The sequence below is a fragment of the Ceratotherium simum genome, chromosome 3 (genome assembly GCF_057802395.1).
Source record: "Ceratotherium simum simum isolate JZ-2026a chromosome 3, ASM5780239v1, whole genome shotgun sequence".
In the NCBI taxonomy this organism is placed as follows: domain Eukaryota; kingdom Metazoa; phylum Chordata; class Mammalia; order Perissodactyla; family Rhinocerotidae; genus Ceratotherium; species Ceratotherium simum.
The window spans coordinates 57,850,611-59,004,043 of record NC_141902.1 but is presented as its reverse complement, the minus strand read 5'-3'; the positions used below and the strand labels follow the sequence as shown (position 1 = coordinate 59,004,043).

The 1,153,433-nt window shown below is 43.6% G+C and overlaps 22 protein-coding genes, 1 long non-coding RNA gene, 1 other non-coding gene and 1 pseudogene across 42 annotated transcripts; 15 read left to right on the top strand and 10 right to left on the bottom strand.

The window, feature by feature from the left end:
- The first annotated feature begins 1,083 nt into the window (after positions 1-1,083).
- Positions 1,084-36,887, top strand: CLPX (caseinolytic mitochondrial matrix peptidase chaperone subunit X). Of its 2 annotated transcripts, XM_004421698.3 has the most exons (14): positions 1,084-1,332; positions 8,541-8,701; positions 9,704-9,821; positions 16,134-16,288; positions 17,929-18,088; positions 20,108-20,149; positions 24,504-24,680; positions 25,056-25,220; positions 26,060-26,148; positions 27,070-27,234; positions 30,227-30,526; positions 32,200-32,292; positions 33,764-33,870; positions 35,133-36,887. In XM_004421698.3, exons 1-14 carry the CDS (start codon positions 1,257-1,259, stop codon positions 35,221-35,223), a joined length of 1,899 nt encoding a protein of 632 aa, XP_004421755.1. In that variant the 5' UTR covers positions 1,084-1,256; the 3' UTR covers positions 35,224-36,887. The 2 variants fall into 2 exon arrangements, with proteins under 2 accessions (XP_004421755.1, XP_014636313.1); XM_014780827.2 differs by lacking the exon at positions 20,108-20,149.
- Positions 36,888-41,431: 4,544 nt separating this feature from the next.
- PDCD7 (programmed cell death 7) lies at positions 41,432-53,942 on the top strand. The gene is made up of 5 exons (XM_014780826.2): positions 41,432-42,343; positions 44,270-44,408; positions 50,501-50,737; positions 51,007-51,094; positions 52,794-53,942. The coding sequence occupies exons 1-5, from the start codon at positions 41,471-41,473 to the stop codon at positions 52,915-52,917; spliced, it is 1,461 nt and encodes a 486-aa protein (XP_014636312.2). The 5' UTR covers positions 41,432-41,470; the 3' UTR covers positions 52,918-53,942.
- Positions 53,943-62,239: 8,297 nt separating this feature from the next.
- Positions 62,240-80,628, top strand: UBAP1L (ubiquitin associated protein 1 like). The gene is made up of 5 exons (XM_004421697.3): positions 62,240-62,732; positions 67,908-68,471; positions 70,663-70,869; positions 76,564-76,665; positions 77,597-80,628. The coding sequence occupies exons 1-5, from the start codon at positions 62,613-62,615 to the stop codon at positions 77,729-77,731; spliced, it is 1,128 nt and encodes a 375-aa protein (XP_004421754.1). The 5' UTR covers positions 62,240-62,612; the 3' UTR covers positions 77,732-80,628.
- A 13,594-nt stretch (positions 80,629-94,222) lies between these two features.
- On the bottom strand, positions 94,223-95,774 carry KBTBD13 (kelch repeat and BTB domain containing 13). The gene has a single exon (XM_004421696.3). It carries the CDS (start codon positions 95,772-95,774, stop codon positions 94,398-94,400), a length of 1,377 nt encoding a protein of 458 aa, XP_004421753.1. The 3' UTR covers positions 94,223-94,397.
- Positions 95,775-102,436: 6,662 nt separating this feature from the next.
- RASL12 (RAS like family 12) lies at positions 102,437-116,423 on the top strand. 2 transcript variants are annotated; one of them, XM_004421695.3, is made up of 5 exons: positions 102,437-102,539; positions 104,767-104,823; positions 110,611-110,684; positions 111,401-111,591; positions 114,344-116,423. In XM_004421695.3, exons 1-5 carry the CDS (start codon positions 102,437-102,439, stop codon positions 114,717-114,719), a joined length of 801 nt encoding a protein of 266 aa, XP_004421752.1. In that variant the 3' UTR covers positions 114,720-116,423. The 2 variants fall into 2 exon arrangements, with proteins under 2 accessions (XP_004421752.1, XP_087284648.1); XM_087428522.1 differs by lacking the exon at positions 104,767-104,823.
- SLC51B (SLC51 subunit beta) lies at positions 116,283-121,127 on the bottom strand. 3 transcript variants are annotated; one of them, XM_004422015.3, is made up of 4 exons: positions 120,987-121,127; positions 120,565-120,781; positions 119,387-119,477; positions 116,283-116,591 (listed from the first exon to the last, which is right to left on the bottom strand). In XM_004422015.3, exons 2-4 carry the CDS (start codon positions 120,659-120,661, stop codon positions 116,348-116,350), a joined length of 432 nt encoding a protein of 143 aa, XP_004422072.1. In that variant the 5' UTR covers positions 120,662-120,781; positions 120,987-121,127; the 3' UTR covers positions 116,283-116,347. The 3 variants fall into 3 exon arrangements, 2 of the variants coding, with proteins under 2 accessions (XP_004422072.1, XP_087284649.1); XM_087428523.1 differs by lacking the exon at positions 120,987-121,127 and adding an exon at positions 120,875-120,971; XR_015551543.1 differs by lacking the exons at positions 119,387-119,477; positions 120,987-121,127 and adding an exon at positions 120,875-120,975 and having other exon boundaries at positions 116,444-116,591.
- A 21,270-nt stretch (positions 121,128-142,397) lies between these two features.
- On the top strand, positions 142,398-162,859 carry MTFMT (mitochondrial methionyl-tRNA formyltransferase). The gene is made up of 9 exons (XM_004421694.2): positions 142,398-142,627; positions 144,677-144,886; positions 147,239-147,361; positions 148,660-148,762; positions 149,897-149,972; positions 153,760-153,851; positions 160,178-160,256; positions 161,122-161,204; positions 162,431-162,859. The coding sequence occupies exons 1-9, from the start codon at positions 142,407-142,409 to the stop codon at positions 162,623-162,625; spliced, it is 1,182 nt and encodes a 393-aa protein (XP_004421751.1). The 5' UTR covers positions 142,398-142,406; the 3' UTR covers positions 162,626-162,859.
- An 8,119-nt stretch (positions 162,860-170,978) lies between these two features.
- On the top strand, positions 170,979-189,597 carry SPG21 (SPG21 abhydrolase domain containing, maspardin). The gene is made up of 9 exons (XM_004421692.3): positions 170,979-171,159; positions 174,923-175,009; positions 177,775-177,936; positions 181,213-181,293; positions 182,473-182,618; positions 184,710-184,818; positions 185,508-185,615; positions 187,832-187,972; positions 188,882-189,597. Exons 2-9 carry the CDS (start codon positions 174,947-174,949, stop codon positions 188,996-188,998), a joined length of 927 nt encoding a protein of 308 aa, XP_004421749.1. The 5' UTR covers positions 170,979-171,159; positions 174,923-174,946; the 3' UTR covers positions 188,999-189,597.
- Positions 189,598-192,291: 2,694 nt separating this feature from the next.
- Positions 192,292-238,171, bottom strand: ANKDD1A (ankyrin repeat and death domain containing 1A). The gene is made up of 15 exons (XM_087429076.1): positions 237,916-238,171; positions 233,905-234,008; positions 231,661-231,759; positions 227,423-227,521; positions 221,013-221,117; positions 220,234-220,332; positions 216,734-216,832; positions 216,062-216,160; positions 213,644-213,742; positions 202,454-202,552; positions 201,288-201,386; positions 200,154-200,249; positions 197,721-197,925; positions 195,381-195,512; positions 192,292-194,411 (listed from the first exon to the last, which is right to left on the bottom strand). The coding sequence occupies exons 1-15, from the start codon at positions 238,169-238,171 to the stop codon at positions 194,350-194,352; spliced, it is 1,752 nt and encodes a 583-aa protein (XP_087285202.1). The 3' UTR covers positions 192,292-194,349.
- Positions 238,172-277,444: 39,273 nt separating this feature from the next.
- Positions 277,445-299,717, bottom strand: PLEKHO2 (pleckstrin homology domain containing O2). The gene is made up of 6 exons (XM_004421691.3): positions 299,532-299,717; positions 293,304-293,453; positions 289,020-289,136; positions 284,500-284,604; positions 282,850-282,948; positions 277,445-280,495 (listed from the first exon to the last, which is right to left on the bottom strand). Exons 1-6 carry the CDS (start codon positions 299,541-299,543, stop codon positions 279,479-279,481), a joined length of 1,500 nt encoding a protein of 499 aa, XP_004421748.1. The 5' UTR covers positions 299,544-299,717; the 3' UTR covers positions 277,445-279,478.
- A 307-nt stretch (positions 299,718-300,024) lies between these two features.
- LOC147917579 (uncharacterized) lies at positions 300,025-307,580 on the bottom strand. Its single transcript, XR_015551527.1, has 3 exons — positions 306,847-307,580; positions 300,629-300,789; positions 300,025-300,263 (listed from the first exon to the last, which is right to left on the bottom strand). It is a non-coding gene; the product is annotated as an uncharacterized LOC147917579 (long non-coding RNA).
- On the top strand, positions 307,514-315,730 carry PIF1 (PIF1 5'-to-3' DNA helicase). 4 transcript variants are annotated; one of them, XM_087428488.1, is made up of 13 exons: positions 307,645-307,871; positions 308,273-308,852; positions 309,721-309,853; positions 309,938-310,063; positions 310,189-310,342; positions 310,447-310,561; positions 310,639-310,745; positions 311,964-312,103; positions 312,488-312,594; positions 313,358-313,445; positions 313,597-313,742; positions 314,626-314,817; positions 315,425-315,730. In XM_087428488.1, the coding sequence occupies exons 1-13, from the start codon at positions 307,645-307,647 to the stop codon at positions 315,545-315,547; spliced, it is 2,238 nt and encodes a 745-aa protein (XP_087284614.1). In that variant the 3' UTR covers positions 315,548-315,730. The 4 variants fall into 4 exon arrangements, with proteins under 4 accessions (XP_087284622.1, XP_087284614.1, XP_004421747.2 ...); XM_004421690.2 differs by having other exon boundaries at positions 315,030-315,569; XM_087428496.1 differs by lacking the exon at positions 307,645-307,871 and adding an exon at positions 307,514-307,581 and having other exon boundaries at positions 314,626-315,569.
- An 11,975-nt stretch (positions 315,731-327,705) lies between these two features.
- Positions 327,706-328,716, top strand: LOC101387776 (glyceraldehyde-3-phosphate dehydrogenase pseudogene; annotated as a pseudogene).
- A 19,165-nt stretch (positions 328,717-347,881) lies between these two features.
- Positions 347,882-374,688, top strand: RBPMS2 (RNA binding protein, mRNA processing factor 2). Of its 3 annotated transcripts, XM_087428468.1 has the most exons (9): positions 347,884-348,247; positions 363,883-363,960; positions 364,253-364,270; positions 364,564-364,602; positions 365,272-365,334; positions 365,669-365,819; positions 366,331-366,482; positions 373,223-373,292; positions 373,560-374,688. In XM_087428468.1, the coding sequence occupies exons 1-8, from the start codon at positions 348,149-348,151 to the stop codon at positions 373,283-373,285; spliced, it is 663 nt and encodes a 220-aa protein (XP_087284594.1). In that variant the 5' UTR covers positions 347,884-348,148; the 3' UTR covers positions 373,286-373,292; positions 373,560-374,688. The 3 variants fall into 3 exon arrangements, with proteins under 3 accessions (XP_087284603.1, XP_087284594.1, XP_004421746.1); XM_087428477.1 differs by lacking the exons at positions 373,223-373,292; positions 373,560-374,688 and adding an exon at positions 366,816-373,216 and having other exon boundaries at positions 347,882-348,247; XM_004421689.3 differs by lacking the exon at positions 364,253-364,270 and having other exon boundaries at positions 347,885-348,247.
- A 24,621-nt stretch (positions 374,689-399,309) lies between these two features.
- On the top strand, positions 399,310-412,846 carry OAZ2 (ornithine decarboxylase antizyme 2). Its single transcript, NM_001290032.1, is given in 5 exon segments — positions 399,310-399,544; positions 408,679-408,836; positions 409,979-410,154; positions 410,979-411,064; positions 411,325-412,846. Coding segments are annotated over 5 exon segments (570 nt in total). The 5' UTR covers positions 399,310-399,524; the 3' UTR covers positions 411,456-412,846.
- Positions 412,847-414,748: 1,902 nt separating this feature from the next.
- On the bottom strand, positions 414,749-616,966 carry ZNF609 (zinc finger protein 609). Its single transcript, XM_004421687.3, has 10 exons — positions 616,876-616,966; positions 590,694-591,567; positions 474,005-474,230; positions 426,857-426,944; positions 423,544-425,878; positions 422,044-422,410; positions 420,220-420,395; positions 419,211-419,427; positions 418,647-418,725; positions 414,749-418,353 (listed from the first exon to the last, which is right to left on the bottom strand). The coding sequence occupies exons 2-9, from the start codon at positions 591,438-591,440 to the stop codon at positions 418,652-418,654; spliced, it is 4,230 nt and encodes a 1,409-aa protein (XP_004421744.1). The 5' UTR covers positions 591,441-591,567; positions 616,876-616,966; the 3' UTR covers positions 414,749-418,353; positions 418,647-418,651.
- Positions 616,967-622,738: 5,772 nt separating this feature from the next.
- Positions 622,739-678,205, bottom strand: TRIP4 (thyroid hormone receptor interactor 4). Its single transcript, XM_004421686.3, has 13 exons — positions 678,063-678,205; positions 673,493-673,662; positions 672,711-672,844; positions 667,215-667,427; positions 665,400-665,478; positions 662,036-662,165; positions 659,396-659,611; positions 654,787-654,913; positions 651,106-651,293; positions 647,368-647,492; positions 646,229-646,320; positions 629,977-630,079; positions 622,739-623,042 (listed from the first exon to the last, which is right to left on the bottom strand). The coding sequence occupies exons 1-13, from the start codon at positions 678,161-678,163 to the stop codon at positions 622,975-622,977; spliced, it is 1,746 nt and encodes a 581-aa protein (XP_004421743.1). The 5' UTR covers positions 678,164-678,205; the 3' UTR covers positions 622,739-622,974.
- Positions 678,206-681,293: 3,088 nt separating this feature from the next.
- On the top strand, positions 681,294-773,708 carry PCLAF (PCNA clamp associated factor). Its single transcript, XM_004421685.3, has 6 exons — positions 681,294-681,456; positions 681,767-681,847; positions 684,339-684,501; positions 689,703-692,040; positions 746,215-746,262; positions 773,694-773,708. The coding sequence occupies exons 1-4, from the start codon at positions 681,411-681,413 to the stop codon at positions 689,746-689,748; spliced, it is 336 nt and encodes a 111-aa protein (XP_004421742.1). The 5' UTR covers positions 681,294-681,410; the 3' UTR covers positions 689,749-692,040; positions 746,215-746,262; positions 773,694-773,708.
- CSNK1G1 (casein kinase 1 gamma 1) lies at positions 695,201-891,823 on the top strand. Of its 6 annotated transcripts, XM_087428414.1 has the most exons (13): positions 695,201-695,280; positions 746,215-746,262; positions 799,808-799,848; positions 811,576-811,645; positions 845,053-845,204; positions 847,558-847,792; positions 853,050-853,135; positions 855,177-855,261; positions 855,536-855,684; positions 856,314-856,421; positions 867,490-867,600; positions 878,152-878,258; positions 885,876-891,823. In XM_087428414.1, the coding sequence occupies exons 2-13, from the start codon at positions 746,259-746,261 to the stop codon at positions 885,928-885,930; spliced, it is 1,203 nt and encodes a 400-aa protein (XP_087284540.1). In that variant the 5' UTR covers positions 695,201-695,280; positions 746,215-746,258; the 3' UTR covers positions 885,931-891,823. The 6 variants fall into 6 exon arrangements, with proteins under 6 accessions (XP_087284540.1, XP_014636302.1, XP_004421740.1 ...); XM_014780816.2 differs by lacking the exons at positions 695,201-695,280; positions 746,215-746,262 and adding an exon at positions 773,911-774,094; XM_004421683.3 differs by lacking the exons at positions 695,201-695,280; positions 746,215-746,262; positions 867,490-867,600 and adding an exon at positions 773,911-774,094.
- On the bottom strand, positions 785,764-785,870 carry LOC147917578 (U6 spliceosomal RNA). Its single transcript, XR_015551832.1, has one exon. It is a non-coding gene; the product is annotated as a U6 spliceosomal RNA (small nuclear RNA).
- Positions 891,824-894,316: 2,493 nt separating the features above from the next.
- Positions 894,317-900,630, top strand: PPIB (peptidylprolyl isomerase B). The gene is made up of 5 exons (XM_004421684.3): positions 894,317-894,519; positions 895,245-895,358; positions 896,329-896,422; positions 899,498-899,682; positions 900,294-900,630. Exons 1-5 carry the CDS (start codon positions 894,385-894,387, stop codon positions 900,414-900,416), a joined length of 651 nt encoding a protein of 216 aa, XP_004421741.1. The 5' UTR covers positions 894,317-894,384; the 3' UTR covers positions 900,417-900,630.
- Positions 900,631-900,720: 90 nt separating this feature from the next.
- On the bottom strand, positions 900,721-904,212 carry SNX22 (sorting nexin 22). 3 transcript variants are annotated; one of them, XM_087428440.1, is made up of 7 exons: positions 904,078-904,205; positions 903,606-903,689; positions 903,066-903,170; positions 902,439-902,533; positions 902,037-902,069; positions 901,756-901,823; positions 900,721-901,262 (listed from the first exon to the last, which is right to left on the bottom strand). In XM_087428440.1, exons 1-7 carry the CDS (start codon positions 904,150-904,152, stop codon positions 901,141-901,143), a joined length of 582 nt encoding a protein of 193 aa, XP_087284566.1. In that variant the 5' UTR covers positions 904,153-904,205; the 3' UTR covers positions 900,721-901,140. The 3 variants fall into 3 exon arrangements, with proteins under 3 accessions (XP_087284566.1, XP_087284573.1, XP_004421736.1); XM_087428447.1 differs by lacking the exon at positions 903,606-903,689 and having other exon boundaries at positions 904,078-904,212; XM_004421679.3 differs by lacking the exon at positions 902,037-902,069 and having other exon boundaries at positions 904,078-904,202.
- A 12,257-nt stretch (positions 904,213-916,469) lies between these two features.
- SNX1 (sorting nexin 1) lies at positions 916,470-949,881 on the bottom strand. The gene is made up of 15 exons (XM_004421675.3): positions 949,703-949,881; positions 937,327-937,435; positions 934,164-934,291; positions 933,548-933,614; positions 929,218-929,261; positions 927,392-927,533; positions 926,680-926,758; positions 925,918-925,993; positions 923,250-923,363; positions 922,965-923,058; positions 921,676-921,881; positions 919,065-919,208; positions 918,069-918,149; positions 917,540-917,611; positions 916,470-916,909 (listed from the first exon to the last, which is right to left on the bottom strand). The coding sequence occupies exons 1-15, from the start codon at positions 949,859-949,861 to the stop codon at positions 916,859-916,861; spliced, it is 1,566 nt and encodes a 521-aa protein (XP_004421732.1). The 5' UTR covers positions 949,862-949,881; the 3' UTR covers positions 916,470-916,858.
- Positions 949,882-951,723: 1,842 nt separating this feature from the next.
- Positions 951,724-965,861, top strand: CIAO2A (cytosolic iron-sulfur assembly component 2A). 2 transcript variants are annotated; one of them, XM_004421673.2, is made up of 5 exons: positions 951,730-951,981; positions 955,742-955,906; positions 960,019-960,068; positions 962,355-962,400; positions 965,130-965,861. In XM_004421673.2, exons 1-5 carry the CDS (start codon positions 951,858-951,860, stop codon positions 965,225-965,227), a joined length of 483 nt encoding a protein of 160 aa, XP_004421730.1. In that variant the 5' UTR covers positions 951,730-951,857; the 3' UTR covers positions 965,228-965,861. The 2 variants fall into 2 exon arrangements, with proteins under 2 accessions (XP_004421731.1, XP_004421730.1); XM_004421674.3 differs by lacking the exon at positions 960,019-960,068 and having other exon boundaries at positions 951,724-951,981.
- A 20,132-nt stretch (positions 965,862-985,993) lies between these two features.
- On the top strand, positions 985,994-1,099,548 carry DAPK2 (death associated protein kinase 2). Of its 2 annotated transcripts, XM_004421672.3 has the most exons (11): positions 992,355-992,438; positions 1,044,630-1,044,851; positions 1,053,280-1,053,418; positions 1,071,112-1,071,241; positions 1,077,266-1,077,314; positions 1,078,105-1,078,131; positions 1,082,771-1,082,923; positions 1,083,984-1,084,029; positions 1,096,695-1,096,784; positions 1,096,890-1,096,973; positions 1,099,377-1,099,548. In XM_004421672.3, exons 1-11 carry the CDS (start codon positions 992,362-992,364, stop codon positions 1,099,455-1,099,457), a joined length of 1,098 nt encoding a protein of 365 aa, XP_004421729.1. In that variant the 5' UTR covers positions 992,355-992,361; the 3' UTR covers positions 1,099,458-1,099,548. The 2 variants fall into 2 exon arrangements, with proteins under 2 accessions (XP_087285256.1, XP_004421729.1); XM_087429130.1 differs by lacking the exons at positions 1,096,695-1,096,784; positions 1,096,890-1,096,973; positions 1,099,377-1,099,548 and adding exons at positions 985,994-986,002; positions 1,085,399-1,086,007 and having other exon boundaries at positions 992,341-992,438.
- Positions 1,099,549-1,153,433: the final 53,885 nt, after the last annotated feature.

Genomic DNA, 1,153,433 nt, shown 5'->3' with positions numbered 1-1,153,433 from the left:
ACAACACGTGTGGCCTGGGCCAAGGCCAATGACCCTTCTCGGGGCCAGATCCAGAGAACTAGAAGACACATTTCTCTGATCCAAGATTGATGAGGGCTAAATAACTTGTGTGACCTGGTCTTGACTCTGGCTTGCCCTCCTCCTCCCCCTCCCCCCAAACCCCATCCAAGCTCAGAGCTAAAGGCATGCAAGCTCACCTGGCAATTTCTCTGTGTATCAGAATCTTATACACAAAGTGAACAGTCTAGCGCCAAACCAGATGGGAAAAGAGTCTGATTCATTTGTCACCATCCTCCACCTTGTACAGCTGGTCGATCTGTTTTAGCTGTCCAGACAGGAACCAGACATGCAAACAGACGGCTCAAGCGTAACAGAAGAGAGTTTAATACCAGGGTGCGGTCAGGTTTAAGGCGACCGACAGAGGATTGTAGAGCACTCAGGGATTATCAACAGCTGGAAAAGTTATCACCACTAGGCTTGAAACAACAAGGAAAGAGAGCTGTCATCAAACAGTTGTTCGGGAAACTAAGTAAAAATACCACTTCCAAGTTACAAGTGAGGAAACTAAAGATAAGGAACACAGGATGTAGAATCCCCAGGGAAGGAACTTATTCAATCTGAAGCGTCTAGCAGCAGCCGAGGAACTTTAAAGACTCCTCCTGGGGCCGGCTAAGACACCGGTTTCACTGTGACCTTCCCTGCCACCAACCGAAAGAGACCAGAGGCTTAAACCGACGAGTCGGACTACAACTCCCCCATACCCCTCTCTACGTCTATCTCAAACTTTTCAACTTTAGGATAAAAGGGCTTCCGGAAGAATTGCGTGTCGGGACTCGTAGTTCCCCCACTTGGGGCCGGCCGCCTGCCGTACCTTGCTCATTGGCCCCCAGGTCACCGCCCCTTCCTCTCGTCGCACGTCGGTGTCTCACGCACGTACACGCGGAGAGTGCCCACGCCCCCTTCCTAGGCCTAGGACGCAGGCGCGCGCATACGCCCCGGGCCTGGTAGGCGGGGGGGTTGGGGGGGAAGAGGCGGAGAGAGAAGGAGGGAGGGGGGGTTAGGTATCTACTCTATTGAGTAGACGGCGGTGGGGCACGAAGAGCGCGAGGGCCTGGCTGTCCGGCGGGTGAACTCTGTGCTGGGTCTAGGGCCGGCGGGAAGATCCGGAGCCAAGTCAGCGAGCCCTGCGAGTAGGAGTCGGCCCGCTGAGACCCGGCGGCAGCAGGGGGCGAAGCTCCGGCCTAGGCCCCGCGGAGATGTCCGGCTGCGGCGCTTGTACTTGCAGCGCGGCCGCGCGTCTCATCACCTCCTCGCTCGCTTCCGCGCAGAGAGGTAACGAAGTAGTTCCTCATCGGAGCCCTTGGCCCCAGAGTGTACCCGCCAACGGCGGGGACCCCGGGGAGGGCAAGAGCGCTACCGCACGTCGTGTGTATGAGGGGATGTGCGGCGCTTCTCCCGGCGCCCCCCACTTTCCCCATGGGATGGGGCTCTGCCAACCTCTGGAGTAGCTCTCTCAGATTTGAAGTAAACCTGTTGTGCTCTGCTGCCTCCTCCGCGCGCCCTCGGGCCTCCCGACTTTGGGGCCGGAGTGTAGCCGCTTCGCAGAAACCCTGAGACACAAAATGCTCCTTTTGTTAAAAAGTGTCCGTGGACCCTACTCGAAGCTCCGCCCGGGACTGCCGCCTGCCCTGGCTGCGGTTCCTCGTCCGGAGCCCGGCCGGGCTCCCCTCGGGCCTGTCGGGGGCTCCGGGAAGGGCTCGGGTGAGGGGCTCCACTGTTGGGGCCGCGGGGCGCCGAGCCGGCCGTCCCGGACGCAGGGCCGTCCCGGACGCAGGCCGCGCGAGAGCCGCGGCATCACGGTCATTGTGCGGCCGCCTCCGCTGGGACGTAAACAGGGCTCTCGGTACTTCCCGGCGCCACTAGAGCCTCGGGCCCGCGGGAAAGCGGCGGCGAGATGGGGGGAGTTCACGCAGAAGCGGTTTTTGAAGTACTTAGATGTCTCAGCAGTCGTTTGCCGGTTTTCCCAAGTTGACAGTCCGAGATAGTTTCTTCAGGGTGGCGCTTGTTTACCTTTCCTTCATCAGGAGCCGTGAAAGACTGGCAGCCCCAGCCAAGAGATTCCGGAACAGAAACCATTTTTCTCCTCCCCAAACCTGTGACTGTCAGATTACGAGGCTAGATCCTGTTATAATCATTAACGTCTCGACAAATTTGTTTTATTTTGGCTTGTCAGTTTATGACCTTTGGATAAATAAAAAAGCCCCCCTTTCCTAATTTTTAGGTTAATTATAAAATCCTTAGTGTTTACTTAGTGTCTGTTTTCCGCCGGTTTAGTTCACAAAGAGGGATTAAATGAAGCAATGTGGGCAGAACCATTTTGTAAAATGATACGTGAAATGTAAAGGAGTGAATTTAGTCCCAAGACACTGTTAAACCTGAACAAGTAGATGTCCCAAATCCAGGAATTTGAGTTGCGAACACTTGAAAGTGACATATTGAAGTTCATTTATTTGACGTATATTAGTTGACGACCTAGTATGTGCCAGGCTCTGTTTTGGTGCTGGCGATGGAGTGGTGAACAAGTCCTCACCTTCAAGTTTAAATCTAGTGGAGTGGACAAAGAATAATATCGTTCCTAGCAGTGGATCAAGTATGTGTGTATTCTCTTCGGGCAGGGAAGGCTTCTTTGACTAAGTTTTTCATCTGTTCCAATCAATTGTCCTTGAAAACTATAAATCATAGGAGGTGTGCAGTTTTTCTTATTTTTTCAAAACAACCACTGCTTTAAAAATTAAACATTATTAGGTAAATTAACAAAAATTAATGTTTGTTTAGGAATTATTATCTGTTTATCGGTTCATACAAGTTTGCCAGAGATTTTCAGAAATACCGAACCATTGTTTTCACTGGAAAGGAGTAAATTAAGCTTAAAATATGAGACACTATCCAATATCATTAATGAATTTAATATTTTTACATCACAAGCAGCAAATGGTTTTCACATTGATTTAATGTTTTCCCAAGGCTTAATTACATAAAATATTTATTTTCCATAGTAGAAACTTTAAAAGTATATGTGAGTCTACAAGAATATAGAGATATTTCCTTTTAGAACTTAAAAAACTCCAGGAGGGTTATTTTTATGTAGGATTTCTGGAAAGAGGAAGAGAGGCAAAAGAGAAGGAGAAATCAGAATTGAAGTTTAGCTAGTTTTGTTATTCTTATAAACAGAGTTAAGACTTTCGGCAACATAATATAAACAAAAGAATTTCATCAAAATAGTCTTCTAACAAGAAATTGTACAATCAATTAAGAATAAAAGGGGAAATTTCAGATCTCTGAAGTACAGTGCTATTCTCTATTTTCATTGGTCTGTCACATTAGACTTAAATTTTAAATAGTTTGAAAAGTTATTTGGTAAATTGTCATACTAAATACTGGATCTGTTTTCTTTTCCTGATGGGCTGTATGTATCCAATTTAATGTGTTTTTCCTCACTATTCTCTTTGAATATGAAACCTTTAGTAAAGTAGAAATTTTAAATATTTTTTCTACCCAAATTGTTGGTATTTCTCAATTTTGATATATGTTTTAAGAAATGTACTTTGTGTATATAACAGTCAACGTGCATTCTAAATATGTGCATTCAGAAATGCATGATCCCATTTAAAAAATTATAGATAACGATACTTGATCTGAATTTGGCTGTGAGAATTTTGGGATCACCTGTAACTCCCTTGATTTCCAGCTGCTTTCTGTCCTTGTCCGTCGAAAGAGTGTCACTTTGTGAGAGTGTAAATGAAGATAGGAAGATGTTCAAACATGTTGGCATCCATAATTTTCATAATAGTTACATAATGTGCCTACCTTAACAGTTTTTAGCTAGATTTTAATTTTCCCTCCCCTCCCCCTCCCCTACACACTTAAATTTTTTTTTCCCCCCCCCAAAGGTCCAGTAGATAGTTGTATGTCATAGTTGCACAGCCTTCTACTTGCTGTATGTGGGACGTGGCCTCAGCATGGCCAGAGAAGCGGTGCGTCGGTGCGCGGCCGGGATCCGAACCCGGGCCGCCAGCAGCGGAGCGCGCGCACTTAACCGCTAAGCCACGGGGCCGGCCCTACACACTTAAATATTATCTATATAAATAGATAATTTTTAAGTTTCCTTTAGTTCTCTCACTTTATTTCTGAAGTATAGATTAAAGATGAATTTATCTTTTAAGCAGAATCATTTGTATGTTTTTGGAGAATGCTTAGTTCAAGACTAGATATAGGAAGTCAGATATTTAAAAGTTGAATAAACAACTCTCCTAGTGCTTAATAGCCTTAAAGTCTATGTACCTTATTCTCATGTTTCTTTTTAAAAACAGCCACTGTGAAACTCAGCAGCTGTATGATAAAAGTTTTGTAAATGGTTTAACTTTTTTTTTTAATTTTATTTATTTATTTTTTCCCCCAAAGCCCCAGTAGATAGTTGTATGTCGTAGTTGCACAACCTTCTAGTTGCTGTATGGGGGACGCAGCTTCAGCATGGCCGGAGAAGCGGCGCGTGAGTGCGCGCCCGGGATCCGAACCCAGGCCGCCGGCAGCGGAGCACGCGAACTTAACCGCCAAGCCACCGGGCCGGCTCTAAATGGTTTAACTTTTAACTGTCTTCTGTTGTTACTGCCAAGTAGCCTTTCAAGATATACTTTACAGAAATACTTTCCTTTTTGGCTTTTAGAGGTTCTTCACCTGGGGTTCACAGACCTCCAAAAGATCCAGGGATAGAATTCAGAGGTTCTGTGAACTTTGTTTTCACTAGTCTCCTACTGAAATATAGTATTTCCTTCAACTATGAATGTAGGCAACAAACCACAGTAGTGTTAGCAGTATCTGTGAATTTGTCACCAATCAAAATCACAAATATTTTCATATCACATTACAGGTACTTATATCTCAAAATATTGTTGATACTTTTCACTACTTTGAAATCATGGTAGTTATTAAAAGAGCTGTTAGATCTTATTTAATTTTGTTAGCAAAGAAGCATATTTTAAAAATATTTTTATAACTGCTTCAGTAGAATTGGTTTCCTTTGTTATGTATTTTATTTTATACATTTAAAAACATTATTCTGGGCCGGCCCCGTGGCTTAGCGGTTAAGTGCGGGCACTCCGCTGCTGGCGGCCTGGGTTCGGATCCCGGGCGCGTAGCGACACACCGCTTCTCTGGCCATGCTGAGGCCGCGTCCCACATACAGCAACTAGAAGGATGTGCAGCTATGACATACAACTATCTACTGGGGCTTTGGGGGGAAAAAAATAGATAAATAAAATCTTAAAACCCAACTAAAATTCAGATATCAAAATTAAAAAAAAAAAACATTGTTCTGAGAAGGGGTCTGTCCATAGGCTTCACCAGACTGCCAGGGGGTTCATGGCACAAAAAAGGTTAAAAACTCCTGATTGTTTGCTGCAGTGATTTCTGTGAAGATATTATAGGTTTGGTGAGTAGTCATTTAAATTATTTAGTACAGCGGATTAAAAAGTGTGGTCCCCAGGCCAGCAGCATCAGCATCACCTGGGAACTTGTTAGAAATGGCATTCTTGGGTCCCAGCTCAGACCTTCTAAATCAGAACCAGGGGAGATCCCCTGCAATCTGTGTTTTAAGAAGCTCTCCAGGTGATTCTGATGCACGCTCAAGTTTGAGAACCACTGGTTTAGTATTGATGGCATCTTGTTGGTACAGCCCATAGATTACAGAATGTTAAAACAGCGCTACAGTACCACACCATTAGAGCCAGCAAAGAAATTTTTAAATTTAGAAGTTTAAATGACATGAATATGTTTTTCAGATAGTATTTTCTGTGGTGACTGTATTGTTGCATTGGTTTCTTATGTTACCTGATAAGTTATTTAAGGTGAAGGACTTATTTTTCTTTCTATTCAAGTGGACTTTAAAGGGATCATGTTCATAATTTTTATTTCCTTTAAATTCCCAAAGATAATTTTCTTTCAGCTTATTTTCTAATAATATTAGATATTGTAAATTGTTAAACACTATTTTAAAAGATATGTCTTATTGTAAATGAGAAATAATACACTGTATCTGATATTTCAGGGTTAAGGTTTGTTCTAAACATCTGAGTACAAATAGCCTCACATAAAGTTTGTTATAATTGTCATTTTCTTTGTGAATACAGCATAGTGGTTCAATTAAAAAGTTGTATTTGGAGCCAGCCCTGATGGCCTAGTGGTTAAAGTTCAGCACTCTCACTGCTTCAGTGGCCTGGGTTCAGTTCCCAGTCATGGAACCACACCACCAGTCTGCCAGTTGCTGTGCTGTGGCAGCAGCTCACATAGAAGAACTAGAAGGACTTACAGTTAGAATATACAACCATGTACTGGGGCTTTGAGAAGGAAAAAAAAAAAAAAGAGGAAGATTGGCAACAGATGTTAGCTCAGGGTGAATCTTTCCCTGCCCAAAAACAAACAAACAAACAAAAGTTGTATTTGTTACATAGATTATAATAGATTATTTTTTATTATGCTATCTTTCATATTAATTTATGGACGTTTTCAAACACACACAAAAGAGAACAGTCGACCGTCAAATACCCATCAACCAGCCTCAATGTCCATTAACTTTCTGCATTCTTGATTTCATCTATCCCTCTCCCTCATTACTTTTTCTAGACTTGCCTTTTAGATTGACATAGTGTTTAAATCATATTATGGCCTTGGAAAAACATTAATGTTTTGCTTAAAATTCATGAACTACCTTAAATTTCATTCTAATGAGAGAGTAATGGCTATTGCCATTTACTGCACAAAATTGTGATGTTACACTTGAGAAAATTTGAAATGTCTTTTGAAAACATTACTTAGAGGAAAAACATCAAATGTAGTTTTTTTTTTCTTATTAATATTCAAGTTTAATGGTGTTAAGCAAAATTTTACAGTCTATAGATTAGGGACTGGGGTGTCATAAACCTTAATCCTTTTTTGGTGTTCTTTTGTGAATTTATATAGAGATGAGGAAATTTGGTTCCTCTTATTTGTATCTTTCCTGAGAAGTTTGGTGGGTTTATTTTTGTACCTTGTGAAACTAGATATGGCCTAGGTGATAAATAACTGAAGAAACTAATTATTCTAAGTGTACACAAATGTGTTGGAAAATTGGAATTAATAAAACCAATCAGTAATATAACTGAGCAATTGTTTTTGAGTTGTTTGAAGGACATAATTTTAAACCAGTTTTTGCATTTGGATATAATATATACATATGTGCATGATCTCTGAAAAGCCCTAACAGGTGTAGAAATAGAAATTTAAAGCCTGAGTTGAGAATTTTGCAGGGAAAAAATGAGGGAAGCAAAATCAGTTTCTTAAATTTATTTAAGTATTAACCTTACCCTCCTGCCCTTTTATTGTTTACTTTATTACCCCCTAACATCACTCGGGTAAACTCCTGGGAAACTTCCTTCTTGGTGATTCGTTAATGAACCTTAGCCTATGCAAGGTTCCGAGTAGCCCTATAGTAGTAAAATCTGTGGAATTTTGTTTAACCTAGGACCATTCTATTTTCTTGTGTAGGGAACACTCTTTTAAAGACCAGCTTGGGAAATGTTGCCTCACAGTATGTAGTATAGCTCTTTTGCCATTGACTGTAATTTATTCTGGGGGTTATTTTGTATTTATATGAGAAAAACCAGAGGTCAGCACCCCATGGACCAAATCCGACCACAGCTAGTTGTTTACATACTGTTGATGCTTTTGTTACAGGCAGAGTAGTTGGGACTGAGACTACATGGCCCACAAGGCTGAAAATATTTACTATCCTGGTCCTCTACAGAAAAACTTTGTCAAATAAGTCAGTAATTAACCTATATCCTTTTTAAGAATTTTAACTTCAAATGTGGCAAAAAGTTAAAATGTTTGAAAGCAGGATGGTGGTTACACAGTATTTACTGAATTACGTTTCTTTTTTCTATAGGATTTAAATATTTCATTAAAACATGTGTTTTAAGGAACAGCACATAACTTTATAAAGAACATTTGAAGTTTGTTTCCATTGTTGCAGATATTTCCCCCATATAACCAGAGACAGACAACAGTTCAGGTCAATTGCTTATTCTCATTGGTAGAAATAATATCAGAAGAATAAGAATATAGGATGTAAATGGCCTTTTTCCCCTTACAGATGAGGCAGATGTTGAAATACTTCTCTCTCAAACTTTGAAAAAACCACTCATTGTTATGACCTGGGTGGTCATAACACCCTACTTCCAAAGGGTGGTCGCCTACTTCCAAAGGACACACCGGGAAAGAAATGTCTTTATTCACTTGGAATCTGACAGAGGCCCGGGTCTGGCCTATTTTTGAGAGGGCTTTGCCTCTGATGGTGTCACTATTTTCTCTACCAGTTTATACTAGTGCTGTGAAAACTATAGCTTTTTCAATCTCCTTTATGCTTAAGGAATTGTTATTTTCAGGAGATTTATTGAAGGCATGTTAATATTTGATGTGTAGACCAATAAATTTCCTTGTATTTTCAGGTATTTCTTGTGGTCGCATTCACATACTGGTTTTAGGAAGGCTTGGGACCTTTGAAACTCAGATTCTACGAAGAGCTCCTTTTAGAACTTTTACAGAAACACCAGCATACTTTGCCTCAAAAGATGGGATAAGTAAAGATGGCTCTGGAGATGGAAATAAGGTATTTTATCTTTACTGGCATCTATACACATATTTGAGTTCCCTTCTTTAAACAATTAAATATAATAATAGTACTCTGTATTCCATTGGTTATATGTTTTCTGTAGGAAATGAGAAATACATAAAATGATCTGAAGAATTTTATCTAATTTTATATTGTATTTTAGTTTGAACCATAAAATAGTTTTACAAGCATTGCACTTAGTAAGCAGTAATTAAAATTTCTAACACCCCAAAGTAGTGAAGAACCTTCATGAAATAATCTATGTAGTCAGTCTGTAGGATTGAATTAGGAATAGCCACCATTTCCTGCTTTCACACAACTCTTACAACTCATAATAGTATAAACGCCACTTAATCCCCTACCTAAAAATCTTGCATATCTGTATGACTTAATGTTGGGCTACTCTGTAACTAGCAAGTAGATGATTGGTGATTGTATTAGATCAGTGAATTATTATCAGTTTTTTTTATTATGTGAATTTGACTAATACTTGAGTTAATATTATATGTGAGACAAAATGCCAGATGCTTTCATATCCACACTTAACCCTAACGAGGACTCTCTGAAGAAGGTGAAATTATCCCCATTTTAGAGATGAGCAGTTATATTCCAGAAGACTGAGTCACTACTTGCCATGATAATAACTCCTGATTCACTTTCACTGAAGTGTAGTTTTTTTTACCTATAGTAACTTTTTTTCCTAGTGCTTATTGAGTCATTGAAAGAAAGCTATTTATTATATATGCTGGCACATACCATGTAAAGAAGGAATACAGATAAATATATGTGTTTACTAGAACTGATATTATTTTGGTGGTAAATATGTCTTTTGACACCAGTGATAGTAGAGATATAAATTATACTAATAATTTCATTCTAGAAATTGTAAAAATTATAAGATTAATTACAAACTATGTTGTTAATATTTAAGTTACATATAAAATGATTGCCTTAAAGTAATAATTGACACTCTCTTTTTTTCTCCTCCACAAACGTTAGAAATCAGCGAGTGAGGGAAGTAGTAAGAAATCAGGCTCTGGGAATTCTGGAAAAGGTGGAAACCAGCTGCGCTGTCCTAAATGTGGCGACTTGTGCACACATGTAGAGACCTTTGTTTGTAAGTATTACTTCTTCTATTGTTCTTCTTTTTCCCTACCTTTTCTATAAATCGTTAACTGCATAGAAATATATAAATTATATAAACCAGAGTTATTTTTTTCCTGAACTTAGGTGATTCTCTCTTATGTTCACCAGATACTAAAAATCCCCAGGACTAGAAATACTTTGCATTGTGGTGTAAGAGTTAATTTAAGAAAACCATTTGCTTTTTTGTTTTGCTTATGTGTGTTTATTTCAAATTTGGATTTTGTGAGTTTCCTCTTATGTGACCATTAAGCTGTAGAAGAACCAAGATTTATTTATTCTGTATTTATTACTCCATTCTTCAAATCCCGGTTGAGCATCTTGTATAGCTAGAGAGGTCAGTCATTCAAATATTAAGGTATTTTCCCTCTCTGAGTACTTATCAGAGGAGCTAAGCCCTCAATTCTAGGAAGTGTCTGATAATTATTAACGATTCAGACACTAAGAGGAGGAAGAAATCAGCAGTCCTGCTTTTGCTTTTAGCATCAGTGACGCTCTCTGAAATGCAAAGATACTACTACAGATATTTTGTTTAATGAATCAGATAACTCATTTCCTACGTAATTAGAGTTCATGGTAATGACTCAAGAGTAAATTACATTGCACTACCATGTCAGCCTTCCTATACAGTTGTGGACGGGTTGATGGTCAGGTTTGGTGGAAGTTTCAGTTTTTGATGATTAGCTGGAGAGGATTCTCTATATTCGGACCCAAACATTAAGACTTCAGTTACAGTTTCACAATTGTCATTAATATTAATTGGCCATATATGAAAAAGTACTACATGTAGCATGTTTTTACAGTTTTGGAAAGACTTTTAAAGTAGTTCCATTTTATAGCTAGAATGTTAGAGGTTCTCTTCGTGGTTTTGCCTAGTAAGAGATCAAAGAGAAGAATCAGTCTGAATATTAATTTTGTTTGCAACATAAAATGAAAATGGTAGAACTGGATGATATAATTTCTAAATTAACATTTACTATTAATAAATTTGGTGTGATACAATAAAATTCTAAGAAGTCTGAGAATTGCTCAATTCATAATGGCAGTGTCGTATTTACATGTGATTTATCTTCCCCTTTTTTTTCCAGAGAAAGATTTCAACTTTTATAGATCTAAAGAATAATTTCTTAAGAGTAGAAGAGGAAAGAAACTAACATTTAATAAATGCCAGTGTATATAATTTTACTGTCACAATCTTATTTTTGTCAGGACAGAGAGTGTCCTTATTTTTATAAATGAAGAAGCTAAGATTGAGCAAGTTTAAGCAACTCATCCAAGGCCACAAAGCAGTGAAGATTTGCTATTCATAAGTTCCTATTGCATACATTTCTACCAACTGGAATTCCTGAGGGATAAACTAGTTCCTCTTGAGATTAAATTTATTTTTCTTTTATGCAATGTTTTCAAAACTTGCCAAATTTGTATTAATCACTGAGGGTGATGTTAAACATACAGATTCCCTCCTTCCCTAGAGATTAAGATTCTGCAGGTGTTGGGTGGGGTCCTAGAATCTGTATGTTTAACAATGAGACCAAGTGTGGAAAACACTATACTGTAGTGTTATCTAATCAACTCAAGGCTGAAGTCTATTTCCTTTGAGAATTCTTAAGTGAGGAGGGGCATGTGGGAGTAGAGAATGTGGAAGAGAAGAGTAAAAGAAGAGTACATACTTATACATAATTTAGTAAGCTAACATCTGTTGAGTCAGACCTGCTAGGCTCAGAAAATACACAGATGAACATGACACTGTCCCTATCCCCTGGAGCTTTACTGTGCAGGAGTAACAGGCCCCAACGGTGAGATGAGGCCCTCCTACTTCGGTTTTGCTGACCCATAATAAGAATCTCTTTAGAATATATCCCTTTTGAATGCTGGGGAGCTTCTGTGTTACTCATTGAAAACTGGGTCATCCTAGTTCTGAAGAGTTTTGTTTGATCTTGGGTTATTCCTTTTGTTTCAACCCGCATTTATTTAGTTATTCATAAATGTCTTTTTATGTGCTTTTGGTCACTTGTAGTTCTTTTGTGAATGGTCTCTTTAGGTAATTGTCCACTTTTTTGTCGATTTTAATTATGTATTTTTAATTACCTAAGGAATACATGTATATATCCCCCTTTGTTAAAAAAGGAGAACATTATCGATAAAGCTAAAGATAGATTTCTGTAATATTTCTTCATCAAACATACAACTTTTAAAAAGCATAAATGGTATTGTATTGTTCATGTTTTTATAGATTACTTTTCTTTCCAACTCAGCGATGTTTTGAGAGCTATGTATGTAATCATAGTCACCATTATCTAATTCTAGAATATTTTCATCACCCCAGAAAGAAACTCTATACCCCTTAGCAGTCACTTTCCACCCCTTCCCCTCCAAGCCCTGGCAACCATTAACCTACTTGTTGTCTCTATGGATTTGTCTCCTCTGGATTTCATATAAGTAGAATTATACAATATGAGACATTTTTCGTCTGGCTTCTTTCACTTAGCACGTTTTCAAGGTTCATCTGTGTTGTATTATGTATCAGTACTTCAGTTGCTTTTTATGGCTGAATAGTGTTCCATTATTTATCCATTGATCAGTTGATGGACATTTGAGTTATTTCTGCTTGTTGGCTATTATGAATAATGCTTCTGTGAACATTCATGTACAAGTTTTTGTGTTACGTTTTTACTTCTCTTGAGTATATGCTTAGGAATGGAATTGCTGGGTGAGAAGGTAACTCAAACCATAGCTTTTTAAGGAACTGCCAAACTGTTTTCCACAGAGGCTGTACCATTTTACAACCCGACTAGCAATGTATAAGGGTTCCAGTTTCTCCACAGCCTCTTCAACACCTATTCTCTGTCTTTTTTATTATAGCCATCATAGGGATGTGAAGTGGTATCTCATTGTAGTTTTGATTTACATTTCCCTAATGACTAAAGATGTTAAGCATCTTTTCTTGTGTTTATTGACCATTTGTATATCTTCTTTGGAGAAAAGACTATTTAAATCCTTTGTCCATTTTTAAATTGGGTTATCTTTTTATTGTTGAGTTGTAATAGTTCTTTATATATTTTGAATACTAGACCCTTATCCAGATACGTGATTTACAAATATTTTCTCTCATTTTATAGGTAGTTCTTTCCTTTTAAATGCTGTACAGCAGGAGTCAGCAAACTTTTACTATAAAAGGCCAAGTAAAAATATTTTAGGCATTGTGGGCCAAATGGTCTCTGTTGCGACTATTCTCCTTTGCTGTTACAGTGTGAAAGCAACGATAGACAATGTAAATGAGTGAGGATGGCTATGTTCCAATAAAAGTTTGTATATGGACACTGAAATTTGAATTTCATATCACTTTTATTGTCATTTTTTTCCTAAATGTAAAAGCTATTCTTAGCTCATAGACCTTGCTGTATATATTCCATCTTACAAGTATATTTGTAGTGATTTTTATGTTTTCTTATCGTGATTTTACTCTTGCTTGACTTTGTAGAAATAAAATACCATTTTTATAGATACCATGATGAATGTATAGAAAATCATCAGATATTGAGATAAGAATAATACTGAAGAAATTTTTTATCATAAGGACTAATATTATTTAGGGTTTTTGTGCCCATTTCAAAAATAATTTGTCAAACATGAATAGTCTCCCCATTTTTATTTAAGGTAGAGCCTTTAGTTATTTTTATTTTTCTGTATATAATACTTTTTGAAGGCTTACTGTATGTACGTGTCTCATTAGGGTGGGAATTAAACTTTTATGCAATGGTTTGGAAATTTTATGTTGGACCCTGAAACTTTTTCAGAACCGTGAAGAACTTTCATTTAAATAAATCTGGAAACATTTTTACTAAGGTAGTCTTTCTGTCATTGGCATACTATACAAGCATGTTTACTGGGGTTAGTATTCTGTATATAAAGGAATATAGGATACTTGTAGGAATCATTTGAAGGAAAGAGGTTTATTTATGCCCCGATAATGTAACAAAATTAGATTTTGGCAAATATGTATTGCAATGCTTGTATTTTTTTTCCCCAAAATAGCATTTTGATAAATAAAATTGAATTCTTGAATTTGGGTATATGTTGAACGTGTTTCAGTATAAAATTGTATTGCAAATATTCAAGTAGAATTTAAGCAACCCTTCAACAGTAAGCTAAGAGGGATGTGATTTGTTGGTATTTAATCTCTTTCCCTTTGACTTAATTTCTTTAGAGAAATATTTTGTTCTTGTGTTCTCAGGCCAGATTTTCCTGTCACACAGCCTGAACTAGATCAGAGGCTTCTCTGCCCTTTAAACCATCAGTAACAAATATAAGCTGGTGCCTCATTATAAAATATATTCTCTGCCCTTGCCCTGTTTACCATCAGTAACAATTATAAGCTGGTGCCTCATTGTAAAATAAAGGCGCTGACTATCTTTCCCATTGATGGAAAATGGGGATAATGTATTTGGGCTTGTGTTAATTGAAAGTATGTTCGTGTGCCACATAGCGACATTTCAGTCAATGACAGACCACATATACAACGGTGGTCCCTTCAGATTATTACCATATAACCTAGGTGTGTAGCAGGCTATACCATCTAGGTTTGTGTGAGTTCACTCTGTGATGTTCCCACAATGATGAAATCGCCTAAGGGAGCATTTCTCGGAATGTATCCCCGTCAACAACACATGACTGTACTTGGAATAGCTTGATCTTTTTCTTTGGGTAAGCATTTGTAGGGGATCAATAAAATAGAAAACATGGAGGATCCCTCTTCTAGTTTAAAATTTGTTGTTAGAATTTATCCAGAATGCATTTTTGATTGGCCTTGTGTTTAAGAACAGACACATAAGAATTAAATTGATTGAACTGATAATTAAACTTACTTTTTAAATGTGGAATTATCTATTTTTTTTCAAATTTTGATTATTTTCTGAAGATTTAGGTATGCTTGCCAATGCAGTTTTTCTTGTAATCTGTGGATCGGTAGTTACAATATTCCCAAAGGAGAGAGATTCTTATAGTATTTAAAATTCTTTTTCTTTGCAGTTTTACCTGTCTAGTTAGATTACGCAAAGGTAACACAAAAATGTATTATTACCTAGACCTACCAAAATGTAACTAATTCCTACGTATCTTGCTCTGTATCTGTGAATAGTCTGTAGGGGATTCTTTATCATGCTGCTTTCTGAGGTCCCTGCTTACCATTAGTAGGGTTACGCTCAGAGAAGGTTACGAGTACATCTCCAGGGGCCGGCCCTGTGGCGTAGTGGTTAAGTGCACGCACTCTGCAGCTGGCGGCCCGGGTTCGGATCCCGGGCGCACACCGATGCACCGCTTGTCAGGCCATGCTGTGGCGGCATCCCATATAAAGTAGAGGAAGATGGGCATGGATCTTAGCCCAGGGCCAGTCTTCCTCAGCAAAAAGAGGAGGATTGGCATGGATGTTAGCTCAGGGCTGATCTTCCTCACAAAAAAAAAAAAAAAGAGTATATGTCTATATGTCTACATCCTATAGCCATGTTTTGAAAAGAAAGGGAAAAGAAGAAATCACCTTTGGTTTAACATAGGATATTCTTTCCTATGTAGCTGATGTGTTGGAATTGAAAAACTCTTTTTACCCTCACTTTTAACTGCCCTTATGTTGTTTTCAAAAGCTGTATGATTAGCTTTAAATTAAGTCAACATGACTGATAATGCTATTTTGTTCGTTTCTTAGTGATTTTTAGGTCAAAGCAATAGGCATTCATGAAGTAAAGAAGAAAATAAGGAATGTATGAAATAATTTTATATATTTACCAAGTCAAGGTTTTAAAAATGCTCATAGATTCGAAAAGGACCTAAAGAATATACTTTTTTACATTTTTAGGAATTAAAATTGATTTCTCTCTTTCAACTTTTGTGTAGGTTTGAAATTTTCATAATAAAATGTTGGAAAAATAGATTAATTTACTTGTACTTTTTTTCACAGTTCATTCAAATATTTCAATAAAATACACAATTAACATTCTTATAGTGCTGGTTTTTAAAATTAACTTTAGTTGAATGGGAAGTTGAAAGAATCTTAGCCAATATTTTAATGAAGTATATCACAAAATGAAAGAACCTAGTGGAGATGAACAAAATGTAGTTTACTGAATAGTTTACTGAATCTTAGGTGTAAACTAGGCTGTTTGTTGTGGCTAGCGGAGTGAACTATAAGCCTACTTTTTGTCAAGTACATAGTTTTCGTTTACAGTGAGTCTTTAAGGTTAAACACTATTTGAATTATTTATTTTTCTCTGCTGACCTTTTTTTCTTTTTACAGCATCCACCCGTTTTGTGAAGTGTGAAAAATGTCATCATTTTTTTGTTGTGCTATCTGAAGCAGACTCAAAGAAAAGCATAATTAAAGAACCTGAATCAGCAGCAGAAGCTGTAAAATTGGCATTCCAACAGAAACCACCTCCTCCTCCCAAGAAGGTATAGGTCTTAGCTCAGTCTTATTCACATTGTATCTTGAAAACATTTCATTGCTCCCCTCTCCCCAGTTTATATTGTATTCTAATACTAGTATCTAAACAAGTATTAGAAGTTCTTAATATGGACTACATCTGGCTAAATTGTTGATATTTGATACTTGGAATTTAGATATGGAGTCCGTTGCTGTTTTCCCATGTCATGATTACTGCATTCGGTAGCAGTGAAAGATAATTGGATGATTATTAAAATAGTGTTAAAACTAAATTAATCTAAAATGATATCCTTAAAATAGAGCAACTGTGGATTTATTTTTGTAAGTTTGGGCCCTTAGATAACACCAGCCTGTGATTTCCCCCTTTAAATTAGTCTACTTATGGTAAAACAGCCTCAGTCTAACAATGGAAGCAAGTAATTTTTTCACAGCCAATGTGCCAGGGCTCTTTCTATAGCACTGTGACTTTTTTGGCATGAGCTCTTTCCAGGAGTCTCAGGCAGGTTGTGATTTGGCCATTATGAAACATGGCAGAGTGTACCACCAGCTCCATTGGTGTGAGCTTTCTGAGAACAGGGAGCCCTGCTCCTGGGCTGTATGCCCTCTCTCCTGGCCATGCCTCAGGTGTTTGCACGCTTAGGTTATTTCTCACCCTCTACCTCAGTATAATTTTCTCCTACTGTGTTTAGAGACCTTTGCATTTGCCTCTATCTGCAGATGTGCTATGGCAGATTTAATAATTGATAGTTATAATTTGTGAGGAATGAATATTTTAAAAAACCATAATAAAATGCATATGGTCAACAACTAATGACTTTGTCATGTAAAAATAAATAATATAATGGAAAATATAGTTATTAAGCTTTATTCTCCACTAATTTGTGTAGACTTTAGACATCTGAGTCAAAGTTCTAGAAAATAAATAAGCAATTTAACTATTTTCAGGAGTTAGTGAATATTAACAGTTCATTTCTATTTACTAAAAGCTGAAGGAATTTACCCCAGGTTCCAAGTTGTTGGCAATATCCAAGTATCGAATAGAGCTTTAGTTTCTACTAAGAGTAAAGCTTTTAGATTGCCATTTAGATAAATGAATAGCTTTAAAGTTAATATCTGAGAAAAAGCTAAATGTTTGTGAGTGTTAAAACACATAGTTACTGGTAGTATAATGGCTTTTGATTATATAATGCCTATTTTTGAAAAGGGTAGTTTTATAATACATTATCTTTTTGAAGAATATTATTCATATGATTGAAAGAGGTGTAGAAAGGATTTATTTTAATGATTACATTAATGATAATGCCTTTAGATCCATAATGGCATGTGTAGGTATTCTAAGTGACTTTAATATTAACTTTTAAAATTAGGATCAATGGCATTGTTTATAGAATAGAAACTGGCATAGCACTAGAAGAGTACAGTGATGCTTTGTTAAGCTAGAGAACAAATGAATTGTGTTTTTGTTCATTAGGGTTTAGGGCTTCTCGATCGTTGCTACATAATGTATCATGCCCTTGGCATTTTGTTTTTGATGAAAGTCTTTGTTCAAACTTAAAACTGAAAGCAAATATGCTCAGTATATAACTTTTTAATGTATGTGTTTTTATAATAGCTCGTAGTAAATTATTCATACCTAATCATTTTTCAGATTTATAACTACCTCGACAAGTATGTTGTTGGCCAGTCATTTGCTAAGAAGGTACTTTCGGTTGCTGTGTACAATCATTATAAGAGAATATATAATAATATCCCAGCTAATCTGAGACACCAAGCAGAGGTTGAGAAGCAGACATCATTAACACCTAGAGGTTAGTGTTTTGATAATTGACCAAAGTAAAGATTACTATGCTTAGAGGTAATCTTTATTTGCAACTCCTTGCTTTCATCTTAAAATGCCTTTAGTATAGTACAGCATTTTTTAAAATAGTTCACATCCCGTTAGTGGATCGTGAAATGATTTTGGTAGGTTGCCAATGGCATTTTTTTAAAAAAGTTAATAGGTGTGAATAGAAAATAACAGAGTACATTAACTTGTAGTTAAGTATTGTTTCTTAAAACTTTTGTTTTCAGTTGTATGTGCATGGATTCTGAGTCACAGAATAAAATGTATTTCTTACCACAGGTCTCAGTGAAAAATGTTTGAAAGACACTGAGCTAGAGATTGAGACATCATCTTTGAATTGTAGACTTCACCACTACTAGTTTCCCGTGACTGGATCATTGCAATGTTGTGTATGACTCTGAGCTCTTCTCTTTTTGGTTCAGGATACAGAATTTCATTTGCCTAAGTCAAAGATATATGGAGATGATAACTCTTATAGAACATATCCAGCACTCTTTCCTTTTTGGGCCCCAGCTACAGAGTGCGAGGTTGAGGGCAAATTTTGTAAGTGATTCCAAGTATAATTCACGTTAATAATAGATTCTAATACAGTCATGCGCCACATAATGACGTTTCAGTCAATGATGGAACGCATATACAACAGTGGTCCCATAAGATTAGTACCATATAGCCTAAGTGTGTAGTAGGCTATACTATCTAGGTTTGTGTAAGTTCACTCTATGATGTTTGCACAATGATGAAATCGCCTAATGACGCATTTCTCAGAATGTATATCTGTTGTTAAGAGATGCATGACTGTATACCAGTATGCTGTGTAATCTCAACTTACTGTGGACAGTAATGTGTGTTATATTAACAGAAAGTTTTTTTTTTTTGTTTTTTTTTTTTTGTGTGAGATCAGCCCTGAGCTAACATCCATGCTAATCCTCCCCTTTTTTTTTGCTGAGAAAGACCGGCTCTGAGCTAACATCTATTGCCAATCCTCCTCCTTTTTTTTTTTCCCCCAAAGCCCCAGTAGATAGTTGTATGTCATAGTTGCACATCTTTCTAGTTGCTGTATGTGGGACGCGGCCTCAGCATGGCCGGAGAAGCGGTGCGTTGGTGCGCGCCCAGGATCCGAGCCCGGGATCCGAACCCCGGGCTGCCAGTAGCAGAGCGCGCGCACTTAACCGCTAAGCCATGGGGCCAGCCCAACAGAAAGTTTTTATTAAAAAAACTATGAATAGAGTAAAATGTAAATATTTTAAGTTTTTTTTGTTGTTGGCCAAGGAGTCCTGATTTCTTACTTAGGCCTACAGTCTATCATTTTACATTCTATTAGTCATCATTTTACAGTTTGAGGGAGTTCTGCTAAACACTTACATTTATAAAACTACAGTATCTTTTGATTACTTTTAGTTGCTACTAAATATATAACTGATTGGCTCAAGGAAGACACTTGTTCACTCGTTGAACTTAACTGCAAAATAGTCATGTGGTAGTATCGGTTACTTTATTTTTAGAAAGTGTAAGTCATAATAACTTGATGGAAAACTTGGAACCTTCATTTTTATAAGGTCCAAATAGTCATGGAGCAAAATGATTTTTTCTGATGCTTTCAGTAAACAAATCAATGGTTAAGCTGTTCTAAATGCTGGAAAAGCAAATGGTTAAATGGTATTTATAGTATGAGAGGTTCAAACTCTTATTGAAGAATTAAATTATTACTACTCTTTTCTTAAAATAGATAGCAACTTTGTATTTGACAAATGTGAATTTTAGCAGCTGTGACAGCCATCATTACGCATGTTTGGTTTTTTTTTTAAATATAGAAAGGATGTAACATATAGATTCTTTCATAGTGTGAAAAGCTGAGAAAACATTAATGAACACATTCCTTAAATATATTTGGAAGAGGGCAAGAAGTAGGATACTCTTTGTTTGTTCCCCAAAACTAAACAAATATATAGTATTTTCATGTTGCCATTTTCATCCTCTTTCTTAGAGTTAGAAATAAGAAGACGGGAGGATGAGTACAGATTTACAAGTAAGTGACCTCTCCTCAGGTCCTCCTCTGTAATCATTCTTCCTTTTGAGATTGACCTCAGTGAAATGTGTCAGCAGTGGTAATGGTAGACATGTATTTGCTTGTGTATTACCACGAAAGATGTATATTATCTAAACATGTTTATCATACATGATATAGATAACTTTGGAACAATTTTTCATAGCTAATTTGTGTAGTTTGTATATGTTGGTTTATTTCAGATATTTGGTTTTATCTTTTCTGTTGTGATATTTTTTAAAGCATAATTAGAGAAATAAAAAATATTATATATAGTTTTCCTCTGTAAATATAAACCTACATATTAACAGGAGTTGTGTCTTTAAAATCTGTAGCTTGCTATTGTATATCATTTTTTTTTGCCATACAGTTAGAGGTGGCCTGCTTATAAGTGACAGAAATTTGGGGGGAGGCAGATTATCTTCCAGCTACTCGGCCAGAAACCGCACTGTTTACTTTTTGGTGTTTATGAAGCTTAGTATAGAGTTGCATATGATGAATAAGCCCCAACTCATTGTTTCCAGCCCTGGATTGCCTCTATAAGTATCAGATGGTCTGATGGAGGGTGTGGAAGGACCTGATACACCAAGGATAGTGGCCATTCTGATATCTTGCTCCCATTCCTTTAGAGGTGGATATAGTTGCTGCACACAAGAGTATCATAAAAAGATTCATGTGACCTTTTGTTTCAGTAATTAAACTAACAAAAGAAAACGAATAATAGATAAACCAGTGTGATCATTTTTCACTTATAAGTTTGATACTTTTACATTTGCCTTTGAGCTAAGCAGTATTATATATCTACTATTTGAAGTGTACTATATATACAGGATGAGCCATGAGAATATAACTAGTTTACCAACTCTGGCATGAGATATATTACATGTAATAAAATTATATTATCTCTAGTTATTTTTAAATTGTATGGAAATAATGATTATAGCATGCATGATAAAATTAAGAAATACTATAAGTGCAATAGGATTAGATTATATATAAGAATGTAAGATCTAAATAAACTTTAAGTGCATGTATAATTTATATTTTGTAATCCAGAAATATAATCAAATATGCTATCAATACTGTCTTCATAAATTTGAGCAGATAGCTGGTGAAGCTAGAATGAATTAGAGTAAAGAGAAGTCTATAGTGGATATATTGAAAGAAATATATATATGTAGTGATTTAATGTAGTTTAAATGTTAACAAGTAACAGTATTTAAGAACTTAGGTAAAAGCAATTTGTAATTATATATATTGATTGATTTGGAAATTAGTATTTTGAAAGCTGAGATAGAATTTATTTTCATGCATAGTTTAGTCTTGTCCTGTGTGGGGTTTTAGGTTCTAAAGTTAGGGCATTAGGCCAAAATCATATATAATCAAAACATCCTGGAACATTTCTTTGGAAATCACATGTTAGAGACCAACATACTTCTCTTAATAAGACTGATAGATTTTTTCTCCATCATAGGAACATAATGTTTTTCTTAAGTTGAGCACCAGATGTAATAGTTGGCTTGCATTTAAGGGCTATGTTATACAAGTACTTAAACACTAGGAAAATAGCAATACTAATATCAAATTCTTCAATAACACTTAGAACAGTGCCTGGCAGATAATTTTATAAGTTTTTTTTCAGACCAACCCTGAGCTAACATCCGATGCCAATCCTCCTCTTTTTGCTGAGGAAGATCCGCCCTGGGCTAACATCCGTGCCCATCTTCCTCTACTTTATATGGGACACCGCCACTGCATGGCTTGACAAGCAGTGCGTCGGTGCGCCGGTGCGCGCCGGGGATTGGAACCCCGGGCCGCCGCAGCAGAGCACGTGCACACTTAACCGCTGCGCCACCGGGCCAGCCCCCTGTTCTAAGTTTTTTATATATATTAACTCATTTAATTTTCCCAAAACCTGTGAAACAGAAAGTGTTATTTTTCACCCCCATTTTACAGATGAGAAAACTGAAGCATACAAATTTTAAGTAATTTGTCTAGGGCCACACAGCTGATGAGCTCCATGCAAGTAGCTGCTGTGCTAGCCTGCACACTCATAATACTTCTCATTATAGAGAGCTGCTTATGCAGTGAGAGATATACAGGAACAGAGCCTCACTGAAAGAAAAGGAGAGTAAGCTCAAGTTTACTCTGGGGCATGGGCCAGCCCCATGGCATGGTGGTTAAAGTGCGTTCGCTCCGCTGCTGGCGGCCTGGGTTCAGATCCCGGGCACACACCGATGCACCACTTGTCAGGCCATGCTGTGGCAGCGTCCCATATAAAGTGAAGGAAGATGGGCACAGATGTTAGTCCAGGGCCAATCTGACTCAGCCAGAAAGAGAGGAGGATTGGCAACAGATGTTAGCTCGGGGCTAATCTTCCTCACTGGAAAAAAAAAAAAAAGTTTACTCTGGGGCGTATTTTCATAAAATGGAATGACAGGCATCATCTGTTTTGTACTATTTAAATTATTTCTCTCTTTTTAACTTAAATCATTAAGTTAAATACATGTATCATGTGACTCCACTATAGTTAATATGCTTCTGGCAATTTTGTTCAAATTATTCACGTAAATACTTTTTTCCTCATTGAGCAGACCTATACTTAAGCCAAGCCGCTTTTTATATTGTCACAATTCCTAACTAGATCTTGCTGAATTTTTTTTTTTTTTTTTTGCTGAGGAAGACCGGCTCTGAGCTAACATCTATTGCCAATCCTCCTCCTTTTTTTTCCCCAAAGCCCCAGTAGATAGTTGTATGTCATAGTTGCACATCCTTCTAGTTTCTGTATGTGGAACGCCGCCTCAGCGTGGCTGGAGAAGCGGTGCGTCGGTGCACGCCCTGGATCTGAACCCAGGCCGCCAGTAGCGGAGCGCGCGCACCTAACCGCTAAGCCAGAGGGCCGGCCCTGAATTTTTTTTAAAAAAGCAATTTTGCTAGGGGCAACTAGCTAGCTAACTGAACTCATATAGGAGACTGCATATTTTTTTGCCTGGGTGGATTGTAATGAGGCATAGCATTGTGAATTATTCACTAATCATTAACCCTCAAATGTAGTGTAATTTAATTAAATTCAGATGTTCATTGAACACCTATTATTTTTGATGAATAGAATAACCCTTTACCTTAAGTGTGACCCTAAGATAGTTTGAAAGTGACCGCCAGATGGCATAGGATTATAATAATAGTTATGTCTGCTGAACACCTATCTATTGATGTGGTTAAAATAATAATGCATTGGAAAGTAGTGATATTCTTAACCCATTTATTAGGAACAACTTACAAATAAATCCAGAAAATATAAACGAGTATGATATGAACACGATACCTCAAATGCTGAGAACCAGGAGCAATATGGATATTTACAAATCTGGATAATTGAAAAGACTATTGGAATTCTTTCTTTCAGCTAAGAGGAAGTGAGAATAAAGATTTTTTTTTAAGGAACCCATCTGATAAACTGATAGTTCAGCAAATATCAATCCCATCTAGTTACGCATTGTCTCTCTAATAAAGTGAGTAGAAAGATCCAGTTGAGTTCCTGTACAATCAGAAATTCAGATAGGGCCAGGGATAGTGAGTCTTACCTTATTTGGTTTTTCTGGTAGACTCATAGAATCATTTTTAGATGTGGAAGAGACTGTAGAGGTCATATGTTTCAGTATTTTCTCTTTATAGGTAAGGAAGCAGGCCCTGTAAAGTTAAGAGACTTCCAATGGTCTTACAACTACACAGCAACAAAACTGAGACTAGAACCCAAATTCCCTATTTCTCAGTTCAGTGTTTTTCACTTACTCCACAACCCTGCTTCTTTTCATTTGTACTGAAAAAAATAATATCTTTATCTTTCAAAATGCCTCCAGATCAGTTGCATTTTATTCTTATACCTTCCAGTCATGTGTTTGAAATTGATAGGACAGGTATTATTGCCATTTTATAGATTAGGAAGCAGAAACACAAAGTTCGTATGACTTGCCCAAGATCATATAGCTATTTAGGGACAAAGGAAGGACCAAAGCCAAAGCTTTCTGACTCCTAGCCCTGTTCTCCTTCTATTGTACTGCCTTCCCTTGAGTGAAAGGGCATTCTTCATACAGCTTTACATCAATAAGGAGGGTAAAGAATCCATTTCTTTTGCTTGAGGTTCCCTGAAGAATCATTGTGTGTTGGACATTCTCACTAGATAATTTGAGATTTTCTTCCTTTTTAGGTAAGACAGAATGTCAGAATATTTAAATTTTTCTAAATAAGTGATTGATTTTAGATGTACGGTTTTATTGGGCATTTTTCCAAGTAAAATCAAACGAAGCTCTAGTAATTCCTTTGGCATTTTTTTCAGAGTTGCTTCAGATTGCTGGAATTAGTCCACATGGTAATGCTTTAGGAGCATCAATGCAGCAACAGGTAAATCAACAGATACCTCAGGAAAAACGAGGAGGTGAAGTATTGGATTCTTCCCATGATGACATAAAACTTGAAAAAAGTAATATTTTGCTGCTTGGACCAACTGGGTCAGGTAAACAACTTTCTGAAAAAATTTCCTACTCGTTTTCAAAAATAGAATACAAATGATTCTGTAACCCCTGTCTTGTGATTGGGAGATTCTGGCTCTTGAGAAGAAAATCTCTAAGACCAGTCTTATGGATACATTATCAGTATTTCTACATAGACTTCAAGATGAATGTAAGGCATTGGTATTGCCCTTTAGGCCAATTCCTAAAATCTTAACAGGAGTAATAAAAATAACATACCATTAGATCTGATAATAGTAGAGAAAAGAAGTAACAGTAATTTTTTATTATATACTATTCAAATTTATTTTGCATTTTTGTAGAGAAATTGTATGTCAGCATATTTTTAGTAAACTTTTGGTTACTGTTTCTATTTGTAGGTAAAACTCTGCTGGCACAAACTCTAGCTAAATGCCTTGATGTCCCTTTTGCTATCTGTGACTGTACGACTTTGACTCAGGCTGGATATGTAGGTGAAGATATTGAATCTGTGATTGCCAAACTGCTCCAAGATGCCAATTATAATGTAGAAAAAGCACAACAAGGTATGTTTTCAGCATAGCTTATCTCTCTCCAGATATATTCTGTTGGGGGAGCAGTCTAATATTAAGAGATAATATAATTCTTATTTTGAGTCAAGGAGTAAAATTCTGTAATTATATAAAAGTAGCTATGTTAAACGTTTTCTGGCATACTGAGGGCCACAAAGTTTGCTTTGCCTTATTGTCATAAGATGGCTACTAGGGTGAAAACAGGCCAAATTACTATTCCATTAGATCCTTAATACTGTCATTGTTTTTCCTGTTGTGACTCCTCTCCATGCTCCTAATGCTGAGGTGAGGTGGGGGAGGGGGCAAGGACAAGGGCAGGAGAGTGCAGGGTGAATCCAGAAACAGATTAGCCTATTGACCTACAGGATGTTATAGATGCTGCATTTCTCCTTTCCCCATCTATCATCTGTGCTTTTTTACATGAAGAGCTTGACAGCTTCCTGTCCAAATTCCTTTAAGACAAGATTATAGATGGGAAAGACTAAGTTAAAGTTTTGCTAGTATTAGCCCTGCATATACCTCCTGCTTCCACACTATACATCTGTCTCAGCTTCCTAGAATAAAGAACCTGAAAGCATTAGAGCGTAGATAACTATTGTCAGAGAGAATTGGTTATCATGCCCAAGTGATATTCTATAAAATAGATTATAAAATATTTGCACAAAATGATGAATGGGAGAGATAGCAGTGTATTTTTATAATATTAAGCCATTGCATATGTTAAGTGTGAAAGATTGAATAACCTTGTTCTCTAGCTACCTAGTCTTTTAAATCTGGGGTTATCTTATGTATATCTTTTTCATATTATAAATAGAATCCTCCTTAAATTATAGGAATTGTCTTTCTGGATGAAGTAGATAAGATTGGCAGTGTGCCAGGCATTCATCAGTTACGGGATGTAGGTGGAGAAGGCGTTCAGCAAGTAAGCAGTTGAATATTTTGTTCAAGCCCACTAAAAGGAAGGGAATACATCAACCTCCCAAATATTGTACGTTTGGTTTCACATTTAATTAGATTCTGTTTTGTTTATTTCTCCCACCCCAAACTCCACATACCATTTTAAAGCAGTTCAATTCTAAGAGAAAGCTATTGGCAATTTTAAATACCAAATTACCTTTCTTAGGAAATTAAAAATATTTTAAAGAACAGAAAAAAAAAAGAAATTTAATTTTTGTTAGTTTTATTTCTCAAAGACCCAGTTAAACATTTTTAGAGGACTCTCAAAGGAAGTTCTGGTTCTAACTAGACATACATGAACTGTGTACATGTATCTTAATTTTTTCACTTAGTTAGAAGATAGGATAAAATAGTGTTTCATTCCTTGTAGAGTCAGAATTAAAGTCATAATAATGAACTTGACCTTTTACTGGTAACTAATTATGATATAAACTACAGGGTAAGGAAAATTGCTTTTCTTTTTTTGACCAAGGCATAGAGAAATACAATCACACTTATAAAATGTGCTGGATATTTTATTTTTATAAATGCATCTTAAAATATAGGTATTTTGAATATTCCCACCATAGTTGGGTACTATCTTATAGAGTCATAATTCTGTCTTTATGTCTTGACCATCAAAAACAACCTCTCTGATTGACTGTTTTCTGAATGCATCAGGAGTCCTGTAACTATTCCAAATAAATTTATGAATTATTAATATGATAGTGCATTAGATTTTCGTGTCAGTTGTAGAAATATGGGCATTTTCTTTAGTTATGCTCCTTGACCATAACCATATATTATTTTCCCGTTTGAATCCAGTTATTATTCAAAGAGTATAATAAATAGAGTATAATAAATAATACACTTATATGGTGCTATAAATCATTCATTCTTTATTTAGGGCTTGTTAAAACTACTAGAAGGCACAATAGTCAATGTTCCAGAAAAGAATTCCCGCAAGCTACGTGGAGAAACAGTACAAGTTGATACAACAAACATCCTGTTTGTTGCATCTGGTGCTTTCAATGGTTTAGACAGAATCATCAGCAGGAGGAAAAATGAAAAGGTAAGTTTTTCTGAGGGGTTGCTAGGATAGAGAGCATTTGAAGTTACAAAGGATGGACATTCAGTTTCTATTCTCATATCTGCTGGCTGCCAGTTGTGGATTTTTAAGAGTTAGGTCTTCTTAGAGCATACCAGAAATATATTCCTAGTTATTTTTTAATTTTAGAGTAGTAAATTGGAAGGTTTCTAAATATCATCTATATTTGGGCATTTTTTAAAGTGTAACTTGATGATTTCAATTTTATATTCCATCTAAGGAGTTCTTTTGTTATTTGAGGTAGCTACTGTATCAGTAAAATTTCTATTCATTCATATAAAATTCCTCTTGCCCAATTCATTGGAGCTCAATAAAGAGCTTGTCTCCATCGCCCCTGCCTATAGAGTCTATCATAGGTCACTGCTGACATTCACAAATGGAGGGAAGCGGTTTGGCGGTTGGAGGAAGGGTTGTGATCCCTCCTAGTTTTATGGATGCTTCTTAAGCATTCTTATAAGCCTTGATTATAACTGGAACTTATTTCTTCATATCCTCAAGGTACATGCCCAGACCTATTTGTTGATTGATTAAAATAAAATATAATGTCACCATAGTGGCAAGAAGCCCAAAACACACCTAAATTTTCCATGTTTTTGTGTTTTATGTAATAGCTAGCCACAAATGATCCTTTTTATATAACATAATATTCTACCTAAATGAATTGCTTTAAGTCTCCTTGGCCTTGCATGCACTAGTTAAAGTAGCAATTTAGTACTAGAGAAAAATAATGCTGCGAGTGGGATGGTTGCCTCTGGTAATTTCTTTGCATAGCCTAGATGAAAAAACTCTTGTGCAAATATTAACTGAGCCACGTAATGCTGTTATTCCTCAGTACTGGTCCTTACTCAGCATGGATAAGGTTATATTTTTATTTTTCATATTAGTTAATTTATGTTTTTCTTGCTTTTGAAATTCTGCATGAATTAGCCTAACAAATTAGAAAGATGAAATTACTTCTTTCTTCATGTGTGCATGTGTGCGCGTGTGTGTGAGAGTGTGTGTGTGAGAGAGAACTTTATATTTGAAATTGTCTAACCAAAAGCAGCGACCATGTTCTGATATTTATTTATAATTAGACTTCCAAAAAGAATTTGGAGTTAGAAGCATATAGAAAGAACACTTAAAAGTAATGTCAGAAAAGAGATCAGAAACATGTAAAAGGAAGGTTTAGGTCATAGTTCCGACTTACTGAAAATTAAGTCACAACATTTAGCATGAAACTTCTTAATGAAAAATAGAGAGAAATCATGGGCTCTAGTTCTTATTACCTGAAAGAGGAAGCGTATGAGGTCTTCAGGAGAGACAAAGATTAAAAAGAGTTTGTCTCATAGATCTTTATGAAAAAGAGACAGATGAAAGAGAGTCTTCAACAGTGATTTTATAGAGGATCAATACATCCATTTGGCTGTTATGCTTATCAACCCTCATTGAAAGCCAGGGGTACAATACTAAATAATATATACCTATATTCCAACCATATCAAACTGCTTGCAGTCCTAAGTTTTATTCCTCTTGCCTTTGCTCATGCCCTCCCCTACCTCAATCCAGTTGGCAAATATGTGTTCATCTTTTAAGACTCAATCTGTTAATGAGTAGGCAATTCCTTTGTGAAGGCTTGCTTGATCACCTCCTACTCTCCCTCCCCAGTAGGTGCCTCTTTTCCTCCTTTCCACTGCTACAGTTTCCTGAACAGTCATCCTTCATTGCACCTATGATACTTTAATACCTTCATGTGTTCCCACTCTAAATAAGCCCCTTTAGGGTAAGGGCTGTCTTCACGTTTGTATCCCCAGTGTTTTATAATAATGCTTAATAAATGTATATGTAATAATTATGTGTATATATATATTTATTACTATATATGCTTGTATATATAATAAATATTTAAGTTATTGAATGAAAGGTATTTTGCTTTCTGAATCACTAACTATCCATGTACACAGCTTAGAGAATCAGAGGGAATGGATTTTTAATTTAGGCTATTTTCTCACATATCATGTGCTTCTCTTGTACTTTTGACAAAAGCTGTATGACATATCAAAATTAAACTTGCTGATAATTGCCTGGAGTTTAGTTCTTTTATATTGACTGAAGCAAGATATATACACCTTAGATACCCAACCTTCTGCAGCCAAGTTAGCCACCTTATTTAATGTCACCTTTATATGTTCTTTATAAAATCTAAATTATTCTAACTCACAGGATGAGGTATGCAACCCCCAAATCATGATTTTAAAAGAATGCTTAGGGGCTGGCCCTGTGGCGTAGTGGTTAAGTTCGTGCGCTCCACTTCAGTGGTCCAGGGTTTGCAGGTTCAGATCCCAGGTGCGGACTTAAACACTGCTCGTCAAGCCACGCTGTGGCGTTGTCCCACATACGAAATAAAGAAGATTGGCACAGATGTTAGCTCAGGGCCAATCTTCCTCACACACACACACACACACACACACACACACACACACAAAAGAATGCTTAGCAGTGACTTAAGACACTTGTGGATAATTTCCCTTATGAGGCTGCTTCTTCCATAGGGACTACTCCTATTTACAGTATTATTAACTTTGGTTACAAAATAATTACTATCTCCATTTTCACAGTTCTTACCCATTTCAGAAACCACACTAATCTAGAGGTCTCAGAAAAACCCTGCAACATCATTATCTAAGTTCTAGGGGACTTCCCTTCATAGTTCTTATATATGGTTATTATATAGTGGTAAGTTTCTCAGTACTAAACGCACATAGACCTGAGTTCAAATCCTGACTTTACCACTTACAGCAAGGAGAGCTTGGTCAAGGTATTTAGCCTCTCTAAGCCCGTTTTCTTCATTTATAAAATGTGAATGATAATAGAACTTTCTTTTATTGCAAAGGTCATATGAGATATGCATGCAAAGTACTTAGGACAATGCAGCTTCATTCTACTGTTTATAATATCTGTCTTTTTTTTTTGGTAGTATCTTGGATTTGGAACACCGTCTAATCTGGGAAAAGGTAGAAGGGCTGCAGCTGCTGCAGACCTTGCCAATCGAAGTGGAGAATCAAATGCTCACCAAGACATTGAAGAAAAGGATCGATTATTACGTCATGTAGAAGCCAGAGATCTCATTGAATTTGGCATGATTCCTGAGTTTGTGGGACGGCTACCTGTGGTAGTTCCTTTGCATAGCCTAGATGAGAAGACACTTGTACAAATACTAACTGAGCCACGTAATGCTGTTATTCCTCAGTACCAGGCCTTATTCAGCATGGATAAGGTTAGATTTTGATTTTTCATACTTACTTAATTTATGGGTTTTTTGCTCTTGAAACTCTGCATTAGCCTAACAAATTAAAAAGCAATCCTGCTCACCTGGAATACCAGCCTATTCCTTACTAAATACGGATCTAGGAATCAGGGAAATCCCGTTTTGTTATATTAGACATTTAGGAGTTGGCTTTATTTTTTTTTTCTTTATTAAATCAACATTGTAGCTTAAAGCCCAATGATGGATATATATAGATATATATATCTATATATACATAGACGATATATAGAGAGAGAAATTATGCCAGCAGCCGACCCCCCACTCCTCAAGCTGGACACATAGGATTGTCCTTTCAGCCTTGATATTCTAAATGCTTTTGCTGTGACATACTCCGTATACTTTTATATATTTTTATCTAAAGTTTTATTAGCTGCCACATCTATTCTGCAGCCAGGCACCTAGAGGTCACTCAAGCCCACACATCCAATCAGACAGCAAATGTTTTGGGTTTTATGAACTTAGTGTCTCTAAATATCAGTCTCCTCCTCTCCATTGCCATTGCCACTGCCACTGCCTCAAGTCAAGCTCCTTTATTATTCTTCACCTTGATTCATGCGTTTGGTTCCTAATTGGTCTCCCTGGTTCAATTCTGTCTCTGACCACCACCACCAAAATATCATTTTCCACTTTACTTCCAGAATGGATTGTTTTTAAATCGTTGAGTACAGTGCTCAGCAAATAGATATTAAGTTCTTAATAAATATTTATTGAATGAATAAATACTAAGTTATCTTACTCCCTGCCTTAAAATCCTTCAGTGGTCCCCTCCCTTTATTTAGATAACCCCACTTTTGCTCCCTTAGCACCGTGTGCATACACTATACCGTAAATGCTAGTTTGCTAATTTGTCACCACCCAGTAGACTTAAGTTCCTTGAGGACAAAGATGGTGTCTAATTATCATTCAGTCTCTAACGTATAAACACATAGGAGTTCACTAAATGTTGAATAAAGTCCTAGAAAGTCCCTATTAATCTAGAAAACCTCTTCAAGGACTAAGGACAGACTTGTGATTCATAATACTGATATCTTCTCATAGGTTAATTGATAGAAACAAGTGCTTCTTGAAGGCAAGGTTCTAAAGCACCATGAGAGATAATTACCTCACTTAAATTTTACATTTTCTGGAGGTAGAAATTAATAACCGAAAGTTGTTTAATACCAAGATCTTGTGAAATCTGATGTTCCAAAGTATTTTGATGTTTTTTTGGTATGTTAAATTCTCAATAATTTGAACTCTACTCTTGAAATTTGTGGTGATTTAGAGAGACTTGTCTAAAGTTTTACCTTTGTTCTATAGGATGAGAGGGTTAGTAACACTCTTTAAAATGAGTGCTTTTAGGAAGAAGGTGATAGTCTAAAAATCCTTTAGTCTGAAAGGGGATAGAGTCAGTCAAGACATAAAGATTCTGACCCTGTGTTTCTAAGTATTAGTTAATCAATGTACTTAACCCTCTGGAACTTACTACTTTATAAACCGAGGGCATCAGTCCCTTTTTGTTCTAAAAAGACCAGTAATAGTGGTAGATAGTAATAGTTAATAGATCAAATGCTAAATGGTTATATTAGGAAAATATCGTCAAGTATTATCTAAGTTCTTATTTCTTTTGAATGTATTTGTAGTGTGAACTGAATGTTACTGAGGATGCTTTGAAAGCTATAGCCAGGTTGGCACTAGAACGAAAAACAGGTGCACGAGGCCTTCGGTCCATAATGGTAAGTTGGTGTTATTATACAAAAACTAGATTATTTCTTGGTCTGAGTTTTGAGAATATTAAGCTTCTGTGTTTTTCCTTTGTAAATACATCCAGAGAATTGGCCTAATGTTGTTTTTTCGTGATTTTTTTTTTTTGGTCACAGTAGGTTATATTTTTCTTCTTTCTAAAAAGAAACTTTAAAATGTTTACAACAAAGGACACACACATAAGACAATTAATGAAATAGAGAAAATCAGGATGGTGGGAAGGAGAATTTCAGAATTCTGCACGGGCCTTTTGACTAAGCCCCAGAGCACCTTCTCAGATCCATTGAAATCCTCATTCTTGTTTGTTTGAAATTAAGTTGCAGATACCATGATGTTTTACTCCTAAATTCTTCAGTATGGAATGAACTCACTATTTTTTATTTTGTTACAAATCCTAGAGATCCAGCCTATTTTTGGCCACCACCCACTCTCTTCCTTAGAGTTCTCTCTCCTACCCCCCAGGTCTGGCTGTACAGTGGGTTACTTTTTCCCTACATGTTCCCAAAGCAAGCACATGTTCCTGTTCTCTTTTAGGGATTTCATTTCACTACTCTATCTCAGTAGGACTTTGTTTTTTTTTGTGTGTGTGTGAGGAAGATCAGCCCTGAGCTAACATCCGTGCCCATCTTCCTCCACTTTATGTGGGACGCCGGCACGGCATGGCCTGACAAACGGTGTGTCGGTGTGCGCCCGGGATGCAACCCCGGGCCGCCAGCAGCAGAGCGCGCGCACTTAACCGCTATGCCACGGGGCCAGCCCCTCAGTAGGACTTTTTGATTGAAACTACACATCCATGACAGACAGTTTGAGATTATACTCTCTAATGAAGGGCTGGACTTCAGGTGTTACTGATTAAGCACAGATTTATACACATGCAAACTAGAAGAGTATGTGATATAGTTGACCTTTCTTAGGAAATTTGATGTACTCAACCAGTATTTTCCTTAAGATGTAATATAATCCAGCCTGTTTTCTTTAGTAAACAACTTTAGATCTACTGCAGCACTTGAGACAAATGCTTATTTGAAATCATATTTCAAGACTGAAGAACTTGGTAGAGATGATTTAGGATTAGATCAATTTCAAAGTAAGGATTACCGGTTGACCTTCTTGGTCATGGAGTATGCCAGGGATGCTTCTGAGTAACATCTGAATCCGAAAGTGTAGTCTTTTTGTATGTGCGTGGTGACCTAAGTAGGCAAAACTACAGACAAATAGCCTTCCCTTACAGAATGACTTCGCTCTGAATTCAGTTAGAAGCTGTTTCAAGATGAAGAATATGAAAGCTTTTACATTGACTTTTTAGACACTCAGTTCCTGGTGCCTAATAGGGACTCAATAATATTTGTTGAGTTAATGAATTCAGTTGGTGGTGTATAGAATACAAGTATTTTGTATGTGACTTCAGTTTTGCATGTAATTCATTACTTTTTATCTCTTTAGGAAAAGCTGTTACTAGAACCAATGTTTGAAGTCCCTAATTCTGATATAGTATGTGTGGAGGTTGACAAAGAAGTAGTAGAAGGGAAAAAGGAACCAGGATACATCCGGTAAAGTGTTTTGTCAAGCTAGAACAGATCTAAAACTTAAGATCAGCTCTTTATTGCTATGGTTTATTGGTTTGTCATAAAAATTGCATAAAAATCCTTATATTCATAAGGAAAGCAGTAATCATAAATTTTCTGTAGAAAAATGCTCTAATTTTGGTTTATAAAATAATAATAATTTGTGAGTCTTTTTGAAAATTGATCTTCAAAATTAGCCTCCACTTTTTTCCCCTAAGGGAGAAGTATCAAAAGAGACATAAAAGTAATCCAAATGAAGAAATTTAAATGAACTTTGCTAATTCTGTAATTTGTGGATGACTTGTTTCATGTCTTTCTCAAACCAAAACTTTGTTGACATAATTTTTCTCTCAGTTGTATCATATCAGCTGACAAATTTGACACATCTTTCACTGCTTTCTTTATATATTCCAGGGGTCAGCAAACTTTCTTGTCAAGGGCTAGATAAATACTTTAGGCCCATACAGTGTATTGCAGCAACACTGCCCTCATAGCACGATAGTAGCCATAGACAATCCGTAAATGAACGAGCATGTCTGTGTTCCATTAAATCAATATTTACATAAACAGACGATGGGCTTTATTTGGTCTGCAAGCTGTAGTTTACTGCCTCCTGATCTATTCAATAAATACTTATTATACAGTGCTTGACATTAACGTTACCTACATAAAAATTAGGTTTCTGTTTTAACTAAGTCACAAGGTGTGTTATGTCTTATATTTGCTTATCTTCTAAGATAACTTAGGAGGCAGTTGATTGGTTTTGAAGAAGCTTAGTTATTCAAAGAGACATAATCTTTTATTTTTATTGTTTAATGATAGGAGTATAGGAGTTGTGGCAGTCTGATTATAGTCTTGACTAATTTGAGTCAAGTGGGATTTGGTCAGAAGCTGTCAACATATTTACCATAGACATGCTAAATGTTAAGCATTTGAGTTGACATAATAGATTTTACTTTTTTGCTGGAGAAATAGATTTTTTACGTCTTCACAATTGAAGCCTTATTGTCGATTTATTTCAGTAATAAATTTATTTGGGAAAATTACTTGCAACTCTTGGTTGTGTGGTCTAAATGTTGCCCATATTTCACCACTAAGCAATCTTAATCTTAAAAGTCTTCTTAATACTTTGTTTTTTTGTGTGGCTTTTCTAGCTAGGTGGATTTATTATTTTGAGTCTAGAAATCGTGTTTACCCCTCATTTTTATTAAAAAAACAAAACAGAAACTGATAGTTTTTCATTATAGGGCTCCAACGAAAGAATCCTCTGAAGAAGAGTATGACTCTGGTGTTGAAGAAGAAGGATGGCCTCGCCAAGCAGACGCTGCAAACAGCTAAACTGTCAGACTTCTGTCCTGTATATAAAGCCTTTCCTTCTTTTGTTTAGGATTGTAACTGTTTCTACAGTCTGACATTAAAAGCATTGGAACTATCTTGGATATCATACATGGTCAGAAGCCTTTAGAATAAAAATCAGATCATGTATATTATGTAACATCACATTGATTTTTATAGAGGACATTATGTGGACTTTAATGACACAATGTGCAGAGATAAAATGTACATTATTTTGGTTCAGTTTTTTAAAAATATGCTTTAACAGAATTCTTAGGAGTTCTTTTAAGCAATGCAGGTGTTGCAATAACTGTGGATTTTACAATAATGTTACTTTACAAATGGGAAAATAAATTCTTTAAAATTAAAGATTGGGATACCATTCTTTAGTTTAACCTTTTTCTACCCATATTTGTTTCCTGAAAATATTAGAATTTTATTAATCTTAAAAATTGGAACAGATAGTTTCTAAGTAGTAAAAATTTCATGGAAAAAGTACCCTGAAGAACCATATTTTGATGATTTGTTTACCTGTATTCTTAGTCTTATCTGCTAATGCATGACACTAACTTCCCAATTGGTACTATAAAAAAGGCCATTTTCTTGCTGACTTGTCTGATTTATTTGCCATTTTTGGTCCATTTTAGTACCATGAGTGAGCAGGTGGAATTGAAGTCTGCCTTAAATCTTCAGAAAAAGACTATATCTAATTCTAAAGGTAGCATGTAGCATCAGTCATAATAACAGCCATGTGCTGAACTAAATAAAATATCCTAATATTGCGCATTTACCTAAAGTACTCACCTAGGTTTTTTTGTTTTTTGATATATGTCTAATTTTTTGGCTTCATAGAACATTAAAGAAAATCTCTGCTTTGCTATCAGCAGAAATGAATGTGTTCACACTAAAATATAAGTTATTAACCTTAATTAAAAAACTAAACAGTGGGAAATTTGGGGGGCTTAAAAAGGAAATTATTTTGATTTCATAAATATTAAAATATTTGGGTACTTTTTAAGCGTTTTTCTTTCCTTCTATAATGTTGATACAAGTTTCTATACTGTTCATTCAATTCAGCCTCATTTGAAATTGTTTAAAACAGAGTACATTTAAATATTTGTTTTCATTTGCTGGTTTATAGACTCGTCAGTTTTCCTTTTATCCCCTTTTTCTTAGGAAAAGAATCTTAAGCTTATTAGCAAATGCTAAATCCTGTTGATGAACAGTTGAGCTTTCTATGATGTAATAAGAGATGTGAGATACCTATTTATGGCTGGAGTAGGACCAGAAATGCACTTTTGCAGAGTATTTAAGCCTGGTTGCTATAGTGTGGAACAGAAATAAATATCCTTCTTAGTCTCTCTAGTAATGGTTAAAGTTCTTCTCAGGAAGTCTTTCATATTATAACTGTTCATTATCTTTCCCTTATATCGTCAACATTTTCCTTTTTGTAGAGTGAAAATGGGAGTAGCTACTAAATACAGTAAGAGTAATCCTCCAGAAATGGACTGGGAGACATTTTAGTTACAACAACTTACATTTGGTTTTGGAAGTTGTTAATAAAGCATAACCAATGTTTTTAAATCAAACACAACTGAGTATAACTATGATTTGTATCCTGCAACTTCTGTTTTGGCATTTGAATAAAACAAAAGGACTAAGTGAAAGCCAGTGTGGTGGTGTGTCCATAATGCAGTGCCATTTTTACAAGGAGCCAGATATCATGAGCTGCCTTATTCCAGTGATTGGTTAATACTTGGCACTTTCAGATCCCTCTAATAAATTCTTAGAGTTGTAGATTCCACAGACAAAAATCTGTTATTAATGTTTGTTAAACATTTATTGAAAATCCTTACTTAAATGTTCTGTATGGGCCCCACATTAGGGACACAGACCAAGCTTTTCAGAAAGCTTACTAGTCTAGCAGGGGAGCAAAAACAAACATCAGTGCGTTATAATAATGGTGTGGTGGCACAAAAGATGGTGGCCCAGATGGAGCTGGAAGAACAAGTAGGAATTTGCCAGAAAGTAATGAAACTAAATAAAAACCTCAGAAATGTGAAATAACAACTAAGGAGCTTTAGGAATTGAGAAATAGGCAACAAGAAGTATGACTTCATATTATTGCTCTGAGACGACCGGTTAATATATTCTCTCCCCTCTCTATCCAACTGATGACTGCCTCATATTTCATTGAGAAACCATCAGATGATGGAATTCATCTTCCCATCATCAAATCCATAAATCTCCCTGCTTCAGCACTCAACCTTTCTCTCCAGTTATAACTGAAGGATTCCTCTTACCAAAACTCAATCACTCCACGTCATTATGAGGGGAACCCATCATCCCCTCTCATTTCTCAAGGCCTTTAGTTCTTTTGTTAGTATCTCTACTACATTATTGGTCTCCTTCTCCTGAATCATTCCCAGCAGCATCTAAATACTGCCTGGTATTTCGTATTTCATAGCAAACCTCCCAAGCTTATTTTTCACTTGTTTGTCTTTCCAGCTACACCGTAAGTTCCAGGAGGGTGGAGACCATGCCTGTTTTCTTAACCATAAACAGCACCTACCACAGTGCTGCTTATATTTGGTGCTCCATACATTTTAAAACAAATAATAGAATATCTTGTATGCCTGTTTAAGTTGTAATGTTATGCACAAAGTAGTGAGGCATTATTAAAATATAAGTTTTAATAAGTTTTAAGCAGGAGAGTTGGACATCATTAGATTTGTGTTCTAGATTGTTGAGAAGGGAAGGCTCTGAGGAAAATGCAGGGAAACATGACTAGAGGCCTACGCAAGGACATTTCTCCAGCACTTGCCCCTTGAACCTCAGCACGTTCCTGTTTTTCAGATCAGCTCCCATCAGCATACAAACAAAACACAACTCCCTTGAAGCCACATCCCCTCCACATAAACTAAAAGTTGGTCTTGCTGTTTCCAATTCTCTTCCAGGCTTTGATTCTGAGTGAGATGAGAAGCTGTTGGAAGCTTTTGCACAGAGAAATGACATAGTCTGACTTAAGCTTTAAACGATCACTCTGGTTGCAGTATAAGTGAACAGACTATAGAGGAGCAAGGATTGAATCAGGGACACTTGGGGCTATGATAATAAGCCTGCCAGAAGATGATGGATTGGGCTAAGGTGATTGCAGTGCAAGTGGAAGAGTGGTGGGTAAGTATGTCTGCAAATCTGATGAAAAGTGGTATCCTATGTTCTTCAATGGGGAAACTCAATTTTATAAAGATGTCTATTATCCCTAAATTAATTTATAAATTTAATGTTTCAATAAAATACCAATAAATTTTTAAGTTGAAAATACGCAAGTGGATTTTAAAGTTCATATGGTAAAAGAAGAATGGTAAACAAGCAAAGTGATAATGTGTACTCATTTGGTGCTTACTCTATGTCACTCATTTAATGCAATAACCTTTGAGGTAGATACTATTATCAACTCTTATAGATGAAGAAACTGAAGCCCAGAGTGGTTTAAGGAGCTTTCCCAAGGTCACACAACTAGTAACTAGAAGCCAGGATTTAATTTCAGGTAGACTGGTTCCAGAGCCTCTCCACTTAACCAACACACTGAAGAATAAGGAAGAGGCTGCCTCTTCTATTAAAAAAATATTATAAAGCTTTAAAAATTTAAGTGTGTACCAGTGCATGAATGGACAGACAGACCAATGGAAAAGAATGTAAAGTCCAGAAATAGATCCCAAATAAATATGAGAATTTAGTATTGGAAAAGGTGATATTTCAAATTAGTGAGGAAAATATTCAATAAATGGTATTGATAACTGTGTATCCATCTAGAAAATATAAAGTTATATCCATACCTTACCCAATAAATTTTAAGATAAAAACTGAAGCCTTTAAATAGTATGTAGAGTATCACAAAGAGTATCTGAGAAGTATAAGAGATCCCTTGGGAAACAGGGTCAGGCTCGGATTGGTTCTTCTCATGGTAAAGAACTAGACTCTTACCCAAGGGGTCATCCATTACTTTACTGCTTTGAAAAGTAAAGATCTAATCACGTGGTGCTGGAGCAATTAGATATCCACAGCAGGGGGGGCTGGGGGAACCTCCACCTAAGTCTCACACCTTATACAAAAATGAACTCGAAATGCATCACAGACTTTAATGGAAACCTATAAAACTTTTAGAAAAAGCACTGGAGAAAATTTTCAGGATCTAGGGCTAAGTAAAGAGTTCTTAGACTTGACTCCAAAAACATCATCCTTAAAGGGAAAAACTAAGTTGGTCTTCATCAAAATTAAGAACTTTTGCTCTGCAAAAAAACACTGTTAAGAGGATGAAGAGACAAGCTATAAACTGGGAGAAAATATTTGCAAACTACATATCAGACAAACGACTAGTATCTAGAATATATAAAGAACTCTCAAATCTCAGTAAAACACCAAGCAGTCCAATTAGAAAATGGGGCAAAAGACATGATCAGACATTTCAATGAAGAGGATATACAGATGGCAAAAGATGTTCAACATAACTAGCTACTAAGAAAATGCAAATTAAAACCACAATGTAAAAACCACAATGAGGTATCACTACATACGTTTCAGGACATCTAAAATAAAAAATAGTAACAACAAAAAATGCTGGTGAGAATGCAGAGAAACTGGGTCACTCATATATTGCTGGTGGGAATGTAAAGTGGTACAGCCACTCTGGAAAACAATTTGGCAGTTTCTTTTAAAACTAAACATGCAACTGCCGTGTGACCCAGCAATTGCACTCCTGGGCATTTATTCCAGAGAAACGAAGGTTTATGTTCACACAAAAACCTGAATACAAATATTTATAGCAGCTTTATTTGTGATAGTCCCAAAGTGGACACAACCCAAATATCTTTCAACAGGTAAATGATTATAGTTTCATTTTATCCACACTTTTTTGCACACTTTTATTGCAATAAAAAGGTACAACAACCTGGATGAATCTCCAGAAGATTATGCTGAGTGAAAACAGTGAATCCCAAAAGTTATGTACTGTATGATTCCATTTATATAGCATTCTTGAAAGAAAAAAAGTTAGAGAAATGGAGAACAAGTTAGTGGTTGCCAGAGGTTAAGGAAGGGGAGTGGGTGTGGCTATAAAAGGGCAAATGAGGAATCCTAGAAGTGATGGAAATAAATGTTCTGTATCTTGACTATATCAATGTCAACATCCTGGTTGTGACATTGTATTAGTTTTGCAAGATATTACCATTGGGAGAAAATGGGTAAAGAGTACACAGGATTTCCCTGTATTATTTCGTATAACTTCATATGAATCTACAATTATCTCAATAAAGAGTTTAATTTTAAGAATCTAATCATGGGCCCGCGGGTGGCTTAGCGGTTAAGTGCGCGAGCTCCACTGCTGGCGGCCCCGGGCCGGATCCCGGCGCACACCGATGCACCGCTTCTCTGGCCACGCTGAGGCCGCGTCCCACATGCAGCGACGGGAGGGATGTGCAACTATGACATACAACAATCTGCTGGGGCTTTGGGGGGAAAAAATAAATAAATAAAATCTTAAAAAAAAAAGAAAAAGAATCTAATCATGTGGCATGGCCTTCTTTTCCCCTCCTGCTTAAAACCCTCCAGTGGCTTCCCATTGTTCTTAAGATAGAGACCCCGGACGCTCTGACCTCTGTCCACCTCCCAGGATCACCAGGCTCCCTTCAGGCTTTTTGTGCTCCACCCACACTGGCACTTTCAGTTCCCCTTACTCCTATCTACTAGGGAGCTTTTGCAAATGCTGTTCCCATCTGAATTGTGCTTCCCTCTCTTCTTCTTCTATTGAACTCCTGCTTATAATTCAGACCTTAAACGAAGCCTCAAATCCTTAAGACAACTTTCCCCAACCTCTTTGAGTAAGTCAAATTGTCCTATAAGCTCTTCTTGCCCGGTGTTTTCCTCCTTGGTAGTATTTAAATATTCACTGTTGCACTTTTACATTTGTTTGGATGATTACTTGATTAATGTGTCTACTAGACAGGTAGTTCCACGAGGACAGGAACTGTTATCCGTTGGTCTCATTGTTTGCAAAGCAGCTAGGTCCGGACCTGGAACGCTCAGAACAGTATTCACGAATCGAAGGAGTCAATGAATCCCATCCCTGCGCCGGGCTCGGCGCGACCTACCGGCGTTGGGCGTCGTACTACGTCACTTCCTCCCGGAAGACATTCTTTCTTGGGGAACTACCCAGATTCCTGTCACTTCACAGAATCCCTCTGTCGTGGCCATGGCTCTGCCGCCCTTCTTCGCCCCGGGTCGCCCGGGCCCGCCGCCTGCGCAGCCGCCGCCTCCCGCTCCTTTCGGCTGTCCGCCACCGCCGCTGCCCTCGCCGGCTTTCCCGCCGCCTCTTCCCCAGCGGCCCGGCCCCTTTCTGGGGGCCTCCGCCCCCTTCCTCCAGCCCCCGCTGGCTCTGCAGCCCCGGGCCCCCGGGGAAGCACCCCGCGGCGGAGGTGGTGGCGGCGGCGGCGCCTTCTACCCGGTGCCGCCACCGCCGCTGCCTCCGCCGCCGCCCCAGAGCCGGCCCTTCCCGGGGACCGACACTGGCGAGCGCCCGCGTCCGCCTCCTCCAGGCCCGGGGCCGCCCTGGAGCCCGCGCTGGCCTGAGGCGCCGCCGCCGCCCGACGTGCTCGGGGACGCGGCCCTGCAGCGCCTGCGCGACCGGCAGTGGCTAGAGGCGGTGTTCGGAGCCCCGCGGCGGTCGGGCTGCCCGGTGCCGTCGCGCGCACCCGCAGGGCCCAGCCTGGGCGAAGTGCGCGCGCAGTTGCGCGGGGCTCTGCGCCTGGTGCGGCGGCTGCGCGACCTGGGCCAGGCCCTGCGCGAAGCCGAGGCCGACGGTGCGGCCTGGGCACTGCTGCACGCCCAGGCCGCGCCGCTGCGCGCCCAACTGGCCGAGCGACTACAGCTGCTGACCCAGGCAGCCTATGTGGGCGAGGCGCGGCGGAGGCTGGAGAGGGTCCGGCGCCGCCGGCTGCGGCTTCGCGAGAGGGCCCGGGAACGCGAGGCCGAGCGGGAGGCGGAGGCCGCGCGAGCAGCGGAGCGCGAGCAGGAGATTGACCGCTGGAGGGTGAAGTGCGTGCAGGAGGTGGAGGAGAAGAAGCGGGTAAGAGCAGCGGGTGCGCCTGGGGGTGGTGGTAGTGGCGTTGGAAAACGAAGGGGCGTGAGGCTTTGCGCTGCCATTTCCCAAGGCTAAGGCTCTTTTTCCTCATCCGTAAAATAAAAAGCTTGGTTTTCCGACCTCATGTCTTCATATCGATTGCATGTTTATGACGTATAGTACACAACACAAATGCTGTAGGTGCACTGCAAAGTCCTGCTAACACAAAGTATAGGATTGCACAGTATAGGAGATCCTGTCGCCTGCTCCAACGTTCTGTCCACTTACTAACATTCGAGGCCAACAAGCATCTGGGTGTCTTATACTGCTCTAGGTGATCTTCAGAATACAAAATAGAGAGAACTTGAGGCCTTGCTTCAAGGAGCATATACCCTAATGGGTTGATGGGGCAATAGTGATTTCCCCAGGATTCCTTTGTTTACAAGTTTTAAACCACATAACCCCAGATAAAACAATGGTGGTTTTGAGCACTTATATACTAGGCACTATGCGAAGTACACCAGATCTTGAATCCTGATGACAACCCTGAGAGGTAGGCGGTATTATCGCAGTTTTACAGATTAGGAAATTGAGGCATAGAGAGGTTAACTTGCCCACAGTCACACAACCGCTTTGTGGCAGTTTCACTCCTGACTTCAGCCCAGGTTGTCTGATTCCAAAGCTGATCTCAAGCTCTTAAGTAGGGGCCGGGATGAAACTGGAAATTGGTCAAATGGTTGTTTGAGGCATTCTCATTACTTTTGAGTGTCTCTAGGCCTTTCCCCCTCCCTCCACCCTCCACAACTGACTAGTGTTTCCTGCCTTCTTGTGTCTGCTAGTACCTTAGAGTCTGATATAACTCCCCTCTGAAGTGTATTGATGGCAAGCTTTGTCTTCATGCCCCGAGGAATATCAGTGCTTTAAAGGAGAATACTTGGAGGCAATGCCTTGATCTAAGGGAGTTTGAGTCAGTTCAGCAGACATTTAATGAGGACCCATTATGTGCCAGGCCCAGTGCTGGGTGCTGGAGATAGAGATGAATAGGACATAGTGCTTGTCCTTGAGGGGCTTAGAGCCCCACGGGGGATCCTGTGTGTACAGCATGGTGTGTGTTAGGATTTCAAGTGTAGGTGCTGTAGGAGCCCAGAGAAGGAGTATCTCATCCATTGGGGGAAGGTGTCAGGGAATGCTTTCCGCATGTTATAATGACATCTGCATTGAGTCTTGAAGGGAATGTCAAAGCCAAGTGAAAGCAACAAGTGCAGTTCCAGGCAGAGGGAGTAATGCAAGCGGAAGAGTGAAACAGCATGGCGTACCTGTCATGGTGGAAATACAGGCGCATATTTCACAGGTGGGAAAGAGAGCTTTAGGCAAAAGGATGCTCCCTAACACGGTGTCCCATGAGTAGTGGCTTAAGGAACCAGAGTTATTTAGTCTACATGTGAACCAACTTAACAAGAGTAGGATGGGGTCTTTAGGTGTTTGAAAGGCTATCATGTCAAAGAGATCCTTGGCCTTTAGAGCAGTGGAGCACAACTGCATAGGTTGTCACTGAGAGCATTTCCAGTCCTGTTCCTTATGTTCCCTGCTAGTCTGAATCTTTGGGTCCAGGAGTCTCCATTTTTAACAAGAGACCCCCAACTTAACAAGGCAAGTTGGATGCAGATGTTCCTTGGACCACACTTTGAGAAACTCTGAGGAAGAAACAAAGACCAGTGCCCATGTGGAAGCTGCAGAGAAGATAATCCCTTGGCTGGACCAATGTAGAGGCGAGTTGTGCACAGCCCAGGAAACTGGAATGTAGATCCAGTAGAGTCTATCTGAACCCTGGGACTGTCTGATCCTCTGAAACCTCACTGCTGGGCAGCTGTTCTCTGCTGTAAGGTTGTTCCTAAGATGTACTAGGTCTCATGGGCTCTCTTTCTCCTCCAGGAGCAGGAACTTAAAGCTGCTGCTGATGGTGTCTTATCTGAAGTGAGGAAAAAACAAGCAGACACCAAAAGAATGGTGGACATTCTTCGGGCTTTGGAGAAATTGAGGAAACTCAGGAAAGAGGCTGCAGCAAGGAAAGGTAACTGGCTTTGCATTTCTTCCTCTGTTCTCCTATTCCTTCCCTTTCTTTACCCTGCGCCCCCGCTCTCCCAAATTTTTGAGGGAAAAATGCTTGCTACTTCATTATTTTCACCCAATGGGGTAACTAAACTTGTCAGCAGTACCCCAGGCCTTTTGAAGCAGGAAGCCTCAGAAGGTGTTTAGCCTTGGTAGCCAAGGTTGAAAAGAGGCAAGTGTGGCAACCCACTGCACTGTCTTCCCCTTGACTCATCATTCCCACCCCGGGCATTCTTGGCCACGTTTTTCTGAGTGGGGTGGTGTGACTGGTCAACTTTGCCTGTGTGTCAGCGTGAAAGCTGTTCTTACATGGTGCTTGAGAAGGTGTTGAAAACTTGGCGTGCTCCTTCAGGAACATTTCAAACCTGAAACATTGATATCTGAAGAGGTATGAATGGTTGGACAGGGCAGGGAGTGCCCTGCAGACTGCATGGATGTCCCCAGCTTGCCTGCATGTCACTTTTGGGCTCAGAAAACCTCAGTAGTCTCCTCTTGCCTCTAGAGGGAGCACTGGTTTTCTAGAAGTTCCCCAGTTATGCTTTCCATTTGCTTGTCTGGATCTTTGCTCTTGCCAGTCTATTCATCCAGAGGGCCCTCAGTCCCATCTTTGCCATTTTAAGCTCCCACTATCCTTCAAAGCTAAATACAGATGCAGCATCCTCCTTCCTTCCCTGATCTGCGCTGAGGTGACCTCCTGCTCCTCTCTCTTGCCCCTGGTTTGGACCACATGTTGCCTTATTTAGTGGGCTCTAGGCCCTCAGCATTCATCAGGGATATTTGAGAGTACACAAATTAGCAAATACCAGGATAGCAAATGATTTCTCCTCTGTGGTTTAAAATATGAGTGAAACTGCAATTCAGACTCTTAATAAAGTTTTATCGGGATGTGACCATGTGCATTCAGCCACGCTCGTTCACTAGCTAAGTGATTAGCTTCTGCATCCAGCCTTCAGAGTGGCCAATTCAGATTCAGGCCTCAGGACAGATGACCCCATGGGCCGGCCCCACGGCTTAGTGGTTAACTGCGTGCGCTCTGCTGCTGGCGGCCCGGGCTCGGATCCCGGGCACGCACCGACGCACCGCTTCTCCGGCCATGCTGTGGCCACGTCCCACATACAGCAACTAGAAGGATGTGCAGCTATGACATACAACTATCTACTGGGGCTTTGGGGGAAAAATAAATAAAATTAAAAAAAAAAATCAGATGACCCCATAGGGCATTCATGAGCCGGAAGGGAGTTTGCATTTGCTGTGTCTACCATATTTCTTCCTTACAAGAATGCAAAACCTGAGGGCTACTGTTTAATATTCTCCTACTCTATGTCCTCCATGAGGTGAGTGGTCAGTAAACTTTTGCCAAATGAATTTACCAGCATGATTTCTCACTATTAGTCTTGAGGAACTAACTTTAGTCCAAAAGAAAGAGGAAATTTTAGGAAGAATTATAATCTATAAAAATAAACAGCCTCTGTGGAGTTAATTCACTTGAATGTAAAATGATTTGGTAGCTAGCAACTAGTTGCGTTTTGTACTTAAAAAGAAAATGAGCAGCTTTCTAACTGGTCTGTTCAAGACGTGTGCACCTCCAAGTAAGCGCTGAGAGAGTGAGGCTGGGTGTGTAAGCAGGGCCGCGTCGCAAAGTGCCTTATGGGCCAGGCTAGACTTCTCACCTACGCTTAAAGCCGAGGGGAACCACTGAAAGATTTTAAGCAGAGAGTGAAATGATGAGAAAGATCAGCGCTGGCGGAGCAGAGAAAGGTTTGGAGCATCTAGGAGGGAGGGAGAAAGGGAGAGAGACTGATAAGACTGTTGTAGTCTGGGCAGGGATAGTATGGCGGTGTGAACTAAGGGTCAGATGGTGAGTTGGAGAAAAGTGAATGGATTTAAGAGATATGAATAAAGTAGAGAGAGAGTGTATATGTGTGTATACATATACATAAATAACTTGGGGAACTCAGCATGTGGGAGCTGAAGGGAAAAAATGACTTACAGGTTCTAGCTTGATCTATACTGAATGAATGATGATACCATTCTTTTTTTTTTTTTTAAAGATTTTATTTATTTTTTCCTCCCAAAGCCCCAGTAGATAGTTGTATGTCATAGCTGCACATCCTTCTAGTTGCTGTATGTGGGACATGGCCTCAGCGTGGCCAGACAAGCGGTGCCTCAGTGCGTGCCCGGGATCCGAACCCGGGTTGCCAGCAGTGGAGCGCCAGCACTGAACCGCTAGGCCACGGGGCCGGCCCTGATGATACCATTCTAATTGACCAGGAAAACAGGAGGAGGAACGGGCATGGGGTTGACGAGTTCAGTTTGGGACCTGTTGAGTTTGAGGTGCCTGTGGTACATCCTGGATAAGAGTTCGTCAACATGTACTGATAAGTAGGAATGATGTTAAGGAGATTGTGTACCATGAGATGAGGGCCAAAAAGACAAAATCCTAGGGAATGTCAAAATCAAGATGGATAAAGAGGAAGCCACAAAAGAAATCAAGAGAGGTCAGAGAGATTAAAAAAACATAGACCTCCTACCTCCTTCTGGAAAGTGGCAAATGCTCGGAGAGATTGTGTAATCTCAGGCAGGTTACTTAAGCTTCTGTGTGCCTTGGTTTCCTCATCTGTAAGAAGGGAATAATGATAGTACCTACCCATGAGGTATTGTGATGATTAAATGAGTAAACATGCATAAAGTACTTAAAACAGTCCTGACACATAGTAAATGCTATATAAGTGTTTCATATTATTATTATTTTATCAAGTAATATAAAGATTGAGAAACATCCATGGGAATTAGTACCTGATAGATCATTAGTGACCTATGCTAGGGGCATTTTGGTGGAGGGGTAGAGGTAGAAGCTGGACTAGACTAGATTGAAGAGTGAAGAGGAGATAAGAAAAGAAACAGTGAGTTTAACTTATTAAAAGTTTGCCTGTGAAGAAAAGGAGAGAGCAGGATCAATATCTGGCTGTGTGTGTGTGTGTGTGTGTGTGTGTGTGTGTGTGTGTGTGTGTGTGGCAGTGGGGGGGTAGGTAGGGGGGTATCTTAGGGTCACGGGAAAAGTGAGCATGTTTAAATGCTGAGCAAAGGAGTGAGAAGGGTCAAAGAGAAGCAGGAGGGATAGTTGATGGCTTAAGGTCTTGCAGGAGGTAGGGAGATTCAGATCCCAGGTAGAAGGATTGACCGAAGTGGCGAAGGACCCGTCTTCCACTGGAATGAAAATGAAGGAGACAAGGATGGGTAGTAATGCAGATGAGTGAAATCAGGGGCAGAAAGTGAAAGGATTTCTTGCCTGATGGCTGGAAAATAGGTTAGATGGTTTGCTGAGAGTCAGTAGAGAAGAAAGGCTTTAGGAGAGCAGTGAAATAACTGCTGTGAGGAAGGAGTGAGAGCCACCCAGAGACCCGTTGGAGTATAGTTGCAGGGAGGTGCTACAGGCCCAGCTGGTGTAACTCTATAGTGGCACCAGGTCACTTAATCAAATGGCTTCTTCCAGGAGGGCTCTGCAGCTGGCAGGTGAGCACAGAGCATAGGGCTATTGGGGTTTTGCTTTATGGGTGACCACAAGTTTTGGTGAGAACGAGTGGAAGAAGGGTAGAGTCCGATACGTTAGATTGGAGGTGTTAGCGAAGCTGACAGTCTCGGGGGAGAAGGAGGTAAGAGTACTGGAAGGTAGAAAGTTGTAGTTAGAGAAGAGAATAATCGATTTTAAGACTTCAGAGGTGCAGTTTTTTCTGATCATGCCAAGGTCCAAAGACTGGATGAGGCACCAGGGTCCGAAGACTGGATGAAGCGCCAAGGTTTGGGTGGCTGAAGGGGAATAAAGGCGATTGGTATCTAGGAGCTGCAGGAACTAGAGGAGTAAATGGTAGAGGTGGAGGGAGCCTAGACCGTGTCAGTACATGGGGTCAAGAGGAAGATTGGGTAAGGAGTGCTATTCCTGAGGGAATGTGTTAAGGTGACGAGGAGTGATCGATGAAAGGTTGAGGGAGATTTGGGTGGGTGGTGCAGGCCCAGCAGCCCAAGATGGGAGCAGGCCACAGCTCCTCATGGAGTCTGGAGGCACTTATGGGCTGATGGAGTGTCTATATATTTTTATAATATTGGCAGATTTTAATAGTTGCAGCAGAGACTGTGTGGCCCACAAGGCTAAAATATTTACTATCTGGCCCTTTACAGAAAAAGTTTGCCAATCCCTGGTCTAGGTAAAGAAATTAAACAAAACCATGAAATTATTACAAAGCAACATAGTGACAGCTTAAATTTCTCAGTGCATAAGAATTTTGTGTGTATTCGAAAAATATTAGCCCGGCTATTTAGTAGAAGATGGATTTGAGTTGTAGGGTTTCCATATTTGGGAATGAATGAATGGAAACCTGTTAAAGCAAAGCAGTTATGAGATCTGGAGAAATGTTAGCCTTGGAGGTGAAGATAGGAGAGTGAATTCCACAGCCACTTAGCTGCAGTGGTTGAGGAGAAGGGAATCAGACCTCCAGATTAAACAATTTTACAAGAGACAGAACTACTAAATTTTATGCCAAAATTGAAAATTTAGTGCTTAAAGCTGGCAATATTGCAAAAATTCTCAAAACCGTGTTAAAAATCATTCATTTATTGAAGAAATAAATATTTATTAATAACTTCCTCTGTGTCAGGTTTAGGTGCTGAGTAATGTATAGCTCTTTTAGGAAAAAGTTTAGTACCACATTTAGGTGGTCTTGAAAGTATCCATATCCATAAACATTTCCACTCTTGAGAATTACTTCTTATAGAAGTAATCCATACAAAGGAAAAAGGTAACATGCCCGAAAGTATTTATTGTAGCATTATCTGAAAATAGGACATTTGGAACAGCTTAAGTGTCCCGGAGTAGGGAGCTTGTTAAGTAAATTATGGTACATTGCTTTGATGAAATAGGATAGAGCCATTAAATAATTATAAAGACTGGAAAAGAATGTAGAGAATAGACACGGAGATGCAGAAATTACACATATTATGTTGAACTATGTGAAGTTCCTAATATATGGACAAAAATGACTGGAGGATCAACATGGGGAAATAAAAATGATTGATTATGTTAGTAGGATTAGGGTTTTTTTCTTCCTCATATCTGGTATTGTTAAAATGCTTCTGTAATAAATACATTTTCCTTTAAAATCTTTGAGGACTAGCAGGATGGACTGCAACCACATCACTCTAGAATGAATAACCTGGCGGCTTCAGTAGCTTTTATGTTGCAGGGCCGTTATGGTAATGCGTGCACAGCTGCAATCCACTCAAGTATTCATTAAATCTCAAAATTTTTTCCTTATGAAATTTTACGAAAAATTTCACACATGCACAAAAATAGAACTCCTAAATAAAATACCCATCATCAACTATGGTGCCATTATCACACCTAAGAAAATTAGTAATAATTCTTTCATATCACCTAATAACTAGTCTGTAATCAAATTTTCCCACCTGTGGCCCTAGCTATGTTGGCTATAGTATTAGCTGACCTCACAATTAAATCAGGGTGACCAACCATCCCGGGTTTCCCAGGACACTGGGCTTTCAGTGCTAACACCAGGCAAACTGAGGCAGTTGGTCACCCTACTCTCAGCAGCAGACTGTGAGGTCAGTGTGGTTGGTTAAGTGTATTTCTTCCTCACTATCCGAGTGTGCTGTCCCAGAACTTCAGACTCTGTCAGGAGGAGAATTGTTTATTAGTGGGTTCTGGGAGTCTGTGCTGTGGGAATTTCACAATGAAGAAGTATAAGAGAATTCCTCCCTTTAGTGAGCTCACTCTCCAACTGGAAGATCTAAACCATTAGAAATAAAACAAAATCAAAGGTTAAGTGGTATGCTCCAGAGAGAGGAGTTAGAGAAAGTCAGGGTAGGGTCAGACTAATTGAAGACTAAAGAAGATCAAATTGAGCCTGGAAGATTGGTTAGAATTTATAAATTCTAAGCAGATTCATACAGGAAGTAGGACTTTTGAGTCTGCTCATTAGAACATGGTTTTTGGGATAAGAAAAGTTGTATCTAAAATGCCACTTGGATGTCTTTGCCCAGGGGTCTGTCCTCCAGCCTCAGCGGATGAGACTTTTGAGCATCATCTTCAGCGACTGAGAAAACTCATTAAAAAACGCTCTGAACTATATGAAGCTGAAGAGAGAGCCCTCAGAGTTATGTTGGAAGGAGAACAAGAGGAAGAGAGGAAAAGAGAATTAGAAAAGAAACAGAGGAAAGAAAAAGAGAAAATTTTACTTCAGAAGCGTGAAATTGAGTCCAAGTTATTTGGGGATCCAGGTAAGTTCCTCTGTAATTAGTGGCGAAAAGGAAAATCCTAGATTGACAGCTGTTTTCCTCATGGATGATCTCAACTTAAGCTAAGAGGTGGTAGGCAACAAACGACACCTTCAGGATCTGAAATTCTAAACTTATATCCTGGAAATCATGGGTAAAGATGAAACACATATGATCGTACTATCATAATCATAGGCTTGGTCACCTCGCCTTGAGAAATACACTCTAGGTATCAAGCATGATGACGTGGTATCGTGCCTTTTCTTTTTCAGATGAGTTCCCACTTGTGCATCTCTTGCAGCCTTTCCGACAGTATTACCTCCAGGCTGAGCACTCCTTGCCCGCGCTCATCCAGATCAGGTCAGAGGGGCACGCTCCATGTCGTCTTCCCTTAGGTAGCAAGAAGCAGTTGACAAAGTGCTTATGTTGTTGAGGTCTATTGCTATATCTTTCTTTTTAGGTTCCTTATGGGTTTATATCAAGTTTCCAAGTTTCAAGGATACTGCATGGGTCTTGTTTACTCCTCATTAATCCTTGAGAGTTAGAGGCCCCTATTTTAACAGGTGAAGAAACTGAAGCTCAGGTTGTGACTTGCCCTTTTGTATTATTTCTTGCCATAGCTGTTATGTTGACTTAAAGCATTGGCGTCCTTTTCCTAATTCTCTTCTGCTGCTAACGAGACAAGGGAAAAAAAGCCCTCCCTGTATACTTGCCTGTGGAGAGTGTTTAAGACCCATGCTGACTTGTGAGTTCCTACAGGTCAGAGCCAAGAGAGCTGGGAACAAGGAGACTCATCTTAATCCACAGTTACTGATGAGCTCGGTAAAGTTTTCAGCTCTGAGGGTCTCACTTTCCTCACCTATAAAGTGAAAATGGTGGACTAGAATGTGACGTTCAAACTTTAACAATAATATTCTTCCCAAGTGCAGTCTTTTGAGAAATCAGTTTGTAAAACAGTTAGAATGAATGAATGGGTTTCACAGGCAGTTTAAATCTGTTATTGACTGGAAGTACTTCGTTGTTTCTGGATGTCCCAAACAAAGCATCTACTTGGGGCTTAGGGGTCTTTAAAGCCTGGTTTGAAAATCACTGAACTAAGTGATCTCTGAAGTTCCCTCCAGAGCTCCAACAATGCTCTTTAGCATACCAAGTTTATGTTCAGGGAAAACTGTATTTCTGGCTAATATACAAGTTTTAGTGTTTAAACATAAGTACGGTCGATTCTCATTATTCACAGTAGCTGTGTTCTGTGAGCTGCAAACACTGAGTTAGAGAATACTGAGCTGCTGCTCCTAAGGAAAGTACAGGGTTAGGTTCCTATGAGCCTCTGGTCTCAACATTTTCACCAGCCAATCAATACATAACATTGTTTTATGTGTATTTCTTTTTAAAGACACCTTATTTAATATATATCGTTGATTCATTGACATTGAACTCATGGCTGACAGCACTATAACTCATACCTGCACGTAGCTTATCTAACGTGCATATCACAGCCTTCCCACGCTAGCCAGCACTTCAGCGCTGTACTTGGGGGCCAATTTAAACAGCAAAATCACCAACAAAAATGTGAAAAATGTGGTAGTAAATAGACTGCAAAAAGGACCCTTGTTCACAGTATGAGAGCTGAAAACAAGAAGGTAGAGTGTCACCGTGTTCGGCCTTAGTTGGGAACATGCCTGTTGTGACTCAGATTTTTCCCTGCTCTGTGCATGTCTGCAAGTGACCTCAAAAGCACCACAGGTAATGATTTTGGGGTTACAAATATATTTTAGTGAATAGGCAAATTTGCAAATATGGAATCTGCAAATAATGAGGATCGACTGTATATTCATTATTTCCTGATCCATAAGATTATAAGTTCTTCTGATTTTTTTTCCCCTTTGTATGTACAATTAAGACATATAGTCTTTTGCATAATTCCTAGAAATCAGGTTCTTTAGTTGACTAGTACATCAGTCATTTGAAAGCTAAGTCCTGAAATAGAATATTTGGTTGCTGAACATCTTGCTTGGAATAAAACAGAAATAAACAGTTGTTCTACAATGTTCTTATTAAGGCATGATTGGGATCAGTACCTGGTGCCATCTGATCATCCCAAAGGCAACTCCGTTCCCCAAGGATGGGTCCTTCCCCCGCTCCCCAGCAACGACATCTGGGCAACCGCCATTAAGCTGCATTAGTAAAGAGGCTCCAGGAGTGTGGTCCAGCCAAGGCTCTTTCCAGCTCTAAATGTTAGTGATGCTGCCATCTTCTTGTGCTGTAGACTAATCCACAATCTCTTAACTCTGTGTGGCATTGCCCTACCCAGAAGTTATGTTTTCCTTCCGTGCTCTGTCCTGGCCAGAGGTGCCTCTTGAATCAGGAAATTAATACGGTTCTTCAGGAAAGGACCTAGGTGAACTGGGGTGGCCTTGGTTCACTGAATTTGCCTCTGTTTTGAGGGGCTTGGTCCAGAGTGACTTGTAAATTTACTCTCACCTTCCTTGTGTGCTGATGGGTAAGTACGCTCCATACCCTCATTCACTAAACACGGGTGTGCGCTGGGTAGTTTAGCAGGCCTTGCCCCGGTACTGAGTGTGAAGGCAAGCTTGATGGAAAACCTCTTGATCCTTCCTACCCGAGGAGCCCTCTAACTTCCAGGAAGAAAAGTCAAAAGTGCTTTAGCTTCGGTTTTGTGAATCCCGCTTCTGGTGCAGCTTGAGAGGTTGCAGGCTGGGCTGCCGGAGAAGCTGGTGGTTTAGTCTGGTGGCCATGTGGAGAACGTGGAAAACCTAAAGAGTACCTGTCCTCAAATTGGACTGTGTTTAAAGGATGGTGGCTGCATTTTCCCCATGTTAGAAGGATCCTAATGAAAGCACCTCTTTTTTAAGTTCCTAGAGGTCTAGTTGTTCAGAATCCCGAAGGATAGAAATTTACTTCCCTATGGGAGTGGGACCTTAACCTCACTCAGTCATTGTAGGGGCCGGCATAGCTATGGGATTTTCTTAGGAACTCAAGCTTCCAAAAACGTCCATCCAAGCTGGGGGAAAAGCAGATAAAAATAATAAAATTTATTTTTTTATATTCATTAATAAATGCTGTTGTGCCTGGAGATGATCAATCACATCACGTTATCTGTCTTTTTGTTTTCTTTTGCTTTTTGTCATTTATTGTTATTTATATTTCCAAAAAGCTAAATAAATATGATTTTTATTTTTTAGTTTGAGCCTTTGCCCCCAGTTTGTTGTCTCCCAATTCACTACACACACTTTCACATTGATGAAACACATTTTCACTCCAAAATTCAAATTTATTAAATAGGCATTTGCTACAGAAAGGTGAATCTCAAACACTAAACTTTGCGGAATCTCACTCTGGATAACCAGGAAAGAACTCCATCACCTTTGGAAATGATTCAGGTAGTTGGAACCTCTTGGCTGCAAGATGCTAACACCTTTGTCCCTTTTCTGTTGTTTAATTTGCACTGTTCAATTTAAATTCCCCCCCCCCCCCAAAAGCCCCAGCAGATAGCTGTATGCCATAGTTGCACAGCCTTCCAGCCGCTGCATGTGGGACGCGGCCCCAGCATGGCCAGAGAAGCGGTGCGTCGGGGCGCACCCGGGATCCGAACCCGGGCCGCCAGCAGCGGAGCGCACACACCCAACCGCCAAGCCACGGGGCCGGCCCTGCACTGTTCAATTTATATATTATGCATTACAGAACTAACAGCGTATGAGGGCCAGTACTCCTTCAAAGTATGTGTCTAAGCTCATAAACTTTAAAATCTGATGTGATTAGCCTCACATAATCCCATGGGCCCGTGTCCCCTTTTGTTATAAATCTCCACCATTTGCTCTCAGGTGAAATGCAGAAAGAGTAGAAATAGAAGATGAATTGTACAATGTACATTTGGTGTCTAGACAGCCTTGCCACTAAGACGTCTGCATTGATGGGGACCGGGAGTGTGGAGCCAGGGACTCAGGAAAAATGAGGCAGCAGAACCCAAGAAGAAGAAAGCATTTAACATTTAACCTCTGGTGGAAAAGTGTTCCCTCTTTCCTCTCATTCAGCTTCTGCAAAGTTTTAATAAAGTGATCATTATTTTTGTTTGGGTTTTGTTTTGTAAGTTTTTCCTGGTTTATTGCCTTGTGTAGGGGTGGTGGCAGCAGCCACTGGCACTTCATGGGTTTAGAATGGACTTACAGTAGTGTCTGTAATGAATTGTACTTCTAAGTATATGGACAGTGTTAGTGTAATCTTATCTCACACTCTTTTTTTATTTAATGTGGAAAATTTCAAACATATTCAAAAGTTAAGAGAATAGTGTAATGATTTTTTCCATAGACTTGTCATCCAGCTTCAAATAATTATCAACTCAGGGCCAATCTTCTTTCATCTGTACCCCCATCACTCACTGGATTATTTTGAAGCAAATCCCAGACATCATATTACTTCATCCATAAATATTTCAGTATGTAGGTCTAAAAGATATTTTAAAAATTTAACCAAAAATTTAACCATTATACACCTAAAGAAATGAATAACTCTGTAATATCATCATATAGCCAGTCAGTGTTCAAATATCCTTATCTCATAAATGTGTGTTTTACACTTTGTTCAAATCAAGGTCTAGGTGCAATCTACGCATTGTTGTTGGTTGATGTGTCTCTTAAGTTTCTGACAATTGATAGATCTCTCTCTGGTGCTTCCTCCTCTGCACTCTTGTACTCTTCTCTTTCTCTCTCTTGCAATTTATTACTTGATTAATCATGTCCTTTTTTCCTGAAGAGTTCCCAGTCTGGATTTTGCTAATTGCATCCTTATGATAACATGTTCCTCTGTTCCCGTATTTCCTAAAATTTAGTGGTTAGAGCTGTACTGTCCAATATGGTAGCCACGTATGGCTCCTGGGCACTTGAAATTGAGAGTCTGAATTGAAATTGAGTTTGAATTGAGATGTACAGTTACATATGTGGCTCACATATTTCCATCGGACAGCACTCATCTAGAGGCTTGATCACATTTAGATTAGAATTTTCTGGCAAGAATATTTCATAGACCTGGTGTGTAGTCCATTCAGGACTAATGTCTGATTGTCTCTTTTTATGATCTTAGCAGCCATTGATAATCAAGATCTAGATTCATTCATTTGGGGTTGCCAAATAGTGATAGTTTAATTCTACCATTCTTTCTTTAATTATTAGCTGGAATTCTTCTAAAAAGAGAAACATCCTCCCATCAACTATTTGGTTACCCTGGGGTACAATTTGTTTAGGAAAGGCAAAAGAAATGTGTAATTTCCTTTGTTTACTAGTTTTCAAAATGAGTTGGTTACCTAGCATCCTCCAAAGATGACCAGTGAATTTTGTTTTTAAGTATCATTATGAGCTTAGATCTAAACATATTTGTCTTTCAACCCACTGGTGCTGTTTTCTTTATCGATTGCCTCGCCTTTGGCCAATGGGAGCCTCTTTAACTCAGCTCCTGAGTTCCCACTCAATCCCAGTATTCTGTTCCAAGTTTATCTTGCACATTTCCTATCCCAGACCTGGAAGCAGTCATTTATGCATGACCCCTGGTTCCTTTTCAGAGGAAAAGGTATTTTTAGGCCACAATCTGCACGATAGGCGTCCTTATTGTTATTGCTGGTCTTTGTTAGTTGTTTCTTATTCCTTTCAGTCAGAACTAGAAACTACAGTTCTGTTGAGCCTTCAGGCCTTTTCTAAATCATGTCTTTTTTACACCTATACCTAAATTCTCTATATATGGAACATAAAGTAATGAAAATAGGGAAATAAACTCATTCAAAGGCTAACTAGAAATGTGTTGATTCATCATGTCCTGTATGCAAGAATATTGTTTATCTTACTTCCCAATAGAGGAGACCATGGGCTTGTGAGAAACTCTTAACAAAAACATTTATTTTTAAGAAATTAGGTAAACACAGGGAAGATTCAAAAGTGAAATAAAGTGATTGGTTATATGTTCAGTACTAAGTGTGTTCAGCCCAAGTGGCTGAGTTTATGACGTCAAAGAATTTGCTACAAACCAACCAACTTAATCACTCTAAAACCATTCATGTTGCTGTGGCCACGTGACTTTTGTGCAAGGATTTATCAAGAAGCTTAGCTGGGATTATACCATCTGTTGTAGCAATTCACTTCTACATATTTTGTCCACAGGGAAGCTATTCTGGAAATTACAAGGTAAGTACAAAGTATGTCTTGTTCCATTCAAATAAGAATAATATATAGAAGGAATGTGAATGCTATGAAGTATTAGCAGTGATATATTTTAGGGACTAGTGATTACATGAGGCATTTCCAACTAAATTTTTTTTTAATGCTTGTAACCAATAAGCTATTCTTGTATAATCAACTGTTTACTTTTGGGTGCACCCACACAGTAGTTTCTGACTTGCCACATCTGGCTGTCCATTAAGAATGTGTTTCCAATGCAGGTTCCATTTGCCTTTTGGAATAAACTGGGTTTCTCATAGTCTCTGAAGCAAAGGTTGAAGTCTGAGGCAATTGGTGCTAGAGTATATAACTAGGCAGAGCAGTAAACACTTCTCAACCTTATTAACTCATGGTTGCCGGAATCTGGATCCCAGGATTTGAACTGTGTTCTTGGGAAATGGTTTTTATTTACCATTTTCCAGGTACAATGTTAAGTGCTGGAGATATAAAAAGGAGCAAACAGACAGAATTCCTGCCCTCCTGGAATTAGAGTCTAGAGTAGAGAAGCTTAATGATTATACAGATAATTAGAGTCAGTTATAATTGTGATAAGTGCTACAAAGAAAAAGTGCTTAGTCAAAAATTTATATTTTTCATTGTTCAAATGTTAAGTGCTTTTTGGGGCTCAGAAAATTTGGTAAGTACAAGGGCTATAATGGTGAGCAAACATTCCCTAATACAGGTTTTGAGGAGATAGATATTAATCCAACAATCAAAAAATGTGCTGAGTGCTTTGAAGGAAAGGTATGGTTTTGTAAGATTAATTACACCTTTTTTTTTTCAAACTGAGTGTTCTGTAATGCATTTAGATGAAATGGTAAAAAATATCATATAGTAAGGGTAAGAATTATTATTTATTGTACATATGTATATGCTAGGTCACAAAGTCAAATGTATTTCATACTATGGGTCACAATAAGAAAAAATCTTGAAAGCCACTGTACTAGATAGACCTTTCCAAGTTTGGGATCAGGAAAAGCTTTTTTGAGGAAATAATATTTCAGCTGAACTCTGAAGAATGAATAGCTATTAACTAATGGGGAAGAGACAAGAAAGAAGAACATAGCAAATATCTGGAATGGCATATGCAAAGGCCCTGTGCTGGCCAAGAGACCAAGGCAATTGAAGGCAGCATGGCTAGAGTAAGAAGGAAGGTGAGGGACTGGGGGCCAGACACTGCAAGGCTTTGGAAGCCCTTGTCAGGGGTTTGATTTTTATTCTGAGAGCAGCTGGGAACCATTGCAGGCTTTTAAGCAGGGGAATGGCTTAGTTTGCTGTTTTGAAATGATCACTTTTGTCCCAGTGTGTGGAACAGAATTACAATAATAGGGCATAAGAGAATCCATGGACACCAGTTACCCAAGTGACAGCTAATGGGAACTTGGATTCCCATGATAGCCGTAGAGGTAGCATGACATGGCTGGATTCCAGAGATTTAAGAGAGAAAAACTTGGTAGGGATTTGAGATGGGTGGTGGTGAAGGAGAGGAAAGGGTGGGGGATGAGTCCCAGGCTTGTGCACCATGGACATTCCTTGAGACAATGAATCCTCGGGGAGGAGGATCAGTTTGGGGGAGGGGACTTCACTTTGGATATGTTGAGTTTGAGGCACCCTTGAGACATCTTGGAGGAGATGCCTTATAGACAGATGTGTTTATGAGTTTGACCTCAGAAAAGAACTGGGGAATTTAATGTGTGAATCATTGACACATAGATTATTGAAGCTATGGGCAAGGATGAAATCATTTAGAGACCTTTAAAAAATAATATTAATGTCATTGCCTGGGCTCCACGTAGACCAATTACTACAACCCTCACCTACCCTACCCGTCACCACCAGGCTCAGATGCAGCCAAATGGGCACAGACCCATGGACTGATATTGGAGAGGTCCTAGATTATGCAGTGTGCTGAAGTGCACAGGCTGGCTTTCCTAATATCCTCGCTCCCCCTCCCTCACTCCACCCCCTCAGACCCCTTCAGGGCTTTCTCACTGCCTACTGAATGAAGTCAGCACTCAGCCCAGCACTCGGCACTTGGCCCCTTCAGGGCCCTCCCCAGCTCTGCCCCAGTCTACCCCTTCAATCTTATTGCAGACTCTTTCCCAACACAAGCTATCTACTTGAGTCAGGCAGCTTGTCTCCCCCTCACTCTGCCCTGCATCTGTTCCCTGGCTCAAGCTGTTCCCTCCCTGGAGTTATGCTCTCCACTCCACCTTTTCCCTGCTCACAGGCTGTTCCCCCACCCTCCAGGGTCCGGGTCAAGTCCCATCTTTCCAGAAGCTTCCCCAACGCCCATAAGGACTAGAAACCTCCGCTTCCTCTGAAGAATATCATCGCCTAATGATCTGTACGTCTCATTTTATATTTAATAGAGCTGACTGTCACTTTAGAATATGTTCTAACTAGATCATGTCTTACACTGTAGCCCTTGCTATTCTTGAGAGATGTGTTTCCAGAATCCTCAAACTCTTAAATTACTCCAGAAGCAAGTGTAGAGCTGAGCAGAGAATATCTATTAGGATGCAGATGCTGGCTCAGAGGTAGGGAGGAGGAGGGCAGCCCTGTACCTGTTCAGTGGATGGGCAGTTCACACTTGGGTCTCAACAAAACTGTGGTCCTTCCCCATAGCCCAAAATGCTAATGAGAACTGAAAATGTGAATGATAAATCTGAGAATGCCAAAACTTGCTAACTTTCCTGTGTCCCCTACAACTCCCTATACCTCAAAGATCCCCCGTAAGAACAGGCTGATGGGGCAGGTAACTTACTGATCACACTGGGACCTGTCTGATCCTATAACAGAACTAGATGCTCCCAATGTGCTAGGAGACCAACTCTGGGCATGGGGTGGAGAAGCCTCTTGAGTCTTACATACAGTAAGACACTGACAAGAGTGGGCAGACAGCAGAGACGAGGGAATTAAGGGATTTACCCATCTGGCCTCATTTGACCTCTCTGCACTCAGATTACCTACTCCTTCACATGTTGTTCTCACGTGGGTGTGGGGATGACCCCAGTGACCCCTAGCAGCAGGACTTTGCACCATCCTGGTAGGGATGACACTGTGTTAAGCCAGAAGTATTCCCTGGTGCAGGCTCCCTGGTAAGCCCTGATTGTTTGCAAAATGCCAGACTTCAGTCAGGAGTCCAGATTTAAGTCTATATTGTAGGCAGTCATGAGCTTGAATTCTGTGTAAATGAGTTTTGTTTTGTTTTTTAAGGCAACAGAATCTTTATTTAATGTAGTTTAAAATACATTAAAAAACAAGTCCCTGGCTATTGCACATATTATTAAACTAACAGATACTACACTTGATCTTAGTCAAAAGGTCCAGAAGCTATGTGTGAATGAGTTTTTAATTCTTAGGTTTCAGCTTTAGTAGATACTGTTGACTAATGCTTATTGACTTTCTCACCAACGGTGCATGAGAGTTCCAGATGTTCCACATCCTTATCAACACTCGATGTTGTCAGGCTTTTTAATTTTAACCATTCCTCTGTGTGTGTGTGTGTTTTTGTGTGTGTGTGAAGTGATATCTTGTTGTTTTATTTTGCATTTCCCTGATGGCTAATGAGGTTAAACAACTTATATGTCTATTGGCTATTTGGATATCCTCTTTTGTGAAGCACCTGTTAAAATCTCTTGCCTGTTTTTGTATTGGGTCTTTTTCTTATTGTTTTGTAGAAGTTCTTTGTATATATTAAATATGAGTCCTTTGTCAGATACATGTGCTGCAGATATCTTCTCCGACCCTGTGATTTGTTTTTTTACTCTCTTCATGGTATCTTCTGATGAATGGAAGTGCTTAACTTTAATGTAACCCAATTTATGAGTATTTTCCTTTACAGTTAGTCTTTTTTGTAACCTGTTGAGGAAATGTTTGCCTATTCTAAGACCATGAATATATCCTCCTATTTTATCTTCAAGCTTTATTTTACCTTTCACATTTAAATCTACAGTCTACCTGGAGTTGATTTTTGTGTATGATGTGAGGTAAAAGTCAAGATTTTTTTTTTCTAGGTAGATATCCAATTGATCCAGAATGATTTATTGAAAAAACTTTATTTTCATACTGCTCTGCAGGGCTAATTTTGTCATAAATTGAGGATCCATATGTGTGTGGATCTGTTTGTGGACTTTCTTTTCTGTTCTATTGGTCTCTTTGTAAGTCCTCGTGTCAGTACCACACTGTCTTATTTCCTGTAACTTTAAAATAAGTCTTGATATCTGATAGTATAAATCTTCCAACTGTATTGCTTCTTCCTCAAGATTGTCATGGCTTTTCTTGGCCCTTTGCATTTCATTTAAATTTTAGAATTAGTTTGCCAATTTACACTAAAAAATGTGATGGAATTTTGATACGTGGGATCTATAAATCAATTCAGGGAGAATTGATATCTTTACAATATTGAGTCTTACAATCCATGAACATGGTATGTTCCTTCATTTAATCTAATATTTTTAGTTTTCTGTGTAGAGGTCTTATACATCTTATGTTAGATTGAGTCCTAGGTAGTTGATGCTAATATAAATGGTATCTTTTTAAAATTTCAATCTCTAATAAAATTTTTAAAAGATAACATTTACATGGTTTGTTGTTTGTATGTAGAGATATAATTGATTTTTGTATATTAACCTTGTATCCAATGACCCTGCTAAATTAACTAATTCTAAGAGTTTTATTCATAGATTCTTTTGGATTTTCTACATATAACTATGTCATCTACAAATAATGGTAGTTTTATTTCTTTCTTTCCAATCCTTGTACTTTATTTTTTCCCCTCTCTTTTTGCACAGACTAGTACCTCCAATGCAATGTTGAACAGAAGAGATGATGGGGACATCCTTGTCTCATTTCCAATCTCGGGGATATCTTTCTGTATTTCACCATTAAGTGGGATGTTTGCTTTAGAGGTTTCAGAGAGGTTCTTTATTAGGTTAACAAAATTCCCTTCTATTCCTAAGTTGCTAAACAGGTTTGTTTGTTGTTTCTTAAAATCACGAATGGCTATTGATTTTATCAAGTGCTTTTTCTGCATCTATGGAGATAGATAATTATATAATTTTTAATTTTTATTCTATTGAAATTTATTTTAATTCCCATTGATTGATTTTGGAATGTTAACCCAATCTCTCGTTCCTGAAATACATTTAACCTGGCAGTGTTGTATTTTTCTGTCCATAATTATTTGTGTTAAGATTTTTGCATTTATCTTCATGGGACATTGGTCTCTAATTTTCTTATCAGGTTTGGCATCAAGGTGATGCTGAAACCAAAACAAGTTAGGAATATTCCTTCTTTCCTTCTTTTCTGGAAGAGTTTGTGTAATTTGATATTTCTTCATTAAACATTTGGGTGAAAACTCTTTTGATGAAATGCTTTAGAACTAGTGTTGTAGACCATGTTTTGGGACTTAAACATGAAATAATCAATTCCTGTCGGTTTGAATGCTCTTGTTTTTATTCATTTCCTCCCTTATGCAGCACTGGCTACTTCACCTTTTCCTTCCTGGTTGTGTGGGGCTCGGCTAAGTCACCACACAGGAGAGCGCTGAGGCCATTTGAGGCCTGAGCCTGGTCCTTAGGACTACGCTCTCTCCCTGCCACCAGGCGGCCTGCCCCAGCCCTTCTCAGCCATCTCCACACTCCTCTGACAGAATGAATGCCCTCGATGGTGTCCCCTTCAAGGTGCCCAAGGGCTTTGTGATAGGCAAAGAGCCCCTCCCTGGGCCAGAGCTCAGTGTCCCAGCCTGCAGGGAGCTTCTGCTGGGTTCTATGGTAAGTGTATCTCTCTGTCTATCTATCTCCTTGTCCCTGGGTCTGAGGGTCTGAGGCTGAACCTCCTGGGGTCTTGTTCCTTGATTTTAAAGGGCAGCCAGGCCTGCTCTGGTATATTCTTGGGAGTTTGGAAATAATCCAAGAGGAAAAGGTGTTTCATGGAGAAGGCTGGTAGCCTGGTGATGGGCATTATTTAGTGGGTCTTATTTTAAGCTTAGGATAACTGGGAGGCTGCCTATATGGAATGACTGAGAGTCATTGCAAGGATGCTCCCATTCCTCTCTTCCCTATCAGCCTGCTGCCAGGTCTAAAATTCCACCATTAGAATCACTCCTTTGGGCTAAGACACTGTCTCCAGAATCCTCTGTTAAAATGCAGACGGTTACATGGGAGGAAGGGATTGCTATTCCACAGACCCAAAGCACATCTGCCCTGGAGCCACCCTTGAAGCACCCCATGCCCTATGGCTCACACACTGGGATATGCACCCAGTGTATGTGGTGGAATCACATATGGCCTCAGGATAAATGTGATTATTTAACTTCCTGGAGATTCAAGTTTACTTGAAGATTTAGGGGGAAACCTATTGCATTTATATTATAACACAGATGTATCATGAGGTAGAATGCAAAACTCACATGAATTTTTAAAAAATGAAAGAACTAGATTGCAAACAACTGTGGAGCTGGCATTGGGCCTCTTGGGACTGAGTCCTCAGACTCATGTGTGCTCATTCTCGACTGTCTGTGGGGTACTTCGTAGAAAAGTGTTAGGATCTAGTTCAGCCCTCACTCATTTTGCATATGAGGAACCTGAGGCCCAGAAAAGGGAAATGATTTGTCCAAAGTTAGTGGCAGTGGCAAAACTAAAACACAGGTCCTGACTCCAGACCATTTCTCATTAGCTAAGAGCAGGATTAGAACATGAGAGACAGTGGACTAGGTAATGAACAAAGGCAGAAAAAGGGTCGCGGAAAGTTAGGAGCAGAGAGCACAGTCCAAGAAGGAGCGGCCTGGGGAGGGTCAGGTAGAGGGGCGTGAGTGGCCTGGGGCACAGGAGCAGGAGACTCCATGCAGTTTTGCTTCATCTGCAGACCCTGGAGTTGCACTGAGGCTCCTCAGGATCGAGGTTTCCAGAACTAAAATAAGCTTTGTAAAGCTCAGAGCACAATGTCCAGGGGCCCACGCTCTGTGGGGCGGGAGCTCTCGCTCTCCTCAGGCAGCATGTGCTGTGGGCTCTCACTCTGGCAGGAGGGCCTGTGTTCCTGGGAAGAGGAACTTGCTTTGCTAAGCTCCAATGGAGGAGAATTATCACAGCTCTTCCCTCTCTGCTGAGCTCAAGCTAAGCCGGGAAGAGGCTATTCTAAAGCTTACTTCTCCTAGAAGCAGAAATGGGCACCATTCTGCCAAGTCCATGTCTAGTGTCCTAGCCTAAGGACTGACCCTGGCTCTGCCTCCTACTCTCAGGGTGGGCATCTGTACTCCCTTGAGTCTGTTTCTCTTCCTGAGCCTCCATTTCTTTTTGTGCTGGGCCAAACTAACCAACAGAGAAGCATGAGACTCCAGTATGATTTACAGCCCCTCCTGGTCAGTCTTCTGAGTTCACTGGACTGTATTCCCAGCGTTTGGAACTCGAAGTACGTTTTCCCATAGCAATGATGTTATAGATGGTGGTTAGATTACCAGATAAACATATAGTGGCCTAAAGGGGAAAAAAAAAAATAACAGCTACAATTTATTGAGCACCTGCTGTGTACCAGGCCTGTGCTAGGTGTTCATAATACATTCACTCTTCTCTCTCATTTTTATGACCATTTTAGCAGGTGGATATTCCTACACTATGGCACAGGAAACCAAAGCTCCCATCCAAGTGATCCACAGGGTCACATGGCTTGTGAGTAACACAGCCACGATTCCAACATGAGTCTGTCAGACCCCAAAGCCCATGTTCACCCCTCCACCCTGCTGCCTTCTCGAGGAGCCCTTCCTTCCATATTTATATCCTTGGCAAGTCTGTGTTTTGTTGTTTCATAGTTTCCCTTGAATTAATTTCCTTTTTTCATTTAATTTTTTTAGAGAGAAAATACATTCACACAGTTTAAAAATGAAAAAATAAAATGATATAGAGCAGAGGTTGACAAACATTTTCTGTAAAGGGCCAGAGAGTTAAAACTCTGGCAATTACTCAACTCTGCTGTTGTAGGCAGAAAGAGCCATAGACATTACAGAAAGGAGTGGCTGGGTATGGCTGCATTCCAATAACACTTTACTTACAAAAACAAAGGGGGGTCAGTGTGGCCCCCAGGCAGTTTGCTACCCTGGTAGAATGAAAAGCCTCCCACTGACACCGTCCCATCTGCCCTGTTCCCCACCTCCACCCCCTCACCGGTGATGTCCGTGACTCATTTTTCATATAATCTTCCAGAGATTCTTATGTGCGCATATATAAGCAAATACAGCTATTACCTCCTTTCTTACACCAAAGGTAGCCTTTTCTATACACTGTTCTTGATTTGTTCACTTCATATATTTTAAGATCTTTCCATATCAGTACATAGAAAGCTTCTTCAGTTTTGTTTTTCATTGTGTAGTATTGCATTATATGAATACATCATCCTTTATTGAACCAGTCCCCTCTTGATGGACACTTAGGTTCTTCCCAGTCTTTTGCCATTACAAACAATGCTGCAGGGAATGACTGTATGCTAATGTCCTTCTGAATTTGTTTAAGTGTGCTGCCAAATTGCGCTCCATAGGGGTTATACTGATTCACAGCCCAAGCAGCACCCTACAAGAGGCCTGTGCCTCCCACACTCCCCAACAGAGTTATCAGACTTCGGATCTTTGCCCAGGGATAGGCGCATGGTATCTCAGTGTAGTTTTAATTTGCCTTTCTCTTATCATGAGTGAGACTGAGCAATTTTTCATATGTTTGAGTCACCTGTATTTCCTTTTCTGTGGACTGTCCATATCTTTTGTCCATTTTCCTGTTGAGCTGTTGGTCTTTTTCTTATCTATTTCTAGCACTCTCTATATTAGTAAAGTTCTTATCTATTTCTAGCACTCTCTATATTAGTAAAGTTAGCCTTTTGTCTGTGATGTGAGGGCTATTTCCTCCCCAGTTTGTCATTTGTCTTTGACCTTGCGAATGGGATGTATTTGCTATGCAGATTTTGCATATGTGTGTGTGTGAGCATGTGTGTGCTTTTATGACCTCTGGATTGTGATTCAGAGTGAGAAAGATTTTCCCCACTTGAGGTTATAAAAGATTTCTCTCCTGTTTTCTCCTAGTACTTTTACGGTTTCATATCCAACATTTGAATTTTTGATCCTTTTGAAATTCATCCTTGTGTATAATGTGAGAATTGATTCAACTTTATTTCTTCCAGCTAGCTGATAGCATTTAATTGACTAGTCCCTCTTTTTCCCATTTCTTGAGATGCCACCTGTATTATTTAATACAACCCCACAGATATTAAGGTCTATTTCTGGACTTTCTATTCTGTACCTTTAATCTACCTGTGCCAGCACCATAGTTTTAATTATTGACATTTTATAACTTTTTTTTTTTTTTGCTTAGGAAGATTCACCCTGAGCTAACATCCACTGCCAATCTTCCTCTTTTTGTATGTGAGCCAGCACCACAGCATGGCCACTAAGAGACAACTGGTGTAGGTCCGCACCCAGGAACTAAACTCGGGCTGCCAAAGTGGAGCACACGGAATTTAACCACTAGGCCACCAGAGCTGGCCCTTTATAACATATTTTGACAGCTGGTAGGGCCAATCCCCCTTACTTACATTTTTAGTGCCCAGAGTTTTTCCAACTATTTTTATTTATTTTTCATATAAACTTTAGAATGGTCTTGCTTCGTTCCATAAATCACAAGTGTTGGTATTTTTATTGGGTCTTTTTATCCCTTAAGTCCCACTGACTGTCTCCTTATCTCTAACCTCTTTCTCTCCAAGTCGGCCTCGTCAGTTCTGTGGTTGTCTTTTTCCCTCCTCTGTCCTTCACAACCCGCCTATTTTACTCCAACCATTTATTTAACCATCTTTCTCTAACCATTTATTCTGCACACACTTACAAATGTCCACTCTGTGCCAGGCCTGCCCTGGGCCCTGAGGATAGAGCAAGTAGTAAGACAGAGTCCCCGACCTCTGTCAGGGAGCCACACTGGAAGAGCTGGTTATGCTCCTCCCCAACGTAGGGTCATGTCAGGGGTGGAGGGGACAGTGCCTGTGATCCAAGTGTCTGTGTCTGTCTTTCTACCTCCCTTTCCCTCACACACATTACTTCACCTAGCCTCTCTCTTCCTTAATTGGCCATCATAGAGCATTGAAATTGCCTTTTTAAAATTTTAATATTTTTAATGGAGTTTTATATTTCTAGTTCTTAATTTTAAAGGTAGGCAACAGGAATGTTTTATTTTTGCCTCAATTATAAACTCTCAAGTCAGATTATTTATGTGGGCTCCTGATTGCTTTTATAGGTGGCCCAATAGCAGTGGAGAAAGCACCACAGTCAGAATTCACAAAGGAATTCCAGCTGAGCCACTCACCACCAATCTGACCTTGAGCAAATTAAACTTTTCTGAGGCTCATTTTCATAATCTGTAAATAGGAATAACACTAGAACCTACTAAGAGTAGAATTCAACAAAGATTAGCGATTTTTACATTTCCTGGGCCCCAAAGTAACTGTGGATGGCAGCAAAGGGGCTGGGAGCTGAGGTATTGCTCCATAGAGAGGTTTGTGTGCCTGGGCAGGCCTCCAAGTCTGACTGCTCAGTAGCAAATGATGCTGAGCTCAAGTGAAAGCTTCTTTGCTAAGAACAAGTTTTATTGGAGAAATTTTTTAAGCCGCTGTTGTTCAATTACATACTGAATAGCAAAGGGACTTCGATACTGGATTTCACTACATTTCATTCTATTAACCTATTCCTCACTTTGTCCTTCATGCAGTTTGCCATTAAATTGTTATTGATATCCATCGACCCCAGTGCTAGCTAAATCTGAGGGTGAGGATGGGCTGTGATGGACACCTCGGGCTCAGAATCGGAAGCTGTTCAGGCCTAGAGAATCTGGCTGAACAGGGTCCCCGGAGGCGAGAGTAAGGGTGTGAGCCCCTGGGCTCTGGTTTGCCCGGCCTGGCCTCATGTCGCCTTCTCTCCGCAGCACGACTTCAGCCTGGAGCGGAGGACGCTCTTCTGGGTGGAAGCTGTCATCCAGGGACCCTGCCCGTTCCAGTGCGATGCCCCAGGGACAGCGTCAGCCCCTCCCGCCTGGCATTTGCTGGTTAGCCCCGAACACGAGCTGGTGCCCGGGTCTGCCGCAGCCAAAGGCCCTGAGGCCGGGCCCCAGGAGCCGCTCAAGGAGGAGGAGGAGGACCAGGACGAGGAAGAAGCCTCCTCTGCCAGCGAGGAAGAGCCGGCTCCCTGCAGCCCCCAGCCGGGCTCCCCGGCGAGCCCCAGCCCCGGCCATCGCGGGTGCTCCCTGGACGTGCTGAGCGGCGTGAGGTCGGAGCTGGCCGGGGCTCGGCGGCGGCTCTCCGAGGGCAGGCTGGCTGCCCGCCCCCGCGCCCTCCTGCACCGCATCCGCCACCGGGCGCTGAGCCTCTGCCCCAGCCCCGCGCCGCCCCCTAGCCCTGCACTCCCGCTCCCCGGCGCGCCCGCGCCGCCCCTGCGGCCCTCCACTGCCGGCGCCATGTCCCCGCTGCGGAGCCACAAGCCCACGGTCGCGGTAAGGAAACTGCCCCCTCGGCCAAGGCCGCAGCTCAGCAGCGAGGCCCCCATAGTCTGGGTGCCCCGCCCGATCAGCAGCCTCGGTCCTCTCCTCTCTGCGCTCCTCCTCCCTACCTTTACCTGCTCTCACCTGGCCCTGTACCATGCTGTCCTTCCTGTGGCCCTTTGCCTAGCATATTCCGTGTTCAGAAGCCCCCATTCCCTCTGTTTCCCACTGTGCCTGCTTTGCCTCTATTAGGGCACATGTCACAATAATTGTAATTATCCAGTACCTGTCTCTCTCTTCCGGTGGAATATGAATTCTTTTAGGGCAGGGATTGGATGTATTCATTTTCGTTTCCAGAGCACCCAGCAGCAGACTTGGCCCATAGGGGGTTCTCAATGAATATCTGTGGAATTAATGAATGTGACTCAGATCTAGGACTTCCCACCAGGCAAGGCTTGCTGAAGGATGAGTGAGCTGGAGGCTCAATCAAGAAATATTAGCTGTATGGTTACTTCCTGCCAGACACTGGGTTGGAAGAGACAAGATCAAAACCGCAGGACAAGGAGAGTTGGCTAAGGGGGTGTGGGACAAGGCAGCACTGTATAGCTGGACGGATCAGGTGCTGAGAGAGACGTGAGTGTTGCTGCAGGCTGGGAAGGCTTCAGGACCCAGGATGTGCACCCAGAAGGACCGGGAGCAGAAGTGAACTTAGGGTGAAACCAATGAAGCCTGAGCCTCAGGCCCCTCACTTTGCCCCTTCAAAGGCCTTATACCTAATTTTATATTCATAATTGTGTCTTTTCTCTTTAAGAGGTCCAAACTATGTAAGTATCAAACTCCACAAAATCTGGATCCAGAACAGACTGGGGGGAATCAGGATTGGTAGCAAGAGGTGGCAGTTGGGCACAGCTTTTTGTCCCCAGTGCCCCACAGTCAGGCCAGGAGATGCAACAGACTAAGGCCAAGGTGAAATTAAATCCAAAAGACAAACTCAAGGTCTGACTTTTCCCACTCACTGGTGTGTGACCTTAGGCAAGTCACTGAACTGCTCTGAGCCATCCCTTCCCTACCTGTGAGGTGGGCCAGCAACCCCTCACACAGTGTTCAGAGCAACACAGAGAAGAGGATCTGTAAACTGGGCAGGCCACGCCCACATCAAGGACCAGTTGTTAATGTCAGGATGGCTCTTCCCTGGTCCAGATTAAATTTAGCTCCAGCAACAACCCCGTGGGGCAGATGTTCTATAGAAGAGGAAACTGAGGCAGAGAGCACCTAAGAATCTTTTTCAAGGTCACAAGAGTAGACTCCGATCCTAAGATTTGGATGTTTTCCACTCTGGGGGTAAAGGGCAGACCCTAGGGTGAGGTCACAGCAGGGAAACCCCTGAGAAGATGGGCATGGATGGGGAATTCATATGTCACATACACACACTTTGCCCCAGGAGCCAGGGCAGCAGCTGGGCTTTCCTTGGGAGGAGGGGACAGGACAGTGTGTTCAGGGTTGGCAGGTGGGTGCTTCATGGCGGATGGGTTAGGAGTGATGCTGACCAAACCAACTGAAATGCCTTCAAGCCACTCGCCTTCATCCAGGGTCTGTATGGGTCTCCCCAGCACCACAGCTGTGCCCAGTCCCTACTCTGCTCCATGCCCTCCCAAGCTGCAGCCCAGCAGAACTCAAGAAGGAGGGTCTGGCTGGGAAGATCCACCCCTGGTCCCCTCTCACTAAGGTGTGGAGTAAAGAACCCTGGATTTGTGAGTAGGGTTCAGGTCCCAAATGTGTGTTGCTTATCAGGTCATTAACTTCTCTGAACCTTGATTTCAATATCTGTAAAATAGGATAATAGAATGGACCTATCATATTTCTCTTGCAGGGTTGTTCTAAGCAATACATGAAATATCATTTACTGGCAGTTTCTGTATGCCAGGCCCTTTGCTGATCACTTTTCTCGCATTGTCTTATTTAAGCCTCTCAACAACCCTGTGAGGTATCTAGTATGCTTGTATCTGTTTTACATATGAATAAACTTGAGTAAACAGTAGAGAGCTGGGATTTGAACCCAGTTCTGGAGGACTCAAAGCTCTCCACAGTATTAGCCCCTACACTCTATTTAGAAGGTGTATGCAAAGGCACCTTCAAAAATATCCTGCCCAGCCAGGTGTCACCTCCAGTGGTAACTGACACATCCAGCCTGTCTGTATTTCAGTCCCTCAGCCCGTACACCTGCCTGCCACCTCCTGGGGGGGCGCCCCAGCCTCTCAACGCCCACAGATTACACCCTGATTCTGCTGACCTGCTGTCTGCCCTGAGCCAGGAGGAGCAAGACCTCATCGGGCCAGTGGTCGCCCTGGGGTATCCCCTGCATAGGGCCATCGGGGCTCTGCAGAAGACAGGGCGGCAGAGCCTGAGCCAGGTGAGTGGGGGCCCCAGAGTTGGGGGGCTGTGGAGCTAGAGCCAGGTGAGTGGCCATGTGGTTTTTATCTTTAAATTGAAGAAGTTTTGTTTCCTTCTCTTTAGAGGCAGAACCTCAGCCTGGCACTAATTATTGAGGGTTGTGAGCAAGTTTCTAGACCCTAATGCTACCCTCTCTATAGAAGTTTATCAGGAATCCCATTCCCACTTGGAGAGTCTCGATATTCTACTCCTGTCACAGTCTCTGCCCCAAATACAGGGGGCTGGAGCTTTGGGAAGCCAAGAATCTCTCCAGAGCTGCCCAATAGAATTTTCTGCAACAATAGAGATGTTTTGTATCTATGTTGTCCAATACAGTAAGACACTAGACATATGTGGTTACTTGAAATTTGGTAAGTGTGACTGAGAAACTGAATTTTCAATTTTATTTAATTGTATTTAATTAAAATAGTCACCTGTGGCTACTGGCTACCATATTGGATGGCACAGCTCTAACCACTTCCCTCAATGAACAGTTTATCCAAACCCATATCCATCTCTTTCTCTTTCCATCTACCCATCCATCCATCTAGTCAACAGTATTTATTGGGCACTTCCTGGGTGTTTAGATGCAGCTAGGAGCTATCGGGGAAACCAAGGTACATAAAAACAAGTGTTGTAGATTGGGTTCCCCAGAAAGCAGACTCAGATGGAGTTTGGCATGCAGAGTGTTAATTAAGAAGGCCCTTGGGATCAACTCCTATGGGAGGGAGGGGACTGAGTTAGGCATGGTAGAGGTAGAAGTTGAGTTTTGTAGGCGCAACAACATCGTCAGCCAACCCCACAGCTCTGGAGCATATAAGGCCCTTTAGACTTGTCCTAAGTGGGGCTGAGATGGTCAGGCCTTTATACCCCTGCCTCAGTCAGTCATTGGATGTAGGAAGAGGGGTAAGGAGAGAAGTGGTTCTCTGCAGCTAAGGCAATCCCTGAAGGGGCAGACAGCTGAACAGTGTCTACCAGCTCTCCTAGCATCTGGAGCAACAAGACCTTCAATGAAGGGGGATCTGGAAGGTGCATCGCAGAGCGTACCACACCCAGGTTCTATTCTTAAAGACTTCCCTCTATTGAAAGAAGGGTGAACACACATGGTGATACTCAAAGGGTAGCACCCCAAGCTGCTCTAAGATTTGGGAGCAGGTCTTGACCTCGTATAAGCCAAGAATGTGAGAGCACCTGCAGGAAAGTGAGGGCCAAAAGAGAGGTGCTAGTGAGAAGATGCCTAGGAGCAGAAGGGATATGAGTGCTACAGGGCTGTTTCAGTTATCTATTGCTGGGTAGCAAACTGCTCCAAAACTTAGTGGCTTAATACAACAACCATTTATTTGCTCCTGATTTTCTGGGTTGGCAGTTTGGGGTGGGCTCAGTTGGGTGGTTCTTTTGCTGGTTTCACCTGGGGTCTCTCATGTGGCTATAGTTTGGAGACTCAATTGGGGCTGAATATTCTAAGATGGGCTTACTCACAGTCCAGTGGTTGGTGATACTTGTCAACTGGGCCACATATCTCCAGCATGCTAGCCCACTTGATTCCAAGAGTGAAAGCTGCAAGGTCTCTTGAGGCTGGGGCTGCAATTGTACATGGTCACTTCTGCCTCATTCTGTTGGCCAAAGCATGTCATAGACCCGCCCAGATTAAAAGTGGGGGGAAATAGGCTGCACCTCTTGACGGAAGGGGCTGCAAAGAATTTATGGCCATTCTTAATTTACCACAAGGAGGTTCCAGTGATCAAGAAAGCCTTCATGAGGTGCCAAGGCTTGAGCTGGATTTCAAGGATGGATAAGATCTGACTTTGAAGGGAGGAGAAGGGATGATATTTCAGGCAAGAGTAACAGTGTGAGCAAAGGAGTGGAGGCAGCAAGGAAGTGTTTGGGAGGCCTGGATCTGACCAGTCTTGCTGGAATAGAATGTGAATGATGCAGGCTGGTGAGAAGAAAGACAGGGAGGAGAATCGAGGTAGATTGAGGGTGCCGTGAAGGCTGGGCTGAGAATTTTATAAATGACCCAATAGCAAAAGGGTGGCATGGAAAGATTGTGACCAAGGGCAGGAGGTGACATTGAATGCCATTCTGTGAACCTCCCTTCCCCCACTGAATATAACATCTCCCTTTGCATTGTTTTCTCAATACTGGGCCTCTTTGTGGTTGGAAAGCTGGGCCGCAGGTATTGAAAGGTCCCAGGGTAGTTGGCACTTATCCTTTTCTCCTGTCTCTGCCCCACTACCATCAGTGGGCTTGGACACCCTCTCCATAATCACTGATGGCTGCCATATGTTGGGTCCCTGAGGTCTGGAGCTGCCTGCTCTTGGGCAAGGGAGTGACAGAAGGAGAGTGACTCTCAAACTGGAGCCAAAGCAGGATGTGCTTCTGCCAGATTAAGGAGGAGGAGGAGGAATGCACCTGGTCCCCTTTGCCACCAACTCCTGCTTCTGCTCTACTCTGGGCTCATCACTCCATGCCTTGTCCTGGAGGAAAACTTCCAACATGGTGACCCCCATGTGGCTAGCATGGCGGGAGCAGGGGGTGCTAACATTTATTGAACACCTTCTTTGTGTCAGGCCCTCAATCTGAGAGTATTCAATTAGGTCTTCTCAGTTCTGCAAGGTTGCTATTACTGTCCCCACTTTGCAGATGAGGAAACTGAGGCCAGGGAGGTTCATATAACTAGTCAATGGCAGAACCAGCATTGAGGCCGGGCTGGTTTGACTCTGAATCTTTATTGTACAGTGCTTTTCTCTCATTTTCTGTGTAAGAACCTTCCAGGGCAGCACCCCAGGCTGATCTGAGATTTAAGAGTAGATCTAAAGTTGCCCCCACCTTCAGCTGCTGCTAGAAGCCAGGACCTTGGCCAAGAAACTGGCCAGGAGGACAGTGAGGGGCCAGGCCCATGGTGGAGGCTCTGATATGCCCCCTAGTCCCTCTAGGTCCTCTGACAAGGCTGTGGTCTCAGGCCACCACTGTGGGGGTCTGAAGATTTGTTGGAGCCAGCACGGAGCACTGGCCTCCCTGTGAGTGGGCTGGAAGAATCCCACTGCATCAGGAATGCTGTGTTTCTAGACATAGGCTGACCACCTGCCTGGCCTGCCAGGTCTCGAGGTGACCTTCTCCCCTGGGGGGCAGTCAGGGGCCAGGCCCTGAGGGGTGGGCCTGAGGGGCCATTGGATGACTTCGTCTGTCTTCCCTACCAAGTTACTATTCCCCTCTATTCTGTGAAATTTCACCATTAACTGAGCTACTTCTTTGGGTTCAGATTCCTTTCTCCCCTTGAAAGATACACACTACAGTAAATCCTTGTTGGCCAGAGATAAACAACAGATGGTCCAGGAGGGAAGGCATCAGGTGATGGAGACAGGGCACTTAGAAGAGCCAGAGAGAAAGGAGGAGATACAAAAGATAAGCCTTGTCCATCACTCCTTCCTTCCTTCCACAAGGATTGATGTGCCCACTGACCACCTGCAGGACATGCATGGGTGGCATGTGGGAGGGTCCACAGGCCAGGTCCAGACTTGCGGTGGGACTCTAGGCACGTCAGGGCCCCTCTTTGAGCCTCACTTTCCTTATTCACAGGATCAAAGGGGAATATGTGTTTTCATCAGTGACTTCCAGGGCCCCACCCTGAGGTCTGAAGGTGACATCCTCACCTACCCTGGGGCCTGAGGCATGCCTGGTAGCTTCTACAGTCTCATAGGCCTAAAAGCTGACCAAGCAGCAGAATCTTTACAGATTCTGTAAATGCAGATTCCCAGGGCCTGCTCTGGAGGGTTCCAGTCAGTGGATCTGGTGTGCGCCCAAGGGCCTATTGTTTTAAAAGATCTGCAGATGGTTCTGATATGCAACCTGGTATGGGGCCTAGAGGTATGGACAGAGGTTGGCCATCCCTTGAGTCAGTGGTTCTCAACCTTGGCTGCACGTTAGAATCACCTGGAGAGCTATAAAAATCCCAGTTCCCAGGCTGCTCCCCAGACCACTTATAAATTAGAGCCTCTGGAGGCAGGCATCACTGGTTTATGGGTAGTCCTTTTAAGGCTCCCAGGTAGCTGCAGTCAGCACCAAGGCCAAGAACTTTTGCTGTGGATGAACCAAGAGGTGAAGGGAGCATCCCCTATCTGCCCTCGCCCCTGCTCCTGTTTTCACCTTTGGAAACTCTGTCTACTTTCAAGCCAGCTCAAAGCCCCTCCTCTAGCAGCTGGTCCTCTGAGGGACAAGACACTGGCTGAGAGATCAGGTGATCTAGGCCCTAGTCCTGGGACCCTGGGCAAGCCACCCACCCTTTCTGGACCTCAGTTTCCTCAACTGCACAAGGAGGGCTTAGCTGAGTGGTTTTCAGCAGCAAGGTCTAGGTGTCCTGGGGTGGGAGCGCTGGACTCCAGGATCCCCTGTCCCTGCCCCCAGTTCTCCCAGAGCAGCTCTGACCTTCCCGTTATTATTGAAGCCTCCTGGTGTTGGGACAGTTCAGAAGCTAAAACAGTTCGAAAACCATTAGTCCCTATGATCCATGCTTTCTGACCAGCTCTGAAGGTCTGCAGAAACCCAGCCTCTTTCTTCTCCACTTATACCCATAATGCTTATGGTCTGAGCCTTTATTTGGCACCAACTCCCTATAAATCCTGCTTTGATTTGCCTGGCACTCATGTTTTCCTGTATCTGGTTTATCTCCCCCACTGAGCAGTGAGCTCCTTGAGGGTAGTTCTTAATTCAGTTTGTAAACACAGCATACATTTATTGAGCTCCTTCCTGCCTGCCATGCTGGGTGCTGGGGACACAGCTGTGAACAAGACTGACACAACCCTTTGTTCATGGAGCAAAAAGTTAGTGGATGAGAAAGGTGAGAAAGAGCAGTTACAAAGTGGTATGTGCTGTGTTGGGGCAGCATGGGGTGCTATGGGAGCACGAGGCATGGCAGGTGCTCCCCCCCAGTGGAGACGGGGGGCTGGGAGGCTCCCCAGGAAGAGGAGTGAGGCTGGCCTTGGCTGAGGGAGCTGGATATACAGAGACCTGGGTGGGGCTGAAGGAGGAGCGGCCACTGACTGGCAGACGCAGGCCTTTGAGCCCTGGTGAGGAGGCAGCACTTTATCCTGAGAGCAAAAGCAGCCCCTGATGACTAAGCCGGGAGTGACTTAACAGGTTTTCAGCTCTGTGGGGTCCTCCTCTGTCCCCCACCCCTTTCCAGCACAGGTGCAGGACTGTGGCATAATAGGGGCTCATGAGTCCTGGATGGCAGAGATGTATGTGTCTGGCGGTGGGGTGGGGGTGCACAGGTGTGCATGGGTGAGGAGGCACCTTCACACAGGTGGGTGCTCACCGGGGAAGGTGAGCAGGCTGGGCTGGGTGGTGGATGAGACCCATGTGTTTCAGGCCTTTCCCACTCCCCACTTAGGTTCTGGGAAGACCTTAGCTCACCCTGACAGCCCTTTTCCTAATTCCAGCCCCCAGTTTGGGACAGTTGGTGAGATCTTGCTGTCTGCCTGTCCCCAGAAAAGGCCTCTGTCCCTTTTCTATTGGCTCACGGGGTCTCTGGGGCCATGTCGTGTGTGGTGGGTTGCCTAATCAGACTGGCCTGAACTCAGGCCGTAATGAGGCCTGTGGGGTGCCTCCTCCTCCCCGTCTGCTGCCCCTGCCACTCCTCTTACCGCTCCTCCCTCTCTGCCCCTTTCTGGCCCAGTTTCTAAGCTACCTTAGCGCCTGTGACCGGCTGCTGCAGCAGGGCTACAAGGAAGACTTGGTGGAGGAGGCCATGGAGATGTTCCAGTTCTCCGAGAGCCAGGTCAGCAGGGCAACCTCCCTGGGCCTCAGGGGAGGGGAGGGATGGGGTGTACACACAAGCCTGGTGTGCAGGGGTGCACCGGTGCCAGAGCCAGCCTGGGGGGCCATCAGGAGATAATCTGCTTGCTCAGCCCTGGGGAGGAGACAGCCTAGGGAAATGAAGCATGAGGAGGGCAAGGGGAAGAGGTGGGGAGGGAAACAGGAAGCAAGGCTTGTATGTTATTTGACTGAGTCAACGCCACAAATGTTATTGAATGCCCACTCTTTGTCAGACACCCAGATAGGAGCCATGGGCAGCAGAAAGATGCTTGAACTCTCTGCTCGGGCAGTTTGCTGCCTACCTGGAAAACCAGAATGCAGGCAGCTGTGGGCCCAGCAGTACATTCTAAGTGCCTGATGAATATGGCCAGTCAGCAGTTGGCCCAGGCTCAGCAGAGCAGCTCTTCACAGAGGCTGAGGGAGGGACTGAGGGTTGGGAGAGATGGTGAGTAGGAAGCAGGGAGGAGAAGCAGGGAAGTTTCAAGCACTGGGGCCAGAGGAGGAAGGAAGGGGGAGGCTGCACTGTGTGAAACTTGGGCAGGATTTGGGGCCTGGGCAGAGACCAGGGGCTCTGCATCCTCTGGGCACCAGTATGTAGCCTTCCTCTTCCTGCCCGAGTACCCAAGCACAGGAGGAAGTCAGGAGTGAGCTGGAGTGGGGGAGTAATGCTGGGATGGAGCCAGCGGCCAGGCCGGGGCCTCCTTCCTTAGCACAGGAAGGGAGGTCCAAGCCCATGTCACCCCAAAGGGACAGGAGAAACGCAGGTGCTGCCCAGGGTCAGGCTCACCTGGCCTGAGGGGAACCACAGCTTTCTGGGAGTAGATATAGTGGGCACAGGGAGGGGGCTGCCCAGGGCAAAGTTCCCAGCGCCGTCTCTGCCTCCTCTTCCTCAGGCAGGGGAGTTCCTGCGCCTCTGGGAACAGTTCAGCGACATGGGCTTCCAGCAGGACCGGATCAAGGAGGTGCTGCTGGTCCACAGCAACCACCGCGAGCAAGCCCTGGAGGAGCTGGTGGCCTGTGCCCAGTGACTGCTGGGGCCTTCTGCAATGCCCGTGCCTCCCAGTCCTGTGCCAGACCTGGCGATCCATTCAAACTGTATTAAGACCACATAAGAATAACAAAGTGATGCACGCTCATGGTAAAAATGCGAACAATGCCAAGGGTGGGAGTAAATACACAGGGGAGGCAAAACTTGACCCATCTTAGGTTTTCAGCTGGGGCTCTTTAACAAAAAGACAGATTAACAAGAGTTTATTAATGCATGCAACAGATTAACAAGAGTTTATTAATGCATGCAACAGATTAACAAGAGTTTATTAATGCATGCAACACATATTATGCGGGAGAAACCTCAATGAAAAATAACTCAAAGCAGCAGTTTAGAACTCTGGCTTATATAGCATCTTCAACAAAGAACAGTAAATTTGTAGAGAAATGATAGGACAAAAGAAAACAGTTTTAGGTTTCCAAGGATGGCAAACGGTGGGAAAGTAACTATACAGGAGGGAACTGATGGAGTAAGGTTTGTTTGCAGTTGCCTCTGTTGCCTCTTAGGGCTAATAAGAATGTCTCCAGAAAAGGAGAATTTTTTGTGTGTGTGTGAGGAAGATTGGCCCTGGGCTAACATCTGCCAATCCTCCTCTTTTTGTTGAGGAAGACTGGCTCTGGGCTAACATCCATGCCCATCTTCCTCTACTTTATATGGGATGCCGCCACAGCATGGCTTGACAAGCAGTGCGTCGGTGGGCGCCTGGGATCTGAACTGGCAAACTCCGGGCCGCCACAGCGGAGCGCGCGCACTTAACCGCTTGCACCACCGGGCCAGCCCCCAGAAAAGGAGAATTTATGTCCTGCTTTTAGGCAGAAGAGGGGAAGATAGAGAGAGATTTTCCTGCATTTGCTGCTTCCTCATTACCTTTGCTGGAAATAATTTTTATGTCAAAGAGGCATATTTCGGGGTGACATTCTGGTTTCTTTAAATACCAAAAGACTCAACTGAAAGAGTTGAAAGTGGTCACCTGTGGGGAGGGGCAGATGGGGGAGCATGGATGAGGAACTGTGTTTTTTCATACAAGCCTTGTAAAACTACCTGTATTCAACTCTAAACTGTGTGCTGTAGTAACTCTGATTTTAGGAAAATTAAAACAAATAAATCACGGGCGGTTCTTTTGGGTCCTGTAGGCCCCTGGTCTTGGTGTGGAAAGAACATCTATGCAGGTCAGAAGACCGAATTTCTGATTTTGGTTCTGCTGATGACTAGCTCAAGGCCTCTTTGGGCCTCAGTTTCCCCAGGAAAAGTGGAAAGATTGGACCTGGCTGCTATCCATAAGAATTCCCTGGGGAGTTTGTTAAAGGTTCCAGGCCCCACTCTTAGATAATCTGATTTAGAAAGACCAGCTTGGCAGCCCCTAAGAATCTGTTTTGGTTTTATAAGAAGCTCTCTGGGGATTCTTTTTTTTTATCGTTTTTTTTAATTGCTTTTTTGTTGACCTCTTTCACCCATTTCTCGCACCCCACAACCTCTGCCTCTGGCAAACACTAGTCTGTTCTCTGTATCTACGAGCTTGGTTTGTTTATGTTTTTGTTTTTTAGATTCCATATATAATATAAGAGAGATCATACAGTATTTGTCTTTCTCTGACTTATTTCACTTAGCATAATGCCGTCGAGGTCCATCTGTGTTGTTGCAAATGGCAAGATTTCATTTTCTCTTTTTTTTTTTTTTGGTGAGGAAGATTGGCCCTGAGCTAACATCTGTTGCCAATCTTACTCTTTTTGCTGAGGAAGATGGTCCCTGAGCTAACATCTGTGCCAATCTTCCTCTACTTTGTATATGGGAGGCCGCCACAGCATGGCTAGATGAGCGGTGTGTAGGTCCGTGCCCAGGATCCGAACCCGTGAACCCCAGGCCGCTGAAGCAGAGTGCGTGAACTTAACCACTACACCACTGGGCCAGCCCCAATTTTATTCTTTTTTTATGGCTGAATAATATTCCATTATATATATATACCACAATTTCTTTATTCATTCACCCATCCATGGACACTTAGATTGTTTTCATGTCTTGGCTATTGTAAATAATGCTGCAATGATAGGGGTGCATGTATCTTTTTGAGTTCGTGTTTTTATTTTCTTTGGATAAATACCCAGAAGTGGAATTGCTGGATCATATAGTAGTTCTATTTTTAATCTTTTGAAGATCCTCCATACTGTTTTCCATAGTGGCTGCACCAATTTACATGCCCACCAACAGTGCACAAGGGTTCCCTTTTCTCCACATCCTTGCCAACACTTGGTATTTCTTATCTTCGTGATAATAGCCATTCTAAGAGGTGTGAGATGGTATCTCATTGTGCTTTTGATTTGCATTTCCCTGATGATTAGTGATGTTGAGCATCTTTTCATGTACCTATTGGCCATTTCTGTGTCTTCTTTGGAAAAATATCTGTTCAGATCTCTGCCCATTTTTTAATCAAATTGTTTGGTTTTCTGCTATTGAGTTGTATGAGTTCTTTATGTATTTGGGACATTAGCCCCTTATCAGATATATGATTTACAGGTATTTTCTCCCATTCTGTAGGTTGCCTTTTCATTCTGTCGATGGTTCCCTTTGCTGTGCAGAAGCTTTTTAGTTTGATGTAATCCTACGTGTTTATTTTTCCTTTTGTTGCTTTTGTTTTTGGTGTCAGATAAAAAAATCATCGCCAAGACTGATGTCAAGGAGCTTACTGCCTATGTTTTCTTGTAGGATTTTGCAGTTTCAGGTCTTATGTTCCAGTCTTTAATCCATTTTGAGTTAATTTTTGTGTATTGTGTAAGATGGTGGTCCAGTTTTACTCTTTTGCATGTCGTTTTCCCAACACCGTTTATTGAAGAGAATGTCCTTTCCCCGTTGTATATTCTTGACTCCTTTGTCATAAATCAATTGACCATATATGTGTGGGTTTATTTCTGGGCTCTCTATTCTGGTCCATTGATCCATGTGTCTGTTTTTATGCCAATATCTCTGGGGATTCTTATTCAGTGTAATGGGCCCCTGGCCAGTGTGTGTGACCCTGAGAGCCAGCCGATCTGGGCCCCTTTCTGCTCTGATAATCTGTGGTCCTATGTCAGTCTTTCCTCATTTGGGGAGTTAGCAGGTTGGGATCAGAGTTGTCTCCAGTCACCCCAGGCCTACCCTTTGGAGGCCCCCAGGGATTGAGGACAGTTACTGGAGCTGCCCGTGACCCAGGCAAGCAGAGGTCAGAAGCCAAGAAGCTTGTGCCCCTGCCCTTCCCAGCTGGCCCTGTGCAAAGACCTGTAGTAATTACCACAGAATCAAAACCTCTCAGCTCCCGCCACCCAGCAAACAGGACTGGACCTGGAGCTGAGGCCTGTAAAAAAACAAACAAAATCTTCCATGTCTCTCACGGCTTCAACCCAGACACCTTGTTTGAATGTGCAGCGAGGACTTCTGCAGGCCCACACAGGCCTGAACAGCAAGTTTGGGACTGGAACCCAGGTCTCCTGAGGCCCATTCAGCCCCAGGGTGTTTTCCACTAAGCCTCGATGCCTGCCAACTTGAAATCACATTAAAAATATTCTTTGGCCTTAAAACTTGCTTTGAATAACTTGCAAGCAATGAAAACTATTTGAGAAAATCCGCAAGATGGCATAAAGTTGGTCAAAAATAAAACTGCACTTGGAAAAGACACTAAAACTCAAGTTCAATTCTAAGATGCAATGTTAAATCCAAAGCTATTTCTGTTTTGTTGGGGTTTTTTTGTGAGGAAGATTAGCCCTGAGCTAACATCCATTTCCAATCCTCATCTTTTTGCTGGGGAAGACTGGCCCTGGGCTAACATCTGTGCCTATCTTCCCATGGGATGCCACCACAGCTTGGCTTGACAAGTGGTGCGCGGGTCCGTGCCCAGGATCCAAACTCACGAACCCTGGGCCACTGAAGCGGAGCACGGGAAGTTAACCGCTACGCCACTGGGCCAGCCCCTAAAGCTATTTATGTTTTGATTAAGATAATGTGGCCTCAGTCTGCCACTTTATTAAGTCCCCTTGATTAGAAGCGACCAGTTGGCAAGCTCCTCACTCACATTGCAGGTCCTTCTCCCATGCCAGTCCTCCCATCCTTCTGCCACCTGCCCCAACCCTTCCCATCCCTAGAAAACTATTGTTTGATTAAAAATGAGACATCAGTGGGCACATTGTTAGTTTAAAATATTATTTAGGAGGTAGAATAGTGTGGTAGTTAAAAGCATGGACTCTGAAATCATATCTGGGCTGAAAGTACAGCCCTATTGCTAACTAGCTATGTGACCTTTTGAAAGTCACATAACCTCTCTGTGCCTCGGTTCCTTATCCAACAAATACAGACACTAAAACTTCCCAGTTGGAATGACTGAATGGAATAGTGCACAGGAAGCTTATGGCATGGCATCTAGTAGCTATTTACTTATTTATACACATTTATTCCCTGCCTTGTTCTATAATCACTCCTACCCTTCCTCTGATCATCCTCCTCCTCACTGTTGGGTTAACAAATCTCTAGCATTTATAATCAAACTCAGAAAACCTGGGAGAACCTCTCTCCCAGTGACTTAGCCTCTCTGGTCAGCAGGATTTAAGAAAGTGGCCAAAGCAGAGGATTCTGGGAGTGCCACTTGGGAGAAGGACAATCTCTACAGTTAAATACTAAGGGTCAGGTGGCTGTATTGGTGGCCCCTTGAAACAGTAGCAGATGGTACACTCAGCTACCTGAAGGCAAGGTCTGGACAAGATGACCCTAGGAGAGGAGGCCAGAAGGATGGCGGAGTCTGGACACCAGGTGGCAAACCAAGGCTGGCCCCAGGATGCATAATGAAGCAAGTTCTGCCTCGGTTCTTGCTCTCACTTCTGTACCCTTATACTGTCTCCTCTTCTCTCCCCACCATGTTCCCTCAGAGGCTCAGAGCCAGAGGGTTAAAGAAGGCCTCCTGACTCTAATGAGGTGTGGGGAGGAAGGTGTCTCCTAAACGATTTCAGGCTGAAATCTCAAGTTCTTTGTGCATTCCCTTCCCAGGGACATGTGCACATTGCCCTCTATCTAACTGACCCTTCTGCCTCCTTCTTAGGAGGACCTTTGTGATTACATCGGGCCCACCTGGATAATCCAGGGTAATCCCCCATCTCAAAATACTTAGTCAGATCTGAAAAGTCCTTTTTACCATGTAAGGTGACATATTTCCAGGGATTAGGACATGGATGTCTTCTGGGGACCATTATTCAGCCTACCACAGAGGGGCAATGCTTAACCCAAAGTAATACATGACTAACGGTGGAATTTCAGACAGTCACATAAGGGAGTTTTATTGTGTTGTGCATTACTCTTTATACAAGGGACATTTCTATTTTGGAACAGAATGACAGTGGAGCAGGCCTTACCCAGAGGTCAGGGTCTCAGGCAAGGCTGGGCCCTCACCAGGCTCAAGCCGGCACAGCTGGCTCCGCTCCTCTTTCACCTCTGGGAGGAGCCTCTGGAGCTCTTGCTTCAACTTGAGTCAACCTTCTGCAGCTGACAACATTCTCCTGGCACCAAGAGCAGCGCCAGCTGAGGGGCTGCCAAAGCTTCTTCCACTCTGGAGATGGTGGAGGGGCACACAGCCTCAGGTCACAGTTGGCCTCCAAAGATCAAGTGGAGAAGTCAGGAGCTTCCTCTTCCCGGACCCTCTTCCCCCCTCAGCCCCCTTCCTCCCATACTTCCTCCCACTCTGACCTCTGGCTGCCCTGTTCTGTCTTAACTGGTGATTAGAGAATTCCTTTGTTGGCCCCTACAGGAAACACTCCTTGCCTTTCTTTAAAAGAGGATTTAGGGAAAGGGTATGCTTAACTCATGAATAGTGGCTCATAAATGATGGGGTTTTAGGCCCAGTAAAAGTTGGCAAAGGGAAGGGGTGGCCCTCCCAGCTCTTCATCCCATTTGACCATCCATTCTGTCTCTAGTAAGATTCACCAAGAGGATGATTTGCGGCTTCAGGGAGCTCTGGAAAGAGTCTTTCCTAATGAAGGTTGGGGAGGCTTCTGGAGCCCCTCCCTCACAGTGGGACCTCCTGGTGCACACCTCTCCTCACCCTCTGATCCTAAGGGCCAGGGCTTTGTTCCCAGACACGCTGGGGTCAGAGGAACGCTTTGACCACCAGGACTCTCCCAGAAACTCTCTCTCTCGCTCTCTCTCATACACACACACCCACTGTCCTCAGGGGGAGTGAAACCCCTGCCACAGGCATTTTCTGGAGGAGTCGTGGAGTGTCTACGCCTTCATGCTGGGGACAAGGGTGATCCCAAGTGGGTCAAGATTTGATCACTCAGCTCTACTCAAGGGCAGGGCCCACTCAACCACCAAATCCTTTGTTAAGCACTAGCCCTGTGCTGGTCCCTCTGAGAAGACACTGGCCCTGTGGTCCAGGTGCTACAGCCCAGTTGATGAGCCAAAACTACCACCAAAGAACCATTTACTTACTAATCCTTCCACCTCACAAATCTTGATTGCATACCAGCTGGGTGCCAGGCCCTGCTGGGCCCAGGAGTGGGGGAAGATGTGAAGAAGAATGAGAAATGGCCTGTCCTGGGGCAGGAGGGTTCCCAGTGCCAGGCTGGGCAGTGTGGGTGGGCATGGCAGCTGGCTGAGAGCAGGTCAGCACCTGTGCTGGTGATGATGGCAGTGAAGGCAGAAGGACCCAACAACCGCCTCTGAAAGTGGCGCTTTGCCAGCTCCCCCTGTAGAACTGGGTTCTAGCCAGCACCCCTGCTGACTCCACTCCCAGCCCAGCGGTGGGGCACCCACCCCGGCCCAGCCTCCCTGTCTCCTGGCGGGTGGCCTGCCTCCTGCCCATTCTCCTCCTGAACCTGTCCTTATAAGGCCACCCACTCAGGAGATGTGTGTTCTGTGTCCTCTGGGAAGTTGCCCACACAACGTCATCTGAGGTTTTACTGCTCAAGATTTTTAACCTATGATTTTATTTATTTATTTATTTTTTGCCGTTAAGAAAATGTTTTCAGGCTGAGCAGAGACATTAACTGGGTGCCCAGTGAGGGCAGAAGGATGGAAGCCAAGGGGCCAAGGAGCCAGGAACTCAGGACAGACCAGCCCCAGGGCATGGCATAATCACAGAATCTGAATACCCTCAGCAGCCAAACAATTCCATGAACCTCAGCGAGCCCAGTGCTGGGCACAAGGAGATGGAGGATGGGGGTGGGGGGAAGGTGTAAGGGGCTCCACCATGGGGACAGAAAGCTCATAAGCCACCAATTCTGGTGCAGTGAGGGCGGCCTCCGGGCAGAGGTTGGACCCCATGCTGCAGGAGCTTGAGCCGGGCTTTGATCAGCCTCAGGCTTCCACCAGGCGTCTTCTAGGAGGGGACACAGTTGAGCTGGGCCTTGCAGGGTAGGCAGGAGTTCTTCACACGGAGAAGTAGAGGAAGGACATTCCAGGCAGCAGTCACCAAGACATGAGACAACCTGGGGTGGGAGGGAAAGGTGGGCTCCTCAGTGTTCCTGGAGCCTGAGGAGTCTGGACTTGATGCTGCAGCCACGGAGCAACAGAATCGAAACAGTGGAGCCAACAGTGGGGAAGGAAGGGAGACCAGAGTGGTCACTGGTGTTTTCTGGCCACCCACCTAGGGGCCATTCCCCTTATTCTTAAGTGACAGTGGGTGAACCTGGAGGAATTACCTCTCCTGGCTGTGGGCCATCTTAGTGTGTTGTCAGTCAAAGTGCCCCGACCTCCCCTGACCAGGGGGTGGGCACGTGTCACCCACACAGGGCCAGGCCGACTCTGGTGTGTAACCTTGGATCTTCAGCACAGGCAGTCTGGCTACAGCCTCAGAGAGACAGTAAAGAGTTCCTGCTGCTGCTCAGCTCCTGTCCTTTCCCAGCCAGGTGCGCTGGCCTTCCCAGGGAGCCTGGAGCTACCCCAAGTCCTTCCAATAGAATCCCATTCACCTTAACCTAGCCACAGGTGGTTTCTCTTACTGGCAACCAGAGCACCCTGCTGGATGCAACAAGAGAAGATGAGTAAAGATAGCGGCTAAATGGAGCAGAGAGCGTGTCCTGTCACCCCCTCGAACCTGGACAAACATCTAAGACTGTAAAGCAGGATGAGGGAAGGATGGGCCGAGACCCTGGGCTGCCAGGAGGTCCAGAAGTCCTGATTCTCCCCAAGGAGCTTATCTCCATCAGGAGATATTTTACCCTGTGGTCCTATAACTGCCGAGGGGGCTACATCCTTCGACCCACTGTGAAGCGCTGGGGGCAGGGACCAAACTTGGTTTGTCTCTCTGCCCCTGGTGCTGGCACAGCTTGTGGTTAGAGGAAGTACGCAAAAGTGTTTGGTGAATGAAGGGGAAGGAAAGGAGGGAAACCCATGAACGTTCACCTCCGAGGAGGGGCCCAGGCTAAAAGGTTTCCAAAGAGGTTTCACCCAAGTTCCAGGTGAGAGACTCACCAGAAAGTCCTAAGGGAAGCCCTGGGTACTTGGGATGACACTAGCAGAGCGGTGATTTCAGGGGACAGCGGCAGCTAGCCCCCATTCCTTAGTGTCCAGCCCCTCAGGGCCTTGAGGGAGCACACGGTTGGGACTGGAGTGAATAAGAGATCCTGGTGGCTGCTGGTAGGGTCCTGGTGTTAATCTGCACAAGGCCCCCTCGTGCCCTATGGAAGGGACAGAGGTCCAAGTTGGTTCATGACCCCTGTGACTTGCTCCTTTGGGGAGCACATGGCCCCTTTTTGATGGCAGCAGGGCTAAGCAGAGACAAGCATGGGTCACTGTCCCTGAGGAGGCCGGAAGCAGTCACCACGCTCCTGTGGTGGACCAGGCTGAGCTCTGAGGAGAGGGGTGGGTGCTGTTGGTCAAGGAAGCCACCAGCCCTGTCTCTATGATGAGGAGCTTTACCCTGTCCACCCCAACCCCAGGCTATGAGGGGGCAGGTGGCCAAGGAGATGGCCTAGTGGCAGTCCAGAGCTGCTCTCAGGATTCAAGGTAGGTCACTGCTTCTGAAGCTAAGAGAAGTATTTTGAGCTCCCAAGGGACGCAGGGCCTTCAGTTACAGGGTCTGGGGCCCAAGCATCATAGGGATGACACCTTCTCAGTATCTGGTGAGAGGACTCACATGCCAGCCCCTCCACCTTACCTGGCCTATTTCCCTAAGATGGTACAGGGTCAAGGGGTTATATTCTGGAGACAATGCCTAACCAGGAAGAAGGGTGGGAGATGCTTTCAAGGCCAAAAGCCCCTCTTTGGCGCTCCCCACGACACATGTACACTAATTGCCTTCTCCATCTGAAACCAGACCACTTGCTATGGCAAGATAATCCACTGCCCTCACCTGAGGGTACAGAGCTTTCTGGTTTATTGACACTTGCTATGAGCCTAGCACTGTCCTAAGCTCCTTCTGTGTACTGTCTCACCTCCTCAGCCCTCATGGATAGAGGCCACCTGAGGCTCAGAGAGGTTAACAGCTGCCCAAGGTCACATGGTCAAACAGTGCTAGAGCCGGGTTAGAATCCAGAAAGTCTGAACTAGAAGCTGGAGCATCCCAGCTCTTCTCACCATGGGCCTGCACACATGTTCCCTCACCCAACCACACAGCAAACGTGTGCACCACACAGGGGCCATCGTCTTCAATGACAGATGCAAAGTCGGGCTCAGGGAGGTGGTGCAACCAGCCCAACATCACTCTGCAAATGGGTGGTGGAGCAGTGCCTGGGGTGAGGGTCTCCAGGGCCCCACTATGTACCCTGCAGGACCCCTTAGTTAAACTTGGTAAAGGTCAGGTCTGGCCAGGGCAGCAGAGAACCAGGCCCTATCTAGAGGCCTAGGGGCTGCAGACCTGCCTGGTCCCTCACTTGGGAGGGGCCAGCAGAAGCTGTGCTCTGTGGAGCTCACGTGTCTTGTCTGTTTCCATTCCCAGCCACTCCTCAGAGAGCTTCGAAAGGTCACTTTTTTCCCCTCAAATTCAAGTGGCTTGGGAGGCAAGGCTCTAGCTTCTGGGCACTGAGACACCACCCCTTCTGGTAAGACGTTCCTGTGGTTCCCACCACTGTGTAATCAGGCCCAGCCACTGAGGTGGACATTTTCCGGTATCCTTTGCTGTGTCCAAACCTAGCCATTCAGTGACAGATGCCCAGAGAGACGATGGCCATAGGGGACAGGGCACATATCTTGGCAGGAAACAGATGGCACACTCAAATGGGGCCATTAGAGGAGAGCTGAGGAAGGAGGCTATTTACAAAGGGTGGAAGGCCACTACAGGGATAGTGCAAGGCTAGTGACAATGGGGCTCTCACCACCCTAGGCCTGGAGGGGGAGAGGAGGGCAGCCACCACAACCTGGAGACTGAGAAGGCTGTACAGAAAGGGCCACCTGACAGGAGCTGTGATTCTGGTCAGTAGAAGATAAAGTCAGTGTGAGGCAGCCTACAGGGAGGGAGCCGGAAACAAAGTCCCCTGATCTCCCATTCTTTCCCACCCCTCACCTTCTGCTGGTGTCCCCCATCAGGAGCCAGAGTCAAGGGAGCCCAAAGATATAACCCAAAATGACAGCCTCCTGGTACACATCTTGGCAGGAAAGATGCTTCACATAATCTATCTGCACGACAACTCTGTATAAGGTACATCTTATCATCATCAACATTTTTTAAAGAAACCAAGTTTGCCTAAGACAACACAGCTGGCAAGTGATGGAGCTGGAATATGACCCCGGGTCCCCTGACGCCAAAGCCAATTCCTACCCATTCTGTCCCTACTCATTATGTCATCCTGCCTCCTCACTGAGAGATAAGTGCATAGACGGCAGGACCGTGCGCAGCTCATCCAACCCATGCCTGCCTCACAGAAAGGGCTTCAACACAGCGGGGTGACAGAGGGGTGAAAAGGAGGGGAGGAGAAAGCAATATGGAAGGGGAGCATAACATATGCTGGCCTATAGGTTCTCATTGCACTCGCATAACCACCCTCCCTGTTTAGAGCTAAGATACCTTCATTTCAGCAAGGTTAAGGAACTCACCTGTGGTCAGAGAGCACTTACTGTCAGAGCTGGGGTTTGACTCCAAAACCAGCGAGCTGCCTGGCAGGCAGAGCTGGCCCTCTGAGAACAGTGCCTACAAGATCCTCAGTCCCTCACTTCCACCCCAAATCCAATGCTACCTCCCTCTCTGAGCACCTGAAATTCCCTCTGCTAATCAGGATTATGGGGTTGGGCACATCTATGGAAGGACCCGTTAGAATGAAAATATATTACTGGGAAGAGAAGCATATTGGGACAATGGCATCAGGCCACCCTTAGAGTTGTCAAAACTGTGCGTGTGTCTGTGTCTGTGTGTGTGCGCGTGAGAGAGAGAGAGAGAGGGAGGGAGGGAGAGGGAAGGAGGGAGAGGGAGGGGGAGGGGGAAGGGGAGGGAGAGAAAGATTTGAAGGGCCTAGGTGCCCAAACACCACCAGTAGAGATCCACTCCTTTGTCTCTGTCTGCTGAATGAAAGCATAGCGCTAAAGAATGGGACACAAAATGGGTGAGACTTACTGGAGAAAGTAAGGATAAAGGTCTGGAATCAGGGAGGGCAGGCCTGATGGGTCATTTTGGGGTACCTCCCTCACGCGTGTCCTGGAAGGCAGCACAAGAGATGCAGCATGGTGTGATGGGAAGAGGATTCTAGAGCTGTGGGTTTTAGCTCAGGGTGGTCTACTTTGAGTCTCCAGGTGAGTTACTTGCCCTCCCTTTCCTCCCTGTAAAAAGATAGAGGTCGGACAAGACGCTCACACCCTGCTCCAATCCCAGTAGCCATACAAAAGGCCCCCTTTACCTTTTGTTAGTTACCGAGACACCAAAGAAAGAGGCTCCCTCTTTTTGTGCTTCCTCACTCCAGCTGGGACAGAATCGTGAGGGTTGCAGAGGACACTGCTGGGATGAGTCCCGGAGACCCCCTCCACGGGGGTCCCATGCCCATGATCAGTACCGCTCAGAGGTAGCCTGTCTGCTGACAGCTGTGTCTCCCACCAGCACAGTTAACTTGCCTCTGTTCCTGGGAAGTGACAGCAACTTGAAGCAAAACAATTAGGATGAAAAAGAGGCCCAGCTGCTTGGGGCCAAAGGAAAATAAACAGACCGGCCCTGCGTGTATTCCACCGCCAAGAGGAGCAATTCTTCACAGGATGATTAGCACTTCATTCCAGTCTCCTCCCCTCCACTGAAGGCAGAGAAGTGCCCCATGAGCTGCTGCTCTTCTCAGATCCCACTCTTCCCAGGGCGTATGCTGGACCCCACACCTCACCATCTCCTCATGCTAGTCTCCCCTAGTCACCTGCCTAGCCCCACCTCCACCCCCTGCCAGAAATGATACACCTCTCCTTGAAATCCAACAGCTTCTCTCTATAGTTTTTCCTTTGATGGATTGATCAATTAATTCATTTGTTCTTTCGACATCCACTGAACACCACTCATTCATTCATTTATTAAATATTTCTTAAGCCCCTACTATTGTCTAGTCACTGTTCTGGGTCCTGGTGATACAGCAGTGAACAAACAAACAAAAATCTCTGCCCGCACAGAGCTCTACAGGAGGACACAAGACACTAAACAAGTAAACATGCAGCATGGTAGATGATGCTAGATGCTATGGAGGACAATAAAACAGGAAAAGGGAGTAGAGAATGCAGAGAAGAGGGAGGGAGGTTTTAAGTAGGGTGCTCAGGAAAGGCCTCAGAATGCAAGTGACATCTGAGCAAAGGCCTGTAGGAGGTGGGGAGTGAGCCAGGTGGCTGAGTGAGGGGGTGTGCCCAGGAGAGGGACACAGTGCAAAGGCCCTCAGGCAAGAGCGTGCCCAGTGTCTTTGAAGAACAGCAATGAGGCCGGGGGAGAGTGGTGAGAGATGAAGTCAGGGAGGAAATTGGGCAGGGGATCCTGAAAGGACTTTGGCTTTCACTGGAGTGAGATGAGGAGCGACCCAAGGGTCTGAGCAGAGATGTGACAAGGTCTGGCTGGCATCTCATTAGGATGGCTCTGGCCACCACGTGAGCAGACAGAAGGGCAGGCCCTGGGTGGAGTGTGGGAAGGTCTGGCTTCTCTCCTTCCACCTCTGTCAGGGAGACTACATAACCAAAACAGGATAACCTCCAAGGAGAGGCAAGTTTGGGGTGCAGGGCAACCAGAGTCAGCATCAAGGAGCAAGGTCATGGAAGACTGGAGAGAGCTCAAGATGGGCTGCAGGGCTGTTGTGCAGGTTCAGGAAAATGCTCCTTGCCATGTTAAGCCGTGTGTGTGTGTGTGTGTGTGTGTGTGTGTGTCTCACGACAGACATCTCAGAGTGGGCCTCTGGGCTGGGATAGAGAGATTTTAAACCCAGCCTTCTGGGCTTAGTAATCCCTAAGTATCTCTGTAATTCACCCACCTGCACCTGGTTTGTGTCCCCAAACACCTTCCCGCAGTGGTTAAGCCTAGAGCCAGGGTATGAGCGGACGAGAATCCCAAGTCCTGGTTCCAAGTCCTTGCTCCTCCACTTGACTGGCTATGTGACTTTGGGTGACTCATTTCAGCTCTCTGCTGGTTTCCTCGCCTGCAAACCAAGCATGGTGACCATCCTTGCCAAGGGTGGTGGGCTGTGGGAGGAACAAAGCCTGACCTGTGAGGCCCGAGGATAAGGTGGACTGGATTACGAAAACCTCTCCCCCACACACACCCCCAGGGCCCTAACTGGTCCTTAACACCATGGTGAAACACACCATTAGTCTCCCAGCTAGATGCTAAGGCAAGAGAACCCAGGACAGCTAATTTTCCTATCACAGGAGGAGGAGGGAAAGGGCTGGGTCCAGGGGAGCAGATATACCCCAAGAAGAGGAGGTGCAGAGAGAGGGATAACAGGGAGGGGAGTGTTAAGGACACTGGCAGAAACACTCTGTCCATCTCAGAATGTCAGCCAAGCAGGAGGCAGCAACAGGAAACAGGCATGTGGCCCTGGGTTCAAAGCCGGGCTCTGCTACTTCCTAGTTGTGCCTCTTCCAGGCTTGTGACCTTTGGGTGTTTGGGTTTGTTTTGTTTCTTTATCTTTAAGACGGGAGTTGGGGTGTTGCCGAGCTGCCTACCACTTAAAATTCTTACAAAGCTTAAATAAGTCAACCGTGGGAAAGATCTCTGCGAACACTATCATTTCGTGCAAAAGACATCTTAGAAAGGGCTTCTCTGGATCAAGAAATGACGAAACCACGCAGCCAGCTGCAAAGGCGACAAACACAAAGCTCTGTGGGTTGAGAGAGCTGACGAGCTGATGGATCTGAGACTGCAAGTCTCAGGGTAGCCGGCACTGGTCAGGAGTAAGGAGAGTGCTCCGCACTGTTAAGAAAAATTATCCATAACTTGGAAATAGGCAAAAGGAGGACTGCATATCCTTTCAACGTCATTCCGGGGCAGGGCTGAACAGCTCAGAGTTGTTTAATTCTCTGGGGAATGTACCTTTGTTTTACAACTTACTGTTGATTAAGGTCTTGACTTTGTGAACCTACATGCTAACTTGTAGCTGCATGTGAAAGTATGTATGTGCACGCACATGAAGATGCAAAGGATTTTAGTCTGGTAGAGAACCACAAAAGTTATGGTGTTATTGCCCTGTGAGACATTAACCAGCTTTATCTCTACCTTAGCAAACTTATTTCAGTATGTCTTTTCTGACTACATATACAAATCTCCATCTCTCAAAAGCTCCTTAGAACCAGCTTTACCATTCTTCTGGTTCCTTTATTAACGAGTTAAATAAATCTCTGACGTGATAAAAATTATACTTTGATAGAAACTAAAAGTGAGAGAGTCTGCCATGCTTTGGCATAGGCCGGTGTGTTTGGGCCAATCACTTGGCCTCCAAGCCTCATACAGCTCATCTGCCACAGGGAGAAGGTACTCAACTTCCAGGACTGAGGTAGAACTGGAGGGGGAAGACAGACATGAAAGTACTTTGCACATCATTTGTAGGAGGCAAAAGTCAGGATTTATTATTGTGACTCATCAGATTAGGCTTCTCCAGAGCTAGAAGGTCCTGGGCTTCTGAGGACAACATTCTCTAGGGCTTGGGACATAGGCTAGGGGAAAAGGCAGCTAGGGGCAGCCCTGACACGAGGCTCCATGCCCAGGAGGTGCCATGCTCATGCTGCATTCTCTACTTGGGGGGAGGCCCGGGTTTCCCATGGGACTTGGGTCCTGGAGGATGGAGACCATTCAGGACCACTCAGAGAAGTCTGCCCAGGGGCATGGAGGCTGGAGAACCGGGGAGGGCATCTGACCAGAAACCAGGGTGGGGGTATTCTAAGGGAGAAACAAGAGTCCTCATCTAACACCAGGTCCCTAACTAGTGGTCTCTATAGCCTGGGTTTTCAGGACCTCATCATTTTATTGTGTAGGCAGGAAAGGGCCCCAGCTCAGTTGACAGCACAATAGGATCTCTGCCCTTGCTACCTGCATATGAGCATGGCTGCAGACACAGAGAGAAGGATGTCAGTCAGGGGTCCACTGAGCAATGCAGGCAGCCAAGGTCAGGAACACTAACCCTGCACAGAGGAGGTGGGCACAGAGCCAACAGAGAGAAAAGAAGCGGAAAGGCATTCCAGTGCCAGGGAATGGCAGGAGCAGAGGCTAGGAAGAGAGAATTAACCTGCAGAATGTGGGGAAGGGATACACCTGAGGAAGATGCGGCAGGTAGACCTGACCAGCATTAGGCTCATACCTCGAGGGACCTGAAGTCATGGAAGTTAATAGTCCACTGCCAGTGGGGTGGTGGCAAAAAAGGGAGTGAGCAAGGGGCTCACAACTGGGTTCTCCCCTGCGGGTCCCATCCCATAAGGGGATGTGGGGAACTCTTTCATTGGTCTCACTTGAGCTTCAATTCAGTTAGTCTCTACAAGCTGGCCCAGCCTCACCCCTTCCCAAATGCTTCCATCTACAGCTGCTCTGCCTTAAAGGCTGGGCTCAGAGACACCCTTCCCATCTGCTCCAACTTCCCCCCCACCTCCTTCTCTTCTGAGCTCTCACTCTCTCTCCTGTCTGAACCTTCCCTTTCAGCAGCTAATTACTTGACTTGTCTTCTTCATACAGTTTGTATACTATCCTCCTTCTGGAGTTACATATTTTTCCTCTCCCTATTTTTCCTTTGCCCTGATTTCTTTACTTCTTTGTTTTATTATGCTGTGGGTTTTTCGCATGTTGCCTTCACCCCTCCGTGGATCAAGACAAGTGTGTTGTAAACCTTTTGTTGGCCTGGGCCAGGCTCTAACCTTTGTGGACCCCAGTCTGGCAACCACAGCCACATCAGGCCTAGCACTGAGCTGGGCACACAGTAGCTGCCTAATTCTTGCCTACTGGTTGGCAGTTTAACATCACCTAACCCACTCCTAGCCATGCTCAGTTACTGGCCCATTCACACACAAGCCTGGATTATTGAAATTCTATCCCTTCCTCTGACACTGTGACCCACCAGTTCTCAGCAGAGCCCAAGTAATTTGAGGGCTCAGACCCCAGCGTCCTCGTTGCTCCCTGAGCTTCTTGGACATGTCCATATTACCAGAAGTCACACGACCCGGAAGTTTCAACCAGGGAGAGAGACGTTCCCAGAAGCTCCCAAGGCCAGCCCCATAGACTCAGCCATAGCTCAGGGAAGACTCAGGGCGTCGCCTGCTACAGCCCAGCCCAGGGGTCACAGTTCTGGCGTCGTGGAGGCCACAGGCCCTGAGGCGCCAGGAGGCAGTCTCAGGAGAAAGGTCTGCAAGGACCCCGGCCGTGGGAAGCCGGCCTTCTCCCTGAGCAACCGCCAGGTGCCGCCCTCGATGGCATAGAGCAGCGTGAACACGCGGTTGACGGTATAGACGATGTCGCCGCGCACCACCGCCGTGAAGAGCGCTCCCTTGCTGTTGACGAACTGGCCCGGCAGCGCCGTCCACTGGCCCGTGGCCAGGTTGAGGCAGTCGATGGCACAGTGTAGGAAGTCATCGGAAGGTCCGTTGCGCACCACGTAGAGGCTGTCGCGGTGGGCCACCATGCAGTGGCCGTAGCTCTGCGGGCGCCGCAGCTCGGCCACCGGCAGCCACGTGTCAGCTCGCACTGTGTACTCCACCACGGCCGTCGTGTCGGCCGGGCGCCAGAGACACACGAAGAGGCGGCCGCGAGCCTGGGCGCAGGGCACGCCTGCAGCCGGCTGCGGCAGGTCGGCCACGAAGCTCCAGCACTCCGCAGCCGGGTCGTAGCGCTCCACGGAGCTCATGGGCGTCCTCTGGAACTCGCCGCCAATGGCGTAGAGGCGGCCGTCGAAGCCGACCAGCGCCATGTCGTAGCGCGGCTGGTGCGGGCTGGGGAACTCGCGCCACGTGCCGCCCTCGGGGTCGTAGCAGAAGCCCAGCTCCACGACCTCCTTGTTGGCGCCCCGCACGCCCCCCACGATGTACAGCCTGTTGCCCAGTGTGGCCACGCCTGCCAGCAGCGTGCTGGCCTCCAGGGGCAGCGTGGCCAGCGTGCGCCAAGCGTCCTCCTCCTCGTCTAGGTAGCACATCGTGCGCGACGCATCCTCCAGAAAGCCGGGCGCGGGCGTGTGCGCGCTCAGGGCCACGTAGCTGCTGGGTCGCAGCGCCGCCACGTATGCGCGGGCCTCGGGCAGCGCCAGATCGGCCGCCAGCTCGCGCGCGCCGTCGCGGATGAAGACCGCGGCGCTGTGGAACACGTCGCCCAGCCCGAAGGCGGCGGCCGCGTCGCACAGCAACGCGCAGTTGTCCGACGTGAGGCTGTGCTCCAAAAAGCGCGCCAGCGCTGGCGCCTGCAGGAAGGCAGCGCACTCCACGGCCTGTAGCAGCTCTTCTTCCGCCTCCAGCGCCGGCCGCTCGCCGCGCAGCACCTGCAGCGTGGTGCGGAAGCCGCCGGCGCTCAGCGCGCCCAGGCGGACCTCAGCCGCGCGCGCCTCGCGCATGCCGGAGCGGAAGAGGCCGCGGAAGAAGCCGCAGTGCTCCACCAGCAGGGCCTGGTCGGCTTGGAAGAGCTGGCTGTCCACCCACACCTGCACCGGGACCTCCGGGCCCCGCGGCATGGCGGGCCAGAGGGGCGGAGGCCAACGCTGGGGGCCTGGAATCAGCGGCCACCAACTCTGGGGCTCCCCCGTAGAGGAAAAAAATTCCCAGGGGATATAAATATCTCTGGCTAAAGATAGTACGGCTCATATGATGTGGTGGCCGGCAAGCTGGATGGCCACTGGCCCGGAGGGCATCCGGGGACCTGCGGGGTCACTCACTTACGTATGAGAAGTAGTAATAATAGTGACCATATACTGAGCACCAACTGCCTGCAGGGCACTCTGAGAGCTGCTTACAAAGATACCCCATTTAACCGGCACTAAAGCAGCTGTATGCCCTTGTGCAAGTACCCCAACTCTGACCCTGTTTCCTCAAAATAGGGCCAATAATAACACCTATTTCGTGGTATTGGGACAATAGCTGTAAAGTGTTAGGAATGAGGCTCAGAGAATTTACCTGAGTTGGCCAACGTCATTCAGCTGGGAAAAAGCCAGGACAGGATTAATACTTAGCCTACTCCATCGGTTGGTGGAGGGTGGGTGTACCTGGGCGCTGGAGGGAGAGGCAGAGGTAGAGCAAATAGAGTGGGCCAGGCTGGTGTCCGTAACAAGTTCTCACTTGGCCTGGATCTCTGCCCCGGACTCTCGGCTAGTCCAATCTTTTTGAGCCTCGATTTCCTTTTCTGTAAAAATGAGAGAGTAGCAGGTGAGCGTCCTGTTAATAAGCCCATGAGTGTGCTCCCTGACTTGGGATGTGAATGGAAAACTGATGGCTATTCCCCACTTCTGTCTCTACTCGTCCGTTGCTGTGTAGCTCCAAACCTTGAGAAAAGGAAAGTGGGGCTGCTGAGGGGACCCTATGTCTGTGGATGGGAAGGAGAAGAGCTTCTTGAAATAACAGTTAACACTTAAACTGAACTGTGTGTCAGGCACTTTTGTAAACCCTTTAACTCCTATAATCCTTGCAACAATCCTATGAGTAGATACGATTATTTTCTCTTCTTTATTATCCATTTATTGCTTACAGCAACACTATGAGTAAGGTATTATTAATTTCATAGACAAGGAGACTGAGGCATCAAGAGGTTTAGTCATGTGCCTGAGGTCACATGGCCAGAGAGTGGCAGAGCTAGGGCTTGCTTGCCACCCACCTGACTGTAGAGCGTGTCCCCCTAACCACTGTGCTCTGCTGCCTCTCTGTGCTACAAATGCTGAGCAGTCACCTCGTGCCAGGAGGTCACAGTTGGAAGGAACTTCAGGCTCATATGATTCAACCCGTTCATTTACAGTGGATGATCAAAAAGAGAATTGCACAGGGTCATGTAGCTTGGGGGGACAGCCCTAGGTTTCCTGCTGCCCACCCTAGGGACACTTTTCCCACTGCACAGAACTTTCCTAGGTGACCAGCTGAGACTCTGGGTTCCAAAATGTCAGATGGAATGGAGCTTAGTGATTATCTTCTCCTGCCACCTCATTCTATAGGTGGGGAAACTGAAGCCCAGACCGGTGTAGGATGGTACAGTAGTTCCCCCTTATCCATGGGGTTATCCATTCCAAGACTCCCACTGGATGCCTGAAACCACGGATTGTACTGAACCTTGTATGTACTGTGCTTTTTCCTATATATACATACCTAGGATAAAGTTTAATTTATAAATTAGGCACAGTAAGAGATTAACAACAATAGCTAATAATAAAATAGAACAATTATAACTATACTGTAATAAAAGTTACTGTAGATCTTAGTAACCTCAGCATACGATTTTTTTTAATTAATTCAAGATCTTTCCCCTTTTCACTTAAAGGAAGCACTTTGCAGCTTCTCTTTGGCAGATCCGAATTGCCAGCATCACTACTCTTGCGCTATGGGGCCATTATTAAGTAAAATAAGGGTAACTTAACACAAGCCCTGCGATACCACGACAGTCACTCTGATAACTGAGACGGCTACTAAGTGACTGACGGGTGGATACACTGGACAAAGAAAGGGATGATTCATGGATGGGACAGAGCAGGAGGGCGTGAGATTTCATCACGCTACTCAGGACAGCACGCAATTTAAAATTTATGAATTGTTTGTTGCTGGAATTTTCCATTTAATATTTTCAGGCTTTGGTTGACTGTGGGTATCTAAAACCAAGGAAACAGAAACCGTAGATAAGGGGGGACGACTGTATCTGCCATTCAGGAGATGTTCAACTGCAGGCCTTCTTCAGGAGGATGGAGTGACTCACAATGACAAAGCCGGAGTTGGGAGGGGGAATGGGAACTTCCCTCCCCACTAAGACACATGCATGCACAGATCCTCACGTATGAATCTGCAGACCCAACGTGAATGTGCCTCTCCTGGCAGGGAACTCCCACCCAGTTCACTCCATCAGAGCAGGGCAGGGATGTGGGGACCACTTGTGTGAGCCTGGGAAGCCAGAGGCCTGGAGGAGGCAGCCAGAAATAACCCAGACACTCTGCCCCAGGGACCAGACAGGAAGAGGAGGAGGAGATAGAGGGGGTGGGCAGGAGTCCCCACGAATACTATCTCAGGCCCTCTGCCAGCTTCTCTTCTTCCTTGAAGCCAGACATTGGCTGAAAGCATGACAATCCCCCTTTTGGAGGAAAGTGGGCTCTGCAGTGCCCAGTCCTGATTCTGTCCTTGCTGGTGGCCTCAGGGGTAGGGAGAGGGTGTCTGACTGTTCCCATTTCGCAGATGAGGAAAGGGAGGCCTAGAGATGGGATAGGCTTTTCCTTGGTTATGAACAAAGGAAATGGATTGAACCCTGTCCACTGACCCCAGGCTCCCCTGCCCCTCCTTGCCTGCACTAGCCTTGTCTTAGGGGAGGGAAACAGCTGCTTCCTGCCAGGCTCAAGCTAAAGGGCAGGGTTGGGGAGGGGGCTGACCCCCAGGGAGCCACAGTTCTCTCCCAGATGGCCTGTTCCAGGTACCTAGTAACTGGCAGACACAACAGATAGACCACTGCCTGGACCTCTCCTGCAAGCAGGAGTGGGAAGGAGAGCAAACCCCTCATAGCTGAAGCTTGCTCCCAGTCCCAACTTTTCACAAGTCCATCCCTGGCTTGAGTGGGTTGGGGCACTGGTGCACACACCCAGCTCCCACCTTCAGCAGCCAGGCAGTGGGCAGGGGGTCAACCAGGGTGGGGGGTTATAGTTCTGAGGCTGGGCTGAGGGTCAGCCCTTTGGCTCATTCCCCAAGGCCCCAGTGGGGTGTTGTCTGCAGCTGGTGAGAGTTTCCTCCACCCAGTCAGTGAGCATTCCTCTGGGACTTGGAGAGGACAAGGAGCTATCCTGGCTGTGGGCAGCCCACGGAGTTCCCAGGCCCTGCCCGACCCCACACCAACCTCCCTCTCCACTTTGCAGCTCCCACAGTGTGCAAGGTTGGGGGTGGGAGCAAGGAAAGGGGCTCTGTGTCAGATTCAGACCCTTTCTAGAGCACACACCCAGCCTTGTTCATCTCTCTATCCACAATGACTGGCACACAGTAAGGGGTCTGTTAAGTGGACTCCTGGGCCCTAACCTAAATAGGAGTCCCCAGTCTGATGGAGGAGACACAACCCCTGTCCCAGGAAAGCCTGCAGTCTGATAGAGGTAACATAGCCCTTGCCCTCGGAGGACCCCCACAGCCTGATAGGGGACCCCTGGCCTTTGCCCACCCATGGCAGTGTTTCTGCACACAGGGTAGTGAGGAGCTTGCCTGGACCTGAAGAAGAGCACTGGACTAGGAGTCAGGATTCCTGCTGGGCTCTGATACTGGTACTACCACTGACTTACCCAACCTTTCCAGGCCTCAGTTCTTCATCTGTAAAGTGGAGCATGGATCTGACTTATAAGGTTCTGTTCAGCTTTGACATCTGAATTTATCATGGAACAACCACAGAAGTGGTTGTCATATTTGGCTCCGAGAATGCAGTGACATGACAAAGGGTCCCGAAATGGCTCCTGGGGGGCGAGCAGCAAGGGTAGGACCTGGCATCCGGAAATCCTCACAGGCCCTACCTGTCTAGACCTGTGCATCCCCCCTCCTTCACTCCAGAGACATCTACTGAGCACCTGCTGCAAGCCCACTGCTAGGCCAGGTGCCACATCTTCTGCATTCTGTGTGCCTAAGTGCCCCTTATAAGAGCCTGAAGGTGGGGAGGGGGTAGTAAGGAGGGTTGGGCTACTTGCCCTGGCAGAATAACCTCTTTTGACCTGAAGGGTCCAAACTTCTGGTCACTAAACAGTTGTGGCTTCTTGGTAGGTGGGTGAGAAGTGTGAACTATTCATGTCCAGGGGGAGTAGAAGGAACTATCATTTACTTTTTTTTGGGCCACGGGCCAAGCTCTGGGTGAAACTCTTTCACGTTATCTCATCTAATCCTTAATATTATCCCTATTTTAAACATGAGGCCCAGAAGGGCAAAGTAGCTTATTCCAGGGTCTGACAGTAAGTGACTGATTCCAAAGGCCTTTCTGGTCCACAACCGGCACTGCTGGTGCTGGACAAACAGCCCACAGATGAGGAGACTGAGGATGGGGAGGGAGACTGGTTGCAGTTGTGAGGTCAGCGACGTTTTCCTCCTAAGCCTCCTAGGAGGAGCAGACTTGGACACTTAGCAGTCACAGCTGAGGACCCGAGTTCAAATAATCTCTGAACTAGAAGGGAGTTAAGGGTCATCTCATCCCATCCTGCAAGTCATGATGGAGTCTCCTTACAACACCTCCTTGAAGTGGTCACCCACTGGTTGCCTTCAAAGGTGGGGGCTCACTTCCTCTAAAGACAGTCCCTTCTAACTATGGACAACTCACATGGTTAGAGTTCACACTCACACGGAGCTAGAACCTGCCTCCCTGCAGCTCCCATCTACTGGTTGGTCTGAGTTTTAAAGACAAAGAAAGTACCTGCCCTAGCATCCCACAAGCAGGGAAGTAGCAGAGCCCAAGTTTACACCCAGTTGGGCCTGTGGGGGTCCACACCTTGCCCTCTTTCCAGCAGTCCTCCAGTGAGGCTAGTTCTCTCCCCGTAGACTCCATCCAGCACCAGTCTGTCCTCACAGGATGGGGGCCAGACCAGAGACGTGGCTGGAACTTGGCTCCTACATTTTTTCTCCTCCTACAACTCAAAGGAAAACCCTTGGCCATTAGTTCTGTGAGTGATTTTAGCCTGAGGGTGTAATCTAAACAAATTCCTCCCAACACCTTAGAGTCTTAATAACACAGCTGGTTTACCATGATCTCCCAGAAACACAATTAGGCTGAGTCAGTATTCATGTCCAGTCCTGGAAAATAATTTTCCTTCTTGGTTGAGAAGTTATTACCATCAGGCTCTGACCCCAGACCCTCTGCCTGCTGACGTGGGTTTCCATGGTTTATTTTGCGCATGGGTGGGTAGATTAGCTGGGTGGGAGTCGGGGTTGGAGGGAGAAGGGCTGAAGTGAGAGGTCTCTCAGAATCCCATACCCTTCCCCGCTCTAGCCTGGAGTATATTCCAAAACAGAGACCCCATAAGGTTATATAAAGTACTCAGACCTGGAACCCAGGGCTGATTCTGTCACTCTCTATTAGGCCTGAGTCACATCACGGAATTTTCCCCTTCCTTTAGTATTATAGATGAGGACATCACAGCTCAATGAAGCGAGGTGACTTGCCTAAGGTCACTCGTGAAAGAGCAGGCACTAGATCCTAAGTGTCCAGATTCCCCATGTGGGCCTTTTGCCTTGTCCCCAGCATGACCAGATTTACCCTGGGTCTCAAGGGGAATGACAAGTGACCACTGCCAGGCTCATCTACCAATCCCAGGATCATTATAGGGAAGAGGGTGTACCGGGTTTTAGAACAAGTAAGATGCCCCATTTAGGCCACAAACACATGCAACTCATTAGCTCCCATCAGGGAGAAAACTAATCCAGGATGGGTTAGGTTTCTTGAAGCCGGACGCATATTGGCCACGAAATGTTAGTAAGGACGTCTCCCCCTCCTCCTCCCAGGAACCAGGGTTCTGCCGGGGTTCTGCAGTGATGCCTGAAAGTCCCCACACGGCAGAGCAGGGTAATGTGGTTGGGGAGTTGTGTGCCAAGGCTAAGCTGGCTGTGACCTAGAGAAAGGGCAAGGCTGGGTGTTGACCTAGGCAGGCTTCCCGGAGGAGGAGGCCCCGGCCATGTAGGTAGAACAAAGGGCGGGGGTGGATTTTCTTGCTGGTGGGAAGAGTTGGAGTGGAGGTTCAGAAAAGGCTGGAAACATCCTTCCCCTCTATCCCCCTGCCTTGGGCCTCTCCCTCTCTGGTCCTTGTCCTTCCCTGACAGGTCTGTGGGCGCTCCGGACGGTGACTACGCCCCAGCCCTCGAGGCCGAGCATGGTCGTGGGGTGTGCAGCCAGGGGAGCTCCCTCCCCGCGCCGGGAGTGGGGTGAGCGCGCCCCGCGGGGGGCTCCCGCAGCCCTTACAAGGAGTTTGGCGGCGCTGGGGCGGCCCCGCCCGCCGGGCTCCACCGGCCCCTCCTCCCGCCCGCTCGGGCTGGGCGGCCGGGAACGCAGCCGGCTCGGCTCTCGGCGCGGCGCCGGGCGCGAACACCGACGGGGCCGAGCCCGCGAGTGCCAGGGGAGCCCGCGACTCGCTCCCGAGGGCCTCGACGGGGGGGCACGCTGCTCGGGGCCCATCGGCCGAGGACCCCTGTCCCTCTCCGCAGCGTCGCCATGTCCTCGGTGTTCGGGAAACCCCGCGCGGGCAGCGGACCGCAGAGCGCGCCCCTCGAGGTCAACCTGGCCATCCTGGGGCGCCGCGGGGTGGGCAAGTCCGGTGAGTAGGACGGGGAGGGGGGCGAGGGGAAGGGGTTAGACGGCGATGGAGAGACAGGGAGCGGGTGGAAGGAACTGGGTGCTGTGGACTTGCGGGCAGCTCCACTGGCTTTGGGGGTTTCCTGCACACAGGTGGGTTGGGTGAGACACCGTGATTTTCCTCTTTGCCTCAGTTTCTCTGTTGCTTGGCACTCTCTCTACTTTGTTGTCAGTCCCTCCATCTCTCATCTGTCTTCTGTTCCTTGCCTGTCTTTCCTCTGTGTGTCTCCCCTCCGTGTCTGTGACCCCAGCTGTCTCTCCCATCTGTCTCTCCCCTCTGTCTGCCTCTGTCTCTCTCAGTCCTCTGCTGATCTCTCCCTTGCTGTCCACTGCCCTCCATCTCTTCTCCCTGGGGCCAGCTGTCAGCCCTGGTGACTGGCACCAGGGACCTGTTAGGCACTGATCCCTGGCCCAGGGTCCCTATAAGCTTAGTCGCAGCCTTGCTACTCCTTGATTCAGGCTGGAAGTGAAGGGAGGTAGGAGAAGTCACCGCTATTGGGATTTCCCAGGGAGGGGCCGCTCCCCACTTCCCACCCCAATTCCCTGTGATTTTGGAACAAAGTGTGCATTCTTATCAAATGGATTTGTTTCAAGCCAGACCACTCTCTTGACTTTCTGGAAACACATTAGACTATGGTCCCAGGTGCCTGGGACTTGTCCTTGATGAACCAAGATCTTGGGCTTCCGTTGAGATCATTTCTATCAACACTGAACTCTGCCTACACCACTCCCGGCAGCTCTCAGCCAGCTGGAGCCCAGGGGGTTAGGGTGAGGGTGTCACATAGGCAGAGACCCAGATAAAGAGTCACCCCTCCCCCTCCCACAGGCAGCTGCACATGGAAGGACAGAGGGGGCTCCTCTGCTGACTGTTTTCTGGCTGCAGCCATTAGTGAATGGCCAACATGGACTCAGTCAGCTATGGGTTTCCTTCCCGACAGTGTTCCTTGAGACTCACTCGGGGCCTACTCTCCACTTTTGAAGCCAGCCCCCTGGCTCAGGGAAGGGACTCTGAATCATGCTCTCCTACAGAAAACATTTGCCCTTTTCCCTTTGAAAATCTAATTGTTATCCATAGCTCCGTCACTGGTACAGTTTAGCCAGTACTACATGAATGAAGGAATTTAAATTTTAAAATATGTATTCCCTGGGTATTAGTTTGCAAGCTGACATTGTTAAGAATCCTGGGAAAGAATTTTAAGGATTTTCTTAAAAATATAGCATTACTTTTTTTTTTTTTTTTTTGGTGAGGAGATCAGCCCTGTGCTAACATCTGCCAATCCTCCTCTTTTTTTTTTTGCTGAGGAAGACTGGCCCTGGGCTAATATCCGTGCCCATCTTCCTCCACTTTGTATGGGATGCCGCCACAGTACGGCTTGCCAAGCAGTGTGTCAGTGCGTGCCTGGGATCCGAACCGGCGAACCCTGGGCCGCCGCAGTAGAGCACACGCACTTAACCGCCTGCACCACCGGGCCGGCCCGGCATTACATTTTAAGAGTCCAGTATAATAGTTGGCTGGCCCTTGGGTTTGTGTGGCTAAATTCTGAACAAAATCAGAGTTCTGTTAATGCATTCTACCTGGGGAGTACTTGGTTTTAGAGTTTTAATTCTGTGAGACACATGATGAGTGTGGAGGCCCTAGACAGAGTCAAGACTTGAGCTGTGGAGGACTGAGGACTAGGGTGTGTTTACTTGGGCCTTGGGGGTTCATACCCCTCTCAGGGGTCACCCACTGACCAACTCAGCTCTTACTATCTCTTTGGCTTATAGCCAAAATTGGAATAAATATCCCGTGTTTCAGAATCTTCATGATTTGTCCAGGGTGGAGGAGGTATCCCTTCAGTTTGAGACTCACCAGGCTGACCGTAAGGTAACTGGTCCTGACCCGTAGTCTGGGTCTTCACAAACACCCCTTAGGCTTGCCTCTCCTTGCTTTTCTTGCCATTTAAAAAAAAAAAAAATCCCAGGATTCAACGGGAGGGAAACGGTTCCCCATATTTCTGGTTTCTTCTGAGCCTCTCAAACCAACTCCTCAGCTGCCCAGCCTCATTCCCCGGGACAGCCGAGCTTGGTGTCAGCCAGGGGTCACAGAGGCTAGATAAGGCCTCCCTAAAATGAAAGGGGCAGCTTCCAGGGGCCAGCAGCCAGACACAGCAGGGGAGGCTGAGCCAACTTCTTTCTGCTTCTTTCAGCCCTGACTGTGAAGTTTCTGACCAGGAGGTTTATCAGCGAATATGACCCCAACTTGGGTAAGGAACCACTCCTCCCCATTCCTCCTGCTGAGCCCTACTTAGATTCCCACACACACACACCTACCCCATGGTGGGCCCAGGCCAGACCAGGACTATACATCTGGGGCAGAGGAGGGGAGCCACCAGGATGACTCAGCCCATGGGGCAAAATGTTTTAAGTGCCGGAAATACATCCTTCCACTGCCCACCCCAGACAACTTGGGGGTTGGCCTAATTAAGAAAACTGAGAGAAGCTGATTTTCCTTCTCTAAAATATGAGGTATGATGAGACTTTTTAAAAAAAATCAAACATAGCAGAACATCCACATCCATTAAGTGTTGTCCTTCAAGATGGTCACTCAATGTACTTTTCCAGAGAAGCCGGCGAAGACATTTGAGAAATTCTCTAGTGGTACTGGCTTCTGAACCAGGTTTTGAACCACACAAGAAAACTAGTCTTGTTTTATAGCCATATCCTGGTATATTGGAAAAAGGGATGCTCTGTTGTCAGTCAGAGCTGAGTTTGAATCCTGGCTCTGCCACTTATTGGCTGTGCAACTTTGAGGCAGTCACCTAACCTCTCTGAACTTCTGTTTCCTCATCTATAAAATGGGCAGACCTATCTCAGAGAATGACTGTGAGGATTAAAGAAATAGCACACGTAGGGGCTGGCCCCGTGGCTTAGCGGTTAAGTGCGCGCGCTCCGCTACTGGCCGCCCGGGTTCAGATCCCGGGCGCGTACCGACGCACTGCTTCTCCGGCCATGCTGAGGCCGCGTGCCACATACAGCAACTAGAAGGATGTGCAACGATGACATACAACTATCCCTGGGCTTTGGGGGAGAAAAAAAAGGAGGAGGATTGGCAATAGGTGTTAGCTCAGAGCCGGTCTTCCTCAGCAAAAAAAAAAAAAGAGGAGGATTAGCATGGATGTTAGCTCAGGGTTGATCTTCCTCACACACAAAAAAAGAAATAGCACATGTAAAAGATCTAGCCTTGTACTTGATCCACAGTAGACATTCAATGCGTGTTTGCTTCTTCCTTCCTTCTTCTTCCTCCTCAAATGGCTTCCCACGTATGGTGGCTGAGATTCCCACAGATTTATCAGATCAGTATTTCTAAAAATTATTTCTAGCAGCAGGACTTTTTCCTCAAGTAACCTCTTACCTGGAACCCCAATGTCTAAAACAAACAAAAGCAGAGTTTTATTGATATAAATGAAACTTAAAGCTCACATAACATTTGTTTATTGTAAACTGTCCACTGAGGAAAATAGAGTGTCTGGATGCTCTTAGCCTTTTGAAAATGGAGGCTGCAGTCTTTTTTTTTTTTTTTTTTTAAAGATTTTATTTATTCAGCTTTTTCGCCCCAAAGCCCCAGTAGATAGTTGTATGTCATAGGTTCACATCCTTCTAGTTGCTGTACGCGGGACTCAGCCTCGCGTTGGACGGAGAAGTGGTGCCTCCGGGCGCTCCCAGGATCCGAACCCAGGCCGCCAGCATCAGAGCGTGCGCACTTAACCGCTAAGCCACAGAGCCGGCCCAAGGAGGCTGCAGTCTTGTATTATTTTCCCCATTCATAAGAATTGAGTAAAGCATTGTGAGACCCCTGAGGGCTCTCCCAGGAAACCCAGGGCTCTGGGGCACAGATTGGAAAACTCTATAATACAGCATTTCCTGCAGCAGGCCTCTGATGGAATGCCACTGTGACACCTGGAGGGAAGAGCTCCTTAGCCCCTTGGTACTCATGGCCCCTCAGTTCAGACTGGAATGTCGAATCCCAGTGTCAGAGCAGGAAGTACCTTGGGGCTATTTTCTCCAGTGGTATTTAGAATTTTTCCCTTGAGTAGCAGAATCCCTTTTTCCGAGGAGATCTTAAACAGAACCCCAGGATGTCCAACAGAGAGAGCAGAGGGGGTCTGCTGGTTAAGTCAAGGGTGCAGGGCAGGCAACTCGCTGACAGCCCCTAAGGGGTTTGTTTCTCAGAGCTTGATTTGAGCGCCTGTGCTTTGACACAACCCCTTGGTGCTGCAGTAGAGGAAATAGGCCTAAGGAGCTGAGGCTTCTGGGCCAAGGTCACACAGCAGGTCTGAGGGGAGCCCATTTTATTAGCAGAGGTCAGTACCCACGGGAGTGGGACACAGGATGCAATTGTGTGCTGGCTGGGGGAGGTGTTGAGAGGGGAGTGAAGTCAGATGGCATGCGGGAATTGGAGACAGAGGAGGTGGGAGGAGGCGAGAAGGAAATGCACACAAGCTGGGGTGTCTGGGAAGAGAAAACGGGGATTCTCAAGGATGGTGCTTGAAAAGACAGATTCTGCCTAGCTCAAATATTGCATAGGGCATATGTTACCAAAAATTATTTGCTGTTTTTCTGAAATTCAAATTTAATTGGGCATCCTGTATTTTATCTGGCAACCCGCCTCCGGTCTTCCTTCCTCCCTGCCCCAGTCCATACCCTTCACGCAGGGTCCCACCAGAGGAGCATATTACAGTGGTGGCTCGAGCTTCCTGATTGAGTAACTTTGGAGTTCTGACCTGCTAGTGGTATGCGTGGTCAGACTGTCGGGGGTGGGGGGAGTGCAGCAGCCCTGGAGTAGTTAGTCACCTCGGCCTTTGGTCTGTCACCCCACCCTGAGAGCCTGTGAGTTGGAGAGATGACCAGACACTCTCCCCTCAGCCATTCTGGGAGGGCAGTGCCACTTCTTGGGAGTTCTGTCCCACTGTCTAAACATTCCAGCCACTATCCCATAGCTGGTTCCAGCAACAAACAGCCGGGACTCTGGAACCAGAGAGAGGTTTGTGCATCCAAGGGGAGAGTTAGCCATCAGGAGATATAAAACAACTCTTTCCCCTTTTCAAAGGGAGCCTCTTGACAGTGGGAACCTGTGTTATTTGTTCCCATTTCCAGCGTGGAGCACAATACTAGGCACAACACGGATGCTCTTCAACATGAGATTGAATTTTGGTTTTAGGATTACCCTTTGAAGAACAGCTCCTATTATTATCCCCATACAGGTAAAGCAACTGAGGCAGAGAGGGCTCAGTGATTTGCCTAAATCTTGGAGAACCTTAAGTACAAAGGAAGACGAGTCACCATTCCGGTTGCTCTCCACTGAGGGCAGCCTTATGCTAGAGATGGCCTAGAGTGGAGGTCTGTGTGGCACTGGGCTCTCTGAGCCTCGATTTCCCCATCTGGAAGATGTGACTAATAGACTGTGCTCTGTCTGCGTAGGAGTTGTGCCTTGTTATGGGTTGTGACTTGGAGCTGGAGGAGCCAAGAGATTCTGTGCCTGTGAAAGGGCTTTGCCTGTGCTGAGCGCTCCAGGAGGGGGCGGGGGTCTCCAGGAGAACATCCTACTCTCACAGAAGGGCTGGGGACATCTCATCTGGCTGGCCCAGGGCACGGTGACGGCTTCTTACCTCTCTTGCCTGCATCCTGCTCCTGCAAGGACGCAGGGACCATTTCTGAGGCATCCTCCTACACACACTCTGACCAGGGCTCCTTTGGTGCCTTTAAAAAAAATTATTATTACTGTTAATGAGAGAAAAATACTTTGAGAAAAGAATCTTCTCTCAGCATTAAAGTCCACAGAACATTATTTAGAACTAGGAGTTATGTGGCCCATGTATTTAAAGACACCAGAATGCCCTGAGGGCAGGGACTTGGTGATGGGAAGACAGGACATTACTGTGACTTGGAAAGGAGCCCCCACCCACCCCCAGAGTCACTTCACTTGCAGAGGGGGAGGGAGCTGGATAAGATGATCTCTGAGGCTTCTCCAGCCCGCCCATGCGTGTTCCACATCCTCAACTGGGGTGGGAGCGTCTGCTCTTCCGTGCACTCTGCCCACGTAAAGCTGAAGGATCAGCTGGTCCACTGAGCAGCGGGAGCGAGGGGGTCCCAATGGGAAGGCAGCCCAGCTTAGAAGACCTGAGTTCGAATTCCTTCTACTGACAGGGTGCTGCGTGGCCATGGGCAAGTTCCCTCCGCCTCTGGGGCTCACCTCCCCGTCATCTGTCTACAGTGGAGCTAACGGCAACCTCGAAAGGCTGTTGTGCCGTAAGGGACTGCAGGAGACGGAGGTCGGCCTCACATTTTTCCTTGGGCCCAGCAGGACACGGTGCCTGTTTGGGGACAGGGGGCTGTGGAGCACCTAAAAGGGATGCATCAGACATTGGCAGGAAAATAAAGAGAAATCCGAATGAGATCTAGGCATCTAGGGCAGCTCTTCTTGGACCAAATATAGTTAAACATTTGGGGCATTTTTTCCATTCGATTTTTTTTTTTGTCTTTGAATAAGAGTGGCTATTTATCCAAGTCCCCAAAGCAGGCTGGGGACGGGAGCTGTCTGGGATCCCTGCTGGCTGCTAGTGACCTGGCGTGTGTCCAGGCCTGGCTTGGCTGCCAGTGGCCCTCAGTGAGAAGTGTTTGACTATGAATTCAGCAAGGGCTGGGGGTATCTTCTCACAGTAGCTGCTGTCAGGAAGGCAGAGAGGGCCCCAGTTCTGCCCAGAGGGGTCTTCTTTGGGGTCACTTGGACCAGGGAAAGGTGAGGGCCAAGTGCACACACACATGTGGGCCAGTGGCACAGGGAAGGTTGGGGGTGGGGAGAGGGATTGCCCTATGACGGTGAGGTCCTCTTTGCGTGGCTGGCCACTTGCTGCTTTCTCAGGTTTGAGTCATGAGAACTAAAAAAAAAAAAAAAAAAACAAACCCATGAAATCCAAATAAGGTCAGTAGTTGACTTCATAGTATGGTACCAATGTCAATTTCCTGGTTTTAATAGTTGTGCTATGGTTATGTAAGGTGTTAACACTGGGAGGAGCGGCGGAAGGGTACACGGGAACTCTCTGTACTGTTTTGCAACTTCTACATGAGTTTAAAATTATTTCAAAGGAAAAAGGAAAAAAAAAATCACCTAGGAATGTGAACCTGCCCTGTAAACTTTGGAGCACTGCATCCCCACTGTCCTAAGGCATTGATGGTGGGGCCGTCCAGTCCTCACAGAGCCCTGTGAGATAGTGCAGGGACAAGCATTTAGCACAGTTCCTGGCACAGAATAAAAACTTGAAAACTGTTGGCCAATGTTATCGTATTATCCCCATTTTAAAATGAGGAAACAGAGCATCAAAGAGCCGAAATGACTTGACCAAGTCACACAGCTAAAAAGTAGCTGAAGTTGGGTTTGATTCTATGTCTCCAACCTAAAACTTTTGATTACACTAGATTCCTCTGCTATTATTTTGGCAAGGATTATTTGTAAAACCTTCCTGGGACCTCTAAACAGGGTCTGACCGCCTTCCCTCCATCATGTTGCGTGCTTCTCTTTACCCGTCCCTTCTCCCGCTGGGGGCAAGAGGATTGTCCTTGGGACTTCCTGTGGGCCAGGTACAGTGGTCGGAGGGCAAGAGGGTGGAGAAGCCTGGAGTTTGGGGGGGAGGGGCTGGCAGTGCGGCTCCTGAGGCCTCTGCTGCTAACTGGGACCGTGGGCCACACACTCCATCCCTCAGGCTTGGTGGGTGGACCCAGAACACAATCCCATCCCCCACGGCGTGTTCTGTGTGTGACCTCTGATGCTCTGAGCCCTGACAGCTGGAGCAGCATCTCATTGGTCGGAGGTTCTGCCTGTGTCCTCCATGTGGGTGAGAGCCAAGGCCTTTCCAGTGGTTCCAGCTCAGCCAGCCCCAGAGCAGGGCCCCCAGGGCTGCACAGGGATCTAGCACAGAGTGAAGCTGGAACTCAGACCCAGTTCCCCATCGAGTGGCCTGCCCTGCCTCTGACCCGGCTGACTGTCTGTGTTGCAGAGGACACCTACAGCTCCGAGGAGACTGTGGACCACCAGCCTGTCCACCTGAGGGTCATGGACACTGCAGACCTGGTAACATTACCCCCGTTACCCGTGGAGAGCTGAGGGTCAGTGCAGCCTCCTGAGAAGTGCCGTCCCAGAGTGGTGGCCTCAGATGAGAATTTGTAAACCTTTTAAGCTCCAATTTGCCATGTGACCCTGAATGAGGCGCTGACCTCTCTGGGCCTGAATCTCTTCATTTGCCACATGAGAAGGGATGGGGCGGGGCCTGGGGAGACCTGATGAGTGCTGGTGTTGGCTCTGAGATCCTGCGCTCTGGGACTTGATGCTCCTGCACACGTGGAGACAAGTGCGCACACATGTTCACACAGAAGATCCCCTGGGCCCAAGTCCCCCCACAATCCACACATCTCCCCTATGTTCTCACCACCCTCTACCAAGGCCAGATGCCTGTTATTCTCGGAAGCCAAAGGGGCGACATGAACCTGACCCCACACCAGCAGTGCCCAGGGACAGCCAGGTCTCTGGAGGGGCCATGCCAGAATTTTGGCTGTGTGCCCAGAGGCCAAGGTCCCCAGTCTCTGGCTGGGTGGTGGGAGGGAGGCGCACGAGACAATGTCTCCTTTCACACAAAGCCAAATCCACGCTAAAGCGCCCCTTTGAAAAGGGCTCTGCTGGGGAACAATATACAAGGGCCTAGGGAGTGAGGAGGTAGGACAGGGCTGCTCAGGTGAAGGCCTTTACCCTGGCCTTTTATCTCTGACTGGGGCTTCCCTCCTTTACCCCAGGACACCCCCAGGAACTGTGAGCGCTACCTGAACTGGGCCCACGCCTTCCTGGTGGTGTACAGTGTCGATAGCCGCCAGAGCTTCGAGGGCAGCAGCAGCTACCTGGAGCTGCTCGCTCTGCACGCAAAGGAGACGCAGCGCGGCTACCCTGCTCTGCTGCTGGGCAACAAGCTGGACATGGCCCAGTACAGGTGAGCACAGGCAGTTTGTCCCACATCTCCGGAGCTCACTGTCCTCATTTGTGAAGGCCAGGTGTCATCTTCAGGGATTATTTGGCTGCTAAGAACAGCAATCCCCTCAAATTTAGGTAAGAGAGGGTATGTTGTGAGGGTAGGTGGGCATCGTCTTCCAGGCAGCCAAGGGCAGGAAGGGAAGGGCACCTGGGTTGCACAGGGGCTGGACCCCGAAAGTCAGAAGAGGGGCCGCTCCTTCCACCCTCATGGGGCTCTGTGGTCTCTCTCGGCCTCAGCCTTTCTTGCCTGAGTCTACCTGACTTTCCATTCCCACTCCCCACAGCTGGCTGGTCATTCAGTGCCCAATTCCAATTCTAGGGAGAGAGGCTCTAATTGGCCTCTTGGGTCAGGTGTCTGCTCCAGTCCAACCTGCTCTCCTTCACCATCACGGCCCCCAGGCTCACTCCCACATTGGCTATTCTGAGAGCAGGTTCTCTTAGAAAGGGTTGGACTTGAATCAGAGGTCACAGACTGGCCAGAGGGCAGATTACCACCGAATACTGCAGCCATATTTTGCTTGGCCGGCACAGTATTTTAAAAGACCTGCAATTGGAATGCTTTGAGGCGGGGCATGCTCTCTCCAGCTGACCACAGGCCTCACCATTCCCCATGGCTTGTCTCCACCCTCTCCACACATTCAAGTAGCCTGCCTGGCCCCTGAGGCGTTGGAGACTTTGATGCCTCCACTTGATGAGTCATCCCGCTGGCCTTCTCCAACACTGACATTTGTCCTATGTGGCCAGTCCACCTGCAAGGCATGGCACCTTCCACCAGCCTTCCACCTGTCCCCCCTGCTCATGGCTGGTCACTCCTGCTTCCCCAGGCCCCAAAGGTCCATTGACTGGTATTAGCAAGGAGGGGACCCTTGGTATAGAACAGGTCAGAGGGGCAGTGGGAGAAGAGGGGTGCAGTCTCATGAAGGGGGCCACAGTAGGGGCCTTCAAAGGTGGTCAAGCCCTCAGATCTAGACAAATCTATCTCAGGGAATGAGAGAAGTTGTGTGATCTTAAATCCACAAGGGGGTCTTTGAGGAATCATAGAGACTGCAGAACCTGGAAGAAGGGTCAGAAGACTGAATTGTGAATAAACCAGTTTTCAATATGAGGAAAAAAACTAGACCACTGTTTTGATCCCAATCCTTGCCATAGGGATTGTCTGAAAATGGTTTGGAAGCAAATAACAAAGAATATGGGGCTAAAATGAAGCAGCATCAGTTCCCTAAGAACAAGTCATGACAATTTATGCCCATTTCCTTCTTTGATCAAGTCCCGAGGTTAGATCAGGGGCCCATGGGCACAGTAAATCTAACTTTTCACTGAGCATTGGTCAGTGTCTCTCATGATTGTCTTTCAGCTAAAGGATAAAATGTTAGAGTGGTGGTTCCCAAACCACTGATAAAATTTTCACTAGGATACAACAAAATCAGGAAAAGGATAATGTTACATCCCTTCTCACCCATTCACAAACATGCACGCACACATGGGGTCCTTGTTTCTGCAAGTTCATTATTCAAGCCCCACAATGACAAAGTTTGATTCAAGTTGCTCAGAAATGCAAATAATACCAAATATTCTTTCAAAAGGGGTTCCTCAGGAGGCAAGGAGTTTACAGACAGGACACCAGCCCTGGGTGGGGAGTGGATCAGATGCTCTGCCCCAGACCCTTTTTGTCCTAGTCACTCGCTCTGTCTGATACTCCCCTGGGCAGCTAGCCCACTCTCAGCCCCTGCTCCTGTCCAGTGAACCTTGGCTCAGAAACTTTTTCCCACCAGTACCCAACTAGGGTCCCCTCTGATCTCACAGGCTGTGTCATTGTCCTCAGGAATGGCAGGTGGGACAGTCAGAAATGGGAAGTAGTCAGGAGGATTCAGCCATTGGAACCTTGGCCTCAAGACCTCAGGGATCCCCTGTCTCCTCCCTCTTCTGGACATCTGACCTACCTAAGAGCCAGTCTTTTTCCCCTCACCTTGATTTCCATGGCTTTCAGGTCAGAAGTTTCCAGAGCCTTCCCAGTTACAAATATTCAATCCCACCATCATGGGAGGTGGTACAAGACCAAGCTGAGAATAGGTGCTGCTCCCTCTCTCCTTTTCCCCCTCCTCCCCATGAAATGTCACCCTTGCTCTCTCTCTTCCCCTGGGCAGGCAGAAGAAACTCCCCAAGAGCCCTGAGAGCTCTGCCAACCACAGGCGTCCTGAGTTACCTCGGCCCTCCATGTCTCTGTAGACACTGTGGTTTCACGCCCTTCAGTCTAAGCCACTGCCTTCTAGAGCTGATCCCACAAGCCAGGGCTGAGGGTGGCTCATTTCCTGACCAAGGGACTCATGCTAGAGTAGAGGAGAAATGAGGCTGGGAATGGCTGTCTTCCTCTGGCCACAGGCAGGGTCTGGGCAGGGACTTTGGGCCAGCTTCTTCCTTACCCTAAGCCTCATTCCTAAAGTCTGGCTTTGGTGACATCAGTCACCGTTTCTTGAGCACTGACTATGTTCAAGATACTGTGCTAGGCACTCGATACAAAACGTCCTTCTTAATCCCCTTAACAACCCTGAGAAGCAGATGTCATTATCCCATTTTACTGATGAGAAAACTGAGCCTCAGACATGAAGATGACGTAGGTCATCAAGCTAGTAAGGGGGGAGCCAAGTGTAGGCCCAGGCCTGCCTGACTTGGATGCATGCTCCTGATCCCACCTCGCCCTGCTTCCCCACCAGGCAGGTCACCAAGGCTGAGGGCACAGCCTTGGCAGGCAGGTTTGGATGCCTGTTTTTCGAAGTCTCTGCCTGCCTGGACTTCGAGCACGTGCAGCACGTCTTCCATGAGGCAGTGCGGGAGGCACGGCGGGAGCTGGAGAAGAACTCCCTGGCCCGGCCCCTCTTCATCTCCGAGGAGAGGGCCCTGCCCCACCAGGCCCCGCTCACCGCCCGGCACGGGCTGGCCAGCTGCACCTTCAACACTCTGTCCACTGTCAGCCTGAAGGAGATGCCCGCCGTGGCCCAGGCCAAGCTGGTCACTGTGAAGTCGTCCCGGGCCCAGAGCAAGCGCAAGGCACCCACCCTGACCCTCTTGAAGGGCTTCAAGATCTTCTGAGGGCCCCCCTCAGGATCCCAGGCTCGGAGGCCCAGCTGGGCTGCAGGACAGGGGCTGGCTTCTCACCGCCAGCTTTCCTTCTGATGGAACAATAGCCCACGCCCTCTGGTGGACAGCTGACCCTCCTCCAGCACAAGAGTGACCCTGACACCTAGTTCACTTTGCGAGCTGGAGGGACAGGCAGGAATGCTGCCTGTATTCCCTCAGGCTATGATTTCCCTAGTAACCGTTACATTCCCTGACCCTGAAGGGAAACAGCCACTGCGACAACCCAGAGACCTAGGGTCAGGTTAAGCAGGAGGAAATTGCAGTGTCCATTGTGGTGCCAGCACCCGTTCCAGCTCCAGCTCAGCCGGATGTGGCCCCCAGTGGACAGCTCTGGGTGGAGAGCTCCAGGAGGCCCTGCACAAGTGCAGGTCTGAGAATAGCCTGCAGGGGGGACAGGCCTGAGGTCCTAGCGCCACCTGGTGGACAGGACGAGTAGGGCAGCTGCAGGTTTGGGAGGGCAGAAGTCTGGCCCTCCTGTTGTCTTCTGACCTCAGAGAAGCCCCAGGCAACACACCCCGTAGTTCATCCAAGTAAATTCTAGTTTAAATAATCCTACGAAACAGCATGTGAGAAGCAAAGAAGTCCCAGGAAGGGCTATTTCCAGGACTTTGCTTCTCAGTGAGGGTAGAAAGGAGGGGGCTCTGGGTTGTCCAGTGTAGGGGGCCTCCAGAGATTTTCCCCAGGAGGCACGGCCCCCTTCTTTTCCTACCTTAAATTAAGGACTCTGGCTACAGACGCTTAGGACCAGCCTCAAGTTTAATGATCAAAGCTGCAGAACAAAATCGTTCTCTCCAGTGACAATCACCCAGAACCCCAGGGAGCCCACAGCTGGCAGTATAGACATCCGGTGAGCACTATTCGCCTGCTCCCGGCTCATAGGTACAAACACAGTATATCAGATTGTAGTCTGGTCTGGCAGGACTCAGTGCCCATCGTAATGGGTCTGAGTGTTCGAAGTCCACTTTTGTAAGATAGAACCTAAAGCATTTTTGGTTCATAAAGCAAATTCTGCATAAATTATTTGGGATTGCCACCACAGCTTATACCACACACTGTGGCTCAAACATGGGATCAGGACACTCTCTTGGGATCCCAGGGTTATCAAAAGAAGGGTCTCAGAGGCAGGGAACTCCACAGTTTTCTAACTTTGTTTACCATAGGGTCCCTGGCCCAAAGGAAGTCTTTCATGCACCCTCAGCAGATAAGCAAGTAAAAAGGAGAGGGCTCTAGTGGGAGGAAGGGACAGGAAGGGGACTCTGAGCCCAGAATCCTGCTCCTTCCCTCTCAGCAGTTCCCAGAGCTTGGATTAAAAAGAGCAGCTCTAACCCAGCCTTCAGCCCCATTCTATAATGGAGAAGCTGAGGTCAGAGGGAGGCTGTGACCTCCTCAAGACCCCCATGAGGAGTCCTGGCCAGGCTTCCAGCCCCACAGGCTGGCTCTGGATTTCCCACTTTTGCTTCAAGCCACTTGTGTGTTGACCACCGCCATTTGAACAAACTATGCAATTCCATCGGCGCACTTCCAGAAGCATTTTAATAAAAAGGTTTTTTTTAATAACAGAATTTTAGTTTGAGTACAGTTCATTCATTTTTATCTGCTAACAACGTGGGGCACTGCTCTGGGCTCTCAGATTCCTGTGGGTCTGGAGGGGGAACTGATGGCACATCTCCCTCTCTTAACTCAGTTTCCACCTGGGCTGAATTCGGCTTTTCTGAGAGCAAAGTCTCTCTTAGGATGCTCAGGTTGTTGTCATCCTTGGTTTCGGCCTCCTCCAAGTCTAGGACTTCTGAAGTTTGTTTTTCTGGTGGCCGCATCTTTCGATTTCTGGGAGGAGAGAAAACACTGTTGAATGTGAGTTCCCTGAGCTGGGGTGCTGAGTGACTGGGTCCCCTAAATGGGCTAGCGGGTTTGAGGGGAAAATCCAGTAGGCAGTTCTGAGAACTGTTGGGGGAGAAAGCTGAGACAGTGCGATGTTCTTTTGGCAGAGAAACAGCTTATACTTGCCTGTGCATTGTTTCACCAAATCATCGCCACCGGTGAGCTTGATTATTATCGCTCCCCCTTCCAGGTGAGGAGATGGGGCTCAAAGAGGCCAAAGAAGCACATACCTGGGACGTACATTTAAGTCTCCTGACTGAGTCCTGTGTTGTTTTCATCAAACCACATTTTCTCCTCTCCCAGGCCTGTCCTACTGAGTGCAGGTCCTTGTCACCCACCCCCAATCCCCAGACAACTACTGCAGGAAATTCCTCACTAATCTTCCTGCCTCTAGGTGCTTACTTCTCCAAACCAGCCTACGCACACCAGTCATATTTCTAAAGCCCCAGTGTGCACACGTCGCTTCTCAGCTCAAGCACCGTCAGTGGCTCCCCACTGCCCACTTTCTTAACCTGGCATTCAAGATCCAGCCTTCCTTCCAATAACTCCCCCAGGTGTCCTCTCTCTGAGGTGGTTTTACACAAGGTACCCCTAGACTTCCTGGCCACAGTAGAGGGACCCAGCTGTGGTTAGAGCTGACTGCCCTGAGAATCTTGGGCCACCGGGGGAGCAGCTCAGTGTCTGCTATTCCTGTGGACGGCCACCTTGTCTCTGAGTTGACTTTGCTGAGTAGGATGCTTCCTGACAGGGTGAGGGAGGCAAGGTTACCTTCTTAGAGGCCACACCGCTCCAGGTCCTTCTATATCCTGCATCCAGAATGATCTTGCTAAAACATAAACCTTTCATGTCCCAGTGCAAAGCCCTTCTCTGAATGCCCATGAGCTAGAATCTGAACCCCGTAGGATGGCCCCCAGAGCCTGTACGCTCTGGTCCTGTCCGCCTCTTGATCTCTCTCTCTGAAACCCTCCTCATACTCCACACTACAGCCACGTGGGACCCTCCTCTTCCCACCTCGAGTTTGGTGCATGCTGTCTCTTGGTCTGGAAAGCTTCCTCAGCCCACCCTCCCTTTCTCTCTTTGCCTCATAGGCCCCAGATCGCACTTCTGTGCTCCCACAACACTCTATGTGTCCCACCGACACCACTGTCACTCTGAACTACAGTCATCTCCCCACCAAACTGTCAATTCCATAAGGCTGGGGCTGAATCCATCTTGTCCACTGCTGTGGCCCCACTGTCAGCACAGAGCGTGGCACAGAGCAGGTGCTCAACTCACATCTGTGGGATGAGTGATGAATGGGGCCATAGCAGTTCGTAACAACCAGCTCTCAATGTGAACGATGTGGGGTTCTTTCTTTCTGACTTTATAGCAGAACTGTGAGGACGAGTCATAGAAGATATAAAATATACCATAGAAGGAAGAGTATGGAGGTTAGGCCAACCCTTCCATGTATCCTCAGTGATCTCATTCTGTACAGTGGGAATAAATAACTTGTGCCTGCTCCACCTTACAGGGCTGTCTTGAGGATCAAATGAGAGAATGTGAAGGTGCTTTTATTTTTTTATTTTTTTGTGAGGAGGACCAGCCCTGAGCTAACATCCAATGCCCATCCTCCTCTTTTTTGCTGAGGAAGACTGGCCCTGGGCTAACATCCATGCCCATCTTCCTCTACTTTATATGGGACGCCACCACAGCATGGCCTAACAAGCGGTACATCGGTGCGCGCCAGGGATCCAAACAGGCGAACCCCAGGCCGCTGCAGCAGAGCGCAAGCACTTAACTGCTTGCGCCACCGGGCCGGCCCCTGAAGGTGCTTTTAAAACTGTAAAATGACACAGATATGAGGGAGGGAGTCTCATTATTATTGTGTTAAAGTTACTGATAGTGATGATTGATGGGTATATAGTAATTGTTGGATGAATGAATGATGAATGAATGAATGAATGAATGGGGATGAGTGAACCAAGATTGACTGAGTAATTTCTAAGTAACTGTGCCAGTTACTTGAGGAAATACAGTTGAGTCAGATGTGGTTCCTGCCTTTAAGGAGCTCTCAAAAGTTAGCCCTGGAATCATCCAGAGAATTTAACAAAATGCCACTGCCCAGGTCCCACCCCAGACCCTTTGTGTCAGAATCTCCAAGGCAAGGCACAGCATTCTGTATTTTTAATATTCCTCCTCAGGTGATTTTCTTGTGCATCCAGGGTTAAGGGGTATTGTTATAAAAATGTTAAAATTACTCTGGGAGCCTCGACTGATCTCATGTCTCTATCTGTGCCCTGCGTTTGGCCTTGGAGCAGGGAGAGGCTTTCCCCTTTAACAGCATCCCTAACTCTGCAATAGCCCCCACTGAGCACTCCCCACAATCCTAGGAGGAAGGAATTGGTTATTTCGCCATTTATAGAAGGAGACACTGGTTTGGAGGTATGGAGTGTCTGGCCCCGCTAGTGAGTGGCAGAGCTGGGATGTGACCCCAGGCTTGTGTGACTCCAGAGCCAGAGATCCCAACCTCTGAGACATACCAGCCCCTGCCCTGCTTGCTGGCCAGGGCCAGGGAGTGGTAATTGGAGAGAGTTGCTAGTTTTTCAACAGCTTTGGGTTCCCACAGGACCCTGAAGGCTGCATTTTGCTGTCCCAAAGGGTGGACAGCCAAGGCCCCTAGATGAATCTGCCCCTCCCCAGATTTCCCTTGGGAGGGCAGGGCCCCTCCCTCTAGAGGCCCCCCGCCACCAGCTCCTCACCTGTTTGCCTGGATACTCTTTCCCAAGAGGACCATGCTTATCACGACCACCACGCCCATCAGGGCAAAGATGGAACTATTCCAAGGAGTCGCTGGGGAGGAACACACAGGACAGAGTCTTGAGGAGAGGCTGAGTGCCTCTCAGACCCACTAACAGTTGGGGCTTGGGCTCAGACCCAGCTCATAGCATCAACTGTCCCCTGCTGTGGGCCAGGAGTTGTAGAGAGACTCTAACTACGGAGAAGATGAGCCCCCTACCCTGTGGGAACTCCAGTGTCAGGGAGGGGGACACAGTCTCTGCTCTGGAGAAGCCCTAATCTAATGGGGGACAGCCCTGCAGTTGGACAATAGTAGGGAAGGGGGGAGGTGGGTCAAGATAAACTTTATAATCTTCATAGTTTTGCCAGGGACTGGCCCTGTGCAGTACAAGGGAAGGAAGGAAGAGAGGAAGGGATGGAGGGAGAAGGGGAGGGCGGAAGGATGGGGTGGCAGTTAAACTGGAGTCAACAACTGCCCACAGATAATACATAAAGTGGCTAATCTGAATTGGGATAATCAAGATATGTCCACACTGTATCAAAATGAGGCAGGATCCAGCCTCAGAGCTTTTGCATTTGCTGTTCCCTCTCCCAGGAATGTTCTTCCCCCACATAATCTGCATGGCTAATTCCTTTACCTCCTGCAAGCCTTTTTTCAAATGCCACCTTCTTAGTGAGGCCTTCCTTGACCACATTACCTACCCTTGCACACTTCCTATTCCCTTTCTCTGCTTAATTTCTCTCATTACTCATCACCAACACACTCTGCATTTTAGTGGTTTGTCTTGTTTATTTTCTACCTCTTTCACTAGAATGTATGCTCCACAAGGGCAGAGGTTTTGTGTTTTATTCACTCCTGAAACTCCAGTGCTGAGAACAGTGCCTGGCATACAGGAGGAACTTAAATGTTTGTGAGTGATTGGATGGATAAGTAAAGGAATGACTACGCCCTGAGAAAAGGGGGATGTGGTTCAGCTAGACTCCTCTGGGTACTCAGACCCCTCAGTCCCTGCCTTGGGGGAAATATGCAGCCTGCAGCGCAGGAGGGGACCATGTCAGGGAACTTCAGCCAGAGTCCACTCTTTGTGTTGAGAGCACACATCCCGCCCTCCTCCAGCACCACCAATCACCCGCCACTTACCATCTTCTACCCGAAAAAACCAAAGCATTTCTTCCAGCAGCTCCTGAGGCACCACGGTGCCAGCTGGGTCTCGGGTAACCCCCTCACTGTAGTCCATGCCCCTGCTCCTGGATGGGGTGCGTTTCTGACAACGAAGTCCTTAGGCCTCTCTCTGCCCCCTCAGCTGGCCCTCCGGGCCTCCCTAGGTTCCAGCCCCTGAGCAAAGTCCTGAAGATCCCTGGAAACAAAGAAGAGAGCATGACCGGATGTGCCACCCCAGTTTGACCTCCCTTCCCTGCCCAGACCCAGCCCTCCTCTGGCCCAAAGTTACAGGACAGAAACAGCCGAAACTCCGGAGCAGGTGGGGCCTGGAGAGACACCATAGAAGCGGGAGTCGCTCAGATCTTTATTAACACTCATCACGTGTGGGGAGGAGCGCTGACCTGGGAGTGAGGAGGACGGAGCCATTGACGGGCTGCGGGAGCCTTGCAGCGGACATCTCCCGTTTGTGCCTGGCCAGCATTCCGGTCCAGCTTCTATAGCCCACAGTACTCCTTCACCCCCGGTTCCTCCACGTGGTAGCCAATCACAGGCTCCTGTCTTCCACGCGACCAAGGCTGGGCCTATCACAGTCCCTCTCCTGGAGATTGGCACGCCCACGACCCAGAGCTGAGAGTAGGCAGAAGTGCCAGAGAAAAGTTCCCTCCGGGACTCGCTGCGGAGAGCTGAGAGCTTCTTTTACTCTGCCACCATCCCTAAGCCTGATTGGTCGGTGCTGCCCTCAGATCAGCAACCCCCTGATAACTTCTTTTTTGGACAAGTTATCAGAGTTGTTTCTGTCATTTGTAATAGAAGAACCTGAACATGCTTCGTGGATAAAATCCCTTTCTTAATTCGAGCCTGCTTCCTTCCCTACAAAATAAAGCAGGTAAGCTGTGTTGACTATACCTCAGTCAGTCTCAAAACAGTCACGGATGTTGGCATATTCTTGTACTACCTGTATTAGTACTACTTAATATAAAATTTTCTAGTACCCACATTAAAAAATGGTGAAATTAATTTTGACAACATATTTTGTTTAATCCAGTATATCCAAAATAGTATCATTTCAACGTATAATTAATATAACAAGATATTTTACTTTTTTCATACTAAGTCTTTGAAATTGGGTGTAAGTTTTACACTTACTGCATATCTCAATTCCAACCGGCCACATTTCAAGTGCTCAATAGCCACCGAGGCTAGTAGCTACTGTATTAGTCCAGGTCTGTGCCTCAGCCCAGGGCCAGGCTATGGCACCTGGTCCTCCCAGTTGCTCTGGGCTCCTGCCTCAGGCCAGGAGAGGTGAGCGCTGGGCTAAGAGCCTAGGAGCTGGCCCCTCTCCTGGCTCTGCCTCTGGTTAATTTGTCTAGGCAAATTTCTCCCCTCTGGAACGCTGGGTCCTCTGAAGAACAAAAGAGGAAATGATAAAGATAGAGGCAGAAATCAATGAAATAGAGGGGGGAAAAAGGAGAAGATAAACAAAACCAAAAGCCAGTTTAAAAAATATATTAATAAAATGAATCTCTGGCAAGATTGATCCAGAAAAAGAGAGAAGACACAAATAAAGTACAGAACCAAAATAAGACCAGAGATTTTAAAATATAAAAGTGTATTTTGAACTGTATGCTAATAAACTTGACAAGCTAGATGAAGTGGATAAAATTCTAGAAAAATATAAAATACCAAAATGATACAAAGAAGAAACAAGAAACTTAGAGACTAAGAAATAATAATAAAAAATTTGAAAAAGGGGCCGGCCCCGTGGCTTAGCGGTTGGATGCGCGCGCTCCGCTGCTGGCGGCCCGGGTTCGGGCCCCGGGCGCGCACCGGCTCACCGCTTCTCCGGCCATGCTGAGGCCACGTCCCACGTACAGCGACTGGAAGGATGTGCAGCTATGACATGCATCTATCTACTGGGGCTTTGGAGGGAAAAAATAAATAAATTAAAAAAATCTTTAAAAAAAAAAAAAAATTTGAAATGATGGCCCAAGCCCTCTTCTCCAAAAAACAAAGCACAGGCCTAGGTGGCTTTCATCATGTGTTCTAATAAATTTTCAGTAAGTAGTTAATTCTTATTTTAAACAAGTTGGCCCCAAAAATAAAGAGCACAAATTGCATTGCTCATTTAACATTGGTTTCAGAACTAGATGAGGACCATACAAGAAGAGAAAATGATAGACCCATACACTGATGAAAGTAGATGCAAAAATCCTAAATAAAGTATTAGTTAACCAAATTTAACAATGTATTAAGAAAATCATTATCAAGTATAATACCAGGAATGGAAGAACAGTTTGACATCAGAAACTATATAACATAATTCACCACATTAATAGGCTAAAGGGGAAAAATCATGTGATTGACATGTATGATAAAAACTCTTAGTAAATCTGGAGTAGAAAGAAATTTCTTCAACTTGGTGAAGGTAATATATAAAAATCTTACAGCAAACATTATATTTAATGGAGAGAGTTTAAATGCATTCAAGATAAATGACAAGACAACAATTTGCTGGTTGAATTTGACCATTATAGTTTAATATTGTCCTGGAGGTCCTAGCAAGTGCTATAAGGAAAGAAAAAGAAGTAAGTGAGGGCTGGCTGGTGGCGCAAGCAGTCAAGCGCGTGCGCTCCGCTGTGGCAGCCCTGTGTTCCCCAGCTCGGATCCGGGCAGTCACCGACGTACCGCCTGTCAAGCCATGCTGTGGCGGCGTCCCATATAAAGTCGAGGAAGATGGGCACGATGTTAGCCCAGAACCAGTATTCCTCAGCAAAAAAGAGGAGGATTGGCAGCTGTTAGCACAGGGCTGATCTTCCTCACAAAAAAAAAAAAAGTGAAAGATTTGATAGGAAAGAGTGAAAACATAATTTTTAGGTGACAAGATCATCTACCTAGAAAAATGAACAGTTAGAACTAATAGAAGCGTTCATTAAGGTTGCTGTGTACAATGGCAGTAGCATTTCTCACATTATTAGTGAAACTGAAAAATTAAATAAAAGTAAGATATCATTTACAATAGCATCAAGGCCATAAAGCATCTAGATTAACTTATCCAAGAATACCAAAGACCTCGATGGAGAAAATTTTAAAACTCTGGAACAAAAAAAAAATACATGATCTGAATAAATGGAGAGACATTTATGTTTTTAGAGAAGATAAACTTATAAAGATGTCAATTACCCCCAAATTAATCTGTAAATTCAATGCAATCTCAATCAAAATTCCAATTGGATTTTTTTGAGGACCTTGATACAGTTATTCTAACATTTATATAGAAAAAGTGCAAGTCCACAAATAGCTAAGTCAATCTTTAAAAAAAAAAAAGACTAAGAGAGAGACTGGCCCTACCAGTTGTTGAGGCATAGTAATAAAAAAATATGGTTTTAACACAAGACCAAATCACTATACCAAAAGATCAGAACAGAATTTCACAGAGACTTATGTACACATGGGCACTTGATATACAATAAAGGTAGCTCTACTAACCGGTAGGAAAGGGGAATTGTCTAGTAGATAGAATCAGGAAAACTGGCTCACTGTATGCAGAAAAAGAAGACTGGATGCACATCTAACAAACAGCACATACAGAAACAGACTCCAAAATTAAAGACCTAAATGTAAGAGGAAAAAATATAAAGTTAATAGAAGTGGGGTAGGACTTCTTAAACAAAACCATAATAGCTCAAATCATTCAATAACAGCAAAAAGCTGATGAATTTGATTATATCAAAAATAAGATTATCGTTCAATGGAGAATACCATCAATAAAGTAACAAATATTTCTGTTTGGGATGAGATACTTGCAGTGCTTAAAACCGCAAAGAGACTGATTTCTAGAATATGCAAAGAATTCTTGCAAATGAACAAGAAAAAGACAGGAATCCTAATAATGGGTAAAGGGTATAAACAGGCAGTTTACAAATAGGAAACTCAAAAGGCTAGCAAGCATATGAAAAATGCTCAGACTCCTTGGTAATCAGAAGCAGGAAAATTAAAACAAAAATGAGATACTACTTGACATCTATTAGATGGGCATAGTTTGAAAGCTGGATAATGCCGTGTGTTGGTGGGGTTCTGCAGCTATAGCCTTATGTACTGACAGAGGGAGTGTAGACTGGGGCAGCCATCTCAAGAGCAAATGAGTCAAACTGAGTGTAGACACCCCATGACACAGCAGTTCTGCTCCCAGGTGCGTATATACATATATCCCAAAGAAATTATCCCCAAGGATCACAAGGGGGCACGCCAGACCATTTATGAAAATTCAAAATATATACACATAAAATAACCACACACACTTTACAAAAGCACATTTTAAAAAAAGACACACAGGGGACCGGCCCGGTGACATAGCGGTTAAGTGCCCGCGCTCCACTTCGGGCCGTGGGGTTTGCAGGGTTCGAGGAGTTCGAGGGGTTCGTCGGGTTCGAGGGTTTGGATCCCGGGTGCCCACCGAGGCACCGCTTGTCAAGCCATGCTGTGGCGGCGTCCCATATAAACTAGAGGAAGATGGGCACGGATGTTAGCCCAGGGCCAGTCTTCCTCAGCAAAAAGAGGAGGATTGGCAGATGTTAGCCCAGGGCCAATCTTCCTCACAAAAAAACAAAAAAAAAGAAAGAAAGATACACATTAAACACATTAGAATAGTTAATCTCTGGGGGAAGAGGAAAAAGGGAATAAGAACAGAGATAAAAGTAACTAAAGAAATAAAATAGGAGAAGGTCTTGAACAGACCAATCGTGAAAACATGAGGTTAATACCAAAAACAAAAGCAAGGAGAAAACCAGAGAGGCCCCAAGGCGATCCCAGGTCCCTCCTACTTTGACACTGCCTTCTGAAATAGCCTTTGGATGCTCAGTCAGGAACATTTGAAAACAACTGGATGGCAAATGGCTGAGCAGGAAAACAGGGTACTAATAAAAGGACTGACATCGGCGTTTTCTCCAACTCTTAAATGCTCTGAGAAAACTGAAGAAACGTCTACAGATTTTGAGGGAAAATATTTTGACACAAACATAATACTGAAGGAAGTTTTTCATATATGAATGATCATTCATGTGTCAAGGTGGAGATGGAAGTCAGGGAGAAGGAAGGACCATTTTTAGACTTGGAAGGACTCGGATGCACGCTACCTACTTATTCATTTGAGGGGTATATAATATAGTATATATATACTGAATAATGGAAAGACAAAGTTACAGGCATGGCTAATCAATGTGATTTTGTATTCCAGCTCCAACTGTCTGTCCAGAGCACTTGCTAAGAAGAGTTGTGACTTTCTGTCCAATCTGAGATGCAGGAGTGCCTGGATTAATTAGAAACATTGGCCATAGGTCCCTGTCGCATATGCAGACCCCCACCCCAGTACCCACAGAGAAATGAGTGTGGAGGTCAAGATACCAATCACCAACTCCCTCTGGGGAAGTGTGATGGGGTCTGGACACATGGGACTTTCACTTTGAACACTTCTGTATTGTATACACTTCTTGTGAGTACACACTAGCTTCATGAAAATAATACATAATTACAATTTTTAAAATTTATGTATTTTTTGTATGTATACGTTAAATATCTACTTTGTATATTTGGATGTATTTTTTAAATGTATGTATAAATTGTATTTATACCTTTTGAGACAATAATGTCAATTTTTTAATTAGTGAAACTAATCAAGAAGTCAGTTCTATAAACTTGATTTATAGATTCAATGCAATCCCAATCAAAATCCCAACGAGTTATTTTATGGATATCAATAAACTGATTCTAAGGTTTATATGGAGAGGCAAAAGACCCAGGATAGTCAACAAAATATTGAAGAAAAAGAACAAAAAGTCAGAGGACTGACACTAGACCGAGTTCAAGAGTTACTATAAAGCTACAGTAATCAAGACAGCTGGTACTGGAACTAATCAGGTAAGTGTACACACTTGCATGTGGGCTTATGTCCACAGTAGAATATGTGTTTTAAATATGTATAATATTGTTATAATAAACATATATCAACAAATAAAAAAACAAAATGACAAGATGGATACAAGTCCAGAACCAAGTCAGCCCTCCCTGACTGTTAGATGCCACAGAAACAGAGGACACATTTCCCCCAGAGCACTTACCTAGTTTGCTTCTAGAGTGAGCATCATATTAATAATCTGTTTTAAAAAAATATTAACTAAACTTCATGATTTATTTGGATTTCATTCATTTTTCCATTAACGTCTTTTTCCTGTTCCAGGATCCCATCCAGGATACCATATTGTATTTGTCATATCTCCTTAGGCCCCTCTGGGAGATTCCTGCATTTTAAACAGGGCTTAACAATCTGCCATTGGACTGTGATTCCTGCCGAAAACCCTGGGCCACCCATCCCTGTGGGAGGTTGAAGACACTCACCCTGGATCCTGGGTTCCTGGGGCCTGCCTTGATCTGATGTTGGAAGCAGCACTGATTTCTGTGTCTTCCTCCTCTTCCTCTCACGGGAGCACCAGATGGTCTTTGCACCTGAGCTCTCCACACAGCTGTCACTTGGGGGGCAGTGCTGCATGGCCTGTGGCAGCTGGGGCCCATCTGGTAGCTCTTCTCTTAGCACACGCCCAGGCCTGGAGCCTTCTCTGTCACTCTGGGGTGACTGACCTCTTGAATGAGTGGCTGGTAGCTCTTCTATTAGCACACACCCAGGCCTGGAGCCTTCTCTGTCACTCTGGGGTGACTGACCTCTTGAATGAGTGGCCTCAGACGGCAAACAGGCTCCACCTGACTTTCACAATCTGAAAGAACCAGGAGCCCAAGTTTTCCTTCTTATATGTTGTCCTCAAGTACAGAGAAAACATCCAGACCCTCTTGCCAGCCCAAGGGAAGGGGCGAGGAGATCCTTTGGTCTGAGGGTTCCATCATTGCAGGGAGATAATGTGGTGTGCCCACTCCAGGCCTCTATTTCCTGGTGTTATCAATATTTAACCACAGAGTAGGCCTTTTACAGCCTGTGCTTTCTCACAGGGAAGGTCACAGCCTGATGTGAATTCCTCACAAGTAGCTATAAAACAAGACCTTTGGAGGGCTAGGGATGGGGGGAGGCAAGGCAAGGGAGACTGTGTGAGTGACCCAGAGAGGAGAAAGCAGGCCAGGTTGAACAGCATCTAGTGCGAAGAGCTTGGCAGGGAAGCAGGAGCAAGGTGCTCCCTGCACCAGGCCAGACCCATTCAATTCTGATCCTCAGTGCGCTCTGGGCTTTTCCACCCACTGGCTCCTTGCATCTCCAACAACCCTTGGAGTTGGCTCAGCAAGGAGTGGGGGTCCCATTTCACAAATGAGAAAACTGAGGTTGAGTGAGGTCAAGAGATAGTTGCAAGTTCCTCTGAGTTAAGCACTGGTCTACAGTGTGGACAACAGCATGGTGCAGAGGAAAGGAGATCCAACAGGGAACCTAGGGACCTGCACAGAACTCCAGCTCCTCATCATTTAGTAACTCAGTCATTCATTCAATAAATATGACGTGAGCACCTATGTGGATACACGATAGGTGTAGGACCCTGCTCTCCTGGAGTTCACCTCTAGAGGGATAGACAGGCAATAAAAAAGTAAGCAAAAACATAAATAAAATAATGTCTGCTAGTGACAATTTCTGTGAGTAATTTAAACAACAAAATAATATAGAAAGAGATGGGGTGGGAGAGCTATTATTAACTATATTAAAAACAGAATGACGAGGAGCTAACCACGGAAAGAACAGGGACAGCAAGTGCAAAGGCACTGAAGAAATAATGAGATTAATGAGTTTGAGAAACAAAAAGGACAATGTAGCTGACGCACAGTTATGAGGGGAAGTGGCATGGTATAAAGTTGGAGGGGAAACAGAAGCAGATTGTGCAGGGCCTGGTAAAACAGGATAAGGAGTTTGGATATAATGAGAAGCTGCTGGAGGGTTTTAGGCAGGAAGTGACATGACCTGATTGACATTTATCTAAGGTCACTTGGCTTGCTGGGTGGAGAATGAAATGCAAGGGAACAAGAGAGAAGCTCGGAGACCTACTGGGAGACTGTTGTATTCATCCAAATCAGAGATAGTAGTGGTTTCGACCAGGATAGTAGCCTTGGAGATGATGAGAAGTAGTCAGATTCGGGGTGCATTTTAGAGAGAAAAGCAGCTGATAGTTTTCGAGAGAGGAACTCAACACTAATTCTCTTAAGCACAAAAGGACTTCAAAAGGAATTTATTGTCTCAAGTAACTGGGAAGAGCAGGGTGGAGTTGACCTTAGGGATAGTTGGAACCAGGAGCCTGAAGATCCTTAGCTCTTTCTCTCTCTAGCTCTCTCCCTGCTTTTCTCTGGCTATCAGGCTTATTCCCACAGGCCGGCCATCTCCAGGAAGCTGGACCAGGCTGCAGGAAATCCAGGCTCACACTCTTACAGCTGGAGAGAAAGAGAGTCCCTTTTCTCAGATCCAGTGTGGCAATTCCTTGGAAAGGACTCTAATTTTCCTGGCTTGGGTCATATACCCCCATTTTGGGTGAGTTGTTATGGCCAGGGGCTGAGGTACCATGGATGGCCAGCTCAAATTTTATGCCCATTGGGTAACCAGGAGAGAAAGGCTGTGAGCCAGGTAGCCACTCCAATGTGGGTCCCTAAAGTGACTCCTTGACCACAATCCTCCTTGTCTGCCTTCCAGGAGTGTCATAGGGCGCTTAAAGGGGATCATGTCCCCTTTAAGAGGAGGCTGCCCCACCCCAGGTGATTTGAGATGTAGCGTACTACTTCTGAATCACTTTTTTTTTTTTTCAATTTATGTAAACTTTTTTATTGAAGTATAACACACATACAGAAAAGTACACAAATATTAAGCTATGGCTTAGTGAATTTTCACATGTGAACACAGTTTTGTGTGGGAACACACATCATCCAGATCAAGAAATAGAACATTGCCAGAACCCAGAAGTCTTCTTGTGTCCAATTCTGGTCAGTATCTCCCACAAAGGCAAGTACTAACCTGACTTTTAATGCCATAGATTAGTTGTGCCTATTTTTATACTTTATATAAACGGAATCAATCAACATGTAATATTTTGTGTCTGGCTTCTCTTGCTTAACATTATATTTGTGGTACTCATCCAAGTTGTTGTGTGTAATTGTGGTTCGTTCATTCTTGTTTTCGTAGTATTCCATCGTGTGACTATGCCACCATATTTTAATCTATGGATCATGTTTTTATAAGGAAAATTTCAACCCATCCACTTCTTTCCTCTGTCTGGAACACAGATACAATGGTGAAAAGGACATCTAAGGACAGAGGTCATTAAATTACAACCCATGGACTAAATCTTACCTGCAGCCTATTTTTGTAAATAAAGTTTTATTGGAACACAGCCATGCCCATTTGCTTACCTAATATCTATATCTGCTTTTGCACTACATTAGCAGAAGTGAGCAGTTGTGACAATGATTGTATGGCCCGCAAAGCCTAAAACATTTACTATTTGGCCCTTTACAGAAAAAGTTTGTGGACCCAGGCAACAAGATAGAAGGAATCTGGTTCCTTCAGAATGACCTCTGAACAGAGCAGCCTACCTGCCCTGCACCAGCTGTCCACCTCTGGAGTGTTACGTGTGACAGAAGTAAGCTTTGGCATTATTTGAGACACTGTGTTTGGGATCTCTTTGTTACAGAAACTTAGCCTGCGTTGTAACTAATACATACATTATTTGTGCTCAGTAACTGCTGAATAAGTGAATACCATGGTATCAGAAGAACTAAGTTCTAGTCCTGTCCACCCTTGCTACGATCACCCCTGTGATCCTGAGCTAGTCACTCAGACCTCAGTTTCTTATCAAACTATATAAGCTTCAAAGAGGAGTTAAAAGGAAACGTAATTGACAAATTATTATCAGGAGGGCCCAATTGCATAATGACAAAACCAAAGCCCTTTAAACTCAGGAGATTTTTAGCTGGGGCCAACCAGTTAGCTTTTCTGCTAAAAAAGGTAAAAACCCAGTATGCAAGAGAACTCTTTCCTAAGAATGATGGGTGGTGAAGGTAGGGAAACACCCACTGAGCTGTCCAGGGTCCTGACTCCTCACCTCGGGGCATTTTAATCTCAGCCCAGGGTTAAGGTGCCAGGTAGGGTCCTGCCCAGAACTCCAGGGCCTAAGGGTAAGCATCTCCCTGCTTCTCAACCTCCTGCCTCCCCACACCGAAGAGACGATGCCTGCTAGGCTGACAGCCAGCAAAGGCTTCACAGCAGTGGAGACCACTCTGTAGTATTTCCAGGTCAGGCTATTCTACTTCTTGAGGTGAGCCAGCCATTGTCAGCTGACACCGGGAGGGGTGCACTAGCCCTTCACTAGCTGTTTGTTCTTACTCTGATTTTTACAAGTATCACTTACCCTCAGAAGCCAATTTAATAATTCAGTTTGAACAATAATTCCGCCAAATCGCTGAGAGTGGCACATTTCTCAGTAGAGAAAACTCCATGGAAAATAAAATGAAATCTAAAAGTATGATGTAAGGAAATGATAACACACAAGAGCAGAGATACATGTACGAAGATGTTCACTGAAACATTGTTTAAGATGGTAAACAAAACAAAACAAAAAAATGAAATATTCAAGAACAGAAGAGGGGTTAAATTATGGTACCAATGGAACAAAATATTTCTTCTAGGGGCCAATTTTTTTTTTTTTTTGGTGAGGAAGATTATCCCTGAGCTAACATCTGTTGCCAATCCTCCTCTTTCTGCTGAGGAAGATTGGCCCTGGGCTAACATCTGTGCCCATCCTCCTCTACTTTATAGTGGGCCGCCTGCCACAGCATGGCTTGATAGGTGGTGCGTAGCTCCATGCACGGGATCTGAACCTGTGAACCCCGGGCCACTGAAGCAGAGCATGCGAACTTAACCACTACGCCACTGGGCCGGTAGGGGCCAATTTTTATATTAAACTCAGAGGAGGGAAACATAGTAGAATTAGTGAAGGCATATTTGGAAAAGGTAGGGCAATTAAGTCCAAAATTATTGGTGTGAAGCACTGACTTGGTGCCTCCATCTGTAATAGGGTGGTTGAGAAGAGGGATGGGTATCCAAAGGGAAGTCATCTTTATGCTGAAGTAAAATGATCTCAGTGATCAATGATTTTTCAACATGACATATGTTTTGCTAGAAGCATTTCAGGAACATTTGCAAAGTATCGGAAGTTTGGACAGAAACTGCTGTGAAGCAATGGAAGAAAGTATGTACTTTCTCCAAGAAAAAAACATTCTGCAGCCGCCACTTTCGTCTTAGCTATAGCATTTGAGACTTTCTATGTCATTGACCCTGATTTATAATCCTTAATTTTCTGTCTTTGACCCCTTGCTCCTGGTTACAGTATAACCAAATATCTTTTTCAGTCCCTGACTAGGTCAAAGTCCAAGAGTAGAATAGAATCAAAGTCTATTAGCCTCTTATTTTAATTAAATGAGGTACTTGAAGTCTAATCATTCCCATACACAGCACTTTTTGAACAGCTTCATCTTGAAGATGAACTGCTCAATAATGTGTTTGAGGAATGTCAAACAATTCGGTAAGTAAGCATTGTATGCTAATTTGTCTGAATTTTGTTGCTCCCACCTTTCACAAGCACGTAAGCATTCTTTGAGGGGACTTAGGTGGCATACAGTTGGCCCCAGTGTTAAAGAAAACACTTCAGCCAATTTAGTTAAGACATTAGTTAGTCAAAGGTTTATTACAATCTTGCTATAAGGAGAAAGGGCTCGGATAGTCCCAGTTTAGAAATTCACTTTTGGTGAATGTTTAGATAATCGTTGTTAGACTAGACTTAAAAAAAAAAAAAAAAAAAAGAACACTAAGACTCTTGATTGATATCAGCTGAGTGGGCGGGTGACTAGTTTTCCAGAACAAGTCTTAATAGTCTTAAATTTATCAGAAAATTTTCTAAGCATTTTTACCAGGAGTCATAATTTCTTTCCAGAAGGAAGTTGTGAATTAAATCATTCAAAAAGAAAAAAAGTTCTGTTCTGGATCACATTTGGGACAATTTTTCTTCTAAAGCTCCTTCCTTTGGCTCAGATAATTTTTAAAGATCTGTCCAAAAAAGGACTGTCTCTTTACATTAGTTATATTTCTTGCCTAGTTGATCACTTTTTACATTTTTTTAACAAATGGAGGCAAGTAGCCATACAAGATAAACACAATCATCATTGCCAGAAGTATTTGTATCCACATTGATATTATTCCTTTAAACCAGCTTCCTATATTTGGGAGGAATTTCCAAATCAATAATGTATGGTGATTTGGTCTGGTGGTAACTATTTCATGCAGTTTATGAGCCTGAGTTATTGTAATGCTATTCTATGTGTCATGTTTTAACTCAGAGACACAAGAGACATCTGTAAGTGCACAAAGACCCCCTTGCTAAATGGTGAACAAAATTAGAGCCGTAAGATTAGAAGCAACTTTTGCCTGTAAATTTTGTGAAGCCCTAAGGTTGAGTTTCCATTCCTTCCACAGTGCCAGAAATGCTTTCTATTGACCTTTCTATTGACCTTATCGGTGTGTTTGGCCAGGAACCAAATACCACCTAACTCACCTCACCAGGTTTGGTCATCAGTTTCCAAATATCTTCTCTAGCTCCCTATAGTTTGTCAGTTTCTGGCCTGCCTAGAAGTGGCAGCCTTTACTATCTGTAAGGTTATGACTCCATAACTCATTTCCTTGGAGGTTTTGTAGCATCATTTGCATACATGTAGTGCAGTCCTCATTCCTTATCCATGGGAAGGTTTAAATCTCATTAAAAGAAATTCATCTCTAAATTTGACCCTCCTGGCTGGTCTTGGTTACACAGTTGGTTTTTCCAGTTATACTTTGGTAGGAAGGCGAACCAATTCTTATTGAACTTATGCAAATCACCTCCCTGGAAAGCAAAGGCCCTCTATGCCTTTAAGACCCGACCTCCGTTCTGGATAGTGCTGCAGAGAAGGTCAAGCAATGTGTTCTGTTTCAGCAGAATCTCCAGAGACTCTCCCAAGGGATCTATTTACAAATATGGCTTGACTATTTGCAGGTTGACTACTATAGTTAGGATAAGGAAATTTTTTTAGGGAAAATTTTATTTTGCTTAGTTTAACCCATTTTAAAATGAATTGCATTTTTTGGAGGCAGCATCCTTAATTTCATCTGAGCTTTTGTTTATTCATTTGGATAAAATTTCCATTTAAGATTTTCTACAGAGTCTTGTCCTCATGGACAAGACATTTTACACATCTTGAATTCTAATCAAATATGACAATGTGGGGAAGTTTTCCAAGGCATTTAGTCCCTGGCTCTGAAAATTGGATGATCTGAAGTACACAACATTATTTCTTTCATGAATTTTGGAGGGCCATCTGAAATAAAATACTAACTAAGGGGAAGGATTCACGAAGCTAATAATCAGGGAGATTTAGGGTACTGGTTCCTTTAACTCTGTGTGTTGAGAGAGAGAGAGTTCCTTTCGTTTTGAACATCTAAACTGAGGGTTGGAGATGGGATTAAAAGGACTTTATCATAGCCCAGAAGAATACAGAACAGTAGAAAAATACCAACAACATTCCAAGACAAACACAATCCAAGTTCCATCGCTGGTTTCATTCAGTCCTACATAATGAATTCTCTGTAGGCAGATCTTGCGTCAGCTGTTCACATTTACAGAATTATCTGCCTCTAAATAAAAGAGTTCCAGAAATCCTGAGACTTAAGTGCTTTGCTACAGCTTGCCAGACAAAGTCAACTCACACCAAGAGACCTGAACATGAGTTAATTCCCCACAGTATCAATAGTTAAGAGTGCTAATAAGTGTCATACACAGCTGGTGGGAATGTGAAATGGTGCAGCCACCATGGAAAACCCCTTGGCAGTTCGTCTAAAAGTTAAACACGGAGTTGCCATATGACCGAGCAATTCCACTCCTAGGTCTATACGAAATAAAATTGGAAACATATGTCCACACAAGAACTTGTACATGAATATTCCTAGCAGCATTATTCATAATAGCCAACAGGTAGAAACAACCCAAATGTCCATCAACTGATGAATGAACAAGCAATGGAATATTATTCAGCCATAAAAAGCAACAAAGAACTGATATATACTACAACACAGATGAACCTTTAAAGCTATTATATAAATGAAAGAAGCCAATCACAAAAGACCACATCTTGTATGATTCCATGTATATGAAATATCCAGAATAGGCAAGTCTATACAGACAGAAAGTAGGTTAGTGGTTGCCTAGGAAAAATAGGGAGTTGGGGAGGGGTAATGGCTAAGGGGAATGGGATTTATTTGGGGGGATAATGAAAATGTTCTAAAATTTACTGAAGTAATTGATGCACAACTCTGTGAATATCCTAAAAGCCATTGATTTGTACACTTGTATGGTATGTGAATTATATCTTAATAAAACTGTTAAAAAATAACAAGAGTATCCAGTACAGTCCTTGCCACCAAGATTGGAAGATTTTCCTTTGATATTTCTCCCAGAAGATATGATCTCTGACTTATAACATGTACAAGGGCCTTTAGGCAAGTGTGAGGAGAGAGCAAAAACTACCTGCTGATGATAAGACTAGGTGGGTCTGCTTTCGTTTATCACAGAGGCAACTCTATCAGAATGGAGGTGAGTGGAATTCCCCCCTGGAGAGTAGGAGGTAAGCAAATGGGCCTGTCCATAGCTCTTAAAGACTTAATTGATCATCACTCTCAAAAGAAAGGATGCATTATAGACAATGAAGGTTTTGACAAATCTCCAAGGTATTACAATCTGTCTTGTGTAGTGTAAAGTGGATACCACAATCACCTTCAACGGACAGTTATTATAATTCTAGAAAAATTTTCTTAAAATTAAATTTATTCACAGCTCTTATACATGAACAGAAATATGCTACTTCCCAGTGCAGAATATATGATAATACATTCACGGTAACACTTTACCTATAGACACTAAGAGGGTGGCTTGCACTTCTCTTTTGATTCGACAGCTTCCCCCATATTCTGAACCTGATAAGTTGGGAAGCTTACTATTGAGGTAATTAAAAACTATGGAGTGTACCAATCACATGTAATTATTTCTAGCATCCCTCCTTGTGGGTGCCACAGGAGGGTAAACGGTGAGGGAGCGTGGCTTTGGTGCTATCTAGTGGCTGTCTAGGAAACAGCAAAGATGGTTTGGGTACAAAAAACGGGATTTCTGTTTTGTTACTCAAAAGGTGAGGACTAATTTCAGAGAAAAGCAGCATCAAAAAGGGCTTTCAGATAAGAACCCAGGTGTCCAAGAAAAAGAAGTGACCACAGTTCTAGCTACTTTATTAACCAGAGTTTTACAATGCTTTGTCACACCACAACAGACGCCAACACAACAAACAGGAATTCTAGCTTCTCTAGAGCTGAGGAATCCTTTGTCATTCTGTTTGTTTGCTTACAGTTGTTTGCAGATTTTATATTTCCAAAAGTTTCTTTTAATAGTATACATTTGGGAAGTTACAGCAAAAAGTTTCTGTCATCTATGCAAAATAAAAATAAAAATTTATTTCACATGAAGACAGACTGTATACTCACAATCAGGCATATGATCAGTGTATTCAGATGGGTTATTAGTACTTTATTATACATTAGATTACCAATTACTTAATTACTTTTAATATATCTCACTACATATATATTTTAAATATGCACACTAAAAAATGATAGGTACAACATTATTTAAAGCTTTAAATTTTAGCTTTAAAAATAAAATTAGTCTTATAAAGCATATTTCAAGACTTTTTTACTGCATGGATTTTATTCTTGTAATTTGAATATGATGAAAAAAGGCCATTCCATACAGACAAGAGTTCATGAAAACATACTTTTTAGCAGTTTCGTTGAGATGTAATTTACACACCATACAATTCACTCCTTTAAAGTGTGTGCAGTTCAATGGCTTTTAGTATGTTCATAGAATTGGGAGCCATCACCACAAACTTCAGAGCACGTTCATCACCCCAGAAAGAAACCGTGTGCCCATTAGCAGGCACCCCTCTCTTCTCCCAATACATACCCTGCCCTACTTTCTGTCTCTATAGGTTTGCTTATTCTGGACATTTCATATAAATGGAATCACACATTTATTTGGTCTTTTGAGACTGGTTGTAAAAAGTATCGTGCAGTCTCCAAGTACTTGTATTCTTTCTGTCTCTATTCCTTTTAATTTCTTAAATTTTTTTTCAGATAACCAAAAATCATGTATTAATTACTTTAAATTAATATTTCTAAACTCTTAAAGTTAATTAGTGATCTTGGAATTACAATTTAAATTGACATTAAATAATAAATTAATCACTGTTGATATTAAATACATACCCTAAATTTTACTCAGGTAATGCAGGAGGAGTGATTCTGTGGTTCCACACAATTTGCAACATTGCCTGAATTTTATATACTACACTAGTTATTGCTATTAAATTTAGCGGAGACCCCATATCTCTGTCTACATAGTTCTATATTCTTGGTATAATAATGATTACTTACATGGCCTATAAGACAAGCACAAGGAATTTAGAAAATTCCAATTAATTAGGCTTATCAGAATATAAATCCAAGCCTTACATCAGTTAAAATGTTTTGTTGGCATTTTACCTACTTTGTGATAAAATCAGACAGAGCCTTTTTAAAAATTGAAGCATACCATACACACAGAATCCATAAATCATAAATGTGGAGCTTGATGAATTTTCACAAACCAATCACCCCTGCATAATCAGCCCCCAGATCAAGAAATGGAGCATGACCAGACGCCTAGAAGCCCCTCCTGTGCTCCCTTCCAATCACACCACCAAACCCCCTCCAAAGGTAACAACTATCTTGATTCCAACACCATGAAGTAGTTTTGTGTGTTTTGAACTTTATGTAAGTGGAACCACACAGAATGTACTCTTTTGTGTCTGGCTTCTTTCACTCAACGTTATGTTTGCGATATCTGCATGTAGGTATAGTTGGTTCATTCTCATTGCTGTACAGTATTTCATTTTGTGACTAGTCCATAAATTATTTTTATCCATTCTAATGCTGATGGCTTTGGGGTTGTTTCCAGTTTGGGGCTATTATGAAGAGTACTGCTATGAACCTTTGTGAACTTGTCTTTTGGTGAACATGTGTGCACTAGGAGCGGAATTGCTAGGTCACAGGTTGGCATATGTTCAGCCTTAGTAGATATGGCCAAATGATTTTCCAGAGTGACTCTCCCACTCCCAATAGTGTATGAGAATTCCGGTTGTTCTACATCAATATCAACATTTGGTATTATCTGTCTTTAGCATTCTGATAGGCACATGTCTATATCTCACTGTGGTTTTAATCTGCATTTCCTTGATGACTAATATGCTTATTGGCTTTTTGGATATCCTCTTTCATAGAGTGTCCAATTCTTTTTCCCATTGGGTTATCTGCCTTTTTAAATTGATCTGTGGGAATTCTTTACATATTCTGGATACAAGCCCTTTTTCAGATATATGCAATAGCTTTGTTTTAAACTATATTTAACACAAACATATTTAACTTGTCCAAGTATTTACCATGATCAAGAGTATTAAGTGAAATTGTAATTTTATATAATTCTCTTCTATTTGTTTATCGAGTATTAATACAACTTTTAGTATCTTGGTTAAAAAATCTTATACAGAAAGATTTCTTAGGGCTGGCCCAATATCTGGATATCTTTCATTCCCGGTATTGTCTTAGTAACCAGACACCTTCTATTCCATTGTTCTCTTTTGAACATTTGTTTCCTTTTTCCTCCTTTTGTTTTCTTGAGATCCTTATTCTACATTTATGTAAATACTTACCAGTTTCTAGACCAGTCAAATTATGAGATCCGTTAAACGCAAGAGGCTTTACTATCTTGTCAATTTCCTTGAGACAGGCAAAGGTACTTATAAAATGAAACACTCAGGGCAGGCTGGGTGGCGTGGTGGTTAAGTTCACGCACTCCACTTCAGTGGCCAAGGTTCACCGTTTCGGATCCCAGGTGCCGACCTACACCACTCATCAAGCCATGTTGTGGCGGGGTCCCACATATAAAATAGAGGAAGGTGGGCACAGATGTTAGCTCAGGGCCACTCTTCATCAAGCAAAAAGAGGAAGATTGGCAACAGGTGTTAGCTCAGGGCCAATCTTCCTCACCAAAAAAAAAAAAAGAAAGAAAGAAAGAAAGAAATACTCCTTCCCTTTGTTAATATTATACAGCTCTTTTGCCTGGGGGAAGGGGTGGAGAACAAACCGAAGATTTAAAGATTTGATCTCTTTAAGTCTATGTTGATATTTCCCTTGGTTTACTAGGTTGACTATCGGCAGCCTTATCCCTAGGCTGCTTCTCCTTCCTGTAGTACCACATTTGGCTTCCCTTCCTGGGACTCTGACATCCCTCAGGTATCATGTGACCACCCCTGTCTCTCTCCTCAAGGACACCCAGTCCTGTAGGCCCACGCTGCCTCTTAAGCTCTCACCTGGGATGGAAAGACATCCCAGGCTCCTGCTGAGGGAGAGTCTGTTGCATAGAACCACCTCCTTAGTATTTGTGTATCATCTGTAAGAGCTGTGAGGGGTACGGGAGGGTAGCCAGCGTGTCCCGGTCTGTCCTCAGCGGGTGGCCTTGCAGCCCCAGCCCTGCTTTACAGAGCGGCTGGACAGATTAGGGAGTGACATCTCCTGCTGAGACCACAAAGGGCTAACACAGCCGAATGGGAGTGAGAAGCGCTGGAGCTTGTGAATTGTCCGCCAGGCTCGTGTCGGGAAAGGTTGGTGAGCAGCGCCCTCTCGCGGACTTCTGATGCAACCACAGGCAGGAGATGACTATGTATACAGGGAACTTCTCACTAAGGGGCTGCATCGCAAAAGGCTTCCCTGGGCTGCGTCCCTCGGTTCAGTTCCTGCCCCTGGCATTGGCTCAATGCCTGTATCTGGCAGACGCTCCCCTGGTCACATGTGGCATTGCCTCCCAGGCCACATTCAAGAATTCTTGTGGACTCAGGCATCAGCCACCTTACCAACCAGAGCTCTGTCCATTTTCCTCCTCATGCTCCTACTCCATCTTTCCAGGGCTCTGGCTGCTCCTCCTTTTTGACTCTCAACGCCAAAGAAGTAATTACACACACACACACACACACACACACACACACACACACACACGAATTTAACCTGTGGCAGGTCTCCCCATTCCTCAGAAATCATATACACGCAGTGAGGGTTAGGGAGCAGGGAGAGGAGGCGATGTTTCCTGCTTCCTCCCACTCCCGGATCAGCTCTCTCACCCCCTCCCTCCGCCCCCCGTCATGAAGGCCAATCCCACATGCCAGTGTTCTACCAAACATCTCCACTTGCTTGTCTCATCACTTCCGTTTCAAACATTTAAAGCTGAAACGTCATCATGGTTACCACCAAGCAGTTCTTCCTCTCTGTCAATGACATTGCTCTTGTCTTGTCATTCAGACTCAGAACCTGGAGTAATTTCATTGATTCAACATGCACACATACTCCATTCATCAGAGGAGAGATGTTTCTGGAAACTGGAATACCTGCCCAATTAGCATTATCTGGGTACTGTTACAGCCCAATACTCTTAGATGTGCTTTCTGGATGTCTTAATTTATTACCTAAAACTCCTTGCCATTAGGGGCTGGCTTCCTCATCTTCTCTGTGTGCTTTACAGTAGCTCCAGCCATGGATTTGTTTGGGCTTGGAAAAGGACCCGTCCCCCCACCTCCCATGTGTCCCTAATTTACTCCCAAGAGTTGCAGAAAGATTTCCATTTTAGCATCCTGGGAAAACTTCAGTTGTTACAATATCATGTTCAGATTTTTTAAAAGAAGTTTACTGCAAATCAAAAGACCATCCCCTAGAAAATGAGATGGCATTTTAATGGTCAGTGGTCAATGGTAGCAGGCAGCTCTGTGGAGGAAAGAAAACAGATTGGCGTCAGCCCCTCAGACTGAGCAGTCGCTGTGTGGTTGGCAGAAGGCGCTGTGAGCAGGAAACGCAGCTCTAGGGGGCAGGACTACCTGTGGAGAACCTGGGCTGCTGAAAATTAAATGTGGCATAATGCAGGCTCCCTAACTCAAGAAGAGAAATGACATAAACACAAATATAGAGTCACACTTTAGACAGCAGCCAGAATCTAAGGTGAAAACCCAAATGACTATTTGGGTTGTATTTATGGGTCACGCTGAGTGGAAAAAGACAATTTTTAAATATTAGAATCGTATTCCACTTACCCTAAGAGAGGATACTGGGAGAGAACTTGACTGAAGGAACAGAAGGTTTGGGGTCCCCTCTCACTCCCCTCCTCATATATGATCAGATGAGCAGAATCACTGGAAGTACAGCCTCTCCCTTCCTCTTTGCCTCCCTCTCTTCTATTCAACACACAGGTGCATTTGTCAATGTCTATGCAAACATTACACAACTTCCCTCAACAATTCCAAACTGTGTGAGCAGAGGTCCCTACAGAGCATTAAGGGGGCACATGGAGAAAGACATTAAATCGGTGCAGGCAAGAGCTCAAGGCTTCAGGGAGGATGTCTGAACTTGGCGTTGAAGAATGGATAGCATTTAGAGAGGAGGAGAGGTGGGAAGGGGAGTCCAGGAAGGACATTATGAGCAAAGGCACAGAAGCAGGGATGTGCAGAGCTCATAATTTAGGAAAAAGAAATGGTCCAGGGGGGGCCGGCCCCGTGGCTTAGCGGTTGAGTGCGTGTGCTCCGCTGCTGGCGGCCCGGGTTCGGATCCCCGGCGCGCACCGATGTACCGCTTGTCTGGCCATGCTGAGGCCGCGTCCCACATACAGCACTAGAAGGATGTGCAGCTATGACATACAACTATCTACTGGGGCTTTGGGGAAAAAATAAATAAATAAATAAATAAAAAATTATTAAAAAAAAAAAAAGAACTGGTCCAGGGTTGCTAGGTCTAACACTGTGTGATGGGGAAAGGTGGTGAGGGTAAGACTAGAAAGGAATCTGGTCTCGACTCTATAGCCAGGATGTGGGACCACACTCAAGGAGAAGGCCACTGCATGGGCCTCGGGAACACAGAATCTAAGCACTAAAGGTCCTTAGACATTTTCTGGGAACAGCTTCCCCTGCCCATTTTCCCCAAGAATCTCCTGTATGGTATCCCTCTGTGTGGGAGGGAACCCACAGATTCACCACAGAGACTACAGCAAGTAACTGAGCCTCAGTTTCCCCAGGTTCAAAATGGGGACATTGGCTTGCCTAATGCATAGGGTTGCTGTGAAGGCCAAAGGGTTAGGACCACAGGCTTTGGAGCTACATGGACCAGCTGTGAGGCCCTTAACTTCACTGAGCCTCAGATTCTCTTCAGTAAAACGGTTGCAATAATGTCTACCTTGTATGGTTGATATAAGGATTAACTGAACTAATTAACATAAAATGCTTAGCCAAAGCATGGCATATATATAGTAAATACATAGTAAACATTAGTTACCATAATGGCAGAGAAAATGACACAGAATTACGTAGATAAATGAGATTTTATTGTCTGAAAACACATGATTTGTTCCCAAAAGAGTTCTTTTGGGAGATTGGCTAAATCGTGCAAATAATGCAACAAAAATCACCGGGACACCCGAACCCTCAAATTTCCTTCACCGGCTCCGACACAGATGGGCCACGCCTCCAATCAGGCAGGCCCCGCCCCCGTCGCTGGCAGACCCCGCCTCTCGGGCCTCCTCCCCGGCCCCGCCCCTCCGGCCCTGCGCACTGGCCCCCACCCCTGCGCGCCTGCGCAGGGTAGGCCACGGGCCGAGGCCATGAGGGTGTTGGTGCGGCGTTGCTGCGGGCACCTGCCAGCGAGTGGGGGCGCGGGCCGGAGGCTGGGCCCTCATTGGCGAGCGGTGGCCGGGCTCGGCTGGTGCCCTAGCGGGGAGGACGGCCGGGGCGCCCGAGTCCGCGAGAAGCCGCCCTGGCGGGTGCTCTTCTTCGGCACAGACCGGTTCGCCCGCGAGGCGCTGCGGGCGCTGCACGCCGCCAGGTACCGGGGCCGGGGCTTGGGGGGCCCGGCTGCTGAGGACGCCGGTGTCGAGCCTCTGCGGCCGACGCCGAGGGTTTGGACTCCTCGTCGGGGAAAGCGGCGGCGCTGGAGGGGTGTGGGCCCAGATTGCGGCGTCTCCGCGCGCCCGGAAGGGGCGCCGCACCCGGCCGGTGAGCCCTAGGGCGCCCGCCGGGTCCCGCCCGGTCCTCACCCCCACTCCGAGCCCTGTCTATCCGGTCTCCAAGCGCTACCGGGTGCCCCGCGGAGCCCAGCCCGTGCGGGCCGCTTTGCGTACATCACCTCCGTCCAGTCCCACCACCTCCCTGCACATTTTGCGTGTATGGAAACCGGAGCTCAGACGTTAAGCGATTGCTCAAGGTCATCAGCTGAGCAGATTGGGGCTAAAACGGGGTCAGACTTCCAAGTCCTCCCGTTTCCACTTCCTCCTACTGCTTCCTGTTCGCCTAACTTGTACCCTCCAGTCCTTTGGCCTGCTTCTTAGGAGGCCCATATATCCCTCTGCACACCCATGTCTCTCACTTCTTTGCTCCCCATCTCCCCAGTTTTCAGGGACTGAAATGAGGACATAGTCCAAAAATGAACAGTTTTCAAATGAATAGACTTATAAATCAGAACTCTTAGGTATACATTTAGTATCTCTAACATTTAACAAATCTTGTTGACTGGAAACAAATTGAGATCCAACCTGTCCTGCAAGTCCACGTATGTGGTGGCTATCCCCATACATACTGCTCTGCCTCCTTTCCCCAACCTCTATTTTTTATTTGCCCGTTTTTTCCTGACACCCCCCCCACACTCATTTCTGTCATCTCACTCCATCAAGTCTTCCCTACAAATACTTCACAGCAGCCCCTCATATTGACTCCCTCATCCATCCCCTTGTCTTGTAATCCTCTGTCCACACACTCCCCTCTGTACACACACCCTGGAACACTCCCTTCACACATGTCCGCTTTGCACAGCCCCCGTAATTCACTCTCCACATGCTGCCTTCCCCAGATTGCCTCCTACGTCTCTCACTGCCTATATCCTGACCCTTCTGCACATGCTTCACCCCGCAGCTCCATTACTCCTGCACTTTCTCTTTAGAGCCCTCCTATATATTCCTTTTCTCATATCTCCTCAACATGTGATGCAATACCTGCTAAATAAATAAATGAACAGCCCATGGGCACTGGAATACTATGCAGCAGATAAAAAAAATGAGGTAGTGCTACATGAACTGCCATGGAATGATGCCCATGGTGTATATTTTTGTTTTATGTTTTTTAATATTTATTGTTTGAATAACACATGGTTATGGCACAAAATTCAAAAGATTCAAAGGATATAGAGTGAAAAGTTAGGTTCTTCCTCCCCTGCCTCCTAGTTCCCAGTTCCTGTCTTCAAAGACAGCCACTGTTTTCAGTTTCTTATTCTAGAAATGTTTGATGAATATACAAGCAAATGTATATTTAACCCATTGTTTTAAAAGACTCACATAATAGCTTATATACAGTCACACACCACATAACAACATTTCCGTCAACAATAGACCACATATATGATGGTGGTCCCATAAGATTAGTACCATATAGCCTAGATGTGTAGTAGGCTGTACCATCTAGGTTTGTGTAAGTATACTCTATGATGTTCACACAAGGAAATCGCCTAGCAACGCATTTTTCACAACGTATCCCTATCGTTAAGCCATGCATGATTGAAGTGTTGTTAAGAGGAAAAAAACAAAATGCAGAGCAGTATATATTATATCCCAATTGTGTAAAATGTCTGTACTGTATATGTTTCTCTATGCACAGGAAATTTCTAGAACCATGCTAGCCAAAGAGTGGCCACTAGCCACATGTGGCTCTTCAAATTTAAAGTGATTAAATAAAAAATAAAAACTCAGTCTTTCACTTGCACTAGTTTTACTCATTTATCATTTATCATGAATTTAATCATAAAAATATTGTAGAGGTATGTGAAGTAGTTTAGCTTTGAGTCGTTGTAACATTGTCATATTTTCTTTCAATCTTGCCAACTTAGGGAAAACAAAGAGGAAGAGTTAATAGAAAAATTGGAGGTGGTCACAGTGCCCTCCCCGTCACCCAAAGGACTGCCAGTGAAGCAATACGCTGTCCAGTCTCAGCTTCCAGTGTATGAGTGGCCGGATGTGGGATCTGGAGAATATGATGTTGGAGTGGTAGCTTCATTTGGCCGACTTTTGAGTGAGGCTCTTATTCTTAAGTTTCCCTAGTAAGTTTTATTTATAAGGATATATGGTATAGAGGCCTTGGTCTTTATATATAGACCTGGTATCTAAAGTGCAATAACTTGAACTCTAATTCTGCTTTCTTTAATATTTTCTCTTAAAATAAAAAATTATATTAGTGGCATGAATTGTTAAAATGTGTGATGTTCTTCATCACTATCTGTGGGCTTTCACCCACCTCATTTAAATTCCATATACTGTGTGTGCCCACAGCTCCCAAATTTGTCCCTCCAGTTCAGATCTCACCCTGAACTCCAGGCCCCTGATACCCACTGCCTCCTCCACAGCTCTACTTGGATGTCTCATAGGCACCTTACATTTAAGATGTCCAAAACTACCTTCCTGAACTTTCGCCCAAAATCTGCTCCTCCCCAAGTCGTCATCTAGTAAATGGCAATTCCAGCCTTCTAGTTGCTCGGACCCAAAACCTGGAAGTCATTCTTGATTCTGTATCTCACACCACGAATCCTGTCCATCAGGAAATCCTATTGGCTCTGCCTTCGAAATCTGTCTAGAATCTGACTGTCTCTCATCACTTCCACTGCCACTACTTCCACTGCTATCTCTACTTCTGTCCTTGGCCCTCTCAGCCTTTTAGCAACCCAGCAGCCAAAGTGATCCTTTTAAAGCATAAGTGGGATCATGTCACTCTGCTCAAAATTCTCTGGTGGTTTTCCATCTCACTCAGAATAAAAGTCAAAATCCTTATATTGGCCTATGAGGACCTACCTACTTGGTTTGGTCCCCTGCTGGCCTTCTGGCCTCGCCTCCTAGTACTGTTCCTCAGGTTCACTCCACTCCAGCCACACTGGCCTCCCTGCTGTGCCCTGAACTCACCAAGCATTTACCTTCCTCAAGATCTATGTCTGGCCCAGCTCTGTGCCATACTGGTTAAGTTTGGCGTGTTCTGCTTTGGCGGCCTGGGTTAGTGGGTTCAGATCCCAGGCGCAGACCTACGTCACTTGTCAGCCACACTGCGGCGGCGACCCACATAAAGTAGAGGAAGATTGGCACAGTGTTCGCTCAGGGCTTATCTTCCTCAAGCAAAAAACAAGGAAGATTGGCAACAGATGTTAGCACAGGGCTAATCTTCCTCAGCAAAAAAAAAAAAAAAAATGATCTTTGTACTTACTGTTGCCTTTGCCTGGAAAGATTTCTCTCATATATCTACATGGCTTACTCCTTTACCTCCTCATGTCTTGCCTAAGTGTCTTCTTATTGGTAAAACCTTCTTTGACCACGATTAAAATTGTAATCTCCCATCCCCTTCTCTGCTTTATTTTTCTCCACAGCTGTTAGCACCATCTGACAAACTTTTTACATATCTTCTTTTTTATTGTTTATCCCCCACTCTTTGGACATAAGCTCCCTGAGGGCAGAATTTGTTTTCTGTTTGGTTCACTGTTGCTTGTATCCCTAGCACTTGGAACAGTGCTAGCACATGGATTGTGCTCAGTAAATATTTGTTGGATGAATGAGCCTGGGCTGAACAGTGAAACTTAGAATATAAGACTCTCTAATATACACACACTCTCAAGTGCAGACTCATGCTGATGGAGACATCATTAAACTAATGACAGATTAGTAAATTATTTAAATTGCTCATTAATGGGTGATAGGTGTATTGGGATAAACAGCAAAGGTGTATTGGGATAAACAGCAAAGGTGAATAGATCATTTGATGGGGATTCAAGAAGCTTGTTTTAGGCATTCTATATGCAAACTAAGTGAAGTGAGGATAATTATGTAACTAAACTATAAATATAATTCATATCATCCATGAGATGCATGATAGAGTTTGAGTGGTTTTTCTCATATAGTAAAAAATGCATTTTTTGTTTTTATTTAAAAATTCCCAGACATCATGAGCTGTTGTGGAACATCTTTGGAACAATGAATAGTTGTTCTTGCTCTGTTTTTTTGGTTTTTTTTTTTTTGGCTGAGGAAGATTCACCCTGAGCTAACATCTGTGCCAGTCTTCCTCTATTTTCTAAGTGGGTCGCCACCACAGCATGGCTGACGAGTGGTGTAGGTCCACGCCCAGCATCTGAACCGGCAAAGCCTGGGCTGCTGAATTGGAGTGCAGCGAACTTAACCACTACGCCTGGGGCTGGCCCCCTCTTGCTCTGTTTTTAATTGAGTTTCATTGGTCTCTCACGGTGAGAGAGTGAACTTAGCTCTGGCTCCCTTTTCAGGTGGTACAAGAGTAGATTTAACTGTTAGGTTTTCAAAATTTCTGGGAAAGTTGAATGATGAAAAGTAGCATATTAGTTTAGGCAGCAGTAACTAAACGGTAAAGCCCAGTCATGTACTAATTTCTGCCTTTTCTAACTCAGTGGCATATTGAATGTCCATCCCAGTTGCCTCCCGAGGTGGCGTGGTCCAGCCCCTATAATCCATACTGTGCTTCACGGAGACACAGTTACTGGAGTAACGATTATGCAAATCAGACCTAAAAGGTAGAGCATAATTCTTTCCTTGAGACTTCTTGTGATTTTGAATGTTGGTATCAGTCTGTTTTGGGGGAAGTGGATGAATGGATGGTGCTCACTAATTTCTCCAGTTCCAGAGTCCTCCCTTTGCTTTTGTACCCTTTCTGTTTTTTCCCGGTTTCTAACATAAGCCATATGTATTTTGGTATTTATCTCTTTAAAGCCCTCATTAAATTTTTAACTTGTTAATTGAAATAAATTATTTTAACAACTGGATTTCTGTAAAAGACATTGTGTCAAAGAGAGACAGATTTTTGTATATTAGTTATGAATCTCAATTCTGCTGGCCTTGGTTTCTGTGGTCAAACTATGGTCAAATAATTTTTGGAATCTGAAGTAAGAGTATATTGTATACCAATGTGTAATATAATTGTCTTCAACATTTAATTTCTTTTATTATACTTACAATCTAAGAAACAATTATTTAAAATTGCTTCAGGAGTATATTAAGCCTCTGCCTGTTATCACCTAATGTCCCCATAGAAAAGAATAATTCACAAGTTCACAAGAACAACTCAATATCTGAGATTTGCTTTAATTTACTTCAGAAAAAAAGAGGGAGGGGTAAATAAAACAAGAGTGGCAAAACTTTGATTATTTTAAAATCTGTGTAATGTATATATGGAGATTCATTAGACTATTCACTCTGTTTTTGTGAAAGTTTATAATTTTTCATAATCAATATTTTCTTAAAACTCATAGGTTAAAAATAGAATTAACAGAAGCACAAAGTTAAAAATTCAAAATAAAGCATATTTCTAATAAAAGGGGGTGGCCAGTATTTACAGAGCTTGATGTAAAATGTAAGATCTTGCAAATATACTTGTATCTACTTATAATCTACTTATAATTATAATCCAGGCAAAACTCTTGTGCTTTGAGAAAGGAAATATGGAAAAAAATAATTAGGGATTTCCTAACTGTACTTCCTTGGAAAATAAATTCTTTGCTCTATGCTTTCATTATACAAATAGAGTTTTTTCCCATACTATTTATGATAGAATTATCTATAATTGCAATTAAATCCCTGATATGCAACTTTATACTTTTTTCCTTTAGGAAAACATAAGTTTAAAATCTTAAGTATAGGCCAGATTTTACTCTTCCTTCCTTCCAGCTGACAGTTCCCTTGCTAGTGGCCAGCAGTCAAATTCCTGGCCACGGTTAAACTATCCTTGTGGTATGTAAACACTCGTGTAGACAAACATTTTGATCGTAAGAAACCATCAGCAATCATGTTATTATTTGGTGTTTTTTTTTGGTAGGTTTGATGTAGGTCCAATTCTCAAACAGGAAACAGTTCCTGTGCCACCCAAGAGCACCGCAAAGGAATTGGAAGCAGTGCTGTCAAGACTGGGTGCCAACATGGTACAGTTCTCCAATGTTCTACTGTTTTTTATTCATTTAGTAGGTTTCCTAAGTGGTTATGATGAAAAGGACAATTTTATGATGTGTAATTTTAAGCTTCCTTTTTAAGTGATTTCTATCCCTGGCTTCCTAAAAATTAGCTTGACATTTGTGATCTCATGTGAATCTTTGAGAATTTACACAGAGTGGTTACCTAAAGGCTTTCAAACGAAACACATGACCTTATATGGCCTACTACATTTCACAATGAGGCCTTCTTTCTTCCCAGTTTCACTCTCCTCAGTCTCATAGATAGCCCTTTCGTCCCTGTCAGAATGAACCTACAGCATTTCCTAAGTGACTCTTAGCTTTCCTGCCACTTCTCTGCCTGTGTTGCAGTCATTTGTATCCATATGCACTGGGATTCTGCTGACCCCCTAACTATAAATGAACTCTGTGGCTTTATGTAGCTTATTGAATCTGCATACATAAGGTCTGAGTAAATGCTTAATGACCAAATTAATGATTTTCATTTGAACTAGTTAATTTTCTGTAGAGGAAATCTTTTCCACCAACTCACCTCAGAAATGCTATTATAATAGTGGCTCTCGTTTATTAAGTACTGGCTTGTGTGCCAGGACTATTCTAGATATTCTATTGACTTATTTTTTTACCTTCCCAGCAAACCTTTGAGGTAGCTGTTGCTGTCAACTGTTTTACAGATGATGACATTGAAGGCCACAGACAAGTAAAATAACTTTTCCACGATGACACAGCTAATTGGTGGAACTAGGATTTGAACCCAGAACTGTGTTGTGACTCCAGAGTACATTCTCATGTGAGACTCCACTGCCTTCCCTCCTGCAGAGTGAGACTGTGGATATCTGAGCATACGCTATCCTGATACCGAAAGTTTGCACAGCCGGGCAAGGCTCAGTGTTCTCTGGAAGCCAATCAGTGACCTGTACTCTGCAGAGAGCAGCATCTCTAGTGAAACTCCACCCAGTAGACACGTATCCTACAGCTTAAGCCAGTTTACTGCCTAACCTGTCACACAGCTCTTTTAAAGCTATAGATAATTTCATGGTACTGAATTGTAATGCATTTCTGCTTTTGTTCTTTTTGTCTTGAATATATTGGGTTCTCCTTTTTTAGCTTATTTCAGTTTTGAAAAATTTGCCTGAAAGTTTGAACAATGGAAGGCAGCAGCCAACTGAGGGGGTGACACATGGTGAGTGAAGGCTGCAGGCTCTTACCTCTTTCCTAAGGTCCTCTTTGTCATGATAGCATCTGAGCACTCTGACTTCTTCACTTGCACATTTCCCTTAATTTTGACTAACGGTTGAGTGCCCACTTGTATGTCCTTTTCCAAGGAATGGTTGGTAAGGTCTTCCTCTCCCTCTTAACATGTAGCCATATGAAAGATTGGAAATTTTTTTCCTACTTTTTATATTGAAAAATACCAAGCATACAGATAAGTTAAAAGACATCGAATACCTGTTTAACCCAGAGTCAACAATTATTAATGTTTGGTCATATTTTCTTTATATATATGTGGTTTATTTAGTATATATTTTTAAATTTCTGCTTAGCCATTTGGAAGTATGCATCATGATCTTTCATCCCTAAATACTTCAGCATGCATCTCTTAAGAAAAATGAACAGTTCCCTAATTCCATCTAATATCCAGTCCATATTTAAATTTTCTTAATTGTCTAAAAAACATATTTTATAGCTGTATTTTTTTCAAACTAAGATCTAATTGTAATTAATTGTTATGTCTCATTAGTCTCTTTAAACTAGAGTAATTCCTCCACTATTTTCTTTTCCCTCCATATCACTGACTTTTTGAAGAGACCAGGCCAGTTGTCTGTTTCCTTCAGTGTTGTTTAACTTGTTTTCCTAGCCCTTATATTTCCTGTAATTTGTAAGTTCTATAAAGGCTTGATTGGATTCAGGCTTCAAGTTTTTGGAAAGAGTATTTCATAGATGATAATTTAGTTTTAATAATATTTGTTTTAGTTTGTTTTTAATTTTAAGGATTGCTTTTTATTTTTATTTATGATTTAATTTTATTTCTTGAGTATGTAAAACATTTACATGATTCACAAGTTAAAACTATTTAAAAGGATATACTCAGAGAAGTCTCTTCTCTGTCTCCTCCAGTCTCAGGATGTCACATCAGTAAGCCATAATACCAGGTTGCATCAAGGGTAGTGAAGCTAGGTTTGATCACTTAGTTGACGTAGTGATCACCAGATCTTTCCAGTGTAAAGATATATTTCTCCCTTTGCAATTGGCAGGTAATCTGTGGGGGTACTTTGGCACCATGCAAATATCTTGTTCCCTAACAGCCTTCCACATAACAATTTTAGCATGGATTGATGCTCCTTCCTTGAATGAATTATTTCATTAGAGATTGCAAAATGGTGATTTTCCAATTCCTTCTACATTTAATAGTTGGCATTGTTCTGTAAAAAGAACTTTTCCTCATTAATTGGGGATGAATTTTAGTTCGTCCTAAAATTGCAGGATAAATGCTTAATTAACACTTTCTCTAATTACCAATTTTTAGAGTAAGGAGTTGGTGCCAAAATCGCCTTCAATTATGGTGGCAAATGAGTTTTTTAATTATCATTTGACTCGTGGATTCTCATTTATTGTGTTTTACAGTGAATTACATTCATAATGCTTTCTGCTGCTCAAGTTGTCCCAAATTTAGCCAGTGGGAGCCCCTTTAAGTTGACTCCTGCAACCTTTTTGACACTTCCCCACCCCAACTAGTTTTTGAGTGCTTTCTGTTATAAGATGTCCCAGGCTCACCCTGTAAATTCTCTGACCCCTCTTGAATCAGTCATCTCTCCCTTGTTCATTTTAGTGGGGGGTTGTATTTAGAAACCATCTGGTAGAACACTGTGTTCCAAGATAAGATGTCAATGGACAAGGCTAGGCATTATATTTTTTAAATAATATTTGAGTTCATATTGTTACTGATTCAAATTTTAAATTACAGGGTTTTTCTTATAGTATTTTCTCTTACACTGAATATCTTTTTTTTGTATTAATACTAATCTTATTTAATTTCTAAGCATAACATAGTTTCAAAATTACAAAACCAATATTACTGTAAATGGTAAAACTACTGAGTAAGATTTAAGATTTCTCTGCAGGTGTTTTGTCCTTAGAATATATCCTACTAAGAGTATGCAGAGTACCGTGTTCAAAACTTACTGGAGATGATTATTTTTGCCATGTGCTTTTGTTATCTAGTTTGATAAAGACATAGGTTTATTTGGTTCAGTTTGTTTTTAATTTTCAGAGTTGCTTTTTTCCTCTTTATGATTAAATTTTATTTTTTGAATATGTAAAACATTTACATGATTCAAAAGTTAAAACTATTTGAAAAGGTGTACTCAGAGAAGTCTCACTTCCATCCGTATCTCCTCCAATCCTGTTTCCCTCCTTCTATGGGTAACTATTTTTATTAGTTTCTGATTTAGCCTTCCAGTTGTTTCCTTTTATCAAAATTAGCAAAAACACATTTTTAAATTGATTTTTCCTTTTTGCTTCCACAAAAGGTGGCATAAAATATACACTCTTCCCTTTCTTTATTCACTCAACATTGTATCCTGGAGATCATTTCCCATCAGTAAGAAGAAATTTTTCTGTGCTCTTTTTTTATAGCAGCATAGTTCTCATTTGTGTGAATATATCATAATTTATTCAACAGATCCCCTATTTATGGGAATTTGGGTTGTTTCCAATCTTTTGCTATTTCAAATAATGCCATTATAAATAACTTTATGTATATGTTACTTCCTAATCAAATAGAAATTGCATCTTGGAGTAGTTTTAATTTATATTACTTCTGTGAGTGAAGTGGAGGATCTTTTCATATGTTTAAGGACTATTTGCATTTCTTTTTTCTGGGAAGGGTCTGTTATATCTTTTGCCCATTTTCCTATCAGATTTTTAGTCTTTTTCCTCTCAGTTTTTAGGAATACTTTATATAATAGATATAAATAAATCTATATAACAGATATAAAGTACTCCTAAATATAATCTTATCATATTAATATTATTATATTACATAGATATATATTTATAGATATATAATTATATATGGGTATATTTATACTTATTATATAAATATATATCATATGGAATATATATATAAATAGAGCACTGTGATACAAATTAAAAATACTTTCAGTTTGTCATTTGTTTGTTTGGTTTTTTTTTTAATTTTTTTAATTTATTTATTTTTTCCTCCAAAGCCCCAGTAGATAGTTGTATGTCATAGCTGGACATCCTTCTAGTTGCTGTATGTGGGACGCGGCCTCAGCATGGCCGGAGAAGCGGTGTGTCGGTGTGCGCCTAGGATCCGAACCCGGGCCGCCAGCAGTGGAGCGCGCGCACTTAACCGCTAAGCCACGGGGCCGGCCCTGTCATTTGTTTTTTGACTTGACTTATGACATTTCTTTTTGTCTTGCAAAAGTTTGTTTTTATGTAGTCATATTTATGATTCTTTTTTTTTTTTTTTTTTTTAAGATTTATTTATTTATTTTCCTCCCAAAGCCCCAGTAGATGGTTGTATGTCATAGTTGCACATCCTTCCAGTTGCTGTATGTGGGACGCGGCCATGTGGCCGGAGAAGCGGTGCGTCGGTGCGCGCCCAGGATCCGAACCTGGGTCGCCAGCATCAGAGAGCGCACACTTAACCGCTAAGCCACGGGGCCAGCCCTATGATTCTTTTCTTTAATTGCTTCTGGATTTTGAGTCATTGTTCAGTCATTTTTCTACTCCCAGGTTATAAAGAGATGCACCCATGTTTTCTTCTAGTACTTGTATGACTTATTTATTTACTTTTACTTTATATTATGGAAAATTTCAAACATATTCAAAAGTTGAGAAAATAATGTAATGAATTATCTTGTATCTGTCATTCAGCATCAATAGTTATTAATTCATGGACATTGAACCTGATATTCATTCTTGCTGTTGTCTTTATCTTGTAGCCCCTAAGATTTCTGCTGGTACCAGCTGTATAAAATGGGAGGAACAAACTTCAGAGCAAATATTCAGACTTTATCGTGCCATCGGAAATATAGTAAGTTGGAAGTCGGATTGCAGTTTTACCTAAATGTGTGTGTGTGTGTGTGTGTGTAATTCACTTTTGAAATATTTTTATTTAAGAATGAATCTCATAAACTAAACCTAAAAATCCTGAAATTCATTTTTTTTTAAAGTAACTATTTTTTTAATGTGGTAAAATATACATAACAAAATTTACCATTTTAACCATTTTTAAGTGTATAGTTCAGTGGCATTAAATAAATTCACACTGTTTTATAACCATCACCACTATACTATCCATCTCCAGAACTTTTTCATTATCCTAAACTGATACTCTGTGCCCATTAAACAATAACTCCCATTCCCCCTCCCCATAGTCCCTGGTAAACTCTGTCCTACTTTCTGTCTCTATGGATTTGCCTATTCTAGGCACCAGATGTAAGTGGAATCATGCAGTATTTGTCCTTTTGTGTTTGGCTTATCTCACTAGGCATAATGTCTTCAAGGGTCATCCATGTTGTGCTATGTATCAGTATGTCATTCCTTTTTAAGTCTGAATGACATTCCATTGTATGTATATACCATATTTCATTCATCCACTCATCTGTTGATGGATGTTTGGGTTGTTTCCAACCTTTTGGCTGTCGTGAATAATGCTGCTATGAACATGGGTGTACAGATATCTGTTTGAGTCACTGCTTTCAGTTCTTATGTGTTATCTGAAATTCATTTAAAAAATATTCTTCAGACTTTAAGTTTTTAGAATTTACAAATTGCTTTCACATATATTTTTCAGTTTTCCATAACCAAGTTTTACTATCCCATTTCATAGATGAAGGGAATGAAAATGAAGTGACTAACTTAGGGGTACCCAGTCACTAATAATGAACTTAAATCTTCTAAGTCCTAATCCCATGCTGTTTCCAGTATATCTTTCTGCCTATGGCCAGTTTTTTATAATTGAATTCTTAAATCCTTGATTTCCATATGTGGTACACAAAGGAGAGTTGTAATGTAACAACTTGTTAAAATATCTGAGGTAAAGTCTCAGTTCTTTTGACAAATTTATTGGCTTTTTTCTTTCATTTTGATAGCCTCTTGTGTTGTTTGAACTCTGGGTCTACCTAGTGTGAGTTTTTAATGGACCATCTCTGTTATTAATGTTGGGTAAAATGGAGAACTACTCTTGAATATCTGTAGCATGCAAAGTTCTTCAGTGAGGATCACAACTTCATGTTGTGGGTATTATCCCATTTTAAGTTGAGGAAATTGAGACTTACAGTAGATACTCAATGAATGGCTACTGAACATTGTTCAAGGTTACACTGCTAATTAGTGAGAGTCAAGCTTTGAACCAGAACTGTGACTTCAAACCCTGTACTTTTCCCACTGTAGCAGAATGGCTAGGGAAAGCAACATTGACTTTAGAGCCAGACAAAGCTGGGTCCCATCTTGTCTCTGCTACTTCCTAACTTTGCAGACTTGGGAGAAAGTTACTTAACCTCTAAGCTTTAGTTTATTAATTGGAAAATTAGGGCTGATATAATGTATATAAAGCATCTAATACAATATCGGGCACAGAGTAAATATTCATTAAATGATACCTACTATTCATTCATTCATTAAATTAAATATTTATTAAAGGCCTATTATGTGTCAGGCACTGTTCTAGGTACTAGAGATAAAGATGATATAGGAAGAGAGACAAATAAGCAAATAAATAAGAAAAATATCAGAGTGACAAGTTCCTTGATGAAAATTAAAATAGGATAATGTGATAGACTAACTGGAGGTTATTTTAGACTGTATAGATGGGGAAGGCCTCTCTGAACTGACATTTAAGCTGAGATCTGAAAGACAATAGGAACCAGCCATGCCAAGATCAGGAAAAGAGCATTCCAGGCAGAGGGAGCAACTAGTATAAAACCCACAGTAGGGGGCCGGCCCTATGGCTTGGTGGTTAAGTGCGCGCGCTGCAATGCTGGTGGCCCGGGTTCGGATCCCGGGTGCGCATCGAGGCACCACTTCTCCATCCATCCTGAGGCCGAGTCCCACATACAGCAACTAGAAGGATCTGCAGCTATGACATACAACTATCTACTGGGGCTTTGGAGGGAAAAAATAAAATAAATAAAATCTTTAAAACCCACAGTAGGCTAATCCAAATAAAGACATCACAAGAAAAGAAAACTGCAAATCAATATCCCCTATGAGGATAAAGGCAAAAATCTTCAAACAACATATAAAAAAGTATTATACACCATGACCAAGTGGGATTTGTCCCAGCATACAGAAATCAATCAATATAATACACCATGTTAACAGAATAAAAGACAAGCCATGTAGTTGTATCAATAGATGCAGAAAAAGCATTTGACAAAATCCAATACCCTTTCATGATAAAAATGCTCAACAAATTAAGAATAGAAGGGAACTTCCTCAACCTGATAAAGAACATCTACAAAAAACCCACAATTAACATCATATTTAATGGTGAAAGACTGAAAACTTTCCCCCTAAGATCAAGAATAAGACAAAGATGTCTGCTCTCACCACTTCTATTCAACATTGTACTGGAGGTTATAGCCAGGGCAATTAGGCAAGAAAAAAGAAAAGGTAACCAGATTGGAAAGGAAGGAGTAAAACTATCTCTATTCACAGATGACATAATCTTACATAAAGAGAATCAGAAAGAATCCTAAAAAAAAAAAAAAAATTAGAGTTAATAAACAGTAAAGAAAACCTAAGTAAATGGAAAGACCTCCATGGTCATGGATTGGAAGACTTAATATTGTTCAGATGGTACTCTTCCCCAAATTGACCTATAGATTCAACACAATTCTTATAAAAATCCCAGTTGACTTCTTTGCAGAAATTGACAAGCTGATCCTAAAATTTGTATGGAATTGTAAGGGACCCAGAATAGCCAAAAAATCTTGACCAAGAAGAACAAAGTTGGAGGACTCACATTTCCTGATTTCAAAACTTACTACAAAGCTAGAGTAATCAAGACAGTGTGGTACTGGCATGAAGACAGATGTATAGCTCAACAGGATAGAATTGAGAGTCCAGAAAAAAACCATACCTTTATAGTCAATTGATTTTTGACAAGGGTGCCAAGACAATTGGATGGAAAAAGAATAGTCTTTTCAACACATGGTGCTTGGACAACTGGATATCCACAATCAAAAGAATCAATTTGGACCCCTATCTCACACCATATACAAAAATTAACTCAAAATGGATCAGAGACCTAAATGTAAGAGCTAAAACTATAAAACTCTTAGAAGAAAACATAGGGGTAAATCTTCATGACCTTGAGTTAGGCAGTGGTTCTTAGATATGATGCCTAAAGCATAAGCAACCAAACTAAAAATAGAGAAATTAGACTTCAAAATTAAAAACCATTAGGCTTCAAAGAACACTATCAAAAAAGTGGAAAGGCAACCTATGAATGGAAGAAAATATTTGCAAATCATGTATCTGATAAGGGTCTAGTATCCAGATTTTATCCAATATATAAAAAAAATCTTACAACTCTACAGTAAAAAAGACAATCTGATTGGAAAATGGGCACAGCATCTGAATAGACATTTCTCTCAAGAAGATATACAAATGGCCAATAAGGATATGAAAATATGATCAACTTCATTAGGGAAATGCAGATCAAAACTGCCCTGAGGTACTACTTCACACCCATTAGGATGGTTATAATTTAAAAAACAGACAATAACAAGCGTTGACAAGGATGTGGAGAAATTTGGAACTCGCATACATCGTTGGTGGGAACGTAAAATGGTGCAGCTGCTTTGGAAAACGGTTTGACAGCTCCTCAAAAAGTTAAACACAGAGTTACATTACTACATAATGATCCTTATCTTCTGCAATTCACTTTTTCTCTCCACTGAGAAAAGCTTGTGCTATAACAGAATGAGTACTTATCTAGGAGCCAGAAAGTGAGATTTGGTTCCTAGAGCTGCCATTTTACTAACCAAGAGAAATACCCTTATCTTCTCTGAGCTTCTGCTTTTTTACCTCTAAAATGGGCTTAATGATTATGTCCACAACTGTCAAGATCAAAGGAGATAAACTGTGAATTTAAATCCATGCAAACATATGATTTTGACAGTAATGATGGTGGACTCTGAAATGACTATATTTTTGCCATCATTTTCCCTTCTGCAATGCTCTCATGATAAGGTGAAGATGAGCTTTACCTCCTCAAAAACAAGAACTGCATATTCTGATTATATACCTAGTAACTTTATAACTCTCAGTAAATATAAATCTTTTTTTAGTCAGTAAACGTTTCAAAAATATTTTGTTCTTTGAAAGAAAAAGTTACACACATAATCATTTCATAACTTGCATTGGGAGCAGGTAAAGAAAAATGAGTCAGCAAGTTATTGAAGAGGATATTGTACCAAAGTATGACATATGTAAGGTTGTGAACATCTATGAACTTTTCTTCAAATTTATTTAATTTTTTTGATTTAACGTTCAAATCTTTGCAACAGCCTAACTCTTCTAAAAGTTAAATGTCTTCTTTAAGGAATCGCATAAAAACGCACTGAGCTGAGAATGAGAAAACACAGGTTCTCATCCTTGGCTCTGCCGCTAACTAGCTGTGTCTCAGCTTGGGAAAATAGCTGCAATTCTCTGGGCCTCACTTTCCTCACCTATGAAATAGAATATTGAACTACAGTCTGAAAATAAATTTATTTAATTCAGAAATTCGAGAGGACTTATTTCCTGGTGTGTGTTAATTTTTATTAACATATTTAAATCAAGTTCTAGGGTGTCAGGTATATTGGAAAGGTGTTATGTGATAAAAGGTAGCATTTGGGAAGGGGGAAATGGATTATCCAGTAAATAACATTGGAACAACTGGTTGGCCATTAGAGGGGTACCTTTTAAAATCAAAATAAAATCTAGATGGATCAAGGATTTAAATTTAAAAAGCAAAACCACAGAGGCCAGCCTGGTGGCATAGTGGTTAAGTTTGTGCGCTCTGCTTCGGCGGCATGGGGTTCGCAAGTTCGGATCCTGGGCACAGACCAGCGCACTGCTTGTCAAGCCATGCTGTGGCGGCATCCCATATAAAGTAGAGGAAGATGGGCATGGATGTTAGCCCAGGGCCAATCTTCCTCAGCAGAAAAGAGGAGGATTGGCAACAGATGTTAGCTCAGGGCTAATCTTCCTCACAAAAAAAAAAAAAAAAAAACAAACCCACAAAGGACTGGAAAAAAGCACAGTTGAATAATTTTATAATATTTAATAATCTTAAAGTGTGGGCTAGGCCTTTTTAAGCATGACCTGAACCACTGAGGCCATGAGAGAAAAGACTGATAAATATTACTCCAAATTACTGCACCCAAGATTAAAAGTCAACAAACTGGAAAAATATTCATAACACATCTGAGAATTAAAGGGCTAATTTCCTAGAGATATAAAAGGCTTTCTCAAATTAATAAGAAAGAGATGAAAAACTCAGTTTTTTTTTTTTTAATGGGCAAAGGGCATAAATAGGCAGTTTTCAGAGAAATAAATAAAATGTGCAAGAAAATATATGGAATGCTCCTTGGCCTCACTAATAATAAACAGCAATAGGTAGTCTTTTTTTTTTCTCTTATCAAGGCAGTTTAACAATAACATGTTGATGCTCTTAATCTAGGTAGTCCACTTAAAAAAAAAAACAACTATTCTCCAGAAATATAAAAGTCCTCAAAGATATATCTATCAGGCTATTACCACATTTAAAAATTTTATAATAGCAAGAAATTGAAAATAACTGAAATATCCATCATAAAGGTATTGGTTACATAAATTATGATACAGTCATAAAATAGAATACTGTGCAGCAGATAAAAAGTAAAATAGATAAGTATGTACTGATGAAATGTTGCTCATGGTTTATGGTTAAATAAAAAGAGTTCCTTGTAAAACAGTATGTTCTAGATTTTTGTAATAATAATATTTGTAGAAAAAAATACAAGGAAGTACACATCAAGCTATTAACAGTGGTTACCTCTGGGGATGGGAGTACAGAATACTTTCTAAATGTTTTTAACATAACTACTATAATGCCTGCATTTTTTTAATAATGAGGATACATTTTTAATTAGAAATATTGATATAAAAATTGATTTTATATCATGTTTAATTTTAAGATCTTATAAATCCTGGAGACTAATGTAGAGGATCATGTTTATATTCTGCTCCATGAGATTTAGAGACTGAGTTCCCAATTCCTCTGTAATTGAGAGAGAAGTCAGACCAGATTAACCTAAAATAGTAGTTGAAAAAGGTTTGGGGGCTGAGTGTATTTCCTTACCATACCTTCTTTAATTTTATTTGCAGATTCCGTTGCAGACGCTCTGGATGGATAATACCATTAAACTTCTGGATTTGGTAGAAGTTAATAGTTCAGTCCTCACTGGTACTAACTTTTGAATAGCTGACACAGAAAATGTTTTCAATATAGTCTATTTGAAAATATATCTGTTTTACCATAGGTCACATTTACTAAATATAAGGATTCTTTTAGTTTGTTTCAGTTCAATGATCATAATACTTTACATTCATTTATTGTCTTACTCTTTGCAGTGTCCGTTCACATGCATTTTCTCATTTAATTATAAGAACCTGGGAGGTAGGCAGAGCAGTGTTACTACCCCATTTTAAGCTCTGTGATTTCCTACCTTAAGGTTTTCAGGGAGTGCAAAATGACTTGGTTAATTTCATTCTGGTGAATATCATAATGAAAATCTCCAGACAGCTCAGTGAGACTCTTAGGCTAGGGAGTAGCATGTCATGACACAGGTTCATTCTAAGGCCCAACAGTGCCCTTCCAACATGGTGGACTGAAGGAGTGTGAGCCACAGAGGGAGCTGGTATAGTTCAGAGGGTGTCAGAGTTCCCTGGGAATCTAGGAACTGGGACTGGTTTGGTCATGGATTGGAAAGGCCAGCTTAGATCCTAAGCCTCCTGTATCTCTCTCCAGAAGAGAAATAGTTATTTCCCCAAAATGGTCAAAACTTCTAGATTCGACATTCTACGTTGATCTCTGGGAGACTGAGTAAAGGACTCGTAGCTTCTTAAGTGTATGGAAAGCCTCCCTTTGGGTTTGAGATACACACAGAGCACCATGGCTCCCATAAGTTTTGGATTACAAAGTCGGGGCATCAGCAGATGTGTCCTCTCCAGTATTAGTACTGCCTCCCAAGATGTTTTTGATTTTTAAGAAGCACATTAAATTGCATAACTATTTACTCTCCTATCTTTATTTTTCCCCCATTTTTTAGATCCAAAATTAACAGGACAGGCTGTTACTCCAGGATCAGTAATATACCACAAACACTCACAAATACTGCTGGTCTGTTGTAAGGTACCTTTTCCTTTAGTTTCAAATTATCATACTTGTTTTACTGAGTTTATAGTTTGTATCATTTCTCGTTTTTAGTTGGGGCTTCATTCAACTGCTGATCCATCAGATTGAGCCAATGGACAGTTTAATTTTCTTAAGAAATAGTAGAATCTCTAGTATAATTTTTTGAAAGTGATGAAGTTTTGCCAAGGCATTATTATTACTCAAACAATGAAAGAATATTCAGTAACTTTAGTGCTTTCTTAAAGGAAACTTGAATATTCTTAGTAATCCAATTTAACTAACAAGCTCTTGTTAATAATTAGCAAGTCTTGTTTAAGTCATCTTGTTAATATTGACTATCACAAAAGATAGTCATATCGAAGTATCTAGCTGAATTACTACAGTGTGTCCTACTTTTACTGTTCAACAGTGGATAGAGAGATTTCTTAACTATTTAAAATGACTTTGGAACTGTTATTGTTTTATAACACAATGGCGTTGTCCTGAGAAGTGTTCCACAATCCTTCTGTTTCCTGGATATTTTCCTTCACGTGGTGTTTATGTGCGATGTTCCATGCTCAAGAAAGTATATTTAAAATGTGTGATAGATTGATCTGCCCTACACAGACTGTACATACAGAACTCCTGCATCAATCTCTCTTCATCTCTCTTCGATTTAACTCTGGAACAGTGTTGGGTGTATATGTCTTGCTGTCCTTGTCTGTGTCTGTATATATCTGTATTACAAAGCTGGAGTTTGCTCCCATAGAAGAAGCTAGGGTTGTCTGAACATGTGAGTTTGAGTCCCACCTGGTGTGTCACCTCAAACAAATCACTCACCCTCTCTGGGCATCAGTTTTCTCTTCTAAAATCAGTTTTCTCTGGGGCTGATATTGGATCTGCCTACTTTTTACAATGGCTATATTTTGACGACCAGTAACAATAAGATACATGGACATACTCTGAAAACTGTAAAGCACCCTGCAAATACAACATACCTTCTTATTCTGCTCCCTTTGTGTTTAAATAGGTTTATATAGGTCTGCACATTTGTTATCACTCCTTGGTAATAAACTTTTAGAGTCAAAGAATCATATATGTTACTTAGTACAGTACTGTTTGCATCAAGGCATATAGTAAAGATTTGTTGGTTTATTTGTTTTCGTGATAAAAGTTTTATAAACTAAAATTTAGTACCAGTTTTGTCACCACTGCCTGTTCACTATTTGTCTTTTGCCCTGTAGAATGGCTGGATTGGTGTTCAATCAGTGATGCTCAAGAAAACACTAACAGCTACTGATTTCTACAATGGATATTTGCATCCCTGGTACCAGAAAAATTCCCAAGCTCAACCAAGCCAGTGCAGATTTCAGACTCTCAGACTTCCAAGAAAGCAGCAGAAAAAAAAAATTGTTGCTATGCAACAGTGCATTAAATAGTTAGGAAAAAAATGGACAAGAACCTACTACATATTTGTAATTTATTAAAAGCCTTATTTACCAGGATTACCTTGACTTTCAAAGAAGATGACACTGTTGGACGAAGTGAAGATTATTGTCAAAAAGATGAATTACCTCACTTTCCATTTTTTTGTTTAACAGTAGCTAAAAACAGCTTTTTCTATTTGAATAACAAAAGAAGCTTTAAATAAAATTTTTATTTATAACATCAAACTCAAGGAGGTTGTATCTTTCCCTAAGAGCAAGTGCAGCTAACTGGTATGTGCATATTTACTGGAGAGAGGTTCTTTTAAAAAGTGCATCTATTAAATTTTTACCATGACTGTTATCATTTCAGCAGTATTTAATCTACATTTCTGATCTGCACCAAGTAGTAAAGTCACCTCTTTAAATTTATCTACCAGCTAGTTCTCATCAAGTAGTAAACATACATAATATTTAACTCTGTCACATTGATCTGTACTATAAATTCATGTTTTATATCTAGGCTTTTTTTTTTTTTTTTTTTTGTGAGGAGGATCAGCCCTGTGCTAACATCTGCCCATCCTCCTCCTTTTTTTGCTGAGGAAGACTGGCCCTGGGCTAACATTCATGCCCATCTTCCTCCACTTTATATGGGACGCCGCCACAGCATGGCTTTCCAAGCAGTGCATCAGTGTGCGCCCGGGATCCGAACTGGCAAACCCCAGGCCGCCGCAGCGGAGCGCGTGCACTTAACTGCCTGCGCCACCAGGCCGGCCCCCTATATCTAGGCTTTCTTAAAGTAGGAATATGCTAACATTATTCTTCAACTTATTTGTGCAAAAGAAGTTATTGAGTATCTGGTCTGTGCAAGTCAAGCACTTCTGGAGGAGGAAGGAGATGTAGTGGCCAGCTGTTGAATTTTTGAAAATCTTTACATATCAGCTTTTCCTGCCTAGATTCTATCATTAAAAGCTTTCTCCAATCATTAATTCATCCATTCAACAACATTTATTGATAGATCATATAATTGGTTATCTAAATTAGGACATGTTCATGAGTAAAAGGAAGTATTTTAATAATTACTCCTGGACAACAGGCATAAAACAGGACTGTCCTAGGCAGACCAGGTTGTGTGGACATCCTATTTATTGAGCGTTTGCTGTGTAACTAGCCTTTATGCTGACTGCTGGAGATTCAAGGATTAAATAATATTTGGTATCTTCAATCTACTAGGGAGGCAAACATGTAAGCAAATATAATACTGTTATAAATGTCATAATGGTGATATAATGGAAGCATTCAGTCTCTCAAGGGAGTCAATGGAGGCTTTCCAGAGGAGGTAAAGGAGAATCTGAGGTTCCAAATGATGGGTTCACTATGCAGACTAAGGCCTGGAAGGGCATCCTAGCATGTGCAGAGGCGTGGAGGCATAAAAGAACACTATCTTAAGGGGGTTTTGGTAATGTGGTTCCTAAACTGGGTGGTGGGAGCATGATTGCCTTTTATTATCATGCTTTAAACCATAAATTTGCTATGCATTCTCTTTAATGCATGAGCTAGTTGTATACTTAAATATATATAGCTGGCTGGGAAAAGCTAACATAGATCAAGGAAGAGAAAAAGTGGCATGTTAAACACAGGAAAAACGTGTTTTGAGGAAACTGGAGGAATTGATAGGAATGGAATAGGATGGTGGAGATGAGCCTGGAAGAGCAAGGCTGGAAGGCCAGATCATGGAGGGCTTGGAACACCATGAGAATTCGGACCTTTGCCTTGTATGCAATAGACTTGATCAGGTAAGTGACTTGACCAGATTTGCATTTTGGAAAGTTAACTTTGTTAGTGTGGCGGAGGGTAGGTTGGAGGTAAAACCTGGGGCAGAAGATCTATTGAGAGATAAGAAATGTGAAGATCTGAACTACAGCAGCAGTTATGGGGATGGGGAAAAATGATTTAAAAGAGTTTTGTTGTGGAAATGAGAACTTGGGTTATTAGTTGGGTATTATATCTTCTAAGAGTTTTGGCTCCACCACTGATGAGCTCTTTGATCTTCCAACAAGTCATTAACATCACCGAACCTTAGTTTCCTCATGTGTGAGACGGGGCTGAAGATAAATAAATAACACTCCCAAAATAGTTTTGAGAATCAATGACTATGTGAAAGCGCCTTTTTGGTGTTGTCTTTCAGTTAATACGTATTGAGCACTTACTCCCCCCTCCAGCACTGAGATCATGTTCTGGAATTCAGAGAATGAGAATCAGTGTTCTCTGGGAGCTTATGGGTGTGCAGTCATGATTTCTGCAGGGAGTCTAAGGAAGTGCCCACTCACACTGCCATGTGGAGTGGGGAACCTTACGGAGGGCACAGCTTTCTGCTTATCAGTTCTGATCTCTAACTACCTAGTGATTAATGGTCTCAGGTCTGCCACCCCATATTCCGGGTGGAGACTATCTGGTTGTTTAGCCAATTACCATTGCCCTTGCTGAGCAGAATCTTTTAGTGCCAGAACACCTCTAGTCCTTGGCCAGACTGAGTCAAGGCCCACTCCAGTCCAATGATTTCACCTGCATAAAAAACAGCCGAATGCTGAGTAGGAGGCTGTGGGTAAGCTATGTGAACTGGAAAGGGAAGCTGGTTGTCATGACTGGGATGGTTGGTATACTTAGGACTATATGAAACACCTTTCATACGTATGAAATCTTGAGGCAAGAGTGCAAGGCCCATCTTGTAGTGTGCAGTTTCCCACCCAGGAAGCCTCAAGCCCATCCTGGAACTGGAGGACAAACACCTGGTTTAGAAATGCCACCTTCATTTTGGCAGCCCATTCTTTGAAAAAGTACATGGTGCACATCCCAGATAGGCCTCAGGAAACTATATGACCCACTCATTGTTCAGGCCCCCTATAGAAACTACAATCCAGTATGACTGAGCAGTGTTTGTCATCTGAATCAGAATCACGTGGAGTACTTGTTTATAGTGTAGATTCCTGGGCCCTACTCCAGACCTTGAATCAGAATCTCTGGATATGGGACTCTGCATTTTATCAGACTCAACAAATAATTTTTATGCTACGGTAGTAACAGCTCTGACTAGCTTAAGACGTGCACGTGGTACCACGTGCTGGCCCTTAGGTCCAGGGTCCTCCCAGGAAGGGTGGAACACAGCCTATTCTGTGCTCTGGCTGAAAGGATGGATTTGCAAACACTGATTTCTTATGCAAGATGCTTCTATTTTGGTTCTTGTCATTGCTGAAAAAACATCAGACTCAAATCAGAATTTAGTTACTCATTACTAGTTGAGTGACCCAGGAACAAGTTACTTAAATTTTTTAAATTCTGATTTTTCAGTTCAAAAACATGGGTAACACCTACTTTGCAGAATAGAAATACCTATAGAATATGCCCAGCGAAGTGCCTGGCACATAGTAGACACCTAATAAATGGTAGCTATTATTGTCACCACAGTCTATGCCTTCTTTGGGCCTGCAACAATATTTTCTCCTCTGGATGGCAGCAACATGCTGAGATGCCTTTAGACCAACAGGCAGAGAAGAATTTTAGAGTGGGAAAGGCTCTATGATTTAGTAACTCAAAATTTCATTTTAGAGGTGCTGAAACAGGAGTCTAGCAACAACTAGCTAGTGACAATACTAGGATTAGAACTTGAAGACTATAGTAGATTTTGTTAAAAAAAGATTTTCCTCTTGATTTGGTTTGGGGGACAAAAGAAATGTTTTTTTTTTTTTTTTTATAAGATTTTATTTATTCATGTTTTTCCCCTCAAAGCCCCAGTAGATAGTTGTATGTCGTAGGTTCACATCCTTCTAGTTGCTGTACGTGGGACTCGGCCTCGCGTTGGACGGAGAAGTGGTGCCTTGGGGCGTGCCCGGGATCCGAACCCGGGCCGCCAGCATCAGAGCGCACGCACTTAACCGCTAAGCCACGGAGCCAGCCCAAGAAATGTTTCTGAGCATTAACATCGAGCTCTTGAGAATGGCTGCCGAAAGGATGTTTATTGCTTTTATACTTTGTATTTAAGGCAATACAACCTATTTTCACCATTTTTCTTTATATTCATCAAACAATTTCAAGGTAAAGATATATGATTTTGAGAGGCAGAGTCTTAGATTCAACAAACATGGCGTGAGCCCTGGCTTTGCCACTGACAGTAAGCCTGAGCCTGTTACTCACCCTCTCTGAATTTGTTTTTGTGTGTGTGTGTGTGAGGAAGATCAGCCCTGAGCTAACATCCATGCTAATCCTCCTCTTTTTGCTGAGGAAGACCGGCTCTGAGCTAACATCTATTGCCAATCCTCCTCTTTTTTCTCCCCCAAAGCCCCAGTAGATAGCTGTATGTCATAGTTGCACATCCTTCTAGTTGCTGTATGTGGGACGTGGCCTCAGCGTGGCCGGAGAAGCGGTGCGTTGGTGCACGCCGGGGATCCAAACCGGGGCCGCCAGTAGTGGAGCGCGCGCACTTAACCGCTAAGCCACGGGGCCAGCCCTGTATTTGTTTCTTTATCTACGAAATGGAAGTTGTACCTATTTTGCAAGGATTGCCGTGAAGAACAGAAATAATATACATAATTCACTTAGCACAGTGCCTGGAACACAGTAGGTTCTCAATACCGTTATTATTAGCTAACATTTATTGAGTGCTAGCCGTGTTTCTAAGGACTGCCCCTGAACTATCTTATTTTATTTTTACAATAACCCTGGGAGGAAGGTACTATTATTGACCCTCATTTTTCCAGAATGTTAAATAGCTAATAGTGGTAGAGCTAGAGTTCACACTCCAGTAGCCTAACACCAATCTGTGGCCTGAACCACTTTCCCACCCGGCGTGTATTTGCAAATGTTTGTATCCTTGATCAAGGAATTTAATGTGCTAGGCTTTGGTGCTCAGAAACAAAGAAACAAAAGCATATGTTAATTGAGTGCCCATTATATGCAGGCACTATGCTAGGCAATTTCAAAAAGATTTTCTCATTTTAGTTACTATTTAATCACTGTCTTTATTACCTCTAAGAATTCATAAAGTCTTCTAGAACCCTACAGATAGAAGCTGCTTTATTTTTTAGTATAATAGTGCAGCTCTTGTTTCCCAGGATTCTTTATTGCAGCTCTTCTTCCAGAAGGTAGATTACTGCATTGTTATTTACAGCAGAAACACTAATGAGATGCTACGTTGGCAGATGATACAAAAGATGAAGTACCTTTGCTTAGGAACTCTTATTTTAAAAAGTTAATGATGGACAAACGAAGATTAACTTATCCAAGAAGTTCAAATACTGTTTCCATAAAGAGGCAGTTTTGTGTGCAGGCTACTTTTTTAAAGTTTGATTGGAAGGGAGAGGCAGTGAAGGGATTATCAGAGAAGAGCAGCTTTGAGGAAAAGCTATTGTAAAAATTCTGTACTACATCTCTTATAAATACATAGAATCTAAAATCTTAGACTGGAAAGAACTTAGAGACCATTTAGTCTAACCATGGACTCATTTTACAGAGAAGGAAACCACACCTTGAGAGAGAAGATGTCTTGCCCAAAGACAGAACTTAAGTTTCTTAACTCCTGGATGATAATAAATTATTAATTACAAATAACTGCATATAACTTGTTTGATAGGACTTTTAGGTAGCAAGCTATAGAACAGTCATGTCAACATCTTTCTTGGGCAGTTCCAAAATCTCCACTCTGGGTCTGACCCCTATAATCCAGTGTGGTATGTATTTCACACAGACTGGGTCTGGCAATAAGGAAATAGCATTCATTTTCAATCTCGGGGCTCAGCATAATTCGATATATAACACTGCAGCCAATTGTACCCAGGGAAGCTTTAAAAGGATGGTATTCCAAGAATTGGTATTAGTGTGAAAAACCAAATGTTTTATTCCTCTTTCATTTTTTCATACATCCATTGTTTCTGGGGGTAAAATAGGTGGGTCAAGCAGAAGGCGGCACTCTAAGTGGAGGGAAGAGCATACACAAACTAGGTTTGAGACCTCAGAGGGTGTTTGGGGCCCTTCCAGAGAGCCAGACCTGCTCTAGTATGTGCACCTTGGACTTTAGCTTGAAGTCAGTGGGGAGCTACTGAAGGATTTAGAGAGAGTTTAATTATTTTTTTATAACATAATAATATATGAATACATTCTTATATAAATTCAAATACTAAATCTAGAGCCAAAGTTCTCCTTCACTGCCCCTTCCATTCTCCAGGTTCTCCTCAGAGGTAAGCACTATTCTGTTTGGTGTGTATACATGCATAAGAGAGATATCTAGGATTATCTTGCATGTGTGTTTTAAAACAAATATTATCCTGTCAAAAGATCAATTAGAGGGATAGAGCTTGCGTTTCAGCAATTCTTAGAACCAGCTAGCCATCTGTTTACTTTGCTTGGTGTTCAGAGTATTTTGTGAACATTCCAGTTTTCAAGTGTGATTCTTACACAGGGATTGGTGCTGTGGGAACCATATGGCAGACCCCAAACACGACAGATGCAAACCCTCACAGCCAAATCCACGAGGTCTGCCTGCACTGTGGCCTGCTCTGGGTCAAAAGTTTGCTCCCTGCAGTTGTGCAATCATAGGACAGCTGGAATTCATGGATATTAAATGTTCCTTGTTCAGATTAGGGAATAGACAACGTGTTTGCCATGTGTTATGGAACAACTGAGGATCCAAACATGACCACAGGGTCCTTTTCTAAGGGAAACATGTAGAATCTCAAAAGGGTTTGATCTTTTACATTGTAATAAAAGTATACATGTAACAAAACATATCTACATAGTGAAATGGTTTTTCATTATCCACAGTCAAGTTAAAAATTACTATTACCAAACTAACCAAATAAGGACTTCTAATATATTTGGGCATACCCATAGCTTAAGTCTCATTAGTGCTGCTACTAAAGTGAGGTCTGGGGGTGTGGGATCTAAGGAATACAGTTTTAGGAATACATGTGGATAGATTTACTTATTCTCTCATCAATTCATTCAATATGCATTTAGTACCTATTATGAGCCAGATCATATGCTAGGGTACTGGTTGAATCCCTCTGTTGCCTTTGCTCTAAATTAAAGTTCCCAGCCCGCCTAGGGAGAGAGATAAATAATGTGATCAGCACCCATAATGGGTTTTACATACAACCAGTGATTTGCCAGTTATTCCATTCATTAAACTATTCCAAAGTTTTGAGAAAAAGCCCCAAGGTTAAAAATCTTCTGTGGAAACATGCTCTATACACCTATATGGCACTTATAATAAAAGACCACTTCCTGTGACTGACTCAAAATTTCAAAAGAGGTGAATGGGGGGGGTGGGGGGTGCGAATCTGTTACTGTTTGGAAATGCATTTGGGATTTGTCTAATTCTAGATGCGGACCTAAGGCTCCTGAGCCACAGGGCAGAGGTCATGACTAAGGACGCAATTTACTGGAATTCTCCCCTGACCTTGATCCCATAACAGTTGCCTGGGTAAGGGCAAAATCCAAAGGCCTTTAAACAGGGTACAAGCTTCTCCTAAAACAGATTAGGGAGAGGATCATTCAGCAGGACCTTGTTGCAGGATCACTAAAAACTTCAAACAAGGAGATTTACCTATTAGTCAATCTTATCATACATTCTTTCAGCAAACCTGCATATTTTACTGAAAAAGAGAGTCGCGACATCTGCAACACCTTGTTTAAGAATAATTATTATAAATATATTAATATTCTCCATCCCTTTAAGGGAAAGTGATAAAGGAGCTAGGGGCTCGGTGGGAGCTGTTCCTGGAAATTCCCCAGAACGTCAGCAAAAGTCTTGAAACGGAGGTGGGAGCGTTACAGTGGAGGACTATGGAGGGCGTCTGTAGTTGTGCCAAAGGAAAATAACCTTGCCAAGAAAAGAGTATACAAAACCTTGTTCACCAAAGCCTGGAACCCAAAGAGGTCCCCTCAAAGCTTTACACGGCGGAGAGAAACCTGCTTCCTCCAAGAGGAGAGAACTGAAGGCTGAGGCACGTCCCAAGGGGCCAGGCGCCCCCTCCTTCCACTCCCATAACCTCTCCCTCGGTGCCCAAATCAGACAGGGGACCTGGAGCTGACCCACAGGCAATTCGGACCTCCTCCCCGAGACCGCCGCCACCGCCAGGACCACGCCGGCTCCCCAAACCTCCGCATATCGCAGGATGAAGCGAGAGCGCCGGGAGTCTCTCGGCTGGGTCTTCAACCCGCCCCGTCGCCGTGGTGACCGCCGGAGACACGCAGTCCCGCCCCTTCCTCACGGCGTGGCCCCGCCCCCTCCAAACCCGGAAGCGCGAGGCTGGCGGCCGCTGAGTTAACAATTCGGGAGGAGAGAGCGCGGCCGCCCAGGCTCGCTTGGCCGCGCGCCCCGCCCCCCGGAGGCCGGCCTCTCAGCGGGCCCCCACTGCTCTCTGCGCCTGCGGGGCGTGTGGGCTCTGGCCCGGGGGCCCCCACCCGGGCCCAGCCAACCCCACGGCCGGTGCCTGTACTGGAGGGAAGAGCCTCCTTGAGGAGGAGGGAAAGGGACGTGAGGGCGGACACGGCAGGTGAGGAGTGGAACCAGGCCCTGGGAAGTGGGGGTGTGGATGTGTGATGTGTATGGAGTTGCAGGTAGGTGTGTATGTAGTGTACGTGGCTGCCTCTGTCTGTGTCGCTTTGTGAGTGTGGACTCGAGTGGACCGGTGCGTGTGACCATGCACGTGATCTCCTGTCCCTCTGTATGTGTGTGTGTGTGTCTGAGGTCGAGTAGTACATGGCGGTGCTCGGTGTGCCTGTGACCCTGCCTTTGTGTGCTGTCATCGGTGGGACTGGGTGAGGGTGGGGGTCTTATGTGTGGGTCGCCTGCGGGTGGGGGGAGGGGGCTTGACTAGGGCATCCTCCTGTAGTCCCATCCTCCGGCTAGGCAGCTGCAGCCCAGGAACATGTTTTTCAGTTCACTTTGAAGAACTCTGTGCAGAGGCCAGTTATTTTGGAGATTGCACCTCAGCCTGAAAGTGACAGATGTCTTTGTCATTGCTGAGTATGGGCCAGGTGTGAGGCTTGTGAATGGGGGATGAGGAAAGTAGCAGGTCAGGAGTCTCACTTTTCCTCTTCTCCTTTTCCTGGGGAGTTTTAAGTTCTGCATTTATGCTGCTGCTTTGTCTCCACCTACAATGTTCTAGCTCCTGTTGGCACAAAGATTCAAGAGACTGAGGAGTAACTTAATAGCTGTGTGCAAATTTCCAAAAGCTTTTATACCAAGACAGAGCACAAGATGAGGTGTCACAGAAGAAATGTCAAGTAGGCAGCTTTTCCTCCCATGAGGTTTAGAAGATAATGGAATAAGTTCCTGAAGAAAAGAGGGATAAATCTTCCCCTGAAGAGGTCTAAAAAAAGGATAGCTATGTCCTGGTGTGGTGAGGTCTGGAGACTTGCATTAAAAAGCCAATTGCATGGCCTAGAGACTCTTAGGTCCTCATATTTTGTTATTGCTGGTATTAATAATAATCACAGATTGTCCATATGTGGATCAAATACAGATTGAGATAAAGGATCAGAAACCTCTGACTAGTTAAGCTGGTTATGTGACTTAAACATTTGTAAAGGCGATTTCATTGACTATAAACTGGCAGGTTCTGTTGAAACCCTGAAGGATAAGTGCATATAATTCTTGGTGCATACTCACAGCTGGCAGTTTCATTGTTGAGCAGTACAAGGGCTGAGAGGACTGGGTATGCAAAGCACTCCCCAAGGAGGGGTTTCCTTAGGCAAGATTAAGGCTAATCTCTGCGGCCCTTTTCCCACCAGCATGAACAGGTGATTTTGTGAAGAATTGAATTGTGAGAGATCAAATCAGTGTTGAGCTCATGGTCCACATTCTTTCCTATGTAATGCTGACTGGTTGGGTCGCAATCTCAGTTAACCTTTTTTGCCGCATACAGAATGTTTCTGTTGTGACTTGGAAAAGTATACCCCGTTAGTGGATGAAAGAGAGCTAGGAGAACAAAATTTCTTTTCATACTGCTCACAGCTGCTTTCCCTTTGCAGCAGTGAGCTTTTTTTCTCTTCAACGTCAGTTGGTCAGATGCGACATTTGGTTTCTATCTGACCTTTCATGTACTGCCAAACTAGCACAAGTGTTAAAATCACTTGCCTCTACAAAAATTTAGTCACAGTCGGGTGGAATCTCTCCATCCAGCAAGATTAGTTATAAAATGTTATAACACCAGGGTGGTTGTGAACAATACTGAGGACTGCGGTAAGGAACGTCTTTCTGTTTATTGCTATGGGAAGAAGTGGATGACAGTGAATTTGTGTGCCTGTGTATGATGTGTATTTCTGTTGTAGTTTGGTTTGTACATTGCAACTCATTCCAAACTATGAATGATTAATTTTATCCCAAGTTTGGCGAATCTAGAAGCAAACTTTCTGGCTTTAGTTAGCTAAGGTGCTTTATAAATCTATCGAGTAGATTTTATTTGCTAAACATGTTTTTGATATTTCCTCCTGTACAATAGAGTAATTGTTTATAGTAATGCAGTACTAGAAAATGTTGCCATTAGGCAGTAGTTAGATGATATAGGAATATTTCAAGTCTATCCAGATAGAAAATATTCCAGAATTAACTATATGTGCTAGTTGCTTTCAATTAAAAGTGATAACCAGCGTAGAGAAAGGTTATATAGTTCAAATGGCTTAGATTTTTTAACATGTTAATATTTGGTAAGAGAAAATGGATATGCAAAGAGTGACTTTCTTTATTTCTGTATAATAATAACTACATCTGTGCACACTGATTTTCAGCATAAGACTGGCTGATGATTTTCTTGGTGCTTGAGAGCAACTTATGATTTTAACAAACTTTTCTAAAAGTGCCATCTTAGTCTTGAGAGAAGAGACCATTATTACAATGTCAAGGTTGTTAATCAAGTTTAATATTGGATGTCTACATTTGCCGTCTCCTTAGGGTTCAGTTTAGTAACCCCCCAAAAGGTTAGAGGTAACAATTGAGACTGCTGAGTGCCTTTTGTTCTTGAGGGAGCAGATCTGGAGGTGGGGGAGGAAGAGTTCCACTGGGTTTAGAATCCCCTGCTCCTGGCCGGTCCAGAGAAGCCCCTCTAAAAGGACAGCTCAGAGAAAGCCCAGGAGTTAAATCCTAGAGTCTCGAACTCATCCTAGCTCTCCCAGGAAATCCAGGCTTGCCCTGGGGTAGAGGGAAGGACGCAATGCAAGTATTTGAATCCTTTCAGACCAGTGGGTGGAAGTTCCTCATTTGGCAATAAGAATCTGCAAGAGGGAACTATAATTTCAGGTTCCTGTTATGACCTAACGCAGATGCCTGAGCAAAGAGGGGCAGCCTCTAAATTAAAGATACTCAGCCAGTCCACTGCTCATAGGTGCCCGGGTTAGAAGGAACTCTAGGATTGCCTAGTTCAGTCGCCTTAGGACATAGTCATTCATTTAGTCAACAGATAATGCCTGCTGTGTGCCAAGCACTATTCTAGGCTTTGGGGAAACAGTGGTGAAACACTCATAGATGAGAAAACAAGCCCAAAGAGGATCTGTGACTTTTCCAAGGCCACAGAACTATAAAAGCTAAAAATCACTAATCTCATAACAAAAGACCACACGTTTCTTCTAAAGGTACATGTTATGTTTTGTTGCTATAGTGCCTTCAAGTCTATTCTGGTATCTTCTCACAGATCTTTCAGAGGACGTTATATCACTTTTAGTCACATCAGTATGAACAGCAAGTTTTCGTGTATTTTGCGTTAGGAACTATATGTGAGGTTCTGAAGTTATGTTCCACTAGAGTTAGATTGACGGCATTTTGTGAATTGATCAGGAAGCGGGCTTACATTAGCCCCTTTCTCTATTGTGGATTCTTCCCTATAGTTCTATCAGACATGAACATCTTTATTAAAATGGATTCTTAAGATGTTGTCAAAGGTAGGTGATGGGACTGCAGTGTGGTATCATTTAACTAGGACAGGCAGTCTGGTGGCAGAAAAGACTGTCCCGTGTCTGGTCCTAGCTCTGCAGTAGCCATGGGATCTCGGGTGAGTCATTTAAATTTTCTAGACCAGATTCCTCTTCTGGAGGAACTAAGGGGGTTGAAATAATTGTCTCTCAGGGCCCCTTCCTGCTCTACGATGATAGGATTTCACCAAATTGTTTTCTGTAGTTTAAGAATATACCGACAAGGTAAAATACCCCATTCCCTCAGTTTTACCTTTTAAAGTATTGTTGGTATAACTCGACCAGATTCTACATTTAGTTCTGATGTCAATATGAATTCTTGACATGAAATATCCCATGCTTTTGTTTCAGGGTTAACCTCCATTTCAGCTAATCATGGGAGAGATTAAAGTCTCTCCTGATTATAACTGGTTTAGAAGTACAGTTCCCCTTAAAAAGGTACGTGTGGTTTTATTATACCTCTTATTTGTAAAATCTCGCATTGTTTTTGTGTGTGATTTAGATGTTGTGGCTTAGCAGTGCTTAAGAGTAAAGGTTATTGCCAAGTGTTATGACTCTGTGGTGCAGAACATAAAGTTCACCGCTTCCCTGTCAAATACAGTCAACTTCTGAGACTCGTTCAAGGGTAAAAGCGAGTATAACTATACTCATTATTTTATAATTGCTTTTACATATTCAAGCAAGCAAGAACTCCTCTGTCTAGTTTGGTAGAAAGCTTCCTACAACAGCAACTATACCGTAAGTACAATCAGATTCTATTATAAAGCATTTTCCTTTTCCTCCGATTTAAGGTTTACAGTGAGTCACATTATAGATCCTCTGTTTGCAATGATAGACTCACTCTGCCATAGTCGTCTTCTGGAAACTTCATTTGCCTGGGGTGTCGAAAAACCCCAAACACTTAGGTCAAAGTTTGACTATTGACTCTGAGTCCCAAATTAATCCCAAATATTTGGGGATCACACTAGACAAAGGCTGTTCAAGTCCCAGAGTAGTATCTTTGCTGATTCTCTCGTAGAAGTATTAGAGTAGTCTGATCTGAAGATCATCTAGGTCTCTGTTATAATCATTTTGTCAGGGTAGACAGCTGTGGAAGTATCATGCAAGTTTGGTTTAATTACAAAATTACCCTCTATATAGAACTTTGAGATACAATTCTCCAAGTGTAGACAGAATACCTGCTATATACCTGGCACTGTTGTAGGAAGTCCCCAGGTATCTTATTTAAATTCTTTTCAGCAGTTTAACATGGTAGATAATGGTGTGCCCATTTCACAGATGAGAAAACTGAGGTTCACAAAGTTTAGCATGTTAAAGGTCACACAGCCTGATAGAGTCTGGATTAAAATCAAATTAGTCTGCCTTCAAAGCCAGAAGTAGTTGGCTGCTTATCAAAGGGAGCCCTCCTTCCTTCTTGCTACCTGGGAAACTACTGCCCAGGTTAAATGACACTTGGCTCGTGGGGTCCATCTACCTTGTCCCATCCCCTCAAGTAACTCATGTGAGCTCCTCTTGATGAACTCATTCCCTCAGCAAACTGATCACCAGAGCCCAAACAACTCAAATTTATCTAAATATTCTTAGTACTAGGTATAGGAAGTAGTTTCATTGATGTAATTTTCTTCAGTTGTCAGATCACTTTGATCCACAAGTCATGATAAGTTTGCTTGAAATTTTGTGGTGCTAGATTTTAAATTATCAAGTAGATAGTGTGTCTTCTAAAGGAATTCTGACAAAATTGCCATTCAAAGAACTCTGAGAAAGCTGAAGTGATAAACAGCCTTTAAGTATTTATGGCTTAAATTCAGAACATGCTATGTCAGTTATATCTCAGTAAAACTGGGGAAGTGGGGGAGAGAACATGCCATTTTTGTTACTTTTCTTCCAAATTGGATTACTGAAATAATTTCCTAGAAAATTTTAGAGATCTGAATATCTTATCTCATATGAATTTTATTACTACAAGATTGGGATTTACTGTGTGCACTGTTAAAGGCCATTAAGAGATTTTTATCACAGTCATAGCAAAAAGAAACATGAAAGCAAAAATGTGAGTGGCAAAATACAGAGGGCAGAAACATGAGCATGAGCTATTACTGTGACCATCCGTGACCTGGGGAAGTCCCAAAGGACATTGTCAGGGCCCTCTGGACTCTGCCTTGCCCTTTTTGTCTGCTCCAGTGACGTCAGTGACCCCAGTTAGTGTGCTGCCACCCACAGTGACACTGTGGGGCCCACAGCACTGCCAGCTAGGAGCTCGCAGAAAATAAAACCCGGAGACCTTTGGCCTTTTCATGTAAAAGTAGGATAAATATTGATCTGTATTGGCAAAAGTTCAAGCAGTTAATGTACTTTTCCAAATACCACCGAAAGTCAGCCAAAGAAAACAAAAATTAAACTATTAGGTAGTGAATAATACTAATGGCTAACACTTATTGAACACCCAATATCTGCCAAACTGTGCTGAGCACTGGGTTTGTCTTAGCTCATTTCATGCTCATCTTTTTCGCCTATTGGCTCCAGAACCACTAAATTAGGAAGATTTCTGATGACTTCCTCCTCCTCCTCACCCCCTTTTTCCAAAAAAGCCAGTTTTTCCCTGCACCCACTCCCCACACCTGACTTGAAACATTCCCCCAGAACAGTGACACCTACACCTGCCTCGTCCTTCCTCTCTAGCAGGCTAGAGGCTTGGTGTAGATCAGGTTCCTGAAGCATCTCCTGAGTGGTACCATCTCTGCCCAGTTTCTCCCCGGAGCCTGGAGTCTCGTCTCCCCCTCACCTCCTCTGTTCATACTCTGACCCTGCTGATCCCAGCCACTCCTCTGGTTCAGCACTGGAGAATGACTCTGCAGATTGCCCTCCTCCTACACACACACACACAGCCAGAAGTGGGGGAAGAAATAAGATGCCATGTACAGAGTATACTGTTTAACGGTAAATAAAATAGACTTCGTATAATCGTGGGTAGGAAGGAAACTTAAAAACTGAAGGAAAAGGCAGCTCTTTGGATGAGTATAAAGGAGTTCCATGGAATATTTCCTTAGCGCTAAAGAAGGAAAAGGAGTCCAAGGCAGTCCCCGGGTTATCTTGTAACAAACAAGGCAGTGGTATTAAAATTGTGTGTGAAATTATAGTGTGAAGTAAAATATAAAAACCAAATCCATAAGGTTTCCATTTTTTTCTTACAACTTTCCCTTAAGATTATCGTGGATGATGACGACAGTAAGATATGGTCGCTCTATGATGCAGGCCCCAGAAATATCAGGTGTCCTCTCATATTTCTGCCCCCCGTCAGTGGAACCGCAGATGTGTTTTTCCGGCAGATTTTGGCTTTGACTGGATGGGGTTACCGGGTTATAGCTGTAAGTATTATTGATTTAATATTAAAATTCAGGTCCACATTTTGTAGTTTTTTGTTCTTCTATAGTAATGAGCATGTTTTTTTATGGAGAGAAGATATTGTTTTCCTGTTTTAAAATGTGAAATGAAGCCTTTTGAAGGAAAGAGGGATGTGTACACAGAGATGCAGAGGGGACACACCTCTGTTGGAAGCCTTCTCTACGCCCGGCTTTTACATGCATTCTCTCCTTTAATTCTCCTCACAAGTCTGAATGGTAGGGAGCGTTGTCCTTGTTTATAGATGAAGGAACTGAAGTACAGGACTTTTTTTTTTTTCCGAGAAAGTTTGGCCCTGAGCTAACAGCTGTGCCAGTCTTCCTCTATTTTGTGTGTGGGTCGCCACCACAGCATGGCTGACAAGTGGTGTAGATCTGCACCCAAGAGCCCGGGCTGCTGAAGCAGAGCACACTGAACTTAACAACTACACTGTGGGGCCAGCCCCCAGGCCATTTTAGCGATCCCACAGGTCACACAGCCAGTAGATGGGGGAGGGAGAAACAAGCTCGGTCTTCTGACTCCATTTCCGAGGGAGCTGAGGATGGAATGTTAGACAGCGAAGGAATCCGCTAACATCTAGGTGACTGAAAGCTTGCTTTAACGTAAGTCTTTGACAGTTGAGGTTCATCAGTTAGCTCATATCCTTAGCATTTGGTTAAGAAATTTTTGTTTCTAATTGTTATCTTATCTAAATCTAGTTTTGTATTGGCCATTCTTGAATCTCCTCCTCTGGGAGAAAGGTCTGGGAGGGGAAGGCGCTGTTGCCTGTGACACATGTTTTGGCATGCCTCACCTTGTAGCCACAATGGAGGTTGGTCTGCTAACTTCTGAGGAAAGAGAGACTCTTTGGCTTTGGAACTGGTGGTTGTTTCTGTGACCTGGAATATTAATATGTAAACGGTACTCTCTGTGGAAGTACTGCTGTTATTATACATTTTATTTACTGTCTAGAGGAGACAGTAATGTGGGCCAAATCTCTTCTCTTGGGAAGTAACTGCAAATTCTACTGAGGTTACCACCAACTGGAGCCACACAAAATACATCCCATTCCTCTTCCTCCTGACATCCCTTCTCTTTCTTCAAAAAACTCGTTATTATTGGAGCCACCTGCTGCCTGCCCCAGGTCTCTTCTTCTCTATCTAAATTTCTCCACATTCTTTAACCCTTCCTCCTATGGCATATTTGAGTTTCTGCAACATAATCCTCCCTTGTTCTAGGTTTTCAGTAATCTCTCTTCTTGGAAAGCATTACGGGAATGCAGGGTGGCACCTGCCCTTATCCCAGCCCTCTCCCCCCTAAAATGTGACAGTACCTTTCCTGGTGGCCACTGTTGATCAGCCAGGGAGGGAGAAACTGAGTGCCCCCAGGGGTCTGTTCTACTTTAGAGTGCTGTCAAAAGCTGACTGTGTTTATTGCTCTAAACTGGCAGGTCACCATAGCCTTGCCTTCTGGCTACATATTTCTTCTTTGCCCTCAAGCTCCTTGATGTGGGCTTTCCCTATTTCATTAGCTAGATAATGAATCAAGAAAAGGCCAACAGTGTTTTCAAAATTACTTTATCCTTAAGATTTGAACAGAATGCCCAACCCCATGAGGTTTTGAAACTTACAAGATATTTGTTAGTATCTAGCAGTTAAAATGCACAGATCCTTTTTTCATTTAAATTTTTATTGAAATAATTGTAGATTCACATGAAGTAGTAAGAAATAATACAGAGAGTGATCCTTTTTGCACTTTGGCAGTTTCTCCCAATGGTAACATTTTGCAAAACTATTATACGATATCACAACCAAGATATTGATATTAACACAATCCACTGATCCTAGATTTCCCAGTTTTACTTGTACTCAATTATGTGTGTGTATGTATTAAGTTGTATACAGTTTTATCACCTATCTAGGAAACAAATATTTTTAAATTAAAGGCTTCATAAAAATATCATCTCTTTTCTTTTAGATTATCATATGACTCAGATTTTCAAATTTTTCTCTCCTAGGGAGGGTCTGTTCTCCATTCTGTCTCAGAATAGTGGAATCTTATCCACAAATGGAATTTTAATAGTAAAAGTAACATATATCAAATCTGAAATTATCCCATAATTTACATGGCAGTGTCTATTCCAATGATTTGTCAATAACAAAATGAATCTAAGCACTTAAAACAACAAGCCTGTCAGGTGGGTTTTACATATGTTAAAGAGAGGGGGATTCTTAGGTGACAAGCCTGAGTCCCCTAAAAAGGAGTTAGTGATTTGTATTTCTTTTTCCTCATAATCGTCAACATCAATAGGCTGCTTAGGGTCAAGCATCTGTCTTTTTGGGTCACAAAAGTACAAGAAATCAGAGGCCAGAACTTGGCCTAGTGTTAAGTTCAGCACACTCCACTTTGGTGGCCCAGGTTTGGTTCCCAGGTGCAGACCTACACCACTTGCCTGTCAGTGGCCCTTCTGTGGTGGCGGCTCACATACCAAAAAAAGAGGAAGATGGGGGCTGGCCTGGTGGCGTAGTAGTTAAGTTCACACACTCCGCTTCAGTGGCCCAGGCTTCGTAGGTTCGGTTCCCGGGCATGGACCTACACACCACTCATCAAGCTATGCTGTGGCAACATCCCACATAGAAAAAATGGAGGAAGATTGGCACAGATGTTAGCTCAAGGCCAATCTTCCTCACCGGGGAGGAAGATTGTTGGCAGTGGGTGTTAGCTCAGGGCAGATCTTCCTCAGAAAAAAAAAAGTACAAGAAATCAGATAGAATGACTAAGTCAATATAAGAGGAACAATTTTATTGAATACTCCCTTAAAGAAATGCTACCAAAAAGAAAGGGAACTCTCCTTAGAATGAATTTTATTTCTAGTTCTCCTGAGCCATAATTCAGAATGAAACTGGTTTTAAAGGAAAACAGTATTTCTTTACTTGGATGGGTTCTGCTCCATTCACCCTTGAACCTCAGAATTTCTCAGCTATTTGGAAAGGAAATTGATGTGAGCTGAAATTGTTATTCACATAGTATCACTAGAGTGTGCTTTCTTTTTGTTCTTTTTTAATTGGTCAGTTAGGCAAAATGTGAATTATGAAGTTTAGGAGATGGTGAGAGCTAATTTTCACATATTTTGAATAAGGAGCAGAGCTTGAACAAATGAGAAATGCTGTTACGTGAGTCCTAAGTTTTTCATATATATATGTATGAGTTGCATTTTACCTTTAGTTTTTAAAATAAATTAAAAATTATTATTATTATTTCAGTTGCAGTATCCGGTTTATTGGGACCATCTTGAATTCTGTGATGGATTCAGAAAGCTTTTAGACCATTTACAATTGGATAAAGTGAGTACCCTGAAATTAATTACTTGCATGTGATTTTAATGCAGCATTTACATTGTAAAGCCTGGTGTTGTCTTTTATTTTTTAATAACAGCTCTTTCAAGATATAACTTATATATCATACAATTTACCCTTTTAAAGTATATAATTCAATGGTTTTTAATATAGTCACAGATACGTGCAACCATCACCACTGTCAATTTTAGAACATTTTTCACCCCGTAAAGAAACCCCATACTCACTAGCAGTTCTTCTTCACCCTTCCTGCCCCCAGCCCTGGCAACCTAATCTACTTTCTGTCTCTATGGATTTGCCTATTCTGGGATATTTTACATAAATGGAATCATACAATATGTGGTCTTCTGTGACTGGCTTTTTTTCACTTAACATATCATTTTCAAGGTTCATCCATGTTGTACCATACATCAGTACTTCATTCCTTGTTATTGTGAAATAATATCCCATTGTATGGATATAGCACATTTTATTTATGCAGTCATCAGTCGATGCACATTTGGATTGTTTCCATTGTTTATCTATTATGAATAATGCTGCTGTGAACATTCGTGTACAGGTTTTCTGTAAACATGTTTTCAGTTCTCTTGGGTATGCACCTAGCAGTGGAATTACTGAATCATAGTTTTCTTAAACATAAACAACTATGTTTCTTAAACATAAACAACTAAACATAAACAACTAACATAAACATAAACAACATTTTGTTTTCTAATGTATTCTGTGAATAATATTTTTTTAACTTGTATAATTTGTATGCACAGTTGTATTGTTTTCTTGACAGAGTATATAAATTGCATTTAAATACAATATTTCCTAAGTTTCTAACTGCTGTGGAACCATCATGTACCATGTAACGACATTTCACTCAATGATGGACCCCATATATGACTGTGGTCCCATAAGATTAGTACCATATAGCCTAGGTGTGTAGTAGGCTGTACCATTGTGTAAGTACACTGTGTGATGTTCGCGTGACGAAATCATCTAATGACACATTTCTCAGAACGTATTTCTTTCATTAAGTGATGCATGACTATTATAGTCTAATGGCTAGTGATGACATTATATTCTGTGGTTGGTGATAATTAAAACAACTTTTTTTGGACACTTATGTTCAGGATTGATCATTGTTTTAGGATCCTCCTTGTGTTTGTTTACAATTAGGTTCATCTTTTTGGGGCTTCTTTGGGAGGCTTTCTGGCCCAGAAATTTGCCGAATATACTCACAAATCTCCCAGAGTCCATTCCCTCATCCTCTGTAATTCCTTCAGTGACACCTCTATCTTTAACCAAACTTGGACTGCAAACAGGTAAGAATGTAAACATTCAGCTAAAGTAATTATTATTTTTGTTCAGTGGAATTTTTTTGTGTGTGTGAGGAAGATCAGCCCTGTGCTAACATCTGCCAATCCTCCTCATTTTTGCTGAGAAAGACTGGCCCTGGGCTAACATCCGTGCCCATCTTCCTCCACTTTATATGGGACGCCGCCACAGCATGGCTTGCCAAGCGGTGCGTTGGTGCACGCCCGGCATCCGAACCGGCGAACCTCGGGCGACCACAGCAGAGCGCGTGCACTTAACCACTTGCGCCACCGGGCCGGCCCCTGTTCAGTGGAATTTTGAAAATGTTGGTTTTGGGGTTTTTCAGTGTCCTAGGGAGGGAATGGGTCATATTTACTTCTGTCTTCTGAAACTGCCCAGCTTTTAAAATTAGAAGCAATCAGCTTTGCAAAAGAAAAGAATTGAATGTACTCTAAATTCAACTATTTCCATTACCCTAAATTATTGTTTAGCATTGTTTAATATACATTCATATGCTTTTACAGTTTCTGTTCAGTGCATATATACCTAATATTATGTTCTGCCTTTTCCACTTATTATTTTGTGTAAACAGTTCTGTGTATTGACTGACAACAGTTTCTTTAGGCGTTTGGCCGCTCCCTATTTTCCTCATCTTCTGCTGTAAATCTTTGTACTAATTACTTTTTTCTTTCCCTTTCTGGGTTATATCCTTGAGATATGTTCCCCAAAATGGAGAGACTAGAGCATTTAGTCTGTCAGCAGATGTTCTGTACATCATGACACTTAATGTTAGTCTGGTTTTCAGAATGATGGAAATGGTGTAATGCTTTGTGGGGCAACCAGTGGGGTACCTGCTTCCTCTGAGCCATCCCTTGGGTGATTTTGTCATTTTAATTAGTTTGATAGGTATCTTGTGGTACCTTAAAGCTGACTTAATGTGCATTTCTTTCATTGCTAGCAAGACTAGGCTCTACCATAAAAAAAGCTAAACATACTATGTGATCAGGTTGGTTTTCACATTGTTTTCATATCTACTTAAGATTATACTCTGATATTTTTAAAAACTTTTCCTGATACTATCTCAGTAGTTTACTCAGCATTCATGCAGCAATTTCTTGTATACATTAGCTACGAATACTTCATGTCCAGATGATGCACTGAAGCTCATCGATTGTTTTTGATGATTTTTCATGTTGTTTTAATTGTCAGAAGCCAAGACTGTCCCCACTTTGTGCTTTTGCATATCAACTACTTTTTATCAAATATCTGAGTGCTTACTATGTGCGACACACTGAGGCTACAGAGGGGAGCAAAGCCAACACAGTCCACCCCTCACAGAGCATACTCAGGCATCGTGCCTTTGGAAGAGAAGAAAACTGTTGGGGGGCAGAGTGGAGAATCTAGAAAGGTAACTGAAAGCTGGCCGACTGGTCCTTGAGAGGGAAGCTCAACTTCCAACAAGCCATTCCATCGAGAATATGCATCAGAAGGTGGTCTGCACCTTTTATACGTCATTTTCAGTATAGGTTTAGAGAAATTAGTGTTTACCCTATATAATGGCTTTCAACGTTTTTAATTAATAGAATAAATATCAACTAAAAATCACATATAGAAATCCATAAAGATGGAATTGCCTTGAATTAGCCCAGTTGAATCTAAGAGCAGCACACTTTGGGAGGTATAATAACTCTTTCATTTTCCTATTTTGAAATCTATTTTGAAATGTCAGTCAATCAAAAGGTGATGTAAACCTGAAGCTTGATAATCTTAAGTTTTCAGTTTCCAAAGGAAATAGTTTAGCCATTGGAAATAAGGCCAATTAGGGGGAAAAAAATCTTGGGTTCCTCACAATGCCTACCTTGGTAAAGGTATTTTGACATATCGCTTATAATTATTCCAAATCCTCAAATACAAGTTTAATCATATTAAGCTATAACTCTTTGGGAGCTTGCAGAAGATGCTGAGCTCTTTGAAAGAAGGAACTAGGTCCTTTTTTCTCTAGATCCTAAGTTCCCAGCTAGTACAAAGCTTCAATGTTGAATGAATATTTGCCATTTTTGTGTAGTCTTGGAAATTTAAATCAAGTCTTTGTTTTACAGCTTTTGGCTGATGCCATCATTTATGCTCAAAAAAATAGTTCTGGGCAACTTTTCATCTGGCCCAGTGGACCCTGTGATGGCTGATGCCATTGATTTCATGGTGGACAGGGTAAGGATCATGGCGTTGGGGTGGGCACACCTTGTACTGAGAATTTTCATGTCTTCTTGGTTCCTGATGAGATATCTGTCTCATTGAGTATGTATTAGAGGTGCTTGTTAAGCAGTCTTCCATATTAACTTGAATACATCCAAACAGATATTACTGCTGGTAAGTAATCAGAATCACTTGGGGGAACTTTTAAAAATAAAGATTCCAAGGCCTTGCACTAGACCATCGAATGGGAATCCCTGGGCGTGGGGTCTGGGAATCTGCATTTTTACTCCACTGCCCCCTCCTCCCCCTCCCGCAGATGAAGGTGATGTAGCAGGTCTGTAGCCTTGCATTTAGGAACTACTGGGCTAGATGATCTTTCTGAGGTCTCTTCCAGCAGTAAGATCTCTTAAACGTTTATCTGTCACCTTTGAGCTGCAGGAATTGGCCTGCTGCCCACAGGCACCTGGTTGTTGAGGCAGTTCAGGTTGAGGGCTACGGAATGCCAGGTTCCCAGAACAGAAAAATGCCACCACCTGAGAGGCCCAGTGTACAACCTCTCAGTACATTGTATTTCCTCATTGGTGACCTTTCTGGCCCCACAACACATAGTACCACCTTTATAAGCACAAATATTATCTGTGGAATTAATGTAAATGTGAAAAACAAAATTAACTCAAAAACTTTACCTGTGTGTCTTCCTGCAGCTGGAAAGTTTGGGACAGAGTGAACTGGCTTCAAGACTTACCCTGAATTGTCAAAATTCATATGTGGAACCTCATAAAATTCGAGACATCCCTGTAACCATTATGGATGTAAGCTTCCTTTCTAAATGTATATATATGTCAAGATCCTCCCCATAATTATTTTAGAATTTTTCACTCTGCCTCTTCAAATGCTGCCTTGGGTTTTTGTGTTTTTTTACCCACCCCCAGCCTTCTCAATTCCAAAACAATCTGCTTACTACTTATCCTGTATTTTTCCTGGCAGGAATAATACCATTGAAATCAGAATAAATTGAAGCAAACATGGTAATCCTTACCCATTTGGGTGTATTTTTGCTATTCTTACCAATAGATATTGCACTTTTAGCTATTACACCTCTGGGCAGCAAAGAGAAGGGGCCTCGTGAGGGCAGAGTATCAAGAATTCCATAAAGTCTAATTAGCACAAAAGCTTGCTTCCTATGTTCTTCAGTTGTAGTAAACTTTACATGACAAAATTTACCATTTTGAAATGTACAGTTTAGTGGCATTAAGTGCATTCACAATGTCGTGCAACCATTACCATTATCCATTTCCAGAACTTTTTCATCATCCCAAACTGAAACTCTGTACATTAAACAGTAACTCCCCATTCCCCCCTCCTCCCAGCCCCTGGTAACCAACATTACACTTTCTGTCTCTGTGTATCTGACTATTCCATATTCCTCATTTAGGTGGAATCATATAACACTTGTCCTTTTGTGTCTGGTTTATTTCACTCAGTATAATGTCTTCAAAGCTCACCCATGTTGTAGCATGTATTAGAATGTCATTCCTTTTTAAGGCTGAATAATATCCCATTGTATGTATAGACCACATTTTGTTTATCCATTCATCTGTTGATGGACATTTGGGTTGTTTCCACCTTTTGGCTATTGTGAATAATGCTACTATGAGCATTGGTGTATAAATAGCTGTTTGTGTCCCTCCTTCCAGTTTTGGGGGGTATATACCCAGAAGTAGAATTGCTGGGTCATCTAGCAGTTCTATGTTTAACTTTTTGAGGAACCATGATATCCTTTTCCACAGTGGCTGCTCCATTTTACATTCCTACCAGCAATGCACAAGAGTTTCAGTTGTTCCATATCCTCACCAACACTTGTTATTTTCTGTTTTTTTATAATGGCCATCCTAATGGATGTAAAGTGGTATTTCATTGTGGGGTTTTTTTGTGTGTGTGTGAGGAAGATCAGCCCTGAGCCAATATCTGATGCCAGTCCTCCTCTTTTTGCTGAGGAAGATTGGCCCTGGGCCAACATCCGTGCCCATCTTCCTCCACTTTATATGGGACACCGCCACAGCATGGCTTGACAAGGATGCGTTGGTGCGCGCCCGGGATCCAAACTGGCGAACCCCGGGCCGCCGCAGCGGAGCGCGCGCACTTAACTGCTTGCGCCACCAGGCCGGCCCCAACGTGGTATTTTTAAGAATTGATTTTTTTTCAGGAAATTTTCCGTTACAAATTATATATAAACAATAACTTCTTATCATTCTCCGTTATAATTGCTACATTCTAACATTTACCATGACACAGAGCAAGCTTTTCAATACTCTTGGTGAAATATTTGGTTCTCACAGTGCATTTGCTCTGCCTGCCCATCTTTCAAAGCTGTGCTTACCACTTAGGTACGTGCTCACTGAACACTGTCTATAAGCTTTAGCAAGTCAGAGATGCATTAAAGAAAAATTTTTTTTTTTTACTTTTAAATTACTTTTTGAAAAACTTTTTTTTGCATGTGTGTATGGTGTATAAACATAAATTTGTCTGGGCATTGAAAGAGGTCTAGATTCATACACTCTGGACTACTACAGTGGCTCCCCCAGGAAAGGATCTGGACTTTTTATCTCATACTCTTTACATTTGGGGGGGATTTTTTTCAGTGAGCATATATTACTTATGTAAATGTTTTTAACTAATAATAAAATTAAAAAGTTCTTTTGGGATTTCATGATCTTTTTAAAATTAATTGGCCTTTTTGATAATTGTTTACTATTAATCTTCTGTTAATTTGGTTAGCTATGTTTGAGGAAAAAGGAAATGTACAGTAGAATTTTTTTGCCCAAAGAATGCAAGAGACATTTGGCAGCACAGTCTAAGTCTTGCATTGGAGTTAGCGTCACCAGGCATTAGCAAGAGTAGGTGGCCTGGGCTTCACAGGGGTTCAGTGGTGTCTTCAGGAGAAAGGAATGCTTGGAGTAGCACTTTACACAATGTGAAAAGAACATATTAAGATACAAGTAGGTTTCAGCCTTGTGTTTTCTTAAAGGTGTTTGACCAGAGTGCACTTTCAACCGAAGCTAAAGAAGAAATGTACAAACTGTATCCTAATGCCAGGAGGGCTCACCTTAAAACAGGAGGCAATTTCCCATACCTGTGCAGAAGTGCAGAGGTGAATCTTTATGTACAGGTAAGTCCCAGCCTGGAACCCAGAGCACTTTGAACCCAAAGTGTATGGTTTGAAACATAAAGCTTTTTTCTTTTTTTTTTTTTTGATGGTGGAGTAAGAGAACTACAGAATTCTCTGTAGGAATGAGGTATTGACTCAATAAGGGTGGTTTACATTAGTAGTTTATAGGAGAAGTCAGGCAAGTGTATTAGAGACACACAGGCGACTCTCTGCCCACCTTCCTTCTTCTGAGAGTAGCAGGCCTGCCTCCACACGCTGAAGTAGCCACATGGTATGACGTGACCTTTCCTCCCAGACACAATAAATTCAGTCACAGCGGGACTCTGGACCTCAATGGGGTCAATCTGAGTTCCATGAAGCAACTTCTTGCCCTATGTTTAATTCATTAAAAAAACATAAAAACTAACAAACACCACCTCTTCACCCTCTATCTCAATGGATGTTAGAATAGGGGTGAGAAATGATTGCTTTGGCAATTTGGCAAGAAGTATCAAGAACCTTAAAAAACCAGTCACATTCTTTGATCCTGTCATCTGCTTGTGGCAGTGGACCTAAGGGGAGGATCCTAAATACAGAAAAACTTGATACCCAGAGACACTCATCACGGTGTTAGAAGAGCAGAGGATGAGAAGGACCTAACTCGCAGCAGCAGAGGGGAAGGGTGAACACCTACTCGTAGAGCAGCATGCTGCCATTTAAGATGTTTATGAAGAGTTTGTAGGAACTTGGAGAGCCTGGTTACATATTAAGTGAGGAACAAAGCTCCCAAATTGTAGGTTAAAAAATCCTTTGACTTTTCTGTGTTTTCCAATTTTTCTCTAATTAGTATGTATTACACTGTAATTTTAGAAGTAAAAGACATTTATATACCATGGTGATGTTTGAAATAAAGATTCTGCGTTCCTACAGATACATTTGCTACAATTCCATGGAACCAAATATGCGGCCATTGACCCATCGATGGTCAGTGCCGAGGAACTCGAGGTGCAGAAAGGCAACCTCAGCATCAGTCAGGAGGAGCAATAGCTGCGGCTTCGGCTGTTCATGATGGGCTATGCAGCGTGTTCTTGTACAATCAGTGACGTCAGCGCCCGCCAGCCAGCCTCTCTGTTGGGTTTGTCAGGTTCACCGGTTATCACTGTGTTTGGAAATAGGACTGATTGTCATCTTTGTGACAGGCAGCAGCTCTTCTAAGCCAGTGTAACTGTTCCCTCTTCAGTTTTTTTAGCTTTTGAAGTTAAAGAAGTACTTTTGAAGACTCCCATTTTAAGAATTGTGAAAATTTTGCTACCAGAAGTCTTCACCACTGTGTTCTTAAGTGAATGTTAATTTCTGAGGTTTGGGATTTTGTGGGGTTTTTTTCCTTTTCTTTGCTCTCTTCCTTTCTTTCTTTTTATGTTATTTGCTGTAAATGCTGCACATCCAGATTGTGTATCAGAAGGACGTTGGTTATTGTTCTGCTTTCTTGGTTATAACCATTATCAGAGTGCCAAGGCTGTCACCCCACCGTTTGCTCTCCTGAAAATCAACTACTTCTAATTTCCAGTTAAGCAAATCGTTTTCAGTTTTAGCTGTTTTCTTTCTAGCCATTACAGTCATTTGGAATAAAAATTCAATTTCAGTGAGTGGCTTTTGTGATTATTGTAGCTGCCCAACTGGGCTACACAGACATAGGACTTTCTGAGAAGCAGACCATGGTGGTGTTTGCCAATTCGCTGTGACTTTAGGTCAGTTACTTAATCTCTCTAAAGCGCAGTTTGCTTATTGTAAAATAACAGTAGCTATCATTTATTGAGCTGCTACTATGTGCCTGGTACTTTTCATACCTTCTTTTTTCGTCCTCAGGAAAATTTTAAACACACATAAAGTAGAGAAAATAGTATAATGAACTATGTCCCCACTACCTAGCTTCAGAAATTACCAACTCATGGACGGTCTTGTTTCATCTCATACCCCACCCTCACTTCTTCCACACATACTCCCATCACTGGATTATTTTAAAGCAATTTCTGATACCATATCATTTCATCTGTAAATGTTTTTATAGGTACCTTCAAGAGATAAAAATAACCGTAACACCATCATCACACTTAAAAATTCACCACTAATTGCTTCATATCATCTAATGTCCAGTCAGTGTTCCCATTCATGATTATCTCACAAATGTCCTTTATAGTTGTTCTAATCAGCTTCCATACAAAGTTCATACTTTGTATTTGATTGAAATGCCTCTTAAGTCTCTTTTAAACTGTAAGTTCCTCCTCCCTCTTTTTTTTTCTTGCCATTTATTTGTTGAAGAAACAGGCTCATACGCCCTATAGTATTCCCCACAGTCTGGATTTGGCTGATTACAGCCTCGAGACGTCCTTTAACTTGTTTCTCCGTCCCAGGTATTTCCAGTAAACTGGTAGTTACATCTAGAGGTTTGATCAGGTTCAAGCTCGGTCTTTTTGGCAGGAACACTTCATAGGTGGAGCTGTGTGTTTCCCGTTGTGTCACCTCGGGAGGCACATAACGTCTGGTTGTCTCTTAGTTGTTAAGGTTGCTCATTGGGTTCAGGTGCTGTCAGCTTGAGGTGGTCATGGGAAAATTCCCCTGATGGTTTGGCTGCCACTGCTCATCACTGCACAAATGCATCCTTTCATTAGGGGTTGCAGTGACAATACTCTTGCATAGTATTGTCAATAGTATTGCAGTGACAATACTCTTAATTTTTATCATTCCTTCTGCATTTATTAACTGGAGTTTGCTGATTAAAAAACAAAACACAACTTTCCCTCGTCAACTGTTTGGTTTCTCTGAGGTACAATTTAGACAAGAAACTCAGCATCGATGCTTCTTTCCCTGTAAGTTTTCAGGATATTGAGTTCACCATACTTTTTCAGATTTTATCCCCACCACGACCCTGAAAACCGATGTCACAGGTGAGGTCACAGAGGGAGAGGTCAAGAGACTTGCTCAGCATCACACAGTAAAGGGTGGAGCTGGGATGCCAACTTGGGTCTGACTGTCCCTAAAGCCAGTGATCTTTCCACAAAGGCCACTGTCTTCTCTGACTACCTTGTGACTTGACAACTGTCACAAGTTATGGAAGCACTTGGTAAACCATGAAGGTAGGGCTTGACATTTTTGACTGTTAGCACTGAGGCTTCCTTGAGGCTGCTGTAGTTTCACTGTGTGTGTCCTGACTTTCCAGCTAACGGAGTTCCTGTGGGTAGGGCCGTGCCACACGTGGTCAGTGGCCCCCGCCTCACCTGGTGTAATAGCGAACCCTGGGACTGCCCTCCACTTTCTTTTCGAATTCTCCCTGTGTGAGCCACGCCCCCTAACAACTTTACTCCCTGGCTCTACACCCTGATGACTGCCATTTCCAGCTCTGACTGATGGTGAGTGCTGGCCTTGAATGCCTGTTCAGGCCTATCTATTAGGCCAGCCTTCTACAGGCACCCCAGACTCTACCTGGCAAAAGCCACACCCATGTCCCCACTGCCCAAACCTGTCCCTTCTCTCCTAAACCCTATCATCTCAGTTTCTAGCATCACTGTTCCTCAGATTCCCCAGACATCTTGGACCCCCACCCCGACCTCTCCACTGCCATGTCTCAGGCTGAGGCAGATCTGAGATGAAACTTTGGGTGCAAGATGTTTATTAAGGATCAAAGGAAGGAAGGTTGTGAAAGGAAGATGGATTGGGCAGAGGGAGAAGTTGAGCTATGATGCAGGCCCGACCGAGCACCGGCTAACCGGGAGGAAGCTCTGGAGCTAGTAGTGCCCGTTGGCATAGTCTCATGGAGGGCTGAAATGGCCAAGCCCCTCTGCACACCAGGACCCTCACAGCCCTCCTGCCCCTCCAGCTCATCTCTCCTCTTCCTTCCATGCTTCCTGTTTTCCAGCCACACCATTCCCCAACTAGAGACGTCTCCACCCCTCTGTGCCATTGTGTAGACTGCTTTTTACTTGGAATGTGCTTTCTCTCCTTCTGTCTTCTCTGTGAGCTTCTCAGACTTTCCTCCCCCTTACCTTCCCCAAGGAAGAATAAATCCCATAGTTCTCTGCACACACCCATTACAGCACCAGCTGCATTGTTACATTATTGGTCCCCTGTCCCCTCTCCACCACAAGCTTCTGGAGGCCAGGAACCATGGGTTACTCAGCTCAGCACCCCGGCTCTCAGCAGACTGCCTGGCACTCAGTAAATATTGACGGGTGGTGGTGAGTTGAGTGGTTGTGGTTACACAGAACCAATCCACAACAGATTGTCTGATTTGAAATTATGCCATAGATATCCCAAAAAAAGAAATGAGTATTGAATTTGAGAGATATATTTCAACATTTCAATTTTATTTCACTTAAGAACTTGCTTTTTTGTTTCAAAAAAAATACAAAATTCACTTTGCAAAATTCATCCAGATAAATGATCGAAGTCCCATGTGGTACAAAATACCTTTCTCAAATGGAATAGATGGAAGAGGAGGGTTCCCCCCAACACAGCACATGCAGAAGAAGGGACCCCATGGCACGGAGGCCGAGTGCCGAACGGCGGTCTGAACCCAATGCGAACTGTGAGGCCTCAGGCAAGACACGCTTCTCAGATCATGAGGTTATTGCCCGTAAAATGGGTTGATTTCAAAGCTTCTTTTTTTTCCCCTAAGTTTTAGTTTTTGTGTGTTGTTTTTTTAATTAATAGACTTTATTTTTAAAAGGAGTTTAAAAAAACTGAGCAGATAGGACAGAGTTCCCATACACCCCTCTCCACAGCAGTTTCTCCTGTCTTATCTTGATCTAGTGTTAGTACAATGTTTGCAGGTTTATCTGTAGGATAAATTCCTAGACATGGGATTTCTTTGGTCAAAGGGTAAATGTATTTGTAATTTTGGTAGATGACGCCAAATTGCCTTCCAAAGGATTGTGAACTCCCACCAGCCATGTGTGGGAGCTGAAGCCCCTTTCAGCTCTAGCGGTTTTTATTCTATCTCCTTCCAGGACTCAGGCCCAGTGGGTAACTTGGTGGGGAGTTTTTCTAAGATACGGGCTCCTAAACTGGCCACAGCCAGCTGTGCCACATGCAAGAGAGCTCAAATTAGATAAAAACAGCTCTCAGGCAGAACTTCCAGGCCACCCTGCGTGGATATTCTCCACCTTCTGTGAAACCATCAGGCTTCCAGAGTCACGCTTCCCTGGAACCACACTCTCCTGCTGGTGTGGCCGAGCCTCACAACAACCTGTACTTGCCAGCACCCAAAATCGAAGCTCCAGACCAGCTGTGCCGTCCAACACAGTTGTCACTTGCCACAGGTGCCTATGTAAATGTCAAATGATTTAAATTAAATTAAATTAAAAGCTCAGTTTCTCAGTCCCACTAGCCACATTCCACGTGCTCAATAGCCACAGGTGGCTAGTGGCAAACATATTGGAAAGCACAGATCTGGAACATTCCCATCACCACAAAAAGTTCTACTGGATAGTGCTGCTCCAGAGAGGTGACTCGTTGTATGGTTCTATTAAAAATGAGAAGGATGACAACTTAATGCAAGGTGTGATCCTGGACTGGATCCTGGTCCAGACAAAGGACAGGAATGGCTCAAGTGACAAAATTTGAATAAGGTCTGAAGATGAGTTAGTATTGCATCCGTGTTAATTTTCTGGTTTTGAAAATTATGTTGTGGTTAAGTAAGATGTTAATATTGGGGGAAGCTGTATTGTGAAAAGTATTCGGAAATTCTTCGTATATTTCTGCAACTTTTTGGTAAGTCTGAAATAATTTCAAAATAAAAAGTTTTAAAACTTTAAAAAATTATAAAACAAGAGGGAAAAATGAGAGTGTGTGCCTCCTGGAACTGTCCAAGCGTACAGCTAAGCTTGTGAACAGAAACAGCTGCGGAGTAAGCGCAGTATTCATAAAAGCTAGTGAATGAGTTAAGGGCGGTCCATTCTGTAAATGATGGATGGAGCCCTTTCCCCAGGTTGGGGAGACAGGAATGCTGAGTTTGGCACCTGACCCACCACCTGATTAGCTGCTTATCCATCCAGAGCCCCCGTGTCCTCTCTGAAAAGATGCCCCTTGCATCTCAGGGGACTACCGTGAGGCTCCGAGGAGATAATGGAGATGAAAATGATCTGAGAGCTGCAAAAGACCATACCTCTGGGCAGGGATTACCCGCAAAACCTGACACAGGCCCCTGGAGCAATCCTTGTGAAAAAGATGACAAACATTTGCCTGCTGGTCCTGCATGACTGCATTTGAGTAGAAGCAGCTGGAGGTCTGTTAACGATGATTTTTAAAAAGCCCTTAAATGGTGGTCCTCTTTTGTTCAGTCTGAGGTCTGGCCATTCTGTCCATTCTGAGGTCCCATGCGCCTGAAGGTCTGGCCCCTCCAGTTACATGGCTGTACACCTCCTGGGGGCACTGGGGTCTGCATTTGCTTTCTTCCTGATGCTTTCTGCAAAAGACAAGAATCCTATAGCCTCATGTTGCCTAAGCTCTGCCTCACAGGGCTGGTTTTAGGTTTTAATTGCCTGCCAGAGCTTGTGTTAAAAGAAGATGGAACAATAATATTTAAGAACATTTTGGAAAAAGAAAAAAGTCATCCCCAATTCCTCCACCCTGAAATGACTTTGTTTTTTCACAGCAGCCGCAGGCAAGATCACCACCATGCTGGGGGCTTTCCTTTCTCCCCTCAATTACAAGCTATCAGTGTTTTTCCTGTTGCCGCATGACTAATACAGTTACCATCGGTGACTGCCTAATACCCCATGCTGTGGTCACCCTGTAATGCACCCTGCCAATGGACGTGATGGTGTTTAAAGCTTTGTCATCATGAGCTGCTCTTCTTTTCAATGAGGGATTAGCCGTAGAACCTTTTATCCCACTTGCCTGATGGTTCCACAGGATGCCCTAAATTCCAAACCAGGCTTTTGGGATCAACCAACAAATAGGTTGCGATGGCCTCAGAATTTTTATTTGACCAGATCTGACTCGTTCAACTCACATTAAGCCAGTTCTGGCCCATATGTCTTAAATGTCTGTGAAAAAGAAGTCTGCAGGCTGTTCCAGCCTTATTTCAAACTAGAAAAAAAAAAAATCAAAGTATAGAGGGCTGGAGAGAAAGAGATGATAACATCAGTGGCTTTGGGGCTATGAAGATCATAGGGATCATCTGGGCCAGTACCCGCACTGCACAGGTGGGGAAACCAGAGCCAGGAGGCACTGTGATTTGCCCAAGACTCCACCTGAGTTCCAGAAGAAGGTAGGGCCAAGACCAGGAATCTGGAAGGTTGAGAGCCAGCATCTTAGCATTGTGGTCTGAGCAGCCCTTGCAGGGCCCTGCTGCATTCCAGTGGGGCCATGCAGCTCTGATTCTGGGGCCCGGCCCTGCCCTGAGCAGGAGCTGGGCAGAGGACGCTCTTACCAGCTAGGTCCCTCCTGCCAATGGCCACGAGGCCCTCGAACAGCACTTTGCTGGGGTTCTCGCTGGCCGTGGTCATGCCATGCAGCCAGATGAGCAGCATCCGGTGGCTGTGCTCCCGGTAGCTCTTGGTGCCTGAGGACCATGAGAGGAGAAAGAGGGAGAAGGAGCCAACTTGGCCTGCCTCACCAGAGCCAGGTCTGAGCATGTGTCTATGCCGCCCGGTACAGCCTCCTGAACACCAGGCCTTTCTGTGTGCTCCAGTGGAGCTCAGCCCAGAGATGGGGAGGGCGAGGGGAAGAGCAGCCTCAGATGGGGTGGGGACAGGGGTTTTGTGTCAGGGACCCTAGAACCTCCCCAGGCCCAGGCTTTCTCCAGAGCATCCACCATACATCCTGTTGGTGTCACTCTGAAGAGAGAAAGCACTGGCATTCGTTGTGGTACCACGATGCACACAGCTGTACATTTCATTTCTTTGGCCGCCTACAAAATCTGTGCCTTGCTTGCAGGTAGCCCTATTTTACGGATGAGAAAACTGAGACAGAGCTGGCCACATTCTTCCCCCTGCACCAGTGGTTCTCAACAGTTAAGTGCTCACTGGAAACACCTGGGAAGCTTTAGCAAATACTGACACCTGGGTCCCCCCACTCCGCCCCGCAGAGAGTCCAACGTACTTGGGTCTGGGTACAGCCTAGGTACTGAGCTTCCCAGGTGATTCCAACGGACAAGCATGTTTGGAAAATAAGTGCCTACCCCCTTCAGTGCTGGTGTGTGGTTAACCTGCTAAACTCGGACCAGGTCTGCTCTCCCAGCTGCAGACACACACGCTCAGGCACAGCCGTCGGGGCCAGGTCAGGCTGTCCACTGCTCCTCTGACCTTCTGGTCCTCTCGGGCCCTCAGCAGGGGCTTCCTCAGTGCTGCCCTTGGTGTGGCAGTTTCATTTGACCCAGCTGTCTCAACACCACTTATTCATTAGCCCTCGCCCTCAGCGCTGTAATATGCAAGTGCTCCTCTATCACCCTTGAAAGTTCTTATCTGTAACAGAGCTCACTTGTGGACTCCCTGCTCTATACCACCAAGCGATATGCACATTGTCGTGTCAGATATCTGTCTCTGTTAATTATTTTACCTTTATAAACGGTTAAGTCTGGTTGGGTTAGACCCTCTTCACTTTTGTCCCCCAGAATATTCATTTATTATAATATATAATTAGTATAATTATAATCCCTGTTTATTCTTTCAGATGAACTGTAGAATCCTTTAGTCAAGTTTCAAAAACCTCCTATTTTCATTTGATTAAAATTGGATCAAAGTTTTAATCTAATTTGGGAAAGATCAATATCTACATTATACTTTTTCAAGCTGGGAATACAGAATGTCATCCCACTTACCAAAGTCTTCTTTTATAGTTCAACTAATTTTTGTTTTACTCATATGTGTCATTCATATTTGTCTAAGATTTTCCAGATGAAACTATTATAAATGGAATATCTTTTTAAAAATATCTTTACATATTTTGCCCACTTATTGATGGGACATAGGTATACTATGGTGTCTGTATATTTTATCATATATTTAACCATTTCATTGAAATTTTTTTTTCTTTGTGAGGAAGATTAGCTCTGAGCTAACATCCGATGCCAATCCTCCTCTTTTTGCTGAGGAAGGTTGGCGCTGGGCTAACACCCGTGCCCATCTTCCTCTACTTTTTTTTATGTGGGACGCTGCCACAGCATGTCATGACAAGCGGTGCATTGGTCCGCGCCCAGGATCAGAACCTGCGAACCCTGGGCCACCGAAGCAGAGCAAGAACTTAACCGCTATGCCACCAGGCCGGCCCCTAATTGAATTATTTTATTCTAAGAGTTTTTCACGATTCTTCTGGACTTTCTATGCATATAATTATAGCATCTGAAATTAATAAATCTCTCTCTTGCTTTCCAATATTTACACTCCTGATTTCTATTTCTGTTTCATGCCTTAGTAGCAGGGCCAAAATTTCCAAAAAGATGATAAATAACAGGGGCAAGAGCAGCTCCTCTCCTTTTTACAGGGAATGGCTTTAGTTTAGTGTGTGAACAATGGGTATCAGCTCTGGCTGATTCAGGAAGAATGTGAAGTTCACAGGTCAGTGGGGAGGGAGAGGCAGAGGGCACAGCCTGCGCAAAGGCCTGGAAGAGTGAAAGAGCTTGTGGTGTGTTGGAAACAGCATGTGGTTTGGTGTGGCTTGGCTGTCGGTTGCACAGGCTTTTTCCCCAGAAGCACAGAAAACTGAACCCACCTCAAGTGCCCCCACTCCTCCGCCCTTTGGTTGCTCTGGGGTAGCAGAGGCAAGGTGGTACCTGTCCACTGTTGCTCGATGGCATGGATGTGGGCCTCGGTGAACTCCCAGCAATATGCGAGCTTCTTCCACTCATGGGGCCGCAGGTACCTGGAGGCCAGTCGCCACAGCACCGAGCGGAGCTGCTGTGTTTCCTGCCGATGGTCCTGCTTAAAGGTCAAGCTCTTCCCAGAGGGGTCACTGGGGTCCCTGCATGAGAGGTGGTCCTGTGGGGCAGATCCCAAAAGTGCAGCAGCTATCTGGGGGAAATTCCTGCCAGGCTCTCCCTTGTGAGCCTGGACCCGGAACTGGCGTCATCACAGGCCTGGGGCTTAGTGTCCACTACTCTATGCCTTGCCATGACCTCTGGAACCCAAGCTGCTCACACTGTTCCTCCATCCGGTATTCCTTTTCTCACCTTCCTGTCCTTAACCCCATTGCCACAGTCAAAAGACCACCCACATGCCACCTATTCCAGGAAGCCTTCCCAATTCCTCTCTTTTCTCTGTCTTCTTATAGCATGGGTGTCAGTAGAATGACTCAGAAGCTGTGGCTAAAATCAGGCAAGCAAGAATCAGGCACTGGGATGCTGAATCCCAACAAGCAGTGAAGGGTGGGGCTACAGAATTCTTTCTATGCAAACCAGGTGATAAAATGAGAGGTTACAAAAGAATTACGTGACAGCATAAATTAAACCCACAAAAGCCTAAGTAAGCCCCTCTAAAGAAAGTGGATGCAGAGTTCTGGTTGTTAAAAAGCTCAGAGTGAGAAAAATCACCATGGGGGCTGAAGCTCTGAATCTTACATCCTGGTCAACAGCGTCTGGCCAGTCACCTGTGAGTGATGACCTGGGGGCGCGGCTCTCATCTGGGTGGTAAAAACCGTTTCCCTAGAGCAGTGTTCTCAGCTGAGTCTATACATTGGGATCATCTGGCAGCGTGAAGAACTACTGATGCTTGGCCCTCACCAATTCAAGCAGAATCTGATTGATTTGGGGTATTGAGGGGGATTTGTGATTCTAACGTGCACTGCTGCCTTAGTGTTGAGAATTCTAAAGCCTGAGGTGGTTTAGAATTAGGCACAGAGATGAATCAATTCATCAAACCCTTGATATTAGCATTTTGGGGTTACATTTAGGAGTAATCTGTCGTATGATAAGGGGTTATGTTTGCAAGAATCTAGCATATCAATGAAAGAGAATATCTTTAAAAATTCCAATGGAAATGTGTTATTGATTGGTTTTGGAATAGTGATTTTTTTATTTGAGAGGTGTAAGAAGTTTACTAAATTTGTAAACAATACTGGAATGTTTCAGATATTTGAGATTCACTTTATGGGTTTAATTTATTGGATTTACTAGGATAATTTAAGAATTTAGGAAACATTTGAAGTGCTTTTAAAAATCTATCATATTAAACTTCAATTTGTTTAAAATGTTTAAGGTAGTTTAGTTAACCAAGTTTAAACATGGGACCAAACATTAATCAAAAGGCTTCCTTGAAAGTGACTGTTAAAATTCACTAGTTGTATAAATAGAATAAGATTCATAAAATGAATTTAAAAGTTTAAGGAAAACTAGGTTTTTAAATTTGTAATTTAATAAATTTAATATTGATTTTTAAAACTGAAGTAAATGTGGGCTGGCCCGGTGGCACAAGCAGTTAAGTGCGAGCGCTCTGCTGCAGCGGCCCGGGGTTTGCCGGTTCGGATCCCGGGTGCACACCGACACACTGCTTGGCAAGCCATGCTGTGGCGGCGTCCCATATAAAGTGGAGGAAGATGGGCACGGATGTTAGCCCAGGGCCAGTCTTCCTCAGCAAAAAAAGAGGAGGATTGGCAGATGTTAGCCCACGGCTGATCTTCCTCACACACACACACAAAAAAACTGAAGTAAATGCAAAAATTATTTTCTGTGTATGAAAAAAACCCTCAAAGACACCATAAAACTCCCCACCCCACCCCCAACTGCTGACAACTGGATCAGCAAACGCCAGGCCTTACATTCTGCCACTCCTCTTTCCCAACTCCACAGCAGACATCACTAATCAATCCCAGCACACTTTCCTCCTGGGCTGAGAAAGTTGCCTGAACACAACACCCCAAGCAGCCATTCCAATCACCTGCAGAGGGCAGTGAGATGGAACCAACTGGCCATCTCTTTATTCACCCATGCACGCATGCATTCATTCATCCATCAACCAGGAGCAAGAGCAGTGTCCAGTGGAACCCCCGCACTGACATGGAACTCAGGTGGCCTTGTTTCGGTGTGGTTTGGATGCTCACCCATCTCCAGGTGCTCAAAAACACCCTGGTTGTAGGTAAGGTAGGGATTATCAGCCCCTTGGAAACTGAGCGGCCCCTGAATTGGTCAGGGCTGGGGTTCATAGCCAGTTCCACCTGGAGCCAAGGCCACTCCCTTTCCAACATGGAGAGACCAAGCGCAGGGTCTCAATACCTTCTCCCATCTGTAGAAACGATCAGCTTTTATGATCATGTCCACCAGGCTGATGTGGTTGCTGCGGGCGGCCACTGCCAGGGCGGTTTTTCCTTGCTGCAAGCAAGAAGAAGGAAGGGGGAGAAGCCCAAGTTTCTACAGGAGGGGTGTGGGGTAGCCTCTAGCACTGACTTCAAACCCTCCTAACCAAAGAAAGTGATTTCCTGAGGTCTACTCTGGAGAGCAGAAAGGCTTCCTGGGCATATGGAGGGATGTGGAATAGTCACAGGTAGAATAAGACAATAATAATAATTCTAGCAACCACCTTGTGTGTTTCTTTAGAATTTAGGAAGCCTTAGAGCTTATGAAACTCAGCTCACATAACTCTTCAACACCACCTGTGAAATAGGTGTTACCAGCCCTATTTCTCAGGTGAAACCAGTGCTCCCCTCCCCTGGGCTCTCAGCCCTTTGCTCCAGGCCTCCTGCACAGTGCCAGTCTCAACTGCTCCCAGGGACCTGCGGGGAGATGGGAAGCTCCTCTTTGCATTTGGCCAGCTGCCCTGGGGCCCAGCTCAAAGCAGGGAGCCCCTCCCAGGTCCAACCTCAAGGCCTATTCCCTGCCGCCAACTCTTCCCCACACCATCCCAAGGGCTGGCCTTGCTGGGCCACGTGTGCAAGCACCCTCCATCTCGTGAGCCTGTGACCTCCTCAGCCTCATACCAAGTCCTTACACTTCTCGGACCTCCACACCTGGGGAGGTAGCCACCCCAGAGGCACAATGATCAGGGAAGCTTCCCCTCTCCCAGAAGTAGGGAGTTGGGGGGTGGCAATGTGCTGCTCCTCCATTCCCTCTCCCCTTTCCCCACCAAATGACTCAAGGAGCTCAAAGTCTGAAGGGGACCATGAAACAGAAGACAACCATACCACAGGCCTAGACCAGGAGAGGGGTGGGAAAGTGTTGAGGGACCTCAGAGGAGGCAGGGGAAGGGGGTAGAGGGGCAGGAAGGCTTCCTGGAGGAGGCTGCATTTGAGTTGGTATATAAAGGATGGGAGGCCTTGAACATTCTAAGAGTAGGAGGCATTTGGAGCAGGATCTCTGGCAAAGAGGGAGCCATGAAAACTTGAAAGAGAGGTTGGTGGTGAGCAGAGGTACCTTATCTCTCAGGTGTAAGTTGACCCCAGCGATGAGGAGCATTTCTGCTATGTCCTGCCAGGCGTGCTCAGCGGCAAGGTGGAGGGGTGTCTGCTGCCTCTGCAGAAGAAGCCAAGGAGACGGGAGAGCAGAAAAGCATGTAGAGGTGGCCCATGGCTCAAAGCCAGTACAGGACCAAGGTGGGTATATTCCCAACTGGGCTTGACAAAGTTTCTCTAAGATGTTATGGGGGAGGGGTAAGCTGGGTTTAATCGTAAACATAATACTCACCAGAGAAAACTTGGTAAAAACAAAAAAGTGCAAAGAACAAAAAAATACCACTTATTAGCCTACCTAAGTCAACCTCCATAATGATCCTCGTTTCTTCTAGTCTTTTCTTTAATGCAGAATGTTCTTTGTTGGTTTTACATATTTGAGATCATTCTGTATATATACATTTTGCATCTATTTTTCTACATTTCATAGCACTTTCCACATATTATAAACTCTGATAAAAACCATTTTTAATAGCTCCACAATAGTCTATGTCTATACTGTAATTTACCTAACTACTTCTCCATTATTAAATATTTGGGTCATTTTCAAATTGAAGACTGATAAACAATGCTGCAATAAATATCTTTGCGCCTGGGCTTTATATGTGTTTCTTGAGGCTCAATTCTCAGAAGTACCGATACTGATCATTTTAAAGGTATATGATATATCCTGCCAAACTGCTTTCCACCACTCGTGGTGGTGTGTGCTGGCACTGTGTACTATATGGCTGTGGGGTGGATTGTGGGGACAGGGATTTAAAAGGGCTCCCGACGGATCACAACTTCAGAACTAGGAGGCCTCTTGTTACACAAGACTGCCCCAGTCACCCTGCCCCGGGAATTTTCCTTAAGGAAAAAAAAAATCAATGAAAGGAAAAGGTTGAATGTAGGAAGATGTTTACTGCAGAGTTACATATATCATGGCAAAAACTTGGAAACAACCAAAATGTTTAAAACAGGGGAATGGTTAATAAAATGATGCCACCCTCAACAAATATTTAAATGGCTTTTTACAAGCTAAAAATACAATTTCTCAACTCTGAGCCGTGCTAGGAGACTGTGGCCAAGCCCTGCCAGAGGGAGGGTGCCCTGAGGCTCCCTGGGGCCCAGATGATTTCTGCAGCCACTTACATTGTCGGTGGCATCCAGGTCACTGCCGGCATCAATGAGAAGCTGCACCAGGCCAGGAAAATTGTGTCTCACAGCGAGGTGCATAGGAGAGGCGCCCTGCTAAGGGGGGAGACACAGGATCAATTGATGGGTCCGTCTCAGGACTGCCCCGCTGCAGGCTGGTGCTGGAGGATGGGAGGAGCGAGGGGTATAGTGCTTCTGGGTTTGGCCCTCTGGCTTCTCAGACAACATGGGTAGCCTGAGGCATTTATAGCCCCAAAGCCTGAATCCCTAGAGGCCAAAACTGATCCTCAAGGTGGGCAGGGGCCTGAAGAGTCAAGTTTGAGACCTCGCTATGCCAGGAACTCACTATGTGACTTCAGGCAAATCATTTCCTTTCTCTGCTACTCTATCTGGCAAGCGATGTTTGCTAAGGGCCCTTCTAGCAACAGCATCTTCATGTTCTCTATCATCTCATTTAATTCACACATGCACCTAGGAAGTATACAGGGATGGTCTTCTTATTAGTATTTTCATCTTACAAACAGAAACTCTGAGGTTCAGAAAACTTAAGCGACTTTCCCAAGGATATATAGCTAATAGAGACCTTGTATTATAAGACTTTCTACCCCCAGCACCTAGGTAGGTGCCTGATAACTATTTATGTATGAAATGAATGAATGAGAGAGCCAGCCAGGACCAGAACAGAGATCTCACTCCAAATCCAGCACTCATCCAAGGCCTCACTTTCCAATGAGTAATATCTCATTGTGGTTTTAACTTGCACTTCCCTCAAGGCTGAAAGACTCCACCCCAATGGTCCCTGGTGACCCCTGACTCCATGACAAAGTGGAGATGGTGCCACACCATCCCTCCCTCTAGGTGATACAGTGACACACACACTGAGGAACAGTACAGAGCCAGTAAAATCAATGGTATAGAGCGATACTTATTGTGGAAAAACATCCTCACATATTGAATATAAAAAGGTTACAGAATAGAATACACACACACACACACAACAACAAGAAGAATGCCCACTATTGCCATTACTAGTTTAGGCCAGGAAAAAAAAAGGTTTCTCAATATTGGAAAAGAAAATTTTAAAAATACCATTATTTGTAGGCAATGTGATTGTATTTCTAGACAGATTAAAATAGTTATTAACTCCACCTCCAAAAAAACCCTAGTAGAATTAATAAAAAAGTCATATAGAAGATAAAAACACCCAAGTCTAGGAATATAGCATTCCTATATTGAATGCCTACATGAAACGACATATTAATTTTAAAAATATATTCTATTCACAACGACAGCTAAAAAATATAAAGTCTATGAAAGTTATAATCGGAAAAGGATATGACAAAGGCAAACCAAAAGCTATATAACATCACTGAGGGATATAAAAGAAGACATAAAGAAATGGCAAGAAATTACTAGTGAAAAAATAAAATATTATAAAGATGATCATTTTCTCTTATATTATTTACAGGTTTAATGTAATCCCAAACCCAAATTTCAATAAATGCCAAAAAATATTCTGAAACACATCTAGAAAAAATTTTAAACCCAGGTAAAACTACCACAGAATTTCAACTGTGTCCTCAGAACATTGCCGGATAAGCGTGAAATCAAAATCAGGCCAAAAGGTCTGTTCTGAGAGTGAATGGGCAAAGGAAACTGACTCACATGCACGACGCAGATGAGCCTGGAGACTTGTTGGAGCTATAATGGTGGCTCTCCAGGAAGAGGGAGACTATTGAGATACAACAACCAAATACACTAGAGTGGCCTCGGTCGTCCTGGAAACAGGTCTGGGGGAATGTGGTGGGAAAGTGGAGTGGAAAGAGAGCAAGTATTGCTTTTAATTGTTTTATATTTTATTTATAAAAACCAAAAGAACCAAAAAGAACAAAAGGTATCTAATGAAAAGCCTTCTTCCCACCCCTGTCACCCATCAGTTCTCCCCCAGCCCCACTGGTGACCTCTGTCACTGCTTTTACAAGTATCCTTCCAGACACTTTTTTAATGTATATACAAGCAAAACTTTTTTTAAATTAAATTTTTATTTTGAGATCACTGTAGATTCACATGCAGTTAAGAAATAATACAGAGAGATCTGGTGTATCCTTACCCAGTTTCCCCCAATGGTAACGTCTTACAAACCATAGTACGTATCCCAACCAGGACTCTGACATTGATAATAACCACCACCTTACTCAGATTTCCCCAGTTTCACTTGTACTCATTTGTATGTGGGTGTGTTTAGTTCTCTGCTATTTTATCACGTGTAGGTTTATGTATCTACTACATAGTCAAGTTATAGAACAGTTCCATCACCACAAGGATACCTTGTGTTATCCTTTTATAATCACACCCTCCTCCCTCCTCTGCCCCTATCCCCATTCCTAACCCCCAGCAACCACTAATCTGTTCTCTACTTCTATTTTGTCATTTCAAGAATGTTATATAAGTGGAACCATACAACATGTAACCTTTGGGACTGGCTTTTTTCACTCAACATAATTCCCTGGAGATCCACCCAAGGTTGTTGCATGTACCAATAGTTTCTTCCTTTTATTGCTGAGTTGTATTCCACAGTATGGATATTCAACAGTTTGTTTTACATTCACCTTTTGAAGGACATCAGGGTTGTTTCCAGTTTGGGGCTATTATGAAAAAGCTGCTATGAACATTCAAGTACAGGTTTTTGTATGAACATAAGTTTTCATGTCTCTGAGATAAATTCCCAAGACTGCAACTGCTGGGTCATATGGTAATTGCATGTTAGGTCTTATAAACAACTCCAAAACTGTTTTCCAGAGTGGCTGTTATCATTTTACATTCCCAGCAACATATGAGTAATCCGGTTTCTCCACACCCTTGACAGCATTTGGTGTTATTGTATTAATATCACATTGTGGTTTTAACTTGCACTTCCCTAACAGCTAATAATGTTGAACACTTTTTCATGTGCTTATTTGCCATCTGTATATCCTCTTCAGCGAAATGTTTCTTCATGTCTTTTGCCCATTTTCTAAATGATTTTTTTTTACTGTTGAGCTTTGAGAGGAGTTCTTTATATATTCTAGACACTAGACTTTGTAAGATATGTGATTTGCAAATATTTTCTTTTTTTTTTTTTAAAGATTTTATTTATTTATTTTTCCCCCAAAGCCCCAGTACATAGTTGTCTGTCATAGCTGCACATCCTTCCAGTTGCTGTATGTGGGACGCGGCCTCAGCATGGCCGGAGGAGCGGTGCCTCGGTGCGCACCCAGGATCCGAACCCGGGCCGCCGGCAGCGAAGCGCACGCACTTAACCGCTAAGCCACGGGGCGGGCCCCATGCAAATATTTTCTTTTGGTCTGTAGCTTGTCTTTTTATTCTCTTAAAAGGATCTTTTGCAGAGCAAAAAATTTTTAATTTGATGAGGTCCAATTTATCAACTTTTTTCTTCCAAGGATCGTATTTTTGGAGTCAAGTCTAAGAACTCTTTGCCTAGTCCTAGATCCTGAAATATTCCTCCTATGTTTTTTTCTAAAAGTTTTATAGTTTTATATTTAAGTCAATGATCCATTTTGTGTTAATTTTGTACAAGGTGTGAGGTTTCAGTCAAGGCTCTTTTTTTGGCTGAGGAAGATTGGTCCTGAACTAACACCTGTGCCCATCTTCCTCTATTTTGTAGATGGGATGCCGGCACAGCATGGCTTGATGAGCGGTGTGTAGGTCTGCGCCCAGGACCCAGACCTGTGAACTCTGGGCTGCTGAAGCAGAGCACAAGAACTTAACCACTACGCCACCGGGCTGGCCCCTCGAGGCTCTTTTTCTGCCTGCTGATGTGCAATTGCTCCAGCACCATTTGTTGAAAAGGCTATGTAACCTTCCTCCATTGAATTGCTTTTGCACGATTGTCAAAAAATCAGTTGTGGGGGCCAGCCCCATAGTGTAGTGGTTAAGTTCCCGCGCTCTGCTTCTGGCGGCCTGGGGTTCGCAGGTTTGGATCCCAGGTGCAGACCTACGCAACACTCATCAAGCCACGCTGTAGCAGGCGTCCCACATAAAGCAGAGGAAGATGGGTACGGATGTTAGCCCAGGGCCAATCTTCCTCAGCAAAAAAGAGGAGGATTGGCAACAGGTGTTAGCTCAGAACTCATCTTCCTCACACACACACAAAAAATCAGTTAGGCATATCTGTATAGGTCTCTCACCATCCCCCCCACCAACCCCCGCATACTATTCATATTGTTCTGCAGTTTTAAATAAACTTTTTCTTTTAGAATATATTTAGTTTTACACAAAAGTTGCAAAGATAGTACAGAGTTCCCAAATACCCCACTCAGTTTCCCTTTTACGAACATCTTATATTGGTATGGTATATTTGTCATGATTAACGAACCAATGTGATAGTTTCTCAGACATTCATTGTTTTTGATGACCATGACAGTTTTGAGGAGTACTTATCAGGTATTTTGTAAAATGTCTCTCAATTGGGATTTGTCTGATGTTTCTTCTCATGATTAGACTGGGGTTATGGGTTTGGGGGAGGAAGAGCACAGAGGAAAAGTGTCATTTCCATCACTCCACACTAAGGGGACATGCTGTCAACACGACTTATCACTCTTGATGTTGGCCTTGACCACCTGGCTGAGGTAGTGTGTGTCAGGTTTCTCCACCATAAGGTTACTCTTTTTTCCGCTTTGCGTACTGTACTTTTTGAAAGGAAGTCACTATGCAAAGCCCACATTTAAGGAATCCAGAGTTATGCTCCACCTTGAGGTGGAGGTCATAGTATCTACATAAATTATTTGGAATTCTTCTGCACGGGAGATTTGTTTATTCTCCTCCATTTACTTATTTATTCAATCAATCATTTATTTATATCAGTATGGACTCATAAATATTTATTTTATACAGTGGATTATAATCCAATACTACTTTATATATTATCTTGCTCCAATTGTTCCAGTTTTGACCATTGGGAGCCCTTTCAGTTGGTTCCCACGGGCTCCCATGTCCTTTTGACGTAGCCTCATCATTCTGGTTTTTTTTTTTTTAATAGACTATTTTTTAGAGCAGTTTTAGGTTCATAGCAAAATTGAGAAGGTAGAGATTTCCTATATACCCCCTGCCCCAACACATTCATAGCCTCCCTCATTATCAACATCCTCCCACCAGAGTGGTACGTTTATTACAATTGATGAACCTACACTGACGCATCATTATAACCCAAAGTCCACAGTTTACATTAGGGTTCACTCTTGTGTTATATAGTCTTTTTTTTTTTTTTTAAAGATTTTATTTATTTATTTTTTCCCCCCAAAGCCCCAGTAGATAGTTGTATGTCATAGCCGCACATCCTTCTAGTTGCTGTATGTGGGACTCGGCCTCAGGATGGACGGAGAAGTGGTGCCTCGGTGCACGCCCGGGATCCCAACCCGGGCCACCAGCATCGGAGCGCGTGCACTTAACCGCCAAGCCACGGGGCCGGCCCGTGTGTTATATATTCTATGGGTTTGGATAAATGTATAATAACATGTATCCACTGTTATAATATCATACAGAGTATTTTCACTGCTCTAAAAGTCCTCTGTGCTCTGCCTATTCATTCCCTTCCACTCAACCTCTGGCAACCATTGATCTTCTTACTGTCTCCACAGTACTGCCTTTTCCAGAATGTCATATAGTGGGAATCATACAGTATGTAGCCTTTTCCAATTGGCTTCTTTCATTTAGTAATATGCATTTACAGTTCCTCCACGTCTTTTCACGGCTTGATAGCTCATTTCTTTTTAGCACTGAATCATATTTCATTGTCCAGACATACCACAGTTTATTTATCCATTCACCTACTGAAGGACATCTTGGTTGTTTCCAAGTTTTGGCAATTATGAGTAAAGCTGCTATAAACATCCATGTGTAGGTTTTTGTGTGGACATAAGTTTTCAGGTCATTTGGGTAAATACCAAGGAGCTTGATTACTGGATCATATGGTAAGAGTATGTTTAGTTTTGTAAGAAAGTGGCAACTGTCTTCCAAAATGGCTGTACCATTTTGCATTCCCAGCAGCAATGAATGAGAGTTCCTGTTGCTCCACATCCTCGCCAGCATTTGGTGTTGTCAGTGTTCTGGCTTTTGGCCATTCCAGTAGGTGTGTGCATCACGTTGTTTTTTATGGAGCACTTTTTTTTTTTTTTTTTGTGAGGAAGGTCAGCCCTGAGCTAACATCCATACCAATCCTCTTTTTGCTGAGGAAGGCTGGCCCTCAGCTAACATCCGTGCCCATCTTCCTCCACTTTACATGGGACTCCACCACAGCATGGCCTGACAAGCGGTGCGTCAGTACGCGCCCGGGATCCAAACCCAGGCCACCAGCAGCAGAGCACTTGCATTTAAACACTGTTACACGGGGCCAGCCCCTATGGAGCACTTCTTTACTTTTGTCACAAGGTGCTCCAGACTCATGCTATATATTTCCTGCCGCAGTCCTAGAATCAGCGATTTCTCCACGGAGCCCTGGTACCCTTTATTAGAGAATGTGCATCTTGCTTTTTTCGCAAAACTATATCTTTAAGATCTTTCCATATAAGTATATATTTTTAAAAACTTCCTCATTCTTTTTTATAGCTGTATAGTATTCAATTGCATGGATGGACCATAATTTACTAAACTGTCTCCTATTTAAACGTGGGTTCCAATCTTTTGCTCTTACAAACAATACTGCAGCAAAAATCTGTACATACATCATTCCACACATGTGGAACTATATCTGTAGAATAAATTCCTAGATTTGTCGTGTCAAAGGGCAATGCATTTGCACTTTTTATACATATTGCCAAATTGCTCTCTGTGTGGACTGTACCAATTTATCCTCGCTCCGGTAATATATGAGGGTGCCTATTTCCCCACAGCTTTGTCAACAAATTTGGCAAAACATTTGGATTTGTGCCAATCTAATGAGTGAAGAATTTTATCTCCATGTAGTATTAATTCACATTTCCCTTAAGAGTCTTCTGTATTTCCTTTTCTACCAAATGTTGCGCATATCCTTTGGCCATTTTTCTCTTGGGTTGTTTGTTTTTTTTTTGGTAATGATTTGTAGGAACTCTTTATATATTAGAAAGACTCAACCCTTTAGCTTTCATTCTAGTTTGTCATTTGGCTTTTGACTTTGCTTATAGTCTCTTTTGCCAGGCAAAATGTTTTTATTTTTGTATAAACAAATTAATCAATCTTTTATAAATGTGGATTCAGGCCAACTCCCCGACCCCACTTTTCTCTTTCAGAGTGTTCTTAGCTATTTTGAACTTCAATTGTTTAAGAAAAAAAAAAAGATAAATAGTTAAAACAAAAAACCTGTTGCTATGTGTATGAGCCACGCCTGCAGTAATCTGAAAGGACAAGGTCAGGCATCCCTGAAAGAGACCAGGACTAGCCCTGTGCTGCAGGTGTTGGCTCAGGATATTGGCTCTTCAGCCTCCCATCAGCTGCAGGGGACCATCCATGCTGGAGGCTAGGGAAGCATTGGGACCTCCCGGACCAGCAGATAGAGATGGCTGGAGTAGGTGAATGTTTACTTGGTATTCATTCATTCAATGAGTATGTATCGAACATCCACTGTGTGCCAAGTACTGTTCTAGGTACCAGGGATCCAGCAGTGGACACAATGGACAAAACCTCTGTCATCAGCAGCAACAGCATGGAGTTTGCCTTCTACTGGGGAAAACTGACAATAAACAACATAAACAAATTAACCTATCAGTTAGTGCCAAATGCTAAGAAGAAAGCAAAAGTGTCAGGGATGGGGGAATGGATGGGAGTGTCTGCTCTTTTAGAAGAGTGAACAGAGGAAGAGATACTAGAATGGCAGACTGTATTTATTTGGGTCAGCCCTCAACTAGGGCAGGAAAGAGCATGAAATCCCACATTAAACAGTTCATTGTAAGAGAATGGTCTCTTAAAAAGCAGAACCCAATAAATTGAAGTATTTGCTTATTCAATAAGAGGTACTGAGATAACTAGTTAGTAATTTTGGAGGGAAAAATACACATTGATCCCTATTTGATACCATGGATATTTAAAAATTGATTTTTAAAAGTTGATATTTAAAAATCAATTTATGGAAAAATTAGAAGAAAACAAATTATTTTGAAATTATGGGCAAGAAGGAGATTCATTTTCCAAGCATAGAAACAATATAAGAAAAAGCAAATTAAAAAATCATTAGATTTAATTTCTTTGGGGAAAAAAGCACCTCTGTTTGTAAAACACAAAGCCAGAGGAGAGAAGTGAGGGCCTTCACTTTTTAGGTCTGTGTCTTTTGACACTATTACTACCAGCAGGTTACTTTTGATATTAAAAAAAATGCAAATATAACAAGTAAAAATAATATAAATGAATAAATAGGCGGAAAAACCAGTCAAAACGGAAGCAGCCTACCAAGAAATCTTTGTTGTTGACACTGGAGGTAGAAGGCTTATATATATTACATAAAAAGCACATACAAACTAATTTAAACATCATTTTAGATCCCTCTATATAAATGGGCAAACAATTTGAAGAGGCAATTCACTACAAATGGAAAGATGTTCACTTTCAATAATAATCAAAGGGATGCAAATTAAGACAATAATGAGGGATGTTAGGTTTTATTCTTTTAGTTGGGAGAAAATATAAAACATAATATACGACGTTGGTGAGAGGACTAAGAAATGGCCAACCCACACGCTGCTAGTGGCTCTGCATATTGGCACAAGACTTTTAGGAAGTGATTTGGCTTATATATCAAGAGCTAGAAAGATGTTCACAAGATTTGATCTCAAATTTCCACCTCTGGGAATCTTTCTAAAAGAAAAGTTACATGCATAAAGCTGTGCTTCTTGTATTGCCAAGTAAACTTGGTGCTTTACGATAGTTGAAAAGGTAATAAATCATGGTGTCTCCGTTCAACAGACAAAATATCATCAATAGCTATGCAGGAACACGGAAATGCTCATGATTATCTGGGCCCAAAATTATATGTATATTATAGTTCTAACTATACTAAAGTAGGTCATTTTTTTTAAAAGATTGGTATAGAGTAAATAAACGAGAATATTTGTGCCAGGGTAGTAGAAATATGGATGATTTTGTTCTGTTTTCTAAAATTCCTTTTACGTTTTATTACTTTATTACGCTTCTAAAGTTTAACTTTATTGGTAGACAAATTAATATTTGAATATATAGAGAGACATATGTTCTTAGATGGGAAGACTAAATATTAAATTCATTTTAATTATCTCCAATTAATTATAGTATTTTAGTGATTGATATAAATCTTAAATTGATTTTTTTTGAATTGACAAAATTACTTTAAATTTCAACTGGAAGAAAAAACATGTGAGAATATAAAAGGATAAAAGATTACACTAACAGAGAAGAAAATTAAGGGAGACTAGGCTTTATGACTTTAAAACACATTATAAGGCAACAATAACTAAAATAGCATGGTACCAGCTCAAGATTAGACATAGGACTTATTGAAAGAGAATCACTCGCCCAGAAATAGAGCCCACCCTATATCAAAAGGTAAATATGTGATAAAGGAAGGAATAAAAAAGCACTAAGAAATGTTAGAATTATTTAATAAATGCATTTGAGATAAAAATATAAAAATTTGGGGGAAAAACATCTGTTGAGTAAAATATCACACCATATACAAAAATACATTTTAGGAGGATTAAAGAGAAACATCAAAAATTAATCACAACCAGAAGATTACTAAATTAAAATTCAAAACTTGTGTCAAAAATACCATTGATTACATAAAAATTTACATCTTCAGTATGTCAAAAAATTGTAAGAGCAAACAACATATCTGATGGTCCAAGAGTAATGATCTCATAGAAACTGGTTAAAAACAAACAAAAAACCCACCAATAGAGACAAGGGTTCTGAAGAAATAACTCACAACAGAAGAATCTAAACTAGAAAAAGGAATTAATGGGAAAGGTACAAGGTCAACAGTAATCAAAGAGATTCAAGGTAAAACAAGAACAAAGAATCACTTAACTATAAAATTTATAAAAATATGAATACCTAATATTGGTGAAAGGTCACTCATAAATTACTGGGGGCTATGTGGTCTGACCTTTCTGGAAAGCAATTTGGCAACTTACATCAAGAATCATAAAAATGTTTTTACCACCTGACCCAGAAATCCTGTTTGGAGAATTCATATGTAATGCAAAAGAAATACAAAGTTATATGCCATAAAGATGTTCATGAAATCATTATTTATCGTGGCAAAGTCAGAACCAACTTAAATATCCAACAGTTGAGGAACTGTTAAGTCAAGTGTGACGTAGTCACTGGACCACATCTGGCATTAAAAATGGGCACTAGGAAAACTATGTAGCAACAACTGACACCTGGGCTGGTAGACTCCACTGGACTGGAGTCAAGATTCTGGTGTCTTGATGGGTAAAAACAAGTAGGCTTCCCCCTTTCCAGAATTCTGCCTTAGCCTGGATTCTTTCTAGCTGGAGGTGCTACTCTACATTTGAGGAAAAACTGGGAGAGAATAAAGAAAAGTCATCGCTTTACTAGGGTGTTGGGATTTTTTCGGCCTTTTTTCTCTATATTTCAATGAATTGTGTTATATTGTTTTTACAGTAATTTTAAATACAGTACTTATTTCAGCTATAAGAAATGACCTCTTTCTAATTTAAACAATAGACAGTTCCTCATTTATATAATGGGAATAATAATAGTGCCTATAGATACGGAAACAGAGGCCCAGGGAGGTCAAAGCAGCTTGCCCAAGGTCACTCGGTTTGTGAGTGGCCTGGAAGCCAGGTTGTCTGACACCAAAGTCCACGTCTTAACCACAAGGTTACGTGCTTCCTGTATGTGTACCACAACGTAACAGGAGAAAAATGAACAACCAAGAGGCTAGATCTGTAACATAAAAATCATTACTAAGACCCAGTGGATAAACGAGTGGAGAACACGAGCACATAATTCGCTTGGGAGGAAATGCAAGCTTGGTTCTAATCCTGTTCCAGCGAGGAGCTTATCTGACTCGCCTACGGGCTGCCAGCTCCCGTGGTCCTGGCGCCCCCCCCAACCCCAGGGGCCTGAAGCACGGGTCTCTCCCTGCTGTGCTTCATCAGTGAGGTCAGGGGAGACTTTGCAGCGGGGACCTCCTTCAATCCAGGCCCCCACACTTACATGATCAGCCACGTTGGTGCAGCCTCCTGCGTGGATGAGAGCCTGGGCGACGTCCTCAGAGCCACCAAGGGCTGCATAGTGGAGGCAGCTCTGCTTTTTCTAGAGGGAAACAGGCATCAATGCAGTGTCCTAAGGACCTCTCACAGTGGGGTTTACAAAGCACTTTGGGATTCGTTATCCCATTTGTGTCTCACAACTCCCCCAGGACTATTATCCCAATTAAACTCTGAGGCTGGAGGAATCAATGACTTGCCCAGGCCTGGTGACTAGTAAAAGGGATTCACTATGGCCTCAGCCTTTTCCTCACCTCCTGTCACAAACTCCGGAACATAGACCAAAACCCGAACAATTCCTTAGCTGGTAAAGACATACAGAGTATCGACTCTGAGGAGATGGTTTTCAAAGAGGGGGACAAACAAGATTTTCCAGTATAGGGCAAACCCCACCTGACATGTACTGCCCAGCTGGAGCAGTTCTCAGCGTGTCCAGGCAGGAGCCTGGCAGGGCCAGAGCAGGGGCTTCATCCTGGACAGGCCTTCTAAGTGCTCTCCTTCAGTCAGAGCCCAACCCTGGGCCAATAACAATCTCACACGAGATACCTCCCCACTTCGCCAGGCAGGCCCCGGAGGTGACCAACTGTACCAGATTGCCCAGGACTGATGGTTCCCTAGGATGCAGGGCTTTCCATTTTAAAACAAGGATAATATGGGGCAAAGTGGGATGAGTTGGTCACTCTCCCAAAGTCCCGTCTGAGCTGAGTACACAGGGTGGATAGGAACCAGTCCACGTCCCAATAGGAAATGCAATCACATTGGGTTTGCAGACCCTACTGCGTGACACTGCAAGGGGTGGGTGTGTTGAAACGGAATGTGCCTCTGCCAGAAACTTCAAGCCAAGGCTGGAGCACAAGGCCCAGTGCAGTGGGCAGCTCCAACCCCATCAACGACCACCAGCTGGACGCAACCTCCCCGTCTCTAAACTTCTATGCTGCTACTGCTGGGGAGGCGGCCCTGACATGTCACTTCTTTTGCCCCCTCCCAGCACCTAGTACTATACTGAGCACAGAGAAGGGACCTGCTGACCAAAGAGCGACACCAAGCCTAAGGAAGGATATCGGGTGCCCTGGGGCAGCTACCTTTCCCCTCTGGGCCTTGGTGTCCCCCCCACACCCCTGGGGCAGTAGTTCCCACACCTTCTAGGAGAGTTCTGCAAATTAAGTGTTTTGTGACTTATAAAGCATTATTCAGGGCCGGCCCCGTGGCTTAGCGGTTAAGTGCGCGCGCTCCGCTGCTGGCGGCCCGGGTTCGGATCCCGGGTGCACAGGACACACGCTTCTCCGGCCATGCTGAGGCCGCGTCCCACATACAGCAACTAGAAGGATGTGCAGCTATGACATACAACTATCTACTGGGGCTTTGGGGGAAAAAATAAAATAAAATAATTAAAAAAAAAAAGAAAAAAAAAAGCATTATTCACATTTAGCGGAGTTTAACATTGATATTATTACTAAATTTGTCATTTTGCTATTTATTTTCTACATGTCTCCTGTCTCTTTTGTTCTGTTTCTCCTTGACTGCCTTCTTTTGTGTTAGATATTTTTTAGCATACTATTTTAACTCCTGTTTTATAACTATTTTCACTATTATTTATATTTTATTATTTATTATTAATATTATTTTTGCTTTATTATTGAAATTTAGAACAAATAGAGAATTCCGGACCCTGAAGCCCTTCAACCAGCCAAGAAAGATTGTCATTGATCTAAAAATAAAAAGCAAAAACAAAACCACCAACTCCCTACCTAAAGAAAGGACACAACCCCCCTCTCTGAGACACAGAGGGGAATGTCTAAAGGCTGAGAAGTACAACAGTGAAGGGAGAAGAGGCCTGTCCCAGAGTCACACCAGGCTCCAGCATGAGGGCTGGGGTGGCCCCTGCACAGGTCGGGCAAACCTTCCAGGCCCTGAGCTCGGGAGTCAGGAATAGGCTTTTCAGACTCAGCTTTGCTTCTTACCAGCCTGTGACCTGGGCAAGTCACTGACCCTCTGTAAGCTTCAGTTTCCTCATCTGTAAAATGGGGGTAATTTCTCTGAGGTTAGAGTAATAAAGAGGACTTATGAACCATCAAGTGCCCAACAATAAGAAGACACTGACAGGTGGTGAGCTCCTATCTCACAGCAATGTAAAAAAGTAAGTATACAGCATCTCCATTTCATAGTTGGGAAAGAAGGCTCAGAGAAGTTAAGCAACTTGCCCAAGGTCACAGAGCTCAGCAGTAGAGAAGCCAAGACCAGAACCTGGGCCACTGCCTCATAGCCTCTATTCACACACGTTCAGGAATCATTGGGGCTGCTACTGTTGACATGGTTATGGCTCAGCAGCTGAGGGCAGACAACAGTCGTGGGTTGGCCTGGCTACCTGGGTGAGGGCGTTCACGCTGCTCCCAGCCCTGAGGAGGAGCTGCACACAGTCGGGGTGGATCCCTTCAACAGCAGCGTGCAGGGCAGTCAGACCTTCCTGAAACATACCAGGAGAGGTATGAGCACGGCGGGGAGGCTGAGGCCAACCCTGAGGGGAGAGGACACCCCTTGCGACACGGTTCCCAGGGCCCTTTGAGCTCTCCACTGCCCTGCTGCTGAGGACAACGACCTGGCTTATTTGTGGTTCCCTGAGCCCCATATCTTATTTTCTCATTTTGAGGGACATGTAGTACATTCACTCCCTTCTCCATACCTCTGGTCATGTTCTCCTTGCCCCCCAAGCCACCTCACCCCCTGCTCTCCATCTATTCCCTCCTACTCCAGGAAGCCATCCCAGATCATCCCGGCCACAGCGACTTCTCCCTTCTTTGAGCACACACCATGGGTGTACTTCTTGGTAATCCCTCACGTCTACTGCCCCCTAAGCCTGGAACTTTGTGCTGCTGCTTATCTTTTCCTTGTGGGCTGTTAGTCAGAGAACATGTTCTCAGCTTCTTGGCTTCAGGGCCTCTCCCAGGGGAAAATCAGGCCACACCACAGGCTCTGGATTCCTCAAAGGCAGGGAGCAAGTGATCGTCATGCATCTCTGCATCCTCTGGGGGTGACTCACCACATTCTGCTCCTCCAGGTCCAGCCTGATGTCCACGAGTCGCTGCAACACAGCCAGGTGTCCCCGGCCGGCAGCCAGGTGAAGGGCTGTGTTCCCCTCCTACGGGGAGAAGGGCTCCTGAGGGGCCAGTAGAATCACAGACCCTCACAGGCCCTGGAGACCAGTTAGAGCCGCCCCTCATTTTATAGACACGGAAGCTGAGGTCCAGAGAGACACGTCCAGGTCACAGAGCAAGTCTGTGATGAGCTGCAGCCCTGGAGGCTGGGCCAATGCCACCCTGCCCGAGCACTGTGCCCAAAACTACAACCAGGGGCACTTTCAAGGGCCAAGTCCTGGTCTCTTTCCCTACACTTCAAGCCAGACACATTTCTTGAAAAAAAAAAAAATCCCTACTTTCCATGCTCCTGTCTAATGTCGGTCCCTCCTGGGACACCCAAATCCACCCCCTCGCTCTGCTGAAAGCCACAGCTCCAGTATCTCTCCGCTGTGCCCAGGCAGCCGCATGGCCCAGTCACTCACTTCCTTCATCTTTGCTCAAGAGGTAAGCCTTTCACTGAATAGTGCGGTCCACCCTGACCACGCTATTTAAAGCTGCAACTCCTGATCCCTCATCCTGCTTGATTTTTCCTTTATCCCCATAGCACCAATCACCTAACACACTCTATAATTTGCTTGTATACTGGGCTTATTGTTCATTGTCCGACTCTGCTAGAACACGAGCACCACAAGGGCAGGGATTTCTATTTTGTTCTCTGATGTTTCCCCAAGTGCCTAAAACAGGGCCTAGGCCACATGGCAGGTGCTCAATAGATATTTGTTCAGTGAGTAAATAATGTGATGGGGAGCTTGACATGTGTCTCCTGGAACTTGAGAGCCAGAAGACTGGTGGTTGCCTCACACTTGAGAAGTCTAAAGGTGACAGTGACAGAGCCAAGAGAGGTGGCTCCACTGGGCAGGGCAAAGGGCACAAAGTTCTTTGTATTAGAAACAGCCCCCACCGAGGGCAGCCTGCTTGGGGTAGTCCTTAAAGAGATCTTATTGCAGAGGACAACGGGAGGCTGACGGGGCTCCAGCAAAGAGGACGGCTAGAAGTGGCCAGCCAGAGAAAAGGTGTGTCCCTGACAAGGAACCACAGACGGAGGACCAGGGCAAGGAGCCCTGAGGAACCTACAGAAGCATCCAGAAGGGAAGATCCAGCTTCCGCCATTCGTCAAAGCCCTGGGACATCTCTAGCTGACCCAGTCATGGGGCCTCCAGCTCCAGCTCTTTCCTCCAGCCTGGCCTGTCTCAGTACCTCCCTGAGAAGGAATCAAGACCTTCACATTTAGGCACAGACCCTTAAAGGGCCCAATGAGGATGTGATCATACAGTATACCGAAGCCAAAGCAGCACTTAAAATGGTTAAGAACATACCCCCTATGAGAGATGCACACATCCATAAAACAGCTATAACTACCTTATGGGATTAAAGAAGAAAGATTTAAATTTCCTTTATGATCATCATCATATTAATAAATAAAAATTAAGTTTAAAATGTCCCCTCACCAGCTTTGTTCCACTCCCCCCCTACCCTCTGCAGACACACACACTGTGACCTGGTTGGCTCGCTGCTGCAAGCAAGGACCAGGCTGTGGGAAATGCAGTCACAGCGTGAAGTCTCTGTTCAAGTAGACACGAAGGAAGTGGGTGAACCGTGGGGGCCGACACGTGCCCCCAGCTAGCAGGGCCATGGAGACAGGGCAGGGCTTTCTTGTTCCTTCTGGGTTATAAATATCTGCATCCTGCACTTTGAAGCTGCAGGTGGCATGGACCCCCTACCAAGGCACCCGCACTCTGCCTGGGCAGGGCAGGGCGCTCAGTGGCAGGAGAGCTGGGCAGAAGGAGGCCTTGGCCTTGGGCCTGGTGCCCTCTCCCCTCCACCCGTGGGGACGCCCAGCCTCTCCACCTCTGTGAGGCCCTGTGAGCATCTCCTTGACGTTCCCAGTGGAATTAACGACTCTCTGGGCTCTCAAAGCCTCCCTGCCTACAGCACCTCTGGCATGACATGTGTTGTCATCGGTTCTGACAGGTCTGTCCCCCTGTGCAGGCTGTGGGGTCCCAGCAGGAGTCAGACCTTCTGTGGCTCAAAGCTTTGAAAAACTTACTGTGGCCACTCCCTGAATGAAATTCAAAATGAAAACACTCCTCATCTGAAAATACAAAACTTGACAGGGGCATGCAATTTGAAAAGCTTCTTTCTAGAATTTCTGATTCTGGGTACATTCATCAAAGCTGGACTTTTCTTGTTTTCTGGTTTTGGAGCTCCTGCTCTCCTGGGGCCCTGAGGACAATCATTTTTGCCTCCTGGGTAGATGTGTCCTGGCCAAGGCTGTCCTTTACCCTCTCTGTACTCCCAGTTCCTGGCCCCGTGCCTGGCACAGAGCACGATCTGCTCAGCCCATGTTTCTGAAATGAAGGAAATCAGCCTGATCTGATTCTCAGGACCTGACTCAGCCTTTTCATCCTGAAAGGATGAGTGTGGACAGACAGATTCAGTGCAGACACCGAGGGCTCAGTGCCCCAGGAGGCAGCCTGGTGAAAGAGAGGAGTACAGGGCTAGGCATCAGGATGCTGGTTCCAAACCCAGCTCGACCTTTGTCTTGCTGTGTGACCTTGGCTAAAGTATCCCCCTCTCTGGGCCTCGGTTTCCACATCTATAAAGTGAAAAGGTTGAACTGGCCCTTGATGAAGATGTCTTCCATTTCTAAAACCCTGTGGTGCATTTGTCTGTGAACTCTCTGTCACTAGCTTATAAACAGAACTCCTTCTATCCTGGCCCAGCACATTAATCAGAAGATTAAAAATGGAGTTTGTCTCTTTGTTGGAAGCATCGTTTAGAATTTGCTGCAACATATTTGCCTAATGATTCACAATGGTCCACTGACACAAGTCATTTGCAAGGTTGTCCCCTCTGGTCCCCATCCCTCACCGCTTCTCAGATTGCAGAAATCCTGCTCGTAAACTCCCCACCCTGAAGGAACTGCTCCCTCCTAAGTGCTCTCATCCTACTTTTGCCATAACCATAGTAGAAACTAAAACACAAAGAAAGCAAACAACCAGATGGTGGCTACCATCCCCCTAACTCTTCCCCACACCCCACAACAACAGACATCTCCAGTGGAATCACAATTCTGCTCAAACCCACTCCAGGCAGCACTACCAACCAATCAGATTTGCCAACCTGACTCCCCACATCCGATCATAGCTCTTTACTAGGACTGTGGTGTTGAGTTCCCGGAGTAAGAGACTGTGTCTTGGGCATCTTTGTGCTCCTCACCCATAACACAGGGCTGGCCCATGGCATGGGCTCGAAAAACGCCTGCTGGATGAACATCAGACATGCTCTGGTCTTTGCGCCACCAGCCCCTCCAGCATGCTGGAGTCAGAAGTGGGCACAGGTAAGCTGCCAGCACCCAGGAGCCCAGAGCCTGGCACTCCCCTGGGACCCACAGTCACAGTACCTTGTCTTTGACACCGTGGTCACAGCCAGAGCCCACAAGGAAGTCCAGAGCATCCAGCTGCCCATGCTCAGCAGCCCGGTGAAACGCCGTCCTTCCTAGCTGACCGGGGAGGAGAAGAGAGTGAACCTTCCACACCCTGCCCACCTGGCCTCTGTTTCCCCAACTGCTCTGGGCTTGCAGTGACCTCTCCTGCCCCCAATGATCTCCCCTCCTTTTGCCCTACATACCCTGCCTGGAAAGCCCAGACCCATTATCGCAACAAGACCCCACTTGGGGGGGTCCCTCCCCCACTGAAATCATGCTGCCTACTGAAGAAGGGACAGATTCCTGAGGCTGCCGGTCGAGATCTCCATGAGGGGCCCCAGCACCCCCTCGGGCCCTCACTCCAAGATTCCAATCCATCTGAACTCACACACCAGGAGCCTTTTCCGCCTCTAAAGCTCTAGCAATGCCCTCTCCTCCATTTGGAATGCCCCCCACCTCTGCTTCCCAATATACAGTTCATTCACCAAGCGCCACCTCCTCCGGGAAGCAGAAAGCAGTGGCTCCCTTCTCTAACCTGTCTAGTACTTATCAGAACCCCTTTGAGGTGACTGACCATGTTCTGCCTGTGTCCTGCTATTTGTGCCCTAATGCCCCGTCCAGACCAGCAGCTCGCTGAGGCGGGGTCCAGTCTGCACTACTCATAGCTCAAAGGATGCACTCAATGAATGGGCAGGAGTGGTCCCAGGAGCCCCTGGCCTAATGGGAAGGACAAAGAGCCTTAAGGCCACTCTCACCTTGTCAGCGTGGTCCAGGGTCACGTCCTCCAGGTCCTCCATTATGAATGCTAGCACGAGCACGTGCCCTTTTTGGGCTGCGCAGTGCAGCAAGGTCAGGCCGTCCTGGAAACAAGCCCAGGGTGGTCCCTGCAATCTGCGAAGGGAGGCGCTTCTCACACACTGGCTGTCTCCCTGTCGGTCAGTGTTTGCAACCCAGAACACAGCTTTCCCAAGGAAACAACATTGTAAATAGAAAAGGGCCCCTGGAATAACTACAGGGGCCCACTCAGCCTCACGGGGTGGGTGGGATGCAGGATACCAGAGTCCAAATCCCAGCTCCAGCATTTGTCAGCTCTGTGGTCTTGGGCAAGTTACCTCTACCTCTCTGAGCCTCCATTTTCTCACAGGTCAAATTAGGTTAATAACCCTTGAGAGGACTGGACTGCATCACCTACAGGAAACATATTTTATAAACTGAAAATGATTCTAGGATGTAACGTGATATAGCATTCACAGTCCCACAACATCCCCACAGAATATTGTTATGAAGGTTCTAGCCTCTGCTTGCCTTGATAGAACAGCAAATGAGGAGGGAGGTGGCTAAGTGCTCAGCCACTAGGGGGTGACCTCCTAACCTTCCGGGGAGGACTGAGAGCAGACACGGCCTGCAGGGACTAGGAGATTAGTGGCGCGAGTGGGAGGAGGGGGAGGCAGGGAGAAGGTCTCTTGGCCCCAGAAGCAACATTTAAGGGAGAAGGTTTGCAAATCCTATGTTCATAGCCCAGAGCTTCTACCCCGGCCTTGCATCACAGCTAGATTGTTTGGAGCACTGTTTTTCAAATAGATGGCAACCATCAATGGGTCATAAAAATCAACAGAACAGTGTTCTACACCTTGACAGCAGTTTGGGTTACACAGGAATAGCATTTGTCAAATCTCAGTGAGTATACACTTAATATTTGTGTATTTCATTGTAGGTAAAGAAATGAACTCTAGTTAATGACATGCAAGCTGAAGTATTTAGAGGGAAGTATATTGATGTCTGCAATTCATTTTGAAATGCATCTAAAATTTATAAAGAACTCTAAAAACTCATCAATAAGAAATTAAACAACCCAATTAAAAAATAATTTGGACCCCGAAGAAGATATATGGAGGGCAAGTAAGCACATGAAAACATATCTGACATCATTAGTCATTATTGAAATGCAAATTAAAACCACAAAAAGTTTCTAACAATAGAATACAGAAAGGAAAAAATGCTAACATTCCAGTGGAGAAACCTAGCCGACACCACTTTAAACAAGAAATCAAGGGTGATATTGTGATTCATAATAAGAAATACATATTTGGTCTTCATCCCTGTTTCTGGCACAAATCTCCTAAAACCCTAGTGGCAAGAGCGATAAAGGAATCTCTTGTTATGTTAATGAGTGGGCTGGGGAACCCCCTAGGTAACCTAAGGATGGGGCTGGTTGCCTGGGGAACCAATTGTGATTAAAGGGTTGGAACTTTCAGCCCGACACCCCCAACCTCCGGGAAGAGGAGAGGGGCTGAAGGTTGAATCAATCACCAATGGCCGAGGATTTAATCCATCATGCCTAAGTAACGAAGCCTCATAAAAACCCAAAGGGATGGGGTTTGGAGACCTTCCAGGTTGGTGAACTAGAACGCATCCACTCGCCAGGCCCCAAACTCCTCAGGGACAGAAGCTCCTGTTTACGGGACCTCACCCTACGTATCTCTTCATCTGGCTATTGATTCCTATCCTTTAATATCCTTTGTAATAAGCTGCTAACCTACTAAGTAAATTGGTTTCCTGAGTTCTGAGAGCTGCTCTAGCAAATTAATCAAACCCAAGAAGGAGGGTGGTGGGAGCCTCTGATTTATAGCCAGTTGGTCAGAAGCACAGGTAACAACCTGGACTTGAGACTGGCATCCGAAGTGGGGACAGTCTTGTGGGGCTGAGCCCTTAACTTGTGAAATCTGACGCTATCTCCAGGTAGACAGTGTCAGAATTGAGTTAAATTTGTGGGACATCCGATTAATGTCCGTGGAGAATTGAGTTAATTGCTTGATGATGTGGAAAAGAAATACATATCGGAATTAGTGTCAGAAGTGGATCAAGGTAACAACATCACTCGTGTTATCACTAGTGACAAGTCATGTTGGTATGATATGCCCCCTAATAAGAGGTGATGAGACGGGTGCTTGACCTCTGTGGTCTTCTTCCCAAAATTCCAGAACCCCAATCTATCTAATCGTGAGAAAAACATCAGACAAACCCCAATTGAAGGACATTCTACAAAATACTTGACCACTACTCTTCAAAAGTGTCAAGGTCATGAAAAACAAGGAAAGACTAAGACATTGTCTCAAGGAAACAATTAGAATAAGGAGACAAGATGACTAAATACTTTAGGATATTAATGGGAAAAATGGTGAAATTCTACTACAATCTATAGTAAAATTTTACGTATCACCAATGCCTGGCAAGGTAGAGCCAGGTAAACAGCAGGGAAAAGAGAAAGCTTCAGGGCAGAAGCAGGAAGGGGTGAATGGATTGTGGTCGTGGCTCAAGGCTCATCTAAAACGAGATGAACACCTTTGGGGAAGACCTTCAACAGGGACTGAAAGGAAGACTGCGATGGACTGTTTACAAAGATGGCTGCAACTATTCCTCCCACCCTTGGAAGCACCCTAAGCAACCGGACTGTGCTACTCTTCTTATCCAGAGGGGGAATCCAATATTCTCCTCCCCCTGGATCTAGGCTGGCCTGTGATGGGCTTTGAGCAGTAGAATGTGGTGGAAGTGCTATAATGTGACTTTCTAGCCTTCAACTGAAGAGACCTTGCCATGTTCACCCTTGCTTTTTTCATGCCCTAGGGTAGCCACATAAGGAAGGCCAGCCTGGCCTCCATGAAGATCAGCCACTACCTGGAGAAACAAGCAAGCCGCACCATCCCAGACATTCCTACCCTCCCTGCAGAGGCCCCAGACATGTGAGGGAGGCCACCCAGAGAGAGCCAGCCCCCAGCCCAACCACTTGCTGATCGTGGTCTCATAAGTAAGCCCAGGCAAGACCAGAGGAACTGCTCAGCCAATAACAGGATTATGAAAAATAATAAATCATTGTTACTTTAAACCACTAAGTTTTAGGGTGGTTTGTTACCAAAAATAGAAAACTAATACAGAGGGGATCCACTTAACCAGAAAAGTCCATTACTCAGAGCCCTGCCCTTGACACACACCCAAGACCCTGCCACCCTCATTCTAGAACAATGAGGTTCATTCACAGCTCTGTGTTTACAGCAAATTCCATCGAGATAGCTACTGGATTCCCTAGGGCCACTGAGCCTCTCCAAGGCCAAGCAGGCAGGACTGGATTCTCAGCTTGAACTGGGGCGTCTTCATGGGTACCCTCCTGATGGCCCCTCACTCTCTCACTCTCTCATTCCCACACTCTGGGCTCAGACCCTGTGGCCCATAACTTAGGAGCATCCTTCCCTGGGAGCCGTCAGACATTCCCACCACTGCCAACAAGATCCTGACAACGGCCTAAGGCACACCTCTCATGTGCCATGGCCCTTTTTGGTATCTGGTGCAGCCTACGGACCCCTTCTCAGAATAATCTTTATTTAAATGCATAAAATAAATTATATAGGAAGAAATTTTAATCAAATACACAAGCTTACAACGGTGTATTAGTTTCCTATTGCTGCTATAACAAATTACCATAAACTTGGTGGCTTAAAACAACACCAATTTATTATCTTACAGTTCTGGAGGTCAGAGTGTAAAACGAGTTGGCAGGACTGTGCCTCTTCTGGAGGTTCTATGGGAGAATCCCTTTCTGGTCTCTCCAGCTTCTGGAAGCTGCCACATTCCTTGGCTTGTGGCTACATCACTCCAACCTCTGCTTCCTTCATCACATCTCCTTCTCTGACTCTCCTGCCTCCCTCTTTCTCCTCTAAGAATCTTTGTGGCCCCATGTAGATAACCCAGGATAATCTCCCCACCTCAAAGTCCTTAACTTAATCACATCTGCAAAGTCCCTTTTGCCATGTTAGGTTCTGGGGTTCACAGGTTCTAAGGATTAGGACATGGACAAATTTGGGGGCCATTATTTTCCCCACGACAAAAGGAAACCCAACTATATTGAAATAGAACTATCAAAAGTACTAAAAACCAAATTTTCAATCTAGTCATATATGTGCTTTATTGATCCATTAAGCAACAAAATCTAGTGAAGGATCTGGTAACTGCCGTAAATGCTAAGTAAGAATGAACATAAATAGTATTTTGATATAACTGCAAAAACTGTAATGTGATTCACAAAAATTAACTCCAAATGGATCAAAGACCTGAAGGTGAGACATGAAACTATAAAACTCGTAGAAGAAAATATAGGCAACACACTATTCGACATTGGTCATAAAGGAATCCTTTCGGATGACATGCCTACCCAGACTAGGGAAACTAAAGAAAAAATAAACAAGTGGGACTTTATCAGATTAAAGAGCTTCTACAAGACAAACAAAACCAGAATCAAGATGAACAGACAACCCACCAGCTGGGAGAGAATATTTGCAAAACACACATCTGACAAGGGGTTGATCTCCGTAATATATAAAGAACTCACACAACTGAACAACAAAAAAACAAACAACCCGATCAAAAAATGGGCAGAGGAAATGAACAGACACTTCTCCAAAGAAGATATACAGATGGCCAATAGGCACACGAAAAGATGTTCAACATCATTAATCATCAGGGAAATGCAAATCAAAACAACGCTAAGATATCACCTCATGCCCGTTAGAATGGCTATAATCACCAAGACAAAAAACAACAAATGTTGGAGAGGATGTGCAGAAACAGGAACCCTCATACATAGCTGGTGGGAATGCAAACTGGTGCTGCCTCTATGGAAAACGGTATGGAGATTCCTCAAAGAATTAAAAATAGAGATGCCCTATGATGCAGCCATCCCACTACTGGGAATCTATCCAACGCACCTGAAATCAACAATCCAAAGAGGCTTATGCACCCCTATGTTCATTGCAGCATTATTCACCATAGCCAAGAAGTGGAAGCAACCTAAGTGTCCCTCAACTGACGATTGGATCAAGAAAATGTGGTATATATATACAATGGAATACTACTCAGCCATAAAAAAAGACAAAATCGTCCCATTTGCAACAACATGGATGGGCCTGGAGGGTATTATGTTAAGTGAAGTAAGCCAGAAGGAGAAAGACAAACACTGTATGATCTCACTCATATGTGGAAACATGGACAAAGAAAACTGTATTGTGGTTACCAGGGGCAATGGGGGGGGGGTGGGAACAAGGGGTAAAGGGAGTCATATATATGGTGATGGACAAACAAAAATGTACAACCCAAAATTTCACAATGTTAAAAACTATTAAAACATCAATTAAAAAAAAACTGTAATGTGATATGAAAATAGCTGCATTTTCTATTAGTGATAAAGTCACAGGTAATATTATTACCATCCACATTCATCATGGAAAGAAATGCTAAATTTTCAAGTAGAAGTTAGTGGAAAAAAAAAACGTACTTTTCCCCATCCGAGTGCCTGGATCCCTGAATTCTCTCTAAGGACCAAGGTTGAGAACCCCTGGCTGAAGGTATTCGGCCCAGAAATGTCTGCATTTTCATAAGGGCCACTGAGCCCTGAAAGGTGAGACCCCCGTGCAGGGATTCCAGGCACTCCACTCGCTGGGGCCCTCCTCCCTCAAACCACAGCCCACACCAATGAGGGCGAGGCACTGCAGGTTCCCTAACAGCCAGCACCCAGCCAGGTACCGTACACACAACACTGCTCTTGCTTCTTCCTCAGTCCGGGGGGCAGTCCTAGCATCCCGTTTCCAAACGGGAAAACTGGGGCTCAGGTGGTGAAGTAACTTGCCCAAGGCCCCAGAGTTTGGTAAATGGTGCTTTCCTCCCTCCACCCCACCACAGGAACCACAAGGGAGGCAGGGACCGGCATGGTGGAGGAGAAGGCCTAGCCCCTCTCATCTCACCTTCCAAAGACCCTCAGAGGGTGTTACTTTGGTTCCTCTTGTGTAAATAACGAGGCTGGCCAGAGGGATGAGGACTGTCCCACACCACAGGGTGGTAAAGGGTCGGGGGCGTTGGAAGAAAGAGGCTCTCAATGTTGATGGAAGAGGTTCCCCAGGCCCTTCTCTAGCCCTCAGGGAAGCAGCGAGGGTCCCAGCTTCACAGGACTGAGCTCATGTGGGGCTTCCAGAGGGTTCTCAGAGGACCAGGGCAAGCTGAGACAGGCAGAGGCACATGGCAGGCAGGATGGGGCAGTGGCAGAGGTGGGGCAGACCTGTGCAGCCAGGGACAGGGAGAACAGAGCGGGCAGGGGCAGGAGGGCTGCTGGCTGAGGCCTTACCTTGTTCTCACAGTGGATCTTGGCCCCAGAGTTGACCAGGATCTGGAGGATCCGTAAGTGGCCAAACCATGCAGACAGGAGAAGCGCATTCATCCCAAACTGGGGGAGAGGACATGGGGGAGGAGAGGAGAAAGTGAGCAGGTGTGTCTGTGCCACCTGGGCCCTGTCTGCACTGCAAAATCATACAACCATGAGGGACCATAAGTGCCACCCAGGCCAGGGAGCTCTGGGCTTTAGGAATTTAAAGTCCAGGAAAATTTTTGTTGTTGTTGTTGAGGAAGATTTGCCCTGAGCTAACATCTGTGCCCATCTTCCTCTATTTTGTATGTGGGTCACCACCACAATATGGCCACCGACAAGTGGTGTAGGTCCGCGCTCAGGAACCAAATCTGGGCCACCAAAGCAGAGCGCACAGAACTTAACCACTAGGCCATGGGGCCAGCCCCAGGAAATTTTTCTTAATAGAGGCTGATATACTATTGCAAACTTTTTTGGGGGAGTGCTAAACAAAACTTTAAAATAAAACAGCTGCCATCTACTTTCATCATTTCATAAAGAAGGACAATTTTAACACAAAAAATTTGGAAAGAGCTAATCTCAGAATATACTCTTTCCAAATACAGCTTCATGAAAAACATACTACATGGTTCTTCTTTTCTGATTTGCTATGACTGGTGAAGACCTCATCCTGGACTGGCATTTGAGAATCAACTGTTTGAATCTCCTACAGAACATCCTCCAGGCAGATGGCTTAAGCCTCCACAGGTGTAGGGACGGCACCTCGCCACCTCACGAGACATCCACTGCACTATCACACGCTGCTCACCGTTAGAAAGTCCCTCCTTACGCTGTACTGAAATCCACATCCTGGTGACTTCCACCACACTGGAGCAACTGAAAACACATCTAGGCCCTCTTCTGATGGTGGCCCAGCACCTGTCTGCAGGGCATTCTTCCTCAACGTCCGCGAAGTGCTCCAGGGTCACCAGAGCCCCTTAACTGACCTCAGCCCTCGTGGGATTCTGCATCTGAGGGCAGCCCTTGCCCTCACCTCTTCTGAGTCTTCCCTCCTCTATGAAGAGCACCCACAGGCCTCCAAAATCACCTCCCAGGATGCGTCGACAGCCAGCCATTCTGGGGATGGTTTTTCGCTGTCTCTCCTTGGGTGTGGTGGTAGCAGGCAGGGTCTGAGCAGAACAGAGGCCCAGGAGTCATCACTACCTTTGGCCTAGAGGCTGTGCTGTCCTCTTGCAGTTTTGGACACCCCCAAAGTGTGTCTGTAAGTCAGGTGTTCATAGACCAGAACGTATTTTCTCACAGAAACAGGCTCTAGGTCCCCCGGCAAGGCCAAAACCTTGTCATACATAGAATGAGCCCACGGTGTGGCCTCATTCTGATGGGCCAAAGAATCTCCCCACAAGCATAAGAAGCAGGCCTGCAGTAGGCAAATGCTCCCAGGTCCAGCTGGGAGCAGAAACGCAGAGCCCACCTCAAGAAGAACTCAGGAATCACTCTCCCCTTAACCCATCCCCACCCTCAGCATGTTCCAAGCTGCCTGGGGCCTAGGGCAGGTGCCACAAGGACACGGTTGGCCAGCTCCTAGTCCTGAATCAGCCTCGATTTCACAGTCTGGACCTCTGGGGGGGAGGGTGCCCCACCCAGCACCTGCACAGAACACCCTGGATCACAGCCGACTCCCACTGGCTCCATGAAGAGGCTTTGTGAGGTGCCAGAAAAGGAGTCTTAGTGGCTGGCACCAGAATTCCTCTTGCGGAGGAACTATGTTTGGGTAAAAGCTTTGACAAGTGGTTGGGGTGAAAGGTGAAACCTAAAAGGTGAAACTGATCAGCAGGCACCTGAGCATCCAAAGAGAGTTTCATGGCTCTGCTTTAAAAAGGGCAGAAATTGGAGGCAGGAAGGGGGTGGTACAGACAAGGAGCATTGTAGGGTGTGGGGCAGAGACTGAGGCCAAGACAAGGAAAGGGTCAAGGGACTTAAAAGAACAGGAGTGTCAAAGACAGATTTTAGGATTTGTACATTGTTTTCATGTGTGATGTAAATCCCCTCCATCTCTTGTTTTGGAAAGCCTGTCGCACACCGAAAGCTTTGTGTGAATGGGCTCTCTGTGGAAACTGGGGAGAAGGACTGAGATCCACGTTAGGGGTAACGCCAGGGTAGAGACAAGGACTATTTGCAAAATTTCAAGAGGACGGCAAAAACCAAGCAGAGTCTACAAGTAAGAGCCAGCAGTGACCACAAGAATTTAAGCCCTTCCTCCTGAAATCTTGGGGAAGGTCCTGGACCTGCCATAGCACCTCAGATGAGGACTGGAGCTGGTCTCAGCAAGAGCCAAAGCGGACAAGAGCTCAGCCCCTGGGAGAACACCAGTAACTGTGGGCTGGCTGGATGAGGGAGGGAATGAATAATTGATACCGGCTCAGTACAGGGTTGACATAAGAGAAGCCATATTGTAGAGGGGAAACCATATTGTGACTTGGAATGAGCTTTAACTAACTCTGGACTTTATGGCCCCTCCCAGCTGCTATAAGTTGATAACTTTGTTCTTTTGAGTTCCTTAGGAATGTGATGACCCCTAGGCAGAGAGTCTATGCTGATAGCCATCATCAATGACAACTGAAAGATCAGGGTAGAGGGCATTGCTCCAGTCTCTGATGCATACCAAGCAGAACAAAAGACTGCGAGGAACTAAGATCAGATGGATGCCCCCACCCTGGGACCAGATGCCTCCCCCACCCGGAGACCAGCCCTCTATATAACTGGCCTGTAGTCTTTGTTCAGGAAGACGGTTCTTCCAGACAGGAGTTGGCCATCTTTCCCCTTGCTAGCAAGCTGTAATAAAAAGTCCTTTCTTTCCTACTACCTTGCCTCTTGACTATTGGCATGTCTCGTGGCCCACAGATGAACCCCCTTTTCGGGCGGTAACATAAGCACAGGGCAGAGTCCAGAGGGAGACACCCAAAGGAGCTTGGGAATGAAAAGGATCAAGGCTCAGGGCTGGGGGAGGAGAGTCATGGGAGTCAAAGCCTCCTGCCAGTGGGAACCCCAGGGATACTTCACAGTCCTAGATCCAGGACCTGTCCAGGCCAGAGCCCTTTGGCATATCACTAGAGACCTTCCCCCAACAACAGGATTTTCCTCTCCAGTATCTCCTCCATTCTGCTGTTACTAAAGTAGGCATGCCCACCAGCCTTCTTATTTTTCAAAATCTATTTATTACTGTTGCAAAGGACACAGAGACGATTTATAAAAGGACTCTCTCTTACTACTCTCCCTCATATCTTCCTTTCTCACCCAGTCTCTCAAGGAAGAAATAACAGTGCACAGTGGTGAGAGTGGGGTCTTTGTGGGAAAAGGGCTGATGCAAGAGGTTCCAGTGTTTTATTGGGAAACTCAGACTAAGGATCCCAGACATCCTCCTTCGAGTCACGTCTAAATGAGGCCTAAGCAGGTACAGGGAGGAAATGGGGCGGGGGAGAGGGGAGGTAGGTGTTGTCGCCCCACTCACTCCCAGCCCCGCTTGTAATCAAGCCCCCTCAAGGTGGGGCCTGAGAGCAGAGAGAAGCCAGGCCAAAGAAAAGTATTTCCATGGAAGCTAAGTCTCTGCAGGGAAGTTTATAATTTTTTTAAAAAAAATTTAAATTCAGACTCTTTCGTGTATCCCTGTCAAATGTCATTGTCAGATTCAGCCCTTTCTCCAAACCAGTATAGATAATTTTGTAGACCCTGTTATTCTTCAGTGCTCTCTCTCAGCAATGTGCTGCCTGCCGATTTGTTAAGTAAGACTGTTAGTCTTTATCCAGGTTGTTGGTTAAAGGGTTAGTCAGGAGAGAGCCCTGTGGCATATCATGAGAGACCTCCCTCCTGATGACTTTACAAATAAGGCCTTTGTCAATCCACCCAATTTTCTGTTCCACAGCTCATATCTCTCCCTGTTCACATAGTTATCACAAGGGACTGAAAAGGCTCTCGGAGAACTGAAAGGCCCTTGAAACGGAGAGATCTTTATGACTGTGCAAGGGAAAAATGAGATCAATGCAGTGTCACTGGTCCCTGAAGACTGACTCCCTGCCCACCCCACACCTGTGCCTCTGTGTCAGCAGCAACCTTGGCAATGACCCCTGGCTCGTAGACCCAGAGAGAGCTCCGATGCCCCTCCACCACGATGAGACAGAAAGATACACACACACACACACGTGCCTCCACGAGGGGTCCCATACCACATCCTCATCGTTGACAGCAGCTCCATGTTCCAGCAGCAGCCGCACAGCTTGCTCGTGCCCTGCGCCCGCGGCCCAGTGCAGGGCCACCCTGCCTTCCTGCCAGGATTGAGACGAAACCTGTGAGGCGCCGGCTGGCTACCCGGCCCACCTCCCACACCCTCCCCACCTCCCGGCCAGGACAACTGGTCTGCAGGGTAGAAAGGCCTCTGCTGACTCTCTGACCACTTGGCAGGGGCCCCAGCCCCATTCTGGCCCCGCCCCATGGCAGCAGCTGAAAGGAATGTAGTAAAACATATGCCCAGATCCACCCGTCCCCCACCTAAAACTCTTCACAGCTTCCCACTGCTCCTGGACAAACTCCTAACCCTGGGGCCTATAAGGCCCTGATGTCCCAGCCTGCCCACCAGGGCTTCTCAGAAATGCCAAACAACTGCCCCCCTCTGCCTTTGCTCCTGCTGCTCCCTCTGCCGGACAGCCACCTGTGTCTGAGGATTATTCTCCAAGTCCCTGAGGGCCCAAGGGCCTGGGTTCTGTTCCCTCCTTCCCTCAGAGAGGGGCTGAAGGGGCCTGATTCCCCACCTAATTGTCACACCACCCTGGCAGTTCATCATGGTCTCTGGCCCTCCGCACAGCTGAGCAGGCCTGGGGGAAGCCAGCCTCCAACCCATGAACCCACTTCCCTCTGCAGTTTTTGGCTTGCGAGAAGAAAACAAAAGGAAACTAATTTTCCATGTGGTCTCTCTGGGGACCAGCTATTCCTCCCTTCCTCAAGGCTTCTGCCCGTGCTCTCCCCACTCCCTGGCCTTCACCGGCTCCTGCAAAAACGCCACTTCCCTGGGAAGCCTTGCTTGACCCATGTAAGCGGGGTGGGCTCCCTCCAACCCCACATACACTCAACTTATCACAGTGGGAATGAATTGCTTGTGAGATACTCTGTTTAATGTCTGTCCTCTCCGATTAGACTATCAGCTTCAAGGGGGCAGGCACCGCGTCTGATATGGGTTCTGCTCTGTCCCTAGCACCTAGCATAGCGTCGGCATAGTAAGCCCTTAATAAACACTTATTGAATGACTCAATCAATCAATGAGTGAATGAATGAGTGAATGAACCTGGCATTAGCATCCTATCATCCTGCAAGTCCATGCTTCCTTGCAAGAACTTGTCCAGTAGTTGAGACCAAGGCTCCAGTCACCAATAACATGCTGTGTGACCTAAGGTGACTTGCTGCCCCCTCTGTGCTTGCCTCAATCTATAAATAGGACTAATGCTTCCTGCCCTCCTCGCCTCTTCTGGGGTGAATGAGGACCACCAGGAAACAGGTGGAGACTGCTCTGAAAATCAAAATGCACCAGACACACCCTAGAATCCCTGTTACTATTACTGAGCCCCAGGCAGGCTCTGAAGACCCAGGTCATACCCTGGTTGTGTCACCCCAGACAGCGCGGCCTCTGCTGCAGTCAGGAATCCCGCATTCAACCCTTTCAGCCTCCGCTGACCTCCATGCAGGCCAGCATCTCCTCTAAGATGCTCCTGACAGCCAGAAGCCCCAAGGCGGGAAGAGCCTATGCCAGGTGGTACCCAGGCCTATCCCCGGTGTCCCCCACCAGAAGAAATGGCTGTTCCCTGTCCCCTTCCCCAGCAGGGCTGTGGACCACCCCACCTGTGGCCTTCCCTGAGGCCTGATCAGCAGGGCTGGGTCTGCCTCCCTGCCTGGTCTTTGAGCCCCAGACAGCAGGTCTGGGCCCACTGCAGCTGTACACACTCAGTGGGCACAACAGGCCCTCAGAGAACTGAGCTAAACTGCTGCCTCACGCATGCTCAGGCTCTCTTGGACTGGGTTTCTTGCTCCTGAATCCCTGGACTTCTGACCACAGGCACCACTCCATCTTTGTCCTTCCAAGTGTCTGCCCCTAACTGCCTGTCTGCCAGCCTCTGACTCCTGACCTTTGACCCCCGGCCCTCTGGACTCTAACCTTGTTCCTTGGGTGTGCCTTTCCCATGGGTCACAGGGGTTAAGAGTATGAGCTCTGCAATTGCCCAAGCCTGGCTCGGAATCCTGACCCTGACTCTGGGAGAGGCCTCAGAGAGCTTGAGACAGTGTGGATAACCTGAGCCGTCCCCAAGTCAACACATGCCAGTGCGCCTGCCTCAGGCTCCATGAATGTCCCTCCTGTGCGGAGGGGGCACTGTGGCACTATCCCTATCCCAGGGTCCCCAATTCAGAGGAGCCCCTTCACGCACGTGGTTTCTGGCCCTGACATTGACTCTCCTCCCGATCAGCTCCTTCATCCTCCCGACGTTGTTCCGGCGGGCGGCCTCGTGGAGCTGCCTCTCCAGAGGAAGCACTACGGGGAGAAAAAGGGATGCAGGATGAGGAGCGAGGAACAGCCCCTCCCTGGCCCTTAACGTTTCCTGGGCAGGTGGTCTTCTAGCTAGAACGGTGGGTAGGGGAGATGCCCCTCCTCCCTTTCCATGGTGGGGACCTCCCCAGGCAGGCTGCTTTTCCTTCTAACTCACCACATGTCCACACGAACAGGACTTGGCAAAACTCTGGCAATGGGAGAACATGGGCACAACCATCCACAGGAGCCAGGTGTGTGCCCCTCACCCCGCCAAGTGCCCCATCATCCAGGTTTCATGTCCCCTGCCAAGAGCTGCTCTCGGGAAAGGGAATGGGATTCACTCCCACTGGAGTCGTGGTAGTTCCATTGCCTTTTCCTGGCTCTGTCAGTATGGAAGGCAGCCAGGATTTACCAAGCCACCCACTGCGTCAGGCCCAGGCGAGGCCAGAGGCATTCACCCAGCTTCTACGCCCTCGTGCCTCCACCTCTTCTCTCCTCTTCCCCAAAGCCTAACCAGCTTTCGCCTCCCAACCACGGGGCCCATTCTGATGCGCCTTCTCTGTGGGCTCTCTCTGCACTCCTCTCATGCTCATACTGCATCTTTATCTCAGACAGTCCCAGACTAGAGGGAACCTCAACGCTCAATCAGCTCCTTCATCTTCCCCACCAACCCCCTGCCATGGGCAGGGGTGGACTCAGAGGGTTGGTGGCCAAGCCAGGAGGACCCAGGCCTGGTGACGTGGTCCAGGGCTCATCCCACCAGACCCCCACGCTGCCGTCATCCTTATGGGGGCCCTGGCCGCACCTGATCCTTCCCAAACCACTCACAGTTTACAACAGGCCCAAAGCTGGTCAGTGGTGTTCTGAGACCAATTCCAATGTGTGCGTGTCGGGGGGGGTCCCCACATCAATAAGCGATGCTCCAACACCAGCATGGTGTCCTACAGTTCAACTCAATTCTGATACCATCTACCCAGAGATATTATCAGATTCCACAGGGGGCCAGCCCCGTGGCACAGCAGTTAAGTGTGCGGGCTCCGCTTCGGCGGCCCGGGGTTTGCAGGTTCGGATCCCGGGCAAGGACCGACGCACCGCTTGTTAAGCCATGCTGTGGTGGCGTCCCATATAAAGTGGAGGAAGATGGGCACGATGTTAGTCCAGGGCCAATATTCCTCAAGAAGAAAAGGGGAGGATGGGCGTCAGATGTTAGCTCAGGGCTAGTCTTCCTCAGACACACAAAAAATAAAAAAAATAAAAAAAAGATTCCACAGCTCAGGGTTCAGTCCTACAAGACTGCCCCCCACACACTTCAGATGCCAGTTGCAAGCCCAGCTTGTTACCTGTGCTTCTGACCAACTGGCTATAGACTGGAGTTTCCAACGACCACCCCCCAACTCAGAAAACCAATCACAAATCCAGGTGTTACCTGTACTTCTGACCAACTGGCTATAAAGCGGAGGTTCCCCACGACCCCCTCTTTGGGTTTGATTTATTTGCCAGAGCAGCTCACAGAACTCATAGAAACAGTTTACATACTGGGTCACTGGTCTATTATAAAAGGATATAACGCAGGAACAGCCAGATAGAAGAAATGCACAGGGCAAGGTATAGAGAAAGGGTGCAGAGCTTCCATGCCCTGTTCTAGAGCACCATTCTCCCTGCGTCTCCATATGCTCACCAACCAGAAGCTCTCGGAACTCTGTCCTGTTCGGTTGTTATGGAGGTTTCATTATATAGGCATGACTAATTAAACCATTGGCCACTGGCAATGGATTCAGCCTCCAGCCCTTTCACTCCTCCCCAGAGGTCAGAGGGGTGGGGAATGAAAGTTCCAACCCTCTAACTACATGACTGGCTCTACTGGCAACCATTCCCCATCCTTAGGTGCTTGCCAAAAGTCCTCTCGTTAACATAACAAAAGATATATTGCTCACTCTCAACACTTAGGAAATTCCAAGGGTTTTGGGAGCTGTGAACTGTGGATGAAGACCAAATATACATGAGAAATATATTTTGGTCATCTGCATAACCAAACATATATTTCTTATAAATCACGTCACAGCTGGGCAAAGGGAGGAATCCACAAAACTCTGCTTCCAGGAGTGACACTAACAATCCCCAGACTAATGGATGCTCATCCCTTCTCCAGAAAGGCTTAGACATACTAGATGGAGGGACAAATATTTGCTGGCCCTTCGCACAGTCATTACAGGGCAGGCAATCTTGTGATTTTATTGCTGCCAATACCCACATCCTGCATGTTCGGTCCAGTGTGAACGTCCAGACCCAGCCCCTCTGCATATCCAGGGACAGGTGGCCAATGTCTTGGCAGGGAAGGCTAGGATGTGTTGAGGTGCCAGACAGTCCTGACATCCATGTGTTTTTCCAAATGAATTCTACACAGCTTTCCAGATGTGGGAGAGGGTTTAGGCCTTCTGGGGCCTCATAGATACGACCTGTGGCTCTCAGAGCTCTGCCCAGGGCAATCACACAGCCCTGGGTTTAACACTGGCTGAGCCACTTCCTGGCTGTGTGACTTAGCCACTTAATTATCCTGTGCCTCAGCTTCTTCATCTGCAAAATGGGGATATGAACTGCTCGGCAGGGTTATTGTAATGATTAGATATAACACATGAAAAGCCTCTAGCATGGTGTCTGGTAAATAGTGCCATCATCATCATCGTCACTACTATTCCTCCAAGGCAAAGAGTCAGAGAATAAATTCTGGTCGCCAAAGACCTGGAGGTGGTGGGGCCTCCTTCATTTGGGGCCCTCTGAGCCAGGGAAACCCCAACCAAGGGAAGTACCCTCCCTACTCACCTCCCTGCATTGTTTTTTTCCATAGCACCCCTCACCATCAGCATATGCTATATTTACATATTTATTAGGTTTATTTTCTGCTTCTCCCATTATAATATAAGCTCACAAGGGGAGAGATTTTTGTCTAATTTGTTAACTGCCGTATCCCCGAATTCAGGCCCTGGCACGTATTTGTTAAACGAATGAGTGACACACAAATCACTAAATCTCTTCAGGGGCCTTTGAACTACAAGATGTAGCCCCAATTAAGACTCATGGGTCCCCTGGAAAACCAAACCACAAGCTCAGGGAAATGGCAGGAAAGAGCTCCACAGAGAAGGCAGCTCAAGTCACCCCTTCAGGGGAATGGGGGAAATACCACCTTCCAAGTGGGTCCCCACTAACAGCTCCACCCTTGCCCACCCCAGGGGTCTGCCTTTCCTGTAGGTAAGGAGGGGGCCTTTCTCAAAGTAACATAACAGGCTCTGGAAGAACCCCTCTTAGATCCCAAACATCTCCAGGAAGCACTGTGTTCTGAGCTTTTCTTTCCTTAACCTCTTGGCTGAAAACCACCACCACCCAGGTTCGGGAAAAGGGCTGGCACTTCAGGTGTGAGCTTAGAGAAGCCTGGGTTCTGGTACTGATTCTGCCACGTTCCAGCAGCAGGATCCTGAGCTAGTCACGTCCCCCTTGGGCGTCTCAGTTTCTTCCGTTGTAAAATTGGGGATGGTGAAGAAAGTGATCTGTAGAGATCCCCTCTAGCTCAGACACCCTTTATCTTAGCTGAAGCCTAAGAGGAGTGGCCTGGTTTGTGTTGGCAAACAGCCAAGAGTCCAATGGTAGCAGCCGACTCTCGATAAAGCCAATGAAATCAAGTCCAGTCTCATCTCTTCCATCCACCTCAACCCATGCACCCTCTTCCTGGCCACATCAGATACACACCGCACTCTGGCCTCTGAGCCCATGCTGGGTCCACTGCTCAGAATTCCCTCCCACACACCCCAATGCTCCACTGCTGCACATTCTTTAAGGGCCCACTCAGGTGATCCTCTGCCCCAAGAAGAACTCTGTACCCCTCTGAAATAGTTATCACCTTGATAGAGCCCCCCACCCATCCCCATCCCAGTGAGGTCACTGGCACAATCCTTCTCTCCCATCTCCCAGGAGTGCAGCCAAAGCCTCCCAGGCCGGCTAATGCCCACACGGATGCTGCTGCCCGGCCTAGAGCGACTGGCACTGGGCACACTCCCTGAAGAAGGCTGTGAGGTGCCCTCATCCCACCTGCGTGCAGCACACCACAGCTCCTCTCCTCCGGGTTTCAACCTCCCCACCTGATATGGTCTGCACTCCCCATCCAGCACCGACATTGTCGGGGAGCTGTGGTCCTCAGCCACTTAACGGCTCTGTGGCCTTGGGCAACTTAACCACCCTGCGCCTCAGCTTTCTCTTCTGCGAAATGGAGATAACAGTAGGTCCTCCCCACAGGGCCTCTGTGAAGATCAAATAACGTGCCCTGTCCTGGCTCGGCCCACACACAAAGTAAGCACTCAATAAAGGATGGCATTACCATCTTATTCCTTGCTAATATCTCCGCCGCCGCAGCTCCCGGCCTTCCAAGCGAGGAGCGCCGCCGAATCCCAGACGCGCGGCCAATGTCCCCTCAGCCCGGTGCGCGTTCCTCTGGGCGTCGCCGAGAGGCCCGGGACGGAGGTGGCCACGCGGACCGCGCCAACCGCAGCCTTGGTCACCCCCGTGGGGATGCGGGGCACCCTCTCGGCCTCTGCCCGCACCCGACCCCGACCCCGCCGCGCCGCGGACTCACGGCCGTCGGTCTCCCACGCCGGCTCCTCCTCCATGCCGCTGCTCCGCAGCCTCGGCGCGCGCTTCTGCCCCGGTGCGAGCCGCGCGTCCGCCCAGGCGGGGCCCGGGGAGCGCAGCGGAGGCGGCGCTGAGCTGGGAGGGGCGGGGGGATGCTCCCGGGAGCGCCAGGGTGCAGCAGCCGCTCTTCCAGACCCTTCGTCCCCGCCTCGGCCCTTCGGTGTGACGAGGGCGCAGCTGCTGCGGACTCCCCCGATCCCGGACCAGGCTGCAGGTCCCTCCTGGGGCTCCCCCGACCCGCCCACAGCTCGGCGCCTTTTAGACCCGAGTCCAGCAGGTCGGGGCCACTCTGGGCTTCTCAGGTGCCCCTGGGCATCTCTCCCCCCGAGAGTTGTCCCAGCCTCCGGGCCCCAGAGGTGCGTGCAAGGCCTCGGGCAGGCCCCACTCTGAGGACTCCCGCGCCCGGTCCAGCTGACCCCGGGCGCTGAAAGTCAGACCCCAAGACTTGGGCAGGCTTTTAAGGAACAAAAACCCCAGCAAGCCTGCAAGCATATGAAGAGGTGGTCAGATTTATTTGTGATTAGAAAAATACAAATTAAAATGACAATGAGGTATCACTTACAGCAATTAGACTGGCAAAAATTAGAAAGCTGGATAATGCCAAATGTGGGTGGGGCATGTGGAGCGACGCGTCACAGCCAGGTGCACTGCTGGTGGGAGTAGCCGGGGGCAGCCCTTCTGGAAAACAGTCTGGGAGAAATAAGAGAAATTATACACAGCGAACTATGACCCTAAAATCCAGCTCCTTTTCTTACAGTCTCACAAAGGGACATGTTAGAGGATGTTCGTTGCTGTGTTGTTGTTTTGTGGTTGCTGGGAGTTGAAGGTAACCTAAGTGTCCACATTTAGGGAGTGGATGGGTAAAATGTGGTACTGTACAACTACAGAAGGGAAAGACCAGGTGTATTCACAACAGCATGGATTCAACCACCTAGTGCTGAGTGGAAAAAATAAAAAAACTGAATGAGGGCCAGCCCTGGTGGCCTAGTGGTTATGTTCCACACGCTCTGCTTCAGCCGCCCAGATTCAGTTCCCAGGTGCAGACGTACACCACTCATCTGTCAGTAGCCATGCTGTGGCAACAGCTCACATACAAAAAGAGGAAGATTGGCAATAGATGTTAGCTCAGGACAAATCTTCCTCAGCAAAAAAAAAAAAAAAACTGAATGAGACCTATAACATACCAATAAAAATATTTGAGATGCATGCATACAAAACAACACAGATTTGCAAAGACATACAAACAAAAAGATGCACATGAAACACATCATAATGGGTTGCGCTTCAGACCCTTGGGGGATGCCCATGTCTTCTCTTCTTTGCCTTTTAGGCTTTAAGGCATTTACAGCCTCTTTAGATTTGGAGATACATAGTGAGGTCCCAGGCATCTCTACCCTAAAACAAGAAGCTGTTACCAGTTCTTCCAGGATCAGAAGAGGAAGAATATCTTTCAGTCATTAGTCCATGGAGAGTAGTTCAAGAAGGCTTCCGGGAAGAGGAGGTATTTGGATTTCAAAGGATGGCCTTTGAAAAATAACATAATGATAATAGTTAATTAATGAGCCCCATGCCAAGCACTTTGTGTGGATTATCTCATTTTGTCCCCCAAACCACTCTATGAAATGAGTGTTATCATCACCATTTTATGGAGGAGGAACTAAAGCACAGAGAAGGTAACTAACTCTCCCTCCCTCACATGGTTGAGTGGTGGAGCCGGGGTTCTAACCTAGGTGGTCTGATTCCAGAGCCAGAGCATGAGCATCCGGCAGGTGGACAGGACCCTGATGGAGTCAAAGCCGCAGACGGCAGGTGTCGGTCACTCTCCAAGCCCTGGCGTCCTGGGCGGATGCAGAGGTGGCAGGGAGCAGTTGGTTGGCAGAGCTGCCCAGCTGCCATCCTTGACGTCCATGGCCCTGGGCCAGCAGAATGAAGTAGCTTCTGCTCTATCACCTTTTCCTGCAGCCACTGCTGCCTGGAGACTGTCCATGTCTCCGCCCTTCCCTGGGGAACCTGGAGGTGAAACCCAAGTGACCATGAGTCAGCATTAGGGAATCCCTGGGGAAGTAGGGTTTCTGACAGAAGTCTGGCCATCCCCACCAGACTAGCCACCTGGCCCAGGATGAGCCACACCATCTAGTGTTTCCAGGTAAGCCCAGAAGGTCTTAGGGGCTTCCTCTGGGAGGCCTCCCCAGCCTTCAGTGCTCCCACATTCTTGCCAGGGATCTTTTATTCATTATCTCAGGTAATCCCCCTGACAATTCTGCAAAAAGACATTGTCATCCCCATGTAATGGATGAGGAAACTGAGGCTGAGAGAGGGCCAGTGACTTGTCGAGGCGACAGCAGCAAGTAGTAGAGGCTGGATTCAATCTCACTGCACACACTGCCAGTTCAACCCGGACCAAACTGGCCCGTTCTTTCCAGCCCCTTCCCATCCTTCAAGTTCAACTCCACAGCACCCATCTCCTAGCCCCCAGCCCCCCAGGAAGGCTTCCTTGGTAGACTCTTATAACTAGCTAGTGATCTAGGTCAGTCCCTTCCCCTCTGTGGACCTCAGTCTCCCCATCTGTAAAACTGGGGGGTTGGAGATAGGGTCTGTGAGCCACCCAGCCCTGATGGCCATAGCACAATGATCTCTCTCAAGATCCCTCTGAGAAGGGTTGAGGGCCTCCTCACACTGGTGGCAGGTTTCTCCACAAGATGGCCCTCCTGGCTTTTCTTTGTTCTTACCTCATATCTTGAGAAATTAGAGACTGGTTTTTTTTTTCGTTTTTTTACAGAATAGAACTGTGACTTGTGTTTTGCAATCTACCTAGTAGATTTCATGCTCCTTTGTCATTTGGGTGACATTCTGTTAGAAAGGCAGATCCCAGGCCCCACCCCAGACCTACTGCCCAGACCTGCATTTCAATGAGATCCCTGGTGATTCCCGGGCACATCAAAGTATGAGACGCACTGCTCTGGGCTGTCCACACCACTTCATTCCAATCCACTTCTTTCAGGCTTTTATGTCTCTGTTTTCCCCAGGCAGGTCTAATCTCTTTGAGCTGTCGTCGTTTATTGAGCACCAGCCATGTACTAGCCACTGTCTCAGTCCTTTATCAGCATGATCTCGTGTACTCTTCCCAACCTCCCTGGGAGGTGGATGCTGTTATCAACCTCATTTCCAGGGAGAAAACTGGGGTGCACAGACAGTGAGTAACAAGCCTGAGGTCTCACAGCTGGTAAGTGGCAGATTCAAACCCAGAGCATGTGTCCCCAAAGCCATTGTCCTTGGGTCCTCAGCTACACAGCCACTCCCATTGAAGGCAAGGCCGTGATGCCTGCTTCTGTGCCTCCCCTGCCGGGAATGGGCACAAGCCAGTCTCGGAGACAGCCCATGATGGCCCTTGTCACCTCACAGTGCTGGGCACCTTCCCCTCAAAGCCCCCAGGGCCACTCTCTGGCAGTCTGGAGGGCTCTGCTGGCCTTCTGTCCTGGAGAAGGCTGGTCTGCAGCATACTGCCTGCTCCCCCTTCTGAGATGCTTTGGTCCTGGACATCCCACACCGGGGTGCCCATATCCTGGGGTACACAGTGAGGACAAGGGGCACAGGAACCAGTCAGAACCTCAATTTTACATGATGCCTGGGAGGGGGTGGAAAAGTTGCATTTTTACTAAAACAACCATGGTTATATAAGCAAGAGAGTAAGACGCAAAGTCCAGTGGTCCACTTTGGACAAGGCCCCAGAGCTTTGGGTGTTCACCCTGCTCTACTTTTGGGGGTATGTGGAGGGAGATATTTGGGGGAGCTAGACCCTGGCTCTGCCCTTTTCCTGTCTCTGATAGTATGCAGAGCCCACTGTCACCCTGCACCTCCAGCCCTCACCTCACACACGGACACACAGACACACACTCTCGTGATCCCCAGGTCATTCTCAAAGCAGACAGTACCCAGCCTCACACACTGCTGCCTCCATCCCTTTGGCATTAGGGACTGGGGGGTCGAGGAACAAAAAGAACGTGTAATTCAGAGACTGCCAGGGTTGACAGGGATGGAGAGAGGGCCTGAGAGCACAGTGCTGGGGCTTGGGGTTGGGGACGTGGAGTGGCTTCAGGACCTGTGTGTATGTGACAGAGGGACATGATTGACCTTAACTTCAATTAGAAATAATGAGGAATGGGCTGGCCCCGTGGCTTAGTGGTTAAGTGCGCGCGCTCCACTGCTGGCTGCCTGGGTTCGGGTCCCGGGCGCGCACCGACGCACCGCTTCTCCGGCCATGCTGAGGCCGCGTCCCACATGCAGCAACTAGAAGGATGTGCAGCTATGACATACAACTATCTACTGGGGCTTTGGGGGGAATAAATAAATAAATAAATAAATCTTTAAAAAAAAATAAATAATGAGGAAATATCAAAGTGAGGAACAACAGATGGAAAACTTGGTTTGACTCTGGAAAAATAATGTTAATTGTAGTCATTTATGAGCTCTACATATCATTTTAGCCTATTAACTTTGTGTCTTAGGAATGATGCATATCATTTCAAATGTCTTCTTTTGTATTAATCCTCACAGAGGAAAAAAACAATAAAATTAAATGTGTGAAACTTCCTCCAGCAGAATCAAATTTCCTCTGTCCTGCCTCAGGGCCTTTGCACTTGCTTTTCCCTCTTGCTTGGAACAACTCTTCCCCACCCTTTTTCCATGGCTAGCTCCTTGTCATTTTCTAGACTGGTCTAAGTGTCAATTTCCCAGTGTTAATTGTGCCACTCCTCCCTTCACTGTCCCTCTCACAGCAGCCTTTTCCTCCAGAGCACGGTCACAATTTATAGTTCTGTGACACACAGATAACACTGGGTCCACCTAGTCCCACTCAGAGCTCATTGCCCTGTTATTTCATACTCAAAAGAAACATTAGTCTGGTTCCAAAGCCTTGAAAAATAATGCAAGTCATTATTTTTAAAGTGGCAAGAAATTCAGGAAAGTTCAGACACAGCAAAACTTCCTAAAAACCATATTTCAACATCTCTTTCCCCGAAGGTCCACACATTGCAATAGGGCCCCCACTTCCCCACCCAAATCTCCTCCCCTCTATTCTCCTAACCAGACTCTCTGTCTTTGTAGCATCTACATGTCCTCTGCCCAGCCTCGTTTTTCATATAGAATAATTTTGTCTGCTCACTCCTCCTGCCACTGGGATCTCCCTCATCACCCCAAAAGTCCTTTGGGGTGCCCACAGCAGCCAGTCGCCCCCCTCAGAGGCTGTAAAGACTCATAGTTTAATACTTTTGAACACGGCACGTGAATATTTATTTGTTTACTTACTTGCTTGTTCTTTACCTCCTCTGCGTCCCTTTAAGCACTTTTGCTCACCATTAAATCACAGGGAGAGAAGGAGGCAGGGAGAATGAGAGGGACAATGGAAGGCAATTCTCAGTGGCACACGACAGCCCAAGTTGATGGGAGCCCTGGACGTGTGGGTCTGAAGTGCCAGTGCCCCAGGCAGCACTGGGAAGGATCCCCTGGATTTTATCCCTCGCTCTGACCTTGCTGGGTGTGAGGGCTGCTCCATCTGGTGGCCTGTGACCATAAGACCACCCAGTCCCAAAGCACTGCTCAGAATGGTCCCTAGGGTCCCATGGTCTGGGCTGTGAGGCCTCCTGCTGGGGCAAAAGGATATGGACAAAGAGAGAATTTTTGTTCTCCTAGTGTTCTATTTAGAAAAATTTCAAACCTACAGAAAAGTTGAAAGAATAGTACCCTGTGTTAGTATTTTGCCATATTTGCTTTATCTAAGAGAGAAGAGTTTTGCAAAAAAATTTTACTATGGAAAATTTCAAATATACACAAAGATAGAGAGAATAATATAATGAACCCCACATACCTATTATCCAGCTTCAGCAATTAACAATCCATGGCTAACTTTGTCCTCCTGAATTATTTTGAAGCAAATTCATAAATATCATTTTATCCATAAAGGTCAATCCTTATCTCTATAAATAAACCTCTTTTAAAAACATATCCACAATACCATTTTCACACCTAAAAAATTAACAATATCTCCTTAATATCATCAAATATCCAGTCAGTGTTCAACTTTGCCCAATTGTCATAGGTGTGAATGTATGTATATATGTGTGTATGTGTACTATAGTTTATTTGAATCAGAATCCCAATAAGCCCCATACATTGAAATTGGTTGATTTGTCTCTTAAGTCTCTTTTAATCTACAAGTTTCACTCCTCTCTCTCTCACACGCACAGTTTATTTCTTGATGTACTGGGTCATTTGTCCTGTAGAGATTCCCACACTCTAGATTTTCCTGATGACTTCCCCGTGGTGTCATTTAACATGTTCCTCTGCCTCCTGTGTTTCCTATAAATTGGTAGATTGATCAAAAGGCTTTGTTTTGGAGAGACTCCTTTCATGGAAGTGGTGTGTATTTCCATCAGAAAGCACATAACATCTCGTCTCTCTTTGTGTGATGTTAGCAGCCATTGATGATTTCCTAAATCCATTTAAGAAACCAGTGTGATATTGTGATTTATAATAAGAAATATATATTTGGTCTCTGTCCCCGGTCCTGGAACAGAGCTCCTAAAACCCTTGGAATCTCCTAAGGGTTGAGAGGGATAATGGTTGTCTTTTGTTATGTTAATGAGGTGATTGGGGAAGCCACTGGGTAACCTAAGGATGGGAGCTGGTTGCCTGGGGAACCAACTGTGATTAGAGGGTTGGAACTTTCAGTCTCTGCCACACACCTCTGGGGAGGCTGGAGGTTGAATCAATCACCGATGATCAATTCATTCCTACGTGATGAAGCCTCCATAAAAACCCAAAAGGAGGGGGTTCAGAGAGCTTCCAGGTTGGTGAAAACGAGGAGAGTCGGGCAGAGTGGTGCCCCACAGAGGACATGGAAGCTCCGCGAGCTTTCCCCACCCCTCGCCCTGTGCATCTCTTCCATCTGGCTGTTCCTGGGTTATATTCTTATATAATACACTGGTAAACTTAGGGATGATAATTGCTACCGGGTTGGTCTTATTTCTAGGACCTTTCAGTGGATAGAGCTAGGAAATGTTTGTTCATTTGTTTGTTTTCTGATAAAATGCATCATGAGTTCATACTCATGATTGAGTATCACTCATATTCAAGACAACAGGGTTTTACCTAAGGTTATCAAAATTACATCGGTATCTTCTTTCTCCCACGTTGGAAATCCCACTTCTCAGAAACTCCAACAAAATTCCTCCTTCACTTTACCCTATAATGTACTCACAACAGTCTCAGAATAACAATTTCAACATAATAACCAATAACGTGATTCCTGAAAACTGTTTAAGTTTTTTTTAAAGTTGGTCGTGTCGTTTGGATATATCCCACTAGGGGCGTGTAGTCACATTACTGTTTTAAAGTCACCTGGAGGGCCGGCCCCATGGCTTAGCGGTTAAGTGCGTGCGCTCCGCTGCTGGTGGCCCGGGTTCAGATCCCGGGCGCATACCAACTCACTGCTTCTCCGGCCATGCTGAGGCCACGTCCCACATACAGCAACTAGAAGGACGTGCAGCTATGACATACAACTATCTACTGGGGCTTTGGGGGAAAAAATAAATAAATAAATAAAATTATTAAAAATAAAGTCACCTGGAATAGTTCCTCTCTGTGTGGTTATGCTACCAACTCAGCATGTGAAGGTTTGTTTCATTTTGCTTTTTAGACATTTTTTAATGTTAATTTTGTTTTAGAATTATGTAAAATATCTACAAGTTTCAAAGTCAAGTCTCTGATGGTTATCATAGTCAGTTGTCATAGTCCAGCGGTTTCCTCCTTGTTCTTGCTCTCCTTCACTCCATATCCAACTTTTATTCCCAACTGATGACCCAGCTGACCAGCAGTGGCCCCAGGCCACCGCAGATGCTCAGCGGCATCCTCTGCACAGAGCAAACAGCTTCCCATGGACCATCCTGCAGCTTCCCCTGTGGTTCCATTTTGGTGGCTGGACATACTTGGCTTCTCAGATTGACTGGCTAATGACTCCTCTGATCCTCTAACTCCCCTCCTGGTCACCGTCTTCCCCAGCTCCTTCCACAACTGTGTAAGGCGAATTACTATAACGAAGCCCCTCTCCTGCAATCTCAAAGCGATTCTGCTCCCCGACTGAATCCCGACTGACACCATAACGTTTGCTGTTCTTCCTGCTTACCCTTATACTGTTTAATTCAATCATATACATGCATATATAATATAGCATAATGCATATTTCTTTCCTCCCTTTCCTACAGTAGCGTACTCTACACAATTTTCTCACCGTGCATTTCTTTGGCAACAGCTTTATTGAGATATGTCACATACCATACAATTCACTCACTTAAGTGCACAAATCAATGGTTTTTAGTATTGGTCAGAGTTGTGTAATCATCACCACTAAATTTTAGAACATTTTCATCACTCAAAAAAAGAAACCCCATTCCCTTTAGCTCTCACCCCGTCCCTCGTCTTCCCATTCCCCGACAGCCCCAGGCAACCAGTAATCTACTTCCCGCCTCTACAGATTTGCCTCTTCTGGACACCCACCTTGCTTTATTCATGGAACAACCCACCCCTGCCATGTCCAGCTCGGCCTTGTTTGTTTTGCAGCCTCAGAGTCCTCCGTGGCTTATTCAACTAGTTGCTGCTGATGGACATTTGCCCTCCGGCCAGTCTTTTGCTATTACAATAGAGTTACAATGTATCATTTGGTGTTTTTTACCAGTGCATCTATGGGATCTGTTCCTAGAAGTGGCATTGCTGGGTCAAAGGGCAAGTGCACACGTGATTTTGCTAGCTATTGCCAAATCCCCTCCAGAGCGTCTGCACGATTTTGCACGCCCATCAGCAATGTATGAGAGTGCCTTTTTCCTCACAGCCTTCCCCCCAGAACAGGCTGTCAAACTTGGATTTTGGCCAGTCCGAGAGGTAAGAAATAGTATGTCGGTGTAATTTTAATTAGCATTTCTATCATGACAAGCAAAGTTGGTTATCTTTTTCTGTGGTTAAGAACTATTTTTCTTTCTTTTTTCTGAGAACAATCTGTTCTTATCTCTAGCTCATTTTTCTTTATCATTGTTGGCCTTTTTCTTAAGAGAATTTTGAAACAACTTTTATTTCTTGTCTTATTAATAAAGTAATATTTGTTCATTACCAAAGGAAATGTAAAATACAGACAAGGAAAAAATACCCACAATTCATCTACCCAAAGATGCCACCGGGAATCACTTGCTATATATTACGCTAGCCCCTTTCTCACAAAAGAAAAAAGATACACACACACACACACACAAACACACACACACACAGAGCGGTAAAATATTTACTGGTCTTGTGCCAGCACTTGGGAGCCAGAGGCTGCACTGCTCTCCTCCCTGCTGAGAGCATCAGCCTTGGGAGGGGAGAGAAGCCTGGAGAGCCTAGACAGGGGGTGGCGGCAGGTCCTGCCAAGTGGGGTCAGCAGTGGCCAGTGGGCAGCCCCTGGGGAGGGGCCTGTACTGGGTGGGCAGTTTGTGGGTGGGAAGGAGCACCCCCTGCAGAATTGCTCCCCCAACAGGGAGGGGCGAGGTGAAGCAGCAGGAGCACAGGGCTAGAACCAAGCTCCAGTCCAGTTCTGTGCTGCCCCGCCACGTGACCCCGGACAAGTGTCCCCCCCTCTCTTTATAAGGAAATAGGCCTGAATGGTTTTTTAGGTCTCCGCCCACAAAAGTATTATATTGAGAAGAGATGAATAATCCATTAGAGGAAGAAAGCACTGATTAACGACCCACAGGGAGGCAGACCCAGATTATTTTTCAGGCCTCTGGGCACCTCCTAAACCCACAAACCTTGGACCCCCCCCCCACACTTCCCCGTACTTGTGTACCCACGTCTTCCTGAGCCCAGTCCCAGCTCTGCCACTCTCTGGCTGTGTGATTCTGGTCAAATCACTAAATCTCAGTTTCTTCCCTCCATCTCTTCATCTGTGGGTGATACTTTTTTATAGGGTCATATCAAAATGCCTAGGGCAGGGGCCGGCCTGGTGGCATACCGGTTAAGCGTGCACACTCCACTGCGAGGGTGGGGATTCAGATCCCCAGTGCGCACCAAAGCACTGCTTGTCAAGCCATGCTGTGGCAGCGTCCCATATAAAGCAGAGGAAGATGGGCACCGATGTTAGCCCAGGGCCCATCTTCCTCAGCAAAAAGAGGATTGGCGACAGATGTTAGCTCAACACTAACTTTCCTCACCAAAAAAAAGAAAAAAAAGCCTAGGGCAGGCCCTGGCACACAGTGAGTGCCCCACCATGGTGGTGATTATTATCCTCCTGCTCTCCACCTGCCACCTGTACTATCCTGTTGAATCATCTTGACAACCCTGTAAGGCAAACGCTAGTAAATCTAAGCTCCATTTTACAGAGGAGGCACGTGAAGTTCAGAGAGGTTAATGACTCGCCCAGGGACACAGTGCAAGCAGATGAGAGTTCAGGTGGAATCCAGACGTGCCTCTCTCCGAAGGCGAACTCAGTGGTCCCCGCGGGGCTGCACCCCGTGTTGCGTTCTGGGTGGGGCCACGGCCGCAGGCGAGGCCCAAGGACGTCCCTGGGACCAGTGTCCGCTGGGGCACCCCGACACTAGGGGGCGACTCTCTCGCCGGGAAGGAAAGCGATTTGGCGGAAAGCCTCAGAAAACAGGGCAAGCAAGTACCCTGGTGCACAGAAGCCAAACGAGAGAGGTATGGAGCGGGCGGCCGCCCGACTTCTGGATGCTGAGCCTCCTCCCGGAACTCCGCTGGGAGGGGGCGGAGCCGGCCCGGCCCGACTGCAGTTCCAGTTGTTGACACGAGGGGGAGCCAGAGCCGGCGAAGAGCCGCCGTCGGTAATACCGTAATTCCCTCCGGTGCGCGCATATGTAATCTGTCCCCACCTTGGGCACGACGGTGACGGAAGCCAGAGCGGCGAGAGGCTGGCTGGGTCTGCCGGTGAAGAGGAGACTCCGCGCGGAGAAGCGGGGTGCCCGCCCGTTCCGAATCTGTCCCAGCTGGGTCCTCCACTCCGGGCTTCCTGCTGCTCTGTTTTCTGAGCCTTTCCCCAAAATTGCCAGTGAAAGTCCTTGAATGCCAGGCTAAGGACTTGGCCTGTGACGGGAGGGGTGAGTGGGTAAGAGGTGCAGTGGGTAAATGTGGGGTTAATTGCAGTTTAATTCCCACTCCCCTTCCTTCTGCCTTCACTAAGGCCCTCCCAGAGAGCTCAGGCCTTTCTAAACCTGAGGGAAAGGAGAGAATAACTATTCACACAGAAAGTATGGGAATTACTATGGGTTCCTGTCAGAGCAATGTGCATTTTAAAAGCTGCAGAACGCTGCAAATGCTTAACCCAAAAGACGTTCTAAAAGCCTGAGAGGTGCTTGCCTGGAGAAGGGATGGGATGACCCCGCTTTCCTGGGCTGAGAAGTGAGCAGCTTTGTGAAAGCCCAGTCCACCGACCCTGGGGTCTGGGTCCCAGGCCTCTGTAAGAAGGCCGCCCAGACATGGGCTGTGTCCACAGGCAGTGCCCATGACCCAGGGCTCTGCCAGCTCAGCCAGTGAGGCTCAGGGTGGGGGGCTGGGCGTTAGCTGCGGGGAGATGATGGGGAAGCACAGCAAAGAGAAAGGGAAAGGGGAGTTAAGAGCTGGGAGGCTGGAGCCAAGCAAGACCTTCATTCTCTAGGCCTCAGTTTCCTCATCTGAAAGGTAGAGATACTAATACTACCTAATGCAAAGAGCTGTTGTGAGAATTCAATGAGTCAGTGTTCTAAAAAGTGCTCTGTAACGAGTGCAAAGGCTAGGCAGGAAACCTCCTCTGGGAGGCCTCCCTGATTGCCCCAGACCCAAAATGCTGCTCTTTCCCGCTGGCTCCCAGAGCCCATGGTCCAGCCTTTGGTGCTAGCCCTGGCCTCCATGGGGGTACCTGTTTGTTTTGCAGCTATCTCCCCTATTACACCGCTCTCCCCACTCCTGTCCCTGCCAGACTGTGGACATTTCAGGGCAGGCACGGTGGCTGATTCATCCCTGTATTCTTTCAAGTACAAGGCCTGGTAATACTTGGCAAAATGATACTGAAGTTCATCTTAAAAAATAAATATATGCAAACAGACAGCAAAGTTATAAAAACAAAAGCAGTGGAGGGGAAAATGGGACCAGATATTGAAACAATTTGACAAGAGCTATCAGAATTTTTTTAAATGTACATATACTTTATGCTTAGCAACTCCATTTCTAAGAATGTACGCCACAGAAATAATAGTACTGATAGGGCAAAGGTAAAGGGACAAGGATGTTGGCTGCAGTATAGTTTGTAACGATAGCAAAGAACTAGAACCAACCCGAATGCATCACTAGAAGATAGTGAAATAAATTGAGGTGCAGCCATACAAGGCAATGCTGAGAAGTTGTTAAAAAGAACTGAGTGGGTCTGTAGCACAGAGGTAAGAAGAATCTCTGAGAGATAGCAAGATGCAGAACAGGAAGTACGGTCTGAGTCTATGTCTTTAAAAACATTCTCCGACCACTGCCTTCAAGCCTTTATTTGTCAAATCTCCCTTCTCTGCCCCAGGAGGGCAATCTAGCAAACCCTTTGCTATGCACTCCCTTTAGAATATTAAAAGTCTGGTCCAACCCAATTTAAATTCCAAGCTCTTTGCATCTTCAAAATACATATTGCATAGGTACATACCAGGCTTGTCAGTTTAACTTATTTCTTTCTCACCACAGCCATCTGAAGTAGGTACTATAATTATCATCCTCATTTTACAAATGAGGAAATTGTGGTATAGAGAGAGGTTAAACAATTTTCCCAGAGTCACACAGATCATAAATGTCAGAGCCAGAGTCTACGGCTCCAAAATCCACACTCTTAACTACTGTATGTCACTCTAGGCTCATAGGACAATGAATGGGATTTTTCTTGTCTCAGGCTTTCAGCAGGCGCAGTATATATCATTAACTAGATATATTAGAATTAATGCAGCCATTCCCCTAATGATAGACAGATAGACTGTTTCCAGTCTTGTTCTCTCACAAGCAATGCTGCGAGGAACTTCTCTGTTCGGGTCGTTTTGTGTGTTTTGTAAACATTTCAGTAGGTTAGATTCATAGAAGTGCAATTGCTGGGTCAACAGGTAAATTTAAATTTGGATAGCTGTTCCAGATACCTATGGCTGTATTACACACCATGCCAAAACTCAATGCTTAAAACTACCATTTTATTCTATTCATAGTTTTGTGGATCAGGAATTCAGGAAGGGCTCAGCTGGATGGTTCATCTTTGATTCTCTTCCAACTTGATTTCATCACCTCAGTGCTCCTTGACCTCTCTCTCTCCATGCGGTGTCATATCCTCCAGGGCTTCCCCACGTGGTTTGTGCTTCTCACAGCACGGTGATGTCAGGTAATCACAGTTCAGGTAAACTGGCAGTTGGTTTGCAAGAGGTAGGAAGTGGAACCCCCTGGGCAAATGAAGGGATCCACTTGGAACTCAGACATTATCACTTTTGCTGTATTTTATTGGTCAGAGAACTCATAGACCAGCCCAAATTCAAGGGAAAGGGGACATAGACCCCACCTCTCTATGGGAAGAGTGTCAAAGAATTTGTGGCCACCTTGACTCCGTCACAATAGCTATTTCCAAATTGTCCTCCAAAATGTTGGCCAATTTATATCCCCACCAACAAGGTAAGAGTCTGTCTTTCCCCATGCCCTCACCAATGCTATACATTGTAAAACATTTTAATTGGTGCCAATCTGGCAGTTGAAAATTGTACTTCATTGTTACTTTATTATACATTTGTTTAATTATGAATGAATTTGAGCATCTTTTCTTGTATTTACTGTTCATTTTAAATTTTTCGTTCCTTGTGAATTGTCTGTTTATATTCTTCGCCCATTTTTAAATTTGGTTTCCTTTTTTTGTATTAATTTTTACAGTGTGTATATTAAGGAGATTAGCTCTTTATCTGATATTATGTTATAAATAATTTTCCCAGTTTGTGGCCTTTTGACTTTGTTTTTTGATAATATTCTGCATTCAGGTTTTTTGTTTTTATGTGTTTAAATGATCTATCTTTTAGTTTAAGATTTCTGGGTTTTGTGTTGCATGTTCCTTTCCTTTTTCAGAATGTTCCTGCTAGTTTCAAATGTTTATTTTTCCAGAGGAAGATTAGTATCATTTTCCAAGTCTCCCTCCCCAATCCGATTGGTGTTTGCACTGAAAGAGCTTCCAGTTGATCGACTCCTTAGAGAAAATGCACAACTTGATAACTGGAGGGCAAGGCTGGACGTCACCTTGTTTTGAGTCTTCTCTTCCGTGGGACATCAAGTCTTATTGAGGGGTGGCAGTGTCATCTCAGGGAGGCCCCAGCATCCCGGGCACCTGTTGGGGAGGGAGCCCAAGAGCCCAGCAAGGGCAGGCCTGGGGTCAGTAGGCCCTGCACAGCCCCGTCCCAAGGAACAGGAGGGAGGCCTAGATCATACTCCCAAGCCTACAACTCCTGGACCTCCACTACAGGGTGAGTTCAGGCCTCCTTGCAGGAAACATTCCTTGGAGGCCCAGGAGAGGGGCCAGATGTGCCCTCAAAGAGCTGATTCACGGGGTAGGGGATTTCACAGAGTGGAGCCTTGTTCAGGAGACCAAACACAGTAAGGCCTTTGCCAAGGACAATCCTGCTGGTCTTAACATCACAGCCCTGGGAAGAGGCAGGGATTTGCTCCGAGAGCCACAGGTTCGGGTCTGGTCTGGGCACAGGCCTTCGGGCTTGCCTTCCCCTCTAGCCGGGCTCTGCTGGCTTCTCTCCAATCCTGGAGCCCCAGATAGCAGCATCCACCACCCCAGGCAGGGGCCCAAAAGGGCCCAAAGGCTTTCCCAGAGGTGCCCAGGGCGACTGAGTGGGCCTTCATTTATTCAGGGATTATTTATTGAATGCCTGCTATGTGCCAGTCAGTGTTCTTGGGATACAGTAGAGAATAAGAGACCAATCGAGCTTACAGATAATAAAAATAACCATAGTGAATATGTCAATATGTTAGGAGATAAGTGCCACGGGAGAAAATAGGGCAAGGGAAGAGGAGGGAGTTGGGGGCAGGAGTGGCTGAGCTGGAGACGGTGCAGGGGAACTTCCCTTTGGCCCCCAGCCTGGCTCATGGATGGGGAGCCCCTGCAGGAGAGCCAGGAAGGAGAGGGAGGTGCCTGTTCCCCTGGCTCCCTCCCTGCGGGTCACAGCTCCTGTCAGGTGGTCCCACAATTCTCCCCTCCCTGGTTCCACTTCTTTCCCTCCCCTCTCAGGCCTGGGAGTAGCAGAGGTGCAATGTGCCCTTGAGCACCGCACTCTCCCTTGGAGTTGCCTTACATCCCATCCACCCCTTGTAAATCGTCCTCAAATAATCCTAATTTGAGTGCTGTATTCTGTTGGAACGCTGAGAAATACAGTGACATCTGAGCAGGCTGGAAGGCAGGAAGGTGGTTTGCCATGCAGACATCCAAGGGAAGAGTGCTCTGGGCAGAGGGAACTGCAGGTGCAAAGGCCTGGAGATGGGGGAGGGTAGGCCTGATCCTTTTGAAGAAAAGCCAGAAAGTCAGAGGGCTGGAGCAGAGTGAGAGAGGGGAGAGGAGTAGGAAATGGTATCAAAGAGGAGTGTGTTGGGAGCTGGGGGCTTGGGTTTTGCTCTGAGTGAAGTGGCCACCGGAGGGCTTCGGACTGTGGAGTGACATGATCTTTCACGCTATTGCTCTGGGGGTCAAGGGTGGAAACTGAGAGGCCAATGAGGGGCTATTGCAGTATCCCAGGTGAGGGACACTGGTGGCTCAGGTGGCAGTGGGGAAGGAATGAGCCGACAGGATTTGCTAACAGATTGGATGTGGGGTGTGAGAGAGAGGAGGCAAGGATGCTTCAAGGATTCTGGCCTGTTGGATTTGCAGGGCTACTAGGTTTCTAGTGGCTTCCCTGCATCCAGCAAGCCTGACCCTCATACCCTGTCCCTCTGGAGCCTGTGTGTGTATGTGTGTGTGTGTGTGTGTGTGTGTGTGTGTGTGTGTGTGTCCAGCCCCTGGAGCTGTGCACTGCAGACTCATCTCTTCTCTGGCAGGCCTAGACATCTGCCAGCCTCTACCAGGAGGGGTCCTCGAGCAAGTCACAGCCCCCTCTGCTTGAGGCCATCTCTCTGCTGGTCCTGGTCCAGGGTCAGGAGTGGATTCAGCCCCTGGGGCACTGGGCAGGGAGGCTAAGCAAGATCCCCAGAGGCAGCCCCAATGAGGTGACTGTCGCCATATCAGCGACCTGCTTTCTGGAGCACTCTCAGACCCATGTTCTTCAGCCCGGCTGCTGTGGGTCAGCCGGCCCTGAAGGTGACCTGCTGCTGCTTCCATCACTGGCTCAGCTGGCTTCCTCTCAGCCTCCAGTCCTCTGTGGGGGCATCTGAGGCCACGAGTGAAGAGCCTGCTCAGGGCTGGCCCATCCTTGTTCCTCAGGGCCCTCGGCAGCCTCCACCCCTCCTGATGGATGTGGTCTTTCAAAATCCCAGTTTGGAGGGCCTCCTCCCACAGCATCCTGTGGGGTCACTTGGCTGGACTCTCACTGCCCCAGACCCTGAATTCAGGCTGCAAGCGCCTTCCAGGGCAGCCAGGCCTGGCCTCCAGTGATAGCAGCACCACCACAGAGCACTTTCCCCAAGCCAAGCCAGCTCTGTGCTGAGCTCTCCACAGGCCTCTCCTCACAGCCCCGCTGGGGTCCCTCAGCACAAAGGGCTGGTTATAAGAGTGGCTTCTGGGGTACAAGCTCTGCCACTCACCTGCACATGATCCTGGGCAGTCACCTAACTTCTCCAAGCTTCCATTGCTTCAGCTGACCTCATGGTGTCTCTCGCACATTGGAGACCCTTGTAAGAACTTTCTGAATAAGTTACTGCATGCGATACACTTAACACAGTGCCTGACCCATAGTAAATGCTCAATAAAAGTCAGCTACTTAAATCATCCCCATCTCCAGATGAAGAAACTGAGGGTCAGAGAGGAATGGAACTTGTCCAAGACCACAGGGCTAGGAAATGGTGGAGCCAGGTTTCCCTACTCCATCAGTCTCCCCTCCCCCTGCATTTGTCCCCTTCCTTCCTGCCTCTGCGAGGCCAGCACAGAATAGGTGTCAGCCCACAAATGGAGAAGCCAGGAGCTTTCATTCTGAGAACCCCTGAGGGGAGGAGAGGCTCCTGTCATCATGAGAGACACAAAAATGAATTAAACAGCCTCAGCCTTCAAGGGGCTGTGCATTCTGGAGCTGGGACCCACGGAGCTCAGCATCCCTCCCTACATAGAGGATCCAGGAAACCTCCAGGGTGACACCTGGGTTCCTGTACACAACTAGCTTGTTGAATCATAAAGGTCACAAGAAATGGTGACCATACAATCTGAATATGTAAAGACAGTCCAAGTTTCAAATATTCTGTCCCACTGTTGGAATAAAGCAACAAGAGCCCCAATGAATCCAATATTGTAGCACCTAAATGACCTCTCACAGCCAGATGGGTCACAAAAATCCATGTTACTTCACATGTCCTGAGCTCAACTTGGAGAGATAGGGTCCCAGTTAAGCTGGGCACACAGACACCAGCTTCGTGGAGTATGCACATCCACATAGACATTAACACCAGCCAAGGCTAAGGGTCACCCACTCTCAGGCCATTAGACGACTCCGTGGCTTGAATGAGCGCCCCCAACCCCCACCTTCCGGCAACGATCCTAACCCCAATGCTGGACACTGTAATGTCTGCAGGGGCCTTTTGAATCCTCAGAGAAAACGGTCTCTTGCCATGCACACTCCTTGTCAGCATGAAAGGCAAGGCTTGCTCTAGGCAACACCAAGGTTGCAGCCAGGGTGTCTCTGACCAGGGTTGCTGCCCTCAGATAGGGAAGCTTTGCAACCTTGGCGTCTTGCTGCAGACCTGCCTTTCACTTTGATTCCTGCCAGGACTTTTGGTTTCGGTTTCTGAGAGCAGAAACAAGTCCTACCCTTTCCTTCTGCTGCCCTCCACACTCTCCTTCCTGCTCCCTTGTCTCTGTCCTTCCTCCCCTCTCCTACCCTGGTGGGAAATGGCCCCCTGGTCCCTGGCTCTGTGGGAAGGGGTAAGGGAAAGAAAAGAGGGGATAGAGAAGTGGGGAGAGTTACCAAAGACCTCACTCCATTTTCAGGGCTGGGTGGCCACTCACAAGCTGTACAAATTGTGCACTGTACAACTGTAGGGGGCGCAGTCACATCGGTATCACCAAAATTTGCATAGTTATTAGAGTACTTTTTAGGCAGATATCAATAACGGTCCTGACAGGGGGCATCTCCTGAATTGTCTTAAGTGCTCCAAATGGGAGGAAGGGGCTGAGTGCATTGTGGTCTGATCCCCCAGAAGCCCCAAGGCAGCTCGTGTCCCACAAGCTACCCACCCCCCACCCCCGTCCTTGCACTCTAACCCACTTGTCCCTCACTGCTCAACTTCTCAGCTGGGCTAGAGCCCCAGTGAGAGACTCCAGTTCAAAGGAGGCAGGCCCATCACTCTAGGGTCATGGGACCCCAAGAAACTCTCTTCCTTTCTGGGCCTCAGTTTCCCCATCTGTGATATGTGGAGTGGACAAAATGATCTCTAAGGGGCCCTCTAGACTTAACATTTGAGTCTCAGCTGAGGGTGCCTGGGAGGCAGATGAGTTACAGTTGGGCACCTCAGGGTGCCCTTTACCCTGAGGAAAGGAGGTTATCGTTCCCCTGACTGAAAGCGGGGCTCTGAGAGGATTCCTTGGATGCAGGATGACGGTGGGAGCCCCATGAGGTTACCCAGAGGGGCTGTGTGACCTGGGGCAGATCCTCTAACCCCTCTAAACCTCAGTTTCCTCCATGAAACAGGGGTGATAATACTCACCTTACAGGTGGCTGTGAGGATTAGAGGGAATACCGTGTGCAAAGGCGCTGGCACAGAGGACACACTCAGAGGAGGGCAGAGGAAGGGGGCCCTGCAGGACTCAGGGGAGCTAGACCCTGACCCAAGCTGGGCCTGAGGAGCACAGCAGCCCTGCAAGGCCTCGCCACGGCTGAGCTCAGGCTCCAGGGCAGGAAGCCCACCTGGTTTCCTCTGGGCCTGACAGGCCACCCCCTGTCCTTCCTCCCCCTGTGGGCTCCCCACCTTTTGTATGATTGCACTTCAGGGTGGATGCCTAGGTCCTGCACAGCTCTGCGGGAACCCCAAAGAGCCCAAACCCCTTTGTCTGGCATGCAAAGCCCTCCCCTATCTGCCCCCAGTGCCCCTGCCCCTCCCCAGCCACCTTGAGTTACCGAACACCCGTAAACCAGCCATGCCCTGTCACACCTCCATGCCATTGCCCATGCTGTGTCCCTTCTGTGTCACATGCCCCTCACTCTCCCCTCTCCCTGCCCCCCAAGAGAGCTAAATCCCGCTCATTGTTTAGGGCCTAGCTCAAATGTCACCCTCTCTGGGAAGCCTTTCCCTATCCCTCCAGTAAAGAAAATAATCACCCTTCCTGTTAGCTCCCTCAGCCCAGGACTCACAGTCAGGAGGGCTGCGCAGCTGAGTCAGGCACATCCCCGCGGAGCCTCAGGGCCCTGGTCTATAAAATGGAGGCAAATCACCTCTACCTAAGGGGGAGGATGTTGCAAAAATTCAATAAATGGGGACACGTAAAGCCCCTAAACACAGTCTGGGCCCACAGTCCGTGCCGGATAAACCCTAGTTGAAACTTCAACGCCAGCCCGCCAACTCGGCAGAGAGCGGGAAGGGTGTGTCAGGCACGTTTCCACCCGTCTATTCCAGCTCTTCGCAGTGGGTCCTCAGGTTCCCGCCCAGGGACACTGTCAACCCGCAGCTCATTGGACGATCAGCAATGATTGACAGGCTCCAAGCCCAATGACTGACCTAGTCCTTCCTGGAGCAGGTTGGCCGCCCCGCTGCCCTCCTTGGCGTCTCTACCTGAGAACGACAGAGAGGCCAGGAGTCATTTTGGGGGATCGGTCTGATTTCCACAGGCAGCCTTGTGTCAGCTGTGCGGCTTGACCGCCCACTGATGACTCAGGTCTACTCCCCACCCTTCCCCTTCAGGAAGAGGCCCTGTCATCATCGCAGTTGTGCTACATAAAAATAGCTTCAGTTCACAGACACATGAACACCAGGCCTTTCCACTGAGGGAAGAGGAAGGCCATTTCCCCACACGCATTCCCCCGCGGCCCCGCTTCAAAAGCGGATCCTCTGGGGTGGGGTCTTCACACTTCTCAGTGGATGGCTCCAGCAGCTGCTTCCTCCCCGCTGTGGTGCAGAAGGCTTTTCGCTGCTTTGCAATCAGCTTCTCACATTTTCTCATTTGTCCTTCACACTAGAGATGTGGGGCAGAGCAGCTGAGGTTAGTGTACCCATTTTGCAGGTGCGGAAACGCAGACGAGGGAGGGGAGGTGACTTGCCCGAGATCACAGTAAGCTGGTGGTGGGGCTGATGCAGGCACCCGATTTCTCCTATGGTGTTCTTTCTGCTTTAGCTTATGCCTCCTCCTTGAAAAGTACTGTGGCCACAGCCAGGGCAAAGAGAAAAAGAAGATGAGAGGAAGGCTGGACAGAGCACAGATTTGAGGGGAAGACATTCACGCCACAAACATTTGTCAAGCTCCTACCATGTGCCAGGCATCATGCTAGGCACTAGGGATACAGCAGAGGGCACCAAACAGGTCCACTTCCTGTCCCCGTGGAGCTTACAGTTGAATGAAATGAGAGCTAACATTTATTGATCATGCTTTTTGTACCAGCTGCTTTCCTAAGCACTTTTACATGGACTACATCATTTACTTCTCACCAGCGTCCCAGTAGGGTAGCATAGCGGACATTTGTAATTCGTGTTGGCCACTCAGCATCAGAAAACCATTCCTATGTGTGGAGAATTCTCCACTCCTGAGGAAAAACACAGTTTCCACTACTGGGGCTAAGTATGCCAGATACTCCTTTGCCCAGCCTCCTTTGCAGCTAAGGCTGGGCGTGTGACCAGGCCTGGCCAATCACCATGACCACCCCAGACTCCGTGTTGAGGCAGTGACTGTACAGATCCGTCATGGCAATCAGTTAATGCAGTAACAAAAGGAGCCCCATCTGGCTTCCAGAGGCACCAGCAGCCGTTTGTAAGGGCAGAGACCTAGTGTTGTCCCTCCAGCATTGCTCCTGAGCTGGTGGAGGAAGGAGAAAATCCTGCCCTGCCTGCATATGGGGGTCCCTGCTGCTTCTTCCCAGGGGAAGTGGGTGGGGTGGGCAGAACCTGGAAATGGCAGGGAGTCTGGGGCAGGGATGAGATTTTCTCTGAGGCCCTCCAGCCTGAGCCCAGTGGCCTGGGCTGGGGTAGAGGTGGGCACTGGGTGGTCTCAGAAGCCTCTGTCTAGTGGCTGCATAATTATCGCTTCCTGAATCCCTCTAGAGCCCCTATCTATTCTCAGGCTGTCTCTCTTCTCCCACCAGCCCTCCTTTCCATCCCACTGCTCCAGGCCTGGTTCTAGCCCCTCTGCCTGGACACCTCCTTCCTCAGCCTCTCCTCTTTGCATCCACACACTACTATCCTTCATCCTGGAGTCCAAATGAGCCTCTGGAACACAGGACTGATGGAGTCACACCTCTCCCTGAGCACCTGCCAGAACATCCTAGCACCCAAATGCGTTTGCTTGGCACTCAAGGCCCTTCCAACCCCTCTGACCTGCACATCAGTCCTCCATCCCAGAGTTCTGACCACAACCTCTCTGGCCAGTCGCCCCCTGCTCCATTGCCACCATGCCCTGTCCTGTTCCTTGAACCTTCTTGCACTGTCTTTGCTCATGCTGTTCCCTCTGCTAGGAATGCCCTTTCCTGTCTCTTCTCTAGTAAAATTTCATTCATTCTTAAAGCAGCTTCAAATGCCACCTCAATCATGAAGTTCCCTCAACCCCACCTAGACTCCTGGTAATATTATTGGTTTTTTTATTTTGTCCATGAGAAGTCCTGTGGCATTTTATGGGTGTGCAAGGTGCTGCTGCCTCGATCAGCTACTTTGGCTTGAAGAAAGAAGTGCTTGTGGGACCAGGAACCTGGGCTCTTGGTCAAACAGACCCACGTTCAAATCTGGGCTTTGCCATTTACATGCTGGAACATTGTGAGCAAGTTGGTCAACCTCTCCAAGGGCCCCTTTCTTCAGCCTCACTGGGCCCCCTGGACAAACTAGTGATTTCCCTGTCAGTCTGCCCTGTGAACTATGAGCAGCTCGTCCAGGCCCAGGACTGATGGACCTCAGCCATGGGGCCCTGTCTGGGGTGTGGGGGCCTTTGCTGCCCATTGAAGCCCTGCTGGGTCCTCTTGTGTCAGCTCCTCCCCTTCAAATCCACTCTCCACTATGGAAACGTAAGGCAGGTCAGAGGGCACAAGGTGGGAGGCTGTGATCAGGCATCTCCTGGCACCAGGGAGAAGTGCACAGGTGTGTCCCATCTGTGTGCCTAAATGCCCACAAGTGCAAGCAGATGGCTCTGTGTGTGTGCACACAGCTGTGTACAAACTTCGGGGGTGGTGTGTATGTGGGGGCACATTTGCTTGTCTGTGTGTATATGTGTAGCTGCTGCGGTTGTCAGCTCAGAGCAAAAAAGCCCACACTTCCTGTTAAGAATCAATTAGAGCATTTTTTATAGAAACCCCAAATCTCCCTGGGAGTGTCGTCAGAGCTGGGAGAGGAAGGTGGGAAGGCAGGGCAGGAAGGATGGGAGCAGAGGCAGGCCTCCTAGGTTCTTGTCCCACTCTGCTGCCAAGTCATTGCATGACCCTAAACAAGTCACTGTACTTCTCTGTGCCTCAGTTTCCCTTTCTGTAAAAGCAGGATGGGGGATTAGACCAGGTGATCACTGAACCCTCCCTTCCGTCATTTTTGGAGACCCAGATTAGTACCCCGAGTACACTCTTCAGAGGGAGATACCACACACAGTCCAGATATCCCACCCGGCATGGCCCCACCCCACGCTGATCTAATCTTTCCCAGGCCATCCTTGGAAACACCTAGACTCTTCCTTGCGGTTGTATGGGGGAGGGGACAGGGAGGAAGTTTCCAGTGGGGAAGGGCTTAGTGGCAGCCAGTCTCCCACCCTCTTCAGCAACTTCCTCTTCACCCCTGTCCCCACGCTGCCCTGCTCCCTCCCGGTTCCCACATGGTTAACCAGAAGAGAAACAAATCAACTCAATAGAAAAAGGCAGGAGTCCCTGCCCCTCCCCCGCCCTCTCCCCCTCCTCTCTGCAGTAGAGGAGAGTAAGTCCGGGAGAGGGTGGGGTCACAGTCAGAGCTGGCCCCCTCATTTTACAGATGAGAAAACCCGCGTGCAGAGAGGGCCAGTGACGTGCTCAAGGCACAAAATGAGACAGTTGCAGTGCCAGGATTGAACCCAGCTCCCCATAAGCCCTTCCACATCACCAGCTGTCCCTCTGTGAAGGAGGGTCCCTAACTAATTTTCATTTCCACTGAGGGTGGAACACAAGAACGGCAGCTGACAGTGCAGCACGGGGACTTGGGGGTGGACGCCAGGAAGCACTTCCCCTGGGATTGGTAGCCTCTGGGACAGGTGCCAAAGGAACACTCACCTCCTCCCAGGCATGCCTTTAGAGCAGGGTACCCTGGAATGCAGGAGCTTCTTGTGGTTAGGAAGACGGCTGCTGGAGAGACCAGGCTTCCCGCCTAAGTTATCCTGCAGGGAAGAGAGGCAGGATTCCAGGAGGAGGAGGAAAGCTACTGTGGCCGGGCCCCATGCTCAGTACTCACTCACGTGCCCATGACAGCTGGGGGAGGGAGGATCCCCATTTTACAGATGAGGAAACTGAAGCCCAGAGAGGTTAAGTGACTTTTCCAGGGTCACACAGCTAGAAAGTAGTAGGACATATGTGATATGACCCCCAAATTTTTGTCTTTCCAATGAATAGTTTCCCAAAACATGGACCACAAGATGAGTTTAAAAATGGTCCAGGGCCGGCCCCGTGGCTTAGTGGTTAAGTGCGCACGCTCCGCTACTGGCGGCCCGGGTTCGGATCCCGGGCGCACACTGACACACCACTTTGCCAGCCATGCTGAGGCGGTGTCCCACATACAGCAACTAGAAGGATGTGCAACTACGACATACAACTATCTACTGGGGCTTTGGGGAGAAAAGGAGGAGGATTTGCAACAGATGTTAGCTCAGAGCCGGTCTTCCTCAGCAAAAAGAGGAGGATTGGCATGGATGTTAGCTCAGGGCTGATCTTCCTCACCAAAAAAAAAAAAAAAAAGTCCATAAGATGAGTTTAGATATGTGGGTGAACTGTTTTGTTTTTGTTTTTTTAACAATATAGTGGTCCAAATGTAAATCAGGAAAAAATAAGTGTGCTCATTAAACTTGTGATTTCACAGGTATTATTGCTTGGGACTGAGTTGTCAAAGGAATTGATTTAAAGAATAATGTTAAATGGATAATAGTTTGGGTAGCAAAAATCTGGAAAGTGATGCACGAATGGCTGAAGCTTTAGAAACAGTGCTTGAAACCTCCTGGTCAGAGGCAGTGAAATGGGCCTCTGTCGGCGAACACCGGGGTGACTCCCTGTGCCCCCCTCCAGTCCAGTCCTTCTGGGGGTGCAGCTCCCGCCCTGGTGTGTGTGTGTGGAGAGGGCAGTTCATCCAGGGTAACGCCAGCCTCAGGGAGATGTAGATGGAGAGAGCAAGAGCAGAGTATCTGGCTTCTGGGGAAGGAGGGGGCAGGAGGAAGGGCAGGCCTGTGGGGGCTCAGACATGTGAGATGCAGCCCCTGGGCACCTGGAGTCGGCTCTGAGGAGAGCCGACGCGCCACGTGGGCACCCCTTCCTCTCTCAGTTTTACCTCCTCATTTTGGGTCCTGGTTCCTATTCTTCTCTGTCCCTATCAGTTTCAGCCTTGCTCATTTTCTGAGGAGCCATTCGGGCAGGAAGGAGACTCTGGGCCTCCCTGAGGAGGCAACTCCACTCCTGGGCCCTCATTCCCAGGTCTCCAGGCCTGGCCAGGGAACCAGATCCATGCAGTTGAGTGTCAGGCCTGGCCACTGGCTGGGCTCATGGACCCAGGGGACTGAGGGAGGATGCAGAGCCCAGCGAGGGCCTGGCCGGCTGACCCTGCAGTCTGTGGGGTCAGCCCCACAGGGACAGGCCATGGGGGAGGTCAAGTACACTCACTCCAAGGCCTGATACAAAATAACCTCGGGCAGCATCTTCCCTGTCAGTAGGAAGCCCTGGGGTAGGGGAGCGGGGAGCTCCATTTTCCTTCAGCCTCTTTACCACACTAGCCCTTGGGTCTGCCCAACCCACCTTAATTGCTCATGGTCTATTCACTTACTCGGGATTTGAATCCTGAATGATCATGATGACATTCACCAATAAATATTTATAAGATGTTTCCCCCCAAAGCTCTGGGCTGAGTGCTCTTCACACAGGATTTTATTGAATCTTCACAACAACAGTGGGGGTCGATCCTGTTATTAGCCCCACTTAACAGATGATGAACTGAGTCTCTGAGAAGTGAACCGTCTTGTCTAAGGCCAGATGAAGGGCAGGGAAGAGCCAGGATTCAATCTTTGTGGTTCTGAACCTGTGCTTCTGCTCCCAGCCCTGTGAAGGGAGAGCTCACCATTGGAAAAGAAGGCCAGTCCTTCAGCCTAGGCTCAATCCCCAATTTAAATACAAGGCCCTCTGGGAAAAGCCATCTTGAAGCTTTATCAGTTGCCCATACCTCAGTGTGAATGAGTTAATGATCATTATGAGCTCATTCCATAAATGTCTTCTTACTTACCATCTCGTTTAGTCCATGCCAACAAGAGTAGATATCACTATGCCCATTTTACAGCTGAGGAAACCGAGACTCAGGATGGTGTGGTAATGGGTCCTGCGATGCCCTTGCCAGCATCACGACCAGCCCCTCTCTTGGGTCCACCACTCCGTCCACACCACCTGCCCCTCTCTCAGGACCTTTCTCCCAGAGCACATTTTGATAGAAGGGAGGGGAGCCAGCGTGAGGAACCAGGGCCCCGGAGAGGGAAGGTGATGAAGGGGAGAAGGGGGCGGCAAGGAGAGAACAGAGACCACCTGGACGTTAGCTGGCCATCCTGATTTAAAATCTGGTGTCCTCATTGAGCTTCCAGTGCTGCAGGCAGGAATGTAAGGGCCGCCCTTCGTAAAAGCAAGACAGCTGTCCTGCATCCTTTCCCCCAGCCCTCCACCGCCAGCCTCTTCTCTAGCCAAAAGACCTCCAGTTCCTTAGAAAGTCCTCTTAGGACGTGGCCTAATTATGGTGCGTATACACGTGTGAAGAAGAACATGCAGAGGCCTCAAGGTTGTTTCTCAGTTAAGTTAAACAATGTAAATGCCTGTTGGGGGAAAGATTTTTCTGCTAATAGACTATTAGAAATGTTCAACTGGAGAGCTGTGGATTGCTCACTGTCCGGTGATGGCAGGGAGTTGAATTTCACTTGATTAAGTAAAATAACCAGATCAGCATTCAACTTTCTGATGTGACTGGAAAATAGCCATTAAAAAAATCAGGATCCATTTTTAAAATATGAGTATTTCCCCAAATATTGCAGGGCAGGCCTAGATCAGGGGTCCTAACCTTTGCATGAGGATGTGCCTTAGCCACCTTTGTCATCTGGTAAAGCCTACAGACCCCTTCTCAGAATAACGTTCTTAAATATGCAAAATAAAATAACATAGGCTTATAAAGGAAAGCAACTAAATAAAAATGAAGTTATAAAACATTTTTAAAAAACAAATTTTTTGATGTGGTAATAGATAGTGCTTCTTAATTACTGCATGAAATATCAAGATCCAGCAATAGGCCTAATAATTACTGTAATTTTGACATAGTGATAAGGGTAAACCGTATTTTGAAATATCTGAAAAACTCTAACATGATGTGAAAATATCTGTAATTCTGTCAGTGACACATCACAGGTCCTGCTGATACTGCCGTGATTTGTTACCACATCATTGAAGAGAAAATATTCAGGTAGAGGTCAGTGAAAATAAAGAAAAAAAAGTGTATTTTTTTCTCTTACAAATTTTTAAACCCCTTGAATTCTATCCTTAGATCTTTCTGGGGGGCGGTCTTACAGACCCCAGGCTAAGAACTCCTCTTCTGGTTCTATCTTTTATTTTATAGCTTGTATATGTAATTGTATCAAAGATAGTTTTCCAAATCTGATTAAATTTACAAATAAAGTGCCTGGCAGGTAGTAGGTCTCAGTAAATTGGGGTCTCCTGGGGTTCCTGCTGTGGTTACTCCATTTCGCGTTCTTCTGGGGAAAATGGAGCCTCTGTTGCTCACCCAGAAAGTGGAGCTCCCAGGGCACGTGGAGGCACCGTGCCCCAGACACCCACAGACTGCTTGGCACTGAGCCAGGCCTTCCTCCACCAGGGTGGCCTATTGTGCCCCTCCTCACGCTATGCCACTCAGCATGAGAGGAATCGAGTTAGGTCTGGAGATATTTTGACTGGCCCTCAATCTTGGGAGGAGGGTGGCTGCACAGCCCAGCCCTGGGAAGCCCCAGCCTCCAAGGCACCTTGGGGCCTTCCTCACCCAGGGCCTTGAGCTGCCTGCATCCCGGGAAATCCCCCGGACGCCCTCAGGCGCCTGCTTCCTCTCTTGACTCATTTGTGGTTGCATGAGGAGCACAGTCACGAGCCAGTGTGACCAGGTCAGTGCCGACAGGCTCACAAGACACTCGGCCGGCGGGGAATCAGGCAGCAGACCTTGGCGGTGAAGTGGGAGGCCCTCAGAGCCCGGAGAGCAAATGGAAGCCTAAAGGAGAGGTCCACTGCAGCCTCTCAGGCTCCAGGCCGGGCCGACCAGCACTCAGGCTCTGACTCCCCAGAGCTCACCCTCCACTCTTTTGCAGCCTCCTTCCCACTGCCAGGCCACACTTCCCCCTGCTCCAACTCTGAATGCCCTGGGGACTCATACCCTTCCCTCTAGCCAACGTCTGCCATCCAATTCCCCCTGCTCCAGAACATTTTCCCCTGATCCATTCTGCTTTCCTATCAAAACCTACCTGTTCTGTGTGCCATCAGCTTCTGTTCTCTAAGGCAACTGCCAGTTATCTGAGGTACATGGAATTGGAGCTAAAGACCCGTTCAAGTAATGGCTCTGATTAGCTATGAAGCCCTCTGCGTCTCTGAGCCTTGTTCAGTGTCCTCGTCTATTGCATGGACATGTTTAAATTGCTGGCCTACCTTTCATAGCTGTTATGAGGATTAAAAACATTTTTAGATGTGAAATCACTTTATAAAGCACTTTCATAGCTATAATGTGGGAGTCATGGCTAAGTTGATGTGTTCCAATTATCAGCGTCCTTCTGGAGAAATGACACAAAGGAATGGCTTTAGCAGTGGTGTTTCAGGCAGGGGGAGATCCATATAACCAGAGGGCCCTGCCACATATTCCCACCCCTCCCCTAAATCATATCCTAAGCAAGACATGTCCTTGTAGCACAGTCTGGTCTTAAATCTGGGTGGGAGTTTGAAAACCCTGGAGGAGTGACCCCTCGAACCCAACACAGGAAACTGACCAAGCAGGTGCTGGGGTTGATGCAGATCTGCTTCTGCTGTAGATGTGATTCGCCCATTTGTCTCAACCATTGAGCCAAGAGGGCAACGGAAGGATGAAACATCTATTTCTGAGGAGGAAAGCCAGGAGATGTGCCCCACTCCACGAGCAGAGCCTGTGGCTCACAGGAGAGTGTGTTCTAACCATTCATTGGCTTGAGGGCCTGGAGTGTGACCTGCTGGGAATCATGCAGGGGTTAGCACCAGAAGGCCTGGATTCCAGACCCCGCTCTGCCACATCCAAGCTGTGTGCCTGTGGGTAGGTCATTGGTCATCTCTGTGTCTACATTTCCTGCCTGTAAAAGGCCTGTGATAATCCCCAACTCAGCAGGGTCTTCTGAGGATTCATGAGTTTATGAGACACAGAAATGCCTGCAGCTGGGCTGCAGGGTGAGGTGCCTACCTCCACATTGCCATCCAGCATAGCATTTGTCTAGGCCTCCTATGTATCTGTCTCTTTACTGGGCTGATTCCTGCTAGAGAGAGCAGTGCCTTCTCATCTTGTTCTCACAATGTGGGGCACCTGGTGCACAATGGCTGAATGGAGGGAAGGAGGGTGGTGCACCTGTAATTATTATTCCAAAACTCACATTGTGGCAGGGCCAGAGGCCCAGGAGGCTCCTTCCTCCCTGTGAGGCTATGATCACATGTCTGCATTTTGTGTTGTTTCAGATATTTCATTTAGCTTTCCCCTCTGGGGTCACAGAACCCTCAACCCCCACCTGCAGTTGCCCCAATGTCTGGGAATGTTTCGTTATGAGAATGTTTCATTCTCTCCATCTTTGGGGCTAGACAGTCTGGTTCAAATCTCAGCTCTGATACTTGCTAGCTAAATTTACAGTTCATTTACAGTTAAATGAGCAAGTCATTTAACTACTCTGTGCCTCAGTTTCCTCATCTGTAAAGTGGAAATAATAATTCAACCTACTGCTGGGTAGATGTATATTCAGCTTAACAAGAAAATGTCAAATTGTTTTCTAAAGTAGTTGTGCCAATTTATATTCCCAATAGCTGTGTTTAAGAGATCTCATGGTCCATATCCTCTTCTACCTTTGTATTATCAAATTTTTACCAGCCAAATGGATGTCAAATGATATTTATTATGGTGCTTATATGCATTTCTCTGAATGCTAATGAGGCTGAGTATGTCTTCATATGTTTATTAGCCATATGTATTTCCCCTTTGGTGAAATGCCTATTCATATCTTTCATTAATTTTTCTATTGTATTGTTTCACTTTTTGTTAATTGATTTGTAGGAGTTCTCTCTATACTTTTTTCTATATATTCTTTTTTTGTGTGAGGAACATTGTCCTGAGCTAACATCTGTGCCAATCTTCCTCTCTTTTGTACGTGGGATGCCGCCACAGCATGGCTTGATGAGCGGTGTGTCAGTCCACACCCGGGATCCGAACACGCGAACCCCAGGCCGCTGAAGCAGAGCGTGTGAACTTCACTACACCACTGGGCTGGCCCCTATATATTCTTAATACTAATCCTTTGTTGGTTATATAAAGTAATTATCTTCTCCTAGTTTGTAGCCTTGTCTTTTCACTTTATTCGAGGTATCTTTTGATGAGCAGAAGTTCTTAATTTTAATGAAGTAGGATATCAGAAAGATATTCACCAAATATTTTTTCTAAAGGTTTTAATGTTTAACTTATAAGTCCTTGATCTCTATGTATGGTGTGACGTAGGGATTTTTTCTTTTCCATAGGGATAACTAAATTTTCTAGCTCCATTTGTTGAACAGTCCTAGATCCAATCTTTTTTTTTCTGTGAGGAAGATCAGCCCTGAGCTAACATCCATGCCAATCCTCTTTTTTTTTTTTTTTTGCTGAGGAAGACTGGCCCTGAGCTAACATTCATGCCGATCTTCCTCCACTTTATGTGGGACACCGCCACAACATGGCCTGACAAGCGGTGCGTGGGTGTGCGCCCAGGATCCGAAGCCGGGCTGCCAGCAGTGGAGCGCACGCACTTAACCGCTATGCCACAGGTTCGGCCCCCAATCTTTTATTTCCTGGAGCCAACCTTAACTGATCTTCAGGGAGCAGGGAGGGTATCTGATCGACCCAGAATTCCCTCTAAGCCTGAGCACAGACTTCCTGAGGGGGTCACATCCAAGGAGACTAGAGACAAAAGAAGCCACACTACAGCTTTGCTGAAGCAGCCCCTGCCTGCATCTGAGCTCAGCATTAAGTATTTTATTAATAGATGTAACATATGTATATGGCAAATAATAATAATAATTCAAATAGTACTTAAAAGCATCAAATGAAAAGTTAAATTCTCCCAGTTCCAGAAGCACTGCCCAGAGGTAACCACTTTAGCGGTGAATGATTTTTAGCTCTTGTCAATTCTCTTCCTGACTGCAAATAATATGCTTACTGCCTCTATTTCTTGATTTATCAACCCTACAATAACTCTAGTTATTCTCTGCTGGAAAAGTTAGTTCCCTTACATCTGCCCCATCTCTCCTCTCTTCTCACTCCATTCTGAATATTTGATTTTTTAAAAATGAATGCTGGGGCCGGCCCGGTGGCGCAAGCGGTTAAGTGCGCGCGCTCCGCTGCGGCGGCCCGGGGCTCGCTGGTTCGCACTGCTTTGGCAAGCCATGCTGTGGCAGCGTCCCATATAAAGTGGAGGAAGATGGGCACAGATGTTAGCCCAGGGCCATCTTCCTCAGTAAAAAAAGAGGAAGATTGGCGGATGTTAGCACAGGGCTGATCTCCTCACAAAAAAAAAAAAAAATGAATGCTAAATGTTATGCCAACTCCTACAGCTGCTGCCACAGGAGCTGTGTTTCAGGAAGCCCAGCCCTGTGAGGTTGCCTCCCCCCATCGGGAGGACGTCAGACAGGACACTTCCCATCACCCCATTTCCTGATTCCAGGCATCAGTGCTGAGCTGGACAGAAGGAAAACAGCCTTTGAGTGTCTGGGGATCTTCCCAAAAATGATACAAATGAGAGGCCTGGGCCCATTTCCTGAGTGGGCGGGGAGAGCCCTGGGAGAGGGCAGGAGAAGGATGTTGCACATGGGTTCTACCTGGTTGATGCCCTGCCACAGGCTCCTGTGTGGCCATGGGCAAGTCCCTTCCCTGGTCTCTCCATCTGTAAAATGCAGGTTATGAGGTCCCTCCCACTGTAGACTTTCTGTGCTCAGAATTAGAGTAGTGGCTCTAGGGAGGACTTTCTGATTGAGTAGAAAAGGCTCTCCTGAGAGAAGATATGATGATACAATGATGATCAGAACAGCTGCTGCTTCCGGAGTGCCTCCCCTGGGCCAGGCAGTGCCCAGATATTTCACGTGCATGATCCTATTTAATCCTCACAACTCTCAGCTGGGCATTATTCTCCTCATTTAACAGATGAGGAAATTGAGGATCAGAGAGGTTAGGCAACTTCTCAGAGGTCACAGGGCTGAAAGGTCTGTGCCACAAAACCAATCCATTGCCTAGTCCTGTTGAAGAACCTGGATATTTGAAAATGCCAAAAAACTCTAGGGTCCCTCTGGGCTTCCAGAAACAGGTCAGAAGGCAGGAGTTTAACCCTTCCTGACCTCATGGAGACCCTGCCTGCCAAATCCACTGCAGGGACTGACCCTGGCCAAGACCCAGTGGGCAATTCTAAGACCAGCTCCTTTCAGGGGGCCTTTTCACAGTCAGAGAAGAGCTGGGGTCTATTTGGCCTGGAGAGACCTTTGCTTACCCACAGCAAGGACCCCAAACAGTTCAGAATGGTTTGGGGGCTATTCCTCTCCCCTAGCCCTCCCCAGAGGCAGAGCTATTCACACACCCCTCATCCCACTGACAGGCACACTCTTGGCCACACCACATTTTGGGGACTCTGGGGACCCACAGGCTTCAGCCTCAGTGTGGCCTGGCACTGGCCACAGCTGGGGCAGGTCTGCTTCCCTTCAGACCCAAGGCCACAGCCGGGAAGGAAATGAAGGTGGGAGGGGCCTAGAGACGCTGACTTGGCTGGAAGCCTGCCTAGGAGGGAGGAAGCACAGAAAGGCCCGGCCCAGCGCTGTGGGTAAAGCCAGCAAACCACCCTGGCATCTCTGCGGATTCAGGACCACAGGCGCCTCACCTTGGCCACCCAGCCCTGGCTTGTGGCCAGGAGGCTGGGGGGAGGGTCCTGATTGGGTCACACCATAAGTGAGGGACGGAACCAGAACCTGGCCCTGGCTGTCCAGACCATAGGGCTTTTCCCCTCACCAGCAGCCAAGAGGGTGGCTGGTGGGCAAAGAAATGCCCATATTTTAAGCCCCTTCCCTGAGAGTCCAGCCTGGGACTCTGTGCTTCTGAGCCCAACATCAAGATATGAATGAAACAATGAGACACAAACAAAACAAAGAAAGCCTCTTTGTTTCTGTCTGAGGGCCAGAGCCCCTCTAAACTGGGGCAAATCTGACAAAACCCCAGAGCCTAGGTGTGAGCTGCTGAACTTCCCTGACATGGCAGTCTGCCAGGGACAGGTGTCTTGCACGTCCACAGTGACTTGTCCACTCACTCTGCACGCTCTCCTGGTTGCTGCAATGGGACTGTAAATTGTCCATCTAGGTGAGGGTTTCTCAACGTCAGTATCACTGACATTTTTGGCCCGATGTTGTTGGGGGCCATCTCATGCATTGTAGGGCTTTTGGCAGCATCCCTGGCCTCCACCCACTTGACTCCAGTAGGACGCCTCTCAGGTGCTACAAACAAAAATATCTCCAGACATTGCCAAGTGTCCCTGGAGGGCACCACGTCCCCAGTTGAGAACTGCCGCTCTAGATCCATTCTTTCCTTCTCTGGCAATAAGACCTGATTTTCAGCTGGCACACAGTCACCAGGATACAAGACCAAGAAGCTGCACGACCCCCTTCACAGCTAGGTGTGGCGCCGTGACTGAGATCTGGCCTGTGGGAGGTATACAGAAATGCAACTTCCAGGAAGTGCCTTTAAAGGGAAGATGTCTGTCCTTATGACCCCTTCTCACTTCCCACTTGCTTGGAATACAAGTGTGGTGACTGAAGCAGAGAGGCTCATGGGTCATGAAGTGGGAGTCAAGTACCAAGAACGGTAAGAGAGAAGGAGGCCGGGTACTGGATGACCTTGGAGCTGCCGTGGTAGAGATGGACTCTACCGCCAGACTTATCTCATACAAGAGAGAAATGAACTCATGTCACTGTTATCTGGGCCTAACTCCCCCAGAGCCCACATTTCAGCCTCTGATGAACTCTCCTGACACCATGGCCTTTTGTCAATCAGTCAAATCTAATCCTAAGTAACATATAAGATATAACTCTGCCATTCTTGTGGCTTCAATCACCCACCATCTAGATGCCTGTGACCTTCAGATTTGCCCCAGCCAAGTTCTAGTAGCTCACCAGACCCCTCCACACAGTTGCTATCCTCTCCCCACCCTGTCTCTCCCCTGGTGCTCTCCATCTCAGGAAAGGGCACCTCCATACCCCCAGCACCCCCAGAGTCATTTCTGATTTCCTTTCCACCTACTCCATCTCTCCCACATCCACGAGACCCCAAAGCCCCCATTCTGCCTCCTAAAAAGAACCTACTCCTCCACTCCACCCCCAATGTCCCTGTCCCAGCTCAGGCCCTCACCACTCCACACCTGGTCCATTGCAACCACCTCCTAACTGGTCTCCCTGCCTCCAGTCTCCAGCCCACGGCCTGTCCCTGGGAGGCCTGTCCCTCTTTAAAAGACTCCCTTGACTCCCTTTGGTCTCTAGAACAAAATCCAAGATTCCTGGGTGAACATCACGATCCCCTGCCTTCTGCCACCTCTTCTCTCAGTCCCCCACCCCTCCCTCAGCACCTCCCCTTACAGGATACTACACAAAGAATTTCCCACAGCTCCAGAAACATCCTGTGATTCTCTGTTTTGCACACACTGTGCCCTCTGTCTTAAATGCCCTCCCCCACTCCTGTTTGGTAAACTCTTACTCCTGCTTCAAGGCTCAGGCAAATGTCACCTCCTCCAAGAGGCCTTGCCTGATTCCCCCAGCAAAGCAGCCTGTTGATCTCTGCTCTGTGCTGCTGCAAACTTGCCTTATCTAACTTAGTGCTTATCCCACTGCGTTCACTGAGTCGGGATGGTCACTGAGTCGGGATGTCTGTCTCCCCGACTGGCAGTGAGCATCTCAGGAAGAGGTCCCATTTTACTGTACTTGGAATCTGCAGCACCTAATGTCATGTTGGCACAGAGTAGGTGCCCCCCACACAATGTTGTTACCCATTTACTAAGCCCCTACTCTGTGCCAGGCCCTGAGCTAGGTGCTTTATCTAAATTATCTCATTTTATCCTCAAAATCACTCTGCTGGGAGAGATGAGACTGAGATTCAGAGAGGCTGAGCAGCTGCTTCAGGTCACACAGTTTGTGCACAGCAGTGTCCGAGACTGATTCTCCATCTGCCACACTTGGTTCTCCCTTGGGATGTGGCCTGAACCCATTGCCAACCCCAGACGTGGTCTCTAGGGAAGTACCGATCGATCCCCAGGGCTAACCAGACCTGGATGTGGAAATGCCCCTCCCCCTCCCCATTTTCTATATATACATTTTTAATTTTATTTTTTACAAAACAGGTGGGCAAGTTCAGGTCCTCCCTCTGAGCTGTTACTTCTTCCTCTCTAAAACCAGCAGGAGGGACTAAATGGTCTCAAAGATCCTTATCAGTCCTGATATCCTGTGATCCCATGATTAGTTTCTCAGATGGACGGTGGGCTGGTGAATTTTGTGGGAGAGGGCAGTACACTAGGGACACAGCTATGGGAGGAGGAGGATAGGGTCACGCTGCGCTGCGAGCCAACCAGCCCCCACCCACGCCCTCTCCCCTGTGTGACTTGACCTTAGAGGTCCAAAGAGAGAGAGAGAAGATGTCCAAGAGCCTCCTGTCGCCTCCTTACTGGCCCTCGTATGGTCCTGACCTGTCTGCAGGTGGAGCAGGGGATAGATAGGCCTAGGACTTGGGGTCTAGACTCTGTGCTTCCTGCCGGACCTACAAGGGTCCTGTCCCCCCTCTCGGCCTCAGTTTACAAATCTTCCCTTCCGAGGGCCACCCACTCTAGCCTCCCAGGCTCCTCCTCCCCCCTCCCGCCAGTGAGACCCTCTGGAAAACCCCGCTGAGCGCTGACACAGGAAGGGGAGAGGGGAGGCTCGTGGGCGAGTTCCTGCCCAGGCTCAAGCTCAGCTGTAGCCGTTGGAGCCCGTCATTTCCCTTCCCCCGCCCACCCAGCTGGGAGGCCGAGAAGTTTCATCACAGCTGAGTTGTTGTCCTTATAAGGGAAGGGCCTCCCAACAAGCCTCTCACTTGGGCCATGGCTGGCTGGCAGAGAGCCAGGCCAGCCTCGAGGTGTCCTCCAGGTGCCAGGACAGGTGGGGATGCCCCAAGTCAGCCAGAAGTCCCCTGGGCTGAGTGTCCATCTAAAGTCACAGATTCTCCAGAAAAAAAGTAGGAAGAGGTACATTGTGGTTCCAGGCCAGGACCCTAGGGGGCCAAATCCCACGTCCCGATACTAACTTGCGGTCTCCTAGGCAATTTGTTTAAGCCTCAGTTTCCTAACCTGTAAATGGAGTGAACATAAACACATCTTCCTCATGAGGCCACTGTGGTAACAATGAGAGACCAATATAGGCCTGCCAAATAGTAGGTGCTGTGAGTCCAGGCCACTGGGGTTTGTTAAACATTTTCTAGGAGGACGGCCATGAGCTGTGTTCCACAGCAACCCTGTGAAGAAAGGAGAATTAGCCCATTTTACAGAGAGGAAAAAGTGAGGCACAGTTTGCTTAAGGTCACTCATTCATGGCTGGGATTTGAATCTAGATGTGTCTGCCTCCAAATCTAAAGTGATGTTTTTTCTACTTACACCCAAAATTTTGTTTAATAAAATTATGACAACAGGGAGGAATTTCCACCATCATCTCTCCATCCTCCGTGTTCCCCCTCATAATGAGCCTCCTCATAATGTCACAGAAATCTCCACTTGAGTGAGTTTATGTGGCCTTTTCTGACAGCCCTGTCTCATGTCTCACAACATGTCTCACGTCAGGGACATGCGAGTAGGGCTCGGGAAGTTAGGAAGATAGGCCTTGGAGGAGGGCACAAAACATGGTGGCTCTAGAAAGACACAGAGAGCTTCCAGGGCCCAGGCTCAGGTAGAGGCAGAAGGAAGGGCAATCCAGATGCCCCCTCCCCCAGCAGGCCCTCCCCCTCTGCCTAGGTCCTGTGGTCCGAAGGTGGCCACTTTGTGGTTTGCAAAATCCTGCATTGTAACTATTCATCGTTACCTGAAGGCCACTGAGATATCGCAGCCTGTATTCAAGAGGAAGGCTCCCTTTCTCTGCATAGGCCTCCAGCCCCCAAGACCGGAGGAAAGAAAGTTCTCACCACATCCTTGCCCTGTGGCTGGCCACTGAGCAGCTGCTCCCTTCAAGGCAGCCCTCCAGAGGGGACCCAGTTCCTGGGTGAGGATGGGGGACACCCCCATCTGTAAAGGGACTCCTCTTACCTTGTTTCTTCCTCACAGATAAGGGGCCTGGGAAGTGATTTGCCTGGGATCCCTCAGCTTCTGCAGGCCACTCACTCAACATGGCTGTCACACATCAGGCCAGTGGCAGGGGAATTCAGGAGGGACACAAGGGACAGAAGGGTCATAGCCACAGTTGATAGGCTGGGTCAGGTGCTTCCTGTTATGCTGGCCACCGGCCTGTCCAGCAGCCTTCACAGAGGAGGAAGGGAGCCAGCCTTTGGGGAGCACAGCAGTGCTTCCCCACATTGGAGGGTGGGGACATTGTAATCCCCCTTTTGTGGGTCAGGAAACTGAGGCCCCCTGAGGCTGAGACTCACTGGGGTGCCTGGGTGGGACTTGAACCTTGGCAGCTAGACTTGGAGCTCTGCCCACTGGCCCAGGAGCTTCCAAAGAGCACTCAGTGAAACCCTGGTGTCCCACTGAGATGTATCAGAGATGCCACAGGTATAAGGCAGGGCCCAGGCTCACCCCTAACTAGAACCAGGCTCCGAGGTTAAAATAACAGCTGGAAATATTTTGAACCATCATAGGAAACACCTCTTCAGGCAAGACTCCTCAATGGAGACTAAATCTAAGGGGAAATTTTGATGAGGTGCAAAATATTTGTGCATGGTCTTAAAATGTCTCCCAGATTGCTTATTAGTTACAAGAGAAAAAAATATAACTATACAGTAGAAAAAAAAATCTGACACCTTGACCAGTGATCAAAATTAACATCACCAATGAAGGGTGGATGGAGGTTGTATGTCTTCAGATGTGAGGCCCTGAGAAAGACCCAGTATCACCCACGCAGTTTTCTGGCTAAGAATCTGCAACCTCAATCTGATTATGAGAAAATCTCAGACAAACCCCAAATGAGGAATATTCTATTAAAAAAGTGGGGGAAGACTGTATTCTTCAAAAACGTCCACATCATGAAAGATAAAGAAAAGCTGTGGAAACATTTCAGATTAAAGGAGACTAAAGAGACATGTATACAATATATGATTCTACACTGGCAGAAAAATATGATAAAGGATATTATTGGTTATAAATGACAAAATTGGAAAATGAACAGTAAGTATCATATCAGTGTTAAATTTACTGAAGTTGATAATTGTACTCTAGTTAATGAGAGAATATACTTATTTTTAGGAAATACACACTGAAGGGGTAAGGGGCCACAATAACTAACTATCCAATGATTCAGAAAAAAATTGTGCATGTGTTAAAGAAAGTGCTCAAAAGATAAACCATTGGGTCAATCTGGGTAAAGAGTATATGCGTTTTCTTTGTATTACTCCTCTTCTTGTAGCTTTTCTCTACGTTTGAAATTACTTCCAAATAAAGTTTTTAAAAATTGAAAAGCATTATTCCTTACGACCACCCCTAGCCTGCAGAAATGTTGTGTGTGGAGGTGAAACTGGAGAGCCTGGCTGAGGTGAGCAGAGATGGAGCACTGCCAGTGGGCAATGTCCCACCAGCCTATGGGAAGGGAGCTCGAGAACAGGGTTTGGACTGGTGATGCCACTGATCAACCACCACCTACGCTCTGCATCCTTTGAGGCCAGCCCTGGAGCTGCTCCCCATACCAACAAACAGGCTTGCGGCAGAGAAGTTCCATAAAAAGGGATTTATTGCCAAACTTCAAGAAAGGCGCTTCATAAGCAGAAGACATGGAATGCCATCCTCCTCAAGGAGGCAGGCAAGGCAGCCCTGCATAGTCCTGATCCTCCTCCCCCTCCCCTGGACGCTGGATTCCCCTTTGGGGCCCAGGCTGCCAAGGCATGGGAACCCCAGAAGAACCAATGGCATTAGGCGACTGGGGTGGCCCCAGAGCTACTTGCTCAGCCTGGTCACTTATCGGAGGAGGAAACTGAGGCTCTAGTCCCTGGAAGCAGGTGACTTGGCTAAGGCCCCAGCCAGCCCAGGCTGCTGGTGGGGAAAGCTATTCCCCAAGAAAAGATGGCAGGGGGCCACATGACTGTGGGCACCTGATGACATTCTTGCACTGCAGACAGATACAGGGACAGGCAGACTGTGGCATGGGAGCCTACTCTGTCCAAGGAGTGTGGTTTGGGATGCCAATTGGGGCTCACGAGCCATGACATCGCTGCTCACCCCCACCCCTGCCCAGTCCAGGCTGCAGAATGGACATCTGCCCCTCCTGATCCCTGGCCACTACCCTCAAGGACAAAGTAGAAGTACAGTAAGAAGGCATTGACCTGCGCCGGCAGGCCTCAGTGGGCACGACTGGCGGCTCGGGGTGGGGCAGTGGGCAGAAGACCAGAGCATGTAGCTGTGACCCTCCCTCTCCTTCAGTAAACAAAAGTGCACATGCAGAAACCCCCTGAGCAGGCCTGTCAGAAGCAGCTCCCACTCCCACAGGCCCCAGGGAGAGTGGCTGCGGCCCTCAGGGCCTCTGCACCTACAGGCTCTGCCTTCAGTACGGCCGCTGCAGCAGGATGGAGACTGGATGTGCTCCTTGAGCTAGGGACAATGGGGGCGGGGGGGGAATGTGCTAGGAAGAGGCTCAGGCTGCAGGCATGGACCAGGAAAGGGACAGGAGAAAATGCTCCTTCCACTAGGAAGTTCAGGAGCAGTCCGTTGGGGGCCTGAGCCAGAGGGATGAGAGGAAGAGGGGAGAGGAAAGTGGTTTCAGGTCCCAACATACCCCCATCAGCATTCGAAGAAATCATGTGATACTGGACCTGTTTGGGTTGAGAAGGAACCACAGAGACCCAGAAATAAATTCCCTCTGGGGAGGCACAGAAGTGGGGGAGGCACAGAAGTGGGGGCGGCTTCTCTTCTGAAGGTTGATTTATCATGAATTACATACAGGATTTTCTGATGTTGACACTGGGACCATTCTGGGGTTCACCTCTACAGGAATGTGCAAGGCTGGACACAAGCTGGTCCAGGGGCAGGGACTAGACTAGTAGACCCTTGAGTTTCTCCTCCACCCTGGAGTCCTCCAATCACAGCTCACCAGAGGGAAAGGCCTGCAGAAGAGGAAAGAGGCCCAGAGAGGGGCCACACAGCAAATGGCTTTCTCACACAGATGACTCTCACCTGCCTTCGGAGGCCCTAGCTGGATTCCAGGTCTCACTCAGCTGAGGGATGACCCTATAGCTGGGACCCAAGGCCTCAGCAGCTGCTCGGAATAGGTGGGTGGGGAGGGTTGGTCACAGCTTGAAGCTGCCTCTGCCATGAGGCTCTCTGCCTGGGAATATCTGGACATGGAGGCTGCAGTGGGGCTCAGCTGTGCTCTATTCAGGAGTCAGGAATGTAAACTACTGGGGTGGGAAGCAGAGATGATGCCACCTCCAGAAACCCCAAGTGTTGTGCCAAAACCCTGGGGCAGTTCGGAACAACCAGGAAAGCACAGTGGTCCCAGGTATGTGCTCCCAGCCCAAGCCCAGAGCCCAGAGCCCAGAGGCCAGGCCAGATAGACTGAGAGTGGCCCTGGGTGGCACCTAGCACCACGGGTCAGGATAGGGCGGAAAGGACACCAGGAGTCTCAGCAGGTCCTGGCCAAACCCCGACACGCCCGATGGCCCTTCTACAGCCTGAGTAGAAGCACATTTCTTAGCAGGGCTGGCCTCTGATGGACTGGGCTGCCAGGAGGGACCATGCCCTGGCCCAGCAGGCCCTAGGGTGCACTTCTCCTGTAGAGGGTCACCAGCTCCTTCCGCTTCTCCTGTAGCCCAGGTGCTTCCTGGTTCAGCTCTCCCAGATCTCTGATCTCCTGCAGGACCTGGGTGGCCTGTCTCAGCTGCTCCACGGCCTGGCTGAGCAATGTTTCGGCGCTCACAGGGGCCGGCTCACTGCCTAGGACCTTGTTCAACAGTTTCTCCGTCTGTTCGGAGGCCACCTTCACCTCCAGCTGGGCCCGATACAGCCGTTCCACAGGCTTCCATGGACGCCGGGGGCCTTCCCCAAGCAGGTCCCCCAGGGAGGAGCAACGGGGATGGAACTGAGGTGGTGGGTCCCAGGGGGGCAGTGCTGCGGATGTTGTTGTGTCCTTTGGGGGAGTTTCTGGGGTGCCCGAAGCCTGGGATGGCTTGTCGGGCTCATGACTCTCATCCACACCGTTCACTGAGACCTGTGCTGGGCCTGGGGCAGAGATCTCAGAGGTCCCAGGACTCTGGGCTGGCCCAGAAGCCTCCACCCCACTCATGGAGGCTTTCAGTTTCTCCGATAAGATCTTGGGTGGGGGTGTAGGGGGCTTCCCACCCTCCTTGGGCGCAGCCTCGGAAGTCTCAGAACAGGGTACTTGGAGCGGTTCTGCACTCTCAGGGTCGGGGGGCTCCTCGGGGCTGGGGTTCTCCCAGCTCACCTTCAGTTTGTCAGGCAGGACCCTGTTGGCAGGCTGCTCAGAGCCACTGTCCTCCCCCACTGGAGTCTCTGAGTCCTCTTGGCTCTCAGGGTGGGCCTCAGAGCTTGCTGAGACGGGGGTGGGGGCTCTCTCCCCTGCAGGGGTTTCCACTCTGTCACCAAGGCTGGTTGTCTCGGGTGCTGGAGACGGCTTGATAGGAGGCATGGGGGGCCGGACTGTCTCCCTGGGCTGGGCTGCACTGACATCATTGCTGGGGGCAAACACTGGTGGCCCACTGTCCGGGACATCGAGGTCTAGGCGTGAAAGCCCATCAGAAGCTGCGTTGGCAACCTGGTGGGGGCAGTACACGGGCGTCATCTTGGATGACTGGCCTTTGGGTCAGATGTGCCCACCTACAAGGGTACTCAAGCCCTCCCATCCAGGCTGCCCAGGCCCCCAGCCCCCACTCTCCACGCCCTCTGGCCTGGCTTCCGAGGTCACTTGATTAGAAGCCGAAGTGATTCTCTGATAAATCCTCTTCTGTCCCTCACTCCCATAGAATTCCCTGTTTTGGGATCACAAGCCAGGAATTCAGAGCCAAGGTGTCTTCCCAGCACCACAGTTTGACTTCTTCTAGCCAGTGAAAGAGGCAGCTCGTTTTAGTGGCTGTTGTACTGGCCTGGGCAGCAGAGGACATGGTTCCAGCCCTGTTTCTTACCCCTTCCTGGCTGTATGGCCTTGGGAGGGTCCCTTCTCTGCAACCACCCACTCAGGGTCCCCACAGGCTGTAGGCGACAGGTCCAGGACTCAACGATAGGACTCCCGAGTTGTCTTGAGCTCACTCACTTCTTCTTCCCCTCCCTTAAGACCTCTGTCTGGTGTGCCAGCCCCTCACCCAGCCCTGCGGCCCAGATCTCTCCAGCCTCTGCCCGCCCAGCTGCTCAGCAGCCTGTGCCCACTCTCCTCACGCCGTCAGATGTGGCCCCAGACATGGGCAGCCCCAGACCAGCTGACCGGCAGAGGAGAACAGCTGCACCAAGCAGGCAGCTGGCCCTGGGGACCCACAGGGACACCCAGCAGCCCCACGGTCATGGGGACACTCTCAGGGGGCCTCAGAGGCCCTGGAGCAGAGCTGGGGAGGGGGCCTCCCCCAAGGTCTCTCAGGTGGTGGGGGTGCTGGCTGGGACCCTCACTCCCTTTCATATGCCCACAAGTGCTCTGGCCAACATATGCACTCAGTCACTGGGACAAGAGCCCCTCTCTGAATTCTTCTCAAACGGTCCCTCCCTCCAAGGCTGGCCCTCCGGCAACACCTCCTAGACCTCCCCCTCAGCATTCCTCTTCTCTCTGGCTACTTCGGTCGCTCCCTCGGCAGGCTTTCTTCCCTCAGTTGACACATGTGAACAGGCTGCCTCGTCTCAAAAATAAACTCTCCAATGATGCTGGCCCCTTTTCTTCTCTCTCTTCCCTTCCATGGTCCCCTTCTCTCTGGCACCCCCAGCTCTGCACCCCATGATAGCCCTGAGCTGACTCCCCTGAGAAAACATGCTATAAGCATTACCACCCGCCTTTCCCTCAGTCCTGCCCTGTGACTAGTAGTGGCTGCCAACCCAGCTGACAGCCCCCAGGTCCTGTGCTCTTCTCTCCCCAGCTGTGCCACTAGCCTCTCTGGTTTCTTCTTCCTTGGCTCCCTACAGCCCCCCATTCCCCAAATGTAGCATTTGCTGAGGTTCTTTCTTGGCCTCCAAGATCTCTCCCCCACCATCCACCCCCATCAGCATCACTAGTCTGAAAAAGGGCTTCTCCCTTACCCCTGCCCTTGCCCATGCCTCCTCCCAAATTTGCTGCGCCCAGGGCCTCCACTCACCCAATCTCCAGGCTTGGGGGCACCTCTGACAACCCTCCCTCTCTGTTTAGTCTGCCTCCTCTAGCCCCATATTCAATAAAAAGCTCAGGTAGCTCTTGCTTCCCAGTGTCACTCCCACTGGCCCCTCCCTTTTCATCCCCCCTAAGGGCCTGGAGGTGTCGCCTCTCCCTTTACTTCCTGGCCCCCTGCCTTTCCCTCCCTCACCCCAACCCACCCTACCCAGAGCCTCAAACTGACCTCTGGAACGCACCCTCCCATCCATCCTGTCCCCAGCTCCAGCATTCAAGGCCTCCACAACTTCCTCCCCACAACCTCGCCTTCCCAGACCATCTCCCAGTCAAAGGGACTTGGCCCACCTTGAACTCTCCTGCCTCGTGCCTCAGTTCACGCCATTCCCTCCACCAGAAATGTCCCTCACACCAAGTCTGCCAATTGAAACCCTTTCTGTCCTTCAAGGCTCAAGTGTCAGTGGGTCCTCTGTGGCCCCTCCTGTCCCGGCCTCTCAGAGCCCTCCACTGTACAGAAATTAGACACAGCTCTGCTTGGAACAGGTCTTTTCTCCAGCTGGAAGCTGTGCTCTGAGAGGCAGGGACTAGCCTCAGGGTCTCAGTTTCCCTCAGGCACCAAGCCTGGCTAAGGCCAGTGTGTGGACTCAACAAGTGAAGGAGGACATCTACACACTGAGCACATATAACACACGTGCCTCCTCACACAGACACCCCGAGTACCACTCAGTCCTCAGGAAGAAGGCAGCCCCAAGCCCGGCTGCCACCCTAAGGAGCTGGGGTCCTAGGCTTAACTGACCTCCCACCTGTCCAAGCCGGGGGCAAAGTCTTACCTCCTTCAGGTGGACTCTCGTGGGCGGCCGGCGCCGCTGGCCCCCACGCACCCGGTCCCGCGTTACGTGCTCCAGGGCACAGCTCTTGTCCACCTTTACCTGGGAAGGAGGAGGAACCAGGTCAGTCCTCACCAGGACTTGGGGAGAGGAGGAAGTGCCCAGGCATTAACCCACCTCAGGGGCAGGTCTGCACCCACATCTTCACTTGACAGGGTAAATCGCCCCACAGTGGCCTCTCTCTTTGAGGCATCCCGTGTCCAGACCTCTGCTCTTCTCTGTCTCTACACTACCTCTGTCGGCTCTGCAGGCAGAGGCTCTCCCTCCCTCGGCAGCTGCCCTCTTTGCCTCAGCCTTCCTGCTCAAATATGGGCTATCAGCCGTTGCCCCTCGGTCTATTGCAAATATATAAGCCGCCCTGAGGCTGCTTTTGTGCTTAGCTGGGGGAGGGGAAGATAATCCATGGTCCCCTGGTACCTGGCTTCCAGAATAGGCCTGTCCTGGCCCCAGTCACTCTCCCAGGACCCCCGGGCACAGCCCAGGAAAGAGCAGGGCCCCTGTCCCTTTGGGGTGGGGGATCTGGAGGGCATATCTCCTCTCTGACAGTAAGGAAAGGAGGTCAGGAGTAGCAGGGAAACCACAGAGTAAGATCCACATGGGAAATCCAGACTCTGAACCCCGGTGCAGCCTGTCCCTGTGATGGGCAATGGCGCTAACACTCTCCAGCCCCCAGATCAGGCTCAGGCTCACCTGGGGGTCCAACTGTCTCTGTTCCCCAGTGAAGGAGTTGGCCCTGTTCCACCAAGACTGGGGGCTGAGGCCCAGTCCATGCTCCTGTGGCCTTAAACACCCACAATATGGCCCATCAGCCCTATCCCAGGAAATGGGGACATGTTCCCCAGCTGGTAATTGGCTGAGAATGACACAGTCACATAAGACATGACACAGGAGCCATAGCTGCAAGTCAAGGGGACCTGGGTGTTAAGAGGTGACTTGCTTGGGAAGATTTGCTCCCCTCAGGTCTCAGCTTCTGCAACCCCAGAGGTCCCTTCAGGTGGCCCCCAGGTCCATTTTATCCCATAGCTACGAATCCATGATGTCAACGCAAATCTTTCCTAGGAGATCTGGCCCCATGGGACACCCACCTGCCCCAAGCCTGATCGTGGCCACTGTTGCCACTGTCACCGCTACGGCACAGGGGGCTGGGCAGCTACTGCAGACAGATAGAGAGGCCAAGGGCTAGAGCCAGCCTGGTCTGGACTTCATCGCCAAACTAAAAAGTGAGCTTTCAGGCTCCCAGCTCACCCCCTCAGACCTCTCTGGCCTGGGCCCACCTGCTGTTTCCAGCTGAGGCTGGGTTGGAAAGGATGCATGGCTGCAACCAGTAAAATTCTACCCTACCTATGTTTTAATTTAAAACAAGTTATTTAATTTCCTTACACCTCAGTTTCTTCATCTATAAAATGGGAACACTACTACCTCCTTTGAGGGGTGTTGTTAGTATTAAATGAGGTAAGAACAGCAGGTTCTTGCCCCAGTGTTTGTAGCAGTGACATAATCAAGGGGTTGTCTGGGTGAGGTGAGGCAGGGTCCTCTCTGAGATCACACACGGTGGGAAAGGGGACACCGAGCCATCCACAGGACTGCACGCACCTCATCGAAAGCCTTGTTTTTGCCTCGGTTGATCCCTTCATTGAGGGCTTTGATCCAGGATTCCTTCTCCTCTCCACTGGGTGCCTGGAATTTGATGTCACTGACCTGCAGGAGGCATGGGTGGGGTGGATGGCAGATGTTTCAACAGGGCTCACATTTGGGGTCTTAAGAAAACTTCCCACCCCAGATCCCAAAGTCTTCTCTGGCACCGCTGGTCAGGAGCAAACCAGAATGACCCCACAACAGGTCTAACACCTCGGCTTTAGGACAAGGGAGCGGACAGATCCAGCAGAGATGGGGCTCTCTCCCTGCACGCAGCTGCCAAAGATTTGGATTAGTCAGCCTTGCCCTGTGGAAAGATCTGGTCTTGCTGCATGTGACTCCTCCAGGCCAGCTGCCTGACCCCTGAGCTTCAGTTTTTCTCTGTAAAGTAGGAGTAGTCCAGTCTACACCCACACCAGGCTGAGGACAATGACAGATATGACAGGCTTGAGGGGTGTCCATTGGTGAAGACCCACTGGAACCAGGGCCACCTTCAGCTCCCCTGTGGGCCCCACAACCAGCCCTGGCTCCAAGTGAGAAAGTCCCAGGGTCTCCTTTCTGGCCTTGAATAATAGACTACAAGAGAGAAAGGGCATTGGGGGTCAAGTCACACCCCTCATCATACAGATAAGGACACAGAGGCTCACCAGATGGGATGGGACTTGGCCAAGGCAGCCTGAAGCAATCCAGTGACTCCTGACTCCACTCCCCACCCCACCCCACCCCACCCCAAAGGTCCCTTCCCATCTCAAGCAGGAGCTCTGAGCTTCTATATTAGAATCAGAGGGCAGCTCAGAGAGCCCCCTCCCTCTCAGGCCCCAAGGTCAGACAGGAAATGGTGGAAGGGATGAGGCCGTGCAAATTGAGGGGCTACCTTGCGTGGTAGACACAGCAGTACGGTCTCTAAGCTGGAGAGACCACCACTTATAGCTGGCTGACCTTGAGCCGCAGTCTCCTCATCTGTAAAAGGAGAACACCACCACGACCTGCCTCATGGAGCTGTGAAGATCACCGATGTATCTACAGTGCTGAATCTGGAGCTCAGCACAGAGTGAGTGCTCACTAGTAGGAATGATCACCATTGCCTTTCTTCTGGACAAAACAGTCCTGGTCTCCTCATCAGGAAACAGGGATAACACCACCTACCACAAGGCAATGCTGAGGGAATTAAACTCGACTAAAGCCAGGATCTGGCACATAGAAGGTACCCAGTAAATAGCTACTGAATGAATGAGCCAGGAAATGAATGAACTGGCCCAAGCTTCCTTCCCTTGCCCATTTTGGGCTGCTGCCCACTCTCTGACCTCAAGATGTCCTAGTTCTTTGCCCGGCGGGTGGCCAGCCTGCCCATCCCCCGCTGTGGTGTAAGATAGCGCCTTCCCTCCTGCCACTGTCTGAGTTATATAACACCGCAGTCCGCCTGGCCCCCTCAGCATCTTCGTTATATAACTTCCTCCTGGCTGCCTCCTCTTTCTCCTCACACAGGGCACTGGGTCCCACCCACCTCCCATGCCAGGCACAGCCAAATGCTCATTTGCATGACCAGGATAAATTCGATCCTGGCAGCAGATCTGCAGTTAAGTCAGAAACCCCAGGGCACCTTGGCAACTGCCTCTTAGCCCAGCCATCAGGGCTGCTGGGGGCTCAGGGAGGGATAGCACTGCATCTGGGCTCTTCAAGGGCCCACGCAATCCTGTGCTGGGGGCTGCGAGAAAGGCGGCCCAGGGCCAGCCCCTCTGAGCCCAGCCGCTGCTCCTGCTCACAGGCCCTGAGTTGATGGGGCCCCTGCTTGGTGCAGGACTTAGCATTCCAGAGAGTTTGAGAGGCATACACCCGAACTCAACAACAGATGCAGCAAGAGTGGGGCAGAGAAAGAGCACTGGTCTAGAAGTCAAGTTCTAGTCTCACTGCCCACAATGGCACCCTGCACAGGTCTCTTCACTACTCGGGGCCTCAATGGGATGAGAACAGAGCCACTGGACCCAATCCGAACTGTGGCCCTTCCTCATTGGCCAGCCCACCTGAGGCAGGCTGAGTGGAGGGTGTCGGCCAAAGGGCTTCCCTAGGAGAGGGAATATGAGGTTAAATGGGACCCAGCCCCACCCTAAGGAACCCTGTAATCCTGGCTGAATGAGCAGGCATCGCCCAAGGGGGATCAGAATAGGGACAAGTAGATATCAAGAAGTGGCTCCTCTTGCCCCATCCGCACATCCTGAAGAGCCACAGGCTGCACAGATCCCTCCCCAAGCCCTTCCAAGAAGCCCCAGGGGCACAGGCCCTGCTAGGAGTTTAGGAGCTAAGGGACTGGCACAGAACAGGCCCACATGGCCTGGAAAAGGAGGGGACAAAACGGCAGAAAGGAAAAAAGTGAAAGGGGGAGAAAGGAAGCAGGAAAGAGGATAAGGGCCAAGCTGGCTGAGACCAGCAGGGCAGCAAGGCCCAGCAGAGGCCACCCTGCTTCCTGGCAGTGTCTGCCTGTGACCTCATGGCAGGGGTGTGGGGACGGGGAGGCAGGAGGGAGAGGGGCATGCAAGACACTGGAGGCTTTGTTTATTTGATTAGAGGGAAAAAAAAAAGGCGGCCTCAGGACCAGACAGCCAGGGTCATGTGACCTCTGGCCAGCCGTGGGCCTCACTGAGGGTGGGGAACACCCAGGGTGATAGGAAAGGAGGGTGAGAGGATGCGGTGAGTGGTGCTCTGCGCGGTCCTCCATCTGTCCTCTGGAGAGCCCCCACTCTGTGTGCGCTCCTGGGGTGGCCAGGGTCAGGGGCCTTGAGCTGGAACCAGGTATGCTGTCCTTCCACTGCCCTGCAGCCCCCACCAACGGCTCCACAGCCCCATCTCCCTGACTGATCGCCCTGTTCCCAGAGTCACCCAGAGCCAACCTGAACTCTGCAGGATTGGGGGATGGATGGCAGGTTGTTGGCCAAAGCAGCTGCACAAACAGGCCTCTCTGAAGGTGCTGTCCCACCCTGAGCTGGGCCTGATCCATCCAGCCCACCACCAGCTGATTCTCAGAGCTGGGGAAAGGAGGTGGCCCGCAGAACAGCACTGGCAGAGGACAGAGAAGCAAGGCCCATCTGTCCCACATCCACATAAGCTCCCTAAGAGACACACAAAGGCCCAGACAGACCTACACCAGGCGAATGCTCACCTGCCCCTGAAGAGGAGCACACACGCACGCCAGGCACAGGCGGCAGACTTTCCCACAGAACGGACTCTGCGTGTCTCTCAAACACACATACACAAATACAGAACCCACTCAGAGAGGAAGCAGCTCTCCAGGAGAGGGTGGGGTCTCCAGGGCCTGAATGACCAAAATGTGGCTCTCCTCTTCTTCAATAAGCCCTAAGCAGCGGATGTCAAGGGAAACCTGGGCCCAGCCCTATGAACCCTCATGACACTATAAACCTGCCCCTACCCTGGGGCACACCCAGGATCAGAGTTCCACAGTTCCTTCTTTGCCCCCACCCACGGCAGAATAGGACAAAAGTCTAGTGAGTAAAGCATCATGGTCTCCTCCAGGGGCCAGAGCCCTGGGGACCACAGAGGACTGGGCTCCCAGGCCCTTAAAGCTGGGGAAGAAACAGAATGGCCTCCAACAGGCCCAGACCAGACCTGTTCCCCAACCTGCAGCCTCTGTGACTCAGCCCCACTCTGCGTGGCTCCACATGATGTGCAGAGGTTGGGGCGAGGCGTGGCCCAACTGCAGATGGGTGCAAGCTGGCGAGAGGTGCTGTATACGCAAGCCCCAAATCTGAACTCCCTCCTGACATCCGTGAAACTACACCATGTGTCAACACCCACCCTGGCAGATTCCCTGCCAGAGATACGTGGTGCAAACAGTGATCTTTCATCTGAACACACAGCATGTCCCAGGGAAAGAACCTCTCAGCAAGAGATTTTCTCCCCCTTCAGCCAAGAAAGGAAAGTGTGAGGAGACGAAAGCTGGGGTCTGCAGGTCTCCGAGCACTGAGTCCGGAATGGAGGGGAGGAGGGGTAGCCCACCCAGAAGGCCTGAGATGAAGGGGAGGCCACACCCTCCCCTCCACCCTAGACTACCACAGGGTGTCAGAGGCCTGGTGGGGTGAAGGCCTCATCCCCAGATTTCCTGCCTCAGCCCTGGACCTCCTGTGTCCAGGGTGTGGGAGAAGGCCAAGGGCCCCACCTTCCACAGGCTACTTTCCAACTATAGCCTGGGAAGGAGGCCCCAGGGTCTGGAAAGGGAGAGGAGAGCAGAGCTCTCAGCAGAGTCCTAAATGCATCTCCTATCAACCAGAGGCTGGGGAGACTCCAAGACAAAATGAGCAAAAGGTCCAACCTGTGGTAGCTCCTGGGTTTGAGACTCAGCCACAGTCAACAGAGAACCTGCAGGCTACAGCCAGGGGCCCAGCTTGCCTTAGAGAGCCTTCCAGGGGTGATCTTCCCAAGGAGACCCTGCCTGCAGAAAGGTCAGGCAGCAGTGTGCATAGCCCTACCTTGTTCCCTGGGGATCGCAACAGGATAAAGCGGTGTTTCCGCTTGAGGAGGGCACGAAGGTCCTGGCACTTCTCATAGCTGCCCAGCTCCACTGTCTCCACACACTTCTGCTCATCCTGGGAGGAGGGAAAGAGAGGGGACACGAACCGATGAGAGCTAGACGCACCCAGACTCTCAAACACCCAGGCCCCGCCCCAGGTCCTGATCCCACTCAGTGAGGGCATCACTTGGTCAGAGGGGGACCTCAGGCTGCCAATCAATCACCCAGATGCGGTATTCAGACCCTGGCAGTAGACGGTGCTCAGTCCGTGCTGGTTGGAGGGATGCCCTCAAGGCTCACCATCCACATGAGAAATGAGGTAGGAGCAGAACTGACTCAAATGTGCCTAAGGCCAAAGCAGGAAACAGGCGAAGCTGGAGAAGCTTAGAAAAGGGTGCCTGGGGGGTCCATGCAGGCCCAGAGGCCAGGCAGAGATTTGTGGAAGAGGTAGCCTGGAAGAAGGAGCAAAATGTCAAAAAATGAGAAAAAAAGAAAAGGCTTTCCAGGCAGAGCCACAGAGGCAAGTGTGAACAAGGCATGAACATGCCCTGCCTTCACCACAGTGATCCTGAGCTGACTTCCCCACTTGGCATCTTCCTCCGCTGACTATTGGCTTGGGATGAGAGGCCACTCTCCATAGCCTGCACAATGGAGAGGGCAAGGGTTCCTTCAAGAGCACCCCCCTCAGCCTGCCACCCTGAGGCCTCATCACTAGAAGGGCTGGTGGCCAGGACAGTGGCAAGCCTCTTCTAGGCCACCCCTGGACACAGGCTAGGCTGCCTTCCTGCCTCCCAGCCCTGGCCCTTGAGTGTTTTCTCCACGTGGGCTCTACCAGCAAGCTGCCTGGTACAAGCTCCTCCCTCATTGGTGGCCAATTGGTTCCTCTTCCAGGAGAGACCCAGCTGGAACAACTTCCTGGAGACTCCACAGAAGTAGAAGCGGCCCTGGGTGGGGGGCACTGCCCTGGGGAGTGGCCAACAAGTTAAGGAAACTTTTGCCGGTTGGACATCATGCAGACAGCCAGCAAAGCATCCACCCAGGGACCGCCTTAGTGCTCTGCAGTTTGGGGTGGAATATCTGGGAGGCAGTGCCTCGATTATTTGCAGAGGAAATGTCCCAATTTCTCTCCCTGATAATCTACACATACTGAGAAACCCTGACACTTAGCGAGCACTTTTGCATCCCTGATTCTCCTGAGCCTCTCAATCACCCTGAAAGCCTTGAGCTCCAGTATTTGCCTCAGTTTACAGAGGAAGAGAATGAGGCCTGGAGGCGAAGTGATTTGCCCTAGGAGCACAGACCCAAGGGGCAGGGCCAAACTCAAACCCACAGCCTCTGACCCCCAGGCCAGAGCTCTGTCCCGCCCACTACGCTCCTCCCAGAGGCTCAGACAGTGCCGTAGCAACAGGTTGCTCTGCATCAATGGTCCTCCAACTGTGGCACTGGGCCAGCAGCAGCCGCCATCACCTGAGAACTCATTAGAAATGCAAATTCTCAGGTCCTGTCCCTACTGAATCATAATCTTAGGGGAATGGGCCTGGCAATCTGAGTTTTAACAAGCCCTCCAAGTGATTCTGATGTATGCAAAAGTTTGAGAACCTCTGCTCCACACCAGAGGTTCTCAACTTTGGTGGCACCTGGGAGTTATAAAAACCCCAATGCCCAGCCAACATCCAATTACATCAGGATCCCTGAGGCGTGGAGCCCAGACATCAGTATTTTTCAAAGCAGATGACTATGCAGCTAAGGTGGATGACCACCGATCTACTCTCTCTTCAGCACCTCAGGGAAAGGGGAACAGACGCCCAGGGTGGCCAGATCTTTCCCACCCAGATTCAGTCAAGTGTCTTTTCCCATTTTCACCTCCACACATCTCTTTCCAACCCCTAGTCTCCAATCCCTTCCAGGTTCCTCCACTCAACACAAGGGCTAGTCAAATCCACCTGCTCCAGGAAGCTCCCCGCCCACTCCCAGAAGCCCAAGCCTTGGTGCTCTCTCTGTGCTCTGAGGCCCCCCCCATCCACAAAGCACCTGCCAAGTATAGGCACCATACTAGATGCTAGGGATGCCCTGCCACAGGAACAAACAGCCCTAACTCCCTGCCGCCATCTCTGTCTACCCTACGCTGCATGTGTCTGTTCTCCTTTCTGTCCCTGCTGCAGCGCCCTATAAGAGGCAGCCCTCAAGAGAGACATACGTAGGACTAGTTTGCTGGACTGAATGCCTGACACAGAGTGAGACCCCAGGAAGTCCTACCTTGGAAGCTGCCTGGGGAAGGACCCCCCCCACGGGGTGCAGCTCACCTGCCCCATGTGCACAGGCCTCCCCGAACTGGACAACTACTGGCCCAAACATACCCTCCTCTGTCTAGGAACAAAAAGTTCATCTCCACCACCCAGCTCCCCACGGCTGCCTGTCCTGGGTCTCCTCTGCACCCGAAACGCTGAATCATCCGGCCCTTCTGCAGCTCAGAAAAACGGATACACCAGCAGGCACTGGGCGGGGGCAGCATTTTTGGAATGTCAGCCTCACTGACAGCAAAGAAAGAGCCAAGAGCCATTCGCACTCGCCTAGTTCCTTACATCAGAAAGAGGAATTGAACTAATAAGCATTTCTCAATTCCTACTCCTGGGCCAAGGTCCCCCACCCCTGAGTGCTAAGTTCTTAAAACTGCACTCAGGTTTTAATAGTGATTTTTTTTAAAGCTTGATTTATATTTTTCATACTTAGGGGATGTGAAATCCTTCCTGCTTCCCAGCCATGGCCAGATGTGGAGAGGCAGCCCAGGACAAGTCTGACAGCATCTGACGGGCTGACAGCTGGGGGCCTGTCACTCAACTCTTATGGCAGCCAGGACTGGAAGAAGCTGCGACAACCCCCCTTTATTTATAAAAATATCCCCCTGCTGCCACCACAGCACATCCTAATTTGGTGACAGCGGTAGTATAGAATACCTGGGGGGCTGTCTGCACAATTCACCCCCTTGCCCTCCTACAGCAGCTTCTCTGACACCCCAACTCTATGAGCCTGGGGACTCGGGCAGGCAAGGCAAGGTGCTCCTCAAAGGCAGCTCCTTTAAATACCGAGATCTGGTGGCCCAACTTTTCTTGGCCTAGGACAATTATGAATTTGCCAAGATACCCTGAGGCATGCTGAGAGAGGTTGATGGGGAATGGGCAGGATCCCCTTTCTGCTGCCCCTAGGCCAGTTCCTCCCCGGGTATCCCATTGATCAACGGCACACAGCGATAGCCCATTTTCAGCGGATGGGGCCTCTGGTAGCCTCAACCCCAGCACACAAACAGCATTTACAGGTAAAAGCCCCCTTTCCTCCTCAGGTCTTCACCCAGAGCTTCATCGACTCTTACTCAACACACAATTGTAGCATCCTTGGTTGTCCAACTTCCGAGGCTGCTGAAACGAGAAGCGGCACAACCTGAAGTGGAAAGACGTGAGGACTGTGGGAGGCACAAGGACAGCAGAAATGGCAACTGGCAGCTTGATGTCCAAGAAGAAAGAAAAGCTGAAAAGTACAGCCTGGCGGTATGGAACAGTCTAATAAGTGACTCGGAGCCACCAAGGAAAGACTCATTTTAGGCCGGCACCTTCTGTTGGAGAAGGCAGAGAATATTCAACATATTTCAGAGGATTTCCACCAAAAATATGTTTTAGAGTCTACATGCTGGTGTGTCTGGGCGGAAAGAGCACTGGATTTGGTTCTAGACCTGACTCCTTCATTCACTGAGAAGCTGACAGCATTTGGCCACCCTGGGCCTCAGTATCCTCTTCTGTAGAAGGTAACATGATGACCACTCTCATGGGACTATTGCATCTGTCATATAAGAGGTATATAAGAGCTCCAAACAAGCATGAGCGATAAGTATTATTTCTACTATCATTGCTGAATGGAGCAAACTTCAGTTTCCTGGAACATTCACATATGTAGAACCTAGCCCAGGGACAAGGAGTTGCAGTGTCGGTGTACAGTTGAGGAGACACACACATCCCTATGCACATACACTTCAAAGAGCCCCTCATCCAGGAGCCCTAGACTTGCACCTAGAGGTATCGTCCCCATACCACAGACACCCAGAGAAGATCAGGCACTTTTAAAGGTTGCACAGCATGTCAAAAGTGGAGCAGGTCTTCCAGTCCCGGTTCTGGGATCCACCTGCTGGCCTGGGCTGCCCTCACTTTGCTCCCTGCCCCAGCACCCCCAACCTCAGGGCCAGGCAGGTCCTTACCTCGTTCTCATAGACCAGCAGCTGGGCCTGGCAGAGGAGCAGATAGCGGTCTTTCCAGAACCCCAGGAGGCCTCCGCTGCTCTTCTTGATCCAGCCAGCCTTGTCCGCCGTCCGCGCTCCCCGAACCTTCTCGCCCCCCTCCTTCACACCCTGTAAGACAGCACCAGGACATGCCATGAGGGTTGCTGCCATGGGCCACACAGTCCACAGGCCACACAAGGGATGCGTACCTTTGCTGGATACCTACTGATATCATCGCATGTGAGCTTCCCTACAACCCCCAAGGCAGATATTCTTAATCCAGTATTAGAAATAACAGTAATAACAGCAGCAACAACAATAATAATAGCAGCAGCCACCTTATATTGAGACACCATATTACATTTTACACACATCATCTCATTTAACCCACACAACCACCCTCCAAGGCAATAGCATCGTTATCCACATGTCACAGAACCCAAACTAAAGCTTGGAGAGGCGAGATGACTTGCCAGAGTCACACAGCTGGAATGACAAAGCTAGAATTCAAACTGGGTCTCTGACCCCACGTTCTTCCTGCCGCACCGTTCTGCCTCCCATGTGTTCATTCAACCAGTCAACAAACGTTGTACTGAGCACCTACAAGGTCACAGGGGCTGGAGTAGGCAGAGAAGAATGAAAATAACACATCTCTGCCCTCATAGAGTTGGCAATTCAGGCAGGAGGGGCTGACAAATAAACACCAGACATGAACACATTAACAAGTGTGAAATGCTATGAAGGCAACAGGGAAGGGATAGTGAAGAAGGGGGCAGTGAGAGAGGACAGTGGGGAACCTGGTTCAGGTTGGGGTGGCCCAGGAAGGCCTCCCAGAGGAGAGCACAGTTAAGCAGGATCAGAGGAGGGAAGGAGGCAGGCAGGCAAAGTGGTAATCTGTCTCTCTACCCCCCCTTCTAGAGAGCCCACTCTGCAGCCCCTGCTTCCTGCCCCAAAGCAGGAGGCTCCTCTCCCCTCATCCCTGCCCCAGGCCAGGACTTTGGGGCCACTAACCCCCCTGGTGGGGGCTCCAAGGACTCTGCCTTCGACCACAAGCTGGTACAAGAGGTAAACTTGAGCCCTTCTCTAGGACACAGCAGCCACCCTGGAGCCTCCAGGCCCGCCACTGATATCTTGTGCCCCTCAACTTCCTGCTTGTGTAGCTGGATGCCAGGTGGGATCAGATTCACCTCTGGTCCCCAGCACCCAGCACTGTTCCTTTACACATACTGGGTGCTCAAGAAATATCTGTGAAATGGAAATAAAAATACACCCAATTTGCTAACCACTTTGCTTCAGTAACTGGTACCCACAGTAGTGAGTGTGAAGGGGAGGGTGGAGGAGAGGGGGTCAAGAGCATGTCAGAATCTAGAGGATGCTAGAAGGAAATTAGCATTGCCTAATTCTGACCACTTTATAATTTACATAAAGCTCAAAAAAGGGGCCCCAGTTAAAAGGAGCACACCTCTCCCCAGGGATACCGTGTGGCCACAGCCGCCTTTGGAAGGACAAGCCCAGGCAGACAGAAGTGTGGTGAGCTGTCAGGGGCTGGGCAGGGCACAGCCTCCCTGCTCTCTGTCATGGAAGGGGAGCCCTGGCCTGGTTCTCACTGTGGCCTCCTCCCACTCTGAACTGCACATTCCGGTGGCTGCGAGTCTGAGCTTTGAAGCCCAAGTCACACAGACCAGAGTCAAGTCACTCAATCTCTCTAAGCCTCAGCGTCTCCATCTATGAAATGGAGATATTAACAGGAGTTGCAAAGATTATAACTCCATGAGGGCAGGGATTTTTGTTTTGTTTACTGCTGTATGCCCAGTGCCTATACAGTGTCTGGCACACAGTAGTTGCTCAATAAATGTTTGTTGCTGAATAAAGATACGGCATATACAGCAGTGCCTAAACTCAGTAAATGGTAGCTGTTATTATTGTTACTGTTGTCATCACTACCATCCCCTCTGGCTCTCAGGGACCCTCTCCCTGGTCCTGGTTCAGAATACAGGACAGGACCTTTCTAGCTTAGCTGCTGGTCCTCAATACCCCAGGAGCTCCAGGATTGTAGGATGCCCCCTCAGGGTCTCTCCCTAACTTGTAGATGGCGAGAGAAATGGGGGAGTGGGATGGTCCCAAACGGTCTTCCCGGATGGAGGAACAAGGAAGTGGGAGGCTTGCCTACCCGCCAGTTAGGAACCACCCTGACCAGGGGAAGAGGAGACTTCAGGGCTTTTCGATGAGAAGGGGGAGGCTCTCACATCGTCTTATGCACACACTCCCCGCACCCCCTCCCGCATCACCAAAGACCCTGTGGTCAGCCCCATGGGCTGTGTGACCTGCAGGGGCCTCATCCTCTCAGTGATCCCTGCAAGCTGGCCCAGGCCCAGGGCTGGAAGGGAAGAAGTGGGAAATGGGAAACCCCACCCCACATTTCACACATCACACCCTCCATTAGCAACTGCGGCGCTGTTGGCCACCTCTAGGTCTGCAGACTCTCGGTCTCTCTTAAACAACGCAGTAGGGACTGTGGAACGCAGTAGGGACTGTGGAACGGTGAAACTGCTGCCTGGATCTCCCACCTCTGAGCTCCAAGCTCACCTCCTGCTTTTCAGGGCCCCACCCACCACCCCATGGGCTCTCAAACCCCTTTCTAAACTCCCTCCGCTTGTGACCTCCCCTGCCTGCCTCACCCACTGCCTGAAACGTGAAAACTTCCTGCCCGCTAGAAGATCCAGGGGGCAAGGCTGGAACCTTGTGCCTTGACCACTGTCCTGTCCAGGTGTAACAGAGCAGTACCCAGTGAACACCATGACTGGATGAACTAGAGAAGCAAGTCCAGGGCCTTTAGGGATGGGTGGGACCAGGATGGGCAGAAGGCACTTTGGGATGGGTGAGTGACAACTGAGAGGCTGGAGGTGGCATGAACCACAGCCCAGGAAAGAGTCTCCTTGTCAGGAATCAGACACAGCAAGAGCCACCCAAGGGAGGCCTGGCTGGAGGTCAGAGTCCTGCCTGCCTGCCACGCTTCACCCAGCCCCTCTCTGCCCCTCAGACACTCTCCCACCAGGGGCCTGGCTATGCCCCAGGAAGTTTTAATAAGTGGCCTCTCCCCTTGGCAGGGCTCACAGGGGAGGTTTCGTCCTGCTCAGCCCAGTTTCTCAGCCTCCTCTCCTCTTACTGACGAGCTGACCACAGTTCTTCCTGTTTTACCCTCTCCTCTCCCATCCATCCTCACTCAGGCCCTCCCCTGCCCACTGTGAGCAGCTCCTGAGGCACCCCTGGGCACCAGCCCGGCTCTCCTTTGACTGAGGTGGGAAGGTCTCCAGGTCATTCATTAAAAAAGAAGAAAAAAAATGCCAGGTCACCCCTACCCTGTGCACAGAGGGGAGCAGGTGGAAAGCCACAATGCAGGCCATGACAGAGGGAGGAGACCAGCAGAAGAAACTTTGTTGGCACCTTACATCACAGGGAGCTTATGACAATGACCTTTGCCCTTGGACTAAACCAAACGATGCTCTGACCAAACTCTGCTAAGAACCCATGTCAGAGCCCTGTGATGGGGCAATCCGAGAGAGGAAGCACAGGCTCTGCCCTGGGGAACTTCCAGTCTGATGGGGGCAACGTAGACTCTGCACAAGGGAAGTCCCCAGTCAGGGGGTTGGGTGAGCATCCCCCGCTTAAGAGAGCCCCAGGCTGTTGGGAGAGACACAGCACCTACCCGGAGGGATACCTCAGTCCTAGCTCTCTAGTGGGGTAAGGGCTTGGGGTGAGTTTGGGAAGCTCTTGTAGAAGGTAGGGTTTGGGTAGGACTGTGAGGAGGGAAAGAGACACACACCTTGGCCCAGAGGAGAAGGAAAAGCACAAAGGGTATCAAAGACCTTATACTCTCACCTCCTTCACTAGAAAAAGAGAAAGTACAGCCCAGAAAGGGCCAGAGAGGAGCTCAAGGTCACAAAACCAGTGCTGGGACAGGACACTGTCCTGCCTCTCTCTAGATGAGTAAGGGCAAATGGGAAGCCTGGAGCCACTGAAGGCCAAGCAAGGGAAAGGCATGACTGAGAGGGCAGGGGGCAGAACCCCAGGGCAGAGACAGGAAAGCCTGGGTCCAGGTTTTTAACCTCACCTCAGTGGCAACAATACCTCATGTTGATATTTGCAGTTTTCAAAGCTTTTGCACATATATCATCACATTTCTGGATCACCCACCTCCCTCATTTTATAGATGGGGAAACTGAGGCCCTGAGAACACAAGTAGACAGACGCCCAGTGCCCTGGGCATCATCACCAAGCCTCAGCCTGATGGGGACTACCAACCCACTACACAGAGGAGGTCACTTGTCTAAGAGGGCTTGGCACCAGAGTGGCCGGGGCATGGGGAGGAAGCTCAAAGCTACAGGGAGGGCTGAAAGCAGCCATGTGGGAGTGAGGTGATGAGGCCAGACTGGGGTCATGGGGCAGAGCAGGTGACTATGATCTAAGAGGTGTTTTAGAGAAACAAAGATGGGTACTAAGGCCTAGAGAAACAAGGGGAAGTGATTGGGAGAAGAAATGGAAGGAAAAGAGTTAGGGATGTCAAAGGGGAGGTAGGGGATAGGGAGCCCCTGGCTGTGTAGGGAGGAGGCGGGCAGGACCTTAGCTGGCCCAGCTATGCAGGGAGCTTTTGGCATCTAGGAGTCAGTAAGTGGCAATGTTAGCGACTCAGGACAAGCGGGAGTTCAAGGCTAGGCTCGGCTGGCCTGGCCATGAGACAAACCGAGACAAACTATCGGCTCAGGAGGCCCCAGGAGAACTTCCCTTAATTGGGGGCCAGAGCAGATCAGGAGATGGAGTAATCCTGACCCACATCCTCTAGGAGAAGGGGAGGGGCCACAGCCAGACAGCACAGCTCTCACAACAGGGGCCTGGGGCCGGGCAGGACAGCCCCACCCGTCAGCAAGAAACCACAGCAAATCATAGTGGCCTGACTTTGCCCCCTACTTCCACCCACTCTGAGAGAAAGGACCGCAATCATACTGTCAGGACCAGGAGAAGAGGCCAGGCCCTATATTTTATAGAAGAGGAAATGCAGGCTGAGAGGGGAAGTGACTTATCTACCATCCCACAGAAATGCAGGGCCTAGCCTGGAGGGAACCCAGACAGACAGCCCAGCTGCCCCTGGGCAGTAGCCCCAGGAAATAGGGAGATGGGCACTGATGGGGACACAGGCAGCCTGGTCCACTCAGGGCTCCTCATCTGGCCAGGTTTGCCCCAAGAGTGAAAGCTTCATCTTTCCTCCCCATCCATCCAGGCAAAGACACATCCCCTCCCCTTGGGCCGGGAGGGGCAGAAGCTGAGACCCCCTCAGAGGACAAGAAGCAAAGTCCTCTAGACTCAGTAGGCCACTCCTCCACAGGCATAAATTAAGTGTTTGCTGTATGCTTGGATGGTGGGGCTGCTGGAAGAATTGAGTATGTAAGTAAAGGGCAGGAGTCAGAGTGCCTGACCCCACCCCAGAACAAGAGGGTCCTGAGGGGGAAGAGGGAGGCTCAAGGGGCACTGCTGGTCCAGCTGCCCAGCTCCTCCAGGGAGTTAGCCCTCCCAGAGATGTAGGGAAAGTAGGGGCCAGGATCAGCCCCTACCTGGGCCTGACTCCAGGCCAGCAGAGAGGGCAGGGGAAAGGGGACTCATATAGGGGAGAAAAATGCAACTTCTCCAGTCCTCTGGCCATCAGACACAGTCATAGCCTCAAGATTCCTTGAGACAGGGACTCCAGACGCACAGACCTCCCCCTCACCCCTCGACAACACAAACACACACACACACAGTCTGCCCCCTCAGGATCCGACCTGGCCGGCATGGGGAGTCAACAGTAACTGGGGTTTGAGGCCAGCAACCCAAGCCACTTTTAGCAAGTCATCAAACTGATCAGAGCCTCAGTCTCCCCATCAGTCCAATGGGAACAATAACAACCACCATGCCCACAGTTGGTGAGAGAAGCCAGAGATCATGAAGAAGGACGGGTCTCCGAAGCGCCGGACGCAGATCGCTACCCGCGCCTCTGCCTCATCCGCCCAGGCTCTGCCTGGGACGGGGGTGGGGGCGGGGGGTGGGGTAGGGGTGGTGTCCAGAGACTGGCGGGAGAGGGGCTGGCTGGAACAAGGGCCTGAGCCCAGGACCCCCCAACCGCCGTGAGGGGCTCGAAGACCCCAGCCCAGGTCCCCTGCCTGGCCCGGCCCTCACCTCCTCCTCCATGGCGAGTCAGTTGAAGTCTGGCCGCTTGGCCGCTCACCCCCGACGCCGCGCGGGCTCCACCACCTCCATCCACGCCCGGCCGGGCGGCGGCTGTCTGCGTTCTGTCCCGCGGGCCGCCAGGGCCCAAGAAACTTCGGGGGGGCGGGGCCCGGGGCGGGGAGAGGCTTCCGGGGGCCGGGGGGCGGGGCCTGGCGAGTGGAATAGCGGGGCCTGGAGGCCGGGGGCCGGGGCGGGAAACGGGGGCGGGGCCGGAGCTGAGGGAGGAACCTGGGCGGGGCCGGGCGTGGGTCTGGGGACTGGATGGAGGAGCCCGAGCCCGAGGAAGAGGGAGGGACAAGGCGGAGAGCGAGTTCCTCGACCCGCAGAGGGAAAGGGACTGGGAGGGGATAAAGGGTGCTGGGGACTGGGCGGGGGCAGGGGGAGGGGGTTTCCGGCCAGAGGCGGGGGCGAGGGACGTGGGCGGGGCCGGAGGGCGGGGCCGGGGTGGGGCAGGACCGAGCGAGCCCCCGAGGCGCTGGCTGCTTGTACCTTTGAGGTCTCCTGACCCGAGTGGGCTGGGATGCCAGACTGAGCCAAGCCGCCCTGGACGGCCCAGAGATGGGGGTACCAAGAGGCTCCTTTTCTTTCCTCCCCGAAGCCAGGGCAGTGGCGACGACCTGGTCCTCTTCTCCCTGGAACCTCCTGGCCGGGCGGGGCTTGGAGCTCTAACCCGTCCAGAGACTAGTACAACGGGAAGACCTGGGGCTGGGAGTCTGGATTCCGGGGTCTCTTTGGGGGAAGGAGTCTGCCCCGGGCTCTCAGGGGTCCCCAGATGCAGTGTTCTCCTGGCCTCTCTGGTTCCTATATCTCAGGGCCACCTCCCGCTCCCCATCCCCCATCCAGCGGTGATCTAGCAGCCTTGACAACCTTGCTGGGGAGTGAAGTGTAGGGACTAGCAGAAAATGGTGTTAGTTACACCTTGTGCCTTCATTTTACACTTAGAGAGACAGAGGCCCAGAGAGAAAATAACTGCTACATCCCAGCCCCAGCGCTGTCCCCCCTCCACCTCTTCCCCCTTAGCTCTCTGGGTCAACCCTGCCCCATACCTCAGCAGGAAGAATTAAGTGCGTGTGGGATCAATGGTGACCTCCTTCTGCTCTGGCTGCCATAGCAGCAGCTGTACCAGTTGAGGGAGCTCCCCTTTCACTGCCTTCTGCTGGCCCTCAGGCTCCCAAGCCACTTCCAGCTCTGCAAGGAAAAGGGCAGCCTGGGACCCCAGGGCCAAGGGGGAAGAAGATGGGGGTGAACTTTTTCCTCATGCCTGGGCCTGGGTTCCTTTATCTAAAGGGAGGAAGAAAATCCAGCCTGAGGATCTGAGAAAGTCAGTGTATGTGGCAACCTCTTGCAGCCAACACATGGTTTTATTCTCTCAGTCTGCAGAACTGTGCAGCCGTTGCACCCTGTGCCTGAGGACTCAGAAGGTCCTGTATCTGGAAACTCAGATTCCACCTGCAGACCAGAGACCCTGGGGAATTCATGTTGTTGCACAAAAGCAGCTCATGGTGGGGATGAGAGTGAGGTCGTTTTGATACCTAGCCAGCTCTGTCACTTTTGGGAGTGAGCCACTGATAACCACCTTGGCCTCAGTTTCCTCATCCAGCCCATGCTGGCCCTCTGGTTGTTGCCTCTACACCACATGCATTCATTCAACACAAATATTTTATTTGCCTTGATTGTTTGTCAGGCCCTACATTGATAACTGGAAGATAATGGCAGGACCCAGGGTCCCTGTCCTCTATGAGGAGAGAAAGGCATGTAAACAGATGAGAAAACCATGTGTTAAATGTGAGGGTAAATGCGCAGAGGAAGGGTACCAAAACCAGGACAAAGGAGCAGGACTGGCATTCTAGGCAGAGGGGCAGTGTGAGCAATGGCATAGAGGCATGAAACAGTATAGTGTATGTGTGTAGGGAGGCCAGGCTGGAGAAGCAGACAGAGCTCAGTGTAGAGAGGACCTTGAAGGCCGTGTGGAAGAGACCACATTTTAACCTCAGGGCAATGGGAAGTCATTGAAAGTTTTGGGCTGTGGAAGTGATGAAGTCTGTTTTGCATGTGCACCTAACACATGGAGTCTGTTTTGCATAAGGCATTTAATCCACAAAGCTTATTGAGTGCCTCTTAAGTGGGGTGCTTTCCAATACTTCATCCTGGCATTTATCTATTTACTCAAAAGAATTTAAGGAGCCTCTGTTATCTGCTCACTGTACTAAACTCTTCACATGTATCTCATTTAATCCTCACAAAAGTAGGTACGCATCCATGAAATAGATATGATTGTTATCCTCATTTTACAGATGAAGAATCTGAGGCTTGGACCTGTTTAAGGTCCCCACTTGACTGGTAAGTGGTGGCGCAAGGATTCAAACCTTGCCTGACTCCAGAGTCCATGCTCTCTACTAAATAACCGGGTTTGGAATCATTGTGTGACCAGGCCACACAGATCCACGCCCTGCTTGGAGAGCTGAGGAACAGTAGGAGTAGTTGTAAGTTCTCTAGGGGAAATAGACAGGGTAATAAAATAGTAACTGGGAAGTCCATTTTAGATATGGTGTGTGTGGTGGGGGAAAACTTTTCTGCAGAGTGGATATTTCAGCTGAGCCCTGAAAGATGAAAAAAAAAGAGAGCCACAAAAAGAGGCAGCGTGGAAGGGAGAAAGTATTTCATGCAGAGGAAAGAGCAAGGGCAAAGACCTTGGCATTGGAAAGGGCTTTGGTGTTCAAGTAACACCAAGGAGGCCAGTGTGACAGAAGCATAGTGAGTCAGGGAGAAAGTGGGAGACTTGAGGTCACAGTGAAAGGAAGGGAGGGAGTTGGCCTCAGGCTATGGTAAGGACTGAGGGTTTTATTCTAGGAGGAATAGCCTAAGGAGGCACTGAAGGTTTTTTTTTTTTTTTTTTTAAAGATTTTATTTATTCATTTTTTTCCCCCCAAAGCCCCAGTAGATAGTTGTATGCCATAGGCTCGCCTCCTTCTAGTTGCTATACGTGGGACTCAGCCCCGGGTTGGACGGAGAAGTGGTGCCTTGGGGCGTGCCCGGGATCCGAACCCCGGGCCGCCAGCATCAGAGCGCGCGCACCTAACCGCCAAGCCACGGAGCCGGCCCAGCACTGAAGGTTTTTAACTAGAGCAGTAGCAAAATCGGATTTATATGTTTGAAAAGATCCCACCTGCTGCTGTTTGGAAAACGATGTGAGATTAGGAGACTACTGCTATAATCTAGGGGAGAGGTGACAGGCTGCTAACTCTAGGGTGTGGGGTAGGGGTGGAGAGAAGTAAATAGATTCAAAATACATTTTGGAAGCAGAAACAACAGGTTTCCATGGTAGATTGGATGTGGTAGGGGAAGAAGGAATCAAGGATATGGTGTAGGTTTTTAAGTTGAGCCAAAAATAGTGGTGCCATTTACTGAAATGATGAAGACAGGAGAAAAACAGGTTTATATGGTATTGGAGAAGAAAATTAAAAGTTCTATTTTGGAAAAAGTCAGTTTGACATGCCTGCTAGGCATCTGTGTGGAGATATTAGGAGGGCAAATGGAGCTAGAGTCTGCAGTTCAGGGGAGAAGGACACGCTGGAGATATAATTTTGGGAATCAGCATGTAGCTGATAATTAAACCATGGGACTCGAAAAGATAGAAAGAAAGAAAAAAAAAAAGATAAAGCCCTCCTACACTGAGAGATCTGGTTGAGGAAAAAGGGTTAGCAAAGGAGACCTACGAGGAGCAGCCAAAATGTAGGAAGAAACGAGCGGAGTGTGTTGTGGAAGTTCAGAGAAGAGAGGATTTCAAGGAGGGAGGATCACCTGTACCAGAGGTTCAATAAAATGAGTGACCGCTACGCAGTGGTGAAGCAATGCGAGGTGAAGTCGTGCTCTGGAAGCTGGAAGACCGTGAAACACCCTTTCAGCTCCTCTACAAGGCTGTCCTTCTAAGCTTAGGGCTGTAAAGGAGGGCGGGCAAAAGCTTGGAGAAATAGGACCTTAAGGTGGAGGGGAGGGCCTCTTTTAAGTATCAAATGAGATAACGCGGAAAATTCACTTTGTAAACCGCCCAGTTCTGTGCTGATGTCGTATTAATGAGCCGGGAACTGGACTGAGACCACCAGTGAGAAAGAGCAGATAAAACGTATGGAAAGAGTTCTCGAGGAGGAAATTGCATAATGAAGAAAACCCGTTCCTCCAGAGAGCTTGCGTCAAAACCAGGCTTTGGGTTAGGCGAGGAGATCGCAGAGCAGTGTTGCCCTTCACTCGGAATTGACCCCGCGGCGGCAGCAGCGAGCAAGAGCACCGAGCGGATGCGAAGACTGCCCAAAGCCCAGACGGAGGAAGTCCAGCCCCAGGAGTGCGAAGCCCCTCTGGCTCCGCCTCTCTCCTCCACCGGCCAATCAGGATCCAGCTCCCGGGCCGGCAGCGCTGGGGCGGGGAGGAGGGCGGAGCCTGAGGACCGTTAATCCACTAGGAGGCAGTATCTAACTATTCCTTCGATTCCTTTACTTACAAGGACTCGCTGTTGTTCGTACAAAAACCTGGGTGGGCATACAGCCACTTTGGAGAAAGCTCTGGTAGCTTCATATATAACTAAATATAAACCTACTCTATGACCCAGCAATTTCTCACCTAGGTATTTATTCAAAAAAAATTAAAGCATAAATCCACAGAAAGCCTAGATATCCATCAACAGGAACATGGATAAACTGTAGTATACGCATACAATGGAATACTACTCAGCAATAAAAAGCAACCAACCCACTGATACACGTAGCAACACGGATGAATCTCAAAATCATTATGCTGAGTGAAAGAAGCTGGTTCACACAAGAATATTGTATAATTCCATTTATAAGAAGTTCTAGAATAAGCTAAAATCAATGGTGAAAACAAAATCAAAACAGGGGTTGCCTGAGGATTGAAGGTAGGGATTGACTGGAAAGGGGCATGAGGAACTTTCTAGGTGATGTTAATGTTCCTAGAACTTTGTGCAATGAAGTAAATGTCCTATATCTGTGTGGTCCAATAGGGTAGCCAGTAGCCACATGTGACTACTGAACACGAAGTGTGGCCAGTGCGACTGAAAAACTGAATTTTTATTTTAATTTAACTTTAATTACTTTAAATTTAAAATTAGCCCCATGTGGCTAGTGACTACCCTATTGGACAGTGCAGTTCTATATCCTCATAAGGGTTTGGGCTGCATAGGTATACACATTTGTCAAAACTCCTCTAACGATAAGTGTAAGGTTTGTGCATTTCACTATATGTAAAGTTTACATTAAAAAGGTAAGCATATGGGCCAGCCCGGTGGCTTAGCGGTTAAGTGCTTGCGCTCTGCTACTGGCGGCCCGGGGTTCGGATCCCGGGCACGCTCCGACGCACCGCTTCTCCGGCCATGCTGAGGCCGCGTCCCACATACAGCAACTAGAAGGACGTGCAGCTATGACATACAACTATCTACTGGGGCTTTGGGGGAAAAATAAACAAATAAAATTATAAAAAAAAAAGGTAAGCATAAACTCTAGTTAATGCTATGTATTTTGAAGTGTTTAGAAGTGCAATGTACTGTTGTTTGCAACTTTGAAATGCATAACAAAAAGATGGGTTGATGAATAGAGGGATGGATAGATGGTTAGATGTGATAAAACAAATACAGCAAAATATTTATTGTAGAATCTTGGTGGTAGGTATATGGGTGTTCACTGTAAAATTCTTTCAACCTTTCTGTATATGTTGGAATATTTTCAGAATAAAATGTTGAGGGTACTAGGGGCTGAGAGGAGAGAGGAATGGGGAATTGTTGTCTAATGGGTACAAAGTTTCTGTTTGGGATGATGAAAATTTTCTGGAAATATAGTGGTGGTGGTGGTTATACAACATTTGAATGTACTTAATGGCAATGAATTGTACACTTAAAATTTACCATTTTGACTATTTTTATGTTGTGTATTTTACAATTTAAAAATTTTGAAAACCAAAAGAAAAAAAATGTTGGGGGAAAATCTATGTGGAAGTCTCTGTGCCTTCTCTAGAGGCAGTCTGGGGTACTGCACAGAGAGAAGGGGCAGGGAACAGGATGTGTGAGTGTGCTAGCCCCACTTGGAGCAGAGGATAGTGGGAAGAGAGAATACAAGCTTTGGAAACACACAGACCTGGGTTCATAATCCTAGCTCTTGCACTTTCTAGCTGTATGACTGTATTTGTTTCTTATTGCTGTTGCTGCTGTAACAAATTACCACAAATTTGGTGGCTTAAAACAACACAAATTTATTATCTTGCAGTTCTGGAGGTCTGAAATGCGTCTTACTGGGCTAAAATCAAGAACTACGTTCCTTCTGGAGACTCTAGGGAGGCAACCCACTTCCTTGCCTTTTCCAGCTTCTAGAAGCCTTCTGTATTCTTTGGCTTGGCTTGTGACCCTTCTCTCCATCTTTAAAGGCAGCAGTAACATCTTTAAATCTCTCTCTCTCTCAGACACACACACAAACACACACACACCCCTCTTCGCTTTCTTCATCACATCTCCCTCTCTGAATCTCTTGCCTCCGTCTTGCCCTTATAAGAACCCTTATGATTCCATTGGGCCCACCCAGACAATCCAGGATAATCTCCGCATCTCAAGATCCTTAATTTATCACACCTGCAAAGTCCCTTTTGCCATGTAAGGTAACATATTCATAAGTTTCTGGGGATTAGGACGTGGACATCTTAGGGAGGGCATTTTTCTGCCTACCACAGTGACTTCGAAATTTTTCCTTAATGTAATAACCAAGCCACTAGTACTCATATGTCAAGACAACACTGAAGAGGAAAATTCTTCTCATGATTTTTTCCTAACAGTTTTATTGAGATATAATTCACAAACCATACAATTTACCCACTTAAAGCAAACAATTCAATGTTTTTTAGTATAGTCACAGAGTTGTGCAATCATCACATTTTCATCTTTCTCCCATTATTATGTATGAGGAAACAAAGGCTTGAGACATTAAGGAAACTTGCTAGGTAACATCTAACCGACTGGGCTGGGGCATTGCAGTGGCTGTGAGGAGCTGAGAGTCCAGGCTTGGACTACCCTCATGAAGACCAGTCACCTGTGAACAGTGTGGCGTAGGAGTGAAACACACAGGGGCTTAGGCCGGTTAGACTTGGCTTCAAGGCTTTGTTGTGCTATCTACAAACTACCAAAGTTTTACCTTTGGTAAAACCTCGTGGAGCCTTGGTTTCCTCACTGGCAATATGAAGGCAATTCAGTAAATAAGGGGGCTAGACTCACCTGTAAGATCCCTTCCAGCTAGGTAATTCCAAGCTTCAATGAGGGAAAAAAAGACAACCAAAAAATAAATTCCCCAAGCATCCAGTGCAACAAGAGAGAGAATTCCCTGAAGACAAGGGTTCACACCCTTGTTTTGCACTCTCAGCCGGGTGGGAAAGACAAATGCGTAAAATGACCCTTACGAAGGCAGAGAAAGGTGGAAAGAGTTGGGGGGCGGGGGCGGGGGCAGCGGAAACGGCAGGCCTTGGGTGGTCTGCCCAGGAGTAGGCAATGATCCTCCGAGTGGAAACAGGGGTGGGAGGGATCAGAGGTAGCTCTTCTCCTAGGCCAAGTTCAGTCGCTCTGTGAAGGCTAGAGGGGAGAGGGAGCGTGTTGGAGGAATGGCTATGAAAATAAATCTTCAGAGCCGCGTTGGGTGACGCGACACCACGCGCGATCAGTTGCAGCCCTCTGCCCTCTTGCACCGCATCCACTCTTCCATGCGACTTGGTATGCTCGGCCTCCACCGTAAGCCTCCTTCCCCCGGCGTGCGATTGGTACAGCCCAAGCTCGCGGAGCAGAACCCCAACGAAAGACACGCCCATTGTCACGCCCCTACCTCTGATTGGCTGGGGAATTTAAAGATCCAGCCCGTGATAGGGTGATTCTCTACTCCTAGTATTTGAAAGTTCCTAGTGCCCGAACTTCGCTAGCAGGTTGGCTCCGTTCAGTTTGTTTGTCAGAGTGCCGGCGCAAGTGAGTGTCCAGGGACTGCTTCTTCAAGGGTCCCTGCCGGGAGGGTGCAGACGAGTGGCTCAGATGGAGGGAGCAGGGATTCCTGGGCCCCTCTGGGATTTCCCTAGCCAAATATTCTCTACCCCTTCCCCACCTCGGAGATGGGCAGCGCCAGGGCTTCGGAATCACACTAGCCCTGACTCTTGCCAGCCGTTGTGGCCTCTCCCAGCCTGTTTTCATTTCTGTACACGGGAAATAGCGAGACCTGCCTGGCTGCACATAAACCAGTGGACGTACCTGCAAGACAGAAGGTGCTTGTTCAGTGTCAGTCTCCTGCTCATCTCCCCACGTGAGATTCCTCTGCTTCCGGGGAGGCGACTCAGGATTCCCGTGCCCGCCCTGGGTCTCTTGGAAGCAGGCTTCTTTTCTGTTCAGGGGCGCCCGTCTTCTGCGTCCCTTGCAGGACAACCAGGGGTCCGCAATCCGGGGTGCATTTAACGCCGCTCTGCAAATGACTGTGTAGGAGAGTAATTTCTAAGTGAATTTCCGGTTGGCTCCAGGCCCTTTTGCCGTCTCTGTGTGTTACCTCTTTGTGTTACCAGTGACAGCCTCGGCGACCCCGTGAAGCCTTGACCCAGCTCCCCGTCACGGCCTCTATACCACCTGTTATGTCCCCTGAGTCCCGGTGACCCCTGTGCTCTGGTCCTTGCAGACCTGGAGAGGCGGTGGCCATGCTGTTGGGCGCGCAGGCAGCGGCAGCGGAATGTGAGGACGCGGAGCTGCGGTGCCGCGTGGCTGTGGAGGAGCTGAGCCCGGGCGGGCAGCCGCGAAGGCGCCAGGCCCTACGCACGGCGGAGCTGAGCCTGGGTCGTAACGAGCGCCGCGAGTTGATGCTGCGGCTGCAGGCGCCCGGGCCCGCGGGGCGGCCGCGCTGCTTCCCCCTGCGCGCCGCGCGCCTCTTCACGCGCTTCGCCACGGCCGGGCGCAGCACTCTGAGGCTCCCGGCCGACGGTGCTCCCCGGGCGGGCGCCGTGCAGCTGCTGCTCTCCGACTGCCCCCCGGACCGCCTGCGCCGCTTCCTGCGCACGCTGCGCCTCAAGCTGGCAGCGGCCCCAGGTCCCCCGCCGGCCTCCGCACGCACGCAGCTGCTTGGCCCGCGACCCCGCGATTTCGTTACCATCAGCCCCGTGCAGCCCGAGGAGCTTCGGCGCGCGGCGGCCAACCGGGTCCCGGACACCACGCCCGCGAAGCAGCCCACGACAGAGCCCCCGGCGGGGGCTGAGCCCAGCACGGTGAGGACAGGAAAGGGGCGACGCCTTGGGGAGTGGATGTGCCACCTAGATGGAAGAGACTGAGAAGGCCCAAGTTTGGGGGGAAGATGGTGGTGGTATTTGAGGGGGCTGCGGGTTATCTCAGGAGAGGCCCATCAGACTTCTGAGTAGGACAGGGATGTGGGAATTGTGCCTGTGTTTCTCATAGTACAACCCCTGAGACTGGGTAAGCAAGAATAGGAAAAGGGGGCCCAGGCCACGTTAAAAGAGAAAGCAGAGAAGGAGACTTCAGAAGAAAAGTAGGAATGTAGTCTCCCTGGAGAAGGAGAGGAGTTTTTGGTGAGAAGGAAGGGGTCAGCAGTGTCAGAGGCAGCCAACAGGTCCAATTAGATGGGGAGACAAAGTCTGGTGGGTTTGACAGTGTTTGGAACTGGGGCAGATGGATCGCAGACCACAGGGGTTTGAGGCTAAGCTGGTGAGAAGGTGGAGATGGGGCAAGAAGGGGCCCAGGTTAGGCAGGGTTTTGCTTGGGTGTTTTGAGGTGAGAGAGACAGGTTTGAGACAGGAAGAGAAATGAGAAGGAAAGATGGGTGAGAGGTGAGTCAGGGAACCAGGGAAGGGAGCTGAGGGAGAATCCAGACCCACACACTGGGGTCTTCAAGGCACCAGGCGTCAGTGGAGACCCAGCCTTGGTCCCTTCCCAAGGAGAGCCCTGGACCCCAATAGTTACTGGCAAGATCTCCAGGTGAACAGAGGCTGCCCTAGGACTCCAAGGAGTGAAGTCAGCAGAGCACAAAGGGCTACCAGGCCTAGCATTGCACCCAGGCCAGGAAGGGAGGGGCAATGCCCTGGGCGTGGGGGAGGCCCTGAGACAGTCCTATCCCCCCAGGAAGCCCCAAGGTGGCCCCTGCCCGTGAAGAGGCTGAGCTTGCCCCCCACCAAACCACAGCTCTCTGAGGAACAGGCTGCTGTGCTGAGAGTTGTCCTGAAAGGCCAGAGCGTCTTCTTCACTGGGAGTGCAGGTAGTGGGGGGCAGAGTGGGGGTGGAGAGAACAGTGGTAGGGTGGGGTGGAGGAGAGCTGGCCCTGACTTTGCCCTCTGCCTAGGGACAGGGAAGTCTTATCTGCTGAAGAGAATCCTGGGCTCACTGCCTCCCATAGGCACTGTGGCCACTGCCAGCACTGGGGTGGCAGCCTGCCACATTGGGGGTACTACCCTCCATGCCTTTGCAGGTAAGTGAGAGCCCCTGGGCCTTGAGCTGGGAGCAAGCTAGGCCTGTGGGAAAGGAGGGAGGCGGGGAGGTCAGGGTTGAGACAGGGCCAGGGTCTTAGCCCAGACTGAATAGTGTCATTCACAGGCATTGGTTCAGGCCAGGCTTCCCTCGCGCAATGTGTGGCCCTGGCCCAGAGGCCAGGTGTGCGGCAGGGGTGGCTGAACTGTCAGCGGCTAGTCATTGACGAGATCTCCATGGTGGAGGCAGACCTGTTTGACAAGCTGGAGGCCGTAGCCAGGTCAGTTTGTACAGTGTGGGCAGTAAGTGGGGGCTGGCTTCTGGTGGTCTTCCATCTGGAACCTGCCCACTCCAGCCCCTAAAGCACCCCATGATCCTCTCCAGAGCTGTCCGGCAGCAGAACAAGCCATTTGGAGGGATCCAGCTCATCATCTGCGGGGACTTCCTACAGCTGCCGCCTGTAACCAAGGGCTCCCAGCCCCCGCAGTTCTGCTTCCAGGTACCACTCACTCTCTGGCACCAACCCCCCTTAGGGGTCTGCTCTGTTCCCTGACACCCCCACTTTGCTCCCATCAGGCCAAGAGCTGGAGGAGGTGTGTCCCAGTGACCCTGGAGCTGACCGAGGTGTGGAGGCAGGCAGACCAGACCTTCGTCTCTCTGCTGCAAGCTGTGAGGCTGGGCAGGTGGGCCCTGGTGAATAGAGAAGGGGCCACAGGATGAGGATCCAAGTGTGGGTCAGAGAGGAGCACAGGGACCCAGAGAAAGGGGAGAAATGCTTCATGGCCCCATAAGAGACGGTCACTCCGTGAGCGCTGGGACCCAGCCTCTCCCAGGGTTGCGTCCCTATCACCCAGCACAGGGCCTGGCACAGAGTAGGTCTCAGGGAATTGTGGGCAGATGAACACACAAGAGGAATTCAGAGATGTTAACACTCCCATTTCACAGATGCAGAAACTGGGGTTCAAAGAGGTGAAGCCATAGCGAGTAAGTGGCCAAGCTGGGATTTGAACCCAGATCTAACTCTAAAACCCAAGTTCCTTCCACACTTAGAGCCTGTGGGGTCACTCGGTGGGGGCAGGGAGGTTGCACACATGATCCCACCCCAACTAGGACAAAAGGTTGAAATGCTATGACTACTCCAATGTGGGAGTGGGTGGGGGGCCAGGAGGGTGGAAGATGTGGGCCAGAGCTGGGCCTTGAAAGCCAGGTCAGACTGGGATGGACAGGGGAAGGAGTGGTGGTGAGGGGCTTTCTAGGCCTGGGGACAGGAGGCAGGGAGGAAGGTGCACAGCACACAGCAGCATGCGTGGGGGACAAAAGGAAGGCTGAGTGGCAGAGCAGGGAGAGATGGTCCCAAGTTGTTCCCCCTCATCCCACTTGAGTTGCTGCTGTACCCAGACTTCCCCATGTGGAGGAGGGCTTGAGATGGGGGAAAACAGAAACACAGGCTAGAGGTTTTTCCCCCAAGGCAGTAGGCAAGGGGCTAGAAGATTGTACCTTGGAGACCAATCTGATTATAGGCTACCCACATTACAGAGTGTCAGTCAACGCCTTGTCTAGGTCCTCTAAACTTCTGTGCTCACTCATTGCACCCAACTTCCTCAGGAGCACTGGGACGGGGTGGGGCATGGTGGGGGCAGGTGGCTAGCTCCTACCTGGGGGCAGACACAGGGAAGAGCGCCTCGCCCATGATCACAGCCAAGCACCACCCCCAATCTTATTCTCCATGTCTGGGGTCCAGGTGGAGAAGGGACATGGTGACCAGCCTGGGGACCAGTAAATCTTGCCCTGGTGTCCCTTTTCAGTCCCCACGCCTGACCCATGGCCTGCTGCTTGGGCCACAGAGCCCTGCCTTCTCTGGTGTTCATGTGGGCTCTGCCCTGACAGCCCAGCCTCCACAGGTGCTCAGATGAAGTGACCCGCCAGCTCCGGGCCACGGCTGCCCACAAGGTGGGGCGAGATGGGATTGTGGCCACGAGGCTCTGCACCCACCAGGATGATGTGGCCCTTACCAATCAGAGGCGGCTGCAGGAGCTACCAGGTGAGCAGGGAGCTGGAGACTGGCCAAGACCAGCTGGGAGGAGCCATCCCGCAGGTGTGGCCCCTCAGGCAGCCCAGGACCTTGATGTCATTTGGATATCTAGGCCCCCAACTTCTGTGGCCATAAAGGCCCTTACATTTACAAATGTAATTGTGACTTTGAGAGATGTGACCTTGAATGGGTCAAGCCAGTAAATGCTGAGTGGGTCACTCAGCCAGTAAATGCTGGAAGTGAGACTTGAACCCAGGCCCCCGATTCCAAAGCCCCAACTAGGCCTGAGCTGTCCCCACTACCTCCCTCCAGGGCCTGGTCTAATATGTGTTTTTGGAAACTGAGCCACAAGTCAGTGACTTGTAATCTGTTTGCCCAACTCTCTTTTCCCAGGTGAGGTACACAGCTTTGAGGCCATGGACAGTGACCCTGAGCAAGCCCGGACCCTGGATGCCCAGTGTCCCGTTAGCCAGCTCCTTCAGCTAAAGCTGGGGGCCCAGGTGTGTGGGAATCAGGGCCTAGACCTTGGGAGCTTGGGCCTCCCTGATCCTTGTCCCTCTGCCCAGGCTGTTCCACAGCCAAAGGGCCCAGCTGTGACCACAGCAAACCCTTCCCTCCTGTTCCCACCACTTTCCTGTCTTCAGCTTTCCACGGCCCTCCCCTTCCTACGCCTGGAGCTCCAAGCAGCATTGCTTTGGACAAGTCCTTTCCCTTGCTGCAGCTCAGTTTCCTCATCTCTAAAACGGGCAGTGAAATACCTACCCCACACAGTTGTCTTCTGTACTGCACCCTGTACTGTGAGAGTCCTCCTTCCTCCCACAGTGTTGGCAGTGGGCCAAATGGGAGCCTTTCCTCAGGTTCCAAAGGGCACCCAAGGGGAAATGCAGGCACAATGTGGTTGGAAGAGGGGTGGCAGGACCTGGGGGCTCTCCCTCAAGATTGTGGCCCTCACGTACCCTATAGCAGATGTGGTAACTTGCAAAGCCCTGTGATGTCTGTTACCTTATTGCTCTTTACCCCGTATTTCTGAGGCAAACTAAGCAAATGTCATTCCCCTTTGACACAAGGGGAAATTGAGACCTGGCGAAATAAAGCAGCTTGCCACAGGGGTCACAGTCGGCTGGTGGCTGAGCTAAAGATTAGGACTCGGTGCGCTTCTGTGAGAGCCCCCAGCCCCCAAGAACCACTGCCACAACCGCCGGAGCTGAGGCCAGGTGTCAGAACGGGCTGCCCTCCAGGCCTCCAGCTCTCTGTCTCTTGCAGGTGATGCTGGTGAAGAACTTAGCGGTGTCCCGGGGCCTGGTGAATGGTGCCCGAGGAGTGGTTGTGGGGTTCGAGGCTGAGGGGAGAGGTAAGTGACCAGGGAGCAGTCCTACTGCTTGGGCTTGCAGCAGGGCCCCGGGTTGACTGTGAGGAGAAGGCTGGGACGGAAAGGTGTGGCCTCCTCGCCTCTGAGCCCTGAAGCAGGGCGGAAAGGTCGGACTTCTCCATGCCTCCCTCAGGGCTGCCCCAGGTACGGTTCCTGTGTGGAGTCACCGAGGTCATCCGTGCTGACCGCTGGACAGTGCAGGCCACTGGGGGCCAGCTCCTCAGCCGGCAGCAGCTGCCCCTCCAGCTGGCTTGGGCAATTTCCATCCACAAGAGCCAGGTGAGCAGCCAGTGCGGGGGATAGGGGCAGGTCAGGGCAGAGGGGGGACAGGATAGGCTTGGGGCATGTTGAAACGGGGATCCTAAAGGCTTTTGGGGGGTTGAGCTTGCTCTGGATGGAAAGTTCCAGACCAGGTGTAGATTAAACCTTTCTTTAGCGCATTTCCCATCCCCCCTCCTCTCCCTTTCTCGGACACATGTACTTCCCTTCTGTCATCTCCCGCCCTGCTATTTTCTGAGTCACTACCAGATACGTTAAATTTAATCCGTACAACAACTCTAAGAAATATAGATGTCGGGCCGGCTCCGTGGCTTGGCGGTTAAGTGTGCGCGCTCTGATGCTGGCAGCCCGGGTTCGGATCCCGGGCACGCCCCAAGGCACCACTTCTCCGTCCAACGCGAGGCCGGGTCCCACGTACAGCAACTAGAAGGATGTGAACCTATGACATACAACTATCTACTGGGGCTTTGGGGGGAAAAAAAATGAATAAATAAAATCTTAAAAAAAAAAAAAAAGAAATATAGATGTAATAATCATTCCCGTTTTATAGAAGAGGAAACCAAGCCTCAGAGAGGTGAGGTAACTTGTCCAAGGTCACACAGCTAGTGAGAGGGAGAGCCGGGATTCATCTCCATGCCTGTCTGACCCAGGCCTGAGCTCTTTCCTTTCACCTCTACCCCTCTACTCTTATCCTGGATCTGTGTCTCCTGGACCCCCTCCTACTCAGACACCCATCTGCTGTCAGCCTGTCCTGCCTCGAGAATCTCTGGTCTGGGTGAGGAGATCCAGGGACAGTAGCTGGGATGGTGAAGGTGGGGTCAGGTTCTTGGGCACAAGAGATTTGAGGCTGAGCTGGCTCCAGCTCTGTCGCTCTATCCCCCAGGGCATGTCTCTGGATTGCGTGGAGATCTCTCTGGCCCGTGTGTTTGCCAGTGGCCAGGCCTACGTGGCCCTTTCCCGGGCCCGCAGCCTGCAGGGCCTGCGTGTACTGGACTTTGACCCCATGGTGGTTCGCTGTGATCCCCGTGTGCTGAGCTTCTATGCCAACCTGTGGCGGGGCAGGGGCCTCAGCCTGGTAAGAGGGAGTCACCCAATGGTGGGCCATGTGGCCATGGGCGGCCTGGGAGCTAGGACAGAGGGAAGGCCAAGGGACCCTCAGGTGGGGGTGGCAGAGCCTTTTCTGGCTCTATTAGGGGCAGAGGCAAGAAGAAGGAGATGCTGGCCCTCAGGCTGCAGCCCTGGGGAACAGCGCAAGCCCATGACTGGGCATCTCTGGTTCTGATCCAGGAGTCCCCAAATGATGGTGAGGCAGCCTCAGACCAGGAGAACGTGGACCCAAACCTTTGAGCTGCAAAAAGAAGACAAAGGGTGGTCTCTCCCTCTTCCTGCTCCCTAGTGGGCCAGGACCCCAGGGGATAACAGGCGGAGGGTGGTCAGTGTCCCTTTCTCCCTTCACTAGGGGCTCCAAGCCTCCTGGCACAGTTCAAGGGAGTGTGTTTCCCACCCATTTGCCAGCTGTGCCTCAGTTTCTCCCCTTGCCCTGGCTGAGCTGCTTCTAGGGTCAGGAGCAACCCTTTCCGTGCCAGTTGGGAATGGGCTGTGGTGGTACCCAGTGTAAGAGGACAGAGCTTTCTGTGAGGGCTGGCCACATGGTCGTGAATGCTGCTCCTTTTGGGCTGCAGAGGGGAGAGGCGGTGAAGACAGGTGCTCCAGGAGCAGGAACAGGCCGTAGCGGTCCTGGGGGAACTCAGGCTGAGTACAGGCTCCAAACAGAGAAGGGAACCTGGAGGCATCTTCCCAGCTAGGACCAGCCTAACACAAGCCAGGACAAACACCCTCCTGAGCCTACCATGAGAACACGCACTGTGAACTGTGCACCCGTATCTTAAGCTGCTTCTTCAGAGAAGAAATGGTGTTTGGGGGTATTGAAATGGATATTCTCAAATTGTATTTATTTAGGACAAATAAACTTGAGACTTGTGCAAGGACTGTGAGTCTTCTGCTCTCTTTAAGAAGGCACCCCTTCCTGGGGCCCCAGGCACCCATTCCAGGGAGGCTGTGCCCGCCTCTGCCTCCTCCTCCTCCCATGCACACAGAGGTGTTTATGTCCTGATGGCTGAGCCCCCAGCACCCTTATGTGAGATTTTGTTAGTATCACTGGTGATTTGGAAAGCTTAGGTTGGCGACACACGATGAAATAAGAAGGCGAACCACCGTTACCAATAGTCAGACAAGGACACACTAGAGAATTCACATGGTGGGGAACAAGCCTGTCACAACATCTAAAGAATGCTGGGGGCCTCTGGGGGCCTCAGCTGAAACTTCCTCACTTTGGGTCTTGCTGGCGCTCCAGCTGATGGGAGGGGATCATGAACACACTAGCTTCAGTTGATCAAAAAGCCTGATGAAAATTGCTCAGGGGTCCTCATAGGCTGGCTAAAACTATTAGGGTTCCCTGCTTATGGGTGAAAAGGTTATCAATTCTGGCTGGTAAATACGGGTTCTGGTGGAAGCATGCGTTGGGAGCTACAGAGAGCAATCTACTTAAGCGTAAAATCCCCAGTGGTGGGAGGAGTCGAGAATAATAAAGCCATGCTGGTTGCTGGAGGACATGGAATTTGGGTGCTTGAAGGTGTTTATCCTTGTCTTCCCAAAGCCAGGAGGGGCCCCAGTGAGCAGATTGGGTGCTCAGGGAGTGTCTGGTTAAGTGATGGAGACCATTGACACAGGGGCTCAGTGCTGTGGTGGTTCGAGGCGCTATGGGGCCTCAGACTTTCAATGTGGGCTTCGCGGAGGAGGTAGGGCTACAGCCTGTGGAGAATGTGACTGGTGATCAAAGTTCAGGACATAGACCTGGCTTTCCATCCTGATTTTGCCACTCGCCAGCTTTGTGACTTTAGGCATGTTATATCATGTCTCTGAGAGGATTTCCTCACTGATAAAGTGCAGGTGATAACTTCCTTTCACATAGGGTTGTTGGGAGAAAGGCCAGCCACACAGCAGGAACTCGATCAGTAGCTGTTAGTAACATTTATGATTACTAATGATCATCACCATGATGTCTGTAGAGCATCCCTGTCCGGTTCCTACCTTAGCTCCTTTAGCAGACAAGATGTAGAGGCTCAGAGGGGTGCCAGCCTGGCCCCTGGACACTGGAGGACACCTGCCTGTCTGGCTCCTGTCACCACCCTTCCTGATCTTGAGGAGTCAATTGTTTTTCTGTGGCATCAACCCTGTTCTCTGCCCCAAACAGAAGATACTCTTAAGAGCAGAAGCCAAGCCCCCTAGGGTGACCCCCAACAAGTGGGCAGCCATGGGGGACTTTCAGTGTGGAGCTATTCAAGGGTCAGGGTGTTCCAAATCTGCCGATAGGACACAGCCCTCCTCCCGGGTCCAGCTGTGAGCACACAGGGCCTCCGCCCTCAGGGGGCTTACAGCCTGGTTGTACCTTGTGTTTTTCACTCCTTCCACTTAACACAGAGTTTGGGGACCATCCAGTTCAGCAGTGTCTTGTGTTTTCTAGCAGCTCTGCACCCTTTGGGGTTCTTGGGTGGAAACAGGAAAAACTGGCTCAGGCTAACTTAAACAGGAATGGAAGGTAATGGAAGGCTAGCTCGCAGAAACTGCTATGAAGCCCAGAAACCCAGGCTTGGAAACGAGTGGGAACCAGGGAGGCTAGAACCACTGGCAGGAGTGGAGCTGGGAGCAGCTGGCCAGGAGGACCTCTGTGGTCACCCCTGGACACTGAGGAGCATGGCCACCAGGCCACTATTCTGCCTCCTCACATCACTCAGCCCAGACATAAAGGCAGGTATGTGGCTGGCTGGGCTTGGTGTCCCGCACAGGTCCTGCAGCCACTGGCAAGAGGCTGGATGTGCCACCAAGGTGCAAGAGGGACCAGGGCTTCTGCCGGGAGGTGAATCTCCCATCATCTCCCAGAGCCAGGCTGTTGAGGACATCTGAGGGTCCCTCTTGGATCTCTCCTCTCTGAGCCAACCCTCAACACACACTGCTGAGGCCTCCCCACCACCCCGAGACCTTTCCCCTCACCCAAGGACTGATTTCAACTTTCTCTGTCTCATATGGACTTGCCCTGCTTAAAGATGTCTTCCTCATGAGACCACCTGGGCCCGAGAACACCATGTCCTTAGCAATCCCTTCTCATTGAGAAGGTGCTCTCCAGAAGGCCCCTGGGGGAAGGCCTATGAGGGGGAGCTCCAGACATGCCCGCTCCTCAGGCCAGATCATGACAGTGGATTGTCTTGGGAGGGAGATGCTCAAGAAACCTCACAGTTCTGTATTTTCTTGGCATCTAATTCAATCTAATTTCGAACCTGTACCCCTGAGGGTGTAGGGAAACCCCATCTCAGTCAGAATTGGGGCTCCCCACCCCCAGGGTCATACAGGCAGGGAGTAGGGCTTGCAGGAGCAGGCCTCTCATCTCCAGGGCCTCATGGTGGCTGCTGACACCCGCAATGACCAGCATCCACAGGACTTAACTCTACTCAGGCCAAGGGCGTGGTGGAGGTAGGGGAAGGTCTTTCTGAGAGCTGTAGCCTCTCCAGGGGCCTCACACCATGACCTCTGGGACCTGCCACCTCCCTGTGGTGCTCCCAGAGGATGTTCTGATTGCTCGCCCCTCCCCAGTCTTGGGGACCCTCCTCTCTCTGCCTCTCCTTCTCCCCAGCATAGTCCCCTCAAGGAATTGGATTTAGGAAGCAAAAGTCAGAAGAGTGTGTCCTCAGGCAGCTTCTAGATTTGAGGCAAAGGAGCACAAAGTTCTTGTGACCCCACTTAGAATACGTGGGCAGCTGAAATGAATATGGTTAAGCACGGGCAGAACAAAGGAGAAAATATACCCAGTAATCATCCCGTCATACTGGGATACAGGAGACTTCCCGCCCATCCTTTCTGTTCATTTGTTCATTCATTCATTCATTCATTCATTCACGCCACAAATATTTATTGAGTGCCTCTAATAGGCCAGGTGCCAGGCTAGACCCTGGAGACCCCACAGTGAACCAGAGCGACACGGCCTTGCTTCCTGACACTTATAGTGAAGGGTGGGAGACCGACTATAAAGAACGAAGCAGATAAGAAGACAACCTCAAACTGTGACAAGTGCTAAATAATCAATAATAGAGAGTGCCTGCAGTGGGGGGAGAGCCCACTTAGAGTATGGTCAGAGAAAGGGGCTCTAAGGTGGATGCCTCCCCCTTCACACCTCCCTAACTTTGCTACATGACTCGCCTCAGACATCACCTCCTCTGTTCCCTAGGATCTACCCCTGCCCCGTTCTAGGCAGAACGGTCAGTTCCTGCCTCTGAGCACATACATTGTGTTGTCCTTGGCTGTGGGTTGCTCTCCTGCTTCAGAAAGCTCCTCAGAAAAGGATTGAGTCTCTGCCTCTTGCAGCCCCAGCGCCCAGCCCAGCACATGGAATGGGGCAGGCAGACAGCAGGGAATGAATAGAGGAATGAAAGAATGCAGAGAGCCTGCAGTTAGGGGACCGTACAGGCCTGCCACCTGCCTGAGCACGCTGTCCCTGATGATGGGGGTATCTGTGCCACTGCTTGGGGCACCTTGACTTCTGTTTCCTCCCTAGTTGCTTAGTCGCAGGGATTTCCCACTCTCCCCTCCACTCTCCAGGAGGACGGCTGGAGATGTTTGTCAGGTGGAAAAGTTGAAGAAAGGCATTTAGGAAAAGGAAACTGTGTACCTAGAACAAAGGCTCAGAGGTGTGAAAGATGGAGCTCGATGGTCCACTTTAAAGCAAGAGGAGATGGGAGTTGGGGGAGGCAGGCCTATCCCAGAGGGGGCTCGGCACGGGGTGAGAGCCCTTCTGGGGGCAAGAGGCACCTGTGGGTCCCACTTCCTGCTGGCCCCCATTTGTCTCCCTCACTTTAGTGCTCCCTCCTCAGTGCTGGTTGTGATCTGCCTCAGAGGGTAACGAGCAATTTACAAGTATGTCTCCCACAGAATGAGATGGATCTCTTGGTATCAAGAGACCTGGCTTCGAAGTCTTTGTGTCCACACAGCACTCAGCATGATGAGTTTAGAAAGATGACACTTCATAAAATGTCTGAGAAATGAAAGAACACCAGGACAGTGCCAGGTCCCCAGAGGTGCAGGATGTTTACTCCGATTTTGCAGAGAAGGTAGCTGATGCCTGGGGAGCTAGGTAGTGGCAGAGCTGGAACTAGAACCCTGTGCCCTCCCCTTGGTCTTCCCAGAGTTGTCCAAAAGGAGTAAGATGTGGGGAGGGGACCTCGAGGGGCTGAGATGGCAGACGGGTGGAGTGTCCACCTTCACCCTTCCCTCAGTGGGGTGGCCAGGGGAGGGCTTAGCTAGGCATGACCTCATCCTTCCTGAGGTTCCGGCATATTTTGCCCACCTGCACAGGGCCCGTGGTCATGCTCAGACCCTCCAATCCCAAAGCAGCCAGGCCCTCCTGCTTCCCAAGCACCACACACCATGGACCACTAGGTGGCGCTAAGTGGTCATTCAGGCCTGAGAAGTCCTTTGTCTCCCAGTCTCTGTGCCTGGGTGGGGCACATGGACACCTCAGGAGCATGGTGCCAAGTAAGTAAAGGCAGAGGGTCTCCTTTGTTGAGAAGCTTGCACTGAGTATCTGTTGAGTGCATCATGGTTCGTGTTCATTAGCTCTCATTTGTTTTTCACAATAACCCCGAGAAGACTATGGGACATTATCCGCACCTTATGGTTAGGTGACTTGGCCAAGGCCACAGCTATAGGGTCCTGGGGTTTTTGCAAAGTCAGCAGAGGGCTGATACTGCCTCTATCACTTCCCCTGTGACCTTGGACATGCTGCCTAAATCCTTAGGCCTAGTTTCATCAATAGCAAAATGGGGCTAAGGGCCAATCGATGGAGTTAGGTCAAGTAAAGAGCACGTGGTAAACCCTCTTTGTTAGGTCCTATAGGCCTTTCTTACTTTTACCCGAAGTGGCCTCTTCACACCCCCCCACCTCCCCCACCCCTCTCCCCACCTTCTGAGTGGCCCAGAGAATAACAAAGGAATTAACAGGATCCCAGAGTAAATGAATGTCCTTTCAGAGTCTTCCCACCTGGAGGACCCAGGCTGTGCCCACCCACTAAGGGGAAGGGGAGAATGAAGTCTTGTCCCCTTTCCTTCCCCCAGCAACCATGAGGTCCCAGCCCTGGTCAGTGAGTGCATTTGTCATAGCTGTCCCTCTTCTTTCCTCCATCCACCTTCTTATCAGTCTTCCACAACTCGGTGAGGGGGACTTTTAGACCTAGTTTATAGAGGAGGAGACCAGGCTCATAGAAGGTGGGCGGCTCAAGGTTGCTCGGCTGTAAATGGCAGAGCCAGGATGGGCACCCAGTGTCTGAGGCCTTACCTTAGCGTTGGCCTTCGCAAAAAGGAGCAAGCAGGGGGCCTTGCCCCTAGCTTTGTCCCAGAAACCCCACACTCAAGACCCCGTTTCTTTATGATTCCAAGAGCTTCACCTGCTGAGACATAAATGGCTGGGAGGGGCCAAGATGGAAGGGGAGGTGCTTAAAAGGAGACTCTGAATAGGGAAGTGAACCCCAGGCGCCAGACAAGCCCTGCAGGGAGCGGGTGACAGCTAGCCCACCTCCCACTCCTCGGACTCCTAGCCCCTTGGCTCCAGCTCCCTCCTTCAGCCTCGAAGCCGCCTGGCAGATGCCCGCCCCAGAGGTGCCCCCTCACTTCCCTCCCCCAGCTGGTGTTGGGTTCAGTAAGCAGAGCCCCAGCTTACCTGGGAAGGAGTGGAGAGAGGAGGGCATCCAGTTACAAGCTGGGGCTGGGGGGCAGGCAGGGGCAACCTGGGGGCAGGAGTCAAAGGCCTGGGAACTGATGGTGGGGGCAGGTGTTGGGGGAGCCCCACCCCCACCGCACAGGGCCCTATCTTCTGGGCTCCTTGTCTCCCTGAACTCCTTCTCCCCACTCCTGGGGGTTGTAGCAGAAAGACCGTGGCATCCAGCCTCAGACGCCACTTGGTAGCTAGCTCATGTCAGTTCTTGAGCTGGGTCTCAGTGTCCTCATCCTCAGAATGGGGGCAGGGTGGGAATTAGCCCTGTTTGACCCTGGGACTGTGCTTGGTAAACTGTGAAGGGCTGTGCACACCCCTGGGGAGGCTGTTCTCCTCTCTTCCAGCTCCACTCCTTTCTCTCCACCACCCGGGGTGGCCTCCTCCCCCGCCCTCACCCTGGGCCCTGGCACAGCACTCTATGCCTATTTAAGGCAAATCTCCTGATCTCCTTTGAAATAACATTCACTCCTTGTTGTGGAGAAGACTAGCAGGGCCTGAGCTTAGGGAAAGGGGAGGGGAGCCCCAAATATCCCACCAGAGAGTGGGGGGAAGGGGAGATGCAGAGGTGAAGCAGATATGGGAAGGTCCTTGTACCCTCCCCATCCCCAGCCTCCTATTTGCTCCCCTCACTGCACAGGCTCTGGATTGGCTCAAAGCCCTTTAGAGGGTCAGGGCACTCCCAGAATGCTTCATGCAGCCCCTTGAGGGCAGTGGGGAAGGGCAGTGGAGGAGGAAGAAAAATGCCAGTCCCAGGGCCTGGGGGTATACGCCTGGGTGAAGAAGTGACACAACCAGGGTAATCAGCAAGGGGAGTGGGAGGGTCTGGGGTAGGATTGACATCTGATCTCACAGTCCGCCCTGTGTGAAGGATGAAACGCAACTGCTATTTGGTTCTAAAATCTGAGGCTCAGAGAGGCCAAGAGACCTGCCCAGGGCCACACAGCTAGTGAGTGGAAGGGTCTGAAATCAAGGCCTGGCCTGGCTCCAAATTTAATGTTTCCTCCCTCTCCATGCTGGTCTCCTTGTGCCTGGGACTGTATGTGACACCTGACAGTAACTCTTATCAGGCCCAGGCATCACTCAAAGCCACCCCCCACCCCCCCACTCCCACCCCCCACCCCACACACACCCTTCCTCAGCCAGCATAGCTCTCAGGCAGGGGCCTTGACTCCTTCACTTCTGCCTCCCTAGTCTTTTCTCCAGGCCCACCACACCCCTTCTTCCCCTTCTCCTGGGTTCTTGGCCTAGGCCCCTTCCCCTCTGGCCTGGCCCCCAGAACTGCTCACTTTGGCTTGGTTCATGCACTCAGAAACTTACAGCCAGAAGGTGGCATGCCCCACACCCCTCAAAGGAGCCAGGCTGGGGCACCTTCCCCCTGCAGGACCCCTGCAGGGCCCTTCCCAGCAGCTCAGTTCTCCACCCTTGAGGCCCGAGGCCCTCCCTCTCCTGCTTCCTTCTCTCCCCTCTTCCCAGTCTTTCTCCCAGGCTGCCGCCTCCCCAGCCTCCCATCTCAGCGTGGCTAATCCCCCTGTGGTCCTCACATGACTGAGACGCCCTCTCTGGGGTTCAAAAGGAGAGGGTCAGGGATCCTTTACAGATCATGTTGCCTCCTCGGGACCAGGCACTCACTCCTCAGGCATGTGAGCCCCAGCAGGCCGGCTCCACCCCCGTGTCAGTGTCAGGCTGGACTGGGGGTTGGGGGACCAGAGTGAGGAAGAAGCCCTAGCCTTGTCTTCCTCTGGGCACTTAGAGCAGAAAGGGGCCATAGCGGTCAGCTGGTCCTCATGAGCAAACTGGGGCCCAGGGAATGGGAGGGGATACCCTAGGGTCCCACAGTGAGACAGAAGCCAAGCTGGGCCTTACTGGGACCCCTGATAACCTCAGGTCGGGGTTTGATCCCTGGGGGAGGAGGGTCTATTACAGGAGGAAACTCGGCTCCATGTTTAATGGGAATGTCCTTGAGCTTCTCAGGGTCTTTCTGACTTGGCTCTACTATTAACCTCTTGTGTGCCCCAGGGCAAGCCCTTTTCCCTCTTTGGGCCTCAATTTCCTTGTGTGAAACAGGTGGGTAGGGTAGATGATCTTTGAGATCCCTTCCCGCTTAGACCTCCTGCACCTCCCATCCGCCCAGCCCAGCCCCATCCCCCCAGGCTTCTGTTTCCAGGCTCTTGCCCTGGCCCAGGCCTCCCTCATAGCCCGCCAAGATTGCTCAAACAGCCTCTGCACCGTCTCTGGCCTCTACTCTCTTCCTCCTCTACCCCACACATTGCCCAGGTAACCTCCTGAGGCTTAGGAACCTCCCATGGCCTCCCTCAGAATGATCCAGCTCATCGCCAGGTTTCAGCACATCCCGCCTGCAGTCGTGGACCCCAGGTTCAGTTTCCTCATCTGCCAAACCGCACTACAACCCCTCACTGGGAATGCTATGGTGTGGACACACAGAGGGGCACACATGAGGAGCCTGGGAAGGCTGGACGGCCTGACCAGCACTCCTGGCTTCTCTGTGCTGAAAAGGCTGCCCATCCCACCCCCACTCTCCATGATCCAAATTGGCGAGGTCCTCCAAGGCTGGTTCAAGTCCCATCCCCTCCTGGAGGGGCCAGGCCCCCTCAACAGTCCTATCAGAGGTGACCTTGCCCACGTGGAGCTCCCACGGGGCTGGACTCCATTTGCCTGCCTGCATCTGCAGCTCCTGCCATTCTGTGGGGAATGTTTAACTGATGGCGCCTAGAGAACCAGCTGGCAGGACACTTGCTGAGGGAACAACTGGGTCTGTGGGCTCCTGCCCATGCCCCCATCCTTCCCCTAGGGCTGTGTTTTTGACACGGGATTATCTTTGTTTGTTTGTTTTTGATGAGGAAGATTGGCCCTGAGCTAACATCTGTGCCAATCTTCCTCTATTTTTCGTATGTGGGACACTGCCACAGCATGGCTTGACGGGCAGTGTGTACGTCTGCACCCAGAATCCAAACCTGCGAACTGGGCCACCAAAGCAGAGTATGCGAACTTAACCACTATGCCACTAGGCCAGCCCCTGACATGGGATTATCTTTGACCCTCAGAGGGGTTACTGCCAACTCCAAAAAAGCTCGTAGTTGGGCCTCCGGGCAGACTCTCAGCTGGAGGTTTTAGACCCCGTCTCACCCTGTTCCAATGACTGACCAAATGGACTCTCAGAAATCTTGCCCAAAGGCCCAAGAAAGTGTAGCTGGCAGGAAATGCAAGTTATTAGAAGAGATAGCTAAGGGAAGAGAAGCCAGAACCTAGACGCTTGGAGATTTCTCACTCTGGGGTCTAAACACTCTCAGCCACTTACTAGTTATAGGACCTTGGGGAGGTTACCTAATGTCTCTGAGCCTCGGTTTCCCCATCAGTAAAATGGGGACAATAATTCCTATCCCATCCTATGACAAGAGAATTAAATAATGCATGCAAAGTGCTTCGCTCATGGCCTGGCACCTCATAAATGCTCAAAAAATGATAGCTATATTCCTTTTTTAAAGATTTTATTTATTTTATTTTTCCCCCCAAAGCCCCAGTGGATAGTTGTGTGTCGTAGCTGCACATCCTTCTAGTTGCTGTATGTGGGACTCAGCCTCAGGATGAACGGAGAAGTGGTAGCTCGATGCGTACCCGGGATCCGAACCCGGGCCACCAGCATCGCAGCGCGGGCACTTAACCACCAAGCCACAGGGCCGGCCTTATTGAAAACGCATGGATCAGGCCTCCAGCTGAGGGGCCAAGGGCTGTCAGGAAGGAAGGAGGCACTGAGGCACAGGGTTGCTTAGCCAGAGGTAGGCAGGTGGTTAGTAGCTAGAATAAAAACACCACGTCCTAAGCCTGGTGCTAAGCAGTCTACATACATTTCATTTAAACCTCAGTCTCGTCCTGTCAAAAGTAGAGGTTTGGAACAGAAGCTTCCTAAGGGCTTTCCAATTCATTGAGTACTTGTTTTCAGTTTACAAAGTACTTTTCACTTTATGGAGCCAATCTCTAATTCTGCGAGTGTTCTAATAGTTGTTAATGGTCACACAACTAGATCTAGGACTAGAACAGGGGGGATGGCTCCATCTCTGCCCAGAGCCTGGTGGTAGATGGCTCTGAGAGGGGTGGGTGAGACCTGAAGCCCCACCAAGAGCCTAGGGAGGAGCAGGGCCCTTGAAGGCGACGACGTCATGGAAGCTTGGCGCTGGCCCCTGCCCAGCGTCCGGTTCTGTCAGGCTGTGCTGCAGCCCAGAGGCCTGGAACTCATCAGCCCCACCTGTCAGCCCTCCCCTGGCCGGCACGCAGGGCCTTTGGTTATCACTAAGGAGAGTGCGGCCTTGGTCCAGGGGTCCGGTGTCCCTTCCCTGCTGGGAACCTTAGGGCAGAGAGCTGTGTTCCCATCGGCCAAGCAGCCCCAACTTGACTGAGTTCTGTTACATGACAGGCATCATGAAATACGCAGACCTCACTCATCCAATAAATAGTCATTGACCACCTACCGTGAGCCTGGCCCTGCGCTGGCTCCGGGGAATCCGACAAAAATTCCTGCCTACATTCTAGTAAAAGAAGCTGTAAAGGAAAGCAGAAATGTCATGGGACATAAAAGAGAGAGTGATTCACGTCATACAGGGCAGTCAGGGAAGGCCTCTGAGCTGAGGGAGGGAAGTACAGCTAGAAAGAGCATTCCAGACAGAGGAAAGGCCAAGCAAAGGCCCTGAGAGAAGAGTATTTGGAGTGTTTGGAGAGTGAAGACCAGTGTGAGGTGGGCACACAGCAAGCTCTCCCTTCACAAATGCCAGCTAAACAAATTAACAAACGGTCGTAAGGATTTCTGCTGCCAGCCGAGATGGAGTAACAGGGACTGGATTTACATGCCCGTCTAAAACAACTAAAATACTCCACAAAATATATGAGGCAATGGTTGTCAAGACATTGGACATCAGGTAATGAAAAACAGTGACTCCTGAGAGTCAGGAAACAAATGAGGTCAGCCCTATGAATGCCCCACCTTACTGCCTGAAGGAAGTTTCCAGACCAGAGCATGGCGAGAGGAAGGCAGGTAGAGTCTGGCCCATCTCCCTGCACTGAAAAGAGGAAGCCAGAGTCCGGGACACAAGGCAGAGAAGTAAAAAGGAAGGAGCTGCACACAGAGAGAACAGTGGAGCTCTATAGAGGGTACCTCTTACAGTAATTCAGCTCGGTGCCTGCACGTGAGGAAGCTACCAGAAGGCAGGGTAAGAACCACCCAAAAGGATTAGAGAGAACAATCCTTGGAGCTCACACAGGGCTGGGAACAGTGCCGGCTCCCACAAACCAGAGTGAAATCTCACAAGTAATGGGGCATTGAGAAGAGCACTCAGAAGAGTTTTTGGCTCAGAAGTGGGTAAAAACTACACGCTGCTCTGGCTCCATCTAACAAAAGCAAGATCTGCAAGGACCAAACTGTTTCCAAGTAACTTTTGCACCCCAGACCAAAGCTCAAGAATATTTATAAGAATACAAAAATATCCAGCACCCAAGAAAATTCACAATGTCGTGCAATCAATAAAAATTAGCATGTATACAAAGAAACAGGAAAATATAACCCATAATGAAAAGAAAAACCAATCAATTAAAACCTATCTAGAAATTACCCAGATGATAGAATTAGAAGACACAGACATTAAAAGTTATTCTAACTATATTCCATATGTACAAGAAGATAAAGGAAAGACTCACCGTGTTAAGTAGAGACATAGAAGATATTTTTTTAAAGACCCAAATTGAAATTCTAGAGATGAAAACTAGAATGTCTGAGATAAAAAATACACTAGATGGATTAATGGAATATTAAATACGGCAGATTAGTGATTCTGAATACGTAGTAATAGAACCTAGCCAAAATAAAACACAGAGAGAAAAAGCTAAAAAAAATAACAACATGGCATTAGTGAGCTGTGAGACAACTTCAAGTGACCTAATATATGTGTAACTGGAGTCCACAAAGGAGGGAAGAGGATAGAAAAAATACTTGAAGGAAAAAAAAAAACTGAAAACTTTCCAAATTTGATGAAAGATCTAAGATACTTAATGAACCTCAAGCACAATAAACATAAAGAAACTATACCAAGCTCTCTGCTCCTCCCCATTGGTCAGACAGTTGCATCTTCTTGTACAGTGCCAGCTGTGTCCCTGAGACATGATGGTGAAGGTCAGAGTAAACAGATTTGGCCGTAATGGGTGGCTGGTGACCAGGGCTTTTAACTCTGGCAAAATAGATATTGTTATCATCAATGACCCCTTCATTGAACTCAACTACATGGTCTACATGTTCCAGTATCGTTCCACCCATGGCAAGTTCAATGGCACAGTCCAAGCTGAGAATGGGCAGCTTGTCATCAATGGAAGGCTCATCTCCATCTTCCAGGAATGAGTTCCCACCAACATCAAATAGGGTGAGGCTGGTGCTGAATATGTTGTGGAGTCCACTGGTGTCTTTACAATCTTGGAGAAGGCTGGGGCTCGTTGAAGGGTGGAGCCAAAAGGGTCGTCATCTCTGCCCCTTGTGCTGATGCCCCCATGTTTGTGATGGGCATGAACCATGAGAAGTGTGACAACTCCTTTAAGATTGTCAGCAATGCCTCCTGTAGCACCAACTGCTTGGCCCCCTCTGGCCAAGGTCATCCATGACAACTCTGGAATAGTGGAGGGACTCATACCACAGTCCATGCTATCACTGCCACCCAGAAGATGGTGGGTGGCCCCTCTGGGAAGCTGTGGTGTGACTGGCCGTGGGGCTGCCCAGAACATCATCCCTGCTTCTATTGGTGCTGTTGAGGCAGTGGGCGTCATCCCTGAGCTGAATGGGAAGCTCACTGGCATGGAATTCCATGTCCCCACCCCCAATGTGTCAGTTGTGGATCTGACCTGCTGTTTGGAGAAAGCTGCCAAATATGATGACCTCAAGAAGGTGGTGAAGCAGGCATCAAAGGGTGCCTTAAAGGGCATCCTGAGCTACAATGAGGATCAGGTTGTCTCTGTGACTTTAATAGTGATCCCACTCTTCCACCTTCAATGCTGAGGTTTGCATTGCCCTCAAAGACCACTTTGTCAAGCTCGTTTCCTGGTATGACAATGAATTTGACTGCAGCAACAGGGTGGTGGACTTATGGTCCACATGGCCTCTAAGGAGTGAGAGTCCCCTGGATCACCAGCCCCAGCAAGAGCGTGAGAGGAAGAGAGAGGCCCTCAGCTGCTGGGGAGTCCTTGCCCCAACTCGATCTCCCAACATACTGAGAATCTCTTGTCCTTGACTCAGTTTCCATCCCAGACTCCCTGGAGAAGGGGAGGAGCTTAGGAAGCCCTGATTGATGTCATATACCATCAATAAAGTACACTGTATCTAGCCAAAAAAAAAAAAAAAAAAGGAAACTATACCAAAGTATATCATAAATTGCTTTTTAAAAGTGATAAAGAGAAATATTTAAAAGTAGCCAGAGAAGAAAGACACAATAAACACAAAAATAAGGATAGGAGATTTTTTGTCAGAAATAACGCAATTGAGAAGACAGTAAAGCCATGTCTTTAAAATACAGAAAGAAAAAAATAAATATCAACCTAAAATATTTTACCTAGGAAAAGTATCTTTCAAAAATGAAAGTGAGGGGCCAGCCCCACGGCCTAGTGGTTAAGTTTGGCACACTGCGCTTAGGCGGCCCAGGTTCAGGTGCCAGGCACAGACCTACACCACTTGTCTGCAGCCATGCCGTGGCGGTGACCCACATACAAAATAGAGGACGATTGGGACAGATGTTAGCTCAGGGCAAATCTTCCTCAAGCAAAAAGAGGAAGATTGCCAATGGATGTTAGCTCAGGGCGAATCTTCCTCAGCAAAAAAAAGAAAGAAAGAAAGTGAGACCACATGGGATGAAATTAGAAATCAATGACAAAAGGAAATTTTGAAAATTCAAAAATATGTGGAAATTAAGCAACAACTCCGAAATAACCCAGGGTCCAAAGAAAACATCACAAAGGAAGTAGACAGTACTTTGAAATAAATGAAAATGGAAACATAACACACCAAAACTTATGGGATGCAGCTAGAGCAGTGCTTCGAGGAAAATTTATTCCTGTAAATGCCTATTTATAAAGGAAGAAAGATCTCAAATTAATAACCTAACCTTTCACCTTAAGACACTGGAAAAGATAGAGCAAACTCAATCTAAAGCAAGCAGAGGTAAGGAAAAAATAAAGATTAGAGTGTAAATTAATGGAATAGAGAATAGAAAAATAGAGAAAATCATAAACTCAAAGCAGGTCTTTTGAAAAGACCAACAAAATTGACAAACCATTAGTTAGAATGACCAAGAAAAAAAGAAAGAAGACTCAAATTATTAGAATCAGAAATGAAAGAGAGAACATTACTACTGACTTTACAAAAATAAAAAGGATTATAAAGCAATAGTATGAATAATTGTATGCTAATAAATTAGATAACTTAGGTGAAATGGACAAATTCCTAGAAAGAAACAAACTCTCAAAACTGACTCAAGAAGAAATAGACAATCTGTATAGACCTATAACAAGTAAAGAGATTGAAGTATTAATTTAAAAATTACCCACAGGATCAGATGGCTTCACTGATTAATTCTACCAAATATTTAAAGAATTAATACCAATTCTTCACAAACTTTTCAAGAAATAGAAGAGGAGGAAATACTTCTCAACTCATTCTATCAGCTCAGAATTACCCTGATACCTAAATCAAACAAAGATATCACAGGAAAACTACAGACCAATACTCTTAGGGATATAGACACAAAAATCCTCAACAAAATACTAGCAAACTAAATCCAGCAACATCTAAGAAGAATTATACCATGACCAAGTGGGATTTATCCCAGGAATGCAAGACTGGTTTAACATCCAAAAATCAATTAATGTAATATACCTTATCAATAGAATAAAAAAAACAAAAAGCTCATGATTCTCTCAATAGATGCAAAAGAAAAAAGAAAAATAAAGCATTTGACAAGATCCAAAACCCATTCATAATTAAAAAAACAAAACAAAACAAAACAAATTAGGAATAGAAGGGAATTTCCTCAAGCTGATAAAGGGCTTTTACAAAAAACCCACAGCTGACATCATACTTAATAAAGACTTGACACTTTCCCCCTAAGATCAGGAACAAGACAAGGATATTTGCTTTCACTACTTCTATCTAACATTGTACTAGAGGTTCTAGTCAGGGCAATTAGGCAAAAAATAGAAATAAAAGGCATCAAGATTGGAAAGGAAGAAGTAAAACTATCTCTATTTGCAAATGACATGATCTTGTATATAGCAAGTCCAATGACTCCACACACACACAAAATACTATTAGAACTAATAAGCGAGCTCAGCAAGGTTGCAGGATAAAAGATCAATATACACAAATCAATTGTATTTCTGCACACAAATCAACAATCTGAAAATAAAATTAAGAAAATAATTCCATATACAATAGCATCAAAAAGAACAAAATACTTAGGAATAGATTTAATAAGAGAATTGAAAAACATATGCAGAAAACATTTTTGAATGAAATTAAAGAAGATCTAAATGAATGGAAAAACATCTCATGTCCATGCATCAGAAGACTTAATATTGTTAGGATATCCCCATTTGATCTACAGATTCAACACAATCCCTATCAGAATCCCAGCTATCATCATTGTAGAAACTGACAAGCTAGGGCCAGCCCCATGGTATAGTGGTTGGGTTTAGGGTGCTCTGCTTTGGCAGCCTGGGTTCGCTGGTTTGGATCCTGGTCACGGACATATACCACTCATTGGCCATGCTATGGCGGCAACCCACACACAGAATACAGGGAGACTGGCACAGATGTTAGCTGAGGGCTAATCTTCCTCAGCACAAAAAAAAAAAAGAAAGAAATTGACAAGCTGATGCCAAAATTCATATGAAATTTCAAGGGACCTAGAATAGCCAAAACAGTCTTGAAAAAGAAGAAGTTGGAGGATCCACACTTGCTGACTTCAAAACTTACTACAAAGCAACCAACAGTAATTAAGACAGTGTGGCACTGGCATAAGGATAGACATATAGATCAGTGGAATAGAATTAAGAGTCCAGAAATAAACCCATGTGTCAATGGTCAATTGATTTTCAACGAGGGTGCAAAGACCATTCAATTATGAAAGAACAGTCTTTTCAACAAATAGTTTTGGGACAACTAGAAATTCACACACACAAAAATGAAGTTGGAACCCTTACCTCATATCATATGTGAAAAGTAACTCAAATTAGATCATATACCTAAATATAGGAGCTAAAATTATATTAGAAGAAAACATATGAATAAATCTCAAATTAGGCAATGGATTCTTAGATATGACAGCAAAAGCAAAAGAAAAAGTAGATAAAATGGACTTTATCAAAATTTAAAACTTTTGTGCTTCAAAGGACACTCTTAAGAAAGGGAAAAGGCAGCCCTTCGAATGAGAAAAAGTGTTAGGAAATTATATACCTGAGAAGGGACTTGTATACAGAATACATAAAGAACTCTTACAATGCAATAATGAAAAGACAAATAAGCCAATTAAAAATTAGGCAAAGGATCTGAATAGGTATTTCTTCAAAGAAGATATACAAATGGCCAATAAGCACATGAAAAGATGCTTGATGTCATTCACAAAATCTTTTTTTTTTTTTTTTGTTAGGAAGATCAGCCCTGAGCTAACATCTGCCAATCCTCCTCTTTTTTTGCTGAGGAAGACTGGCCCTGGGCTAACACCCGTGCCCATCTTCCTCCACTTTATATGGGACGCCGCCACAGCATGGCTTGACAAGCAGTGCGTCGGTGCGCGCCCGGGATCCAAACCGGCGAACCCCAGGCGGCCACAGCAGAGCGTGCGCACTTAACCACTTGTGCCACCGGGCCGGCCCCACAAAATCTTTATGCCAATAAATTTGACAACTTAGATGAAATGGACAAATTCCTTAATAGAAGACACAAAGTGTGAAAGCTAACTCAAGAAGAAACAAATAACCCTATATCTATAGCCCTATATCTATTAGAGAAAGTGAATTCATTATAAGAAGGATAATCTTGTCAACAAATGATGCTGGAATAACTGGATATTTATACACACAGACAAAAGAAATTTGATTGATACCTTGTATATATATCAAAATCAACTCAAAATAGAGGACAGACCTAAAGGTAAAACTTAAAACTATAAAAGTATAGACGCTTACTAGAAGTTCTAAAATTAAAAAGACTAAACCAAGGGTTTGGTAAGAATATGAAGCAACTAGAATTTTCATATATTGCTAGTGGGAATGTAAAACAGTATAACCACTTTGGAAAAGAGTTTGGCAGTTTTTTAAGTTAAGCATAGTGTACACATATCATTATGACCCAGCCATTGCACTCCTAGGTATTTTTCCAAAAGAAATAAAAGCATATATCCATATAAAGACTTACTCGTGAATGTTCACAGTAACTTTATTTCTAACAGCCAAAGCCTGGAAACAACCCAAATGTCCATCAACAGGTGAATGGTAAACAAATTCTTTATATCCATGTAATTGGTTACTACTCAGCAACAAAAAAGGATCTATTAAGATATACAACAACATAGATGAATCTCAAAATAATTAGGCTGACTGAAAGAAGACAAAAGAGAGTACATATTGTATGATTCCATTTATATAAAATTCTGGAAAATGCAAACCAATCTAAAGTGACTGAAAGCAGTTGAGTGGTTGCCTGGGGTGAGCATCAGGGAGGAGCCGGAGGGAATAAGAAGGGGCAGGAGGAAACTTTCGTGGGTGACAGATATGTTCATTATCTTGAATGTGACGATGGTTTCACAAATGCATACCTATGTCAAATCTTATCAAATGGCACACTTGACATATCTGCAGTTTATTGTATGCCAGTTACACCTGATTAATCTGTTTGAAACACGATTATATGGAGGTATATGTGATGCAGTATCTACGCTGCTAACTTGCTATGTGACCCCAGGCATGCTGGTAAGCCTTCCTGAGACTTAGTTTGTTTTTCTGTAAAGGTCAGGAAGTAATAGAACCCACAAATGCTAGTTTAAACCAAAAAGGGAATTTATTGGAAAGAAGCCTCAGAAAGTGATGGATCCCTGCAGGGTCCCAGGAAGCCTTTTGTCTATCCCTGTCTTTGCTTCTCTGATCACTGGCTTTCCCTATTTCCCCATCTACATGGTAGAAAAGGAAAGCCACCAGCTTCTGAGTTTTGCATGTTACAGGTAATTACTCAGAGAGATGCTCAATTGACTTCCTGTCAATCCCAGGCCCAAATGTAAATTCTCAGAGAAAAACCTTGTTGGCCCACTTAGGTTAAGGACTCCACCGTGCACAAAGGTACTGTGGTCAGGGAACAGAACCACAGATGAACCTGGCTGCTCTTGCATCCAACAGATGGAGGACAGGACAAGTGCTAGGAAAGTGCTTGGTAGACAGACCACAATAGAGGTGTCAGGAGATACTACCAAGATACTGGCCAGAATTCAGGAGACCTGTCCTGTTCTGTACTCAGAATCATGCCTCTCACTGAGGATGGCAGGTATATATGTAAGGTTCAGGTGAGCAGCAGTGGGAGATCAGTGGGGAAAGAAATCACTTCCAATTGGGCAGTCTGGGAAGGCTTCATGGAGGAGGTGTCATTGGTATCAGGCCTGTGAGAAAACTTATGCCCTGCATTTGTTTAGCCTCTAAAGTTTACTAAGTGCTTTCCTCTCCTCTCTTGAGAGTCTAGACCCATCCTCTCAACCTCTCCTCTGGGGTTAGCATTATTATACACCCCTTTGCACAGACGGGGAAACTGGTGACTGGAGACATTGAGTGGCTTGCCCAAGTTTGCATAGGTTGGCAGGGCAAGATGTGACCTCTGGTGTTTTGACTGGAGCCCTGACTTGTTCCCCGTCCAAGGCTGACTCCAGACGGGGTGGGGCAGGCTGGTGAGTGGGCAGGGATTGAAAAGAGAAAGAAGCTCAAGAACCATCTCCGAGCTCCTCTGCAGTGTCTTCCAGAAGACGTCCGTCCGTCCATCCGTCCCCTCCCCCCAGATATCCAGAAACCACCTTTGAGCTGTGCTGCAGACTCTCAGAACAGAGTTTCCACTCCAGACCTCTCTCTTGACCTCCAGTCCTGCACCTCCAACAGCTGGTGGAACCTCAGACTCAAAATATGAACTCCTCAGAGTCCTGCAGAACCCACCCCAACCACCTGATGATAACACCGACAATCAACACCACGTATGTGGCTGCTACCACATACATACACAGGCTTGAGCTGAGTGTCACACAGTACTGCATTTCATCTTCATGGACACTGTGCAGTAGGTACTGTTACCATCCCCATTTTACAATTTGGGGAAACTGAGGCTCAGTTTATTTATTGTCCCAGGTCACATAGCTGATTCGTGGTGGATCCAAGTCCATCTGACAACAAATTAACTATTATCATCCTGCAACATTATTTCCTCTGCTCAACCTGCCTGTTTCTACCAGAGGCACCACCAAGGCCCTAGGCCCGAGACTGCCATTTCTCCCGGCTTCAGTGTCTCAGGACAACCAGCAACCCTGAAAGAGCTGAAGGCTCAGGAAGGTGGCAGGCAGGCTGTCCGCACCAAGGCGGTGGGAGGAAAAGGGGGACTTGACTGCTTCATCTGCCAACCACGGATTTAATGGTGCTACTAACTTTTAGTCCTGACTTTTTAAGAGTTAAATCAATTACCAGGTTGCATGTCCTGGAGGTTAAGAGCAAGGAGTCTGAGATCAGAGGCAGTCCGGTGTCAGTCCAGTCCTGGTTTCCCTACTTTCCTGCTCTGTGACCTTGGGACAGCTTTTAAACCTCTCTGAACTGCAGCTTCTTCATCTGGAAAAGAGATAACCACCCCAACCTCTTGGGTTAAAATATGAGGGGAGATGGGTTCCACTAGAGACCCACAAGGCTCAGGTTGCTGTATGCACCACCACACCCGCCCCACCACTCTTACTCCACTCATTCCTCTAAGTGAAGCTAGTTTACTTCAAAACATTTAAAACATATACTCAACTTTGTTAGATGGTTAAATCTTTTGGATGCCTGCTTAAGTTTGTCTGGAATGTTCTTCCAGGAAGTTCACGCATGAGCCTCAGTGAGCTCCCAGGCCCACAGCAGGCTGACAGCGTGTTGAATTGAGCTAAACTGGTCTTTTCTCCCCCACCCCCTTCTTGCTGAGCCTTTCTCATGCTGATGTGCATTGTGGGCCTCCCAGAGTGCTGCTGGGGCGGAGGGGGAGCAATGGAGCTTCCCAAACTTACTTCCTGCAGCTCCTACCAACATCTCCCCTCTGGGAAGGGCCACTTGCCTGCCATTCTCCTTGGGCAGTCTTTTCCCCAATCTCTCCCCAGCTCCAGCCTCCCATTTCCAACCACCTGACAGACAGATTTCCTACCAAATCCTGCTTTCTTCTCTGTCCTGCCCCTGGCGCCCTCGCCCAGGCCCCAGGCATCACTGTCTTTCCCTAGTCCCCTCCTATAAAGCTATTGGAGGCCCAGTGCTTGCCCCTCTCTCCACCCCTAAAGCCCTGCAGTTGTCCCCTCCTGATGACCCTTGGTCTAGTTCCCATCAGGGCCTGAACCACCATGGGTCCACTTCTCCTCCAGCCTTGCTCCTGAGAGAGCTCCTCTCCATTCACCTGTTCACCTGACACTCCAGCCAAACCAGGCCGTGCACACCCTGAGGTTTCCCACATCCATGTCTTTTCCTCTGCCTGGAACACCCCCAACTACCCATCTTCAGGGTCCGGCTCCAGTGCCATGGACTTCCAGGGGAGTTCCCAGCTGGCCTGGCTGAAGGCTGCAAGTGGCCCCTCGTTCCCCTTGGGCATAGTTCTTGGCGCCTGAGGCTGCTTCATCGCTGGTGCAGTAGGTGCCCATAAACTCCTACAGTTGTAGAGAATGAATCTGATCCCACTCCTTCATTTTACAGTGGAGACACATAGTTGAAGAGATGGGCTTGCCCTTCACTGCCACCAGGAGACAGGACTCCGGGGCTCACCTGCAGGGCTCCCCCACAAGCTAGGCTTTTTCTGCCATTCACTTTGGGAAGGAAGTCCTCCAGGGGCCAAGTTTCCTTGGGAAGACAACTCTCTAGAGCTCATGCTACAGACTCCGGCAGAGAGGTCAGATGGAGGCCTCTTGTCAGCCCGCTACCCACTGTCCCAGACTGTACCATCCATTCCGGAAGTCCCTGGTTCCCACTCTGAGCCTTCCCGCAGGCATTCCACAATTTCTAGAACCAGTACCTGGTCACTGCAGTTGACCTCAGTGAAGGGGCCTTAGGGATTATCCATCTAGGGGGCCCACAAAGGCCTCAGAAGGTCCTTAACTCCTCCAGCTGTGGGCACAACCCTGTGTGTTTTTGTGTGTGTAGATTTCTGGAGCAAGCATCCAGAGACATCACCTGAGTCTCAGTAGGGGTCCAAGACCCAAATGAGATACAGAACAATTTATCTGTTGAGCCCCTCATTATAAAGGTGTTAATGCATGTAAAGCTCTTACAACTGTACCTGGAACATTTAAATGCTCTCTAAGGCACGGGTTGGCCCACAGCCTGGTTTTGTAAATAAAGTTTTATTGGAGGGACCGGCCCCTGGCTTAAGTGGTTAAGTGCGCGCGCCCCGCTACTGGTGGCCCAGCTTGGGAACGGGGCACTCACCGACGCACCGCTTGTCTGGCCATGCTGTGGCGGTGTTCCACATACAGCAACTAGGAGGATGTGCAACTACGACATACAACTATCTACTGGGGCTTTGGGGGGCGGGGAGGAGGAGGATTGGCAATAGATGTTAGCTCAGGGCTGATCTTCCTCACAAAAAAAAAAAAATTTTATTGGAACACAGCCACGCCCATGTTTTTGTATTGTCTATGGCTGCTTTACCACTACAGCTACAAGACAGAGTTGAGTAGTTGCAACACAGCTCTAACTGCACGGCTCACAAAGACCTCTAAGGGTTGGCTGCCATCATGATGATTACAGAGATGAACAGCAGCAGGCCCCAAGCCATACAGCTAGTAATCTGGGGCTTGAATCTGTCTCTGTTCAAAGATTCTGTGACACACCCCTCTGCCTCTCTTCTTCATTCACCTTTAACACACAGTGCTCATTCCTTCATCTGGCAAGGTTCAGGGAGCCCCTGCTGTGTCCTCTAGGCTGAGCTATTGGGGGGCAGGGAAGGGACCGGGAGAGCTGACTTTGCAGAATGACCTCACTCTGCCTCCAGGGCCCTAAGTGATTAGCCCTGTGCACCTTTGCCACCTCATTTGCTCCAGTCACATTGGCCTTCCTCTTGTCTGTCAAATACAAATTTTCTTGCTACCTCGGGACCTTTGCATATGCTGGTTTAGCTGGCTCTTTCCTGTCATTCAGGTTCTAGCTCAGATATCACCACCCAATTAAGACTCCTGGGCCCAAGTCACTCTTTATAAGGCTTATATGACACTTACCATCACGTAAAATATTTTGTTTACTTGTTTTTGGTTGGTCTCACTGAACAACATGTGAGGTTTCTGTCTCATTCACTGCTGGAGCCCAGTGCCTAGAACAGTGCCTGACGCAGTGGGCATTCATGGTACTCGATAACTGTTTATTAAATGAATGAAATGACTTCTGGACAGGATGTCAGGAAATATGGCTTCTCTTCCTGGCTCTGTAAACCCACTCACTGAGCCACATTTCCCTTCTCTGCGCCTCAGTTGCCTCCTATGTAAAGTGGAAGGCGAGGGTTGGATGAGAAGCCCTTAACCTTTTGGTTTGAACATTCTATGATTTGAAAGCACTTGCCAGGGGCCCGCCATAGGTAGGTTTGGTGGTAATCGGTTATATTTGACTGTGAGCTTCAGTCCCACACCAGGCCCTGGGGAAGTCTCTACTGAGGGATAAGGGAAGGAAAATGGGGATGGAGGGAGTAGGAAGGGGGGAGACCCAGAATCAGGCAGGTGGGGAAGGCTCTGAGAGCTGCCGGCCAGGGGCCAGGGAGGAAGTGCCCAGAAAAGGGAGGCAGAGGAAGAAGAGGGAGCAACCGGCCTCTGAGGCATGGGATTGGGCTTGTGGGGAGGGCTTCTTTCACTTTTTAGCCTCTGAGTTTCAGATTGTTTGAAATTTATATAACAAGTATGCATTATTCTTGCAACTGGAAAAATGCGCATGCCCTTTGACCCAGCAATTCCAGTTCTAGGAATTTCCCCACAGATAGAGGCATGTGTGAAATGACCCATGTACAAGGCTGTTCACGGCAGCCTTGTTTGAAATAGCAAAAGCCTGGTAACAATCTAAATGTCCACCAAAAGGGGACAGGCTAGATAAACCAGGGTACATCCACAAAATGCAACAGTATAGAGATGTTAAAGAGAACACAGCGAGTCTGTAAGTGCTGATGTGGAATAATCTCCAAGATCTCTGCTAAGTAAAAGAAACAAGATACAGAACAATGTATACAGGATGCTACCGTTTATATGAAAAACTATACACACAAATGTTTATAAATGCTCAGAATATCTCTGGAACTTGTACCAGTTGCTAGGGGATGGGGTTGGGGGAGAGACTTCATGTTCAATATTCTTTTTATAGAATTGAGGTAAAATTCATGACATGAATCATTTTAACCATTTTAAAGTATACAATTCAGTACATCCAGTGTTGTTCAACAATCACCTTGATCTAGTTCCACATTTTCATCACATAAAAAAAAAACCCTCTTACCCACTGGCAGTCACTCCCCATCTCCCCTCCCCCAGTCCCTGGCAACCACTAAGCTGCTTTCTGTCTCTGTGGATTTGCTGATTCTGGATAGTTCATATAAATGGAATCACAGAATACGTGACCTTTCGTACCTGGCTTTTTTCACTTAGAATGTTTTTGAGTTCATCTATGTTGATCCTTTTCATGGATTTTTTTTTTTTTTTTTTTTGGTGAGGAAGATTGGCCCTGAGCTAACATCTGTTGCCAATCCTCCTCTTTTTGCTTGAGGAAGATTGCCCCTGAGCTAACATCTGTGCCAATCTTCCTCTATTTTGTATATGGGACACTGCCACAGCGTGGCTTGATGAGCAGCGTGGCTTGATGAGCAGCGTGTAGGTCCACGCCCGGGATCTGAACCCGTGAACCCTGGGCTACCAAAGTGGAGCACATGAACTTAACTACTACGCCACTGGGCCGGCCCCAATTTTCATGGATTTCTATATCCCATTGTATGGATAGACCACATTTTGTTTATCTATTCCTCAGTTGATGGACATTTGTGTTGTCTCCACCTTTTGGCCATTGTGAATAGTGCTGCTCTGAACACTCGTGTACAGGTTTTTGTTTGAATACCTGTTTTCTATTCTTTTGGGTACATATCTAGGAGTGGAATTGTAATTCTATGTTTATATGGTAAAACTATGTTTTATATGGTAAAAACATACAGTGATTTTATGTTTAACCTTTTTTGTGTGTGTGAGGAAGATCAGCCCTGAGCTAACATCTGTTGCCAATCCTCCTCTTTTTGCTGAGGAAGACCAGCCCTGGGCTAACATCCATGCCCATCTTCCTCTACTTTATATGGGACGCTGCCACAGCATGGCTTGACAAGTGGTGCGTTGGTCCGCATCTGGGATCTGAACCTGTGAACCCCGGGCCACTGAAGCGGACCACATGAACTTAACCACTATGCCACCGGGCCGGCCCCTGTTTAACTTTTTTAAGAACTGAGAACTGTTTTCAATATTCTTTTGTACTTCGTGAAATTTATACTATGAACACCATGAGCAAATATTAGCTCTTCCGAAAAACAAAAAAATGAAAGTGTACACTCATGGAAAAAAAATAAAGTGTACTGTAAATGCAAGGGATTATTGTGAGATAAGAAATTAGTAAATATTTATCTAGATGATTTCTGGAAAAAAACTGCATTTTGGACTTAGACCTCAATTCAAATTCAACTCCTTTGTTCCATTCTAGTTCCAGGAGTGAGGTACTGGGAGACCTGGGTTCAAACCTCAGTCCTGTCGGTTATAGCTGTGCATCATTGTACAGGTTACTTAATCTCTCTGCACCTCAAATGTAAAATAAGGAAAAAGCATCTATCTGGCCAGCTGTGACAGTTGAATAAGCTGAAGGACATGTTATGCCAGGCCCTGTACCTGGCACACAGCTGGCCACCTAGGTTAGCGGCCTTACACTAGCAGATTATGAGAGCTACCGTCTTCTCTCCCGGGCTCACTGTTCTCTACAGCCTTTTTCACATACGCTGCTCTGATTCCCCACATGCTCAAGGAACTCCTGCATGCCTGGCCTGCTGAGCAGAGTCCCCCTCCCATAATACTTCACCATCTTTAGTGTCCAAACAGTCCAGAAGAGGGGCCAACCAGGGTGTGAGGGGACAACAAGCAGGGTCAGGCGCTGGGAAAGGGGCCTGCTGTCTGCCAAGGACTGCCCCAGACAGACAGGGAACGTGGGTTTGCTCTGTGGAGCTATGGAGCCCAGGGCCATATATATGGAGTTCTGTGGAGGCACAGGGAGACAGATTTGAGTTTAACTGGAGGAACAACTTAAATTTTTAATTGACAGGACATTATGCCAAGCACTGTTGTGTGATTCCACACAAACTATCCCCATTTCACAGATGAGAAAACTGAGGCTCAGAGTCCTCACCCAAAGTCACAAAAACAAATATAAAGTGCATCAAGGTTTGAATCCAGGCCTGTCTCAGTCTAGAACCCGGAAGCTTAGCCTCTGAGCTAAGAGGTCAGTGGCCAAGTACTACTTGACAAATGTTAATTATCACAAATCATTATCTGATAACAATATTGCTGTACTCAGAGTTGGAGGCAGAGCAATGTAAGGAGCAGTTGGAGTAGAGGGTGTGACTTGCTTCTCCCCAAGTTCAGGCAGAGGCTGGAGGAGATCAAGTGTTTGATGCAGACGGTTGGATTCAGGTCCTGGGGTTCTAGTTGTTAGGGCACAAGGAGAGTCCCAAGGTCTGCCCCCAGAGATCTGGATGTAGTTGTTTTCAGGTGGGCCCCAGGAATCTGTCTTTTTCAAAAGGCAATTCTGGTCTGCAGCCAAGTGTGAGGCCCACTGGCTTGGATGACCCCTAGGCCCCTTCTACACCAGATTCTTTGATCTGCGATGACCTAACACCCGTCACAGAGATTCCTTTGGGTTAGGCATTGCCCTCTCTCCCTACTGTCTCCTTAAATCCCTAAGGCCTAAGAGAGAATGAATACATCTCCCCCCTCCCCTTATGAACAACAGGCTTTCTGGAAGGCAAAAAAGACTGTAAAGATGGAGGGCACAGGAGTCTCACGGCCACTTTCAGTGGTGAGGGTAGAGGCAGTTCATCTTCCCTCCTCGCCCTGCCCCCCAACTCCATGCAGAGTCCCAGTCTCCAAAAGACTGTCACTCGCCCCACTGGACCCTGGTCAAGTGCAACCATTCCTACTTTCAGCCCTTGGTCTTTCTCAGAAACTCTGCCCAGTGGGCCCAGCTTCCTGGGCACGCCAGGCAACTCTGCAGAGTTTGCCTGGCCTCGGGGGCCCTCTCCCAGGCTCTGGGAGACCAGCGACTCAGGCAGGGAAGCAGGCCAATGAGGCACTCTCAGCGACCTTTGGTTCCCTGGAAGGACTCAAAACCAGTAAAAGTTTAGCAAGTACCATTTAATCGCTGTCAGAACTTAAAACTCATTTTTTTAACACACAGACTTTCTGAAGCATAAAAGATCATTTGAGGACTCCATACGAAAAGATCTTTGATTAGTTTTGTTTTTTCTTAGAAAAAACATTTCCAAGCCATCTGCCTTTGAAATTAAATAGGAAGTACAAAATGAACTCAGTACCTCGCTGTGTGACCTCAGGGGAATTGATTTCAGCCTGCCAACCTCAGTTTCCCCATTTGCAAAGGCCACTGGCCCAGTGGTTGGGTAGGAATTGGGGGTGGGGCAGGGGCTCTGGCTGCTGAGAGGCAGGTGTAAGTTGGGAGCCCAGAGACCAGGCCAGGAACCTTTGACCTGCCCAGACACTCTTTTTAGGTTTCTGATTGTTGTTTTTTTAATTCTGATTCCCTTTCAGGTTCCTGGTACCTCATTCTTTCTCCTGTCTGGGAGAGGGAAAAAGCAGTCATTGACATGTTAGTATAAAAATACTTCCATGGATTTTTCCATGGTAACTCAAGCCTTTCATTCATTAAGTATTTATTACTGCACCCTCCTACCAGCACCTGGGCTGGGCACTGAGGATTCAAAAATGAAAAAAGTCACCATCCTTATCCTCAGGTCCTCCCCTAATTTTCAGCCCTGTGGGAACAGAAGAAATAACATCTTTTTTTTTGAGGGGGGTGGCAGGGGAGACATTGCCTCCTGGGAAGACTGGATTTGAAGTGTTCTTGGTTCTATTCTTTTGCTGATTTGATAATCACCCTTCCTGTTGCCCTAGAGCTTTGAGGCCATCAATGAACTTATAGAGCCAGGATCTCACTCAACACTCAAGAAAGACTAAATAACACTCACGACAGCCTGAAAGGCATCTCTAGTTTTGCCATGAGAAAATAAATCCTTAGAGGGGCCGGCCCAGTGGCGTAGCAGTTAAGTGCGCATGCTCCGCTGTGGCAGCCTGGGGTTTGCAGGTTCACAGGTTTGCAGGTTCGCATCCGGGGTGCGTACTGATGCGCTGCTTGTCAAGACATGCTGTGGTGGCGTTCCATAAAAAGTAGAGGAAGATGGGCACGGATGTTAGCCCAGGGCCAATCTTCCTCAACAAAAAGAGGAGGATTGGCAACAGATGTTAGCTCAGGGCTGGTCTTCCTCACAAAAAAAAATAAATAAATAAAATAAGGTTAATACTTAACAAAAGAAAATAAAGCCTTAGAGAGGTGAAACTACCTGCCCCTGGTCCCACAGGTTGCCATGGTCACCTGGACTCAAACCCAGGTCTTCCCACACAGCTATTTTGGAAATAATGTTTGCCTTGAATTTGAACCCGGGATCTAGGTAACTATGTGGCCCAGAGTAAAAGAGGCAAGAGGAGGAGAGAGCTCAGGAACTTTGGGCTGAAATGACCCAGTCTCTGATCTTGACCTGCACCACTCTGACCTTGACCTTCAAACCAGCAGTAGGACCATGGGCAATAATTACAACCACCAGGAGCTTACCATGAGCCCCTCCTTATCTTACATACCCCCTCCCTGAACTTGTGCACTCGTATCCCCATTTTACAGATGAACTGATTGAGACACAGTTGGTAACTTGCCCAGGGTCACAGAATCAGAATTCCATCGCAAGGGTACTTCATGCTTTTCCCACCATCCATGCTGTCCACTAGTAGCTAGGCGAGTTCCCCTAATACCTCTGAGCCTCACTTTTCTAATCTGTAACTAGGGAGAGCATGAACAATGGGAGGATTACGTGAGACGGCATATTAACTGCCTGGGGCGGGAAGGAGTAGGTACTTAATAAATTCCAGCATCCTGCCTCCTTCCCTTCCTGAGACCTCTTAGACCCAAGTGGAGCTTAAACCTATAGGTGCCAAGAAAATACACCTCAGGTACGTCCCAGCCTTTGGGCCTCAAGCTCACCCTCTCTACTTGCCTTCTTATTGCCCAGGCTTTCCTGGTTGTGGCGGAGCTGGGGTTAAAATGCGGGGCCTGCCCTGAAGTAGCCAGGCACACTCTCAGGATGCTGAGTCCCAGGGCAGTGTTTCTCAGGAGTGAGGCCAGCTGACTCTTTTCCCTACCCTAAGAATGAAACATCAAAGGATAATGTATGTACAGTAAACCAAAGACAAAGGGCCATAGGCACCAGATGACCCAGAGGCCCCAGGAATGGCCCAGTATCATTTCCACAAATGTTGATTGAACACCTACTACTGCAAATGCCCACCACTCATCAAGCTCTCTGCTTGAGGCCAGGGGTCTGCAGAGGTGGAAGCGGGAGGCTCTCTTCCCTTAGCAGGGTTTGTGGACACTTCTCAGAGTCAGAGATTTTCCCATCTGGTTGCAAGACAAGGCACTCCCAGGCTCAAGAGGACACAGAAGGCATTCTGAGAGCGCTGGGAAGGGGAGTGGGTGCTGGGAAGATCAGGAAGCTGGGGAAGAGGGTGTGGTTCCAGGCAAAGGGAACAGAAATGTGAAAAGCTTGGAGGTGACATGGAGCCCAGCACTGGGGGAGAAGGTGGCATTGAAGAGGTTGCTAGAGCCTGGGCTACTAGGTCACAGTTGGGGGAGACAAAGGTACCCACTCACCAGGTGGCCTGCCAGTGTGAATACCCTGAACTCTCTCCAGCCCCACTTGCATTAACTCCCCAGGCAGCACTGGCATTGGGTGGGTGGGCACTTTGTATTTATATAATCTCCAAATCTCTTTGGAGTCAGAGATTCTCCCATTTCAGGGGCTGTGGAGCATACACTGAGGAATAAGACAGTTGCTGCCTCCCAAGTGCTTAAGGGCTGGTCACACATAGAGGAAGCTTTCTGAGGCATTAAGAACCCTCATATAAGGTGTCTCTTATGAAGGCAAAAAAGAATAAAACTGGAAATAATGCAAATGTCTAACAACAAGAGATAAATTATATAAATTATGGCACATCTAATGGGGACTAAGCCATCATTAAAAATTATGACTGAAGAATTTAAAATGTTCATGATAAATTTAGGGGAAAAAAGGAGTATTTAAACTACGTTCAGCATAGATTGCAATTTTTTTAAACTATGCACATACAAAAAGACTAGAAGGAAATATTAATAATCTTGCTTTCTTGATGGCAGATTGTTTTCTAAACTATTTTATAGCTTCCAACTATTCAACAATGAGCATGTATTGCTATTATCATCAGAAAAGTAATACATATTATTTAAGAAATAATCATCAGCTTCATGTCATGGAAAAATACAGAGATGGGGGTCATTGTGGACCTTGTGTCATTTGTCACCTCTTTGGTTTCGGCTTCCTCATCTATAAAATGGAGACCTGAACAACAGGATGAGAATCCCTTCCTCTGAAAAATTCAAACTAACTGCTAGAGGATACCTGAGTTTAGAAAACTGGCCAGGCTTCTCCTCCTGGAAAAAATGGGGCTGAAGCAGGATCTTGAGGGAAGGGAGGATTTGGATTGGCATGGCGAAGGGAGCTGGGGGGGCTATGCGGGGTGTGGAAAGGAGAAAGAATAAAGGGAGGAGGAGGGAAGGGAGAAAGAACATTGCTGGGCCAAAGTTGGAGACACGCCTGATGGGAAGATCTATTCTAGGGGAGGGAGGATAACACCAGATTGGACTGAGGCCTGTGAAAGATGGTCAGGATGTCTGCCGGTTCATAAGGTTGGCTCCATCTGGAGGTGCCAGAGGCTGGAAGTACCTAAAAACTGAGTAGTGAAGCAGGTATCAGGGAATGGCAGTGCCTGATTCCTATAGGAGGCAGTATTCTCATACTAGGGCCTGAACCAAGTGTTAGCAATGGGGGTTCTGTGAAACCGGGGGGCTTCTGGCCTTGCCACCAGCACACAGTGGTTCCCAGGCACACAGTAGGTGCTCAACAATTATTTACTGAATGAACAAATCATTAGGAAAGATATTGCCTATCTCTAGGCCTCAATTTACTCATCAGTGAAATGGCAGGTTAGAGGGAGATTATCATGTGCTGGGGAGACTAAGTCACAAGAACATTGTGTACTTCCACACTCGCTACTCATGTACGGTAGTGCTGGCCCTATTTATCATGTCGGCACGTTGAGGCTCTGAAGGGTTGAGTCACTCGTCCAGGGTCTGGAATCCTAGCTGGTTCGTGACTGCAAACCCAGCTTTTCCCACTCCACCGACGTTGTGAGTCTCTTTCAATCTTAAAAGCCAGGTGCGACGACCTGGTTTGGCGGGGAAAGTCAGAACAGAAACTAGGCGCAGGGAGGCAGTTCGCAGATCTCGGCCGGGGTCCCGCAGATCTCCCCTCACCTCTCGGCAGTGTTTCCCCAAGTCTCGACGAAGCCTCTGGCCGGGATCCCCCAGGGCGCAGCTCGAGTTCAGTGGCGGGGGCGCCGGCGAGGTGCCCAGTCCTCGCGCAGCTCCGCCGGGCTTGTGGCTGCTGCACTTTAAGCGCGACCCGAGGTGGGCGCAGGTTCTTACAAGGTGGCGGCAGGGCCCCGCCCCTATCGGCGTCGGTTTTCAAAATTCAGAGGAAAACCGACCTGGGGGCCGCGCCCTCAAGACCGGCAGAGGGGAGTCTCGACGACCCCGCCCGAGCCGCAAGGCTGCTCTCCCCTCCCCCCGCCCTTGGGCTCTGAATAGGAGGAGGCGAAAAGGTGTGTATGTGCGTGTTGGGGGTTATGTAAGCCGAGGGAGGAGAAGACCCAAAAGTTGGAGGGGGTTGGGGGAAGGAGAAGGTGAATGGAACCTTCTTGGTCACTCGAGGTACCCTCTCCTGGGGCTAATAACCATTTGGGTCCCAAAGACTCGTCTCGCAGCCGTGGTCCTATTCAGTGACCGGGAACGGGAAGGTTAGTTTGAGATATAAGTCCCACCCTCTGGGCTGGAAGCCTGAGGCAAGAGAGGGGAAGTGATTTCCTCAAGGTCACGTAGCAAAAACGGCGCCCAGCCAGGGCCAAAGCCCAGGTGTCTAGCCACCAACCCCCCGTCCCCCCCGCTCCAGCCATCATCTCCAGAACCCGGCCCCCAAAAGCCCTGAGCTCGGGGGGGAGAGAGGAGAGTGTGGACGGGGTCTGGGCGGCTGGATCTGGGGGTGAAATGAGTTTGCCGAACACTCTATAACCCGGGATCAGGGTACAAGAGGAGCCTACTTCCTGAAGCCGACGACCCAGGAGCCCCGCTTCGGGCTCCCCTCGCGTGGAGCCGCCGAGGCGGGGATGCCGAGAGACGAGGGGGCGCAGGGAGCCTGGCACCCAGCTCCACCTCTCGCGGGCTGGGACAGCGCGGTGCGCGCGGCCCCTTTAAGAAAGTTCGCTAGGCGAGTTCATCAAAGTTTAAAAACTTGTCGTGGAGAAGAGAAAGGGGAGAGAAGAGGAGAGAGATGACGAGGGGGAGCGGGGAAAAGCCCCAGCCGGAGGCTGGCGCGCCGCAGCCCGGGCCGGGGCGAGCCCGCAGTGGGCGGCGGGGATTGGCTGCGCGTTCCCCCGGAGACCGGGAGGAGGGCGGGGTAGGGGGATGACCGGGCCCCAGCTGAGGCCGGTTCCGGCCCCCGCCCCCCGCCACCGCCCGGCGCCCGCCCCCTCCCCCGCGCCCGCCCCCCGCCGCCGCCGCCGCCGCCGCCGCCGCCGCCGGCCCACTCGCCGGTCGCAGGGAAAAGGCGGAGGGGGGGGGCGCCGCGGCTCGGCTCCGGTTCCCAGTGCCTCCCCGCCGCGCACCCCCTCCCCACCTCCCGCACCCGCCAAACTTGATGTGACCCCAGCCCGACGCGGCGGCTGCCCCTCTCACCGCCCCGCGCGCCCCCCACCGCCACCCCGCCTCGCACTCCCGGAGCGCACCGCTCACCGCGCCCCTTCCCACCTCCTCGCCGGGGCCAGGCGCCGCGCTCGCCCTCCGCGTTCCCTTTCCCTCGCCACCCCCACCCCACCCCCCGCACCATGAGCAACCTGAAGCCGGACGGCGAGCACAGCACCAGCACCAGCACCAGCATGGGCACCGGCACGGGCTCGGGCTCCGGCGGCACCCTGGAGGAGGAGGTGGGTCTGCGGCCCCAGGACTTGTCGGGTGAAGTGCACGCGGAGGTGGGCGGGGGAGAGGGCGCGCGGGGCCTCCCGCGCCGCGTGGGGCCGCTCTGGCAGTCGCTCCCGGCGCCTTCCCGCCGCTGCCCTTCGGCCGGGGAGGAGCAGCCCGTGTCCAGCGGGCGGGGGCGTGCGGCCTGGACTGCCCTGCCGGGCGGGCATTGTCTCCCCGCCCTCCCGGGCTCGGGGCGGGCCGCGCGCCGGCCGCCGTCCGTGCGTCCCGCGGTGGGCGAGCGGCGCCGAGGCCGCCCCACGCCTGCCGTCCGCGCGTCCCGCGTTCTCCACTCCCGGCCCGGCTCGCTGCCCTCTTCCGAGGCGCTACTCCCGCATGGCCGGGACTCCCGCCTCAGCAGAAGGAACTGAGCAGGATTAGCACGGCGGGCGGCCGGCACCTCACTCCCTTGCACTTTCCACCCTGACCCCTCCCCGTGACCTTGGAGGCCCGGGCCGGCCGCGCCGCACCTTGGTTCCCTAGAGTCGTAGTCATAGGGAGTGGACGGGCTTTCCTCACAGCCCCAGAACCTGGGCTTTGGCGAAGAGGTCAGCCGGCAGTGAATTAGAGTTGGGAAGGAGATGCCTAAAGACACTCAGTTCCTGGTTCTCCTCCCTCCGATTTTGCCCTGGCAGCCAAGCCAGGACTCCAAAGCTAGCCTGGGTGGGATTCTGCAAGGAGGGGCGACATTATCTTGTCCATTGGCCATGTGCTAAGAGGAGGGAGTATGAAGCGGCTTCATGGAATCACCAGCAGCTGGGTGGTTAATGGGATGGCGAAATCGGGGAGAGAGTGTGTGGGGGGTGGTGGATATAAGTCTTAAGGCTATCAGCGAAGGAGACCAGGAGCTGGGCCGGCAGAGACAAAAACTGGTGTGGAAAGGGGACAGGCTTCGCAGCTCCCTCGAAGGGCCTCTGGCCTCTGCTGTGTCACTCCAGGGCTAAAAGACCCTTCCTGCCACGCCCTGGTATGCTCTTGCCCAGGAAACCAAGGGCCAGTTATCCACCCTGAGCTCCTTTCCCCTTGGTTTGGGGGAGAAACCGCAGAGCCCCTGGTGGGGGCTGGTGTTGCTACCTCCCTCCAGTCCAGTGGCGGTGCCTCTGGGCGTGCTATAGGTTTGGTGCAGAATGGCGGCAATGGCCCACTGCTGGGCTGGGCTCCGCATTGTGGGAGGGATGGTGGGAGGGTCACACTGCCAGCTCTCACAGAGGCAGTGCTGCCAGCCTCAGTCCACCAATGGCATGACATCTTAAGAATCTAGGTCTGGATCCCGCTTTTTTGCGGGGGAGGAGGGGAGTAATATACAACACTTTACTCTGAAGGGTGGCAAGGGAGGGCCTGACATCTGTCCACTAGTGTGGTGTGGGCTCTAGTGTTGTGGGGTAGTTTTGGTTCCTACAGGCCCTGTCATCCTTGGACCATGATGCTGACAGACCCTTGGTTTGGGGGACCTTGACTTACTCCTGCCTGGTTGTTCAGAATCTCCCCTGAGAGTTGGGGGAGGGTGACAAGGTTGCTAGTGTGTGTGGGGTCTCTGCTTTGCCTCCTGGGCTAAAATTGGGGGAGGGAAGCCATCTGTGAAGCTGGGCAAGGACCCAAAACGCCACTTCTGCTGGAGGGTTGACTTCACACTGCCCAAGAGGCTGGGCTGACCCTCAGACCCACCCCTTTGAAGTGGGGAGGGTGAACCATGTGGCCAGGCTAAAGTCTTTGAGAAAGCATTTGAGGTATTGGTCACTTTTTTCTAAGTGCCTTTTCTGAGAGATAGGGCAGAATCTTCCGGAGGTGGAACCCCTGCTATTCCTCTTTGGGAGCAGAGGTGGGCTGCAGCACCATAGTGGTTCAAGGAGTCAGTGCGACTGGTGCTGGCAGAGGGGCCTGGGCGCCCGTTTAACAGAGGTCTAAAACGAAGGGCTCTGGGGATCTCCTGGAGCTCAGCATCTGCTCTGGTCAGGTAAGCACAAGGCCCCTTCCCCTCATTAGCCTTCTGAACAGTGGACCAAGAGCTCTTCTGCTGGGGTTCCATATTGGATTGATGGTTTGAGCTGGAACTGGACTCCTTCCTTTTAGCTTAGGTGCCCCTCTAGGCGGTCAGTTCTGTACCCCCAAGAGCTACCATCCAGGGAATGTGCATTACCAGTGGTGGTTTACCCTTATGGCTGACCCAGGCTGGCTCTTCCCAGTTGACTACTGGAGATTAGCTAGAGCAAGCCTAGAAAACCAAGGACCTTAGTTGCCTACCATAAGACCTCAATTCCTCAAGGTGTCAGGTAGCTGAAGAAAGGGGTGTATTTTCATGGTTCCAGGAGGGGGTGCCAGTGGGGCTGTCTTAAACTGCTTTATATAGCCTTGACTCTCCCTGCTTGCCAACTCTTCCCATGGGGGCTTCACCCATATCATAAGCATTAGGTTCCTTTTCTGGACCAGGGGTCAGGGATACAGGTGAAAGATCACAGACTGGGAGGTGAGAAGGAATTGCCAGGAAGTGAGGGTATGTTAAATGCAATGGTAGATAAAAGAAAGGGATATCAGTGTGTGATAAAATGGTGCTGCTGGGAAGTTAGAGGTCAGCCCTGCCTGAGATGTGGCTAAGGAGGAGGTTGTTAGACCTGTGGAGGTGAAAAGGGCATTCCGAGAAGAGGGAAGAGCATGTGTGAGAGTAGGGGGTGGATCAAGGAACCACTTGGCTTGTTTGGGTGACTACCAGGAGTTTGCTATGTTGCAGCAGTATTGGGCCCACATTATGAGGAGCTTGAGATGGTGCAAGCTTGGGGGGAAATTGGCATTTTTCTTCTACTTGGGAGGGAGATGTGTTAGGAGCTTTGATACCCTTTGAAAGCTAAGGAGGGCAGCGAGGAGTTCTGGGGAGGGTCTGCAGGGAGGAGCTAAGTGTCCCTTTAGATCTAGAGGCTGTACCCTCCCCCAGGTGGGTCATGGCTGGTGCTGGAGCCCCAGAAGGTGAGATGATACAGCACATGAGCCCTCTCAGGGCAGGCTTGCCTCTGCTGCTGCTGAACCCCAGACTCAAGCATGTCCTGTCTCGATCATTCTTGAGGGATGGCTAGATAGTCACGGTGTTTCTGGGGAGGGGTATGTTTGGTTTGAAAGCATATTCTGTTTTGAAAATGGAGACTTTACTTTCATAATACAAGCTACAGTAATTTATTCTAATATTCTAATATTCTATTCATATTCAATATTCAATATTCTATTCATATACTAAGTTACAGTAATTATTCATTGGGGGCCCCCCTGAGGGGAAGGTAGTATTTGGACTCTTGGGTTGGGGGGTTTCAAGTTTCTAGAAGTTAAAGAAGTTTTAGCCAGTCTAATGGTAAGCTATACAAAGGCAGGGATTAAAGGCAGCTAAGGGGGTGACAGCTTGACCTGAAGGTCTTGCCGCACACCCCCCCCAGCCTTGCATCCAGTGTAGCTGGGCAAAGGAAGCTCATCACAGGCCTGGTACCCCAGGGTCCATCACATGTCCTCTAGAGGTCTGTGAGGGACAGGCCAGCCTTAGCACTCTAGATGAGGGTGAGGGAATTCTGGGGTCCAGTGTGTGACTTGGGCACCTCCCCTTTTCTGTGCCATCAAAAGCGTTTGACAGAATGTGGGATGCCTTGGTGCTCTGTCTGCAGGCTTTTTTTGGTATGAGGGAAGGGAGGCGTCTTTGCTTCGGAGCTTTTACCTGGAAACAGGGCCCAGGCCGGTGGATCCAGGCAGATTCTGGTAGGTCAGGCTTTCCTCCTCCCTGGGGGTTGTTATTATGTCCCCTCTCCTAAAATAACCTAACAGAGAGGCTGTGCTAATAATACTAAATGCATATATAGTATTTGTGCCAGGCATAGTTCTAAGCGCTTTACCATTTTAATTCGTTTAACTTTCACGATGGCACTGTGAAGTACATACATTATTATCACCATTTTATAAATGAGGAATCTGAGACACAGAGGTTAGATAATTTTCATGTAGCCAGTAAGTGGGTAAGTTGGGATTTGAACCCAGAGTTTGTTCTTAACCACACACTATCCCTGCCATTCTGTTTTATATTAGGGTTTTTGGTGAGACTTGGGAGGGTGGAGAAAGGTCCTGCAACTAAAGTTTTTGAGGCCTGAGCTTTGAGTGATGTCGGGGTCCCACGTAGACTGGCTCCAGGCTGGTTCCTTTTGGGCTGGTGGCATCCCAAGGCTGGACGATAGTAGCTCTCAGCCCCTGCAGGAGGAGCATTTCATCACAGATATTGTTTAGAATTGCCGTCGCGTGGTGATCATACAAACCAGACCAAGTCAGTTGTGTTCTTTTTCAATTCTCTACCGACAGTGCACCGCCTTGTTGACTGTACGAGGCTGACTGCCTTCACGCCCCCCTCGGTACGCTGCTGCTTTGGGCATCTTAACTAAAGAAATGGTACTTGCTGTAGAGTGACTGCCTGTCATTTTGGGGGCCATTCTCTTGGGTCTCCTTATCTCCTCTGTCCCTGCACACAGGCAGAGCACCCTGGCTCATTTGCCCTGGTAAGAACCAGCTTCTAAATCTCATTCAGCGTTTGGATGTTCTAACTTCTTCTCATCCCCATCTCTAGAGGGGGACTGGCGAGTGCTGTAAGTAGAGGCAAGACATGAACTGTGGGTGCTGAGCGTTGCTCTCATGCTCTCCACCCATTTATCCCACTGGGCCTCCAGGCAGTCCCAAGAGGTAGAGGAGAGGAGTCCATCTCGCCTACCCTGAGGGCTGAGCTCCTAGTCCAAGGCCCCCCATCTTTGGTGACCCAGAGCTGAACTAGAGCGCTAGGTTCCGGCACTGCCTGGTGGCCCCCAGCTGCTGCTCAGCCATTGGTTTTGGGCGGCAGCAACATCTGGTGCCTCGTCAGTTCCTCTGCCATCCCCTGACCATGGCTGCCTCAGAGGGGTCCTCATGCCCCAGGCAAAGCCGTGAGGCGGTAGTGCAGAGCCCATCACTGTGTATACTTCAGAAGCCGTGCTCCTGTGAGGTGAGAGTTGCAGACAACCCGTGAAGCTTCATATACCAGAACCCCATCTAGGGCCTGTCCAGCATCCAGCACGGCCTCCTTGCATTCTGCCGCTTCCCCTATTCCATCCTCGGATGGAAAGAGTAAGATTATCTCTGAGATGTGCCAAGGCTAGACAAGATCATTGGATCCTCCCTTCCTGAGGAGTCTACTGGTGGATCCATAAGTGCCGGGGGGCCTCCAGAGTATAGCAGGGGCTGGGTGTAGTGGGACGGTCTGCCTAGGCCCATCTGTCATGGCCTTTAGTTGTTTATGGCTGACTAAGCAGAGGCTCTTGGCTGTCACAAGGCATCAAGGCTGCCTGTATAGTTCTGAACGGGTCTTGGACCCCCAGGGAAAAGGAGCAGAGCCTGATCTGGCCCAGACCATGGGATCAGTGTCTGGGGTACCTAGCTGCTCTTCGTGTTTAGCCAACCTTCCCCTCCCCAAATGAGTCTTGGGCTTTTATTGGGGAAGGGATCAGGAGAGGTTGCTGGAATATGACCTGAGAACCTTTGGGCTATAAAGGCTGTAAAGAACTTCTGCCCAGACTGGTCCCTGTTCTTGATGTGTAGTTGTAGCCATGTTCAGGCACAGCTTTGGATGGAGGGATCCTAATGTGTTCGTGACAGGGGAGCTCCAAACCAGAATGTAGTTCCTGGAAGCAGCTTCCATCTCTGAACAAGGACCCTTTCCCAACAGGAGCATTACGTTAGGAAACATCTCTTGTCAGGCTTCTTCTACCTCAGTCAGGTGGTGGGCAGGCATGGTGGGCTCAGCGCTGTGTTCACCATGTTGTGTGTTCACACTGGAGTGACGTCACGTGGTTTAAGGGTTGGAGGTATTGATTTTAGAGTTGGGGGAGGGGTGTAAGATTCCCCTAGGCCAACACCTTGAATCTGTGGGGTGGTGTGTGGCAGTGGTGACAATGCAACCCTTGCCAGGCACAGGGGACAGGCAGTAGATCCGCGTTGGCTGACCACACAGCACTAGGAGGCACAGTGGAGGGGGATGGCACTGAAGGGAAGGGAGCCTTGCTGAGGGAGGCTCCATGCTGGGGACCTTGTGAGCCTGCCACTCTGAGAAGCCTCTGAAAGCCTTGGCCCCTGGCTCTGTCTGGAGCCAAATGGAAGACAGACCCTGCCCCCACCTCTAGCCAGCCTGGAGCACCCAAGTCAGCACAGCACAGTTCGTGCTCTTTGGTCTGGTTCCCTAAATGAAGCGTAGAGCAGTGCTCACAACAGGCTTTGACCAGGTGTGTCCCCAAGATGTTAGCCTTCTGTTCCTGGGGCTAGAAGTAGCTTGGAGTATGAGGTCTGAAGCCTTCTTAATTAACACTTTATCCATGCCCAGCCCTGTCCCTCTTTTGAGAGAACTTATCACCCCAGCTTGGTTCCCCCCATCCCTACACACACACAGTTGGAACTCGAGGACACGTTGCAGGCTATAGGGGAAGAGCCCCAACTTTCCAGGCAAGTTGGACTTGACTCCCAGCTCTGCCACTGGCTGGCCAGGCACCTAAGCCCTGAGCTGGTTTCCTGATCTGTAAAATGGGCCAATACCACTCTGCCTGTTATATCAAAGGACTGTCAGGCTCACATGCTGATGGTTGGTATGGAAGAACTGAAAACTACCAAGTGCTGCCCAGAGTGGGGCCTTAGAGCCAAGCCCTGATAATGTGGTTTGGGGCTGGAATTAGCAGGGGCAGGCAGAACATTGGGGAACAGACCCTAAGCCTGGGACTTCTCCATACCAGGTCAGTCTGTGATGATGCTGGAGGTGTCCTAGGTGGGGGCTCCCTTGAGGGAAGCTGGGCCCTGTCCTGGCCCGGGAGCTGAGCAGCCCAGAGCTCCTTGGAGGAAGCATGGGAAGCACTGGGGTTCTGGGAGCGTGTGTGTCTCGGTTCACAGCCACTGTCTGGCTGTATCTGCTTGCTCTTTTTCCCTGTGTCCTAGTTCAGCCCTTATAAGTCCTGGGTCTGCGGGCCTTGTCGCCACATTCCATCCACCTCTCGTCAAGTGGCCCCACTCAGAGTGACTTCTTTCCCTTGGGAGGGGCAAGAGCAACCTGCCAGTGCCAAGCCTAAGCATGGGACCCAGGCAGAACGCAGCCCCCACCCCACCCCCTACACATATACACAGAAGAAAAACCCTGGCCACTGAGATCTCTGAGGGGGAGCGTGGGACTGCTCTGAGGTTTCTGTTTGCCAACCCTGATACTGCCCCAGCAGAGACCTCTCTCAAACCCCCAGCCCTAGCTCGGCCCAGGGCCTGGCTTCTAATGTCCTGCTTTCTCCCCCTCTCGTTCTCTGTCCCTTCTTCACCACTTTCTTTGCCGCTTTTTTTTTTTTTTGGTTGGTTGTTTTGTTTTGCTGAGGAAGATTCACCCTAAGCTAACATCTGCCACAAATCTTCCTCTTTTTGTATGTGAGCCACCGCCACAGCATGGCCACTGGAGACAAGTGGCGTAGGTCCGCGCCTGGGAAACAAACCGGGGCCGCCGAAGTGGAATGTGCCGAACTTAACCACTAGGCCACCGGGGCTGGCCCCGTTGCCTTCTTGTGGGCAGAAGGAAAGCATTTAAGCTTTGAGCAGATGGAGGACAGTGCCCAAGTCACCTTCTCCCACTTCCCTGGTATCTTAGAAGGTGGGGTGTGAGGGACCCTGAGGCTAGTCCACCCCTCCTCTTGATAGCTGAGGCAGCAGAGGAAGGCCGCGATGCTACCTGCCTGGCTGCTGGCCAGGCTGCAACTTCAGCCCAGGCTCCCTGACAGTTGGTTTGCAACTCTATTTCTTTTATTTCCAAATCTGGTCAGCTGGTGTTTGCTGAGCAGGAGGCTGAGCCTGAGTCTGGTGTTTCGGTTCTCAATGGGGTCTCTTCCTCTTGGAGAAGCCGGAGCAGAGCTGGGTGTGATGATGGCTGGGGTACAAGTTTAAAGAGGACATTCAGTATCTTTATAACAGGAAAGCTGTAAGTTTTTAAATAATGCAGGCTGCAGCTCATAAACTCCTGTGATCTGGCTGGTGGGGGGGGTTAGTGAGACACTGAGATGGGGTGGCTTGAGCTTCTGTTCAGACTCAGGGCTTCTTGGGGCTTCATGTGCCCAGCTGTCCTGTCCAAAATGTGCAAGGGGCCCTGCTGTAGCCCCCCAAGTCAGTGGGGCATAAGGCTGCTCCCACTCAGCTGCGGGGAGTTGGCAGTCTGTCTGTCAATCTTCCCTTTGACCTCCCTGTAACTAACTCTGATTAGGACTAATCATGAGATCATCCAGTGGGACCCCAAACCCCATTCGGCACTCAGAGAGGGGCCGTTTTTGCCCTCTTAGCTCAAAAACTGAAGGCCACTTGTTCTGGGCACCTAAGGCTGACCCCACTGGGGTCTGAGTGGGTTGGTGGTGTGAGATCAAAGGCTGCAAAAGAGCAGTGACTCCTGAGCTGGGGACATGGGGGCTCCTTCTGACATGCTTGGTGACCATGAGCAGCTCACTGGACCCTTGGGCCTTGGTTTCCTCATCTAAAAATAAGATTTCTTCCAGCTCAAATATTCTGCATTTTGGTTACTGCACAGGGCTTGGAGCTGGAGAAGGATGTGGGAGGGGCTTATGAGAGGCTTATTTTTCCCTTTTTGGATTTCCCTCCTCCCCCCACCCCCTTCCCTAAGTGATGTTTCCCATTCAGATGACACCAGGAGAGCTCGCATTATGCAGTGAGTAGGTGGGGACTCAAGCAAGTGCATGACTTGAACATTCTGGTGGAGTGGACAGTTGAAATAGTTTTTCCTTTCCAGCTGGAATTCTAACTCTTAGAGATGCTAAAGGATTGCTGTGAAGAATCAATTTCCAAATATCATTTTTATCTCTTTGGTAGGATGTTTCTTTTGCGCAGAGTCAAGTTTCCCGAATATGTCTTTCCCCAAGTCCCAGCCTTGTGAGGCCTAGAAGGCAGGTGTCTGTCTTCTGGGGAAGAGTGTTCCTTGTGGACCGGAGGGATTTATTTGTGGGGGTGGAGGAGGTGGGGAGTGGCCCTGATGTTTTCCTGCCTCAGCATCCTTTGTGGAGGAAGGTCTGTCCTCCAGGTGAGTGGTCCCTGAAGTCCAGGGTGCTGTCTTGGAGATTACCAGACTGGGGTTTGAAGAAGGCTGTGGTCATCCTTCACGGTTAAAGGACAAGAGGGTTTAATATCCATGGGCATCCCACTATTTTTGAAAGCAGTGTTTACCCTTTCCTTCTCTAGTAAAAGCTGACTTACGGAGCCTGTCCTCTCAGCCACAATACTCTGCTGCCGCCCTTAACTGAGAAGTTGAGTGTTTAATGCTCACTATGAAGGGCTTTTGTGTCAAAAGGGTTGGGGCGAGTTGGAGCTACAGAGCCCTCGGCATCAGGTCTCTCCTTCCCCTTGCAGAGGAGGGCACACACCTGATGAGGGCAGAGGGGCCAGGCCCTAGCCTGAGTGTGGGGTCTAATTCACTGGAGAGGGAGGGCTCCATGGCCGTGGCCCCCACTGACCCCGCTGCCCCAGTCTGTTCCACACAGAGGCTTTGCCCTGCTGCTTTCCTCTGTGTAGAACACCCACCCCCTCCACCTCCCCTGACAACCCTCTTCCCTTAGCTCCTGCTGGGCCCCATGTGTGCCCTGGGGTGGAGGGAGAGCTCTGTGCAGCCACTGTCTGGGGAGCTGGCCTGGCTTGGGGGCACCTGAATGGCAGGTCTACCCATGAGGAGTGTGCAGGGAGAAGAGAGATGTCCCCCTGAGCCAACAGAAAGAGGATGAGTCCTGCCTGGAAGCCTTTTCCACAGAAGCCTGAATTTGATGCCCTGGGTGTCACCATCACCTTGTTCCTCAAGGCTTTTGTTTGATTTATTTCTTGTGAAGATCTTTACACAAATGTCAGTTTGTCTGAGGGAAGAACATCACTGATACGTAGATATGAGGGAGTTTGTCAGAGCCGCTTCTCCCTACTTCTTTTCTCTTTAAGAAGTGAGCTCTTACCTCTGGGCGGAGGAGGAAAGCCTGGATGTTGGTCTGCGGTTGACAGCTTTCCCGAAGAAAAGGGCTGGGTTACCTGGCGAGCGTGGGTCCTCTGTCATGCTAGGATTAGAAAGTGTGGGGGGCCGGCCCCGTGGCTTAGTGGTTAAGAGCACGCGCTCCGCTGCTGGCTGCCTGGGTTCGGATCCTGGGCGTGCACCGACGCACCGCTTCTCTGGCCATGCTGAGGCGGCATCCCACATACAGCAACTAGAAGGATATGCAACTATGACATACAACTATCTACTGGGGCTTTGGGGAAAAAAAGGAGGAGGATTAGCAATAGCTGTTAGCTCAGAGCTGATCTTCATCAGCAAAAAGAAAAGAGAAGGGTTGGCATGGATGTTAGCTCAGGGCTGATCTTCCTCACAAAAAAAGAAAAAGTGTGGCCGAGAGGCTCCTTCTAAACCTTTCTTACGGGAGGGGGCATTCCCTCCCCAGGAGCCTCAAGAATAAGGCTGAGGTAGGGGGGCTACTTCCTGTGCCTCCCGGGTCCTGCCCTTCTCTATCCCTCCCCTGGGCCCCCGTGCTGAGTTAGGACTCTAGCACTGGGAGTGACATTTGGGGGCCTCCATGCAGGAGGTGAGGAGCAGTCAAGAGGTCGCTGGGAGCTCCAGGCACTCGAGGTCCTGTACTAGCTGGAGGGAAAGAGCCCAGGACACACAACAAAGACCTGGAGAACCCTGGGAAGTTTGCCGACCACTGAAGCCTGTGGTGTGGACTTAGCAGAAGGGGGCTTCGGCAACTCGGGGGAAGATGGGCAGCAGGCCTTGCCTAAGGGAAGAGCGGCCTCAGGAGGCCCCAGAGCCTTGCTGGATGGGAACATGTTTTTGCCAAGGGCCAGTTGGTTCCCTAGGCAGGTGTGGCGCTGGCTGAGACCCCCAGCAAGGCCGGGTCTGCTCCTGACCGTCCTGAAAGCCACACAGTCGTGTCTGCGATGTCCTGTATGGGGACACCTCTCTGGCCAAGTTCCTTGTCCGTGCTGAATTTGGTGCTTCCAGCGGGTTCCACCAAAAGAGCTGTTCCTTGACATGTTTCTTTTTTCACTGACTTCTAAGGATTCTCCATCCATTCTCCACTTCTCCCTAGTACCCCCCCCACCCCATTCCCAACTTACCTTCCCCCTCTGCTAAGGACGTGGCCGTGGTCTAGCACCATCTGCTTGTACTTGCCCTGAAGATGGCCATTTTTAAAGGGCTGTGGTTGCTTTCCACGTCTCAGAACAGGAAGGAGACCATCCCTTGGGTGGTCTGGATACTTCTGGAGGAAGGGTGAGCATATGGAAGGAGAAGGGCCCAGGTAAATGAGTTTGGTGCCTCCTAGCAGCCTGGGGATCATGTTAACCATCTCTTTTGCTTTCTTCACATATTGAAAACATTTTTGTGTTGAATTCTTATAATAAATGTGTGGAATAATCAGGACATGGGTTCTTTGATTGATCTTTCCATCTTGGCATCCACCAGCTGTTGGTGCCTGAATCCTTGTCTGACCCCGCCTCTTTGCTGAATGTTGTGCCCTATTGCTGTGAGGCTGACACCACCAAGTGGCTTGGGAGGAATGGTCTCCAATGCTGGACTGGGACACAGGACTAGTTGGCCAGGCCTTAGAGAAGTAGTTGCTTGTCTCTGTCCCTGCCGTCCCTAAAGGATCCTGACTATGCCAACAGCTGACTTTGTCACCTTCCTATTCTAAGCCTCCGTTTCTTCATCTGTAAAATGAGGGTGTTGAACTAGCTGATCTCCATGGTACCTTGCACCTCAGGTATTACCTCCCTGGGAAGAGAAAAACTAAACAATCTGGTGACCGCCTGAGGTTGTCTCACTTGTGTTGTTACCAGCTCTATAGTCTGACCTGGACCTGATCCAGCCTCACTTGGCAACCTTATAAGTAAATGGCTCGTGGTACCTGATAGCTGAGGTTTCTGTGCAGGTAAATGCTGTGATTACAGGAGCCCTGAGTGAACGAGCATCTTGTTGAGCCTCTCCTATGTGCCGGGCGTAGAGTAAGGTGAGCTCTTCATCCTGGAGGTAGATGGTATCTGCATGTACAGTTAAAGAAACTGAGATTTGGAGCGATGAAGCAGCTTCCCCAAGCCAAGCATAAAGCTGACATGCGAAGTCCAGTCTAACTAACTAAAGTCTGTTCTCTTTCCCATTTATGGTGTCACTCTGCCGTGCTGGGCCACATTTCTCTCTGGCTGTGAGCTTCTTTGGAGGGACTGAGGTGTGTAGAGATGGTGAGAGGGGTAGTGCTCAAATGTTGAGGCCTGACTCTAGGCACCTCGGAGGAGAGGAAAGTTTTGAGACTTGGCTCCTGTCTCTGGGGTTTTATAAAGTCCAGGTGAGGGGCTGAGCTCAGACTGGTGGCAACAATATAAGGCAGGGGGTCCTAAGGGCCCTGTAGGACCTCAGAGGCAGGAAAGGGGAGTGAGGAAGTAGAGGGACCTGAAGGATGAGTGCCCTTCGGTTAAGAAATGAGGAAGGGGCGGGCTGAGGGGCAGCATGATCCACTGCCTTGAGACGGGCCGTGCAGGCACTTGTCGGGGACCTGGAGACAATGGGGCAGGGGCAGGACCTGATGGAGTCGGAAGCAGGAGGGTGGGTATGTGGGCTCTGGAACCTCTTGTCCTCTCAACATGTAGCTGACCAGCCTGCCAAGCTCATGCTTCCCTCCACCTCTGGTTCGCCCATTTCTTCTTGTTCTACCCCCGTCCCTCCAGCTTTGCTGTCATCCTAAACACGTAGGGAAGGGACTGGCTACTGAATGGATATGTGGCAACACTTTAACACCCATGGGGCAACAAGGCCATCCAAGTGCCACTCCTTTTGTCTCTGCAGCCAGATGGATTGGTGGTGGCACAGACCGCTGGGTCAGGGTATCTGGGTCTTACTCAGCTCTGCTCCTCAGTGAACCAAGCTGCATGAGCCCTTTCTGGGCCTCAGTTTCTCAGTCTGCACAAGGGGATAGGCAGAGGGCACATCATCTACTGGGGTGGCGAGGATCAGGTCAGAACCAAGGAGGGTATTCAGGTCAGGCTTCCTGTGCCTTGGCCTACCAGGCTTCCCTCCCAGCAAAGGGTCTGACCAGGCAGACGAGGACCCACCACCTAATCCATAACTTCCTTAACCTCAGTTTGTTTCCTGAGAGGTGGCCAGGCACAGGATGGGAGCTATATCTTAGCCTTTTGGACATTTTAGAACCTAAAAGATGGAAACCAGAGGAAAAGGGTCATCTGCCCAGAGGGAAGGCTGGAAACAAGGATCTGAGCTGGGAATGAGACAAAGATCCCCTATACTCATCCCCCTCTCCCACCCCAAGCAGGAAACTTTGTGCTGAGAACTTGCTATTTAAGGGGGCCCCTGGGGAGTCTGGCCAGAAAAGAGCTGTTTGAGGAAGGATTTAAAATTAGCCCGGGTGAAATGCGTGGCCCCTGGGGAGAACTGAGGCAGAGGTTTCTGTGGGGCGGCTCTGGTTCTCCATCTTTGACCCAAACTGCATCCTGGGAGGAGGAAATAGTACTGATCCAGGTCCATCCAGCAGGGCCCTGGTCGGCTTGCACTCTTTCAGTCCATTCTCTGGGGGTAGGCTGGGTACCCAAGTCCTAGCACCCGAAAGCACATATCGTCTCTGCCCGCCTGGATGAGTAGTTGGGAGACCTGGGTTTGTTGCCTTTAAAGAACAAGGTATATGACCTGAGCGAGTCCTTTCTATTTGGGGGTTTACACATAATTAAAGGCCCTTCCTTCAAAGGGCAGAGGGGTGTAGAGGATGGTTGTCATCTGGGATCCAGGAGCTCGGTTTAGCCCACCCTGGAGCCTGGGCTGTCCAGTTTCCCTCAGATGCTCCTGGGAACAGGGCAGCACTTGAGAGCTTGTGTATACAGGGACAGAGCTGCCAAGGGCTATGAAATGCACAGAACTGTCACCCCAGGCCTGGGAGTAGAGGCAGGTCTGGCAAGGGACAGGCATGACCAAAGGGGGAAGATGTGCCTAAATGGCAAAGGATTCTGATGGATATGCTTCTTGGCAAAAACTCTTGTGAGGGAAGAAGCTCGTCCTTTCCCAGTCTTTATCAGCCATGGGCTGGGTGTCATTCTTGTGTGGGTGGGAGTGGTGACACTGGTTACCAGCAGCTATATCAGGGCTGGTGTCCTTTGCTTTTTCTGGCTCTGTTGTTGAGATCTGTGTGTTCATTGGTCTGTGTGTCTGTCTGTCTGTGTTGTGTATAACTGCCTGGCTGCCCCAGGTTCCTGATTCAAGCCATTGTCCATAAAAAGCCTGTTGCCTAGGTTCAGCAGGTCATCACTAGAGCATGGAGGAAGTTCTTTGGTGCCTCTGGAGATGGCCTACTCTAGGGCATCTAAATGCTTTCAAGAATGGCCACGTGGTGGGGTGGGCTGAGACGTGAACTTCTTAAATCGGCAGTGATGAGTCGAGAAGACCTATGCTTGGGTTTAGTGGTATGAAATGCAACTTGAAACAGGGAGGCTGCTGTCAGGGGTGGCTGGGATAATAAAAATTCATTCGGATTTTTTATTATTCAGGAAGCCACAGTTTCAAGATGTATTTTTAATGGATCTACACTATGGAAAATCCTCCCTCCCCCATTATAGTTATTGGCTGATCTGGCCTTGCTAGTTTAGCATTGGGTGCCAGCAGTGGTGAATTAGGAAAGTGTTTCAGCCAGCCCTCTCGTGGGCCTCACCCGCAGTTTAGGAGGTCAGGTATGGCTGGAGTCACAGGATGGATACCTGGTGTCTAGACCTGGCTTCACCACCAACTTGTAACCATGTTGAGGGCAAGTCTTGTAACTTACAGCATCATCTGGCTCACTTGAATTTGGCAAGATCCTACTCATTCTTTGAAACCCAGCATAATTGTTCCGTCTCTGACTCCTTACCCAGGTCCCTTATTCAGTAAACATTTAGTATCAGCACCATGCTAGGAACCAGGCATAGAGGCATGAATACAGCACATTCTCTGCTATTAAAGAGCCCACATCTAGGGTAGGAAGCACTAGGAGATGGATGTGAAAGTGCTGGGCCCTCTGTTGAAATTGGTCCAGGGCATAGTGTGGCATTGGACTTCTGTTCCATTTACATCTCTGCCTCTCCCCTAGACCGTACAGAACTTCTCAACCGGAGTTCCATGGGTATCCTCTGAAAAAAATATACATTTTTACTTGTGCATTTTTGGGAGGTAAGACACCATAGCTTTCTTCAGGTCTCAGAGGGGTCCTTGATCTGAAAAAGAGTCCTTGATCTGTGCACTTTGTAAACAGGGCTCTCTTCTTCGGCTGTTGGGCTGCAGACAGTCTGCACAGAGACGCTCAGCAGGTGCTTGTTGTGACCCCTGCAGGGTGAACCTAGAGAAAGGAAAGCATACAGAAAGGGCTTTGAAAAGTTAAATGCTACGAAACTCTGAGTGATCACGTGCCTCGGCCTCCAAAGGAGGCCCAGAAAATACTAAATTCCTCATTAAACTCTGGAAGGATTCCAGTTCCTTCCGGAAGGGAGAGCCATCATCCCTGTCTGTCAGCCGGGCCCTGACCACTGTGGTTTCTGTCCCCAGGTCAGGACACTATTCGTCAGTGGCCTCCCTGTGGACATTAAGCCCAGAGAACTCTACCTGCTCTTCAGGCCGTTCAAGGTGAGTCTGGACCCAGCCACCCATGGGCTCAGCCTAAAATGGAGGAGAAGCATCAGGAATGAATCTCTGACCTGGATTGGGCAGTGGGAAGACATGGGACAGTGTATCAGAAACTGATTGCAGACCTGGCTCTCTCTCCTGGTTCTGCTAATTCACATACTGCTTTCCGTCGATTGCTTAGCCCTTCTGAGCCTCTGTTTCCTCACCTGTAAAGTGGAGACAGTAGAGAATCTCAGTAGACTTTCCCGAGTAAGGAATCTTTAACATTCAATGTAGCCTTTTCAATTTGCAGATGAGAAAACTTAAAAAGGTAAGATCTGTGCTTCAGGATTACAAGCTAGTGGAGCAAATGGGAATTTACGCATGAAATGATGACGGTTACCGTGTGATGCCCACGCGTATGCTAGACCGTGTGATACAGAACGCAGGGGCGGAGGGCGCTCACCGGTGGTGGAGGTCAGAGTGGGTCGACTTAGGAGTGGGGAGAGGAGTGTGAGAATGATTCAGGCGAGCACTGGGGAAGGGGGGCTGCTGTTGGGGGTGCCTGGGATAGCACAGCAAAGGCTTCTGACCTTTCCCTTTAATGACCACCTCTCTCTGCAGGGGTATGAAGGGTCTCTGATCAAGCTCACGTCCAGACAGGTAATTTCTCTCCAAGGTGCTTCTTCCTCCAGCCCAGACCAGCTGCTGAGCTTGGAACTGAGCCTGTTGCTTTCTCCTCAATCTTGAAGCATTTGGCAGCTAAGACCTGCTCCCTGTATCCGTTTCTGTCCTGGGCTGATGAAGGAGCAGTCTCCATAGGTCCTCTCTCCTTACCCGTCAGCTCCTGGTCCTCCGTCTAGCCTGGCTCTGAGGCTGAGGACCGTAGAGGTGGTGGCTGTGCTCTGGCTCCTGATGCCGGGACACTGGGGCCCAGAGCCTTCAGGGGCATTTTGGGGTCTGGACTGAACCTTGGCAAGATGAAGTTGGAGAAGTTTTCAGCCTGTTGCCCCTTGATTGAACCTGGAAACTCCCCCGTGCCCTTGATACATTGTGTCCCATTTCTTGCTGGGGAGAACACTGGAACTTCCTTGTAATTACCTGCATGCATTTAAAAAAAAGGCTTACTGAAAGGGTGATATTTAATGCAGTGGGATAAAGCTCTATTGGCATCATTTCCCACATATGGTACCTGGGTGAGAGACTTTTGTTGTACAAGAACCTCTCCTGTTCCAGCTGAACATGGGGAGGATGATGGGCAAGAGTTGTTTTTTGTTGGGGGAGATGGAATGCTGGGAGAGATGCAAGGGTGTTCTCTCTCTTTCCTACTAGCCTGTTGGTTTTGTGATCTTTGACAGCCGGGCAGGAGCAGAAGCGGCCAAGAATGCGTTGAACGTGAGTAGATGGAGAACAGGACTTTCTCTGACCCACAGACCTCTAGGCAGTGGGTATCTCTGTTCCGTCTTGTGCAAACCTTCCCCCGCTCCACGCCCAAGGAAAGTGCCCACAAATGTACTTTATTTCCCAGCTGTCTTGGGGCAGAGTCCTTGGCTGCACTGTCTGCCAAGTGTCGCTAGTCACGTGGCCCGAGCAGCGTGTCCTCTGTCTTAGCCCCCATGTGGGCAAGTCTTTCAGGCAAGATCATTTCTGGGGCCCTTCGGTACCCACTGCAGTGGACAGTCTGGGTCCTACAGAGTAAGGTTTTTCCTTTCCTTTCCTTCCGGTGTAGGGTATTCGCTTTGATCCCGAGAACCCGCAGACCCTGAGGCTAGAATTTGCCAAAGCCAACACCAAGATGGCCAAGAACAAGCTAATGGCTACACCAAATCCCACCAACGCTCACCCCGCCCTAGGAGCACACTTCATCGCACGGGACCCCTGTGAGTGGCACTCATAGCTGCCGTCTGCTGCCCTGTACTTGGCCCAAGCTGGGGGCCCCCAGTGGCATTGCATGCGGAGGGCAGACATTGAGATTCTCAGTGAGGGCATCAGTCCTGCCTGTCCCCTCTTCCAGGAGGCTTCCTGTATCCACAGCCATTTATCTCTGCGGGTTGCACGCTTCCTTCCTCCCCTGCAGGCTTTGCTGGATCTCAGACACATTGAGCTCCTGAGCTGTTGCATTGCCCAACTTCCCTGAAGCCTTCTCTGATTTCTTTTGGTTGAGGTGGGCAGAGGCCCATCTGAGACTTTCTCAAAGCAGACAGGATGCTCACCATGCCAGGCCAAGTTAACATGACTCCTTTCCGTGTCTTGGGGTCCTTGAGGGGAGTCTGGCCTGAGTGGGGAACTTATGCTTCAACCATAGTGCTGGGTCCCCTTCTTTGTCTGGAATAGGGTGGCAGAAGGGGAGACCAGTGTTCTGATGATGGGGACTGTTGTCTCCTTTCGTAGATGACCTGATGGGGGCTGCTCTGATCCCTGCATCCCCAGAGGCCTGGGCCCCGTACCCTCTGTACACCACAGAGCTGACCCCAGCCATCTCACATGCTGCATTCACCTACCCAGCTGCCACTGCTGCTGCCGCCGCTGCCCTCCATGCTCAGGTAAGTTTCCCCTCTAGGGGAGAAGCAGGAAGGGGAAGAATGAAGGCTCTAAGCTGGCCAGACTACCTCTCTGGCCACCGGGCCACTCATGTCCCCAGAGCTGCAACAGAGCTGCTGGCTTCCACATCAGTACCCTTAGGGTTTGGGATTTGACAGAGGGGAGGGAGAGAACAAGCCATGAGGCCACACTGAGGATACGAGCAGAATGCTGAGAGAGACCCAGCCGTGGTTCCCCTACCCCTGAACACCTGCTGGCAGGCACCGTGCTGCTTTCTGCTTCTGGCAACAGAACCATAATTTGTAATTTTATTTATTTATTTTTTTCCCCCAAAGCCCCAGTAGATAGTTGTATGCCATAGCTGCACATCCTTCCGGTCACTGTACGTGGGACGCGGCCTCAGCATGGCTGGAGAAGCGGCGCGTCAGTGCGCGCCCGGGATCCGAACCCGGGCCGCCAGCAATGGAGCGCGCGCACTTAACCGCTAAGCCACGGGGCCGGCCCTGGAGCCATAATTTGAATCCCCACCTGAGTGTGGTCTCCGGAGCCAGGCCACCTGCCTCTGCCTCCTCCTGCCTTTCTGAACTTCAGGAAGCTCTTAAAGATTTCTGTGCCTCGATTTTTGTACTCATCGGGAAAATGAGAATATTATTACCTGCCTCCAGGTTGTTGTGAGAATTAAATGTGAAGACACATGAAGTATTAGAACTGTACCTGGAACGTCCTGAGTGCTCAGTGAGTGTCTGTTCTTGTTTTCATGAAGCCTGGACAGTCTCCATTGTGAGCCTGTGCTGGGGTGGGAAAGAGGGAACGAGCGCTTCTGGGGGAGAGTTGAGGAGGGTAGAGCTGGGCCAGGAGGGCTCTGGGCACCACAGGGCTCTGTGCTCGCCGGGTGCCATGCCAGGTGCCCGAGAGGCAGGTGGTCAGATACCGGCCCACACCACTGAAGGGCAATGACAGGACCCTGTCAGGTGTCTGGACAGGGCGCCGCCAGGCAACCACAGCGGGGCCGAGGAGCAGTGGCGAGCCCACCTCGGCCTCTGATCAGCGAAGTGACCAAGAGCTGAGCCTCGGGAAGAGCAGCCAGGCCAGGGCGTTCTGTGCTGTCGAGAGGGAGAGAACAGAAGTTGCCTGGCTGGGGTGATGGAAGGGGCTGAGGAGGAAAAGGATATGAGCAGCCAGGAAGGGAGAGTTCACAGGAACTAGAAGCTGAGGTGGGAGGAGTCGGGTGCTCCGCCCAAGGGTCCAGTGCATGTCCATCTCAGGTCTTCTGAAGGGCTTAGTGACATCTGGGTTCATCCAGTTCCAAGGTGGAAAGTTCAGATTCCCAGGCTCCTACCCTGGAAACCGTTCCCTCCTCAGAAAACGCTCCCGGGCCACGGCACCCTGCACAGAGGGCAGAGCGTGGTTAGACTTGGCGCTGTTCCCCAGCTGCGCACTGCAGACAGCTGGGAAATTGATCAGGAGCAGGAAGGTGGTAAAGAGCTTCCCCTGGAGGAAAATGTTTAGCTATTTACCGCAAACCAGGTTCTGTGATGGATACAGAGTTGTCAGCAGGGAAGACAGTCCCCATCCTCTGTCCTGGCTGAGTGTGGAAGGCGGGCAGTTAGTCAGCGCCCCCAGCCAAGCGGAGGGTTTAACTGCAGGGGCCTTGCTGGTGCTGGTTTCCTCGCCTCGGATCCCAGCTTTGCCGCCAATTAGCTGCCTGATCTTTCGCAAGTGATTTCACCTCGGGTCCTCCATGTCCTCGTCTGTAAAATGAAAGTTTAGACCAGGTCGGGTGGGGAGGTTCTACCCCACCTGCTCTGAGACGCTAGGCTGTGACAATAGTAAGGCAGAGGTTGGGAGGCAGGGACAGTTAGTATGTCAGATTAACAAGGAGAGGTGTCTCTGCCCTTTTCAGGGCAGCCTCCCCAGCTGGCTGGGAGTTGTGCATAGCTACCCGCCCCTGAGCTCCATAGCGCAGGGCTGGTGCCCTCCTGTGGTCTTCTTTTCCAGCTTCCTTCCACCCTACCCACCACCTGTGGCTGTCCAGCTCCAGTCCAGCTGCCTGGATCCAAATCCTGGCGCTGTCTCTCAACACCTGTGTGACCTTGGGCAAATTACTGAAGCTTTCTGTGTCTTGGTTTCTTTATGGAGTGGTAATAATCGTACCTACTTTATAGGGTTGTTGTTAGAATATTAGCATAAAGGGGGTTCTACAGAAGTGCTGATTATCATGATTATTATTTAATGTCATTATTGTCTAGTTGTGTCGTTTCCCCACCCCACCCACCCCCATCCTCTCTGAGGCTGGAGACCTCATTGTGCCTGAATTCCTGTCATCTGACCTCCCTGGGAAGGGGATGAAGGCCACCTCAAAGGATAATAGCATTTTTCGGGGGGCAGATTAAAGGCAAGAGTGGCCCAGGTAGTAACTGGTTGGTCCCTGCTGCTCGAGCGCTCTGGAAAGCCACTTCCTCCTCAACAGGGAGACTATTAGGAGCAAATGCCGTCATAGGCATGAAAGCATTTTCCACTGTCTCTTTTGCTTCCAAGAGCCCCGTCCCTGCCCCCTGACAGCGCTGGCCCAGAGATGGAAGCTGAAAATGCCTCAGTAAAGGAAGTGGACACTGTTTCTCCTAAGGGGATTATTCTGAACCCAGAAGACCAACAGAGAAACCGAGTTGTTCTGTGCCTGGGAGTAAGGAGGTGACTTGGAGAGAAAGTGGAAGCTAATGGACGAAAGGGGATGAAACCCAGTGCTTCCTTTCTCTACCCCAACCTGTACACCCCAGCTGGACGCCCTTTGCCGGAGCCGAGGCATCCAAGTGTGGTCGCAGGGACCAGAGCTGCAGGAAGGGGCTTGGAGATGGTGTGTCGTGCTCTGTCTTGGCACCAGGCCATCTTGCTTGACCTTTTGATCCTCTTGATAGAGTCTTCTCCTTTAAGAGGGTGAGGCATGCAAGAAGTGTGGACAGCAGGGGCACACTGAGGTCTGGCACATAAGATGGTTTAGTAGCAGGGGTTCTCCATGTCCCCTGCATCCCAGGTTCCCCCAGACTGGACTTCTGTTTTCCATTTGGACCTGAGGCTATGGGGGTCTTTCACTGTGGCTCTTTTCCCTCTTAAACTGGCTCAGCCACTTACCGATGACTTTAAAGTTACATCTACTCCCTTCCCTCTGTTTTCTTATCTGTATAATGGAGAGGGTAATAGCATCACCTCCATGGGGTTTTGTGAGGATTAAATGAAGTGAGTACATAAAAACTACTTAGAACAGCATCTGGCACATGGTAAGTGCTTCATAGGCATTAGTTACTAGAGGTTGGCATTTATGGGAAAAAACAGATAGGCAGGTTTTTTTCTCTTTTGCCTTTAGCTTATCATCCTGCTCCCCAGAAAATCGCTACTTTTAGTCCTCAGACTTGATAGGTAGTTGGGGATGGGTGTATAAGTAAATTCAGAGATAGGAATCTTTTACAAAAATTATTATACACAGTTAATCTTTTTAAAACTTAAATATTAGGCCATTTTTCCATGTCAGTAAATGTAGATCTGCATTCTGGGTACCTGGCTAGCCCACTATTGAACAAGTCTGTCTAGCTCCCTGTGGATGGGAAGTTAGGATATTTACACAATTTTTGCTACTGACAGGCTGTGCTGCGTGGGCACCCTTGTTCCCACCTCTTTGGACACCTGTTCTGCTTGTTTTCCTTATCCTAAGTTCTTGGAACTATTACAAGGTCAAAGTGTAGGCTTGCCAGTCTGGGTTAAGTAAGACCGAGTATTGCTTTAATTGACTTTATTTTTGTTTGGTTTTTGTTTTTGGTTTTTTTGGTGAGGAAGATTTGCCCTGAAGTAACATCTGTTGTCAAACCTCCTCTTTTTTTTACTTGAGGAAGATGAGCCGTGAACTAACATCTGTGCCAGTCCTCCTCTATTTTGTATGTGGGTTGCCGCCACAGCATGGCTGATGAGTGGTGTAAGTTGGCGCCTGGGATCTGAACCCACAAACCCGGGCCACCGAAGCGGAGCGCACCAAACTTCACTGCTATGCCACAGGACCTGCCCCTTAATTGACTTTCTGATGAGTGAGGTGCCCGTGTTTGTTGGCTATTCACATTTCTTCTTGTGCAAACTCATTCCTATGCCCCTTTCTTGGCACATCTTCTCCATTAGTCAGTCCCAAGATCTAAGAGGGGACTGAATTCATGCCCCCCTTTGTTTTGATACTGCCCCTTTTGGAGCCTGGTCATTCTAGATGCTCAGAGGCCTGTTCCTGTGGAGTGGCTTCTCAGGACCCTCAAACTCCCTGTTAACACTTGGAGGCCCTGAGAAGGAACCGACTGCTCGCTCCCTGAAGTGCTGGCCCTGACCCCTGGACCCGGGGGTCTCTTGTTCTGAGCTGGGGCAGGAAGGGACCGTGCTTCTTTAGAGGACCCAGACTGCCGGCTGGTACCAGGCATCTGAGGGAGTGGAAACACAGGAGTACGTTGTCTCTGCTTTGGTGGCATGGCCATCCTGAGTTCAGAAATGGGATTTTTCCTCTATTTCCTCCCCCAGGAGGCAGTGGCTCGTCTCAGGCTGGAGGGAAAGCTGCTGCTTTGGAGGCCAAGGCCTAGCACCTAGTGGAAAGTGTGGGACCGGATGAGGCGGGCTCGCTGAGGGAGCCCTTAAGCAGCCACTGGACGCCTCGGGAGTCCCTCCCACTCTCGTCCGATGTTCTCCCCTCCCCTTGTCCAGCCCTGCAGGGCACCCAGGCCCCCCCCCAACACGCTTCCTGTTACAGGGCTGCTCCAGCTGGAGGCTGGGTGGAGGGTAGTGGTCACGGCCCACTGGGGATTCCCTGAGCTGGATGAGCCACAGGCTTGTCTGGTAGCAATGGTGCTGGTTTCCTTGTTGTCCTTCTCTTGTGGAATGGGCTCTAGTGTCCAGCCGGGCTTCCAGCTGAGAGGGCATCCCACAGCTCAGCAAAGGGGAGGAGAGGCTTCCTCCCACTCAGCTGTCAGCCAGGAAAGGAAGGAACTGCTTCCAGATGTTTAGGAGGCTGGAGGGAAGATACAGCAGCCTCTAAGCCTGGATAGCTCAAAGGCAAAAAGAAGCTCCTGGGGGCTGGCCCGGTGGCATAGTGGTTAAGTTCGTGTGCTCTGCTTTGGTGGCCCGAGGTTCACAGGTTTGGATCCCAGGCACAGACCTACACACTGCTTATCAAGCCATGCTGTGGCAGTGTCCCACATACAAAATAGAGGAAGATTGGCACAGACGTTAGCTCAGGGCCACTCTTCCTCACAAAAAATAAAAAAAGAGGCTCTTGACCTTTTCTGTGTGCTGTGGGGCATAATCAAGGTGTTTCCAGCAGCCCAGGGCCAGCTGTGTTCTGGTGACAGCAGTGCCAGCCACATCCTTGGAGCCCAGGGATGATCCTGGCGTTGGTTGGATGGCCTAGGACCTGGTCCTACCATATGCCAAGTGTCCTGGCATCTTGGGGTAACCAGCCCCTGACTTCTGCTGAGCATGTGGTGGTCAGAGTCCTGCACTATACAAAACAGCACCTAGAATTTGGAGGGGGCACAGGAGCAAGTTCTCAGGAAGCTTCCATCAGCCCCCAGATGGCCTGGCATTGCCTGATACCTTTTCTGCCTACAGAGGCAGGGATTCCAGGCAGCCAAGTAGGTAACTAGGTCTGACTGCTGCAGCTTCACGGGAGTTGTCTGTGTGCCCAACTGTCCTCATTTTCTACATCGGCTCTCGTGTGCCTTCCCTTCCTTTCCTAAGGGGACCCCGGGCTCCCCTCTCTGGGTGTTCTTCCCCCATCTCACTCGGAGTCTTGTGATGCCCTGCCCCCCCTCCCAGGCAGCCATGGGTCAGGCTGGGGCAGACATGCTGTCTATAACTGGGGCAGGCGGCCTCCTTGCAATCTTGGCTTGGCACCCAGCACAGCTCTCCCTCCAGATGACCGGCCCATGTGGAAGAGGGCGCATGTCGTTTCCTGACCTGTCTCTGGGAATCCTGCTTTGGGGCTACTGCTTGCTCTGTGGGGCCTTCTGGCAAATGCCAGAGTTTAGGTAGCTGCCAGGCCCCCACCAGAGGGCTCAGCTGGGAGGTTACAAATCTCTAGACTTAGGAGGCTTGTAATGGAGGGAACAAGAAGGGACGGAGCGGTTGTAACCGGAGGAAGTGTCAGCGGGGTCTCATCCATGCCTTCCTGATTTGGAAAAAGCCATGTCTGGGAGTCCTGCCCCTGGGAGACCACACTCACCTTGGGTTCTAATGTGTTTTCCATTCTGTCTTAGCTGATCCTCATGACCACCCGTGACTTAATCATCTCTCTCATAGCTGGGTGAGGACACTGAGACTCAGAGAAGCCAAACCAAAATGTATTAGGTTCCTTCTCCTAACGTTAGGAATTCTGCACTCTCCCAGTAAAGGGGGAAGGGCAGATTGTTGGCACCAGTGCCCCTGGCTCCCAAGACTCCACTGGCACTACTTGTCACATTCGAATTGGGCTTAGTGGAGTGTGAAACACCTTCGTAACCGTTGTCTCATTTGAACCTCGACTCTGCTGAGGAGGCGGGTCACGTGGTGCTCTCCCATTTTCAGGATGAAGAAACTGATGCCTAGAGGTGAGTAACTGGCCCGACCTCCGCCAGTCAGTGACACAACCAGGACTCCAACAGGGACACTGCAGGCCGTGTTTACCCAGCTCCCCCGTCAGAGAAGGGCCTGCACAGCCTGCTCCTGACCTTGGCTTCTCTTGCAGGTGCGCTGGTACCCTTCCTCTGATACCACCCAGCAAGGATGGAAATATCGTCAATTCTGTTAGTTCTTCAGTAAGTGCTGGCCCAGAGGTCCAGGAGGAAAAGTGTCTTAGACCCTGGCTTCGTGCAGGGCCTTGGCTCCTCTGCCTGAGTCCGAAGGCTCGCTGGTGCTAGACCTCCGCCTGAGCTTCTGCGCTGGGGCATTCTGGCTGTTTCTCCTCTTCTCCTCCCACCCTGTCACCCCTGCCATCCGTCTGCAGCCTCCTCACCAGGGGAAGGCCTGGGTTCAGCTCCAGTCCCACGCCTCTGCTCATGGCCACCTCTCTCCCCTCCCTCCAGGTCTTGTCACCGCAGTTTGAAGCCCCTGCCCTGCTGGGGAGGAAGCCGCCCTGAGCTTCCACTGCCCCCAGGCGGCCTGTGGAGAGCGGCTGCTTCCCTCCAAAGACTGTGAATTTTAAGCCTGACTCAGTGGACTGCTTCCTGTTTTCCTTTCTCTCCTCTTCCTCATCCCTGTCCTGCCCCAAAGCCCCACTCCAAGGCCTCACAGGAGGATTCGGGGGCCTTCTTGCTGGAACCCCCAGACCCGGCTCGGAGGCCTCACTGGGACTGAGCAAGGCCTGACCTCAGTCCAAACTTGGTTCAGTAGCTCCACCTCAGAGAGACGAGGCATTTAATTTTGCATGTTTTCTGGCATGAATTAAGACACTTAAACTGTGTATATGTGAGTGTACAGTTTGTTCTCACATTGTGTCACCATAGCAACAGGTCCTGGCCACTAAGGGTTCATCACTCCTGGTCCCTCTCTCCACACCCCTCCCCTCCACTCACTGCTTCAGTGAAGACCGAGCCCTGCAGCCAGTCCGCCCGGCGCCCCCCACCACCCACACACGTGTCCAGGCTGAATAGCAACGACCACCAACCAAGATAGTGTTTTCTTTTTCATTCCAAATCAGGGTCCTCCGCTTCCTCCTCCTCAGATGGGCCAACAACTAAAAAAATCCTTTCCCTGCCGTTCTGCTCACCTCTCCACAGTGCACCCCACCCCTCCCTTGCTCCTCATTCTTTCCAAACTTCGAAATCAACCAAAAAGTGAAAGTATTTTTGTACCCTGTGTAACAAAATATTTATGCATCATAAAGGATTTTTCGTGTGTGTGCAATTAATTATTAAAGAGACCTTGTTCGCCCTGTCAGATAAGTTTAATGTTTAGTTTGAGGCATGAAGAAGAAAAGGGTTTCCATTCTCCAGCAATGAGCCTTTGTGTCAGGCGTTAGTTTAAGAAAAATGAAGGAAAAATTGTGCAATTTTTTGTTTCATGAGCACATCAGTGCGTTGCCTTCCGCCGCAGCTGCGGCTGTCTTGCCGTGTTCAGACTTGGGAGACGAGGTGGCTGTTGTAATTGCTGATCCTGTGAGAATGTGAAACTGGATAATATATGAAATGCAAAATAAAAAGTCATCCAAAGTCACTGCTCTCTGACCTCTGCTTCCACGGGATGTTGATGCCGTTGGGAGGGCACGACCAGAGTACAGATGTTGGGAGTTAGGAGGGGAAGGAAGTGAGATGGGCGCCAGGCCTTAGAGCTCAGGCAGCCTCTCCCCCCTTCCCTCTTTTGTGTCACTGAAGTCTGGAGGGGAAGTGACTTGCCAAGGGCCATACAGCGGAGGCCCCATCTGTCAGCCCTCCCTGTGTATAATTCATTCACCTCTTCATTTTTCGAGTTCTGAGGATAGGGGCGGAGATTCCCTGAACCCAGAGGAAGCACCCTAATGGGACCTTCGTTTTCTCCAGTGCTGTTAGGTGGTTGGCCTAACCTTTGTGGCCTGTGGCCTTCCAGGCCCTCCAGTAGCAAAGGACTGTGGTGTGGGAGGTTGGGCTCCTCTGTGTGGCGTCCATGGTGTATGTCTTGTGAGGCTCTGCTGGAGGGAAGGTGAGGACCCAGGAGTCTGGCCCAGAAAGGGTTAAGCTCTCCGACCCTGGAGGTGCCCGCAGCAGCTCTGATTCCTGAGAGGTTTTGCTGGGAGCCTGAGCAAACGGGTGTGAAGGTTGGAACGGTGTGGGGCCAAGACCCTGGGCTGCACTGGACCCAGTCGAGACGCCACAGCCTGCCCTCGTTCTTCCCTCTTATGATCCGGGCCTCAGTTTCTTCGTCGGTGAAGTGGTGGTTTGAAATCCTTTCCAGCTCCTTCTGGAGAGGTGGAGCACTGACCCCATGGCTTTGCTGTTTGTCTTTTCCATCTGCTCACCCTCCCCTCATGCCCTTCACAGCTTGACTGCTGTGCCTAGAGAGGAAGGGCAGGACAGGCCCCAGAGCCTCCTTCCCACTGGGGCTGGCCCTGGTCACTTCGTCACCTGCACGTTGGTGACCCTGTGTCCTTCTCCACTCCCTGCCTCACCCCTTCTCCTGAATCCCAGGCCTGCACCGGGCCACTTCGGTCTAAGGTGTTGTGCTGATGAGTGTGTCAGCTGTTAAAGGCTCAGGGATGACACGTGAGGCCCAGCTCGTACCTGCGTGTGAAGAGAGGACACGGCACCTCCAGGTGCTGTGAGGGAGGAGGAGTCTGGCCAGGTACAGGCCCCGTAGGTAACTCTGGGTGGCAGGCAGGTGGGCTCCTGAACCCCAGAGGGAGGCTCGGAGGAGGGGAGTTGGTGGCTGTGTTCATGGCAGCAAGAGGGGGTGGGCAACTGATGCTTTACTGCCTTGTACCCCTTACCTCACTGCAGTATTGGACCAGCAAGGCACTAGCGAAGCAAACAAGGCGTTCCCAGCCGGCAGCCCCTCCTAGTGCAGGTGGGGAAGCTGCTCTAGCCCCACCGCCCCTACCCAGGCCCAAGCCGATGCCTGACCTACTTCAGCTGTGTCAGGAACCACTGGGTCTTCCTGAGGTGGTGAATTATTTAGTTGGGGCGCCTGGGCCTTTCTGAGAGGGGTTAAGAAAGCTGCTCCATAATTTAAAGGCCCCTGCTCCTCTGGCTTCCCTGGGGGGCCTCCTTCACTCTTTACTAAGCAGGGTCCAGGCCTGCATCTGAGAGGAGAGGAGCCCGGAAGGGGAGGGAGGCCCTGAGGCCATCCCAGAGGGGGCTTTCCAGCTGGACTGGGGCCTTTTCTCAGGGTGAGGGCTCCAGAGAAAGGCGTTAGTGGACAGTCACGTACGGACTGAACTTGTGGAATTGAGGAGCCCCGAATAGTTAACGGGCTTCCTGGCCAGGACACAGGGAAGCTGGGGTCAGAAGCAGCCAGGTCCTAACTCCGCATCCCGTGCTCTTTCCAGAAAGGTGTTTAATCCTGATCTGATTACAGGTAAAAGGCTTGTTTCTTTTCTGAAGGGAGTTTGGGCATCTGGGAATAACCAGGGGTCTTTTGCTCAGGGGTCCCCTCCCAGCAGCACTGACATCTCCCCTGCAGCAGAGGAGGCCATCCTCCCAGGTACTCGCGCCTCCTGCCCCTTCACACACAAATGAGGCTGGTGCTCCGTGGATGCTTGTTGAGGTACCAGGAGCCTGAGCTGCCCGCTGTGCCCTGGCCTGAAGCCAGCTCTGTGTTTCCTGGGACAAAGATGATGCTCATCATCCCAACTGGGCCATCCTTGGGTGCTGCTGCCCGGCCAGCATTTTTAGGGATGTGACTTTTATCTTGGAGCCTTCACAGGTGAGCAGGTTCCACCACCTTTGGAACTTCCAGGCTGTGTGGCCTGACATTGAGCTTCCTGGGAGTCAGTGCAGGGTAAAGGCCTCCATGGGGGCCTGAGGTCTCAAGAGGGACTAGGCTCACTGGTCCCTCGCCCTTTCCACCTGGCCCTGCCTGTCATGCATGTGCCCAGCATAGCTCCATTTCCTGGGGTCTTGAATAAAGCCTTTTTGATCTTGAGGAGCTTTCTGTCAGAATGCAAATATCCCTGAGAAACAGGGCACAGCCCCTCAGAGTAGGATTAGGGAAAGTACCAGAAGGGGACCCTGGAAGGGAAAGGTGAAATGGGGGAAGAAAGACTTTCCTGCGAAGTATCAGGAAAAGGGAGCAAAAACCTCTCCATGCAGTGCAGCCTACCCTGCGTCCCCCCGGGTGGGCCACCTCCAGGAGAGCAGGCGGTGGTCCCTGACTTGTTCCCTCAGCAGCAGAGGAGGGGCTGAGGGCCCATCCCGTGAGAGGGGGAGAGGCTGGGCAGGTCACTGCCCTGGCAGTATTCCAGGACGGCAGGAAAGGGGCATGAGCTCCTGAGGCCTGGGCCTCCTTGACCATCACCCAGCCCACCCACACCATCTGGTCAGTGTGGGCAACTTCCACAGGCTCCCTCGCCCTCTGGCTTCTGGTTGGGTTGGGTGAGTGGGAGCCCCTACAGGAGTTTGGAGGGAGGACAGTGGGTGAGGTCAGGTGCCCCTGGCCATTTTCTTTATGACCTTAAGCAAACCCCTTCGCCTGGTTTTCTGAAGAGCCCTTGACCGTCAGAATCAGAATGTTAGCATGGAGAGTATTGAGTCCAGTCCCCTCTCCCATTTTACAGATGAGGAAGTTGAAGCACAGAAGTGAAGTGTTTTGCCCTAAGGTCATGAAGACTGGCTAAGGTGTGCTCCACTCATGTCTCCTGACTCCCAGTCCAGGGCTCCTTCCACCACCTCATGTGCCATTCCAGAACCACACACACACCCTTTAGCACACGGGCACAGAGGCAGCAGATGCAGGATGGGCCACAGGCTTGGAAGCCTGTCCCTGCAGTTCCAGAAGCCAGGACTAGAGCTCAGGTTTCCTGTCACACCACACTCTGGCCTGATCGCTTCCTGGGCTACTGGGTGCTGCTCCCTGATGAAGGGACAAAGAAGTCCTTCGTGAGCTATTGAGCTTCGGCCCAGCCCTGTGCAGTCTCTCTGGCCTGGTAACCTAGGGGGTAGAGTTATTGGACCTGCAGGATCCATCTGGCCTCAGCTTATGCAAGAACCAACACAGTGTATCTCCATTTCTGCCTGAGGTAGAGAAAATGCAGCACAATTTAGTAGGAGGCATCTAAGAGATAAGGAGTGGCTATATCATTCCACCAAATCCCATCTCTTTCCCTCCAAATATGTATTTCTTTACGAATCTGTGCCCTTCTCTCACGGGTTATCTTGAGGGTTAATGATAACACAGGAACATGCCTAATACACAGTAGGTACTCAGTAAATGTTTGCTATAGTTATCTTAAAAAGAACACATTTTCATGTTTTTCTCATCCTTAACAAGAAATGAAACTGAGTTGATTCTAGTATATGCACTCCTTGGTTATTTTCCCAATAGGATCGATAGTCCTCAAAAGCTTTTTAACCCCTCATTCTACCTGGAGGAGAGGTGGAGGAAGAGGGGGCAGGGCCCAGGAATTGCAGAGAACATCTACAAGCCCAGAGCCAGCCTTTGACACTTTGGTACCTTGGATCTAACTCTAGCCTTTCTTTTTTTTTCCTGAGGAAGATTTGCCCCGAGCTAACATCTGTGCCAATCTTCCTCTATTTTGTATGTGGGTGGCTGCCACAGCATGGCCACCGATGAGTAGTGCAGGTCCACACCTGGGAACCAAACCCAGGCCACTGAAGTGGAGTGTGCCAAACTTAACCACTAGGCCACAAGGCCGGCCCCATAACTCTAGCCTTTTGATCAAACCATTTAGGATTTCAGAGTTCTGGCAATAGTAGCAGTAGTAACACATAATAACATTCAAACACTGCTTTACGGTTTACAGGACACGTTCACTGGTGTTGCTGGTGAGCCTCATAAAGCCCTATGAGATAAGCAAGAAAGGCGTCATTATTCACTTTTTGCAGCTATGGAAACTGAAGTTTAAAGTCCCACAGAAGGCTGAAGACCCTGGTTTCCTGGTGTCCCGTCCAGAATTAAATGATTCTCTGGAACTCTGGGCCACAGGGTCCCACAAAGGCCAGGGCTCCTGGGAGACTGGCAGAGCCTCATGGGGCCTGGAGAAGCCCTGTGTGGGCAGGAAGAAGAGCCAGTGGTTACCCAAACCTCTCTAGTAACCTGCTTAAGAAACAGACTAAACAAAAAACAAAGGCCACAACCATTAGACTACACAAGAGGAAGAAACGTCACCTGGACAGGGGTGAGCAGCGCTCAGAAAGCTCTGGAGGTGAACTTGTTTCCTGATTTGACCAGAGCAGGATGATACACGTGCCCACGTCCACTACCTATATCTGAGTTTATCCTGTTAGAGTTTGTGAGCAACTGCAGCTTCACGATGCTGCCTGAATTGGGAGTTTTATTAATCAAGATGAATTACCTGAGTTGCTGTTTTCAATAACTTAACACCATGGGGCCAGGAGAGAGTTAAGTCCACAGGCTGTAGCCACTCCTGTCTCTGACCTTCAGTTGCCCTGGGTCATGGTCTGGGGACAAGAAGTTCAAGTTTGGAGAGGTGCCAGAGTCCTGTTTGGCCATGAGGAGCCGAGGCACTGAGCCTGGACTCTTGTCACCCGAGGGGAAGGACCACACCCGCCTGCCCGTTCATTCTCTCTTCAGTCATTCTTCCTTTCAGCAAACATCTGTCAAGCGTCTGCTCCCTACTGGAGCCCGTGTTTGGTGCCGAGGTGGAGGATAAGGCAGAGTTGCAGTTCTTGGGGCACAGCCTGGGGTCTGGGGGTTTGGGCTGTGAGCTACTTAAGTGGATAATAACCCGGAAGGGGGGGATTTAGGAGTTGGTGGTTCCAAGTGGCTCAGGTTCCCTTTTTCCCCCCGGATGCCATCCTACCGCCCTCCTTCCCCCAAGTCCAGATCCGCCCCTGGGCCCATGTTATTGTGGTTCTGTGCTTGGCTTCTCAGAATAGCTACGTGGGTAGATTAGAGGTGGGCACGGAGAGAGACGCCCCATTTCCCACCCCAAGGCAACTCTCCAGCTTCCAGAGCAGGACACTCAGATTCCAGCCCCTGGTGAAGGTGGCCTCTCATAACAGAGGCTTCTCAGCTGTGCCTGTTTCTCTCTCCAGACCCAGTTCTCACTCCTGGAACCAAGAGTGTGGAAACTACCTCAGGCCTCAGGGAAGAGATGGAGGGAGAAACACCATAAAAGGGGAGCGAGGAGGGAGCCCCTAGAGCAATGATCTCCACTAGGATTTTTCCCAAAGAGCATACTCCCAAATATTTCATTGCATATACTTTCCATGAGCATGTATATTTAAATCTCTCCTGTCTACAGCTGCCAGATGAATCATGCCAAAATACCACTTTCACAGTTTCAAAGAAATTTCTTTCATGGTTCTCTAGAGCCTATGGGCTGATGGCCAGAGTCAGGCATTCAAGACCCACCCCAATTTGGCTTCTGGCCCCTTCTTCCCTGTGCATTCAAGTCAAGACATTTGCTGATCACTGTGCAGGCTCTGAGATACTCACAGGGAGATGTTTTTCCTATGAAATTGAGCATTGCCTTCATCCTCAAGGCAACAGGGGGACCTCGCTGTGACCTCACTCCAGGTCTCATTTCTGGGTGGATCTCTAGGCATGCTCTGTGATTCCAGTAAGTCCCTTTCTCTCTCTTTGGCCCCTTCCCTGTCCTGCCTCCCCTGCATCCTCCATTGCTCCCTTGTCCTATGTCCACCTGTGTTTACATCTCAGGTGTCTTCTCTTGGTCCGGTGGTGCCCAAGGTGAAGTGTCTGCTCACCTAAGACAGCACTACACAGGTGGGCTCCGATGGGGCCTCCCTCTTCCCAGCAGCGGGGTGGGTGGAGTGAGGCTGGGGCGCCCTCTCATGGTCAAAAATGCTCACAAGCCTCACACATTTTTCCCTTTTGACCTTCCAAGAGGAACTCTGCCTGTGGCTACTCCAGGGTTCGTTTGTTCTGTAGTCTGGCACCTCTGTTCTGGCTAACGCTCTCAGAGGCAGAGTCAGCAGTCTATCGCAATCATGTATGTATTTACAGCTGGCACTGGGGATACGAAAGTGAATATTAGGCCCTGAGAAATTTGATTCAACCACATCAGTTCACAGATGGAGAAGCCTTGGCCCTAAGAGGCAAAAAAACGTGCCCAAGTTCATTTGGTTATGCAGAATTGACATAAAATTCAGGTGTCCTGACTCATGGTTTCATAGAAGATCAGCTACATGGAGTCAGTTACCTGTATGCCCTTCCATCTCATTGGTAAAACTTCTATATGTCCATAGTAATGTGCCAGGAATGGCACAGAGTTTAATAACCACAGTTGATATTTTCAGAGCTTACATGGCTAATTTCCCATATCTGGGAGACTTTTTGCCCACTGGAATGGCAGGGGTAGAGCTCCCTGGGAGCTCAAATTTGGACTGTTCCCTTTCAGTGCACTATTCCCAGATGTCACCATATCAGTCAGCACTCCAGGCGTTGATCTCATCAGTGTAAACCTTGCAGTCCCTGCCCAGACTGGAAGTTCCTGAGGGCATAAGTCATCACCCACCAGCATAGTCTAGGGCCCCCGGTGGTACCTAACACATGCCTGCTAACTGGCTACTTCACTTTCGAGACATGTAGGCAAGTCTCTTCTCCACTCTGGACATGCGTCCTCATGGGAATGCAATCTCAATGGAGGTCCCACCTGTGAAAGCACTCAGAACTATCTGAAGGTGCAGTGGGCTGCCTTCACAGGCAATGACTTTCTTGTCCCCAAAGGTCTTCAAGCGTATGCTGGATGATGCTTAGTGGGGATGCTCTGGAGGCGAGTCAGGCACTGGATGACTGCTTGGCCCCTGTCCCAATATTTTTTCACCTTGCTCTCCATCACGAAATGCCCATCTTAGTCAGGAGCTGCAAACTCCCAGCAGGGGGTGATGGGACTGAGGGAGGCAGCCTGGTGACTGAGTGGCAGGAGAGCTCATGCCCCACTGAAAGGAGCGGTGGCTTCTCAGCCCCAGCCAGCTGCTGCTCAGCAGGATGAGGGCCCCATGTGGCTTGATGTCTTGATTTCTCAAGAGAAACTGGACATTAAGATTTTAACGTGAAAATTCATGATTTTGGATGTTGGCAACTAAACAAAATTTTAAACTATTGCATGGGCTGAACCGTGGCCCATGCGCTATCGGTTTGCAACTCACAGATTACTTCTAGTTTTGAGTTTGTGCAGTGAGTCTGGCGACAACACTGCCCCCAAGTGCTCAGTTACCCCCAGCCATGTGCATGGCACCCTCCTCTCCCTCCTTTGTTCCCTTCTTTTTCTACAGAAGCAACTTTGGCCGTCTTCTTCTCAAGCACATCAATCCCGGATCTCCCTGATGAGGAACCAGAATTCCGCTTCGGTGTGACACTGTAACGGCAATGCCCACAGAGGCCACCTGGGGGCAGGGTCAGGGTGCAGAAACCAATTGGTTTTGGCTGGTGGAAGAGTGAGGATTGTGATCACCCTCCCCCAGGGTTGCATGTCCGTCTTGAATCCAGGTTTGGGGGTTCAGGAAGGCATCTGAGGTCGTTCCCAAGCGTGCAGTGTGGCTCGCCATCCCCTGCCTCAAGTCCCAGTGGGTGTTATCGCCACACCTCTGGATCATGGGAGCAACTTTCTACCTCGACTTCCAGCCCTTAGCTTCCCCCCATCCCCCACCCGCCACACACTCACCATCTCCCTTGCCCCCCAGCCACCCAGCAGTCACTGATGTCGGATTGATCTGCCTAAACCCACTTTCCACAGACCTTGTCAAGGGCCTTCAGTGGTTGATGATCGTACACAGCATTTCAGGAGTGGAGTTTCAAGACGCTGATTGATCCCAGTTAAGTGAAGGAGAGTGGGATGGGAGGAGCTTTTCTATCATCTGAATTGTAGTCATAAGGGCCAGCCTTGTTATCCCAACTTCATAGATGAGGAGATTGAAGCACACAGAGAAAAATGACCAATTCAGCCATCAAGCAGAACTCATATATTTTCTGACTTTTTGCTAGATAGTATGGGAGATATAGAAACTTGAAGATATGGTGCCCATCCTCAAAGAAACTACGGCTTGTTAGGAAAACATGATACACATATATAAAAAGATGACTAATTCCGCTTGGCTTCCAAATGGATAGTGCAGCAGTAATGACAGCAGGAACTCAGGGAGATGTCCCTGGATCTAAAGGGTCAGGGAAGGCTTCACAAAGGCTGTAGTGGTCTTCACACTTGGGCGTGTGTACCACTAGAGATGCAAAAAGGCTATTCTTTTTTTTTTTTTTTTTGTGAGGAAGATCAGCCCTGAGCTAACATCCGATGCTGATCCTCCTCTTTTTTTGCGGAGGAAGATTGGCCCTGAGCTAACATCTGTGCCTATCTTCCTCTATATGGGACGCTGCCACAGCATGACAAGCAGTGCGTCGCTGCGCGCCCGGGATCTGAACCCACGAACCCCAGGCCGCCAAAGCGGAGTATGCGCACTAAACTGCTTGAGCCACCGGGCCGGCCTGCAAAAAGGCTATTCTAAGGGTAGGTGTCAGAGTTATGTTGAAGGGAATCAATTTCCAGAACATCATCTTCAATAAGGACTATTCTATGCCTGACAATGCCTCTCCTCCCTTCATTTTCACAATTTCTTGTCTCCCACTTTACAAAAGACAGATATGGTAACCATTGGTGCTGCTCAACCATGTTCCCTATTCTCCTCCTTCCAGGTACTTTCCCACCTTCTAGAAGTTAGGTGTGGCCATGTGACTTACTTTGGCACATGAAATATGAGCAAAAATATGTCTTTCCTGGGTGGAAGCATTTAAGAGCCAGTGTATGAGTCTCCTTCTTGCCATCTCTCTTCCATGGTGACTGATGATATTTCAGATGGTGGAGTCTGGATCCCTGAGTGATGATGGCATGGATCAGAACCCCCAAACGAACTGTGATGGACATGTATTGTGACTTGGGGGTGCTGGAGGAGAAAAGAACCTTTGTTGGCTTAAGCAACCGAGATTTTGAGGTTGCATGTTACTACATCATAACTTAGCATATACTATACGAAGGACTTAGCTCTCGCCCATCCTAAATCTTACTTTCGTATGTTGCCTTGGTGTGTAAAAATCTCTGGGGTTCCCAACAAAGAAACAATTTCACATAGTGATTTCAATATTGAAAACGCAAATGACTCAAAATGACTGGGTAATAAATCCTTTTGTAAATCAAAGATTTCCCAATATTTTGCTTTCAACAATTGAAGGAGGTGAAACAAATTCAGTTGTCACCTGCTCAATGATTAGGTGGTATTGAGTGACTCCACCAGAACTTCCTCCAGTCCCTTGTACTTATTTATATGAACAATATTTCTCAGCATTAATATCTATAAAAAGGAAATGTGGAAATAGAATTGATGCTAACAACTGTCTCATTCCAGCATGAACAGCTATCTCAATATGAGTTGTATTTGCTATACAATTTTACTTATGTTTAATAATTCTCTATCAACATTTGCAATATATTTATGTTGTTTTGACAAACAATGAACTAACAATAATTGTGATAAGTCAATCCAGAAGAAAATTTTAAACTGCAGAGACTTATGGTCACAAAAAATAAGAAAAAAATACAATTTTAATTTATATATATATTTTTTATGGCAGAGAAGTATGGTTTGTTGATCAATAAAAGATTTTCAAGCATAAACTATATATTACATTGGGATAGCGTTATATGGGGGAAGTGGAAAGAAAATATCAATTCGAGGAGAAAAAGCAATGATGTAAGTTTTCCTTTGTTAAAGAAGAGCTTGCTGGGGCCCGCCTGGTGGTGTAGTGGTTAAGTTCCCATGCTCTGCTTCGGCGGCCCATGGTTCACAGGTTCAGATCCTGGGTGCAGACTTACACACCGCACATCAAGCCATGCTGTGGTAGCGTCCCACATACAAAATAGAGGAGGATGGGCACAGATGCTAGCTCAGGGCCAATCTGCCTCACCAAAAACAAAAAGGGCTTGCTTCTGTATTTTACAAATGGTTGATGATGGGTGTCAAATTGCTGTGATTCCACTGGATACATTTAATATATTTTATTTTAAAATATCAATATTTCCAATACACCAGAAATTGCATCCTTTACAACTATTTAAACCTTGTTGGAAAAAAATTTTTTTAATTTAAAAATTTCAAGAGAATAGTTTTTTAAAAACCAGTATTATTGAGGGGGACATAATTTAAAATTTTGTTTACGGCGTGCATGAGCTTCATTATTGAAAGACTACTGCCTTGAGGGATGGGCTGAATTTGGCTTGGTAGAGGAGGAGGAGAAAGGTATTTGGGGTAGGAAGAAGAGGGAAAAGCAGAAACAGGGCACATTCAGGGAACTGTGAGTGGACCAGTTCATGGAGGGAAGTAATTGGAGATAAACTGGAAAGGTACGTTGGGGTCAGACTTACAGTTACTAGGCTAATGCATTTCTGCTTCTTTTTTTTTTTTTTTTTTTTTGTGAGGAAGACCAGCTCTGAGCTAACATCTATTGCCTATATTCCTCCTTTTTTTTTTTTCCCCAAAGCCCCAGTAAATAGTTGTATGTCATAGCTGCATATCCTTCTAGTTGCTGTACGTGGGACGCGGCCTCAGCATGGCCAGATAAGCTGTGCGTTGGTGCGCGCCCGGGATCCGAACCCAGGCCGCCAGTAGCGGAGTGCACGCACTTAACTGCTAAGCCACGGGGCCGGCCCAGCATTTCTGCTTCTTATTAATTTTAATTATGCAATTTATGCATGATCATAATCTCCTTGTTAAAGATTAAAACTTTATGAATAGGCTTGGGACCATCTCCTCCATTTCTGGTCCCTTCCTCACCTCCCCAGAGGTGGCCTTGGTTTTCAGTTTGGTGTTAGCGCTTTCAGATGGGTTTCCGTGTTGTCACACACACCTGTTGCAGGTCTCTTCATGAGAGAACACCTAGGCTAAGGAGTTTCGGCTATCTCACAGGGTCATTAGCAACTGCTGTCTTGGGAGAATATGGCATCAATGTTAGTTATATCTTCTGATTTTTCAAAAGACTAGAAATTGACATTTTTAAATCTCTCAATATTGGCTCAAAACCTTCTTAAGCACTGTGCTAGCCAGACAAGGCATGTGTTGGTAGGATACATCTGGCCTGTGGGCTGCTAGTTTGTGATCTCTGCTGTAAGGCTTCTTGCCTGAAAGCAGAGCACTAGACTGTCACATAATCTCTTGGCATGCCACTTGGCACTAAGACCTATGTGGTCATGAAGGATTCTGGGCTTCTTCGGGAGATACTTTGGGAATGGTTGACTTCATTCCCCATTTCCAGTTCCCACCAACTTTCCAACACCCAGCTGGTAACAGAGCTCTGCCAGGAAGCTGGGAGCTTAGCAGAAGGTTCCAGAAGCATCCTCATAAATCCAGGAAGTCAGCCAATCTAGATTCACTAGAAGCCAAGACTCCTCCAGGGAGTTGGACCTAAGGCCTCCAGTGTCTTTCTCTCAGGCGTTCTTATGTTCTTATGCCTCTCCCAAGACAGAGTCCAGTGGGAACACAGACTGGTGACTGTTTCTCAAAGGGCTTTGTCCTGTGACTAAAGCCAAGCAAGGCAGTCAGACACAAATGAAAACACACACACACACACACACACACACACACACACACACACACACACACTGTCCATAGCACTTCCAAGACCTTTTCCCACGCAGTCCTAGGGTGGCCGGAAGGGCAGCTGGTCATGGGAATGGACCTGAGTCCCCCTCCCCCTGCTTCATTTACTCCTGGCCATGCAACCCGGCCCCCTCCACCCGCTTATTACTTCCAGGGGAGGAAATAGCTGAACAATGCTGCAGATCAGAGAGTGGGCACCGAGCCCAGGGCCCAGGACTGGTCCTTGGCAGGCCGTGGGCTCCGACCCCTGGCTGCCCTACTCCCACTGCACACCCCTCCCTCTCTGTGGTTTCCACAAAGGTTGGCCTTCCTCAGACCTTTCTCCCTAACTTCTCGCCATCTCTATGAAACTTCTCCTGGCTGACAACTCTTTCTAGGTTTGCCCCTTCTCCATTGCGTGGTAGCCAGTGGTGTCCACACTCCCACTTGGGTAAAATTCCTAGTACGAGGGGCTGAAGCCAAGTTTTGACAGAGGTTTTGGCCAGTGGGAGTGGGCAAGAAGAAAGGGTCATTTTTTTCTAAAGTTTTTCTCCAGAGGTGAAAGCACGTCCTGAGAATGGAGACAGCGCTGGAACAAAAGCACCAGAGCCCTGAAGTCTCATTCCGTCTTCTGGACAGAGCCATCTCGGCCTGGGCAGGAGGAGATGGAAGTGCTCACAGGCCTGTGGGGCCATTTTCAGAGGAACAGAAAGGAATCGCTAGTCATTTCCAATTTCTTGGGATTGGGAAGTTGGTGGGAATCACTACTTTTGTTTTTCCTGTTGGTCTAAAATAATGTTCTGCCTGGGCCAGGAACCCCACACCCCAGGCAGTACTGCCCCTTGCTTGCTCTTGGTTCTAGTGCTTTCAACTGCCTCGCCTTCCGCCAGGCATTTCCTGCCCTGGGAGCAAGGGGCAGGGTTCCTCATAAATCTTTGCCACCTCTAAAAGCCAGTCTCCTCTCTCCTCCCGGGATCCTGACTCAGGGAGTGGGTAATGGCATGGAAGTTCACTGGATAGGTGACAACAGGCCGATCCTCATAGCCTTCTGCCACACTCAACATGGTTCCAGGACGTGAGTGAGATGAGTCCTGAATCCCAGTCTCTTTCCCCTGTTGTTTGGTTTCACCCCTTAAGTGATCTCTCTCCCTGTGTAGCTCGACCATACCCTAATGGCCAGTTGGAATCCTAAAAAGTCTTGAGAGTGGGAAAGAACCCTCAAAGGCCCACTCCCTGCCTCAAATTTTAGGTGAGAAACTGAGGCAGAAAGAGCACACGTGCCTTGCCCAAGATCAACAACCAGTAAAAGGGAGAGAATTGGGACTCTCAGGTTCTCTGACTCTTAGGCTTTCTTTCTGTAACCTCCAATTTTCAAAGGCATAACCCGGGAAGGGAACAGAAGAAAAAATGTCAGTCTCTTGATATCCTGATCTTCTGGCTTGGGCCTTTCAGAACCTTTATTTTTATCTCCTTTTTCAGTGCCTGGGGCTCTATTTCTCCCTTGAAAAAGTGGTATTTGAATTGTCTTTGTTCTTAGCAAAGAAGCTGATGCTAATTCTTCTACACTCCTGCACTCACAGGCTGAGCAACCCACTTCTGCACTGATTATGCCATCTGCGTTTGCTTCCTAGTTGGTTCATACACGTAAATCATGTCTCTCAAACTATACTGTAAGCTTTTGTGCTTCACAAAATATTCATTGAATTTTACCACCGTAAAAAAGTATTCATTGAGCACCTACAATGGCCCAAGCTCTTTGCTTCCCACCCTTATGGAGCTTTCAGACTAAAGGGCACAAGGCACCATGAACAAGGAAACAACTGACTAAATGGTTACAGATGTACTCGTTGCTGTGAAGGAAATGCCCAGGGTATAGTGATGCTCCCACCTCCACTGAGGAGGTGGTGTTGTAGGTGAGCTCTAAGGATGGGGAGCAAGCCTTGTGAAGATCTGGGGGGAGCATGGTCCAGGCCAAGGGACTAGCAGGAATCAATGCTCTGAGGCACAAAGCAGCTTGTCGTTTGTGATCCTGAAAAGGAGCCAGGGTTTCTCCAGGAAAGAGAGGGGCTTGGGATGCAGTTGGAGGGTAGAAGGGCTCAGATCATGCAGGGTCTCACGTACAGGAGAGTGAGGAATTTGGATTTTATTACGAGTGAAATAGGAAGCAGCTGGAGGGTTTATTTTTTTATTTAATTTTTTTGTGTGTGAGGAAGATCAGCCCTGAGCTAACATCCATGCCAATCTTCCTTTTTTTTTGCTGAGGAAGACTGGCCCTGAGCTAACATCTGTGCCCATTTTCCTCTACTTTATATGGGACGCCGCCACAGCATGGCTTGACAAGCGGTGCGCCGGTGCACGCCCAGGATCTGAACCTGGGCCGCCAGCAGCGGAGCACGCGCACTTAACCGCTACGCCACAGGGCCAGCCCCTGGAGGGTTAAAAGTAGAGTAATGACACAACCTATATTTTTATTTATTCATTCATTCATTCATTCATTTATGTAAATAGATTTATGCTAGTTTATTTTTTCCCAGGCAGACACAGGCTAATTTCTGGCACAAGGTACCTTGTGTTTGGGCTTAAGGTGATTTTTTTTTTCTAGTTTTATTGAGATATAATTGACATATAGTACTGTATAAGTTTAGGGTGTACAGCATAATGATTTGACTTACATATATCGTGAAATGATTACCACTTTAGTTAACATGCATCATCTCATACAGATATTTAAAAAACCCCATAAACAACAACAACAAAAAACAACAAAATATATGTATTTTTCCCTTGTGATGAGAACTCTTAGGATTTACTCTCTTAACAACTTTCGTATATATCATACAGCACCGTTATCATGTTGTACATCACATCCCTAGTACTTATTTTATCTTACTGGAAGTTTGTGGCTTTTGACCACCTTCATCTAATTCTCCTCCTCTCTTCCCCCTCTATTTTAAAAAGACTTAAAATATTAATTACCCTAGCTGTTTTGAGGGGAATGGGTTGGAAGAGGTCAAGAAAAGAGACAATTAGGAAGACGATTAGAAGGCTGCAGTAATCTGAGCAAACGATGGTGGTGGATTGGATCAGAGTGGAAGAGATGGAGAATAAATATACCCCTTTTGGAGACAGAAATGATAGGACTTGTAATGAGTTGGATGACAAGGGGGGAGGCGGTAGGGAAAGAGAGGAATTGTAACAACCCCCAGGTACCTGCCTGAGCAACCAGATGGTGGTGGGGCCGTTTGTGGAGATGGGAAAAATGGGGAAGCTGTAGGAGGGACCAGGTTGGAGGGGGCAGGTGGAATCGAGGGTTTGGGTATGTGAGGTTAGAGCCATTTAATAGAGATGTCAGGCTGGCCTTGTCATACGTCATGTCAAATGGCCTAAATGTCTAAAGCTTAAAGGAGGATTCTAGGCTAGAGACATGGATTTGGGAGCCATCAGACTATCATCAGGATGATATTCAAATTCATGGGAATAAATGAGATCATCTAGCGATATAGAGAAGAGGCACCAGGATGGGTTCCTAGGGAAATCCAACATTTGGAGGACAGGTGGAGTTGGTGAAACTGGAAAAGGACATTGAGAAGGAGCGGCCAGAGAGCCGCTCAGGAGAGGACAGTGTCACGGAAAAGAAGAAAGGAGAGCGTCCTAAGAGGGAAGGAGTGGTCAACACTTAGGTGTTCCGGAAGCCAAGTAACAGGACAGAAGGCCGACTCTGGATATGGCCACTTAGAGACCAGAGGAGGCCAAGACGAGAGCAGCCTCTGTGGAGTGGTGGGGTGGGCGTCAGACTGCTGTGCACTGAGATTTGTTGTTGTTGCTATTATTATTATTCATTTTGCTTTTTAAATTTTTATTATGGGAAATGTCAAACATTCAAGTTAAAAGCATGATCCAACAATCATCAACTCATAGCTACTGGTTTCATACATACCCTCTCCCCACTTTGATTCTTTTGAAGCTAATCTCAGGCATATCATTTCATCCATAAATATTTCAGTGTGTATCAGTAAAAGATAGGGATTCCTTTTTAAACAATACCATTATCACACCTAAAAAGACTAATAACTATTTCTTTGTTTAAATTGAATATAACTGACATATAACATTGTATTAGTTTTAGGTGTACAACATAATGATTTATGTAGATATTGGGAAATGATTACCAGAATAAGTTTAGTTAACATCCATCACCACACATAGTTACAAATTTTTTTTTCTTGTGATGAGAACTTTTTAAAATCTACTCTTTTAGCAACTTTCAAATATACAATATGGTATTGTTAACTTTCAAATATACAATACAGTATTGTTAACTATACTCGCCATGCTGTACATTACATCCGCAGGATTTATTTATGTTATAACTGGAAGTTTCTGCCTTTTGACCCCCTTCACTCATTTTGCCCACCCCCTTATAGTAATTATTTCTTAATATCATTAAATCAGTGTTCAAATTTCCCTAATTTTAAAATGTCCTGTCTCAAAAAAAATTTATATATACGTTTTATATATATTTATATATTTTACAGTTGGTAAATATATATATATATATTTTTTACAGTTGGTTTCTTTGAATCACCATCCAAAAAGGGCCACCGGTTACATGTGGTGGATAAGTCTCTTAAATCTATTTTAAAGATTTTATTTATTTATTTTTCCCCCAAAGCCCCAGTAGATAGTTGTGTGTCATAGCTGCACATCCTTCTAGTTGCTGTGTGTGGGACGTGGCCTCAGCATGGCCGGAGAAGCGGCGCGTCGGTGCGCGGCCGGGATCCGAACCCGGGCCGCCAGCAGCGGAGCGCGCGCACTTAACCCTTAAGCCACGGGGCCGGCCCCACTTAAATCTATTTTAATCCACAGATTTCCCCTCCGCCCCTTTTTGGTGAAGAAACAAAGATTTTTGTCCTTTAGAAATTTCCTACATTCGAGATTTTGCTGATTGCATTCCTGTGGTGCCATCTAACAAGTTCCTTCGTCTCCTTTTATTTTCTCTAAACTGTAGTTAGATATAAAAGCTTGCTCTGATTCAGGTTCAAGTTTCTGTCAAGAATACTTCACAGGTGATGATGTATCCTTTCATCGGGAGGCACACAACCTTCATGTGTCTCTCTCCTTTGTCACATTAACAGCTACTGGTGATCATGATCTCCTGAAGGGTGTGCAAAATGGTGATGTTCTATTATTTCTTCTTCGTTTATTACCTAATTGGTTACCTTGCAGCACGTTTGTAAAGAAAATCAGGTTGAATGTTTGCTTTTTTACTCTTACCGTTTTCAGAATAATTATCTCACATCAACAATTTTGTTAACCTGAAGTATAATTCATATAAGAAAGGCAAGTTAAATGCTTGACTCGATTCTCTCCCTTTATTTACCAGTTTTCAGAAAAATGAGTTGGTTCCTTCAAATTCTCTAAAGATGGTCAATGATGTTACTTTTTTTCTTTTATTTCTCCCTTCTCTCTCTCTCTCTTTCTTTTTGAGCATCAGTAAGCACTCGTGAATTTTATCATTATAAACGAGCTTTTATCAGATCTTTTCTGGAGAGCAGATTTTTATACAAAGAGGAATAGGACTGAATTTACAGTTATGGAACATCTTCTAGACACTGGGCTTGGTGCTTTCACACACGCTATTTTATTCAATCCCCACAGCAGTCTTGGAGGGCAAGTACCATGGCCCTTGTTCCACCGTCATACAGCCAGACAGTGGCCAAGCTCAGATTTGTCTGAGCCACATGGGACCATGTAGCTTTTCTGAATGAGATCCTACAGACACCGAGTCCCTAAAGAGGGTCCCCTGATAACCCCTCCAGGCACTATCTTACCTCTTGCCATACATTCTCCTCATACTTACCTGTTTTGGTTCCCTTGGGTTTGTCACTCTCCTACTTACAAGAGCAGTTCCTAAGGACTAGAATAGTCTTCTGCTGCCCTGTAACCTAACTCATAGCTTTTTTGTTGTTGTTAAATTCATTTTTATTATATTTACATATATGATTTTACCTAAGTGCAATCTTATCACATTATATATATTATTATTATTATTATTTTTGTGAGGAAGATCAGCCCTGAGCTAACATCTGTGCTAATCCTCCTCTTTTTGCTGAAGAAGACCGGCTCTGAGCTAACATCTGTTGCCAATCCTCCTCCTTTTTTTTTTTTTATTTCCCCAAAGCCCCAGTAGATAGTTGTATGTCATAGTTGCACATCCTTCTAGTTGCTGTATGTGGGACACGGCCTCAGCATGGCCGGAGAAGCGGTGCATCAGTGCGCGCCCGGGATCCGAACCCGGGCCACCAGTAGCAGAGCGCGCGTGCTTAACTGCTAAGCCACGGGGCCGGCCCTATATATATTATTTTTAATTGAAAATTTTATTGACATAATTGCAGAGTCAGATGCAGTTGCAAGAAATAATACAGAGCGATCCCTTATACGCTTTGTCCAGTTCCTCCTGAACATTTTGCAAAATTACCTACAGTATAACATCACAACCAGGACGTCAACATTGATGCCATCCACCTATCTTATTCAGATTATCCCAGTTTCTCTTGTACTCATTGTGTGTGGGCCTGTGTGTGTTTAGCTCTAGACAATTTTAGCGCATGTGTAGGTTCCTGTCTCCACCATCACTGTCAGGATGCTGAACAGTTCTATCCCCACAGGGATCCCTCAGTGTTGCCTTTTATAACCACACCCACCTCCTTCCCACCTTCCCCCACCCCATCCCAAAACCCTGGCAACCACTAATCTGTCCTCTATTTCTAAAATGTTGTCATTTCAAAAATGTTATGTAAATAGCATCATACAGTATGTAAACTTTTTTTCAATCAGCATAATTCCCAGGAGATTCATCCAAGTTGTTGCATGCATCAACCAATAGTTTAGTCCTTTTTATTGCTGAGTTGTATTCCATGGTATGGATGTACTACAGTTTGTTTAACTATTCACTTGGGCTGATTCCAATGTTTGGCTATTATCAATAAAGCTGCTATGAATACACATGCACAAATTTTTATGTGAACTTAAGTTTTCATTTCTCTGGGATAAATGCCCAGGAGTGCAATTCCTGGGTCATCTGGTAGTGGCATGGTTAGTTTTCTAAGAAACTGACAAACTATTTTCCAGAATGGCTGTGTTATATTTTTTAAGGACTGGAGAGCATGTTTGTGTGCTGAAGGGAAAGAATAGATTGTAGCAGCCAGGTTCTTGAAAAGGGGAGAGAGGATGGGCCCCATAGCTCCTGTGGAGGGATTAACTGGTCCTTTGTAAGGGAGGTGGGCACTTCTCAGAATACCAGGAGCGGGTAGATACAGGGGGGTGGAGAGGCAGATAGGTTTTCAGGTTGTGTTAAGAATGAGAGAGAGGGGCCGGACCCGTGGCTTAGTGGTTGAGTGTGCGCGCTCCGCTACTGGCGGCCTGGGTTCGGATCCCAGGCACGCACCGACTCACTGCTTGTCCAGCCATGCTGAGGCCGCGTCCCACACACAGCAACTAGAAGGATGCGCAACTATGACATACAACTATCTACTGGGGCTTTGGGGAAAAAAAAAAGGAGGAGGATTGGCAATAGATGTTGGCTCAGAGCCGGTCTTCCTCAGCAAAAAGACGAGGATTAGCATGGATGTTAGCTCAGGGCTGATCTTCCTTACAAAAAAAAAAAAAAAAGAATGAGAGGGAGCTCCCCTTTGCTTCCATTTCCTCAGTAACCTAAGAGGCTAGGGCAATATGTACATATATCAAATCATCATGTTGTACACCTTAAACTTATACAATATTATATGTCAATTTTATTTCAATAAAACTGGAAAAAAAGAAGTTCAGAGGCTAGGTCATCAGCTAAGTTGAGAGGAGTAGAGGTTTTTCAGAGAGAGAATAGGTATACAAGTCGTCTTAGAGAGTAGAAAACCATCTTATTAGAGACATGTAGTAGGAATTCCCAGGCAGTGTGGAGAGCCCGTCTGAGGTGAGGATCATGAATGTGAGTGAAGATAACCTGCCTGGCAGTGTGAGTTTGCTCTAACAAAAGCACTCAGAAGGCAGATGGTGGATTTATCCAGAGCAGGGGTTTTGCCAGGCAAGCACCAAAGGAGGATATGGGCTAAGAGAGTGGTTATAGTGATGGATGATGGAAACGAAACTGAAAAAGAAGGAACATGGAAACTAGGGCTAATGAAGAGTGAAAAATTAGTGAGTTCAAGGGATCGGAGCTCATGATGAGGGTCAAAGAATTGTTGAGGGAGGCTCAGTGAAGGAAAAGGTTGTGGTTGGAGAGTCTACATATTGGAAGTGGTATGTTTTTTGGTGAAAACAAAGTTGAAGGTGTGACTACAGAGTGGGCAGCTGCTGTGGAGTGTGGAAAATATCGCTGGACATGAGGAGGATGTTGGATAGGCCATCACACAGATGTTGAACTCACCAAATATAACAAAATTTTGGGTGGGGAAAGGGCAGTGAGCCAAGAGCTAAATGATGGGCAGCAACCAGGAGGCTGACTGGTGACATCAACCAAGATGGTATGTCTAGATGGTGAAGCTTCAGAGGAACAGTGGTTTTGTAGGAGGGAGGGGAAGCACTGGTTTAGAAATGTCATTGAGTGTGAGAGAGAAATATACTTACCCACTTCCTGACCCTGGGGTACACAAGAATGAGAGGAAAATAGCATTCATCTAAGAGGGCTGCTAAAGAAACAGTGTCCTTAGGGGATAGCCAAGTTTCAGGTAAGGCAAAGAGGTGAAGTCAGCATCCTGAGAAAAGGCTGAGGATATGGAAGAATTTGCTGATCACAGGTTGCAGAGGGCACAGGAGAAGGGTGTAGCTGGCGGCAGGGAGCTGGGAGCCTGTCAGACAAATTGCCAGTATGAGGACAAGGATGGAGGTGATAATGGAGGAGAGGGAGCACAAACCTGTGGTGATGACCGAGGGAAATAGGGATAGGGAGGATGATGGGATATAGCACTGTCCAGAACTTTCCGTGTTGATGGAAAATCTATACTGTGCAATACTGTAACCACTAGTCATGTGTGGCTATTAAGTACATGAATTTTGGCTAATGGGACTGAGGAACTGAATTTTTAACTTTATTTCATTGTAATTAATTTAAATTTAAAGCCATATGTGGCTAGTGGCTATCATAGCACAGGCCAGAGGAAGGCAGCTCCCATTTTTGTGACTTTTCTACTTGCTGGCCAGGAGGCGATCAGGGTCACTCCTTCAAATAGCAAGCAGAGACCTACTCACTCCTCCACCACATGAATCCAGACACAGCACAGAATCAGGCAACTCTGGGTCCAAAGTTCAGCTCCACCACTTACTAGCTTTTAATTAGAGCAAATGAATTAATTTGCCTGGTATATATAGGCCCTCAATAAATATTAGTTGGCAAAAATCTCCCTGAGGTTTAATTCTTCTCATCTGTAAAATGGGAGTGGGGAGCTGTTGTAAAAATTAGTGCTTTAGCATGATGCTGTTGGGGAAGAGGGAGAATCCCCCTCCACCCTTTCCCTTAAGGTTCTTATGGCTGGCCAAAAAATGAAAAGACAGGTTAGCAGGAGAAAATAATACCAGGGGCCGGCCCCGTGGCTTAGTGGTTCAGGGCGTGCGTTCCGCTACCAGCGGCCCAGGTTCGGATCCCGGGCACGCACCAACGCACCACTTCTCTGGCCATGCTGAGGCCGCGTCCCACATACAGCAACTAGAAGGATGTGCAACTATGACACACAACTATCTACTGGGGCTTTGGGGAAAAAAAAAAGGAGGAGGATTGGCAATAGATGTTAGCTGAGAGCCGGTCTTCCTCAGCAAAAAGAGGAGGATTAGCATGGATGTTAGCTCAGGGCTGATCTTCCTCACAAAAAAAAAAAAAAAAGAAAATAATACCAAGTTTAATTTTATTTATTTATTTTTTCCCCCAAAGCCCCAGTAGATAGTTGTATGTCATAGCTGCACGTCTTTCTAGTTGCTGTATGTGGGACACGGCCTCAGCATGGCCGGAGAAGCAGTGCGTCGGTGCGCGCCCGGGATCCAAACCCAGGCCGCCAGCAGCGGAGCGTGCGCACTTAACCGCTAAGCCATGGGGCTGGCCCAATACCAAGTTTAATAACATGTATACACGGGAGAAACCAGGGAATCTGAGTTTCTCATCATTCTGATTTTTTTTTTTTTGTGAGGAAGATCAGCCCTGAGCTAACATCCATGCCAATCTTCCTCCTTTTTTTTTCCCCAAAGCCCCAGCAGATAGTTGTATGTCATAGTTGCACATCTTTCTAGTTGCTGTATGTGGGACACAGCCTCAGCATGGCCCGAGAAGTGGTGCGTCAGTGCACGCCCGGGATCCAAACCCGGGCCACCAGTAGCGGAGCTCGGGCACTTAACCGCTAAGCCACGGGATCCAAACCCGGGCCACCAGTAGCGGAGCTCGGGCACTTAACCGCTAAGCCACGGGGCCGGCCCTCTCGTCATTCTGATTAACCTGCTCCCTTAAGTATTTTCAGCTAAAGGTGAGGAGGGTGTTGGGGGGTAGTGGTTTGGGATTTCTGAGGGGAAGAAGACAATTCATATGGAGAGGGAAATGTAAATATTTGTCAGACAATTCTTTACAGGGCCACCTATAGAGAATGTGGCTGGAGAGCAAGAAATCACAGTAATCAAGAGTATGTAGATTTAAGTCCTTTCCTTCTGTACTGATAAGAGTTTCCAGAGATAAGGCCATCCTCCCCTCTTCCCAGTACAGAGAGGGAGATACCTTTACAAATGTAAATATTTGGTAAACAGAACTTTGACAGGAATGGGTTTAGCGAGGACCCTGCTAGTCTGTCTGTACCCAGAGTTAAATTTCTTTAGGCAGTTAGTGGGGGAGGTCAAATGTCTGTCACAGAAAATAATCAAGGTAAAGAGATATATTTCAGGGTGGCCAATTTTGATCTCCCACAATGCTCATTAAATGGTCACTATTACTGACATAGTGAGTTCTCAATATTGTCTGCTTGATTGGTTAAAAACCGTCCTTCAGGCCAAAAGGGATGTGCTGGCAGAAATGAGCCATTCTAGCTCCCTTTGAGAGCCAGGAGAATTGCCCAGGTCTCTGGGACTATGAGATGGGGTGGATCAGGACTGGGTTTAATTGTTCAGTTCTGCTGTGTACTAATGTAAGAATACCTGGCTTGAACTTGGAAGAGCAGGTAAGTACAGACAGGGGGACCAAGGTGAAAGATCTAAAGGGAGCCAAAGTATTAAGCCTTGCTTAAATATCTAGTGATAATCCAGACAGTTCTGGTATCGTTTACTACTTCAATTTTTGCTGGAAAAGCCTTAGTTTGGCTGCTCCAACCTTTCTTCCATCCCCGTAACCCCATCATCTAAAAACCAAAAGCATACTGTTTGTGAAGCAGAGTAATGGTGTCCTGAGATGGTTCTAATGTGGGACATTTGTGATTTGGGGCTATTATGAACTGAGGGTTATAGTGACCTCTGATCTGGATTGACTGTGATCACCCTTTCTGAGAAGCCCTCCCTGATTCCCTAGTTACTTTCTCCGTGGTCTCCTTCAGATTGAGCACCTACTTACCTCATATTGTGATGGCCTGTGTCTCTCCCTCTGACCAGATTGCGACACCCAAGGCAGGAACTTTGCACAGTTGATCCTTGAGTATTCTTGGACTCTAGCACATGCCTGGAGCACATGGTAAGAAGCTGCTCAATAATTATTTGTTGAATAAATGAATGAATGGGATTTGAGGTGACAGCACTCTGCTGTGATCTAAGATAATGTGACCTCTCTTGTTTGCAGTCTGGATTGACTATGAACAGAGTCGAGAGCTTTGATGATTGTGTGGAAGTGCCTGTGATGGTAGCCTCCAATGACTGTGATCTGAGGGGTCTGTGCACAGTGATTGTGACCTGTTGTCACTGATCTGTGATAAAGACCAGCAGGGTTAGTGAACAGAGGTGACTCCATGATTGTGATCTAAAGTGACTGTGAACAAGTTGGTGATGGTACTTTCCATCACTGCCGTCAGGTGACTGTGATCCCGACCCACAGAGATTTGGCTTCAGATGACCACCAGCCAGTGTCAGGCTGTGACCACTGGTCTGAGATGTCTTCAAGGTGCAGAGACTGTTGATCACAGCTGACAGCTGAAGTTATTGATCTGCATTATAAGCTGAGGTAGCTGAGATCTGTGGGCCTGGGCTCATCTGGAAACGGAGCTAATATGTGTGTAGTCCCCTTAGATTTGTTTTGTTTAATAAAATATCCTCCCAGGGCCTACAAACGACACAGCCCTGCTCGGCTCCTCACAAACAAGGAGTAGGGATGAAGACTACGTTAGGTCAATGCTCAGAAAACATTACTTGAAATACAAAGCATCTCCCGGGCCTTCAAGCCACGGCAACGAGCACTTTTACCCGTTCACCGCTCCACATCCGGCTTCTGCCCGGTCCTCCCTACCGCCACTACCGGCCCCTAGTGCGCCTGCGCGGAGGCGGGGCCGTGGGGAGGTGTTTTGCCCTTTGTTGTGGGCCCCAGTTTCCCAGGACACCGCGCGGCGCTGGGGTGGGGCTATGCAGATAAGGCACTCGGGGGGCGGGGCGGTTGCGGTGGCGTCGGCGGCGGCCGGGGAGGGTCAGTTGGAGGCAGGCGCTCGCTGAGGCAGGAGGAGGGCTCTGGGCCCGCGGCCTGACAGGGACTTAGCCCGCAGAGATCGGCCCCGCGCGCGCGCGACCCTACACCCACCCACTCATCCACCTACCCACTCCCTGCGCCGCCTCCTCCCACCCTGAGCAGAGCCGCCGAGGATGATAAACACCCAGGACAGGTAACGGCCCGGCCCAGGCTCCCCGCCCCCATCCCCCGGTCATCTGCTTCAGAAGGCCTCCTCCCCCACCACCCAGCGGGTCCCCGCCCGCCCAACGGGGCCCCATCTGCCTCCCACTGGGTCCCTTCTCCACTTCAGCCCCCCAGTCTGAGCCCCAGCCCCGCAACGGGGCCTCCTTCCGTCCTTTAGCCCCTTCCCTCCAGCCCGGCCCATCCCCCTCATCCGGGCCTCCTCCTCCGGTAAAGCCCGCACAAACCCGGATCCAGGCGTCCAGTCAAGTCCCCATTTGCCTTCGGCCCCGCCGAACGGTGCCCCATTCCCCAAACTGGGCTTTTTTACTCATCCAGGCTCTCCAGATTGTTTCCCATCTTCCCCAAATCGGTCTTCCTCCCCTTTTAAGTCACTTAACCCATCTCTTTGAATCCCTTCCCTAATTCGAATTGCACCCTCTAACCAGACCCTTCTCTTATCACTGCCGCCCCCTCCCCCCCAAGTCAGGCTCCATCCGTCAGTTCTTAATTGTACCCTTTACCCCCACCCATCACCCTCCCCCCCTCTCCTCAGGCCTAATAAGTCTTTACAATGATGCCCAGCTCTCCCCTTGGTCCCGCAGTCTAGCTTCATCTTTTCCCTCCCCTCCTCCCTTGACACCCCTTTTCCGGTTAGGCCCCATTTTCCCTGTCTCCCAACCTCATTCCTTTTATTTCTCAAACATTGTGGACTTGATTCCCATCCTCTGTCCTATTTCCATAATGGAGTTCCCCCCAACACTCTTCTAAACACTCCTACCCTTTAAACACTTTCTCTCAACTGAAACTCATCTTTACTCTTAATCCTTTCATCTTAACTGAACCCTGTCTTTAGATTATTAGATCACAGAACTCAGCCCACCCTGCTTCTACTGAAGGCCTACCCCCTTTCCCTGTACCTCTGGTGCCTTCAAGTCAGACCCCATACTCTGGACACTGGGCCTTTGCAAGTTTCCTCCCTCAAAATATGACCCCAGCCTTCCCCTATTAATTGGACAGAAAGGCTGCACACCTTTCTGAAACTGAGCACCAGTGGTTTTCTAAACTTGCATCACATATACTTCCCACTGGCCAAACTAGGCAGAATTCATCATTTCAATTTTCCTCTCTTCACCTCTCCTCTTTTTCTCCAAGGCAGCCCTTGTCATCCATCTCTCCCTCAAACATATCCCATATTTCTGCCCCAAGTGCTTCTTTGAAACTGTTTCATAATTTCCTGATTCCCCACAATCTTTTACCCCAATTGTTTCTTATATATCAGAATGGCTTCCATTTACAATTTGGGTCTAATTCTCTTCCTCATTTTTTCCCTAGACTTGTTGCTGCCCCTGCCAAAATGAGTCTGAAGCTCATTAGTTCCCCACACCAGACTCTTTGTCCCCAGATTTGGCCTTATGGCCTCTGGCCCTCACTTGGGCCTCGTTTTGCAAGTAGATTGATTCCCTGCACATCTTCCTTAAATTGTGCCATGGTCTGTCCAAAACTAGACTTTAGTTCCTCTTACAAACATAGCCTTCTTTATTGCTTTTCTTCACATAGGGCTCTAACTACCACTTAAGGTTCGTCTCAGACTCAGGTTCCCTTCTCACAAAAATGATCTCTAACTTGCCATTTCCAAGTCCTTTAGCAACACCATCCTTAAATATTCCAGCTGGGTTTTCAGCTTTTCTTGTATCTCAGTGTTTCTCAACCCTGGCTGCACATTTGAAAAATCAGTCCCTGTACCCCACCTTCAGAGATCTGGTGTAATTGGCCTAGGGTGGGGCCTGGTTATTGGTATATATTTTTAAAGCTCCCTGGGTAATTCTTTCTAATGTGCAGACAGGGTTGAGAAACACTGCCTCCCCTTCCCCCTAACCGCCCAGAAGACCCTTCCTATCATATACTTTAGTGGGTATCAGCCTTTACTCTGCTGAAAAGGGCTTTTTCTTCAGGGATTTCTTAGCCTTTCTCTCCTAGGTACTGTCCAAAAATACCCAAGATACCCGCAACAGCCTCTTAAATTTTCCTACATCGAGTTACGCAGTTCGCAGCTATTAGCCATTTTCTTCCCTTAGTTCTCCGACTCTTATGTAGCTCCCACACTCCCATTTCTTCCCTACATGCAGAAAGAAAATTCACTCCTTATTTCCTGTTTTGTTATGGTTCTCTTTGACCCATTATCCCTACCTGCCAAGCCCTCTTTACCTACAGTCCCATTCTGTTGTTATATTTTCCTTTTCTGAGACTCTCCATGTCCATTTCCCTTTGCAGTCCCCTCTTTTATTCCATCTTCTCTAACCCAGCCCCTCTGGAGCTGAGGAGGTGGAGGTGGATGTATACTTGGATGGTGCTAGATGCAAAAGCTGTTACTTGTGATAAGGAAGGCTGTGTGTGCTGAGGGTAGACAACAGGTAGGAGAAAGCGCAGGATGAAGTGCAGGGGTGGAGGGAAGCAGAGGAACCTACAGGAAAACCCATGAAAGGGGTATGTGAGATGGATTTTCTTTCCTATTACTTATGTTTTTGTTTCCTCAGTGGCGTTCGGAAGGTGGTGTGGTCTCAGCAGGCATTTCCTGGAGTCCTCCAGACTGAACTGGTCTGGGTGCTAAATCCTTTGCCCGCTGAGCCCTGAGCACTTGGGACCAAAACATAAGGGTCTTCACCGCCTGCAAGGTTGAGAGACCTGAGTTCTGGTTCTAGCTTAGCCAGTGTGCTTACATGTAAAAAGAGGGGGTTGGGTGCGCTTAACTTGAAGATTCCGTCCAGATTCCTAAGTGGCAAAACAGGCTTGCTTGTCTCCAGGGCCCTTGCTTAGTGTGCTGGTAATTTGAGGGGTTTGGCTGTATGAAAGGCAGGTGGAGGGAGGAGCCAGCTGCCTGCCAGGGCCTGGGCAGTAGCAAGGACTTGGATCAGGCTCCTCCACTTTGGCCTGGGGGTGGGGTGTTGTGTGCAGTGTCTGGTTTCTTTGAGTTATGGCAATCCTGTTTCCATAGCATGTTTCCCAGCCTCCTCTGGCCTGCCCCTAAGGTTTTAAAAGGAATCCTCTTGGAGCTCTAACTAGGGATCCGGATAGGAGCCGGATATTCTTCCCAGTCAGAGTTCTTGGTGTTTTGTATCTGCCGAGGGGGTAGCTGGCTAGGAGTTTAGCTCCCTTTGGGTGGGGGATGGGCTTTCCAGCTTCCATGGCTCCAGTCAAATACTCTAGAGGTGGAGGCTTGGTTTCCTGGAAGAAATAGTTGCAGAGGAGCAACACAGTATGTTTTGAAAACAAGGCTCTTCCTTTCCAGTTTCATTCTGATTAGCACCTCCAAAATGTCAAAATTCCCGTGGTAGGGGAGGGAAGGGGACGCCAGTACAAGCATTTTTATTATGGTTTTTGAACATGAGGTTTAAATCCAAGGAAATCAATGATTTTTCTTTCCCTGGATTTGTTGGGGGAGGAGGACAGTCTCAGTCTAGGGCTTGCTTAGTAGCTCGTGACGGTACTGTATGTGGGGAAGAGCTCACCCTGGCTTGATATCCATATTATAATCAGTTTGTGTCTGATGGGCTGTGAGGAAAAGCATTTGGTTCTACAGGTGCTTTTTCTGGGGGATGGGCAGGGCACAAGAGCACATCAGAGCCACCCTGAGCATCTTCACTGAATGGTTCCCTGAATAATGGAATTTCTGTCTCTCTCCCAAAGAATTTGGTTTTGGTTATTCCTTATTTATTGGCACTATGGCTTGTTGGGGGTGGGGTGGTAGGGAGAGCAAGTTTTCCTATGATGTGCCTTCAAGGTCATCCCACAGAGAGAAAGAGACTCCTACTATAGTCAAGAATCCCCCCAAACTGGAGGTATGCTTCGGAAAGCAGCGTGGACTAATAATAGTAATTCCTCACTCTGCCAAGAAATCCAAATTTAGCCTCAGAGCTGCTCAGAAATTTAAAAAAGGGGACTGAGGAATGGAGTAGAGGGATGTTACATATGTGCATCTCTAGGAAAAAAAATGAGTAATTCATCCCTTTTTGAAACAGTATGCAGTGTTGATTCAAGTTGGTGCCATGATTTGGAAGGCTGTGAAGCCTCATTGAAAGCTATAGACCAGAAATGGCCAAGTAGGTGAGCAAGAATTTTGTTACTCGAAGTGAACAAAACAGGTAGTTTCCTTTTAGCAACAGAAGAATTAAAAGGCTTTGTACAAGATAAGCCTTATGAAAATTTCCTAGGCCTTTGATACTATATAAACAATGAAGTAATTCTACCCTGGGAAGAGAGGCTGGAACTGAGTGATGAGCTTACTATAAAAACTAGATTGAGGTACTTAAAATGTAAAATTAAGGTCTTATTTTAAAGCATAATGACCTAGCTATCCACCCACCTCTGGTAGCATATGTGGTTGTGCTTACCTTTGGCAGAAGATGTACCAATATCAGCTGTGTAATAAGCAAACCTCAGAGGCACAGATATTCTAGCTGCCACCGTTAAGTGTGTTTCTTGTGGAGAATCAACCAAAACCCAGTTTTGCTTTCAGTCTGTGATTCAGAGTGGTGATGTCATTTTCCTTATAATCGTGCTTAGCAAGTAGACTCCCTTTGGCACACAGAACAGTCCTAGTGAAATGACTTATACCTGGCATCTGACCAGGGCCGCTTTCTCGTATGGGAAGGGAATTGGTAGCTGGAAATCAGCCTCTATGGTCACACTAGACTGGAGGTGGCCATCACCTCCCACCTTTCTTCTTATTTCATTTTTAGCTAAGTGTGATGGCAGCCCTGGATTGGTCCCTCTTTGCATAGGGATTAGTCATCAGAGACCTTCCTAGTCTCAGTAAAAGCAGCTTATGTGAGGGAAGTCAGAGCAGCCTAGAGAGTGTTGTATGAGGCAGGGCCTGAGACAGGAATGGGTCAGCAGGGGTTGAAAAAGAGATGAGGGGCCGGCCTGGTGGCGCAAGCGGTTAAGTGCACACGCTCCGCTCTGGTGGCCCGGGGTTCACCGGTTCGGATCCCGGGCACGCACTGATGCACCACTTGTCAAGCCATGCTGTGGTGGTGTCCCATATAAAGTGGAGGAAGATGGGCACGATGTTAGCCCAGGGCCAGTCTTCCTCAGCAAGAGGAGGATTGGCAGATGTTAGCTCAGGGCCGATCTTCCTCACAAAAAAAAAAAAAAAAGAAAAGGAAAAGGGGGATGAGGTAGAATGCTTGGGAATGTGGTTTTTATGTCTTTTCACTTGATGACACAAGCTAGGTAAGACTAAGGCTCTCCTCTAACCAGGTAATGGAAACCAGAGAGAAAGGGTGCAGACTTGAACAAGGTCAGGCAACTGATTAAAGTGAAACATGATTAAAGTATATCAAGGAGACTATGAATTCAAGTATTTGTTAAATGTAGCTGAATGCAAGTTAGCCACAGAATTACTTTTATATTAAATCTCTATGTAGCAGGCTATATACCCTGTTTTGAGCAAACTAAATATAAAAATCAGAACTGACATAGAGTCAACTGGAAGTGATTCTTTAACAGGAGATCCTTTATCAAGAGATTTGAGGTTACTTCCTTTAAATAGTAAGCTCCCTAGAGATTTAAAAACAGGATTTGAATTATAAAAATTTGATTTACTGGTAACATTCCCCAGGAATACATCTGCTGCGTACACTGCCTGTCTGGAGCCAGTGTATGAAATTATAACTGCTTAAGGACATTTCAGACAAGTTTCACAGAATGCTGTAAATTAGAGGCAGCAGGATGTGATATGTTGGTGGCACTCATATGTATCCTGAGGAGTGTTTCCAAGGGCATGTCTGATAACAACTGAGAAAAGGCACTAACAGATCAGTTCTAATCTCCCATCTCTCTTCCGAATTAACTTGGATACCCTCATTGCCAGCATGGTGTATTTCTTTCTTCTCTTGTGAAAGCAGGACCAGCCTAGCTGGATGTTTGGGTTTAGTCGGATATGTTTGATTCTCCTTAATCAGCCTGATCTTTTCAGCCTCTAGACTGAGCTTCTTAAATCATCCTTTTGGTGGTAAAGATTAAACCATCCTGCCCCCCAGTGGAGAGTGAGCAGGAATGGAAAAAGCTCGGCATTGGAGCCCATAGAAACACACTGAACCGAATATGAAACCTAACCTGGTTTGGATCTTGTGACAGGAAGACTTGGGTTTAGAAGCCACTTCCTCTAGTATTCACTGTTCACTGTTGCTATAATACCATTGTGAACACTAAAACCAATACAAGAAGAGAAAGCCATTGCCAGGCAATTTCATGCCCCTTAATTTCTTTAACCACCACATATATGTACCCTTCCTTTCTCACTTCAGAAATAACAGTTAGGTTTTTTGAAAGAAGCAATTTTCCATTCAGAGCAAGTAACTAAAAACAGATCCATTATGATGGATGATGAAGATAATTATGGATTGTGATCTACTATCAACCAAGCTTATCCCAAACGCCAGCTGTTTCTCTTAGGGAGCTGGAACTGGATCCCAAGGTGGGGGCCTGAAACACTCTTCTCCCCCTACTCACACACACACTTTCTTTTTCGTGCAGACTTTGAGGGGGAGGAGGAAAGAGTTTCCAGGATCCTTGTGTGTGAGAGTAGGAAAGTAAATGATTTGTTACCATGGAATAGACTTCTTGCATTTATTTGAAGGGGAGCGAGATCAGGACACCAGAAATATCAGGAGCTTGTAGATTAGTGCTAGACATAGGGCAGGCTCTAGGGATTATTTCTAGGAAGACAAAGGGGATTCTGGACCTAAAAAAAAGAAAACCCACCTTAGTCTGATCTTTTCGGTGGGTTGGCCCCATTGTTTCTGCCATTTCCAAGCAAAAATTAGCTTAGAATCAAGATAGTGGTTGATATGCAGGTCAGGAGTTGAATGTAGCTCTCCCATCAGAAGACTGTTGAGGAATCATTTCTCAGGAAGTAGGAGTCTGAAGTTAAGTGAGTTAGCACCAGAAGTCTAGAACTACAAGAGCTTTGGTGATCTGGTGTTTTGTGAACCCACAATTCTCCTAGTATACAAGGCTGCATCTCATCTATCTACCCCAGAGGTTTGCTCAGTCTTTGGCTAGTTCCACTGACCAATACAAGCAAGCCAGCTTTCTCCAGTGGCCCAGCCTTCCTGGTGCTCCAGCAGGAACCTCAACAGAGGCCTGAAGTGGTCACTAGGGAATGGGGAGGGAATCATATCGTATGGGGCATGTGTGTGCCTTTGCTTGGGGAAACCTCCACCCTTGTCTTATTTTTTTCCGGCCTGGACACTATTCTATCCCTTAACACATTGGAAGGGGGATGATAACAGCTCATTGTCCCTCCCTAGAAGATAAGTCCCATCTTTGAAAACAGTCAGCGTAGTCCTCTGTCATGCCTCTTGTGCTAGTAGCAGTTGGTGAGGCTGAGTGTGCTGGGCGGGGGTGGGGGAGGCGCGGGTTGAGGATGCCCTGAGGCTTTCCAGAGGAGGCAGGAGGTGGTGCATGTGGTTATTACTCTCAGGTGCTGATGCTGTTCCAGGTCTACTGACACTGCTCTGGGAACTCCATCTCCCAGTGAAATTTCCAAGTGTAATTTCAGGCCCCTGGTTGAAATTCTTGAGAGAAAGAGGAGCCGAGCAAGAGCAGTGATGGGTTTGGGCTTCCTATCTCAGCTGGAATGCTCATACAGGTCTCTTAGTACTGAGGGTCTTAGTGGGCTGCCCCTTTGGTTATTGTACCATTGCCATGTTAGGTGTGAGTTCAGTTCTTTGACTCTGAGCCTAGTGAAGAACTCTAATCTGGCATGCCATATCATATAAAGCAAAGGACAGTGTGAAGAATGGTGGCTCGCATCATTTTACAACTAGTTTTCAGGAGAAAAAGCCTTGATTTGTAGCATTTGCTGATTTCTGTGGTGTAAAGGCTACCCTGTGGCTTACTGAAGCTACCAACGTGACATCACTAAACACATAGTTGGGAAGAGACGTGCTGTCATATGAGCTGGCTCCAGCACATCAGTGCACCACCCTCCCATATATGTTATCCATTGCATTCCAGCTGCCCCGAGGCTGGTGTGTTGGGGCTGTGGGACAGGCCTTTTGCTGAGTCATTGTGTACATGCACAGACAATTTACCTCTTCTCTGTTTCACTTGCTGTTGGCCTGTGGAGTGAACTATGTCTCGGCCTAAGGAACCACCATATCGGATTCAAGAAAGCAGTGGAGCAGATTTAGAGCCCTCTTGGGTCCACCCACCTAAAAGTCATAGTGGCAGTAAGGGCACACACCTGGAGGTGACAGGGAGCTCCTTTAGGACCCTTTCATCGTCTGTGATCCATCTGATGATTGGCTTCCTTACTCAGGTCCCAGCATGCATACCTCCTCCCAGCAAAGCCCCAACCCCCCCAGTACACACGCCCCTGAGTGTCCTTTCTGATCATATCAGTATTACCTGAACTCCCAGGCCCAGGTCATATTCTAGCAAAGAAGGGCAAGGAAGCCCAGCATTTGGTGGCACACCATGGACAAACTCAGATACCATAATACTCTGTACTGTAGTGCACCTCCTCTCTGGGAGCCAAATCCCTGGATTTAATTCAGTTCTTGACTCTAGAGGGATCTGGGTAAGTGATTTCTTGTCCAGTTACTTTGTTTAGATCAGGGAGGAGGCCATCATTGGAAAAGTGGACTTGGGAGTTCCTCAGGGACTAGGTACCCAGCCCATGTGACTTCCTGAGGCCCATATGCCTCTCCAGCCTGAAATGATTGTATAGGCTTTGCCGTTCAGCCATGTAGGTGTTGAGGCACTGTTGGGGTAAGAAAGGTGTTGGTGGAGGGTACAGGGCTCTAGGCCTAGCAGGCAGACCAGGATCTGGTTCCTGCCAAGGTCTGCCAGCACCATAGAGATTTGTTTGATGTTTGACAGGTGCTCCTCTGGTGAGACATATCCAGCTGGACTCCCTTAGCCTTCTGGGACTCCCTACTCCCTGTAGGATGGTGGGTTCCCGCCCTTTAAGAGAGCAGTAGTAGTTCTGAAAGTTGAAGCTGAAAGGACTGGGGCAGTGGTATAGCCTTGGAGCACTTGTTTAGGGGTTGGGGTGGGATGCTGAGTTAAATCTTCAGGTCTTCGTGTTTACTGTCTCACCTTCTCTGTCTCTTGCAGTAGTATTTTGCCTTTGAGTAACTGTCCCCAGCTCCAGTGCTGCAGGCACATTGTTCCGGGGCCTCTGTGGTGCTCCTGATGCCCCTCACCCACTGTCGAAGATCCCCGGTGGGCGAGGGGGCAGCAGGGATCCTTCTCTCTCAGCTCTAATATATAAGGTAAGGAGGACTCAGGGGTGGAAGGCTTGGAGCAGAGCATTCTCAGACTCCACTGAGCTGCTGCTTAAGGGCAGTAATCACTTTCTTTAGTTTTCTCTTAGGCAAGGCCAGTAGGGGGATTGGGAAGGACTCTTTCAACTGAGGCTGCTATATAGCTTTTGGTGAGAACTAGAAGGAAGCTATCAGCACCAAGCAAACACTCTGCCATCTTCTTAGCTTGGTGGTCAGCACGTTAGGGTCCTGAGTGGGAGGGAGAATGGTGGATGGGAGGGGTGCGAGAACTCTTTCTGGTGCTGCTCCTGAGTTTCTCTTGAGAAATACCAAGGGCCAGGAGGAACAGTTTTCCCATTGTCCTTGACCCTTGGGCATTCTGATTTCTCTCCCTGACCAGCCTGATGGGGGTCGGGTGGGGTGGTGTGGAGGTGGGTGGTAAGGAGAAGGTGGCCTTGCATCTCAATCACCTATCACCCTGGCAGCATAGGGCACAGCCCAGGAACTTGAGAGAACCCTGGGAATCTACCCTGAGAGTGATCTGTGCTGGGGTGGGCAGCCAGCCCTTTGCTGCCTTTTAATCTCTGATTGAGGCCCAGAAGATGGTTTAACTTCTCCCTAAGACTGCCGTTGAAGGGTAGCAGGGTGGCTGAGTTCTGGTCTCTTGAGATTGTGCCCAGGGGAGACAACATGGACTCTGCAGTCCCCCTGGAAGCAAGCTTTGAGTCAGGGAGACCTGGTTTGAATTTCAACTCTGCCATTTATTATCTGTGGAACCTTGGGTCAGTTGCTTAATTGTTCTGGGCCCCTAATACCTTAGATTTAAAATGAGGATATTAATGCCTACCTCAAGTGCTTGTTTTGGTGATTGGAAAATGGGAAAGCATCTTGCACAGTACATGGCACGTAGTGGACACTTGGTAAATATTTCCCTTCCCATCACGCTGGTTTTTAGCCGACATCAACTGGTCTTGGTGCCTGATGAGTGATGGCTCCATTTAGCCTGCATGCAGTTCTACATTTTCAGCATGCCCTTCATCCCATGCTACCCTGAGACTGGCCCAACGGGACTCCCAGCACCACCTAGGTTAGGGAGCCTATGACGTGGCCAGAAGTAGTAGTGACCTGGTCCTCTGATCTGATCTCCTCAGGACGAGAAGCTCACTGTGACCCAGGACCTCCCTGTGAACGATGGAAAACCTCACATCGTCCACTTCCAGTATGAGGTCACTGAAGTGAAGGTCTCTTCCTGGGATGCAGTCCTGTCCAGCCAGAGCCTGTTTATAGAAATCCCAGATGGATTATTAGCTGATGGGAGCAAAGAAGGGTAAGGAGCAAGTGCTGGGGAAGGGGAAGGAGCAAACAGGGAAGGAGGTTCCATTCCAGAAAAGGGCCTGTGCTTACTGGGGCTAACAGATGAGTAGGGAGTCTGCCTTCTCCCCTAGCTCTAGGCTTGCCAAGCAGATATCATTTTGTAACCTATTATTTTTAGCCAGTAAAACAGGCCTGCTCTAGGTTATAATTAAAGCAGATAATTATCACATTAACCAAATCCCTGTCATTTAATGGCCCCATGGTTCACTCTTCTCAGCAGACATTAAATCCCCCTTGAGCCACCACACAATGGTGCAGTTGAAAAGGCTGGGAAGCTGAGAGATAACAGTGGGATTTCGATGGATTGGGCAAGGCCCTCCTAGCAGCCAGGTGTGTAAGAAACAGTCCTGAGGACGGAGTTCTCTTGAGTGGCCCCAGCCTCTTGAGGAAATCCTTTTAGGCAGTGTTAGGGCCCAGAGTCCCTCTCAGTGGCAGGTGGTCATTATCAAACTTGGCAACTTTGGAAGACCCCTGAAAAACTGGGTTCTCTTCCTAGGCCCCATACTATTATGTGAACTGCATTAAGTTGGTTAGTGTTAATTTCAGATGAAGAACCCCTATTCCAGGAAGAGATAATTCAATAACATTTTTCTTTGGGATTGTGACTTTTTTCCTTCTAAACTCAGGGTTCCTGGGGTCTTGAAGTAAGAACCTTCCTCCTGGAGCTTCCCTATTTATAATGCTGGCCGTATGCCTCAGAAAGCCCTTTTTTTGGGGTGGGTGGGAAGTCTAGAGAAGTGGTAGTGGGCCTGAGTGGTTTTCTTTTACTTCTTGCAGATTGTTAGCACTGCTAGAGTTTGCTGAAGAGAAGATGAAAGTGAACTACGTCTTCATCTGCTTCAGGAAGGGCCGGGAAGACAGAGGTGAGGAGTCAAAGCAACCTGAGACCTACTGCCCAGACAGTGGGAAACTGGGGAGGGGAAAAGGGGGCTCCCAGACAGTGGGGGGAGGGGCTCTTGAGCTTGCCATACAAACCCTGGGAAATCATGGGGGTGGGAGTGCCCATAAGTCCCTTAGTAAAGGCCTAGTGCTTATTTATTCCATCTTTGTCTTGTGTTTTCCCTCCATTTGAGCCTACCCTTGTTTCTTATCAGAATCCTTTTTACACTCTTATCTTCTGCAGCTCCACTCCTGAAGACCTTCAGCTTCTTGGGCTTTGAGATTGTGCGTCCAGGCCATCCCTGTGTCCCCTCTCGGCCAGATGTGATGTTCATGGTTTATTCCCTGGACCAGAACTTGTCCGATGAGGACTAACGGTCATAGAGGATGCTTTGCCCAAGAGCCACAGTAGGGGAAGAGGGGAAGTTAGGTAGCCCTGGGACAGAGGAGGGGGCTCCTTGCTGTCTAGGAAAGGACGCTGAGGGGCTCGGGGTGAGGGTTGCCTATTGTGTTCTTGGAGTTGACTTGTTGAAATTGTTTTCCATAAAGAACAGTATAAACATATTATTCACATGTAATCACCAATAGTAAATGAAGATGTTTATGAACTGGCATTAGAAGCTTTTTAAACTGCGCTGTGTGATGTGCTCTATCTAGCCTAGGGGAGGACATTGCCTAGAAGGGGAGGGACTGTCTGGGTCCAGGGGCAAGGCCTGGAGGGCTGTTGGGCAGCACTGTCAGGCTCTGGTTACCCTGCTGTTGGGGTTTTTTTTTTTGGTTTTTAAGACTTGTGTATTTTCTTTCCTTGCTTCCTGTCACCCCAAGGGTTCCTGAGTATAGGCTTTTCAGCCCCTGGGCAGTGTCCTTGAGTTGTTTTTTTGACACTCCACTGGGGCTTCTCTGTGCATCTGTGTCTGGCCTGGTGAAAGCAGGTCTGACCCCTCCTTTAGAGTTTACTGTTATTCTGGCATTTGGTTAAGCTGGCTTAATCTGTTTAATGTTATCAGTGCATTTTAAATAGGGGCATTGAAGTTCACTCCCACCACCAGGGCTTTTTTTGGGGTGCCTGGGCCTTAAAAAAAAGTAGCCAAACTCCAGTTCTCAAATCAAAGCCAGAAGTTCTTGCTCCTGGCTGCAGGCCCAGGCCCTAAGGTGTCTCCTTCCTAGGGTCACAAAGAGCAGAGAGGAAGAAGAATAGCAGCTCAGGGCCTGGGGATTGTGGGGGAATCTGTTCTTAGGGACTGGATGCCTCTGGCTGGCTGAGCATAGTGCTAACTGCCCACCCTCCCTCTCTAACAGGTTCTGAGTAGTGCCTGAGACCCTGCTCCACAGGGCTTAGGGGTGGGACTGGGGGTGTAGAAGTGGCCTGCCCTTTTCTGTTTTCACTAAACAGCTTGTTCTAAGGGGATAAGAAGAGGGAGTGATCTAGATTGGGTAAGGGGGGGTGGGAGTGCCAGGGAGGCAAGTGTGTTGTGTTTTTGTGTCAATAAACTGATTTAAAGTTGTGGTTGGTCTGGTCTTTATTCCTGTACCAGGATCAGCTTCCTACCACTACTCTTTTAAGTCTAGAGCCTAACCTAGTAGGGGTGTGATACGTGCTTCTCAGGGAAAAAGCTGCAGTGCATCAGGACAGATCAACTGGCCGAGGTCTCTGGGCCCACATTACATTGCAAAATGTGGGGTTGCCAGGAGTCTGGGACACATACTGCCAGAGCCCCCTAAAGAGACAGGTCTGTACACATCAGCTTCATCCAGAATAAAGGCTATATTCAGGATCTGAGCCATTCTTAGTTCTTCCTTTTGTATAGAAGGCTGGATCCTAAAACCAGGTTTTGGCTTTTGCATGGAGCTGCCCGAAATTCCTGTTCCTGGAGGTGTCCGAAGGAAGCAGCACACACCTTCCCTAGGAAAATAGTTTTCCCCTTTTGGAGCCCAGTGCCCTAAGGTATGGCTGCCATTCCCCTCTCACCACCAGTCTGATGAATAAGCTCTCAGTGGCACTAGAGGCGGCTAGAATCCTCTTCACTTATGTTCTTTTTTAATTTATCACAGGCTTACCAGCATTTTTTTTCCCCTTTTGCTTCCATTTTCCCAAGAGCTCAGCGTGTTCTTCCACCTCCTACAGCTTTGGAACTATCTATCTACTGTTGAGCTGTGGCTGTCCTTAGTTTCTCTTAGTCTGTGGCCCATTTTCACATTGTTCTGTGTGGAGCTTACTTGTGTTTTCATGCTGGGCCACGTTGTTCCACTTGGACTCTACCCGGTATTCATTAGAAGATGTGAACTCAACACCTCCACCCCCCACAGTATTAGTAGAAGGTCTGAGCCTAGAGACATTCGAGTGAAATAAGAAGGGCTTGAAGATGTCCACCACTGAGCAGATAACCCCTAGAGGCAGCATAAAGTGACTGAAAAATGGTCACTATAGTGAGATATTTACCACAGAGATCCATGTGGATGCTGACAATGGCCAAGTTAATGTAGGCAGTTTAGGATTCAGATGTTAAAACTCAAACCCAAGGAATCTACAAGAGGGATAAAGAACCAAGACAAAACTCAGTCCTTTAATTGTCCTCTAAGCTAGCAGAGCAGACAGGAAACACACCTGAGAGTCTGCTGCCATCTGCTGGTGGATTATCTTTAATACAGTCCGAGTTAGGAGGACTGAACTGGAAACCCAAGTACAGTTAAGATTTCCCTTTCAAAAAGAAAAGCTTTTGCTAGATAAGACCACTGATAGGAAAGAAATCTGGTACCCTAAAGCTGCACTCCAATTAAAAAAGCAACTTAGAAGGTGGACTATTTTGGAGGGTGGTGAAGTGGGATAGGGGAAATAGGTGAAAGGCAAACTAAGTCTAAATTTAAGAACAGGGACATTAAAAACTTTATTCAATAAATACAACAAATAATTTAAAAATATACTTCAATTCCAAAGCCAATTAAGAAAAAGAAGTAGAAAGGGGAAAAAAGGGGGAGGAGGAAACCAGAGGAAAAGGAGAATGTTCAAGAGGCCGAACAATGGTTTGGTTGGGCTGTGGTTTCAGAATGTACCACTCTTTGAAATTGTGATCAAATGCTCTTGACGCATAAACCCTTAGCCCTTGTTCTGAGGGGGCAAGCCATAGGAGTCCGCCAGCCAGGAGTGATTCTCTGGACTCTGGATCAGAGCACTTTGGAGGCTGGAATCTGCAGGGAGTGTTAGGGGGTAGTTTCCCACTCATTCTTAAAAACCATCCATTCTAACTCCCAGGCAGGTTTAAGTAGTGCAAATTCTTAGGCAGAGAGCTCCCAGCTGCATAGTTTTACAGGTGTGTCCAAAGCCAGGGCCTCCGGGAGACAGGTCCCAGAGTACCCAGGGGTCCAAAGCCACTTCGGTGAACAGGATCTAATGGAGAAGACAGGAGAGGCCAGGGCACAGGATAAAGCTCCTGGATAAGCCAGTGGCCAAGCCAGAAAAAAAACACTGCTGGGTAGGAAAGGGCTGCAGGGCAGTTAGTCTGGACACTGGATTCAACAGCTTGCCATCAGCCAGGGAAGGTGGAGCTGAGGATGCATATGGAGCAGGACCAGGAAGATTAGGAAAGCTGAGGGAGAACGGAAAAGTGGAGAGGAAGGAGGAGGCAGCTTAGCAGCAAACTCCAGGAGAAATAACCAGCAGCCCTCACAGATTTGTGATTGTCTCTTAAAAAGATTTATTTTCTCTTCTTGCCTGAATGTACAAAGGCAAAAAGAGTACAGTTTGTATATATATATATTTATATATATATATAAAAAAACAAGGAACTTGGTAATGTACATTTTACAGAAGGGAAGAATCAGGAAGACTGAAATTAAATCCAACAGAGCAACGCCAACGGAACAAAAGCTATGAACAGCAACACTGCCCCTCCAGCCCGGGCCTCCAGCTCGCCCCAACCTGCTCCCAATGGGGGGCTGAGCACCAAGGCAAGCGGGTGGGCTGGGGCAGGAGGGGCTGGGGATGGGGCCTGGGAGGGGCTCAATCCCAGGAGGGGCCCATGGCAGAGGATCATCAGAAAGCTTCCTGGGATGCCCTATTAATAAAACAAATGACAAAGGCCCAGAATCACGGGGCCAACTAGCTGCCCAGTTGAATCCTGGGGGCATCAGAGTAGACACTGAGATGGTGATAGGGTATATGGGATAATAAGTGATATATGACCTCAAAGCCCGTATACAATAACTCTCTAGCCCTTCTGCAGTCTTACCCTCCCACTCCCGAACCAAGGCCTCCCACCCCACCTTGGAGCCTGGAGAGAAGAGATTCAAGAATCATCATTTCATTTTATGGGGTGCCCTCTTAACCCTTCTGCATGTGGTCCTTTGACCTTGAGATGTGTGGAGAGGGTGAGGTAAGAGAAGGAAATTTCATACATGTACAGGCAGGGAAAGGGGATGAAGGGAACTGGCACACCTTAAATGAGGAAGAAGCAGATGTAAATCCTGAAGAGCAGCTCTCCAAACCTTGGCTGTCCTACCTGGGGATGAGGTTCTTTCCCTCTAGCTTCTCTCTGGGGAGCCCTGATGAGCAATGTCTATGTAGAGGCCTGGGGTGGCTCAGAAAGAGCCTTGGTCTGGTGGTCTGCGGCCCTAGCAGCAAACTTTTCCAGCCTTTGCTCATGGGGTGGGGGCAGGTATGGGAATCCTTGCTGAATGTCTCATCCCTCTGACCAGGTCATGCATGCCACAGGTACTCCCAACTCTGTTTCCTCCCCATGCAGAGTGACTGGAGGTGGACAGCAAATCTTTCGCTCAGCACTCATCAAGGATTTCTATTTCTTCCATTACTGCTGCTGCTGCTTCATGTTATTTCAAGGAGGGAAGATTGGACTTGGCAAGGATTGGGGACTCGGAGGATCAGGGATCAGGAAAAGGCAGTGCCATCCTGCCACTGCTGCTTTCACCTGCTCTTTTGGGTAGTACAGCTCCTACTCTTCAAGGGGGACTTGGATATAAGGATCAAAGAGCCAAATGTTTAAGGAAAAGAAAAAGCCGTTGCCTTCTGCAGAACCCAAGGCTGCCCTGCTAATACAGAAGTTCCTCTTCTCTGTGTTAAAGAACAAAGCGGAAAGGGCAGGAATGCAAGGCCATGCCTGCCCAATGGGAAAGAAAATTATTCCAAACAGTTTCTTTACAATATGTACAGAGCACGCTGTAAGCCAGCGCCACAGACAGAAAACACACAACAATATTTAAAAACAAACAGGAACAGAGATGGGCCCTTGGCTCCATCCCACAAGAGCCCGGGAGGGCATAATCAGACTGAAATTCAGAGTCATCCTCTTGGGGATGACTCAGGTTAGGTGGGGCTAACTACTTCCATAGATGAAAGGGAAGTCACTGCTCAGAGCACTGCCCGCTGGGGCAACAGGAGGCAGAGGGGATGATGGGGGAAAGGGATGCTGCTTGGGGGCCTCCTAAGAGGTCTAAAATAGCGGGTTGTTTTGGAAGGGCTCAGAACCCAACTTGAACAAAAACAAGGACATGAAAACCTAGAGGAAAGGTCTATAGGTCAGAGGGGCTGCTCTTGGGCAAATGACCCTAAGCCTATCTGGAGGAGGCCTCCAAGGATCTTGGGAAGCAGGCTAGCTGTGCATTGTGCTTACTGTCCTCCACCTCCAGGCCCCAACTGAGTCAGAGCCAAGCCTCTGCTCTATATTGGTCACTTTTGGCACTCTGGTCACAAATACCCCCCTCTAGCCTAGGCTGGTATCTGTCAGTCTTTATCTCTCTCTCAATCCAGAAGGTCAAGGAAAGATAGTAGAGGAGGGGAACAAAGGGATGATATCTCAAAAGAAAAGTAAGAACTAAAGCTACCCAAACCTTGGGGAAAAAGTGACTAAATAAAGTTACCAAATCATCGTTACTCTCCTAGTACAAAGAGCATAAAGCCTGGACTGGGAGACAGCATTTTTAATGAGAGCAGAGAAACATCTGCTGCCTCAAAGCACACCACCACACCTCTGTGGCTCTGAGGAGTAATGGCTTGGATGTGTTATCCCAGGGTCTAAGGAACACATAACCTCCCAGGGTCAATGGCCCCTAAAATAAAAACGTGTGTTACAAACAAACACGGCTTATGTTGGCACACATGGGGTTACAGATTGAGCTATATAAAATCATGTACCTGTATACAGAGGAACTGGGCTGTATACATTTGTGGCCCTAAATGAGGAGGATACTCAGATGGCTGAATGGATAGGACATCTCTAAGAACTGCTGGGTGCTCCCAGGGTCTGCCTCCTGGGCCTTGCCCTAAGGTGACCTGGCAGACTCCAAAGCTCCCCATGCTGGGGGGAATACTATTTTACCTGCCTGAGTCTTAAGAGCCAAGCAGTGGAAAAGAAGAGCAGAGATCAGCATGGGGATCCCCTGGGAAAGGCACCAAGGGGTCAGGAGAGAAGAGAGAAAAGGGCAAGGAGTTGGGGGCTAAGAAGCAGCAGGACTTAGTGGGGATGTAGGTTCTATTTCACAGACTCCATTCATGCTCCAGCTCCAGCTTACTCCCAGTATCCCTGGGGAGCCCTGTGCTGGTGTTGGGACCCCTGGCCCTCTGTCTGACAGGTAGCCCAAGGCCACAGTGGGGCAATGCCTTGGTCTTCCTTTACAGGATAGGCTCTGAGCATTTATATGTGCTCATGTGAGAGAGGAGAAGTCTTCATATTTGAAGACCTTGTTTTCACAATTACAGAGAAAACAGCCCCCAATTTCTTTCCTGAGATTCTAATTCCTCCACGTGCTGCCAGTTCCCAGGGCCCAAATCGCTGGGGAGATGCAGGATCTGGTGATGGTGATTATGATGGTGAGAGGGGTATGGCTGCTGTGCTATCGTCAGACCTTACCCAGTGCTTGGCGGGGTCCCTCCCCGGGGGCAGGGGGGCGGGATGTGGTACTGCTCTGGCAGCTGACCAGGGGCTTGGGGAACAAAGCAGTGACTTCTCTGGGCTGAGGCCATGTTCCCCTGTTTGCTCCCCGTGCCTTCATCTCCACAGAGGCCACAACAGTCACAACTGTGGCCGAGAGAATAAATATTTTTGCTAAGTACCAGCTCTCCAGCTCCTGAGGAAGAGGGAAGGTTGGGGAGTCCAGGGGTCTGGTGGAGGTGAGATAGCCAAGGGTCTGCCTTCGGTCATGGTTGGAACGGCAAACAGGATGATCAACACCATTTAACTGATGTCTAAATGGCACCTCCAGCACCTCCTTGGGTGAGCCAATCCGGGCCCTTGAAGCTGACTTTATCCGGGCACTTGGTGTTCTGCAAGGGAAACATGGACAAACGACCAGGCACTCAGCTGGCTGGCAAAACAACCACAAGGTGGCGCTCCAAGAAAACAAACTGCAGGGCCGGCTGGTATTGTTCCCTAGGGCACATGTGTTCCACAGCTCCTCTCAGATGCACATGGCTTCACAGGAGACTTATACAAGAGGCTTGGCCAGGGTTCTACCGTTTCCAGACCGCTGACCCCACCTAGGCTCCACAGGGATTCTGTGATCCAGGTATCAACTATCCCTGCTCTATGTGTTGCCCCAAATTACAAAGTTACTTACCAATCTCACCTCCGGGGGGGCGGGTAGAGTGAGGGAGTTGAGCCTTGCTGGCTGGCAACAATGGCTGTAGAAGAAAGCCCTGAGTGAGAAAGAGGACATGTTAGCAGAGCACTTCCAGAACCCTCCGATAAGCACTTTCTCTTTACCAGCTGTGTGGGTACTGGGAGGAGTTTCTCCTTGAATTCCTAGCTACACTGAGTTTTGGGGTGCTGACAGAAAAAAATCTGATACTTGGCCAGATACAGTGGCTGGGGTTAGATAGCAAGGCTCTATTTTTTTTCCTAAGTAAAGCTCTATTTCTCAGCTGCTTGTTTCTCTTTGGCTGTGGGAACACCTGTTCCTTATTCTTCTGAGTATCAAAGCCAATTTTCTGGAGGAGTTTGCAAGTCCCCAAGCTCCAAGGGAGGAAACAAATGTCATTTGCTTTAATGACTGTCAGCAGGAGGCCAGGATTCTGGACAGATTAGAAGCTCAAAAAAAAGGATTCTTGCCGGAGGCCCCTTTCTGTGGGCTAGGCTACTGGGATGGAGTCATAAAGATAGGCGGTGGGGAAAAGAGACTTACCTGCTGCATAGGGTAAGTTGTACTGTGCTGGGAGCAATGAGTACCCCAAGTGGTGGTGGTGGTGATGTGTGGACATCAGGCGCTGAGAAGGGGAGGTGCGGGGCCGGTCTACACTCCTTTCACCTCCGCCTGCTCCCCCGACGCTGCTACAGCTGCCACCACCCCCAACTACCCCACAGCCTCCCCGATCTCTCTCCTGAGAAGTTTTATCACTTATCTGGAAAGGAAAGCAGACACAAAGCACTACTGTGAGACACACATGAGAACAAGATGCCTGGAGCCCACATTATGACTCCTTAGAGGGGCACCTAAGAATCAAGGAGGTGCCTGGTGAAGCCAACATCAAGTCAGCCAAGCTGCACTGTGGTCAGGACCTGAACCTGCCCACCCTCTCCCAGACCCTGAATCTGGCCTTATTGGTCTTTTTTTTTTTTTTCTTTTGTTAGGAAGATCAGCCCTGAGCTAACATCCATGCTAATCCTCCTCTTTTTGCTGAGGAAGACCGGCTCTGAGCCAACATCTATTGCCAATCCTCCTCCTTTTTTTTCCCCCAAAGCCCCAGTAGATAGTTGTGTGTCATAGTTGCACATCCTTCTAGTTGCTGTATGTGGGACGCGGCCTCAGCATGGCTGGAGAAGGGGTGAGTCGGTACGTGCCGGGGATCCGAACCCAGGCTGCCAGTAGCGGAGCGCGCACACTTAACCGCTAAGCCACGGGGCTGGCCTTTTTTTTTTTTTTTGTGAGGAGATCAGCCCTGTGCTAACATCAGCCAATTCTCCCCACCCCCTTTTTTTTTTGCTGAGGAAGACTGGCCCTGGGCTAACATCCATGCCCATCTTCCTCCACTTTATATGAGATGCTGCCACAGCATGGCTTGCCAAGCAGTGCGTCGGTGTGTGCCCAGGATCCGAACCGGCGAACCCCAGGCCACTGCAGTGGAGCGCGCACACTTAACCCGCCGGGCCAGCCCTGGTCTTTGACAACAGCCAATGTCACTGCACTTCCTTACCGTGGGCGACTTGCTCTTGTAGTGACTGGCATGCTGCTGCAAGATGTCCAGGGCTTTGGACTCTGAGCTGGATTTACAACTGACACTGGGGCTGGCTCGTGCCTTGTCGGCATCTTCACCCCCTGAGACCTTGCTGCCATATGGGGAGAAAGAGTAGCTGGAAGGCAGGTAGGAACCTGGGGAAGGAGAAATAAACCAGTCAGAAAGATGGGAGAGGTAGAAGAAACTCTGCCTTAGTGAGCTTGGTTAGGTAGGCATCAGCTTTCCTACGCACAGGCTGAGATATTTTCTACCACAGTGGCTTCGGGCTGAGACTATTAGTTAGCCCTTTCTTTACTAGAGGCAAAACCAGCTAAGGGATATTAGGAACATGGCCCTCAGTTGCTGGGGAGTCAACTTCCCTAGAGCCCCAGTCTCAGAGATCCATCTTGGAGAGGTGATATGGTAAAGTGGAAAGATCACAGGGTTTGGAGTCAGATGGCCTTGGGCTCAAATCCTACCTCTGAGACTTACCAGCTGGGTAGCTTTGAGCAAATTAACAACCTTTTTTGAGCTTCAGTTTCATCATCAAACTGAAGATAACAACACTTATTTCATAGGGTTACAAGGAGGCGTTAATAAGATAATGTACATAAATCACCTAGTACAGTGCCTGGCCCAGAGCAAAGACTCATCAAATGGAACTACAGTCATGCGTTGCTTAATGATGGGGATACGTTCTGAGAAATGCGTCATTAGGCAATTTCGTCGTCGTGTGAACATCATAGAGCGTACTTACACAAACCTAGATGGTATAGCCTACTATACACTTAGGCTAAATGGTACTAATCTGATGGGACCACCGTTGTACATGTGGTCTGTCATTGACCGAAACATCGTTATGCGGTGCATGACTGTATTATTTTTATATGAATGGATGGGGGTAACAAGGAGAAAGGAATACCACAGGGTAAGATAATTTCCTATCTCTGTTTGAAAAGCTTACTTATCCTATTTAGAGTTTGCCTTATAATGTTACATCAGAATATCAAGACTATTTAGACTGCTCTCCTATAGGGAGTTGGGAGCTCTAAGGAGTGAAAGAAGTGCTCTCCCACCCCAGAAGCATCCCACATGGCCCTTCAGGCAACAGAAATCAGTGAGTGGAGTTGAATAAGAGCATTTCCGTCTAACACGTTAAAAAACACTTAAACTGCTAGTTTGTGCCTCCCTGCCCAAGAACTCATGGATGGCAGTGTAAAGAGCTTATCTTTCCCGAGCTCACCCCTTCTAGCTGGACTTCAGACTTCAAACTGCTTTTCCCTTCTCTGCCTTCTGACCTTACAGCTGAACATGATCTTGCAAATGAATACATGCACTGCCTTGGTTTGAATGTTATTTGTTCCATATGTCTCTCTTGCTACAATTAAGTTATAAACTCCTTGAGGGGAGGGAACAAGTCTTCTTTCTTTCTTTTGTATTCCCCACAATGCCTAGCACATGGCAAAACGTAGAATATGTGTTTAAAAAAGAATTCCAGCTGAGGGAAGATGGCAGTGGTAGAGAGGGAGTTTTACCTTTAGTTATCCATGAAAACTAACTGTAGAGGCAACCCTCTAGTGGAGCAAGGGAGGCAGAGGTGGTCCCACAGACTGTAATTAGGGGTCATTCCAGGAGCTTGGGGTTCGAGTATCTACTTCATAGAATGCCACATTTAAAAAAAGGCTGTCATCTACCTGAGCCTCAACAAGGCTTAGGGCTGAGCAAGAAAACTCTGGATTTGAAATTTGTGCTTCATTTCCCTTCCCGGTTAATGGAACACCAGCTGGAATGAGAGTGCTGTACCTGGGTAGTTCTGCATCATCACAGCAGGCATGCCCCGGTAGCTGGGGTGGTTGGGGTCATAGGACTGGCTGTAGGAGTAGCCGTGCATGTAGGGGATGTAAGACTGGTGCTGGGTGAGCGGGGAGGACACAGGCACATGGACACTCGGGCGAGGCTCCTTGCTCCCAAGGCGAGATTCCTCAGACGTGGGCAGCTTGCAGTCACTACTTGTGCTTTCCTTCCCATCCTCCTTGGGGACAGAGTCCTTACTCCGATTCCTTTCCTCCTTCAATTTGCGGTCTCGCTCCTCTTTCCAACGCTCATCTTCTGACTTGATGTCTGAGTACTTGGCAGGATAAACATATGTCCACATCCGGGGCTCTGCTTCCTACAACAATCACAGAATGAGCACTGAGTGTTGTACAGATAAGAGAGAGATTTCAAGGCCAAAGTCCCAGTAGAAACACCAGAGCAGATAATATTAGACACCTGGGGCAGAGTATGAACTTGGTCTCTATTGATCTTCATTTACAATCAACTCTAGTCCCTCCTGTTTAAAAAGCCTGCCCCCTCCCTGCCCCCAAAGGAAACAAGATGTGGGGAAAGAAAAGAAAAATCCATCAATGGGTCTTCTCTAGGAGAGAACAGCATTCTGGGGAAATGACTCCAAGAACAGAAGAGGCTGGGCCGGCCCCGTGGCTTGGCGGTTGGGTGCGCGTGCTCCGCTGCTGGCGGCCCGGGGTTCGGATCCCGGGCGCGCACCAATGTACCGCTTCTCTGGCCATGCTGAGGCCGCGTCCCACATACAGCAACTGGAAGGATGTGCAGCTATGACATGCAACTATCTACTGGGGCCTTGGGGGAAAAAATAAATAAATAAAATTATAATTGATGTTATAAAAAAAAAAGAAGAGGCTGCTCTCATTCCAAGGATTTTTAGGTTGTTTCACTTCTTCAGAACAAGCTCAGGGGTAGAAAGCGGTAAGTGGTGCCCATCTCAGAGGAGGGAGGTTTAACTAGGGCACCAAGAGGGAAGGGAAGCTTTCTGAGTCTCATGAGCAGAACTAGATGTGAGACCAAGTTCTCAGTTCTAACTCTACCTATAAAGTCTTTTTGAAAGTGACTCAGTCTAAGTAGTGGTACTCTCAGCCTACTCTAAAAAATGGAAAGATCACCATTAACTCATTCCATAGGAACCAAACAGTGGGAGCAACACTGGACTAGGAATCAAGATACCTGGATTCTAGTTCTGGCTCTGTTAGTGAAGTCTCAAGTAATCCTAGACAAATAACACTAACTTACCTGGGTCTCTCTTCTCAAATATGAAAAATATCTTTTACTGATGTAAAAGTGCTTTTTAAAAAACATTAAAATGATTTGCAAAGGTAAAGAATCCCTAAAGTTATAGAATTCTCCTGCTAATCTGTATTCTGTTGACCCCCTACATAAGGACAGCCCTGATTAATGAGGAAGACAGAAAGACTATCAAACAGTATTTCTATTTCCTCCCAGAACAGTTACCTGTCGGTACCAGAGTATTGGATCCACCTCAGCCTGTCGGCCACACTCAGCACCTGCCTTAGCCTCAGAAGCCTCCTTGCCTAGGTGGCTGGCTTCACTCAGCTTCACTTTAAGTCCTTCTGGGGCCTGGCTGGGGAGTTTGGAAGAGTCATCTAACTTGGGAATAATGACTGATTTGGCAGGGTCAGCCCCTGGCTCCTTGGCTTTGCCAGGTCCTGACTTCACCAGGTCTGTCAGGCTGGGGGCCTTGGTGAGAGTTGGTGGAATTGATGGCTTTTGCTTCCATTCTTCCTTGAGTGCTGCCTCCTTCAGGCCCATCTCTGTCTTCTTATCCAGTCCCCGCTGTTGTTGCTCCAAGCTCTGCCGTTTCTGCTGTTCTTCATACTGTTGCCGGTATACCGTGTTAGTGCTTAGGAGGTGGGTGTGGTAACTCTGGTCACTGTAGCCATAGGGGGGCACATAGGCATATTGGTTGTAGTATAGCGACTGCATATACATGTTGGGACGTTGCTGGATGACGGAGGGCTGCTGACTGGAACTGCTCAGCTCTGGTTTCTTTTCCTCACAGACATCATTCTTCACTTTCCCCTCTATATTCTCAGACTCCTCATCCTTTTTTGTCTTCAGGGCCTGGCTCTCCACTCCTGCCTGGCTGCTGGGGTTCAGAGCCCCTGGGCTGGACTGTGCATAACTTGGAGAGTAGTAACTCTCAAAACCTTGGTAATATGGTGAGTCTTTGCTCTGTGGCTGAGGGGGGAAAAGAGTCTTCTTAGCTCCTTCCTTAACCAACTGTTCAGGGTCCTTTGACTTGACACTGTCCACTTTGCCCTCCCCATCCTCCCCAGCATCAGAGATGTCAGAGTATGCAGGACTGTTGGTTTTGACTGAGCTGGCTTCAGCTCCATTCTGGGTCACTACATGCAAGGGAGTCATGGGCTGGGTAGGGGTGGTGCTATCTAGGCGGCTACTGCCTCCAATTGAAGGACTGGGGGCATTGTCTGTGAAGCTGTAGATCTTATCAGCTTCAGCCTTGATGCTAGCCAGTCGGCTTTGGTGGGGGTCTGATGAGCCATTTAGGAGCCCCTCCATTTTCATTCCATCTCCTGATGATTCCCTGAATGGGCTTTTGCCTTCTTCTGCTCGACATACCTTCCCAGGGGTCAGAGGACTTTCAAGTTCCTTTGAAGACTCCTTCTTTTTTTTATCTTTCTTTTTCTTGTCCTTGGCTGGAGTCAAGGCGGGGTTGACTGTGAAAGGTTCTCCCATCACAGTGGGCTTGGGCTGAATGGGTTTGAGTTGGGGGCTGTTGGGCATGGCTTGGACCACTGTGGTAGTCAAGCCTGAGGAGGAGCCTGGGCTTGCTGCTGTGAAGGTGGCTGTCTGGAACGTGTAGATTTGCTGCGGGGGGATGGCAGGGGCAATGGGCCTGGCTGACTTTAAGCTCTTTGAAGGAATCTTTTCAGGTTTCAAACTAGAGGGTTTTTTACATTTTTCTTTTTCCATACACTTCCTTTCCAAAGAATCAAAGGCATCATTGCTTGTTTCATCCATTACTGAGGGTCCATCATCAGAGCCATCATTGGATAAGGCCCCTAAGTCTGTGTCCCCTTCCCCACTCAACTTTTTCTTACAGAGGCCTTTTGTGCTGAATTTGCTTGAAGGAGAAGGGCTATGTGGCTCTATGAGCCGAACTTTGGGGGTAGCTGAGCGGGCAGGGGACAAGGAACCTTTCTGTGAGACAGATGCACCATTGCAGCTCCCGAGGTCTGCATGGAGGGTGGGCTCCTCTCCGTACTCACTGTCTCCATCTGCTTCCGGCTTGCTGTCATCATCTGTATGGGCATGAGCTTGGTGGTACTTAAGTCCATTGATGTGCTTGTACTTTTTGTTGCAGTTTGGGTGGGGACAGTCAATCAGGACCGGGGAGGGACAATTTCTGTCTAGAACAGTAGGTTCCACTTTGGTCCCAGGAAGAGGGCCAGTGGCTGAGCCCATGGAATTCGTACGGACACGTTTGCTCCCTTTGGAGTCCTCTGAGCTAGAATTCAGCTCCATGTCTGAAAGGGGTTTGTTTTTCCGCTTATTAGCTGAGGAAGGGCTGGCTTTGACATCCTCAGAGGTGCTACTGGCAGGTGTGCGATGCTCTGAAGAATTCTGGCTGCCCCGACGGCCTTTGCTATTGGCTCCTGCTCTGGTTTTGCTGCTGCTGCTGGTCCCTTTGCTGTCAGAGGCTGTGGTTGTCTCATTGACAGGTGTGTTACTGTTGGGACGCATACGTTTGCCTCTACCCCGACCATTGCGCATTTCCAAGTCACTGGTAGGGGAGTCACAGAACCTTGGCAAAGGACAAACACAACAGGTTATTATTAAGAAGAGAAAACATCTTAAAACCATTTTAGCTGCAGGTTCCAGAAGAACTGTCCAGATGGTAACTATCATTTTCAATGAATATGATTTGTTAAAGAAACTTCTGAAAGCGTGGGAACTGCATTAAGTGGTGAGCTCCTAGGATGTTATCTGCATGCTATTTGTAAATTATTTCCCAACATTTGGGTTCCCCAAACCCTGGCAAACTGGAAACTAATATTAGGAACAAGCTGTAGGGTGCTATTCACTGAAATGTCAATCTTATTTATTTATTTTTTTGTGAGGAAGATCAGCCCTGAGCTAACATCCATGCGAATCCTCCTGTTTTTTTGCTGAGGAAGACTGGCCCTGGGCTAACATCCGTACCCATCTTCCTCCACTTTATATGGGACGCCACCACAGCATGGCCTGGCAAGCGGTACATTTGTGCGTGCCCGGGATCTGAACCCGGGCTGCCAGCAGCGGAGCGTGCACGCTTAACCGCTACGCCACGGGGCCAGCCCCTGAAACGTCAATCTTAAGGTCAAATTGCAACTTGAAAAGATCCTTGTGAAACCCATGCTGTCTAATGGAGTTTATAAAACTGAAAATGTTCTTAGTTTAAACTTCTAAGAGATAGCACCATCAAAAAACATCATCAGTGAATGTTTGTTCACCCATAGTCAGACTCCATGGCCTTGGTTTCAAGCCAGAATTCAGTAATTCCAGACTAAGGCTTAAATAGGATCTTCTCCCAATTCCTACCCAACCCATCAACAGCTAATTCATGTATTTTTCTTGAATGCCAGATGAATATAGTACCTTCCCTTGTCTCTACGCCATAATGTCCTTTAAAAGCTGGGTATCTTTTAAAAGCTATCCAACTCTAGTGGGATAACGGTAAGAGGTCACTCACTGATGAGGATGGTTCAGACTAATACAAACTAAAAAGCTGTAGAGTGCTTACCTGGGGGGTGCCCAATCATGCCGTGTGCAGTCAAGAAGTGTACCTACATAGGTCTTGTTCCTCCATGTTACATTTACCACCAACATCCCTGGAAGATAAGACAACTCAGATATAGACATGAGAAACCCTGTTGGCCACCAAGAAGAGTCTCTTTCATTTGAGTAGCATTCTGGCTCCTGTAGGAGGGTAGGGGATGCTCTGGGTCCCAACAGGACAAATAGGATTGGGCGAGAACAGTTCTATGCGAACTGCCTACAACACTACTGGGGCCCCTTAGGATGGGCAATAGTGGCAAAGATTTCATGGTCCAGTTAAGCACATTTTCTTAACTTTAAAAAAAAATTATGCAGGGGCCAGCCTGGTGGAGCAGCGGTTGGGTTTGCGTGTTCCACTTCGGTGGCCTGGGGTTCACCGGTTCGGATCCTGGGCGCAGAACTGCTCACCGCTTCTCAAGCCATGCTGAGGCAGAGTCCAACACGGAAGAACTAGAAGGATCTACACCTAGGATATATAACTATGTACTGGGGGCTTTGGGGAGAAAAAAGGAAAAAAAAGAGGAGAATTGGCAATAGATGTTAGTGCAGGGCCAATCTTCCTCAAAAAAAAATTATGCAGGAGGCTGGCCCCGTGGCCTAGTGGTTAAGTTTGGCGCTCTGCTTGGGAGGCCTGAGTTCGGTTCCTGGGCATGGACCTACACCACTCACCAGTGGCCATGCTGTGGTGGTGACCAACACATGAGATAGAGATAGATAAGATGTCAGTTCAGGGTGAATCTTCTTCAGCAAAAAACCCCAAACAAACAAAAAAAGCCCGCAGTATTTCAAACACACCAAAAGAAATAAAGGAGACTCTAACAAAAAAACTCATGTACCCATTACCTAGATGAATGGATTTATAAGATTTTGTGCCATACTTGCATCAGATTTCTTTTTTAAAGAATAAAACATCATAGTTGAAAAGCATTGTTTACTACATTTTCAAACTTTCCATTGATGGGATGATGCTGGGGGTGTAACTTACCTTTCTCACTTAACATTACAAATTTGACATTTTTCTATGTTGACATGAAAAGCTTAATACATTTATTTTAGCTGTGCTCAAGTATATCACTGTAGATTTGACCACGATTTACATATTTTCCTATTGATGAACATTTAGGTTTTTTGCACCTTTTCGCTCTTAAATGACAGCATAATAAACATTCCTGATGTGTTCATTCTAAAAATGCTTTTGAATAGATGTCATACTCCAAAATTCAAAAGATAGCCAAAAAACGCAAAGAAACCCAAATATAAAATGAAGTGTCCCTCCTGTCACTGTTCTTCAGCCTTCCAGTTCCTCTACTCAGAAACATCCATAGATATTCATGTATTCCTCTAGACATATTTTACACGTTTATAATATGTTTATACATTCTTTCTCAAATGGTAGCAGTATGTACACAATGTTTTGCACATTTTTCTGCATTTTTTTCATGTAACCATATATTTTGGATCATTCCATGTGAATATACACTAGAACTACTTCATTCTTTTCAATGGCTGTATTTGAATGATTTCAAATCATACCATAATTTATTTAATCAGCCCCCTGTTGATGGACATTTAGGTTGCTTCACTCTTTTGCTGTTAGAAATAATGCTGAATGAATAAAACAAATTTTTTATCTTACTTATGCAAATGCCTGGCAGATCAATTCCTGTAAGTAAAATTGCTAATCACAGAGCACTTGTATTTGGATTTCTGAGGAATACTGCCAAATTGCCCTCAAAGAGAATGTACTAATTTATACACCTATCAGTAGTGCATGAGAACAACTGTTGTCTTTTCTCTTTGGCAACATGGTGTCCTCAACTTTTTTGATCTTTGCCAATCTGACAGGAGAAAAATGTTTATGTAGTTTTAATGTTTTTTATTAAGAGTTTGTACATATTTCATTACAAGACATCATTACAAGGTATTTGTATTTCCTTTCTAGTGAACTGTCTGTTCTTATCCTTTGCTCATTTTTCTACTGAATTATAGTCTTTTTGTTATTTGTGACTCTTAATATACTAGAGTAAGCCCTTTGTTTATAATATGAATCAGATATTTCTCCCTGGTTTGTCATTTGCTAACAGTGGTTAAGGCTACACAGAAATTATTTACTTTTATGTTGTTACATTTATCAATCTTTTATGGCTTCAAATTTTTGCCATATTTCAAAAGGCTTTCCCCATTTCATCACTTTATTAACAGTTTTTTCTTATAGTTTCTTTTAGTACTTTCATGGTTTGATTTTTTATATTTAAATCTGATCCATCTGGAATTCAACCTGGTATAAAAATGTCTGACATGGACTTTTTAATTTTGTTTTTGTGGCTTTTCCAAAGTATTTTTGGTCAGTTTTACATTTTAATAAAGTCAAATATATTAAGCTTTTCCTTTATGGTTTGTGCTCTTTATGTCTTATCATAAGGTCATAAACATTGTACCATGAGATATTTTAAAGGTACCTTTACCAAACTAAGAATGGTTTTTACATTTTTAATGGTAGAAAAAAAAAGAAAAGGATAATAATATTCTTTGTCATGTGAAATTATATGAAATTCAAATATCATTGCCCATGAATAAAGTTTTATTGGAACATAGCCACTTATTCATTTATTTAGCATTGTCTATGTCAGGCATTGTCTATGCCTGATTTCATGCCACAAGGCAGAGTTAAGTATGCAACAGAGGCTGAATGGCCTGCAAAGCCTAAAATACTTACTGTCTGGCCCTTTATAGAAAAAGTTCCCCAATGTCTGTTTTAGATCTTTTTTCTTTTCTTTCTTTCTTTTTTTTTTGTGAGGAAGATCAGCCCTGAGCTAACATCCATGCTAATCCTCCTCTTTTTGCTGAGGAAGACCGGCTCTGAGCTAACATCTATTGCCAATCCTCCTCCTTTTTTTTCCCCCCAAAGCCCCCACAGACAGTTGTACATCATAGTTGCACGTCCTTCTAGTTACTGCATGTGGGACACGGCCTCAGCATGGCCGGAGAAGCGGTGCCTCGGTGCGCGCCCGGGATCTGAACCCGGGCCGCCAGCAGCGGAACGCGTGCACTTAACCGCTAAGCCATGGGGCCGGCTCTCTTTTTTCTTTTCTAATATAAGCACTTAAACGTATAAATTTCCCTCATAGCCTACTTTAGCTTCATCCCACAAGCTTTGATGTTTCCATTATCATTTAGGTCAAAACATTTTCCAGTTTCCCTGGTGACTTTTTCTTTTTTGATCCTGGAGTTATTTAGAAGGGCGTTTTGTGAAATTTACAAATATTTAGGGATTTTTCCAGATATCACTTTGTTATTGATTTCCAATATAATTCTACTGTGGTTAAAGAATATATTCTATATGATTTCGATCCTTTTACATTTATTGAGAATTAACTTATGGTCTAAAATGTGTTCTTTTGGGCCGGCCCTGTGGCTTGGTGGTTAAGTGCGCGCGCTGCAATGCTGGTGGCCCGGGTTCGGATCCCGGGTGCGCATCGAGGCACCACTTCTCCGTCCATCCTGAGGCCGAGTCCCACATACAGCAACTAGAAGGATGTGCAGCTATGACATACAACTATCTACTGGGGCTTTGGGGGGAAAAAATAAAATAAATAAAATCTTTAAAAAAAAAAATAAATAAAAAAAATAAATAAAATGTGTTCTTTTTTTTTTTTTCCCCAAAGCCCCAGTAGATAGTTGTATGTCATAGTTGTACATCCTTCTAGTTGCTGTATGTGGGATGAGGCCTCAGCATGGCCGGACAAGCGGTGTGTCGGTGAGCGCCTGGGATCCGAACCTGGGCCACCAGTAGCGGAGCGCGCGCACTTAACCGCTGAGCCACGGGGCCGGCCCTAAAATGTGTTCTATCTTGAAAACATTCCATGTGCACCTGAAAAGAATATTTTAAAATACGTATTTTGCAGTTGTTGTGTGTTCTACAAATGACAGGTCAAGTTAATTGACAGTGTTACTCAAATATTCTATATCCCTACTAATTTTCTGCCTTCTTTTTATTAATCACTTGCTCCTTGTTCTTGCTTACTGAAACTCCTATTTATATAGAAGTTGGACCTTCTAGACTAATTCTCCTTCTTATCATTCCATACCTGTTTTCCATTTCTTGGTCTTTTGGCTCTATACTCTAAGGGATTTCCTTCATCTTCTAAGTTATATACTGAATTCTTCATTTTTACTCTTGTATTTTTAATTAAAAAAAAAAAGCATCCTGTTCTTATTTCATGGATGCAACATCTTATCTCTCTGACCACGTTTAATTATATTTTTTGAAATCTGTTTATGCTCTCTCAATAGACTTTTTCCTCTGAGCTCTTTTTTTCTGTTTGTTTTGGTCTATATCCTCTTGTTTTTCAGGTTTTCCTCAAAAGTTTGGTGATCCTTGGATCTGTTCAAATTTAAGGGAAAGGTATCAAAAATTGGACTGGAAGCACTATATGGGGGCCATTCCATTAAGCCATGATCATGAACACTGGTAGGGATTTTTCCTTCCTTCCAGGGCTTGTCAAATCCCCCAGAGAGGACCTCTTTAATCTCTTACTGGGCTGCCCGTTTCTCTATATGTTATATGGACTTTCATTTAGTCCTTGGTACAGCATCCTGTCTTCCTCTATGCCCAGTGTCCCTGAGCCCAGAGCTGCTCTGGTTGAAACTCTCCAGAGAGTAAACATCAGTTTTCTGCTGTAGTGGCAGAGGGGCAGCTGCACGGCTGTGTAGGATGAAGATAATAATGTACAGCTTTTGCTTCTTGTATAGACTTTCAGCCAGTCTTCCTGTTTCCCATATTCCCTGTGTTCAGAGGTACTCCATTTCTAATTCCTTAATTTTTCTAGAAATCTGTGGTACAAACTCATTTTTTGGCTCTTCATCCTCCCAACTTCAGGTAAAAAACAACTAACAAACTAAAAAACTTAGTTTTTGTTTTTTCAGGTCTCTTAAATCAGCACTCGTTTCCAAAGTTCTACTGATTATACCTGTCTGCAGTAGTTTTGTCTGTTTTCTTTAACTTATGAGTCTATACCTTAAAAACAAAATACCTTTACTAACATTTGAATGGATTATAAAGGGGGAAGGTAGGAGGTAAACATGTATGTTCAATTTACCATGTTTAACCAGAATACTGGATTTACTTTTTTTTTTTTTTGTGAGGAAGATCAGCCCTGAGCTAACATCCATGCCAATCCTCCACTTTTTGGTGAGGAAGATTGGCCCTGGGCTAACATCTGTGCACATCTTCCTCCACTTTATGTGGGACACCGCCACAGCATGGCCTGACAAGCGGTGCGTCGGTGCGTGCCGGAGATCCAAACATGGGCTGCCAGCAGTGGAGCACGCACACTTAACCGCTACGCCATGGGGCCGGCCCCGGGATTTACTTTTATTTACCTGTTTGGTATACTTGGAGTGTACAACCCAGCTAAATAGTTAAATTTCTAATTAGAATTTCTCTAATTCAGGAAAATTATCACCTATCATATATTCATTTAATGTCTCTTTGCCATTCTTTCATTTTTTTTTTTTCTAGGACTCATTTGATGTGTGTCAGAGCCTCTCAAGCCATTATCTGTTTATTTAAATTGATCTCTCATATATTTTTTTCTCTTTGTGCTTGATTCTTCTAATTTATAATTTTTCTTTGACTACATGCAGTTTAGTCTTTATCTAAGGTATGGAGTTTTAAAAAAAATTTCAATGTCTATAATATGTAATTATATTTCAATGACTATTTCTCATTTCCAAGATTTTAAACTGGTTAATTTTTCATATCTACATGACATTATTTAATTTCTGGCTGTTTGGTTCATAGTTTTATTTTTAATAGACATTATTATTCTGTTTCTCTTGAAGAATTCTAAATGTACTTAATACAGTGTTTGTTTGACTGTACCATACATTAATTTCATTAGGTGTGCATTCAATTCTTGATGGTTACATTTTTTAAATTAATTTTTAAATTTTGAGATAATTGTAGATTCATAATGGAGAGAGCTTACCTGCCCTTTAGTCAGTTTCCCCCCATGGTAACATCTTGCAAAACTATAGTATAATATCCCAACAAGAAATCTAATATTGATACAATGAAGATACAAAATATTTCCATCAACACAAGGATACCTCATGTTGCCCTTTTATAGCTACACTCACTTCCCTCCCACTCCCACCTCTCCTTAATTCCTGGCAACCATGAATCTGTTCTCCATTTCTATAATTTTATCCTTTCAAGAATGTTATATAAATCGAATCATACAGTATATAACATTTTGGGACTGTTTTTTTCCTACTAGTACAATCATCTGGAGATTCATCCAGGTTGTTGCATGTATTGATAGTTTAGTCCTTTTTATTCCACGGTATGGATGCACCACAGTTTGTTTTACCATTCACCTGCTGAAAGACATCTTGGGCTATTATGAATAAAGCTGCTATAAACATTTGTGTAGAGGTTTTGTGTGAGTGTAAGTTTTCTTCTCTCAGAGATAAATACCCAGGAGTGCAATCACTGGATCATATTGTAGTTGCGTATTTAGTTTTTTAAAGAAACTGCCAACTGTTTTTCAGAGTGGCTGTACTCTTTTACATTCTTACCAGCAATGCATTAGAGAACCAGTTTCACTGCATTCTTGCCAGTAGCTGGTATTAACTCTGTTGTTTTAATCTTAGCCATTCTAATAGTTCTGTAGTAATGTCTCATATTGTAGTTTTAATTTGCATTTCCCTAAGTGGCTAATGATGTTCAACATCTCTTCATGTGCTTATTTGCCGTCTATATATCCTGTCTGGTGAAATGTCTGTTCATGTCTTTAGCCGATTTTCTGATTGGATTGTTGGTTTTCTACTGTTAAGATTTGAGAGGTCTTTATATATTCTAGATACTAGTCCTTTGTTGGATATTTTCTCCTACTCTGTAGCTTGTCCTTTCATCATCTTAACAGGGTCTTTCACAGAACAAACATTTTTAATTTTGATGAAATGCAATTTACCAAATTTCCCTTTTATGGATCGTGTTTTTGGTGTCAAGTCTAAAAACTCTGCCTACTGAAGATTTTCTTGTAAGTATTTTTCTAAAAGTTTTATAGTTTTATGCATTATATGTTTAAGTCCTTGATCCATTTTGAGTAAACTTTTGTACGAGATTCCTTTTTTTCTTTTTGGCCTATGATATCCACTTGTTCCAATACCACTTATTGAAAAGGCTATTTTTCGTCCTAAGAATTGCTTTTGCATCTTTGTCAAAATTAGTTGGGTGTATCTGTGTGTCTACTGTTGGATTCTCTGTTCTGTTCCATTGGTCTAAGTGTCTATCCTTCTCTAGTATCACACAGTCTTCATTACTGCCGGCTATCTAAGTGTTGAAATCAGGTAGTCTGATTCCTCCCACTTTATTCTTCTTTTTCAAAACTGTTTTAGCTCCTTTGGTCTTTCCATATAAATTTTAGAATAATTTTGTCTATATCTACAAAATATCTCGCTGGAATTTTGACAGGAATTGCATTAAACCTGCATATCAATTTGGGAAAAATTGACATGTTTACTTTGTACTTCCCATTTAGTTAGATCTTCTTTGATTTCTTTCATCAGCATTGTGTAGTTTCAGCATACAAATCCAGTAGATGTTTTGTTAGGTTTTGTTAGATTTACACCTAAGTATTTCTTTTTTTTTTGAGCTATTGTAAATGGTATTGTATTTTTAATTTCAGTGTCCATGTGTTCATAGGTAGTATATAGTAGACATACAATTGATTTTTGTATGTTTATCTTATATTTTACGACTTAGCTAAACTCACTTATTAGTTCTAGGAGTTTTTGGTATATTCATTGGGATTTACTGTGTAGACAATCACATAATGTGCAAATAAGTACAGTTGTATTTCTTCCTTTCTGATCTGTATGTCTTTTATTTCCTCTTCTTGTCTTACTGCACTGGCTAGAACTTCTAGCACTATGTTGAATAAGAGTGGTGAGAGTGGAGCAGACATCCTTGACTAGTTCTCTATCTTAGGAGGAAGGCATTCAGTCTTTTGTCATTAAGTATAGTTCAGCTCCATGTCTAGGATATATGAGGCAAAAAGAAAACCCAGAAAACTCACCACCATGTTGTTCCTCAAGTACTGAGGTCCCTAGCCAGTCTCCCTTTTATTCTCCACTTTTCACAGTCTTGTTATATTTGTCTTATATATAATGTACGGAGTTTCTAGTTATATTTAGTGGGAGAAATAGGGAAAAGTATGTCTACTCCATCTTCCTCAAGGTGGAAGTCCTTGTTAATTTTTATTGGTTATCTTTCTTAGCATTAGATTTCTATTATATAAAATTTGGGTTTGCAAGCTTTTTGAGTGGGATGTTTTTGCTACTAATTTCTCCCCTTCTCCTGTTAAATAGTTTTGTAATTCCTTCCATCTAGTCCCCTAAGAACCTAGTCTGAACAGGATATCATAGTTCTAATCACTGAACCAGCAGGCAGCTTGACATACTTCTTCACAACATCTTAGGCTTCCCTCCTTCCCCACTCAACTTTTTTTTTTTTTTTTTTTAAAGATTTTATTTATTTTATTTGTTCCCCCCAAAGCCCCAGTGGATAGTTGTATGTCGTAGCTGCACATCCTTCTAGTTGCTGCATGCGGGACTCGGCCTCAGGATGAACGGAGAAGCGGTGCCTCGATGCGCACCCGGGATCCGAACCCGGGCCACCAGCATCGCAGCGCGCGCACTTAACCACCAAGCCACAGGGCCGGCCCTCAACTAACTTTTTAAAGCCTCCTTTCATAAGGCTGGTTGGGGGTTGGCATCTTCCTTTCCTGGCTTCAAGTTCTCTCTCTCAAACTTTTTTTGTGTGTGTGTGAGGAAGATCAGCCCTGAGCTAACATCTATGCCAATCCTCCTCTTTTTTTGCTGAGGAAGACCGGCCCTGAGCTAACATCTATTGCCAATCCTCCCTTTTTTTTTCCTTTTTCTCCCCAAAGACCCAGTAGATAGTTGTATGTCACAGTTGCACATCCTTCTAGTTGCTGTATATGGGACGCGGCCTCAGCATGGCTGGACAAGCAGTGAGTCTGTGCGCGCCTGGGATCCGAACCCGGGCCGTCAGTAGCGGAGCATGTGCACTTAACCGCTAAGCCACGGGGCTGGCCCAAGTTCTCTCTCTTTATGGGGCATTTTCAGTATGTAGTTACCACTCAGGAACTCATCTCTCAGGCACCATTCTCTGTTCCCAGATCTGGAGACGAGCAGGCCCACAGCTTCAGCCTTATTCAGTGACTTACATCTCCTCTATTTTTGGTTCATGGAGATGGTTATTTTGTTTTTGAGCCTAAATATATTCTTTTATTTTCATTTTATATATTTTACTCCTTGCTACGTGTTTGGAACAGAGAGGATATGTCAAAAGTTAGAACACAGTAAGTCATCTTACTGAATGGAAGTCCCAAGGTACATTTTCTATGTAATGTATCTAGAGAACTAAGTCTGAGGACTCTAGAATTAGCCTTTTGTTTGTCTTTAGTCATACACTAATAAAATACTATTTTATTCAGCACTCCTAGGGCCTATCTGTAGCAACTAACCTATATTCATTTTCTTCTTTGAAGTAGAATGCTGTCTAAAGATCACTGGACGTGGAGTCAGAAAACCTTAGTCCAAATCCTCGCTCTGTTACAGTGTAACCTTGGACAAGAAACTTAACCTCTATCAATCTCAGATTTTTAATCAATACTACAGGATTGAAACAGAAATACATGATAAGATTATTAAATTAAATAACTAGCCAACAGTAGGCTTTCAATAAATCAATACAAAGAGAGTGCTCAGACAAAACCACGGAGTATCAGGACTTGAGCCCTGAAACTCTTGGGCATGGCTTTAAATAAGACCTTATTTAGCTCCTGTTCTGTTTGGAATTAGATTTAGCATGCGCTATCATAAAACTAGATCAGACAAGGGAGCTAAAAAAAAAAAAAAGGATTATCCTACCGGAAATAATCTAATAAAATTAGGGCAGGAAAGAACTTTGGTTTAGGCAATTAGATTCTTTTTTTTTTTTTAATTTTATTTATTTATTTTTTTCCCCCAAAGCCCCAGTAGATAGTTGTATGTCATAGATGCATATCCTTCTAGTTGCTGTATGTGGGACGCGGCCTCAGCATGGCTGGACAAGTGGTGCGTCAGTGCACGCCCGGGATCCGAACCCGGGCCGCCAGCAGCGGAGTGCACGCACTTAACTGCTAAGCCATGGGGCCGGCCCAGGCAATTAGATTCTAATTAAACACTTATTGAACATCTATTATGTGCTAGGTGTTTTCATACTCATTATCTTATCAAATATTCACAGCCTTAAATCACTTTCTGAACAAGGCAGGCCATAAAGAGAAAGCACAATCCTATCAACAATCCTGTTATGTAGGGATTGTTAAAGCAACTTTGTAAATAAGGAAATTAAAGCCCAGATAGGTTAAGTAATTTACCAAAGGTCTCATTATTTATTAGTGGTCAGATCTTTAAGTTATTACACAGCTATCTCTAATGGATTCTGATTCTTTTTACACAATTTCCTTAAAATGTCCCTTTATCTTCACCTTAGATAAAAGACATACAGGATTGCAAGAGGGCATCCACAGGGGAAAAGGACAGGATTCTTACTCCCTTCTAGAGCTCTGGCATCTTAAGGAAAATGGCAAACCTCCTAAGAAAGTAATCAGGCTAAATTCTCTCTGGCTCTTAGCAGAGTGAATTCAAATGGATGTCTCCTCCCAGTGATGGGCTGCTCTGATTACGGCATAACCAATTTGAATAGGAACAGAGTCCATTTATTTCCAGACAAGGTAAGACTTAGAGATAGGCACCCCATTAATAAGGGCAGATGAGCACAGCTGTATACAGATAGCAGGCATACAATTAGAAGACAAATATTATTTCTACTCTTGAAACAGCTAGGCAGGAACACGTTTATATATCTGTCGTCTTCCTCTGGTATAATCTGCAAACCTTAGCAATAATGAATCAGCTGAAAAGAAGACAGGTCAGATAGACTGCTGGAAATGGGAGAGAGGAAGATGAAAAATTCTAATATGGAAAAACTAAACGGAGGCTTGTTTAAATGTCAAAGCAAACACATTTTTCTGAAGTGCAACTCTCTTCCTACAAGGTTCAGAGTTGAGACAGCTGGAGAATAAGAGGACAGGAAGGAGAAAGCTGAAAATAACACTTAATGGACCTAGTTTCTCTATTAGGGACTAGCTTTAGGGCAGCAAGTAGGCTGAAGAGAAAGAGAAAATTTGGTTTTATAAAGCTTCCTATTTTGAACAAGTGTTCACAAAATACGGAAAGGCTTGACATGTTTGAAAATAATAATAATAATAATGCTAAAAATAGTAGTAATAAACAGTGCTTTGTGTTTCTCTAGGTGGTTATTTTCATATTTACCAAGGGCCTTAGAGACACAATCTCATTAAACATCATTAAGTTTTAGAGTGCTGAGTATTCTCCCTTCTTAATGGTGATCAACACTGGAGCAGAGTAAAGGGGGAATGTCTTAGGTATGAGGCAGCAGTCAGCTTCCCACAGGTCTCAGGAGGAGTGCAGTGTTGAGACAAAACCGAATCCCAAAGCGGCACTGCTTTACTTCAGAGGACAATTCAAAACCTCAAAACAGTAATGTAGTCAAGACTGATCTAAGCACAGCAGTGGGAAGAGTAAATTTTACCTCCAGGGCCCTCCATTTTACTATTTCCACTAGTACACACCTTCTCTCAGGCATCTGGTCCTTCATGCTCAGGTGACCACTCTCCTTCTTGAAACACTTCCTTCACTTGGTTTCCAGGACAAGGACAACACACTGTCCTGGATTTCCTCTTATCTGGTCACTCCTTCTCAGTATCTTTTGGTGTTTCTTCTTCACCTCTAACTGATGACTCAAACTTCTATCTCCCGTTCCAACCTTCCCCCTGAACTCCAGAATCATATATCTAACTGCAAATTTGACATTTTCACTTGATGTCTAAATAGAGATCTCAAACTTAACATGCCCAAAACTGAGCTCCTGATAGCTACTTTCTCTTTGACACTCTCCCACCCCCCCCCAAACAACAACTTGCTCTGAGTTTTCCCTATTTCAGGTAATGGCATCTCCATCCTTTTAGGTGCTCAGGTCAAAAACCTTGGGAGTTTTACTTGACTCCTCTCTTACTCTCATGACCCACATACGTCAGTCAGCAAATCTTGTCAGTTCAATCTTCAAAATATATCCAGATTTTGACCATATCTCACTACCTCCGCTTCTCCAACTCGAAGCACTCCCTGAATTATTGCAACAGCCTCCTAACTTACTTCCATCCTTATCCCTCTCTGACCTACTCTCAACACAGGTGCCAGCGAGATCCTGTTAAAACCTAAGCCATACTCTATCATTCGTCTGCTCAAAACCTTCCAGAGGCTTCTTTCCACTTCACCCAGATTAAAGACCTAAATTGTTTTTGAAGATTGGCCCTGCGCTAACATCTGTTGCCAATCTTCCTCTTTTTCTTTTTTTTCCTCCTCAAAGCCCCAGTACATAGTTGTATATCATAGTTGTAGAGTTGTAGCTCTTCTATGTGGGACACCGCCTCAGCATGGCTTGACGAGTGGTGAGTAGGTCTGCGCCCAGGATCCGAACCGGCAAACCTGGGGCCGCCGAAGCAGAACGCGAACTTAACCGCTATGCCACTGGGCCGGCCCCTAAAGGCCTAAATTCTTATCGTGACCTTAAAGGACTCACATGATCTTAGCCTGCATTACCTCTCTGATCAACATCATCTTCTACTACTCTGCCCCTCACGCTGATCAAGCACAGTGACCTACTTATTCCTTGAAGATGACAGGCATGATCCCATCTCAGGGCCTTTGAACTTGCCTATAACACCCCCTTGCCATCCCCCATATTCTCCAAGCTTACTCTTCCTTCACTTCTTTCAAATCTTCTCTCAAAAGTCATCTCAAGCCATCCCTAATTCCCACCCCCTCACTTATATACTCCCTAGTTCCCTTTCTTACCTTTTTTGCCCTCTTCCAAGGTATTTAACTACCTAACACAGAGGAAATTTTATGTATTTATCTTGTTTATTGTCTGTTCAGTCCTATTAGAACGTAAGCTCTATGAAAGCAAAGATTTTTGTCAGTTTTTTTTCACTGCTGTATCCATAACTACTAGAAACATATTCGGCATATAGTAGGTGCTTAATAAATATATGTTGAATGAATGAATGCTCCTTATTTCTCTCCAGAAACTCTCTGTTCAAGGAAAGAAACACTTGCAAGTAGTTCTGTCCTTATACATAATTGGGCTAAGGAGTCTTACTAGTGTTTGAATAGAATAATGGTTTATTTTGTGGGTTGAGTAAGTACCTACTTACCCAACTGAGTCAGTACCTAGCTGTATAACTAAGGGGAAACTGCTTTATCCTCCTGGGTTTCAATTTCCTCACCTGTAAAATGAGAGCATTGGACTAGATGACCTTCAACTCTAAAATTCTGTGATTCTATGAAAGGCTGTGAAACTCAAGCACTTAAAAGTATAAATGATAAAATGCTATTCCCATGGAGTTTTAACAATGATTGAGATTTAAGCTAAAGAAAATACAAGGCATGAAGTATAGGGCATGTCATTTCAGACATTATTACCCGGTAGAAAAAAATTTTACTTGAGTAGGAGTATAAATTGGTAAAAGCACTCTGGAAAACTATTTCTAAGCAGATCCTCTAAAGGTAAACATACATCTACCATACCACCCAGCGAATCTTAGAAATAAGAGCTAATATCCAACAAAAGACATGTAAAAGGATGTTTACAGCAGCTTCACTCATAATAGCCCCAAACTGGAAACAACTCAAATGTCCATAAAAAAGTAGAATAGGTAAATAAATTGTGGTATATTCATAATGTAATACTATACAGCATTGAAGAATTAACTATTGTTAGATACTACAGCCTGGATGAATCTCAGACATAATGTTAAATGAAAGAAGTTAGAGAAAAGAGTGCATACCATGTGATCACATTCCAAGAATAGGAAAACTCATCTATGATGATAAAAATTAGAATGGTGGGGGCTAGCCCGGTGGTGTAGTGGTTAAGTTTGTGCCCTCTGCTTGGGCAGCCTGGGGTTCGCAGGTTCGGTTCCTGGGCGCAGACCTACGCACCGCTTATTGAGCCATGCTGTGGTGGCATCCCATATAAAGTAGAGGAAGATGGGCACGAATGTTAGCCCAGGGCCGATCTTCCTCAGCAAAAAAGAGGAGGATTGGTAACAGATGTTACCTCAGGGCTAATCTTCCCCCCCAAAAAAAATCAGAATAGTGGCTACTTTTTAGGGTGGTATTGCCTGGAGAGGGCATGAGAGAAGCTTCTAGAGGTACTGGTAATGTTCTAATTCTGGATCTAGGTAGTGGTCACATAGCTATATACATTGTAAAAATTTATCAAACCATGTACTCAATATTTGTGCATTTTATTTATGTTATACTTCAAGAAAATATTAAAGTGACTTACAATAGGCAGTGGTTCTCCTTCAGTAGCATTCTACTCTATCCAAGAGTTGAAAACTATCTGGAATATAGTGACCAATTCAATAAGTAAACTTCCACAGAGAAAGTCTAACTCCTCTGAGATTAGCCAACAATTATTGGGCATCAACATGTGCCAGCAGATTGTGTTGGGCAAAAAGTGCAAAAAATGTATATAATGTTTTATTTATTAGCAACATTGCTCCACACAGTTTTTCCAGCTAATTTTAAGAAATAAGCTTGACATATTTAAATTGTCAAATCTCTACATTTTTCTACTTTACTATGCCTAGAGAGGAAAATAGCTTCTCATACATTGCTGGTGGGTATATAAAATTGGCTCAATCTCTGGTGGCAATCTGGCATCATCTTTCAAAAAGCACATACTCTTTGACCAATAAATCTGCTTGTAGGTATTTACCAGTAAATATTCTCAGTGTAAAAAACGAACAAGGTATTTGCTGCAGCAGTGTTTAATAGCAAAAGATGGGAAACAAACTAAATGTCCTTCAATGAGGGACCAATTAAATACACACCATGGAATACTATGCAGCTATTAAAAAGAATGAAGCAACTATAAAAAAACTATATGGAACAAATTCTAAGATATACAGGTAAGTGAAAAAAAGCAAGGTACAGACAGTAACTATAGTATGCTACCATCTGTGTAAAAAAAAAAAAGCGTATAAATATGTATTTATAAGTGCATAGAACGTCTCCGGAAGGATAAATAAACTAATAATAGTGGTTTTCTCCAGGGAGGGAAACTGAGTGGCTGGGATTCAGGTGAGGGAAACTTGTTTTTCATTGTATACTCATTTTACCTTTGAATTTTGCACCATATGCCTATATTACCTATTCAAATAAATAAAGATAAAAATAGTTACTAATTTTGGTAGAAATATTTCAAAAATGTTTTTTAAATTTTCTTTGCAGGAAAGAGTGCAGGCAATATTGAATTTGAAAAGGGAATACAGGTAGCAAGATAGACATCGTCTCTGAAACCTTGTCTCATTTCCAATAAAGACAAGTTACCCTGAATGGGTAACTTCTCTTTACTTAATTCAGAGTACCAGAGTGATTGTGGCAGTTTTAAAATATGTCCAGAAATTCTTTGATATTCCTCCCTTCAAAAAGTTGAGGCCTAGGGCCGGCCCCGTGGCTTAGCGGTTAAGTGCGCACACTCCGCTAGAGGCAGCCCGGGTTCGGATCCCGGGTGCGCACCGACACACAGCTTGTCTGGCCATGTTGAGGCCGCGTCCCACATACAGCAACTAGAGGGATTGTGCAACTATGACATACAACTATCTACTGAGGCTTTGGGGAGAAAAAGGGAAAAAAAAAAAGGAGGATTGGCATGGATGTTAGCTCAGGGCTGATCTTCTTCACACACACACACAAAAGTGGAGGCCTAATTTCCCTCACTTTGGGTTGCACTTAGCAAGTTGCTTCTAATAAATAGAATGGGGTAGAAGTGATGTGCATGACTTCCCAGAGTAGGTGATAAAAGGCATCGTGGGTTCCTCCTTGCTTTTTCTCTTGGATAACTTCTCTTGGGGAAGCCAGTTGCCATTTTGTGAGGACATTCAAGCAGCCCATCCTATGGAGAGGTCCATGAGGCCAGAAACTGAGGCCTCCTGCTAATAGCCATGTGAGTGAGCCAACTTGGAAGTGGATCCTCCAGAGTCAAATAAGCTTTCAGATGATGGCAGTCCCAGCTGACATCTTGACTGCAACCTCATGGGAGACCCTAAGACAGAACCAGCCACGTAAGCCACTCCTGAATTTCTGACCCACAGAAATTATATGAGACAATAAATACTTATTGTTTTAGACCGCTATGTTTTGGGGGCATTTTGTTACATAACAATAGATAACCTGGAGCAGTGTCTTATCCTGAGTAGACAAAGAATTCATTTAACTTATTTATTCCTTCCTGGAGCAAATATTTACTGAGTCTCTATTATTTGCCAGGCATTGTGCTAACTATTGAAGTTATAAAAAAAAAACAGCTAAAAAGATACCAAGGTCCATTCCTGGGATGGGAGCAAATATTTATTAAGAGCCTATTTTGTGGAATTCACTGGACTAGGTACAGGAGAACAAAGATAAATAAGGCCAGCTGCCTGCTCTCAACACAAGGGACTGAAAAAGAGAAAGGGTAGGGAGAAGAGGTCACATGTGACTGAATACTCCAGTAGCTTTGAGTTTTCAAATGGAAACATCAGCATTTGCCTATATGCTGGTTTTAAATCTTGTTTCAATCCCAATTTTCAATCCTGGTTGATGTTGACAACTACTCCCTGAATAAAAGGCAGATTAGCATGCATGTGTGCTTTCTTTCTTTTTTTCTTTCATTACTTATTCATTCATTCACCTCCTCTGGGCTAGACACCATTCTAAAGTGATGGGATATAGTAATGAACAAAACTGACAGTCCTTGGGGGCTGGCCCGGTGGTGTAGCAGTTAAGTTCGGGCACTCTGCTTCAGCGGCCCGGGGTTTGCAGGTTCGGATCCCAGATGCGGACCTATGTGCCACTTGTCAAGCCATGCTGTGGCGGCGTCCCATATAAAATAGAAGAAGATGGGCACAGATGTTAGCCCAGGGCCAATCTTTCTCTTTTTGCTGAGGAAGATTGGCAGCGGATGTGAGTTCAGGGCTAATCTTCCTCACAAAAAACAAAAACAAAAAACCTGACAGTCCTTGCTCTCATCCAACTTATAGTCAAGTGATGGGACACAGACAATAAATAAATAAACGAGTAAAAATATGTTAGATAGTGGTGAGCTCTATGGAGAAAAATAAAGCAGGAGCAGAGAAACAAAGAATGCAAGGACGGGGATGTTGCTATTTTATAAAGGGTGGTCAAGAAAAGCCTTATTGAAAAAGTGACATTCAAGCAGAAAAACCTGAGAGAGGTGAGAGAGGGAGCTATGTGGAAATTAGAAGGAAGAACATTTTAGGCAGAGGAAACAGCAGGTACAAAGGAGTAGTGGGAATGTGCCTGGCATGTTCTGAGGAACAGCAAAGTGGATAGTGAGCTACAGTGGAGTAAGTGAGGGGAAGAGTGGGAAGAAATGAGGTCAGACAAGGGTGGGCCAGATCACACAGACCAGGGGTTGACAGACTTTTAACGTAAAGGACACAAACAGGCAGTGGACTGGATTTGGCACCTGGGCTGTAGTTTGCTGACCCCTGATATAGACCATCTCATCCTTTCCAGGGCAAATGATGGAGGCCAGAGGGGAATGGTATATTTGCCCAGGTTTTGGCCTTTGAATGCAGTCTCTCACTGAAACAAAGCTATAAATGAGAGCTAACTGAAATACCTCTATTGATATTAGGCACTCAAAAGTTGTTTGTTGAACAGATAAAATGAAAAGGCAGCTTACCTGGGACCCCAAATAACAATTATTTAACTGTTTCTACAGAAAAATATTTTGAAAATTAACTTTGGAACATAAGCCATTCATAAGTTGAGGACTCTCCATATACAGATGATATTTTAATCATTTTCTTGATGACTCAAGGACATTATTGTAGATTTAATTATCCCATGGTGTGGTAAAGAGATGTCCCTTTAAGGGTTACTGAGGTGTATTGGGTTAATGACCCTCTATTAATTGTGACCAAACTGCTCTGTTGAGTTTTTACGTCTTGCTTTTCCGTCTCTTCTCTGGTTATCAGCAGTCACTTTTTCTTGTCATTAATATGTCTACCTTTTGCAGTAGTAGTCCTTACCTTATTGCCAAACTTTGTATCACATCTAGATGAGGGAATCAGGGAGTCAACACTAATGTAGCTCTATCATCAGGCCCTATATAGGTCCTCTCATCTGACTTCATGACTATACACATTCCACACCTGTTAATTCCATGATCTTCTTAAGAGTCTGTTATATTTGGAACTCAAAGTCCATGGGGTAAAATTCTGTAGCTAGTAGCCAAAGGAATCAGTTAGTCAGACAAAACTGTCTTTGGTAACTCTCGACAACTAGTTTGTCAGTGAGCTTTTTGTGTGTGTGTGTGTGTGTGTGTGTGAAGAAGATCAGCCCTGAGCTAACATCTGATGCCAATCCTCCTCTATTTGCTGAGGAAGCCTGGCCCTGGGCTAACATCCATGTCCATTTTCCTCCACTTTATATAGACGCCACCACAGCATGGCTTGACAAGCGGTGTGTTGGTGTGCGCCCGGAATCCGGGCAAGCAAACCCCGGGCCACCACAGCAGAGCGCATGCACTTAACCGCTGCGCCACCGGGCTGGCCCCTGTCAGTGAGCTTTGAATGCAGTGTGCGGGTATGTGTGATCAATGTCCAATAAACTTTTAAAAACCGAATACTTGTTTTTATTTCTCTTTTAAGTATATTATTTTTACCAATGGGTAATGAGGGTCTCAGTGAAGGTGTCAAGAATGCCTAGACATGGCTACAAAATGAAACATACATCTTTAAGGTTTTCCTAGATAGAGAAACTAAAAAGCACTGCTTACGGCAGTGGTTTTCAAAGTGTGGTTTGGGGACCCTTGGAAGTCCCAAAGACAGTTTCAAGGGGTCTGCAAAGTCAAAACTATTTCATAATAATACTAAGACAAATTTGCTTTTCTATTTTCATTCTCTCATGAGAATGAAATATAGATATAGAATAGAAGGAAAATACAGTCTCTCATGAGCGTACAGAAGAGTTTCCCAGAGGCTGCATGAGGTGATATTTCAACAAATTGAACAGAGAAATATATATTGGAATCCAGCTTGTCTTCATTAAGCCAGACATTAAAAAGATTTGTAAAAATGTAAAACAATGCTATTCTTCTCACTAAATATTTTTGTTTTAGAAACTATAGTTATTTTTTTATAAATATATGTTAATATGTAATAGGTTTATTATTGTTATTTTTAAATGGATTTATAAATACATATTTTTAACAGTTTCTCAGTTTTAATTCCTATTATGGCAAATATCAATAGATATAAACAAAAGCTCTTAGAGGTCCTTAATAATTTTTAAGAGTGAAAGGAGTTCTGAGTCCAAGAAGTTTTAGAACTGCTGACTTACGGCATTGTTTTACTTCTGGCTTTTTATAGAGATGTTAACTAAGCTGCTGCTACCTTTATGCTGGGAGACAGAAAGTTGGGGACCAACCAGTTCTACCTCTGCTGTCAGTTTTGCCTTCTGGGGATCCAAAAGTTGCTCAGTTGGAATTCTCCTAAGTTAGAGAATCCTGGACACTGAAGAGAGGCAACTGATGATCTGGAAACGAAGCAGGGCACTCTGGGCATAGCCAGGAGGAAACACGGGCTGAAAAACGAGGAAGCAGAGCTGGTTTTCTGTGGCATCTGGATAAGAGCCAGTCACCATGGCCTGTCCCTTCTGCCTTTGAACTCTCTCTGAATAATGTCTTCCTCTCCATCCCCACCACAACCACCAGAGTCCAAGACCTCATTAACCCACCTGTAAGACTATTCTAACAGCCTTTGAATTGTGCTCCCTAACTCTAGTTTTTAATTCTTTCTGTCAATCCAGCTGGTAAACCACCGTCAGATTAATCTACCTCAAATACTGCTTTCATGCAATTAGCCAGCAAATATATTTTCCTTATTATACCCCATCATTGTGCCGAGTGCTATTGGAGATTTAGGACTTTCACTGAACTGAAAGTTTTACTCTACTTGGGGAGAAGTAAAGGAATATACATAAAATCATTATTAAAAAGAAAAGAAAAACATATGCTACATCCTACAGTATAACCACAGAGTGTGATAGATCAGAGAAGGAAGAATAGTAGAATTTTATAAATCTTAAGGGGATCTGGGATGAGAATGGCACACATAAGGAAGAGTGAAACCATGTGATGATGAGCTGAGGCTGTGTGTCAGAGAGCAGGAAGAAGACCTGGAAGAAGCTAGTCTAATACTTGATGCTAAATAAATACTTGTTAATTGTTCCTGACTGGTGTACTAACGCGTTAAAAGAAGTTATAGATAGAAAATAAGATAAAAAGTTTTGATTGGTGTGCTGGGTTGCTTAATTCACCTTCCCCCAATAGCTGTTGCTCATCTACAGTTTTCTAAATATGGTAAGAATGAAGGTTATGGTTTTCAGCTTCTTATTATTTAATTACTTGATTCATTTTACAATTCCCATGCCTCTTCTCCCCTTAGCCATTCTTTATGTTTAATGTACATTTTTGTTTGTATATATGCATATAAAATACATATTGTTGTTTTGATTTCATGTATTTTAATTTACATATATAATATTATGTTATAGATCTCTTTTTTTTTCAACTTGGCACTATGTTGTTAAGAATCATCCATATTGCTCTATTATATCTAACCTGTAAGGTTATTTGTAATGTCTATACCTATCATTTAATAATCAATATTTAATGAGTTCCTATCACTAGTTAGGGGCTATGGAGATACAGAGAAATACAAGCCATGGTCCCTATCCTAGCCTCCTGTATCTTACAATCCTGCTGGAACAGATAAACACACAAAAAGATAACATACTATCAGGCACAGTTGATAAAGAGAGAGTAAAGTTTGGTTGAATGGCCGAGTGAAGCATACCTTACCATATCATGACATATTTAGTAAAAAAGGAGAGATAGGAAGGATGTGGCATCTAGATTTAAATGAACTGATATGGTGCAGTTGTAAAACAACATTTTACACATTTCTAGACTTTCCTCTAGATGGTGCTAGAGCAACCACACTGCCTTTTACAACTCGGGTTTCCTTCACCATTATAGGGTAAGGTAATTTATTCATTAGCAACTTGATGGCTCCTGTACCAATTTTATTGCCCTTTGGTTCCCAGTCTTGGACAGTGGGAAATCCTAGACACTGCTAAGAAGTTAAAATCACAAACAACTCAAACCCCAATGATTTCTCATTCAATATACAAAGAGCTATTCATTCAAAGTAATGTGCTATTTGTGTGTGTTTGCAGGTGTAAGAGTGGGGTTGAAAAATTTTCAGTCTCTGCTTCCAGGAAGCTTATAAGCTAGAATGAAATAAAAGGAACAAAACTCAATATAAAGCAGAAGACATTATTACCAGCAATGCTTACCACTACTAATCCAAAAGATCACAGGGATGCATGGGGTAGGTAATGAATATTCTAACCTGCCTAAGGAAATAAGGGTTCTTGAAAGACTAGTAATAAGTTTTTAAAGATTGGCTTAAAATAAACTTATTTTAGACATACGTTATGACTCTGTTATATCAGGCATCTGGACCAGATGGAAGCCCTTCCTGTCTAGGAACAGCCATAGCGTGCATTCTGTACAGATTTTCAGTATCTTAGGTAATACGGTATATACTCAAAATATGGTAATATGAGTGATGGCTTACTGCTCCTAACTAACTAGAGAGATGTGAACTGAGCTCTAAGATCTCATGTTACGAGGTTTTTTTTGTTTGTTTTTTAAAAAAATTCTGAATGACCAAACTTCTAGTACACAGGGAGCTGGGGATGCTGGTGACAGGAGCGGTTAATGAGAGAGCTAACAAATAACATGTGAATACAAACAAAATAGCTTCAAACAAAATAGCTTCTACTTCCTCCCCAAGAGAGGGGTATCTGAAGAAAACTACATCACTGGCGTGTGGAGAACACTTGTGAAAAACTTCTAACCAGGCCTTCTCCATCAGCTATCATTGCCAGAGCAGCTTTACAAACCTTCAGGACATTTTATGTCCTTGCTATGTCAAGGATGATTTCTCCTTGTATAATCCTCTTGACAGCTCCTGTCACAATCTTTCCCCTCCAATGATAGTGATAAAATGGCTGGGGAACCCCACATTGAATAGAAGCTGAGTGATGGCTCACTGCTCCCAACTAACCCTTCATAACAGCAGGTACCTATTACAGTTACCTGGTCTACTAGTTAAAAATAACTAGGCTGAAGAAGAGCTGCTGTGGTCTGCTCAGCTGCCTTACCCAGAGCTGCCCTTTCAGGAAAAGCTGAAAACGAACTGAGCTCTATAATTTAGCCAAAAGCGATCTCTTTTGGTTCTCAATTATATGGCATCTGCTGATTGTATCATTAATAGGGCTCTTAATACATGCTATTTGGTGGTGTAATTATTTGCATTTACTTATTTGAAGATACTCCAGTTATAAGATTTCCTGAAAATGAACTCCTGTATACAAAGAAAATGTGAAAAAACAACTCCACAAACCTTAGGAAACAAAGCTGCCTATTTGGCATTACATGGCAAAAATGTGACACAGTACAAATTTCTTTCATTCCAGCCCATTTGCAAGTAAATAGGACTACCCTTAGACAAAGTTGTTTAAGATGTTCTTTGCTATAGCAAAGGTTTACATTTCTAACGTAACCAAATCCATCAATCTTTTCCTTTGTGATTTCTTCCATTATTTTTATGCTTAGCTTTTTCATCTAGAAATTTGGAGATTTACTTATATTATTTTAATTGAGTGGCTTTACAAAAATAAAACAAACATGTACCTCTTTAAAAAATCTTGAATTTAAATATATACGTATGTATTTACATATATATACATATATACTTTTTTCTGTTTTTGAAATTTTTATTTTTGAAATTTTCTTTTCTTATTAAGGTATAAGTGACAAGTAAAATTATAATATATTTAAAGTGTACAACATGATGATTTGAGATCTGTATACATTTATATAAACTTACTTTGGATAGATGGATAGTTTGAGATGAGTCTCTAAATCAGCTTCTTTCCCTCCCAGAGGGTTTCCCCAATACCTATTATTAAAGATTTTATTTATTTATTTTTTCCCCCCAAAGCCCCAGTAGATAGTTGTATGTCATAGCTGCACATCCTTCTAGTTGCTGTATGTGGGACTCGGCCTCAGGATGGACGGAGAAGTGGTGCCTCGGTGCGCGCCCGGGATCCGAACCCGGGCCACCAGCATCGGAGCACGAGCACTTAACCACCAAGCCACGGGGCTGGCCCTACCCAATACCTATTATTAAAAAATCCTTCCATTTCCATTGGTTTGCTTATAAATTAGGGCTTGTTTCCGGACTGCCAAATTGGTTCTACTGAGCCATTACCAAACAGTATTTTTATAGTTTTTAAAATTAGTTTTAAATAAATGGCAAAGGACTTCCCCCTCACCCCCAACACACACACTGTATACTAAATGAATATTGTTTCACAATCATGTTAACTATTCTCAGTCTTAGGTGAAGATGCACACTCTGCAAGATTTTCCTCAAAGTTCTACACCTCCTTGTCCAATATTCTGTGTAATGGTCTCTCTCTCCAGCTTCCTACTTTCAGGCGGCTGAGATGCTCAAGACAAATTACTGGAGTAGAGAAGATCTCTTTCCCTTTAACACATTTCTGATTCACTGGTTGTCCTGCCCCAGTACAGGTATCTTTCGCCTACAGATTTTCTATACCTCCTCTAAACTTAATCTTCAATCCTCTAAGCCCCAAGACTTCTAGATACGTTTTTTTGTGTGTGTGAGGAAGATTAGCTCTGAACTAACATCTGTCGCCAATCCTCCTCTTTTTGCTGAGGAGGACTGGCCCTGGGCTAACATCCGTGCCCATCTTCCTCCACTTTATATGGGACGCTGCCACAGCATGGCTTGACAAGCAGTGCGTCGGTGCGCACCTGGGATCCGAACCTGCAAACCCCGGGCTGCAGAAGCAGAGCGCATGCACTTAACTGCTTGTGCCAGCAGGCCAGCCCCTAGATACAAATTTATGTTGTCTACTGTGACCGAACTTATTTGATTTAGAAATTAATGATATACTTTACCTAATTTCTTATCTGATATCCCAAAGTGTATCCCTATGCCTGTTTTATTATTTCCATTTCTAGATAAATGTTCTGATTTCAAAAATAATATCTATACTTTGAAATTGTAACTGTTGTTGCCTCAAGGTAGGTGGGCTAGTGGACAGGGGAAGAAGACTTACTTTCTACTGTCTACCCTTCTTGTCTCTTTTGCATGTTGTACCACTTCATGTATGCATACAAAAAATAAAAACGAACCCCTGCCACCCACTCCACCACCAAATCTCAATGATGCTGTATTAGAAGAGATAACATCTACATTTTTTTCTTTTCCCTACATAAATACTTACCTGGTACTCAGTAACTAATAAACAGAATAAATAACACTAATGCTGGTTTAACCCATCAGGCAGGGTTTGGTTAGGCACCAGACCCCATCTCTGGCTGATAAGCTGACAGCAGAACAGGAATTCAACTACTCCCTCTTCCTTCTTTCAAAGATAAGAATCTCAGTTACTTTCTTTTTTTTTTTTTTTTTTTTTTTAAAGATTTTATTTATTTATTTTTTTTTCCCCCCAAAGCCCCAGTAGATAGTTGTATGTCATAGCTGCACATCCTTCTAGTTGCTGTATGTGGGACTCGGCCTCAGGATGGACGGAGAAGTGGTGCCTCGATGCGCACCCGGGATCCGAACCCGGGTCACCAGCATCGCAGCGCGCGCACCTAACCACCAAGCCACAGGGCCGGCCCTCAGTTACTTTCTGATTCTCAATCCAGTGTGGTTCACCAAATTTCCCGTGGCATGGCGTGTGTGTGTTGGATTCAGGGAAGGAGTGTTAGTAAGCCCAAGTGACAACATCCTATATAGCAATAATGAGTTTATGGTATAAAAATGTAGCACAAAGATTTAGAATATTTTTTAAAACCACAAATACAACTAAACTGAGTCCTATATGTCTGATGCTCCATTTTAAGTTACAACAATTCTACTTTTTCAAAATTCATCTAAGGGTTAACATTGACTTGTAAAAACCAAACCCATCATACGTATTTTACTTCGTTGGGTTCATATTTAAAAGTAAATGTCCGAATTTGTCCAACCAAAGCTACAATCAGTTGAAATTCTTGTCTTTTATTTATGGTTTGTGCCAGATGAAATTTGTTGTAGATTTTGCAATAAGCATCTATCTTTCTCTTCCACCTTTGAGATGAACCATCAGCAGCATCCCAGACCTTAGCTGTTATCACACACTGAATCTGCCCACTCACTTAAGATTTAGACTCAAATATAATCCCACTAAAATTGTGGAAGAGGTTTCTCAAATCCTAATGATACAAAAAGTAAAGACGTTTAGTCCCAGACACAATGGTTAAATCCTTTGTTGCTTTCTCTGATTTTCTTTTTTGCAGCGGGAGGTATACAGAATTTCTATTAAGCCTTGGGGCTTTCAAGATAATAGTTACCATTTATTGTGTTTAAGAGTCTTCCATAGGATGCCGACCCCGTGGCTTAGCGGTTAAGTGCGTGCGCTCCGCTACTGGTGGCCCGGGTCCGGATCCCAGGTGCGCACCAATGCACCGCTTCTCTGGCCATGCTGAGGCGGCGTCCCACATACAGCAACTAGAAGGATGTGCAACTATGACATACAACTATCTACTGGGGCTTTGGGGAGAAAAAGGGAAAAAAAAGGAGGAGGATTGGCAATAGACGTTAGCTCAGGGCCGGTCTTCCTCAGCTAAAAAAAAAAAAACGAAGAGGATTGGCATGGATGTTAGCTCAGGGTTGATCTTCCTCACAAAAAAAAAAAAAGGAGTCTTCCATATATTATCTCATATTTAATCCTCTGAACAACCCCCAGAGTACTATCATTCCCATTTTACAGATGAACAAATGGAAGCTTAGAGCAATCTGTCTCAATGTTACCATAGCTAAATAAAATGCAAAGCCAGGATCCAAATCAGTCTGACACCAAACTAAAGCTTGTATTTTTAACTACGCTGTCTTGCAAGATGAGGATACACTTTCTTGGCTCTCAGCAGCTCACGTTTCCAGGTGTAAAACACTAAATGGTCCATGTATTGCACTTCAGAATAAAATTGTGGACTAGAGTGAAAGACATCAACATTTGTTGGTTTATGTTTGGTTGAGAAGCAGGTTATTGATTTTATATTTGACCTCTCTCTTCCAGAAAAGAAACAGAAGCAGCAATAAAGCTGCATACTGGTGGCAAAGGGAAAGATACATGGAGCAGAAGAGGCAAGAAGCAAAAAGAAAATGTCAAAGTAAGTAAAAGGCACCATGAGGACAGAAACAGGAAAAGGAGTAGGAGACAGAAACTCAGAAGTCCAAAGCTGCAAGGTTATTATGATACACATAATGTGTTTCCTTTGTCTGTGACTATTTTATTGATGATATGAGAAACAAAGCTCAGTTCTTGAAGAGCTGGAAAATTTCAGAAGTATCTTTTTTAAGCTATTAAAAAAAAGGATATAGGGGCCGGCCCCGTGGCTTAGCGGTTAAGTGCGCACACTCCGCTGCTGGCGGCCCGGGTTCGGATCCCGGGCGCGCACCGACGCACCGCTTCTCTGGCCATGCTGAGGCCACGTTCCACATACAACAACTAGAAGGATGTGCAGCTATGACACACAACTATCTACCGGGGCTTTGGGGGGAAAAATAAATAAATAAATAAAATTATAAAAAAAAAAAGGATATAACAACTAAATCAATCATCATACATTCTTAACATGAAATAATGTGTGGTTATATAAAATGTTACAGGAGACCATTTAATGTTATAGGAGACTGTTCGTGATACACTCCTCTTTAAACAAAGAAGATTACAAATATATAGAGAAGGGTACCAATTTGTTTAAAATAAAACAATAAAAATGTATGTATAATACAACAAAATCATAACAGTATTTATCTCTGGATGATTTATCATTTTCTTCTTTGTGATTTATGATTTTTTTCTTTGTTTCCCAAATTTTAACAATAAAAAGTTACTTTTTTTTTTTTGGGGGGAACATCACTACTATTTATTTGCAGAACTTTTTCATCACCCGAAACAGAAACTCTGTAACCATTAAGCAATAATTCTCTATTCCCTCTGCTTCCTAGCTCCTAGTAATTCTTTTCTACTTTCTGTCTATAAATTTGCCTATTCTAGATACCTCATATAAGTGGAATCATACAATACTTGTTCTTTTGTGTCTAGCTTATTTCACTTAGCATAATATTTTCAAGGTTTATCCACATTGAGCATATATCGGAATTTCATTCTTTTTATTGCTGAATAATATTCCATTGTAAGTATAAACTACATTTGTTTATCCATTCATCTGTTGATGGACACTGGGTTGTTTCCATCTTTTGGCTATAGTGAATAATATTGCTATGAATATTCATGTACAAGTTTTGTTTGAACACCTGTTTTCAATTCTTTTGGATATATACCTAGGAGTGGAATTGCTAGATCGTATGTTAATTCTATGTTTAACTTTCTGAGGAACCACCAAACTGTTTTCCACAATGGCTGCAACATTTTACATTTCCACCTGCAATCCACAAGGATTCTAATTTCTCCACATCCTATCCAATATTTGTTATTTTCCACTATTTTGATTATAGCCATCCTAGTAGGCGTGAAGTGGTATCTCATTGTGGGTTTTTTTTTTTTTTTTTTTGTGAGGAGATCAGCCCTGTGCTAACATCTGCCAATCCTCCTCTTTTTGCTGAGGAAGACTGGCCCTGGGCTAACATCCGTGCCCATCTTCCTCTACTTATATGGGATGCCACCACAGCATGGCTTGACAAGCAGTGCATCGGTGCGCGCCCAGGATCTGAACCGGCGAACCCCGGGCCGCCACAGCAGAGCGCGCACACTTAACTGCTTGCGCCACCAGGCCGGCCCTCATTGTGGTTTTGATTTGAATTTTCCCTTATGATTAATGATGCTGGCATCTTTTCATATGCTTATTGGTCATTTGTATATCTTCTTTGCAAAATGTCTATTCAAGTCCTTTGCTCAGTTTTGAATTGGGTTGTTTGGTTTTTTTGTTGTTGACTTGTAGGAGTTCTTTCTATATTCTAGATATTAATCCCTAATCAGATATATGATTTGCAAATATTTTCTCTCATTCTGAGTTGTCTTTCTCACTCTCTTGATAGCATCTTTTGATGAACAAAAGTTTTTAAGTTTGATGAAGTCTAATTTATCTATTTTTTTCTTTTGTTGCCTGTGCTTTTGGTGTCATATCCAAGAAACCAGGCATTACTTTTTTGTTTGTTTTTGGTGAGGAAGATTGGCCCTGAGCCTAACACCTGTTGCCAATCTTCCTCTTTTTGCTTGAGGAAGATTGTCCCTGAGCTAACATCCATGCCAATCTTCCTCTATTTTGTATGTGGGACGCCTCCACAGCATGGCTTGATGAGCAGTGTGTAGGTCCACACACGGGATCCTCATTTGTGAACCCCGGGCCGCTAAAGTAGAGTGCGTGAACTTAACCACTACACCACTGGGCTGGCCCCCAAGCATTACTTTTTAAACCAATTTAAAAAAGGTAATGTTTAAAAAACATTAGAGAAAAAAATAGTTGCTAGTAGTGGGGTAGGAAATGGAGGAGGTGATATAGTTTATTACCTTTCATTCTGAATTCAAAGCACAGTATAACACAGCTTAAAATAAAGACTGTTTTAAGCACCCACATTCCTCCTCTTACTAGAACATGACCTAGTAGAGGATATCTTGGTCCAAAGACATGTACAAAAGCTTTTCTACTTCAAACTTTTAATTTATCAACTTTTGTAATTAAAATAAATCTACCCACTGGATCAAGAGCTCATCAATTTTGCCCACCATCTATAGGTGGCACATCAGATCATTTGCGCAGTGTCTACTTTGGACTTAAAAATTAGTAGACTTAGCAACAGCCCTTTGTACCAAACCATTTTATACATTCTATGCAATTTAAAATTGACCCCTGAGATTCACATCTCAAGGCAGAAGTTATGGTAAAGGGATTTATTCTTGGGTGTGTAAATACCAGTTCTATCATCTGTTATTTTTAAAAGACCCCTGTTTCTCTTTCTTTGTTCTTTTCTTTTTTTAAGAAAAGCTTGTCATCTTAAAAAAAGATTCCTTTGGAAGCTGTATTTCCTTAGTTTGGTTAGAGAAATAAAAAGTGCTAAGCCTAATGTCCAGAGCTAATGGGAGTGGTTAACAATAAACACTAATGGTTGCTGATACTCTTTACCCTGGTGCCAAATTGTTGTTCAATTTAGTCCTGTTCTTTTTTTGCTGAGGGAGATTTGCCCTAAGCTAACATCTGCTGCCAATCTTTCTCTTTTTTTTTGTTTGCTTGAGGAAGATTGTCTCTGAGCTAACACCTGTGCCAATCTTCCTCTGTTTTGTATGTGGGTCGCTGGCATAGCATGGCTGACAAATGGTGTAGGTCCCTACCGGGATCCGAACCCGCAAACCCAGGCCGCCAAAGTGGAGCGTGCCGAACCTAACCACTATGCCCTGGGCCAGCCCCCAATCTTTCTCTTTTTGTCTGTGAGCTGCCACCGCAGCATGGCCACTGACAGACGAGTGGTGTAGGTCTTCACCTGGGAACTGAACCCAGGTCGTCAAAATGGAGCATGCTGAATTCAACCACTAGGCCACTGGGGCTGGCACTAGTCCTGTTCTTTAGAAGTTGAATATGCCTTCAGCTGTGCTCTTCTCTTGGCTTTCCTGGTTAAGTCCTCTTCACTCTCCCCAAACCTCTTATATGAGCCAAAGGTCCTTTTAGCTACCACTAAATGATCAAAAGCCTGTTAATGGGCTTTGCGTAGTTCCAATTTCTTTCTAAAGGAGAATGACAGACATGTCTGTCTACTGATGTTAGGAGTGAGGGCAAGAAGGAGGAGAATGTGTCTGTAACAAATACCTCAACTTTCAGTCAATACTAAGTTTCAGGTTTTCCAGTCCTCGTTAGAGAAAGAGGTGGAAGAAGAGATCATATGAAAGTAAATAAGTCACAGTTTCTGGAAACCTGTAAGCATAGCTGCATCCTGGCCTATAGTATAGTGCAGGAAATTCGCTAGGACTGAGAAAGAAGGGAAAGACACAAGAGGAGGCCTGTGAGGAAGGCTGGTTTGGAACTCTGGGTACTACTATCTCTGTCGAAGCCCCAATGGGGGAATGTAGGAATTGTTTACTTCCCAAAGCTGATCTCTGGTATATTATTGTCTAATGTTTAATCTTGCCATGTGATTAGAGATTATGCAAATTTCTGAGCACTGTTTTCCAGAACAAAAGTTCAAATCAGACATATAGGGAAAGGGTGAATACAATCAGAAATTCACAAGAGTGAGGAGCCTTGAGAAATGCAAAGACTAGGAAAAATTAGGACCATTTGTGGTTCATCGACTAGCTAAGATTTTTTTTCCTAAATCGGTTATCTGAAAACCATTATTTTTTTATAGGTTTGCCATGAAGTAATATCAGGAACTTTGGTAAAGAGTGCCAGATTTCAGGGAGAACTCCAGTTGGAAATTTGTCTACTGCAGTGAAAATTATTAGAGAGAATGCTTTCCTATGCTATAAATTCTTATGTCCTACCAAACCTCATGCAGGCAGAACCTCAAATTAACTTAACAGCAACATCTCCAGGTTTTTTAATCTCACTTATCCTGGCAATAAGAGAACCTATACTCCCCAGGAGCCCTTTATTAACATTCTAAGTATAAATTTCTGAGGTTATCCAATAAAGCAATTTGGGATAAAATCTCCTGCAGAAATGTTTGAAGCCTATGGAGCAGTGGTTCCTAAACTTTCCTGCACATTGGATGCATGAGGAGATCTTTAAAAAATACTGACCTGGCTCCCACCTAAATCAGACATTCTGATTTAATTTAACTGTGTGAGACCTTGGGCATCAGGATTTTTTATATCCCTACCCCCACATTCTAATGTGCAGCAAAATCTGGGAACCATTGCTATAGAAAATGGTGTCTTCACATTTTTCTGCCTTCTATTCTGGGATTGACAGGAAACAAAAATCCTAAGCCCCTATTTCTGGGATCTTTTGGGGCTGAATGAGCCAAAGAAAGTACAAAGATAACACCCGTCATCCTAGAACCATTTTTACATGACCATGGTATTTTCTCTGGATAGAATTTCAGGCAGAAGTATAATAGAGAACAGCTGAAACCACTATCAAGCAAGTACCAATTTGGGGAGTGGTTTAGGTAGATCTGTTAATGCTAAAACTATAAGCAGGGAAAGAACTGGTATAGGGGAGAGGTGTAAAGCTCAAGTGGAACATCTACCAAATGTAAACCACTCCACGCCCAAACTGTGGGGACCAGGTGGCCGGGGAGGAACGCTAAAGATCTGATACAGTTCCTCTTCCCATCAACAAGTTCCTGCACCGTGGAAACTCTGCTTAAATGCAACAAAGGCTGGTTCACCCCACCCTTAAATTGCACATCCTCCCTTTCCTCCTGCTGAGGTAACCACATACTCTATCCACAGTGAAAGTTGGCTCAGCAGAGGTCATCATGCCCTTGGCTGTCCAGCTGGAGTCCCTATCTGAAAACCACTGTAAATAAGAAGAGTGGTATCATCTCAATGGGACAGCTTTGAGGAAATAATTGCCTGGGGTTGAGATGGAATCACACTTGTCCAGTTTTACTGCTTTATGACCTGGCAGGAAAAACTAGGAGAAGAACATGGCTACGGACTGGCTTATGTGAGGCACTTTTCCTTTCAGCCTTCTTCAGCTAGAAGCTAAGAGATGCAGCTAACTGCTAAAGCCTCTTTTTCTTTCTGGTAACCTCCACTTGGCATTTTCAGGGTTTGTTAACAAAGCAGAACTGAACCACATTGTTGCTATCAGTGCCAAGGAAAGGGGAAACAGTAATGTAGAGAGAGGAATAGTTGGGATCGGAGAGTGGATGCTCTTTTGCCCAGACTGGCTTTGGGAAGCAATGCTTCTCATTACTGTGTACAGTTCTAGATTTCCCTCCTCTAACTTGTGACAATAATTATTCTGAAATTTTCGATGGCCTCTGATATAGGTTGAATTGTGTCCCCCCCAAAAGATATAATGAAGTCCTAATCCCCAGTACCTCAGAATGTGATCTTATTTGGAAATAGGGTCTGCATAGAGGCAACCAAGTTAAAAATGAGGTCATTTAAGTGGGCTCTAATCCAACATGACTGATGTCCTAATAAAAAGAGGAAATTGGACACAGTGACAGACACACACAGAGGGAAGAAGATGTGAAGGCACACAAGGAGAAGACAACCATGTGACTGGAGTGGTCTACAAAGCAAGGACACCAAGGATTGCTGGCGAACAGCGGAAGCTAGCAGAGGCAAAGAAGGATTCTCTCATCAAAACATCAGAGAAAGCGTAGCCCTGCCAACACCTTGATTTCTGACTTCTAGCCTCCAGAACTGTGAGACAATAAATTTGATGTTTTAAGCCACCTACTTTTTGGTATAATACAGCCCCCAAAGCAGACCTGGTGTTGATTAAATTAGTCAGATTTTACCTTAACTAGTCTCAGTGAATTACTGCTGCTAGCCAAGGAGATCACAGTCTAGATCAGTGGTTCTCAAACAGGGTGGGTGGAGAACAGTGATAATGGTAGCAAATCATAATTTCTTGGGGAGCTGTTTCAGGACAAACATAACCAAGCTCCATCCTGAACCTGCTGACTCAGAATATGAGGAGTAGGGGATAGCTAACATATTTTAAGCAAGTTCCCAAGGTGATAGCACTGACTTGCTCTGATCCCACTCCACCATCCCCAACTGAGTAACACTAGCTTAAACAAAAGGATAAAACTTTGGGTCTTCCCAAAATTGATGTGTAGATTCAACGTAATCCTAATCAAAATCTCACCAGGTTTTTTCATAAAAATTCACAAGCTGATTCTAAAATTTATATGGAAAAGCAAAAGGTCAAGAATAGCCAAGGCAATCTTGAAGAAGTACAATAAAGCTAGAGGACTTACACTACTAGATATCAAGACTTATAAAGCTATAGTTATTAAGACAGTGTAGTACTGACACAAGACTATACAAATGGATGAATGGAACAGAGAGCCCAGAAATAAACCCACACATATGTCACTTGATTTATAACAAATGTGACACTGTAGTGGGGGAAAAAAATAAAGTGCTGGGTCAATTAGGCATCCATACGAAAAAAATAGAATCTTGACTCCCAACTCACACTGTAAACGAAAATCAATTTCAGATTGTAGATTTAAATATGAAAAGAAAAACAATAAAGTTCTCGGGAAAAAAAACATAAGAATATCTTTATTATCTTGAGAAAGGCAAAATTTTCTTAAACAGGACACAAAAAGTACTAAGTATAAGACAAAAAAGATAAACTAGACTTTATAAAAATGAAGAACTTCCATTCATGAAAAGGTATCATTAAGAGAAAAGGCAAGATACAGAAGATATTTGTAATACACATATCTGATAAAGGACTCATAACCAGAATATACAACGAACTCCTACAAATCAGTGAAAAGAAAACATACAACCCAATCCAAAAACGGTTACAAATAGATCTGAACATGCACTTCATAAAAGAAGATTTCCAAATGGCCAATAAGCACACGAAAAGATGCTCAATTTCATGACTCACCATGGAAATGCAAATTAATACCACAATGAGATACTACCATACACCAACCAGAACGGCTAAAATGAAAAAGAAAAAAGGAAAAGGTCAAGTGTTGGCAAGGATGCAGAGCAACCAGGATTCTAATTGGAAGCAGGAGTATAAATTGGTTCAGACACTTTTGGAAACCGGCAATATCTATTAAAGCTAATCATATGTATACTTTATGACCCAGGAATTCCATTCCTAAGTATATAGAATAGGAATGTATACACATATTCCCCAAAAGACACGTACAAGAATTTTTGCAGCAGCATTTTTCACAACAGCCCCAAACTGCAAACAACCCAAACGCCCATCAACAACTGAATAAGTAGCGTTATATTCACATAATGAAATACTTGAAATAATGAGAATAAACAAACTATAACTACTTGCAACATGAATGAATTTCACTGGCATAATGCTGAACAGCTAGACATAAAGTATATACTGTAATGATTCTATTTATATAACGTTCAAAATGGTTAACACTAATCTATGATATTAGCAGCTAGAACTGATTTTCTTGGGGGGAGGTTAGCTATTGGAAGAGAGGTATGAAGGGGCTTCTGGATTTCTGATAATATTGCACTTCTTAATATTGCACTTCTTTTTTTGTGTGTGTGAGGAAGACTAGCCCTGAGCTAACATCTGATGTCAATCTTCCTCTTTTTGCTGAGGAAGATTGGCCCTGGGCTAACATCCATGCCCATCTTCCTCTACTTTATATGGGACACCGCAACAGCATGGCTTAACAAGTGATGTGTCGATCCGTGCCTGGGATCGGAACCTGTGAACCCCAGGCCGCTGATGTGGAGCGCACGAACTTAACCGCCACGCCACTGGGCTGGCTCCTGCACTTCTTCATCTAGGTGCCGGTACCATAAAATGTATTCGCTTTGAAAATTCAATCACCTGCATGCTTATGATTTGTGCATGTTTTTATTTTATATTTATTGTTTATAAATATTTATATTTATATTATTGTTTATATTTATTTATATTATTGTTCAATAAGACCTGCTAACATAAAAACAAAAACAAAACCTTGGGTTTGTGACTCCTGTAGATCTCTGCCAGGATCAGCTGAGACACAGGCTAATTCTATACTTTAGGCAGTCTGCCCAACCTAAACGCTGCAGCAGACCAGTTTAGTATCTAATGCAACAGCACACAGTGGGGTGGGGGGTGGCGCACTTTCTTCATCCATTTTTTTCTCTATATTGATACTCAATTTCAGGAGATTTTTTATAGTATAATAATTCTAAGGAGCAGGCTAAAAGCTGAAAAGCAGAGGGGAGCTTGATAAAATAGAAAGATGCACAGTATTTCAAGCGCATTGAATGATACGGGAAAATCTTCAAAAGATGGGGATAATTAGAGTCAAATAAGGAGAAAGCAGGTTATTCACTGAAATAGTTCAGGGTTAAAAGTTTCATTTGATTATGAGTTCAACGGGGGTAGAAAATTATTTGATAGCAGTCTTTTAGGCTTTTTTAAGACATCCTAAAGAGAAAATAGAGTACAACTCGTGGGAGGGGGTACTACTGAATTTCTCATCACAGTCTTTTTTGTCATAGAGCTTGTTGCTATGGAGAAGGCCATGAAGGCAGCAACTAAGAGAAATAAAGGATTTGGCAGGAGTAAGCACACGGATAGTGGATTAAACAAAAATTCCTTGAGCAATTACCAAGCAGTAGGGCTATAAATGATATACTTTCCATTGTTTCCTAACCCCTACCCCTCTAAAAGTACATGGGCCTGGTTTGCCACTATAATTTAAACTCAAATACACAGAAGCCTGAATGGGCCTAACAAAGCCTAAGCCTGGCAGACAAAACACATGACCATTTAGCAATGCTGCTTCATGCCAGGGGGAATCAGCTACCTACCCACCCTATCCTGGAGAAATTATCTCCAGCTGCCTAAATTACAAAGTTGATGCCCTATGATTTCTTTGTTCTGTAAAGCCTGAGGGAGATGGGATAATGAAGTATCAGAAGAGGTGGAGAACAGCTCCTTGTTTCATAGAGTAGTCAGCGAGAGAGAAGAGAGAGAGAGAGTTAGTTCTCACTGGTATCATTAAGAGGCAGCAGTAGCGACCTGGGAGCAAAGCTCTGCCTGAACTGGTCTGAAACTACTGCTGTGGGAAAAAAAGCTACTTGCTAAGTCTGTTAATAGCTTCCGCCCATCGTTGTTACAGCAGCTTTATCAACCACTGCAGGGCTAGGACCTGTTTTTAGCAGTGTACGCACGGAGACCGGAGGGTTTGACGACATCTTCCAGCAGATCTCACCCACAACCAATGATTAACAAAGACAATTCCCTCCTCTGTCCCACACAAATCATCACAGAATTGTAAGTATCAGAGCTGGAAGGACCACAGAGATACATAGTCCAACCTCCTCATTTTACAAATGAGGAAACTAAGGCCCAGACCAGTTAAATACCCTTATCTACGAGGCAAGAAAACACTGAGGCTCTCAAAGGCGGCTTTCTCCCTTGGAATCATATGCCAAAGCTAAATTAGCTGGGGCCAGTGATTAGCCTCAGTTTATACAGAACTATATTTATTGCCTAGGTATCACTCACCTGGAGTCATACATAAGTATCAGGAAATAAATTATTTGTTAAAGGATGGCATTAGTAACAAAATGGGTCTGTCTTTGAGTCCATCTGAGAGGGTTTTGTTACTGAAATATCAAAAGAATCTCATTTGAAACAACCTTACCTATGTGACAAGCCCGCAGCCTAGCCAACCGTACTGCCTGCCTATGCTTTCCCCGGGGGAGGGAGGAGGTGGATTAGAGTGTATAAAAGGACATCTCTCCTTTGGAGATTAGTTTATTTTGCAATTTGCAAAATGAAACTCAAAAAACTCTGTAACTTAAATTTTTCCTTAGGGCTTCAGGATTAAAATATATGACAGTAGATAACATAATCCACAAGGGTATATAAACATGTTAACTGCCCTAAGCATCCCCTATGAGTAAGCTGCTAGGTGGGAAGAATGTGTTGGTTGTTGTTTTGGGTGGGGGAGGAGTGGGAGAAAGTAAGTACATATTGATTTCCCTAATATTTCCTTTGTGTGGCTGCTGTTGCCATGTGGTGGTCTGTTGCTATGAAGATTTGTGGTGCCAGACAATGGCTGCTAGGATCTTTATGACTGTGCTGTTGGTAGCGCTGTTTCTGCAGGAGTCAGGCTAGTAAGCAGTTGGCTAGGCAGTGGAGAAAGCTTGGTCACTGTGTACCATCTCTCTCCAGGTAAGTGGTGCCTGAGGCAAGACTGAAGGTGAAGGAGTGTTAATAATAGCCAAGGAAAAAGAAAAACCAGTAGCTGAGAACCATCTTAAAATTACGTACTTCATGTTTCACACACATACTTTCCTACATCAGAATCACACAGAATAAACCAAGGGTAACTACCATGGTTACTATTTCCATGAAAGAAGATTAATGGACAACCCCCTCCTTTTGGTGAGAAGGATAAAGACCCACAGCCAGGATCTGCAATCAGATGAGGATGAAGAACCACTCAGGCAGGTTCTCGGTGGAGCTACCACGGCAAACTAACTTCCTGCTAAGCAAAACCACTGCCTATTACTCTGATAATGAGAAAACTGCAACCGACAGACCAAAGCACACGGCTCAACCACAGAGTTTGAAGCACGGCCAAATGTTCTCCCAGGTTACAGGAGCCAGAGTAAACAGAAGTCACCTTGGATCTGTAGATGTCAGCTATTTACCTACACTCTTCATCCTCCCACACAATTACTCTTCTTTCCATCTCAGAGTATATGTACACTCTTATTAGAGTATACATAATTTAAATATAATCTAGCCCCTATGCTGTCCAGTATGGTAAACTATTAGCTACATGTGACTATATAAACTTAAATAAAATTTAAAATTCATTTCCTCAGTTCTACATGCCACATTTCAGGTGCTCAATATCACATGTGACTAGATTATCATTTTGGACAGCATATTTCCATCACAAAAAGTTCCACTGGACACTGCAGATTTAGCCCAAGCCCCCACAAATTAGAAATTGAAGGCCAGGAGAAGTTAAGAGACTTACCCAAGATCACACAGCTAGCTAAAGGTACAATCTGTTCTAGAATCCAACTCTCCTGACTCTAGTTCAGAGATATTTGTTCTGTACTACTATGCCTTTAAGGCACTATTATTCCTTGAAACAGTTCTTCCCCAAGAGATGGGGATGACAGCCTTTCTATGTTTGCTTGTGCATGTATGTGACAAAACTTTTAACGAGTGCAAAAATTGAAAACTTCCTCCTCTTCACCAAATCATAAAGCTAGAATTCAGCTTCAGAAGACAGGCCAAGCTTATCACACAGCTTTTCATATCCTCTGGCACACAAGGGAGTTGCACTCACTTCAGCTTCAAAAACATGGTCTTATTATAGCACTACAACTTCTGTCTTTCTGATATTCCGGTAAAAGAAGATCAGACTAATTTCAGAGATGTTATAAGAGGGATTTCTACATGGAGTAGGAGGGTGAACCTAGATAAATGATCATCAAAGCTTTTTTTTAGCAGCAGAATCCTCTTCAAATATAGTTTTACAAAGGAGCCTAACATATAAATCACTCAAGAGTAGAACTGCTGTGAGGTTGCATCTGGTGGGGTAGTAGAGGTAGGCCCACTCAACACCTTCCACTCCTATGACTGCGTCTGAGGTTCATCCATGCTCAAGTTCCTCAGAGTATAACTTCAAAGCATTTCCTTTGAAAATATCTGAAGGTTCTGTCTCTGACTTTTATAATTTCAAAAGATCCGTGGTGGAAGCCACTGTTAAAAAAGAAACAAAGCAAGTACATTACAAAATCTCTCATGATTTTTAGTCAATACATAGCAAATGAATCCAAGAGAGATTACAAAAAAATTACCACTTTTACCTACATGCCTGAAACACATGGGTACAAGGCACAGTCAATTTTATTAGTCATATATTTACTGATTATTTTACTTTTTGTGTAAAGACTAAACTAGTTCTTGGGGAAATAAAATGATATATAAAATGCAATTCCTGGCCTCAACTATCTTACAGTCTAACAAAGGAGAAAAGACACATAGGAACTCTAAGTGAAAACAAATAAGAACTAGCTTATACTTATGTCATTGTAGTCCTAGGAAAGGAGAAAGAGGGTGGTGCAGAAAAAATGATTTTTGGTTTTTTTTGGTGAGGAGGACTGGCCATGAGCTAACACCTATTGTCAATCTTCCTCTTGTTGCTGAGGAAGATTGGCCTTGAGCTAACATCTGTGCCCATCTTCCTCTATTTTGTATATGGGATGCTACCACAGCATGGCTTCATGAGCAGTGTGTAGGTCCTCACCCGGGATCTGAACCTACGAACCCCGGGCCACCAAAGCAGAGCACGTGAACTTAACCACTACGCCATGGGGCCAGCCTTGAAAAAATGTTTAAAGAAGTAATTGCCAAAGACTCCCAAAATTTGAAAAAAGATAAATTTATAGATTCAAGAAGCAAAGTGAACCCCCAAACAGGATAAACCCCAAAAAATCCATGTCAGATATATCATACATCATAATCAAAATGCTGAAAATGACAGAAAAACTTTGAAAGCAGCCAGGGGAAAATGACACATTACTTACAGGGGACCAATGATTTAAGTGATTGTGTATTTCTCAGAAACCATGGAGGCTAAAAGGAAATGGAACATTTTTATTTTTATTTTTTTATTTTATTATTTTTGTTTTTGTGAGGAAGATCAGCTCTGAGCTAACATCTGATACCAATCTTCCTGGTTTTTTTTTTTTTTTTTTTTGCTGAGGAAGATTGGCCCTGAGGTAACATTCGTGCCCATCTTCCTCTACTTTACATGGGACACCGCCACAGCATGGCTTGGCAAGCAGTGCATCAGTGCACGCCCAGATCCGAACCAGTGAACCCTGGGCCACCACAGTGGAGCGCGCACACTTAACCACTTGCACCACCGGGCCGGCCCTGGAACATTTTTAAAGTGCCGAAAGAAAAGAAATGTAGTGCCGGCCCCGTGGCTTGGCGGTTAAGTGCGCACGCTCCGCTGCTGGTGGCCTGGGTTCGGATCCCGGGCGCGCACGGACGTGCTGCTTCTCTGGCCGTGCTTAGGCCGCGTCCCACATGCAGCAGCTGGAAGGATGTGCAACTATGACATACAACTATCTACTGGGGCTTTGTGGGGAGGAAAAAAAAAAAAAGAAAAGAAATGTAAACCTAGATTTCTATATTCAGAAAAAATATCTTTTAGGAATAAAGGTGAAATAAATACATTCTCAGAGAATTAATAGCCAATGAACCTACTCTAAAAGAATTACTAAAGGAGATTCTTCAGACAGAAGGGAAACAATAGAGGGACTCTAGGAACATCAAGAATGAAGGAAGAGCAACAGAAATGTTAAGTGTCTGGGTAAATATAATAAACTATTCTCTTGAGTTCTTTCAAGTGTATATGATGATTGAAAGGGAAAATTTTTTTAAAGTTATCTGATGGGATTTTCAACATATTAGATGTAATACATGAAACCAGGGGTTTGCAAACTTTTTCAGTAAAAGACCAGATAGTAAATACTTTTGGCTTTGCAGGCCATATGGTCTCTGCTGCAATACTCTACCCTGCCACTTTAGTGCAAAAGTGGCTGAAAAGAGGCCAGCCCCGTGGCGTAGTGGTTAAGTGCGCATGCTCCGCTGCTGGCGGCCCAGGTTCGGATACTGAGCCCGCACCGATGCACTTCTTGTCAGGCCATGCTGTGGCGGCGTCCCACATAAAGTAGAGGAAGATGGGCAAAGATGTTAGCCCAGGGCCAGTCTTCCTCAGCAAAAAGAGGAGGATTGGCATGGATGTTAGCTCAGGGCTGATCTTCCTCACACACACACACAAAAGTGACTGAAAATACATGAAATGAATATGGCTGTGTTCCAATAAAACTTTACCTATGGACAATGAAATCTGGATTTCATATAATTTTCATGTCTCACAATATTCTTGTTTTGATTTTTTTTCAACCATTAAAAAACATTACCTGTTTTTGCATGGCCCATAGGCTCATATTAAAAAGCTATACAAAGAGATGAAGAACGAAGAGTCAGAGATAACTAGGGAGGTTGGAGCCTAGAAAACTGGTAGCATGGTGATGCAGGTGATGAAGGTAGGTGTAATGAAGAGAAATAGAGAAGAAGGAAAGAGAAACAAAATTTTAGGAGAAAAAGTTTATTATTTTTCAGACATTTTGAATTTAAGAAAAGCTTCTGGTAATGTTCAAGTCAGCAGTATGAAACAGGATTAGGCAAAAGGTCAAGTGTAGAGATAAACGTTTTGGGGATTGTTCATACAAGGGAAACAGATGAAGCCATGAATATATAAGACTGCACTTACTAAAAGAAGGCTACTGGGGCTGGCCCAGTGGTGTAGTGGTTAAGTTTGTGAGCTCTGCTTTGGCAGCCCAGGGTTCGCAGGTTTGGATCCCAGGCATGGACCTATGCACCCGCTTATCAACCCGTGCTGTGGCAGGCGGCCCACATATAAAGTAGAGGAAGATGGGCAGGGATGTTAGCCCAGGGCCAATCTTCCTCAGCAAAAAGAGGAGGATTGGCAACAGATGTTAGCTCAGGGCTAATCTTCCTCACACAAAACAAACAAACAAAAAAGAAGGCTGCTGAAGTAACTTTTGGGAGTTATGATGTAGGTAGGCTATGCAGAGAAGAGTGGCAGAGTCTGCTAATTGTTTCCCTTTCTTCCTTAGTCTGAGCTTCTATTTTGTGAGGGGAAGCAATATATCCAGCTACGTTTCCTTGCCTTCCCAGAGGCGTAGCCAATGAGATGTAGGCTTCTAGAAGTTGTAGGGTGTGGCTTTTAGGAAAGCTTGTCAAAAGCAAACAGACTGGATGGGAGGCAGATGCTGTTTTACACTTCTTCCTTGTCAAGCCTGGAAAGCAAACATGATGGCTAGAGCTACATTAGCAATTTTGCAATAAAGAAGTAACTTTAAGGAGCCTGGAACATTGATTACTTTGTGAAGCCATCACACCAGCTCTAGACTGCCTACCTTCGGAATTCTCAGAATAAATCATTATTACTTCATCTTCTGTTCCTTGCAGCCAAATCCCATTCTTAACTCAAAGTTTCCTCAACTTTCCCCACTATGGCACACACAGTAAATGATAAGGCTGCTTGTCTGGTAGAAAGGGAGTGGGGCACCAGCTGCCACAGCCCCCAGCTAGAGGCCAACAAGGCAGAATTGACCAATATTTCAGCATCCTAAAAGCCATCTGGAATTTCTGACCTAATGAATACAAGGAGGAAGAGGGATTGACAAAAAATAAAGTGAATAACCAGTTAGAAAGAGAAATGAGGAGATTTAGGGAAGTGCAGTATGACAAAGACGAGAGAAGAGTTTCAAGAATAAAGAAGTAGTAGAACTTCTAAAAGTCTAGTATAAGAAATGTTTCAGTCAAATGGTGACAGAAGAAATCTGCTGGGAAGATGTTATATGATACTGGACAGGTAAAAAAGGTTGGAAACAGCAATAGCAAGTAGTGAAGAAAAGGGGAGAGGTCAGTAGTTCAAAGGGGTAGCAACGATGAGGAAAACATTTTCAGTGTAAAGAAGTGTTGCAGAGAGAGTTTAAATAGAAGGGGAAAGAATGAAGATGAAGAAGAAAGAGTAGATAAAATTCATGGTATAAAGTCTCAAAGAGTCTTCAGAATAAAGAGCGCAAAAGAAATAATAGGATAAGAAAAACAGATTTTAAGAAAGAAGAGGGAAGCTAGGGAGATTTAGGTGGGTGGTTTTGATCTTAGTTGTTTAAGAGCATGAAAAGAGAATGAATTGGGCTAATAAATCTTGAGAATGAAGTAAGCATTGCGGACTGCAAATGTAACAGGGTGATGAAGGGATTGCTAAGTAGTATTGCAAGCTCCGTTTATGTCTGCTAGCATATACTTGCATCAAAAACAGGTGGGTTTTGTGAATTCTTCTACTTGTCAGTCTAGGATCAGGAGTTGAAAAATGGGAGGTGGAGATTCCCTGAATTTGAGACCAGCAAGGTGAGTATTTTCATTTTTCTAATGTAACAAATCTATATGTAACAAGTGTATAATGAAATTTCATCATTGGTATTAATATTTTTCAATTTTCATTCTCATTATTAGTATATGAAACTGTTCCCTTTCAAGATGCCATATTCAACTAGTACTGGATCCATGCTAATTCCAATGTTTAAGTCATAGATTCTTATAACTTAAAAGCTGGTCCTGGTGGCGTAGTGGTTAAGTTCACACGCTCCGCTTCGGCGGCCCAGGGTTCTCAGGTTCAGATTCTGGGCATGGACCTATGCACCACTCATCAAGCCATGCTGTGGCTGCGTCCCATATACAAAATAGAGAAAGATGGGCACAGATGTTAGCTCAGGGTCAATTTTCCTTAGCAAAAAGAGGAAGACTGGCAACGGATATTAGCTCATGGCCAATCTTCCTCACCAAAAAAAAAAAAGCTGGTCCTTATTGGTCACCTAGTTCAACTCCACTTAAGAGATCACGTAACTAAGGCCCAAAGAAGTTAAGGAACTTGCCTAAGGTCACAATGATAAGTGGCAGAGGTAAAGAGGTCTCCTGATTTCCACCCCAGTGCTCTTTCCATTAGACCACAAATTCTTCCAGAAAGTACATTTGCCAAAGTAACATATATCACTAGTGATGGCCTTCCACTTAGTGCTGTGGTCTAAAAAGGAGAACCGACAGCATCTCCTGGAATTCTTATCTAAAGTCAGCCTTGCCTTTCTTTAAAACCCATAGAAGCCAGTAAGCAATTTTATCTCAGCAAAAGTCTGCCTTAAGGCTTTTTAAACATTGTTTCCAGGACCCTGGGTTAAGGTAAACCTTGTGAACCAGGAATAGACTTGGGACCTGTTATTTGATTCAAAGTGATATCAGGTGGAATCAGACCTCTGCATAAGTGCTAAGAATAAGTCTCAAAAAGCCAAGGAAAACACTCCAGGTTACACTTGGGTCCTCTTAATAGTCCTAAGATTGAGCCTAGTCAAGGAGGATCATTGCAGTGCTGGCTGAATTATGAACAGCCTAAAAAGAGATGGAATCTGCAGGAATTTAAAAATGCCTCCAAGGCAAGGTTTACAGTGAGAAATAGGGAAGAAAGAAGCAACACTGCAGGACAGGTAAGCAAAGAAATCAGGAAGAATTGAGGCCATGACCCCTACACCTGTTTTCAGCAAGGTGGCTCAGTTCTACAGGGACCTCAGGGTCCCCCATTCCCCTCAGAGGCCAGGCATTCACAGCTTCTTTCTAAGCTGTATGGGTTTTTCTGTTTGAAGACAGTAGTTTGCTGGGCAAAGAGACAGACAGAAGTACAGAGATTCAAGTAGGAGAAAAAAAGCCTAAAAGGCTAGAAGGATTTTTTTTAAAGTATCTGTATACAGTTCTTACCATTAACTTGAGGAATGACTCAGTATACCTGTCTTATAGATCTGCAGAGAACGATCTTTGCAGGAAACCTCTGTTACCTGAAGATGAAAAGGAATGTGAACTAACCCTGATCCCAATTCAGACTTTTGCCAACTGACAGCTCAGGTGAATGCCCTCTGGGATCGTCAGAAAGCAAAGAAAAATAGAGCATATAATTGTAGAACAGTTCCCTTTCCCTTGGGATGAAGAAAAAGAAAGAAAAGAGGTACTAAGCCCTGAAACACAATATGGTAAGTGGGAGAAAATATGGCATTAAAAGTAGGAGAACTGAAAATCTTACAGATTTAAATAAATGAGAGTGATCTCAAACCTTGTGAAAGTAGTATTTACTCTGAGTTTCAGAGAAGGTGTGGAATTTTGGCAAGTATTTGACATGATTTCTAAGTTCAAACAATATTATAGTATTTATTAGATATATATTAACATGGATTCAGAAATGACAATGACACAGATGCAAGCATTCATTCAAATAAATATATATATATTTTTTCCTTTTTTCTCCCCAAAGCCCCAGTAGATAGTTGTATGTCATAGTTGCACATCCTTCTAGTTGCTCTATGTGGGACGCCCCCTCAGCATGGTTTGACAAGTGGTGCGTGGGTCTGCGCCGAGGTTCCAAACCAGCGAACCCCGGGCCGCCAAAGTAGAGCGCGTAAACTTAACCACTACGCCACCAGGCCGGCCCCCAAATAAATATTTTTCAAGGCCAACTATAGGTGCCACGTGTTAAGTGCTGGGGATACAATGATGAGCAAAACAGACGCCCTGAGCTCACAGAACTTCTAAAACAATGGAAGAGACAGACATTAATAGAAAAATACAAGTATATACAAAATTGCAAACTGTGATGAGTGCTGTGAAATAAAATACAGGGTGCATTAAAAGTACATAACAGGGGAACTTGGTGATAGGCTGCCAGTGACACCCAGAGAACCTTTCAGAGGAAATAATTTACAAAAAAATAAGAAGTGCTAACATCCCCCTGGCAGGGAGGGAGAATGGGGATCCTCAGAAAAAAAGATATCCATTGTTCTCAGGAGAGTGAAAGGGTTACCCTCACTCTCTTACAAAGTTTTCATCAGGTTCACATACACAAAATGCACCTTGCCCTTGGAGAAAAGTCACCATCATAAAGATAGGTAGAATAAATAGGCAGGAAATTGATGTCTTCTATCTTCAATATAGTGAGGCAACAGGCCCTGAAGGTTGCTTGGTGGCACAGAGCTGTGGTCTGGATGTTTGTCATCCCAACAGACTCTGGCTGTTCAGATGTTTGGCTATAGGCAGATGACATTTTAAAAATCAGAGATAGCCACTTGTGATTTCCAGATTGTATACTGTATACACATATCCAGAGTCAACCTCTGGGGTCAACCTCTCTTTCCACTGTCTCTGCATCAGTTTCTATCACAAGAGGATTTTTGTTTTCATTATTGTCCCGGGCATACAATAAAACCTCACAGCAACATTATTCTGAAAGCTGAAGCTTTACTATATTGTTAATGACAACAGAGCCAAGAACACAGAATTCTTAACCTGTATCACATCAGGCAGTGCATGATAGACTTTAAATAAATACTGAATCACAACACAATATTCAGAGGAACAGATTTTTATCAGAATGACCAGAATGAAACGCCTGAATTTCCACAGGCAGATTGACAAGACAGCTTATGATAATCAGAGATAATGAGCTGTGCTCCTCTGGGCCTCTCAACTCCCTAGAGTGGGGATGCTTTGAAAGTCTGGTTATTGATGGAGAGACCTGATGGGACTGCGAGGCCCAGCCTCTCTAACCACACATACTTTGACGAGGACTTGGATTCTTTAAAGAAAAGAATGTTATGTGCTGAAATCAAATTGCCACAGGTGATACCAAGGGATCTGAAATACCTGGTTAAGTCCCTTTGCCTGCCTATTCTATTTTTTCAGGTTTAACTTCTAAAACAGAAGAGATTCTGTTCTCAGGGGCAAATGGAATATACAAGAAGTCTGGATGGTAGCCTTGCGCAGCAGCACCCTACAGTGAACCAACTGCTTACTGGATGCCTGAAAACAAGACCATGTAAACATTCCCCTGTTGCCTAGGCCTATAAAATCTGTACTGACAGATGCATGAAGCAGTGTGGGTGGCTGGGCAATGAGGCAACCAATGGGAAGGCACTGGCTTCTCCTTCAGGTGTTAAAAAAGGCAAGAGTTGCATATTCAAGGACCCAACACTAACATAATTTAAAAGTGACTGTTTTCCATTTCCTTGACTCCCATAGCTGCCCTTTTACTACTTTTTCTCTTCAAGACTGACCCCAAAGTTAATTTACATTCAAATTCTCCCATATAAAATGATAGAGAGGTTATTGAGAGTATAGAATTGAATTGCCTGGCCAACACCCATCAAATGACTGCTAAAGTACCAGGGCCAACACTGTTGAATAGCTATGACGGGGAGATAATTAATTTAAAAAACTGCCACTCTCTAGAAGCTGGGTGATTTTACTAATAAGTTTGCTGTAATTCTCTGGGTAGGTAACACCATCAGACCATGGTCACTTGATACTCCTAATAAACATTTGGTATTATTTACAACAATAAGCCCCTGTTGGCAGAAGCAGGTTGAGAAGGGATGGGACGGCACACATAGCACTTACCATCTTCTGTTTCCTGCCACACAATGCCCTCGAGGTTGACGCTTGTCCCAGGTTCACAGGGCCCCAGGCACTCGGGCTCTGTGGCAAGAGCCACATCACATGTGTTGACCCCAACTGATCGGGTACGAACCATGATCTGCTCGCAGGGGGATGAGATGTCATTACTGACCACTGGCACCAAAAGGTGCAGTGGCAGCACCGCTGGTGTAGAGACAGGGGACTCCATCTGTGGGGGAAGAGAAAGTAGTAGCTGAGTTGCAGGGAGAAAATTTAGAGGAAATACCTTCTCTGTATTTAATCTAGTCCTATGCCCCTTCCTGCCAGAGTGTGGAGGGCTGTAAATATAAGACTTTGGTCCTTCTTTTCAAGTTCTAGCTCATGATACCACTACAAACCTAGTGGTTTAGATGAGTGCACCCTGTGTTAGGAGCAGTTCTATTTCTTATTAATGATCTTCCTCATAAATTGTGCTTGGCTGAAAGTGTATTAAAAAATCTTGTCTCATTTAAAAATCTCTATTGAAAGAGAATCAGAGCCAGACTTCAATAGCAACAGGGCACATAGACTGATGAGAAAGAAAAGGCCTAGCTTCTGAGGCATGTTCTACTGCCACCACTATGCTTCCCACCAATCTATCATTCAACAAAGAATACATTAATCAGATATAAAACAGAAGAATACAGGTGGGGATAAAAAGGGGGAGAAATATCCAGATCCTAGGAATGCCACTTCAAGAAAACTGGAGCTTTAATTCATCTTTAGTTAAAAGGAAATCTACTTAAGTTATAGGAGGGCTGGGAGCAACCTGATGGGGGTTTCCAACCCTCAGAAATTATAACAGCAATTGGTTAATAAGAATGGTGTTTTGGAGTGTGAATCTAACATCAAATTTATGTATAAGAAACAGAGGGTGCTGCTACTATCCAGAAGCCAATCCACAGCAGTCTGCAGATGAAGCTGATTACACACACACAGATAGAAACAGTCGAACACAAGGATCAGCAATCTACCACCAAAACTAGAACCTCTCACAAGAATGCAATTACCTAGATTCTAAGAAGAATGCAACACATTTAGAGTTAGAAGAAAAGTTGTAATAAAGAGAGTAATAATCCCTTAACTCTTTAAATCGCAACATTTATCAGTTTGACAAAGTACCAGCTCTGAGTCTATAGTCAACATAGTGTTTTGCATACGCAAAGGCACTCAATACACACACTGACTGATCTTTCCTGAAGATTAAATATGATACAATCAGAAGACCTAGAAAATAAGAGTCAAGGATTGGGACCCTCTTCACCTTGTGAAAGACTTTTTAGTCCAGGTTGAATGTACTCCTTCACCAGACCTACATTCAGAGAGAGCCATACACTGCACCCATAATCCAAGCTGCTGGACAGCTCCGCAAAGAACTCTAGTTCTGGAATAGTTTACTACATGACCACTGCTCTACCTACAATCCACCTCCCTTCTCTTAACACATACATGCATACACACACACACCTTTCTGGCCTCAAGTATTACTCAGAAGCTGAGATGTGGGTATCGCATCCATTCTTTGCAGTTTGGCTTAGAAGTCACTGCTATTTGCGGATCATCACTGTCAGAGTCCACAGAATGCTAAAACACTGATTCTGATTAATTCTGGTCCCTGAAAAGCTGTCAAAACATTATCCTTATCTGCTTTTTTGTCACATACACCCATCCTGTACTTCCCTAACTCCACCTTTTTCATAAAATGAAATTAAAGTGGAAGCCTGTAAAATGAATCCTCCGCATTATGGTAAATGCCAAAAGGCATGTTTGCTCTCTTGAAAATCAGTTATTTATAATTTAATTTGGAAACCTTCTTGGGATGTGCTAGATCCTTGGAAGACCCTTTAAAATTTCCATGCACAGATTTGAAGGTAAAAACAACACAGAAAAAGTAAACTGGACTCCCTGTACTCCTGTGCAGTGTTGGAATCTGGCTCTAATCATTAAGCCCTTTCAGGAATGCTATAAAAAGGTGGCTCTTAACTCTTTGCAAAGGAAGTTTCCTGGAGATTTTACCCTTGAGAGTTACTAGAAAGGGGAAATTAGAGACAAAGTATATGGATCATCTTTACTCTTGGCCTTACTTCTATTCCTCTGTTCTTTGTCTTGGGGAAGAACTGAGACAGAAGTAATTTTGCAGTATGTGCATTTCCTTTGCTTAGAGTCTGTTCCCTTTTCTATACCTTTCTTCTACTAGCAAGGAAATTCCTGCAAGGTCCTCTTGCCTGGACACAGAGATTGGCCTAAACCTTCTAGGTCACTCCTGTGAACTTTCTGATTGCCTTGCTTGAGCATGTCCTGTTGCCAACTTGTTCCATTGCTGAGGCAGCAATCCCAAGCATAGAAGGAGGTAAGTCCCCAGAGAGTCACCTACATATTCTCAGCCATCAAGGACACCTCTTTGCTGGAAGTGGTTTCATTTCCCGCTAGGTTATTCAGTGCTGCTGGGAGGCCACGGAGAAGATAAGCTACTAACATTCTAGATAAAGGAAAGCTCAGAATTCTGTACTGACAGATCCAGAAAACAACATCTAAGATGTAAGTAGGAAAACACCATTGTTGCATTCAAGCAGTCTGCCAAATTAAACCCTGCTACAGAACATCTGAAGAGAAGAATCTTAGCTGAACTGATTACTAAGAATAACAGAACTAATACATATGAGGAGCTGATTAATGTGTGTATACATCAAACTACCCTTACTGATCAGAGTTACTAAGAGTTTAGGATCTCTGTGTGAGGATGATTTTATTTAATTATTTAGTTAATTAAGAGAGACTTTTGGGGGTGGGAAGAAGTGAAGAAATCCACCTATGTGTTTGGAACTATTTAGTTTCCTTCTACTTTGCAACAGAAATCTAAGGAGAAATCACAAAACGGCACAATAATGTTTAATTACAGCTCCAGCTCTGCTAATTACCGTTTGGTCGCATCTATAATCTATATTAAGCCATGATGTATAATAAGCAGCTCTGTGATATTCATCTAACAACCTAGGTGGTTTTATGGGATTTCATATTCTACTATTCATTGGGACAAACATAGCTTCATTTATCACTTCCCAGGAGAGGATAGAAATCAGAAAATGACTCATTTTGCCATCTTTCCCATACACCTAGGATGTAAGAGCAGGGATTGCCAGGAGATAGGTGCCAGCAGGGAAAATAAGGAACAAGAATGTAAAAAGTTAAGATCTACCTCGACAACTATGACAACGATAAAAGCTGGGGCAATTCTCAGTCTCTGAAAGGCTAAGAAGTGCCACCATGGCTCCTGGCGCTCACCGAATGGGGAGGTAAACAACAAAACAAAACCAAACCTGAAAAGAGACTTACAGAGAATTTAAAGATGGAAATCTCTGAAGCTTCCCAACAGTTCATGTCCTTTATCTTTCAATGATACTTCTTTTCAATTCACCTTTAGATATTAGTCTTAATAGCACCTATTAGGGATTTGAGTGCTGACAGGCAGGTGACACAGAGATGAGGACTGGAGAGAATAAAGAAAGGCCAGAGCCATTATTCTCCCAGCAAGAAGTAATTATACACTGACTTCAGATGACTCCCACACAAGAGAGGCAGTGATGGAGGAAAAATTTGAAGGCTGCGACATAATTATTGGGGTAGAAAATGCAGTGAAGAAATATTCGGGACAGACCGTCCCCTCTCCCCTTCACAAATATAAGTCTGGTATCTTCACCTTCACAGTCAAAAGGCAGAAAGGAAGCTGTTTCTACTGATAACTGCAGTAGCTCTAAAAACTCCATTTTATCCAAGAATGAAAGATAATTGGAGATAATGGTTAGATGAGTGTTCAGATTTATTCAGAATTATTGGATACGATTATATAGAAAGTAGAATGTCACCAAATATACTAAATACTATATTAATAAGACATTCTCTTTCTTCAATAATTCCAAAGGTCCTTCAAGATTTTACAGTGACTCAGCATCAGCAATACTAACAGTAAAATAGGTTCCTGATTCACGGACAAACATAGAAGTATGCCCCCTGCCAATGTTTTATATACAACTTGATTTGCTCACAAAGTTTTTACTGTGGGTTATTAAGAAGAGCAGGTATTTTTTTGAAGCCCATTTATCAATTTATGATGTTATTTATTTGTCTCTCAAATTAAAATACAAAAGGAAAAAATCCTCAGTTACTTGAACTGCCTCCTGTTGACTGGGATTTTGAGACAAAATAAGTTTACTGGGGGCCGGCCCAGTGGCAAGCAGTTAAGTGCGCGTGCTCCGCTGCGGCGGCCCTGGGTTCGCTGGTTCGGATCCCGGGCGCGCCGATGCACACAAGCCATCATGCTGTGGCGGCGTCCCACATAAAGTGGAGGAAGATGGGCACGGATGTTAGCCCAAGGCCAGTCTTCCTCAGCAAAACAAGAGGAGGATTGGCAGATGTTAGCTTAGGGCCGATCCTCCTCACAAAAAAATAAATAAATAAGTTTACTGTACTATTTTTTAATAATTAAGGATTATTTTGCTTATTCTGAAATACCAGTGATTCCTTGTTGCAAGCGGCTGGCAGGTAAAAATCATGGAATAACTGAGGATGGAAGGAGAAATCTGAATTCCTGCTTTCCACAAAGCTCTTGTCAGAATGCAACAGAATTTTCCGAGTAAATCTCAAAACAACACAACATTTCACTACTAGTGAAGGAGCAAATCAGCCCCTTTTCAAACACTAAGTACTCTTTGACCCTGCCTCTCCGTTTAAAAAAAAGAAAGAAAAAAGAGGCTGCTGGTCTGCTGAGCTTCCAGATTTCACATAGGCTGCTTTGAAAAAGAATTTGATTATAACTCTGGTTAATTTCCAAGACATCTTGTAGCAGAAGGCAAGAAGGAAAAAGAGAAAAAGACAGTAGCTGGCACCATAACCAGACATCAAACAGTTCTTAGAAGCTACATATTCTATTATTCACAGAAGACTTACTTTAGCACTCAATTTTAACCAATCAGCACCTGGTCAAGGTCAGCAGTGAAGGCCGTTTCAGTGCGTACCAGAAAACGCAAGTGCAGTGAACACAGAATTTGAAGGCTACATACTAGCCATAGAGAGTTCTCCTGCAATGATCCTTATACAGTCTCAGGCTCAGACCCTAAAGAGCTCTTCTAGCGAAGAGAAGATAAAGGATCAAACAATCCTGATACTCAAGCCTGTCTAAATTCTCAGTGTGTGGGAATGGATAAATTATGCTGAAAATTTAACAAAGGAGAAAAATCTCATAAATGAAAATAAAAGACACAACACAAACCACGTGGCAGTGGCAATGGTTTTTGCTGAATGAAATATCTATTCTGCTCTTCTAGGTCTTCTCATTCTACAATCTCCTGCCTGCTTGAAATTTACCACATTGTCCTTCAGCAAAGCTATTAACTTTGCAGCTGATGAGTGATGATAGGGACCTAAGTACTACCTCTGAAACTTGACTATTTTTTTTCCACAGGTTTATGATCCCTCCCATTCCTGTATTGTTCCATGGGAAGCACTAGAATTAGCTTCTCAAGAATAAAGAATCCGAGAAAAATTCATTCTTTGGCTGCAAATACTTCCTTTTCCAAATACACTTCTTATCTCCTTTCACATACTCATTTCCTAAAAAGTCAGGGCTGGAGCTTGTCATCTCTACTCCATTCTCTTACCTCTTAGGATACAAAAACAAACAAACAATACTCCACAAACAAAATAAGGTGAACACAACAGAAGGCTAAAGCCTTTTTCTGAAACATTCGGAATCACAGATGTCAGAAGAAAATTCTCAGTTTAACTTATAACATGGATGGATCAAACCGTACTACAGAATCTAATCATGATTCATATTGATGGTCCTATGAGAAAACATGAGAATTCTAAATTGAGACATCACAAACCATATCTTGCTCTGCAGTAGGGTGGAAAGGAGAAATGGGAATGATTTTCCCTGCTTTTCTTAAACTTTTTGGTCTCAGGAAAAACTTTACAGTCTTAAAAATTGAGAACCTTACAGAGCTTTTATTTATGTAGGCTATATCAACTGATATTTATCATATTCAAAATTAAAACGGAAAGATTTTAATATGTACTAATTAACTTATTTCAAACAACTAATAATTTTGAAATGACAAAATTAGAGACACAGAGAATAGATTAGTAGTGGCCAGGGGTAAGGGTTGGTGAGAGGCGGAAGGGAGGTGGGTGTGGTTAGGAAAGGGCAACACAAGGGATCCTTGTAGTGATGGAACTATTCTGTATCTTGACTGTGTGGTAAATACCCAAAACTACACGATAAAATTGCATAGAACTAAATACACACACACAAATGAGTACAAGTAAAACGGGAAATCTGAACAAGATAAGTGGATTGCATCAATGTCAATATCCCTGTTGTGATATCGTACTATAGCTTTGAAAGGTGTTACCACTAGGGGAAACTAGGTAAAAAAACACGAGATCTCTCTGAATTATTTATTACAACTACAATTATCTCAGAATAAAAAGATGAATAAAAAATTGAGAACGCCAAAGAGCTTTTATGTGGAATATATCTATTGATATTCACCATACTACAATTTAAAGAGAAAAAATTGAATATGCATTAACTTGTTTAAAATAACATTTAAAAATCTATTATGTATTTAAGTAAAAATAGCTACAATTTTTCAAAAGAAAGGAAAAAACAGAAGAGTGGCCTTGATCTACATTTTGCAGATCTCTTCAATGTCTGGTTTAATAGAAGACAGCTAGATTCTCATGTCTGCTTCTGCATTCAATCTGTTGCTGAAATGTTTTGGTTAAGTATTTAAGAAAACTGGCCTCACACAGATACACAGATTATATATAGCCTTTTCAGATAATTGTGGATATTCTTCTTTGATATGACACCAAAACTCAACAAGTGATAGTTCTTAAAGGTTAGTGACAACGTGGAATCTAAAACTGTATCAATGAACTTTTTGTATTCTATTACAAGCCATGGGTCTATCTTGCACTTTGAGTGTTTCTTTTACCCATGCATGACTTTTTTTTTTTTTTTTTGGTGAGGAAGATTAGCCCTGAGCTAACATCTGTCACCAATCCTCCTCTTTTTGCTGAGGAAGACTGGCCCTGGGCTAACATCTGTGCCCATCTTCCTCTACTTTATATGGGATGCCGCCACAATGTGGCTTGATAAGCAGTGTGTCCATCCGCGCCTGGGATCCGAACCTGCGCACCCTGGGCCGCCGAAGCAGAGTGCGCAAACTTAACCACTGTGCCACTGGGCCAGCCCCCATGCGTGATTTTTTAACATCATGCATTAGTTATTTGGAAAATATTGGTTCACTGAATTATACAGCTCTTTCAAGTACTGACACATTTCATTAATATCAAAAAGTCATATTCCTTAATATTGCCTCTGAGCTCATCAGAAAAGTCTATAAGTAGTGGTAAGCTATCAAACTCACAGAGAGGCAGACACAGATTTTCCAAAATTATAATGTTTGCTTGAAAGCTCAAATTTTATAATTAACAAAAAATATTGTCAGTTGTTTTCCTTGGAATAATAGGCTCATTTCATTCACTTTCAAGAAAATGTCTGCCAAATATCCAAGTCTGAATAACTATAATTTGTCAATTGTTCTTTCAAGTAAAAATGGCATTCCATGAAAACAATGGCTAGTTCAGCTTGCAACTCAATTGCACAAGTGTTTTTCCTAGAGATAAACATTGTACTTTGGCATGAGCAGAGGGGCTTTATGTGTACTTCCCATTTTGTCACATAGAATATAAAATGACATACAGTTCTCAAAGGTCAAGATTTAATAAACTAATAATTTTCATCACTTTATTAAAGGTATTTTAAAGTAAAACTGGCTTTATAAACATTTTTATCTTTTACTCTGAGGGCACAGCAGTGAAGAATGTGATGGCTACTAGTACTGATTTGTGTCACTGATTTGGTTTATGCCAAGATGCCAGCCATTTTACCCACCACTGCTTTTGCCCATCAGTGCAAATGTCAACAGGGTAAAAAGGGCAAATAATGTCATAGTATTATAATGAAAATAGTTGTTTTTTGCTGAGGAAGATTCGCCCTGAGCTAACATCTGTTGCCAATCTTCCTCTATTTTGTATGTGAGCCGCTGTCACAGCATGGCCACTGATAGATAAGTGGTGTAGGTCCATGCCTGGGAACCAAACCTGGGCTGCCGAAGCAGAGTGTGCCAAACTTAACCACCAGGCCCCCAGGGCTGGCCCTGAAAATAGTTTTGACCTAGCAGAACCTCTGGAAAAGTCTGTAAGATACCTAGAGGTCTGAGGGTTATATTTTGAGAACTAATCAAGTTTCATGATCTGGGATTGGGGAAGTGATCAGCTTTCCCAGAAGCATATGCCCATCTGAATACTAAACAAAACTGGGATTCTGGTAGCAAGGAAGTTGAGGAAGATTGCCTGTTTAGTAGGCAAACAAGAGTGTCTGCCACAATAGGGCAGTCTGGAAGGAAGGGTGAAGGAAGAAGAGACACTAAGGCAGGGAGAATTATTAGCAAGGGTGGAGTAGGAGAGAATGCTCCTAAGATCCACAGACTAAGGATTTTATAAGTAAGGGATGTTTACAAGTTGGGTATTAATAAATTTCAGCAATTAAGTAATAAGTGAGTATTTTAAAAATTTGGGAGAATGAAGGGCTTAGTTAATTGTTTAGAAAATGGACAAATGAATGATGGTCATTAACTACTGACAAAATTGACCCTTACCCTTGTGGGGGGAGGGGGCATCAGCCTCTCTAGTGCCTATTTGTTTTCAAATTGCCAAGGATAAGACTTCTCTGAAATTACAACTTAGTGGATCAGAAATTAAACATGCCAAAAGAAATTTTAAAATGGGTCCTTAATTAACCAGGAGCCATCATTTTGTATGGAAGTCTTCCTTGTCTTTGCTATTTAAGCTAAAACTGTAGAGTTAAAACTTCAAAGTGGATGAAGGGTGTTGTACTGTATGGATTAACTCCTGATTATGGACACCTTAGCACTGCTGAACCAAGTGGGAAATGACCATCTGCTTAGATAGGCTTCATTGCCCAAGTGTCTCCTAGGTGATTTTGTGTTCTAGAAGGTCACAGAATGTCCACTGATTTTGTATACCTTCCTCATAAGACTCATGGATTTGACAGGAAACAATGGGTAATTCTGACGAGAGGTCCTTCTATCTAAAGAAAATACCTTAAGCAGCAAAGCTGATTTGGGCTCCTAGAGGGATGTTTATACTATAGCATCACATTTTATATCATGTATATATTCCTAACAGAATACACAAAGACAAAATCATAGCATCATAGTGTGGAAGAAACTTAAAGATCACCTAACTAACCACTAAAGGGTGAAATCTTTTCTATAATAAGTAGTCATAAACCCCCTATTTGAACTCCATCCCCATACACCTATGCAGGTAGAGAAAATAACCCTTACTTTACTAGGGTAGTTTAAAAGATTAAATTCTTTAACATATGTCAAGTGCCTAGCAGTGTGCCTACAGTATTCTGGCAACCTCAAATGATAGCCATTATTAGCTACAGTAAGAGTCAACTCACTCTTGAAAGCTCATATTGAATTTCATGTCCATTAAAACTCTCTAGATCTTTTCTACTCAAACTTTGAAAAGATTTTCTTCCATCCCTGACCCCTAGTTTCCTTTCCCAGAAGCAACCAACGTAATGCATACGTATTTGCTTGTTTATATGCCCTTCCCTTTATTCTTTTTACACAAATGACAGTGTATACACTGTTCTATACCTTATTTGTTCATGTAACAAAAATGTAGGTAACTGTTTTAAACTTTAGATGCTCATCTTCCTAAAAGACAGACTGGCTGAAATCTCAGCTCTATTACTTAATAGCTGGGTGACCACAGATACATTATGCAATCTTTCCGAGCCTCAGTTTCCTCTTCCGTAAAATAAAAACATCAAGGGTACCTATATTTCATACAGTCATTGTAGCAATTAACTGAACGTAAAGTGCTTTGTGTACAGTACCCAAGACACAGTGAAAGTTCAATAAATTTTAGCCAGGAATAATAATGATGATGATAGTAATAATAACGATATCTTGTTAATTTAATTCCATCTTTCATTTCAGTCTCTTAAGACGTTGTCAATCTCTATTCAGACATTCAGTGCTTGTAGTGAACCATCTGTAGTGGTTCATGATAGTCAGTTTTGACTTTTCATCATGCTTTCCCTTCCTTCTTCTGGTAGAGAAATTTGTCTTTCCTGCGGGAAATCTATTCCCCTAACTTCACTCCACTACAGAAGTGGGCCAAACTCTACTCAAACTACATGGAATACATTCTCCACAGGCTATAGAGAGTCCCTCTTCCTCTGGTCTCTTATGCTGGAAGGACTAATTAAATCTGGAGCTGCCAGTTGCCATTTCTTTTAATACACAAAGAAGTCTTGTCTAAGAATAAAGCCAATTCAGGGGAAAGTAGAATAGGGAGATGAGCAAAGAAAGAATCCCGATGACATTGAATCCCTGCCTGAAACTAATAAACTCCATTTGTGGAAACCTACAAATTCCTTGTTTGCTTAAACTAGCTTGAGTCAGGTTTCCATCACAATTGAAAAAGTCCTGACTACTATATATTACCCACAAATTTATATGCATACTTTCTATTTAGTCACGGAAGTTATAATAAAAATGTTGAACGAGACTGGACCAAAGGCATAGTCTTGTGGTATACCACCTCCATCCTCGCTGACAAACATCTAGTAATCAATACTCTTTAAATATAGGTCTTCAGCCAGCTATAAAGTCACCCAACTGTACCATCATCCAGTTCATATTTCACTGACACGTCATCAAGAATATCATAAAAGGCTTTTTCAAATATCTTTAAGAAATCAAGGCATACCAATCTATCCACCCAACAACTCTATTGGGAAGAGAGAGAGAGAGAGAGGAAGTTTAGAGTGCCTTGCTTTAGAACTTAATTTGGTTTCTAATAAGCATTCTTTTTTCTGGATTTCTTTCTTCATTCAGAAACATTAAATACTTACTACGGTCTAAGCACTGTACTATGGCAAGTGATGAATCTTAATATGATCCCTGTCCCTAGGTCTGGCGGGGTAAACAAGTAATTAGAGCAGTGTCATAAAGGATGCAAAAGAGGTAAGTACAAACGGTACAAAATCACTTATGTCCACCTGGGAGAGAGGCAGGTGACATTTCAGGCAAGTCTTAAGGAATAAGTTCAACAGAAAGATAAGAAAATTAAGTTATTTTAGTCAGATGCAATACCAAATACATGGCCTGAGAGGCAACCACAATAGTTTGGCATGGAGGGGTTGGAGGGAATAATGGGAGATTACATGTCATGGTAAAGAAAGTCATTGTGGAGTTTTAAGCAGGAAAGTGATATGATCCAATATGCCTTTAAAATTTTTACTTTGGCTTTGAGAGAGATTAATCAGAAGGCAAGGATACCAGTTAGAAGCCCACCATAATAGTCCAAGTAAGATATAATGATAGCTTGAACCAAGGCGGTAGTAGTTGTAATGGAAAGAAAGGAATGGGTTAGAGGTGGAATCAATAGGACTTTGTGACTGACTATCAAAGAGGTAAGAAAAATCTGGGCCGACTGCAAGGTTTCTGGTGCCATTATCTCAGACAGGAGATACAAGAAAACAACAGCAACAGTAACAAATTGTTGGTGAGACAGAATCAGAAAATACGTTAAACTTTGGACATGAGTTAGTAGGCAGCTAGATATACAGGACTGGAACTCAGGAGAAAGGTCAGGGCAGTAGGTAACAGAAGCCATGAGCTTGCTTGGTGAGATAGCCCAAGGATAGAGGATACAGAGAAAAAAAGAAGACAGGTAGGGAGAGATTGTAAGAAACATTAACATTTAAAGGATTAAATCCAGGAAGAGAAGACCACAAAGAAACTGAAAATGATAATAATCATAATGATAGAAGCAAATTTTAATTTATTGCTTACTGTGTGTGTGCCAAGCACTTTTCAAAGCATTTTATATGTATTCCTCAAAACAATCCTCTGAAGTAATTAATATAGTATCTCCTTTTAAAGATGAATATACTAAGGCTAAATGGGTTAGGTAACTTGGCCAAGGTCACAAAGCTACTAAGTGATAAAACCGAGATTCCAACTTGGGCAATTTGGCTCCAGAACCCAGGCAGTAATAAAGACGAGAGAACCAAAACCAAAAGGAGTCACAAGAAGTCAAGAGAAAATGGAGTTTCAAGAAGAAAATGGGCTGGTGTTAAATAACCTTAGCAAGAAGTTGAAATTGCAGGAAAGGGTAAGGCACAGAAGCTAAATTGCACTGGGTAAAGGAAAACAAAGATGTGAAGGGAAGATAATAAGAATTTATTGTGCGTCTACTGGGTGCCAGGAGTTCTACATATATTATCTAGAGCCCTGGGAAAGCTAATTGATTTGTCCATAATGACCCAGTTACTAAGTGGCAGGGCCAGGATTTAAACCAAGGTATGCCTGACTCTGAAGCTTATGCTCTTTTCCATTATATAATACTCCTCCAAAGAAGCTTAGGCATAACCAGGAAGGAGAGTGCAAGAAGCTCACAGACTATCTGTTTAACATTTTGTTCTAGGATCTTGCTGAACATCTACAATTTTGACAATTGGGACGTCTGCCTGTCTGCAGTCTTCTGATTCTCTCTCATTTACCAGGATTCCCTACACAACCAGATCTCTAACTATGTGCACAAATTCATTTAATTTTCCAATATGATTGATTTGGATTTAGATATTTGAATTCTGTGAAAACCTGAGGTGCTTTGTGAAAGAGAAAAGAGGGTACTTGCTATTTAGTAGTCCTCTGGTAAAGCAAACTCATCTTTTGTAAAAAGAACAAATGTTGTTCAAGAGTTTGTGACTGTTTTTAGATTTGCACATTAGTTTTGGTAAATCCTTAGTTTTATATATCGAGTTTTGCTTAAAGTGCATCGTAACATGATTCTGATATTTTAGTACAAATATCTTCTGAAGTGGAACTGAAACACCTGTCATAATGCAGTGAAGCCTTGCTAAACTATATTTTACTTTTCAACAAGTACTCTGTAGTTCAGCTCTTCTAAAATAAACCAACAAAGCCCAAAATACCAAATAACAACACTTTATGAAATTCAGAATTTTATAGAACATATTTAACACATGGGGTTCAGAAAATTCTATAGAAATTGAGAGTGGCAATTCATCTTTCAAGGGACAGAAAAGTTAAGTTTCTTAAATACTGTAACTTAGAAAGACACCACAGTATTCTGATATTGGAAAGAATTCTGTCCTTAAAAATCTCTAACCAAGGTAGAACACTAGGCAAACCAACAATGTGAGTTAAGAGTCATTATATTCTAGTCACTATAATCTATATTCTAGATTTTTACTGCCTTCATTACTAAACATAGTCCTTATTTTAATACTCACAAATCCATTCAACAGAGCAATAAAATGGAGAATCACACAACTCCGAAAGGCTCAAGAAAACAGATATCCTATATTTCTAGTCAATACAAAGTTTATATCCTTGCTTGGAAAACTTCATTTTAGATTAGGAGACAAACTGATAAACAAATAATCACAAGAGAGATGACCAAAGGGTTGCAAGGATACTGCCCATGGAGTGACTGCCAGAGGGAATAGGGAAGACTTCATGCTGGAGTGGACCTAAAGGATAAATAAGTAGGAGTTTCCCAAGAAAAGAAGCAAGTGTACGCCAAGTAGAAGGAACAGCCTGTTCAAAGGTGCAGAGGCATGAACAAACACAATATATTCAAAGAACCCCAAGTTGTTTGGTTTGGTTGGAGTAAACAGTACAGGGAGAGTAAAATTTGGACTTAACTTTGCAGGTATTAAGAAACTACTGAGGAATTAAAGCAAAACAGTGATGTTATCAGATTTGTATATTCAAAGATAAAATTAATGGAAGGAAGGGAGTAGACTACAAAAGATTGAAAAGGAGGGCTCCTGGCCAGATGCCTGTTGCAATAAACCCACTAAGTCAGAAGTAGGGGGATAACAGGAAGGACTCAAGAGAAGTTCAGGACATATAAGCAATTTGACTTCATCAGGTAACAGACATGTAGGTAATCAGCAAAGGAGTCAGGTATGATGAGAATTTCTGATTCAGATGGTTGGGAGATGATCCATTCCACAAATATTTACTAGGCATCTAATACATGCCAGGCTCTATTCTAGGTGCTAAGGATATGCTATAAACAAAACAGACCAAAATTCCAATCTCTGGAGTTTAAATTCAAGTGGATGGTATTCCATTACTGAAAGAAAAAGAGGAGGAACAGGTTTTAGTTTTGATTTGGAGAAAGGCCGGAGAAAGATGAATGAGATTTGGTTTTTCTTTTTTGCTTAGTTGCCAGTACTCTAGGAAAAGAAGACAGGAAGTATATTAGAAGAAGTAGGTAGGTCTTCGGTGCACTATCTGAAGGGGTCTTCTGAGTATTTTTAAGGACTTCAGAATAACATATAAATACAAATGAAAATACAATATAACTTGCCACCTATCTGACTGGCAAAGATGAAAGAGTTGAACAATATTGAACAATATCCAAGCTGGCAAGAGTATAGAAAACAACAGGCACTAAACAGGCAGAATTAGTTGGTAGGAATACGAACTGGCAGAAACTCTGGGGAGGACAGTTTGTGCATTTTACATTTTGGTACATGTTGCCATACTCTTTTGTCCAAAAATTACATTTCTAGAATTTATATCAAGATAACAGGACAGGTGCACTAAGATGTATGACGTGACAGTTTGCTTCAGTGGTGTTTTTAATAGCCAAACAAAAAAACCCAGAAACAATCTAATCCATCATAGCATAGATCTCTATCTACCATCAAAGACAAATATCCACAGCATATTTCTGAGTGGAAAAAAGGTTACAGTACAGCATATACAAGATTAGCCCATTAATTTTAAATTGATCTCTACATAAGTAAATACGATTCTTATACAATATGTAGATCAGAAGTTAGAAACAGAAGTTGAGATTTGGAAGGATGTTCTTGTAGTCATCTTTGGGTAGTGAGAATCTGGATGATTTTTAGTTTCTCTTTCACATTTCTCAGTATTTAATTTTTTCATTATATTATGAATTTATTGTTCTAGTTTTCAAAAAAGCTATTTTTTATTTTAAAGGAAAAGGGAGAGATGTTTACATATGTGAAGCTTTAGGTTTATTATAACAAAAGGGACATAGGTTCATGAGGAAATGGGCAGGTAGGTGAAGCGTGTAAGAACTGTGGGGCATATAAGTAGAAGTGGGAGGTAGAAGGGTAAGGACATTAAGTCAGTACAGGTCACTGGGCAATAGGACTGGCAGTTGGGTGGTTCCTAAGAGCTGAGGATAGCAGCAGTACTACATGAACATTTCTTCAACCTTCAGAAGGCAGATATTCAAAACCTACGGACTACCTGTATACATTTGATTCTAGTTGTTGAGAACTGAGTAGCATCTTCCATGCATGTGCAAATATAGAAAATCTTTGTTGAGAAATAAACAACAATCCCAAACTCCTCTCTGTGGCAACCAGAATCCTACCTGGAACAAGGCCAGAAAAAGTCATGTGTCTAGCACTTCTGAGAAAACTGTGGCTACTGCTTATCAAATTAAAATGCAAAGCAGCTCACTCCAGTGTCACTGGGAACTGTCAGAAAGGGATTATGGTTTCCACCCCAAGGATGCAGGTCAGCTAAACAATACCCATCTTCTTGTGCTGAGAAGGAGGAGAAAGATTAGGCCTGTTTCCAAATAGCAGTCCCGCCTGCTTGTTACCGTGGTAACCTCCCTTCCCTGAGCTGCTCTCATTTGTCTCTCTCTGCCGGACCTTCATGTTGCTCTGACAGTAACTGAGGAGGAAAAGGTGCCCGCCTGCCAGCTAAGCACTCAAGCTGAGGGCACTGAGCAAGAAAAAGAGGCACTCAAAGTCCCTCTCATTCTAGACTCTAAGTGGTGACCTTAGAGTGATTAGAGTCTTGAAAGAGATTTCTCGTGGCCCTTGTCATTCCACCCTTCCTCCTCTGCTCTCAGGGCCACCTCACTTCTCTGATATACCCTTTTAGTGTGAGGAATCTGAGTCAGAGTCAAGTGGGTAAGTGAGAAGTCACAGAGAAGAGAAAAAACAAGGCATGACAAGCTGAAGAATAGAGGTAATAAAATATTAACTCAAATATGCCTGAGACAATTATCAGCATAGTGGTTAAGTACAGCTTTTAGTTTCCTCTCTTCTCAGGATTCACGTCATATGTTCAGTCAATGGAAGTGTGAGGGCAATTAAGGTACTTGGGACAGGGCTGGGGGAAGTCCAAATACTTAGTGCTTTTTACTGTTTTTCTTCAAGCTCTGGACCCATAAAATTCAATCATTTAGCAAATAATTATTTGTATTTATATTTATTTATTTTTTTGCTGAGGAAGATTCACCCTGAGCTAACATCTGTTGCCAATCTTCCTCTTTTTGTATGTGAGCTGCTGCCACAGCATGGCCACTGACAGATGAGTGGTGTAGGTCTGTGCCTGGGAACCGAACCCGGGCCGCTGAAGCAGAGCACGCCGAACTTAACCACTAGGCCACTGAAGCAGGCCCAACAAATAGTTATTGATTACCCTCTATGTGTAGGTCCTGTGCTAGACACTGGGTATGGAGTGGTAAATGAAAAAGACTTGTAAATAAATATGAATTAGATGGGCCGGCCCCGTGGCTTAGTGGTTAAGTGCACGTGTTCCGCTGCTGGTGGCCCGGGTTCGGATCCTGGGCGCACACCGACGCACCGCTTCTCTGGCCATGCTGGGGCAGTGTCCCACATACAGCAACTAGAAGGATGTGCAGCTATGACATACAACTATCTACTGGGGCTTTGGGGGAAAAAAATAAATAAATAAAATCTTTAAAAATAAATAAATAAATAAATATGAATTAGAAATCTATTAAGGAACAAAAAGGGCAAGTAATAAGAGAACAATGTGAGCTACATAGGGTAGCCAGGGATGGTATCTCTGAAGAGGCTGGATCAGAAGACATGAAGAAGCTAGGGTTAAGCAATGTAGGCAGAGGGAACAGCATATGCAAACCTCTAACGCAGCAAAGAGCTTGGCATATATTTGAGGTCCATATTTCATTTCATATTACTAGATACACTCATGGAAAAATGTTTGAGTCTGCTGACTCTAGAAGCTTAGGAGGCCCAAGGAATGGACAACATTAGAACAGCTAGCCAAATATTATCCATTAAGTTCACAGATGACTGAGTTATTAAGATATCAATCATGAAATGCTACGGTCTATGGACAGAACTCTTATCCAATAGTTTAGAAAAATAAGAGCTACAATACTGGGGTCAGTTCTCTGCCAGGAGCAGTCACTGTCATGCCAAAAGACACCCTGTATAAGAGTAGGGCTGATTTCCATTAGTTTATCTTAAATGGCATCCTCAAACCCATCACAGATCTAGTTAAACTGATTTATGTTGAAGCAATGAGCTTATAAAGGAGGTAGCAGGGCCAGGTTTTAGTCCCACTTTTCCACCATTTAGCTGTATAACCGTAGGCAAGTCACTTCACTTCTCCAAACTTAAACCTTATGAAATGTAGCAGTTGGATATTATGATCTCTAAGGAGATTGTATTAGGACTCTTTCAGTTACAAGTGACAGAAAACCACAGGAAACTGGCTTGAACAAAAAGGGAATTTAGTGGCTCTCATATAACTAAAAAAGTCCAAATCAGGCATGGCCTGCTGTGGGGCTCAAATGATGGCATGGAGGCCTACTTTCTATCCCTTCCTTCTCTCGGTGCTGTTTTTTCTGGTCCAGCTTCATTTTCAGACAGGCTTTCCTCCTGTGGGCAAGGTAGCTACAGCAATTCAAGCTTTACGAGCTCTCAACCCCAAGCCCAGTCGAAAGACAAGTTCTTTTCTAACCACTCTAACAAAAATCCTGAAATTCATTCTGATGGACCAGCTTCTGGATTTTGAAGAGCTGACGTCCCTTAAAATCTTGAAAATCTTTATATTTTGTAAATATTTGAGCATATTCCCTCCACGTCTTTGCATTTTCAGGTTTAAATTTTAAAAACTGTCGTGTATATGTAGTTTTTGTCTGCCTAGCATCTCTCTTTGCTATAGGAAAACTGCCCTTCTCCCAGTCTCTGTGTTCTTAGTAAGACGGGCAATCACAGTGCAGTCGCCTGGCTCTGGAGTGGGTTCAGTATCAATCTATTTATTTCTTTTAGAACAAGCTGTTGATGGAGTTTTTATTTTGTTTTTTTAGCAGGTGGAGCCAAGCTTCATCCTCAATATGCCTGCTCATGATATAAAACACCTTGAACCTCTCCTGCTCTTAAAAGTATGACATTTTTGCATCTTCCTCAAACAAAGTATTTGAATAACAGCCAGGGAGTTCCACCACAAAAGTATTAATATGGCCAGACAGCAAACACCAATCATTCTTATCCACTCAATTCTACTACAGGAATGAGTTATGGTTGGATCATCAGAACATTCCAGATTATTCTTCAATACAGGAACTTTCTTGAAGACCAACTGGAATTTTCAGATTACAAAAAGCCAGATTATCAGAATTTCACTATGTCACTAACATTTTTGTTGTCAATTAGCTATTAATTTAAAACAAAATTTTAAATGTTTGAATAGAATTCTTTTGAACAAATAAACCATAATTTATTTGACCAACCCCCTACAGGTGGATATTTAGGTTGTCCCAATTTTCACTTGTATAAACAAGGCTGAGAGGAATAGCTTAACGGCTAAATCTCTTGCACTTGTTTCACTAGTTTCACAAGCTCAAGTCCTACCTATGAGATTAGTGAGTAAAAGGTATGTATATTTTAAGGCTTTCTGATACACACTACTCCACCAGCTTTCAGGCTTTCTAGAGTTTAAAAACAAAAAAAGTCTATAGTATTGCCTATTTTCCAGGGTAATTTATTTACCCTTTCTCAGGATCTTTTTTAGGTATTACCAAGAACGTTCAAAGTATTCTACTTTTGAACTTGTCTTTATCCCCAAAGGATGATAACATTTTCTGTTTGTTTTTAATGTCTTCTTAACTATAACCCTGTAAACTGACATTTATAGCCACTGCTCTGGTTTTCACTTAAGGAGGTCTACATTAATTTCTGAATTCTTTTCCTGGGTTACAAATGACTCCTCAAAACCCAGATATATGTAATATGTAACCTATAACATACAATATACAATATGCACTATATATATACATTTCAGTTTATCTCATGCCTCTCCCCCAGCCCCCATGTGCATGACCTAATATTTACCCACAGGTAATATTCAAACAGTTCAGGCCCAAGAGCTTGAATACTGGGCAGAGTCTGAGTTCCTCTTAAGCCAGGACAATAAAAGGCTCGATTTCTTAGAGTACAGGTTGGGAGTTGAGATTTCTAATCAGCAAGTAGTTGGCAGACAGGAAAGATTTAAGTTCATAAATTAAAAGTGGGCCATGTGCAGTATGTGTTTTTTCTTCCTCTCTACAACTTTTCCTGGCAGCTCTTTGACTTTCTAGTAATAGAACTAATGTTTTAGCTTTCACCATAACCAGTAGGATCAACCTTACCATCTAATTCTTTATCAGCTTCTATCAGTCTCAGTTTTCAGTCACTTATCTGTGAATACTATCAAGAACTTTTTAAAAGGATTGAGTTTTTCCTGCCAAATCTCTATAATGAACAAATCTCTTAAGATTCTGGGTCCATTTCCAATATGGAAAATTTCTTAACCATTTTTATTTATAATTTTAACCTTGTAGAAGAGAAAATATCACATAAAATATCCATAATCCACAGATTTGGATTATTCCAAAGAAAATTCCATAGATGTGGACTATTTTAGGAAGTAGTAGAGGAGGGTTTTGGTTTAAGAATGCAACACATACAGCAACTAGAAGGATGTGCAGCTATGACATATAACTATCTGCTGGGGCTTTGGGGGAAAAAATAAATAAATAAAATTAAAAAATGCATGAGATAAGGGAAGAAAGACTGCTTCAAACAGAAGTAAAGGATGAAGACAAGTAGGAGGAGATAATGATTAAGAGAAATGGACGTTGAAGATCGATAACTTGGGTGCAAACAGACTCTCTATTGGCTGTGCAACCTTAGGCATTTAACTTCTTTAAGCCAGTTTTCCCATCAGTAAAATGGAAATCATACTAGTATGTATCTCAAAGAACTACTGTGAGAATTAAATGAAATATCATATAAAAAGCATTTAGCATTGTTGCCTGGCACATACCCTGATAAACGTTAAATGCTGCTGCTGCAATGTCTGTTATTACTAAATGTGCCCTAGGGATCCTCCAAAGGGGCTTCATCCACTGACCTTTACCTCAAAACAAAGATTAGAGGTTCATAAGCCAGCTATCACCAGCTCTTTTCAGGCTAAGAGCAGGTCAGGAGTTGGGTACTAAATCATCAATTTAATAAACCAAATGAGTTTTTCTCCTTTTCAGCTTTTCAAGCCCATCCTTACCTTAGGTCGGAACATGTGCACATAAGGTGAACGCACCTTCCATAATTCTTGTACTACTCTACACTGGGCTCCATCAAAAGAGTGAAAAGGGAACTTAGCAGTACTCATCTGAGCAAGCCAGAAACAAATCCAGGAGAGAAAGTCTCAAAATGACATTCTGACATGTAGTTAAACCACTTGCTCCTATGTCAGTAGTTGAAACATTGTCCTTCTTGCACTATTAAGACTGAGAAAGAGGTTATCATAATCTCCAGTAGTCTGTATATCCTTCCCCTTCTTGTAGAACAAATTGGGTAATCCACCAGCACAGTCTCCCCAAGCAGCTAAAACTGGTCAGCAGGTGACAAGCTGGTAATAATCCTACAATTCTCTAAGGAGTTAGAGACAAAGCACTTAATCTCCACTTCAATGAGGCATTTGGCTAATCACTTGCCTGAGAAGGAACCTTTGGGAAAAAAATGGGTGGGGTAGCTTCTAATAAGAGAAAATGCCTACAGCACAAATACTTTAGCTGTCTTTAAAAAGATCAGGGAGGTTTCCCTCAATCTGCTCCTCCACTGCCCTCTATAACAAGTGGACCTTAACTGCAAAGGAAGCTTTCCTGGCTCCTATTACTCAGTTTTCTAGCACTCTCAAGATTTCTAGACATTAGCTGTGGTCACTTAAGCTCTCTTGGCCTCAGTTTCCTTATGAGATTAATAAAATGCTAGGATTTTAGTCTCTCTTCCAAATTCGAATCCTGCCTAAATCCTAACTGGTATGACTGTCAGTGGGACAGCTATCCTTATCAGCACTGCTATTAACTTGCTTAACTAGCTTTATTACAAGGGTATCCATCAAAACAAAAACCTCTACATTCAGACAAGCATTTTCAGTACAAAAATAAAACAATGCCAACCAGGAACCTCTTTTTTGTGAGGAAGATCGGCCCTGGGCTAACATCTGCCAATCCTCCTCTTTTCGCTGAGGAAGACTGGCCCTGGGCTAACATCCATGTCCACCTTCCTCCACTTTACATGGGACACTGCCACAGCATGGCTTGCCAAGCGGTGCGTCGGTGCGCGGGCCGGCGAACCCCGGGCTGCCGCAGCAGAGCACGTGCAGCTAACCGCTTGCACCACCGGGCTGGCCCCTGAGGAACCTCTCTAAAACGGTATGAATGAGATAAGGGCAGCACCTAACCCATGGTGGCTTTGGACTGACATCAGGCGTAGGGTCCAAGCATGACAGGTATTGGAAGAATCACAATTTTTGAGCTCCACAGAGATATGTATATTTCAAATATAATAAGTGGTGAAACAGTTCAGATGCATTTATCCTTCAGGCAATGAGATATTTTCTTTCAATCTAGGAAATATTTAAAATGGCCTATTTTGGTATGGTTTTCACATCTCCAGTGTTCCACAGCCTACTTCTAAAGATATTCCTTTTTTTACTTTATAGATTTTGCTCAGGTTACTAGAAGAGATACCGTGAATTTCCAGCCTCAAAGCTGGATTGATCTGATTCAGTAAAAGATTAGAGTGAGAGAGCAGGTACACACATGCAAGAACTAGCAAGAAACTAAATAAATCAAGTCACAACTGCCAGAAGGGAGGAAGAGACCAGTACAGAAGAGAAATATTACTTTTGTATTTCTAACAAGTACATGTGGCAGAAATACATGCTTTACAACTTCATTGTTTACCTCATGTCCTCAATCAAGATCCAATTAGTTTCACAGGTCTAAAGAGAAACTCTTAGTAAAATTTCACTGTGTGTACCATTCTATGTCATATTATAACACCAACATACTCAAAGCAGATCTTTCTGATCTCCCTCAAACTAACGTTTTGCCTAACAGTAAATCAAAGAATTTCTCTTCTAATTTCCTGCAGAAAGAAAAAAAGTGAAGTCACATTCCAAGAAGTTCTCATTTCGTATACAGTATTTCAAGCCATGTGGCAAAGCACCAAGTTATTTAACTACCATCCTAATAAGACTAGAATTTCCATTGAGAGGGAAAGTCTATATTCAAATATATTTAGAACGATGTTATCTTAGTACATTGTCCTTGTTTCACAGCACTCAGAGAAAGCAATACTTTGTACCTTATAAACTGCGTGGTAAGCCCTAAGAATTTTTAAACTTCCATCCCTGTATTCCTTTTTGGGTTTGTTTCTTTTAAAGAATGAGAGTAAGAGAAAGAAAAGACAGACTTCGGTAAACAACATAGTGATAGATGCTCACATTGTCCTTAATCACTTACTGGCCACATTTAAGACAGTATTATGCACCTACGATACGGGGAAAATTTTTAAAGTTGACAATAACAAGTACTAATTAAGCAACGCTGGTGGAAGCATAAACTATTGGTACAACCATTCTTATAAACTGGCCTTACCTAGCAAAATAGAACATGTGCATCCTATTACCTAGTAATTCCACTCCTAGGTTTGTACCTTAGAGAAACTCTTGTACAATATAATAACAATATTCATAGCAGCAATGTTTGTAATAGCAAAAATGCTGGAAAGAATCCAAATGTCCATCAACAGACTGACGATACATATTTTCATATATTCATACCAAACACTAAAAGTAGTGAAAATAAATTAACTACACTGCACATATCGACATGGACAAGGAAAAAGCGAACCACAAAAAAAGGCATGACACTGTGATTCCATTTAAAACAAGAGCAAAATCAGGCAAAACTAAGAAAGATTGCTTAGTGAAACAGACAAATGGAAAAAATATAAAGATAAGCAGGTGAATAGTTAATATAACATGCCAGACAGTGGGAGGTAAAGAGGAAGGAGAGGGTACAATGAGGAAAGGGTCACACAGGAGGTTCTTAAACCTGAAGTGTTGTTAAGGCTTTATTTCTTATAAGGTGGGTAATAGGTTCAGGTGTTCTTTTTATTGTTATTCTCTAAACTGTACGGGACATATTTCACAGTTTAAAACTAAGAGAAAGAAACAAATCATACCTAGAGGCAAAATATTCCTTATTGCTAGTGCCTATACATTGCTACAATGAGGAAACATGTCAAGCTTTCCTGATGACCTCTTTAGGTAGTAAAGAGATTCTACTAACCACATTGGTTTTCAGAAAAATTAAGCTAGCGAGTCTACTTCTATACTATCTCAGAGGTATAATCTTCCTCTCTAGCACTTATCTTACGCAAAATGACTTTTTGTAATGTCTCCCTCCCACAATAAACTGGAAATTTCATGAAGGAGAGTATTCAATTCTGGGAAGTATCCAATAAATATTTCTTGAATGAATGAATAAATGAATGATTTTGAGAATCTAATTAAGTTGGGATAACTTTTACTTGTCTTTCCACAAATGCAGGAAAATACACAATTTTCCAGAAACTCAACATTTCATCCCTGTCAGTAGGCTTTCTGAACCACTGTCCCAGAATTTAGTAGTTATTTCAGCATTTATGTAACAAAGTTTACTAAGATCCTACTACAAGTAGGCACTGTGGTAGGTGCTGAAAATATGGCACTGACAGGATTGACATAGTCTCATTTATCTATATAATAGCCACTCCACATATAAGGGAAACCGGTAAGATAGGATTCCCACTCCACCACCCCCATCCCTTAGGACACTGAAATGTGTACAAAGACAAGGCTGAGATTTCAACAACTGGTGGGTGGCAAGACCCAATTTGGAGAAATATGGGCTGCTGTTTCCTTCTGCTGCTCTAAACGATGAACTAATTTCTTTAGTCTTTGCCATCCTAGTGAATAAAATTATATGATTCTTTGTTCTGCAGAGTAGCCTCTCCTAAAATATTGAATAAACAGCAAAGCACTGTCCTTCTGGAACCTCTTCTAGAAAGCAACAGGCAGAGACAATCACTCATAGGAAGAAGAGCCATAAAGGAAAGAAATTATTATCTTGAAGACAAACATCTCTATTCTGGAGATAGAAAAGCCATAGGTTGCCACATTGTAGCTGACTCTGTCTACAGTTTATGGGAAAGGTTAAAATTAAAGACAACTAATGAAGAAGCATTAAATAGTGGTTCTAACAAATTTGCAAACCATTTTGTTTCACTAAACTCAAGACTTTGGCTGCCTTTTGTCCTGCTTCAATACAGTCATCATTCTACCCAGCCTCCCGTTATAGGCCATGGTAGAAAATGCTGCTGACACCTATTATCAGCTCAAGTTCTTCCTGACTCCTTTCTCCTTCCTCCTTCTTCCTTAAGCCAATCTAAAGGTTAAGAAATCAAAGATGGTGAGCAGTAGTGTAATTAGGTAGGACACGAAGGGGACAACCAGCACCCCTCAAAATGAGCTTTGTTTCTATTGTCTTCTTAGGGAATTAACCTCCTCATGAAAATTTAACAAGATCATCAGTAATTTGACTCCAAAGGGCATATTTCCTTTTGTACATTATCTCAATTAAAATATGCATTTCAAAATTTCTTAGATTCAGTCTCCTTCCGTGTGAGTCATTGTTTATAGGACAAGAATTTAGCACTCAGAATGTTGAAGCAATTCAGTCATGCCTGAATCGACTGAGTATAGCTGGCACAGGAGTCAATGAGATCAAAGGCACATGATCATTAACTAAAGATACTGAATACCCAATTAGGTGCTAAGTAGCTACACCAGAAACTAGTCAAGAAGATTTAGAAATAAAACTTATTTATTACTATATTCAAAGGGAATTTTTTAACCAAAGAACTGGGGAACTTAATGCAGTAAAAAGCATTCACAATGTGCTATAGATTGAAAAAATAAAGTAGAACTATACATCAGATTCAAGTTATTACCCAAAGACAACGGCAACAAATATATACCTAGGGCTACCACCAGCATAAGGCCTTTGTGATTTAGAGAGAAGGTGCCTTCCTCTGGGCTGAGGTTCAAGGTATTGCGAGCCAAGCTCAGGCTGGATTTCAACCCTTCATTAAACCCTCCCTCAAGAGAAGACCCTCCTCTATACAACTGAAGCTGACTGCCCTATATGTGTGATTCTCTACTCTCTCTTCCAAAACCTCATTAAAATGAAAAAAAGTAAACAGAAAAATAGGCATAAATCCTTGAGAACAGAGAGCACGAGAGAAGAGAATAGCAGACATGAGATGTCAAAAACATTTTGGAAACTAGAAAGCAGATAGACAAATGTTAACCTAGCAAACCAAAGAAAGCTGAAACCTAAGCCTGTAAGGTGGAAGTGAAGGAACAATGCTAGCAAACATTCAAAACCCAGGAAAAGCTTAGTGGCATCAGGTACTTCTGAAAGGAGGGTAGGGATCAAAACAGGAAGATCAGCTGAAAGTCTTGAAAAGATACAACCAGACCTCTAGACCATCTCCACCACCCAATGCAGCCTCCCCTCCTCCCCACTCTCTACCCTTCATGACTCTAGCAGAAGTCTGAAGGTATACTCTCTGGATATATTGAACAGACAGACTCTGTACTCACCCACACCAAGTACAACTGAGAACAGGGATAAAGTACAACACTGAGAGCAACAGTGCAACGCAAAACCCTTTTCCCTCCACTGGGCTCTGTGAAAGCAGGCAAAAGACTGGTTGATTCCTCTGAGGGAAAAATGACTTGCCTAAGACAAAAGACCTACAAATGCTGGCAGTTAGGTGACCCCCACCTAAATAGTCAATCACCCCTACAGTAAAGCCCACAAATTGACAAGCCCCACCAATGAAAACAGAGCTTCTTAAAAAGGACTATAGGGTCTCATTTTTAAATACAAGTGGATAATCAAGAATGGCAAGACATTTGATAAAAACCCTCTAAACTGAACAATGAATGGACCATAGCAAATAGAGACAATGCAGGGAACAGAAAAAAAAATTTTAAAACTATCATATCAGACATAAAATAATGCATCCATGGAACAAGAACAAGAGATTATTTAAAAGCATTTGGAGTATAACAAGGAGACTGTAGAAATAAAAAAAATATCTATAATAGAAAGTTGATTCAAGTTGAAGAAATCTCCTAGAAAAAAAGACAGAGAGGCAAAATGGGGAAAAAATAAGAAATTGAGAAAAGCAGTATGGCAGGGCTGAAATGCAACTAATAGAGTTGTAGAAAGAAAGAAGAAAGAAAAAGAAGGAAAAGGAAATTTCTTAAAAAAAAAATAAACAAAAAAAAGTCCAGATATAAATTTCTAGATTGAAAGGGTTGCCTAGAACTTAGCTTCTAGAAGTACAGATGAAAAGAAACCCACAACAAAGCACATCACAATAAAATTTTAGAATAACAAGAATAAAAAGATAATATAATCCTTCATAATTTTGAGGTAAAATTATTAGGTCAAACATATGAAGCTACCATTTTTGTAGGCCAAAAACTGTTAACTAACAGCAATTTCTTATAGGTCAATCTAATACTTCCAATCTTGAATTTAAAATCTAGACAAACTTTTTGGACTTGTAAGGTCTCAAAAAATTTATCTCCCATACTCCCTTTCTCAGAAAGCTACTACTGGAGGATGTGTTCCAGCATCACAAGAAAATAAACTGAGAAAGAGGAAGGAAAGATCCTCTCCAGAAAGGAGAGGATCCAACATACAAGAAAATTCCAACGATAAATCCTAGGACAAAAGCTATGTAGCTGGTCTAGAAAGCCACCAGTCCACATTTAGAGAATGATTGCTCAAGAAGTAATGTCTCGGGCCGGCCCTGTGGCTTGGTGGTTAAGTGCGCGCGCTGCGATGCTGGCGGCCCGGGTTCGGATCCTGGGTGCGCATCGAGGCACCACTTCTCCGTTCATCCTGGGGCCGAGTCCCACATGCAGCAACTAGAAGGATGTGCAGCTACGACACACAACTATCCACTGGGGCTTTGGGGGGAAAAAATAAAATAAATAAATAAAAAAATCTTAAAAAAAAAAAAAAAAAGAAGTAATGTCTCTAAGAGGAAAAAAACTGAAAAAAATATCAAATATGTTTGTAACATATCAAGAAGAGATTTTTAGTTCTGTCGAAGACTTTGAAGATGAATTACTGATGGATACATAAAACTCCAAGCAAGCAAACAAAAAAACAAATCCAGGGAAAATAAAAGTCTGTGCAAGAAAGGCAACATAGGGGCTGGCCCGGTGGCGCAAGCAGTTAAGTGCGTGCGCTCCAATGCGGCGGCCCGGGGTTCGCTGGTTCCGATCCCGGGTGCGCACCAACGCACTGCTTGGCAAGCCATGCTGTGGCAGCGTCCCATATAAAGTAGAGGAAGATGGGCACGGATGTTAGCCCAGGGCCAGCCTTCCTCAGCAAAAAAGGAGGAAGATAGGCAGATGTTAGCACAGGGCTGATCTCACAAAAAAAAAAAAAAAAAGGCAGCATAAGGGAGGTAGTGTGCACGTGATGGAGTGGGGAGAGGTAAGAGAACTAAATCTCATCTTTCATCATATTAAGTTAATAGATAATTTACTAAATTTGAAATATTAAAACAAATAGCAGAATAAGCATTTGAACTATGGAAGTAAATATCAGAAGAAACAACTAAAAGACTTGAAAGTGTTGCCTCTGGGGAGCAAGAATCTAGAGTGTGAAGGGACAGGGCATGGGACTGTTTCTATTATAAGCCAAGTTGTACTTTTAACTTTTAAAACTATATACAGACACTACTTTAATAAACAGCTCAAGGCATTCTGCCAAATTAAATATAATCTCATTAAATAACCTGCACGTAAAGCCCTTAGTTACAATAAGCTAACCCTTTTGGAAAGCTGTCTAAATTAATCACTTCAAAATTACACATCAAGAGATCCCATATAAAACACCAATCAAATTAATTTGAATGATGTATATAAATATACTTAAGAGTTGGGATATTTAAAACTTGATTGAGGGGATTTTTACTTAGATGAATTTGATATGACTAGCTGATGAATCCATGATAAAATGCACGTTGCTGAGCTGATTTCTGGAACTATGTTATTTTATTCCCAATTCTATTTTTTTGGGGTGCGGTGGGGTGGGGAACAAAGACAAAAACTAAATACCATTAGAGAATACAAAATTAAATAACTTAGTTGCATCTTTTCTTGGAAATATTTTCATGTAAGAATCAACTATAAAACTGATCACCATTCAAATTAAAATTTTACATTCTAAAAACAAGTCACTGTGTTTATAGGTATGCAAGGTCTTTGTTAGATACTCTTTCTAAAAATTAACCACAGCTTCTGGCACAAGGCAGTTTCATGAAGCTGGAGATTTTCTTTCTGTCCAAGAATGAAAACTCTCCCTTTCCACAAGATGCCTTATAGGAAAATTTCAACCCAGATTAGAGCCAATATTTATTTTTAAAATTTTATATAAGGTTACATTTGCACAATAAATACTGTTTGTGGCAAAAAAGATTTTAAAATACAGGAAGGTATAAAGAAAGTAAAATGCACTGGTGAACTCATTCCTAAAGAAAATCATTGTAAATATTTTTGTATCTTATCTTTAAAAAGTAAAAGAAAACTGGGCATACCAAATATACTTCTTTTAGGGGCTGGCCTGGTGGCACAAGCGGTTAAGTGTGTGCGCTCTGCTTCGGCGGCCCAGGGTTTGCAGGTTCGGATCCCGGGTGCACACTGACGCACCGCTTGTCAGGCCATGCTGTGGCAGCGTCCCATATAAAGTAGAGGAAGATGGGCATGGATGTTAGCCCAGGGCCAATCTTCCTCAGCAAAAAAAGAGGAGAATTGGCATCGGATCTTAGCTCTAAGGCTGATTTTCCTCACAAAAAACAAAATAAAACAAAACAAAACAAAATATACTTCTTTTAAATCAGGTTTTTCACTTCCACACAAACATTTTCCTCTGCCGTTGAGAATATAGTTTCTGATGGCTGCATAATGTTCCCTACACAGATATACATACTGGAATTTGTCTAACTTGCTTTCCTATAATTAGAATTGTGGGTTGCTTGAATTTTTTCTTTAGCATCCTTGTCCATAAGTCATTGCAAAATGCTTCTAATTACTTCCTTGTGATAAACTCCTACAAGTGAAATTGTAGAGTTTAAACATTTTCAATACATATTCTTTTTTTTTGTGAGGAGGACCAGCTCTGAGCTAACATCCAATGCCAATCCTCCTCTTTTTTGCTGAGGAAGACTGGCCCTGAGCTAACATCCGTGCCCATCTTCCTCTACTTTACATAGGACACCGCCACAGCATGGCTCAACAAGCAGTGCATCAATGCGCGCCCAGGATCCGAACCGGCGAACCCTGGGCCGCCAAAGCAGAGCGCACACACTTAACCGCTTGTGCCACTGGACCAGCCCCCTTCAATACACATTCTTAAACTGTATTTCCACAGGAAGAAAATAACAAACACCAGTAAAGCTAACTCCATAGCTGTATTAGTTTCCTATTGCTGCTGCAACATATTATCACAAATTTAGAGGCTTAAAACAACACAAATTTGTTATAGTCCCGGAGGTTGGAAGTCTGAAATGGTTCTTACTGGGCTAAAATTAAGATGTTGGCAGGGCTGCATTTCTTTGTAAAGGCTCTAGGGGAATATCTGTTTTCTTGCTTTTTCCAACAGCTAGAGGCTGCCTGCATTCCTTGGCTCATGATCTCTTCCTCCATCTTCAAAGTCAGCTGTACAGCATCTTTAAATCTCTCTGACTCTTACTTTCCTGCTTCCTTCCTTCCCTTACAAAGACCCTTGTGATTACACTGGGCTCACCTGGATAATCCAGGCTAATCCCTCCATCTCAAAATTCTTAATCACATCTATAAAATCCCTTTTGCTATGTAAGGTAACATATTCACAGGCTCCAGGGGTTAAATACACATGGATTTTTTTAGGGGGTTATTATTTTGCCTACCACAGTAGGTAAATACAAAACACAGTATAAATGTACTTTTTGTTTTTAACTCTTTTTGTTTTTCTTACCTGTATAAAAGAGAGGTCTTTCACCTGTTGCTTACCTGTTTAAAAGACAACTGTATAAAGCAATAATTATAATCTGTGTTGAAGGGCACATAATGTTTAAAGATGTCACTTGTGTGACAATAACAGCACAAAGGAGAGAGGACGAAAAGAGCTATACAGGAACAAAGTTTTTAGAATCTACTGAAATCAAACTGGCATTAATCCAAACTAGATGATTATAAATTAAGATGTTAATTGTAATCCCTGGGGCAACCATGAGAAAATAACACAAAATATTATATTAAAAAATAACAAGGGAATTAAAATGGTATACTGGAACATACTTATTTAACACAAAAGAAAACTGTCGTGGAGGAATAGAGGAACAAAAAAGGTATAAGACATATAAAAAATAAATACCAAAATGGCAGACATAAATCTTATCAGTAATTACATTAACTATAAGTGAATTCAACATTCCAATTAAAGAATGAGGGGAAGTAACCCCAGAGTCTATAAGATGACTAATATAGACAAATGACAAGACTTACAAACCTAGGAGGTTTTAGAGAAAAAGAAGAGACAATGATCTGCATGAGGCAAGAAAGAAAAAGGAAGACACCAACCTCACTTTTAGGTCCAGTGGTATGAGGAACGTGAGAGACAGGACACATACCACTTGAGAGGACTGCAGTGAAACAGGATCCTTTGGGGATATTTATGATTTTTTCTGATATAAAGAAATTTAAAATTTTTATTCAGTAAAAATTTGTCAGTCTTTGCCTTTATGTTTCTTCCCTTTGCATTCATGCTTAGAAAGTCATTTGTATTCTGACAGGAGATAATAAATATTCATCTATATTTTCTTTTTATATACAAGATTCTTAAATTAGCTCCTCAGTTCACTTTAACTTTACTGTAGACTCTGCTGTATAAAACTCTCTCTCATTTTTTTTTTCATAGAATCAGAAGGAGAGCAAAGGAGCCAATAATGTATCCTAGAAAGAGCACTAAATTAAAAGGCAGTAGTACTGACATTTAATCCAAGCTCCACTACGAAGTCATTGAGTGGCAGCTTGATCTCTTAAACCTGCCTCCCTTTTCCCCCACTGCCACAGTTCAACTCCACGTCATCTCCGGTCTATGTCTATAGGTTATTGCAATATCTCCCAATTGGCCAAGGTGACAATAGTCTCTCCTTTTTCCAATGCATGCACCACAAAGGCTAGAATTATAGTCCTACAAAAACCTTAAAATGAAGGATTCATATCTATAGTTTATATAAATCATTCCTACAAATCATTAAGAAAAACAAACAATTCAATAGAAAAATGAGTAAAGGATATGAACAAGCAATACACAAAAGAAATACAAATGACCAATAGATACGTATTTTATTTTATTTTATTTATTTATTTTTTTTTGTGAGGAAGATCAGCCCTGAGCTAACATCCATGCTAATCCTCCTGTTTTTGCTGAGGAAGACTGGCTCTGAGCTAACATCTATTGCCAATCCTCCTCGTTTTTTTTCCCCAAAGCCCCAGTACATAGTTGTATGTCATAGTTGCACATCCTTCTAGTTGCTGTTTATGGGACCCGACCTCAGCATGGCTGGAGAAGCAGTATCTCAGTGCGCACCCGGGATCCGAACCCGGGCCGCCAGTAGCGGAGCGCGCGCGCACGTAACCGCTAAGCCACGGGGCCGGCCCAAGATACATATTTTAAAATAACATTTAACCACACTAATAATTAGGATGACACAAATTAAAATGACAAAGCATCTCTCCCATCAAATTAGCATAATTATAAAGAATGATAAACACCCAGTTTGGGTAGAGATATGGAGACACAGAAACTTGCTTATATTAAGGAGTTTCATGTTTAATAATAAGGAAATCCAAACTCCCTAATATGACTTATGTCCTTTCACAATCTGGCCTTGCCTTATCTTTCTTTTCTCTTCTCTACTCTCTACTGACCATAAGCTTTACCTGCATATCACAAAGAAAAAGCATGGAACATGTCAGATTTTTCATCCCCCAGCAATTATGGACATGCTGTTCCTACTGCCTGAAATGATCCTTTCTCTTCGTCTCCTCAATGCAAATGCCATATTTCCTTTCAAGATATAATTCAAACACCCCTCTCCATGATGTCTCAAATTTAGTTGTCCTCTCCTTTGTGTTCTCATAACACTTTAAAACTCAAGAGCCCTTAACACTCTTCCACTGGCAGTGTTGATAATCGTGTTTCTAACAGATTGAGGAGGGAAGCTCTTGAAATTCCAGTCTTAGTTATTTTTGTTTTTATGGCACTGAGCACATAGTTGGTGCTCTATAAAAACTGAATTAGTAGCATTTCATCTAGCACCTAAAGCTAACAGCAAGACTTTTTTCGTTTCCCAAAGTCTAGAAAGTCCAGTATTTATTTTTATTTTTTTAATTTTTTGTGAGGAAGATTAGCCCTGAACTAACATCCGATGCCAATCCTCCTCTTTTTGCTGAGGAAGACTGGCCCTGGGCTAACAACCGTGCCCATCTTCCTCCACTTTATATGGGATGCTGCCACAGCATGCCTTGACAAGCAGTGCGTTGGTGCGCGCCCAGGATCCAAACCTTCGAATCCCGGCTCCCTACGCAGAGCGCGCGCATTTAACCGCTATGCCACTGGGCCAGCCCCGAAGTCCAGTATTTAATATTACCTTAAAATTACACTTCTCAACACACCACTGTCCAAAACACCAAACCCAACTACCTGATATTGGTAATCTAGGTTTTATTATTGATCATTGACAAGGCCAAAAAAGCTAACTGTTGCTTTTATCAACATATGGTCTCAGTAGGTGAATTAGAAATTTAAAAAAAGGTGATAGAAAGAAGCAGTGGTATGCAAGGCAGTTGACTTCATGTTGATAAACTGAAGTTGGCCAGGGTAAGATTATTTACACCATGGAAATTGGTAAACACTACAAATAAGCCCTGCTCCCTCCTCCAAGCTGGTTAAACATTAACTAGAACACCATTGGACAAAAGTATATTTATTCTAGTAGGATAGCATTGTGACTACCTGATGAGTAAACAGTAGTTCAAATCTTCTTTCTTCTTCAAGAAGCTTTCTGGTCTAGTCTGGTCATGTATTTTTCCCTAATTTAGATTTCCTAAAGCACTTGTATCTATGTCAAAAAGTTTTACTTACAGACACACAATTCACTCAATAAATATTTACTGAGTACTGTGGCACTGTCCATATTGATGATCAATTGTTTTATCCACTCACTTTCTTATTTTATTTATTTATTTATTTATTTATTTTTGTGAGGAAGATCAGCCCCGAGCTAACATCTGTGCTAATCCTCCTCTTTTTTTGCTGAGGAAGACCAGCTCTGAGCTAACATCTATTGCCAATCCTCTCCCTTTTTCTCCCCAAAGCCCCAGTAGATAATTGTATGTCATAGTTGCACATCCTTCTAGTTGCTGTATGTGGGACGCAGCCTCAGCATGGCCGGAGAAGCAGTGCGTGGTGCGTGCCCGGGATCCGAACCTGGGCCGCCAGTAGCAGAGCGCGTGCACTTAATCACTAAGCCACGGGGCCGGCCCTATCCACTCATTTTCTTTTTGCCTTTTTTTTTGTGTGAGGAAGATCAGCCCTGAGCTAACATCTGATGCCAAGACACCTCCTTTTTTTTTTTTTTTTTTTTTTTTGTTGAGGAAGACTGGCCCTGAGCTAACATCCATGCCCATCTTCCTCTACTTTATATGGGATGCCGCCACAGCATGGCTTGACAAGCGGTGCATCAATACGCGCCTGGATCCAAACCTGCAAACCCCAGGCCGCCGAAATGGAGCGCACGCACTTAACTGCTGTGCTGCCAAGTGGGCCCCTCTTTTCACCTTCAAACAGTAAAGCTTCTTGAAAGAGGAGTGGGTTCTCAATAAGTACTTAATAGATAATGATTGGGGTAGCAGACATTATGGTTGATGCCCAACATCCATTTCACCTGAGACAATCAGTGTAAGACAATCATTGAAATCCCATTCCCCTTGTCATTGACTAAGTTTAAAAGAGGGCTTATGACCCAGTTATGGTCAGAGATGTGAGAATAAAAGTCTGCCAGGAGCTTCTGGCAAAGTCTTCCTTGATCCTAAGCAATAGAAGCAGATTTCCCTTCTTAATCTCATGTTGTGGTATGTAGATGTAATCCTTACAAAGCTGCAGTCATTACATTATCCAAAACAAACAAACAAACAACAAAAAACCCCAAAACCTGACCTACCTCTGAAATTCTGTTACAAGCAATAAAAAGTTCCTTATTAGGCCATGTAAAAAAACAGGGGTTCCGTGACCCACAGCCAAAAGCATATTAACTGACAGATCAGAAATGTGGAAAAGATCTATGCACTGAACTAGGATTCTCACCTATTCTAAGTGAAATTTGTTGTTTGGAGAGTAACTAGTACCTGTGTTTTAAATTAAGGTGTTTTTTTCTTTAACATTTTCCTGCTAGGCACACAACTATTTTTCAGAGATCAAAGTTAAACATGCACATAGTTTAAAGAGTCAGAGTTCTACAAAGTTTGTTAAGAAAAAACAGTAGCCCTTGCCCCTGTTGCTGTCCCTTTTCTCCCTATAGGCAAACCACTTGCACATCTTTTAAGTAATTATTTTGGAACTGAACTCCATGTTTCTAAATGACATGCTTATCTACTGATTTCCCACTTTGGAAGATGATGATTTAGATCTCTTTTCTCCTTCTGTTCCCATCATACACATGCATCCTTTCTTTCTCCTCAACTACCCTTTATAATGATACTATAATTTTGATTAGTTCAATATTCAGTGTAGGGCCGGCCCTGTGGCTTGGCGGTTAAGTGCGTGCGCTGCGATGCTGGTGGCCCGGGTTCGGATCCCGAGTGCGCATCGAGGCACCACTTCTCTGTTCATCCTGAGGCCGAGTCCCACATACAGCAACTAGAAGGATGTGCAGCTACGACACACAACTATCCACTGGGGCTTTGGGGGGAAAAAATAAAATAAACAAAATCTTTAAAAAAAAAAAAAAAAACCGGATGGAAAGTTTTTAAAAAAAAAATATTCAGTGTACATTATAATGACTATGTAAGCCTATTCACATTTGAGCCATACAATAAACCATAATTCCTTTTCCCTTCCTGCACAACTTTTTGCTTTTCCTGTAAATATTAACTTTTTTATTCATTTGCTTAGATTTCTATGTATTTATCAATATTTCACCCAAAAAAATCTTTGTCAATTGTCTAAATTTCCTCTCAAGACATTCAGACCCATCAAGTATTCTATTTCATCTTCTCTTGTGGAGACTTCAAACCTTCTTCGATCTGGACTGGCTGCCCTCTCAGTGCTGGTAGCCTGTTGTTTATCTGAAATCTCCATTCACCGTTCTGAGGAATCCCCTAGCCTTTCTTTTCTTTCTTTTTTTTTTTTTTTTTTTTTTTTTTTTAAAGATTTTATTTATTTATTTTTTCCCCCAAAGCCCCAGTAGATAGTTGTGTGTCATAGCTGCACATCCTTCTAGTTGCTGTATGTGGGATGCGGCCTCAGCATGGCCGGAGAAGCAGCGCGCCGGTGGGAGCCCGGGATCCGAACTCGGGTCGCCAGCAGTGGAGCGCGCTCACTTAACCACCAAGCCACGGGGCCGGCCCCCCCCCAGCCTTTCTTGATACTGGATTTCCTGTTTTCTCTACCACATATCTTCCTCTTTCCTGGTTTATACCCTTATTTTGCAGAGAATATCTTCCAGTAGGTTCCTAGAATGGAGTATGGGAAGTAAATTTTTTGAGACATTGCAAGTTTATTCTAGCTTTCAGACAAGACTGATAGTTTGGCTGAATAAAAAAAAAAATTCTAGGCCCCATTCTTGAATACAGTTCCTGACAATGTTGTGTACTGACTTTCTTTCTAACTTTTAGAGTAAAAATTTGATGATAAATTCTGAATTGACACAGGAACTGAGAAGTACATGACCATAGAAGTCTACAACGGAATTTATAATACATTTAAGCTAGCCTAGAGACAGTAGTGATGTTTAAAGAAAGCCTCATGAAATTGGCGGCAAGTAGGCACTGAATAAACAGTAGTTATTATTAATAACAAAAACCACATTTATATCTGCAAGTTCTGATATAAATGAAGCAGATAAATTCAACCTAAAAGAAGCCAAACCAAGGGTTTTGGTTTCTCAAGTTTCCTAATCCTGATTAGTCTCCAAGTTTATTAATTTCTCAAATACATCATGTAATTCTTTTTGTATGTATGTTTTCTCAGTTGGGTAAAACTGGCCTGCCTGGTTAGAATGTAGATTAAACTTCAAACATTGGCAAAGTTCAAGCGGCTATATTATGAAGTTCACCTTGCTAAAAATTTCAAAATCTTCTTTTTGTAAACACACAGTCCTACACACAGTGAGACTGCCCAGGATTTCAGTAATTTATGTAATTAATAGCACACAAGAACCCTGAATAAGAAAAGGGAATTCAATATCAAGAGAAAACAAAGATATCAATCTCCCTGAGGAAACAAAAGAACTTCCTCCATGGTTGCTATTCCTCTTCTGTCTCCAAAAGATTCACATTGCTAGAAATTTCATAAGTGCAAAATGCTAGATACTGAGTGAAATCTCTTTGATTATAGGCAATTTCGGCTTCTCCTCCTTCATCCTTCCCTTCCCCACACCCAACCTCTAGGTGTCAATGTTCAAAACACAGGTGTTCAAAGAAAAATCTCTTCTTTTCTTCCTTAATGAAAACTGGGTAAGTAGGGGACATGCTAGTCTTCCCTTGGTTCCCTAACGTCTTGTCGCTCATCCAGCATTCTCAAACACAACAGTCAAGGCTCAGTAGGGCCGGCCCCATGGCTTAGCGGTTAAGTGCGCGCGCTCCGCTGCTGGCAGCCCGGGGTTCGATCTCGGGCGCGCACCAACTCACTGCTTCTCTGGCCATGCTGAGGCCGCGTCCCACATACAGCAATTAGAAGGACGTGCAGCTATGACATACAACTATCTACTGGGGCTCTGGGGGAAAAATAAATAAATAAATAAAATTATTAAAAAAAAAAAAGGCTCAGTACTAGGAAAATCTCTCAGACTAAAGGAGAGATTTAAACTAAGGGCCAGGAGAAATTTGATTAGCTTCATACAACTACATAAGGGTAACTAAAATATTAATAAGCATTTGAAAGATCAATATAGATTACGTACAATGCAGTCTCAACCTCTGTAAAAACTATACTTAAGTTTAATAGCGACAACAATTATTAATACTATTAAAAATATAAAATAATGGAAATAATATGTTTGTTTAAGAAATAATGGCTCCACTCCAGTAGCAAGGAGCATTCCTAGTGCCTAAATCTTGTTTTCTAATACCATTCTCTAATAAAAGGAATCAGGGTTCCTTGCAGAAATGGCTGATTCTAGGACTGAGGCAGGAAATATACAAGATGAGCCTACCGCATCTTATAGTGCCAGAAAGCGAGGAAGTGCTCAAAGAATAATGCACACAAGCATGTATGCATGGAGGTACACATGCATGCCCCGCCCCCCACAGTAATGATAATACATCAAAGGAATGCGGAAAGTGATTGAAAGGGCTTCCAATGGCCAAAGGTGGAACAATTTTAGCAACGAAATAAAGTAGTACTGGATTATAACTCAAAATATAAAACAAATATCCATGAGTCCACACTGATATAAATAAATGATTGGATAAATGAATAAACGAGGGAGAAGAGACAAATCTCTCATGCAGAAGAATTCCAAATAATTTACGTAGATACTCTGCCCTCAAGGTGGGGGAGCATAACTCCCTACTCCTTAGGCTGTGGACTGCGCATAGTCACTTCCCTCCAGAGTACAATATGGAAAGGGGAGAAAAAAAGAGAGTAATTTTACAGTAAAGAACCTGACGAACACTACCTCAGCCAGGCGATCAAGGCCAACATTACCAGTCATAAATCATGTTGATAGCATGTATGGTTGATATGATGTGATGAAAATAGCACTTTTCCTCTGTGGTTATCTTCCCAATAACCCATAACCCCAGCTTTATCATGACAAAAACATAAGTCAAATTCCCAAAGTGGGGCATCCTACAAAATACCTGACCAGTACTCCTCAAAACTGTCAAGGTCATCAAAAACAAGGAGAGTCTGAGGAACTGCCACAGCCAAGAGGAGGCCAAAGAGACATGTCAACTAAACGTAATATAGTATTCTAGATGGGATTCTGGAACAGAAAAACAACAGTAAGTTAATCTAAATAAGATATAGACTTTAGTTTAGTAATAATATGCCAATACTGGTTCATTAATTGTAACAAATGTATCATACTAATAATACGGGATATTAATAATAGGGAAAACTAGGTGCAGGGTACATGGGAATTCTCTATACTATCATTTCAACTTTTCTGTAAATCTAAAACTGTTCTAAAAAATAAAGTCTATTAAAAAGAAGAAACAATATTGATCCCCACTGCCAGGTCAGAATGTGATCTGACCAAATCAGGGTGGGCGAAGGAATTTAATACATTAGAGTTCACAAAGAAACACACATTGCACATTTCCCCTACCTCAGAAAAAAATTTGGAACTTGTCATCCACACACATAGTATCAGATCAGTTGTCTAATCATGACATTTAAGTTTCAAGTAATTACATCTTTGCATATCAGAATCAAGTACCCTAACAGATATACAGCTAGCAACAAACAACGGATGATCTGACAAGACATCTGTGAGGGAGGGTGGCTGAAAGTCAAAAATTCAGATAATTTCAATTGACGAGCTTTGCTTGAAAGTAAAAGCAAATAAAAATCTTTGGAATCTATCATATCTTGAGAGAACTAACTACTAAAAAAATCAAATCAAATCCACTAATATTGAGTCTTAGCTATGTGTAGGGCATCAGCCCAAGGCCAGTACTACTCTTAAGTGTGGTTTCCAGATTGGGAGCATCAGCACTTCCTGGGAACTTCTTAAATTTGCAAATGGCCTCACCCCAGATTTACTGAATCAGAACCTCTGGGAGTTCAACCTAGAAATTCTGTGTTTTAACATGCTCTCCAGGTGCTTCTCATGCATGCTAAAGTTTAAGTATCATTGTGGTAAACAGTATGATCCCTCTGTGAATGTGGCAAACGCAGAGTGGACAAGTAAGCAGATGGAGAAGTCACATCCCACAGCAACCCACCTGTCACATGATTACCAAGCAGCACAGGTAAAGCAAGCAGTCAACCCTCCTCTACCAGAAACTGAGCAGAAACATAATGGTTAGATCCTCTGAGCTCTTTGTGGCAATTTCAAAGACAAGCAAAAGGGAACAGAAGTCAGAGGCAGGCTGAAAATGTCAGCCAGGAGGGAGACATACATAATAGCAAGTGTACTGTATATTCTACCCAGTGACCCAAAACAGACTTAAGTGTTACAATCCAGTTCTTTTAACATCTCCAGGTTCTTGTTTTCCATGGAAACCTGTGGATTTGGTTTTGACTCTTCTGCACTTTGAGACTGCCATTTCCGTCTTGTTCTCCCCTATTTAAAAATAAGCACTTCCTATATCACCAACAAAAGCAATTCAGCAGGATTCATTTATATATACTGGGCTGCCAAATATAAGCCCTATTAATAAACAGCACAAGGGACTAGGGCTTGGCTTGGTAAAATGATTAGAGTGTCAGGAGAAATCTAGCTCTGCAAGCTGCTGCTTTTAGAAAAATGCATTTAACGGCAGCCACAGGTCCCTCCCCACTCTTGCTTCAAAATCAGATGTTCACCCATCCCTAGCAGCAAGATGAAGACCTTAGAGAGAGGGCCCTGACAGCAAACCAGAGAGGCTGCAGACACATCTCATTTTAATTGCATCAGCAACTGCTAATAATTAATGAAAGAGAGAAAGAGGGAGGGAACATCAGGGCAAAGAGAAAGAGAGACTTGAGCAACCATGTGGAAATAGTTCATACTCACTCCAATGAAAGCAGGTTATTTATGGCAGCTGCACAGAGCATCAAATCCTTACATCTGAACTCCCAGGCCACTTCCCAGGCAGCAATAAAGCTACACAGTCTAGATTTCCTCTTGCTTACAGTTTTATATCTCCCATATTCCTCCCTGTAGCCAACAACAAAGATGAGGGAGGGAGAAAGCCAACAGATCAAATGGGTGATTTAGCTATTACGTCCCTTGGGCAGATTCTATGCTTTGCACAATACTGGGATATGAGGATCAGTAAATACTAAATTCTAACAGCAGTGATTCATCAGAAGCATGCATACTCTAGGCCTAAGGCGTGGTGGGGCAGGAACTCCATCAATAAACCTCTGCAGTTTTCTTCTTTTTCAAGCTGTATCCTTATCCTATCATAGGAGAGAAAGGCAGTAAGATAAAAAGTGCCAACGAAAATCTCTTAGAGAGAAAGTGAATTCTCAAATGTGGCCTTGGGTGCCAAAAAACACATCAGGATGAAAGAAAACAAGTCATTTAATGCCAAGATTCCAGCTGTCATCTCCTCAGTGAACAGGGAACCCTAAATCACATCAGTGAAGGTTGGTGTTTTTTGTGCGGTGAGGGTGTGAGCTGATGAAAAATTAGATGGTCTTTACTAATTCATACAGGAAGTTCCTAAATAGAATAACGTTCAGGTACCCTCATTTACCCCTTCACACAGTACTCAATCACAAGGATCAGAAGTCTTGGGTTTTCTGCAACAACCCTGATTGAAAAATTCTATCCTATTGTGTCTGAATTTGAGGTTCCAAGAAAAAATGATCATTTATATATAGCTTATCCCAAAGGCCCTTGCACAGATCTTGACAGAACACAGTAAACCAACATACACAGGCAAAATACAATGCCAAAAAGACAAAGGGTAAAGTAGCCAGGAGACAGATCCCTGAGGCCAAGGTCCAAAAGTATTGAAAATTGGACTTCAACTAACTTGGCATACGCCTTTCTCTACTACAGAATTACCTACACTGCTTATTAAAAACATGGAAGATTATGATTCAATGAAAAGTATTCTAAGGGACTTCCCAGCTGACCACTATTAGAAAAAAAAAAAAATATCAAAGTCCTTAGAAGTCCTATCAAATCTGGTTTCTACCTACCTTCTTGTCTCATAACCACTCTCCTCCTTCACTCTAAACTCTTCCTTCATTTTACAAATATTTATTCAGTGCCTGCTACATGCTAGCACTGTTGTAGGTACTATGGACCACACAGGACTGTCATGTAATGATTGTTCAATTATGTCTTGTAGAAGAGCTCCTGGCTGAGGAGGCCGGAGGAAGCTGAAATCTAGATCATGCTTTGCTAGCTAAGCTGCATGTTCTGGTGTGGGGCTGTAACCTCTAGGAAAGCAGACTTTTTTCCTAATTTGCTGAAAGAAGCTCTATAGCCTAAGAGAGGCCCTAGGTACCGCAATAAACAAATCAGACAAAAACCCTGTCCTCATGCAGCTTATATCTCATTGTTGGGGAGACATATGAAACCAAAATAAATTATATAGTATGTGAGACAGTGGTAAGTGTTAAGGAGAAAATAAAACAGGGAAGCGGAGATAGAAAGTTTGTGTAGGCATGTAATTTTAGACTATTCAGGGGAGGACTCAAGGTGACATTTCTATGTTTAGAACCTTATCAAACCCATTCTCCCCTTCAAGCCTTTGCATTTGCCTTACTCTCTGCCTAAACTGCTCCTGGTGCACCCTCTACCCCCCATTTGTGTATGGCTAACTTTTTATCTTTCAATTTTGGCCTGTCACCTCCTCAAAGGGGCCTTCCTTGGCTACTCTAAGTAAAATAGCTACCCAGTATCCCTAGGCATTCCTAACCAAATGAAGACTCAACTACACAGACTAGAGAGTTGAATTCTCTTCTATTTCCTGGCTTAACCTCTGGCATTTAGTTTCCTCATCTGCAAAATGGATAAAAATAGTACCTACCTTATAGGGTTGCTGTGAAGATTAATTACAACAACTACCACAATACTATAACAAGAAAAATGATAATAGCAGCTATTACTTATATAGCTCTTACCATGTACCAGGCATTATTCTATGTGTTCTATATTTATTAACCCATTTAATCCATTCAATTAATACATTTAAAGTGCTTAGCACTGTATTTAGCACACAGTAAATAAATGTTTGCTGTCATTCTATCACCATCATTAGTGGCAGCGTCACGAGCTATTCTAATGAAGTATCTAAGCACTTTGCCTGACTTTCTGCTCCACTGAAGGATCTATGCCCAAAAGTTTCTTATTTTGTCTTCTAGGATTAACAGGCCATAGAAGGAATTGATGTATCGACCTCAGCACTCACTCTGCGCAAAGTGATCTCTCATTCCTGGCAGTAGCATGACTGAAAGCAAAAGACATAAGTGTGTCCCTATGGATCATATGCTTTAAAAGTCTTTAGACGGCAAGCAGTAAGGCAGTGTTGAACTGGAAGTCAAAATCCCTGGATTCGTTGATTCACAGAATGTTAGAGATTATGCAGATTAATCTCTCTTTTTACACATGAATAAAATAAGGCTCAGAGAAAGGAAGTTATTTGCCAACTTCCCTAGTTCCTTATAGTTAGTTCATTATAGACCTGGAACCAGAATCTAAATCTCTCATCTAATCCAGCACTTTCCTCGTTACTCCATAGAACCACCAGTTCAAAGAGGCCACTTGCGGGCTGGCCCCATGGCGAAGCGGCAAGTGTGCATGCTCTGCTGCTGGTAGCCCAGGCCCGGATCCCGGGCGCGCACCAATGCACCAATGCACATGCTGTGGCGGCGTCCCATATAAAGTGGAGGAAGATGGGCACAGATGCTAGCCCAGGGCCAGTCTTCCTGAGCAAAAAGAGGGGGATTGGCACGGATGTTAGCTTAGGGCTGATCTTCCTCACAAAAAAAAAAACAGGCCACTTGCAAAATAAGGGAACTAAACTTGTTCATCATAGAGGTCTCTCCTCAATCTGTTCTAATTCTGTAATTCTAATAGGGATGAAACCAAGAAAGAGATAAATACAGTTCAAAACAAATTTTCAATTTTGAGAAATCTCAGGCTTTTAACACTAGGGTAAGTATTTGACTGTATAGGTGTGATATTCAAAAGCCATACTGAAATAATCTCTCCATTTTTGTGGAAACATCCATCAGTGAAAAATTCCAAGAGTTAAATATAAATTCTAAAGCCGTGTTAAAGTAAACTTGATTCTGCCCATAGCGGAAAGAAGGATACAATTCTGGGATAGAATTCTAGTTCTGCCATTATTTTTATGACTTCATAAATCATTTTCCTCTTTATTTTATTTTTTTGTGAGGAAGATCAGCTCTGAGCTAACATCCATGCCAATCCTCCTCTTTTTGCTCAGGAAGACTGGCCCTGGCCCAACATTCGTGCCCATCTTCCTCCACTTTATATTGGATGCCGCCACGGCATGGCCTGACAAGCGGTACATGGCTGCGCGCCCAGGATCCCAGCCGGGCCACCAGCAGCGGAGCGCACGCACTTAACTGCTAAGCCATGGAGCTGGCCCTCACTTTTCCTCTTTAGAACTCAGTTTCTGTACCAGAAAATGGGAAGGTTAGGCTAATTATTTCTAAAGTGCTTTTCAACATTAACAATCTAGGATTTGAGGCCAAATACAGAATAGAACAATACATCATTTTAGGATTAGCAACATGATTTTCCTTCTAAACAAGCTCTAGCAAGATCAGCTTGCGATCAGTTTGAAAAATGAAAGAAAAAAAGAAAGAGCTTGAATTATTAATTACTAAGGCTTAATTATGATTTACAACAAATAAGTACAACAATTAACTTACGAATGGATGTTTTTTTCAGTAGCTATTTAGTCATAAGAATGATAACCTGGCACAGTGCTTGGCACATAGCAAATTCTCAAAAATTTGTTGAATAAATATGTAAATGAACAAATGAAGTAACCAATTAGATATTTTTTCAGACAGGTCAATCTGATCAAAGAGAACTTTTGTCAGCATAGAAGTGAATCTCTTGGAGTTTGGCTCTATAAAGAATAAATATGTCAGATATCCTGCACACAAAAGTGCTAACTAATCTACAAGGTGATTGTAGTAGTTTCTGGTGGCTGCTGTAACAAATTACCACAAACTTAGTGGCTTAAAACAACATAAATTTATTCTCACAGTTATGGAGCCCAGAGTTCAAAATCAGTTTCACTGGGCTGAAATCCAGTGTCAGCAGGGCCAAGCTCCCTCTGAAAGCTCTGGGAGAGAATCTATTCCCTGATTCTTCCAGCTTCTGGTGGCTGCCAGCATTCCTTGGCTTGTGGCTGCATCACTCCAATCTTCAAGGCCAGCATCTTCAAATCTCTGTCGGCTCCACCCTGACATCATCTTCTCTTCTGTGTATTCAAATCTCCCTCTGCATCTCTTGTAAGGACACATGTGATTAAATACTTAAGTTGTTTACACCTAATACTTAATAAATAGAAGCATTAGATATGTCTTTTGACCTAGGTGTGCTGTGAAAAAATTGAGACACTAAGAACGCTGACAACAAAAACAGTTTAGGAACCTCTGACATACAGCCCTATGATTAAATTTGAGCTTCTGAAGTACAGTGAGACACACCATATCTAGGACAGTGATAGACTCTAAATGTCCATGGAAATGAAGTTACAAATGACCTTAACACCCAGGATCAGGAAATTTAATTTGATATTGAAGGGGAACTAGATGTTGTTAGCACAAGGATTTTCTTAAATTTCACCTTCTCCAATAAGTGGGTATCTTTTAGTTGTATTGTCCTACTCAAAATCATAAATATCTATTTTCTCTTGACTACAGTTACTTTCTTTTTTTGGTAAGGAAGATTAGCCCTGAGCTAACATCTGTTGCCAATCCTCCTCTTTTTGCTGAGGAAGATTGGCCCTGGGCTAACATCCGTGCCCATCTTCCTCTACTTTATATGTGGGACGCTTGCCATAGCATGGCTTGATAAATGGGGATCCAAACCTGTGAACCCTGGGCTGCCGAAGCAGAGCAGGTGAACTTAAATACTACGCCACTGGGGTGGCCCCTACGGTTACATTTTTTAAAAAATGAATTGAACACCAGTGAAGAACACACAAAAGCTGTAGGATGATATATGGAAAGCAGCCATCTCCAGAGAGTGTCACGTAAGACTGCTTTCCTCATGTTAAACGACCCTTAATAACAAAGTTTGATGATTTTATAGAAATATGGGCTAACTTTACTTCCTCAAAAGATTTTAGGATTAAACACAAATGCTCCTTTTGGATCCCTTACTCAAGACAGCCTAGAATCCATGCATTTAACACCACAGATATCAAAAAATAATCATAAGGCTTAAAGAAAAGTGGAAATCCAGAACCTTGGTTCCACTTTCCAGACTCATCTACTAACACATATTAACCAATGTTGATGCTACTACTCTTTAAGAATCTTGATTGATTAGAACATGACTTCTGAACAAGGCCACTGGGAACTGTTTTCCTGGTATCTGTTGCTTTGGGACATAAATTTACCCTGAGCCATCTCAAATGCCTTTTATAGAAATATTTAACGGATCAAGTCGAGAGAGAAAAGGATATAATGGGAGGTAGTGTGGTTAAAACTATGGAATATAAAGTAATACTACCTGGATTTTAATCCTAGTGTCACAAATCACCAACCAGGGCAAATTTCTTAACTTCCTAAGACTTACTATGCTCGTATATAAAATGGGAATAAGAAATAGTTCCTACCTCATAGAGATGTCATGAGACGTGTTCTAATCATTCAGTGCCAGGCACATAGTACAAGATCAATAAATTAAAGCTTAAAAAAATACACCAGAAAGAAAAAGAAAAGTCAAGAACATTCTGTGTCCATTTACTGCATTTGCTTTTTAGCTTGGAAAAGACAACATAGAAAGAAAGTTAACTAGCTGACTAATGCTGCCTCCTTCTTGACTCTCAGTGATACACAAAGAAAGAATGGCTTATCAATACTTTCTATTTCTCTAGCATTACCCAAAGGTTAAACAACAAATTCCTGTTCAGAGGGAGAAGTATTAAGATAGCACAATTACTGCTGATGCCTTTTCATAAGGAGATTCTTCGTGAAAGCAAAAAAGGAACCCTACAACCACAGTCTGGTGAGGCGGCAGAAATGGCAGAGCCAACATACTTTGTTACACATTCAGCAGAAGTACCCTCTACCTGCTTAGATTTCTAAGCTTTCAGCCTTTATAAGAAAAGATGCTCCTTGGGGAAAGGCCATGTGGGGATTGATAAAAGATTGTCCCCAGGAGCTTTTCACAAGTTATCTCAAACACAAGGTAGGATTACTGTCACCACTTTACTTACTCATTTATTCAACACATAGTTATCAGGCATCCTCTATATCTCAGGCATTTTCCTATAGTTACTGGGTACACAGGAAACAAAACAGATGAGGTCCCAGATCTCATGGTGCTCTTACATTGTAAAGAGGGAGGGAGACCATAACAAACAAAACAAGAAAATATCAAGAAGAGACAAGTGCCAAAATGAAAATCAAACACGATGATATGATATGGACTACCTGGGAGGTTACTTTAGATTAGGTGGTCAGGAAAAGCCTCACTGAGGAGACGACATTTACATTGAAACCTGAATAACTAGCAAGGGCCAGTCTGTGTTCCAGACTAGGGTGAGGGAAGAAAGCTAGTAAAAAGGTCCTAGAGTAGGAATGAGCTTCATATGTTTGAGAAACAGAAAGAGGCCAGTGTGGCCAGAGCACGGAGAGGTGGTAAGGGTGGTAGAGATAACATCTGAAAGAAAAGCTAGGTCATATTAAAGCCTCATAGAGGTTCAGGACTTAGCTAAAGTCATACATCTTGCTCCTGGCAAAGCCAGAATTTAACTCCACAGAAGTCTGACCCCTAAATCCATGATCTTTCCAGGATACCACAGTTAACATATCTTATTCATCATTATGAATGGAACCTAGCTCAGTGCTTTAAAAATTGTAGATGTTTATAGTAAATGTTTATTTAAAAAAAAAGGAAAAAGCCTGAACACCTTCACATACCACTTTTTATCTCTGTTCTCATCAGAAAAATGTCATTTGTCCATCCAAACACTTCTGAACAGTCTCATGGAAGATTACTGGGATCTAGAGCTGTGATTCTCAATCTTGGCCATGTACTGGAATCACCTGGGAAACTGAAAAATATTGATGCCTGAGTCCCCTATCCTCAGAAATTATGATTTACGTGGTCTAGGATGAAAGCGGATTAGGATTTTTAAAAGCTCCCCAAGTTATTCTAATGTGCAGCCCAAGTTGAGAACCATCGCTCTAGAGACACCAAATTTAAAGCCAAATGAACGTTCAAACAATTTCATCAAGTGCTGCTGGGCATTAGGTCCATGGCAAAGTGACAAGGAAAAATAAGGCCCTGGGGGAAGTAGGGTTACTGGAGTGAGGAGAAACAAACTTAAATAAGTGGTTAAATAAAATATCTTGCTACACATAGATAATGTGACATTAAGGAATTATTATGTATTATAATAATGGTATTTTGGTTATATAACCAAATGTCCTAACGTTTTGGAGATGTATGTTGAAGTATTTAAGAGAGAAACATCAAAATGTCTCAAATTTCCAGTGTTCAGCAAAACAAATAAATAAAATACACAAATATAGACAAAGCAAATATGTCAAAACAAACAATTGTTAAATCTAGGTGGTGAGTGGTCATTTTACTTCTCTTAACTTTTCTGTATATTTACAATTGTTCATAAAAAAAGGTTGGGGGAGGGAAAATATCTTGCCACAATATAGTTAGTCCATTATGTTTAAAAAGCTATCTTGGTAATTTTTTTAGATGGAACACCATGCTTTTTAAAGGAGGTGTCAGTTCACACTATCACAATTGAAAGTATAAAATAAAAGCCTGCTTTTAAAATGTTTTAAAAATATTTAAAGTCTGTTTATAAATATTTTCTCTTAATTCTACTTAGCCAGATCCTTTTTAGCCCTTTATTTCCTTATAACAGCATAACACGTGAAATTTACACACTCTGCAGAATCTATTATGTTTCACTCTTTCTGGGAATCAGATTTCCCAAAGCTTACCACTAAAGGTCTCTGTACTATCAGCAGCTTCAGGCTGCCTGCCATGAAATAGTCTTCACCTCTGAATGACACTAAGAGATACCACCCATGACCTGGAAGAGGATGGTGGCCTTTAGCAGAACTGAGTTACATACTAGTAGGCTGTAATACAATCTCTCTTCACTAGCTCTCAAAAGCAGCTCAGAATTAGTGAACTGCAATTAGGGTCACCCAAGGTAAAACTGGAGAGTAGGCAACACTATCTCTACCACTCCCTCCACTGGCAGCTTAGGACCCTCAATTCTAAACCTTTCCCATCTCTTCTGTATCTGTTACTTTACTCACAATTAATCTTAAGTATGAGTCAACTAAATAAATTAATCCTAATTAAATATGTTTAGCTGACTGGACTTGTAAGAAATGTCTAGAATTTCTGGCTCTTAGCAGTCTCTTCAAACCACACCATGGCCACCTATTCTGATATATATTACATACATACATATTCAGAAGTACCCACCTATATATAGAGTCTCGTTTGAAGTTCCTATAAAACCAACTTCACTTTTCAGATAGTTCAAATGTCAGCCATTGACTGGTCACGCTTACTTCTTTCTCCATGGCTACTCCAGGAGATTCATTTAAAATCCGTCAACAGAAAAGTACCTGAATAAATGTACAGGTCAACGTCAAGTGGGTACTTACTACCCTCTTTACTCTAACCAAAACTCATGGTGAATTTTTAGGGACACAAAAAAGAAACTCAGCTCAATACTAAGGATGCTTATTCTAGTATCCTTCCTATCTTGATTCTCCTAAGAGATGATCAGAATTACCACAGCAATGACTTCAAACGCCTTTGCCAAACCTAACTTGGCCAGTTTTCTATTCTGCATTCAGTGCTTCTAAAATTAAAGACATCAAATTCACCTACTAAAATGATTATGTAACTTAGTGGGCATTCTTAGTAGCCTAAGCAGACATTAAGGGCAAATATGAGGAGGGCCGGCCCCCTGGCTTAGCGGTTAAGTGCACGCGCTCCGCTGCTGGCGGCCTGGGTTCGGATCCTGGGCGCGCACCGACACACCGCTTCTCTGGCCATGCTGAGGCCGTGTCCCACATACAGCAACTAGAAGGATGTGCAGCTATGACATACAACTATCTACTGGCGCTTTGGGGGAAAAAATAAATAAATAAATAAAATTATTTAAAAAAAGGGTAAATGTGAAGAGTTTTATAAATTATCAACAAAGAACTTACCCTATCCTAGTAAAGAGACAAGCACTTACAAAATTAAGGAAGTATTAGTGGGTAAAAGAATATGTTTAGTTAGCAACATGCACAGCAATGGATCAGTGACAATTCTATCACTCACTTTAATCAAGTGGATTGAAAGGAAGTGGTAGAGTCTGACATGCTCTTATATATAGCCAGTGTCATTAAACTCAGATTATACAGATTGAAGCCACACTGAAATGAGTATACTTCTTTTCACTTGTTCTACAACAAAACATATAGATCCTGGTTTCCTTTGTGAATATGACAAAATACCATGGAGAATCAATTCTAACTAAGGGATGGATATCATTATGCCAGAAAACAACAAAACAAAATGCTTTTTATTTCAAGTTCTGTAAAAAGTAAAAATAAAGTCAAAACAAACCTTCACTGTTTGCTCTCAACCTCTAAATGTTAACCTCTCCCTTACACCATCCTCCAACTTAAGACCAGAAAAGCAGTGTTACAACACTCAGTGTACTTTCAGCTCCTCTTACGTGATTATCTTGTGCTATAGTGGATTTCATAATAAGCAGCTTCCCTGACCAAAACAGGTTTCTGTTCTCTGAGCCACGGGGACAATTATTGTGAATATCACTCATCTGGCTCCTATATTGTTTGGTATAGTTATCTTCTTAATCCTTTTTATAAGTATAGGTCACACCCCGCCCTGCCCACCCCCTGCCGCCCCAATTAGACAATCAGACTTCAGAAGTGATCTCACCTCTTACTTCGCATAGCAACTGCTCTCTCTCTCCTTCTAGGAGGCAAATACACACACACAGACACAAAGCTGCTGCTAATATTAAGATTCAATTTTTGCTGGCTTCTGATTCTGAACTATAAACTCAGGTTATTGTTTAATTATGACAATCATGAAATTATGGCAAATAAACAAAGACTGTAAAACTCTCTTCCTAATTTATCTAGCACCGTTAGTTAAATTTGATAAGTTTAATAGAATTATGTAGAGTTATCTCAGCCAGCAACTCCAAGAATGTGCATGGCTGTGATCTAGAGGGATTATCAGTAACACACAAACCCAGTGTGGGTGTCATGTTAGTGCCTCCATCAAATTAAATGATATAAGCAGCCAAGCATTGTGGTAAGATGACCAGCTTTGAAGTCACACACAGATCTAGGTGATAAATCAACTTCTGCTCCTTTCTAGTTGTGTAATCTTGGAGAAGTAAATGTTTCTAAGCCAAAATTTCTTCAAATGCAAAATAATAGTTACCACCTACTTGTCAAGGTAGTTGTGAGATTATCAAGATAAATTGCTGCCTAGCACAGTTTACTTTGAAGGCACTCAAAATAAATGACAGCTATTATTACTAATTACAATGACTCTCAGTGAACAGAATTTTTACATTTATTTGGCAACCAACAATCAATATCCTTGGTACTATGCCAAACTGAGAAACAGGCTTGTACTTAAGAGAATGAAAAGTGGACCTTGGAGAACGAAAAGATTGAACTGAAATTATTAGGTTTTATACTAGGAGCTGGGACTTATTCTCAGCAGTTTGCAAGAAGTTTGGAGATTTGTAAAACTCAAAAGGATAATTCAAATGTCAGATGGTACATTTTTAAACATAATATCAAAATTTTCATAGGCAGCAGGAGGTACACCCTTATCTCACTGAAACGAACACAAACTCTGGTTCTTAAAGTAGCTTAACAAAATGGCCTACACTAAGCCTGCTCTGAAAAATAATTCAATGACTTTTTTCCTCACAATACCAAAACACAACAATGTTTAGTTCCTAGTCCTCAGAGGAGAGGAAATAAAGTTAACGCTTGATCTGTTGCCTAGGATAGGTTTTTGGCCACAAGGCCTTGGTAGGTACAAGTTTCTTACGTAGAGATTGGTTCTGAAAGAGTCAGGAATGAAAACTATTATGAGACAATCCATTTTGCATTATAAAAAGTGAGTTAGAATACAAAAACCTTAGGTTTTAAGCAACCCAATCTTAATAAGGAGCATGACTATTTTTTTAAAGTTAAAATCTATCCTATTTTGATTTGCTCTGTTAAGACTGATACAATAGGAAGGTCGGGCAATGGGACTCTAGCAATCAGTGAAGAAAAGAGAAGGACCAACCCTCATAAAAATCTCTCTAGAAGAGAAAGACTGACAAACAAGAAAACAAGACAGTTTTAGAAAGTGGTAATTGCTATTACAAAAATAAAATAAGGTATTGGGTTAGATTATGAATAACTGGTAGAAGGTATCGTAAGATAAGTGGGTCTGGAAGAACTGACAGCTGAATGATGAGTAAGCCAGGTATTAGGGAGGAACAACCAGGTTGAGGGACCAGAAAGTGCACAAACTGAGGCAAGACCAGATATAAGGCTTGCATGACTGATATATGAATGGGCAACAGTGGTAACATCAGTTAAATAAGTAGTCGTGGTCAGATATGTAGGACTTCTTGGCCTTCGTATAAGAATTTGGATTTTATCCTAATTTGGTGAGTCATTAGAGGATTTTTAAGCAGAGAAATTAGTGACATTGAGACTATGACTGAAATCTAAAGATGCTGTTTTCTCGTTAAAGCTCACAGGTTCATATAAAGCCTTTCAAAGTTCATGGAAAAATGTATGGAGGAAGTTTAGCACCTAAATTAAAATACACCTTCTATAGATTTCCGTCATCTTTGACACGTTTCTATTCCTTGCTCCCCTGATCCAGTCAGTTAAGAAGCCCTGCCAATTTCTCCTTTATAATCATTTATTTATCCCTTTTGCCAAGCATCCCACTTTAATGTCTTTTCCATTTCTTGTGCTTTTCCTTCTCTTCTCCCAAAAACGTGCTCATGTGTATGAATGCATAGAGATGGGCAGAAAATTTAAGATTTAACCCTGTTGGAAAAGGAGGTCCCTGAGTTTTCCATGTTAGAATCCAAATAATGAGTATGAAAGAGTATCTCATTTCCAGGAATAGAAAATAAGGGATTTCCTTGGTAAGAGAGAAATATGAAAAATAAATAAACTCTATCTAGAAAGAATAGCATATGATGGGTTGTGAAAGCCAAAGGATCCTTTGCTGAAAAAAAAACAAAACAAAAAACTAGAGAGACAAAAGGAAGGGTGAATGAAAGTATGTGGTTACTCTAGATCCAGGCCAGAGGTATAACAACTCATCTGGTGTAAGATATAGCTACATAAGCTCCTATTTTCCTCTATTCTCTGTTTATCAAAACCTTATTCTCCTTAAAAGGCCTGGTTAAAGGACCGTGTCTTTAGAGAGGCTTTCTGTGACCCTACCAACCCAGAATTAATTTTTTTCTCCTTTACAGTCTCATATTTGAACTTCTATTTAACTTAATTTATTCTCTTTTATGTTTACTATTATTCTTGTAGATATAGTTATCCATCTTGCTAACATCACAAAGGGGAAGAGAGAGAGGTAGAATGACAAATGAGATATTTGTGAAGCACTTAGTAAACTGGGAAAGGTTAAACAAATTCATTTAGTCAGTTAATATTTATTGAGCAACTACTATGTGCCAGACACAAAACAGACATGGTTTGCACTTTCCTGGAGGTATCCTTGGAGGTAGTGGGGAATGTTAGCAGTTATTAATATAATTATTCATTACATGTCTATCTTTCCTACCAGATACTGAAATTCTGTAGGAGGTCATGTCATTTTTTTATTCACCCTAACAATGACCATTGTCCCTGGTACACAACAGGTGAAAAATAAATGTCAGTATTGGGAATATTTCACACAAAGGCTTTTCTAATGTTCAGCCACAGGACCCCCTTCTAAAGGTCCTGACTTGGCCACCAGCGGTCTCCTTCTTGCTACAGACCCCAGGGCCTCAGCCAGTCGTCCTTTCCCCTTGGTTGTTGCCACTCAGCCATTTTTAATCTCTGAAGTTTTCCTCCACCCCATCCCTGGCTGACTAACCAAAAAGGTCAGCTTTTCACTCCCCACATTTTATAACCAGGACTTGAGTCTCATTAGCATCATCTTTTGGTTCCATCTTTAAGCCAAGAGATCTTTTCTTTCCAAACAGACGTTGCAATTAAGGTAGAATAACAAGCACCTCCTTGGTCTAAAATGAAAAATTTACATCTTTGAGGCTGCACATTAAAACACTTCACAAGGTTAGGGCCCAGCCTGGGAATTATCCTCTCTAGGCATTTCTTCATATTCCAGCCAAAGCTAAAGGGGTGAATTTAATTGCAAATGCATGAACTCTCTCAGACACTAAAAAGGTCACCTAGTACAACAGCTTGATTTCAGACCAGGCGATGGAAACAGGATGAAATTGAAAAACCCTAACTTCTTGGGTCAAGGTCCAGACGAAAGACCTGCTGACTAAAAGGGAATGGCAACAGCAAAACAAATGGAAATGTTTTAGAGTTTCAAAGCTATACCAAGAAATCTGTAAAATAGAACTCTTTGAAATAAACCTCAACAGTTTAGTTCAACTACCTAAACTTCCCCACTTGTAGTCAATTTTAGTTTCCTATTTGAACTCTGTGTGTGCTAGACAACAAATATTTATTAAGCAGTTACTATGTGCCAGTCAAGGAGGATATGATGATGTGATGGCAGCAGAAAAAGAAATTGTGGCAGTCAAACAGCAAGGCAGTGATAATACAACATGGCGAGGGAAGTAAGGGAATCTATGGGAACACAAAGAAGGAGTATTTAACCCAGCTTTGGGTCAGGAAAGACTTCCCAGAAGTAAAATCTAAGCTGAGATCAGAAAAATGAATATAAGCCAGAGAACAACAACAATAATAATATTTGCATGGTGCTTATTAAGTGCCAAGCACTGTTTTAAGAGTATTCCATATATTTACTCATTAATTCTCCCAACCACTTTATGAAGTAGAAATTATTATTATTATCCACCTTGTACAGATGAAGAAATTGAGGCTTTGAGAGAGTAAGCAAATTGCCAAAGTCACACAGCTAAGGGGCAGAACCAGAATTAGAACCCAGGTACTCTAGAGGCTCTATCTGTACCTCTATCTCAGTTATCAGATAGGAGGTGAGGGAGAGGGGTGGAAAGAGATGGTAAGGGAAGGCAAAATGAAAGTGTGAGAGGCAGAGGAATGTATGCATTAAAACTTGGAGAAGAGAAAAAATAAAGCAAGAATTGAAGGAAGTTCAGTACGGTGGGTTCTTGGGAGAGGTTAAGAATGGAAATTTAAGAGAAACCAGATTAAGCTGGGGCTCCTTACACCTTGGATTAAGGCAGTCAATATCAAACTCAAGAATCAAGGTGTATTACAGCAGTGGGCTATTAAATGATTTCTTTGTGCTCTTCCTTTGAGACGATCTTTCTATATACCACTCTACCAGGATTCAAACTTCCTAACACACCATTTTTATGATATCACTACCCTGGTCAAAATGTCTTTAGTAGCACTCCACTGACTACAGGAGTCATTCCAAAATGCTGAGTCTTCATAAAATGGCCTCCATCTCTCTTCTCAACTTTCTTTTCTACCAACCCCAACCACAAATTTTGGCCCTAGATATAATTATTTTTTGCCTTTGGAACACACACACATTGCTGAATAAAAATTTCAAAGAAACATTTCTCACACTTTGTATCATACTTCAACCTATAAAACAGTATATTTATCATGCTTGCACAGTTTCACAATTTTGAGTAAAAAGAGAGAGAAGAGTGAATTTGTACAAACAGAACAATTACCTTAATATTTCTCGATGCTCCTTAAAATCGCTGCATGTATAAAAAAGTTTTGACCACCGACTAATGGAAAGTATGTAAAGAACTACATTTCAGGTTTGTTCAGTGGTAGGTATTTTAGCATTCAGAATAATATCTGACATACCAAATGACATAATTTCAAATGAATGAATCTGGGCTATCCCCAAGAGCCATAATTTCATTCTAATCAAAGATGTCAGGAAGAAGAACTAAATTTAATACTAAATTGTGGTTACTAAATGAGCCTAGATTTTAGGCGTAATTATCCTGTTTCCTCTTTAAGGTTTTTTTTTTTTGTGAGGAGGACCAGCCCTGAGCTAACATCCAATGCCAATCCTCCTCTTTCTTTTTGCTGAGGAAGACTGGCCCTGGGCTAACATCCATGCCCATCTTCCTCCACTTTATATGGGACGCCGCCACAGCATGGCTTAACAAGCGGTGCGTCGGTGTGCACCCGGGATCCGAACCGGCGAACCCCGGGCCGCCGCAGCGGAACGTGCGCACTTAACCGCTTGCGCCACCGGGATGGCCCCTCCTCTTTAAGGTTTTTAATCTTTAATGTTTAAAAATCCTATTGTATGTCTCATTTATTGTAAGTTGCATTAAATCCTTTTTTCAAAGCAGACAGGATATAAATAATAATTTAAAAATTCTCTCAAGTGGTGAATAATTTTAAATACAAACTCAATCTAGTCACTATGAAAAAAACCTCAATAGACCTAGGTAATGTTCTAACTGCTAAACACCCTGTGTATAACAACTGAGTACTTGTCAACACGATCTCATGAAGTTGTAAACAGATGAAATACACAGGTATTATGCCAAAGACTAGTAGTGTTAAGTATTAGTGGCTAGGAGGGAAGGACAAAGGTTTCTATCTTAAATTTTTAGTTAAGTTTGGGAAACTGATTACTTATTTAACTTTTCTGTAAGAAACAATATCTGATCATCACGAGGGTTAAACAAGTTAATGTACAGGAAGCATTTAGAATAATACCTGGCATTTAAAAAGTGCTACTATTATTATTGATAGCAGATTAGTAGTCATAATAAAGGGCTCGTACAAATAATTAAAACAGAGATCCACAAAGTTCCAAAAATAAAATGAAAAAAAAAAAAACAAAAAATCAAAACAGAATTTAGAAAAGAAAAAATAAAAATAGGTAAAAAATATTTGAAAAATTATTCGGTCCTGTTATTCCACTTTTAGGAATCTACCCAAGAAAGAAAATAAATGCAAACAAAGATGTATGCATCAAGATGTCCACTGTTAACATTACTAATATCTAAGAATCTATCCACAAAAAAAACATAGATTAAATCGTCTATTAAAAGAACCTGAAAAAGATTACTTATACACAAAAAGCTGAAAACAGCCCTAAAAGTTTAAAATTAGGGAACTGAGGAAATGGTTGGGTAATAATTTATGATACATCCTGACTCTGGAATATTTAGCAATAACTAAAAATGTTTACAGAGAATTTTTAATGAAATAAACAAAAAGATAAGTTAAAGAAGCAGTAGGAGCGCAATGGTATATAAAGCAAAATGCACATAAGGGAAAGGTACCCAACGTTAAACGTGGTTATTGCTACATGGTGGATTATGTATGATTTTTGTTCTCTATACTTCTCTATACCTTGGCAAGTCATCTACATGAGCACAAGTCAGTTTAACAATAAAAAATTAAACATTTTTAAGGGGAAGAACACAAATCTTAGGGTCCCACTTTGCAGAGAATTAGAGACATAATTAGAATTCCTACTAAATAATTCCTTTAATAATTCCTACTAAAGCTATTATTATATAAGTTGCATGTACCACATCTTTAAATTAAAAAAAAAAGTTGTCCTCATAGCAGTCAATTAGGACCTACAACTTTATGGCTGGCAGTAAGCTGAAGTGACAGTTTTTACTTGTTTCCCAAACCACATGCAGCACATCTACAATACAAATGTGTTTTTAAGGAAGAACAAGCAGATAGCAAGAATGAGATGACAGCGGAGAGAAAACAGATACTTCATCCTGAATTTAGATTTGCATCGAAAATCAGAAGAAGGGAAAGAGATCATTTTTGTTTCTCCTATTTTATATATGCACTAAACATACTTGCTTTAGCCCAACAGTCTATAGCCCTTGCCAAACAAACAAAAAAAATGACCAAGGTATGAAATGAATTTTTCACAATGCCTTTTATCCCCATAAACACTGCTACACTATGGATTTCGCCATCATTCTGAACTGCCTCACCTCCAGGATATTAAATGACAAAATCCCTCTGACCATAACCGCTATCCCTTCTCTCTAGGCCCTTGGTCCTATGATCCTTGCTTTGAGCAATTGGAGAACGAGTACTTTGATCTCTTGGTCATATACCAGGTTTACCCAGATCGTCACCAAGACTTTCCTTGCCACTCAGCCTGACTTCAAGATCAACCATTTAAATTACAATCTCACTATGGTGGATTTCATAGACCACAACTAACCCTGGAAAAAAATTAGGAGACTAATGAATGGTTGACAACTTTTTATTTAGTCAAAAAAGAATAGTAAAAAAAAAAAAATCAAACATCATCATCTATCATCATAATTTCATAAAAGAGTATTTAAATACCAAAAGTAGAAAAGCCAATCTCAAAATAAAGGACAGTGCCTTCCAGAAAGAGAGGAAAAAAAGAACAAAAACAGACAAAAAAATTCAATTTTTCAAATGTAAAATTATTTTTAATTTTCAAATTTAAAAGTTTTCTTTATAATATCTTCTTCTGGGTTATTATTTTCTTTACATAAGGAAGTCAAACTGGAAAGCTATATTCAGTACTGTCCCCAGAATTGAAGCTTGAATAACAATTCAGAATTTTCAGAGTGAAAAGAAGGCACGTAAGGGACATTAGTCTCTGCTCTTCAGGAGTACTAGGACTTTTCCCTGAAGGACAGTGATGGCAGACTAGGTCTGGAAAAGGCTGCAGGGCCATCTTGCATCACTCAACATGAAGATGGCAAAATACGTCAGAAAAAGAATTTGAAGACCACTAAAAATAGACATGGATACCTTGTTTTAGAACACATCTTTTGGAACCTCTTAGAAGATATTTTCAGGCCAGCCCTGTGGCGTGGCCGTTAAGTGCACGCACTCCACTGCTGGTGGCCCAGGTTTGGATCCCGGGCGCGCACCGATGCACCGCTTGTCAGGCCATGCTGTGGCAGCATCCCACATAAAGTGAAGGAAGATGGGCACAGATGCTAACCCAGGGCCAGTCTTCCTTAGCAAAAAAAGAGGATGATTGGCATAGATGTTAGCTCAGGGCTGATCTTCCTCACCAAAAAAAATAAATAAATAAAAAGAAGATATTTTCTACACTTTAGTACTGGTTCTTCACTTCCCCTCTCCCTTAAGAAATCTACCCCTATCCACACCAACCTCTTCCAGGGCCACCTACAATCACTGACTGGACTATGAGGGAGCAGGAGGATGGGAGGTATTGAAGACCCAACCCAGAGGAGGACCACTAAGTGATTATGAGTTAAACAAATTTTGGAAAATTTGAAACAAGAGATGGAGAGTGAGTTAGATCCATGGCTCTCAACTTCTTTGACTGTAACGTACAGTGAAAATTACATTTTATTTCATCATCTCTCACTTGGATTATGATATTTCTCTCCCAAATGGTCTCCTTGCTTCCACCCTTGACAACCTTCAGTCTATTCTCAAAACAGCAGCTAGAGGGATCCTATTAAAAACTAAAGGGCGGAACTTTCATGTCTAGCCAAGGTCGAGTAACAGAGATCAGATTTACGCTCCTGCCTCAAACAAGGGAAAAAACAATAAAAATATATGAAACGCTTTTCAAGACACTGGACATTAGGAAATGAAAACAGTGATCCCTGAGAGATGAGAAACAAATGAGGAAAGCTCTGTAATTGCCCAAGCTTAGTGCCTGAGAGAATTTCTAGGTAGCTGTGTGGGGAGGGGAAACCCAAACAGAACCCAGCAGTCTCCTAGAGTAGAGAAGACAGAGCTGGAAGTTTGGAGAGGTCAAAACAGCTAGAGTTTGCAAGGCACAGTACAAGAAGGAAAGTGCTGTGCAAATTCTGGAGATCTGCAAAGGGTCCCCTTCAAGTTATGAGCTGAGTACTGGTCAGAACATGTGTGTGAAGAAACTACCCAGGGCTAGGAAGAGAAGCACCCAAAAGAATTAAGAGGGAAAAATACCCGTAGGTCACACAGGACAGGGAATAGTGCCTATTCCCACCACCAGTGTCTGTCCTCTATGATTCACAGAGCATCAGACAAGAGTACATATGAGGGTTTGGCTTTAGTAGTGGAGAAAATCAGCCCTACTTTAATGCTGCTTTGGTCCTACTTAAGGAAGCTTAAAGGGATAAACTAATTCTGAGAAATCTAACCACAACTCAGAACAAAGCTCAAGAATATTTAAAGGAATTAAAAAAATATCCAGCACAATGTCTGGCATCCAAAAAAAAATTCCCAGGTGGGGCCGGCCCAGTGGCACAAGCGGTTAAGTGCGCGCGCGCTCGCTGCGGCGGCCCGGGGTTCGCCGGTTCAGATCCCAGGCGTGCACCGACGCACTGCTTGGCAAGCCATGCTGTGGCGGCATCACATATAAAGTGGAGGAAGATGGGCACGGATGTTAGCCCAGGGCCAGTCTTCCTCAGCAAAAAAAGAGGAGGATTGGCAGATGTTAGCACAGAGCTGATCTCCTCACAAAAAAAAAAAAAAAAAAATTCCCAGGCATGCAAAGAAGCAGGAAAATATGACCCATAATGAGGAGAAAAATTAATCTATCAAAATCAACCCAGAAATGACATAGATAGAACAAACAAGGACATTAAAATAATCATTATAATATTCCATATATTAAAGAGGCTTGAGGAAAGATTAAACATGTTAAGTAGAGCTTTGGAAATACAAAATAATATCTAAATAAAACTTCCAGAGATGAAAATTAAAATGTCTGAGGTGAAACAGAGACTGTTAGCGATTAATGGCAGATGAGGCACTGCAGAAGAAAGGATGGTGAACTTGAAAACACAGCAACAGAAACTATCCAACGTGAAACAGAGAGAAGGAAGGTTGGGGGAAAAAAAAAGACAACTTCAGGTGGAATAATAAGCATGTAATTCAGGTCTGCAAAGAAGGAAGAAAAAAATTGAATAATAGCTTAAAAATTTCCAAAATTGATGAAAACTATAAATTCACAGAAACAGGAATCACAACAAAATCCAAGCACAAGAAGCATGAAGAAAACTATGTCAAGGCACATCACAATCAACCTGATTAAAACAAGTGATAGAAACAAAAATTGTAAAGCAGACTGACATACAGAGGAACAAATATAAGGGTGAACATAGATTTGCCAGAGACAATGCAAGCCTTGAAAGACACAAACTGCCAAAGCTCACTCAAGAAGAAAGAGATAACCTGAATAGTCCTCCATCTATTAAAGAAATTGAATTTTTAGTTAAAAGTATTCCCACTATTTTCCCCAACCCTCCAGCCTCTAAAAAATTCTAGCAGATGGCTAGATGGCTTTTCTGGCAAATTCTACTAAACATTCAAGGAAGAAATAATACCAATACTGCATAAACTCTTCCACAAAATTGAAGGGTGGGAATACTTCCTGACACATTCTGTGAGGCCAGAATTACTCTGGTACCCAAACAAAAGACATTATATGAAAACTTTAGATCAATATCCTTTATGATTATAGATGTAAAAATTCTTTAAAAATTAGCAAATCAAATCCAAGAATATATAAAAAGGTTACATTATGATCAAGTGAGTTTTATCCTAGGAACGCAAGGTTGTCTGAACATCTGAAATTCAATCAATGTAATTCACCGTAAGAGACTAAAACCATAGCAGACTAAAAAAATTTTAAAGTATATAGTCATCCCAGTAAATACAGAAAGAGTACTTGGCAAAATCTAACATCCATTCCTGATAAAATGCTCAGCAAACCAGGAATTGAAGGGAACTTTCTCAATCTGATAAAGGGCATCTATGAAAAACCTACCAATAACATCTTTTTTTTTTTTTTTTTTTGTGAGGAAGATCAACCCTGAGCTAACATCCCTGCCAATCTTCCTCCACTTTATGTGGGATGCCGCCACAGCATGGCCTGAGAAGCGGTGTGTTGGTGTGCACCTGGGATTCGAATGCTGGCTGCCAGCAGCAGAGCGCCCGCACTTAACTGCTATGCCACAGGGCCAGCCCCCCAATGACATCATTTTTAATGTGAAAACTGAATGCTTTCCTAAGGTCAGGAACAAGGTAAGGATGTCTACTCTCATCACTTCTATTGAGCAGTGTACTAGAGGTTACAAGTAGTGCAATAAAGGCAAGAAAAGGAAATAAATAATATCCAAAATGAAAAGGAAAAAGTAAAACTCTCTTAATTTGAGGAGGACATGTTTGTCTAGCTAGAAAATTCTATGGAATCTACAAAAAAAGCTACTAAGAACCAATATATGAGTTTAGCAAGGTTGCAGGATATAAGATCAATTTTTAAAAATAAATTTTATTTCAGGGGCCGACCTGGTGGTGTAATGGTTAAGTTCACGCACTCCACTTCAGCAGCTCAGTGTTTGCAGGTTCTTATCCCAGGTGTGGACCTATGCATCGCTTATCAAGCCATGCTGTGGCAGGCGTCCCACATAAAATAGAGGAGGATGGGCACAGATGTTAGCTCAGGGCCAATCTTCCTCACCAAAAAGAGGAGGATCGGCAGCAGATCTTAGCTCAGGGCTAATCTTCCTCACCAAAAAATAAATAAATAAATTTTATTTCTATTATATATCAATGAACACTCAGAAATGGAATTTCAAAAATACAATTTACAATAGCATCAAATATGAAATAGCAAAAATAAGAAATACTTAAGAATAAAACTGACAAAACACATGCAAAATCTATACACTGAAAACAAAAGACTGCTAAGAGAAATTAAAGAAGACCTAAAATAAATGAGAGATACTGTGTTCATGGACTGGAAGACAATATTGTTAAGATGTCAATTCTCCCCAAATTTATTAATAGATTCAATGCAGTCCCAATTAAAATCCTAGAAGGCTTTTTTTTTTAAAGAAATGGACAAGCTGATTCTAAATTTATAGGAAAGTCAAAGGAACCAGAACTGCCAAAACAGCTTTAAAAAAGAAGAGCAAAATTAGAAGATTTATACCATCTGACTTTACAATTTATTATAGTTATAGCAATTAAGACAATGTAATGTTGGCATTAGGATATACAAGTTGAATCAAAATAGAATCTAGAACTAGAACCACCCATATATGAAAAATGGTCAGTTAATTTTTGACAAAAGTGAAAATACAGTTCAGTGGATAAAAAGAATAGTCTTTTTAACAAATGGTGCTGGAGCACTAGATACTCATAAACAAATATAAAGAATATTTTAATCCATACCCCATACCATATACAAAAGTTAATTCAAAATGGATGATAGTTCTAAATATAAAACTTAAACTATAAAACTTCTAGAAGAAAAAATAGAAGAATATCTTTGTAACCTTGGTTTAGACAAAGATTTTAGATATGACACCAAAAGCACGACCCATTAAAGCAAGCATTGAATTGAACTTCATCAAAATTAAGAACTTCAACTCCCTTATCACTGATAAGAGAATGAACAGATAAGCCAGACTAGGAGAAAATATTTGTAAATAACATATCTAATAAAGGATTTTTATCCAGAAGATATCAACAATTCTCAAAACTCAATAATAAGAAAACATCTCAATTTAAAAATAAGCAAAACATTTTGAGACATTTCATGAAAGATACACAGATAGTAAATAAATTCATGAAAAGAGACCATCACTAGTCAAAAGGGAAATACAAATTAAAATCACAAAGAAATACAACTATACATCATTAGAATGTCTTTAAAAAAAAAAACAAAAACCAGACCATACCAAGTGTTTGGCAAAGATATGGATCATCTGGAACTCCCATACACTGCTGGTAGGAATGTAATATGGTACCACTTTGCAAACCAATTTGGTAGTTACTTAGAAAGTTAAACAAGTAACTACCATGTAAACCAGCCATTCCAATCCTAGAAATTTACCCAAGAGAAATGGAAGTGTATGTCCCTAAAAAGACTTGTACATGAATGTTCAGGGTCGCTTTATGTGCAGTAGCCAAAAACTGGAAACTACTCAAATGTCCATTAATAAACTGGATAAACAAATTGTAGTAACAATTTATACAACAAAATACTATTCAGGAATAAAAAGGAATAAACTAAAGATACATGCAATCTCAAATTATTTATGCTGAAAGAAGCTAGCAAAAAAAGAATACATTCCATTTATATAAAATTCTAGAAAATGCAAACTAACTAACGTACAGTGACAGCAGATCCGTGGTTGCCTAGAGATCGAGATAAAGTGCAGACAGGAGTGGGAGAAAGAGATTACAAAAGGGCAAAGGGAAGTTTTTTGGGGTGACCAATATTTTCATTATCTTGATTGTGGTGAGTTTCACAGGTATACATATATGTCAAAACACATCACTGTACACATTAAACATGTGCAACTTACTGTATGTTAATTATGTTGCAATAAAGCTACTAAAATATTTGTTTAAATTTTTTTTAATTTAATAAGTGGCTTCCGATCTCAGAGCAAAAGCCTACATGCTTATAATGTACTCCACCCCAATCACTTATTTCTTTGATTTTCTCTCCTACTACTTCCTCAACTTACTCAGCTGTAAGTCACAGATTCCTTTGTTGTTCCCTGCCTGAATAAGCTACTTCTCACCTCAGTACCTTTGCACTTGCTGTTTTTAATCCCCCTAGGAAACTTCCCCTCCAGATATCCTCTTAGCTTGCTTCCTTATCTCCTTTAGGTCATTTATCAAATGTCATCTTCTCTCCTCTACTCTACACTGTCACAAATCCCCCACACCTACTTCTCTGCTTTATTTTTCTCCACAGCACTCATCACCATCTAACACACCATATATTTATTTTGCTTATTGTCTGTCTCTGTCCACCAAATTATAAATTCCATAGGGCACAGATTTTTTCCTCTAGATTCTTTAATTAGTTACTTAAAATCTCTATTTCATAGTTTCAACAATCTCTAGGTCCGGTTGTGTTAGCATTGTTTTTTCTTGTTTTTTTTTTGCATCTCTTAATTTTTGATTGAACTGGATACTGTGTCTTAAACAGTAGAGACTAATATTATGCCTCGAAATGAGCACACTTGTTTCTGCCAGGCCATTAGGGTGGGGGTTGGAATCAATCTAGTGAGTAGGTGAGCTGGGTTTGGGTTTTATTGTTGCTTCAGTGCATCACAGGCTTCAAATTCTTCCAGTAGAGAACTAGCAATACTTTGTGTTTTAGTGTGAGGAGTGGAGTGCTGGAGAAGTTTTCTTAGAGTTCTTGCTCTATCCTCAGTGTTTAGCAGGTCTAGAACACCTGTGCCATAGAGCAGGTGTCTCTCCACGTTCCTGCCCCTGCCCCAGTGGTAGACTGCTGTTGCTTATTACTCTGTGCATGGCTAGAGGTGCAAACAGGATTCTCTTGCTGCCGTTTCAGTCTTAGGCAGGCCCTGTGCACCTGAACCTCAGCGGTGGAGCTTACTCTAGTGGTAGACAACCTCTGTTTCTGACTCAGTGCAAGATCTATATAGCTCAGGCAGGCTTCCTGCAATTCTTCTACCCCCTACCCCTCACACTGACCCCCTTTCCTCTCCATGCAGCAACCAAACTCTGCCTACTCTGCCTTATATTCTAAGAGGTTCTTGGGCAGGAGGGAGCAAAGGGCAGGAATTTTGATTTGTTTCCTAAGGTATCTCTGTATGACACATAGTATACACTCAATAAATTTGATGAAACAATTTTACGTTGCAATAACTAAGCATTCAAACACAGACACAACTTGAAATAAACTTACTAACTGTACTGAGTTACTTTTTTTAAAAAAATGTTCGTTGCAACCAACTTAATTGATTGCATAACCCACTAATAAGTCAAATCTGCAATTCATGAGGAGGGTGGGGACCTATGCAAAGTTAAGTGCTGTGCCAGTCACGTAGAGCCATATGCAGAGTAGGCCAGGCAAGAAATAGAAGAGACAGACGCAGAGATGAATGTATTCGAGGTGTCTAGCTGTACTTTTGTCTTTGGTTGCCCTTATGATTGTCTCCTGTAGCCTTAAAATAACTCCCCTACTGCCTTTTGTTAGAGTGGATTTCTCTTCTTTGCAACCCAATTTTTCCTAATACAACCTTAATCTAATCCCTATCATTCATTTTTGCTTTTGTTTTGTTTTTATTTTTATTTTTCTCCTGGGCTACAGAGCAGTGCTAGTAAATCCACAAACTGTACTATCTTGCCCAACAACAAATTCCTGATAACCATCCTTCAGTAGCCCTTTAATGCTATTCCGCAATCATTTGTTTCTACACAGACTTCCTATCCTGTTTGTTCCCACATGACTTCCTATCCTGAATCTGTCTAACTTTTCCAACCAACTTGGAACTCCCAAGACTATCCACAATACTCCCACCTCATCCTCAGCAAATGACTTTGCCACTGAAATGAGGCTAAGATTTATCTGTCCTGGGCTCCCTTAAATTTCTATTTTTTTCAATTCAAAATTCCTTAAAAAAATTTTTTTCACCTATTTTCTCTGCCCCCTCCTATCTTAGAGGAAGATCTAATCCTTCCCCGCCCCGATGTGGCTAAACTTTCTAAGCTTTATCTTTTATTTTGTTTTAAATTTTAAGTTATTTTTATTATAAAATATTTCAAACAGATAAGAATAAAGAACATAAATACTCTTGTGCCCATCAATCAGCTTTGTTGAATCTGAATATTATGTCAGACATCTACTTTTCTTAAAAAATTAAAACATTATAGATTGAGGCCTCCTGTGTACCCTTCCCTCATCCTGTTCCCCTCCTGCCCTCACCCCAAGGGAAACCACTATCATGAATTCAGGGTTTATTCTTGCCAAGGATAGATTTTAAGCATTTACTATATATTTATGTATCCATAAACATTATATATTATTGTTTTCCAAGTTGTTTACCTTTTTTCTTAATACTTTCTTGACCTGTCCAAATTTTCTTCAATGAGCACGTTTTATTTTTTTTTTGGTGAGGAAGATTAGCCCTCAGCTAACATCTGCTGCCAATCTTACTCTTTTTGCTTGAGAAAGATTGTCCCTGAGCTAACATCTGTGCCAATCTTTCTCTATTTTGTATGTAGGTCCGTGCCTGGGATCCGAACCCTCGAACCCTGGGCCACTGAAGCAGAGGGTGGGAACTTAACCACTACGCCATGAGCATGTTATTTTGAAAAATATTCCCTACTTAAAAGACAGCAATCCTTTTCTTTTCCTCCCCCTTCCAACTGCTGAAATTTCTAAATGAGTAATTTATATTTGCTACTGCCACTTTCTTAACACCCACTTTTCCTAAATCCTTTATGCCAACTCTTTAAATTGAGGGTTAAGTACCCTTGGAGGTAAAAACAATGGGCCAGAAATTAAGCCATAGGATAAAAGTTGGATCTTTACCATATACCATATACAAAAATGAACTCAAAATGGATCAAAGACCTAAACATAAAAGCTAAAACTAAAAAACTCTTTGAAGAAAACAAAGAGGACACTGGGTTTGGTAATGATTTCTTGACTAAGACACCAAAAGCACAGGCAACAAAAGATAAAATAGATAAATTGGACTTCATCAAAATTAAAAACTTTTATGTAGCAAGAGGTGAAAAGACAACCTACAGAATGGGAGAAAATATTTGCAGATCATAGATCTAATAAGACATTAATATCCAGAATATATAAAGAACTCCTACAACTCAACAACAAAAAACCCAACCCAATTCAAAAATGGGCAAAGATTTGAATAGATATTTTTCCTTAGAAAAGATGCTCAACATCACTAGTCATGGGGAAATACAATCAAAACCACAACGAGATACCACTTCACACCTATTAGGATAGCTACTATAAAAAAACAAAATAAAAACAAAACCCCCAAAACAGAAATAACAAACGTCAATGAGGATGTGGAGAAATTGGAACCCTTGTGCACTGCTGGTAGGAATATAAAAAATGGTGCAGCCACTATAGAAAACGGTACGGCAATTCCTCAAAAAATTAAACACAGAATTATCATATGAGTCAGTAATTCTACTTCTAGGTATATACCCAAAAGAATTTAAAGCAGGGACTCAAGCAAATATTTGCACACATATGTTCATAACGCCATTATTCACAGCAGCCAAAAGGTGGAAGCAACCTAAGTGTCCATTAAAAGACAAATGGATAAACAAAATGTGGTATATACATAACAATGAAATATTATTCAGCCTTAAAAAGGAAGTAAATTCTGACACATGCTACAACATGGATGAACCTTGAAGACGTTACAGTAAGTAATATAAGCCAGTTACAACAAGACAAATATTGTTATGATTCCACTTACATGAGGTACCTAGAGTAGTCAAAGTCAGAGACAGAAAGTAGAATGATAGTTGCCAGGGGCAGGGGAAGAGGGGAATGGGGGGTTGTTTAATGGATATAGTTTCAGTTTTTCAAAATGAAAAAGAGTTCTGGAGATTGGCTGCATAAAATGTGAATGTGTAGCCAAACACTACTGATCTGTACATTTAAAAATGGTTAAGATGATAACTTTTATGTTATTTATGTTTTACAATTTTACTTAAAAGTTAAAAAAAAAAAAAAAAAGAGAGTATAGATTCTGGAATCAGATTACCTGGCTTGGAATCTTGGCTCTGCCACTTCCTATGTGACCTTGGGCAAATTGCCTAACTGCTTTGTGCCTCATTTCCTCAGCTATAGACAGGATGACATTAATAGTACCTATACATCATTAACTTGTTGTGATGATTAAATTAGTAAATATATGTAAACCATTCACAACAGTCCTAGCACACAGTGAGTACTATTTTTAAGTGTTGTTATCATTACTAGATTCATCATTTTGAAAACATTATTTAATGTGGAATTCAGGCCTACAGGCAAAATTGAGTTTCTCCTATGCAAAATTGAATAAAACAATTCACGTGTTTGTATTCAAGGTTTCCAGGTGAACTCTTGATACAAAGCAGCACTACCACTTACACAAACTGAGGAAAGATTTCCATATTTTATTTTTTCAAAGATTTCATTTATAATTTTAAATATTTCATCTCAAGTAGTTTGTTTCAGTAGATGTACAGATCAAATAATGTTCTAAGAATTTCTCTTCAGGGATTCTAACCAGTACTATCAAGTGGGCACATCTACTAATGTCTATTGATTCATCAATCTGTAATGAAAAGCATGGATTTAATAGCCATCTGGTGTAGTGCTGTTTCTATAGTATCTGATGCTTTACAATTTCCACAAGTAGAATTACTCAAAAGTGGCACCTTTTCTATTTCCTTTTTTTCACTCAACATAATATTGACCATTTCTAAGCAAGATGGTAAAATGAACAATTCTGCAATTGTGTAAGGCTACAACCTTTGTTTCCTATTTTGTGTTTGCAGATGCTGAAAAAATTCAAATCTTTTTCTGTGAGAATGGGATGTTTTGTGGTGAGGGATCAGTGTAGTTTTCCGGAACCATTTTTTCTGAATCCTCTTCCTTGCAAATAAGACAATTAGGTTGGGGAAGAAAAGCACTGGGGAATACATATCTAAACTTGAGATAATCCTCATCAGAGGATCATCATTGACTGAATAATTAATTACGAAGTAACCTTTTTTCCCCCGGCTACTTGGTTTGTGGGATGAATCTGATGACTTTCCAGCTTTAATCAAGTAGTCTACAAGGGTCTTAAAAAGAGCATACTTCCTATACTCCTTCCCCCTTCTCCACCTCATTTTTCTCCAAAGCCCTGTTCACTCTTAATAGATAGGCAAACGGACAGGAAGACAGATTTTCATGCTTAATATTTATTGTATATTTCTCCCACTAGAACGTAATCAAAACAGAAATTTTTGACTGTTCAGTGGTGTATCCCTAGTACCAAAACAGTGTCAGGTACCTTGTGGGCAGTCACTCACTAAATATTTGTCCAAGGAATGAACTGGTAAACGGCTTCACAAGTGGCCAGAGCTAATACCATTATCCTCCAATGTAACCACTTTCAGAAAGCACTTCTTTTGGGCCAGAGCCAAATTTTATTATTCTTTAGAGCACCGGTCCTTCTTTCTAAATGTTCGAAAGCCCAGAGGGTAAAACAGACTTGTTTACCATCTGCCATGCCAATTCTATACATGATTATTACTGCAACTGTATTCATCCACTTCATATTCATGGTTCACACTTCAATCATGTCATCCTAACATGCATGCAGAGGCTTATAAAGATAAGGCTTTCAAATATCAAGAAAACTAAACAAGCCAAAAATCCAGATTATGTAGATCCTATCCTTACTGCCTAAACTTTAATAAGATAAGTGCAATATTAACACCATGACTGTCTATGTAGAAAATCCTAGGAAATCTAAAACAAAAACAAAAACACAAAACAAAACAAAAAACTGCTAGAAATAAGAACTAAATGACTTTGATATAAGGTCATATACAAAAATCAACTGCATTTCTATATACTAGAAAGAAAGAAATGGAAAATGAAATTTTTAAAAATACTATTTATGACAGAATCAAAAAACATGAAAAATAAAAATCACAGTGAGATACTACTTCACACCCACTAGGATGCTATAATGAAAAAGACAAACAATATCAAGTTTTTGCAAGGATTTGCAGCAACTAGAACTCTCATTAACTGTTGGTGAGAGTGTAAAATGGTGCAACCACTTAAGAAAATAGTTTGGGGCTGGCCCCATGGCTTAGCGGTTAAGTGCACGTGCTCCGCTACTGGCGGCCCGGGGTTCGGATCCCAGGCACACACCAACGCACCGCTTCTCTGGCCATGCTGAGGCGGCGTCCCACGTACAGCAACTAGAAGGATGTGTAACTATGACATACAACTATCTACTGGGACTTTGGGGGGAAAAAAAAAAAGCAGGAAGATTGGCAATAGATGTTAGCTCAGAGCTGGTCTTCCTCAGCAAAAAGAGGAGGATTAGCATGGATGTTAGCTCAGGGCTGATCTTCCTCACAAAAAAAAAAAAAAGAAAGAAAGAAAAAGAAAATAGTTTGCCCATTTCTGATAAAGTTAAATATAAATTTACCATATGACCCAGCAATTCTACTCTTAGGTATTTATCCAAGAAAAACGAAATCTTATGTCAATAAAAAGCAATGTATACACAGATATTCATAGCTTTATTTATAGAAGCCCAACACTAGAAATAATCAAATTTCCTTCAATCAGTGAATAAACAAATTGTGGTATATCCATACAATGAAATAGTACTCAACAATAAAAAGAAACTGGTAATACATGCAACAACACGAACAATTTTCAAAGACGTTATTATACTGAAAGAACCCAGACACAAAAAAGCACCTACTGTTTGATTTCTTTTATATAAAATCCTGGAACAGGCAAAACTAATCTATAGTGCTTGAAATCATATTAGTGGTTGGTTGCAATGAGGTGGGGGGAGGAGGCTGATTGCAAAGAGACACAAAGGAACTTTCCAGGGAAATTAAAATGTCCTACATCGTGGTTTGAGTAGTGGTTAAACAGATACATTCATTTGTCAAAAATCATCAATCTGTACACTTAAAATCTGTGATTTTTATTGTATGGATATCATAGTACAATAAACTGATTTTTAAAAATCCTGATTATCTGGATCCTTTTCTCACCATACCAACCTGTTACCCCCACCCCCTTTTATCAAGCAGATCCAGCTGCAAAAGAAAGGGCTAAAAATACTTCCAGGAGAGACACAAAGGATTCAAGAAAGAAGTGGGTTTGTAGTCTCATTTAATCCTAGAAAGTAGCCAATCTCGGGCCAGCCCCGTGGCTTAGCAGTTAAGTGCGTGCGCTCCACTGCTGGCGGCCCGGGTTCGGATCCCGGGCGCGCACCGATGCACTGCTTCTCCGGCCACGCTGAGGCCGCGTCCCACGTGCAGCGACTGGAGGGATGTGCAACTATGACATACAACAATCTGCTGGGGCTTTGGGGGGGAAAAATAAATAAATAAAATCTTTAAAAAAAAAAAAAGAAAGTAGCCAATCTTAATCTCTTTTACCTGCTCATCAGAATGGCAGAAACCATGCTCTTGCTCCGCTGTGGTGGCCTGGGGTCTGTAGGTTCGGATCCCAGGTGCACACCAATGCACGGCTTGTCAAGCCATGCTGTGGCGGCATCCCATATAAAGTGGAGAAAGATGGGCACGGATGTTAGCCCAGGGCCAATCCTTCTCGGCAAAAAGAAGAAGATTGGCATCGGATGTTACTCAGGGCTGATCTTCCTCACAAAAAAAAAAAAAAAAAGAATGGCAGAAACCACAGGTACATAGTTCTCTCACAGTAGGGAAATCACAGCTTTCTGCAATTGTTCAACATCAAGGGGCCATCCTGAAGTAGGCAACACAACACCTACAACTTGATGGGCCATGAGCAGAGGATAAAGCACTGACTGGCAATCTGGAGACTGAAAATCAAATGCCCTTTAACAAGCAATGTACCCGCCCTGTATTCCTAGCTCACGGCTTTCGTGCTAGACCAGTAAGAAGGGGTTTGTTTGCTGATAGCTTGGAAGATTTACAAGAAGGGATTAGTACTGGCACTGCTGTTGAGAAAACTCTGGGCAAAGTCTGACCCATGGCCTTGGAAACGGGTTTCAGATGAGGCTATAGAAGGAACCAAGTCTTCATCACAACCAATAAAGAATGCTGCCTGTTGTTTCAACACAAAGGAAGGAAAACCAGTCTGAAAAGAGAACTTCCAACCTCAGCATCATTTGGTTGACGAAAATTACCTTAGGCACATTTTGCATGAATGTGGATACCAAAAACCAGTGAACATATAAGGCACATCAAATTACATTCCAACAGCCCCAAAGTCCTTTCAAATTCTTTGATTTTGTTGGACTTTGAGTTTAATGACTATTACTTGAAATAAATAGGTCCAGAGCTCAAGTTGAAAACCTTTCTGCTTCATTGAAATTTTTTTCTTTTTAACATGAATGAGATTCAGTCAATGAGCACTGATGAAGCAACTACTTGGAACTAGGTGCTGTGTTAAGTAATATAGAGCCTAAGATAAAGATGACACAACGCGGGGCCGGCCCCGTGGCTTAGCGGTTAAGTGCGTGCGCTCCGCTGCTGGCCGCCCGGGCTGGGATCCTGGGTACACACTGATGCACCGCTTCTCCGGCCATGCTGAGGCCGCGTCCCACGTACAGCAACTAGAAGGATGTGAAACTATGATGTACTACTATCTACTGGGGCTTTGGGGGAAAAAGAATAAATAAATAAAATTATAAAAAAAAAAACAAAGATGACACAACACTTGCCCTCAATAAGATCTTACAGTCTAAGTGGAAAAGAGGGAATTAGATCATACATATGGTGTGATAAATGCTATGACACAAATACGTACGAGGTCTTGGGAAACAAGGACTTCCCAGAGTAAAACTTCTACTGATTCTTGAAGTAGAACTAGAAGTTATTTGATCAAAAATGGCAGAAAAAGGTCTTCTAGGCAGAAAAAAAAGTATATACAAAGGCACAGTGATGTGAAACAATAGGTATGAAACCCCGTGGCATGTCTAGGGAACTGCAAGTACTTTGGTATGGCTGAAATAAAGGAGGAGTGGTATAAGATGAAGCTAGGAAAAACCAGACTAGGATGGGATTCTGAAGGACGGTGTGTCTTAAAATTAAGGAACTGAAATTTAATCCAGAATGTTATGGGAAATAATTAAAAGCCTTTAAGTACGAGTCTGATATCATGCTGTAATTTTAGAAAGATAACCTGGCAGTAAAGAAGAGAATGGTCTGGAAAGATGCTAACCCAGAAGCAGGGAGACAAACTGGGAATTAACTGGGATGATGCAGGTAATAAGCGATAAGATCCAACTAAGGCAGGGAAGTGGGGATGGAAAGCGGAGGAGAGAGGATATTTTTAAGAGGAAATCATTCACAGGACTTGTGACTTCTGGATAAGTGAAAAGGACAGAGTCTAGGACAATTCTCTGTTTCAGCAATTGAGCGGATGGTGCATTAAGCATCACCAAGACGTGGAATATCAATAGACAATCAGGTTTAGGTAGAAAGATAAGAACTATTTTAGACATGCTGATTAAAATACAATGAGTGTTGGACTGTAGTACACAGAACCTTGACAGGTGACAATATTTAAATCCTATTTCAGTATTACAGGGATGGGAGAAAATAACAGAGAGATCTTAAGTCAGGAAAGAAATTCCAGAAAAAATTGTATTAAATCCCATAGTTGAGGGCCAGCCCCGTGGCTTAGCAGTTAAGGGCGCGTGCTCTGCTGCTGGCAGCCTGGGTTCGGATCCCAGGTGCGCACCGACGCACCACTTCTCCAGCCATGCTGAGGCCACGTCCCACCTACAGCAACTAGAAGGATGTGCAGCTATGACATACAACTATCTACTGGGGCTTTGGGGGAAAAAATAAATAAATAAATAAAATTATAAAAAAAATAAATCCCATAGTCGAATCTAGAAGAGGTTATCATTTCTGACTCCCTCTTTCACAATGACCTACCTGCAAAACAATTCTAATAAATTCAGGCAAAATTATATTTTTAATTTTGCCCAAGAGTTCTATAAATATTGTAAGGCAAGTCCAAGTTGGAGAAAGATTGGTTTTAAACCATTTTCTAAGCTTCCCTACTCTCATACAATATAGAAAATACATACTGAGGAGTAAGTTCTGTGTTCACTTTCTCAGAAGGACCCACTTAAACTGAAGAGAAGTCTCAGTTCAGTAAACAGTAGGACCCAAAAAGCAAGGGCAAAGAGAAGAAATTTCACCTGGATAACAATTCCTTTTCCATAAAATCAGTTATAGACCCACTGCAATTCATTTATAATGTTTTACCCTGCCAATTATTCTCCTTCCAGGGAAATGCAATTCTTTTCCACTTTTCCACATATCCTATTTGGTGGAGAAGAGGAAGGAGACAAAAATGGCTTTTGTTTTGCTGCTAGACTCAAGTTTTTTAATCTACATTTAAAAAACCTACCTGTTTTCATAAAGATTAATGGCCTATTCTAGATAACTAAACACAAAGCATCAACAACTGACAAAAAGAAAAGGGATAGTTAATATTAGTGTTCCATTACTTTAAATTAGAATCTCCTCTTTTCACCAGTCCTTGTTCTCTACAGCCTTCAAATCCTCACAAAGTCCTGCCTACTCTTACCTCTCCAAGAAAACATGCTTTAGGCAAGAAGAGAAGAAGATGACTGGGGGAGATGAAAGAAAAGAATCTTTTTTCTAATGTATTATTAAGGCATAGGAGAGATGCAGAACTAGCATTATAAATCAGCTGGTAATAAAAACCCTCACTTTACAGACAAATTTTAAAAAATTAAACTCTCTAGCCTCTGCCAATAGCCAAACTTAGTATGATAAACCAGTCTATGAACTAAAACAAAAGCTTCAAATATCTTGGTGAAGAACAGTCACCAAAATTTCCCCAAATTTTAAAATGCCAAGGGCCGGCCCCGTGGCTTGGTGGTTAAGTGAGCGCGCTCCAGTGCTGGCGACCCGGGTTCGGATCCCGGGCTCGCACCGACGTGCTGCTTCTCCGGCCATGCTGAGACCGCGTCCCACATACAGCAACTAGAAGGATGTGCAGCTATGACATACAACTATCTACTGGGGCTTTGGGGGAAAAAATAAATAAATAAAAAATCTTTAAAAAAAAAAATAAATAAATAAAATAAAATAAAATGCCAAGATGGTAATATCTTGTGTTATATGCTGACAGTCAAATCTCTTAGCTTAGAGATCTAACAGCAGATCCCAACATACTGTTTGAACACCTCAACACTAGAAATATTTCTGAGGGAAATCTAACCCATTTGAAAATTGTTTTCACCTCCTAATGTAACAAGAAAAGGAGATTAATCTAACCAGAACACTACTGTAGAATATGCATCCTCAATGAGGGTGATATCACCTCTGAGAATGCAAAAAAAAAAAAAATCAGAAGATATTGTGATGGTTTGTGTCCCACCAAAGGACAACAGTACACAAACAGATACACAGTATACCTCTAGTATTAAAATTTCATGGAGGGAAGGCACTTAAGAAAAAAATGTGTAAAAAGGCTCCTTAGGACACAATAATGAAGAAAAAGGTTGAGAAACACTGTTCAAGATCAGGGGTCAACAAACCTTCTCTGCAAAGGGCAAATAGTAAATATGTTAGACTCTGAAGGCTGAACAGGCTGTCACTATTCAACTTTGCCATTGGAGCAATGAAAACAGCCACAAATGATACATAAGGGCACGAGCATGGCTGTGTTTCAATAAAACTTTATTTATTGGAGGCCGGCCCCATGGCATAGCGGGTAACTGCACGTGCTCTGCTGCTGGCGGCCTGGGTTCGGATCCCAGGCACGCACTGATGTGCCACTTGTTAGGCCATGCTGTGGCGGCATCCCATATAAAGTAGAGGAAGACGGGCACAGATGTTAGCCCAGGGCCAGTCTTCCTCAGCAAAAAAGAGGAGGATTGGCATGGATGTTAGCTCAGGGCTGATCTTCCTCACCAAAAAAAAAAAAGAACTTTATTTATGGACAATAAAATTTGAATTTCATATAGTTTTTGCATAATAAAATACTGATCTTCTTTTGATGTTTTTCAGTCATTTAAAAAAGTAATAAAAATCCACCCAAATGTCTATCAACTGACAAATGGATAAATAAAATGTGGTATATCCATACAATGGAGTATTATTTGGCAATAAAAAGGAATGAAGTATTGAATCATGCTACAACATGAATGACTCTTGAAAATATTATGCTAAGTGGAAGAAGCTAATCACAAAGACAACATGTTTACTGTATAATTCCATTTATATGAAATGTCCAGAATAGGTAAATTTATAGAGACAGAAAGTAGATTAGTGGTTACCTGTGGATAGGGCAGCAGGGGTGTGGTTTGGAAGAAGTGTGGGCTGACTGATAAAGGGTACAAAGGTTCTTTTTGGGGTGACAAAAATGTTCTAAAATTAGATAATGGTGAACTATTCAACTCTGTGAATACACTAAAAAAACCATTGAACTGCATGCCTTAAATGGGTAAAATTTATGGTATGTGAATTATACCTCAATAATGCCGTTTCAAAAAAAAAAAAGGTTAAAATCATGCTTAGCTCACAGACTGTACAACAACAGGAGGTGGCCTTGACTTGGCCTGCAGTCTGTGGTTTGCCAACCCCTGTTCTAGATATATCAGTTCAGCAAATATGATCTTAAGGGAGAAGAATATGAACTAACACCTTAAGAGTCAGACACTCTGATTAAAAGAGGAAAGATTTTTCACAGCCCTGTACGAAAAGCAAATGCTACTCATAGACAATAAGCCATAAGAACTGCTATCCAGGTTACCAAGCACACTCAATAAACCAAACCTGATACTCAAACTTTAGAGTGTATCAGAATCAAAGTGGTGGGGGATTGTTAAAACAGATGGATAGGGCCGGCTCCGTGGCTTAGCGGTTAAGTGCGCGCGCTCTGATGCTGGCGGCCTGGGTTCGGATCCCGGGAGCGCCCCGAGGCACCACTTCTCCGTCCAACGTGAGGCCGAGTCCCACGTACAGCAACTAAAAGGATGTGAACCTATGACATACAACTGTCTGCTGGGGCTTTGGGGGGAAAAAAAAACTGAATAAATAAAATCTTTAAAAAAAAAAAAAAAAAAAAAAAAAAAAAAAAAAACAGATGGATAGGGGCCAGCCTGGTGGAGCAGTGGTTAAGTTCACGTGCTCCACTTTGGTGGCCTGGGGTTCACAGGTTTGGATCCTGGGTGTGGACTTACACACTGCTCACCAAGCCATGCTATGGCAGCATCCCACGTACAAAATAGAGAAAGTCTGGTACAGATGTTAGTGCAGCAACAAATCTTCCCCAAGGAAAAAGAGGAAGATTGGCAACAGATGTTAGCGCAGGGCCAATCCTCCTCACCAAAAACAAAACAAAACAAAACAAAAAAAAAACACCAGACAGATTGCTGGGCCTCATCCCTAGAGTTTCCAAGCAGTTGGGTCTGGGATGGAGATGAAAACCTGCATTTTTAACAGGCTTCCTTATGATGCTGATGCTGCTGATCTGGGGACCACACTCTGAGAACCACTGATCTAAATTAATAGACTGTAACTAGTGAAATATTTACTATAGTCCTATTTGAGTCATTTATTAGATATCAACATTTAAGGAAAAGTGAAGAAACACTTTCTCTTATTCACTGCAGTGGGTCTTGGTCTTTGGCTCCTGAAGTAGTATAACAAATATTTTCTTTCTTTTGTTTTGTGTGAGGAAGATCAGCCCTGAGCTAACATCCATGCCAATCCTCCTCTTTTATTTTTTGCTGAGGAAGACTGGCCCTGAGCTAACATCTGTGCCGATCTTCCTCCACTTTATGTGGGACACCACCACAGCATGGCCTGACAAGCGGTGCGTTGGTGCATGCCCGGGATCCAAACCTGGGCCGCCAGCAGTGAAGGCGCACACTTAACCGCTACACCACGGGGCCAGCCCCACAAATATTTTCTTTCAATGCGCAACGTGGCTGTCTGTAGTCTAAAACCTTCTCCTCCTTCCTGAAAACTGAAGCTGACTATTCAGAAACCATCAAAGCCCTGGGTACATTATTTTGGACACAAGTACATAGACAAAGTTCTCAGTGTTTCCCAGAGGCTCACTAATATCATTTTCAAAGAAAGTCTAGGCAGTGAAAAGAGGTGAAACAAAAACCATCTAGACCAATGAACCACAACCAAATAGCGTTTACTTAGAGCACCTGACATGACTTTATCTACAGAAACAAGAACCTAGGGACAAGACCCTTGGAGCTGGGAAGTTCTGTTGAATACCTTGCAGCTTTCCACCTTCCTCCACCACCATAAATCGGTTATTAAAAAGCATAACAGGGCCGGCCCCGTGGCTCAGCGGTTATGTGTGCACGCTCCGCTACTGGCGGCCCGGGGTTCGGATCCCAGGCACGCACCGACCCACTGCTTGTCCGGCCATGCTGAGGCCGCATCCCACATACAGCAACTAGAAGGATGTGCAACTATGAGGTACAACTATCTATTGAGGCTTTGGGGGAAAAAAAGGAGGAGGATTGGCAATAGATGTTAGCTCAGAGCCGGTCTTCCTCAGCAAAAAGAGGAGGATTAGCATGGATGTTAGCTCAGGGCTTATCTTCCTCACACACACACACAAAAAAAAGCATAACAGAATCACCCATGCAGAAAAATTCCAAATACTTTATGTAGATACCTGCCCTCAAGGAGGGAGAGCACTTGACTCCCTACTCCGTAAGTGTGGGCTACGCATGGTGACTTTCCTCCAAAAAGTACAGTATAGACAGGGGAGGAAAGAGTAACTTTACAGTGGAAAAACCTGACAAACACTATCTCAGCCAGGTGAACAAAGTCAACATCAACAGTGATAAATCATGTAAATAGTATGTACCTTTGACGTAATGGGATGCAAATGTTACCTTACCTCTGTGGTCCTTCTTCCAAAATCCGTAACTCCAGTCTAAGTATGAGGAAAACATCAGATAAATACCAAGTGAGGAGCATTCTACAAAATAACTGACCACTACACTTCAAAACTGTCAAGGTTATCAAAAACAAGGAAAATCTGAGACACTGTCAAGACCAAGAAGAGTTTGAGGAAACACGATAACTAAATGTAATGTGGTCTCCTGGATGTGATCTCAGAAAAGAAAAAGGGCATTTGGCAAAAACTAACTTAATCTGAATCAAGGATGAAAGTTAATTAATAATAACATCTTAATATTGGTTCAGTAATAGGTTCAGTAATAGTAACAAATGTACCATACTAATTAGCAAGATGTTAATAATAGGGGAAAATCTGAGTGTGGGATATATGGGAATTCTGTACTATCATCTCAATTTTTCTGTAAATCTAAAACTGTTCTAAAAGATAAAGTCTATCAAAAAAAAAAAAGCATAAAGGCACAATTCCAGGCTAGAGCTAGTGAACTGTTAGAAATCACTAGACCCCAAAACAAATCACATCTGACCAAAGTATCTTAAATTTTTTCCAAACAAACAAAACAAACAAACACAGCAGGCCAGCTACACAATACTTAACGTCCATGATAACTCTGAGCTAAAGAAAACCTTAATTCTCTCAACTCCTTCCAAAGAACACTTAAAGGATAAAAACTTAAAAAAAAAATGTATAGAGCCCAATCACATGGCAGACAGTGGAGATGCAGAGATGAATAAGAGTCCCTGTTCTTATCAAAGAGCTTAAAGATGGGGATGGGGAAGGTTGGAGAGCAGAGGGAATCAGACGGAAAAACAAAACTACAAAAGAATAAGACAAATCAGTGCTACAATAAAGTCTGCAAAATTGGGCCGGCCCCGTGGCTTAGCGGTTAAGTGCGTGTGCTCCGATGCAGGCGGCCCGGGTTTGGATCCCGGGCGCGCACAGACGCACTGCTTCTCCGGCCATGCTGAGGCCGCGTCCCACATACAGCAACTAGAAGAATGTGCAACTATGACATACAACTATCGCCTGGGGCTTTAGGGGAAAAATAAATAAATAAAAAAATTTAAAGTCTGCAAAATAATCATGGGAGCAAAGAAAAAGGATACTCATTTGCAATCTATTTGCGGGAGAAGAACAGGCCTCAATTAAGCTTTACTTTTTTTGTGTGAGGAGATCAGCCCTGTGCTAACATCTGCCAATCCTTTTTTTTTTTTTTTTTTCGCTGAGGAAGACCGGCCCTGGGCTAACATCCGTGCCCATCTTCCTCCACTTTATATGGGACGCCGCCACAGCATGGCTTGCCAAACAGCGTGTTGGTGTTTGGCAACTGGCGAACCCCGCAGCGGAGCACGCGTACCCAACCGCTTGCGCCACCAGGCCGGCCCCTAAGCTTTACTTTTATCTGGACAAAGTCAATTATGAAAATATATTTACAAATGAAGTGTGAGAAAGCTCCAATATGCTCCGTGAAGCTTAGCATACCTAACAGATAAATGGATAACTGGTTATGGAGAGATTTTAAGGAGTAAGAGTTTCAAAAGTATAATCACAAATGAAACAGTTTTTTAAGTTAAAAAAAAAAAAAGAACAGCTATATTTCCCTGCCCCTTAAAAAAGAAATTGTTGGGCCGGCCCCGTGGCTTAGTGGTTGAGTGAGCGCGCTCCACTGCTGGCGACCCGGGTTCGGATCCCGGGCTCCCACCGACGCGCTGCTTCTCTGGCCATGCTGAGGCCGCATCCCACATACAGCAACTAGAAGGATGTGCAGCTATGACACACAACTATCTACTGGGGCTTTGGGGGGAAAAAATAAATAAATAAAATCTTAAAAAAAAAAAAAAAAGAAATTGTTGATAGCCTTCAGGGAATTTGAAAAGAATAAATTCTGCAAAAATAAATAAAATAAACTTTTTTTTTTTTTTTAATTTACAAGTCTTTACAGGCAGACTTATAACACTCCCAGTTACACACAGTCATGAGAATTACTAATGGTGAAAGCATACACTTTACTGGCCTACTTAAATATATAATCCTAACATCCCACCTTCCTTTTCCTACCATCCCCTCTTCCTTTTTTCCTTCCTGTTTTTGCCCAGTATGAAGCAGAGGTATCTAAACATTATCAACAGTTCTCAGTGACAAGAAACATTTTTCTGACTGACTTGTACCTTTCTAAACATTTCTTCTTTCTATCCACTATTTGAGGCCCAGTTTCTCTACAAACCTGTTTCCAAATACTCTTCCATTGATTTTTCCTGTCTTTATATCACTTATAATCTGTGTTATATAAGCTGTCACATCTGTGTGTAATATAGATCCAGTATTTCATGATTTTTGTCTCTGAATAAGATGTGCACTTCTTTAAGATGTACTGTGGTTTCTACTCTCAAAATTCAACTACTTACTATATCACTCATGGTTCATGGTTGCTTACAGAAACTAACTAGCTGATTCAAGCAAAAGATGCCAGGTTTGTGGGTGACTCATAGAACTCCCAAGAAGTCTGAAGAATTAGGCTCAGAAAACAAGCAGGCACAGGAAGAGGCTATACAAGCAGAATCACTTATAAAATCATGCCACATAATCAGTCTGGTAAGGATACTGCTGCCTCCACCACTAAACTACTGGAGATTGGATGGTGCCACCACCACTATAAACGATTGTCCACTGTCCCTTGGCATCAGGGACTGATTGAAAATATCAGGGATGATATATCTGATTGGTAAAGCTTGGGTCAAGGTCTCAAATCCTCATTGCTATAACAGCTGGTAAAGTAAGCATCTGGCATTTTCTGATTTTATAGCAGACATTGGACTTATAAGGTAAGGGATTCCCCCAAAGGGGAGGGGCTCAGATAATTGGTAGCAAAAACAAAGATAAATGTTTATTATATGTATTGAATTATTCCATCTTCTAAAGTATTAAAGGTATATCTATGTAAAATACTACAATCTAAATAAAAGCACAGTATTTCAGAAGTAAACAAAAATTATATTTAATCAAAATAACACGAGTAGTACAAAAAGAAGTAATAGCAATCATTTTTATATATGGATGGTGATATTGGACCTTTCTCAGTAACTTAAATCTAAATTCTAACTGTCATCTAGTCAAAGTAGTAGCAGTTACTACATCCAAATAGAAACAGAAGGATAAACAATTCTGTACTAAAATGGAGAAGAAAGATTTGGTAAAGAAAAAACTCTAGCAGCTCTCTCACAATTTCATCCATCACTTGAAAATATTTGCATGCCAGACACTGGTGCTACATACAGAAGCTTAAGAGTCTAAAAACAGAAAACAGACATGAAAACAACTGAGTGTAATGAGTGTAATAAAATATTATAGATGCTAAATACCGCCACGAGGTGTTCAAAGGAAAGATGCCAGGGTGGGGGTGGGGTAGAATGACAGAAAGTCAGAAAAGGCTTTGTTGAAGAGGTGGTCTTAAGCATCTTGAATAAGATGAATACCACAGAAAAAAAGGCAGAGGGAGGAAGAAAAACAAAATTAAAATACCACCCTAATATAAGATAGCCCTATTCCGTTTATGACTCCAAATACTGTTTTAGAACAGGGGTGAAAATAAAAGTTCATATGAATGCATATTAAAAACAAAAGAGGAGATGTCAGTCAAGATGGATCACTGGGATTTATTTTCCTAAAAGCAAATGCAAAATATGGGTATGGTAGATTGCAAAAAAAAGTCACACATTCTTCCCCTCCCTGAACCCACCCACTTGCAATTCTCTCATCAAGAGATGGAATTCCTAGCACTTGAATCTGTGCTGCCTGGCCTCATGACTTGTTTTGGCCAAGAGAAAGTGGAGGAAGCAAAGTAGTGCCAGTTCTCTGCTTGAGCTTCAAGAGGCCTGGCACACATCCCATATTTCCTCTTGGGGAGGGAGACCACTGTGTGAATAATCCATATATAGACTGGTAGAGAATGAAAAACTGCATGGAGAAGGTGGCTCAGTTGTGCCAACCAACATAAGCCAAGTCTGGCCCAGATCACCAGAACCATGTAGCAGAGTCCAGCCTAAACTGCTAACCCTCAGAATAGAAAAAAGCTAAGTAAATAGTGGTTGTTTTAAGCCATTAAGTTGGAGTGCCTGTTTACAGCAAAAGTTAACTGAGGTAATGGGTTTAGAAAACATGTAGACAGACAAGTTTCTAAATTACAAGGTATATATTCACCACTATGGAATTTCTAAAGTAGAGAACTGATAAATAAATTTTCAGATTTCCTCGTCCGTATATTTCAGAAAATGTCCATTTTCTGAGATACCGCTACACACATATCAGAATGGCTAAAATAAAAAATAGTAATAACACTAAATACTAGCAAGGACACAAAGAAAATGGATCTCTCATGCACTGCTGGTAGGAATGTAAAATGGTATAGCCACTCTGGAAAATAATTTGGCAGTTTCTTTTTTTCTTTTTAGTTGTTTGGTCTTTTAAATTTATTATTTTATTTTTTATCAAGGTCATATAGGCTTGTAACATTGTATAATTTCAGGTGTACACTATTATATATCAGTTTCTGTATGTGACTGCATCGTGCTCACCAACAACAGTCTAGATTTTATCCGTCACCATATGTATGTGTCCCTTTCACACACTCTCTACCCCCTTTCCCTCTGGTAACCACTAATCTGTTCTTTATCCGTCTGTTTGTTTATCTTCCACATATGAGTGAAATCATATGGTGTTTGTCTTTCTCTGTCTGGCTTATTTTGCTCAGCATAATACCCTCAAGGTCCATCCATGTTGTTGCAAATGGGACAGTTCTGTCTTTTTTTTATGGCTGAGTAGTATTCCATTGTATATATATACCACATCTTCTTTATCCAATCATCCGTTGATGGGCACTTGGGTTGCTTCCATGTCTTGGCTATTGTGAATAATGCTGCAACGAACAGAGGGGGACATAAATCTCTCTCTATTGTTGATTTCATGTGCCTTGGATAAATACCCAGTAATGGGATAGCTGGATCGAATGGTATTTCTATTTTTAATTTTTTGAGAAATCTCCATACTGTTTTCCATAGTGGCTGCACCAGTCTGCATTCCCACCAGCAGTGTATGAGGGTTCCCTTCTCTCCACATCCTCTCCAACACTTATTATTTCTCGTCTTGTTAACTATAGCCATTCTGATGGGTATGAGGTGATATCTCATTGCAGTTTTGACTTGCATTTCCCTAATAATTAGTGATGTTGAACATCTTTTCATGTGCTTGTTGGTCATCTATATATCGTCTTCGGAAAAAAGTCTCTTCATATCTTCTGCCTATTTTTTGATTAGGTTGTCTTTTTTGTCTTTGTTGAGTTGTATGAGTTCTTTACACATTTTAGAAATTAACCCCTTGTTGGATATATGATTTGCAAATATTTTCTCCCAGTTGGTGAGTTGTCTTTTCGTTTTGTTCACAGTATCCTTTGCTATGCAGAAGCTTTTTAGTCTGATGTAGTCCTATTTGTTTACTTTTTCTTTTGTTTCCCTTGCCCAAGTAGACATGGTATTTGAAAAGATGCTGCTAAGATCAATGTCAAAGAGTGTACTGCCTATATTTTCTTCTACGAGTTTTACAGTTTCAGGTCTTAAACATTCAAGTCTTTAATCCATTTTGAGTTAATTTTTGTGTATGGTATAAGATAATGATCTACTTTCATTCTTTTGCACATGGCTGTCCAGTTTTCCCAACACCATTTATTGAAGAGACTTTCCTTTCTCCATTGTATGTTCTTGGCTTGTCTGTTAAAGATTAGCTGTCCATAGATGTGTGGTTTTATTTCTGAGTTCTCAATTCTGTTCTATTGATCTACATGCCTGTTTTTGTGCCAGTACCATTACTGTTTTGGTTAGTATAACTTTGTAGTATATTTTGAAGTCAGGGAGTGTGACACCTCCAGACTTGTTCTTTTTCCTTGGGATTGCTTTGGCTATTCAGGGTCTTTTCTTGTTCCATATAAATTCTAGGATTCTTGGGCCGGCCCTGTGGCTTGGTGGTTAAGTGCGCGCGCTGCGATGCTGGCGGCCTGGGTTCGGATCCCGGGTGCGCATCGAGGCACCACTTCTCCGTCCATCCTGAGGCCGAGTCCCACATACAGCAACTAGAAGGATGTGCAGCTATGACATACAACTATCTGCTGGGGCTTTGGGGGGAAAAAATAAAAAAATAAATAAAATCTTTAAAAAAAAAAAATAAATAAAAAATAAATTCTAGGATTCTTTATTCTATTTCCATGAAGAATGTCACTGGGATTCTAATTGGGATTCCACTGAATCTGTAGATTGGTTTAGGTAATATGGACATTTTAACTATGTTTATTCTTCCAACCCATGAGCATGGAACATCTTTCCATTTCTTTATGTTTTCTTTGATTTCTTTCAATAATGTCTTATAGCTTTCAGTGTATAGGTCTTTAACCTCCTTGGTTAAATTTATTCCTGGATATTGCATTCTTTTTGTTGTGACTGTAAATCGAATTGTATTCTTGACTTCTCTTGCTGCTAGTTCACTATTAGTATATAGAAATGCAACTGACTTTTCTAAGTTGACTTTGTACCTTGCTGTAGTTGATTATTTCTAATAGCTTTCTGGTGGCTTCTTTAGGGTTTTCTATATATAGAATCATGTCATCCACTAACAGCAAGAGTTTTACTTCTTCCTTTCCAATTTCATTACCTTTTATTTGTTTTTCTTGCCTAATTGCTCTGGCCAAAACCTCCAGTATTATGTTGAATAGGAGTGGCAAGAGTGGGCACACTTGTCTTGTTCCTGTTCTCAAAGGGATGGCTTTCAGCTTTTCACCGTTAAGTATGATGATGGCTGTGGGTTTGTCATATATGGCCTTTATTATGTTGAGGTATTTTCCTTCTATACCCATTTTGTTGAGAGTTTTTATCATAAATGGATGTTGGATGTTGTCAAATGCTTCCTCTGCATCTGTTAAGATGATCATGTGATTTTTAGTCCTCATTTTGTTAATGTGGTATATCATACTGATTGATTTGCAGATGATGAACCATCCCTGCATCCCTGGTATAAATCCCCCTTGATCATGGTGTATGATCCTTTTAATGTATTGCTGTATTTGATTCGGCAATATTTTGTTGAGGATTTTTTCATCTATGCTCATCAGTGATAATGGACTGTAACTTTCCTTCTTTGTGTTGTCCTTGTCTGGTTTTGGTATCAGGGTGATGTTGCCCTCATAGAACGAGTGAGGAAATCTTCTGTCTTCTTCAATTTTTTGGAATAGTTTGAGAAAGACAGAGATTAAATCTTCTTCCAATGTTTGACAGAATTCTCCAGAGAAGCCATCTGGTCCTAGACATTTGATTTTGGGGAGGTTTTTTATTACTGTTTCAATCTCTTTACTTGTGATTCAGATTCTCTATTTCTTTCTTTCTTTTTTTTTTTTTGACGAACATTGGCCCTGTGCTAACATTTCTTGCCAATCTTCCTCTTTTTTCTCCCCAGGGCCTCAGTATATAGTTGTGTACCATAGTTGTAGAGTTTTAGCCCTTCTATATAGGACCCCGGCTCAGCATGGTTGATGAGTGGTGAGTAGGTCCACGCCAGGGATCCGAACCTGCGAACCCCGGGCCGCCGGAGCAAAGTGTGCACACTTAACCACTATGCCACAGGGCCGGCCCCCCTCTATTTCTTCTTGATTCAGTTTTGGGAGGCTGTATAAGTCTAAGAATTTATCCATTTTTCTAGATTGTCCATTTTGTTGACATAGTTTTTCACAGTATTCTCTTATAATCCTTTGTATTTCTATGGTATCCCTTGTAATTTCTCCTCTTCCATTGTTAATTTTATTTATTTGAGCCTTCTCTCTTTTTTTCTTAGTGAGTCTGGCTAAGGGTTGGTCAATTTTGTTTATTTTCTCAGAGAATCAGCTCTTAGTTTCATTGATCCTTTCTATTGTTTTTTTAGTCTCTATTTCATTTATTTCTGCTCTAATATTTATTATTTCCCTCCTTCCACTGACTCTGGGCTTTGTTTGTTCTTCTTTTTCTAGTTCTGTTAGGTGTAGTTTAAGATTATTTATTTGAGATTTTTCTTCTTTGTTGAGGTAGGCCTGTATTGCTATAAATTTCCCTCTTAGCACCACTTTTGCTGCATCCAATAAGAGTTGGTATATTATGTTTTCATTTTCATTTGTCTCTATGTATTTTTTTATTTCTCCTTTGATCCAATGGTTGTTCAGTAGCATGCTGTTTAGTCTTCACATATTTGTGACTTTCCCAGCCTTTTTCTTGTAGTTGATTTCTAGTTTCATAGCATTGTGGTCAGAAAAGACACTTGATATGATTTCAAGCGTCTTAAATTTATTGAAGCTTGCCTTGTTTCCCAATATATGGTCTATCATTGAGAATCTCCCATGTGTGCTTGAGAAGAATGTGTATTCTGCTGTTTTGGGATAGAATGTTCTATATATATATATATATATATATAGATTAAGTCTATCTGGTCTGGTATTTCATTTAAGGCCACTGTTTCCTTGTTGACTTTCTGTCTGGATGATCTATCCATTGATGTAAGTGGGGTGTTGAGGCCCCTACTATTATTATGTTGCTCTCAATTTCTCCCTTTAGGTCTATTGATAGTTGCTTTATATACTTTGGTGCTCCTGTTAGATGCATATGTAATCATTAACGCTATGTCCTCTTGGTGGAATGTCCCTTTTATCATTATATACTGTCCCTCTTTGTCTCTCATGGTCTTTTTTATCTGGAAGTCTGCTTTGTCTGATGTAAGTATGGTAATACATGCTTTCTTTTGCTTGCCATTTGCTTGGAGTATCATCTTCCATTCCTTCCCTCTGAGCCTATGTTTGTCTTTACAGGTGAGATGTGTTTCCTGGAGACAGCACATTGTTGAGTCTTGTTTTTTAATCCATTTAGCCACTCTGTGTCTTTTGATTGGAGAATTCAATCCATTTACATTTAGAGTGATTATTGATATACGAGGGCTTAATACTGCCATTTTATCTCTTGTTTTCCAGTTGTTCTATATTTCCACTGTTTATTTTCCCTTGTATTTCTCACTGCCATTTCAGTTTGATGGTTTTCTGTGATGGTTTTCTCAGTTTTCTCTTTATTTATGATTTGTGGCTCTGCTCTGATTTTTTGTTTAGTGGTTACCATGAGGTTTGTATAAAAGATCTCATAGATGAGATAGTCCATTTTCTGATCGCCTCCTTTCCATTAGGCTAAGCAGGTTCCAACCCTTTTCTCTTTCCCTTGAGTTACTGTTGTCACAAATTGTTCTTTTCTGTGTTGTGAGTTTGTGACTAAATTGAAGTGTTATTTTTGTTAGTTATTTTTTATGCTTTCCTCCCCTTTGTCTTTTAAAATTAAGTGTTTACTGATCTATTCTGATACAGAGCTGCAGTTTTCTGATTCTATTTATCTCCTTGCTCCAGGTTTTGTAAGTCTTTGCCTTTTTATTACAGGTAGGAGGGCTTCCTTCATCATTTCTCATCAGGGAGGTCTAGTGGCGATGAACTCCCTCAGTTTTTTTTATCCAGGAAAGCTTTTATTTTTCCATTGTATCTGAAGGATAGTTTTGCTGGATAGAGTATTCTTGGCTGAAAGTTTTTGTCTTACAGTATTTTGAATATATCATTCCATTTTCTCCTAGTCTGTAAGGCTTCTGCTGAGAAATCTGCTGAAAGCCTGATAGGGGTTCCTTTGTAGGTTATTTTCTTCTGCCTTGCTGCCCTTAATATTTTTTCTTTGTCGTTGACTTTTGCCAGTTTTAACAGTATATGCCTTGGAGAAGGTCTTTTTGCATTGATGTAATGAGGAGTTCTATTGGCTTCATGTACTTGTCAGTCCAGTTCCTTTCCCAGGTTTGGGACATCCTCAGCTATTATTTCTTTGAACAAGCTCTCTGCTCTTTTCTCCTTCTCTTCTCCCTCTGGAATACCTATAAGCTTTACGGTGCTTTTCCTAATTGAGTCGGATATTCCTTGAAGAATTTCTTCATTTTTTAAAATCTTAGTTCTCTCTCCTTCTCCACCTGAAGCATTTCTATATTTCGATCCTTTAAATCACTAATTCTGTCCTCCATTATGTCAGCTCTATTTTTTATAAATTCTAGATTATTTTTTATTTCATTAATTGTATTCTTCATATCCAGAATTTTTTTTTTTAGAGTTTCAATCTCTTTTGTGAAGTATTCCTTCTGCTCATTAATTTTATTCCTAAGCTCAGCGAACTGCCTTTCTGAGATTTCTTGTAACTCGCTGAGTTTATGATAACTATTTTGAATTCTCTGTCATTTAGACTGTAAATTTCTTGAGTTCAGGATTGGCATCTGGAGACTTGTCATTTTCCTTCTGTTCTGAAGTGTTAATGTAGTTCTTCATGGTGTTTGATGAAGTGATCCTTTGCTGGTGCATTTGTGGTAGAATCAGGTCGCAGATTCCACCTGCCACCGCTGCAGGGGGGCACAGCTGCGTTTTCTGATCCTGCCCCACCTCCTGGAAGTTGTGCCGGTAGGGCTTCTCTGCATTTGCACACTGGCCACAATTGCTTGGCAGTTCATGCACACACATGCAGGCAGGGGCCTCTATGCTCCACCAGAGGGTCACTGTGGTGTGGGACCACTGTGCTTGGCTGGAGACCAGCCGAGCTTGTGCACTACATGGGAGGGGAGGGGCGCTTTCCTTTGTGCATGCCAGCTCTGCGCTTGAGGGCGGCTTGGCTGAGCTGTTGTGCTTGGTGGGGGCTCCTTCAGGAAGGCTGAGCCGTACCACTCGGTGGAAGCCTTCCCACAGGTGGGGCTGCTGTGGCACAGTGGGCACTTCTGCAGGGCCAGGCTGCCCCACCTCCTCTTACACTCAGACCAGCTGCTGTGTGAGGACCCGCAACCTAGATCAGTGCTGCCGGGAGAGGGCGGGGTGCACTCACCTAGTTCCACTGCCTCCCAGGCATCCAATCCACCTACCTTCAGATGCAGGGCTACATGGATCTCCTATGTCCTGTTGTGCAGTGCCGGGAATCCTCTGCTGGTTAATGAATGTCCATTTAGTTGCAACTTAAAGGGGAGAGACAAAGGGAGCAACTCACTCTGCCATGATGCTTATGTCACTCTGGCAGTTTCTTAAAACACTAAACACAGAATTACCATATGACCCAGCAATTGCACTCTTGGGCATTTATCCCAGAGAAATGAAAACTTATGCTTGCCCAAAAACCTGATTATGAATGTTCGTAGCAATTTTTTCATAATAGTCAAAAACTGGAAACAGCCCAAATGTCCTTCAACAGGTGATTGGTTAAACAAACTTTGGCACATATACACCTATACCATAAAAACTCAGCAATAAAAAGAAATGAACTACTGATACATGCAACAACTTGGATCAATCTCCAGAGAATTATGCTGATTGAAAAAAGCTAATTCCAAAAGGTTACATACTGTATGATTACATTTATGTAACATTTCTGATATGACAATTTTAGAAATGGAGAACAGATTAGTGGTTCCCTGGGATTCACAAGGTGGTGGGATATGCGTTGCAGAGAGGTAGGTGGCTATGGTATAAAAGGACAACACCAGGGATCCCTGTGGTGATGGAACTGCTCAGAATCTTGATAGTGGTGGTGGTGGATAGACAAACTTACACATGTGATAAGACTGTATAGAACTACACACACACACACATACACATACACACACACAGGAAAACAAGTAAAACTGGGCAAATCTAAATAAGATTGGTGAACTGTATCAATATCAATATCCTGGTTGTGATATTATACTACAGCTTTGCAAAATGTTACTATTGGGGGACACTGATAAAAAGTATAAGAGGGATCTTTGTATTATTTCTTACAACTGCATGTGACTTACAATTATCTCAATAAAAATGTCAATTAAAAACAAAGACAAATGACAGAGAAGAAGACAGCTACAATAAATACAGGAGACAAAACCACATTAAAACTAAATAAAAGATTTTCTAAAAGACTTAAACTCACAAGGAAGGGAAGAAGAGGAGACAACAGTAACATTTTGGAATCTACAAAGCAAATGAAAGAATGGTAACTGACTAACCAGACATAAGAATGCTGAATACTAAACTTGCAATAGGGAAAACTTCCAACTATACCAATCAACAGCACAGAATCTTCCCCTCACGAGCTCAGGAACTGGTAGCACCAAATAACTCAAGTGGGGGGGGGGGGTGCTGGTGATTCAGTATGAATAAGACTGACTGAAAACTGTTTAAGAAGCAGTTATCTCCTTAGTCCCTTTATTACTCAGATACCCTCCCCAACTCAGAAGACTAGAGGTTTATTCTCTGGAGAGGGTCAAACAGAGGATCTCTGGACTAAGGTGCTCCAGGCATAGGGGACAACATGAGGACCATACCTAAAATAAGGAGCTTAAAAGTGGACTTAAGCATACTGAATTCCAAAGGCCAAGGCTCCAGTCCTCTTTTTTCACTTGGTGCAAAGAAAGCTGGCAGTCAGTCCTTACCTTCGAGGAGGATTAGAAGAGGCTTTTCTAAGGAATCTGGTAAACCCACGAGGAAAGACCTAGAGACAGTGACACCTAGGGTTTGCCAACTTAACAGCCATCTCACTGTGAAGTTCACCATAAATATGCCCTACTGATGCACTCAGAGCTTCCAATCAATCTTTCAGTGCCCCATCTTAAAGATGTTTAAAACATGAGCAGACAACCAAGGACTACCAGATATCTGAGGAAAGTCTCTAACATAAAAGATAGAGATCAAAACCAGCATTTCATAAATGAGTCAATTGAGGCTCATATTAGCTAAAAATGGGATTAGTATTCACCACACTGCATAGCCCATCCATATGTTTAACAAATAGTTAACGGGCCAGGTACTATTAAAGGTGCTCGGGAAACAAACCAAACAAAAAAATCTCTTCCCTAGTAGAACTTACATTCTAGCAAATAGAGTCAAACAATAAACATAATAATTAAGTACACACCTAGTAAATTAGAAGGAGATCAGCGCTTTGAGAAAAAATAATGGGGCAGGGTAAAGGAGTGGGGGGGGCAGTGAAGAGGCAGTTGCAAATTTAAAATAGGGTGACATTTGAGTAAAAACTTGAAGGAGATGAGGAAGTTGACAGTGCTGCTGTCCGTGAAAAGAGAATTCCAGAAGCTGGGATTTTCAGCCTAAGAGCTCAAAGGCAAGAGGAGCATGCTTGAGATGTTCAAGGAACAGCAGAGTCCAGTATAGCCAGAAAGGAGTGAGAAAGGGAGAAAACAGGAAATAAGGCCACGGAGGTATGGAAGGGAGACGCACACATCACGTAGGGCCTTATAGGCCATTGGCTTCTTCTCTGAATGAAATGAAAAGCAAATGAGGAAAGGAGTGATACTGATTGGACAAGTTTTAAAAGAATAACTATGGCTGGTGTGCTGAGACTGCGTGAAAGCAAGGGACACCAGTTAGGAGAGACAGAATAGAGTTTCTCAGAATTTTAGAATGGACACAGTACTTGGAAATAATTTTTTCCAACTCTTTCATTTTAGAGATAAGGAAACTGAGGCCCAGGAAGTTAAGTGAGTTCTCCAAAGTCATGTATTAAGTTTGGAATTATCCACTTTGCATTTGTGTAGCCTTTTCAGTGCTTTCAGGTTTATCATCTTATTTTGTGCTCAACAAGCCTCTGGGCAGTTCATAGGGTAGCTGACAGCTGACATTCATTTACAATACAGCTGGCCAAAATTATGGACCAGGTTTAGAATATTCTCTCTCAATACTCAATATAAAGCCACTAACTGTCTATACAGGGAGTGAGTCTGCAGTCATGCCCCTAATATAACCAAGTCCTAAATAACCTAACTAATTCAGACCTTCAAGTAACAGAAATGACTCATTTTCACATGATCTAATTCCACGGTTCTACAGCAAAGCCAGGCTACCAAATGTCAGCCATGTGTATTAGGTGGCATGATGTCTATTACAAATTAGGAAAAAGAATCAGTAATTCTGAGGTAAATGGGAAACAGCGATTTTGTTCCCCATGATACTGTGTGCTCAGGACTCTTCCTCTCCCCTTTCTTTCCCACCCAGTCTCATCCTGCTAGGTCTTTCTCAGATTAGAAAGCAGCTGATAAACAACTAATTCCCACAGGATAGTTGCTGATAATAGCACAAGGTATTATCGCTCTCCAGGGGTACGTGTACTTTAAAAAGAAACTCAAAACCTTCAAATCTCAAAGGAACTGCAGTCAAGTTAGCAGGGAATATTATTTCGAAGAAGACATCCTAGCATTCTATCAAATACTACTAAATAAATTCAAACTCAACAACTGTTTATTGATGATCTACCATACTGTCAATCACAAAGATAAGACATGGTTCTTACCCTTAAGATGCTCAGCTGAGTAGAAGAAGACAACACAGAAAATACTAGCTTTTTTTTTTACTGAATGTCTGCTATACAATTAGGCACTGAGTCAACTGCTTTTCACGAGCAATATGTATCAAGTATCATACTTAGGTCAGTGCTTAGCAAATAATGTGTTCAATATATTGTGGCCATAATTACTATAATTATTACCTTCATAACTGCATTTAATCTTTACTTCTGCTCTATGAAGTAGTTGTTAGCTTTACTTTAAGAAAAAGAAACTTTGGGGCTGGCCCGGTGGCGCAAGCGGTTAGGTGCACGTGCTCCGCTGCGGCGGCCCGGGGTTTGCCGGTTCAGATCCCGGGCGCGCACCGACGCACCGCTTGTTAGGCCATGCTGCGGTGGCGTCTCATATAAAGCAGAGGAGGACGGGCACGGATGTTAGCCCAGGGCCAGTCTTCCTCAGCAAAAAAGAGGATTGGCATTGGATGTTAGCTCAGGGCTGGTCTTTCTCACAAAAAAAAAAAAAGAAAAGAAAAAGAAACTGAGGCTCAGAGAGGCCGAGTAATATGCTCAAGGTCATATAGCTATTTAGAGCCAGGATTCAAACTAAAATCTGTATGATTCTGGGCCGGCCCCGTCACTTAGCGGTTAGGTGCGTGCGCTCCGCTACTGGCAGCCGGGGTTTGGATCCCGGGCGCTCACCGACACACCGCTTCTCCAGCCATGCTGAGGCCGCGTCCCACATACAGCCACTAGAAGGATGTGCAACTATGACATACAACTATCTACTGGGGCTTTGGGGGAAAAAAAGGAGGAGGATTGGCAATAGATGTTAGCTCAGAGCCAGTCTTCCTCAGCAAAAAGAGGAGGCTTAGCACAGATGTAGCTCAGGGCTGATCTCCCTCACAAAAATAAATAAATAAATAAAATAAAATAAAATAAAATCTGTATGATTCTGTAACTTATGCTATTAATACTTATATAAAATATTCAAAATTTCCATAACATTAATAAAAGATGTTTAATTTCACCTGGAAGTCTAAGGAGTTGGCTAACAAGAATATGCTATAAAGAGGAAGTGACATTTAAGTTAGATCCTGAATGACCATTAATTTACCAAGCAAGAAAGAAAGGAGGTGAGAATAGAGTTTGGTCCAGGTAAAAACTGATGAGGGTCTGAACAAAGAAGTGGCAACGAGTATAGAGAAGAGGAAAGGTAACAGGAGATATGTAGGAGATAATCTCTCAAAGGTCTGTGAGAAGTGAGGAAAAGGCGTCAAGGATGAGTCAGACGTTTCTAGTTTGGGTGAATGGAAGGAAATATTCCCACTAGTGAAATTCAGAAAACACAGAGAGAGGTGGGCTTTAGGGACAAATCATGATTTTGTTGTGGACACTGTGAGTTTGAAGTATGTTTGGGACAACCAAGTAAGGAAATCTGTTAGGCAGCTAGAAACCATGGTCGAACTTAGGAAAGAGGTCAGGGCAGAGGACAAAGATTTGGGAGTCACTGCTGTGACTACAATAGTTTGAAAAAATGAGAGTATAAGAGATTGACACATAGTAGCACTTGTGCTATCTACATATAAGGCCAGTCTTGACACTGAGACCATACTGAACTCTGAAAATAAACAGGGCCTTATTACATGCCCACAAATCAACATATGTCCAACACCAATGAATGGAAAGCATGAATGAAGGAGGCACAGAGAATAAAACAGAATGCCCAAAGTTATACAGTTTAAGTGGTAGAATGGACATTAGAATCCAAGTACTCTCAATCTTGTATGCTTTACATTCCACAGGTTTCTCCAACTCTCTCCTTCCTGACCCACACACACCCCCACACCCCCCGCCATACACAAACACACACCCTCAAGGACTATCTTGTTATGAAAAAAATAAAAATACTCTTAAATCTCAAACAAGCATATAAATGTTCCCTTCAAAACTCCATGTTAATAAAGAGCATCTCTAACATCCTACTTAATAGTAAAAGACTGACTGTTTTCCCCTAAAATCAGGAACAAGCCAAGGATGTCAGCTCTTGCCACTTCTACTCAACATTGTACTGAAGGTTATAGCCAGGGAAATTAGGCAAGAAAAAAAGACATCCATATTGGAAAGGAAGTAAAAACATCTCTATCTGCAGATGACATGATCTCATATATGGAAAATGCTAAAGAATTCATTAAAAAACTATTAAACAAGCTAATAAACAAGTTCAGCAAGGATGCAAGATATAAGATCAATAAATACAAATCAATTGTATTTCTATACAAAGCAATAAATAACCCAAATATAAAATTGTGAAAACAATTCCACTTATAAAAGCATCTAAAAGAACAAAATACTTAGGAATAAATTTAATGAAAGAAGTACAAGACTTGTACTCTGAAAACCACAAAACATCATTGAAAGAAATTAAAGATGACCTAAATAAATGGAAAGAGAGACCATGTTCATGGATTGGAAAACTTAAAACTGTTAAGATTGCAATACAGTTACACGCTGCATAATGATACTTCAGTCAACAACCAACCACATATATGGCAATGGTCCCATAAGATCAGTACCATATAGCCTAGGTGTGTAGTTGGCTATACCATCTAGGTTTGTGTAAGTATACTCTATGATGTTTCCACAACAATAAAATCACCTAATGACTCATTTCTCACAATGTCTCCCCGTCGTTAAGCAATGCATGACTGTACCTGCAAACTGTGTGACAGATTCAACACAATCTCTATCAAACTCCTAGTTAACTTTTTTGCAGAAACTGACAAGCTGATCCTAAAATTCATATGGAAATGCAAAGGGCTGAGAACAGCCAAAACAATCTTGAAAAGAACAAAGTTAGAAAACTCACAATTCATGATTTCAAAACTTACTACAAAACTACAGTAATCAACAAGGTAATACTGGCATAAGAATAGACATGTAGATCAGTGGAACAGAACTGAGAACCCAGATAAAAACCCATACATTCATGGTCAATTGATTTTCTACAAAGGTGATAAGACAATCCAATGGGGAAAGAACAGTCTTTTCAATAAGTGATGCTAGGAAAACTGGGTACCCACATGTAAAAGAATGAAGTTGAACCCCTACCTCACACCATGTACAAAAATTAACTTAAAATAGATCAAAGATCTAAACGTTAAGAGCTAAAATGATAAAACTTTTAGAAAAAAGCATAGATGTAAATCTTTATGACCTTGGATCAGGCAATGGCTTTTTAGATATGACACCAAAAGCATAAGCAACTAAAGGAAAAATAGATAAACTGGACTTCATCAAAATTTAAAACTTTTATGCTTCAAAGGACACTATCAAAAAAGTGAAAAGACAGTCCACAGAAATTTACACAGAATATAAAATGGTGCAGCCACTCTTGGAAAAAGTTTGGCAGTTCCTGTAAAAGTCAAACAGAGCTATCATATGACCCAGCAATTCCGCTCATAGGTACATTCCCAAAAGAACTGAATACATGTCCACATAAAAACTTGCACACGAATGTTCATAGCAACATTATTCATAACAGTCAAAAAGCGGAAACAACCCAAATGTCTATGTTCATAGCAATATTATTCATAATAGCCAAAGTGGAAACAACCCAAATGTTTATCAATGATGAATGGATAAACAAATGTGGTATATTCATATAATGGAATTTTAGTCAGCTATAAAAAGGAATGGAGTACTGATACATGCTACAACAGGGATGAACCTTGAAAACATTATGCTAAGTGAAAGAAGTCAGGCACAAAAAGGTCACATATTGTATGATTTCATTTATACGCAATGTCCAGAACAGGCAAATCCACAGAGACAGAAAGTAGATTAGTGGTTGACAGGGGCTTGGGGAAAAGGAGAATGGTGGTGTGTGTGTGTGTGTGGGACTGCTAATGGGTCCAAAGGCTTCTTTCTGGAGTCATGAAAATATTCTGGAATTAAATAATGGTGATGGTTGAATAATTTTGTAAATATGCTATAAAAGCACTGAACTGTACACTTAAAAAAAATGTGAACATCTTAATTTTCAAAAACTTGCATATGGGAAAAAAAAAATCCCCACATATAACCTGTTTAGCTCACCTCTTTCCCCTAAATTCTCCAACTATCTGTCATTAACGGGTTCTGGAAACAGATTATTTTCTACTTTTTTGACAATAAATAAGGAAAGGCAGGAACACTAAAGCCAGCTGATGAACATGTAGAAATTCTGCCCACAGCTTAGGCCACCACATATCATTTCTCAACCCTCCATTCTTATGAAATTTAAGTTAATCACATGGAAGATTTTCAAAGATTTTCTTAAATTCTTAAGTTAGGCTCTTGGTCAAAGCCTACTATTAGGTAGTCAATCCTGATTTGATTTCTTCAAATTAACATGCTGACAACAGTTTCAAAGATTAGTCTCAGAGGTGCTAGAGTAATTATTTTGACTGGAAGCTCCCTCTCCCCAATTATATGGAGAGAGTCCATGTTAAATGAAAAGAAAATCTACAATAATGACCTATCAGTATACAATGTATACTTTCAGAGAATATAAATTAAAACATACCCAGCTAGTATCCCATTTCTGTCCTGTCAAAAGATCACAAGAGTATATTAATGAAAGTCTCTTTTGGGAATGGCTACATCTGATATTGCAAATGTCAAAGAGTACTTTTAGACACCAGTCTTTTGTAGTCCTTGCCTCAATTTAACACTAAGGAGGAACAATAAATAAGTCCAAAATACATTTTCCTACTAGGCCAAGATATTCATTTTCTTTACCACAAACCTCTACGAGTTAAACGAAAATCTAAACAGCTAGGTAAACATGTAACAAGTAGAAGCTCCAGACTAGTCAATATAAATTCAGATATAAAGTTAGATAGAAAAAGAAGTAGACTGGTTTCTGTGCAGTTGCCTTAACTAAACTGTTACTCTAGGGGAAAAGAAAAAGTCCCTATGGCTTTTTCTTGAAAGACAGCCCTTTTCTTTTTATACAACAAGAAATCTCAGAAGACTTTCTCAACCACGGTTATCAATGAAAGCAAATCATTAGGTTAAATGACCACAGATACTTCTTTCCAAAAGAGGAAAGCAGGTCAACAATTAGCTTTCAAAAATAACAAAACCATTCCCCTCTAAATATTCATTCATCACCACTAATTTAAAAAACAAAATAAACACTCAGACTTCTAAAGAGAATCACAGATGAAGAATAAAGACAAGTTATAAAAGACAAGTTATAAAAAATTAAATATAGAAGATAGAGTTTCATACTCCAGGGTGAGATTTTATCAAATGTAATAAAAGCTAGCCAAGCAGGGCCAGATCAGGTCAGTTCTCAAATGGGAAAATTCAAGATGCTTAAGGGAACAGGGTTGAGATTCATGAGCTATAGATCATGCCCAAGCCAGCCCCGAACCAATAATCTCAGGCAGTTCCACAACATTAAAAAAAAACTCTTCTGTTAAGAAAATGAACATAGTAGAATTAAATATGATTTTTCTGTTCTTCCTTTTACCTTTCTGCATTTTCCAAATTCTGTATAATAAAGCACTTATTACTTTCATGATATGTAAAAGTATTTCAAAAAAAGCATTAATAGTAGGTTTCAATGCCTGAAAGCTGAAACTTCACTAGCAGAAAATAATCTCAAAGAAACTTAAGACCAAGTGGACAGGTTGCTATAATTCACAAGGTCAAGACATTCCCACTTGCCAACTAGACAGTTTGCCCTGAGGCCATCAGAGATAACCATGCATGTACTTTGCCCCAATCTTCTCTCTGACAAAACAGGCTTTTGTCTCGAGTCACCAGATACCTCAGCAAATGCCTTAGCCAAGTGCCAGAGGCTCAGAGCCTAGATAACACAGCTGAATCTTGGTACTCCTATACAGGAATTAAGAAACAATCCCCAGTCCACAACTCTATTGAGCAAGCTTTGGCAGCTGCCAGGGCCACTAAAGGATAATGAGGGGACAAGGGTCCAGAGACATAGTTGCACCTCTTTCCCACACCAATGCTCTCCTTTTGTCCTCAGAGGGCTCACTCTGCTGCCAATTTCAGGTCTTACAGGTCTCCTTGGTTTAGCCACCATAGCTGTCTCTCCTCTTTAAAAAGCCACGCTGGCAATGATGGGATTTTAGTAAAACTTAAAACACTTCCAAATAAACTAAGGGTACCTTGCTGAGGGCACTTTCATAAAAGTTATGAGCCTTGATTCTAGCTAGTTAAATCCCTTCTGGCTTTCATCTTGGCAGATCAGAATGTTAATAGGCTGTTCTAGAAGAGTTGTAAAACACTCAATATCCAACCATTTCCTGTACCTTGAAATGTTAAAACTAAGGAGGGAAAAGGCAAAAAAAAAAAAAAAAAAAAGAGAAACAAGAAAAGGAAGGGAAAAAAATCCTTCCCTCTGGGCAATGCCCAGACCCCAGAGATGGGGTCCAAACTCCCTCCCTGCTCTATTTCCAGCCATACTACAGCCAAAGCCAAGAACACTCCTTCCACTTACAGAGCCTTCCACACATCTCTCTCCTCAGCCAACTCTGGAGCCAGGATGAGAGACTCTGTTGGTACACGCCAGTTCTTGTTTATGAGCTGGTTACCACCTCAAAGGCTGCTTGGCCCAAGGCCTGCCCTCTCTTTACAGGATCTTTCAAACTTCAAAATGGGATCTTTTCTTTGACTCCTCTCAAGAAACTGAGGTGGGTTACTTAACCTGCTGCTTCCAGCTTGGGTCTTATCCAAGGACTTTGTTGGAGTCTATATTCTCAGGGAATAGTCAACATCATCCAATATGGAAGGACATTCTACCCACCTATACAAAGCAGAGAAAAACTGAAAGATTTTATATTAAAGGTAAAAGCAAACACTTTCAGAAGTACCTTCAACCGCCAGCAAGAAAGGGGTCATGAGAGTTGAAATGACCAAAATCAGGTGATCCTCTCCTTTGCTGTCACAGTACAGAAAGGGTAGAAAAGGAAGATACTTGTTTTGCTGATAATTCAACTCTGTCCTGTCCCCAGAGCTTATTTCTGAAATCCTATAATAGAAATTTTCTTAGGTTGAATTCCATATCCTATTGGCTAGGAGTTGAAAAGAGACATTTGGAAGCCAGATTTTCAGACTATTTTTTGCTACCTTTCCAGCCTACCATGGCCCACTTTCTCCCTTTAATTCCACCTCACCTTTTAGGGATTGAGGAAGAAGACTGAAAACCGAGACACACTTGGATGTAGTTATGGGTTAGAGCCTGGTTCTCTACTGCCTTTGGTGAAAAAAGGATTTTAAAAAAACTTTTTGCGGAAACATACATTCACAACAGAAAATTGCATATATCATATATGTACAACTCACCGTATGTTCATAAACATACACAGCTGTGTAACACTCACATCGAGAAACAGTATTTTAGCAAACAGTTCTCAAATAGAGATTTTGCCCTCTAGGAAACATCTGGCAACGTCTGGAGACATTTTTGGTTGTCTCAACTTGGGGGGAATGCTCTTGGCATCTAGTGGGTAAAGGCAAGGATGCTGCTAAACATCCTACAATATACAGGATTGCCCCACAACAAAGAATTATCCCAAATGCCAATGGTGGTGTTGTTGAAAAACCCTGGATTACAACAACCCAGAAACCCTCCTTGTACTTCCTCTCCAGAAAGGGCTTTTTCCACTAAAATACAAAACTTTGCTCTAGCAGAAAAGCTGCTGGTGCATGATGCCGTGAGGAGGTGGGACAGAGCCTCAATGATCACAGATGAAAAAACTCACCTGCCTGGAAAAACAGGAGAGGCTGCAAGGAAGAGAAAACAGAACAAACATTTGTAGTTCCTGGCCTACAACTACTAGATCACCATATACCATACACTTATAGTATACTTTTAATCCATACAAAATTTAAAGAAAATAAGATTCAGAGAGGTAATCTGCAAGATTCCATACCTATTAAGTGGGAGTGTTGGGATTCAAACACAGGTCTAATTATAAAGTCTATGCTTTCATTTTAATTCCATTATAGAAGTTGAGAATGATTTGGAAGAGGCAATGAAAAGCAGGAAAAATATGCGAAGTGGTTATAGTAAAAAGCAAAGATCGCTCTTTCATTGTTCACAAGTAGCATGGGAAAGGGACTTTTCCTTAAAGCAGGACTCAATCCAGTAAACCAAACCTAACTACAGAACCAAGCAAGTTCTATAATCCTTTTCAGAGGGTTTTTAAATGTTTTTATAGACATGTGTTCCCAGTTGTATTTTTCCTCTCCATTACACCAAGAAGCACTTCCTAATATATCATCTAAGTTAGCTACCTTCTTGGTGCTCCTCAGGGATCTATCCTGCACCCCTTCTTTTCATCTCATTCAACAGACACATTCTCCCTGGGTAAGTTCACCCACTTCTATGGTGTCAATTACCATTTATTTGTTCACATTAATAACTCCTACATCTTTGGACTTCCAGTTCTCTCCTGTGACCTCCAGACTTTAACGGATACTTCCACTTGGTTTTCTTTCATTTAACTCTCTCCTCCAATTAACTACTATTCATCCTTCAGATATTTACTCAAACTTCTTCGTGAATATTTTCTCTGACCTCCACCCTGATATGCATGTGATTATTTGATTCCATTCTGTCTCTCTTACTAGACTGTATGCCCATTGGACTTATTATTCAGTAGCCTGCAAGATGAAGTTTGGAAATTGTTCTGAAAGATATAGAAACACATAAGCAGGATAAATGCAATGATAAGGAACCATCCCTAAAACAAGATCAATATGAGAACATTTAAGAAAATATAATTTTTACTAAGTGAGCACCACACTAAAATCTAAGTTTCCTTTAACAGTACTGTTTGTTTGTTTCTTGGGAGGTATTATCTATACCAAAGACATCATCTTTTGCTATCAACTCCTCAACTATCCTAATCTCAAATTCTTAGCCAAAACCATACCTAAAGGGTGAGAAACCAGTCATTAGCTATTTTACTTGCCAACAGCAAGTAAATAAGTGGTAGGGAAAGTACTAAGATTTGTTTGCTGTTGTTAAAAATAAAAATAAACCGGGGCCGGCCCCGTGGCATAGCAGTTAAGTGTGTGCGCGCCACTGCTGGCAGCCCAGGTTCAGATCCCGGGTGCGCAAAGATGCACTGCTTGTCAGGCCATGCTGTAGCGGCGTCCCATATAAAGTAGAGGAAGATGGGCACGGATGTCAGCCCAGGGCCAGTCTTCCTCAGCAAAAAGAGGAGGATTGGCATGGATGTTAGCTCAGAGATGATCTTCGTCACAAAAAAATAAATAAATAAATACACCATCAAAGTTTATATTCAAGCACTCATTCCCCACAATCCCAAAGCCTAACTCTATTACCTCTTCACTGCCACTACCTTACAAACATACCTCTCAAGCTGCTCCCAGTTCATTTCAACAAGCTTTCACCAGCATCAAAGCTCTATGGGGACAAGGAAATGGGAAGGATTAAAGTGGGATTTGCCTGGCCCTTTTCTCCTGTTTTTGGTTATTAGACATGAAATGGAGGATATAATGTGATTAGGGAATAAAAATAAATGAAAAATCTGAAAATTTTGATCAGATATGAAAATGTCACTGAAGTATTATTTTTCAACTATCTTCCCAGACTTTTCTCTGCTCTGAATGCCACTTCAGGTCACTAATCCAGAATAAACTAGGGATAGCCCTACCTAACTTGGCTTCTAAACAACAGTCCATCTTTTCCTCTGTGTGTGATATTTGAGGACACCTACCTGCTTAATTCTAAGGAGGTAATTAGAGGGTTGGGAAATGACATTATTTTAAGCCTTTAAGTCTGCCCAATCCCATCCCTTACCATCCCCTTTGAAAAGAAGCTCCATTTTAAAAAGGCTGAGGGGCAAAAACCCAGAGCTTCCCAAATTAATAAGTTTAGAATTTCCATTTCTAAGAGCTTTGCCCTGCCCAAACTGCTTCCCAGGGAGAGGCAAACTGTACTTTTCTACTTCCTCGTGATGTTGTATTGGCCTACACCCAGAATCATTTTTACTTAGCTCTTCAACATGAAAACTTCTGTGTCTCCATCGTACAGTGCAACTGCAACGTTCTGTCCAAGAGCTGCCACTAGCACACAGCTAAAAGCACAGCACTGGCACCAAGCCTTCAAATAAGGTATACTTATTCACAGCAGTGTCATCTTTAAGCAGTAGCTAATAGCAATTTTCAAACTACGGGTAAAACCTCATTGTCAATAGTACAGTGGTTTTCTTGATACAAACAATGCTGTGCCCAGACTGTAATGAATGCCCATGGTGGAACATATAAAAATTACGACTTTTTTCTGGTTAATTATTTTCAATTGGGGAGGAGGAAAAAAGCCCTCTCTAAATCTGCATAACTAAATATATTCCATCTGGTTAAGACAGGACCAATAATAAATGTAAAAGTAAGTCTCAGAAATGACAAAAAATAAAACAACAGGACTTTACAAAAGCGTGGTTTAGATTCTAGCTGAAAGCCAGAAAAGGATAGAAAGTGAAGAGTAGCTCAAAGAAGTTACTAAAGGCACTGGGCCTAAGAAAAAGAGACTAGACTAGACTAGACTAAATATCAGGGATATTTATGTTGGTAAGAAAACAGCTCTGTTGTTCAGTTTGCCTATAGGATGGTTCTTGTTTAACTCAAGGGTTAAGACCTGAGGTTACCATATAGGAACAGCCTTATTTCTTCAGTGATCAAGAGACTTTAAAGAGAAAGAATTTGTGGGTATGGTGAGGAACATGAAAGTTAGAATTGAAAACTAAATGCTACAAAAGAATAATCATTATATTTAGATAGATTCAATCCTTGGACCTGTAAATTTCTACTACAGAGAGAATCTGGACCCCAAGATTTCCTCTACTGTCATAAAATACCTTTGTACACCAAACAGATAACTGGATAAACATAATCAAATCAACTATATGTGGCTGGCAAAAAAAAAAAAGAAAGAACAATTTGAATGATTTGGGCCTCACAGTTATTCCATTCATTGAGTATACACTCTGGAGGGAGCCAGAAATGAAAGACTTGAACTGGCTGGTTTCTATTTCCATGTGCCTCTCATAGTGCAAGCATTTCACCAGGGTTAGGTAATTACAAACAAATATTTTTCATTAATACAGTCTTTAAACAGAAGCCAGCTTTTGCATGAGACGGCAAATGAAGAAATAACGGTTTGTTTCAATATTGGAGAAAAAACTGTGTTGAATTTATGAAGCCAGTATGTCAACCTCCAACATGACATCATCCTAAGTAATTTTTAAGGGTACTTTCTGACCGAGTGCTTCATATCCTGACTTTAGAACCTGATCCTTGTAAGAGATGGGAAAGGATACGAGAGATACCAGAGGCAAACAAAATGAAAGAGCGTCTCAGCGTCTTTCTAAAATTGTAATAAGCAATCAGCTTGTTTGATTTCAAGTCCCCACATTCTCAATCCAAGCACATATGTATAAGCAAAATGAAAAATGCCTTATGGCGTATTTATCTAAAAGACACTCTGCCAGATGTTTAGGAATCTGCATACTGATGGAATTAAGATCTAGTCTAATGTGGTGTATATAAATGTATAGTCACTTTGTATGATGACTTCCCTACATTTGCCAATTTTTTCTTCTCCTATTTAATGGTACATGCATCTGAGATACTCCAAAACCTAAAAAGATCCATCTAAAGTATACATTAATGTAAATTCTAAGAGCATAGGTAATAAACGTACCAGTATGAAAAACTATATTCTAAATTTTATTATATGAGAATTTCAGGTTATATAATTATAATTCTGTCCAAAATATGACATTCCGTAATGTTTTTAACTATGAGTTTGCAGTATATTCAACTATGTGTTCGTCTCTGATAACAATTAGCATTCTAATTACTACTCTTCCTTAGATATGAGACTTAAAATCCCAGCAGGGAATTACTTTATACTCAAAACCATTTAATTCTCTTCTTGACTTCAAAGAAATAGTATGTGTTTATTTAAAAAAATGACAAAGAACTTAGGGGCCTTCTATTTCTGTGAGGTGACCCTCTCTCTTTTACACCTATTGTCCAATATAAACACAGAAACACATTCACAAATCAATGAGAAAAGAAACTACTTTTGGATTAGCAATAAATTTAGATTAGCAATAAATTTAGATTATCTAAACCTGTTTTCCGCTCCCTCCTAATTTACATAGAAAAAATATCACAAGTTGCCTATATATGGCAAATGTATCTCGTCATAAGAATTTTGCTCAAATTTGTCTAAAAAATTCTGGAACAATAATTTAAAATTGAATCATTAACACTGATATGGACGCTCTGCCTTAAAGGCTATAACTATCAGAAATTCAATAATTCCTAATTAAGAGGATAATGAAAAGTCAGGTTCATTATAGCTGTATTTCTAAATGACTGACCTCAACACAATGACTGAACAATGAAAAATGAGAGTTGCAGGAGAAAACTGAGCATGCTGTAAAACACTTGAGAATCACACGGTATCTAAAGTGCAGTGCATAGCTCCATCTGGAAATGGCAAGAAGCAAGGACAACTTTAAGAGTTCCGTGGCTAAGGGAGTAACGGGGATTCCCAGAGGCTGTGTAGTGAAGCTCAAGTCCTTTCCACAACGGTAGCGGTTTTTAACCAAGAATTACCTTAAAAGCACCTGTTGAAGTTTGGAAAAAATATGTACATGCTTGGGGTCCCCAACCCTAAAGATTTTACTTCAGTAGGGCACTTTTACTTTGTAAAAGCTTGAGAAGTGATTCTGATATGCACTTCCAGTTGAGAAGTCTCAGCACCAAGAGTCTCTTCAGCCTGAATGCTAATTTCTCTAACCTCATGCTACTTTGATTGGTGTATGATGAACATGTACACCTCCTTTCTACAATACTCTCTGTACCTTTCACTAAGGTTTGATTCAGTGCAGAGCTAAGTACTTGACTTTTGAAGAAACATAACAACTAGGAAATATCAACTCTGAGTTGAGTGGGCTGGGTACCAGTTTATAAAAACTTTTTACATGAGTGATAATAAATGAAGAGAATCCATTACTAAACAAAAACAGAGGCCAAGAGAAGACATACAGATGGCCAACAGGCACATGAAAAGATGCTCTACATCACTAATCATCAGGGAAATGCAAATCAAAACCACAATGAGATATCACTTTACACCTGTTAGAACAGATATTATCAAAAAGACAAGAAATAACAAGTGTTGGCGAGGATGTGGAGAAAAGGGAAATGCTGTGCACTGTTGGTGGGAATGGAAATTGGAGCAGCCACTATAGAAAACAGTTTGGAGGATCCTCAAAAAATTAAAAACAAAACTACCATATGATCCAGCAATTCCACTTCTGAGTATTTATCCAAAGAAAATGAAAACACTAATTCAAAAAGATATATGCACCCCCATGTTCACTGCAGTATTATTTACAATAGCCAAGACATGGAAACAACCTAAATGTCCATAGATGGATGAATGAATAAAGAAAACGTGGTATATACACACAACGGAATATTATTCAGCCATAAAAAAGAATGGAATCTCACGATTTGAAAAACATGGAAGGATCTTGAGGGCATTATGCTAAGCAAAATAAGTCAGACAGAAGAAGATAAATACTGTATAATCTCATTTACATGTGGAATCTAAAAACAAAACAAAACAAAACACAAACAAACTAAGCTCATGGATATAGAGAACATATGGTGGTTGCCTGAGGCAGGGGGTGGGCAAAATGGCTGAAGGGGACCAAAAGGTACAAATTTCCAGTTATAAAATAAATATGTCATGGGGATGTAATGTATAGCATGGTGACTATAGTTAATAATACTGTATTGCATATTTGAAAGCTAGGAGAGTGAATCTTGAAAGTTCTCGTGATAAGAAAAAAAAATTGTAATTATGTATGGTGACACATGTTAATTAAACTTATTGAGGTGATCGTATTGCAATATATACAAACATCAAATCATTAATGCTGTATAGTTGAAACTAATATAATGTTATGCCAATTATACCTCAAAAAAAAAAAAATGCCGAGACAGGATTTAACAGCCAGGTCTGGCTCATCTAAACACAATCTAGTATTTGCCACTAGGGCTGGAACCGAGTGGTCTCAAATTTAAAAAGCAATTAGGGTATTTTTCAGGCACACAGTCAAATTGTACTCTCCCAATGGATAACACTTCAAGTTGAAAACTGACCACCTTCAAAAATCTAAGAACTGCCTTCCTATTTCCTGCAGTTAGCGACAAATTCACAAAAAGTATCTCAAGCCTCATTCTTCTCCTGACTGTTCAGACTACCTGTAGGAGATCTAATCTCTTCAAAAGGCTAAAGTCTGCACTCTGAGGATTAACAGAGGGAAAAAAACAACTTTCTAAACTAAAACAATCATGCTATGTATTCATTTTAATCCTTAGAAAAATAATTCAGACGGCCTGCAGATATACCAAAGAAACTGACTTGAATGGAAAATAGCTAAGCAAAAGCCATGGTTCTTCCACCTGAGATCAGCCTGTGCCAAAAGGAGTCCAACAAACCCTTCTAAACTAACCAATCAATCAAACAATAAAACCCCAAACCTCAACGGCTCCAAATGCTCTGAATCAGTCTCCCCTCGAGCCTTCCTGGAAATCAGTAGGAGTTAGAATATTAGCTATCATAAACTCATTATTTTCCAAAACTTCCTGGGGCTTAACCTCTTCAAAGTCTCTAAGGATATCCTTTCTCTTTAATTTCACAATGACCTTGCACCTCATAGCTAATAACATTATATCAGCAACAGCTAACATTTATTGAGTACTCACGATATGCTAGGCTCTATGCTGAGTGCTTAACCTTCTTTACCTCATCTAATCCTCACAATAACCCTGAGGTCAGTACTATTATTCACTTTCACATTACAGATGAGAAAAGTGAGGCTTAGAAAAGTTAATTTGAATATCTCTTCTGTTCTCAAAGTCCCAAACCCTTAAGTATTCCTTCCAATTTTAGGTTCTTGTCAGTCTGGACAAGAACTCAGGAAAAAAAAAAAAATCATATGTACTCTCCCGAGTTACTTTTTACCCCTTAAAGCTTTTGGTGAATTTGACCTTCACTATTAAAAGGGAAGGGTGCTCTACAATAGTGGATCTCAAACTTTAGTGTGTATCATGATCAATGGGACAGCTAACGTTAAAACACAAATTGCTGGGCCTCAACTCTCGAGTTTCTGTTCTGTGGACTTGGGATGGGGCCTGATATTCAAATTTTTAACAAGTTCCCAGATGCTGCTGTTGCTGGTACAGGGACATGGCTTTATAAGAAGGTAAAAGGAAGCAATCCTCTCTCAACTTAGCTATCACCTTCTCATATGAAAACACTTCTCTACAGAGTACTTCCAACAAGAGAGACACTTAGGATTTAAAAACACCTTCAGGGTCTGAAAGCTAAAAGACTTCATCCGCACTCCACAAAGCCTCCAATGTCACCAATGACATTAAGTGGAAATCCAGAAAAAGGAAAATTAAGGACAGAACGATTGTAAATTCTGCTCAAGAACCTCTTATCCACATTTTACTTCTTCAGCCTAAAAAGTGTTTCGTTTGGATCTCCCAGGGCAAGAGAAAATGCCAAAAGAGAAAGGAAGTAGATTGTTTTGTAATACTGAAAAAACAAGGACAGGCTCTGAAAATATAACAGAATTTTGCCCTACAAACAGAAAATTTCAAAATGCTATAAATTCCTCCTATCTCTCCTTTGTCACACTATCTTCCCTCTCAAAAGAGCTACTGCTCTTCCCCAAGACTGACCCAAAGTCTATACTTTCTTAGATAGCTTAAACACTGATTATGCCAATGTCATCTAGGATGAATAACTTCAAGAAACAGGATTTGTTAAAAATGTCTCCTCAGCCAGCCAGGGAAGCTTCTTACTGGGTGGGTGCTCTCAACCATGACTAAACTGTACCGAGAGAAATATATTTTAAAATATTAATATGGTCTGGCACCTTCCTGATGCTAATCCTGCCAAGCCCATTCCAATGGCACAACTGGGAAATTAACTAAAGAGAAAAGCAATCTTCTCTCTGCTCTCTACTTTCAGATGCTCATCCTCTACAGCTTTGCCATGCACAGACTCATTCTATACACATACACAGAGATAGAACATGTGCACATACACAAGTAACTCTCAGCAGGAACCAAAAATCAAAGCCTAACCCCATGGTTTTTAAGTGAGCAAGTCCAATTTCCTTCTTTGTAGCCCTTGACACATGCTGGCCGGGAGCCGTCTGGATTTTTTTCTGCCTTATTCCTGCACCAGAAGGCTCTGCACTGCAGGTCAGGGGATGATAAGGAAATGAACAGTGTAATTTCCAAGGCCTCTGAACGTGGCCCTGTCAGCAGCTCTGGAGGCGGGTTACTCAAGCATGGCTTAAAGAGTGAAAACCACAGAGAGGAGGGCTCAGACAGCCAGCAGTGGCAGGATCTCAGCTGTGTATGTTACTGCCACCTCCAGCCTGAAAGCCCAAGCCCTGCTGCCTCCCTGGATGAGCTCTGCTGGTAAAACCTCTTATACTCAAATGGCAAAAATGTAAGTTCGCACTGGGGGTGGAAGATTAAGGACTAGGACTTAGATTTTCCATGCACTCTTGTGTAGAAACAAAAACATTTAGTGCTCTTCCAGCATACATGAGATTGCACATGCTGGCAAACCCACAGTAACATCTATCCAACATACCCAATACCCCACACCAGGGATAGGGCCAGAAAGGAAACTCAATTCATATGAAATCTGAAATTCAACAGGCCACTTCAATATCCTTTGGAGCCAATTTTGGTCTCCCAACCCTCCCAACCCTGCTATAAATACCAGGGGCTTTAGAACACATCACCAACATGTAAATTTCCCAGCCCAGGTTTGGAACTTCTGAGCATAGTGCTTTCTGAAAGTCTTAGCCAATATATTTATCTATTTATACAGGGCTTCCTATATAGGTAGAATGTTGTTATATTTCAGTCCATTATTGCCTAGGGCAGACTGAGACATATTTCAAATCAAATCATATTTTTCTTTTTTCCTAATATTTACTGAACGCTTCCTATGTGCTGTTCTGTTTTATATGAATTAACCAATTTAATCTCACAACAACCCTATGTAGGAACTATTGTTTTCCTCATTTTGCACATGAGAAAACTGAGGTAGAACAGTTAAGTAACTTGCTCAAGATCACTCAGTTAATAAGTAGCAAAGCTGGGATACAAACCCAGGTAGTCTGGCTCCAGAGTTTATGCTTTTTTTTTTTTTTTTTGTGAGGAAGATCAGCCCTGAGCTAACATCCATGCTAATCCTCCACTTTTTGCTGAGGAAGACAGGCTCTGAGCTAACATCTATTGCCAATCCTCCTTTTTCCCCCCAAAGTCCCAGTAGATAGTTGTAAGTCATAGTTGCACATCCTTCTAGTTGCTGTATGTGGGATGCGGCCTCAGCATGGTGGCAACAGCGGTACATCGGTGCGCGCCCGGGATCCGAACCCAGGAGGCCAGCAGCGGAGCGCGCGCACTTAACCGCTAAGCCACGGCGTCCGCCCGAGTTTATGCTCTTAACCACTAAGTTATACATAAGAGTTGATGTGAAATTTAAGTTTAGAAGGCTGGTATTTTAAGTCAGAAGTGGCTCCCAATGCCCACCTTACAAAGAAAATTCACAATGGTTCTCAAATGTTAAAGTATATAGCAATTATCTGGAGAGTCTTCTGTAAGTAGAGATTTCTGGGCTCCTACCTCTAAAACCTATACAGCAGATCTGAGGTAGGGTTCAAGAATCCACATTTTTGGCATTCAGGTGATGTGATGCACATGGTTTTATGGGCCACACTTTCAGGAACTCGTGCTCTAGATAGCAAACTTTAAGCTCCTCAAAGAACAGGAACCATCTCTGTTTTATTCACCAGCGTATATCCAGCACCAAGCACAACACCTGGAGTCTAAAACGCACTCAATGGGGGCCGGCCCCGTGGCTTAGCGGTTAAGTGCGCGGACTCCGCTGCTGGCGGCCTGGGGTTCAGATCCTGCACGCAGACCGACGCACCACTTCTCCAGCTATGCTGAGGCCGCGTCCCACATACAGCAACTAGGAGGATGTGCAGCTATGACATACAACTATCTACTGGGGCTTTGGGGGAAAAAATAAATAAATAAAATTATAAAATGCACTCAACGTTCTGAATGAATTAAAGGTGATAATGGTATCCAACAGTATATCATCTCTTTACAAAACAATTAATATCCACAATACATTTAAGGTCTGCCTATTAGTGATATGTCCAGGAAACACCAGGGCAGGGACTTTTGTACTTACCTGCAATTGCCAAGTAAAGACAGAACTGGCAATGATTCAATGATTACAATGAAAATCTGACTGAATGCAACATTCTAGAACACACACATACACACACACGGTTCCCGCAAGAAGTCAAGCTCAAAGTAGCAGTTTAAAAGTAACTTTCTTGGGCCAGCCCGGTGGTGCAAGTGGTTAAGTGTGTGTGCTCTGCTGCGGCGGCCCGGGGTTCGCCAGTTCAGATCCCAGGCACGCACCGATGCACTGCTTGTCGAGCCATGCTGTGGCGGCGTCCCATATAAAGTAGAGGAAGATGGGCACGATGTTAGCTCTGGGCCAGTCTTCCTCAGAAAAAAGAGGAGAATTGGCATCAGATGTTAGCTCAGGGCTGATCTTCCTCACACACACACACAAAAAGAATTAAAAGTAACTTTCCCTCTTTATATATAATAGGATAGGTTCAGTGCCAGCTGTAAATGGTTGGTCTTGCAAACATTATCACCTTACCAAGAAAACCTAAACTCAAAGATCCTTTGTTTACTGAGTGACTACAATGTTAAAACCAGTATGAAAAACAAATGAAAGCAGTCTTAAGAGTATCTGGGCATTTATCTCCAGTGTTTCCAAGGTAGTCTTTAAAGTGGGAAAATAGAGAATTCCTCATAACAGTTAAAGATTTGTTAAAAATCCTAGAGTAACAATATGCCATTAGAACTTGGTAACCAAAAACCTGGTTTGTATGCTTGGCTTTGCCATGGACTACCTGTGAGATCCTAGGCAGGTCTTAGTTTCCTCTTCTATAAAATGAGGAGATTGGACAAGATAATTTTTCTCTGGGCTCTCCTTGAGTTACAACACCCAGATGGAAAACAGAGCCGCTGAAGAAAAAATAAAGCAAGCTCAAGCGCCGTTGTAGTTAGAGAATGCATCTCTGTCCCACATAAATATCAACTTCTTTTAAATTTTTTCCATGAAGGAAAATGCTTGAGGTCATCTGGCTTCAGGAAGCAAGGCTGACTGCTATGCCACCAATAGCTGAGAAACAACAGCTAGTGAAGGAGGAATGTGTTAAGAGAGAAAGCCTTGGATCAGAAGGAATAAAAGAGACCTGACCTTGGTTGGGCAATGAGGGATTGCAACACGAGAGAACTGAGCTGGAAGGCATAAACTAGGGCAGGAAAACAAAACCAAGGGCAAAGGAAGATGCTCTTAGAACACAGGATATGATAGCAAGCATGATCAGAAGGCAAAAGAGCAAAGAGCACACTTTATCATTTTCTTTGTATCCTAAACTAACGGGGGAAGTGGTAAATATATGCAGCATTCTGAGAGCAGCAGAAGCTGAGACAAACACGGGCAAAGCAGAGTGCAGAGTGTTCCTACCTTGCAAGATCAAAATCAGGAGCTAAAAAGAGGCAAGGGGAGCTTCTGGTTGCAAACTTCTGGATCCTTTAGCCACTAGAGCCTACAGGTTACTTCATATGATCTGGGAAAAAAAGGATTCTCACCTTAAACTCCTGGTTTAAGCCCTGACTCTGACAGAGTCGGCTTGGATAGATCTTTGCCTTCTGTGGTTTGTGAATTCTTTTTTTCTTGCTTGTCAGAGTGGCAATGCAATCACTAAGCTTGGGACATTCAGACAGGCACACTCCCTCCTCCCTACCTCCCCACCTCCCCTTCCATCACTAACTTAACCTATCAATCAAACCAAAGGCAAGGGAATAGGCAGGAGCCGGAAGGCTCTGTCTTGTTTATTCCATAACACTCTCTCCCCCATCTCTTCAGCTGGCAGGAAGTATGAGGCAGGAGTGTTCAATAACAATTCAGGGCAGCAGCAGTTGCTAAGAGCCATCTCTGGTCTCTCCTAGAACTCTGGGCAATAGCACAGTGAGCCCTAGCAGAGAGAGGTGTGGTGGAGCAAAAGTGGGATTCTATGAAGGGAAATTCACATCTTCATAGTCTGAGAGAAAATTCCCTCAGCCATAGTCTGAGAGAAAATTCCCTCAGCCATAGTCTGAGAGAAAATTCCCTCAGCCATAGTCTGAGATATCTACCTTGATGAGAGAGGTCCTGAGGTAGATAATTTGAATATTCAAATATCCCTCATTAGCTAGTAGTAGACATGTGACAATTCTATCCTACACCACAAACTCCATTTGTCTTCTCTCCTTTTTCCAAGGGGGGTGGGGGTGGGGAGACTCCAATCAAGACACTTTCCAAATTTTACGAGTTTTCCCTCTTCATGACAGTTCCCAGCTCAGAGTATGTAATTCTTAGATTATATCAAAACATCTGTTTTGCTGTTTTGGTTCTGTTGGTTGCCCCCACATGGAAGGAACATTCCAAACCAGTTAAGCCATAGGCAAGCCCATATCTCAGAGAGAAAAGTCTTCAAGAAATTTTCAAAGACATATCTTATAAGCTACAGTACTAATCATCAAACAGTGATTGAGCACCTATTATGCCCCAAACCCTGGGTTCCTGGTTTCTCAAAAGCTGCTCCACTGCAAGATTCCTAGCCTTCTTTCCGTTAACTTGTCTTCCCCTCCTTCCATTCCAGAAATGCTCTCTCCCTGCACAGTGTTTTCATATCCTAGCAACTTCCAAACATTTATTTAAATAATTATTTATTTCAATGGTCAAAGGCTTTATGGAAAGGCACCCCTAGAGCCAGACTGTTCAAAACAGATGAGGGAACAGGGAAAGGAACTGAGAAAGCAGGTTCTTGCCTACAGTAACATCAAACTGCACAGCAAGTTTTCTGCTTCTAAAAGTACTTCCCAGCAATTTTATCTTTCTTCCAAAAACTGAAGCACAGTCTCTCTCCCTTTTCTCTCTCATTCCACTGCCCTACTCTCAGTCTCCTTGGGAGACAAAGCTTATAGCACAGCTACATTATTAATGGGCAAACCTCCCTGGCACCAAGGTGTAGTCTTAGCTTAAATGTATTGCATCTTTCAGCCCAATTATAATCTGAAGGGCAGCCACCCAACCAGTCCCTGCACCCTTAAGAGAAAATGGGTTCCATTTGCTTCTCTGATGGAGACTATCATGGACATTTAGACTTAAATCCAACATGAAGCTAAGCATCATTAATCCTTTCACCCACAGACTACTACCGCGTTTAGAAGACTGCAACATGAGTCAAGAGTTCTAAACAGAAAGGAAAATGAAGGCCACTCTCAGAAGTGGCCACTTTCCAGCACAGGAAGAACAATGATTATGAACACGGATATATAGCAAGAGTTTACTGAAGCCAGATGTAGGGAACAGTCTAATGGGTCTGGAACAGAAGCAAGAACTCCTAGTACTCTTAGGCCTCTTTAAAACAGTATTATCCATCTGCACCCCAGAGAAAATGGTAAATCCCAGCCAGCACGGGATGAGCCATGCCAGTAACCAGCTGGAACTTGACTCTACTGAGGTGGACTACAGCATCCGCCACCTAAACACAGGCAGCCTCTCTGGCCGCTGCCACTGGTAAAAGGGAATGAACCACTGCGTTATTAGTGGAAGAAAACTCACAGCCCTGTTACCGGGGAAGCCCAGATGTTGCTAAGAGCTACAGATGTGCCAGAGGCAAGACTAAAATACCTATAGCAAAGAAAGCGCAAGCTACCACTAGAATCCAGGCACTGAGAGAGCACCACCACCCAAACATATATATCCAGCCTCTATTTATAAACACTTACATATGGAAATAGGTATTCCCTGCTGCAGCTGATGTAATAACAGAGAAATCAATTTATACTGCATCTGCTAGGATCAGCTGAAAGCACAGAGTGAACAGAACACAGAGCAGAAAAGCAAGAGCCAATGAACAGCTCATCACCAGGCCAGCTGCTTTGCAGGAAACTGTAAGCTGCTGAAGTTGAAGGCAGCCTGAGCTGACCCTAGACTCACATCTACTCTGCTCCAACTCTGCAAGCACCATTTCCTGGACATGAACTAAGATCATCTTCCCAGAGGAGGAGAGCCCCTCCTGGGGCTGCAGGCACCAGTCCTTCCAAGTCAAGCAGAAGGCAAGGTATCATTACACTGTTTGGCAGCTATTAACACCAGGAGACTTTGATTCCCAATAGTTGAGGGAGATACCTGGCCAAGAACTATAACTTTAGCGGCCAAAGAATCTCTTTCAAGACCAAACTTGCATAGCCATAACAGTATCTCATAAGGCCTGATTAAGTACCTCTTAATACAGTCAGTATCTCCTGCTCCCTTGTTTACCTGCCCCAAACTGTGCCCCTTTGCTCTTTGGTAGCCACCAATAGAACACTTGGTAGATATCATGCCATGAAACTTATTTAACCCATTTCTCTTCCAGAGACCCAGCAGAATCATTTATCCCATTAAGAACAGCACTCAACCAAAAGCCTATCAAGTTTCCACTTATTATTAAGTTTATCAATGACTCTGAGGATGAAAAGCCAGACAAGCTGGGAATCACATAAAGGTTGATGCCAGCCTCTAGCAACAAATGTCTTAGGTGGGACAAGGACAAGATGGGAGGTTCTCAACCTGATTTATAGAAAATTCATTCTACAAGTAGCTGCCCCCAACAACAGATATTCTTCTCCAAAATGTCCAGGTCTGCTGTTCATGAATCTGTAGGGAATTCCCTAATTTAGAACAAAACCACATTATCATTATCAGCTGCTCTGACCTTACAATTGGTCTTTACCCACAAACTAATGAGCCTCCCACATAGTGCACACAGCATTTGGCGATTAGTCCAGGGCAGTTCTGACTGGCAATGGGCAGCCAGATCTGGCCACCTCTTACCTTTTCAGACTTGACTTTCTTTAGCGGGCGACACTCATTCTCCCCTTCCTCTGGCTCCGGTTTAGCTCCCAAAGGATTGAGCGCTGCCCCAGGCTCAACAGCTATACTCCCAAGTGGCTCCACAGCGCCTGTATCCACCCCTGCACTTCCATCGTACTGACCACCCCGTCCTCCCAAGGGAACTGGCTGGAGGACCCCAGGATCCTTTTCTGAACAAGTTCCCACTCCTTCGCTTCTCTCCTTCTTGCTCTTAGATGAGCTGTTCTCCTTCTCCTTTTTGGAGCCGGCTACACTGCGGGATGCCTTAGCCGCCTTCTCTGAGCCCTTGGGAGCAATAGCAGCAACCAGGCTTCCTGCATTGGCACCATCTCCTGAGCGTCCCTGTACCTCTTTCTTGCTAGCTGCCCCCTCACTTGGAGTGAACAGGGAAGTCCCTGGAGTGGGTTTGCTAGCGTCTTTGCCACTCTTATTCCTTTTGGATTTTGATTTGCCTTCCTTCCCTTGAGGACCTGGCACTGGGGTCACAAACTTGATGTTGTCTGGTAGTGTGGCCACAGCATTGGGAGCCGGTATCCCCACCTCCTTTGAGCCTGACATTTCCAGTTTCTGCTGGTCCTTTTCCAGATCGGCGTCCAGGTCAATGATGAGATTCCCTACTCCAATGTCCCATTCATCCCCACTGTCGTATGTCTCAACCGCGTTTGCATCCACTCCTTTCCCTCCGGAGGCTCCACTGCTCAAGGACATCTTAGAGTCAACGTCCCACCTCAAGATTCAAGGCTCTTCCTTGCCCCCAGTTTTCCTATTTTCAGCTTCAGCTATGTTCTCAGACCTGCCACATTGGTCAGTACATGCCCAGTGGACAACATCATTGCTGGAAAAAGAAAATTTAAAGAGCTGTTAAAGGAAACAATACAAGCAAGGAGACAGCTTGAAATCAACTCCCACACAAAACAGACCCTTCCTAGGCGGCTATCACATCACAGTGGACAAAACACACAGGTTCAATTGTATTTCTAACCAAGTCACACTTGACCAAGGGAAAAGTTAATTCCCACTCCATCTCCCCAGGAAAGAATACAATATTTCCAATTGCCCAGAGATTCTGTGGTAAGTCTTAACTAGAAATCCTCTAGAGTTAGTTCCCATTCCCAAGAGACTTATGTCTACTACCATGGCCAGCTGGCAATCCTCCCTCAATCAATACAGGCCCTGGCACATCACAGATTCAAGCTCTAGCACAACTTTACTCACACCCCCTTTCTCCTTGCTTCTTTTTGAATTATCAGAGACTCAGAACATGGTCTAGCAAATGTCTTAAAAGCCCTCTACTAAGAGGGCCTGTCTCTACTAACAATATAGACTTCTCGTTATTCTACTGTTGGAGGGGGAAAAGTCTAATTACAGGTAAGTAAGAATAAAAACGAAAAGCAAGCAGAACTGGGAAAAATACAAATCAGGGTGGGGGCAAAAACTGCAACTAGAGGAAACAATCCTCGGAGAGGACTCAACCAATCAGCTTGAGTTAAATCAGCCTTATTAAACTCCAGGTTTCAAATTATGTCTAAATAGCAGAATTCAGTGTGGCCTTTCCCATAGGCATTCCCAAATGCCTATGAAGACACCAAAAAAAATAGAAAAAATTTTACGCTATCAATAACTGAACACTACTAAAGAAACCTAACACAAGAATGTGGAACAATTCTCCACATTCTTATACAAGATTGATGGCACTGTATTGATAAATACCAGGGCCTCACCACATGAAATAGAGATTGGCTAAAAAAGGGGGGGAGGTGGTAAAAAAGGCAATTTATGTCTTTCCTGCCTCTTGACTAACAAGACCTGGGGAGTATACCACCTAGAAAATCTTGCAGCCAACATATACCATCCAGGTATTACTTTATGACAAAGCCAAAGAGTCTGTTTCTGCTCACTTCCCTGACCACCATCTTTGTATACCCATTTAGAAAATAAGTTCATAAGATAACAGCAGAAAGAGCCAATGGTGGCACAATGAATCCTCCAAAGTGGATTTCTAACAGGTAAACGCTATAGATAGGACAGAGACAAGACAAATAGCACTTATTCACCTACTCTCTTCAAGACAGTGTCAAAGAACCAGGGTGCAGTTCCAAGAAAAGATGTCATCCTTAGAGAGCAAAGCTGTACCAAGTGAAAGCCTGCTAGCAACTGGAATTTAAGAGAGAAAGGTGGGGCTGCCCCGTGGCTTAGCGGTTAAGTGCACGCACTCTGCTGCTGGCGGCCAGGTTCGGACCCTGGGCGCGCACCGACGCACCGCTTCTCCGGCCATGCTGAGGCTGCGTCCCACATACAGCAACTAGAAGGATGTGCAGCTATGACATACAACTATCTGCTGGGGCTTTGGCGGAAAAATAAATAAATAAAATTATAAAAAAAAAAAAAAAGAGAGAAAGGTGTGCAAATTGATTGGCCATTTTAGCTGTAGATCTGAGAAGAAAACACATCCTTTACCCAAGTAGAGAGTTTAGTGCCAACAGCAACCAACCACTGCTGGCATCAAGTCTACACAGATCTCAGGTCATAAAAGGATGAGCAAAAAGTGTGTGTAGGGGGAAACATGATGTAGGAACTATGGAAAAAATGCCACCCACAAGGTAGAGGAAACACAATCCTTGAAGAGTCAAAGAAATGATACCTCTGAAAATTATCTAGATTTCTGAAGAAATTTTTAGTAAAATGTTTGGAATTCTCAACACTACACAATGAGATTTGGCCTCCATGAAATAGTAGTGTAGTATGTATTTGTTCGTACATTCAAAAAAATTTGTATAAATTGCCTATGTGCCAGGCACTAAACTAGGAGCTGGGAATACAGCAGAGAATAAAAAGTGAATAAGACAGTGGAACATGGTACTGAAAATAATTCTATAATGAGAGGCAGAGGGCATTTCTAGAGAAGGGAATGCGAACTAATCTGCACTATAGAGAATTATTAAAGCATAGTTCTTCCCATTATCGTAATTTTTTCCAACATCATAATTTATCACCTCTGCAATCTCTGCAATTGTGGCTAGGCTTAGAGCATAACCCACATTCATCTAAGGTTTACCCACTTTCCTCCAGAGCTACTATCATCAGTATGTAATTTAACCATTAAAACAACCCCATGTTTGTTTATCCTTGGAAAAGCAATAAAACTTTCAAAAGACCTTCCTCTAAAAACAAAAACAAAAACCTTCCTCTAGAAAATAAGATGGTAATGGAAGAGAGACTCTGCAGAAGCATATAAAGCAAAGAATATAGAGTAATTGTACAGTAAAATGTTAGTGCTCACTGACAGCTTCTGATAGTTCTCACTCCACTGTATTATCAGGATAAACAAAGTATGCCAGTAAGGAAGAGACAGCATTAAGAAGATAATAGGCTGAAATGAAAAGATATGAACTTAGATAAAAGGACAAAAGGATATGATACTTTAAAAAAAGGAAGATGCAAGGAAACGAAAAATGCAATACCAATTAAAATTCATGTAGGCCGGCCCCATGGCTTAGCGGTTAAGTGCGCGTGCTCCACTGCTGGCGGCCCGGGTTCGGATCCCGGGCGTGCACCAACGCACCGCTTCTCTGGCCATGCTGAGGCCACGTCCCACATACAGTAACAGAAGGATGTGCAGCTATGACATACAACTATCTACTGGGGCTTTGGGGGAAAAAATAAATAAATAGAATTATTAAAAAAAATTCATACAGAAATGAAAAAAGCACAGAACTGAAACTGTGGAAAATGAATCAGTAAATTTTAAGAAAACTTGAGATATTTTTTCAGAATGCAAAGGAAAAGAACAGCAAACAGAAAATAAAGAAGGAAAGAGAGAGATAAGGCATTTAATAACACTGAAAGGAAAACTGAAGAAAAGGCTAGAACAAATGAGAGGAAAGCAACCCATCAAGACATAAATAACATCTTGAACTGAAAAAGATCTTGCATGCAGACTGAAAAGGTTCATTACTTTTTCAGCAAAATCAATTTAAAAAGCCAAACTTGCACACATTCTGGCAAAAATTTTAAATTACAAAGGACAAAAATTGGGCCAACCTCAGACTGCTCTGCAGTATTAAATGTTAAAAGAGAATGAAAAATTTACAGAATTTTGAAGAGAAAAGGTTGTTGGTCAAGAGTTTTACACTGAGTCAAATTGTCTGTCATGTGTAAAAGCGACAGATTTTCAGTTATATAAGAACACATAATATATCCATCTTGTTAAAAATTATCTGAGGCACCAAAATGAGTTCAGTGTAGCATAAATTTGAATAATTCTTATAAACTCAAATACCAACTGACTTTTGTAATCTGAAGAGTAAACTCAATGCAGACATTAAAAATTATTCCTGAAAAAGACAAGGCAATATCAACGCTTATAATAAATGTAGAACCTCAAAAAGTTCAGCCTTAACACCAGTAAGGAAAGACACTTCCTCAAATTCTCCTTGTCCCAATTCCACACGTCACGGCAAATTGCTTTGTTTTTTTCTAGTAACAAGAAATATTACCGTTACATTTTTTTAAAATTGTGCTTCTTCTCAAAAGGGAGTTGGAAACGAAAAGAACTTCTGATGGTCTGTGCTCTTTTCCAGGTTCCACATCTTAAAGGAGATATTCGTTAAATGGAGGGAAGTCCAGAAGAGTAAAAGACCCAGAAGCCATTATAAGAGGAAAGGTCTTAGAAACTGGTATTCTTTAGTCTAGAAAGGAGAATACTGAAGGGAGACAAGCTAGTTAGCTTCAAATATACAATAGCTGCAATGTGGAAGACAGACACTTACGCTGAGGATAGAAAGAGGACCAGCGAGTAGAAGTTACAGAAAGACAGATGTTTAACTCAGGAAAAAATTTAATAACTTGAGATTTCCAACAATGGCCCACAATGCTTAATGAAGCCATATCTTTATCACTGAAAGTATTGTGCAGAAAAAGCATAACCACCTGTCAAGCAAATTACATAATTAATTTCTCTATATGTGGTAGGGGGTAGTCTGGACATGCCTCGGGCCTTTTTCAAATCTATAATTCTATTAATGTACCTATCAAAAAGTGCTTTCCCGGGGCCAGTCCGGTGGTGCAAGCGGTTAAGTGCGTGCGCTCCGCTGTGGTGGCCCGGGGTTCACCGGTTCGGATCCTGGGCGTGCACTGATGCACTGCTTGGCAAGCCATGCTGTGGCGGTGTCTCATATAAAGTGGAGGAAGATGAGCATGGATGTTAGCCCAGGGCCAGTCTTCCTCAGCAAAAAGAGGAGGATTGGCAGATGTTAGCTCAGGGCCAACCTTCCTCACACACAAAAAAAGTGCTTTCCCCACTAGAAACCTACCCACAATTTCTGAATGAGTAGGATGCAAACAAAGAAAACATCTTGAGGACTGATCTTTAGTGGTCCCGATGTTTTTTAGAGCGCCACTGTCCTCCTATTTTTGCAAGTTTACGAGTTTTCATAATTATAACTTTTCAAGCAGGTGACTTTTCAGAAATCCAGCTTTCCAAACCCAGCAGGCTTCACGGTAACTTTGGTGGTACATTTCCAAAGATACACTGTAAAATTGCTGAGGATTTTTTAATCAGCCTGGCTGCAGCAGCCAAACCACTTTCCATCTGCGCCCTACAGCATCCCTGGCTTTATACAGTTAATAATCAACTCTTGGACAGGTCACTGCAGAGATGTTTAACCCCAGGAGGTAGGGTAACTAACATGCTAGCTGGAAATGAAAAGCACCGACCTCTTGCTTCCATGGCAGAGAAAGTGCAGTGCAGTATCAGGAGAACCAATACCTTACAGAGACCACAAGGCATTTGCAACTTGCAAAAGCTTCTGTAAATATTTTCCTCTCCTCTCCTTCTGCCTAATTGTACTCCACTTCTCTATTTAGGACCATGATTCACGAGACTCTGGAAATACTTGTCAGTACCACTTGTGCTTTGTTCCTGCAACTGATCACCAAAGAACTCCTCTCTGCATGGATATAGCTAAGGGACCAAGATATGTCACGATAATCATTCCCCACACCCTGTACCTATAACAACACAAGTTCAAATCCCAGTTTCCTCTCTGGAGCCCAACGCCATCTCCCAGACTCCCAGCCCACAGACTGGTCTGTAATCATACATTTCAAGTCATTAATTGCTTTTTTTTAGAGCAAATGCCATAGATCATACCACTCCCCTACCTCAGGAATGAACAAGGCATCTCTTCAAGAAGCCTAAGAATGAGAAAAAGAGTCTTCATGTTAGGTCTCTGCCCCCGCACAGAGGACATAAGCAGTAACTGACCCTACTTATGACCAAACATAGTAACAGTACTTCTCTTTCCACCCAGATAAAGCTCTGTATCCATCCTAGAGGGCTTCAAAGAGAGAGCATCTCTTTAACTGCCAACTACTCACAGATAATCTGGTTTAAGTAGCAAATTGTCCAATGCTGTTCTACTGTAAATCTATCTGGCCTCCCCTCTTCCTATGGGTTTTGGATCAATCTTCTTATAGGCTTTGGCCTGAGCAAGTGACAGTTGTGTATGAGTAAGTATAATCTGCTTGGGACTACACAGGTCACACACATTTGGATATGAGGGTGATCTGTCTGGTTAGCTTTGTAGTTCCCTCCAAAAGCTGTATGGACAAAGAAAAAAAATGCTAGACTCAATTCTAGGAAGGTAGCATGGTGGAGGAGAAAGAGCACTGAGCTTAGAATCAAGAGATGTGATTTCTGGACTCAGATTTCCACTGACCCTAGCTAGGTTGCTAGCCAAGTTGCTTCATTAAATATTAATTTTCTCACTACAAAATGGAGGAGGATCCATCACGGTTCTAAGCATATTATGAGAACACAAATCTGAAAAATATAAGGCAAATCAAAAATATAAAATGACTCAAATATTTTTTTTAAACTGTTTTTATTATTTTTTTTTTGTGAGGAAGATCAGCCCTGAGCTAACATCCATGCTAATCCTCCTCTTTTTGCTGAGGAAGACAGGCCCTGAGCTAACATCTATTGCCAATCTTCCTCCTTTTTTTTCCCCCTTTTTCTCCCCAAAGCCCCAGTAGATAGTTGTATGTCATAGTTGCACACCCTTCTAGCTGCTGTATGTGGGATGCGGCCTCAGCATGGCCGGACAAGCGGTGCGTCAGTGCGCACCCAGGATCTCAACGCGGGCCGCCAGTAGCAGAGTGCACGCACTTAACCACTAAGCCATGGGGCCGGCCCTCAAATATTCTTATAATGTTCTGATGTCTGAACTTAAAGAAGACTCTTTCACAGTTATACCTTATATAGAGTATCTAAAATATTTTTTAAAAAAAGGAAAAATGGAGGCTAGCCCGGTGGCGCAGCAGTTAAGTGCGCACGCTCTGCTTCCGCGGCCCCGGGTTCACAAGTTCGGATCCCGGGCGCGCACGGACGCACCGCTTGTCAAGCCATGCTGGGGCGGCGTCCCATATAAAGTAGAGGAAGATGGGCACGGATGTTAGCCCATGGCCAATCTTCCTCAGCAAAAAAAAGAAGGATTGGCATCGGATGTTAGCCCAGGGCTGATCCTCCTCACAAAAAAAAGAAAGGAAAAATGTTTTTAAAAAATTTTTACAAATTAAATTACAGGTAGTACTGATATCCCCTTGAGTTCTATGAACAAAAATGACAATTCTTTCTTCTTCCATGAACTCAGTGGTCCGGGTTTTCCCTTTAGGCTACTCCTACCTCAGATATGGCTCATAAAACCCTACTCGACAGTAACTGACAGGAAGACTCCATCTTCCTTCAAAAATCCCTCAGGACCAAGGTACCAATCTCAAGGCTCATAGTTTCAACATCTAGACTATTTCTTTTACCAACTGTTCCAATCCACTAGATTGTTGACCCCCCTAACAGGAAAGGCCTTCAAATCTAAATTGTCTGAGGTTCACAAGGTCTGATGCTCCAAGGAACTGTCAATACACCAATGGGATACAACCAAGTTGCTAGAAGATAACCATATTATATCATCTTCCCTGAATTCCAGATGATACCCTGAAATCGCATCATACTTAGCCAGCCTCAGGTGAGGCTAGTACATGTAAACTACCCTCAGTGACTCTGAGCTTACCCAGCTGGAATAATAGACATCTCCCTCTCCACTCGCCATACTTCATAGGAGCTCACTAAAAAACTGAATTTCCAATTACGGCTCTAAGGAGAAACAATCAACTTTCCTTTGGGTCTCTCCCTTAATTTATTACATTAATTACTATAACAAAGGAACTGTGTCATCTCCTCAAGTACCATAGCTCTCAGCTTATTTCCCCAATGGGGATCAGATAAAGACAGACCAATAGTGCCAATTTGAGAAGATGGATCCAATTCAACATGGCTCATTTGACCATGTGTCACCTAAGGACAGAAGAGTAAAACTGTAGCATCTCTCAGTCCCTGAGTGTTTATAAGCTGCATCTCATGAACAGTTTTATGGTCCTCACAGGCTGCTATTCTCAAAGATTATGAGGCTTGACCTCTTTTATTTCACATAAGCAAATGACACTTCTACCAGGACATAGCTATTCAACAGGGCTCAGGTTTAGAGCCTTGGTGTTTGTTGATACCGCTCTGTACCAGCATACATCTCACAATAGGCAAAATAGAATACTGAATATGTAAATAATTCAGTCCCAACCCCATAGGGATTCATTTGGTGGAACTGGTCCACAGAGAAAATCCTTACCAAGGCCTATATGGAAGAAGGCCAAGAAGAAGGCAAAAATCATGTAAACAATAAAGAAAGCTCCACCATCCCCTCTCCCCTAATAATTGGAGGGGTATGTAGCCCTTCATAATTTAGTTCTTATCCCCAGAGGTAAACTTTCTGTGCCAAAGAGAAAGAGATGATGCCAGATTCTCAGGAAAAAAGTAAACAGTGGAGACAGCTTAGGAATTAGATTTAAGATGTTAGCCCTCTACACAGAACTGTTGTGTCAAAGCTTTTCTGTATCTCAATCTCCTCATCTCTAAAACAAGGAATAATATCGGTCAAGTTCATGGGCATGAGGGAAAGGAAAAAAACCTAAGCATTTTCCAGGAAATACGAGGAATTATCTTCACGTTTTTTTTTGTAAGGAAGATTAGCCTTGAACTAACATCTATTGCCAACCCTCCTCTTTTTGCTGAGGAAGATTAGCCCTGGGCTAATATCCATGCCCATCCTCCTCTACCTTACATGTGGGACACCTGCCACAGCATGGCTTGGTGAATGGTGCGTAGGTCCATGCCCAGGATCTGAACCTGGGCCAGGGCCACTGAAGCAGAGCGTGTGAACTTCACCACTATGCCACTGGGCCGGCCCCTACCTTCGCTTTTTATATTCAAGAACTCACTTCCCTTCCTAAATCTCTAACATTAGAACTACTATCTTACAGTAACTCTGAAGAGTAGAGTAAGAAAACTTCTCTATCAAAAGATAGTATCGTGGCTGGCGTGGTGGCATAGCAATTAAGTTCACACGTTCCCCTTCAGCTGCCTGGGGTTCGCTGGTTCAAATCCTGAGCGCAGACCTACTCACCACTCATCGAGCCATGCTGAGGCGGTGTCACACATAGAAGAACTAGAAGGACCTACAACCAGGATATACAACTATATACTGGGGCTTTGGGGAGAAAAAAGAAAAAAAAAAGAGGAGGATTGGCAACAGATGTCAATCTTCCTCAAAAAAAAAAAAAAAAAGATAATATCTATACTACTAGACTATCCAAAAAAATGGTGGAATCCAGGGCCAGCCCGGTGGCGTAACGGTTAAGTTCGGCACACTCTGCTTCGGCGGCCCAGGTTCACAGGTTTGGATCCTGGGCATGGACCTACACCACGCATCAAGCCATGCTGTGGCGGCAACTCACATACAAAATAGAGGAAGAATGGCACAGATGTTAACTCAGGGACAATCTTCCTCAAGCAAAAAGAGGACGACTGGCAACAGATGTTAGCTCCGGGCCAATCTTCCTCACCAAAGGAAAGAAAAAGAATGGTGGAATCCACATGCACATCCTTAAGGATATCTAAGCTATGTCTACTTCTCCAGCCTTGTCTGATAGCCACACTGTCCTCTGCATCCCACTCCCACCTGACCGCCTCATGGCATTTACTTTAAAGACATTCCCTATGCACATCCTTTACCTCCCAAAATGTGTGATGATTTAACATTTGTTTCCTCCACTAGACTGCAAGCACTGTGAGCACAGGGGCTGTATTTCTTTTGCTCACCATTGTATCCTATGAACAGTGTTCGGTTTGCAGGTTTGCAGTCCTCCCTCAGTAAATATTTTAGTCAATAAATGAGTGAATGAACACTGCTTTCCTCAATGGGCAGAATCATAACAGTGACCAGGCTGCCAATTCTCCTCTCCATTCTTACTTCAGCTTGATTTGTCACTAGTTATACACTGTCTCAAATACCTGACAGTCTTCAAATTTACTAGAACAGAGTGTGGATTCCTCTCTCTAGGATAAAGGATGCAGATTCACTAAGAGTCCAGGGGAAGAAAACAAAGAAAACAAAGCAGTGCCCATATTTCTTAAAATGTCTAACTGCTCGAGAGTATTCTCAGCCTTTAAACAGTTTCATCCATGCACAGTTGCTACCCAAAATAGGGCTAGTCCACAAATCAAGTGTTCTGGACATAACCAGGTTGTGGGAGCCCTCATGTATATACTTAAATTTATGATAAGTTTTATCAGACTTAAACCACCCAGTTGTCACATTTTAAACACTGTCAAAGCTGACAGAAGACAGAAAAGTGGTCATGTCTGGGAGGAGGTTACTGAATGGGAAGAAGCATGAGGGAACCTTTTGGGGTGGTGGAAATGTTGTATATCTTGAACTGGATGGAGGTTATATGGCTGTACACATATGTAAAAACTAAGTTGTACACAAGATTAGTGTACCTAATGTACTTTATCATATGCACATTATTCTTCCAAAAAAAAAAAAAAAAAAAGTAAAATAGTAAATACCTACAAACAAGAGAACTGCATTATTGGATCATGGTCCTAGTCCTAAAGTAGCATTTTATGTGATCATGGTAAAAGGGAATCATACCATCAGTCTTCATAGGTTAGGATATTTAAGGGGATGGAAAGAAAGGAAGGAAGGAATGAAGGAAAGAAGGAAGGAAAGAAAAGAAAAAGAAAGAGGGTGGCTTAGCGGTTAAGTGCGCGCGCTCCGCTACTGGCAGCCTGGGTTCGGATCCCAGGCACGCACCAAGGCACCGCTTCTCCAGCCATGCTGAGGCCACGTCCCACATGCAGCAATTAGAAGGATGTGCAACTATAACATACAACTATCTACTGGGGCTTTGGGGAAAAAAAGGAGGAGGATTGGCAACAGATGTTAGCTCAGAGCCGATCTTCCTCAGCAAAAAAGGGGAGGATTAGCATGGATGTTAGCTCAGGGCTGATCTTCCTCACAAAAAAAAAAAAAAAAAAGAGTGGGTTAAGCAATAAAGACATTTCATTAAAAAAAAAACAAGTGGTTGGACCTGCTGCCTCTTTTTAAATATAATTCTTGTCTACACTGAAGCTCTTCTTCTATTTTTTATCCCACACACACAGCCAAGATATTCCTGAAGCATAATCTTACTTAACTCTTCCACCTAAAAGAACTTATTATCAAGATGGTTTTTGGAGGCAATGTCATGAGGAACCAGCACAGTGCAACGGAAAAAATCAAGGGAGAAGGCAGAAAAGCTCAGTTCCACTCTTTACTCTCCCCTAGATGTGGGACAATCTCAGGCAAGTCACTGCACTTATTTGAGCCACAGTTACTTCACCTGTAAAAAGGTGAGACAATACACCATATACACTGTAATAGTCTCAGTAGAAACTGGAGCAGCACCCTGACATCAAACTCATTAATATTCCTACCGCAAAATGAATAAATATTTACTTGAAATACAACAACAAAAAAGGCTATAAACAGCCTCTTAGTTGAAGTCAGGTTTGTGCCTACCTTACAAAAAAAACTTTCAGTTATCAGAGCTTTGGGGTTTTAGAACTGCAGAGAAGGAACTGTGGACCTACAGAAGTGTTTATTGTCAGAAAGTCAGTTTAGTAATACACAACAAAACGTTTTCTCCCACTCCAAAAGTAAAGTTTTTAAAGAGCCTTTGGCCTGAATTTAGCAAAAGCCTTTTCAAACTAAATAATGTCCACTGGTAACAACTCTGTCTACACACAATTGTTAATGATTTGTCATATGTGACTTTTTATGTAAACTAACCCATCCCCTTGGCCCCAATAAGTTACATGAATGGTACCAAGTCATTTCAATCTTTAATTTACAGTTTAACAATTTTCCAATATAGTTTTTAGTTTCTCCACCTCCAAACACTTATGGACAGAATCACATTTGAGGGCCGGCCCCGTGGCTTAGCGGTTAAGTGCGTGCGCTCCACTGCCGGCGGCCCGGGTTCGGATCCCGGGTGCGCACCGAGGCACCACTCCTCCAGCCATGCTGAGGCCGCGTCCCACATACAGCAACTAGAAGGATGTGCAGCTATGACAGACAACTATGTACTGGGGCTTTGGGGGAAAAATAAATAAATAAAATCTTTAAAAAAAAAAAAAAAAAAAAAGAATCACATTTGAAATCTACACTAGTCCCTTAGTGTAATGACCACTGCATTACAAGTTGATGTGATATACTTTCACTGAGAGTTCCACAGTTTATTCTTGAATTCTTCCTAAATTCTTGGTTAGATAAATGTGACCTCATCAAGCTTATTGATTTGATCAAGAAAAGCCTATGCAGCTAGAAAAACCATGTGTTGGAAGCATTAAATACGTATTAACATTTCTGGGATAATTCCTGGGACTTCTTTACATTTTTCTGTTCTGTGCTTTAAAAAAGATTAATTCAGGGGCCGGCCCTGTGGCTTAGCGGTTAGGTGCGTGCGCTCCACTGCTGGCGGCCCGGGTTCGGGTCCCGGGCGCGCGTGGACGCACCGCTTCTCTGGCCGCGCTGAGGCTGTGTCCCACATACAGCAACTAGACGGTTGTGCAGCTATGACATACAACTGTCTACTGGGGCTTTGGGGGGAAGAAATAAATAAATAAAATCTTTAAAAAAAAAAAAAGATTAATTCATGTTCTAATCAGAAAAAAAAAAATAGTTAAGCATCTATCATCATTTGACCTAGAAGCTTTAATCTGCTTGGAAAGAGGGAAAAACATAAGTGGAAATTCTCCAATGTTTTCATCCCTGAATGGCTCTTTCACACCACGATCAAGTAGTCTTACCAATTTTCTAGCTGCCTTTCCATTTTTAACACGTCTTCTTAAAAAAACAAAAACAAATATAAAACTCTTACCATCAGTTGTGCAAAGAGGCTTATCGAATTCATCTTTCTTTTGCCTAATTTCTAGGTGGCACTCAACCATCATCACTTTGTGGGCTTCTTTGGCCTTGATTGACAATGTTTCTAATTTTTTTTAAAGATGCTTTTTTTCTCTCCACAGTTGCTAAGACTATGCCAAATAACCATCTGTTTTGTATGGTCCTTTTGATCCCTTACATTTAACATGGACTTCGAATAAAATGATTTTTAAGTCTTTAAACTTCCAGTGGGTTATTTGCTTTTTACAATCTTTCTTTCCACTTTTCCTAATGTACATACTTGATCACAGCTCAATTTCTTAAAACTGAATTTCCATATGATAGATTTCATTCTTCCTCTCCCTGGAGAACGCTGAGCTTAATCAAGATATGATTACTATTAAATAGAGTTGACCTACAGAAACCTTTATCAATTCTTATTTGTTTCTCAAAGTAAAACCCAGGTTATTTCTTTGCTTTGTGGGTTCTAAAACTGCCAACTGCTAAGAAGTAGTTTGTCTTACTTAAAACCAGATCTCCACATTTGCTCTCAATGAAGTACTTAACCAAGCTAAGTATAAATAAATAAATCCCACATTAGTATTATCTGACCTAATTTTGCAGCTTCTCCAATCTCCTTTAACATTTTCAACTCAGTCACTCAGTTATTTTGATTAGGATTGTAACATTTTTATTTAAGCAAGGATTTCAATCCCTATAAAAATGTAATCCCTTGCTGCCTCTATCATTCCTATGAAGTGTATAAACTAGGAGTACCACACTTCAACGATTGAGTCTCCTTCCATTAAGGACCTAAGATGTGAATTAAATCATTATACCATTATTTTGCCTACCAAGAAAAAAGGAAAAAAAATTATAAGGATGACAGAAATGGCACCAATCATGTTTATGTAACACTTTTAAATAAATCTAATACTTCAGATCACACATTCAGGTAAAACATATTATAGATTTATTGTTGGAAGAAAATGTCACTTGACCGTTATGTCACCTACCCCAATGTGACCTTGTTAAAACTGAATTCCTTTCTTATAAAAAGCCTCCATAAGAAAAAGAATATTGCGAGACACTGTCCTGCATTTCCCTCTCTGTCAGATAGTGTTAGGGAACTCATTTGAAATCCACATTGCCAGGATTTCTAGCTCTGCTAGGACTGGAAGGGCCTACCAATACAAACCACAGAAACATTACTACCCAAAAAAACAGTCTGCATTAGCAAACTAAGCTATGTTAAAGCACTCTCACTAATAAAGCAATACAAGCTGGTCAGTTAAACTGAGATCCTTTCAACCAATAAAGAAAAAAACAATATATGCTTCAATTCAACAGCTGCTGGCTTTAAAGTTCACAGCATCAGTAATATGTTATTGTAATACTCAAGCATATGTAGTGAGAAAGTATGACTTCAGGTTTGATATAGAGCAAATCCTTACAGAGAAAAGCAATGTGAAATGTGCCTAGAAGCTCACCTAACATCAGAACTATATCTGCCTAAAAGTAACAGATTTTTCTCAGCATGGACTCCAGTTCATTAAGAACTTTTATTCTCAAATTATATATATCAAAAAGAGCACATTTTTACAGAATGGCAAATAGGTCTCCCTGTGTACTGCAACTGCGCAAGCTGATGGTCAAAACAGTGTGTACAGGTATCCTGTACCTCAGCTACCTCAAATAGCATACAGTATAACAGGCTGAGAGCTTGATGTCCACAAGCTGCATTCTACATAACCCAAGGACAGAAATAAGATATTCCATGTCTTATATATTAGGTAGGAATTTTAGCTTCCAGTCAATTACCAAAACAGCAGTCTGGCCTAAAGGATTTCTGTTTCCTACAAGCTTCGTGTAAGGAAAAAAGGGAAGAGGTAACAGGAAAAATAATGAAGATGTAGAAGAGTTAGGAAAGGGCAAGCAAGGAAACTGTAACAAAATTTACAATACACAAGTCAAACGAGAGCATCTAGACATCATGAGAGATCTTCATCCTCAGGTTAATGAATTAGGTACTGAGACTTCCAGAACATAGCTAGCTATGTGTCAAGAGAAAGTCAAAATATCAAAAACCTGAAAATTCAATTTTTAAGCAGAGTGCACACCCCTTGAAAGCTTATTTTTCAAAAGCTACCCCAAAGTTGCTGAGGCCTCACTAGAAAGAATGAAGGTCATGACACTGGGCTTTTCCCTTGGAGGAAGGAGATAACTTAGAGGCCTAACTCTACCTTACCCATTACTCTAGGCACCCAAGGCACAGTCAGAAGGTTAAATCCCACCCTCTACAAGGCCTCCAGTTCCACCCCTGGTGTCTTCCAGACATGACTGACTGCAATTTTCACTATGATTAACTTCCCGGAATAGCAGCCAGAGGAGCAGCCAGGAGAAAAGAACATAACAAGTAGCTATTTCCCCCTCAATGTCAGCTGGACTGTTAGGAACAACTGCAGACACTGCCTCTTTCTCTCTGCTGGGCAGAAGAGCATTCAGCAATCTCAGGGAAGTGCCTAACAACCCAGTAACATACTGGCACCACATTTCTCAAAGATGCCCATCTGACCATCTTATTTAAAGCTGTAACTCTCCCACCTCTACCACCTACCTATCCCTCCCTCCACACTCCTAATCTCCCTTACTCTGCTCTATTTTTTCCCCACATCACTTATCACCCTCGTAACACTATATTATTATTTATCATGCTTATTTCTATTTCCTTCTGTTAAAAAATAAGATCCATGAGGTTGGGATTTTTGGTTTATTTTGTGCACTGATAGATCTTAAGCAGCTGGAACAGAACCTCACATATAGAAGGAATCCAATAAATATTTATGGGATAAAAGAAGAAAATGCGAAAAACTAAAAAGACCTCCCAGAGGTCAACAACACCCCAAGGGCCCAACAATGCCTATATTCCTCTAAGAGAACCAGTCTGGTTCCCGTGACTGACCTACACTGCCTCTACCCCTTCTCCCTCCCCCAACTCTTCCATCAGCTAGGATATATGGAACCACAGTACTGCTGCAGGCAGTAAAGACAAAACAAATGCTTGTCCTTGAGTCGAGGGATTTTTTTTTTTTTTTTTGTGAGGAGATCAGCCCTGTGCTAACATCCGCCAATCCTCCTCTTTTTTTTGCTGAGGAAGACAGCCCTGGGCTAACATCTGTGCCCATCTTCCTCCACTTTATATGGGACGCCGCCACAGCATGGCTTGCCAAGCAGTGCGTCGGTGCGCGCCCACGATCCGAACCAGCGAACCCCGGGCCGCCGCAGCGGAGCACGCGCACTTAACCGCTTGCGCCACCCGGCCGGCCCCAAATTGAGGGATTTTGAAGGCTTTCATAATCTGCGCCTTGTTCCTAGCTTATTCAGTTTGGGATAAAATGTATTGAATGCAAGTTACCTTAGCGTGAAAAGAGGCCTGAAAAAAAATCACAATAAGTTTCTGTTTTCAAAAATCAAATTCCAAGTCAATTCAGCAAGCGTTAATTAAGCATAAAGTTATATTCAAAGCATTGGGCTAGAAGCCACGGGGAAGAGAAGACACAGGTCTCTTATGGAGTTTAGAATGAGGGAAGAAAAAAATATATTCACAAATAAGTATAATTAAAGACAATGTGTGACAAAGTGCTATAACAGAGATCCTAGCAAGTAGCTAAAGAGATACAGCGGAAGATGAAATCAATTCTGGAACTAGGTGGGTAGGAAGAATAGGGTTAAGAAAGACTTCAGGAAGAAGATGAAATTTTTTTGCTAGGTTGAAGGAAAGGTCTGATTTTGAGTTGAACACCTTGGAGCAGGGAAGGGCATTCCAATAAAAAAGAAAAAAAAAACTAAGGTGCTAAGACTGAAAAATGCAGAGTAAAGTGAAGGAATGGCTATTAAAAGCAGTGAGAAATAAATGAAATAAGGCTGAAGAAGGCCACGGCTGGTCAGGTTACAGACGATTTTGAGTACTGGCCTATGTAGGCAATAAGGAGCCATTGAAGGTTTTTCAGCAAGAAGTGAAATGATGAGAACTGTATTTTTTAAAGTCTACACTGGGGTTCCGTGTTACATACTCTCCTAGAGCCAAATCCTTTCTTTTCAGAGCACTTCAGTTCATAATCATACATTCACTAGTTGACTGTAGGTCTCCCCAGCTAGACTTATAAGTCCTGAAAGGACAGGGGCCCTATATGGCCTGACACATAAGTGCTCAATAAACATTAGCTAAATGCATAAATAAAAATTATAATAATTTTGCAGCAGTCTGCAGTATGGAATACAGAAAGAGGCATTAACCATGAGGTTACCGCAATAATATACAGATGAAGGCCTGAACTAGGTCAGGTGAACAAGTGAAGAGAAATGACAAGATATCTAGAATGATCCAAATTTAGTGAATAATTAGATGCGGTGGTGAATAAGCAAAAAAGAACCAAATATGAGTCCAAAGTTTTCTGCCATGGCAACTGGAAGAATTGTAATGCTTAGGAGAGAAAAAGGAAGGCAGGTTTCAGAAATGATAGACTGAAAGTACATTTGAAAGCAGATACCAAGTAGAAAAAATTTTCCCCCTTCCCTCTATACCTTTCAGATTCATATACTTCATAAACTTCACAATTCCAATTTCTCTTCCTACAGTTCCATTTCTGATACCATTTTTTAAGAATCTGCTCTAGAAGGATCTGTTCCAGAACAAAGATAAATGCTGAGTTTTACACCAAACCTCAGAATTTGTAACTGAAGTTTACAAGGCACATTCCTGAACATCCATTTCTGCTCACATGAATGAAAGTTCACCCAACCAAACCTAAAGTGCTCCACCTAGGAATGTTACTAGGAACATTGCTGGTAACATACCAAAAGCCCACTGGCTGTACTTGGTACATAGTACAAAGACCAGACACTGCTGCTTTCCTCTACAAATACTGAACTACAGTCTAAGAAACTACAGGTACCAACATGCAATGTGGTACGCCAGCATGCAATGTGCTCTAACTGCAAGGCTCTGGATTTCACTCATGGTGTAGTTTGATTTCAAAGGGTTGCATGGCACTTACTATGGCCACTTTTCAATTCAACACCCTGCGCTTCACTTGATACTTTTTATAAAACCTATCTATAAAACCTACTTATGTTTCTAATATATTTTATTTTTTTTTTTTCCCCCAAAGTCCCAGTAGATAGTTGTATGTCACAGCTGCACATCCTTCTAGTTGCTGTATGTGGGACGCGGCCTCAGCAGGGCCGGAGAAGCTGTGCGTCGGTGCGCGCCCGGGATCCAAACCTGGGCCGCCAGCAGCACTTAACCGCTAAGCCACGGGGCCAGCCCTATATTTCTAATATAAATCTTCCTAAAATCTCACGTTCAAGTGGATCACTTCCCAAAATAACCTTTAGATTACCTGAAAATTAGTAATGTGCTACAGATGGCTGGGAATAAAGCAAAGAACTCCCAGGACTTTTTGTGAGTCCAAAATGAACAATGGCTCTGCCCACCAAATTTTTCTGTTTCAGATTGACGGATGTTTTAAGCAGATTTAAAAACAGTGAATGCTGGGCCGGCCCCGTGGCTTAGCGGTTGGGTGCATGTGCTCCGCTACTGGTGGCCCGGGTTTGGATCCCGGGCCCGCACCGATGCACCACTTCTCCGGCCATGCTGAGGCCGCGTCCCACATACAGCAACTAGAAGGATGTGCAACTATGACATACAACTATCTACTGGGGCTTTGGGGGAAAAAAATAAATAAATAAAATTAAAAAAAACAACAAAACAGTGAATGCTTCTTTCAGTGTTCAAAGGTAGACTGAACATATTAACCAAAAAAAAAAAAAAGACTAAAAGACCATCATCCTCTTACCATTCAATAAATAGCTGCTACTGGAAGTCCCAAATCCAAGAATTAACTGGAAAATGCTGATAAAAATCCTAACTTGGGGAATTAACAACTAGGTTATGCAATTTTACTCCTTTAAACTGTGTGAAAGCAAAGATTTCCTAACATTATTGTCAATTTCAAAGTTCCTACAGTTACCCATCAGCTTTCAATCCCTCAGGCCCTTTCAGGGGATATTTTAGAGATCCTCTTTGTTAGTCATACTTTACCAAATGTCATCAATTTAGCATTTTCAGCATTAAAAATAACATAATTTTATTTTCCAAACAAAACACCATGGGCAACTCATACTCAATCCCAAGAAGTTAATACAAAGCAAGTTTTCCATTGACTCGTCAAAAATAGAAAAATGTCCAACCCACCTCCACAATCAGTCCCATTGGTTCAAAGATTTCAGATATAAGAGATTTAAGGATCTTACATCTCCGACTGAATGTACAAAATTACTTTTTACTGATATCAGGCAAATCCTTCCAGGTATGATTTCCTTCTCACAAGCTGAGGTTCTTTTTCTGCAGCTTTCTGATTCCCACTCCTATAGCTTGAACAGACTAGAAAAAGATATATTTGACAAGCTAGTAAACCCGCAGAATGAGGGTACAAGAATCCCCAAAAGAAGATAGCCTAGTAAAAAAAGCATAGCATAAGCTTTACAAACATATCAAAGACAAGAGTCAGGCCCCAGAGACCTAAGCTTCACTCATTAGCCCTTCTGAATACTGACTGTACTTTTTTTTGAATACTGACTATATTTTTGACACAGTAATAAAAAACTGCTCACTTAATGTCAACCATTTTTGTCCCATTCTTCCATCACAATCTTGACATCATAAAAGTCTACAGCTAAATGGAAGCTTAGAGATGATTTTGTCTAATGTGCTCATTTTACAGATAAGGAAAGTGAAAATAGAGTGACTAACACAAGCTCACAAAGCTAGTTAAAGGCATAATAGCGATCAGAACCTGGGTTTTATGACTCCCAATTCTATGCGTTTTCCTCTATGCTTTGAAAAGCTATATTAGCAAAGAAAACATCTAACGCTATTAAATCAGACAATAACTGTAACTCTAGGCCACACAAAAATAAAATTCATCCACATAAAGAGAACAAAGGGTTAGAACAGGAAGTACCCCAAATCCAACAGAAAGAAGCAGCATTTGTTCACACAGTCCAGAGGTTTCTTAAGGGCACAACCTCGCACATATTTTCTGAGCCATTTTATTAATTACCACCTGCTAGGATGTGTCCTGTACTTTCATCAAATGCACCTCCTTAAGAGGATGCCACAGTGACCCCTGTGGCAAAGATATGAAAAGCGATAACTTCTGGCATAGATAACTGATGGTACAAAAGGAACCCACAAATGTGGTGCCAACAATCAAGAAGAAAGGACTTAAGTTGAAGGGGTGGAGATATTGCTGGGAGCAAGTAACCCTGAAAATGGGATAAGAATAAAAACCCAAGAGAGCAAAGTTGGCCAGACACTAATGACCACAGAGCATAATAAAAAGAAGGCAGTTTCAGAGCTTGCCTGGCATCAGACAGCTCTCACCTGCAAAAGAAAGAAGGAAAAAACTCGCACAGAGACAAGAGAAAGATCGTAGGTTTGCTCCTGAGTGATGGACTAGATATAACCTAATAGGTATTGGCCATCTCTTATTTCTGGGACTCTGATCCAAGAACAAACAGCAAGAGAACCATGAAAAATCAGCCCTGTTGGATCTGGAGTTCTGCCTTGACAAGATATAAAGCTCATTCATAGATCTGACTGTGCTCATGAGACTACAGATCAACTCCTGCTGCTAGAGCAAGGGGAGGGGGAAGGAAGATAGAAAGGGGTGAGCGGGAAGGAGGCAGAAGATCTGGGTTGTGACTACAATAGCTCAGTAATTAGAGTGTTTCCAAGCTGCTAGAGAAGTCTTCAGAGCAGAGAACTAGGATGGGAGATGGGGGAGGGGAAAAAGCATGAGGAAGCAAACTTCTGAGAATGCTAGGAAAGTATATGGTGGTTTGTGAACAATTTAAAACAAACAAACAACTGTGATGGCTTCATATGGGGAAATAAAGAAGTTTATATTCTTTCCCAGAAGTGAATACTATACAAATAACTGCTAGGCTCCCACTTAAAGTTGGGTTACTAAGTTTAAGCAGATTCTTGCAAATGTCCCTGTCTTTGCAGTGGTCCACTGGCCCTGGCCTCAGAGTCACACCATTTGCTTCCCTATATCTACCTATTTATCTATCTACCTATCCATCTAAATCTCTGTCTCTCTCTCTCTCTGACAAACAGGTCAGAGCCTTCACTTCTTGAAAAAGAGATTTCCGAACTCTAAAACGGTTAATATCACTTATTTCCCTTCAATCAACTGTTAATTAATACCCTGTGAATTCAATTAGATTGTGTGTGAGTGTGTGTGTGTTTCAAGAGAAGGAGCACACGGTCTGTTGGCCTAATACAGAAAATGAGTGTAGGGCACTAAAAAAGTCAGAAAATAAACACCAAGTTACTTGCTTATAAATTTTAGGCTCTATGGCACTGCCTACTATAGTGGCATGTACATGTGAAAGAAAAATAAAATCACATTAAGAGAAGAAGATGATGATGATAACCTCTAAGAAAAATCTGGGAATTTGCAGAAAACCACAAAACAAAGTCCTCCTCCAAGTTATACGAAATGCTATACTTGTTTTTAAGATAAATATTTAGTTGAGATATTTCCTTAACATGGTTTGGCCCTCTGGTGATGATTTGATTCTAACAAGTGATATTAATCTCAATGCCAGAGAAAAGAGTTATAAAGGTGCTGGGAGAAACTAAAAGTGGAATAAAACAAACAACTGAAGAGATGTAAACTTCATGTGGAGAATTAGATTCATAAAATAAAAACACATGGGGCCGGCTCCGTGGCTTAGTGGTTAAGTGCGCGCGCTCTGATGCTGGCGGCCTGGGTTCGGATCCCGGGCACCCCCCAGGGCACCACTTCTCCGTCCAACCCGAGCCCGAGTCCCACGTACAGCAACTAGAAGGATGTGAACCTACGACATACAACTGCCTACTGGGGCTTTGGGGGGGAAAAAATGAATAAATAAAATCTTTAAAAAAAATTAAAAAAAAATAATAATAAAAAAAATAAAAACACATGCAAATTTCTTGACTAAGGCATGTCAGGTGGACCTAATGCAAAAAGTCAATTATATCCTCTGCATAAAACCAGCTGGGTATCCTCCCAGTGGGCTAAATCTTTTTCACCACACTGAAAGCAAAAAATTTTCTCTTTCCCATTTCCCCCTAATAAACAAGTACTAGAAACACTGAATTACCACTGTTTCCTTCCCATTCATAGGGCATAAAGCCAGAACACACAGAAATACAATAGGGCTGTCTAGGACCATGTCTAAGACCAGCTACTCAGTAATCTAATAGAAACACAGAGAAAGAAGAATCTCTTCTCTCTATTCCATTATCATCTCACTAACAAACCAGTATAGGGCATTAAGAAATGTGAAACAAAGAGCAATTTCACACATATGAACTGAACCTAAGTCACGGAAGACCAAGTATTTTCTTGTCACTATGGCATGTGATTCTTTAACCACCTGCTCAATAATCCCTCTTCAGCTGCACAGCTGCTGCCAATTCCACATGCCCAGCTAGGCAGGTGCTTTGGTGAATTACCTGTTCCCTAGTGAAGAGTCCTTCACTGACACTTAGTGGGCCCAGAACCTGCCGATCAGCATCACCTATCTTCATTTTGTCTGTCACAGCCAACTTTTATGTGTGGTATCACGAAGGCATATTTAGTACACTATGTGATTTTGTATTTTGTGGGTTTTTTGTTGCTGTTCTTTGGTTTTAAAGGAAACATTTTTAAAAATCAAGCAGAAGTGTGAATTCAGCTGCTGAAAAGAAAACTTGCCACACAACATAAGGCTGCCTTATCTCAGAGTGGCCTCATCTGTCTGGCAGTATTCCCATCCATGACCAGTCTTCCACAAGGGAAATAACAATTACTTAGCTACCTTTGGAGCAGGAGAAAGTGGCAGTAGAAGGTGCTATAGTACTTGGCAGTAATGAGAAACTGAGCAGAGTGAGAACTTCTGGAGACCACACATCATTCCTGTACTTCTTAAGTCTCCATGGCTAAACCCAGGCAGTAGTGTTCAGAGTCAAATGAATAAGGAGTGCCACTTCCACTTGACAGAGCAATCAGTAAACCCCTCAACAAATTATCCTGTTCCAGTCATTTAGCTGCTATATGCTAATTGCAACATAATTACTACCAGGAGCCAAAGTTATGCTTCCATATCCTCACACAAAATAAGAACTCTCACAAGCAAACATTTTCTACCAAGAGGCTGGGGGGAAAAACCCAAAGTGCTCTCTGAAAGATGGTCACAATCAGAAGACTCATAAGACTCCGTTGTGGCAAGGGCCCAACTCTGAAACCACTAAATCTAATCAGGGCAAATTTAATCTGAGGCGTCTGCCTTCACTGTCACCTGAGAGTATTCAGAAATGAATGCCAACAGCCCAAGAGCAAAAAGCTTTGTACTCAGTTTAGCTGAGGCTTTACTCAGAGACCTAGGATATACAGTTGGAAATAGTCTAAAGACAGAAAACACCTTTATAAGACCTTAAGACAGTTCCATCATCAAGAAATATAAAGGTCAGAACAACCTGTTCCCTCCTAACAAAGCCCAACACCTAAATGGCAAGCCCTCACTTTAAGAAACTCATTGAAATAAAGTGATGAGGCAGGCAACACAGTCAGACTGTGTGCCTCAGAAAGACTTTTACCAAAACCAAAAGCTAACGTTCCTATGCAACAATACCCCATAGGAAATGGTTGGCTATTGTGTACACAGTGTACTGTGTACCACCGCCCTCTCACAATGAGTTTGATTTCTAACCTCTCTTTAAAGTTTTCTTTAATGTCCTAAATAGAAACCTCATTTCTAACCGCAAATATCTCTTTACCCAATTAACAGTACCTAAATATTATTTGGGCACTTCTATGAAATATATACAAGGATAGGGTTCCATCTGGCTTGTTCTCATCCTTCTCTGGTTAATAACCCCCAAGACCTCAAACCATTTTTTAATGTTCATCTCTTGAGTAAATTTCTTCCCAATAGAGAGGCAGATATAGACTTTCCGCACAATGAGCAAGTCACCTCCTTTCATCAGAATTAAAGACTAAAAGGAAAGTTGTTTTGTTTCCAGAGCCCTTGCCCAGATAGGCAAATTCTGTGGCTTTTTTTGTGTGTGCAATTATTACTGACCAGGAAGTCACCATTCAAAAGGTACTTTGGTCCTCGCCTCCCTATCTTAACCCTGCACAGCTTTTTAGTGGTATTCCTAAACAAATAAACAAAAATCATTGTATGAGTGTCCCATCTCTATAAAAAGAATTAAATATGATGGTTCAAACAAGAGTAGAAACCTCCCCTTGGAGTCTTCTTCCTTAAAGGTCTGATACAAATATCAAGGCTGAGCCTCCCAGTCACTATTCCTCTACAACTTAGTACAGACTAGCCAAAGAGGCAGGCACAACATGGCTGGCATCCCCTATTCTTCTGAAAAATGTGTGCCAATGAGCTCTGCATTGTTCCTCACTCCAAAAGAAGAGCCTTTCTGTCTGGCCTCCTCCAATGGCAAGCCCCAGCCTAGAAAAGGAAGAAAATGGCACTGAGGAGCCTGGGAGATGGAGCATATCCAAAGCCCTCAGACAAGACTTGAACCTATGACCTTCACTGTGTACACAATAGGCGGGTGAGAGGGACCGGTTTATCTCTGCAGCAGCAGTTCTCAGCCCTAGGGTAGCACTCCTGATAAAATGACACGACTATTGTGTGTGGCAGCAGAACAGTCATCTCCTCACAACAGCCTAAACCAGCACTCCCTCCCCCAAGACAAAGCAGCAGGGGTGAAATTAACTCAAGGCTGCAGAGCAAAGCCTAACACAGAAAAGAGAGGCCTGTGGGGGACTGGGGACTCTCCTCAACCCCTGGGGCTCTGGACTCAAGGCTGGAAACGACAGGCTTTCTCCCCGATCTTTCCCACTCTCATTTAGGTAGGAAGCTGTTTCTTACAGAATTTAATCATCTGTGATTTGTTCAGAAATATTCCCCCTGAAGGGCTCTGATCTCTCCACCCTGTGTGAGCCTAATTCCTAGAAGCTGAAATGACTGTTTGCTGCTGCCTGTTTCACAAACACACATTAATTGGTCAGATGTGTCTCCTCCTCCTCAACCCCAGAGGGAGGAAGGAGAATCTGAGCAAAGCACAGAGATGATCCAACCGTAATTACACATAAAGGGAAAAGAGGGCAGCATGGGTTTTCCAAACAGGACAGGGTCACTAACCCTCCTGGGGGGACAAGGATAGCAGTTAAGGGCCAGGCCCATGGATCCCTCCATCTTGAAGAAAAGGACAGGAGTAAATGTGACCTGAAGAGTGGAAGGAGCACACACCCACAACCTACTTACTGTACACTCCCAGCCACCTTGCTCCCCCCTCCTGGGCTGTGCACACGTCCTGCTCCCAACCCTTCGCTCTGAACGCCCCTAACTCCCTGACCGGCCCCAGTCGCCCTGGGCCCCCTCAAGATACCAGACTCGCCTCTGAAACTCTCTGGCCTGTCCCTACAACCAAGCCAGACCCTAAATCCCCTCTCGGGCACCCCTACCCTCAGCCTGAACCGGCCCTGGCCACGCTTTGAACTTCACCTCGCGCCCCTCGACGCCCCCTCCCCACCCACGCAACGACCCTCCCCCCATACACACCTTCCCCTCGCTCCGCCCCGGCCCCCCAACCCCCACTTCCTCCATCAGGCGCCGCTGCCCCGGCCCCCTTAGCCCCGGCCCCCTTCAGCGCCGCCGCCTCCCTTCTCCCCGAGGCCCGGTTCCACACAAAGCTCCGGACTCACCGCGCGGCCGGTCCCGGGAGCCGCCACCTCCGCCCGCCCGGGGCCCCGGGCCGTAGAGCCGCCGCTGCTACGGGGCCCAGGCCGCCATCCGTTCCTGCGGCCCCTCCCCCCTCCCCACCCCACCTCGGCTCCGGCTCTCCGCCCCCTCCCCGCGCCGCTACGCCCCGCCCGGCCGGTGCCGCTGGGTCCGGGGCCGCGGGTCCCTCAGCCGCCGCCACCGCCGCCGCCGCCGCCGCGATCCGGGACAACCAGGGCCGCCCGGAAGACCCGGACACTGGATTACCAGGCCCTCGGATCTGGATTCCAGGCTGGTGTGTAGTCTGGAGCGGGAGAGCGCGGGGGAAACCCGGAACCTGGATGAAGGAGCCAAATCCTGGGTGTCGGAGTGCGCGGTCACACGGAGCCCGGATTAGCAAGTCGTAGCTGTGGGAATGCTGGAAAACCCGGCGAGCCGGTTAAAACGGAGATAAACTCGAAGAAACCTGGATAGGAGAGCTCGAACCTAACGCTCTCTCCTCGTGGAAAGAACTCTCGCTGGACCACACTTCCTCGCAGAGAGGTCTCTGGGGAAGTATCATTCCTTAAATACTGAAGACACCAATTCTGTAGGTGTCCTTCAACCGTGGGGAGAGGAAAGGGCCATAAGGGGTCTGAACGTGTGAACATCCACAAAGAACAGAAGACCAAGCACAGCTCATGATGGTTTCATCCATTTTATCCCTTGGTTCAGCAAAGTATTAACCCTCTAATTTTTTATTCTTTATTCTCCAGTTTCTTTTTTTAGGATTACCACTTGTTTTCCTCTCCAAAGTAACCATTTTTAATCCTGCATCCCTTTTCACCTCACCATCCTGTATCACCAAATCTTGTTGCTTTTTATTATCTTAAAAGTCCTATTCTGTCCTTCTCCAAACCACCATTCTAACGACTGTAACTTTTATCTTATCTGCCATTCATCTCTGATTACCCAGCACATTATCCAGTACACAGTAGGCATTCAGTCCGTTTAAATGACCCATCTACCCACCTCTCACTTGTGAAACATATACTCTTCATGACCTCCTTCCTAAAACTTCTACCTCCTTCCATAGCAAACAGAAATTTATCTTAATTCTCAAGGCTCCCCATGTCTTAGCCCCTACTATTTCCTTCCTGTATCCTTGACCATCTTAGCTCTGCAGTTTTTATCTTTCCTTTCTTCCCTTATCCTGAGGCATCCTTCAACAGTGCCAGTCAAGATAGTGACTTGGGGATAGAGCCAGGTACTAAAATGGTTTTACTCTCCATATCTACACACATAAAAAAGGGGGTGGGAGGAGGCGGGGGGGGGGGGATGCAGAGTTGATGCCTAAAGATGAACACAGCCTGTCTAGCCTAGGAAGAATAATCTCCCTTTGGTCCACCAATATTCAACTTGTTCTAGGACAGTATAAGGACAAAACTGATCCCAGGGGACAGCAAACTTCCAATCTGTACTGGGCGATGTTACAAGTGAGGATTCAGCTACTTAACAGGTAGAGAAAAAATAGGGTTTAGTGTTTTATTTATTTTTTGTGTGTGTGAGGAAGATCAGCCCTGAGCTAACATCCATGCCAATCCTCCTCTTTTTGCTGAGGAAGACTGGCCCTGAGCTAACATCTATTGCCAATCCTCCTCCTTTTTTTTTTTTTTTCCCTTTTTCTCCCCAAAGCCCCAGTAGATAGTTGTATGTCATAGCTGCACATCCTGCTAGTTGCTGTATGTGGGACGCGGCCTCAGCATGGCCAGACAAGTGGTGGGTCGGTGCGCGCCCGGGATCCAAACCCGGGCCACCAGTAGCGGAGCACACGCACTTAACTGCTAAGCCACCGGGCCGGCCCCCAGGGTTTAGTGTTTTAGACCTAGGTGTGACTTAATTAGGGGTTAATACTTGAGTAGTCATCTCCTACTGAAGAGCATTGGAGAGGACTGGGCTGCAAAAATAGGGAACAAAGGAAAGTAAACGTTCCTACGGTGAACCCCAATTTTTAGTCAGAGAAACTTCTCAAGCCTGGAAGAAACATTAAAAATTTTCAAGTGATTGCTATCCTGTAAAGAATCTTACGTTTTGACTCCCTGTTCCTCTAGACCAGGGATTGGCAAATTATGGTCTATAGGTCAAATTAGGCTCACTACCTGTTTTGGTATGTCCCATGAGCTAAGAATGGTTTTTACATTTTTAGATGGCTGAAAAATAATCAAAAGAAGAATATTTTGTGATGTGAAAATTATATGAAATTTAAATTTCAGTGTCCATAAATAAAGTTTTATTGGCTCATAGCCATGCTCATTCATTTATGTGTTATCTATGGATTCATTTGCACTACAACAACAGAATTGAATAGTTGTAACAGAGACTGTATGGCCTGTAAAGCCTAAAATATTTGCCATCTGGCCCTTTATAGAAAACCTATGCAGGGCCGGCTCCGTGGCTTAGCGGTTAAGTGCGCACGCTCTGATGCTGGCGGCCCGGGTTCGGATCCCGGGCACGCCCCAAGGCACCACTTCTCCATCCAACGCGAGGCCGAGTCCCACGTACAGCAACTAGAAGGATGTGAACCTATGACATACAACTGTCTACTGGGGCTTTGGGGGGAAAAAAATGAATAAATAAAATCTTTAAAAAAAAAAAAGAAAACCTATGCTGACCCCTGCTCCAAACAAGCACTGTCCAATAGAACTTTTTGCAATGATGGAAATGTTCTACATTTGCACTAATTCGGAAGTCACTAGCCACATGTGGCTATTTGAGCACCTGAAATATGGTTAATGTGACTGAAGAACTGAATTCTTAATTTCATTTAAATAGCTACATGTGGCTAGCGGCTACCATATTAGACAGTACAGCTCTAGACTCTTCTCAAATCTTCCGTACTGACATTTTTTGCCCCTTGTCCCAACATCACACACTCCTTCCTGTGACATACTCCTTTATGGATTCTCTGTCCCACCCCCGCCCCTCCCCAGCCCTATTTACCTGACTCCAAGCTAGGGTACAACATTTATTAGGTTTTCTTTCTGGAGTCTCCATTGTCACAACTGAAATCTGAAATCTGGTCAGTTTACCAAATTTCACTCCATGAATTAATCCACATTATGTGCACACACATAAATGGACAGACATTTACACAAGTTCCTTTGTGTCAGAGGATGGCATTGTGGCTATGTTCTTTCTTCTCTGCATGAGAGAACTAGAAAGGCCCTCCACATGCCGATGCCTTGTTGCTGCTGGAGCCTGTGATATGGATCACCTCCTTCCAAACACATTCACAGAAGCTGAGAACAGCAGATGTGTATTTGCTATCTGAATCTCAAGGAAAAAGAAATCCTTCATCACAGGACTTCTTTCCTCCCCTCAGGCTTAATAAACTGAAGTTAGCTGATTTCTCTTGTTTAGTAGATACTTGCTTTTTTACTGGCCTTTTCTAGCTGGGCAAGAGAACAACCCCCATACTGTCTGGATCTTGGCTAAGAGCTCTAGCAAAGCCATTAAAAAAAAAATTTACCAAACTAAATGAAATCCATATAAATGGGCTTTAGTAGAGACAGTAGTTAAAATGGAAAGAGATTAAGGGTTATAACTCATAAAAGCCATAGCTTTGTAATTATTTGTAAAAGTAATCTTTAAAGTCTAAATTTTTCACACCTACTCGCTAGGAAAAAATGAGTTTCTACAAACTTCCAGCTTAAAAAAGAAAAAGAAGGGACACCTAGTCCTTTCTCCAGGTGAGCTACACAGCAAGCAAAAAAACCCCTTACTCCATTCCAAACATCTAACTACAAGGCCAAAGCCTCCTAAATCCTGACAGAGAAAGTCTCCAGTTTCATAAATATCCTACTTTGAGCTTATATAATTCAGACTGGGTCCTGCCTAGAAAAACAAAAACAAAAACACTGAATCCTTTAGCCACTATACATATTGAGAGCCACTGAACCCACCCATCCAAAAGGGGGCGCAGATATTTATGCTGCAAAAGAAAACCAGCTCAGAAACGTGAAACTTCCCTCAGGCCAAGCTGTCCCAGAGTTACAGGGTCAGTGCAAAGTGTTGTAAAGTACTGAAAGGCTATTCCTGGGCGAGTTTGTACTCAGGCTGCTAAGATTTTCCACTAGGCCTTAAATTATGCTATTCATCACTGAGCAACTGAGGGCCATCTACCGCCAAGTCTCTCCCACACTTCCTCCCCAGTGTCTCTGCAAATAAAAGAGAGACCTTATACCACTACCACGTGAACTAAAGACAGGCTTTCACAGTCTAACCATGAAAAGGAGAAGTTTCCAAGTTACTCTGCCATTTACTCATGTGGCTCCAGCTGCATATTCTGGATGCTGAAGTGGGTTCTTGTAAACTTGTAAAGTTCTTGTAAACTTTCTTATCACAGCACACAAAATGGTTGCATAACCTGAACTCTTGCAGCTCCTGATGTTCTTCTTGAGGCATGCACACACAACCTATCCACGTGGAAAAATCAATCCAGACTCCTCTCTGCTCAGGCTATTGTTCAAAGAAAAAGGCAGATAAACGGTTTTTTTTTTTTTTTTTGCTCCCTAGACTCTTCACCTCCTGCCTTTCAGTTTTATTTTGGTATTAAGAAAACCAGACAATTCCAGCACCAAATTCAAGGTGCCACTGCTTGGTAAACTATTAACTGCACGGTGAACCCAGTGTGGCTTCATTAATCGTACTAAGGTTTGCAGGAGGCCAAAAAGAGACTTATTTTTTCCTAAAGAAGTGCCATTAGCTGTTCTTTCCACTTTCTCTACAGAAGTTGAACAGGAAAAGAAGGAGAATACTGCATGTTTGCATCACCAGAACAAGAACCAGGTGGGTTTTCCCTGGGACTCCAGAGTGATCAGGCCCTACAAAACCAGTGCCTAGAGCTATGAAACAAGCAGGGTTCACAGCTGAGTGAACATCAATGCATAATGAGTGGAGGCATTTCAATGCAAATAACACTGAATATGAAGGATTAAAGAAAGGGGAAATTAATCTTTTTCATAACACAGGGCACTTTTTTCCTCTCACTTGTGCTCTCTTTTTTAAGTCGTGCACACAACTGCTGGAGGGAATCCAACTTCCCCAGTGTGGTGGTGCTGCTTTATAAAAAGCAGAACATACAACACATTTAAGACCATGAATTTCCTGAGGATGCCAGCAACTGAGATTCTGACAGCTCTTCTGAGCAGCCTCAGAAAAAAAATGGTTCACTAAGTGGGGCCAGACTGACTAGTAAAAATCTCATTTCAAACTAACTTCCCATTTTTCCAAAGCTCATAGCTTCCTGGGGTGTGGATGGTTTAAAGGGTTTGGTTTCAGCATTTGGATGCATTTACTGAAGGGATTTTATTTTTCAGTTTGTTTCTAATTGCCCCATCCAAGTGTTGCTTTTGCAATACCAACAAAATAAATAGGGCAGTTTCATGCTGCTTTAGCAGGTGGCTCCATCTCTTCCCAGTCTGATCCTCTTATGTCCTAACGTCTCAACCCAAAGAACAAAGTGGCAGCACCTCTTCAGGTTATCCCTTCCAAAAAAATCTGCTAAGGAAGGTTATTCAGCTTTTGAAGACTGTTCACTTCAAGAGATGTTGGACTGGAGCAGAAAACTTGTTAAAAGCCTTTTTGTCCCATTACAGGTTTGTATTAAACACAGGATTCCTCAAATATCCTAATACTCCACCAGGCTATCACTTTGAAAAGAAGCTTTAAAATTCAAGTGGTCCCTCAAAAAATCATTAACCTATATTAAGAATTTTCCTAACCACAAACCCAAGCCTCAGAGAGGAAAGTAATTTCCAACTTGTTCCTTTCTCTTCTGATACCATTCTGAGAAAAATGTCAAAGACAGAATTTTTAAAATAGGTTTTTATAAATAATGTATTCAAAGATTTTGACCCACCACATAAAGTAAGAATCCCACTCTTCAAGAAAAATATACAGATTTTGGTAAGAGTTTAAATTCTGAGAGATTCCAGCCTGATGCCAAGCTTTTAGATTTCTACTGCTTCAATTCCAAAGGACGAGTGGATAGCAATTTTAGTACACAAAACTCCACTATGCTGTTTAGTTCCTTTTCTCCTGGGTCAGACAGCTTTATTCTGCTTCATTAACCCCTTCTTTGCTCCTTGATGGATCTTGGAATCCAGTTTCCCTGTAAGGGAGAAAAAGAAGCCTCATTATTTGTTTTTTATATTTGCAATGCAAATCTTTTGTGGCCTCCCAGGTCTCCTGGTTACTGTGTTCCTGTCACACTCAATTATCTTGGTTCAGGACTCAGACACTTTCGAACTTCAGAGTTTCATTCTGTAAGAATGAGGAAGCAGTGGGAACACTGTATAGAGACACACAAATGTGCACACAGAAACACAATGATTATTCGCCTAAAGAATCTAAGAAGTTAATATTTCTAATTTTGTAGCTGCTAGAAAAGAAATATCATGTTTTCCAGGGTGTCTGATGCTAAGGCAAGTTTTTTTAAGAATACTCACAAATAATAAAGGAAGGCATTTCACACAGTGGGAAACCCATTCCTCTGACCTGTTAACTGGCTGAGCATAATGCATGAACCTCCCTCACAGTGAGAAAAGCAGTTCAACTCACCCCTTTGCTGCCTCAGACTTAATATGGGGAGTGACCTGAAACACTTGGAGTAGAATCCACATGAATGCTTTACTGACAAAGGGCCCCTATCACCAGCTAAGAAGGGCAAAGGTCATAGGCTGTATGACTCTTCTAAGTGTTCAAGTTAGAAAACAAGCAACCTTCCTGTCTCAGGTGACCCTAATGAGAGGTACTTCACCCTAATGATGTGGTCTGTGACCTCTGACTCCTCAGCTCTACCAGGGTAGAGTTTGGTTCAGTGGTAGCAGCCTTAGGAGCCATCCATCTCATGAAGAGAATCTTAACAGAGTTCCTGTCTGTCTGGCCTGAGAATGAGAATGAGCTCGCAGGTTGCTTTCCTCCACAAAAAGTCTCATTTAAGGCAATAGCCATACTGACACTGGAAGTAGAAACAGTTCAGTTCAGCCTCAGCACTAAAAAAAAGAAAAATAAATAAAACAAGGAGCCTCCCTTCAAGGACAGCCAGGTGTACTACAGGCCCACACCTACACCCACTGCCACTCATATATTGTCATTTTCATTTGTTGCAGCAATCAGGTGTAAGAGAAAGAGCACTGGACTAGAAGTCAGGAGACTCAGGTTCTAGTCCACCCTTGTCTGGTATTAACTAGCTGTACAACCTGGGGCAAGTCATTCAGTCTCTCCAGACTTCAATATCTTCATTTGTCCAACTATGATAAGAATATATGTCCTAAATACTGCACCAGGAGAATGTGAAAAAAATAACCTCAACCTAACAAGTTTCCCTGTTTTCTTAAATTTTTCTTTTCTTCCTAATCTCTCTAGGGCTACACCTGCCTCTGGAATAACATTACTTCCTTTTCTGGGCTTCCTCAGAAACCATCACTAAGTGATACCCTGAATGCTGTCCACAACAGTCACAATGATGTTGATTTTAATTTTGACTTTAGAGCACAGAGTATTCCCAGCGATTTAGGAGTTCTTTCATCCCCTAGGCTGCCTGGCTGGAAATCCAAACATGTGCCAGCAATCTGGCAAAGAGCCGTATTCCAAGGCAAATTTGCCTTTGTATCCCTAACACTACCATAGTGACTGCCAAATGGTAGGTGCTCAATAAATGTTTTCATCAAATGAATTAAACAAAGAAGGTAGACACTACAAATTTCAAAACCTTTACATTATAGGTACTACTAAGTAACTGAAAAGAGCAGATATCTGATCAGATTGTAAAGGTGGTGGTAACCAGAGGTACAAAGAAGTAATGCATCTCATTCAGGTTTTTAGGACAAGCTAGGACAGAATTTAGAATTCCATTTAGGACACCAGACTTCTAGTTCTCTGGATTGAATAAGTTAGAAGACACAGGTCCCACTTTTAGTCCTGAGACTACCTAGTTGTATAACCTAAGGAAGTCACCTAATCACTCTTGTCCTCAACTTTTTCAATGCTAAGAGAAAACTGGACTACACAGTATTGGAGGCCCCTTTCAGCTCTATGATACTGTACCCTAAAAATGAAATGTAAATCGGAATAATTTGTTTCTGAGGCAACCTGATAAAATGAAAAGAACAGGAAACCTAGAGGCAGAAAGACTTGAGCAAAATACAACTTCTGTAAACTGGTTTACTCAACTATAAAATGAAAGGAGGAAAAAATTCCAACTAACTTAACTTGTTGAGAGGATTTAGCTAACATATACCTATATACCAAGCACTGTACTAAGTATTTTATATACACTGTCATTTAATCAAATAACTAATTAAAATAATATACATATGTTAAAGTGCTTCATAAACTCAAAGTTCTCTGAAAAAGTAAGAGTAGTCATATTATTTATGCTGAGGCCTGGGAGTTGTTTCTTAGTTATGGTCTCAGTTTTACTTTTAATTTACCATATAACTCTAGGCAAGTCTTTTAACTATATTTATTTCAGATTCCTCATATTAATAAAAAAAGAGACACCTCTGTTACACTCTCAAAGCTTTACTGTATAAGAATATTCCAAGAATAATTTTCAGAAAACTCCAGTCTGACTGTAAAAGCCCTCAAATGAGAATAGCTCGTAAGATCAACTCATCTGAGCAAAGCACTCAATGTTAGGCAAACTCATCACTGGTTTCAATGATGATGTCATAAAACGGAAAACTGATAAGAGGAAGGAGATATAGAGGATGAAGGATTTCCAGGTAATTCCCAGGGATTCAGAAATTCTTTCATCCCCTAGGCTTCCTAAGGAAACCATGTGTACCAGCAATCTGTGAGCTCCTTACAAGTAAGGACTTCTTTGCCTCTCTAACATCTATGACAGTGACTACCAATAATGACAATTCTTGGGCCAGCTGTGGGCAGGCAATGATGACAAGGGACTGAGGCTTCTTGCATGAAGAAGCAGTCATCATAGCTGTCCTCAGATTGCAGGAACTCTGAACTCTGAGTTCAGCCTGGTCTTTCAAGACTTGGGATGTGGAGAGTTAACTACAGTAACATACAGTACACTCTCTTAAAAGCAGTGATAACACTTAGTTTCTGTATTTCCTCAATATTTTTACATTTAGTACCTATAGCATTGCAGTGTTAAACCACATCCTCAATCATGGTGCCTAAAAGAAAATCAAATGCATGTGAAGCAGATGGGTAAAAAGTTAAAAGGGGAAAAAGTATTTATCATCAATTGATATAACTCTCATAGGGATTTTCACATGCTTTGCATAAGATATAAGGCAGTATTTGCATGAGTTTATAGAGCATGTAGTTCATTTAAAGTAAAAAGATTTCCTTTATCTCTTTGAGCCTTCAAGCTATATAGTCTACTATACTTAATGTTTTTGCATTTCCTAATTTGAGCAGACACATAGCCAAGTGATATCATATTGCACATTGCTCTTTTCTAAATTATTTCAATTTCAAGAAACATAATTATCCCCAGGTCAAGTTTACCTGTCCAAAAACATAAATCAAAATATATACCTTCAATTTAAGGCATATATTTACACATATACAAGTGATACAACATGTAAATGGGTTGTATTTTTTTTTTTTTTTTTTGTGAGGGAGATCAGCCCTGAGCTAACATCCATGCTAATCCTCCTTTTTTTTTTTTTTCCCTGAGGAAGACTGGCTCTGAGCTAACATCTATTGCCAATCCTCCTCCTTTTTTTCTTCCCCAAAGCCCCAGTAGATGTATGTCATAGTTGCACATCCTTCTACTTGCTGTATGTGGGACGTGGCCTCAGCACGGCCGGAGAAGTGGTGCGTCGGTGCGTGCCCAGGATCCGAACCCCAGGCCGGCAGTAGCGGAGCACATGCACTTAACCGCTAAGCCACCGGGCCGGCCTAAATGGGTTGTATTCTAAAACTTTATTTGCAAGTCAGAAGTTTGGAACTTGGAATATATTTCTTATAGAACTAATCTATAAAAGGTGGCTGGGTTCCTAAGCCATTTCACACAAAAAAATTATTTAAGCCAGAGGGCTATAATTGGAGTGTTAATATTATTAATACCTCGCAACTTAACCACTTCACGTAACAATATATCTAGAAGAAAATGTGAAGCATTCCAAATTACGAGCAAAGTATGTACCTTCCCCTGTGGCAGTGGGATTAAAAACTTTTCCAGCTGTAAACTACTGGAGGTGGCCCCTATGGCCTAAGGAAAGGAAGTTCTGGCAGAGTGTAAGGTGTTTAGAGATGGTAAGGAGGAATGAAGGATAAAGGAATGAGGAGCTATAGGGAATAGAAACTTTATAACTTCATACTAGACTAAATCCTCAGGTAGGTTGGCTCCCTCTCAATAGAAATTTTTTTCTGAAATACAGGGATTAGTCAACCTATTCGTTCCTTTTTTTTTTTTTTTATTTTCTACCTACTGTTTCTGATCAGTTTTACTTGTCTGGTCTACCATGGAAGAAGCTGCACTCTCACAATTTCTCTCCAGCCCTGCTGTCCCTGAAACAAGCATACAGCCCATTTTGGCTTTTTAAAGCTTTTAACTAACAGAAACAATGGGGAAAAGACAGGTTATTAAAGCTTTCTCCTAAGAGCATCACTTCCTCCACCCCTGTTAAACCTGATGGAGATAAATCAAGGTGAGTCTCTTGGTAGAGAAAGTACTGAAGTAAAACATGTCAGAGAAACATCTAAACTCTGTTTACACAGAACATTTTCTCACAGGAGCTTAAGCAGCAGATGAAAACCAAGATAGGGGAGGAAGCTAAGAAAAGGTAACTGAGACTAAAAATCAAGTAGCAATGGGTCTGGGAGAGAAGACCTACCACATTTTCCTCCTACCACCAGTGTTGCTATCAGTGCCTAGAGTAAGGTAAGAATGGAACAGAGTAGGAAGGAGTAGATTCCACAACCAAAAAAGAGGGAAAAGAAAAGGGCGATTTTAAATGCTCAACAGTGGAGAGAAAGGAAAAAGATTTTCCAGGGCCACTCAGCTACTAGCTGGGGTACAGTCTTAAGTAAATGATTTGTAAGTCAAGGGCAACTTATGTTCAGATTTTCTGATTTGTAGGAATATATGTCTCATATATCATGAGGGTTGCCTGAACTTTCTAGTAAATATACATTAAGCTAAATCCATACTCCAAGCATTTCATTTTGTGATCAAAAACAGTTACTCAAAGTGTAGTCAGCTGACCAACAGCATCAGTATCACTTGGGAGAGGGCCCAGGAACCTGTGTTTTAATAGCTCCTTAGGTGATTTTCATCTACATTACAGTTTGAGAAGTACTTCTCTACGAACAGATTTATAAAAAGGCTAGTTGGTCCCCAAGGTACAGGGTAAGGTAGAGTTGTGCACAGTTGAAGACAATGCATGCCCCAGAATCAACCATTCACACAATGGAAAAGCAATGTTACAGAGGCACAAAACAGTAACTGACATGAACAAATAGGAGAGTTGTTGATGTTGTTTTTAAAAGGAGGTTAGGCAGGGAGGACACCACCATATGTTTCTTGAGATTGCTTTGAAATAGAAGAGGCTGCTGTGGGACTAGACAGAGGAAAAGAAGTTGGAAGTTGAAGAAGAGTTGGAAGTTAAAAGAGCAAAGTCAACAAGCACTTCCTAAGAAGTGAATATTTAGAGGGTACTATAATCACAAATACATAAAAGCAAAAGTTACAGAAAAAGAAATCATGAAGAAGTTTCAAAAAGAGGATGGAAAGCAAGAGGGGAGGGCAGACCTCTAGGAACAAAGGGAATCAAGGGAATAGTGGGAATTGGTGCCTCCAAAATAGACGCTCAAATATATACACCTAAAAAGTTAAGTCTTGGGGCGAGCCCCGTGGCTTAGCAGTTGGGTGCACTAGCTCCGCTGCTGGCAGCCCGGGGTTCGGATCCTGGGCACACACCGACGCACCACTTGTCCGGCCATGCTGAGGTGGCGTCCCACATACAGCATCTAGAAGGATGTGCAGCTATGACATACAACTATCTACTGGGGCTTTGGGGAGAAAAAGGGAAAAAAAAGGAGGAGGATTGGCAATAGATGTTAGCTCAGGGTCGGTCTTCCTCAGCAAAAAGAGGAGGACTGGCATGGATGTTAGCTCACAGCTGATCTTCCTCACACACACACAAAAAATATTTCACAATAAAAACTATATTAAAAAAAAAAAGTTAAGTCTTGGGGCCAGCCTGGTGGCGTAGCAGTTAAGTTTGCGCGTTCCGCTCAGGCAGCCCCGGATTAGCTGGTTTGGAACCTGGGCCATGGACCTACCCACCGCTCATCAACGCCATGCTGAGGTGGTGTCCCACGGAGAAGAACTGGAAGGACCTACAACTATATACTGGGGCTTTGGGGAGAAAAAAGAAAAAGAGGTAAACTGGCAACAGGTGTTAGCTCAGGACCAATCGTCCTCAAAAAAAAGTTGTCTTATTCTTGGATTGAATACTGAGGAATAATGGATAAATGACAAAGTTGCCACTGGCATTTGCTTACTGCCTCCTTTAACGAGCAGAAAGTAGAGCAAAGCATACTCTTTTGGCTGACAAATAGGGTTTTAAATGTAATAGGGTCCATGGGCTGGCCCCGTGGCTTAGCGGTTAAGTGTGCGCGCTCCGCTGCTGGTTGGCCCGGGTTCGGATCCCGGGCGCGCACCGACGTACCGCTTCTCCGGCCATGCTGAGGCCGCGTCCCACATACAGCAACTAGAAGGATGTGCTGCTATGACATACAACTATCTACTGGGGCTTTGGGGGGGAAAAAAATAAATAAATAAAATCTTAAAAAAAAATAAATAAAATAAATGTAATAGGGTCCTAAATGAAGTTTAGAGTAACACTAGCATGTTGATAATTGTGGATCGAGGTACACTTTGGAAAGGCTACAGTGTAGTTAACCTAACATTAAAGTAATCAATAAATATAATTATATTAATCCTTCAACATTTGAGATGCCATAGAACAGGGTAAAAAGAGAAGATTTTTAAAAAGTTAAACAAATGAGATGTAAGACAAAAAGGAAAAAAGAAAATTAGGCCATCAAAGCCTGTGACTTACAGATTTTTGGATTTCCTTTTATAGGAAACTTCACAATCATTTCCTGTGGATTTGTGAAGATGAAAACAAATGGAGAATCAGATTCTTGACTCATGTCTGGATACTGTAAAATATAAAAATAAAAAGTTCAGGATAGTTGAGACAAATTTCGAATTTCAAGGAGATCAAAGGATGTCCCAGATTTCACCTTAACATTCTGATGATAGTACTCTCCATTTCACAATCAGGTAAAGAGGATTATGCTCAACAAGCAAGAACAAACATTCACCTTTCCCCAGGCCGTTAGCATAGTATTCTTACACAGTCTATTGCCTGCCATTTCTGACTTCCTATAATGGAAACAACTTCTTAAAAAAAGGATACCTGACATCTTCCCAGAAGAATCAGAACTGACTGCTCTTTTAATACAAGTGACTGTGAGTTATGAGATTCAGGGGTCTCCTTCAGGAACATCTGGCATCCCCAAGGTTAAGACTTAAGAAAAATAGAACATTTATGGAAATTCTGCCAGAAACAGTCAACAGAGCCCTTCTCTCACTAAAGGGAAGGAAGATGATTCATTCTGTGAGGTATGAACATGCAAAAGCTGTTTTGCTAGATGCATTCCAGACTTACTGAGGGTGAAAAGGTAACTGGTAGACCAATTCTGAAAATTATTTAGATACCTCCTTTGGATCTCTTATCACAAAACAAATCTGTGTGAATACTTAGGACTTTTATTCCTTCTGCAAAGACAGACACAGAACCTAGAGTAAGACTCTGTTGGCCACACAATTCCAATTTAAGGAACAGGGGTTTGGCAGAAAGTGCTCTCTAGCAATGCCCAACTGATTTGGTGTTTCATTATTTCCTACCTTGGGATGTCTTGTGTTTAGCATGTTTGACAAATATGATTCACAGGCTGACTATGACAATAAGTCAGATTTCATTACCAGAGGAGCCTTTCTCCTAGTAACTACCATCAAAAGTATGAAGTTATTTTCCAATCTTATTCATATGCTAAGATGTGTCCTCTAAAGATATAAGGCTCTAAAGCAAAAATGGAGGTTTCAGTAAAATAAATAAGAAAATGCAAATTTCTCTGTAACTAGTGCAAGTATAAACAATTAAACTTCTTTACTGACCACTTTGACCTAGGTGGTAAATAATGCTGTGAAGAAAGCAGAAGAAATTTTTAGCAGCTTTCAGTCCCGCCCACATACCATGGCTTTCAGTGTGGGACAGGGGTGGCATGTACTTTGATAAAACATAGCTTAATATCAAGTATCAGCCACAATTATATTCACAGGCAGGGTCAAAATGTTCATGGTAGAAAAGAAAAACTAAAGATGAGAGGGTAGGGGGCCAGCCCCGTGGCATAGTGGTTAAGTGCGCGAGCTCCGCTGCTGGCAGCCCGGGTTCGGATCCCGGGCGTGCACCGATGCACTGCTTGTCAGGCCATGCTGCGGCATCCCATATAAAGTGGAGAAAGATGGGCACGGATGTTAGCTCAGGGCTGATCTTCCTCACACACACACACTAAAATAAATAAATAAATAAATATTAAAAAAAAAAAAAAAAAAGATGAGAGGGTAAACCCTCTTCTTTCCTTATCCCCTGGATCTTCAGAACAAAGAGAAGCAGGGTCCAGCCGTTACTGTGAGGTGCTTTGGCACGAATAAAACCAGAGGCTGCTATCAAGATCTTTAAACCTAATTCTACAGAGGCAAAAACAGTAGCAGTCACAATTAAGATCTCTTAAATTTTTCTGGTCTCTCTTCCCTGTGTCTTAGAGAGTGTCAAGCCAGAGGACAGTGCTGCCAGGACTTCACAGCTCTGCTTTTCCAAAACTAAAAGCCATTTCAACCATTCTCTCCTCTTCCTTCCACATCAATAAATGTTTTCTCTCTAATGGATCAATGCCACTAACAAACATACTTTCTGTAATGTCTTTCATGAAACAAAAACTCTCCAGATCCCACATTCTCCTCCAGCTACTGCCCCATTTCTCAGATTTCCTTCATAACAAAATTCATTAAATGAATTATCTATACTCCCTGCCTCAAATTCCTCTCCTTCTATTCTTTCTTGAATTCACTATAAACAGGCTTTCAGTCCCATCACTCCAACAAAACTATTCTTGTAAAGGTCATCATTCACTTCCATGTTACTAAATCAAATAGTCGATTCTCAGTTCTCAATTTATCTATTTGTAGAACTTGACAGAATTTTTCTCTCCCTCCTTCTTGAACACATTCCTCACCTGGCTTCCAGGATACCATTCTCTTCCTAGTTTTGCTCTTTTACTGACTGCTCCTCACCTCCCCATCATTTAAATGTTGGAGTGTTTCAGGGGTCAGGTCTCAGACCTCTTCTCTCCCTGCATTCACAACCTTGGTGATTTCCTGCAGTCTCAGAGTTAAAAAATAAGGTCCTGGATTTGTAACTATGTGAGGTGATGGATGTTAACTAAACTTGTTGTGGTAATCATTTCACAATATATACACATAGCAAATCAGTATGTGGTATACCTTAAACTAATACAGTGTTATATTTCACTTATATCTCAATAAAACTAGAAAAAAATAAGGTCCTGGAAATGCAAATTAAAACCACAATGAGGGGCTGGTGCCGTGGTGTAGTGATTAAGTTCAGCACGCTCCGCTTTGGTGGCCCAGGTTTGTGGGTTCGGATCACAGGTGTGGACCTATATCACTCATCAAGCCATGCTGTGGCGGCAACCCACGTACAAAATAGAGAAAAGACTGGCATAGATGTTAGCTCAGGGCCAATCTTCCTCAGCAAAAAAAAAAAAGAGAGAGAGAGAGAGAGATACCACTTCATACTCACTAGGATGGCTATTACAAAGCAAAAATAAAAAACATGGAAAATAACAAGTGTTGGTAAGGATGAGAAGAAACTGGAACCATCATGCATTGCTAGTGCAAATGTAAAATGGTGCAGCTGTTCTGGAAAATAGTCCGGTGGTTCTTCAAAAAGTTAAACATAAAATTACCATGTGATCCAGCAATTCCACTTCTAGGTACATACCCAAAAGAATTGAAAGCAGGGACTCAAACAGACACTCGTACACCCATGTTCATAGCAGTATTATTCACAATTGCCAACAGTTTCCACAATCCAAATGTCCATCAATAGGTGAATGGATAAACAAAATGTGGTATATACATACAATGGAATTTTATTCAGCCTTAGAAAGGAATGAAATTCTGATACATGCTACAACATGGATGAAGCCTGAAAAATTATGCTGTGTGAAATAAACCATACACAGACAAATGGTGTATGATTCTAGTTATATGAGGTACTTAGAATAGGCAAATTCATAGAGACAGAAAGTAGGTTACCTGGGGCTGGGGGGAAGAGAAAGAAGGAGTTATTATTTAATGGGTACAGAGTTTCTATTTGGGATGATGAAAAGAAGGAGTTATTATTTAATGGGTACAGAGTTTCTATTTGGCATGATGAAAAAGTTCTGGAGATGGATAGTGGTCATGGATGCACAACACTGTGAATGTACTTAATGCCACTGAACTGTACACTTAAAAATGGTTAAAATGGTAAGTAGCGGCTAAATGTGCGCGCTCCGCTGCTGGTGGCTGGGGTTCGGATTCTGGCGCACACCGATGCACTGCTTGTCAAGCCATGCTGTGATGGCATCCCATATAAAGTGGAGGAAGATGGGCATGGATGTTAGCTCAGGGCCGGTCTTCCTCAGCAAAGAGAGGAGGATTGGTGACGGATGTTAGCTCAGGGCTAATCTTCCTCACAAAAAATAAATAAATAAAATAAAATAAAATCATAAGTTTTATGTTATGTATATTTTACCACAATAAAAATAAAATCAAAAAAAAAATCAAGGTCTTGGATTTCCTTTCCAAACCTCCTCCTCTCTTATTCGTACCATTTTAAAATAAATCCCTCCAGTTGTTCAGGCCAAAAACCCTACAACCAACCCACTGGGAAATCCTGTCAACTCTACCTTCAAAAGATATCCAGTATCTCACCACTTCTTAAGACCTCCATGGCTACTTCCCTGGTCCAAGCCATCATAATGTTTCCTTGGATTACCACAATAACCTCCTAACTGGTCTCTCTGTTTCTGCCCTTAACCTCCCTTTTGTCTATTCTCAACACAGCAGCCAGAGCTATTTTTTAAAAAATATCAGACCGTGTCACTCTTCTGTTTAAAACTCTCCAATGGCAGTTCATCACAGTCAGAATAAAAGCCTAACTCCTCACCATGACCTATAGGTCCCTAGACAATTTGGCCCCCGATTTCTTTTCTGACGCCTTTTCTTACTACTATTCCCCAACTTTCACTCCACTGCAGCCACACTGGCTTCCTTGTTGTTCCTGCCTCTGGGTCTTTGCACTCTTTCCTCTTCCTGGAATGCTTTCTCCTCCAGATAACCACAGGGCTTCCTCTTTCTCTTTCTTCAGGACTTTAAATGTCAACTTCATAGTGAGTCTTCCCTGATCATTCTATTTAACATCAGAGCACTAATCTCCTCACAAACCTGGCACTCTTAATCCTCCTCTCCTACTTAATTTTTTTTCTATAGCACTTACTATCATATGATACTATATAATTTACTTATTTAAGTTTTTTAATTTGGCCTCCCTTTACTAGGATGAAATCCCCATGAAGCCAAGGATTTTTGTCTGGTTTTGTTCTCAGCACCTAGAATCACGCCTGGTACATAGCAGGCAACTGATAAATATTTGTTGAATGAAATAACAATGAATTTACCAAGTTGTGCAATGGGTTATCTTAATCATGCTGAATACGCACACGCTGGGAACTGGACACTCTTAGTACTATAAAGCTGGGTAAAAGCAGGTGCTACTCTATAATCTGTTATCCCTCAAGCTAAATTAGAATTTTTGTGTCACAGCAAGTGGCCAGTAGGCCTTATGTTTAATAAAAATTACCCTGACATATATTAACAGAGTAAGCAAATGCTAAATAATGGCAAAAATGATGGATAAATTAAATTATATAACAAGAGGTTCCTTGGACCCATTCATGCTTCACGATAAAGATAAACATTAAAATCAACTTTCCCAACTGACTCTAAATCCAAGTTTCATGTGAATACCCCTTTTCCCAAGCTCTGTCACTAACTTTAGGAGGCTTACGAGAAACAGAGCTAAAGAGCAAAGCAGCCTAAAAGGAATAAAGAAAAGTAAGGCCTATGCATTGGAGGAAGAGATTATTTTTCACAGTAAAATGTATTAAAGCGAAGTCATCTTGGCAGAGCCTCAGTATCTCCAAAAAAGCATAATCTTTGCAACCCAGGCCTGGACACTACGGACCACAGTAACAACTAACAAGTCAGAAACTCACAAGAAAGGGATTTTTGGTCTGAGAGTCAAAAAACTAGAATGCAGCTGACCCAGAGAAAGAGTAAATTAAGAGAAGGGAGGCTCATATTTGTAAAGAAGGTGGATCAACTCTGGATGTCATATACACTTTAGAGAGGATGCTAGATTAAGGGTCACTGAGACTGCACAATAGACAGGTTAGGGAATGTGGGTTATAAGATCAAGCAGCTCAAAGCAACCATTCACATTCAGTAACAGACTCCTCAGGAAGTTGCTGCTGTTCTTGCCTTACGACAACATGACTCCTATCACCTGGTTTCCAGTCTGACGAGCAAGGAAAAGTGGGCCTGCTCTTCTTTCATGCCTCATAAGTTTCATAGCTGTCTAACATAACAGGTAATTAACTACTAAATGGCCATTTTCTTCTCCTCTCCAGAGGGAAACTGTTTACCAGTCATCTAGAAAACATTTCTTTTGTCATTTTCATAAGAGAAAAAAAGGTTTAGTAGTGTTTGGCAACCACTGCTGATTCAGAGCCAAGTGGGCATTTTCACCAACCCTGCAAGCTTCCATTAGTCCTTGTACTGAAATGATCAGTAACTCCTAAACGATGGTACTCTTCACAACAAATTCCCAGATGACCTATAAATCTTATACGTATCTCCAGAGGACTAACAGCTAAAGCAAAAAGAAGGAACTCATTGACAAAGAACATATATTTGCTGTAGGTGTTCTTGGTTTGAAATTTGGGGAACTAGATAGGACATGAAATCAGGCTCTGAAATCTAGTTAGCTGAAAACCAACTCCAAGAAGATTGAGGTGATAATACTCAGAAAGAGAGAAGGAAATGAGTCTGATAAAAAGGCCACAGGCACAACAGATCCAAAGAAGCATATCCTGAAAGTAACTGTGTTCTCTGATAAATAGTTCTCATTTACATTTTCCTTCAAAGCAATTCAAGGTGTTCACAGACAAACTAGCACCTCAGGCCCACTATACTGAAGGATAAACATTTTCTCACATCAGAGTAATATATTGATCATGATACTTTTTTTTTTTTTTGAGGAAGATCAGCCCTGAGCTAACATCCATGCCAATCCTCCTCTTTTTTTTTTTTTTTTTTTTGCTGAGGAAGACTGGCCCTGAGCTAACATCCGTGCCCATCTTCCTTCACTTTATGTGGGATGCCGCCACAGCATGGCTTGACAAGCGGTACATCGGTGCGTGCCTGGGATCTGAACCCGGGCCGCCAGCAGTTCAAGGTGCGCACTTAACCGCTACGCCACTGGGCCAGCCCCTGATCATGACACTTTAACCAGATGACTAGTGTATATTTGACTGGAGTTGGATAAAGATCATGCCAGCTGGCCCAAAGTGGGGTAGCTGAATTCCCATGTACCAGTACCCAATTCAAATCATGTGCCCCGTATCAAAGACAGGGGGTTACAGCTCACTGCTACAGAGACAATTCCTATTTGCTCCAGGTGAAAAGAATAAGGGATGAGTGATATGCAGCTTATGGGTCTTAGAGCCATTTGTGGAAGATGATCTGGTTGAAGCCACATAGTATTGGTTTCCAGGTCCCAACCTACTCACATTAAAATTTCCACTGTGGCTTTCTGTGCCCTTTGGAATCCTGTGCTGGAACCTCCACACACACAAGAACCCAAGCAAGTATATTTTCTCTGAAATTAACCTCATAGATTTTCTGCCCTGACTCTTCAAAACCTAAATGTGAATCACCCATTCACGACAATTATTTTGGGTCTTAATTTTCATTTAGCAGGCTTTCACTCTGCCTTAAGTTAGCGAGAACCAAAAGAATATTGCTCTTAAACATACTACATTGTAAAGTCCTTAACCACCGAAGTCTACTCTGGGACTAATACCTAAGAATTCTAAGACTCCTCTTGCGTTAAGGACTCGGTCAGTTTTAGATTTTATCTCCCAATGGCTGACTCAACTGAGAATAACTGTTCTGAGGCAGAGCTCAGAGAATCCTTTGACATCAGTTGACATATCAAGGTAAGATCTTTATCAAGCAATATGGCATTATTAACATCAACAGTACCTCTTTATCAAATAACATTTGTCTTTTAGAACAAAAACAGATTAAAATATTTTAAACTGTCCAAATGAAAAATCATAGAAAAACTGATTTTTGTATGGTGATCACATACTACAGAACATTTCTCCTTTACTGCTACAATATAGGTTTACTTTGTCACAGCTCATTTATTTTAAAGATTTTATTTATTTATTTTTCCCCCTAAGCCCCAGTAGATAGTTGTATGTCGTAGTTGCACATCCATTCTAGTTGCTGCATGTGGGACGCGGCCTCAGCATGGCGGGAGAAGCGGCGTGTCGGTGCTCGCCTGGGATCCGAACCCGGGCCGCCAACAGCGGAGCACGCGCACCCAACCGCTAAGCCACGGGGCCGGCCCAGCTCATTTATTTTAAAAAGTCATTTACCTTAAAAGAAAATTCTCTTCTTTTGTATACCCCATCTGGACTAATGGTACTACCATTCACTCACCCACCACAGCCAGAAACCCAAGTTTATCCTAGACTTCTCTCTTTCTCTCGCCCTTCAAATAATCAAATCACCAACTTTACCTCCTAAATATTTCAATCATCTGTTCCTTTCTGTCCAACTCAACTGCCAGAGCATTGTTGCAGTCCTTCGTCATGCCTCACCTGGGCAATCATGATAATTTCCTAAATCAACTCCTTGTTTTCAGGCCTGCCCCATCCATCCTTCCTACTACTGCCAGGACAATCTTTCTAAAATGCACATCTCATTATATCACTTAGATGGTTGCCTTCAGAATACAATTCAAATTCCTTCACATGGCATTTAAAGCTTTTCATATATTGACCATTGCCTGCCTCTCCACTTACTGTCACCACCATTTATTGAGCACCTACTATGTAGCATATAGCAGGCTATATGCTAGGACACTGGAGATAAAAAGATGACTAAGACATAGATGATGGCCTAAAGGAACTACATATGAACATATAATTATATTAAAAAAAAGTGAAAAATGCAATAATAGAAATATAAACACAGTAGCCCAGAGAAGGAAGTGATTAATCCTGTCAGGGAGGAAATGGGCTGAGGTCAGGGAAGACTACAGAAAAGAGTGACATCTGAGCTATTTTAAAGGATGAATAGGAACACTCCTAGTGGACAAGAGCATGGAGACATGATTTAGGTTAGTATATTGAGAAAGATATGAATTCTGCTTTCTTCAGGACTCACCATTTTTAGAAGCTTCCTTAACCCTCCCCATCCTGCCTCCAGCCAAGCTGAGTTAGGAGTTAGGTTCCTTCCTTTGTGCATTTCTTTGTTCATATGATAATTATTATGGTTGGCTTTTCTTGTCTCAGTCTCTTCTAGTAGACTTAAAGATCTAGTGGGAGGGGCCGGCCCAGTGGCGTAGTGGTTGAGTTTGTCTGCTCTGCTTCGGCGGCCCGGGGTTCAGATACTGGGTGCAGACGTACACACCACTCGTCAAGCCATTCTGTGGTGGTGACCAACATACAGAGTGGAGGGAGGTTGGCAAGGATGTTAGCTCAGGGACAAGCTTCTTCAAGTGGAAAAAAAAAAAACATCTAAAGGGAATGGAGTATCTTGTTAAAACTCTGGATCCTTAGTCTTTAGCACAGTGCCTGGCACATGACAGATGGTCAACAAATACTTGCTGAATATATGATTATATAATATTCTGAGTACTAAAATCTTAAAGTAGGAGATAATTTGCCACTTGTCATACAGTAGACTGGATGACAAAACAAGAAGCCTTGAACAGATTGCAAGAAGATAGCAAGTCTACTAGAGATTCCTTCTACATCAAGCAGATGCTTTCTCTCTGTAAGCCTGGATTACTTACAGGTAAAATAAAGATGTCACGTTAAGTGATTGATTCCACCTACATAAAACCGCTTGCATCTGTCCCCGTCTTGTCTAATTCCACTGGCATTATCCTAAAACAGATTTTTTAAAACATCTCTACCCTGGATGACAACTGCCTTCTCACAAGTCTTCCCACCTTCAGTCTCTTCATTGCAATCGATCTTCCATATTACTACCAGATTGGTTTTCCTCAAGCAATGCTCTGATCACCTCCAAAACATGCCTCCCCCATCCCACAACAGACTACAGAAAAAATCTTACCTCTGTAGCCTTTCATTCAAAGTTATCTACCGTCTGACCACAACATACCTTTCCATTTTTATTTCCTGCTTGTCCCTCTTCACTCATACTCTTCTCTCAACAAACTGGTTTGCTATTACTCTCCACACAGGTCCATAACTTCCCACCTCACATTACTCCTTCTCCTTGGAATATGCTTTTCTACCATCTAAGTAGAAAGATTTGAACAGCAATTCCAATTCCACCATTTACTGACTAATACTACGCAAGTTATTTTAACTCTCTCAGTCTTAAGTTCTCTCATCTCTAAAAAAGGGGTAATGATACCTTGCTTGGAGTTGTTGTGAAGATTAGAAAATAACATACATAATAGGCCTGGCACATAACTGATCAAAAAGTGATAGATTTTATTATTACTATCTTTCAAGGCTAATTCAAAAGCCATCTTCTTAATAAAGTCTTTTGGGATCCCTCCCAGCTGGAAGCAACCCTTCCCTCCTTTACATTCCTCAGAGTCAGACTTTACTTCTCTTAAGACAGTTACCTTTGCTTTTTATTAGTGGTCTTTCAAACATTCTGAGGACAGAATCCATGGCTGATTCCTCTTTTTGTTTCTTTTAGTGTCTAAAACAGTGTCTGATTTAGGATAGGCATTTATTGATGAATAAATACTTAAGAAAATCATAAGAATTATATGTCCATTTTCAGTTGAAAAGCTAAGCATTAACGAATTTACATAATTGCAGAGAAAAGTGTTATTATTCCCCTCCTCTCTTCAGGATAAGTACAAGAGAAAGCACAATACTTCTTGGATTATTAAAAAATGTACATGGACTCTATATATAGAAAACTCTAAAGAATCCACCAGAAAACTATTAGAAATAATCAACAACTACAGCAAAGTTGTAGGGTAAAAAATCAACTTACAAAAATCAGTTGCATTTCTATACACTAACAATGAACTAGCAGAAAGAGAAGTCAAGAATACAATCCCATTTAGAATCACAACAAAAAGAATAAAATATCTAGGAATAAAGTTAATGAAGGAAGTGAAAGATCTAAACCCTAAAAACTATAAGACATATTACTGAAAGAAATCAAAGAAGACATAAAGAAATGGAAAGCTATTCCATGCTTATGGATTGGAAGAATAAACATTGTTAAAATGTCCATATTACCTAAAGCAATCTACAGATTCAATGCAGTCCTAATCAGAATCCCAATGACATTCTTCACGGAAATAGAACAAGAATTCTAAAATTTATATGGAACAACAAAAGACCCCAAATAGCCAAAGCAATCCCAAGAAAAAAGAACAAAGCTAGAGGCATCACAATCCCTGACTTCAAAATATACTACAAAGTTATAGTAATCAAAACAGCATGGTACTGGCACAAAAACAGACACATAAATCAATGGAACAGATTGAGAACTCAGAAATAAAACCACACATCTATGGACAGCTAATCTTTGACAAAAGAGCTAAGAACATACAATGGAGAAAAGAAAGTCTCTTCAATAAATGGTGTTGGGAAAACTGGACAGCCATGTGCAAAAGGATGAAAGTAGACCATTATCTTACATAAAGAACTCATACAACTCAACAACCAGAAGACAAACAACCTGATCAAAAAATGGGCAGAGAATATGAAGAGACATTTTTCCAAAGAAGATATACAGATGGCCAAGAGGCACATGAAAAGATGTTCAATATCACTAATGATTAGGGAAAGGCAAATCAAAACTATAGTGAGATATCAACTTACACTGTCAGAATGGCTATATAATTAACATGACAAAAAATAACAAAAGTTGGAGAGGACGTGGAGAAAAGGGAACCCTCATACACTGCTGGTGGGAATGCAAACTGGTGCAGCCACGATGGAAAACAGTATGGAGACTTCTCAAAAATTAAAAATAGAAATATCATACCATCCAGCTATCCCACTACTGGGTATTTATCCAAAGAACGTGAAATCAACAATACAAACAGATCTATGCACCCCTATGTTCACTGCAGCATTAGTCACAGTAACCAAGACATGGAAGCAACACAAGTGCCCATCAACTGATGAATGGATAAAGAAGATGTGGCATAAATATACAATGGAATACTACTCAGCCATAAAAAAGACAAAACTGTCCCATTTGCAACAATATGGATGGACCTGGAGGGTATTATGTTAAGTGAAATAAGCCAAGAAATAAGACATAGACAGATGTCTTATTAATAAGCAAAATAAGACAAACAACGCATGCTTTTACTCATATGTGGAAGATAAAAAAACACATGGATAAGGAGAACAGATTAGTGGTTACCAGAGGGGAAGGGGGTGGGCGAGAGGGTGAAAGGGGTAAAGGGGCACATATGTATGGTGATGGATAAAAACTAGACTACAAGATGCGGTCTTCATAGAAACTGATATAAAATAATGTACACCTGAAATTACACAATGTTATAAACCCATATGACCTCAATAAAATAATTTTAAAAAAATGTACATGGTTATCTTCAACTCATCAAGTGGGCACTTGATACCCAGGTTGCAAACAACTCTAAAGACAATTTGTTCTGACCTAGACACTCTAGTACATGTTCTAGTCTTCATGAGAACTCTGAAAATACATTTCCTGTCTCCCTCAAGTAAGCTGTGATTTTAAAGAACCGCCTAGGGTTAGGCTAGTTGTTGCAGACGTCCAATTCCCCTCTTCGTCAGGTCTCAGATACCGACATACACCATACATTTTAGGTCCATCAATTGGCAGGTTTTCTCAGTATGACAAAGAGGACATTTTCACATATTTTAAAAGACAATTTGGGGACTCTGCATTTTTCAAGGCCAATGCTTGGTTTGAAAGTTGACTATTACTTCCTTCATTCTCTAATATTTCACCTCTCAGACTTACAGACAATCCATTGGTGATAGAAGCCAATGATTTCCACATGTGAAGTGATATGCGCAATCTTTCTGACGATCTGTATGACTTGGACATTCTTATAGAAGAAGGAAATACTCTCTTCTCCACTGGAAGACTGCAATTCTATTGCTGATGTCAATTATATAGGCACCCAGCAGTAGAACTGCTTCAGCATAATTCCTTAAAGATAGGGTCTTGGCTATTTTAAAGGCCATAATATCAAATGAACTAAAAGGTCAGTAAAACTGGCAGGAGAGGAATGAATTCAGTACAGAAGATACAGACTAATCAATGACCTTGGAGATTTCAGACAAATCAGATTTTCTATTGAAGGCAGAGACATAAATAGTACGAACAAAACACAGACGTAGAAACAAAAGCCACCAACTCAACTTTTTGTTTGAAAACTTGTTAGGTCTAGAGAACTGTTCAAACCACAGCTGCTAATGGTTATGGATTTGGCAATCAAAATGTCTTTGTTAAAAAAAAAGTTTTAACTGCCTTACTATTGAGGTTACAAACCACAGCCTTGATGCATTGTTGCAGTCAACATCCTCCCTGCTGTTTTTGAGAGCTTACATCTGCTGCTGGCAGATAAAACGCTGGCAAATGGCATGGGCTCCTTCCAGGGGAATACAGGAGGAGTTTTAACTAGATGGCTCTTATCTTCCTTTCCCTCCTGAGTTAAGCCCACAGCCTTTTCTGTATCACTCCTACCTTGTCTAGGTTGATCCCCTGCCATTACTCAGGAGGGTTGAAGGTCTAGAGGGATTTTTTTCCTGGCACAAATCAGCCATGCCAGCCATACTACTCTTAGAAGATAAAAGGAAGACGAGTTCTTAGCTCAGGGGAAAGCATTTTAAGCACATATTTTTAAAGCCACTGACAGTGTAGTGCACTTGATTTTAAACAACCACTAATAAAACCTTTTCAGTTTTTTTTTTAAAGGAACTAAATGATCACGCTATGCCAAAAATAACGAGGACTTAGTATATTTTAACTTATCAAAAAAGGCCAAGAATGCAAGGTCAGGAAGTAAATTACTGAGTTTCTTCAGGGAAGGAAAAAGGAACAAGACGGAGAAATAAAATGTGGTCCAAGTCACACGGGAGATTAGTTTCAGTTGAAATAAAAATTACTAGATTCACACTGGTTTTCAAAGAATATGCAATTCAGCTGAGTGATGAGAAATGCGTGTGGAAATGCAGAAAGAAGACATATGTCAGGAAACTGTATCCTGGATGGTTCTCTCTCAGTGAGCTAGCCTATGAGGATAAAAGAAAACCAAACATACCTAGACTAGCACTTCCTAAACTGTATATACCACAAGATACCAGTTCTGCAGTATGTAAGTAGGTAGTGGAAGGAGCAGGGGGACATTTTATAGTCAAAAAGTTTTGGGAACACTGTATGTCATATCCACCAGACATATCAGGGAGTTTTATCAGAGAGTCATAATGCACACTAGCATATTAAGGGTCCTGAGAAGACCTGCAGTAAACAAACGAATTTGTTTAATCCAAATACATTTTCCAAATGTATGTGTCCATAAACCCTTTTTTTTTTTTTCAGAGAACTGCTATGTCATGGAATAATTTGGGAAATGCTAGTCTAGAGCTATTATTCTGAAATTCTCATCTCATTCTTGCAGAAATGAAAATAAGGTTGGTAAAACAGACTAGGCAATCACATCTCTTACATCACAGAATCCTAGCTCAAACAGAGATAGGTAGATTACCAAGGATGCTTGAGACATTTTCCAAAAGGCAGTCAAATACCAAAGCTACAATTTTTTAAAAGTGGTAAGATCCTTACCCAATAATCCCCAAATAGGGCTAATATCAATTCTAATACATTCAGGTGCTACCTTCAAATACAGAAAAGACAATGGGGGAAAAGCTGACTATAAGGAAAATGCGGCTGGGATTCCTGTGTTTGGTGAAGCCTAGCAGCTTCTGGCATTTGAGGATACTCTGTCATACATCAGGGAAATTCATAAGGAGAGTTGCCAGGACTTCCAGCTGGGAACATATGGGAGGATTCCGACACTTCTATGTGCTGCCCTCAGCATCCTTAGGATAAAAGACAGAATATAAACTCAAGGAGGAGTATCATGCTGACCTGAAAGAGAGGGATCCCTGAGAAACCAAAAAGATTTGTTTTGTTAATTGGATTTCTAATTCCCTTAAGCCTTGTGGTATTCCATAGACTAGGATTACAGTTTTATACAATTCTCCACACAAATCTGTGGCAGAAAAAAGACTGGCTAACTGTCTAGTGACTGAAATCATTTGACCTTGTATCAGGCGGTGGTTTTCTTGATTGACAAATGAGAAAGTAAAGAAAGGCCCCTCACCAAAAACCACCACCCACACTGCCAGATATGCCTGGGTCCTTTCAGAATGCAAATATCCTAAGAAGAAAATATAATACATTAAGTTATACTAAGCTGTTAATGACTGTGAGACCTGCCCAATGTAAGGAATTTTTATAATTATTACTTCTAGACTTAAAGAAAGGGAAAAGAGGAGAGAAAAGAAGACATTGAAAAAATGGGCAAAAAGTCCATAGATTAAACAAGGGTGTGGAAAACAAAGGGCCTCCATGTGTCTATGGTTTTGCCTAGGTGTGGATGAGGTACTAAGGGCAGAACGACAGCCTAGGAGTCAAAATTCATGCCAAAATGCATGCATTGCACACATATTCATAAAGTAATCAGAAGGCGATCCACAAGAAAATAGAGCGATAACAACTATTGGCTAAAATCTGTGAGAAAAGGATAGAGAGGGTGAGATAGAATAGTTTTTTTAAAAAGCAGACAGTAATAACAGTAATGAAAGACAAAAAAGTCTGAGAAAAATAAGCTGAAGAACATTTTCTTAAGCACAGTGGTAGAAGCCCTACTGCCTAAAGTAACTGTTCAAAAACAGGAAAACCATACTGTTAGGTAAGATTCTTCATGCTTCAAGGACGGGCTTTCCCATTTTGGATTTCTGCTAGCCTGAGTCTAAACATAAGGCTCTGAATTTCAAGAGTTTTCCATTTAAGCTAAAGTCCTTTGGCTCCCTCTGCTGTTCAAAAATGTACTTTAGTGGGCCAGCCCCCTGGCTTAGCGGTTAAGTGCGCGCACTCCGCTGCTGGCAGTCCCGGTTCGGATCCCGGGTGCGCACCGCTTCTCCCGCCATGCTGAGGCCGCGTCCCACATACAGCAACTAGAATGATGTGCAGCTATGACATACAACTATCTACTGGGGCTTTGGGGGGAAAAAATAAATAAATAAAATCTTTAAAAAAAAATGTACTTTAGTTATGTCAGTTTAATCTTTAGTGATCAAAATAAATAAAAATACATACATACGTACACACATACACCAAACCTGGCATGGTTCAGGCAATCAGAGTTCAAACACACTTGCCTAACATGAATTCCCTGGCCTAGACCAAATGTTCCCGAATAAGTAATAACAAATCCTACCATCCCTACTACCTAATCGAAATAATTCAAGGGATTATGGAGGGTTTCTTCACCAAAAGCAGCAAAGTTTTATTAAGGGATGAGGACCCTATACTTGTTAGCTGGATTATAGCAACAGCTTTTTATGTAGAAATACATAAAATACATGGAAATACAGTCCTTCATATACCAGAAACCAAAGCATCACTAAGTTTTTTCTGTTTCTGCTCTGGTCTTTTCTCTCCCCAATATTTTCCTTATTAAAAGATTCTCCTCACATGTCTAAATTCAGTTGCTAACACCTTACTATCTCTAGGATGTTCTGCATTGAAGGATCTACGGGTCAGCCATGGTGGCAAACCAAGCATCTGTCCAAGTATTCTTTACTCACCTGATCCTTAAATTGCTTCTGAGACAAGCAGTCAATTAGATCCACACAGCCCAGAAGACAACCTGATGGATAGTCGTTGGGAAATTCCACATCTGAATCAAGAATAACAGAAGGATTGGATAAACTTCCTTCTTTGTGTCCCTGGAACTCATGAATCTGTTTTCAATTCTCAACAAATCACTTTCTATATTGTCTATTTGTGGATATAAGGAAAACAATGAGGTTTTTATTTGGCACAACTGTTTGTATTTTAGCAAAAAATTTAGGAAGTGGCCGGTTTAGTCCACTATCCACATCCTAAGCCATAGGAAAATTACCCTCACACCATTGAAGTTCAAGAACCCCACAACTTCATGCCGAACAAATCAATTCCACTATACTCAATTGGATCAGACTAGAGTTTGGTGATGATGGCTTTTGGAAACAAGCTACAGGTGTCAAGAGAAAAACCATAAAAGTTAAGCAAAAACCATAAGAATGTCAGAAAACAAATTTAAAACAAGCCAGTCATATCAGTCAAAACAGAAATGCGTTTTTAAGGAAACATGCACTTTTGAGTCCTAAAACTTGGTTTCTTAAAAACTTTTAAAGGTGGTTCTCTAATTATCCTCTCATTCTACCTTGAAAACAACTGTATGAGCTAGATAAAAGGAAGGAAAACAAGACACTCAAGGGTCAGAAGTGTTTTTTAGTATACAAATTTAGTGTGTTTGGGGTGATTCCCAAAATACACTGCTTCAGTCAACCACCTTTGATCTGTCCAATCTGATAGGAGAGGTCTATTTGGGTCACTCTCAACAAAAAATTTTTATTTCTAATTGTTCTTCCCAACCTAAAGATCCCAGACTTTGTAACAGTCATTTTATTCTCATATTTTTTAAAAAAATGGAGAAAATTTTCTCAGATAAAATTAAGACTAGCTGGTTGATTTCTGGTGTTGGGAACTGGTATTTTTATTTGTACTGTTTGGTGAATCAATGCTTTGAACAGCTCTCTATGATTTGCCACTAGACAAACAAACACAAAGTTTAAAGTCCCTTAAGGCCAAAAATAGCCCAAGAAGAAGGAAGTGAAAGAAGATGAAAGTCAATGACTTCTCTCCACAAACTAAGACTGAAAGGAGAATATATGACTGTTACCTTTCCCACGAAGAAGACGATATGTATTCTGGAGTTCTGAGACTTCTTGAGGGGAAGGTCTTTTGGCTGTGGCTGCTATCCAAAGTCGTCCTCTGTGAGGGGTGTACCAGCTTCTGCCCTCCACCCTTAAACAAACACAAATTTAGGATCTAAATTCTAGTATCCTAAAAGATCTCATAACATACTGCAAATTATCCAGTTGAAACAAGAGATCTATAGATAATACCTCACCAAGAGGGGTATTTTTTTGTGAAAAACATTTCTCTCACAATACCCTTCACTTGAGTATGAACCTCATTCTCTAGTTTTTCCTATCATCAGAACAAAGAGGGGCCAGCCCAGTGGCGCAGCGGTTAAGTGCACGCACTCTGCTTCAGCGGCCCGGGGTTCCCAGGTTCAGACCCCGGGAGTACACTGACGCACTGCTTGTCAAACCATACTGTGGCAGCATCCCATATAAAGTAGAGGAAGATGGGCACGCATGTTAGCCCAGGGCCAATCTTTCTCAGCAAAAAAAAAACAAAGAGGAAGATTGGCATCAGATGTTAGCTCGGGGCTGATCTTCCTCACAAAAAGAAAAAAAAAGAACGAAGACAATTTATCTCCCTCAGCTCCTATTTTTCACCTGATCTCTATAACTCAGAATTGTTGTTGTCACTAGCCTTGGGACTTGTACAATCCAAATCTTATATTTTCAAGGCATCCAAGTTATCCCATAAAAATGGAAATCTTTGCTTTTCTTTGAGTCAAAGGTTAACCTTTTCCTGGAAGATTTGTTAGTTAATTCTTCTCCAACCTGACAGAAAAATCCTCACCCACACATAACTTCCCAAGAATAGTACTTTTATAATTATTATTTAATAGAATTTAAGTAAATAAAAATGCTTATCATCTTTATTCTTTAAATTACAACCACATTCATTTATACTTCCTAAGCATTTTATAAAGGGTTATGTTCTTTGTAGATAATTAAACAACTTATTGACTAGTTTGAAAGAATCTTTAAGTGGAATAACAGAATGCATCTAAGAGAATTTAATTACTCTCTACTCTCTGAGGATTACAAAAAGATGTTTCTCTTTTAGTTCCCACCAAATAAAATAAAGTACCTTGATAATATACCCCTATTATACTATTCTTATAATGGGAAATAGGGAATTTCTCATATCCTCAGTTTTCCAATATAGATGAATTGGAAGGGTGCCAGGCACATAGTAGGTGCTCAATAAATGAAGACCACATCAATATATTTCTTCCCTCTACACCAAGTAACCTGAAGGGTTACTGGGAAAATGGTCTCACAAATGTGGCAGAACCACCCACTTTATGTCTGTGGGATTAGTGATTGTGGGCTTGATGTTGCTCATTCTGTTCTTTTCAGTGAGAAAATCTGAATAACACAGATCCAAAATAGGATGAAAGAAATGTAAACATTCTGATTCCCTTGGCAGAAAACAAGCTGTTTAGTCTTCTACTTTGGAAAAGGAAGACATCTAAATTGCTGAGAGCTGAAGAAGAACAGACATCTGAGGGCCTACTTGCCCTGGAGCAGAAGCAGATTCACATGCACCTGTTCTAATGGCACTATGCACGTGGACTATGAAACAATTACAAGCCAAAGAAAAAGGCTGGGGGCTGGCCCTGTGGCCTGGTGGTTAAGTTTGGACACTCTGCTTCTGCAGCCTGGGTTCGCGGGTTCGGATGCTGGGCGTGGACCTATACCACTGTCAGTGGCCATGCTGTGGCAGGGACCCACATACAAAATAGCGGAAGACTGGTACAGATGTTAGCTTGGGGCAAATCTTCCTCAAGCAAAAAGAGGAAGATTGGCAAAAGATGTTAGCTCAGAGTAAATCTTCCTCAGCAAAAAAAAAAAAAGCCTGACTTTCGAGAGGGGAGAAAAATGGTAATGCATGTTTAATGAGGGAGGGAAATCACAGCCAATCTTGAAAACACCAAAGTAGAAATGATTGTTCCTAAATGCTGATAATAAATTTTATTTCAGGAAAGCAGAGAAATGAGTGAAGCTTACACAGTAAGTGGAAAAAGCACTTTGAAAATTTGAACTCTACTTCAATCTCTGTCACTAACTAGCCTTGTAATTCAGAGCAAGCTACTTTACCTTTGCCTGCCTAAGTGTCCTCATTTGTCCAAGATTGTAATAATTTTAGCCTCATCTATTTCATAGAGCTGCTGCTTTGAAAACTATAAAATTCTATTTAAATAGAATGTATTTTTACCGTTATGAGTTAGGATACTGCCAGGCATATAAAATTCTAATAGATAAACTAAGAAGGAAAAAAAGAGATATCTGCATCCTCACACTCATTGCAGCATTATTTACAAGAGCCAAGACATGGAAACAACCTAAGTGTCCACTGATGGATGAATACATAAAGAAAACGTGGTATATATATACAGTGGAATGTTATTCATCCATAAAAATGAAGGAAATCCTGCCATTTGCAACAACATGGATAGACCTTGAGGGTACTTTGCTAAGTGAAATAAGTCAGAGAAAGACGAATACTGTATGATCTCACTTATATGTGGAATCTGAAAAAACCAAACTCATAGATACAGAGAACAAATTGGGGGTGCCAGAGGGAAATGGGTGAAGGTAGTCAAAAAGTACAAACCTCCAGTTATAAGATAAATAAGTCCTGGGGATGTAATGTACAGCATAATGACTATAGTTAACAATACTTTATTGTATATTTGAAAGTTGCTAAGAGAGATCTTAAAAGTTCTCATCACAAGAAACAAAAAATTTGTTACTATGTGGGGTGATGGATGTTGACTCATTTTATTGTGGCAACCATTTTGCAATATATATATATATATATACTTCAAATCATTATGTTGTACACCTTAAACAAATACAAATGTTACATGTCAACTGTATCTCAATAAAATGGAAAAAAGAAGAAAAATGAATATATTATAATGATAAGTGAAAGAAGAAAAACGCAAATATAAACATATACTAGGACCTCATTATTAACAATCTGCACAGAAAAAGAATATAAACAAACACTCCAAAATGCTAACAGTAGCTATTTCTAGGTGGTGGGATTATAGGTGACCTTTCTTTTTCTAGCTACTTTTCTGTATTTTCTAATTTTCTATTTACAAAAAAAGAAAAAACTATTTTTAAAAATTGAATTGCGAAGAAACATATGAAAATATGGAATAATAACCTATTACCATCACTAACAGGTACAAGGACTCAATCCTATAATACCTCTTCTTATCCCTCACTACTTCCCCAACTTTTTGTAGAAAAGGAATTTGTGGTAAAACAGTTTCTCCATAACGTTACTCAGATTAATAGACAGATAGATAGAAAACAAAACCACAGTTAGGCTGGTGTCTTAAAAAAATTAATAAACAGGCATAAAAATTTTGAATTTCAAATAGGATCAAACCATTAAGGTTGCTGAGTGCTATACTACAAAGGCAAAGCCAAGATAAGTTTTGTCAATAGATTTCCTTCCAAAGGTGAAAAAACTGGTATTCTAGGATCCTTAGTCTTTCTAATCTCAGTTTTTTTTAAAGCTATTCAGTAAAAACTCTACTACTAAGTCAGTAACATGAATATATTGCTTAAAGTTGTATGTACTGAAGAGTATTATAAACCATCACTAGATTGGGGAAAATGAATTCCAATCCATAATTCTAAATCAAGTTTATGTTACTGTAAAATCTTCCACTGCCAAGATTCATTTCCATCTTTACCTTTTAATCCCTCTGACGAGCAGAGAAGCCCAGGGCTGATGCATAGAGAGGCACCAGCCACCATCAAAGCCCTCCTGAAATTCTTGGTCCTGGATTCGCAACTGGTGGCGATGTGAGTTGAACTCTAGTTCCGATCCTGCTGAATGGAAAGCCTTCTTCTGTGAGGCTGCACCTGTTTGGTCTATCCACTATATGGGAAAGAAACCAAACATACAGTTCTATCTGACAAGGAAAGAATCTAGGGTAGGTATACAAAATGAGATGAATGCTAATAATGAAGAAATCATACTGGGAACATTTTCTTAGAAATATTTAATCCCATCTTTGTCTGAAACAAGGGCAAAAAAGGTGGAGAAGGTATAAATTCAGTAGGAGTCCCAGGTATGATAACAAGATCTCACCTTAAAGGATAATTAGAATGTGGAAATCTCCATACATAGCTTCCAAATTCCAGCAACAGCACAACTACCAGACCAAATAATAGGTCTGTAATTATTTCCAGTTTATACTTATTAACGATTCATATTGGATTCTGGACAATTTTGCAACACAATTCTATCAGCCAAATGAGGGTTCAACATTTTGGTCCACACGTTCTTCATGTGCTTAGGGTCAGGGTCACATGCTGGTACCATGACAAAGCCAAACAGATGCTGTCAGGGGCAGGAGTTCTGACTATTGGATGCATAAAGTATTCTCTTACCCTGAAATGAACAACTTGTCCCCTCAAAGAGATGATGGAACACTACTGAAATAAAACTCCCATCATGTAAACAGAATAGAAAATTACAGGGTAAAGGTAATTACACGAGACTGAAGAGTCCTGGCAGTAGTTCAGTCAGAGAATGACAAAGTTAATGTTCCTTCCAGAGCAAGAAGACTGAGTGCTCCAAAACTTTTTTTAAAAAAGAGGCTCTATTAAAATGATGAGGTTTGGGGTTAGCTGTCTTAATTTCTTCACTTTTTATTTAATAATTCATAGGGGAAAAAAAATGCCAGAGTGGTAGTCTGGAGACTCTCAGGAATCATTTAACCCTAACAGGTTTCAGTTTTCTCAACTGTGAAATGATGAGGGTAGACTAAAGGAATCTCTAAGAATCTTTTTGTAATAAAATTTTATGACATCAATTATGTCATATCTTAAAAAAACCCAAACATATATTATTAACTATGTGAAAAGCACAGAAAGTAAGGAGACTTACATAAAATATAAAAAGATATGGTTCTTGCTTGCAAGGTACTTACAACTCTAGTAGAAGACAGACACATAAATAACTATCCAAAACATAAGGCAGAATTGAGTCAATACTACCCAGGGATGTAAATCCTTAAGTGGGAACACAGAGGAAGTATTGATCCATTACCGGGGAAATAAGTGATTTCATTAAAATGTTGGTATTTGAACAATCCTGAGGCCCAAATTCTCTGTTCTTTCTCTACTACAGTTCCTGTTTCTATTACCCATTTCTCTATTCCCACAGCCACTCTCCTGAATTAATCTATTATCTTTCAATAATACTATTATCCAGCCTGCTAACTGGTTTCCTCATCTACATTTTTAGTGTTTAAATAACTCCCTACTGCCCTACTAAAGCTACAATACTACTTTGGGCCCTCATCATCTCCCCATTGTGCTACTGCAATAATCTTCTTAGCAATTTCTCTGCTTGAACAAGTCTTACTGCTCCCTCCAATCCATTCTCTACATAGGCATGGAAGTCATGCCAATCTTCTGCTAAAATTCTTCAAGGACTCTTCTTTACCTACTTTAGGATAAAACCAAACTCCTTAGCATGAGACATAAGGGATTTCATAAGATGTTGCCTTCTGTACTGGTTTGAGTAATATCCACCCAAAATTTATGTCCACTCAGAACCTGCTAAAGTGACCTTATTTGGGAACAGGGTTTTTGCAGATGTAATCAGGTTAAGATAAGGTTATATCAAATTAGGGTGGACCCCAAATCCAATGACTAATGTCCTTATAAAAGGAGAGAACACACAGAGACAGACACACAGGGAAGAAGGCCACATGAAGACGGAGGTAGAGATTAGAGTAAGCTACAAACCAAGGGATGCCTGGGGCCACCGAAACTGAAAGAGGAAAAGAAGCAGTCTCCCATAGAACCTTGGGATGGAGTGTGGCCCTGCCAACACCTGGATTTCGGTGTTGAGAACTGTGAGAGAATAAATTTCCGTCGTCTTAAACCACCCAGTTGTGCTACTTTGTTATGGCTTCCCTAGGAAACAAGTACGCCCACTAGTCCATTTTAACTTCTAACAATACTTAATTACTTGCAGTTCTCCCAAATCTACAATGCTCTCAAGCTGAGCCTTTGTAAATGTGGTACCTTCTACCTGGAATTCCCTCCCTAGATTTGACTGCTTGGAAATTCCTATTCATCCCTTAACTCTCCTCTCAAACACTACTTCTTTTTGACTCCTCTAGTGAGTTTATGAACACTTCCCCCAATCCTACTGTACTCACGACATGTGTCTATCATAGCAATTATCTTAATGAATTAAAATTATTTATATTCAAACACATCTTCCCACTAAACTTGAAGTCCTTAAGGACAGGATCTGGGCCTTTACCTTTTAACTCCCCAGCACCTGGCAAAGAGCCTGGTACGTATACAGTGCTGAATGAATATCTCCAGTTAAGCTGTCTAAAGCACAGCTCTGATTGCATCTTTGCTTAAGAATCTTCTATAGCTCACATTTATTTACAAAATAAAAATGTGAACACTTCCTAGCTAAACATTTAAGCTCCTTAGTGATCTGGTTCTACCTACCTAACCCTACTCTATTTCTCATGATAAACCCTTTTATAAGCACTATCTAGGTAGCCTAAATTCACTATTTCATATATATATATATCTATACCATATAGATATATATCTATGTCATATATATATGTAGATATATATATATGACATAGATCTATATCTGTGATATAGATCTATGATATAGATCTATAGATCTATAGATCTAGATATACCTATAGATATAGATATATCTCCTATGCTTTTGTCTATTCATGCCTTATTCGCACAGTTCATTCTGTCTGGAATGTTTTTTTCCCACCAGCCCCAAACATCCATTTTCTTGGATATTTACTTTTAATGAATACCAGCTTCCCTATAAAAGCTTCTTTTATTCCCCTCAACTGGAAGCAGTCTCTCCCTCCTCTGGGTTTCCACTGTACAGTATTAGAGCTGCTTATGTAATCTTTTCCCCTACTAGTCTATGAGTTCTCTGAGGATAGAAACAGTGTCTGGTGTCTGGTTTTCTACTGTGCTTGTACATAGTAGATGCTCAATGTACTTGATGGAAAAATGAATGATAATGAATAAGTGAATTAATTAATTTAAAACACCACTCTATGGGACTACCCACATTCTATAAAAGATAAAGAACATTAACAAAAGGACTATGGGATTATAGTCTAAATCTCTATAGTACTTAACAAAACCCTCTCTTGGGAAATAGAAGATAATACAGGTCAACTCCTCAGAAGTGTTGCAAAAAAAAGTGGAAAAAATTGGACCAGAGAATAACGTTGGTGGATGTGCTGAGAGAGCAGACTGGTATCTAAAGCCTATGAAACAGGCACACCTGAAAGGAGAAATATATGGGCCCAAAATTCTCTCATTATCAGTTAGAGCAAAGGTCCACTAACCTGGGGAGGGGACTGGTACAGGTTGGGATTCACCAGAACTCCCAAAGGCTCTTCAGAAGATCTGTCCAATTTGGTGAGTGGTTGGTTCAAGGTTCCATTGGCAATGGCTTGTATTGTCTCATCTAGTCTGTGATAACAAACCAAAGGATGCAATAATTGGTAATATTCTGTGCTCAGAATATCCTTACTTACCACCAATATAAAACCCTTCAACAGTAATAAAATGTGAAATTCAAAGAGGGATCCATGAATGACCTTTCCTGATTCCCCCCACCAACTTCCTTTTCTTCACTCCAAGAACCCAAAGGAATATGAGTTAGTAAAAGTTCCAGAACACTAAGGAAATAAGTAGGGCACACTACAATCATTCATCTGTTTAACAAGATTATTAAAAATGCCAAGATTAGAAAAGTTGCCTACAAACAGTCTGACCCACAGAAGAGTATTCTATTTACTTAACATATTCAATTAATCCTCTGCCCACTCAGGAGTCCCTTTCTACTCCTCGACATTGGTCTGAAGTCTATCCTTGCTTTAAGGCCCAGAAGTTCTAAGGAGGCCCCCTACTGGCCTAGCACAAAAGTGCTTACTCCTTTCTCTGAAGTCCTATAGTACCTACTATTTAAACAGTCATCAGATACACCCCATATTATCCTATGCCTATGGTGTCTGCTTTGAATTATTTCCCTCTAAACCCATAAAAGAATGTGATGATTTTCATTTAAAGATTGTGGAACTAATTGTACTGGTTAGTAAGAGACCTTAGGTCCTGCAGGAACCATATCTTATTTTACTCTATCGCTCTACATTACTTGCTGCTGTACTCCATGACCCTCCCGGATGCCTGACAAACATTTGCGGATGATGATAATTCTGAGGCACAACATAATGAACAGCTTTTACTAATAGGGAAGGCTGAACTTGACCTTAAATACAATTAAAGAGATATTTGTTAAGAACTTCTTATATGCAAGCCAACTTTAAAGGTGTGGAGGACATGGTTCCTGCTTTTGAGAAGCTTTGAATCTAACTGGTAGGTTTAAGACATCTATAAAGGTAATGAACGAAACATGGGAGGATGTAATTATTATTATGAGACAGGCACAATCCATCTAGTGGTTATTATCCCATCATCCATGTGTTATATACCAAGTAGGTTCAAGGAAGAGGTAGATATCTGAAAAGCAAAGATTGGGGGAAGGATTTCCAAACCAAGGGAAGAGCAGAAACAAAGGCAGGAAGGAAAAAAAAAAAAAAACAAGTATAAGGGGCTGGCCCAGGGGCATAGTGGTTGGGTTCAGCACATTCTGCTTTGGCGGTCCGGGTTGGTGGGTTTGGATCTTGGACACAGACCTACACCACTCATCAAGCCATGCTGTGGTGGTATCCCACATATAAAATAGAGGAAGATGGGCACAGATGTTAGCTCAGGGTCACAGTTCCTCAAGTAAGAAGAGGAAGATCATGGGCCGGCCCCATGGCTTAGTGGTTAAGTGCGCGAGCTCCGCTGCTGGCGGCCCGGGTTCGGATCCCGGGTGCGCACCGACGCACCGCTTCTCCGGCCATGCTGAGGCCGTGTCCCACATACAGCAAGTAAAAGGATGTGCAGCTATGACATACAACTATCTACTGGGGCTTTGGGGGAAAAAATAAATAAATAAATAAATAAAAAAGAGGAAGATCAGCAACAGGTGTTAGCTGAGGGCCAATCTTCCTCACCAAAAAAAAAAAAAAAGTACAAGAATTTGAGGGAAGAGGTAAGTCGACAATATGGTATCCCCCACCCTACTGTAGGGATCTGAAGGAGGGAAACTGCTTGTAGGGATCTGAAGGAGGGAAGCAGACTTGAGAACTAGTACAGTGGAAAGTATATCCAGAACTCTAGAATCTATAAAAGAAATAGTATAAATAGCTAATCAATACATTTTTAGAACGTTCAGACTTACTAGCACACAACCAAAGCAAAGAAATGTGAATAAAAATTGTGATGAAGTACTATTTTTCATGTGTCAGAATGGTAAATATTTTTAAAAATTGTTGAGAAGGGGATGAAGAAAACTAGCATCTTGATATCTGGTGTGTAGCCAATAAGCCAAAAAGTATGCACAATTTAAATTTTGAGATACTGTTCAATTTCACTTCTACGATGCTGTACCATTTTTTAACATAAAATGAACATAAAAATGATTTTTGAACATAAAAATATTATTATAAAAACAATACGTTTATTATGGAAAAACTGGAAAATACAAATTAACAGAAAGAAAATAAAAAATTCCTAAACCCATCACACAGAAATAATTTTATTTTTTCTTTATAACTGTGTATCATATATATAAAAACTGAGAACAAATAATTATTTTGAAGCTAGGGGTAGCATTTCTTTTAGGGAGAGAATAACCTTTGTTTAGGAAAATTCTATGATGGATTTGCCAGGTATGAAAGACAATAGCCAAGGATTGGGCCTTGTGGAAAGCATTACAGTGTTCACCAATATCCAGTTCTCTGTGTGAGTGTCAGAGTGAGAGACGTGTGCCATTTCCAAAGCACAAAACAGGGAGTGAGATCTCCATGTGCTTTCCGTTCAGTAGTGTGCTATAGCCAATATGCATCTCTCTTCTCAATTCTACATTCAGTGACTTCATGTTAGTAACTTGAAATTGGCCATAATGGGAATTTTTTTTCAATAGACTTTATTTATTTATTTATTTATTTTTTCTGAGGAAGAGTCACCCTGAGCTAACAGCTGTTACCAATCTTCCTCTTTTTTTGCCTGGGGAAGATTAGCTCTGAGCTAACATCTGTGCCAATCTTCCTCTATTTTTTGTATGTAGGTTGTCGCCACGGCATGGCTGATGAGTGGTGTAGGCCTGTGCCCAGGATCCGAACCCATGAACCTGGTCCGCCAAAGTGGAGCGTGCTGAACTTAACCACTACGCCATGGGGCTGGTCCCAACAGACTTTATTTTTTAGAGCAGTTTTAGGTTCATAGCAAAACTGAATGGAAGGTATGGAGATTTCCCATATACCTCCTGCCTCCACACATGCATAACCTCCCCCATTATCAACCAACCTTCACTAGAGTGGTACATTTGTTACAATTAATTAAACTACATTGACAAATCATTATCACCCCAAATCCACAGTTTACATTAGGGTCACTTTCGGTGTTGAGGCTGTATCATTTATTTTTTTTTTTCAAAAATTTTTTTTTTAATTTTATTTATTTATTTTTTTCCCCAAAGCCCCAGTAGATAGTTGTATGTCATAGATGCACATCCTTCTAGTTGCTGTAAGTGGGACGCGGCCTCAGCATGGCCGGAGAAGTGGTGTATCAGCACGAGCCCGGGATCCGAACCCGGGCCGCCAGCAGCGGAGCGTGAGCACTTAACCGCTAAGCCATGGGACCGGCCCAAGGCTGTACCATTTTAATACTCCCAACCATAGTAAGAGAGTATATTCATTTGCCTACACTTGCAAATTATACAATATTTTATATATGTATTTTTTTATTTCAGCCAATTTAATGATATATTACATCTTAAAATTTGCATTTTCCTGATAACTAGTTGAACATCTTTTCAAACGTTTATTGCCTATTTATGTTTCCTCACTTGTAAATTGTCTGTTCTCAGCCTTTGCCCATTTTCCTACTGGATTTGTCTTTTTCTTTAAATCTGCAGGAGGTCTTTATATAGTATGAATATTGCAATTTTGATTGTTTTTTTTTTTAAGATTTTATTTATTTATTTTTCCCCCAAAGCCCCAGTAGATAGTTGTCTCTCATAGCTGCACATCCTTCTAGTTGCTGTATGTGGGACGCAGCCTCAGCATGGCCGGAGAAGCGGTGCGTCGGTGCGCGCCCGGGATCTGAACCTGGGCCGCCAGCAGCGGAGCACGCGCACTTAACCGCTAAGCCATGGGGCCAGCCCTCTTTTGATTGTTAAAAACATTTAAAATATTTTCTCTCAGGCTGGTACTATCTTTTTTATTTTATTTAAAATATCATGTCTTTTTTACTTCTGGGTTTTGTTTCTTGCTTAGAAAGATCTTTATCACACTAAGACTACAACTATACTCTCCTATATTTCTTCCTGATCCTTTTATTTCTTTTACATTTAACTTTTTAGTCAAACATTATTGCAGTATGGTTTGAAGTAGAGATCTAATGTAGATTTTTTTCCAAGCTGGTGGCCAAACACCTCATCATATATTTAATCTTTCTTCACTGTATAGAAATGTTGCCTTTATCAATTACTAAATTTACACATATATAGACACAAACCCATGCACACATATCCACACAATGCAGACACATAGGTCTCTTTCTGGATTCTATTACATTTCATTGATCTATTCTTGTGCCCAAACTGTACTTCATTGTTTTAAAAAAAGTTTTTTTTTAATAAAAGCACAGTAATTACCTACTAGGACAAGTTCCTCTGATTGTTCATTTTCAAAATTTTCTTAGCTTCTCTTACATGTTTCTATTCCAAATGAATATATTATTTTTAAAATCAACAAAAATAACACATCCATCAAAGGGGGAAAATCCTTTGCAGTCAAACTGCCCCCTTCTTTCAGACCCTTTCCAGTGCTGCCTACTTACTTGCTGTGATACTCAGCTAGTGGATTTTCATCTTCCACGATCTTCCTGCCTGCAAAGTCAATGATGATCTTCTTAGAGAGCCGAGAGGCATGTCGAAATTCTCTCAGCTCCTCCTCTCGCTTCTGCAGGGTCTCTCGCTCAATTTTGGACAACCACTGGTTAGAATCACTGGCAAAGTAATCTGATTCATCATCAATGACTTGGGTCCTTCGAATGCTAAGAAAAAAAAAGAACACATGGCAATTAGATCATCTGTTGACAAACAGTGACTTGATTACCGGGAAACTGTTTCAAGGTAGTTCACTATTCTGCTGTCCTGAAGGTTATTATCTCAAATATAGATGACTAAGAATGTTCCAAAATCAAGTCAAGCTCTGCCTGGTTCCCAGCTTCTGCATATATCTTATCCCCACTGCAGGCTCAGCTCAGCTCCTAGAACCAACCTCATCCTCAGGCAAGAAAAAGATACAGCACCATAACCCATTGCCCTTTTACCTTTCTTACAGTCCAGCCCTCACCTTTTGATAACTGGGCTTACACCTGGTTTTGCTGCATCTGACTTTACGTCTTGGCAGCTTACTCAATATCCTAGTCCCTCTACAATTGGGACCTAGTCTATTCTTGCTAGGCCCAATTCATGCCCTTTCCCTTAGAAACTGGAGTTCTATCCTGGACTCTGAGACCTGTGGCTTACTCTTAGGATATCCTATTACTCTACTACTATATGTCAGTTTCTACTCCTGCTCCCAACCCCATCTCCAGTCCCTCACTAATACACTGGGACCAAGTTCCAAGATATGACAATCAGGCCTATTTCTAAGATCATACTGACAAAGAAACTGAGAACTAGAAGGAATCTTGATGATCCAACTCTCTCATTCTACAGATAATGAACCTGGGGCTCACAGAAGTTAAGTGACTACTCCATAATAATTACAAATTAGTGATAGGCATAGGGAAATACTGAAATCAGATTCATATATTGATTTCAAATTTTCAGGACTTAGCTGGAATTATAAAAGTTTTATGATAGACTGAGAGTGGGAAGTTCAAGAGGGCTCAGGACAGGGGCCAGCCCAGTGGCACAGCGATTAAGTGTACACGCTCTGCTTCGGCGGCCCAGGGTTCACAGGTTCGGATCCCAGGCACGCACTGACACACCGCTTGTCAAGCCATGCTATGGCGGCGTCTCACATAAAGTAGAGGAAGATGGGCATGGATGTTAGCCCAGGGCCAGTCTTCCTCAGCAAAAAGAGGAGGATTGGCATCGGATATTAGCTCAGGGCTGGTCTTCCTCACAAAAAAAAGAAAAAAAAAAGAGGGCTCAGGAGAAAATTGGTCCTATACACAAACCTAAATAATGAGACTGGTGCCTCGAACACACCAGCAAAGGGGCCACACCAACAGGGAGAGACCCTTTTCCAGTTTTTATTTATCAACAAATGTACTCTATTTCTAATTATATTTCTAAAGGTAAGTTTTACTGAGCAGGGCTAAAAGTGATGTTTAAAGGACTAACAGTGAATCTGAGTTACGAACCTTGTGATAGGCTTACTTAAGGAAAAGCTCTCAAAGTTATATCTCATGTACTCATAGAAATTGGTTTGCAAGTAGTAGGTGTGTCTAACCAAAGGATTATACTGCCAGGAACAGACTCCCAAGTCAGTTACAATAAGTAAGAGATTCAGGGTCTCTCTAAGGATCCTTACAGATTCTCACATGGGCATTTGAAAATGAGCATATAAGTCCTATTTAAACATTTTTTACCATTAATTGGTTTTCAATACAAATTTTGTGCAAAAGAAGAAAAAAATAAAAGAGAAAGAAATAAAAAATAGAACTAACAAATCTATAAATCTGTCTCCTTAAGAAAAGTCACTGGGCTAAATGACAAAAGTGTAGAGTATAAAAGCCAACTTAGGGACTTTTTTTTTTTTTAAAGATTTTATTTATTTATTTAGTTTTTCCCCCCAAAGCCCTAGTAGATAGTTGTATGTCATAGCTGCACATCCTTCTAGTTGATGTATGTGGGACGCAGCCTCAGCATGGCCGGAGAAGCGGTGCGTCGGTGCACGCCCGGGATCTGAACCCGGGCCGCCAGCAGCGGAGCGTGCGCACTTAACCGCTAAGCCACAGGGCCGGCCCTAGGGACATTTTAATATACTGAGTATTCAATCAGAAAACAAATTTAGTGTCAAAGGGAAGGGAAAGAGTAATGCATGTCTTCCTATAATATGGTGTGACCTACACTCTCCCAGAGGCAATTTCTTATAGATTCTCCAGAGCTCAGCACAGCCATCTGCACGTGGCAGGCACTCTAATATATGTTGACTGAATGAACAAATGGCTGCAAGTGAAACAAGTGGGGAATCTACCAATCCAAATCGAGTTCCAGGGAGGTATACTAGCATTTGCCAAGAATCAAAAAATATTGCTCCCTCTTGGGAGGAGCCTACCTTATTGAAACATGGATTCAAAAACAAGATATAAGCCTCCTATGTAGAGCATCCAACTCTTCTTTTGCTATAAACTCTTTCATTCTCTGCCCTAAGAAGGTATCAAGTGTCAAAATAATGTTTTAATGGCCAGATCCGTAGACTAGTCTATTCCTTAGCATTAGTTAGTCTAACCACATCATACCTAGTTCTGTCAAACTCTAACAGTTTGTCTTTATGCTTGATAGCCTTCTCCAGACCAGACTTCATTTGCAATTCTTGATGAGGAAGAAGGTCCTTGGGAGAGATGTCCACCTTTGCAGAATTCTCTGTTCCTGAAATTAAATAAGGAAATCAAATGGCGTCAGCCTAAAATACGAATTAGTTGTACCTCTGTGCAGCAAAGAATAAAATATCAGAAGATCTGGCTCTGTCCCTGATGGCCGACAGCCTTCATTTCAATGGAAACCAAACAAGTACACAGGCCAGGCTTTACTTGTCAAGCACCAAGCAGTGCTTGACACATAACAGGTTCTCAATAAACATTAGGATTCTCTTACGGAAATCTGGATCACTAAGGGTGTCAAACTGTTTAACAACACAATATAAAAATGCCTTATAAATAAAAAAACTTTATTGAGTAGGGCTGAATATCACCTTTAAACACACTTTTATGGATCAAACCTAAAAACTAAACAATGAAAGAAAAAAAGAAGAAATTGCAGGAAAGGGATAGAAATGAATAATGAGAACTTATTAGATGCTAAGGCACTTAACACATATTATATTATTTAATTTTCGCAATAACCCTGTAAGACAGTTTGTATTACCTTTGTTTTACAGATAAAGAAACTGAAGTTCAGACATGATAATAAATTTACTGAGTTCACTCAGAAATTAGAAGGTAGAAACAAAATTTAAACCTAGGTCTGTCTAACTCTAAAGCCCACATTCATTCCTCAGCCCATGTATTATCTCCTTTGTGACAGCATACCATAAATTTATATATCCCAGAAAAGAGAGCCATAAATTATGATAAAACCAAGATCTAAAATGTGTTAGAAAAACAACTAGGTTAAAATGAAGCCTGACCTTTCTCTTTACCTAAAACTCCAGGCCTGTTTAAAGTCCTGTCAAATCTTTCTTTCAAACTTAAAAAAAAAAGAGACAGAGAGAGAGATTCTTTTGTTCTGAATATAAGAAAAGAACTTAGAACTACCTTTTCTCATAATAATGACCTTAAAGAAATCCTAATTGAAAAAATATAAACACCTCATTAATAAAAAAAATTACAACTATAAAAATAAAATTTGAAATGTCAAAACTCAATAGAGACAGGATTTTAGGGTATAATATTAATATTGTAGATTGGTACAATATTTTGGTAAAGTAATATGGCAAATACATCTTAAGTATCCAAAATGATTATATTCTTTGACTCAGTAATATCATTCTTAGGAATTTATTCCAAGGAAATAAATCAAAAGATATATTGAAGGCAACCAATTGCATTATTATGTATAATCTGTCAAAATACCCAGTAACTGGGAAATAGGTAATCAAATTATAATAAATCAAGTTAATAAACTATTTTTAGCCACTAAAAACAATAAATATGAAAAATATATAGCAACATAGAAACTAACTATAAAATATTAATTAAAAAAAGGAAAAACAGGGCCGGCCCCGTGGCTTAGCGGTTAAGTGCACGCGCTCCGCTGCTGGCGGCCCCGGTTCGGATCCCGGGCGTGCACCGACGCACCGCTTCTCCGGCCATGCTGAGGCTGCATCCCACATACAGCAACTAGAAGGATGTGCAGCTATGACATACAACTATCTACTGGGGCTTTGGGGGGAAAAATAAATAAATAAATAAAATCTTTAAAAAAAAAAAAAAAAAAAGGAAAAACATAAAATTCTATCCATACCATGATCGTTACTTTATAATACCAACCAATCTACTTATATAAAAAAAAACTATGAACTAAAGCAGAAATGAAATATTTGCATAAGTGGAAAGTAATGAGTACATTGTTTTTCCTTTTAAAAATGTCCTGGGCCGGCTCCGTGGCTTAGCGGTTAAGTGAGCGCGCTCTGATGCTGGCGGCCCGGGTTCGGATCCCGGGCAAGCCCCAAGGCGCCACTTCTCCGTCCAACACGAGGCCGAGTCCCACGTGCAGCAACTAGAAGGATGTGAACCTATGACATACAACTATCTACTGGGGCTTTGGGGGGAAAAAATGAATAAATAAAATCTTATAAAAAAAAAAAAAAGTCCTTAACTATTTTTATCATGTGTTTTTCAACTATAAAAGACTTATAAAAGAGTTGCAAAAAAGTAGAGTTCTTGTATAACTTTAATTCAGTTTCCCTTAATGTTAATCTCTTATATAACCATAGTGCAATTATCAAAAGTAAGAAATTAACATTAGTACAACATTATTAACTAAATTACAGACTTTATTTGGATTTTAACATTTTTTCCATTAATGTTATTTTTCTGTTCTGGGATCCAATTCAGGATCCTACATCACAGTTTGGCAGGTTTCCTCCAATCTGTGACAATTCTTCAGTCTTTCCTGACCTTGCAAATCTATTCTTTTTTTTTTTTTTGTGAGGAAGATCAGCCCTGAGCGAACATCCATGCTAATCCTCCTCTTTTTGCTGAGGAAGACCGGCTCTGAGCTAACATCTATTGCCAATCCTCCTCCTTTTTTTTTTTTTTCCTCCCCAAAGCCCCAGTAGATAGTGGTATGTCATAGTTGCACATCCTTCTAGTTGCTGTATGTGGGATGCAGCCTCAGCATGGCGGAGAAGCGGTGTGTCGGTGCACGCCCAGGATCCAAACCCGAGCCGCCAGTAGCGGAGCGCGCGCACTTAACTGCTAAGCCACAGGGCCGGACCGCAAATCTATTCTTAAACTTTCACTCAACAATTTTAGCATCCATCTGTGGATCTTGCCTGTAGCAATTACTACTACTGTGGTGTTCTAATGGTGATTTTCTCTTACCCCCATTCCTTCACTTTATTTTATTTTATTTTTTTTAAGATTTTATTTATTTATTTTTTCCCCCCAAAGCCCCAGTAGATAGTTGTATGTCATAGCTGCACATCCTTCTAGTTGCTGTACGTGGGACTTGGCCTCAGGATGGCCGGACAAGTGGTGCCTCGGTGCGTGCCCTGGATCCAAACCCGGGCCACCAGCAGCGGAGCACTCGCACTTAACTGCCAAGCCACGGGGCCGGCCCCCTTCACTTTATTAATTGGAATTCTTCTACAAGAAGGAGTTGTTCCCTCTCCCGCATTTATTAACTTATTCAGTTAATTCAGAATATTGATTTTATTCTTCTTTGGGTAATGATCCAATATTATTAATACTAGTTTTTTTGCTAGTATTAAAACCAATGTTATGTGGTTTTAACAATAACTTAAAAAAAAATAAATGCTTGTAGAATAAATGAGTGAATAAACCTCATCTTGCATACCAGGATACAACAAAGAGAAACAATCACAGATACAACACAATGTAGCCATCACCACAGTGATCCAATCAGAAGATCGCTGCCTACCTGACATCAGCTTCTTCAGCAGTTTCTGGCTTTTGTTTGAGTCACGCTGTAAAATATCCTGTTCTTCACGAGTACACACCTATAAAGTAATAAGAGTAAGACACATTATCCAATAGTTAAATTATATTGTTTACTCGACAGACCTAAAAAGTAACCTCAAATTACACATTAGATATGGCAATAAAATAATGAGACTGTTGGTGCTTTTTCATCCAAACATACCGAAAATATATATATCCAAATGAGTTTTGCCCTAGTCTCTTTCCATTTCTCCCTTCTTTTTATGAACCACACAGAAAACTGACCTCACTGTAAGTGTCCCTGAACCACTTGATAGTTTTTTTAAAAATCTAAAATACTTCCAAAGGACAAAGATTTGCCATCATTGAGAATACTAGAAAAAATATACAAGACTTTTTAACTTTTTTTTTTTTTTTGCTGGGTAGGATTCGCCCTGAGCTAGCATCTGTTGCCAATCTTTCCTCTCTTTTTTTTTTTCCCTCTTCTCCAAAGCCCCAAGCATGGTTGTATATCTAGTTGTAAGTCCTTATAGTTCTTCTATGTGAGCTGCCGCCACAGCATGGCAATTGACAGACAGGTGATGTGGTTCCCCGACAAGGCAGTAAACCTGGGCCGCCAAAGCAGAGAGTGTGGAACTTTAACCACTAGGCCATCACGGTTGGCTCTATACAAGACTTTTTTAAAAAAGACTTTCAGTTCAAATCATGAAATCCAAGTCTTACAAGAGAAATTATAAGTAGATGTCTTATTAGAAAGAACCAGAAAAAGAAGCAAATTACAGTGCCACCAGTGAAAACTAGTCTAGCTTTTATACTATATATATTTTATTTCTTTGCTTTTGAACTTTACCTACTTACAAAATAATAAATATATTATGCAAAGTTCTGTTTATTATAAAATCACTGCAAGGAAGTCCAACAGGTTACTTAAAAACAATTTCATACTGAGCTTATAAACTGTAAGACTTCAAGGCTAATCTGCTTTATATTACTCTGTTTCTTGAACTGAAGGATCCAAGGGACCTAACAGAAAACATACTTCCTAGCAGTTGCCTCAGTGGCACACAAAGTTTCCGCCAGCAGCTGTAGGGTGTTTCTCTAGAGAAAGGCCCATATGGGAAGACATTTACTGCCGTTTTATAAACATTTTTTGTGGTATACACTACATTTTTCAGGTTATCCATTGTCTATCAGCTTATTCTCCGAGTATATTGAAAAATTAAAGGTCCCATCAGAGAAGGGAAAACAAAGCAATATAAAATGGATGCCATTACCAACATCAAATGCCATTGCTTCTGCCAGCCAGCTCAACTAGCAGAGTAAGGTTTGTAGACAACTCATAAGGGTGTTTGTAAGAGAGTAATTACTACTACACTCTTGAAGCCATTCTCTCATACAATGCAGAGCTATAAAAGCCGGTGTCCCCGAAACAGAGGCTATAATGACCTGAGGATTATGTCACAATGGCTCTGTTCCCCTAGAGATATGAGCCACATCTGAACACTTTGACAAAAAAATTTTGACATTTCAGGCCCTAAAGTTTTCGTGAATTGAAGTTAATCTGATACAAGACGTGGATCCCTCAACAATGTATGTTCTCAAAACCCTTCTCACTAACAAACCTCAGTACTAGCATATAACCTTGGTTTTTGACTAATCGAATTCCTGCTACTAGAGTTTAATGGACACCTCAGGGAAGACATTTACTAAGAAAAAGAGAAATTACTAGGAATGTGAATGTCCCTATGTATTAAACCAAAGCATAGTAAAATAAAATAGAAAAGAAACAGTTTACCAGAGTACCACAGAATAAGCAGGGGCCAGAACCCTCCTGCTCACAGACAATACGACCACAGATCAGACAGTTATTGATCAGCTTGTGCTTCTGGCCCAGGCAATCACAAGGGTGGCGACCGGGGATCAGGACTGCAAGCCTGTCCTGTCCCTCTTTTGTGTATAAACTGACAAACTTCGTCTTCTTCTTTAAGGAGCTGCTGTTCTCTTGTGCCTAATTGTACAAAGATATCAGAAATAACATCAAATAATTAATGACAAAGAAAATAGTCAAGGAGGGAAAACCTCAGTTCTGTTCAATAACAACTTATACACTACCCAGGAACCATGAAAGAATGGAGGGAGTGGGAGAAATACAAATCAGTTATAATCAAGGGTCTGAGGAAAGGTTATGCTCTAGAAAAACTAGCTAATATACCTTGCCTTTTCTGCTAGTAGCTTTCAACCCTCTTTTACAGCTGGTGAAAGGTAAATGTAGCAGTAAAAGCTGTTTATGTGACATATTTAAGGATAGCTAAATTGGAGATCATAAGAAACAAAAATGCTTCTAAAAGTAGATGATATTCACAGATTTGGAAATATGAACAATCAATAAAACAAGAAAAATCAATAAAAAATTGACTCAGTACGAAAAAGATAGATAACACAATAGAAAAATGGGCAAAAGACCTAAAAAGGAACTTTATAAAAGAAGACATTCAAATGGCCAAAAGACATGAAAAGGTGCTTAACTTCACTAATCATCAAGATAACACAAATAAAATCCCAATGCAATACTACTCCACACCAACCAGAAAGGCTAAATTGAAAAAGACAGAAAATACGGAGCATTGGCAAAAATACAGAGCAATTAGAGGTCTTGTACTCTGTTGGTGGGAGTGTAAACTGGTATCTACTAAAGCTGAACATATGTACATCCTGTGACCCAGCAATTCAGCTCTTGGATATATACTCAACAGAAACGTGTAGACATGTTCACCAAAAGACATGTACAAGAACGTTCACTGCAGCATTGGAATTGGAAACTACCCACATGTTCAACAGTAGATTGATGTATTCACTTAATAGAACCCTATGTAGCAATGAGAATGAAATAGTTATACCAAACAACATATATATAATTCTCATAAACCATGTTAATTAAAAGAAGCCAGACACAAAAGAGTACATACAATTTAGCTCCATTTATACAAAGTTCATAAGCAGGCAAAACTAATCTAGGGTGTTGGAAGTCAAGATGGTGTTTTCCCTTGAGAGAGTTGTCATTTGTGGGCACACTGGGGGTCTTTTAGATGAATGGTAATGTTTTCTTTCTGGCTACACGGTATGGTCAGTTTGTGAAAATTCATCTGTTCACTTCTGTATGTACGGAATAAAATAAAAAGTTTAAAAAGAGAACTGTATTTATTAGCCTCTCTGTCTTAGTCCATTCAGGCTGCTATAACAAAATACCACAAAATGGGTAGCTTATAAACAACAGAAATTTATTTCTCACAGTTCTGGATGCTGGAAGTCCATGATCAGGATGCCAGCATGGTTGAGTGAGGGCCCTCTTTTAGGTCACAGACATGACTTCTTCTAAGTGATTGTATCCTTACACGGCAAAAAGGGCTAGGGAGCTCTGTGAGGTCTCTTATATAAGAACACTATTCCCATTATGAGGGCTCCACCTTCACAACACAAGAAACTCCCAAAGGTCCCACTTTCTAATAGAATCACATTGGACATTAGCATTTCAACATACGAATTTTGAGGGGGTCACAAACATTCAGACCATAGCAGCTTCTGACACTTAAAAGTGTATAGATGCCTCTCCCACGTTGAGGTCTTACTTTCCCTTTAAATTGAGAGTTACTCAATCATTTCCAGAGACTGAAGTTCCAGAGAAAAAAAGTCTCAAGACTTCTAGTGGAGGGCTGGCCCCGTGGCTTAGCGGTTAAGTGCGCGTGCTCCACTACTGGCGGCCCGGGTTCAGATCCCGGGCGCGCACCTACACACCACTTCTCCGGCCATGCTGAGGCCGCGTCCCACATACAGCAACTAGAAGGATGTGCAGCTATGACGTACAACTATCTACTGGGGCTTTGGGGTAAAAAAAAAAAGGAGGAGGATTGGCAATAGATGTTAGCTCAGAGCTGGTCTTCCTCAGCAAAAAGAGGAGGATTAGCATGGATGTTAGCTCAGGGCTGAGCCTCCTCACAAAAAAAAAAAAAAAAAAGACTTCTAGTGGATAGGCAAGTTACTACAAGTAAGAGAACAACTCTTTGGTAAGTACAAAGAGAGGTGACACGCCCTAATGTCCAAAGCCAAAAGCTGAGATATAGAGACAATATCAAATAAGTCAAGTTAGGTAAATATTGAAATCTAAGACAAGTGCTGAAGATTTTATCTAATCTAGCAGGTTGCCATTTTTCAAAATACTCAATTATATCTTGGGCTCTTAGGGATGGTGGTGAGGGGAAGATTAAACTCTAAGCAAAAATTTGTATTTGACTCCCATTAAAATATCCAGTTACATTACAACAAGGTATTTGAGGGATTGAGGGCTGTGCTCTGATGAGGTCTCTTACACACAATGGGCAATAAGTATTTATTGAGAAGGAGAGAGAGAGAAATAGAGGAGAGAAGGGGAGAACAAGGCAAGCAAGAAAACTCATAGCATTATCACCCCACTGCTTAAAACCATTCACTGGCTTCCCATTGTGCTTAGAATAAAATCCAAGCTACTTATAAGGACCTATAAAGCCTTACGTATGGCCTCCAAGTGCTCTCCAACCTCATCTATGTATCATTCTTCCCCTACTCACTATGCTCCAGCCACACAGGGTTTCTGACACATCCTAGAACACTTTTCTCCATCTCCCCTTTGCACGTTACTCCCTCTACCTGCATTGTTCCTAGCCCATTTCCTTACATACTAGTTCCTTTTCAGTGTTAAGGTCTTAGCTATAATTTTACCCCTCAGAGAGGCTTTCCTTGATTACCATACCTAAACTAGTTCTCATTCAACTATTGCCCATCAATTACCGCCCCTTTTATTTCTTTCAAGGCAGTTTTCACAATCTATAATTACTTTTATTTTTATCTTTATTTTTTTGTGAGGAAGATCAGCCCTGAGCTAACATCCATGCTAATCCTCCTCTTTTTTTTGCTGAGGAAGACCAGCTCCAAGCTAACATCTATTGCCAATCCTCCTGTTTTTTTTTCCCCAAAGCCCCAGTAGATAGTTGTATGTGATAGCTGCACATCCTTCTAGTTGCTGTATGTGGGACGTGGCCTCAGCATGGCCAGAGAAGCGGTGCATTGGTGCATGCCTGGGATCCGAACCTGGGCTGCCAGTAGCGGAGCACGCGCACTTAACCTCTAAGCCACGGGGCGGCCCAATATAATTACTTTTAAAAAACTTTCTTTTACTGTCTTTTCTACCCTTCCACTGAACCACTAAAACGTAAATTTTAGGTGAGCAAGAAAACCTAATGTGTCCTGCCTATTGCCATATATCTAATGCCTAAATCAGTTCTTGACATACAGTAGACAGGCAATAAAAATTTCTGAATAACCAAATGAACTGCCTGTGGAAGGTGAAGATAGATTACCTACAGGTCCAAAAATGGAACTTTAAGTACAGTTTGATTATCATTACTCATGGTTCCAGATCTGCAAATTCGCCTACTCATTAAAATTTATTTGTAACCCCCTAATCAATACTCTAGGTGCTTCCACGATCATTCATGGACATGCACAGAGCGGCAAAAAATTTGAGTCACCAAATGCAAATACACACATTTCCAGCTAAGGTCAAGCAAGGCAACGATGTGCCTTCTTGTTTCAGCTCTCATATTGTAAACAATTGTCTTTTTCAGTCTATTTAGCGCCAGTTTTTCGCATCGTTGTGCTTTTGTTGGTGATCTCACCATTTAAAGTGGCCCCTATACATAGTGCTGAAGTGCTGTCGAGTGTTCCTAAGCACAAGAAGGCTGTATCTTATGCAGAAAATAGGTGTGTTTGATAAGCTTTCTTCAGGCATGAGTTATGGTGCTGTTGCCCATGAGTTCAGTGTTAATGAATCAACAATATATATATTAAATAAAGTGTCTTTAAACAGAAATACACATAAAATAAGGTTATGTATTGATTGGTTGATGGAAATGTTGTGACCAGAGGCTCTCAGAAATCTAGCCCTGTATTTCCACTAGGAGCAATGGTTCAGGATTCACTAATATGACTTAAAAGTATATGAACATTTCCATGGTTATTGATGTATGCTGCCAAACTCTCCCCTTGAACCAATTTGCGTTGCCACCAATAGTATACAGGAGGTTCCTGTTTATTTTATTTTTTTTTCCCCCCAAAGCCCCAGTGGATAGTTGTGTGTCGTAGCTGCACATCCTTCTAGTTGCTGTATGTGGGACTCGGCCTCAGGATGAACGGAGAAGTGGTGCCTCGATGCGCACCCGGGATCCGAACCCGAGCCGCCAGCATCGCAGCGCGCGCACTTAACCACCAAGCCACAGGGCCGGCCCAGGAGGTTCCTGTTTAAAGATAACTTCATCACCACTGAGTATTCTCTTTTTAAAATCTTTGACAATTTGATAGGCAATATCGCAGGGATTTAATCTGTATTTATTTGATTACTAGTAGAGTAACCAATCATCTTGGTTTGCCCAGGACTTAGGGGAATCCCAGAATACAGGACTTTCAGTGCTAAAACTGGGAAAGTCCTGGGCAATTAGGGTGACAAACTGGTTACCTTAATTACTAGTAAGGTCAAACATCTTTTTATGTTTATTGGTCATTCACGTTTTTACTTTTGCTTGTGATGGTCTTTGCTCATTTTATTCCGATTGATAAAAGACTTTGGTCTCTATTTTTTTTTCTTTAACTTAACATTATTTTGCAAACACTTTTCCATGTTTTTTTGCATGATCATCACACTCAGAATTTTTTGATCACTCTTCTTCCATCTTACCATAACTAACTACTCCTTTCTGCTGGGAAATTTAGCTTGTCAAAATGTCCTGATTATAAATATGGCTGCTTACCTCACAGGGCTATTTTGAGAACCATGAGAGAATATGAGAAAGCTCTAAAAGCTAAATGATGATGACGATGGTGGTGGTAGTGGTGGTGGTGGTGGATGGCCCAAAATAGGAACACTCTTAATAACAACTGGAACTGTGCATTCTTGCAGTATAAACTCACAAAAAATGTTGAAATTGAAGCCCCGGAGCACTTCATTAATTATTTTCCATCATCTCTCTCTCAATCTCATCTCTAAGCAAAAGTGTCTATAATACTCATTTGATCAGGCTGCCAAAAAAAAAATCTATCATATAGAAAGTAATATGTCATCGTTATCACTTTCTGGCCATAAAATTCGTGCATTTGTTGAAAAATTGCCATTCTAGACCAATTTGTACACTTTGCTCTCTGAAATGTATCAGTCATTCCCTCTTCTCCATATAGCCAGAAAAAGTTTCACTCTATAAGCACTCACCTTGGCCAAATCAAAAGGCGTTTTGACCTCTATTGTTGTATCAGGTTCAGCAAATGCAGGAACTTCCTGTCTGTTTCTCCCTTTCCGCCTACTCCTCTTCAGCTGGTCTCCTGATCTCTGCCCATCTAAAATTTCTTTAAAGGAAAAAAATATATATATATATATATATGTATATATGTGTACATAGATAGATTGATAATAGCAGAATTCATTGGTGAACTAACAGCTAATAAAGAAAAGGTGATGCTTAATATTTAGAGTGAAGATTATGAAGGCAGGTTTTTAAATTATCTTTTCCTCTCAAACCAGAATTAAATTGAAATCACCATTTTCAACATTGTAGGATTAAGAAGTTAAATTAAAATCTGATATTTTAGATTGTATAATAATAATGACTTAGATTATTTAGTTTGGTGCTCATCTTTTGTAATGTTTAATTAGTTACTTCTAAATGCTACTCATACTAAAATTGGTCAACCTTTACTTTCATCCAGGTATACACATACTACAAAGTGTTTCTTTAATCCATTTACAAATTTTTCAAATTATTCTGAAGCCACATTTGTATCTGCAAACAGGTATTTCTGTGATATTTTCTAAGTTGAAAAAGCCTGAACTAGAACAATATTCATTACAGATTGAGTAGAACTCAACTAAAAATATGTATATCATGATTCTGCTTAAGTTAGCTGTGAGGTAATACAGGATGAAAGAAAATACCAGGAACTATAAACCAGTCCATTTACGAATATTTCAATCTTTACTTAATTACATTAACTTACCATCTTTTTTGAGGGACTGATGCAGAACATCAGAAATCAACTCCTGATCATTCTTTTGCCATTTGGTTATAAGCTCTTCTATAAATTGACCTTTTTTGCCCTCATTTCCCTGAAGGAGGTCAGTAACATATTCTCGTATCTCTTCAGCACTCTCAATTGACAAAACATACCTCAGGAAGCAAAGATATAAGTTGTTGAAACAAGGCCAGGTTACACCATGTTTTTCAATAATCATAACAGAGATCAAGGCAGTAAAAATCATTCATTAATCCATTAGAGGGTTTACTTTGAGCCAAGTTCTATGCTAGGTGCTAGGGATATAAATTTCATTAGCATAAAGACCTTGACCTCAAGTGGTTCATAATCTAACCTTCATATAACCTTCTTGTATTTCTAGAATCAAATCAGTGTTTGAGGAAAGGCTTATAGGGCTGTCCTTAAGGTAGGAATACTCCCTATAACTACACATCTGCAGTCATTATATTTTCCTAGGAACAATACAAATTACTTAATCTCTATTTTGCAAAACCTAAAATTTCTCTACTTTTTTGCTAAAAACATGAATATATACTACAATCTAATCAGTTACTGATTCAACATTCTTAATTATAAATCAAGATTAGCATCGCATCAGAGTAAGTAGATCTATTTTAAGGAAATGTTATAAAGGGTTCCTAAAAGTGAAATGGGGTGAGAGTACAAGTCAGTACAACTTTTCTAGGAATCAGTCGGCCAACACATTTGAAGTGCCTTAAAAATAATCCAATAATTCCATTGGATTATATTAATCCAGTAATTCCATTGAACTCAAGATGAAATAAGAGACACAGGAAAATGTATGCAAAAAAGTTAACGGCATCATTATTTGAATTAGTGAGAAACTGGAAGCTATTTAAAACATCCATTAATGGGGAATGGGTAATTGAATTCAATTTTTGGACTTGACAAAATGTAATACACCACTAAAAGTGAAATTTTTGAATACTTATTATTATTTTTTTTTTTTTTAAAGATTTTATTTATTCAGTTTTTTCCCCCCAAAGCCCCAGTAGATAGTTGTATGTCATAGGTTCACATCCTTCTAGTTGCTGTACGTGGGACTCGGCCTCGCGTTGGATGGAGAAGTGGTGCCTCGGGGCGCTCCCGGGATCCGAACCCGGGCCGCCAGCATCAGAGCGTGCGCACTTAACCGCTAAGCCACGGAGCCGGCCCAGAATACTTATTATTGACCTGAGAAAATGCTCTCACATAATGGTAAGTGAAATAGCAGGATAGACTGTATAGCATATGATCCCAACTGCTATAAAAGGCATGTGTATATCTATACACTTATGTGCAGAAAAAAGGCTAGAAGGCTCCCACCAAAATGACTACCACTGAGTGGTAGAATTAAAGAGAGCTTTTGGTTTATTTTTATTTTCTTTTTTCCTCTACAATAAATATCTTTTGAAAATATACTACAGGGGCTGGCCCAGTGGCATAGTGGTTAAGTTCATGCACTCCGCTTAGACAGTGGCCTAGGGTTCGCAGGTTCAGATTCCGGGTGCGGACCTACACACTGCTTGTCAAGCCATGCTGTGGCAGCATCCCACATAAAAAATAGAGGAAGATGGGCACAGGTGTTAGCTCAGGGCTAATCTTCCTCAGCCAAAAGAGGAAGATTGGCAATGGATGTTAGCTCAGGGGCCAATATTCCTCACCTCCCAAAAAAAAAGAAAGAAAGAAAATATATTACAATACGCATAGGAAAAAACACTAAGAGAGAAATGATGGTTATCTCTGGGTTGTAGTGTTATGGTAATTTTGGCTTCCTCTTTTATCCTTTTCTAATTTTTTCAGTTTTCTACAGTGATTATGTTACATCATTAGTGAAGAAAGAAGTGAAAAAAATTACTTATAAATCAAGAAATCAGACCATGAAAGCATTATAAGATCTGAAGAAATTGTAATTCAGACACACTGGTATGGGATACAAGAAAAAATTTTATAATAATGCTATAGCCTTTAATTTAAAAAATCATGTGATTGTTCCATCATTGGTTGCATTATGTACTGGGTTCTTTTCCTGATGTGGTGGTGGATTTACACAGTTATGATCTATAGGTGAACAAACCTGTGCCTTTGGGCCTCATTAAGAGCATCTTCTAATCCATCATAGATTAAAAAACAAACACAATCGTTTTTCAGGACTTTTAGTACCGTTTAATCAACTTAATCCTCAAACTTAGCAACTCCCATTGAAAAACTAATTGCTATCAAGGACGCATAGAGATGCAAGGAACCTCAAGGGATTATTTCCCTCTGGAGTATTCAAACCACTAGAGAAGTATTTAAAGAGTTCCAGAAACATTTGAATAAATGTCATCTTAACTATTTAACAAAGTATAATAAAGAACAACATACATCCAAATATATCAAATCTTATCGAAATAGAATCAACCAAAACATGAACTAAGGCAGAAATTGTGGAACAATTTTGTTATTTTGCTAACTCTGTGCACAGATCTTAATGTCTCATAAACGTGTCACTGATTAGGAAAGTAATAGCTCTGTGCTGTCTTTTTAAAAAATTCAGGCCACTCACGTCAAATTGTTCAAGTTAGCATACTACTATAGTACACCTGGGTAATTCTCAATTAAATATCAGGCAAGGCACAGCAAATGCTTTCATCATGGCATCATAGCCTGTTGTGCAATAACTAGTGAAAACCTAATAAGTGGTTCAAATAGTAATATATTATAGGTAGCTTTAGTGCTTATTTTAAGTTTTGAACAATTCTTGTCTAACTTATATTTATGATTTTAAAACTGCAAGCAGGTGTTCAGCCATACTTAGTGCTTCGACTTTAAACTTCTGATGGCTCTTCTTTCAAAAGTGTGGATAAGTTTAACTGAGTAAAATGAAAGGCTGCAAAATGAGCTAAGCCACAATCTAAGATTAGAATTTTCCTGATCCTGTTTAAGCAGACAAAACACAATCGGATTCTGAGACTGAGAAGACTGCATCTATCCATACTCCACTGTTGATTCATCAAAAAAAAGCCTCAATCTGGGGCCGGCCCGTGACATAGCAGTTAAGTGCGCGGGCTCCGCTGCTGGCGGGCCGGTTGGGATCCCCGGTGCGCACCGACTCACCGCTTGTCAGGCCATGCTGTGGCAGCGTCCCATGTAAAGTGGAGGAAGATGGGCACGGATGTTAGCCCAGGGCCAGTCTTCCTCAGCAAAAAAAGAGGAGGATAGGCATGGATGTTAGCTTAGGGCTGATCTTCCTCTCACGCGCGCGCGCGCACACACACACACACACACACAAAAAGCCTCAATCTTTTTTTTTTTTTTTTTTTTTTAACCCGAATGACTTTTTTCTGTTTGGTATATTGCAAAGTCTCATAATTTCATTTTACAGCATTCCACTGCTTTAAAAAATATTTGAAAACTACTTAACCTGATCTTACCTTCAAACAAGGGTAAAGCCAAGCCATACGATTTGGCTGGGGTTTTTTGATAGTCTATTCCAGCGTTCAAAAAAAATCCTTTAAAATAGGTTCGCTTAACTCCCTCCTTGCCGACAAGTCTATTTTCGCCCCAACTCAGAAACTCACCTTATTTTCTACAAAAGCCCTACAACTGCAAATTAGGTTTCAGCATCAATGAACAAGAAATCAAATTAAGAAACACTTTCAGTTTCCTTGATCAAGTCCGGTTTTTGTAGTTTTTCCCTCCAGCTTAACACTGCACCTCCACCTTACCCATCCTTTAGTTCTCAGGTAAAAGTCATCCCTTGCAGTAAACCTCCTGAGTTTCTCAAATCTTAACGAGTTCTTGACTCCGTGCTCCCCAAACACCCTGCACTTCCCTCACCTCAGCACTCTTCAACCAAGCAGAACCCAATTGTCTCAATGGTCTTTGCTGCCCCAGCACCTGGCATGCAGTAGCACAACAAACATTTGTTAAATAAATCAATTGAAAGCAGATATTAAATCATGTCACTATCTCCATTTCATAAGAATCATAAAGTATTAAAGATAAGCTCTGCTAATTATTCATTTTATAGATGAGAAAACTAAGGTACAGAGAGGCAACTTAAGTTGCCCAAGGTTCCAAAACTGGTAAATGACAACAAAAATAGAACCTGGGACTCCTGAGTCAGGAGCTATTTGCACTGTACCACGCCGCCCCCATTTAAATTCCAGTTCCTATTCGACACAACCCAGATCGGGCAAAGTAAAATGTTCAGAGTAAGGAATTTCTGGAAAGACAATTTGGCTTGCCCCTTCTCTCCAGGATCTATAAGGAAACCGGCTCCCGGGACAGTCTTACAAGTCTAATTATCTGGGATTTAGCGTTTTCCTAGGAGAAAAAGGCCCCAACGGCCAATTGTGGAGCCTGACACCTTATTCCAGAAGCTAAACTGTAAAGCCGGAGGTCAAAATTTGGCGCCTAGAGACCAACAGCAGCCCTTTTGTCACATTTCTTCACTCTCATCAACTTTTTAGTCCTCCCCGCTTCCCCGTTCGCTCAGCCAGTGCACATCCCAGAGCTCCTTCCCGCCTCGGACCCAAACCGGTCTCACTGCATGATCTCCTCGCTGACATCCAGGCCGAAAGTTTTCCGCAACTGCTGGGTGCACCAGCCTACCAGCTGCTCCCGGGACGCCGCCCCAGCCACCGCCATTTTCCCCAGCCGGAACCAGCTGGGCTGTAAAAGCCTCGCGTCCTGCGCCGGACTAGTCCCCTTCGCAACACCGACCCCGCTCTCGCGGGTTCCGCCAGCCTGCACTGCCACGCGCAGTTGCGCCGCCCTCAGCACAGATCCCTCCCACCTGTGCCGCCTCCTGCGGCTCCTTCCCACTTCCTGACGTGTGTATACTTGTACCAGACCTCCGTTTGCGCGTAATTCCTCCGCGTCGTCAGATTTAGGACTCGAGATCTGGAAGTTCTGCTAAGAAGACAATACACATACCTATGAATACTACAGTTTAGGAAAAAAACAAAACAAGACCCCGTAACATGAGGGGCCAGCTTTTAAACTGTTCTGGTTTTATGTAAAATATTTAAAATAGCACTTGGAAGCTAGAGTAAGCGCTGTAAGGATTTGCTCTGGTAATAGTGGTTTTATTAATATCCCCTGTGTTCTAATGCTAGATTCACTCTACTGAAGCCTCTTTCCTTTTAATTTTTTGAGCCAGGTCTTATCCAGGAGGGCCAAGACAATTCAGTAAGCTCGAGGGGGAAAAAACTTGAATAAAACAGATGCTTTGAAGACATTCCGTATTAATTTTTAAGAAGTTAAAGGTATTTCAACCCAAGATGACCAGATTTAAGGGTCTTTTGCTACTCCCTACTCCACTGGGAAGACGGACTGGGGAAAATTTAGCCAGACTTTTCTGGAGAGCATAATGTCTTTTGATATTTTTCATCAGTAAATTTAATTGGCTGGCTTTGCGTTACATTTATAGGTTCTTTATTCCCATTAGGCTATTTAGACTACGTAATTATGTTAATTGGATGCTGTTTCACCTTATGCTAATGTTTTCATTGATATAAATAGTCAAAATCATGTGTATTGAGTTCAGATTGTTTTTGTTATTAATTTGAAAAATATATGATTTTCCAGCTTTAAAAAAAATACTCCGTGAATGTTCATTCATTGGGTACATTCATTAATTAAGTGGGTACACTTTTTGTTTCTTCATAAAAATCCACTACATTTAATACTAATTTTACGTATCTAAATTGTTTACCTGTTTCTGTGTCTGTTCAGTTCTCATAACTAAAATGTTAACTTCTTGAAGCGATTATAAGTTTTTTTGTATAATAGGACTTAGTACATCATACATAGTATGATGAAATTACTAGATCCTCAAGAATAAAAGTGTTCTTTTTCATAAGGCATATGTTAATGATTGTAATCTCCAGTTTGTAATGTATGTAATGTAATGCAATGCCATTTACAATCATTATCATTTATTAAATGCATTTCTGCCTAAGCAAAGCAAGCACACCTATTCAGCATGACTTAAAGATAGTCTTTTGTATAAATTTAGGCAGAAATGTCATTTGTACATACAACTTTTCTTAATGCCCTAGGCCTTCGAAATTTTCAAGTTCACACCACACAACTGTCTGTATTTTATTTAACCATGAAGGAGAAGCACTTCCGCAAAGCAAACATTTAAATTAAGAATTTTTACTAGGCATCACTGACTTTCTCCCAATTTTTTACTCTAACATGCATCCTTTCCTATCATAATTGGTATGAAAAAGACAAACATACAAACAGCTATAGTAATATGTAGACTGCCCCTGGTTTGCAGAGGTATACGTACTTGCAATTCTTTCTAGCAATTGACTTGTCATGTGGACTAGGAGGAAAGACTGCCAGATCCTACATGCAGTTCTAACCTCTGCAGGGATCTGGGATGTGAATTCTAATTAAGTAATTCAGGCCTTTGTAGAAGCCACTGTAACTGAAAAGGAAGTAATGTGTATTGAAGGATCATTGTGTATTGAGAGGGACATGATGACAAAGAACAAAGGAATACCCTGGGGCTTGTTGATTTTTCTGGTAGGAATTTGTCTGTAATCTCAGACTCTAAGGTTTAGACAAAGCTACAGGTAATTTCCAATACATTTCCTACTATTATAATATTAATTTCACCTGTTGTCTAAATTCTTTAATTCTAAAACACAAAGTAGTTGTTGATTCTGTTCAAGTACTGAGTAGCCTATGTTCCGAAAGTTCAAGAATAATTAATTGGAGAGAATCAATGCCCTGCGTATGCTTTCAGGGTTGTCTTTCAAGTGAGCATTTAACAAAATACATCCCAAAGCCAGCTCATCTGATCATGTTTTATGCATGGTATTCGGAGAGTGAAAATCACTCCACAGGTGTATTGTTAGTAATTAGAAGATAGGCATAGGGATAGAAAATAGTTAAAAGCTCCTATTCCAGAGTTATGCTCACTGTGTGCCAGAGAGGTACCCTTAGCACATTTGGCATATTTTTTAAGGAACTCGGAGACTGTACAGGTCTCGGGAAGACGTTTTATTAATTTGTTTCTTTTAATGTGTGTATGTATATACAATTCACCCAGTTTTTTCTTTAGTTTCACACCATCCTAAAAACGTAGAAAAGTCCTGTAAATAAATTGTTTGCTTTCTTTTCTCCCATTTCATAGAATTGTTTTAGTTATGCAGAGAGAGTTCATGCCTGTGGCATTAAAGGAAAGTTCTCTTTATTTTGATTTGCATCAAAAAGTCCGCTTCAGGGTCGGCCCTGTGGCTTGGTGGTTAAGTGCGCGCGCTGCGATGCTGGCAGCCCGGGTTCGGATCCCGGGTGCGCATCGAGGCGCCACTTCTCTGTCCATCCTGAGGCCGAGTCCCACATACAGCAACTAGAAGGGTGTGCAGCTATGACATACAACTATCTACTGGGGATTTGGGGGCAAAAAAAAAAAAAAGTCCGCTTCATTTCAGGTTTCACTTCCAGGATTCAAACGTTATGGATTTAACCTTGTGGTAACTTTTGAAGAAATGTTGGAATTTGCTGTCTTTCCTGAGTTTTCCTTTCTAAGCAGGCCCATTTCCCTAGTTCAGAATCTTAGCACCCACACATGGGGCAACCCAGGAAAGAGCCCTGGCACCGCCCACCTGGGGCGGGTACGAGTCACAAGCTTCTGTAAGTTGATGGACGGGTCATCTCTGCGCCAAACCTCGCAGCTGTCATCACTAGACACTGGCGATTGGTTGCGGGGGAACGGCGCGGAGCCAATGGGAGCGGCGACCCGGGAGAGACCTTGGAGCGCGCGGGAAAGAGACCAATTTAAATTGTGGCGGGAGATTCGTTTTTGGGTCCTTGTCGCGTTAAACACCCTCGGCTGGAAAGTCAATTGGTTGCTCTCATCTTCTCGCGTTTGAACATGGTGCGGACTAAAGCAAACAGTATCCCAGGCACCTACAGAAAAGGTGAGACAGTCGTGCACGGTAGCGGAGGGCAGGGGGTTCCCCGGACAGCCCAGCCGCCGGGCGGGAGAGGCTGGCGCTGTCCATGGCCTTGTTCGCCACACTGGTTCAGCCGGCCAGGAAGCCGCGGCCCGGCCCCTTAACCAGAGGAAGAAGCGGCGGGGACAGGGGAGGGTTATCCTGTTCTGGATCGCGAGGCTCTCCTCTCCAAGCGCCTGGGACCGGGACTGTGGTGAGAATGTGGATACTAGACTCGGTGTCGGAACTTTACTGCCCCCTTCTTCTAAACGCCCTCCTTTGCCTCTCTCCGCAGTGGTGGCTTCTCGAGCCCCCAGGAAGGTGCTTGGTTCCTCCACCTCTGCCACTAATTCCACGTCGCTTTCGTCGAGGAAAGGTAAAAAGCGCCTCTGCAAGCTCCTGGAGGAACCCTCCCAAAGGGGATCAGGCTTGGCGCCACAGTTCTCCTGACCTGCGAACCCCCTGACCCACCGTGGAATTTATTTTCCTGAGATCCTCACGCCCGAATTTCTTCCTTCCCCTTAATATAATGAGGGGGCCTTGGCCTCTTGGCGAGCTCGGGTAGAAGTGTGGGTCGCACGGAAAGGAAATTCAAGCCTAGGGTTTAGGGACAGATACAGTTTATCTTCACACCTATTTTTCTTTTCTGGTTTAGCGTTTTTATTTTTCTTAATATTGACAGATAGCTTTTTATTGTAGGAGGCTATTTAAGCGCCCCTTTACTAGATTAAGAATTAGGACGATAGTTGACAGTGCTAATCACGTTATCTTCTTAGTGTAAATGTTTTTGTTTTCATTTCTGCATATTTTTCTTTTTCTTTCCTTCCTTCCTATCTTCTTTCCCTTTCTCTTTCTTTCTTTCCTTCCTTTCTTCTTTTTTTTTTTTTGTTTTGGAGTGTGGCGTCGGTGTGTGTTTTCCAATTTTGCAGCTCCTGATTCTGCCTTTAGGACATTAGGAGGGAAAAACCGGGTCAGGGAAATAGCTTCACACTGCTCCTTCTGTGCAAGGAGAGGTTGAGAAAATACCGTGCCAACTGGTCCCTCATTTCTTTCAGAAGGAAATCCAGCAGTTAGGAAGATTAATTCCACAAGGTCTAATTAAGAACATACAGGGGAACACTGTTAAGGACTTCATGGGTTTTTAAGTTAACTCAAACTTCCCTCTATATAAAACATTTTATTAGAAAATATTTACTATTTCAATCTCTTTAGATAAAAAGGAACAGCAGTTAAAAAATTCTGAAAGTAGATGAATTTATTGGGAATATCTTATACCCTATACCGATAGACTAAATTCCAATTAGGGCCACATCCCATTGTCTGGTCTACTGTTGAATCACCAGAGCCAATTGAATAGATCCTTTATTGTGTGTGTGAGGAAGATTGGCTCTGAGCTAACATCTGTTGCCAATCCTCCTCTTTCTGCTGAGGAAGTCTGGCTCTGAGCTAACATCTGTGCCCATCTTCCTCCATTTTGTATATGCGACAACGCCACACATCGCTTGATGAGAGATGCATCAATCCGCCTGCCGGGGGATTTGAACCTGCAAACCCTGGCCACCCAAGTGGCCTGCTCGAACTTAACCGCTATGCCACTGGGCCGGCCCTTTTATTTATTTATTTTTTAATCCTTAGTGAACATGTGTTGGACAAATGCATCATTAAGGCATTTACAGATCTCTATTTTTTATTGATGTTTTAATAGTTTATAACGTTGTGAAATTTTGGGTTGTACATTTTTGTTTGTCCATCACCATATATATGTCTCCCTTCACCCCTTGTGCCCACCCCCTACCCCCGTTGCCCCTGGTAACCACAATATAGTTTTCTCTGTCCATGTGTTGGTTTATATTCCACATATGAGTGAGAATAGATCTCTATTTTTAATCAATAACCAACTGTATGAAATTGGAAATATCCTCATTTTAAAGATGAAGAAATTTAAGCTCAGGTTACATACCTTGGTAAAGGTCACACAACTAAATCAGCAGAGCTGGGTTTGAATCCTATGCTGAACTCTCTGTTGCTGCTATACACTTTCTAGTAGTGAAAGCATTCCCATAAGTTTCCTTCAGGAAAATTATGAACCAAAGGATCATTATTTTTTAAAGGCTATTTGTACTTTTTAAAAAGTACAAGCAATATAACTTCAGACAGTATACATGGGAGCAACTTTTATGTTTTCTTTAACTGCTAGAGTTTGTGACAAATGTGTTTAAAGCAACAGATATATGTAGTAACTTAATAATTTCCTCCTCTTGGTGTTCTAATCATTACTTTATAAAGGGGCAGGAACTTTCCCTCAATTTTTCCTTTATATTACTGTTTTAAAATAATCAGGAATTGGATTTACCTTGTGAACTGAAAAGGAGCCAAGTGCTTTGAAAAGTGGAACCTATTTTTGTGGAAACTTTCACATTACTGTACGTATACTTGTTTTGCCTTCTATATGTGCTTTAAATGACCTTATTAAGTAAAAGTTTGGCAGTCTATACTACCTGGTGCTACATTATATTAGGAAAAAGTATGTCAAACTTTAGTATGATAGTACATAAGACTATTTGAATAGCTCTGCTTGTCGACAAAGTATGAAAAATATTTTCCAGTTGTAAAAATTTAGTTAATGCTATTTTTCTAGGCTAAAGGATAACTATAATAAAGTATTACACATTATTATATATAATGTATAGTAATGTACTATTGACTGAATACAGCTTTATCATGTCACATTTTGTAATTCTTTATTTTAAGATGGATGTAATACCATCTAATACCCTTTAGATTTGATGTTAAAGAATTGTTTCCCTTTAAGGAATGGCGACTAGATTCTTAGTTCTTATTTAGTTCCATCTGTTTATATTTTATAGCTGAAAATAAGTATGCAGGAGGGAATCCAGTTTGTGTGCGCCCAACTCCCAAGTGGCAAAAAGGAATTGGAGAATTCTTCAGGCTGTCCCCTAGAGTTTCTGAGAAAGAGAATCGGATTCCTGAAGAGGCAGGAAGCAGTGGCTTAGGAAAAGCAAAGAGAAAGTAAGTTTTTATACTCTGGAATGTAAAGAAAATACTTGTATTCTTGAAAATAAAAGACAATAGAATATTGAGTAATTTTAAGGTTTCTCCTTGAGCAGATAAGAAAATACAAACCAGAGGTTTTTTAAACTTGTGCTAATCTTATTATGTCACCCCCAAATTACAAACATCAGTGAAAGGTATTATTTTTACTCATTCCAGTCACTCAAAGAGGATCAGTTCCCATTTAGATGATAAATGCTACATTATTAACCATGAACTTCCTGTCTTTATTCTTTAATTTTTACTGTCTATTTTCTATAGTCTTTTTTTTCCAAAAAGTAGTTTCCATGTTGGGTTATCTAGCTTGAATTCCATTAACCCCGTCCCTCAAAAAAACTAATAGTTCAACCTCCACAACAAATGTATAACCGATGTAGAAAAGTTGTAAAGTACAGAAATCCCCATCACTTAGAAACAATCAAAACTAACACCATGGTGTATTTTCTTTACAACTTCTCTATAAATACGTAAGAATATTTCAAAACAAAACTAGGTAAAGATAAAACTGCACACATACAGAGTTCAATCTGCCAACTTTTTAAGAAAAATCATGCTTTTTAAGCTTCTAATGTCAGTAAAATGCTTATGATAAATGTTAAGCAAAAATTCTGGATACAAAAGTACAATCTTTATTGTGTAAAAGACATGTATATAAATATGCCAGATGTCTGTATAAAATATACCAAATATCAATAGTAATTATCTCTGGGTAAAAATCTCTCCTCATACTCACTCAGTGTTACCAACTTGCAACAACAAACGTACTTTTAAGAATCAGGAGGGGGCTGGCTTGGTGGCACAGTGGTTAAGTTCGTGGCACTCTGTTTTAGCGGACCAGGTTCCCAGGTTTGGATCCAGGCGCAGACCTACACCACTCATCAAGCCATGCTGTGGTGGCATCCCACATGCAAAATAGAGGAAGATGGGTTAGCTCAGGGCCACTCTTCCTCAAGCAAAAAGAGGAAGATTGGCAACTGGCCCTGAGCTAACACCAGTTGCCAGTCTTCCTCACACACAAACAAAACCCCACACAAAGAATCAGGAAAAAAATGTCACTTACAATAATGCCCAAGACAATACAAACCTGCTTTTTTTTTTCTTTTTTATAGATTTATAAGTAATATGGTCCAGGTTCTCTAAACAACTTTGAAATATTTTGTTTCGAAAGCAAATTATTTGATGGGGGGGCCAGGAGTGGTGAGCACAGGTGGGCGGGTACTGCCATGTTACTGCCATTATGATGCCTCCTGATTTAAGACCCTGCTAGCTACCTCCCCTGCACCAGCTAGAGGCCTTTGACCTTCCAGTGTGCCAAGCAGAGGGCCTGACCCAATGCACAGTGACCAACAGGGCAAGGAGATGGTGGCTAGCCACAGTATGTGGTTGCTGCTTCTGGTCCTGCTTCTACCCACATCGATTTATTCACTCGTTCCTTTAACCAGCACACCAGAGCAAACGTTGGAAACCACAACAGTCAGCTGTGCCGCGCAATTAACAGCAAGTCTCTTTGTGCTCTTTGCCCTTCTACATCTCTACTGTTAAGAGACTTAGGTCAAGAAACATCTACAGTTCACCAATCCATATTTTAAAGCCCAATCCATATGGCATCTAGAAGATCAGTGTGGCAAGGAAAAAAAGGTCTTCATCAAATCTACTAATTACTAATCCATTAACACAGAAAACGTTGCGAGTCTCAAATTGGACTGGTTTAAAGAGCATCTGAAGGATTTGAATGCCAATATTAAATCTTCTGGAGTTTCATGTACAAGACTGAAGAGAGAGACAACATCGAAAATTAATGATGTGATGTGAAAAATAATGATGTAAGCGTAGCTTAAGAAATACGGACACTAGGGCCGGCCTGGTGGCTTAGCGGTTAAGTGCACGCACTCTGCTGCTGGCGGCCCGGGTTTCGGATCCCTGGCGCGCACCTACGCACTGCTTGCCCAGCCATGCTGAGGCCGCGTCCCACATACAGCAACTAGAAGGATGTGCAACTATGACATACAACTATCTACTGGGGCTTTGGGGAAATAAAAAAGGAGGAGGATTGGCAATAGATGTTAGCTCAGAGCCGGTCTTCCTCAGCAAAAGGAGGAGGATTAGCACAGATGTTAGCTCAGGGCTGATCTCCCTCACACACACAAAAAAATATGGACACTTAAAACTCTGCCTTGAAAATGAGAATAATTTCACCTTGATCTAGAGAAAAAGGATGAGCTGTGGAATGGAGATACAGTTTTCAATTTGGTTCCTTAAATCTAGAAGGCCATAAAATGATTAGGTAATATTAAAAGCTTCCATGATTCTATTTAGATGTATGTTGGAAGGAACCACCAGGTGTTACTGTAAATCCTCTGTGTATTGTTTCAGCAGTCCTAATTTAATGCTGATATACTCTACATAAAGTTTTACATTGTTAAGGTTTCACTGTTTTCTTGGGAACTTAACGCTTTGGATATGGCATTGCATTTGACTTAATGTAGTAACTGACATGTGTCAGGGCAATGATCGATTGGAATCTACTACAAATCCAAGCATTGAATAATTCTTGCATTTACACTTAAAAGTCAAATGACAGGTATTTCCTATCACACATTCCTATCCAACACGAGTGCCAGATTCATTTAGCTAACTTGGATCACTTAACTTGATTCCAAGATTAGAAGTGCATCGATTTCAACCAATCTTAAAATACTGCTTTTTATTTCTGCATATGCTGAATAATTTTTGCAACCTAAAAACTGATCTGTTTTGAAGGCAAATGTATGAAAGAGGCAAAAATAATGTATATTAAGTATTTGGGAAGTGAAGACTGGAAACTTGCCTGCATTAAATTCACAACACTTTTGTGCTTATTCTGTAAATATTAAAAAAAAACTTTATGAATAAGAATAGCTACATTTAGAACACTTTCTATATCAGTAAATATTTTTAGATAGTTATAACCTGTCCTAAACCTAAGTGGACTTGATTTTGGAAAGCAAAACTTTTACAACTGCCTTGATGTACAGAAACCTTTTTAGAAATAGACGTTCCATGAAATCTTTGGCTCACAAATCTTTATGTTCACACACTGATGCTTAGATGTTACAGTATCCAATATGGCCATAGTACTCTTAATAAGTCTTAAGCCAATATTTGCCATCTTTAGAAACTCACACAGGAACAACCAGATCCAACAGATCTCAAGCTATTTGAGATCTATGTGTGTGAATGAACACTGTACATCTGTTTTGGATTGCACATTGTGTTTGGAATTGATTTGCACTGAAACAAACTAAATAAAAATAAATGGCCAAAAGACCAATTAATACAAAGTATTTGACATATAAAATGATGTTTATGCATATTCAATACTATTCATAAGGTCATTTAGCAAATGGTTATTGAGTGCCTACTATCCATCTTATGAGATATTTAAAAGGAATGTCAAACTCTGGAGCAGTAACTAAATTTTAGATTTTGTTGCTATATCACTATTATGATTTCTGGTCTCCATAAAAAACACCCAAGGGGATATATTTTGGATAGAGCCATTTAATAGACTTGCTTTCATGATCCTACAGGTCTCTTTTAGTTCTCTCTCATTGTCTGGCACCATTCTTCCTTGTTCTTTCTCTTTCTAATATGAATAAGCTAATAGTTGATATTAGCTCTAGGATATATTACAGTCCTCTTGAATTATTTGTGACTTCCGTTAAGGAAACAAAATATTTGGCAATATAGCCAAATATGGCTATACCATTGATCATCATAGCAATAAAACCTATATTACAGGCTTTCCATCATATGGAAAAGATTACACATATATTCTCATAAAGAACTTTGATCCATGGTATAATAAAATCTGTGACATAAAACTAGGTAATAGAGGTTTATATTATTCCTTTTGGTCCCTCTGTTAGATTCGTCTTTGTTTAAGAGACTTGTAATTACTCCTTTATTGATAGTAAATCTATTGATTTATTTATGTCCTTATAAACTGAGAGTTTACTACTTACTATCAATAATAAATCTTACTATCAATAGTAAATCTATAGTAATAGATCACTTACTATAGATTAGGGAGATTATAGCAGAAATCTTTCTTATAAACTGAGAGTTTACTACTTACTATCAATAATAAATCTTACTATCAATAGTAAATCTATAGTAAGTGATCTATTACTATATTTACAAGATTTATTATTATATTATTATTATATTATAATGTTTATAATAATATTATTATATAATATTATTATAAACTGATTATTTTAGAATAGATCTCACAATGCTTCATTAGCTCTAAAAAAAAATTCAGATTTATGAGTAAGTTTTTAATTGACTTTTTGTCTGTAAAAAGTGTAATGAGTACAAAATGGCTTTGGGATAATGTAAATTATTTTTCAAAAGGGATGACTACTATATGCCAACTTAAACAATTTTGGGGTTTTTCTAATCAGGTAATACATTTGTATAATTCATTCATAATACATTCATTGTGTAATACAGTCTATGTTTTTTCTGCTCAGGTGGATTGGTTAATTTTTTTGCTTTTTTTTTTGGTGAGGAAGATTAGCCCTGAGCTAGCATCCATTGCCAATCTTCCTCTTTTTGCTGAGGAAGATTGGCCCTGGGCTAACATCCATGACTATCTTCCTCTACTTTATTATGTGGGACTCCTGCCACAGCATGGCTTGATAACTGGTACATAGGTCCGCACCCAGGATCTGAACCTGCAAACCCTGGGCTGCCGAAGCGGAGCGCACGAACTTAACCACTATGCCACTGGGCCAGCTCCCTAATTGTTTTGCTTTTTATTATCACAAAGTTCTTGCTGAAGGATTATACTCTGTTTATCAATCCACTTAACATGTTGAAAGAAGATGCAATAGAAATAGAGATTCCCCTATTAATAAAAAGGCAACATATTCTAAAGGAGAAACACTGTTTCAGCAAATTAACAGGCAAAATAAATTGTTAAAAATTTTGTTGCTCTAGTAATTTGTAGGTGGTGTCAATTAACGGAGTTTAATTTTTTCTCATTTCTAGTCACTTGACCACCGCACTGTTAATTAATGTTCCTGATTTATACAAGTTTGTAACTATTTTTGGTTTGTTTTTTAAACAGTTGATACTAGAGTGACTATTGAAGTTCTCTATTCTTTCCACAGAGCATGTCCTTTGCCACCTGATGACACAGATGACGAAAAAGAATAGAACTTTCTTATTCATCCTTGACTAGTGTCTCCTGTTTACTCTGGTATTCTAGGATGTAAATTTGCATAAATGTATTTGTTCCAATTAGCTTTGTTCAATAGACATTTAATTTAAAAAATGAGGCTTACATTTAGTTATTCAAAAGCAAGTAATTATGATATTGGTGAGTTTGTAAGATTAACTATGGTTACTTGGCTTGGTACTCAATATAATGCAGTATTTGGTTTCTTTTACCTGTTATTAAGCTTCTTGTTCTTGCTAACAACAAATCATTGCATGGTGTTCTAATTATGAATCTGCTGTATTTGAGATTTGTTTAGATCTTTGTACTGCTGCCATTTTTATTGGCATTTGATTATTGGAATGGTGCCATATTTTTGTTCCTTTGCTTTGCTTTAAAAAGCAGAGTTAGATTTTTGCACATTAAAAAGATTCAGTATTAATTAAACTGAACCCATACCCTTTTTAAGAAAGGGGACCAATGATGCAATGTTGAAAAAATTTGGATGACTATCTATCTTCTCCTTAGAAAAATTTAAGGGCAATTTGATCCTGATGGTTTAAACGGTTGATAAAGCTTCTAACAACAACAAAAATACAAAATACTAGCATAGAATCAGGCAGGAAGATTCCATAAACCACATTAAAAGAGAGGAATTTTCCTAGAATATGCATTTGATTCAGTATCATAAAATATTACGCTTTGTGCTGATACTTTTAAAGTTGGAAATCAATAAAACATGAAAAGCAAATCATGCCATAAACCCAGAGCTATGTCCAAAGTCCTTGGAGCTACCATTATATTTTTCAAGATAACTAGGGGTATAATTGAAGAGGTGGGTATAATATTGCTTGGTAATTGATCTTGCTTCCTCATCACACTTTTTGCTCACTGACATCCTGTCGTCAAAATCAACCATCTTTTAACAGTCATGTTTTTCTGAAGTTTGTTTTTAATAAATGAATATTTACTTATTTTCAAAATAGACTATCCATTTGTGTGCTTCCTAAGATTATATCCTACTAGATATTTCTATTTTATTTCTTCTCAATACAAATCAGTGCATTGACCTGATTTTATCAGCTTCCAAACTGAGTCCTAATGATTGTAGATTATATTTTTTCCTTTGTCTTTTAGAGGTGGATATCAAACAAAATGTTACTGAATTTCAAGCAGAGTTTTTATCCTAAGTAGCTCCTTGATAATTAGGCTTCTTATTAAAGAGTAGCTCAAACCAACTCTATTAAAGTCAAGCTCTGCTGGGTTGAAAGCTGCTTTGCTATTTTTCATTGACAGAATTTTTGGTGGTGTGTCCAATGAAGTCTAATTTTGATATGTAATTGTTTCTAAAAAATTTGACCTAAGGAACCTACTGGTTTCCAATATACAATATTTGATAGTATCTCACTTTTATCAGGCAGAGTCCCATGTAATCCGCTTCCTTGCCAAAGCTTTTTTAAAATGTAGATTGGCAATTGAGCCTCTTCTGAACATGAGGGAAGTACAGATTCTTTGTTTCCACTGAAACTGAATCCAAAAATAAAATTTATACATTAAAAAGATAATTAAACTAAGTTTGTAATTTTATACCCTTCTTCACAAAGTTAATCTTGTTTTCCTCTTTGAATAGATTATTCAAATTATTAATGCTAGTGTCAAATTACTGACAATTTTTTGACATTAATCATTTTTAAACAATGATTAAAACTACTTTTCTGGAATTTTTGAATGCTAGAACATTGTGAGGATCATATGTATTTTGTGTTTACATAGTTTCACAATGGAAGAGCAATACTATGGTGAAAATTATAAAGTGTGCTCCAAGAGTTATTTATAAGATGACAAATGCTTATCATTTTTTTAAAAAGCAGAAACTGCTTTTCTGCACCTTTCCCATATATGTATAGACACCGCTTACAAATCTAACTGTACTTAGAATCTTCCAGGCTAACTCACTTTTGGAAAAATTGAAGGTTCAGTTGGGCCTTGGTCCAATTAACATTGTTACAATGGTTGAGGATAGAATCCTTTGAGGATAGCATATGGAGGTAAGAGAGATCCTCACTGAATCAAAATTAGGAGGAATGTTAGAAGTCATCTTGTTCAACCCAAGCCAGTTACAGCTGTTCATTAGGCAGACTGTTTTATTAGTTAGCTACTCTAATTGTGAAAAATGTTATGAGTTAAAAATTTGAATTTTTCTAACTCCTCTCCTCCTATTCTTGGTTATGTCCTTGAAATAACACAGAACAAAGTATTCCTTCCACATGACGACCTTCAAGTATTTAAAGGTAACTGTTACATTTTTCGCCTTCTCTTCCTAAGACTAAACATTCCATTGTTTATGTCACATGTGTCCTAAGTGAATTTCTCTAAGCCGCTTTTGTAAGGGGTTGTCTTTTGTGCTGTATATTGCTTAGGCACATAAATGGTAAATGTGGCTACATTTCTTCTAACTGATCTCAAGTATTCACTAATTGTTAGGCTCTAGTTTTGTTATCTTTTATATTTGAAGATGCCAATGGAACTCTAAGATTATTTGAATATTAGTTACTCAGGAATATCTGAATATTAATTATTGAGTTACAGAGTGTTAGGTTTTCCAAAAGTAAACATTAGATACCCTAGAAACATTAGATACCATTCTTTCTTACCTAATTACAAGGGGCAATAAAAAAATTGAAAAAAGCTTTCAACAGACTGGGAAAAAAGGCTGGAGGTCCTATATTGATCTACAGAATGAAGGTACTGTACTGACTTTGTAGGCTATTTGAGATCTAGCCTAGATCTGAGAGTATTGTTCTAGTTACAGTTCATATTAGGAATATGGATTCCTATAGTATCGCTCACAAAATCCTAAAAGTGTAGTTAAACCTGCATAGCTAGTTTTAGTTGTGGATTGTGCTATACATCTTTAGAGGTCTCCAAGCAATAAATATGTTGAAAATGAAAGAATTATAGAGGTCATGTGACCATTTAAGAGTCAAGACAGTTATTCATACACCTATACAAAAGTGACTGAAGAATAATTTTTTAAAAACTGTAGGAAGAGAGGATCTAAATGAATGCTGTTTTAAGTCATATTTCTTTAGGCGATGGGAAAAATAAATGATGCATAGGACTTGGTATTTCTATGTTGGATTAAACTATCACATTTAATCTTAACTATTAATTTTACCCAACAAACGTTTCTTTCTATAAAATACATTTACCATAATCATGTTTGAAATTTTTTAGAGACATCTAAGTCCACCATAGTTTTAGATAAGTCATTGCTAATTGGGCTCAGTTTTATTTCTTTTTTTTTTTTTTTAAGATTTTATTTATTTATTTTTCCCCCAAAGCCCCAGTAGATAGTTGTCTGTCATAGCTGCACATTCTTCTAGTTGCTGTATGTGGGACGCGGCCTCAGCATGGCCGGAGAAGCGGTGCGTTGGTGCATGCCCAGGATCCGAACCCGGGCCGCCAGCAGCGGAGCTCGCGCACCTAAGCGCTAAGCCACGGGGCTGGCCCTCAGTTTTATTTCTCTAATTTAAAACTTTTTGATATTCAAACCTGTTAGCAATTGAAATACCAAGCTAAATTTTGTCATAGTAACAGGTTTATCACTAGTCACTTACAGCCAGTTTTTTTTTGTGTATGTGCCTGTGTTGGTGAGGAAGATTGGCCCTGAGCTAACGTCTGTTGCCAATCTTCCTCTTTTTGCTTGAGGAAGATTGGCCCTGAGCTAAGATTTGTGCCAGTCTTCCTCTATCTTGTATACGGGACACCACCACACTATGGCTTGACAAGTGGTGTGTAGGTCTGCCCCCGGGGTCCGAACCTGCAAACTCGGGGCCACTAAAGCGGAGCATGGGAACTTAACCACTACGCCACTGGGCCAGCCTCAGCCAGGTTTTTTAAAGAACAATTACGGGGTGTGTGCAGGTTCCATTTGAATTGTAGGCATGTATATACTCCCACATGTGTGCATGTCGATGGCAAGGGTCAGATGTTTTAGACTTAGTAAACCTACTACTGACATTTGAATCTGAAGTGATTTCCTAAAGGTTTTGCTGAACTTACTGTCCAGGGTGAATCAATTTAATGCTGTCTCATGTGTACAGGAAACCAACAGACCTGCTGTTTCTTTTAATTTACCAAAGCTCATCTCCTCTGCCCCAGCAGTCCAATATTGGTGACTAAGAGGTTATCATGACCAATAAAACTGGAGCCAGCAGTGGCAAGTACATTGGCTGCTATGGAATAGACAACAAATTCAGGAGGTACTCTTAAGCTTTACTGCTTTTAAGCAGACCTATGCAAGATAGGAAAGTCAAACCAAGATTTTTATTCATTGTTTTCTGAATGCCCAACTACATTTCTCTGACTATTTAACTGCCATCATAATACGGGTCATTTTTCTAGAGAAGATTAATTATATTGCTGATTTTTACTCTAACAAGTAGTTTTCCCAATATTTTCAAAGCCCAGATCACCCGACATAAGAATAAATTAAGTCTCTCAATAGTTTTGTTGTCCACGGTGTAGGTATGAAAGTTTATCCTGAGTGGAGGATTAAATGTTCTCCTCCTTCTCAAGCTTGATTACCGGCTTCCTTTGGCCTTTTCTCATTGCCTTTTCTTTTAAAGATTAAAATCACTCTACTTGGTTGGTTTATAGCGAATCTTTGTTTTGCCCTTCCATTTAGCTAGGTTATTTCCAGATCATACACAAACATGTGCGATCCTTACAAAAGAGAAGATGGGTGAAGACAAAACTTTTCTCACCGTTCGGTTTCAGGGGCTGTCACAGGAGAACGGAGTGCATGTAAAAGCTTTCATAACATTGAAGGAGACTTTTAAAACCCAGTTGAAACACAACTGAAAATCCACAAGAGGGAGATGCTTGCTAAACCGCCAGAAAATAACTCGCACGAGAGTCCAGAGAGAGCCTAGGAGGAGCCAATGGGTCGGCCAGGGACTCAGGGCGGGAGGGAGCAGGTGTATAGAGTGGCTGAGGCTGGGGGCTGTTGGGGCAAGTACAGCTGAAGGGAAAAGCAGGATGGGCGTCGTGACTCTGGCAGCAAAGCGTGTGCTCTGTCTGAGACCAGAAGTAGAAGGTAAGAGAGTGTCACCAAAGAGGAGAACACGCTCCCAGCTACCTCCCGATAGTCCCGGAAGAAATGAGGGTGGTTGTCTTTGAAGGCACTTCCGCTTAGCAACTCCACGCGGTTGCTAAGGAGGGGCAGTAGTGGGGATGACCCGGAAGTGGTGGTGTCCATCTCTCGCTCTCTGCTTATTTAAGTTTGTCCTATCCGGAGCGCCAGAGTGCTGTGCGCCGGAACGAGGGTGGGGCCGGGGGTAGTGGTTCCGGTTCGGCTCCTGCCGCCCCTCGGCTCCTCGCCTTCCCCCCTCCCCTCCTGCACCTCTCCTGCCTCCCATTCCTGGGAAAGAGAGAAGCCGCCACTGCGGGTGGGTAGAGAAGTACTTGGAGTCTCCGGGAGGGGACTGCGCCCGCCCCATTTGAGCCCCGCAGTACGGCCGGACGAGGTACTCGCTCCGGCTTCGACGGGGTCCGAGAGGCTGGAGCTTGAGGGTGTGTGTGTGTTTGTGGGGGCAGGTGGGTGGCCCTTCTCCCAGTCTGGGAGGGGGACGCCGAGAATCTGGGTGGGGCGCAGGCCGGCGTGTGTGTCTGTGGAGGGTTGCGGGGGTGGAATGGGGGGGCTGGGGGACATCGCTGGCGGAGAGTTTCGGGTGGCCGGGTTGAGGTTGCGGAGGAGGCGTCCTCTCCGATGCAGAAGATTTTAGCCGGTGTGGACGGAGAGTTTGCCACCTGGAGGGCTCGCTCTGAAAGGGGGAGCATCCTCCGGGGCCACAAGGAGAGCATGGACCTCGGCGGGGTGGCTGGGGAATCCCATTGCCTGCTTCCTCTGCCCACCCCGCTGGGACAGAGCTGGGCTTCGAGGATTGTGGGGGTTGTGAGTAGGTTGGGCACCGCGGGGAGCCGCCCTTGGCAGAGCTAGGGCAGAAGAGTGGGTAAGGCGACCTCCCTCCACCCAACTTCCGTGCGCTTCCCCTGCTTCTTCCTTTATTGCTCTCTTGCCCCAGCGTGGTACAAGAGCGGTACCCCCTAAGTGGGCAGGCATCACAGCGTAAAAGAAAGAGGATGGAACTGGGTTTGTTGCCCCTAAATGATACTTCAGATGTTTGGAAAGTGCCAGAATGGCATATTCAACCAAGTTTCCCAGCTCGATATTAAATCTGGTATAAATTATCTTAGAAAAGTGCAATTCTGAAAAGCACCAAACTGTAGGCTAGTCCGGCATAGCCTTGTTTGGTAGATATGCGTGTTTATAAAAAATAGACTGAGGGAACCGTATAGGTAGGTATAGAGGTCTAGGTGAGACATGTTGAGGCAAGCCTTTTCCAGCCTCTTTCTTACCTGCCAGTAAGCTTGCCCTAGTTTAAATGAAGCAGAAGGATCCTCTTCTTTTATATTTCAATCAGTGACTGAATTATAGGTACTGTGTGGTGATAGATGTCTCAGAATAGATATGTGAGTGTTCAGAGAGACAAGATTCTCTTCTTTTGAGCCTGTCTCTTAATCCTTTAAGGAGATAATTGTGGTCAAGTGGAAGTATTGGCTTTGAGGTAGGTAAATCTGGGATTGAACTCAGACTGCTACTGGCTAGTTGTTGACCTTGGGCAAGTCGTGGAACCTACCAGAGATTCAGTTTCTTCATAAGTAAAATGAGTTAAAATTCTTACTAGTGTTCTAAGGGGGGTAATGTATTTAAATAACAACCCACTTTTAATGGAAGCACTTTCTTGTTGAAAGATGAATTATTATCATTAATCTTACACAGTCAGGGTAGCCCAGTTTTGTGGAATGAGGTATGAGATAAGGGAACTGGATCATAATATTCCAAAACATATGTGTACAACAGGACTTTCAGTGGCTTCTAGAAATTGGTCATAAGTAGCATGAAATTCAGTCATCAGTGGTTTCTTTAAACTTTTAAAAATAAAGCAGAATACATGCATTTATCGAAATAAGCAATAGTGTTTCAAAGGTTTTTCTCAGATTTGTGGTGTGTGTAGTATGGATTGATAAGAAAAACATTTAAAAAGTAACGTATGTTAGTCTTAAGTAACATCACATGTCTTTGAAGAGAAGTAAAATTTGGGCATAAAATAGAAAGTAATTGTAATTTTAAGATTAAAATCAACATCAGTATTGTGAGTCATCTTAAATATCGTTCAACTATAGCAAAACTTACAGATAAAATGAAAACGGAATGGTTTTCTGCCTTTAAATCATTTATGATGAGAATATAGAAATAAATCTCAGAAACACGAAGTTTTTAATATTCATTTTGTAGATTTAAAATGATAGTTATATGTAGCCTATTATATGTCAGATTTTCAGCTAATATAGTTTGCTTTTTGATGTAACTTGTAGTTAGTAATTTTTAATTTTTAAATGTACTTTATACTCAAAGTATAAAAATCAAATAACCTTCTCTTATGATAGTTTTTTTATGTGAAAAGTGGGTACAAAGTTTGCAATTCAGTAGCACTTTTTAGAGAGGTTTATAGATTTTGCATGCTTTTGAGAGGAATTTTCAAATATATTTCTTCCCCATATCTCTATCTTTTAAACAGAGTTGAACTTTTTTTTTGATAAAACTCAAGTGTATCGCATGCTTCTTGAGCTAGAAATACTATTTTAAATTTTATCTGCCACTGCAGCTACATAATAGTCACCAAATAAATATTGGTCAAATTGATGAATGGATGGATATGTTTAGAATTATTTAAAAAGTCTCTATACTGTTTTTTTACAAAGAGTTGAAATTATGTTTTTGCTACATTTGTAGATTTTTTGTAAGGTTATTCAACTTTCTAAATGGCTTTTATGAGAGTGCACAGTGTTTAGTATATATATATATTAGCTTTTCCTATCCTTTCCTGGATCATTATTTTTCATCATCTTTCGAGTCTTAAAGTTGAGGCCATATTATCTTGCTTTGGTAAACCCATCAGAAGCTCCCATTTTTTTCTCTATCTTCTCATAAAAGTTTAATAAACCTTTATTTTGGTAAAAGAGATAGGATACTAGCTGTTAGAGTAAAAAGATCTATCTAAATTGGAGACTGTTAGAGATGATACTTTTCTTAATGACCTTTTCCACTCAAGCAAAGTATGTGGCCATTCCAAGGATCTTTGCAGTTGTCGGTTATGGAATTTGCTTGTCAGGAAATCTAAAAATGACTAAACCTTCCTTTAATATCCATCTCTTCGATGATCTCAGAAAGTTTTAGGAAAAGTTTTAGAATCATATAATGAACAAAGCACAGTTAATTTTATTGGTGCTGCCAAATCAGGAGTGAAAGAGTTACTGTGGAAATGTTTAGAAAATGCTAGACTGACTCAAACCAAATGAGTATTCTTCCAGAGTTTGTTTCTATTTTAAAGCATATTTCTTTTTGGAGATATGATTTGGTCTCTAATAAGGATAAATAATCACTGAATCCAGAAAAAAAGGCTGATAGCATAGACAGATTTTAATATCACCAGTCTTGATTGAAACTGCTTCAATGGCTTCAGGTAAGTGGAAGTAGATTTTCATGAAAGAACTTTAGAATTTGTGGAAGGATAGTTTTTCTCTTTTAACATCTAACTTGTCTCTACTCATTTCTGCCTAATATAGGAACTTGGAGAATCTGAGAGGAAAAAAAAAGGATGAATTTACTTTAGAACTACCATTTTAAGTTTTGTAGATTACTTATTTGGAGAGCTAAATTGGATTTTGACATTATTGGGATTGTGTTCAAGATGGACTCAGGAAAAAAAAATTAGAGAGACGCCATCTGTTTCAGATTCCTGATTCCCTCACCCCTTCATGTTTTGTGGCTTTGAATTCATCAGATTATTTTTCAAAAAAAAAATCCTCAGTAGATTTAGGTTATTTAATTTCAGCTATATCAGTGAATATGTAACTAAAAGAACTTGCATTTTTATATTGAGTTACACAGAAAGATCACAGACACTGGTCAAAAGTGATTGTTGGGGCCAACCCAGTGGTGTAGTGGTTAAGTTTGCACACTCTGCTTTGGCAGCCTGGGGTTCGTGGGTTTGGATCCCGGGCGCAGACCTATAAACCACTAATCAAGCCATGCTGTGGTGGCATCCCACATACAAAAAATAGAGGAAGGTTGGCAACAGCTGTTAGCTCAGGGCCAACCTTCCTCACCCTCCCTCGCCACCCCCCAAAAAGTGATTGTTTTCTCAAACCATCTGAGCATTAGGTAGCTTCATGAATCTTTGTCATCCTTCACTTAATAAGCCGTTCTTGTGAGTAGTGCTTACCATAGTCTGTCTGTTGGTGGAAGTTGCTAAAAACAAGGATTATGGAGATAGAGGATAAATCTTTTTTTCCTTTGATGTCACAACCAGAAGAGAAGCTTCTGCTGAGGATTTTTAATTTAGTAGTAAGTCCACTTAGACTTACTCTTTCAGTAGTGAGTTTTGTCTTACCTTGTGCCAGTTGCTACAGTGTTCGTCTAAATGGTACTATACAGTTCCTGGGGCACATACTTGTCCCTTTTCAGTTTGGATCTTAATAAATCCTGAGAACAGGCTTTTGGGTTTACTGAGCTGGAAAAGACCATAACTTGTTCAGGTTGTAGTAGTTGGCACCTAGTATGGATGAGGAAGATCCAGGCATCTTTGAGAAACTGTAAAGTAGAACTAGTGTGGTATCCCAGGAATGGCCTGAAGAGAGAGCCATCTGGATAGAAGAGAGCCATGCTTTGTCTGCAGCAGGAATGTTCTGGTGATGTAAGAAGCCAGATGGACTACCTATACTGCTGTAGTCTCTTCCTTACCCAGAAGTTCCAGTTGGGCTATGTCAGGGACTGGGATGTCATGGAATTGTTCTGCAATAATCGCTCACCCATCACAATGGAGGCATAGACATACTGGGGAAGGGGATATTTTCTTGGATTCTGCCTGAGCCAGAGAAGCTGAGTGAACAGGTAGCCGTTGCCCTTGCCATCAAAGAGGACTTGGTACAACACCTCTGGGTGCTGGGTAAGCCTGTCAAAATGCTCTTGTTTGATGTCTCCATCAAAATGCTGCAGAAATTTTCCAAAGAACAATAACATTGGACCCACATTGATTTCTGTAGTTGACACATTCTAACTCTTTAACCTAGAAAAAGGGGTGTTGAGGACTTCTGGGCCTCTGAATGAAAGTACTGTACATTACCGTACATTTATGTCCCTCTTTATAAATACACTTTAATTTGTCTGTTGGCATTAGTGAATGATGTGAAAAAGTACTAAGTTTTTTTTTTTTTTCTTGTGCTTGACTGTCCATGATAATCACTGGATCTCATTTTAGTTTTTCAGGCTAAATTGCTAATCATAGCTGAGGTCAAGCAGCTTCCCAGCTCAATTTCTTCTACATTTCCTAGGAGTCCCTCTCTGATGTAGGTGTTAGTGAGCAGGGATATGACCAATGCCGGGAAAAAGGCAAGAGGATTAAAGTTAATCAATTTTTATTTAAATTTATTTAAATTTGATTTTATTTAAAGTTAATTTTTTTTCACTTTACTAGAATTTCTGTAGTCTCAAGTACCAATATCTATTCTTTGAGATTGTGGGTATAGTTTTTTTAAAATTAAGACTTTATTTTTTTTTAACAGGTTTAGATTTACAGAATAATTGAGCAGATGGAGTTCCATATCTGTTCATTACCACATAACTCCTTTTCCCCCGTTTCCCCTATTATTAACATGTTAAATTAGTGTAGTACATCAGTTGCAATTAATGAACCAATATTGATACTTTTTTTTGTGTGTGTGTGAGGAAGATCAGCCCTGAGCTAATATCCATGCTAATCCTCCTCTTTGTGCTGAGGAAGACTGGCTCTGAGCTAACATCTATTGCCAATCCTCCTCCTTTTTTTTCCCCCAAAGCTCCGGTAGATAGTTGTATGTCATAGCTGCACATCCTTCTAGTTGCTGTATGTGGGACGCGGCCTCAGCATGGCTGGAGAAGCGGTGCGTCGGTGCACGCCCGGGATCTGAACCCGGGCTGCCAGCAGCGGAGCGCGTGCACTTAACCACTAAGCCACGGGGCCGGCCCAGATTCATATTTAACTATAGTCTATAGTTTTCATTAAGGTTCACTCTCTGTGTGGTTCAGTTCTGTGGGTTTTAACAAATGCATAATAACGTGTATCTACCATTATAGTTTCATACAGAATAGTTTTACCACCCTAAAAATGCCATGGTTTACCTATTCATCCCTCCACTCCTTCCCCTAGAATTCCTGGCAACCACTGACCTTTTTACTGTTTCTATAGTTGCATTTTCCAAAACTTTATATTGGAATTATATAGTATGTAGTCTTTTTAGATTGGTTTCTTGCACTGAGCAGTATGCATTTAAGTTTCCTGCATGTCTTTTTGTGGCTTGATAACTCATTTCTTTTTATTGCTGAATCATTTTTCGTATATGGATATACCACAGTTTGTTTCTCCCTTCACCTGTTGGAGGGCGTCTTGGTTGCTTCCATTTTTTTGGCAATTATGAATAAAGCTGCTGTAGACATGCACGTGCAGGGTTTTGTGTGGACGTAAGCTTTCACCTCCTTCTGGTAAATGCTTAGGAGTGTGATTGCTGGATCCTATGGTAAGACTATGTTTAATTTTGTAAGAAACGGCCAAACTGTCTTCCAAAGTAGTTATACCATTTTGCATTCCCATCAGCAATGAATGAATGTTCCTGTTGTTCCACATCCTTGCCAGAATTTGATATTGTCAGTTTTTTGTACCATAGCCATTGTAATAGGTGTTTTAATTTGCAATACCCTAATGACATACAATGCTGAGCACCTTTTTATGTGTTTATTTGCCATCTATAGTCATGGGTCACTTAACAGCAGGGATTCACTCTGAGAAATGTGTCATTAGGCAATTTTGTCATTGTGGGAACACTGTAGAGTGTACTGAAGGGGAGTAAAATTTGCTACCCTGAAATATGTCTCTGTAACGTGAGGATTATTTTAGGCTGATTATTTTTAAGAAACAAAAGACTCAGAGCATTTTTCTTGTTACCTCCTCTTTAACTGCCTAAAAGAATTCGGATAAAAAAACCTGTCTCAGGAAGCGAGCTATCACCTTAGCATAACATGAACTAGGTGGTAGACAGGGAGGAACCTAGAAAAGCCTATTTGTTGGGCTCCCATCTGTGTTCTGTTTCTGTGTGGCCAAACACTTGTTTTCCAGATGTTTGTTCCTTTTCACCTACCTGTGAATTGCCTTCCTTCCCTTTGAAGTCCCTGACTCTCCCCACCCCCAACATCTTCTTTTGTCTTTAGCTGAGGATGGTATTTAAGGTGAGGGTTTTAGCCATTTTGGCTAGTTACTTGGTTTTCCTGGGTTTCTCCCATGTGTACATGTTATTAAACTTTTGTTTTTCTCCTGTTAATCTGTCTCATGTCAAGTTAATTCTTAGACCATCCAGAAAAACCTGGAAGGGTAGAAGAAAATTTCTTCTCCCCTACAGTACTTACACAAACTTAGATGGTATGGCTTACTACACACCTAGGCTATATGGTACTAATCTTATGGGACTGCCATCGTATACGTGGTCTGTCATCGACTGAAACGTTGTTATGCAGCGCATGTCTGTATCTTCTTTGGTGAAGTGTCTATTTAGATCGTTTACCCATTGTTAAATTGGGTTGTTTGTTTTCTTATTGTGGAGTTTTAAGTGTTCTTTGTATATTTTGAATACAAATCTTTTATCAGATATGTTGTTTGCAAATATTTTCCTCCAATCTGTGGCTTTTCTCTTTATTCTCTTAACAGTGTCTTTCATAGAACAAAAGTTTTTAGTTGTAATAAGGTCCAACTTATCAAGTTTTTCTTTCATCACCCATACTTTTGGTGTTTTATCTAAAACCTCATTATCAAACCCAAGGCCACATAGATTTTCTCCTATGTTATCTTCAAGAATTTTTATAGTTTTGCATTTTACTGTTTTGTAATTTACATTTAAATTACATTTACATGAGTCCTAAGATCCATTTTGAGTTAATTTTTGTGTAAGATTTAAGGACTGTGTCTGTATTCATATATATATATTTTTTTTTGCAAGGAAGATTAGCCCTGAGCTAACATCCAATGCCAATCCTCCTCTTTTTGCTGAGGAAGATTAGCCCTGGGCTAACATCTGTGCTCACCTTCATCTACTTTATATGGGATGCCGCCACAGCATGGCTTGACAAGTGGTGTGTCAGTCTGAACCCGCAAACCCCAGGCCGCCGAAGTGGAGTGCGTGAACTTAACCGCTGTACCACCAGGCCGGCCCCTATATTTTTGCACGAGGATGTATAATTGTTTTGAAGAATATTTCCTATTCTAAAAATGTTAATATATTTTTTTAAAAGACTATTGTTTTAGAGCAGTTTTAGGTTCACAGCAAAATTAAGAGGAAGGTACAGAGATTTCCCATATACCCTCTGCCCCTACACATGCATAGCCTTCCCCACTATCAACATCCCCAACCAGAGTGGCACATTTATTACAATTCACGAACCTACATTGACACATCATAATCACCAACGTCCATAGTTTAACTTAGGGTTCACTCTTTGTTTTGTATATCCCGTGGGTTTGGAAAAATGTGTAGTAACATTTATCCATTATTATAATATCATACAGAGTATTTTCACTGCCCCCAAATCCTCTGTGCTCTGCCAGTTCATCCCTCTCTCCTACCCCAACCGTGGGGCATTTTTTTTTTAGAAACTAAAATGAATAAAATAATTTATGGGGGTGGTTTTGAAAAGAGATTTTCCCTACATTCTCAGATGTAATTAGAAGCAAAGTAAAGGGGCTTGAAAGGAGATCTAAATTCAGAATTTTTTTGTATGGGTTTTTTTGTTTGTTTTTTGTGAGGAAGATCAGCCTTGAGCTAACATCCATGCCAATCCTCCCCTTTTTGCTGAGGAAGACTGGCCCTGGGCTAACATCTGTGCCTATCTTCCTCCACTTTATGTGGGATGCCACCACAGCATGGCCTGACAAGCGGTGCGTCGGTGCGCACCCGGCATCTGAACCCGGGCCACCAGCAGCGGAGCACACACACTTACCTGCTACGCCACGGGGCCAGCCCCCTGAATTCAGAATTTTTGAACTATCATGAAGTTAAGGTCCTTTGCCACTTGCATTTTATTGTTGCACAGGGTTTCAGCTATACACGTTTCTTGGCTGCTCTCTCCAGTGTTTGCTTCTTCCTATTACATTTGTTGAAGACTATCCAGAAGCTTGAGCTGGCAAAGATTGAGTAGGAAGAGATGTCATGAGTACTGCTGTAGTTGCCTGATTATTTCCAATTGCTACTCAGAGTTGGTCTATCTATTCTAAAAGTAATAGAATGCTGTCCTGAGACACTATTTCTCACATAGCCTAAGTAGTAATTGTTAGCTAGAATCCTCTTTCATTTGCCTTTATAACTGTCCTGTCTTGGACTTCTGGGACACCTTCTGTTTTCCAAAATTATTTTCTTAATTAGTATTGTGACATCCAGATATTTTGGTCATCTAATGTATGATGCAAAAATTGTTTAATAATTCCATGTTTGGATTTTGTTTGCTTTTTCACCTAATTAAATATCAGCAGACACAAGGAACGATCTGTTTGTGTGAAAGCACTTAGGTTTTTCCAGAGATAGATGCTCTCCAAATCAATCAATAAGTAAGCTCACTTTATCTTTAATGGGATCCATCAGGTTAATGCTTGTGTTTCTTGAGTTTCATAGATTATGGAATCATAAAGCTAGAAAAACATGGAGATGGTCTAGACTTTCATTTTACAGCTGAGACTACCTAAGTGCAGAGAGGCTAAGTGACTTGCTCAAGATTGTGTAGCTAATGAGTCAAACTGGAACCTAGGTCTCCTGACTTCCAGTCCAGTTCTATTTCTGATATAATACACTAATGCATTCATTTTAGTTAATGAAGAAATTATAATTTTATAAGAAGTAAATTTTTCAGGAAGTTTAAATGGACTGGTAAACTACTACGGTATTAGAATTCAAATAGTTGGTTGAATTCCTAGTTAATTTCTGAAGTGTTGAGTGAGTTAGTGTGTATTTCTTTAGGTACCAGGTGTCATTGGATCTTTAAGTTAGAGAAAATTTGTTATTTTTCACATTCTAGATAGAAATTGGCTAATTCAAAAATAATGAAGATGTCATAGCCTATGTTTAGCAAGCACACATTTGGCTGCATTAAAATGAATTTTGATATAATTTTTTGCACAATGGAGATAATCTGTTAATATTTAATGTCGTAAAGCAACAGTGGAATTCTGCTTTATGTGGTAGTATATTTATAAAACTAGAGTGGAGTGTTATGTAAAAACTAAAAGTATGGATTAATCTAATATGCATCTGGTGAATTCAGGGCTTGAAGGATACACATCTGTTGAGAAAACAAATCAGAGCTATTCAGAGCTTCAGCATCTTTAAATAAGTGTGCTTTGATTCTCTGTTTTGAAACAGTCTTTAATGGGTTTAGAAAAGGCCATTTGCTCTAAGGAAGCAACTGTGAAGCCATTTATTATGCTATTAATCATTTTATTATTCTCTGTAATATTTTGATACGTTAGTATTTTCCTTTCCAATTTATTGGAGAAGGAAGGAGTTAAATGACTCACCATAACAAAATGAGTTTGTTACAGAACTGTATTGAAAAAGAGTATAGTTTCTTGAATTGGACGGATTAGAAATATTTTAAAGCTCTGAATTTTAATTTGAATTCACAATGAAGAAATAACCAGAGTTCCTACTGTGTATTCATCCATACTAATGCTGTAGGAATATATAAATTGAAGATATGATCATTGACCAGTTGGAGAAACAAGACTGATACTGTCTGGGCCGGCCCTGTGGCTTGGTGGTTAAGTGCACGTGCTGCGATGCTGGCGGCCCGGGTTCGGATCCCGGGTGCGCATCGAGGCACCACTTCTCCGTCCATCCTGAGGCCGAGTCCCACATACAGCAACTAGAAGGATGTGCAGCTACGACACACAACTATCCACTGGGGCTTTGGGGGGAAAAATAAAATAAATAAAATCTTTAAAAAAAAAAAAAAAAAAAAAGACTGATACTGTCTGATACGTAACTAAGTGCAAACTTGATGATATAATCTGGGAACACTAGGAATTTAGAAGGGAAAGAATTCAGTGAATGTTCATAATTCTGATAGGAAGGAGATTGAAGGTAAAGTAGTGGATCTCAACTCTGGCTGCTCGTTAGAATCACTTGGGGAAACTTTTCCCAGCATCAATTGACTCAGAATCTCAGGGGTGGTGCATCCATAGTTTTTAAAAGCTTACCCAGGTGACTGTAATGTGCAGGCAGTGTTGTGAACCACAGGCTTAAAGGATGGATATGATTTGGGTAGACAAGAAAGTGTTTTGGGGCAGCAAAGTTAAGCAGGGAGGGAGAATTGGGCACAGCCTTTGAAAAGACTAATCCAATCAAAGTGGTATGTGCTGGTTAGGGAGTAGGGAGAAATAAGTTTAAGGAGGCAGAATGGGGTTGTATTTTATTTATTTATTTATTTATTTACTTACATACTTACTTATCTATTTATTTGAGGAAGATGAGGCCTGAGCTAACATCCATGCTAATTCTCCTCTTTTTTTTTTTTTTTGCTGAGGAAGACCGGCTCTGAGCTAACATCTATTGCCAATCTTCCTCCTTTTTTTTTCCCCCAAAGCCCTAGTAGATAGTTGTATGTCATAGTTGCACATCCTTCTAGTTGCTGTATGTGGGACGTGGCCTCAGCATGGCTGGAGAAGCGATGCGTCGGTGCGCGCCCGGCATCCGAACCTGGGCCGCCAGTAGCTGAGCGCCCGCACTTAACCGCTAAGCCACGGGGCTGGCCCGGTGTTGTATTTTAGAGCAGTACTTCTCAAAGTGTGGTTCCTCAACCAGCACCATCAGCATTACCTGGAAATTTATTACAAATGCAAATTCTGAAGGCCTGCTCCAGACTTAATGAATTGGAAACTCTAGGGATGGGGTCCGATGATCTGTTTTAACAAGCACTCCAGATGATTCTGATGTACAATAAAGTTTGACAACAGCTGTTAATAGAGGATAATGAAAGTCAGGCAGAGGAAGTTAGATTTGATGTCCTAGTAAGTAGGGACCCACTGAAGGTTTTTTAAGCTGGAGAGTAACAGGATGTATTTATATGTAGCAAGGTAAATCTGATGATGATGTGCAAAATCCTTTGGACTACTAAAAGGTAGGAGTGAAGGAACTCGGTTAAGGAGGTACAGATATAATCTAGTGGACATCATCTAGCAGCAATGAGGGCCTGTTCTATGGAAGTATTAGTGAAAATACAGAATAATAATAATAGTGATGGCAATTTATTGAGTTTATGTGTAGGCAGTATGCTAAATGCTTTGCACACAATATCTCATCTCATTCTCACAGCAAGCCGCTGAGGTGTGGCTATTATTTCCATTTTACGAATCAGGCAATGAGGCAAGGAAAGGAAGGTTACCTCCAAAGTTCACACTGCTGGTGACAGTGCTTGATAGCATGTCAAGCTCAAGTATCTCTACCTCTAAAAGCCTCTTTTGAAGAAATAGCTAATGATATCTGGAGACCAAAAGATAAAGGAGAAGACTGACTCAGAATGTTTAATCCTAGGTGACAGATAGCAAGGAGAAGTCACTGTCAGAAGGGAAATAGTGCTTACACTGGGCAACAGGGCAAGTCATTTAGCCCATGTGAAACTATTTTGTAAAAGTTATTGTGAGAAATAGCCAGTGGGAATTTTTGTAGTGTGCTTTTTAGGTAAAAAGTTCAAAGTTACTTGTGATAGCTGAGTTTCTGGGTTTTGTTTGGCCTTTTTGCTCATGGTGACTAAATTCAAGCTTCCAGTTTTTATTTATTATTATTTTTTTAAATTTTTATTTGTTTATTTATTTGTTTTTTCCCCCAAAGCCCCAGTAGATAGTTGTATGTCACAGCTGCACATCCTTCCAGCTGCCGTATGTGGGACGCGGCCTCAGCATGGCTGGAGAACCGGTGGGTCGGTGCACGTCCAGGATCCGAACCCGGGCCGCTAGCAGCAGAGCGCACACACTTAACCGCTAAGCCATGGGGCTGGCCCAAGCTTCCAGTTTTTAAAAAATGTCTTAGATTTTAGAGTAATTAAGTCTGTGAGTAAATCATGCCTGAGAAGATTTCTGTAATACCACTCTTCCCTCTCTAGAGAAATATTGTGATTTAGAAAAAGGTTAGGAGCGTCTTAATCTTAAAACAGTTTTTAAGAAATATTTCAGTGTTACTTTGTTTTAGTTGAGAAGCAGTAAGGAGTGAAATAAGTTGACATGTTTGGGTAATTGTTTTCATAAGATGTTATCAGTTCTGTTCTTGCACCCTCTTATTTTATTTATTGAGGTAAAATTGACATAACATAAAATTAACCCTTTTTAAGTGCACAATTTGGTGGCATTTGGTACATTCACAATGTTTTGCAACTATAACGTTTATCTAGTTCCAAAACATTTTCATCATCCCAAAAAGTAAAATCCCAAACCTATTAAGCAGTTATTCTTGTTTCTCCGTCTCCACAGCCACTGGAAAACACTAATCTGCTTTCTATCTCTATGGATTTACCTATTCTGGATATTTCATGTAAATGGAATTATATAACATGCGACCTTTTGTGTCTGCATCTTTCGCCTAGCAAAGTGTTTTTTAGGTCCATCCATGTTGTAGCATGTATCAGTACTTCATTTCTTGTTATGGCTGTATAATATTCCATTGTCTGGATATAATACATTTGTTTATCTATTCATCAGTTGATAGACATTTTTGATTGTTTCTGCCTTTTGGGTATTGTGAATAGTGCTCCTGAGAACGTTGATATACAAGTTTTGTTTGAAGAACCGTTTTCAGTTCTTTTGTGTATGTACCTAGGAGTGGAATAGCTGGGTCATATGGTAATTCTACGTTTTTTTGGAACCGCCACCTGTTTTCCATAGTGGCTGCACCATTTTACATTCTTGCCAGCAATGTTTAAGGCTTTTAATTTTCTGCATTTTTGCTGACATTTGTTATTTTGTGCTTTTTTTTTTTAATTACAGCCATCCTAGTGGGTGTAAGTAGTATCTCATTGTGATTTTGATTTACCATTTCCCTAATGACTAATGATGTTGAGTGTCTTTTCTTGTGCTTATTGGACATTTGTATATAGTTTTGGTGAAATGTCTATTCAAGTCCTTTGCCTGTTTTGTTTTGGAGAGAGTTTACTTTATTTGTTGAATTGGTCAGATTTCACATTTTAAGTAGAGAGGTTTTTTTTTTTTTTGGTGAGGAAAATCAGCCCTGAGCTAACATCCATGCCAATTGCCCTCTTTTTGCTGAGGAAGACAGGTCCTGGGCTAACATCTATGTCCATCTTCCTCCACTTTATATGGGACGCCGCCACAGCATGGCCTGACAGCATGGCCTGACAAGCAGTGCATCGGTGTGCACCTGGGATCCAAACCCGGGCCGCCAGCAGCGGAGCGGGCACACTAAACCCCTACGCCACAGGGCCGGCCCTTTAAGTAGATATTCATTAAATGTAGCTCTCACCTCAAGCTGCCGTATTTCCCAAGTGATTACTGCACAGATTCATACAATGGTTCCTTCTCTTCCTATACTTTTTTAAAAGATTGTGGTAAAATATACATAACATAAAATTTACCATTTTAACCTTTTTTTTTTTTTTTTTGGTGAGGAAGAGTAACCCTGAGCTAACATCTGTTGCCAATCATCCTCTTTTTGCTGAGGAAGATTCGCCCTGGGCTAACATCCGTGCCCATCTTCCTCTACTTTATGTGGGACATCTGCCACAGCATGGCTTGTTAAGTGATGCATAGGTCTGCGCCTGGGATCCAAACCCTCGAACCCCGGGCCGCCGAAGCTGAGTGCGTGAACTTAACCACTGCGCCACCAGGCTGGCCCCTCATTTTAACCATTTTTAAGTCTACAGTTCTGTGGCATTAAGTACATTCACATTGCTGTGCAACCATCACCACTGTCTCCAGACTTCTTCATCTTCCCCAGCTGAAAGGCTGTTGACCCTGGATCTACAAATATCTGTTCTAGTCCCTGTTTTCACTGTTTTTGCTTATATACCTAGACGTGGAATTTCTGGACCATATGGTAATTGTATGTTTAACTCTTTTGAGGAATCAACCATACTGTTTTCTATAGCTGTCGTATCATTTTACATTCCCATCAGTAGTGCACAAGGATTGCAGTTTCTCCACGTCCTTGCCAACACTTATTTTCCATTTTTTGATTATAACCATGCCATGCTAAGTAGGTGTGAAGTGGTATCTTGTGGTTTTGATTTGCATTTTCCTACTCTCTAGTGATGTTGAGCATTTTTTCCTGTGCTTATTGGCCATTTGTATATCTTCTAAGAGTTTTATAGTTTTAGCTTTTATATTTAGGTCTTTGATCCATTTTGAGTTATACAGTGTGAGGTTAAGGTCCAACTTTATTCTTTTGCATGTGGGTATCCAATTGTCCCAGTACCACTTGTTGAAGAAACTATTCTTTCCCCACTGAATGGTCTTGGCATTTTCATTGAAAATCAGTTGTTCATAGATGCATGGGTTTATTTCTGGACTCTGAGTTCTGTTCCACTGATCTATTTGTCTGTCTTTATGCCAGTACCACACTGTGTAGATTACTGTAGCTTTGTGTTAATTTTGAGATCAGGAAGTGTGAGCCCTCCGATTTTGTTTTTTCAAGATTCTCTAAGATTGTATTTTGGGGCCAGCCCCATGGCTTAGCAGTTAAGTGCGCGCGCTCCGCTGCTGGTGGCCCAGGTTCGGATCCCGGGCGCGCACCGACGCACCGCTTCTCTGGCCATGCTGAGGCCGCGTCCCACATACAGCAACTAGAAGGATGTGCAACTATGACATACAACTATCTACTGGGGCTTTGGGAGAAAAATAAAAAAAAAAAAGATTGTATTTTGGCTACTTGTCCCTTGCAATTGCATGTGAATTGTTAAGTTTTTTTAGTGGTTGCCCTATGGTTTGCATTATACATTTACAACTAATCAAAGTCTACTTCCAAATAACACTATACTGCTTCGTGGTTTGTGCAGGTACCTTATAACAGGATTTCCAGTTCCTTCCTTTTGTCTCCTGTAACATTTCTGTGATTCATTTCACTTATCCATAAGCTATAATCACCTAAGACATTGTTGCTATTCTTATTTTGAACCAATAGTTATCTGTTAGGTCAATTAAGAAAAAGAAAAAGAAAAGGTTTCGTTTTACCTTCATTTATTCCCTCTCTAATGCTCTTTATGTGGATCCAGTTTTTTACCTATATCATCTGTGTTCTCTCTGAAGAACTTCTTTTGACATTTAGTGATAGGCAGGTCTACTGGTGACAGATTCCCTCTTGTTTGTCTGAGTAGTCTTTATTTCTCTTTGCTATTGAAGGATAATTTCATTGGATACAGAATTCTAGGTTGGTGGGGTCTTTTTCTTTCATCACTGTAAATATTTCATCCCACTCTCTCCTTGCTTGTAGGGTTTGTGAAAAGAAATAATATCTCCAGCAGTGGGCTTATGCTCCTGGGCTTTTGTTTCCAGTAAGCACTGATTCTCCCTATCCTCCTCTCTCTCCAGTTTTCAGGGCAGTGATTTACCTTGTAACCTCAATACTCTGATGGATCTAAGAAGACTTCTTGTTTTTTAGTTTTCATGTTGTGAGGACAGGAACCAGACTTCCCTGGTTTTTACATGTCAGAGCAGAAACTGATAATCTCTATATGAGTTTTAGGAAAGGCTTTTCCATTTCTGCAAAAAAGGCCCTTGGGATTTTAACAGGGAATGCATTTCATCTGTATGTCACTTTGAGTTGCATTGCCATTTTAACAATGTTAAGTCTTCTAATCCATGGACGGTGGGATATCTTTCCATTTATTTTGATCTTCTTTCATTTCTTTCAGCAATTTTTTCTAGTTTTCCGTGTACAATTTTTATACTTCTTTAGATAAATTCATTCCTAAATATATTATTCTTTTTGATGCTATTATAAATGGAATTGTTGGGCCGGCCCCGTGGCTTAGCGGTTAAGTGTGCGGGCTCCGCTACTGGCGGCTCAGGCTCAGATCCCGGGCGTGCACCGACGCACCGCTTCTCCAGCCATGCTGAGGCTGCGTCCCACATACAGCAATTAGAAGGATGTGCAGCTGTGACGTACAACTATCTACTGGGGCTTTGGGGGAATCAAAAAGGAGGAGAGGGCCGGCCCTGTGGCTTGGTGGTTAAGTGCGCGCGTTGCGATGCTGGCGGCCCGGGTTCGGATCCTGGGTGCGCATTGAGGCACCACTTCTCTGTCCATCCTGAGGCCGAGTCCCACATACAGCAACTAGAAGGGTGTGCAGCTGTGACATACAACTATCTACTGGGGCTTTGGGGGCAAAAAATAAATAAAATCTTAAAAAAAAAAAAAAAAAAAAAAAACAAAAAGGAGGAGGATTGGCAATAGATGTTAGCTCAGAGCCGGTCTTCCTCAGCAAAAAGAGGAGGATTAGCATGAATGTTAGTTCAGGGCTGATCTTCCTCACACACACACACAAAAATAAATGGAATTGTTTTCTTAATTTCATTTTCAGATTGATCATTGATAGTGTATAGAAATACAACTGATTTTTATGCTGAATTTGTTAGCTCTAATTTTTGAGTGTGTATTCTGTAGATTTTCCTTTTGTAGAATGATGTTATCTGTGAATAGAGATAATTTTATTCTCTCTCTTTTCCAATTTGGATGGTTTTTCTTTCTTCCTTTCTTCCTTCCTTCCTTCCCTTCCTTCCCTAATTGCTCTGGCTAGAACTTCTAGTATGGTGTTGAATAGAAGTGGCAAACCAGGGTATCCTGGTCTTGTTCTTGATCTCAGAGGGAAAGCTTTCAGTCTTTCACCATAGAGTATGTTAACAGTGGGTTTTTCATAAAATGCCTTTATCAAGTTGAAGAAGTTCTTTTCTATTTATACTTGGAGTGTTTTTATTATGATAGAGTGTTGGATTTTGTCAGATGCTTTTTTTTTGCATCAATAGAGATGATCATATGATTTTTCTTCTTCATTCTGTTAATGTGGTATATTATATTGATTGATTTTCCTAGTTGACCCACCTAGGATAAATCTCAATTTGTCATAATGTGTAATCCTCTTAATATTCTCTTGGGTTAGGTTTGCTGGTATTTTGTTGAGGATTTTTGCATCTGTATTTGTAAGGGATATTGATCTGTAATTTTCTTTTCTTGTGATATTTTTACCTGGTTTTGGTATCAAGGTAATCCTGGCTTCACCGAATGAGTTAGGAAGTATTCTATCCTCTTCTGGATTTTGGGAGAGTTTGAGAAGGATTAATTATTCTTTAAATGTTTGGTAGAATTTACCAGTGAAGCCAGACAGTCCTGGGCTTTTCTTTTGGGGGAAGTTTTTGAAATTTGATTCTCTTTACTTGTTGCAGGTCTGTTCAGATTTTGTATTTCTTCTGCAATCTGTTTGGTAACTCTGTGTATTCATGGGACCATGTTCATTTCCTCTAGGTTATCTGATTTGTTGGTGTCCAGTTGTTCGTAGTATTCTCTTATAATCCTTTTTATTTTTAAAGTCTGTAGAATTGTCCCACTTTCATCTCTGAATTTAGTAATTTGTCTTCTTTTTTTTTTTTCTTGGTTACTTGAGCTAAAAGTTTGTTAATTTTGTTGATCTTTTCAAAGAACCATCTTTTAGTTTTGTTGATTCTTTCTGTGTTTCCTTATTCTCTGTTTTATCTTCATTCTAATCTTTTTTATTTCTTTCTGTTAGCTTTGGATTTAGCTTGCTCTTATTATAGTTCTTTAAGGTGTAAACTTAGGATCTTGATTTGGGATCTTTCTTCTTTAATGGTAGACATTTATACCTACAAATTTACTCTTAGCACTACTTTTGCTATATCCCATAAGTTTTGGTATGCTGTTTTCATTTTAATTTGTCTCAAGGTATTTTCTAATATCCTTTATGATTTCTTCTTTGAACTATTGGTTAAGAGGATGTTGTTCAATTTTTACATATTTGTGAATTTTCCATTTTTTCTTCTCTTAATTGGTATCTAGTTTCATTCCATTATAAAAGATACTTTGTATGATTTCAGTCTTTTAAAATTATTGAGACTTGTTTTGTGGCCTAACCTATTATCTCTCCTGGAGAATGTTCCATGTACATTTGAGAAAAATATATATTCTGCTGTTTGTTGTGTGGAGTGTTCTATATGTCTGTTAGATCTAGTTTGTAGTGTTGTGTAAATACTCTATTTCCTTATTGATCTTCTGTCTTGTTTGTTCTATCTATTATTGAAAGTGGAATGTTGAAATCTCCAACTGTTAATGTAGAACTGTCATTTTCTCCCTTTCAGTGCTGTCAGTTTTTGCTTCGTATATTTTGGGACTCTTTGGTTAGGAGTGTTTATGTTTATAATTGCTATGTCTTCTTGATGGATTGACCCTTTTTATCATTGTAACGATTTTTCTCTTGTAACAACTTTTGTCGTAAGCTCTGTTATGTTTGATGTTAGTATAGCCAGCCTTTTCCTCTTCTGGTTACTGTTTGCATGGACTCTCTTTTTTTCATCCTTTTACTTTTAAACTATTGTGTCTTTGGTTATGAATTGAATATTTTTTTTTATAATTTTATTTATTTATTTTTTCCCCCAAAGCTCCAGTAGATAGTTGTATGTCATAGCTGCACATCCTTCTAGTTGCTGTATGTGGGATGCGGCCTCAGCATGGCCGGAGAAGCGGTGCGTTGGTGCATGCCTGGGATCCGAACCTGGGCCGCTAGCAGCGGAGCACGCACCCTTAACTGCTAAGCCACAGGGCTGGCCCTGAATTGAATATCTTGTGGATAGCATTTACTTGGATTGTTTTTAATCCTTTATACGAATCTCTGTCTTTTAATTAGAAAATTTAATTCATTTACATTTAAAGTAACTTATAAGGAAGGACTTGCGCTATTTAGCTATTTGTTTTCTATATGTCTTGTATCTTGTTTCTCAAGTCCTTCATCACTGCCTTCTTTTGTGATTAGTTGATTTTGTTTAGTGTACTGTTTTGTTCTCTTCTTGTTTCTTTTTCTGTATATTTTAAAGTTTTATTTCTTGGTCTTACTCTGGGAATTACAATTAATATCTCAACCTTATGACAATCTAGTTTGAACTAATACCAGCTTAATTTCAGTAGTACACACAAACTTTCCTCCTATCAGCTCTGCCCCCCATGTGGTTATTGTCAAAAATTATGTCTTTATACATTGTGTTCCCATTAACATAGATGTTTAGTTATATGCATATGTTTATTATTATTATTTTAAGTGTTTTTCTTTCAAATCATATAAGCCAAAAAAGAAGAGTTACAAACCATTAATGCTATAATACTGGATTGTATACGTTCTGATGTAGCTATCTTGACTCTTTTTCTTTATTTCTTTGTATTACTTTGGGTTACTATCTAGTGTCCTTTTATTTCAGCCTAAAGAACTCTCTTTTAAATTTCTTATAGAGCAGATCTACTAGTGACGAACATCCTCAGCTTTTGTTTATCTGGGAATGTCTTAATTTTTCTTTCATTTTTGGAGCAAAATTTTGCTGGATATAGAATTCTTGGTTGACAGTTTATTTCTTTCAATACTTGAAATACGTCATCCCACTGCTTTCTGGCCTCCATGATTTCTGTTGAGAATTTGGCTGGTAATCTTATGGAGGATCCCTTGTAGGTGATGATTTGCTTCTATCTTGCTGCTTTAAAGATTCTTTGGCTTTCAACAATTTGACTGTAATGTGTCTTGGTTTTGATCCGTTTGAGTTCATGCTGCTTGGAGTTAGTTGAGGCTGCTTGGATGTGTAGATTCATGGTTTTCATCAAATTTGAGAAGTTTACAGCCATTATTTGAATATTCAAATTCAGTATTCAATTCAAATATTCAATATTCAAATATTCTTTCCGCTCCTTTCTCTCCTCTTCCTCTGACACTCCTGTTATGCATTATGGTGATACACTGGGTGGTGTCCCACGGGTTCCTTAGGTTCTGTTTATTTTTGTTCATTGTTTTCCTCTTCCTCAGACTGGATAATCTTAATTGACCTATCTTCAGGTTTGTTAATTCTTTTTCCTGCTCAAATCTTCTGTTGAACCCATTTAGTTAATTTTTTATTTCAGTTACTATACATTTTAGCTCCAGAATTACAATTTGATTCCTTTTTAAAATTCCGGTTTCTTTATTGATATTCTCCACTTGGTGAAATACTGTTTTCTTAGTTTCTTTTAGTTCTTTGTGGTTTCCTTTCCCTGGGCTTCTTCAGGGACAGTTTCTATATTAATTTCTTTCTTTCTTTTTTTTTTTTTTTCTGTGAGTGGGCCATACTTTGTTTCTTTGCATGCCTTATACTTTTTGGTTGAAAACTGGACATTTTAAATATTATTAGCTGTCAAATCTAAATTTCAGATTCCTGCCATCCCCAGGGGTTTTGTTGCTACTTGTTGTGTGTTGTTATTGTTGGTTTAGTGTCATTTCTAAACTATTTTTGTAAAGTGTATATTCTTTGTCAGTGTGGTCCTTGAAGTCTGTATTCCATTAGCTTAGTAGTCAACTAGTTTTTTGACTAAGTTTCCTTGAACACCTGGAGCCCAGAAAAGAAAAAAATGAAGAAAAAGAAAAAAATATGCTCCTAGTTTTGGCTGAATGGTTCTGTGTTTGAGTACTCCTTCAATGCTTAGCCAGGCTGTTTACAACTCTACCTTAGCCTTCACTTCCTGTTTGTGTGGGTCTTCTTAGGCCTTTTCCGTGTATGTGTTCAGCCCTGCACATGTGTGTGGCCTTCTAAAATTCCTTGTTATATATGACAGCTACAAAGCCTGTTTCTCCCCACTTATCTCCTTTCTCAATCTCTCCCTTCCCAGGCTTTTAGTTTTGTTCTTGTCTTATCCTGACTGTTTTCCCTTGCTCCAGGCTGCTTGCCCTGTGAATGCTCCAAGTCAGGCCAAAGAAAGGCCAGGTCCTTTGTGCCAGTTCTTGATGAAGCTGCCAGTCAGGTCATAATATTCAACCACGGTTCTTTGAGACTAAGGTTTATATTGCTCCCTTGGCACTATCAGCCTGCACCAGGAGCGCAGCTGCCGTCCTCACTGCTCCTGCTGAACTTGGGAGTGGGGGATGGTAGGCAGGCAATTTAAACCCTACAGCACTCTTTTATTCCAACGTAGAGCTTCTTTCTTTGCTGAGTCTTCCCTTGGTTGTTGTTAAGTTTTTGATTAGATTCCAGAGTTCTTCAAACGTCAGTTCTCACCATTTTTGCCAGCTTATTTGTCGTTTTTTGTGGAGGGGATGGAGCCTTGGAGTTCCCGACTTTGCCATTTTTGGTGATGTCGTTCTCCTGCTCTCCTCCTTTATTTATTTATTTTTTAGTTTTCCCACTAAATATTTTTGTAGCATCTAACTTAATTTTTCTACAATATTTTTTCAAGAACTACAGCTTATGTATAAAGAGTCATGTATAGTTCGAAGATGAAAAGTGAACACTGTGTCCCCATCACTCAAGTAAAGAAACGGAACGTTAACAGTACCTTAGAAGGCTCTTTGTGCCCCTTCCTTTTTCTGACCTCCTAGAAGAAACCACTATTCTGAATTTTGTGTTAATTAGATATGCAAGTAACTAGTAAAATGTCATCCATAACTAGAAGAAAAACCAGTCAATACAAACAGACCTAGAGTTGCTGAGATGATAGAATTAATATACAAAGACTTTGAAAACTATTATAGACAAGTTTAAGGATTTAAAGGCAAATGTGAAAATACCGAGAAGAGAAATGGATATAAGATATAAGAAAGAACCAAAGGAAACTTTTTGAGCTGAAAAATACCTGAAGTAATACATTTAATTCAGCATTTTCAGTTTATAGTAGGCAAGTTTTTGGAGTAATCTGCTGTATTTCCAGAAATTAAAACATAACCCACCTACCTCACCCCCCTGCAAGCTTTTTTTAATATGGTGATTCCCAAATCTTGCTGTTAACCAGTTTCATCATTTTTCTTATCATTAACTTTACCCAATGTCATAAGTTTTAAAAACTGGAAACATAATTTCATATTAGTGTTAACTTACCAAACCAAGAATGTCACTAATATTGCTTTTTCAGATAATAAAAGATAAAAATGCTAAGATCCAAAAAACAGAAACATAACAAGATGATTGTTGAATGAAGGAAGTAAGGACTAATATAGTTCAAGTAGGAGCTAAGTATTTACTATAGAAATATTTGAGAATGATTAAACACAAATTGGGGTTCATGAAGTATATCCACGTTTTTTACTGTATTTCTATATTTAATATAAATTAAGTATATTTTGATTTAATATATTTTAATTAATATATGATAAATAGCAAATAACATTTTATATTTTTATTGTATATATAGTTAACCATTGTCTTTTTTTCTTGAGCCGCACACATTTCATCATTTCATAGGCAAGGCTGTATTGTGTGTATCCTTCTTATTAGGACAGTACGGACAGCGTAAACCTCTTTATGCAGTCAGCTATGATTAAACTAAGGTTTACATCCTTGATATTAAAATACCACCTGCCATTTACTAAACATACTTTAAATCCTAGGTTGCCACACTTGTACTGATTTCAGGGCCATTGGGATTTGTCTTTATCTGGACCAGGTTAGGACAATGAATTCTTTTTCTTTGGTTAAAAAATTTGTTTTAATTCTTTTTTTCAAACGTTGTGTGACGTATTTTTGAAGGTTTTATTTATTTATTTATTTTTCCCCCCAAAGCCCCAGCAGATTGTTGTATGTCATAGCTGCACATCCTTCTAGTTGCTGTATGTGGGACGCGGCCTCAGCATGGCCGGAGAAGCGGTGCGTCCGTGTGCGCCCGGGATCCGAACCCAGGCCGCCAGCAGCGGAGCACGTGCACTCAACCGCTGAGCCACGGGGCCGGCCCATGTGTGACGTATTTTTGAATGTCTCAATTTATGGTTGAGAAAGTTGAAATAATAAGTGTTAACTTGGGTCACTGACTTATCTGTGATTAGAATTCAGAAATTTTGCCCTTAGTTCAATTCTTACCTTCAGTTCCTCTATATGAGACGTTCTTCCCTGTTCACAAGAGTGTGTGCCCTTGGTTTTCTTGCAGTGGTTTTCTTTTGGTACTAAAATATATTAAGGTGTTGAGTTGGTTATTCATAATCATCAAGTATTCTTTATTTGGAGGGAGCTAAACATTGAGTCCACTTAATCCTCAATCATAAAATTAAATTGACTCTCCACATTGTTATGCAGGATGACCAATTACAGGATTGGGAGAATTTATTCTTTTTTTAAATTTTATCTTATTTTATTTTATTGAGGTCAGATAGGTTTATAGCATTATAATTTCAGGTGTACATTATTATATGTCAGTTTCTGTATAGACTGCATCATGCTCACCACCAATAGCCTGGTTTTTATCCATCACGATACATATGGGCCTCTTTACCTCTTTTGCCCACTCCCTCCCCCTCTTTCCCTCTGGTAACCACTAATCTGTTCTCTTTATCCATGTGTTTCACTCTTCCACATATAAGTGGAATCATACGGTGTTTGTTTTTCTCTCTCTGGCTTATTTCACTTAACGTAATACCCTTAAGACCTATCCATGTTGTTGCAAATGGGATGATTTTGTCTTTTTTTGTGGCTGAGTAGTACTCCATTGTATATATATGCCACATCATCTTTATCCATTCATCTGTTGATGGGCACTTGGGTTGCTTCAACACCTTGGCTACTGTGAATAGTGCTGCAAGGAACATAGATCTTTGCATTGTTGATTTCATGTTCTTTAGATAAATAACCGGTAGTGGGATAGCTCAATCGTATGGTATTTCTTTTTTTTTTAAATAATTTTATTTATTTATTTATTTTTTCCCCCAAAGCCCCAGGAGATAGTTGTATGTAATAGCTGCACATCCTTCTAGTTGCTGTATGTGGGACGTGGCCTCAGCATGGCTGGAGAAGCGGTGCGTTGGTGCACGCCCGGGATCCAAACCCAGGCCGCCAGCAGCGGAGCGCGCGCACTTAACTGCTAAGCCATGGGGCCGGCCCTTGTATGGTATTTCTATTTTTAATTTTTGAGAAATCTCCATACTGTTTTCCATAGTGGCTGTACCACTTTGCATTTCCACCAGCAGTATATGAGGGTTCCCTTTTCTCCACATTCTCTCCAACACTTAGCCATTCTGACCGGTGTGAGGTGATATCTCATTGTAGTTTTGATTTGTGTTTCCCTAATGATCAGTGATATTGAACATCTTTTCATATGCCCATTGGCCATCTGTATATCTTCCTTGGAAAAATGTCTGTTCATATCCTCTGCCCATTTTTTGGTTGGGTTGTTTGTCTTTTTGCTGTTGAGTTGTATGAGTTCTTTATATATTTTGGAAATGCACCCCTCGTCAGATATATTATTTGCAAATGTTTTCTCCCAGTTGATGGGTTGCCTTTTTATTTTGTTCATGGTTCCCTTTGCCGTGCAGAAGCTTTTTAGTCTGATGTAGTCCCATTTGTTTGTTTTTTCTTTTGTTTCCCTTTTCTCAGTAGACGTGGTATTCGAAAAGATGCTGCTAAGGCTGATGTCAAAGAGTGTACTGCCTATATTTTCTTCTAGATGTTTTATGGTTTTAGGTCTTACATTCAAGTCTTTGATCCATTTTGACTTAAGTTTTGTGTATGGTATAAGATAATGGTCTACTTTCATTGTTTTCCATGTGGCTGTCCAGTTTTCCCAACACCATTTATCAAAGAGACTTTCCTTTTCTCCATTGTATATTCTTGGCTCCTTTGTCAAACATTAGCTGTCTATAGATGTGTGGTTTTATTTCTGGGCTGTCAGTTCTGTTCCATTGATCTGTGTGTCTGTTTTTGTAGCAGTACCATACTGTTTTGCTTACTATAGTTTTGTAGTGTATTTGGAAGTCAGGGATTGTGACGCCTCCAGCTTTGTTCTTTATTCTCAGGATTGCTTTGGCTATTTGAGGTCTTTTGTTGTTCCACATAAATTTTAGAATTCTTTGTTCTATTTCTGTGAAGAATGTCATTGGGATTCTGATTGAGATTGCATTAAATCCGTAGATTGCTTTAGGTAATATGCACGTTTTAACTATATTTATTCTTCCAACCCATATGCATGTAATATCTTTCCATTACTTTATGTCATCATCGATTTCTTTCAGTAATGTCTTATAGTTTTCAGTGTATAGGTCTTTCACCTCCTTGGTTAAATTTATGCCTAGGTATTGTATTCTTTTTGTTGTGATTGTAAATGGGATTCTATTCTTGAGTTATCTTTCTGCTAGTTCGTTATTAGTGTATAGAAATTCAACAGATTTTTGTAAGTTGATTTTTTACCGTGCAACTTTGCTGTAGTTGTTGATTATTTCTAATATTTTATGGTGGGTTCTTTAGAGTTTTCTATGTATAGAATCATGTCGCCTGTAAACAGCGAAAGTTTTACTTCTTCCTTTCGAGTTTGAATACCTTTTATTTCTTTTACTTGCCTAATTGCTCTGGCCAAAACCTCCATCCTATGTTGAATAGAATGGGCACCCTTGTCTTGTTCCTGTTCTCAGAGGGATTGCTTTCAGTTTTTCCCCATTGAGTGTGATGTTGGCTGTGGGTTTGTCATATATGACCTTTGTTACGTTGAGGTACTTTCTTTCTATACCCGTTTTGTTGAGGTTTTCTTTTTTTATCATAAATGGCTGTTGGATCTTGTCAAATGCTTTTTCTGCATCTGTTGAGATGATCATGTTGTTTTTATTCCTTTTTTTTTTTTTTGGTGAGGAAGATCAGCCCTGAGCTAACATCCATGCCAATCCTCGTCTTTTTGCTGAGGAAGACCGGCCCTGAGCTAACATGTATTGCCAATCCTCCTCCTTTTTTCCCCTTTTTCTCCCCAAAGCCCCTGTAGATAGTTGTATGTCATAGATGCACATCCTTCTAGATGCTGTATGTGGGACGCCGCCTCAGCATGGCTGGACAAGCGGTGTGTCGGTGCGTGCCCGGGATCCAAACCCAGGCCGCCAGTAGCGGAGCGCACGTGCTTAACCGCTAAGCCACGGGGCTGGCCCCTTCCTCATTTTGTTAATGTGGTAAGTCACATTGATTGATTTGCAGATATTGAACCATCCCTGCGTCCCTAGTATAAATCCCACTCAATCATGGTGTATGATCCTTTTAAAGTATTGCTGTATTCGATTTGCCAGTATTTTGTTGAAGATTTTTGCATCTGTGTTCATCATTGATATCGGCCTATATCTTTTCTTCTTTGTGTTGTCCTTGTCTGGTTTTTGTATCAGGGTGACGTTGGCCTCATAGAATGAGTTAGAAAGTGTTCCATCTTCTTCAGTTTTTTGGAATAGTTTGAGAAGGATAGGTATAAAATCTTTGAATGTTTGATGGAATTCTCCTGAGAAGCCATCTGGTCCTGGACTTTTGTTTTTTGGGGGGTTTCTGATTACTGTTTCCATCTCTTTCCATCTCTTGTGATTGGTCTATTCAGATTCTCTATTTGTTCTTTTTTTTTTTTTTTTTTTTTTTAAAGATTTTATTTATTTATTTTTTCCCCCCAAAGCCCCAGTAGATAGTTGCGTGTCATAGCTGCACATCCCTCCAGTTGCTGTATGTGGGACGCGGCCTCTGCATGGCCAGAGAAGCAGCGTGTCGGTGCGAGCCCGGGATCCGAACCCGGGTCGCCAGCAGTGGAGCACGCTCACTTAACCACCAAGCCACGGGGCCGGCCCTCTATTTGTTCTTGATTGCGTTTTGGGAGGTTGTATGAGTCTAAGAATTTATCCATTTCTTCTGGGTTGTCCAGTTTGTTGGTATATAGTTTTTCATAGTATTGTCTTATAATCCTTTGCATTTCTGTGGTATCCATTTAATTTCCCTTCCTTCGTTGTTAATTTTATTTATTTGAGCTTTCTCTCTTTTTTTCTAAGTGAGTCTGGCTAAGGCTTGGTCAATTTTGTTTATCTTCTCAAAGAACCAGCTCTTAGTTTCATTGATCCTTTCTTTTGTTTTTTCGTCTCTATTTCATTTATTTCTGCTCAAATTTTTATTTTTCCCCTCCTTCTGCTGACTTTGGACTTTGCTTGTTCTTCTTTTTCTAGTTCTGTTAGGTGTAGGTTAAGATTACTATTTGAGATTTTTCTTCTTTGTTCAGGAAGGCCTGTATTGCTATAAATTTCCCTCTTAGTACTGCTTTTGCTGCATCCTATAAGAGTTGGTGTGTTGTGCTTTCATTTTCATTTGTCTCCAGGTATTTTTTGATTTCTCTTTTGATCCTGTGGTTGTTCGGTAGCATGTTGTTTAGTCTCCACATATTTGTGACTTTCCCAGCTTTTTCCTGTAGTTGATTTCTAGTTTCATATTAGCATTGTGTTCAGAAAAGATGCTTGATATGATGTCAGTCTTAAATTTCTTGAGACTTGCCTCCTTTCCCAACATATGGTCTATTCTTGAGAATGTCCCATGTGCACTTGAGAAGAATGTGTATTTTGCTGTTTTTGGATGGAATGTTCTCTATATATCTGTTAAGTCCTGCTGGTCTAGTATTTCATTTAAGCTCACTGTTTCCTTGTTGACTTTCTGTCTGGATGATCTTTCCATTGATGTAAGTGGGGTGTTGAGGTCCCCTACTATTATTGTGTTGCTGTCAATTTCTCCCTTTAGGTCTGTTAATAGGTGCTTTATATACTTTGGTGCTCCTGTGTTAGGTGCATATGTATTCATTAACATTACGTCCTCTTGGTGGAATCTCCTATTTATCATTATACACTGCCCCTCTTTGTCTTGCATTGTCTTTTTTATCTTGAAATCTGCTTTGTCTCATGTAATATGGCAACACCTGCTTTCTTTTGCTTGCTATTTGCTTGAAGTATCATCTTCCATCCCTTCACTCTGTTTCTGTTTGTCTTTTTTTTTTCATTTTTTATTTATTTATTTTTTCCCCCAAAACCCCAGTAGATAGTTGTATGTCATAGTTGCACAGCCTTTTAGTTGCTGTATGTGGGATGCGGACCCAGCATGGCCGGAGAAGCGGTGCGTCAGTGCGCGCCCAGGATCCGAACCCGGGCCGCCAGCAGCAGAGCGTGCGCACTTAACTGCTAAGCCACGGGGCCGGCCCTCTGTTTGTCTTTAAAACTGAGACGTGTTTACTGGAGGCAGCATATTGTTGGGTCTTATTTTTTAATCCATCTAGCCATTCTGTGTCTTTTGGTTGGAGAATTCAATGCATTTACATTTAGATTAATTATCGATATATGAGGGCTTCATACTGCCATTTCATCTCTTGTTTTCCCTTCGTTCTATATTTCCATTGTTTCTTTTCTCTTGTATTTCTCACTGCCATTTCAGTTTGGGGGTTTTCTCAGTTTTCTCTTTATGATTTGTGGCTCTGCTCTGATTTTTTTTTTTAGTGGTTACCATGAGGCTTGTATAAAATTTCTCATAGATGAGATAGTCAGTTTTCTGATAGCTTCTTATGTTCGTTAGCCTAGGCAGGTTCCATCCATTTCCTCTTCCCCTTTTGAATTATTGTTTTCACAAATTGGTCTTTTCTGTGTTGTGAGTTTGTGACTAAATTGAAGTGTTATTTTTGTTATTTTTTATGCTTTTCTTCCCTTTGTCTTTTATAATCGTTTACTGACCTCTTCTGATGTAGAGCTGCAATTTTCTGATTCTCTGTATTTATCTCCATGCTCAAGGTTTTGTAAACCTTTCTTTTTGCTACAGGTAGGAGGATTTCCTTCATCATTTTTTGTAAGGGAGGTCTAGTGGTAATGAACTGTCTCAGGTTTTGTTTATCTGGGAAAGCTCTTATTTCTCTGTCGTATCTGAAGAGTAGTTTCATTGGATAGAGGCTGAAAATTTTTGTTTCTTAGTATTCTGACTATATCATTCCATTCTCTCCTAGCCTGTAAGGTTTCTGCTGATTAATCTGCTAAAAGGCAGATGGAGGTTCCTTTGTAGGTTATTTTCTCCTGCCTTGCTGCCCTTAATATTTTTTCTTTGTCATCGACTTTTGCTAGTTTTAATAATGTATGCCTTGGAGAATGTCTTTTTGCATTGATGTAATGAGGAGTTCTATTGGCTTCATGTACTTGTTAGTCCAGTTCCTTCCCCAGGTTTGGGAAGTTCTCGGCTATTATTTCTTTGAACAAGCTCTCTGCTCTTTTCTCCCTCTGTGCTCCCTCTGGAATACCTATAATCCTTATGTTGCTTTTCCTACTTGAGTCGCGTATTTCTCATAGAATGTCTTTTTGCTTTTTTTCCTGGTCAGGAAGATCGGCCCTGTGCTAACATCTGTTGCCAATCTTCCTCTTTTTGCTGAGGATGATTAGCTCTAAGCTGACATCTGTGCCCATCTTTCTTTCTTTTGTATTTGGTATGCTGCCATAGCTTGGCTTGATGAGCAGTGCAGAGGTCCATGCCTGCGATCTGAACCTGCGAACCCCAGGCTGCCAAAGTGGAGCACATGAACTTAACAGGCCATCCTCTACTTTTTAAAAATTTTAGTTCTCCATTCTCCTCCACCTGAAGCATTTCTATATTTCTATCCTCTAAGTCACTAATTCTGTCCTCCATAAGGGCAGCTCTATTTTTTATGGATTCTAGAGTATTTTTCATCTCATTAATTGTGTTCTTAATTTCCAAAATTTTTCTTTGGTTTTTTTTTTTTTTTTTGAGTTTCAACCTCTTTGATGAAATATGCCTTCTGCTCGTTAATTTTATTCCTAAACTCATTGAATTGCCTTTCTGAGTTTTTTTGCAACTTGTTGAGTTTTTTTATGATAACTGTTTTGAATTCTCTGTTATTTACATTGTAAATTTCTGTGAGTTCGGGATTGGTATCTGGAGACTTGTCATTTTCCTTCTATTCTGAAGTGTTAATGTAGTTCTTCATGGTGTTTGATGAAGTGATCCTTTGCTGGTGCATTTGTGGCAGTATTGGGTTGCAGATTCCACCTGCCCCCAATGGGCTGCGGGGCAGGAGCTGTGTTTTCTGATCCCACCCCATTTGGTGGAAGTTGTGCTGGTAGAGCTTCTCTGTGTTTGTGCACTGGCTGCAGTCACTTGGCAAGTTACGCACAGACGTGCAGGGGTGTGCTCTATGCTCTGCTGGCGGGTTGCTCTGGTGCAGGACTACTGTGCTCAGCAAGGGACCGGCATTGCTGGTGCGCTGGGTGGAAGTGGCAGGGCACTTGCTTACGTGTGCATCAGCTCTGTGCTTGTGGGTGTCTCGGCTGAGCTGCTGTACTTGATGTGGGCTCCTTCATGGGGGCTGAACTGTGCCACTTGTTGGGGAGTGTTCCCACAGGCGGGGCCGCTACAGCATGGTGGATGCTCCCCAGGGCCTGAAAGTGTTTGCGTTGACCAAGCTGCCCCCTCCACATCTTACAGTCAAGCCAGCTGCTGTGTGAGGATCCTGACCTAGATTGCTGCCACTGGTGAGGGGAAGGGGTGCGCTCACCTAGTTCCACTGCCTCCTGGAGATCAAGTTACCCCACCTTCAGATGCACGGCTGCATAGATCTCTCAGAAGTCCTGTTGTGCTGTGCAGGGTATCCTCTGCTGGTTAATGAATGTCCGTTTAGCTGTAACTTAAAGGGGAGAGACAAAGGGAACAACTCACTCTGCCATGAAGCTGACCTCACTCCTCCTCTGAGGTATTCCTGAAGTCATACAGCTCCAACTCACAGGGTTGGGAAAATTTAATTTTGTGTTTAAGTAGAGTGACCAGAAAGCTCAGACCTCTGTTTGACTGGAGAATAGTCTGTGGTGTGCCCAATAAGAAGTAATGTATGCTGTGCACAAATGTTTTGGTTTTTAAATAATATTTCTGCCGGAAGCAGGTCACTATGGAACTTCAAGTAATTTTTCGAGGACTAACAGTGTATGTAACTTTAGCATACATATGATTGCTAGTTTTATAACATTCTGAATCCAATGTAATTTAATTGGAATATCATAATCAGATATAAAAGAGAAAGTATTATTAACTTTGAAATAATGTGTACTTCTAACCAGTAAGTACTTGTTTTTGTGGTAGTAATTTCATTAAACTCTTGAGTTAAGGTTTCCTTGCAAATGTCATTTTTTATTTCAGCAGCATTAGTAACACAACCCATTATTGTCAGCTGTTAGAAGAGTGAAACATTCATTATAAAAAGTTCCAACGTTTTGCAATTTTTAACAAAGTATAAGTGCTTGTAATTTTATCTCTATTTAAAAGTTTTGTAGTTTGGTGTGTATTTTTTTAAATTCTATTTCTTTGTGTTTGGTAACATACATACTTTTTCAATTCTGTTTTTATAAAATACACTATGTACTAGTTATTATTTTCATATTTAAAAACACTTTTCTTCTTAGTATCTCATTATTTTGTCACTATTTTGAAGATATGGACAAGGTGTTTAGTTTGATTTTTTTTTTCCCCAAATAATTTATGTGATTATTTTATATGTGACTATTGTAAAAGAAATTTGAACAATACAGGACAGTTATAAAGAACAAAATAAAACCACACGTAATACCTCCTAGAGAGTAATCATTAGTAGCAGTTAAACATTCTTTTTTTCAATTTATTCTATGATTATTTGAGATATATATAAAATACATATTTTAAATAAAATTTGAAGTATACAGGGTAGTATCCTTTTTTCAGTTAACATTGAGAAGCTTATTCCATATCATCAGATAGTTACTTAATGGCTATATAACACATAAATTATTTAACTACACCTTTATTGTTGGTTTTTAGGTTATTTCAGATATTTGCTGCTATAAATTCTGAAATAAACATTTTTATTATTTCCTTAGGAAACTTACTTCCTTAGAGTTTAATTGATGTACATTATTATTTATTCCTTAAGGTTTGATAAATGAACATTTTACCAGATTGTCTTCCTTAGAGGTGGTACGGCCCCCTCAGGAAGGCATGAGAGTGTATTTCTCTGGACTTGGCCAACATTGGGCGTCATGATTTTCTTTCATCTTTACCAATTTTTTTTATTGTGACGAAGACTGGCCCTGAGCTAACATCCATTGCCAATCCTCCTCTTTTTGCTGAGGAAGATTAGCTCCAAGCCAATATTTGTACCCATCTTCCTCTATTTTATATATGAGATGCTGCCACAGCGTGGTTTGATGAGTGGTGTGTTGGTCCACGCCTGGGATCTGAACCTGTGAACCCTAGGCCACCGAAGCAGAGTGTGTGAACTCAACCACCATGCCACTGGGCCAGCCCCTCATCTTTACTAATTTTATAGATGAAAAATGTTATTATACTTTTGTATAAAATCTTTAATGGAACCGGCCCCGTGGCTTGGCAGTTAAGCGCGCGCGCTCCACTGCTGGCGGCCCGGGTTCGGGTCCCGGGCGCGCACCGATGCACTGTTTTTCCGGCCATGCTGAGGCTGCGTCCCCCATACAACAAATAGAAGGATGTGCAGCTATGACATACAACTATCTACTGGGGCTTTGGGGGGGGGGAATCTTTAATGTATATAATACAGCACAGTGCTGTGCAGTCTTTGGATATCATACGTATTTGGTAACTAAATGTAAAGTAAAATGTAAAATTAAATAAAATTTATGTAAAAATAAATTAGTACAGTTTGAGCCACATCAATAGTGTATTAATTTCTGAAATGTTAGTGATGAAAATTGCAAAGGGCCTGCTTTTTCTAGTTTGCATTGTTGTGTTTATAAGACTTGGTAGAGTCTACTGACAAGTCCACCTTTACTTTCGATGTGGTGCAGCTATTATGTGGCCCTGAAGGCTGTTGGGTTATAGCTTAAGAATCATCTCCCATGGCTGAAAAACATCTATGGAAAAGATGTTTTGCTAAGAAAACTATTGGTGGAATCAGAATCATAGAGGCAGTAGCTGCTCTAAAAAGAACAAATTGCTTTAGAGGCCTTTATATTTGACATTTTAATTATAGACTCTTCCTATTTGTTTGTATTAGGAATGTACCCAAAGGACTCGTAGTAAGAAATTATCTTTTTTTTTTTTTTTTTTTTTTTTTTAAAGATTTTATTTATTTTATTTTTTCCCCCCAAAGCCCCAGCGGATAGTCGTGTGCCGCAGCTACACATCCTTCTAGTTGCTGCATGTGGGACTCGGCCCCAGGATGAACGGAGAAGTGGCGCCTCGATGCGCACCCGGGATCCGAACCCGGGCCGCCAGCATCGCAGCGCGCGCACTTAACCACCAAGCCACAGGGCCGGCCAAGAAATTATCTTTTTATTGACTTGGTTTATTGTCTGTATTTGAACACATAGCATTTCTTTTTTCGTTTCCTTTAATGTTTTTGAATTATTACAATTCATAAGTTAAGAAAGACATTATTTGGGCTGATCTTCAAACTAGTCTGCCCTTTCTAAAATGTAAGGCAATGTCTTATTAAGGAGCAATGATCATTTTTAGTACACAGATCACGTCTTTACCCACTACTCCTGGATCTGCTTTATTTGACCTAATTATGAAATGAAGTGGCTCTTTTTTATCCAACCACAGTTGTACACCCATAGGAACTCTTGAAGTTTTATTTCCCTAGAGACTTCATGTATACACAACTGAGAATCGCATGTGGGCTAGGAAGTCTGTATTCTAAAAGTCTGAGTCCTGAAACTCATGTGCTTTTCTGAAGAGTGTACTTCTGAAGCTTTTACGAGCATAGTCATCTGACTTTACTAAGTCACCTAACTTTACTAACAGATTTGGTTTTAGCTCATAGAAAATTAAAGTGGGCAGTTTACAAACCAGGAAGGGAAGGTGCTGCTAGAGCTGAACATACCAACTGTAATAAGTGACTTTTGATACAAAACAAAGAAAAAAATGATAGTCTTAAAATTTAGTAGCCTAGGGCCATTTAGTATAGTAGCATTTGGTCTTACACATTTAATTGGTGCTGAATGGTATAAATTTTCATAGAAAAATACAGTGGTTGTTCTCAGTCATCAAAAAGGTTAAATTCACATAATGTCATGTGTTTGGCTACCTAAGCACCCATGTGTGGAAATATGCTCTAAATGCTACATTCTTGGCTATGAAAATGGAAGAAGGAACCATGAGCTGAGGAATACAGGTGGTCTCTAGAGGCTGAAAAAGACTATGGATTCTCCCCTAGAGCCTCCACAAGGAATGCAGCCCTGTCAACACCTTGCATTTAGCCTAGTGAGACCCAATTTGGACTTCTGACCTCCAGAACTGTAAGATAACAAATTTGTGTTGTTTTAGGCCACTGAGTTACTGGTAGTTTGTTACAGTAGCAATAGAAAACTAATACAACATCTAATCAAAATTTCACATGTAGACACATGAGAGATGGGTAAGACACAGTTAACTTTAAACTTTAAGTTAAATGTGCATTTAAAAATTTGTAGAGTAACTCTTGAAAGAATAAAAGTTGAACTAGAAAAGAAATGGAATGGGTGGGGGGATGTAGATAAAAAGGAGAAAGAAACAAAAGGGTAGGACAAAGATATGGTAGAAATAAGGCCAAATATATCAGTAATCATAATGAATATAAATAGATTAAATGCTCTAGTTAAAAGACAAAGATTGTCAGACTATGTAAAAACTTAAGCCAACTATGTGGTTTTTAAGAGATTAAAATATTAGAGGCAAGTTGAAGGTAAAAGGATGGAAAATGTCATACCTGGCTAAATATTAACCAAAAGAAGTTGATGTAATTAATATAATAAAATAGTATTCAGGGCAAGGAGCACTACTAGAAATAGTGTCAATGTTCTCAATGGATGAGAATTGCTTTTTGCTGCTAGTTAGAGATGGAAATAACGGTGGCTTACAGAAGACAGACATTTATTTTTCTCTCACATAAAAGAGCCTAGAGATTGACATTCTAGGGCTGATTATGGAGGTTTCATTTTGTCATCAATGTCTCAGGATACTTCTCTGAGTGGTTTCTGTACCACCATCTTTTAGCTTGTGGTCAACCTTATGGTCCAAGACTGCATGGAGTACCAACTCTCACAGATAGCGTGTAGGAGGAAGGAGAGGGGATGGATGTGGAGTTCATACAAGCTTTTGGCCATCACTTAAAGTGATCTGTGGAAGTTCCACCTAGCAACTTCATTGGTCTCTCACTGCAAGGCAATTATGAAATGTATTTTAGGGGAGCACATTGCTGCCCAGAATAAAATTGGATTTTTCTTACTGAAGAAAGAGGAGAAACTCGATATTGGGGGAGGCCAGCAGTAGACTCTGCCACATCGTATAATAATAAAAGCTTCTGATTACCAGGATGATACTAGAATTCTAGCGTTATTTGTAGCAAATAACACAGGTTCAAAATAATAAACCAGAAATAACAACTATAAGGAGAAATACAAAGTCACCATAATAATAGTTTTTTAACACAAAAACAAAAAATTTAGCCAGAAGATTTAAGCAACACAATGAACAAGCTTGAGTAACTGGATGAATATAGAACAAGAATCAGTACCATAGAGTTGCTACTATATGCATATATTAGTGTTTTGTGAAATTTAGAATCTCTGATAATGAAACAGATAATTACTCAACCATGAAATGTACCCCTGGAAATCTCAACAAATTCCAAAGAATATGTGTCCTACAGACCACCTTCTCTGATGGCAGTCCAAGCTAAATTAGGACTCTTTTTAAAAAGGTAACTTAAAAAATGTTTGAAAATTTTAAAAAATGCTTCTAAATAACTCTGAGGTTGCAGAAGAAAGTATGATGGAGGTTAATAACTTAAAACTCAATGATATTGAAAATATAACATCAAAATTTGTGGATAAAGCTTGGTGGTTCTTGGGCATAGCACATAGTCAAGTTTCGGTATTTTCTAGTTGTTGAGGGCAGTGGTGATTAAGAGAGGAAAAGAGCCTCAGAAGCTGAGAACTGTCAGTGGCTCCTCAGGACTTAATGTTAGCAAAACCTTGTGTAGTTTGACCTCTGACAGTTGTTTTTAACCACCAAATTGTTAGATGTCCCTTGTCTGTGCTCCCTTATACTCCCAAATATCTCTTGCACATCTGTAAGAACCCTAATCGTATTCTTTTAAAACCTGTAAAAGCTATGTTTTGTGTTTGTCTCCCCAGAGTCTACGTTAGTACTTGGTACATAGAAAGCGGTCAATAAATACTTGTTAATAAATGGGCTCTTGCCATCCATATTTTGATTGTGTAGGAAGGAACAATTATGGAATTTATCCAAGACTTTGTATAGCACGGTGTTTTAAAAAAAATTCTACATTGTACATTCAGAAATATATGGTTAGGGCCGGCCCTGTGGCTTGGTGGTTAAGTGCGAGCGCTGCGATGCTGGTGGCCCGGGTTCGGATCCCGGGTGCGCATCAAGGCACCACTTCTCCGTTCATCCTGAGGCCGAGTCCCACATACAGCAACTAGAAGGATGTGCAGCTACGACACACAACTCTCCACTGGGGCTTTGGGGGGAAAAATAAAATAAATAAAATCTTTAAAAAAAAAAAAAGAAATATATGGTTAAAATACGTTTTGGGAAGGTCACCTCAGTTTGGAAAGGTTCTTTTTATCTTCCTGCTATTTCATGTCATTGGCTGAAACGTAAGGGTACAGGAATAAAGATGGTGAAATGAGAAATGGACTACTGCAATGGATTTAATAAGGATAAAATAAGAGCAAGGCCAGTGGTTCTTCCTTAATTCGTTGTATCCGAGTTCAATCTGAAAGCAGAATCACTAGGATATATGTGTGTATTAGTAAGGGATTTGACTACACAATTGTGGGAGCTGGTTAAAGAGTCTGTAAGTCTTTGAGTCTGTTGCTAGAGCTTGAAGTTCACAGGCAGGTAGTTGATAAGAGAAGATGGAAAATCGGAAGCCATGAGCACAAGCTAGAACTGACGAAGACACACCGGAATGCTTATCAATTGCCACTACCTTTAAGCTTGTTGATGTAGGTATCCTGCTGGAGAAGCTGGGCATTTTACTCAAGGAGCTAAACACACACTTGGCCCAGGAAAATGAGAAGCTGAAGTTGGATCCAAGGGAAGGTGGGCTACTTCCACACACCAACAAAGTGAACTAGCAGATAAGTGACAACCTGTGTGAGCTATGAAAGCACCTGCCCCAACCTTCTGAGCATAAAAACCAAAATGTCTGCTGCTTCACTTCTACTTTCCAGATGTTGCATGAAAATGTCTTTTGTGGCCCACCCTAACCAGAAACATATAGGGAAGGGAGTTCTAGGAAATGTTGTTTATCCTAGCTAAGTCGACACATTACAAAAGCTGTCACGTACATTTAGGGATATGTATATACACTAATTAAAATTTTCAGTACTTTCCTATCAGCGATTTGCCAACTTGAGTGCAAAAGAATCATTTGGAGAACTTGTTAAAATGCAGATGTATGAGCCTTGCACTAAGATTCTAATTAAGTGGATCAGGACTTGGGGGCCAGAAATAACTTGTTTTTATAAAGAATAGCAAATAGCATGGAATTTTTTTTTGTCACATTTAGAGAAACATTGATAACAAGTGTTATATTAGAGTAATAGTTCTCAATCCTAGCTGCATATTTAAAAAATACCAGTGTCCTGCCCATCCTCATCTTATTAAATCAGGATATTAAGGGAGGTGTGGATCCTGGTTTTGTGTAGTTTATGTTTTACTAGTGATTCTGCTGAGGAGCCACAACTGAGAACTGTTTTACAGCAATAAGGAGTTCAAAGAAAATACTCAAATAAAAAGGATGGGGTCTAGTAAGGGGCTTTGAGATTGGTCCATATTTATTTTGCGTAGTGATATTTGATGAATTAGTGAAGATTGTATTTGATCAAAGTATCCTCTCAAAACAGATGAGTAGAGCCAAAAGTCTCACTGAATGAAACTTTGTCCTATTCAGTCCTGTTTTTTCAAAACTAGGAAACGATGTCAGAATTTTTCTGACACAAACTGATCATCTGCTATTGATATTTCAGCCTTTTAGATTTTATTCAACTTTAAGTTTTAGACATGGGAGGCTTAATCTTAATTAACAGATCTGATTTTAATAGCAGTGCAAGTGCAAAGTGAAGATTAAGGTTAGTTAGCCTGTTAAGCAATTTACAGAGTCACACTTCCAATTTAATTTCAGGTACTGGTTTTCAGTAAACTATGGAATTGTATTCAGGGTTATAGGGAATTTCTTAGAAATATCTATATATACTCTACAACTGTTAAAAAAATGAAATGAAATATTCTGACAGAAACAAGTCCAAGGGGCCGGCCCCATGGCTTAGTGGTTAAGTGTGCGTGCTCCGCTACTGGCAGCCCCCGTTCGGATCCCGGGCACGCACTGATGCACCGCTTCTCCTGCCATGCTGAGGCCGCGTCCCGCATACAGCAACTAGGAGGATGTGCGGCTATGACATACAACTATCTACTGGGGCTTTGGGGGACAAAATAAATAAAAATAAAAATTATAAAAAAAAAAAAAAACAGGGGCCGGCCCAGTGGCGCAAGCGGTTAAGTGCGCGCGCTCCGCTGTGGCGGCCCGGCGTTCGCTGGTTCGGATCCGGGGCGCGCACCGACGCACTGCTTGGCAGGCCATGCTGTGGCGGCGTCCCATATAAAGTGGAGGAAGATGGGCACAGATGTTAGCCCAGGGCCGTCTTCCTCAGCAAAAAAAGAAGAGGAGGATTGGCGGATGTTAGCACAGGGCTGATCTCCTCACAAAAAAAAAAAAAAGAAACAAGTCCAAGATGTATTGTTACCAAAAAAAAAAAAAGCGAACTCTAGAACTTAAATTTCTGTAGTATTATCCCATTTCTTTTTTTCACTTTAAAAACTGTACATTTTAACCAATGTTATATGGATAAATTGATTTTCACTGAGGGTGCTGAGACCACTCAGTGGGTGAAAGGACTGTCTTTTCAACAAATGATGGTGGGAAAACTGGATATCCACATACAAAAGAATGAAGTTGAACTCTTACTTTATACTGTATACAAAAATTAACTCAAAATGGATCAAAGACCTAAACTTGACAGTTAAAACTAAAACTCTTAGAAGAAAACATCGGGGAAAATATTCATGACATTGGATTTGGCAATAATTTTGTAGATATGACGCTGATATCACAGCAACCAAAGAAAGAAGCGATAAATTGGCCTTCATCAAAATTAAGAACTTTGTGCATCAATGGATACTATCAAGAAAGTGAAAAGACAACCTACAAATGGAAAAAAATTTCGCAAGTCATATATCTGATAAGGGATTAATATGTAGAATATGTACATAACAACAAAAAACCCAATTCAAAAATGAGCAAAGAACTTGAATAGACATTTCTCCAAAGAAGATATACAAATAAGCACATGAAACGATGCTCAACATTGTTAGTCATTAGGGAAATGCAAATCAAAACCACAATAAAATACCACTTCATACCCATTTATTATGGTTATCGTAAAAAAAAAAAAAAAAACAAGTGTTGGTGAGGATGTGGAGAAATTGGAAACCTTCTGCATTGCTGGTGGGAATATGAAATAGAACAGCCACTGTGGGAAACAGTTTGGTGGTTTCTCAAAAGGTTAAACATAGAACTACCATATGAGCCAGCAGTTCTATTCCTAGGTATATATCCAAAAGAATTGAAATCAGAGTCTTGAACAGATATTTGTATATTAATATTCTAGCAGCATTATTCATAGTAGAGCCAAAAGGTGGAAGCTAAGCCAAGCGTCTGTTGACAGATGAATGGATAAACAAAATGTAGTATATACATATAGTGTATGTTTTCTAGTTTGTTATATCTATATCAATTATTTTTAACCTTTTATTTTTGTCTTGAAAATTTTTTTAAATGTATAGATTAAGGCATATGTACTATATATAATACCTAATGGTCAGCTATTCGGTAGAATTTTGTATAGAAATATCTTTTTAAGTCAAAGATGTGTAGCAATATGCTCTATACTTTTTAAAAAATACTTTTTGCGTACCCACAAAATGAAGGGGATAGTCTTGGTCATTCAGTTACTGCAGTATTTGTCATATTTATTAGCCATTGTGAAATTCTTTCGTCAACTAAACCTGAAAAGAAAATTTGTTTTTAGTCTCATCTCTTGTCTGTCTCCTGTACTATTGAAAATATTTATGCCCATCAAGTTCTAGGCACAGTATTAATGTGGAAAATGTGATGATTTCCATCACAGTTGAACAAATCTTTTTGTTTAAGCACAGACTGCATCTTACTCTTTTCTAAGTACAGACTGCAAAACATGTCCCAACAGGCTTCTGCATGCTCCCTGACACTGGCTATGAGGAGGACAGGACCAGTCTTTCTTAAAACCTGGATAAAACAACTATTCAAAATATAATTTCTTGTGAAAGTAGAGTTTTTGTAAAGGAAGAACTGCAGATTATTAGCTCTTGTCCTAAAAAGCATGGGAGAAGATGAGGCAGTGTTGATACGAATAATAATTATTAATAATTTCACCTATTTTAAACTTGTGTATAACAAGTTTTAAGTTATTATTATGGTGACATGTAAGCGTTTTTCTTGATTTAATATGGTAGTAATTGAGTGAGGGACATAATCATGTTAATTAGTGTTCCAATGGTCAGAAAAAGTATTTTCGTAAGATTCTTATATGTCTTCTTTAAGCAGCATAGATCACAGATTCAAAGTAGCCCTAGAACTTAGCTTCTCACTAGCTGTTTTCTCTTGGGAAATTGAGTAATTTTCACTTTGATTTCCTGTGATATGGGGATGACTTGTTTTGTGATGTCTCCCAGGAACTTGAAGGAATTAACCCAATGATTGATTTATTGTTTTAGCTATTCGAATAGCAGGGCTGTGTAAATTCTGAAGTTCTTAGTACTCTTGTAATTTCTTATAACATATTTCTTTTAAAGCTTTTATAACACAGATTTTTAAAAATCAATCCATTAAAACAAAGCCTAGAATGCCTAGATTTAGGCAGCAGGATTAACTTCTGTTTAAATGACGATTATGAGGAACTTTTAAGCTTTTTAAAACTTGTTTTATTTTGAACATTTACTATGCTTAAGGTATATGGGGCATGATTAAGAAGAAATGAGTTTTTGCCCTTAAGTGGCTTTCAGTATATTCGGAGAACTGGAGTTGTGTATGATGGTTCTTTTTTTTTTCCTTGATCATTTGAAAATATACTACCGATATCCCTAATACTGTAGGGAATAGAATGGGTTCTTTCTCTGATGATTGAACCTGTGAATATTATAAATCTTTTACTCTGTATAGGAATTCTGAGCCTATTTGGTGACATAGATAAGAATTGAGTGCAGGTTGCATTTGTACTGGTTTCGGTAGACTTCCTGGCCTTAAAACAAACAAGAAAGAAGGGAAGAAAGAAAGGAAGTGTGTCGAGTGTGGGTTATAGGTTTTGTGTATACTGTGGTTTTCTTGTTGTATAATTTTTTTGTAATTAGAATATGGAGTGAAATGGAGGGATGAGATCTAGTTAATTGAGGGTATTTGTTAAGTAATGTAGTTGCCCCTTATCCATGGTTTTGCTTTGCGTGGTTTCAGTTACCTGATGTGGTCAGCCATGGTCTGAAAATATTAAATGGAAAATTCCAGAAACAATTCATAAGTTTTAAATTGTGCACAATTCTGAGTAGCATGATGAAGTCTTGTGTTGCCCGGCTGCATCTAGCCCAGGACCTGAATCATCGCTTTGTCCAGCGTATTCACACAGTATATGCTACCTGTTAGTCACTTAGTAGCTGTCCAGGTTTATCTGATCCGTTGTTGCCGGCAGTGCTTGTGTTCCAGTAACCCTTATTTTACTTAATAATAGCCCCAAAGCACAAGAGTAGTGATGCTGGCAATTTGGAAACCCCAAAGAGAAGCATAAAGTGCTTTCTTTAAGTGAAAAGTTAAAAGTTTTCGACCAAAAAGGAAAGGAAAGGGCTGGCACCGTGGCTTAGCGGTTAAGTGCAAGTGCTCCGCTACTGGCAGCCTGGGTTCGGATCCCGGGCGTGCACTGACGCACCACTTCTCTGGCCATGCTGAGGCCGTGTCCCACATACAGCAACTAGAAGGATGTGCAATTATGACATAAACTATCGACTGGGGCTTTGGGGGAAAAAAAGGAGGAGGATTGGCAATAGATGTTAGCTCAGGGCCAGTCTTCCTCAGCAAAAAGAGGAGGATTAGCATGGATGTGAGCTCAGGGGGGAAAAAAAAAAAGGGAAAGGAAAAAAATCATATGCTGAGGTTGCTAAGATCTATGGTAACTTTTATACAGTATATTGTTATAATTGTTCTATTTTATTATTGGTGGTTGTTAATCTCTTACTGTGACTAATTTATAAATTAAATTTTGTCATATGTATGTATGTGTAGGAAAAGGCATAGTGTATATATGATTCAGTACTGTCTGCGGTTTCAGGCATCCAGTGGGGGTCTTGGAACATATCCCCTGCGGATAAGGGCGACTACTGCAAATTTCAGTTAATTGAAGACAGTCAATTCAGTTAAACATTTACTCACTCTACTGTTCTGGGCACAGTTCTGCACAGTGCTTGACACTACAGGTACATAAGACAGCAGTTTCTGGTTCCATTGAGTTCCACAGTCTGGTTTAGGCAGACAGGTAAAAAATAGCCACAGTCAGTTAGTATAGTGAGAGATGGATGTATGAACTAGGGATAATATTATTCATTCATGTGTCATAAATTTATTGAGCAACTACTATGTGTTAGGCCCAGTGTTGGCACTGGGAGTACAGTGACAAACAAGAAAGATTTGCTTGTGCATTGAGCTTACAGGCAGGTTTTAAGTAGGTTTTATTTTGTCTGTATCCTTAAGTTTTTGAAATGAAGTAAATAAAACAAGACAGGAAACAGCAGGAGTAAGCTGACTCTCTATACTGGGGGAACTCAAATCAGAATGTAGTTTGTGTGACAATTTAACATGGCCTTGATCAACAGAAAAGGTTGAAATTCTAATTTTTCCCATCAATATTGGAGACACTCTCTACTACTGAGCTTGTGATAGGGTGTTGTTTTTTTAAAGTAATAGGTGACAAGTTACTTTAAGGCTTAAAAATTCAAATCCTCAATCACAAAGTAAATATTTATGGAGGAAACCTATTAGTTCTTTGGAAGGTAGCTAGAGATGAAGCAATCAGTGGAGAGAACTGAATCTGATAATTATTTGGGACTGTCATCAAGGCTGCCTGTTGGTGTTGTGTAGCCTGTTATGCTGACTATTCCTGTATTACCAAACTGCAGTTATCAAAGCCTTTATTTAAAAATTAAAAAAAAAATAATTGTAAGAAAACTAAGGGGGGCCGGCCCAGTGGCACAAGTGGTTAAATGCGCACGCTCCGCTTTGGTGGCCCAGGGTTCGCAGGTTTGGATCCCGGGTGTGCACCGATGCACTGCTTGTCAAGCCATGCTGTGGCGTCATCCCATATAAAGTAGAGGAAGATGGGCATGGATGTTAGCCCAGGGCCAATCCTCCTCTATTTGCTGAGGAGGATTGGCATCGGACGTTAGCTCAGGGCTGATCTTCCTCACACACACACACAAAAAAGTAAGGATTCAAGATCCTTGTGACTCTGTGCCAATGAGAGGTGTTTGTAGCTCTTCAATACTGGCTTTATCATGACCGTTTTATTATTTATTTTCCTTGAGTAGAGAAGAAAAGCTATCTGCTCAGTGAAAGCTATTATGTTTTTGTTTTTTAGCATAACTTGGCTTGAAAAAAATTTTAGTGCAGTAGAAAAAGAAAACCCTTTTACTAGGTACTGAAAGATATTTTTCCTATTAGCTTATGTTTGCTTACTCTTCTCACACAGGGTGTGTTCTGAAATAGTAGGTAGAAGTATTTGAAACAAATGTTTGTTTTCTTTTGTAGATTGCCTTAACAGAGCACTTCTTGTAAAATAAGCCAATAGTATCAATCTTTGTATTAACTCTTTTGGAAATATCATTAGGGAAACCAAGGATAGAAATAATGTTATTGTGATCTCTAGGCTTACCCTAAGTTAGAGAAAACCAGGTAATTCTAGGAGTGAGCTTTTTGGTGAAGATAAGTGTAATACTGTCATCTGTTAAAGTAGATAAAAGATTTCAGTAGTTCATGCGGTTTTGGTATCGTCTTAGTTTGAAATTAAAAGCTCCTCTTGGGCCGGCCCCGTGGCTTAGCGGTTAAGTGCGCGTGCTCCGCTACTCTCGGCCCGAGTTCGGATCCCCGGCGCACACCGACATACCGCTTCTCCGGCCGTGCTGTGGCTGTGTCCCACATACAGCAACTAGAAGGATGTGCAACTATGACATACAACTATCTACTGGGGCTTTGGGGAAAACAAAACAAAAACCAAAAAAAAACAAGGCCTTTAAAAAGCTCCTCTTTCCAGCTCCTTGAATGAGATGCTCTTAGAAAATAGTACTCTTGTGTTTTACTCTTCAGATGTACATGCTAGGATTTCTTTATTCCCTTCTTCCCAAGTCATTTTAGCTCATGTTTAAAGCTGAGTGTATAATGTCTGAAAATAAAGATGAATTTCTTAGTCCTGTAACAGTTGTTATACTAAAATTTAGAAGTTTGGTAAATTAGTATAGATTGTGTTTATCAGAAGAACTGGTTCTAATGTGTGTAAGTCAATATTAGTTGGTAATTTTTGTGTAACTTTGAAAAATTAAAGAATCTTTCTTTGACAGTAAAAATATTTTCTTTTTGCAATCTGTATCTTAAAACACAGTAAAACTAACTGAAAAACAAGGTGCAGATGTTTTCATTCATGTTGAATGAGATGAGGTGTGATGTGATATGATGACACATGGCATGATGTGGGTAAGAGCTTTGGAATCAGGCATATCTGAGGTTGAGTTTTCTGTCTGCCATTTCTTAGCTGTGGTAGTGTTAGGCAAATTACTTAACATCTGTAAACTTTATTTCTCCCATGGATAAAATGAGAATAATAATAATACCTATCCCATAGGATAGTTGTTAAATAAGATATCCCAGGTGAAGTGTCTTGTGTAGTACCTAGTGTACAGTAGGCACTCAAAAGATGCTCTTATTACTGTAAAAAAAAAAAAAATTCAGAGCTGTGAATTAAGCCCTAGATTTGTGGTAGTTAAAAATAGTTATAATTAGGGAGCTTTAAAAACGTTTATTTAAAGTAGTTGTGAATCTAATTCTCCCCAATTTTAATTAATTTTTCATAGAAATGGTTAGATAATCTTTTATGATCCTAGGTCTATAGAGTTTTTCTTAGTATGAGGTGTAACCCATTATGAAAATAATGTAGAACTAACAGCTGTCAGGATATGTGAATTGTCTTTTAGGCTTATACTCCCCACTTAGACCTCCTCCAATTGATGGAATTCAGTTATCTTTACTGAAAATAATGAAAGATGAAGCTTAAAGCTGATGATATCACTTGTACAATTCAAATAAAAGCCTACTGTGCTGCTTCTGAGTGGTGTTACATAACTATAGCCATATCCCAGTAAAGGTAAAATATCATTGAAGACCACTTGAATTCATGTTGTCCTATTCTGCTTAAAATAAATACTTTTGTTTTATTTTATTACAACTTAGCTGGAGAGAATGATTACAGGAAAAACAGTGTCCGCTGTTCCAGGTATCACAAAAATGGAAAGGACCAAAAGAGTTCTGTATTAAATTTTGTGTTAATCAAGTTCTCATGGTTCAGATACTTTTATGTGTTCAAAAGTTACCCTATTCTAACACATTACACAATATACACGTTATACATTGGACTGTATAATAATAAATTTTACCTTACATGTTAATTCAGCAGCATCCTCTTGACAAAAGTTGAATGTATTTATACGTGAAAATGTACTATTTCCTAAAAGAATAAATTTTCTTATGATAATCTGTGCATTTGTTGCACAGTCAGCCATGAATCTTAGAAAACATTGAGGAAATTAGATGGGGTTCATTTATAATCTCTGGCTACAAGAACATGCTGTTTTAGGGCAACCATATGCTTCTCTTCCTATAGATTTTGGTACTCAGTGTAATGTTTGTAAAAGCAGAGTGGTGTAAGTCACAGGCTCTTGAGTTAGGCTGCCGAGTATCCTGGCTCCACTTATTCCTAGTTTTGTGATCTTAGGCACCTCACTTGGTTTCCTCATCTGTGAAATGAGGATAATAGTAAAAATATTACTATCTCATAAGGTTATGGAAGGATTTAATGAATTAATATATTTAAAGCACTTAAAAAGTGCTTGGCACATAAAGGCTCAAAAAATTTTAGATGTTATAGCTGTTGCTGTTCAACATTGTGACCGATGTGAACTATTTCGAGTTTTTCATTATGTCCTATGAAGTGTATGCAGAGAATAATAAAATCTACTGGGCAAGAGTAGCTTTGTATTAGGAATACAAGAAGGAATATATTCCTTTTGCACTACCTTGTAAGCTATAAAATGAGAGAATAAGCAGATAATAACCCTTTGAAGGAAAGAAGGGAGTAAATATAACTTTAAACATTCTAATCACATGAGTGAAATTGGTTTATATGTTTAGCCAGTGATTAACAAATAATTCTTTGAGACTGGGCAAAAGTTAAATAAAAGTAGAGTAGTACTTGTATTTAATTTTGTAGCAGATTTTCAACAACAGCTCTTCAGGTTACCAGTAAATACACTGGAACGGTGAAGACTCATTCATGACAAAAGCAAGAAGATAAAAGTGTAATGCTTTTTGTATTGCCATGATTAAAGCGGAGCACTGTCTTAAACTTGAGAGTAACTGAGTTTAAAGACTTGATTTGCATGTACCAAGTGAGAGTATAGTATGTGCCTAAGATGAAAAAGGCTTAACTTTAGGCACCTTGCGGAGAAATGACCAGATTTCTTTGTGGCTGGTTCGTGCATAAAAGTAAGAAAGAGAAACCTGCATATGGGAATATTCATGTTATAAGCTTTTATGCTCCATGAGAGGAGAAAAACATGTCATAGAATAAGGATTTCAGAAAGTGAAAAGATATTTACTATTTAGGGTAATTGAGTTGAGAAAAAGGAATAAAAATACAATGAAATATTACAGTGCTTAGCAGGCACTCTTGTGAGATTTGTTACTGCCTTGTGCAGCTTATCAATGTTAGTAGGAAATATAGGAAGAGAATTCAAACTTTATGTACAGAATCATTATAACCCCAAGTCCCCTTCCTCTTTCCCTACCCTATTGGCTGCCTGCTTGCTCAAGGAAAGTTTAATGATACAATCATTTCATAATAGCAGAACTTTACCAATATTAATGTTAAGTCTTTGACTAGATGCTTTTAATTGAAATTTGCAGTGCCTGTGGCCTTAACCTAGCTCAGTATCACAAGCAGCTGCATTCATCATCACCCCATGGACTAGTGGTAATTTTATGTGATATATCATAGGATTTTTCCTTTATAAACATTTGTTCATCGTATAAATGCTTGGATTATCTAATGTGGAGTAACCTTTTGTTTTGAGTGCTTAGAATAATACATTAAATTGTTCTCATTTGGATTTGAAATGGAAAAATGGGAATTTCCCTTGAGTAAGAAACAGAAATGAATTAAATTTATCTAGTTAACAATACTATGATATTCTGAACTTATCTGTAGAATGCATTATCATTACTTCAGACTCACTTTTCATATTAACTTGTTTTTATTGCTGGAGTAAACAAGGTTCTTTTTAGTTTAAACAGGGTACTTTTTTCATGTTTTGTGGGTTCCCATCCTTGTTTTTGGCAGCATAGATTATTTATGCTAAATACTTTAAAAGCTGTATTTTGAGCTTAACAACTTGAGAGCCTTCCTCTGCTCTAAAGTTGTTAAGTGCAAACTGGTGTCTTGGACGTTGTTTAAAATTCTAAAAAATTAATTGCGAACATATAAAAACTGGGAGATTTTATTGAAATTTCAGTGCTTAGCAACTCTTGAAAAATCAGAGCTGGCAACATTGGATCTGAATTCTTATATGGCAAAACAGCAGGAGCTGAGAGGTAACTGTGCTTTAGATGGGACGTGCATTATTCACTTTACCACTATGCACCTTTGCAGTAGCCGTCACTCATTACATTCGGTATCTGGTCCTTCTCAGCATTGCAACTTCAACAGTGAGTTTGTTTCTTGATGCGTGCCTGTTTCTGTGGAGTTATCTGGAGAATCATAAGCAGCCCTGGTCTGCTTAGGCCATCACTCAGTTTTGTTTTGTTTTTTTAAGCCTTTATTTATTTATTTGTGAGGAAGATCAGCCCTGAGCTAACATCCATGCTAATCCTCCTCTTTTTGCTGAGGAAGACCGGCGCTGAGCTGACATCTATTGCCAGTCCTCTTCCTTTTTTCCCCCAAAGCCCCAGTAGATAGTTGTATGTCGTAGCTGCACATCCTTCTAGTTGCTGTATGCGGGACGCGGCCTCAGCATGGCCGGAGAAGTGCGTCGATGTGCGCCCGGGATCCGAACCTGGGCCGCCAGTAGCGGAGCATGCACACTTAACCACTAAGCCACGGGGCTGGCCCTATTTATTTTTTTTTGTGAGCAAGATCAGCCCTGAGCTAACATCCATGCTAATCCTCCTTTTTTTTTTTTTTTTTTTTTTTGCTGAGGAAGACCGGCTCAGAGCTAACATCTATTGCCAGTCCTCCTCCTTTTTTTTCCCCAAAGCCCCAGTAGATAGTTGTATGTCATAGTTGCACATCCTTCTAGTTGCTGTATGTGGGATGTGGCCTCAGCATGGCCAGAGAAGCGGTGCGTCGGTGTGCGCCCGGGATCCAAACCCCGGGCCGCCAGCAGCAGAGCGTGCGCACTTAACTGCTAAGCCATGGGGCTGGCCCTTTTTAAGCCTTTAGACAAGTAGTAATTTCCTTTTATAATTTTAATTTATTCAAGAGAAAGATATTAGATTTTATGTCTGTAACATAAATACCAGACAAGCATGACAAATTAAGCTAACTTTGAAACAAACTTATAATAATTTAAAATCCAAACAAATATGCTTTCTTAAAGTAATCACCTCAAGAGGCCAGTTATTCTAAAAGTGCTATTCAAAACATTTTTGGAAAAAAATGATGGTATATATTTTTTTGAATGTTCTCAGGGATGTCAGATTTTTATCCTTTGTGAGTAGATACATTTAGTAATACTTGAAAGGTATGTATAATTTGTCAAGAAAATCAAATGTAACTAATTTTATGAAGTAGCAAGAAGTCAGTCAGAATTTATCCAGCTTCACAGTAAATTTGAATGTTTGTTCAAAGTAATTAGTTCTGCAGGAAAGAAGATATAAGTACAGGTTTATACCCATTAGCCTTCAACCTTAACACCACCTCTCCCCTCCCCGCCCCCAAAGAATAGAATATAATGAATTAACGACAACAAATAATACTAAAGCAAAAGTAAGGAAGAAAACTCCATGAAAATAGGTAACAACCTTAATTTAATGCCACAAATTTCAAGGAATCTCTTCCAGGAACAATATACTTTGGATCAGATTGAAAAAAATTCAGTTGCAGTTATCCTTTCCGAGAGGACCATACAGTATTGTCAGAACCACAGAAAGTTTGAAAACTCTTACTAATATGTCACAGAAAGGAGAACGTTAGATACATGATTCGGTTGCGTCTTGAGGCCACAAGAGCAAAGTTGTAAAGGAACTATGTAGGATTTCTTTATATTATTTGTAGAAGTATCTATATAAATACATATTTTCCCTCCTCTCTGATAAAAGCTTTTAATATCACAATTGGCTTACTTCTACATGAAGAAGTCTCTGCCAGATTTACTTGAAGAAGATTTAGAGGTGATGGCCAAAGGCAGGAGAAGCAGTCTCTCTAAGATCCTTTTTTCAGCTGTATAGCAGTGGCTTTAGGCCCTAGGTCCCTGCCCATCCCTGTCAGGTGGCAAAATGAATGAACCAGCTAGAGAAACTAAGTATTTACCAGGTAAACAAATTCGAGAAAAACTAATTGCACTAATTGTGGGCTAAAGATAGACCCAGTTTGGTATCTCCGAGTTCAAAAATTATTTTTAAAACAGAGATATGCTTTAAATAGATGAATTGTATGGTATGTGAATTATATCTCAATAAAGCTATTAAAAAAAAAACACAAATGAGATCCCATAGAAAAACTTTGTCATAAAAAGGGGCATAGATACAGTATTCCATCGATGAAGAACATCAGTGTGGGAAACAGAAGAAATTTTAAGCCACTCGAGGGAGGGAGAATTAGACTGGCTCCTAGCAAAATATTTGTGGACGTATTTAAAAGTCACCACACTTGTTTTTTATTGTTTCAGGAGGAAGTTGTGAGGCCAGTGCACTTTTGACTCAATGGGGCTGAATGGGTAAGTGAGTTTGGAGTCCTTTGGTTAAGTGTGGCAGATGGGAGAGAGCTCAGCTTTGGATTCCTGGTTGGGTTTGACCTTGTGACTTAATGAGTATAACCTCTCTGAGCTTCAATTTCCTTGTCTATGGCAAAGAATAATTGCCTTTTACCAAGGCGGGTAAGTCCAGGTTAACTTCACTAAATAGGTCACACAGCACCTAGAGTCAATTATTTTAAAAATGTAAAATGTCTTTTATAAACCTAGGTCCCTTAAGTATAAATGTCACTCCCCTGCTTTAAATGCTTAAAGGGCTTCTCGTTGCACTATCAGCGACCTATAAAATCCTGAATGATGGCCTCTGGCAACCTCTTCACCTTGCACACTGTGATCGCCAGCCTTGCTGATCTTTCACCAAGAGCCTTTCTTTACAGGCTGTTCCTTTGTCTGGAGGTTCTGTTCCTAGGTCTTGACAATGTTGGCTCCTTCTTGTCCTTGAGGACAGTGTTTAAATGTGGCTTCTAATAAAGGTCTTAATCTCTCTCGATCTAAGACTCTCCCTTTTGACTGCCCCATAATCTTTATTTCAGCAGGTGTTTGTTTTCTTTGTAGCATGGTCCAGATTTGTAGTTCTTTTATTCGTTTGATTGTTTGTTTGTGGTGCCCCCTCTACACTATAAGCACTCTGAGCACAGGAACTATATATATTTTGAGTTCACCATTATATCCTCAGTGACTATCCTAGTTTTAGACACGTAGGAGGCACTCACTAAGAGTTTGTTGATTGAATTGAGAACTCCCCTTTAAATAAATACAGGTGCTAGTATTTTTCCTTTTCGATACCTAGACATTAAGCAAATTCCGTCAGTAATTGCTGTAATTCTTTTTTTTTTTTTTTTTTTGCTGGGAAAGATTTGCTCTGAGTTAACATCTGTTGGCAATCTTCCTCCCTTTTTTTTTTCCCCCCTCCCCAAAGCCTCAGTACGTAGTTGTATAATTTAGTCGTAAGTCCTTCTAGTTCTTCTGTGTGAGCTGCTGCCACAGCCTGGCTACTGACAGATGGGTGGTGGGGTTCCGTGCCTGGGAACCAAACCCAGGCCGCTGAAGTAGAGCGTGCTGAATTTTAACCGCTAGGCCATCGAGGCTGGCTCTGTAATTCTTTAAGGTTCTTTTATGTAGACATAATATTTAAAAATGTGTGGTTTTTTTTAAGACTTTAGTTTTTAGAGTGGTTTTAGATACACATCAAAATTAAGAGGAAGGTACAGAGATTTTCCATATACCCCCTCCACCCAGACACATGTAGCCTCCACCATTATCAACATCCTCCACCAGAGTGGTACATTTGTTACGGTTGATGAACCTACATTGACACATCGTAGTCACCCAGAGCCTATAGTTGACATTAGGGTTCACTCTTGGTGTTATATGTTCTGTGGGTTTGGACAAATGTATAGTGACATGTATCTACCATTATAGTATCATACAGAGTAGTTTCACTGCCCTAAAAATCCTGTGTGCTCCACCTTTTTAACCCGCCCCCCTCCTCCCCCTGGCAACCACTAATCTCTTACTGTCTCCATAGTTTTGCCTTTTCCAGAATGTCATATAGTTGGAATCATATAGTATGTAGTATTTTCAGATTGGCTTCTGTCACTTAGTAATATGCATTCAAGTTTCCTTTATGTCTTTTCGTGGCTTGATAGTTCATTTCTTTTTAGTGTTGAATAATATTTCATTGTTTGGATATACCACAGCTTATTTATCCGTTAACCTACTAAAGGACATTAGAGCTCTTAGCATATTAATAATAGTTGTTTTAAATTCCTGGTCTGATAATTTCATCATCATTGCCATGTCTGGTTCTGATACTTGCTCTGTCTCTTCAAATTGTGTTTTTTGCCTTTTAGTATGCCTTGTGAGTTTTTCTTGATGGCCAGACATGATGTACCCAGTAAAAGGAACTACTGTAAATAGGCCTTTAGTAATAAGGTGGTGAGGTGTCACGGGAGGGGAAGCATTCCATAGTCCTGTGATTAGATGTCAGTCTTTTAGTGAGCCTATGCCTCTGAACTGTGAGCTTCACAAGTGTTTCTCAGTCTTTTTTCCCCCCTTTAGGTGGGACAGGATGGCTAGAGTAGTTTGGAGTTGGGTATTTCCCTTCTATCATGTAGAAGGCTAAAGGGGGCTGGAGTTGAGTAGTTTCCTTTTCCCGGGTCAGTTAGGCTCTGAAAAATACCCAAGCAGGTTAAGCTCTGGGTAACTAGTTTCTCCAGAGGGCAGGCCTCCTTAAGAACAGAGTCCTCTGGCATATTTCAAAATGGTTCATTCTCCTCTCCCTCCTGCTGGAAGCACAAGGGAATTTTTTTCTTCAGTATTTACCGTGGGAACCTAGTTGAGCTCCTGGAGGTAAATCTCACAAAATTGTGGGGCCCCTCCTATGACAGGTCCCCCTGGAACATTTAACTCTTGAGTTGTCCACACTTAGCCTCCAGAAATTCGTCAGTTACAGATTGGGTTTTCCTACTGCAGCACTGGTTCCCACCAAGTGTTCTGAGTCTCTGCTCCAGTAAGTTTTGACTCCCTGTTTTCACTTGTCTCTTTCCAATCTTGGGGGCAATAGTTTGCTCTATGTTCTCCCCTTTCTTGTGGATGCAAGAAGAGTTGATTCTTTAGTCTCTTAAGTTTTTCACTTGTTAGAGTGGTGATTTCCAAGCTTCTTACATGTGGAACTGGAAACTGGAAGTCCCTTGTATATCTTTTTCTTTTTTTTTTTTCTCTTTCTTTCTTTCTTTTTTATTTAAATCATTCTTTAAATCTTTTTTCCCTCCAGTAAAAGATGGTAAGTTTCAGGCATGTCCTTTTTCTTATAGGAGAAGGTAAATCAAATGGAGGGAAGTAAATTGGTGTCAAGGGTGAGAATAAAAATACAGATTTCTAGCCTTGGTCTTCTACCTCACCAACTGTGTACCTATGTTAAATAGGGTGTTTCTGCATGGCCTAGAAAAATACATAGGAGCTAAATATTGATTATGCCAGAGAAGCTCCCAGATGAGAATACTTAGAATGGGATTTTAAACAAGACCAGTGTCTTGGTCGTTAGTTTTTATCTTCTGATGCTCTATTATGCCATCTAAGATGAGTAAAATTTGGGTCATGCTTTTCTAATGACCAGTGCCTTTTCTACAATAATAATACATTGAATATAATAAAGGCTGGGTATAATTGTCATTTACTTGGGATTATTATGTTTTTCCTTCTCTTCAGAATGATGGCAGGAATTCTGATCTCTTGGAGTTGGTTTTTTCAACCTTGTTAAATCTGTTCTTTGGTTGAAAACCAAGATTGAGAACTCTTTCATTCATTTATGTATTTCTTTGTTCATTAAGTATATGAGAACCTACTATGCTGGGCTCTATGAATAAAATGATGAATGATACCATTCACTAATACACAAGTGAACAAGCAATTACAGTGTGCTGTGATTAGTGCTATGGTGGGGTGCTAAATGTATGTAAGAGGGGCACATAACACAGAATTGAGGAATCAGGAAAAGTTTTCCAGAGAAAGAGACATTTAAGGTAAAAGCTAAAAAGGAGTATAAGTTAACCTGAAGAGCACAGATACAAGAGGGGTCCAGGCTGAGGGCCCTTTGGAGGAAATGAAGTTTGGTGTTCATTAATTTAACTGTAATGTAAGGGGAGGATTTAACTGAAATGAAGCTGGAGAGGTAAAGCAAGTGCCAGATCAGGAAGGACTTTAAGCCACTTAAAGGATTTTACCTTTTTTCTAAGAGCACTGGGAAGCCATTGAAGGCCTTTGAGTTGGAAGATGACATGATCAGACTTGCATTTTAGAAAGTTCCCTCTGGCTACAATGGTGCACAAATTGGAATGGAGAGGTAAGGGAGTTGAGAGGAGAAACCTGGAAGCAAGGAGATCAGTTAAGAGATTCTGTTCCATCCTGGTGGGAGAATGGTTTCTTTGCCAAGATGCTACTAATGAAGATGGAGAGAAGCTTATAGATTTGCGTGTTATTTAAGAGCTAAAATTGAAGTTCCTTTGTGTCCTGTTTAGGTTGCTGGGTAGAAGGTTAGTGGTATTGTTCATTGAGATAAGAACCCAAGAGAAGAAAGTAGGTTTGAGGTTTTCTTGGGGAGGAGAGGGGTGGTGGGAGAAGTAGGAGACAAGAGAAGATGAGTTTAATTTGTACTGTTGAATTTGAGGTGTCTGAATTTTCCATATTTAAGTAGAAAAATTGAGTATGCCCCTGAATATATAGATCTCAACCTCAGGAGAAAGGTGATAGCTGGAAATGTAAATTAGGATTCATCAGCATGTAAATGAACATATGATAGGAGTGCTTAGAACAATGCATTGCCTAGGAACAGTGTCTTTTACATAACAGACACTTAATAAATATTTGTTGAATGAATGCATGACCAGAAGCGATGGAAGTTGTTTTGAGTGAGAAGAGAGACAGGCTTGGGCCAGTATTCAGAGGAAATGAAACAATTCAAGGACAGGCTGAGTAAGAAGGAGCAGCCAGAGAGAGAGGAGGAAAATCAGGAGACAGTGACAGCATGAACTCAGAGGAGAAAGAATATTTTAAGAAAGAACCAAAGGTCACCAGTATCAGGAGATCAGGAAGATATGGACTGAAAAATGTTTCTCGGATTTAGCCTCAAGGATGTAAAGGTTTACCTGAGGAGGAGAACGATAGCACTGGTTTGGGGGGATGGGATTAAAAACCCTATTGCGGAGTGTTCAGGAATGAGGAAATAGAAACAGTGAGTGAGGACAACTCTTCAGCTTGGTTGTGAAGGGCCTGTGGGAGAGAGGATGGTAGGTGGACAGGAAATAATGAACAAGGGATGAATGTTGTGTCTTGGGTTTTAATGGGAAGGTTTTGTACATGTTTAAATGCTCATTGTAGGAAGTTAGAGAGGAAGAGGATAAAATTATAGGTGAGAGAGGTAATACAGTGAAGTTTGTAAGTGATTCGCCTTGGGCAGGAGGGCCACCTCTCCTATATGAGTGAGGAAGAAAGTGAAGAAAAGACAGGTAGCGTTGCACGCGTGTTTTGCTGGTTGGTATTAGAGAATTGAGGGAATTTTTTTTTTTTTTTTTTGGTGAGGAAGATCACCCCTGAGCTAACGTCCATGCCAATCCTCCTCTTTTTGCTGAAGAAGACCGGCTCTGAGCTAACATCTATTGCCAATCCTCCTCCTTTTTTTCCCTTTTTCTCCCCAAAGCCCCAGTAGGTAGTTGTGTGTCATAGTTGCACATCCTTCTAGTTGCTGTATGTGGGATGCCGCCTCAGCATGGCCGGACAAGCGGTGCTTTGGTGCGTGACCCGGATCCAAACGCGGGCTGCCAGTAGCAGAGCACGCACACTTAACCACTAAGCCACGGGGCTGGCCCAAGGGAATTTTCATCTTATGATTTTTTATTTCCTTTAACTGACAAAAATAAAAATTTGGTAACTAAAATAGTATAGGCTTATTTAAAATTATTTACAATGCAGAAGTGTAAAATAGAAATTTGAAGTTTCGTTCTTTGCCCTTTAATCCTGCTCCTCAGAGATTAACTAATGTTCAGTTTCTAATGTATCCTATTGAATTTCTTTTTAAGTATATGCAAACTATATCCACACAAGGGAGATTGCAAAAGGATTTTAAATATTAATTTTTTGTTTTTCGTGTTTTTTTAGTGGCATCATACTGTTCATATTACTGTGCAACAGGCATTTTTTTACCTAATAATATATTTGGCTCTCTTTCCAGAGCTAGCACATATAGATCTACCTTTTTTCTTTTCAGTAGCTATATACCATTCCATAGTATGGATATACTGTGATTTAACCATTCTCCTAGCCGTGGACATTTAAGTTGACTCTAGTTTCTTGCTATTAAAAATAATACTCAGTGGATGTCCTTATCAGTTTAGATCAAGATTTGATCTCAAGTTATCACATGAGGTTAATATCATGTATAGTTCAGATGTACTTTTCAGAAACATATATAACGCCTTCAAATAAATCCAGTGTGGTTCATTTTTCCTCCAACATTGAATCAACATTAGTTGAAGCACTGGATGAAGTTTTAGTGCCTTCTGGGGATATATTGTATGAGACATGTGTCTCTTCAAACAATAAAACTACATTCCTTGTTGTGAGATTCACATACAATGAGAGCCCATATGAATGTAGTATGAGGGAACAAGATTAATTTCTCTGATTATTGCAATCTGAGCTAATCCTTTATCGAATGTGATGGTAGGTGAGATTGGGCCTCACTGTTTTACTTTTTTTTTTGGGAAGAGCAATAAAGTTTATGTGTATATGATATGACTCCCTTATATATTTTAGCATGCTTGTTATGAATTTCTGTAGTTATGTATGGATTGTTCAAAATGGGATTTAAGGGGCTGGCCCGGTGGTGCAGCGGTTAAGTGTGTGCGCTCAGCTTCAGCAGCCCAAGGGTTCGCAGATTCTGATCCCGGGTGCACACCCACTCACCACTTGTCGAGCCATGCTGTGGCGGCGTCCCATATAAAGTGGAGGAAGATGGGCACAGATGTTAGCCCAGGGCCAGTCTTCCTCAGCGAAAAAGGGGAGAATTGGCATCGGATGTTAGCTCAGGGCTCATCTTCCTCACACACACACACAAAAAGACAAAATGGGATTTAAAAGTCAAAGGCATTGCAGCTAAATTTTATTTAAAATTTTAAATTGTGTAATTATTCTCCAATAATATTATGCCAGCCCATACTTCTTCCAGTAGTGGATATGACTTCTATTTCCTTTGTAAAGTGGATCATCTGCTAAGGATAAGGAGACAGGTAGCAGAAGGACTGTGTAGCATGGTTCAAGGTTCCAGTGAATTAGGAAATTACATATTTATAATGGTATTCGTTGTGACATTTTTCTCTACCGGTGCTCAGTAGAGCCCAGGTGTGGATAAAGAGAAACCAGTAGTTAGATTCACACAGGATAGGGGCTTTGGCATAATAGTGATTGAACTGGTAATTATGGAATCTAAGCAGGTTGGAGAAGAAAGTGAAGACCGAAAGGGGCTGCTAGAATGTTGAGGACCCTCAGAGGTTGATGAAATCACAGGACAAGTATAATGGAAGTAAATGAGTAAGAAAACTGGAAGGCAAATAAAATTAAAGTGTCACTGTGTTTTACTTCAGCCTCTACTTATTTTTACTTGGAGAGTGGACAGCTCTTCTAAAAATGTCTAGCAACAAACTGTTTTGCTACAATATGCAAACATATTAAAAATATATGTAACAAACTAATTTAGGAGAATGCGATTAGTTCTTTTTACTGAAAAAGTAAGAAAGCGGAAGATGTAAAACCGAAGACATTCATTTCATTTTATTTTTTCAGTTATAGGATCCAGTGATTGCTACAGAGGTATAATAAGAAACAGCATTAAAAAAATAAGTATTACAGATTAAGTAGACATTGTTTTCTGTGCCTTTTTGGAAAGTACAGTACAAAGAACATTGTTTCCTCAACCATTTGAGAGTAAATTGCTGACAAGATTCCCCATAAGTGTTTTAGTGTTTATTCCATATATTTTCAAGTGTATCTAATCTTCAGACTCTATTTAGTTTTGCCAATTGTCCCAACAACATGCTAAGTATTTTAGGAAGAGATACTTTAATTAAATATCCTATTTCTAATCAGACTTTTAATTTACTCAGTTATATCCTTATGAATTCCTGCTTTACTCTTTTATTCAGTGGATTTTAATATTTTACTGTCATTTATTTTGATGTTCAGATTTGGCCAGTAGGAACCCCTACAAATTAGCTCCTATGTTCTTTTGACATGTTCCCATCGTTTATTGATCACTTCCTTACTTTCACGTTTTAGGCTCATCTTGTACTCTGTTGCCTCAGCTCTGGAATCAACCATTTCTCCAAGGAACCCTTGTTCCTTTTACTTGAGAATGGTTTTTAAAACCAAGATCTGGGTGCCAGATATGCTCAATGCTGTTGGATGTTGTTCCTCTCAAGCCCTGTTAGTAGATAGAGCTAGTAATTATTTTATTGCTATATTTATCTGTCATGCACCACATAACGATGTTTTGGTCAACAACGGACTGCACATATGATAGTGGTCCCATAAGCTTAGTACCATATTGCCTAGGTGTGTAGTAGGTTATACCATCTAGGTTTGTGGAAGTACATTCTATGATGTTTGCACAATGGTGTAATCATGTAATGATGCATTTCTCAGAACGTATCCCCATCGTTAAGCAACACATGATTGTGTGTATGTATGTATGTTTGTATGTATGTTTTTGTAAGATTGTGGGTTTACACTGATACTTAGAATGCTAGGCCAACACTACACAGTTCATTCCAATTTTTTCCCTTTCCATTTTTGGAACTCTCTTCTCTTATGGTGAAAAACCTGACCATTATTGTCCTCAATATATTTACTTATTTGTTCGGTCTGCCTGTATATAACTGATCTCCCATTGCCATCTCCACCCACTTCTCACTCCGCTTGGGTTCTGACACTCATGCCAGACTACCTCTTCCACATGGATACCATCTTCACCCTGCCTGTGCTCTCAACAGACCATGCTGGGTTATACTTTCCATGCTTGGCCTGTGACCTCCATGCTGGGCTCCTCCCCCTGTCAAGATCTGATACTCTGCACTGGACCCCCCATTCCTTCCCTACTCCCTGGATCTATGCATTTTTGATTTTGAGGTACATGTAATGAAATACACAGATCTTAAATGTTCACCTTAATGAATTTTGATAAATATATATATATATGCCTGTGGATATTCATCAGCCAAGAAAGTTCCCTGGTGTCCCCTTCCATTTAATCTCCACTTTTCTGTAGTCAAACACTCTCGTTTCTCTCACCATGAATTAATTTTGCCTGGTCTTGAGCTTTATATAATTGGAATAATATACATGTCTTAATGATTGTAGCTTTAAAGTGTGTCCTGAAATTAGGTGTGTTCTCCAACTTTAAAAAAAAATTTTTTTATTGTGGTAAAAAAACACATAATATAAAATTTACCCTCTTACTCATATTTAAGTGTACAGTTCAGTAGTGTTAACTATAGCCACATTGTTGTGGAACAGATCTGAATTTTTCATCTTGCAAAACTGAAACTCTATATCCATCGAACAACAGCTCCCTATTTCCCCTCTCCCCAGCCCCTGGAACCACCATTCTGCTTTCTGTTTCCATGATTTTGACGACTCTAGATATCTCAATATAAGTGGAATCATACAGTATTTGTCCTCATGTGTGTGTGTGTTTAAAAGATTAATTTGGCTATTCCAAGTTCTTTGCTTTTCCATATGCACTTTTTAATGAGCTTGTTAATTTCTGTAAAAATCCTATAGTGATTTTGATATAGATTGCATTAAATCTGTCAATTTGGGGAAAATTGACATTACAACTGTATTGAGTCTTCCAGTCCATTAAAACAGTATATCTCTCCATTTATTTAGATCATCTTTAATTTCTCTAAGCAGTGTATTGTAGTTTTTTCTTTTAATGTTTTTATTGATGTTTTAATAGTTTTTAACATTGTGAAATTTTGGGTTGTACCTTTTTGTTTGTCTATCACCGTATATATGTCTCCCTTCCCCTCTTGTGCCCTCCCCCCACCCCCATTGCCCTTGGTAACCACAATACAGTTTTCTCTGTCCATATGTTGGTTTATATTCCACATATGAGTGAGATCATACAGTGTTTGTCTTTCTCTTTCTGGCTTACTTCACTTAACATAATATCCTCCAGGCCCATCCATGTTGTTGCAAATGGGACGATTTTGTCTTTTGTTATGGCTGAGTAGTATTCCATTGTATGTATATATACCACATTTTCTTGATCCAGTCTTCAGTTGAGGGACACTTGGGTTGCTTCCATGTCTTGGCTATAGTGAATAATGCTGCTATAGTGAATAATGCTGCAGTGAACACAGGGCTGCATAAGCCTCTTTGGATTGTTGATTTCAGGTTCGTTGGATAGATTCCCAGTAGTGGGATAGCTGGATCATAGGGCATCTCTATTTTTAATTCTTTGAGGAATCTCCATACCGTTTTCCATAGAGGCTGCACCGGTTTGCATTCCCACCAGCTGTGTATGAGGGTTCCTATTTCTCTACATCCTCTCCAACATTTGTTGTTTTTTGTCTTGGTGATTATAGCCATTCTAACGGGCATGAGGTGATATCTTAGTGTGGCTTTGATTTGCATTTCCCTGATGATTAGTGATGTTGAACATCTTTTCGTGTGCCTAATGGCCATCTGTATATCTTCTTTGGAGAAGCGTCTGTTCATTTCCTCTGCCCATTTTTTGATCGGGTTGTTTGTTTTTTTGTTGTTCAGTTGTGTGAGTTCTTTATATATTATGGAGATCAACCCCTTGTCAGGTATATGTTTTGCAGATATTCTCTTCCAGCTGGTGGGTTGTCTGTTCATCTTGATTCTGGTTTCGTTGGTCTTGTAGAAGGTCTTTAATCTGATAAAGTCCCTCTTGTTTATTTTTTCTTTAGTTTCCCTAGTCTGGGTAGGCATGTCATCCTAAAAGATTCCTTTATGACTAATGTCAAATAGTGTGTTGCCTATATTTTCTTCTATGAGTTTTATAGTTTCAGGGCTCACCTTCAGGTCTTTGATCCATTTTGAGTTAATTTTTGTGAATGGCGATAGCAGATGTTCCACTTGCATTCTTTTGCATGTGGCTGTCCAGTTTTCCCAACACCATTGAAGAGACTTTCCTTTCTCCATTGTATGTTCTTAGCTCCTTTGTCGAAAATTAGCTGTCCGTATATGTGTGGTTTTATTTCTGGGATTTCAGTTCTGTTCCATTGATCTGTGTGTCTGTTTTTGTACCAGTACCGTGCTGTTTTGATTACTATTGCTTTGTAGTATGTTTTGAAGTCAGGGATTGCGATGCCTCCTGCTTTGTTCTTTTTTCTTAGGATTGCTTTAGCTATTCAGGGTCTTTTGTTGCCCCATGTGAATTTTAGTATTCTTTTTCCTATTTCCGTGAAGAATGTCATTGGGATTCTGATTGGGATTGCATTGAATCTGTAGATTGCTTTAGGTAATATAGACGTTTTAACTATGTTTATTCTTCCAATCCATGTGCATGGGATGTCTTTCCATTTCTTTATGTCATCATCGATTTCTTTCAATAATGTCTTGTAGTTTTCATCGTATAGGTCTTTCACCTCCTTGGTAAGATTTATTCCTAGATATTTTATTCTTTTTGATGCAATTTTAAATGGTATTATCTTTTTGAGCTCTCTTTCTGTTAGTTCATTATTAGCGTACAGAAATGCAACTGAATTTTGTAGATTGATATTGTACCCTGCGACTTTGCTGTAGTTGTTGATTATTTCTAATAGTTTTCCAATGGATTCTTTAGGGTTTTCTACATATAAAATCATGTCATCTGCAAATAGTGAGAGTTTCACTTCTTTGTTACCTATTTGGATTCCTTTTATTCCTTTTTCTTGCCTAATTGCTCTGGCCAAAACCTCCAGTACTATGTTGAACAGGAGTGGTGAGAGTGGGCAGCCCTGCCTCGTTCCTGTTCTCAGAGGAATGGCTTTCAGTCTTTCCCCATTGAGTATGATGTTGGCTGTGGGTTTGTCATAAATAGCCTTTATTATGTTGAGGTACTTTCCTTCTATTCCCATTTTGTTGAGAGTTTTTATCATAAATGGATGTTGTATCTTGTCAAATGCCTTCTCTGCGTCTATTGAGATGACCATGTGGTTTTTATTCTTTGGTTTGTTGATGTGGTGTGTCACGTTGATTGATTTGCAGATGTTGAACCATCCCTGTGTCCCTAGTATAAATCCCACGTGATCATGGTATATGATCTTTTTAATGTATTGCTGTATTCGGTTTGCCAATATTTTGTTGAGGATTTTTGCATCTATGTTCATCAGCGATGTTGGCCTATAATTTTCCTTCTTTGTATTGGCTTCGTCTGGCTTTGGTATCAGGGTGATGTTGGCCTCATAGAATGATTTAGGAAGTGTTCCATCTTCCTCTATTTTTTGGAATAGTTTGAGAAGGATGGGTATTAAATCTTCTTTGAATGTTTGGTAAAATTCACCGGAGAAACCATCTGGTCCCGGACTTTTATTTTTTGGGTGGTGTTTGATTACTGTTTCAGTCTCTTTACTTGTGATTGGTCTATTCAGATTCTCCATTTCTTCTTGGTTCAGTTTTGGGAGGTTGTATGAGTCTAAGAATTTATCCATTTCTTCTAGATTGTCCAATTTGTTGGCATATAATTTCTCATAGTATTCTCTTATAATTCTCTGTATTTCCATGGTATCCGTTGTAATTTCTCCTCTTTCATTTCTAATTTTATTTACTTGAGCCTTTGATCTTTTTTTCATAGTAAGCCTGGCTAAGGGTTTGTCGATTTTGTTTATCTTCTCAAAGAACCAACTCTTTGTTTCATTAATCCTTTCTACTGTTTTTTTGGTCTCAATTTCATTTATTTCTGCTCTGATTTTTATTATTTCTATCCTTCTGCTGACTTTGGGCTTTGTTTGTTCTTCTTTTGCTAGTTCTGTTAGGTGTAATTTGAAGTTGCTTATTTGGGCTTTTTCTTGTTTGTTAAGGTGGGCTTATAGCGCTATGAGTTTCCCTCTCAGGACCACTTTGGCTGCATCCCATATGGTTTGGTATGGCGTATTTTCATTTTCGTTTGTTTCCAGATAGTTTTTGAATTCTCCTTTAATTTCATCAGTGATCCATTGGTTGCTCAGTAGCATGTTGTTTAATCTCCACATTTTTGTCACTTTCCCAGTTTTTTTTTCATGGTTGATTTCCAGTTTCATAGCATTATGGTCTGAAAAGATGCTTGTTATGATTTCAATCTTCTTAAATTTATTGAGGCTTACTTTGTTTCCCAACATATGGTCTGTCCTTGAGAATGTTCCATGCGTGCTTGAGAAGAATGTGTAGTCAGCTGTTTTTGGATGGAGTGCTCTGTATATGTCTACTAGGTCCATCTCGTCCAGTTTTTCATTTAAGTCTACTATTTCTTTATTGACTTTTTGTCTGGATGATCTATCCATTGATGTAAGTGGGGTATTAAGATCCCCTACTATTATTGTGTTGTTGTTAATGTCTCCTTTTAGGTTTGTTAGTAGTTGCTTTATGTACATTGGTGCTCCTATGTTGGGTGCATATATATTTATAAGTGATGTGTCTTCTTGGTGGAGTGTCCCTTTTATCTTGATATATTTCCCTCCTTTGTCTCTCTTAACCTGTTTTATCTTGAAGTGTCCTTTGTCTGATATGAATATGGCAACAGCTGCTTGCTTTTGTTTGCCATTAGCTTGGAGTATAGTCTTCCATCCTTTCACTCTGAGCCTGTGCTTTTAGAGCTGAGATGTGTTTCCTGGAGGCAGCATATTGTTGGGTCTTGCTTTTTAATCCATCTTGCCTCTCTGTATCTTTTGATTGGAGAGTTCAATCCATTCACATTTAGGGTAATTATTGATATATGAGGGCTTAATGTTGCTGTTTTGTCACTTATTTTCCAGTTCTTTTGCATTTCCTTTGTTTCTTGTCTCATTTGTTTTGGACTGCCAATTCGGTTTGATTGTTCTGTCTTATGACTCTTCTAGTTTTCTCTTTGTTTATCATATGTGATTTTGTTTTATTTATTTGTTTAGTGGTTACCTTGAGGTTTGTGTAAAAAATCTTGTGTATGAGATAGTCTATTATCTGATGGCCTCCTATTTCCTTATACTAAGTCAATTCAATCACTTTCCTCTTCCCCTTCTAAGTCATTCTCGTTATACCTTATTCTATCTTGTGTTGTCGGTGTGTGTTTACAGTGATGAGGTTAAATTTATTTTTGGTGAATTCCTTCCTTTGATCTTTGATTTTGATATTTAAGTGGTTGCTAACCTATTCCAGTAAAGATCTACTATTTTTCTGAGTTTGTCTACCTATTTTTCTCCTTACTCCAAGCTTTGTATTCCTCTTCTTTTTCTCAGGCCTGAGGGCCTTCTTGAGTATTTCTTGTAGTGGGGGTCTCGTGGCCATGAACTCCCTTAGCTTTTGTTTTTCTGGGAAAGTTACTATTTCTCCATCATATTTGAAGGATATTTTTGCTGGATAGAGTATTCTTGGCTGAAAGTTTTTGTCTTTCAGTATTTTGAAAATATCATTCCAGTCTCTCCTAGCCTGTAAAGTTTCTGTTGAGAAATCCCCTGAGAGCCTGATGGGAGTTTCTTTATACGTTATTTTTTGTTTTTGTCTGGCTGCCCTTAATATTGTTTCTTTGTCATTGACTTTGGCCAGACTTACCACTAGATGTCGTGGAGTGGGCCTTTGCCTGTTGACGTATTTAGGTGATCTGTTGGCTTCGCTTACTGGTATTTCCTGCTCCTTCCCCAGATTTGGGAAGTTCTCAGCTATTATTTCCTTGAATAGGCTCTCTGTTGCTCTTTCCCTCTCTTCTCCCTCAGGAATACCTATAATTCTTATGTTACATTTCCTAATAGAGTCAGATATTTCTCAGAGACTTTCTTCATTTCTTTTTAGTCTTAGTTCTCTCTCCTCTTCCATCTGGAGCATATCTGTATTCCTATCCTTTATAATGATAATTCTTTCCTCCATATTGTCAGCTCTGTTCTTTAAAGATTCCAGATTCTCCTTTATCTCCTCCATTGTGTTCTTCATATCCATCAGCACTGATTGGTTTTTCTTTATGATTTCAATCTCTTTTGTGAAGAAACTCCTCATTTCATTGACTCATATTTCGTTGTTTTTTTATGATAGCTATTTTGAAATCTCTGTCGTTTAGGTTATGGATTTCTGTGTCTTCAGGGTTGGTTTCTGGGTGCTTGTCATTTTCCTTATGGTCTGGTGATTTCATGTACCTTTGCATTGTGATTCTTGTATTGGCTTTGTTTTTCCTCATCCTGGAAACATCTGGTTGCAATTTCCACCTGCCGCCACTGTGTTGGGGTAGAGGGCTGTGTAATCTAAGCCCTCTGCGCTCTGCTCTGGCTGTTCGCTGCAATCCACCAGTCGCTTGGTCTGGTCTGGTCGGCTGAGCTGCAGGGTCCGGCTTGCGGGAAGGGGGGGGCTCTCTCTTTTGCCCGCTGGGTCTCTGGCGTGGGGGGCTTCTTGTTCGCCCCTTGTTATCCCCTCTCCTGGGGTGCTCAGATGTTGATGGTACCCTGTAGCAGTTCTGAGTCCTCTGTGTGGGAGTTTCCCACTGGCTGAGAGAGCTGGAAGAACTACGGTTTCCCCGCAGAGTGCCGCCCCTCCCCCATCTCTGGGAGCCTGGAGGACCGGGATTGCTGATCTGAGTTCTCCTTACCTCTCCCTACGTCCTCCGGGGACCCAGCACGTTCCACTCTCAGATGTGCGCCAGTGTAGATCTTTCTGAGCTTGTTTTTCGCTGTCTAGGTTTCCGTTGTTGGTCTGTGACTGTTCCTTTTGTTGTATCTTATCGGGGGAAGAGTTTACGGGAAAGCTTACTCCACCATGATGCTGACGTCACTTCAGTGTATTGTAGTTTTGAGCATAGAGTTTTTACAAATGTTTTATAAAATATGTTTGTAAGTACTTTTAGTTTCTTGGTGCAATTTTAGATGGAATTATTATTTTAATTAAGAGATTTTATTTTTGCATTTTTAGGAGCAGTTTTAGGTTTCAGAAAAATTGAACAGAAAGTGCAGAGAGTTACCACATACTCCCTCACAATTCCTCCTCCCCTTATTTTCCCCTAATGATAGGCATTTCCTCCTTGCATTCGTGTGGTACTTATGTTTAGTTGATATTGGTCAATATTGATATATTATTATCAACTAAAGTCCATAGTTTACATTAGGGTCTGCTCCTTGTGTTCTATATTCTATGCGTTTTGACAAGCACATAATGACATGTATCTACCATTACAGTATCATACACAGTAGCTTCACTGCCCTAAAAATTCCGTGTTCCACCTCTTCATCCCTCTCTCCCATCTCTGCCTGAATCTCTAGCAACCACTCGTCTTTTTACTGTCTCCATAGTTTTTCCTTTTCCAGAATTTATATAGTTGGCATCATATAGTATATAGCCTTTTCAGATGAGCTTCCTTCACTTAGCAATATGTATTTAAGGTTCCTCTATGTCTTTTTGTGGCTTGATACCTCATTTCTTTTCACGCTGAATAATATTCCATTGTATGGCGATACCACAGTTTATTTGTCCATTCACCTATTAAAGGACATCTTGGTTGCTTCCAGTTTTGGTGATTTCAAATAAAGCTGCTATAAACATTCACGTGAAGGTTTTGTTTGGACTTAAGTTGTCAGTTCGTTTGAATAAATACCAAGGATTGCTCGATCATATGGTAAGAGTATGTTTACTTTTGTAAGAAACTGCCAAACTGTCATCCAAAGTGGCTTACCATTTTACATTCCCACCAGCAGTGAACGAGAATTCCTGTTGTTCTACATCCTCACCAGCATTTGGTGTTGTTAGTGTTTTGGGTTTTCACCATTCCTAATAGTTGTGTTTTGGTATCTCATTTTAATTTGCAGTTCCCGAATGGCATATGATGTTGAGCATCTTTTCATATGCTTTTTTATGATTTGTATATCTTTGGTGAGGTATCTAGTTGATCAACTCTTACACATGGGGCGAGGAAAAAACCCACATCGAAATGGGTAGGAAAGGCTGAGACACACTCTTTCCATAAGCACTATCACCAGTACAGCAACATACAATCATGAGGGAACTCACAACTCTCAGCTTCTCCCTGAGGAGTGAAGGGTTTGGACTCAGCATCTAGTGCTCCAACGTTTAAGACTTCCATCTGATGAATCAGTCCCCAAAACACCTAGTTCTGAAAGCCAGTGGAGCTTGTGTCCATGGGACCCTAAAGATTATAGTAAACAAAGAAATAGTTCTTAACTGGCCTTCAAGGACTTGCCATGGCTATCCCCCCAGGGCTCAGTGCAGAGGCTAAAGACAGAAATGCCCATCTCCCTGTCTTTCCCTGAAAGAGGACTATTTGCATACTTTAAAAGCAGCTGCTTGAGGGTCAGGCTTCTAATTTAGCACACATCTAGGGACAGACCACAATTCATGGAGACCTGAGAGGCTGGCAGGTGCCATTTCCACATTCTCCCTCTGGCCCTCTCCATGTCACCAGTGGTTCCTTGGACCGAGCTTGTACATTCACTTGATGCTCTGGCATTTGTAGATGCTGCCCAGAGGCTGCACCCCTTGATTGCCTGGCTCTGGTGGCCAGCAGGGCTTGTGTTTGCAGGTCCCACAGAACTGTAACAAACAAAGAAACAGTTCTTAACTGACTAACCCTCCCGCCCCCCTGGCCCGGCTCAGTGTAGAGGGAGCTGACTGCAAAGCCCTATTCCCAGTTTCTCCTGGAAATTTGCTGCTGTCTGAGGGTCTGGCTTTCAGTCAGCCTGCATCTGGGTGCTGACTGAGATCCTCTTTGGAACATTGATGGGTCTTGGCACATCCTCCATTACTGGGAGCCACTGAGAACAAAGAATGCAGCTTGGACAATCACAAAGATTTGAGAGACAACTAAAAGCTAGGGCTTGGCTGGACAATAAGTTTCATCTCCTACAGGAGACTACTCCATCAAGAGTGGGAGAAGTGGCTGTTTTATCTAATGCACAGAAACCATTACAGAGAATCAAGGAAAATGAAGAAGCAGAGGAATGTTTTCCAAACCAAAGAATAAGATAAAACTCGAGAAACAGACCTTAATGAAACAGAGATAAGTGATTTACCTGGTAAAGAGTTCAAAATAATGGTCATAAAGATGCTCACCAAGGTCAGAATTCCTTTAGAATTGGAGAGAGAGAGTTTTTCAGACAAGCAAAAACTGATGGAGTTCACCACCACTAGACCAACCTTAGCCTTACAAGAAGTGTTAAAGGGACTTGTTCAAGTGGAAACTAAAGAGTGCTAATAAGTAATAGGAATACATATGAAACTATAAATCTCACTGGTAACGGTAAATATATAGTTAAGTTCAGAATACTCTGATGTTGTAATGGTGGTGGGTAAATCACTTGTAAATCTAGTATAAGGGTTAAAAGAGAAACATAGTAAAAATAACTATACAATAATTTATTAATGGATACACAAGGTAAAAAGATGTAAATTGTGGCATCAAAAACATAAAATGTGGAAGGGAAAGAGTAAAATTACAGAGCTTTAGTATGCATTTTAACTTAAGTTGTTATTGGCTTAAAATAGACCATTATAAATATAAGATGTTTTATGTAAGCTTCATTGCAACCACAAAGCTAAACCTATAATAGATACACGAAAGATAAAGAGAAAGGAATCTAGGCATACACTAAAGAAAATCACGTCACAAAGGAAGAGACAAAGAGAACAAGAAAGGAATGAAGGAATTACAGAAAAGCCAGAAAACAGTTAACAAAATAGTAATGGTCCATACCTATCAATAATTACTTTCAGTATAAATGAACTAAATTCTCCAATCAAAAGACATAGAGTGGCTTAATGGATAAAAAGACAAGATACAACTGTGTGCTGCCTGCAAAAGATACCTCTGGGGCCAGCGCAGTGGCACAGCGGTTAAGTGCGCGCACTCCTCTTCAGCGGCCCCAAGTTTGTAGGTTCAGATCCTGGGTGTGCACTGACACACTGCTTGTCAAGCCATGCTGTGGTGGCGTCCCATATAAAGTGGAGAAAGATGGGCACGGATGTTAGCCTAGGGCTGATCTTCCTCAGCACAAAAGAGGAGGATTGGAGTCAGATGTTAGCTCAGGGCTGGTCTTCCTCAGGAAAAAAAAAAAAGATAGTTCTGCCTACAAGAGACACACACACACACTGAAAGTGAAGAGATAGAAAAAGATATTCCATGCAAATGGAAACTGAAAGAAAGCAGTGGTAACAATACTTAAATCAGACAAAACAGACTTTAAAACAAAGACTCTAATGAGAGACAACATGATTATGTGATAATGTCAGTCTAACAAGAGGATATAACCTTTGTAAACATTTGTACAAAACAATGTAGGAGCACCTAAACATATAAAGTAAATATTAACAGACCTGAAGGGAGAAATAGCAACACAATAATAGTAGGGGACTTCAGTACCTCACTTGCAATAATGGATAGATCATCCAAACAGAAAATCAGTAAGAAAACATTGAACTTAAAGTACACATTAGACCAGATGGACTTAATGGACGTTTAAAAAATGTTCCATGCAACAGAAGCAGAATACACATTCTTTTTAATAGCACACAGAACATTCTTCAGGATAGATCCTATGTTAGGCCACAAAACAAGTCTTAATAAATTTAAGGAGATGGGAGTTATAGCAAGCATTTTTTCCAACCACAGTGGCATGAAACAGAAATCAATTACAAGAAGAAAACTGGAAAATTCAGAAATATGTAGAGATAAAACAACATGCTCCTGAACAACCAGTGGGTCACAGAAGAAATCAACATAGTATTGGAAGTGCTAGCCAGAGCAATTAGGCAAAAAAAAGAAATAAAAGGCTTCCAAATTGGAAAGGAAGAAGTAAAACTGTCAGTATTTGCAGGTGACATGATATATATAGAATAGCCTAAAGACACCCAAAAAACCATTAGAACTAATCAACCAATTCAGTAAAGTTTCAGGGTACAAGATCAATATACAAATCTGTTGCATTTCACCATCAGAAAGAAATTAAGAAAACAGTCACATTTACAGTTGCATCAAAAAGAAAAAAAATACTTAGAAATAAATTTAATCAAGGAGGTGAAAGATCTGTACACTGAAAACTATAAGACATTGGTGAAAGAAATTGAGACACGAATAAATCAAAAGATATTCCATGCTCATGGATTAGAATTAATATTAACATGTCTATACCACCCAAAGTGATCTACAGATTCAGTGCAATCTCCATCAAAATTTCAATGGCATTTTTCACAGAAATAGGAAAAACAATCCTAAAATTTGTATGGAACCACCAAAGACCCCAAATAGCGAAAGCAATCTTGAGAAAGAACAGCAAAGTTGGAGGCTTCACAATTGCTGATTTCAAACTGTAATGCAAAGTTATGGTAATCAAAACAGTATGGTATTGGCATAAGAACAGACACAGATGAATGGAATAGAATAGGGATCCCAGAAATGAATCTATGCATATATGTCAGTTAATTTACAGCAAAGGAGCCAAGAATATACTGTTAAAAGCAAAATTCAACTGACTAAATTTGAAGATGACTGGTTTTGTTAAACGATTCATGAATTGGGCAGCATCTCATCTGGCAAGCATGGAGATACTTTGAGGAGTTACACAACGTGGAAGAGTTGTATAGTAACGAGACGGGGACAAGAAAAGAAAGTCCAAGGGAAAAAAATGAAAGTTCATTGGAGGAATGTAAAAGTTCAGGTAACAACAGCTTCTGATTGGCTGAGCTGTGGCATTTTCCATTTGCTGGGCTTGTTGCTAGACAAGAAGGAAGTCTTCCTTTCTTCTGCTATAGTAGTAAAGTAGTTGTACTTCCTGTTTGGGAGTGCAAGGTACTTCTCTTCCTGTTGGGGTCTGTAACTGACAACTTCCCATTTGGGGTAATTGATGAAGAATGGTAGGGCATGATAGCTTCCTCTACAGGCCTTCTTGACTCCAATTTTAGTTGAGGTTTCCTTGAACAATACAACAGAGAAAGGATAGTCTCTTCAATAAATGGTGATGGGAAAACTGGACTCCTGTCTTATACCATACACAAAAACCAACTCACAATGGATTACAGACTTCAGCGAAATACCTGAAACCATAAAACTCCTAGAAGAAAACATATAGGGTAAGCGCCTTGACATTGGTCTTAGCAATGACTTTTTGGATTTGACGTCAAAAGCAAAGGCAACAAAAGCAAAAATAAACAAAGGGGGACTACATCAAACTAAAAAGCTTCTGCACAGCAAATGGAACCATCAATAAATGAGAAGACAGCCTACAGAATGGGAGAAAATATTTGTGTATCATATATCTCCTCAGGAGTTAATATCTAAAATATGTAAATAACTCATACAACTCAATGGGAAAAAAACAATCCGATTAAAAAATGGACAGAGGGGGCCGGCCCCGTGGCTTAGCGGTTAAGTGCGCATGCTCTGCTGCTGGCGGCCCGGGTTCGGATCCCAGGCGCTCACCGATGCACCGCTTCTCTGGCCATGCTGAGGCTGTGTCCCACAAACAGCAACTAGAAGGTTGTGCAACTATGACATACAACTATCTACTGGGGCTTTGGGGGGAAAAAAAAAGGAGGAGGATTGGCAATAGATGTTAGCTCAGAGCCGGTCTTCCTCAGCAAAAAAAAAAAAAAAACAACAGGAGGATTAGCACGGATGTTAGCTCAGGGCTGATCTCCCTCACAAAAAAAAAAAAAAAAAATGGGCATAGGAACTGAATAGACATTTTTCCAAAGAAGACATACAAGTGGCCACAAGTACATGAAAAGGTGCTCAACATCACTAATCATCAGGGAAATGTAAGTCAAATCCACAATGAGGTATCACCTCACACCTATTAGAATGGCTGTCATCAAAAAGATGAGATAGGGCCGGCCCCGTGGCTTAGCGGTTAAGTGCTCACGCTCCGCTGCTGGCGGCCCGGGTTCGGATCCCGGGCGCGCACCGACGCACCGCTTCTCTGGCCATGCTGAAGCCGTGTCCCACATACAGCAACTGGAAGGATGTGCATCTGTGACATACAACTATCTACTGGGGCTTTGGGGGAAAAAAATAAATAAATAAAATTTAAAAAAAAATGAGATAAGTGTTGGAAAGGTTGTGGAGAAAAGGGAACCCTTGTGTACTGTTAGTGGGAATGTAAATTGCTGCAGCCACTGTGGAAAACAGTATGGAGGTTCCTCAAAAAACTGAAAATAGAACTATGATATGATCCAGCAATTCCACTTCTGGGTATTTATCAAAAGGAAAGGAAATCACTACCTCGAAGAAATATCTGCACCCCCATGTTCTTTACAGCATTATTTACAATAGCCAAGACATAGAAACAACCTATGTGCCCAACAACAGAAAAATGAATAAACAAGATGTGTTATGTGTGTGTGTGTATATATACACACAATCATACACGCTGGAATATTATTCATCCATGAAAAATAAAGGAAATCTTGCCATTTGCGACAACATGGATGGGCCTTGAGGACATTATGCTAAGTGAAATAAGTCAGACTGAGACAAATTCTGTATGATCGATCTCACTTCTATGTGGAATCTGAAAAAAAAAAAAAAACGAACTCGTAGAAACAGAGAACAGATTGGTGTTGCCAAAGGTGGGAGTGGGGAAGGGGGGCGAGAAATGGGTAAAGGTGGTTAAAAGGTACAAACTTCCAGTTATAAGATAATTAAGTCATGGGGATATAATGTACAGCATGATGACTATAGTTAACAGTACTGTATCATACATTTGAAAGTTGATAAGAGAGTAGATCTTAAAAGTTCTCATTACAAGAAAAAAAATTGTAGCTATGTTTGGTGATGGATGTTAATTAAATTTATTCTGGTAATCATTTCACAATATATACCAATGTCTAATCATTTTGTTGTACACCTTAACATAATACAATATTATATATCAATTATATATCAATAAAACTGGAAAAAATGATTGTCACATGGGAATAGACTGAACAGTGAGGATTGGGGTGGTAAGAATGGAAACATTAATAATTGGAATTTGTGGAAAAGAGAAACAGTAATAGTACCAGAATCTGTGAACATTGTTTTTCCTTTTAATAATACTCCCATAATGTATTTTGGCTAAAATAAATCAATTTTGATCATTTGTTAGGTTAATTAAAGTGAAGTTCTTATTGTGTCCTTTTTTTAAAGCTAAAACGAGTTTATGGGTCTTTTATTTTTATATAAATTGTCCTATAATTTTTTTTATTGTCCTATAATTTTTTCTTTTTTAGCACACACGCACAAGCACATGCAGATATTATTTTTACTGAATGTTTACTGAATACCTTCTTTGGGTGTGATACTGCTCTTGAGATTTATTCTACATTCTGAACATTGGGTTAGGCTTTGATCTCATTCTTTAAGGAGCTTACAATGGGAATTTCAGATATTGTTGCAGATACTGTTTGTTGGCAACTCAACATAAGGGGAATTTTGCTGGGAGCTCTGGGAAGAATTTTCATCCTCACCAAAAAACAGATACATGATGAGAAAGTCTTTTGCTATTGCCCTTTCGTTTCTGTTCTGGACACTGGTGTGGGAAGTGATACCCAAAGCTGAAACTTGTGAGCAAGAGCCTGCAAGCATTAGGATCAAAGACAACATGTGGTAGATGAAGGAATGGTTGAAGAGAGCATCTGATCACCTTGGAGATTCTTTAAGTTAAACATACACTTACCATATGATCCAGCAGTCCTACACCTATAAACAGTTTCACCATAAGTTATATCAGAAGAGAGAGATTTAGAAGCCTGACAGTCTCTTGTCTTGACCATCAACAAAGGCCGAGCGTGTTTTGACTTTAAAATTTAAATATTTATGTGCCTCATTTTTGACAATGCCAATATCTGAGAATCTGAAATAACAGACTGTCAATCAGTGATTTATTTTCACGTAACAGAGTCACAGCTGTAATTATTTAAATATTTTCTTTGATGGTTTTATAATATGACTTAATTTTTTTTTTAGATTTCCTGCAACTTCTCGAAATACTGTTACATAAAGCGATAAATTCACTTTAGTCATTTCATTCATGATAAAAGACCATGACTGTCTCTCCCACAAAGCATTCATTGCTGCCTTACAGAGAGTGACTTTGGGCCGGAGAAACTCTTAGTTTTGACCTATTTCTTTATATGTTGGCTCAGGGTGGCAGTTACAAGAAACATAAATTTCTCCCATTTCGATGTGATGAAATGCTATAAGATAGCTTCTAGAGTGGTCTATGAAGGAAAACTTTCTATTGACCACTGCTGAAAGATAGCCATATTCTTCAACTCTGACGTAAAGCAGGCAGATGTGGCAGTAGTTCCCCACCCACAGTTTGATGAAATGAATTTGTTGATTTTACTATTTGCAGTAACTCTTTAATATGCTAGAGAGCTCTTATAATTTCACAGTCAAGAAATCCATGTGTATAAATTTCTTTTTATTCAGTAGCTAAGTGGGGCTTTATGATAGAGTGATGCCTTCTGGGCAGGATAAAACCAGTTCCTGAAATAAACTATAACTTTTGATTACAAAGAATATGTGGAGTGTCATACTTTTAAAAATGTCTTATCTTTCCTCTAATTCAGGTATGCTTAAATTGATAGAAACTACTAGAATTAGGCTTCTTAAGGAACTTGCTGATATGACTCTAAAAATCCAAATACGTATTCATCATAACGTTAACATGTTTAATAAATAAGTTACAAGTGACTGCCAAATAGTTTATTCACCAGAAAAATAAACGTCTATTTACTGCATTTATATAATTTCTCTCCTTTTTCCTTTTTTTTAACTATTAAAAAAGGAGAAATAATATAAGCATATAGTTTGTCTTTTACTGCTGTCCTTGGAAGCCATTTTTTTAAAAATAAGGTTAAAGTATAACTTAATGGTTACTTTGGGTATTCTATTTGACCTGATTCTTGAGGTAGCTTTTTCATATGTTATCTGCTAGGAACTGTAAATAAACCACTTAATATCCTTGTGAAATGGAAATTCTAATTAGCTTATGTCTTAACACTAATGAATTTAGATGAGATTTAATCTGGTACATGGGAGTGGCAAATGGGTGGTATAGACAGTGATGCTCCAAGTGTTAATGATGAATTGGTTATAAAAGGTTTCCCAAGAACCTAGGATATGAGTCAGGCCTTACATAAGACAGAAGAGTTAAGAGGCTGTTCTAGGTATAAGGGCTAAAAATGGATGCTCCTTGTGTTTATGTAGTAGCTTCTTAATACATGAATTTAAATAGGGAGTTGATATTGCAGGGACTCAAATGACAAGCTAAAGAGTTTGTAATTGGGAAGTAGAAAATAGTTTTGAGCAGTGGGTGGTGATAAATAGGGTTTAAAAAAATTAATCATTTTATTTGATTTCTTAAATGAGAGGTGCTGCTTAAAATAGTACTGATTATTATTCATCTTTCATAATTAGATTAGACCCTGCTAATGTCCCGTGCATAGATTAGAAAATTGATATTTTTTTTGTGAGGAAGATCAGCCCTGAGCTAACATCCATGCTAATCCTCCTCTTTTTTTTTGCTGAGGAAAACCTGCTCTGAGCTAACATCTATTGCCAATCCTCCTCCTTTTTTTTCCCCCAAAGCCCCAGTAGATAGTTGTATGTCATAGTTGCACATCCTTCTAGTTGCTGTATGTGGGACGCAGCCTCAGCATGGCCAGAGAAGCGGTGCGTCGATGCGCGCCCGGGATCCGAACCCGGGCCGCCAGTAGCGGAGCGCTCGCACTTAACCGCTAAGCGACGGGGCCGGCCCGAAAATTGATATTTTAAATGTGAGTTTTTGCCGTGTTTTTGGGAGGTGAAGTGATTGTTCTGGTCTATAAGCAGGTGTTAAAAACATCCTTTTCCCAGCTGAATGTGAATTTTGGCTTTCTACAAATTTCTAATCTGGCAAGTACTGTATGTTTTTCTGATACGTACACGCAAGTATACATAGATAATGAGGGCTGTGTTTGATTACTCCACCTAAGGTTACATGAGTCTAAGTGCAATGGAGAAAGTTATTGACAAGCATTATAAAAATAACCTCCATCTGTTAAAAAACAGTAAAAGAGCAATAGACAAGGTAGTACAGATTTTCAAATCTTTTAAATGAAACTGTGATACTAGTGATAACTTATGAAAATTTGGGAGTTAGTTGAATGCTCAAAATTGTCTGGATAAGCTAAGATACATTCTTTTCCTGTCCTAAAAATTTATAAGGGAAGAAAGGATAGTCTGACGGTTTCTCATACGTAGACACACTCCCACCAGTTAATATGGGACTATCTAAATAAAACATCTTAAATTTTATTTCACTTTTCTTAGTAATATTGTTTGAGGGACTTTGGGTAAACAACAAAAATAATTGGAGGGTATTAGGTTGGAAATAAGAGAAAGAATAAGGAGAAATATGAATTCATAATGTTGATCATGTAGGAAATCCAGTAATTACTGACCTCTTCTCATCACCCTGATTTTTTTCCTTAACAGAATAAACATTATGAATGTAGGTGTATTGTTTCCCAAATTCAGAGAAATGTATTGTATTGATTAGCTTTGTGGAAGTTAGGCTTATACAGTTTGAATAATGCAGAGAAAACAGAAAAGATAAAAAACATTTCAACTACTATAATGAAGTAAACAGATTATATTCTCGGGTCATGTGCCCATTTGTAGTCAGCTCATGGGTTTGTGCCCGTCCCTGTAGTAGAGAATTAAAGGTGTCTGTCAGAAGCTTACAGTCTAGACATTTTTGCTTTATTATATGCATGCAATAAGCAGTTGTAAGTAATAGCTAAGCAGTTGTTCTAGTTCTCTTCTTCCTTAAAATTTTAAGGAAAATACTTAATGAAAGTGAAACATAAGAATGTATTTAGTATTTGGTTAGTGATAACAGAATATTTTTTGTTAAGGATATACACCTGGATTATTAAAAATAGTGTCAAAATTATCTCATTGTAAACTTTTGTCTTGGGCTTTGTCCTGAGTCAGGACACTGGAGAATTCCACTAGGGGTGAGTTTTTCTTTAAGATTTTTTGTTTCTCAACTTTATTTTCACTTTGGGATTGTGCAGAGGATCTGCTTCAGACATTCTATCATTGTATACTCAGTCCACACTGAAAACTAGACCAAAAGTTGAGCTTTCCAAAGCTTTAGTCTAGGACTAGTTAGTGCCATTAGAGTTTTGGAAAGTCCTTCATAAAAGTAGTCTCTGTCAGTCAGTAACTTGTTTTGGATTGTGTGATTGCTGTCAGTGCTTGGTAAATGGTGGGGTGGAGGAGGGGGACAGTGAGTAGCCTCATTTCTGATAGATTCTATCCAAATTAAAAGGAAGAGCATTTAATTGTCCTCAGTTTATTTAACTTAGGCTTAACCCCACCATATCTTTCTGTTAGCCAGTGATGAAAAAGCCAACAGATAGCTTTCTTTTGGATCATCTGTACAGTAGGAGAAGAAAGGATTTTATATTCAAGTCTTGTGTGTTCCCTTAGCTGCCATGATCTGCAGCCTACTGAGCTTATGTTACAAGATGAATAACTAGTCCAGATGGCTAAACTGCTGGAGGATATAAAACCAAAACCCATTTCAGGAAGATATCCACTTTGCTCATTTTTGGATAGGATCCATTCTAATTAGTGGTAACTTTTTCAGTTTGTTTTAAAATTTTCTTTTTAACTGTATGTTTTCTTGATTTTTACCTAGGTTACAAAATATCCTCCTATGCTTGAGACCTACAGACTACGTGTCCTACAAGAACTAATGAATGGTTTTTCATCTTCTGGAGATACATTAGAAACATAAATATGGTGCCAAAACAACCCGTTACTCTTCTCTGACTACGGTTTATTTGGACATACTTTTGTATTGAAGAGAGGTATACAGACTGAGGCTACTTGTTGTGCAGAGGCTGTCGTGTAGGATCATGGACCATCCTAATAGGGAGAAGGATGAAAGACAACGAACAACTAAACCCATGGCACAAAGGAGTGCACACTGTTCCCGACCGTCTGGCTCCTCAACATCCTCTGGGGTTCTTATGGTGGGACCCAACTTCAGAGTTGGCAAGAAGATAGGGTGTGGGAACTTCGGAGAGCTCAGATTAGGTAAGAACTTGGTTACATGAGTGGCTTCCTCTAACAGCAGCAGCTATCATAAGCTTTGGTGCGTTTCAAGACAAGCAGTTTATAATTTTATGAGAAATTCTCTTAAGGAGGACCTGTTATAAGAACTAAAGAATTTGTGAAGGGGACTATAGTCATTATCAGTTTTAATTGTTATCCAAGGTTGATCTCTCTTTATGTGTGATAGGCTTTTAAATTTTCCACGAGTTCTGAGATTTTATGATGTAGGGAGATCTGCATACAGATATCAATAAAATGAAGATTCTGATTTGGTTGGTCTAAGAGGTAGAGGCCTAAATTCTGTCTTTTTAACAAATTCCCAGGTGATGTAGATGCTGTTGGTCCTTGAACCACACTTTTAGAAGGGAGTAAGGCCTTATTAAATTCAAACTCTACTTCTGATAAGGGAAGAGTAAATCCTTACTCAGTATTACCCAGACTTAGTCTGCAAGGATATATATCCTGTTTAGAGAGGCTTGCCAACTGATCTATGTTTGCATTTCTTTCTGAAAGTCCCAACATCAGGATTGAGCTAGAACTCCAGGGAGAAATTATACAACTTTATTTCTCAACCGAGGAAATGGATTTTTTATTTCAAGTATGAATTTATGAGTGAGATGATGAATAATGATAAAATCAACCAGTTTGAAGATGTGAAATTGGGAGGAAGTTACATTGGGTATTTATAAACTTTTTTATGGCCCTCCCTAGGTAAATGGAGAAGAGAAAATGAAAGATTATAGTAAAATGTGTGAAGTTGGACATCAGCTTAGAGAATGTGAAGAGGTCCCCTTTTAGGCTGAAGTGTTTTCTTTTTCTTAATAGCCATTGAGTCTGTGGATTATTATGAAGATCCATTGTAAGAGACTTTGGCCCTTGGGAGTGTGGGAGTGTGGGAGCATAAGACGGTTATTGTTTGTTACCTCTGCTACTTCTGATGATTCTGCAAAAGAAGATGGAAAAAATCTTACCTTTAATCCCCCATAGAGAGATTCAGGGAAACATCACCACACTAGGTAGAGATCACTGGGTACAGAATTGAATTTAGGGATGCTGAGAATGTATTTATTTTTATCAGTGGAAGGCTGGCAGCCTGGGATTTTAATACCTGACTGAGATAATAAAAGGCTCTTTATATTTAGTGATGTGTTCATGTTCAGGTTATCAAAGCCAGCAAATGCTACTGAGAATAGGAGTAAGATGTGTAATTTCACACTGCTTGAGTTCCTTGGCAACTACTGAGTTGCTTTAGCAGCTGGTTTCGTGAATATTCAGTTATGTAATGTACTGACTTTGCTCTAACATCACGGTAGTACCTGAATTAAATAGGTTGTGACATAAACATCCGCAAAATTACTGCTGAGAGGCAGTTTATAATGCATATAAATTCATGCATTCCCAAAACATCATAAAATTAATTTCTATAAAAGTAAAGAAAAATCTTGGTGAGTGAAAACTGGAAATCTATTTTATTTAATTACTTAAGTCTAGATTTGTATTATATGATCTTTAAGTTTACATGGGAATGGAAAAATCCATTCAGTTAAAAGGATAAATTTGTAGCCCATGTATATTTTCGGAGTAGTAGAGTGTTTTTGTTTTATTTCCTCTCATGAATCTAGGATAATTTTGGTAGTTCTCATTTTGACTTGTCTTATAGGCAGTAGAAAGAACTTGTCTTTCTTTTCCAGTGGTTTTATTCTTGTGTGCTTATCAGGTTTTCATTAGCCATGGGGCCATATTGTTATGGCATTATAGCCAAGAATACTTTTTATCAACAGAAACCAGAAGAGGTACTTTCAGAATCAACTGAAGTCTTCCTAACAATAGGGTGTGCCATATACCCCATTCCATTGTTCTCTTGCTCTGATATTAGTACGTAGAAAATTGTGCAGACAGCAGAAGATATAAACTAGGAAATTCCAAACTCAAGGCAGGTGCAGATAGGCCTCCACTAAGGCTACTGCCTACAAGGTCATGCTTTCTTCTCCAAACTCATTTCTTTCTCTAGCCATACTGTCTTCTGTCTCTCATATAGCCAAGTGCATTTCTGCCTCAGAGCTTTTACACTTACACTTCCTTCTGCCTGCAGAATTTTTTCCCCAAATTTTGCTTAGCTGGAGCTTCTCATCCTTCTTGCCTCAGCTTATGTGTTACCATCTCAGGGAAACCTGTGACTTCTCCTCCACCTCCATTTAAAATAGCACATTTCTCCCCTAGCCACATTCTGTCCCATCAAACTGCTTTATTTTATTCATTCTGTTGGTCACTATCTGAAATGATTTTATATATTTGTTTATCTGTTAATTGTCTCTCCTTACTTGAATATAAGCCCCTTGGAGGTCAGGGATTCTCTGTCTATTATTTACTGTTGTTATTTGTGGAATGGGTGGATGGATAGCCAGATGACTAGGAAGAGGGGAGAAAAGAAACATGGGCTCCTTTGGGCTCCTGGTGGGGGTGGGGGTGGGGTGGGGTGATAGGTAGTGGCCTTAGTGTTTAGGTAGACCCCTGGATTCTAGACAGAGAACCAAAAAAATAATGTAATGATGAGTACATTTTGATTCTCTGCAGATCTGTTTCCACCCCATCATCCATTTAACAAACATTTCTTGAGTATTTACTATCTTGCTAGACTTTGGGAAAGATAAAAAGAGTAACAAGGTATAGTTTCTGTCCTTAGTATTATTTGATTAAGAGTAGGACAGAACTTCCACTGGTGGGCCCAAGGAAAAAGGGCCCATCTCCAGCAGCAGGATGCACAAACACTAGGTGTTGTGAAAGTGCCTAGCATATTATCAGAGCATAATCCATGACTGGATTATGGGGTGTGAAGTAATAGATGAGGCTATTAGGTAGATTGGGACCTTTTTGTGAAGTGTTTGCATGGTATCAAAGCATTTTGACTTTACCTTGTAGGCAATGAAGTAGAATCATCAAGGGTTTTACAACAAAAGAGTGACATGATCTGGTTTGTATTCTAGAAAGATAATTCAGGTAGTTGTAAGATTAGATCAGATAGGAAAGAGATTAACATCTTGTGGATTTTGCTCCAGTTGTTGTACTTGTCACGTTGTATTATCTTATTCCATCTCTCTACCTCAAGATATGCTTGATGGTAGTACTTTGCTTTATTAATCTTCATCTTCTCAACTTCTTTTACTGTGTGTGGCATATAATGAGTACTTAAGAAATGTTTGTTTGGCTTTATAGTCCAGGTCAGAAATGGCTGGGCCTGCCTTGGCTCTTAACTCTGAAAATGGCAGTGAGATGGAGAGGAAAGGATGAATTAGGGAGAAATTTCAGAAGTAGACTATAGGCAGAATTTGTTTACCAGTTATTTGAGGGGAGGGATCAAAGATGACTGAGTTTGCCAGCGTGAGGAGACCAAATAAATGAGGAAACCTTTAATGGAGATGGAAAATATAGGACCAGAGTAGGCAGTTGGGAAGGCAGATAGATAGAGTTTGTGAATATATTGACTTTGAGGAGTGTACAGCACATATGCAGAAATGTGAATATGAGACGTAAGTTTAGGCTTGAGACAGGGATTAAGAAATCGTCACCATATAGGTCTCAGTGAACATGCAATCATGGATGATGAGATGATGCCTGTGGAGCTTGTTATGAGTGGGAGAAGAGGGTGCATTTAAGGGATTCTCAAAGAGCAGAGCAGAGGTTGAAAGCCAAAAGAGGAGTTTCTAGAGAGGTGGGGTGTTAAGCAAAGCATTGCACCTTGACGTTAAGCAGGAGAAAGCTAATTAATTATTGCCTTTCGTCTTTCACTTCTGTTTATGTATTTCTGAGAAGTTTCCTTTTTTTCTCCCTTTTTTCCTCCCTTTTTTTTAAATGAGTACGTGTATTTTGTAATGAGAAAAAAAAGCAAAACATATACTTTAAAGGAAAATTCTAAAAAAGAAAATAACATGCTTATTGCCAAAAATGTATTTAAAATTCTACTTTAGAAGTGTCTCTAAAAATAAGTGTTAATTTTTATTTAATTAACTTAATTTTCCAGAATTTTAAAATGTATATCAGGACATATTTTAGAAATGCAGTTGCGTTGTGCTATAAACCTTCTTTTATCACTTTGTACAACATGAATTTTTCATCATTTCCACTTAAATATAGATCATTTTTTTCTTTCTTTCTTTCTTTTTTTTTTTTTTGGTGAGGAAGATTAGCCCTGAGCTAACATCCAATGCCAATCCTCCTCTTTTTGCTGAGGAAGATTAGCCCTGGGCTAACATCTGTGCCCATCTTCTTCTACTTTATATGGGAGGCCACCACAGTGTGACTTGGCAAGCGGTGCGTGTGTCTGCACCTGGGATCCAAACCCGTGAACCCCGAGCTGCCGAAGTGGAGCACATGAACTTAACCACTACGCCACCAGTCCGGCCCCCTAGATCGTTCATTTTTAGTATCTGTAGTTATTCAGTAATTCATTTAGTCAGTCTTAATATACATATAAATTATTTGTTTTTTAATATTATGGATAATACTACACTGAACATCCTTGTAGACACTTGTAATGCATCCTTGTAGTCCAAACTTAGCTGATTATTTTCTTAGGATAAATCCTGGAAGTGTACTTTCTGAGTCAAAGTTTATACATACAGTCATGCGTCGCTTGATGGGGTATGTCCTGTGACATGCATCATTAGGCGATTTCATCGTTTTGCAATCATAGAGTGTACTTACACAAACCTAGATAGTATAGCCTACTACACACCTAAGCTTATGGGACCACTGTCATCTGGTGCAGTCTGTCGTTGACCGAAACGTCATTATGTGGTGCACGGCATTTGTGATTTTATTACACGTTGTCAGTTTGCCCTCCAGAAAGATAGTTTCCATTTACTGTGTGTGTGTGTGTGTGTGTGTGTGTGTGTGTGGTGGTGGGCTTGTTTCCCTACCCCTTCAAAAACCTCGAATGTTATCAAGAATCTTTTTATCTATGCTAGTCTGATAGGGGAAAATGGTATCTTGTTAAATGTGTATGAGTTCATGGTTGAAGTTAAACATCTTTACACATTTATTTATATTCTTCTTTTAAGAGTTGCTTCTTTGTGGCCTTTGCCTATTTTTCAATGGAAATATTATTTTTATGGAGTCTTACCTATGTATATTACCTCAATAGAAAGGGGAATTTTGAAGATTTGGGAAAGACTGAGTGATGAAGGGTGATAGTGGATAAAAGGTAGGAGGACACGATGGAGTGGAAGCAGATCTGCAAGGTTTTTTTTTTTTATTAATTGAAAAACGTGGGGAATATTTTGAGGACTCTTTTTTATTTTATTTTATTTTTTTTTAATTTTTTCCCCCAAAGCCCCAGTAGATAGTTGTATGTCATAGTTGCACATCCTTCTAGTTGCTGTATGTGCGACATGGCCTCAGCATGGCCGGAGAAGCGGTGTGTCGGTGTGCACCCGGGATCCGAACCCGGCCGCCAGCAGCGGAGCGCTCGCACTTAATCGCTAAGCCACGGGGCTGGCCCGAGGACTCTTTTTTTTTTTTTTTTTTTTTTAAGTTTTGAGTCTTCTCTTGAGTCAGGCCTGGAAAGAATCACATAATATATACTTTGTTTAAAAGATAAGGTTCTGCTGCATTAAAAAATTTTGAAAATCCTTCATCTGAAAGAATATGGTCTTAAAATAAATCGTAAGATTTAAAAGTGTTTCTTCTCTAGTTGAAAGTGAAAACATTGTAAAATCAGATGTTATTTTTTTATTCATAGTTTCTTAGGAAATCTTAGCATTTTAAACAAATGGAACTAAGTCTGTATCAGCCAAAAACCAAGCCAGTCAGTGAAACAGAAAAACTGGTATATTGTGCTTTTACAACATTGTTAAGGTTTTCCTATATATAAATTTGCTAATTTTTAGGGTCTGCAGATGGAACAAACTAAAACAAGTTTTAGAAGTCATGTCATTACTCTCTTCCCCAGGGGATTAAAAGTAAGAATTCTGGAGTCAGATTGCCTTTTCAAGTTTTGTTTTTTTTCCTCTGTAAGATAAGGGTAATAATACTATCTACCTTACAGATTTGTTGTGGAGATATAATTCAGATAATGTATATAATCACCTAAGACAGTGATTGATACATAGTGAACACTTGGTTTGTATACGTAATACAAAACATTGTTTAAATTTTTGTTTTAATTTTTCTTAACTTTGTGTGAAGAAAATTTTCAAAATTTTATAAAAAAGTAAAAAGAATAGGATGGTGAATATCCATAATATATTATCACCAAGATTTACTAATTGTTAATATTTTGTCCCATGTGCTTTCTCTCTTTGGAGATATGTATGTGTGTACATAAGTGTGTGTTTGCGTGTATGTGTTTTTGAACTATTTAAAAGTAAGTTCTAGACCTGACAAAATATATTTTTCCCCAGAGTAAAGGATGTTTATGTTCCCACTTCACAGGTGTGTAACAGATTATATTATTTTTTGTGGTTCCACAGTATGTTGTGGAAGGATTCAATTTAAAATTATAACCCCAGAAATAATACATTTTAACTTTCTTGGAAAAACCATAAATGTGTACAAAATTCTTGTTTCTAGTAGTATCATAGTTTAAATTTCTTTTGGAATTGCACCCTGTTGATTCTAACTCAAGCATAATTTGTTGATTTAACAGACCTTGAGGAAGAATTCTTTTTGTCAACAGCATAATCCATCAAAAAGTAGTAGGAGTAAACAGTTTTAACCACATTCAGTGATGTACAGTCTGCGTAATGTTAATATGGTAATTATAGAAGTGTCACAGATACAATGCTTGCGGGATTATGCATTGACATTTTGGCTAGCAAATCAGGAGAAGTTAATGGTAAAATTTCCAGGATTGCTAAACTAGTTTGGACTTGTTGAGCAGGGCTACAAAACTCAGATGATTATGGATTTGATTATGAGGAGAGTTTAGAATCAATATTTACATGATGTCATCATGCATCCTATGGAGAAAACTGTCTGAACTTATGGTCATACTTTTCCAGAAAAAGGCAAAGCTCTTATCAAAGGAAGTGGAGCTCACTGCCAGCTGTAGTGGGCTCTCAAAGAGCAGATCGTGCTAGATTAATCCAGTATTTTCCTGAGTTGGAAGTTGGGGTTACTAGGGCAAGAGAATGCTATAGATATATATTTTTTATAATTTAATTTTAATGAAAATAACCATGTGACAAAGATTTTAAAGTCCTATTCCCTACAGGGAAGCATTTCAACTCTTTTAACCATGTCCTCTAGATACCTCCTTTTTCCTAAATATTATTATTTCTTGATTTTTTAATTTTAGATACTGTTTATTGCTTTTTCTCGTACACACCATCTTCAGTCACATACTATTCTCCCCACATTTTCCCGATATACTAATGTCATACTTTTTGGTTAAGCCATTTTTCTACATTTTCAGTGTTACGGTTGTGGAAATACTGTTCACAGCTGAGCTATGAGGACCCTATTATTATATTTCCTTTGTAATATATCCCCTTCCTACCTTCTCTCAGAATTAAAAATTACCAATACCTCAATTTTAAAAGAAATTTTCTTAGTTACCTACATACTTTTCATTAATTCTTCCTCTCACATTCCAACAAAATTATAAAATTTCTGTCAATATCACTAGGTAATCTCAGCCTTTAGATTCCTCTTCTGTAGTATATGTCAGCTTTCTCAGGTCTGCTAAGTCGGTTACCATTTGACTATTCACTACTCATTTTCCAAAATGTTTACATCTCTCGTTGCTGTTTCCTTACTATTTTATTTGTCCTTTTTTGTTTCTGTTGTCATTTTAGTGTGGTTTTGGAAAGGAATAGAGCTAAATGCCTACATTTTATCTGTCATGTTAAACCAGATGTCTCTGTATTTTACATTTTTATGATATAAAATGTGTATCATTTTATATCAGAAAATCACAGACTTTTGTGATATTCTAACAACACATACAGAAATGTGAGCTGGCTGTTAAGATAATTAAGTAGATTTATAGTTGTTTTAACCACCTTCACCAAAGAGAATTAGTGAATGGATCATTGTCATCACTGATGCTGAACAGTAGAGCTCTGTCTTTTGGTTCCATCCAGTTCAACCATAAATTGAAATCCTCACATAACACAGTGCTTGAGGTGGGGCAGCTAATACACCGACTGGTTAATATAATCAAGATTCATCATTATCCTGGCCGGCCCCGTGGCTTAGTGGTTAAGTGCGCGCGCTCCACTGCTGGTGGCCTGGGTTCGGATCCCCGGCGCGCACCGACGCACCGCTTCTCCGGCCATGCTGAGGCCACGTCCCACATACAGCAACTAGAAGGATGTGCAGCTATGACATACAACTATCTACTGGGGCTTTGGGGGGGAAAAATAAATAAATAAAATTATATAAAAAAAAAAAGAAGATTCATCATCTTAAATAAGCAATGAGTTGAACAAAAGACCTGACCATGATTCAGGAACCCTACTATACAACTTCGGATCTGACCACTAGATTAGTAACAGTTACAGGAAAAAAGATGGCTGTGAGTTTAGTATGAGACGAGAGTGGGACCTGGTTCCCAAAAAGTTCATGGTAACTTAGACTGATTTAATAGATATATGAAGTCCAGATCACCAAAAGTAATAGTTGCTTAAGTTTTAGACCTGTGAGGAACTTTGGCATTGTCTAGTCAAATCTTCATCATTTATTTTTTTATTTTTTATTTTTTTTCTGTGAGGAAGATCAGCCCTGACCTAACATCCATGCCAGTCCTCCTCTTTTTGCTGAGGAAGACTGGCCCTGAGCTAACATCCGTGCCGATCTTCCTTCACTTTATGTGGGACACCACCACAGCATGGCCTGACAAACAGTGTGTTGTTGTGCCCCTGGGATCCGAACCCAGGCCACCAGCAGCGGAGCACACGCACTTAACCGGTACACAACAGGGCCGGCCCCCTTCATCGTTTCTAAGATAGAGAAGTTAGAAATTAAATCAGTTGGTCAAGGTGAAATAAACTAGCTTGCTACAGAGTTGGAAATAGAGCCCAGATCTGGGACCTCTAAACAGATATTTCCAATATATACCACGTAATCTCACCACTTACTGGTTAAGAGTGCAGTTGAAATACCACATGCCGAAAAAAAGAGGTTGAAAAGGACATTGTGGGGCCGGCTGGGTGGCATAGTGGTTAAGTTTGCGTGCTCCGCTTTGGCGGCCCAGAGTTCGCAGGTTCAAATCCCGGGCGCGGACCCATGCACTGCTCACCAATCCATGCTGTGGCAGAATCCCACATACAAAAAAGAGGAAGATGAGCACAGATGTTAGCTCAGAGCCAGTCTTTCTCAGCAAAAAGAGGAAGGTTGGCAACAGATGATAGCTCAGGGCCAATCTTCCTCACAAAAAAAAAAAAAGAAAGAAAGAAAAAGGACATGGGAATAAATAGCTAATACCAAAGATGATAGTCATTGGCATTTAATATAATTACCTATTACAAGAAAAAGAAATATAAATAAAGTATAAAATGATAGCCAATGATCTTTTCTTTAAGTAACACTATGTAGTTTCTGTGATGGACCTTTAATCTTCAGGGATTTTTTTATGAGGTGAGGAGGGAAAGCATTGGCTAATTAATTAATAATCAATTTTTGATTAATTATTTTTAATTTTGCAAAGTGTATATTTTGAAAATGAGTAAGTTTGAAGTGGAGGATGTTATAAACACTGTACCTTATTCTACCCTTAGCTTTTTATTTAAATAAGGTACAGTGGGAAGTGAGGCTAGAGATGTGAGCAGAGCCTGTTTTTGAATAGCTGTGGGCCATGATATAGATTTTGGACTTTATTCTGTAGGCAATAAAAAATACTTGGAAGGACTTACATGTCACCCCCCACCCAGCATAACTTAATTAGAACTTTTGATCTGGCTTCCCCTCCCCACAAAAGGTTTACTTTTTCTGTATTTAAAAAACATGGAGCAATCTTTTTGTCCAGTGGTGCTGATATCTAAAGAATAATAGTGGGAGTTCCTCCAGCTTGTCTGGATGGTAAAAAGCTGAAATAGTAAATGCTTTGTGATTTTAAGTAATTCTAAGTATTTCTTTGATTAAAGGACTCTTCTAGGTAGTTTAGGCTAATGTTTGTACTGTGAAACTAAAAAGTTCACATGTCTTTTTGAAGTTGAAATGCCACTTTTTCTACTTTATTTTATAAACTACTTTAGATGTATTAGTCAAAATAATAGATTGTTTGGATTTGAACATTCAGACTAGAGAAGTTAAGGATAATTCCAATTCATGAAGCTTGTTTTGTTTTTGTTTGTTTGTTTTTGGTAGGCAGAATTGTAATATCATGGAAAATTAGAGGAAAGTCTTTGTTCAGTTGTGTGTATGTGTATAATATGTATATATTTATACAGGTACACATATGTTATGTACTTTGATATAAACAAAGTTGGATATACTTTGGGGTTTTTCTTTTTTATTTACTAAATTGCTATGTGATCTTCATGGTTATAAGTTTAATGGCTACATTCTGTTTCTTCAAGTGGATTACCACAACTATTACCATATAATTGGGTTTCCGGTTACTTCTAGCTTTTATTGTTATTATAAGTAAATAACACAATAAACATTTTCATGAAGATAGTTATTAGAAATATAACATATCTTCCTCTATAATATAACATATCTTCCTCTATAGCTTACTGGATAAATTAGTTTTATTTTATATATATTTGGCAGGAAATTTACACATCAGTGATACACGTATAATTACTTTTCCACAGTTTTATTCTGCTCTAAATTATTCATATTTCAGAATAGTCAAGGCTAAATGTAGTAGTTTTCCCAAAAATTTATATAGAGTATAAGTTAACATTAATGTAAATTAGAATTGTAAATTACATTTGCTGAAATTTTTAGCCATATTATAGTAAAACTGCATATAGTATCATTTTTCTTAACAAACTCTGTCTCTCTGGAACAAAGCTGAGGACTAGGAAACAAACCAAAACAGCAGTAAAGATAAAAAATTTCTTAGTAGCCAAAATAGATGTCTTAGGATCTATGTACCCAAGAGTTCCTGTACTTTAGACCCTCAGTCTTTTACTTTAAAGCCCTGTGTTCTTATTTTATATGCATTTCTAACAAGCTTATTTAGTTTTCTTAGTCTTCAATAGAGTAGGGACAGAGAAGGAGAAGATGTTACATATATCAAGAAATGATCACTGACAGTGACAGCAAGGGAGGGGACAAATTACACAAAGCACAGCAGTCTGGGCAGAATAGCCTTATATACTTGATTAACCCCTAAAGGTGTCACTCAAGTGGTATAATATAATTATTATTCATCTTGACCAGATTCATCAAGAGAAAAATCAGATATTCTTTCTTTTAGAAAATTTTTTTAAAATTGAGGTATAATTGACATAAAGCATATTAGTTTCAGGCGTACAATGTAATGATTTGGTATTTGCGTATATTGGAAAATGATCACCACAACAAGTCTAGTTAACATCCATCACCATACATAGTTAAAAAATCTTTTTTCTTGTGATGAGAACTTGTAAGATATACTCTCTTAGCAACTTTCAAATGTGCAATACAGTTTTACTAACTGTAGTCACCTTGCTGTACGTTACAACCCCATGACTTATTTATTTTATAACTGGAAGTTTGTAAAAAATATGGAACGCTTCACAAATTTGTGTGTCACACTTGCACAGAGGCCATGCTGATCTTCTCTGTATTCTTCCAGTTTTAGTATATATGCTGCCAAAGGAAGCACCAGATATTCTCTTTATGAAACCTGAAACTTTAGAAACATTTCCATTGTAAGTGATTTTTCTTTTTCATTTTTTATTGGAGTGTCACTTATCTGGAAAATTCATTTATGTAAAAGAGTTCCCTAGTTGAGGTTTAAGAGGCATGTGTGTGTGGTGATGGATTGTACTTAGTATTTGGGTGGTGAACATGATGTACTGTGCAGAAATAGAAGTACAATGATGTACATCTGAAATTAATACAATGTTATAAACCAATGTTACCACAATAAAAAAAAAATAAATATGAAAGAGCCTAAATAAAATAAAATAAAAAAGAGATACTAAAACTTTTCTATTTAAAAGACATGATATGCTTCTGGGAATGGATCATGAGAGAAGAGGTCCAAATCATTATTATACAAAAGCATCTATGTTTAATCCAAAAATGAAATCAAGAAAGAATTCTATTTACAATAGTATCAAAAGAGAAAAAATTTAACAAAATGATTGTAAAATTTATACTTTTAAAACTACAAAACATTGTTGAAAGAAATTAAAGAAGACCTAAATACATGGAAATACATTCACATTCAGAGATCAGACTTAATATCGTTAAGATGGTAGTACTCCTCAAATTGGTCTACAGATTGAACACAATCCCTGTCAGAATCCCAGCTCGCTTCTTTGTAGAAATTGAAAAGCTGATCCTAAAATTGGTATAGTTGCAAGGGACCCAGAAGAGCCAAAACAATATTGGAAAAGAAGGACGAAGTTGGATGATTAACACTTTTTGATTTCAAAACTTAACTACAAAGCAAAAGTGGTAAGACAGAGTGGTACTGGAATTAGAAGACATACATCAATGGAATAGAATTGAGAATCCAGGTATGAGTCTATGGTCCATTGCTTTTCGACTAGCGTGCCAAGATCATTCAATAGGGAAAGAATAATTTTTTCAACAAATGGTGCTGGGACAACTAGATATTCACATAACAAAACATTGAAGTTGAACCTTTACCTCATACCTTATACAAAAATTAACCCAAAATGGATCAGAGAGCTGAATGTAAGAGCCCAAACTATAAAACTCGTAGAAGAAAATGTAAAGGTAAATCTTCATGCCCTCAGATTTGGCAGTGGATTCTTAGATATGACACCAAAAGCACAAACTACAAAAGAAAAAATAAATAAATTGGACTTCATCAAAACACAAATTTTTGTGCTACAAAGGACACCATAAAGAAAGTAAAAAAGCAACCTGCATAATGGGAGAAAATGTTGGCAAATCATATCTAATAAGAGACTAGTATTCAGAGTATATAAAGAACTCTCACAACTCAACAATAAAAAGACAAGTAATCCAATTTAAAAATGGGCAAAAGATTTGCATAGACATTTCTTCAGAGATGACATAGGGATGGCCATTAAGCACATGAAATGATACTCAACATCATTAGTCATTGGGGAATTACAAATCAAAACCACAATGAGACACCACCTTATGCCTGGTAGGCATAAGAAAATGGCATTGTGGCTAGAATCAAACAGATAATAACAAGTGTTGGCTGGTGAGGATATGTAGAAATTAGAGACCTCATGTGCTGTCGTTGGGAATGTAAAATGGTATACCTACTTTGGAAAACAGTCTGGCAGTTCCTCAGAAAGTTAAGCATAAGAGTTACCATTTGTTACAGCAATTCCACTCCTAGATATATACTCAAGCTATATATTTAGTATGTAAACATACTAAAACCCAGTGAATTGTACACTTTGAATGGGTGAATTGTATGATATGTGAGTTATATCTCAAAAGCCGTTACCAGAAATGTATATAGGCTTAGTCAAAATTGATATGCAAACTTCCTAATATAATTATGTGGCTTCATACACTATTATGTTGGACTTGTTTAAGAAGTAGTTTAATTATTTGGTATAGGTTAAAATGATTTTTCCCTCCTGTGAAGCTATATTTAGAATTAGACTTGGAAAAATTTCAAGTGTGGTCACATTTGAGAAATTTTTTATTTTTCAATAAATTATTGATTGATTAGAGATAAAACTGTTTCATTTATGTTCAGCCCTAAGTGATACATTGTGAATCATGATTTTGTGTTCTTATACGTATTTGTTTCACTTTCATAATCACTTTAATAACCAAGAGAGAGATTTGTCTTATAATTTATTTTTTCCTACAAGGCTTTTAAGGTAATCTACTAAAGAAAGGCAATTCTCAATAGAGATGGTGCTGCTTTGATGTTTGTTCTTGTTCCCCACAAGGAAAAATTTTTGACTTTGAATGAGAATCTGATGTCATAGGTTGAGAACTTCTCAGTTCTAGCCAATAAAGCAGCAAAAGTTTTACTAAAAAATGTTTCATTTCCTAAAATTCTACAAATTAGAGTTTAGCACGTCCATTGAGTTGTTAAGCTTTCAGTTATTTATATTTTATTTGGAATTAAGTTGGTTTCTTCTTTTTTTTTTAATAAAGTACAAACTGATTTATAGTTATATCTTGATATGGTCTCTCCAAAGACCATGTTCTTCCATTAGGAATTTGGGAGTGACCATCCTCAAAATGACAATAGTTTCTATTACACTAACAAGGTAGGTCCAATTCCTTATTTTCCTGAAAATGGCATTTGTGCATCTGAAACAGATTGCTCAAATTCATTTTTTTGATATTGTAGTAAAAAACACAACATAAAATTTACCATCTTAACCATTTTTAGGCATACACTTCAGTAGGATTAAGTATATTCATATTGGGCCGGCCCCGTGGCTTAGCGGTTAAGTGCGCGCTCTCCGCTGCTGGCGGCCCGGGTTCGGATCCCGGGCGCGCACCGACGCACCGCTTCTCCGGCCATGCTGAGGCCGCGTCCCACATATAGCAACTAGAAGGTTGTGCAGCTATGACATACAACTATCTGCTGGGGCTTTGGGGGGAAAAATAAATAAATAAAATCTTTAAAAAAAAAAAAAGTATATTCATATTGTTGTGAAACAGTTCTCTAGAACTTTTTCATCTTTCCCAACTGAAACTACTGTTTAAACAACATTTCCTTCTCCTTGTCCCCCAGTCCCTGGTAACCATCATTTTGCTTTCTGTTCTGTGAATTTGATTACTTTAGATACCTCATAAAAGTGGAATTAAATAGTATTTACCTTTTTGTGACTGGCTTATTTTACTTAACATAATGTCCGTAAGGTGCACCTATGTTGTAGCATATAACAGGATTTCCTTCCTTTTTAGGGCTGAATAATATTCCAGTGTATGTATATACCGCATTTTGTATTAGGTAGGTCAGCTACATCTCCTGATCTTGGAGAGGTGACCTTATTATGTAAGAGATGCCTTATGAGGCCCAGCAGTGTGCTTCCCTCTGATCATCAGTTCCAAATGTTCCAGGAGTGACCCCTGTGTGAGCTACATGTGTCTTTCTACTGTGGTAGAGTTGCTCTTGCTTCAGGTGCCCAGGTAGGCTGGGCTGTCCCCGTGGCCGGCTGGTTGTAATGTTTAGCTGAGTGTGGCTGCTATGGACCCTTTAGTCACTTTATTGGGTGTGGGGAGCCCCAGCATAGTTGGCCGCAAGGTCTAATAGCACGTTCCTGGTGCAGTTTTTCTGTTAAGTAAGTAGGTCCCCAGTGTGGCTGGTTGCTAGGCTCAGGGGCTTACAATTGCTGTAGGCTTCAGGCCTGCAAGCCTCTTGTCAGCTCTCTCAGGATTGCAGCTAAGTGGGGCTGGCCCCAGGCATGGGAGTACCCAATTGTTTCAGGCTTTGGCAGGTGCAGCTGACCCCCTATGTGGCTGTTTGAGAAGCGCAAGTCTTCTGCAGCTGACAAGCCCCACTGCCAGAGGACCACACCTACTGTCAACACAGTCCTGCCCTGTGCGTGTGCCCTGACCCCCTCAAGTGGACCCCACTGCAGAGGCCCTACACACTCCACCAACGCCCCAGACATTCCACCTGCTCCTGCACACGCCTTGCCCTGCAGAGGTGGACCCACTCACCTGGCTGCAGAGAATCCAGGTACCCAGCCTGTGCAGGCCCACAAGTTGCCCGAGGGCTTGCTTTTGGGTGGCGCCAGTCCCTAAGGGGGCTGCCTGCCCTGGCTGAACTGGATTAAATTGGTGCTTTAGTGGGTGGGGCAGACCCTGAGCTAGCAGGCGGGGGGAAGAACTCCAACGGCGTCTGCCAGGGTCTGTGTCAGCATGCCTGTACTAGGTCACAATAATGGCTGCCGCTGATGTCTCAGTCCCTGGAGAGGTCTACCTCTCTCCAAGATGCACCCAGAGCCTCTCAGGTGAATCTCTTTTCACCAAAGGACTGTGCACCTTTCTTTCTGTTGATTTTAGGTTGCTTTCCAAAATGGGTGAATTTGTGTCTGGGCCCTTTAACAGCCGGATTTTTTTCCCTTATGTCCAATAGCTTTTCTGCGGGTATTCCTCGTTGTTGGTAGCTAGCAAAGCCAGATATTATGACACTCGTCTCAGTTGTGCTGAGTCCAAAGGATGCTTATAGCAGTAATGCTCCTCTGGCTCAGGTCCCCCACTCCTCCAAAGAAGGCTACGTACCTTTGGATTGTTCCCAGGCAGCCATGAAGCGCTGCGGCTTGTGAAGGTGGTTTTTTTTCTCTCCAGAAAGGAATTTCTGCCTCTTCCACCTGAGTCAGGACTGTCCCTTGTTGCTGGGGTTCTTTTTGTCCAGTTTTAAGTTCTCTCTCAGGGGTAATTGTTCCAAGAGTAGTTGTAAATTTGTTGTGTCCCTGGGAGGAGGGGGACACAACAGAGTCCGCCTATGCCATCACCTTGACCTCACTCCCCACATTTTGTTTCTCTCTTCATTTGTCCTTCATCCATCCATTGATGGACATTTGGATTGCTTCTACCTCTTGGTTATTGTGAATGGAATTAGGTTGGTAGCTTCTTAATGCTTAATTTAAGATACCAAGAGATTAGAGTTTTGATGTGGAGGAAGAAGCAGCAGTTCTGAAGTACGATAAAATATGAAGAAAGGTAGACCTGAATAGGGTGACTATCTTTTTGCCTTGGTTGTCCTTGATGGCCAGTGAGAGTAGTAGTCACCTCACACTTCCCCAAGACTTTTTCCTGAGAAGCACTCTCTTTTATGTCTTAACATGCTACTAGATGGAATGCAAAGTGGATTTGATAGGTGTATTGTCTTTACTCAAAAAGAAAAGACTTGAACACACTGAAACCTGTTTATTATTATTATTATTAACAATATGGTCCTCTGATGTAGGAAGACTTGTACTTTATTTGTGGATCACTTCAGGGGAGACTGGTCACTTCCTCATCCATTGTATGGATATATCACATTTTGTTTATCCGTTCATCAGGTGGTGAACATTTTGGTTATTTCTACATATGAGTACTCTGTGACCCAGAAATTCCACTCTGGGTATGTGCCCAAGAAAATGCATGTATATATGCACCAAAAAATATGTTTAAGAATGTTCATAGCAGAACATCTAAGTTATTATGCAGACTAATAAACATGAACTAGAGAGCTGGCCCCCCCAGTTAAAAAAAAAACATGAACTACTAATACATGCAACAAATGGATGGATCTCAGACATAATGTTGAACAAAGGAAGCCAGACATAAAAGAGTGGTTATTGTATAATTCCATCCGTAGATGTTCAAAATAGGCAAAACTAATTTCTTGCAATTGCAGTCAAAGCAGATTACTTTGGTTGATGGTAGAAGAGGATTATTGATTGGGAAGAGGCACAAGAAAGCCTACTGGAGTGCTGAAAATGTTCTCTCCCAGATGGTTACATGAGTATATGTATGGATATACCCATGAAATTCAAAAAATTCACTGAGCTGTACATTTAACATTTGTGCAGTTTACTTCATGTAAGTTATACCTCAATAAAAAAGAAGTGTAAAAAAAATTTTTAAGGCATATCATTTGTATAAGAGGATTAAAATTTGTTTTTAGATGTTATCGGTCAGTAACCCTCACACAGCTTTCCACTGTTCTTCAGGAGGAGCTGCTTCACCATCACTGGCTCTAAAGAAAGCTGAAAAATTGTGCGTCAGATTCTTTAGGAAATTGTCCGAATAATTAACAATAAAGCAAGATTTAAAAAACAAAGTGTAAGTTAACATTGCTCCTATTAACATTAGTACTTTCATTAAGATGAGAAATACATGGATACAGGACATAGGTGCATCACTGGGATCTGTGAGGTTTTCAGATACTGTGGCTTATCCAATTTGTGCATTAGTTGAGTGCCTAATTTTACATATAAATATTCATCTACTTCTGCTACAGCTTCATTAATAACATCTGTATTTCCTCTTAAAACTTGAGGTATTATCTAGATTGGAGGTCTGTATTCTTTTTGGTAGGAAAATATTAGATTGTTTTTGCCTGATGATCAAGTTCAAGTCATTGGCAGTCCATGGTTTTAGTTCTGGAATCAATTGCTTTACCTTGAACTATGTTCATTATTATATGTTTTTTAACTTTCAACCTTTTGACTTTTCAAAGGACTATTTGGACTTTTCTCTTTTTCCTGAATGGCTGAAATGTCTCACTGGGTCTATAACCTTCTCCATGTCCATGGGTCTCCATTTGGTCTTTTAATTTTCCACATTTATATTGCAGAGGTCTTCAAATAGCAAGTAATCCATCCTGTTCTGAAAGAATACTTCAAATCTATTAAGAGATCCATAGTGAAATATTTACTGATGAAATAATGTAACATCTGGGATTTGCTTCAAAATAATTTTAGTTATTGGGTGAGGTTACATGGGGGGATCATTATATAACTTTGAAATTTTGCTAATAAAATTGAAGAAAATAAAAGTACTTCAGTATTTTTCTGCTGCAGAATATCATGCTTTTTGGAGTGATTCTTTCCAGTTTTTTTTCTCACCCTATATTGTAGAAAGTTTTACACATTTGCTTAACAAAGCGTAGGCCTCTGTAAGTACTTCACAGGCTTACCATCTTGAAATGGGGTATGGGTCTCTCTTTGACCCCATTTATAAATGATAGCCCCTACCTCCTTTTACCTCAGTCTACTCAGCCTCACTCCAGACTTTCAGCTGCTAGGAAAATTCTCATTTTTCTTACTAACAGATTGATAAGAATATCATGTTTAATAGTTTGGGAAAGTCATATAAGCTAGTCCAATCACTGACCTAAGCTTTTCATCTCAAAATGAAATAATTGAAACTGTTTTTCAAGAAGGTTTTTATTGATGGCGTTTATTTTTTTCCACTATAACTCACACTAAAAAATAAATATTATATTGTGATCCAATACATACACAATTTAATGTGTTTGACTGAAGTGAAAGCTTCATAAAATAATACCCTTACTAAGTGTGATGTACTCTATTTTTTATTTTATACTATTTTTCTTTAAAGAACATGTTGGTCAGGACCCACTGAATTTATTTATTTCACACTCCACTAATGGATCATGTCCTGCAGTTTAGAAAACGGTTTAACATTGTCTAAAACAGACATGTTTTAGCATATTAATAGTATACATGCTCTATACCATTGCCAGTGGTGTTAAGTAAGACTTAAGTTTTTTTATAATAAACTACTTTCTGATATTGATAAGTAATCCCTTCAAAAAACTTGGCACCAGAAGAAATCATCCTTGCTATTAACTGCTAATCATTTTGGAAATGTTTCTGCAGGGTATACTAATATACTAGTAGACTTAAGTTAGTAAAAATGAAAAAGATCCCTGGCTTTCTTCTCAGCCCTGAGCTAACATCTGATGCCAATCCTCCTCTTTGTTTTTGCTGAGGGAGATTGGCCCTGGGTTAATATCCATGCCCATCTTCCTCTACTTTATATGGGATGCTGCCACAGCATGGCTTGACAACTGGTGTGTCAGTGCGTGCCTGGGATCCGAACCTGCAAACCTCGGGCCACCACAGTGGAGCGCGCGCACTTAACCCTTTGCACCACCCGACTGGCCCCTGTGGCTTTTTTCTGTAAAGTTGTAGTGCCATTTATTATCTTCTTACCCCTAATCATACTGCCCACTTAAGGGATGCTTTCTGGGCGGTAGAGGCAATAGGCCAACCTGTCCTCTTTGCCCTGAATAAACATGGTAACCAATCAGAGTTATGTAAAAGTGGTTTCTTGTTTTAACTACTAATTGCCTCAAGTTCATTTGGCTGGATTTTTTTTTTTTTTTTTTTTTTTTTTTTTACAAGTTCTAGGTAGTAATTGATAAATGTACTACTTTCACTTTAGGGCAAGAAAATGTGACAGCTGGAGATCTAACTAAACTGGGAACCCAAGGCTGTATGTTCCTTTATCAGTGTGACTCTGAGAACTGATACCTGCTGGTTCTTTGAAATAGTGCTGTGTCTCATGAAGCTTACGGTAAATGTTGTCTCTGTAGGTGACTTACTGAAACAGGAAGTTTTCATGCAGTGGGTTTTATGGGCAGCATCACATGCAGGACTGCTGATTTAAAAGGGCTGAGTTTAGATGTAAAGCTCGAAAAATGACTGTGTAATGCAGTTTCTTTTCTATTAACAATAAAAGGACCCATAGCCAGGAAATGAGCTTGGGATGCATTGTGGATTTTGTGCAACAGATACTAATAAAAGCTTTGAGTGCTTGGGTTTGTGCCATCTCATCGATGGTATTTTTCTGTCCGTTAAATTGCATGCCTTCCTTGCAGTTATTGATTTTTTTTTAAGCTGAAGCAGTCATTCGTTTTAAATGGGCAGGATTTTAACCCTCTATCTTTGTAATTAAATTCTTCCAGAGCAAAATTTGTGAGTACTGTATATCACTGAAGATAGTGGTTGAGTGATTGTATGGCTGCATTTTGTGTTGGCCTATTCAGTCTTAATGATGCTCCCTGGCAAAGGAATTCAGTGGAATGATGCTTAGCTCAAGAGAATTAACTCATCAGCTCCACTGCCTCTTAGGAATAAGGATAATTGCTTTGTAAGAGAGTGACATGTGTTCAGTTCTTTTGGTGCCCCCAGAGAAAGTAAGCAAACACAAGCAAGCTAGCATTTTATGATTTACCAGCCATCATGTTTGGTGTTACTTAGGCTGTCTGATTTATTATACTTCTGTGATTATATACTTTTACTCAGGTATGAAAATTGAAGGTGAGAGGCATTTCATAATTTGTCTATTACTTTTAGGTTTAGTCAGAACTTGGAGGAAGGCTTCATGATAGAGTGGAATGATCATTGCCTACTCTCCTGATTTTCTTTATGTTCTCCACTAATTAAGAGCATCATTTTTGATGCTTTTCTTTTCCTTATCCCTCATGTTTACATGTAATATAAAGGTTGTTAGTTTTTTCTTTGAAATGCCTTAATTATAAACTCTATTTTTTTAAGTCATTTTCTTCTGGGAATTATTGCCTCATTCCTGCAGTAATAACAGAAGTAATAAAAATTAGATTTATTTAGCATCTTGCAGTTTACAAAGTACTTTCACATATTCTTACTCGTGTAATCCTCAAAACCACCATGTGTGTGGTAGATGTTCTTCTTTAAATGCTCTGCTATAAAAACTTCCTATTTATCTTCTTTCTGGGTATTCTCCTCTCTTTTATTTTATACACTGGGGCCAAGTGAATATTTTTAAAATACAACTTCCATCATTATACTTTTTTTCTTAGCACAAGACCTTTGGTGGTTTCACAGCAAGCTGAATAATGAAGTCAAAACTCCTGTATTTGCATTTAGGATTATCCATAATCTGATTCTAAACTAGCCTTCTTTTTTTATTGTCCTGGAACTTTCTTAGATTAATTTTCTCTAAAGATCGAGTCAATTGGGTTCACTTCAGCAAGTGCTGTTACCTGCTATATATCAGATACTATGTTTGTTGCTAGGGATAAAAGATCAGGTAAACATTCTTCTTGTCCTCAGCAAATTCACTACCTACTGGAGGTCAAAAAGATGTAGGCATAGCTAATTATAATATATGTGGAACTTCGTGGAACTGGATGCTTTCTCAGTTTTATGAGTATGTTTAGAAAAGAAATTTTTTTTAAAGGCGTAAAACCACAAGGGACCAAAAAAATGGGAGATAAGATGAAAACAGATGAGAAATGTTAACAAAATTTTGGAAGCTGGAAGGCAGATAGTTAAGAGGTAACTGACTTAACAGTCCAGAGAAAGCTGAATGATTGAAGGCATAGGCCAGTTTGTTACATAAAATGCACCAGATAGTCTTGAGAGTTGGAGACACTAGGAACTTCAGAAAGTTGGGATGCAGAAGGAACTAAAAACAGGAAGCTTAGTTGCAAGTCTATATATGAAGCAGTTAGGTCGCTAAATCCCCTCCCTCGCTAGCATCACCTGGCAGCTACCCTTTCCCACCATCACAGGAGATGGAAGGTTCACACTGTTGAAAGTGAACTGCTCTGTGAAAACTGGGCTGCCTGGCTGAACACAGGGTAAATGAGAAAAAGGTTACACACTGATTGGTGAGACTCCTCAGACTCTAGAAGAAGCAGATTCCTAAGTGCCTGGGATTTCTTTGAACTCTTAAATTTTTTCTTCAAAAGAAATCTATGTGCTATTTCTGTAATATAGTAACTTTGTTTTACTGTAAAAAAGATTTTCCCCAAATCTTCAAAGAAAAGTGAGAATCCAGGAAAGGTGTGTCTTATTTGTCCTATAGCTTATGCCCTAGCACCCCTCCATGTACCCTTGGTTGTGCATACCTCAGAGTAAGAAGCTGGCATTCAAGATTATTCACACCCTGTCCCTATTGGATCTTTCTGGCTTTACTTCTCACCATTTCTCCCCATATACCTTGTGTTCTGTTTGTATTGGTCTACTCACAGTATATCAGATTCTGGGCGTTTTCTATCATGTCTCCACCTCACTGTTCAAATTAGTATTTTTTACAAGAAATGCCCTTTATTCTGTCATCTCTTCGTCCTTCAAGGCTCATCTCAAGTGCCACTTGTGCCCAAATGCTTTACCCTCCCTCATCCAAGCTCTTCTACTGACTTGTTCTTATTTCTCTTCTAACGTTCATCATATTATGTGATTTATTTAATAGACTTTTGAGCCACCATATGCAAGACCCTGTGTGAAGAGCTAAAATACAGTCTCTGAAAGATGAGAACTGAGTGTTATTCATCTTAGATATGTGATATCTGCATATGATGGATATTAATATTAAAATGCCTCCACTATCTCTGGTCTCTTATTTTTCTAGTTAATCTTTTATACTTCGTCACAAATGGTTATTCAAAATCACAGATCTGATCATGTCAGTACCCTACTCAAAAACCTTTCATTTTAAACTTTAAGATGCCATTGAGGACTTTCCTAATATGGACTCCACCTTACTTTTCTAGTCTCTTTTTCTGCCCTAACTACTTCTTGCCCATCCCTACCCCTTCCTTATCCTCATGGTCCATCTACCCCCAGACCATCCACCGTCTCAGCCTATACTATCTACTTTCTCGTTTTCTGTTTGTTGCTCGTGCAGTTCTTTCTCCCTGAAATGCCTTTCCCTCCTCTTCAGCTGTTAACATCCTACTATTTTTTTAAGGCTCTGGGGGAAAAGGCAGGGGGAGAAAGAAAGAAAAGAATTTCCTTCTTGAGACTACTGTAATTGCCTTTTCTCTTTTCTTGCTCACAGATCAGAATCCAGTTTTATTACTCTGCTTACGCTTAACCAGCACCTCACTTCACTTTAAATGTTATGTCTATTGAATTGAAGATCTGTTACTTTAAGCATAAGTCTTTAATAGTGAAAGTATGCTGTACTGTGAATGAATAAGGGGTGAATTTTGGTGTCTACTTCCCTACCTCGCAGTAATTCTTATTGCTAAAATGGGGTGTGGAGCTGGGAAGAATGTCCAATTCAGGAATACCCCTAAGCACATTTACAATTTTAAACTTGACCATTTTCGTCTAAGTGATACTAAGTTCGTAGGGTCAGCCCTATGCTAAAATTGGTTTTAGGTCACAATAACTACTTACACAGTGCTAGGGAGGGCTCCCCTGAAAAATCTTTATGCAACATCATTTCTGGTGTGGAAGTCTGTGGCCAAATTGGAGTTTTAATCTGCCTGGGAATTGGCTATTACTGCCTATCTATTCCTCTCCCAGTTATTAATATCCTTTTCACAATTTTATCAAATATATTAAAAAAAAATTTTTTTGGTGGGAGCATTAATCAGAAACACAAATTAACTTTTAGAAGCTTAATGCAATTATATATAGAAAAAATGCCTATTTTCTGCTTTTTCTCCTTTAAAAAAGAAGTTGTTCATCTTATAATGGTTTATTAGGTGTTTATCTGGCAACCTGTGAGTCCTCTTTATTATGTAATTTTCAGACAAAAGTTATTCCTAAATTAGTGTACACTTTGACACATAAAGGTACTTGGCAACCTGATAGTGATAGTAAAAGTATGATGGTGTGGTTTGCAAAGGGCTGTCTGTTGTCTCTAGCTTGGTAACATAAGCACTTACATTGCGAGCAGCTTTTTGTTCCCTAGATGAAGGTTTTTTTAATTATAAAAACAATCTATATTATATAAAACTCATAAAATACTAAGAAACAATCATTTTAATACCTTAATATACATCTCTCTGTATCCTTTTCCGTGCATATATATTCATCTATGTACGTATGTATGTGTGTGTACATATATGTATAAATATAACATTTACCTATATCTATTTTTTAAAAAGTATCATACTATACATACCAATAACTCCCCCCCCCCCCCAAAGCCCCAGTAGATAGTTGTATGTCATAGTTGCACAGCCTTCTAGTTGCTGTATGTGGGACGCGGCCTCAGCATGACCGGAGAAGCGGTGCGTCGGTGCACGCCCGGGATCCTAACCCGGGCCGCCAGCAGCGGAGCGCGCGCACTTAACCGCTAAGCCACAGGGCCGGCCCGATACCAATAACTTTTAATCAGTCAAGGTTTTAGGTGTCGAAGATGTGCAGAACTTGGTCTTAAGCACCAGAGGGCATTAAGAGAACTATTAGATAAAATCTCTACCCTCAAGATATTTATAGTCTAGCTGTTTAAGATAGAACAAATATATAAGAAGCAATGTGAAGTCCAGCGCAGTGGCTAAACTACATGGTATATACTAAACACTCAGGAGGAATTAAAATTAGCCTTTAAGACTCTAGGGGTGGGGAGGTGAAGGTAGCTAAGTAGCCAGCATGTAATATGGGCTCACTAAGTGATAGTTGTTGCTCTCACCCTCATACTCCAAATTTTTACTCTAGATGTCTAGGAGAATATTGATTGCATTTATACAAGTAGAGAAGTTGAGAGGAAAATCATTACTATTTTAGGAAGATCTTTGAGATGTTTAAGTGTTGTCCAGGGAGAGAGCTGTTTCTTGCCCATAGTTAAAGATAGAGAGTTAGAGTTCTGGTGAAGAGTCAGAACAGCTTTGAGAGTCATACTTACAGACAGTAGATGAATTTTCCAAAAGGAGAATAAGACAGTAATTAGTTTTGTTTCACACTGTCCTTTATGCCAACTAAAGTTGATACTGAATATCATGACAAAAAATATAAAATCCCCGTTTGTCAGTGAGTTAGAAAAGTGAGGGTTTGTGTTTATTGTGCCAAGAGTTAAAATCTCTGTATCTTTGAAATTCTGGCATTTCTTCCTCTTGGTTTGTCTCATGGCTTAATAGTTTGGAAATATTAAATAACAAAACTGTGTGTGTGAAAGAGAAAGAGATTTGTTTTCTTTTTTTAAAAACATTCTCACATCTAATTTAAATTTCCAAATTCTCAAGCTGTTTTTGTTCTTGTCTTGCTGGGTCTCATTATCTCTGTTTAGCTTTTCGCTTATACATCATGTTTCATATATGTGAACGGCATTGGGAATGTGATCTTTCTCATGACCCTGTAAGCTAAGATTTTGCTTTGCATTTCCCAGAATAAATGTCACTAAAACATATACATTCTGCTTTTCCCCTAGGTAAAAATCTCTACACCAATGAATATGTAGCTATCAAACTGGTGAGTAGAATCTGTGTTTGTGGTAATTATGTTTTGGTGCTCTCAACCCTCACATACCTTTTCACAGGACATAGTTGTAAGCATTCACAAAGATACTAATGTTGTTTTTTTCCCTTGCATATGATCCCACATAGTCATTTTCCTTCAACTGTAGTATTACAGTGGTAAATCACTGTAATACTACGTAACACTGTATAGTCAGATGATGCTAGCTATAGTGTTAGCAATGATGAATCAAAGACTAGTTAAAAAACAGCTGGAAGAAAGAAAATCACTGAAAGACTAGTAATTTCTGTGAACTTTGTACCTTTCACAGTGCTGTTTTAAAAGATAAAATCATTTGAAAGTTTTATTTTCTTTTTCTTGAACTTGACTGATCCATTTTTAAAATGTAAGGTATTTATTAATATACTTAGTAGTATAGAACCAAATCTGATCTTCTAATCATTGCCTTAAAAAGCTGTCCAACATGGAAAGCACATCATGTGGTCAAATTTGAAGCAGAGTTCAATTGGTTATGTCAGAACTAATCTTATGAATAACTAAACTAGTGATTGAAAATAGCATCCTATTAAAACAAAGAGAATTAACTATTTAAAAAATATTTTAAAATATTTATATATTTTTAAAAATATTTTTGAGGATTAATGATTTTAGAAGAAACAATTCTGGTGCCCAGTGACGTAGCGGTTAAGTGCACGCGCTCCGCTGCAGTGGCCTGGGTTCCAGGTTTGGATCCTGGGCGCACACTGACGCACCGCTTGTCAAGCTATGCTGTGGCAGCATCCCATATAAAAAAAAGTAGAGGAAGATGGGCACGGATGTTAGCCCAGGGCCAATCTTCCTCAGCAAAAAGAGGAGGATTGGCATCGGATGTTAACTCAGGGCTAATCTTCCTCACAAAAAAAAAAGAGAGAAAGAAACAATTCTTTATCTTATATTTAAAGGTGATACAAAACTATGTCTAGTCATATGAAATGTTTCATATGGCTAGTTTCTATGAAACTGTACAAATGTTTGTCCTAGTAAAGTAAGTTTCCCAGGATTTGAGGGTAGTTTGGGGGCTTTATCAGTTGCAAGACAGAGGATTTAATGGTTGAAGGAAGGATCTTGTTATAACTGAATGCTGTTCTTCTCTAATAAATTGTACTTACCACATCCACACCTGTTCTGCGGTTAGTCCCTTCCTCTCATTCAGCTTGTCAGTTTGTGGAGGAGTTAGGGTTGTCTGGTGAAGAACTGACAGTTTTCAGATTGATTTCTCTACAAAAAAGTTGACAGAGAGCAGGGCTTAAAGAAGGTAGTTGCTAGGGAACAAGTGTTTTGTTTGTTGACTTGGAACTCTTGTTGGAGAAATGGGAGCAGGAATAGAGTTAATGCATGTAAGAATGCAGGCCAAATATTTTCTCAGATTGAATATCAAAGGATTAACCTTATTTTTTTACTTATAGGAATTCTGTAAAAGTGCTCTCTAGCTCGTCTCCTTTTTAACTTTTTCTGTTTTACTATGGTAAATTGAAATAATTTTGATTCTTTGGACTAGTAACACGAAGCACTTAAAAGTACTGCCTCAATATTTTTCATTTGTTAGTGTCCCTTTATTTATCAAGACTTCTTTTTAGGCTTTCTGTTAGGGGCAATTCTCTTTGTCTAGATTTCTCCTTCCAGGTTTGTACTAGTCAACCTAGTTAGATAAGCTTGCATAACGTGTTGTTAAATTGAATGACCATTGCATTTCTCTTACGTTTTATTAAACTTTTATTCTACTTTGTATGGCCAAGAGTTAAAGCTAAAAATAGACATCATATCATCTAGTATGGTGTATCTCAGTACCTCATTTCTCTTTCAAATAAATCTTAAATAAAGGCTTTTTATAGGATAACTTATCTATGGGCCCACTCTCGCTGTTGGGCTGTGTTCTTCATGGGAGATACGAGGTCAGTATTTGAGCTCTTTCCCTTGTAACAGCAAAATTTGCCTTAAGCTTTACAGTCCTACAAGTTAGCAGTATGCTGTCTTTTTAGGATTTCAGGCAGGCATATGTGTTCCAGAATAACCGTGATTCTGGCAAATAGCCAGCTTTCTGCAGAAATGTAATCAACATCTGGCACAGAAATACAAGGAAGCCCTACTGGTACTGTTTCAGTTCTATTTTATTTGGATCTTCATTTTGGGTTCTTGTTTCTTGGATTTCCAGGAACCTTTTTAAAAAATCATATGTAATGTAACCAAAATAATGTCATGAGCCCCTCCTTTACCTCCATCACCAAGATTTCTAGGGTTCTTTTTTTTTGTGTGTGTGTGAAATTTTTGTTGTACATTATTGTTTGTCAGTCACCATATAAGTGCATCCTTCCACCCCTTGTGCTTACCCCCGACCCCCCAGCCCCTGGTAACCACCAAACAGTTCTATTTGTCCATGTGTTGGTTTATCGTCCACATATGAGTGAAATCATGCACTGTTTGTCTTTCTCTTTCTGGCTTATTTCACTTAACACAATACCCTCCAAGTCCATCCATGTTGTTGCAAATGGGACGATTTTGTCTTTTTTTATGGCTGAGTAGTATTCCATGGTATATATATACACCACATCTTCTTTATCCAATCATCAGTCGAGGGACACTTGGGTTACTTCCATGTCTTGACTATAGTGAATAATGCTGCAATGAACATAGGGGTGCATAAGCCTCTTTGGATTGTTGATTTCAGGTTCGTTGGGTAGATACCTAGTAGTGGGATAGCTGGATCATAAGGTATTTCTATTTTTAATTTTTTGAGGAATGTCCATACTGTTTTCCATAGAGGCTGCATTAGTTTGCATTCCTACCAGCAGTGGATTAGGGTTCCCCTTTCTCCACAGCCTCTCCAGCATTTGTGGTTTTTTGTCTTGGTGATTATAGCCATTCTAATGGGTATAAGATGATATCTTAGTGTGGTTTTGATTTGCATTTCCCTGATGGTGAGTGATGTTGAGCATCTTTTCATGTGCCTATTGGCCATCTGTATATCTTCTTTGAAGAAGTGTCTGTTCATTTCCTCTGCCCATTTTTTGATTGGGTTGTTTGTTTTTTTCTTGTTCAGTTGTTTGTGTTCTTTATATATTAAGGAGATTAATCCCTTGTCGGATATGTGATTTGCAAATATTTTTTCCCAGCTGGTGGGTTCCCTATTCATTGTGATCCTGGTTTCATTTGCCTTGTAGAAGCTCTTTAATCTGATGAAGTCCCACTTGTTTATTTTTTCTTTTCTTTCCCTTGTCTGAGTAGACATGGAATTCAAGAAGATCCCTTTATGGCTGATGGCGAGTAGTGTACTACCTATATTTTCCTCCAGGACTTTTATAGTTTCAGAGCTCACCTTCAGGTCTTTGATCCATTTTGAGTTAATTTTTGTGTATGGTGAAAGATGATGGTCTACTTTCATTCTTTTGCAAGTGGCTGTCCTGTTTTCCTAGCACCATTTATTGAAGAGACTTTCTTTTCTCCACTGTATCTCCTTAGCTGCTTTGTCAAAGATTAGCTGCCTCACAGATTAGCTGTGAGGTTTTATTTCTGGACTTTCAGTTCTCTTCCACTGATCTGTGTGTCTGTTTTTGTATCAGTACTATGCTGTTTTAATTACTATTGCTTTGTAGTATGTTTTGAAGTCAGGGATTGTGACGCCTCCAGCTTTGTTCTTCTTTGTCAGGATTGCTTTAGCTATTCAGGGTCTTTTGTTGCCCCATATAAATGTTAGTATTCTTTGTTCTGTTTCTGTGAAGGATGTCCTTGGGATTCTGATTGGGATTGCATTGAATCTGTAGATTGCTTTAGGTAGTATGGACATTTTAATTATGTTTATTCTTCCAATCCAAGTGCATGGAATATTTTTCCATTTCTTTTTTTTTTTTTTTTTTTTTTTTTTTTTAAAGATTTTATTTATTTTATTTTTTCCCCCCAAAGCCCCAGTAGATAGCTGTATGTCATAGCTGCACATCCTTCTAGTTGCTGTATGTGGGACTCGGCCTCAGGATGGAGGGAGAAGTGGTGCCTCGATGCGCACCCGGGATCCGAACCCGGGCCACCAGCATTGCAGCGCGCGCACTTAACCACCAAGCCACAGGGCCGGCCCTCCATTTCTTTATGTCATCATTGATTTCACTCAATAATGTCTTATAGTTTTCATTGTATAGGTCTTTCACTTCCTTGGTTAAATTTACTCCTAGATATTTTATTCTTGTTCTTGCAATTGTAAATGGGCTTGTCTTCTTGAGTTCTCTTTCTGTTAGTTCGTTGTTGGTATATAGAAATGCAAGTGATTTCTGTAAGTTGATTTTGTACCCTGCCACTTGTCTGTAGTTGTTGATTATTTCTAATAGGTTTTCAATGGATTCTTTAGGGTTTTCTATATATAAGCTCATGTCATTGGCAAACAGTGAGAGTTTCACTTCTTCATTGCCTATTTGCACTCCTTTTATTCCTTTGTCTTGCCTAATTGCTCTGGCCAGAACCTCCAGTACTGTGTTGAATAAGAGTGACAAGAGTGGGCACCCTTGTCTTGTCCCCGTTTTCAGAGGGATGGCTTTCAGTTTTTCCCCATTGAGTATGATGTTGGCTGTGGGTTTGTCATATATGGCCTTTATTTTGTTGAGGTACTTTCCTTCTATACCCATTTTGTTGAGAGTTTTTATCATAAATAGATGTTGGATCTTGTCAAAAACCTTCTCTGCATCTATTGAGATGATCATATGGTTTTTATTCCTCGTTTTGTTAATGTGGTGTATCACATTGAATGATTTGCGGATGTTGAACCATCCCTGTGTCCCTTGTATAAATCCCACTTGATCATGATGTATGATCTTTTTAATGTATTGCTGTATTCGGTTTGCCAATATTTTGTTGAGGATTTTTGCGTCTATGTTCATCAGGGATATGGGTCTGTAGTTTTCCTTCTTAGTATTGTCTTTGCCTGGCTTTGATGTCGGGGTGATGTTGGCCTCATAGAATGTGTTGGGAAGTGTTCCATCTTCCTCTATTTTAGGAATCATTCGAGCAGGATAAGTATTCAGTCTTCTTTGAATGTTTGGTAAAATTCTCCAGGGAAGCCATGTGGTCCTGGACTTTTATTTTTTGGGAGGTTTTTGATTACTGTTTCAATCTCTTTACTTGTGATTGGTCTGTTCAGGTTCTCTGTTTCTTCTTGATTCAGTTTTGGGAGGTTGTATGAGTCTAAGAATTTATCCATTTCTTCTAGATTGTCCCGTTTGTTGGCATATAGTTTTTCATAGTATTCTCTTATAATCTTTTGTATTTCTGTCGTATCTGTTGTAATTGATCCTTTTTCATTTCTAATTTTATTGATTTGAGCCTTCTTTCTTTTTTTCTTGGTGAGTCTGGCTAAGGGTTGTCAATTTTGTTTATCTTCTCAAAGAAACAGCTCTTTGTTTCATTGATCTTTTCTACTGTTTTTGATTTTCTACTGTTTTTTTGATATCAATTTCATTTATTTCTGCTCTGATTTTTATTATTTCCCTCCTTCTGCTGACTTTAGGCTTTGTTTGTTCTTTTTCTAATTCTGTTAGGCGTAGTTTGAGGTTGCTTATTTGGGCTTTTTCTTGTTTGTTAAGGTGGGCCTGTATTGCTATGAGTTTCCCTTTCAGGACCGCTTTTTCTGTATCCCATATGAGTTGGTACGGTGTATTTTCATTTTCATTTGTCTCCAGATATGATTTGATTTCTCCTTTAATTTCATCAATGATCCATTAGTTGTTTAGTAGCATGTTGTTGAGCCTCCACCGCTTTGTCACTTTCCCGGTTTTTTCCTTGCAGTTGATTTCTAGCTTCATGGCATTATGGTAGGAAAAGATGCTTGTTATGATTTCAGTCTTCTTAAATTTATATAAGCGTGCCTTGTTTCCCTAACATACGGTCTATTCTTGAGAATGTTCCATGCATGCTTGAGAAGAATGTGTAATCTGCAGTGTTTGGATGGAGTGCTCTATATATATCTGTTAAGTCCATCTCATCAAGTTTTTTGTTTAAGTCCATTATTTCCTTATTGATTTTCTTCTGTCTGGATGATCTGTCCATTGATGAGAGTGGCATGTTAAGATCCCTTACTATTGTTGTGTTGTTGTTAACATCTCCTTTTAGGTTTGTTAATAGTTGCTTTATGTACTTTGGTGCTCCTATGTTGGGTGCATATATATTTAAAAGTGATATGTCTTCTTGGTGGAGTGTCCCTTTTATCTTTATATATTGCCCCTCTTTGTCTCTCATTATCTGTTTTATCTTGAAATCAGCTTTGTCTGATATAAGTATAGCAACACCTGCTTTCTTTTGTTTGCCATTAGCTTGGAGTATTGTATTCCATCCTTTCACTCTGAGCCTGTGTTTGTCTTGAGAGCTGAGATGTGTTTCCTGGAGGCAGCATATTGTTGGGTCTTGTTTTTTAATCCATCCCACCGCTCTGTCTTTTGATTGGAGAGTTTGGTCCATTTAAATTTAGGGAAATTATTGATATATGGGGGCTTGTTGTTGTTGTTTTATTGCTCTTTTTCCAGTTCTTTTGCATTTCTTTTGTTTCTCATCCCATGTGTTTCGGACGACCAGTTCAGTTTGGTAGTTCTGTTTGTGGGTTCTCTTAGTTTTTCTTTATCGTGTGTGGTTCTGTTCTGATTATTTGGTTAGTGCTTACCATGAGGTTTGTATAAAAAATCTTGTGGATGTGATAGTCCATTTTTTGATGGCCTCTTATTCCCTTAGACTAAGTCGATTTGATCCCTTTCCTCTTCCTCTTCTAAGTTATTATTGTCACATCTTATTCCTTCTATAACAATGTGCTGAAGGGGTCAGCTGAGGGGTGTAAGTCCTTCCCTCTGCAATAAAAAGCCCCTCATGTCTGAATATATGTGATGTGTACACCCACTCTCAGCCCTGTAATTCTAAAGAGTTTTTGCTCTTTGTATCTGCTTAGTTACCTAAAATCAGATTGAATATTTCCTGTTAAAGTTTCCAGTATGAAGTTTGAGAGTATTATGTTTGAAGAAGGATCTGTGGTTTTTTAATTCATTGCTCCTTGTGGTTTTTCAAAATCCAAAGACTGTTACTCCAAAAAGAACATTCCTCTCTCTAGTGTTTTGTTTTAATCAAGCTCTGGTTCTGTATTGATTTGTCAGCAGTGTTTATGTTTGGTTCCCTGTGAATTATTAGTGATTTTACTACAAGACGAAAGTCTATAATTGGCTGCTTTGATGGTGATATAGTGGAACATCTAAAACCAAATGAAGATTCTCAAGAGCACTCTCTATCCGAAGAGATTTATGAATAAGGAAGTGACTCTACAGTATAATTAGTCTTGTGTACTTTTATTTTGACTACAAGAATCTTGAGAAACTTGAAATTCAACTCTAATGATTGCTGATTTTACAATCAAAGAAGGGCATGAGTTCTTCTTTCATAGAACTCCTTAAGGAGGTGAAATATTCCAGTCTGCCTGAATTGATTTAATAATTTTTATTTATTTATTTTTCCCCCCAAAGCCCCAGTAGATAGTTGCATGTCATAGCTGCACATCCTTCTAGTTGCTGTATGTAGGACGAGGCCTCAGCATGGCCGGAGTAGCAGTGCGTCAGTGCCCGCCCGGGATCCGAACCCGGGCCGCCAGCAGCGGAGCGTGTGCACTTAACCGCTAAGCCACGGGGCCGGCCCCATGCCTGAATTGATTTAGATAAAACCTTCCTAGAAGCAGGGGGATAGACTAAATAACTTCAAAGAAACTTCTGAATTCTGTGACTTGTGGATTCTATATCTTAAGAAAAACAGAGAAAACTTTGCATGGGTTCAGGGAGAGCCTTCAAAGATAATCAAAGAATTAAAAAATAAGGCCAATGAGGAAAGGTTAAAGGAATTGAAATTAATTCTCCTGAATAAAGGAAGTCTAAGAAATGATTGGATAGTTTTGTTATTTGAAGATAGCTATTATAGTATTCAAAGGTTATTGAGGGGCTGTTTTATCTTGTTATTGAGGACATAAGAGAAATAGGCTTAAGTTTCAGTAGAGGAGATTTAAATTACATATTAAAGACCTTCCAAACCATGAAATTTGTTAAACACCAGCATGAATTATCAAGGGAAGCTGTAGAATCTCCTTCCTTTGAGCCTGTCTTAAAAATAGAACAAGTAACCAATGGGGGAAGGACAGTCTTTTCGACAAATGGTCGTGGGAAAACTGAATATCCACATGCAGTGAAGTTGGTCCTTACCTTACATCATATACAAAAATTAACTCAAAATGGATCAAAGACCTAAACATAAGAGCTGAAAGTATAAATCTTTTAGAGGAAAATTTAGGGGAAAAGCTTGATGATGTTGGATTTGGCAGTGATTTCTTGGATATGACACAAAAAGCACAAGCAAGGAAAGATAGATAAGTTGAATTTTATCAACATTAAAAACTTTTTTTTTTTAATAATTTTATTTATTTATTTTTCCCCCAAAGCCCCAGTAGATAGTTGTACGTCATAGTTGAACATCCTTCTAGTTGCTGTATGTGGGACGCAGCCTCAGCATGGCCAGAGAAGCGGTGCGTCGGTGCGCGCCCGGGATCCGAACCTGGGCCACCAGCAGTGGAGCACGCGCACATAACCGCTAAGCCACAGGGCCGGCCCAAAAAACTTTTTTTTACTGTGAAATTTTTGTTGTACATTATTGTTTATCAGTCACCATATAAGTGCATCCCTCCACCCCTTGTGCCCACCTCCCACCCCCCTAGTCCCTGGTAACCACCAAACAGTTCTATCTGTCCATGTGTTTGTTTATCTTCCACATATGAGTGAAATCATGCACTGTTTGTCTTTCTCTTTCTGGCTTATTTCACTTAACACAATACCCTCCAGGTCTATCTATGTTGTTGCAAATGGGACGATTTTGTCTTTTTTTATGGCTGAGTAGTATGCCACGGTATATATATACCACATCTTCTTTATCCAGTCATTAGTCAAGGGACGCTTGGGTTGCTTCCATGTCTTGGCTATAGTGAATAATGCTGCGATGAACATAGGGGTGCATAAGCCTCTTTGGATTGTTGATTTCAGGTTCGTTGGATAGATTCCCAGTAGTGGGATAGCTGGATCATAAGGTATTTCTATTTTTAATTTTTTGAGGAATGTCCATACTGTTTTCCATAGAGGCTGCATCAGTTTGCATTCCCACCAGCAGTGGATTAGGGTTCCCCTTACTCCACAGCCTCCCTAGCATTTGTGGTTTTTTGTCTTGGTGATTATAGCCATTCTAATGGGTATAAGATGATATCTTAGTGTGGTTTTGATTTGCATTTCCCTGATGGTGAGTGATGTTGAGCATCTTTTCATGTGCCTATTGGCCATCTGTATATCTTCTTTGAAGAAGTGTCTGTTCATTTCCTCTGCCCATTTTTTGATTGGGTTGTTTGTTTTTTTGTTATTTGGTTGTGTGAGTTCTTTATATATTATGGAGCCTAATCCCTTGTCAGATATATGGTTTCCAAATATTTTTTCCCAGCTGGTGAGTTCCCTATTCATTGTGATCCTGGTTTCATTTGCCTTGTAGAAGCTCTTTAATCTGATGAAGTCCCACTTGTTTATTTTTTCTTTTGTTTCCTTTGTCTGAATAGACATCAACATTAAAAACTTTTGTGCATCAGAGGACTCTGAACAGAATGAAAAGGCAACCCATGAATATCATATATCGGATAAGAGATTGATATCTAGAATTTACCATTTTAACCATTTTTAAGTGTACAGTTCAGTGGCATTAAGTACGTTCACTACCATCCATCTCCAAAATTTTTTCATCTTCCTCAACTGAAATTCTGTACCCATTAAATACTAAACCCCCATTTCCCCTTAGCCCTAGCCCCTGGCAGCCACCATTCAACTTTCTGTCTCTGAATTTGACTAATCTAGGTACCTCATATAAGTGGAATTATGCACTATTTGTCCTTTTGGGTCTAGCTTATTTTGCTTAGCATAATATTGTCAGCGTTCATGTGTGTTGTAGCATGTGTCAGAATGTCTTTCCTTTTTACAACTGAATAATATTCTGTCATATATATGAAACAAAATGTAGTAACATTTTGTTTATCCATTCATTTGTTGATAGATACTTGGATTGCTTGCACCTTTTGACAATTGTGAATAACGATGCTGTGAACATAGGGGTACAAATATCAATTTGCGTCACTGCTTTCAGCTCTTTTGGGTACATATCCAGAAGTAGAATTCCTGGGGCCGGCCCGGTGGCGCAAGCGGTTGGGTGTGCGCGCTCCGCTGCGGCGGCCCGGGGTTCGCTGGTTCGGATCCCAGGCGCACACCGATGCACTGCTTTGGCAAGCCATGCTGTGGCGGCGTCCCATATAAAGTGGAGGAGGATGGGCACGGATGTTAGCCCAGGGCCGTCTTCCTCGGCAAAAAAAGAGGAGGATTGGCGGATGTTAGCACAGGGCTGATCTCCTCACAAAAAAAAAAAAAAAAAAAAAAAAAAAAAGAAGTAGAATTCCTGGATCATATGGTAATTCTATGTTTAATTTTTTAAAAAATTGCCATACTGTTTTCCACAGTAGCTGCGCCATTTTATATTCCCACCAGCAATGCACAAGGGTTCCAATTTCTGTACATCCTTACCAACACTTGTTGTTTTCTGTGCTTTTTATAATAGCCATCCTAATGAGTATGCAGATGTATCTTTTAGGGTAATGTTTGATTTTCTTGTTAACTAGTAGCTTAGTATACTGTCAGTTCAGAATAAATAACCAGCCAATTCTTGATGTTTGGTGTACAACAAAGTGTGATAGTTTGGCTGCTTTATCTCTGGGGTCTTTAGAAAACTCTGATTTTGAACAATTGAACACCATGTTGATTAAAGTTACATATTTTAATTGCATTTACAATCTTTAATTCTCTTAAGTGTAAAAATAAATATACATAAGAATGTTCCTACAGCATTATTCATAATATTGAAAAGTGAAAACAGCCCAGATGTCCAAAAATTATGGTATGTATGTGTATACACACACATATATACAGACATACAGGGGAATGCTATACAGCCTTTAAAAACAGCATACAGCTTTGCTCATTGCCATGGAAAGATGTCACCATCACATTGTTGAATTTAAAGGCACATCACAAAACAGCAAATATAGTATGATCTATTTATTTAAAATATATTTTTGAGTCTATATTATATAAAAACATATATATAAACAAATATTTGGAAAGACATTCACCAAAATGTTAATAGTGCTTCTCTTTAAAATGATAGGATCTCAGATTATTTTTACTTTCTTCCTAGTTTTTATATATTTGAAATTTTCTTCCAGAGCATATATTATTTTTCTAAAAATAGTAAAACTATTTACCACCCAAAATTCAGAGTCAAACAAGCAGGAATACATGCTGGTATTTAATTAAAAGGTTTGGCATGTGGTTTCCTAGTAGGAGAATACTTCATGGTGAGGGCGCTATCCTTGAATGGTAAGTCATACAGAGTAGTTTTATTTAAATATCCATGGACGAGACTATGTGTAATTCAGCTTCATCATCCCCAAGCTGTGCTTTCAAACAGAAATTGTGGTAAGAAAATGCTATCATATATGGATATCATCTCTAAAATATGAAGTGGTCTTAGCCCTGGTTTACTCTGAAAACCTAAGAATGGGAAAGTCCTGTTTGTCTAAATCTGATCACAGTTTCTCTTCTTGGGTTTCAGGAACCAATAAAATCACGTGCTCCACAGCTTCATTTAGAGTACAGGTTTTATAAACAGCTCGGCAGTGCAGGTAAGTCAAGTCTGTTTTCCTCATTTACTTAGCATGGAAGCCCTAAAATATGCAAATTTTCTTGTCTACTTTACCCTTTTTACCAGACCATATCTCTCTCCTGCTTACTAGGTAGGTAAATAAACATAGTCAACCAAAAAGCTACTTGCTCTCTGGCTCCTGGAGGGACAGTTGAATTGATTAAGGATCTGTGAGGCCGTGACTGTGCCCACTGACCAACCTTTGAATGCTTTCACCCACCTGAAATACACATGGTATAGAGTTTTGCTTTTTGGTAGTTTATTCGTTGTCTTTTCATTTCTTTATGTATACCAAAAGAAAAGAGAAGGGGTTGGTATTTTGCAAGGTGTGTTTTACCACATTGAGACTATATATCTCTTTTAAAGACATACTAAAATACACGTTCTAAAATACCATAACACTGTCATTTTATCTCTTTTCATTAATTTGGAAGACCTATCTGTAAGATTATAATAACCTTGACCTTTCAGGATTTTTAAACATTAAGTTTATGATTTTTAAAAACTCGCCTGTTTTTTACTTTTCTAAAAGCTCCCATTTCTGAAATATCGTACTGGCTTCCAGAAAAATATCTTCATTAAGCAAATGTTACCAACCCTAAGGAGGTTGTACCTATTAGCTCTTGCAGAAGATGAAATCCTTCAGTGCTAGTTTCATTATTTGATATTAGTAGACATTCCTCTGCTTTATGCTTTCTTCAGTGTGACAGTTTTATATGACTGACTGAAACATGATTTCTATTTCACGTACTACTATTGAAGGTACTATTGAAGGAATTTGAGTTTCATGTCCTAGAATATATAGTATTATATAAGAGCCACTAAGTGTTATTCAAGTCATTTTATACCCTGACTGTGGCAATAATCAGCCATAGTCATAACCTAGGGACGACAGGATGGGCATTTATCTTTGATTGAACCTAACGTAAGTTCTTGCTCACAGTAGCCTCTTAGTATATATTTATTCATTGATTGTCTCCTTAAATGTGGAGTGTTCCTGGCATAGGATTTAATAGTAGCAACGGAGTTCACAGGATGTATGTATATCTTGAGGCTTGTCTTCCCGTAACTAAACTTAAAAATTGGCTGTTATGTTGCTCCTAGTTTCATAAATTTCAGGGTAATAATTATTACAGATCACTTATGATAAACATGTTTGTACATATCTCACAAATCTCAAGCACAGGTAAAAACATGCTAGATCCAGCACAACTTAGATGTTTAATGGGCCTGAGGAAAGTGACCAGGCCAGTTTGCAGGATTTCTTCTGTAAGCCCTTCCAAATGCAGTCATGTGCTGCATAATGAGGTTTCTGTCAACAACAGGCCACATATACGACAGTGGTCTCTTAAGACCTTCCAGTAGGACAAGATGTGGAGGTAGAAGGCAGTGATATTGATGATTCTGATCCTGTGTAGGCCTAGGCCAGTGTGTGTGTTTGTGTCTTAGTTTTTAACAAAAACGTTTAAAACGTAAAAAAAATTTAAAATTTAAAAAATAGGAAAAAGCTTATAGAATAAGGATATACAGAAAGAAAATATTTTTGTACAGTTGTATAATGTGTTTGTGTTTTAAGTTGTGTTATTACAAAAGAGTCAAAGTTAAAAAATTTCAGGGGCAGGCCGGGTGGCTTAGCGGTTAAGTGCGCGCGCTACGCTGCAGCGGCCCAGGGTTCACAGGTTTGTATCCCAGGAGCGCACTGAGGCACTGCTCGTCAAGCCATGCTGTGGTGTCATCCCATATAAAGTAGAGGAAGATGGGCACGGATGTTAGCCCAGGGCCAGTCTTCCTCAGCACAAAAGAGGAGGATTGGCAACAGATGTTAGCTCAGGGCTAATCTTCCTCACCAAAAAAAAAAAAAAAAAAAAAAATTTTAAAGTTTATAAAGTGAAAAAGTTACAGTAAGCTAAGGTTAATTTATTATTGAAAAAAGAAAAAAATTGTTTTTATAAATTTAATGTAGCCTAAGTGTACAGTGTTTATAAAGTCTACGGTAGTGTGCAGTAATGTCCTAGGCCTTCACAGTCGCTCACTGACTCACCCAGAGCAACTTCCAGTCCTGCAAGCTCCATTCGTGGTAAGTGCCTTATACAGATGTAGCTTTTTAAAATTTTTATACCATATTTTCACTATACCTTTTCTATGTTTAGATGTGTTTAGATACACAAATACTTACTCTTGTGTTATAATTGCCTGCAGTGTTTGGTATAGTAACATGCTGTACGGGTTTGTAGCCTAGGAGCAATAGGTTATACCATTTAGCCTAGGCTATACCTAGGTATACCTACCTGTGTAGTAAGCTATACCATCTAGGTTTGTGTGAGCATACTCTATGATGTTGACACAATAATGACATCACCTAATGACACATTTCTCAGAACGTATCCCCATCATTAAGTGACACGTGACTATAGACCCACCAGATCAGGCCAGTCATCCTTTTTCAATATGGAGCCATAAAATCTCATGAACCTGTTATGTGGGAGTAACATCTGTGCTGCTGGGTTCATACTCTCCCCAAATACAGGAGAACATTGCAGATTCTTGAAGTTTTGGCATTCTCTGTTCATTGAAAACAAGGATTGAATAGGGAGAGCGTTGGAGGAAAGGGGACTTAATGTCTTTCACTCAAGGCAGCAAGGAAAAACTGGAACCTCTGAGACTGGTGTGTCCGTTGCAGGCGGTTGGAATAGGAGGGCTCTGTTGTAGTGGTCAAGCCAGCTGCTGGCTCGTAGTCAGGTAGGTTGGCCATCATTGGTCTCCCTCCCAGTACCTCTTCTGACAATCATCTAAAAATCACAAAGCCTTTTAGGTCTTACATGAAGTTCAGTGGTGATTCCTGACCTCTTTCCTGCTCTTTGAGGTTGTCCCGTGCTCTTAAAGTAGCTGTGGTGGATGTCGTCTTCTCAGTGCTCTTGCCTGCAGCTAACAAGATAGCCACCAACTTTTCCAAGATAGGAAGAGCTTTAGGAATCTGTTAGAAATTTCCACCTAGTGTAAGAATTGCTTCTAGGATTTTCTTAACAAATGTCATTTGTCTCTGCGTTGACTACTACTAGCTATAGAGTTTTCCAGTCTTCAAGGTAATTCAGTGTTGGAAAGCCCAAGATATTGGAAGTTCTTACATTGGGCCAAAATTTGTCTTTTTTTATTTCCATGGAGTACAGTTGAGCCCTCTGTTACCAGCTCAAAGGCATTCACTACCACTATTGTGTGCTGCCCCCTCTACCGCTCACCTCCAAGTCTTCCTTTATGCCACATGTCTTCAATTCCTTCTGTCTTTTTACATAATATGATTTACAGATCCTTCACTATCATTGCCCCACTAGCAAGTATGAATGTGTGTGCACACAGACCCACACATATACGCACACACTCTCTCTCCTAGTTTTGTGATATTCCTCTTAAATGAGCCTCATAAAACAGCACCAGTAACTCTAGGTATGGAGACAGTAGGATTATTATTTTCCTTGATCTGGACACAATATTTCTACTAATTTAGATTAGCTGTTTTAACAGCCGTTTTACATAGTTGACTTTTATGCTTTTATGGAGTTTTATTCACCTGCAACCTTTACATCTTTTTTATATAAGCTGCCATCAACCAAGGCGTTCTGCATTTTGTGGTTATATAATTGGTTTTGAGCACCTAAAGCTCTTAAATGTCCCATTATTTATTTATATTTATCCCATTATTTATCCCCATATTTATCCCATTATTACTAATACTGTTATATTTTTCAATCCTAATTCTGTTACTAATGGTTATGTGTTGACTGTTTTTTAATTGTAATTGCATATTTCTTCCCACCCCCCACAATAAGACTGTAAGCTCTTGCTTCTTGAGAACAAGGCTTGTGCTGCTTTCGCCCTTGTGTCTCAGTTTTATTCCCAAGGCCCAAGATAGTTTTTTCACATAGTAGCCATTTGGAAAGAATTTTGGTGATAGAAAGAAGTTAGGAAGAATTGATAAGCATGACTTTTTAGATATTTGCCAAGCTATTAGTAAAATTATTCCTTAGGGATGGCCAACAAAGGAAATTTATTTGGAAAGTAGATCAGTTGACAAGAAAGTAGACAAGATTTCACCATGTCTCATTATAATTGTGAGCCTGAACATTAGAGCTTGTTTCTAACTTATAAGCACAGGCATTTCTCTCCTTGTTTTTCTAGAGTGAGTTCCCACCTACAAATGTGACTCATCCATAGTTAATGTTTGAGCAGCTGGAGCACATATGCCACTCTGTGCAGAACCAAGGTGATGTGGTATTGTAAATAAACAACTTTTCATGTCAAAGGCACACAACGACCAAAATAATGTAATCATTGTTTTTGCTCACTAGTGCTTTGTCTGTCATTATTCAGCCCAGGCCAGTGATTTGCAAAATATTTGGGTGTCATGACAAGGTATACTTTAAAAAAAGCCCGTTGTGACTTAGGTTTGTTCAAGGAATTAATAAATTCCTTATAAAATGCTTATAAAATATAAGTGGATGAAATTTGGGGGGAGAAATGAGTGGTTATGAATTTAAAGAATACTGCTATTGCTATTGTGACCAAAGCTTGCGACTTTAAATTTCTGAAATAGGAACTTTTGTGTTGGCTTGGGACTATGACCATTTGTTCATTAAGTACCCAGGTCTTAATCATTACCTTGGATTTTTGATGCCCATATTGCCCAGACCGTATGATCTGGAAATTCATACCATTTCCCTACTCATGTGGAAATAGAACAAAAATAGTAGCGCTGGATGATTGTGAACATGGTTTAAATTGTAGCTCTTCCTGATTGACCTTCGTTTCCTTGTTTAATCTCTAACTCCTTCCCTTCCATTCCACTCTGTTCTCTAGTGGGCAGTCACACTTCAAGCTTTGTTTGCTGATTATAGCTTTGCCATCAAGAATTTCAAGACCTGATTATTTACTAGGAGGGTTGAAGTCTCCAGATAATCAGGGAAGAAAGTAAAGGAGGCCTTGAAGGCCTTGAAGCTGAGAGTGAGGATCTTGATCTTCCTAATAGCTATGTTTTTTTTTCATTTATTGTAGAAACCAAATTATAAAATATTAAAGGATATTTTGAAAGGAAATGATGATCTATGCTCTTACTATCCTAACTCAGCTACATTTCGTTTGAATATTTCGCTTCTTTTTATATGCAGGCATATTTCATAGTTAATCTCAGTTCACATGCAACTGCATGTCTTCTTTCACTTATTTGTCATGGTGCTGCAGAGTCTTTATGTTTCTAATCATTGTATAATATCCCATCAGCTTCATAGACTATAATTTAGGCACCCATTTTGTGTTGTCAGACATTTAGATTGTTTTTATTTGAGGAAATCATTCCCCCTATTGATTTCTGATACCTAAGTATTATAACCCAAAACTTTTCTTTCATATGTTCTCCCATTTACTTCCCATATGACATGATGATGATTTTCAAATGTTTAAAAAGCTATTAAATGGTAGATTAGGTTCGTTCCAAATGATTCTAGAACAAAAATTATTGAAAGAAATTACAGGAAGATAAATTTTGGCTTTGTATAACAATTAGAACAGTATGAAAGTAGTCTAAGTGTCATCAGTATGGATCTGGATAAAGTAAATGATGATATATTTATACCATGGAATTAGCTATTAAAAAGAAGGTGGAGCCCTATGTACTAATATGGAAAGATGCCCCAATATGTTTGTGAGTGAAAAGGTTTGCAAAACAGTATAGCATGATTGTATTTGTGTAGTATAAGAAATACATATATAAAGATATGTCCAAGTGAGCATAAAAAATATCTGAATGGATATGCAAAAAATTTAATAATGATTACCTTTATTTTATTTTTTGTGTGTGTGAGGAAGATCAGCCCTGAGCTAACATCCGTGCCAATCCTCCTCTTTTTGCTGAGGAACAGTGGCCCTGAGCTAACATCTCTGCCCATCTTCCTCCACTTTATGTGGGACGCTGCCACATCATGGCCTGACAAGCAGAGTGTCGCCGCGCGCCCGGGATCCAAACCCCGGGCAGCCCGCAGCGGAGCGCGCACATGTAACCGCTACGCCACAGGGCTGGCCCCTAATAATGATTACCTTTGAAGAGTATGATTAGAAATGGGAAGCAGTGGCACTCCAAAAGTTTTCACTTTATTCCTTTAGTATTGTTTGCGTTTTTGGCCCTGACCATGTATTATTACTGTAACTAATTTTTAAAAAGACTGCAGCAGAGGTATTATGGTCTCTCTCCTACCTCTTCCATTACCAAGCAACCTGTTTCTGTCCTCATTTATCCTGAGGCATGCGTTAACAGTTTCAGGCATAGGTTCAACAAATGATAATCAAGTGGTGCAATACCTTGTTTCGTTTCTTTCCAAACACCTTGTTTTGTTTCTTTCCAAACACCTTGTAGGAAGAAAAAAAACAAATTGTGAAGTAGGATAAGCTGTCTTATGCAATAGAATTTCCTGTCTCTTAGGGGGAGGGCAGTTTTCAGGCAGAAGTTGAACAGTTATGCATTCTGGATGTTGTGAGGGAGATTTGTGCACTGGGTAGAAAGTTAGAATATGTGGCCTTTTAAGACCTATTTGAACTCTAAGATTGTATAAAAAACTTTTAAAGACCACATGTTACTGTACAAGAAACATCCTGGTGCAGATATTTATACTTGGTATCTTCCTCAGTTTCAGAAGACATAAACTTATTTTTTAGAAGTTAATTACATTATAAATATAACCCTGGTAAGATGGACATCCAACGGTCAGTGAATCAAAATGGAAACATTATCTAGTGTTTTCACATAATTGAATGGCTGGACAGGGGAGATTTTTATTTGCAAATTCTGATTCAAATTACTGAGCCTGAGGTTGCTGGAGAATTTCCAAACTTATTACAAAGTAAAACAATATTTTTTGAGTGTGAAACTGCAACTTAGGTAATGACTATGAAAAATTATTATATTCTTCTTTTCCTTACTGTTGGAAAGTCGAAGTTTTAGATTGTCTCCTGTGACTAAACCAAATACATTCTTCAGTTTTGTCTTATTTTTGCTTCATTCCTTCTTATGTCACTGTGTGTTGATTTTTCAAAGCACAAAGGGCTTTGGCATTGAGCACAATTATGCTTTTCTTTTGAGATGTAGTTTCTATAGATTGTTCTGAGTACACAAGATTAGGAGTCAGGGACTTAAGGATTGATTCTGGATTCTCTGGAACTTGCTTGCCCTCCTGGTAGCATTAATATTGTTTGGTACAATGGGCCAGCTTCAGAAGAAAGAACAACAGTCTTTAATCATGGTAATTAAGGCTGTAAGCCTTGCAATCAGCAGATGAAAGCGCCCTGTGAGTTGTAACCATCTTTCTTATTTTCTTATCATTTTCTTCAGTCATCAATGCTGTGTTAATTGTATTATAGTCACCATGGATAAGTCCAAATGTATTTTCCTGATATGGGAATGTTTTTAGGTTTTCCTATGCTCTCAGGGTCCTTTTACTTAGGAGAGGATAAACATTGTCAATTTAAACTTTCACAGCCCACAAATCTTTTATCTAGTACACCTCCCACTTTTGCTTGTATCCTAACGTATAGGAACAGGACTTGGTGGATGACAGGTTAGGGGCAGAGATAGGCAAAACCAGTGGCCTAAACAGATAGGAGGCCTAAACATAGGAGAGGAACAATATGAGCATGAAGATTTGTAGCTAGATTGGGGCTGACCACTTGATAAGGGCTTGGAGTATGTTTGGTAATTGAATAAATGATGCATAAACCAAAACCAAGCATGCAGCTGAAGTGGCAAGAGAGAGGGAGGAAGAGGGAATGAGTCAGCAAGGGCAGGAACAAATGAAAGAGGATGGGGGGGAGGGAGGAATAGGCGAATGGCGAGAAAGTAGGACTCTAGCTACAGAAATGAGAATGCAAATAGATAAAATATGGTGGAGGCCTCTGTCTTAGCCAGAAGGAGCTATAAGGTTGCCTTCTATTACTGTTCTTAGAGTTAACTGTTTCTTAGAATAGTGGTTTTGAACAATAGCTTTGACTTTTTTAATGAAAGTACTAGGGTAGGTTATGGTTAATTCCCATCCCTTCACTTCACATTTTGAAAGGCCTGACTGTAATACAAACAGACACTACAATGATCTCTTTTCTTCTGGATCCTTCTTAATTGTATTGAGAGATCCTAAAAGTAGTAGAGGAACTCATCTTGCTGTGGTTAAACATAGTTCTGCTTCCACCCAGCGACCTGCCTGGGGAAGATTCTCAAGGGCTCTAGGAATAAATATATCGTAGCTGATCTAAGCCTAAGCTGCCACGTCCTGGCTTTCCAGCAGCTATTCTAATCTGCTAATGACAATGCTGCTTTGGCTCTCTTGTAAAGGAGATACTAATCCTCAAATATAAAAAGACAGCAAGATACTTAGTGAAATTTCACAAAAAGCCCAGGCAAAATCTCACTGGGCAGAGAAAGCAAGTGAATTTAAGTACCCAGTAGGCACTGGACGTGGTTATTTCATTTTTCCCATTTTAGAGCACAGAGAAGTTTAGTAACTTACACTGGGTAACACGGTAGGCAAACCTGAGCTAGAAATGTGTTTGTCCCATGTTTTTGTACAGATTTTTGTCCTGTGTGTATACATACACATATACCCAGCAGAAGCCTGGGGCCTTGCACCCATTTTCCCTTACCTAATTATAATGGAGTGGTGGAAGATAGTCATAAAAGTGTTTAATGAAGCTAAGGCCCAGAACTCCCCCAGTGAAAGAGTAGGATTTTCTGTTTCACCTGGTGGCCCCAAATTTCACGCCTTAGAAGGCTGCCTTTGTTACCTCCAAAACCTTTTATGGCCTTGGGTGATATAGGTTTTGAAACATTTCTTTCCAAAGTAAATTAATCATTTATGTTGAATATGTGTGCCATGTATATAGCTGAGAAGCTCAGAGCTACCTTATGCAAGCCATTTTCACCCGCTGAAACCTTTATGATGATGAACAAAGAATCAATTCATAGAGCTGATCGGGCTCTGCAGTTTTAACGTTTATGGGAGGGAATGGTTTTATGTGTCATCAGAAAAGAGAGGAGGTGCTGGTTGGTACCTCTAGGCAGCTCTTAAATTAACAGGAACACATGTTCTGCTTCAACAGAGGAGTAAAGCATAGATCTGAAGAAAATTGTAAGAAAGTGTGAGATTGACAAAACCCTTCTATAATGTTGTGAACCTCCTTAGGAGTACATTATAAACAAGCTGGGTGTACACAGGAAAATTAAAAATAAAAACATCTGAAGAGATACTGGAAAGCTGGGAATTCTACTTAAAGTGGAAGTGAATTATATAACATGAGTAGTTGCAAACAAGTATCATGCTTCAACTTAGATGTCCATTAGTTAGGAGTGCTTAAGAAATTTAGAAGAAGCTTTTTGGTTTCCAGTTGGATAGAAAGTTTTCATAACAAGAGAAGAAAGAATGAAATAGTGAACTTGATAAAAGAAAGTGAAATCTGGCTCTTTTCTTGCCATGTATAAGTTTTTCAGCAATCTTTCTGTCAGAGGTATTATAGAGGAAGGAGAAACATACCACTAAATTCAAGGAAAACTGATCTTATTTACTAGTATAAATGGAGAGCCTTGAAATTACGTTTTGAGGACTGTGGAGATTTAGATACTTTCTGTCACTAATTATAAGCAGTGGGGATAAGTGGAGACAGTCAAGAATTGGAACGAGGAGAAAAGTTTAGCCCAAATTTTCCAACTCTTTCTCTGTGACTCAGCATTAACTATGTGCCCCTGCTGTGCCTCAGTTTCCTTATTCATACAACAGGCAAACCTTGTGTTTCTTAGTGAGTTTGCAGAACTGTTAGGGTTGAAGGAGATAATGTCTATAAAGACCTTGAATTCTTGAGGGAAAGGTGCCATATAAACACAAGGCAGTATTGATTTACATCAAGCTGAATATCTGACTTTCCTGTAGAAATGGAAATATCCTATTTACATTTCTCAGAGCTTAAAGAAAATAGCAGAATGAAGAGATAGTTTCATTTTTGAAGAATTTTTTGATGGATTCTCAAGCAATTGTGACTTAATATTTCCCAGTCTTTTCTCTGACTCAGTAGAGCAGAATTCTGGCTATTGTGAACCCATCACATCTGAGATCTTGAGGGAGGTGTTTGTTTCTTTCAGAGGAGCTGAATATGGTCAAGTTGAAATACAGTTAAGCTCACTTAAGCCTCATTGGTGAAATGAACACTTTTACTTCCACAACTCCATATACTTTCATGCCAGTTTGGAGGGGACATTTGGCCACAGCTGTCTTGTAATACCTGGGAAAAGAACCCCAGAAAAAAGATCACATTGCCGTACCTATTTTTGTTCTGTAAAATTCAGTTGAAACCATTATGCAAGGACCAAGCCAACCGGTTCAGTTAATGTTTGGTCCTTACCATAACTGGATCCATTTATGAATTCTCAAAGGAAGTGGTATCAGTAGTGCTGAATTACTAAAACATCTTAAGTAAGGTTTATTACAGTGGTCTGTGGGAATCTTAGTGACTATCAATGCCCCCAAAAAAGGAAGGATACATATAATTGGGCTACCTCCTGCCTCGTCTGTGGAAGATGGGATTTCTTATGAAGCCAGAGAGTGTAAAGATTCAGATAATAAGTATTTTAGGCTTTGTGGGCCATCTGTCTCTGTTGCAACTATTCAACTCTGTCCTTGTGGCACAAAAAAAGCCATAAATAATATGTAAACGAATGAGCTGTATTCCAATAAAGATTTATTCATGGACACTGGAATTTGAATTTTATGTACTTTTCACATATTATGAAATATTCTTACATTTTTTTTTCAAATATTTAAAAACATAGAAACCATTCTTAGTTCTCTAATTATATAAAAGTAGGAGGGCCAGATTTGACCTATCGGCTGTAGTTTGGTGTCCCCTGCTCTTGCATGACAGTGACCAAAACTCCTTATTCCTTTTTATTACTCCATTTAGTTTGTAGAATATAGAAATTACCTCAAAGAACTATTTGCCACCCTTGAGGCACTGTAATGAGAGAACTTACAGAGAGAGCTGTATTACTCTCACTCTGTGGACTTTTCACAGTGTAATCTGCTGCTAGATCGTGAGCTTTTTAAGAGCAAGAAGCTTCTTTTATTCATTATAGTATTACTTGCAAATCACTTGATCCAAAGAATAGACTCAACGAATGTCTGTTAAATTGATGAAATCTCAGCATATAAACTCTTCGAGCAGTATTTCACTGGCAGTGAGATCACCAACTTAAATTGCACCTTCTTTCTTTCATGCATACATTTTCCTCTCCAAACTCTCACCTTCTTCTTTATTTGCTTGTGCAGCAATTCTTGATTAACTGTGTTAAGGAAACCGAATAGAGAGATGAATGAATAATTCAAGATTTTAGAACGAAGTCTCCCAAAATATTTCTACAAGGATTTGGTATATAGTCAGAGACATGTACATTCACTATTACCTATGAACTCAGAGCATCCAAGAACTCTGTGGTGAAAAGTTTGGGAATTTAAGCCCTTTGAAGGTAGGAATTATGTATGGTTCTCATCAATATAGTGGCTGTAGCACTGCGGATCTTCAGACATAAATGGCCCATCAGCAGCTAAAGAATTATTTGAACACAGTCACGTTGAACCAGTGGTCATATCTTGTCAACTTTTTGCTTGACTCCACTCTCAACAGTTAAAGTTCAGAAAAGATAGCACTCTAGATCTCTTACTCTGCTACTTAAAAAAGAGAGTAAAGAGGAGAAGTCAAGATAGTGGCGTAGGCAGAGCCTGAACTCATCTCCTTCTGTGGACACAGCCGATTTACAACTACTCTTGGAAAAATTACCCCTGAGAGAGAACTGAAAAGTGGATAAGAGGAACCCCTGCAACAAACAACAATCCTAACTGGGGTGGAAGAGGCAGAAATTCCCTTCTGGAGAGAAAAAATGCCACCTTCACAAGCTGCAAAGCTTCATAGCTGCCCAGAAGCAACCCAGAGGTATGCAGCCTTCCCTGGAGGAGCGGGGGACCTGAGCTGGGGAACGCTCCCACTATAGGCATTTTTTGGACCCAGCACAACCGAGACGAGTGGCCTAATATCTGACTTCACTTGCTACTAACAGCATTGCGGATAACCCCTAGAAAAGCTGGTTCACAAAGAAATTAAAGCCAGCTCTTAAAGGGCCCACACACAAATTCACCCATTTCAGAAAGCAACCTAAAATCACCAGAAAGAAAGGTACACATGCTTTGGTGAAAAGAGACTCACCTGATAGTCTCTGAGCGCATCTCAATGAGAGGTGAGACCTCTCCAGGGACTGGGACTTTGGCGGTGGCCGTTGTTGTGACCTGGTGTGGGCATGCTGACACAGATGCTGGCAGACGCCTTTGGACTTCTCTCTCTGTCACCTGCTAGCCCAGGGTCTGCCCCACCCACTAGAGCACAGATTTAATCCAGCTCAGCCAGGGCAGGCAGCCCACCCTAGGGCCTGGCCGCACCCAGCAAGCCCTCAGGCAACTTGTGTGCCTGCATAGATTGGTGACTGTATTCTACACAGCCTGGCCAGTGGGTCTACCTCTGTGGGGCAGGGCATGCACAAGTAGTGGGTGGAGAGTGTGGGGCTCCTGCTTTGGAGAGATTGGATCCACTTCAGGGGGTCAGGGCAGGGACACGGGGCAGGACTGTATTGACTATGTGTGTGGACCTGTGGGTGATGGGGCGTGTCAGCTGCAGAAGACTTGTGCTTCTCAAAGAACCACATTGGGGATTGGCCTCACCTTCCAAAGCCTGAAACAACTGGATGCTCCCATGCCTGAGGCCATCCCCACCCAGCTGCAATCCTCAGAGAGCTGACAAGAGCATTATAGGCTGGAGACTTATAGCAGTTGTAAGCCCCTGAGCCTAACAACCAGTCACGCTGGGGGCCTACTCATTTAATAGAAAAATGGCAACAGGAATGTGCTATTAGACCTTACAGCCAACTGTACTGGGGCTCCCCACACCCAATAAAGAGACTGAAGGGCCCACAACAACTACATGCAGCTGACCGTTACAATCAACTGCCCAGGGGGACAGCTCAGCCTCCCTGGGCACCTACAGGAAGAGCAACCCGCCCCAACAGAAGGACATACATAGCCCACTGAAGGATCACTCCTGGGACATTTGGAACTGGTGACACCTCAGAAATACAAAAGATTATAAGAGAATGCTATTAAAGCTATATGCCAACAAATTGGATAATGTAGAAGAAATGGGTAAATTCTTAGAATCATACAACCTTCCAAAACTGAATCAAGAAGAAACAGAGAATTTGAATAGACCAATCACCAATAAGGAGATTGAAACAGTAATCAAAAACCTCCCCAAAAATAAAAGTCCAGGACCAGATGGCTTCCCTGGTGAATTCTACCAAACATTCAAAGAAGACTTAGTACCTCTCCTTCTCAAACTCATCCAAAAAATTGAAGAGGAGGGGAAGCACCCTAACTCTACCAAGCCAACATTACCCTGATACCAAAACCAGAAAAGGACAACACAAAAAAAGGAAATTACAGACCAGTATCACTGATGAACATCGATGCAAAAATCCTCAACAAAATACTAGCAAATCACATACAACAGTGCATTAAAAAGATCATACACCATGATCAGGTGGGATTTATTCCAGGGATACAGGGATGGTTCAACATCCACAAATCAGTCAATGTGATATACCACATTAATAAAGTGAAGAATAAAAATCACATGATCATCTCAATAGATGCAGAGAAAGCATTTGACAAGATACAGCATCCATTTATGATAAAAACTCTGAATAAAATGAGTATAGAAGGAAAGTACCTCAACATAATAAAGGCCATATATGACAAACCCACAGCTAATATCCTCCTCAGTGGTGAAAAACTGAAAGCTGTTCCTCTAAGAACAGGAACCAGACAAAGATGCCCACTCTCATCACTCCTATAGTGTTGGAAGTCCTAGCCTGAGCAATCAGGCAAGAAAAAGAAAAGGGATCCAAATTGGAAAGGAAGAAGTGAAACTGTCACTATTTGCAGATGACATGATTCTATATATAGAAAAGCCTAAAGAATCCACCAAAAAACTTTTAGAATTAGTAAATGAATATGGTAAAGTTGCAGGATACAAAATCAACATACAAAAATCAGTTGCATTTCTATACACTAACAATGAAGCAGCAGAAAGAGAAATTAAGAAGACAATCCCATTTACAATTGCAAGAAAAAGAATAAAATATCTAGGAATAAACTTAACCAAAGAGGTGAAAGATCTGTACACTGAAAACTATAAAACATTGCTGAAAGAAATTGAAGAAGACACAAAGAAATAGAAAGATATTCTGTGCTCTTGGATTGGAAGAATTTACATAGTTAAGATGTCCATACTTCCTAGAGCAATCTCTAGATTCAGTGCAATCCCTATCAACGTTCCAACAACATTTTTCATAGAAATAGAACAAAGACTCCTAAAATTTATATGGAACAACAGAAGACCCCGAATCGCCAAAGGAATCCTGAGAAAAAAGAACAAAGCTGGAGGTGTCACACTACCTGATTTTAAAATATACTGCAAAGCTATAGTAACCAAAACAGCATGGTACTGGCACAAAAACAGACTCACAGATCAATGGAATAGAATCCAGAAATAAACCCACACATCTATGGACAGCTAGTTTTCGACAAAGGAGCCAAGAACATACGATGGAGAAAGGAAAGTCTCTTCAAAAAATGGTGTTGGGAAAACTGGAAAGCCACATGCAAGAAAATGAAAGTAGACCATTATCTTACACCGTACACAAAAATTAACTCTAAGTGGATTAAAGACTTGAATGTAAGACCTGAAACCATGAAACTTCTAGAGGAAAACATAGGAAGTACACTCTTTGACATCGGCCTTAGCAACATATTTTCAAGCACCATGTCTGACCAGGCAAGAGAAACAATAGAAAAAATAAACAAATGGGACTACATCAAACTAAAAATCTTCTGCACAACAAAGGAAACCATCAACAAAACGAAAATACAACCTAACAATTGGGAGAAGATATTTGCAAACCATGTATCTGGTAAGGGGTTAATCTCCAAAATATATGAAGAACTCATACATCTCAACACTAAAAAAACTAACGACCCAATTAAAAAATGGGCAAAAGACCTGAACAGACATTTCTCCAAAGAAGATATACAGATGACCAACAGGCACATGAAAAGATGTTCAACATCTTTAACTATCAGGGAAATGCGAATCAAAACTAGAATGAGATATCACCTCATGCCCATCAGAATGGCTATAATTAACAAGACAGAAAACAGCAAGTGTTGGAGAGGATGTGGAGAGAAGGGAACACTCATACACTGCTGGTGGGAGTGCAAACTGGTGCAGCCACTATGGAAAACAGTATGGAGATTCCTCAAAAAATTAAGGATAGAACTACCGTACAATCCAGCTATTCCACTGCTGGGTATTTATCCAAACAACATGAAAACACCAAGGCGCAAAGATACATGCTCCCCTGTGTTCATTGCAGCATTACACACAATAGCCAAGACTTGGAAGCAACCGAAGTTCCCATCAAGGGACGAATGGATGAAGACAATGTGGTATGTATACATAATGGAATACTACCCAACCATAAAAAAGGATGAAATCCAGTCATTTGTGTCAACATATGTGGATATTGAGAGTATTATGCTAAGTGAAATAAGTCAGAGGGAGAAGGTCAAATGCCGTGTGATCTCACTCATAAGTAGAAGATAAAAACAACAACAAACACATACATAGAGACAAAGACTGGATTGGTGGTTACCAGAGGGGAAGTGGGGAGGGAGGAGGGCAAAAGGGATGATTAGGCATATGTGTGTGGTGATGGATTGTAATTACTGTTCAGATGGTGGACATGATGTAATCTATGCAGAAATAGAAGTATAATGATGTACACCTGAGATTTATACAATGTTAGAAGCCAATGTTACCACGATAAAAAAAAAAAAAGAAAAACAATTTTCACCAAAAAAAGAAGAGAGTAATTTTAGAGAAGGAATTGGCAATAACCTATGTGCAGCTTGCCCAAAGGAAAAAACTTTTTCACATAAATTATTTTGTAATCTCTGGAGAAAACTAATATCACTGAAGGTTTAGAAAAATATATAAAAGAAAGATTTAATCTCACCACACACAGCTACTATTACCATGTGTAATTATTTTGTAATCTCTGGAGAAAACTAATATCACTGAAGGTTTAGAAAAATATGTAAAAGAAAGATTTAATCTCGCCACACACCTACTATTACCATGTGTATTTCCTTAGTCTTTTTTATGTATTTTTCGTTAAAATTTTTCTGATTTAGAGATAAGATGGGAATCTGTTTATCAAATGGGAAGGTGTAAATTTCAAACAGTGCTAAGGTTCTTTTACCTTTATTATCCAATATGGATTTGAGAGATGAGATACTGAAGGGGTTAAATGAGTTAAATGTCAAGTTGAATATTATGACTGAAAAACCATTGAAATATTGAAAATAGTTCTAGGAAGATAAAAAACAATAGAGAATAAGTTCCTGGGCCCATCTGTGTGCTGGTTTGTTATATTTCCTGCATCGAGGTGCTGTCACTTTGGGGACTTGGTAGACTAATTTGAGTCTAGAGGCTTTGTTCAGAATCCTGAGATACCTCTCAGAACACCGTATTTCAGTTCATTTGGCTGCTGGGATAACCTGATAGTCAAATAACTAGACCACCAGCAGCTGTCACAGATCACACCCATCTACTAGTTTATAGGTATCTTATTTAAAATGCTAGGATTTCAAGGGTGATAGTTTTTCTAAGGAAACCAACTGTTAAATACAGTGGAGTCACATGTGAGGTTAGGAGCTAAAGTTAGCACACGGGTGAAAATCATACATCATCAAAGTTAGCCTTGAAAACAGTCCCTTAAATTACCCATAGAGTATAGGGTATAGTGTAACTGGATTTGTGTATATAATAATTTTTAGTAAATATATAGTGCTTAGTATGGGGTGTATAATATATACAGTAGTGCACAGTTTATGTAATAAGGCATATGTCTGCAGAGTATTTTATGGTTGTTTTTTATTTTCTTAAACTTTTTTTGGCCAAGCATATGTCGTTTGATTTGAGTAAGTAAATTTGATTCTTACGCCATTCTCCATCACATTCTTCCTTCCTTTTACTAATGTTTTGAAAGGCTTGACCTAGTACTGTGTTAGCTGTTTAACTCTCTGTTTTCTACCTGTAAGCTCCCTAAGGGCGGAGTCTATATCTTATCTATTTTTTTCTTCTCTCCCTAAAGCATCTGGTGTAGTGTCTTGCACATAGTGAGTATTTAGGAAATGATGGTTAGAGAGGAGAAAGATGAGCAGTTACGTGTGTGTCTTAGTCAACATTGTTTCTATTATAAATAACAGAATCTATTCCAATTAACTTAGACCCAAAAGGAAGACTTACTGGAAGATCACAGGGACACATTGTGGAACCAAGGAGGGAAATATACAGGTCTCACTAGGGAACAAAGTACTTGGAAAGCCTCTAGGAACTGAGATAAGTAACTCTTTGTTCCTGGCTTTCTGTCCAACTCTTCCGGACTCACGCTTCATTTGATTCTCCTGCATAAGGTTTTCTTGCTCAGCTTCTGTTAGCCTTCTTCATTTTCTCTACATCACCAGCCTTCTCTGCTTCTCCTTGCATTTGGTGGAAAAAGGCCTTTCCTGCAGCCCTTCTCCTCGATTTAAGCACCAGTAGAGATTGACTAGAGCCCTGTGTCCCAATTGCAAGTTCCTGGGAAAGAGAGTGGCTGACTCTGCTTGGAACAGCTTTCCAGTCCTGGTCCAGGTACCTTATTCAGGGGGTACAGAATCATGTGGACTCCGCCACTCAGCAGAGAGCAAGTTCTCCAAGAATGTGGCTTAAGAACTAAAAGAAAGCACTTGATAGTGTGACAAGAGAATGGTGAGCTTACAGACCATACTTTTCTTTCTCTTCATGTAACACTTACTAAAAAATCAAAACATTTTGCCTTAAGACATTGCAACATCTTGAGATTCTTAAAGTGAGGAGAAGAGCCTGAAAACAATTGTGTGGTGTCCTGGCATAGGGCCAGAAAAAGAACTGCCTCTTTCATAACTAATTGTGCCTGTGTTTACTGTACTTATGGTACTCTTGTTGGAAAAGAATAATCTTAGGAGAAAAACCTGCTTTGGTCCTGTGTTAAGAGAGGCAGACCTTCTCATACTTTGAGGGGGTCTGGAATGATGCATTGAAGTTTAAAGCCACATTTTCCAAACTTTCACTGTAAACGTCCTGCTTCTTTCTGCATGAGTGGACTATTTGAAATAAGTAAACATTAGGACAATAGTAGAAGCCTCATGTTAAAAACAAACCAAAAAATTAAAGTTCTGTCCTCTGGATAAAGGTTGAGGAGGCTGTGTGAAAATATCTGAGCTTTTGAATATACTTGGCAGAAGGAGCAACACCAGTGTCTCTGTTGTTCTTCTTAGGGAGCAGAACCTAAATATAAAAGTGTGCTTGAGTTGGCAAGTCAATAGCAAGAACCTGAAATTGGTATATGAAAGGTGTCTCTGTCTTATAGTATATGAAATGAACTTCAGACAAGGAAAAGTGTGGTGTGGTCATCATCTTTTCCTTTTAAAGAGTGTGTGTGCATGTGTCTACGTATGTTATCCAGAAAACATTCTAAAAGGACGTGTAGGGCCAGCCCCAGTGTCCTAGTGGTTAAGTTCAGCACACTCTGCTTTGGTGGCCCAGGTTCGGTTCCCGGGCGGTACTTGTAGGCGCTGCCTACACCACTTATCTGTCAGTGGCCATGTTGTGGCAGTGGCCCACATACAAAAAGAGGAAGATTGGCAACAGATGTTAGCTCAGGGCAAATCTTCCTCAGCCAAAAGAAAGGACATATAAATGCTTCCATTGGGCCGGCCCCGTGGCTTAGTGGTTAAGTGCACGCGCGCTCCGCTACTGGCGGCCCGGGTTTGGATCCCGGGCGCGCACCGACGCACCGCTTCTCTGGCCATGCTGAGGCCGCGTCCCACATACAACAACTAGAAGGATGTGCAGCTATGACATACAACTATCTACTGGGACTTTGGGGGGAAAAATAAATAAATAAAATTATGAATAAATAAATAAATGCTTCCATTGATGTTACAGTGTAAGTTCAATCTGTGGCTAATGTTTAATTTTATGAAGAAGAAATAGAAAAGGTTGTTTCATTTACTGGGCTTGGAAAGGTGTAATTTATGTACTCAGTACTAATAATTGCTAGTCTTTAATGGAGCTAATTTAGTGGTGATAATACTGTGAATTTCTATCCATTCTTCCAAGGATGAAACATCATGACCTTAACCTTTATTAACTAGCTACACGAGTTAGCCAAAAAAAGGAACCGATATTTTTGAAGCCCAACGCTCAGTACACTTCTAGACTAGGATAAATTCTATGGCTGTGTGTCCTTTGTGTGTATTTTCCATAATTGAGAGCATTGGGCAACATTTCTCATATTATGGTTAACAGTGTTCTCTACAGTACAGTGAAATATAAGCCAAAAATGTTCATATGTAATGCTGTAAGAGACTTGCTTATCTGTTAGAGCCAAACCCCATGTGGCCCTTCTCTGCCCCTTAAAACTCTCAAATAGCTGTAAGTCACATGAGGCATGTAGAGTAATTACCTTTAATTACATACATAAAATTTGTTCCTTTCTCTCCTGCAAAAAAAAACAAACAAAAATCCACTTCTATTTTAAATATTTTGCTGGTGAAGACTTGTTGGGCCAGTAATTTCTTTAATTGCAAATAGGGATGTGAGTTTATTATAGAAATTGGCCTGCATAAACCTCACAGTAACACAAAGTACTGACACCTTTCAGTGCATTGTTTTGCAAAGTGCAGAACTGCTAGAGATATTTGCTCAGTATGAAGGCAGAATTTGTTACTTGGTTTTTGTCTTTTAAGGAACTTCATGAAAAATAGAAGACAAGTTTCCAAAAATAGACCCAAGTAACTTATATGTAAGTGGATTGGGCTGGAGAAATGTGATTTGTTCTAGAAAACTGGTATAGTGCTTATACAGGTAAAGGTTTGGAAAAAGTTGATCACTGAAGCCTGTCAGTGGGGGCTTGCTTATAAATCGACACAAACTCTGAAGTTTCTGATGCCATTTTCTCCCTTTAATTCTAGGTCATACTTTACTTTTCTGCCTTTTTTTTTTTTTTTAAGATTATTATTATTATTTTTTAATTATTTATTTATTTATTCCCCCAAAGCCCCAGTAGATAGTTATATGTCACAGCTGCACATCCTTCTAATTGCTGTATGTGGGCGTGGCCTCAGCATGGCAGGAGAAGTGGTGCGTCAGTGCGCGCCTGGGATTTGAACCCCGGGCCGCCAGCAGCGGAGTGCGTGCACTTAACCGCTAAGCCACGGGGCCGGCCCTACTTTTCTGTCTTTACTCACACCTCTTTTACTGTGTACCTGCATGTATCTCTTCCTTTCATACCCTCACAGCCATTCTTCAGACATTAAGAGTAGCTTAGTGTCTGCCTTTAGAGAATGCTTGTTTAAGGAGGGCGAAGGCAGGAGGAGTTTTAGGCCAAAATAAGGGCTAGAGTAAGCTCAGTGACCATCATAGGTCTGATCACAGCCCTCAGTCACTCCCCCTTCCTAACTCATAGTTTGTCAAGGTTAATCATTAAGAAGAAAGGTAACATTTAGCATCCCCATTGCTATGGAGTACTATGGAATGCAAGTCGTTGAAGTGAATTATTTCTGGGCGTTATGAGAATCTGGAAGCGTGTATGTACCGTCTTGTATTAAAGCTTAACTAATTCATTTCCAGTGTCTGTTGTTGGTGAGAGAGAATATTTTTCTTAAGTTTCAGTAACAGACTACATAAGATAGATAACTCTTCACACCTACTATCAAAACAGTAATCCAGTTGCTGGCCAAGCCCTTTCATATTTAGAGAATATAGCTTATCTATAACCATGCTTAAGACAGAAACCAACCAAAAGGTCAGTTTTTAACATTTGTGACCAATTATATTGTCATCTTCTTTCAACAACTCCTAAGCAAGTAATTCATATTCCACCCACTTAAAAGAAGTTCGTCAGCTCTGTACACCTCTACACTCTTTTGTGCTCTAAACAGTCTGACACACTTTTAACTTTTCCCTGTATTTTCCTTTTTCTTTATACTTCATGTTGCTTTAATTCATCATTCTTTACCAGCCTGTAGCAATCTCTTACTAATAATTACTTTAGTCATAATGCAAGCAGATGAAGTTTTCACCAGCAAAAACATACTGAACATCAGCGGTGTCCATAGCACTATGCTGAGTAATTTGAGGACCGCAGAGGTATAAATGATATGGTCTCTGCCCTTCAGGAGACTAGAGCCTCATTGGAAGGAAAATTTAATGTTTACTGAGCTTCCAATGTGTTTATTGTAAGGCATTGTTATACTACTCTCAAGGAGCTCACTAATGTGTGTAAGTAACTGTAGTGCAAACTAAAACAGAATGTTATTTTTTTAAGGCATGTATAAAATGATAATGGAAGCTCTGAAGGGAAAAATGGTTTCTAATTATGGAATACAGGGAGGGCTTTATAGAGAGGGTCATAGCTATGGGGCTGAACTTTCAAAAAGGGGTATGATTTACTTGGGCATGTTCAAATAGAAGAGTAAGGAAAGCCTTCCAAGTAGAAAATAAGCTCACGGCCCAGAGGCACCTGTGTCTGTTCCTGAATTTATTGGAGAAGTATTCATTGAGCATCCCACTTGGGTTAAGTACTATTCTAAGCTAAGCCCTGGGGATACAATGATGAACAAGAGTAGGCACTGCCCCTAATTTATATTCTAAAAGGAAGACAACCTGTGATTGGCTCCGGATGAGCAGCATGAGCAGTTCTGGAGAGTTTAGAGGAAGGAGAGAGTTGTGGGCTAGAGAAGACTTCTTGGTTGAGGTGATGCCGATTGCTAAGTATAGAACCTCTTTCTTGCCCCATTTTTGTACATAAGCCAGCCTCACTTACATCCTTCATAACTCCTTACAGAGCTGAGCCAGTAGCCATACGTGCCTATTGAGTACCTGAAATGTGGCTAATCTGAATATGCTGTTAAGTATAAAATACACACTGAATTTCAGAGATTCAGTACCCCCAAAAAAGATGTAAAGTATCTCAATAATTTTTAAATTGATTACGTGTTGAGGTGATGATATTTTGGATATGAGTTAAATAAAATATGTTGTTAAATTTAATTCACCTGTTTCTTTTTACTTTTAAAATGTGGCTTCTAGAAAATTTAAAATTAAATTCATGGTTCTCATTTGTGTCTTACATTGTATTTCTGTTAGGCAGTGCTGTTATAATGCAATAGTGTATTCCTAGTGTGTACTTAGAAGAAAATACTTCCTGTGAAAATATTATTAAAGAGATAGTAAGGCAGATAGCAGATAAAATCCTTATTTTTTCTCTTGTTTATTCTTTTGCTCTTCTTTTATTTACTCAGATATCTCTGCCTTTGTAACGTTATTAATAACCTCTGCCATAATTTTTAGAGACATTTGCTTAACCAATCGGTGGTTCAGAATTAAAAGAAACTCCAGCTGAGAGCAAAATAGTCTTAGTTTTTCTCATTTCGGAGAGGTGTTACCTTGCCTTTGCCTCTGTTCTTTTAGCTGCCTATATGTTTGCTGCTCCCTCAGCCTGGAACATTCACTCTCCCCATTCCAGCTTAATCAGCTCTTAACCATACTTCAAGGCTCAGCCTATGACCCCTGCTCTGTGAAGCCTTCCCCAGCTCCTTTAGTCAAGGTTAGATGCCCTTTACTATTCCCATAGCACTCTATTCTCACTTGTCATGTTTGATGAATGGACAAACTGAACACTAGACACTTTGAACCTAATTGAATTTGAACCTGGAAGCAGGGGCACTGCAACACTTATTCCTCAGACTAACTGAAAATCAGCAAGATAAATGAGTTCACTTTGCTTCTTTTTTTTTTTGTGAGGAGATCAGCCCTGTGCTAACATCTGCCAATCCTCCTTTTTTTTTTGCTGAGGAAGACTGGCCCTAGGCTAACATCCGTGCCCATCTTCCTGCACTTTATATGGGACGCTGCCACAGCATGGCTTGCCAAGTGGTACGTCGGTGCGCACCCGGGATCTGAACCGGCGAACCCCGGGCCGCCGCAGCGGAGCGCGCGCACTTAACCACTTGCGCCACCAGGCCGGCCCCACTTTGCTTCTTTGCAAGTCTTCATGCCTCCTCAGTGACCAGAATTATAAGGTCATCTTGAATGTTCCATCAGGTCACATCTGTTCTGACTGTAGAGATATTTGGGTGAAGGCTCAAATGAGAAAAGAATGGCAGGATGTAGCATCTGTTCCATTGACTGGTTGTTCTGTGGCAAGCCACTTAACTTCTACTTTCCCATTCAGAAAATGAGGGTGACACTTGGTACTTTACTCTCCCAGGGCTATTTTGATGCTTAAGGAAGGGTATTATAATATTAAGAGAGTTCAATACTAGGGGACACTCTGCTTCTGTGCTGTGATTAGACTGTGTGCCTTAGTGAGTTTTGTTTTGTTTTTTCAATCAGGAGACTTCTGGGAACAATTTGTTAAATGGGTCCAAAGTTAATGAAAACATATGCTTATCTGCTTTATATACTTTGTGTGTTAATCTAGGCATATGCCAGGTTGGCTTCTGAATTCCTAAATGATGTGTTTAATTTATTAGTCTTCATTGAAGATTGACTCCTTGATTGTATTAGAAAAATACCACTAATGCACTCCTAATGTAATCTTACCTGTGCTTTTGTAAGAGAAATTTTACTCTTTCTTTATTACTTGAGTTCATAATCTATCAACATCATCAGTGTCTTTTGGTTGTTAATTAGGTTCGTATACAGACCAGGTTTTACTGAATCTTTACAAAATCAGTTAGTCTCCTATCAAAGTAATGTGATCCAGTAGTACTTGCTGCCACTCTAAATGTCCGTGAACTTAGAGAGCCTGAGAGTTGGAGGCAAAAGTTGGGGTTTTAGGTCTTGGCTGAGCAAGTCACTTCAATCAGTTACCTTACCTATAAAATGACAGTAGTAATACTTATACATATTTGTTGGGGTTAAATGGGAGAACCTATATAAAAGCACTTCATAAACTATAAAACAGTTTATGGCTGATAGACTTTTGTGATAGGAGTATGCTTTGAGTGAAATTTTCTAATTGTAGCATTGAACAAATAACAAGGGAGGGAGGATTTTCATTGCCTTGAAATATCGATGATATTTTGGATAAAAAGCTGGAGACTCCTCCCAACACTCTACAGCTATGTGTAAGAGAGGAGATAACTGTGCTGGGGCTTTGGGAATAATGGGTCAAGGCAAGTTCCGAAAGCAGTTTTAAATACTCCCTGGGCCTGGATACTTTAGTATTAAGACTGTAGTGCTAAATGTTGAAAACAGGCTCAGGACTAGAGACAGACCAGGGACCGAGGAGGCTTTAGAACTCTGGCAATTTGACAATATATACTAAAGTGTTAAATATGCATGCCCCTTAACTCAGCATTTCTTCTTCAAGGAATTTACACTCAAGATACATTTGCATTTATGCCCCAAAACTTAGGCACGAGGATTTTTTGCAGTGTTGTATGCGTATTTGTCTAGACAATTTTATTTTCAAATGATAGAGTTTAAGCTCACTTAAGAAAGAGAGAGGCTTGGGGGGCAGATTTCTTGGCTCACAGGACTGAGAATTCTAGCAATATTCTCACTTCAGGCCAGCCAGATCCAGATTAACACTATCCCTGGTCCTCAGGTTGTGTGGTATATTTATCTGTCTCTCTGTTTCTCTCAGCAGTGCTTTCTCTGTGTTAGTTTCATTCTCAGATAGGTCATCTACCTATTTTCATGTGGTACTATCTGGCAGCTCCAGGCTAAGCTCTTTCCAGTTTAGCACTTGAGGGGGACAAATTGTTCCTCCTTCTCTATAGTTCCACAAAAGTCCTGGAGTTGACTCTCATTATACTGATGTGAGTTCCCCAGGGCAGGGGGATAGAATACTGTGATCAGCCTGGCTTGAGTCATATCCTTGGGGTGGCAGTGGGAAATGGGTTGACCCTGCTTTAACCACATGAAGTAACATTGAGGAAATGGTGCTTTCCCACTGGAAGAGTAAGGTATTGTTATCAGAAGAAGGAAGAAAAGGCTGCAGCCCAGGCAAAAGCAATATCTGTTCACTATAATATCTATTTCTAATAACAAATATACGGATACAACCTAAATGTCCATTAGTACAAGAAAACTTAAATATGATACATCATAGGATGGGATACTATGTAGCTATTAAAATGAATGAGGTATATCCATGTGTTGACAAGAAAAAATGTCCACTATATAATATTAAAAGTGAAGTTGCAGAAAAGTATTCTTAGTTATGTGTATTATCTGTTATGGATGTGAATACTTTTTTTCGTATATTTCCGTATTGCTTTTGGTTTGCTGTTACATTTGATTGTTTAAAGTGAGTGTATATATCATTTTTATAATTTAAAAAAGTAATGCCTCAGACGGCCCCTATTCCATACCAGGGACTGGAATTGACAAAGCTCAAGAACTGTAGAGAGATGGACATATCATAGGAAAGCTGAAAAGATAGTATTCATAGAGCTGATATAAAAATAATGGGAACTAAGGGGTAGATAGGACTGATTAAGCTGCCTGTGCAGCAGGGCAGGGGATTTATATCCTGGAAGAGTGACAGAGAATTGCTAGAAAAAGTAAATGTTAACCAAAAGGCACATGGTTTGGCAAAGGTGGAGTAGGGAGCACAGAGAATAACTTTGGCAACCCTGTGAATGAAAGGGAAGAACAGAGACGGAGGATATAGGCAACTTAGTGTAAGGAAGAGAGCGGTGAATCTGGAGTTGAGAGATCTGGTTGTGTTACTTGGGCACCCTGTTACCTAGGAAAGGTCACACAACATCTCTTAGGGTCTCTATCTCATATGTAAAATGGAGTTATTAGTATTTCACCTTTTTTCTTCACAGAACGACTGTGAGATTCAAGTGAGATGGAAAGGGGCTACCTATGTAAAGAAAAGACCATGTAATTCCAAGTTAGCCAGGACCAGAATATAGTATTTGTCTATAAATGTAGTGGGAGAAGAAAAGGGTAGGAAGATGTCATCAGACTTTCTTTGTACATTAGATGACTTATCTGACTAAAATTTTATTGGTCATAGAATCTATTTTAATGGGCAGGTGCTTTTTTTTTTTTTTTTTAATTTTATTTATTTATTTATTTTTTCCCCCAAAGCCCCAGTAGATAGTTGTATGTCATAGTTGCACAGCCTTCTAGTTGCCTTTTTTTTTTTTTTTTTTTTTTTTTGCTGAGGAGGATTCGTCCTGAGCTAACATCCGGTGCCAATCTTCCTCCTTTTGTGTGTGATCCGCCCCCACAGCATGGCTACTGACAGATGAGTGGTGTGGGTCTGTGCCTGGGAACTAAACGCGGCTGCTGAAGCAGAGCATGCTGAACTTAACCACTAGGCTACAGGGGCTGGCCCAGCAGGTGCTTTTTTGAGAGAAGGGAAGACATTTACATTTGTTTGTGTGTAGCTTTCAGTACTGTTAACTAAAGTGAATATTCTACATAGTTCACCGGCGTGTGGTAACAGGAAGATAAAACTGCAGATACCATATGCAACCATCATGGAGGAAAATACACAGAAGAATGTCAATTTAGAAAAGCTACAACTCTGAATTAGTTGGAATCCTCATACTGGTGGCTTGCCCAACAGAACATTTTTTGTTGTTTTAATATCATTCCCAGGAAATTCAAACAAGAACTGCTGAGAAATATCAGTTCTGTTAGCATTTCCTGCACATTTAAAATCTGATTAATTTGTTTTGCTCTGTATGTGTGTGCATTTTAGCATTTTGAGGCAAGCCTTGTGCCTTGCAAATAGAAAACTCAAGCGGCGTTTCGTTGAATTGTATTTAAATTATTTATTTATTTATTTACTTAGTATTTATTCTAGCCTTATCTATCATATGCTTGGACCAGTGCTAGGCACTGACATACAAACATAGTTAACACATAGTAGTCACTGCCTTCAGATAGCCTTCTGTTAGGAGGGAAGACAGACACATGGACAAAGAAAGTGTAATAGGAGCAGGGCAGGATTCTCAGGAACTGGTTCACTGTACTTTAACCTCATTTTTTTTTTTCTCATTCCTTCTAAATACTTGCCAGAACTTTCTTGACTTTTTAGTTGTTACTGTTCAGGTGTGTGTTAAGAAGAATTGAATATCTCCTCTTAGCTTTTGAAACTCAATCTCAATAGATATTCTGTCTTTATAACTTAATCACAGGAACTGCAATACTAAGGAAAGTGGAAAATTTTCAGAAACTGAGTTTTTTATCCCATAAATTTACCAGTTCTGAGCTGAGTTAGTCTTGTTGGAAAAAGAAAGGACCCCCCCATCCCCACCCCATCCCAAAACACAGCATATTTTTTAAATCGGTTTTTGTGTTAGATGCTATCTACTGCAGAAGAAATCTGTTCTCCTATCTTGGGCTTTCCTTCCTAACTCCTTTGGATAAATAAAACTTTGAACCTGCTTTGGGGCTCAAGGCCTTGCTAATTTTCTGTATATAATAGAGAAACTGTACTCAGTTTCTGTGGCTCAGAAATGTGAGATTATTCCTCTGCTCTTGCCTTTCCTCACCTTCTCTTCCCCCACCATACAAAATTTGAGCTTGTGTGAATAGCATATGTCTAGCGATATTCCGGTTCCCAAGAGGCCTGCGAACAAGATGATTGTAAAGCATTTTTCATTATAGGACAAAGTAATCCTGATTCCTAATTTTGGGTCTAGCTGTTTTTGTTATTAAACCAGCATTTTGAGTAGATTCGTATGTTGAACTGGTTCATATTTTAAAGAGGCATTTTTCAGAGTTAGAGAAATGAGAGGGATTTTTTTCTTTTTTTAAAAGAGAAATGTATTTTCTCATATCTTTGTAATAATGCATTGTTTGTAGAGTTTTTTCCTGAGTTTTAAAGGCTGTGCTTTTATTTTCCTTTTTCACTTCTTCCCGTGGAATATCATCCTGTTTATCTGCCTATTCTTTCTGCTTTCTTGTTAAGTGGACTTGTTTAATATTATTATTGTTCCTGATGATAATTCCCCATGTATTAATAATTCCCTGATCTCTCACAGACACTAAAGAACATTCATTAGTTGTGTTAGAAGCCACTACCATTGGTGGAACCAAGGACAGTTTAATTTTGGAGCAAAACTGTCCTATTTTCTTTAAAAATTAAAAAACAAACTGTATAAACAAAAGAAGGAAATTGCCGAGGTCATTATGTCCTTATAGATTTTCTCCAGCCCTGACTTTAGAAGACAGTCATCACCAACGTATACTTATTTTTTCATGGAAATATTAATATAGATGTTATTTTTTACATGTAGATATTAATGTATTTATGGGACTTACTGGAATTTGCTTCACAGCTAGGTAAATTTAGTTTTTCAAAAAGAATGAAAGGCTAATTATTAAGCAATAATGTGATCAAATTGCCAAAAGCTTCAAAGGGGTTCTATTTCAGTTCTCAGCCTGATGTGCATTTAAAAATATCTCTACTTAGAGTAGTTACTGTTCATAATGCATTGTGGAATCTTTTTAGGTAACAGCTTAGATGATAAAGAAGCCATTATCCTTGATTTGGTGTATTTAACCCAAGTCACATTTGTGACAGACTGAAAATTAGCTGTAGTGTTGTACACCTCCTTTCCTGTTCTGTGCAGCTTGATGTATGTGTGAGCCACATGTCCAGCAGGATTTATAAGAATATGTTACTAATGGATGGAAAAGCTATTTTCATAGTACCGTGTAAAAATATACCAGATAACATGTGCAGTGTATAATAACCTTGCAGTTTTGTTTTATAAGAGATTTAACCTGTGGCTAAAGGAAATATAATGAAATCTATTGGAAATCCTTTAGAAGAGGAAAATTCGGGATTCACTTCTTTAATTTCCAGGCTTTTATGCAGTTGACCAATTTAGGAGGGAGACCTCATTAGTGCTTTATTTCCAGAGCAGATGAGAGATTATAGAACTACCTCAGTTTCTGAAATACCATGGATCAAAGAATTCAGTACATATCTACCTTGCCCACCTCTCCCACTTCATTCCCATTACCTCATAATTTCTTGCAGGAAGTACCTTGTTTACCACATGTATCGCTTTTGTTGCATTTAAATTTCTTTTTTTTTTTTTTTTTTTGTGAGGAAAGTCAGCCCTGAGCTAACATCTATGCCAATCCTCCTCTTTTTGCTGAGGAAGACTGGCCCTGGGCTAACATCTGTGCCTATCTTCCTCCACTTTATGTGGGACGCTGTCACAGTGTGGCCTGACAAGCGGTTCATCAGTGCGCACCTGGGATCCGAACCCGGGCCACCAGCAGCGTAGCGTGCGCACTTAACCGCTTTGCCACAGGGCCGGCCCTGTATTTAAATTTCTTAAGCAACAGATTAGAGATGGCTTTGCAAAAGAAGAGTGAAATATAATATTCAGGATTTCTCATTTAAATGCAGTACAGGTGATAAATCATTGCTGTGCAGTAATCTTTGACCAAAGAGAGAGACTTTTTTAGTGGGCCTATGTCTCTGACTTTCACCACCAGCACTGGCCACTTTATGGGCAGTCATGTGAGAAACTATGCACAGAATGGAACTTGTGTAGGCATTTCTCTGTACAGATAGTTCTAATACGTTATGGCTACTATGGCTACATCTTTCAAAGAGACTTTTTTGCTCAGCAGCACATTTTCAGTAATACCTAAGAAACTCCAGACAGACAAGTGTTTTAAATAGCCTTAAAATGATTCCCTTCAAAAGGTATTGAGTCCAATTGTTCTGATGTGAAAGAACTTCTGAAAGACACTGGTCTGTCAGTGTTTTCTGAGTCCTCATAATATATTAGTCATAAAACAAAGCAATACCCTTTATTTCTACCCTCTAGGTATGGTTTTCCAACTGAGACTGCACTTCAGAATCACCTGTGGAGCTATGCTTACATCCACTCCTAGAAATTCTGGTTTAGTAGGTTAGAAGTGAAGTCACTGCATCTGTTTTTTAAAATTTTAGAGATGTTTCTAATAGACACACTTCCTGTTGAGTACCACTACCAGCTTACATTTGAAATTGTACCACACATATTGTATATAACATGGAGGCAAGTTTCATTCATACTTTCTGTATGGCTTTACAAGGAGGAACCTAGACGGAAATCCTAGCTATAGTCAGAATTGAATTTTGGATTTAAAAGGGAACCAATCTAAAAACCGCTTCTCTTTACAGATGACAAAGCAGAGAGGTGAAGGAATGTTCAGAGTTGGTAGTAGAACCAAATACTAGATCTAAGACTCTGACTTGAGTTCTTTCTACACTAGCATCTTGGACCTAGACCATCTTTGAGAAAAACTTCAAAGCTACTCAGTAATCTAGAAGTTGTCTTGAGCATCCCAAAGCCTGCCAGGGTATTGTGAGGTCTCAGGGTATTTCATAAAAGGAGTAATAATGCAGCCAGCAGGAACTCCTCACATCTTTGAAGTTACTAGGCAGGAGTTATGAGTGACGTAACTCATAGTTAGAAATTATAAATATCACCCAGAATGCTTTTGTGACTTCTTTGTAAACATGGAAATTTCAGACGAGACATGCCTAGATTTGGTACTAAAGATTCTTGAGAACAAGATGATCATTTGTCTCATTTAAACTGATCCTTAAGTATTGGCAGCAAGTCTAGGATGTTATGCCAATATTATATTTCTAAGCAGGCCTGACTTTTAGCTTGTACTTCAGAAAGAGGATATTGTGCCCAGATTTGCAATTTAACTAACTAAAGGAATAATATGTTTATTAATTAGGATTAGATTTGGCTGTAAAAAAAAAAAAACAACCAAAAACCAAATAACAGTAGTTCAGTCAAGGTAGAGATTGATTTTTCTTTTGAATTAAAAAAGTACAGAGGGGAGGGAAGTCCAACATTGGTGTGGTTACTTCACAGCCATCAAGGACTCAGATCCTTATCATTTTTGTTCCGTCCATTCTTGGCACTGTCTTACAGCCTCAAGGTGTCTGGTGGTTCTAGATGGCTCTGGAGCTTCAGCCAATCTTCAAAGGGGTATACCTCCAACTTGAGTCAGCTCTCTTGAAAGAGCTTTTCTAGAACCACCCCATCCAATAATTTCTACTTCCATCTCACTGGTCATTCCTATTATCAAGGGAGGATGGAAAGTTATAACTGGACAGGTTGCCTTTTGCAATAATTAGAAGTTCTATTATTAAGAAGGAAGGAGAGAATGGATGTTGAGCAGGCAACCAACAGATCTGCCACAATCTCCTCTGAAGAATATAATATTTATATTAGGGAAATGAAATTTTAGTGACATCAAAAACTATTATATAGGATATAAATTTAAAAGATCCCCAAACTACAGTCTACCATGTATTTGATTAATAAAAGCAATAAATCTCTACAATGATAGTATTTTGCTTTGGATTTCTCAGCAGGACTCGTTGGGAACAGCTGTTAGGTTTTGTATATTTTTAAATAAACTGAAGAATGAGTTCTTCAAAACAACAGAAGAAAAAAGACACTTCAAATTAAATCTTGTTTCCTTTTGTAAATAGGGAGACTCAAAACAACCACAAGGACAATTCGGTGGATATTTATGGAGCTAGCAGGAGCAGAGTATACTATATTAGATGATATGAGCTAGGGATGAACATATTAAAACACTCAATTTGTTTAGTATTTAGAAGGAACAAGATAGCCTGATGCACCATGTGAAATAGTTAAACACATAGCAATGAATTGTACCAATTCCAGCTATATAAGACCTGTCATGGAGAGAAGGATGGGTACATTGGATTAAAGTTCTAAGTATTAGATATTGTCCTAGTCCATTTGTGCTGCTGTAACAAAATACCACAGACTGGATGGCTTATAAACATGGAAATTTATTTCTCACAGTTCCAGAGGCTGAAAGTCCAAGATCAGGGTGCCAGCGTGGTCAGATTCTGGTGAGAGTCCACTTCCACGTTGCAGATTGCTGACTTCCTGCTGTGTCCTCACATGATGGAAGGGGCTAGGGAGTTCTGTGGGGTCTCTTTTATAAGGGCACTAATCACCTGCTGAAGGCCCCACCTCTTAAAACCATCGCATTGGACATTAGGTTTTCAACATATGAATTTTGCAGGGACACAGACATTGAGATCATAACAGATATAATCACCTCTGTCTGTATCAAACCTGTACAAATAAAAAGAGAATGGGAAGATGAAGAGAATTTTATTATCTAAAAAACTTGTAGGCAGAAGCAAGCAGTTATTTGCAGCATATGCAACTATAGACCATGGTAAATATAAATGTGTAAGATGGAAGTGTTTCTACTCTTGAGACCAGATTTTTTAAATGTTCTGTAGTCTCATTGGTATCCACTGTTCACATGGTGTCATTTAACACATATTTACTGAGTGCCTCATATTTACAATACACTTTAAGGAGGAAATTCATTCACAAGTTGCCACTTAGGTGAGAAAGTCTAGATTTTGGCTTCTTAAAGATATGCATTTCAAATCTGGGGAAAACCCAGCCTTGTATTTTTTTTTTTTTTTTTCCTTTTCCTTTCATAGTTAGTTATCAGTAACCAAACCCTGCCTGTTGACTTTGCTCTAGCTGACAGAAAACAGGAAACTACAGAGACTCCCCGTGAGAAGAGGGCCAGGCTGTACCCTCTGTGACCTCGCCCCTTCAGTCTGAGTTTTCCTTGGGGCAGCAGTTGCAAACAGCTCCATGCAGCTCTGGCAGTAAGCATAGGGAGTGCAAATGAAACCAGCTAATTGCAGCAAGGTCTGTTAGCCTGGCCTTTGAGCTCAGTGAGCCATCTTTTGAACCTTTTATGATAGTATACTTTTGGACATCCTTGGGGGAGAATAGTTTGCACTCTGATTCAATAATGGATCAGGGCCCATTCTCTGTTTTATATAGCAGTGGAAATGCCTTTGGTACTCTGGTATTAAATAACTGCTTATTTGGACATATTGTGCAGTGACTTAGCCTTTCCCACCCATTGTTAATTCCCTTTGAAGCTATTGTGCTCAGTTTAAAGCTCTCTGGTAGGTACTATGGAAGAAAATGGAAATCTCACAGTTTCTACTTTCTTTGTATCTACTCAGTGCTGATGCAGCTATCTCATATTTTGGTTTTGTGTCCCCCACTCTGCACCCTATTTCCCCTTTGATTTCAGGTGAAGGTCTCCCGCAGGTGTATTACTTTGGACCATGTGGGAAATACAATGCCATGGTGCTGGAGCTCCTCGGCCCTAGCTTGGAGGACTTGTTTGACCTCTGTGACCGAACTTTTACTTTAAAGACCGTGTTAATGATAGCCATCCAGTTGGTAAGTTGGCATTGCTATTCTGCAAGAGGATAGGTGGGTCCCCCAGCCACATCCTTGTGTCGCTTTTGGTGATTTACTAGCTGTAGTGACACCTAGTGAATGCATTCTCACAGGGTTGATGGCATTCTAAGAAGCTGGTTGGGGCAAAAAGAGTTAACCCAGAGAAGTCACACTGCATCTGCTGTTTGCTCTCTTTTAAGAATTTGCACCTTGGAGCAATACCCTTACCCTTAACTCAAGCGGAAGCATATAATTTAGATTAGGGAGATAGAGCATCATTAGGTGAAGTTGTACTAATGCAAGTAATTTCTTCAATGTTTTATTTATAAATTTTAAACACATGCCTGTAAAGTTTCGTCATGTTCTCCCTCTCCCCTCACAGTTGCATTCGAGAGAAGATTGGAGATGTAACTCACTGCCCTAACAATCAGATTCCAAAGTTTGTGTGACCAAGAACCTGCGTTAGTTCTCTGGCCTTCAGTTCGCACAGAGACTGACACAGCTGAAGAGGCAGCTCTCTCAGCTCCTACCAGATTATACCCAATACCAGTTAAAGGAGCAGTTAAGACAGTTCCTTTGAGAAGTTTGTCAGCCCTTCAGAGGAAGAATGCAAATGCATCTTTATTGGTCTGGAATGTTGATGGTCTCACCCACTTTACAGTAAAAACTTGGAAATGTTAGAAAATTGACGACTTTTGAGTCCAAAATTCATAATTTTTATTTATTTATTTATATTTTCCCCCAAAGCTCCAGGAGATAGTTGTATGTCATAGTTACCCATCCTTCTAGTTGCTGTATGTGGGATGCGGCCTCAGCATGGCCGGAGAAGCGGTGCGTCGGTGCGTGCCTGGGATCCGAACCCGGGCCGCCAGCAGCAGAGCGCACGCACTTAACCGCTAAGCCACGGGGCCAGCCCTTGAGTCCAAAATTCAAATGTCTGGGCCTCCCTTTCTATACTAACTAGAAAAACTTTATAGGTAAATGAACTTCGTGAAATTTGAATAATTTTATGGTTATTATTTTGAGCTATATTTATTTTCACATAAAAACTGCACTCCTACGCCTGCTGCTGAGTGATTAGCTCTGTGATTTCAGTCCAGTATTAATTTCTCTGAGCCTCACTTCCCTTATTTCTGCGAACAGGAGAGCTGTGTTGGGGACTCCTGTCTGACTGAGGATAGGAAGTTGTGGGCAGGAAGAGAATGTGGCAGTGCCACCTGTCTTCAGAAACCACCAACATATTCTGATATCCTGTCTGGGAATACTTCTTTCCTCTCAAATCCTTACTTTCAAATCCCCTAATTCTATTCCTCATTGCAAATTGTAACATTACAAGCTAAAACTGTATATTATCATTTTAGCTGAATTATACCATCCCACTTTCTTTTATCTTGATATTTATTATGTATATATTTGTATCAAAATATTTTCTGCTTTATAAGAGTAAAGTGACTTTTAAAAAAAATTTTTTTTTAATTTTTTTTTTCCCCCAAAGCCCCAGTAGATAGTTGTATGTTATAGCTGCACATCCTTCTAGTTGCTGTATGTGGGACGTGGCCTCAGCATGGCCGGAGAAGCGGCGTGTCGGTGCATGCCTGGGATCCGAACCCGGGCCGCCAGCAACGGAGTGTGCGCACTTAACCGCTAAGCCACGGGGCCAGCCCCCCCCCCCTTTTTTTTATGAGTTCTTTTTTTTTTTTTTTTTTTTTATTTATTTTTCCCCCCAAAGCCCCATTACATAGTTGTATGTCATAGCTGCACATCCTTCTAGTTGCTGCATGTGGGACGCAGCCTTAGCATGGCTGGAGAAGTGGCGCATCGGTGTGGGCCCGGGATCCGAACCCGGGCCGCCAGCAGCGGAGCATGTGCACTTAACCACCAACCCACGGGGCTGGCCCAAAAAGTGACTTTTTTTGGGGGTTTTTTTTTTGAAGAAGAAGAAGATTGGCCCTGAGCTAACATCTGTTGCAAATCTTCCTCTTTTTCTTTTTTCTCCCTGAAGCCCCAGTACATAGTTGTATATCCTAGTTGTAGGTCCTTCTAGTTCTTCTCTGTCGGTCGCCATCTCAGCATGGCTTGATGAGTGGTGAGTAGGTCCGCACCCAGGATCTGCACTGGCAGACCCCGGGCCGCCAAAGCAGAACACACAAACTTAACCGCTACGCCACTGGGCCGGCCCCCAAGTGTAAAGTGGCATTTATAAGAGTAAAGTGACTCTGGATGATGAGGAAGAAATGAGTTTTATTTTCATTTCAGTAATTAAAACCTTGGGCTGATTAAAGAAAATGTTTTGATGTATTTTTCCAATAAACTTCTTTAAAGAGTATTTCCATCATTGTTTTTTCTCTTTTAGCTTTCTCGAATGGAATATGTGCATTCAAAGAATCTCATTTACCGAGATGTCAAGCCAGAGAACTTCCTGATTGGCCGACAAGGCAATAAGAAAGAGCATGTCATACACATTATAGACTTTGGACTGGCCAAGGAATACATTGACCCTGAAACCAAAAAACATATACCATATAGGGAGCATAAAAGTTTAACTGGAACTGCAAGATATATGTCTATTAACACACATCTTGGCAAAGGTTTGTTTATTTTCTGTTCCATGATAAGGGGCTGGTTGTTAAAACAACTTTTTATTCCAATAACATTTTTGTCCCCATTGTGCATTACAACTTGTGATTCTTATTGCTTCACAAGGTAAGTGATTTTTATACTTGAGGAATTAAGATGATAAGTTAGTGACCTTCCCAAGAATCCTGTTGATAACTTAAGGATTTTTTTTTGTGTGTGTGGGGAAGATCAGCCCTGTGCTAACATCTGCCAATCCTCCTCTTTTTTTTTTGCTGAGGAAGACTGGCCCTGGGCTAACATCCATGCCCATCTTCCTCCACTTTATATGGGATGCCACCACAGCATGGCTTGCCAAGTGGTGCGTTGGTGTGCGCCCGGGATCCGAACCAGTGAACCCCGGGCCGCCGCAGGGGAGCGGGCGCGCTTAACCGCTTGTGCCACTGCGCCGGCCCTGGATTTTTAATTCTTTATACTGTGTTTCCAAATGCCTAGTTTCTCCGCAGTGTGGGTACTTGAATAACTGTATTAAGCTGATAGCATTTTGGTAAGTTTAGTGATAAGTGTGGTATTTACATATGAATGGTCCCATATCTGATAATCCTTAAAAAGGACATCAGGCTGGTATCTGCTCTGGGGAAGAGTGCTTCACTAAAACATGGACTACTGTTCACTGTGCATAATTACATGAATAATTCTTCAGGGAAGAGCCTATGTCTTATTCAGTGAAAATGTATTTACTTTTCCATGAAACTTGTGTTTTATTCAGGGATAAACAATTTGCACAAATATTGCTAAAAGCTCTAATCAAGGCAGAAGGCCTTACTTGTTAGAGAAACTATTTTCGATAAAAGCCTAGGCAACAGTGGGAAGGCCAAGTAGGAAGGGCCCTGGGCCCCTCACCAGCTTCTCCAGAGAAGTTTCCCTTTTTATCTGTGTTATATATTGGGCTTTCATGGAAGATTCTATTTGAAGGAAAGGTTTCAAGGTGATTGAAAAAATTTATTTGAAAATCACCACCCTAGAGAGTAGACATGTAAACAGAGTATTACCAGGTTTCATACGCCTAGATATAGCTAGTTATATCAGATGTTTAAGTATTAATGAACTGTTTACACTAATAAGTATGTTAGAGACTAATGTAAAGAACTACCAAGTTGCCTCATGGAAGAAACTGCACAGGTATTCAGGAGAGGATTCTAGTATTAGTGAAGAGTAAAAATGACATTACAATGTAGTGTGATACAGCTTGAGCTGAAATCATGAATGCTATCAAGATTTTTTCAGTAACCACGTGGAAATCCTCACTTAACTAAGTGTAATACTTGAAAATTAGACTAGAAGGTCATCTGCCATTTATTATTGGTGTCCCTTTGTATAAGTTAATCTCCCTGAAACTTATCTGTAATATGAGAGTAACATTTCACACGGATGTTTTCAAGGTTGAAAGGGTAATATATGTAACACAGGTCTCTTTCATAGTGCTCAGTAGTCCCTTCTTCCTTCCTTTTTACAAAGAGACAGACTGTGTCGTAAATAGTAAAATCATGATTATTTGGTTTAGCTGACAGACTCTAGAAGTTGTTCTAATGCCTGCCTCCTGGGCTCAGCAATTTGTGTTCTGCTTTTATTGTTCTTATCAGGAAAGGCAAGAACAGACGGGGGGTGGGTTTCAGTGTTATGTTTGTATAAAGTACAGTGTAAAGGTTAAGAAAAAGGGATGCAAATCCTGGCTCTTTCACTTCAAGCTATGTGATTTTGGTCCAATAACCTTCTTCCCTTGGCCTCAGTTATCTCATCTATGAAATGGGTGTGATAATAGTACCTTATGTCTTAGAGTTCTGTGAGAAAATGCATAAAAAGTGTTTAGCATAGTGCCTGGTAATAGTATAGACTCTATAATGGTAGTTATCGTTTAGTTATTCTACAAAATATGTTTTAAGCATCTACTGTCACCAGACTGGGTTCCTTCATCTGGTTTAGCCTTTCCTGCTGGAAATTTGAGTTGATCTCCAAACTCAGACTTCCTGGGTTGCAGAGTTTTTTAGGTCAGATCCAACCTGTCACCATATTTTGTCCTCTCTACATTACAGAGAATACATATAGATGGCTGTCACATGCCCTTTAAACTCTGGCCAGGGTGTCAAACCAGAGAGGTTTTTATAGGAACTCTGATCCTACTGGTTTTTAAATGTGTAGCATCTTTTATGTTGTAATGAAGAAAAAGGGAAGTGTATCTTTAAATGACTTGGAGAGAATTGCCTATTAATTTAGTGAGGAAGGGAACAAGGGAAGAAGCCTCCTAAACCTGATATTACCGCATCAGATTGGCCACCTTCCCACTGATGAAGCCCTGATTAAGACAGCCCATTTTGTATTCTTTACATCTTTCCGATTGGTTGAAAGCAAGTTTTTTATGGTGTTGAAGAATTTTGTATCCTACTGGTCTCACTGGTATTAAAACCTTTCTTCTTTGAAAATGAAAATATGCTGCATGAAAAAACAAGGGCATGTGGAAATACTGAATTGAACAAATGTGGAGTGTTCAAAGAAATATGGAAATAAAGCATGGCTTTGGTTTTCACTCTGATTTTTTTCTTGAAAGGCGCTAATGACTCAAATTATAGATTATTTTAGAATTTTAGAGCTGGAAAATGACTTTTTAGATTATTTAAATCAACTACTTTATTTTCAGGTAAGGAAATTGAGGCCCAAAGTAGGTGATTTGCTCATGCTTAGTTTCACATGGATTAAATTAATGGAAAGGATGGGCCAAGGAACTATTTTTTTTCCTATTATCCTATATTCCACAGCTATTTTTTATGGTTCTCAGTATTTGAAAAGTTACTTTATTACTAATTCCAGTGACTTTAAATGTGTTTTGTTTATTAGTTTTTTGATTTTTTTAAAATCTCCTTTTATAATGGGCTTTGCTATAAGGAGTTTGGCTTTTTTCTCAATATTGAAAATGTGGTGAGTTTCGCCCTCTAGTGCTCAACTAACTAAAGTGCAACTATTTGTCCAGTGAATTTTTTATTACCAAGGGACTTTTTGTTACAGGAAGTGAATATAAAAATGGAAAGACGATGAGTAGGTGTGATATAGTGTGAGAAACTGCAAGGTGTGGTTTCTCTATCTGCCCTGCTTTGTAGGAGGCCTCAAACCACCCTGCATATTCTTTTTTTTATTTGTATATCTTTAGGTTTTGTTAACAAACTCGGTTGTTTTCTAATGGCTTTTGGTTTTCAATTATATATAAAATTTATTGCAAACTTCAGGCAAGCCATGTAGACAAAAGCTTCTGATGATTTTGCTGTTTTGTTTCATTCTTTTAAAGATTATTTCAGTTGATATGCATCAACTCAATTTTATGTTATATGTATCTCTTGTCAGGGTGCCTCCCCTTCCTATTAGTGACCACCTGTGCAAAAACCTCCGTCAAACTGCAATTTAGAAACTTGCCTTTGTTTCTTCATCTACCCTGTAAAGTTCTGTTCACTCTTTTTCATGCAAATTTCCCATAATTGGAGGCAGCGCTTAAACATGTTGTGCTTTTGTATTTTGAGTTAGCTGAGTAGCTTTCCCTGGCTCCCTGACTCTCTTAGGTTTTCCTTTCTGCACAAAGAAAGCACAATCAAGTTTAAGGTAACCCCTTAGTATTGCTTCTGTAATTTCTTTTGGTAAAGCCCTAAACTTGATTCTGAAAAATAAACACATAAAATGTCTGAGAGGAACCATAATTGGCAAATCAGAAATGGAGGAATGGGGGCCGGCCCTGTGGCTTGGTGGTTAAGTGCACGCGCTGCGATGGTGGTGGCCCGGGTTCGGATCCCGGGTGCGCATCGAGGCACCACTTCTCCGTTCATCCTGAGGCCGAGTCCCGCATACAGCAACTAGAAGGATGTGCAGCTACGACATACAACTATCCACTGGGGCTTTGGGGGGAAAAATAAAATAAATAAAATCTTTAAAAAAAAAAAAAAAAAAAGAAATGGAGGAATGGACGACTTACTGTCAGTCTGACAACCAAAGAATGTAGAGGATATTTTCTGAGATGAGGTTATAGTTTTTTATTAACTGTTCTGCAGTTCTTTACCGTCTTAATTTTCGCAATTAAGAGGAAAGAAAGAAAAACCCAGCAACTTGTTTTATATGGTAAGCTCCTAGAATGCAGGGATCCTGTTTTATGTGCCCATAAAGGACACCTTAGTAACAAGTTTTAAATTTTTCTTTTTTTATTTTATTTTTATTATTATTAAAGATTTATTTATTTATTTTTCCCCCCTAAGCCCCAGTAGATAGTTGTATGTCATAGCTGCACATCCTTCTAGTTGCTGTATGTGGGACACGGCCTCAGCATGGCTGGAGAAGTGGTGCATTGGTACGTGCCCGGGATCTGAACCCGGGCCGCCAGCAGCGGAGCGCGCGCACTTAACCGCTAAGCCACGGGGCCGGCCCTAAATTTTTCTTAAGGTGGCTGTGGAACATGGCACAAATGGAATGGAGCTGAGAGATTACGCATTGGTAGTCACGTATATCAAACTAAATTTTAAATCTTAATTTTTATGAATAAAAAGTGCCGGGCATGTGTGCTAGGCATTCTGCAGCTTGTCTTCGCGGGCCTAGCCAGAATGGACTGTTAACAGCTTCAGCTGCATAATCTGCTGCTCACTTTCCGTGATGGTAATGAAGGGTAATTGTAGCCCCATATACTGGAAATAACATTTCATTTAAATTGTCTTACTTTCAGGAAGGTAACAGCATTGAATGAGAAGTGGTTACTCATCGTTTAGTGATTTGGACGTGGTTTTAGTTTAGGATTGTCTCTTTTCACTTGATATTTACTTGCTAGTGACAGATCTAGGCAAAGGAAGTAAACATTGTTTTTTGGTTTTGATCTAAAATACTATCCTAGGGCCGGCCCCGTGGCTTAGCGGTTAAGTGTGCACGCTCAGATTACTGGCGGCTCAGGTTCGGATCCCGGGCGCGCACCAACGCACCACTTCTCCAGCCATGCTGAGGCCGCGTCCCACATACAGCAACTAGAAGGATGTGCAACTGTGACATACAACTATCTACTGGGGCTTTGGGGGAAAAATAAATAAATAAAAATTAAAAAAAAACTAAAATACTATCCTGGTTTAGATATACAAAGAATTTGTAAGCAGAACCTTTCTAGACCAGAAGGGTTTCCGAAGGGATTACTTGGTTTTGAACCCCTTTCTGCTTTAATAACTGCAAACATAATGTGTGATCTGTCTTCTCTTTTAGAGCAAAGCCGGCGGGATGATTTGGAAGCCCTAGGCCATATGTTCATGTATTTCCTTCGAGGCAGCCTACCCTGGCAAGGACTCAAGGTATCCTTGAAAGTGCTCAGTGGAGGGCTTTGTTTCAATACTCAGTTGTTAATGAAGAGGCTGACTTGATGTCTGTAAGAAGTACAAAGGGGAATATGGGCTACAGAGATGAGAAACAGGGACTGGTTACATCAGCCTATATTATAAACGTTCACCTGGGCCTTGGAAGCTCTGTTTTTGCTCACAATTGTCTTCTTCCCCTTCTGAATCCTTCTTCCTTGTTTTTGGGTTTTCCATAATCTCTTCCCTCATTCCCTCCCAGCCTTGCCAGTGCTGCTTTTCCCTCTGTGTCAGTATTCCTCCTCCACTACCATTACATAGAGGGAAGAGTGTTCCCAGTGTGTTGAGGAATGCTGGAACAAATTGATGGCAGCAGCTGCTACACATTTTACCAGAAGGCCAGCAGGGCTGGGTGTGCCCCTAAGGGGGACTGGAAAATATTTGTTCATCCTGTATAGCCTAAGGGGCCACCTGAACTAAAACAAAAATTCAGGTTTAACATTATTGTTTGAGTGTTTTATTGAATAAATGCCTGTGCAAACAATAGTCATTCCTTGTGAAACATGTAAACAGCCTTCCTTAGTAGGTAGCAATACAATTATAACCATTGTAATTACTCTGTTCCTTTGGCTGTTAGACTAGGAAATGGTGAGCTTCTAATCCATTCTAAGTCCTATTAGATAGTTAAATGTGAGACACATTTTTTTTAAATATTTTTTTTTATTTTATTTATTTATTTTTCCCCCAAAGCCCCAGTAGGTAGTTGTATGTCATAGCTGCACATCCTTCTAGCTGCTGTATATGGGACGCAGCCTCAGCATGGCCGGAGAAGCGGTGCGTCGGTGCGCACCTGGGATCTGAACCCGGGCTGCCAGCAGAGGAGTGCACACACTTAACCACTAAGCCACCGGGCCGTCCCTGAGACACGTTTTTGAGTTGTAATTTATTTCAACATGTTGGTTTGAAAAAAAACTTAATCAGTAGCTTTGGGTACTCCTACACCCCCTCCCTCCCTCCAGAAGGGCAGAATGATTCATTTTGCTGTGCTTTCTAGGACATTGTCCTGAAAATTAAGGCTTCTTCTCCTTCCCTTTGGGAAGATTTTATTTCTTCCACTTAAATCCCTCTCCTAACATCTCCTCCATGGCCTTCTCCTAGTCATGTATATCTTCTCACTGATCTTGACAGCTGTCAAATAGAGTTTTACACCCTATTTGCTCATCATATAGCCAAAGAATGCATTTTTGTATTATTTAATTGCTTGCAACTTTCACAGTCCATGAATCATTTTAGTGGTAATTGTAGATCTAAAATTTCTCCAACTTACTTTAGATCACTCTTGCCTGGGTGTAGCAGGCTAGGTAGAGCCTCACAAGAATCCCTTGAGGCCATGTTGTTGGTCCAAGCTCCAGGAGCCCTCTAAAGTGCTGAGCAGACTAGGCTTGGCTGCTTTGAGCCACTGATGGACATATATCAGACCTGTCTGTTAGCCATCCCTGTATCATAGATAACATTTTTCCCTCTGGAAGCACATTGTGGAAAGACATTTTTTCTACTTCTTGTTCTTTTTTCTATTCAACTTCACAATAAATATCCTGTGGAGTCATCTATCTATCTGCCCCCACTTGGATTAACAACACTTTTAATCTTATCATAAAGCTGATCTAAGAAGGGGAAGGCTGAATCACTTTCGAATCCTTGTGGCCATGGAAGATTACTAAGCTTCTGCAATTTTGAAAATATTGCTACATGATATTTTTATTTTCTTATCCTAACCACTCATCTCATTACATTTGATGGTATTTATCTGAGATTACTAAATATATTTGCAAGCAAAACTTTCTAGAGCAGGTGTTTTGTACATATCTAAATACATCATCTCTACTACATTTCTTATTTCTTAGTGTTAGAGAGAAAAAAATTAAGACTGTATAATAAATCCTGCCAGTTTGAGGGAAACAACCATTGTGTCCCCAAACATATTAGACCTCCCATACTTAGTGCCTCTTTTGAAATAACTTTCTCTCTTTATTCTCTGCAGGCTGATACGTTAAAAGAGAGATATCAAAAAATTGGTGACACCAAAAGGAATACTCCTATTGAAGCTCTCTGTGAAAACTTTCCAGGTAGGATGCTAAAAGGACACTTCAGCCAATGTAACTGAGCTTTGAAGTAGTTAGAGACTGTGACTTGGTATCTCTAGATAAGGGTGCTCTCCAGAAAATTTATCTTTCCTTTCATTGTTATTTAGACCAAGATAGGTTTTATCACTTTCGTTTGGTCCATAAAGAAAACACCAGTGTCAGATAGTCTGTATAAATATTCCTTGCTTGGCCAAGAGCTTCTCCCCATGGGAAACATTCAGCTAATGAGTATGGCCTTTCACCTCTCTCCTAACAGAGGAGATGGCAACCTACCTGCGGTATGTCAGGCGATTAGACTTCTTTGAAAAACCTGACTATGAGTATTTACGGACCCTCTTCACAGACCTCTTTGAAAGGAAGGGCTACACCTTTGACTACGCCTACGATTGGGTTGGGAGGCCTATTGTAAGTATCCTCTCACCTCAGACTAGCACTACCTCACCCCTTTACTTGCCAGACTTGCTGCTTAAGTCTGTGGGAAAAAAACACTCCTTTGACTGTAGACTTTACATTTACCAACCTTTTCAGGGTGATGCCATTGATTGTTCTTACTAGAGTTAGGAAGTAGGAGTAACTTCTTTATATGTTTTTAAGATTATGACCAGTATGTCCTAAGATACCAGAATTGAAGCCAGTTTTTAAGAAGTTTCATTTGAATGATCCAGAAGCTGGAGCTACTACATAAGCTGTTAAGGTGCTTTAACAGACTTCTATAGGAGTGGAACCCAGCACCATAGGAAACTTTTGAATTTGCTCTTCTGGCCAGGGGTCCCCAGGGCCTGAGAGCATGCTAACAGACATCACTGTAGGATTTTTTTTTAATTTTCAAAGGTAAGCTACTCTCCAGTGAACTATTGCCTCCCTTTTGCAGATAAGCAAACTGCGAAGACAAGAAGACTTGAAACTGCCCTTGGTGGCTGAAAATAATAATTACTGTTATTCTCTTAGAATTAGACTTAGAATAATGCTGTCCTTTGCACAGGCATTAAGTTGGACCTGTTTTCCCCATTTGACTTTTTGTTACATTTTTCTAGCCTACTCCAGTAGGGTCAGTTCATGTAGATTCTGGTGCATCTGCAATAACTCGGGAAAGCCACACGCACAGGGATCGCCCATCACAACAACAACCTCTACGAAACCAGGTATGTGTTGGACCTTCATTGTTTCAGACGTTCCTCTTCTTTGTGGCTAATATTAAAACCTAAATTCTTCAGCTTCTCTGCTTCAGTGTATATATTGAAATTAAAGACAAAGGGCTTGCCGTTTCTCCCTGGAGTGGTGTGGCATTCTAGCATCCCTCAGGGCTTGTGTCATGGCACTGAGATATGGCCAGGTGCCTTACACGAAGCATCCACTTTAAAGAAACTGTGTCTGTCAGAGTCTGTTGGCTGAAAGGGGCAGTCTGCCACAGGCCTAAGGGACATGCTGGACATATAGGATGTACAGGGTAGCCCACTTTGGGTCTCATCTGCAGTCCAGTGTGAAACTCTTGTCAATGCTGATTTTTCCTTGCTGGTTAAGAAGGGTGGGTAATTTGGACTTGCAACTGAGTTGGGCATGAACTGGCACCTCCACTCCACATCTGTCCCTGTACCCAGGTTAATTCTAGAGTGACCAAGATCTGAGATAGACCTGCAGTGAAGACTCAGCTTTGCTTTAGGCCACTCCAGAGAAGGCTATGTCATTTGTCCTTCATTGTTCGTGGTTTGGGAAACTAGTGGTCTGGATGAGAGGCTTCTCTCAGCCTAAAGACAGGAAACAAACCTACAAAAAAATCAACAAATTTGACCACATTTAAAGAAAGGAGTAACTGGGAAGTATTATGATGATTTTTGTCTTTATATCACATATATTGCTAAGAGTAAAATGAGGACCCCGGTAGATAAACAAGCAAAGAATAATAAACAGATACACACACAAAATCGTTATCACCTATCAAATTAGCTTGCTCCCCCTCACCCCTGACCTCATTTTTCTATATTCACAAACATATTTACAATAAAATGCAAAAACATTTATCATCTCACAGATGCACATATGAAAGTACGTAGGTTAAAAATAGTATATAGAAGTACATACACAAATATAGGTGGAATCACCAATAAGTACATACTCTTGGCAAACTGTGTGGCTTGATGAATAAGAAAAAAATGTGTGAAGGAAATCGTATTAAAGAGTCGATAATAGGGAGAGTAGGTCGGCAAAAAGATGGGGTTTAGCAAACTGTGTAAGTTAATTGTGTCCATAGTTACATACTTTAATCAAAGTAATTGGCTAAGAATTATAATTTGACTGACTTCTGATTTGACAACAGAATATTGTTGACTTTTACAATTATTCTCTCCTACCCCCTTTTTAAAAAACATAGTTGAGTGCACAGTTAAACTGACACTCTCATACGTTGCTATTGACTTTGCAAATTATTACAAATTCTCTAGAAAGTAATTTGATAAAGTTGCTGTTGGGGCTGGCCCCGTGGCCTAGTGGTTAAGTTCAGCACACACTGCTTTGGTGACCCAGGTTCAGTTCCTGGGCACAGACCTACACCACTCATCAGCGGCCATGCTGTGGCAGCTACCCACATACAAAATAGAGGAAGACTGGCATGGATGTTAGCTCAGGGTGAATCTTCCTCAAGCAAAAAGAAGAAGATTGGCAACAGATGTTAGCTCAGGGCCAGTCTTCCTCAGCAAAAACAAAACAAAACAAAAAAGTTACTGTCATCTCTGATAGAATAATCTTACTTCTTGGAATCAATCATAAAAAAACAACCCAAGATATAGATTAAGTCATGTGCATAAAACTGTCACAATGTCATTTGTAGCAAAGTTTTAGAAATGATCCACCTATCCAGTTATAAGGGAATGGCTATGGATCCAGCTCAAGTTCTTTATCAAATAAACTGGGTTATAATAAAGTGAATTGTAATGCATTTATTCAGGGGAATATTATATAACCACTTAAAATAATATTTAGGAAAACTTGTAGCAACCTGAAAATGTTTATGGTTTGTATGGTGAAGAAATCAGAATAGAAAGTTAGAAATACCTCATGATTTCCTCTCAGGGGAAGGGAATATGAGAAAATCAATGGGAGGAAATAATGCCAAAATATTAACAGAAGTAGTGTTGGAAGTGGTAGTATTGTGGGTAATATTTTTCTAAACAATTCTATAATGAAGTTAGATTACCTTATAATGAAAAATGCATTTAAATAGAAAAAATACAGAAAAAAAAATTTTAAGTAGTCGGTGAAGTCATAATCAACATATCTGCCTACTTCACATTTTTAGAATGTTTTAAAACTAAAATATGTGTTTCCTTTAGGTTCCCTTTTCTGCTTCAGTGAATTTATAATCAGTGCTGCTATTTTGAATACATTTTAAATTATGGGGAAAAGAGAAGGTTGAAAACCTAGATTGCCAGAGTGAAAAATGAGGTCATACCTAGTATCTGAGTAAAAGTGTGGTGAATTTCAGTGTGCATTTCAGTGAAAGGTTGTTACACCAGCATATATAATTAGGAAATTTCATCTGCAAGGCAATAAGCTTCTTTCTGAAGAGTTGAATCTTGAAAGTCTCTGTTTTTTTTTTCCTTTTTGGGTTTTTAGTATCCCATGGCTGCTAAGAGATTGAAATTCCCCAAAGTTAATGCAAGTTTTATACCTCCTTCCCAGCAGGATTCTGAAGTCTTGCTGGGTAGAATTCTTTCTGCATTGTGCACTGTGGGTAAATGGATTTCTGGTGTCTGTTCAACCTTTACACTGTATCTTAATCTGTGGTCTCATTGCTTTTGTTCCATCTTTAGGGTTGTTTTCTTATGCTTTTTTCTTTTCCTTTTTTTTTTTACGAAAAATTGCAGCCAAATACATCTCTTTTATGACTCTAGGAATTGAAAGCAGTATGACTTTTTAGACTAATTCTTTTCAAGTTTTGAAATCAGCAAAAGAAGAAAAGTAAAATCTCTACTTGAGAGAGATTGAAAGGTATTAACTTTACTTCAGGGATAGTTAGTCTTATTTCAGCAACTTTGAGTTGGTAAATCTAGCTGAGGACCTGCTACGTGAAAGTATGTCCTGGAGATACTAAGATAAGTAAGGAATCCTTGTCCTCAAAGAATTGACAAGCAGATAAGCCAAGTAGCCAGATAACTATAAAACAAGGCAGAACAGATAATCATCCCAAGTCGCAAGTTATTATCATCAGGGATTGGAAAAAGGAGACATTTCATTCTAGTCTGAGCATGACAGAGTTTTATGAAAGAAGCTGTATTTGAAATCCTCTTGAAAGAATTAAGTGGAAATGAAAGGCATTTCAAGCAAAAAGAAAATATGAGTAACAACAAATTACAGTCATATATCACTTAGCAACGAGGATGTGTTCTGAGAAATGTGTCATTAGGTGATTTCGTTGTTGTGCGAACACCATCGAGTGTGCTTACACAAACTTAGATGGTATAGCCTACTACACACTTAGGCTATATGGTACTAATGTTAAGGGATCACTATCATATATGTGGTTTGTCATTGACCAAAACGTGTGTCACATGACTGTATGTAGTTTAATTTTGCTAAAGTATATGGTGTGAATAAAGGGGACAAGACTAGGAAAATAGGTTGGAACCATTTGATGAAGCTCCTGGAATGCTGGGCTGAAGAGTTTGTACTTAATTTCAGTAAGGAATAGGTACTAAAGGTTTTCAAACAGAGGGGTGATATGATCAAAACTTTGCTTTAGAAATCTTTTGGCACAGGGCTGGCCCCGTGGCTTAGCGGTTAAGCGCGCGCGCTCCGCTGCTGGCAGCCCGGGTTCGGATCCCGGGCGCGCACTGACACACCGCTTCTCTAGCCATGCTGAGGCTGCATCCCACATACAGCAACTAGAAGGATGTGCAGCTATGACATACAACTATCTACTGGGGCATTGGGGAAAAAAAAAAATAAATAAAATTTTAAAAAATTAAAAAAAAAAAAAAAAAATCTTTTGGCACAGAAGGTGGTAATAGCCTGATAGCCAGCATAGAGACCAGTAAGAAGACAGTGAGTTCCCTTAAGAAGTAAAGGGGGCATAGATGGGCTGTAGCAGTGAAAATGAAATAGAATTGAAACGTGATACAGGGATATAATCTACCAGAATTGGCAGCCTGCATGTATGTCAGGGTTGAGGGAGAAGAATGAGTTAAAGCTGTTGCTGAGATTTTAAGCCTGGATAATTAGGAAACAGGTGGTACTGTTGATACAAATGAGACAGTTGAGGGAGAAACTAATTTGGAGTTTGAATTTAAGTATCTTGAGTTTTAAATACTAGCAGTGTATTCCAGCTGAAGATAGCTAGCAGGTGGAGGATAGCTCCCAAAAGAAAACTAGAGAGATATTTGGAAGTCAAGGCATGGAGATGACGTTGATGACAATGCATAAAGAGCCTCCTTATTCTGGGTAGATCTGCCCATCAATTGTGTGAGACTGGTGATTAATAGGCTCTGGTTAGTCCCATGCTTAGATTAGGAAGAGAAGGAAGAGGAGCTCAGAAGTTGGTTTTAGCTTATCCCGAGACTTTGGCCATAGGACAGTTTTCAGTTTTGGGGGCCTCAGTTTTCTCAAATGTAAGCCTTGTAAGGGCAGAGATTTTTATTTTGTTCACTGCTGTATCCCTAGCACCTAAAACAATGTCTGGAATAGTAGGCACTGGATAAGTAATTGTTTGAATGAATGAATCTGTCAGATGAGTATAGATGAAATCAGATGTTTGTTTAAAATATAGATTTTTAATTAACTTTCCGTAAGAAATAAATTTTCAACTTTTCCTCCTACTTGTTTTCTGTTTCCACAAGGAACCATTCTGCCTCTTTTGGCAGCCAGAGTAGGCACTGGATTGTCTGCTCAAGGGGAAGGGTGTAAAGAAACGCAGCAGGCTCTTGCTGCAAAGTAAGTCTGGGTGGTTGTATTAGTTCTCCTTCATCACAGTGAGAATTTTCAGGGCAATTTGCTTTGCTGGTCTAGATTGAAGCTATATTGAATTGAGTATTGTTTGGTTCCTAGATATAATAGATCTCAAATATGGTTCACAAAGAACTGCATTTAACCTCACCTATATTCGATCTGTCTTTTAAAACTATTTTAAAAAATATCACATGCTTAAGAACAATTTTTTGAACGTTATTTTAACCAGCTAGAGAATGGTAATTAAATTATGGGTTTAGATAGAATAAATATCCCTAAAAGCTAGATCCATTCAGAAAGATCCCAATGGATTAGTCTTTCCTACCATTTTACCCTTGGTATTTATCCTTTCCTGGTTCCAAAGATGGTAAATCTTGCCATGGCTCTGGTTCCCCTCTCAAGAACTCTACATTACCGTCCATCAGGAAGAGGATGAAAACTTTAATGGTACTGTCTGTTTCTACCTGGCAAAGCTTCCCTTGTAGTCTCTGATCAAATTCGATCAGGAAGTAAGTCCTGCCAGTATCCAGAGATCTAATATTGGAGCACAGTATATTGTACTGTTGAAAGTTTTATTCCGTGTGTTTGTTCAACACACTAAATACAGAATATTGCATTGACTAGGATGTGCATGCAGCAACACACTTCCTGCTGTTTCAGAACTTTAAGCTTGTGACAATCCTTACTCAGATAAATGCTACACAAACATATACTACCATGGTTCAGCAGTTTTGATAGTTGCCTTTTTCTCCCATTGGCCCCTTTTTGGTAGGTTTTCTGTGAGCGTATGAAGAAGGGGTGCTTAGCCTAGAAGGTTAGGGAAAACAGATCTGTTTTGAGGTTGAAAAGAGTCATATTGGCCATGAAGAAGTATTAAATTCTACCTACCAAACAGGGTATCCGACCCCTGATAATATTGAATCCCAAAAGGTTACTTATTCATTTTTATATGCACAGCATATGTTTAAAGGAAAGAATTTGTTCTTTGTAATTTTTTACTAGATGAACTATTTGCTTGCACATTCTCCAGTTTGACTAGGAAGGAATATATGAATCAAAGATCAGTTTAAAACTGATCCCCTATCCTTCCAGATGAACCATTTTTAAACTAAGTCAGTACTTTATAAACACACAAGAAATAAACAACAAAACTTAAAAGGGCCAAATCATATTGAGTTCTGAAAAAGATGTGCCCCCACTAAAAGAGTAGTTCAGATTTGTTTGTTTGTCTGTATCTAGACTCCAAGGGTTTAGATTTAAGGAATATATGGCCTTAGAAAAATATGTTGTGGCTTAGAGCTGTGGTGCTTACTGAATGAAGCTTGTTATAAGCATAGCTTTTCTGAAGGGGAGATTAAGCCTGATTACTAAGTAGCCAAGATGGTCAGAGATCTTCATAAAATGAACATCTTTATTATGTTTTTTAGAAGTCTAGTAGCTTTTAAAAAAAGAAAAGGCTGATTAATTCTCCATTCTCTTCCTTTTACAGAGTACTGCGAGGTTCAGAGTTTGCTAGTTGAAGGGGCAGATGAGTTTGCTTAGAGATAATTTCCCTCCTTTTGATCTGTGTGTAATTTCCTTACTTGCTGCCTGCTGTCTAGCAGGAGCTGAGGTGTAAAGATTGCACACTCGCCCTGCCACCCTCCAGCATAGAGCTCAGTGCAGAATGGGGCTTTTCCTCCTCATTTCTGGCACCTTAACTCCAAGGGAGACATTGAAAACAAGCAAGTGCAACACTGAAATACAGTCCTTTTCTTAGCTTTTCCCATTCTATCCCCTAGTTGCTGCTGCTCATCTCTGCTCTTAATTCCATATTAAAAGTTTTCCGTCTATGTGCATTCTTCAGTATTTTGTATTTCAGCGGACACCCTGTGTTCTGAGGCACCTCCTTGTAGGAAGGTGATTCTAGAGTAATTCTACCTAGATAAATCATCCTTCCCTAGGGGAGGTGTCTTATACTGTTTTTGAATAATAGGGCAGGGTTTGAGTAGAAAGTTTCAAACCTCTTGGATGGTTCCTGTGATTTTTCTCAGAGCTTCACAGAATTGATACTGCTGTCTCTGTGGGCCTGCATAGTATTGAACTTGGGAATAATCCTTTCTAAGTTGTTATCAGTGATTCTCAAACATCCCTGATATTTCATCAAGTTTGTGGAATACAGGAACTCACTGTTCACACATGACAGGTTGCAAGAATAACCCGTCTGGCATAGGAAAATTGGTTCTATTTCATAAGCTTAATAGAAGGAAGTTTTTAGTTTTGTTAAAGTATACATTTCAATATTTCTGCCAGCTTTTTTTCATTTCATTTCTAAGGTCTAATATACCTCCTAAATTTTTTTAAGATGCTTCCTTTACTGTTCTTCCTGCCCCCTTCTTTCTTCTTCCATCTTACCCCTACTACATTAAAATTTTTTTTTTGTCTTACAGGTGTGGTAAGACAATGTAATTTAGTGTATTCATTGCTAACCTTTTGGTACTCTTCAGTCTCTATTCTTGTTAATTATAGTTAAATACTATAATTATGTAATTATATAATGATGCCTAGAAGACAGACATCAGAGGCCAAAATGTTCTGTATAGATGGCAACTTTTAAAGTATTTGGGGAGGGGCCGGTCCGGTGGTGCAAGCGGTTAAGTGCGCACTCTCTGTTGCGGCGGCCTGGGGTTCGCCGGTTCGGATTCCGGGTGCGCACCGAGGCACTGCTTGGCAAGCTATGCTGTGACGGCGTCCCGTATAACGTGGAGGAAGATGGGCATGGATGTTAGCCCAGGGCCAGTCTTCCTCAGCAAAAAGAGGAAGATTGGCAGATGTTAGCTCAGGGCTGATCTTTCTCACACACAAAAAAAACATAATAAAAAATAAAGTATTTGGAGAGCTATAAAGTGAAATGGATAAAGTTCTTTGTAAATGTCATCAAAGTTAATTTTTCAAATAACTTAAAGAGTAGGATTGGTGACTTGTTTGTTACAACAGGAGAAAGATGTTTGCCTCCCTTTTGCTTCAGAGCAGTAGCTTTATCTCCAATAAGAATTTGAAATATTTTCAAGCCATAGATGGGGTGGCGTCTGAGGTATTTTCAGACTATATTTTCCTGCCCTCTTGTCATTCTCCTCACTGTCTGTCCATTAATCTCTGCCAAATGACTGATGGGCGAGATTTGTTTCCCCTGCCCTAGGCACAGGTGGTGGTTTTGACTTTTTACACCAGGCTTCTATGTTTTCCCTTAAGTATTTTTTGTTAGCTTTGCCTTTGATTTATGCTATGCGGGATTGCTGCTTTCTTGTTTCCACATTCACCTACTGGATAGTAAACCAAGCATTTCCACACGGGTAGTACAATCACAACTGAAGATTTTAAAGTGTTCCCCCAAGGAATTTCCACTGCTTGAGATACCTGCTCCTGCCTTTGGGGATTTACACACTCCATATGGACCTTTGCCTTTCAAGTAATGCAGAGAGATTGATTTTGCTGAATGACTCTTCTACCCATGGACGCTCCTGATTGCCTTTTAGATAGACATGTGTGCATGAGTGATCTTTAAAGAGTGAAGCGTTTACATGCCTATCTCCTCTACTGGTTTGCTTAGTGTAACTAGCTCCTGTGCTGACTATGCCTAATTATAACCCCTGTGTACACAACATTGCCTAGAATACTTCTCAGGGGAAGGTACACTAGAAGAAGACTGTAGTTGTTGACATTCCTTGGTTTTATCTAGCTCCTAGGCACTCAAGCACTTTCTGAAACTGGCAAATGACCTTTTCTGCTACATCAACTTCTAGATACCAGTCCAAGCCCTTAAATTCCAGAAAAGAATAGCCATAGAGTTTAGCATTATGATGAAAAACATTTCCCAGAGTAATAAACCAACAACCCTGGGTTCACATCTGTCACTTGGTTTTGTTGCTTTCAGTGGATATAAAAGGCATTGGAGTGCAATAGTATGGTGCAGTGTGTTCTTTATTTGTCACAGTGGAAGCATTTATGAAGTAATCTGGAATGTAACATATTTTTCTCTCTTTAAAAGGTAAATAGTGCATTGCTTTGAGGATAGAGATGGAGTGTGACTTTTAGGCCTTTGAAAAATGTCTTGCTATTTTCATTTAGACAAAAATTTTAATTCTTCCAGCAAATTATTTGCTTAGCTAGAATGAATATAAACAAGTACACAGCCCTGTGAATCAGACAGTAGCATCAAACCAGACTTCTGATATGTATTTTAGTAAAAATGGAAATAATCATTGATCAGCTCTCCAGGGTTTTGTTAAGCTTAAAAGCATGTGTTTCGTGTACATTTGCCATTTTCAGTTTTATCTGCCTTAACAACAGATGCAAAACAGAGAGCGTTCATGAGAGAAGTAATTGTACTGAACATGTATCGTAGAACTCAACACCAAAAGGCTTATAAATGTCTGGATATTTTTTAAGCATTTAAATCTTTTGAGAACTGACAGTTTTGTATAGTAATTTAGGAGCTTAAATATTCTACTTCAATATTATAAAAAATAAAAAAGTCCTAGAGAGAACTGAAGAAGCTGTCACTAGTAGATATTAGTTATAGATATTACTTATAATATTAGAAGAACAGATTTATACTCAGATCTCTAGTGGTGAGAATAAATGAGATTAAGTGCTCTGAGGGTATGGATACTATCAATAAGTTTATAAAATAGTTTGATTATGTTATAAACCACAGACTTATTTTGGAAAATGAAACATCTGAACCTCTCTTGGCAGAAATAATTGGAGGGGAGGATATTTTGGGTGGCTTTGATTCTCTCAAATGTGACTAGCTGTAAAAAACCAAACCTCTCTTTTCTAAGAGTGGGTAGCAAGCAAGTTAATACAGCTACCTTGTTACAGAATACGCTCATCCCCTGAGCACTCAGAAAACAGGATCCTTCATAGTGCTGTTACCCCTGTGACTTCATATTCCATTAATAAAGAAGATGAGTAAGTTGTAGCTCATGTATGAGGCCTTTTTGATTTTTAATGGGAAAAGTCTTTTTGGTGACTTATAGATGAGCTTTAAACAACTCTTGTCAATGAGATACAGAAGGGGGAGAGTGAGTATGGAGCCTCAAACCACTACTTCTTCACTCTTCCTTTTCCTTTTTGAAGCATACAACATTTATAGCTGTGAGCATTTCTAAGATTTATAGCATTCTTACTGGTTTTCATGCAGAGCAGCAATATCACATCCCAACCCCTGTTGCTGTTTATATTAGCAGCAATTAAAATCTGATTTACTAATCCCTCATTGCTGCCACTCCAACTCCTCATTTTTCATTTTTGTAGAGCCTTAGGACTGTTACAGCTGAACATCATGATGTTAACACCTCCTCAGCCATCTGGCACAGGGGAAGAGGCATCTAAACAGATTCTTCAGAACAAAAATCACATATGAGCAAGATCAGAATAGTGTGAGATCTAAAAAACAGGTAAAGAAGGAGTGAAGAGAGCCTGAATGAAAGCAAGGGTGAAAGCAGTAACTCCAAAAGGTTTTGAATTGAAAGCCCTCCTTTTCCTGGGAAAAGATCTGCCTTTTGCTTTCCAGAAGAAAATAATTCATGGTAGTCGTATCTAAACTTTTTCTAATTCTAGCCTAGAGGCTGTTAGCTAGAGGAATCAGAAAAACATTGTAGCCTTATTTTTTTCCCCCATCTTTTCATATTCTTGACTAATCAACCTGCTCTTGAAGAGATACTTTGTTCATTCTTGTAGATAAGAAAGCATATTCCAGCCACTGCCGCTGCTCATTTTATTTTAGTTGAAAGTCTCCGGTAGGTTTATGTTGAGAGTAGTGGGCTCCCTATTTAAGGAAAAGGCATATTATCTTGACTCCTAATGCTAAGAATTTTCTGTATTGACTACTGTTTATTTAGTTAGATCTTTAATCAGTGAAATGATTTGTAAGTATGATGGTTCCTTTGTCCAACAATCTTAACATTCTGCTTAGTGTCTACTGAAGTTTTACTAATATGGAAGCTAAAAGATGATTCCAACTTTTGATTTTTTTTTTCCTCTTTGGTGATTATTGTTTGTGTCTGAGTGAGGATGGTATGCTGTAGATTGTCATGTATTGGCTCATTAGGCTGAAATGAATATAGCCAAGCTAACTTCTTCCTCAGTGCCTTGCAGTGGTTGTTAGTTTAAAATCCAAAACAAAAACAAAACCTTCAGGGTCACTAATGTACTTGATTTCGTTATTGCTTGCTGTTGCTTCACCTTTCCTTCCATATCTTGCTCTCATGCATCCTAATGCCTGAGCAGACTGCATCGTCAGAGCGCCGAGGAGAGTGGGAAATCCAGCCCAGCCGGCAGACCAATACCTCGTACCTGACGTCTCACTTGGCTGCAGACCGCCATGGGGGATCAGTGCAGGTACTTACTGCCTTTATTGCCTTTTCCTGGCCTTCCCAGCTTGGCTGGTAGAATCTTGGCTTGCTTCTGAAACTCGGGGTCCTTTCGGATGGAAACTTACAGCAAGGTTGAGCTCCCTTTATAGTTAACTGAATATCTGTGTGCTGATTTTCTGCCTACGTGGACTTGTAAGAGTCACTTGTTGAGATGATTGCTGGTTGTTTTCATTGATTAAGAAATGTCTGTATGATTTCTGATAATGATTTCTGGTTAAACCACTCCTACTACCTTGATCCACTCATGATAAACCATAAAAATAACATCAAGGTAGAAGTCTATTAGTGTCAAGTCTGTGAATTTGTAGTGTCAAGTCTGTGAATTTGTAAAGACCTGAAACGTATAAATTAAGTATTTTTTGGATAGAGGACTGCATATGTAGTTCATTCCATGTGCCTTAGCACATAAGGTGAGAATGTTAATTGGTCCAAGTCAGCCGTTTCTGAGTGAGTACCCAAGAAGTTGGGCTGTTTCTTTTTTCTCCCTGGAATAAGTGTGGTCTTGGAGAATTATTTCTGATTTCATTTGGACTATTTTAAATTTCTATTCTCTCTAGTACATAAGAACATCTTGTGTCTCTTAACTTTTCTTATATGTCATTGTCTTACTAATCTTAACCTAAATATTTTTCTCATACTAGTAAGTGACACTATCAGTTTGGGCACACAAGTGCAACCCAGAGCTACCAAATATAAATTCTTATAAAGGAATAGACAAGCCTTTTGCGCACAGAAATACGTCTTAATAGGCTTGATTGTCTAGGATATGCTTTTACATGGAATGATTCACTGAAGATCGTGTTAGTCACAGAAAGTTAGAAGACAGCTTTGGCCCTGTAAAAACCTCATAGGAACATCTAGGTAAAAATGATGACTTGAACACACAGATCTACTCTCACTTGCTCCTGAAACAGCAGTAAAAGAATGACAAAGGGATTTTTTTTTAAAGGCATAAATCCGTATAAGGATGGAGAAAACAGAAGAGGAAGCAACAAGAACTAAATGTTAGAAGCTGCAAAGCAGATGGGCAATTATTAAATGACATAGGACTCCCAAGAAAACTGAATCCTGAGCCAAGAGAGGGGAAAGCTGAGAGCCTATTTACATGGGGGAATTCTCAAAAGGCTCAGAAATTGGCCCTTGAGGGGTTGTGAGTGTGGAGGGGCATGTGCTAAAATAAAGAAGATTGATTGAAAGTCAGAGATCCCTAGATTCTTTCCTCCTCCCCAGCAAAGACCAAAGATTTATTCTTTGGAATGGGCAAAATAGAGGGTCTCTGGGTTACAGGATATGAGGCACATTTGAGGACAGAATACTATACTGAAAAAAGGGAGATTAAATGAATGTGTACATCCTGACTGCCTGCTTTCCCCATTTAGTGCTTCAGAATGCTGATAGCCAGGTATGTACCTTCCAGGCAGGAGATTGAGTCGGCTCTGGGGAATCTGACCAGGCCGAAAGAAAACATCTGAGCATACTGACAACAGGGTTTTCCTAATGAAATGGCCCAGCCACATCATTCTGCAGTGAAATCCACACTTAAAAGTGCCACTCCTGTACTCACAGTGCCAATTAACTGTGCAGTCTCCCACTTCTAAATATGAGCAGACAGAGCCGGCCCCGTGGCTTAGCGGTTAAGTGCGCTCCGCTACTGGCGGCCCGGGTTTGGATCCTGGGCACGCGCTGACGCACCGCTTCTCCGGCCATGCTGAGGCTGCGTCCCACATACAGCAACTAGAAGGATGTGCAACTGTGACGTACAACTATCTACTGGGGCTTTGGGGAAAAAAAAACAAGGAGGATTGTCAATAGATGTTAGCTCAGAGCCGGTCTTCCTCAGCAAAAAAAGGAGGATTAGCACGGATGCTAGCTCAGGGCTGATCTTCCTCACAAAAAAAGAAGAAAATATATGAGCAGACAATCAAGGATTATCAGGCTTTCTGAGGAAAGCTTTTAATAAGATAGAGACCAAAGCAAACAACAGCAACAAAAAACCCTTGTTATTAATATCCCTAGAGACAGAAGATATTGCGACTGTGAAGCAAGGACAGGATGCTATTTTATTTTATTATTTTTTTGTGTGTGAGGAAGATCAGCCCTGAGCTAACATCTAATGCCAATCCTCCTCTTTTTGCTGAGGAAGATTTGCCCTGGGCTAACGTCTGTGCCTACCGCTTGATAAACAGTGTGTGAATGTGCGCCCGGGATCCGAACCTGTGAACCCTCGGGCCACTGCGGTGGAGCGCGCGCACTTAACTGCTATGCCACCAGGCTGGCCCCAGGATGCTTTTTTTTTTTTTGTGAGAAAGATCAGCCCTGTGGTAACATCTGCCTATCCTCCTCTTTTTTTGCTGAGGAAGACTGGCCCTGGGTTAACATCTGTGCCCATCTTCCTCCACTTTATATGGGACACCGCCACAGCATGGCTTGCCAAGTGGTACATCGGTGCGCATCTGGGATCTGAACCGGCGAACCCCGGGCCGCTGTAGTGGAACACGTGCACTTAACCACTTGCGCCACCGGGCTGGCCCCAAGATGCTATTTTAAAAAGGAACATTCTAGGGGTGGGCCCCATGGCATAGTGGTTAAGTTTAGCATGCTCCACTTTGGTAGCCCAGGTTTGTGGGGTTCAGATCCCGGGGGCAGACCTATACCACTCGTCGGCCATGCTGTGGCGGTGACCCACATACAAAATAGAGGAAGATTGGCCCCAGATGTTAGCTCAGGGCGAATCTTCCTCAGTTAAAAAAAAAAAAAAAAAAAAACATTCTAAGAGCAAACCAAAAAAAGAGCTCTTGGAAATTAAAAACATAATATTGTAAACAAAAATTTAAAACTTAATAGTTTGGAAGATAAAGTTGTGAGGAAGTCTCCCAGATAGTAGAGCAAAGAGACAGAAAAATGAAAATAGTAGAAAAAAATATAAGATTTAAGGAGAGTCCAGGGGGTCCAGTTTCCAGTGGGAGTTCCAGAAAGAGAACAGATAAAGTGGAGGGGAGGAAATCATTAAGAGAATAATTTCACAGAACTTGTAGAGACTTGTTTCAGCATCAGAAGGGCTTACTGGGTACCCAACATAACGGATGACAGAACAACACTAGAGTACATCATTGTGAAATTTCAGAACACTGAGGACAAAGAGAAGATCCTTCAAGCTTCCAGAAGGAAAAAACAGTCACATGCAAAGAAAGGATCAGGAATTAGTATATGTAACTTCTGTTTTTGAATGGCTGTACTGGAAGTTAGAAGGCAATGTACAGTGCCTTCAAAATTCTGAAGGAAAATTTTTTCCAACGTAGAATTCTGTACTCAGCCAAACTGTCTATCTGGTTGGAATATAGAATAAAGATGTGGGGCCGGCTCCGTGGCATAGTGGTTAAGTGCGCGTGCTCTGCTGCTGGTGGCCCGGGTTCGGATCCCAGACGCGCACTGATGCACCACTTGTCAGGCCATGCTGTGGCGGCGTCCCATATAAAGTGGAGGAAGATAGGCACAGATGTTAGCCCAGGGCCAATCTTCCTCAGCAAAAAGAGGAGGATTGGCATGGATGCTAGGTCAGAGTTGATCTTCCTCACACACACAAAAAAAATAGAATAAAGATGTTTTCAAACATCCCTGGTCTCAAAAATTTTACTTCTCGTGCACCCTTTCTTATGAAGCTGCAGGAGGGTGTGCACTGTGAAAATGAGTGAATAAACCAAGAAAGAGGAGTATATGGAATCCAAGAAATAAGAGATTCAACACAGGAAAGAAGCAAAGGGACTCTCCAATATAGTGGTAAAAAGTTAGGAGATCCCAGGATGCAGGCGTAGAAGAGGACAGCCTGTCCCAAACAGAGGTGGTCAGGAGGCTTTGAGAGCAATTTTACCAAAATGATGAAATGGCTAGGATACTGATATGTCAGAATATCTTGAAAGTAGCTATTTAGATAAATTGCAGAGAGTTTGGTTAGAATCAGTGATTAGCAACCAATGTATAAAAAGCTAAGTAAAGATAAATTTTAAAAGATAATTAATTAACTTCAAGGAAAACAAATTATACAGGGAAGGAAAAATAACCATGGGATACTTTATGGCACAGCTGTAAATAGCTTTTAATAGTCATAATGTAAACCCTAAGAATTGATCTAGTGAAAATGACAGTATAAACTGTAATGGAAGAATAGAAGGATGGAAAAGGTGACCATAATGCCTAAAAATGATGACTCAGGTGCGTGTCATTCAGAGATATGGAGGTAGAAAACAAAGGAATCAGCTATAGAGGAAGGGAAAATGGTGGAGTGGAGGAGAGACTGCTGTTTTTCCTGACAGTCCTTGTAGAAACACTTGATTCTTTACACAAGGTGCTTATATGACTTGATAAAATAAAACTTAATGTAAATATTATATGTACATATATACACATAATAGTTTTTGTCTATCACATTTACAAAAATTTGTAAGTTTAATAACAGCCTATCCATCTACTGTTGTTGAAATGTGAATTACAGCTATTTTGGAGGGTAATTTGGCAATATCTGTTAAAATCTTAAATATCTACACTTTTTGATCCAGTGAGTCTAGTTTCAGATACATATCCCTCAGAAATGCACAGATACTAAAGATATATGTTCTAGAACAATACTGTTAAAAGAAATGAGTCACATTTGTAATTTTAAATTTTCTAGTAATCACATGAAAAAAGTAAAAGGAAACAAGTGAAACCAAAAATATATTTAACCCAATATGTCTAAAATAGTTCAACATAAAGTCGAAATTAAAAATATTACAGATATTTTCTTATTTATGTATTTTATTTTTTACTAAATCTTTGAAATCTAGTGTGTTTTTTACATTTACAGAACATCTCAATTTGGACTAGCCACATTTTAAGTGCTCAGTAGCCACACGTGACTAGTAGCTACTGTATTGGACAGTCCAGTTCTAGAATGTTTATTGCTGGCTTGTTTCTAATCCCGGAAAATCAGAGGCAGCTCAATGTTCATCAGTTCAGCATTAACTAAAATATAATACTTCCATACAGTGAGGAGAGGTAAATCTCTGGATAGTATGGGAAATGTCCAAGATGTGTTGCAGAAAAAGCAAATTATAAAACAGTGTGTAAAATTTGGCCCTGTTTCTATTTATTTTCACATATGTATGAAAAAATTATTATATAAAAGAGAATACACATACACACGCACACACATGTATGTTAGTGTATGCAGAAGGAAAAAAAAGAAACAGTGCAGGGTAGGGGTGGGCAAATACAACCAGTGGGCCAAATCCCACCCTCTGCTGTTTTTGTAAATAAAGTTTTGTTAAAACATAACCACACTCATTTGTTTACGTATTGTCTGTGGCTGCTTTCATACTACAATGGCAGAGTTGAATAGTTTCAACACAGACTCTATAGCTCACAAAACCTAAAATAGTTACTATTGTTCCTTTTACATAAATACTTTGCATACCCTTGTTCTCAAGGAACATACACCGAATTTTCCACAAGCTACTTCCCTGTGATGATATCACTGGAAACTTGCACTTTTTATGTTGTCTTTTTTAATGTTCTAATTTTTTTTCTTATAATAAACATGCTTACTTTGTAATTAGAAAAAAAAACAAAAATAATAATTTTGAAAAGGAAACCCCACATAGTCAGATGTATCTGAACAGTTTAGGTTACTAGATTTGTGTTCCTAGAACATGGGTGCTCATTTGGATAGTGTTTCCTATTGTCCACTGTGAGGGGTTGTCTTTAGATTAGAATTGGAGTCAGTTAGGGGCTGCCCCGTGCCGTGGCCGTTAAGTGCGCGCGCTCCGCTGCTGGCGGCCCGGGTTCGGATCCCGGGCGCGCACTGACGCACCGCTTGTCGGGCCATCCTGAGGCAGCGTCCCACGTACATAAAGTGGAGGAAGATAGGCTAGATGTTAGCTCAGGGCCAGTCTTCCTCAGCAAAAAGAGGAGGATTGGCATGGATGTTAGCTCAGGGCTGATCTTCCTCACAAAAAAAAAAAAAAAAGAATTGGAGTCAATTAGTTTTTGGCAGCACTTTTGCAAAATACACCCTCCCTCCACTCTTTATAAACTAAGTTCTGCCAGCTTCCTTGGCAGTTGGGTAGAGGACAGGCAATTGTGCCATTTCCCTAATACTACTTTAAGCTCTGCTGCTCCTCACTGTATCTGCCTCTTTGATTTTAGCACCAATTTTTGTAAACTCGTAAAGGCTGTGCTTTTTGCAAACCAAATTAGCAGTACCTTTCTAGCAACAGATGCCCACATATTCCTGAATTGTGTCACTTCCCAAAGATAATGTGGTGAAAGCATGCTTGGCCTAACCTGGATGACCTGCAGACACCATGACCCTGGGAGGGAATGCAGAATGCCAAAATGAGAAGAGTTTGCTCTGATGAGGTGCATGGACACTCCCATTCCAACCTTTTTAGTGGGCAGACCCGTTATGGTTCCCATCCTTCCAGTATTTCCACACATCTTCCATACGTGGAAGGCGTAAATTCAAGAAGATAGTGCGTTTTTCTCTTTCAAAAAGATGACTCTCAAGTTGTTTAAATTAAAACATATAGGAAATATCTAGAAATCTCCGTGACCAAGCAAGGGCATAAGACTTAAGAATGACATTTAACATTTAGCTAATATTTGCTTTGCTCAAATCTTTATAATTTTTAATTATTTACAACTCTTGTTGAGGTCAGTATTATACCCATTTTATAGATGGAGAAGCTAAAGTAGAGAATTACCAAATATATTAGTTGTGAGAAGTAGGATTGAAATGTTGATTATCAGCTAAAGTACTGCTTCCTTTGGTACACAGCTCTGATTTTTCTTCACACTAACATTTTGAAAATGGAACTAAGTCAAATATTTGAGTTTCCTAAAAGGGATATTAAGGAATAAGGTCAGAATAGTACTTCACCTTAATCTCTTTCATGGATAATCCTATAAGATATTAATTACTTTGGTCCTGTGTAATATAGCTAGAGGAATGTGGGATTAATTTTAATAGTGATTACAGCAAAATAAATGTCAGTATTTCAGGTACACAAATAAAGCTTATTTTTTAATGACGTTTTACTAAAAAATTCAATAGAAAAAGTACAAAAATGATATTGTTAAAAATACTAATAATTCATTACATTAATAAGGTTTCTTTACAGTTTTTCAAATTGCTTTCCTAGACATCATTGTATGTGACTGTCATAGTAATTGTGTGGTAGATAGGACCAAGGTTATTGGCCTGATCTTACAGAATTAGAAACCAGGGCTCACAGAGGATGTTGATGGTAGAGGTAGGCCTGGAATCCAGCCCGTCGGTCACCTACACTAATGTTTGTTCCACTGCGCATCTAGGCAGCAGTTCAGTGGTTTGACAACCTGTACCTCCAACCTGAAATAATTAAGTGGCTGCTCTAAAGGGCCAGATTAGTAGCTATTGATTCCTGAGTATATTTTAGGTGCAGTTAAGTTTAAGGTTAGACAGCGGGTGGTAAGCTTCCCATTTGTGCCTGATTCAATACAAGATGTCTAGTCTGTAAAATGGGGATAACCTCTTCTTCCTTAGATTGTCCAAGGGCATTGCTTGTGGGCCAAGTGGCAATTCATAGCAAGGAGAAGTTAGAGTATGAGACATGTGAAACGCTGTGAGCAGGCACCATGACCCAAAGTCACCAAGTAATTCACAGTAGTGGTGCTTACTCCTGCTTTGTTTATGTCAGTAGAGGCCAAGACATTTTATTTAACATCTTGTCTAGTTCCTGAATTGTTCATATTAAAAAACTTACTATGATTTCTCTTTTAACCCCTTGTGCCCACAGAATGAACTTACTAGTATTAGCACTAGTGTGCGGCCAGAATGTGCCCACAAGAAGCAAATGTAGGCTGAGGAAATTAACAAAACAGCGTTAGCCTGAGGAGCTGTGGTTCTCCAATCTGTAAACCCTCTCTCCTCAACTTTTTATTTTTGCTGATTTTTTCTCAACTTTTTATTTTGAAATTTTCAAATCTACAGAAAAGTGGGTGTGTGTGTGTAATGAACCTGTGTATATCCTTAACCTAGATTAAGGAATTATTAAGATTTTGCCATATTTGCTTTAACTCTCTGTGTGAGTTAGGGGGGAGCGGAGGGGGTTTGCTAAACTATTTGAAAGTAAATTGCAGTCATCATTACATTTTATCCCAAAATATTTCAGCCCGCATCTCCTAAGAATGAAGACATTCTCTCGTGTAACCAATAACACTATTGTCATATTTAAGAAAATTAATTCCATAATATTTCATGTACTGTCCATATCACATTTCCCCCAACTGTCCCTCAATTTTATAGTGTTCAGGATCTAATCAGGGTTCATACATTGCATTTAGGTGTTATGCCTCTTCAGTCTTTTTCAATCTCTCAGTCTCTTTTAATCTATAACAGTCATCCCTGTGTTAAAAGAAAGAAAAAACAGTTTTTAAAATATGTCTTTTTTGAATAGTCCACGCTTGTCCTATAGAATGTCCCGCAGTTTGTATTTGTCTATGTTTTTCTGTCATACTTAGATTCAGATAAAACTTTTTTGGGGGAGGGGGGCGAGAATACTGCATAGATAATGTTATATAGTAATTATTATATCATGTCTGGAGGTAAATAAGGTCAGGTGGTTCCATTAATCAGAGATTCTAAATTTGATGACTGGCAGAAATTTGGGTCTCCCTTTGGTAAGTCCAAATTTAATGTTGTAGTTTTCTTTGACTAACTGTACAGCATTGTTTTAATTTTTGTTAAAGTGTGTATTATTAATAAGAACAATAAATATTTCTGATTTAGAAATAATGGTGGGCATAGACTGTTAGTAAGCAGTATTCCCTTTGTCTGCTCTTTTCTCCTTGAATAAATACCCCAAAGACTCCTTATATTAATATTTCCTCCCACCTTCCTCTTTTTTTTTTTTTGTGAGGAAGATCAGCCCTGTGCTAACATCTGCCAATCCTCCTCTTTTTTTTTTTTTTTTTTTTTGCTGAGGAAGACTGGCCCTGGGCTAACATCCGTGCCCATCTTCCTCCACTTTACATGGGACGCCGTGACAGCATGGCTTGCCAAGTGGTGCATCGGTGCACACCCGGGATCCAAACCAGCGAACCCCAGGCCGCCGCAGCAGAGCGCGCGCACTTAACCGCTTGCGCCACCAGGCGGCCCCCAACCTTCCTCTTTATGACTGTACAGGAAATTTTTGCAGATTAACTGCTGGTGAGGACCTCAGGTCTAGAGAGAGATAGGAATAAAGATTTATGGTGGGAGAATAACAGCAATATGAACATTTATTGAGCCATTATCATGTACCATGGCACTAGGCTAAGCACTTTCTGTGGATCGTCTGCACAGTAACCCACTTAGGTAAGCAGCATTGTATCCCCATTTCACAGATTAGGAAGCTCAGTCACAGAAAGGTTGAGGATCTTGCCCAAGGACCTACAGCAAGTAAGTGGTAGAGCTAGGGTTCAAACCCAGTGCTAAGTCTAGAGCCCATTTCTTATTTACTGTTCTATGCTGCCTCCATTACTGTGTTCCAGGTATTGTACCAGACAGTGTCTCATACATTTTATTGTATAATTCTCACATCAGCCTGTAAGAAACAGTCTCAAATAGATGAAGTTACTTATCCAAGGGCATATGATATCCGAACCATTTATCCTATTTTGTGGTTCTCTCCCATGTTTCAGCCAAGGTCTTTAACAGCAGAGTGGTTTGTCCAGCGGGGTCCCTTTTCTCACTTCCCAGCACCCACATAAACAGGAATCATGTGCTGGAAATGAAACCAGGTGGCAGAAGCAGCTGCACAAGCAAGAGAAGCCTGATCGGGTCCACATTAACCAGATGACAGGAGTGAGAGCCTTCAGTTACAGTTCGGGGACCATCAGTGAGAAATGGGATGACACTGAACCTGAAATAAAGATTTTTGAAATAAGACTGGTCTTCCAAGGGAAAACATTTCCTTATCGTCTGCCCTCTCACCAGAGAGGATGTGGCAGTCTTGTTATTTGAGTAACTTCAAACTAATGATCAGAGCCACGAAGAAATTTCTGAAGGAAAGTGTGATTGCTTGTAGTTTCTGATACCCACTTTTGGTTTCCTTTTTAGGATTTTTTTTAACATCATCACTGAGTCTATATATAATTGTAGCTGAGAGGAGTGGAATTATAGAGAGTAATGTGACCTATTTCATAGGATTTTTGTGAGGATTAAATTTACACGCACGCACACATGTAGAAGAGTGCCTGACACAGAGTAGGCATTCAGTGTGGAAGTTATTATCATCATTCTATGATTACATCATTGAATTTTGTGTTGTCTCATGATGTGAGTCTGGAAACCTTCCCTAAATTAGGACAATTGGCCCCTCAACCCAGGAAAACAAACATTCCAGATACTGCCTGGCTAGTACCTAAGCTAGAGACTAGATCTCCCTTAGTGACCCTGTCTGGTGCTGGCAGGAGGCTCCTGTTGCCATGGTGTCTTTCACACTCTATCTTTCTGTTTCAGGTGGTTAGCTCAACCAATGGAGAGCTGAATGTCGATGACCCCACAGGAGCCCACTCCAATGCACCAATCACAGCTCATGCTGAGGTGGAGGTAGTGGAGGAAGCTAAGTACGTTCATCTTGCAAGGGGGCTCTTGAGTCATAGGTTGAAAAATGTTTTCTCTGTCTCTTTCTCTCTGTGTGCTGCTCATCTCAGACTGGATTCCTCATGCTTGTGTCCACAGCTTTCTTCCTTTGTTTTATTTTTTGCATGGTACCTTAAAGCCGCTGCTGCCCTTCTTTAGCTGTGATTTCTGGGAAGGCAGTCACATTTTTCTGGTCCACGTGGAGCAAAAAATAGTGAACTAAAAGAATCATGATGTAAAAGCTACAACAGAGAGTAGTCGTGAGCCTCTTGGGGCCCTGGAACTTCTTGCTTCCTGTGGGACACAGAGAAGTATCTGCTTATCTAGATAAACCATGGGTCATGCTGAATAGCATTAGATTTCTGGTTCTTGACTAACCACTCTGTGTGTATAGTCCTGGAGCAAGGGTTTCAGGGCCATTTTGTTCTCACTTGAGTGATTCTGGATTCAGAGAAACTCAGATAAGCCAGACAAGAAAAATAGGCTCTGTACCTGTGAGTGAAAGAGTCTTGGGAAGGAAGGGAACTCACACTAATCCCAGTAGGGTAAGGAGGTTACCCTACTCCCTTTCTGCTTCCCTTGCATGTGAATGTCTTGCCCTGCCCATACCACCAGCCCTTTGGTGCTCTCTGCATGGTCTGTGTTTGAACTCTTAGACTATGGGGTGGAAGGTGAAATAACTGTTGATTCTGCTGCAAAAGCAGCATTTCTATTACTTCTTTCCCTTTTTGCCCCATCCCAAATTCAGATCCAGATTTAAACTCCAAGAAGACATGAGATAGGGAGAGAGAAGTCCTTTGCAAATCAGTACCTGCTGCCAAGCTTGATATGGATGACCTTTCTTGTAAACCCTTTGAGAACATTCAGGCTATTGCAGTATCTTGTTCTCAGAAGTAGGCAACATATTTATAGTGATACTGTGCCCTAAGAGGTCTCTTGAGCCCCCAGATAGCCTAAGTACAAGCCAGAACATGTTTATACTTCTGGGTATAAGATGGTGAGAGGCTGATCAACACTTGCATTCTCCTTCCTTTCAGATACACTTTGCATGGTTGTCCCCCCTGCCCACTACTCTGCTCTGCTGCCCCTCTATATGAGGAGCTCACTTTGCGTTCAAGAGGTCCTTTCCTTGGAAAGCCAGGATGTAAGGATTCCTATCCAGTGGATAAAAAACAAAAGATAAAAAGGATGACTTGGATTCTCTACTATTGAGTCCCTGCTAAGTGTAAGCAGCTTCAGATGCTACTCCCACGGTTTATATAAGGCCCTCATACATAAGGAGGGCATGGGGAGTTTTTAATGCCAGGAGGAGACCATTTTGAGTATGGAAACATGCTCCCTATTCTCAGAGACTTTGGAGATTTTGATGGTACTCACGATTTTTCACTTTCCATGACAAAACTGCATTCTCTCAAATACACAATGTAGTACTCCTACCCTCTGGGTTCTCAACCTTGGCTGCACTTTGGGGCATGTTAGAAAACACAAATGCCTGAATCCTGGCCCCAGAGATATCATCTGGGATATGGCTTGAGCATCAGGAATTTTTATAGTTCAGGTGATTCGAATGTGTAGCCAAGGTGGGGAACCACTGTGCTAGATGTGGTCTGATCCAAACATTGTCTGGGCTTGAAAGATGGCTGTACCCATTCCCACCCCCACCTCACTGCCAAGTCACCATTGTGGCTATTACTTTGAAGCTTAGAAGTTTAGCTCTAGATTTAGTAGTATACTTTGAATACCAAGATTGAATGGGCTTTAGTCTTATAATATGCCCTATAGAGGTTTATCTTTTGAACCCATTCATCTCATTTCATTTGGTAAATGTGTACACTAATTGTGTATGTGAGTGTGGTGTTTGTGTCCTGTGTGTAAGATAGGGGGCCATTCACACAAACAGATTTCAATCTGGCGTATTCTTTTCTGGCATAATCTAAACTCTCGGATGTAAAGAGAGTCTAAAGTCTCCCCATTTACCAAAAAGGACCTCTCTGCCTCTTTGCCACCAGTCCAGGTTTGGGCCTTCTGAACGATGTGGAAACCAGAGGGGAGCAATTGTATTTGACCAAATGTCGTCCAAAAGCTCATAGTTGAGGGTATTTTGTGTGCTGATTCTCCTAGTGGTTTCGCGAGCTGCCAGTCCATCTTGCCCAGGGAACTGTCAGGGTGCAGCCATGTGTTTTTCTTCATGGCTTTCTATGTGTATGGGGGGAGGGAGGGGGAAGCCATGTGTCCACCTTCTTGATCATTTTCATGGGAAGAAGTCACAGCTAGAGAAGCACAAGGCGTCCCAGACAACCCCTCATTGCGCGCAGCTGTGATGCCATTTGTCCATGCAGCCTGCTTGTGGGAGAAAGGGGCTGTTGCCTATATTAAGATTCAACTAGGGTACTGGGGAGACTGTGGGACACCTTCACTTCTAGGCTTTTGATTTTGAGTTCCTCACCCAGCTTGTTTTTTTTTTTTTTTTTTTTTTTAAAGATTTTATTTATTCATTTTTTTTCCCCCCAAAGCCCCAGTAGATAGTTGTATGTCATAGGTTCACATCCTTCTAGTTGCTGTACGTGGGACTCAGCCTCGCGTTGGACGGAGAAGTGGTGCCTTGGGGCGTGCCCGGGATCCGAACCCGGGCCGCCAGCATCAGAGCGCGCACACTTAACCGCTAAGCCACGGAGCCGGCCCACCCAGCTTGTTTTGTGTAAAGGAGGAGAGAAATAACAGGGTCTTGGTTTTTGTTCTATATATAAAATGAACATTTAACTTTCCTTTTTCTCTAGCTAAAGGACACATATCCCTGTTTAAGTATGATTGGAAGGGTAGTGAGGCAAGGCAGCTTTTTGGTTAATTTTTGTTGTGGTAAGAACACAAGAATTTTTGGTTATCCATTGACTTACTTAGCAAATGTGGACCTCATTTTCCTCCAAAATTAATAAGAATGGGATTCAGGCCCTTCTCTAGCAATTATGCCTTAATCCAGAGCAGTGACCCTCTTCCTCTGAGTCATCTCCTGCTATGGTAAAGTGTCTCCTAAGCCTTTTCTCCCCGCTAGAGGAAGAGCTAACTGCTGGCTGCTTTGGTCAGGTATGTTGGACTTAGAAAAAGCCTAGAGACTTTGCTTTCCCTCAGAATAGTTGGGAGGTTAACAAATTGCGCAGTAAGATTTCATGTGGGAACCAAAATGGCTTGGCCTTGGTGCTTAAGTGAATTCTTATAGGTAGGATCATTGTTCTTTCTCCTGCTACCTTCCTTGAAGTTGCCCAGGAAAGCCCACCCTGGGGCTCCCACCAACTCTTTCTGTTTTACCTTACCCCTCACTGAGATCCAGCTGCCACCTTGATGCTTCTTTCAGTCACCTGCCCCCTCCCCTTTAGTGTGGGGACCAAGTGGCCTGGGCCTACTCACCCTACCTTGACAGGAAGAAACTAAACACAGACACATTCTGCATGTTTGCATGGCTCACAGGGAGTCGCTTCCATCTCACCTCTGTGGACTAATCTCTCTCTCTTTCTCTCTTCCTTTCTGTGTTTTTCTCTTTACACACTCTGTAGCTGCCTGAAAATGCTCAACCTGTGGTGAGTCCCTCTCTCCAGTCCACATGCTAGGGGAGCAGACCAGACTAGGCTGGGATTGGCAAAGCCAAACAAAATGCCTTAGGAACACTGAATGGCTTCCTTATGCCACCTTGTGCCATAACCACCCAGACTGGGGAACTAGATCCGCAAGGTGGGGATGGGGCAGACCTATACCCAAGAATTAATCTGTTCCTTCTTTCCTTTCAAACCCACCTCATTGCTGACTCCTCCTATCACAACTGTATCCCACAGTATCCAAAATATCTCTTTACTTTTAGCTGAGTGAATTTTTTCCCAAGTTAATACGATCAGATATTATCATCAGACAGCGAGGGACAGAGGTGGGAGGACAGAGTTACTGTATCACTGTTTAGATTACTCCTCACAACCCCAAGGATAGTTATTGCCAGATAATCTCACATTCTGCAGCTTGGTCTCTAACTTGGAAATCAGCTACTTTGGAAAAAATCTGTGACTTTTCTTTTTGATTCAGCTGGTTCCTGTGTCTGTAGGATATGAGTCTCACAGAAAAAGAGAGCTCCTTCTTGGGGGAGAGATGGACATTTTGTTGTTGTTTGGGTTTTTTTTGTATGTTTGTTTTTTGTTTATTGTCTTTTTTCTCCTTCCTATAAGAGAATATAGTGGGCCAAGGGCTGACTCAGCTAATGAGATATTGGAGCCTCTCTTTTACACTCCTGGAAAGGTTCCTTGAATGCATTCTTAGGAATGACATGAGGTATATAGAAGGGGAAGCCCTAAAGAATCCATGTTTGGTGAGGCACATTCTTGCTGTGAGACAGAGCCTCCTCCCAAGCTCTCTTACCAGACATTGCCTGTGACCTTCCAGGTGCTCCTAAGCTAGTTTGTCTGTTGCGGTCTGAAATTGTAACTCTCCCACATTGTCTGCATGCATGGGGTTGTATTCTACATGGTGATAATAGCCTGCTGTCCTCTATGACTACCTTGTTTCTGTTTGTCTTCAGTGTCTGGGTTGGGTACCTGTTTCTGAACCCTGTCTGAGCCAAGTTCCTAAGGGGTTTCCCCAGGGATAGGGCTGTATTGAAGATAACAGTTGGGTTTTATGGAAATAGAATTTGTAGTCGTAGAGTATCAAGGAGTACATTTTGCTTATTTATTTAGCAAACATGTCTGCGTAATCTGACATTGTTGTGGTCTAATATTTCCTTTTAGATGTCAGTCACATGATCCTGACTGCAAATACAGGGCCTACTATGTGTTCATCCAGCTCTGTGCTTGGAACTCTAGGGCGTCCCAAGGCCTGCCCCAAAGAGCTTAGGTACCACTAGCTGGAGAGATAAGACGTAAATACTTGAATGGAAAAGTAGTACTCCAGGACACTTACGTTACTATCCCTCGAGAGGTCACTATGGACAGGGATGGTCAAGGAAGACTTCATGGATATTGTGGGGCTTGAACCGGGTATTAGTGCAAGGGAAGAATGTACAAGTACAACAAAGAAGAGAAGCATAGCAAAAAAATGTCTGCAGTGTGGGAAAGGTAATGGCTCAGAAGCCTGAGGGAAGAGCACCTGGTAGCTTGTAAGTGGGGAGACTGGACCGATTCTGACTCCAGCATCTTAAGAACTTCTGGTCATCCAGTCAAAGAATCAATGCGAAGGAAACAAGAAGGGTTCCTCACTTGTCTTTATTCTCTTCTGAGAGTAATCCAGTGGGCTTGAGTCTGGGGTCTGACCAAGTTGCTGGTAGTCACCACAGAAACCAAAGAGTTGAGAAGCAGATTGTGGGGCGTGTTTCCTTGTGGGTAGAATTATTAAAAACTGCTACTGCTGAAGTTTTAGCTATAGTAACTAACAAAAATTAATCTAGGGCTCTGAACCATAGCTCACATTCTCCTCTAGTCAGGTTATGATATGCTTGTAAGCAGACATTAACTCTTATGACTTGTCTTGGAGGAGGTAAAAGAGAAGTCATATCATTTGAAATGGACCAAAATAGTATTGCAAACTCGTTTATGATTGCTCTTACTTAAAAACACAAAATCATCATCTTAGCATCCTCCAAAAGGAATAAGAATAGAAATTGACTTAAATGTTAGTGATCCCTCTGAAAATCGTGGTTAATAGGGATCAGGTAACTCTATTGAAATATTGGTGCTCCCATGAGATTTAATTTGCCTTATTTAATATTAATTTCAGGACATTCAACTTGTAAAATGCCTGTTTTCTAAAGCATTTGTACAGAAAAAGACCACTTTTTTTTCTTGACTCCTTCCCCAGGGATTCCATAGAGAACTATTTTTTTTTTTAATTGTTTTATTTTATTTTTTTTCCCCCCAAAGCCCCAGTAGATAGTTGTATGTCGTAGCTGCACATCCTTCTAGTTGCTGCATATGGGACATGGCCTCAGCATGGCTGGAGAAGCGGTGCGTCGGTGCGTGCCCGGGATCCGAACCCAGGCCGCAAGCAGTGGAGCGCACGCACTTAACCGCTAAGCCACGGGGCCGGCCCAATAGAGAACTATTTTAAACAATCAAAAGTGTTGGTCATTTTTATTTAAAAGAGTTTATCCAGTCTCCAAGTACACATGACACTTTGTTTAGTGACTATATTTACACCCATTAATGGTCTTTCACGAATGTCATTGATACTCTTAGAAAATCTTTTTTAAGACCCTCTTAAGAAGCTTTTATTTCCAGAATCCCCATGTTTCATTCATTCAGATATGGTTCAAGCCCATCATTGTCTGTGTAAATGTCTATGTCTGCATTCTAAGAAACTTTCTCCAAATTTTTAATAATTAGTCCACTGGGTGGAGGAATACCAAGGGGTCTGACTAAAAAAGGAGAGAATCTTAGCTACAGTGGAGAAGTTAGGAGTATGGAAAGTAAGCAGCAGTTCTTTATTTCCATATGAATATTCCTGGCATTAAACGCAGAAGTATTAAGCAAGAGACCCAAAGATAGATTTCTCAGAAAAGCTTTTCTTTCAAGGGTCCAGCAAGTGTAAGTTACACTTCCAAATTTACTCCCCTCCATCATTTGGCATCTCTGACTCATCCACCACCTTCTACCCCTCACCTTCTCATTTCCCATGTGTCAGCTTCTTGGAAAGGACATATCTTTTGCACCAGCCATGCCACAGCCCTCATCACCCGCTGCTGGACTAGTCACTGCCTGAGCAAGAGGTGTTTCTTATTCCAAAGACAGGAGTAGGGAGGGGATACTCAGGCTTAGGGTTGTGCCAGAGCTGTGGCTGTTGCCCAGGAGGCAGCACTTGGAGAGCTTATGAAGGAAGCAGGCCCCAACCGACACCCTAAACAGGGTCAGTCTTTTAACCCAGTCTGGCACAGCAGCAGCAGTCTCAGAAAGCTAAGTTGAGGAAGACCCTGCAACCAGAGGCTTGCTGGTGATCAGCTCCTGGGCTGTGGCATTGATTCTCTCTGAATGAAAAGTGGGCTGCGCTGATTTGAGTCAGGAGATCTGAGCTCACAGTTCTTAGTACAGTCAGGGCTTCTCCTGCCTACTCCAGGTAGCTGGGTGGGGGCGGGGATGGGGGATAGAGAGAATCCTTAATCCTTCATTGGTAGCATCATGAGATCCTCCTAGAGTTCCCAACATCATACTTTTCATGGGGTTTGTTTGCCTTAGTGTAGCTTCCATACCCACTAATGACTGAAGTTGCATTAAATAATTTTGCCCCCTGTATCAAGAGGCAGACAATTCAGGCTATTCTTATGAAGCCCTGAGGACCCCCAGCCTCGGTTCTAGATAAAGATGAAGCATTTGGGTTGGGTGTTAGACTAGGAAAGAAGCCTGCAGCATTTTGGTCATTAGATTTGATAGCTGTGGATTGAAATGAAGCAGCTATTTCCTTTGGCTTCCTAGTAGACACTGCTCACTGCCTCCAGTATGTGCCCTGTAGATGGTGGGCGGCCCTGTGGGAGGGTGCCAGGGGGGAAATTCTACCCCCTGCAGTAAGCAGAAGCAGGCAGAAGTCTGTTGGAAGCCACAGGCCTCCATTACTGACTTGCAATGTTCCTTGTGCTCCAGGTGCTGCTGTTTCTTTAAGAGGAAAAGGAAGAAGACTGCTCAGCGCCACAAGTGACCAGTGCCTCCCAGGAGTCCTCATGCCCTGGGGACTCTGACTTGATTGCACCTGCAGTTTCTGCCATTTCTCATTGGAAGGGACTCCTCTGTGGGGGAGGGTGGAGATCCAAACCAAAAAGAAGAAAACAGATGCCCGCAGAAGGAGCCAGTGTGGGTAGCCAGGGCCCAGTGGGTCAGTGGCTGTCCCCACCTGCCTAAGGCTCTGAGCAGGTCCCAGAGCTGCTGCTCCCTCACTGCTTGCCCTTGGGGCTGCCTGGTTAACTCTCCTTCCTATTGTTTACAGTGAAGGTGTCATTCACAAAAACTCAAGGACTACTATTCTCTTCCCTCCCCTTAGTTTACTCCTGGTTCTTGCCCTACCCTCAATCCTTTCCAGCATAAAAGCTAGTGAGTTGAAGGCTTTTTCTGCTGAAGGAGCTCAAGAGGCCGGGGGTGTGGTCAAGAAGGTGGGAGGAAGATGGCAAGCCTGGACAGGAGAAGAACCTTCTCCACCTACTAGGTGTGTCTGGCAGTATGGCTCCCTCTTCCTCTGTGCCTGTGCAGCCTGCGTCCCCAGCTGGCCACGGGGTACAGGTTACTCCCTCCCTCCCTCCTGTGAAGTTACACTGTAGGACACAAGCTGTGAGAAATCTGCAGTCTACTGTCCCCGTGTGTTGGCATTCTTAGCTTTCTTGACAAGCGAACTCTTCTCTAGATGGTAGGACAATGCAAATTGTTCTGAGAAAAGGAAAAAAAAACTGACTTTAATGCACTTTTAGTTGTTTGTTTGTTTTTTTTAAACAAAAACATGGCAGATGCATATTGTGTCTGGTTATATTGGGAGTTTTACTTTTTTTCTGTTTTGATGGGGATGGGGCCAGCCAAGCCATTCAGAGAGAATATTCTGAGTCCAGAGGACATTCTCAATGGAAAGAGTTGGGTCTGCAGCACCCGGAAGAGAAGAAGCCAAACTCTGTGTCATTCTGAGTGAACACTCAGGTTGACAAGGAAACATACTTGAATTTTCATTCATCTTCTCAGCTGCTGAAGAATGTCCCTACCAGAGCCTCTTGACTTCATCAGCCTGCAGTTTGGACAACTCAGCTCTCCAGTACGTGGGATGAGCCAGCCAAGCCAGACTGTGAATAGGAGTCAGTTCATCCAGAGAAGGAGATGCTTAAAAAAAAAAATCTGAAATATCTGTTTCTTCCACTGCCAGGGACTTCCAACTAGGTAGCCATGTGACTTCCTTAGTGACTTGGGGACAAAATTATTGATGAAATAGCCACCACCATATTGCCACTAGTGGAACAAAAGAGGAAGAAAGTGAACCTGCCTTCCAACTGCCAGAGGAACTTTAGGATTTGGCATCATAGGGCCCGGAAATAAAATTGGTGTGTACTCTCTGCCCCAGCTGCTGAGTTACAGCATTTGGGCTGGCCTGCCTTATCAGAAACCAAGCACCTGCAGATCACCGAGCAGGTCTGTAGCAGCAGGCTTGAGACTCTCCATACATGGGGCTGTAGTGAACAGGAGGAAAAGATTGGTTGGTGCTGGAAAATTCCAGGAGAAAGGAGACTGAAATGAAAGTCTGAAATTACCTTCTCAATTGGACATAGACTCCTTCCAAATAAGATGGCCATGCCTCTAGAGCATGTTCTTCCCAGTACGTTCTCTGCGTCCCCCCATGGTGTAGTCACACAGCGTACTACTGTGAAGGGTCTTGGTTCCTCATTCACTGCTTGAAAAGTCATTAAGGTATGGAGTTAATCTTCTCGTGCTCAATTTTCATTTGAGTTCAGTAGCTTATCCAAACAGTGACCTTTCATTCCAGATGTGATAGAGGAAAAAGGTTTTGTATCTGGGAGTAGAGAAAGCTAACCATGGAGGACAATGGCTGGTGGCTTAGTCTGGTGGGTTTTGGAACACAAAAATCATTTCCTCTTGCTTGAGATGTAGGGCTGTCTTTTTGACTGGAGGATGTGGGGATACTTTCTGGTAGTTGGCATTTCCTGACAAGTCCCTTGATGTATCTTACATGGAGCAGAAATAGCATCAGTAGCATGGATCAGAGTTACTGGGCTTCACCTGTTCCATTGGGCCTTGGCTAGGAAATAGTACTTCCCTGGCTTCAAACCTGCTTAGCTTATGTGAAGATTGTAATCTTTCATTTCTTTAAAGGAAACTTTCCTGTATACAAAACAGAATGGCTGGGAGATGGTGTCATATCCCTTGTCCACAAGGATTTTGAATATTGGGATTTGCTTCCTTGACATTTCCTAGGGGTTAAGGCACCATCACTGCAACTTACATAGTTTCTCAGTTGGCATTTGGGCAACTCTAACTTCCTATATAAAAAATTAACTTCCTCACCCCTATAATATAGAAAAAGCTTTGCCTCTCAATGGAGGGCAAAGGGAAATGGTGCCAAGGCCTGGAGCATCCTGGCACTCCGTACCCCATTAAGTGCCTCCCCACTCCTGCTTCCCCAAAAAAGCAAAGGCAGTGACCAGCTTGGCTGCAGGGCAAGCCCCCTTTGCAGCTGTGTTTGTGACTTTTTATTTTTTTGGTCTTACATTTTTTTAAAGGCTAGCTCTTGAGGGGTTGAACCTGAGCAGTTGTGGGGGTCCTTCCTAATGCACTGTTCTTCTCTGCCCTGCACAAATCTCTTACTAGAGATTTGATTTTCATAAGAAAGGTAAAGAGCCCCAGGTCCCTCTCGCAGGTTAATGGTGATCCTTCCAGGGCCATTGGCACTCCAGGGTGGTCCCAGACCCCTGAGAGATTCTTATATAATCTTCCTTAAAATTTAAAAAAAGGAAAGAAAGAAAAGGAGTACGTAAGGAGTAATTTGGCCATCAGTTCCATCCCCACCAGCATATCAGGGCTGCCTCCTCAGCCCTGTCGCTGAAGTTGCTCAGCTGTATGCCTCAGCCAGGTCCTTGGGGTTGGGTGCTCCTTTCACCACCACCCACCCAAGTCCACTTACTCTGTAGTTTTTGAGCTTTCTCCAGTTCACAACCACGATGCCTGGGGATCTTTTTCTTTGGGATTGATGCAACTGTTACTGAGTTAGCATTAAAGTGCTAACAGCATCTCTTCGTAAAAAACCCTTAATATTATACCATTAGGAGTTCTCCCAAGCCCTGTGGTCCTTCAGGCATTGCATCTTGAGACAAGCAGGCCAGGAATCCACCAAGGCTTAAAGGTCCCTCCCTTGTGACCAGAGCACGAATTTTGTGTGTGCAGTCTAAGCACGTGAGGACTGATCACTTGCTATGCACACCTTGGCCTTTCCCAGTGATCTCACTCCAGACTGCTCTGCAAGATTGGGCAGAGCGTGCCAGCGGCCAGCGTGCTTTCATGACTGCCTTCATTAACATTCTCCTGCTATTTTGGGTCTGTCTAGGAGTAAAAAGGGTCTTGGAAGGTATGAGTCAGGTGAGTAGGTTGGCCTCCAGTTAAAGCTCCATTTTCCTTTGAAATGCAGGAGCAACAGGAGACAGCAGGATCCTGAGGTTTCCAGTAGAAGTTCTGATTGCCTGTTTATTCTCAGTGAACTCCAAGTACATAGGAACAGCCCCTGCCATTAGCCAGAAGAGGTGTCCATCGCCTCTAAAGTAACTTCCAACTTAGTTCACTGGAAATGTACACTGGTGGTACATATTCAGTGTTGATTCTCAGTGTTAGTAACCACTTCCAATGTCAGAAATATGCTATGATGGTAATGTTATGTTGTAGTGGTTACTAAAGATCATAGCCTTAACTTTTTTTTATGCAAAAGCTATAACCTGTTCCCCCTCCCACTGAGCAATCATGGCCTGCATTTTTCAAAAATAAGTACTACCATGGCAGCCAAGAAAGTATCTCCTTAAAGGAATTTGATCTTTCTTCTGATGCATCTCTCCCAAGTCCACATGCCTTCTGTGTTCCAATTACCTCTTTCATTTTCATATTTAAACCATTTTTCCATTCCCAATGAGTTGCCCTGACAATGTCGTCTCCAGTGTTAGAGCCACGTTAGGGCTAGAGTTTCTCAGATCGGGAGCTTGCGGCACCATACAGCCAACATTGCCTTTGCCAGGCCACTGCCACCATCCCCACCATTGCCCCAAGGTGGGCAGATGAATTCCAGAAACCCTTAGGGAGCCAGGATGACTAGGCACCCCGTCTGGATTGGCCATGTGAGCAATAGGCACTTGTCTCTGGGGTTCTTCCTTTTACTGACTCCAGGGCTCCAGGAGAGTCCCATCTAGAGGTTGATGGCCAGTGACTCCCAGTCATCTCCATGATAGGTTGGTAGGAAATAAAATGGGATTCTTGTGGTTTTTTTTTTTGGGGGGGGGTGGGAATTGTTTCTGAATAAGAAGAAAAGGAAACCATGGCCATTCTGAGGGTTTGCAGAGTTTTGAGCAGTGTTTTAGTCACAAATAAGGAATATTGGAAGTCTTGGATCAGTTAAGCAGTCTTAAAAACATGTTTTTCCTAACTCCTTTTGCAAGTGACCAAGCGCAAAAGATTAGGTTTCTCCATTGTATTCAAAATAGTAAGTAGGTTCCCTGGATATAGACAGTAGTGGACATATATCCTCAAAAAGCAACCAGGAAGTCCACTCCAGTATTTGTTTGTAGGTCAGCTTACAAAGGAAAAAGTGAATGTGTACTCCGTATATTTCTAGTTTGATTACCAAACTTGATGTTATAAAGAAACCTCAGTTCTGTGGACAGAATTTCTTTTGTTATTTTTCTTCTTTTACTCTTCACAATCATCTTTCCAGTGCCATCAACACCTTCAAAGTCTCAGAGCGGAGGGTTATCCGTGGTAATAAATGGGGGTGCAGTGCAGCCATCCCAGTAACACAAGAGAACAGCTGTCCTGACTGCCCCTTACCCACAAATCCCTTCTTTCAGGGCAGGTGAGGCTTTTTCAGTGTTCCTCTTCATGAGCTCCAGACCAAATCCCAGGTCAGCCCTTGCACCAAAAGCTTTCTTAAGAGGCTTATCAATCTGTCAGGAATGTCTCAGGAAAGATGAGCCATTTCTTTGGGGGGAAATATATTTACAGATGGGTGTGTGTGGTTGCATTTATATGCCTGTGTGTGTGTGTGCTCATCTGTGTGCATTTCACTTCCATAAAGACAGCCCAGGCTGCTGGGACCATGTGTTCCTGAATATTCTTGGAAGTAAACAAGTAACAAGTGAGCTTCTCAAATTAGTGTTACAGGAAGCTGGCTCTGGGAATGAGCCCCGTTTATCAAGCAGAAGAGTAAACAGCAGAAAAGATAGAAATAAAACCAAAAATATTATAACCCCCAATGGAAAATAATGTTGATTCATCAATTCCCATTGGATATAGTACATGCTCTAATTTATTATTATTTTGTCTGTTTCTTTAATCTTTGCCCATTGTACTTTTTAAAAGATGTTGGGATGTTGATTGCAATTTTTAAAGACTAGATAATGTATAAATCAGCTGTGGAAATCAATTTTAATTGATGTGTGGATGTGTCTGATTATTGTTAAATGCCTTTTTTCCTTTTTTTTTTTTTTTAAACTTTTGTTTTACATATGTAATGTTGTTTCATAAACCCTGGCACTGGTCGTAAAGCTCAGCTGTGAAAATGAAACTTGTATTTTTAAACATGAATGTCAATTTCAAATGTATTTGAAATGATTCCTCCAGGAGACAGATTTGTACACCATTAAGAAAAACTCTTCTGCAGAGGAAGTAGCCTTCTTTGGAGAAAACGGAAAATGGGTCTTGATGTTATCTCAGAGTAGCCCATTTCCTAGGGCACCATGGAAAACACAAATGTGATCTTTAGGTATACCTCTTCCCCAATTTGGGGAGGAAAGAACTCAGTTTGCACCCTTTTTGTATGTAAAATAAAATGTCTTACCTTTCTTGGCTAATTTTGGTTGTTTGGTTTGTCCGGTTTTAATCTCCCCTGTCTAATTGGTAACCAAGAATTCAGCTAAAACTAACTTTGATATTCAGGGCTCTGGTGATTGAAAACAATACCTGATACTTTGGCATTCTTGCTTCATTCCTTTGGGTTGAACATTGCCCTCTCCTATGGGTCACTTTAAAAATAAATATTCTTGGCAGAATTTGGACATTCATCACTCACAGACTACTGCCTGTATCCCTGTGGTTCTTAGGTGGTAGAACACAAGGAAGTTTGGATCTGATCTTTGAAACGACTTTGAAATAGTAGCTTTATAACTCTGCTCTACTAATGCGGAACATCTCTACAGACAGAGGATATAATTGTGATACACAATATAAAATCACAAGAGCATATATGGTCACAAAACAACTGCCAATCTGAACATAATTGGCTGGTTCCAATTTTTTCCGTTACTATTCAATTACTACATGATTTGTTTTTTAACTAGTAGGCAAGTAAGGGGAGAATACATGTTTAAGATCATCATGAGAGAAAAACTTCACATTGAGAGCATTTTATCCATCAAGCTAATTTTTTTTAATTTCAAAAATGGTGAGGGAGAGGGGGAGAACGCTGCTTTTATGCAGTTTTAGCATCAGCTCCTCATGTCGGGAAGACTACTTTGAAAACAATTTGGTAAACATTTTTCTCTGGCTATAGGCAGAGTGAGACCACTGAGTGGGGAAAGAGGCTTGACAGACCAAAAAAATAAAGGAGGGGGTGTTGTTTGGAAGATCACCTTTGTCAGTGCAACAGTTTTACCTAGAAGAACCTCCATCTGATTGAGGTGGTCTGGATTGATTTGAGGTGTGAGGCTTAGAAATAGCAAATGTCTTTTGAGTTTATGTAAAAGAACTGCCTGTTGAAGCTCCGCAGCTTGCCTGCAGTGGCCTCAGTGTAAGGAAGGACACGTTAATGCCAGTGGCCATGCATAACCTCAGACTCAGGTCAGCACCTCATATAGAGACCAAACTGCAGAGTTCAACTATGGAAACAGAGCCATGCCTACCTACAATCTGGTTTGTGAAGACCTGGAACTGCAGTAATGTTAACCTTTGAAAATTAGTTTTAAAAACGTTTAATAACATCATAGGTCCAAGTTTGAGAAAGAAAATGTGAGTGTGTAATTTTTATTCTGAGTGTGTAAGACTCCCAGTACCGAAGTATACATGTTGTAGACTGTTTGGAATAACACCAAGTGTGTGTGTAAAAACCTGAAATAGTGCTGTGAGAGCATCTGACAACTATCCCTGACCTTCCTGAAGGTTTGTAGAAAAGGGAGACTAAACCTCAGTCCGTTGCATATGTTACTTCCCACCTCACTGCTAATGTGGCGCTATGCAACCAGTTTCTGTTGAGCACTTAGCCCTGCAGCAGTGTGGGGGGAGCTGTATACAAAATAAGAGCATTGCAGTCTTGCTCACAAAAAAATGCAGTTACTTGGGAAAATAGGTAAAGAAAGGAAGTTAAGAACCAGAATGTACAATAAAGAGTGCACTGGGCTGGCCCCGTGGCTCAGCGGTTAAGTGCGCGCGCTCCGATACTGGCGGCCTGGGTTCGGATCCCAGGCGCTCACCGCTTCTCCAGCCATGCTGGGGCTGCGTCCCACGTACAGAAACTAGAAGGATGTGCAACTATGACATACAACTATCTACTGGGCTTTGGGGGAAAAAAAAAAAAAAAGAGAGGAGGATTGGCAATAGATGTTAGAGCTGGTCTTCCTCAGCAAAAAGAGGAGGATTAGCATGGATGTTAGCTCAGGGGTGATCTTCCTCACACACACACACAAAAAAGTGCATTGACTCATACAGCAGTAAGCACAGTAAGATTAGAGAAGGGAGAGGAAAATGGGTAGTAAAGTGACTGGGACTAAGTCAAAAAGGCAGTGGGTTTTGAAGCAAGTTTTGCAAGACAAGTAAAAGGAGCTGTGTGAGGTCATACTCTGGGTAAGCATAAACGTGCACTGAGTTTTTGGAAGCTGCCACGTTTAAATCTAATTTGGTGGTGACTAATGGTTGACTGGCCCAATATAGACAATGACAAGTATCTTCTGCCCATATCCACGGACTTCCGAACATAAAGTATCGGCCACCACCCGCTAAAAGACTTCCACTCCCGCAGACGCAGAGCGGCCACGGGACCTGCCGCTCTGCATGCTGGGGTTTGTAGTCTCTTCAGAAATCCAATCCCCGTGCTCTGTGAGGGGGCGCCGCCTTCCGCTGATCCTCTTCCTGTGGGTGGGCATCAGCGAGCTGGGGAGCCAATGAGGCCGCAGTAACGTGGCAGCCACCCACGAGCCCGAGTCTCTGCCGGCCCAGTCAGCCAGCCGGGCCCCGCCCCCCCGGGGGACCTACTATCCGGCGCCGACCCAGAGGGGGGAAATGGGGCCCTCCTCCTACTAGGAGGCCGGCAGGAGCCCCGGTCCCCCCCGGCCGCTGTCGGTGGCGACGCCGGGGCCCACGCCGCTGCGCCCCCACCCTCTTCCGGCCTGGGCTGCCGGGCCGAGCTCCCTTCTCCCGGTGGATGCTGCGTTTCTCAGAGCGGAATATGAAGGTGCTGTTCGCCGCCGCCCTCATCGTGGGCTCTGTCTTCTTCCTGCTGTTACCAGGACCCTCCACGGCCGATGAGAAGAAGAAGGGGCCCAAAGTCACCGTCAAGGTCCGGCCTCCCCTCTCCAGACCTGCCTGGCGTGGCCCGCCCTCTGCCGCCTGGGGTCTGGCCTCGGTGCCGCTGGTCACTGGTGTCCGAGGCATTTAGGGTCCCAGGCCTGCCGTCTTCGGCGTGGGTTCAGCCTCTCCCTAGTCTCCTGGCTCTGGCCTCGTGGCGCCTGGGTGGTCCTCCCCGATTCTGACTAGAGAATGACCCGGACACCCCAGCCCTGACCCAGGCATAGGAGCCCGGGAGACCCAGCTGGGGCCGGCACTGTCAGCCTCAGAGCAGTCTATTTGCAAATACCCCGCAGTGCTGGGGAAATGGTGAGAGATCACGCCTGCCAAATTGCGAATCCTTTCTCTACTTAGGCCAAATTTTAGCCACTTCCAATTACAGAGCACAGCGGTATAGTTTAAAGTTAAGTGGTGAGCTCTCCTCCTTATGGTTTTTTGGTGTTAATTTCTAGAATCTGGGTGTATTATTTATTTAGAGCAAAGGTTAGTACCCTGTAGTCTAAAGGAGAGTGCAAACAAACATTTTCTGGGAAAAGGGTCTGGAGCTTTCGTTAGATTCTCATAGGATTTTTGTCGCCACCAAAATCAGATTCAGAAACATTGCTCTTAAAATATGGCTCTGGTTTCTCTCCCATCCTCAGGGTAGCATCTTGGGCCCTCTGTTCCCTAGCAAGGCCCCTTTAAAGAGGCTAAGTGTGAAATGGCCTTTTTCCTTAGGTGTACTTTGATCTGCGAATTGGAGATGAAGATATAGGCCGGGTGGTCATCGGTCTCTTTGGAAAGACTGTTCCAAAAACAGTGGATAATTTTGTGGCCTTAGCTACAGGAGAGGTAAGTGGCTACAGCAGAGGTAGGCAAACTCAAGTGAAGTGCAAGTAGGGCACTTCACAGCAAACTGAAGTGTAGAGTGTGGCACATCTATAGCAGTAGTCCTCACTGAATACCAAACTGTGGCCCTGTGGCACTGGGAACCCACTATTATCATATCTTCTGAGTTTTTTAAACTGAATCCAGAAATCTGGTTGTTTGTTTTTTTTTTTTTTTTTTGCTGAGGAAGAGTCACCCTGAGCTAACAACTATTGCCAGTGTTCCTCTTTTTTTGCTTGAGGAAGATTAGCCCTGAGCTAACATCTGTGCCAGTCTTCCTGTATTTTGTATGTGGGTTGCCGCCTCAGCGTGGCCACCAAGAATGCGAACCAGCCGACCCGGGCTGCTGAAGTGGAGTGCGCCGAACTTAACCACTACACCACCGGGCTGACCCCTTGATTTGTTTTTTTTTGAAAAAATGTTTCATCTTTTAAGACATTGCAATAACCAAAGAAAACGTATCTGTGGAAACTAGTTGGTGGCCTTTGCTCCAGAGCTTTCTCTTAAGAATAAGGGGCCCAGAGCTTCCCAGGTTTTAAGGAAATAAGAGGACCTCGTTTAAGAAAGTTTGTATTCCAACTTTCCATTGGATCAGCAGGTAACTTTTTTTTTGGTCAGTTTTCTTGCATCTGTTCCTATGATTAGAAAAAAATGAGAGGGAAAAAGTGGAGGCATTATGTGAAGTAAAATTGTATAAAGTCTGGGAATTGTATAAAGGCAGGGGAATGTGCACTCTTAGCCCTTCCTGGGTCTGTGTCCTCCAGGCCTGGCCTACTGTAGCTGCTCACTCAGTAGCATGTTGAACGATGAATCTGGCCAGCAGTGGTGTCTCTTCTGTGAGCAGGATGGGTTGTGGGCTGGCTTCCTGCAGGGCCTATTTAATGTCTGCTTGGTGCTTCATGCCACCTCCTCACCTTCTCATCCTTTTTTCTAGAAAGGATTTGGCTACAAAGACAGCAGATTCCATCGTGTGATCAAGGACTTCATGATCCAGGGTGGAGACTTCACCCGAGGAGATGGCACTGGAGGTAACCTCAGGTCCTCTGGGCAGAGGGGTCTGTCAGTGCAGCCTCCAACGCGGGAGGGCCTGGCTGTGTCGGGTAGCTAAGGCCTCTTTCTTCCTTAGCTCCAGAGGCAGCCCCGTCACCTGCATTGAGACCAGCTGCACCCTTCTTTGTACAGGGAACCTGGGACAAAGGAGAGGGAGTAAGGGGGGTTTAGGTGGACATAAGAGGATCTTAGATCGCCCAGCCGACAGACCTGCTTATCCAGGCCTACAACCTTGGTGACTTTTCTTGCACTACTTCCTGGAGGGAAGGGGGCGAAGTGAAACACACAGGTGAGTCAGGCATGCAAAGCCTGTATGGGGTGACCTTGGAAGCCCAGCGAGGGTTGGAGAAGGTACTTTCCTTAGCAGTCCCCCACCAGAGACCACTTGACAAGAGCTGTGTCTCGCCTCGGCATTAGTTGTACACATAGGATAGACAGACAGATACCCTGGACTAACCCACAGGTCTCACCATACTTGGGTGCACAGCCTGCTGTTCCTGCAGACCGCAGCTGCAGCTCACCCCATCGATGAATATTTATTGGTCAGGCTCTGTGGTGGGTGCTGCGGACACAGAAATCAGTGGGACGGCAACTCCCTTTCACTTGCAATCCCTGAAGACTCACACTTGGGCCGTAATACAGCTTTTAGGACTCAGGCTCTGTCCTCAAGTTGTTTATCATCTAGATGGGAAGAACTAGGAGAAAACACTCTGAAAGCTACATAACAGTACAAGATTTAAATCATAGCTAGCGGCATCAGTGGACGAGAAGGACAAAGCAGACATAACACAAGGCACTGTATGCATGGAGTCAGACACAGTTGGGTGTGGTCCAGTGTCAGCCACCTTCCTGCTTTGTGACCTCAGGCAAGTGAGTCTTCTGAGCTATGGTTTCCTCTTCTGTAAAGTGAGAGTGGTAAGAGTTGTGAGTGCCATGAGGGGAAGGTGACAGCTTGAGTGTTAAGTGCCCACACATGGTGAGTGAGGTCAGCCATTGTCAAGTGCTGACAATCAGAGGATCCACTTCGGGCCAAAGTGGTCAGAAAATGGCCTTGTGAACGTGAGGGAAGGTTTGAGTGGGGTCCTGGTTGGGGAGAATTTGAATGGGAGGAGAAGAGGCAGGGTTAAGGTGTGAGCCCAGCTCTGGTCTGCAGCAGGAGCTTGGCCAAAGGCGGGGTCGGGGGAATGGAAATGGAGCACACATCAGCCCAGAGTGGTGGGCTGTGGCCAGACCCGGGAACCTGGGCTTTGTCCTTCATGGAGTGAGGATCTGCTGAAGACTTGAATGGAGGAAGACTCAACCGCAGAGGAGTTTAAGGGAAAATAATGTGGCAGCAGGATTCAGGATGTGGAGGCAGGAGTAAGCGGAAGAGTGAGGGATTGGTGCAGCTGTCCCTGGGTAGGGCCATGTGGGCCTGAGCCCAGGAGAGGATGGCCAAGTGGGTAAAGGCAGAGATTTGAGAGCTAGACCACCTTGGTTTGAATTCCAGCTCTGCTGTTTCCCAGCTGGGGGACCTTTAACCTCTCTGTACCTCAGTTTCTTTATCTTTGAAATAGGATCATTAGCTTTGCCTCACAGGGTGGGTTTTTATGTGTGCAGCAGCATAACTGCTTGCAGCAGTTCTCTGGCGGACGCCGTTACCGCTCTTAAGTGTTAGCCATTATTGCAGTTGGGGTAGCAGGAATGGAAAGAAAGGATGAGTAAATGGTGGTGGTGGGGACATCAACAATGTGCAGAGGAAAAGCTGTCAAAATAATAACAAGTCTGGAAGGAAAGATGATGAAGTATGTTGAGTCTAAAATGAACTGTACGTTCAAATTTGGAACTCCTTGTATGTTGGGAAAGTGGAGCTAAGGATGTTGATGTGGGGATTTTTCTGGATAGCAGCAATTATTGAAATTGTGCAGTTGGTTGAGATTCACAAAGAGGAGTCTCACGTAGGGGAGGCTTTTAGCCAGCACCCCAGCCAGGAGTCACTGCACAACGGTGGGCGAGTCCGGTTTCTCCCTGGGGTGGAAGGGAGATGTGGAGCACAGGCTGAGATGCCCCGGCCCCCACCAGCCAGAGTCTAGTAATTCTTGGTTTTCCGTCTTCCCACTTGCTACACAATCAGAAATTTCTCCCTGATTAGCATCAGTCTAGGACGATATCCCAACCTGGTTCCATTCTGTGGAACCACAGGATGAAAACAGATGTATTGAGGAGGAAAAAAAGGTTTCATATGCAAGTAAGTTTGAAAGGTGATGGGTAAGACAAAGTGAAAATTTCTTCTTTATTGCTGGGTTTCTTGGGGCCTCTAGTTCACTAGTGCACAGTGTGAATCTCCCAGAGGGGGCAGGGAAAAGGAAGGGTGCACTGTTTCTCCTGGAACAGCTCTAGGAACTTGGGTTAGGATCTCTGAAGTGGTGTAGCGATCTGCTCTCGGCCCCCTGCGTCATGCACCCCGGCCCCAGAGCCCTCATGGATGGACACATTATACACAGTCACAGCCACCTTTTATTTTCTGTTCATTCGTTGATAAGAGGCTCTTGACTTTGCAGAACCCAAATGGCAGCCCGTCTCTTTTGCTTCTCCCTGCCCCTCCCCACTCGTCTCTCTGCTTTCCGCTTTGCAGCTGCCTTGGTGTCTTTTGTGCTCTTAGGGAGAAGAGCTGGTCAGCCACAGCAGTCCTCCTCTTCTGGAGGGTTCTTACCTCCCCTGCCGCCTGCATCCTGCACAGCACTTCTCCACCAGACTTCCCCCGTGGCAGGCCTCTCAGGCCATAGCCAAGGGTAGTTGTTAATATGTGCCTTATTTAAAAGCCATAAAACTATATTCTCAAAGTAATCCATCCTGTGAGCTGTACATTAGATCAGCCTGGCCTCATGCTGCCCCACTTGGTCAGCATGGTTTGGCTCCAAGGCCAGAGGGTAGAAGGGGACAGCTTTTATGTCCTTGTACTCCACTTGAGCCTGGCCTGGCACAGAGGACAGGTTGAGCCCCTGGAATCCTCACCCCAAAGATCTCCTTGGTTTGGGCCAACCCAGCTCCCCTGACCCACTCTTTCTCCCCAGGTAAGAGCATCTATGGTGAACGCTTCCCTGATGAGAACTTCAAGCTGAAACACTATGGGCCCGGCTGGGTGAGCATGGCCAATGCAGGCAAAGACACCAACGGCTCCCAATTCTTTATCACAACGGTCAAGACAGCCTGGCTAGATGGCAAGCATGTAGTGTTCGGCAAAGTTCTAGAGGGCATGGTGAGTTTAGCAATGGGGGCTAACCCTGCGCACCCCTTGCCAAGGATCTGACACAGACCCTGGGGTGGGGGCTTCATATATTTTATCCTTTTCCCAAAAGGGAACCCACAGATTCAGACCCATGTTCATCTCTGGGGGAATCAAGCATAAATAGCCTCCCTCTCTACAAGTTGTAAAGCCTTCCAGGTCCCAGGCAGAGGCCAGCCAGGCCTTGTTGAGGCTGCACAGCTGCAGGAACCCCCGTCCATCACTCGCTCACAGTGCTGTGCTGCCACCACTCTGAGTTCACAGCTGAACACGATGGCCCTGGGAAGCCACCTGGTACCCCTTCCCCAGCCACCCTCTTCCTCCTCCTCACTCTTAGCCCAACCTGAGTCATACTTCAAAGGATCAAAACTGCTGCATCCTCCTCTTGTTGTCAAAGCTGGGTTCTCCCTGCCCTGGGCTGGCCCCCGGCCATGATTCCGTTAGGATTTTGGTGCCTCACGGCTTGTATGCTGCTTGTCACATGGGCATCTCAGCCCTCCGCAGCTATACACTGAGGCCTGTCTCCCTTGAGTGGCCGACCTCCTGACCCACTCTGCCTTCCTGTTTCTGCCTTTCCTTCCCAGGAGGTAGTGCGGAAGGTGGAGAGCACCAAGACAGATGGTCGGGACAAGCCCCTGAAGGATGTGACGATCGCAGACTGCGGCAAGATCGAGGTGGAGAAGCCCTTTGCCATCGCCAAGGAGTAGGGCCCAGGGACCTCTTCCCTTTGAGCAACCGTCTGTGCGGCCCTGTTGCCCTCCCCGGGGGTGAAGACAGCCCGCCACAGGGCTCCGTGCTCCACTGGCCCTAGTGCTGGCACCTGACGGAGCGGACCCCTCCCCTCACATTCCACAGGGCCCGGTTTTGTAACAAACTCCTACCAACACTGACCAATAAAAAGAAATGGTGGGTTTTTTATAACCTGTGTGTGGGCTAGGTTCTTGGGCCTGCAGCACTTCCCCTTCAGTCTGTGTCCCATTGTGTCTGGGACTTGTGGCAGTGGGTGCCTGTCCCCTCCCCGGGCTCCGGTCTGAACCCTTCCCCCAGATGCTACCTACAAAACAAACATCAAGCAGGGGCTTTTGCTCTTTCTAAACTCTGCCGGCTACTGTGCCTCAAACTTTGCTCTCCCCCTCCCCCCCTCTTCTCCTGGTGTGGGTGAAGAAATACACCTGTACCTCTTCATAGCCTACCTCCAAACTGACTTCTCCCTTTATTTATTTTTTACCCTCTCTTGTCCCTGCCCCAGCCGTGGGCTCTAAGTGCAGGAGTTCGACCACCCCCAGCTACCGGTCCAGCTGAGTTCTGAGCCTGGGGTGGGTAAGTCTTGGGTCCAGGCCAGGGGGCACCCAGCCTACATCTCTTATATGGGGCTTATAGGACTGAGGCACGTGACTGTCCTGGTAGGTGGCCCAAAGGCCTCTGGACTGGTCAGGGCATCAGTGGTGGAGGAGCAGGGTGATAGGGAGTCTCTGGCTGGGCTTTAGCTGTGCTGGTGCTAAAGCCATAGAGGCCCTCGAGCACGCCATTCACCACCACATCGGGCAGAGGCTCTGTGGGGCAGAAGGAAAACAGGAGGAAGGGGTGAGGGCTTCAGAGCTTGAAGAGGCGTGGGACAGCCCTGGCCTGCAGTATCCTGAGCTCTTGCCCATAGGCCCAGCCGCCCCGCCCCGCCCCCCCCCGCCCCCCCCCCCCGCCCCTTGAGAGTAGGAGCCCCTGCGGAGGCAGCAGGTAACAGCTGGCCACCCCAAATGAGGCCTTGGCATTCCCAATTCACATTCTGTTCACGTTAGCTTGGAAAGCCAGGCTGGTAAGGAATGGAGAGCAGGGGAGCCAGGCTGGCTTCACCGTGTCTACTCCCTGGAGGAGAATACAAAGCAGGCTACAGGGGTGCAGGAGCAGCAGGGGTGGTGGCCCCAAAGGAGGGCAGCAGGAGGGAGACGCTGCCTGGGGTTCTTGGGAGCTGAGAAGTGGTCAGTTCACCCCCACTCCCACCCTGATACCTGGGCCCTAAATATGGATTATAGGTCAGAAGCACCCCCTCACCTGGGGATGGGATGGAAATGTAGGGATCCACGCAGAAGCTGACGACAGGCCGGTGGTGCAGCTGTGATCTAGGAGGGACAAGGGTCATGAGCAGTGGAGGGGGTGGTGGGGGACTGAGATCACCAAGGACCACAGAGGAAAAGGTGAATGGGAAGTGGGCTCAGGAGGCACCAACAGGAAAACCTGGACCAGGAGGACCCGCCAGGAGCAGCAGGCCGCCTCCTGGCATATGGCCACCAGGGGGCAGCAGGAGCCAGGTGCAGGCAGGGGCTTGGACTTGCCTGCTGTCACTAGGCAGGAACTCCCCCAGGGTGCTGAAAAGAAAAGGGAGGCTGTGAGCCACCTGGGGATGCCCGGGGGAGCATGAGGAAGGGGTGGAGACACCAGAGCCCAGAACTTCACCTCCCTGGGGGACCACTGCTTCTATTTGTAACCAGCTCAGTTCCGGAGGCGGCTGGGGTAACCAAGGCTGTGCAGAAAACAGCCCCTCCACTGGGGTCAAGAAAGCTGACCAGGGAAGTGATGTCTCAAAGAGGAAGATTGGGCTAGGGCCTGGCAGATGTGAGAAGGAAAAGACCTTGGCCTCAAAAACCTTTTCTCACCTGGTTGCTTGCAGAGAGCCCCTGTCCCCCAACACTGGGGCCCCTCCCTCATGCCAAGCCCTGGCCCCTAGAGGTGCTCACCCCCAGCTGCTGGCCTTGGGGTCTGTGGGGAAGTGCCGAAGACTCAGGAACTCCAGTAGCTCCTTGGGCACATCCTGGTTCAGGTACAGAATGCCCTGGAGAGGAGGAGAGAGGTAATCTGTAATCAGACCTAGCCATGTAATAGGCCCAGTCCAGTGCAAAATGAAAATGCAGGGGTCCTTCCAAAATGATTAAGAATTTCAAGACAGCTAGAGCAGAGTGTGAAACCAAGCTCTGAGCCCTTCTAAGCACTGAGACCTGGCTGACTACACAGGTTGGATGCCCATGAAGCCAGCCTGGCCTGTGATCCCCTGGCTGTGTGGGGAGCAGGGGGAAGGGTCTCCACATCCTCATCATGAGGGGAACACAGGATCTCACTCTGGAGGAGAAGAGAACCAGCTTTCATTGAACTGGGACCACCTGCCTCCTGGTTACCTCAGTCAATCCTATCAATCCAGAGAGGGATGTTTGGACCCATTACTGTTCAGAAAATTGAGACTTGGGGTAATAAATAACATGCCCCAAATGTGGGTCCCCTCACCCCTTGCCGGCACACCTCTCTGAGTCACACCTCTGGTCCAGCCTGCTGGGGGGGGCAGAGGGGCACTGAGTGAGACCCATGCACACCTGGAGATAGGCCTCCAAGGCCTGCCGCCGCTGCTCCAATCCTCTGGTCCTCCAGTTGGGCAGGCGTTTTGAGGGGAAGTCAGGCACTTTGTACAGTTTCTTGATCTGCCAGGAGGTTACCGCGTGCGATCACAGCATCCCGACTGAGGCCTCAAGCTCACTTTACCCTAGCCAAGAGCCCTCTCCAGTCCTCCCCACCCCCCTGCCCCCTAAACTCCAGGCTCTACCCTGGGTCAGCCCCTGGTGAGTGGTGGTTGGGACAGGGATGAGAGAGGTCCCAATCCCCCGCCTCCGCCCCCGCCAGCGCCCCAGACACCCGAGGGTGGGCCGGCCGCATAGGGGCATGGAGAGTACAGGCTGAGACCTGCCCCTTTGCGCCCTCCCCACAGCCCGCGAGGGGGTCTGTGCCCAGGACCTGAGCCCTCCAGGGACTGCGGCGGTAACGAGGGTGGCAGAGGCTGGGGCTGCAGCTCATCTGCCCTCCTCCCAAGGGCTGGCAGGAGCCGGGCCGGGGTCGGTGGATCGTGGGCGCTGCCTCACCCGCTTGTGCAGCGCGTGGAACTCGCTGTAGCGCCTCGGCACCGTGTGTCTGCGTCCGCGGCACAGCACCTCCACTCGGAACACCTAGCGGGCGGGCAGCCCGGGTGCGCGTGAGGCCCCGCGGGAGGGCAAGCGGGACCCGCGCCCGGCGACGCGCCCACCCTTCCGCGATCAAAGGCACAAAGCGGCCTTGGACGCCGCCACTCGCCGGGGACCCTCCCACGCTCCCCACACACTTGGGAGGAGGGCGGGCGGACCAGCACCTCCGCTCCGTGTAGTCCCTCAGGAGCCCGGACCGCCGTCTGCGGGGCTGGGAAACCCAAGCGGCCCCGAGACCCTCAGCAGGCTGTCCCCCGACGGCCTGGCCCGCCGCACTCGGACGCCCCGGCCCGGGAGCGCGGTCCCCCACTGCGCTCGGCGCGGCGAAATCCGGCGGGTCCCGCGCCTCTTCCCATCCAGCGCCCCCGCTCACCATGTGGCTTTTCTCTGGGCTCTGCCTGGGGCCCTCAGCCTCGGGCCCCACCGACGGGATGTGAACTTCCAGCATCCGCGCCCCGGCCCCCGCCCCTCGGTCCGCGAAGCTCGGAACCCGAGCTCTGCCGGCGACGACCGGAGACCCCGGCCGGCCCGGCCCCGCCCCCTCGGGCCCTCAGGCCCCGCCCCAAGCTGGCCCCGCCCGGGGCGTTCCCTCCGCCGCCGGGTCCTGCGAGGGGCAGATTAGGCAGAGCGCGGGGTGGCGGGGGCCGAACTCCGGCACTGAGCCCGGTGGGGCCGCAGTGTGGGTGGGGAGACTTCGGCGGAGAGTCGTACCTTTGTCAACATTTACTGATCGCCCGCTGACTGCCAGGAAGGTGGGAGAGCCAAAATTTCACCTACTCTTTGTTGAGTGCCTACTGAGGACTAGGGCCTGTGGGCGCTAGGATGGAGGGAGGGGTCCCAGACCTCGGCGCCTACCTTGGGGGCCAACTGGGGATGTTGCTTGCGTTCCTCACACCCTTCCCCCGACCAGGCTGACCCCCATCCCCTTCCCTCCACCTTCAACCTGGGCCCTCGGAGCGCGGCCACGCCTGGGTAAGGCTTGGACCCAATCAGGATTTGATGTCCCCCTTCCCCAGCATCCACGGGCCCCTTCATTCATTCATTTTTTTCATCCATTCACCCATCTTTCATCCCTAACCTGCTTCAGGCCCAGTTTGCCGGTAAGAGACAGTTTAGGGACCGAGGCTCTGCTTTGGGGATCAGACAGCTTGGATTTCCTGAACTGCATAGGCCTGTGCTGATCTGCAAAACTGGGATAATATGCCTCCCTCAGGAGAGTGTATGAAAATCGAGTGAGATGACCCCTGTTAAGCCCTCAGCAGAGGTGTTGAGAAAACGGCAGCCTGTGGGCTTGTCCCGCAGGCATGGGTGGGTGGTGCTGGTGTATAGGCAATGGATGGGATGAGGGACTCCGGGGTTTGGCGCTAGGCTGCTCTTGCCCACCCCTCTGGGCAGGATCTTTCTGGGTATGTGGCTGGATTTTATCCAGAACTCTCTCACCCTGGTGCTAGAAAGGTCCTCTGCTCCCACCTCTCAGCACCCCCACCTCTCAGCCATAAGGGAGCCACCCCATTCAGCAGAGTCCTCCACTTCACTGACTTACACCCAGAAAGGCCTGGGTGGGCGGTGGAGGGCGGGGAGGCCCTGCCTCCAAGAGCTCACACCTAGCGGGAGGCTTTCCTCCTTGAGGAGGAAGTAGGGTACCTGTCTTAGGGTTGGACTTGGGGGACCACTGACTCCCTCCCCACCCTGCTAGTGCTGAGGTGCTGCTGAGCTGGAGCAGCACTCTCCATTCCCAGCTCTGCCCCTAGAGAGAGACTGAGAGGAGGACCCCAAAAGGGGGCAAGCAGGTCTCATCAATACTGTGTTCCATACCTTCTTCTCCCCAGTTCCATCTCACAAGGGCCCCAGAATCAGGAAGCTGAAACTTCCTGGAAGGGAAATGACCCACCATGAGAAGTGCTGGGTTTCTTTTCTTCCCTTGCACTCTAGGGCCCCATCACTCACGGACCCTGCTCTCCTTGTCCTACTGTCCAGAGTCCTGTCCTGGAATCCTCAGGCCTCTAAACTTCTGGGTCACCCATTTGTCTGCCCCTCTGTCTCTATTCCTACCACCCAGAAAACTGCTATACCTCCTGACGGATCTCCGTTTTTCCCCACCTCCCTCCCTCATACAAGGTCCATTCTCTCCCTAGCAGCACAAACTGTCATCAAGGCATCTGCTTAATACCTTCCAAAGGCTTCCCAGTGCACTTAGAACAAAACCCACTCTCCCTACTACAATCTACAGATTCTAAATGACCCAGCCCAGCCTCCATCTCTTATCTCATTTCCTCTCTGCCCCTCTTGGTGCACCAGACTCCAGCCAATCTTCTTCCAGTTCTCCAAATATAATGAGGTTTTTCCTGCCTCAGGGCCTTTGTACTTGCCATTTCCTCTCCCTGGAACACTCCTCCCTGACTCTTCACCTGGTGGGCTTAACGTAAAACTTCCAATTCTTAGCCTAAAATTCACTTCCTCAAACAGGCCTTCCTTCCTGGCCACCTTATCATATCACTTGTCTATGCACTTATTCCAGTATGTGTTGCTGTTTGTTTATTGTGTGTCTCCCTGGTTCTCCCGACTCTGCCCCAGGGTCTGAGTACCATCAGGCCAGGGACCTGGTCTGTCTTGTCAGTGGTTCCCGCCATGGTGCCAAGGATGTAGAAGGCACTCAAAAAACATTTGTTGATTGAAAGACTATATGAATGACTGGGGGAAGGGGATATTGGGAAAGGCTAGGGAGCAGGGGAGGGCCTGGGAGAGAGGCAGAAAGGGAGCAGGGCTGCCAGAAGGGTTAGAGGAAGGCCTGCAAGGGGATAACAACAGGAATCCTCTTCCACCTTCAGAGTTAGACATCTTTCTCTCTCTCTCTCTGCAGATTGTCGTCCACCTTATTCACTTGCTTAATTTTCAGGTGTTCCTGAGAAGCTCAAATCAATGGATTTTCAGCTCCAGTTATAGAGGGAGATTTGATGCAACTGACTTATAAAACATCTGGTAGTAAACCTGCAGCTCCTAATTCCACAGCATTCCATGGTATGTGAGTGAAGATCCAAATGAAGGAAAACAAGATCCTTGACCTGGAGGCATTTAAGATGTCTTTGGGGAGATAAAATAAGTTATGAAGAATATTTTCCTGTAAAGAGGAACACATGACATGCTAAAAACGCCAAAGCACTTATTACTGTCAGAAGAAAAGTTCATTTTCTGTGTACTTTAAGCCACCTCAGCATATGAACACCGAGCTAAGTTCCAGACTCGATATGATGGGTGCACAGACCTTCAACGTAACTTCTGTTTTTAGAATGAGTTGTTTTACTGAGCAAATCTTTGTACCTTCCCCATCACTCTCTAACATATGAATCTAATTTCCAAGTTTCTGGGTCAAAGTTGCTTAAAAGTACTGGCTGGTCACATTTTCTTGGCCAGTGTATTTCCAGATCAGATTATAGAGCAGTGGTTCTCCAACTTCAGCAGACACCATCACCTACAAGGCCTGTTAAATCTCAGATGATAGGGCCCTGACCCCCGTTTTCTGAATGTGTAGACCTGGCGTGGAGCCTGATAACGTGCATTTCTTTCACAAGCTCCCTGGTACTGCTGGTGCTCCTGGTTGGGGACCGCATTGTAGACACCTGTCTCTTGACTCCCACACCAGCCCTGCCAGGGAGCAGGGTCACCCCCACCCCACTGTGCAGACATGGAGCCTGGAGATGAGGGGCAAGGCCCGAGCAGCAGGCAGGAAGGGCTGGGGGCGGAGGTGTCCCTCCGACACACTCCTACTCCTGCAGGTGGCCCGGTTGCGGTCGGGCGCACAGGTGGGCTGGACCGAGGCTCTCGCCCAGGCTCAGGCCCTCGCCCTCCAACGCCGTCACACAAAGCCCCGTTCACTGGCAGGCTTCTGCTGGGACGCCAGCGCTGCTCGGGAGGTTTGGTTAACCCCGTTAAGAAAACAAACAGCTCCTGGGCTGCGGGCGCCTCTGGGCACAGAGGCTGGATTCTTCTGGCCCAGTGGGTGGGGGTGGCCAGCAGTGGCGGGCGGAGGTGGACTGGCCGGTAGGGGACCCAGCAGCCCTGGGCGGCCTGAGCAAGGCTGGGTCTGGACTGCTCCACCCACTGGCTCTGGTCACCTGGGCCACCTTGGACAACTCCCTGTGCCTCAGGGTGCTTATCTGTACCACTGAGATTTGTGTGTAGATGAAATGATGTCATGCTTCCAAAGTGTTTAGCATGGGGCCTGGCACACAGTAAAATAAACGTTAGCTATTGTTATTCAACTGAATTATATGAATTTGCTGTTTTCGTAGGCCCAAACCATGGGATATTGGCAATTACATATGGTTCATCTTATATATTGTTAATGGTTCATCATTGAAACAACAAAAACAAACTCTACTATTCCTCTTCCAGAATCCTGAGATTGCAAGGTTAGCTTAAAACAAAACAAAACAACTATTAACTCTTTCAACTACTTGAAATCAGTGATCAGGATTTTCCTGATTTTCTCTATATTGTGCAACCAAAAAAGGTAAAAGAATTGGAAGCAGAGGTTGGTGTAAATCAGCATCCTATTCAACCTAACAGCCTCAGAGGACTTACCGATTGCCTTTTTAATAAGTACATCTTATAAATTTGTAATAATATAATAATAAAATAAAAACCAATATTTTATGGTTTTTTTTTTCTTTGTGAGGAGATCAGCCCTGGGCTTACATCCGCCAATCCTCCTCTTTTTTTGCTGAGGAAGACCGGCCCTGGGCTAACATCCGTGCCCATCTTCCTCCACTTTATATGGGACGCCGCCACAGCATGGCTTGCCAAGCGGCGCGTCGGTGTGCGCCCGGGATCCAAACCGGCGAACCCCGGGCTGCCGCAGTGGAGCGCGCACATTTAACTGCTTGCGCCACTGGGCCGGCCCAATATTTTATGTTTTGAATAATGGAGTTCGGCGTACATGTCTAAAAAAAATAGTTCTGCTGCTAAAATACTTTAACTTATCGAGCTAGTTGAAACTCCTCGATTTACAGATGAGGAAACTGAGGTCTGAAAAAGGAGAACTGGGCCCTGGAAAGGGCTGCTAGGGAGGCCCCTCAGACAAGCATGTCCTGCAGGAGCGCTGAGAGCAAAGTTTGGTGACTTGCTTCTCAGGGGACAGGCAGGCTCCAGCCCAGGGTTCCAGCCAGCAGTGTCACTCCTAGGAGCCACTGCTCCCTGCCCAGACGACAGAGGCAGCTCAGCTGCTTCAGACAACATGACCCAGGGCTGGAGCAGGGGGAGCTGGCAGAGGCCACCCCAGCCACCTTGCATCCAAGGCAGCACAGCTGCCCAGGAGATTATTCTCGTGCTACAACAACTCCTAACAACCCTTAGTGTGATATATCAGTGGACCAACCAGTTGGCCCTTCTGGTGTGCACAGCACTGGGGTTCAACGGACAGAGACACACTCAGGCACCCCCAAGTCACAGGGGTTTACTGTGAAGAGAGCTGTTTGACCAAGAACTAAAGACAACAGGAAAGTCAGGCCAAAGGCCAGGAGGGGCCCCAGCCCCAGGCCTTGAGGTCTGGATGGAGGTGCCCTGTCCCCCACGCTAGCCCTGAGTGCTGTCTGTGGTTTCTCAGCAAGTAGAATTTTTGTCTCTCCGTTAATAGTCCCCAGCTACTCATTCAAGCTACTTCTCTGTCTTCCAGCTTCTGCTTCTGCTACCCAACTGGGGTACACTGTCCATGCCTGGGGAGAGAGTATCTCACAGGGGGCAGAGAAGCTCACATGCCTACAAGGTCAGGCGGGTAACTTGTCCTTAACTGGTCTACTGTGTGGATTTATTCAGGTCTTTAGGAAAACAGCTTAGTGGGTTAATGTCTCGGTTCCTCTTGTCCATCCCTGTCTGGATTGTGTGGGATATGGTGTGCAGACAAACTGAGTCAAGCAAATTGGAGTCAAGTCTTAGGGCTGAGGTGTGACTGTGGGCAAGCTGCTTAAGGTCTCTAAGCCTCAGTTTTTTAATGTAGATAATGATGCCCACCTGGCAGGGTCATGGTGATGGATTAGAGATGTTTCAAAGCCCTGAGCACACTGGCACAGGATAGGTGTTTAACACATGGCAGCTCTTATTATTAGGCCCTGGGGTGGGAAGGGACTATCAGGGGCAGTCTGGACTCTGCCCTGCACAAGTTCCTGGCTGCCAGGGGCCTCATCATTTTTTTCTGGTGAGGCTACTGATGTTCCCAAGGGGAGACCTGCTGTTGGGCCCCTGTGGTCATCACTGCTGTCACTCATAATGGAAGAGGAAGCTGAGAGCTCTGAAGCTAGGAAGGGGCAGTCATTTGGAAACAATCGTCACATCCCTTTAAAGAAAGTCCTACCTTAGATTGGACAGGGTTTTTCTTTGGGGTTTTTCTGGACCCAAAGTGCTACGGAGGCTGAGCAGCCTTGGTGGGGATGGGGGGCTTTCTGCCCCAGACGTCTGGTCATCACAGCCAGAGAGGCATTTCCACAACAGACAAAGGCAAAGGGGAGGAGGCCTGTTTGGGGCAAGCCTGTGGGGCAGGCGGCTATCACCTTCCAGCCTTCAGGCTCCAGTTGGGGCACGGAGCACCAGTCCTGCCAATCACAGCAAGGCGTCCTGAACCCCAAATCAAGCCTGATTTCTGGATATTGAAAAACCCAAGATCTGTGTCCATAGGCTCTAAAACAATAATCACCAGTGCTGAAGGGCAGCCACTGCCCCCTTGGGCTGCCTTTGTTGGTGGAGAGGGGCACCAAGATGAGTAGGAATAACATAGTTCATGATCTTAAGGAGTTCAGAGCCGGGAGGCTAATGAGATCATCTTGGAGACAACATTACACAGAAGGGTGAGAGAGACCAGAGGTTTAAAGGGTGACAGGAAGTGCCATGCCAAGAGCTGTAGAGGCAGCTGCCATTCTAGCCTGGGGGTGGGAGGAAGAGTCAATCAAAGAAAGCTTCCCGGAGAATGTACATATAAAGTAGGCCTCAAAAGATGCATTGGATTGTTTTCTCATAAGGAAAATAGCTTTATTAAATTTTTATGATTATAAAAATAATACACAGAAATTCCAAGCAACATAAAATGGTATAAAAATTTTAAATGCAAAATTCCATCCCTAGAGGGAACCATAGTCAACAATTCCATCAACATCCTTGCCATATATATAATTTTATATAAATGTGGACTATACCATACATATAATTCTATAACCTACTTTTTTCACTCAAAAATGTTTTCCTTGTCAATGAATATAGCTATATATCATCTCCAATGACTGTATAATATCCAATTGTATTATGTACCATAATTCATTTAATCCCTTCCTGCTGTATATTTACATTGAGTTCAACATTTACAACTGTAAACAACGTTATGATGGGCATCTTTGCATAATCATCTTCATGGACTTGGTTTCTAGAAGTGTCTATGGGAATCCTCAGTGAATGTTCTGACACGCTGGCCAGTGCCCTCCATCTCTACCTACTTACACTGCCATCCACAATGTTGAAGACTGCCTGTTTCAGACAGGTGTAATTCTGAGGTTGAAGAGAGGGGTGGGAGCTGAGAAAGGTGCTTCAGGTACAAAGCCCACCATTTACAAAGGCTCCTTAGGCCACACAGAAGTGAGAAAGGAAAGAGTGTATTTGGAGTCAGTTTTCACGAGGCGCCAGCATTGTCATGAAGGACTAGGAGATAAACAGGGAGGGTGAGCGGGGTCCTCTCACAGAAGGCCGTCACTGAAAGGTGGCAGAATCTACCATTGGAGATCTTTCTACAGTTACCTATTTGGTACCTATTTTGAGCCCAAATCTTTTCTGGGGGCCATGGAGTTACAAAGATGCACCACTTAAGAGAGTTTATGGCTTGGCAGAGAGAGCCAACATAAAACCACACAACCGGTATCATAGGACACTGGCAGATGATGTACTCACTATCCCCGGGGCCAGAAGACAGGGATGACTTGTTCTCGTCCATTTCTAACTCTCAGCTCAGGCCTGACTCTACCCAAATGGGGAGCAGAGAATCTTAGCCAGTGTCTCCCAAGACCAAGCGTTGGGTGCAGGCATGTGCCAATTACAGCAAAGGTGTGTCCTTCTTAGCTCTGGTAGGGATCACCATTATCTTCCCCTTCCCTCTCGTTCCCCTAGGCTGCTGAGAGTTGGTGGGGAAAGTCCCCCCACCTTGGGGCCTGATGTCCCTCAAAACTGATGGTCTTCAATCCCATGTGGGCCCTAAGCGCACTCAATGAAGAACACACCTTCCATCACTATGGAACAACGCTTCCATGAGTACTCTCTCCTCAACCAGTTCCTGGCCCCAACCTTAACAGATTTCCATCATCCTCTCCCCCTTTTTGAAATCTGAGTTTCTGCAAAGGCATTCGCAGGGTTCTAGGATACAGATGTATTCAGAATGAAAATCTTCTGGAACGAATTCAAAGTTACAAATATCTATGTGTAAGTGACACTTCCTATCATTTCTACTTCTCTCATTTTTTCTGTCACTAAATACTTACACTGCATATTGGGGTCCCTCCAGTTCTAGGTTCTCATCTTCAGGACTCTGGAGCCCAGAGATTTTGGGGGAAACAACCCAAGGGAAAGCAGAGGAAGTATAGACTTATCTCCACACCTGTTCTCTAAACCACCTGACTCAAAATAGGTAAACATGATATCCCTGTCTGAGAACATTTTAATTCTCAAGCAGGAAACCTTTACTCTCTGCCCCTTCTCCCCCCATCTTCTTTCTCTCTGGTACGTCAGGAGCAAGGCTCCCTGTTCTGTGCACTTGCTCCCAGACAGGGCTCTGATGGCCATTCCCTTTCTCTGCTCTGAATTTTATTAACATGCTAAGTCTGAGACATCTTTACATAAAACAAAGCCTCTCTTCACTCTGTATCTCCCCACCTCTCAGCAGGACTTCCCTTCCCATTCAGAAGAGCCTCTTTTAAGACGGTCAGCACCTGCTGTCCCCACAGCTTCCCTTCCCATCCGCTCTAAACCTATTGGGCCTCCTGTGTTAGCTGTGTCATGAAGGGCTTCACTGTCTACCCTGAAATCCAAGCCAGAAACCTGCAGGTCACGCTGGCTACCGCCCTCTCCCTCAGACCTCTCATCAAATCAGTGACAGATCCCAGTGGTTCCATTGCCACGTCTGAACCTCATCCCTCAGCTCTAACCCCATTACTACCGCCCTTCTCGGTGCTCCGGCTGGCTGGATGAGCCTGGCTGCTCTCCTTGCCTCCAGTCTCACACCTTCTGATATATCTAAATCACAAACGTGACCATGTTATTTCCTGCTGAAGTCCCTTCAGTAGCTCCCCACACTTCCAGGATAACGTTCAAAGTGCCTCACAGTCATATCAGGCACTGTGTGATCTGTGTGATGTGGTTCCTGCTCATCCTTTCCATGGGCCGCCCACTGACTTGACTCCGGCCACACTGAGCAACCTGCATTACCCCAGATGTGCCCACTTCCCACTGCCAGGAGACAGGGAGGCAGAATGGTCTCAGGAGAAGGAGAAAACACCTCTTCACCTTTAAGACACAGTTCAAGCATCCCCTTCTCCACAAATTTCTTCTTCCTGAGTCCCCAAGTGGAACAATTTCTTTTATGCCACTATTCCCTGTACAGGCCTCTGGCTCAGTACTCTTAACCTACTATTGGCCTTGCTGATTTCCATGTCTACAAGCTCTGTGCAGAAATGCACAGGCTCTGAAGATACCTTACCCTGTCAGCCTCAGGATGCAGGAGGCTGAGGAGGAAGTTCTGAAACCAGAGGAGAGTCCACCCCAAGGAAATAATAAAAACAGACTTATGTTAAGATGATCACTGGAGGAAACATAAGGCTAGGAGAAAGTTTTAAAATTGAGTCTCTTTGGAGAAGAATTAGAAACACGGAAAAGGAAGAAGACTAGAATAAACTCTATGGGGCCAGACTGGAAGTAGCAGTGTGAATTCATGATTTTAACATCTAATTCTTTTTTTTTTTTTAAGTTATTTATTTATTTATTTTATGAGGAAGATCAGCCCTGAGCTAACATCCATGCCAATCCTTCTCTTTTTGCTGAGGAAGACTGGCCCTGGGCAAACATCTGTGCCTATCTTCCTCCACTTTATATGGGACGCCGCCACAGCATGGCCTGACAAGCGGTGCGTCGGTGCACGCCCGGGATCCGAACCTGGGCTGCCAGCAGCGGAGCACGCGCACTTAACTGCTACGCCATGGGGCCGGCCCCTCTAATTCTTTATTTATGTCATCTCTCTCTCTCTCTCCATATTTCTATATATCTTTATCTATGTCTATTTCCTTGCTCTCTCTGCCAAGAGCCTAGAAGCAACGACACTCCAGTAGCAGTGAGCACTCTCAGCACCCAGATCTTGGTTTCTAAATTCTAATTCTCCATTCAAAGGAATCAAGACTCCCTAGAGAAATGGCTGATTCCAGGGTTGGGGCAAGGGAGATACAAGATAAGCCTGGAATATCTTGTTATGCCAGAAAGTGTTCAGAAAATGAAGGCGACATGTTAAAAAGACACAAGAGCCTGTCAGAAATCTGGGATGGCTTGAGAATCAAAATAAATCAAAGCATTCATCCATACTAATAAACAAGTAGATTAATAAATAAGGAGAAAAGATGCTTTTCCTTAGAAGTAGAATGCCAACCAATAAATGTAGAAGAAATTATGCAGTTAGAAAATCACATTGGATGAGGAACAAAATATTTACCTGATCTTAAAGTATTTCCTCACAATTTACTTGTTAATTACAAAGGGGAAAATAGTAAATTTAAAATGGAGACACGTGGCAGACATCAACTTAACCAAGTGATCAGAGTTAACTTCAGCTTTAATGGGACCAAGTGACATCAAATGCCGACTTAAGAGGCACTGAGGACACGTCACTTCCGGGAGGTTCCTGCCCCACATGCAAAACCCTAATCTAGTCATGTGAAACCATGACCAATCCAAATCGAGGAACGTTCTACAAAATACCTGGCCTATATTCTTCAAAAATGCCAAGCTAATGAAAAGCAAAGAAAGCCTGAGGAACTCCTCTGGATTAAAAGAGACACATGTAATCATGTGTTACAACTAAATGTAACACATGATCCTGCAACAGAAAAAAGAGACTCACTACAAAGAATATTATTGGGACAACTGACAAAATTTAAATATGGACCATGGGTTAGACAATGGTATTATATTAGTGTTAAACTTCCTGATTTTGATAACTGTACTCAGGTTATAAGTTAAGAGAGAATGTCCTTGTTCTTAAGGAAATGCACACTAAGGTTCCGAGGATAAATGGGTCAACGACTGTAACTTACTCTCAAACGATTCAGAAAATACATGTAAATATAGATAAAGCAAATCATACATCATAAAGCAAACGGGTTAAAATGTGAACACTTGGTAAATCTGGGTAAAGGATATATGGGAGTTCTTTGTGATATTCCTGTAACTTTTCCCTAAGTTTGAAATTATGTTAAAATTTAAAAAGTTACCAAACAAACCAAGAATCCAACAACAAGGGATGAGTCAGAATTATGGTACAGTCACTCTATGGAAGTCTTAAAATTACAGAGCCTTACAAATAAGGTTTGTGAAGATATATAATACAGAAAAAAATGCTTATAACATATACATGTTGAATGATAAAAGCAGGATACAAAATATTTTACGTGTATGTTATTATAACCATGCAAAAGCAAGCATATAAGAGTGGAAGGATAAAATCAAAGGAGGTAATAAGGATATTGGGGAGTAGGGAGAGATTGAGTGACTTTTTCCAAAAAAAAATCAACCTGTTGAAAAAAATACTTGTACTCCCACCCCCGTCAGGCTGGTGAACTGGAAATCAGTGCTGTGTACCGCATTCTCTTGCCTCAGGCTGTCCTTCCCCAAACCTTAACCACCCACCAAAGAGAACTGACAGGACAGGTCTGGAGAGCCCTCAGGCAGGGGTGTCTTTGGGGGTGGTGGGCTGGGAGTGGTGAGGTTCCCATGGTAGGCAGTCTGCCCTGCCCCACAAGTGGCTTCTCAGTGCACTCTGACAGCGAGCTTAAGCTGCCGTGGACACAGTTGAGGGGAAGCCCAGTAATGGCACATCCGAGACCCGGGCCTCCCCGGCCAGGCCAGCACAGAGACCCCTTTGAACACCCTCAGCTTGTGCTGACAACACTCGGGGCCTCTTGCTGGCATGGTCCCTCCTGGTCACAGACAGTAAAGCTTCTTGGAACCTCAAAAGGTTTAGGAACTCTTGGATGACCTGATCTAGAGGCAGAGTGCCTGGCTCTGCTGTCTACGTGGATCAAGTGTTAAGTCCTTATCAGTCCTTCACACTTTTAACATGGATCATGTGTTTTGATAGGTGGCAAAAGAAGTTCAGGACACAAGACTTTGCTATCAGAAGGCAGACTCTGAGAGCCCTGAGCAGCTTAGGAAACAGGGTAGGAATAAAAAAGAAAGTCTGCCTTCTTTACAGGAGAATCGGTTTTGCCCCTCTTATTATAAGAGATGTCTTTAAAATTCCTTCCCTAATGAAGTAGGAATAAGAATTAAACAGATTAAGAGACCCTCAGAACAGGTAGCTGAGGAAGCTAGAGAAAAAGCAAGTACAGTTCCATAGGGAAGCAGCAGTGAAAGCTTGTGAACTCCTGTGGAGAGAAACTTACTATACCCGGGCAACTTCCTGGTCAGGAGCATTCCAGACCTGCTTCCCAACTGCGTCCCAGCCTAAAGCAAAAAGCACCACCATTCTGAGTCATGTGACCCGATTTTAAAATATTTTATTACATAATCTTTTCATGGCACCATCAGGAGTAACAGAAAACGTTATTCCCAGTTCCTAACCACATCCTGAAAAATATACATTTGTATTTATATATTTATATCAATACTCCACCCCTATCCCATAATTCCACCACCTATTGTAGGTCTTTTGCTTACAGCAAGAAACTATTCTCTCAGGTAAGAAAATATATATGGAAGCTAAATGAAGTAACAGTTAGAGTGCCTGGGGACAGCTTGGTCTCGGGGGCAGGGAGGAAGGGGTGAAGTCCAGGCTAAGCAGGATGCATCACTGGGGTCCAGCAGAGGTGGAGGAGGACAGTGTATAAAAAGGCAGCATCAGGCAGCTGGGCTCTGGTGTCCTTGGTCCATTAGGAGATGGCCTTTGCCTCAGGAAGAAAGGCTTCCCAGTACTTTGCCAGCTGCAAAGAAGTGGGGACAGTAAGCCAAGTGCCCCCATCTAGTGGCAGAGCCTGAGCCTGGAGGGGAGCAAGCACAGTGCCACAGGCTCCCCCAAGTGCCTCAGCCACCCAAACGGAGGCCGAGCTGAGAAAATGGCTAGGCTGCAAGTGGACCTTGGGACAGACTGGCCAGCCAGCCACACCGCTCTTAGCTCTCTAGACTTACGGGAAGCATCAAGTATAAGGGCAGTCTCTGAAGACAGTCCTGGTTCTGCCTCGGAGGAAATACCCCAGTGGGGGCCACAGCTTTGTCCAGCTCAGTTAACTCCTCACAGTGGAGGCCACTGCTCCACATACTGACTGAGATCTCAGCCTCAAGAGGGTTAGGTGGTATCACAGGGTTTTAGGCAGAGGAGAGTTGGGGTTTGTCCTTAAAAACTAACTCATTGTAGGATTAGGGCAATCCTGCTTAGCAAAAGACCCTACTGGATGCTCCAGGTTGGAGCAACAGGGCCTACTTTCAATTACTGATTATAGCAGGGCCCAGCCCCTCCAAAGCAGGGCCAGCCCTTCCTGTCACCAGAGCTCCAAGAGGGCAGCTGGCCTCTGGAGCAGGAAGTAGAGGGTGAAAGTCATGCCTAACTTACATACCTGCTGCTGTGAATACAGGAGTGTCTCAAGGTACTTGATCACGTGGTTTTTGAAGTCCTTGGATTTCTCTCTCTGTAGGAGACAGGATTCTACACTGACCACTTAGACCCTTGCTCCTTTTCCTCTTGATAGGATAGTGGTGTTTATTGCTGACCAAGGCCGAACACAGCCCCAGAAAGTAGAGCCAGCAGTTGGAATAGCTAATTTCCAGCCAAAGAGCCTCTGCCAAGGCCTTGCAAGGCTTTCTTGCATGACAGGGAGTGGGGAAGGGGAGGAGAAAGGACAGAGGACAAGGGGGTATATGACAGCTACAAGCTTTGTTTGGGTCTAACTGCTCTGGTCCAGCAACAAGCGTAGGACAGCCACTTTGCCTCAGGAACACACACACACACAAGGCCACGCCTATTCACAACAACCGCCAAGTCACTGGCACCCACATCTGTCTCCCTACTCAATAGATTTGGACAAAGCCGACACCACTACTAAACCCGGCACTGCACCCCTGGGAGAGGCAGGGTTTCTATCTCACCTCAAACCGTATCACTTCTTTTCGAACCACAGTTGAAATCCTTTCAAAGTCCCTTTCATATTGAGTCACCCGAGACTCCCACTGGGAAAAAAGGAAAGAAAGGATCACTTAATATTATGGTAGCATTATTAAGTCTTTACCTTTGGACAGCAATTCTATATATGAGACCTCAATTGATCCTTATGTCTGTCTGCCCCTCTGGGTAAGATGAAATACCATACAAACATTCAGCATGTAAGTCAGAGTCCAGCAGAAGGCCACCTTCAGGGCGGCTGGAAAAGAGAAGCCGTGTGCCCCAGGCCAAGCCTGGTCTCTAAGAAAGCTCTGGTACTCCAGAGCCTCTGGCAGGTACTCACCAGCAGGGCTAGCAGCCCCAGAGAACTGATTTTAGTTCTCACCAGGGGGTATATCTGAATCACCCTGGAGCTTTTCAAAGACCCAGCCAGAATCCTTCTGCAGAGATTCTTTTTTTTTTTTCCCTGTGAGGAAGATCAGCCCTGAGCTAACATCCATGCTAATCCTCCTCTTTTTGCTGAGGAAGACCAGCTCTGAGCTAACATCTATTGCCAATCCTCACCCTTTTTTTTTTCTCCCCCAAAGCCCCAGTAGATAGTTGTATGTCATAGTTGCACATCCTTCTAGTTGCTGTATGTGAGACACGGCCTCAGCATGGCCGGAGAAGCAGTGCGTCGGGGCGCGCCCGGGATCCGAACACGGGCCGCCAGCAGAGCGCGCGCACTTAACCGCCAAGCCACGGGGCCGGCCCCCTGCAGAGATTCTGCTTTGGCAAGTCTGGGTGGAACGGGGAGAGAGGAGGAGGGCCAGGCCTCAAGGCAAGCCTGGACTCATCCTCAGAGGCTTCCCCAACAGCTACTGTCCTTCATATTCAATCGGCTCTCTTGCCTGCTGTGGGGTTCTGAGCACCTGGGTAGGATGGGACCTGGGCTCATTCAGGAGCCAGCACAACACCCCTGCTGGGCTGCCTTGGGGCCTCACCTCTACTATCTCATCCTTGGCCTGCTGCAGCTTGTCAGGTTTGTTGGCCCACAGCAGTCGAGCCTCAGCCTCCCGCTTCTTCTGCAGTGTGGCTTGAGCATCCTGCCAGCGCTGCCACGTCTTCATGCGCTGGTCAAAGGCAGCCTGCAGGGGTTGGGAAGAGCACAACCAGCCCTTCAGGAGCCGTGCTGGCTCTGCCTTGGGGGGCTCTCCCAGAAGCTGTGCTAGGGAAGGACGGAGCAAGGGCAGGTTCCGCAGCCACGTGTTAGTGCCCAGCTGGAAGTTTAACACTGAAAAGCACAAGCTTGGGTAAGACTCCTCTCCAAGGCTCCAGTGGGCCAGCGCCATGCTGCTTCATGCTACTCTCAAGGCTGGATGGCTGGGAGCACAGCAGGTGGCCTGATGCCAGTGCCCAGTACTACGGCTTCCCAAGTGCCTCTCTCAGATGGGTCAGTCCATGCGTCTACACACTTTTCCTGAGTGCCTGCCATGTGCCAGGAACTAATACACTGGGGAATGAAACACATGGTCCTGCTTTCATGGATCTTATAATCTAACAGAAAAGGCCGACATTATATTAATAATTATCCATAAATAATTACACTATGCAGAGTACAGAGAAAACAAGCAGGATACTATAAAAAAAAACGGGGGACCTAGCTTAGCCTGGGAGATATTATCAGGGAAGGCTGACCTAAGGAAGCAACCTTTAAACTGACACCTAAATAGTTAGCTAACCAGGTTAGCTTAACAGATCTTTAAATAAACACTTAAAGCCACCACAGGACACACTGCTTTCATCCCATCCATACACTCAACTGCTGTAGGCTATCAAGGCCCCCAAGAAGCTCCCCAAAGTCCACTTGCTGGTTTTCCCTGTTTCCAGTCCGTTGACCAGAATCAACATTTCCAGAGGACAGCTGTTGGCCTAATCAAAACATCTCCCACCCTCACTGGCTTTGTAGGCCTCAAGAGGTGGACTGGATGAAAGATCTGTGCCTGGGGCCAACCACCCAGCCCTGTTCCATTTGTTCTCCTTCCCTGCAAAAGTTCCCTAGATGTTTTCTAGGCCTCCTTAGTGCGGGCCTTTGCCAAAACTTGAACCTTAGAGAATGAAATGCCACCAAATTCACCTTCCCCAGCATTGTCACCGCTGCTCACCTGCAATTTCTTAACAGCTCAATGTCAAAGGATTAGGTAAAAGATGACCTCATATCCAAGGAAGACTCAAGCCTAACCCCGTGGGCTAACAGTGGTACAACTCAAGGTTCAGGGAAGGGCAGAAAAGAAACATCTGCTCATCTCTCCAACCCCATCACCAGCTCCTGATCACGAGGAGGGCAGGTGAAGGGTCTCTTGAGAAAAGATCAGCTCGCAGTCCTGTGCTCTAAGGCATGCTGCCCCAGCCCCAGCCCCAGCAAACTGAGCTCTCGGCTAGGCCTTCCTCACCTATGTCTATACGGGCTTACCCCACCTGAGAGTCATATTCAAGAGCTGTGTTCTCCAGAGACCCCAAACAATACTCCTCTCTGAAAGCTTCCCCAGAGACAGCCCTTCCCCGGGATGGCTCTCCAGTCTAAGTAGTCTGACCAGTTCTAAGAATTCCAAAGCAGGTTATTTTTCCAGCCTCTTATCACTCTGGAGTTAGCAGCAAACCAAATAGCAAAGGGAGAGGACAATGAGCAATCTCACAGGCTATATTAAGCAACTCTATCACAGAGGAAATGAGAGCCCTGGGAGCAACTCAGCTCTTGACAACACAGGAGCTCCCTGGTGGGGGAGATGTTGGGGATAGGGAGCAGGGGTGGCTCTGTTCCAACTCAGAGGTTCATACATCCTGGTCTTAAGTTGGATCAGGGGCAGACTCAGGCTCTTACAGGGCAGGTGCCAGGCTCCCTCTTGGCTCTTTCCTCTGTCTCAGGTATGCCATGCGAGAGCTAATACCACTGCCCAGTGAAGCTTCCTTGGCCACTCTGAAAGGTCATGGGAAACCAGACTACTCTGGTCACCAGGAGAAAAGGTGAGGTGCTTGACCTGAGGGGCAGGCTGCAGTGTTGTTACCAGTGTGGTCAGCACAGCATACAAAAGGCTCTGGTGACAAGCTCTCTCAGCCCCCTGGCCACACTCCTCCATGCAACGCCAAGCCAGTTCCGTGTAGTTACCTGACTGCCCACGTTGCAGGGACAAGTGGAAGCAGCAAGAGCTCTTACCAGGGCGAAGCTGCCGCTTACTGTTAAGGAGGCCAAGACCAAAGCACTGAGGAAGTCACTGCTCCAGGGGGCCGAGACGGCAGGTCTGCAATAAGCCTTGCTTGAAGAAAGGAGCACAGAGGACGCTGTCCAGCTTCAACAATAAGGAGGGGCCTACTTGGAAATTCAAGGCTGGTCTTTTCTCGAAACGCATTTAAAAAACTAGCTGTGGGCCTCAAAATGACTCAATGCTAACAGTTAAATGGATTTTTTGGTTCATAGGATACCTTCTTTCTTGAGAGTAGAAAAACTTACACCTATTTTGAGCTACAACAGATGAAACTTTCTTGGGAAGGGGAAGAGCAAAGGCAAGACAAATTAAATCAAGAGGATGAGAAAGAGGAAAGGAAACAGAAGCTTACGCGGACTATGGCCAGGAGGCGAATGTAGTCACTCAGGAGCTCGGCAAGAAGGAAGAAGTCATTGTTGGCCTGTTCTTGGTGAAGCTGCTCAATTTTCTCTTCCACCTCAGCCAGCTGGGAGAGTGCCCGTGACAATGCTGTGTTGTCCTCAGAGCTCCCAAGCATGGCTAGACTCTTTGCAAACTGGGCTGTGTTCAGTGCTAGCTCTGGAGGGAGAAAGACAGCAGAGGCCTCTGATCTCACAAGGAAAAGGGACAAGTCAGCAGGCATCGCATGACATGTCTCAGCAGTGCTGCCCACTGCGTATCTGGCAACTGTGGGCTCTGCAACCCAGTCACCTACACCACAGCCATCTGTATGCAGAATGTGAAGGGAATGCAGCCTGTTCATACGAGCAGGGAGAGACACCTGCTGTCCTAAGTTTCACTAGGTTAGGCCTACCTGGAAGAAGCAGCTCAAATATTCCTGGAGAACCAGGGGCCAGTTCATACAAACAGGCCAAAGGAATAATTCTGATTTTTATGTTAAAGCTCATAAGTAGACTGTCTGCAAGAGAAAGACTGAATGTATGTGTACACTGCACAGTCCTGTACATTTTAGAGCAGGACAAACTTTTTCTGTGAAGGCCCAGATATTTGAAGTTTTGTGGGCTACATATGGTCTCATTCCTTTTTTTTCACTCATACCTTTAAAAATGTAAAAACCACTCCTAGCTCACAGCAATAGGCCCAGGGCCAGATCTGGTCCATCACTGGGCCATATTTTGCCAACCCTTACATTGACCTCATTCTAATGGTTTTCTGTCTGTTTAGATTTCTGATTATCAACATGTTTAAGGCAGAGAAGGAAGGCATTCAAACTTGGCAAATTTCACTAGCTAAGTCTTAAGCAAATCTCACCAAAGAAAGGTGAAGAAGGGTTAGGAAACATAAATGGTTTCCGTGCATTTACACATTGCTTGTCTGACCATGTAGCTGAAGTTTGTGACATCAGTTTGGTTATAAGCTTCCAACTCAAATCATACCAACAGAAGCCCACGTCCCAGGTCAGGCTGTATCTGGGATGGCTTCCCTGCCCCTCCCAGGTAGAAAGGACAGTGCCCGCAGAGGCTGAGTCATGTTTCCTGCCAGCAGATGCAGGGCATATCTTTTCGATCAGAACACCAAGGACCAGGTGGGCTAAGAACTTCAGCTTGAATGGCTGAGAGGCTTGGGAACAGCATGCCCTCCCATCTCCAGCTCACTGGAGACATCAATTTCCCAGCTCCAACTGATTTCAGAGATAATTACCTTTCCTATGGTTGACCAGAGTTTCTACAACAGCATGCAGTTTCCGTAAGCGCTGCTCCTCACACTCTACCTCTTGGAGCTTCTCCTCAAACCACTGAAACACACAAGCCCAGAGCTTTAATGAAAGTTACTCATATAGGTGTAGAGCAGTCTTTCCTTAGCAGTTTTTTAAAAAAGGGACTGAATTATCTTAAAAATAAAGTCTTTAATCTCAGAAATTTCAGGACTCCTCAGGATTTCAGACCTGATGGAGTAGGGGAAGCAGGGAGGCACAGGGCTACTCACAATGTCTGATTCATTCATCTTGATGGTCATTTTGCTGACCGCATCTGTGGCTTTGTTGAACATCTTGAGAAGACCAGCACCACTCAATGTCTGGGTACCCACGGCGCGTGGCAGCTACAAGACCAAGAAGGCGGGGATGGCAAGTTATCTGCTGCCCCTATTTTAGGTTCAGAAGAATTAGTATCCATCAGATGGCATGCCCAAAACTTGCTAAACAAATTATTTGAACTGTAGATTGTTTTCAAAAGCAGTTAGACAAATCCATAACTAGCATGTACAGAAAGAAAAATCAAAGGACCACTTAAATAGAATCAGCAAAAATTTTTTTTTCATTTTTTTTTATTGTGAAATTTTTGTTGTACATTTTTATCAGTCACCATATAAGTGCATCCCTCCACCCCTTGTGCCCACCTCCTAAACCCCTAGCCCCTGGTAACCACCAAACAGTTCTATCTGTGCGTGTGTTGGTTTATCTTCCACATATGAGTGAAATCATGCCGTTCGTCTTTCTCTTTCTGGCTTATTTCACTTAACATAATACCCTCCAGGTCCATCCATGTTGTTGCAAATGGGACAACGTTGTCTGTCTTTATGGCTGAGTAGGATTCCATGGTATATATATATATACCACATCTTCTTTATCCATTCATCAGTCAAGGGACACTTGGGTTGCTTCCCTGTCTTAGCAATAGTGAATAATGCTGCAATGAACATAGAGGTGCATAAGCCTCTTTGGATTGTTGATTTCAGGTTCGTTGGGTAGATACCCAGTAGTGGGATAGCTGGATCATAAGGTATTCTATTTTAATTTTTTGAGGAATCTCCATACTGTTTTCCATAGAGGCTGCACCAGTTTGCATTCCTACCAGCAATGGATTAGGGTTCCCATTTCTCCACAGCCTCTCCAGCATTTGTTGCTTTTTGTCTTGGTGATTATAGCCATTCTAACGGGTGTAAGGTGATATCTTAGTGTGGTTTTGATTTGCATTTCCCTGACCACTGGTTATGTTGAGCATCTTTTCATGTGCCTATTGGCGATCTGTATATCTTCTTTGGAGAAGTGTCTGTTCATTTCCTCTGCCCATCTTTTGATTGGGTTGTTTGCAGAATCAGCAAAATTTTCAGCTTTTGATATTGTGTGCACAAAAGAAGTAGACTGTGAATGTCATGTGGCCAGGTGACCTCACGCTGAGATTGTCTGCCCACCCAGGCATGAACTGCTTAAATACCAAGCATGCTTTTGTTACGTTCCTCCAGATTAGCACACTCTGCACACAGCTGGACTTAAGGTCTTGAAAGACTTTGCAGTTGTGCTGTGATTCCATTTGAATTTTCCTCAGCGAACAAAGGTCCAAGGACCTGCAGGAGCATTATTTATTCAGACTGAGGCTATTTTTAGGGATGATCTAGTTAAGGCAAGCATGCCAAATATTTAGAAACAATTTGATTGGTTCAGTCTTACCACTACTTTCCTAAGGCATGGAAGGGATGCTGAAGAATCTATAGTATATATAGTACACTATGCTGACAAATTAGATTTTAGTGCTCAGGACTCTTATGGTAGTAGTTCTCAACTTGGGCCATTTTGCCCCCTAGGGGACATTTGGGCATGTCTGGAGATAATTTTGGTTGTTAAAATGGGAGGTGAGGGGTGCTACTGGCATGTAGTGGATAGAAGCCTGGGATGAGCTAAACCTACAATGCACAGGACAGTCCCCTACACCAAAGAATGATCCAGCCCCAAGTGTCAACAGTGCCACTGTAGACAACCCCTGTTCTAGGGGGACAAAGTGGGGATCAGAGGGTGAAAAGGAAGCATGTACTTAGGAATCCCAGAGGAGGAAGAGATTTAAAGCTTTAGACAAGAGAATTTTTAATTTAAAAATTCCGTTTTGGAGGAAAAAAACCCATATAGTTAGTATCATTTTCTTCATTAGAGTGGTACATACTATATACAAATTAAAATTTAAAAATAAAAATAAATACAAAACGATAGTCCTACCCTGTCACTTATTTCCTTCTACTATGAGATACAACATTGTTTTATTCCAGTGTTTCTTTTGATCCTTAATGACTAACAGCTGTTTTTCAAGTTTTACTTTTTATAATTCTTTCAATATATGCTTCCAACAAATATATATGAACATTTCCGTACACTGTTTATGATCACAATAAAGTATTTGTTGTCTTGATGTATTTTACTTAATTCTTCAATTGTTAGCAATTGGGCTGTCTCCAATTTTTCACAATCATGAATAGCCTATGCATAGCCTATAAAAAAGACTGTCCACTTGAGTCAACACTTTTGCTACATGGCAGTTCAGTGGTCTGTGGTAACTGGTTTTGAACCAGTGCCCCTCAGCTCCTGGCACAAAATAAGCATTCAATTTGAGCCAAGCAGTAACCTAGGAAAGACATGCCAAGGACTTGCCAAATAGATCATTGTGTTGATCCAGTAAGACGAAATTAGGCCGCAGTTTGATCTTTACATACAGGCAGAGCTTCTTTTATATGAAAAATACTTGTCATTCTTGGGGGCTTACAAACTAGGATATAGTCTGGTACTAGGCTATACTCATGTTAAGTGCTCAAATATTTGTTGAATAAACTAGTTTCAATTCACTAGGGGCAGAAATAAATTATGAAATTCAGTTAGTACAATACTAACCTCTTCTTTTTCCAAGAACTCCCTGACATCAGGATCCTGTAACATAGTAGGATGATTCACAATCCTCTGAATGTACCTACAGGGCAAATGGTTATCTCGTTAGTCGACCTGGCCTCACAAGGTTTTGGGTGTCATACAGCGCTGGCAGGGGTACAATGTCTTTCATTACTTTAAAATGTCCTCAGATAGGCACTTAAGTGCGACTCTGCTTGTAACCATGTTCAAGTTCATGCTCTTTACATTTGCAAAAAGGGAAGAAAAATAACTGGTCAGAAAGAGACCTCAAAGTCATTCATATTTGATTGCCCAAGAAGGAGAATATGATTGTCTGCTCACCCAGGATGGGGAAAGAAAAGAAGATGGTCTGCTCCTAAGGGGGGAAGGTAAGAGACCTAAGAAAGGTTAGAGGGCCGGCCCCGTGGCTTAGCAGTTAAGTGCATGCGCTCTGCTGCTGGTGGCCCAGGTTCGGAACCCCGGGCGTGCACCGACGCACCGCTTCTCCGGCCATGCTGAGGCCGCGTCCCACACACAGCAACTAGAAGGATGTGCAACTGTGACATACAACTATCTACTGGGGCTTTGGGGGAAAAATAAATAAATAAAATTATTAAAAAAAAAAAGAAAGGTTAGAGATAATACAAAGTGTGAATCTTTAATTTACTCAAGTTTCATCTCTATTAACTCCAGCGAATGTCTTAAGTCTCAGTTTCAGCTTCTCACTTGTTCTCGTGTTATTCAGGAAAATGGTTGTATGGCACTTACCTTTCTAGAGCAGCCCTCCGTTTTTCAAGAAATTCTGCAGAAGAAGAATCTTCCTTCCCAACTTTTACTTTTGTCATTCCTGAAATGAAATTTAAAAAGAAAAAATAACCATCATCATGAAAAGGATAAAGCTGTAAAAAAAAAAAAAAAACCCAGGAAGAAAGGCAATGAGGACAGCACTACAAAAACCAAAGGCCACTTCTACATCACGAACGGGCATGAACAAAAGGTTCTTTGCACAAGAGTCATTTTTTAAACTAGTCTGAAGGTTCTAAACTCTGGCACGTGCAGAGCATATGTTTTCTAAAAGGGGGACATGGGACTCTTAAGTATAGATTAACAAACGTCAATTGATGGTAATGTGTAGGTGCCTTGCTACCCCCCCACCCTTATCCAATTTAGTACATTTCAATCTGGAGAGAACAGCAATTATTTAAGACTCTTAGATACCAATACAAATACACACACAAACACACACAAATGTGGAAGCTAAAACCAGAGCCTCCTACTGCCTTCAAGGAAAGAGAACATATCAAAACATGCTATTTCCCTAGACCTCGTGTGATTTATAGGAAAATGCTGGAAATATTTCTTTTCTAACCACAAGATTCCACACTGTTAATAGAAATAGTCTCATATGCTAAGTAGAAAGTATATTGCAGAAAGAACACTTAGGAAAAAATCCAAGCTGAATGAAAGACTACAGCCTTACCTATTAGGCTCTTCTCAGGTGGAGGAGGGACAATGAAGCCATTCTGAGAGTGTTTCTCTGAAAGCTTCTCATAAAGACCCAGAAAGTCACTAAATCTTCTTTTCACTGCAAACTGTTTACTTCTGAACATTGGTAAGCTCGTCTTAAGGACAGAAAAAACACAAGGTGATTTCATTCCAAATAAGGGATGAATGAGTATCTTGAAAGTTATGTTGGCTGACACCAAAGGAATCTATTTCCCAGATCCCTGTCCCTTAGCCACCTGCTAAATAACTTTCTCCAAGGCTGAGATTCTTAAACTTTTTTGAACTATGGTCCCCTCTGGCTGTCTGGGAGTCTACAGAGCCCTTCTCAGAATAATTAAATGCATAAAATAAAATATACAAAATTACAAAGGCAACTAATTAAATTCAAATACAGTTTCATTCCCAGTTTCCTTGCTCTAAGGAAACAGATGTTGACGTCTAGTTTAAAGCTAGAATTCTATGGTCACCTATAACCCATTGATCCTGCACTGACTTATTAAGAATATTAGCTGCTGGAATTAAAGCAGCCAAACTAAAGAAAAGACAGACTAAACAGTGCTCCTAAGTGAGAGGATCAGATGAAATGTCTACGCTGTAGACATTTTAACCTCTAAAGTGTCACAGGATCTAGAACTTACAGGAGGCAGGCCAACAAGTAGAGAGACAATATAAAGGAGACTTCTAGTAAAAAAGACTAGGCCTACATCATAATGAGAAATCATTTAATACTCACCAGATAGGCAAAATTTAAGGACGTTGGCCTTGCCAATTGTTGGCAAGGAAGTGTATCAATGGGAACTTTTACACACTGCTGATGGGAGTATAAATTGGTACAAAGACTTTAAAAAACAGTTTGTATTCTTTTTCTTCAACATTTTCACTACCTATGACCCAGGGTGACTACTCCTGGTTACATACCCTAGAGAAACTCTTCTAGGTGTACACTAGGAGACATGTGCAAGAATGTTCATAATTACAGAAACTGGAAACATGCCACATATTCACAACAGGAAAACAGATAAATATATTATGCTATAATCACACAATGGACTAACTACAGCTACACACAACATGGATGGGTCTGAGAAACAATGCTAATAAAGAAAGCACCATTTTCAGCAAGATACCATTTTTATGAAACTCAAGAACAAAGCAAAACAGTATATTGTTTAGAGATAAATATGTGAAGACTTTTTATAAAGGAAATGAGATACAGGAGAGTGGTCGTCTCTAAGGTGCGAGGCAGGGAATATGACAGGGAAAAACACGCAGGTGAATTCAATGGTACTCATCTTGAGACTGGTGGTAGGTTCGGGGCTTCATTTTTTATGCTTCATCACCTGCATACAGCATTGTGTAAGTCTGTATGCATTAATATTATATAAAAAAGGAAGACCAGACCTGAGGGGCATAAGGTTAGGGAAAGCATTAAAAGAAGTTCCATATAGGAAACCTCAGAAGAACTGACGATTTTTAAACAGGTGATACAGTTTGGGGCAATCCGCCAAACTAGCTCTAAGCCACATAGTTCTTAAGAGGGATGGGATTATACCAGATACACTGCACGTCTTAATAAAACTTACAAAGTTTCACACTGAAGTGTTAGCTCTCTGGAAGAAAAGTGGAAAGGCTCAGATGAGATTACCAAGGGGGTGCAGGCTTGTTCCATCTTGAGTAAACTTGAAGGAAGATGTTGGCAAAGAAACTAAAGAAACACCCAGAAATAATCTGAATGATGATCTTCTTGGTATAAGCACCCAGTCTATTAAGGTGGTCGTCAGCAGGGTCCCTTGGACTTACCTGTGTTGTAACTTTGTAGGCTACATAGGCATTCATACCATCCCCTGTGGGAGAAGAAGAAAGCAGGAGAGGATTATTCTGTAACCCCAAGCAGTGCTAATCTTGCTAACATTTAACCAGTAACCATAAGCCACAGGAGCCCTGTAAAAGAAGGATACTTGTTTCATCTCCAAGCTTTATACACTGTCCTACAATCCAGTCCCCACTTTGCCTCAGGGCTTCTGTGGTGCATACCATGCCGCTATGGTGCTGGCTGGGCCCCAGTTTGAGTTAGACAAGAGAGTCAGCCTCCTGTTCCAAAGCCAGGCTCCATTTATACCCTCCACAAAGAAGCAGTGGATACTGACAATCCATCAGTTGTTACCATGCCAATATTTGGGCTGGTTATACACATCTGTCTAAAACCAAACAATTCTCTTGCTGTATAAAGCAGGAGGAGGAGAAGGAAGCAACTGATGTAAAAGGAAACAAGTAGTTCTACCCTAAGCTAGCTCTGAGCTGTTTGCTCTTTCAGAAATACTGTCACGGCCCCTTCCATTGGTGCTGGGGGACACTGACCCCTCTCATCTAGGATGTTCACCCAGAGCAAAGGGCCTGGCAGGAAGGTACTTCGGCTGCCTGATGTCACACAAATCTCTCTTTCCTGGAGGAATTATTTTTCTGAAAAAGCCTTTAACTGTTAAATAATTTGGGATTCAAGCAATTGTTTTTCTCTGTGGTAGTGTCCTGACCTAGACTACTTAGGGACAGAAAGGCACCACTGACTCTCTGAGTATTGAAAAGACATACATTGGATTCTACACAGACACAGCTCCAGGGCTGGACTCCGGTGTTTGGGGTTGGTTTCTTCCCTTCCTCTCCACCCCTTGATTTTTCCCCACATCAAACAGGAAAATCTAGGTCAACAATTATTAGCTGCTTAAGCTTCTGAACTGGTCCTGGGATGAGGGCCCAGGGGAACAAGGTGAAGTACGGATTAGCAGGATCATATATTGTTAACTTGGTTTCAATGAGATGGCTGGGAATGCCTGCTTTTATAAAGTACACAGAGAAGTTGGAGATTATAGGAATTGAGAGCTTGCCTTCTCTACCTCTCCAGCCCCTACCAAAAGAGTGTGCATAAAACAGAAATCATAAGCCAAGCTTTAAAAGTTACTTTATATTGATTACCACCATTAGTTCTCCTCTAAAACACTTATACTACATTGCCTAATACTATTAAGGATGTTCACCACTGATAAAAGGAAATAAAAATTTAAAGAAAAAGCACTCAAATTTTCATTCACAATTGAATAGTCATGATCAAACATCCAGAAGGACAATCCCATAATTTAGTAGCTGCAATTAAAGAAAGTCTAAGTGCAAATACACACAAAACACAGGAGCAAAGCAGGATCTTCAGACACTTGGCATATCTGCTGCTTTTACTGAGACAATGTGTGAGAAAAGAGACATACTTCCATGTACATACAGAGCTCATGAGATAAAGAAATGGGCCAGTAGTGCAGCAGTTTTAAATTTACCTTCATTTTCTAAATAATTTCAGAAAGTTGAAGATGGCATATGCAAATTACCAAGGCTCTAAAAAGCTTATCCTGGTAGAAGCAGAATTCTAATTTATTTAGATGTGTGCAAGAATGAGAAGCACATGTTGAATAAAGAGCCCACACAAACAGAAGGTTTGTTATAAAGATCAGGCCTTGAATATGAAAATGCTTTAAGTAGCTGGTTTCTTGGCATCAACACGACCAAGAATCTAGACTATGGTACAAGGGGATGTAGGCTTATCACCAAAAGTGATTGGTGTTTAAATAAATCTGATCCATGGGATGTTTAAATTACTCTTATGAGTTGAACCGTGACCCCCTAAAAATAAAAAAGCCAGCCCTGGTGGTCTTGTAGTTAAGATTTGGTGCTCACACCACCACAGCCGGGGTTCATTTCCTGGTCAGGGAACCACACCACCCATCTGTCAGTTGTCATACTGTGGCGGCTGCATGTCGCCGTGATGCTGAAAGCTATGCCACTGGTATTTCAAATACCAATAGAGTCACCCATGGTGGACAGATTTCAGCGGAGCTTTCAGACGAAGACTAGGGAGAAGGACCTGGCCGTCCACTTGTGAAAAAATTGGCCATGAAAACCCTATGAATAGCAGCATTGTCTGATATAGTGCTGAAAGGTGAGAGGATGACACAAAAACACTGAGCAGGGTTCCGCTCTGCTGTACACAGTGTCACTAGGAGTCAGAATCAACTCGACAGCACTACTAACAACAGCAACAAAAATATGTTGAAAGTCCTAACTCCCAGTACCTCAGAATGTGGCCTTATATGGAAACAGGTTCTTTTTTTTTTTTTTCTTTTTTTTAGATTTTATTTATTCATTTTGTCCCCCCAAAGCCCCAGTAGATAGTTGTATGTCGTAGGTTCACATCCTTCTAGTTGCTGTACGTGGGACTCGGCCTCGGGTTGGACGGAGAAGTGGTGCCTTGGGGCGTGCCCGGGATCCGAACCCGGGCCGCCAGCATCAGAGCGCGTGCACCTAACCGCTAAGCCACGGAGCCGGCCCTGGAAACAGGTTCTTTATAGAAGTACTCAAGTGAAAATGAGGTGAGCAGCATGGGCCCCTATTCAGTATGACTGCTGTCCTTATAAAAAAGGGAAATTTGAACAGAGACAGACACACAAAGAGGGAAGATGATGTGAAGACAACCAGGGAAAATGCCACATGACAAGCAGGCAGAGATTGGAGTGATGCATCTACAAGCCAAGGAATGCCTGAGGCTACCAGTATTTAGGGGAGAGGCATGGGACAGTCCTTCCCTAGTGCCTCCAGGCAAGCACAGTCTCGCTGACACCATGATTTCAGACTTCCGGCTTCCAGAACTCTGAGAGAATTTATTTCTGTTGTTTTAAGCCACCCCATTTGTGGTACTTTGTTACAGAAGCCCTAGGAAACTAATACACTCCGTCTCTCTCTCCCGGTTCAGATATCATGACTTTATTTAAATATTAAAACAATTAGTATTATTCACTTATAGTTTATCTTATTCTGCCAAGAATTTAAAGCAGCCAATAACTAGCTTAAAATCAATGTGCTTATAGAATATTCACAAATATTAGAGAAGCAAGAGAGAATCCTAAACATGCTACCCAAGGTTCTGGTCCAGGCTCTACCGTGGACCACATTGTGACCAGACAGGAAAGCTATATATATATATATATCACTTATTGGTACTCAATTTCCTCTATTATTGGATGAGGGAATCGTGTAAGATACTTATAAACATCCTACCAGTGCAACAGTCCAGGAAAAGTAAAACTCAACAGTTTAAGGACAAACCATTTTCACATAAAGTCTTTATAAATTCTTGTTCCTAGTTCAGAATAGACAAAGGGTTGGAAATTACATTTTTCCTCTTAATCATATAAACACCAACCCTGTTTAGGAGGACAAGGCTCTGTACAGCCTTTTCCGTCAAGGACTATACCTGGAACAAACAAAGTCAAGGCGTGTTGCTCTCTGCTCACTAACAGCTTTCACAAGCTTGGGACGTGGGAAGGCTACTGAAAAATCCAAGCTCTGGCCAAAGATAAGTGTGCTTTTTGAAAATCTAATTTCAATTTAACCAAAATTCAACCTGGATACTTTAGTCTTTACCTATGAAAAAGAGATGCAGACTTCCTCACTTCATTAGGATATCAAGAGTACATGATAAATATGTAAAAAGAATTCTAAACTTCTTGAGGGAAAAACAAATTTAGTATTCCCAAATTTTAGAACATGTGTCTTTAGGGTGTTTAAATGGAATTTATGATCTTAAAAGGGAGTAAAATGGTCTCATCAACTCTGTGGGAGAAGGCAATGTTTGGGTTTTTAAAAAAGGATTCTTTTTGTTGTTGTTGTTATTGAGGAAGATTCACCCTCAGCTAACATCTGCTGTCAATCTTCCTCTTTTTGTTTGTGAGCCACCACCACAGCATGGCCACAGACGAGTGGTGTAGGTCCATGCCCAGGAACCGAACCTGGGCTGCTGAAGCAGAGCGCACTGAACCACCAGGCCACTGGGGCTGGCCTAAAAAAGGATTCGAATAGTATTTGATGTCTCTGATTTTCCTTCCTAAAGCCAAGAAAAGCCTAAATAAAGTGCTGGTAACTGCTATTTCTGGCCTTAGAAGCACAGCAAGGGGTGTAATTTCACAGGAAAGATAATGATGCAGTACTTCACACTGGCTAGTTCCTCTCTGGAGGTAACCATCTAGAAATTTGCGAACTATGCTTTCCACAGCCACATCCTGACATCACAAGGAGTCCCAAGGACACTTACCTATCTTCTCAGGATCAGTTATACCAACTGTCAAATCAAACTGGTCTTCCTGTTCTTCTTCCTCTAGCTTTTAAAGAGAAGACAAATCATGACAGTTGATACCAAAAAAGGCTATTAATTTCACCCTGTATTAATCTTATATCAATATATTAACATCAAGATAAATCCTTCAATGTATCAGTGTTCAGCTCTATCCATTCCCAACAACCCCAATGAACCAACTTCCAGTTTTAAGTTGGAGCCTGCTCAAAGGTCTTGTTACATCTATTCTCTTAAAACCTTCCTTTGATCATTATGAATAATTACTAGATTTTGGAAGACTTACCTCTGTCAGGCTAACAAGGGAATGAGGAGAGACTACGCTCTTGAATATGGGAACTTCACACTCTACAAATCATTAGTAACCACTGAAAGCCTTTGTACTATCCTCTGTGCAAGGCAATAGATACTCTGTCCAAGAAAGAGTCCTTTATTGGATTCTGGCTGTCCATTAACTATAAATGTCTTCTTCAAGAGTCATAAATATTTTTTCAAGGTTTAAGCTCAACTGAACTTCAGACTGGCAGCACAGTCCTAAAAATCTAAGAGAAACAAGACCAATAGCACAGATTCTCACCTCCTCATAGCTTGGCTGTGACTTAGAAGAATTTATGGCTTCCTGTGGAGGAAGAGAAATGAGCGTTTTGGCCGGCACCTTCTTCTGATTATTTTGTGTGCTGTCCAGGGATAGCTCCACTGTGGCATCTAAAAATAGTTGATATTTTATAATGAAGGTCAATAATGGGTCTTTGATGGCTAAACTTCATTTCTTTTTTTTTTTTTCCCCCCAAAGCCCCAGCAGATAGTTGTATGTCATAGCTGCACATCCTTCTAGTTGCTGTATGTGGGACGCGGCCTCAGCATGGCCAGAGAAGCGGTGTGTCGGTGCGCGCCCGGGATCCGAACCCGGGCCGCCAGCAGCAGAGCGCTGCGCACTTAACCGCTAAGCCACGGGGCCGGCCCTAAACTTCATTTCTATAGGTTAAGAGACAAGAACAATGGAAAGCACTCTCAATACTTAGACGTTCTCCAACTAAGAGAACAAGAGTCAAGAAATTTTTACATGGGCCGGCCCCGTGGCTTAGCGGTTAAGTGCGTGCGCTCCGCTGCTGGCGGCCCGGGTTCAGATCCTGGGCACGCACCGATGCACCGCTTCTCCGGTCATGCTGAGGCCGCGTCCCACATACAGCAACTAGAAGGATGTGCAGCTATGACATACAACTATCTACTGGGGCTTTGGGGGAAAAAATAAATAAATAAATAAAATTATAAAAAAAAAAACAAAAAAGAAATTTTTACATGGATAAAAGGGGAGGATGGTAAAAGAGGTGTTCTTCTAGCATAAGTTTAGGAGAGCAACCTCTTTCATTTCCAAATACAACTACTTGGCTACCCTCTCCTACCTAGAATTTAGGCAAGAACCAGGTATCAAGCAAAAAGACTACACAGCCACAGTAAGTGTGCCAATTTATTTTACTCTCAGGAGTAGTCCCTTAAAATCTTATATGAACCATACTTATTCTTATTATAGTTGTTTGTAAAAGAAGAATAAGTTTGGTTATCTGCTTTACAAGCCAACATGATAGAAGAGGCAGGTATACTGACAGCAAGAAATGACACCAAGGAGCCGGCACCATGGCCTAGTGGTTAAGTTTGGCACACTACACTTTGGCAGCCTGAGTTCAGTTCCTGGGTGCAGACCTACACCACTCGTTGGTGCCATGCTATGGTGGTGACCCACATACAAAAGAGGAAGATTGGCACAGATGTTAGCTCAGGTCTAATCTTCCTCAAGCAAAAAAAAAAAGAGGAAGACTGGCAACAGATGTTAGCTCAGGGTGAATCTTCCTCAGCAAGAAAAAAAAAAGGCATCAAAGGAAGAGTCAGGAAAACTGTAAGCCAGAAAAAATGGACTCAAGATACAAACACAGTAACACTTGGGAAAAAGCACTGTTTGCCACATCTGAGGATGGCACTGCTGTTTCAGCCCGTTTAAGAATTGTATTTTAGGGGGCTGGCCCCATGGCTTGGCAGTTAAGTGCACGCGCTCCGTGACTGGCAGCCCGGGTTCAGATCCCAGGCGTGCACTGACGCACCACTTGTCCGGCCATGCTGAGGCGGCGTCCCACATACAGTAACTAGATGGATGTGCAACTATGACATACAACTATCTACTGGGGCCTTGGGGAGAAAAAGGGAAAAAAAGGAAGAGGATTGGCAATAGATGTTAGCTCAGGGCCGGTCTTCCTCAGCAAAAAGAGGAGGATTGGCATGGATGTTAGCTCAGGGCTGATTTTCCTCAGAAAAAAAAAAAAAAAAAAGAAAGAAAAAAGAATTGTATTTTAGTTTTAGATCATCTTGTCCGGATTAAGTTATGTTTAATATATGCTGTCCAAGGCAGATGAAAAGACATGTGCAATATCTGAAAATCTTCCTAATCAAAATAGTTCTAAAAAAATATTTAAGCACTTTAAAAAAAGTGCTTAAGAGTCACCTTTGTCTGTTTGGGAAAATCTCAGTGGAGCAGAACAACTCATTCCCTAAGGGTTCTAGAGAGGGGACTTTTAAAAGAGCATTATGCACCATTTTTAGGCATTAAAATCTTTTAGGCAAATAAAAAGAATGCACTTTCCACTTGGAGCAATGGAGTTAGAAGTTCAAAACCTAAAGAGCTCAGATTTTTTTTCTTTATAATAAAGAAAAACACAAATATCCATCTGGATTTGGGCTGATAAATAGGTATTCAACTTTAGCCTTAGGGAATTCAAAGAAAGCTGTTTCTTTTTCTTTTCTAGACTTTCATTTGGAGCTAAAATGAAACCAGAGATGGCAATCTATAAGGCATAACCAAGTCTAGATCCATGTTCTAATCATTAAATGTGAATCATGTCTACAAACAAGGTTGCCACGCTGTTGGAATCCAGTCCCTAGCAGGAAAACAGAGGTGGTGATATACTCTGCCCCTGGTGTGGGAGTACAAAACAAAAAAAAGTATACATAACGAACATCTCAGGATGGTAGGATTCTTTGACGCAAGCAACCAGTTGAAGTATGTTTAAGATATTCATATCATGCAGGCCCCACATAAATAATTAAGTTAATAAATGTGCTTGGAAACGAAACAGGAGGTACGTCTCATTTAAAACCTTTGGCTTATTAGAGTGCTACAAAAAGCCTTTTGAAGAGTTGTGCATTTTCCATTGAAATTCACGTGACAAAGATGCCAAAACTTACCATAAAAAATGCTTTTTCCTCCGTACTCTTTTTTTTTTCTTTCTTTTTGTGAGGAAGATTAGCCCTGAGCTAACATCTGTCGCCAATCCTCCTCTTTTTGCTGAGGAAGACTGGCCCTGGGCTAACATCCGTGCCCATCTTCCTTTACTTTATACGGGACGCTGCCGCAGCACAGCATAGCATAGCGAGCGGTGCGTCGGTGCGTGCCTGGGATCCGAACCTGTGAACCCTGGGCCGCTGCAGTGGAGCACGTGCACTTAACCGCAGTGCCACCAGGCCGGCCCCATAACTCACATTCTTAAATAACTATATTTATGTCTTACTCCCTAAACCTTTAAGAATCCTGATGGCAGGGACTACATTTTTACAGGTTTTGGAATCCTCCACAATCATATCTTACATACAGTTATATTTCAAATATATAAATGTACTGTTTTATGTTTTGGTTTTTTACTTTAATTCAGCAACTTGAAGATTCATAGTATAAGTTATGAGTTCATACTCACCTGCAAAGAGATCCTGTGGCTCTTGGTCTTGTTCCTCATGGATCCCATTTTCTTTGGAGCCATTGTTGATGGGAAGAGAAGCAATTCTCTTTGGAGACTGGGGCTTACTCTGAAAACAAAGAGATACTCTGAATAAAACAGTGCCATTAAGAACAAACCTAGAAAGTGACTTTTAATGCATCCCTTAGCGGCTCCCACAGGTGTTTAGGGGAAGACAGGATCACTAGTCAGCCAGTTTAATAAGCAGCAAATCATTATTAGTGCTGTAAGTGCTGCCCAAGTGATCACAGTGCCAAAATAAACTCTTACATTTTAGAGTTAATTTCTAACACCATAACCTTGCTGAAATGCCCTACCCCAAAGTACATGACACCGATAAGGGTATGTGTACACACAGATAATTTTCAAAAGAATCTGTCCAAATGAATTTCTCCTTCTCAGTTGATGACTTTTATTCTTTCAAATGCTGATGGGGCACATTCTAGTGACCAGGACACCACACTGGAGTCCAGAATTCAAGCTCTGGATCCTGGCTTACTTTGCGGCCTTGGCTAAACTGTTCACTGAAGCCCAGATGTGTGATTACTGAACTCCCTGACAGGCAAAGAAAGGCAGAACCTTTACATCTAATGTTGTTTGTAAAGATAACTTATCTTTTCATCTTTAATTTACACAGACACAATCTTCCACCACACCCGTGTCAGGCTAGCGAAATAAAAACCAGTCATGCTTAGCCTAGTGGGCACATGGTGAAAATACAGTCAGTCCAGGGCCTTTATCAAAAGCTCAGTTATCAGCCGCAAACAAGGGTGGGGTGGGACCCAGACCAGTACCAGAAAGAACAAAGCTGGATTGTACAGAACATGAACAGAAAGCTGGGAATCTGGCTTCAAAAGCCATGGTGTGGTATTGCAGGGTTTTGAAGTCAGACCCCAAGGCCAAATCAGTTAAAATATCTGATTTATGGAATCTTTTATGAAACATTTCCTTAACAAATCTGAGGGAGTTTGTTCCTTGGAAACACGCCTTTTTCAACCCAACAGAACAAAATGAAATGACATATCTATCAGGTACTCTAAATTTGCCATGCAAACATCTCCATCCCAATAGTGGGGCCACCCTCAGTGAAAGAAACTGTTACCAATATTTAGATTTATATTAGCAAACAACGCTTCTACTGGAACTTTTCTATGCTAATCAAGTTTACTGAGCACTTAGTTGTATATGATTATATGTTATACCAATTCCATTAGAGACAGTGATTCTGTCTTCTAGCTTCTTCCACAATCTCAAAAACAACAAAAAAATCACTGCAGAGACACAGACAACAAATAATAGGGCAAAAACAAAACTCACATTTCCTTTTTGTCTCATACATTGCCAACCACCTTCCTACAGATACACTTTCTTTCTATACATATTCTTGTGCTCTTGTACAGTATAGGGATCTCATAAAAAGCCATCTGATTTCTTTTAGTTCAGTTTCCACTGATACCAGTCATCTTTAGATGGAGATCTAGGAGAGATTAAAATCCCAAGATAATAAAGATATATGCATACAAATGTAATTTACTAGTAGCTCACCAGGGAGACTAAAGCACCAGGAAAGGCACAGGTTAGAATTTAGCCATTTTTAAAGACGCCTAGAAGAACTCATTCCTGTGATACGGAGATGAATAAAGCCAGTTTTCCATTTCTGATTTACCATCTAAACTAGGAAGTTTCAAGACCAAGAACATTTTCTGGAGCAATGCTAGAACAGTAGTCTGTCTTTCCCTGCACTAATCAGAAAAGAGAGACCCAGATGGATGGGATACTGAAGTCACAACTAGAGCACAACTACCTGTCTCTTCCTCCACTAGGTCCAAACCTAAGTTGCTTGACTAGAACTGTGATGAAACAGACCTGTGCTCCCTTAGTAAGCTAGGTAACAACTACCTGTGAGAACAGATGACTGCTCCTCAGATATCCTCTGGGACTCCATCCCAAAAACCACTCATGGCTGAGTTCTAAGAAAGCTGAAGATAGACAGACTGATTACAATATTCACTACCCTAATCTCTCCTCTACGGATGTTCTTTTACAAAATTATTCTTCTACGCATGTAAAACTTTGTACCCTGTTTTCACCCCTCTACCATCTGAGCATTTTTTTTTTTTTTTTTTGGTGAGGAAGATCAGCCCTGAGCTAACATCCATGCCAATCTTCCTCTTTTTGCTGAGGAAGACTGGCCCTGAGCTAACATCTATTGCCAACATCTATTGCCAATCCTCCTCCTTTTTTTCCCTTTTTCTCCCCAAAGCCCCAATAGATAGTTGTATGTCACAGCTGTACATCCTTCTAGTTGGTGTATGTGGGATGCTGCCTCAGCATGACTGGAGAAGCGGTGCGTCGGTCCACGCCCGGGATCTGAACCCGGGCAGCCAGCAGCGGAGCGCGTGCACCTAACCGCTAAGCCAGGGGGCCAGCCCCCCATCTGAGCATTTTTAAAGTCATTAAGAGTTGTACAAAAATCCTAATTTTAGTTACTTAACTCTCTATCGTATGGGTATATCACAACATAGTCATTTCTCTAAGGATGGCTATTTAGACAGTTTCCAGGTTTTTACCATCACAAGTAATGCTGTGATGTCCATGTGTGTATATATAAGCCCACATTTGGTTATTTCCTTAGGATAGATTCTTAAGTAGAATTATTGGACATAAAATTTTCAAAGGTTCTGCTAAGCTGCCTTCCAGAAAGACCACCCGTTCACATCCCCACCCAGCAATGTATAAGTGTGCTGCACCCACAGAAACATTAAGCATTCTCTCTCTTTTAAAAAATCTTTGGGGGCTGGACCCGTGGCGCAAGCGGTTAAGTGCGTGTGCTCCACTCCAGCCTGGGGGTTCGCAGGTTCAGATCCTGGGCGCGCACCGACACACCGCTTGTCAAGCCATGCTGTGGTGGTGTCCCATATAAAGTAGAGGAAGATGGGCATGGATGTTAGCTCAGGGCCAATCTTCCTCAGCAAAAAAAAAAAAAAAAAAGAAAGAAAGAAAAAGAAAAAAGAGGAGGATTGGCATAGGCTATCAGCTCAGGGCTGATCTTCCTCACAAAATAAATAAATAAAAATGAAAAATCTTTGCCAGGTTAACCGGTGAAAAGTTGTCTTGTTTCTATAATTTTACTGGCCATCTGAATCTCTGTGACTTTTTTTGACATCCTCTGCTCATTTTTCTATGCTAAGTTAGCATTACTTAGTTAGATGTACACTTTTCTTACATAAGTATGTTAACCCTCTCTCTGGCATATTGTGAAGTACCCCTCCCCAACTTGATTTCTTTTCATATCTGCTTTATTTTTGGCCTTACCAAATTTATTTTCAGTTGACTGATCTGGATTGGCATTGGACAAACTAAGCTTATTTCTTTAGGCTGAAGAGTACCCAGCACACAGTTGGCCTTCGAGGCATAATTAAAGCTTTACTTAAAATCAGATTCAAAAAATGCTGAGCAGAACTATTTTTAAGGATAAGAAGAAATGAATGTTTCTATTTCTGTTTGTGGTATCCCACATTCACACAAGACTGTTAATAGAAAACAAGTCTTCCAAGAGACTAAAGTCTATAATAGCTTACTTGTCCTCAAAAAAAATACACACCTGGGCATTATAACACAGTTCATGTGCTATGCCTAAAGTTAAAAGGCGAATTTTTAATCAGTATTATTAAGATATAATTTATATTAAAAAGCTAATTTTGAATCAAAAGTTAAAATTTTAGGAAGGACTCATTTTGGGGGAAGGGAGGAGGCACACTGATTATACTGAGTGGCAAAACCAATACTGAAAATAAGCCTTGTTTAATAATCCATATTTTAAAAACCTCTTAGTAGTCAATAAGTCACAAAACTATCCATCTGTTTGAAAGGGGTTAAATTTCTAGGCAAGTAGAAATTGAAGCAATTTCGTATTGCAATACGTAGCAATAAAACTACGAATATTCCATAATAAAAACAGTATGCTTGTGATGTAGTGAATAAAGCCAAAGAACAACCCTGCCTACTTCCCCTTGCCCTTTTTTTTTTTTTTTTAAATAAAGGAAGCATTCTTTCTGTTACCGTTAGTGATAGAATCCTAGGCTAGGATACCCAACACTTGCTAACACCCTTTGGCTGTTAATTCTAGCAGGTTCAAGCACCTCTGTTTATAAAAGCACAGACAGCCTAATGCTAAAACTCAGAGAGGCACTACAAAGATCTGCCAGCAAGAGAGCCCCTGACAGGTATTCCTCGTCAATTACCAGCCTCAAACTATGAAGCTCAGGCTACTAACGCAATTTTCTTAGCTCTGAGAAGGACAAATGTGGGCTTGCTGTCCTTCAGAGCTGACATAGCCATTCAGTACTGAAAAGTACTACTGTGATTCTGGGTAACTTTCCTTTAGGTTAACCAGTTGTGATTCTTCCTCCTGTTGTTCAACTGCTTTTTGCTCCATGCAGAACCCTTGCATTACATTCAAGAGACCTCAAAACGGTAGTACCGTTCAAGCTCTCCACTACATTTAGAGGTCAAATTCAAATTAAAAGCTAAGGTAACACTGCTTCTGGAGAACTAGAGTACTCATTTTCTGGAGGAAAATTAGTATAATTTAGTAAGGCAAGATGGAGCTACAGCATTGTGTGATCATACTAATGTAACAAGGCAAGGACAATTAGGAATAAGTCAACCCCAGAAGCTAGACTCAGATCACAACAGGGCAGTCACAAAGTCTTTAAAAATTACCCTGCAAGACCCTGGCATAAAATACTGATCCTTTTGCCACCTTTACTTCTAGGGAGAAACGAGTGAAATGGGGCAGTCTATTAGTTTTCTATTGCTGCTGCAACAAATTATCACAAATTTAACAGCTTAAATAATGCAAATGTATTATAATTATGTAGAAGTCAATACAGGTCTCACTGGGCTAAAATGAAGGTGTCATCAGGGCTGCATTCCTTTCTGGAGGTTCTTGGGGAGAATTCATTTCCTTGCTCTTTATAGCTTCTAGCAGCTACCCACATTCCTCAGCTCAGGGCTCACTTCCTCCATCTTCAAAGCGAACAATGTTGCATCTCTCTGTGCCTTTCTTCCAAAGGCAGTCTACCTTCCCTAGTCACTCTCTGACTCTTCCATTTTTAAAGGATCCTTGTGATTACACTGGGCCCACTAAAATATTCCAGGATAATTTCTCTACTGTAAGGTCAGCTGATTAGCAAACTTAATTCCATCTTCAACCTTAATCTCCCTTTGCTTTGTACCTAACACCTTCACAGGTTCCAGGACATGGACATGGACATCTTGGGAGAGGGCAATTATTCTGCCTACTTCAGGCAGTGACTCCTCTTCCATACCATGTTTCAAAAATGGCACAGATGCACTAAAAGCTTCTGTGCTTGGGAGAATGGACATTCAGTGTCCATTGGATTTGGGAACAGGGTGGATCTAACTTTACAAACTGGGTGAATATCTGATTAACCCTAATGATTTCACAATATAACTCCTTCTCATAGCTGAAGGAGTTAAAGTAGGGGTTCTTATCCTGGGGTCCATGAGCCATAGAATGTGGTGGTGGTGGGGTCTATGAACTTAGATGAGAATAAAATTACAGTTTCATTTTCACTAACCTCTAACTAAAATTCTGCATTTTCTTCGATTATAAAGATAGGCAACAAACCATAATAGTAATAGCAGTACCTGAGACTACAACTAATAGAAATTAGATATCTTTATATGATATAGTAGTTATTACAGATATCAAAATATTTATGCTCATCTCTATTTAAAAATTATAGTAGTTATTAGACCTATCCCTAGATCTTATTATTTAAAGCATTAAAAAGCACATGTTACTGGGGCCAGCCTGGTGGCATAGCGGTTAAGTTTGCACACTCCACTTTGGCGCATCGGATCCAGGTGCAGACCTACACACCGCTTATCAAGCCATGCTGTGGTAGGTGTCCCACATATAAAATAGAGGAAGATGGGCAAGGATATCAGCCCAGGGCCAATATTCCTCAGCTAAAAGAGGAGGATTGGCAACAGATGTTAGCTCAGGGCTAATCTTCCTCACCAAAAAACAAAGCACATTACTAATATAAATATACATAACATTGTTTTAATGTTTTGATAACTGTATTTCAGTATAATTGGTTTCCTTTGTAATCCATTTTATACATTTAACAACATTATTCTGAGAATAGGTCCATAGGCTTCACTGGACTGCTAATGGGTCCATGACACAAAAAAAGTAAAGAACCTCTGAGCTAGAGGGTAGAGGAACTAATGAAAATGGAAAAGCGGGAGCTGGAAGGGTGGGGAAAATGAGCCTGAAGCTGACCACTGAGCTAGTTACTTAAAACCAGGAGCAAGCTCATTAGAGACTTCAAAGTGAAGGGGCATACCACAATCCACCAAAGTTTAGGACAGACATTCTACTGAATTCTCTGGTGTAAATTTCCCTACTAAACTTTTTGGGTCTCAAACTAACATAACTTAGAAGGGCCCAGAAAACTGCAGAAGGATCAGAGCACTAATCAGCACATTAACTTCTAAACAGAAAAAGCAAGCCCAGTTCAAATCTGCTCTGAAAGCAGAATGAAGCCTCAGCTGTCCATTTGACTAGGCAAAAGAATAAGCCAGAAAAAGTTGAGCAACAGGCTCTTCCTGGAGATGAAATACTTATGGCTACTTGCTCTAGTAACTATCCACGACTCATGATTTATTTATACCAACAGTTGCTCAGGAGTACTCAGAAGTTTTGAGGACCAATGGAGAGAATTAGTGTTCTTTTTCCTTTCTCTCCTCCCAACCAAACAAATCACAAATGGCCAAGTCACCAGAGCTACCTTAACACCTGAGTAACCAAACCGGCAGCAACTCTCTACAGAAACCAGAAGTCCAACTGCAACCTTTGTTGCTTCTCTCATAAGCCCCAAACTCTAATTTTAAATAATTTTTAAGTTGGGTGCTTACTAGTCATCTTTAAAAGCCTTATCTCATCCTTCTTCCCCCAAAAGTGCTTTGTAACTACTTTTGTTAGCTTTTCCTTCATAACCTTGAAAGCTAGGTTAACTGCTAGTACAATTCTATGATCAAGAAATCAATGAATCTATGTACTTAAGGAAAATCTAAAGTTATTACAAGTAAAACTTGTTTACAATTTGAGCTGAGCATTAAAATGAAATCTTTGGACATAATACCAGTTGCTAACTTTTTCAAGAACATTTGTATGAGTCCTGTGTAAAAAATGTGGGATTTCAACTTCTGATCTTTTGACCAGATCTGACCACCTGATGTGATGTTATCTCCAAAAACAATTGTTTGAGAAAATATGCCTATAGAAAATACTACACACTAGAGGACCTTTGACCTTTACCTATGACTATTTACTAATATTAGTTGGAAATGACTACACCATTAACTAAAGAAACTAAGCAATAAACCTGTGTTTAAAAAATACTGTTATGTAGATTAACTTTCAGCTGGTTAAGAACAGAAAAGGGACAGTATGAAGCAACTTACTGCGGACACGTTACACCTTTGGGAACGGCCACTAAGCATTTCGCAGAACAGAGAATTAAAATATTAGCCAACTAAACTATCAGTCTCCTTAGGGCTTTTAATAAAATTACCAAATTCTGTCCAGATCTAAAGAGTTGTCCTATAAGCACTCAAAAGGAAATAAACTGGTCTTAAAAAAGAGCTGAGATGGGATTGTAAAATGGTGCAACTGCTATGGAAAACAGTATGGAGGTTCCTCAAAAAATTAAAAATAGAACTACCATATGACCCAGCATTCCCACTTCTGGGTATATAGCCAAAAGAATTGAAAGCAGGGTCTCGAAGACATACCTGCACACTCATGTTCACAGCAGCACTATTCACAAGAGCCAAGGGGTAGAAGCAACCCAAATGTCCATTGAGGGATAAATGGATAAACAAAATGTGGTATATTATTCAGCCTTAAAAAGGAAGGACATTCCGACAGTTCCGACAGATGCTACACTATGGATGAACCTTGAGGACATTATGCTAAGTGAAACAAACTAGTTACAAAAAGACAAATACTGGCGTGATTCCTCCTATGCGAGGTTATCTAAAGTAGTCAAATTCACAGAAACAGAAAGTAGAATGGAGGCTACCAGGTGCTGGGGGGAGGAGGGAGAGGGGGAGTTATTGTTTAATGGATATAGAGTTTCAGAAACGCAAGATGAAAAAGTTCTGGAGATCTGTTTCACAAAAATGTGAATATACTTAACACTACTGAATTGCACAAAAATGGTTACAACGGTAAATTCTGTTGTGTGTTTTTTACCACAATAAAAAAAAAACTGATTTGTTTCCCCTCAGGATACATGTTACATTGATCACAGATATAGGGCTGGATTCTAAAAATACCATGTCCTTTGCTGTCTAAATGTTTATATATAACTTACATTTATATAATTCTCTGTAGTCTATAAAACACTGACAATCAGAAGCCAATTGCCATCCAAGACTTTTGAATACCAATAAAAGTAAGTTATACTGTTCTTTCGTCTTAAACACCAGTGGGAATATGTAAGTAATTCTTGATTAATCAAGAATTAATTATTCAAAATATGACTTTTCAAGCCCTCTGCTATTCCTTCTTTATCCTATTTCTTTTTTCTGGCCATTTCTCTAATTACTACGGTTTCAATTCAGGAATAAGAGAAGTGGGAAAAAATTCTAATTGGTCTGATACATCACCAAAAAAAGAAGTTACCAGATTTGGCCAAAATCTGAACTGAGGATATCATTTATCTATGTTTTCCTCCTTTCTCTCAGAATGAGAAAGGCCTCAATAGTTCTCCCCTTTTATTCAGAGGGCAAACCTAATTGTGGTCCTGGCATACTGCTAAAAAGAGATGGGCATATAAGAACTCCCAGGAAGGCAAACAAAGAACTTGCTTCAATTCTATCATTCTGGTTTAGAAGTAGGCAAATAAGACCAGTGAGGTCAAATGAGGTGTAAATATGTATGCCATTTATAGTCTTTTTAACACAATAATTTTAAGAATCTGGAGAGCCAAAAGAATGGCTCCAATCTAGTCTCTGGTTTTACTATGGGAAAAATTAATCCTATCCCAGAACTAAGAACGTTTTAACTAAAAAGATACATAGCTAGATTCAGGTCCACATCAAAGATTCAGATAATATATTTAGAATTTTAGATCCTTTTATTTATAGGCCCACAAAGTAAGAGGCAGAAAGAAGATAATGTCTTAAGTATTCTTAAGAATCAGACCTTCCACAAGCTGGTTTTCACTTTTAAAGCAATGATTTCAGATTTATTTTAATAATTCTTTTAACTCCAGTCTCTCCTTGTAGATTCTGAGATGCATTACCACGGTCTGCTCTTTCAATTATAAATCAAGTCACACTTTCATTACTGTATTAACAAAGCCTCTTGGGCTGTAAAAGAGAGCAGATGGGATGATTAACAGCAGCAGCTGCTACCTCAATGTCCAGGAAATTACATGCATACCATAAATGAGTTTAGATGCCTTAGCTTCCTAATTCTTTAATGCTCCTCTCTTTGACTCCAACATGCAACAAAACATAATATGAAGATAAACTTAAATCAATAAGATGCTACTGAAGTCATTAAGTGCCTACTTTAGTGGCTTCTAGCTAATCAAAACAATCTTACTAGTTTGATTTTGATAAATTATATTAACCATTTTTAGGGTTAATTTACCTTTTTATTAGATATTGTGGGTTTGATTCTTAGAGTAATTTTGGTTTACAAAATGCTCAACTGTTCTAAGTGTTTTACAGGTATTCTAATTTAATTCTCACAATAATGGTGGCGGTAAATACTATTATTATTCACATTTTACAGGTGAGGGTAAATACTATTATTATTCACATTTTACAGGTGAGGAAACTATACAGAGGAATTAAGTACCTTGCCCAAGGTTAAGCTAGCAAGTAATAGAGCCTGGATTTAAATCAGACTTCAAAGTTCACGCTCCTAATTACTTTGTTCTTCAATGTTGTTTCTTAAGACAGAAGCACTGCAATCCCCTATCTTCTCACACTGGCTCACAACTAAAGTGTTTATTAGAATACAGTTTGTATTTAACGGTTATTTAACAAGAAATTCACAGCCTAACTCGTGAGGAATCTTGGGGTCTTGGCTTCCTGAAAATTAACATCAGGGCAGGCAGTTCAAAAATTGGCTTACAGGTGGTATTTTAGTTTTCTCAGCAACTCAATTTTCCTGGATCAAAATCTAAATTAAAAATAATTATGCTTTCTGTAGTAGAACAAGGTCATTCTGACCCCCTCCTCATCCTCTTAGCTGGAAATTAGGCAAAGTATTTTTTTTTCCTCCCCAAAGACCCAGTACATAGTTGTTTATTCTAGATGTAAAGTTGTTAGTCCTTCTAGTTCTTCTCTGTGAGCTGCGGCCACAGCATGGCTACTGACAGATGAGTGGTGTGGTTCCATGCCCAGAACCAAACCTAGGCTGCCAAAGCAGAGTGGCCAAACTTTAACCACTAGGCCATCAGGGCTGGCTCTAGGCAAAGTATTTTTACAGTCTTACAAGAGAGAAGTATTTATGTTTCTGTAATCTGGTGAGATCAATTCACTGAACTTGAACTTCTTTAGAGAACTCTAAAAAATAACTCCTCACCTTTCTAGGGTCCTTTTTGGAAAATAAATCATCATTTGCCTATGTAACCAATCACTTTCTGTGCAAGAGTTTCTATTTTCAGATATTCAGTCTGAATATCTACCATCCTAGCAGTTATCAACAGTAGCTTTTCTCCATGGCTTATGGGAGAATTACTAAAGGAACAGACTAAAGATTTGTTTTAAATGGTATAAAGACTAAAATTAGCAGCAAAAGTTATTATTTCTCAGAATAATAGAGATTTCATTAGACAGTTTGAACTGTTATATTAGCAACAGCAAGTACTTTTTGAGCTGGGATTATGGACTCAATTCCTTAATATAGTACAGGGAAATTTGTAATGATTGTTACAGAAGGTATTTCCAAGGAATTTAACCTTTTTCTGACATAAATGAGACAAGCCTCAAACTTTTTCAGACATACACTACATAAAGAATTTAAAGCTGTTTTTAGGCACTCATATACTGAGTAGCTACTATGAAGAGAAGCATTATCCAAGATAGAAAGATAAATTCGCAGACGTAGCACTGAAGAAGTTTTCAACCTGGAACGAACTGTACCAACTAGTATGAGTCAATATTCTTCTAAAAGAGCCCAAAACATCTCCATTGGTTCCAGAACTGGTTACTGATTTCCACATTCCACATATGAAGGTTAGTTTTTCCCAATATCTAGCTCTTATTAGACTGATTTCCACATGCCACATATCAAGATTAGTTTTTCCCAACACCTAATTCTTATTAGAAACCTGGATATTACTGTGGGAAACACCATTTTCTCCTCACATTTACAGATTTGCTCCCACTGAGGTACTGGCACTTGAACACATCCCTTTAAAAGGGACAAAGCTTTTGGTCAATGTAGTGATTTATCTAGCAGGGCCTTTTTTCAACCTACCTCTGGCAGGATTTTGCTAGAGATCAGAGGAGTCAACTACCTCTTATAAACTAAGATCCAGAGAAGGCCTTTGGTAATCACCGGTAAGCGGGGAGCTAACGAAAAGATTTGTGGGCGGGTCACTATCCTGGGACACTCCAGATAACATTATTCATCCTAGGAGCAGTTAGGCGAGGGAAAGGAAAGTCTGCACCCCATCCTCTTATCTTTTTTTTTTTTTTAAACAAATCAGACCCCCCCATCACAGAGGCTGATCTTTTTTTTTTTAATTTATTTTATTTTTTTTCCCCCAAAGCCCCAGTAAATAGTTGTATGTCATAGCTGCACATCCTTCTAGTTGCCGTATGTGGGACGCCACCTCAGCATTGCCGGAGAAGCGGTGCGTCGGTGCGCACCAGGATCCAAACTGGGCTGCCAGCAGCAGAGCGCGCGCACTTACCCGCTAAGCCACGGGCCGGCACCCATCCTCTTATCTTGACCTACTAAATCAGCCGGGCATGCAACGACCAGCCAAACAGCCCCGTGGGTCCGTGGAGTCAAATGCCGGCCTCGGCGGCTCGTCGCTGTCAGGGACCCCGGCGGAGAAGCCACCACACCCCTCACTCCTCACCGTCCGCCCAGCGGCCGGGAAGCCAGGCCCGATGTTTCGGCGCTCATCCAGGGCCCCCAAGCCACGACTACCGTCACCAACCCGAGGTCTCGCCGGAGCCACTCTGCCCAGCCTCCCTGACCCCCGCTTTGCCTCTTTTCCCTTTTAGGTCGCCCGCCGGCCTCTCCGAGGGGTGGCGAACTTACGGCCGCCGCGGCGCCGGTGAAAATATCCTCCCCCTCCGTGTCGCTGTCCCCAGCCTCGGGTTCTGACCCTCCGGCCGCCCCCTCGGACTCCGGCTCTAGGCCGGGGAAGGGCGGAGGGAGTCTTTCTGAAGCGCTACAACCGCCACCACCCGACGCCATCTTCCTCCACCCGCGGCGGAAGCCGCAACAACAACTTTATAGACAGCGCCGCGAGCAAAGCGTTCCAGCCGAGCGAGGAGTGGGAGGGCCGCCCCCAAGCCCGCGGGACGCGCTGGTCGGGCGCGGAGGGGCGGGGCCTAGGCGCTGGGGGAGGGGCGGGCCTGGCCCGCGGCTCCTGCCCAGCAAATCCGAACCCTGGATCGCGACGCTAAGATCTTAACCCAGGGGGCTAGAGGGCAGAAGAGGAGGAGCTAGAGGCTGCTCCGGTTCCTAGGGCCCTTCGCGCTCTGGATAGCTCCATCTAACAACAGCCTTCTTAAGGAGATATCGTTTGAATAAAGGAGTCTGAAAACCCCTGCATGGCACCTACCCATGCCAAGCACAGTGCCCTCATAGAGATTCAATAAATATTTTTGATTGAGGTCTCTGAACAGACTGCAGTCAAGTTTCGCCATTTAGTCTTTGAACAACATTTAGTTCATTCAAGAAATATATATTGAGCATCTACTGTGTACCTGGCACCCTATGTGTTTGAGATATAGAAATAAAGAAGCTCCTGGCCCACTAGGCGCTTGATGGAGACAGGCATGTAATTGAACAATTCAACACGTTCAGGGTTATAATGTGCTGTGGGAGCACACTGAAAGAGATCATCAATTCTGCTTGGAGAACTTGGGAGGCCTCACAGAGGAGGTGAGACTTCAGTGTCCTAACTTTGGTTGTAAGGCAGTTAGGATTATCCTATCAACTGCTGTGGAGTAAATGGAGTGGAACAGATGTCAGAGAAATTATTAAACTCTAAACAAAATTTTCTTGGGACCTAAACTATTCACTGGTTGTCAGGTGAGCCTCAAGTCTAATCAGCTAGACAAGACTTTATCTTTAAATACGAGTTTAAAGATAAATGCGATATGTTACCTTGGGATCATTCTGCAAGATAATCCTGACTTTCTTCTCAATAAAGATGAGATGAAACTTGGCATTAACTTTGACAAAAGGTTTAGTTTGTTTCTAACTGCAAATTCCTCAACATCAGGGGTTGGCTTCCTCCCAGGTCTGTGAGGGGCTTGAGGGCAGGGACCATGCTCTTTGGCACCTATAGACCAAGTCTGAGATTTGATGGGAGGGATGGATGGATAAAACTAACATTATTAACCTTGTTACTGGCATCCATTACAGCCACTAATACCAGAAGGCTTAAAACATTCTTTTTAGGACGACAATCTCCAACATGTCTATTGGACACACTACTGGACACAATGGACACAAGGAAAGCTCTCTCGTTCTAAGTTGTCTTTGAAGGATTTGGCAGAAATATTCAGCCCGTAGTGAGGAGTTGTGTAGGCTTGAGTCCCTATAAGAGGAGAAAACCAAAAAGCCCCACCCCCGGCCGCCGCCACGCCTAACCATCCTTACTGGGCTCCCAAGACATCCCGTTTCACGGCAACGGAAACTCGCTTCCGGCCTGACTAGGAAGTAAGAAAACTGGCTGGAAGCGGCTCTCTCGGAGAAATAACAGTAGAGAGCCTGGGTGCACACGCTCCTGCAGCACTAGAAATCGAGATCTTCTTTCCCCTACCTCATCAGGATTCATCTGTAGCTTATCCAGGGCTCTGAGTGAGGCCAGTGGCGGGTCACAGACCGTTACATCCCACCCCCCTCCCCGGCAGAGACTACATGTCCCAGAATACAGCTCTTCGTCTTCCAAAGAAGTGTCCCATGCGTCCCATCACGCAATGCGCGTCACGTGCCGCGAGGAATTTTTTTCTCTTGTCCCGCCGACAGCGAGCATAGCACGCTGGGGTTTGTAGTCCGTGCGGCTCCCTTCCCTAGGTCCTCCGCGCTATTCCGTCCGGTCCCGCCTATTCTCTGCTCCCTTGGACGTTTAGTCTTGTCTTGGCCGGTTTGAAGACCAGGAAGTTGGTAAATCGCGAGGTCGGCTGCCGAGAGACGGTGGCTCGAGTGGGACAGTCGCCAGGGATGGCGGAGCGTGAGGATGGAACAGGTGTCCGGGGCGCTCTCCTGGACGTTGAGCAGAGTCCTGTGGCTCTCGGGCCTCTTTGAGCGGGGAGCTGCCCGGCAGCCCCGGATCATGGAAGAGAAAGCGCTAGAGGTTTATGGTAATTAATTTTACTCAGGGCAGCATTTGGCGTTACACGTGGAGGCGGGGGTGACTAGGGCCTCACCTGAGGGCTGGGAGTAGAGACTCGGGTTTTTGCTGGATCTAGTCCGGAGGGTGGGAAGCGTTTTCTCGGGATCCTAAGTTACGCGGGAATGTCGGTCTTCTCAGGACCCGGGCTCTTCCTAAACCTGGGCAAGCCAAGCCTGGAGGTCTTAAACGCTTCATTTCCCTTGTCTGCCCTAGGTCTTAGGGCTTTCTCAAGACTTCTGGGCCGAGCAGGCGTCTAGAGTGTTTGGTTAGGAAGTAAAGCTGGCCTGATTGCACTGCTTGACCCGCCTTCCTTCCTATCCCTAGACCCTGGACACGCAATCCTCTTGCCCCCGCCGAGGGCACTGCTGGGTGACTGCCGAATTGGGGACTGGCCCAAGGTCACAGTCACTCGCTTTTGCTGCAAAGGCAATAGGCCAGAGGTTCCCGAAAGAAGCGGACGAGATAGGCTCCTCCTAGCCTGGCCTCGCATTTGTAGTTCCTTAACGGAGCCAAGCTTGGAGTGCAAAAAAGAATATACAGACGCACACATAGTCTTCTATATCTGTGTTAAATAGTCTCTGTCTAACCCTTAGGACCATCTTCATTGTACGGATGAGGAAACAGAAGTTTAGAATGATTAAACAACTACCTGGAGGTCTCACTACCAGTAAGGAAGCGGCAAAAACCAAAGCTGGTGTCTTTTGGTTCCAAACTTAGTGCACTTTCCACCACTTCAGAATTGCCTTATGAGTCCTTTTTTGGACTTATGTAATATTGTTTTTGGAAACAGAAAACTGGATTTAAGTCTCAGAGATTCCTGCTGACCGAGGGTAAAAGATCTAACCATAAGAATATGAATATAACACAGGTGAGAATTACAGGCCAGTAGAAGGAAGCAGGGATGGAAAAGACCTTTAGAGCTAATCTAGTTTGCCTCTTTCTTGCTAGAGGCAGGATTTTATCAACCCTAGCCAGATGATAATTATGAGTGGAATGATCTAGTAAAGCAAACAGACTCATTCCTGTCCTGTCAGACCTCGATCCACAGCATCTAGAGACGGCAGGGCACTGGGAATGCAGCTTTGGAAGGGGGATGATTCTTGTCCTCAAACTTATATTGAGGGGGACCTTATATGCAAAAATATAATTTTTTTTTTTTTATATGCAGTAGAAGGCCATAGACCTGAATGCAAGATACAGAAATTCAGAGGAAGGAGAGGTGCTAATCTCTGGTTGGGGCATCTGGAAAGACTTTAAGGAGAAGGAGTCGCTTGAGTTGAAGACTTCGTAGGAGCTAGACATAGAGGATAGAGGGTATACTAAGCAGAGGAAATGAACAAAAAATGTGGAGGTGAGAAAATAACATGTTTAGGGAATGGCAAATAGGTGGGGGGCTACAGGATAGGGTTTGTGGTTAAAGGTGGAGGTGTGGTCAAAAATTGTTTTAGATAGCAGGTTGGAATTGGATACTGAGGGTTTACATATAAATGAAGAATTTAATATCAGTGCAGAGCCATAGAAGAATTTTAGAGGGCTAATATGAGGAAAGCAACATTGCTTTCTTTCTAAAGAAATCCAAATCTCTCAAATCACTAAGAAACTAGAGTTTAGTAAGGGGTGAGATTTAATTTCAGGGTTAAGTAGCATATAAAGAATATAATGCAGCTTGTGTAAATGAGCCTTACAGAGAAAAGGCCTAGGATGAGGGGCAGCAAATTCCTTTTCAGAAACTCCCTGAGCCCCATGATGACACAGCCTTGCAAAGGGGAAGCTTTGTCCTCTTTTCAAATTCACAGTTGCCTTATGACCCTGCCTCCATTTTCAAATTCTGTTTCTAATCAAGTGATCATCCCAGGAGTTGCCGAGGAGAGGATAGAATTTGATCCATTGTTTTTCCCAGCTGCATTTCTGATTACAGGGCTGCTATAAATAACAGAACAAAACCTCAGGCTTGAGAACATCAAGCCCATCCTATGTGAACTCTCTCTGCTTCTCTCCTTTCTACCTCACCATTTCTGTTTATCATTCTCCTTTTCCATCTTTTTCTACAACCTCAGAGTATGACGGCAATCTTGTCCTCTCCAAGGCCAACCCAGGCTCCCACATCTTTGGTCTCATTCCTGTCTGCTTATTTTACCAGTCTCCCCTCCTCCCCTCAAATTTTCAGTCTCTCTTCCTCTATTTGATCCTTCCCCTTGGGCTATGAAACATACTCAAGTTTCACTCATCCTTGTAGTTCTAGCTTTTTCTAAACTCACTGCCTTTCCCTGCCAAAACCCTAGGACTGCATTTTCAGTTCCTGCTCACTTCCCCTTTTGCAAGCTGGCTTCTGCCTTCACCTCTCTACTGAAACTGGTTTCTCACAGGTGACCTCCTGGGCGACAAATCGAAGACCTGTTTTAGCTCGAGCTAAACCTGAATTTTCCTGTAGCATTTGGTGGTGGTAACCACTCGTCTCTTCCCTTCTCTGTTTCTTCTTGCTTTTCTTTCTCCTTCTGATCCCTAAATTAGGTACTTCCCACAGATCTGTCCCTGAGTCTCTTTCCCCTTACATGAATGATTCTCAAACTGGGCTGCACATAAGAATAACCTGAAGAATTTTTTAAAGTCTCAATGCCCAGGCCATACTACAAATCAATTAAATCAGAATCTCTGGGGGTAAGGCTCAGACATCAGTTTTTGTTTTTGTTTTAAGCATTCCAGGTGATTCATTTGTTCAGCCAAGGTTGAAAACTACTGTACTACGCATTCTTCTCTGTGAATCCCATGGGTTCTGCAACCGCTCTAGCCCTGATGCTCTCTTAAACCTTATGCCACAGTTCAGTGTTTAGTTGGTCTGCCCCTTAAGCACCTCAAAATCATTACATATAAAATTGAACCCATTTGCCCATGCTCCCACTCAAATTTCTTCTTGTGTTCTCTCTTTTTTTTTCATTCTATCAGTGTTCTCCCAGACACTTACACTTAAAATCTGAGTCATCTTCCTTTTCTCTATTTCCTTGTCTTCAACATCCAAAAGGTTGTCAAATTCTGTTAATTCTACCTCTGAAATTACTTCTTCGTCTGTCTCCTCCTCCTCCTCTCTCTTACCATTATCATATGCCTGTTTTAGGCCCAGCTGTTTTCAGGTGGTATCACTGGCTCTGCTCTTTAGTTCTGCGTCCACCAGCTGGTGGGTGATTTAGCAGCTGACAGTGTAATGCTGTCCATGTCACTCCCTTGTTCAAAACCTCTTGAGGACATCCTGTTTCCTGTAGCTGACTGTAAAAGACCCTTGGTGGTCTGGTGCAAACTCATATCCTCTCCATTTATGCTGGGTTCCAGGCAAACTAAACTTCTTGTTCTTTACTTTCCTTCACCTTAAATGTCACATATTGAAATGTTACCCATTTTTAAAGGCTTGATTCAGATTCTACTTCCGTGAATCCTGATACCACATTCTCCCAAGCTAAGTTATTTCTTCCTCATGAGCTTCTATGACACTTTCTCCATTCTTATATTCTCTCTGCAATGTTGGAGCCAAGAAACTGGCTACGATCTAGTAATAATCCAAGAAGACAGTTTTCTCTAAAGGAAACCAGTAGTGGAAATTTCTGTCAGAAATATGGAGAGTTGTTGTAGTATTTGTTTAAATAAAAAGAAGTCAGTCTTTGCATTAGGATGGCAAAATCATCTGTATTTAGAATATTCATGTTTTAACATAATACCTGTCTCTGATGATTCTTTAGACTTGATTCGAACTATCCGGGACCCAGAGAAGCCCAATACTTTAGAGGAACTGGAAGTGGTAACAGAAAGTTGTGTGGAGGTTCAGGAGATAAATGAAGAAGACTATTTGGTTATTATCAGGTTCACGCCAACAGTACCTCATTGCTCTTTGGCGACTCTTATTGGTAAGGTTTTATATATATATGTATTTTTTTTAATTCTAAATTATTCTAACTGTTACTGACCCAAAATAACAATTAGCATCATATATCACACTTTATGGTTTACAGAGTATTTTCATGTATTCATTTTCTGTAGTCCTCACAATTAGCCTATGAGAGTTAATGTTACTATATTCATTTCACAGATGAGGAACCTGAGGCTCAGAAAATTTAAGTGACTTGCTCAGAATCATATAGCTAGGAAACGGTGAAGCCGAGGCTCAAACCCAGGTCTCCTAACTCGAGATGTGTTTCTCCTTTAGTTACACCATGCTGTTTCTCTTAGCTGTACGTACCTGCAATTAATGGAGAGTGGGTGTGGGCCAGCTCCTCTCCTCAGTTCTGGAGATTGGAATGGGTGCTGTCAGACTAGCCCTGCTGCCGTCATCATCTTCTTTTAGCTGCTCTATTGGCCTCTCTGTAGTATGGGCAGAAGTCTTGGTGGGAGGGTATTTTTTTTTAAGTAGTTTTCTATTTGAGAGGCTGCATTCCCAATATTTTGGATTAGTTAGCAGTAGGATATACAGTAGGTGTCCTTGAATATATACTTTGTTATAAAGAAGATAAAGGAAGTTTATTTCAAACTGAATGTTCATCAGTAGGGGATTGATTAAATAATCAGTGATGGTATATAGTAACAATGGAATACTATGCAGCTATAAAAAAAGAGTGAAGAAGCTCTCCGTGTACTGATGTGGAAAGATCTCTATGACATACTGTTAGGAAATAAAAACAAATATATTGCTACATTTGTGGGAAAAATATACATTTGTATTTGATTGCATATACATAAGGAATACATAAGAAATGAGTGCCTGTGATGGGGGTTGGGTAGTAGTGGTGATGGGAACTGGTCAGATCGGGGACAGGGTGGGAGGGAGACTTTACTGTATACCTTTTTATATTTTTAAGTTTTCGAGCCGTGGGAATATGTTACCTATTTTAAAATAGACAACTTTATTAAAGGGATGGAAAAGGTAAATATTTTACTATTGCTACCACTATTGTGATTTCTGTCTTTCTCTTCTTACTTGTTGACTGGGATCCCTCTATTAGTAGTTTCCAGCATATGGGCCACATCTTGAGGGACTAGAGAGTCTGTGAATCCATAGATACTGTGTCGTTATTAAAATTCCAATGCTAGAAAAAGCATTGTTGAATGAATACTTATTTTTTATCATCGGACAATTTATGAATCAACAGATATCGAAAGTACTGCTACTATCCTGATGTGAAAGAAGTGTCTTAAAATAGTTTAATATATAAGAATCCTTAAATAGAGGGTTCATTACCCTACCCTAAGAGCCTATAGCAAATTGATTTTTCAAAAAGTAACATTTATTTTGTGTTTTTAAAATTATATAAGTAACATGTTGGCAGTAATTTTGAAACTCCACAAAAGCATAAAGAAGAAAATAAAAATCAGTTGTCATAAAAGAATGTGTGCGCTGGGCTAAAATTCCAGCTCTGTCAGCTCTGCCACTTTGTGGCCTTGGGCAAGTTACTTAACCTTTCTGAGCCTCTGTTTTCTTATCTGTAAAATAGGAATGATAAGGGTACTACAGAGTTGTAAGGGTTAAGTAACAGCATGAAATAGATGAGGATTTTTTTATTCCTCTTTAAATATTATTCTTTAATTATATAGTCACATAGGTTACATGCTAATCACATTGATATAATTTTCATAATCATTTAGACTACTTCTAGCCTTTCACAATTATAAATAATACTGTGATGAACAACTTTATACATAAATATTTTTATTTATCTCTAGTTGTTGTCTCACAATAAATTCCTGTAAGTGGAATTATTGGGTCATGTGGTGTAAATATTTTTAAGCCTCTGGATACATATTAGCAAATCTTTATTAAAAAGTTTATACTAGATGACCCAGGAATTAAGGAAATAGTTTCATAGAAGAAAATAGTAGCATATGCAAAACATTTATGGCTAAATTGATAATAATGAAACCTGGAAGAAACTGTAGTATCTATTAATAAGGAAATGGCACCAATATAATAGGATTTCGTATTTCTATTGAAAATGATGAATATAATCAAGGAATCAAAGTATCTGTGTGAGAAATGTATGAAAAAGCTTGAATGGTAAGTTGAATTTGCATTATGATCGCAGTTATTGAAAAACTGTGATTATGTGGACAAAGATTGACAGAGTACATGAAATAAAAATCACTATGTGTAAAGTTGCCAGGATTAGATTATAGATCCATACACTTGTTGAACAATGTTTTGTCACTTTTTTGGGCCCTTTTGATATGGGTTTCAGTTAAGACCCTTAGAGGGTAGTATAGTAGTGTATCATAGTATCACATAATCATTTGTGTTGACTTAGTGCAGACAAGAATGGCTGAAGGCAGGCGTGGTCCAATGTGAAGGGCATAGGCTTGGAGTCAGAAGCTCTAGATTCAGCTTCTAGCTCTGCCACTTGTTAGCCATGTGAAGCTGAACAAATCACTTATCTTGGTTCCTGGATGTAAAATGAAAATGGTAAAATAGTAATAGCTAATGTTTATTGGATACTTATTATATGTCAAGTACTGTTTTAAGCACATTGCGTAACAATTTATTTACTCCTCATAACAACATTATATGTAGTGGTACTATTATATTTGTTTTACAGATAAGGAAACTGAAGCTCAGAGAGATTAAGTAACTTGCCCGGGGTCACACAGTATGTAGGGAGCTACTTTTGAACCCGAAGCATCTATCACAGTTTTGCTATCCTGCCTCTCTTGAGGATATTAATGCTCAAGAAAGTGCTTTGTGAATTGTAAAACAGTGATTATTTACTTTATGGGTAAGACGCCTATTGACGGTAACTAGAACACATGAAGATGCTCAGATGGTAAACGAGACAAATTTAAGGAGACAGTGTTGGGGCAGAGGGAAGAGAATAACTCTCTGGATAGGCTTTAAAGCAGATCCTTTGAAGGAAATTATATATTTTCTTTAGTGTTCCCTAATATTTATTATGGAATTACTGCATTCTAGACTTGACACTAGGCCCAGTCTCATTGTAGCTCATCTAATCGTTTTTCCTATTCTGGGATTTTTCAAACGATTCTGTTCGAAAACCTAGTGGTACTTAGAAGCCCAAAAGCAAATTATTTCATACCTCCTCAAAGGACAGGGAGTCTAACAATTATATTTTGCTGTGTTGGGATGGTTTGGGGTTTTGTTATTGTTGTTTATTTTTAATCAAACCAAAATACTAAGAAAATGTTCCTTACAGCTTATGTATTAGTTGGGAGAGGAAATAAATTGCTTGAAATAAAAGCCTGCAAAGCCAGGGGACTAGAGATTCATTCTGACTCTATTTTTCCAAAACTTATTACTGGAATACTTTGTCTTCGTAATAAAAGCAGTAGATTTATCTTCCATGTCTAAGGGGGTAGATTTAGTTAAAAATGCATTCCTTATTTTGAGGTGGGGGGGAAGTGGAATATTGGCACTGAGGGTCTGTTCCAAGCCCAGAGTTAATTTCTCTTACAAGTCTTAACTGGAAAACAAAGTATTGAACTGTGACTTAGCATTGGGGTGATAAACTGAACTTCAGAGGAGCTTGTTTTAGGGAAACAACTCTATGTGGACCTTGTAGGCATAGAGGATTCCGTATTTGAGAGTTTCCTTGTCCTTTTTAAGTGGCTCTTGGTTTTAAATTTTTGCATGGCCTGGCCTGTTGTGGGCATTCAATAAAGTTTAATGAGTGAATTGACATTTGCTTGAAGGCAAATTGATGTAGTAGAAAGGACCTGGGCTTTGCAGTGGTCTTGGGTTCCAGTTCCAACTTGGCCACTTTACTAACTGTGACCTTGGTTTCATAGTTTGTACAATAGGGTTGGTAATACCTAGCTCACTGGATTATCATGAGGAATATGTAAGACTGTATCTGTATATTAAAGTTGCCAGCATGGTGCCAGGCTCAAAGGAGACCTACAGTGGATTTAGCCAAAGCTGTTTTTAGTTGTTTGTATGGAGACACCTAGACACAGCTGTATGCTTTTTCAAGAACCAATAAGAAGAGAGAATCAGGGCTTCTTTTTTTTCCCTCCACAGGGCTGTGCTTAAGAGTAAAACTTCAGCGGTGTTTACCATTTAAACATAAGGTAAGGAAGATGTTTTTTGTTGTTGTTTTATAACAGCTTTATTGAGATTTAATTCACATATCTTACAATTCACCTATTTAAAGTGTGCAATTTAATGGTTTTTAGGATATTCACAGCATTGTGCAACCATCTCTACTATCAATTTGGAACATTTCATCATTCTAACAAGAAACCCCATACCAATTATCGGTCACTCTCCATTTCTCCCAAACCCTCCCCCATCCCTAGGCAACTACTAATCTACATTTTGTCTCTGTACATTTGCCTATTCTGGACATTTCATTTAAATGGAATCATACAATTCATGGTCTTTTAAGATTGGCTCCTTTCACTTAGAATAATATTTTCAGAATTCATCTATGTTATAACATGTATCAGTAGTTCATTCCTTTTTATTACCTTATACTATTCCATTGTGTGGGTATACCACATTTTATTTATCCATTTATCAGTTGATGGACATTTGGGTTGTTTCCCTTTTTTTGTCTATTATGAATAATGCTGCTATGAACATTTGTGTACAAGTTTTTGTGTGGGCATGTTTTCATTTCTCTGCCACCTAGAAGTGGAGTTGCTGGATCATATGGTAACTCTATATTTAACCTTCTGAGGAACTGCCAGACTGTTCTCCACAGCCACTACACCATTTTACATTCCCACCAGCAGGGTATGAGGGTTCTGATTTCTCCACATCCTTGCCGACACTTACTATTATTATCTGTCTTTTTCATTATAGCCATCCTAGTGGATTTGAAGTGATACCTTGTCCTAGTTTTGATTTGCATTTCCCTGATGGCTAATGATGTTGAGCATTTTTTCATGTGTAAAAATTTAAAACCAAGTAAGAGCCACTTAAAAAGGGCCACAAGAAACTTCTCAAATTTAGAATCTTCTATGCCTGCAAGGGACCAAACCAACTGTTTGGCTGCCCTGAGGTATAGTTCGTATAGGAACAGCAGGGTAAATGCTTGACTCTTCCCCTTATTGATCATTTTTCAGAATAATGAGTCATGCATAATTTTAAACCAAAATAAATGAGTAAAGGGTGATTTTATACCTGTTACTTTGTTGTCTTGAATAAGAGTCAGTGTTATGCCACTAGGGGAATTTACATGGTGTTTTGTCTTTTAAAAAAAGATTAGACTGGGGCTGGCCCGGTGGCGCAGCGGTTAAGTGTGCACGCTCCACTTCAGTGGCCCAGGGTTGGCAGCTTTGGATCCCGGGCACGCAGGACACACCGCTTGTCAAGCCATGCTGTGGCAGTGTCCCATATAAAGTAGAGGAAGATGGGCACGGTTGTTAGCCCAGGGCCAATCTTCCTCAGCAAAAAGAGAAGGATTGGCAACGGATGTTAGCTCACGGCTAATCTTCCTCACAAAAATGAACAAACAAAAAAAGATTGGACTGGACTAGATGATCTCTAAGGTCTCTTTTAGCCATAATAGGCTATGATTTCTTTCAGAGGTATGATTTTTTTCATAATAGGCTACGATTTTTTTCGGATAAAAAGGTTTATGTCAGTAGTAAGTAAGTATATAAGAATTAGTTCATATGCTCCAGTGTTCTCTGGAGCATAGAGATGCCTTTATCATATAGCATGATTTACTTACTACAGGATTTGTAATAATTTTGTGCATTTATCTCAAACGCTCTGATTCTTGGAGATTAGCTAATTTGAGGAAGTGAGTGTAGCAGGGCCAGGATAACCAATATTGCCCTTGAACATAAATTTATCAAGATAATAGTGGATGAGAAAAGGAGGATACTGAAAACTGTGTAGTATGATCTGTTTTTATAAAATAAGCAATAAAAAGAAACTTCCAGCCTTGGGGTGTCTGTGTGTGCGTTTGTGTGTGAAATCTGTGTTAGAGTATGTGGGTAGAAACTACATTAGATTATTAATGTGGCTTTCTTGGTGGCGAGGAGGGTCAGAGAGGAAGTTTAGATACTGATTTGGAAGGAAGGGGTAGAGTGCAGAGGAGAGATATCTATGAGTAAAACATGTATGAGATCTCATTTATGTAAAATTGTATTTTTTTGTATTCATAAAAAAATAATAAATGGAAATACCCCCTGCAGGCCTTCCCCAGCTGACCAAAATTAAAAATCCTACTAATTTCAGCCCTTGTCTTACAGAAAAATGTGAGGGATTTGTCCCTAAGTCTTTGATGTTGGAAACAGGGTTTGGGCTTTCACTCCCAGACTCTTGAGTCCATTGTGCATTCTACCTCACTCATCATCTTAGAATGCTCTAAATGTTTGGCTTTTAATATTTTTTCTTCCTAGTTGGAGATCTACATTTCTGAAGGAACCCACTCAACAGAGGAAGACAGTAAGTAAATCTTGAACCATTATTAAAAACAACCTCACATAGTACTTTATCTTGGATACCAGGTTATTCTGCCAGCCAAGTATCTACTGGGTCATTTGCAAAAAAGTGCAAAATCAGTTATTAGCTCTTCCTTGAGGTAGGGAAACCTAGGTATTTCAAGGAAGTAACTTTTTCAGTGGGATTCTGGGTGAACTAGAGTTAGGCCCTGTGGATGGTGACTGGTTTTAGGTCAGTGGGTGCACATTTATAAAGAATGTCCAACTCTAGGAACCTTGACTTAGGAGCTCTAAAGAGGACTCGATTCTTTTCTTTGTTGGCAGGATAGAGAGCTATGTACTTGAAATTGAAATTGAGGGTCTAGCAAGTAAAGCTTTATGGAATCTTGGAGTAGGTGCTGTCTTTCTAGGTTAATGTATTAAAACGGGAGTGGGGAACCTTTATATAGAAGACTTCTGGCCTACAGAAAGAAATAAATCAGTAGCCACTTAAAAATAACAGAGGTGGGGTTTGGGAAAAGCAAAAGACAAAATGTTCTGCATAATCTATGTGTTACATTAAAAACAGGATTTTATCTACAAATGATAGAGTGCAAATAATGAGAAATGCATTTAAAATGCACGTTGTGCTTAGCTTTCATCTCTAGGTAAACGGAGAAGTTGGAAAAAGAAAGCAGAAGAGGGGAAGGAAAGGACAGTAATAGAGTCAGAGCAACAATAAGAGGAAGGCAGTGACTCAGGACACACACAGGGAGAGATGCACAAAACACAGACTCAGAAGAGAGACGCAGAGAAGGAAGCCCACTGCGTTCAGAGGAACAGCCTATCCAGGAAACTTTAGATACAGTCATGAAAGCTACTAAAACCATGTCCTATTTTCACGATTCGAGACATGTAGATTATTTTACTCACGGGTTAAATTTATTCAGATTCCATAAGCTGAGGGCTTCTACCTCTTTATTTAAAGAATAAAAGAGTTTAGATACCCTAAATCCACTTAGGTTATGCTTTTGAAACTCCCCTTAAATATGGGATTTTATAACAGCAATAGTCTTCAACCTGAAGATTTTGGGTTTTTCACTTAGTCGGTATTTATTGAGTGCCTTGTGTGTGTAGGCGCAATTCAACCTTTGAGATACGTCCTTGTCCTTGTGGAGCCTACATTGTAGTAGGAAGAAACAGGATGAACTGAAATCGTTTATGTAGGAGTATGTATATGTTTTCTACATGAGACATTTTAGCGGATCCCAGAAAAGTTAGCCCACGTTAAGAATATGGACATCTCTCTTTTATCAAGAGTGCTTTTAGCAAATTATAGACAACAAATATGGGCCAATACCTTTATTATATGAAGATTCATGCAATCTGATTAAAAAAAAAGACCTAGTAGATTAATATAAAGAGACATGAACAGAAAATTCACACAAGAACAAATAGATAAACATGGGAAAATGTTCTGTCTCACTATTAATCAAGGAATTGCAAATTACAACAATAATATGGAGCCATTTTTCACTGCCTGTTTTATGTGTATGTATGTGTATTTGTTTTTATTAATAATACCTGATATTTCTGGCAAACTGATAGCTCATGTATTGCTGTTGACAGTATAAATTGGTAAAGAATAAAGGGAAGTGGGTCGGCCCTGTGGCTTAGTGGTTAAGTGCGCACGCTCCGCTACTGGTGGCCCAGGTTCGGATCCTGGGCGCACACTGATGCACTGCTTGTCCGGCCATGCTGAGGTGGCGTCCCACATACAGCAACTAGAAGGATGTGCAGCTATGACATACAACCATCTACTGGGGCTTTGGGGAGAAAAAGGGAAAAAAAAAGGAGGAAGATTGGCAATAGATGTTAGCTCAGGGCCGGTCTTCCTCAGCAAAAAGAGGGGGCTTGGCATGGATGTTAGCTCAGGGCTGATCTTCCTCACAAAAAAAAAAAAGAATATAGGGAAGTAATTCAATAATATGGATCAGACCATAAAAATACTCATACCTCTTGATCTAATAATCCCGCTTTTTTTTTTTTGTGAGGAAGATCAGCCCTGAGCTAACATCCATGCTAATCCTCCTCTTTTTGCTGAGGAAGACCAGCCCTGAGCTAACATCTATTGCCAATCTTCCTTTTTGTTTCCCCCAAAGCCCCAGTAGATAGTTGTATGTCATAGTTGCACATCCTTCTAGTTGCTGTACGTGGGACACGGCCTCAGCATGGCTGGATAAGCAGTGCGTCGGTGCGCCCCTGGGCTCCGAACCCGGGCCGCCAGTAGGGGAGCGTGCACACTTAACCGCTAAGCCACGGGGCCGGCCCCTAATAATCCCGCTTTTAAGAATCTTTCCAAAAAGAAAGCTATATGTTTAAAGGTGCTCATTGTAGCATAGTCTTCATAATTAATTTAGAACACTTATAATTTTTGCTGTGTTAAATAACCCTAGTTTAAAAAATTGGCTTAAGGGGAAAAACAGCAATTTTCAAAATTGTATTTACTCTGAATGTAACTATATCGAAATATGTATATGGACAAAGACTGGAAAGAAAGAAATGAAAATATTTGTGGTAGAGTAGTAGGATTATAGGGGATATTTTTCTCTGTCTCCTTTCCAGAACTTATGAATAATTAGCCAAAGCCAGCTTTAAGTTCACAGCCTGTCATGTTTTGACAGGCTGATAAAAATACTGTCTGTTGCTATATATTGACACAGTTCTGCTAACTTTTGTCTGTGTATTTTGCAGTCAACAAGCAAATAAATGACAAAGAGCGAGTGGCAGCTGCAATGGAGAACCCTAACTTGCGGGAAATTGTGGAACAGTGTGTCCTTGAACCTGACTAATAGCTATTTTAAGAGCCACTGAACTGTAATTGTTTGATATATTTGTTTAAACTCTTTGTAAAATGTAAAAGACTCATGTTTAATACATAGGTGATTTGTACCTCAAAGCATTTTTTTAAATTTCCAAGAAATAGTTATAAAGTAGTACCTAATTTTTTCAGTATATAACATCCTCAGGATTTATAACACTTAAATGATCAGACAGAAAAATATTTTCTAGTTATTATGTGTAAGATGAGTTGCTATTTTTCTGATGCCCATTCTGATACAACTACTTTTCATGTCAAATATTTACTGTGTCCAAATGTATTCAATTTAAATCATTGTTATATAAAATAAAACAGAGATGGTTCTTGTAATGAGGCACCTTAGAATATTTTTATTGAATTGTAAATTTCAGTGTAAATGTCGACTCTAAAAGATATTTCCAAAGCTTTATTTTCTGGTTATTATGTAGAATCAGAGATCTGAGAACCAAAAAGAACACTTAAGATTAGGCCTAGGCCCTGCCTTCCTTCAGGAGAGTGCTGGACCCATTTATAGATGAGGAACAAATGTGGAGAGGGCCAGATGACATATGTAATTTTGAAGATCAAGACCTCAAAGAAGTTTTGATTAAACCAATCTAAATTTATAGTCTCTTCTTTATTTGTACTTGATTCAGTTTGTTTTAGGCAATGATGATCATTTGAAATGTAAGAGGGTGTGGTAGGCAGCCTCCAAGATGGATACCCAGTGATCCTTGATTCCTGATATTCATGCCCTTGTTTAGTTTCCTTCCATATTGAATCAGAGCTGGTTGGTGTGACTAATAAAGAATCAGAGGTGACAGTGTGTGACTTCTGAGGCTAGATCATGAGAGGTGTTGCTGCTTTCACCTTGATCTCTTGGATTGCTCATTCTGTGGGAATCCAGCTGCCATGTCTTGAGAACACTTGAGCAGTCCTGTGGAGAATTCCACTTGGAGAGGAATTGAGGCCTTCCACCAACAACCAGCACCAACTTGCAAACCATGTGAGTGAACCACATTGGAAATGATCTTCTAGCCTCAGTCAGGCTGATAGCTTGATTGGAACTTCTTGAGACCCTGAGCCAGAACTGCCTAGCTAAGCCGCTCCTGAATTCCTGACCCAGAAAAGCTGTGAGCAATAATAAATGTTTATTGTTTGCACCACTAGCTTTTGGGGTAATTTGTTATGCAGCAATAAGTAACCAATATACAAGTTATCAGAATGGAACTCTTCTGCCTCTAATTAAGGATACTAAGGGGAAAACAGAAGAACTTGTTCCATGGCTCTTGAACCCCTTTATCTACTTCGAGAATACAAGTTTTGAGAGAACAGAAGATTTGGTAAGAAGATTGATGAAGAGATTTCTTTGGATAAAGCTGTTGCTGTACTGAGTTCCAACCCCCATTTTGGCAGAAGGGTAGGGAAGTGACACCTTCTACCACTATCTGCTGAGTGGAATTTCAACGGGACAACTCAGAGAGTTTGGAAATGTGTTCTATGCAGTTGGGAGACCCAGGAAACTGGTGCCTGACTCAGGCCTGAGAGAAAGAAAGCAGAAGTGGGCTGAAGGCTGGTATCTGACTCCCTAGGAAATCTAGAGGGCGAGAGAAAGGCAAGGCTAACTATTTTGATGACAGTCCTGTGGCAAGGGTTGCACGAATGTTTCATGGACCATGCTGTGGGGTCATATTTGACATTGTCTGACACACCATCAGCAGAGCCAAGGAGACCTCCATAGGAAGGGTCTGGACATGGACTGCCTGGTGCCCAGGGACTGAGGACAGCAAGTGAGCAGCCAGGGTGGAGATGCATCTGCCAGAGTCAAAGGATGCAGCAGGAACCTCTGGTAAGCTCATGCCATCAAGTGCCAACCAAGAGAAAGCCAGCTCTAATCACCAGGCAGAGAGCCCAAAGCCAACCAGTTAAGTCAGAACTGTCCGATCTCCAGAGCTCCTCCCTCCCTCAGCTTCCAAGGCAGTGGTAGAATAACTATCAAGTGGGAGAGGTGAAGGGGAGGAAAGAGGAGAGAGCAAAGGACTCCGTCTCATTGCTTTGCTATAGGTTTCAAACCTGAAGCAAGCTCAAATTAGCAAAAGAATTAATGCCAAGTTTGTAGTTTTGACTATTAGATGTGACTAGATACCTTAAGGCAGTGAGATTGTATGATTAAAAGTGACAGGACGGGGCAGGCCCTGTGGCTTGGTGGTTAAGTGCATGCGCTCTGCTACTGGCGGCCGGGGTTCGGATCCCGGCGCGCACCGACGCACCACTTCTCTGGCCATGCTGAGGCCGCATCCCACGTACAGAAACTAGAAGGATGTGCAACTATGACATACAACCATCCACTGAGGCTTTGGGGAAAAGAAAGGAGGAGGATTGGCAATAGATGTTAGCTCAGAGCCGGTCTTCCTCAGTGAAAAGAGGAGGATTAGCATGGATGTTAGCTCAGGGCTGATCTTCCTCACCAAAAAAAAAAAAAAAAAAAGTGACAGGACGACTTAATCTGACACAAATCATGTGTCTGCCCAACTCTTCACCTAGGGGCAGAGAAAGATCATGCCTTCTCAACAGAGTTTCAAAGGATAATGGGGGATAAAAATAAAACCAATCTCATACAACATACTGGTTATAGAATCCTGTTAAACCATCTTGGACTCTGCTAAGGCTCTGCACTGGTGGGAATGTCTCAGCAGAGCTTTATCCCCATGTTCTCCCTCTCTCTTGAGATTATTAAAAATGCTGCTGTCAGGGAAACCACAGACATTGTGGCATTGGAGCACTAGCTTTGTGGAAATGTCACTATCGATTCCTGATCTTTTGCCATGAAAGTTCTCATTGGCCCCTCTCTTTCTTCTAGATCTTTAAAAATATCTCACACAGCATACATGAATAGATCCAGAAGTGATACAATGTTGCTGATGTTTAGTCATCAGTGTAATCACTTCTTTCTAAATTACTAATCCACCGGTAAAGGTCGTTAGCACGAACACTAAGTTTCTTGCTTCATGGCAGTCTGCTATCCAGGGCCAAGGTGAGAGCTAAGTATACCTGTACACCCTGTTCCATAGTGTCCCACCTAGTGCGTACATACATGCCTTTTGACCAGCTGTCTGCTTCTAAAAGATAAGCATCATCTGAGGGGGCTCTGGGTCACAACCCGGGGTCAATTTCACACTCATCCCCAAGTTCTGACCATTTCTCATCACTGGAGCTTTGATGGTCTGGGAAACCCAGGAAGTCATACATAGGGCTTGAAGAGCAGAGCTGTCTTTACATTCCCTTCTCATGAGATCCTGATACATGAAGCTCTCATTGCCGGTTTCAGGAGGCTGGAGTCTATTGAAGTCAGAGATCCCTAGTGTATGCTCTCCCTGACTGATGCGCTTATTGGTGCTCTCATCCATGGATATTTAGTGAGCACTTGTTAAGTATCAGGCACTATCTTAGGTGCTGAGGATACAAAGATGGATCAGCCACTGTTTGTCCTTCAGCCCCTCTCTGCTGCAGGCAGTGAATGATGCAGACTCAGTCTCATCTAGTGCCTGAGCTTGTCCCAGGTAGGTATGGAGGCTAGACAGCCAGGATCAAAGACTAAACCATTCCTTAGGGACTGTCTGCTGAAGAGACCACTGATGTGCAACCAGAAATGAGTCATGGCTGCAGGTACCCCATCCTGCTGGCCCTGCTGCTCTTGGAAGTTAGATGTAACTGCTGTCGTCTCCGCTACTGCCAGAATGATCTCTCCTCTCTCCCTGCTGTCTTGTGTGACTCACTCCAGCTTCCGAGTCCTAGATGGGATCTCTAATGGAGTCACATCTCTATGCCCTGGCTGCCAGGGAGGCGGGAGAAAGGAGAATCTGGCCTTCTGTATGGGGAAGCCGACTCTCCCAGCAAGACTTACACGGAGGAAGCCAAGTAAAAGCGTTCCGATGACTAATATGATGGTTCCAATGACTGAATTTGTACTCTATCAATTATAACAGCATCTACATATAAATGAAAAATAGAGGTACAACGACAAGATGTATTACTCTTTTCAACTATTTAAAAATATAAAAACCATTCTTAGCTTATGGGTTGTACAAAAGCAAGCATTGGACTGGATTTGGCTTGGGCCATTTGCCAACCCCTGATGTATGGGAATGATTTTTAACCTTTTTGGAAGGTCTCAGACCTCTTTGAGAATCTGATAAAAGGTATGGAATGGACACTCTCCCTAGAGGAAAAAGACAAAACTTTGCATGTGACTCCAGGATTTGCTTTCATGGATTTGCTAAGGAGTCAGTGGACCACAGGTTAATGACTCTGGTCTATAAATATGGCTAGCTGAGCACGGGGGGTTTCCCATTCCTTCAGTAACTCTTCAGAGCCCAGGAGTTCACAGACTTGGTTGGGAGCCACTACCTTCTTAGACCATAACGAATAATCGAGAAGCTTTCTCAACTCCACTCTAAAGCGACTGCTTTGTTACCCAGACTGCAGATGTCTCCAGCAGGATACAATTGACTGTAATTAGGGGAGGACTGTTTATTAGGAAGGGGAAGGATTGCTATAAAAGTCGCACTGCGTTCATAGCCCAGTTGGCATCCCCCATGTCTTAATACAATGGCGGAAAACATGCCAGTGAACTGGGAGGATTGAAATGCATCACTGATGCGCCACTACTAGAAGCAATCTATTTTTCTTTTTGTTTTTTTTTTGCAGGGGAAGATTTGCCCTAAGCTACCATCTGTTGCCAATCTTCTTCCTTTTTTTCTGCCCCCACTCCGCCCCCAAAGCCCCAGTACATAGTTGTGTATAGGTGTAAGTTCTTCTGTGTGAGCCACCACTACAGCCTGACTACTGACAGATGATTGGGGTGGCTCTGCACACAGGAACAAACCCAGGCTTCCAAACCGGAGCGCACAGAACTGTAAGTGCTAGGCCATCAGGGCTGTCTCGAAACACTCTATTTTTAAAGCTGCTGCTGGGTACTGAGCTTTTGTTATGTTATGCCTTATATCTTTTTGTATATATGAAATATTTTACAAATAAAAATTTTTATAAAACCCACTTGATCTAGCCTGGGCCAGTGGTTGTCCCTGACTCAGATTACACGGCCTGCGGGGCAGAGGAGAACTCAGTCCCTATGTGAACTTATTTGGGGCAGATGTGCTAGGGGAAGATGGGGTAGCAGTTGCTGTGTGGGCTATGAGGTTCTCTCTGAGTGCTATTAGTATTACACAGACCTTTGACCCTCACAAAGGAGATGGTTCAGAGCACAGACATGGTGCCAATCTGCCACCTTGTTCTAATCCTGGACTTAGCCACTTAGTAGCTATGTGACCTTGGGCAAGTTACCTAACCTCTCTTTACTTTAGTTCCCTCATCTGTAAAGTGAGGGTGATAAAAGAGCCTATTTCATAGGGCCATTATGAGGATTAAGAGGGAATGCTTGTGGGGCTGGCCTGGTGGCATAGTGGTTAAGTTTGCCTGCTCCACTTTGGTGGCCCAGGGTTCGTGGGTTTGGATCCCGGGCACAGACCTGCACACTGCTCATCAAGCCATGATGTGAAGGCGTCCCACATACAAAATACTGGAAGATTGGCACAGATGTTAGCTCAGGGACAATCTTCCTCAAGCAAAAAGGAAGCTTGGTGACAGATGTTAGCTCAGGGCCAATCTTTCTCACCAAAAAAAACAGAGGGAATGCTTGTAATTGCTAAGCATAATGCCTAGAACATAGCATATGCTTTAGTAGGGTTTGTTAAATAAAAATAGAGGAAAGGGTCCCTTGGTGCTAAGTTACTTGATGGAGGTGACAGTTTTCCTCCCCCGCTGGGTGTAATTACCTGGGGAGCACTAGATGGCAGCAAAGTATAATTCCTTAGTGCCAGCTTCCTGGTTTCCAGTTGATCCTTCCTGAACAGGGTGGAGCACTGACTGCTTAGCGTCAGCTGCCCTGGGTGTTCCTAGCACCTGCGGAGGGACCCTCAGGGCACACTCACCACCACTCGAACCAGGCTGCACTAAATGGTGCCAGACCACACTGGGCGCATTGCAGTCTGCACCTTTGTTCTGGCTGGGGTGATTATCATGGAAAACTTAGATGTGGAATTACTTTACCAAAGGTTATGAGTAATTTTGAGGCTTTTGATACATATTGCTGAATTGCCCTCTGAAGAAATTGTACCGATTGATATCCCACCAACAATGGGGGTTTGTGTCCCTGCCCCACGCTAACTGAGTATTGTTAACTATTATTATTTAAAAAATCTTTGCCCAAGGTGGAGGATTAAAAAATGCTCTTTTTTCTCATTTGCATTTTTTGCTAAGATTAAACACTGAAAAATATTTCTATTGGGATTTTTTAAAAAATCGTCTGTTTATCCTTGCTCATTTTTCTATTGAGATATTCACTTTTTAAAAAGCTATTTATACAATATGGATATTAGCATTTTCTGTCATATATACTGCAAGTATGTTTTCTAGTTTTTTGGTTGCATAGACATGTTTAACAATTATTTATTCAGTTTTAGAATGAGTAATACCTTCAAGTGGTTCAGACATCATAAAGCATAGAAAGGTATACAATGAAAAGATTCCTTCCCAACCCTATCCACAGGCTTCATGGTTAATAATTTCATACTTATTGCTCCAGAGTTTTATGCCTGTAAAAACCAATACAAATATATGTACCCTTTTTGCACAAATTTTAGCATATATCATGCCAGACCCCACTGTTTTATGCCTTGCTTTATTTTTTTATTAACAATATATTTTTGAGATATTCCCATATCAGTCTGCAAAGAGCTTCCTCATTATTTTTTACCGTGTTAGAGTGTTCCGTTGTATGTATCATATTTTATTTAGCAAGCCTCTTACTGATGGGCATTTAGGTTTTTTCCATTATTTTGCTATTACAAACAATGCTACGAGTCACCTTATATAATCTCTATAGAGATTGTGCCAATTTACATCCCTACCATTAATGTATGAAAGGGCCCATTTCACTGCAGCCAAATAGGGCGTTACCAAACTTTTAGATTTTTGTCAAACTGAGAGGTGAAAAATTATACCTCAGTGGAGTTTTAGTTAGTATTTCTCTCATTATGAGCGAGGTTGAGCATCTTTTTTATGTGTTAGAGACCTTTGTATTTCCTTTTCTGTGAACTATCTGTTCATATCATTTGTCCACTTCTCTTGTTAGTCTTTTCCTTAATGATTTGTAGGAGGTCTTTACATATTAGAAAGAGAGTAGCCCTTTGTGATGTGTGTTGCAAGTTTTTTTCCAGTTTGTCACTTGTTTTTGACTTTTCTTTATTTTTTATTCAAGATTTTCTTCATTTTTATGTGATTGAATTTGTCAATCCTTAATTTTATGCATCTTCGATTTTTCGTCATAATTAGAAAGATCTTCTCCTCTCCAAGGTTGTAAAGCGTTTTCCCTGTTTCCTTTTAATATTTTATGATTTAATTTTTTAACATTCAATCTTTGAGCCACTTGGAGTTTATACTGGCATACAATGGGAAAGGGAGCCAACTCCGTTTTTATCCAGATGGCTAATTATTGTCTTAACACCACTTGTTGAATAGTCCATCTTATCCATGACCATTATTTTCAAATCCTACTTTATGAACCTTATAATTACAGCATTATTTTTCTTTTTTTTTTTTATAATTTTTATTTAGTTATTTTTTTCCCCCAAAGCCCCAGTAGATAGTTGTATGTCATAGCTGCACATCTTCCTAGTTGCTGTATATGGGACACAGCCTCAGCATGGCCGGAGAAGCGGTGCGTCGGTGCGCGCCCGGGATCCGAACCCGGGCCGCCAGCAGCGGAGCGAGCGCACCCAACTGCCAAGCCATGGGGCCGGCCCTACAGCATTATTTTTCATAATGAAAAATGTACAGCTTAATGTCTAACACTTGGTGAAGTGTTAAATAATTTATACTACATTCATTTAATGGAATCTTCATGTTTTCAAAGACTACATGAGAAAATTCTCAAGATAAAATTAACAGAGAAAAACAAAATACAAAACGATATATGCCAAGTGATCCCAATTAAAAATGAGTGCATTTATATATAAAAGGATAGAGGAAAATGTATAAAAATTTAAGAATAGTTATCTCTACCTTAAAAAGGTTTTTTTGTGACAAACATGTTCCCTGGGCCGGCCCCATGGCTTAGCGGTTAAGTGCGTGTGCTCCACTGCTGGCGGCCCGGGTTCGGATCCTGGGTTCGCACCGACACACCGCTTCTCCGGCCATGCTGAGACCGTGTCCCACATACAGCAACTAGAAGAATGTGCAACTATGACATATAACTATCTACTGGGGCTTTGGGGGAAAAAAATAAATAAATAAAAAAAAAATTACAAACATGTTCCCTTTTATATTGATAACTCCTAATAAGTGTTGTTTAAAACACACAAAAAAATCTTATGCATATATGTCCTTTGTAAAACCATTTTTAAAAATATATTTTTAAGATAAGAGATAAATAAAATAAAATGTATTTTCCTCCTTGGGGGAGTTTCCTTTTATTTTATCCAAACTCCTGGGGCCTAGTACTTTAGCACACTGCTCATATTCTTGGTTATCTTGAATGTATTTTCTATGTCCTATCTTCTTAGATGCCTCCTGTATCATCCACAGCTCATGGTACAGTGTTTTCTGATTGAATTATTTCAGGCTCACCTTGGTCATAATGAGGGGTTCAGCTTAACCCAGGGCTTCAGCCTTTGGCATTTCACATAAGGAATGTCCACTGGACGAGGAGTCAGGAGGCCTGACTTTTAATCCTGGCTCTGCCCCAGACAACTGTAAACTAAACTTGGATAAAAGTCACTTCCCCTCTTTGGACCTCCTTCCTTCTATAAAATGGAGATGTTAGGTAATCTCTAAGGTTTCTTCTCATTTAAAATTTTTACCTACTAGAAGCCATAGTGGATTCTGGCTTTCTGGGGCTTTCAAGGATTCATTAGCATCGTTAACAACCACAGGAGTGATTAATATTGAGTTTGGTCCACAGTTGCTAATCTGTTGATTCATGCAGAATTATAAATGATTATGACCCCTTAGCAAAGCTTACTAGTTATTCTTTTTTTTTTTTTAAGGAATGTTATGGTTCTTAGATTTCTGCTTTTGTTGTTCTGATTAAGCTAATCAAGCTAAACTGGGTCACATCAGCTGAGTTTCCTTGTTGCTGGATTCCTGAGGCTGCCTTATCACTGTTCCTTGGCTATGTTAAGGTGAGGTCTGTTCAGATGAGTCAGAACATAAAATGAATATGTGTGCAAAGTTCAAGGTTGCCTTGCAGGGTGAATCTTACCAAATTGCAGAGCCTTGCTGGACCTTCATTTCTCCAAATAAAACACATGACTTCCAGCAGGGACTATGGGGGCTGATTTTGTGTTAATCTAATCCTGCTACCTCATTTTATAGGTAAGAAAACGTCTTGTGTGACCTGTCCACACTCACACAGCATGGAAGAATCAGGACCAAGGCTATAGGGTTAGGATATATGGAAAGAGGCCTGGTTTCCAATCCAGCATTTGCCAATAATAAGCAGCACGATTTGGGCAAGGCATTTTTCCACACTGATTAAAGTGAATTAATAGAGAATAAAATGTGAAACTTTCTAGGTTCCTTAATTATTTTGTAGACTAAAATAAGGGCTAGGTAGATTGACAGATAACATCCCGGCAAAAAAAATAGGACATAATAGGACATAAAAATCAAGATATGACTCTACTCATTTTGTCATTTTCATCAATTTCTGAAGGAGATTTACATCTTCAGATGTCTTCGCATTAGTGATGCTTAATGTTCTTAGTGATATATATTTTTTGTGTGTGTGAGGAAGATCAGCCCTGAGCTAACATTCGATGCCAATCCTCCTCTTTTTTTGCTGAGGAAGATTGGCCTCTACTTTATATGGGACGCTGCCACAGCATGGCTTGACAAGCAGTGCGTCGGGTGCTCGACCGAGATCCGAACCTGCGAACCCTGGGCTGCTAAAACAGAGCGCACACGCTTAACCGCTGCCCCACCGGGCCAGCCCCGTGATATTTTTTCTTTTAGCAAGATTTAGCAAAAAAACACAATGCCCTTTAGTAAGTACTGTTGTTGAGAAGAAACAAGGCTGAGGAAGCCTCACTGAGCTAAGAACCTCAGCGTTCATTAAATAGGTCTAAAAGCTTAATGAGCATTAATGGGCACCAAACATGATATTTATTAATTCGTTTCTTGAATGAAGAGGGCTCTGTGGATACAAGCTTACCTTCCTCAGAGCAACCTCTGTTGTACATATTTTTTTATGTACATCTTAACCTAGCTTTCTTTAATCATAGAAGTAATATTGAAACATAGCAAAACCAGAAAAAGTTCAAAAAAATATAAAAGGAAAACTAGAAATCTCTCTTTCCGCTCACCCCAGTGTAACTCCCCAAAGACAACCACTTTCAACAATTTTTAGTTTTAGTTTTTCTGCTAAGTAATATAATAAATGTTGTTCTACTTTTCACAACTTTTGATTTTGAAAAATTTCAAACTTACAAAGAAGTGGCACGAAGAATTCATCTAGATCTATCAACTGTTAACAGCTTGCCATATTTAGCTTTCTCTCACTCTACGTATATACGTACTCTCCTTTTTGCTGAACCATTTGAGGAACAGTTGTAGACATAATGTCATTTCTCCCCAAAATACCTCAACATGCATGCCCCAAGAATAAGGACATTGTCTTCCATAACTGCAATATAATTCTCTCGCTCAGAAAATGTAGCATTGTTATGATTATGTAATAAAACATCCATATTCAAATTTCCACAATTGTCCAATAATGTCCCTTTTAACTTTTTTTTCAGTCCAGGATCTGATCACTCATCATACGTTGCACTGAGTTGTTATGTCTCTTCAGTCTCCCTTAATATAAAACAGTTGTGGTTTTCTTGTACTACACTCATATTTTTAAAGAGCACAGGTCAGTTGTTTTGCAGAATGTCTCTCAATCTGGATTTGTCTGGTTGTTTCTTCATGATTAGATTCAGCTTCTACATTTTGGGTGGGAGTCCTACATAGACCATGTTATATCTTTCTCGGTGCAACATATCAGTGGGCACATGATGTCAGTTTGTCCTATTTATTACTGATGCTAAATTTGGACATTTTATTAAGGTGGTATCTACTAGATTCCTCCATTGTAAAAGCACCCTTTTTTCTTCGTCATTAATGAATAGTCTGTGGGGTGATACTTAGAGACCACGCGAGAATCCTGTTCTCCAACAGTCTTTCACTCAATAGTTTTAATATCCAATGACAAGTCTTGCCTGAATCACTCATTACTATGTGGTGGTAAAGTGGTGATTTTTCTAATTCCATCATTTCTTCTACACTTTTGAGTTGGCATTTTTATTTAAAAAATTGCTTTCCTTTCTTTTCCTCTCCTTGTTTTGATTTTTACTTTTAAATATCAGATTAGAACACATGGATTCTTTTTAAATTATTCAATATGTTATAATCTATTCCTGTCATTATTTATTTCAGTACTCAAATTATTCCAAATCTGGCCAGTGGGAGCCCCTTCAAGCTGGGTCCCTTGTCCTTGACGCATTAGTTACCATCCACTTTGGGGCACTTCCTTACTTTCTGGCACAAGGTGTTCTAGGTTCACCTTGTACTCTCCCTGCCCCAGCCCTGGTATCAGCCATTTCCCTTAGGAGCCTTCCATTATAATTTAAAACCATATAAACTAGAATAAATTCCCTTCCTTCTACCTCTTCTCTCCTTTCTGCTTCTCAAATTCAATAGCTATATATTTTTTGTGTTGTTAAGATTTATAACATTACATTTTGATCTGTAATTACAGTTAAACTAATTCATTCTTTGCTTATAGGTTGTTTCTAAAAATTAAAAACCAATAAATGAGATGTATTTTATGATTATATATAATTCCCTTTGGAAACAAATATACATCAGGTCTTACATTTAGTGTAAATATGAATCTCCTAAAGGGCTTGTTAAAGATTCACATTCCTCAGCCCCACCCCCAGAAGTTCTTAATCAATAAATTTAAGGGATCTGGTGATTCTAAGACATTCTGAAGTAGTATTGGATGCATAAAGAAGGAAATATAATCCCATGTCATTAAAACATGGCAGCTTGATTGAGAATCCTTCAAGTGCCAGCCCTTTAAGGATTCTTTTATTTTCTTTCCAGCTATATTCCATTTATCTGGGTCATACTCAGCTGAAGCTATTTCTTATATCCCATATTGTCCTTTCTTGGATTCTTTAAATACGTTTACACTTTCTAGAGTAATTTTTTTCATATCAGATATGTGTGGTAAAATTTCTAAGCCGTTTTGCAAAAATGGCTTCATTCTGCTCTCATACTTAGTGGACAGTTTGGTTTGATCAGTGAGAAGTCTGTCATTGGTCTGATTTGTATTCTTCTTGAGGCAAGATGCTTTTCCCCCTCTGAATTCTTTTAGTATTTTTTTCTTTATTCTTAGGGTTCTGAAATTTCGTTGTGATGTGCCTTGGTACATCATATCCCTTCTTGGCACTTGGTGGGTTCCTTTAATCTGAAGATTTTTGTCTTTTTTTTTTTTTTTAGCCAAAGATGATTTTCTTTTAGTATATCTTTCACTATTTCTTCCTTTTAATTTGCTCTCTTCTCTCCTAATACTCATATTAGACAAATGTTAAACTTCCTAGATCTATTCTCTATGCCTCTGAACATTTCTCCACACTTCCCATCTTTTTTGTCTTTTTACTCGAATTGTTTTGAGAGACGTCTTTATTTTACAGTTTACAAACTATGTAAGTGTGTTGGGTGTGTTGTTAGTCTAGCTTTCCTGTTGGAGACTGGATGGGAGGCATGTGGGTTGGAGACAAACTGTTTTTTTTTTTTTTAAATTTTTATTTATTGATTGATTTTTACCCCAAAGCCCCAGTAGATAGTTGTATGTCATAGCTGCACATCCTTCTAGTTGCTGCATGTGGGACGCGGCCTCAGCATGGCCGGAGAAGTGGTGCCTTGGTGTGCGCTCGGGATCTGAACCAGGGCCGCCAGCAGCAGAGCGCGCGCACTTAACCGCTAAGCCACGGGGCCAGCCTGAGACAAACTGTTAAAAAAGCAGAGTTTTACTCAGAGCATGGTGCACCATGATGTATTTCACTTCTAGATGGAGCTGTCATTCCTTTTCCGCCCTCTGTCCCTCATGGAGGGCCAGAGTTACCTCTGCTCTGCTTCTCCCGAGGGCCCCAACGTCCTCACTAGGAGGCTTCCCTAGGCAGGTTGCTCTCTTCTTTACAGAGGTATTCTCACTCAGGCTTTATCCAAAATCCAAAGCTGTATCCTCTGGCAAGTGTTGGCTGGAAGAGTAGGGGGAGGAGCCTACTGGCCCTGCTGTGCCTGATGGGGCACTTCTTGAATTAGTATCCTGGTCACACCACACTCCCCACCTCTCCCACTTCTGCTCTTCCTAACAGTCAATGCAGAGCTTGGAGCTTTAGGGTCCAGCATAATTGGGGCTCTGGAGTCAGACTGCCTGGGTTTAAATCCTGCCTCTGCCACATGTTAACTATGTAAGTCTCACTAAATCTCATCTGTAAAATGGGGATTATAATAATACCGTGTACAGTTAAGTGCTCAGTTATCATTAGAAACTAGGAAGACTTTGAATTCTGATATGTTGAGCTGTGATTTTATTTGCCATTTTTCTATCAATCTGATCCCACCTATTTTCTTTCATTTTAATTTTTATCAAAATTACATATGTACATTATTTTAAAGAGCAAATACTTTATTATAAAGTATTTTAGTCTTACAACTAAAAACCATCATCCCCTGCCCCATCTGGCCCCACACTTGAGCTCCATTCTCTACAAGCCACCAGTTTCAACCCTTGAATTTCTCTCTTCAGCTTTGAGGGTGGGAGATGGTGCATCCCATTCACTTACACCCTAATACTGCCACCACAGTTGTTTTCTCTCAGATGGGAAGGGGGCACTGGAAATTGGATAGTCAAAACAAATGTACATGTCCACTACAATCTTTGAGTTTCAGGTTCCCCATCTATATATAAAATAATAATAATAATATTGGTCTAGAAAAGGTATTCAACTTGGAGATTAAATGAGATAATAAGAAAACAGTACAGTGCCTGGCTCATGCCAGATTCTCTATAAATGTTGGTTTGATCTGGATAGAAGGATGGAAATATTCTATGTGGATGGAGTGATAGAAGCCAAGACTGAGAATCCAGAAAATGTCCTGAAAGGAAAAAATGGAAGGAGCCTGAGGTCCCTTAGCCTGAAGGGCAGGTCTGGAGGGGAAGGAGCAGGGCCCAGTCCTGTTTGGGGCAGAGGCCGCTGTAGACGGCTGGACTTGGCCTTCTGTGCCTTTGTTTTCCTGGATGCAGCTGCTCAGAACTGGGTCAGGGCCTGGACTTAGCTGAGGTGTAGTCAGCATGCAGACCAGAGAGGGCAGAGCAGGGACCCTGAGTGGGAAGGCCAGCTACACAGAGGTCAGGGATTAGCCAGGGGGTGGAAGAAGCCGTCCACATAGTAACCAGGTCTGGCCCTGAAGTTTCTCTTCAGAGGATGATGGGGAGGAAATGCTGTCCTACCCATCCTTCCCTCATGGACCCACTAAAGGCCTCTCAAGGGTCCAACCACATTACCAGCAAAGTGTGGAGAAGGATGACAGGAGTCAGTCAAAGGGCCCATTAACAAACACAGGAAAGTGAAATCATAGCTTCAGCTCAGCAGATATGATTGTGACGTCTAAGAAGAGTTCTCTTCTCAGAGAGGCCTCCTTGCCCCTGGCCCCAGGCCCTCAGGGACCATCCCTCTCGCCTTTGGGCTCGCTGGCCTGGCCCCAGAACATGGGATTCTGGGCATTTGTTCAGGATATCTCTTCTGCTTGGCTTTGAGCTCCTGAAGGGCAAGACCTTCGCCTCATTTCTCTCAGGGCCTGGCCCAGGATGGGCATCAGGAAATGTTTGAAAAACGAATGAGGCTAGAATTGAGCTGACCCTTGGATAAATGAAGGGGAAAGGAAGAAAGTGTTTCAGAGACACTGGCAGGAACAACATGGCTGGAGAGATATGGTACAAGTGACAGGACTGTCTTGAGAAAGGGAAACATCTGTTTTGGGAGAAAAGCTGACTTTGTGCTAGTGCTTTCTCATATATTTTGTCTGGTCCTCACATCAGCCCTGAGAGAAAGGTATAATTATTCCCATTTTACAGATGAGGCAACTGAGGCTCAGAGAGGGGAAGCGACTTGCCCAGAAAGTAGCAAACAGGAATATAAATAGGTCTATCTGATTACTAAGCCTAGAGAAGTAGGTGGGTGGAATTTGTAGCCCTAAAGGTGTGGACAGTTTGGGGGCCCTGGCCAAGCACCCAGTGCCTGTGTCATCAACCTCTGCCCCAAACAGAAGGTGACAGCATATGCCTGTCATGATGCCAGTGTGACCCCTGTGCTGGCTCAGGTGGGAGTCAAGGCAGTAAATGGCAGGTGGTTTCATCCCCCCGGCCCTTTGTACACACAGCTGCTCCCACCTAATGTGCCCTCCCTCCCTCACCCCACCTCCTACTCTCCTGGTCCTCTACTTGCAAGTTTGAATCAAGACCCCCTGCCCCTCAAGCCCCTCATGATGCCTGCTGGAGTAGACCTGACACTTCCAGGCATTGTGCCTGTACTCCCCTACCAGCACTTAGCCCCAGGAGGTGCCCTTGAATGTTTGCAGAATGAATGAGTGTGCACACGTACCCAGGAAATCCCAACCCTCCAGGGCTTTCAGGGAAAGGCAAGGCCTCCCATGCCCCAGCCCTTTTCTGTCTTCTCTCCTCCCCTTCCCTGCCCCATCCTTGTGGTGGGGTCAAGGCCTTGCTGAGTCCAGCAAGTCTGGAGGTTGAAACAGCTGCCCCTGGCTGCAGGAGCCAGCCGGCCTCCTGAGGGAGGAAGCAGGAAGGGCTGCCAGGGCTGCTCCACACCCCCGACCCTGCCTGGCTGGGTGTGGGAGAGTAGAGGGCACAGGGCAGGGTGGGCAGGGCTGGGAAGGGCTGAAAAACCAGGCCACCAGGCCACCTTTGGGAGGAGGAGGCTTCCTGCCTGCCTTCTACCCAAGAGGTGAGCCAGCGGGGGAGGAATCACCTGTGCCTTCCCCTGACCTGCTCTGATAGCCTAAGAAAGGAGTGGGCACTGGACCCATTGTCAAGAAGCCTGCATTCCAGACTTCATTTGATGCTTGGTAAGAATCTGCTCTGGGCCAGGCTGGGGGTGGATGGAGTGCAAAGATGAGTAAGATCCATTTCCTCCTCTAGACATTTAAGGAATAATAAACATAGCTAATACTCATTGAGCTTTATCATGTACCAGACACTGATCTAAGTCCTTCACATATATCCATGACTAATTGAATGTTCACAATAACCTATGAGATAAATGCTATTCTTAGCTCCATTTGACTGATGGGGATAATGAGGCACAGAGAGATCAAGAACCTTGCCCTAGATCACACAGTAAGTTGCATGCTAGGATCCACACTCAGGCATCTGGCATCAGAGTTCCTGCCTTGAGCCCTGACACTATGCATCCTCTATGCCAACCGCAGTGCTGGCTGCCCTGGCCGACACATGCAGCATCTTAATCCCTGCCCTGCCTCTTTGTCAGCAGGTCTTTAGACTCTGTAAACTTGCCAGGCACCAAAATGCTTTTTAGAATAGCATCATTTTCATTGTGGTCTGCTGCCTGCCATGGTAACATCTTTCCCCGTGGGCTTGTCTTCTCATCCTGTGGAAGCTTCAAGCTCCTGTCACTCACCCATCTCACAGTCCCTTGGAGTGTCTTGCACAGAGCAGGTGCTCAGATGTGTTTGCGGTTTGGTGGGTTGATGGAGGATGCTTTCATTTCCCCAGGCCTCTGTGACATGAACAAAGTGGTTCTCAACCTGTACACCTGGGGAGTTTTTTTTTTTTTTAATTTTATTTATTTATTTTTTCCCCCAAAGCCCCAGTAGATAGTTGTATGTCACAGATGCACATCCTTCTAGTTGCTGTACGTGGGACGCGGCCTCAGCATGGCTGGAGAAGCAGTGCGTCGGTGTATGCCCGGGATCCGAACCCGGGCTGCTGGCAGCGGAGCGCGTGTGCTTAACCACTAAGCCACGGGGCCGGCCCACACCTGGGGAGTTTTAACCACTACTGATGCCCAGACCCCACTCCCAGAGGTTCTGATGTAATTGGTGTGGGGTGCAGTCTGAGCATGGCGATTCTCAGGGTGGTTCTCATGAGCAGCCAGGGCTGAGAACCCCTGTATTAACATCATTTAGAGTACTTGGAAGTTTCAATTGAGGGCTGGTAGTAGAGGGGAGCAGTAAGACCGTGGGCTTTGGAGATGGGCAGGCAAGATTCACATCACAGCTTAGCCACTTACAAGTTGAGTGAGCTTGGGCAAGTCAACGTCCCCAAGCCTCAGTTACCTCATCTGTAAAAGGGGATGATGACTCACGAATCATCAGGGAAATGCAAATCAAAACTACACTAAGATATCACCTTACACACGTTAGAATGGCTATAATCACCAAGACAAAAATAACAAATATTGGGAGAGGTTGTGGAGAAATGGGAACCCTAATTCACTGCTGGTGGGAATGCAAACTGGTGAAGACTCTATGGAAAACAGTATGGAGATTCCTCAAAAAATTAAAAATAGAAATATTTTATGATCCAGTTATCCCACTACTGGGTATTTATCCAAAGATCCTGAAATCAACAACCCAAAGAGGCTTATGCAACCCTATGTTCATTGTGGCATTATTCACTATAGCCAAGAAGGAGAAGCAACCCCAGTGTCCCTCGACTGATGATTGGATAAAGAAGATGTGGTATATACATACAATGGAATACTACTCAGCCATAAAAAAGACAAAATCGTCCCATCTGCAACAACATGGATGGACCTGGAGGGTATTATGTTAAGTGAAATAACCCAGAAAGAGAAAGACAAACGCTGCATGATTTCACTCATATGTGGAAGATAAACTAACACACGGACAGAGAGAACAGTTTGGTGGTTACTAGGGGGAAAGGAGTTGCAGGGTGGGCACCAGGGGTGAAGGGATACATTTATATGGTGACTGACAAACAATAATGTACAACTAAAATGTCACAAGGTTATAAACTATTATGACATCAATTTGAAAAAAAAGGGGGGGGATGATGACATCCACATTGAGGTAAAGACCCTGGCACTGGGATGGCATATGCTAGAAGGAATGTAATACATAGCAGCTATTAAAATTAATTATACATCTCTCCATCCAACATCTGATTACTAAGTGCCAGGCACTTGGGTACCCTTGGGGGACAATAGAAGACAGTTATGGTTCCTTACCTTGTGGCATGTACATTCTACTAATTCAATGTACCAGGCTTTATTGGGTTTGGGATATTAGGCACTGTATGGGTACAAAGATGAACAAGACATTGTCCTTGTCCTTGAGGAAAAGAGAAGGGGAAGGCCAATTAGATACAAACCAAGAGTGGTAGGGTTCAGGGGAGAAAGCCATCTACAGGGCAGAACAGGGAAGTTTCCGTGGAAGATAAGATATCTCAGAAGGACCTTGAAGGATGGATAGGATTTTGTAGGATGATGAGGGGGCTGGTGGTGGAATGGCTTAAACAGAAGCATGGAGGCAGGAACAGGCAATAATCCAACCTGGCGAAACAGCTGGATGTGCATGCACAGAGAGGAAGTGCAGGCTGGAGCCTTGACTGCCAGGGTGAGACGTTTGGATTCTATTTGGTCCGTGGGAACCATGCAGGAACTGGAGCTGAGCTGCATAATTTATAGCTCTTACTACCTGCACCTCCTCCTGGCTTCATTCTGGAGTAGATGTCCTTATTGCCACCACCCTCAGGGTCTCCTCTTCTCTGCCACTGCCACCTTGGTCTTGGGTTCAGTGCTCAGAATCTTGTCCCTGCTCTCAGGTGAGGGTCTGATGAACTCACTCCACCTCAAACATAAAATGCATTTCCAGATGGTACCTCCCTAGGCAATTGCATTTGGCAGGTACAGTGGAAAGAGCACCAAACTGAGAATCTGGAGGACGCCTGGTTCTAATCCTAGCTTTGCCTCTCACCAGCTGTGTGACCTTTGGCAAGTCACTTCTCTTCTCTGAGCCTCAGTTTCCTCACCTGAAAAATGACCAGGCTGGACGGAATGATTGACAATGACCCTTGCAGCTGCAATATTCTCTGACTAGTTTGCCATGTGTCAAATCCAAGAACATCTGTTTTGCCTTGTGCAAGGGGACACTGCTGCTGCAAGTTAGGTATTAAGCATGAGGTTCAGAGGGTAAGGGACAGAAAGGCTACACGTAGGTGCTTCGGCGGTCTCGGCTGAGCCCAGCCTTGGACTCATCATAGCCCAGGCACTGGCCATGTGAGTGAAGAAGCCTCCAGATGATTCCAGCCCCCAGCCGTTCAAGTGACTCCCAACCACTCAAGTCTTCCCAGTTGAAGCCCCAGACATTGTGGAGCAGAGATAAGCCATACATGCTGTGCACTGTCTGATTCTTCACCATCAGAATGCGTGGGCCTAGAAAAATTGTTGTTTCATGCCATCCAGGCTGGGTGGTTTGTTACACAGCAATAGATAACTGGAAATAGAGGAGGAGGTGTTTTGAGGGTGGTCTGAGGATGAAGGGCCTTCTTATGCTGGTGAAACCTCACTAGTGGGTATCCTCCTCTGCCCACTGACTTGAAAAGTCATCTCTGGTCTTGGATGTTACTCTGGGTAGCATGGTGCTCTTGGGAGAGGCGGCTCAGAGCCTGCGCTGTCCTGGGATGTTGTAAAGTTTATAAACAAGGAAGCTCTGGGATCTTTCCGGAGGCTGTCACAGATGCTGAGGTACTGGTGGGTCAGAGGGAGTGGAGGTGGGGTTCATCTTACTTGTCAGGACCTCAATGTCCAAAAAGGCTAAAGGAGGGAGGGGAGGTTGCTTACACTGGTAGAGGTCCTCTAGGTGCATCTTACACTATCTCATTTCAGCCTCACAATAACTCTACTAGGCGCTATAAGAAGGGGTGTTTGCCCCGGTTTACTGACGAAGAACAAGCTCCGGTGCCACGCCCAAGACCACACCCGGAATGGCAGAGCGGAGCTTTGACTAAAGGCAGGGCTTTGAATCTAACCCTGTTTCCCAGGAGCCCCGTGGGTGACTTAAGGATGGAAGCTCTGGGAAGAGGCTTTCATTTCCTTTCGCTGAACAGCCTCTTGTCTTGAAATAAGACCACAGAACTTGGCTTAAATTCTGTTTTCACTTCCTTCCTCCCACCATCCCCTCCATTCTCATTCCTCTTTTCATCTCGGGATTTTTGTCAGAAGGAAGAGAGGAGGAATCCACTCCCAAGTCCTTTATTAGGGAAGGCTTGATGGTGATGTGAAGCTTCCCTCACCAACCGTGCCAGGGCTGGGAGCACAGAGGACAAAAGAGGCCAGGCCGCTCCCAAGCGGGGGTGGGAATCACAGCCCCCACCCGGCTGTGGAACGCAGATGTGGGGTTCCCAGAAGTATCTGTGCGCGTCAGGGAACGTTGTGGCTGGGAGGTAGAAAGCGGTCTGTTCCCAAGTCGGACTTCCTCTCTCACGGTGTGTATGTGGGAAGGAGGGACAAGGAAATACTATTTTCTGAGCGATTGTGCGAGGCTCTATCACACGCATCAGCTCATTTAAGTCAATTTCCAGATAAGGCTTGGAGAGGTTAGCTGACCTGCCTAAGGCCACACAGCAGGTAAGCGGCAGAGCCAGTAAGGACGCCCGGAGCGTCTTGCCACTGGCTCTCGCCTCCTCTCCCGGGAACGTCAGAGCCCTGGAAGTGCCTGTCCCCACCTGGCAGGGAAGCTCCTGGCTCTCATTCACCCCGGGGCTCTCCGGAGGGGGCTCCCAGCAGAGGGCGCCCCGGATCCTGTCCGGAGCGGCCGGGAGCGCCTCCAGCCGGCGCCTGGGACGGGGCCGGCCGCTCCGCCCCCTCGGCTCCTCTGCGGCCTCGCCGGCGCCCAGGAGAGCAGAGCCGAGCGCCGCGCACCCCGCCGCGCCCGCCGTGCCCGCTGTGCCCTCTGTGCCCGCTGTGCCCACCGCGCCGCCGCAGCGCAGCCTCCCGCCGTGAGTAGCGCCCATGTGCGGGCTCGACGGGCGGGACGGGGCGTGCGGCCCGACTGCAGCGGCGCCCGGGGGCTGGAGCTGGCGGGGGCAAACTGCTCCCGGGTGTTCTCTCGTGTTTCCCAAGCCCACCGCTCCTGTCCCTGACGCCGCCCGCGGGTATGGCTGGCCGTGGCCTTGGGCGCTGTGGCCGGCACTGGAACGCGGGGACCTGCCTGCTGTGTCCCCAGGGAGCGCCCCGAAGCCTGGCACTTTGACCCGAGAGACGGGGTGGGGGCAGCAGGCAGAGGGATGGCACCCAGGGAGGAGATGAGGGACAGACTTCCATCAAGTTAGGGCCGCTTGACAGGGAAGAGCATCCCAGATTTCCGGGAGGAGGGGGGCCAGGTCGTATCAGCGTTGGCCACCTCGCACACCTCCTGCACCCCCCACCCCCACCCCTGTGGTCATGGGGGCAGCCAGTAGGTCTGCGGCAGGCTGGGGTAGAAGGGCATAGCAGGGTGCTGCCGACAGTTGACTGAGTCTGGGCCAGGCATTGTGGATGTCTCACGGCATGTGTGGGTCTAGCTAATCCTCACTGCTGTAACACTACAAGTGGAAATAAGTATTCTCACTTTACCAAGGAGAAAATGAGGCTCAGAGAGGTGAGCTTTGAGGCTGGGCAGGTAGTGGTAGGTTAGGGGTGCACACTGGAAGAGAGGACGCTGTAGCTGGCTGCCTCAGAGGCAGGTGGGAAGGTCTCTGGGGGCAGATGGAAGGAGAGCAGCCCCTGACACCTCAATACTTGTAGAACCCAGTGGAGAGCAGCTGGGGGCTGCTGCTGTGGTCTGACACTGCTTCCTGACTGCCCCTTTGTAAGATCTTCCTGGGAGAGTCCTGGTGATTGAGGGGCGCTGGTGCCTTGGCCTCTTCACAGATACCTTCAGAGCCTTGTTCTTCCTCAAACCACTCATCTCCCAAGATATGTTTTTAGCACCTAAAGTGGCCCTGCTGATAATTCAGTGGCTGCAGGAGAGGCTTGGGTAGGGGGACAGGGGTGTGTGGATGTGGGTGGGTGTGTGCTGGTCTGGGGCGGGTTTCTGGCTGGCAGGAATGAGACCTGGACTGACCCGGACCACCTCCCTAAGGCTTCTCTTGTTAGATGTGGGAGTGAATAAGCAGGCTGCCCAGCGGAGCTGGACCTTCACCACAAAAGATGGAGTTTTCTTATGTCAACTCAGGCAGGTGGCTGATCTTCTCTGAGCCCCAGCTTCCTCAGCAGAGATTGGGGTGGGTCAAAGCCTCGAGTGCGTAGAGGGGCTCTCTTAACATTGGAGCCCCTCCGTTCTGTTGGCAGCCGCCTCAGAGCCTGAGTGTGATGATCCCTAATGTGGGGGGAGGTGTAAAAGGACAATCATGCCTGCCCCCTTGCATGGTCCCGTTTCACTGACTTACACTGGGTGAGGTGGGGTCGGGGTCTCTGAGAGTTCAGCAGAGGGAGCTGGGGCCAGTGGGGGAGAGGGCTTAGGAGGGTTGAGAGTTCCCTGTGGGGTCATCCTCCAGCCCTAGAGGCCTCCTCCTAGGTTGTCCTTCAGGAAGCCACTAACTTCTCCAACACTTGCGCCGCCATCGGAGCATTGGGGATGCTGTCAACAGAAGCCCTGGGAAGAGCAACTGGAGTGGGCTAGCCGTGTGACTTGCAGCAAGTCCCTTCCCCCGTCTGGACCTCAATTTCCTCCTTTTGTAAAACAAGTGGGTTAGAGAAGACAACAGTGGTTTTCAACACCCTCGTCCCCTGCCATGAATTCTCACACAGAACCCCAACATATAGTATGGGTAAAGTGGAACTGCTCTGGCTCCCCTTCCTCACGCTCCTAAAGCAGAGTCTGAAAATCCCCTAGATGATCTTAGAGGTCCCTTTCTGTGAGATTCTAGGAAATCTGTGTTAACCCTTGAAGTGTTGCCTAGTATTAGGGTTGAGGGCACGAATGTGAATTCCAGAGATTCCATAATGTGGGTGTTAAGATGGGCCTCATCCTTGCAATGTCTGGAGCCAGTGGCCTGTGGAGTTGTAGCTGTATCCCTCCCCTCTGCCTTGCAGTTTCATCTTTTCAGGGCTAGAAAGGTGCCTGTGCCTCTGGGTCCTTCTCTGGGTCCTAACTGACGACTATAATTCCACCTCAGAGTTTCTTCCCTTTAGTTACATGTTTTTAAACTGGTAAAATGCAAATTCATCTTGGGGACAGGTTAGGAAAGGGGTTTAAGTTGTTATCAGTTGTTTTTATCTGGTGAGATATCTGAGCAGCTCCTTGAGAAGGGAGGCTGGGGTCCTAAGTTTAAATTAACCAACATTTATGGAGTGCCTGCTGTATACCAGCTACTTTGAGGTGAGAATGTCACAACTCCTGCCCTCATGTGGCTCCAAGACAGTAGGCAGGAGGGAAGGAACTCACATTTGTTGGGACCATCCAAGCGCTATTTCAAACATTTTACATATGTTATCTCTTGTCCCATTGATATTAGACTCTTTTTTTGGGGGGGCGGTGAGGAAGATTGTCCCTGAGCTAACATCTATGCCAGTCTTCCTCCATTTTGTATGTGGGTCACCACAGCTTTGGCTTGATGAGTAGTGTGTAGGTCCGTGCCTGGGATCCGGACCTGTGAACCCCGGGCCTCCAAAGTGGAGCACTTGAACTTAAAATTTTGATTGCATAAAAAATAAATATACATACCATCTATCATGTAACCAACACCCAGATTAAGAAACAGCATTGCCAGCACCCAGAAACCCCCTTGTGTCTCCTTCCAGGCACAACTCCCACCCAGGGGTAACCACTCTCTGACTTCTAGCACCACAGATTAGTTTTGCCTAAGTGGAATCACATGCTATGTAGTCTTTTGTCTGGCTTCTTTCATTCAACATTATGTTTGTGAGTTTCATCTGCGTTGTTGCAGGTAGTAGTAGTTTATTTATTCTCAGTGTTGTATAATAATTCCATTGTATGAGTAGATCTCAGTGTATTTATCCATTCTTCTATTGATGGCCATTTGGTTGTTTCCAATTTTTAGTTATTACTAATAGTGCTGCTGTGAGCCTTCTAACATGGAGCATTTTAGAAAACACCTGCATGCATTTCTCTTAGGTATCCCTAGAAACTGCCCAACAGTTTTCTAAAGTGGTTGTCCTGGTGTACACTCCCTCTGGCGGTGTTTGAGAGTTCTGGTTGCTCTACATACTCACCAACACTAGGCATTGTCTAGACTCATTTTCCATGTAAGTAATTCGAAGCTGAGAAAAGTTGTCCTGTGCTCAGTGTGTGCTAGTAAGTGGCGAAGCTGGAATTCGAAACCAGGCCCACGTGACTGTGGAATCTGTGCACTCTCCCTCTGGGTTAGGCACACACACAGATTATGATGAGCCAGAATGTGATAAGCTCTAATCCTAAAAATGTATGAAGAGCCCTCTCTGGGAATTTAAAGAGGGGGGGAATTTTCATCTGTTTTGGCAAGAAAAAGGGTCATGGAGCCTCACAGAGATGGTAGCATTTGAGCTGGGCCTTGCCGGAAGGGAGCACTTTTGCTAGGAGGACCCTCCAGGTGGGCCTCTCATGGAAAGGGCCAGCTTGAGCTGAGCATGGGGGTGAAAGTTCTGGGCAAGTGGGAAATGTCTACTTTGGCTGTAATATAGGATATGTGAGGGGAGGGGGCTAAGGCCAGAAAGGTGAGTTGGGGCCAAACTGATGGGCCTAGTTTGTCCTTAGGGGGCTCCCCTGCCCCTACCCCAGCCACCCAGGATGTGGAGCCCAAGGATGGGGCTCATCATTTTGCTGGGGAGCTGGGGCCACTTCAAATCCAGCTCAGCTCCTGATGGCGAATGGAGCCAGCCTCTTGCCGATGGAGGATCTTAGCTGTTGGGACCTGGGACCTGGGACCACTCTCAGGATATCTGCCAAAAAATTTTTTTGGAGTTTTCTGTTTCCACTTAGCTGTGTGAAATTAATAATTCCACCCTCCAGGACCTGACCGAAATGGTTTATTTGGAAGGATTTTTTCAGCAAAAAGAAGATAGTGGCTAGCAGTCCTGCCACTCTCTGGGGTAGTCTCAGGAGATTTGCTGGGATGGGGGTGGGGGTGAGGGTGGGGTGAACTTCTGATTCTGGTCAAGCCAGACTTAGCAGGAGGATCCCAAAACCTTCTCCTCAGAAAGGAACTGAATTGGTTGTCTTAATGGCTGTGGGAAGCAGAAACACAAACAATGGCCTGGGATGAGTCAAATAATAATAGTAATAATCATCCTTCTTATTTGCTCAGCGGTTTATGCCCTTATCACAATGGATCCTCACACGGATGTGTGAAGTAGGTGCGATAGACATTATCACCCTTGGTTACAGATGAGGGGACTGAGGACCAGAGAGGGTGCCAATCTGCTGTGGGTCACACAGCTAATATACACCCAGACTAGCCTGGAATGGGGGCTCCTAGAGCCTGCTCTTTTCAGTATTCCGTGCTTGCTGGGCCCTGGCCCAGCACAGAGTGAGGACCTAGCAGGGAGGAGGATGTGTGATAGACCAAAGCACCGAGAGGCAGGAGGTTGGCAGGTGACCCTGAGAGTAAGGCCTGGGAGCCAGGCCACGTCTGCCTGGAGGGCTTCAGGGTTGTGTGTGCCCTGGGGGAAGGGAGGGAGCCAAGTGGCATCTTAGTAACAGGGCTCCAGTTTGCCCGGGCTGGGTAGGAGGAAAGAGGGTGAAATGTATACATCGCCTGAGAGTTGGAACATCTCCAGCCACTTGGCATTGATGAGACGTGCCCTTATGTAATGGTGCCTCCACCCAGCCTGGTGAAAACAGTCTTTTGGGGTTCATGGGGCTTAGGTATGGTTGGTATCTGACTGGCAGGCAGAAGAAAAGCTGCCAACACTAGCCAAAATGAGCTCTGAGAGGACTTAGTTAAGGACTTTTGACAGATACATCCACAGGCAGCTGGTTTTATCTTTGTGATTTGCAGACTGTGTCCTGGGCCCTGCCCTCGGGGTGCTGTCCAGGGTGGCATGTGGCTGTCCCAGGAATGGGTGAGCTCCTTGGGGCCGGGGGATCCCAGGATAGGATGCAGTCTCTTCCGGTGGAGTGGTGAGCGCTCCCCATGGCTCAGACTTGTCCTGTGGCTCTCACTGAGGAGCCCTGGGCAGGCAGAGTTAGCTCCATTTTACAGATGAGAAAACTGAGGCTTCTCGGACAAGTGATGAGGTCACAGAGCTAGTCGTGAGCAGAACTGGAACTAGCACCTCAGGCTCCTGACTTCTGGTGCCTGTTGAAATTTGTCACATGACTCCCGCACATCCTTCCTTTGGGGTGATGAGTGAGAAGTTTACAATCAGTTCAGACTCGCAGTTGGGTGGCACAGCCCCTGAGGGAGCTGAGGTCGTGGTAATCCCTTACCTTTCTACTACATTTTATAGTTTACGAGATAATTTCATGATTTGCAGTTGGTTTTTACAGCATTAACCCCTTTTACAGATGGGGAAGCTAAGTCTTTGGCAGTTTAAATAACTTAGCTGAGCAGAACTGGGACTTGAACCCAGGACTTCTGACTCAAAAACGAGTGCTCTTTTTCCTGCCTGAAAAAGCTGCCACTTTTCTCAGTAAATCTGAATTTCGTGGGAAGAAATTGCCGAAGTTGGCTGTGGCTCTGTTTCTCTGAACTTCTTCAGAGCAGATCTGAAGAGGAGAGGAGGGCTCTTTTTTCTGTCTCCTTAACAAATTTGAATAAATATAAATCAAATAAGAACCATACATAATTGGTCACAGGTGAGGACAGGCTTAAGCAGGGCAGTTCTTGAGGACCCAGGGCTGTGGATTATCATTAAATTATTAGCTCCCTTGCAGCCAATTACCTTTGGGCCCAAACTCAGACTTGTGCCAATTTGCATATCCATCCCGACCTCAGGTTTCTTCTCATTTCAGGGCTGTACGCTCCAGGTCTCAATGAGGAGCCTAAACATGGAGACGTTCAAGCAGCAGAAAGTGGAGGACTTTTACGACATCGGAGAGGAGCTGGGGAGGTAAGTGGCGGTGAGATGGGGAGCGGATGCGAGATGGAGTCCGGGTCACTCTTCTCTTGGTGCGCTTGTCAGTCAATTGATCTTGTAGGGCGTGGGCTTGTTACAGGACTAGGGGATGCTTTAAAAACAATCCTGGGGTTTATTCATCTTCATGGGCAGCTCTGCAAATAGTCATCTCTCTGGAAATAAAGACTTGCCAGCAGAAAGGACTAGAATTGTTGAGTTCTGTGTTTTCAGTATAACCTGGCTGACAGTTATGATGAAGCTAAGTGATTCTTGTTTTATCTGTTTCTTTTCTCACAAAGTCCTCCACAGGCTCTGGAGTGAGACCTGACCCGTGGGTTTTCTCCTGAGTCCCACTTGGGATCCTCCATGGCTCCCAGGATTTTGTTTCATAAGCTCAGAGCCTGAATGGGAGGTGAAGTAATCCTTCTGAAAATGGATTTGCATTGAGTAACAAGCCACATGAGCCTAGTCATTAAGGTTTCTAGGATCTAAGTTATCGGCTACGTTTTCAGGTTTGCTAAAACCCAGAATGCAGCACTCCGAGATCTGAAAGTAGTTACTATCTGGAGAGAGATGAAGGTTTTCTGAAGCTCTCTTCTTGCCTTCCATTTCTAACAACTGCTAATATTTAGATGGCGTTTTAGTGATTACAGATCACCAGTCCTGAAGTTTGATTCTCATAACAATGCAGGAAATGGGAATTATTTTTACTCTTATTTTTTAGATGGGGAAACTGTGGTCCAAAGAGTTTAAACAAGTTGCCCCAAATTGCTCAGCCAACAAGTGACATAGCCAAGGTCTGGCCAGTCCAGTTTGTAACTGCACACCTGTTGTGCTGTCTCCATGAGCACAGCCCTTGCACACTCACATGTGCCCACCAGTACACCCAGCCTCACCCCTTCCCACACCGAGCAGAGTGAAAACCTGGAAGTGTAGGGCCTCCACTGTGTCCAAGAGCAAAACAGGAGGCCTTTCTCCTTTGTAGAGCTCTTGGGTCAGGACGAATTCTCTTGCTGTCTTTTATTTTTAAAGACAAAACAGAAAGAGCTTCAAAGCAGAGCCTTACTCTGAGGAGAATGGGAGGCAAAGTTGCTTCAAGTTCAGGGAGGGTGTGCCTTGGGTGGCTGGGTAGCTGGCTGGGTGGGGGAGCAATGACTGCAGAGACCCTAGAGGGGGTGACTCCTCAGCCTTCTGTCGGAGCCAGCTGCCCCTGGCAATCCAGGGCCTGGTGAAGGGAGGAGGACAGAGGCCCAGAGGCTGGGGTGGTCAAGTGGAGTCTGCCTCTGAATGGGAAGCCATGTTCTCTTGGCCTTTGGTGCTTCTCCTGACCTTGGTGACACCAGGGGGACCCTGGAAAGTGGCATCCTTAGCAGCAGACCCTAACTATGGCATTTGATTGGGTGGCCTCACCTTGGCCGTGTTTTATGTGTAGCAGTCTGTGCTAAGTGCTGTGGGTACAAAGATGAGGAGAACATAGACAGTCTCTGCCCTCTTGGAGCTCCAGCTGGCAGTGGGGGCAGCCACGCACATAACAGGGGTGGAGTTTGATGGGACTAGTATCGGGGTGGGCTGAGAACTGAGAAGTAGGGGTGGGGGGATCTGAAGATGGAAGTAGAAGCAGTTTCCTGGAGAATTCATCTATTATTCCTTCTTAGTCCTTAGTCCTTCTTAGCCCATCTTCCTCTATATGTGGGACACCTGCCACAGCATGGCTTGATAAGCGATACGTAGGTCCACGCCCGGGATCCAAACCTGTGAACCCCAGGCTGCCAAAGCGGAGCGTACAAACTTAACCACTACGCCACCAGGCCAGCCAGGAGAAGTCATTTTAGCGTATGTCAAGAGCTATGAAAGGAGAGAGCAGGATGCTCTGAGAGAGACTAGGGGACATAGTTTAGACTGGGTGGTCAGGGAAGGCTGCTCAGAGGAAATGACTGTTAATTTGAGAACTGAGGGAACTAGTGAAGGCAAAGACAACAGCCAGGACACAGGCCCTGAGGTGGGGAAGAGCCTGGGGCGTGAGCTGCTGGCAGGAGGCCAGTGTGACCTTGGAAAGTGAGCTGGTGACAAGCTGTGCTAAATGGGGTTGGAGACAGAGGTAGGGGCCAGATCTAGCCGGCGAGCTCCCTGCCAACATGGAGTGGTAGAGAGGTCTGGCCTTGGGGTTATGCAGATTGGGGTTTGCGTCCCCTTCCTAACTGTGCAACCTTAGGACAACTTACTCAACCTCTCTGGGCCTGAGTTTTCTTACCTGTAAGATAGGAATAATAACAGTACCTACTCCATGGTTGTAGGGATTAAATGAGATGCTGAGTCTATGGTGTCCCTCACAGAGCAGGGCACAGGGTAGTATTCAGTGAACAAGAGCTTTTGGCCTTTGAAGCAAGTTTGGGGCATCAAGGCCCCACCTCCCACCTCTGGAGCCCCCCAGGCGGATGATGTGGGCCTCTGCAGGAAGAACAGCAGGAATTCTGATTTTGGGGAGGAGCTGGATGTGTACCTGCTTCCTTGGCTATCAGCGAACACCCTAGCCTAGACTCAGGGCTGTCTCATTGATTTTAGCTCCTCGTTAAGTCCTTACTCTGCAAAAATGAAAATGAACGACAGTTATTTTTCATTTTCACTTGTACTGACGGATGAAACTCACAAACATAATGTGGAGCAAAGGAAGCCAGACTCAAAAGACTCCATACTGTACAATAAAGTTCAAAACAGGCAATGTGAATCAGTGGTGCTAGAAGGCAGAAGAGTCGTTATTTTGGGGTAGGACTTGTGACTGGAAGCTGGCACGAGGGGGATTACTGGGAGGTATTGTTCTGTTTTTTAATTTGGATGTTTGTTTCATGAATATGTTCATTTCATGAAACTATATTGAGCCGTACATGTGTATGTACGTTTTCCTGTAGGTGTGTTGTACCTTAACTAAAACTGTGTATTAACAAACGAGGAAACTTGAACTCCACTCCCTGCCCTGGTCTGGTCCCTGAAGTGCATATTTCTGATTCCTTTGGAGGCCTTGTCTGTCCTTATCCTACGAGTAAGAGAACATCCGTGAGAAAAGCTGCAGGATCCAGCTTTGGATCAGGACGGCATGCCCTCTGGAGAGGCCTGCCCTCGGCTGGGGCCCCGCCTGGCCTTGCTCATCTCGCCTGATTTCTGGCTCCCAGTGCTGAGTGCAGACACCTGTCTGTGTTCACATTTTGGCACTGGCCTGCTGGGGATGCTGGAAGTTGTCTGCTGGTTTCCCAGAGTCTTTGGAGAAGTGCTGGTCTGCAGATTCTGGCCTCTCCTAGCCTTGGTAGCCACTGTAGGGCAGAGAAGGGGAGTATTAGAGCAGGGCTCATAAAAAGAACCCATCCAACTTCTCATTTTATAGATGAGGCTAAGACCAGAGAGGGAAGTGACTTGTCCAAGGTCACACAGTGAAGCAGTGATAGACCATGGTGGGGACTGGTGGTCTGACTCCTAGTCTAGGGCTCTGGCCACCACACCATAAGGATCCACAACAAACAAAATCATTTCTTCCTTTAATTTGAATGCTTCTGGGGAGTGGGGAGAATGTGTGGTAGGATGATCTCTTTTGTTTGACCTTGAGGGTAGGGTAGCCGGGTCAGAGTCCGGGGGTGAGCATTTGGGAAGGAGTGATGTTGCCCAGGGAGGGGCGCTGGTTGATAGGCTGAGTGATGAATACTGTACGCCCAAGGATGCAAGGTAATTTAATGTAAGCAGCATATAATGATCAATGGTTTCTTCTTTCTTATATTTAAATTTCTTTCCTTTATTTAGATTATTAGATTATTATATTAACATAAAATCATAAAATGTTACTGATGAACTGGATCTCAACAAGAATTTAGTCCAAATCTCCATTTTATAGACAAGGAAAGTGAGGGGAGGTGAGTTGTCCAAGGTCACAGAGCAAGTAATATAGGAGGTGGAACGTTAAGAATCTTTTCAACTACACTGTGCTGGTTTAAACAAACAAACAAAAATTTATCCATATCTACATTCAACTTTTATCCACAGCCCCTTCCTTTCTCAAGGAGCCTACCTCACCATTACCCCACACATCCCATCATCCCCTCTCCTTCTCTCCTGGTGAAGACAGCGGCCATAAGCCCTGCTACTTACAGGAGGCTCATGTGTGCAGGGTGCCCTAAGGGCACTTAACTTGCAGAGTCTCCTTTTGTAGGGACAGGAGCCTTGGGCCAGGGAAGGAGCCACTGCTGTCAAGCCTCACCCTTCCTAAACAGAGCTGAGGACTTCCCTGGGACAGCCATATTGATAGGGCTGCCTGCCAGACCTGACCACCTCATTGGGGTCTTCTGTGGTTAAGATCTCCCACCACACACTCAGCTTAGGCAGGGCAACCTCCTTCAGAGGAGAAACAAAAACCTACAGGAACCGTGTAGCCACACAACACTATAGAAAACAACAATAATAGGTGTTGGGATTTACCTGTTTCAGTCCTTGGGAAAAGAATTTCCAAGATGAACTCTGAAGCAAAGGGGCTTTTATTATTTCTTTTTAAATTAAAAAAAATTTATTTCAGAAGTAATGTGTGGTAAATGTCATAATGTTATGAAGAGTTAAAGTAAAAAGTAGAACTCCCTTGGCCCTCCCTCTAAGTCTCACGCCCAAGGGTAGACTGTGATGATCATTTTCTTCTGTTGCCTCTCAGAACTTTTCTAAGAAAAGCCAGTGTGTACGTGGACCCAGATGGGATCACACGGCCATAAGAATCTACAACTTGCTTTTTTCACTTAATGAAATATGTTGAATATCTTTTTACAGCAGTGTGCATAGATCTGTGAGACATTTTGGATGAAAGTTTTTTTTTTAATAAAAAATTTAAGAAGACAATTTAAGCCAATAAAAGATTAGCAGCCTTAACCCAGCAACTGTTTTTATTTCTGAGTCTTACCTTCTAATCTTTCCACAGCTATTTCTCACACCTACACATCCCCCTCTGTTTTGTGTCTACTTGATGCCATGCATGCTTGGGGTTAACATTCCCCCAAGTGCTAAGCTCCTGGGGTAGGTTGGGGAGGCCCAGGGGAGCAGGCGGGGCTCACAGCCCGGGAGAGCCCAGTGATGAGATGAGGCCTATCTCACACTTGCTTGTCCTGGGCTGTCAACTCTTTCAAGGCACATCCATATCTCTTCTCCTATTTGGAGCATCACTATGGCACTGAGACAGAGGCCAGAGGTCCCCAAATTGGTGTGACTTCTCTTTGCTTTTGCTATTCCCTTACTCTCAGAGAAATAAACTTTTCCTCAAGGTCCAGATCGAATATTCTCTCCCTAACAAAGCCTGTCATGACCCACCCCGTCCCACCCCACCCCCTTCTGTGGGATTTACTCACCTCTTATTCTGGACCCACATCTCTATTAAGTGCTAATGTCATCATACCTCATGTGACATAAAAGGATTTACCTGGTCATCTTCCCCGCTGGACTGAAGGTTCCTCCAGGCCTGGCTCCTGTGAACTTTGTCTTTTATCAATCCACCCCCAGCCTCCACCATGGTGTCCAGTCCAGGCCTTTTACATCTGATAAGTGTTCAACCCCCACAGATACCCATCAGTTAACGGCAGAGCTGTCTGGAACCTGCCTTGAGTTAAATCTGAGGCAGAAAACCTCAGCCAAGCCCCCAGCTCCCACAGGCTTGGAATCCGTGAATGTCCAGGATTCCCCAAACACAAAATGGGAAACAAAACACAAAAATTACCTCCATTTACTGGGCACACATTGTTGTATTTCATCCTTGTAACATCCTGTGAAGTTGTTATTATTCCCATTTTACGGATGAAGAAACTCAGTCTCCAAAGTGTTAGGTAACTTGCTCAAGGAATACAAACCTATCTTATCAGGGAGAAGCCAAGTGGGAAATTCCACTCCATGCAACACAGCATATCTCAGAGAAAGTCAGAAATAAGAGTCAGAACCTTCTCTGGGCAGAGCCCTGTCTGTCGCTTCACTGATCACACACATGCTTATATTTTCTGCTGCTAGGAAAGTGAAAGTGATTGACAGATGTCAAGAATCTTCTGCCCTCATGTCAGTCTGTGCTGAGTACTCCCCATCCTTCCAGAACAAGATGAGCTGGATCACATTCCCACTACACAGATGAGGAAAGCGAGGCTCAGAGAAGTTTAATAACATATTCATGGTCCCACAGTCTGACAGGGGCAGTCAGGATTCCATCCTAGGTCTGTTGGATTGCATAGCTCATGCTCTTTCTGTCATACTATACTAATTCTATAGTTTAATCAAAATTGATCTGGGAGATTCTAGTAGAGGTGAAGGGCCCAGGGTGGGTGGGTGTGAGTGAGGGTGGTGATGGGTAAGAAACTTGCTGTGGGCCAAAGGGTTTTATCAATTAAGGGGACAGGAAAGGGAAGAAAGTGAGCAGGGCAGCTATATCCATCCTCTGCAGAGGGCAGCAGTGAGGACCACATAGGCCACCAAATTCCCTTGGTGAGATTCCATCCTGCAGCTTTGATGGGATTCTACCCGTGAGCCTTACAGCTGCAGGACTATGGCCCTGCTCAGGGCAGGAGAGTGGCCAAAAACAGATGAGGTGGGTGAGGGGAGCCAGTGGCAGCCCCTCAACATAAAGGTGCATGGATACGGCATTTTCATCAATGCCAGCCCTGTCAACACCAAGCAGACTTCAGAGGGGGGGCCATCGGCTGGCCCCAGAGCCTTCCTGAGCCTCTGAACTGTGGAACAAATCAAAGGGGGGCCTGCTAAAAGGTCTAAGGAACTGTGGTCCCGATGGATGCAAAACCACAGTACAGTACAGAGGCCTCTTGTCATTCAGGCCGCAGGCTTGAGAGCTTCCTGGGCCGGGCACAGACAAGCTTGGTGTCAGTGGCAAGGAAAACTTCTGGGCCACAGCTGTGGCCTAGACAAGCCAGTGATTCCCAACAGGTGAGTGAGTGGATGTGGATGGGTGAGCACGTGCATGTCTGTATGCTAGGTAATTGTCACAGTCCAGTGACTCTTCCCAGGCACCCACTGTGTCATGGGCACTGTGATGGGTATAGGAGACTTAGGGCTCAGGCTTTGTCCCAGAAGAGCCTAAGGCTCAGCTGGGGCACAGGGATGCCCTCCTCAAAAGCTAATGAAATGAGCAGATGGAACAGGCCACAAGCTAAAGGAGGGACCCCAAAACATGTGCCAGTCGTTCAGAGGAGGAAGCCCTCACCCTGAATGGGGCAGCTCTCGCAGTCTAATCTGGGAGATGGTGGGTAACCACCTTGAGGTAAGGGCTCTGCCAAGAACTGAGGAGCTGCAGGCCTGGGCTTGGGCAAGAGAATGCGTGGAGAGGGTCAAAGGGATGGGGCCGCAGGAGGGCAGGCAACTGCAGAGGGCCCCAGATGACATAGGCCATGGATGAGGGAGGGAGGCTCTTTATCACCCATTGTTAGGAAAACAAAGCACAAAGCCACTCAAACAAAGTGGCTGCATTGCACACGCTTCAGTCAGAAGCTGGCACACAGAGCAGATCGCTTGCTCTGAGGGACAGGTCTCCTTGAGCTCCGTTTGCTTTATGAAAACCATGAGAGCTGGAGGGTGGCACTTACGTGGGATAATTGAAACCATTAAATACCTATGTCTATGGTGTACACTTCCTTTTCTACTTATTTATCCCCAGTATGTACATTTGTGTTGTGTTGTTTTTGACTCAACATTGTTTTATTTATACCTTTCCATGTATCCAGAGTCCATATAACTTAAAAATTTTTTTGTTTCAAAATAATTTCAAATTTAATAGAAAAGGTTTCAGAATAACAGAACTCCCATATATCGTTTATCCAGATACACCAAAACTTTTTTTTTCTGGTGAGGAATATTGTCCCTGGGCTAACATCTGTGCCCATCTTCCTCTATTTTATATGTGGGCTGCTGCCACAGCATGGCTTGATGAGCAGTGTGTAGCTCCAAGCCCAGGATCTGAACCCGTGAACTCACGAACCCCGGGCCACCAAAGCAGAGCGTGAACTTAACCACTATGCCACCAGGCCAGCCCTCAGATACACTAATTTTTATATTTTGTCACCTCTTCCCTGTTTCTTTCCACCTCCCACCCGTCTCCTCATCTCCTCCCCCTCCTGTCCCCTCTTGCTCCTTCCCTCCCTGCCTTCTTTTTCCTCCTTCCTTTCTTTCTTTTTGTCCATCTGTCTGACTATCTATCTGTTATTGTTTCTGAACCATTCGAGTGTAGGTTGCAGACTTTATGCCTCTTTATCCCTTAATACGTCATTATGCAGCTCCTAAGGACATGGACATTCTCTTTCATAACCACAGTACAGTGTTCAAATTCAGGACATTTAATTCCGATATAAATTTTATCTAAGCTATCATCCTTGTCCCAATTTATCAGTTTTCCCATGGGTGTTCTTTATAGCATTTTTCTCCCTGCAGAACAAGATCCAGTGCAGACCATATATTGCATTTCATTGGCATATCTCTTTAGTCTCCTTTAATCTGAAACAGTTCCTCAGCCTTTCTTTGACTTTCATGATGCTGATATTTTTGAATAATACTGGCCTTTTTTTAAATAAATAGATACAGTGCGTATACTTTTGTTAACTTCATAATATTCTGCCATCTAGACATTCCCATTTTACTTAACTTCCCCCTATTGTTTCTCACAACTAAAAATAAGTATTTCTGTGAACATAATTTGTTTAATTTCCTCTCTCTGCATTATTTCTGCTGGATATAATCCCAGAGGTGGAATACTAGGTCAGAGGTGATGACTGATTTATGTAGTGGTTGAAAGTAGAAATTCGAACCAGTTTGCTAGGTCACCAGCAAGTGCTTATTTCCTTATGACTTTGCCAATACTCCATTGTTTTTGTGTATTTTTGGTAGTTAAAGAGTTTTGTAAAGATACATTAATGTTGTCACTGTGGGGAAATTTAAAGTGGTTGAAGTCTTCTGTGCTCTCTTAATTCCAAACCTTATTCTCTCTGCTACTTTACCTTTTTTCATGGTATTTACATTTCATTTAATTACGTTTTCATGGATAATTTGAAGTTCTGATAGCAACACAAGGCAGGTGAGGCAAATATAATAATTTCCATTTTATAAGTGATAAAAACAAGGCCCTGAAGGTTTACCTGACCCAGTCCCCTCAAGACCAGAGGCAGGACTCTTCCCTGTAGACTGATGGTGTTGCCTCCTTCCCTACTGAGGGGGTTCAAGGTCTTTGGGGGACCCCAGAACTCCAGCAGGAGATTCCACTACTTTGTCTCTAATGTTAGAAGCTAGCTGGAAGGGTTCTGTAAGAAAGCTTTCTGAGAGAGTGCTGCTGCGAGAGGGGCTCCTTGAGGAGGGGTGTGCTTTTGAGGGCAAAGGAGAGAGCTGTTCCCTGTTCTCCCCCTCACTGGGGAGTAAGAGCTGAGACCAGTGGTAAGAGTTAGGGCCTGCGGTACCCATCACCTTAGCTGTAGTAAAGCACCCCAGGGGTCTGGCAGTGCAGGTGGGAGTTGTGAGACCCTGTAGCTTCCAGGGCCTCCCAAGAGGCGATGACTGCAGCCTTCAGAGTCTCTCTTCTGGAGATTGCTCCAGATCTCAAAGCAGCCCTCAACAGGCTTTCGAGCCCAAGAACTTTAACCTGCAAGGACTCCTTCATTGTCTAGGCCAGGGAATGGAAAACTACAGCCCTATGGCCGGGTCTGGTCTGCTACCTGCCTGTGAATGGCCCTGGACCTAAGAAAGGGTTTTACAGACGAACAGTTCCAATAGGTCTGGTGGTGGGGAACACTAACTTTGGACTCAATTAAGCAAAATATAATCCCCCCTCCAAAAAAAATTCCATTCTTCTCATTGGAAAACCCATAATACAAAAAACAAAGAAACAAAATAAAATAAAACAAAACTCAACTCTTACTATATTTTGAATTTTATCAATTAAAAATTTGTTAAAATTTGTTTTTATCCTTTCTATGTAATATGTATCCTCGATTCTGTTTCTTGGCCTGCAATGCCTAAAATATTTACCATCTGGGCCTTTGCAGAAAAAGTGTGCCTACTCCTGATCTACTTCAGTAGAGTTTACTATTTAAGAAGCAAAACTTTAAAAAAGTGGATTATGATGGGGCGAGGGACAGGATATAAACAGATCAAAGTGAAGATGCGTTTATGGAAAAGGAGGAAGAAGGAGTGAGCAGAGGTTCACCTGGCCCCCTTCCCTGCCCTCCCTTGTCACAGCCCGTGAGGAACCTCCGAGAAGCCCAGTTTCAGAATCACTGTCCACCTAGGTCAGTCCTGTCCTCTTTGGGAGTGCTGGGGTGGGGGGAGAGAGGAAAGAAGCTATAGGTATCAGGGATTGAGTAACTTCTCTAGACCTGGTCCTGCACTAGGCCCTGGGGGACATTACCGGGTTTAATCCTCTTGCAGCCCAATGGGGTGGTAGATATTTCTCTCATTTCACAGCTGAGGGAGCTGAGGCTTAGAGAATTTGACCAACTTGCCAAGGTAAGTGTCAGAGCTGGGACTTAAACCCATGACTTCTGACTCCTGGTCCAAGGCTCTCTTTGAGGTACCAAGATGCCTAGGATTTTCTTTCTGCCTGTGACGCTTGGGTCCCCTCCAGAGAACAGGGAAGGAGGTCGATACTATTGGTTAGTGCTCTTGTTGGTTTACCGGACCATCTGCTGAGAGCCCAGTTGTCCTGTGTCTGATCCCCTTCCAGGCTGGCACTGCCTCCCTGCCGACCCCCACCCCCTTGCTGCCAGCATCTAACCCTGAGGCCTCCCTCAGGACGCTAACCTGAAATCTTGAGCTGCTGGCCTCTGGTAGCCTGGCCACAGGGCCTGGAGGGTGATGAAATATCCTTTCCTTCTTGGGGTGAGGTTTATTTGGCACCCTGGGGGCAGGGCCCACCAGGCAGAGAGGAGACCTTGGCTGCTGAGGGGCTGCAGTGTGTTCCTACCAGTCTTTTGGAGGAGCCCCCCCGCCAGTGGAGAGAGGAGACAGGGCAGAGGGGAGAAGGGCAGCTGAGAGATCCCTACAGGAGAAGGGGTTCAGAGCAGGAGGCTGACCAGCCCCAGCCTGGCGGTGACTACTCTGGGCGCCGGAGCCACTAGGCCCGGGTTTGATCCTGGCTCTGCCACTGTGAGCTGTTGAACCTCAGGCAACTTCGCTCTCGTAGGCTCCATTTCTTCATTGTAAGATGATCCCTGTCTTGCAGGGGTGTTGAAATACCATATGCAGAGTCTGAGTCTCTTCATGTTTTCTAGCCTTCTGGGGTCCAGTCCTTTAATGACCAAGTAAGAATAATGAGCATTCCATTCCAGGGCAACAGGAAACCCTATTCCCGACCCAGCCTTTGTGAGTTTCCCCAGGGAGTGCTCACATCTTCGTTGTGCCTCAGGTCTTGGACTTGAGGACCCCTTCCTCCTTCAAGACAAGGCAACACTCCCTTTGTGACCCTGTCTCAGGCGTGGACTCAGGCCCATTTCCAAGTGCCTTCCTCACCACTGAGACCGGTTACAGGGTAAACTGAGTTTCGTGTAAGGCATGGGGGCAATCAGAGGAATTTCTGCACAGAGAAGGCTTAAAGGGGGTAACAGACACCTCTGCTCCTCTGACTCCTGACCTCTGCCATGATGCTAGGGCCTTCCAGGACCCGCCCCAGGCCCCAAATCTGAGAACATCCTTTATACTTACCCCCTTTTCTTCACAGATAGGCAGTTTAGCTCCTTGTTGTTACACCCTTCCCCTGAGTGGACCCTGGGCCTCTTTTTCCAGAACCAAAGGCCCTTTAAAGTTTTTCCCAAACAAAAAGCCATCTCTGACATTCCCCTTCCCTACCCTCGTGATGGAGTCTTCTACCTCCCTTATTACATAGTAATAGCTCTGAGCAGCTTTCAGAATAACACTTTTCCCATTCCAGCCATAGATGGAAGGGGCATAGCCTGGCATGTGGGAAGTGCCCAGGAATGGTCACAGATAGGGACATCATTATGCGAAAAGCCCAGCAGTCAGTTGTTTTGAAGAGCTCTTGGGGATAAGCTGGGTTGGGCAGCTTCTCCTCTGTTACCTCAATTGATTGTGCGACTCCCCATTTGGGTAGGCAAGTGGGAGGTCACTGTCCCCATTTTACAGGTAAGGAAACAGAGGCACAAAGACCCAGTCCCTACCCTTCAGAGCAGGGAGGCCAGATGGAGTGGAGATAAGGCTCTGTGTCCACAGGGGTTTGTAAACACTGGTCCAAGTAGCAATCTTGAAAATATTTCTTAGAGAAAGAGATTTTATCAAGCGCCTTCAGAGCCAGCTAAATCTGCAGTGTTTCCAGAGTTTGGGGTCATGAAATTCTTTCTGATGTCTCATCTGAATCCTGACGTAGGATCCTTCCTGGGGTCCACACATGTCTCTGAGAAGATGTCAGCTCCCTGCTGGTCAGGAAGCACTGCCAAGTCCTGGCTAAGCCAGCCTGGCTCTCCTTCCCCCCCGGCTCCAAGTCCCCCAGTTCCCAGTGCTGCTACCCTCCAGGAAGGTCTGTGGCTGGGCCATGTCTAATAGGGCAGCTGAACCACCATTCTCCAGTACACAGCCAAGAATTTGTCCCTCAGACTTGGGAGTCAAACCCGTAAGAATTTCAACTCTACTACTGACTGCCTGTGTGACCTTGGGCAAGTTCCTTCACCTCTCTGAGCCTTGGTTTTCTCATCTGTGAAATGGGGAACATACCACCTACCTTATCAGACTAGGATTTGAACCTGAGTCTCTCCTGACTCTGGAGGATTGAATGAGATTATGACTGAAACATGCAGCACAGTGGTTGTCACCCCAGGCAGTACCTGTGAGTCACAGAGGAGGTTTAAAACACAAACAAACACACATACATACATGCCAGGGAATTCAGATTTAGAAGGTCTGGAGTGGGACGCTGGCATTTGTATTTTTTGAAGTGCCCCAATTTGTGCAGAGTGTACAACTGGATCCAAGATCACGTCTTCAAAATGGGACTTGAGACACCGAGTAGGCTTTCAGAGATGTTGGTTTATTCCTTCCTTCCCTTGATTGAGCAAATCTCTTTGTTATCCTCTGTCCCGGCAGTGTTAATTTTACCTCTTTGCCTCTGCTCACACTAGACCCCTGCTGGATGCCACGCCGTCTCGCTCCCTGCTTGTGCGTGGTGTCTGCCACATTCAGCATTCTGTTCTTGCTAAAACCAACTTCTTCCCCCTACCCACTGGGCCCCTCACAGCCGCCTGTCCCATAGAGTGGAGCTGGGCTGGTCCTTGTGCAGGAGTGGCCCCTGACTGAAGCAGGGATGGCCACTTGACCCAAGAGTGACCCATTCACTGGCTATTTGGTATCCTATGAGATGGTCAGGCTGAAGAAGCTCTCCCTCTAGGAGCAGTGATCATTAGCTAAAAGCCAGTTACATGGCCTCTCTCTGAGATGTGATGCAGAGTGTGAGGAGCGAATGGAGCAGCCACTGAAGATGCAGTGATTCCACAAGCTAATTCCTTTATGGCCTGCGGGTTCACTTCTCCTTCCTCCTGTGTGTGTCCTTCCAATGACCACCTTTCCCTTCAAGAGTCCGGGTGGCACGCTTTCCCTGTGTTATCTAGTCTCACTCATGCATGGAGCCCTGCTCAAGTGCTACCCGTGCTCAAGTTCTGCTTCCTCCCGGAAGCCTGCCCTGACTACTGCAGGCATCTTGACTGTAGGCAGGGTTGGGCATATCTGTTCTATGTTCGCACAACACCAGTGGACACCCTTGTCGTTATTTGCCTGTGAGTCTGCTCCCACCATCTTCCGCACCATCCCTTGAGAAAAAGCTGCCCTAAAGCAGCTCACAGTCCAGTGAGCTTTCTGATCACAGGATCTGGATGTCATCCCATTTTCTATCTCAATGCCTTACACAGTGATAGGCACATACTAGGTGCTCAATAGGTGTTCGAACAAGTTCTGGTTTCAGTTGGCCCCGGAGTCCCTATTCTGGCTTTGCACTGTGACCTTAGTCAGATTTCTCCCCCTCTCTGATCCTCAGTCCCTTTTCCCGCCTCAGCTCTAAAATGTCCTGATTCTATGAAATACCTATCAAACTTGTAATGGGTAGGAGGTGTTTTGATGGCACTAGGGAGGAGCGGGCAGGGGAGTGAATGCAAAGATATAGTTTGTACATTCTAGGAGCTCACAGAGAGGTTGCAGAGGCAAACAAACAAACAAAACAACCCTTGAGAGTGTTAGGCCCCGCAGCAAATCAAAAGCTGTTGGAAGATAGCGCAGCTGAAAGAACATCCAGACACGTGTGATAGTGGTGCAGAACATGGCTACCTCCACGGGCGGGCACAGCCAGAGAAGGTTTTGGGAGGTGGGAGTAAGTGGGGCACTGAAGGATGGGTGGGATTTGGATAGGCTGAGCAGGGAGTGTGGGCATTCCAGGTATCGATGGACTTGAGCCTCCCAAATGGACAGGAAAATGCAAGGTATGTTTGTGGGGGGTGGGTTCCCTGGAAACTGGATGACAGGTTCTGACAGGGAAGCAATGGGCAAGCCCAGTGCAGCAAGCAGAGGAGGGACAAAAGTCTAAGGTAGCCATTAGAGTTTCAATAGTATTGGTCACGTGGGTCGGGGAGAGTGGGAGGGGTAGGACAGTGGATGATTTGTTTCTTACTTAGACTTTTCTGTATCTTCTAAATTTAAAACACTTAACATGTATTTCTTAAGTCATACAGAACAAATCGCTTTTTAAGTATTTCATGCTCAGGAGTTTGGACTTCATACTGGTTTTGAGTGGGAGTGTCAGGAAGGAACATTAATGAGATGGCGTGGAGAAAGGGCTGTGGGAGGGGATCACGGAGGAGTGACTAACTGTAGAGAATGTGAGGTGATGAGGACCTGGAAGCTCCTCAAGGGAGGGAGGGAGGCTTCATTGTCTTGTATCCTTCCCACAGAAAGACAAGACTCAGGAAACCCTTGATGGAGGATTAGTAAGTTAGGATGGTAGCAGCTAAAAGGGAAGGTGAGAGATGGTGAGGATTCCACACTGGTACGTACAGTGAGTCTCCCATCTCTTTTGCCAGAAAAATTCTAGCAGAGATACCTCAAGGGGTTTGGAAAGTCATTTGTTATCACATCATCTTAGTGTTTAGACTGGAAGGGCTCCATGATACCATCTGTCTAACCCCTTCAATGCACTGTGAGCTCTTTAGAGTAATTTTTAAATTTGAAGTAGTCTGCTCTTCACAAAAGTATTCACCATGCAGCAGTCCTTCTTTCTTAGGCATTAAAAAAAAGTGACTTGATTTCAAAAAGCCCACTCTTTAGGGAACTGTTGGGTGAAGTGAAATATGCCTGTATACATTATGGCTCAAGGCCTAATTCCAGCTAATGCTGGCTTTAGGAAGCTCTTCCTAAATAAGAACTTACAAAAATAAGTCTGGGGAACCTTTGCCTAATGCTTTGAAGAAAATGACCATTAACTGTTCTGTTCTGACCATTAAAAGTTCTGTTCTCATTAACTGAGAACAGAACTTAAACAATTTGAGTGTTCATAATTGCAGGTGCTCATTTAATAATACCAGTGCTGTACATTTTTTCTCTCTGTGAGAGTGCCCAGTAGCCAGCACCTGTAGCATTGCCAAGATTAGCTGACGCTTGCTGATGTTAGCCAGCCTTTGGATGGTTACTCTTGTAAAGTGTATTCTCGTACAGGTATATGTCTCTAATGTGTTTATCTTCCCTTTTTGTTGCCAGCTTAATTTTCTCTTTGCAGGTAGCTGCTTCCAGGCCAATGTCTAATCCATGTCTTCTATATATTCTGTCTGATACAGAGTCAGGAATCAGTGGCTGTCAGATTAAACTGAAGGATGTGGCCAACATAGTTCCATTATTTTGCCCACTCTACCTGTCCAAACTTACCTCTCAGTATTTCCTAATCTTTCTCCACTCTAGCTGCTCTGTCCAAGCCTTTTAGTGAGATGTTCTTTTCCTCCTTCTGAGCACCTTCTCTCTCATCTCCCTTCCTCTCCTCCACTAGTTCTACTCAGCCCTCAAATCTGGTGAAAATACTCCTATCTGTCTGAAGCCTTCCATGGCAACTTCCCCCAGCCTCATCCATTTCTCCAGCTTCAAGCATCCAGAGCGCTTAGAGTTTGTGCCTCATACATAACTGTTCTGAAGTAGAAGGTTTTCTGGAGGTTCATTCTGTATTCCAAGCCAGACGGTGAGCCCCTTGAGGACAAGGGCCAAGGTTTATCTTTCTTAATGTTCCCACCACCTCTAGCATGCGGCAGGATCCATAGTAGGCACTCAAGAAACACAGGGACCGGTGCAGCCATAGACTGTGCTCAGCCAGCGCTGAGCCCCCAAGGGCTTGAGTTTGTGTCTACAAGCCCAGGAGAAGGTAGTAATGCAGTAGCATCATTTTCATCACAGCCCTGCTCACACCACCTTCTTTGTTTTCTTGCCTGGAGGGGGCGGAGCAGGGGACCAGGCCAAGTGTGCAGAGCTGTTTGATGTCCCAGCAGCTGTACAGAAGGCTCACTTGTTCTCTGCCTCGTCTGCCAGCATTGCCCCACATCACAGCTTCTTCCTGCCCTGGGGTAGCCCAGTGGCCTCTGCCTTGCTCCTGTTTCTCAGGGAGAGAAGGTGCCAGGCTTCCTCTTGTGGGCATGCCCTGATCTCAGCTGAGAAGTCCTATTGCCATGGAGGTTCCATATCAGGGTCGTGGCTCTCTTGGGCTCTCTGAGGATAAGAGGAATAGAAAGACCCATCTGTGGCATCAGAGCCATCAGCCAGGGACTTGGAGTAAAGAACTTGATTCAAGTCTTACTTTGGCCACCGATATGTTGTGTGGCCTTGGGCAAGGCACTTCCCCTCTCTGGGCCATGCAGCATTTTGGTGGTGCAAGTGGGGCCTGAATGCAGGTCTCCTCATCCAGGACCTTAATTCTTTCTACTACTCCACAGAAACACTACGGCATTTGGTGTTACACCAAGTCACCATCCTTTCCCTTTGACTTATTCCTTTTAGTAACTGATATGTTTTTAGGAATGGGGACGTTCTTCCAGAGGCCTGCTGTCTGAGATCTACCCCCAAACCATAATTATCCTACATTTCTTTCTATAGATGTTTTCCTTTAAGCCTCAGACTTCCTTGGGGCTACCTGATGGGTCTGTCTCTTTTGACAATTGCAAAGAGATCCCACCAGAAAAGCTGGTCAAAGTGGCACTGCTTTGGTGAAACAAGTACTGCCTTCCCGTAGCTGGGCTCCATAACAATTTGTCATATGAATAGATGAATGAATCAATGAATGAATAAATGAATTCCAGCAAGAGGCAAGAGAATTGATGATGCTGTGGTGTCACCTCAGTCATCACTGTAAGAGACCAGGCCACTCTTGGGAAGACCCCTCTGTGAAATTGACAGTCTCAGAGCAGTACTTGCCCAGTTTTCAGGCCTGATAAAATGGGTTCTGTCCCCAACTGCTGTCTCAGCTGTTTCTCTGTGTTCATGCATTCAGCGAGACAGTGCAACGAGAGAGTGCAGGTGTGGGAGTGAAGGGGTCCAGGCTTTGGTTCTGGAGCTGCACGTGCTTAGGCAAGTCCTTCCCCCTACAGGGCCTCCATATCTCCATCTCTAACATTTAAGTGCTTTCCAGCAACAAGCATCCTGGACTTTATGATTACGTGAAGCACCCTTACTGGGCTAGAGGCCACCTGCTCAGTTAGGGCAGGAGTCACTCACCTGCTGCTATGGCTCGTGGCACAGTAAAGTCTCTGGTGCCGCTGAGACTGCTGCTGCTGAGATTTGACGGGGACGCTTGATACCGAGTCTGTGCCCAGTGCTTGTTTTAGCAACACGGCTAGTAAATATTGACACTGTGGCACGAAAATGGAAAGCAGAGATGACTGCGTTAACTCACTCAAAGGGCAGGAGTTCACCTGCCCTGATAAGACGTCATTATGTAATGTGTAGGTGTATCACTAATAAATAAGTTGTTTAGAGATGGGGAGAATGGAAAACAGGACAAGGAAGTCTTCATGGGCAATCCGCGGCTGCTCTCCTGTCAGCACTGGTTGGCCTATTTGTTCTTCTGTTCGTTTTAAACGAATGGATATTTACATCCTTGAGGCACATAGAAAAAAGACTGCAAGGAAATACCCCTAAACATTCACTATGATGTTCTCTAGAGATGGTGAAATTGCTCCTGATTTGTTTTTTCATATACTTTTTCTATTTTCCACACTGTCTACAATGATCACACATTACTTTTATAATCAGAAAAAGACAATGTAGGGCCGGCCACATGGCTTAGCGGTTAAGTGCGCGCGCTCCGCTGCTGGCGGCCCGGGTTCGGATCCTGGGCGCGCACCGACACACTGCTTCTCCGGCCATGCTGAGGCCACGTCCCACATACAGCAACTAGAAGGATGTGCAGCTATGACATACAACTATCTACTGGGGCTTTGGGGGAAGAAAATAAAATAAATAAAATTAAAAATAAAAAAAAGAAAAAGACAATGTATTAGAAGTAAAATGTTTTTCTTTGAAGAGTCTGAAGGAACTTTCCAAATCTTCCACGTACCTCAGACCTTTGTGTTTTGCCTGCTGGACATTCTGTAGTAACATAGCTATCAAAAGAGGAGAAAAGTCCATATGAGAGAAGCTACTCTTCTGAGTAAACCCTGATCGAAGCCTGTTTCCTTATTGATTTGTACCCATGAAAGCAGAATGTGGTCGAAAAAATTCCAATCACTTAAGAGTTTAGGATTTTTTTCTAAGTAAACAAACACTTACTGCTTTGAGTGCTCTCTGTTGGCCAGCCCTGTGCTCCACAGTGGCCATGGCCCAGAACCAGGCAGGTCTGAGGAAGGGCACTCTGATTAAGTGGTCACATGTGAGTGGAGAGGTAAGAAGAGCCAGGTAGGAGGGAGGAACTAGGCCTTAGTATTTGGAGCATGGGGGTGGGAGTACCATTATAATAATTACCACTGATTACCCCCTAACCATATACCAGGAGCTTTCCATATATTATTACTAATGCTTATAAAACTTTATGTGATAGGCATTAGCTATCTTTTAGGGATGAGGAAACCAGGACCAGGAGAGTCACCTCTCCAAATCTCCAGAGCCAGTCAGCAGCAGGCCCTGAATTCAAACCCACATCTGCCTGACTACAAAGCGTTTGCTCTTCCCACCATGCCAGGCTGCTTCTCAAGTGATTTAGGGTTTTGTGCTAGAGAACAAAAAGCTCCAAAGGGAGCTTGAGCTAACAAAAAAGTGCATGCAACCTCCATCCAAGACTGAGGGTCTTGGGCCGGCCCCGTGGCTTAGCGGTTGTGTGTGTGCGCTCCACTACTGGCGGCCCGGGTTTGGATCCTGGGTGTGCACCGACGCACCGCTTCTCCGGCCATGCTGAGGCAGCGTACCACATACAGCAACTAGAAGGATGTGCAGCTATGACATACAACTATCTACTGGGTCTTTGGGGAGAAAAAAGGAAAAAAAGGAGGAGGATTGGCAATAGATGTTAGCTGAGAGCCGGTCTTCCTCAGCAAAAAGAGGAGGATTAGCTTGGATGTTAGCTCAGGGCTGATCTTCCTCACAAAAAAAAAAAAAAAAGAAAAAGACTGAGGGTCTTTGGAGGGAGAGGCAGCACCAAGTGTAAAACATGGGTGAGTGGCTGCAGGTAGGATCTCGGTTTGTCAGCTCTGAACCCAAGACTGGGTGTGTCTGTTCTCCTCGGCCCTGGGGCGCCCCAGCGGGGCCAGTGGGGCCATAAGAACCGTGGACAGGTGGGCATCTTTTGAGATTCCTTCTGGCTAGGCTGGAAAGCCCTTCCTCTTCGGACTGCTTGTGCGATGGGGGAGGCCATTTGCTGGGGAGGAGGGAGTTGGAGCCCAGAGTTGCAGCATCAAGGCCTGTGGGTGAGGAGAAATTGGTCTATGGGTCTTCTTTGTACCTGGTTAATGAAAACAACCAGTAAAGGAGTCTTACAGTTGTTTAGCTTTTTAGCTTGATTATAGAGCTAATTTCTGAGTGTGAGGCAGCGATTGCCTCTTTGGGCTCACAGGTCCAGACCTCACAGCCCTTGGAACTGGCCAAGAGCCTCACTTTCTCGCTCATCTCCACTGGAAATCTCTCTACCAGCAAACTATAACCGGAGAATGCTTCATCTGCCCCCATCACCGGGCAAGGCCTGCCTTGTGAGAATGATTGCCTCAGAGTTGGATTTCACCAGTTGCAGTTGTGTTTCCACTTATTATTTAGGAGAAAGGATGTGTTTTGAAGGAAGGGCTGAATTGTGGTGTGTGGTGTTTTCAAAAAACTGTTTTTTTCGCCAAGCAGCTGAGTTGATTGAAGCCCAGCAGCACCCATTATGGAAATGGCTTATTTGTGGTTCTCCAGAGTTGTGGCTAGAATATTTTTGGTTTCCTGGCAAAGCCATATAGGATTTTGAAATCTGATGGATTTCAAATTTGTTTTCAAAGTTACCAAGATTGAAAGGAGCAGTGGTGTTTGTACTGTTCTCCTTCTGGCCCAGGAGTCTGTGTTCCTCTGAGAAGACCAATGTGGGTGTCTGTTTTTTGACATAATAGTGATAATCCTAATAATCATCTATGTTTGTATAGAACTTTACAGATTACATACATTATCTCATTCGATTCTCATGGCTGCATTTCTAGATAGGCAGGGACAATTAACCCTCTTTTACAGAAGAGAAAACTGAGGCTCAGAGAGGTTGAGTGACCTGGTCACACAGCTAGGAAAAGGCAGTGTCAGAAGTTGAGCCAAGGTTGTCTGACTCCAGACCAGGAAAGGCAGGGAGGTTTGCACCCAGTTTAACTTGTGGTCCTGCCCGCGTGGCTCTCTGGTGCCTGCCTGCAGGCTCTCTGGGCACGGGGAGATGCGAATCGCAAGACCTCACTGTGACTGTCCTAGGCCTAGCGGAGCCAACCTCCATAGAAGACAGGATGCCTTCGAGGTGCAGTTTGGGGCTCTGTGTGGGGCTTTGCCTCGATGGCCTTCTTGGCCTTGGTGGCTGCTATCTCTGTTGGTCTTTACAACTGCCGTAGGGGGCAACAGGCTAGGTAGATGCTATTAGCCCCATCTTACAGATGAGAGAACTGACATTTCAAGAGGTTCTGTGACTCACTCAACATCATTTGTTCATTATTCACAAAACAAATACGTATTGGGTGCCTGTTGGAGGTACGTAGGGGACTGAGGTCACAGCTGGTGACTGGGGAAGGAGAGACTTGAAGGTGAGTAAGAAGAAGGAACACTGCTGAGTGAGAGCCCCTGAGGACAGCCCCCAGGTTGTGGACCTCAGTATCCACCACAGTTATGAGAACAAGATGGGCTCAGGCCAATGTTCCAGAAAGACTTTGTTATTCACGTAAATACTGATGATGATAATTGCTACCATTTATTGTGCTCCTGTTGTATACAGACCACAGGCTGGGCATTTTACATGTGCTATTTCTAATTGTCATAGTAACCCTATGAGGCAGTGATTATTTACCCCACTTTACAGATGAGAAAACTGAGGCTCAGAGAGGTCAAATCACTCATATCCCAAGTCACCCTGGGATTAAAATCCAGGTCTGTTTGACTCCAAAGCCAGAACACTTTTCACTGAACTACACTGCCTCTGTGATAATGGAATCTGAGAAACTTGCTGGAGAAGGATGGTCTAGTTACTTTTGGGTAGGGAGAGTCAGGTGTGGAGGAGTCTGGGGTGGGTGGACAGGACCGCAGCTCTGGACAGAGAATCTTTAAGAGGCTGTGAGTCCTGCTGGTGGCAGCCATGCCTGACGAGAGAGTAGGGCAGGGTGGGGTGGAGAGGGCTCCTGTTCATGGACCCTGCATCCAGCTGGCCTGAAGTCCTCAGGAGCCAGAGGCTGCTTTGTCCTCTTGGACCCCCTCCTGGGAGGGTCCCACTACCACAGGCCTCGTGACTCCTGTTACAGAAAGATGAGGGGCATCTTCTCCTAGAACTCCTGAACCCCCAATCCTGTTTCCCCAACCCCCTTCCCTGCTGTGTTAGTTTCCCGGGGCTGCCATAATGAATTACCACAAACCAGGTAGTTTAAAACAACAGACATTTATTATCTCACAGTTGTGGAGACCAGAAGTCTGAAATCAAGGTGTTGGCAGGATTGGTTCCGTCTGGAAGCTCTGAGGGAGAATCGGTTCCATGCCTCTCACCTAGCTTTTGGTGGCTGCTGGTAATCCTGGGCATTCCTTGGCTTGTAGAAGCATCACTCCAATCTCTGCTTCTGTCTTCACATTGCCTTCTCCCCTGTGTGCCTCTGTGTGTCCTTCTCTTTTGTCTAATTTCCCTCTGCCTCACTTTTATGACACCTGTCGTTGGATTTAGAGCCCACCCAGGTAATCCAGAATGATCTCATCTCAAGATCCTTAAACTAGTTACATCCCCAAAGACCCTTGTTCCAAATAAGGTCACATTCACACATTCTGGGGATTAGGACATGGACGTATCTTTTTGGGCACCACTATTCAATCCACTACACCTGCCACCCCTTTTTCCTCCTGGAGTTGCCTGAGACCTTTGGGCTCAGTGCCCTCACTGCAGGCTGGGCCCTGTGTGGACACAGCTGCCTCCCCTCTGCAAGCAGCCCCCTGAGCCTTATGGTCAAGTGGGTCTTGGCCCCCAGTAGACGGCAATGGGAGGACCTTGTATCAAGAGCTCATAGAGCCCTGGGGTTAGCTGCTTTTGAACTTCCGAGTGGTAATTCCTGCCTGGAACATGCTGTCCTTATCTTGCATGGCATAGGCAGGAGAGAGGGTGTCCTTGGTGTGGCAGGGCCCTGTGGATCAGCCAAGTAAATAAACACTTGACCCGTGTTTCCTGCCGGACTGCAGCTGGCGCAGGTCCCTGACCACGCAGTACCCTCTCCTGCCGCTTTGCCCTGACTTACACCCTGCAAAGATCTGCTCTGCTCCTCTGACCAGATCTCCCCGTCCTTCCCTGAAAGGATGACCCAGGAAGTGGGTGGGTTCCTAAATTATCAGGTGGCTTTGAATAAGCCACCTACTTCCTGGGTTCTCATTTCTTCCTTTGGAAAACCAGTGTTGGACTATTAGGTACTCTCAGAGCTCCCTTTCAGGTTGCACATTGTGTGATTGTCCTAATAGCCCTGAGGTCTCTGAAGGATCATGTCTGATAATGGCAGGGCCTGAACCAACATGAAGGTTCTCCCTGTGCCTGCGATAGGTCAGAGATACCCGCTCCTCCACCCCGCCTCCAGCACTGCTGCTTACTCAGGTAGTTTTCCTAAAAACCAAACTGCAGGATGGATCACACTTTTCTCTGTAAGCAGTCTTCGAGATAACCCCACTTCCTAGGGGCCAGGTTCTCTGGGATGGGAGAATGCCATCTTGGAGCCCACTTAGAGGAAAAGGAAGTAAACAAACACTTGACCCGTGTCTCTGCAACCTCAGTCAGGGCTCAGGCAGCCGAGCCGCCTGGCTCAGAACCCTACCCGGAAGGTGTTTCTTTCTGGCGAAGCTGCCAGCCACACCCAAAGAAGGTCTGGATTTGCTGAGTGAAATGACTAGTCCTGAAGTGGACGATTTCTGTCTGCTCACAATGGCATCATGATTTATTCATGTGAGGCTGGAACATTTTCAGGGACTGGACCCTTGTTTCCTATGGCTTCCATGTGATGTGCAGCCAACTGTATTTTTCCAGAACGGATAGTTTCTCAAATCAGGCTTGCTTTCCCAGTTGCCGCCAGGAAACGTATAACTCTGGTCACTTAATAGAACCCTCCATCCCAGCTCTGCAGTCATTTCAGAAGGAATGCATTCTTATCTAGGCCTCAATTCCTTCTCTGGGGGTTGGGCTAGATGGTATCTCAGGGCCTTCCAGCTCTTAGGTTCTTTACTTTTGAATTCTTGCTCCTTCCCCCAGCAAAACCTTCTGTTTTCTTAAGGAATGTGCTTCCATGGGGCTGCTGCAAGGTAATCAGAGACATCTCAGCTGCTTGGAAGTCTTGCACCTGGTTTCACTTTGCTGCCCCATTACTGAGTCTTAAAGGCACCCAAGGTGGTTAAAGCTACTAGTTTCTGGCCTTTTAAGATCACACAGATTCACTTAATGTCTTCTGACTTGCAACTCCTAACCTAAAACCTCGGTAAGGAAGAACAAGGTCTCAGCCGTTAGGTGGAGTTAAGGCAGGCCTGCTCCACCCCTGGGCTCCCCCAGAATGAGGGAGCCGGGGCCTTGTCTCACTTACAGAACATCTGCAATGTTACTGCGACCGCTTCCTGCACTCTGGCTGCAGGATGCGTCAGCTCCTTAATGATTGGGTTGCCACCTTGTGGATTGTCTGGGGGTGGGGTTGGCAGGGGCCTGAGGTCTTACAGGGACTAGACTATTACGAGCTGTGTCATGGTTTGCTTCTGTGTGTTCTTTTTTGTCTGTTTGACATTATGATCACACCGAAGATAAAATTTATATCCTGTTTTCCCCAATTACATTACAGTGTAAACATTTTTCTCTGTCATTCCCTCAGTAAATATATTTATTGGCCATGTGACATTCCAGAGAGAATTTCTAACATGATCATGTTGAACTTTTATAGTTGAAAAAGAAAACTAGTTAATAAAGAAAAAATCAAATAGTGCATTGAAAAGTTCCCTCCCCCATCCTCCTGAACCTCTCCGGCCCCATCCTCAGAAGTGACTGTTGTTAAGTTTCTGTGTGTCCTTCCAGAAATTGTCTATGCACATACAGGCGTACATACACATATTCTGTTTTTTAAAATGTAGATCGGATCACAATGTTGTTCTGCAATTTGATATTTTAATCTTGTGCGTTTTCCCAGGTCAGCGTATGTGTGTATGTGTGTGTGTGTGTGAGATGTTCTTTTTAACAGCTGCATAGATACCTATTATGGATGGACCATAATGAATTTAACTAGTGTCCTCGTTGATAGACGTTTAGGTTGTTTACCACGATGAGCATCCTTGTACATGCACCTGCATACCTGATTTATTTACCTTCTGTCTGCCAAATATGGTTCTGGGCAGTGAGGATTCTGCAGTAAACAAGACAAACTCTTGTGCCACACTTGCACCAGTATAATTGTTAGGTAAACATCTGGAACATCTGGAAAGTGGAATTGTTGGCAGATTGATTGCTCACATTTATTGAATACATGTAAGCCACGTAGAGTATTTTGTTGACTGTTTGATAAATCAGTGGCTGCCTGAAACTTTCTCCCCGCCCCTTGCTCCTGGCCGCATTATCATCACCCTTTCCCCAGCCTCCCAATGGTTAAAGGGCCATTTACTGAGGCTAGAGGAAGGTCGCTATGGCAGGGTTGGGTGGTGATTGGTGATGGTAATGTGTGTTTGCTAGCACTGTTAATGTTCCTTGGGGTACAGCTTTGCAGTGTGTCCTCACAACTGTGTGAGGAAGTCAGAGTGTCTGGTTTGCACTTTATAGAAGGAGCTGGGACACAGACAGGTAAGACTGAGCTAAGGTTGGTGAAGAGACTCCTAGCTCCCCACAAAGTTGGCTGGTGGAAAGGCTGGGATAAGGACCCAGGAAGAGGGGCTTTGCTTCCTGCGACTTCTCCAAGGGGTGCTCAGAGTTTCTGCCATTTAAATTAAAGCATTTTAAAACCAGAAGATTAAGTTAATTTTTTCTTTTCAGTTGCTATATAGAGACAAGGTTCTAAAGGACTTGCATTTCATGAATGCACTTAGAGCTACGTAGTGCAGTGCAGTAGCACCAGCCACGAGTGGCTATTTAAATTTAAATGTAAAGTAATTAAAATTAAGTAATATTACAGATGAGTTTCTCAGTCATAGTACCACATTTCAGTGCTCAGGAGCCACATGTGGCTAGCGGCTGCCGCATTGGAAAGCACACTTACAGAACATTTCCATCATCCACAGCCCTGGTTTAGAGTGTCCGAAGGCTGTAGCATTATTTTTCTCCTAAATCCTTGAATGTTTGTGGGAGGAATTTTTGAAACCGTCTTCACTTTCTGGCGTCACAGGTAGGGAAGAGAAGGCTCACAGATGGGAGGTGACTAGCTGGCCACAGTCACACAACTGGGGGTGCAAAGTTACAGTTATAGCCAGCCCTCCAGTGTTTCCTCCACTCCAGCCTGCCTCATTTACCCTGAGGACACCTTTGCATATGGCTTCATCTGTTCCCTTGTCCTGACCACTTGCTGATCCTAAGGGCCCAGATCAGGTGCCCTTTGCCAAGTAGCCCCAGGTCTGCATTCTTGCTGTGTCCCAAAGACCGGGAGACCACAGAATGAGTCAGCCACTTCTGCATGGCCATGCTGTGCTCTGCAGATTCTCCCCCAGGACTGCAGGCCTCCCCTGAACCTTCTTCTGATGGAGTCAGGACAAGCATCCACAGTTTATAAATAAGATTATAGGAATCTGGGCTGCTGCTCTGCACACAAACCCATCCCACCCAGCAATCTGCAGACTGGGGCAGGTGCTGAAGAATGAGGGGATGTGAGGCTTGTCCTCATGGATGGGATAAAACTGGACATGCCAGCAGACTGACCCAATGTTTTCAGAGGTGGGGGCAGGTACACAAATGAGAGATCAAAACCTCCCGTAGGGGCTCAGAATGATTGAAGTGCAAGCTGAAGAGCAAGCTGATTGAGAAGGCAGGCAGTGGAGCCTTTGCATGAAGTTGTCCTCTGGGCTTAGGGAGTGATGAGAAATCACTGGTTGAAGGCAGAGTCAAACGGGGAACATCGTCATATGAAAGGGTCAGGAATGCCCATACCCATGCCTCATGGATTTATCGTCCAATTACCCTCTTGCTCCTGAAAACTGTAGTTAGGAAAATTGGCAGAGAGTACTAAGCAGTTGATAACTGTTATTAGTACTAGTACTACTACTGGTACTACTACTACTACTTCTACTACTAGTAGTAACAGCACCACCACTACTACTGCTACTTACTACTAGTACTAACAACAGTTATTAGCTGCTTAGTTCTGTCTGACAATTTTCCTAACTACAATTTCAATTTTAATAGTAGTAGTGATAGTAAATAGGAAGACATGAGTTAAAAATTATATCCATAGGCAGTCTTTAGAGATGGAAGGAACTGCTCGTTCTGATATACCAGGATATTCCTCTTGTGTGTTTACACTAGTGGTTCTCAAACGTTAGTGGACATTGGAATCACCTGGAGGGCTTGAGCAACCACAGATGCTGGGCCCTGCCCTGGAGTTTCTGATTCATGAGGTCTGAGGTGGGGCCTGAGAACCTGCATTTCTAAAAAGTTTCTGGGTGATGCTGATGCTACTGGTCTGGGGGGCACACTTTGAGAAGCACTGGTTTATACCATCAGGTGCTACAGAGAACTCAGCTTAAGTTTCAGTGGCATAGATTTGAATTTCTAAGGCTCTTTTACAAACCTTCCTGCCCATGCCCCAACTGTGCTGGCTGCCTAGAACAAGTCTGTACCACCCAGAAAACACTTTGTCATTACTTACCATGACTGTGTTTCGGATTTACAGAGCTAACCACCACTAAATCTTGAGCTTCTACAATGTGTCTGTCTTTCAGTGGGTGTGGTGGGTCACAGTGATGAAGGGTGAGACATTGCCCTGCCCTTAAGAAGATTAATCTAGTTTGGGAGTGGGGAAAAGACAAACACAGGAAAGAAAAGGGTACAAAAGGTAATTAAGTGTACTCAACATTGGAGGCTGACACATTCAGAGGCGAGGATCCCTGGGGATTGGCATGATCAGGGAAGGCTTCCGGGAGGAGTTGGAACTTGAACTGAAAGAAGAGGTAGGATTTGAGTAGGCAGAAGCTATCTCAGGATAGGCAAATAGGGCTGGTAGAAGCCTGGAGGTGGGAATGAGTGGTTGGGCTGTGCCTACTGGGAAGCCAGAAGTAGAAGAGGGCCAGGTGATGAAAAAGCCCTGGGGCCTGGCCGAGGTTCTCTGCTTCATGGGAAGGGGAAAACAGGTCTTGAGAGAAGAGAATGTGATGACATCAGTGTTTCAGGAAGATAGACTTGGGGATGTGTAGAGGGAACTAGGAGTGTGGGTGGAGGACTGTGGGCAGGAACGCTGATCAGGAGGTTGTGCAAAGTATATTTGTCTGTAAAAGTCTAGCTCAAGAGGGTGGCAGGTATGAAGAGAGTCTAGCCAATTCCATTCATGTACTGCAGACCTTCTGTGTATCCAGCCCTGTATTAGGTTCCTGGGGGTACAAGGATGGGTGATTACTGGCTCTGCCCAAGGATGTATAATCTAGTGAGGAAGAGGAATATATAAAGAGAGAATTTCAGTAAAATGTGCTGAATGTTATGATGGAGGTGTGCACCAGAGGTGAAAACAGAGGGCCTCGTGTCCAGGACACAAAGAACATTTTGAAGGAAAGATCAGTAGTGACTGAATAAATGCTGGCCAACTTCCCTGTGCTCCTTTTGACAAAGAGGAGGTCTTATGTTTGCAGACTAAAAAGGGGTCCTGCCCTTTCCTCCCCATTGACTGTAAGGCCCTTGGTGACCCTGCAGCCCAGTGTTCTGTGTTGTGGAGACTGCTGACCCCCTCCTGAGATCACCCCTGATTGGATAATTACAGTGCTCTGCTGTGCTGATTGGAGGTGTCCATTTGAGTGTTTGTTTTCTCTCTCTCTCTCTTTTTTTTTTTATTGTTAACACAGGAAATTTTAAAAGGAAAGGTTTCACTCAACTATTCATCATCCTAGCACATTTTTGCATCTGTGTTCTCTACTATTTTTTGGCCACATGAATGTATTTAAAACAAAACAAAAACTGTAATCAAACTGTACATATCATTTGCACATGTTCACTTGACATTATTTTATAACGCACTATGCTCCTATTTAATGTTTGTGTAATCTTCCATGGCATCTGGAACAACTAATTGCCACTGTAGTTCCTTAGTGGAGGATGTTTAGCTTGGTTCCAGCTTTTCTTTGTCTGTGGAGCTGTGTTCTTTCTTTGGAAGTCTCTCCATGGGCTACATTCCCAAAGAACACTGGACTCAGCCTCAGATCATCTGATTTTAAGATCCAGATGTGTGGCTGGTTAGCTATGTGACCTTAACTCTCTGAACCTCAACTTCCTGGTGTGTAAAATGGTGATAATGTTGACTTCACAGGGTGCTGAGATAAGACCCAGGGCCAATATATGTAGACGTGTTTCATAAAGGACCTGCACATTTAGGCACAGTTGACATCACCCAGTAAAAACATGTGAGTAAGTATTTTTATGGTTCTTTTTTTATTTCTTTAAGTGGAGATATAATTCACATACAATTCACCCATTTATTGTGTACAAGTCAATGGCTTCTAGTATATTTACAGGGTTGTGTGTCATTGCCACAATCAATTTTAGAACATTCTATCACCCCAAAAAAGAAACCCCATAACCGTTAACAGTCACTCCCCATTTCCCCCAATCCCTCCAGCTGTAGGCAACCACGGATCTACTTTTGTCTCTATGGATTTGCCTATTCTGGTCATTTTATATAAATGGAATCATACAATATGTGGAGTTTTATGACTGGCTTCTTTCACTTAGCATAATGTTTTTAAGGTTCATCCACATTATAGTAGTATCAGTACTTCATTCCTTTTAATTGCCAAATAATCCATTGAATGGATATAGGCACATTTTATTCGTCCATGCATCAGCTGATGGACGTTTGGGTTGTGTGGTTCTTGATATGTAGTGCTAAATGGCATCTATCAAACACTGTTGCATGCCCCAAGCTGTTTGATGTGCCAAAAAGTAGGACTCTTGCTCCCTTTTTCAGTGTAACAATCAAACTGCAGAAATTAGGTAACCATTAGGAGCCCATCAGAGAGCCGTCCCAGTGAGTTATGAGGAATCCCAGTGCTGAGTAAGCACATGTCCTCCAGGAGGGGACCTCTGCCTTCCTTCCCACGTCTAACTTTCTCTGGGGCTGGGAGATCAGAGGAGGGGCTTCATTAGGCAGAGAAGGCTTCCTGGAGGAGGGGGGCTTCCAACTGGCCCTGCGAGGATGGAAAACTCTGGCTGGAGCTAGGAGGAGGTGGATATCTTGGGCAGTGTGAGCAGGGGATGGGTTGCCATGATAGGAGAGTAGAAGGAAGATTTGGGGGCACTGAAACTGAGGGAGCCAGATTACAGGCTGGGGGGATCTTATACCTTGCCATCTTTTGGGGGTACATGAGAAAGTACTGTATGGTGATAAGCATGATGAAGTGAGGATGGGCCTACCACTGTCTTTTAGCTCTCTGCCTTTCCTGTAGCTGGTGGAGGTTTTTCTGAGCGAGGTTTGAGCCTCCTGCATTTTCAGTGGCTTTCTGGAGCTGGGCTACCTGTGGGCAGGTGGGAAGAATAGTCTCTACTTTCTTCTTGGCTACCTGCGGGATTGATGTAATCTGGACTTGGCTTTCTCCTCTCCCAGCTGCCAGGCCCTCCCCATGTAGGCACCAAGTCTGAGCTGTCTGACACATGAGATGGGTGGAGAGGAAAGATGACTGGGCTGCCTGTCAGGAGACCTGTCTGGTCCTGGATCTGCCTGGGAGAGTAGGAAGGTTGACCAAGTCCATTCCCTTTACTGGGCCTCGGTTTCTCCATCTGTAATGTGAGGGTGTTGGTGAGAAGTTCCCTTTATTTCCAGGTTCCATGAGGTTTGCCAGGTTTTATTGTGTGCTGGGGATCTCAGACAATTTGCCTTGGTTGGTTCTGCCCTGCTTTGGGGAGTTTGTGGCTTCTCTTGAGGGTCCTGATATAGGTGCTAGGACTGCACATCCTTAGCTGGGGTGGCAGGGGCTGACATATATTGAATAGACCAGGATGTATTATGAGGAGAGTTGTTTTGGTGTCCTCTGCTCCCTGACCTGTCAGCCTGGAGGCCTGTGGCCTCTGATGGCAAGGGCTGATTCTCTGACTCTGGCCTGGTTTTGGTAAACTGGCAAAAGCTGCATGTGTCATGATTCAAGTGGGTACAGACCTCAGTGGCAGGTGCTGCTGTGGCAGCAGAGGAGTCAGGGCTGGCCTAGGGAAGCTAAGTGGACCAGTGTGGTGGGCTGGGACCACTCAGTGCGGGTTGGTCCTGAAGCCTTCTTGGGAATGATGGGGTGCCAGGAGATGGTACGGGCAGAGTGATGCTGGGCAGGCTGGTTTTGCCCACGTTGCAGAGATTTGTGTGGGTTGGTCTCGTTCTACTCCTGGATCCAGTCCTTGTTTCACTTCGCCTCCTTTGTGGGCAAGATAGTTTGTTTCTTTCCCCTCCTGCCCCCACCTTGGCCATCTATCTCACAGTGTTTGCTGTTGGCTTCAAGCATGAGGGACTCGGAGCAGATTGGTACAAGGCCATCCCCATCTTCTCCAGCACTTGCATATCTTTTCTAAACTGCATGTGGTATTCCTGGACCAACAGCTGGGATTTACGTCAAGGGAGGATGTTTCTGCTCTTGTTTCTAATATCTGTGATGACACTGTTTACTAAACCCCTGATCAAAACACATGGCCCCACACACAGAGTCTGAGAGTGGAACAAAGTGTTTGAAATTGCTGCTATTTGGGAAAATCTAGGCAGGATGATTTGCCATGAGCTTACTGGATCCCCTTCCTGCTGAGAGCCTTCTGTCTTCCGCAACACCACAGGTAGGAAGATCCCTCAGGGGTGGATATTGGACTTACTTAGAAGACATGTCTTTGTCTTGTTAAAGGCAAGATCTTTAGTGCAGACCTCAGGCCAGAGCAGGACAGCAGGTAGACCAGCCATGCTCTTTGGGCTCATTTTCCCTGCCTGGGGAGTGGGGCTCTCTGCTAGTCACCTTCCTTACTCACTTAAGTGCTAGGAGGATTAGGTAAGAGAGTGTTTTGAAAGCTCGTGAAAACCCTCCTCTAAAAGGAGCTATGGGGAGTAGAAGGAATTAAGTTTCAAAGGAAAGAAAGAGAAGTCATCACTGATTTTGGCCCTGAAGCCAAGAATGTGAGGTCAAAGAACAACTTGTGGCTGTTGAAAGGGAGGGTATGGCTCTCAGCGGGTCCATGGCTGACTCAGGAGACAGTTCTGCACGTGCTCAGTGCATTCGTGTGTGGGACCCAGAGCCTGTGAGAAAGTGCACTGCCAAACCTTGGGGCCCACTAATTGTTGGGGTGAAAGCTGATGGGGAGACCCCACCAAACCAGACAGCAGATTCTATTGAGGCCTAGCAGAGACCCCCACCTCCACCCCATACAAATGGGGCAATAACAGCTTTGAAAGTCTGTATTGCAGTAAGAAGTTCAAAATCCTCAACACACTGCTGGTCTAAACAAAGCTGTCCCATCCAGGCAAAGGTATCAGCATGAGGCAAGTCATGGATGATGATGATGATGATTTTTTAAAAAATGAACCCCCCTATTGAATTAGTGGATCTAGGCATTAGTCTTCAAAAGCTGTTAATATCACAATGAGAGAGACAGTCAGACTGTTTGTACCTCCTGATGGAAGCACACCACGCCACCTATGGAGTTTTGCCAGAAACTCAAACCTGAATCTGATCAAGCCTCTACATCCAACTACCAATCTATGGGAAATACAGAGGACAAAGGAACATGTCAAAAAACACTATGGGGGCACTACAGAAAAATCACAAAGATGGTACAGAGAGTTCCTGTATTCTGCTCCCTCAGTTTCCCCTAATGTTAGTAACATCTTACATACCCGTGGTATGTTTTTTAAAACTAAGAAACCAACATTAGTATGTTACTATTAACTAAACTCTAGACTCTATGTGGATTTCACCAGTTTTCCATTAATGTCCTTTTTTCTGTTCCAGGATCCCATCTAGGATACCACATTGCATTTAGTTGTCATATCTCCTTAATCTCCTCTGGTCTGTGACTGTTTGCTAGTCTTCGTTTTTCATGATCTTGAGGAGTTTGAGGAGTACTGGTTGAGTGTTTTGTAGACTGTCCCTTAATTTGGGTTTGTCCAATGTTTTTTTATGAGGTCATGGATTTGGGGGAAGAATACCACAGAGGTGAAATGTCCTTCTCATCCCCTCATGGTAGGGGGGTATCTGATAACAACATGACTTATCATTGGTGATGTTAACTTTGATCTCTTGGTTAAGGTGGTGTCGGCTAGGTTTCTCCACAGGAAAGTTACTGTTTTTCCCTTTCATACTCTGTTTGTTAGAAGTGAGTCACTAAGTCTAGCTCACACTTAAGGGGAGGGGAATTAAGCTCTACCTCTTGGGGGGGGTGAGTATCTACATACATTATTTAGGGTTCTTCTGTAAAGAAGATTATGTAACCTCATTTTAAAGATGAAAAAACTGAGGCATAGCAGCAAACTAACTTACCCAAAAGGGATGAATTCTCCATGGGCAACTGCAAGCCGTATCTGCTTAACTTTGTGAATATCCCACTCCAAACTCAGCCAGTTTTCCATGTAGCCTGGTCCCCTGACTTGACTGTAAGAATCACTTTGGCCCCCAGTTCACCCCGACATTCTTCACCAGCTCCCAGCACAAATCATGGAATCCCCTAGGCTAGAGACAGAAGGGAACACGGAATGCACCTGCCCCAGTGATTTACAAGCTGTGTTTCTTAGAACCCAGGGTCCCCAGGGCCACCGCAAGAGGAAGGGGAAAGGGGAATTGAGCATGTGGCTCCCTCACCCCTAGCATTTCTGTTTTCATCTGTTTTACATCTTGGGCTTTCTCAGCTAAGAAGTTTGAAGACTATCTATGCACTCCAGTCATCTCATTTAAAATGAGGAAACTAAGGCCCGGAGAGGATGACTGATTTGCTTTTGATCATTGGGCGTTAACTAGAGGATTCTCTGTTAAAAAGCCCCAGAACTCCGAGAAATGACACGTTAGAGATAAGATGATAGGCAATGGGTGTATTGTGGGCAAAGGCCCTCTGAACTCCTGCCAAATAGCTGCCTCCTGTGTCTATGTGTGAGACCAATGGAGCTTATACATATCATTCCATGCGTTTGTGTGGCCTTTTGCTGTTTACAAAGTGCGTTCACTTCCCTTATCCCATTTGGACCTCATAGCAGCCTCATGTAGGCAGGGATTACCCGCATTTTGCAGAAGAAGAAACAGAGGCTGAAGGAGTTTATGACTTATCCCAAGCATGTTTCAAGGGAAGTGGTACCAGATCCCAGGTCATCTGACTCCTGGGATCACACATCCCAGTGGGGGCCCAGGATGGGGGCTCTGCCTGTGTAGGTCTGACCTAAAAGTTTACAATCGCCTGTGACTGAGGTAGAAAGGACCCTCAGGGGTCAGCTGGTGACCTTCCTTTGGATGGAACAAATAATAAGTAGAAACTTGGGTTGACTTCTCTCTTGTGGCCAAGTTCCCAGCAAACTCTGGTGATGTTTGGGGTGGGGCAGACTTGACCCTGCTTGGCTTTCAAGGTGAACAAGAGCCTGACCTTCTATCTCATCATCTCTCCAGATTGCCAACTCGGTTTCCCACCACTCTTGATGAGGCAGTTGAGGTGAAGAGTACAGGCTCTGGCCAGTCTCTATGGGTTCACATTCCAGCTTTGCCTCTTCCTAACTGTGTGACTGAAAAATTACTTCCCCTCTCTGTGCCCTAGTAGCCTCATCTATAAACAGGGGACAATAATGATGCTTCCATTATAGGGTTGTTAAGAGGTTGTTAAGTGAGTTAATACATTTAGAATGGTGCCTCAAATACAGAAAAAAATAAATGTTAGCTGTTATTTTTTTAAAATAGTAAAAAGTCTTTATAGAGAAGATATGACTGCAAAATAATAAGAGTAATTTGATGTTTTTAAGTAAACTGGAGAATCTTCCAAGGCTGCTGTCAATGTTGAATATAGTTCTGAATCTCCTGTCTGAGAATTGCCTTCTGTGTCAGACTGAAACCATATGAGACAATCAGACACATTGTCTGTGAGCCTTACTCTGTGAAACGTCAGTTAACTGTAATCCTCCGTTAAATGGAATTGTGTGTGTGTGTGTGTGTGTGTGTGTGTGTGTATGCATGACCTTGTAAACTGAGGAGAAATAGGCAGATTAAAAGAAAACAAGATGACATCAGGAATCTAGTTTGTATTTTAGGAGTAACACCCCAATTTCTCGTACCTATAGCTCAGTTTACAGGCCTCGCCAATGAGAGATGAAAAGACACGTTCTAATAAATCTGCCAGTTGGTCATGTGTCAATTAATTAATTCACAAATATTTATTGACAGTTGTATGCAAATTACTGTGATAGATGCTATGGAAGACACGGTGATAAATAGGAGAAACTTTAAGACCTTTAAGAAAATATTTGATCAAAGCACATATACAGGATATTGTTCATTATTATGGCAGATAAAGCCAATTCATGTTCCCAACAAGAAGGCCCCCCAAAAAAGAGAATTTCTGATGAACTGTTATTAAACACTTAAAAAATCAGGTCTTTCTTGCCTCCAAACGCTATGGTTGATCCATGTTGAGCCATGACATTTCCACCAGATATAGATCCTAAGTGCCACGTTGGAGGCTGATTGTGCCACTCTAAGGCCCCTGAACTTGGTTCCTCCTCTGTCATAGGAGTCAGCAATACCTGTCCCCAGGGCCTTCTAGGGATTCAGTGAGTACGAAATAAGAGAACTCACAAGAAACCACTTTGTAAATCATAAAGCTACTCTGCAAGAGTTACTTTTATTATTTACAGAAGAAGTAATTCAACATTTATTAATTTTTGTTTGCTGTTTATACTGCCTTTTCCAAGGTATGAAAACAGTCTCATAGGTCCGGATTTCCAGCAAGAATGTCCATAACCAAAGGGAATTTGGAGTGAATCTTTGGGTACCCAGGATCTGCTAAGTAATGGATTGAGGGTTTGCTATATTTTCTAAAACAGTGCTTCTCAGACTTTAATACGAACGTGAATCAGCTGGGAATTGTGTTAACATAGAGATCTGATTTGGTAGCACTGGGATATGGTCTGAGATTCTGCTGTTCTAACAAGCTCCCAGGTGAAGTCAATGCTGCTGGTCCAAGGACCACACTTTAAGGAGCACTGTTCTCAGGGATGCAGTGTCCAGTGATGAGCAGAGAGGAAAGGAAGGGCAGCCCAGGGCCCCGAGAGGGAGGGAGATTTCTAGGAAGGTTGTGTTGGGAGCTGTGATTGCAACTCAGTGCCCCCACTTCCTTTCCATCCCTGTCTGGTGGCAAGAGGCTATTGTCTTCCCGGGCTGTGTATTTGCTCTGAATTTTGGAAGGAGAAAATGTGCATTGTGAATGCTTGGGGGAAGGAGGAGGAAGGAAGGAGATTGCAGTATCATGTATGGTAATTGTTCTTTCTGGGTGGCAAGCTGCATTTTGCTATGGCTGGACAGTAGCGGAATGAGCCAGTTCCAGCCTTCAGCATCTGATGGGGCTGCACAGCAGAGTCCAGTGCAGACCAGTAGTGAAAGTGGTTGAAGAGTATTGACTTAAATATTTCGAAGAAAGGAAGGACTGAGGAGCAAGCAATCAGAGGGTGCTCCCACTCCCTTCTTGTTGCATTCTTCTGACACATTTTGTCACCCCCTATTCCCAGCTTGCCAACTCTGGATGACCTCACGCAATCTAATTCAACTAATTCATATTAAGGTATTCATGACCACTAATCCAACTAGCTATTAGCTATTTGCGTTTTTATGAGCTGTGACACATGGATTCCTCCCTACTTCTCTCCCTCCATCAGAGCCTAAGCCTTAGGGAACCTCAAGGCTTTGTAAAGGACTCTTTTGCTGCAGATGGTGATACCTCTGGGTGAGGGAGGAGCTGTGGGGACAAAATCCAGGTATACCTGGTGCAGGTGTATCTATTCAGGGAGAAAGTTGCCCTCTGCCTCCACAGCAGACCGCCAGTAAAAGCGGGAGGCTGTGTTGTAAGGGGAAGTTTGCTTTGGTGGTGTGGTTTTCACATTGAGTCCTATGGTGCAGACTCAGGGGCTGTCGTGTGTGTGTGTGTGTGTGTATGTGTGTGTGTGTGTATGTGTATGTGTGGTAATCAAGCAAGTGCTTTGTGTTGTTCTCCTTCCAACCAAAGCATATTTGCTTTGATATATTTTGTACATTAAACTTCTATGTAAGATTTATTTGAAACAAACATTCTTAAATACAAGAAGGCTTAAAAGTGGTTGCCTCTGGGAAGCAAAGGCAGGAGAGGAATGGGGCAGGGCCTATTGATTCCACTCTAAGTTCTTCTGTGCAATTTCATTTTGATTTAGCCATGTTTGCGTGTATTACTTTGCTAAAACTTTAAAAAATAAATCTTGAAAAGAAAAAGAGCTCTGCTACTAGAAAAACCTTGGAAATCCTTGCCATAGTGGAAAGACCCAGACCAGATGTTGAGGGACCGGGGCTCTCAGGCTGCTCTGCTGTAACTGCTCTGTGACCTTGGGCAAGCTACTCCCGGTGTTTCTTCACTGTGAAAAGGGTCCTTCTGCTCCCCTGCAATTCTGTGAGAAGCAGCTGTTGGCAGCTGTCGGGGCAGGACTGCCCCTCCCGCCTCCTGATGTGCTCTGGAAAGACTTGGATCTGACACCTAGCTTGTGGATCATCCTGACCTTCCAGCCCCAGCATGGTTGGATAATTCTGAGGCTAGGGGAGAAGGAAGATTTTGACCAAATTACTTTGCATCTTACTTGCCTCTGGGATCCATGGGAAAATTCCTCCCAGAACAGAGAGTGCCTGGGTGGGTCTCCAGCAGAGCGCACATGCAGTGCTCCTGAGCTGAGTTTTGTCTGTGTCAAAGTGCCTACTGTGACCTTGTGCGAACTTAGGTGTCCTGGGGGTAAAAAGAACTTCCACAAAACAGCTCTGGCTTCAAAGAGTGTGGGAGAGAAGATGCACAGAATGTATAGTTGTTTTTTTTTGTTTTTTTGTTGAGGAAGATTAGCCCTGAGCTAACATCTGTGCCCATCTTTCTCTATTTTTGGTATGTGGGTTGCCACCACAGCATGGCTTGACGAGTGGTGCATACGTCTGCTCACGGGATTCGAATCTTCGAACCTGGGCCGCTGAAACAGAGTGCAAACTTAACCACTATGCCACCGGGCCAGCCCCGTGAATGTATAGTTTAGAAAATAGATTTGCAAGGGTAAGGACAGGGTAGCTGCCTTCTTCAAATACTTGGTGGTTCCCATATGAATGAGAAACTGCTTCTTGTTCATCTTTGTGTTCCCACTGCCTGCACTCGAGTCTCATTTATTCAACTCACACTTATTGAGCACTTATGGATGCCAAAGCACAACAGTGAGCAAGACAGGGCTGACCCTGCCTTTCAGGAGGTTACAGCCCAGGGTGGAAGATTTAGGCAAGTAGACAGTCAGAATAGTCCAGCGCCGTAAGAACTGTGACGGATGATGAGCTGTGCACACAGAGGGCATCTGTTGTTATGATCATGGCAATCTCAGCTGCTCCTGGCTGGGCTTCCTGGAAATTCCCCTGGGTCTGCTCTGGGGGTGGGCCCACTCAACAGAGACCCAAGGACCCAAGCAGATATCTCTGCTTATCTGGGGAACTGTCTCTGTGTGTATAGGAGCCTTGCCAGCCAGACCTAGCATCTGTCAGGAGACCCTGCAGAGTCCCTGACCTGGAGGAAATGACGTGTTGTCAGGAGGCCTAAGGGAGACAATCCGTCCACTGGCCGTCCTGGGCCCAGACGTGTTGAGACACCGCCTGGCTTCTTGCTCTGCTCTGGAAGGAAAGATGGGACCTGCCAACTCTCAAGATAAGGCAGGAACATGCCTGCCTGGCCCGCGTGGGGGCCTGTGACTGCTCTGTGGACCTGTTTCTCTGGGGGTGGAGCTGATTTTCTGGGATGCTGAGGGGCAGGAAAGGGCAACCTACAATCATGGGTGAAAACATCTGCTCTGAACCATGATATTCACTGTCTGATTTATTCATCCCTCATCATTCAGAAACCATTTACTGAGCCCCAAGGATATACCAGGCTGTGTGCTGAGTGTTCTCACATTTCTCTCACTAAAATTTCTCAAGAGTCCTGTAAATTAAGTGTATTATTTTCATTTCACAGGTGAGGAAACTGAATCCCAGAGAACTAAAGCTAAAATCATATTTGTCCATGTTTGTCAAGTGCCCGATGCTGTTCTGTGCACTTACGTGTATCAATGCATTTAATCCTCCTCACAACCTATGAGGTGTTTGTCATCCCCATCTTACTGATAAAGAAACAAAGGCACAGAAGAGTTAAAGAAACTCACCCAAGGTCCCAGAGCCAGCTAGTTACAGAACTGGCCTGTGGTTATCCTGGGGTCCTGCCCAGATCTGAGCCCCCTGTGCCCTCAGAGCTCTGCTGGTTAATCTCTGCCCCTCTGTGACTCCAGTCACAGAGGGGCAGAGGCCCACATGGGCCATGTGGGCTAGGACAAGGCCACCCTGAGGCAGCTGGTGAAGAAGGCCTGGGGGGGGCCGGCCCGGTGGTGCAAGCGGTTAAGTGCGCTCGCTCCGCTGCGGCGGCCTGGGGTTCGCTGGTTCGGATCCCGGGCGCGCACCGACGCACTGCTTGGCAAGCCATGCTGTGGCGGCGTCCCATATAAAGTGGAGGAAGATGGGCACAGATGTTAGCCCAGGGCCGTCTTCCTCAGCAAAAAAAAAAGAGGAGGATTGGCAGATGTTAGCACAGGGCTGATCTCCTCACAAAAAAAAAAAAAAAAAAAAAAAGAAGGCCTAGGGGGAAGAGGGAAGAGGCCATGTTAGAGGCCGGGGTCCATTCTAGGTTACAGTTAACCTACAGTTTGGGTAGACAGAGGAAAAATAACTCTTGTTGGATGTGACACATACCTTCTCTGTGTCCTGTCAATTAGGCTCAAAGGAAACATGTCAGACAGTGCCAAATCCTGTAACAACTTAGAGCATAGTTACAGGAACCGGGAAGGAGCGGCAGCCCCAAGGGCACCTGGTAGCTCCTAATTGAGGGTGGCGATGACAGAGGAGGTGGCACAGCTGTAACTCTGAGCTGCTTGCCCAACAGAGGCTCTGGCTTCTGCGGGGGAGATGAGGTTGGTGGGAGGAGAGTTTGGAGGGAAATCTGCTTCTAAGAGGACTTGTAGGGGTTCCCTCCTCCCCCACCCTACCCTCCAGGCTTGTGGGCATAGGGATGCTGGGTGTGGATCTAAAATCAAGTCCCTTTGAGGGTGGGGATGAGGGAATGGGCCACTTGTGAGCATAGGGGCAGGAGGGAGCTGAGGAGGTGGCACCATTTGATTCCTATGGGAAATGCCTTCTGCCCTGCAGTCAATCAGCTTGGGCATTGGGATCGACTGTAAATGATTGTTTGGGTGGTCCTGGCTTGGACAACACCTTTAACAGTTTGGGGCCTCCTTTAGCCATCCATGAAATGGGTGGAGTTCTGTCTTTGCAGACATGCTCTGCAGTTCACTATCTTGGTGCTACAGTGATGGCAACACAGAACCGCTTATAGTTAGTTCCTCCTGCTCATGTATGTTAGAGATTTGAGGCAACATACAATAAGAGGCACAGAGAATTTGAAAATAAAAGTAGAAAATCCAAAGCCACATGCCCTCCAAAAGATTATGATTTGTCAAAGCTATGGTAAACCTGGACATCTGCATTTTTATCAGGCTCCCCAGATGATTCTGTTACACCCACAGGTTTGAGAACCGCTGGTGTGAAGGGAGGAGGAAGGAAATACACCCAAGACCTAGGCCGTCATTGTTGTTGTCATTGACCACCAAGACTACAAAAGGGAAATAAGATAGATTATGTCGTTTTCATTATCTAAAATGAGGAAGAGTATCAGTTTTTCAGGGTGGACAGACATCTTCGTGGTACTAACTTTTGAAAGAAAGCCGTTGTATGCGCCCTGTTACAGAGGACACTAAACAACATAGTGGATAATTTGGGGGCAGGGGAGATGCTTTGCATCCCTAAAGGAGTCTGTTGTGCTGCTTACCCCTACAGCTGTGGCCCACCCTGGGGGCACCAGGCCCACTCTGCAGCAGGACCTGCTCACCCAGATGCCATCCCTTCCTGCAATCAGCCAGTAGGAGGGACATTGCCAGGAGGAAGGGTGAGGTGGCTTTGAGGAAAGGATCAGGGATGTGGGGTGTGTGGGGGATGAAGGATGGTGGTGGTTTCCCCAGGCCTATGCAGTAAGTTTGAAGGTATAACCTGGATTGAGCGCCCAGGTGACCAACCATGTCAAGAGTGTCACAAAGGCACAGAGCACTTCTCTTCAGAGTGCCCGTAAAGCACGGCGGTTGGGTGATTAAAGTGCCTGGCAGGAGGAGAGAGAGGTAAAGGGAAAAAACTGGTTAACACCTTGTGCTGCTGAGAAGACCTGAAACCTCTTTGTAGACAACGCAATCAGGGAAAATATTTGCAACATACGTGACAAAGGGTTAATATCACAAATATGTAAAGAGCTTTTATAAACAATAAGAGAAAGGCAAACACTCCAATAGAAAAATTAGCAGAGCATATATGAGTAGACAGTTCAAATTACCAATAAACATAGGAAAAGATGTTCATTCTTACTAATAATCAACTACAAATTAATTAACTTACTTCAAATTAAAACAACAATGAGATATCATCTTTCAAGTACCAGAATGGTAAAGCTGAAAAAAGTAATGAGCCAGTATTTGGTGAAAATGTTTGGGGTAGGGAGTAGGGGTGCTAATGATATTTACAGCTGTTAGGAGCATTAGTGGGACAGTCTTTCTGGGGGATAATTTGTAAAGTATCAAAAACCCTAACATAACCTTTGACCTAGAATTCTACTTCCTGGAATTTATCTTAAGGAAAGATAATCAGGGATGAACGCAAAGATTTATACATAAGGGTATTTATAACAGTGTTATTAATTATATTAAAAATTAGAAGTAATGTAAATGTCCAAAATTAAGAATTTGCTTTAGAAACCATGGTTTATCTGTTTGGTAGGATATTATTTAAAATCAGGTAGTAATACAATTTTTAATTATGTGGGAAAATGTTCACGATATATTAAGTAGAGAATAAAGAAAAAGCAGTTTCCAAAATAGTACATATGGTATCATCCCAATTACATTTAAAACACGAACAAATGAAAAACACTATAGTACACACTGAAAAAAATCCAAGAGAGCAGACACCAAAATGATAACAATGGCTATCTCAGGAAGCTTCCGTATTGTGCTTTTCTATGTTTTCTTTCTTTTAATAATGAACATGCTCCTTTTGTAGTAAAAAAATATCAAGAACGTGTTCTTTTTTAAGTGAGTCTGCAAGTGAGGTAGTCCTGCTGCTGGCTGTGGGTGACACGCTTCACCGCAATTGACACTCTGCTGCCTCAGTTGAGATTTTCATTTCTACAAACACCGGCTGACTACCTGCTTCGTGGTGAGCGGGCCCTGAGAGAGTTATAAAGATTCCAGGGCAGTTCTTACTCTCCAGGCTCTTACAGGCTGCTCAGTGGTTAAGGGCTAAGGTGAATGTCCAGATTATTTGTTGTAGGAAAACCTTTGGCATTGAGTGTGTTCAGCATTTTGCTGGATGTAAGGATGGTACAGTGGCATCTTGCTGAGACTGCCTACAATCTGCTTTCGTTGCCCGAAGCCCTGATCTCAGTCTCGCTTTGGAAATTTAGTTGATCAACATATGACTGATAAATCTCAGTAGCCTGAACCCATGACTGGACCCTGTACAGTGGGAAACCCAGAAATCACCCTGTATGTTTCCTACTGATACGTACATGTGACATACTGACCTGCATCAGAGAATCCTAAGAGGGTGAGCTGGGATGGGGGTTGGGACCTGAAAGAGACATCTGGTCCAACCCTTCATTTTTTGGATGAGGAAACTGAGGCCCTGAGAGAGAAGGCTCTTGGAAGTTGGTGATGGACCCTGGACTCCTAGCCCTGGGCTCAGCCCACCATGTGTCATCTTCCCCATTCACAGCCCCTCTGTGCTCTCCACAAGGCTCTCCAAGGAGGACACAAAACGGAATAGAGTCCAACACAAATCTATTGAAGACTATTATGTGCCAGGTGGTGAAAAGGGGGCCCGACCCACCGAACATCACTGGCTGCTGACCACTTGCTCTCCGCTTCCCTCCACCCTCATGAAGAGGAGAGAGAGGAAAGGGCAAGTTCAGCTTCCTGATGTGTTTCCTCGAGAAAGTGGCCACTTGATGGGGAGGAAGTGAGGTAGAGAGGTGGTGACTTGGGGCCTCCACATAATAAAGCATTTCTGTATCCCTCCCTGCTTCTCCAGCTAGGGCAAGCTATTTCCTCTTTGCCTGTCTGAATCCAGCTTTTTCTGCCAGGACTGGTTCAAATCCCACCTGCTCCGTAAGCCTTCCTCTGACTCGCTTGGGCCACTACTTCTCCTTTCCTCTGCTGAACTGCTGCAGCGCTGACTATGTGCCCACTCACTTGACCTTGAGGCAGATATTTCTATATATACATGCCGTATTTCTTTTTCCATTAGTGTTCATCTCATTTCCCCAGTTGACTGTAAGCCTAGTTGTGGGCTATGTCCTGTTTCTAGCGCTTAGGACACTGATGGATAAATGAGAGATGGAGGAGTAAATTAGTAAATGGATGGATTGGTGAATGGGCAGTTAGGTGGGTGGGTGGGTGAGTAGATGGGCAGGTGAGTGGATGGTGGTGGGTGCATGGTACCCTTCAAATCCAACTCTGCCAAAGTAACCTACATTATGTCAGTGTCTAGAAACTAGACTCTAGACTAAGGGAAATCCCAGAGGTCACTGAGCTGTATTTTCAGTGAGAACCTTTCTCTATATAGCCAAGTCCAACTTAAATCGAGCCTAATTTATTTCAGGCCTTGGACTTCTGGGCTCATGTTCATTTGACAACAGCATTACAATGTTTATACTTAAAAATACATTCCAAAAAGTAATCATACCTCATCCCGACTTGGCTCTGCTCAATGATTCCTTCCTTTGGAGTTTTTTCTGACCAAAAGAAATAAAAGGTCAGAGGAAGGAAGTTAGTCTGCAGGGCCAGGGAATTAAATGAGGTAACCTGTGAAAGCAGCTGCCACGGGCCAGCACAGGCAGACACCTGTGACTTTGTGGACAGGGGCCATTTGTAGGTCAAAGTTCAGCTCCCTGGAAACTTCTGGTTCCTGATGTTTACACAACATGTATTCCTTACATTGACCCTGAGCTTGGCTTGGTCAGAATGACTTCTTGAAAGACTAGATAGTAATTTCGAGAAGCCTCAGTGTTTTCTATTTCTCTTTTCTTTTTTCATTTATAGTTTGAAACTGCTTTGGGATCATCAAAGAGCATGCTTCCACACTATAGAGCATACTTCTCAAACTGTGTTCCCTGAAGCTTTTGGGGTTCCATGAAGTCCCTTTAGGCATCGTGGAGGTGGGGGTGGTGAGTAGGGGGCTCTGAGTGCCTCTCCCAAAAAGATGCACTGCTTTTTATCTGTTTTACATATTGGGCTTCTGTGCAAGATTTTTTTGAGAGAGGGTTCTACACCTCTAATAAATTTAAAACCCATTGTCAAAAGACTGGAAAGACATTGACAACACAGAGAGGAGAAACAGGTTCATTAGACAGTGGGTTTGGCTCACTAGCTAGGAGAAAAGGCCACTTGAACGGCTCTGGGTGCTCTTGTGTTTGCAGGTCTTGTGCTGATGTTTCTGTCTGCTCCCAAATCTCCACCCGCCACGTGCTGACTTGGCTGCTGCTCCCACGGGCCTCTCACTCCTTGCTTGCCCACCTGGTTCCCAACGTGCTACCCCCCTGGCTTTTGGTAAATTTTTGCTCCTTACCCTCATCTCTCTGGTCTGTAATCCTGACCTGCTTTGTTCTCTGACTTCTGGGAACTTTATATTTTTTCATCCTATTTTGGCCTCCTGGTTGTCTGGTCCCTTGTTTACCCTGACCTCAGGTAACTGTGCCGCAAAGTGTTTTCTGCCGTCCTGGATCCTGGCACCACCTGGGGACCTTGCTTTTCAGCTGCCACAGTCCTTCCCAGAACTATCTGTTTTTAAGCTGGGATCTGAGGATTGGGTTCACTGGGGCTGAATCAGGTTCAAGAACACCCTGGGGTTGGAAAATGGAGACCAGGATCCAAATGTGGTGATCCAGTGGATGGAAAGAAAGAATAATTCACATTTATGGAGAAATTATAGTTTACGTAGTGCTTTCACATTCTTGTCTGCTTTCTTTCTCATTACAATCTGTTGAGATTGGGATATTCTTATTCTGTGTTACATACAAGGAAACTGAGGCTCAGAGTTATGTGATTTGCTAAAGGTAGCAGAGCTGGAAATAGAGCTGGGTCTTTTGTCCCTAAATCCTAGACTTGGGTACAGGAGATCAGAAACAGGTTGACTGGTAAGGCAATGAGGGCAAGGCTCTTGTTCATGGGAATTAGGAGTTGCCTGGCTAGAGGCTGGATGTGTTGGGAAGAGGAGGGTGATAAGGGATAGGGTCAGCCACAGAGGCCCCATGGTCAAGCCTGGCCAGGCAGAGGAGTGAGGAGGGGCTCAGTGACACCATCCCCAGACAGGCTGTTGCTGTCGGACTGGGGTGTGGGTCCTCTGGGATCAGGCTGACCTGGTTCCTGCTATAGATTTGAGCCACTCCTGCTCATGCCTTTGAGACATGTTAGCTGAAGGTCCCATTCCCCCACCTGCTGACCTGCACCTGGGGTGGCCATAACTGGAACTTCTAAGCTTCTAAGCATTATCCCTGACCTGTGGCCCTGAAAACTTGCAGGGTAATTCCAGAGGAATCATGGCTCATTGTTCTCCGGTGTGGGAAGAGGAACTATGACTGCTTGGGGGAAGCAGGAGGAGGAACCTCGTCTCCACGTCCCTCTGACGTGGAACACTTCCCATTCGATACCTCTCCTCTCACATGGCATCTCGTCCCTAGGTTTGCATTCTGTGCAGCTCTGCCGCGTCTCCACCTTGATAAACTAATGACTTTGGGGCAAGTTACCAAATTCGTGGACACTTTAGAGTTGACCGAGAAAGGGAATGAATTAGACCCACTCTATTCATAGAGCTTAAAAACACCTTTGACAACTGGCCCCCGGGGTTGCCAGAACAAGTCTGGTTGGCCATCACTTATCATGAAGGTGGGGATGGGTGGGCAGTGGGAGTGGTCTGCCTCAGTGCAGGCCATGAGGGGTGCATTGTCTTTTGAGATTTCAAAACCGATGATAAAATCAAATAAAAATCAGTCTACTTTTTATTATCACCATGCACTGGCAATTCTAAACAATATCAGTGATAAAATGCTCCTCCCTTCTGGGGTGGGCCCCTCTCCTCACCGCTTGGTACACCACTGCTGGCTAGTTACCTGGAGAGTCTCACTGAAGCTGGAGTTAATAGACATGGCTTTATGTTCTAGCCCTGCTATCAGGGTCTGCTACCTGGCCCAACTACCAAGTCACTTCACCTCCCTAAGCCTCAGTTTTCTGATCTGTAAAATGGAACTAAGAATGATACCTGCAACTATTAAAAGAGAGAATAAATATAAAATTAGCTTGTGAAGAGACAAGCTGGATGTCAGTGTTGTAATGTCCACATTGCTGTACAAAATCCATCCCATGATGTGAGATTTGGGTCATGTCTGGGCTATTCTTCTTTAGCAGTGAAGAATTTGGGGGTGATTGTGTCAGGCTCTTCCATGAAGCTTAGGAGCTGGTGTTGGAGACACCAACACCATTTTTGAGCTCTGAGAAGCTGTTCTAGGTTTACTCTTTTTCATCTTATTCATGAGCAGACAACAGGAGACCCTCATGGGGTGCCACCCTGGGCCCTGACGAGTTCTGGAACGTGGCCCATCTGTGGCACTGATCTCTACGCTTCCTGCTCTGTCCTGTTGGGGTGCTGAGTGAGTGAGGAGCAGAGCCCCCTGTCTGGGAGCAGGGGTGTGTTCCCAACGTAATGGCAGGAGAGCGTGCTGGCAGAAGCAGGGAATGTAGTTTCTGTGTCTTGTGGATTTAGTGTCCCTCACTAAACCCTCCTACGTGACTTTTGCAAGGCAGCCTCAGGCACAGAGTTCATGCGCACACATCATGCCTTTCCACAGCGCTGGGTGGTAAAGTCCTTTCTCAGGCATTATCTCATGATTTCCTCACAGCCCTGCAAGGTGAGCAGGCCAGGTTCTCTCATCCCTGTTTGACCAGAGAGGAAACTGGGGCCCAGGGAGTTGAACAGGCTGTCAGGGTCATGGCCAGTTAGTGGTAGGGCCCTGACTAGAACCCAAGTCTCCAGACACCAGCCCAGAGGTAGGAATTTGGAAAGTGAAGGGAAAGCCTTCATGTCTGTTCAGAGTTGTCGCAGGCTCTTTAGAGATTCCTGACATGAAGCTTTCTGAGGTGAGACCTCAGGTGGCAGGTGGAAAAACACGAACTGAGAAGGCGGTTCCTTGTCCAAGCCCTCGAATCTTTGACGGCAGGTCAGGCCCAGGAATCGGGCCTCCTGACTACCAGCCCTTTGCTGCATTAGACCATGGGTTAGATATTGACTGTTGCTGTGGGAGGGTATTGGAATATGCATGCTTTGCGTATGTGCATCAATGTTTCAGCAGTCCCATATTTTTGACTTCATGTTGGCAATGACCTCCATTATAGGTTGGATGGCTCCCCCTGCTCTCTCCCTGGGTGATACCCTGGGTAGCTCTGTTCTAATCAAGAGGGGCTCTCACTGTCTACCCCTCGCCCCCCTAACCTAGCTGAGTGACTTCTGCACCATGGGGCCTGAACTTCTGGCTTCAGAGCCTTCCTGATGGGCAGACAAGGGCCTGTCACCGTCACTGCTTTCACCTGCCCACGAGTCTGCTGTTGCCTTCTGATGGGCATAATAGAGCCATCTCAGGTCTGGCTTTTGTGCATCTGCTGTGGGTACAGTGAGCAGGGGGTGCCCAACTGCAAACTTCCACTCCTGTTATTCCCTAATGTCCAGGGTAATCTTTTTTGTTTTTTGTGAGGAGGACAAGCCCTGAGCTAACATCCAATGCCAATCCTCCTCTTTTTTTTTTTTTTTCTTTTTTTTTGCTGAGGAAGACTGGCCCTGGGCTAACATCCGTGCCCATCTTCCTCTACTTTATATGGGGCGCCACCACAGCATGGCTTAACAAGCGGTGTGTCAGTGCGTGAACCCCAGGCCACCACAGCAGAGCACGAGCACTTAACGGCCTGCGCCACCAGACCGGCCCCCAGGGTAATCTTGATTTGCGAATGAATATTGGGGCAGTTAGATTGCAGACCACTCAAGCAAAAACTGTTCTGGTGGGAGAGACAACACCCCCTCTACTCCCTATCTCCCCTCCTTTTCTCCCTCAAATAGATCAAAGAACTAACGGGGAGGGTAATATATTAATACTGAAAAGGACAAGGAATAATAGGAGTAATAGCAATGTAGTTTCTTTATCTGTAAAATGGAGATGATCAGAGGACTGTTATAAGTCGGTGTGTCTCAGCCCTGGCTGCACATCAGAGTCACCTGGGAAGCATTTTTTTTTTTTTTTTTGGTGAGGAAGATTGGCCCTGAGCTAACGTCTGTTGCCAATCCTCCTCTTTTTGCTGAGGAAGATTGGCCTTGAGCTAACACCCGTGCCTAACCTCCTTTATTTTGCACGTGGGACGCCACCACAGCATGGCCTGATGAGCCATGTAGGTCCACGCCCGGGATCAGAACCCCGGGCCACCGAAGCAGAGCATGTGAACTTAACACCATGCTACCTGGCCAGCCCCACAGGAAGCTTTCAAATATCTCAGTTCCCAGGCTGCAGCCCAGACCCAGGAGATCAGAATCTCTAGAGATGGGACCCAGGCACCAGTAGTTTTAAAATTCCCCAGGTGATTCCAGTGTGCAGCCAGAGTTGAGAACCACTACTCTAAGGATGAAGACTAGGTTAATTGCTTAGAACAAAGATATTCCCATATCTGGCTGGGCACTGAAATCATCAGGGGGGAGGGAGGGAATCACACTGATTCCCTAGCCACACATTGCAGACCATTTAAATCAGTGACTTCTGTGTCTGGTGCTTCTTGCTTGGCCTTCACATGAGCAATAAACTAATAACAGTCATAATAGCTACCATTTAGTAGTGCTGTGGGCCAACGTTACAGATATTTCCAGTCTTCACAATTCCCTAGTAGGGGATCATGATTCCCATTTTACAGAGGAGGAAACTGATGCTCCGAGTAGGTAGCCACTTACCCCAGGTCGAACTTCCAGTGACAGCAGAAGTTTCCCAAGGCCAGGTCTGTCTGACTTTGAAGGCTGCTCTTGATGCCCAAAGCTTCCCGGCCCAGGGACCGGCCCTAGTGGAGCATCTTCTCTACTCTTCTCAATTAATGGCCCAAGGAGAAGGGAAAACCAGCAGGTGGCCTTGGCTCTCCTTGAGGCTCCCAGGGCAGGATGAGTGGAGGACCCCTTCCCCATGAAGTGAGGGGAGATGAGCGGTGTTGCTTGGTATTTGGCTCCATGTTAATCACCCACTCTCAAAATACCTCCTTTTGGCGGGAGGAAGACGTCTGCACGTTAGGCCCGACCCCCAGTCGCCTCTCATTGCCACAGCTGCTCTCATAAAGAGAAAACTCAACCAGAAAAGCAAACACTCATTTGCTTTTTGAGAGTCTCAGGAATTTTTCAGGCATGTGGTATACAAAAATGCCTCCATTTCCCTCATAAGAAAAGGGGAAGCTATGTCAAGGTGACCTGAAATATTTAGCTCTGCTTTATAAAAACCCTGCACCTCCACCTCTGCTCTGTAGGCTTCAATAAATCGCTTAAAAACCTTCAGCTTTGGTTTCCACGTTGGTCAACTAGAAAGAGCGAGCCCTGTCTGTCCTCAGGGCTGCTGATGCAGCCTCTTGCTCTTTGAGGTGATAGAGAAAGAGGAGGGGAACATGGTCATCCTGACGCTGAGTCTCATAGCCATCTGGGACTGGAAGCTCTGTCAAGTATTTTCTGGCACCCACTAAGGGACCCGATGTCCCTGAGGCCCAAAGTGGCTCGAAGTGACCAGCTGTGTGAGAGATCTCACTGAATGTGTTCACTCTGGCTTTGGGAGGCCTGGCTTCACTCCACCTGTGTCAGCCCCTAGTGTGTGGACAGCCCAGAGCTAATATTTGGGGCATAAATAGCTGCAACTTTAGAGTTAGTAGACCATGTGATATAAGTTTGTCTCCACAAAGCCTTCCCAGCCCAACCCAGCCCCCAGGGCCCTCTCCCTCCCAGGAGCTCCATGTGTATCTGTTGTCTCTCCTTTGCTCCCTGCCACTTCATGCCCAGCACAGAGCCTGGCACAGAGTAGGCGCTCAGGCAGCATCGAGTGAATGGAAGATGAGGGGGTGGAGAGATACCCGAATGTGTGTTTGGTGATATCTCTAGGTGTTGCCATAGAATGCTATTTAAGTTTTGGCATATTCATTCCTTGCTTGCTCTACTTGACTTTTTTGTGTGTGTGTGAGGAAGATCAGCCCTGAGCTAACGTCCGATACCAGTCCTCCTCTCTTTGCTGAGGAAGACTGGCCCTGCGCCAACATCTGTGCCCATCTTCCTCCACTTTATATGGGACACCGCCACAGCATGGCTTGCCAAGCGGTGCGTCAGTGCACGCCCGGGATCCGAACCTGTGAACCCTGGGCCGCCGCAGCAGAGCGCGCTCACTTAACCACTACACCACCGGGCTGGCCCCCCCCCCCTTTTTTTTTAAAGTTTATTTTGAAGGCTGTCTCACTTAGGATTATTCTAGTAATGGAGAGGTTCCTATGCAATGCTATTTTCTGAGGTTAAGGCAAATATCCAGAGCATTTCATTGTGTGTAACTCTTAGCCCAGAGTCACTAAGAGAGTACATCCTAAGTGTGGAGACTGGTGGCGCCTTGTTAAGCCATTAAACTGAACCTTATCGCTTTCCAAGTTCTATCCCAAGCAGTGGGTATTGTGGGTGGCAAGAAAACATGGGGCAATGGTGGAAGGGGGTGGGAGCACTCCCAGGAGGGGCAGCCACTGGGCAGTCTCCTGGGAATTAGAGCTTTCTCAGCTCTTCTCAGGTGAAGCAGAAGGCTGCTGCCCTTCCCTGTGGGGTCAGCTGTCCTTCCCTGTGGGGTCTGCTGCCCTTCTCTGTGGGGTCAGCTGCCCTTCCCTGTGGGGTCTGCTGCCCTTGCAGCACTCAGGGAAGCTGGCTCAGGGCCACCTGCTACTCTGGCACTGACACTATTTCATGATTGCTGTGTAGGTCCCTGGAGTGAAGGATTGCCAGGCCAGCCTGGAAGGGCACTAAGCATAGTCTTGACTCCTGTAACTGTCTTAGCGGGTTTGTGTACTGTGGGCTGGGCCCCCAGCTCTGGGGCCTGGCTTTGCTGTTAACTCTCTGATGACTTCAGGCGACTCAGTTGACCTCTCCTGTGCCTCAGTTTCCTAACATTTTACAACTCTGTGGTCATATCAGCCCTCTCACCGTGACGAACTCCCACTGTGTCATTAACAGTGTAAGGCTGCCTCCCTCTCACCCCCACCCCTGCCAGGATCCTCACCGACCCCGCTGGCGCAGCCTCTGGCCTTGTCTTTACGTGAAGTGCATCCTCATCATATTTGTTCTGTCCCTCTATTGTCTAGCTGCTTGGCTCATTTCAGGTAATTGAGATTTCATTTGTTGGGACGAGGTGGGAGCAAAGCTGCAAACATGAGAATATGTAGGTGTTTTGTCCCCTCACAATTCCAAATAGATGAATTTGTACTTGCTTCCAGATAAGGGAGACCCAAAGGGATGATTGTTACTGTTAGTATTTTGACTGTGCTGATCTTTTTTGTTTTTCTTTTTTAATCTTTTCATTAAATAGTATAAAGCCTCTGGACATTGTGATTTTTTCTGGTGGATACTAGACTTGGGTTCTAGCGGACGCTTTGGAACGATGAGGCTATGTCATCCTGATCAAATCAGTCACCTCTCAGGGCCTCAGTGTTCACATCTGTACGCTGGGAGTGACAGCACTCACCTTCCTTCCCAGTAAAAGGCAAAGGATTCGTAAGAACAGAAGGGAAGCCCAGTACCTGCCCCATCTCAGTCGCTGGTTGACAGCCAGGTGGCGATGCTGGCTGGAGGCATGTTTTGTCCTGTCCTGGCAGAATGACTGTGAATTAGTGCGGCCTGGGGGCTGACAGCCAGGTCACTTCCCCACTGGCCACAGGGACACCCTAATTGTGTGGGTCTGTGTCCCCACAGCGGCCAGTTTGCCATCGTGAAGAAATGCCGAGAGAAGAGCACGGGGCTGGAGTACGCAGCCAAGTTCATCAAGAAGCGGCAGAGCCGGGCCAGCCGGCGGGGCGTGTGCCGGGAGGAGATTGAGCGGGAGGTGAGCATCCTGCGGCAGGTGCTGCACCCCAACGTCATCACACTGCACGACGTCTTCGAGAACCGCACGGATGTGGTGCTCATCCTTGAGCTGTGAGTGGGGTGAGGGACCCGTAGCGGGCAGCAGGGGCGGGCAGGGTAACCAGACCTAAGCTTGGTCCAGAGGAGATAAAGTCAGTGGAGGGTGGTTTCCCTCAGTTACCCGCATCCTCCTGGGCCAAAGGTGGGCTTGCTGAGCAGCAGGGACTGAGGGTGAGGGTCTAGGTCTGGCTTTCATTGGACCCTGGAGATCAAAGAGAAGAAATGGCTAACACTGGGGTCACTTCCTGGCTGGCCAGCATGTGGGAGGATGAGAAGGGGCAGAGGATGGGATGGGGTGCAGGGGAGGCTGTCAGAGAGGGGTCTGTTCAATGAGGGAGGGAAGAACAAACATCCTCTGGGCTCTGGGAAGCCCTTCTCCAGCCCTTTCCTGGGAACAATCCCCTGCGTTTGTGCTGTGTTTGATGCCTTTATTATTATGGTAATAACTATGATTTAGAGAGCTCTACTATAAGCCAACCATTTGCCAGGTGCTTCACGTTTGTCATCTTGTTGGGTCCTCACAGAAACTGTGTTGAGGGAAGTGTCCGACTAATGTGGAGAGGTTACTTTGTATTCACTGTGCGGAGTACTTCTATTACCTTATTTAATCCTCATAACAATCCTATCACACAGAGACTCTCATTATCCCCATTTTACAGACAAGAACACTGAGAGACTAGGTCACTTACAAGATCCTATAGCCAGGAAGTGGTGGGGCCACGACTTGAGTCCACACTGCTTGTGCAGACAGCTATGAGCATGAGGTGGGATGGCCTTATGCTGGCCTCCCTGGGGAAGACTTCACAGTCTGATGGAATTTGGATAGGACACCAAGACCCAGGGATTGGTTGGCCACCTGGTGTCCCTCCTGGAAGTGTCATCATGGAATGGGGAGGTGGGGCTCTGGCAGACAATAGAGTTTGAGTTGGGCTGTGGCACAAGTCACAGTGGCTGTGTCCAGTCAAGCACCTGTGTTGGGAATGTCCTGAGCCTCATAGGCATGTATGCCTCCTCCAGTTAGCAGAGGAGTGGTGGCATTTGTCTCAGCAATCTCTGACTTTGTGACCTTGGGCAAGTCACCTCACCCCTCTGAGCTTCAGATCTCACCTGTAAACCAGGCAGCCACCCTTAACCTGCCGGCAGGTTGGGTGGACCACCTGACATTTGAGACCATTCTAATTTGAGAACTATGCTCTGATGTTGCCACGATATAGATTTGTGTGGCCGATGGGTATTTGCATATTCTTGGATTTGATTCTTTTTTTTGTTGTTGTTATAATTTTTATTTGTTTACTTATTTTTTCCCTCAAAGCCCCAGTAGATAGTTGTACATCATAGCTGCACATCCTTCTAGTTGCTGTATGTGGGACTTGGCGTCAGCATGGCCGGAGAAGCGGTGCGTTGGTGTGCGCCTGGGATCCGAACCCGGGCCGCCAGCAGCGGCGCACATGCACTTAACCGCTAAGCCACGGGGCCGGCCCCTTGGATTTGATTCTTAAATTATCCATTTCAATGTTGAAATGCGTAGAATCGCCCGTGCTCTCCCCGTCTCTAACTCACAGTGTCCTCTATGTTTCTCCCAGGGACTCTCAGCCAGTTGGACCAGTTGGTGTATGCACCTGCCTGTCAGACAAGCCTGGTGGGTTCCCACAGATGTAGCCAGCCGTGTAGACAGCCTGAAGTGTGACATGTCCCAAGGCTAGGGGTCAGCAGTTGGCACACTGGTTCCCAGCAGAGTGACAAGCCCACCTTTGCTGGGAAGGCCAGGCCAGTTCTTTAAAAGTCTGTTATCAAAAAAAAAACTTCACAGCAACTGAAAAGAAATTATTTGTAATCCTACCACCCAAACAGAGCTATTTATGTTTTCCTGTGGTTCCTCTCAGTCTTTATCTATTTGTATACAACCATTATACTTGTACAGTTTCCTCCTCTACTTTTTCCCCTAAAGATTTTTTATTTATTCAGTTTTTTCCCCCCAAAGCCCCAGTAGATAGTTGTATGTCATAGGTTCACATCCTTCTAGTTGCTGTACGTGGGACTCGGCCTCACGTTGGACGGAGAAGTGGTGCCTCGGGGCGCTCCCGGGATCCGAACCCGGGCCGCCAGCATCAGAGCGCGCGCACTTAACCGCTAAGCCACGGAGCCGGCCCTACTTTTTCCCCTATTTAACATAATTCCATAAATAGCTTTCTTCCTTTTAACTGACTGTATCGTGTTGCGTTGAATTACCCGTCTCTCCCTGTTGTTGGACATTTGGTTTTTATTTTCCAGCTTTTAACCCTTAAAAATTTTACTGCCATAAAACAACTTTCTTCCCATAAGTTTCCCCTTTTCTTTTAAACTAGCTTTTTTAGATATATCCTCAGGAATGGGTGATTAGGCTGACATTTTTAGGGCTCTTGATAGCCTCACTTTAAGAGGACAGTGTTGGTTACCCAGCACCACCTGCAACATAGGATCGTTCCTATTTGCCTATAGCCTTGCCAGCCTGGGGTCGTTTGGGTTTTTTGTTTGTTTTTCTGAGGAAGATTCACCCTGAGCTAACATCTGTTGACAATCTTCCTCTTTTTGCTTGAGGGAGATTCGTGCTGAACTAACATCTGTGCCAATCTTCCTCTATTTTGTGTGTGGGTCACCACCACAGCGTGGCTGTGGCCAAGTGGTATAAGTCCGCTCCTGGGGAACTGAACCCAGGCCGCCAAAGCAGAGCATGCTGAACTGAACCACTAGGCCACGGGGCCGTCTCCCACTGGAGTCATTTGTTTTAAAACAGGGTTCATGATTTATTGACCTTTATAGTTATAAAATGGTACTTTGTTGTCATTTTAATTGGCATTTCTGTAATTGTTGGGGAAATTATCTGCTTCTCCCTGTTTGTAGAACCCCAGGAGTTCTGGGATGCTCTTGAGATGTCCCTGTTTCTCCCAGCAGGGCTCACAGTCAACCAACAGTTATGTGCCCTCTTCTTGTGAGCTGTCACCACTCATAACGTCAGTATTCGCACTGGTGCTCCTGTGTCTCCCTTGAGCTGCTATGTTTGTTGAGTTCTGTCTGTTCGTAGTTTCTCTGTCTCCTCTTTTATTTTCAAGCTGTCTCATTGTCTCAGGGTGCCTGACTGTGGAGTGCTAGGGATTGCTAAGACAGTGCCTAAACCACGCGTGACCAGCATCTGAGAGAGAGGACCTTGCGGGAGAGAAGGGCTTTTCATGGGCTTTTGTGTTTGGACTTGGTGACCCCTGTTGGGCTGATCAGGAGCTTTTGGCCTCTTGGTCCTCACTGTGTCGTAATAGGTTAGTGGGTTTGCCCAATATTTAAACCTGGGTATTACTGTCTACCTGCTCAGTTGAAATGTGCAGGTTTCATGGATGGATCTACCTCACTACCCCTCTCAACAGCAACTGTTGTCTGGTGCAGGGCTTCCTACTGCTTTCTGCTAAAGTGGCCAGTACTTGGAGGACACGCCAGCCCTGATTTAAGTCCCTTTCGGCTGTTACTACCCCGTCCAGGACCTCCTCTGGTTAAGACTGTTGAGGCAGGGTTGGGAAGGATTTAGTTGTCTGTATAAGTTGACTTCTGTATGGTGTAAAGGATATTTTCAAAATCTCAATAGATTAACTCATGTCACATGTGGAGCTTGCTCTGAAAAATGTACGTCTGCCCTGGGAGGGTTGGGCAGGCCTCCCATCCCAGGCCCTTGACCATTCTGGGGCCTCCTTGACTCCAAGCTAGTGGAAAGCGATACTCCGCCAGTTGCATACCGGAGACTGGCCTGGCAGAGCACTCCAGGGTGGTGGCAGTGCTTCCCAGCTCCCTGAAACGAGTCCAGCCTCCTGGCCCCCAGCAGCTCCGGCAGGATCCTTCCTGAATCGCTGCCTACGCAGGTCGTGGGAGCACGCATTCCCGAAAGACTTCTGAAAAGCATTTCTAGCAGGCAGGCCAACCCACAGGGAGGAAGGAGGCAAAGGTGAGATCAGCCAGAAGAGGTCTGATCCTGGGGACTCTGGGAGGAGAGCAGAGGAGGCCCGGCTATTAGGTTTTGCTTTTCATCTTTAAGCTAAAGAGGTTTGGGATGTGAGAGGAGCGAAGCTTGGGAGGAGAGGGGGACTGGCTCCAGGCAGAAGTCTTGGGGACTGAGAAGCCCTTGAGAGAAACTACATTATGGGGGAAATCTGGGCTCCTTGATAGCCTTGAGACGAGGTGCCCGAGAATTGATCTGACTGTCCCCAGCCCGGGTCTCCAGGGCTTGGACAGTTCCCTCAGCAGGCTCATGAGCCTCCCACCTTTCTGAGTCTCTAGGGGAGATTCTAAGGACCACCATGGCTGTTCCCCTCTTCATCCAAAGGAGACCATGTCTCACCTGGTCTCCTGCCCAGATCACACCTTCAAACAGAATGACTGATTACTGTCCCCCAAAGTCCTCACCCAGCCTGGGCCTGCCATCAGTGACTTCGGGTAACGGGACACATCCACAATATCACGATATTCTTTACATTTGTGTGGCATTCTATTTAAGGTAGGAATGGTAGGATGTGCCCGAGGTCATAGCCTCACATGACCCAGCAGGGGCTTGGAGTATAAAAAACAAGGGGGCTGGGTCCTGTGTGTTTCAGAGAGGGCACCGTGGATTTGAAAATTTTCAAAGGGCTCCAAACAGGTCTCTTGCAAAAGCCACGGCTTCGCTTCTATATGATATAGAATACTCTCCCTCTACTTTATATGTAGGACACCTGCCACACCATGGCTTGATAAGCAGTGCGTGGGTCCATGCCCAGGATCCAAATTCATGAACCCCGGGCCACTGAAGCGGAGCATGCAAACTTAACCACAACGCCACTGGGCCAACCCCCTCATGTGCCATCTTATCTCACTCTCTCTACACCCTTTCACTTTCCCCCTCCCTCTTTTCTCTTCTCTCTCTGTCTCTAAATATTTACTCAGCATCTATTATCTGCTGAACACATGACGTAAAGATGAGCACCTAGTTAGAGTTCCTGCCCTCAAGAAGCTCACATCCCAGCAGGAACACATACTTCTGACATTCCTCCATCTACTTCAGGGTGATATTTTTAACCCATTGGACAGAGGAGAAAAGACTGAGGTGGAGAGTGACTTGCTAGTAAGTGGCAGAACCAGCATTCCAGCCAGTCTTCACCTCACCTCCAAGGCCGGCCTGTGCACAGGGACTTAATGCCACATACGTGCCCCACGCTTGTCCCCATCTTTGTGCCTTCGCTTGCGCTGTTTCCCTGCCTGTCTCACCTGTCTTCCTTCCCCGCTTCCTCCATCCTGGCCCTGCTCGAGTCTCACCACATCCCCAGCACCTTCCCCACCACCTCAGCCCGTGCTAGCCACATGTAACAAGCAAATAGTAACACCACAGCAGAGGCCCCCACTGATGGAGTGCTGTCGTGTGCCAGTCACTGTGCTGAGTGCCCTGCTCGGTGCACTGGCTCATTTGCTCTTCAGAACAAGCCTAGCATGTAAACATTCTGTTACCCCCAATGTCTGAGAGACATGGCTGAGAGAGTTAGGGCAACTTGTACCCAGTCACACATTAGTATGAGGAGACAGTATGGACTGCGAGCTGGTCTTTACCACGCACTCCCTTGCTGGGAGAACTTGCATGGCTGCTTCCCCTCCTGTGGCCCTCGGTTTCCTCATCTGTTACAGAAGAACTTCCATCTGATGGTGGTCATTATGTGAGAGGGTGACTCATTCTCCAATGAGGAGCCTCCTCCTCGGGAAGTTTGCTATTAACTTCTTGTTGTGGAGGATTTCAAACACATACAAAAGTAGAGAGAATAATGTAAGGAACCCTCATGTGCCCATCACCCAACTTCAAGTTATCAACATTTTGCCCATCTTGTTTTATATAAAACTCCTATTCCCCCCTAACTCCAACTGTTTGCTTGTTTGCTGGAATATTTTAAAGCAAATCTCAGACATCATGTCATTTTACGTGTAAATACTTTAGTATGTATCTCAAACTGACGAGACGTTTTAAAACTGTGGCCATGATGTGCTTATTACTCCTAAGAAATTATCCAGCCAGGCCTCGGCTGTCCACTCTCCAGTCCACGGTGATATTCCCGATGGGCCCAAAGATAGCTCTTTACAGTTATTTCATTTGAATTGGCATCCAATTGAGGTCCACATACTGCACTTGGTTCTTTTGTCTCTTATGGCTCTTTTATTCTAAAGTAATTCTCCTTCCCGCTCTTTATTGATGCCATTGATTTTTGGAAAAACTAGGTCATTTGTCCTGTGATTGTCTCACAGTCTGGATTTGGTGTATTCCTTCCTCACGGTATTATTGAACTCATCCTCTATGTCCTGTAATTCCTGTAAACTAGTAGTTAGATACTACTAGTATCTAAGATACCCTTCCTATTGGCACTGTTCAATAGAAATATAATACGAACCACATACACACTTTTAGATTTTCTAGTAGCCACATTAAATAAGAAGTAAAAAGAAATAGGTGAATTAATTTTAATAATATTTTTTATTTAACCCAGTATATACAAAATATTATCATTTTAACATGTAATCAATATAAAATCACTAATGAGATATTTTACATTCTTTCTTTCACATTAAGTCTTCAAAACCCAGTGTGTATTTTGCACTTACAGCACATCTCAACTCATGTGCCATGCAATGGTTTAAAGTAAAATGCAATCCTACCAGAACAATAAAGTTGTATTTAGTGGAAAATATTTCACACCCCTTCAGTTTTTTAGTTAAAATAAAATGAAATTTAAAATTCGGTTCCTCAGTTGCACTCGCCCTATTTCAAATGCCCGGTAGCCACATCTGACTGTGGCTGCTGTATTAGACATCGTATATAGAGAATTCCGTTACTGCAGAAAGTTCTGTTGGATAGCGCTGAACAAGAGGCTCAAGCAGATTTAGTTTCAATTTTTTAGGTTGTGATACTTCATAGGTGTTGCTCTGTACTTCTTGTTCCACCTCGTGTCTAGTTGTTCTATTTTTCATGATGCTAAGATTGATTAGTGGGTCTGGGTATGCTTCTGGACATTTTTAAAGAGAGGAGAAAAGAAGATTTTGATGCTCTTTATTTAGGATGGACTAGGTGGCAAGGAGTGTTTCCCAAAACTGAGACAGAAGCTGTTCTGGCCATAGAAGAATCATCTGAGGGCACTCAGTGTGACAGAGTGGTTGAGAGTCATTCTGCCTGGGTTTGAATCCTGCCTCTACCACTTACTAGCTGTGCGACCTTGGGCAAGTCATTTAACCTCTCTGAGCCTTTGTTTCTTCAACTGTGAAAAAGGAAAATAATAGTACTTAGCTTATAAGGTATTGTGATGATTAAATGAAATAATGTGCATACAGTACACATTATACACAGAGAAGTGTCCAAGGTATGTTAATTACTATTATTATGTTGTTGTTATTGTAAAAATACAGGTTCCAGGGCCTTGCTGCTGGAGAATCTAATTTGGCAGAGTCTGTGGTGGGACCTGGGAATCTGTATTTTAAGCAAGTTCTCTGAGTGATCCTGAGTTCCTGGACTCCTGGCCCAAATCCCTTCCTAAGATCTTTTCCTGGGGTGGCTCTTGGCTCTGTCCCAGCCCCAGAGAAGCACATGCTGGCTGGATACCCCAGCCTCTGTCAGAGGACAAACGCCCAGTAGGATTGCTAGATTTAGCAAATAAAAATCTTCTGTTTTATCTGGCAACCCAAAATCCCTAATTCAGATAAAACTGTAAACCAATATTTGTAGGGGAGATTCTTTTTGCTCTGTGGGTCTCCATTCCTGTCACATCAACCATAGAGTACAAGAGTGCAGAGTGTGAGGACAAAAATAGTATTTTAGAGTTTTTAGAGATGAATATAATTAATGGGTCTTTATGTTTAAATTAGGGATCATGCCTACCTCTCTTGAGCCTTCAAAGAGGCCATCTTTTATAAAATCAAAGACAGGGGCTTTAGGAGCCGTGTGGCTCAGTCTGCTCATTTTGCAGGTGAGGGAGCTGAGGCCTGCCTGGGGAGGGGAAATGAGTTGTCCGAGGTCGGTGGCAGGGCTGGACTGGAACCTAGGTGTCCAGTTTCTGGCCCAGCAGATGTCCGTCTTTGTCGTCCCACAGCACTTGTTTCTGTCCTCTGCCACCTCAGTCATATGAGGAGGTGGGAGCAGGTAACACCAGGGCAACCAGGGGCCCGGGCCTGGAGTGTGAGGCGGCCCTTCTGGTGACACCCTAAGGATAATTCCTGCCCTTGTGGTCCAAAGGGAAGAACACAGCAAACAGAGGCAAAGACAATTCTTGGTGCTGGCTGGACAAAGCCCCAGAAGTGGGCGAGGGGACTCTGCCGCACAGGGTGCCTGGGGGGCAGTTTCAGGAGCCGCACCCATTGGCCTGGCCTCATGACACATAGGGCCCACTGGGCCTGAGCCCTCCCCACTGGTGTCTTGCAGAGTGTCCGGCGGGGAGCTCTTCGACTTCCTGGCACAGAAGGAGTCGCTGAGTGAGGAGGAGGCCACCAGCTTCATTAAGCAGATCCTGGATGGGGTGAACTACCTTCACGCCAAGAAAATTGCTCACTTCGATCTCAAGGTCAGTGAGGGGGGCAAGGGAAAAGAATCAGTTTAGGAAGAGTGGGCCCAGCCTTTCCCGATATCACTGCCAGGAGGAGTCAGTGCCCACTTGGCCCTCCTCCCTCGTCTTACAGTTGAAAACTCTGAGCTGCTGGGAAAGAAATGATGGCACGGAAAGTGTCCACTTCCTCAGTTTCATTTCACATATCAGGTTTTCTTCACATAGGGGCTGACTGCAAGAAGCTTCTTAATCAGACCACAAGTATCTTATCTTTCAGGGAGCAGGTGGGGTGTAATTTTTGAATAAGTAGACCAATGACAGGAAACTTGAAACCAAGCACATTTCACAAGACTGAACTTTTCAGTAACCAAGGGCAAACTGCTGAGCAGGCAGAAACAGAAGTGTTCAGAGGAGGACCGCTGAGGTTGGCTGGCTCTCCGGACCCAGCGCAGCACAGCGTCCAGCAACCCTTGACCAGGGACCGCTGGCTGCCCTCTCCCAACCCGCCCCATACCGTGGCCATAAAACTGCCTCCAGGGGCCGCTGATCGTTTGTGGTAACGGATATTCGGGGTCAAGAAAGTTCACTGTGACCACATAGGACTTGATATAGCAAGAGCGTGGTCAAAGTAAGATCGGTTCCCGTAGTGACTGAGCTCCATTGCAAAGACTGATGAGCCGTTACAGACACCTAAAGCATCAAGATGCTCTAACCCGTGATCAGAGCGCCCTGTTTACCAGGGAGGAGACCTGCTCATTTTTCTCTCCAGAAATTCCTGTGGTGTTTCAAGCACTGTGCTATGTGCCTGGGTGTTCTACAGATACAAAATCAACTGAGGCCCTGTCTGGGCTTAGTTCCTCTTTTCCAGAGAACTTAGTGCAAGAGACAGAAAAGAAAGATAACAACTCTAAGTGCTGTGATAGAGGGAGGTACAAGAGGGCTGGGAAGCCTAAAGGAGAGGGCATCTAAGTCAGGCTGGGGAATCCGAGAGGGCCTCCTGGAAAAGGTGATGTTTGAGTTCAGTTTTGAAGGACTGGCAAGGGTATCAGAGGGGAAGGGTCTTCTAAGGAAGAGAGGCTAGCTGTGTACATAGTCCTGAAATAGCACAATGTATTCAGGGAAGTACAGACAAAGGACAAATGTGCTGAATGGCTGGAGAAGAAGCCAGGAGGAGAGCAGGAGGCAGACACAAGGGCATGGGAGCTAAACCAAGGAGGTCAAACTTTACCCTGAGGGATACAGGGGGCCAGGTGAGCAGGGAGGTGAGATGAGCAGACGTGTGTTTCAGAAGGATCCCTCTGGCTGGGAGGATGGATAGAAGGGGGACAGCCTGGAGGCTGGGGGCCCAGCTAGGAGACTGGTGCAATAATCTGAGCGAGATGTGGCAAGTGCCAAACTAATTTGAGGAGGGGACGGATTCAAGACCTGTGATGGAGGTTGATCTGGGGATTGATTAGGTGCCCGATAAGATGTGGGAGATGACTGGGAAAGCAGAGTCCAAGATGAGACCCAAATTCTGGCTTGGGGGACTGGCCCAGAGAAGGCATGGCACGCCTATGGTCTCACAGCAGCTGTGGCAGGGCGTGGGCTCAGTTCCCACGCGTGGATCCCATCCCAGCTCTTACTGTGCCCTGTGGAGTGACCTACGGTGAGTTCCCTCAGCGTGGTCCCCCTTCCTTATGCCGACTGCCACAGTATTTTGGATTCCTTCAACAGAAGACATCTTGCAGAGTTTCACTCAGGTGTCATGTGGTAAAAGTTGGGGTCTTCAAGGAGGGTGTGGCCTGGGCAGGCCTTTGAACCTCAGCACAGTAATACACCAAGCAGGAAATGGTCTCCTGGATTGCACCTGTGTCTCCATCCTGGCAATCAATCAAAACAACAATTAACTTGTTGTTTTCTGTGTCTTTGTTGGCTCCAGAAGACCTGCCTCAAAATGGGCTCCTTTGTCTTTTCTCTAACAGGTCTGGTAGAGGGAGGAGGAGTCGTGGAGTCTCTCAGGTCCTGAGGCCTACGGCAGGTTCCTGGTGTTTAGTTTGCTTCCATGGCAGCTCGCGGTGGTGGGGGAGCGCTGGCTTGGAGTTAGTCAGGTCAGGGTTTGATCACTCTACCGTGTACCAGGATACGACTGAATCTCAGTTTTTCAGCTTCCATGCGAATAATAATACCTGCCTGGCAGAGTTGTTGTAGGGGTGAGAGAGAAGCAGCATTAAGTGCTGAATACCGAATAAGTGCTCCGTGATAGTAGCTGGTATTGCTATTTCCTTTCCCACTACAGAGGAAAAGAAAACACAACTCTTGTTACAGTGTTTTGGGCTGCAATAGACTAGGAAAAGAACCTGACTAGTGCCATTCTAAATTGCCCAGCAGAGAGCTGAGGTTGGTTGCTAGGTGGGGCTGCTGATGGGGGATCTTGTCTGGCTCCTGGGCTCAGTCTGGACATTTTCCACAACCTGGAGACAGTCTGGGTTTCTCCAGGATGCATGTAGGGTGAGGATGCTGTTAACCCCCACCTCGGCCTCGTATCCTTAGAGTTGTGTGGACTCTGAGCCTCTGACTCCTTGGCCCAGGCACTGAAGCTGGGCAACTTCAGAAAGCAATGAGCAGCTGGAATTCAGTGGGATTACCTCATGATTGTGGAGACACTTCCTGGAGCCAGAATGTGGGTACGTGTGCCCCCTGGCTGGAACTTTCCGCCAGCTCGAGGGGACATACAGAAGGTCCAGCTGATAGCTTCGAGGGGGCTTCTTGGTTCCATGTTGCTTCCCACCATATACAATTCATTTTATGTAAAAACATTTTTCGTCCTGATTTTCATTCTCCATGAGCCGCCTCTGCTTTCCTCAACTCTTGTATCTGTTACTGCTCACCAAGAGAGTCAGGCTAGGCTTGCCGCCCCATGAGCACAGCCACCATGTTGTCTCCATGCCTCTACCCATGACCTGTTCTCCACACTCACCTTCCAGCTTGAAGGAGCAGGTGATGGAGGAGCTCTCTGGCCTGCCTTTGGACATGAACAGCCTCTCCTCCTGTGTTCAGCCATTGTGCTAGGGACGATGAGGCTCTGTCCCTGCTTACAACATGCCCCAAGCCTTGTGGCAGAGAGCAGATGAATTGACAAATTAATGTATGATAAGCAGTCTTGGTAAAATAGATCGTGGCATGCTGTTGCCTAGAAATCTGTGATAGATCCTGTCACCCGTAGGATAAATGAGCGCGTTCTCAGCGTGGCATTCAGGTCTCTCTTATGCTGCCTTAGCCCTGATCCTGGCCTTATCCACCCTTCCCCACTCCAAAACACTAGCTCTAGGCAACAAGACGACAGAGACATATTCTGGCCTCTCTCCTCCTCTGCTCATGCTGTTCCCATCCAGGAAACTGCTGCTTTTCTTCTTTCTCTACCTGTGGACTTGCTGCTCATCCTTCCAGGCCCAGCAGAAATGCCGTTTCTCCTGGGAAGCCTTTCTCATCCCTGTCACCTCCCAAAGCATAACTGAGAGCTAACCTGCCTCTCTGCTTCTAGTGCCCTTTGTACAGACTTCTGCTGAGAGCATTTATCACTGTGAATCACCTTCTGCTGCTTGTATCTGGTACAATGCCTGACACATGAGTTACTTAGTGTTGAGTGAGTGAGTGAATGAATGAATGAATGCCTTAGTAAGACAAATGCACGCAGGGATGGCAAAGGCCCTTTCATGTCATCTGGAAAAGGCAAAAGAGATTGCAGGCAGATTTTAATTCAGTGATGTGAACATTTCTTGAGGGACTATTGTATGCCAGGGGATAGACTGACAAACGTCAGTGTGATATGGTACCTGCCTTCCAAGGGCCCACTGTCTACTGGGAGATGGCCACAGTGAGACTCCGTGTATTTTACATAGATGGAAGCGACACCCAGAGGATAAATGAACCTGTTCTCAGTGTGGCATTCAGGTCTTTCTTATACTGCCTTAGCCCTGATTCTGGCCTCATTCACCTCTCCCCACTCCAAAACACTAGCTGTAGGCAACAAGGCGACAGAGACATGTTCTGGCCTCTCTCCTCCTCTGCTCGTGCTGTTCCCATCCAGGAAGCTGCTGCTCTTTTTTTTCTCTGCCCATGGACTTCCTGCTCATCCTTCGAGGCCCAGCAGAAACTCCATTTCTGCTGGGGAGCCTTTCCCATCCCTGTCACCCCCAAGGGGTAAGCTCTCTGCCTCAGCAGAGTGAATACCATCCCGGTGTGTGTTGTAAATTCACCACAGAAAGGCCCGCTGATGTGGGTAGGTAGGGGTGGTGTGGGTGGATGGTGTTTCTCTGTATTTACGTAGATGGAAGCCACGCTGGGGCTGACCGCCCCTCAGTACCGGGTAACACACAACGTGCCTGTAGAAGTGCCTTCTGCAGGGTGGATTACCAGGAAATAGGGCTCTGTACCACCCAGAAACCTCACCCTGAGATGTGATCTCAACACAAATAAAGGCCTTGTAGAGGGCGTTTTTGTGTGGTTTTGTGTTTATTTTGGTTTTGAGAGTTTCCCCTATGAGTATGAGTGGATTTCCCCACCCCTAAATCCAACTTGAGAATTCAGAAATGGAAGGTAGTCCTCAGGTCTGATTGGCATTTTAACCAAAAAGAACAAGCTGTGAGAATGGAATGAAATCGTATGAAAGCCAGGAACCCAGAACTCTGAAGGGGCCTTTTGATTTCTATAAACAGTGTTAAGGAGAGTGAATCTTTGGGGCAAGATACTCCAAAAATCCAAATTCCTTTATGCCCTGATCATCCTTTGAGCTGTTCTTATGTTCATCATATGATGGGGTCTGCTTGTCAAGCTTTCATAAAAGTGATACTAATAATACTTTAAATGTATATGGTACTTTCTAGAATACAGCATGCTTACACATCTATTCTGTCATTTGATCCTCACAGCCACCCACTGACGTACAAAGTATTGTCACTTTTTTACACACAAGGCAGTTGAGATTCAGAGAGGTTAAGTAATTTGTCCTAGATCGCACAGGTATTAAATGACAAGGCTGGGACTTGAACTTAGCCAGTGAGGAAACACTAAGCAAAGCTGCATGTCACCAGCTTTTATTTCACCAGATTCTAACAGTGCAGCTTTCTCACTTCCTTAGGTCATGCCTTTTACACACAGTTAATCCAAAGGTCTGTACTGTGCCATAAATTTATTCTTAACACAGTTAATTTCTCATCTGGTTACATTGTTTTTTCTTTCTAAAAGTTATTCCTCATACTTAAAATATTAATTTGTATTTTATTAATTGCTATAAAATGTGCGTGCATTTTAAAGTAGAACTTACAAGGAGACAACTTCCGCACTAAAACCTGGGGTCATGGAGTGGAGGTGAGACTTGGCAGAGATTCAACTGTCAAGATAGGGTGAGATTAGGGTGAGATTGTAAGGGTTTAGGGCAGACTGAGGAGTTTGTATAGGCAGTCACAGCCGTGGAAGGCTTTTTCCTTAAAATTTTTTATTATGAAAAGATTTCAAAACATTTGAAGAAATTGGAAGAAGAATACAATAGACACCACCATTACACCCTCCTCCTAGACTCAACATTTGGCCACATTAGTTTTACCTAGTTCTCTCTTAAAAAAAATAAAAAAAAATTATATTTATATAAAAAGAGTTATACATACATATACATATATAATGCTTTTTATATTTTATAAATATTTAAATTTATAAAAATATATTTTATTTATATTATATATACACTCACAGACACAGACACGTGTATGTGTATATATACATATATATGATTTTTTAAATTTTTGGTATAATTTGAAAGAAAATTGTAGCCATCCTGACACTTTAAGCACTTCAGTATGCATCTCCCAAGATTAAGGTCGGTCTCCTACCAACCCACAGTACCATTATCACACTTAAGAAAATTAACAGTAATTTATGGAAGACTTTTAATTGGTAGAGAAATATGATTCTGTTTCTGTTTTAGAAAGAAAATTCTCCTGGCAGAGGAGAGAGGATGGTTAGGAGAGAGTAGGCCAGTTGGAGGTTATGATAAGAATATGGGAAAGAGATGAACCAAAGGTACCCCATAAACATTTTTTAAGTGAAATTGTTGGTCATTTTGCTATTATAAAAAGGAATAACTCAAAGAAAATACAGAAACATACAAAGAAGTTGCCCACAGACTCTCCACTCCAATCACAACCGTGATTAACATTTGGTGTATTCTCTCCGGCTTTTTATGAACAGGTGTGTGTGTGTGTGTGTGTGTGTGTGTGTGTGTGTGAGTGTGAGTGTGTGTGTGTGTTTTAAGATGCTTATAACTTTACTACTTTTACAATTTTCTCTCCTGTCTCTTTTACTTTACATTCTAACCCAAGCAGCCCACATGTGCTCTGAAATATTTTGCTTTGCTGTAGAAGCTTTTACACAAATCTTTCCTGATTTCCTTACCCTCTTGGTGTGTTCTGAGGGGTGGACCCTGTTTCCTGCTCCTCACATCCAAAGCTTAGCTTATGCCCCAGCCTCCGAGTGTATCCTATGGGCCCTTCATCTCAGCTCCATGCATCAGACTGTGAGCCTGGAGCCCTAGAAATGCATGCTGGCTGCTTTATTGGCTACTGCAAAGCCACCCTAGGGTAACCCGAGGACACTGAACTAAATGTGGCAAAAATTAAACTATGGAGAGCCGTTATTATTATTATTATTATTATTATTTTTTTTTTTGGTGAGGAAGAGTGGCCCTGAGCTAACATCCGTGCCTATCTTCCTCTATTTTGTATATTGGATGCCACCACAGCATGGCTTGATGAGTGGTGTAAGTCCATGCCTGGGATCCGAACCTGCGAACCCGGGCCACCGAAGCGGAGTGCACCAAACTTAACCACTACGCCACCGGGCCGGCCCCAGAGCCATTATTAAAAGAGTTGTAATATAGATGCTTTGAAGTGGGGAGCATTAAACCAACAAGCTGATTCTTACAAGACACAGCAAGAGGCCACACGGCGAAGTGGAAGGACGAGAGGATTGGGGGTTGAGCCTGCATTTGAGTCTCATCTCTGCTCTGTGATGTTGGGGAGGTATGATCTCTGACCTTTCCTGGCCTTGAAAGTGGGGATAATATTACCTTTCCTTCCTGTCCCACAGGAGTGAGTGAGGGACCAGGGAGATGTCAGTGTTTATGAAAGGGCCCTACAAACTCTAAAACTCCATACAAGTGCTGGTTGTGAATTTTAACTAGCCTTCCCATTAGGCCACATTTCTCCCTATTCCTCGCTTTCCTCCAAAGGGATTCAGAGAGGGAAGTGGGCATGGAACCACCCAAAGGGAGAATAAAGTGGTGCTTTCCAGCAGGCAGGCTGGGCAGATTCCCAGGGTGGCAGGACACTGGATGAGGTCGATAGGGGTTGGAGTGGATATCATGATCCCCATTTTACAGATGAGGAAACTAAGACAAAAATTGCAGTGCCCTCCTCCTGTTTTGTCCTTATGACCTTTGCCATTACTGTTAGGTGTTCAGAGACCTCTTGCTGCTCCCAGCTGCCCACAGCCCTCTACTCTGGACCCCTGCCCGGGTCTGACCTCCACTGAAGTATCATGTACCTTTCAAGTTCCATTCAAAGCTACACTATCAACCCTCCTACTGCAGCTGATCTCAGTAGAAGTGAAAGAATCTGGTTCTGGGAGCAGTGAAGGGTGGGAGAAAGAGTGGGTATCTTGGCACTAAGAAGACCTGGGCTCAAATCTAGCTCTACCACTTATTAGCTGTGTGGTCTTGAGTAAGTTACTTAACTTCTCTGTTCCTCAGTTCCTCATCTGGAAAACACAGACAATAACCTACTTTAGGGTTCTATGCAGTGATATTCTGATAACAGCCAGATCTCTGGAAAACAAATGTATATATACACATACACACACACACACAAATTTATTATAAATTTTACTGATATAAAGGCTTGTAACATACAATTTACAAATAATAAAATATATAATACTTTTTTATTATAAATTCCATAGAGCCTATTGATTCTCATAGAACACTTTCCTTGATTTTTCCAAACTCTTGTATCAGTAGCCAACCTATGGATGCAGCTGACAAATGAGTGTAGTTCCAACAAGAATTTGGTTGACAATTTTGTTTACATTAACAAGTAAGGTGAAAATGAAACCATGAAGACGTGTGTTGGAACTTTACTTGTTTGTCAATGACATGAGTGACTTCTTTGCTTAATTGGATAATAGTTTCTGAATATTGAAAGAATATTTCCTCAATTTTCTGTGCTATTCACAAAATAATGGCTACAAATAACAGCACCATTTCAAGTTTAATCTGTGTTATTAAGTGATCTTGTCCAGCACTTCTTAAGTCTAGAATCAAGAAAACAGTTAATCAAGTCCTGATTTGTAGTGTCTGCCAATTTCCATGGTGTAAATACACCCACTGTGGCCAATTTAAGGATACCAACATGACGTCAGTGACTAGGGTTGGGAAGAGGGGTGCTGTCGCACACCATTATGTAGTATTTCCCTGATACCAAGATAAAAGGCAGAAGTAACCTCAAGAGCATAGAAAATACTAAAATATAATTTAAAAATCAGGAAGCAATGGGGCCAGCCCTGGGGGCTAGTGGTTAAGTTTGGCATGCTCTGCTTTGGTGGCCTGGGTTCAGTTCCCGGGTGCAGACCTACACCACTCGTCAGTGGCCATGCTGTGGTGGCAATCCAGATACAACATAGAGGAAGATTGGCACAGATGTTAGTTCAGGACTTATCTTCCTCAAGCAAAAAGAGGAAGATTGGCAACAGGTGTTAGCTCGGGGTGAATCTTCCTCAGCAAAAAAAAAAATTAGGAAGCAATAAGTTTTAAGTATTGTTTTCAATATAATTTATTTAAATATAAGTTTATGTAATTTAATAAATAATATTCTTAGGTAGTTCTGTTTAACAACTGGCTGACAAAAGTCCTGCAAATTTAACCATGGGCTCTTATGAGCCAATAGGCACCAACTCTAGCACCCCCTGGTTCTCTGAGACCCTGTAGGTGAGAGCATTTTGTAAACAGGATCCTCCTCTATGCTGGCTGACTGTTGTGGTGTCAGCAGTGGTGTGATAATAATGGCAGCCAACATTTATGAGCACCTAGTGAACATCCAGGCTCTGCTCTGAGTGCTGTGCCTGTGTTTACACATTTTATTCCAAGAACAACCCTGTGAAGGAGGTTCCCTGGTCTTGCCCATTTTATAGAAAGGGGAGGTTGCTCGAGGGCTCCTAGTGCTTCGTTGTGCCTCCTCAGAACCCCTTACCATGTTAATATTCCCTTTTGCAGATGAAAAGCCAAGGCTCAGAGAGATGAGTGACTTGCCAAGGTCACACAGCTAGCACAGGGCAGAAGTAGAATTCAAATCCAGGTGTGTCCCATGACAGGGCCCTTTTGAGCGCAGATTTCCCAAACACTAGGCACTATCTGATTTTGACTTCTTTGGAGAGCTTGCTTTACAAAACCAATTCTGGAACCTCACTCCTGGTGGGCTGATTTAGTCGGTTTGGTATTTTTAACACAGTCCTCAGGTGATTCCAATGGGCAACTAGCTCAGATGAGGGCCACCAAAGCACAGCTTGGGGCTCAGAATGCCCAGGTCCAGACCCAGGTTCCTCGCTGGTTAGATGGGGGCACCGGCCATCCACAGCTTGGTGTCTGTGAGGATCTAATGAGGTGATGTGTGGGAAAGCCCACAGCAAATGCTAGTTGTTATTTGTCACAAACCGTAAAGCCAGAATTGCCGATTAGCCCAAGGCTGAAAGCCAGTGGTCCTGGAATGGCCTTGAAAGGAGTTTTTATTTCCCTCCCTCTACCCCATAAGAGCAGAGAGAGAGAGTAGATAGTGGTTTTCTCTCTCGCTTTATCAGGCAGGGCAGCGGAAGATCAGAGCCATGCAACAGCCTCCCCAGAGGAGGCCGGGAGTGAGTGGCCAGAGGCTGTGGTTTAACAAATCCAGTGCAACTAAGCTGGGGCCCTTGCCTAAGCCACAGCTGTGAGTTTTCTGGGTAAAACATGGAGCTGGGGCAGAAAGCTGTTGAGGCACCAGAGCTGAGATGGAAATGCCCACTTTGCGAGCTGGCAGGGGTCATCCCAGTGGGCATCCTCACATCAACTAGAGGAAGGGAGGCAATGTGGGAGAGGGGAGAGCACACAAGATTTGGAGTCAGCCTGAGTTTGAATCTCAGCTCCACTACTTATTAGCTGAGGCACTTTGGGCAAGCATTTAACCTCTCTGAGCCTCAGTTTCTTCATCTGTAAAATGGGGTGATGACAGCACCTGCCTCAGAGAGTGAGAGTCCAATAAGAGGAGCGTAAACGCTTTGTAAACCAAGTGCTATCGGTTTTGCTATAAGTGAAACCCCAGGCTGGATGCTTTGAGGAACACAGGAAGAGCATGAGAAGCAGGCCCTGCCCTCAGCAGGTGTGCAATTTAGTTGGGGAGGCAAGGCTAACACACAGAGCTCTTGGCAGCGGCTGGTGCTGCAGGTCGAGACCACTGCACGGGTGTGGAGCCGGGAGAGGGAAGGAGTGCTGGGCTGGGTATTCAGATGAAGTTTCCCAGGGGAGATAGATGGGCCGGGAAGGATGGGTCAGAGTTCAACAGGCAGATGATAAAGACTTCGTTCTAGGAAGGTGAGATTTGATCAAGGAAATAATCACAGAGATGATGATAACGGCTCCAGGCCACGTTATCTGCCTTGTTTGACCCTCTTAGTAACCCTTCTTGAAGTCAGTTTTATTATCATCCTTAATTTATAGATGAGAAACCTGAGGCTGACAGAGGCTAAGTAACTTGCCCAGCGTCAGACTGCTGGTAAATGGCAAAGCTGGGATTCGAACTCAGGTTCTCAGGCTCTTAGCTGTTATCCTGAGCACACAATTCCTGAGCACTTGCTATAATGCCAGCAGCTCTTGGGTGCTAGGGATGGAAACGGGAGGCAAGGCCTCTGTCCTCCCTCAGTGGGCTTCCTCTCTCGTGGGCTTCATTATAGTGGGAAGAGGACACATAAGGAAGTAATTATAGTGCAGTTGGTTCTCTGCCAGAGGAGTGTCAAGGTACCGTGCAGGCCCTTGGGTGGAAACAACTAGCTGCGTGCGTTGGAGAGGAAGGGGTCACAGAAGACGTTCCAGTGTGGAGCTGGTGGTGAGGGGGGAGAAGAAACTTGTCAGGAAGGCATTCCAGCAGAGTGAACTGCAGGTTGGGGTGGGGATGAGGAGGAGGTCAGCCGGGATGTAGCAAAGGGTAAGCTGGCCAGAAGTGGGAGGGCCTTGAATGCCAGATGGAGGTGGACATGGGGCATGGGCCACACTGGAGGCTGGCGGGGAGGTGCTGCCTGTGGTCTCCTCTACAGGGTGCCGGGGGAGAGTTTGCTGCAGCACTGTGGAAACCTGCCCACAGAGGCCTGGCAGCGAGGGGCCTTCCTTTCTCAGGTTGCCAAGCACTGCCTGAATAATCTGGGGCTGTGCTTGACATTTCCAGTGAAGGTTGGTAAGCAGCTTCCTTGTCCCCATAGCACGGACCTGGCTGGGCCCTTGCTCTGCTGAGCTGGGCAGCCTCACCCGGTGACAAGCAGGCCACGTGGGCACATGGAGAGGGCACTGGGCAGGGCGTTGGCAGATTTGGGATCTGCTCCTTGCTCAGTGACCTTGGCAGTTTCTTGACCTCTCTGGGCTGCTCTGCAACATGAAGGGACTAAATGATCCCTGAGGTCCCTTGTAGCCCCAACATTGTGAGTCTGGGGGTGAAATGGGGTTGGGGGAGGGAAGCAGAGGATGCGTAGGGGAGGAGGTGGGTCTGTGAAGGACACACTCTTCAGCTGTGCGCAAGTGATTCAGCGGGGAGTCAGTAAAGTTCCCAGGGATGACTGTTGTCAATGCTGCATCCCAGAAAGGAGAGAACAAACATAGCCACCGTGCTCTGAAATCTCACTGGGCACTGATCCTTACATGGACCATTTCTCTGAATCCTCAGAACAACTCTATGCCATGGTAGGTGGTGTTCTATTTTACAGACGGCAAACCAGGGCTCCAAGAGGTCCAATGATTTTGCCCAGGTTTCACTGTGAATGGTAGAGGCAAGATTTGAACCTAGACCTGCCTGACTCTAAGCTCTGGTCTTTTGCACCTTACCTCATAGCCCCCCGAGGCTGCCTTCATCCTCCAGGGCCTTCTAGACATGCTGTACTGGGCCCGTGGAGATCACTTGACATGGATCCTGCCTGGAGAACCAACTTCCTGTTGGCACCATAGCAGGCACCTCTGACCAGGTCCACTGGGATGTGAAAGGGCACGTTGGCCTCTCCCACAGCTGCCTGCGTGGTGGGCTGAGCTGGGTGGGTCTGTTTTGACAGGTGGGGGTAGTTCCGTCTCCTGGTGGGCTGGGCAGTGGCAGTCCTATGGGAATGTGATCCCTCCCTCCAGCAGTGCTTTGAAGCTGATGTTGGGCATGTAGTTGAAGTAAATAAAGCTAGAGGAAAATGACAGGAGCGAGGGAGTATGGATAGGACCATACTAGCCCAGAGGCCAGTCTGGCTTGGACCCAGCAGCCTGTTCTTCCTTCCTGACCTGGGGCAGGGAGACCTGAGCCTTTGCGTGTCCTGCCATGGGGCCCAGAGCAGTGGGAATTTGCCCAGCCAGCTTGGGAGGTTGTGCCATCTTGCAGTTGCAGAGCCTAGAGCCTGAAGGGGCTTTGGGTATCATCCAGTGTCTATTTTAGAGTTGGAGGCTGAGGCCCAGAGACAGGAAGCGGCCTGCTTAAGCTCACACAGCCTTGGCTGGTAGAGCTGAAACTGGAGTTTCCCAGTACCCAGGCCTGGGCTTTTTTCCACCACCCTACCCTGTTTGGGGAGGGGCGGAAGCAAAGAAGCTTAGACCAAGCCCCTGGGGAACTGCTGCTTTGCTGGCCCTTGGGCTACCCTTGGGGACCTCCCTCAGTCCCTTTCCCCTCCTGACCCAGCTCTATGGCAGCCCTGTGGGGAGGAGTGCACTCGGGCGCCCCTAGTAGTGGTGGAGGGCCTCACGAGACAGGAAGGGAAGGGCCATTGGCCCCCAGTTCTTTCAGTTCATGTCAGCAGATGCAAGACACCACAGGGGGTGCCAGGAACCTTAAAACTGATTGGAATTTTCCCAGGGAGGCCACCACTCAGGAAAGCAGCATCACAGTATGAGAGACAGCCTGCAACTAGGACCACTTGTTCTTAAACATTGTCAGGGCTGAGGGGGTTAGAGCACAAGGTCAGGGGCTCCTTCATTGAAAAGTAAGGGAGTAAAAGGAGGCGGGGATGGGGGATCAGCTCTGAAAGTGTGAAGACGAAGTAGGAAAGGCATTCTAGGCAAGGGGAAGAGCCGGAGCAAAGGATGGAATTGAGTCGTTCTGGGCATGGTGATACCTTCCTGAGGGATGTGAGGCAAGTGCAGGTAGATGCTGGGCAGTGAGGCTGGAAAGGTAGCACAGGAATGCCTCAAATATCAGGCAGGGTATTTGGGCTTTCTCTGATGGTCACTGGGACCACTGAAGATATTTAACCAAACTGGATGATGTGGTGGAGAGCAGGGGCTGGACTGCCTGGGAAGCCCACCCTGATTCTGTCATTATGAGCTGTTGGACCTTGGGCAAATGCTTCAGCTCTCTGAGCCTCTGTTTCCTCGTCTGTGAGATGAGGTTGATGACTACCTACCACTCAGGGCGGCTGCAAGGATGACATAGAGCACTCATGTGCTGCCAGCTTTGGTAAAGGTTCAGTAAATGTCAGTCCCTGCCCTGCCTCCTTGGTAGCATCCAGCTGTTAGTGGAGGCTGGGATAGCAAGAAGGAAGCCTTTCTGAAAGCAAGAGGAGCTGCAGACATGGGGTCTGAATCCCCTGGCCGGCCTGGAATCACCTTGGTGGCCTGGGATGGAAGCAGGACACATTAGTGGCAAGGAGCCTGTGGCTTCTGTTTATTCCCGTCTGGGCAGGTCTGAGCCTGAAGATGCATCTGGGCCAAATGGCCCAACATGGGAGTTGTAAAGTGGAGACAAGAACCCAGGTCTGACCACCTAGCAGAGCATTCCTGCTGCCCCACGGCCACCTCCCAGCGAAACCCCCAGGCCACATCACTTTATCCAGACCCACCCTGGGACTTTCTTTGCCAGGACCTCTGTTTTCTCACTGAAAGGAGGAGGTCCAGCCCGGGAGGTCCTGAGACTCCTTTCTGAGCCTCTGGACATAACACGAGGGCCAGGCCAGGGGTGGGGCTTGAGGCCACTCAACTTAGGTGAAAGCATCACTGGAAGAAAAGGCAGCCAGGGATGGGAAGCAGGTGCCAGAGCGGGAAGATAGCTGTGCCCGAGCCAGGTGTGAGTTTGCCCAGGTTTTCAGGCCCACGTGGCATTCTTGCTTCTCTCTGGGATAGATTCCCAGGACCCCTGAGAAGCAGGAAGGGGGATCATTTAGTCTAGTGGTTAGGGGGACAAGTTTTGGAGTCCGACAGATAGAGGTTAAAATCCCTGTGTCCACGAGCCAGTATTTCAGTCTCGGCTTCTCTTTCTCAAAGAGAGGAATGATAACACGCACTGCATCAGGAAGTTGAAAGGGTCCAGTGAGGTAGGAAGTATGTCACGTGGTTGGTAAGCACATTGCAGGGGCTTAGTAAATGGCTCCTGTCCTCAGTCAGGGAACATTTACTGAGCACCTGGTGGGTGCCAGGCTCTATACCAAGCTTTGGGTAGATGAGAGGAACAAAACCCTCGGGAAGCTCATAGCCCAGTGCAGGAGACAGATAAGCCGCCACCCTGAGGCAGTGGAAGAAGCACAGGGTGTTATGGGAACTGGGGAGGTGGGGTGTGTGTGTGTATGTGAAGACTTTCTAGGGGAGGTACTATTTTACTGAAATGTGGGTAGGAATTAGGCAGGTTTGGGGTAGGGACTGTGCAGGGAGAGTGTTCCAAGCAGGGGAGAGGTCACCTGCTGTGTGTTAGGTTCTTGAGGTGGGGCTGGGGATAGGTGGGACTCAGGTGAGAAAACGTGGCCTTGCCCTGAGGTTCTCACAAGCCAGTGGGGAGGCTATTTCCCCTGGACTGTGGGCCACAGAGGTGAGAGGTGAGAGGATGAGAGGCAAGGACCTGTCTCACCTTTCAGGGTGGTGCTCTCTGGGAGAATTCAGCCTCCACTTGTTCTTCCTTCCTCCTGTCGTTCCCCACCCCCATCTCCACTTCCCCGTAGTCCTGAAGCTCACCAGGTCCGGCGTGTCTGCCTCTGTCCACCGTGGCTTCCATCCCCATTCAGCATGTACTGTGTGGTGGTGCCTGGGCCTCAAGCAGGTTGTGGTGGTCAGGAAGACCCGGGCCCTGGCCCCTCGGCCCCAGAGACGAGCCTCAGGGCCATTCCCTGGAGGAGAGGAACAGTTCCCAGTAAGGTGACTGAAGAATGTGGTGGAATGGAGGGAGAAGCTGCCTGCCTGGGAGATGGTGGGCAGTGGGGAGGGTACAGCTCACTGCATGGGGTGCCAGGACGCTTGGGTCTGTGGGCAGCCACTGGAGGGCTGAATTGGGGGCCCTGGAGTGGGGCCACCTACCTGGGTCCTGTCTCCTGACCTTCTCCTGCCCTCTGCTCTCCTTTCTGCAGAGCCTAAGAATCTGCTCTGCTTTGCGATAGGACTTTGACACATTTTCAAAATAAAGTTGGAAGAAATCTCCAGAGGGGAAAAAGAATAAACAAGCTGAAAAAAAATGCAAAAGGAAATGTATTATTTATTTTTTTAAAAAAGGAAAAAATGGGAGGGCCCTCAGCCAGCTCACTTGAGTGAAAGTTTCCAGTCACTGTGACATGAGGTCACAGAGACTTCAGGGAGCTGGGAATTTTGGGGTGGGGGCACCTAGAGTGTTTTCAGTCCAGATTCAGAATCAGTTCAGCTGACAGTTACGGCCACCCTCAGCCTGGCACTGTGCTCTGCACGGTGGGGGTGAAGATGCAGACCTGAATCCTCCCTCCAGTTGAGGATCCGGGAGGGGAGCTAGGACAGAGAGAGCAAGGACTGTTGGACAAGGGACAGCATGACAAATGTCATAACAAAAGATTCAAATAAGCAGGAAGGGGACTGGGGGAGGAAGAATTCACTTCTGGTGGTGGTGGGCTCAGTGCTGGGGAGGGAAGCTTTCAAGGACTAGATGGGTTGAGTTAGACTTTGAAGCCCGGCTAGGATTTCAATGGGCAGAGATTGAGCAGAAGGCTTTCCAGGTAGAGCAAATGCTGTGAGCAAAGGTACAAGGTGGGAAACTCTTCAGTACTTTGAGAAACAGGGACATTCAGTTTCCTTAAACATTTGTTTATTTATTTATTTATTCGTTCCTTTAAAACCACTTTATTGAGATATGTCACATACCATACAATGCACCCATTTACAGTGTACAATTTACAAAGTTGTACAACTAACACCACAGTCAACTTTAGAAAATTTTCTTCACCCCAAAAAGAAACCCCATACCTATTAGCAGTCACTCCCCATTCCCCTGGTCCTAGGCAACTAGTAATCTACTTTCTGTTTCTGTGGATTTGCCTGTTCAGGATATTTCATATAAATGGAAGCATATAATATGTGGTCTTTTATGATTGATTCTTTAATTTAGCATAATGTTTTCAAGGCTCATCCATGCTGTAGTAGGGATCATACTTCATTCCTTTTTATTTTTTTCTTTACCTTCTTTCCTTTTTATGGCTGAATAGTATTCCACTGTAGGGATATACCACATTTTGTTTATCTACTCATCAGTTGGTGGATATTTGTGTTGTTTCCACTTTGAGACTATTATGAATATGCTGCTGTGACATTTGTGTACAGGTTTCTGTGTGGATGTATGTTTTCAGGACATTCCACTTTGAATGGAGTCTAGAACAGTCATGGTGGGGAGAGGGAGGAAAGAGGATGAAGCAGAGGGACCTGCTCACCCAATGCGTACTCTGAGTGGTTGTGTGAGAGTGAGAAAGATAGGCTCGGGATCCTGTTCTAGCCTCATTACGCCTGGAGTGTGTGAGGCCAGGGAAAGTCTGTGCCCTGAACCAAAACACACCTGCATTGTTGTATCAGTTCTGGCAGCTGTTTGCTGGGCTGGAAATAGCCTAGACAGCTGGTATTTTCCCTGGAAATCAGGTGCATTTTTTCCTGTGTCCTGCTGGGGGCCAAAATTAGTTAAACACGTGGAGAAGTGTGAGCCGCATGGTTAGTCTAGAGGAGAGGAGTGTTGTCAACAGGAAGCTGGCTGGCCAGGGGAAAGAGGTGGTCAGAAAGACAAAGGTCAATAAGCCAAGTGTAAACCGAGGTTAAGCTGTGACACCCCTGTCCCATCACACTCACACAGAGGCGGTGGTTTTGTGTACAGGAAATGCTGCAGGTTCTCCCTGGCCCCATTTGACAGATCGGGAAACAGAGGCACTGCATTAAAGGGATCTGCCATTCAGAATCAGAGAGGGGATTAAAACCAAAGTCTCCAGTTGTGCTGTGAGCAGCAGGTTTGGTAAAACTCAGGCCTTGCCCTCGGCGCTCTGCCTGTTTGAGTTCACAGGAGAAGACTGAGGACACAAAAACAAGACAGAGTTTATGCTGTTCCAGTCTCTGAGAAAAGAACACCAAACCCACCCCAATCCCAAAGCAAAAACACAAAACAGGGCTTTAATTACCATCTTGTCTTTTCTTCCTTTCTTTCTTTGTTTTTGTTCTCCAGCCAGAAAACATTATGTTGTTAGACAAGAATATTCCCATTCCACACATCAAGCTGATTGACTTTGGCCTGGCTCATGAAATAGAAGATGGAGTAGAATTTAAGAACATTTTTGGGACACCAGAATTTGTTGGTGAGTTTTAGGCCTATTTCTCTCCCAGCTAGGAATCTGTGATCAAAAGGTAGAGAAATCCCAGGAACAAATCCTGTGTTTGGGGCTGAGATGACACCTTGGAGACCCCTAGAAACCTGACGGGTGGGGAAGAAAATATCTTGCTGGGCCTCTGGGTGAGGGCCCAGGTGCTGGCTCTGAGCGCCCAGTGGGGCAGAGGGAGGCCAGGTGGGGCTCGAGGCCTTCGCAGAGTTAAACGCCCCAGAGCTGGCCCCATCTCCTGCTCTTAGATAAGTTTATTATGAAGATTTAAAATTACCTTGCCTTCTTCCATTCCCATAAACTCAACTTTCCCTGGAGTACTTTTGATTTCCTGAAAACCGAAAGGAAAATCATCTGCCAGATGCCAAGTCCACCCACTCACCTCTCCTGTGTGCCTGGCCTTTATTCGTGCACGGAGGGCCCAGCTTCAGAAGGGCCCTGGTGGCTCTCTCTTCTCTCTATTTCTCTTACCCTTGGCGCAGGCCCCAGAAACCCCCTCATGGGGCTTGGGCTGCAGATTGGGGGTCATAAAGAGGCAGCTTTGCAGAGGGGAAAGGAATGAGAGTTGAGAACCACCATCTCTCTGCTTTGGGAGTTGGAGTGGTCTTGGAAATGGAGGGAGGGCATGGTCTCCTCAAAACCTGGGGGCTGAAACTTCTGACCAAAGTCTAATCAAAAAGGAAAACAGAATGTGTCAGATCATCCACCCTGATGGATTTTCAGGCCACACATACCAGCTCTGCAGCCACTATGGAATGGTGCTCTAGAGGCCCCACAGACCCAGAGCACAAGAACCTTGCAGTGTGCCAGGCACCATGCCTGGTGCTCTACAGACATTATCTCAGTTAATCCTCAAATGACCTCATGAAGCAGATTGCATGATTTTCTCTATCAAGTGCTTTGTTTAAGGCAAAACAACCAGTAGATGGTGGAGCTGAGATTCAAATACAGATTCATCCAACAGCAAAGCCTGTGCTCTTCCCATTACAGCGGTTGTCTCTCTTGGAAGACCCTGCCCCCAAGGGGCTTACAATTTAGTTGTGGAAACAAGACATCAAACCACCAAATAAGAGTGCTGAAAGGATCTTTTCAGATCGTCTGGTCTAGTTTAACAAATGTGGAATTGAAGGTCTGGGGGATTTTAGTTAAGGTCAACCAATGGTTATTCTTCACCTACCATATGACAGATGTTAGGTGAGGTACTGGGGACACAGTGATGGTAAGGAGCCATACTCAGAATGACACACCCAAGGTCACACAATGAGTTGGTGGCAGAGCCACTTGAACCTGGGGCACAAGACATCTATTCTCAAACTTTGTCAGAGACAGAACTTCCTGCCCACCAATCACATATGTGGTAAAAATGCCTATGTTTATTTAGTTAAGTTCATACCAAGTGTTAAATAACAATAAATGATTCAACTATAAATTCGGGGCATTAATGGAAGAAGTGTCACAAAACAGGATACGATTAATTGTAAAGCAAGTGATACAGACAGCTCTGAAAGACTGTTCCAACAAGATGCCCACTCTGGCAAAGTCAATGGGATCAGTCAAGGCCTTGAGTAAGTGAGGGCCAAAGGGCTGGTGTTGTGGGTGGCAGAAGTGTCTGAAGAGGGGTGGGGAAGGAGCCAGGATAAAGGAGGAGCACATCCCAGGTTCAGTCATCCACAGCGGGGGGGGGGGGGTAGGGCCAGAATTAGTGCATTTATTGGGGACAATACACTGTCCACTCTGGATGGACCAGAGAGTTCCTACCAGACTGGCTGTATGATACAGACACCCAACAGTAGTTGGGTGGGGCTAGACTGTGGAGGGTTCTGCCCAGTGGTATGCTGGTAAATGCCTAACAACCAGGTCTCAAAACAAAACCTTAATTTATAGCATTTGCCAATTTTAAGCTACCAACATGTTGTCACTGAATTCAGAGTTGGAAAGAGATGCACGCAGTTGACTCTCGTGAGCCAGTAGGACCCAGCTCCAGCCCAGAATGGGTTTTATTTGTACCTTACAGATATATAGGGTGGCTTCTCTAAGCCCCTGCCCAAATGATGATGATTTTCTTTACTCAAGACCCCTGAGAAACGGGTTATAACTACTTTCCTTCCCCCCACCATTCCTTTGAAATTTCAACCTGAGGCTCAGGGTTAAAAAGTTAGTGTCAGCTTTCAGGAGTGTGGTGTTTTCCAAAAGCCCTCTCACTACAAAATTGGATTGTTCAGAAAAAAATATCCTTGTTAATGCAATTCTGGGTTCATATGAAATAAGAGACATCTTTAAGGGTAGTAATTTCTTTAGCGTCACCTGTCCCCAAAAGCCAGTGAAATGAACTTAGAGCTGGAGCTGTGAGCAGCAAGAAATTCAATAGGCAGACCTTTCCTAAAGGCAAGAGTACATATGAGCTTTTCAATCAGAGACTAGGAAGATTCAGATATTCAAGGACTTAACATATTGAAATTATCTGATGTTGACTATAAAATAAATGAAATGTATATAGAAATAAAAGGTAGAATCACAAGAATGAGCAAGCAACAAGAGATTGTCAAAAATGACAAATTCTAAAAAGAACCAGATAGGACTTTAAGAAATTCAATATATACTTGTAGAAATTTAAAACTCAATGAATGGGTTAAACAGCAGATTCCACACGGCTGAGGAGAGAATAGAAGAATTGGAAGACTGAGCTGAAAAAAATTAGCTAGAGTACCACAGAGTGATGAAGACATAGATACATAAAGAGAGGATAAGCAAAAGAGGGTGAAAAAAGAAAGCCTAACATAGGTCTGTTTGGAATCCCAGAGGAGGGAATAGAGATAATTAAGGAGCAATGTTTGAAGAGAATGGCTGAGAATTTTCAGAACTGATGTAAAAACATGCATTCCCAGATACAGAAAGGATAATGTATATCAAACAGGAAAAATAAAAATAAATCCATACCTAGACATATTATAGTTAAATTCTAGGGTACCAAGGACAAAGAGAAGTTCTTAAAAGTAGTCAGAGAGAGGGGCCAGCCCCGTGGCCTAGTGATTAAGTTTGGCACACTCTGCTTTGGCAGCCCGGGTTTGGTTCCCAGGCATGGACCTACACCACTTGGCAGCGGCCAAGCTGTGGCGGTGACCCACATACAAAATAGAGGAAGATTGGCACAGATGTTAGCTCAGGGCAAATCTTCCTCAAGCAAAAAGAGGAGGATTGGCAACAGATGTTAGCTCAGGGCGAATCTTCCTTAGGAAAAAAAATAGAAAAGACAGATCGCCTATTTAAAAAACCCCACTAGGGGCTGGCCCGGTGGCATAGTGGTTAAGTTTGCGTGCTCCACTTCGGTGGCCCAGGGTTCTCAGGTTCAGATCCAGGGCGCGGAGCTACGCACTGCTCATCAAGCCATGCTGTGGCGGTGTCCCATATATAAAATAGAGGAAGATGGGCATGGATTTAGCTCAGGGCCAATCTTCCTCAGCAAAAAGAAGATGATTGGCAACAGATTTTAGCTCATGGCCAATCTTCCTCCCCTCGCCCTAGAAAAAAATCCCCAATAGTTAGAATGACATCATACTTCTCAAAACAATAATGGAAGTCAGTGTCCAATAGAATAATATCTTCAAAGAGCTGAGGAAAAATAAAAAACCCATAATTGTGTACCCTGGAAAATTATATTTCAAGAATGAGGGTAAAAGATTCAGGCAAAACAAAGCAAAAACCAAGAAAAACAAAACAATAAAACAATTAACCACCAACAGACATTTAGTAATTGAGCTTTGAAAAGATGTACTTCTCAATTAAGGAAAATGACCTCTGAAGTGAAATCTCAAAGCAAGAAATAATAGGAGAAAAGAAATAAGTAAACATTAGGCAAATATAAACATTTTCTGTTTAAAATAATGATGAATGATAAAGTTTTAATTATGGGGTTAAAAAAAGGACAGAAGTAAAAACTGAAGAAAATAATGTTAGATAGGACAGAGTGCTTGAAATTGGTGTTCTAAGGTTCTTGTATTGTTTGAGAGGGTCAACACGTTGATTTATGTTAGACTTTGTTAGATAGCCATGGTAAAGTCTCAAGGGTGGCCATTACAAAAACAGAAGTTGGGGGAAAAACAATAAGAAAACCAACCAAAAAAATTATGGAAAAAAAACAAGAAAGACGAAGAAAAGCATAGGAAAAAAATGGACAAACAAAAGCACATAGAGGACAGAAATGAGGGTAGATATACATCGAGCAGACAAGCACTGGGAAGTGAGTTGTACTTCTCAAACTTTCTATGGTGAAAGACTTTTTAAAAAAAGTTCTGCAGGGGCCAGCCTGGTGGCATAGTGGTTGAGATTGCATGCTCTGCTTCAGCGGCCCGGGGTTTGCAGGTTCGGATCCCGGGCGTGGACCTACACACAGCTCATCAAGCCATGCTGTGGTGGCGTCCACATACAAAATAGAGGAAGATTAGCACAGATGTTAGCTCAGGGCCACTCTTCCTCACCCCCCCCCAAAATAAATAAATAATTCTTCCATCTGCCCTGGACTGCTTCTTCAGTAAGATACAAGAAAAATAAAGTCCTAGAAAAATTATCACAGTTTGAGCATCATGTCAATGTCAAATTGCGATACAAGTCTCTAAATGCTTATTCCCAATTTCTGTACCTATCTTGTCTGGACCAGTGAGTCTGCAGGCTCTTTGTCTGCGGATCACACTCTGAAGATCACTGTCCTAGAGAAAGTTTCATGCGTGTGTCAGGAGACATGTACAAAAAAGTTCATAGCAATGTTTTTCCAGTAATAAAAGAGGTGGAAACCATCCAAATGATCACCGAGAGGTGATCATCTTCCAGAATAACTGGAAGATGACATATATTCACACAATGGACTGTTATATGGCAGTGAAAATGAAAGATCATGGATGAAGATTCCATGAACGCTAGAAACATAATGAGTGAGGGAAAAAAATCAAGTGACAGTAGATCACATGCAGTATGTGCAGCATCATTTTTACGAAGCTAAAATATAAGCAAAGCCAGGAGAGTGATTCTGTATCCGGAAATAGGGAGAGGTGGGAGGGTGGGGTGGTGGGCACCGCTACAGAGGCAGTGGTTTTGATATTGTTCTAGATGAACAAACTTAGCCTTTTCCGCTCTCTACCTTTTTCCATTAGTGGTTAAACAGGCTCAGCCCTTCTCCCTTCTGTAGCCACTGCCCCCTCTTCCTCCTCCATTTCATCGCCAAGCTTTTTCAGAGTCTTCTACTCTCTTATCTCCACTTCCCACACTTGGGCACTCTCTGGGCACTGCAGTGAGTGTGAAATTCAACACTCACTTTCCAGTGCTTGTCTGCTTGATCTCTGGGCAGCATTTGGTCCTATTCTCTCCTTGGTAGAGTCTTCTTTCCTAGACTCTGCACCCTCTCCTGGTCACTGCGTCATTCGCACAGCTCGTTTCCACCTGCACAATGACTCCAAATTTGATGGCTCTGGCCCACTCCCTGATACGCGGCTTCTTCCTGGACATCTTCCCCTCGGTGCCCCTCAGGCACCGCAGACACGTCATCTCAGTGGCCCCCAGAATGTCCTCACACTCGTCAGGTGGGAGGTGCCCTCTTTCAGACCAGACTCAGGGGAATGTGGATTCCCTGTCTGCCTTCTTTTCTTCTCCACCACCGTTCAGCACTGACCCGACTGGTTTCCACCAGACGGTTCTAAAGCAGGCCTTGGCACTAGACCCGATTCCTCCTTCCTGCATCTCCCTCTCCCCACCCTCCTCTTCCTTTTCCACGTGTTCCTATGTACTTTTCCTCTTCCTCACTGTCAAAGCCTCTTTATAAAAGGTTTCTACCAGGATAACAGGCAACTTCCTTCCTCAAAATTCTTAGACCCAGATTATCTCCATCCGTTGCTCTGATTTCCCTTAGTGGGGATTCAGGATGGAGACATTTGGCACCAAACTCCCTAAAATTCCCTACAGTCATCTCTTCTCATCTTCATATTCCTGCTGACTCCTCAATATGGCTTCTTTCAGCTCCAGAAATTGTGAACTACGAGCCCCTGGGACTGGAGGCTGACATGTGGTAAGTTGTTATGGGCCACCCAGGTAGCCTAGGGATCCTTCCAAGGGCAGAAGGCCTCAGACCCTCGCTCTGGCTGACATCCCCCTTGACCACGAATCCCCTTTCTCCACACTCGCCTTTCAGAGCCTCTAGCTGCTCCTGTGGTCTGAGCAGCTGGAGGCAGCTGGGCCTGGACCTGAGGCCAGTTAGAACATGGCTGAGGCAGAGGACAGGGGAGAGGTGAGGCTGGAGGTGCAGGCTCATCCCTGAGGCCTGCCACAGCCGTGGTAGAGATAATAGTAACACTAGCTCATTCAGTCAGTCAACCAGATGACTACTGAGAGCCTCTTGTGTTCCAGACACTGTGTTGGGTCTGGGGAGACTGCAGTGGTTGATTCTCTGCACAGACGGGACTTGTTTCATTTGAACAGTGCTTTCTAGTTGGCCGAGCACCTTGATTACTTGGTTTTCTAAAATCCTCCCAGCATTCCTCTGAGGTAGTTTTCATTCTCCTCATTTTATGAGGAGAAGAGCTCAGAGGGGATAAGGGACTTGCCCCAGTCACAGCCTGCAGGTTTAGGAGTCTGGTCTTGAACTTGGGTCCTCAGACTCAATGTCCAGAGCTTGATGACTCCAAACGTCACAGGCTGCTGCTGAAGAGTGGGATGGAGAGGGGCATGGGACCTGAGGTGGCATCCAGAGGCCGCTGTGGAGGGGCAAGTGACCACTTTCCCTGAGAACCTTGTGGGGAGGCCCTTGCTGGTCGGAGATGAGAGCCAGGCGCCCTAACTTGACTGTCTTTGTTTTGCAGGAGCATAGGTGTCATCACCTACATACTGTGAGTATCCCTGATCCCAGGGCTCAGACCCAGCTTAGACCTATGGAAACTGGGAGAGAGGACAGGCAGACGGACAGACTGACATTTACTGATTTTACTGCTTTACTTATTTATCATGAGCCAGATGGTTCAATCCACACAACAAACCTGAGGCTAAGTGCTTTTAGCTCCATTTCATACATTTGACCCTGAGGTTGAGGTTGAGCAGGAAGCCAGCAGAGCAGCCTGCAGCCCTCCATCTGTGTAGCCTGTGTCTGCATCCCTGCCGTGGCCAGGGATCCACCACTCCACCTCACCCAGGCTGAGGTTTCCTGAGAGAATGTCTGTTTTCACTCAGAAGCCTTGGGACAGCCCTCAAGCTGCCACAACTTCCCTGATCCTGCTTCTTTCTCTCCCTTTCTCCCTCCCTTTTCCCAGCTCTCACATCTCTCCTCCTTTTTCCCCAGAATCTCTCTTCCTGTCCCTGAAGTATTAAGCTGCTTAAGCAGAGATTTCCTGTGTAGCCCCATGTGTAGTGGATCTGTCACTTTCCGTCTCTTTGGCCTTGGGCCGATATTTAACCTCTTGGCCTATTTTTCTCATCAGAAAAATGGGAATCACAAACTTCCTGCCGCGGGTGTGTTGTGAGGGTTAAATAAGCCTACATGTGTAAGTTTCCCAGCACTGCTCTGGCACATAATATATGGCCAATTAGTAGGTGTTTATTCCATCAGTGCTTCCCAACCCAACCTGGAAAATCCTGGGGGTTTTTTTGTTTTTATTAATTTATTGAGGTCATATTGGCATATAACATTGTGTAATTTCAAGTGTACATTATTATATGTCAGTTTCTGTATAGACTGCATCATCTTCACCACCAATAGTCTAGGTTTTATCCGTCACCAAACAAACATACATGCCCCTTTACCCCTTTGGCCCTCCTCCAACCCCCTTCCCCTCTGGTAACCACTAATCTGTTCTCCTTATCCATGTGTTTATCTCCCACATACGAGTGAAATCATACGATGGTTGTCATTCTCTGTCTGGCTTATTTCGCTTAACATAATACCCTCAAGGTCCATCCATGTTATTGCAAATGGCACAATTTAGTCTTTTTTTATGGCTGAGTAGTATCCTGTTGTGTATATATACCACATCTTCTTTATCCATTCATCTGCTGATGGGCATTTGGGTTGCTTCCACATCTTGGCTATTGTGAATAATGCTGCAAGGAACATAGAGGTGCATAAATCTCTTTGAATTGTTAATTTCACATTCTTTGGATAAATACTCAGTAGTGGCATAGGTGGATCATATGATATTTTTATTTTTAATTTTTTGAGAAGTCTCCATGCTGTTTTCCATAGTGGCTGCACCAGTTTGCATTCCCACCAGCAGTGTATGAGGGTTCCCTTTTCTCCACATTCTCTCCAATGTTTGTTATTTCTCATCTTGTTAATTATAGCCATTCTGACAGGTGTAAGGTGATATCTCATTGTAGTTTTGATTTGTATCTCCCTAGTAATTAGTGATGTTGAGCATCTTTTCGTGTACCTGTTGGCCATCTGTATATCTTTGGAAAAATGTCTGTTCATCTGCCCATTTTTTGATCGGGTTGTTTGTTTTTTTGTTGTTGAGTTGTATGAGTTCTTTATATATTTTGGAAATTAACTACTTGTCAGGTGTACGATTTACAAACACATTCTCCCAGTTGATGGGTTGTCTTTTCGTTTTGTTCATGGTTTCCTTTGTTGCCTTGCAGAAGCTTTTTAGTCTGATGTAGTCCCATTTGTTTATTTTTTCTTTTGTTTCCTTTGCCTGAGTAGACATGGTATTCAAAAAGATACTGCTAAGACCATTGTCAAGGAATATACTGCCTACATTTTCTTCTAGGAGTTTTATGGTTTCAGGTCTTACATTCAAATCTTTAATCCATTTTGAGTTAATTTTTGTGTATGGTGTAAGATAATGGTCTACTTTCATTCTTTTGCACTTGGCTGTCCAGTTTTCCCAACACCATTTGTTGAAGACACTTTCCTTTCTCCATTGTGTGTTCTTAGCTCCTTTGTCGAAGATTAGCTGTCCATAGATACGTGGTTTTATTACTGGACTTTCAATTCTGTTCCATTGATGTGTGTGTGTTTTTCTGCCAGTACCATGCTGTTTTGATTACTATAGCTTTGTAGTATATTTTGAAGTTAGGTATTATGATACGTCCAGCTTTGTTCTTTTTTCTCAGGATTGCTTTGGCTAAGTGGGGTCTTTTGTTGTTCTATATAAATTTTAGGATTCGTTGTTCTATTTCCATGAAGAATGTCATTGGGATTCTGATTGGGATTGCACTGAATCTATAGATTGCTTTAGGAAGTATGGACATTTTAACTATGTTTATTCTTCCAATCCATGAGCATAGAATATCTTTCCATTTCTTTATGTCTTCTTCAATTTCTTTCAATAATGTCTTATAGTTTCCAGTGTATAGGTCTTTCACTTCCTTGGTTAAATTTATTCCTAGATATTTTATTCTTTTTGTTGTGATTGTAAATGGGATTGTATTCTTGACTTCTCTGGAAAATGCTGTTTTGATGGCACACTGAGTAAGAGTCAGCCCACAGTCAGAGAAGACAGGGGACACCAGAGTTGAACAGCTGAGGGGATCATTCTCTCAACACCCCATAAACCAGTTCTCTGAGCCTTCCAACGGAACTTGGACTGGGAGTACTGTATAATGTGGTGGACTCCCCCGCCCCCCAACAAACTGCAGCAGAGGGTCTCAACCCTAGCTGCACGTTAGAACTTTTAATACCTACTATGCCCCAGGCCCCACCCCAGATCTATTAAATCAGAGTCACTAGGGGTGGGGTCTGGGCATCAGTATTTGTAAAAAGCCCCAGAGCAATTTGATGCAAAGAAAGAGAATTTGATGTACTGCTATGTAGTTTCAGATCAGAGCCAGAATATTCAGATATTGGCTCTTGAAACTTTGATTTCTTCAGAACTCTGGTTTCCATATTGAAATATTAAGGAATTCCTGTGTTTACAGGGTACACATCTTCTTGTAGCTCGCAGTTTATTGAGTGCCTGCTCCATGGCGGGTACTGTGCCAGGCACTTGGGATACTGACATGAGGGAGAGTCTGCCCTGCTTGTCTGGAGCTTTCTGTGTCAGAGGGAGACACCAGATAGGTAACTCTCACCTGGTAGGACCAAGGTTATGCTGGAAGTTATGCTGGACACAGATGGGAGAGCCACTGGTTTGCTGGGGCTGTGGAAGGTTAGTGAGAGAGAGAGAGAGAGAGAGAGAGAGAGAGAGAGAGAGAGAGAGAGAGAAAGATTTGAACTGGGGTATACAGAATGAGGTTAATACTCCAGGTGGAAGAGGAGGGAAGAGCTGTCCTGCTGAGTAAGGGAACAGTGAGCATGTTAAGTGTGGTGAAATGTACTGAGCGTGTGGTAGGGACCAACTTCTGATGCCTTGCTTAGGAGTTTAGACATGATCTTGTAGAAAATGGGGAGTCATAGAAGGTTCTTTGTGTTCTAACAATGACAATAATAATGGCCATCAATTCCAGAGCTCTTAGTGTGGGCCAGGATTGCATGGAACATTTTATATGTATTTATTCTTCACAATAATCATGTGAGGTGGAGACTTTTATTTTCTTCATTTTACAGATGAGGAAACCAAAGCTCAGAGAGGCTGAGTAACTCACCTAGGTTCACACATGAGTAGCAGAGCTGGGATTCAAACCCAGGATTGAAATATCAAATTTTTCCCAGTGCACCTTGCTGCTACTATGCTAAGAAAGTGTCAGTGGGTTTAGTGATGACCTTTAAGAGGTATTTAGTAAATGGAATCAACAAGACTTTTTGGCCAGTTAGATGTGGTGAGGGAACGGAAGGAAGAGTCAGAGGTTGCTGCTGTGTTTCCAGCTTGGGTGCATTTGTGAAGTGACATTAATCAAGGCAGGGAGTGCATGGAGGGAGGTTTGGGCACAGTGACTTCTGGGACAGTGGCACATCTGGGTTGAGGTGTCCCATAAGCAGCTGGAATATGAGTCAGGAGACAGATTCAGGAGTCACTATTTGATGACACATCCGTGACAAAACCTGCAGGGGAACCTCACACACCCTTCTAGTCCCTAATGGCCCATCTACTTTCACACCTCTCCCTCACACCTCTCAGGGAGCTCAAGCTGCTCCCTTAGCCTTGAAGACCTTCCATCTCCTTCTCTGACTGCTGACAACCTCTTCATTCTTCAAGACACAACTGATGCAAATGTCAACCCTCCCCTGAAGCCTGCACTGGACCTCCCCTCTGTCCTGTGCTCCTCCAGCCCTTTGTCTGGCCTTCTATTATATTCTGCTTTGTTCCACTGGGGATTATGAGGAGCCATGTCCCTGTGTTTCTCTCTCTTCCTCTTTTGAGTCCCCTGAAGACACAGTTTCTCTCTGTCAAGCACTTAGTAGGAGCTCCATGAAGTGTATTGAATTGGACTCAATTGAAAAGGCTGCTGACTGGCTGCCCAGAGGGGACAGGCAGTGTTGCTGGGAGCATGGGGAGCCCCATCCCCATGTAACAGTATGAGTTAGGGGGTCCCTGTGTCCATCACCCCCTTCCATCTTCTTTCCTACTGTCACATGTTCCCTCTCTGTGTGCTCAGCCTAAGTGGAGCGTCCCCTTTCCTGGGAGACACGAAGCAGGAAACGCTGGCAAATATCACAGCAGTGAGTTATGACTTTGATGAGGAATTCTTCAGCCAGACCAGCGAGCTGGCCAAGGACTTCATTCGGAAGCTTCTAGTTAAAGAGACCCGGTAAGAGGACAGAGAAAGGCACGGGCTTCTCAGGGACTGACTCCTATTGCCTCTCCCAAAGACTTGTCAGTCTGTCCCCACTTTGCCACCGGCTGTCATCCACACCATTGTGGTCTAATCTGGGCAGGTGCTGAGAAGTGTAGACTGGCTGAGACTTGGCATTTGTCTTGTTTGCTCAAGTCTTTCTGCTTTCTTTTCCTGCTGAAGTACAAATAACTCTGTGTGTGTGTGTGTGAGCGTGCGCACGTGTGTGCACGTGTGTGTTTGGAAGTCAGCTTGGGTTTCTCCAGGGCTCATTATCTTGTACAGTCGGTCCCAAAGGCACCTGGAACTAGAATTTGAAAAAGGCATAGTTTTCAAGCCAATTCAGGTGGGAGTCAGGGGAGGTGGGCTCAGAGGGGTCAGTAAGTGAGAGAATAGGAGACATGCTAATTCTACCCCTTCTTTAGGGCCCAAGGTGAGCCCTGTGGCTGTGGGGTCAAAGCAGGAGATGAGCAAGGAATTGTAGGGTGCTGGGTGCCCAGAGCATGGCCTAGATGGGGCAGGGGTAAGGTCCACACACTCTAGAAGGCCATGTCCTCTTGGTCCCACAGACTTCAGAGAGGGCCAGAGTGAGGTCCTCTAAAATGCAGAGGCCTGATTTCCTTGTCTAAAGGCAGTGCTAGGTAGGATCACCCTACCTGGGAACAGAGCAGGGAAGGCCAGAGAAGGGATCTGGGAGGCAAACAGAAAAACAGAGACCGAAGGTTTAGCAATGTAGAACTAGAAGCTCAGAAGAGCACTTAGGACTCTCCTATAGTGTGGCATTAGGCCCTTCAACTTTGGGACCAAAGATGAAAGGTTATGTAATGTCAATCTATCGAGGGGTCTGCCTGGATCGCTTTCTCTGGAATGCAGGGAATTCAGTCAGTTCCCCATCTGTCTCTGCATCCCCCATTATTCTGGTTTGATGGCAGTGGTCAAAAAATGCCAAAATGCAGTTTTGAAAAAGAGTAAGGATAGAGACTGGTGCTCTCAGCTTCTGTCCTCATAGATCACTATTTTCTGATCCTTGTTGCAGGAAACGGCTCACAATCGAAGAGGCTCTCAGACACCCCTGGATCATGGTAAGGACAGTGATGAGTCCCTGGGACAGGCAGGTCCCTGCTCTGTCACCAGGGCTGGCTGGCGTGGCCAGATGCAGAGGGACCACGGAAAGGCCTTTGCTTGAAACACTGACCCTCGGGCACAGATGAAAGCTAGTTGGGGGCTCCGAAGGTTATTAGGTTTAAGTTTCTGTTTCGCAAGTTGAGGTGACTTGTGAAATGAAACCATCACAAACCTTGAAACCCTTTTTCTTTGAGGCCATCTTACAAAGTGTTCCCTGTTGGAGGACATGTCAGCATCATTCCCAAAGCAGAAATCAGGACTCCCCAGTGGTAGAGAGAGATCCATGACAGTGGAAAACCTCGACTTCGTAACCAGGGCTCCATCTTCCTGATTTTTGGGGCTCTGAGTAAAGGATGACACTCAAACCAGTCACCCAGCTTCCGCAGGCACCTCGAGACCTCAGGGAATGGGGCTCTAAGATGGAGGCCTGGTAGGGAGGAGAGGCAACTACTCTCAGGGCAGTTCTGTCCCCTCTGGGGACGGTAAGGGCACAAAGATGAATCCCTGCCTAATCTGCTTCACTTCGTAATCGGGCTTCCAGTGGCTGGTTTTTCAGAGAGTCTTGCAGTCTAGTCACATACAGCAAAGTGCTGGTGAAAAGCACTTTGGCGTGGGGGGATCAGGGCACGGGGATTCTGGCCCTAGTTCCACTGACTGACGAGATGTGCATGCCCAGGGACGTCACCAGACTTCCCGTTCACCTGGATTGTTAATGAGGGGGCCGACGAGGATGATGCGAGGGTGCAGATGAGAAGGGGTAGAGCCCTATGGGAGAGGGAGAGCAGGGAGGGCTGCAGCCCTCAGGAGAAGGTCAGATTCGTCTGCTCATAGAAGGATGGGGATGGCCAAGGCCAGGTTTGGGGTGGGCCCAGAGCACTGAGTTGGGGAGTCTCTTGGGCTGCCTCTCTGCTCAGCATGCCCAGTGTTGTTGAGGCCCAGGGCGCCGACTGGCCCTGAAGGAGAGAGGCCCCTCAGCCTCCCTGTGTCAGCCGTGCCTAGTGTGCCCCAGCCCTTGAGTGGATGCCTGCAGAGTCCCGGCTGTAGCCTGCTTGTTGTGCAAGCACCCCTAAATGCTATGCATATGGAGACCCTCTCTAATGGCCGTGGACCAGCCTGCCCTGAAGTGAGCATGCAGGTGGCACCCCTGTGCTCCGCCAGCTTTCTTACGGTCTGTAGGGGTGCTCATCCCACGCTGGTCCTCCCTATGGCCTGACGCATGCAGTGAATGCCAAAGAGGCTGCTCGTGTGCCTTCCACCTGCACCTCGGACTGCCCTTTGGAGCAGGTGTCAAATTAACTCTGACTCTTCTTTCTAAACACCTACCAGTCCAAAGGAGAAGTCAGAACCCCAGAACAGTGGAAGACAGAGCCTGCCCAGCTGAAGACCAAGCGCCTGAGGGAGTACACCCTCAAATGCCACTCAAGCATGCCCCCCAACAACACCTACGTCAACTTCGAGCGTTTTGCTCGCGTGGTAGAGGACGTGGCTCAGGTGGACCAGGGATGCCGTGCCCTGGCAGAGGCCCATGATACCATCCAGGACGATGTGGAGACCCTGGTCTCTATCTACAATGAGAAGGAGGCTTGGTACCGAGAGGAGAGTGAGAGTGCCCGGCAAGACCTGTCCCAGCTCAGGTATGAGTTCCGCAAAGTGGAGTCCTTGAAGAAGCTCCTTCGAGAAGACATCCGGGCCACAGCGTCCAGCCTCGGGAGCTTGGCCAGGAAATTGGACCATCTGCAGGCGCAGTTTGAGGCTCTGAGGCAAGAGCTCTCGGCAGACCTACAGTGGATCCAGGAACTGATGGGCAGCTTCCAGTTGGAGAGCGGGAGCACAGATAGCATGGGCTCCATGTTCCACCAGGACACCACTGAGTCTCTAGTGGAGCTGTTCAACAGATCCTGCAGCGAGGAATTCTTGGCCGGCTTGAAGCTCTGAGCACCAGAATCCAGACAGTAATGCCGCCTGGGTGGTTTGCAGAAGCATGTTCCCAACTGCCGTGCCGGGGCATCAGCTAGAATTATCCGGCAGGGGTGTGTGTCTGTAGCATAGCTTTCCACCCCCTTCACAGAATCCAGAATCACAGGGTGTTAGCTAATTATTCATCCTGCACCTCCTCTCACCAACCTGGTTTTCTGGGAGAGTGCTGGCAGAGCAGCCAAGCTGTTAAAACCATTGAGAATGAATACCCCTCAGTGTACCCTTCTCCAGATGGAAGATGGCTGGCCCTGGGGAGACGCTTGATCACTGATTTGTGCTAATGGATTTGTTCACATCTCACTCCCCACCTACATGCCTTACGGCTTGCAAGTCTTGGGTAATATTCGAGTTAACTAGGGATAACAGTAAGTCAGCTTGCTGCTTTCCTGCTGCAGAAGCAGGTATTTAAAACACACAGAGAAAATATTACCTTTCTTTTGCACTGACTTTTCCCTTACGAAGCACTTATGTCTTTGACCTCATATGATCCTTAAATGAACTCAGAGAGGAAGGTGGGTGGTATTATTATTGTTGTAACTGTTATTTCCATGTAACTGATGAGGAAATTGACTCAGAGAGGGAAAATGACTTACTCAGGGTCATTCATAGCTAGTTGATGCAGATGAAACAGAAACCCAGGATGCCAAACTCTAAGGTAGGTATATGGGATGAAATGGTGAGGCTTTGCTGTAAAAAACCCCCTGAATATTAAAGGTCAGATCCCAGAGGAAAAGTAAGCAACTTCATGTATTCTGCCAGCTATAAGTGAAATGCCTCATACTTTTAGACAATTGTCCCAAGAAGTGTGTCCTAGAAGAAGCAGTTCATTGTCCCTATCCAGCCCCGTCCCTGCAGAGCAGGAGGGAAGGCACAGCGCCTCACCCTTCTCCGCCTTTCCCCCCTCTGGCTAAGGGCCCCAACTTTGTGTTGAGAATGAAGACCAAAGGGACTCAACAAGAAGGTTCCTTTTCTTGTGAACCTAGGGCCCTGGGCCACACTCCGTGCTCTCCATGAGAGTTTTTGAAGAGGGTGGACATTAAGATCGGGAAGCACAAGGCTCAGTGGTCCCTTCTTGACCCCAAGCTTTGAGCACACCTCCCCAAGGACTGTATGATTTCATCTCCCTTTTCCTGGAGGTGGGGCCCGTCAACCAACTCATATAGACAGAGCATGGAGTGTGGGCCCAGCGCTGTGCTAGAAGCTTGGGGTCAGGGAACAGATTATATAGTTTCAAAGTGCCTTCACAGCCTCATAAAATACCCTTATCAGATAGGCAGGGTCAATGTTATTCCCAATTTGGAGATGAGGAAACAGAGAGGATATGATTTGCCCAAAGTCACAATAGTGGCAAAAATAGAAGCTTTCTGATGATGAGTTGGTTGCTCTTTCTGCTTCCCCTAACTGCCCCAAGCTCCAAGAGTTTATTCTCTGCTGATAGGGCTGGTTATACCCAGATTCATCCATCCAGCCATTCACAAATAATTTTTGAGCAGCTACCAACTGTCAGGCATTCGTCTTGGCACTGGGGATACAATGTTGAGTGAAAAAAAGCATGTTTCCTGCCTTCGTGGAGTTTGCAGTCCAGTGAAGGATTCCAACATTAATCAAGAACATTCTACAAATGTAGAACTGCTGCTGGGAGATATGCTATGAAAGAGAAGCACTGCAAGAGCCTGCAGTGGGCGTCTGACTTTGTCGGGGAAGGCATCCCTGAGACACTGGAGCTGAGAACAGCTAAGCAAAGTAGGGAGAAAGAAGTGATCCCAACAGAACTGTCATGCCAGGGCTCTGTGGTGGGAGGGCCCATGGAAGGCTGAAAATTCGGGACAGAAGGAGAGCTGGAGAGGAGAGAATAAGAGTATGGTGTAGACGTGAATGGAGAGGATGCAGGACCAGCAGGGCTTTGCCATATTAAAGAGCTCTGCCTTTATCCCAAGAGTCATGGGGAGCCATGATGGGTGCCGGGCTAGTCCACACCCTGAGGTGCTGGGGGGGAAGATGCCCATTTAGCACAGACAGTAAGTGGTTTAGGATGAGATATGAGATTTTGATCCTATGAAACCATTTGTTCAAAGTGCTATCTCCTTTTCTGTTAGTTTGCTGGATCATTTCAAATATCATATATAATATTTGTAAGAGAAACTTTTTTCCTCAAATATAAGAAACCATAATTATAAAATGCATCATTTTATGTACCAAAAATAAGAAAGAATAAAAGCCCAAGGTGGGAAGTCCAATAGGAGACCCCACACACAAAGCTAGGACACACTCACTGAGAGGGTAAATGAGAAATAAAGCCACAAGCAGAGAGGGAAAGCAAGGAAACACGTGTCTCAACCTTGACACTAATGGAAGGATGAAAAATCCTCCCCTGAGAGTAGGAGCCCCAGGCCAGTGGTAGCTCCTTTCTGAATTTGCACAACCAATGTGATCCAAAAGAACCTCAAGCAGAGAATCTAATGTCAAACCGTCTGAGGCTGTGTGGCCCTGATGGCTGCAGAAGCAGTGTGGTCATCTCCCAGAGCAACTGCCTTCACTTCAGACCCACAGTAATGATAGGACTGCATTGATTGGGAGATGTGTCCCAATTTCAGAGATCCAAAAATGTGCACCTTGGAATCAATGGAAGATGGCAAAGCCCTGTTTTTCATGCCTGCCTGGGAGAATTAGTACAAATGACCCATCTACAGTCCCCCCAAGGACTTACCTGCCACACACATGGGGTGTGATGTACCCATTTGTCATAAGACACTGCAAATGTTAAAGGTCCCTTTGGCCATGTCAGCAGATCGTGACCTCCATACAGCCAGGTTTCCTAAGGAAAGGAAGCCCCTGATTGAGCAACTCAGGGCAAACTTTCTTGTGAAGGTCAAAATAAAATGCAGTAAAGGAGTAAGATGCTGACAATGATTTGAATTAGGGAGACTGGGAAAAGGGAGGGAGAAGCGGTTATTGTATGATCATGGCATGAGCCATACACTGTCTGTGCTAAGGAGAGTCCTCAGAGGAGAACCAGCGGACACCCTCATCTTACAGCATTTTACGGGACAGGACTTGTCTAAAGTCACCCAGCTAGTCAACCTCAGGGCTGGGTCAGAAACAAACGTGGTTTTCTTTACAGTAGTGGAATTGTCCCCTTTGTGTTCATGTTGTTGCTGGTAATTACTTGTCATTTAGATGTTTTATAAACAGACCCTTTTCTGTACTAAGACCTTCCAAAGAAAAGTTGAAGTGAACTGAGAAATGTCCCCAAGTCTTTCAGGGAAATCAGAGAAGACTGTTACCTTCCTCTGTGACCCAGCTAGTCCAACTCCAGAACCTGTTGCCGAGGGGAGCCCAAGGAGGCCTGTGGAATGCTCAGCCAGAGGACCTGCTTAGCTCTTCACCACATGCCCACAGCTGGCATTTTAACAGTGGTGTCAAGTGCAGGGCGGGGCTGATGATGGTGGGATGGGGTATCAGAAGTGGAATATTTCACTGGCACCTAGAGAGAGAAAGGCCTGGGGGACACTGCTCTGTGGGCAGGCCCCTCTGTGGTCATGGAGGATTTTTCATTCACCAGGCTGTGAATGAAAGGTCAGCCTCTGTGCAAATGCCAGCCTGGGCTGTTGGGGAGGGGAGGGTAAGTGTATGACATCTTCCTGAATAACGATTCCCAAGGAAGCTAGAGAGCCAGCGGTTGGAGAAGGCAGCAGCCTGTCTCTGCTCTGAGGCGGATGCACATGGCACATGGTTACCCGGCTTTGCATGGTACCATGGTGTGGTACGCCATAATTCTACAGATGCAGGAGGCTGGCAGTAAAGGAATGGGGCAGAGTAATAATGACAAGAGAAGCCAGAGTCTCCTCCATGAGCCCCCCTCCTACAGCCCACCCTCCCCCGCAGGTGATTATGAAGATGGTGGCTTCCCACCTCAGTCCATCACACAGCGCAGTTGGCCCATGTGGTGGCTGTGTGTCCAGCTACCACCCCCACTGTTGGCCTCTGTAAATGTCTGTGGAACTGAATGGCCTTTTCTCCTTTGTCTGTGAAACTCTTGGCCCGTGAGAAGATTCTTTGCCCTGGAGAGGTGACCCAGCAGTAGGCATATTCGAGGAGCAGAGGGGGCCGGTTCAGTTGAACAAACACTGATTGTGCTCTGCCTCTGTAGGGAGGTGACAGATAAGGACAAGACAATCCCTGAATAAAAGACTCAGTGTCTAAGACAGATGGGGACCCAACCAACTGGGAGATAGGAAAGGTCTGGTGAGTGATAAAATAGAGGTACCTAATATTCCAGAAAAGAGGAGAGAGATGAACTCTGATTGAGAGAGGGTGAGGGGACAGCAGAGAGCAGAAGCCTTCTCAGGGAAGGTTTCCCCACTACCGATAGCCCCTTTCCAAGCTGTAACCTTCTGGAGAAGGTGCCAAGTGGAATTTGGAGGATGAGGGTGAGCCTAGATTGGGGTCAGGAACCTGAAACTGTTACATGGAGATTAAAGAGAAGGAGATTACAGAGATTAAAAAGAGAGAGAGGGGCCCTGCCCCGTGGCCGAGTGGTTCAAGTTCTGTGCGCTCCGCTTCAGCAGCCTGGGTTCGTGGGTTCGGATCCCGGGGCACGGACCCACTCCATTCACCAGCCACGCTGTGGAGGTGTCCAACATACAAAATAAAGGAAGATTAGCACAGAAGTTAGCTCAGGGCTAATCTTCCTCAAGCGGGAAAAAAAAAAAAAAAGAGGAGGATTGGGGATGTTACCTTAGGGCGAAACTTCCTCAGGAAAAAAAAAAGAGGGAGAGTTTGTAACTTTTTGTTATGGGAAGTTTTCAAAACTTGCACAAAAGTGTCAAGAATGGTGTAGTGGAATAACTTCCACATACCTGTTACCCAGCTTCAAAAGCAACAAGTCGTGGCCAGTCCTCTATCCTTCAACTCCACCACTACTTTTTCTGGAGTATTTTAAAGCAAACTTCAGACTTACTTAACTCATAAATTCTTCAGCATGAATCTCTGATAAGGACTTTCTTTTTAATATTATCACTGTGTCATTTATCACACCTGCTAAATCAAGAATAATTCCTTAATATATAGATATGCATTCCATATTCACATGTCCCCACTTTTCTCAAGGGTGGCCTGTCTCATTTGGTTTATTCAAATCAGGATCCAAACACAGTCGACACAGGCATTTGAGTTGTTGTTTCTCAAGTCTCTTGTCTTTTGTAACAGTACAGGAGGGAAAGCTTTTGAAGATTTTCCTGGGGATGAAAAATTGGTCTGAAAACTGAAGTTCCTAGAGAAGAGAATGAAAAGAGAGAGTGTATCTGTGGTGAGACCTAATCTGGAAATGTGCGACCAGGTCAGGCAAGGGAAGGGGCATTCCCACCTCTTCCCGTTGGCTTGTTCGACATAGGGGACAACCTGCAGGGACACAGCTGTGCTGTAGCAATTCCCACCCATTTATAAGGAGGCAAAGACTCAGGCACCTGTAAACCTCATGTGCTCCTTTCTGGCAGAACAGGGAGGCACGGCTAGCAGGGCCCGGGCTCCAGCCAGCAAAACAGCCAGCAAAAGGGAGAGGTAGAAGCGCCACTTATAGAGAGACTCGATTAAGGGAGATGGGTGGGGGGCAGAATGACAGACCTGGGCAGGAGAGGGAAGGGGGTGATCAGGTGTCCCTGGCTTCCAGTGGAGAAATGGCACACATGGAAGCTTGAAAAGTTGCCATCTGTTTGCAGTTTCTACAGAAGGCCTGGTATTTAGAAAAATAATCTTCTGGGTCGCTTCTTCTGTAAAGCCAGGGTTCCTGTTTTATGCCTGGTAGGATGGCTGCTGCTTCATCTCCCTGCTCTGTGGGTGTCGGGTCTGACCCAGCACACTCCACTGGACTTTTCCAAAGGCATTTGCATCTGCACAAACGAAACCTGGTTTCAGCCACAGTGTTCTGTCTCCTTGTCTCCCTTCCTGACATTTTCCCCAGACACCAAACACACTTCTGGGAGCCTGGTCAGAATTGCCCCAGCTCTCTGGTATCGCTGAAGGACCACAAGGCTGGAAGGTGGGCACTGCTGTTTGCAGAGAGGGAAGGGTCGAGAAAAGGCAGAACATAGCTCCATCCCCCCTCACACCCCCAATTTAATCAAAAGTATTAATGCCACATTCCTTCTGGGAGCAGATTTTGCTGCAGAATTTATATCTCTCTGACTTGCAAGGCTTAGATAACAGCATCAGCATTTGGTGAGCCTCTTAGCAACCAAGGAGGCCCATTGATTGGGAAGGGCCAGCCTGACGGATTTACAGCCTGGGTGGCCTCCTCCTTGGGATTCATGCTGTTGTGTGCAGCATATAGACAGGGCCCTAGAAGTAACTGCGTCATCTCCCACTAATGGCCCCTGAGAATGGTCCCACCTGATGTTTTAGTTGGGCCTCTCTGCTCAGTGGCTGGCACTGCTGGGCCAGTTGGAAGGTGGGATTTTCATTAATGGGATTCCCCTGGCCTGCATGTTGACTTTTCAGCTATGGGGTTCAGGCATCTCTTTCCAGGCATCTCTTTCCAGCTATGGGGTGCCAGTCAGTAAGCGAATAAAAAGAGGCCCCTTCCCTCCCAGAGTCTACTGATCCTGCCTCATCAGACCCTCCAAGTGAAGTGCAAGCATCCCCTGCAAGGGTTGGGCTCAAAGGTGAATTGCAGACATTAGTGAGGTTAGAGGTAGACATGTCTGTGTGTTGAGAAGGCAGGAAATCACCTTGGAAAGGGATACCAGTTGCTGGGAGGTGCAGGAGAAGGTGACTAACAAAAAACAAATAAATACAGAATAAAATGTCAGGTAGTGTCACATGCTGTGAAGAAGTAGGATGTAGGCACATTGAGTTGTGTGGGGCAGTTTGGGAGCTGTTTTATATAGAGTGGTCAAGGAAGGCCTCCCTGAGGAGGTGACATTTGAGCCAACACCTGAACAAAGTGACAGAGTGAATATATGAAGGAGCAAGGGCAGAGACCCTGAGACCTTGGGTTCCTAGACCAGCAAGCAGACCCGTGTGACGGGAGCCACAGAGACAGGAAGGAGAGAGGGAGGAAATCAGGTTGGAGAAGGACCCAGATGGTACAGGCCTTGGGGGTCTCGGTGAGCTTGCTGGGTTCCATCAAGAGTGCCGGGAAGCTGCTGGAAGGCTTTGAGACCAGGAAAAGGAGGCTCTGCCCTCTTTTGCGTCTCCCTTCCAGGTGAGACCTAGACCCAGTGCTTGCAGGTGCGGCAGAGGAGGTGAGAGGCTATTAAGGATGGAGCTGGGAGAGCTTGGCCTGATGGTCCCCTCAGCACCCTCATCCTTTTCTCTTCTCTTCCCTCTCCATCTTCCTTCTTCCTGCCTCTCTTTCCTCCTGCACTCTTTGGCCCAAACCACTGTGTTCCAGTTTGGGAGGGTGACTAACCCCTGGCTTTCTCATCTCCTCTCCTTGTCAAGGTTGTGTGTACTCTCCTCCGCTTTCTGAGCCCCCCACCCCCCACCAGGACTCCCCATGGCTCTGCCATGGTGAATCATGGTGTCATGATACCCAGTCATGGTGTCATGGCTGCTGATCCAGGTGCCTGGGGCTCTCATTGGCTAAAGTGAGCAGGTCCCAGGTCGTAGGATTTCATTCCAGTTTGTCTCTTCAGCAGCTCAGGGAAACAATTTAACCATACAACTATTAAGCACCCCAACTGTTAAGAGGTGGGGCAGGGGACATTGACAAAAACACGAAGAAAGTTCTTTCTGTGTCCTCAAGTTGTTTTCCACTAGTGGGACGACTCCACTGCAGAGTTGACCGAGGTAGATGATATACTGTGTATAATAAAGGAGCTCACATGTGTTTTGATCACGTAGGGGAGAGAGACATTGTTTCTTGGAAGTTGTCTTGGAGGAGGTCACATTTGAATTGGGCTTAGAAATACACAGAGGCCTTCCAGGAGGATGGGGGTTGGGTGAATATGGAAAGGGCCTCCTGCTAGAAGATTTTAAGTCCTGAGCAGTGTGGGCCAGCAATATGCACTGGCTTCCCCTGGTGCCTAGTGCCATGATGAAAAATAAACAAGGTGGGGGTTAGGAGACAAGAGCAGCACTCGGGCATCAATGAGCTACCTCCCTCAGCACTCACTGAGGTGCCGAAGGAGGCATTGCTGTGAGGAGGCTGTCAGGGCAGAGAGGCAAAGAGAGCTGGATGAGACCTTATGGATCATCCTGGGCAGTTCATTTTCTTGATGTCACCGAAACCTTTGAGAATCAATGAAAGCTATCGACTCTCCTCAGAAGGAATGTGTATTCGTACATACACACTAATTTTTTTATTGAGATATAATTCACATACCATGAAATTCACCATTTAAAAGTGTACAATTCAATGGTTTTTAGTATATTCACAAGGTTGTGCAACTATCTAATTCCAGGACATTTCATCATCCCCAAAAGAAACTTCATACCTTTTAGTAGTCATTCCCCATTCTCCCCTCTCTCCAGTCCCGGCAACTACAGTAGTCACCCCTTATCTGTGGTTTTGCTTTCCACCATTTCGGTTACCCGTGGTCTGAAAATATTAAATGGAAAACTCCAGAAATAAATAATTCATAAGTTTTAAATTGTGCACCATTCTGAGTAGAGGATGAAATCTTGCTCCGTCCCACCCAGGACGTGAATCATCCCTCTGTCCAGCGTATCCGCGCTGTATACGCTACCTGCCTGTTAGTCACTTAGTAGCCGCCTCAGTTATCAGATGACTGTCCGGTATGGCAGTGCTTGTATTCAAATAACCCTTATTTTACTTAATAATGGCCCCAAAAAGCAAGAGTAGTGATGCTGGCAATTCGGATATGCCAAAGAGAAGCTGTAAAGTGCTTTCTTTAAGTGAAAAGGTGCAAGTTCTTGACTTAAGGAAAGAAAAAAATCATGTGCTGAGGTTGCTAAGATCCACAGTAACTTTTATTACAGTATATTGCTATAATTGTTCTATTTTATTATTAGTTATTGTTAATCTCTGTGCCTAATTTATAGATTAAACTTTATCATAGGTATGTATGTATAGGAAAAAACATAGTATATATAGGGTTCAGTACAATCCATAGTTTCAGGCATCCACTGGGGGTCTTGGAACATATCCCCTGCGCATAAGGGGGGGCTACTGTACTCAAATACTTTCTGCCTCTATGGATTTGCCTATTCTTAACATTTTATGTAAGTAGAATCACAGTATGTGGCCTTTTGTGTCTAGCTTCTTTCACTTATAATGTCTTCAAGGTCCCTCTGTGTTGTAGCATGATCTAGTACTTCATTCCTTTTTATGAATAATACTCCTGAATAATATTCCATTGTATGGATATACCACATTTTGTTTATCCATTCATCAGTTGATGCACATTTCAGTTGTTTCCACTTTTTGGCTATTATGAATAATGCTGCTCTGAACATTCAAGTACAAGTTTACACATTAAAATTTGCAAACCATTTCAGAAGGTTCATAGAACCCCTGAAACCCCCATCTCTTGGCCTCTTGATCTAGAAAAACCTTGTTTTATAAAAGGGAAGGAATTCAAGAGGGAAGGGACTCATCAAATTATATACATTGAATATGTCCAGATTTTTTTGCATATCAATTATACCTCAATAAAACTATTTTTAAAATAAAATAAAATAAATTTTAAAAAAGAGAATAGGGAAGGGGCCCACCCAGTGGTGTAGCAGTTAAGTTTGCTTAACTTAAGTTCGCTTAACCTCGGCAGCCCGGGGTTTGCAAGTTCGGATCCCAGGCTCAGTCGGATGCACCGCTTGTCAAGCCATGCTGTGGCAGTATCCCATATAAAGTAGAGGAAGATGGGCACGTATGTTAGCCCAGGGCCAATCTTCCCCAGCAAAAAGAGGAGGATTGGCAAAGGATGTTATCTCAGGGCTAATCTTCATCACAAAACAAACAAACAAACCAGAATTAAAAAAAAAGAGAGACTAGGGAAGGCAGGAAGGCTATCAATCATCTATTACTATTTGTTGAGCATCTCTAGGTTAAGCACTTTACATACGCATGTTCATTTAATCCTAGATAACCCTGTGACATAATGTCATTTATTATCCCCATGTTACAGATGAGAAAACTGAGGCTCAGAGAAGCCATGCCAGGCTTCTTGGAGAAGTCAGGACTTAAGCTGAGCCTTTACTTCCAGACTGAAAGGCAACTACACATCTCATCTCCTCTCCATCCCCTTCGAAGCCCGTATTTCCTTCAATTTGTTTTTAAATGAAATACAATTGCTCTGTCTGCCAACAAGGCATCCATTTAGCTAAGCCCAGAACCGGCCAGAGCACAATGGGCATCCTAGGCTGCTGTACAATGACCCTTCTCCAAAGTGATCCGTGATTGCAGGCCCTTCCTCCCGCTCTTCCCCTTTGGGGGGCCGAGCCTGAGCCCAGCTGGCGTGTGTGTCTGGCTGTGGTAATAATAGCTCGGGGGCACCAAGGGCATCTCCTGAACAGCTGAGACATCTGTAACCGTGGCCCTCAGTGCAGCGTCCGTCTTCATGCCCTGCCTGGCGGGGAGGTGCCAGGGTCAGGCTAAGGACCTCGTGTGGTCGGGGCTTCTGCGGAGAGCGGCATGGCTGCTGTCGGAAGCCCGGCGTCAGCCACCTCGCTCTGGTTTGTCTTCCAGCCCGTGGACAACCAGCAAGCCCTGGTGCGCAGGGAATCTGTGGTCAACCTGGAGAACTTCAAGAAGCAGTATGTCCGCAGGCGGTGGAAGGTGTGTTGGGGTTTAGGGGTGGGGGCAGAGGTCCAGGCGGTTTCCTGGTTCCCGCCAGGGTCCCTGTGCACATTCTCACCTGGCACTTCTCTCTCCCTCCCTTAGCTCTCCTTCAGCATCGTCTCCTTGTGTAACCACCTCACCCGCTCCCTGATGAAGAAGGTGCACCTGAGGCCGGATGAGGACCTGGTGGGTAAACGCAGGGACCTCCTCTCGGGTGCAATTCTGGGGTGGCCTGGATCTCAGGGGTGTGGGGAGCGGGTGGGTCTTAACTGTTTCCAGCCAGTTCTGCTGGTCCTGTCCTCCTCTGCACTGGGTGACCAGCGGAGGCCGTGTGTTCAGAGAGACCACTGGGGTGGTGCTGGGAGGGGAGCACGCCAATGGGGCAGCTTCTGGAGGATCTCGAGTCCTTTCCTGCTGGGCCTTCAAAGGGACTGCTGCTGCTCCACTGCCCCAGCCTTTCCCTGAGGACTTGGAGTCTCCTGGGGACCTTGAGGATTCTAGATAATGAGACTACCGCAGACAGTCCAAAATCTGTTCCTGACAATCCAAAGATCTGCAGTAGAATGGGAGATTTATAGTTTTCCATTTCTGTTTTGCTTTAGATTACCATTAATGTAATGTAATGTAATTACCATTATAGTAATGAAAATATTTAGATGATATCTTATATTTGATTAGCTTGTTACTGTTTTATGTACATTTAAAATGAGGGACTTATAATATACTACACTGGTCAAGAGTGTGGCCTCTGGAGCTAGACTGCCAGGATTCACATCTGCCACTTACTAGCTGTGTGACCTTGAGGAAATTACTTAACCTCTCTGTGCCAAAATGTTATCATTTTTAAAATGGGGTTAACAATAGTTCCTGCCTCATAGGGTAGTCATGAGGATTAAATGATGACATATTCTTAGAGCCTGGCATTATAGGTGTTCAATATATATTAGCAGTCATTATTGTTTGAAATCCTCCTGTAGACTTTAAAATGCAGTGCCAGTGCTTCCGGATGCAGTGTTAGTTTTTCAACTGGTAGAGATTATTGGACCAATGCTCCCCACTGCTTACTACGTGTGGTGAGGGCCCCAGGAGTGTCTGAGATGGCACAGGTCAGGACAGAAGGTGACTCTTGCTCAGGAAGGGGCTGGAAGGCAGTTGCCTGAGACAAATGGGTGGTCAGCCCTGAGCAGCCTCAGGACCCATAGTGTTGGGGCCGCATCCCGGGACCTGGCCCAGCGCCTGCACTTCTCCATCCCCCACACATGTCCTGAGGTGCTCTTTCTTCAGCCTGAGCTCTTGTTGATTCTTGCTCTTGCCCAGGACTTGACGATTTATTGCTCCAGAGGCCTAAAACAACTTTGTGCCTTTGGCCAAGCCACGTCCCTTTTCTGGCCACTTTCCTCATCTGCTGTAAAAGGGGCCTGGGCTCTCTCCCTCTGAGAATCCCTGTTAATGACAGGCAGACTTCCCCCAGCTTACTTTTTTATTGTCTGGCTCTGACTCACGTGAAAAAGTTGCTGTTCAGCAGAGCTTGAGTTATTTTTGTTATTATAGCCAGACTTGGTCCAGGATGTGTTTGGCTAAAGTTGATCTTGACCTTGGATTTCCAGCTGGCTTAGGCCAGGGGAAGGAGAGAAAGCCCAGGGAAGGCACATGGGGGCAGCAGGCGTGCCTTTCAGGCTGAGTTGCATTGATATAATGCAGGCCTCTGGGGGCGGAGGACCAGAGAGTAATAGAACAGAATGTAAATTTTTTTCCTAATTTTTGTCATTGTGCAAACATTTGAAAATAGTCCTCTTTTTACTCGAACACTCAGCACCAGCGGCTCAATGGTCCACCCTACAAGTGGAAAAGGATCGGGTCCCAGACATCTGTTATACAGTTTTCCCAAAGGGACTTTCCTTTAAGATAATAATAATAGGTCCTTTTGTTTAGGAAGCATTAAAATTGAACATCTGACAACAGATTTTTTTTCTTTATTGTGAAATTTTTGTTGTACATTATTGTTTGACAACAGATTTTTTTTATAACCCGCTTAAGTCTTTCTGAATTAGTACTTCTTTTAATAATTTGATTGAATTGACATGGCCTGGAGTAAAAGGGCACTATGACCTCCAGGGTGGCTGCCTTGGCTCTGGTTTAGCCATGGAATGTACTTTACTCTTCTCCCCATTCATAAAAATGGAGCACAGAAGCCATTTCCCTGGAAAAAGTGCATGGCAAGGCTTGCTAAAGGTGCAGCCTAGGCCAGTCAAAGAAGAGGGGGTGTGGAGTGGTGGCCACCAGAGCTTGGGGAGGTCCCTGTGGGTCCCCCGCCTCCATTCTCTCTGGGCTGAGTTCATGAGACCCACCAGCCCACAGATCACCTATCCAAGTGGTCTTGATTATGTGGCCTCAAGGCCCCATTTCGCGTCCCTCCCCACCCCCAGCCGCCCACCCCCTGTCTCTGGACAGAGCAACAGCCTTCTCCTCAACATCTACCTCCCTGGCTTGCAGGCCTGTGGCCCAGGTGTATCAGCCCATGTAGCCCAGCACAACCCCATTCCTGGTATCTTATGACTCTCCTGCCCTGAGCCTCTTTTTTTTTTCCAGAGGAATTGTGAGAGTGACACAGAGGAGGACATCACCAAGAGGAAAGCCGTCCACCCCCGGAGGAGAAGCAGTACCTCCTAACTGGCCTGGCTCTCAGTGGTCACCAGGGAGACCCAGGACCAGTGGGGCCCCCTTCTGTACAGACTCTTGGTTCCCGCTCATCACCAGCACCCAGGCATTCTGCATTCCTGAACACTTTGCAAGAGAGGTGGGTCTACAGGATGCAGAAGAATTTATAGGGGAGCCAGGAGACCCTGGGAGATGTGGCTATCTCCTACAGAGGAGGCTCTGGCATTTGCAAAGCTCTTATTCAGGCTTTCACCTGACTGCCAGCCTCAGAACCTAGGGTGGGAGTGTGGACATAAGGAAATGATGTCTATGAACATCATCATCATGGGTGAAGGTCGGACTCAGGCAGCTGTCCTCACAGGATGAGGGAGCTCAGAACCAGCCTGGTCAAAATTACACCAGGAAGACAGAGGCCTCCCCAAGGGGAACAAGACAAGTGAGCAAAGTGAATCTTGGGGTGTGAGGGACCAATCCTGTGACCTCCCAGAACTCACATGGAGTCAGCATGTCAGGCTGACCAACATATCAGCCCATTGCCAGCCCACTGTATGGTAATTTCCTTCATTTTTATTAAACTTCTGGTTTACCTGATGCTTGGCTTCTTTTAGGGCTATCCCATCTGCTTTTCTCCAGCTCAGGTGCCTATGACTCTGGGGGAGCACCCAGGGTTGGAGTGCTGAGTGGACAGTACCCCGGAAGCTCATCCTGAATCACTCGCTCTGGACTACAGGGCACCTATCATCTACATCCTTCCCTAAAGGTTTTCAGCCCAAGAAAATCAGTTCAGATACAGCATATAATGCTTGTGCTCCGTCTACCTCCACCACCATCACCCTGCTGGGATGGGCTGAGTTGTGTCTCCGAGCCCCCAGTACCTAACCCCCAGGACCACAGACTATGCCTACATTTGGAGATAGAGTCGTTAAAGTGGTAATTAAGTTAAAATGAGGTGATTGGGGTGGGCCCTAATCCGACATGACTGGTGTCCTTCTAAGAAGAGGAGATTAAGACATGGAAGAAAGACCACATGTAGAGACAGGGAGAAGACAGCCATCGATGAGCTAAGGAGAGAGGCCTCAGAAGAAACCAACCCTGCTGACACCTCGATCTCAGACTTCTGGCCTCCAGAACTGTGAGGAAATAAATTTCTGTTCTGTAAGCCACCAGTCCGTGCTACTTTGATAAGGCAGCCCTAGAAAACTAATGCACCTGTCAAGTATGGCCAAGATAGGGGCAGGGGGCTTTTTAAAGATGTGGATGGAGAAGGACCCACAGGGAGAAAGGAGAGGAAAAAGAAATGGATTGCCTGGACCCTTCACTGAATATGGTAAGGGAACCTTAATGACATAGAAATCTGGGCCCAGCTTTCCAGGCCAGAAGAATGGTGCTGCTGACCAAAAACCCAGGAGAAGACCCTTGGAAGCCAGAATAAAAAGGATTGGGGTGAGGCACCGAGACTGAGAAAGTACGTGGGAAGGGGAGGAAGGAGAGGGAAAGTTTTGGAAGGTGAATGGGGAAAATAGTCAGAAGGGCAGAAAGGAAAGGGCCTGGGGGAAAGGAGGCATCCTTTCCCTTGTCAGCATCTGGCGAGAGCGGGCGGAGCTGCCTTCATCCTGTGGATGGATCCAGAGCAAAATGACCCCTCAGGAAGAGAAAGCCAGGCCAGTTTCAGAAAAGCTTCCACGCAGAAATGGAGAGGCCTTGAAGCTGGTTGAAGAAAGCTCTGCAGTTGACCTGTAGTTCCTGGGCGTCCCCAGTTCTCATGCAAACCAGCTTTCTGCCTCATACCAGCCTCTGGAGGGCAGCTGAGGCTGAGAACTGTGTTCAGGGCCCCTGGGCCTGTCCGGGGCTTTTGGCTGTGGCTGGTCACATAAATCAGCAGCGAATGTTCTGGAACAGGGGCTCACTGAGAGCTCCTAGGAAGTGAAGTATGGTAGGGGGTAGGGGACTGCCCTCCTGCTAGGAAGGAGAGCAGTGAAAGGCTTTGACAAATCCTTGAGTTTCCAGTCGTGATCATAGGCTTAGCCTTTTAGGATGTGTCTGGCCCAACCACTACATTTTACTGAAGAGGAAACTGAAGCCTAGAGAGAGGAAGTGAGTAGTTCTGCATCACACAGCAAATTTGTGAAAGTGTCTGCTGAAAGCCCAGACTTCCTGACTCCAAGTAACTCCAAGTACAGTACTCATTTCTTCAGCTTGATAAACTGTGGTAGGCCTTTCAGGAAATGGATGGACCATTTGCTTTCCTCTTAACAGGCTCTCATGTATCCTTTCCTGTTCCCTGCTTCGTCCTTCATTTCTGGAAATAGAAGAAATTGTCACACTTAGTTCTGTCCATCTTTTCACAGTAAATGACACTGCCCCTGGGTGGGAGCGTCTCAGCAGCCAACCTCCGTGGGCTGCAAGTCAGTCAGTGAACCAATATTTATTGGGCTCCCGCTATGTGCCTGGCACTGTTCTAGATGCTAGGGTTAGGACAGCAAACAGGACAGACATGGTCCCTGCCCTAAAGGGGTCCACATTCTATCAGTCCTGGGGAATCTAGCACTCCATCCTCCCCACAGGCTGCTCCTCCTAGCCTTCTTCTCCTCTAGGTTATCTAAAGCCCCGTTGATTGAGTGCCCTCAGCCCAGCTCTCTGGTGTTTGATGGCATCTGCTAGGTTTCCCGGAATCCCTTGGGAAGCACAGGGCCAGGCAGTGGGCAGAGGAGGGGCCTTTGAGGATGCACATCCTTTGAAGATGCCTTTGAGGCCCAGCAGCCAGAAGCCAGGCACCCATGCCACTCCTGTACAGGAACGCAGTTCCTGTGGCCTCTCTGCTGGCAGATGGCTGGTGCCCTCCAGGTGTGAGGATGAGTGGAGCACTGGCCCAGAGGAACCAGGTGTGTTCTCTGGGCTCTGAAGAAAGATATGTTGACCAGCTGACATTTCAAGGCTGAGAGAGACCACAGTGTGCTCTGAGGCAAATGGAACATTTCCAGTGACGAAAGCTGTGCTCAGTTAAAAGGCAAATCTTTAAAGAAGTCTGAGGGTGCCCTACTCCAGTTATTTGTCCATGTGTTTGCAGGATGCTGCATTAATATTTCACAAATATGCATATAAATATTTTAGTGTGTTGCGCTTTAATGTCAATCTCACTGCTTTTCTGATTCCAGATCTTAGATTGCATTTGCCTTTTTCACTTGCATATTTATTTGCTGAAAACCTTATTTTGGAAGTAAATGAAGGCCATACCATAAGAGATGAACCACAAAATCTCTATGAAAGAAAGTCAAGCCCTATGCTCTACAGACAATCAAGTAGGTACATGTGAAAAGAGCTAAACTGAGGACTGGGATATGGCAAGGAATTTTATCTGGCACAGGCTTGTAGAACTTTCTTTCCACTTAGTTCCCAGCTTGATGTTATCCTGACATTGTTCTGTCCACTGTTGCCACACCCCAAAAAATAATGTCTTCCTTGGTGGTCTGCTGAGAGGATCCCATTCTAAGCAAACCTTAATAGGCTTAGGGATTGGAGCAGTTGAAGAGCTGTAAACAATGGTTAATTGATATTTCAAATAGCAGAAACACAGTTGGTGACCTCTCATTAATCGTTTCTCTCTTCCTGTTTTTTCCCCTCTCCCACTAGTTCTCTTTTTCTCTCCCCCTCAGCCCATTAGCAAGTCATAATACATAGTTGAAGTATATATTTTAGTAATGTCCTTACTTATTGAAAAAATGTTCCTAGTTCTTAATCTAAAAAACAGTTGATTCTATTATCTAGAGAGAAATAATTTTGTAAGTATTTTTTCCGCTGTGGATCAAGGATCCTCCACCCCTGAGCTAGAAGAAAAATGAAAGAGGGGCCGGCCCGGTGGCGCAGCAGTTAAGTTTGTGCGTTCTGCTTCGGTGGCCCAGGGTTTGCCGGTTCAAATCCAGGGCGCGGACCTACTCACCACTCATCAAGCCATGCTGGGGCGGGTCCTACATAGAAGAGCTACAACTTTACAACTATGTACTGGGGCTCTGGGGAGGGAAAAAAAAAAAGGGAAACATTGGCAACAGATGTTAGCGTAGGGCCAATCTTCCTCAAAAAAAAAATGAAACAGAAAAAAAAGCTCACATTTTAAAAAACCTATTCTGCAATAGGAACATTTCATATACAGCATTTCATTTAATCCTCTTCATAACCTTGTAAGGGAAACGAGAGCCCCATTTATATAGAAGAGGAAGCTGAGACTCACGCAGAGTTAAGAGATTTGCCTGAAATCACACAGCTGGAGTACTTGGAATCTGGATTCCAGCCCAGTTTTGCCTACCCTCAAACCCACATTCTACTCTACTTCTCCTCGAGAAACTGTTGAGTGAAAAAAGCATCCCGGAGAACCATATACAGTGTAATACTATTTTTATAAAGCTCAAAAACTATACCATACCTTGTCTAGGGATACATGCAAATATGATAAAACTATATTTTAAAAGCAAGGCAATGACTACACTGAAAATTCAGGGTGAAGCTTACCTCTGAGCAGCTGAGATGGGGAGGAGGACAAGGGAGGGTGCCCGGCTGTTGGCGGTGTTCCAGCCAACGCTAAGTTCATGGTGGGCTCACGGGAGTTTGTTTTATTGTGCTTTCTTACTTACATATGAGTTATGTACTCTTTTGCACATATCAAACATTACATTATAATAATAAAGGGAGGAAATTAGGTAAAACAATCAACCCTGATTGTCATCAGATGCCAGAGTGGACAGGACGTGAGGCTGCCTGGTGATTGTCCCTGAGCATGCCTCTTCCCTCACCACTCGATGGCGGGCTTTTCTCTGTGTTCTCTTGCTGGCACCTTGATCAGAGGTCATCCTGCCACCCTGTGAGAATACCCGTGCTGGATTATTATTCCCATTTTAAAGAGAAGGGGTAGAAAATACCCCCACCCCTCCCAGCTTTGCCTCCCCAGTCACCACCTCTCCATGGAGTTTGCCTGAGGACTCTGGTCTGAGGACATCTTCCGAGCCCAACGAGGCCGAGTTTGCCAGCTCATGCTCTGGGTGCCTTATGTCTCTCTAAGTTTAAACCCAGAGGCTGCACGGGGTTTGAAAAGCCATCTGGGCCAGCCCCCTGCTCCTGGGCAGGACTGCACTTGGGTTTCTTCATCTCATTTTGAATTGAGAGAAGACAATCCTATGCCTTCGCTCAATTCCCTTTTCTAGTTCTTCACTGTCCTTATTATATTTCACCACTCAGAGCCAAAAGGCCCAGGCTCAGTCCTGCCGCTTTTCAACTGTGGGATCTTGGCCTTGTCATTCATCCTTCCTGAGCCTCAATTTTCTCATCTGTGAAATGGCGATGATAATATCAATGTTACTTGTCATGAGTGCCTTGTTGAGACCAATTTTGTAAAGGAGGTTTGTCAACTTCGAAGAACTTGGCAAACATAAGGGATTTGTTATTTACATAATTTAATTGCAGTCTGAGACCACAGGCAACTCTGAGAAATCTAAGAGCAGAACACCATGGCCAATAGTGGCACTCGACAGTGGTGGCCCAGACTCTGGGTGGAGGGCTCCTGGGGCCTGGGTGCACCTCTTACTCACCTCTTCCACTCCAACATGCCTGTGTGATGCCTGATTCTGTGCAGACACTCGACAATGGTTTATTAAACAGAGGAGAAAGCACGCGGGGCTTCCCTCCCGCGTTGGTGCCTGAGGCTCTCAGCTGGCAGTGGAATTCCCACCCCGCTGGAGGGGGCCTGCCGGGGAGGCCAGAGGCAGAAACGGGGCCCTGCTAGAGTCAGGGCGCTGGAGGGCAGCTTACTGCTGCTTTGTCTTTTCTTTCAGGACCTGTGTAGCTCACCTCAAGGGGTGTAACAACTCTTTGAAGAAGTAAATGCAGGACTCCGACTATCTGCCCCTCCCTGTTTTCTTCCACGTTGTGTTAGTCAGCTCAGGCTGCAATAACAAAATACTGGAGTTGGGGTAGCTTAAACAACAGAATTTTATTTTCTCACAGCTCTGGAGGCTGGAAGTCCAAGATCAGCGTGTTGGCAGGGTTGGTTTCTTCTGAGGCCTCTCTCATTGTCTTGTACATGGCCGTCTTCTCCCTGTGTCTTCACATGGTCTTGCCTCTGTTCCTGTCTATATCCTAATCTCTTCTTTTACAAGGACAGCAGTTGTACTGGACGAGGGCCCACCCTAGGGGATTCGTGTTAACTTAATCGCCTCTTTAAAGGCCTTATCTCTAAATACAGTTGCATTCTGAGGTACTGGGGGTTAGGGCTTCAACGTATGAAATTGAGGGGACATAATTTAGCCCATAACGGGTCTGAACATATTTAATTCTTCATTTAAAGGAGGAAGTGCTTTGCCTTCTTGTTTCATATCCAGCTCTGATGCCCCTGGAAATGGAGCTGTGGGCCTGAACTGGCACAGGCTACCCTGGTGTATGAGCTCAGGCATGGCACGTGCCCAGCAGAGCAGGGACTAACATCTTTGTAGACATTATATTCCAGACACCCTTGGAAGCATCAGAAGCCCTGGGTCTTGACTTACTCAGGAGTCAATGCTGATGCCCAATAGATAACATTTGGGATGCTATAACTCTGCTGTGGTTGGTGTATATACACCTTTTCCACTCTAGTTTGAGAAACGAAATATTGATTTTATTATGTTTCAAAAAAAGTGTTAACTGATTTCAGGGGAGTAGTAGGTTAAGGTGAGGTGAGTGGTGAGTTGAAGTGAAGAAGGAGTGGGGAGAATTATGTTGCCGTTGAAGTTTACAAATATACTTCAAATCACCAAACTAAGCGTTTCATTCACATGGCCGCTTAACTTGTCTATGCTCTTTGCCCCGTGAGCAGGCATGGAGTGGAGCCATGTCTGTCTCTAGAGCTGGCCAGTGAGAGGGAGGGCAGTGAGGGTACTCATGAGGTCTGTCCAGAGGAGCCAGGCAGCCTGAACAAAGGGACGTACAGTTTTCCATCTATGAGTGAAAGAAAATTCTGGATCAAGAGCTCTTTGAGAAGAACTGCATCTGATAACATTTATGAAGGCCCCATAATGTGACTCTGCCTGGCACATGGTATGACTACTAAAGATCTGGGGAGGGAAGTCATGATGGGAAGGAAGGAACGGAGGAATGAGGGGAGGAAGGAAGGAGGGAAGAAGTGTGGCAGCCATAGACGTGTGCCGCTTGGCTCTCCCTTCAAGAGAGAACTTGCAGTAACAAGGGCTGTTAGCTGCCGGGCCCCAGCTGCCAACACCTTCAGGATCCACGAGACCATTCACACTGAGGCCACGCTCTCCCCAGGCTGCTTTCAGCCAATGATTGAGCATGAGGGGGCAGGGGTTGGCAGGTACTAGAACCAGGCCATTCCTGTCCAGTGTGGGACCCCCTAATCCTTGCTCTGGGGCTCGCCACCCACCTGGCTGAGACTCTCAGAGCAGCACTGCAATTGGAGGCCCTTCGTATCCAATCCCTCTGTCCTTTCTTAGGTGTCAGACCTCCATCTGGTCTGAAAGCTCTCCTTTGCCTACTCCTGCTTCCTTGCCCTTTATCTTTCATAGATGCTCTCCTTGCCCAGATCTCTTGCATTTCTGACTCCATCTTGGCATCTGCTTCCCGGAGGACCTGAACTGACCCAAGGAGAGAGGGAGAAGGGAGGGCAGTTAGAACTTGCACCTTCTTTTCATCTCCACTGATCTCCTTTGGCAGGCATGGACTGACAGAGCCGTCTCACTCACCTTATAGCTGGGTGCAGCTGGTGCTCAATTCGGTCTTTTAAAAAAAAAAAAAAGTGATGGTGAGCCGGCCCGGTGGCACAGCGGTTAAGTGCACGTGCTCCACTTCGGCAGCCCAGGGTTTGCGGGTTCAGATCCCGGGCGTGCACCAATGCACTGCTTGTCAAGCCATGCTGTGGTGGCGTCCCATATAAAGTAGAAGAAGATGGGCACAGATGTTAGCCCAGGGCCAGTCTTCCTCAGCAAAAAAGAGGAGGATTGGCATTGGATGTTAGCTCAGGGCTGATGTTCCTCACACACACACAAAAAAAGTGATGGTGGTTTCTGTCTTTGGCTAAAAAGCATTTCTTAAAGTAAAAGCTAACCCACCGTTTATTTTACGTAACCCACATTTTCCCATTTCTCCTGTCTCTCATCTTGAATCCCTAAATCCTAAACGTGGCCCAAGACGTACCTCGTCATTTGCCCCTGCCTGTTGTTCCAGCCTTTGGGCACTTCGCTCACAGTGCTCCAGCCACCAGGCCAGGAGCACCCTGTGTTCCTCGCAGGTGCAGGCTCCTTCCTGCCTGCTTCAGGACCTGTCAGGCACAGTCTTCTGTCCACAGTGTCCTCTCTTCCACCCCAAAACCCCACCTACTCTCTACCCTTTTGGAATTGACTCCTAATTCTTTAGGTCTCAACTTAAATGACATTTCCTGTGACCCTCCCCGCTTTCCAGAAGAGATTATGTCCCCCTCCTATAACCTCTCATTGCACCTTTATGACACTCGTTAATTTTAATTAAATACTATATTAGTTGGCCAGGGCTGCCATAATGAAGTACCACAGACTGGGTGGCTTAAACAACTAAACTTAATTTTCTCACAATTCTGGAGGCTAAAAGTCCAAGATTGAGTTGTCAGCGGGGTTGGTTTCTTCCAAGGTCTCTTTCCTTGGGTTGTAGACAGCCATCTTCTCCCTGTGTCTTCACGTGGTCTTCCCTCTGTGCCTGTCTGTGTCCTGATCTCTTCTTATAAGGACACCAGTCGTATTGGATTAGGGCCCACCATATGACCTCATTTTACCTTAATTACCTCTTTAAAGAGAATTTACCTCTGAATATGGTCACATTCTGAGGTACTAGGGGTTAGGACTTCAACATATGAATTTTGGGGTGGGGATGGGGGGGCACAATTTAGCCCGTAACAAATACTTACTTTAAGAATTACTTGACATTACATAGGTGAAAAAAAAAAAAAAGAATTACTTGGGTTTTTGATGTCTCTCTCGTCTGGTGGGCCATGAGCTCTGTGAAAGCAGCACTGGGTCTCCGTTTGCTGTTTTCTCTGCAATGCCTGTGGGGGCTCAGTAAGTATTTATGGAATGAATTAATGAATGAGTTATTTTTCCTTGGTTGATCCAAAATTGCAAGGATAGCTGCAGGCCCTCAGACTGGCAAGAAGCCAAAACAGAGCCCTTGGAACAAGGCACTGGGCAGCCACTCTTTCCCGGCAGGCCTGTCCCTCATGGCTGTACTCAATTCAATAGCGTTGGTGTTGAAGGCCTACTGTGTATCAACTTTTGGCCTGAAAGGATGAGTAAGCTTCTGATAAGAGAAGAAGAAAGAAGGTATGAGTTAGTGTTCTGATTGCTTGTCCTTATGCCTTCTCATGGCTGGACTTGGGAAAGTTACCAAATAAATGGAAGAGTGAAACTTCTTGAATTTATTGTTTGTTTGTGGTGTGATGAATTAGTAGTTCTACCATTTTCCCCTCCTTTAGCCATTGTGACCCTGGTTCTGGGTCAGAGACCCAGAGAGCCAGTGGCCATCTGTTGGGTTTGGAAGAGGTATTCAAGGTCAGGCATAGCGGACAGATCCGACTTGGGCTGAGTCCTTTGGATCTGTGTGTGCGCGTGTGCATGCGTGAGTGTGCGTGTGTATCACTGGATGTGTCTTCTGTGTGTGTCTGTCTTTTTTTCTGTGTGTGTGCATCTGACTGGGTGTCTGGGTGTGTACACCTGTCTCTTTGTGGGTGTATCTTGGTGGTGGGTATTGTCCCAAAGGATTCATGGGGAAAGTGCCTCTGGGCCCAGGCTTTGCAGCATCTGTTCTAACGCTGTCAGACCTCTGAGGCTGGTCTATTTGACATTCTAGGGGACGGGATTGAGGACAGCCACATCTGCTGAGTCATAAGGATGTGGGCTCTATGTATTCACAGTTGGACATATCTCCTTTCACACACAGGGAGGGGAAATTTCAGACGGGCTGGCTGACCCTGCATTCTTTCAGAAGGTCATGACCTCAGCCAGCCCCAGGAAGGAGCGGAAACGAGAGTGCTCATGAGACCTAGAGTTTGGCAGAAGGGAGCTGAGACCCCAGTGTTCCCTAGCTGGTCCCCTGTGTCATGGCTTTCTCAGGCCGTTCCAATAACCAAGCTGCTGGCTTTGAAACTGACTGATTGGCACTCCTTGGTGTGGAAGGAAGCCAGGGCGGATTGTCTTGAATGGTATTAACTGCAGATCGCGCCAAACTCTTACAATCAGTGCTGACCCAGGAAGGCCCCACCAAGCCATGAGTCCAGACTCAGGAAAATCCTTCTCTTGCCTCTCCAAACCAACCAACCAACAAATAAACAAAAAACACCGCAATGGTAAGCTTAGCCACAAAGCAATCAAGTGAGTGTTTCAAGCTTGTCTGATTTAAACAGTAGAATTTCCCCCAGGGATGGCAGGGGCAGGAAGCCTCAGCCACAGGCTTCTTGACTGGAGTGGGTTGCATAGGTTTTCTCCCAAGAGCAGATGGGGAAGGGCAGGAGGGCATTGCCCAGTGGTGTGTACCTGGTAGGGCACCATGGATGAGGAAAGGATTTGAACAGGGCATAGGAAGTAAACACACACGTTCTGAGCATTTGCAGGTGCCTGGCGTGGGCTAGGCATTGTTCCCAAGGAGCCCAGGCTGGGGGGAACCTGTAGATATTCAGCTTACTCATAGATAAGCTGCTTCCTTTAACCCGTGAGGCTGGAGGCACAGGTGTGGATGTGGTGAGTGAAGGGTTGTGGGTGCATCAAGAAGGGGTTGGTCCTTCTAAGGAGGTAGGCTGACCAGAGTAGGGGGGCCTCACCACTGGTCACTTCTCCTATTCAGACAATGAAAGCCACTGACAAAAACTCATGCTCACCTGCCATCACTTGCTTCTGGAAGTCCAGCCAGCCTGTGGGGCCTTATGGGTCTGGAATGCAAGGCAGTGGGTTTGGTGGGGGTCAGGATCTCCTGGGGAGAGAGGGGCCTGAGAAGGAGGTTGAGGTGGTCAGTATCTGTCTACCAGGGACTTCAGCTACTTTGTAGATGCTCATCCAACCCCACTGAAGATGCCCAGAGGTGACAGGGAGCTCATGATCTCCTGGCAGGACCCTCAAGAGCTGGTGTCAAACTGTTCACGTTGTTACAAGTTCTTTCTCAGATTGGGCTCAAATCTGCCTCCCCGAAGGTTCCCTCCTCCACTGTCCTGGTTCTGTCTTCTGGGGTCGCATCCATTTAACAAATACATAGACAAAGATGAAAAAGACAATCCACATCCTCAAGGGATCCACCAACCAGGGACAAGGACAGCTATTACACAGGGCTGGATGAAATAGGAGCTAAGCCGTGAGCTGAGGGAGGAGTCCTTCATCCTGACTGATGATGTCCCAGGGGGGCATCCAGAGGAGGTGGCGTTTGAGATGGGCTTAAAGGATAAGAGGATTTGTGTATGTGGAGGGGACTGTGGAGTCCAGGCCAGGAATAGCTGGAGCAAAGCCACAGAGGCAGGAGAGAGCAGAGCATCTGCTGAAGATGTGGAGTAGCTGGCAGGGTGGGGGCCTGGTGAGGAGGGGAGCTGTGGGGGTTGGATCCCAGAGGGGCTGGAACCCAGGCCTGGGCCTTTATTCAGTGAGCCGTGGGGAGGTCCAGCGTTTCATGAGACTTTATCAGAGCTGTGGTTTACATCAGTGACTCTCAAAGTGTGGCCAGCACTTTTCAAAATCGTTAGAAATGCAGATTCTCAAGCCCCCCCCCCCCCCCCCCGCTCCCCACCACAGACCTCCTGAATCAGAAACTCCGGGGGGTGGGACCTAACTATCTGCTTTAACAAGCCCTGCAGGTGATTCTGATGCACTGCTTTAGAAAAACAACCCTGAGCGCTGAGGGAGAGAGAGATGAGGTGGGAGGGTTGGAGGAGGGAGAGCAGTTAGGGGCTGTTAGAATCACCTGAATGAGGCAGGCAGCAGGCCTGACATGGGAAGGGGGCAGGAGGAGTTAGACAAATTTGGGTCCCAGTGCCAGCGCCTCACCTTCTAGCTTTGCGAACCTGGGCAAGGGACTTGCCTTTCCCGGGCCTCAGTTTCTGCGTCTTCAAAAAGGAGCCGCCGCTGGAAGACGGTAGGAGATATCACCAACAACCGTCCCTGCTTGCCCAGGACCGAGGGGTTTCATGGGACGCGGGACTTTCAGTGTTAACACCAGGAGTGTCCAGGGCAAACCAGGACGGTTGGTCACCGTCTTCCCTGTACGGTGCCCAGAGAGAAGCACTGCTCAGGATATTTATGGAGGAATGGGTGGAGCGTGAGGTTGCTGAGGGGCCCGAAGCCCATTCTTGAGCACTTTGGTGACAGCTAATGTTGCCACCCGTTTCTGGCGCCCATTGGGCCTGGCAGGGGCCCCTCCCACACGCCTCTGCCCTGGTCTGGCTCTGGAGACCAGACCAGAGAGGGAGATGGGGCCCAGGCCAGTGGCAAGTGCGCAAGCTTGGCTCCCCACAGCCACATTGCTGGCCCGGTGCCTGGGTCACGTGAAATACAATATGGCTGCTGCCTCTCAGACCCTGCTGATGGTGCTGGAGCCTCAAAATACTCAGTGCCCTGGCCTGGGCGCCTGGCTGACTCTTCTGGCCAGGAGTCAGGGGAGTGGCTGTGATGTCTGTTACCCTACTACTCTGGTCTCAACTGGATTCTCACCACTTTAGCCAGGGGCCTCTGCAGCGGGGTGGCAGGGCCCTGTGGCCTCTCCCCTTTCCTACAGGTTGCATTTTTTAAAAGAGACCTCAGGTATAAATACCAGATAGAAAGGTTACCCATGGAAGCTTTCTCAGAAAAGTAACTTCTTTCTGAAGACCCCATGGGACCTCTCCACGTGTCTTGCTGGTCCATGGATCAAGGGACCAATGATGGAGATGGGGATGGATAAGGGTGATTTGTTTAGGCATGACACCCAGGGCCTTAGAGCCTGGGGCAGAGTCAGCTTCCTCCAAAACCAGTAGGAGAAACTGAGGGCATTGCCAAGAGCAGGGGAACAGACAGTGGGAGAAACCTAATGTCTCCCTCATTCTCTTCCCCTTTCCTGCTGGGCGGTGCTCTTTACCTCGTTCTGCTGCTGGGATGCCCTCCACTTGCTCAGGGTTGCCTCATAAGCAAACTCTCTGGGGTTCAAAAGAGGATCCCCACTCCCAACATGCACCCACATCTGTCCAGGAGCCAGGCCTGCTGCAGCCTCCAAAATCTGCAGGCCCCGCCCATATCTACCCCTCTTCCCGTGAAAGAAGCTTCCAACTCAGGCAGGAGGTGCTAGCCTCAGGTGTGCAAACACTGGATTTGAAGTCAGGCCAGGCCTCTGGGTTTGAATCCCAGTTCTGGCACCTTCTTTTAACAAGGAACCGAGCCTCAGTTTTCCCTCTTGTAAAATGGGGAGACAATACGTTCCTTGCAGGGCTGCGGTGAGGATTAAATGGAATGAACTCATGCACGTAAGCTAATATACTAAGTGCCCAGTACATCGCACTCAGAAAGTGGTTGCTGCTGCAACAACCATGCTTCTTATTGACGTCATACAGGAAAAGAATAAGAATAAATACATCAGTGAGGAAACTGGAGCAAAAGGGAGAGGAGGAAAGAGACTCCTTGTAGTATTTCTGCCCCTGGCAACCACTCTGGTGACTGCAAAGCATGTGGTTGGCAGGTGCCTTAACGTGAATAAGGGGCCAGGCAACCTCGGCCTCTCCACACTGCGGGCTGGGGGTGTGGCCCCCGTAACCTGCACGCTCTGCAAGCTGGGGTTAGTTAGGAAGCCTCACTGCCCAGCCACGAGGCACATTTTGCTTTCCACACGTCTGGCTCCACCAACCAGAGCCCCACACCCCTCCCCTGACCACCACCAAGTGCAAAGCTGTCCTGCTGCAGCAGCTGCTCTCTTCCTGCCTCTCTGCCAGGGCCAGTTTGGATAGGAGAAGCCATGAGAACAGTGGTCCCACTTGTCCTGTGCCTGCCATGTGCCAGGTGATGGGCATATACTATCTTGAGTCTGCACAACAATCCCGAGAAAGAGCTATTGTCTCCGTTTTACAGAGGAGGAAAACCGAGGCTCAGAGCAGTGAATGACTTTTCTAAGACCACAATGCTAGGAAATTAATGGGAGAGTTCGCGTTCAAATCCAGTTCTATCTGGTTCTAAAGCCCAAGTACAATGGAGAGAAGAAGACTTGAGGTCTAGATCAGGGTCATCCATTGCCGCGGGGTACTGGGGCAAGCATCTCCTCTTGTTGGTCCTCAGTTTCCCCACCTGTGAATCAGGTGATGGCTAAGGTCAGGATTCTGTTCTCCTGGCGTCTCGTTTCCTGGATGTCCTCTGCTGTCATGGGTACAGAGCACAGCCGGGGCAGAATTGTGACACAGGTGACCTCGGTATTTCCCAATTTCCTCTGGCCAGACTGGTGTCTTCCCGCCCCAGGCAGCTCTGAACCCTGTAGTCACCCCTCCCAGGCTGCTTTGCCCTGTCCTCTGAGCATTCTTGCCCATAGCCTCAAACAAAAATTTTTCAGTCTAGTGTCTCATCTCCCTTGGGTTCTGCCACCTTTGAGAAAACCTAGGAGGGAAGCTAAGATGCTAATCTGAATGAAAGGGTGGGGGGCTAATGGGATCCTTAGTTGCATTTTATCAGGAACTTCTAGAAACAGTGTCCTAACCCAAATAAGCAAGTGGCCAACTTAGTTACTTCTTCAGTGTCTCTCTAAGTCCCCTAACCCCCTGCACATGCATTGTGGTTTTTGCCCTATCTGGCTCACTCCCTGGCCTCCGGGGGTCGGGGGGAAATTGCGGCAGAGGTAGGGGAGGGGGTCCCTGCCCACCTCAGCCAAGCCTAGAATTTATTCCTTGGTGGCTAAAGAAGAAATAAGAATGTGGAAGGAAGGAGGGAGAGCGTTTAGAAATACCAGAAGCATACAGATTTCTTTTTCCTCAGTCTTTCCAGTGCTGAGCCCTCGCAGCACTGTGGCCACAGAAAGCTCTCAGGAGCCAGGCTACTCTCTTTGGGGCAGGGGAGTAGAGTTACCAAGAAGTAACAAAAGGGAAGAGAATTAACATTTATCAAGTTCCTGCTATGAGCAGGCATTGTTCTAGATTTGTGTGCAGACTTTGTCTGACTTATACCTATACCCATTTGGCGATGAAAAAATTGAGGACCTGAGAGTTTAAGCCATATGGGATAACAAGGCTAGTAGATGGTGGAGCCAGGGTTTAAACCCAGGTCTATCTTTGAGGTCCACGTGCTGTGTGCTCCTGCAGGTTGCTGCTGGGTGGCTCCTTGAGACACAGAGGCTGTGGAACTCTAGGACCTGTGCCTCGTTCCAATCAGGACCCAGAGAAGCAGCCCTGGATGCTGACTGTGTGCCCTGGAGCCACCCTCACTCAGCCTGGGAGCACAGTGCCGTGTTAACCTCTGTCCTCGTCTGTATCTGCCAGGCATTCTCTCAAATTTTTCCTAGGGATGCTTGGAATCTTGTCTGACTAAGGCCACCAGGTGGCGCAGCATAGGCCATGGGACCTTACTCCCGGATCTAAGGCTCAGCCGGTTCTTAGGGATCTTTGCTGACAGGCCAGGATTCCCCTAGGAGGTTCGTGGGGAACTCTAAAAAACAGAACCCTGAGAGTCTGGTTTGGTATTCTGAATGGGATTCTGGGAATCTGCCATTATTTTAAAATTGTGTTTTTTAATTTTCTGAATCAGTGAAGTAGCATTCACATGGTTCAAAAATTTTAAAGTGTGAAGATATATACAGAAAAACGTCCCTCCACTCCCCAGCAGGTATTCACTGTTATTAGTTACTTGTGAATCCTTCTAGAGATTATACATAGGTATATAATGTATAATATTATATATATTATATATGTATATTATAATCTTCTCTATAAAGAGTATAGGAGTACATATATAATAATATATAAGGATATATATATATTCTTTCCCCTTCTTTACACAAATAGTTACATATCTTTTTACTAATTTATTTTTATTTTGTCATATTCAATTTCAGAATTTTATGTCTAATCATAAATTTTGTAAGAAGGAAAAGATAGGGCCGGCCCCGTGGCTTAGCAGTTAAGTGCGCGCACTCCGCTACTGGCGGCCCGAGTTCGGATCCTGGGTGCGCACCGACGCACCGCTTCTCCGGCCATGCTGAGGCTGCGTCCCACATACAGCAACTAGAAGGATGTGCAACTATGACATACAACTATCTACTGGGGCTTTGGGGGCAAAAAAAGGAGGAGGATTGGCAATAGATGTTAGCTCAGAGCCGGTCTTCCTCAGCAAAAAGAGGAGGATTAGCATGGATGTTAGCTCAGGGCTGATCTTCCTCAAAAAAAAAAAAAAAGAAGGAAAAGATATATTGCAATCTTCCATTAAATAAGACTGTTGCTATTTAAAGCAATAAAGTGACTGATCTGAGCCATATTTTATTTGATCACATAGAGATAAGATATGAAATGTTTGCATTCAACAAAAGAAGCAGAATGAATAGATTTTAATCAAGGCGACAAAATAAACAAGATAGTCTTTTGCTGTCTAGCAAAACATAGGTTATCACAAGTAAAAATATTTACAAGCAATAGCTATTGACTGGTAGGGATATGAATATCCCAGCCATGATCCTTACTACAAAAATTCACTTGATTTTTGATCGGCCAATCTCAAATTGTGGTTTTAGGACTGTTTCATGGTCTGGGTCACCTGGTTTGTGAGCCTCACTTATTTTGTCTTTCTTCAATGTTAAACCCTTGCATGGCATCCTTGATTTGTGCTTGCACAAGGCTGTCCAAAAGCTTCCAGTCATTATACTGTTCCCACTCAACTTGCAAGTGATTTGCTCATTTGACTTAACGGAAGCCAAAATAACATGACGCTTCTGATGGCTGTGTCGGATTCTTTCCAGGTGTCCCTCAGCCTCTTGGCTTTTGGGAGGTTCGGCTCTCATAATCACCACTTGGGAGTTGGCCCTTAACCTCCCACTGTATGATGATGCCAAACCACTGGCTGTACATTTTCAAGTACCCTCAGGATGGGGCGGCGCTCACCAGGTTCCCCAACCATGGCGACCTGTGGGACCTGCTTCCAGGATGCGGAGGTCTGGTTGCCTCTTGGGGTGAGAGAGTTGCATATTATAAACACTGTTCTGCACCTTTTTTCACATAACAATATAGAGATTTTTTTCCATATCAGTTCATAAAAAGTTTCCTTATTCTTTGTTACAGCTGTATAAATAGCCCATTATGTGGATGAAACACATTTTTACCAGTTCCCTAATGATGAATATTTAGGTTGTTTCCTTTGCTATTAAAAACAAGGCTACAATGAATAACCTTGTACTTATGTCATTTCACACATGTGTAATACCTGAGGGTGAATTCCTAGAGGTAGAATTGCTAGATCAGATGGTATGTGCATTTTTAATATTTACAAATATACAAAATTGCCCTTGATAAGGCTCATACCAATTTATACTTCTACCAGGAAAGTATGAGAGTACTTGTTCCTCATCAGCTTCACCAGTACAACTTTAGGATTTTTGCTAATCTGATAATGTGAAAAATTGGTATCTCAGCATTTCTTTTATTATGAGAGAATTTGTGGGAATTTTTTCATATTTTTAAGATCTATTTATATTTCCTTTTCTGTGGTTTATCTGGGGACTCTCGTTTATAAAATAGTTCTCACTTATAGCCTTAGGCAAGACACAAAAACACAAAACCTTAAAGGAAAAGATGGATATATTTAACTCCATTCAAATTATAAACTTCTATATAATAAACAATATCGTAAAAAATGTTAAAAGGCATGAGAAAAAAAATATTTGCAAAAATATTCCCAATATAACTTGAAGGATGAACTTTCAAAGGAAGGGAAAAGGCCAGAGTTCTGACTGCCCACCATCCCTTACCATCCTTAGAGCTTGCAAGGAAGGTGCTTATACCACATGACTGCTCAAAAAAGCCCACTGAAGTAGGTGTTATCATTTCACAGATGAAGACTCTAGGCTCAGAGAGCTTACGTGATCTGCCACGGTTACACAGCTGGGGAGAGGAGATAAGGTGTGTTTCCACTGCAAACAGCTACATAGGGACCTGAGCTCCTGCTCTGGCTTGGCCACTACTCCTAGGCAACCTCAGGCAGGTCTCTCCTCTCTCCACCTCAGTCTTCTTATCAATAAAATGGCTGGATTTTTAAGGTCTTTGCTAGCTCTAGACTTCTGTGTGTGGTAGGGATGGTGGAGGAGGGTATGAGTGAAGTGTGGGGTGGGATTTGCGGGGATATGTGGAGATGTGTCCACGATGTATAGGTGTGCGTGTGGTGTATGTACAGTGAGGACATTTCTGCAGACTCAGAGCCCCTTCCAGGGACTTCATGGGCTCTTGCAACAAGGTGCTTCCATCCAGACTGCCTCTGATTCTTGTCAGCAAGACAGGCCTCTGAGCAGCGGGGGGGCATGGAGGCACCACCCACTTCTGTCTGTAGGGCCCTCTTACTGTGCCTCTGTCCCATTTTCCAGAGTTAATTGTACTCAAGTTCTTCCTCAGGCTCTTCGTTCCTGAGTTTGAAGGAAAGGGAATGCAATAAACTCACCCCTTTGAGAGAGGTGCATTCTAACGAGGCCCTGTGAGGAGAGGGCAAAGCTTAACCCTGAAGGAAGGCAGCCATTACAGCTGCGCATGAGGCTGATGTTCTCATAGATACTCAGGTATGGGCTCATATCCCATAGATACTGACGTGGAGGGCTGGAGTCACCTTTCCACCCAGTCAGCCCTGAGGACAGTCTGGACAACTGACCTTAGCACAGACTGGAAGTCAGTGAATTTTGATGGGACCCATGAGATCCAGCCACATACCCTGCTGGGCAGATGTCTCCAAGGCCAGGCTGGGGCAGGGGTGGGACTAGGGAGAATGCCAGCCCCACCCCCACTGTCCTCACAGAGCACTACAAAAGGGGCCTCATACCCAGGATGGGCACATAACTTGACTAACGGCCGACCAACATTCTCTTTGAGAGAGAGAGAGAGAGAGAAAGACAGAGAAAGGAAGGGAGTAGGGGAGGGAGGGAGAAAAGCACTGGATAAAAAAACTTTGAAAGTTAAAATCTAAGACAGAAAACAGTAACAAAATAAAGATGATATCTATAAACACCATATAATATTCCAGAGTTTTAAGCAGGCTTAGAAGGTCTCTGTTGTTGGCATTGTTAGTCCTGGGTTCTATGCTTGTAAGTGTGTGCATGGGGCTCCCTGGACAGTCTGCATATCCTGGGGCATCATGTGGACAGGGGGAGGTTCAGAAGAAGGCCTGCAGGGTCCTGCCCCAGGCCCTGTGGCTTTCTGGATGACAAGAGCTGACCCCAGAACAGGACCTGACCTTGTATCTACCCAGAGGCCTTACCTCCCCACCCCCCATGCTCAAACTAACCTCAAAGCAGAATGCTCCAGGCCCGGCCTCAGTCTCATGGAAGACTGGCTGGAGGCAGCTTTCCCAGGCCTCCCACCCAGGGCCTGGCCCTCAGGGGAGGTGCTGACAGAGGGTCAATGAGGCCTGGAGCCTGGCCAGAGGAGAAGGAAGTCCTCCAAAGGAAGGAAGTGGAGCAGGAGTCAAAAAGAGAGGGGAAAAGGGGAATGCATCCTTTGGGAAATCACAGTGGCCTGGGAGGAGTGAGCTCGCTTCACCGCTGAATAAAGACTTGTTTTTCTCAAGATGAGGTTGAGGCCCAGAAAAATTCACCAACAATTTTGGACCCCTTGCCTTTTCCATCTGCTTGAATCCTGTGAAGGTACCGAGGGTAATGAGAGAAACAAGGCTTTGCTCCTGCCTTCTGGGAGCCCACAGGACAGACTGTATCAGAGGTTTAGATACAGTGCTGTGAGAGCGTAGAGACGGGAGAGACTCCTTAAAAGTGAGGGTAACACAGTGTAAGATCCCATTTATAGAAAGTACAGGACAGACACCCTCCTCTGTGGTGTCAGGACAGTGGTCACCCTTAGAGGTTGGGGAGGTGGTCATGGTGACTGGAAGGAACAAGAGGCAGCTTTGGGGGCCTGATCTGGGGCTGGTTACACAAGTGTGTTCTGGTTTTGAAAATTAACCGAACTTTACACTTAGGATTTGTGTACTTTTATGAATACATATTTCAATAGAAAGTTTTTTTTAATGAGGACAGCTTAGATGTTTCCTCTGATAAATAAATGAAAGGCAATAGGATATATTGGAGTGTATAAGGAAGCCATTTGGTTTAAAACTAATTCAGCCTGACCTTGTTTTTCCAAAAGGGGCTGATGTGGCCTGTTGAGGATGCATTGTACATCTGATTTAAACATTTACGATGTCCCAAAGACAAGAATGATGCCCTTAAAGATAAGGATGTATCTTCCCCTATATTGGCACTCCCTTAAGGATAAGCATCTCTTCTTAAAAACTGAGGATTAATTACCAACCTGCTGTGCTCACCTTGTGACCACTGACCAGTTGCGCTAGCAAAGCAATCTTGTGACTATTGTAAAAGGGACATTCCTGTCATATGTGATGTATACACTTTGTTCCAAAATGGTATATACCCCACTCTGTACACCCCACTTCTTTGGAATGTGCTTCCTTCCTTGGGGAAGGGAGGCCCCAGGCTATAGTCCTCAAACCTGGCTCATAGTAAACTCACACCAATTTTGAATTATAGATTGATTATGGGCTATTTGCATCGACACCTCAAGGAGCTCAAATTTGACAAGGGAAGAATTGAAACCACTGAGTACCTACCAGTTCAAGCACTTCACATATGTCAGCTCCACTATTTAGTACAACCCATGTGAAGTAGCTACTGGTAGCTCCACTTTACAGATGAGGAACCTGAGATCCAGAGAAGTTTAAAAATTTGTCTGAGGTTGCAGCTACTAAATGATCTGGTCAGGAATCAAACCCAGGTCCTCACACTTTCCTCTCGGCCAAGCTTCCTCCCCATCTGGTAGGTCGTCAATGAACCACAGTATGAGGCTTAAGGAAGAGAGAGGGAAAGGCATTCCAGGCAGAGGAACAGCCTAAGCAAAGGGCTGAGGCTCCTTGTTCAGGAAGTTGGGAGAAGCCCCTGTGATTGAAAGGTGGAGTTATACCTGAGACAAAGCTAGCCACTGGCTGAGGTTTCCCTCCCTGCAGAAAGTTTTAAAGCCAGGCCAAGAATTTGAGCTCAATCCTGCAGTCAACAATGAACCATTAAAGGTTGTGGGGGCAGAACTTGACCAATGTCTTGGATGTTGAAGACACTATTCTCAGCAAATCCAGCATCGATTTGAACTGTCCCCTTGCCCATTCACTGTCATGGCCCATAAAGGACAACAAAAGGGAATCTCTGGGAACAATTCCCCCAAAGTCCCAGAGGGGAAACCAACAGGTGTTTGAGTGCTTAGCACTGTCCTGGGCTTTGGGGGTGAGGGGTGGAAAAGCAACATAAAAGGTGGCCCTGACCTCGAGGCGTTTGTAGTCCAGCCAGAGAAAGAAGACACATTCACATGCGTAAAAGAGATTCCCACAACATGGGTGAACCTGGAAAACATTATGCTAAGTGAAAAAGCCAGACACAAAAGACCACATATTATATGATTTCATTTATATGAAACGTCCAGAATAGACAAATCTATAGAGACAGAAAAGTGATTGCATGGGGGTTGGGGGATGGGGAAGTGATAGCTAAAGTGTACAGAGTTTCTCTTTGTGGTGACAAAAATGTTCTAAAATTGACTGGTGATGGTTACATATATCATTAAATATTCGAAAATCCATAGAATTGCACACTTTAAATGGGTGAATTGTATGGTATATAAATTGTATTTCAAAGCTGTTAGAGAGACATTCCTGTGGATAGTGAGGGTCATCAGAAGCAGTTGGAGCAGACCTTACTGGGGAGAGCAGGTAGAGACAGAGAAAGTCTAGTGGGAGCAAGAAAGGCTGAAGGGAAGAAGAGGAACTTGACTTGGGTCTAGAGTATGGGCAGGATTTCCAATACCTTCCCAAGAGGAAGTAGAAGCCTCCTTCTTTTCCCCCCTCCTCAGCCATAGGTATCCTGCCAGGAGTGCTATAAATGCAGATCTCAGAGAAAAATCCAAGAGCCCATCTCAGGGACTTCTGGGGGTCCCAGGACCCAACTCGGACAAGAGTGGAGAGGCAGCACTTCCTCTGGCCACAAGATGGGAATCTGGATGTGATCGGCAGCTCTCCAACTGGTGGCCTTATAGGTAGTCAGGTCCTAGTAAGACCAAGTAGTTGACAGCAGACTCTCATCAAATGTTTGCTAAACATCTATCATCCTCTGCCTGTCAAACCCAAGATACAGAAAGACACAGGCCACGGCCACAAGGAACTTCAAAGTCAAGCCAGCCATGAGGTCTGAAATTTACCACAAAATACTTCTTTTGGAGGGGTAAAGGCTGCTGATAGAATCATAGAATCTTAGATCCTGAGTACAGCCTCTATTTTATATGAGAATTTAGTTGAAGTTCTACCAGCTGTGTGACCTTGAGCTAGTCATGTGACCTGCCTGAACCTCAATAAAATTGATAAGGACATCTACTCTGCCTTCATCAAATTATCTCATGTAAATAAATATGCTTTGTAAGTTGGAAAGTGCTATGCACACATTGGCTGTAAAATTAATGAACTACACAGCATTATTCACAACAGCCAAAAAGTGGAAACAACCAAAATGTCCATCAACAAATGAATGGATAAGCAAAATGTAGTATATCCATACAATAGAATATTATTCAGCCTAAAAAACGAATGAAATTCTGCAATGTGGATAAACCTTGAAAATGTTATGCTAAATGAAATAAGCCAGACACAAAAAAATAAATGTACGATTCCACTTATATGAGGTACCTAGAATAGTCAAATTCACAGAGACTGAAAGTAGAATAGGGGAATATGGGTACAGAGTTTCACGCAGGGGGCCTTAGCACTGCTGCCCCTTCCACCCGCTGCCTGTCACACCAAGAGCAAAATAGCAGCCTAGTAGTACTTCATTCCCATTTTCCATTTCAATTGGGAAGATGAAAGTTCTGGAGATGCATAGTGGTAATGATTGCCCAACAATGTGAAAGTACTTAATGCTACTAAACTGTACACTCAAAAATGGTTAAAATGGTAACTTTTATGTATATTTCACTACAATAAAAAAATTAATGAACTAAGACCTCAAAGACATTAGGATGATATATTGTGGCCTGGCTAGGATCAGACAAATAAAGCAAATGTTTATTAATCCATACTGTGTGCTAAACATTTTGCATTGCATTATTTCATTTAATCCCCCAATAAGCCTACAAAGTAGTCTTCATTATTAGTCCCACTTTACAAATGATTAAACTGAGGCTCAGCAAGTTTAGGTGTCTGTATCCTTTAGCCCTTGCCTTAGGCAGCAAGCAGGAGAACAGTTAATTCAAAAGATCTGAAACAACAAGAAGACTTGTGGGCCGGCCCCGTGGCTTAGCGGTTAAGTGCGTGCGCTCCGATGCAGGCTGTCCGGGTTTGGATCCCGGGCGCGGACAGACGCACTGCTTCTCCGGCCATGCTGAGGCCGCGTCCCACATACAGCAACCAGAAGAATGTGCAACTATGACTTACAACTATCGCTCGGGGCTTTAGGGGAAAAATAAATAAATAAAAAATTAAAAAAAAAAAAAGACTTGTTATGTCTTAACAAGAAGTTAAGTTAAAATGAGGCAGTTCAGGGTGGGTTAATTCTACATCTCTCAGTGAGGACCCTGGTTCTTCCTTTTTATAAATTAAAATTATTTTTCATTATTAAATATGCTAAACACACAAAAAAGGAAAATAGAATGAACACTTGTATACTTACCATCCAACTTAATCACATCTTAATATTGTCATATTTGCTCTACATTCTTTCCTCCTCCATCTTAAGAAAATGCAGATACAGTGAAGGCCTCCTGTGGGCCCTACCACAACCCACTCCTCACCCTCCCATCTTCCTCATGGGAACCACTATCATGAATACAGTGTATATCATCTCTATACATAGTTTTATTCCTTTACTAACATGTTTATAGCCAGCCCTGGTGGTCTAGTGGTTAAGATTCCATACTCTCACTGCCACAGCCCAGGTTCGTTTTTCGGTTAGGGAACTGCACCACTTGTCTGTTGGGTGGCAGCTGTGTGTTGCTGAGAGCTATGCCACCGGTATTTCAAATACCAACAGGGTCATCTATGGTGGACAGGTTTCAGTGGAGCTTCAAAAATCAGACAGACTAGGAAGAAGGACCTGGCCACCCACTTTCGAAAAAACTGGCCAGGAAAACCCTATGAAGAGCAATGGAGCATCGTCTGATAGAGCACCAGAAGATGAGAGGATGGTGCAAAAAGACCGGGCAGGGTTCCACTCTGCTGTACACAGCGTCACTAGGAGTTGGAATCGACTCGACAGCACTAACAACGAAACATTTTGGTGTATCCATAAAGATTATATAGCATCACTTTGCAAATTTCTAAACTTTTCTGTGCATTCTCATATTGTATATTTCCTTCTACAATTTGTTTTTTTTAATTTGACCTTATATTTTTGGGTTAATTCATATTGATACATGCGGCTCTAGTTCATTGATTTTAATTGCTATCTAGTATTCTGTTATCTGAACTTAACCACAATTCGGCCCTTCTCCTGTTGATGGACGTTTTTATTATTACAATCTTTGCCACACCATTCATTCTGGTTCACGTCTCCCTGTGCCCCTGTGTGAAAGTTTCTCTAGTGTGTATACTCAGAATTGGAATTTGTAGGCCCTAGGGTATGAACATCGTCAACTTACTAGATATTGCTAAATTGCTTTCCCAACCAGTTCCACCAACTTAAGCTCACACCAAGCAGTGTTGAACGTGTCATTAACACCCTAGCGTGAACCGGTGCATTCAATCACTTTCCTTTGGTTTGCCAGCTGGGAGCTGAGAAATTTTATTTGACCTTGAAATACTTTTCTCCCATAGCATTTCATAGGACCAAAGTTCTGAGCAACACACGGGGGACCTAGCCACTGTTGCCCATTCCACCCCCTCCCTATCACACCAAGAGCAAAATAGCAGCCTAGTAGCCCATCATTCCCATTTTCCATTTTGATTCAACAAACATTTATTGGGCACCTACTGTGAGCAAGCACTGGGAAAACTCAATGCCAAACAAGTCTCATTTCTGGCCCTCGAGGGGATTACAGTCTAGTGGGCGAGAGACCCCCAATATGCAAACCGTTATCCAAACCACATGAAATCGTCCATGAGCTATAAGGAAGGCTCTGCGGGTGCTTCATTTTCTTTTCTTTTTGTTTTTTTAATTTTTATTTATTTTTTGTGAGGAAGATCAGCCCTGAGCTAACATCCTTGCTAATCCTCCTCTTTTCGCTGAGGAAGACCGGCTCTGAGCTAACATCTATTGCCAATCCTCCTCCTTTTTTTTCCCCTGAAGCCCCAGTAGATAGTTGTATGTCATAGTTGCACATCCTTCTAGTTGCTGTATGTGGGACGCAGCCTCAGTATGGCCGGCGAAGCGGTGCGTCGGTGCCCGCCCGGGATCCGAACCCGGGCCGCCAGTAGCGGAATGCGCGCACTTAACTGCTAAGCCACGGGATCGGCCCGCTTCATTTTCTTTTAAATGAAGATTTTTGTTTTGATTCTAAAAGTAAAGAGTCTTCTTGAAAGGAGAGAAAATTAGCAATCGTAACCTCCAGAGTCAATAAATGTATTTTCTGTCAAAGCTAGGGTGACTTGTTCTGACTGGGGAATGTGGTCAGGAGCTGGTGCGTGAACCATGAGGAAGAGGAGGGAACAGCAGGAGTGATGTGGGACCCTTGTTACCTAGAATCTGACACCCTTGAGGTAACAGGCCCTCCCTTCCTGGAGTGGAAATTACAACAGATGGGGAGTAGAGACACCTGTGTTTAAGTCCTGGTCCAGCAAGTCAAGCCAGTCCTGTCATCTCTTTGGGCCTCAGTTTCTCCATCTTTAGAATGATAACTTTAAGGTTTTTTCTAGGTTTCACACTTGGACAGTCTGGGCTGCAGCTGGTCGTCTGGATTTGTTTGTTCAAAGTCAGATTATTCTGTGTTGTTTTCTTTAATACCAAATGAAGTGAAGCAAGGACAAACCCCATCCCTCTCAGACAACAGCCACTGTTCTCCCCACCTTCCTGTCCTACCAGCTCTGGGGCAGCCCTGAGCAGTGGAAGGTTCCACCCTAGAGTTATCTCCCACAATCCTGGTCCTGACAACTCTGAAACTGGAGGTCTGTCTGCCTCTGGGGATCCACAGAAAATGCCAGGAAAGTGCCGAGCAAGCCTACATGCAAACCGTGCTCGGTAGAGGATAGCGGTTATTATGACTGCCCTACCAACCCTCTTGGCCCTGGTAGGAAATTCTCTACATGCCAGGTGGCCTTCTGGAGGCCTATGGGCTCTGGCCACTACTGCCCTTTCCTCACTCCCAGGGACCCCCCGAAAAGGGTATGTAGTAGCCCCACAGGGGAGAAACTTATCCAAGGAGGGGAAGGCTGCGGCAAAACCCCAGGATTTCAGATCCCTGGCTGTCCCCTCAGCCCCACCCTGCCCTGCCCTCTCCTTGCCTGAGGCAGAGCACAAGCCTCCCCTCACAGGGTCAGGCCTCACACCTCATGATTCACTCTGCCTGTCAGGGCCTCTTGCTTTGACCCCTCACAGCTGACCTCTGTGAGGAAGTCTGTGCAGTCTGATTTCAGGGGTACGCCCGTCCTCTGAAACAGCCCCTGGCACTGCTTACAGACACCCACAACCCCACAGTTAGAAATTCTCTCTGACGCTTCCCTGTACAGAAAAACATTTTATCTTATCAGTCACAGGGAGTAAGATAGGAATGAATTCAGGAAGCCCCTTTCCCAAGAGCAAGCTTCTGTGGGGGAAGGGAAGAAGGACACATTCCCAGGAAGTGCCCAGAGCAGATTGGAAGGGAGCTGGGAGGGAAGGAAAGGTACAGAAGGGCTTCCCAGGACCCTTTGGCCTCATGGTTGTACCCAGGGCCAGATCTGAGTGTGCTCTTCAGATTTTGAGAGAAAGATAGAATACATTTTAACGCTTCTCCTTTGTCAAGTAAAAAATGAGCAGCATGCCACAGGAAGGTGCCTCAGATGGTGGTGAGAGCATGGACTTTGCAATGAGACAAACGTGAGTCTGACCGTGGTTCTGTTACCAACTCAGTATGTGACGCTGGGCAAGTGACTTCACTTCTCTAAGCCTCAGTTTCCTCCTCTGTTAGAAGGGGCCTGATAACACCCACCTCAAAAGGCCGTTATCACAATAAAATGAAAGAATGCATCGAAGGGACCTAGCCCAATGTCTGTACACACTAGGCCTGCACTAAAAGCAGGCTTCCTTTCTTCCTTCCCTCTCCTCTGTGATCCAATCTATTTGGACGGTGAACCAGATGGTTCTAGGGTTGAAAGCAACAGAAGCTTCCTGGGGCTAACTTAAAGGGAAAAAAAGGCATTAGAAGTTTACTGGTAATTAGCTAAAGCAAAAGAAAATGAAGAAACCAGCTTCGAAAGGATGGGAACCGGGAGACCACAGGATGGGTCAGGAGCTCAGTCATTTGGGGTGTCGGTACTGGAATGGTCATCAGTCTCCCATCAGTGGGCCCCTCTGCACAAGATGCCCAGGAGAGAGCATCTGATTGACCAAGCTTGGGTCAGATGCCCATCCTTGGCCCTGGGGCGTTGAGATGGACAGTTTCTCCAGGACACATGGAATGGAGAAGAAGCAGTTCCCCAAAGGAAAGCAGAGAGAAGAGGTACCAGCTGAGAAAAACAGCAGGTATTAGACGCTACAGTTGGAATTTCCTACGCAGATGAAGACCAGCTGTAGAATGTTCTTTGAATTTAAAGCAGAGGCAGGACGCCAACATTGGAAAGGCCAAGAGAAAGCCAGGGCTTAAATTTCTATAGTCTCATATCCCAAGGCACGGGTGGAGTGGGAAGGGGAGAGCAAAGCAGCTGAAAGCTCACTGGATGTGGAGTCAGGAAGTTTCGGTTCAAATCCCAGCTCTGCTACTTACCAAATTAGAATTAGGCAGGTCACTTCTCCTCTTTGGACCTCACTTTCTTCACGTGTAAAATGGGGCTGATCCCCATAGGGATGAGGCTTAAATGAAAATGTATAAAATGTGCTTTTGAAACTTTAACCTGCACTACAGATGTAGCGGTAAGGGCTTATTATTTGTAAAAACTCTGAATCTAAAACCTGGAACCTGACCTGCATTTGCAGCATCTTGAATTACATCACTATTGGTGACTTTACTTGCTGTTGAGAATGCAGTCACCTGGGAATTAGGGACACTCACTTTCAGTCTTGGCTATTTGGGAGAGTATTTTATAGGGGTTCAAGGTAAATCAGTAGCCAATCACAGTGTTCTGTTGGAACTATTAGAAGCCGAGGCTGCCCTTGTGAGCCAGTGGGAGGAGAGGGAGCAGGAAGAATCAGTCCAACCAGAAAAGTCTGCCTTCCCTCTGTCTCAAAGCTGTCCCCCTGAGCTTAACAGGGGGCTTCTTAACCTTTTTTGTGGCCTGGGCTCTTTTGGCAGTCTAAGAAGCATATGGCCCCTTCTCAGAATAATGTTTTTAAACGTGTAAACTAAAATACAGAGGATTATAAAGGAAATCAATTATATTGAGATACGGTTATAAAAATATTTTTTAAAAATTGAATTGTAATATAATCAATGTGTTTCCTTATTGACACTTTCAATAACAAAATCTAGCAGTGGGCATAACAACTGCCAGAATTTTGAAGTGATGTTGAGCATACATCATATTTTGAGATACCTGCAAGGAATTGTAATATGATAATAAAATATGATTTCTATTAGTGACTAAGTCACAGATACTGCTAATACTGCTGAAGTTTATTGCCTGCATTCATAGTCAAAGGAAATGCTAGATTTCAGATACAGGTTAGCGATAATAAAGATATAATATTTTTTATCCCGTCCAAATGCATGGACCTTTGATTTCCACCCACAGATCCAGTTAAAGAATACCTCAGCTTACAGAGACTTATGAGATGCTGCTGAGTTGGAGACCAGCCCCTCACCTGCCAGCAGCTTGTGGCCACAGGCCTGATTCCCATTCAGAGTGTACAGCGGAGCCAGTGACTGCTCTACCTGAAGCCTTATCTTCTCAAGCTTTCCAAGGTCTTGCCACATCCCCAAGCGCCTGGACTTGTGAAGATCCCCAGGGATGAAGAGGGCCTTAACCAGTCTTGGGCTAACCACAAATAAGACCCAAACCCTAGTTTCCAGCCCAGGACTCTCTGACCACTGTTGAGTAACATGTGCTAATTCAACCCGAAGGGTATGGGCATGAGAGGCTGGGGAGAAAGCTTTTTCTTAAAATTGTTCTTTTAATTATTTTTTTTATTTAGAGGATTTTTTCTCATTACAAAAGTCAAAATATTTGATAAAGAAAATTTGGAAAACAGAAAAACAAACATACAAAATCCTCCCAAGTCCCCATAATAACTTTACTCAGATCTAATTACTAGTAGTATTTTAGAATATGTTCTTTATTTTTTCAATGCAGATACACATGCATACTTTCTACAAAAATGAGCTTATACTGTCATAATGTTTTGTTACCTTTTTTTATTCAATAATATACAAGTTTTCCCATGTCAACAGATACTCTTCGCTGACATAAGATTTAATGCCTACAAAACACTTCATTGTTTGGAAGTAAAATAATGTTACTTATCATACTGTAGATGCAAATAATCCATAATCAATCTATAAATCAAAATTGGGGTGCATTTAGGTCTGAGGACTATAGCCCAGAGCCTTCCTTCCCCAAGGAAGGAAGGGCACCAAAGTAGTGGGGTGTACAGAGTGGTTATACACCATCTTGGAACAAAGAGCATACATCACGTATGATACGAATATCTCTTGTACTACTGTCATGAGATGCTTAGCTGGCTCAGCAGGTTGGTGGTCAGCAGGTCAGTGGTCACAAGGTGAGCACAACAGGTCAGTAATTAATCTTTAGTTCCCAGGAAGAGGTGCTTACCCTTAAAGAAATGCCAATATAGGGTGGGGAAGTTACAGCCCTATCTTTAAGGGCATCATTCATTGTTTTGAGACATAGTAAATGTTTAAAGCAGATGTACAATGCATGTTCAATAGGCCACGTCAGGCCCTTTTGGAAAAGCAAGGTCAGGTCAAATTAGTTTTACACCAAATGTCTTCTTCATATACTCCAATATATCCTATTGCTTTTCATTTATTTATCAATACTCTATTCAATATTTAGTGTACTTCCATTTTTCACTATTATAAGTGGCACCATTGTGAATATTCTTACACATTTTGGATTTCTTTTTCAATTGCTTCCTAGGATAAATTCCTCAATAGAATTTCTGAGTCAAAGCAAAGAAAGAATTTTGCAAAAAACTGCCCATTTGCTCTCATAAAGTTTATTCCAATTTATACTGCCATTCAGGAGTGTTTGTGTGTCATTTCTGCACATCCATGCCCACCCTGGGTATTTAAAAACTTTTTCACCTTGGCCAATATGAGAGTTTAAAAAATAATATCTTAATTTTAATTGTTTTGAGTACTAGTGAGATTGAGTGTATATTCATATGTTTATTAGCAATTTGTAACCTCTTTTGTGAATTGTGTATTCAAACTTCATCCATTATCTACTTGGATATTCATCTTCTAATTGGTTTGAAAAAACTTTCTCAGTAAAAGGATATTACCTGCTTATCTGTTATATGTACTGCAAATGTCTTTCCCTAATTTTTCATTTGCCTTTTAGCTTTGTTTATGGTGCATTATTTTTTCCAGTATAAATAGTTTGAGGTTTTGTGTAGTCAGATTGATTGATCTGTAAGGTGGGCGGCAGTCCTGCCCCCTTTGCCTTGGTGCCTGACAAGTTTGCATTTGTATAATATGAACCTCTCATATTTCCTCCCATTACTAGTTGGGGTCTCTCTGCCTCCCCTGAGTGGGGATGTTCCTTGAGCTATGGGGCAGGGCCCAGAATATAGTCCTGTCTGTCCATCCCTGGGGCATAGCCAGGTGAAGAACCCTCTGTCAACCCCGCCTCGGGTCACTAGCCTCAGGTTCAAACCCCACTTGGTGAAGATGATTCTGCTGATGATATCAATGTTCATGTCAGCCCCAGGTGTTCAGAGCATGTCCACCCACAGGCCACTCTGCAGCAAGTACAGCCAAGGCCAGTCCCAGATAACCTACTTGGAGCCCTGTTCCGGGCTCCAGCTTGAGCATTAGCCAGGTCACTCAGAACTCTGCCTGAGGCTCTCAGTGTGCTGGGGCTGCTCTCTGGCTTTGCCTTGGAGCAGCTATGATATGGACAGCTTTCCTCTGCCTGAGGCCCTGTGAGGAAGGAAGACAGGCATGCAAACACAATGACTGAGCACCTGTTGCATGCAGGCGTCTTCACGCAGGTGTCTCTATCCATGGTCTCAATCACTTTGGACTCACTACTGCCTCACTTTTGGGAAGAGGAAACTGAGACTCAGTGAAATAGATTATTAGCCCCAGTTCACTCAGCTAGCAAGCAGAAGAACCTGGGTTTGAACCTACGGTCTGTTTGAGTCTCCCAGATTGGTACCTACTCACCATAAGGCCTTAGGGCTTAAGCTGTCTTCTTAGCTTCTGGGAAAATGCATAGGGGAACTCATTCACACTAGAGTGCAAATGACTGATATAGGTTAACAATATCCTCTTTCCCAGGGGGCTCCAAGATATGGGACCAAGTCTGACCTCTCTCTGTCTCACACACAGCCAGTCATGGCCTGGGATGGCCCTGGGCCACAGAAAGTTGATTTAATTGAACTAGTTCTTTTGGGAATTTCCCCCTAAAGCTGAGGCATTTCCCCCTAGATGTCACTGGAAAGTTCCTAGGATCCTACTTCCCTACCATCTCTGCCTGGTTGGTCCCAGGCCAGGTAAGAAATCAAGACAAGAATGTGGCAGCTTTGGGGCTGGGCCTGCCCCTCCCATCCCCAGCTTGTCTGTGGCTTCTGCACAGGTTCCTGATCCTTCAGGGTAGGGGAAGGGCAAATGGTTGGTGTGGGGTAGGGGATGAGGAGATTCCTTGCCAGCTTCATTGTGAGGAGCATGACTTAAAGGTCCTGATTCTCCAGGGCCAGGCCTGGTGTTAACTGAGTGGTATGGGGATGGGAGCAAAGAAGTCCTGCAAAAGCACCATGGAGCTCCCAGGGGCTGCTGCAATGATATCTCCAGGCTTGAGGGGAGAGAAGGAGAACTTGGGCTTTGGATTCTGGCAGACTGGATTTGAATCCTGGCTCTGCCGCTTACCACTGAGGGCTTTGGAGGAAGTGACTTAATCATTCTGAGCCTCGACCTCCTCATTGTAAAATGGGAATGCTGTTGTGAGGAGTGAAAGAGGCAATAAATTGAAAGAGTCTAGCACTCAAGTGGCAACTTCAAAAACTGGCAGTGTCTGCCCAGAGCACAGTGTGGAGAGAGTCAGTTAGAAAGAGCTGGGATCAACCACCTGTGTCTGCACTGCACCCACACAGTGGGGTGAAGACAGGTGTGACCTGCTAGCCATCTCTGGCCTGGCGCATACTGGGTGTTAAATAACCAGGAACTCCTATTCCCCGCTTCTGAGAGGTCACCTTCCTCTTTTGTGGCCTCCTCCCCTGCATGTGCCTGGATGTCCCCTGTCCTTCTCTGCCCCCAGCCACAAACCCATTGAGCCTCTAAGGGTCTGAGGTTAGCATCCCAAAGGAGCTTGGATTCCTAATTGCAAAAATCTCCTCCTTGTTATTTTTGCCTCCAGAGGCACACCACTCAGGGCCTCAGATGGCAGGCAGAGAACTCATTTCAGACTGGGGAATATGTCCCAACATACAATTTTGAAAAAAATCTATACTTAGCAAATGACTGCAAGTCTACATGCTGAAACATTAACAGTAGCATTTTATGTATGTTATGCCTGAAAAAAATGTATATACACATGTATATACATATAAATACTATATATATATGCAGAACTTCATCTCCTTTTTATATATTAATGTATTTTCCAATGAACATGCATTATATTTATAATCATGTTGAACAATACATTTTCCCTTGAATAATTGTATCCACATTCCTTTTTCTTGAAAGCACTGAAATCTATATTGGCAGGGGGATCAAGGTATGGATTGAACAGCTCAAACGTCATGCAGGCTCTCTTTGTTCATTTTGGTCCTATGAATTCTTAAGTACCTTTGAGAACCCCCAAAGAATCCAAGTCATTTTTTTCCCCCACGACTCAACACCCATGTCCTGAACACCATGCACCCCAGCTCTGTGCCAGGGGCTGGGGGATTATGCTGAAGATGGGTGATCTCCATCTTCAAGTGATCGGGCAAATGAAGGAAGGAAATAAATGCCTTTCGGTGGCTGGCATTTAGAGATGAAAAGATTATATAAAAGAAGGAAAGATGTAGAGGGAGGCTTCCCAGCTGGGCAGTGGGTTCTCACAGCTGTGGCTTGGGTCCCCCAGTGTCTTCTCAAGCTTTGCTGAGGCTTGGGGTCCCCTGGTGTGCTGTGGGGACCTCTGGCCCCACAAGGGCAGCTTTCTGAGGAGGATCCCTCTTCCCTGCTGACTCTGGGGGCACCACTATTGACATCTGGTCCCTGGGGTGGGTGTTCTGGAGAGCAGCTACTAGGCCAGGCTTGTGTTGGCACATTCCCCACAGCTTTCCTGGGGCTTGGGGAGAGTGCTGACCCCAGGGAGCCCACCCCTGCCTGTGGAGAGCTGCTCCCTGCCCAGGGGAAGAGTGAACCCCCTGTCCTCAGGCCTCAGAGAGAGGTAGCCTTGGCGACCTGAATCCTGAGGGAGGGGGGGAGGGTGTGCCTGGCAGTTCCCCTGCACGCTCCACCTGCCGCTGTCCTCACTGCCAGGGGTTAGGGCACCAGCTGCTCCCTGCTACCAACGAGATCAGAGAAGCAGAGCCAGGGCGTGGAGTTCAGAGTCCTGGGCTCTGGCCTTGGCTCTGCCACTAATTCTCCAGGCAAACTAGGTAATACTTGTTACCTAGTATGTGTCAGACACTGCGTGAGATACTTTAGACATGTTTTAAGAAGTATTTTCTCTCTTTTGCAGGTGAGGAAACTGAGGCCTGGAGAGGCTTCAAATATTGCACAAAGTCACACAACTGGAATTTCAATCCAGTTCTCTCTGGCTCCAAAGCTGTGCTCTCTTTCTTCTGCATTGCCTCTGTCTCTGGACCTCGCATCTCTTCCTCATTCTATTAAGAAGCTGGACTTGGTGAAAGAAGGAGGCAGGAAGGAAACTCTTCAGATAAACAAGCCTGTTCGTGCCCCTCACCCACCCAGGGGCTTACTGTCATTGGATCAGAGTCACTGGGCCCTGGGTTTCCCCACACTGGGCTCTTCATGGTTGGGTTTGCACCAAGGCTTCTGCTTCCCTTGAGGATTGGGTCCAGAGTGGCCTCATCTGGTGGTCTCAGATGTTCCCTCCCACCCACCTGCACTGGCCCCACACAGCATGGACTGTTTCTATTCTTTCTTCCTCTCCTCTCATCCCCTCCCCTCCTCTCTTTTCCTTCCTTTCCCTTCCTTTCGCCTTCCCCTTCCCTTCCCTTCCCTTCCCAGATGAGAAAACTGAGGCCATGCAACTAGCAGGAGGTAGGCCTTCCATCTCCAAGTCCTGGCCCTTTGCTTAACTAAGTGACTGTAGCTTCTGATCTGGTCATTTTGTGCCCCTTTCTCCACCCTCCATGGGGTTTTCTTGCCGAAGCTGTCTGGACTCTGGAACGCAGCCAATCTCCTTGGGTTTCCCAGGTGTGTGCCAGCAGCCAGCTCCTAGGCTGGCACTTCTATAGGAATTAGAGCTACCCTCTGCTCCATTCCTGCTGACAAGAACACCCAAGAGCTTTGTTTCTCCCCAAGACGAAATTGGAAACCTGTTGGCTGGCCAAGGGCCCTATCAGAAAATACTTCCTAACCACTTGCCCGTGTCTCCCTCCACCCCAAGGCGGAAATGACAATCTCCCAGGATTAATGTAGTGGGACGTTGGCAGCAGGGCTTTGTCTCAGCGCTTGGGATCATGTGAATCAGGGGAACCAAACACTTATGTGCTCCTTCCAGATAAGATAAAGGTTTCATTTTGTTCTTGTTGAGGAAGGTGCCAAAAATGCTAATGAGGCCCCAAGAGAGAACCTGCCTGGTGGAGAGAGCACTGACCTTGGAGTCACATGGGACTCTGCTGATTCCCAGAGGTGTGACTTTGGGCAAGTCAAGTTGCCTCTCTGAGCCTGCCTTGGAGGGTTGTTGGGAGGATGATGAGGCAATGATGCAATGCTATGGTCTTAGAAAAATGCTCGTGATATGTTGGTATGAAAAAGCAGGTTACAAAAAGATGTGTACAGTAGGCCCCATTACTGTGAAATATAGAAAAGTAGCTGAGAGCAGGATACCACATGCTAATAGTGCTTATTCTGGGTGATGGGATCATGGATATCTTATATTTTTCTCTTTTTACTTATCTATATTTTCTAATTTTTTTGTACAGTGATCATGTATTATATAGTTATCAGCTATTGCCACAATAATGCTGCATAACAGACCAGCCCAAAAACTCAGTGGCTTACAACACAAGGATTTATTCTCACTCTCACATGTCTGCAGGTCAGCTGTAATTTGACTGATCTAGGTTGGGCTTGGCAGGGCTGCTCTGTCTCAGATTGCAGGCCAGCTGGGCCTGGCTCACTGCAGGTCAGGCTCAGGTCTGCTCCACATGTCTTCATTTTGGGACTCTGGCTGAAGCGACAGCAGCTAGGACTTGCTTCTCCTTCCAGATCACCAGAGTCCAAGTCACAAGCCAACCTGTACAAGCACAGTAGGAATGCCTCTGCTTACATCATTTCAGTAACATATCATTGGCTAAAGCCAGTCACATGTTGGCCAAGCCCAACATCAATGGGACAGAGAAGTATATGCCACCACAGTAGGAATGAGAGGGGAGTGAATATATGCTGAATAATAACCCAAATGTATTCCTTATTACTTGCATAATAAAACAAGCACGATGTGCTTTGCGAGATGCAGTCATACTACCCTAGAGACAATCCTGTAGGGCTCTCCAAGAATAAGACAGGGGAGCCATTTTATAATCTTGTTGTTAGAGGATAGAACAAATGTTAAAAGGATAGGCTGACCCTCTCTTCCTTCATCCTCTCTGTCCCTTTAAGGTAACCAGACACTACCATTTATGGCACCTACAGTCCCACAAAGGAAGGTGGGAAACGCCAACACATGCTCATGGGCAATTTTAGCCAAAGGCCAGACCTTTGTTTCTTCCCATCCAGATCTATCTGAATCCACTTCTTGTTGACTTCTTTTCTTTTACTTCTCTCAGTTCATTGAGCTGTTTATTCAAGATATATTTACTGAGCACTTACTAGGTGCTGGCACTCTTCTAGCCATGGGGTTATGTTGGTGAACAAGGCAAGTTCGATCAACAAGGAAATCTTCTCTCTAGGGTTTACATTCTAGTGGGGAGGTGGGGCGAATGTTGCGTGTGTAGGGGGGAAATGCTAGTGATGTTGATAATGCCAAGTAGTGTGAATGCTAAGAAGTAAAGAAAATCGGGTAGTGCACCAGAGATCGATAGGGCAGGGGATGGCTACTTTGGATGGTGAGGTCAGGGAAGGCTTCCCTGAGGAGGTGGTGTTGGAAGTTATTGGAAGATGCCTCTTGAGCTCTCCAGACCTTGGCTCTGAGTCCCCCTCAAGAACTTGGCTTTGATTCTTCCCACCAGCTCACTCCCCACTTTGGCCAGCCTTGGGGAGCTCTCCTGTCCTGTCTTTCAGAACTGAACTCAGCTTCCCAATGGCTGGTGGGTGCCCCAATCAGCTTAGCTAGTCCTCAACAAAGAGGAGACCAAGAAAATCTGATTGGATCAAGCCAACCACTTATTGAACTCCTATTGTATGCCAAACTAGCAGGCTTTTAATGAGCACCTTCTGTAAACCAAACCAACAGGCGTTTATTGCGAGTCTATTGGATGCCAAATCAATAGTCATTTATTGAGTGCTTCCTGTGTATCCAAGCCAACAAGTATTTACTTACTGTGTGCCTGGAATTGAGGAGAGCACAAAAGTTCTAGCTACTTCTCTCTAAGAAATTGCAATTGAGTTATGGAGGCAAATCTTACATGAATGCAGCTATAAAAGGCAGAACTTAATAAATAAGTGCTATACTGTACAGAACAGCCTCTAATCCCTTTGAGAATTTAGAGATGGGCCTAGAGATCAGCGTGGAATGGGGTAGCCACAGAAGGCTTCATGGAGGAGGTGAAACCTGAGTGGACTTTAAAAGATAAATAGGACTTAGATAGAAAAGAAAGATAGGGACTGAGGTAGCATGACTGGGCCTAGGGTATACATGTTCTGGAACCCTAGGATTTAATTCGGGGTATTCATTCTTTGGGCCTGGTGTCCTCTCCCTTCTGGTTTGTCAGCATTCTTGTAACAGCCACCTCCTCCATGACCTCTGTTTCTTCTAGGCCACAGCTGCATTCCTTGGCAGTCTATAATTTGCCTAGTGATCAAGGGGTGATGTCATCTGGCTAACATGGAATGGGCAGCCCTGCAAAAAGGTGTTTGTGATGCTTCCAGTAGATAAGGGCATAAAACCCTTAAAGGTCGGCCTCAGGATGTCCAAGGACATTTCTAGTCCCAGTGTCCTCCTACCTCCTAATACATAGGTCTTTAAAAACAATCATGTTCATTTCCTCTGCCTGAAGCCTTGAGATGGCAGACAGGGCTCTTCAGAATTTATTAGACTTGAGGGATGGACTCAATGGTCTCTTACTATAGTTCTGGAAGCAAGAAGAATGACATATTATTCTTTTATTACTCTGAGGGCTAATAATATAGCCTACTTTCTAGAAACCAGTCATGAGAAAATCTGAACTTATAAAATGACTCCATTAAGGATAATCACCTTTTTTACGCTAAAAATATTTACCAAGCACTCACTCTGTATAGTCTGGAACTGGGGAAAAAGGGAAAATAAGTCACAGATTCAGGATTCCTTTAGACAAGGAGTCCCTCCACTACTTGAATATAAAACTTGATTCAATTTGTGGAAAGAGTCTGTTTATATAGAAACGTGCTCTTTCTCCTATGTAGTGGTATATACCATCTGTAGAATTACTTTATATTTCACTTATTTTCAGGTTATAAGGACTGTGCAAAGCTCAAGAGCCTCTGAACATTGTCATTGTAGAGGGAATTGTTTAGACCTTGGGCAAAATAAAAACTGAAACTGAGAGACAGGCGTAAAACAGGCTTGAAGATTCATTCTAAGGGGAAAACAAACCCACACAGGCTCTCTTCCCCACTGGAGTCCCAGGAAAAGTGGAAGCAGCAGGCAGGCACGCAGAGTTCTCTGCAAGCGCAGAGTCAGCCCCCTAGAAGGAAGTGAGTGAGCTGTAGAAGGCAGGAGGGCTAAGGAGCTCTGTCACGTACACATTTAAAGAAAACCAGGCAGCCAGCTCCCTGTTCATCTCAGACATTTGTAAGTGTGTCATAGCAGGCAGCACAGGATGCTGAGTGAGTATGGGTTGGCCTAGGTCCAGCCGGCCAGGCACCAGCTGTGAGGCTGTGAGGCTGTGCAGCTGTGCTAGCCTAGGTCTTTTGAAAAGCAGACACCAAGCCAGGGTTAGATGTGCAGAGGTTTATTAGGCAAATGTCTGTGTGCAAAAATGGGGAAGGGGCTGGGGAGGCCAAGAGAGCTATGAGACTTCAGGCAGGTCTGACCTGTGTGAGATGGAAGGAAGGAAGGCTGGGTGGAAGAGTCTAGACTGCGGCGCAGGTCTAAGAAAGGTCATCAAGGCTAGAGGAGGTCCTCGAGTCAATGGTTTTCCTCAGAGGAGTCCCCCGACTTCCAGGTCTGCCTTCGTATCCCCACAGGGAGCAGCTGTGGGAAGTATGGCCTCAGAGCAAACACGCTGAGCAAGTTATCTCACATCTCCGAGCTTCGATTTCCTCAACTGCACAATGAAGCTTGTTTAGAGGATTAAATAAAACAGCATATTTAAAGTGTTTGGAATGTAGTCAAGTGCCCAGTAAATGTCCAGTGAACATAAATTCCCTTCATTCCCTTGTCATACCCCATCCGGAGGCAAGTTCAGAGCAGCTACATGACCTCTCCCCCCAGCCCTTCCATCAACCATCCTTCCTCCCACTCCCCCAGCCACACACACAAGAAGGCAGGTGTGTGTGGCCCAAGGCCAGGGCCTGAGGGCTTATATTTTGGCATCCAGGTCCGTGAGCCTTTATCACATACGACATAGGGCTGCAGCCCATGACTAAGCCCTGGGGTGGGGAGGAAGGAGACCCCAGAAGGATAGATGTCATTCCTACTTATGGGAACTGACAGCATAGTCAGAGCCATGAGCCACACACCCCCAGGAATGCCCTCAGGGAAGACTCTCCGGCAAGCTCTGCTACCAAGTACTTTGGCCTCAGGTACAGACCACCTGCTGCTCCAGAACTGCAGGATATCTTCCCTCTGAGGGAGATTTTGGAGACAGCTGTGTAAGGCAGTCCCCAGTCCGTACCTTGCCCACAACTTTGACCCCACCCTCATGCTCCTGCCATGCTGTTCTCTGTCTCTTCCCTCTTCCCTCCCTGCCAATAAATCCAGGCCTTTGTGCCTGCCATAGGTCCCTCTACCTACGGTGTCCTTCCCTTTCTCTCACTCTTAGTGAATGCCTTCTTCCCAGTCCAGCTCAGATGTCTCCTCTTCTGGGCAGCCTTCCCTGACCCACTCCTCTTGCTACTGGCTCAAGTGCCCTAGGCATGTCTCTGTGCCTTGGTTTCTGTATCTGGAAAATGGGGGTGATGATGACAGTACCACCGTAGCTAATCACAGTATAGTGGTAAAAATTAAATGAGATACTGATAAAAGCACCTTGTAAAGGGCTGTATAACTGAGCATCATTGTCAACAGTAGGCATGTGTCCAACAGACACTGGCCTATGAGCATATAATACTGTATAGTGCGGAGGGGTGGGGAGAGGTGAAAACCCACAGTGTGGCAACGTGGAGGGAGCACAGGACTCAGAGGCAGAAGACCAGCTTCTGTCTTTGCTGCTGGGCTATGTGTCCCTGAGTCAACCCTTGTCTTCTCTGGGCCTCAGTTGCCTCCTTTGTACATGGGTGTGGCCTCCAGGGGCCCACCAGGCTATGCAAGCTTAGCTCAGAGGCTCTGGGTCCTGGGCTCTGCAGGTGTAGCCTGAGCTCCGAGACCCTGCCCGGCTCCCAGGCTGGACAGCTCCCGTGGTATTTCAGGAGGCAGCAGAGGCTCCCAACTCTCAGCATCTGGACAGCACCTCAGGCTGGGATGATGGAGGCCCCCCGCTGACATGAGCCCCAGGCTTCCAGTAGGGTGTGGGAGAGTGGGAGCTCCCTCCCTGAGGAGGAGAGTAGGCACCAGCAGCAGTGAGAACTCCAAGGCCTCAGAGAGCAGGCTGGAGGGGTCTGGGCAGACTTTAGCCCCTTAGTGGAGGAACTAAGAGACTACATCTTTTGGAATTTGCCTACAATCTTTAGGGCCAAGATCAGCAAAATCATTTAGACTCTGATGTCTTGATTGGCCCTAATCCAGATATAAGATTCTCACTTGATGCTGTGGAAAAGAAAAATTTTCCACTGTGATTGTTCAGAATCTTATTAGCAATCAAAGGCTCTATCCCACACACAGCAACTTTGTCATATCTTAGACTATGGGAATTTTTTCAAAGTCCTTTGATGTGTCTTTGATGCTGGATCCAGAAATTGGCTGCTAGGTTTTAAAGGCTTGGCATTTCCACTGTGAGTCATAATTGTTCATCAACATACCTCAATTATTGCTTAATGCCATTTATAGCCCCAAAAGATAACATTCATTGCATGAAAATTTTAACAACTGTGCTTCTTTAAACAGATTCTATATTGTATACTTTTTTCAAAGTCTTTCATTCATTTATCCATCTAGTGTCTCCTGTGTGCTGGAAATCGTGCTCTTACTTTCACACTTGTCATTTCATTTAATCCTCACAACCACTCCACGAGGCAGGGACTCTTATTCTCTTTTCACAAATGAGGAAAATGCAACTCAGAGAGGTTCAGTGACTTGCCCAAGGCCACACAGTAAGAGACTGAACCAGAATTTCAATTTAGAACCTTGAACCTCTAGTTGTCTCATATTGGCCTCTTCTCACCTCCTTAGCTCCCTCCCCCATATGGTTCCCCTGCCCTGCCCCTCACTTTTTTGAAGCAGAGAACACTGAGGAGAGTTATGATTTGGTATATGGGACACAGAAGGGCATTGTCCAGTGTCAATTTTTTTTTAATGTATCTATTCATTCTTTCAGCACAGAACAATGAGAATTGGCTAAAGAGGGACACTGGTCTTAGCCCAGAGACCTAGAGGTCATGGTCACCTATTACATGCCAGGACCTGTGGGGGCTCAATAGCATCCCACTTCTACCCTGAATAAGAAGCAATAAAAAGGGGGCACAAATAATTAGGACTCAGACAGGGGGTGGCTGGTCCTGTAGAAGAGGGTCTAAGGGAATGAGAAGGAGAAATTTCTACCAATTAGAAATCAAGTCTGAACTTGAGGAAGGAAAAGAAAAAAAAAACCTCATCAATTCAAAAAGCCCTCTGTTCCCACTAATCTCATGAACTTTAAGATGTTTTACATAGTGGCAAGATAGAATATAAAACTATGTCTTCGGGAAGAAGGTGTTGTGAGGTGGGGAAATAGAGGCACTGAACTTGGCATCAAATCCTGGGCATTCTCTCAGGCAAGTAGCTTGCTCTTTTCTGGTCTTTGTTTCTTTATCTGGAAAAGGGAGATGTTTCCCATCACTCAGGATATTACAAGTAGATTAAATGAGATAACATGTGCAAAGCCCTCAGTGCTGTTCCTGGCATGTGGCAGCTGTTGAAGATTGTTATTTCAATTCCATGAGTCATGTTGGAGCAGTTGGTCCGGAGTAGAGGGGGCCCAAAATTTGGATGAAAAGAGGGTTCCCAGGGATTTAAGAGTTAACAAAGCATAGACGTGAATCTTTGCAAAGATACTCTTTTTTCCAGTGTGCTGATGAGACTCTCACATCCCATCAAGGAGTTGGTCTAAATGGCAGTGAGGTGAGCTCTAATTTGAGAACGGTAATAGACCATTCATGTGCCAATGGCAAATGCTAATGATGATTGCAAACAAAGAGTAGTGGCCTGCACATATGAAGGGTCTTCTATGTGCTCTAGAGGAAAAGAAACGTTTATTTGAGACACCCGGTTGTGTGCTTTAGGCTGAAGAAGGCCAATATAATATGAGAGACAGCATGATGGAGAGAAGCTGGACTTAGAGCAAGAGGACCCACGTTCAAATCCCAGCTCTACCCTCCAACAAGCTTTCAAACCGTAGGCAAGTCACCCAGTGTCTTCTCTTGTTTATGGGAACAGTTGTCTTAGTACCTGCCTTATCTCTGTCATAGAATTATTGTTAGAACAAAGAGGTAGGTTCCTCAAAAAATTAAACATAGGCTTACCGTATGGTCCAGCAATTCCACTTCTAGGCATATACCCAAAAGAATTGAAAGCAGGGACTTGAACATATGTTTGTACACTCATGTTCATAGAGTCATTATTCACAATAGCCAAAGGTTGGAAACAACCCAAATGTCCATCAATAGATGAATGAATAAACAAAATGTTGTATATGCATACAATAAAATATTATTCAGCCTAAAAAAATGAATGAAATTCTGATACATGCTATAACATTGATGAACCTTGAAAACGTTATGCTAAGCGAAATAAGCCAGATATAAAAGGACAAATATTGTATGATTCCACTTATATGAGGTACCTAGAATAGTCAAATTCATAGAGGAAGAAAGTAGAATAGTGGTTACCAGGGGCAGGGGGGAGGGGAATGGAGAGTTATTGTTTTATGGGTACTGAGTTTCAGTATGTGATGATGAAAAAGTTCTGAAGATGGATGATGGTGATGGTTTCACAACAACGTGAATGTACTTAATGCCACTGATCTGTACACTCAAAAATGGTTAAAATGAGAAATTTTATATTATGTATATTTTACCACAATAAAAAAGTAAGGTTTTTTAAAAAAAAGAAAGAAGGAAGATAATGTAGAGGAAAGTGCTTTGCAATCTGTAGAGCGATGTGAATTAGTTGTAGTCAAGTGGTTAGGATACAGTATTTACATTTCTGTAAGAGTAACTGTCAAAACTGGGGCCCTCACCTGGGACTTCTACAGCTATTTTCTAATCTGTAAAACATCAAGTAGAGGTAGATATAAAAAAGAAACAGCATCCACTAAGAGAGTTGAAAGTGGTTCCTCTGGGAAGTGAAAAACAGGAGTGGCAGGGACTGCTACTTTTCCTACCATGCTTTGTAGAATAATTGGACTCTTTAAACTATGTGCATATACATATATTTCACAAAAATAAACATAACTTTGACCTTATGAGAGGCCAAATTAGAGAAAAGAAAAATATCAGATGTTCCTAATTCATTATTTTTTAATGCTCCTCATTTACTATCTGTTCTGAGTCATTGCCTTTCATTCCATAATAAAATGAACCAGGCCAATGAAAAACTCGGTTGTTGTTATTGTCAGGAAGAGATAGCTAAAGAACAATGAGCACCTTGTGTTCTCCCTCTCTGCTTGCCAGGTGCCCATCGAGGGGAGGGCCCCAGGATTCCCGGTGTGTTCCTATTGGAAAATGAATCAATTGGCCATCCTGTTTATTAGTCAGTCTCTCAAGACCCTGGATCCGGGGCCTGGATCCTCTGGAGCTTGGTTCCCACAAGTGAGTGATGGAGTTTGACAACCTCTGAAACCAGGACCAGATCCAGGGACTTGACAAGGTGCTCTTTGAAGCTCTTCCTGAAGCAGCCTGGAGGTCTTGGCCCTTTTAATTACAACACTTAGGGTGAAAATTAAATGATGAACTGTGGGCATAGAAACTAGTATACACCAACAAAACAAAATTAACTTTGGCAGTAAGTTGGCACAATTTCTAAACAACACTTCACAGGCAACAATTCAAGATGCCCATTAACGTTTTTTAACAGCTTTGTTGAGATGTAATTTATACATACCATACAACACATCCATTTAAAGTGTACATTCAACGCTTTTTGGTGTATTACATTATTAATCTTCTAAAATTGTGCTAAAATATATATAACATGAAATTTGCCTTTTAAACTATTTTTAAGTGTACAGTTCAGTGGCATTAATTGCATTCACCATGTTGTTTCATTTAATCCCTGCAAAGACACATTTTATAGATAAGAAAACTAAGGCCGATCAAGGTTTACAAATTTACCCATAGTTACTCAACGAGGAAGTGGCCGGGTGGAGTTTCAGACCTAATCTGCCAACTTAAAAGCTGAACCTTTCCCAGCATGTCATGTTGCCTTCTACCCAAGCAGAGAGGTTCCTCAGAGGTAAGCAGTCAGTGTAGACAGAAGGTGGGCTTGCCAGTGCCTAAAGGAGCCAGGGGAAACTGCAGAGTATGCTTTGGTCTCTTGTGGCTCCTTGCTTGCCCTCCCTACTCAACTTGAACCACAATTACCTGTGTTCTCTTTTGTACCCTGTCACCTGCTCTCCTTTGAGGACACAAATAGGCCACCCTCTTGGCCAAACTTTGTGAAAGAGGGACCCACAACTCTCTCTACTTCCTCATTTCTTATTATTCCTCAATCCACCGAGATGCAGCCCCATCACTCTTCTGATACTAACCCCCTATTTGTGTCACTCAGTGGCCTCAGTGACCAAATTCAATGGATGTCTCTCTTGGCGGCTGTGCTGGCTTTTCCTGTGGCTCCCATGGCATCCACTCTCATGGTTCTCCCAACTCTGACCACTCCTCTATCTCCCTCACTCTGCCCTTCCCTTAAATGCTGGATTTTCTCAGAGTTCAGTCCCAAGCCCTCTTCCCACTGTTCTTGCTTGTCCTGGACAGCCTCATATGTGACCACTGCCAAATCTACATCTCCTGCCAGGCCAGACCTCTCATCTGAGCTCCAGCATCAACTCCTGCCTGGCCACCCTCCCTGGTCATCCCATAGGTGTCTCAAATGAATCATGTCTAACACGGAACTCAGCAACCCCTCCAACTCCAAGCCAGCTCCTCTCCCTGTGTCCCCATCTCAGTAACAGCCCCATCATCCACCCAGGCACCTGGGAGTCATTCCCTGAAATGTGTATGAACTCTACCAGGAGAGAGACATTTTTTCTTACTTTTTTTCCTTTACCCTATATTTAACATACCTGGAACTATGTCTGGCTATAGGAGGGTGCCCAATAAGTATTTGTTGAATGAATGCTTGCCTTCTCCCAACATATACAAACCATCCCCACAGGACAGAAGATCAGTCCATTCTGCCTCCTAAAACATCTCTCATATATTTCTGCTTCCTCCAATGGCTCTGCTACTATCCTAGTCTAATCCCACCTCATCTCTTGCCTGGACAAGTGTTAAAACCTCCTCACTGATGTCCCCATTTCAAAACCATTCCCCCAGGTCACCAGCCAGTGAGTTCTTTCAAAAACCCAAATATGATCTTGTCCTCACCTGCTTAAATTCCTTTGAAGAGTCCCTTTGTCATCAGGATAAATTTCCTGGCATTAAGAGGGTCAGAGAATGGTTTCTGAGTAAGTGTTTCTCTGCTCTGTCTAGCAGACTGAGGGCCAGAGCCCTAGGCCCACCCAGCTCAAAACTTTCTTCCTAGGTGAGTGGTGTTGAAGAGCTCTCTAACATCAGAGACCTCCACCAGCTCCCTGCAAAGATGGTGGCCCGGGTTAGGGCCATCTTGGCCCCTGCTCCACATCCCTCTCCGCTGTTCCTCCCATTCACTGTGGAGTCCATTCGGGGAGCATGCCTTGGGAGTTGCTCCCAGCAATTCTGCAGAGCTGGGAGAAAGAAAAGAGTGGGAGAGAGGCAGAGCTGACAGGGAGACTGAGTCTGCACCCTGACCTGCCTGTGGCCACCCTGAGGGTCTCTTAGGGGCTTGGCAGGTGGGGATCCTAGGCTGGCCAGCAAGGGGCAGAGGCCTTTGTCAGGAAAAGCAGCAGGGAGAGAGACCCAGCTTTCTCCCTTCACTGAAGGAAAAGACTCCTGGCTTCAGCTGCCTTAATGGGTTTGGTTGTTGGTAACATGGAGCCTGAGGGGTGAGCCTGGATTAAGGGGGATTGGAGGTACAGTGAACTCTGAGACCAGGCCAGAGAGTGGGGGGTTTTGGGGGATAGGATGTAGAGAGAGTCAGGTTGTAAGGGGCTTCTTCTGGAATGCTTTGAAATCAGGCTGCAGGAATCCTTGAGAAATGCTCAAAACCCAGGCTCTGAGGATATCCTAGTGAAGTAACTGAACTGAGGCTGTGTGACCTCTTTGGGAAATGTGCTAAATTCAGGCTGCAAAGGCTCGCCGGGAACTCATGAATTTAGGCAAGGGGCTTCTTGGGAGAGGTACTCACTCTGACTACGAGGATGGCCAGGGGAGGCTACTGGACTCAGGTCCAACAGGACATTCTTGGGGACTGCACTGAACTCAAGTTATGGGGGCTTCTTGGAGGTCAATGAACTCAGCTTATGGATGCTTCTTGACGAGTTCACTGAACTCATGCTGCAAGCCTGGAACTTTGCCTGCAGACTCAAAGTCCATGTGGCTTCCCTCTGCCACACCAACCCAGTTACAGGACCTAAAGACAGGCATGGACACAGACTGCAGTCACTCACAGGGTCATTCACAGTCTCTCTCTCACTCACTCTCACACACACACACACACACACACACACACACACATACACACACACACACAGCCTTCTCAGCCCCCTCTCCTGGTTCTCCCACATTTTTCTGACCTCCACACACAGGAGCGCTCAGGGCCCAGTCCTCAGACCTCTCCTCCTCTTATTTGTCCTCAACTCCCAGGTGATCTAGCCAGTCTGATGACGTTAAATACCACCTGTTCTCTGACAACTCTCAACTTTACATCTCCATCCCAGACCTCTCCTGTCAATTCCAGACTCATTCATATCCAACTGCCTGCCTGACAACGTCCACCTGGTTGGCTGGTAGGCATCTCAAACTCAACATGTCCAAAACCAGACTTCTGACCTTCCCTCCCAAACTCCTTTCTCCATCTTAATAAATGGCAACTGCATTCTCCCAGTTTCCCATGTGTAAAACCGAATCATTTGTGATCCCTTCCTTCATACTCTATATCAACAAATTATACGGATGGAGGAAATTATAAGGTTGGAGACAACCATCCTTGTCTCCTTGCTGTTGTTTGACTCTATTTGTAAAATATAGTCAGTATCCAACTACATATGACCATCTCCACTACTTCTACCCTAGTCCAAGCCATCATCACCTCTCCCTGGGTTATTGCTCTAGCCTCCTGGTTATCGATATAGGTCTCCTTGCTTCAATTCTTGCCCCTCCCAGTTTATTTGCAGTGCTGCAGCCAGACGGTCTTTCAAAAATGTAAGCCAGATCAGGTCACTCATTTGTTCAAAACCCACCAGTGGTCCCCATCTCAGAGTAAAAGCCAAAATCCTTACCTTGACCTCCAATGCCTCACATGATTCTTCCTCCCCACTCCTCTCTCTTTCCTCCTCTCCTATCACTCTCTCCCATGTTCACACCAACCATCCTATCTCCTTGCTGTTGTTTGAACATGTCAAGGCCACTCCATCTCAGGATCCACTTTTGCACTTGCTCTTCCGTCTACCTGTGATACTCCTCTCTCAGATATCCACAAGGCTCACTCCCTCAATGCATTCAGATCTCTGCTCAAATGTCTCCTCACCAGAGGGACCCTCCTGTTCACCTATATAAAAGGGCAATGTCCTCCTAGGCACTCCCCACCCCTTTACCCAGCTTTGTATTTTCTCTGTAGCTCTTATCGCCATCTGATATACTATAGATTTATTTGTTTATTTGTTCATTGTCTCCCCCCACTAGATTATAGACTCCACGAAGGCAAGGACTGTCTTGTTCATTCTTGTATCCCCAGCTCTTACAACAGTGCCTAGAAAACAGTGGGTGCTCAGTAAATATTTGTTGAATGGATGAATGAATGAATGCTGAGAACTAAGTAAATAATTGTTGAATTGAATGGAACTAGATCCCACTCTTGACTTTTGTGGGTCTCATAAACCTATAGCTTCCTTTTCAGAGATTTTAGGAAACAACAACAACAAAAATTCTAAATCAGTTACCAAGGCTGTTAGATGGGAAAATCAATACTCAGTCTAAGAGAGGGAGTTTAAGACTTCTAGAACAGTATGGGGTGCTTGAAGCATGACAGATGAAAGGATAACAGAATCTATACTGGTAATGTCTAGTCTGGAAACAAATACCACTTTGAGTACATACAACAGAGCGATGTTAATAAAGAGACCTGGCTACACAAGTGATGAAAGAACCAAGAAACCACTGGGGAACATGATGCAACTCAAGATTAGCAACAGCAAGAAGTCACTTCTTCCTCTAGGTCAGAAGGGCAGTGGGAGAGGTTGTCAGGACATAGGAACCAGGGATGCCAATAGAAGCTGGACTATAGAGGAAAAGCAGAGATGCAGCCAGAGGTGTGTGTGTTGGGGAGAGAGAGCCTGGCTTGTCCCCATCTCCCTCCAGTGCCTCCCATTAGCCGAACATGCTGGACGCTGGCTGATCCAGGGGCCTGGGAAACACAGCCTGCAGGGGTTACCTCTTATGATATAGACCAGAGCAGGGGAAAAAGGAGGAATGGCATGGAGGGCAAATGGCACAGGCCCAGGACAGGCACAGAAGTGCTCAGTGGCTTCAACAGATAGAAGAGGAGAGGGAGAGACATGGGGGAGAGATAGGCAGCAGCTGAGCCCAGGAGTCTGAACAAAAGGGAAAAATCAGACCCAAACTGTACTTGCAGTTTGGACTAAAGCCGTAGGGGGTACCCCGCCCCTACATGTAATTTTTATCACTTGCTTCCAGTCTCTCAATTCTGGCAGCTGCTTTAACGAGAGGAGCCTGGGGCTCCTGGCCAGGCTTCCAAACCTGCTTCTGCCCTTCTCTTTCAAGATTGAACCAGCTCTGCTGGTTGACACCAGTCCAAGGCACTGCCTTGAAGAGCCCTTTATTATGTGGCAGGCACCAGACTGGTATTGTCCATGGCACATGAGACTCTGATGGCACCCAGAGTATCCCCTGTTATTGTAGCAGTGGAGGATGGCAGAACACACCCCAGGTGCAACTGGTGCCTTCAATTTAGCAGAAGCACCCTTCAAAGTCTTCATTGCACTCAAGGGCCTCACCTCCAGAAGAGGGAGAGGGCTTGTTCAACCTCAGTAGATCTAGGACCAATGAGTAAATTTCTGAGGAAGAAGGTTTAAGTTAAGGAAGAAGTTTTAACAATTAGAGCTGCCAGCAATGGAACTGGCTGGCCGGTAAAGGAGTGAGGTTTCTGTTCTAGGAGGTATTCTAGCAACGGTGTCAAAAATGTTGTGGAGGGGAAGCCTGCAGTAGTAAACTGGACTGAATGCCTTCTCCACTGCCTCTAACTCTGCCCAACTCTGAATTCTGTGGGTGACCAACCAGCTCCTTTCCTTCTGATGCTCTGTTCTCAACATTTCCTTCTGCAGACCAAGCCCATGCCCAAGTTCTGTGACCTTGGTGAGGGAGCGTCTGAGGGGAGGGGAGGTGTGTGCCACTCACTCAGTGGGCCTTTCCTTCCTGCCTGGCTTTGGGCTGAGGAAACTGGCACTTGGTAGGTGTGGGAGACAGAATAATGGTGCCCTAAAGACGTTCACGTGCTAATCCCTGAACCTGTGCATGTGTTATCTCACATCGCAGAAGGGACCTTGCAGATGTGACTAAGTTAAGGATCTTGAAATGGGAAAATTATCTTGGATTTTCCAGGTGGGCCCGAAGTAAATAATGGTGAGAGAAAAAGAAGATATGATGACAAAAGCAGAGGTTGGAGTGATGTGCTTTGAAGATGGAAGAAGGGGCCATGAGCCAGAGAATTCGGGAGGCCTCTAGAAGCTGGAAAGGCAAGGAAATGGATTCTCCCCAGAGCCTCTGGAAAGAATGCAGCCCTGCTGACCCTTGATTTTAGCTTCATGAGACTCGTTTCAGGCTTCTGACCTCCAGAACTGAAAGATAATAAATTATTGTTTTAAGCCACTAAATTTGTGGTAATGTGTTATCAAAATAGGAAACAAATACAGAGGACTTATGACCAAGTCCCAAGACAATTAGTGTACAGCCTGGTAGTAGAAAACCCATTTCCCATCAGAAGAGAGTGAACACAGCAGTTAAGAGCATGGACTTTGGAGGCACATAGACCTGGATTCAAACCCCAGCTCTGCCACATTACACAATATCTCAGACCTCAATTCCTCATCCGTAAAATGGGAATATTAACATCCACCTTGCCCAGGGTGGTTGTGAAGATGAAGTAAAATAATGCAGGTGAAGCATTCAGCATAGTACCTGGAACAAAGGAAGGGTTCAACAAGTGGCAGTAGTTATTCTTACTCCTACCACCATCTCCACCATTACTACTACTACTACTACCGCTGCTGCTACTGCTACTACTGTTACTGCTGCTGCTGCCACTGCTACCGCTACTAACAACAACAAGAGCAGTATCTATGGCTGAAGAGCAGAGTAGCTGCCACAAGAAGGATTAATAGAGACAGTGGCAGCAGTGAGGGAGGATGGGATTACAAAGGGTCAGAGGGTGGAAATCGCAACTTCAAACCATTGTTGAGATTGACTTCAGAATCTGCAGTCTGGCCTAAGTGCCCTTGAGGCCGAGGAGGGCTGTATCCGCCTACCCCAGATAGGGGTGGGTGTGGGTGTGTCTGTTTCAGGGGGTACGGCCTTCTGGCTCAGACACCTTGATTCAGAATCACCAGCCAAGGCCTTCCGTCTGTGCTTCTGTCTGGCCCAGGGCCCTGGGTGCAGGCCTGAAGCTAGAGGAATGCTGGAGGAATGCAGACATGACAGAGCCCAGGACTCAAGGCACTGGTCCTCTGCTCTGGGATACAAACCAGGACCCTGAACCCAATTACACATCCATTTCCTCATGCTATTTTCCAGTTGAGAAAACGAGTCAGACATCAAAAGAATGTGTGGGCAAGGTACAAGCGCCTCCTCATTATCTCTGTGGTTCTCTCCCAATGCCCTGCCATTGTTAGGAGCCCTCCCTGCTTCTTTCTTTGAAGGTACAGAAGGGTACCAGATGGCTTTTCCCTAAGACACTGGGTTTTGATGGGCAATACACTAAGACAATATGTCATAGATATTTTTAGCATGCAATTCCACCTATTATGGTAGTTAAGAATCTTCCTCTGGGCTCAGAAAAAATCTGGCCTCACATTCCTGGTTTTTCCACCTTTTAGCTCTGCGGCCTTGGACAAGTTCCTTAACTTCTCTGAGCCTCAATTTCCTTATCTTTAAAATAATTGTAATAGCAGATACCTTCTAGTGTTCTTGTAAAGAGACATGAGATCATCCATATATGGGACTCAGCACACTGCCTTGATTTTAGCAATTACTGAGGAGATATTGATTATTGTTGTTGTTAGTATCATTGTCATGTTATTGTCATTTTTGGAAAAAGCTTTAACTCAGGACCAGAGGCAACCACAAGTCTAGGTACCACCCTGGCTTTACTTTTCTACGTTGTCACAGCAGCCTGAGACTGCATGCTTGGCAAGGACTGGGAGGTCTGGCCCCTTTCTTCTGCAGAGTTCAGGAGGGTGGGCAGCCGGATGATCTCCCAGGTGGGTTCAGCTAGGCACAGCTGTAAGAGGTAAAGAAGAGATGTTGACATGTTCCAGATGTGCTCCACAGCTGTTGTAGTAGGGATTGGTGCTGTCTCTCCTACTAAACCATTAAAAAAAAATCATTTCTGGGAAGCTGGTTTCTAACTTCATGTGTCTTTGGAGAAAAGGGTTGAATTAGTTGACAAGCTAATTCAGTTATGACTGATGAAAACACACCTGAGAAATCATGACACTTCAGGTTTACCTCAAACGTGGTGACCAGGAGCAAATTTCCCCAGAGTCTAAACAGGATATAGAGAATGAATCAAATGGCATTTGGCAATGGCTTTGAATTCACACCCCTGGAGTGACAACAATTGATGGGATGCAGCAAAACAAGCATTCTGCTTCATCACTGGTGACAGTAAAATTGCTATAACCTTTGAGTATGTAATTTGGCTATTGGTGACAAAGTGTTTATTTCCTTAGGCTTGGTAGTTCCATCTCTGAGAATCTATCCTAAAGAAACAATCTACAAACTTAGAGAGAGCTGTATGCATGTGTTTGTTCATTGCTTCATTGTGTATGAGAGTGAAAAGATGGAAACATCCTAAATGTCAACCTAAAGGTCTAACAATAGGGAGTTGGTTAAATAAATGACAGTATATCTATTCAGTGGAATATTATGCAGTCATTGCTAATGAGTATCAATAAAGACTATGCAGGAGCACGGGAAAAGGCTTGAGGTACATACGAAGTGAAAAAGCCAGACACAAAATGGTACAATTATGACTATATGAAAGACTAAATAGAAAAATAGATTGGAAAGAGTTATAGAAAGATATTACTAGGGATCATGTTAGGATGGTGGAGGAATTGAGGGTAACTTTTTTTGTACACACTCCAAGGTTTTAATCTTGTAGTTATATAACTTGTGTGGTAGGCAGAATGACGACCCCTCAAAGAGCTCCATGTCCTAATCCCTGGAACCTGTGCACATGTTATCTTACATGGGCAAAGGGACTTTGTAAATGTAAAGGTAAATTAAGGATTTTGAAATGGGGAGATGATCCTGAATTATCCAGGTGGGCCCAATATAATCACAAAGGTCCTTATAAAGGGAGGCAGGAGAATCAAGGTCAGAGAAAGATTAGAAAATGACACATTGCTGGCTGTGAAGATGGAGGAAGGGGGCCATGAGCCAAGAAATTCGGGTAACCTCTAGAAACTGGAAAAGGCAAGGGAACAGATTCTCCCCAGAGCCTCCAGAAGGAACACAGCCCTGCCAACACCTCGATTTTAGTCCAGTGAGACCTATTTCAGACTTCTGACCTCCAGAACTATGAGATAAGTGTATTGTTTTCGGCCACTAAATTTGTGGTAATTTGTTACAGTAGCAATAGGAAATGAATATTATATATAATAAAGTTGAAATGAATAACATACATAATAAAAACTAATTTTCTTAAGTGCCAGCTATTACAACAGTGTGTTATCAAATACAGTGGAATAATTATATATTTTCTTTACACTTCTGCCTATGACATTTTTCCTTTGAATGAGGAAGAGGATTGATCTGTAGCACTGGCTTTGAAGGAGGCAGACCTGAGTTTGCATCTCAGCCCCTCAGTTGTGTGACCTAAAAACTCTCTTATCTCCTAATCTACACACATGTGGACCCTGAAATATGATCATTTTCAGCTGCAGTGGGCCCCAAGGGGGTGGATTGTTTTTTTTTCTTAAATGACTTTTTTGAAATTATAAAAATTATATAACATTACAAACAGAATAAAAAATATAGAGAAAAACTCCCATAATTCCTTCACTCTAACACAATAGTTCTTTGGTGCATTTCCTTCCAATCTTTTTTCTTATACACATTGTGTTAGTTAAGACTCTGGGTTGTAAGTAGCCAAAACCTAACTCAAAGTAGCTTAAGTAAAAAAAGGAAATTTGTTGGTTCAATAACTAGGAGGTACACTGGCTTTTGGAATAGCTAGATTCAGGTGCTCAAATGATGCTGTTGGGGTCCTGTGTCTTTCCATGCTCTGGGTCTGCTTTCTTCTGTGTGGCTTCAATATT

Coding starts and splice junctions, on each gene's coding strand:
- CLPX (XM_004421698.3), top strand. CDS start 1,257: ATGTCCGGCTGCGGCGCTTGTACTTGCAGCGCGGCCGCGCGTCTCATC. Junction 8,702..9,703: donor GCTCTGGAGATGGAAATAAG/GTATTTTATCTT, acceptor CACAAACGTTAG/AAATCAGCGAGTGAGGGAAG. Junction 9,822..16,133: donor ACATGTAGAGACCTTTGTTT/GTAAGTATTACT, acceptor TTCTTTTTACAG/CATCCACCCGTTTTGTGAAG.
- PDCD7 (XM_014780826.2), top strand. CDS start 41,471: ATGGCTCTGCCGCCCTTCTTCGCCCCGGGTCGCCCGGGCCCGCCGCCT. Junction 44,409..50,500: donor AGAGGCTGCAGCAAGGAAAG/GTAACTGGCTTT, acceptor GTCTTTGCCCAG/GGGTCTGTCCTCCAGCCTCA. Junction 51,095..52,793: donor CCCGCGCTCATCCAGATCAG/GTCAGAGGGGCA, acceptor GTTCTTATTAAG/GCATGATTGGGATCAGTACC.
- UBAP1L (XM_004421697.3), top strand. CDS start 62,613: ATGAATGCCCTCGATGGTGTCCCCTTCAAGGTGCCCAAGGGCTTTGTG. Junction 62,733..67,907: donor AGCTTCTGCTGGGTTCTATG/GTAAGTGTATCT, acceptor TTCTCTCCGCAG/CACGACTTCAGCCTGGAGCG. Junction 68,472..70,662: donor GCCACAAGCCCACGGTCGCG/GTAAGGAAACTG, acceptor TCTGTATTTCAG/TCCCTCAGCCCGTACACCTG.
- KBTBD13 (XM_004421696.3), bottom strand. CDS start 95,774: ATGCCGCGGGGCCCGGAGGTCCCGGTGCAGGTGTGGGTGGACAGCCAG.
- RASL12 (XM_004421695.3), top strand. CDS start 102,437: ATGTCCTCGGTGTTCGGGAAACCCCGCGCGGGCAGCGGACCGCAGAGC. Junction 104,824..110,610: donor CGAATATGACCCCAACTTGG/GTAAGGAACCAC, acceptor TCTGTGTTGCAG/AGGACACCTACAGCTCCGAG. Junction 111,592..114,343: donor CTGGACATGGCCCAGTACAG/GTGAGCACAGGC, acceptor CTTCCCCACCAG/GCAGGTCACCAAGGCTGAGG.
- SLC51B (XM_004422015.3), bottom strand. CDS start 120,661: ATGGACTACAGTGAGGGGGTTACCCGAGACCCAGCTGGCACCGTGGTG. Junction 119,478..120,564: donor GTTTTTTCGGGTAGAAGATG/GTAAGTGGCGGG, acceptor GTTCCTCCCCAG/CGACTCCTTGGAATAGTTCC. Junction 116,592..119,386: donor AAGAGTATCCAGGCAAACAG/GTGAGGAGCTGG, acceptor CTCTCCTCCCAG/AAATCGAAAGATGCGGCCAC.
- MTFMT (XM_004421694.2), top strand. CDS start 142,407: ATGAGGGTGTTGGTGCGGCGTTGCTGCGGGCACCTGCCAGCGAGTGGG. Junction 142,628..144,676: donor CGGGCGCTGCACGCCGCCAG/GTACCGGGGCCG, acceptor TTGCCAACTTAG/GGAAAACAAAGAGGAAGAGT. Junction 144,887..147,238: donor CTTATTCTTAAGTTTCCCTA/GTAAGTTTTATT, acceptor TTTCTAACTCAG/TGGCATATTGAATGTCCATC.
- SPG21 (XM_004421692.3), top strand. CDS start 174,947: ATGGGAGAGATTAAAGTCTCTCCTGATTATAACTGGTTTAGAAGTACA. Junction 182,619..184,709: donor CAAACTTGGACTGCAAACAG/GTAAGAATGTAA, acceptor TTTGTTTTACAG/CTTTTGGCTGATGCCATCAT. Junction 184,819..185,507: donor TTGATTTCATGGTGGACAGG/GTAAGGATCATG, acceptor GTCTTCCTGCAG/CTGGAAAGTTTGGGACAGAG.
- ANKDD1A (XM_087429076.1), bottom strand. CDS start 238,171: ATGTCGGTGCTGGATGGGGAGTGCAGACCATATCAGGTGGGGAGGTTG. Junction 213,743..216,061: donor GCGTGAACGCCCTCACCCAG/GTAGCCAGGCCA, acceptor GTTTCCCTCTAG/AAAAAGCAGAGCTGCCTCCA. Junction 202,553..213,643: donor GCACCAACGTGGCTGATCAT/GTAAGTGTGGGG, acceptor CTCCCCCCTTAG/CAGGGCGCCTCTCCTATGCA.
- PLEKHO2 (XM_004421691.3), bottom strand. Junction 284,605..289,019: donor TGCGATCCCCAGGGAACAAG/GTAGGGCTATGC, acceptor TGCCTCCTGCAG/GTCAGTGACATCAAATTCCA. Junction 280,496..282,849: donor CGAGAGTCCACCTGAAGGAG/GTAAGACTTTGC, acceptor TGCCCCCACCAG/GTTGCCAACGCAGCTTCTGA.
- PIF1 (XM_087428483.1), top strand. CDS start 307,645: ATGGAGGGAGCAGGGATTCCTGGGCCCCTCTGGGATTTCCCTAGCCAA. Junction 307,872..308,272: donor ACGTACCTGCAAGACAGAAG/GTGCTTGTTCAG, acceptor TGGTCCTTGCAG/ACCTGGAGAGGCGGTGGCCA. Junction 313,743..314,625: donor TTTCCATCCACAAGAGCCAG/GTGAGCAGCCAG, acceptor TCTATCCCCCAG/GGCATGTCTCTGGATTGCGT.
- RBPMS2 (XM_087428468.1), top strand. CDS start 348,149: ATGAGCAACCTGAAGCCGGACGGCGAGCACAGCACCAGCACCAGCACC. Junction 365,335..365,668: donor CGGCCAAGAATGCGTTGAAC/GTGAGTAGATGG, acceptor CTTCCGGTGTAG/GGTATTCGCTTTGATCCCGA. Junction 366,483..373,222: donor CCGCTGCCCTCCATGCTCAG/GTAAGTTTCCCC, acceptor CTTCTCTTGCAG/GTGCGCTGGTACCCTTCCTC.
- ZNF609 (XM_004421687.3), bottom strand. CDS start 591,440: ATGTCCTTGAGCAGTGGAGCCTCCGGAGGGAAAGGAGTGGATGCAAAC. Junction 425,879..426,856: donor CATGATTGGGCACCCCCCAG/GTAAGCACTCTA, acceptor TCCTTTGCCAAG/GTTCTGTGACTCCCCTACCA. Junction 419,428..420,219: donor ACAAGAGCAAGTCGCCCACG/GTAAGGAAGTGC, acceptor TTTCCTTTCCAG/ATAAGTGATAAAACTTCTCA.
- TRIP4 (XM_004421686.3), bottom strand. CDS start 678,163: ATGGCGGTGGCTGGGGCGGCGTCCCGGGAGCAGCTGGTAGGCTGGTGC. Junction 654,914..659,395: donor CTAGCTGAGTATCACAGCAA/GTAAGTAGGCAG, acceptor TTGTTATCACAG/ACTAGATGAGACAATACAAG. Junction 651,294..654,786: donor TGTACCAGTCCCCTCCCCAG/GTTAGTGGACCT, acceptor TTTCCCATATAG/TGGATAGACCAAACAGGTGC.
- PCLAF (XM_004421685.3), top strand. CDS start 681,411: ATGGTGCGGACTAAAGCAAACAGTATCCCAGGCACCTACAGAAAAG. Junction 681,848..684,338: donor GTCGCTTTCGTCGAGGAAAG/GTAAAAAGCGCC, acceptor TATATTTTATAG/CTGAAAATAAGTATGCAGGA. Junction 684,502..689,702: donor TTAGGAAAAGCAAAGAGAAA/GTAAGTTTTTAT, acceptor TTCTTTCCACAG/AGCATGTCCTTTGCCACCTG.
- CSNK1G1 (XM_014780816.2), top strand. CDS start 773,914: ATGGACCATCCTAATAGGGAGAAGGATGAAAGACAACGAACAACTAAA. Junction 799,849..811,575: donor AATATGTAGCTATCAAACTG/GTGAGTAGAATC, acceptor CTTGGGTTTCAG/GAACCAATAAAATCACGTGC. Junction 856,422..867,489: donor AACAACCTCTACGAAACCAG/GTATGTGTTGGA, acceptor ATGCCTGAGCAG/ACTGCATCGTCAGAGCGCCG.
- PPIB (XM_004421684.3), top strand. CDS start 894,385: ATGCTGCGTTTCTCAGAGCGGAATATGAAGGTGCTGTTCGCCGCCGCC. Junction 895,359..896,328: donor TGGCCTTAGCTACAGGAGAG/GTAAGTGGCTAC, acceptor CCTTTTTTCTAG/AAAGGATTTGGCTACAAAGA. Junction 896,423..899,497: donor CCGAGGAGATGGCACTGGAG/GTAACCTCAGGT, acceptor CTTTCTCCCCAG/GTAAGAGCATCTATGGTGAA.
- SNX22 (XM_087428440.1), bottom strand. CDS start 904,152: ATGCTGGAAGTTCACATCCCGTCGGTGGGGCCCGAGGCTGAGGGCCCC. Junction 901,824..902,036: donor TTCCTGCCTAGTGACAGCAG/GCAAGTCCAAGC, acceptor TGTCCCTCCTAG/ATCACAGCTGCACCACCGGC. Junction 901,263..901,755: donor CATTTCCATCCCATCCCCAG/GTGAGGGGGTGC, acceptor TCTGCCCCACAG/AGCCTCTGCCCGATGTGGTG.
- SNX1 (XM_004421675.3), bottom strand. CDS start 949,861: ATGGCGTCGGGTGGTGGCGGTTGTAGCGCTTCAGAAAGACTCCCTCCG. Junction 937,436..949,702: donor TCACCGGCGCCGCGGCGGCC/GTAAGTTCGCCA, acceptor CTTTGTTTTCAG/AGTAAGCCCCAGTCTCCAAA. Junction 917,612..918,068: donor AAGAAGTGATACGGTTTGAG/GTGAGATAGAAA, acceptor TGTCTCCTACAG/AGAGAGAAATCCAAGGACTT.
- CIAO2A (XM_004421673.2), top strand. CDS start 951,858: ATGGAACAGGTGTCCGGGGCGCTCTCCTGGACGTTGAGCAGAGTCCTG. Junction 951,982..955,741: donor GAAAGCGCTAGAGGTTTATG/GTAATTAATTTT, acceptor ATGATTCTTTAG/ACTTGATTCGAACTATCCGG. Junction 960,069..962,354: donor GTTTACCATTTAAACATAAG/GTAAGGAAGATG, acceptor TTTTCTTCCTAG/TTGGAGATCTACATTTCTGA.
- DAPK2 (XM_087429130.1), top strand. CDS start 992,362: ATGAGGAGCCTAAACATGGAGACGTTCAAGCAGCAGAAAGTGGAGGAC. Junction 992,439..1,044,629: donor ATCGGAGAGGAGCTGGGGAG/GTAAGTGGCGGT, acceptor GTGTCCCCACAG/CGGCCAGTTTGCCATCGTGA. Junction 1,078,132..1,082,770: donor GGTGTCATCACCTACATACT/GTGAGTATCCCT, acceptor CTGTGTGCTCAG/CCTAAGTGGAGCGTCCCCTT.